This window comes from Eurosta solidaginis, chromosome 4, assembly GCF_040869045.1.
Source record: "Eurosta solidaginis isolate ZX-2024a chromosome 4, ASM4086904v1, whole genome shotgun sequence".
NCBI classification, from domain to species: Eukaryota; Metazoa; Arthropoda; class Insecta; order Diptera; family Tephritidae; genus Eurosta; species Eurosta solidaginis.
The window spans coordinates 254106793-255260225 of NC_090322.1; the positions used below are offsets into that span (position 1 = coordinate 254106793).

General features: G+C 35.5%; 11 protein-coding genes and 1 non-coding gene across 63 annotated transcripts in view; 3 read left to right on the top strand and 9 right to left on the bottom strand.

Moving 5' to 3' along the window:
• Positions 1–119913: 119913 nt before the first annotated feature.
• Myc lies at positions 119914–268099 on the bottom strand. 4 transcript variants are annotated; one of them, XM_067785735.1, is made up of 4 exons: positions 221307–221407; positions 219181–220367; positions 200058–201593; positions 119914–128046 (listed from the first exon to the last, which is right to left on the bottom strand). In XM_067785735.1, the coding sequence occupies exons 3-4, from the start codon at positions 201436–201438 to the stop codon at positions 127172–127174; spliced, it is 2256 nt and encodes a 751-aa protein (XP_067641836.1). In that variant the 5' UTR covers positions 201439–201593; positions 219181–220367; positions 221307–221407; the 3' UTR covers positions 119914–127171. The 4 variants fall into 4 exon arrangements, with proteins under 4 accessions (XP_067641836.1, XP_067641834.1, XP_067641837.1 ...); XM_067785733.1 differs by lacking the exons at positions 219181–220367; positions 221307–221407 and adding an exon at positions 267962–268099; XM_067785736.1 differs by having other exon boundaries at positions 219677–221427.
• A 56-nt stretch (positions 268100–268155) lies between these two features.
• Positions 268156–470073, bottom strand: zuc (Mitochondrial cardiolipin hydrolase zuc). Of its 22 annotated transcripts, none has more exons than XR_010953213.1 (6): positions 469592–470073; positions 468391–468943; positions 453930–454096; positions 453570–453702; positions 366272–366309; positions 268194–268293 (listed from the first exon to the last, which is right to left on the bottom strand). XR_010953213.1 is itself a non-coding variant. In XM_067785760.1 (5 exons), the coding sequence occupies exons 2-4, from the start codon at positions 468917–468919 to the stop codon at positions 453586–453588; spliced, it is 813 nt and encodes a 270-aa protein (XP_067641861.1). In that variant the 5' UTR covers positions 468920–468997; positions 469915–470073; the 3' UTR covers positions 268156–268293; positions 453570–453585. The 22 variants fall into 22 exon arrangements, 20 of the variants coding, with proteins under 20 accessions (XP_067641861.1, XP_067641859.1, XP_067641857.1 ...); XR_010953212.1 differs by lacking the exons at positions 268194–268293; positions 366272–366309 and adding exons at positions 297528–297968; positions 298026–298266; XM_067785760.1 differs by lacking the exon at positions 366272–366309 and having other exon boundaries at positions 268156–268293; positions 468391–468997; positions 469915–470073.
• A 2522-nt stretch (positions 470074–472595) lies between these two features.
• On the bottom strand, positions 472596–474192 carry p24-1 (p24-related-1). Of its 2 annotated transcripts, none has more exons than XM_067780926.1 (2): positions 474054–474192; positions 472596–473971 (listed from the first exon to the last, which is right to left on the bottom strand). In XM_067780926.1, the coding sequence occupies exon 2, from the start codon at positions 473859–473861 to the stop codon at positions 473202–473204; it is 660 nt and encodes a 219-aa protein (XP_067637027.1). In that variant the 5' UTR covers positions 473862–473971; positions 474054–474192; the 3' UTR covers positions 472596–473201. The 2 variants fall into 2 exon arrangements, with proteins under 2 accessions (XP_067637027.1, XP_067637028.1); XM_067780927.1 differs by having other exon boundaries at positions 474050–474187.
• Positions 474096–478061, bottom strand: LOC137249440 (epimerase family protein SDR39U1). Its single transcript, XM_067780924.1, has 4 exons — positions 477942–478061; positions 477430–477875; positions 477122–477355; positions 474096–474561 (listed from the first exon to the last, which is right to left on the bottom strand). The coding sequence occupies exons 1-4, from the start codon at positions 477961–477963 to the stop codon at positions 474358–474360; spliced, it is 906 nt and encodes a 301-aa protein (XP_067637025.1). The 5' UTR covers positions 477964–478061; the 3' UTR covers positions 474096–474357.
• A 1446-nt stretch (positions 478062–479507) lies between these two features.
• On the top strand, positions 479508–480279 carry MED10 (mediator complex subunit 10). The gene is made up of 3 exons (XM_067780928.1): positions 479508–479721; positions 479808–479833; positions 479890–480279. Exons 1-3 carry the CDS (start codon positions 479626–479628, stop codon positions 480167–480169), a joined length of 402 nt encoding a protein of 133 aa, XP_067637029.1. The 5' UTR covers positions 479508–479625; the 3' UTR covers positions 480170–480279.
• Positions 480280–486602: 6323 nt separating this feature from the next.
• Positions 486603–602474, bottom strand: Gclc (glutamate--cysteine ligase). Of its 7 annotated transcripts, none has more exons than XM_067785767.1 (7): positions 601996–602474; positions 598251–598477; positions 510355–511002; positions 490285–491036; positions 488677–488877; positions 488427–488608; positions 486603–488317 (listed from the first exon to the last, which is right to left on the bottom strand). In XM_067785767.1, the coding sequence occupies exons 3-7, from the start codon at positions 510977–510979 to the stop codon at positions 488134–488136; spliced, it is 1944 nt and encodes a 647-aa protein (XP_067641868.1). In that variant the 5' UTR covers positions 510980–511002; positions 598251–598477; positions 601996–602474; the 3' UTR covers positions 486603–488133. The 7 variants fall into 7 exon arrangements, with proteins under 7 accessions (XP_067641868.1, XP_067641863.1, XP_067641865.1 ...); XM_067785762.1 differs by having other exon boundaries at positions 598251–598516; XM_067785764.1 differs by having other exon boundaries at positions 598251–598568.
• Positions 599802–601632, top strand: LOC137251343 (piggyBac transposable element-derived protein 3-like). The gene is made up of 3 exons (XM_067785770.1): positions 599802–600054; positions 600132–600893; positions 600950–601632. Exons 2-3 carry the CDS (start codon positions 600134–600136, stop codon positions 601309–601311), a joined length of 1122 nt encoding a protein of 373 aa, XP_067641871.1. The 5' UTR covers positions 599802–600054; positions 600132–600133; the 3' UTR covers positions 601312–601632.
• Positions 602475–608394: 5920 nt separating the features above from the next.
• On the bottom strand, positions 608395–611482 carry LOC137249443 (nudC domain-containing protein 1). Of its 2 annotated transcripts, XM_067780929.1 has the most exons (5): positions 611109–611482; positions 610586–610747; positions 609636–610536; positions 609349–609559; positions 608395–609294 (listed from the first exon to the last, which is right to left on the bottom strand). In XM_067780929.1, exons 2-5 carry the CDS (start codon positions 610726–610728, stop codon positions 608810–608812), a joined length of 1740 nt encoding a protein of 579 aa, XP_067637030.1. In that variant the 5' UTR covers positions 610729–610747; positions 611109–611482; the 3' UTR covers positions 608395–608809. The 2 variants fall into 2 exon arrangements, with proteins under 2 accessions (XP_067637030.1, XP_067637031.1); XM_067780930.1 differs by lacking the exon at positions 611109–611482 and having other exon boundaries at positions 610586–610773.
• Positions 611483–621596: 10114 nt separating this feature from the next.
• On the top strand, positions 621597–684073 carry LOC137251344 (NCK-interacting protein with SH3 domain). 2 transcript variants are annotated; one of them, XM_067785771.1, is made up of 10 exons: positions 621597–621727; positions 621788–622063; positions 624049–624233; positions 668719–668868; positions 668936–670117; positions 670186–670383; positions 670535–670643; positions 673907–674116; positions 674181–674353; positions 675297–684073. In XM_067785771.1, the coding sequence occupies exons 2-10, from the start codon at positions 622060–622062 to the stop codon at positions 675486–675488; spliced, it is 2403 nt and encodes an 800-aa protein (XP_067641872.1). In that variant the 5' UTR covers positions 621597–621727; positions 621788–622059; the 3' UTR covers positions 675489–684073. The 2 variants fall into 2 exon arrangements, with proteins under 2 accessions (XP_067641872.1, XP_067641873.1); XM_067785772.1 differs by lacking the exons at positions 621597–621727; positions 621788–622063 and adding an exon at positions 623854–623965.
• A 5041-nt stretch (positions 684074–689114) lies between these two features.
• Positions 689115–724296, bottom strand: Bcat (Branched chain amino acid transaminase). The gene is made up of 6 exons (XM_067785805.1): positions 723920–724296; positions 696990–697406; positions 694464–694819; positions 694208–694389; positions 692483–692637; positions 689115–692392 (listed from the first exon to the last, which is right to left on the bottom strand). Exons 1-6 carry the CDS (start codon positions 723947–723949, stop codon positions 692201–692203), a joined length of 1332 nt encoding a protein of 443 aa, XP_067641906.1. The 5' UTR covers positions 723950–724296; the 3' UTR covers positions 689115–692200.
• On the bottom strand, positions 708452–708591 carry LOC137251534 (U4 spliceosomal RNA). Its single transcript, XR_010953279.1, has one exon. It is a non-coding gene; the product is annotated as a U4 spliceosomal RNA (small nuclear RNA).
• A 58621-nt stretch (positions 724297–782917) lies between the features above and the next one.
• Positions 782918–1153433, bottom strand: part of LOC137251357 (uncharacterized) — a 447872-nt gene continuing 77356 nt past the window's right edge. Inside the window, exons 3-7 of one of the 19 annotated variants that reach the window (XM_067785787.1) lie at positions 804003–805141; positions 803710–803943; positions 798593–799430; positions 796656–797275; positions 782918–789703 (exon numbers count right to left, since the gene is read on the bottom strand). In XM_067785787.1, the coding sequence (XP_067641888.1) occupies positions 787448–789703; positions 796656–797275; positions 798593–799430; positions 803710–803943; positions 804003–805141 (5087 nt within the window). In that variant the 3' untranslated portion in view covers positions 782918–787447. Of the gene's footprint in view, positions 789704–796655; positions 797276–798592; positions 799431–803709; positions 803944–804002; positions 805142–844565; positions 844614–929003; positions 930352–968820; positions 970488–974781; positions 974842–1034062; positions 1035389–1036823; positions 1037947–1153433 lie in introns of those variants that run through there. The other 18 variants (XR_010953224.1, XR_010953228.1, XR_010953225.1 and 15 more) reach the window with 18 other exon arrangements.

Sequence of the window (1153433 nt, forward strand, 5' to 3'; positions counted from 1 at the left end):
CTCCTAGTGTATTTCTGCCATGAAAAGCTTTCAGTGAAAACTCATCTGCCTCGCAGATGTCGTTCGGTGTCGGCATAAAACAAGTAGGTCCCGTCCCGCCAATTTGTAGGAAAAATTAAAAAGGAGCACGACGCAAATTGTAAGAGAAGCTGGGCCTTAGATCTCTTCGGAGGTTAAGGCGCCTTACATTTTTTTTTTTTTTTTGTCGCAACAACTTTTTTGTTCATTTGACTACTAAAACGGTCAATTACGAATCAACGATTTATGCGCAGTTGTTTCAACATCTTGTTGCGATGGATAAAAATTGGCAGAAATTTCGGTTGATTTTACTAGTCTTTTTCTTTCAGTGCACAATTAGTCTCTTCATGGGACATTCTCAAACAAAAGGGAAAAGTTCTACTCATACAAAGAGATCAAAACAGGCATTGGTCGCATACTCCTTTGCGACTCATCCTGGATTCATCCTAGATTAATCGAATTTTTTGCAGGGTATTACAACTAAACACATACATATGTAAAAAAAATTACATATATATATACTTCTGTCACGCACACACGCACCACTCATTGTGATCGGCAACTAAGCCATTCATCACTCTATCTTATACTCAGTTGAGCAGAGCTCACAGAGTACATTAAGTTTGATTGGATAACGGTTGGTTGTACAGGTATAAAGGAATCGAGATAGATATAGACTTCCATATATCAAAATCATCAGGATCGAAAAAAAAATTGATTGAGCTATGTCCTTCCGTCCGTCTGCCCGTTAACACGATAACTTGAGTAAAATTTGAGGTATCTTGATGAAATTTGGTATGTGGGTTCCTGAGCACTCATCTCAGATCGCTATTTAAAATGAACGATATCGGACTATAAGCACGCCCACTTTTTCGATATCGAAAATTTCGAAAAACCGAAAAACTGCGATAATTCATTACCAAAGACGGATAAAGCGATGAAACTTGGTAGGTGAGTTCAACTTATGACGCAGAATAGAAAATTAGTAAAACTTTGGACAATGGGCGTGGTACCGCCCACTTTTAAAAGAAGGTAATTTAAAACTTTTGCAAGCTGTAATTTGGCAGTCGTTGAAGATATCATGATGAAATTTGGCAGGAACGTTACTCCTATTACTATATGTACGCTTAATAAAAATTAGCAAAATCGGAGAACAAAAAATTTAATATATTTACAGTATATAAGTAAATTATGTAAACATTCAACTCCAGTAATGATATGGTACAACAAAATACAAAAATAAAAGAAAATTTCAAAATGGGCGTGGCTCCGCCCTTTTTCATTTAATTTGTCTAAGATACTTTTAATGCCATAAGTCGAACAAAAATTAGCCAATCCTTTTGAGATTTGGTAGGGGCATAGATTTTATGGCGTTAACTGTTTTCTGTGAAAATGGGCGAAATCGGTTGAAGCCACGCCCAGTTTTTATATACAGTCGTCCGTCTGTCCTTCCGCATGGCCGTTAACACGATAACTTGAGCAAAAATCGACATATCTTTACTGAACTTAGTTCGCATACTTATATAAACTCACTTTATCTTGGTATAAAAAATGAACGAAATCCGACTATGACCACGCCCACTTTTTCGATATCGAAAATTACGAAAAATTAAAAAAAAAGCCATAATTCTTTACCAAAAACGAAAAAAGAGATGAAACATGGTAAGATAATTGGATTGGTTTATTGACGCGAAATATAACTTTGGAAAAAACTTTGTAAAATTGTTGTGACACCTACCATATTAAGTAGAAGAAAATGAAAAACTTCTGCAGGGGCGAAACAAAAAACCCTTTAAATAAATTAGCGGTATCCAACAGATGATGTTCTGGATCACCCTGGTCCACATTTTGGTCGATATCTGGAAAACGCCTTCACATATACAACTACCACCACTCCCTTTTAAAAATACTCATTAACACCTTTCATTTGATACCCATATCGTACAAACAAAGTCTAGAGTCACTTCTGGTCCACCTTTATTGCGAAACCTCGAAAAGGCGTCCACCTATAGAACTAAGGGCCACTCCCTTTTAAAATACTCATTAACACCTTTCGTTTGATACCCATATTGTACAAACGCATTCTAGAGTCACCCCTGGTCCACCTTTATGGCGATATCTCGAAAAGACGACCACCTATACAACTACCACCACTCCCTTTTAAAACCCTCATTAATACCTTTAATTTGATACCCATATCGTACAAACAAATTCTAGGGTCACCCCTGGTCCACCTTTATGGCGATATCTCGAAACGGCGTCCACCTATGGAACTAAGGATTACTCCCTTTTAAAATAATCATTAACACCTTTCATTTGATACCCATATCGTATAAACAAATTCTCGAGTCAGGCCTGGTCCACCTTTATGGCGATATCCCTAAATGGCGTCCGCCTATAGAACTATGGCCCACTCCCTCATAAAATACTCTTTAATGCCTTTCATTTGATACACATGTCATACAAACACATTCCAGGGTTTCCCTTGGTTCATTTTCCTACATGGTTATTTTCCCTTATGTTGTCTCCATAGCTCTCAACTGAGTATGTAATGTTCGGTTACGCCCGAACTTAACCTTCCTTACTTGTTTTTATCATTTGTTTAAATTTTCTTCCCATCTGGCTATGCCTCTTCTGCTCTTAGCGTGTAAACGCTTAGCTTATTATCTTCATTATGACTTCAACGAAACGTCTGTATATCTTTATTATACATATCTATGTATGTGTGTATAAATATGTATTTAGCAATAATTAGGTCTCGAGTTTGGGTGTTAGGTCAATGGGACAATAAAAACGAATGTAATGAAATTTAATAACATAAGCTTTATTATTATTAAAGAGTTGATATGTATCTACGTATATATGTATATAAATAGTTTAGTACTTAATTTATTCATGTAATAGTTACTTCTTAATTAATTTTTATTTGAATTTTACAACCTTAGTTGAAGCGTTTTTTTTTACATTTTTATTAACAAGTTCACTATTAAAATATTTAATATTTTAAATATCTATAAACAATTGTATATAATTATTCTCTGACATTGCAAAACTTCACAACTTAGGAGCTGCTGATTTACTAAAGTCCTCTGCCAACTGAAGTAATTTAAATGAGGAACTATGAACTTTGATTTAGATTTGCTGATTTTCCGACTGGTAGCAAGGCTACTGGACTACTGGAACTAGCCATACCTCGTCAAGTTTGTTTTGAAAATAAACTTTTTTCAGCGTTGTGCCATCCTCAGTTCAACTTTTCGCTCAGATTTGTTTTTATGCATAGATTGTAGTGTATTTAGAGTTTGTAGGAGCAGACATTGTCAAAATTGTGTTTTTTTAGGAGGCAAGCATTGAAAGTCTTAAAAACCCATAAACAAACCTTCTATTCTACCTTCTCCCTCCATCTTAAGTATTTTGTCAGTAGTGGATTTGAGCATAATTTCATAATTGAGCAGTTCAATCTGCTTTTCGCTGCAGTCACCACTGATGGGTGGGAAAATTTAGCACAGCAAACCTTCTTTCATAAGGCTTAATGCGGTCGTAGAGGTCAAGTTTCCCTGGAATTTGCAAGGCAACCTTAGGTTTCCAAATACGCGTTTTTTTACCTTTCATAAAAATTTATACAAAGTTTGGTCCAATTCTCGAAAAATGTAAGTCGTTAAAGGAGAAAAGATATCCCTACTAATAAGTGTACCGGCATGATGAGGATGACAATAGAATATTTGAGAAGCGGTCACGACCAACCGGATTAGACTACTATAGCATTATATATCTCCCATACATCCGATTTTTCAAATAAGCAGATCTTGTCATTTTGACAATTAACAGCTAAAATGCTTTAAACCCCTTAATGTGGCAGTATCAATCCTCACAGTACTTTCGTTAACTAATCCGTCGGAAAGTTGATTCACAAACTTGTCTCGTTACCGTACACGTCAAGTTAGCCCAGCCCGTTGGTTGGACTTTCTTAAAATTTTGTTTCTACCTTCATCTCAGATGTCCGCAGGAATGGTCAGTATTATGATGCCATAAGTACAGGCTTCAGATATACCATATTTAAGTGCAGATCCTATTCTCCCGTGGCTGTATGGCCTTGCCATCTCATTTCTCCTTTTGTATGATATGAACAAATGCCTCGTTGTAAGACGTTGCGTTTTCAGTGGCCATGGAGCAACTCACTGCCTTAACATCTTGTCAACTTTCTTCTCAGATATGATTGCTCTGGCTAGGAAACTGTTCTATTAAGCGACATAATAAAGTATTTATCACCTAATTGGCAGATATATCACGATATGTAGGCGATTTAAAAGACATTGTTTGCAATCAGCATCTGTGCATACTAAGACTGTGTTTGGTTGCAAACTTTACTTTGACTGAAATTTCCATCGCCTTCCTAATTAATCGTTTATCGATCTGAACAGACCATGAGCGTAAGCTGTTAGGTGATTAGAAAGCAGAGGCTTTCCCAAACCATTTAATGACTATTACAGCTCATCATGGATGAGGCAAAGACCGCGATGTGGGCTTTGTATGGTTTGCCGATCTTTCTCACTCGTCTTTTCTAATAAGGATATCAGCTCAGCACGTTCATATTACTGACTGCTGACAGCATATTTTGAAATAAATTCTCAGGTGTGAGATTATCGGCGGTTGCTCAAAATTATAAATATTTCATCAAAGTTGTTGTTTAATGATGGTGTCATTTTTAAACAGAAAATTGTCAATTTATGTGTCGTCTATCCAGCAAAAGTCATGCAAGTTATTGCTTTTTTGTTTGCTTCATTACTCTTACTGAATTTATCTAGAAAGGAATTTCTTCTACGGATTTAAATGCATTTGAAGCCCATCTAGCAAGTGTACTTTCACTGTTTTAGGGGTGGTTTATTTATTTCTGCACAATAAAGAGATGTCGGTTTTGATTTTGCCACCTAGGAGAACATTTTTATTTTAAACCTCACCTCAACTCAATATCCAATGTGGGATGTCAAGAGAAGAAATCTGCTGGGTAAAGATTTTAGAACTAACTATAATTTCTCAAAATTTCTCTTAGGTTAAAAAAATTAAGTAATGACATCTATATATATAACAAGTAAGGAAGGCTAAGTTCGGGTGTAACGGAACATTACATACTCAACTGAGAGCTATAGAGACAAAATAAGGGAAAATTACCATTTAGGAAAATGAACCAAGGGAAACTCTGGAATGTGTTTGTATGACATGTGTATCAAATGGAGGGTATTAAAGTGTATTTTAAGAGGGAGTGGGCCATAGTTCTATAGGTGGACGCCATTTAGTGATATCGCCATAAAGGTGGACCAGGGCTGATTTTAAAATTTGTTTGTACAATATGGGTATCAAATGAAAGGTGTTAATGAGTATTTTAAAAGGGAGTGGGCCTTAGTTCTATAGGTGGACGCCTTTTCGAGATATCGCCATAAAGGTGGACCAGGGGTTACTCTAGAATTTGTTTGTACAATATGGGTATCAAATGAAAGGTGTTAATGAGTATTTTAAAAGGGCGTGGGTCTTAGTTCTATAGGTGGACGCTTTTCGAGATATCGCCATAAAGGTGGACCAGGGTGACTCTATAATGTGTTTATATGATAGGGGCATCAAATTAAAGATAATAATGAGGGTTTTAAAATGGAGTGGTGGTAATACCTGCCAAAGATTTCAAGGGTTTTTTATTTCGCCCTGCAGAACTTTTTCATTTTCTTCTACTTAATATGGTAGGCGTCACACCCACTTTACAAAGTTTTTTTCTAAAGTTATATTTTGCGTCAATAAACCAATCCAACTACCATGTTTCATCCCTTTTTCGTATTTGGTATAGAATTATGGAATTTTTTTAATTTTTCGTAATTTTCGATATCGAAAAAGTTGGCGTGGTCATAGTCGGATTTCGGCCATTTTTTGTACCAATACAAAGTGAGTTCAGATAAGTACGTGAACTGAGTTTAGTAAAGATATATCGATTTTAACTCAAGTTATCGTGTTAATGGCAGAGCGGAAGGACAGACGGTCGACTGTGTATAAAAACTGGGCGTGGCTTCGACCGATTTCGCCCATTTTCACAGACAACAGTTACCGTCATAGAATCTATGCCCCTACAAAATTTCACAAGGATTGGTAAATTTTTGTTCGAATTATGGCATTAAAAGTATCCTAGGCAAATTAAATGAAAAACGTCGGAGCCACGCCCATTTCGAAATTTTCTTTTATTTTTGTATTTTGTTGCACAATACCATTACTGGAGTTGAATGTTGGCATAATTTACTTATATACTGTAAAGATATTAAATTTTTTGTTAAAATTTGACTTAAAAATATTTTTTTTTAAGTGGGCGTGGTCGCTCTCCGATTTTGCTAATTTTTATTAAGCATACATATAGTAATAGGAGTAACGTTCCTGCCAAATTTCATCATGATATCTTCAACGACTGCCAAATTACAGCTTGCAAAACTTTTAAATTACCTTCTTTTAAAAGTGGGCGGTGCCACGCCCATTGTCCAAATATTAAGTAATTTTCTATTCTGCGTCATAAGTTCAACTTACCTACCAAGTTTCATCGATTTATCCGTCCTTGGTAATTAATTATCGCACTTTTTCGGTTTTTCGAAATTTTCGATAATCCGATATCGTTCATTTTAAATAGCGATCTGAGATGAGTGCCCAGGAACATACATACCAAATTTCATCAAGATACCTCAAAATTTACTCAAGTTATCGTGTTAACGGACAGACGGACAGACGGACGGACATGGCTCAATCAAATTTTTTTTTGATACTGATGATTTTGATATTCGAAGTCTATATCTATCTCGGTTCCTTTATACCTGTACAACCAACTGTTATCCAATCAGAGTTAATATACTCTGTAAGCTCTGCTCAACTGAGTCCAAAAACAGGCGCTTTCGATGCCAGCTTAACACCAAGTTGATAAATCAAAACACTAAAAGAAAAGTTATATAATAAATTTATATGCTCACTTTGCATATTTTTTTTCAAAATATTAATAATGAACAATGAATTCAAATCAAATGACCCGATGCGAACATATTTTCAAATTGTAAAAAGTTGTTAATAAAACCAAATTACCGAAAAAAGTGCCGATTTTTTTAAAAAGTTTATATTGTGATTGGCTGAAAGAATAAGCGAAATCAGTGATGCAAAATCCCTTATCCATAATCCTGATTCTTACCTCATACTTAAGTTGAGGATAAATTTACGTATGGGAAGGGTTTGAAAAATCATTTAGGCTTACATTCAAACATCTGTTGTCTATTTGCGAAACTATAAAATACCGTCTGAAATGTAAATTTTGATTTTCACACTTCACCCTTCAACACCAAAGTCTCCCGGTTTAACATTTCCTAAAGTTGGCGGCCGTATCCAAAACTAGTTCCTTGGGGTGAAACACATTGATTGTAGCTTATCAACCAAGTTTAAATATCACCTACACGTAACGGCTCCTTTTACAAATGTGAAAACGTAGGCACATATATTTACCAGGTGAGGCTTTGTCCTTCGCAAGAACATTCAAAATGGTGAAGCAGAAGCTTTCCCAAGACAGTCGAGCTAATGACCTTGTGTGCTGCTACTCTAACGTAGTGGACAGCCCAACTAATCTGAAAACTGAAGCTACGTGGTCATCCATATGAGCTCTTATATCATAAGGCCGGTTAACATCTTTCGACTTAAAATCGACCGACTTTCATTCTAAAATATCGTTTTGATTTAACGAAGACTATTGAAATCAATGTTGTGAACACAAACGTATGCAAATTTTGGTCTACACTTTAAAAATTTTATCCATGGTCCTTGTAAAATTTTAATTATGTAGATGCGCCGAGGATTATACGATTTTCACCCATGAGTTACGCAATTTCATCCACTTAGACTGCTTATGATTTCGAGGGCGGCATCCTTGGCCGAATAGTTACTCCCTTACGTTTCAAGGTGTTTCTCTGGTGTAGCTAGGCAACATAGCGCGACAACAACATTCGTTAGTAAGTCTTCGGAGCTACACCTAGAGCTTCTGGATAGTGACGTCGACGAAGGTATGATTTCGAAGTAGCAGTCCTATAGCTTCTGTGCTGGCATATGGTATGGGGGTCAGGAGGCATGGTACCGACTGGTGGTCAAGATTGCTACTGTTCGCACATCGGGAATTTTAGCTCTTAAAAACAGCCGAAAATACTGGAGGCGCCCTGTGTCACGAGAGTCATGAGTATTAATAGACCATTAAAGCAACCGTAAGTCGCCTTTGTGCGTGACCGCCACAGGAGCCACAAATTATTTAAAGAAATTGTGTTCACGACGATTATTAAGAGTGAACCCCAGGTGAAGCTACGCTTTGCACGAGATATACAGACAAAAGTGTGGCCATTTTATGTATCTCTATTTCTTTTCAGCAGACGCAACAGTACCAATTCCAAATATCGGGATAAGATTCGAAGCCTGGGGGACAATCCCTCCACAAGGAGCTACTCCTGAAAATATTTGAACGATCTGCGATATTTTGAGGCAAAAACCCCGGATCTTTCCGAAATCCGAAATATATATTACTGCATATCTCTGGATGTAGTAATGGTACGATAGTGAAAATTGGTAAGGAGCTATATGACGTTAAATGTGGAATTGGGGAAAGGGGGCGTGGCACCTTCCCTACAAATGGGATTTTTCAGAACTGTGGCTGACGTACAAATTTAGGTTATTTTAGCAGCTAAAGTTTGACTACAGAAATGAGTTTGGCTGTTATTCCTTTTGGACGTTAAGTAATCTGCCGCCGTTAAAATTTTTTGTCAACTTCGGTCTATCTACATCTTCTACATCTATATAAAATTCAAAATTTCGAAAACAACAAAATTTTCATACCAAGGATTAATACCGACAGATATACCTTTCAATTTTAATCGCCTCAAATTTCCTATTAGGTTGGCTTTCGCAATGTCTATCAATGAAGCGCAAGAACAGTCATTAGCTGTAGTAGGAGTCAATCTTACCAACTCATGTTTCACCCATGGCCAATTATACGTAGCCTGCTCCAGAGTTGGCTCAGCGGAAAATCTTTTTATTTATACTCCAAATAATATTACAAAAAATATTGTATATCCTGTGGTTTTCAGCAATACCTAAATTCGCAAATATACAACCTTAAAATAAGTTCAAAATTTGTGTTATTTATTTTGCATATTTTTATAGAAACGTGGGGTGAAGCCCACGGGAATAAGCTAGTCTTCTATAAAAATCAAATTCTGTGTGGGTGTTCCCTATGGAAACGTATTTCCCACACTTCAATCATCACCAAATTGTGGCTATAGGTTCCTTCATATTAGAATTAGAAATTTTAAAGTTGAAGACTTTTTTTGGTTATGCGAACGAGCAATTTTGGCTCCCAAAAATTATCAAATCAATGATCGCCTCCAAAACCGAATTCCTGGTGAAGTGACGAAATATAAATAGATCGACACATTTACAGATGAAGATCAAATTGTGAATTATCCAATTGAATTTCTAAACTCTTTAGAACCACCTGGAATGCCTCCGCATATATTAACTTTGAAAATTGGCTCACCAATCTGCTTCTTCGAAATTTAGACCCACCAAAATTGCGCAATCGAACCAGACTTTGCGTTAAGAAATTAATGCCGAATGTAATCGAAATAACTACTATCAGCGGTAAAAGCTAAGGTGAAGGTGTGTTCTAGACTGGGTTGGTCCCCATACAAAAAAAAAAAAGTTGCTAATGTCCGCCCCTAAATTTGCAGATTATGTTGAGACGGTTTCGGAAAAATTTTTTTTAATTTTTTTTGATCCTTGGAAATACAGCCGAAAACGTTATTTCGTTGTAACTTGGTTATTGGACGTCCAATTTTTAAAATTGACATGTCATTATTTTGGCCTTGATAAGCTTCACATTTCCGTTTCATGTCCTTTTAAGCTATGAAGTCGTTTTCACATGATTAGGTCAGCTAACAAAATTTTACCCCCCCCCCCCCTGTGTGTTTTTTTTCCTTACCAAACGAAAGTACTTAAAAATTCAAGAAAATGTTGATATGAAACCATATTACTAAAATAATAAACAAAGAAGTTATAGTACTTTCAATATTTATTGCAACTTATTCTTATTATACTTAGACCTGAAACTCATGATATTTTTGGAGGAAAAATTGCAGGGATTGCATTGAAAAGTTAATAAAGATATTGTAACGAATTTACTGCAATTCCTCTTATTTGCAACTTTCTACTAACGTTCGTATCGCTAAACTGTTGAATAAATAACACCATTATTCGATAATGCAAAATGGTCTTTATTAAAGTTCTTCACAATACTACTATTGCTCGCCAGATGCGTCTTAAATCAAAACTGATTGTCGCGCCTCTACTGTTGCTGCTTTTATACTGTGCGATTTCCTCGTTCACATATTTCTAGGCGCTTCCATTTCCAGAACTTACTAGTTAGTGCTATATAATTATAATTACAGATGCACGTGTATAGCTTCTCATATGCGCGTGTATTTGTGAGTGACACTTCCATAATTATAATTGCATACTTTTGGCAGCATCTCAGATAAGATATCTGCATGGCTTTGTGCGTCTCTTCTCCGCTGCGTGTACGTACATATGTGTAGACATAATGATTGATCTATTGATGTGCATACAAGTCACTGCTTAGCATCGGCTTAGAGATGATAGTATCCCTTAGTGTTGCTAATATTCTTCACAATATGCCAAATATCATGAATAGGGGAAGTCAAAGTAAATAAGTGAGTCAAACCTGTTGTTTCGTATTTATAATAATAACGCTATGCGACAAAATCAACTTTTTTTCTGGGTATTGGACAAAACCCACCTTTTTTTTATAGAGATTGAGGTTTCTTTCGAACTTAGCCTCCAAAAAATAGATATCTGCTTACGAAGTTCGAAGTTCGAAATTCAAATTTCGAAATTTTATTCTTTTGTTAACGCGTTCAACACATTGAAAGAGTAAAAATGTGGGCGTGGTCCGCTCTTTTCCCTTATTTGAAGGGCTGAATTCTTTTTTTGAGAAATTTAGTATAACAGCTGTTATACGAGGTGAAAAGTCAGACTCTGACTTCTGACTTTTCACCGGACATTGGCAACTTTTTTTTTCGACCGAGTCTAGTGTACGCATACCACGGATCCCAATGATTGCTACAGATTTGCCATTCAATTTTAAGCTCTTACAGTTTTCTGTACGCCTTGCTTTTGCAATTAAAATCAACAAAGCACAAGGACAATCGCTTACTGTTGCAGGATTAAATTTAGAGAGTACGTGCTTTTCCCGTGGCCAGCAATATGTTGCTTGCTCTAGAGTTGGAACGCCAAAAAATGTGTTTATGCTTGTACCGAACGAAAAAACCAAAAATACTGTATACCCACTAGCATTACAATAAGATAAAATAATAAAATGTTTTAAACGAAAATTTCACCAAATATGCGTACAAAATTCAATTCAATTTAGAGAACAATAAATTAAATTATCAACAAACAAAACAGAAAAAATAACGCAACATTCATTCGATCTCGGGCGTTACAACGTACGCCGGGTAAAGCTATTTGGATATGTTTCTCAAGATCTCGGGCGTTACAACGTACGCCGGGTAAAGCTATTTGGATATGTTTCTCAAGACTGGGGAAATATTTTTTCAATGTTTGTTCTCATTTTGAATAACTTTATGATAGTTCCTGAAATTTTTAAGAATAATCAACCAATTACTTAAAATTTCCATAAAAATTTAAATATGTACTTTCATATACCCAGCTGTACTTGTACACAGGGTATTATAACTTTGATTGGATAACAGTTTGTTGTACAGTTATAAAGGAATTGATATATATATAGTATTCCATATAACAAAATCATCAGTATCGAAAAAAATTTTGATTGAGCCATGTCCGTCCGTCTGCCCGTTAACACGATAACTTTAGGAAATATTGAGATATCTTCGCCAAATTTGGTAGATGAACTTATCTGGCCCCAGAATAGATCGGATGATAACCATGCCCACTTTTTATATATATAACATTTTGGAAAACACAAAAAACCTGATAATTTAGTAAATAATACACCTAGAATGTTGAAATTTGACACGTGGACTGATATTAAGACTCTTGATACAAATTTGGAAACATTTTTTAAAATGGGTGTGGCACCGCCCACTTGTGATAAATTCAATTTTACAAATATTATTAACCATAAATCAAAAATCGTTTAACCTATCGTAACAAAATTCGGCAGAGAGGTTTCCTTTACTATAAGGAATGATTTGAAGAAAAATTTACGAAATCGGTTAAGGACCACGCCCACTTTTATATAAAAGATTTTTAAAAGGGTCGTGGACGAATCAAATAAGCTATATCTTTGCAATGGCATTTCATTTCCCAAGTGGATTTATAACTATAAATAGGAAAAACTTCAATTTAAAAAAATTGGCGTGTCACCGCCCCTTTTATGACTAAGCAATTTTCTGTTTCGGGAGCCATAACTCGAACAAAAATTAGTTCTGAATAGAACCATATGTATATGTATTATTGCGCAGCCTTATAACACTATTAAGCACACAAAGCAAACAACAACAGCATTTCAAGTGTACAGCTGGGTATGTAATGTTCTGTTTCACCTGAACTTAGACTTCCTTACTTGTTTTATCTCATTTTTGTAGAAACTCTCCGATTGCTGTTATTGTGTTTTGGTGTAAAACTCCTCATACTACCAAGTACCAAGTACAAATTTATGTAAATTGATTCATCAATAAACACTTTGCACGCATTTCTATCAAAATTCTAATTCTTACGTCGCAATAAATGAAAGCCAACAACCTGTTGAGTGTCTGCCCAACTCAAAATTTGCAAAGACCATTCAGAAAAGTATTTAAACTATCCAACTGGCACGATTAATAGATACAATAACCAAATATTTTATAACAAATCAGAAGAATGAAAGGAAAAAAGTGTTAGCTTAAAAGGTCGAAAAACGAAAGCTTGCCAAATAAAACTAACAAAACAAACGACAATAATGGGTAAGATACTCCAACATAAAAAAACCGGTCTCACATTAATTTCTTTTTGCTAATCATGTTCTTTATGCAGTCAGCATGGAATGCCTGATAGGCATAATTAGTTTTAGTATTCGGTTGTTTGGGCTAAACGCGTCTAAAAGCCCCCGTCACATAAGCAGTTTTTCATATAGATGCGTTTTACTCAATCTTATGCATTATGAGTAGATTGCACGTATTTTTATGGGGAACGGTAGATTGAGCAACACTGGCGCCATCTGACATGAAAAAGTAGCCAACTTGCAAACTTTTGTTGCAAGCAAAGCAAAAGAAGAAGAATTTGACATTTGCTTTGGCTAAGGGTGCTGGCACAATTTGCAACTGAAATTATTTTTCCCACTCGTTGGTATCTTTTCTAACATTTTTAGCAGTTTAAAACTGCAATATAACAAATGAATAGGACACAAAATACGTTAGCAAATATGTATTTCTATTGTATAGAGAGAATTTTAATAACAATGCTTCACGAAATTTTGTATGTGAATGGGCAAGGCGAAATAAACTTCAATTGCCAAGTCTGAAATTCCTTCATATTTACAAACGCCATATCTTGGTTGATCGTGGCGATGTTACTGCAATGCATAAGCTTGTGTTAAACGCATCTATATGAAAAATTTCATTATGCCACGGCCTTAAGGAAGCATTATGTGCTCAGATTTTTCAGAATGTTTGGACAGAAGTCTTTCTTAACCCAGATAACACTGATGTACTATATGTAGTACACCAATTTCATGTCGATTCACGCACGCGCCCGATGGCCAGGAAATAACGGGGATATATTTTTGCATGCAGTAGAAATTGCGCAACACCGTTAGTAAGTGTTTACAGTCCCTCAGTGAGAGAAGTGCTCGTTGTCTTATTCAGAAAATTACTAATTTTGAAAAATGCAAAAGTATAACATACGATTTCAAAAGTGAGTTAAAATTTATATGATAAAATTTAGCAAATATATATTTTTTTATTAAAAAATTTTAGAGAAATAAACGAGTTTTTAAATGTGTAAAATTATAGTTAAATACATTGAAAATTAATTAGTAGTAAAAATGAGCAAATGTTAGTGTACTACATATAGTACATTAGGAAGATAGGTGTCTACAAATCTATTTTTTTGCAGGGGTCTCTGGCTTCATGAGGTTGTTGTTTTGTTGGAAGATGGTGAAGAAAACACTGGCGACATCGATGAAGTGGTGTTGTTTCCTCCAGTTAATGCAAACGGCGAAGATTCTGGTCCTGAGGAAGCTTTTGGCGTAAATAATTTTCCATCTGTGCCTGAAAGCTCATCGGATGAGTCGGACCATAACATACCTTTATATATGTAGAATGTATGGCGGCCACCGTGGTGTGATGGTAGCGTGCTCCGCCTATCACACCGTATGCCCTGGGTTCGCACCCCGGGCAAAGCAACATCAAAATTTTAGAAATAAGGTTTTTCAATTAGAAGAAAAATTTTCTAAGCGGGGTCGCCCCTCGGCAGTGTTTGGCAAGCGCTCCGGGTGTATTTCTGCCATGAAAAGCTCTCAGTGAAAACTCATCTGCCTTGCAGATGCCGTTTGGAGTCGGCATAAAACATGTAGGTCCCTTCCGGCCAATTTGTAGAGAAAATCAAGAGGAGCACGACGCAAATTGGAAGAGAAGCTCGGCCTTAGATCTCTTCGGAGGTTATCGCGCCTTACATTTATTTTTATTTATTTATATGTAGAACAACCGCATTTGATTTACATGTATAACTCTAACATGGGAGGAGTGGAACGTTCTGACCAAACTATTAGCTTGTATAGAACTTCAATGAGGGGCAAATGGTACCTGCCTTTGCTAGCCCACTGCATTGATATGGCGCTCCAAAATGCTTGGATCATACATCGCGAACGGGGCGGAAGTTTTGACCAACTGAGCTTTAGGCGTGCAGTGGCTACCATGCTGCTGACTGCCCATCGAAAGCAATCAACCTACCAAAAGGCCATCCAAGTTGCCCTAAATAAGCCGAGATTCGCTATGACCGTATGGATCATCTTGTAGAGCCACAGGAAAAACAAACCCGATGTGTATATTGCCATCACAAAAACACTACAAGATGTGTAAAATGCAATATTGGAGTACATACAAAGTGTTTTGTATATTTCCATTCCAATAAATAAAAATATGTTTTTATCCCTTATATTGCTAATGTACTATATATAGTACACCTCTAAAATAATAAAAAAAAATTTTTTTTTGAAAAAAAGTATCAGAGTCTCTTTCTATAGCGGTTTTAAACAGACATTTCCAAAAAAAAATCTAAAGTTTTCGCCTGAGTAACTTTTAGGGTTATCTGGGTTAATAAAGCTTCTAGAAAAGAAATGTTATATGCTAAAAAATTTTATGAGAAACGGACTATCATATTTATTTATATAAAACGCCCCTTCACTGTATTCGGTTAGAGAAGGCACCAGCGATTTTATTCAAAAGCGCCCTATCATCATCGTCATCATCATTAATTGCATCGCTTGCACGATCTTGGCCGTTACGTAGAAAATTACACCAGCTATTCCTGTGTGTGGCAAAGTCTTCCTCCATCTGCCTCTCGCAACTTAGTGGAGGATTTCTTCTTAGCAGAGAACTTAATATCAGACATAGCAAGATGCAAGCAACTTCTATTCGCGCTGTCAGAGGCTGCGTTTAAGTCACCAAAGGGATGGTGAGTGTGTATTCTCTAATCTTGAGTCTTCTCCAGGATCTGGTTCATCGTGAAAAGCTGTTCGATAGTAGATTTAGCAGAAGCAGCAAGTTTGAAGCCGCACCGATAAAGTTGAATCAGTTCGTTGACTTTGGGCGTAAGTATTTCGCACAGTATGCTAGATGGAACCTTATATGTGATCACCTTTCTTGTGGATTGGACAGAGCACGCATAAATTATAATCAGGAGAGATACACTCATCCGACCCTATTTTACACAGGAGATGATGCACGCTTTTTGCGAGCTCTGCGCCACCGGGTTTGAATAGCTCGGCGGGTAACGCGTCGTTACCCGTTGCCTTTTTTTCTTTGGCCGGGATATTGCCATTCTCACATCATCATAGTCCAGTGCTGGAACGTGTTTTCCGTCATCGACGGCGAAGGTATCGCGTTTGTTACATCCCTCTCTAGTTAGCAATGAAGAGAAGTGCATCCACAACTTTAGCACACTCTGTACGTCAGTTACCACGCCGCCATTATTATTTCTCTAAGAATTTGCCCGGTCTAGAAACCTTTTGTCAACTGTCAGATTTTTTGGTAGAATTTTCAGCAATTATTCCTATCACCCAGCATCGTAATCTCCTCGCGCTCACGCAGTTCTGCCTAAAATTTTTTTTCCTTCTAAATAGGCATCTCTCTTCCTTCTTCGCGTCACGACAACACTTTAATATAACGCGCGATGCCGCGCCCGTAAGCAGCATGGCCCTATAGTGTCCTTGTTTTTTTTAGGCAGCGCGACATTCCTCCTCGTACCTGCCCTATCGTCCTTCTGCCATGCCCCGTCCATCGCATTTCCTGTATGGCGGTTTTATCGGCATTTGCCTTGATGAGGATTCGGATATTGCAAAGGCATTAAAGGTGTCACCACGGGGAGCGAGATAAGCTCTTCGTAGTGGCTGTGGTTGATATCAAACTGCAGAAGAGTTGTTTGTTAGGTTAGGCCGACTACGGCAGGTATTAAAGTAAATTTAATCACATTCATTCCAGGTATATGTCGGTAAATCATGGTCTTTAAAATCACAGTCCGCTATACGCTTGTATCGTGGTCGTCATCAGAAAAAAAGTTCTCATCCGAGGCTTGTTACTATTGTTACGAATGTTGGCGGCACTAAGGGGTACTGCCATCTCTAGGCCGATGCCAAGCAGTGACGTGAATTCACATCAATAATTCAATCATTATGTCTACACATACGTGTGCACGCGGCGGAGAAGCAACGCACAGGAACATGCAGATATCTTATCTGAAATGCTCCTAAAGGTATGCAATTGTGATTGTGGAAGTGTCGCTCTCACATACAAGCGCATGGGGTATGAGAAAAGCTATAAAAATTATACATCTGTAGTTGTAGCTGAGAAATTTATAGCTAACTAGTAAGTTCTGGAATTAGAAAAGCCTAGAAATATGCAACGAGGAGGTCGAACAGTATAAAAGGGCGACAACAGTGGAGGCGAGAGATCAGTTTCATTTAAGCTATCAGTCAGTTTGGCTATTAAGCAGCTAGTTACAAAGTATAAGTGTTATTGTGAAGTACTTTAATAAAGGTAATTTTCCATTATTCAATATTGGAGTTATTTATTCAACAGTTTAGCGATACGAACGTTAGTAGAAGATTGCAAATACGGGGAATTGCAAGTAAATTCGTTACACTATGTTTCATTGGAAAGCGTTTTTATGTTGCCAGAAAAAACGAACATTTGGAACCGTGTCTTAACGCAAATCAATTCGGTTGGTTTGTTGGTCGGTCCATGTTAACGCATCCGACTTTACATTTCCTCCAACTTTTGTGGATATATGTATGTAGGACATATCACTTGACGTGTAAAGCCCCACAGGTATTATACGCTCCTAAAAAAATTCCATAATTCTCTCTAATTCTTCTACAGCCGTCAGCAACTTATGTTATTATAGTGATTTTAATTATATATATTATTTTTTGTTTAATTTCTATTAGCGTTTCAATTTCTCTTTATTTAATGCCAAACAATTCCACTTACTTGGTGTTTGTCTAAAAAGCCTATTTGTCACGCTTTATTCAATTCAATCACTTTAAGTTCAACAAATTCTCACTAACAGCATACAAAATGTTACAAAAATGTCAAATTACCAATTGTTGATTGTAGGTACTTACATACATACATACACATAAGTATGTATTTATTGTATTGTTGGTAAAAAATGCGGATAATTAACTGGAGGTGTATGTTGCGACTCAGAAAAAATGTAAAGCTTCATAGTTTTTCTAATTACATACCCTGCAGCGAATGCGATAAGTCTGGAATGCTTCCGGGACTAGTGGCACATGATGTGATGTCAAATGTCGTGCTTGATATCTCAGCGTGTGTTTCTATCATAAGCAATCTCCAACAATGCCCAATACAGTGTTATACTGTTTTCACACAGAAACTTAATGATCTCATTTAACCTGCTAATGAAATCGTAAATTTTTTGCTTTCACACAGAAGTAACTGCTCGATTAGTATGAAGGATGAGACAGACAATCATGGCGGAACGATACCAGGTGGGAGCATGGTGACATACCTACAAACAAAAAAAATTCCATGTACTTGTAAATTCGATGGACAAATGTCAAAAATAATAAAAATCAAATAAAAAAGGTTATAATCAGCTGTTCGATGCGGCCACCTTGTATCGTTCCGCCATGCAGACAATGACATTTGCTTTGACAAATGACATTTTTAAGCACTGACCACACCAAAAACTAAGAAGCGGAAACGGAAGCGGAACGCTGCCAACAGAGTTGCATTGTGCTTTTGACTTCATTATGCATTCGATTAGCTACTAATGAAATAATAATAGATTCGAATTTTGTAGGGAAGATTGAGCTCAATAAGCGTCTTAATGTAGAAAATTGCCTTTATTATTCAATAAGCCGTCTGTGTGAAATTAGTATTAGGCTGTATCACTCATTTTAGTGACTAGCCTCACAACTTTTTTGCAGGTTTCTTAGATAATAAATACTGAAATTAATATTCGTGCACTTTATCTAAACTACTCGATACATACATATAAACGAACTTATACATATGTATATACATATATTTAGTTCAAGACGTACATTATTCAATTTGAGTGCGTTCACCTGAATTTAATCTCATCAATTTGCACAGTCACGAGCAAAGTGACTACTTGAATAACCAAATAAGCGCATACCGACTTGTTACTTATAAGTAGATGTATTTATATTTAATCATACATATGTACATACCTGATTATATTCTACAACTCCCACTACCTATTAATGTCGCCATAAACTTGAGTAATGGAATGATGTAAGTACATATCCCTTATGTATTGAATGTTAGATCACTTGGAATAAATTTATTCAACTAGGTATGCTTGCCTCTGGATATATTGGCTACTTCGATCGGTCGACTACTTCGACGGTGGTTTAACTTTGATTAGTGCTAACAAGCCGCGACAGCTGAAGTTGACAACTATTACCAAATCTCAAGGGTTGTTTCTCAATAGTGCTATTTCACAAATTAGGAACAACTAAAGACGGAACTGTCTTCGGTTGTGCTGAGGTCCTCATATTTTATGAGTTAAGCTGAGTAATAATGTGTTGAGATTTTGAAAATTCATAAAATCTGAGCAATCAGTTGTTTGGGATATATGTATGTATGTATAGTGATGACATATGTGTAAGCATCTTGTGAAATTTCAAGCTTGTACTTGTTAAAATGAGAAAGAAATTTCGTTAAACCTCTAATGTGAACAATCGGATGTATGGGATGTATGTTTTTTATATGACTGATCTTGACAATTCTTTCAGAAAAAATGTATGCCTTTTTTCTCACGGACGTTGTGGCAGCGCACCGCCCTCAAGTGGCCCGATGAAACTAGGTTAATCCTGTTATTATTTTTTTTTTGTATCCTAATTCTTGTTTATGTGTTATTTATAATTTCAACTTTTTTTTGTTACCGAGTCTTTGAGAGACCGTGGTTGCTTAAGCGCCGCGATCTAAAACCGCTCAGCTGCAGAGAAACTCATCAGCTGAGAAATATACGTAGATTCACAAACTACAATAGATTAAAAGTATAAATATAATTTTTTAATTATTAAGAGAAAATAGAACCTTTTTTTTAAGGCAAAGAGCGAGTCCGAAACATCGATTATTCTCGAGTGAGAGTTATAATCTTCACACAAACATAGAAAAGGTTCGTGTAGTTGGAAATTGCTTCTACATTGTTTAAGAATTATAGGTTTATAATGCCTTGAAACTCGGCATGGAACATTCAAGTTTACTTCGTTCAAACGAAATGGGCTTGAAATCGATCCATTTAAAAGTCTAGCCATAAATAGTACTCCTAGCATTTCTGTACGACTTGCAAGGGTAGGAAGATTTATTAGTTTTAACCGATTAGTGTAAGGAGGAAGATCATACGGAGAGTCCCATTGAAGATTTCTCAAGGCGAATTGATTCTAGTATATCCACATGAACTTGGTAACGCAGATTCCAAATTATCGATCCATATTCTAATATCGGCCTCACCAATGATGTAAAAAGGGTTTTTGTAAAGTAAGGATCACTAAACTCTTTTGCCAATCTTTTCACAAATACTAAAACTCCTCTTGCTTTATTGACTGTGGCATTAATGTGAGGGTTGAAACTAAGTTTGCAATTCATTGTAACTCCCAAGTCGACAAAAACATCAACGCTTTCCAGAGTTTGGCCATTAATTGTGTAAGAAGCTGGCTTACGTTCGCACGTGAAAAACACATGAATTTACATTTTTCTATGTTGAGCGGCATCAAATTCACATTACACCAAGTAACTAAACAATTTAAATCCGCCTGGAGTACAGAACGTTCTTCAACCGACGCGTATGACTTAAAAAGTTTTACGTCATCGGCATACATTAAAATTTTAGAATATTTTATAGTTGTGGATATATCGTTTATAAAGAGCAAGAACAGAATAGGACCGAGATGGCTGCACTGAGGCACACCGGAGGGAACATCGATGGCATTCGAACAAATGTTTTTAAAAATGAATCTTTGAGTTCTACCGCAAAGATAGGAGTAGATCCAGCGAGTTAGGCCAGGTTGAAAGCCAAGCAATCCGAGTTTATAAACCAATAATGAGTGGCGTACTTTGTCGAATGCTTTGCTGAAATCAGTGTATATAACGTTTGTATGATGATTGTTTCTAAACCCATTAAAGACGTGAGTTGTAAATTCAAGCAAATTGGTTGTGGTTGATTTGGCTCTACAAAAGCCATGCTAAGAACCATCTATCAATGTAGAAATCGAAAATGTAAGGTGATTAGTAACAATTGCTTCGAAAAGCTTAGGGATAGCGGAGAGCTTTGCTATTCCACGATAGTTTTCAATAGCCGACTTGCTTCCTTTCTTATGGAGTGGGATAAGAAAAGATTCCTTCCAAGCCATCGGGAAAATGCCATTCTTTAAAGAGAGGTTAAACAGATCAGTAAGGGGCTGGTAAATGTATTCCGCACATTTTTTAAGAAAACATGTTGGGATCAAATCGGGACCGTATTTGAAGGATTCTTAATGTAATCATACCATGAAATTTCGATTTTCTAGCTAGTGAAATGAGGAATAAATGACAAAAACCCTCTTTTTCGAAAAATCTGTTGTATGGGGTATATATGTTATAGAGGTCCGATCCGGTGACTTGGAACCCCATTCTCTCTCGTTATCTTCGTGATCCATCTTGGTTTTGCGGCCAAAATCATATGCCACCTGTTAAGGCCATATTTACTTACCCACAAATCATCCAGCAGCACGTTCCTCATACTACAGTGGATCACGAGGGCTGGCATTTTGTATGGTTTCGCCCACATTTAAATAAAGTATGTATAACAAAAAAATTTCATCTTTCTGCTGACATAAAAGTCTCTTATGCCAATATCTACCTCAATCTTCGAAAACGGGTATTTGGTCCCCAACAGTTTGAGGTTCGAAATTATGAGTGCAAAGATTTTGTATACTCGACTAGATCTACAACTTAAGGTGTATCTTTTTATACTCAGCAGAGCTCACAGAGTATATTAATTTTGTTCACATAACGGTAATCCGTAACGGCATAAACTAATCGAGATAGATATAGACTTCTATATATCAAAATGATCTTGGCGAAGAAAGAAATTCATTTAGCCATGTCCGTCCGTCCGTCCGTAAACACGATGACTTGAGTAAATTTTGAGGTATCTCGATGAAATTTTTTATGTACGTTCCCGGGCGCTCGTCTCAGATTGCTAGTTAAAATGAACGAAATCGGACTACAAATTTCGAAAAACCGAAAAAATGCGATAATTCATTACGAAAGACGGATAAAGCGATGAAACTTGGTAGATGCGTTGATCTTATGACGCAAAATAGAAAATTAGTAAAATTTTAGACAATGGGCGTGGCACTGCCCACTTTTAAAAGAAGGTACTTTAAAAGTTTTGAAGTCGTTGAATATATCATGATGAAATTTGGCAGGAACGTTACTCCTATTACTATATGTGTGCTAAATAAAACATTAGCAAAATCGGAGGACACACGCCCACTTTAAAAAAAAAATTTTTTAAGTCAAATTTTAACAAAAAAATTTAATATCTTTACAGTATATAAGTAAATTATGTAAACATTCAACTCCAGTGCAACAAAATACATAAATAAAAGAAAATTTCAAAATGGGCGTGGCTCCGCTCTTTTTCATTTAATTTGTCTAGGATGCTTTTAATGCCATAAGTCGAACAAAAATTTACCAATCCTTGTGAAATTTCGTAGGGGCATATATTCTATGACGATAACAGTTTCTATGGGCGAAATCGGTTGAAGCCACGCCTAGTTTTTATACACAGTCGACCGTCTGTCCTTGCGCTCGGTCGTTAACACGATAACTTGAGCAAAAATCGATATATCTATACTAAACTTAGTTTACGTACTTAACTGAACTCACTCTATCTTGGTATAAAAAACGGCCGAAATCCGACTATGAGCACGCCCACTTTTTCGATATCGAAAATTACGAAAAATCAAAAAATGCCATAATTCTATACCAAATATGAAAAAAGAGATGAAATATGGTAATTGGATTGGTTTATTGACGCAAAATATCACTTAAAAAAAATTGTGTAAAATGGGTGTGACACCTACCATATTAAGTAGAAGAAAATGAAAAAGTTCTGCAGGGCGAAATCAAAAGCCCTTGGAATCTTGGCGGGAATACTGTTCGTGGTATGATATATATAAATAAATTAGCGGTACCCGACAGATGATGTTCGGGGGCACCCTGGTCCACATTTTGGTCGATATCTCGAAAACACCTTCACATATACAACTAAGGGCCGCTCCCTTTTAAACCCCTCATTATTAATACCTTTATTTTGATACCCATATCGTACAAACACATTATTGAGGCACCCCTGGTCCACCTTTATGGGGATATCCCGACTTGGCGTCCACCCATAGAACTATGGCCCACTCCCTTTTTAAATACTCTTTAATACCTTCCATTTGAAACCCATGTCATACAAACACATTCTAGGGTCACCCCTGGTCCACCATTATGGCGATATCTCGAAAAGGCGTGCACCTATAGAGATAACGCCCACTCCCTTTTAAAATACTCATTAACACCTTTCATTTGATACCCATATCGTACAACACACATTCTAGAGTCACCCCTGGTCCACCTTTATGGGGATATCCCGACTTGGCGTCCACCCATACAACTATGGCTCACTCCCTTTTTAAATACTCTTTAATACCTTCCATTTGAAACCCATGTCATACAAACACATTCCAGTCTTACCCTAGGTTCATTTTGCTCAATGGCGATTTTCCATTATTTTGTCTCCAAAGCTATCAGCTGAGTATGTAATGTTCGGTTACACCCGAACTTAGCCTTCCTTACTTGTTTGTTTTAGTCACACAGTGCTTCTTGAAAATTTGAGATTAAAGGCGACAGATGATGTTCGGGGCACCCTGGTCCACATTTTGGTCGATATCTCGAAAACACCTTCACATATACAACTAAGGGCCGCTCCCTTTTAAACCCCTCATTATTAATACCTTTATTTTGATAACCATATCGTACAAACACATTATTGAGGCACCCCTGGTCCACCTTTATGGGGATATCCCGAGTTGGCGTCCACCCATAGAACTATGGCCCACTCCCTTTTTAAATACTCTTTAATACCTTCCATTTGAAACCCATGTCATACAAACACATTCTAGGGTCACCCCTGGTCCACCATTATGGCGATATCTCGAAAAGGCGTGCACCTATAGAGATAACGCCCACTCCCTTTTAAAATACTCATTAACACCTTTCATTTGATACCCATATCGTACAACACATCTTCTAGAGTCACCCCTGGTCCACCTTTATGGGGATATCCCGACTTGGCGTCCACCCATAGAACTATGGCCCACTCCCTTTTTAAATACTCTTTAATACCTTCCATTTGAAACCCATGTCATACAAACACATTCCAGTTTTACCCTAGGTTCATTTTGCTCAATGGCGATTTTCCCTTATTTTGTCTCCAAAGCTATCAGCTGAGTATGTAATGTTCGGTTACACCCGAACTTAGCCTTCCTTACTTGTTTGTTTTAGTCACACAGTGCTTCTTGAAAATTTGAGATTAAAGGCCGCGGTACAATGACATTTTTCATATAGATGGGTTTAACACAAGCTTATACATTCCAATAACATCACCACAATCAACCAAGATGTTGCGTTTGTAAATATGAAGGAACTTCAGACATGGCAATTGAAGTTTATTACGCCTTGCCCACTCATATACAGAATTTCGCAAAGCACTGTTGTAAACATTCTCCCTATACAACAAAAATACTTGCTTACATATTTTGTGTCGTATTCGATTGTTATATTGCAGTTTTTAATTGTGAAAAATGTTAGAAAATTTAGCAACCAGTGGGAAAAATAATTTCACATGCAAAGTGTTCCAACACCCTTATCCAAAGCAAATATCAAATTCTTCTTCTTATGATTTGCTTGGAACAAAATTGGAGAGTTGGCTACTTTTCAATATCAGATGGCGCCAGTGTCGCTCATTCTACCATTCTCCATAAAAATACGCGCAATCTACTCGTAAAGCATAAGCATGTGTTAAACTCATCGATATGAAAAACTGCTTATGTGTCGGAGCTATAATTTAACAACTAGATCAACACACAATTTCTATTACCTTACTTAACTGGCGGAAACATGTTGCCAACGTAACATTAATCTGTTATGTGCTCTGAATGAACCAAATGCACAAGTGCAAGGAAGTACTTCATAAAGCAGAGCGAGCCAAATGGGAAAAGAAGAATCCACTTCTCATTTCATTCAAACATTTCAATGTACGCGCAAAAGAGACGATTATATCTGTCAACATCTTTTTCTCTGATTGAGCACCTGCGCACATTCACACAGACAAGTTACTACATATTTAGTACTGAATTGCTACAAACGGCATCGTGAATTCGTTGGAATCGGTGTCATGTATTCAGTGGAATATGCATCGGTCCGTCGTTAGAATCGCCGAATATTACCTACTCAGTTGGTATCGCGTATGAGGGCAGAAACGTTGTATATTTGGCTGTATATTTGCAATTTCATACTGTCGTATACATACCCGAAAATATATATGTATGTATAATGGATGTTTTAAAAAGGATTGAAAATGGTGAATATAAATTAAGCAATGCAACGGGTACAAGTCACGTATGGAAATATTATACTAAAATTGAAGATACTAAAAGTGGGGAACTTGTGCCCTATGTTATATGTCCAAAATGTGAAAAAATATTCAAATTTGCTAAAGGGGCAAGCTCATCAAATTTGAAAAAGCATTCATGTTATAAGAGATTAATCCGTAAAGGGGGTTCTCCCACCAAAGAAAAACGTGATTTTCGCCAAGAGTTTAATAAAAGCGATCCAGAAGAAGACAGTGATAGCTCAGTTACAAAAAAACCGATTCTAACGAATAAGAGAGATGAATCACGCGAAGAAGAAGAAAAAGAAAGTGGTCCGATTTTAATGAAACAAGAGCTTCCTGAATTAAACGAAACTATACGTGAAGAAGAGAGCATTACAGAGGAAATTTTACAAAAGATTGAAAATGGTGAATATCTTATGAGCTATGCATCTGGTTCTAGTCACGTATGGAAATATTTTCAAAAAATAGAGGTTAAAAAAACAGGTGAAACTGTGCCTTATGTAATTTGTACGGAATGCAAAAGACTCTTCAAGTTTGGTAAAGCCTATAGCTCTTCGAATTTAAAAAAGCATACATGCTACAAAAAACATCTAACCACCGGAGAGTTTTCTACGACGACTCCAGTTAAAAGAAAACTTGTTGAAGAAGATGACGATCCCTCGTTTATAACTAACAGAGCGCTATCTGTTATTAACGATCCATTACGGGAAGAAGTCAATTGTTGGACTACAACAAAACGCATACATTTTAATATAAGTGAGCAAATACGAGAAGATGTCTTACAGGGTTGCATGAAGTTCTCATGTTTTGATTTAAGACCCTTGGACATTATTAATGGGGAAGGTTTCAAAGATTTAGCTCGTTGCTTAGTTGATGTTGGTGCTCAAGTTGAATCGCACAACTTTTCAATTGATGACATTTTGCCTCAGCCCTCGACTATATCGCAAAGATTACAACAATTGCATCATAATGAACGTGAAAAGTTTGTTAGTGTCATACGTCCATTCATTGAGAAAGGTAAGTAAAATTATCCTTTATTTTGTTTAAATATAGACGTATGCAGAGTAGACAAATACTTTTTTACTATAAGTATTTTATTTACTTTGTATTTCCTCCACTTTTTTTCAGGCATGTGCGCTACTACAGTGAATATATTGGCGGATATCATAGAACAACGAAAATTTATTACTTTTACTGTACATTTTATCGATAACAATTGGCAGCTTCAGAGGTAAATACATCGGTGCTTTACCACATATTATTATTATGACCGGGCCTCGATGTACTGCGACCTTTCAATAAATCTATTTTGTTGCAGCTTAGTACTGTATGTTGAGGCCTTTAATGTATTCAAGAGCCTCTTCAGGCTTTTTTCCATATCTCTTTCTCGCATTGGCAGATAATTGAACCTGCATTCCATTATCCACAAAAGCGGCAGAATGGTATACCGGACAAATTTAAACCCGACACTTTAAACTTACTGCTGAATACATATGAAATGTTCTGAAATGTTTTCTTATACAGATCTGGCAGCTCAGTAGGAAGAGCACACGTCTATGATTCAGCCGAATTCGACGCAAAACCTATCGAAAGACCGCATAATTTTTCTTTTTTAACATAAATATGTAATATGAAACAAATTCAAATTGGGCTTAAAGCACCTCAATAGTTGCCGATAAAGGTATTAGTTCTCATAATATCATATGATAGACAAGTATATCTAGGGCTTAGACAATATGTGGTAATAATTAAAGCGTTGGTTTAAAAGGTTTTCAGCACAATTTATGGGTCTTTTTGGGAATATTGGTACTCTTAAGGGATCAGTTGGAAATTTTTTCGGGAAAATAACGTACTGTCTGGGGATAAGTTTGCTATATGTTTTGAATAACTTTGGCATCATTTCTTAGTTATAGCGGTACAATTACCGTATTATATTGGAACTTTTTCGTAACTACTCTGCGACTTTTTCAAAGCCATCCGCGGATGTTTTAAAACTAATTTGGGATTATTCGATTTCCTGATTGTTTTCTGCTTTATTTCAGGATTCCTTACGGATTTATTGCGTAACTGCTTTCCAGATTATTTAGGGTTTCCTTTTTCTTATATGGTAATTTGTTTGAAGAATGCAATACATTTTGATGCGAGATAAAGCGGTTATGACAAGAAATTTGAGATCGGGCATTTCTTTTTTAAATATTTTGAGATAGGGCGTTTCCGAATTAGCAGTCGAGATAGGGTAAGATTCCACTCATCAGTCGCTTTGAAGTTAATTCGACACCACTTCAAGCCTACTTTGGGACTTATATGGGATAACCTTCTTGTATATATTGGGATAAACTCGTGTTATCTGACAAAAATAAAATTTGTTAGGGAATATAATTTTTAGGGCACTTTTTCACCATCTCCAGTTTGTCCTTTATCTATAATTTATCGAAATTTTCGTTTTCTTCAAATGTAAACAAAATTCAGTTGTTTGGTTTGTTTTCGCGTATTCACAATAGATTTAAGCGACTTGTTCTTCAATATATTCAAAATTATCGATTTAACTGTCAATTTGTCACCATGTGTTGGTTGGTGAAACCAAACATGTCAAATGAAGCTATCTGGAGTATTGCTATCCTCTTGTTAAATACTAACTCAACTAAATAAAGCGAAAATGGCTCTTAACCAGTTAACAACTTTAATTAGGAGACAAGTTTCTACCCTGTAGGAAAAAAAAAACAAAACATAACGAAACAATGTTGGGTCAATATTTTAAATTTATCTGTGAATTGTTTTTTGAGCTGCTTTGACATTTTTAGGCAATCGCTTCGGTACTATTTTGCACGTTCTTTAAGGAGTCTGTTTTATTTCACGAATCAAACAAACGAATACAAATTTTTTTTTTTCAGCCGGATTTTATTCACCACCGAATTCGAGTATTGCGATGACAATGAAATTGCTTCGGAGGAAAACCCCCGAAATATTATTAACGCCATAGAATGCAAGTTCGAAGAATTGAACTTAGATGGAAATTTATTCAAAAATATTACATTTACTACTGGTTCAAACACAAATATCAAAAAGGCGCTAAAACATTACTCTAAATTAAACAACTGTCTATCAAATATACTAAACAATATCTTAGAACACGCATTTGATAAAGAAATACTTGAATATGATGCTCCTGATGTTATGGAATTGATAAAAAAATCCCAGTATATTATGGCAAATCTAAAACAAATGGGAAGATTTGAAATATTTGAAAGTACTACAAAACAGGAAACTCCTACAAGATGGAACCCTAAATTTGAAATGTTGTGGTGTTTCAGCAAGCAGTTGAAAGTTATTGAAGATATTTTCAAGAAATCGGAGCAAACACATCGCATAAACCAATTTGAAAAGCAAATGTTAGACAAATTAATGAATATTTTGGAGCCATTCAAAAATCTTTTAGTTGTACTAGAAAATAAGAAAAATCCTACAATACATCTCGTTTTACTGCATATGCATATACTTAAAGCAAAACTTTTAAAATTGCAAAATTCGGAAAGTAATAATGAAATCAAAACAATACTCACAAACTGTTTGGATAATTTTATCGATGAAAAATTTCGTCCAGATAAAATTCATAAAATTGCTGCATTTTTATGGCCGCAATATAAACAAATGCGTTATTTAAGCGAATCGGAACGTGATGAGGTTTATGATTTAGTCAAAGCGGAATTGTTAAAAATCTCACAGGCTACATTTTCAGCAATTTCCACGCAGGACACTGAAACTGAGCACCTGTATGGGGCAAAGAATTTCGATGCTGATGACTTACTTTCACAATATAAAGATATTAATACGCAAGTGACTAATGTCAATAGTGAGAGTCAAATTTGTATACAGATGGAGATGTACAAAAATTCATGTTTTGTGGAAAATAATATTTGGAATTGGTGGCGTGGTCATGGGGATGGTTTTCCATTGATGGCTAAATTGGCACGCAAAATTTTATGTATTCCAGCATCGAGTGCTGCAAGTGGGAATTGTTTTAGTTTAACAAAACGAGTTTTAGAACAACGACTTACAAATTTGATTGGCGAAAATATGGATGCTATTTTATTTTTGCATTCGCACCAAAATAATCAAAGTATTTTTTAAGTTTTAATGTAATGTGTGTACATATATTTAATTTGTTTTATTATTTACTAAAAGTTTAAATTTAGTAAATTTGAATAATTTTCATTGCTTACAATGTGAAAAGCAATTAGTTTTTATTGTGTCAAAACATTTGCTTACTTTATGGGGAAAATAATTCAATAAAATTTTGAAAGGGATGCAACTGTATCGTATATTTTTGCATCATTTTGGGACTGCTTCGGCACCATTTCAGGATGAATTCAGAATCATTTCGAATTTATATCGGAACAATTTCGGAATCGCTTTCGGATTATTTTGGCATCATTTCGGGACAACTTCAGGATAATTTCAAGAATATTTCAAACCTTTTTCCTACAGTTACAGGATCACTTCAGACTTTTTTTCGATTACTTTGCATTACTTTTTCCCACTGGGTGAGGATCCTTTCGGGTAGACTTCGGTGCCGAAGTAGTCACAAAATGGTCCGCGAATATACGATCAGTTCATCTCCTTCAAAAATGTATCGTAGTCCATCAACCCTTTGGGCAAAGATGGCCGTTTTTTACCGCCATTTTGCGCTGTTATTCAAACTGTTGCTTAATATGGGAACAAATTTAAATGATAGACTTAATATGAGCGAAATCAGGTAGCAATTAAAGCAAAGCAAGGGAAGAAAACGAAAGGAAATGTAAAATGGGGAAGAGAACGGAAGAAAAAAAGAGGCTTGTTAGCAGTAATATAAATTTGATTCTTATTACTAAGTTAAGTTAAGAAAGGTCATCAAATCAAGTGTAAATCACCGGCGAGAGACATACCTTAAATATTTTCCACTTTATGGATAATAAAATCCGGTTGCTCGTCAACTCCACCGCGCGTTCAAATACCCATTGAAATCCAATCTTAAACTGGGACATCATCAGAATCAAGCAACAATCCCACAATTAATATTATTAATAGTCACCATCACAAGTAAGGAATGTGATCACAACCTTCTCTAGCAGTCTGGAAAATAGTGTCCTTTCGCTTCTACAGTATAAGGTCCCCACTACTAGCCACTTTAATAAGCATAGCAGTCGTTATATTTTGCTCAGGTTTTAGCTTAGTCTAAGTTTTATCGGTATCTATTTCATAGCAAACCGATGAGTCCTCGATATCAAATCAATTACGCGCCGATAACAAATCCAAAACATTTTGGTAGCAAATCGATATACTTTTTGTAACAAAACGATAATTTTTACATATTTTTTTTCTTAAACAAAAACAAATTTAAGGGCCGCATTCTCTATTGGGAACAGCGTTGACAGATTGACGACGCTTGAGGAAGAGTTTGAGAAGCATAAATTTTCAGCCACTCACATTTATAATGTAGATGAGACGGGGCTTTCTGTCGTGCAAACCAAATTTTCAAAATTCATTGGAAAGAAAGGTAAAAAATATATTGTAATAAGTAGCATGAGTGTTTCTGGAAATTTTGTGCCCCTTACTTCACTTTTCCTAGAAAAAATCACAACGATCAGCTCATGAAAAATGCGCCACCTGGCTCTCGATCTTCTTGCCACTTATCAGGTTGGGTGCAGCTTCTTGACATATTCACAATGGTTTCTTCATTTTCTCGAATTCACAAAACCAACGAAAGAAGATCCAGTAACGTTGATTTTAGATGGACATTCCACTCATAAAATGCAACCGCTAGACAGAGCATTCATGAGCCCACTCAAGACTTATTACAGTAACGAATTGAAGTGTTTTATGAAAGAAAATGGACGAAAAGTTACTCAATTCGATTTAGTTGGTCTATTTTCCAAAGCGTATTATAAGGCTCAGACTGGCCAGGTTGCAGTTAACGATTTCAGATGTACAGGTATATACCCATTCGATCGAAATATCTTTACTGATGCAGACTATATTGCTGAAAATGATATGTATGAGCACGTAACTGCCGAAAACTCTGAAGTTTTCGAGCAAAATAATGCAACTTCGGAGACTAGACGTACTCTTACTTCACCGACATCTAATACAAATCGGGTGACTTCTCCTGAACCTGTGGCATCAACCAGTAAAGGAGTCGTTTCACCGTGGCAGATTTTACCATTGCCAAAGATTAGAAAGCCAGTTGCTACCGGAAGAGGAAGAAAGTCAAAAGCCACAGTATTAACAAAATCACCATATAAGAATCAGTTGGAAGAAAGCTTTCGGAAGATCCGGGAAAAAGTGAAGCCAAAAATTAAAAAAAAGGAACCTTTAAAAAACCAGCAGCGAAAGCTAGAAAAGCTGAAGGTGAAGAATTAACCAGTGACTCTGAAGTAAGAAGCGTCGTCTACGCAGAATCGAACCCAGAGGATTTTGTTGAGATACCTCCAGACGGAGCAATTTGCTCCTTTTGCGAAAAGTTATGGAAGGACGAAAGAAATAAAACAAATGCCGCAGTTCCTCTTTTTTGAAGATATTTCTAAGGTTCCTCCAAAAGTTTTTTTGAAAACTACTTCTACTATCAAAATAGCTGACTTTACATACGCCTTTTCTAATTTATGTGCAATCGTTGCAGATCGAATGTGCTTGCCAAACTCTTCAGCGAATGTAGAACGAATTTTTTCTAAAATAAATTTAAACAAAACAAAGATCCGAAACCGTCTGGAAACTGATACATTAAAAGGAATATTGCTAGCCAAAGATTATTTAAAATTGAATAACTTTTCCTGTCATAATATTGAAACGCAAATAAATATGCTAAATAAATGAACGCGAAAAGTATAACTAAGAATCTAAAATGATATAGGAGGTTCGATTCGAGCTCAAAGAAAACAACAAAAAAAAAGTTATTGTTAAAATGACTGAAAACGAGTACATTTTGTTCGTAATACAAAATATGTATATCTTTTAAGACGTTTTTGTTATTTACAAAATAAAACGAAATGAATTGAAAACGATTTTATATGTTGTATGTGGCAACAAAAAATAACAATCAAAGACAATTTTCAGAAAAGCGCTTATAAACTTAATATTGCTGAATGAAATCCGGCGATCTCATTTTAGTTTCCGGTGAATACAATCGTACGTCCTCTGGTAATAATCCAACTTCATCCTAACTCAACTTTGGTTGGTATTGGTTGTTGCCATAGCCATGACGATTTTTTGGGCGGCGTCTGACGACTTGGAAAAAAATATATGGCAACGCTGATTGGGAATAATAGCTCAGACGAATGAATCGCCTCTTAGCATCTTCGTCTAGCAATAGTATCACTTTCGTTCGTTTCTTACGTTATCTCAAAGAGGAAGGCCTCAGCAATTGTCAGATGATGAAAGTACAAAGAATACCATGCTCATGATACAAAAAAGAAGGTAGTTCCACTCAGAATTTTTTGACGTATTTGGGGATTTTTGAAGTTTCATAATGTTTGTTGCGAAATTGTGGTTTTGAAGATGGAAATTTCCTTTAGGATGAAAACGCAATGGTCATCTGAGACAATAATAATATGCTTTAGCACGATTTATGTGCATATATATAGATTTAGAATACAGTAAAACATGTAATTTCATTGAAAAATAGTGTGTAATGACTCATATCTTTATGGCAGCTTGACCCCCGGACAGAAAAAAAAAATACACGAAAAATCCGGTTGTTCTAGCATGCCCTATTATCATGCCCTACAGTGGATATTTCTCAAGGCATGTTCAGAAAAAGTGTACATCCAAAGTCTGCACTTGGGGCCTGCCCCAAGGTGACCCCTGGTACAACGGGCAATAACTAGTGGCTACCCTGCAGAGCTACAGGGTAATGTTCTCCCAAAAAAAATAGTTGTAACAATTCCCTCCTAAAGCGTAAAGTATTAAAAACCTTCTTTTCTAGGCTGATATTTCGTATTAAAATATTTCCAAGGCATGGGGCTCATTTTTTTTCTTTTTTATTTAAAATGACTATGAAAGTGATTTAGTCGTATTCGTTAATATTAAATCCATCAAAATTAGAAAAATTCGTAACATTTTTCAATCTGGTAGCTTGTTTTTGGTGAAATTGTCATTGCCCTCGCAAAAGTTAAGTGGCTAACGTCGCACTAAATGGAACTACCTCCATTTTTTGTATAATTACCATGCTAGGCGAAGTTGTTAAGAGACGATTCGTTCGTCTGAGCTATCGTTTGCAATAGAGAATGATGCCCTAAATATTTTATTTTGTTTAGTTCTTGATTTTCTTTTATTCTTAAATTGATTTTCAAATTTTATAGGTATTGCGTAAAAACTTAAAAAAAAAATAAATCGTGGCCGACCGAAGAGGATATGCCCTAACAAAGGGTAGACGTTTTTTAGGCTTAAATATTTTTGTTGCTCGAACTCGTTTCTTGTCGAAAAAGGGGTGACGAGAAAAGCGGTCGCGCACCCAGCTTCTTGTGTTCGGCGAGTTGCTTTGTGCTGTTTTTCTTCTGTTTTTTTTTTTATTATTTTTTATAAAGGAACTGTTTTTTTTGATTTTAAACACACATTCTTATAATTTTATTTGAATTTTCTAATATTTCATATTAATTTTTAAAGCTTTCAATAAATAAATAAAAAATTTAGAAAGAATTGAAATAAAATGTCAAATTGTGGCATGGTAAGAGTCACCTTGTGTAAATATGATACGCAAATCTAAAATAGAATTTGCCGATAATCAGCAACAAAACTTTTTGTGTGTAAACAGCGTCGTAAACAGAAGAGTCCCTGATAAAAACTAGCTCGATAAGTTTCTTGTCACTTCAAGTATTTATAGAGCTGGAGAGGATCATCAGTATGTGAAAATCAAAGTCAACTCCTGAGAGGAAAATCACCGCTTTTCAGGAGCCAGTCCGAAAACACGATATTTTAGGATTTGTTTCAAAAATGTAGGTACCATCCCCGAATTCGGCCCTATCTCAATATTTTTTTCCTAAACGCTCTAAAAACCGCAAAACATATTGAATTTCTGTTCAGATGGGATGTTTATGAAACAAATTCTGAAATAGGGCATTCTTTAAACAATTTCTGAAATAGGATATTTTCAAAGGTTTCTTGGTTTAAGGCGTTTTTGAAAGGGCATGCCGCGGTAGCTCAAACAGTGTGATATTCCACTCAGCAGTCGATTCCTTCTCCTTTAACTAACTACCTACATATCATGGTTGAACTTTATGGTTGGCTCATCTCTACAGCAATCTGCCTGTTGGTGTTAGGCGAATGGAATGGAGACTTTCATGTGCAAATTTTAAGCCGAATCTCAAAAGCAACGAATATTGATAATGATTTTTTTTCAGGGCCTTCGAACGGCGAGGTGACAATAAAAACATCAAACAAAAATGTATGTTTACATGAATCCGAAATTGTAAAGTTTCCGTGGTGAAACTGATGAAGGTTCATCTTCAAAAAGTCTTCCAACAATAACACCAACTCTGTAGCAAAGTCTAGATTATTTAAACGACTCCGATATCGGTACTGCGAATAATGAGTTTTTGCGATCTGAAGAAGGCAACGAAATGATTCGTCGATGTCATCAAAAGTGTCCTCTTATTTTTCCTCGTGATTGTCATGGCAAGGCATTTCCTACCTCGTTGTTAAACAAAATCTTGCCAAATGGAGAGAAAGTGGAGCGTGACTGGTTAGTGTGGAGTTCCAGTAGCAATGCTTTGTATTGCCTACTATGTGGTCTGTTAAGCACCAATACTTTAAATCGACCTAAAATTTGTTCTGCGGATAATCGAAATTCTAGGTATAGAAGAAGCTATACGATAAACTGCCATCATACGAAAATACTCAAGATCACATTAAATGTTATATTCAATGGCGATCTTTACAAAATCTAATTCAAAAGGAGGCTACAATAGATACATTCATCAATGAACAGCTAATCACTGAAACTCAAAAGTGGAAAGAAATTTTATATAGAATTTTGGAGACTATTTTATTATTGAGTGAAAGAGGCCTAGATTTCAAAGGCGAAAGTATATATCTTGGTGAACGAAACAATGGTCATTTTTTTGGGCATCTAACATCTCATAAGCCATTATGATCCGATACTTGGAGATCATTTGGAGAAAGGTAGGTTTTCACAACAGCGGCACAAACGTTTACAAGTTCACTATCTCTCCCAGACATTCAGAACGAGTTTATAGAAATTTGTGCAAAGCACGTCAGGGAAACTATATTAGATCAAAGCAAGAAAGCCAAGTATTTTGCTATTATCGTTGATGCTATGCCTATGCTAGTCACGTTGACTACGTTCATTTTGCGCTAACTCCATTTCAATTCCAAAGCAACAAATTTTACAATTCAAGAACGGTTTTTGGCTTTCGTGAATTGTAACCAAAAACCGGTCAGAAAATCGCTGATCTAATTTGCCATACTCTAGGTAGACACCCATTAAAATATTGTCGTGCATAAGCGTACGATAACGGCGCCAATATGAAAGGAGCTTACAACGGAGCTCTACGTCAAATTCTCGACAAAAACTCGAATGCTGATTACTCGCCGTATGCAACCCACAGTCTGAATTTATGTGGTGTTGATGCTGCAGAATGTTGTACGGCTGCAATTACTTTCTTTGGAGTTGTACAAAAATGTTTTACTATTTTCAGCAGCACTCCATAAGAATGGGACATCCTAAAAAAAAATTTACCGAACTCTCTTCATAGTCTTTCAGCCAAAAGCCAAATTAAACTGCGCAAGCATACGGAGATGTTACCGGCATTCTCAATGTATCTTGCTGTCCTTAATTGGTTCAAAATTTGGTTCAAAATACTGACAACACCATAGATGTTGAGGTCCGACATCTTGATGCCTTATTAGCTGATTTGAAGTTGATCACGCACAAATGGGAAAGAATTTTAAACGAATGCAAAACAGTTGCTATTCAATTGAACATCTCGAAAACCCGAAAGACGTTTTGAAGATAATGGAAATGAGATGATTTCCGATGATCCAGAGTCTGATTCTAAAAACAATACGTTCCTGGTGATCGTTGATTCGGTAATCACTAGCATTACTGAACGATTTGCAGCTATGAGAAATGTGAACGAGACGTTTTCTTTTTGTGGCAATTTGAAGACATGGATGAAACTACGGTCCGAGCGAGTGCAGCAAAATTTGTCGAAAAATACGAGTCGGACGTTTCTCAAAGCTTAGAATGCGAAATAATTCACTTGAAACACATTTACGAAGCAAATTTTGATAAAGGTGTGTCACCATTGGAATTGCTAAATGCCATCTACATATTTTCAAATTCTGTATACAATTTTCCCCAACATTTGTGTTGCTTTATGTATTTTTGCACTATACCTGTCACTGTAGCTAGTGCAGAACGTTCCTTCAGCGTCCTTTCAACAATCAAAAACTTTCAATGGTGTTCACCTCAAGAGCCGGTTTTAGGAATTGCCACGCTTTGTGTTGAATCCGGTTTGGCAACACAGTTAAATTATGATATTATTATAAAAAAATTGCAGCGCAAAAAGCAAGAAAAGCCACACCTTCTATATTGAAAAATTAAAATTTGTAATCATCATTAAATTTATCATAAATGTATTAAAATGTTTCCAAATAACTAGAAAAGATTATTTGAAATAATATGTGACTGTTAAAAGAGAATTTTATTTCTGCGTTACAATAAAATAGTATAAATAGTAAATATTCTGCATTAATTTTATTTTGAGCTCTTAGTCCAAAAATCATTTAGCTGATGTGGCAAACATTTTTTTGATGTAACCCATCAATAATGATTCATGAAGGAGACGTCATTAATTCAAATTAATCAAATGTATTAGTAGATTTTTTATAAGGGGCCCGTGACTTTTTTAGTACCGGGCCCGGATTTTCTCTTTTACGGCCCTGCCTACATATATAATTAGGAAAATATTTAAGATTCTGACAGTCAAATTAATTCAAAACCATATTTAACCATAACAATGTAAGGTAAAGGAAAATACGTTTCGATACAACTGAAAATTCACTGACGTATTTTGTTTAGATAGGCCAATATCGTTTAATCAATTTCCATTTTATCATTATGCTCTTATTTGCAGAGAAAGCCTTAACATTAAGACAATGAGTATAGATCAATTAATATTAATAGTGTCATTCCGTAAATGTTTATAAATAAATACATACATATGTATGTGTATGTATTATTAGTAAAAAAAACGCTAAATATTTCCATGAATAATTAAGTGCATAAAAGGTACGTTCAACTCGGTCCGGCCAACACTTCACATTTGCCAACACGCGCGAAAGATTTTTTAAAATACGTATTTACTACAACCAATAAATTTGACTAAAATATTTAGCAAACAAAGAATGAATGAATGGAAATTTAACAAAACAAATTAACAAATAGATAATGACGCTTAGCAACCTGTTTCTTTCTTTAAAGCAGTTACGTTGATTTAGTTATTCTTCACAAGCAAAAAAAATGTATTATTAGATCAGCCGCCGTAAGAACCACCGATCAAATAACTATTTGCACACTAAACGCATACATATAGGTAGGAGGGGACTAACAAAAATTTGCTTAGATGGGGTATCTTAAATTATGTCCAAAAATAGTAATAATAAAAACCCTTCGAAATTGTGTAACAACCGTGACTTTTGGAACTGTCGATTCAAATGAAGACGAACAACTCAAAATAAGGCTTATATTCAATATTTGCCAAATTTTTCTAAATAAATTTACTAAGTTATATAACAGTACCCATTTAAAACAATTTTAGGCTCACTTTGCGATTATTTTACATATCACTTTGAAATAACCTCAGTATCATTCCGAGAATGTTTACAAACCATTTCGGGATAGTTACAGGATCATTTCAAACAAGAAAAATACATATATGGATATGTTTTTGAATCCAGACACATCCAGTCGGAATAAAGTTGGTTCATTATTTACTGAAATTAATGTTACCAAAAATGCACAGAAAGTAGTTACAACAATTTAGGAACTATACGGCAATGATCCCAAACCCAAATCCAAAGTGGTCCTGAAGTTGCTCCAAATTGGTCCCGAAAGATTCTGGAAGTAGTACCAAATTGACCCACTAATAGTCCTTGAATGGTTTCGAAATAATTCGGAAAATAGTTACAAAGTTATCCTTAACTCTCCCAAATAGTCTCGAGGAAATTTCAAAAACAATCCATAAGTGTTCCCGAAATTTTCCCAAAATTGCATTGATATCGTTTCGAAAAGATCCTTGTAGCAATTCACACGGCCAAAGGTGTCTCTCAGTTGATATGCACTCGTAGTAAAGGGGGAGGTTCTTCTTATGGAAAAAACAATAAGTCCCTGTTTTATTGCATTAATCGAAGTGTCCTTGTCATTGTAAAGGGCCCATTACTCATACTTAGCATAGACTTGACTTGACTTGAGAACTGTCACTTACAGTTCTATTAAATGAACATTGCTGTTACTGATTACTCAAAACTTAGCAACACTTGACTTGGAAGTCTGTTGAATTTTGATTTTCTATGTAAGTTCTAAGTTACGTTTACATTTTGAGATGCCATTTGTTTGTTTCCATTTCATTTTGACATTTTGTCATACAAATTGACATTTATTGATTATGATGCCAGATTATATGCGCTAAGTGGAGTATAATCGTGGCTAAGTTGCCAAGTTTACGCCAAGGCAAGTTAAGTCTATGCTAATATTTAATACTTACCAAGTAGCGCAACTAACAGCTGATCGCTCAAAATTAGCACATACACACACAAGCATCACTAATGGCCATATTACGAAAATCATTAAAGAAATTCAAGTTAAAGTTTTAAACAGTCATAAACTATGATAATTTTATAGCATTAAGGGCACTTTGTTTGCAGTAATTAAGAGAAAAAGTTTGCTTATATTCAGATATTTAGTTATTCTTTCTACATTTATCTTCAATGTTGATACAAAGATTTAAGGTATATTGATGCAATGCAACTCTGTTCCCTATTCGCAACATAACCTCAATTTAAATTGCCACACTATATGGTAAAAAATGGTCCTGGTTTGAATGGGAAAAACTATAACACCCTTTCAATTTCCCTTACTTCTTTTATCGCACTTTTACGGTTTTTTCTTTTATTCACTCTTAATACGAATACATTCCCTGTTTTCCGCCGACCGTTCATATCTAGAACAAAACGTGATTATAAAAAATCTACGACTTGTAGAACTCTTTACAATTGAACTTTTTGTATTTTTAGATCCTTGTAACATTGGTTCAACTATATGGTTGGCCCATCTCTACAGCAACAAAATACCTTCGTTGTGTTGGTGTTAGGCCAATGGAATGGAATGAAAGCATAAAACGTTGCAGTTCTTGTGTGTGTAAGAAAATATTGTGAATGTGTTGGTTGCATTTTGCGTTTGCCATCTCCTTTTGACAATCTCTCTTCCAGTGAAAAAAATAAAAATAAAATCAGCTTATAGCTGCAGACATTGGTGCTTTATCGGTGACCGTATCGGTAACCTCATAACAGCTGATTCGACCAACGTTATGGGAATCAATGCAATCGATTATTGGTGCCGCTAAGGTCGTAACAGTATCGTAGCCAACCAATTGGTTCTTGGTTTACCATCGTAACGATAAAACAGCTGATTAAGTTAGGGATACGACTACAACGATACGTCATACGGCACCAATGACTCCCGCTTATGAGATGAGCCAACATATAGTTAAGCCATGTTTGTAACACTTCTGGTTTTAGAACAACACAAAAAGTTTTAAAAAATATAAAAATAGACATGTGGATATTTCTTTTTTTAAAACCAAATCAAACAGTTTAAACTTGCCAAATTTTTTGTGTTAAAACCAGAGATGTCTACAATTTTCTATTTTTAGATTTTTTTAACTCTTTGGGGTTTTTCTAAAACCACACCAGGGAGGTTCCTGTGGCGATGTCTCAAATACTGTTGACAAAGTTATCCATAACACGCTATTTCAAGAGTCCAAAATGGAGTACCGCAAATTATCTGAGCAGCCGGCACGCAAGAAGAAGGCACCACTGGTTTCGTTTTGCAGACGACTGCACAACAACTCCTACAGCAGCGAACACGAAAACAGCAGAGGAAATTTTTACCAAATTTCGGTAGTTAAATTCTCCATTTTGTATTTAGGATACTTTCAGAAAAAACCTTCTATGAATTTCGTAACTAAAAATGTCCAAACCAATCTGATCATCGCAGGAGTGCAGGTTCAAATCCCACTCCCAGTAGAAAAAGCAAGATTTACAGATTTACAAGATATTGGAAGAATAGAATATTAGCATCACTATGATGCAACATCAAAATTTTAGAAACAAGTTTTTTCAATTAGAAGAAAATTTTCTAAGCGGGGTCGTCCCTCGGCAGTGTTTGGCAAGCATTCCGAGTATTTCTGCCACGAAAAGCTCGAAAAGCACGCAGTGAAAACCCATCTGCCTTGCAGATGCCGTTCGGAGTGGGCATAAAGCAAGTAGGTCCCGTCCCGTCAATTTGTAGGAAAAATTTAAAGGAGCACTACGCAAATTGGAAGAGAAGCTTGGCCTAAAATCTCTTCGGAGGCTATCGCGCCTTACATTTTTTTTTATGATGCTAGTAAATAAGCACAACAACAAAAACAGCAAGCCGCCACACTTATATGCAAGGCAACGAAGAATATGCCACACACACAATCAGCAACTCGAAGCGAAGAGATTATTTCACATAAACATATGTAGTCATCAGCTAAGAGCAGAAGTTGTTACTCACACATCCACACGCATATAGCTAAATAAGCAAGTATGAGATAAAACTGTTCCTGAAGACAATGGTGTGAAAAGTATAGACCTTAGGAGAAATATGCGAACGAGGCAACAGAGAGTATAAAAGCAGCGTAAGCTGAGGAATAACTAATCAGTTTGATTTAAACACACTATTAGTGAAGTATAATTGTACTACTCCCAAACTTGTCTAAATGAAAACGATTTTGCATTACTGAATATTTGAGTTATTTCTTCGTCATTTCAGCGATTCGAACGATAGCAGAAGGTGCATAATTATCGGAAATTACCAAAATTCTTTACAATATAATCGAAACAGCTATCGCCTTGTCCGTCCTAATGTCGAGTTGTTTAAATTTTTTTCCAAATATTTAATAAAACCGTCTCAAAAACTTTTTTCGAAAATTTGGAAAATTCTAGTTATTAATTTAAAGTTTCGTAAATTTTTTAAGTGTGCAGTTTTGTAGCCCAGTCAATTTCAGTCTAACAAAGTAGAAGTTTTGGGTCTCCCAAAATCCGCATTAATGTTTGAAGTTGCGCGCTTCGTGTGAATAAAAATGCAAAACCAAAAATTTTTAGAGACTTTTAACTTCTACTTTGTTAAGGTGAAATTGATTGGGCTACAGAACTGCATGATACAACATGTGGAGATGTGGCACCTTAGAACCTGACCGTATGTTCTGAAAATGCATGAAGAGGCCGTCAGCAGTATACACAAGTAGAGATTTTGAAGTGTAGACTTAAAAATATGGGAATCGAGATAATCAACTAAGCGAAGCTTTGGTAGCCCTCTCGCATAGTATACACTCGTATGTATGTATGTAGGTATATTGAATTAGGAATATGTAATTACTCATTTACATATTCCTAATTCAATATACCTACATACATACATACGAGTGTATACTATGCGAGAGGGCTACCAAAGCTTCGCTTAGTATTTTATTAGTTTGTCGGCAAAACTGTAGTATAATTCAACAATTTATCCACTTTGTTAGGTTTCTATTATCATTTATTTTATAATTTTACAACACGATTACATAGGTGTAACACAAAAAATCATAATTTTTGATTAACTGTGAATGAAAGCTCATAGTGTCAACGCCTACTGTCTGTGATGATTCTTGGCGCTGTTGGTGTTAAACGCCAACACCAGACGCATCAAATACACGCAATGTACCTACAACGGTGATTCAACCAAAGGCCAAAAGCATTAGTGAAAGGTGGTTGGGATGAGGTAAGTTTATTTGGTGCTTGAGTAAATTAAACTCATATAAGCTTTTCTGACATAATTTGAGTGGGCATTTCATTTCCTTGGTTACAGATATTCTTCTCGCCCTAAATAAAATATCAATATCTAAATGTACATATATAGACCATTTCGGCCTTCTGGATTCAATACATATCAAGTGTACCAGTACAAAGGTTACTACATACAAGTACATTGATAATCAGAAAAAGAATACCTGGATTAATGAATGAACGGTTCAAACTAATAAGGAAGTCCATATGTAAATCAGTCAGAGAAAGAGTATGATGTCTTCAAATAGATGCATCATGCCAGTTTTACAATACATGTACGAATTACGCTAATCTCATCGTATATGCCCGAAGTAGCGTTGATGCGCTGTGTGTGTGACGTGACTGACTCATGACTTTGCTCATTCAATCCACTTAGCCATTTGCCCATCTGCGGTTAAGATACATTTCTTTTTCATATATGTATACTTTAGATTTAAAAAATTTTTTTTTCTTTTTAGCCAATCTCAGCTGGCGGCTTTTTTTGGTCAATGATCGTTAAAGTGATGGTAAGAGATGTGTGTACGTTTATTGTTTAATTACTGGGCCAAATAAGTGACAACGATCCAATAATAATCACAATATATTTTGACGTGGTATATCTGCAATCAGGATGAGGCCGAACTCCTCTTCCAATTGGGGAAGAAATTGTGGACGTGTAAACATTTTTGCTTACGGAAAAATTTTCGAAATTTACCGATATCTTATCGAAAAATCAGCGAATTGAAGTTTCGCAAATTCGTTAACGGCGTTGCTATCAATTTGTTATCGAAAACTTCTCGATATGTCATCAAAAAGTTATTGATTTGTAACCGAAAAGCCAACAATTTGTTATCGGAGTGCTACGAAGTTTTATGGGCGGGTTAGCGATTTCTTATCAACTTGTTATCGATTTGTTAGCAAAAAGCTATCGATTTGTTACTAAAAAATTATCGATTTCTTATTGTAATACTTCCAATTTGTTATCAGCATGTTATCGATTTACTAACGACAGCTTATCGGTTCAATTTTACATTATTTCTAAACTTTTCTAGAATTACATCTGAATTTTGCACCTCGCACTTCAGGAGTAGTTGGGACTCACGCCATTTTTCTACAAATTGGCGATCCTACATTTGAGACTTCCCATCATAACCGAAAAAGTCACTAACAGCTGTTTTCGAGAAAAACAGGTTTAAGGTTTTTGAAGTGTTTGTCAAAAGTTGCAAACTTTAAGAACTTTTTCTTTTATAATATCAAATGCGGTTGTTCGGTTGAGAAATGTGGAATTGTGTACTGAGCGTTGGATATTACAGGGTAAATTTAAATGTTGGGGAAAGGTTAACATTTATAGACATCGAATGGAACACTAACTGAATTTCGAGAAAAAAGTGAATTTTCAGTTTGCCGGGAAGCCCCAGACACTTGCCGACTACTAACGGCATCTGCTAAAGTAGATACATTTTGCTGAGAAGCTTTTCATGACAGAAATCGAATCGAAGGACATACCAAACCATTGTTGAGCCGAGAACCGATCTTGGAAGCATTTTTTAAAGTGCTTGGCTAACAACTGTGACTCACGGCGGCCGACAACGAATATTTCATAGCTCACAACTCTTATACGGATCTATAGGTTCATAAAGTGTGCTTTAGAGGTTTTAAAGCAAAGATATCTAATTTAATTCGTACACTCAGCTACACATTCGAAATAAAAAATCTAATAATAAGAAGCAAAAAATAGTGGATCTTCCGGTAAATAAGGTCAAGACGTAGCATTTGCTGTCGTCCAAGAAGGAATCGGCGCAGTCGCGCTTCGGCAGTCACGTTACTGTTGACGGATATGGAGGAATTCGTCTATTTGGGAACCAGCATTCAATGCAAAAACAATGTCAGCTTGGAAGTCAAACGTAGAATAACTCTTGCCAACAAGTGCTACTTTGTACTAAGTAGGAAATCGAAAAGTAAAGTCCTCTCTCGACGAACAAAAATCATGATCTAGAAGTCGCTCATCATACCTGTCCGGATGTATGGCTCGAAATCATGGACGGCATCGACAAAAGATGAGATGGGTCTTGGAGTATTCGAAAGAAAAGTTTGCCGGAAGATGTATGGTCCTGTACGTGATGCCGCCCGCGAGTATCGGAGAAGGTATAATAATCAAGAAAGTATTTCTGTCGACACCCTAGTTTGGTAGCAGAGGGAGGGGAGACATCCACTGAGTTTGGAAAGGCAGGTGGAGGAAGACTTCACCTCTCTTGGTGCACCCAATTGGCTTCAGGTACCGCGAGACATTGACAGCTGGCTTGGCTTGTTGCCAAACGGCCAAATTATAAACCCCAAATCTCGCCAGCAAACCCGCCCGCTGTTCTAACCATTCGGCCGATAAAACAACAGGAATACTTGTCAGTATATCGCTGAGAAAGGGGTAAAAACTGCCTATAAAATGGCACTATGGTGTCATTGCCTTACAACAAGTCCTAGGCTAACAATGTTTCTTCGACAGATGTCGTAGCGCTGTGAAAAATTTCATTGGCAAAAATCGGAATAGAAATGGAAATTAAGAAGACAACAAATCGCCGGTGTTATAGCCGAAGAGTTAGTACAGCGTTTTCAAAAGGTTGCTGATGAGAATTGCGGTTTAGTAGCACCCGAAATAGATCTAGACAACCAGCTATAACAGTTGTCTTACATTTTCTTTAGTTCTATTCTAATTTAAAAAAATTCACTTGAGAATAAAAATTTCTCAACAATAAGAAAAAGACAAACAATTATTGTCAAGTCCTTCAGCTCGTTTTGAACGCCATGATCTTGCAAATTAAGGGGCCGCTAAAACAACAAAAGAACTGTTTTTTCTTAGCAAAAAAATGTAGTTTCTTATATCATTTAAGGACCGCTGATAATAGTTTAGGAAATAGCAGCTCATCTTACACAACCGCTTATTTCAGTTTCAACAACAACTTAACACTGACACTAATTTATAGTTCCTCATATATAAATTGTTTGTTATCGTATCAATCACGAATTGATCCAACAAACAAAAATTCGTAAAATATGGTGTTAACAAACTATATCAAATTTCACTTCTAAAAATTTGGCCTCAGTACTTGCCGCGCTAGTGATATGCCTACATACATACAAACCCTCACACACACAAACATACAAGTACCTTTTTAAAACATACCTGCAAAAATCGTGCGATTAATCCCTAAGGAGAGCGGTTTGCGATTAATCTCTTTTGTCCACATTAATTGGGGTGATCGATCCGGTTTATTCGAACCGGTTTTTTCTTAATTTTTTGGCCGGTTTTTTTACCCTAAAATTTCGAATATCGAATAACCCGGTTTTTTTCTTCGGTTAACCGGTTTTTCAGAAGTACTATAAAGACCTTTGAAAGTTTATCGAAATGTGGCAAAATGTCAAACTCATGTTCTCCAAACATTGATTTTGTACTTAAACACTCGCCAATTTCCCGTTCATGATTCTTTTATAGATTACGCTTACCAAAGTCAAACAAAAAATACGCTGTAGCATTGTATTATCGTTTGTTTGGGATGAATTAAGTTGATACATCTGATTCCAGTACTGAGCTAAGTGTTTCGGATTCAGAAAATGCTTTAAAGAGTGAGTTCGATAAAACCATTCGCGTTATTCAAAACCCAAATCATTTAGCGAAAAAGTGCGACAGAGGTTTTTTCGACGACTTTGTATGTTTTGCCAAATGTCAGAAACGGACAGAAAATCTTGAAAAATTGTATAACGCATTACTAACAATAAGTCCCACTAGCACATTGAGTGAAAGAGCGTTTTCTGTCTCAAGTTCCATAAAGACTAAAGAAAAGAATAGATTGAGCCCGAAACATTTAAACTGTATTTTATTTTTAACAGATTACTTTAATCGCAATAAGTAAATTCTTCACATATGAGGACTTTTTGTTACCATAAATGAATATTATACTGTGAAATGAAATAAGACTTAATAGTCTCTTGTTTATAACTGTATTAAATACACATTGAATTTGTTTTATTTTTAATAAACTAATTACCCATTGGCAGTGGCGTAGCTACCTTGGGTGGCATCCGGTGCGGAAGTTGGTGGTGTCACCCCATCGAAAGTAAAAAGCAATACATTGTATATGATAAAGGTCATGGATCATTTATTATTTATAATATTGAAGAAATAACAAAATACAATAATAACTAAGACAGAAAAGGAATTGTTTGCAATTGCTTTGACAGCTGCTAACTCAGCAATTACTTCATCGAAATTTATATTTTGTATTGCCTCGTGTTCGATGGCTAATATACCAAGATTGCTAAGCCGCGATTGGGTCATTATTGCCCGAAAATAGTTTTTTATTAATATTAATTTACTGAAATTTCTCTCACATGAAGCTACGGACACGCAAACCGTCATGAACAATTCATAAGATGAGGAAGAGATTATGTAAAATCCCATTCTTATTCTTGGTAGAACGTTAATGAATTCATTCTGTATATCTGGTAACAAATATGATACTTTTGAAGTTTTATCTTCCCTCACGTTCATCATGTGTTGTTTCAACACTACATCATACTTTGACAATAGTTTTGTTTAGCCAGAAATAAAGTTATATCCAGTAATCTTGTCAAAAGATGCTTCCACTTCTGCTTTTCTATATCCATCAATTGCAAAGCTGCAACATCTATTGTTTTATTCAATTCTAGTCTCATTCCTAAAGTTTTCTATTTCTCGAGATTTTCTAGATGTTCATTTGAACATTCGTGGTCAGCTACTTTCGGATTTAATTTCCACCACTTTTGAAATCCAGTCGTAAATATTTCCGCATTGGTATTATTGGCCACAGCAAATAAACGACAGCAGAAACAGTACAGGTTATTAGAGCTAATGGAATAAACTATCCATGACGGTAGGATTTTTTCACCATTAGGCATAATTTTATAAAACCAATCTTTTGAGAGGTCACGAGCGTCACCTTTTATTTTGGTTCCGTGTCTAGAAACAGTAGCAGATGGTCCTTCTTTGTTTTGGAAATATTGACTTCCATTGTTTATTAATTCAATGCGAACATTGTAAGGAACAGGAATACTCCATTCTGACAAATCATTTAATTGAGGAAATTGTTCATTGGTAGCAATAATAGTACTGCTACTATTATTTTCAGCATCTTCTTCGTTTGAGTTAATTAATTCTATACTGCCAATGTTGCTTCTTGAAGATTAGCTGATATTATCTAAATCATCTCTTGCATTTGTATCAAGGTGAAAATCAATTTCATTTGAAGAACTTGGGCTGCGATCAGTTTTTGTAACATACTTAAAAATCGATACAGATATACATCCAATCTAGCATGTTTGGCTTTCTTTTGCTGAAATCCACTTTTTCTTTTGGATATATGCACTCCCCGGGGCATTTTTGACTTGATGTTTGTTTCTAACACTAAAACAAAAAGCCAGTTGTTATGGTCTATAATGTGAGAGTATTTTCTCATAAACTAGTTAAGCAATATGAAATTCAATTATAAAATTACATATCTTGCCTGTAAAATATTCAGCGTCAGAATCTTTTGCGGGAATCCCCGAATTATACATAGAGGTAAGCTAGTGTTAGTTCGGGAATCTTAGAAAAAGAAATTTTTGTGCTAGCGATTTTTTTTTGTTTGTACATTGTTCTTAAAGTTGAGATACCGGGTGGGTGTCACCCCAAAAAAAATGAACCCCGGTGCGGACCGCCCCCGCCGCCCCCCTTTGCTACGCCACTGCCTATTGGCATGAATCCTTTATTTTTAGCTGAACATAAATTTTTATTATTTTGGGCAAGTACTAAAATGAGAACTTAAAACCGGTCTTTTTATAACTAACATTTTTCGAATAATCGGAAAACCGGTTTTTGAAAAAAGTCGAACAATCGAACACCCTAGGTATATCTGATCCCTCTATCTAGGCCCTTTTGGGTATATTTGCATCAGTCAGTTTGAAATTTATGTAGCCAATTGAAAAAAAAACAATAAAAACAAACAGCAACGAAATGAATAAAATAAAAAATAAAATGTGATTGAGTAGAATTATTTAAGAAAAATGCGGAGCTCTATGCAGAACATAAAATACTAGGATGCTATATTCCACTATCGTAATATTTTTTCTTTATTATTGTATAACACCAATACGAAAAAAAATTTGAAATATTGTATTAAATTTTAAAAAATTATAAAATCCGTAAGAATTCCCGTACGAGTAAAAGAGGATTTGTCCGACAATACCCATTGGCGAGCAAAGAGAATATGTCTGACAGTACCCGCAGGGGTACAAAGTGGACGCATCGAACAGTACCCGTAAATGTATAACGCAGAATAGGACATGCTCAAACAAAAGGGATCACTCCAACCCATATAAAGAGATCAGAACTGGCTATAGTCGCATATTCCTTTGCGACTCATTCCTTTGCGATTCTTCCTAGACTAATCGTATTTTTTTGCAGGGATTCAAGTATACTATGAACCTTTCGTAAAATGAATGAATGCACGTTTCATTGTCTATTTGTTGTAAAAAAAATTAGTCGTCATCATTCAACACCTTACAAATGACATTTTTCATCCTCATATCAATCACATTGTCAACATTTCACACATTCATCACAAAGTGATAAATAAGCAAGTAAGTAGTGAAAGGGGTCCGTGGATATGTAGGTAGCTAAACATGTATGCATGTATGTTCTGAAATCTTTTTATAAGAATGAGTACGTATGTACAACAACTAACACCTGATTACATAAAAAAAGATAAAAAGTAGTTTCAAGAAGGGCTTTGTGGAGTTTTTTTTTTATTTGCACAACTGCAATGCCAGTGTCAATGCAAGTGTTATGTATAAAGACATTGATATACAATGCATAATTGTGTATAAAAAAAGCTAGGTGTTAGTGCCACCGACAACCCTAATTATAGGTTCATCTTACTAAAAATTTATTAAGAGGGTGATAATATATCAGATTTTAAAACTATATACATACATAATTATAAAAGTATATAATGATGGACTTATATTATATACATGTATAGGTACACAAAAATCTAGATAGACATGATCTGTTCTAGATCCAACGCTATGGAATGTGATATATGACGGTATGCTACAAATCGACCTTCACGGAGGCACAAAAATTGTCGGCTATGCAGATGATATTGTCGCAGTAGCAGTGGCCAAGAAGCTTGATCTGCTCCAAGCATTATGTAGTCAATGACGCCGTGGAAAGAATAAAGGAAATGCTGACGAACATGGGGCTGGAGATCGCTAGCAATAAGACAGAAGTGGATTTGGTGAGCTCAAAGCGGACTGTGGATGAGTTAGAACTAACCATAGGAGATTATCAAATAAATTCAAAGCATTTCTTGAAATAACTAACTTTTAAGGAGCACTTCAGGGAGGTGGGGAAAAAAGTTTCTAGAGTTAGTAGAGGCCTAACGCAAATAATGCCCAACATCGGCGGCCCAGGTGAAGCTACCCGTCAGCTATTATACAACGTAACCAGCTCTATAATATTATAACATGCAGCACCAGTATGCCACGGATATAAAATGGTTCACCGAAAAGATATACTAGCAGCCTATCTTATTACTGCTATACGAATAGCATGTGCTTAACGGACGGTGTCCGACAACGCGATCCATGTTTTATCCAGGAAAATTCCAGTAGATCTACTCTCAGGTAAAATGGCCGATTTGTATAGCATTGGAATCAGCCGACCATCGGACGATGCTAAGAAAAGCGCAAGGTCACGAACAATAGTTAGGTGGAAAGAACAGTGGGAAGAATCGAAAAAAGAAAGCTGGACTTTCATGCTAGTTCGGAATATAGTGGAATGGTACGAGCGAAAAGACGGCGAACTAAATTACCCCTTCACACATATATTGAGCGGGCACAGCGGCTCCAAGGAATATCTACATAAGCGTGGAATAGAGGAGGATCCTTTCTGTCCACACTTTCCCTCCGAATTGGAAAGCGCAGAATACGTAATATTTCACTGTCCTCATTTCCACGGCGAAAGACTCTCTATACACAAAGTTTTTGGAAAGGAGCCTTCCATTAGGAATTTAGTTCCCCGAATGTGCAGACAAATATATTGTTGGACTGCTGTGAGCAAGATGGCTTTTATAGTTATGACGCAATTGATGCATGCTGAAAGAGAGCGCAGAAAAATGCACATGCGAAGTAGTGGCGACTAAATTGTACCGGAACAATCTCTAAATGATCCGAAGACATCTCCCAAACGATCACATAATTATCGACGGATAATAGTGCATCGATTCCGGAAATTGGTCTATTCCTATCCAAACAAAAATACCGAAATTAACAAAAAGAAGTTCCGAAATGTTCTTGAAGTGATCCCGAAAAGATCTATTTCGAAAACCATCTCCTCAAAAATGGCCACGAAAGAAAATCGAAAAAGTCTTGAAATGATAATGGTCCAAATATAGTCCTGAATTCTATATTCGAATTGTCTCAGACCTATAACGGGTTAGGAAATATTGTTCCAAGGGATGACACTACCCATTTTTTTCAAAAATGATAACAATTCAAAAATAATTAAAAAGTCATGTACAACACAGTCATTCGACCGATGCTAACGTATGGCGCTCTTATCTGGTGAAATGCGCTAGACAGAAAGAGCAATCAATATATGGTTTGTATAGACATAGCTTCCTTCTCAAGCTAGAAAAGTGATCTGTTATTATTTTTAAAAGTTTTGAAAAAAAAATTATTGGGAAATTATTCAAATATTCAGGGAAAAACCAAAAATTTTAAGACAAAAAAAACCTTTTTTTTCTCTAAGAACTTAACTTCATTAAAAAAAAAACAATAGCCAGTAGGTCTTCTAGATTATTTGCTATCTACGTCAAATCTACCTATCATCAAAACCCATCCAGCCATTCTGGCATAACTGAGGCACAAGGGAAAACGTCTTGACGTCCAAACATTCAAACAACCATCCAAAATACATCATCGGTCCTGAAAGTTTTTATAAAAAATCTGACAACTACTATGCATCCCTTGAACCGTGACGTTTTCAGGTTTTGTAATGAATGAGAAAATAGAAAACTCCTCTTATCTGATCGATTGCTTGTCCTTATTATATAATGCTTCGATTCTATCAGATCCTACACACGATTAATAGGACACAAAAATAGAAAGTATTCCAAATTTCATCATACTATCTCAAACATTTAGAGACTGATTTGCGTTCCAACAGTCAGACGGACGAGCATTCCATTTTCCATTCGGTATAGTTATTGGAGCCAATCTCTTATTCTTTAAAAACTCACACCCCGAAAAGTTAATATATATTTTCATGTTCATGAAGGGTATAAAGAAAAAGTAATTTATTTTAGTGTGCCGAACATTTGATCTCGTCACGCCCGTCATCCACAATAAAACACCAACGCAAATATTTCAAAATTACACGCGTCAACACAAAATTTGACTTTGACTTTAAATTAAATTTCAATTCGGTAAGTCGTATTTAAACGAAATAAAAATATATGGCATGAAAAAGTTTGCTTTCCTATTTAGGAAACCGCTTGAGCGATATCTTTCAAAATCTGTGGTTTTAATTTTTACTTAAAAATGAAACAATTCAAATATATATTTTTATTAAGTTTTACTATAGAAATAACTTACAAAAAAGTGGAAAATTTATTTAAAAGTGTACACTTTTACTTTTTCTTTTATGTTCATAGGTACTATCCCTCAATAAACCCCAAATATAGTCTCCCATCATGTTTTCATTATATTGACCTTGATAACGTTATTCGAAGCTCATAATGCCCGGATGAAAATATTTTCCTTGCACTTCTGAATACGCTCCCATGTTGTTTTTGAATTTATCTAAATGAGCGTGTAGCATATGTACTTTTAAGGACATCCTGCAGCACATTGCCCTAAAATTTGTTTAGCATATTGTAACGAATTTTGGAGATTTCTAATAATTATGCACCTTCTGCTAATGTTCGAATCGCTGAACTGTCGAATAAATAACTCTAATATTCAGTATTGCCAAATGGGCTTTATTTGGACTACTTTGCGAGTAGTACATCACAATTATACTTCACAACTAATAGCGTGTTTAAATCAAACTGATTAGTTATTCCTCAGCTTGTGCTACTTTTCTATCGCATACTTGGTTATTTAGCTATATGCGTATGTATGTGTGAGTAAAAAGTCTGCTCTTAGCTGATGTCTACATGCGTGTATGTGAGATATCTCTTCATTTTGAGCTACTGGTGTGTTTGTTGTTGTGATTATTTACTAACAACTTAGTGATGCTAATATTCGCCACAATATTTTCAACTAGCTTTGTTATTTCCTAAAAATCAAGAAACGACTGCTTTGAAACTGTTCCAACTCGCGTTTGGAGTACGATCCAGCAATGTTGCATAAATTTTTTCAAGTACTCAAATGCTTCTGAAGTTTGATCCAGTTTTTTGACAAATTGTTTCATCAACCTTAATTTAATGTGCAGAGGCGGCATTAACACTTTTTCCGCTTCTACAATTGCGTCAAATTTTACGTTTTCTTTCCCGACACAAAGTTCTGTTCTTACAGGCCACGACAGTTGAGTATAATGCTTAGCATCCGCTCTCATCCCATAAGCACAAATAACACGGAGAATTTGTGTATCCGCAAAAATGCCACCATTTTAAAATCCCCTGCCAGTTTAAATCGCGAAATTTTACAGATTCTCACTCTGATATTTGTGAGCGTACCTAGCCTGTAGAAGCAATATAGGAGTATTACATATGTATATGATTGTTACTATAACTATTACGAAAGCAAACTTTATACCGAAAAAAGTTATTTTATTTTCGTTTTTGTTTATAATAAAACAGAAACTCATAAAATAAACTTTAGGACAAAGAACGAAACATTTTTTGTAGATTGGTGTTATTTATTTACGCCAATAATTTTTATATGCAAATAAGATCTTTCACATTATCAGCCCATTAGATTGTGGCATATGGCATAAAACAACATTGTAGGTAGCGCTAGGAAGTTAGCAACAGGCAAAATAATCGCAACAAATGTGCAAATAAAAAAATAGGTCAAATTATTTTAAAATTTTGCTTCCAGATAATAAAAAAGTTTTTCTTTTGCTTTTTTTTATGTACTCAAGGTCTCTTGTTTAGTCTTTAACATTTGGGACAAGTATTTTATTTAAATATGTTTAAATATGTACAAATATAAATTTGCATACCCTTCATGAGCATAAAATGATATATTAAGTTTGATCCAAAATTAGTACTAGCAGAAGTAGAACAGATATACTCATAATATCAGAATGACTAGCTACAACAACTTAACATATGTCCGTCCATCTGCTTAACCCCAAACTAGTCACTCCTACGTCGGAGCCGATGTCAACGGACTACTATATAAGTTATCCGCCTAAGGTCGATTGCTCAGATAAAATTGCATCTGTCACTTTTCCCAAAGTCAAACAGCTATACTCTAACTCCGATGTCCTTCTCCAAGATCAATCATCAGTCATTGTTGAGGTAAGAGGTAAGACTTTGGCCGTTTCGTAACAAGTCACGCCAGCTATCACTGTTTAGCGATAACTGACTCCAAATTGGGTGCACCAATGGAGTTCAATTATTCCGCCACCTGCCTCAGTGGACGTCTCCCCCTCCCTCTTCTACCAAACCGCGAATTCGACTGAAAAACTTTCTAGGCCGGAGCGTCTTCGGTCCATTCGCATAACAAAATCTAGTCAGCGAAACCTTTGGGGTTTTATTAGCTGCACTTTCGTCACATCTGCGTAAAGCTCATACGGTTCATCATTATACCTCATTCGATACTCGCCGTCGGGACCACAGACACGACCATAAATATTCCAGAGAACTTTTCTCACGAACATTCTAAGAGAAATCTGATCTTCTCTCAATACCGTCGATGATTTTGAGCCATACAACAGGACAGGTATGATGAGCGACTTGTAGAGCGTGATTTTTGTTTTTCGATAGAGGACTGTACTTTTCAATTGCCTCCTCAGTTCAAAATAGCGCTTGTTGGCAAGAGTTATTCTTGGTTTTTGTCACAACTCACGAGCTAAAAATTGAATCGCAAGCTGGATGTTTGTATGAAATTTTGCACGCTGGTTGTGAAATACGAAAGGAACACACACACCATGGAACAGTTTAACTTTTTAATAAATTGTCAGGTAAACAATTGGTCGGAACTATTTCGAGATTGTTTTTAGGAGCATCCCTTTGGAATAAGAGATTTTGTATTCCAGCGAGTGCTGGAGCAATTTCGGGACTATCTAAGGGATAATTTCAAGACAACTTCAGGGTGGCTTTCCAGAATTTTATTAATGATAATCATCTTCCGTCGATTTCGGTATACACTTCGAGATCGTTTCCGACTATCATAGCTTCATTTTGGGATTCTATCAGTGCTGTTTCAAGATCATGGCTATTTCTAAATCATTTTCCGACTATATTCGGCTTTTACCGGAAGTATATGGGTATTTCCGACTTTTTCGGAGCTATATTTTTATAATATCACAATTATGTTCGCGGTTTTATCCGGATTGCGTAAGGTATCATTTCAGGACTTATTTGGGAATATGTTTGGGCCTATTTCTAGACTCCTTTTTGGGGGTTGAGGGAATATGTTCATTTCGATATTATTAAAAGGTAGCCTCGTGAATGATTTAGGTATACTTAAGGAAAATTATAAAATATCTAACTTTTGTTATCTGAGCAACTCATTCTTCATGAAAGGTATAAGGCCGTCAGCGAGGCCAAAGACACCCCCTCCCTTGTTTGCTTTAATTTGGCCTTAAAACGTGTATATATATATATATATATATACACATAAATATATATATAAGTATATATATAAATAGGAACAAAACACACAAGGAAAGCTAGACGTCGAAAAGCTTCAATCACAACAGACTGCCAATGATTTCGCAACTCGATTCTCACACCTGCCCTCTGAGAGCACAACTCATCCTGAAGGAATACAGGAGCAGTGGGAGCATATCTCCAAAAGACTTCGTACTGCCGCCGAGAAAAAAATGTGTTACCGGCGGCCACGAAAAAACCACTTGTACGATGAAGAATGCCGCGTTGCAACCGAAAGAAAAGACGCTGCCTACAGGGCTACGTTAAAAGCGAGCGCGACAAGAGGAGTGTGTGAACGTTATCGTGAGTTGAAAAGGGAAGCGAAACGCCTTTTCAGGAAGAAAAAAGCAGAAGCAGAAAGGCGTTTGTGCGAGGAGCTTGAGCTGCAAGCCACCAGGAATAACGCCCGAAAATTTTACCAAAAAATACGGCGACAAACGGAAGGTTTTAAGACCGGGGCAAACTCCTGTAGGAACGAAAACGGCGACCTTGTAACTGATGACCAGAGAGTGCTTAGATTATGGAGGGAACTTTTCTCTGCTCTCCTAAATGGAGGCAGCGATTTACCGCGCAGAGATGACGAACCCGATCCCGCAATCGATGATGATGGAATATATGTCCCCCCGCCCGATTTTGACGAAGTTAGAATAGCAATAACCAGATTGAAAAACAGCAAGGCCGTGGGCGCTGATGGATTACCTGCGGAGCTATTCAAGTACGGCGGCGAGGAGTTGGTAAGACGCATGCAGCAGCTTCTTAGCAAAATATGGGCGGACGAGTGCATGTCCGACGGTCGGAATCTAAGTTTTCTTTGCCCAGTCCACAAGAAGGGGGATACTGCAAAATGCACCAACTATCATAGAATCAGCCTTCTTAATATCGCATATAAGGTCCTTTCAAGTGTATTGTGCGAAAGATTGAAGCCGTGAACCGGCTGATTGGACCTTACCAGCTTCAGACCTGGTAAATCTACCATCGACCAGATTTTCACAATGCGCCAAATCTTGGAAAAAAACCCGTGAAAAGAGAATCGACACACATCACCCCTTCGTCGACTTTAAAGCCGCCTTCAACAGCACGAAAGGAGCCGTCTATATGCCGCTATGTCTGAATTTGGTTTCCCCGCAAATCGTATACGGCTGTGCAAAATGACGTTGAGCAACACCATCAGCTCAGTCAGCATTGGGAAGGACCTCTCCGAGCCGTTCGAAACTAAACGAGGTTTCAGACAGGGTGACCCCCTATCGTGCGATTTCTTTAATTTGATGCTGGATAAAATTATACTGGCTGCAGAACTTAACCGCACTGGAACAATATACTATAAAAGCGTGCAATTACTGGCATATGCTGATGACATTGATATCATCGGCCTAAACACCCGCGCTGTTAGTTCTGCTTACTCCAAACTGGAAAAAGAAGCGGCAAAGATGGGTTTGATGGTGAATGAGGACAAAACGAAGTACCTGCTGTCATCGAGCAAAGAGTCAGCGCATACGCGCCTTGGCAACCTCGCTACTGTTGGCAGCCATAATTTCGAAATAGTAAAAGACTTCGTTTATTTGGGAACCAGCATCAACACTAGCAACAACATCAGCACTGAAATACAGCGAAGAATCAATCTTGCCAATAAATGCTATTTTGGACTAGGTAGGCAATTGAAAAGTAAAGTCCTCTCTCGGCGAACGAAAATCATACTCTACAAGTCACTTATCGTACCCTTCTTGCGGTTAGTGTTTGATATGTTTTTGAAACATATTTTTAAGGAAATCAAATATTGGTAAGTAAAAATATATCTGTACATATAAAAAAAGTAGAGTTTGATTACTGATGACATGTAGAACAAAGTAAGTTATGCGGCATACTCGAAGATTGCCGAGCAAAGCTCGGTCGCCCAGGTCCTGTATTTTTAAAAAGCTTAAACTTGCACTTCATTATACTCAGCTGAGCAGAGCATAAACAAATCAAGATAAATATAGACTTCTATATATCAAAATGATCTGGGCGAAAAAGAAATTCATTTAGCTACTTATGTCCGCCCGTCCGCCCGTAAACACGATAACTTGAGTAAATTTTGAGGTATCTTGATGAAAGTTGGTACGTAAGTTCCTGGGCACTCATCTCAGGTCGCTGCTTAAAGTAAACGAAATCGGACTATAAGCACGCCCACTTTTTCGATATCGAAAATTTCGAAAAACCGGAAAAGGGCGCTAATTCTTTACCAAAGACAGATAAAGCGTTGAAACTTGGTAGATGAATTAACCTTATGACGCTGAATAGAAAATTGGTAAAATTTGGGACAGTGGGAGTGGCACCGCCTACTTTTAAAAGAAGGCAATTTAAAAGTTTTGCAAGCTGTAATTTGGCAGTCGTTGGAGATATCATGATGAAATTATGCAGGAACGTTACTCCTATTACTATATGTGTGCTAATTAAAAATTAGCAAAATCGGATGACGAGCACGCCCACTTAAAAAAAAATTTTTAAGTCAAATTTTAACCAAAAATTCAGTATCTTTAAGTATATAAGTAAATTTTGTCAACATTCATCTCCAGTAATGATAAGGTGCAACAAAATCAAAAATAAAAAAAAATTTCAAAATGGGCGTGGCTCCGCCCTTTTTCATTTAATTTGTCTAGAATACTTTTAATGCCATAGGTTAGGTTTGGTTGAACTGGCCGGTCCATGAGGACCTCACATAGACTGACCAGAAGTTTGTTTTAATGACCAAACTGAAAAAACCTATCAAAAACCAGGACCTATGTTATAAAATAACTCCGTCCTCTTGGCAAATACTAGAAGCTTCCTCGGACTTAAGCCACTTGCTGCTTCTAGATCTGACAGCTGTATCACTCCTAATAGCTGGAGTCTTAGCCTGGCAAGTGCAGGACACAAGCACAGAACGTGCTCGATCGTTTCCTCCTCCAACCCGCACTTCCTACATCTGCTATCACTGACCAAGCCTAATTTAAACGCATGTGACGCCAGAAGGCAGTGTCCAATCAGAATACCCGTCATGAGTCTACAGTCCTCTCTTTTTAATGATAGAAGCAACTGTGTTAGTCTAAGGTTGTAAGACCTATATATATATGGGTCACCCTGGTCCACCTTTATGGCGATATCTTGAAAAGGCGTCCACCTATAGAACTATGGCCCACTCCCTTTTAACTTACTCTTTAATACCTTCCATTTGATGCCCATGTCATACAAACACATTCCAGGTTTACCCTAGGTTCACTTTCCTACATAGCGATTTTCCCTTAATTTGTCCTCAAAGCTCTCAGCTGAGTATGTATTGTTCAGTTACACCCGAACTTAGCCTTCCTTACTTGTTTTTAACTTGCTCACACTGCAAAAACCAACTAACCTCACTTTTGAAGCTATTTTTAAAGAGTACAGTTCGCATACAACAAAAACAAATATACCTTTTAAAAGGCTGTTCTAATAAGAGATACTGAAAACACATTTGGTGACAAACTTTTCACTTTGATTTTTTATTTTTGGCCTATGGAACCGACCACTGTGCGCTGCTCGCTTTGCAATTGATCTCTAAGTATTCCCTTTTTGTTGTTATTTCTTTATACACCATTAGGTAGATACATACTTATTCTATATGTTTCTAAACCTAACTGTGTAGAATACATATAGGCGCGCTTACAAGAGCTTATTAGGTTGGCTTGTCTTTGCTCTGGACATTCAATACAGTGTCATCTGGACTGATTTGTTTCCCAATTACTTATGATTTCCCCAGTATGTGCCTTTGTGAGTGCACAGAAGGACTCTGGGACTGCCATTTTGTACGATTTCGTTCTTCGGTAATACCTGAACAGTATTTATCATTTATTCAAAAAAAAGCCCAATCCTAGTTATATACAACATATATATGCATGTAGGTGCCTATCATCGAGTAGGAGCGTGTGACTTCTTGAGATGGATAATGACGCAATTAATGTGGGTGGTTTGTTTATTATACCATTTTGCACAAAATGTTCCGCATATTTTCATATTTATTTTGTATATGTTAATATCTAAATTTTTAGTACCAAGTATTTTTTTAAATTGACAGCGAGTGACTTGGTATTTAAGTTTTAATACAAAAAAAGCAGCCGAATATACATATACTACACGGTTAAGGAACGTTTTCACCATCTCCAGTTAAGTTAGATTTTACCTGGAGAATAGTAATTTATCAGATAGCTTCATTTTACATTTTTATTTTCGCCAATACGGGGTGACCAATCGATATTTGTAAATATTTTTTAGAACAAATAGGAAATATCTATAGTGAATACACGAAAACTAGCCAAACAGCTGACTTTTCTTTACAGTGCGTGAAAACGGCAGCCCAGATAGCATGGTTTTCCCAACCGTCTATATGTAGTTGTATATGTATAAATATTAATATATACATACACATGTAAATTTTATATTTATGACTTTTTTAATCCATAATTTACTTTATTTTACTACATAAAACTATTTCGTCGTGTTGCTTTGAAAATGAAATTGCTATCGCGTAGATAAGTGTGCAAAAAATAATCACAATTTAAAATTAAACTGAAACAAATCATGTACAAAATTTGCTAAATATGTCAAGTATATACGTGTTTTATTAGCGCACGATTTTTACTATTTTTTTGCTAATAAACTAGCAAATATAAAACTAATAAATATAGCAATTTAAGTATCCTTATGACAGGCGAAGTGATAAACGTACTTTAAAATATATTCGTCGCAAAATACACAATCATACAAATAGCGACAGAGCACCGTTCCAGAATTTTTTTCCTAGAAAGCTAATTTTTAAAATTATTTAAAGTTTTATCAGCATTTGTTTTATAGCACATATCCATATGAATCGTGCATACTGTTGTTACCGATAAGAAACCGATAGCACTTGGATAACCAGGCGATAACTCGTAAATAATAAATCTATAACACGCCAATAACTCGTGGATAATAAATCGGTAATACTCCGATAGCAAATAGATAACTTTACGATAACAAAATGACAGGGTTTAGAAAACAAATCCGTAATGTTTCGAAAAAAATCGATAACTTTTTAATAAAAAATCGAAAAATTTTCGACAACAAACCGTCAACTTCTTGATCAGAGAAATCTTCACGTTAGGGAAATTTCGACCAAAGCTCGGAGGTAGAACGATCTTCAAACGCATTCTGGAATAGGGCGTTTTTTCAAAAGTTTCTAAGATAACTTTTCAAAGGTAGCGGCTATCTGTTCGGAAAACGGTTTTTATTATCCAGAATAAAGTAAAATGAAAAAAAAAAAATACCAAAAAAGGAAACGAAATAAATCACAAAAAAAAAATTAGTCGATGAATCGAATTAAAACAAAGCGGCTACGCTGGCTGGGCAATGTTATGCGTATGAACGATGATGTTCCAGCTAAAAAATTTTATCGTACCCACCATGGAAGCAGATGAAGAAGAAGGCCCGCACTCCGCTGGAAGAAACATGTGGAAAATCATTTAAATTCCCTGGCTTTACCAATTAACACAGCGAAGCGATCGACATCATCACAAAAAATGTACTGACATGACATACTTGCTTAAACAATAATAAATAAATGTAAGGCGCGATAACTTCCGAAGAGATTTTGAGCCGAGATTCTCTTCCATTTTGCGTCGTGCTCCTTTTAATTTTTCCTCTTCGAGCGGCATCTGCAAGGCAGATAAGTTTTCACTGAGGGCTTTTCATGGCAGAAATACACTCGGAGTGCTTGCCAATCACTGCCGAGGGGCGACCCCGCTTAGAAAAATTTTCATTGAAAAAACTTGTTTCTAAAACTTTGATGTTGCTTTTCCCGGGGCGTGAACCCAGGATCTTCGGTGTGGATGGCGGAGCACTCTACCATCACACAACGGCGACCGTGTAGTTTCTGGTAGAATTGTCACTTTGGCTTTAAAGAAATATTGGAAACGGCTATTTATAACACTGGTGCAGCTTTAATACGCACTGACTGATACGTCGTTTAACCATTGTGTTCTTGCCGGCTTTCTTTTTGTAAAAAAAGCGTGTGTGGTTCCGATGTGTGGATTGTATTTGCAGGCCAAATGCGATGAAATGCGCGCATATGAATCATTTGGGAAATGTGATTTAAATGAGGAAATGAGTCGCATTTAAAATTTTTCGAATTTAGGAGTAGGTAGTCTTTTGTAACTTTTTTCGGCCTGGTCTAATGTCTAATGTGCATCCATTTCTTTGTATATACATAAGTATGTATGCAAAAAAAGTTCACAAAATAATTAGATTGACCTTCTTATTAAAATATCATCAAATATATATAATAAGTATACAAATATGCAAAAGTCAGCCGGAATATATGTTTTTGCTATCAAAAAAACAAGGAAATCATTAATAAAATCTAAAACACAAAGAAAGCAGAAACAATAAGTTGGCACAGCAAGCGGCAGAAAATTTGGTTTTTTTTTTTTTTTGATGAATGTGAAATGTCAAGTATTTTTTTACCTTGACTTTTATAGAAGTCATAATTCAACAAGTGCAATAACCCAAAAAATAAAACACTCGGACACCATACAGGTGCCACAATGCACCTTTGTACAGCAGCGAACAGAAAATTGGCAGGGGCAATTTTTATCGAATTTCGTCGATTTAATTCTTCTTTTAATTTTATTTTCAATACTTCAAGAAAAAAAAAAACTTCTAGGAATTTTTTCAAGAAATTTTCGAATATTATCTCTAGCTGTTTGTACTTTTTTTTGGGTATGCAGTTTTGTAGCCCAATCAATTTTAGTCTGATAAAGTCAAGGTCTCTAAAAATTTGCATTGATATTTGAAATTTTTTTCCTAAGAATCTGAAACAGATTTTTCAGCATACATAGACTTATTAAGTTTTTTTTGTATGGGTGAAAATCTGAAACAATCTTCCATAAAATTTGTCAAAAATCATTTCGATATTTGGGAGACTTGAACTAGAAAACTGCATAATCAAAAAAAATCAGAGAACAAAATTTTCGAAAAATTAACTTGAATTTTCGAAAATGCTTTTGAGATTGGTTTGCCTAGCTTGAGTTAGAAAATTTATAAACTTTTTTCTTAAAATATGTATCGGAAATAAAAAATAGAGAACTGATGAAATTTGATGAAAATGTCCATTGCTATTTTTGTGTTTGCTGCTGTACGTATGATGTACTTGCCTTCATACGTACAGTATGCATGTATAAGAATTTATAAAAAACACTGTACCTTGAAGCATAAAAAGGAGGAACTCCAAATCACTGCCAAAAAAGTCTTCAAATGTTTGAGCACTAGAACTATAAAAAGGAAGGAGTCAGAAGGATAACCAACTGATTAATGTTGAGAATAAAATTATGCAAAAATTTCAGCAATTTTACATTTAGACTCCGTGAGGAAAAGTTCATAAATTGTTTTTGAATTATCTGATTTATTTCGCTTCATGATCAAACTGAATACGCCAAAAATAAACATTTAGGATCCGAAACGTATTCAACTTTGTGGCTATAGTAGAAGATTATGTTTGAATGCAAAACCAACTTCCCTGACCGTTTTTAGTAAATTTATATTCTCTAAAGTTGAAGGAGTTTCCTAATATATAAAATTGGTCACCATATTTCTGTGATAAAAATAATAGTGGAAACTGTGACCTTAAACCAACAGTCATGAGACCCATACGTACACGCATACGCAAAGAAGCACTTGGATCGTGACCAAAAAACGCGCTAAATGCAATGATTGAAAATTTTTTTTTTCAAAGTCAAACACAACATAGGTACATATATTTGTAAAAACTGAATCGAAATACATACTTGTAAATAAAAAGTGATATTTTAACTGGTATAAAGTTAGTCGGAGTCAATATCGTCGACATGCTCTGATTCAGATAATAAGCCAATAACTTCACTCGTTAATGCTCGCCGCTTTGACCTAGAGGTTTTCGATGAGATTTTCGAGTTGCAGATTTCAAACTTTTAACCGTGAACATATGTATATATAGAAAATAAAGAGTGATTCTCAATCGAATTTAGTGGTTTTTTTCTAAGGCAACAAGTTTTTATCAAATCTTCAGAAAATGTTCCTCATTTAAAGTAGGTACGCAGTGTTTCCGGAGCTAGAGTCTCCAGGCAAGTGTAACTAAAGTGTAAAAAAATTGGGTCTAACTGTTTCATTTTCGACTTTACCTTTACTCCGTAACAGTAAACATAGCCTCTAATATACTGGGAGTACGACTACGTTAGTATTTACATATTGTGACGAATATTAGCAACACTAAGGGATACTATCATCTCTAAGCCAACACTAAGCAGTGACTTGTATGCACATCAATATATCAATCATTATGTCTATACATATGTCCATACAAGCAGCGGAGAGTAACGCACAAACACATGCATATATCTGAGCTAATCCCAAAAGTATGCAATCATTTGTGCAAGTATCACTCACATATACACGCGCATGAGCTATGAGAGAAGCTATAAAATCGTGCATCTGTAGTTATAGCTGAGAGATTTATAGCTGATAACTAACTAGTAAATTCTAGAAATAGAAGCGCCTAGAAATATGTCAACGAGGAAACCAAACAGTATAAAAAGCAGCAACAGTTGTGGCACGACAATCAGTTTAATTTAAGCAAGCTATCAGTTGCGAAGTATAAGTGTAAGCCATTTTGCATTATTGAACAGTGGAGTTACTTATTCAACAGTTTAGTGATTCGAATGTTAGTAGAAGGTTGCAAATAAGAGGAATTGCACTAATACAATATGTATATTTTCAACGAAAATTAAATTTAACAAGTATCTTTTAGCTGTTAGCGAAAATTCACTAAAAAAAAACACTTTACAGAAATTTCTGCAGTCGGATTGAGCAACAAATAGCAGCTGACAACTGTTCTGGAAAATGTCAACACAAATTTCCAGCTCCGTTTCCTTGAAAACAGTTACTGCTTTTAAATTGGCCGCTGCTTGCATTATACGAATGTACGTATGTATGTTCATATGTATCCTTTCATGCAGGTGCTTTCTTCTTGTTGCGCCCTGTGATGTGTAACAAATTGCCAAGGCAATTCATAGCAAACCAAATTTTCCATTAACTTAAAATTCACTATAAACTGTGCAATACAATCAAGTATGCATTTGTGTTATGACCTTTCTTTTAAACTGTTAGAGATGGTTAAATAAGACACAGTATCGATATAAATGATGATCTTTGTAAAAAATCATATCGATATTTTGTATCCAAGGGACGATTATTATAAACTTCTAGAGTTTTAGGCTCATAATATCATTAGCTTGTGCGTCGTCGATGTGTGTTTCTCGCGGTCACTACAGTGAGTTACTGCTAGCTACGTACATTGTGCAGTTAATATGAGCGCAATTCCATTCCTAGAGAAAGATTTAGAGCGTGTACATAAACCAAATAGGAACAATAAATTCGAAGACCGAGAAAAATAAGGAAAAGTGGAAGAAAAAAGAAAAAAAATTTAATTAATCGAGTTAGAAGGAAGTAGGAAACAAGGGAAAAAGAAAGGTAAAAGAAGTTGGAAGAATGGTAGAGAAAGAAAGGAAGTTATGACGGTAATATCGATGCGTACAGCGTCACTTAAATTTTGGGCAAAAATTTACATAATATGAGTACCTCGATTAAAGAGTTTTCTAAATGATTCCATTACTTATAGAACTCTTAATTTTGCTCACAGTTTATTATTCGTTAGTTGTCGAGCTTGAGCTCGGACGTCACGAGGTTTCTTGAGTATAATGTTCAATATGTTCAATATCAATCCCGTGAAGGTGGGGCTGTTACCTTAATGGTGCTTGTTACCACCGGATCTGTATCTGGCAAAGCACCATCTACATCGACCATCAAAATCAATCGTCATTGATTCAGTGCTGGCCAGTCCATTGCTGTCAAGGCGTAGTTGTTGCAAAAGCAATTTTCTTTAGCTACATACTAGGGATCCCAATGTTTTCAACTCCTATTATCCCAGGCTTTTTGGGATCCCCCATTGCAATCCTTGCAGCTATTTTCACAAATGAAATTTTTATTTTAAAATTTTCAGAACCAAGTTTACACTCGCGAGGTTTGTTTTAAAACCAAAAGTGAATACAAGCTTCCATTTTTGAAATGTTTGGTTTTGTGTTTGAACAATTTTAAGGATTAAGCGTTATTGCTAAAATAAATTTTAAATGGAAACTGAATAAAATACAAACACAAAAAATTAGGGGTTTCCATTAAAGTACAAAACAGTTTGAAAAATTGTCGAACCGTTGAATGCTTTAGAAAGTTGGCTCAAACTTCAAGCAGTGAAGTAAATAAAAATTAATAAAAATATATGCAAGGTGCGATAATCTGCGAAGATTAATTAATTTTGTCCTACAAATTGGCGGTACGGGACATACATAATTTTACTCCGACGCTGAACAGCATGTGCAAGGCTAGGATGAGTTTTAACTAAGAATTTCTTGGCAGAAATACACTCAGAGTGTTTGCAAACACTTCCGAAGGGCGCCCTCGCTTTTCTTCTAAATTTGTTAATACTTTGCCCAGGAGTTGAACCCAGGGCCGTCGGTGTGGTAGGCGGAGCACGCTACAGCCACACCACGGCGGCCGCAATGAAGTATAAAATAACTGACAGGCGCGATAACCTCCGAAGAGATTTAAGGCCGAGCTTCTCTTCCAATCTGCGTCGTGCTCCTTTTAATTTCTCCTACAAATTGGCGGGACGGGACCTACTTGTTTTATGCCGACTCCGAACGGCATCTGCAAAGCAGATAATTTTTCACCAAGAGCTTTTCATGGCATAAATACACTTGGAGTGCTTATCAAAAACACTGCCGAGGGGCGACTCCGTTTAGAAACAATGTCTTCTAATTGAAAAAACTTATTTCTAAAATGTTGATGTTACTTTGCCCGGGGCGTGAACCCAGGGTCCTCGGTGTGGTAGGCGGAGCACGCTACCATTACATCACGGCGGCCACCGCAGTAGGTTGACATAAATCAAGACAGCTCAAGCAATGACTCTTTACAGCCCACTAAACTATCATTTTTGCTCCGTATGGCTCCCAACAACAAACAAATCTGATTCAGTAGAACACACACTGCTCTGAATTGTGTTCGCTTTGCCATGGCGCACACTTAAAGCAAATGGTACATCAATCGATCGCAATTCATTCACTGCTGGCCAGCCAATTGATGTCAAAACGTAAGCACCTTTGATATATATATAACGAAAAGAAGCTTTTGTTAATTGCATGAATCATTTTCAATCAGAATAATCGATATCTAGAAAAAAATTTACCTCACATCTCTACTTTCTACCTATAATTTTTTTTAAAAGGTACAAATACTTATATACTTACATATAATGTTAACAGCGGCTACGTAAATAGTTAACCTTCTTAAACTACTTAGTTTGATGAATTGAATTTATTTGCTACTGCTCGAAAATCTATTCAATTTAGTTCGTATATTTGTATGTATTGATGGCTGACGGTGCAATAAAAAATAAATGCATTCATTCAATTTTACTGAATGAATTTGGTTGGCCTTAATAAATGACCGCCATTTGTTTTGTTTTGTGTGAAAGACCTTTTGAATGTTAAGTTTATTCAGTTATGTTTTTTTTAAGTTAAATAAAGAAATAATGCAACTTTGTTAACTTCTTTATATTTAAAACAATGTTCAGTTTCTGAGAACTTTTTATTGTTTTGAGGTAAAATATTTTTCATTTTATCTTATTTGTATTTTTTTTTTTGTTTCATTGTTTCTTGTTTTAGCAAGCTGTACTAAGTAGGGCACACGGTTTCTAACTTTGTTTGCTTGGTAATAATAACTACAATCACACTATTAAAAATTTCCAGAATTTAAAAAAATTTTAATTTATAGTATGTACTTAGGCTATGATAATAATGAAAGTAATTAGGTGAACCAATTTTGACTGAGGCGTTTCAAATTGTGTATCTTAATCTTTAATATTCCAGTAATCTATATACATATATAAAATTCAAATTATGTATGTATGTATGTATGACCGATCACAACCAAATTTGCACAACCCACTAGAAACCTTCCAAGGATGGTCACAGGCTAAAAATAATAACGATATATAAACGGGGCGTGGCACCTCCCATGCAAAATGAATATTTGGTACTACATAACTCTGAAGGTATTCATGCTAGAACATTGAAATTCAGTAAGGAGTTATATGAGATCAATCCCTAACACCCCCAAGAAAATGTGGGGTGGGGGAGAAAGGGGCGTGGCACCTCCCATATGAATGGAATTTATCATACTGCATATCTCTGGATGTAGTAATGATAGGATAATGAAAAATGCTAAGGAGCTATTTGAGGTTAAGTCCTAACACCTCCAGTAAAATGTGGAATTGGGGAAAAGGGGGCGTCGCACCTTCTTAAAATGGGATTTTTCAGAACTATGGCTGCCGTACAAACTTAGGTTATTATAACAGCTAAAGTCTGACTACAGAGTTGTTTGGCTGTTATTCCTTTTGGATGTTTATTAATTTTCCGCCACATGTTCTATCTATATATAAAAAGTTAAAATTATGAATGTTTGTATGTAGGTATAAATCGGGTTGCGCCCTAAACGGATCGGCCGATCACAACTAATTTTGAATCACCCACTAGAAACCTTCCAAAGATGGTAATAGGCTAAACATAAGTTCAAATGGAATGTTGATACAGCATAACTCTGGAAGTATTCCAAGAATATTGAAATCCAGTAAAGAGTTCAATTGGATCAATCCCTAACACCACTAAGAAAATAAGGGGTGAGAGAGAAGGGGCGTGGCACCTCCCATACAAATGGAATAATGAAAATTGTTATGGAGCTATATGACGTTAAGTCCTAACAGCACCAGTAATATATGAAATTGCAAAAAAAACAAAAGGCAAAGGGACTTTCAGAACTATGGCTGGCTTAAAAAATCAGGTTATTTCAACACGTAAAGTTTGATTGCAGAGTTGGGTTTGGCCGTTATTCCTTTAGTATTCTTTTATGTTATCTTTAGGGTTGGTATTTTTGGAGACGCCTTGAGGAACTGGAAAAAACCATTTCTGTTTAATTTGATATTAATTGATGTAAGAGCAAAAAGAGAAATCACTATGGCAGTTGCTTTCCCAGATACCGCGGATACCTTTTGTGTAGTGGATGCACAACTCCGCATTTAAATGACCACTGTCTGCACACATCTGATACACCGATGTGCAACATAAGCAAACGGTCAGGCCAAAGTGAGGATGTGCGATGTGTGCACCATGACTCATAAACAGTCGCTGCAAGTTTTAGACCGAACAGTCTTAAGAAATATGATAGAGCATTTTGGCGGAAACACTTCAGCAGCAGCTTTTGCTAGCCAACTTCTTGAAATTAATTATGGCAAAATTCCTATTTCTTCACTAACAGATTTGATTTCTTTTCCTGTAAGTTTTTGAGAAATTATGGCATCACTTGAAGCTTTAAAATTTTCCAAATATTGAATCTATCTTTACAAACTATAATTGGCTGTGAGAAAAGGCACTTTAGGCACCTTAAAATGAGGATGTTAATATCACTAGAACCAAGAAAACTTATCACTATATTAACACAGTCGTGGAAGAGTCCTAAACTATGCATATCGGATTGAGTTTATTAGCTCTTTTGAGCCATCAGAAATCTCTCCTCATCGATTGATCCTTAAAAGAGGGCCCATAATATCATAACATTTATGCTTCGTTATTTCGATTCTCCACGCTTGTGTAGTGGGAAGGACAAGGCTTTTCATCACAAAACTTTTACGAATGTCATTGAAGCAATTCATTTTATCGGAAAATTTCGAAAACAAAAAAGTTTAAAACCAAGGATTCCCTTGATACCGATAGATTTGTCGTTTCAATTTTAAATGCCTCAAATTTCCTATTCAATGAATCTCAAGAACGATCATTAGCTGCGAATCAAGGGATTGATGAGCGCAATACAAACCTATATAGCTTCAGAGCTTCTGCAACTCAATTGTCAATCCCGTTACAAATATGATTATCAGCCCTATTCTGCATTTCGACTTGGATTGGAATTTTTTCGATTTGGTAATTTTGGTATTCTGTGTTCCAATCTCTTTCGATCCAACTTCGAATCGTTCGATTTTTTGTATTCTGCATTTCGATCGTAGTTCCGTTTTTCTAAGTTGCAAATTAGGAAAAGGCGGAAAAATATTTTCTTTTTATTTTTTTATTAATTTATAACAGAATTTTAACAAAAATGTAAGTACAACTTGTTAAGAAACGTAGAAGGCTTGATGATGATTGTTTTTTATATGTTTCCAGGTCAAAAACAACATGTCGATGTCGAAGTACTTAGACGTATTTGCCCCGCAAAAGTATCTAACACATACTTGAAAGCATCCTTGTTAAGTCGAAAGTTTTTTTTGAACCTAAATAAGAAAATAAGTCATTAAACTTTACCACTTTTAAGTTCAATTTCTTACAATTCGTCACTCATCTCAAATGGATTACACAAATCTCGCAATATTTGCCTTTCCATTCTCGCCTGGCAATTTTCGTATGCATTGCTTTCCAACTCCATAAATAATGACGCGGCTATTGATTCCATTATAATAGACAGCTATAATTTGTGTCTGTTCGTTGGGTCCAGTTATATGCCAAAGCAAGCTGCCGGCGTATAGGAAGGTGAAGCGAAAACGTAAACAATCCTTGCGGAAAGAATAAATAAGCCTTTATAAAGTATTTTAGACCAGTGCAATGAAATTAGCATCCTTAAAATTCAGAAAATGTCAACTATATTCGTGCAGGAATCCGTTTTAACAAAACTTGGTGAACACGGCAGGGAATTGGCCAAAAGAACGACAAAAACACACTTACAATTATGATAGCACTTCACTCAAAAAAATATAACACTGCGGCAATATATTCTATTACTCTTTTTTGTACAAAATGGCGTGCATAATAAAATATAAACGGTTTTCAGTGTGTTTTTACAAATTTTCTTTAATTTATTTTGTTCCAATGTTCACACATTTCGTACCAACAGCTGATTTCGAAAAATCATATGCTCTTCCTCTTCTCTTTACGATTCCGTCGTAATGCAGAATACCAAACTTCGATTAAATCGGAGCGTAGAACGGGAACGTAATCGAAATGCAGAATAGGGGTATATATCATACAACAACAGTCATTAGCTGTAGCAGAAGTCAATGTTACCAACTCATGTTTTACCCATGGCCAGTTACGCGTAACCTAGATATTTTTATAGAAACGTGGGGTAAAACCCACGTGCATAAGCTAGGACATTATAATTATGACTTGGCATGATATACTTCGCAAGAGATTTAACTTATGGCGTATTATCTTCAATATTTAACTTTTTAATTAGAGTTTTCTGATTTTCTTTTTTGAGTGTGCAGATTTATAGCGGACCGGCGCATCAACAATTACAAAAATCGGCGCTTCACGGCGTCCCAAACATCTAATAGGCATCTAAATTATATCAGTGCATCGCCGTTCGGATGTCGCCTTGGTGCTTATTCGTAAATGGCCTTCATACCAGAGATAACTGGCATCAAAATAATCTTGGCACGAATCGCGGAGGTCTGCCACAGTTCAGCACCAAACGGTAGTTCATAGATATAACTAGGTTAGAATTATATGTTACTCTAGTTAAGATTATTACTATTTATTTATTTATTAATTTATTATTACAGCTTAATTAAGGAGGAGGAAGCAATCGAGCACATTTTGTGCTCATGCCCTAGGTTTGCCAGACTAAGACTTCAGCTATTAGGAGTCATGCAGTTGTCAGATCTAGAAGCGCCAAGTGGCATATATCCTAGAAAGATTCTAGTATTTGCTAAGAGGACGGAGTTATTCTGTAACATAGGGCTTGGTTTTTGATAGGGGTTTTCAGTTTGGACGTTTAACAAACTTCTGGTAAAACTACGGACTCATTCAGTGTATGTGAGGATCTCTCTATTTACATCGTAAATAGATATAAGCTAGGCTTAATTAAGCTGTAATAATAAATTAATAAATAAATAAATAGTTTGGCAAACAATGTTTGGTCAATATTACTACCAAAAAGTTCACTGAAGAATATTGTACTATGACTAAAAAAATCATAGGTTATTAAGTCATTAGATTACGTTGAACCACCCCGTCCATGAGATCCTCACATACACTGAATGAGTCCGTAGTTTCACCAGACGTTTGTTAAACGACCAAACTGAAAACCCCTATCAAAAACCAAGCCCTATGTTACAATAACTCCGTCCTCTTAGCAAATACTAGGAGCTTTCTAGGATATATGCCACTTGCTGCTTCTAGATCTGACAACTGCATGACTCCTAATAGCTGAAGTTTTAGTCTGGCAAACGTAGGGCATGAGCACAAAACGTGCTCGATTGCTTCCTCCTCCAATCCGCACTTCCTACATCTACTATCACTGGCTAGGTCTAATTTAAAGGCAGGTAACGCCAGAAGGCAATTTCCAGTCAGAATACTCGTCATGAGGTTACCGTCCTCTCTTTTTAATGATGGCAGTACTTTTGTTAGTCTAAGGTTGTATGACCTACACATGATTTTCGCCACTTTGCAGCTCCGCGCTTGCGTCCACACCCCTCCCGCTTGGTCGATCATGTGCACCTCTCGCCTTCTAATAATCTCACCCAATCTAATTACGACGCCTACAAAGCAAGCTTCGAGGAATGCGCTTTTTTTAGCGAGTTCATCCTCTTTTTCATTGCCATCTATTCTCCGATGCCCTGGGACCCAATATAGATGTATACTTCTCTCTGTCCCGATTCTTTGCGGGGATTGCTTACACTGTAGCACGAGATTATTGCCTTAATTGCTGCTTGGCTATCAATATAAAAGTTGACGCGGCCGCAGTTTAAGGCATTTTCTTTCATTGTTTCTACTGCTTTGCTTACGGCTACTACTTCCCCCTGAAAAACTCTGCAGTGATCTGGCAGCCTGTAGGATCTGTTTATTTGCCGATCAGCACTGAGCAGGGCTCACAGAGTATATTAATTTTGTTCGCATAACAGTACCCCGTAACGGCATAAAATAATCGAGATAGATATAGACTTCTATATATCAAAATGATCTGGGTGAAAAGAAGTTCATTTAGTCCGTCCGTCCGTCTCTCCGTAAATACCATAACTTGAGTAAATTTTGAGGTATCTTAATGAAATTTGATATGTAAGTTTCTGGGCACTCTTTTCAGATCGCTATTTAAAATGAACGAAATCGGACTATAACCGCGCCCGTTTTTTGATATCGAAAATTTCGAAAAACCGAAAAAGTGCGATAATTCATTACCAAATACGGGTAAAGCGATGAAACTTGGTAGGTGGGGTAACGTTATGACGCAGAAAAGAAAATTAGTAAAATTTTTGGACAATGGGCGTGGCACCGCTCACTTTTAAAAGAAGGTAATTTAAAAGTTTTGCAAGCCGTAGTTTGGCAGCTGAGTATGTAATGTTCGATTACACCCGAACTTAGCCTTCCTTACTTGTTTTTCTTTGTTATAGAACACTCCCAACGGATATGAGATTTTTACGGAATCGGGCAGTCCTTTGCGGTATATGAATTCGGTGCGCTGCAGTACAAATGCTTTCTGGTACTAGCACGAGTGCACAATATTTGAACTTCTTTAAACTTCGGGTCTGAGGATTTATTAGTCACAATTTATAGGCGAGCTTTGCCGCGGGAATATTCTAAATCCCTTACCCCTTATATAAAAAATATATTTTCAGTATTACAAGTTCTTAGTTGTAGATAGCGCAAACCTTTCAAGAGGTTGCCAGCGCAGTTTATAGCTTCTCCAACCCAATTGTCACCTACCCGTTGCGAATCCTGTTTCTTTAGCAGCCGGGCTCTGGCGACCCCAAATTCGGGCTTGTACCTCAATGGTGCTAATTAACGGAGCGTACTGGATCTATAGCCGACAAAGGCCCATCAACATCGATAACACTCGCTTCAATCGCTACCACAACAACAACATGGTAAGTACAGAAAGGTACCTTGGAGTTTCCATACAGCCACTTAATTCCAATTGGACTCATTATTAGCAACACCTTTCCAGTAAATAAATGATGAATTTAAAATATGTACCTAGATAGCTACTTACTGTGTATACATAATATACATACATATGAACGTTCGGACGAGTATATGGGTTTGAAGAAAAATACCCCTATCAGACATGCAGTTGATCAGCGCCACCACTTCAAAGAACTTCACGTTTATTGTTGCATGCAATTATTAAACAATTTAAATTAATTTACAATTCAAGCTCACATAAGCATGTCATATTTGCAAATTTATTTACTAAGTATAAGTACATGCATTTATCATGCGACACACTTTTCAATAGGAACGTAACTTGGCTTTGAACCAAACTGGTTGAGAGCGGCATAAAACAAATTTTCGTCTAATTAAGTGCACCATTATCAGATATTGGTACGTTGACCTCTCGTGGCAAAACGCGATGCCATTGCTTGGTACCGAAAACTGATCAAGCGAATCAATAGTCCCAAGAGCGATCAAGTCTTACACCAGCTTTCTCCTCGAGCTCATTAGAAGTCCCTCATTTCCTTTGCGGCCAAGTACGGGTGTCCATAGGTATCTCCATTTCATCTTTATCCATTCGAATAGCTACCGAATTTCTTGGTTTTTAGTCGTTGCATAATGTTCCGCTTTTTTCTCAAATACTCAAGGTGGGAGGAACTTACGCCGGTCTTGAAACCTTCTCTCATGCGCTGAATGGAACATTTTAATTGAAATTCAAAATCGATTGTAAAAAGATGGTTACTTATTTTGGTCAACTGAGCAAATTCTAGGAAAATTATCGCTGATTGTTTTCGATATGACCTTACCGGTGCTATCAGTTCTTTTCTAAGCGTATCCTTCTTCACATACTAACCCGAAGCTTACCCTTGCATCCGATACTGTATTCTTCAGTTGATAATAAATATGGTATTACACACATGCATACTTAGATTCACCTGCAGTTCCTTTCATATTTGAATTTTTTTTATCAATTTAAGCCTGACATCCACATAGTGTTTTTGTATATTTTCTCACAACAGGGTTACTTGCATACTTATGTTCCGTAGTAATGCCAATCCTTGCAATGCAGCGTTCAACAGGTGTTGGTTAGATGCCACATTGTATTGCATTTAAGTGTATAGAAGACAGCTGGTGCGTGTTGCGTGTTGTTGCCGGGTTGCCGGGTATACAGTTAGCAAAAATTAGATAAAACCGAACTTTGAATTTGGCTTAGGCATCGAATCCAAAGGCTCGGTTTCGGTCGAACGAATATTTCTCCTTTAATCAGGTACCTGTTTTTATGGTGATCTGCCACTAGGCATGAGAAGTATTATACTCGTTACAGCAGGGGCAACCCCTCCGCATATGCATTTCAACATTGGCATGTCATCGGAGGCGGCGTCCTGCCTATTGCAACAAACTTAAGGCTTTAAGAAATAACGCAATCATCACTTACAGCAAGAGCGTCCTTCCACACAACAAACTTTAGAGTACACTTTTTTTCATTATACCCAACATTGAATTCTAAATGCCATGAGAAATATCCACCGGAGAGGCTTATCGAATTTGGTATCTTGCCATTGCTAGAACTTCAGGGGTACCTCTTATATATATTTCTGTCAGGTGAGAGGTAAACAGTCGTAACTATACTTCCGGACCAAATTTAGTTATCTTCATTTTCAATCTCTACTTTTTCTTCTTTACCTTTGGACAAAGGGAAAAGAAAGAAAAGGAAATGAAAGGATGGGAGAGTAAAGAAAAAGAGAGGAAAAGGAATGGAGAGTAAAGGAAAGGAACGGAAAGGAAAGTAAAGGAAAGGGAAAGAAGCGAAAGGAACGGAAAGGAAAGGAAATTAAAGGAAAGGCAAGAATTAGAAATGGAAAAAGGAAAGTAGAAGAGCGAAGGAAGGGAGAGGATGTCAAAGATTGGAAGTCAAAACCGCAGACGAAACCGAAACGGGCGGCGTAATATCAATTGGTTATCAAAGTGTTAATGGTTCGCTAAGTTATCGGTATGTTATGGACGAGTTTTGGGATTGTAATGCATTTTTTATCGCCGATTTATCGAGGTCTTATCGAGTAATCGATTAGTTACAGAAGTGTTTTAATTTGCTACTGTCGCCAATGATAAGTCATCGACTTTTTTTTGAAGATTATCTATCTTTCATCAAAAAAGTATCGATAAACTATCGACAATTTGTCTATTTGTCATCAAAAAGGTATTGGTTTGTTTTTTAAAGTATCGATATATTATCAGAAAGTTATCAGCTTATGACCTACAAATTATCGATTTGTTATAAAAAAGTTATCGAACAGATGTCGAAAAGTTATCAAGTTCTTATTGGAGTGATACCAGTTGTTATCGGCGTGTTATCGATTTATCATAGATGACTCATCGGTCTGTCTTGAAACAGATACCTACATATAAAGCTTCATTATTAAAGCAATGAGAAATTTGTAGCCCGTCGATAACAAGCCCATAAGAAACCAATAAAAGTCTGATGACGGGGCAATAAAAAACCGATAACTTCAAGTTAATAATTCTCTCTCATCCTAAGCTCTCTGCTTCAGTGCTGCTACGTGGATGTTTTACGAGGAGGCCATGTATTACGATTTTTTTTAAGTTAAATTTCTTTTGATATGGTGAAAGTTTTTAATCACAATATTTTTAATAACAATATAATTTAGTAGGGCTGCCACTTAAACTTCTTTATATGTATTAGTGTTTGTATACCTATATAATGAAGTTGAAGAGCTTTTGAGGCAAAGTTAATTAACGCTGAGCTAAGCTTGCCCAACTAAATACTCCTTAATTTTATGGAGGTAACCAATTTCATATTGAGCTCGTGTTTCTCCTCGCAATCTCAGACATTTTAAAGTGCTCATGTTGCCCAAAGTGCACGAACGAGGGCGGAGAACTTTGTTTGGACATGGCTGCAAAACTGAGATTGCCTACCGAGTGATTAGGCCAATTGCCAAAAAGTGGTATTTTGGACTAAGTAGGCAACTGAGAGTTAAGTCCTCTATGCCTTCAAAAAACACGATATATGTATAAGCCATTTATCGATACCCGACGTTGGCAGGCAGCAGCAGAGAGAGGCATGTTGGTCTCCAAAAGGTTATGGACAAAAAAAATAGGTGATGGAGGACTAGTCCTCGCTTGGGATTTCCATGTCAGCTATGGCTAAGAAAGGATAACTGCTCGAAACTTTCGGTCGGGTGCGGTTTGAGCTAAAATATTATGGTTCGATCGCGGTCTGGTGAAAAGGTGCCTGCAAAATTGTTACCTTAGATTTATTTCTTTTGTTTCCTTATTTTTGTTCTCCTGCCTTATTACTTTTTTCTTCTGCACTGTTTTCCTTATACCCTTTTTTTAACTTTTTCCTGCCGCAAATTGATATGTGGTAGTAGCAAAGTGTGCATGAAAATTAATCGCTTCAGCACGCATTGCTCGCTTATGCCACCACCAAAATTTGTAGCTCATTTACCGACTTTTCAATAATATTCTTGTACTTGTATATTAACCCTGCCCATACTTTTTATTAACATCAGCACTTGCAACCTGTTGACTTAGGTCCAATAGAAGGATGGTTATTTAATTGGCCCTAATTTAGTGTATTATCTCTTTTTTATCTTACGACTCCAATAAAACCTGTTAACACTGACTCATTTACAGGTAGAAGAGCCATTGGCTTGTGCAACTTTGCTAAGGGTCCCCCATAATTAGCAATAAAGTTGCAGTTTGTGTTTACTCAGAGTGCATATTTTTGTATAACGATAACTGAATTATTATGATAATTTAGGTAATACATATATATATAAATGTACATAGAAAACATATGTACGTGTGAGCACTTTCTAGGTCAACCTTCTTTTGCAAGTAGGAATCAACCAAGGGAGATCCATTCAATTTTACTAATAATGGGCAATCATTTCATTCTTTTCCCTGACACCTGCCGGACACAAACCATTAAAAGAAATCCCTATTTGCTTATATGGGAGATGTTCGTTAAATTGAAACCTGCGCTCCGCCACCTTATCATGATCAAACAACTTTCCCAATTCACCGGCCGAACCTCAATCATTTACTTTCAATCATTCACCACCCAACCACAACTACCCATTCTACATCTGTTGGTAACATTGGTATCGATCAACACCACAGCTCAGCGATTTAGCTAGTTCATCTAAAATTTTGCGTATTCGCCAACCGATGCACTGTTCTCCCATTCAGCAGCCACTTTTTGCCATCAGCCACCTGTTTACCTATTCCACCGGCAGCTTTGCACCAACCACCGACTTCACGAGTGCCCGTCCCCTCTTCTTAACTTGAGCCGGCGACTAAGTCGACTACTGTTCACTTCATCATCCCGACTACTTTGTTACAGCACTTTATTTATAAAGGAAATGAAACCTACCATACACTGGACAGGCTGAGTGCTATACCACCCTTCAACAAAAACGATTTTACAAGATGAACATGCGATATACACAGCCGCAGCTCGATACACTTTTTGCATTCAAGCTAACTACTTTTTCGGCAAATCGTCTTCTGTGAAGGCACGTGGTGCTATTTGGGCTAGGAATTTCATAATCCATTTGTGTGCTTTCAACTAATTTTCATAGGTTATGTTTCTTCTTTGCTGGGAAAGTACATTCGAAGTTTATACGAGGGGTCAAACCTGCGCTCTTGAGCTGTATCCAAATGTAGTACCAATCGTGTTATACGATCACGTATCAAAACCCTATTTCACTCAAGCGATAAATATGAATAATAGCTGTATTTTTTTTACATCTATAGACGTTAACATTTAAACTTTATATGGACTGCTAAGCGTCAAACTTTAAATACACCTCTGAAATTGCTGCAATTGCCCTGGGTCCGGAAGGTTTTTGGGGGCCCGGCAAGGCAAAGCAGTATTGACAGTACTCTAACTAGGATTTTATAGATACATACATATTTTGTTGCTATAAAAAATTGTTTTAAAATTGAAAATCACTAAACTGAAATCATAAGCATCCAAACAAATAATATGGGTCATAGTCGAAATGCAATGTGATTTTAAGTTAGCTAAACGTTTTTGATACAATTTTATAAGCGCTATCTCTCAAAAAATCCTTCAACTAACTTAAAATCACATTTTATTTCTACTATAACTATGCCCCTATCAGTTTGGTCGTATTGCTTTTTCATTTTTGTAAAAGCCAGCGACATCTTTAGATACAGAGCTTTGATTTGAAAAAATTAGTACACTTGATTTGTTTTGCGAAGCGCAAATTTGTGCAAACATATGAGTATGGCTTGGATAAGCTTACATAGGTCAGTTTCGCGTTAATTATTGCAAGCTTCTTTCTTTTGTCAATGGTGCAATTATTGGTAAATTTTTTAATGTGCAGAAGTCATCACATTTTTCGGTATTATGCAGAAATTGTATAATATCTTTAGCGCAAGCCCTCAGAGATGGGAAATTCTCAAGGAAAAAACTAATTGCTCCTTGCACAGCATGTCACAAACACGATGGTCTGCTCGTGTGGATAGTGTGAAACCTTTCGCAACTCACATTCCCCAAATATTGAAAGCTATTGATGAAATCAAGCTTTTGAATCTGAGTTCAGAAACAGTAACGGATTTGAAAGGTATTGAAGCATATATGGGGAAATTTGAGTGTATCCTCTTAGCCTCCATTTGGCTCAAAGTGTTGACGGTAATCAACCATCCAAATCTGGTACTGCAAGCTATAAATGTCACACTGGATGTGGAAACAGAATATATACATAGCCTGATTGATGAGTTGAAGAAGTTCAGGGATCAATGGTCGATCATACTTCAAAAATGTAAGGTTCTGGTTTCAGAGAAAGAAGGAAGATAAGAAAGCGCCAGTTCGATGAATTACCTGGCGAATCACCTGAGTGTGATTCCGAAACTCAATTCAAACAGCAAGTTTTTTAGGTTCTTTTGGGCTGCTTAATTGGTAACATGACAAGACGTTTCGAAGCCGTAAATGACATTGCGATTAAATTTTGTTTTTTTGTGAAAGTATCAGGATCTGGCAGAAGAAGAGCTCAGAGAAAAGCATCGGCATTCTGCACGATTTATGGCATATATATTTCTACGGATCTAATAGATGGAATCATTCATCTCAAAGCCATCTACTTAGCAAATTTGGGATGTGATTCGCTGCCACCATTTCAACTTCTGAACACATTTCATGACTTGAAGATGGTAGTATTATTTCCTAACATCTGCATAGCATTAGGAATATTTTGCACACTTCCAGTCAGTGTGGCTGAATGGGAGCGTTCTTTTAATCTATTGTCTCGCGTGACACATTTTTTACGTTTTACTATGAGCCAAAATCGCTTAACAAGCCATGGAATATTGGCGTTGGAGTCCAGCCTTGCTCACAGCATTAGTTTTGAATCGGTAATTTCCATATTCGCAGACCAAAAAGCACGGAGGGTTTTCCTTGGCTGATTCAATCTCTTATTTATTATTTATAAGTTAATGTAAGCAAATCAAACAATGAAATCTAACATTTCATTTATGTAAGTGCTCCAGTAAATCTTATTAAAATAAAGCTGACAATGTTAATTGAAAAATGTATGTATGTTATGTTATTTTTATTTTTTTAATAGGTTGAGTTTATTTTTTAGGTGGCCCGTAAACGCGAACTGTCCCAGGGGCCCGGTTCGGCTCTCTGCGGCCCTGGCTGCTGATGGCAGCAACGCCAGAACGATAAACATGGAACGCCAACCTCAAAATAGTGCGAAAGCATGCGCGGGGTGGGCGACCTTTGCTGTGCGGCAGCAATAATGGTGTTGAGGTATGTTCCCTCACAACCTGTAAACAAATTTGGTATTAAGAAGAAAGCCTTGTATTCATGGAAAATCAAAGGCGAGCCCATTCATGTTAAGCTTTCCTCTTATATGGTAGATGAGCACAGTTTCAACTCCTTGGCATCATCTTTGTAAAATGGCTTACGAGCAATAAAAAATTTGTGTAGCATCCTCAAAGATAGGGAAAAATTTTATTAACGTGACTTTTTTCCCAACCTAACCCACTTTCTCAGTTGAAAATCGAAAGAATATTGAGATAGGACGCTCTAAATCGCCAAGATAGGCTGGTAATTCACTAAACAGTCGATATATGTATGTACATACATACATATATGTACATATTTGAAGATCGAAATAGAAATTTGCCTTGAACTTAATTCATTTGCCATATGTACCATATGTACTAGCACCGTAAGCATGCGTGTTTCAGCAAAATAAGTATTTCTCACAAGCGAGTTATCATACAATTATCTAGCATTAGCACAGATTAATCTCTTTCACTCCCTTCAGCACCCGTATCCTATCATACAATCTTGAATATGATCCTTGGAGCCAGTCTTTTGATGCATCAAATGAAACAGGATGTTTGCCTACGGGATTTTACTGAAATAACAAACAAAAGTAAAGATTTGTACAATACTTACTCGCCAATACATACGAATGTAGGTAAATATGTATGTACATACATAGATATACTGAGAAAAGGACAGGGGACAGGTAAGTTTTATTACCCAACAACAACGCAATTTTGGGCACAAAGCCTAACTTAAAACAATATGCATACAAAATCATTTTAAAATACATACCTACTTAGTTTTGGAAAATAAAAGAAAGTAATGGATCAGATAAATGCAAAGAAAGTCTGAGATATGAATATTAGGGTGATTCTTTTTTTTAGATTTAAAACGCTGTAGTGGCAGACTATGAACTTTTGTATAAAAATCACGAAAATAACAATAATTTCAATAAATTCTAAAAAAACGTTACGCGCACATCGAAATTTGTATCAGTATGAGGAAAATTTGCATATAATTTATTCTGTACTGCATATGGTTTACAATATTCAACTTTTCGTTACTTTACATTTCTAAATTACTGTTTATGAACTTGTAATTGAGATATTTATCCATTTTGCAAGTGCTGTGAATCTCTTCCATCAGTTTTACAGCTCGCTCAGCCACCATATTTGAAGGAGGAAATCGAGCACAGAAGGTTCCGCTTTTCAATGAAGACTAAAAGACTTCAAAGCCTTAGCACATTTCAGTTTAGCGACAGCAGCATGTAACTCGTCGTATATTTCCTCTGAATAATGCTGATTTGAAAAACATGCCTTTGCCCATGCATTTGCTATAAAGTTACAGATAAATTTGAGCTGATCTCTCCACTTGGGAATGAGAAAATAAGCAATCAATCGTGAATTCCACCTATCACTATGAAGGGACGGTAGCTTTCGCCATTTGAGCAAAGGCCCTTTTTTCCTTCTGGTAGTAATTATACCCCTCACAGAGATCGAAAATAAGCTTGAAATCATCTCTCCATCCCGGGTTTTTAACTGATAGTGTAACTTTTATACCCACATAGTTATTTTGAATGTTATCATATTCTGCCAACACGTCTTCAACGAATTGATAATTGATGCTGGGTGACACCGATGTTGCTGGAAACAAAAAATCCATTAGGTGACGCAGAACAAGGTCGAGAATGTGATGTTGACAGCCTACTGCAGTTGTGTCAGATATAATCATTTTGATATTTCTCCATGCATAATACTCATCCAACAAGGAACGCAAAGAAATAAAGATGTCCTTAGCTGATCTGCTGTTGCAAGGCAAAACTACCAACTGTATAGTTCTTTTAGAATTTTTGAGACAAACCGCCTGATATTCCTTATTTTGTATTCTTTTTCCATCAAAGTGCAGACAAAATTCCTCTTCAGAGAGAAGCTCTTTAATCCGGACTTTTACATTTTCTGCATCCTTGATCACTCGACGCCAAATACCCGATTGCGACGGTTTTGCAACTTTTATTTCGTCTTTAGCTAATTTTGAAGAACTGTTGCCACTTTTCTTGTTGACACATCCAATTCTGATACTACCACCGCTGCAGATTTTGTTGGTTCATACTTCCGTTTCATGGGGACGCACTCTTCCACATCGTTCCAATCGGTACTGTTAATATCTTCTTCAGAACTATCATGGTTGGTTGTAAAATACAGTACTTGGTTTGTTGACTTATCGGATTTCCTAATTCGTTTAAATGGATGAATTGTTTTCTTTGAAGCCTCTTTCTCAGTTGTGTAACCTACTCGGCCGAATGATTCGATTTGCTTTTGATAAAGCTCTTTGTCTTTCCTGCACAGCCAATTTCCGGTCACTTTCGTATTATCAAAAAGAGTTTTCAAGTTTTTCTCAAATTTTTCGCTCATTCGCTTTCTATGAGCTTCAAACGATTTTATTTACTTGCAAACCTTAGTATAAACCTGTGGCCTTGAGAGAGAAGGGAAATTGAGCTTCTGCCAGAGCTTCAACAATTCTTTTGCTATTTTTCTTACTCGATTTTCTCGACCCTTTTCTTCATCAAACAAGCCTAAAAATCTACCTACGATATGACTTCTTAAAGGCATTTTACACATAACCCCATCCAAATCTTTTTTGACTTCAGGTATCATGGGACGGTGATTCCACTAATGAGTTTGGCTGTTTATTTTTGAACATGTTTTAAATCTAAAAATATAAAAAATATGATGATAAATGTATTTTAAGAAGTTTGTAAAAAAGGAATTTTTAAGAAATTTTCGCAAAAAAGGCACTACTTTAAGTGCAGAAATCTATTATTTCAGAATGTTTTTACTAAGAACTTTCTTTCTATGTTATTACAGTAAAACATATTTTTGCCTTTAAGCTGATTCGCATCGTTTTTAGTATAAAAATTGTAGACAAGGAGCTCTTTCGGTAGATTGTTATACTAGGTACTGGGTATTGCCATGCAGCCGCCTTGTAAAAGAAAAAATAGTTTGCGCGTAACGTTTTTTCACAATCTAACAAAAATTTTACCAATAATGTAATAAGTAGACAAAAGTTCATAGCATGCCACCACAGCACTTTGGAAATTCAGAAAAAGGTGCCAAAAATCATAACCCTAATGAATATGCATACAATGGATGTATATACGTATGTATGTGTTTATGTTCTTATGTATGTATGTATGTGAATGTACCCTACTGGAATATTTAATTAGAAACTTAAGTTCAGTAGCATCCCTTTAAGAGTAAGCATTTGTAATTGGCCTGACTCTCGCAGTAAAGGATTCGAGAGGCCTTCATAGAACTGAGAAATTAGGTGGATGCTGTCTTGAACCTCCTTTATGCATTGAGCTCTATTTTTTTCATCCTGTATGCAATGATTTCATATACACCTCAATCTCTTACCAGCAACGATAAATATAAGATGAAAACTTAATTTGTCGGCTCTGTCAACAAGCAAGGTAAATTCACGTGCTGGAAGGCCCTTTGCCAGATAGTGGTTTGAAACCTTTGAAGATAAAATATAGTGATGAAAAAACTCGGTCCGTCGAACGAAATGATGAATGAGGAGAATATAAGAAGCCTTATGGAGAAGCTTGCAGGCCGCCGTGATTCGGTGATAGCGTGCTCCGCCTACCACACCGAAGATCGTGAATTCAACTTCCGGTCAAAGCAATATCGAAAATTTAGAAAAAAGTTTTTTCAATTAGAATGATTTGGCAAACACTTCGAGTGTATTTCTGCCAAGAAAAGTTTCTCAGTGTAAACTCGTCTGTCTCGGCCTAAAATCTCTTCGGAGGTTATTTATTTTTATTTTTATGGACGTTTTGTTTGCCGTTTAACGCATCTGAGAGGATCAGCACGTTCTCTGAAAAGGACCGTTGGGCCATTTTATGATAATGAACTCAAAATAGCCCGGCGTAGTATGAAGAAAAAAAAGACCTAAGTCTGATGGAATAACCGCTAAGGCAGTTACGCCAACTGAAACGTCCTACATTTAACATTATGTGCCAAACTTATTCCGAAATCATAGCCTTTTCTTGTTAAAAATTATCTTTTAGAAAATTTCCTACAGGGCATCTGCATAATATGGATATTTTCTGCAAATCAAAAGTGTTGACTGGACTTCGTTCGGATATTATTTTGAAGCAATTCTTGGAAAAGCAACAAATGAAATGAGAAGCTGTAAGTATTTGCAAAATTTAAAACAATATACATACATGCATATATATGCATATATATATGTAGGTATGGTTTTGAAATTTGCAGGAAATTACTAGGGTGCCCGGTACTTTCCAAGCCGTTTTCAATTTCTTCCCTACTTTAATTCCAATTTGTTTCAACTACTCGCATGTTTCAACATTTGTTTTTGAAGCTGATATCACTTTCGTACGTATTCATAAAAAAATGCTCAGGAAACTTGTTTTTCTCCTTGTGAGCCAATGCTAATTTTTTTTATTTGGAAATATTATTCGCCCTAATAAGTAATCATTTTCTTTACAAAATTGCGATCAAAATGTGATTTGCATGCTTCAAATGAAATGCGCAATGATTAATTTAGCATTTCTTGGACCCTTGACTTTCAGGCTTAAATTTAAGGTTGCAGCATTTGTCTCGGAAGCAATTGTATAAAGAAATTGCATAATGAAATAGAAAAATACATATTTTCAAATAAGAAATTTTTATGTTTGGCTTACAAGAAGAAAATAAAAAACAGTTTCCTGAGCGTTTCTTGTGATCTGTATACCGCGCTTAAGGTATTGGTTTTGCCCTCAATTTCTACTGCTGCTATATATGTATGTATGTTTTTAGTATCTTAAGTATTCTTTTGCAACCCGGCTTCAAAGGAACAGTCTATAATTATTCCTCGATATATGTATATTCACAGCAGGAAACTTGTATCATAAGACCGACACGGATTAATTCGAAAACTTGCAAGATCTTTCTCACTGATCACTTTTTTTCGTGGGTGAAAAAACGGCCACTCTAATACCTACCTATCTAAATTCATACTTGCTTTCGATATTCCCGTTTTTCCAACCCAACGATTCAAATATATAGAAATAAATATATACAAACACACATACATTAGGCCGAAATACAACACCGCCGAATGGCGAATTTCGAACAGCCGGAAACAGTCGGAAGGTGGTCGTTCGCCGACTGAATTCTCGTAATTGAAATGTAACATAACCAGCTAAGAAATATGTTTATGAATTTAAAGATTACTTAATTAACGAGGTTACTCTCAAACACTTACTTGATCATCCCCAGTGAAGCATGACGAACCCTTTCTCATGGTTCGCCTTATGATGCAACATTTTTTTCATATTAAAACACGATTTAACAAACTTTATATGAAGAGATATTATATAAAATTAAATTTTCATAATTTTTTCATATGCACGTAACAAAGAAGCATGGGAAGAGATAAGGGAATGAGATGTGGAAGGATAAAGGGGTGAGATATTAGTCGAAAAAGAAGGAGCTGAGAAGGAGAGAAATGCGTTACAGAGGAGAAATGGAAGGAGTGGTACGGTAATCTAGAAAGCGGGAGGAAAGGGGATGGTAAATGTGAGCTGAGCAAAGAGGAGGAGAAGTTAGATAGAAAGAGAAAGGAAGTTATAGAAGGATCGGAATATGATATGACGAAAATAAAACGGCGATAGGGATTTAAAATGTACCCGCGTGACGGCATGGTTTTCGTAAGAAGTGACTATAATCTACAAACACGACGAACCGAAGGTCATAAAAGTCATTTACACGTGAATCTGGCTACTAACAGAATGTGCTAGAATGCCGTAACGTGTTAGATTAATATCGGCAAAAGGATATGCATAGCATTCTACCACATAAGGTTGGTGCTAGATGGACCCAAGCTTTCTACTGCACAACATGCCTACATTAAAGGCAGTTCTACATAAACCGCCCTCCACGAGCTCATAGGTACTGCCCCAGCGGGTTGGGGGTCAGAATATACCCGCGGTAGGTATGCCTGTCGTAAGAGGCGACTAAAATACGAGATTCAAGGGGCTGTTTAGCGCAACCCTTTCAGGTTTTCAGCGCAATATATAGCTTCTCCAAACCCAATCGTGTTTCACTAACAGACGAGGCTCTGGCTCTGACTTCCCCTTAAGAGGTTACGGGTGGAGCTACATAGTGCAAAGCATGGACGCAATTTCAGTCCACACCGACGTTTTCAAAATGAATTGCGGTTTGCGAGCGGGTGTCTTCTGCATTTACTCAGACAACCAAGCAGCGCTCATGGCGCTTAACTCCCCCATCATTTCGTCTAAGTCCGTCAGCAGCTGCATTAAAATGGCGTTCCGTGCACTACTTGTGCTCGGATCTTTGGTATCCGGGCGACACAGCAACCAACCAACCATTATTTTGGTGTGAAATTCAAAAAATAAATACATAAAACTGTTGAATAAATAACTCCAATATTCAATAATGCACAATGGTCTTTATTAGACTACTTTCCAATAACACTTCTACTTCTCAACATATAGCGTGCTTAAATCAAACTGATTACTGCTTACTCCTTTTATACTCTGTGATTTCTCGTTCGCATACTTCTAGGCGTTTCTATTTCTAGAATTTACTACTCGTTTACCAGCTATAAATTTCTCACCTATAACTACAGATGCACGATTATTATAGCTTCTCGAATAGCTATATGCGCGTGTATATGAGAGTGATACTTCCACAGATGATTGCCTACTTTTGGGAGTATCTCAGATATATGCATGTGTTTATGCGTTTCTCTCCGCTGCTTGTATGAACATATGTATAGACTAATGGTTGATTTCTTGATGTGCATACAAGTCACTGCTTAGTATTGGCTTAGAGATGATAGTATTCCTTAGTGTTGCTAATATTTGTCACACTTCCTGATCTAAACGCCGCTAGCCTCTCCAAATAAACCACCCTTCTATTTCGTGGTTTCCCAATTGTTTGTATGCAGTAGATGACATCACTGATCCTCTTCACAACTCTGCACAGGCCTTCCCAACTGCACCAAAATTTGGATGGAACACCTTTCCGCCGGTGAGGGTTGTATAGCAGTACGAAATCTCCCTCCTGGAAACCTTTCGAATTATTGTTCTTATCGTACCTGTGTTTCATCTTACTACTCATTACCCTGGGCCGTTCCCTCACACTCTGTTTTTTGGCCAATGAAGAACTACTTCGCAGAGCTTGATCTTGACGGATTGACTTTGCATCATCTGTATCGTCTTGACGTTTCACAACAGTAGTGCGCGCTTGCTGGAAAACACCCTTTCATTCTTTCTGGGAAATTCTTTCGTTCGCTTTATTGCATCCATTAGGGTTTGTCAACGCCAGTGTTTTTCTCGCGCGTACCTTGGGTTTTGATTTGTTTGGCCCATTCATTCCATCAACCTTTACCCGGTTTACTTTCTTTGACTTTTGTGGTCTCTGTTCAATCTCCTCTACCAGCACTCGCTTACTGCTGAACCCTTTCTCCAAATTGAAGTTAATTGGTAGATCCTGGTTCTTATAGCACATAATCCATCTCTGCATGTCGATTCTTATGTCATTTCATTTCATTTCATTTTTATTGAGCATTTTTCTTATACCTATCTATTTACATATGTAGCAAAGTTACAATAGCAAAATAAAAATAAAAAAGTTTAACATTATGAAGTATAAATTAACGAATGCATAATATGTGTATGAGACCATGTAGATATAAGAAAAAGTAAAACCTTTTTTATGTTAAGCTTAACATAGTGACAAATGTTATATCTATCAAAAATATTGAAACATTAGTACAGTGGGGTGACTGCTAAATATAGGAATTAAGTTATAATTTTTTTAAAACCTACATATGATTTTTAGCCTAATTACAAGATCCTACTATTGGAAAAGCTAAAAGTAAGTAAAAGAAAAAATAAAGGTGTAGGTATATAAAATAAAGTAAAGAAAGTTACTACTATTATTTGCTTTTAATCTCTGTTGATAAGCTGCTTATTGAATAGGTCGTAGCAAAACTTCGATTTCATTATGTGAGAAACTCAGAAGAAAGGATTTCACACATTTTGTGTATGTAATTGTAGAATATTCCTCATGGCCCGAATTTCGGAGGGTAGTATGTTGAAGAGTTTCCTGGATACAATTGTATAAAACTTTGTTGAGCGTGTGGTTCTGGAAGAAGGAACAATAACTGTAGGATGAAAGTTTATCCTAAGGTTATAAGTTTCCGACCTCATACTCTGCAGATAACCACACCTAATGAAAAAGATTTTTAAAACTTTAAAATAATAAAGGTCCCTTATTGGAAGAATCCTTAGACCTCTAAAAAGCTCTCTTGAGGGATGCAGTCGATTTACACTAGATATTTTACGAATAACGAATTTTTGTAAAACTAGGATAGACTGAATTTTATTAAAGGATGCTCCCCCCCAACAGCTGATACCATATAACAATTTAGAATGAACAAGCGCATAATAAACTGTTTTAAGGGTGTAGTTAGAGCAGCAACCTCTGAGATGATAGAAACAACGTAAAGAATATTGGAGATAATGCTTTAGGCGGGATATGTGGATGCCCCAGTTCATATTTTGATCTACAGTTACACCTAGATACCGAAAGTCTTCAACATCGTCAATTATAAAGCACTCGTTATTACAAATAGCGAGCGGATTAAAAATACCATACTGAGCCATTTGGCACGAATTATCGTGGAGAGCGAGACGCTCACAACTGGAGGAGTGGAAAACAATGTCTACGTCTGGTCTTATTTTTGCATTCAAGCTAAAAAACATTAGCTTGGTTTTATTGCTAACAACGAGCTTGTGTTTAGAGAACCACGTTCTTAAAACATGTAGGAACATCATGATTTATGCTACTTATCAAGTCGAACGTATTTGATGAGCCGTAAGCTATCGCTAGATCATCTGCAAATGCAGTGACCTTCCCTAAGAATGGCATGTCGAAAATTGAATTTACGTAGACCAGAAATAAAATAGGACCGAGGACGGAACCTTATGGAACGACAACTTTAATTAGATTAGAGCTACTGAGGGTTCCGCAGACTTTAACGCGTTGTACTCTTCCAGTAATATACGATTTGAACCACTCATGTATAAATCCTCGAAAGCCAGTATGATATAATTTATCAAGTAGAATTACATGATCCACAGTATCAAAAGCTTTTGTGATGTCAACGAAAAGACTCGCCCAATGTTTTTTACTGTCCAATTCTTGGTGAATAAATATACAAAAATCTAATAGATCATCCTCGGTTGACCGGTTGGCTCTAAATCCGAACTGCCTTGGGCTAAAAAAGCTCTTGCTTTCAGGAAAAAGTAAAATACGGCTTTTAAGGGCTTTCTCGAAAACCTTAGAAATGGAAGGTAGTAATGAAATTGGCCTATAATTGTTTTTATCTTCCCTGTTACCCTTTTTGAACAAAGGAATAATAATCGCACATTTCAAGTCTTCTGGAAAAGTTCCTGAGTATAGACTAGCATTGAAGAGATGTTTCAGAATGTCTAGTAGGTTAAGGGCTATATTTTTAAGCAATTGGTTGGAAATAGCATCATGACCCCAAGAACCGGAGTTGTTAAGTTATTTTATTATTGTTAGGATCTCAGAGCCAGAGAAAGGTTCAAACAAAAAACTATTGCCTGAACTAGTTCCTTCCCTACCTGACATCACACAATTGCAGGAAGAGGCATTAGATTGACCGACTGAAACAAAAAAATCATTAAATATATTAGATACAGCAGAGGAGTCGTCAATGATGATGCCATGATCACTTAGAGCAATAGACTTCTCATTACCGATGCCATTTGGGTTGATAATACTATTAACAATTTCCCATTCCTTCTTTGTGTTGCCGCTACATTCTAGTAACCTATTACGAAAATAAGTATCTCTCTGCCACTTAATATTCTTTTGTAATTGGTACACAACTTTTTATACCTGGAATGGAGCTCTTGATTATTTGGGTGTTTCTTACACTTTGCACCCAGTCTATTCTTAAGCTTTGTCTTCTTGATAAGGTCAAAACTTATTCAAGGTTTAAGTTTAATTTTATTTTTTCGTGGAGCGCGGGTAAAGCCAACAAACTGGATATAATTTTGAAGCAAATTTAAAAATGTAGATTACGCCTTGGAAATGTCAGTATCTGAATAAACATCAACCCAATCCTCTTGACGTAATTTTTCATTTAGTAGTGAATAGTTAATTTTTGTTATTTTTGGTTTCTCCTTTTTTTTCTTGAAAGGGAAATCCTATCTTGACACCAGTCATGGAGTGATCTGTAATATCCAGATCCAGATTAATACCAGTGAAGGTTCACAAACTGTTGGAACGGCAAAAAATATGATCCAAGCAGGTGCCAGAAGAAATCCTTGTTGGTTCGTTTAAATAGGAAATAAATCCGTTACTCGCCATTAATGCTAGATAGTTCTCAGAACTTGCATTAAATTGTAAAATATCTAAATTCAAATCACCTAGTACAACTGCAATACTCGATTTTTCATTAATTAAAAGGTTTGAGAATTCCTCCAGAAAGGATTGACTAGATTCAGAGTCATGTCATGGTCAACTAAGAAGTCCACTCCCAATATGACTTCATCAACGGTCTCCGCCACAACGAATTTGTGTAGAATCGTGACCTTTTCAATTAAGACCTCACATACCACTTCTCCTTGGACTTGGTTATACTCGCCTGTGACCGTAAGCAAACTTTCTCCAGGTAACGGTTTTACTCTCCTATTGATCAAGTCAGATCGGATTAAGGAATGAGATGCGCCCGTATCTACAGTCAGTACACGTTCTTTGCCATCCACATTCCCTCTGACAGTAAGAATGCTTGATTTCCTTTCAATTGGAGAGATAGATATCACAGGACATTCAACAGCTGGAGCTAGCTCTCGATTTTTACATCTGGCATGCTCTTGCTCCCCCTTTTATACTGTGTGATGTCTCGTTCGCATACTTCTAGGCGTTTCTATTTCTAGAATTTACTACTCGTTTACCAGTTATAAATTTCACAGATATAACTACAGATGCACGATTATTATAGCTTCTCGCATAGCTATATGCGCGTGTATATGTAAGTGATACTTTCACAGATGATTGCCTAGTTTTGGGAGTATCTCAGATATATTGTTTGTGCGTTTCTCTCCGGTGCTTGTATGGACATATGTATAGACATAATGGTTGATTTCTTGATGTGCATACAAGTCACTGCTTAGTATTGGCTTAGAGATGATAATATCCCTTAGTGTTGTTAATATTAGTGTCCCGATTCTACAAGGCGCCGAACACTATTTTTTGTTTTTGAATTCCTCATACCCGCGAGGCACATTTCAACTTTTGTTTAGGTACTCTTTAATTCCCACAAAGATGGATGAAAAAGATTAAGGATAGATAAGAAATTAATTTTTCCTGACCACCCAATTTTTTGATGAGTTTTTGGATGTTAGACGAGTTTCGTCACTCGCCGTTGTGAGTACCTATTGTGCCACGGCCTACACATAAGTATGTATATTTATTTTTACATTTGTATGCATGTAAATGATTATGGCATTTTGACGCGCAAGCACGAACTAAGTAAGCCAGGTGTCATCTTGCAGATTTTTGGCAAAGATGGCAAACAACAAAATTGCATGACATGCGCACATTTTAAATTGTATGAGTTATATATTTATATGTATGTCGTTCCGTATAATTTTGCATACAAATTTTGTAGGATAATTATAAAATCATTACTCCAAAATACATACATACATACGTAGATCATTATTTATTTATCAGTATGTATTCACGTTTGTATGCGGCACATTAAGTACATCCATTCTCATCGGTATGCGCAGCATTATCACTCAAGTGTTTAAATGTTTTGCAGTTACAGTACAGTTGCCACAAATTGCCAAATATCCTTTCGAAAGGCAGTGACGAAAAACAAGCCATTAACCAGCATGAGATCAACTGATCTTGCTGCACACAAGAAACATGTAAAAGAAGAAATCATTAAATTTAATGTTTGTAGCTACATATATATGTTTTGTCATGTCAGGGGCGTCGCTACATAAGCGGATACCCGAGCCTAAAATTTCTTTTTTCAAACCTATTGCTACTTTATTTGACAAATGAAATACCATTAGTCATGAATGGAGTGTACTACCTACCGAAATCTGAAAATGGAATTCATTTATAATATTCAAAATGACAAACATTAGCGAAAAAACGTTAAAATAATGTTGCAACCAGCTGAGTCTGCAAGCTCCTCCCTTGTGCTCTTTAATGGCTTGCTCTTTGGAGCACTCGCTCGTATTTTATAATAGCATCTACATATACTCCGCCCGCTCGAAGAGAATCTAATATAAAATTTCATTGAGTTAAAAAAAATTAAACGTGTTCGGAGCCGAGTCCGAAAACGGCGCGTTAAACACTTTTCAAGAAGCATGGAACAAATTCAGTAACAATCCCATAATGATAAAGGCATTAAGAAATTACCCCCAATTTATGTTAATTATCTCAAACACCTACGCTGTTAGTACTGCTTACTCCAAACGGGAAGAAGAAGCGAAAAATATGTGTTTGGTGAGGACAATACGAAGTACCTGCTGTCATCAAGCAAATAATCATTGCATTTGCGACTTGACAACCACGCCACTGTTGGCACCCATAATTTCGAAACAATGAAGGAATCCGTTTATTTTGGAACCAGCATAAACACAAACAACAGTGAAGGAATCCGTTTATTTTGGAATCAGCATAAACACTGTTGGTTCCAAAATAAACGGATTCCTTCATTGTTTCGAAATTATGGCTGCCAACAGTGGCGTGGTTGCCAAGTCGCAAATGCAATGATTATTTGCTTGATGACAACAGGTACTTCGTATTGTCCTCACCAAACCCATATTTTTCGCTTCTTCTTCCCGTTAGCTCTGAAATCCAGCATAGACTCAATCTTCCAATAAATACTACTTTGGACTAGGTAAGCAATTGAAAAGTAAAGTCCTCTTTCGGCGAACGAAGATCATGTTCTACGAATTCTACTTATCGCACCTCTCCTGCCATATGGTGCAGAAACATAGACGATGACAATATCAGATGAGGTGGCTCTGGGAGTATTCGAAATAAGAAAAGTTCTTCGAAAAATTGCATACCTCTACGCGTTGACGACGGCACGTACAGAAGAAGTTTTAATGATGAGCTTACCAGCATTATGCAGACATCCAAGGAATTAAAACACACCAACTACGCTGCCTAGGCAATGTTAGGCGAACGAAAGATGTTTCTCCGGCCGTTTGTGCTGAAGGACCAGATGGAAAATTATATAAATTCCTTTGGTGTTACCAATTGGCGCAAGTTAGCGCAGCAAAGAGGCGACTGACGGCCAAAACCGTTTAACGGATTCTCGAAAGGATCAAGAAATAGTTCCAACTTATAACCAAATGTACCGTAAATAATTCGAAAACAATTCCAAACTTTTCCTGAAATGGTTTGTGATTTCGGCGTGTTGAAAAAGGGTGCCCTGGGAGACCACCTCATTGGCCTCAATGATAAGACGCCACTGCATTGTATGTGTGTGTATGCTACGTTGTACTAACAAATATTTACTTAAGTACTTATACATTTACTGAAAGTACTTATTTAAACTCTTATCTGTTTGCAAGGATACTCTGCATCAATGGTTTAAGGATATCGTTCAAGCGAAAAGCAGCTGTTTTGACTTTGTGTAATTGTGCATACATACATATGTACATATTTAGACTCTGTAATCAATACCAAAAAAGACAACTAAAATATTGAATTCGAACTGGAACCGTACTGGTCCGAAAAAACCAGGCTTGCACGAACCACACAGAGTACCTACTGAATAGTACAGAGTCTGAGAAAAAATGTTCTACAGTTTCACGTCATATAATCCTAGCTCGTGTTGCGTTAAGTCCGCAATAAAAGCCTATCAATTTTCTCCTCTGTTCCCTAATTTTATTTGGTTTAAATTTTAAATTTAACCGAAATTATGCGTAAAATCACAAAGTGGTTTTTAAACAAGTTTGAAAAATCCAAAAACAGAAACTTGTAAATACTTCTTATTTGAAAAAAAAAAAAAACAAACCGAAAGTTAAAACTTACTGCTAAATATCTGAAAATGAAAAAATTGTTATGAAAAGAGTAGCAAGTCATAGATTCTTATTCGAACTTCTTTTACTTCCGATTTTATTTAGGCCCGGTTTTTCAGTACAAGTTCAACTCAGTTTGTCAGTTAAACTAAGCTTAAACTTATTCTGCAGTTTTTCAGTCTACTATAACTGAAGTTTAAGCTGAGCTTAAGCGGCCAATCTGGCAGGGTTAAACTCTAGTTAATCTACTTAAGTTTGGTGGTACAACCTTGGAAATTTTTTTTGTAGGATATCAACTGGAGAAACATGTCCAATATTCATTTGCGAACTGTAAATTTCTCAAAATTTCCCAAACGTTGGATAGTAGTTTGAAAATGCTTATGAAATTGGAGATCAACTAGAGGAATATACATTTTGCAAAATTTCTAAAAGGTTGGATAGTGATTGGAGAATGAAGTTGCATATCAATTTGAGAACTATCTGGTTTAAGAATGACTAGATAATGATGTTGGATATCTCCTCTTGAACTAAATGTATATTTGGTTGGAGAAATATCTTTTAAATGTTTGTTGGGTAACCAAATCCAATTGTTTTCGTATCTACAAATTATTTAGATAATAAAACACCAATGTTGTCGTATAAAAAAGCCTACCCCAAAGGCGGCCTAAAAATATGACTGAAAACCTAGTCACTAGTTTAACTGGACTTTAAATTTGACTACAGTTTAAGCAAACTTAGTTTAAGCTTAGCTTAACCAACTGCTGAAAAACTGGGCCTTAAACTCGCTTTTTTTTTGTGTGTGTTAGTTGTTTTTAATGAACCCAGTGGAATAACCAAAGATTAATCTTACTTCACAAAGCTCCGAACCTCTTGAATTTTTTACTCATTTTAAACATGTGGCTTCCTTACGGACGAGCACTCCTTTTGAGTTCCAAACGAACGCAAAAGGTAGTATTTTTTTTGGCTCCCTTTGACATCCATAACGAGTATTAGCGATTATGATCTCTCCTTAATTGATACATTAGGAGTAACTTTTGTATACATTTATTACCTGGTGTATTACTCTAAAATGTTTTAATAAAAGAGGAATCAATTTTAGGTAGTGGATTGCTCGGTTATTTTACGCAAAGGACAAACAAGTCATTAGTCAGTGCTGATTTGAATTGAAGTATTTTTTACTGGGAACAGGCATGCAAATATTATCCGTACACGCATATGAGGTATGACGATTTTGCGTCCCGGGATTTCCGGGATCTGAAAGTTCAATGGCGGAATCGCGGGACTGTACCGAAGCTTAGCCTGTATAAATTTTTTGCGGGTTTTGAAAAAAATTGCAACGAGTTTGCCAAACACAGTAAATTCAATAGACGATTTCTCAAAAACAAAAAAAAAAAAAAAAACAAAGGATTTTATAAAGCTCGATTTGAAGAGTAGAAGTTGTACTTTTAGGAGATGTAATGATTTAAAAAAAAATATTTGGCATGACCTCAAATGTATTTAACTAGAAGGTGTTTTGTCACACTTTTAGGTTCGTTTGTCTCAAAAGCTTGAAGTTGCGGCACTGGTTTGACTCATACTCGGGCTCACCACGTCGAAACCTTCGTGAAAGTATAGTCTCTATTTCTGGTTACAAAATTTATTTTGATTTTTGTTGGCCTGTGTTGCCGTTTGTTACAATTTTAGACATGAACATCTCGAAAATCTGAACCAATTTGGAAAATCTGACTTCAAACTAAGATTCTTTGCAGTAAAAACCAATAACAACAAGTAACGAAGGCTAAGTTCGGGTGTAACCGAGCACTACATACTCAGCTGAGAACTTTGGAGACAAAATTGTCTTTTCATACATACATGATACATAAATGATGATACTAAAAAGTGGAGCAGCTTGCCTTTACTATCTTTCTTAGGCTATCAATTCGTTTTATTTGAAAATTGTTTTAAATATGAAAACTTGGTTAAATTTGAACGCATTTCTTTATAATTATTTTTTTTTAATCACCCCTGAAATATTTTCGAAGCGCTCTTAATTATGAGTCCGAAATTGTAGACCTTGGAACGATCTTCCTTCATCCTTTCTCAAATAAGGGAAAATCACCATGTAGGAAAATCCAGGGTAACCTTGGAATGTGTTTGTATGACATGGGTATCAAATGAAAGATATTAAAGAGTATTTTAAAAGGGAGTGGGCCTTAGTTCTATAGGTGGACGCCTTTTCGAGATATCGCCAGGAGTGACTCTTAAATATGTTTTTAATATATGGGTACCAAATTAAAGGTACTAATGAGGGTTTTAAAAGGGAGTGGCCTTAGTAGTATATGTGAGGGAACATCATGTGTCGGGTGCAGCTAATTTATTTATATATGTAATACCAAGAAACGGTATTCCTACCATGATTCCAAGGGCTCTTGATTTCGCCTTGCAGAACTTTTTCATTTTCTTCTACTTAATATGGTAGGTGTCACACCCATTTTACAAAGTTTTTTCTAAAGTTATATTTTGCGTCAAAAACCCAATCCAATCACCGTGTTTCATCCTTTTTTTCGGTATTTGGTATAGAATTATGGCATTTTCTTCACAGTTTGGAATTTTCAATATCGAAAAAGTGGGCGTCGTTATAGTCGGATTTCGCCCTTTTTTAATACCAAGAGTTCAGATAAGTACGTGAACTAAGTTTAGTAAAGATATATCGATTTTTCTCAAGTTATCTTGCTAACGGCCGAGCGGAAGAACAGACGGTGGGGTGGACTGTGTATAAAAAGTGGGCGTGTTCGTCATCCGATTTTGCTAATTTTTATTTAGGACACGTATAGTAATAGGAGTAACATTACTGCCAAATTTCATCACGATATCTTCAACGACTGCCAAATTACAGTGTGCAAAACTTTTTAATTACCTTCTTTTAAAAGTGGGCGTTGCCCAAAATTTTACTAATTTTCCATTCTGCGTCATATGGTCAACCCTCCTACCAAGTTTCATCGCTTTATCCGTCCTTTTCGATATCGAAAAAGTGGCCGTGGTTATAGTCCGATTTGGTTCATTTTCATTTTACATAGCGATCTGAGATGAGTGCCCAAGAACTTACATACAAAATTTCATTAATATACATACCTCAAAATTTACTCAAGTTATCGTGTTCACGGACAGACGGACGGACGGACGGACATGGCTAAATGAATTTCTTTTTTCGCCCAGATCATTTTGATATATAGAAGTCTGTATCTATCTCTATTAGTTTATGCCTTCACGGGGTACCGTTATGCGAACAAAATTAATATACTCTGTGCGCTCTGCTCAGCTGAGTATAAAAATCTTGGCACCAATTTTTTTTTTTTTGATGTTTTGGTCTCACAGTGAACACACGGTTAAAAGTTTTAGTTTCTATTTTTAGATTTTTTAAAATTTCTGGGTTTGGTTTTCAACTAATTTGAAAATTTTAGACCAATTATTCAGTTATGTTTAAAACTGAAACCCAATAAAATTACAAAACAGGGTAGTAAATTGAGATGTTTTAAATTTACATAGGGAAAAAAAGTATAAAAAAATTGAAAAAGGACCGAAATCGCGGGATCGTCCTCCATACGTATGTATATTACCAAAAAGCTTCCAGGCACGTTCTTATATTTTTCTTGCTCAATTCCACCTCCGGGTCATATTACAAATTTATTTAAACTTACTATCGAATTTTTCGCGGCAATGTCATTCACCACGTCTTCGCTGTCCAGTTCAAATCTTGGGTAACACTCATTAGGGCTAATCGCAAAAAAGGTTCATGAACGTTTTAAGGTCGAAAGGGAACGTTCTGCAGCATGCATAGTGGCTGACAATGTTACATAATTGAAAATGTTTAAAAAAAACTGACTTTGCTACAAGAATCATCTAAAATTTTTTTCTAAGTTGATGGTCTAAATATTTATTGAAAAAAAGCCGAAGGAAAAAAAACGAATTTTCGGCATCCCATATCATCGCAAACCATTTATATTTTGGCCACTCCTTTTGGACAGGTAATGTATCCCACAATGAAACATTTTCACCTATTTTGATGGAGTTTTGAGATATTAAGTTTTTCGAGTGGGTCAACTTGACGTGAAAAGACTCATACGGGAGCTATTAGGTAAAGCTGAATTTGCAATATGGAGAAAGAAATGGAGTCAAGTAGAGTCCGAATCCCCAAATACGTAATGTAAAATTAAAAACAAAACTAGAAAAATATATAAGCACTTTAAAACTATCCTATTATGTTGGCTTAAAGGATGCTTACAGTCAGGATTTGGTAATGTATAGGACTAAAAAAAATTTTAATATTAACAAGGGATAGCATATACCCTTATTTTGTAACGAGTTTCAAGATTTTTAAAATAATAGTTACCTACACTTTTACTTAGAAAGTAGTATACATTGACGATAGGGCTGGATTAACGGTGTGCCAATGACGGCATTTTAAAATCTGTAAAACAGAGTTGATTTTAATGTCTGTGAAGTTGACAAACAATCATGGAAAACAAAAAATTAAAAACTGGGGCTGAATCGTAACATACGATCCATAATCGAATGCTGTTTTATAAATCACAATACCTCCGAAACAGTGTATCGGAATAATGAAATATGTGAACTAGGAACAACACGTACTCACTAGATCCATAAGACATTATTATTTGTACACCTTTCATGAAAATTAAATGGTATATTAAGTTTGTCACGAATCTCAAAATTGTAAGTCCTCAAAGGAGAAGAGATACAGTATACCGAAATAATCAGGATGACCAGCAGAGTTGAATTGATGGATATGGCCCATCTGCCTGCCTGTCCATCCGTCTGTTTGAATGCGATCTAATCTCTCGGCCGTATATATAATATGTATCCCATACAACTGATTTTTCAGAATTTACGTATTTTTGAAAGTTCAGCACGTTATCGTTCAGTTCCATTCATGAAAGATATGAGTCCCGTCCTTACTTGTTTCATTTACTTTTATACTCAGCGTATACTTGTTGGCATAGATTTTATAACTTTGACTGGATAAAACTTGTACGTAATATAGAAATCAAGATATATGTATATAGACTTTCTTATATCAAAATTATCAGCATAGAACAAAATTTGTATTGAGACATGGCCATCCATCCGTCCTTTAAGATGATAACCTGTGCAAGAATGAGATATCCTTACGAAATTTTTTACACTGTCTTATCTGAACCCAAAATAGATTTGTAATGAAAATAGGCGAAGTTGGTCTACATGAAAAACTAAAAAATTGCCATAGTTCATTATAAAATACCACACTACTCTGCTCTAAGCTCGCATATTGTTTTGGGTTTGGTAAGGCTGCTGTATATCTTATGGACAGTTACTTAACGGACAGATGTCAGCGAGTCTAGACTGGTACAGTAGTTTCAAGGTTAAAAACTATAACTTGTGATGTCCCTCAAGGGTTTATTTTAGGCCCAGTTTTATTTACTTTATTCATAAATGATATATCGTCGGTCCAATTCCAAAGTCACGAATGTGCATATTTGATGTGTTGAGAAAAACGCGTAAGACATTGTTAACAAGTAAAGGTGTCTAAGTTCGGGTGTAACCGAACTTTATATACTCAGCGTGAGCTTCAATTGTACATTTCACTTCAGACAAATAACTTTTCTACATAAAACGTGATAAGTGAAATATCATTGATTCAAAACTATTTTTTGCAAAGTTATAGCTTATTATTCTAGTGTACGACCCTTTTAAAGTTATTTTATATCTAAGTTGCCGTGGTCTTTAACCGATCCCGTCCATTTTTACTAGAAATATTTTCTGCTATAAGGGAAATATGTGTACACAATTTTATTACGATCCGTTAATTTTTCTTCGAGTTATGGCTCCCGAAACACAGAAAATTGCTTAGTCATAAAATGGGCGCTGCCACGCCCATTTTTTTAAATTTGAATTTTTTCCTATTTATTGTTATAAATCCACTTGGGAAATGAAATACCATTGATATAAAGCTCTTCTTTGCAAAGATATAGCTTATTTTATTCGTCCACGACCCTTTTAAAAATCGTTTATATAAAAGTGGGCGTGGTCCTTAACCTATTCCGTTAATTTTTATTCAAAGCATTCTTTATAGTAAAGGAAACCTCTCTGCAGAATTTTGTTACGATAGGTTAAACGATTTTTGATTTATGGTTAATAATATTTGTAAAATTGAATTTATCACAAGTGGGCGGTGCCACACCCATTTTAAAAAATGTTTCCAAATTTGTATCAAGAGTCTTAATATCAGTCCACGTGTCAAATTTCAACATTCTAGGTGTATTATTTACTAAATTATCAGGTTTTTTGTGTTTTCCAAAATGTTATATATATAAAAAGTGGGCATGGTTATCATCCGATTTCGCTCATTTTCAATACCGATCTATTCTGGGTCCAGATAAGCTATTGTACAAAATTTGGTGAAGATATCTCAATATTTACTCAAGTTATCGTGCTAACGGACGGACGGACGGATGGACATATTTTTTTTCGATACTGATCATTTTGATATATGGAAGTCTATATCTATCTCGATTCCTTTATACCTGTACAACCAACCGTTATCCAATCAAAGTTAGTATACTGTCAGCAAAGCACGCTGAGTATAAAAATAGGGATTTAATTAATAGAAATTTAATTTTGTAGTTTTCAACCACTATTGGAAGGTTTACTTTTGTAGACCACTAAGTAATGTCAATTGAAAAATGATTTTTAATATTTGTTCAAAAAATGCACATTTTTTGTTTTGGCTTTGCAAAATTTGACATATATAATATTTCGTTTAAACAAAAATGGCACATTCGTGACTTTGGCATTGCACCGACGATTGTATTTTTAGCCTGTCGGCATGTTACCATGCATGCGTATGCTGACGATATTCGGCTTTATTTATCCGGTCACTTTGGCAGTATCTCCGAAGTAACGGATAAGTTGAATGAAGATTTACTATCTATTTCCCGATGGGTTACACTAAACGGCCTTCGTCTTAACTCCAACAAGTCGTATGTTCTACCAGATTATAAAAAGAAAATTAGTCTCACTAGCATTCCTAATATTAATCTAAACAACAACTCCCTTCAGATCGTCGAAAAAGTAACCAACCTTGGTTTTGTAATTAGTACAACTCTGAGCTGCGTAGATCATATCAATTCAGCTGTGGGTAAAGTATACGTTACCTTACGTAACCTAAGGCAGTCAGCGCAGTTTACTCCGATACATGTTAGGTGGAGGCTTGCCCGCCAAATAATTTTGCTTATCCTTACCTACTCTGAGTTGGTATATAGCAATCCCGACTCATGGTCTGCTCACAAAATTTATATGGTGTTCAACCAAAGTAAGGCCGCGGCAAAATGACATGTTTCATATAGATGCGTTTAAAACAAGCTTATGCATTCCAATAACATCGCTAGAATCAACCAAGATGTTGCGTTTGTAAATATGAAGGAACTTCAGACTTAGCAATTGAAGTTTATTACGCCTTGCCCATTCACATACAAAATTTCGCGAAGCATTGTTATAAACATACAACATACAACAAAAATACTTGCTAACATATTGTGACGAATATTAGTGACACTAAGTGATACTCCCATCACTAATCTGATACTAACACCCCTATTATGAGTTTTTATACGATAGACGATAAACGCTTGCTAGCGTATCGTAAAAAATTAGCTTTCATATTGCGATTTCCACACGCCCGATAGATGTACTATTGTGAATGACAGCAGAGTTTTGTTTACAAATTTTTGTGAATCTATACGAAACAGATAGCAAAACAAAACGTAAATACTAACAATTCATTTATCTTGTACGTGAAAGTGGAAAAAGTTTTTAAAAGCTGTAATAATAAAATGTTTTGTGCAACCTCTGTTACCTTTTATATAAACTCAAATGAACAAATTGAAGAAACTTGCATAGATGCCATAGAAAGAAGAAAATTGAGAGATGCTTCCAATTTTCTTGAAATGAACTCTACACTGTAAGTCCCTGACATACTAAAAGTAAAGAAAAAGTTTAATAAACAAAATTGATGTTAGAGTATGTCTTAACAGAAATAGAAGGCAGTTTGCGCGCCCGTAAAAATAGGTCATCCATCCCAAATATTTTGAAGGTTTGTGCCACTTTAAGGCTTCTTGCCCAGGGTGTTGCAACAGAGTGTTGGGAATGAGGCTTTAGTTGGGTCCTTTAGATTTTGTAATAATTTTATATTTACTTTTATTTAAATAGCTCCCAACGTATCGTGCAAAAATTTATCAACGATGGCTAGCGTAGAAAATTGAACGGTTGATGCGATAGTTAGCGTATGGCAATACCACGATAAACGATAAACGCTAACGATCGGGTTTCACACGCTAGCATTTATTTCATAATATGGTATAACAGATTGCAAGCGTTTATCGTGTATCGTATGAGTTCATAATAGGGGTGTGAGTAAATAAAGCCACAACAACAATGAAGCAAGCTGCTACACTTGTATGTACGTAAACGAATAAATCATTATGTCTACACATATGTATGTGCGTACACGCAGCAGAGAAGAGATGCATAAACACATGCAGATATCTTATCTGAGATGCTCCCAAAAGTATGCAATTGTAATTGTGGAAGTGTCGCTCACAAATACACGCATATGAGAAGCTATATACGTGCTTCTGTAGTTATAATTATATGGCGGTAACTAAGTAAATTCTGGAAGCGCCTAGAAGATGCCACGAGGAAATCACAGAGTATAAAAGCACCAGCGGTAGAGGCGCTAGAAGCAGTTTTCAGTTAAGCACGCTATCTGTCGGGCAACAGATCAGTTTCATTTAAGCTATCAGTCAGTTTGGTTATTAAGCAAGCTAGTTGCAAAGTATAAGTGTTATTGTGAAGTACTTTAATAAAGGCCATTTTTCCATTATTCAATATTGGAGTTATTTATTCAACAGTTTAGAGATTCGAACTTTGCAGAAGATTGCAAATAAGAGGATTTGCCAGTAAATTCGTTACAATATTTTGTGTCGTACTCCATTATTATATTGCAGCTTTTAATTGCGAGAAATGTTAGAAAATTTACAAACAGTGGAAAAAATAATTTCACTTGCAAAGTGTGCCAACACCCTTAGCCAAAGCAAATGTCAAATTCTTCTTCTTATGCGTTGCTTGTAACAAAATTTGGGAGTTGGCTACTTTTCAATATCAGATGGCGCCAGTGTCGCTCATTCTACCACCGTTCTCCATAAAAATATGTACAATATACTCATAATGCATAACAAGCCAACCTAATATAAACGCACGCAAGTCATAATCTGTCAAAGATGTCTCATGCACATATAACTTGTATGAGAGCAACCCAAATTGAATTTGCTGCGTGAAAACCTAACTCGATTTCCAATTTTTGTTCTGCGTGACATTTAGATTTGACGTTTGTTTTACATTGTCGCAACGCATGCTTATTTGGGTTAGTAAAGCTGGAGACATTGGTGCTTTATCGGTAACCGTATCGGTAACCTTATAACAGTTGATTCGACCAAACTTATGAGAATCAATGCAATCGATTATTGGTGCCGCTAAGGTCGTAACCGTATCGTAGCCAACCATTTGGGTTTTGGTTTACCGTCGTAACGATAAACAGCTGATTACGTTAGGGATACGGATACAGCGATACGACATACGGCACCAATGACTCCGGCTTAAAAAACGCCGGTTGTTTGCGTGCGCTAAAAAAACGCGGTGCGGTTTTATTAGGTTGGCTTGTAAGCTTGTGTTAAACTCATCTATATGAAAAACTGCTTATGTGTCGGGGCTTTTACTCCTTATGTTTATCGAATACGTAAGTTTGATCTGATTATCTAAAAGCAAGAAACTGTGTTTTTCTCTTCCGATTAATGAGTACTAAGACTCCAAGGTATCTTTATGAAAGGCTTATCTTTCCGAGATCAGAACGCTCTTATGACCTTATTGTACCACAATTTAGCTTTAAAAACTCTACAATAGTGTTTTTCATCAATGATATACGAATTTGGAATTCAATTCTTTTCTTTTGAACCACCTAGCATAATTGTTCAGAATATTTATACTTATATTTCTAGCTCTCACAAACCAATATTTTATTTAATAAGTTAATAAATTGTTTGCATTACATTTTATAAGCTAACTTAGTATAGACGATATTGTATATGTTGTACTATAAAATATTCGCATCTGACTGTACTAATGCTTACCAACCATAAATAAATAAATACCGATAAAGTGACTGATTTTTTTACCCTATGACGAACAACAGATATTTGCTAAGACTTTGAAACATTTTCTTGGCACCGCTATTAAAAGCCATTGAGAATATCACATTGAATTTGACTGAATTTGAAATTTGACAAAGCAAAAGTTTGCTTTTCTCAAAGAAAGTGTACAAAAGTTAATCAAAACTGGTGAAAACAAAACTGTGAGGGAACCGATAGTTTACTCTTTTGCTTCCCTCCTTTAATAATGAACTACTTTAAATATGCTAGTTCCCCTGTAGAAAAAGTTTTAAGAAAAAGTGCACATTCGTCAATTTACATGCAAAATAAAGTGTGCACTCTTGTTTCGGAACTGTCCTTTAGTAGTTGTTGTAAATAGTTACCTTCTGTGAAAAAAAACGTATCTTTAAGTATTTATTTACCATACTTTTTGCCAAATCACTGTTAAACAAGGTCTACAATTTAAGTTATGGCAACCACATGCACATTTCTACTAAGTTAGGTTGGGTTAGGTTGACCTGGCCGATCCGTGAGGACGTCACATAGGCTGAATGAGTCCGTTGTGTTACCAGAAGTTTGTTTAACGACCTAACTGAAAAAACCAGGCCGTAAATTATAAAATAACTCCGTCCTCTCAGCAAATATTAGAAACTTTCTAGGACCTATGCCACTTCCTGCTTCTGGATCTAACAGCTGTATCACTCCTTATAAGCAAAGGGCACGAGCACAAAACGTACTCGATCGTTCCCTCCTCCAACCCGCACTTTCTCATCTACTAGCACTGCCCAAGCCTAAGGTCCAGTATGAATACGCTTCATTAGTATACAGTCCTCTCTTTTTAATGATAGTTGTAGCATTGCCCAGTCCACAAGAAGGGGGATACTGCAAAATGCACCAACTATCGTGGAAACAGCCTTCTTAATATCGCATATAAGGTCCTTTCAAGTGTATTGTGCGAAAGATTGAAGCCCACCGTGAACCGGCTGATTGGACCTTATCAGTGCGGCTTCAGACCTGGTAAATCTACCATCGACCAGATTTTCACAATGCGCCAAATCTTGGAAAAAACCCGTGAAAAGAGAATCGGCACACATCACCTCTTCGTCGACTTTAAAGCCGCCTTCGACAGCACGAAAAGGAGCTGCCTATATGCCGCTATGTCTGAATTTGGTTTCCCCGCAAAACTTATCTAACTAAATCCAGCGAAGAATCAATCTTGCCAATAAATGCTACTTTGGACTAGGTAGGCAATTGAAAAGTAAAGTCCTCTCTCGGCGAACGAAAATCGTACTCTACAAGTCACTTATCGTACCCGTCCTGCTATATGGGGCAGAAGCATGGACCATGACAACAGCAGATGAAGCGGCTTTGGGAGTGTTCGAGAGAAAAGTTCTTCGAAAGATTTATGGACCTCTACGCGTTGGCGATGGCGAGTACCGAAGAAGATTTAACGATGAGCTGTACGAGCTATACGCAGACATCAACATAGTCCAGCGAATTAAAGCGCAGCGGCTGCGCTGGCTAGGCCATGTTATGCGAATGAAAGATGATGCTCTGGCCAAGAAAGTGTTTCTATCGGAACCCGCCTATGGAAGCAGAGGTAGAGGGCGGCCCCCACTCCGTTGGAAGGTCCAGGTGGAAAACGATTTAAACTCCCTTGGTGTGACCAATTGGCGCCGGTTGGCGGAGCGAAGGAGCGACTGGCGCGCCTTGTTGGATGGCCATAGCCGTTTAGACGGTTAAGCGCCAATTAAGTAAGTAAGTAATGTAGCATTGTTTGTCTAAGATTGTAAGGCATACAGACGAGCACTTGGCTCCACGCCTTTTCCGCTTGGTCGATCATGTGCAACTCTCGCCTTCTCTTAATTTCGCCCAATTTAATTGGAACTTCTACGGAGCAAGCTTCAAGGGATGAAGCCGTTTTAGCTAACTCATCCGCTTTTTCATTCCCTGCTATTCCCATATGTCATGCGGTAACAATTTTACGTAAGGGAAAAACTTTGCTGGGTGGTCCAGGGATTGTGAGAATTCTTAAAAACGTTCGAACTTGGAAATTTTGCTTTCGAGTTCAAGGGTACTTTCCGATAACTCAGAGATCTGAAACTTTGAACAAAGATATGGGCTCTATTAGGTTGTAATATTTAGGATAAAAGAATTTCCTAGATGGGACAGGGATCAAGATATGTAGTGGTATTAAAAAGTCCATTTAGAATTCTGGAATCTTGCGATCGATTTTTAACTAACTGCTCACTGAACTACAAACATGAAACCTTACCATAGTTCAGGTACCCTTAACAATGCAACAAAAGGAGAAAATAAAATAAACTCCCAACACAAAAACATTGAAGCGAGCCACTCTGTGTACATAAACACATCAATCATCATTTACGCACATATATATAAGGCACGAAGAGATATTACGCGCACACACTTGTAGCCGAAAGTTGCTACACATACACAACACGCATATGATTAAGAGAAACGCATAAACTACAAATACACATGTATATAGCTAAGTAGGAGATATGTACAGCAGCTCTAGCAGGCGAAACGTCTATACTGTAGTAGGAATATGCGAATGAAGCAGCAGAGAGTATAAAAGAGCGCAAGCTGAGTAGTCAAAAGATCAGATTGATTTAAGCACGCTATTGGTTGCGAAGTTAAGTGTTATTGTGAAGTACTTTCAAAGTAGTCTAATACTATTTTCACACACACGGCTTATTGAATAATAAAGGCAGTTTTCTACACTAAGACGCTTATTGAGCTCAATCTTCCATACAAGATTCGAATCTACAATTATTTCATTAGTGACTAATCGAATGCCTAATGAAATCAAAAGCCCAATGCAACTCTGTTGGGAGCGTCGGGTTTCTTAGTTTTTGATGTGTTCAGTGCTTAAAAATGTCATTTGCCAAAGTAAATGTCATTGTCTTTCATATAGTATTGTCATTTTATTCGCTTGACATTTCATCCTTCATACTAATTGAGCAGCTACTTATGTGTGAAAGCAAAAAACTTACGATTTCATTAAAAGGTGAAATGAGATCATTAAGTTTCTCTGTGAAAACAGTATAATAAAGACCATTTTTGCATTATTGAATAATGGAGTTATTTATTCAACAATTTAGCGATACGAACGTTAGTAGAAGGTGTAGAAAAAGCGGAGTTTACAATACTTTAAATCAATACGAATCAATACTAGGTGGTGGCAAAGAGAATTCAACCCATTCGCCGCACAGAAGAATTTCAAGTCAAAAGAAAATTTTCATTGATTTCGATTAACTGACATGTTGCAGTACAAGACGTCGTATGGAAAATTATCAAGAACAAGTAAGGAAGGCTAAGTTCGGGTGTAACCGAACATTACATACTCAGTTGAGAGCTGTGGAGACAAAGTAAGGGAAAATCACCATGTTGTAAAAAGAACCTAGGGTAACCCTGGAATGTGTTTGTATGACATGTGTATCAAATGGAAGGTAAAGAGTATTTTAAGAGGAAGTGGGCCATAGTTCTATAGATGGACGCCATTTAGGGATATCACCATTAAGGTGGACCAGACCCGACTCTAGAATTTGTTTGTACGATATGGGTATCAAATAAAATGTGTTAATGATAATTTTAAAAGGGAGTGGGCCTAAGTTCTATAGGTGGACGCCTTTTCGAGATATCGCCATAAAGGTGGACCAGGGGTGACTCTAGAATTTGTTTGTACGATATGAGTATCAAATGAAAGGTGTTAATGAGTATTTTAAGAGGGCGTGGGCCATAGTTCTATATGTGGACGCCTTTTCGAGATATCTCCATAAATATGGACCAGGGGTGACTCTAGAATTTGTTTGTACTATATGGGTATCAAATGAAAGTATTTTAAAAGGGAGTGGGCCTTAGTTCTATAGGTGGACGCCTTTTCGGAATATCGTTATAAAAGTGACTCTAGAATGCGTTTGTAAAATATGGGTATCAAATGAAAGGTGTTAATGAGTATTTTAAAAGGGCGTGGGCCTTAGTTCTATAGGTGGACGCCTTTTCGAGATATCGCCATAAAGGTGGAACAGGGGTGACTCTAGAATTTGTTTGTACGATATGGGTATCAAATGAAAGGTGTTAATGAGTATTTTAAAAGGGGGTGGGCCTTAGTTCTATAGGCGGACGCCTTTTCAAGATATCGCCATAAAGGTGGACCAGGGGTGACTCTAGAATTTGCTTGTACGATATGGGTATCAAATGAAAGGTGTTAATGAGTATTTTAAAAGGGAGTTGGCCTTAGTTATATAGGTGGATGCTTTTCGAGATATCGCCATAAAGGTGGGCCAGGGGTGACTCTAAAATTTTTTTGTACGATATAGGTATCAAATGAAAGGTGTTAATGAGTATTTTAAAAAGGAGTGGGCCTTAGTTCTATATGTGGACGCCTTTTCGAGATATCGCCATAAACGTGGACCAGGGGTGACTCTAGAATGTGTTTGTACGATATGGGTATCAAATTAAAGGTATTAATGAGGGTTTTAAAAGGGAGTGGCCCTTAGTTGTATATGTGAAGGCGTTTTCGAGACATCGAAAATGTGGACCAGGGTGATCCAGAACATCATCTGTCGGGTACCGCTAATTTATTTATATATGTAATACCACGAACAGTATTCCTTCCAAGATTCCAAGGGCTTTTGATTTCGCGCTGCAAAACCTTTTCATTTTCTTCTACTTAATATGGTAGGTGTCACACCCATTTTACCAAGTTTTTTTCTAAAGTTATATTTTGCGTCAATAGACCAATACAATTACCATGTTTCATCCCTTTTTTCGTATTTGGTATATAATTATGGCATTTTTTTCATTTTTCTTAATTTTCGATATCGAGAACGTGGGCGTGGTCATAGCCGGATTGCGGCCATTTTTTACACCAATACAAAGTGAGTTCAATTAAGTATGTGAACTGAGTTTAGTAAAGATATATTGATTTTTGCTCAAGTTATCGTGTTAACGGCCGAGCGGAAGGACAGACGGTGGACTGTGTATAAAAACTGGGCGTGGCTTCCACCGTTCGCTCATTTTCACAGAAAACAGTTACCGTCATAGAATCTATGCCCCTACCAAATTTAAGGATTGGTAAATTTTTGTTCGACTTATGGCATTAAAAGTATCCTAGACATATTAAATGAAAAAGGGCGGAGCCACGCCTTTTTTGAAATTTTCTTTTACTTTTGTATTTTGTTGCAACATTTCATTACTCGATTCGAATGTTGACATAATCTACTTATATACTGTAAAGATATTAACTTTTCTCCGATTTTGCTAATTTTTATTAAGCAGACATATATTAATAGGAGTAACGTTCCTGCCAAATTTCATCATGATATCTTCAACGACTGCCAAATTACAGCTTGCAAAACTTTTAAATTACCTTCTTTTAAAAGTAGGCGGTGCCATAAGTTCAACTCACCTACCAAGTTTCATCGCTTAATCCGTATTTCGTAATGAATTATCGCACTTTTTCGATTTTTCGAAATTTTCGATATCGAAAAAGTGGGCGTGGTTATAGTCCGATATCGTTCATTTTAAATAGCGATCTGAGATGAGTGCTCAGGAATCTACATACCAAATTTCATCAAGATACCTCAAAATTTACTCAAGTTATCGTGTTAACGGACAGACGGACGGACGGACGGACGGACATGGCTCAATCGAATTTTTTTTCAATACTGATGATTTTGATATATGGAAGTCTATATCTATCTCGATTCCTTTATACCTGTACAACCAACCGTTATGCAATCAAAGTTAATATACTCTGTGAGCTCTGCTCAACTGAGTATAAAAAGCAATCAGCTGATGGGATAACACCACCTGTAATGAATTCGCCTTGCATTAAATAATACAATATACATATGTACATATGTATGCATATTTTTACACACCATATCACAATAAAGGTAGGAAATATAGGGAATGTTATTTATCTTTGTTTGACGCAGCTCAAAATAATTATGGAATATCATTTTCATCGCCAATTTTGTAAATGCGAAAATAATAAATTTTTAACTTCTCAGTGCATACGTTAAACTCACTGAAAGCATTGAAAACACTGCAAAAAAGAAAAAATTTTCATAAAAAGTTAAATAAGTAAAAAATGGTAAAAAAAAACAAATTTTGGATGCAAAAAAATTTAAAACAAGAGATAAAAATGCGCATACATTGATATTCATACACACATTCATACATATGTAAGTACATACCCAGCAAAAACTGGCATTAGGGATTGTAAGCAATAAGGAATACTAGTTAAGGCCGCGGTACAATGACATCTTTCATATAGATGCGTTTAACACAAGCTTATGCATTCCAATAACATCGCCACAATCAACCAAGTTGTTGCGTTTGTAAATATGAAGGAACTTCAGACTTGGCAATTTAAGTTTATTACGCCTTGCCCATTCACACACAAAATTTCGCGAAGCACTGTTATAAACATTCTCCGTATACAACAAAAATACTTGCTTACATATTTTGTGTGTTATTCATTTTTTATGCTCAGTTGAGCAGAGCTCACAGAGTATATTAAGTTTGATTGGATAAAGGTTGGTTGTACATATATAAAGGAATCGAGATAGATATAGACTTTCAAAATAATCAGGATCGAAAAAAAAATTTGATTGAGCCATGTCCGTCCGTCCGTCCGTCCGTTAACAAGATAACTTGAGTAAATTTTGAGGTATCTTGATGAAATTTGGTATGTAGATTCCTGAGCACTCATCTCAGATCGCTATTTAAAATGAACGTTATCGGACTATAACCACGCCCACTTTTTCGATATCGAAAATTTCCAAAAACCGAAAAAGTGCGATAATTCATTACAAAAGACAGATAAAGCGACGAAAATTGGTAGATGAGTTGAACTTATGACGCAGAATAGAAAATTAGTAAAATTTTGGACAATGGGCGTGGCACCGCCTACTTTTAAAAGAAGGTAATTTAAAATTTTTCCAAGCTGTAATTTGGCAGTCGTTGAAGATATCATGATGCAATTTGGCAGGAACGTTACTCCTATTACTATATGTACGCTTAATAAAAATTAGCAAAATCGGAGAAGGACCACGCCCACTTAAAAAAAATATTTTTAAGTAAAATTTTAACAAAAAATGTAATATCTTTACAGTATATAAGTAAATTATGTCAACATTCAACTCCAGTAATGATATGGTGCAACAAAATACAAAAATTAAAGAAAATTTCAAAATGGGTGTGGCTCCGCCCTTTTTCATTTAATTTGTCTAAGATACTTTTAACGCCTTAAGTCGAACAAAAATTAACCATTCCTTTTGAAATTTGGTAGGGGTATAGATTTTAGGACGATAACTTTTTTTTGTGAAAAAGGGTGAAATCGGTTGAAGCCACGCCCAGATTTTATACACAGTCGACCGTCTGTCCTTCCGCTCGGCCGTTAACACGATAACTTGAGCAAAAATCGACATATCTTTACTAAACTCAGTTCACATACTTATCTGAACTCACTTTATCTTGGTATGAAATATGGCCGAAATCCGACTATGACCACGCCCACTTTTTCGATATCGAAAATTACGAAAAATGAAAAAAATTCCATAATTCTATACCAAATACGAAAAAATGGATGAAACATGGTAAGGTAATTGGATTGTTTTATTGACGCGAAATATAACTTTAGAAAAAACGTTGTAAAATGATTGTGACACCTACCATATTAAGTAGAAGAAAATGAAAATGTTCTGCAGGGCGAAATAAAAAACCCTTAAAATCTTGGCAGGTATGACATATATAAATAAATTAGCGGTATCCAACAGATGATGTTCTGGGTCACCCTGGTCCACATTTTGGTCGATATCTGGAAAACGCCTTCACATATACAACTACCACCACTCCCTTTTAAAACTCTCATTAATACCTTTAATTTGATACCCATATCGTACAAACTCATTCTAGAGTCACCCCAGGTCCACCTTTATGGCGATATCTCTAAAAGGCGTCCACCTATAGAACTAAGCCCCACGCCCTTTTAAAATACTCATTAACACCTTTCATTTGATACCCATATTGCACAAACAAATTCTAGGGTCACCCCTGGTCCACCTTTATGGCGATATCTCGAAAGGGCGAACACCTATAAAACGAAGGCCCACTCCCTTTTAAAAATACTCATTAACACCTTTCATTTGATACCCATATCGTACAAACAAAGTCTAGAGTCACCCCTGGTCCACCTTTATTGCGATACCTCGAAAAGGCGTCAACCTATAGAACTAAGGCCCACTCCCTTTTAAAATACTCATTAACTCCTTTCGTTTGATACCAATATTGCACAAACGAATTCTAGAGTCACCCCTGGCCCACCTTTATGGCGATATCTCGAAACGGCGTCCACCTATGGAACTAAGGATTACTCCCTTTTAAAATACCCATTAACACCTTTCTTTTGATACCCATATTGTACAAACAAATTCTAGGGTCACCCCTGGTCCACCTTTATGGCGATATCACAAAATGCGACCACTTATAAAACAACCACCACTCCCTTTTAAAACCCTCATTAATACCTTTAATTTGATACCCATATCTACAAACACATTCTAGAGTCACCCCTGGTCCACCTTTATGGCGATATTTCGAAACGGCGTCCACCTATAGAACTAAGGCCCACTCCGTTTTAAAGTACTCATTAACACCTTTCGTTTGATGCTCATATTGTACAAATTCTAGGGTCACCCCTGGTCCACCTTTATGGCGATATCTTGAAACGGCGTCCACCTATGGAACTAAGGATTACTCCCTTTTAAAATACTCATTAACACCTTTCTTTTGATACCCATATTGTACAAACAAATTCTAGGGTCACCCCTGGTCCACCTTTATGGCGATATCTCGAAATGGCGTCCACCTGTGGAACTAAGGATTACTCCCTTTTAAAATACTCATTAACACTTTTCATTTGATATCCATATCGTACAAACGCATTCTAGAGTCACCCCTGGTCCACCTTTATGGCGATATCTCGAAAAGGCGACCACATATACAACAACCACCACTCCCTTTTAAAACACTCATTAATACCTTTAATTTGATACCCATATCGTACAAACACATTCTAAAATCACCCCTGGTCCACCTTTATGGCGATATTTCGAAACGGCATCCACCTATAGAACTAAGACCCACTCCCTTTTAAAATACTCATTAACACCATTCGTTTGATGCCCATATTGTACAAACAAATTCTAGGATCACCCCTGGTCCACCTTTGTGGCGATATCTCGAAACGGCGTCCACCTATGGAACTAAGGATTACTCCCTTTTAAAATACTCATTAACACCTTTCATTTGATACCCATATCGTACAAAGGCATTCTAGAGTCAACCCTGATCCACCTTTATGGCTATATCCCTAAATGGCGCCCACGTATAGAACTATGACCCACTCCCTCATAAAATACTCTTTAATGCATTTCATTTGATACACATGTCATACAAACACATTCCAGGGTTTCCCTTGGTTCATTTTCCTATATGGTTATTTTCCCTTATGTTGTCTCCATAGCTCTCAACTGAGTATGTACTGTTCGGTTACACCCGAACTTAACCTTCCTTACTTGTTATATTGCAGTTTTTAATTGCGAAAAATGTTAGAAAATGTACCAACCAGTGGGAAAAATAATTTCACTTGCAAAGTGTGCCAACACCCTTAGCCAAAGCAAATGTCAAATTCTTTTTCTTATGATTTGCTTGGAACAAAATTTGGGAGTTGGCTACTTTTCAATATCAGATGGCGCCAGTGTTGTTCATTCTACCGTTCTCCATAAAAATACTTGCAATCTATTCATAATGCAAAAGCTTGTGTTAAACTATATGAAAAACTGCTTATGTGTCTGAGCTATTACACCTGATAGACCTAGATTAGACCTAGAACAAGATAAATATAGTACATTATACAACTTACAATAACACTTTATTTTACGCTGGTTTACGTTTTATCCCTAAGTTAAAAAAAATTTAAAAATAAATGTTGCCTTAACTAAGTCCATAGATATTTGTAATATTTTTAAACAAACTGGATTTTATTTTTATTTGAAAAATTAGAATGCCGATAAAACCAGTTTCAGTAAGTAAATTTACGTTTTGTCAGCACCGATGGCCATCGCACATAGGTAGATTCTATACATTTAGGCGGCCATAATTGAATTTCTGAAAGTTGCCACAATTACAGAAAAAAATTACTCCCACAGCTTAAGAATAGACAGGGGAACAATAATTCTACCCCTTCCCAGCCATCGCATACCTGGCATTAGCTGTCAAGTAATCGGAATTTAGCTGAAACGCGTTTTAAGTTTTTTGTTTAACCTATGTGAAATCGCATGTTTTAACGTGAATATTTTAAGTTTTAAGACAATTGAATTGAGTAACTGTGATGGATTCTGATATTTCAGGTAAATACTAACATTATTAATGGTGCTTGTGATTTTTAAAAGTTATAAATTGATAAAGAACATGTTTTATTTAAGATGTTAAAAAAAATTTAATTTTTTTTATTTTTGGTGTTCAAAACCAGTTTTGTTATGTTTCCAAGTCCGTCCAAGTGAAAATTAGTTTTGAGCATGGTATTTGGAACAATCAGCTTGCCAACTGCATTAAATTTAGCTGTAGATGCTTGCAGATAGGGGGTTAGATAGAGGGTTTGATACACCCTTCTTGCTGTACAACATGAAAAATAGCCTCACTGCGCAGGTATTTTTTTGTGTTACACAGTGTAATATCTATTCTAATCTAACCGATTAGTTACACAAATTATTATAATTCTTCATAAAACCAATTAAAAATTTACCCTAGATTAAGACAGAACTAATTATTACACTTCTTGCTGTACAACAAGGAAAATAGCCTCACTGGGCACGTATTTTTTAGTGTTACACAGTGTAAATCAATTTTTTTTATATAACCGATTAATTACACATATTATTATAATTTTTCATTTATTAAACAGATTTAAGAAGATATAGGCAATAAAATATTTTTGGCCGCCTAAAACTTGAAAATCTACCTATGTGAATCGCAGCCAGTGCGCCAGAACTGTTAAGGTTATATGTATTTTATATTTCTCCAACAAAAAATAATAATAATATTAATAAAAATAATAATAATACTTTTGTCTTTTCAAAGAACCAATTAAAGGTATAAATTCTACATTTCTCGCTACCTGAGCAGTTCGTTTTCAAGTTCTGGTACACTGCGTTTTTATCTTTCCTACACACTAGCGGGAGCTACGCCCAGCTGTCGGCATCTGGTAAATGAGTTTTTGAAGAGAATATTTCCATGGCTAATATACACTTTCTGGGTTGGTCGAACCACTGCCGAGGAGTAACTTCGTTAAAAAAACTTGGAAAAAATATTTTGAATGTAACTTTTCCCGTAACTTAAACACGGGAACCGAAAATGAATTTTCGATGATAAATTACCGACTTAGGTAAATGTTTTGATATACATATGTGTAGTATATGAATATGGCGGCCGCCGTGGTGTGGTGATTTCGTGCTTCGCCTCCCACACCGAAGATCCTGGCTTCAATTCCCAGGCAAATCAACACAATAAATTTAGAAACATTTTTTTAATGAGAAAGATTTTATAAGCGTTGTCGGCACTCGGTAGTGAATCGGCATGTATTTCTACCACGAAAAGATTTTCAGTGAAAACTCATCTACCTTGCAGATGTCCTTTGGAGTCGGCATAAAACATTTAGGTCACGTCCGGCTAATTTGTAGGAAAAATTAAAAGGAGCACGATGCAGTAAGCCTTATTTTATTTGGCCCGTAAGCCGTATAATTAGGTTGAAGTATTCTACATAACGACTTATAAACCTTATATAAGCTTATTTTATATGGGCTATAAGTCTTATACATAAAGTTATCTTTCAGGCTCGGCCTAAAATCTCTTCGGAGGTTATCACGCTTTACATTTATTTTTATTCCTGATGATATAGGTACAGAAAAATAAGGAGTATTATAAGGAACACGCCATACAACTAGTATTTCTTATAGAACTAAGGCCTGAGGACCTAAGCCGTTTAGCCACATGAAAAAAGCCTTATATAAGGCTAAAATATTTCGGTGGTTACCTCTTATATATATCGTAATGCATACAATACAAAATATAAGCACGTATGTATGACCTTCACCTATAAAACGCCATGTTGCCGGCCGGCCGGCCAACCCCGCCAGACACGCCTCAAAACAAAGAGAATACTGAACTTTGAACGTTAAGCGGCAAAAAGCCGGCATCCATTGTATTCATGTATGGGATGTATGAACTTATGTATGTATGTATACATATATAAGATATCTGCTCCATGCACGATACTGCAGCAGCAAACTCATTTCGATGCAGAAACGTCATACATAGCAGCTCGACAGTCAACGCATCAGCGCCTCGCACCATTCACCACCGATCATTGATTATCCCACGCTGGGGTTAATTGAATTGCGTTTCTGTGTAGGTTGATTTATGACGATTTTTTTGCGTGTTTGTATGGGTCCAATGGTAGAAATTTTGATTTCAATGATTAATAAAGCAATATAAATCTACTACTTTTTGCTCAATATCAAATCAAATGAGATTATTAAGGGAACATTGAATTTAGTGTTGCGGCTACTTAGATATCCCAGAGTCGATCAGATATATCGAGCAAAATTACCCCAGTGAGTTAAGGGGCTAAGAGTATACCCCCCGTCATAAGTAATCTTGCGAGTTAGTCTAAATTCTCTGGCGTGGAGTCCACAGAATATGAAAGTGTCATAGACCATGATATGGGTTGCATTTAATGGACTTTTCGAAAACTATGCTTGTCTGGATAAAAAAGGACGTGTAAAGGTTTTCGCTCGACGTTTCCACTGACCATTAAGCCGGTTTCACCTATTGATGGTGAATTAACAGCAACCGGATAAATAATAATAATAATTCATTCATATAGTAACCAGGGATGGGCATCAAAATCCCATAACAGCAGTACAATGAAACCAGCTCTTTCGAGAAGTTGCACCGTAAATAAGTTGCTGTTTGGGCGTTAGTTCAACATTGCAAAACTCAACAACTGAGTTTCGATATATAAATTAACCTTAACGTAATTGCAGTTCAGCGGAGAGCTTGTCGAAACGACCTGGCCAGCTGACACGAGTGAGCCCATCTGCGCTAGCAGACAATGAAAGTTTCCTAGTGCCCATTCAAGTAAATAGGTACATGTCATACCTATTTATCCTGAAATACTCCAAGGATATGTAGTGTGAGGTCAGGTCTTCAAAAGCCACTCGCACGTAGCATTATTATACCTTTCATGAACATGAAATGGTATATTAACTTTGGTCCGATGTTTGTAACGTTGAGAGATATAGAAGATAGACTCACCATTAAGTATACCGAATTGATCAGGGCGACGAACTGAGTTGATAATCAATTTGATCGGAGCTATATATAGTTATATCCCATACAACCGATCGTTCAGATCGAAAGATTTTTGGCAATTTCTCCCTTAATTTCCAATTTAAAACGTTAAACTTGGTGATATTTATTCTAATATATCATAGATTTCATGAAAAAATCATTTCGATCGGAGCTATATATAATATATATCTCATACAACCGATCGTTCAGATAGAAAGATTTTTAGCCATTTCTCCCTTAATTTTCAATATAAAAAAGTTAAACTTGGTTATATTTATTCTAATATATCATAGATTTCCTGAAAAAATCATTTCGATCGGAGCTATATATAATATATATCTCATACAACCGATCGTTCAGATAGAAAGATTTTTGGCAATTCCTCCCTTAATTTCCAATATAAAAATTTTAAAATTGGTGATATTTATTCTAATATATCATAGATTTCATGAAAAAATCATTTCGATCGGAGCTATATATAATATATATCTCATACAACCGATCGTTCAGATAGAAAGATTTTTGGCAATTCCTCCCATAATTTCCAATATAAAAACTTTAAAATTGGTGATATTTATTCTAATATATCATAGATTTCATGAAAAAATCATTTCGATCGGCGCTATATATAATATATATCCCATACAACCGATCGTCAGATAAGGGGGTTTTTTGCCATTTTTTTATATTTATCTTAAAATCGTTTAGGTATGTACATCTGTTCACTATATATTTCTTATCTTATACATCCGATTATTTGGAGATTACGAACGGGATAAGATTATTGTTCAGCCCCATTCATGAAAGGTATGAAGTCTTCGGCACAGCCGAAGACAGTCCCGTCCTTACTTGTTTTTGTTTTGTTAATTTTCCGACAGGATGGATATTGGATGGTATATTGGAACGATTTCCCATCATCTGTCACACTTGGTGGGGGAGTAAAATAGCTTTCGCTATTATGCCACTTCAGTGCCATTTTGAATTCTGTACGAGGCTTTACAAGAACTATAAAAATTTCTGCAATAAAGAAACCAAATACAAAAAAAAATATACCCACCAAATCTTCTACCGCCAGTTAGCGAAAAACCTTCCCAATACTTTGTCGAAATAATTAAACCAATTGTATATTTTTGTTGTGCTTTTGTTTAGTTTTAACTTCAAAAAATTCCAGTTTTATTTACATCATTTTTTTTTTTGCATTTTTTCACAAACAATTTTTTAAATCCTTTTGCTTTTCGCCTACAATTAAGTAATATATTTTGTACATACAACTAGATTTCAAATTTGTTTGATTAAAAAAAATTAAAAGCGCTATAATAGCTACTAATTCTAGTATATATGTATAAACAAGTACAAAAGAAAGTTACTATTAATTTTTTTAAATAAAAATTTTAAAAATAAAATAAAAGTATGCATGTAAGGTAGATATCGTAAATATGTATAGCAATATAGTTAACTAATATGTATTTATGCATATATGCAATTATAATATTAATAAATAATATTTAAATAGTAGTAATAAAAATAATAATAAAACACGCCAAGTGAATGATTTACCATAAAAAAGTAGCATTTATTATTGTGTATATAGCAATATTTGGGGGAAAAACACTAAATGTAAAATTAAATTTTTAAAGTCCATTGTAGATATACCACAAACTGAGCGAGTTTTGAACACAAATAATTTTGTTTTGTTATGTTTTTTTTTTTTTTTGAATGCTGCGAGCGAGCTATACGAAATATAAGGCGTTTGATAATTCAACAAAAATTCAGTGATCTTAAATAAATACAAAATGGAAGAAAAATTTAAATTAATTGGGGAGTGCTCATGGAGAAGTGTCTAGTTGCAGGGCGGCATAAATTTATATAAAAAATAATAATTGGGAAAAAAATGTTTGGTAAAAAAAATTCAAAAAAGAAAAAAAATTTTAATAAAAATTTAAAAAAGACAAAAAACATTAAAAAAAATTATTTGAAACAAATCACTAGACAGCAAGACCAAAGCAAGAATAGATGTTAATTTCCAAAAAATTTAATTTAAAAAAAGTTATTTTAAGAAATGTAAAAAAATAATAATTAGAAACAAATTGTAACACTATTTGAGGTGCAAAAAAATTTAAATGTGGTAATATTGATAGAATTTTATAAAAAAAAAAGTGCTTAGCTAACTTTTTGGTTTTTTTAAGCACGAGAAACTAAAAGAAAAGAATTAAAAAAAAGCCTATTGATTAAGGATTCCTTAAAAAAAATATTTACATATAAAAACCAAAATTAAAAAAAAAACTACAAAAAAATTTTATATTTTAAACACTTCAAACATTTTAAATTTTCTTGCAGCAAGGAAAATCAATAAAAAAATCTATAAAAACTAAAAAATAACTTCAACTTTTTTGCAGCAAAAAAAAATTGAAAAATAAAATAATTTTTTTTTTTTGCAACAAAAAATTAAAAATATGCCAAAACAAATTTATTGTCAATTGTTGATTTTTTTTATATTAATTATTTATTATTTTTTTTTATATTAAATTTTCGTTTTTAATTACAAATGTATAATTTTTAAATGTATTCGTTTCTGTTTTATTTGTCTACGCAGTTTTACTTTTACTTTGTCTTAATTTTCAGCAGAAAAGTTAAAAAAAGGAAATGCAAGGAATATTCAGATAAAAAAAAATGCTTGTAGTATTTATTTTAAATTCACAGTTCAACTTTTAGGTGTTTTGTTTTATTGTATAAACATACTACTTTCGTGTATGTAATAAATTTACATATTGTAATTTCGAAAAAAAATTCACTAGCGTTGCAACTTGAAATTTTTTCAAGTTTAAAAACAACTTATTTTTTATTATTTTTTTCGTTTCTTTTTTGTAATTAAATTTTACTTTTTTTTCGAGTGCATTATAAATATGTACATAATGTATTTTTTGTTTGCTGTTTTTGTAGTGTAAAAAAAAATAAAATAAAAAATAAACTAAACTTTTCAGTTGTGTAAAAAAATGTGAAAAGTTTATGCGAGGATTTCAGATTTTGGTTGCTCTCCCTATTGAGTTATTTATATTTTATTTTTTGTTGTTATAAAATTAACGAAATTCATTTTTAAGTGTTTTTAGCCGTTTCTTCTGTGTATTTTGAACTATGGATTTATTTTCGCTTGTTTTTGTGACTAACTATTATTTTTATTGTTAAAAAATGCAATGCTTTAATTTTTCTTTTTTAATTTTTTAGCTAACAGTTGACTAACGGTTGTATGTATGATGTATGTATGTAGGTATATATGAGAGACTTTTGGTAAAATTTTATTTTTGAGTGAGTTGATTGAAAATTATACATACATACATATTTGAAATATTAAATATAAATAATCAAAAAAAAATGTAATATATGAATATAGTTCAGTTATAAAAGCACTAACAAACAAATTTGGCAAAATATGTTTTGAAAGGAGCGCTGCTATTTTATTAATCGCGTGAGATGACTAACCAATTGCATAACTAATAGCAATATATAAAAAATGAATCATACAAATAATCGACTACTTTGATTAGTAAAAAATTATATTAATCAAACTGAACATTAAGTGTTTTCAAAATGTTTAATAAAAAACGGCGCCTAATCATTACATTTTATTAAAACTCAATCCTGATTATTCCAATATTTCGATTAATCAAAAAATAGATTTTATTCAACCAAGTCAGTAACTGAAGCTAAAATTAATCAAAATGTTTACCAATCAATTATTGATTTTTGCTTTTAGTTATTTTTTTATTTTTTATTTTTAATCAACGCAAAAAGAAAATTCCTATTTTGCTTACTTTAGTAGAAAAATATATATGTATGTAGGTGTGTATATTGTTTTTTGTTTACAATAAATTTCCTACCTTTGTTAGAGCTTTTTTTGTATTGGCAATGCATTTGTGCATATAAACTAGTTTTGAATGTGTGTGTTCGGTGTATAATTTTTTTATTATTTACATATAATAGCTATTTCTAAGTCTGTATAAATTGGTTTGTATATAAAAAGGGTATTCTGCTTGTTGTACCGGAAGTTGCTGTTGTTGTTTTTTTTTCTGTTTTTTAAATTGCATTAAAATTGCTCGACATTTCGAAATTCATTGCATGAGATTTCTTTATTTGCTTTAATTTTATGTTTTTTGTTTAATTCATTTTGGCGTGTTATTTACATTTGTGTGTATGTATGTATGTATAAACTATTAGTTGCATATATCATATTTATTAAAATACCTTATAAACATTTATTTAGCACAAGCAATAAATATAATTATTGCATTTATTAGCTGTTATGATTTTATTTTTTATCCATACATGCGTTTTAAATATTTATTTGTTATTTTAATTTTGACTTTAAACTTTTTTTAATTTTATTGATTTTTATAGGTGTTAAGTATTGCAATCAGTGCGACTAAGTCTTTGGCAGTCGCTTACAATTAGCAGCAGTCGTTTTCAATTTTATGACTTAAGATTGCAATTAGCAGATATTAAGACTGGGAAGAGACTTGTGCATTCATAATTGAGTAAGCATATTCAACAATAATAACAATTACAACTAAGCCAATTTGAAGTTGCAGTCTTTTTTAACTGGTTAGTCAAATTTATCAATGAGCATATTTGAAAACATGAAACTGAAAGCAGACATAAAATCAGTAGACAAATTGGCAGTCATAACTTACAAACCATGTGAAGTCTAATCTGTTAATGCTAGTAATGACTAGCAAAATTGATTTAGTCCTTCTGACTGCAATGAAATAAATGCGTCAGTTAGCCAAATTATGGTTCGAAAAATTGAAATATACCTACCACTCGCCGCTAAATACCGAAAAATTCAGAAAATTTCTGAAACAAAATTATTTAAATCTTTAAAATGCCTTGTACTATTCAATAACATTAAGGAAACTCAAACTGCGATACAAATACAAGTTGTAATAAAATTATATGCTATAATATGTTTTTTTTTATAATCTTCATAGCACTGCTTCGAGTCACATAATTGTTTTTTATCCAACTGCTGCTCTCTGCGCGCTTCCCTTTATTTTTATAATTGCATGTACAAAGGCATATATGTATACATGTATGTGTGTATGCATATATACGCTGTTTACATACATACATACATACATAGGTACCAAAATATGTGTGAATATGAATTTGTTATATATTAAACATAGTAAAATATGTTGCAAATCTATATATGTTTATGTATACATACACATGTTAATATAATGTAACTGTTTTTTAATATATATAATGTATTATATATACCTACATAAGTGTAGTGTTATTAGTAAAAATTACATCGACAGTTAAACAGTTGAGTACAAGTAACTAATTGATTAATTAAACAACCAATTACTTTAGAAGAGTTTTAAAGCGATAATGAATTCTTCAAACCATAAACAAAATTAATTTTAATACATAACCAAACAATGAATGCAAAAGTCTTAATTTGCAAAAGAATAACACGCAATCAATCAATCACCTGTCTCAACTTGTAAATTATTAATTATGATTTAATTAATATATAAATTTATAAATATATACAGTTTATTATATAATATGCAATATAGTATTTATGTACGTACGTAGGTCAATTTTTAATTCATATTTATGTAATAACCGTTATATATGTTATATAATAGTAAGCATACACATATGTGTGTAAAAGTGAGAGCTCTCTGAATCTGGCATAGATAACTCCAATCATACTCATTATCCAACTAGCTTAAAGAATCCTTAAGAAGTTTCAATTATACCACTTTCAAATAAGCTGCTCATTTATATATATAATAAAAAAAAAGCTTATACATATATGTATATGCCCGTAAGATCTTGGTAACTACGTTAAAAATTTAGGCATATAATAAACTTTAAGAAAATAAAAGTAACTTACTTTTAGGCAAATAATTCAAAAACACCTTTTACTTAAAATTATTATGTACATAACTATACATATATATATATGTGTATACACTACACAACTACAAATAATAATAAATATATATGTATAATAATAGTAAAAGCAAGTTTCAGTAACTGTTACATATTTATTGGTGGGTGTGTCAAAACAGTAAAAGGAAAAGTTAGAAAAAAATCACCAAATCGCTTTCCAAAAAAAAACATAAATTAAAAATTTTTATTTTTAAACTTCTTTTCTCGTAAAAAAAGTAGCTATTTAAAACACTCTATACTTATTTAATCCTTTTTGTGTGAAATTGCTATATTTTTTTGTATGTATGTTCTAAGCAATGTTCTAGTTTGTATGTAGTGAAATTTTTCTAATTGTAGAATTGCGATTCACAAAAAAATGCTAAACAAACTGTTTATTAAAGCACTTCAATGCGAAAAAAGAAAATTTATAATTTTTTTTTTAAGATTATAAAAGAAAATTAAGCAAAATAAACTTAAAAAAAATTTGAAATTTTTTCTTTTTCCAAAAAAAAGTTTTTCACTTCAAATTTCTATCCTATGCATTTTACTCTGTTTTAACTCTTAAATTTTCGAAAACAAAATTTTTTTATTCTAACGAACATTTAAAATTAAAATTTATTAGTTTTTGAATGAAAATTGTAATGAAAAAACTGAATTTCGAGTTTTAACTTCAACTTTCTTTGAGAAATAATTAAATTTGTTGTTTTGTTATTGCAATTTACATTTATATTTTCTAGAAAATTTCGAACCTTCTTTAAATTTTTGTTGTGAAATCTTTTCAAAATTAACAACGCTTTTCTAACTTGCAGGAAAATTTTAATTTCAGGAAAAATTTAATTTACATTTGATTTTAATTCAATTGTGTTTAATTTAAAATTTCAAGTTTTTAATAAATATAAAAAAAATTTCAAATTTTTTTTAAAGAAAATTTGAAAATACAAAACATACACTTAATAAATTTTTGTAACTCCATACAGACTTCGTGCATTTTCTTTATGTAAATTTTTCATTTGCTTTTAATTCCAAATGAATTTAAAAGAACAAATTGAAAAATGTAGATGCTGAATTTTCAATCTTTGAAAAAAAAAAAGATATTTTCGTAAACTCGAGGTTTCAAAGTATTTTAAATATAGATAATTTTGAAAATACATTATTTTTATAATTTTGAAAATTTTTTCTTAAAATTCGTGAAACTTTTTGTTTTAAATCATCTTCTTTCACATATTCTCAAATTTATTGACGCTACTACTTTCAATTGTAAAAACATAATGAAATGAAATTTATTGCAAACAAAAGTTTATTTATTAAAAAAATATATATATATTTTTGGCTTGCAAAAATTGAAAATTTTTGCTCAATAAGAAGCGCTAGTTTTTACCACCAACACTTCATAATTATAGCACAAAAAAAAAATTAGTACGTCTGGTCACAGCAACGTCGTTGATCAATGCAAGCCAACGCCGCTGCCCCGTATTTGACGCCGTTAGATTCGTTCTTTTATATAGGTTAAGTTGTTTTATGTACGCTTTGTTGTTGTAGTTGTTGCCGTTCTTGTTGTTGTTATATTTTGTTATAAGCTGCTGCGCTCATCATCAAACGCTATCTACTTTATTTAGCTTTATTAAAATACATGCATGAGTTTTTGTTGTTTTTTTTTTTCTCTTTATTATTTTTATTTATTTTGCTTCAAAGTCGCATTCGTTGCAATTTTTTGTCTCTTAGTTATTAATTTTTATAAAATAAATCCAAGCGGTTTTGTTGACACGCTTTTTTATTTGAGTTTATAATAATTTTTCTTTGCGTTTTCTTGTTATGTCCAATTTATAATTTGTTGAGTTCTTTCTCGTACAATTTTTAAGTTCATGTCATTATATATTTTGTTTTTGTTTGGTTGTTCTTCCTTTTTTAATTAAACTTTAAGTTATTTATTTTTATTTGTTTTGGTAAAGAAAAATGATATCACAAAAAAATTTTTTAAACTACAAATTTATGTATGTATTTAAATAGTAATTTTAATAAAAAAAAACTGTATATACATATTTTATATAAAAAAAATAAGAAACCTATACGCCTTAGGCATTAGAAGTAGCGCAAGGAAGGGGAGACCGTTTTAAATTAACCAAAGACAAAATGCTTTTGAACCAAAGTTCCCCGCTAAAAGAAATTCAACAGACACAGAAGTTTTTTTCTGTTTGTATCTTGCAATCAACGATAAGCCTTTGGTAGACATCGCCCCACATCTAAGCGCTTTGTTTTTCAATTCTTGTTTTTTTTTTGCAAATTTATCTTAACAAGTTTAGAAATTTGAATTTGAATTTATATGTCTATGTATGTACGTATGTTCATGTACAGGAAAACTTTTTATCATATTCAACATTTATATTATTATTCTTTCCTCTACTCCTTAACTGTTATTTTCTTTACTTGTTTCCCCCTTGTAATGTTTTTAAAAGGTTGAACTTATCGTCTAAGTTTTAACAAAATCAATTAATAGTGAATATTTTTTATAGCAACTTTTTAGTACTACATATTTAAAGTTAAAAAGATTTATGTATTTTATAACATAGTATTTTAAAATTTTTACACAAAAAAAACTTTCTTCTACTACACTATCAAGCTGGGAACACGCTATACCTTCGCAAAGAACTTTCACAAATTACGTCTAACTGTGGACGAGGCTTTAGAACAGTTGTGAAATTATTTTTTTACAAATAGAGCTTTTTTACAAATTATCACGCACAGTGACGTATTTACCAAACAAAAACCATGATTATGTACGATCTTTGAAATCAATCGTTGAACGCAACATCCACTGCAGTTCTGCATTTCATTTCTCATTAAATTCCAGCTCTATATGCGCCTCTCTTTATCTCCCATTCCTCTTCAATAGTACTGCAGCAAATATCACTGCCATTCTCATCCTCATCACAATCAATATCATCACTGCATTCAACTAACCACCCGACGCCGAGACACGATCGCCCGCCGCTCAATCTCAGCTATCAATCTCTCATTAAACTACGTAAACGCGCCAAATGTTCTTGCCGCTTACGCATTTGCTCCCTCAGCACCTCTTTCGTATCGCATAATTGTTGATTTTCACGCGTTAACGCTTCACACAATTTTGCCGCCTCACGTAATATATTTACTTTGGGTGCACGCTCTTTATCTTTTATGCTTGGTATTTGTTTCTTCAACTCTTCGAAGAGATTTTTCAAACCAATACGTCGCTGCCGTTCCATATCATTATGTAAATTACGTTTCTCAATTGTATCGGCAGTTTCATCGAGACTAAAATGACGTCGTATAGCGGTAGCGCTACCATTAGTGGGTGTTATAGAGCCACTTGAGCTATGTTTTGATGATGCTGATGAACTGCCAGTTGATTTTTTACCACGATGTTTTTTACTAGGTGGTAATGTATAATCAAAATCACAACTAAAATCGGCAGAAATTGTAACACCGCCGCCGCCACCCCCACCTCCATTCATTGTTAGACGTTTACGTGATTTATCAATCATACCGTTAGTGGTGATCACTTGACTATCGCCGTTAGGTAATATATTAATTTGCTGTTGTATATATTTATTTGTACAGGTGGTGGACGTGTTGCTGCTGTGTTGATAGGGTGTTGTTGATGGTGAGGGATAGCGTGAGGTAGATACTGATTTAACCGGACTACTGCTAGCGGGCGTATAGGGTAGAGTGTAGGAACCGCGTCGACGTGGTGGTATGGTGCGTATGCCATTGGGATTTTTGACGATGCGCGCTGTTGAAAACCGATAACCAACTTTATGTTCTATAGCGCGACGATCACGATCTGAAGGATTGGTGGGCAGTTTCTTATCACTCACAGATACAACATCGATTTCCTCATCTGCAAAGAAAAAAAATAAAATATGGCATAAGATTTGCGTGCTTTAACAAGATTGAGAAAATATATTGATAAATAAGATATTTTCTTTAAAAATACATGTGTAAAACGTTTTAAAACGCTTATATAAAATTTTTATTCAGAGAATAGAGAAAACAAAATTAAATTTTTCTTTTCTAATAATTTTATTTTGAAAACGCAACTATTAACAAATATACCTATATAATACAACAGTTGTCGCTTTGTCCATAATGATTTCATAAATTAAATTGTTTTACTTTTAACTCTCTACAGTTTATTTTAAATCTTATATTATATAAATCTAGACAAAACAAGTAAGGAAGGCTAAGTTCGGGTGTAACCGAACATTACATACTCAGCTGAGAGCTTTTGAGACAAAATAAGGGAAAATCACCATGTAGGAAAATTAACCTAGGGTAACCCTGGAATGTTTTTGTATGTCATGGGTATCAAATGGAAGGTATTAAAGAGTATTTTAAAAGGGAGCGGGCCATAGTTATATAGGTGGACGCCATTTCGTGATATCGCCATAAAGGTGGACCGGGAGTGACTCTATAATGTGTTTGTACGATATGGGTATCAAATGAAAGGTGTTAATGAGCATTTTAAAAGGGAGTCGGCCTTAGTTCAATAGGTGGACGCCTTTTCGAGATATCGCCATAAAGGTGGACCAGGGGTGACTCTAGAATGCGTTTTGTAGGATATGGGTATCAAATGAAAGGTGTTAATGATTATTTAAAAGGGAGTTGGCGTTAGTTCTATAGGTGGACGCCTTTTCGAGATATGGCCATAAAGGTGGACCAGGGGTGACTCTAGAATTTGTTTGTACGATATGGGTATCAAATGAAAGGTGTTAATGAGCATTTTAAAAGGGAGTCGGCCTTAGTTCAATAGGTGGACGCCTTTTCGAGATATCGCCATAAAGGTGGACCAGGGGTGACTCTATAATGCGTTTTGTAGGATATGGTTATCAAATGAAAGGTGATAATGATTATTTAAAAGGGAGTGGGCGTTAGTTCTATAGGTGGACGCCTTTTCAAGATATCGCCATAAAGGTGGACCAGGGGTGACTCTATAATGTGTTTGTACGATATTGGTATCAAATGAAAGGTGTTAATGAGGAGTTTAAAAGGGAGTGGCCCTCAGTTGTATATGTGAAGGCGTTTTCGAGATATCGCCCAAAATGTGGACCAGGGTGACCCAGAACATCTTCTGTCGGGTACCGCTAATTTATTTATATATGCAATACCTCGAACAGTATTCCTGCCAAGATTCCAAGGGCTTTTGATTTCGCCCTGCAGAACTTTTTCATTTCATTCTACTTAATATGGTAGGTGTCACACCCATTTTACAAAGTTTTTTTCTAAAGTTATATTTTGCGTCAATAAACTAATCCAAATACCATGTTTCATCCCTTTTTTCGTATTTGGTATAGAATTATGGCATTTTTTTCATTTTTCGTAATTTTCGATATCGAAAAAGTGGGCGTGGTCATAGTCGGATTTCGACCATTTTTTATACCAAGATAAAGTGAGTTCAGATAAGTACGCGACCTAATTTTAGTAAAGATATATCGATTTTTACTCAACTATCGTGTTAACGGCCGAGCGGAATGGCAGACGGTCGACTGTGTATAAAAACTGGGCGTGGCTTCAACCGATTTCGCCCATTTTCACAGAAAACAGCTATCGTCATAGAATCTATGCCCCTACAAAAATGGTTAATTTTTGTTCGACTTATGGCATTAAAAGTATTCTAGACAAATTAAATAAAAAGGGCGGTGCCACGCCCATTTCGAAGTTTTCTTTTATATTTGTATTTTGTTGCACCATATAATTACTGGAGTTGAATAATTTTCTATTTTGCGTCGAATTATCGCACTTTTTCAGTTTTTCGAAATTTTAGATATCGAAAAAGTGGGCGTGGTTCTAGTACGATTTCGTTCATTTTAAATAGCGATCTGAGATGAGTGCCCAGGAACTTACTTACCAAATTTCACTAAGATACCTCAAAGTTATGCGAACAAATTAATATACTCTGTGAGCTCTGCACAGCGGAGTATAAAAATCAAATTGGAGAAGCTAGAATTTGAATTTTGTCCAGTTGTTTAAAGAAAAAAGAAGTGGCTATTCGTCCGGTATATTTTTTATCGCTCAAAGTGAAGTAAACCGAAGAAAAACAGCAATAAAAAAAGTTCGGAACATCCTTTATCAAAATATAAAATTTCGAAAAAAATTTGAAACTAAAAAAGTTTATGTACATTTTTCCGATTTCTGCATTCATTAAAAAAAATCAACCGTACACAAGAAATTATACATATAATCTATGTAATGACGAATTCACATAGTTCATGAGCCAAATTACTCTATAAATAAATATATCTTACATATGTGCTCCAAAACTGATGCGAGAGTATATATTGGCGGTCATTGCCTTGGCGCAATTTTTCAAAATACATGATAAGCATCTTACAAATCGTATAATAAATTGCATTTAAAGGCAGGCGGGCCAAGTAAACATAACAATGCCACTACCCTTTGCAACAATTTGCCTATATGCACGAGTTCATAAATCTTCTAGAAGTTAAAAAAAATAGTTGCGTAAAATTGTATCGCACAATACGTTAAAATGCTCATAAATCAACAACAGCCGTTTGACGCCACCCTATATTAAAGACTAATACATACATTTGGCACGCACACAAAATTATTGGCAACGGTGGTTTTATCAGAGCACGGATATTTATGCGAAAACATGCCTATTAAACGCGTTCAAACCTAATGCAAAATTGTTTAATATACTAGAGAAATTGAAAAAATGTATGAAAGTACAAATCAACCAAGAGACCGTAAGTCAATCACCCACACACTTACGCAACGAAGCGTTAAAAACTATTAGGTATTGTCTAACATACTAAAGTTAACAAAAACGCACAGCACATATATATCAGCTCTCTAGGTAAAAAGACAAGCATACTAAACATTGCATAAGTAATATAGCTATTATATGGTATAGAATAGTTCCATATTGCTTTATGGTATAACAAAAAAGAGAAAAATAGATGAGTGTAATACGCGTGTCAAACTGTATACTCCGTCACGTCAGTGTACGCAATATGATGTCACTAAGTGTTCCGGTGTTCGGAACCGTTTCAAACGCCCACTAAAGCACACTTAGTGTACTAATAAATATGCGATGCAAGCATCAATTGCCCCCAAAAGTATTATGATATTTATGTACGCCCCCATATACATATGTACGTACTTGTGTACACTTCACTCTCTCTTCATAGATGAAGAGCTCACGGAGAGGGTGTTCTATGATGAAACAAAACTAAGTATAGACGAAATTTCAGAAGATGTTTCTAAAAAAATATAGGACGCTCCAGTATACTACAAGTCTTGGAAAATGTAAATAAAAAGAATATTTTATTAAAATCTAATTTATATAAAAAATAGGTTCGACAGTTAAAAAAAATCAGATAAACAAACAGAAATTTAAAAAAAGGAACTTAGAAAAATTGAAAATGATTAATACTAAAAATATTATTTAAAAAAAATTAAGAATAAATAAATAAAAACAAAACAAATAAATAAATATAAAAAGCAACAAAAGAAATGAAAAAAAAATTTTTTAAAGTTTTAAAAACGAAAAACTGGAAAAATAAATTGAGAAAACTAAACTTAAAAATTAATATATAAAAAACATGAAAATGTCTCACACGTTTATTGTTTTTTATTATTTAATTTCAATATAAAAAAGCATATACAAATGAGCAAAAAAATTATGTAAATAACGAAGATACATTAAAAATTTCTAAATAAAATAAAATTAAATATAATCTATTCAATTCAATTCAATTTATTTAAACTTTTTAAATACACGGTTTTAGATGATATGGCTTCTTAAATAAACCTTACAACTATAGTATTATAAGTGAGTTTAAAATATATCGATTACTAAAACTTAAAGTTGATATAAGGGAAAAAATCTAGCTTAGGAGACTTAGGATTTAGCTTAGAAAAAAACCTTGGAAATTATATTTTGCATTAAGTTAATACTACCTATAAACACTATTCATAAATATAGTACGCAGTTTAATTATATGATAAACTAAGAGTAATTTAGATTGTAAATTAGTGGATTTGTAGATATATCACAGAGGCGTTCAAATTTGTCAGTTATTTTTTCAATACGGTCCGAAACGAGACTGATTTTGTTTTGTGTGTGCAACTTTGTAGTTGAAAAATGCCACGGCAAATCAAACATAATTTTCAACAACTTATTTTGTTTAACTTGTATTTTTTCAATGTGCATTTTGGCACATTTACCCCAGACTGGGCACCCGTATAAAATTATAGATTGAAAAATAACTTTAGCAATTGTGGCCTTATTTTCATTACTGAGCTTAGATTTTCGGTTTATTAACGGATACAGAAGTTTTAGAGCTATACTAAGTTTAGTTTGAATATATTGGGTGTGATCTCTAAAGCGTAATTTTGGGTCAAGTACAATTCCAAGATATTTGATATTGGTCGACCACTGCACCTCAGTATTGCATATATTTGGTTTAGAATTGGGATAGTAACAAGAACTTCTTTTTCTTGTGAAAAAGAGGGCTTGAGATTTGTTGACGTTGACTTTAACTCTCCATTTACACAAATAGTCGATGATAATGTTTAGAGAATACTGTAGTATTTCTACAGACTTTTGACCAAACTCATGGGAATTAAAAATAGCAATGTCATCTGCATACATTGCGTAGTTACAATCAGGTAATGCTGGTATATCTGAGCAATAGATAATATAGAGGATGGGGCCAATAACTGATCCTTGAGGAACGCCAGCAGGAATTAGTTTAAGGTCACTAAACTCATTGCCAACTTGTACACAAAAATATCGATTAGTTAAAAAGCTTCTAATAAACTAAATATAATCTAAAATAATACCAAAAGATTGGAAAATATGAAATATACCAAAAAAAAAAAAAAAAAACGAACCAAAACAAAAACAGAAAATGAAAAAATATTTAAAATTCGTAATTTTTTGGAACAACCCTCATACTTAGAGTAATTTAATCCGCATTAAAGCATAAATATTTGCTGGCAATGTATACATACATACATGCATGAAGATAAAAATAAAGCTCCATAGAGTAGGTGAAAGGTAACAAAATCCAGGAAGCAAAACAATATTGGCCGCCGCTGATGTGTACACCATGCTATCGCATGTGGAGGTGATAATTAGCATATGTAGCAAAAAAAAGAAAACATTTATCAGAAAAAAAAACCAAGCAAAATGAGTAAGTATAGAAAGCCTTCGACGAACACGTACCTGATAAAAATCACAAAACACAACTAGAACAAAAGTAAATTATAAATAAGTGTTTGCTACTGTCAATATTTGCGAAATTAGGAAGTCGCATGACCTGAAAGTTTGTTCATATGTGTGCAAAGATTAGCTGCAGAAAATAAACTTATAAAAAAGAAAAGAATACAGAAAATTCAGAATTTTGGCGAAAAAAATTGGTGAGCGACATAATAATGGCGCCAACGAAAACTACACACATTTAGAGCACGGCAACAGCACAAAGTGTAGCAAAACTAAGAAATTATATGGATTCATAAATTGAAGAAAGAAATAAAAAAAATAATAAAGTTGCATATTTTTATCGCGTGCCATTTTCAAGTAGTATAGCATAAAAAATGTTTTGAAGTAGCATAGGATACAAACTTTTTTGGTAGCACTTAAGAACAAGCAGCAGTTTATTCCGTGCAGTGCAGCTAATCTCTATTTGTGTTCGTAGTACGTGGCATCAACACTCAACTGCTGTAGGAACAAAATAGCGGCTTACAAGCGCCTGTCTGCCACTTATAAAAATGTTACACAACAAAATTCTTTGAAAGCGAAAATACTATATTTTGCCAAGAAGGAAATACCCAAAAATTAGAACAGCTGAACGAAGGCAAAAGCGAGCTTTAGGCAGAAGTTAGGGCTGAAATTATACAAAATGGTTAACGTAAAATATTTGACCTAATATGTATTAGAATTATTATAATTACATATTTCCTTAACATGAAAATGTTTCTCATACGCCCACACTGTTCACACAAGAGAGCAAATATTTACATGTTTGAGTTACCAGTGATAAGATTTACGATAGGAGCACTAAGGTTCAACTGGCCGGTTAATAAAAACCTCAACCTGAAAGTGTCCACAGTGTCACAGGAGCACTTCATATTATAACTTTTATTTTAACGTGTTTGCTGCTTTTTAGATAAACAGCTATAATAAATATCCAATTTTTTTAGTATTTAATAAAATGTTTTTTTCTTAATTTCCTTAAAAAATTTTAATTATTTTTTTTTTAAGAATTTTTACTTCACAACACGCAATTATACGTACAAAATTTAATCTCCATACCTTGCGCGCTTTTGCATTACGTTTTTTGTTTAATTATACACACACATATGTGCATATGCATGTAGATTAGCAGTGCTCTACTTTGAGGCGACAACGAGTGTGTATTCTTAGTGAAACCTACGTAAACGTATCATCGCCTGCGTCACGCGCTAGGATGTGTATACGCATACGCTATTATATGCATACGCAAATGCTTTTAAAAGCGTGATGTGTACACATTAAAAAAAAATTGTGAATATAAACAGCAAATGGAGCGATTCGCACTCGCTCGATAGAGCGTGATGTTATTTAAAAAGGCTCGTTAAGCAACGAGAATTTCTTTGGAACTTTACAAATTTTACAAAGCAAAATTCCCGAAAAAAACCAAAAACTTACAAACAAAAAAAAAACAAAACAAAAAAAACAAAAAAAAAAACAAAAAACAAAAAAAAAAACAAAAAACAAAAAAAAAACAAAAAATACAAATTTTTAAATATTTAGTATAAAGAATCTTTTAGAAATTTAAGTTTAAACAAACATTCTAAAGAAAAAAAAAGAAAAAACATAAATAAATAAAAATAAATGTAAGGCGCGATAACCTCCGAAGAGACCTAAGGCCGAGCTTCTCTTCCAATTTGCGCCGTGCTCCTCTTGATTTTCCCTACAAATTGGCCGGACGGGACCTACATGTTTTATGCCGACTCCGAACGGCATCTGCGAGGCAGATGAGTTTTCGCTGAGAGCTGTTCATGGCAGAAATACACTCGGATTGCTTGCCAAAAACTGCCGAGGGGCGACCCCGCTTAAAAAAATTTTCTTCTAATTGAAAAACCTTATTTCTAAAATTTTGATGCTGCTTTGCCCGGGGTGTGAACCCAGGGCATTCGGTGTGGTAGGCGGAGCACGCTACCATCACACCACGGTGGCCGCCAAAAACATTATACTTTTTATACATTATACTTTTAAGAAATGTTTATTATTATTTAGAAATTCAAGTTTAAACATAAATACAACTTTTATTTAAAGAAAATCGCATTTCAGTTCATTTCGTTTTAGAAAAAAAGTATAATGAAAAATCATTTTAACTTAAAACAGATTTTTGGAAATTATTATTTAGACGAATTTTCAAATGTTTAATTAAAACAAAATATAAAAAATTGTTTTCGTTTGAGGTATTATAATTTAAACACATTTTATAAATGTGGAAAACATAATCACAGGACGAAAAAAAAATAATGTCAACATTTAAAGAAAATAAAATCAATTATTTATACATGCATATCAATATTTAAACTCTAACTTTTTTATCAATTATTATTTCTTTTTTTTATTTAAACTTAAAATTTAATTTTTTCATAAAATAAGTAAAGTGATATAAAATTAAATTATGATTTTATTTTCGGTTAATTAAATAAAATATGGATATTTAAACACTAAGTTAAAATTTAGAGTTTAAACATTAAAATAAAAATATAAAAAAATCTTAAGCAATAACTAAAAATGTTTTGAATCATAAAAATCATAAAATTTTTTTTTTAAGTTTTCTTAACAATTTAGAACTTAGAATTTAAACAGTTTTTTTTTAATTTTTAATTAAAAAATTTAGCATGTTTTCTAAGAAATTAAAAAACAAAAACAAAATCAAACGAATTGATTTTTTTTTATAGCTCTAAGATTGAATTTATTTTAAAATATTTTTTTTTTAATATAAACATTTTTTAGAGCCTCGGATTTAAATCCTTTTTAAAGGAATTAAAGAAATTTTTTTTATAGTTGTAATTTAATCAAACTTTAATAAAAGATAGTCAACCAGGAGAATTAAAGAAACAGTTTTTATAAAAAAAAATTTTAATAAAAAAAAATTTTTATTAAAAAAAAAAAAAAAATCAATCACCCATCATTGTTTTACTTAAATCAAAAACATTTTGAAACAAAAACAATTAGTTTCATGCTTAATTAATTAAAACTAAATATATTTTTATTAAAACTATAAGTTAACCTGTAAAACAATCACAAAAAGTTTAGCAAATGATTTTAAAACATTAAAAAACATAAAAATAGCGCTAAAAATAAAAAAAAAAATTGTCACACTCCCTTTCCCAAAAGTTAACTAAGATATACCATTTCCTCAAATGTATCTTAAAAGCAAAAATCTGTTAAAACTTATCTCAACATCAATCATTTGTTTAAAATTCATGCGATTTTGGCTCGCTTTACTCATTGATTACATTTTGCTATAGCACATCACTCGCGTTCTGCTCACGACTTTCCTACTTGCCGGCCAGTCATCCCGTCAGTCAAACTCGCAAATACTATTAATTTCGTACAAACTGCTTGCCAGCATGGCGTACGGCACACGTTGACGACAAACTGCCGTTTAATCAACCCGTTATGCCATTTCGTTCAAATGCAACCAAAAAAAAAAATTTTCTTTGTATTGAACTAAGGGCATACATACATCATTATGTAGATGGTATAAGTTTTTGCCTGGTTGTGCTTGATAGGCCTACAAGCAGAATTTCTTCGTCGTTTGTTCCTTTCTTTGTTTATATGTTTTCTTGTTGCTAACACAAAAATGTTTCACAGTTGCTATGCGGAAAAATACATAAAGTATGTCGTTTGTTGTCGACGTTGCAATGGTAGTTTCTAGAAGTTTTTGCTGTTGCAATAATGAAATGCGTAAATATGTTTTGACTTTTTTTCGTATAAGTCGGTGTGAATGTACTCATAACAATGTTTACGTATATACATATAATAAGCTACTTACTGATATAAATATGTTCGATGGACTAAATTAGCAATGGACAAAAATCTATGCTGAAGGTACAAAAAGCGAAAGCATGACAATTAACAAATGTACAAAATACCGCAAATGTAAACAAATTTTCAAGAACAGTAAGTATAAACAAAAATTTTTTACAATAATAAAATACATGTAACAATAAGACATAACTTAGTATGTACATCAACCCCCTTTTGCTTAGTTGTTGTCTTGAAGTATCCTGGATGCTGAATATACAACTATAATACAAAAAGTTGTGTTTTTATTTAATTTGGCCTTCAGCTCAAAAATTTAACAATACATTATATAAAAAAAAATTTTAAATTAAAAACCATTACATAAAATCAACAAAAATGTATTAACTAATAAAATAAATAAATAATGAAAAAAGTAAAATAAAAAATGAAATAGATAAATAAAAAATGAAAAAAATAAAATGGAAATAAAGTAAAATATAAAAAAACTCAAACCAAAAAAGCTAAAAATAATAAAAAACTAATATAATAGCATGCAATTAAAAAAGTTAAAACAAAAAAATATAAAATAATATAAATTAAAAAAAAATTGTTCATATAGTGGTGAGTACTCGACATATATCATTATACTTTATTTTTTTTGCACGCCAAAAAATTATGTGGAATGTTAACACTTTTCGTAGTAATATCAAAACTAATTTTAGTGTACTTTCGAATTCGGCACCAACATAGTGCATACATATATTTCACTTTTCGGAGTGATGCCCAGACTAATTTCGGTAATGGCAGATGTGAAAACCAGCAATGGTGTGGTGGTAGCGTGACTCGGCTTTCACATCGAATGTCCTGGGTTTAAGTCCCGAACCAAATTTGTTTATTATTATTATTTAAATTCTATTTTTAAACATATTTTTTTTTTTTTTTTGAGGGATGAAATTTACACTATTTTGGTTTTTACACCACAATGGCGACTTTTGACACCAACATTTTTATGTGTGTAGAAAACATAAACATAAGTCATATTATGTAAGTATTTGGTAAACACCTACTGCTCCCCCTACTTTGTGGGACCATGGAATATGTAACAGGCAATGGTAAGTCTTTAAATTGCTTATGTATTGAAAGACGTTCTTCAATTTAATCAGACATTATTAATACTAATTTTCAATGCCTTTAAAAATAGTTTAATGCAAAGAATGACAGGATATAATTTTTAGCAAACTATGCTTATTTATTGTTGTTTTTTTTATAGTTTGATCTATAACATAAGCCCATGAACCAATGACTAAAGATCTCGTAATGCCACAACCGTGTATTTGTGATTTAATTTAGGAAAAAAGTTACTGTCAAATGACGTAACGCTTTTGAAGTTTTTCGGTTTCCTTAATTATCATTTTCCTTTAAATTTTGACGTGTTTGCTAAAAGGTCACAAATTTAAATTTCGAAAAAATTTATTTTTTCGTTGCGATTGTTATTTTCAAATATGTTCTTGTTAAAAAAAATGAAGTGCTTTGTGAAGGCATGTGTAAAGTCCTATAAAAGGACAGTTAGACAGATTAGACATCCACCTCGATGGCATTACACTTCTAACTGTCCCACGCCCGAAATTTTGGAGTGTGACTTCGATAATGACCTACATTTTGGCGACCATGTAGCCGCAATTGTATCTCATGTTCAGAGCCATAGAAAAGTCCTCAAGTCCCTCGATCGCGGCACTTGGGGCAAAGACAAAGAAACGCTGTAGCTACCTTTGAAGCAATTGGCCAGCTGCTTGTATGCTACGCGTCTCCAATATGGACACCGAGAGTAAAAGAAACACACTGGAGGCAGGCCTGTCAAAACACCGCACTCAAGCACTACGAAGAAATCCATCACACAAGAAGCCTTATGAACCAAAAGAGCAAGGCCCTCAGAGCCATCTTCAAAGAATCGGTAAGTCCTATGACGATAAATGCCCGCCGAACCTAGTTCTCAGAAACTTGTAGTTGAGGAAAGCAGAATCTCCAGAGAGTAACTCTGGCACAACTTCGATCTGGATACGTGTATCATATTGACGACCGCCCAATACTGACGACTCCTACTGTGGAGGTAAGGATATTAATCTTTCGCAATTTTAAGTTTTGTGACATTTTTATCGAAGTTTTTTGATACATATGTAAATATATAATTTAAATTTAAATTTCCTTCTACAAGAAATATCAATAAAAATCTAAGTCAAATAAATTTGTTTGCTTTTGTCCTCTTTTATTACATTTTACTTCATTTGAAACATACTTCAAAAGCGTGACGTCACAGCAGAAGTTTTACTTTTTGTTGTTGTCTTTAATGCGGGATCTGTTACTTCGATCATGACATAAGCCAGGTACTTAATTAATAATAACTCAATACGCACAAATGAACGACGGCCACGCTCACAGTTGGTTTGCAACTTATCAAGAATTTTTCGAATATTATGTGAAGAAAAATGTGCAACACCAAAAAAATTCTGTAAAATACAGCACTAATCTCCAGCGCTTGCAAACTTTAATATGCTATTTTTCCGCACACCACTGTATATAGAAATAATAAACTACAAGTCGAAAAGCCAATTTTAAGCAATCGAACGGAGATTACAAATATAAAAAATAACAATTATAATAAAATGAATGCTATAGAATTAGGACACAAATAAAACCCGAAAGAAATCTGTTCGCCACGTTTTATGTGGGTTTTTAAGAAAACATACATCTATAGACATGAAGCTAATAAAGGTGTAAGCAAAACAGGGTAAGGCAATCCAACACGCAAACATATAAAAGTGTAAAATTTTGGAACAATTACCCTCATGTCAGTGAACACAATTATTCACACTATCGTGAGGCATGAAAATATGTAACAAAAGCGTTGCTCAGAAGATTAATTGAAAATTTGGTCAATCATTGAATTTTGGGTTGCAACAGCCACCACTCCCGCAGTTTTATACAATTTATATAGCTAAATATGGTGTAAGAAATAAAAATTACAGTAATGCTCAATGCTCGATGCTTATGTGGTGGTAGGTGGTGGTAAAAGCCGCAACAAACCAGGCAATAGTTTTCACACAATAAACGGGCATGCATACATGTAGATTAACTTTTTTTTATTTTTTTTTTTTGAAAAATTGCGGTTTCATGATTAATTGATAGAAGTATTTAATCTTATGAAGCCGCACATATTTATGTTTGTACGAATGTATAAGAAAGAAAGTAGTTCTCTTTCACCGACTGGCTGTTAATGCTAAATAATATGCGTGCACAAGTTTATAGGTATTGATGTATTGCTTATAGGAAATTTCGTTAGAACTTGAAGCAGAGAACGTAAGAGTTTTGATTTTTTTTTAACATTTTTAGTTCAACGAATTTTTTTTTTTTTTGAATAATTTTTTTTTTTATTTATTTACAATTTTTCAAACTTTTTTCCCTTTTTTTTTTTATTATCTTCTGATTATTTTTTAATTTTTTTATTTTTTTTAATAACTAAGAAATTTTAGTTTATTAAATTTTTTTTAATTTTATACAATTTTACTTAAAATTTAAAGGTTTCTTTTTTAATTTGTTTTTCTTTGCCCTGTGAATGATTTCTGATATTTGTAAAAACTTAATAAAAAAAAATGCTTTTATTTTCATTCTCTGCCTAAAACTGTTTTTTGTCGTTATTCGAATTAAAATGTGCGTCAAAGCTTAACAAATACATTCACGCATAATTCCCATAAAACATTAGTAGGAAAATATATTTTTTATTTGCATTTTTTCTTTGTCACAATTAAAATAATGAGTGTACAAACATTAAATATATTGGCACAGTTGGTATGTTGTTTTTTTTATATCATTTTTTCTAACATTCATCATCGCTGGGTAATTCGAAAATGCACGAATTGTCATCACGAGTGTGTAGGAAAAAAACCCGCGCTAGTTGCACATGCACGCGTGAACACTGTAGCGCGGAGATAAGCCTGAATGTTAGGGTGTTCGATTACTACAACCATGTCTTTTATAACAACGATTTTCCACCATCGACTGAAAAAAATATGATTTTACAAGTGTGAAGCAAAAAAAATTAAAAATAGTTCTTTTCATAAATTTTTATTAAATTAAAAATTAATTTAATCTTTTTTATGCAACTATTTTTTATCTTTTCTCACTTTTTTATTTTTATTTTATTTATTTTATGTTTTTTTAAATGTTTTTTTAATTTAATAATTTTTTTTTTCTTTTCATTCAATTTTTTTTCATTCCATACTTTTTTTCAGTTAATTTAATTTTTTTTTATAATACTATGTACAAACACAATCCAAATTGGCAATTTATACCATTTGGGCAATTTATTACGCAATTTATCATATAATAAATTGCCAATTAAAAAAAAAATTGTGTAATAAATTGTTTCAAACTGCAAATGCAACTTTGTAAAGTGTTTTTTTTTTTGGAGTAGGGATTGTGAAAAGGAGATGGCAAACTCAAAATTAAACCAAAACATTGAACACATATTCTTACAACACATAACAATTTCAAAGTTTTATGTTTTCATTCTATTCCATTCGCCTAATACCAACACGCACATTTTGACAGTTTGAACAAAGGTGTGTTGTTGCTGTATAGATGAGCCAACCAGCTATCAATGTAAGCTATATTGAGTTGTATGAACACTACTCAATTTAAATCGAAATTGCCTCAATTTATTTTTCTGTTTGAACATATTATAAAACTGAATTTTATGCAATTTTGAGTGTTTTTATACATTTTGTACTTATATTTAAGAATTCATGAGCTTGACACCGGCTTATAATAATTGAATTTCAATTATTATGTTTTCTAAGAGAAACTGAAAAGAAAGAAACATTTACTGGCATATTGCGATGGATCCATTTCGAAAACCGCCAACGTAATCATCATCAGGCAATTTTGTAATGTTATCAAAGGTTTCACCGGGATTCGAACCGTGAATCACATGGTGAAACTGCAGTTGCCTTTAACCACTAGGCTATCCTGTTGGTATTTGTTTTCATGCTTAATTCAGTTTTTCTCATTTCTACACTAACAACACAATTGAGACATTTTGTCTCTATATTAATTTGTGTGCCATGTAGATTTGTTTTTGTAAAGTTCTTCTTCGTTGCGGATGAGAAGCTTTGTAAACTCGGGCTCAGTGTTACATATTTATGTATGTTTGTTTAATGGTGTGTTCAGTTTATACTTATATTTAAGAATTCATGAGCTTAACACCGGCTTATAATAATTGAATTTCAATTATTATGTTTTCTAAGAGAAACTGAAAAGAAAGAAACATTTACTGGCATATTGCGATGGATCCATTTCGAAAACCGCCACGTAATCATCATCAAGCAATTTTGTAATGTTATCAAAGGTTTCACCGGGATTCGAACCGCGAATCACATGGTGAAACTGCAATTGCCTTTAACCACTAGGCTATCCTGTTGGTATTTGTTTTCATGTTTAATTCATTTTTCCCATTTCTACACTAACAACACAATTGAGACATTTTGTCTCTATATTAATTTGTGTGCCATGTAGATTTGTTTTTGTAAAGTTCTTCTTCGTTGCGGATGAGAAGCTTTGTAAACTCGGGCTCAGTTTTACATATTTATGTATGTTTGTTTAATGGTGTGTTCAGTTTATACTTATATTTAAGAATTCATGAGCTTAACACCGGCTTATAATAATTGAATTTCAATTATTATGTTTTCTGAGAGAAACTGAAAAGAAAGAAACATTTGTTTACAGTTGTTTCTTCTGTATTCCGGCCTTAAAGTTATTCCTTGTTAAAAAAAAAATAAAAATTCAAAATATGATTTTGATATTTCCACTTCAGTTTGAAGTCATCTTCAGGAACATTTCATAAGTCAATAAGTAATAATGATATGTTCCTGGAGATGACTTCAAATTGAAGTCGGAATATCGATAGCAATAAATCCAAATATTGTATAAAATCAAAATCTTATTTTGAATTTTTATTCGTATATTTGTGTGGCCAGGAGATTGAATAAAAGTTTTAAAAAAACATTTGGTTTTACACTTATTTTTTTTTTTTTTTTGTATTAAAAAAAATACTGCAAATGCACGAAAGACTTTGTGAGTACCGGTTTAAAAAACTGTGCCAGTCACCCCAACATCTAATAGTTATTAAATAACTTAATTCATTTACTTCTTTATCGAATGGTGCAAAAAAAAACAAGGAAGCATAAATTAACATATGCGCTTATGTTGTCAAGTAAATACATTGCAGAAATTGAAAGATAGTAACGCTAAAAACAATACAACGACTAATTGTATTTAAGTAGTAAGTAGGCTGAATGCCGCATAATTATAGTAATTATGATGTGCTCAAGTTTGGTGGTATTATTGCGGTTTTTTTAAACGTAAGCAAATACTGCTAATGGGGAGTGTGCTTGCTTTCGAAAGCAAAGGGCAAAGTTCGAGTCAGGAGACGACACCCTCGTAAAATTCGTTATAAGGAGAGATTCAAAGTTAACAATAGGAGAAAGTTGAACTATACAAAGCAGTATGCAAGAATGTGGCTATTCGGCCGAAAATTTCTGGATGAATAGCCTTCTAAAGCGTACTAAAATATATTTTTCCGGCCTTTTATAGGCTTCTCGAATATACAGTACAAGTTACAAATCGCTAGGAAGCTTAGTCACGAATTTTTTTTAGAAAAAGTTATTACATAATTCCTACCAATTCCCACTTGTACTTGTTTTTGTATTTTTTAATTAACCTAATTTTTTCTCCTTTTGTTTATTTTACTATTTTTTTATTTTTTTTTATTTTTGTAAATTTTTTTTTTATAATCTGTATTTAATTAGCGAAACTTGCTCTAATATCAATAACAAAATTAATTTTTTTTTCATATTTTTCTCATTTTAATGTTTTCACTTCTTAGTGATTTTATTCATTTAATTTAGAAAAAAAAAATAAAATTTTCTTTTGAGTTTCAAGCATTTTTTATTTATTTTGTTTTTCATACTTTTTTAAATAAATTTTTACACTTCATTAGTTTCGTATGAAGTAAATATTCACTTAAATCATTAGTTAAACAAAAAAGAAATTTTTTTAAATTAGAGTCAAAATCGAATCAAAATGTTCCCCGTCACTTTAAAATATCCCATTCTCGAATTCAGCATCTCAAAAACTATAAAATGCGATTTTCAAGTAAAACTTCGTCGCTAAAAAAATATTATTTTTCAAGAACGTTTTTCTTTAACGAAATACTTTTTATTATTTATTAAAGTTGAACGTGTATTAGCTGAAGCGAATTGGAATCAGCTCAACTTAAATTTATTAAATTTATTTTTAGACAATTCTTTATTATTATGTTTTCGATTGTTTCACGCACACTGAGCTATAGCCGCGATATTTGATTTTGAGACAACTTTCTTCAAAATACGCCACAATGCGGTGCCACACAAGCGCCAGAATGTAATTCCAGCAATTAAAAGCGAACGTTATAATTGCAGTTATTAGATTTTAAACTTTTTAAAATTTTACAAATTATAGTTAAAAACGTGTTGAGTGTTAATTATAAGTTTGACAAATTTGCAATAAAACTGAAATATTAAATAAGTAATAAAAGAGAAATAATTTGTAAGCTCGTGATGAGGTTAAATTAGTTTCTTCGTAAGAAAATGAAGCTCACAGTGTCGAGAGCAAAAACAATTCTTAATGTGGGCAAAAAACTTTGACTGTATATTTTAGATTAGGTAGGTAGGTAGGTAGGTGAAATGGCTGCGACCCTGGTCGCCCAAGTAGCTATTTAAAGCCGTTTTGATGCCATATAACTCGTCTAAAACCTACGGAATGTTACGGTCAATGTATTACAACCAGCCGGAGTTGTTGATAAAATTAAGAATATTCGGGATTGCTATCACAGATAGACCTCTGAGGTCTTCTAGAAACGGGGTTCCAAGGAACCTTAGTCGGGCTCTAGCTAGAGCCGGATATTTACACATAAAGTGTTCAACTGTCTCCTTGGAATTTGGATCTTTGCAGCTTCTGCAGTAGTCGTTATACAGAATGCCCATCTTTTCCGCATGCGTGCCTACTGCCCAATGACCGGTGCAGACTGCTATCAGTTTGCGTGTGTTGGCCCTGGATTTGTTCAGAAGACTTCTCGTCCTCCTTCCATCATGGTTTGGCCAAATGGATTTTGATATTACACAGGTGGTGATGTTATTCCACTTTGTTTGTGCTTTCTTCAAGTAGAAGCTTTGGATATTCCCCTTGGGTACTGCTAAGGGTATGCCTACTTCAACACTGGTGATTTCCTCGCCCATCTCCGATGAGCCCCTGCGTGCCAGCTCGTCGGCCTTCTCGTTAGCCTATATCCCCCTATGACCCGGGACCCAGATAACGCGTAGTTCTAGATTGGTGGATAACTGGGATATGAGTCGCTTACAAGCCTACACTAATTTTGAGTTAATGTGTGGCGAGGAAAGCGCTTTTATCGCTGTTTGGCTATCCGACAGGATGCAAACTTTACCAGCTACATTCAAGCCCTCCAGTGATTTGCAGGCTTGCCAAATCGCAAGGATTTCTGCTTGAAACACGTCAGTGTAGATTTGGATGTCGTCGACCCTTATGCCCGGGTTTCTCTTCCACTCGTTCCTGCTTGGAATGGCGGTATTACAACCGTACTCAAACTTCAGTAATCTGTCGCGGTACTACATGTACCATACGGAAGTTTATTTAAGATACTACTATGCCCTTGCTGAGTATCCTTCCAACACCCAGACTCCCTGAGTCTTAGTGCGGTTTGTGACGATGTACAAAGTATATGCAAGTCGATCGGAAGCAGGTGCAAAATGGGGTCTATTTTAGATTACATGTTAGACAAAGTCAGAAAGTAAGTAAGTAATTTTTATAACAATGGATAGATGAACTATAAAAAAAACAGAACGCTTAGCTTAGCATCTCAAAGCAACTATCATTTTAACAAAGAATAGAAAAAAATTACAAAAATAAGATTATAATAACAATCATATTTGAATTTTAGTTCGCGATTGCATCTTAAATGGGTAAAACCAGCTTGAATGGAAATCAATAAAAAAAAAAATACATATGAATATGCAAATGCGCAAAGAGAAAAGGTGGCTCCTGCAGTGATATTTCTTAGAAGTATAAAATATGTGCTGTCGTTATCTTAAAATTTCAAATTAAGTGCATCCACAGCTTGTGGCATCCTTTCTTTTTTGTTCAATGTAATCAAAAGGGAGCAACATTAGTACAGGCTGAATAAATAGCCCAATCAATAAGAAAAGGACACACTTAATAGCGGCAAAGGATAAGGCTTAAAGGTACAAAAAAAAATGTTCAAGAAAGGAAAACAAATTAATTTTTAAGAATACTCCTTACATTTTATATGCAGCGGCATAAGTAAGATTATGTGACAAGTGGAATACGACATAAACGGCCAAAAGCTAAAACGACAATTCGAGTTTTGTTATGCTTATGTGGCAAGAACACTACCACATTATCTGCATATAAAAAGGTATCGAAAATACCGTCGAAAAATCAACGTTTCGCATAACTGGCTTTAGTTGGCCTAGCAACAAAAAGCATTGATTTTTCACACATATCTTTTCAACCAGCGTTTTTGTGATCTTGAATTATAATGCTATGCGACAAGTGGCAAGGTTATAAAGTTCGCCGCCATCCATACCCCTTCCATAAATGGTATCGGGTGGCATAGCAAACACATTTATTGTATGTCGTCATCGCCACGTAAAAGATGCGTATCAATATTCTCATCAAGAGAAAACCAATAACGTTGAGATTAAGGAAGACTCCTCTTTTAATGGCATGCCAACGTGCTCGTTCAAGTCTACTTACACTTGACAGTCGGCACAGCATGCTGCAACAACACAAAGACGGTTTTGTCGTGTTAACTAGATGACTGTTGAGATATTATTTAGTAGCGGAGATGTTGGTGGTGGACAGTGTGCAATTCAAGGGAAAAATTGGTGAAAGGAATACATTTTTTTTCTTACATTTTTGGAGCTGAATGTCTAGAGTGAGTATAGTAGCCACCGATTGTTTTATTGCTTCTAACAGTCTTCAGAACTAATTTGCAAATATCAAAATTTTTAAATTACAAAAAAAAATTAGAAATTGTTTTTTCGTTCTTTATTTTTTTACTTTATTTATTATCTTGGCGGCCACCGTGGTGTGATGGTAGCGTGCTCCGCCTACCACACCGTATGCCCCAGGTTCACACCCCGGGCAAAGCAACATCAAAATTTTAGAAATAAGGTTTTTCAATTAGAAGAAACTTTTTCTAAGCGGGGTCGCCCCTCGGCAGTGTTTGGCAAGCGCACCGGGTGTATTTCTGCCATGAAAAGCTCTCAGTGAAAACTTATATGCCTTGCAGATGCCGTTCGGAGTCGGCATAAAACATGTAGGTCCCGTCCGGCCAATTTGTAGGGAAAATCAAGAGGAGCACGATGCAAATTGGAAGAGAAGCTCAGCCTTAAATCTCTTCGGAGGTTATCGCGCCTTAGATTTATTTTTTTTTATTTATTTTTATTTATTATCTTATTTTCATTGTTATTTTGTTTTATTATTTCGTTTATTTTATTATTTTTTTTCTTTACACTAATTTTATTTGTTATTCTTTATTAATTTTCTTTATTTTTATGTTGTTTTAGTAATTATTTATTTTTATTTAATTACTTCGGAAGTGGCTATTCGTCCGGAATAAATTTTTTTCGTCCTGAATAAGTAAAGCAATAAAAAAAACAGCACAAAAGAAATATATACATTTTTTTACTGAAATTTTGGGACAAGGTATTATTTTATTTATTTTTAAATTAACTTAAATTTTTATATATATTTTTTTAATTTCTTAGTTTTTTAAATTTTTTTCTTCTACTTTGTTTTCTATTTATTTTTATGTATACCTGTACGTTTTTTAGTGTTGTTATTTATTCATAATAAAAGTTTTTTTTTTGCATCAATCTGGCTATTTTCTTAAATCTTTTCGGTCATGTTTTGTTGCTTTCCGATTATTTTTCATTATCTAATATATATTTATACTCAGTTCAGCAGAGCTCACAGAGTATATTAAGTTTGATTGGATAACGGTTGGTTGTACATATATAAAGGAATCGAGATAGATATAGACTTCCATATATCAAAATAATCAGGACCGAAAAAAAATTTGATTGAGCCATGTCCGTCCGTCCGTCCGTTAACACGATAACTTGAGTAAATTTTGAGGTATCTTGATGAAATTTGGTATGTAGGTTCCTGAGCACTCATCTCAGATCGCTATTTAAAATGAACGATATCGGACTATAACCACGCCCACTTTTTCGATATCGAAAATTTCGAAACCCGAAAAAGTGCGATAATTCATTACCAAAGACAGATAAAGCGACGAAACTTGGTAGATGAGTTGAACTTATGACGCAGAATAGAAAATTAGTAAAATTTTGGACAATGGGCGTGGCACCGACCACTTTTAAAAGAAGGTAATTTAAAAGTTTTGCAAGCTGTAATTTGTCAGTCGTTGAAGATATCATTATGAAATTTGGCAGGAACGTTACTCCTATTACTATATGTATGCTTAATAAAAATTAGCAAAATCGGAGAAGGACCACGCCCACTTAAAAAAAAAAAATTTTTTTAAAGTAAAATTTTAACAAAAAATTTAATATCTTTACAGTATATAAGTAAATTATGTCAACATTCAACTCCAGTAATGATATGGTGCAACAAAATACAAAAATAAAAGAAAATTTCAAAATGGGTGTGGCTCCGCCCTTTTTCCTTTAATTTGTCTAAGATACTTTTAACGCCATAAGTCGAACAAAAATTAACCAATCCTTTTGAAATTTGGTAGGGGTATAGATTTTATGGCGTTAACTGTTTTCTATGAAAATGGGCGAAATCGGTTGATGCCACGCCCAGTTTTTATACACAGTCGTCCGTCTGTCCTTCCGCATGGCCGTCAACACGATAACTAGAGCAAAAATCAACATATCTTTACTGAACTTAGTTCACGTACTTATCTGAACGCACTTTATCTTGGTATAAAAAATGAACGAAATCCGACTATGACCACGCCCACTTTTTCGATATCGAAAATTACGAAAAATTAAAAAAATGCCATAATTCTATACCAAATACGAAAAAAGGGATGAAACATGGTAATTGGATTGGTTTATTGACGCGAAATATAACTTTAGAAAAAACTTTGTGAAATGGTTGTGACACCTACCATATTAAGTAGAAGAAAATGAAAAAGTTCTGCAGGGCAAAATAAAACACCCTTGAAATCTTGGCAGGTATTACATATATAAATAAATTAGCGGTATCCAACAGATGATGTTCTGGGTCACCCTGGTCCACATTTTTGTCGATATCTGGAAAAAGCTTTCACATATACAACTACCACCACTCCCTTTTAAAACTCTCATTAATACCTTTAATTTGATACCCATATCGTACAAACACATTCTAGAGTCACCCCTGGTCCACCTTTATGGCGATATTTCGAAACGGCGTCCACCTATAGAACTAAGGCCCACTCCCTTTTAAAATACTCATTAACACCATTCGTTTGATGCCCATATTGTACAAACAAATTCTAGGGTCACCCCTGGTCCACCTTTGTGGCGATATCTCGAAACGGCGTCCACCTATGGAACTAAGGATTACTCCCTTTTAAAATACTCATTAACACCTTTCTTTTGATACCCATATCGCCCAAACGCATTCTAGAGTCAACCCTGATCCACCTTTATTGCTATATCCCTAAATGGCGTCCACCTATAGAACTATGGCCCACTCCCTCATAAAATACTCTTTAATGCCTTTCATTTGATACACATATCATACAAACATATTCCAGGGTTTCCCTCGTTTCATTTTCCTACATGAATATTTTCCCTTATGTTGTCACCATAGCTCTCAACTGAGTAGGTAATGTTCGGTTACACCCGAACTTAACCTTCCTTACTTGTTTTTGTTTTATTTCTTTTCTTTTTTTTTCATATTTGTTGGATACAATTTTTGGAGATTTGCGAACGAATATTTTTCCTTATTTCTGGGCAGCATTTTTATCAATATTTTTTCTTTCTTTTTAATGTCGTTGGCATTGCGTTTTTGATTTTTACAATGTCATAACATTTTTTTTTTTAATTTTTATTTAAATTTTTTTTTTTTTATTTTTTTTTAGTTTTTTCTGTTGATATTTGAATATATTTTTATTTCATTTCCTTTTTGTACTATTTAATGATTGTTTTTATTTTTTTTTTTATTTTTTATTTTACTTTTTCTTTCATTCTACTTTTTTTTATTTTAATATCTTTTTCATTTTCCTTTTTTCCTTATTTTTTACCATTTCTTTTTATTTGTTTTTTCTGTTAAATTTTTCTCTTTATACCTTTTCAATGTTTTTATTTTGTATTAATTCTTTTTCTCTTTACATTTAAGTTTTTTTATTTATTAAAATTCTTTTATATTTGCTTTATTTCTTTAAAGTTTTGTTTTTTTCTCGTTTTATAAATTTTTTTTATTTCCCCCATTTTTATTTCCTAAATTTATTTCCTTATTTTTATTTATTTATTTTATAAAATAATTATTTTTCTTTGAACCGCTTAAACATTTGAACCAACTCCAATTCCCAAACAACACACTGTATACTGTATGACGCTGGCGCCGACAACATGTCTTTAAAATTCATTAACATATCAAATGGGACAACGAAAAAAGGACAGAAATTTTAAAATCATTAACTAAATTACAACAACAAAACGTGTATTAAAATTTAAAAATTTAGTAAATATTTATGCGGCAGCCAGGTAGATGCTGCTGATTTATGCCAACTTATTTTCCAGTATTTTGGTTTTTTTTTAAGTACTTCAAGATGAAAAAGACAGCAACTTTTAAGCGGATGATGCAGCAACTTAACAAAAACGCGCTTGCTCATACAATATATTTGTCTACGACGAAAAGCTGCTTAGTGGCATTCCAAAGTAATACAATACAACACTGTGGATACTAGAGGCAGCAACAACAATAGTATTGCATTTTTTTTTAATTTGCGCTACGAAACAACGAATGAGTACTTAACATTTCACATTTCATATTAAATTGTTTACAGTAGATACTTAAAAACTTTTTAACATACATGTGAATGTGAGCATGTGTGAACGTCATCAAAAGTCAGCTTAGTAGCTTAAAAGTTGCAACAGCAACAACAAAAACAATGGTTAACAACCATAAAGTGAATGTAAGCTCAAATGCAGCCAAATGATTGTGTCGGTCTGTTTGCTTAACGGTATATTATACAGATTGACTTGGCGGGTTGCTGCTGTTGGCAGACAACTCAAGCAAATTTGAAAGGTACTTAGCAACTGTATAAACGTTTAAAACAATATAAGAAAAACAATAACAAAAAAAAAAATATATCAAATAGCTAACAACGTTCAACAATCGCATATTTTCCGCAAACCAACTTTAACAACTTGCGCTACGTGCAACATCATGCAAGCTGCAACTTACAGCTTGTAATCTAAAAATCTCAATTCATTGACCCAAATTCCTGGGGTCTGGGGTAAAAAAGCTAGATATACAATAGCAAAAAGCTCAAACGACCTCCAAAAATATGTAGTTTTACCCACCAATCAAGCTTCCCGGCATACCGCGCTCTATCACCAGCTCGTACTGCTCTCCTCCCTCTCTTTGTATATAACGAGCTTCGTTTCATGCTAAAAAGTTGCAGCATAGCTATGTTGCATTTTTCAAACTTGTGAATGGTAGTGAGATGGTATCCTCTGCACCCCTACCATTCTTACTTTGCTAGCAAAAATGGAAATGAGAAACAGAAACCCATAAGAAACCGAGTTTCATGATATTGTGCAAGGAACAACATACGATGTATACGCTTGTGGAATGAAGTCGTTTGTCGACACTCCAGTCGGGTTGTGCATATGTTTTGGCAGCAAGTGAAACTTGTTTCAAATACAAAGCAGCATCTCTTCCTCTTTCCCTACTAATTTGAACTCCAACCACAACAGTCAACAGAACAAAAGATAAAAGAGAAGTGAAGTGGTTGTTGCTGGTGCTGGTACGCAAAAATGTTTCGTATTATGGCATACCACAGGAATGTAACACGCGGCTACAGAAACTGGTTTTACAAATACAAATTTATTAAATGATAAAAAAAAAATGTGTAATAAAAAATTATTTGTGCAACTGCTTCCAAAAAACAAAAGAAAATTAAAAACAATTAAAAAAATATATTTAAAAAAATTTTAATAACAAAAAATGTAAAACCCAAATATAAAAAAACTTATTTGCCGGTGTTAAGCTCATTAATTCTTACAAGTAAAATTGAACACACCATTAAACATATAATTGAAAAAAAAAATGATAAAAATATATTGAAAAAAAAATTAAAAAATTTTTTTTAATATATTTAAGGAAAACATGCATAACCATAAAAATACGTTCAAGGAAATTTAAAAAAATTAAGGTATGCAAAAAAAAAAGATAAAAGGATCATAAGAAAATTACAAAAATTTAAATAAAAATTGCATGCCTGTTAAAATTTGGAAATAAAATATCGAAGTTTTAAACATAAGCTACTGCGCATAGTGAAAAACGTATTGAGAGTGAAGGCACTGGGAAAGTATGAAGCTTGCATTGTTGTTGCAAGATGTTTGCCGCTGATTAATATTTGGGTTTTCCTCGTTTATTAGAAAATTGGCAATAAAAAGTGGCAACAACTTTACAATAACAATTAGTAACATGTTTGTAATAAGAAAATTACCAAAATTGTGTTTTGTTATTTATGACCTGCAGGAAATGCATGAATCAATGGGCAACTCATCTTGCTGATAGATTTACGATAAACTATGAAGGGGAGCAAAAATCAAATCTCAATTAGCGTATTAGCAAAAGTGAAAGGCAGGTAATTATGTGGTTGTAAATTTAAAATAACTTAATACTAATCTTGCGGTCAGAAAAATGACAATAAGCAAAAAAAAAAATGTTTGGAAATATTTTAAAAACTTTCTCAATTGTGATATTTAAACATTTTTTTAATTCTGTTTTTAATAATTGTTTATTTTTTTTCTTACATAATTTGTAGTTCCTTAATGCTATTTTGAATTTGTATTATAATATATTTCCTAAGATTACATATTTTGGGTCGATTATTTGATTTTTATTTTGTTTCGAAATTATTGTATGCTTTTTTTGCTGTTTTGAATAATTATTTTATTTTTTGTTGTTTTCGATTATTTCAATTTTCTTTTTTTTTCGTTTAATTACACTTTCCATTTACTTTTAATTAATTTTCATGTTTTGCTTCGTTATCAATAAATTTATGTTCCTACATCTTATTTCATTTCACTGTTAATTGCTTTATTTTAGAGTGAATAAGTTCCCATTATTTTATTTTGATTTCGAGTATTTTATTATTTGCTCTCGGTTCCTTTGTCCTTATTACTTCCTCTTTTAATTTCGCTTTCTTTATTTTATTTTGATTAATACATATTACTTCCGATCAGTCTGATTTATTTAGTTTTTAAGTTTTATTTTCGATTCTTATATTTTTAATTTTATTATTTTATTTTATTTGATATTTCCCGCTAATCTAATTTATTTTCGATTGTTCTACTCTATTGTAGTTTCCCCACATCATTTTCGATTATTATTTTATATTTAATTCTGGCGGCCACCGTGGTGTGATGGTAGCGTGCTCCGCCTATCACACCGTATGCCCTGGGTTCAAATCCCGGGCAGAGCAACATCAAAATTTTAGAAATAAGATTTTTCAATTAGAAGAAAATTTTTCTAAGCGGGGTCGCCCCTCGGCAGTGTTTGGCAAGCACTCCGGGTGTATTTCTGCCATGAAAAGCTCTCAGTGAAAACTCATCTGCTTTGCAGATGCCGTTCGGAGTCGGCATAAAACATGTAGGTCCCGTCCGGCCAATTTGTAGGGAAAATCAAGAGGAGCACGACGCAAATTGGAAGAGAAGCTCGGCCTTAGATCTCTTCGGAGGTTATGGCGCCTTACATTTATTTTTTTATTTAAAATAATTTAATTTTGCAATGTTGAATTTGGTTTTACAAATTAGTATACTACATAATTTTATTAGATTTGATTCAATATAATATTTACGTATGTATTTTATTTTATTTGGTATATTTCATTTTCATTTATTTTATTAAATTTTTTTATTTACTCATTTTTTTGTTCTATTTACTTATTTTTGATTATATTTATTTATTTTTTATCCTACTCAATTATTTTTTTATTAATTTAATTTATTTATTATGTGCTATTAATTTTTTATTAATTATTCGTTTTTATTTATTGATATTTGACTCAACTATCTTTTCTATTTATTTGGTTTTTTTTTATGTATTTTATCTATTTTTTTTTTTTAATTCATTTTCATTCATTGTTTTCGTAGTTTTTTTGTATTCCTTTTTTATTCCATTTCTTTATTTTTTACTTTTCTATTCCATTTATTTTTTTATTCTATTATTTTTTTTAATTTTATATTGTCTTTTTATTAAGTTTATTTGTTTACTTTTATTCTATTTATTTATTTTTTTATTCTATTGATGTTTTTACTCTATTTATTGTTTTTAGGATAAGAATAAGAAAATAAACTATTCTAACCTAATTGGCAAAAGTTAATTTCTAATCGTTTATTTTTTTTTTTATGTCTTACTTATATTTTTTGTATTCTATTTTTTTTATACTATTGATTTATTGTGATTGTAGCGTGCTCCGCCTACCACACCGAAGGTCCTGCCCTGCGAAAAGCAACATTAATAATTTAGAAACAGATTTTTTTAATTAGACATTTTTTTAAGCGGGGTCGCCCCTCGGCAGTGTGTGGCATAAAACAAGTAGGTCCCGTGTCGCCAGTTTGTAGGAAAAATTAAAAGGAGCACGAGGCGAATTGAGAGAGAAGCTCGGAGGTTATAGCGCTTTACATTTATTTATTTTTTATTCCATAATTTTTTTTCTAATGACGTTTTTATCGTATTAATTTTTTTTAAATGTCATTTACTTATTTATTTTTATTCTATTTATTCATTTAGTATTATTTTGTACTTTTGTTTAATTAATTTGTTTTTTTATTTCCTACTTTATAGAATAGCCTCATTTTTCTTTATTAATTACTTTGTATTATTTTGTCAATATAGTTCCATTATTTTATTCTGCTTTCTACTTCTTGATGAATTTTTCCCAATTTTTTTTTTATTTAAACATTTCATTTTTTTTCCCCAGATTTATACTTGAAATTTAGTTTTTTTATATCATTTTATTTTTTACTTGCTTTAATATTCCTGATTTTATAACCTTGTTTATTCCAATGTTTACGACCCGTAGTTAATAAGAAAAAAGGTGCGCATTAAAAATAACCGCGTTCGTAGAAATTGTATGAATGTATATTTAATTTCTAAAGGAAAAAAGACAAAATATCACCTAAGGAAAAAATAATTAGTATGCAATGCAAATGCTCAAGCTATGAGTTTTCTATAATCATTTGGTAATAATTAATTGCCTACAGTGTCTTAAAAATAAATAACAAATTTCTTATCTCTTTGTGCAAAAAAAAAAAAAACTACAATAAATATGGAAATGAAACAAAGTTGCAATTTTGCATGAGAACAATAATTCAATTAATGAATACGATGAGAAAGCGCAGAGTAAAATTGCAAATTAAACGTAAATTTATTGCAAGGAAAGATTCAAATGTCCAATGCTTATCTAAAAGAAATGTACAACTTTTTTTTGTAAAGCTTTTAAATTGCAAATAAATTAATACATGGTGAAATGAAATGTAAAAGTCGCACATAATAAAATAGCACATACATACGAAGTTAAAAGACAACAAAGTGAATGTAAAAAAAAATTTTTTAAAAAAGCGCTGCAGTCTGTAAAACTTGTTTCTTCATTGATTTGCTCACAGCCAAGATTTTTTAGATATATGATTTTTGCATTTTTATATTTTTTTTAATGCCGGTTACTGTCTGAAATTGATTTGGGCGTATTGTGGAATTGGCTCGCGTTTTACTACCACCATTGCAAGTTTTATAGTACTATCGTCTATATGTTATCTATATAAGTACATATATTGTAATTTCGTTGTCTGGGCGCGCATTCATTTCAATTTCCAAAGGTTGTGTGAGCAACAAAAGCCACATCAATAGCAAGCAAATCCAACGTTATCCGCATTTATAACGAAATACTACAACTTTTGTTGCTATGCCAAGAGCATTTTTGCAAAAAAACAAAAATAATTAAGCCAAGATCAATAGCAAAAAAAAAGGTGATGTTTTATGTGTATATGCGTGCATTTGTTTGTATGTAGTAGCAAGATTAAATGAATGCCGGCTATCTATTAGTAGTACTACTAGAGCTCAATGCATTTCATGTTTTACATTATAATTCCTTAATGCAAGACAAGTTTTCTATTTTTATTATTTATTTTTTTTTTTTTTTGCCTCTTTTCAGCTTAAACGACCATTGTTTTTTTATAGTGAATTGAAACAATCAATGAGGAAAACCCGGGAGAAAATTAAGCGCGCAAAACGATTGTCGTCGTAGCTGTGCTGCTGATGGAAGCGTGACATATCATTTTTTTTTGTGACGTCGTTGACGTCTTTAAAAAGCGCAGAGTGACAAATATTGAGTGCTATGAAATGCCCTTGGCAGTGTTTTATTATATAAGTACATATTCCTGTTGCAGTTTTTTGCAATTGTGGGTATAGGGAATATATTTTAATAAATGGATAAAAACAATATTCAATACAAATAGTAAACCAGGAAAGAAAACAAAGAAATATTTTTCATTTCCTTTCATTTTTCGGAAAATAGCCAAAATTAAAAACAAACTTGAAAAAAGTTCTATTGATCGCGCCAAAAAATAGTTAACACAATTTGGCAAAAGTTAGAGATAAATTTCGAAAGACTGAGTGGATAGAGGCATCTGCCTTAACACTTGTAGGAATACAGGTGTACTTGAGTTCAAAGCTCAGCCCCAAGAAGCTTGCTGATGAAGAAGTCAAATTTCGAAACATGTCCAGTAACCATTGCGGCAAATTTTTCTCTAATATCAATGTTTTCGAAAAATTCGAAAAATTTTACTATTGTTGTTGTTGGCGACCTGTTGTTTAGATATGAAAAAAAAAGAAAAAAATTTACGCAAATTTTGAACTTTTCATTTGAAGCTCTCAGTATTTTTCTGTGTACACAGTTTTCTCGCCGAATCAATGTACATATATGTCTCTCCAAAGCCAGATTGATTTTTAATTGAAGGGTGTTATAGATTTTCCTCCATACAAAGTGTGAAACATTTTTTTTATATGGTGGAATATCTGAAACACTCTTCGTACTGATTAAAATTGACTGGGCTACAAACCTGCATACGCTAAAAGTTCAGGTAACTCTAAATAAAAGTTAGAAATTTTCGTAAATTGTTCTTGAGTGTTAAATTTTTCAGAACGTTTTCAAATAGAATTTCGAATCACAAGGCAATGTGATAAATATTAACTTCAAACAAAGCAATGTACTTCAAGGTCGAACCTACATAGAAACACAGCTGTTTAATCATTTCAAATCGATGTAGTCAATCAAATGTGTGGTGGCTCAAATTAAAATTGGAAGTTTTTTTAAATTTTCTACTTTACATATTTGACGCCATTGCAACTGTGTGCTGTTCTGTGATTTGAGTCATAGATGATGTTGTCATAAGCCTTGCGGTCACAAACAGATCACTCATGTGGCAAATTTATAAATTTATTAGAATGCAATGAGCACACAGCAATGGCTGTCATATTCTTACACATTTTTGTTGTTGTTGGTATTGTTACCTGCTCTTATCTTAACAGTACTTACACCATTGCGCATATATACATATGATAGATAAATGGTGCCACTACAGCGCCAACGTCAACTCACACATCATTCACAGGCACATTAAGACCCGTGGCCATTCAAGTTCTTTAGTGTTTTCGGTTTTTTTTGAAAAACTTTCGGTTTATTGGCCTAATTATTGAGTTATCTAATGATAACGTATATAATGTATAAAGCATTGCTATAGCGAATAATTTCTTTTAGCTAAAACATTTTGATATTTTTAGCATTAAAATGTTTCTCTGATGTTGTTTTCTTGTAAATTTTATAACATTTCGTTTTACGTATTTGTGAATGATGGTCTCAAATATTTTTTATAAACTTTTAAAATTTTATTCGTTTAAAATTTCTTGGGTTTGGCACAAGCATGATATTTGTATAAACTATTTGTTTATTTTTGTTCTTATTGTGGTGGGCGTTATTTGTAACTAGGTACACATGCTTCCAGGAATTTCTCGATTTTCACGTAACAGCATTTTCCTTTATATTCCATATAAGCTAATTAATTGCTTGTTAAGTGTTTCTTTTTTTTTTTTTCAAATAATTTGATTTATTAATTATCCTACAGCATAATTCCCCTTTAACTGTTCAATAGTTACTTACAAATCCAACAATAACAATGTATATGTTACATACGCGCCTGTTTTGATTTCCTGTTTCATTTGAGACGCCATATGGTTTTAATTTCTTTGCGCCCACAACGTTTTATTTCACCTTTTGTTTAATCACACATTCATACCATGCACTCTTTTACATTTCATTTTTTTCATTTTATTGTATATTTTATTTTTTATAGTGTAGCTTATGTGCCATTCACCTTTTCTTATTTTTTTTCATACATATGTCTCCACTGACTTCCCATCTAATATTGTGTGCTGTATTCTTCTTTTTTTATGTCAACAAGCAACCACTGTGACATACATTTTAAACGAGTCTTTGTTTTTAGATTTAACTTTTTTCTTCACTGGTCTGTGAAGGTCTTTTTATCTATTATTCAGCAGTTTACTTAGTTTACTTGATACTTTCCCACAACAATTACATTATTATGCATATATGCTTCTATGTTTTTTATCGTTGTATAGCGATCTGCTTCCACAAATGATCGTCAGCCGAAGCGTTGTAGTGGTAAATGAGACGATGAGTGGAGTATTTAATACCTATTGAGATTTTTATCTACATATTTTAAATCAAAGTATTTGGCTTTAAAATCTTTCTACACTCGTAAAAATAATTAAGCAACTCAAGAGTGAAGTTTTATTTACAGTCATGGAAAGTGAAATAGCTTTGCAGACAGTTTTTAAGCACCTATTGATTTGCAATTAGGATGGACACTGTCTAAATCGAGGTATAATGAAAAGAGTAATAGATCAACTAATGTTAAGCAAAGAAGTCATGGCATTTTGTTACACGAACTTCGAAAAGACCATACTGCTGATAAAAAAATGTATTAAGCAAAAAAAAAAAATAATAATTTATAAAACTATTTTAAAAAAATTTATAAAAATAATAAATTTAAAGAAATTTTAAATTCAAAATATAGCCTAAAAAGGTAAGGAAAGGGGAGTTTTAGACGCATTTCACAATAATTAGTTTTATAAGGTTATTATAATTTTTTCTATGATAAAAAATATATAATTATTTAATAGAGCATTTAAATCGCATTAATGTTAACTAATATGTAAGAAGAACAGACGATTAAGTCTAAACAAAAAAAAAACAAAAAAATTTGTTTTACAAAAAAATAAATATAAATATATACATAAGAAATTTACACAATAAAGTTAAAACACACACACATTTTAAAGTAAGAATTCAATTTAAAATCACATGGCTCAGCAGTTAATTACAACGTTTTGAATTACAATATCGACAAGACAAGTTGCCGCTTTAAAAATATTCATATGACACCGCTGTTTTTTCAGATTTTATTTGATTTTTAGAATTTTTACAAACGTCTCAACCAAGCAAATGTATACTGTCCTTCCCCCTTCACATTTGTCCACATCGCTATAAGCGCTTACTTCGTATTCGAAAAGCAATAGTCAGTCATGTTTTTGTTTACTTGCAAAATTGCATTTTTTGTTATTTTATCTCTTCGCTGTTTTGTATTTTTTTTGTGTTTCGAGTATAAAAAATTGCGCGCACATGTTTATCCGGTGTCAGTTAATTTTTTAAAGAAATAAGCTGTACAAGCATAAAGCACATACGCAAAATAAATGTACATGCATATACTTCTGCACTGCAAAAAAAAAATATTTACTGCTAGTCTTAAAAGAGTTCGGGTACAGTTGAGCATTAGTTTCGAAAGGACAGCCGCTATAGAGCGATTTTTAAATCAGTTGTACATGAAATTAAACGAAACATTTGAAGAAACAAGATTCTCTTACAACCCGAACTAAACACATTTTTTGCAGAGTGTATGGTTCCCTAGACATTGCATATATGTTTTTTGTTCTTTGAGTACATTAACAATTAACATGTATGTCATGCATATTAGCGAATCAAACAAATGCCACTCAAACGAAACAGACAGACGAAAGGCAGCATGACATGAGGAAAGCCACACAGACACATGTTGCCAGTCGAGCTAAACAAGAATCCATTGATACATATGTATATCCATAAGCCTGCCATCAGTGAATTCAAGCAATATTATTGCTACTCGGATAAACTGGTTGGCAATCGCAATTTTTCGCACGTTTGGCAAGAAGATATTTCAAATGTGCACATTATGTTGCCGTCAAAAAGAGAAAGGAATAAATTATTATTGTAAAAAGAAAATACTAAAAAAAAAGCTATGAAAATGAATCAGCGGAAAGGCGGCAACGGATGCGCTGTGAATGCAATTTTAATGCAATGCATAGCAAACGAGAATGCAGGCGAGTGCAGAAGAGGCTTGTGTGTCGACGACACTTGCAATAGAGGCGTATGCAAGCAGCTGCCGAAATATAGTTCTTTAAAAAAAAAAAAAAGTTCTTTAAAAAATCTTTTGCAATTGCAATTGCAGACATGAATCAGCATACACTTCCTGTGCGGTTGCGGCGTATGCTTGAAAGAAGAGTCTAAGAAAATATAATAATTGATTTTCTGAATAAAAGATACGATGGATTTGTATATACATATAGCTTAAACCTAAAAGCAGCATGATATTTAATAGCAATTAATTTTTATAATTCAAAATTGGATTAAATGAGAAATAATCAGCGTGTGAGTTTATGGTAGAATTATCATCACTCAAGCTGAACGAACCAACTATAAATGCAAACACGAAACAGATGCACGTCATAGAGTCTGCGCTTAGTGCAAGGTAAAAGTATAGGAAAAATAGCAAAAAAAAAATATATATATATATAAGTCCCACAAAAACACACATATTTACAGATGCAATCAGTGAATGAGCAATTTATTTGAATGGTGAAAAAGTAGCAACAATAATAATTTTTACATCCGCAGGAAACAATTCCATTATAAAGGCCATAGACCCTAAAGAAACACGCGAATAATAATGCTAGAATATAACAGTGAAAAGTTGCAGCAACAGGCAGCCATAGCACCACGAACTAACCAAACGAGCAACCGCATTGCAGGCAAGCCGCAGACGTAGTAAGTAAGAGTCTCTGATAACAAAGTGAGTGCAAGCGGTAGAATAAAACGAAATGGAAGGTGGGGGACAGTGTGTCATTAGGGGGCTAAAAATTTAGAGCGTTACGTAAGAACATTATTTACTAATATGTCAATTTCATATTGACAAACAATAATTTGCTCAACTAAAAAAGTCAAATCAATTTTTTTAACAAAAAAAGAAAAAAATTGTAAAAAGTAAAAAAAAAAAATTAAAAACATCAAAAAAATTTTGGAAAAAAGTGCATTCTAAAAAAATAGTTTGACCAGTTTAATTTTTAACACTTGTTTTTTTCTAAAATGTATTTAAAAAAAAAACTTTTTTTACTTTTTACTGATTTTATCCTTTTTTACTAAAAAAAATTGATTTAATGTTTTTATTCTTTGACGAACCTTTTTAATTCCTATTTTCTAATTTTTTTAATTTATATATTTTTTTTTTTTTTTTTTAGTATCAAAAGCATTTTTTTTTTTGGTAAGTACAAAATTTCTTAATTAAAATTGTACCTACTTATTTAAATTTAAACTTTTTTAATTTTCTACTTGAAATATATTTTATATTTACCCTTTGTTTTTGTTAAATTCTTTTTTTGTAAACATTTTGTTTTATTTAAGCGCGAGTTCGAATCGAGCTCAAGACATAACAGTAATTATTTTATTGATGTTATGCTAAATTTTTTCATTTTCTTTTATTTATTTCTTTTTTTTCTTAATTTTATTTATTTTCTTTAAAATTTTTTTATTTTTCTTTGAAGCTGGCTTTTTGCTCTGAAATTCTGGGGAGATAATTTTTTTATATTATCTAGTTTGAAAATTTGTTGTGAAATTATTCGCAACAATAGCCAAGCCAAAAGAAGCTCTAACAATAAAAACGTAATAAAAGAGAGCAAAAGAAAGAAAAAAAAACAACAAAAGCAGGAATAAAAACAACATTTAAATAATCAACATATTATTTATCCGGAATTTTTTATTCAATGAAAGTTTCCGGATTAAATTTGACTTTAAATTTCTTAATTTTTTTTTAAATTTTTTTTTATTTTTCTTTACTTTTCCTTTATTTTTTCTTTCCTTTATTTATATTAAATCTTAAAAAAAGGTTAGTTTTTCTAAACTTAAAGAAAACATAAAGATAGTTTATGTTCAAAAAATGTTCACCCTAAAACACTCACAATACAACGAAAAAAAATTAAAGACTATTTTTCTGCGAAATTACTTCTTTCCCAAATAATTTATTTAATATTCATTTTAAAATGATAAAAAACTGAAAATAGTTTGAGCTTTTTCTAAAAAACAACAAAATTCAAAAACATCATTTAATAATTTAAATTTTTAACTAATTAAACAAAAAAATAGATTTATTAAAAAATATCCTAACATTTTTTTTTTTTCAAAAACATATTTTTAAAAATTGTATTTCTAAAGGAATATTAAAGAAAAATAATTTTTCAAAGAAATTATTATTAAGATTTTTTTTTAATCATCATCTTTTACCCAAACATTTTGTTTTCTAAAAAGCAAAAAGTCTGTTAAAATCTATAAAAAAAAAATTGTTTAACCCTTGTACAACATACTACTCACGACATCAACAATTTGCGGTACATTGGTTTAAATTGAAACTGACTGACTGACAATTGCAGCATACAACAAAATGTAGGAGCAGTGAAGCGAAATGTTGTTGCTACTGTTACTGCTGCAAATGAGATACAATAAACAGATCTTCTAGCACGTTTAGACAAAGTGACTAGCCAAAATACAGAGTGTAACAAGTCAACAATAACAAGTGTTGTATGTACTGTAAATAAGTGCTGTTGCGGTTTTTATCTGCACATCATTACCACTCCATTTCTTTAGGATGGAATTAATTTTGCTTATTATACTCAGTTGAGCAGAGCTCACAGAGTATATTAAGTTTGATTGGATAACGGTTGGTTGTACATATATAAAGGAATCGAGATAGATATAGACTTCCATATATCAAAATAATCAGGATCGAAAAAAAATTTGATTGAGCCATGTCCGTCCGTCCGTCCGTCCGTTAACACGATAACTTGAGTAAATTTTGAGGTATCTTGATGAAATTTGGTATGTAGGTTCCTGAGCACTCATCTCAGATCGCTATTTAAAATGAACGATATCGGACTATAACCACGCCCACTTTTTCGATATCGAAAATTTCGAAAAACCGAAAAAGTGCGATAATTCATTACAAAAGACAGATAAAGCGACGAAACTTGGTAGATGGGTTGACGCTATGACGCAGAATAGAAAACTAGTAAGATTTTGGACAATGGGCGTGGCACCGCCCACTTTTACAAGAAGGTAATTTAAAAGTTTTGCAAGCTGTAATTTGGCAGTCGTTGAAGATATCATGATGAAATTTGGCAGGAACGTTACTACTATTACTATATATGTGCTAAATAAAAATTAGCAAAATTGGATGAAGAAAACGCCCACTTTTTAAAAAAAAAAAATTTTAAATTCAAATTTTAACAAAAAATTTAATATCTTTACTGTATATAAGTAAATTAAGTCAAAATTCAACTCCAGTAATGATATGATGCAACAAAATACAAAAATAAAAGAAATTTTCAAAATGGGCGTGGCTCCGCCCATTTTCATTTAGTTTGTCTAGAATACTTTTATTGCCATAAGTCGAACAAAAATCTACCAATCCTTCTCAAATTTGGTAGGGGCATAGATTCTATGACGGTAACTGTTCTCTGTGAAAATGGGCGAAATCGGTGGAAGCCACGCCCAGTTTTTATACACAGTCCACCGTCTGTCCCTCCGCTCGGCCGTTAACACAATAACTTGAGCAAAATCCGATATATCTTTACTAAACTAAGCCCACTTACTTATCTGAACTCACTTTATCTTGGTATAAAAAATGGCCGAAATCTGACCATAACTACGCCCACTTTATCGATATCGAAAATTACGAAAAATGAAAAAATGCCATAATTCTATACCAAATACGAAAAAAGGAACGAAACATGGTAACTGGATTGGTTTATTGACGCAAAACATAACTTTGGAAAAAACTTTGTAAAATGGGTGTGACACCTACCATATTAAGTAGAAGAAAATGAAAAAGTTCTACAAGGCGAAATCAACAGCCCTTGGAATCTTGGCAGGAATACTGTTAGTGGTATTGCATATATAAATAAATTAGCAGTACCCGACAGATAATTTTCTGGATCACCTGGTCCACATTTTGGTCGATATCGCGAGAACGCCTTCACATATATATCTAAGGGCCACTCGCTTTTAAAACCCTCATTAATACCTTTAATTTGATATCCGTATCGTACAAACACATACTAGAGTCACCCCTGTCCCACCCTAATGGCGATATGTCGAAAAGGCGTCCACCTATAGACCTAATGCCTACTCCCTCTTAAAATGCTCAGTAACACCTTTCGTTTGATACCCATATCGTACAAACATTCTATAGTCACCCCTGGCCCACCCTAATGGCGATAACTCGAAAAGGCGTCCACCTATAGACCTAATGTCCACTCCCTCTTAAAATGCTCAGTGACACCTTTCGTTTGATACCCATATCGTACAAACATTCTAGAGTCACCCCTGGCCCACCCTAATGATGATATGTCGAAAAGGCGTCCACCTATAGACCTAATGCCTACTCCCTCTTAAAATGCTCAGTAACACCTTTCGTTTGATACCCATATCGTACAAACATTCTAGAGTCACACCTGGGCCACCCTAATGGCGATATCGCGAAAAGGCGTCCACCTATAGACCTAATTCCCACTCCCTCTTAAAATGCTCAGTAACACCTTTCGTTTGATACCCATATCGTACAAACATTCTAGAGTCACCCTTGGTCCACCTTTATGGCGATATCTCGAAAAGGCGTCCACCTATAGAACTAAGGATTACTCCCTTTTAAAATACTCATTACCACCTTTCATTTGATACCCATATCGTACAAACACATTCTAGAGTCACCCTGGCCCACCCTAATGGCGATATCTCGAAAAGGCGTCCACCTATAGACCTAATGCCCACTCCCTCTTAAAATGCTCAGTAACACCTTTCGTTTGATACCCATATCGTACAAACATTCTAGAGTCACCCCTGGCCCACCCTAATGGCGATATCTCGAAAGGGCGTCCACCTATAGACCTAATGCCCACTCCCTTTTAAAATGCTCAGTAACACCGTTCGTTTGATACCCATATCGCACAAACATTCTAGAGTCACCCCTGGCCCACCCTAATGGCGATATCTCGAAAGGGCGTCCACCTATAGACCTAGTGCCCACTCCCTCTTAAAATGCTCAGTAACACCTTTCGTTTGATGCGCATATCGTACAAACACATTCTAGAGTCACCCCTGGCCCACCCTAATGACGATATCTCGAAAAAGCGTCCACCTATTGACCTCATGCCCACTCCCTCTTAAAATGCTCAGTAACACCTTTCGTTTGATACCCATATCGTATAAACATTCTAGAGTCACCCTTGGTCCACCTTTATGGCGATATCTCGAAAAGGCGTCCACCTATAGAACTAAGGATTACTCCCTTTTAAAATACTCATTACCATCTTTCATTTGATGCGCATATCGTACAAACACATTCTAGAGTCACCCCTGGCCCACCCTAATGACGATATCTCGAAAAAGCGTCCACCTATTGACCTCATGCCCACTCCCTCTTAAAATGCTCAGTAACACCTTTCGTTTGATACCCATATCGTACAAACATTCTAGAGTCACCCTTGGTCCACCTTTATGGCGATATCTCGAAAAGGCGTCCACCTATAGAACTAAGGATTACTGCCTTTTAAAATACTCATTACCATCTTTCATTTGATACCCATATCATACAAACACATTCTAGAGTCACCCCTGGCCCACCCTAATGGCGACATTTCGAAAAGACGTCCACCTATAGACCTAATGCCCACTCCCTCTTAAAATGCTCAGTGACACTTTTCGTTTGATACCCATATCGTACAAACATTCTAGAGTCACCCCTGGCCCACCCTAATGGCGATATCTCGAAAAGGCGTCCACCTATAGACCTAATTCCCACTCCCTCTTAAAATGCTCAGTAACACCTTTCGTTTGATACCCATATCGTACAAACATTCTAGAGTCACCCTTGGTCCACCTTTATGGCGATATCTCGAAAAGGCGTCCACCTATAGACCTAATGCCCACTCCCTCTTAAAATGCTCAGTAACACCTTTCGTTTGATACCCATATCGTACAAACATTCTAGAGTCACCCCAGGCCCACCCTAATGGCGATATCTCGAAAGAGCGTCCACCTATAGACCTAGTGCCCACTCCCTCTTAAAATGCTCAGTAACACTTTTCGTTTGATTCCCATATCGTACCAACACATTCTAGAGACACCCCTGGTCCACCTTTATGGCGATATCTCGAAACGGCGTCCACCTATAGAACTAAGGATCACTCCTTTTCAAAATACTCATTAACAGCTTTCATTTGATACCCATATCGTACAAACATATTCTAGAGTCACCCCTGGTCCACCTTTATGGCGATTTCTCGAAAAGGCGTTCACCTATAGAACTATAGCCCATTCCGTTTTAAAATACTCATTACCACCTTTCATTTGATACCCATATCGTACAAACACATTCTAGAGTCACCCCTGGTCCACCTTAATGGGGACATCTCGAAAAGGCGTCCACCGATAGACCTAAGGCCCACTCCCTCTTAAAATGCTCAGTAACACCTTTCATTTGATACCCATATCGTACAAACAAATTCTAGACTCAGCCCTGGTCCACCTTTATGGCGATATCCCTAAATGGCGTCCATCCATAGAACTATGGCCTACTCTCTCTTAAAATACTCTTTAATACCTTTCATTTGATACACATGTCATACAACCACATTCCAGGGTTACCCCAGGTTCATTTTCCTTATTTTGTCTCCATAGCTCTCAACTGAGTATGTAATGTTCGGTTACACCCGAACTTAGCCTTCCTTACTTGTTTTTTTTTTTTTGCTTCAAGGTTTTGGTTTAGTCTTATTAGCACCATTCTTTTTCTTTTGATTTCCCTTAAACCCACAGAACACTTGCATTTTTCTTCATTCAACCGCAGCAGAAAAATTCTCATTCATACAGAAAACCGCAGCAGCTAAAGACAGACAAAAAAACTTGATAAACATATTTACGTATATGAAGATGCATTTAAATAGGCTGAGTTGAAATGGTTTGGTAGGCATGAGCGCACAGCTTTTTAACCTCAGAGCTTGCACTTTGGAATGAGAAGGCAACGAAGAAAATTGGCCCTCTGGGAACAATAGCAGCAGCAACGTTCGAAGAAGCGATGCGTATGCAGGGATTAAGTTGATATTTTATAAAAGTATAGATATTTAATCATTTTTTTAGTTGTGTGTGAATAAGTGTAAGTACTATGCAAATTTTACATGAGTATTTTTTGTAAAACAGAATGAGTGCTTGATGAAGAACCAGACGCAGAAGCTGTATACACACACTAACAAAAGTCAAATGTCAGGACTACTTGTTTGCAATTTTACAAATTACACGCCCAAGTGAAAAAGTTCCCCTGCACATGTTGACATTAAGATGATTGTCTGGCTGTTCAGACGCCGCTACATTTAAGTTGCTTCCTGATGATGTGGGGTGCTCCTATTTACACTCGCAGCATACCGCTTTATAGGCTCTAAAGATCGTGGGAAATTTTTATTGCGGTATTTTACATGTGCACATGGGTCCTTGTGAACACGGGCGAATGGTGTAAAAATTCGCAGAATCTTTGAATTATGGGAGAAGAAAGCATACAAAATGTAAGCATTTAAAAATTGAATAAATTCATATGCATCGTGCATCTACCCTGCGATGCGCTCTGTTGCAAAATGGGGAGTGATACAGAAATGTGTTGCAAAATTCAGTGTATTCAGAAGGTCATTATGTCTTTGAATAATGTTATTTCAACTCCATTTTTACTTTTTCACACAAAAATTTTGAGTAGTGTTAACACTTTTCGGAGTGATATTAAAACTAATTTTGAAGTCAACGCTGTTACAACAAGCCGCAGTATTAGCGTGATCCGCCTTTCACACACAATAATATTAAATTTTAATTCTTTTGAACTTAAAAAATATCAAAATATTAAAACTTTTTTGTACATTTTGGTTTAAAAATTGCTTGAATTAAATTGCTTGAATGTCATAATCGCAAAAAAAGGAAGGCTCTTATATTTTTAGTAACTAAATTTTTGAAAAAAAACTTTGCAAGTGCTGAATTTCACCATTTCTTAGTTAGATTTTTTTAAATACAAAAAAAAAAGTTATTCGTTTAAAAATTTTCTATTTCGATACTTTCGGTGCACAAAAAAATTAAATGAAAGTAAACATTTTTAAAGAGAAAACCGAAGTAAAATACCAATTAGTTTTCTTACTTTCTTGAAATAGTATAATAATATAAAATAATTATATCAGATTTTTCATTGTTTTCATTATAATTATAGTTTTTTAATATAAAATTTCTTTTTTAATTTTCATTATTTAAGTTTTTTAAATCAAACTTTTCTTACTATTTTTATGCGTTATTTCTAAATATTTGTTTTTCTTTAGATTAAAAAATATGTTTTATCTATTTTAATTTTAGTTTTTTTTTTTTAATTATTGTTAATTATATTTTTAAAATTTTAGTTTTCTTTTTTAATTTTATATATATATGTACATTTTTTTTTAACTCAAATTATTATTATTCTATAAAAAGTATTATTATTTTATTAAAATTACTATATTCTATTAAAATTATTATTATTCTATTAAAATTATTATTATTCTACATAATTTATTTTGATTCTTTGATTTCGGGCTTTTTACATATTTTTTTTTTTTTCATTTTGTCTATTTTCATATTATACACTCTTTTAATTTTACTTTTTTTAATTTAGTTCAAGTAGCTTTTTAATTTATTTTTTTAGTCTTTCTTAACTTGCATTATTCTTTTTCAATTTGAATGTGCCCTCTTATTCTTTATATGTCTTAAAATTTGGTTTAACTGGTGTTGGCAGATTTTTTTAAATTTTATTTAGACTATATCTTATATACTTTAACTTTTCCTTTCGAGATTATTGATTTTGACGCAAAATCTTTCCGAATTCTGTATTGCTCATAGTCACACGGCGGCAGCAACATTCAGTGTCAACTTTTGTGTAATCCAAAAAAGACCCTCATTATCGGCGCCAATAAATAATGAAATCACCAGAACTCACACAAGGTGCTATACACAAAAAGCAATAGGCCGAGACAACGATAAGGTGAGAAAGAGTAATCAAAACAAAACATGACGACTAACTCAAATACAATAAAGTCAAATTGTAAACAATAAATACAACAACAACAATAATCCTTAATAAAGTTAATTGAAAGAAAGAAAAAAATTGTAAGGCGCAACACAATTTAACAGCTGCAAATTATATATATGCAACAAACTCACTTATAGGCTTATTTAAGCATAAAGAATTACATCATCTAGAGGCGGATCCCAGCGCTGGCACAAGTTTGTTACGATCAGGCTGAATTACAGATACTGATGATTGCAGCAGAATTTTGATTAGAGTGCGCATGTGTGAGTGTGTAGCCGCAAACTGTGGGCGTTGTTGGGTAAGCGATGGCGCGTCTCATAACTGGTTTTGGGGAGACAAGTGCCGGACACCAAAACAAGTGACAGTAAGAGAGAGAGAAAGGTAGGGAGATAAATAAGGCGAAAAATATTCTGAATACGAAAAAAGCACACAAACCGGCAACAACTGGTTTCTATTAAAAAAAAAATTAGAATTCATACAAAATAAATTAGGTCTGGAATTTGTAATAGGCCGACGATATACAAAAAGAAACTGAACAAAAAAAATTAAAAAATACAAATAACAAGAAAAAAATATGAATTACAAATTGTCGTTATGACTACTTAGCGTCTGTGTAACTTGATACGACCACAATTATGGCAAAAGCAAAGTAATGTATGCAAAAAAAAACTGAAAAAGAAAGAGGCAAAATGTATATGCAATAAATCCGACGTCAGTATGGCTGCTGCGTAAACGATAAAATGCAATAAAAATCGCAGTTGTGGCACATTTTGTTGATTTATTGTGTTGGCGATAAACTTTTATTTATTTTATGAATAGAATCAAATAGACGCAAACAAAAACAAAAACAAACAAAAAAACAAATTTTGGGAAAAGTTTTTTGAGGTTGAAAAATTGTATTACTTAATATTCATAAAATTACGTTACCTTTTTGCAGGCACTTATCCATTCAAAGAACAGCATATACATTTTAGCTAAATTAGCATGGCTTAAAAAATAATAATTGCTATTACGGCGCCTAAGTGTATGCCACGAAAATTGTGTAGAATGCATAAAATAATTACGAGGTCAATTATGAAAGTTTTAAAAAGCACTCAGTATTTTCAGATTCTGCTAGACTAGTCTGCTCTGAGCTGACTAAACAAAATATTTATAAAAATACAAAGTTAAGAGACTTACGTTTCTCGATACCCATCAAAGATTGCTGTACTTCAACTTACCTGAAAAAGAAGAAAAAAATAAATTAGCATATCATGAAATTATAGGTAAAAGGTCCTAATGACCTAAAATTGTAGAGTAGCGAAAATATGTCTACAAATCAACTTCCAAATATAAGTTCTTTCATGTTCTCTTTTTTGTTTGTTTAGGCTTTTCAAATTTTTTTTTAACTTCATTTAAAATTTTTATTCCAACTTTTCTTAAGTAGTCAAACTTTTATTTTTTTTAAGTTCTTATATTTTTTTAATTACAGTTATTTTTGTTGAGTTAGTTTTAATTTAAGTCAATTTGAGTCTTTTAATTGTATTTTTATTTTTTTCATTTTTTTTTATTTTCATTTAATTTTTTAATATCTTTTTTATTTTCTTTTTTAGTTTATAGAAACAACTCTTTTCTTTTTCTTTTTTAGTTCATAGAAAAAACTTTTAAGTTTTCTTTTTTAATGCCTTTTGAAAAAACATTTGTAATTTCTTCCCTTTTAAATTCCCATTAAACATTTTTTTTTAAATTTATTTAAATTTTTTAATTCTCCTTTTTTCCAAATTCATTTTTTTTATTATTCTCTCGGTCTACTAAATTTTTTTTAACATTAATTTATCAATAGTCAAATGAAGTTCTTTTTTTTCAATTTTCGTTCATACGGAATTCTATCAAATTGAATACTTTTCTTTTTTTAACTTAATTTTTTTCTATTTAGTTTGTTTTTAATTTCAGTTTTTTTTTTTAAATCTCACTACTTTTGTTTTGTTTCAGTTTTTTATTTAATTTCTTTATATTACTTTTTTCCATTTTGTTGTAAATTGTTCACAAAATCTAATTATATTAAAAAAAGTTTTCAAATACTTAATATTTTACAACTAAAAAGTCTAACGAATCTCGCGATTTTTTCTTTTTTACCAAATCTTACTTATCAAACTGCATCTTTGATTGGTATGATTTATTTAGAATAAAACTTCAGTATTTTTCAGTAGGCTTAACAAAGTTGAATTAAAGGCAAACAATAAAGTTTTTCTTTCCTCCTACGCGTTTCGGTAGTGTTCGTACCTTCTTCAGGGAGTCCGTTGCTATGTATATTTCTTTTAAGAACAGCCCTCGTATCACCCAACCAGTATTACTAAACTTCAACAGTTTTGCCAAACGTTAAATTAGCCATAACATTATTGCCAACAACAACAAAAAAAAATAACACAAAACTAAAACCTCTCAAAACAAAATTAAAAAAAAAAGACATTAATGTGTATTTTACAAGGACATAATGTATTTTACGTGTTTGACTAGAAAATAAAGACTTAATAGTCTGGTAATTTTTATCAACACAAAGCCAACATTTTAGAGTGCAGAGAACCCACCCAACAACAGAAAAATGTACAGCAATGGATGCTGAAATGTGCGCAACAAAAACGCTATGACAAAATGGCGCATAGAATAAAAATGATGTATTATATTGCAGTAAAATCGAGTGGCTGTATGAGAATGATAGAATCGTCTAGTGATTGTAAGTGTGAGTGTGTTTAGTGGGGTAAAAGACCAACCCCAAAGGGTGTCGGCATAAAATATCTAAGGCGCAGCAAACATGAAGTTATTATAACAGGAAAAGGGAAAAAGCTATACATATGAAAGGGTGTATATGATGGTACACATGTTCTTAAAATATGTAATATGAAATGCTTGAAACATCAGTACAACCAAAACCTTTTATAAAAAACAAAAAACGTATTTGAAATTTTATCTAAAATTTTATTTTCAAATTTGTGGCAAATCATTTTCTGTAATGAAAGCAGAGGCGCCACCTAAAAATGAGATTCAAAAAATTTGGCGTTCCATCAAAACTGGATAATTTAAAAAAATTTACTAAATATTTTGACCAAAAAAACACTAATTTGGTGCAGATAAGTTTTAAGCCAGTTATCCTCGAGAAATAGCGTCGCGATCCACAGTTAATATATTTTCAACTTAGGATTTTTTTGTAATTTTTTTAAATTTTGTTTCTATTTTATTTCTTTTTAAATTTTTATTTTAATCCATTTAAATATTTTTTTTTTTTTGATATTTTGAAATATCTAAAAAATCTTAATTATTAAAATGTGCGCACACTTTTCAATTTAGTGATTATAATTTAGCTCTTAGAATTGATAAAAATATTAATCAAAGTTGTAAATGAATTATATAAAAATAATGAAAGCAAACAAATTAAATAGAGTAAAAAAATAAAATATTATAAGAAAAAAATTTAATTGCACCAGATTTTTGGTGATAATACATTTTTTTTTTTTATCTCAAAAAATTAATTTTAAGAAGATGAATCGTTACATTTACAACATACAAAGTAGTAAATTTAGACATTAGGGCGGGTCGATTTAAAAATGGCTCATTGTTCTGTGAAAATCGTATTCTAGGGATCAAAATAAGAAACTTTGCCTAAGGACCCATACCTCTAAAACGAATTCTGATGTCCCCCCCCCCCCCCCCTCCCCCTTTGGGTCGAACTTTTGGGTAGGGGCAATTTCAATTCTACCTGCTGTGTTGTGGTGGCTTAAAAAAAAACAACACAAGCAATTTTACGATCTGCAATTGTTTCACAGTGATACCTTCATTTTTTAAAACGGTTGAATAAAAAACCCACACAACTATGTTTACGACATGCAAATGCATCACAGTGATGCCTTGGTTTTAAAAGAGGGTTGTAAAAACGCTAATTTCTAATAATTTTTTTAATTTCTTTTCTAAGTTAAATTCATTTTTTCATTTACATATGTTCTGACTAAATAAATTTCTAAAGAGAAAAATAAACTCCAAAAAGAAAAAAACATAGGCATTTCAAAGTGGGATTTTTCAAAATTTGCCCCTACGACCCAAAGGGGGGACATCAGAATTCGTTTTAGAGGTATGGTTCCTTCGGCAAAGTTTCTTATTTTGATCCCTAGAATATGATTTTCACAGATCAATGGGCGATTTTTTTGCCTCCCCACAAATCGACCCGGCCTATTAGACATAGTCCTCCCACACCTTGAGTAATTTCAATTCTTTTTACAACACAAATGCTTTTTTAATTAAGAGATCAGCACAGCCACAATGTTAACTTAATACAATTTGCGGAAATCTCCAATAGAGCTTGCAAACGCTGGCAATTTATTAAATTTTAGCTTTGCAAAATATTCATGCACACATGAACTATGACTGTATACCCACAAGCTTAAAAGCAAATCAAATTATCCCTAACCTGTATGCGGTTGCAAGGCAGTGATTACATGAGAATGCCCACAGCAGACACCGCAGGAATGAGACTCATTTGGGATTTAGTAACTCGCATCCTCCTGCTAACAATCAAATTGCAAGTATTTACATATATACAAATGTTCCAGACACACTCAAACGAATACCTACTACGAACGATTGATTAAAGCAAAGTCAATAGCAGGTTGCAGAGTAGGAGTTAGAGCACCTCCTTTCGCAGACACATAAAAGCTTATGACAACAGCAACAAATTTCTTTGCACTGTTAGGCGGCGTTTAGACAAGGAGATATGTTGCAAATTCGTTGCTTGTTGACAAGAAAGGCTTGATGGAACGGCGTGAATACCAGGCTGTCACTCTTTTGTATACAAACGGCCAACGAGTTTCCAAGCTATGCAGGAACATTTTGTTAGTAGAATTTGAGGCTGATGTTGTCCATCCGTCCATGATTCATCTCTCATTCCATAATGAGACGCCAATGAATACACAACAACTTTGCCGCCAAACTAAAAAAAGGAACATAGTAAAATGCTGCAGCAACATGCGATTGTATTGAAATCTCAACGGGTGTAAAAGCTTTAAGGGTAGGGGTGGAGAGGAGAAATTTAACAACAATGTATCGTAAAAGCTATTTCATGTGATAGAGAAATTATTTTTGTCTGCAGTATTATGGGCGGATTTACGAAGACATGAACACAGGCGCATATGTATGTATGTATGTCGAAATAAATGCAGATAAATGGAAAAATTAAACTATATGTTTAAAATTGTTCTTTATCAAAAAAATTATATTATTATTATATTTGTACTAATAATTTTTTCACGTTTGCAAATTGCCACGAATTTTTTTTTATTTTCTGTCCTTTTACTTATTTTTGTTATTTCCCCAGTTTTTTCGTATTGATAAATTTTTTTTTTGTATTTTTTTTTTATTAGAAGCAATTTAAATTTATAGTTTTTTTAAAATAGAATAATCGTTTGAATTTTGTTAAATTTCTTTTTTACCAGTTTTTTCATATTTGATAATTTTTTCTATGCTTTTTTTTATTATAATTTTATATAAATATTTTTTTAATATTCCACTTTGTAATGATTTTATATGTTTTTATAGTTTCTTTTTTAATAATTTGTATTGCTTTATATTTACATATATATATATATTTTTTTATAATTGTTCACATTTCTTAAAACTTTTTATGGATTTAAATTTTTTTATTTCTTCATATTTGTTAATACTCAATGGTTTTAATTTTTTTATAATATTTCACTTTCTAATGTTTTATATTTTTTGTAATTTATTTTTTATAATCTTTAGGTTTGTAAATTTTTTTACAATATGTTATTTTTATATTTTATCATATCATATTTTTTGTATATATTTTTTATAATTTTTTATTTAAATTTTCTTTCATAATTTTATAACTTTAATAATTTTATTTTTTTGTTATATTATTTATATTTCTTTATTTTATGTAAATTTTTTTTCTCATTTTATAACATGATTTTTTATATCATTTTATATTTTTTAATTTATAACGTTTCATATATTTCTTTACATGTTTATAAATTTGTTTATTTGTTTTCTTTCAGTTTTTATTTTTTTTATATACATATATAGTAGTTTAAAATTTACTACTTTTTTATGGTTCCATTATTTTTAATTTTTATGTTTTTTATTTTTTACTTTTTTTTGCTATAAATTTCCAATGCGAAATAATTTTGTACTTTGTTTTTTGTTGAAAAAAAGTTCCCATCAGCTTGGAAACACTTGGTTTGCTTCTCCTTATTATAAAGGGTTATTCTAAAAATTAACACGAGACTGTAGTAAAAAGAATTCAAACAGTGTTAAGTAAAACAATTGTATTGTACAAAACTGGGTGTGCCAATGAAAGAGAATAGGGAAAATGAGGGCCAAATAAGATATTTCCGTAGAGGTCAATATTTTTTCTATAAAAGAACAGGGGTGACTTTCCGTAATTCGATAGTCGACACTCGTTGATTCGATACTTCAAGTCGATATCGAACGCTCGATGATGCCATTTTAGTTCCCGTATCTTGGTATGACCTCTTTCGTCTGCAGATTTCAAAGGGTGTTTAGAAAGCTTTTCGGAGCTACCAAAATCTTTTATTTTATAAATAGAATTTGCTTCTTAATCTCTGAAGAAAAAATCATTCCATAAATAATCACCAAAGCATAAAATTATAAGTTTCAAAAAGGCAATTCGACACCTAATTTGGTATCGAACAGTTTGTATCGAACGTTCGATACGACGCGTCGACAATTTGTGTTACGGAAAGCGAAAACGATTATTTTATACTCGTTCTTGAGCGATATCGAAAGCCACCCCTGAAATATGAAAAGCTTCAAACGACAAGATATACATTCTCTAAAATCAATAGTATATTGTGGACTAAGTATGTATAAGACTTTTTGCAGTTAATATTTTTTTGTTTACCTTTTTTTTTTTAAGAGAAAAAGACGAACATCAGTGATAACTTTCATTATAGGCGCAACGAAGCTTGAACACCGTCATGCCAACAATAACAAGAGGTCGTTGAATGCGTAGTAAGAACGCTCTCAAAACACTTAAGCGCTATTATTTACTACAAATACTACGAGCGGAATTACTCGTTTATATGAATGTAAATAAGTAAATAAACTTCAAAGTTACTACTATTTATCCGTATTAGTAGTAAGAGTATCAAATTGCAAACTATGTAAATAATGACTGGCGCTTAAAAAACTTTCGTATAGCAAAAAAGCGCTAGCGTTTGAAAGCAGAGTAGTTGAAGAGATGCATAAATGAAAAAGAGTGTAGAGACGCAAGAAGGATGCGTGAAGAAAATGCGCCGTACATTTAAGTTTACTGTATATAAAAATATACGTACGTTGATATAGATGTCTGATGTGTGTATATACGTGGGAAAATACATGTTTAGATTAGATATGGCAAAGGAATAGAGCGACAAAAGAGCTTTCATGTCTGAATCATATACATACCTACTATGTATATAAAATGTATATGTTCCATAAAAGAGTCTCACAAGTTAAGTTGCTGACGTGTGGCCCAAAGCAAAAGTGGGTTGCAGGGCAAAATATAGACCACCTGAATATGTATAAAGCTTTCTGCGGTCTGTGATGTATGCATACCTTTGTATGTATGTCTCACCACAACGCGCGTTACCAGCGCTATAAAAAGAAACAAATTAAAAAATTAAATACATATCGCACACATAGATCAAAACAGCGATTAACTCAAAAAATCGCAATGTTCAGACAACCCGAAAAACTGATTCCCTCCCCCATATGGGCCAATGTAATTTTTATTTTTTAACAAGTCTTTTCTCGCTGATTAGTGGAGATATTAGAAAGTTAAGTACGCTGTTCGGTAGGTATGGGGTTGGGAAGCGTGGAGGTACTTATAATTTCGAAATCTAAGATTCTTGAGTTGGCTCCCTATTGATCTAGGTGTGTGATTTGTACATTGAGCTTTAACATGTGAGTATACTTTACATACATACATACCTATATATTAGGCGGGTCGATTTGTGGGGAGGCAAAAAATCGCCCATTGCTCTGAAAATCATATTCTAGGGATCAAAATAAGAAACTTTGCCGAAGGAACCATACCTCTAAAACGAATTCTGATGTCCCCCCTTAGGGTCGTAGGGACAAATTTTGAAAAATCCCACTTTGAAATGCCTATGTTTTTTCTTTTTGGAGTTTATTTTTCTTTTTAGAAATTTATTTAGTCAGAACATATGTAAATGAGAAAATGAATTTAACTTAGTAATAGAAAAGAAATTAAAAAAAAAATATTAGAAATTAGCATCAGAATTCGTTTTAGAGGTATGGTTCCTTCGGCAAAGTTTCTTATTTTGATCCCTAAAATACGATTTTTACAGAGCAATGAGCGATTTTTAAATCCACCCGCCCTACTATATATGGGGTATTCCATCCCATTTCGACCAATTTTGAACCCGACCCCGTTAGAATTGGCTGAAAGTGTTTCTTCTTTTTCTAGCTTACGAAAGACGTTTTTCAGAATTTTTTCAAATTTTTTCATCTAACTCAAAAAAAGTTATGAATTTTTAAAAAAAAACACCGTTTTTGCTTTCAAAATGCTATAACTTTTTCAAAAGTTGACAACTACAAATATACTCATGTTGCTGGGCAGAGAATGCCGAAAATACGCTATCATCAAATGTTTTTTGTTTCCGTTTGATTACTGCTAAATTTGCTTTCACTGTCTTTCATGCAGCTCACTGCCGCTACTGCTGGAGTTGCTACATCACACGACCTTGAAAGTAAAAATTTATTTCCTATACGTGTGCAAATGAAATTTATTCAAAACGAATGAGAGCTTTGAAAAATGGCAGACGCGTAGTATAGGTTTCTAGTTGAATATTGCGATTGTTGGAGATTAAAAAAAGTGAAATGGAACAACCAGAACAAAACGATATTTCAAAAACAATGAAAACAACTGTAAAATAAGCACTTATTTGTTTATCACCAACGACTACATATGTACATACATACATACATATGACGCGCGCACACGACAGGTAGCTTGTAATGTAATGTAAATTCTTACAACAATCTTGTCAAAGCAATGGCTGCTACTGCCGGAGTAGTAAAAGTAGACATGAACACACTTTGCTCTTACGCGATAGTATTTTAATTTCGCGGCTATTTTATTTGCAAGCGTTTCTTCAGAAGCAAGGCAAGCAACGAAAGAAAATAAAATTGCAGAGAATTAACAGTTGTTTTCATAAATTGATTAATTATATTTCTTCTATTTATTAAATTAAATTTCTTCTATTTACGATACTTATTTCATTTTTCATATTTGAGTATTGGTATTCGTGACTTTTCAATTTTTTTTTTGTTAATTTTATATTTCAATTCTTAAATTTTTCTCAAACTATTTATTTAAACTCTTTTATAAATAAAAATGCTTGCATTGAATATATTTTCTTTATTTAAATTTTTTTGTTTTAATGTTTCGTTTTTTAATTGTTTTTTTTTTTTAGTTTCTCTCTTTGACTGAAGGTTTTTTTTTATTACCCCACTTAAATTTTCATATATATATATATATATTTTTTTTTTTTTTCGTTTTATTACTGAAATTTTATTTGATCATTTAAGCTTAATTGTATTCAAGTTTCAATTGATTATTTTATTGACTTAATTTTTTTGTATCGAATGCGAGCCTGGAAGTTTTTTGTTTGTCTTATTTTGATTGTTTTATTACATTTTTTTGCTTTTTGTGTTTGTTTAATTTTAATGTAATTTTTTTTTTGTTAAATATTTTTTTTTTGCTTTCAATTCCTTTATGGTTTGAATTCTTTTTATCATTTTTATTTCTTTTACTTTTTATAGCTCTTATGTACTATTTTTACCTTTTTGTAGTTTTTTGTGTTAAATTTTTTTGTTGTTTATCAATACTTTTTTATCTTTTGATTTCTTGTATGTTGCTTTTATCTTTTCTTATTGTTTTTTTTTGCTATTATCTATATTTAAATTTTTATTTTTTCCACCTCAACTTCGTTTTTGTTACTTTTATTATATAGTTTTTTTTAGATATAATTATTAACTTAGTACTTTTTTATATTTTAAATATTTATATTTACTTCTGGCTTTGTAAATTTTTATCATTTCTATTTCTTATTATTTTTTATTGTGCCTATTTTTAACAGCCTTTAATTTTGTACTATTTGTTTTTCATTTTACATTATTTTAATTTTTTAGTTAAATTTTTATTTATATATATATATATATCTTTTATTATGTACTTTTAATTTTTTTATTATCTTTATTTTTAGTTTTTACTATCTTTATTTATTTTTTAAGATCGCGGGTTCGAATCGAACTCAGGCCTAACAATTATTATTTTACCATTATTATTATGATACAATTTTTCTTAAATAAAAAAAATTTTAATTAGTTTTGGCAGTTGTCTAAATTTTTTCTTTCTTCTATTCTAATTTAAAAATTGTTTCATTTAATGAAAAATTTATCATAACAATATTAGCAGTAGGCTGATATACCAAAAAAAAATTATTTATTTTTTATTAATTTGTTAACCATTGTAAATGCTTTACATTTTTAAACACTTATTTCACATTTACATTTTATTATTTTGTTCACCATGATAGTATTTATAAATCTAAATTTGTATTATTCTTTAAAGCCTATATTTACATTTTGTAAGTGATATTTTCTAAAATTTGTTTAAGTGTTAACAAATTTGTTTAAAACATTTCGGTTTTAGATTTTACTTTTTGATTTTATGTATTTTTCTTTTTCAATATTTTTTATATATAAATACTTTTTATACCTATAAATTTTTTAATTTTTTTTCAAGTTGCTTTTTGGTTGACTGTGTATAAACTCCTTCTACCCCCCACATGCAACTCACCCCCTATTATTGTGTTTGATTTATTCTTCATTCACTTAATACATTTTGTTGCTAACCATCAAATTTATTTGTCGCATATAATAATAAAACCTTCAAAAATCAACCATACAACATATACACACTCGGACAAGAAAAAACTAAAAAAAAAACAGCAGCGTTGGCGTTAAGCCTCGACGCACATCCTGGCACTACCGCCTCAGTAAGCAATATGTTGCTAGTTTTGATCATATTTTGTTGCTGCTGTTGTTGTTTAGCACAATACTAAATATGTTGTCTCTGACCAAATTTGCTATTTCCGCTAAAAAAAAATTGCAAAAAAAATTTTGAATATATATTTTTGTTTGTAAGTGTGTGTATTCATTCGGCGGTTGTACATATTTTGCTAATTAGTTCGGTCAGCATACGCCCCACATATCGCACCAAATGTCAGACAACTACCATACACAAACGCGACCTACACATACACACCACGCACACGCAACAATACCATCAAATTATGAATGTAAATTTGTATAATTTTTGCACATTTGCTTGCGCCAGCATTTACACTTCAACTGAGATTCGCCGGCATAAAATGCCAAGTATTCGCATGTGTGAGTGCACGTTTCATTTACTGATGTTAATTATGGGAATTTTTCACTACATTATAAGTTTTTTTTCTTTCAACTATCTCACGATCGTCTATGGTGACTGACTCAGAAATTCTTCAAATTAAATTCGCCGAATAAAGATATAAAATGTTAAACAAGATACTCAAAATATGTGTGGGGTGTTTATATATATGTAAGTATTTCTATTTATTTCTTTATCTGGGCCTGTTTTGTATTGCTGTTTGTATTGTATGTAATTCGCAAAATTTTCTAATGAAATTCAATATTTTAGCGGATGCTGTGATCAATGCTTTTGTATGTGTGCATTGTACTGCTGCATGTGTGTGTGGGCGTGTCTGCATCAAGTTTTGTAGAATGCCCGATTTTGAAAGCTCGTCTGCTTGTTTTGTCTGTTTTTAGAAGCACACTAAAAGTTTTGTAGCTTATTTTTCAAAATTTTTTGTTTTATTAGATTTTGTGTTTATACTGGTATTTTGAACGACTTTTGTTTATATTCTTGCTTGAGCTCATCATTTTTGCGAATATTTGCTGAATTTCATTAGATCGCAATTAATATTTTAGTACACAAAAAGCTAAAATTACATTTAAAATTAGGATATGGTTATGTGGCGCAATGGTAAAATATGTATGTAGGTACAGATGGGTGCACAAAAATAGCAGCACATTTTTTGAACAGATTGTTTGAATTTTTTTAAATTTATTTATTTTTGTTCGTTAAACAAGCAATTTCAAAAACATTTTCGAAAAAATTCGAAAAGTTAAGATTTTTTAAAAATTTTACAAAAAAGTTTAAAATTTGTACTTGCAAATTTAAGAACATTTTTTGAGTACTTCCAAAAAAACTGAAATCGATTAAAAAATGGGATTGATTTTGCGCCATTGAAAGGCTTCCTCCCTTTATCAACACAAGTAATTTTCTAAAAGCTAAGATGTTTTGTTTTCCTCGGTTATAGAAATCATTTTCTGTGAAATGGAGACATTTTTATTAAAAAAATTAAATTATTGAATTGTGTTACGCTCACGGCCGTGGCTTATTAGTCGAGGTGCTCAACTTTACAGTCGCGTACCTTCATTCACTGAGCTAACTCGTACATGTAAATATTGTGAGAAATATTCAATCAAATTTTCCCTCAATTTACTGAAAAGTTGTATACAAAAATAAGAAATTCTTACTAATGAAACTTAACGCTATTCAAATAATTTTTTTTCAATGTTTTTCATTTCCATTTTAGATAAGTGTTTTTTTTTTTTTTGGAAATCCTCATAACATTTTTGAAGCAGTTTTCATAAACTTTATGAACACATATAGAGTTAGGTAGTTCAATCAGTTTTAGGCTAACAAATTGCAAGTTGGAAGTATCTCAAAATTTATATTGATTTTTGGTAGCTTTTTTTTGCAGGGCGAGATTTTCTTCCAAAGAAAGTGTTCATTAATTTTTTTTTTATAATTTAAGTTTTTTATCGTTCTAGTAAAAAAAACGTCAGACCTTAAAAAAACTTCAGAATTATGAAATAATCAATTCAAAGAATTTTATTCACCAATTAAAATTTTTCAATGAAAAAATCGTGGCCGAAAATTGACTTGCCGAGCTATACCCCGCTCTCACCCCACACTACATATATTGCCCTATTGGTATATTTATCCTTTTGCATATGATTGGAGACGCTCTAAATATTGATTTCCGTCCCCCCAAATATATATATATATGCGTTGCTTAACATTTTATTTTCATTCGGGATAAGGAATTAAAAAAATTAAATAGGCGGGAGAAAATGAAAATAAAATAAATAAATTTTTTTTTTAATTTTGTGCTCTATTTTTTCTTATATTTGTTTTAATAAATTTTTTTATTCAATTTATGTATTTTTTACATTTTTTATTTTATTTCTTTATTAAATTTTTTAAATTTCATAATATTTTTATTTAATTAATTTTTTATTTACTATATTTTTTACATTATCTCTTTTATTTTATTTTATAAGTTTTTTATTTTATTTTTTTAATGAAAATAACACAAAACAAAAATCCAAAAACAAAAGAAAAATAAGAAATACCGGAATAAAAACAATTCAATGGGTGGAGATTAACCAGATATACGAGTAAGGGGTTTTCTCTCACTGCTACAAGAGGACGAGTAAAAAGGGAAGTTCTCTCAGTTTATGTTTTAAATTGAATAATCGAATTTCCATGAATCCCAGTACCCAGAGGCTTTACTAATTTAATGCTAACTAAGAATAACATCTGGTCCTTTAGAATCAATACTTGTTCTTTGTACTTTCTTCAGCTCAAAATTTATTAATTGAATTTAGGCTACTGCGCATTTTGGCTATTATCATATATATTATTTCTAATTACTGTTTTTATGTGCGGATCCCTTTTTCGCTCTTATTTGGAATCTAAATCTATAAATAAAGTTTTGGTTGTAAAGATGGAGATTCGGGCTATTAGCGAGCTTTGGGCAATTTTGGTCGTAGTGCTTCTGTTTAGCTATGTTTTATTAAAATAATTTGTTAAAAATAAACGATTGTGAGCACACAAAAAAATCTATTTGTACTATGGCACTATTGTGATTATTTGCACTGCATTAGTGGCACTGCATTACCGGCAAGCTGTAAGTTTTAATTGATTGACAGCTGATTTCTGTTGATATTTGACAAGACTTTTATATACATACATACATACATACGTTAATAAAAGATTCGTACATACAACTTTCATAATTTTGATGGTGACATCGTAGCCGCATATAAGTAAATAAGAACAGCTGATTTCTGTTGATTCTTGATTTGAAACTTTGAAAACCGTTTAAGTTAAATACCTACATACATACGTACGTGGTAAGTTGTTAAACTTGTATTTATCAATTAATTTTGCTCACAATTTATTACTATCCAGAGATTACAATGCCTGGAAGGAGGACCTTAAATGCCTTAGCTGAGAGAAAAAGACGGCAAAACGGTTAACGGAGTTAAACAAGTCAGCAAAGACATATTGATCTACAGCGTTTAAGCCAGCGTGTGCGTAACGACTGACAAGCATAAAGTGAACAGGCAATAGTTCAGCGTAGAAGTGATTTGCAACAGTCATACATTTTAAGGCTAAGCAGTGATGTGAACGCTAGGAGGGCGCGGGAAAAGCTTCCAAAAACGTATTGTTGCCCACGCCTCGGTATTTCAGTAGAACAACTGAGTTTCCTAATTCCCTAAATTCCGCCGGCTTGCAAAGCCCCAGCTTCTCAAAACCCAATTGTTAACCTCACCTATCCGTGGCGAATCATGTTTCACTAACAGACGAGGCTTCTGGCTACCCCAAGCTCTTCATGGAACTTGTGGGTGGGGAGGGAGAGTGGCCTGAAGGTTTAATATGGCCATATAAATCGTTCCCGAGATGGTCGGGCTAGCACCTTAATGGTGCTGTGTTACCGGAGCGTACCGGATCTGTATCCGGCAAAGGATCATCACATCGATAACACTCCCCAAAGCCTTCGGGGAGTAACCTTATCGCTACAACAACAACAACAACCACAACAACCTTTGACTAAGCTGGCTTATATTTGCCTATCCTTGTATTTTCACACGGGCAATTACATGTAGCTTTTTCTATAGTAAGGCGATTTGAGGATATTACCCTTTCAGTGCAAGAAACATTCAAACAAAAAATATGAAATGATTTTATTTTCACGTATAATATTGTATTCAAAGAAGTATTGTAAAAATATTTAAATATGTAGCTAGAATCTTTAATATCAATGTGTAAATAGCTATAATATGAGTATATGGGAAAAATAAATCTATATACATATTTTCATAACTCGCAACTATGTTTTGTATTTTGTTGCGCAAGATGCTCACGGGTCCGGCTAGTAATTAAAATTTACGTATCGTACACATATGGCTAACTTTATTATGCCCGTGGTGATTAATTTCTCAAGAGTTAGCCAACAGTTTTATATACATAAATATTTGTATGCATATTCAAGCTTTATTAGTAATGCAACGGCTGGCATTTGTCAGTAATTCAGACGGAAATATTTTTCAAATTATTCATCATAAAATTCTTTGCTGCTTTTGAAATTTGCTAAAAACGTTTTAGAAATATTTCGCTGATAAGGTTATGCATGTATTGAATAGATAATACACATACATACATAGGAATGTTTGTGAGTATGCGAATACATTTTGTTTCTAAATGTATTCAATTTCACTCTTTAGATTTATTATCAGAGCATGAGATAAGTGTTTTTTCTTTTAATTAATACACACTTGAATAATATATAAAATTTGCCTTCTTTTCAATGTATAAGAATGCTACTAAATAAGTTTTCTTTAGTTATATGTGTTTAATGGCGCCAAAGTCTCTTAAGAAGTCAAGTGGTGGAAACACATTGAGGCACAAAGTAACAGAATAAACCAATATTTAACTAATCCAATTAAAAAAATTTGAATTAATTATTAAATAAAATTTTTTTTTATTGAATAAATTAAAATTTGTTTGTGGATAGAAAAGGAGTTAACCTATTGTATTATCAAATTTAAATGCGATATTATACAAGTACTACTAAATTGTGCTGCAAATATACAAAAAATACATGGGAAGAAGGCGAGGCTATATTACGGTATACCTACCCAAAATTATAAACTCATTAAAACTTGCCGTATTTTAACCATTTGTATGATTTCGTTTTAATTTCAAGTTTTCATATATGTAATACTGCAATATTGCTAATAGAAAATGCTCGCAATGTGTTTTGATTTCGAAATCAAAACAAGACAGCCTATAAAATTTTTGTGATTGTAGCAGCATATGTGTGACAAGAAAAAATTTAAATTTAGGTACATTCGATTATTGAATACAAAAACAAAAAACATTTAAACAGCAATATATCGGCACTCTGATGTTTGGGAATGTACCCAGCCTTTTGTAGCAATATAGGAGTATTACATATATGCAAGTTTTTAAACGGTACAAATCTACACTCCCATCTTCTGTCAAGCAAAATATTCAAAAAAGTTTCGAAAATTAAAAAAAACATCCATAATTTTATATACTGGTGAATTTCTCTTAAGGCATTATTTATAAATTTTGTTTATGAGTTATATACTATACAAACTAAAAAAAAAATTTTTTTCAATTTTCCTTTTTTCTTTTTTGAAAATTTGGATTTTTTTAATTTCGATTTTTTTCTGAATTAAACTTTTTACTTCTATTTTTTCTTTTAAATTTGCAATTTTTTTTTTTTTTTCATTTTAAATACATATTGGTTTCTTATTTCGTAATTTGTCAATTTTGGTTTCGATTTTTTTGGTGAAAAACTTGATAATATAAGTAAACTAAAAAAAAATATTCAAAATTTGCGCAATTTTTTTTTTTTGAAAATTAAATTTATATTTTTAAATTTCGAACTTTTTTTTATTAAATTTCAATTTTTTTTAAGCTCGATTTTTATACTCAGCATGCTTTGCACACAGAGTATATTAACTTTGATTGGATAACGGTTGGTTGTACAGGTATAAAGGAATCGAGATAGATATAGGCTTCCATATATCAAAATCATCAGTATCGAAAAAAAATTTAATTGAGCAATGTCCGTCCGTCCGTTAGCACGATATCTTGAGTAAATATTGAGATATCTTCACCAAATTTGGTACACTAGCTTATCTGGACCCAGAATAGATTGGTATTGAAAATGAGCGAAATCGGATGATAACCACGCCCACTTTTTATATATATAAAATTTTGGAAAACACAAAAAACTTGATAATTTAGTAAATAATATACCCAAAATGTTGAAATTTGACATGTAAACTGATATTGAAACTCTTGATAAAAATTTTTCAAAATGGGCCTGGCACCGCCCATTTATGATAAAATCAATTTTACAAATATTATTAATCATAGATCAAAAATCGTTAAACCTATCGTAACAAAGAAGAAAAATTAACGAAATCAGTTAAGGACCACGCCCGCTTTTATATAAAAGATTTTAAAAAGGATCGTGGACGAATAAAATAAGCTATATCTTTGCAAAAAAGAGCTTTATATCAATGGTATTTCATTTCCCAAGTGGATTTATAACAATAAATAGGAAAAACTTCAAATTTAAAAAAATGGGCGTGGCACCGCCCCTTTTATGACTAAGCAATTTTCTGTTTCGGGAGCCATAACTCGAAGAAAAATTAACGAATCGTAATAAAATTTGGTACACAAGTTTTCCCTATAGCAGGAAATATTTCTAGGGAAAATGGACGAGATCGGTTAAAGACCACGCCAACTTTTATATAAAAGATTTTAAAAAGGGTCGTGGACGAAAATAATAAGCTATATCTTAGCGAAAAAGAGATGTGTCAATAGAATTTTACTTTCTAAATTGAATTATAACATTAAATTGGAAAACATTAAAATTTTTGAAAATGGGTGTGGCACAGCCCCTTTTATGACTAAGCAATTTCATATGTTTCGGGAGCCATAACTCGAAGAAAAATTAACATATCGTAATGAAATTGTGTACACATATTTTCCTTATAGCAGAAAATATTTCTAGTAAAAATGGACGGGATCGGTTAAAGACCACGGCAACTTAGATATAAAACAAGTTCCAAAGGGTCGTAGACTAGAATAATAAGCTATAACTTAGCAAAAAACTGTTTTGAATCAATGATATTTCACTTATCAAGTTTTATTGTAAGAGGAAATGGAGAGACATTTTTTTAAACGGGCGGTGCCACGTGTTATGTAGAAAAGTTATTTATCTGAAATGAAATGTACAATTGAAGCTCACGCTGAGTATATAATGTTCGGTTACACCCGAACTTAGACACCTTTACTTGTTTTTTTTTTAATGTTTTTAAGTCTTTTTGAGCTCCCAATGTTTAGATCCAAGATTTCTTCTGCTTGGAATTTGGCTATATGCATTTTAAGTAAGTGAGTTTGTCCAACAAACTTGCTCTATGAAATGTTCAAACGCAACGACAAAAAATATACAAGCTTTTATTGCTCATAATCCAAAATAGGTGGCAAAAGACATAGGTGCTAATTTCTTTATTTCGTTATGGTTACTATTGGCAACATTGTCTGTTGACATTTATTATTCTAACTATTTTCTAAGTGTTCGTTATTTATTATTTATATACATTTCATAAGCATAGTAGTGTATGTAAGTATGTATGTAGCGCTCGCAATGGTAATGAACTCAACCAAGGTCAACACGCGCTAATCGAGCACGCACAACTAAATATATGTATAAATCGGCCAACAACAATAAAAACAATAACAACATACGCATAAAATTAAAATAACTACGTCGCAACCTATTTAAGGTATACAAAAAACACAAAAAAGCAATAATAATAACAACATAAGGTATTTTTTAGTCTGTTCGCGCAGAATTATGCTTGGGAAACAAAAAAGCAAAAAGAAATCAATTTTATTTGCATTTCTTTTTTTTTTTTCAAACAAAATACCGAAAAATTAGAGCACAAAATGTGCGTGTAAGATTTCAATTTCAACCGTAATAACATTGCATGTGTAAATAAAATCTTCCGTTAACAAAATTATTAAATAAAACAAATTGTTAATTGAATTACTCTGCCTACATTTTTCACGCATTTTTTGTTTTTTACTTCTTACTTCGCTTATAATGTACATTAGTCATGGAAATTTGCGCGAGGGGTGGTGCGCTATAAGTTTGTATTTCGGAGTACTGATATTTAAAGAAGCAAATACTAAAATACTTTATTTAAAACAAAAGAACCATGAACAACAAAAAAAAAATAATAATAATATATAATAAATAGTAGTTGAATAATAAGCAAATAAGCCAGACTCTCTGATGAAGATGTGAAAAAACGTTGAAACGCGCAGGATAAAAAAAATGTTGGGTTTGTATCAAGAAAATGAGGCAGGTGTTATGAAACCAGTGCCCAAATTTCATTCTCACCCTTTGCTTGATTAAAGGAACGTACATATATTAATCAAAAAGTATAGGAAAAACAGTAGAGCAAAATAGCCATTAAAGGATTATAGCCCAACTGAATCACCGGGGGGTATTCATATACATTGATGAGTAATAATAGCGCTTGGCTTCTACACCAATACGATTGCAGGTGCATGAGATTGCATTCCAGTTCCTGGAAAGCTAGCTGATGAATAAACAAATAAACAATTATAGTGAACTTATTTCGTTCGACTAAAGTATTAAAAAATTACATTCCTGCCATAACAGTGTTGTAAAACAAAACAAATAACTAATTGAAAGAAACTGTATAAAATTTTCTTTTCACTACAAATTCCATATAAACAAGGTTCATAATGCGCTAGTTTTAACATTTAAATTGCATTAAAAAAATACACTCCAGTTCAAATTAATAGGCATATGTAAATTCAAAAGGTAAAAAAAAATTATTCATCGAAATTTTAAACTTTTTAGTCAGAATTTGAAGAAAATTTTCGGGTCTGCAATTTCGCCAATCATGTTATATAAACAATTTTAATGTATATTGTAACGGGTTTACGTCATACTTTACCAATTTTGGTTTTGAGAACGAAAAATGGCACTGAAGATGGCGCCACCGCATATTTGAAAGAAATATCGAATCACGCCTAGCATTGCTTATAGCAGTAATTTTGCCTCCAGTCTTAGACCTCTAAAAACAATATCGGCGAAAAATGCATTCAAGTTCATTAAGTAGTTCTTGAGTAATACGAAAGCGACGAATATCGAATTTCTTCAACTATGCAAACAAATCTCAAAAACGTTTTCGAAAAATTGGAGACAGTTATATTTTAAGTTCTATGAAGTTTTTTGAGTAGTAATTTTGTAGCCCAATCAATTTTAGTTCAACAAAGTACAATTATTATAGGTCTTTCAAATTTCGTTTTGAATTTTGAGTATTTGCTAGCTGCGCGGCTCTCAGAAAAATAGTGCTAACATATATGTGTCGGTATGTATATTTGTGGGTATGATAGATACGATCCAAAGTTTGCATATACGATGCATTCAATAAATTTACAACTACAATTTCCTTTCACGCGAAACATTTCAATTTTACGCTTACGAAATCTGTGAATGATTTTTTCGCGCCAAATTCTATGCGCGCCCTTGCAATGGCACACAAGCTATGTAAAAACATAGTATACACATAACATACACATACATACATACATATATGAATACTACACACACTTGTAAAAAAATTAATAAAAAGTACTGCACAGCTTCCACCACCTTCGCCCCACATGCCTATGATAATAAATTTAATATGTGGCGTCAGTCTGCAATTTTATTTTCATGTTTGTTTTTTACGGCTACCGTCTCGTTATTATTGTTACTATTTTTTGAGCGAGTAGTAGTAGAAATAGTAAGTGTAGTAGTATACAGTTGTATGTCGTGTTGGCTGACGCATTCATATGTATTTGGAGATGTGGGGAGGAAGGAATTAAGGTGTCCCATACTGCGCCAAATTGCAATCGGCTACACTTTAAGGTCTTGTTGCTGCGGTGTGGGGGCCACAGTAAGAGTGAGTAAAGCCGGCCGGCCGGCAATGCGCATGTGCCCAAAAACGACGACATCGATTGCAGATAATGTACATACAAGAAATGTATGCAGTGTTCAAATTTCATTTATGTACATTAACCTGGGTCGATTTGTATGGACGCCATCGATTTTTCGATAGGATTTGGGCTCAGAAAAAAAGTTCCACTACCCATACCCAAAAAAAAAATAATTATCGGGCCTGCGAAATTTAATTTTTTTTTTTTTTTTACTTTTTTTCGACTTTGATTTTTAAGGTTTTTTTCATGACCTACTAAAAAAATTTTCATATGTATACCCTGTCTGTTTTTTTGGTTTTTTTGTTTTTTTTTTTTTTTTTTTCAAAAAACGTCGACAACGTTTTTGGCGGACATTTACAATCAAATGAAAAATTTTTTAGTAGGTCATGAAAAAAACCTTAAAAATCAAAGTCGAAAAAAAGTCAAAAAATGAAATTTCATAGACTCGAATATTAGTTTTTGGAGGATACGTATTGGAACTTTTTTTCTGAGCCCAAATCCTATCGAAAAATCGATGGCGCGATATCGGTTAATAAATCGACCCAGTCTAATGTACAATATATATGTAAATGGAGAAAAAGCTTTGCAAATGTAGGCGTAGTCAGTGCAGATGCTGAAGCCTCAACGTTCACGCTAACGCCAACACATTGCGCTGATTTTAAAATGATAACGCGTGCATGGGCGAAGACAGACACTCCACTTCCAGTTGTGAAATACAATTTGTTTATATATACATACAGATATGCATATACAAATATGTATATATGCGCTTATGTAACGTGCTCACATTTCTCCACGAGCCCTTATACTTACTTGGATAAGAGTGTAAGCTTTTTTGTATGCGTATTTGATAAGAGCTAAATGCCCGCGATTTTCATTTTGTTGGTGCCAAGCGGTAGCCGGCGAGTGTGAGTTACTTAGAAACATATTGATGTAGGTTGATAACGATTTTCGAGTAAAAGGGCAAATGTATGAATGTTAGGGCTGTTTTTTTTTTCAAGTGAATTTTTTGAAATTCATCTGCCTTATCAAAACAAATTTTGTACACACAAAAAAATTTACAAAATATTAGTTTGCATGAAATGTTTTTTGACAATTATGTGAATCAATATAAATATTTGAGCAATTAAAACATACATACTTTTTATAATCAAAAAAAAACAATATTATTTTATTTTTGAACCTATTCATTTTTAAGCATCTTTTGGACCACCTATAAAATTAAGAAATGTGAAAAAAATTGTTAAAATTAAAAAACGAATTATAGAAAATTAAAGAATTTTTTTTTTTTTTGATCTCAATAAAGAGGTAAAAGTTGCGCCCAGAAATTCTGGGATACCTATTATAAATATTCTTTCAATTAAATTTTTATTTTTTATTTTGAGGCATTTTTTGTTTAATATTTGAAATTTTTATCCACTTTTCTGACATTTGTAATTTCATAATTCGTAAAATTATAATATTTAAATTGAGAAAAAAATGCGAGTTTACACCTAACTTCCTACACAAACATTTCAACTAATTTTACACCCCTTTTTTGTAAATAAAACCAGGAAAATATTCCCAACAGCCCCATCCTTCCCTCCTCGTTTGTCATGCACCACATTAACAACTGCCTTCTTTTAATCAAACATTTTTTGTCAAAAGTAATTGAGTCTAAGGATGGCATGCAATTTTTCCCAGACACGCTTGCATGAAATTCATCAAGCTAAGTAGACAACCATCAAACGCATCAGACAAAAAAGGGGAAAACAGTAGACATTTCAAATTTAAGCATTTACCATGACTACCATTGGCTGATAGTTGTTTTTGCAATCTGTAATTTTATGTTTGCTCTGTGTACATCATCTTACTAATGTATTTATGTATGTAACTTTGCTTTCAGTTTTATTTGATTTTATCTTTATAAGTTAATCTGATTTTTTTTGTTTTGTTTTTTTTTTGTTTTTGTAAAAAATATTGTAAATGGCATCTAGTTGAACTTCTGCATTATTATATTGTGACACGCAAGTTTAATCTACTTACATATATGCAGATATACTACATATACATATATTGGAGATATATATGGGGTATTCCATCCCAATTCGACCAACTTTGAACCCGACCCCTTTAGAATTGGTTGAAAGTTGTTCTTCTTTTTCTAGCTTACGAAAGACGTTTTTCAGAATTTTTTCATCCAACTCAAAAAAAGTTATGAATTTTAAAAAAAACACCGTTTTTGTTTTCAAAATGCTATAACTTTTTCAAAAATTGACCGTTTGGGATTTTTTTTTTAATTTGTTTTTAAATGTACTTTTCGGAAAAAATACAAAAAATTTTTTTCAAAATTGGTCGAAATGGGATGAAATACCCCATATGTACGCCTCATGCTTTCATAAGTTAATATTGTAAAATGGTATTAGTATATTAAAGTAGGTGAGTTAGTACAGACTCGACAAGTGCATTGCACTGGCGGAGTGAATGACAACTGTGCGGCGCAGTTCATTCATATTTGGCTGTTTCAAAAAAATTGCAATTTTTTATTTAATTTAATTTTCAATTAATTTAATTTTCAATTAATTTAATTTTCAATTAATTTAATGTTCAATTTATTATAAGTTTTAAATGTATGGTTTTTAAACCTCAACTTTTGCCATTCTAGTTCGTTTCTTTTTCTGCGTAAAATTTTTCTACATTCTTAACCACATTTTATTAAATTTTTTTCATTTTAACTTTTTCTCATGATTTTTTATTTTTTGTATTATTATTATTTTTTACAGTTTTTGTTCACCCTATCGCAGAGGGTGGCGAAACAATTTTTTGTGTTCGAAAAAGATTTCACCTTATCGGCAACTCTTTGTTCGGGCGAAATGAACAGCGGAAGACCCAAATTTGTTCACTTATATTTTACAGGCGAACGAGGGAAACAAAATATAAGTAATTTTTTGTTTTGAAATTTGGTACTCTTATAATTATATGTACTTTTATTATTAGAAATAAATCAATAAATAATGCACAATCGGAAGCTGAGTGGAAAAAAGTGAAATTCCTGTATTGCTAAGTATGTAAATTCTATTTTTTATGACAACGTATCAGTCGGCCAAGTTATCCATTGTGGACAAAGCAACGATTCCAAAATGTTGAGCACCTCACTGAAACAAGATTGGCTAAGACCAACTTCATGGTCCTTTCCAACGCCTTTTCCCTATGCGAAAAAACGAAGACATGACCTCAACTTTACAATTATTGTTGGAACTCCAAATTTTTGCTTCAATGGTGGCAAGGAGTTGTTAAGAATATCTAGAAAATATTTGCATGCCGGCTTGTTCAGCCTCTATTATTGCTGAAAGCTAATTGAAAAAAGTTAATTTTTTATTCAAAAGTGCTGAAAATAGAAGTTTTTAACTTACAGTGGATCACTTAGCTCCAAACGGTTAGAACATCCCCTTAATTGCCTTCGAATCGCTTTCACATTTATATTCTCCTCGCACTCAATCAATACCAACCTAAGTGCAATACTAAACATTATTTTATACATTTTTTATCTCTATTTTTGTTGTATTTTAAGGAAATATATGCTTGGTTACAAAATTTACACAAGTAAATTATTTGTTCACTGCTAATTCACAATAGAGCATCAGCTGTTTCGAAGTGAACTTTTGTTCGCCCGAAATTGTCGATAGGCGGAAAAAGTTCACCCGAACAAAAGAAGTGAAGGCGAACACTTTTCCGCGTGAACTTTGCGATAAGGGTGAATATTTTTGTATTTATATTTTTCTCTTCTATTTTGTTTTTGTTCTTATCATTTTGAATTTTATTTTCCAACATATTCCATTTTATAATTTACCCGTTTTATTATATTCATTTCTTATGTTTCATAATTCTTTTAAATACTTTCTCAAGTTATTCCCTAGCATTGCGTTTTTTAACACGCTTCACTTGTATGTTTGTAACTCTCTAGGCTAGGCGCGCAAAGAGATCCATCGAGCGGCAATTATTGAAGAAGGCAGTTGTTACAAAACGAGTTGTGCTTAATACCAGAGACACGCACCTCTGTGCTATAGCGTATTGTTTAGTTTTTTAAGCTATATTTAATACATTTTTTTTTATTGCTATGCATTTTTTTTTTTAATTTGAAGTTTTTTTTTTTTTAATAACGTCCTATGTATATATTTTTTAATTTTTACTTGCTTGATTTTTTTATATTTATAACTCCTTACTTTATGAACTTTAAATTTTAGTATTCGTTCATTGTTGCTTTTCGAACTAGGTGTGCGGAACGATTATTGCGGTTTCAATTTCATTATTTTTTTATGTTTTTCTATATTTTTTTCAACAAATTTTTTATAGTTTTTTGTTAGTTTCTTTATAATTTATTTTCTTTTTTGGCCGTTAGTATATGCCGTTATTGTTATTGTTGAGCTCAAGGCCGGATTAAATAAAACGCTTTTATTTGGTTTTAATTTAATTTAATGCCAATATTTCGACCTCAGTCTGAAGTTCCTGATGATGCCTTAAGACTGAGGTCGAAATATTGACATTAAATTAAATTAAAACCAAATAAAAGCGTTTTATTTAATCCGGCCCTTAGTTTCTTTATTACAAACCTTTTCTTTTCAATTAATTTTTGATTTATTATTCCTTTTTTGTTATTTTATTATTATTATTTTTTCAATTCGAAAAATTTTTAAATAAAACTGAAACAAATAAAAATGACAAACTACAAATGCATGCAGTAATAAAAATAGAAAATGAATTCAATAACACAAAAACTTAAAAACATCAGAAATAAAATAAAAAATAAAAAATTTGCTTCACTATCAACGGTTTTTAAAAATATAAAATGTAAAAGAAACTTGAAAATGTTAATTTAAAAGTTGTGTTCAAGTTTTTATTTTTTTTTCACAATTTTTTTATTTTTTTTTCAAATTTATAATTACACATTTAAAAATTGCTATTTAATCTTTTCAATATCTCTCTAGTTTCCTTTTCTAAATTATAATTTTTTAATTTATATATTATTTTTTATATATTTTTTTATTTATTTAAAATTTTTATTTTTTGTAGTTTTAATTTTTTTTATTATTATTATTATTCTTTTTAATTCCTGGGTGGTACAAAAATACAATTCTCAATGGGGGCTAAATATCTAGGGTCACACTGGATAGAACCCTCACGTGGAATGCTCATTTGGATGCTATCCTAAACAAGGCAACAAGAGCTATCTTCGCCTGTACTCGTCTCTACGGCAAAACATGGGGGATTTGTCCAAAAATGGTATATTGGACATTTAATACAGTCGTAAGGCCAATAGTCACCTAAGCTTCTCTAAATTGGTGGCAGAAGGCCACGCAAAGAAAGGCAACGGCTAAATTAAGCAAACTTCATCGATTAGTTTGCGTTGGCATAACGGGTCTGATGAGAACCGCCCCTGCTGACGCACTTAGTGCTTAAGTGGGAATACCTCCCTTCCCTATTCTGATAGGGAAAGAGGCAACACTAGGCGCAGTACGACTTCCAAATATTTCTGAGTTGAAGGAAGGAAATATGATAGGGCATATGAAAGTAATAAGAAAATTCATAGGAAATCCCTCATTACAACTGCGTGACGTAATGTCCCCTAAGCTCAGAATCTCACAGAACTTTGAAGTGTCCATTGTGGACAGGACCCACTGGGAAAAAGGGAATCCTTATAACGACCCTGACTCAGTGGTCTGGTGCACGGTTGGATCGAAATTCGATGACGGAAGAACGGGAGCTGGCATCTATGGGCAAACTTCAAAAAATCGATACCAATGGGATGTTACCCCACCATATATCAGGCAGAAATTCATGCAATAGAGGTCTGTGGTAGAGAATGCCTGCGGAGAGGCTCAACATCGAAGAGCATCTACATTATGTCGGACAGCCAGGAGGCACTGCGTGCCTTGCAATCCTACACAGTTACATCTAAGCTAGTGGATGAATGCCAAAAACAAGGTTTTGTTGAGATGGGTTCCCGGACATCAGGGACATGAAGGTAATGAACATGCAGATTACCTAGCAAAGCAGGGTGCTACATCAGCATTCTATGGTCCATAGCCCTTTTGTGGAATCACAAAAGCACACACGCCGTTTCACATTTTCTGCGAATGCGTCGCTCTAGCTAGGCAGAGACTATCCCATCTAGGTGGTGGGACCCTTAATCCCTATGTGATATGGAGTAAAAAGCCTGAAGAGGTACTTAGATACATCAAGAGCCTCCAGATACAAAATTAGGCTGAAAGGTCTTGCACAATAGATCTGCACAAAGGTCGCAGTGCTTCCAGGCCTATTAATAATAATAATAAAAATAATTTTTAATTGTCACGCATAGGCTATAATGCAGAATGCGTCAGTTGTGTAGTAGGTATTTTTAATCTGTTATTTTTCTATTTTTAAATGTTTATTCGATATTTCCACCTTTTTATTAGATCTAAGTCGTAGCCCAACTCACAATGCCAACAACTTTAAAATTTAAAATGCTCTTTAAAAAGGGTGTTGCCATTATACGATTTTTGTACAATTTTTTTGGGTGGCAACATTCATACATACATCAGGCAATTACATAAAAGTTAGAAAAACATACAATACCAAGCCACAAAAAATTGCTGCAAGCAAAAATACATACATAAATATTTTTTTATACTCTAAATGCCAGTGCGCATGCTTCATTTTCGCGCCAAGCGAACACACCCAGCAGTCAAATTTTAAATGTTTTGCATATATGCACACAAATATGTAACTTGTTCTGTGGATGCAGAAATAACATCATCTATATGAGCAGTATAGTGCCTAATATGAAAAATGCTCGGCACAAAAAAAGGATAATAAACAAGAGGCAACAGCAGTAGCCGGTATGAGTTTTAATGTAGTAAGATTATGTTAATGAGACGATAGGACTGTGAGATAGTAATGAAATGAATTTTCGAGTTTCAAAACACAAAAGAAAAAAAAACGTACATATGTATAGCGAAAAATACAATTAGTGAAAAATGCATATATGCAACGAAATGGAGAAAACTTGATGCAAAAGGCAAAAATGTGTATGCAAAGAGCCAAGAAAAAGTTGCCGATGAAAGAAGCCGATCAAATACTCAGCAACAAATCACATTTAAATATGTTTATGCTCTACATATACATATATACAATACTACATACATATGTGTGTATTTATGTATTATATAGAAAGGGGCGTAATTTCTCATCCGACGTGGAGCCATCACCTTGCATACACAATTTAGTGTTCGTGCACTAACATCTATGATTTGCTACTATCTAACGAATGTGGGTGGATGGTTGGCCAACATTTTAATACTATTTTGATATTGATTTTCTTTAACAGCTTTGCACGCGCGCCTACCAGCTGAGGCGCCAAATGTTTTTTTTTTTTTTCTCACTACCAGCCAGCTAAGCAAGTGGCAATTGCTGCCGTCACTTGTATAGTAAAATGGGCAGCGGTGTAAAGTGGGCGGCGGTAAGCTGATTGTTTCAAGCTGATACTTTTAACGCGCTCACACATACATACATATGTATGCACCACTTGAACGTTCAAGCTCAGAAAAAATCAAAAACTAAAACTTTGAAATGAAATCGCTGTTTTTGCTACAAATAGTGACGGCATACACAGTGGCGCCGTCAGCAGTGTGAACTACTTTGGAAAGTTCAAAAAACTGTGAAATGACTGCGCAAAAATTGCAAAAACAAAAGCAAGTTATTTTTCCCATAGTAAAAAAGGCACATATACGTACATATTAACATACATCGAAACTTGTATATATTTTTTTAAATAACATGCTTTGCATGTGAAATATTAAGTTACTCCAACAAGCTACTGCCTATAGTAGTAGAGATGAACATGCTGCGACTACCACCCAGCTGAGGCGCCATCAACAAACGTCATTTTCAAATATTTATTTCACAAGCAGATGAAATAACCACAAAGCGGATATATGATAAATTGTAGTGTAGAAAGTGGAAATGTGCGAAATTTTAATGACTTTGCGAATTACGAAATAGTGCGAGAAAATGTTATGAACTTAAAGGTGACAGCGAAATATTTCAATAAACTTAATATCCGCTAAAGATATTTTAATTACCTACTCAACTATTAATCAACTTCAAGATTATTCATATTCTCAACACTTAACAACTATGAAAAATCACCGATTAATCCACTGTTGCTCAATTTTATAGCATGCACAACGAATATAATCCTTTAGTCGCAGTATAATGTTTTCTTAAATTGCGGGTTTTTCATTCAATTTAATTTCTCTATTAAATCGAAATTTGAATAAGGCTTCGTCAGGAACTGAGTTGCACAAAAAAAATTTGCACAATTAATCATTTTACATCGAAATTGATTAACAATTAAATTGATTAGTTAATCGAGTTGACAATGCTTGAAGTTTTGCTGATTTACACATAATTACTGAATGTGTTGATTAATTGCAAACTAGGAAATTAGTCGATTAATTACTACCCATAAATAATAGTTGTAATCCTATCTATTTCAGCAAAATATAATTGAAATGCGGAATTGTTAAATGAAATCACCTTATTACTTAGTTAATCAACTTGAATTTAAAGTTGTGGTGATTTACATACAAGACATTATGTGTCGATTAATCGTAGAAAGTTGTGTTTGTAATTAACTTGAGTTTAAAGAGCAATGAATGTTTTACATAAAAGTTTACAAGTCGTTTCATTTTAGCTTACAACAATTTCACTGATAAAGTAATTAATGTAATTTTCTTTTTTGTAATCAAAACTAAACCAAATTTATCAAATATTCTTTTAGTCACATATAGTTTTGATTTATCGGCACCTAATCTAAAGGAACGATAACAAAATCTTATATCTTATAAAATGATTAAATAATTAATGACATCATAAAATTCAATACTCACCAGAATCAGATGGTGTATACGCCGAATTCGACAAATCATCGATGCCTTCCTTACAACGCGTGTAACTGTGATCACTGTGACAGTGGGCTTGTGCAGCATGATGATGACTCATGCTCGCTTGACTGGAAGCTTGACTCGACACTGGTGATGTACATCCATATGATAATTCTCCATCAAGCAATGACGATGCGGAACCATAACCAGAATTAGCTGTACTCTCTTCATCCTCATCCGATTCACAATCAGATGTGGCAGAATTTATTAACATTGATGTCGTCACCAATGACGGACTTTTCGGATGATGCAGTCCTTTATTATTTTCATCGCGCATTATCACATCGAGCACTTCATGTATATCAGGATGATCAGAGGTTAAGCGTGTATGGATCTTATCCTTACTTGTATCTTGTAATTCTTTGCTTATATTATCGATTATGCCAGCATTTAGTGATATATTATTGCTACCCATCATACAGGCGCGTAAGTCAATATTGGTCTGTTTAAAGTCTGTGGCCTCGTCATCTAGTGAGGGCGGAGTATCCGGCAGCTCGTATGTCATTTTATCAAAAGCAGCTACGACGCTATTACTGTTAACATTTTGTTGGCTCGTTGATTTGTTGTTGTTGGATAAATGTAATGTCGAAAGTTTATGTTGCAATTGTTGATGTTTTTGTAATTTACGTTGTTGCAGCTGCATTTGTTGTTGCTGCTGTGTTGGATTATTGGATTTACGTAGCAGTGAAGTGCCTGGCGGTATATGTTGCATACTTTGTATTGACGAGGACGATGCCATTGACGTTGACTTAATTTGTATCTGGGACAGTTGCGGTGGTGTCACTGTAGTGCGCACATTAGGTATGCTATGTTGTTGCAATTCTGTTTCATAATCATCACTTGGCTCCTCTTTGATTTCTGTCTTAATTTCAACATATTGCTGCTGTTGTTGTTGTTGTTGTTGTTGTGGCTTTTGGTTGATTATTTGTATTCTGCTTTTGTTGTTATTGGCCACTACTACAGTGGGTGCTGGTAATTGTGTTGTGGGTGTAGCTGTGACAGCAGCTAATGGTACAGCACGTGCTAAATCGCTACCTGTCGATGAGGCTGATGTGCTCAATTCTGTTTGTGATTGTCCGGACCACATACAATCGCTGTTACGTATTTCTGATTTGAACGATATATAATCGGGTGTACCGCTTATAGGTAAATCATTACCACTATCCATTTTCTGTATATCACCCCAAATAGTACTGCCCCATCCGGTCAGAAGATCCTCAAACAACTCACTGGGATCTGGTCGGATGAGCGAGTAGTCGTCACATTGATCGCTTAAGTAACTACCCAAAACGGGTGATGAGCTGAGTGCGCTATATATTTTGGCCATTTTTGTTTCACTTTCTTCTGGTTCGAAGTCAAAAATTGTATCAAAATTGTCTGGTTCTTCGTGAACTCCTTGTGGTAGAATTTTGATCCTTTTTGTAAAAACTTTCTCGTACGAAAAAGTTACGGTTTTCGCCAATCTAGAGAAGAGGGCGATAGCTGAAAATAAGGAAAGATTTGCTGTTAATTTAATGCTTTGTTGTTAATTGAATTGAAGCCTGAACATATCTATATCTAAGCACATAACAGTAAAAGTAAAACCTTTCCACAAGAAATGAGCTTTCGTGTGCTTTTTTTAAAGCTTTCACTTAAGAAACAAAAATATTAGTTAACAAGGTATGAAAAATACCTTTTACAAAAGAAGTACTTTCGCTAACGAAATAAAGATATGAATCAAAGCTGTATTAGAAAGGAGCTATACAGAAGCTTTTACTTAAATATCCTTTAAAAATTTTTCAGAAAGTTCCAAACAAACAAAAGCTTTCATAAGCTTTTAAAAGCTTTACAGAAGCTTCAAATTACGAAACAAATAGGAAATGAAATACAAAATGTATTAAATAAAAAGGCAACAGAAAAACGTTTAAGAGGTGAGATTCGCATGAACTGTCAATACGTCCTCTAAAAAGATATCCAAACTTTTGTAGAGCAACTTGGTTTAGAAGTGCCAAGCAAATTTGTATAATAGTCAGAGCTAAAAAGTGTGAGCTTAAATAAGATTTCCTTCTATGATCAAATCTTTCCATACTCGTAACAATAGAAATGCAAACTTCTGATCTTGATAAAGCTCGCTTTCACTCAATTTAATATAACATACATAATTGCATTTGTCATTCGTTTCATGCTACTGAGCTCAAGAAACAACGTTTATCGTTGCTCATGTTCCAAGATTTCGAAAATTCACCGGTGAGAAGAAAATAAAGCTTTTCTCCCTTTCTACACAAAGTTGTTAACATTTCTTTTTAGAATAATATTCATTTAACTATTATTTTGCAAAATAATAAATTATTTTCTAAAAGCTTCAATTGCAAAGCTTTAATGAAAGCTAAGCGCAAAAACGACCCATAATCGCCACCAAGTCAACTTTTCACAAAAAAATTCCACTTTGATGATTTATAATAAAAAAAAACGACATTCTCAGAGTTTAACACACAATAAACATTCCAGCATTTATAATCGACTCGAAGTAGAACGAAACTTTCAAGCACACAATTTCACAACAAAGCCTAATATTTATTTTTCAAATGGTGACTTTACTCAAATCTATTTACCGTGTCGCAGTCATGTGCTTATTTCTTTATCATAACAATGGCATTATTGTTGATTTTGATATCAAGCTGCACATGGCTGTAAAAAAGTTGGAACGGCGGTGGTACAACCAGAATTCAGTTTCCAAGAAAGAATTTAATGACAGTAATAGGTGTACCCATAGGTGCGTGTGCATGTAAGTATTACGAGAATTGTGCTTTGAAACATTGCAAAAATCTGCTTAGTTGAAAAAATTAAATAATATACAACTGTGTAATTATTATACTTACAATTAGGTATACTTTACACATATTTCTGTTTGAATGGTTACATATGTGATCAAGTTAGTAACCCAAGTGTTTCCATTTCTTACATAATTGGAGCTTAACGGTTTAAATGGTTTCTGTGTATGTTTCTATAGGTAGATAAATATGTACCATGAAAGTGATGTTAAACAAGTGCCTTTATGTTTACGGTTGCTGGAAATATTAAGCGATTTGATAAACTTAACATAGGGACTTTCAGCAGCTAATTCAGCTCTTAATCTAATCAAAAATCATATAATGTCTTTTGATTTGTAATTGATTTTGTTGTTATCGACCCTTTGATAAAGGATTTCTGGTTGCGCTGTGTAGCTAAATGGTAAACGCAGCGATCCTTGAGCGATTGGATGATGAAGGCTTAGCAATCTTTCAAATGGATCTATCTGCGCAGTTATGGCAGGTGTCTGAAAATGTCTCCAAATTAAAAAATGATTTTTCAATTATAGAAAAATCATAACAAACAATAATTATCATACAAATTATTGTTATAGGGCTTGAGCTCGAATTTGAACTAGGATTTGTTGAAGAAATTAAAGGTTATGAATCATTAGCAGATATCCCTGAGGAAGGTACAAAGTGTTCAGAAACGCGTTACAGCACAGAGAAAATATATTTTTTTGCCTACAACCCTGCGACGAAAAAGCTGAAGTTTAAAGTAACAAACATTTTGGCCCATTAAGAACTTAGCAAGTAATTCAAGTTTAGAAAAGTGTTCCATTTAAGTTTATTTTCCTAGAGGCAAGCTAAGAACCGACAACAAAAAAAAATCTATTTATTTTTACTATTAATATTTTGCTATCTTAAACTTAACGATAATATAGAAGGAAAAACCCCACAGCAAACTGAAGTGCCTGATAAAAGATAAGTCACAATACCGGAAAGTACACACACCCACATACCGATACACAGTTGAAAGCAGTAAAACAGTAGCGAATGAAGAAATTGATCGTCATTTTATGATATAAAAACTTGAGTTATTTATAGAAGCTGCAAATGTTTTTTTTTTTGATACTCAGCTGAGCAGAGCTCACAGAGTATATTAATTTTATTCGCATAACGGTACCCCGTAACGGCATAAACTAATCGAGATAGATATAGACTTATACATATCAAAATGATCTGGGCGAAAAAATAAATTCATTTAGCCATGCCCGTCAGTCCGTCTGTCCGTAAAGACGATAACTTGAGTAAATTTTGAGGTATCTTAATGATATCTGGTATGTAAGTTCCTGGGCACTCATCTCAGATCGCTATTTAAAATTAACGAAATCGGACTATAACCACGCCGACTTTTTCGATATCGAAAATTTCGAAAAACCGAAAAAGTGCGATAATTCATTACCAAGTACGGATTAAGCGATGAAACTTGGTAGGTGAGTTGACCTTGTGGCGCAGAATAGAAAATTAGTAAAATTTTCGACAATGGGCGTGGCACCACCAACTTTGAAAAGAAGGTAATTTAAGCGTTTTGCAAGCTGAAATTAGGCAGCTGAGTATGTAATGTTCGGTTACACCCGAACTTAGCCTTCCCTACTTGCTTTTTATTAAAATTATTAAATTTTTATTGGTTTTTTTACATTCCTTTAAATAATGCATTAATAGATTTATTTGTACTTAAAAAAATAAATATTAGAAAAAACACATTTTTTTAAATTATTTTATTTCTTCGATGTAGTTTTAACATTTTTTTTTTTTTTTTAATGTTTTAGTTTTATTTTTTTTAAATATTTTTAAATTGTTTTTTTTTTACATTTTAATTTGTTTGCTATTTTTGTGGTTTTTTCTTTTGTTATTTTTTTATTACTTTATTTTATTATTTTTTATTATTACTCAATTTGTTTTTAAATTGTTTTTTTTTTTTTGTTTTTTTTTTAGGACAAACTTTTTTTTTAATAAATCAAATCAACACAAAAAAAGGACCATGAAGATAACAAATTTTTCAATGCAAATTTTCGAATAAATGGAAATGCCCTTTTTTATTTTCATAAACTTTTTTATACATTTTTTTCTAATTTTATTTTATAGTTTTCCTTTTTTAATTAAATAAAAAAATGCTGCATTTCCTTATAACATTGCTCTGATTCTGTTCTGGTTTAGTTTATATTGACTGCCTTAGTGTTTTATTGCTATCAGCTGTGTTTTTTTTTACATCTATAGATGTTTACGCTTAAACTTTATATGGATTGCTACGCGTCAAACTTTAAATACACCTCTGAAATTGCTGCTCATAAAATTAGTACTACTAAATTTCAATACGCACTATACTCATATGTAACTGAAATATGTGTCTATGTTTCACTTCAACACTAATTATATGTATCACCTCTTAAAATGGTGCGTGTCCACAATACATCGCAACTGATTCAGCTATATGTTATACACAGAGGGTTGTGTCTCCGCCTGAGCTGTAGCTACACCCTGTGCTGTAGCTAGTTGTTTAAACACTGCCGCTAGTTGGGTCTTCTAAGCATTATCTAAGCGAGGATAAGCGTTTTTTACGCGCAGACGTAAACGTATACGCGTGTAAAAAAAACACGGCTATTATATACATAAATTCAATTACTAATTTTCCCAGAATGTGATCAAAGTCGTTTATACAACAAAGTTAAATATTTTTGTTCAAAAACAATTTTTTATGTATTTATTTGCTCAGCGCTACTACAATCAAATCTTATTCTAATTCATTGCTCGCAGCTGTACGTACTGCCTAATACAGTGTGTCATATGTGCGGCGCCACCACACAAACCAGTCATCAAATGGTAGCCATATAACGAAACGAAACAGCACTAATGAAATCGCAAATTATTAAATGTCAATCAGCAGCAAGCAAACAAGCAAAGCAAATCAAAACTAGTGCCAATCGATGCAAATTTTGATAATGCTCATTGATGAATCAATTTATAGAAGTAATGTTTGTTTGTTAATAATATACTCAATGCACATTGACTCATGCCACAGCAAAGTATATGAAATGATTTAAATAGTATTTTTTAAATTTAATAGCATGTAAATTGTTGTTAAAAGTATTTATATACAATATACAAACGATTTTTTTAATTATGTATGTATGAACATTTGTGACAGTGTGGCCCCGAGAAATTGTGAAAATGAGTACAACGTACCGCAACTACAACAATATCTAGCAATTGCTTAACTAATTATTTGTTACGCTACTACAAGCCGGTCTGTCGTTCGTTCGACGGCTTGTGACTTTACTTTTTGCATGGTTGACTTGTTTATTTGCAAGAAATGCAATTATTTCGACTAGTTTTCATTTTCAACAAAAAACGTTTTTCTCCCTTTTTCTATGGTACTACGTAAATATGAAATACTGTATAGTTGTGTTGGCATTGTTTTGATTATATATATTTTTTTTTTTTTGTTTTCATTGTTTATAGCTCGATATTTACGCCGATGAGTACCTACAAGCACTGGGCGAGCATGACACAATTTTTTCTTTTGCATTTTGTTTTTATCGCGAACGATGTAGAATGATTATTTTTGTCACAAGGTGAGTGAATGAGTGTTGGTATGTATATAATTTTGGCGCAACAAAATGCGATTTGCCTGATCAAAATATAAAATGCAATGAAAATTAATGTGCACTTAAAGTTGAAAAAAGGGCGTGACGTTGGTGTATAAATGGCGCGAAAGCGTAGTGTGTCTGGAAACGTACAGGAGGTATCTAAAGTGACGACAATTGCCACAGTTATTTTATTTTTAAAAGTTCTATGAGCAGTGAAATATCGCAAATTTTTTTATCACGTAAGGGTTAAATTTTTTGAAAATTATCAAAATTTTTCCATGATGGAATTTACATGTTTTTGGTTTAACATTTCTTTCGTTTATTATTTTATATAATAAATAAAAAAAAACGGTGTTGATATTTAATTTTATTTTTTCAAATTTCGTAATTTTAAAAAATATCAACACCGTATTTTTTTATTTATTTACATATATTAACGAAGAAAATTTTTTCGCTTTCGAAATTCGAACTTCGAAAAAATATCAACACAGTTTATTTATAAAATTCAACGAGAAGAGTTATTTTTAATTTGCTTACCTTGACTTCACTTGTATGTATGTATGTAACTCTTTTTTTATTCCAAATAGTAAAAAAAAGTTTTACGTAAAGATCTTTGTTTTTAATCGTTTACGGTTGTAATAAATGAATAGACGATTAAATCAAAGATCATAACCAACCCGGAGTTCAGGTGATAGTTGTTGCTTAACCAAAAGCAGCAACACAAAAGGGCTTGTGCACAGACCAACCCATATATTCAGAATTATTTAGCTCTACTGCATCAAGCAAATAAAATGAAATCCAAATAACAAAGAAAACAAACCACAACAACAAACAAACTACTTGAAGGTTTCTTTTAAAATTAAGTAGAAAAATGGACAATTTTTAATCACCTGAGAATATAGAACATAATAAAACATTTTCAACCGAAAAAACATTTTTAAACGTGAAAAGTATTTCCTTAATTAGGAGATTCACTTCAAATATAGAACATCTCTAGAACTAGAATATATATGTAAATATATAAGAATATTAAAAAAATTCTAACTCATAAAATGTTAAAAAATAAAAGAACTGTGTAAGAACTTCAAAAAACCTGCAAAAATTTTAAATTAAAAAAAATTTGCATTATATGAAAAAAGTTCCTAAATTAAATTTATCTACCAAAAAAATTCTACAAAATCTCCAAAAATCTACTACTTTTTTTAATATAATATAAAAATAATTTGAATACAGCAAACCTTACACCATAAAAAAATGTCTAACTCGCAAAAAATTATTGGCCTAAAATGTTTTTAGTTACTATTTTACTGCACAACATTGTAGAATCAATCTTAAAGCTTCACAGGTGCTGCTTAGATAAGAAAAAAAGGTAAGATACAATGCAGCGCACATTGCAGTAACAAACAGCTAAACAGATACGGAGCGAATGCCCTTGGATATTTACAAAAAAAAACTTTTTGTCTACAAATTTTATGAATGAAAATGAAATTCATAATAAATAATTAAGTATGCAATTTAGCAATTATAAACACACATATGTGCATTTGCATCAACAAATAATATTCAACATACAACAAAAAGTTATATCAAATATAACAATCTCAATTAGGCGCCCAGTAAGCAACAGCAAGCAAAATGTAATAATAAGCAAAATATAAAAAATATTGTAGATAAATAAAGAAAAAAAGGAAACACGTCGACAACTGATGTAAAAAAATAAAAATATATATAAAACAAAATGTTTCCACTGTATATTTTAACACATACCGATGGAACACTCCAAAGTTCACAAATATACAAATACATATTTATTATTATACATATGAATATATCTGTTGATATATAAACAAATATGTGCTGACGTGACATGTAAACGTTAATCAGTCAGAGAATCAATCATTCGATTGCCGGCCGGTATGCCCAGTCTATTGTGATTTATTAATGTTTTCAGAATATGTGTGCAAAGCGCAAAAGTACATAAAATAAGTAAAAAAAAAGCTTATGCAGCAAACAGCACAGATGTATTGAACGGTTTTGTAAAGCTTAATTGCTATAAACAAATATTTATATTGTAAAATAAAAACAAAACAAAAATATACTAATAATATGTGCATAGTTTAATCATAGTAAAAATAGTTATTTAATGAGCTTGACAAATTATATTAAAGTATAGTAAGTTTGCTCATTAGGTTGTAATGCGCGTCATATTATAATACTACCCGTCGCGTTTCTACGTTGCTGTTTTTATTAAAACTACTATTTAAAAATAGCCTTATGTATATCTGGGGCACATATATCATTTAAAGCCTTGATTTTGGAAAATCGGCCCAGAAGATCGTCGGTTTTGTTCTAAGAAAGTTATGGTATTTAATTTTATATGAAAAAAAGATAAAGAGAAGTACAGAAGAGATTGAAAAAACTAGGAAAACTTAAAGATCAACCTTAAAGGCGCCACAGATTATGAAAATGACTTATTTTTACATTTACTATAATCTTACATTTACTATAATCACGTAGTGCTTGATATTTGTTAAACTGCTGCTTTTGTCTCAAAGGCAATATTTGCCTACAAATGAACAAAATGCCCGTCTCAAATGTTTCTCAAATAGTAGGCAAGTTGAAAATTAACGTTGAAGAAAATATTTAGACTTAAACGATGAACACCGACAGTCAAATTCATAAATGAATATTTTTCCGTTGTTTATTGGAATGCTTTTTTACATTTTTACCTACAAAAATATATGCAATTACTTAGCTTGTTCTTAAACAAAGTCCGGATTATCATACGAATTATCCGCTTCATTTTCTGCACTTTACTAACAAGATTTTTTTTCTTACATTGAATTATGTATGTTTTGAAACACATTTTCTTTAAAGTAAGTCTGACTCAGCGACATGTTTCATAAAATCTAAATTTTTTATGAGCACTACATCATTTACTTTACTACTTATTTTACACTTTACAACTTAAGTATCTTTTCAACTACTGTGAATGACTGTAAAAAGTTTTCACGACGCCTTTTCATGCTTCTATGCTTTTTTATGTATTTCACAAAGAAAATTTGTTGCGCGTGTTGTGCATTAAGCGTCTGATTTGCGATGCATTAAGTTTGCATAAAAAAGGCAATTTTTTATTTTATTTATTCATTATATTTATGGTTTAAATAAAAAAATTTTATTTGTAAAATTCGAAATTCTGAGAATATGTTAGAAAAAAATTTTAAAAATATATATACATAAAAAAAAAACTTATAGAAACTAAAAATTTTCATATTTGAACAGAGAAATGTTTAATTTTAAGAAAAACTGAAAAATGCTACTTGAAAAAAAAAATTTAAAAATTTGAACATTATACCGAAAACAAAAATGTTGTCTGGAAAAAATTTGAAAAAAAATCCGCTAATCAGCTGAAAGCATATATGTAATACTCCTATATTGCTACAAAATTCTAGGTACATTCCCAAACATCAGAGTGCCGATATATTGCTTTTTAAACTTTTTATACCTTTCATGAAAATGAAATGGTATATTAATTTCGTCACGAAACCGAAAATTGTAAGTCCTTAAAGGAAAATAGATAGACCCACCATTAAGTATACCGAAATAATCAGGTTGAAGAGCTGAGTTGATTTAGCCATGTCCGTCTGTCCGTCTGTCTGTTTGTATGCAAACTAGTTTTTGAGATATCTTGATAAAATTTGGTGAGCGGGTGTATTTGGGTGTCCGATTAGACATTTGTCGGAACCGACCGGATCGGACCACTATATCTCCATACAACCGATTTTTCAGAAAAAGAGGATTTTTGTAATATCTTACCCAATTTAACAGATTGAAGCTTCAAACTTCACCATATACTTTCGTATATTGCACATATTGTTGCCTGAAAAAATTGATGAGATCGGTCGTATATATAGTATATATCCCCCACAACCGATTGTTCAGATAAATAACTTTTCGTAATTACTGCCCTATATTAAGAGCTAGAGGCTTCAAATTTCAACGAATGCTTACGTATATAGCATATATTGTTGTCTGAAAAAATCATAAAGATCGGTGGTATATATAGTACATATATATATATAGTATATATATATATATTTTCGCAAATTTTAGCCCCATTTTAACAGCTAGAAGCTTCAAATTTCACCGAATACTTACGTATATAGCATATATTGTTGTCTGAAAAAATCATAGAGATCGGTTGTATATATAGTATCTATCTCATACAACCGATTGTTCAGATAAGAAACTTTTCGCAATGTCTACCCCATTTTAACAGCTATAAGCTTCAAATTTCACCGATTGCTTACGTATATAGCATATATTGTTGTCTGAAAAAATCATAGAGATCGGTTGTATATATAGTATATATCTCATACAACCGATTGTTCAGATAAGAAACTTTTCGCAATTTCTACCCCATTTTAACAGCTATAAGCTTCAAATTTCACTGATTGCTTACGTATATAGCATATATTGTTGTCTGAAAAAATCATAGATATCGGTTGTATATATAGTATATATCTCATACAACCGATTGTTCAGATAAGAAACTTTTCGCAATTTCTACCCCATTTTAACAGATATAAGCTTCAAATTTCACCGATTGCTTATGTATATAGTATGTATTGTTGTGTCAAAAAATCACAGAGAGCGGTGATATATATAATATATATATGATGGTATATATAGTATATATATATAGTATATATATATTTTTTTGCGATTTCGGCCCCATTTTAACAGCTAGAAGCTTCAAATTTCACCAAATGCTTACGTGTATAGCATATATTGATGTCTGAAAAAATCATTGAGATCGGTGGTATACATAGTATATATCTCATACAACCGATTGTTCAGATAAGAAACTTTGCGCAATTTCTGCCCCGTTTTAACAGCTAGAAGCTTCAAATTTCACAAAATGCTTACGTATATAGCATATATTGTTGTCATAGAGATCGGTGGTATATATATTATATATGTACTTCATATAAACCGTATAATTTTCCCCTTTTTTACGGCTAGAAGCTTCAAAATTCATCAAATTTCATCAAAAAGTTACGTTTACGTCATATATTTTTGAAATACGTGATTCGTAGTCATAGTTTTTACACGCAGACCACAAAAAACCTGAAACTTTGCATCCTCACACAAAGTACCTACTTATTTTTTATTTTATATTTATCTTAAAAATCGGTTAGGTATGTAGATCTGTTCACTATATATTTCTTATCTTATACATCCGATTATTCGGAGATTACGAACGGGATAAGATTATTGTTCAGCCCCATTCATGAAAGGTATGAAGTCTTCGGCATAGCCGAAGACAGTCCCGTCCTTACTTGTTTGTTTTTGTATTCAATAATCGAATGTACTTAAATTTGATTTTTTTCTCGTCACACTCATGCTGCTACAATCACAAAAATTTTATAGGCTGTCTTGTTTTGATTTCGAATTCAAAACACATTGCGAGCACATTGTACTAGCAATATAGGAGTATTACATATATGGCTGAAAGTATAAAAAATCAGCCAAAACTTTCAAAACTGAATTATAAAATGCAATAAAAATCCAAAAATAATTGCAAAAAATTATTAAGGGCTAGAAGAAACATATTTTGTAAAATGATACTGAAGATGGCACAACGCCAAAATCGGGTTGTTCTCAAACCAAAAGGATGACAGAAAATCGTCTCAATATACCTACATAGTATTTTATAACTTGCAAACTACAAACTGCAAACTAGAGTTAGAGTGCAATTGATGCCATCCGGAAATCGTGAAATATATCCCACATTTCTTTAATGATTATTATTCAGTGCAAATTAGGTCAACCTTCTGGGCCATAGGTGGGCAAAACTTTAATGCTTTGTTCTTGGTTGATTAAATTAAGCGTCCGATTTCAAACACTTAAACCCTTCTTATAGCCATGCATATATGTGTACATATGTATGTAGCCATATACTGATTATTGATATGTACGAACTATTTACAGTTTATGACACATATCGAAATTCAAAGAAGATAAATAATTCATATTTACTCTATTTGTCAGAAATTTATTTATACATATACATACATATGTACATATGTATGTGTGTACTTTGTACTACATCACAGGCCAGAGGTAACAGGTATTAGGAAATTAAAAAAAATAAATGTAAGGCGCGATAACCTCCGAAGAGATCTAAGGCCGAGCTTCGCTTCCAATTTGCGTCGTGCTCCTCTTGATTTTCCCTACAAATTGGCCGTACGGGACCTACATGTTTTATGCCGACTCCGAACGACATCTGCAAGGCATGCGATGAGAAATACACGAGGAGTGTTTGGCAAATCACTACCGATAGGCGTGTCTCATTAGAAAACCTATTTTCTAATTGGAAACAATTTCTTTTTAATCTTTGATATTACTTTTGACGGGTGTTTAACCAGAACCTTCTGTGTGGAAGGCCGAGCATGCTAGCACCACACCTAAGCCTGTTCAAATTTGTATTTTTTTTTTTTTTTTTGTAATTTTATCCACTTGGTGAAAAAAGCGTTGCACACATCAAATCGATACTAAAATGAATTGAACAAACCTGATTTGTTAACAAAGATTTAAAAAAATAATAATAAGAAATTTTTTAAACTCTAATTTTCGAATATTTTCCATTAACGTTTTTGAAATAAGTTTACAGATTTCGTTGTTTTTAAAATCAACAAAAATAACTGATATTTTTTTTTAATTTTGCTGCCATTTTTTTACTCGCAGTTATATATTGCAGATTTCCATACATGGTAGGTATGTATTGCAAAAACAAATGGCAACAAAAATGCAAAATATTGCAATGCTGCGTCATATTTTTTCTCCTAATCAAACTTTTTTCTCTTCTCCCACAAAACGCCGCAGAACAACTCTTCGCAATGTGTAAAAAAATCGGCACTGATAATATGTAACTGTAAATTCTTAGAAATTGCATACAAATAAAGAAACACAATCACCCGAACCAATAGCTGTACAACGCCCACAATATAAACATGCCAAAGCAAAATTGAAAATTGACGCCCACACACATCAATCGCAAGCCCAATCACGGTTGCCACACCATGTTTTCATTTAGGACCAAAATTCATCGAAAAAATGGATCAAATCTCAAAGAAATGGACCAAATTTTTATATTCTTTAATTGGTTTACAAACAATTCGTCAGTTATTAAATTTGTCGAATTCGTTGTAAAATCTTTAATTTCAGGTTGTGGCAAAGTACCATGTCACACACACTTTCGCTTTAACAAAAAGCCTTATTCAAATATATGTTTTAACGAAAAACCTTAGAAGAAAACCTGTGCCACAAGTCAAACTAGTTCTGTTTTATTTACATAAAAAACTTATTTTTTAACTAAATTTCCCCACAGCTCGATTGGGTGTTCCAAGGTTTTTTTTTTTTAATTCTTTACTCTTCCGTTTATCAATGTACCCTCACGCTTCAATTTTCCCATCTACGGCCTAGATTCAGCAAGTGCGAGTTTTTAAATGTACAAATTTCTTTAATATAATTTGTATTAGAGAAAAATGTACCTTTAAAAACTTTATTGAATCTAGCCACAGTCCTCATATTAACCATTGAGAAGTCTTAGAAGTGTCGACTGTGTAGTATTGGAATTTTAATCACATTTGACTAGGTACGAGAAATTATTAACAATGTTATTATTAAAGTTTCTGGGGTTCTGCTCTCCAACGGGATTAATTTGGACCAAAGCATTTATATCAGATTTACGTTGAGAATTTGTAAAGTAATCGCTTTCAAAAAATATTTTTGCTTTACTTCCAATAAAAATATTACTTCGGTTAAGATACTTAGTATTCTAAATTAAATGAAATTTTTCAAATATCCAATATTTGGATATTGTACCTAAAATTACTAAAAATTACAACAATTAACGAAAATTGGTTTACTTGAAGATTCAACACTTTTCTAAACTGTCTGCTAGAGAATTGCCATTGCTCTGCTACATTTTAATGACAGCAGTTTCTTCGTAAAAAATCCATTGAGGTAAATTGCAAATTAAAGAGGGTTAATGAAGGTGCGGAAAATGTGTGCAATGTTGAACATTTTTACCTCAGTGAAAAAAAACAAAAGTACCAAAACCTTGATTACAGCCTAAAAAGGACCAAAATTGAAAACTAGGTACCAGCGGACCAAATGGGGTGGAAAGGACCATTTTTCGTTCAAATGGACCAATGTGGCACCCATGAGCCAAATGCAATTTCTTTATTGTTCGGTTGTTCGGTTTGTTCCTGCCGTTTGCAGAATTTAAAAATTCGCGACCGGACAATGTAGGTTTTATCACCCGTACGTACATAACAGACAATGCAATAAATAGCACAATAACAGTTATAAATATACAAAATGTAAGCCGGCATCTATGAATGCATGTGTAGGTGTGCATGTTTGTAAATAAACACAGAGAAGAGACTGAGTGATAAGGAAGGGCAAGCTGCTCAATTATTGTGGGAGCGATAAATGAGTGATCAATGCCAATTGTAGAGAAAATAATTCCCAAATATTTGTGCAAGTTTACTAAAATGCATCAGATATATCAAAAGTAGACTTATATTATTTATTTCATTTTAAGTATTCAATTTATTTATTTATTTTTTTTTTTTTATTTTTTATTTGATATTTTTTCGGTTTTTTGCTTTGTTTTTTAATAATTTTTGATTTTATTTTTAATACTTAAGTTTTTCCTTTATGTTTTATTTTTTTATTGTTTTTTTAGATTTTTTTCTTCTTTTCTATTTCATTTCTCGCGTGATTCTTTACATGCCATTCCAGACTTAAAAACAAAATAAATTGATTTCCGGACGGACAAATAGCCTCTTCGCTAAATAATATTTAATCAATTTATTTTTCGTAAGATTTCACAGTTTTTAGTCAGATCTGGAATTTTTGTTCAAACAAATATTAAGCAATATATCAAAAAAATTTACGGTAAAGGCATTGCAGAGATTTTATTTAAAGTTTTATAAATATCACCTAGAAATGTAAATTTCTTTTTCCTTTAGATCACATTAACACATATTTTTTCTGAACGTTGTACATATTTTTAAAAAAGCAATTAAAATTTGAATAAGCCGAACACGATTCTAGCAACTTCGAGACTGGCCATAAAAACAAAACGAATTACAATTAAAATAAATTAAATAAAAAAGTGAAATAAATAACCAAGTCATGAGTGAATTTTTATTTACTTTGATAGAACTTGAGCTTGTTTTAAAGTTTCAAGGATTTAGCAACTCAAAAAAGTATAAGCAATCTAAATAAATAAATAAATAAAAAAATTTCGAGAAATTTCAGTTTACAAATTTCCGAATAAATAGGCAGTCGATTTATGCAACAAAAAGTATACCAACAAAGTTTCTCATATGTATGATATTTGCGTCTTATGCCCCTATTGCCGTTTACAACTCAACTCTGGTTGGGTTGAAATTTCGCAATTTGGTATTACAGATTACAACTCAACCTGTCAAAAAAAATGTCGGTTGAGTTGTCTAGTCTAACAACTTTTTGTGGCATTACCGTTTACAACCTTGTGTTGGTGTAGTTGTCAAAGACGTCAAAATCTTACAACTGATTACTAGCAGTTGTCTCATACAATTTTGCAGTTGTTTTGAAAAAATGTTACGTTTTAGAAGACGGTTCACCACCTAATTTTTAACAAAAATTTTCAAAGTTGGTATCAAAAGACACGTTTCGACCTCCGATTTAAGAATCCGAAAATAAAAATTAAAAATTTAATTTCTGTCATATCATTTCGGTTAAAATTTTCATGTGGTTGTATTTTGCCAGATTTTTTGTACACACTAAGTAATGCAGAAAGGCGTTGGACCCACCCATGGTTATTTTTACAAATCGCGACCAAAGACCGCCAACGCAGAAAGATGTTCTGTGCAAACAAACTGTGGATCGGGCCTCATATTTCGGACCCTCGGACCATTTTGTGGGCTTTTGTAAATATTTTTCGACATAAATAAAATTTTTAATACCACCTTTGATAAGAGTTAGATGGTGCAGGGTCTCATAAAAAGTTACCAAAAAGAAAAAAACAAAAAATTAAAGCCGGTAGTTAAACCTTTTTTAATCAAACAACAATCAACAATTTTGAACACATTTATAGAAAAAACAACGTTTAAACGAAGGATTACATTGAATAACTTTTTGACTTTATGGAGCGACATTCCGAAGTTGGATGAGGCTGGCCCGCAGTTCGGATGCAGCCAATATAGGTGAAATTATGCGAACGTGAGTCCCATTGATACTAATCACTACTACTGGGAATCCTGTTTTAGAGTAAAATACAATTTTTGCTGTTTGGGTTTTAATCCACTTCGCAAAAATATGCTCCTCAATAATATCTAAAACCAGTCCAACACCAAAATCATTTTCACAGCGTTTTGGATAGCTGCCATCCGCAAGGAATCTGAGTGTGGCGCATAATTTTAAAATAGGTGTAAAGCCTTCCCTCGAAAGCGTTTGCGGAAATGATCCTTAATTTTGTTGTAATGGGGAAAATGCTTCCTTTCAAATCTGCAAAATAACTTCATTTGAAGCTCATCATTTGTCATTTAAACATTTTCTTACTTGGAGCTAGGTAGTTCCAAGGGATTGGAATGATCACGCGAATGTTTTCCGTATTCGCGACATGTCAATCACCAACTTTTCGCCATTTTAAAATACGCAAATGCTTAAATTTCCGCCACAAATTGATCAGCTGTTCATTTATCTGTGAAATCATCACTTTCTTAAGATGGCAACACCAATTCAACTGAAATAAGTTGTAATTCGTAATACCAAACAGTAGTTGAATTGTCTGAAAGTTGAGTTGTTTTAATTACATCCCAACTAAGTTGAGTTGTATACCGCAATAGAGGCATTACTTGCAATATATATTTGAAACATAATGTTTGTGATTCTTAAACCAAAATAAATTAAAGTTGTTTAAAATTGATAAAAAGATAAAAATGCTAGTAAAATGAATGAAAGCTTAAAAAATAAAATTATGTATTGCATTATTGAAAACTGTTTCTGATCACTTTAATAATTTTGATTTTTTTTTTTTTTTTTTGTTATAGAAATTGCTTTTTCTTCTTTAGGAAATATGTATTTCAAATTTAGCTCAACAACAATACGTTTTTTTGTTGTTTTTTTTTTATTACATATTACTTCGAGCAATTTTCTTTTTTTTTTTTATTCCGTTTGTTTTTTTGTAATTAAAAATCTGGCAGCTCGCATAAATTAAGCGATAGTGAAATAGGGCAAAACATTACAGTTACAACAATCGCTTGACAACAAACTAATTAATTTACCGCTAAAATTAGTAGAACAAGAAAATATTAAATAATTTAGCGTTTCAAAAAAAAATGTAAAGAACACAAGAAACGGTTTTGATATTTTAGTGCTAGGTTTTTGTTTTACAAATTAAAGAAAGGTTTATAGGAATTGTTTATCAAAAATGTTGATTATGTTCGGAGTAACAGAAATCATTTTAACAGAAGGGAGTAAAAATGAAAAATTTCTTATAGATTTTTTTTATGTATTATTATGTAAAAAATTTGTTATTAAATTAAACATTTTTCCTTACTTAGTAAATAAGATTCAAATGAGAAATTTAGCGCTAAATTGGTAGAACAAGAAAACTTTTAAAATTATTACGAACTAATAACGAACGAAGGAAACAAATCGAGAAATATAAATTTTATTAAAAATGGTGTACACTTAATATAAGCTGATTAAAAATCTGTGAAATATTCAAGAGTTTAATTAAAAATAAAAATAATAATACGGACAAGTCTCTTTTTGGTTGAAACAATTTTTTATGTTAAGTTTTTATGTACAAGCCCTTAATATATTTTTTTTTTTTTTTTTGTTATAAGAAAACTAATGTAATGCAAAAGAAAATAATATTATACAGCGTGGTACCCAAACAATTTTAAATTTGAATTAAGAAAAAACTGTATAAAATAATACGTCCTAATAAACAAATGGCTTCCTAGTTTTTATGTGCAATAATTCTGCAGATGTTTCTACTTTAAATGAAGAAACTATGATCAGATAAAAATTGAAATTAATAATTTTTTTGATGAAGTTTATGTTTTTTTATTTCCGAGTAAAATTTTTCCTTAATTATTTTATGTTTTTTTTTTATTAAATAGTTCATTTTTGCTGCTTTTATAAATCGCCCAAAACAATTTTTTTTTGCAGTAAGTATTCAGTCATATTTTTTTAATTAATTTTTTTAAGTACCTAATTTTTTAAAATTTTTGTTTGTTTTTTAGTTCCCAAATTTCTCCAGCAATTTATAATTTTTTTATAATACTTAAAATTTTTATTTTAATAAAATACTGAAATGTCAAAGGCTGTCTTCATAAAACCATTGGATAGCTGTTTTAGACTTTTTCCTAGTAGATTAATATTAATAAATTGTTCATGTTTTGTTTGCATTAATGTACATATTTTTACCGATATCTAATTTATTTTCAGAAATTTATTACTTTTTTATTTATTTTTTGTATGAAATTTTATAATTGTTTACTTTTGCTTCAAATTTTCAATATATAAATTTAAGCTACATACCTACAATAAATTGAATTAAAAATTAGATTTTCACTTTACCTTTTTTTGTAGCGGCTTTTGCTACTCCTGCTTACTCCTTTTTAGTAAAATACAGCAAGTGGTGGATTTATTTAGTTTTTCAAGTTTAAAGCAACTATAGAGCTTTAGCCTGTCTTCCAAATTTTTTGCCACCTTGTCAATTATGATTTTGTTATAATTACAAAATTATTTTCTAATTTAGCATTTGTAATTTACCAAAAGTAAATGCTTTTAGTAAACGAATTTTTTGCTAATCCTTGTCAATTTATTTATTTTATTCAAATTAGTACGCGCCTTACATGCACTCGTCAGCAAAAATGTATAAAAACAAAATCTTAAGAAAAAAATAACAGTATGCACACTGTTTGGACGACAGGAAGCGATTAAACGCTCTATTCCTGTAAAAATGTCACTTTGAAACCTTTTTTTTTTTTCTTTTGCGCTATTGTTTGGAAGTGAAGACCAACAACCAAACTCAGGTATATAGCAGTTTTTGTTGTTAGATCTACCTACACACCTTGACTTGGCGACGAGAATTCTGCAAGATTCCTACTTGTTGCCTTTTGTCTGCCTTTTTTGGGTTGCCTTCTTTGTAGGGACAACAACACCACCAAATGAGACTACGCTGGAATCTCTGTTATGCTCTCCCAAGTTTTTTGTATTTTTCCTTTGGATTTATTGTAGTTAGCGGTAAATGCTTTAGCACTTTTTTTTTGTTATAACTAATGCTTTTTAGTAATATTTATTTCAAGTTATTTTTGTTGTTGTTTCATAAACTTTTTATTATCTCACTCGCCACTTAACAGCGCAGGTATGTAGGAACAACAGTAAGCAGCAGCAACAACATTGATGTCCAAATTTTGTAACAAATTTGTGTCAAAAAATATTCTTGGAAGCTGTCTGGTTATTTTGTTGTAATTGTTGTTGGTTTTTGGTTTAGCAACACTTGCGACTTTGAATTTTTCACTTTTCTTATTTTGATTAATTTTTTCACTATTCGTACACAATAAATGTGGCAATAATTGTACGTTAATTGTTGTTGCACTATATTTTTTCTTTTGTTTATTATTTGCAAAATTGCGCACTTTTCCAACAAAGAATGATGATTTAATATTGTTTTCAACTCTATGCATGACAGCAATTACTCACAGCTTTTTTTGTTGTTATTTTTTTTTTTTCGCTGCTCCTTTGACGCTTTGCTCTGTGAACTTGAAACGAGAAAGATGTTCTTGTTCTTGAAAGTTGCTCTTGTGGAACGCGAAAATTGGCGTAAATACCGTTTGATTTAAAAAAAAATGTTTGATGTGTTCAGTGAAAACTATTGAATCACTGAATTTTCGCATACAATTTCACAATTTTATGAAATTCTTTTTTGCAAATTGAATGCTTTAAAGAAAAATTGTTTCACGTAGTTTTTATTGAATTTATGCGTCACATGAATTTCGAGCGTTATTTTTATAACTTTGTAGTTGTATTTTTGTGCAATACAAAGAAAATGATAATTCGCGAAATTTCGCAAACGTTACTTGAATGTTCGACTTTGAAGCGCAGCAGCCAAAAATCAGTTCAGTTTTTTACTTCTTACTGCAAATGTATTTTTCACAAAATAAAGTATACAAATTTTCATATGTATGTAATTAAATTAAATAAATTTATTTTTTAGAACTTGCACCGCTAAAGCACAAAAATTCCCTTAATTACTCGTTTATGTTGCCTGAAACCGAATTTGTATGGAGCGCAATGTTTCAACTCGGCTAATGTTGCTGTTGGGGTTGGTTGTTTGTGTGGTGGAATGAGGTTTGTTCAAATTTTGCTTGTGAAGCGTACACAATTTTTGCTTTAATTAATTGTAATTTAAACTGCGGTAAAACCTTTTTTGTTATTTCAAAATGTATTGGAAAATTTCATCAGTCACATTAACGCGTTACGCGCTTTTTTTTACAATTTTTGTCTGCTAGCAATAATTTGCTGTATTTATATTAATGCGAAAAATATTCTTTCAACTTGTAGAATATTGCGACCATTCTCTTTCGCTTTCGAAACGAGATTGAAGTCAGAGTAAAATGCGCGCCGGTCACGAAGACTCAACAAAAATTGTTGTTAACGGCGTTGTAAAACAATATATATATGCATTTGAGTATGTTTACATATGCAACTTTAGTGCTGTTCGGCAGTTGTTGCAGAATGCGACGGTTCACACACACACACACACGACAACTTAACGTACGCACAAAACAAAACCCGGCGTACAGACTCAAAGCGTACGAACGAATGAAGACCGTTGTTAGTGTGGTTAGCGCCTTTATTGTATCAGAAAAACTAAATTAGTAAAATAAATGAGCGCGAGAGCGTCTTAGAGTGGAGTTCAATGGCAGTGTTCATAGCGGAATGATACAAGGTGGAAGCATGGTGATATACCTACAAACATAAATAAAAATTCCATGTACTTTGTTTTTGTAAATTCGATGGACAAATGTCAAAATCGTACGGCACCGGAAGTTGATGTATCAAATCAAATAAAAAAAGTTCATAATCAACTGTTCCATGCTGCCACCTTGTATCGTTGCGCCATGGCAGTGTTGATAATACATTTATGTAGCAAATATTGTGTACGTTGGTTTGAGTTTAGCCGGTATAAATATGTACATTAGGGTGGTGATACACTATGGATTTTTTTTTTTTGTAATGGGCTAGCAATGAAAAGTTGTCTTTATAAGAGTTAACCAAAACCACCAAATATAAATTTCGTAGGATGGCGTTTTGATGTGCCCCCAGCGTTGGGGCACCTCTAAACATACGATGAGTGAAATAAAAATTTTCAACCTTATTTCTGGTCTAGAAAGGCAACTTTCTGGAGGTCAGCCAACAGCGATTTCGAAGAAAAATAAATTCACTCCACCCTAATGTTCATACATACATATGTGCCAAATTTTTGCGTAAAGACATGACGGTGAGTAAAAGTCCAACTAAAGTGGGGGTCTGTTACTATTATATAATTTTGGCCTGATGAAGTATTTGATACGTGAAATATTTTATTAATTTCTTATTTGCCACATAGCAATTTTTGAAATTTTTAGTACCGGAAAATCCAGTAAAGGTTTGGTTTCCTCGAAAGCGGCGACGCTATATAGCAGTCGTAATATAGCGGCAGAATACCTTGTCAAAAATGTATATTGTAAAAGTTATTATGTGAAAACTAAGAAGACGCCGAAGTTAACCGTAACGTAATATAGCAGCAGGGCGATAAATATTATGGCCGTCCTGACGGTACAAATTCGTTCGTTACCGTTTTTTCCCAAAGTGAACGTTTGTCAAATATTTCGAAACAAAAAATAATGTTGGTGTTTAGTTTTCTTTAAAATGCCAAAAAAAATGAAAAATTTTAAAAACGTGCCAAAAGGAGCAGAAAAGTTCGGTATAAATCTTTCATAACGGCGAGGTAAGTTTACAATAAAGCGGTGCCGCTGATGACGGTGAATACATAGGCCGCTATTAAGCGGTCTTAATATAGCGACACCCTTTTCCGAGGAAATCAAGCCTTAAGGTACTGCAAATATCGACACAAAACTCTGCTAAACGTCCAACAACATCAGTTTTATCTGAACAAATCAAGGATAATTCAAGATGATGATTTTATCAGAGCAGCTGATTAATTCCCTCGTGTATTAAACCGGTGTGATGGTAGCGTGCTCCGCCTATTACACCGTATGCCCTGGGTTCAACTCCCGGGCAAAGCAACATCAAAATTTTAGAAATAAGATTTTTCAATTAGAAGAAAGTTTTTCTAAGCGGGGTCGCCCCTCGGCGGTGTTTGGCAAGCACTCCGGGTGTATTTCTGCCATGAAAAGCTCTCAGTGAAAACTCATCTGCTTTGCAGATGCCGTTCGAAGTCGGCATAAAACATGTAGGTCCCGTCCGGCCAATTTGTAGGGAAAATCAAGAGGAGCACGACGCAAATTGGAAGAGAAGCTCGGCCTTAGATCTCTTCGGAGGTTATCGCGCCTTACATTTATTTATTTTTATTTGTTTAAAAGTGTAAATAAAAAATTTCTTCAGCGTTTTCTTATGGTCTGGATGCTGCGCTTAACAAATACAACAATGTACGGTAGCGAACAGAAAAATTGCATTGACGATTCTTTCAAATTGCGTCAGTTACCTAAATTCTTCTTTTTTATTTTCAATATTTGAAGAAAAAACGTGTCTGAACTTGTATGCATATTAGCCCATAGCCCAATCAATTTTAGTCCCAAACAAGTACAAGTTTTCAGTATCATAAAATTACCAAAAATGAATTACCAAAAATGATTTATAATTTCAAAAAAACTTTCAAGTTACAGCCTCGCCATCACGAGAAGAAACAAGATACAGCTGATGGCCGCAAAGAAAATATAAAGAGCATACAATAATAGCAAGTCCTCAACGGCTAGGAGCAATAGCGATACCCGTATACCACAGAATTAAGGTTTGCTGGAAAAGTTTTACTATGTTGGCAACCGATTAGCGTTGTCTTTTAACAACTGTTTGAGTTCTCATTTCGGTACATATTAACGAAAACGCTAAGATCGCGTAATTAACGCTGCTTATTTACAATTATCTACCGAATCATACCGCTTTAAGCACTAGTCTCGGGACCCTAGTCACCCAGGGGTATGAAAATTACCCTCTACTAAAGCACTCATCAACAACTTTCATTTGATATCGATATCCTATAAACACATTCTAGGGGTACCCGGGTCCACGTTTTGGCCTATATCTCGAGACCCAGTCACCCAGGGGTATGAAAATTACGCTCTACCAAAGCACCCATCAACAGCTTTCATTTGATATCCATATTCTATACACACATTCCCGGGGTACCCGGGTCCACGTTTGGCCTATATCTCGAGACACTAGTCACCCAGGGGTATGAAAATTACCCTCTACTAAAGCACTCATTTGATATCCATATTCTATAAACACATTCTAGGGGTACCCGGGTCCACGTTTTGGCCTATATCTCGAGACCCTGTCTTTCCTCGATCCTGAATTTTCTTTGCTATAAACCTCACGGAGCCCGAGATCTTTCCAACGAATGCAAAACCGTGGAAATCGGTTAGTGCGTTCTGGAGTTACAGCATCAGGCAGGAAAACCCGACTTATTTTTATATTATAGAATTTCTATTTTGTTTGAAATCATATCATTGGGATTTGTTTACTAACTGCTTGCTTTATAAACAATAACTTTCGGCATCATCTAAATAGTGATTTTCTGCAATTTAAAAAAGGAACTTAAACAAATAGAAACAGGGGCACCATTCATCAATTAAAGCTTTTTAAATTTACAATATAAGATCCCGAGAAAATATCGGGATACTAATATATACAATCCCGGGATTTCGTGATGGCAAAATGACTAGCAAGTCCCCGGGAACCCGAATACCTTAGTTTCGATACCATACCGTTGAATGCACTACTATTTTTGCCTAAGTTGGGTACCATACCCTCAGGAGCAAATTCCATCGCTGTTGCAAATAAATCCGCAATAATGCCACTCTAACTTTTGAAATTTAGCAAGCAGAAAAGTTGAGATGAGTACCAAAAGAACAATACCAAAAATGTATCATTAGTTTTACTCAATTACATCACTCAACAACTCATCTACCAGCCACCATTTTTTCTCTCTCGAGGTCGGTAATGCGCTCAACATTCCACTCAACCAAACGTCCAATGAGAAAAACACCACGGGAGTGCTCATGGGGGTGCTCAACTAAAACGAGCCGGCTATGCTTGTGCTTGTAGCTTTGCCGGTGCTGAAAGAAACATGCCAACAAGTTTGGCTTATTACCGTTTTGTTTTGATTTGCATTTTCCTCTGCATCAACAAAGATGAAATATGTAAAAAGAAACGATAAGTAAATCATGAAAAATACAAATTTAATTGTTTATCTGCAAAAAGCGCTTTTGGAGTTTGTTTATTTAGCAAATTTTGCTTTTGACTTGCACTACAAAATTTATGGATGTACTTACATCCATACATACATATGTATGTGCAAGTGTCGGTATGTACTTGGCTAGCTAGTACATTAGTGAATTTGATTTGTAAACAACCTATTTCCCACGCTGCTGCAGCTATAATGGATGTGTGTTTGGTAGATACGAGTTTGGCGCAATGTAGCTGAGCAGTCAGTTTACCTAAAGGTAGATACATTGATACACACATTAATAAATAAATGTAAATACAATACAGTGTAGAAACGTGATATAAAGATGTTCCACATTTTGACAAGGCATAGTGCTACAGAAGTCACATCGAGATGGTTCTGGATACACTCAATTTCGCGACCGGAGCAGAGCAAGAGGTAGAGGAGAGTAGGTCATATGCCCTGACTGATTGATTGGTGGTCCTTTACCATTAACGTTATACATATTCGCTATCTACATTCAGTACCTTCAGCGTTCTTACCAGTTTCGACTGCATTCCAGCCAGGATAGGCGCTTCAACGCTTTCATTTCCACCAGATTGGAATATAGTGAGGAATCCTGATAGGATAGTTAACTGGTTCAAGAATAAGTGGGAATTGGAAAGAAAGCTTGACAGCGAAGTATTCTGATAGCAGCATGAAGTAGAAGCCGCAAAGTGAAGCTTCCTAATCGCAGTAGTGCCTTGTAAGCGTCTAAGTCCTCGCGATTAGGGATGCAACTATTTCCAGATTATGTCCATCTGGATTTCGGGGCATAGCAATATCTCAAGCAACTGTTAATCGGAACTCATAGCACGTATGGATAAAATTGAAGGGAATTCGGAGTTCCGGCAACCAGCTGCAGTTTGTATTCGTACAGATGGGCATCACAACACTACTAGCCGTAAGTCGACGGCTCATTTAACCATGGTAATTAAAATTCTGATGGGTCACTGTACAATGGGAATTCATGCGATACGTCTATACACATTAGAGGTTTTCGACGGTCACACAGCCACGCCGCCGCCGCCGACAAAGTGATCGGCGTAAACCTCTGAATTGAATGACTGGACTTCAGAGTATCACATTGTTCACAACTAATGAATATGGAAACATACTGCTGACGGCAATAGTATTTTTGACGATTTTCGTCGACGTCACTTTCCTAGAAGCTCTAGGTGTAGCTCCGAAGACTTTCTGACGGAGGTTTTTATCGCGCTATGCTTTCGAGTTACACCAAAAAAAAAACCACCTTGAAACGTTAGGGAGTAACTACTCGGTCAAGGATGCCGCCCTCGAAATCATAAGCAGTCTAAGTGAATATCATGGAACTCATGGGTAAAAATCGTATAAATCCTTCGTGCATCTATATAATTTAAACTTTACAAGTTTAAAAATGTAGACCACAATTTGCAGACGTTTGTATTCGATACATTGACCTCAATAGTCTTCGTTTCCGGCCTTATGATATAAGAGCTCATTATGGATGACCGCCTTCAGTTTCCAGACAAGTAGAACACCCAGTAATTCGTTCGACTGTCTTCAGAAAGCTGTTGCTTCACCACTCTGAGCGTTCTTGCGAAGGACAAAGCCTAACCTGGTTAAAAAAGTGCCTTCGTATTCACATTTGTAACAGGAGCCGTCACGTGTAGGTCATATTTAAACATGGTTGATAGGCTATATCCAATGCGATTCACTCCAAGGGACTGGTTGGGGAGAGGGCCGCCAACTTTAGGAAATGTTAAACCGGGAGACTTGGGTGTTGAATGATGAAGTGTGAAAATCAAAATTAAGATTTCAGACGCTATTTTATAGTTAAGCAAATAAAGTGATTTCTCAAACCCTTCTCATACGTGTCGAAGATATGTATAGGTCGATTTATTAACCGATATCGCGCCATCGATTTTTCGATAGGATCTGGGCTCAGGAAACAAAAGTTCCGCTACGCAAAAAATGTTTCGGTCGAAAAATTTACCCTTTCGCCATTTTTATCGCAGGCTCGAAAATAATTTTTTGCGTGGTGGAACTTTTGTTTCCTGAGCCCAGATCCTATCGAAAAATCGATGGCGCGATATCAGTTAACTTTCGTCCATACAAATCGACCCAGGTTAATGTATATGCAAGTTAAGTATGAGCTGAGAATCATTTCAAAGGAGAATTTAAACCACTGGAGCCTACTAAAGGATTTTGCATCACTGATTTCGCTTATTCTTTCAGCCAATCGGGATATAAAATTTGGCACCTTTTTCGGATAACTTACTTTTTTAACAGCTTGAGGACAATTTGATAATATGTTCGACTTGGGATTTATATAACTTTTCTTTAAGTGTTTTGTTTTATTAACTTGGTGAATTCGGTGATACGAAATCCGTGTGAAGCTGGCATTGAAATCGCCTGTTTTCTCAAATAACTTTTGAACGGTTAGAAAGTGTTAAATTTGGCAATTGGATTTTTATAACGAAAAACGTCGCAAATCGGTGGCGGCAACGGCGTTTAATCAATAACCAAGACTCCAAAGAGCGCACAAGTCACAGGGGCTCCCAGAAAGTTCAAGAAGCACAAAATCATCGAAAATGAGAAAAGTAACGAGACCAGTAGCATAGGCCGACATACGAGGCTGGCTGCAAGCAATCCCGCATCACATCCACTATAACAACAGAAACGAATAGCAACATCAATTGACGGTCGCACGAAGTGAACTAACGCAGCGCTAAGAAGGGTTAGTTTAGTAAGCAGAAAGAGGCCCTTTCACTATATTAGCGGTTAAGGGAATACTTCCGCGGTAGCAATGCCTGTCGTAAGAGGATCCTAAAGTCTACAGTCTCAAATCTTCAGGGAGAAAAAACGTTCGCGAGGCAGTCGGGCTAAAAGAACAAGTGCTAGTACCGAAGCATACCGCATTTAATCGGATAAAGGACTACACACATCCATAACACGCCAAACTTTGTCTTTTCTCTGGTGCTTCAGCATCGGCAAAGTACACCTTCAGCGAGTTAGTCAGAGATCATCTCCAAATTACACTGGCAGAGTAATAGTGGGAGGCAAGTTCTAGCTAAACGGAACTACATATACTGAAGGATGGCTGTCTAGTTCCTCCGTGGGGGAACGCGCGCGAAGGAACTCAACCACGGAAATACTTTCCGTTTATGTAATCTGAGTCATGGAACATAGAGGAGGTGGTTTATGAACAAGAACACTGTTTAGTCAGAAAGAGCTGCCGAACCGCCCGATACTTCCCGTAAATAAGGAACCACAATATATAATGACTGCAGGCATAACTGGCCATTGGGGGATGTTAAGCCATGATAACCGTCCCAAAATGAGCAGTTCATCTCCTTTTCGATTTCAATGTGGGAAGAAGGCACATGATCCTCGCCTCACTTATTTTAGAGAACAAAGATGTAAATTCCATAAAGCCAATTACCATCCCGGATTGTATGATAGTCGAATAGGATTACCTCATTATTAACTGCTTGGTGAAGCTCGCCGCATTCACGATATTCTGCGCGTTGCTGCACGCTTACGCAGCGTGCCCTTATAGGCAGTGTCCTTTTATAAGTTGTTTTTGCGGCTCGATGTTCACAGCAGATGTAGATTTAGGCCGAACTTCTCTAGACTCAGCTTAGAAAACTTTTTGTTGCTTTGCCCGGAATTTGAGCCCATGAACAAACGCATTGAGGGACAAATGTGCTCTCACTGCTCAGCTAGTGGGCAGATGTAAGAGCCGATGGGAGTAGTTCTCATCTTGGTGTTTTCTGAGCAGCTTCTCGATGGAAACCTTTATTGGGACTTTCTTCGCGCGCGCACAGAGTTGTTTATGTATCTTGGTTCCAACAAGGTAGAGGTCAGTGTCGATATTTGGATCTCGTAGCCTTCGGTGCTATGAATATCATCAGTTACGACTTGCTAGTAATCTTCGATCAGAAGAATGGGGTTCGCATTCCATATCACAATGATGCCATCATTGAAGGACAGTACGGCTAAGTGCCTTAACCACCACAAAACCGAGATCGTGGCCCTGCGGTTTTTATTACATGCGAGCGGAACATTTCCCAGTAAATAGTATTATTTGTCCAACGTATCAGTTTCAGATTCAATGCAACACTGGTAACGGAGCATCTGCGATGTGGTGACTGGGTCGGAGCTTCATTCACTGCAGCAATATTACAATAGAACTCAAAGGGATATCCCTTTCAATCCCAAACCATAACTTAAAGAAATGTTCAATTTCCCACAAGCCTCGCAGCGTCCAGCTACTTCACAGTTCCAAACGATGAAAATTATGTTTGATGGTACTATGGCCTAAACACTTACCTGAAGTGAGGAAAACAATTTTCTAAAAAAAATTTCTTGTGTTCATTGTGGCAGGCAAACTTGGATTTTTCAAAGCGACACCAGCGCCAAAACGACGCAAAAGTCGAATGTGTTCGAGCCTTAAGAGCAATCGACTAGAAGGTTGTGGCCCTCAACTAGAAATTTACGGCCGTGACACAACTAAATTTTTTAATTTTTTTATACAATTTTTAAGAAAATTATCCCAATAACCACAGAAAAAAAATCTTAGTTTTTGAGAAAATTACTTGTCTGGATTAAGGGAAGCTTTTCTATGGCGCAAAATCAGTCCCGCTTTTTCATCGTTTTGAGGAATTTTGTTTGAGTGCAGGTATCTGAGTATTTAAAAGATACTGTTCAGCATTTCGTTTCTATCCTTTGTGGAATATTTTCGCCTCATTGTGTAGATGATGGTCCGTCGACAAAAGAAAATATCCCGTGGCAGTTCTAAGCGCTGTGTTTTGACAGGCCTGCAGTTTTCTCTAAGTAGTGTGTCCTTTGTCGAATTGGCTGACTAAACAAGCTGCCGCAGGCCCATTTAATATTCGGGTCTTGGGATTTGCGACACCTGTATAGGATCATCGTCTACTCAGTCGTCGATCTATGAAGACAGCGTGTCTTGGAAGAATCAAAGTGAAATAAAACACGTACATTTGTTTATAAGATAAGCCATTTTTTATATAAATTATATTATAAAAATTACAACAATTCAAAACACAAATTGGCCCTTCAACTTAAAACAACATCTTACTACTAATAGCAGTTTATTTAGGAATTAAGTACGTTTTGAAATCTAAAGAAAACAAGTAAGGAAGGCTAAGTTCGGGTGTAACCGAACATTATATACTCAGCTGCCAAATTACAGCTTGCAAAACTTTTAAATTACCTTCTTTTAAAAGAGGGCGGTGCCACGCCCATTGTCCAAAATTTTACTAATTTTCTATTCTACGTCATAAGGTCAACCCACCTACCAAGTTTCATCGCTTTATCCGTCTTTGGTAATGAATTATCGCACTTTTTCGGTTTTTCGAAATTAAAACTGGGCGTGGTTATAGTCCGATTTCGTTCATTTTAAATAGCGATCTGAGATGAGTGCCCAGGAACTTACATACCGGCAAAACTCACATGGCCGGAATGGAATGAGAAGAGATCGCGAGAGCTTCTCACCCTCCGTAAGAGGGGTCTTGCCTTAGTCATTTCTGTATTGGACCGCATGCGGAAAGGATTGGCGCTCCGTTTAATGATTATTGTAGAAGCTGCGGCAACGAAGAAGAGCCTGAATAAGGCATCTACTCTGTGAATGTCCAGCACTCGGTAGAAGAAGGCAAGATGTTTCTCGTAGATCTGACTGATATAGCTGAGGTCAATACACGACGCTTAGTTAGCTTCACAAACTCAACGAAGTGGTTTGATTAGGAGGGAAGGAACAAATCCGTGTGGCTTCACAATGGGCCTAAGTGTGTCGCTCCGAAATGGACAGCAGCCACTTGAACCTAACCTAACCTACATACCAAATTTCATTAAGATACCTCAAAATTTACTCAAGTTATCGTGTTTACGGACAGACGGACATGGCTTAATGAATTTCCTTTTTCGCCCAGATCATTTTGATATATAGAAGTCTATATCTATCTCGATTAGTTTATGCCATTACGGGGCGTTATGCGAACAAAATTAACATACTGTGCGAGTTCTGCTCAGCTGAGTATAAAAATTTTCAGAGAATTGCAAAGTTAAAAAAAGAAAAATTAAGTTGATTACACTGCGAGAAATTAAGCCCTTTTTTAATATAAACTCCATTTAGGTGGTAAGTATACTCATACTAGGGAACTAGCTGAATTTATGACGTCACTTACAACTTTATTATACTGCAAAAATTATAAACTTCTTATAAGATACATTTCATTTAATATGTGTACTTATGCATTCTAAAGAAGAAGATGACATTCTGTGCCGTCATCTACAAGAGTTTCTTCTTTGAAACATTTATAAAGGAAGTGTTTTAAATCAAGTTCATTACACCGCCAGAAACAAAAACTTCTTATCTGTGTTTTGTAATACGATCGGTTAAAATATACATACATATATATATTTTTTGTTGTATTTTTTCCATAGGCTAATCCAATCTAATCGCTGCTTAGTGCAAATGAAACATTCCACTATTTTTCCCCGTCGTTTCGCTAAAACTTTTTTAGCATCTTCAAGGGAATTTCTATTTTATTCGCTGGTGAAAAACAAGAAAAAACTTCTTATCATTGAAGTGGTAAACTCATACTAGCTAGCGAAATAGGTGAATTTATGACGTCATCAATATCAATTTCTTCCTTAAAACAATTAATTAAAACTAAATCTCTTAAAGTTTTTTGTGATAATTGAGCGCGATGCTTACTCTGGATAAGTTTCAAAGCAGTGAAACTACTTTCACAGATTGTTGTAGTTGCAAACATGGAACATAATTTATAAACAGCTTTCAAAACATTTGGATACAAAGTAGAGCTAACATTACGCCAAAACTCAATACCATTTGTTAGCGGGAGTGATAAATCAGAGCGCATATTTATTAAATCATCCTGTATCAACTCGTCATGAAGTTCCAAACAACAACTCAAAGAATTTTCAAATACTTCAATACTGCTTCTAATTTTATCAATGTCTACAAATCTAGCATTGTAATCTTCAATTAAAGCAACAAATATTTCATTGAATTGGTTTAAATCTATATCATCTTGATACTCCTCACATATGCTTTGCATATTTGTGAAATTTATTAGATTACCACTAATCAATTGATTATGTAATATGGACAATTTGCGACCAAACTCATCAATGGCGCGTACAAGATCGAAAATAAATTTATTGTTGCCATGCAGTGAGTCATTTAGCATACCAAGATACTTTGTAATATCTGTAAGGAATGCTAAAATAATAAGAAAATCTGGATCTTTCATTGATTTTACTAATAACTTCGATTCTGTGGTGTTTTCTTGCGCCACACATTGCTCAATTTCCGTACGTAAGTTAAGGAGTTTTTCAAAACTATTTTTACAATTCAACCAACGTGCTTCCGTATACAGTAGAACATCTTCATATTCGTTATAAATTTCAGACAAAAACTCATTTAACTTGCCTTGAGTTTGCGTTTGCTCTCTAAGTTCTTTAATGGCATTTGTTACAATTTTAACAGTATCAGCAGTTTTCAATGTTTTTGAAAATAGTATTTGCTCTTGTATTTTACAATGAAATACAGGCACATTTATATTGTTTTCCAATAAGTGTGCAACAAGGCCTGTAGTTTGATCTGTCATTACTGGCGCATCATTCGTGCAAATCGAAGCAAGTTTCTCCATGTGGGCATAGGGAAATAGAGACTTCTCCAAACGTTTATATATATTTTCGCCAGTCGCTTCGCCTTCAATTGCTTCTAAAGCGAAAAAAGCTTCATTTACATTAAACAATTCATCTACAGTACGTACACAAATCATAAGTTGCGAGTTTGAATGTATATCCATCCATTCATCTAATAAAATTGAAAATGCTATGGAACCGATTACGGTTTTTTTTATTTGCAATTGTATATATGCGCTAATTACATCGATGCGTAGCTTAAGAGTTTCATGCGATAAGCTTGAACTATCTAAAAGTTCTTTTAAATCACGTCCTTGTTCCCCAAAGCAGTCCAACACAGTCGAGAGTAATTCCATAAAAAATACACCATCTGTTAACGGGCGACATTGTTTAGCCAACGAGAGTGCTATGACGAATGATGATTTACGCTTCTTGCTGACAATTTGCGATTGTTGGGTGGCACGTTCATCAGAACTAGATAATGGTTCCTCGTGTGATTCTTTCATTGATTCCATAAAAATAGTTTTAACATTTTTAACCAAAATTTCTCTTTCATGTCCTGTATAAATTTCATATTCTTTATGTATTGATAAATAATGACGTTGTAAATTACTTTTTTTTGCTACAGACAAGTGGCGAAAGCACAACATACAATGTGGTGCACAATCATACCACGTAAAGAAGAATGCGTTTTCCCAATCTGGATTAAACATTTTTTACAGTGTACCAATAGTTTTTCCTTAACGCAAATCCTAGCTCGCACATACACACACGTAATCCTCTAGTTTCACATTAACCACGCTTTCATATACATATGTTAAGCAGTAAGCGTCACTCAGAGTTGTTTATTTTTGTTTACACTCGCTGCTCACCGTTCCACTCTGCTGCTGTTATTAACTGCTCTGCCGCTCACTCTGGTCGTCGCTTTCAGCTATGTATGTGTTTTCTCTTTGCTGCTGCTGTTCATGTGCACAACGTCGGACACAGCGTAGTTGCTCGTCACTTGTCTTTGCAAATGTGTGCGCAAATTTGTCACTAATACTCATACGAATATTTATAAATGTATACAAAATCACTTTTTATTTTATTGGCAATTATTTTGTTTAAATTAGGTTTACTGTGCAGTTCACTGTACTAAGCGTAGCATGCCCGCGTGTTGCCTGTGTGCCGACCAACTCACTATTAACTCATTTCAAAGCTGACGCTTTGCTGTCGCTCAATGCCCGTGCTGCTCGTTGCGTGCCTTCGTTGAGTTTGTCGTGTACAGTGTTGTATTCATTTGTATGTTGTTTTTAGTGTTGGGAACTATCAAATGAATTGAACTATCGATAGTTAAGTTTCTGAATGATTTCAACTATCGAATGCATTTTTAATTCATTCATTTATTTTATCTGCTCTTTAGCTACCCGAGGCCAGTACCGATGTTTTTTGTAGTACATTTATTATATAAAAGAAAATTTTCTGGATTATTTTGGTTACCCCCCGGGGTAGCTAAAGAACACACATACATACATATAAGACAAAATGTTGAATGTGACTAAAATGGGGTACTTTTTGCTTGAAGTAAATAATGAAAATATTCAATTTAAATGCCTTTGCTACATATTATGCAAAGCGCATGCATGATATGCAAAAGGTTTTGAGAAGATTTTATGCCGCTACAACAAGAACAATAGGACAAAAGATTAGTGAAAATAAATTTGTACGAATATTTATTGTTCAACAACATATTGTGGCAAATGTTAGCATCACTATGCTGTTAGTAAATAACCACAACAACAAAAAGAGCAAGCAGCCACACTTATAAGGCAACGAAGCATATTCCATACACATAACCAGCAGCTTGAAACAGAGATTATGTAGTAATCAGCTAAGAGCAGACGTTGTTACTCACACATACATACGCATATAGCTAAATAACCAAGTATGAGATACAACTGTTCCAGAAGGCATGTTCGTGAAAAATCTAGACCTTAGGAGAATTATGCGAACGAGCCAACAGAGAGTATAAAAGCAGCGCAAGCTGATAAATAACTAATCAGTTTGATTTAAACACGCTAGTAGTGAAGTATAGTACTACTCCCAAAGCAGTCTAAATAAAGGCGATTTTGCAACACTGAATATTGGAGTTATTTATTCGACAGTTCAGCGATTCGAACGTTAGCAGAAGGTTAAAAATAATCGGAATTTCCACCAAAATTCGTTACAATATTTTGTTTCAACAGTCCTCCTCAAACATCCACTTTTGGAAATGTCTTCGGCAGAAACTGTTAAGGAACTGCTCGCTGTATTTACTGCAGTAGTTAATGAAAGAGAAGTTGAACTACGTTCCTCTTCAGAAAATACAGGCACTATTTCTTCTGAAGTTCCATTCCTTTGTTCTGAGGAAGACGGCGTAGATGGTCATTTAAATTTGATATGTTTCCAGAAAATTGAAAATTTTCTCAAACGAAAGATCTCTTCAATCCAGGCCGCATTATAAAAATCTATACACAGTTTAAATAGTTAAAAGCACTTCCTCAGATAAAAATTTTAAATAATTACAACGCATAAAACGTTTGTCGATTAGGTTGAAGTATACTAAGCGTTAAATTTATTTTAATAACTTATTAATTGAGATCACTGATATATGCACAGTAAAAATTCAAATAGAACGATTCGAAGGAATAGTAATGAACGAATCATTCAAACCAAAAACTGGTAATTCGAAAAATTAGTAATGAACGAATTTCAAATGACTATTGAATGAATGAAAATGAGTGAACTATCGAATAACTCGATAGTTTTCATTTGATAGTTCCCAACACTAGTTTTTTTGTTCGGATCCAGATCTTTCAAAATTTAAATTGTTAATTTCTTGGTCTAATTATTTTCTACGTGGCAAGTTCCGCCCACATTTTTATTTGTGCTCGCCTACCTCACCGAAGTCTTGAGTTCAATGACCGTCAAAAGCAGAAAAAAGAGACGGTACTACTTCTAGTTCTGTTCCCTGTAGTTCTTTAAAATGACACGTTCAGCGATGTTGTACGAGATAGAAATTACCTCTCTATGCACTAGTGCCTCATTGGGGCAGCAGTGCGTAACTATCGGTTAGTACGGCTTATCGTTTTATTGTACATTGATGTGTTATCGACGACGTAAGGCCGAGTTATCGGAGTGTTATAAATTGGATATCGATAACAAAGGTTATCAATGGTTTACCAATTTCAGTGCTCAGTGCTTTAAAATTACACGTTTAGTGATGTTGTGCTAGATGATAATTACCTCTCTGCACTAGTGGCTCATTAAGGCTGCAATGAGAAACTATCGCATATTATGACTTATCCCTTTTTGTACATAGATGTGTTATCGACGACGTACGGACGAGTTATCGGATTGCTAAAGTGGCTATCGATAACAAAAGTTATCAATGATTTACCGATTTCTTATCGATGAGTTATGAAAATTTTATCGATTATTCATCGAAAAAAATATTGAAATGTTATAGAAAAGTTTGTTATAGAAAAGTTATCCATTTTTAATCGAAAATTTATTGTTTTGTTATAGGATGGCTACCAATTCGTTATCTATATGTTATCGATGGCACATCTATAACCCGTCGAAAACAAGCCGATAAGAAACTAATAAGAAGCCGATGACACGGGGATAAAAAGCCAACAAAAAACCCGTAGGTTAGGTAAGATTGAGTCTGCCAGTCCGTGAGGACCTCACATAGACAGAGTCTATAGTGTTACCAGAAGCTTTTTCAACGATCAAACTGAAAAAAATACCCTATCGAAAACCAGGAACTATGTTAAAATAGCACTGTCCTCTTGGCGTATACTACAGCATTTCCAGTTGTTAATGAGAAAGCGTCATTTGGAAATGAGAATAGTTACTTTAAAACGAGAAAGCGTAATTTGAAAAAAAGATTTGTAAATTGTAAATTAGAAAGCGTTAAATGTAAATGCGATAGCGTTATATGTAATTGAGAATAGTCAATTGTAAATGCGAAAGCATCACTTCGATATGAGAATAGTCACTTGTAAATAAGAGTAGTCAATTGTAAATGCGAAAGCGTTATTTGTAATTGAGTTTAGTCAATTGTAAATGCGAAACCGTCACAAGAAAATGAGAATAGTCACTTGCAAATGAGAAAGTTATTTGAAAATTCTAAAGCGTCAATTGTAATTGAGAATAGTCACTTCTAATGAGAATAGTCAATTGTAAATGCGAAATCGTCATACGTAAATGAGAATAGTAAATTTTAAATAAGAAAGTATCACTTGAAAATGGGAAAGACCTATATGAAAATGAGAATAGTCAATTGTAAATGCGAAAGCGTTATATAGAAATGAGAAAAGTGAGTAAATTTTGAATGAGAAAACATTAAGTGGAAATGCGAAAGTTGTTAAGAATAAAAATTGTCAATTGAAAATGCGAAATTCGTTTTATTGAGTACTTTAAACATTGAATTTAAATAAATAATAAAATAAAAAAATAAATGTAAGGCGCGATAACCTCCGAAGAGAGGTCCTCCTTTTTAATTTTTCTTACAAATTGGCAGGACGGGACCTACTTGTTTTATGCCGACTCCGAACGGCATCTTCGAGGCAGATGAGTTTTCACTGAGAGCTTTTCATGGCAGAAATACACTCGGAGTGCTTGCCGAACACTGCCGAGGAGCGACGTGTAATAAATAGTATATGGAGTAATGACAATAACTACAAATTGCTATGAGTTCAATGCACTGCCCATGAAAGAGATGCCCACATGGTATTAGGCAAACAACGGACTTCCTTTGCATTTTATTTACGCACACAGCACAATTGTCTTTAAACTTTATTTTGGTAGCGCTCCAAAAGTTCGGTTATAAGTTTTTATTTGCTCAGTTACCGATAGACATATAAATAAATTCAAGTATGTATTTATAACTTACTTGCTGCATACAGTTTCTAATCGTAAAGTGGTTTATGTAAAAGTACATAATAAAGTGGTTTATGTAAAAGTATAAATAAGGAGTCCGAAGTCCGCGGGACACAATGGGAACATTCAACAAAGCCTTATTAATACTTACGGCCCTATGCTGCGCGTAACCGGTAAAATTGTTATCGGCAAACAAAATTACTATAAGTCGTAACCCCCAAATGTAACCGCGATTCTGAGGAGATGGTAACGCTGTCATGACGAAGAAACTCGCCAGTGTGCATGGTGGAATTAAAAAACATATGTTTTTGCAATCAAAAGAAGAAAAAAGGAAAATGGAAATCAACAAGTAAGTAAATTTTGGTAAATATTTTGTTAAATTCATTACCAATTGTTTATTTTAATTATAGAAAATATGCACGCACCACCCCGCCCCAGTTGCGATTATATGTGGCGTATTGTAGGGATCATTCCGAGCTCCTGCAGGGTAAAAACTGTCCCACATCGCCAAATCTATTCAAAGGATGTGGGAGGAGCTCACATGTAAATTGAATGCGATGGTGGGGCCATCAAGAACATGAGATACTTGGAGCGAGGTAAGCAAATTGATTTTTAAATAAATAAGAGTTTTGTGTTGTTTTGTGTGCCAAAAATTTACTCCGGCTACAGCGTGATTGTGCGTTCAAACACGTAGCCGGAGTAATGCAATCTGCAGGATTTCTGTGTCAAGTACACATTTTAATGTCCAATAACATAGAAGAGCGCACCTGGTAATTAAATACTGAAATTCTTATTTATAAGTTATTAGTCGTTGAAAGCATGCATGAACGCCACAAACAACAGAATAATACCATACATAACTACATATTACTATATTATTATTGGAAAGAGGTTAAGAACTGATTGTTTATCTTTTTTTATAATTTCAGAGTTTGCGGAACTTGCAAAAACAGTTGCGTTACCGGGCCCGAAAATTTTCTGCCGAGGAGAAAGACAGGTGGCGGACAAAATCCTGTGGCAGAGCTGACTGACTTCGAGCAGCAAGCGTTAGAGGTGTTTGGGATTGCTGCTGTGGAGGGCCACTCAACCTCACGGCTCGGCTTCCAGGTAAATATATTTGTAATAAACTTGTGTAATACAATAATAACCGCTGGTAGTGTATGTGTGAAATTGTTATGCCCATGTACATATATGCATTTCTTGCATTTTTATGTAAGAATGGAAATATGTTTACATATACTTAACATATACTACCGATATTATAGTATTACATTTTTATATTATAAAAAAATGTTTGACGATAATCCTTTTTTTAGTAATAGAACGCCAACAATGCCGAAAATGTTCCTCCAATGCCAGAAGAATTACCAGTGGAAATTCCACTACCTGCTTTTCCAGAAGATCCGAACGAGTTTGCCTCGTTTTGCTTAGTGGTAGGTGAATCGCCCAGTCGAACTTCCTCACGTCCTGTTACTCCCAATACTGTGCCACGCAATCCTGCTGCGAGAAATTCTGCGGCGCCGAGTGCTGATACGCCCAGACTAGTTTTGTTGCCAACGTCACGCAACAGAAGAAGGGGCGCTAGGGATGAAATTTTAGAATTGGTGCAACAGGACATGAGGAACAGACGTCATGAACAGTCAAGACTGGCTGAATCCGTAGACAATTTGGGAAATGGGTTGATGTCGTTGGCTGCGGCAATTCAGGAGATGGTGGCATTGCAAAGACAACACCGGGACTACGCACGTATGATGTCAGCCAGTATGCTTTAAGTTTAGCTTAAGAACATTGAATTCATTTTGTTTAAGTATTAAGTAATTTAAGAAATTAAAAAAAGACTGAATTAATTTTAATTTGTTTTATATTATTGAATTTTTATTTCATTTAAACGAATTTCTTTTAATTTTAAATATATCAATATAGTGCAGTAATTTTTGCTTTTTAAAGAACCAATATGAAATGTGATAAAATTATTGAGAAACTTAAAAACAAACTATTCTGTACTTTTTGCTATTTTATTTACTTTATAAACAAATGTATATTAGTTTTTAAGTAAGCAATATGGAATGTGATAAAACTGATTACTATGAAACCAAATTATCAAAGAAGATACTCAGTACTATTTTTTTGTTATTGACTTATTAAGAAATATAAACCCACAAATAAGAAACCTGCAAGTCAATAATATAATTAATAAAGACTTTTGAAAATTTAAAATTTTGTCTACATTTTTATTCATTCTTCAGTATTGGTTTGTGTTTTCTTTACATATATTATCCTATTCGAGGCACAGTCAGGGTATATGGTTGATTAACTGCTGTCTAATCCTGGCTAATCTGGCTCCACTTCTTCAATTTTCACTTCTTCACTCGGAAAATTTTTTCTTACAACATTGTGAAGAATAAAGCAGGCGTTTACAATTATAGTTACTCTTTCGGGACTATAAAAGTGCGATGTTGTGCCAAGCATCGAAAACGGGACTTAACCACTCCAAATCCTCTTTCAATAAAATTTTTTGCCTTACAATGCACTTTATTGAATTTGTTTACGAAGTTTTTTCGGGCTGAGCTACGGGGGTTTGTACCCCCCCCCCCCCCCCCCCCCCCGAAATGTTGAAACAAGTATGCTAATTTTTATTTCTACCATGTTGCAAACCATAGTTTAAATGTCTTCCAAAGCAAAGACAACCAAATGCATATTGTGTTAATATGTTTTACCATTGACCACACCTAAAATAAAAATTAAAAGTTAATGTTGGGTACGCAGAACAAAAGAAAACGCTCAAGAAATTGTTTTATTTTTGCTCTGCCAGCCAAATTTGACGCTACTTTTTTTTGAAAGTTTGTATGAGGCTTCTTTTTGGCACCTTCAAAAAATGCTATAGAAAACCTTCCTTTTTCATGCCAGATGCAGCTGGAAGGAAATTATAAAAAGAAAACCAGTAAAGAAAGCAACATACGCACCTTAAAAGAAAAATAACTACAAATTTGGCTTGCACTGCAAAAATAAGACAATTTCTTGAGAGCCTTGACAAAAATAGAAACTCTTGAATTGCATGAAATTTAGAAGCAAACTTTGTCCCACGGCATTTCGTGACAGTAGATTTAATGCTATCGTCGCCGCCGGGCAAAACACACAAAATATGTCCGCATTTTATTTTTCGTTAAAATATTGCGATAAAGTTTTTTGTTCTTTAAAATTCATATACAAATATTTTTCCAAGCCTTGGTTTAAAATCAAGTAGTTACTAAAGTCGTTTATTAGTCTATCTGTGTAGTTTTTTTCATTTTCTTATTCTCTTTGCTTCTTTTCTTTCAAATGGCTACTAAATGTAAAGCACGACGAAAATTTCGCTTCCGCTCTCAATGTGTTTGATTTAGGCGAAATAGTTGGACGTAGTTTGAGCAATGACAATACTCAACGAAAGTCATTGTGTTTATACCTTTAATTGAACGTACATACTTTTCATTACAATATTACATTATCATTGCATGATAGCAGCGAGTGAATCCTGATGGTCAGCTGATTTTTGTTTACATTTGCATTACAAAAAAATAATAAAGTGAATTGAATTCTGAGTCTAAAATTAATGTAAAACGAAAATCGCTGCTCGATTATGGTTTTAAAAGCAAAAAAGTTGAAAACGAAAGTACTCCTGGACAGCAGGAAGTCCTCAAGACATCAAGTCAAGTAGCTAGTAGTTCAGAACCCGTATGGCATTCAGATATGAACATCATGGACATTAGTGGCTATTTAGGAATAGCAGTAGAAGATAGCAAAAAATATGACCTTACTTCGCCGTGGATACCTGAAGAATCTTGTACATTTTCGGGAGTGGGAAAAAGGAATCTAAAATTTCAACATCGTTGGTTGAGAAGGTATTATCTGCAATTAATACTATTTTATGTTTATATAGTTGTGACAATTCTATAGATATGAATGGCTTGTTTATACGCAAGCCAAAGGAGCAGGTGCATTGTGCAAATATTGTGCTCTTTTCCCCCATGAATATGCCGGAAAAGGGAAACACCAACAGTTGAACTCATTTGTGACTAAACCACTCCAAAAATGGAAAGATGCCATTGAAAACTTTGAAGCGCACTCAAAGTGCCAATATCACGCTTCTAGCATTATTTATGCTAATAATTTTATAAAAGTTTGGACAAGGGCGGTACCTGATATACGATCGCATATTGTTATAACACGTATGGAGCAAATAAAATCGAACAAAAGTAAGCTTGTTCCAATTATTGAGGTGATCAAGTTATGTGGTCGGCAAGAACTAGCTTTAAGGGGAACGGATGACTGTGCACTTTTGCGTATGAGAATAGCTTGTGGCGATGAAATTGCGAAACATCATTTGTAAAATGCTGCTAAAAATGCGAAATATTTAAGCCCGACCATAAGGAATGAAATAATCGCAACTTGCGGACAAATAATTCAGCGTAAAATAGTGGAAAGGATAAATATGGCAAAATCTTTCTCGATTTTAGTAGATGAGACAACAGATATTGGACAAATTGAACAAATGTCTCTCTGTGTTCGTTATATTGACGTTGGCGATTCTGAAAAATACATTATGCGTGAGGACTTTTTACAATTTGTAGCTTTACAAAATACTACGGGCCATCATATTGCAGAAGTTATCTTAAAAACCATAAAGGCAGTAGGTATAGACGAAAAATATATGATAGGGCAGGGATATGACGGCGCAGCAGCAATGAAGGGGAGTTTCAATGGAGTACAAGCAATTATAAGAAAACGTTTTCCTGCAGCATTTTATGTACATTTTCGCTCTCACTCCTTAAACCTGGCATTGGGACATGCTTGTGAGGTGCATTACATTCGACATTGCTTAGGTATTGTCAAGACAATTACGTCCTTTTTCAAAAAGTCTGCTAAAAGATCACTAAATTTAACTGAAAAAATTAAAACAATATTTCCGCAAGCTAAATCTAATAAGCTAATTTCGTTCTGCGCAACTCGTTGGGTGGAAAATCATGATAGCTTACTCAGGTTTAAAGAAATGCTTCCTGCAATAGTTATAGCTCTTGAAGAGTTACTTCTTGACCCAGATACTGATGCTTCATCTAAGGCCAGTTCGTTTTTGAAATCTGTAACAAGCTGCGAATTTGCTGTGAGCTTATTTATGGCATCAACGGTGTTCTCGTTGACTCTGCCATTATGTAAGACTTTGCAATCAGTTTCATTGGATTTACCAAAAGCAATTGAGCATATCGAAGTCGTGTTGCAAGTGATTAACGATTTTCGCTGTAATATAGATGAAAGGTTTAGCGAAGTATTCGGAGAAGTACGCCAGCTTTTAACGTCCATTAATAGGAGGTAAAGCTTCCACGTATCGCCTATATCCAACTAGAGCGAACGGGAATTAGTACAAGAGATCCTGAAGCATATTTTAGGGTGACTATTGCTATTCCTTTTTTAGACGATATTTCTGTACAATTGAATGACAAATTTGTTCAACATAAATCAATTATTCAGAAATTTTCTTTCTTTGTTCCATCGATTTGCTGTTTAAAAGAAGTTAACTTCAGCGAGTCTGACGCAGAAGAACTTGAAATATATAAAGATATAATTGACACCGCAGCAATTGCTTCTGAGTTCACTTTATGGAAAGCAAAATGGAGGGCAGAAGAAAGTTGTACACGTCCATCATCTGCTATTAAAGCTTTAGGCGAGTGCAATAAAAAATTTTTTCCAGCAATATATTCTTTGCTGAAAGTATTTGCTACAATTCCCGTCACTACATGCACATCGGAAAGATCTTTTTCAACACTGAAGAGGTTGAAAACTTTTTTGAGAAATTCCACTGGAGAGGTAAGACTAAATGGCTTAGCCATAATGAGTACACATCGTCGGTTTCAAATTGAAACAGACGAGGTGATAAATGACTTCGCCGCTAAAAAGTCAAGACGTCTTAATTTAATATTAAATTAAAATTATTTTTTTTCTAGATAAGTATGAATATACAATTAATGGGTCATGTGAATAAAAAAATTAGCAAACGATTTTACATAAGTTATCGGAAATCCGACATAATTTTTGTATGGAAAAAGCTTTAAAATTTAAGTAAAAGCTAGGGAAAGCAATTTGATTGTTTTATTTATTCACTTGGTTCAATATCGCCAAATATTTTATTTTAAAATGTTTTTAATGGGGCGTTATTTTCAAGTTTTATTTTTATTTTAAATGCATGGCTACATGTATACCTATGAATTTTTGTTACCTTAATTGTAATAAATACTAACGAAAAACTAAGCAAAGCAGCGTGTTATTTTAATATTGTGTAACAATTTTTGCAGGAATAGAAATTGTGAGATAGGCAACCTTCAACAAAAATCTCACGTAACCGTTTTTAAACAAAAATTCTGAGATCCGACGTTTTTGAAAAGAGAACCCAGATTATCTTCCACTCAGCCGGCGCAATAGTAACTTGAGCAAAGTTGTTCAATATGTAGTTTGAGGACATACCCCTCTTTTTGAACCAGAGCAACAAAAAGTACTATTTTGTAAAAAAAAAAAAAATGTATGACCCCCCCAAATAAAATCCTGGCTACGGCCTTGAAGGATGTGATAAGCCAAGGCTCTAGGGGGTAACCCTGATCACCTAGTAGTAAACTTCCTCTCTGCCCGCTCATAAACGCACGCACATTTGATGTTGTCCATATACCTGAGTCGTGGCATGACCCAGGAAAAGTTGCATCAATTGCCAGACATTTTAAGTTATCGTCGCAAACAGCTTCAACATTGACGCTGTAGTATCCCATGCGATTCATGTAGAGGCTACACGGTCTGACCGGAAACCAAACTTTGCGTAGAAACAAAAAATATTAGCCCATGTACTATCTGTAAGTTTCTACGTTCAACGTTACCTTGCTTTTATAGCCAACTGTTCCTCGTTTGTCGTAGGAAAACTTACTTCAGATGCTTTTTTTTCACAATTAAATTTGTAATGTATTTGATAGCTCGTGATGCAGAAGATTGGCTGAGCGCAGCATATATATTATTAGCAACACATTTTTGATACGATCCATGTGCTAAAAATGTGAGACAACAAAAAAATCGTACTCCAAAGGGCAGAGAAGTAGGTTGGTCATCCTTTGGCCACAACTCTTTTATAAGTATTTTACAGGCTTCTTTCGGTAAACGGAAATGCTCTTTGAAGGTACTACAAGGAAGGTTCAATGGATCACTACTGTCCCGAAGACTCCTTAAGTTATGTCTCCGTTCCAAAATTTCATCATGTTCTTCATCTTCAGCAAGCAGCAATAATAGTAAATTGGACATTTTTATTATATTAAACTAATTATTGGCGTTTGAAACGTTTTGGGTAATTTTTACTTTTCGTTGCATTTTTTTTTATTGTATTTGTTTATTTGTTTTTAAAATGCTGGATTTAATTTTCACTTTCGCTTTATTTATTTTACAGAGTAAACATCAGCTGTTTTATGTGGTTACGTCGATGTTACCACCTATTTTAGTGGTTACGTTGTTATCCGGCAACTTTTGCCTTCAGAATACCAAAAAGGTGTAAAAGTTGCCAGAAGATTTCGTAACCGGTAAAAATGAACTTGTTACCGCTGTAGAATAGGGCCGTTAGTGTTATTTTAGTGAAGTAAGTAGGTAGTGGTTAAATACCATCCTAAAAGCTAACCACTATACGCCCATAACCGTGTAAACGGTTAAGCGCCAATAAAAAGTAAAAGCTAACCACGGTTTTAAGTTATTTAAGCAATTAATTTGGACCTGCTTTCTGATTTGCGAGTGAGTATTCTCCTTTCCATATGACGCTTTCGCATTTTCAAGTGATACTTTCTTATTTATAACTGAGTACGTATTCTCAATTACAAATGACGCTTTCGCATTTTAATTTGATGCTTTCTCATTTACAAGTAACTATTCTCATTTCCATATGACGCTTTCGCATTTACAATTAACTATTCGCATTAACAACTGACGTTTTCGAAATTACATCTGACGCTTTCTAATTTTCAAATGACGCCTTCTCATTTACAAGTGACTATTCGCATTTCCAAATGACGCTTTCGCATTTACAATTGACTAATCTTATATCCAAATGACGCATTCGCATTTACAATTCACTATTCTCGTTTAAAACTGACTATTCTCATTTACAAGTGACTATTCGCATTTCCATGTGACGCTTTGGCATTTACAATTGACAATTCTCATTTCCAAGTCACGCTTTCGCATTTACAATTCACTATTCTCATTTACAACTCACTATTCTCAATTACAATTTACGCTTTCGAAATTTGATTTACAGTTTTCTCATTTACAAGTGACTATTCTCATATCGAAGTGACGGTTTCGAATTTACAATTGACAATTCTCATTACCATATGACGCTTTCGCATTTATATCTGACGCTTTCTCATTTACAACTGGAAATGGTGTAGAAGCTAGGAACTATGACATATGCCACTTTCTGCTTTTAGTTCTGATAGCTGTATCACTCCTAATAGCTGGAGTCTTAGCCCGGCGAGCGCAGGTGTAGCATTCAACGTTTTGTAGAAAGCACAGTTAATGTAAAAAGTAAGGAGCGGGTGCACGTCTTTAATTCGGCTCTTGCTCGTCGGCTAACGGGGTGGAGTCCTTGCTCCTACCTTTCGCTGTCAGCTCACACTACAGCATAATTATTTTATTTAACGTGCCAAGAAAAAGAGATACCTAAAGGAAAGCGGATACCTACAGTGGCTTACAAGTCTTGATGTCGCATTGGTTTCAGTATGGGGCATGTTGCATGGTGTTGTTGCAACAATCGCCCTCCCTACCATGATTTCCGTAGTCTCCAACTAAAACAAAACTAACCTGGAAATCCCTAACACTTACCATACTTATCTAATATCAGGCCAAGGAATCAGAAAAAAAAGTTTAGGAAGTCATTTTGAAATTGACAATATTTATTAAATAGACCAAAACTTAATTTTAACCATAATCAATCCTAAGTGAAAGGCTTCGCTATTTTGAAATAAAAGCCTATGTTGCAACTGATATTCAAAAATTCTTTACAAATAAGCATTTTAAAATTATCAAAAAATATTGCCTTTTGACATCTGTACACAGATTTAGAATTCTGGTCAGAAAAAAAATATATATTTTACGGGCTAATTTGGTTGCATAACAATATGAAAGTTTTTCTTTAAAACCAATATTATTTAAACATATTCATATTTTTTCTTTTTTAAAATTTTAGTATAGTCTTCTAAGCAAAAGAAAAAAACTAACCTAATTTACAAACTTACGTATTTAAGCATTTTTCGGTCTAATGTTGTGGTTTCTTTATTACTTTGCATGATTAAAAAAAATCGTGAGATAAAAAAACGTATGGTGGTAATTTTATGTACGAATCTGGCAACACTAACCTTATCTAAGTTAGAAAAATTATGCGAAAATGAATAATGCGAAATGAATAATACGTATATCATGCGCTTATGTGAGAGAAATAACAAAAAGTTCACTCACCACTTACGGCTCCAACGTTGAAAGATCTTTCAGCAGAGGACCTGGAACAAAATGTATGCTGGAAATCGAAAATTATTAACATCTAAACTTTTTGTTGTTTTCGGTTTATATGTTAAACCAAAAACAAAAAAAAAATTATTTATTTCCCTTTCCTTTCCCTTTATAGGTAGGTATGCGCTAGTATACATATTTATATGTGTATACTTTGTGAATGTTAGGTAAACATGTTTTATTTCACATTATTTTATGTATTTTTAGTTTTAATGATTTTTAACACAACTTTTAGAAGCTAATGATCTAATATGTATTTTCTAACTATTTTTTCTTTTGCAAGAGGAATTCAAAATTTAATTTTATTAATTTTTCTCCTCAAAAAAAATCACTTCATGATTTCTGCTTCTTCTTTATGAAAGATTATGCATAGACACCAATACGTGTAATTATTAAATGTATGTACCTACACCTTACATTTATATATTAATTTTTCCACCTTTTTAGCAAAAATTAAGAATATGGAATTTTCTGTTCATTTTTTTTTTCCTTTAAATTTCTACGAATACCAGATTTAAGTTTTAATTAAAAGTTTTGGAAATAAAGCAATATTTCATGTTAGAAAAATTTAGCCTTTTTCTTTTCAAAGCTAAGTGAAACTTGGCAGGGAACTTCAGTGTTTTATGCACTAGGGAATATGCCGCATCCAAAGTAAAGATGAAATGAGGGAAAATATCCACAGGAACTCGTCCTCAGGGGATGATAAAACTGCATGCGGATTACGGGAAACCTTTCCATTTTTGAAAATTGTAGTATATTATAATTAATTTCGTCGATTAAAATATCGCGAATGTTATGAATTATTTTATTTCGATTATCGCGAACATTTCGAAGCGACTTTTAAGTTTAGCTTTCGATTTTGAAAAAAACCACGTGAGTCACACTTTAGACTCAGAAATTTCACACGGTAGCGAAGCTCGAATTTAAAAATATGAGATCTTAACTCTTTGAAAGATCAAACTAAAAGGGGCCGAACCACTGCGTTCTTCAGCTTAGCTTACCGCAACTTACGGGACTTTTTTGTTCTTGCTTAACCATCGCGAGTGGCGTGATTTTCAAGATCTTAAAAAAGACATAATGATAAATGTAAGTGTAAACATTAATATGGTTTGCAACAAATGGCAATTCCTAGATTAGCAAATGACAAAACCGGAAGTTCGAGTGTTTCGATATGAAAGTAATTCGAAATTCGGTACTTCTAATTAAAATTTAACCTTAATAAGGGAGAGCGATAGACCCCACGTACACTCCAGCATTCTTTTGCATAAAGTAAAGGTGGAAAAATCCATGTGGAACTGGGTGGGGCAACTGAATCAACTGCGGCCACAACAGGACACCCAGAAGGTGTGCTCTCCACTCTCCTGTGTACCTTGGTCATAGATGACCTTCTTCAGTTAATGAAAACCAAGGGGTTTGACACACAAGGGTATGCAGATGACCTAGTTATCTGCATCAACGCGATGCACGAGGTAACAATTTCAGATCGCATGCAACGAGCCCCTTCATAGAGTGGTGGTGCGATACCAAAGGACTGTCTATCAATCCTAGCAAAACTGTCCTTGTTCATTTCAACTGGAGAAGGAAAGAGTCCATCCCAGAACCATCCCTGGGTGGAACTAAAATACAATTCTCAATAGAGGCAAAATACCTAGGGGTCACACTGGAATCCTCACCTTTCATGCTCATTTGGATGCTATCCTAAACAAAGCAACAAGAGCTTTCTTCGCCTGTACTCGACTCTACGGCAAAACATGGTGGATATCTCCAAAAATGGTTTACTGGACATTTAATACTGTTGTAAAGCCATTAATCACCTATGCTTTCCTAGTTTTGTTGCACGCAGGGGCCACGCAAAGAACGGCAACAGCAAAACTAAGCAAAGTGCATCGACTAGTTTGCATTGGCATAACGCGTGCGATAAGAATGTCACCTGCTGATGCACTTAGTGCTTTAGTGGGAATACATCCCTTCCCTATTCTGACAGAGAAAGAGGCAACACTAGGCACACTAAGACTTCAAAATATTTCGGAGTTGAAGCTCGGAAACATGATAGGGCATATGAAAGTAATAAAAAAAAATGCATAGGAAATTCCCCATTACAATTGCGTGACGTAATGGCCTCTAAGCTAAGAAACTCACGGAACTTTGAAGTGTCCATTCTGGACAGAACCCATTGGGAAACAGGGAATCCTTATAATGACTCTGACTCAGAGGCCTGGATGGATCGAAATTCGATGACGGAAGAACGGCAGATGGAATCTGTGGGCCAAACTTCAAGAAATCGATACCAATGGGATGCAACCCTACCATATTTCAGGCAGAAATCCATGCAATAGAATTGTGGTAGATAATGTCTACGGATAGGCTCATCCTCGAAGAGCATCTACATTAAGTCGGACAGCTAGGAGGCCCTGCGTGCCTTGCAATCCTACACAGTTACATCTAACCTAGTGGAGTCGTTAATACATAAATATGAATGAATTAACATTTGCACTTTGGCTTTGTTGTTATTAATAGCCCGATATATGTATGTATTTCACCACAAAGCAGAACAACTGATTTTAAATACTAGCACAAATGTAAATTTGTTTATGACAGAGATGCACACTGTCGAATTGATGTTTTATTTTCTAGCTTTGGTTGATTTGATTTAAGCTCAGCTCTTACTTACTTACTAAGTTGGCGACTAACCGTTTAAACGGTTATGGCCGTCCAACAAAGAGCGCGATGTGCTTCTTTTCTGGGTTAACTGGCGCAAATTGGTCACACCAAGGGAGTTTAGATCGTTTTCCAACTGGTCCTTCCAACGGAGTGGGGCCGCCCTCCTCCTCTGTTTCCATAGGGGTCACGATAACAATACATCCTTAGCCGAAGCTTGATCTTTCATTCACATAACATGGCCTAGCAAGCGTAGCCGTTCCGTAAGGTTCGTACTGTTCATCATTAAATCTTCTTCGGTACTCGCCATTCCCAATGCGTAGAGATCCATAAATCTTTCGAAGAACTTTTCTCCCAGAGCCGTTTTATCAGATGTTGTCATGTTCATGCTTCTGCACCATATAGCAGGACGGGTACGACGAGTTACTAGTAGAGTATGATTTTCGTTTACCGAGGGATGATTTTACTTTTCAATTGCCTACCTAGTCTAAAGTACCATCTATTGGCAAGAGTAATTCTTTGCTGATTTCAGAGCTGATGTTGTTGTTTGTGTTGATGCTGATTCTTAAATAAACGAAGTCTTTTACTATTTGCGGCGTGGTTGCCAAGGCGCAAATGCGCTGACTCTTTGTTCGATGACAGCAAACACTTCCTTTTGTCACCATTCACCATCAAACCCATCTTCTCCGCTTCTTTTTCCTGTTTGGAGTAAGCAGAACTTACGGCGCGGGTGTTCAGGCAGATGATATCAATGTCATCAATAAACGCCAGTAATTGCACGCGTTTATAGAATATTGTTCCAGAACGGTTAAGTTCTGCAGGTACTATAATTTTCTTCAGCATCAAATCAACATTATTAAAGATTAACACCAAGACGACCCTGATTCACTGCTGGTATAGCAGAAACTAAAGAGCTGTTGCCATTGATCAGTTTAGATTGCATGATAGCTTGATTCAAAAATTTTAATCACGCGTCTTCTTTTAATAACTGCACCATCAATTTGTTAGCGGCGTAAATTATCGCTGAATTCACAGAATTACTTTCATCATTGTCTGCTTTGCACGAAAAAAGTCCGATTCAAATATCTGATATATAACAACTTTTTTCTATGCATTTGTTGCACGATTCATTTCCACTAGTGACCTTTCAGAATCAACAAGATATTGATTGTAAAAATGAATCAATGCAAATGCCTTTTAAGTCGCTGCAGCACTACCATGACTTGTCATTCAAAGCTCGACAAAACTTTTGAGTACACCGCTGATATCGCTACTTAAATTTGTTTACAATTGTTTAACTTATCTGCTTTATATACATAGCTTGTCGCAAAGATAGTGTCCGTGGAAAAATTTTAAAATTAAGTATATGAATAGCTGTAAAATATAAATAGTATAGTATAAACACATACTACGTGTGCCATACTCCAATGTAGTGACTCCCTAATGCAAATTTCGATGTTCACCTAGAACAACTTTCTTCCATAAAGTTCACGATTGCAGTCCAATGTCGGTGTCTACTACATATTTTTTTTTATACTCAGCTGAGCAGAGCTCACGGAGTATATTAACTTTGTTCGCATAACGGTAATCCGTAACGGCATAAACTAATCGAGATAGGTATAGACTTCTATATATCAAAATTATCTGGGTGAAAAAAGAAATTCATTTAGCCATGTCCGTCCGTCCGTCCGTCTGTAAACACGATAACGTGAGTAAATTTTGAGGTATCTTGATGAAATTTGGTATGATATCGAAAATTTCGAAAAACCGAAAAAGTGTGATAATTCATTACCAAAGACGGATAAAACGATGAAACTTGGTAGGTGCGTTGACCTTATGATGCAAAATAGAAAATTATAAAAATTTTGGACAATGGGCGTGGCACCGCCCTCTTTTAAAAGAAGGTAATTTAAAAGTTTTGCAAGCTGTAATTTGGCAGTCGTTGAAGATATCACGAAGAAATTTGGTAGGCACGTTACTCCTATTACTATATGTGCGCTAAATAAAAATTAGCGAAATCGGATGGCGAACACGCCCACATTTAAAAAAAACTTTTTTTTTTAAGTCAAATTTTAACAAAAAATTTAATATCTTTACAGTAAGAAGTAAATTATGTCAACATTCGACTCCAGTAATAATATGGTGCAACAAAATACAAAGATAAAAGAAATGGGCGTAACTCCGCCCTTTTTCATTTAATTCGTCTAGAATACTTTTAATGCCATAAGTCGAACAAAAATTTACCAATCCTTGTGAAATTTGGTAGGGACATAGATTCTATGACGATAACTGTTTTCTGTGAAAATGGGCGAAATCGGTTGAAGCCACGCCCATTTTTTATACACAGTTGACCGTCTGTCCTTCCGCTCGGCCGTTAACACGATAACTTGCGCAAAAAACGATATATCTTAACTAAACTTAATTCACGTACTTATCTGAAGTCACTTTATCTTGGTAAAAAATATGGCCGAAATCCGACTATGACCACGCCCACTTTTCCGATATCGAAAATTACGAAAAATTAAAAATGCCATAATTCTGTACCAAATATGAAAAAAGAGATGAAACATTGTAATCCGATTAGTTTATTGACGCAAAATATAACTTTAGAAAAAATTTGTAAAATGGGTGTGACACCTACCATATTAAGTAGAAGAAAATGAAAAAGTTCTGCAGGGCGAAATCAAAAGGCCTTGGAATCTTGGCAGGAATACTGTTCGTGGTATGACATATATAAATAAATTAGCGATACCCGACAGAAGATGTTCTGGGTCACCCTGGTCGACATTTTGGTCGATATCTCGAAAACGCCTTCACATATACAACTAAGGGCTACTCCCTTTTAAACTCTCATTAATACTTTTAATTTGATACCCATATCGTACAAACACATTCTAGAGTCACCCCTGGTCCACCCTTAATGCGATATCTCGAAAAGGCGTCCACCTATAGAACTAAGGCTGCGTTTTAAATAATCATTAACACCTTTCATTTGACACACATGTCATACATACCAACACATTCCAGAGTTACCCTAGGTTCATTTTGCTAAATGGTGATTTTCCCTTATTTTGTCTCCAAAGCTCTCAGCTGAGTATGTAATGTTCGGTTACACCCGAACTTAGCCTTCCTTACTTGTTTTTTTTTTTAATTTCTTTGAATTCGCTATGGGTTTTCATCGTCTGTTCACTTTCAAGATACAAAGATATCCGCAGTCTCTTTTGCTAGGCCGAAAAAAAATGTATTCTAAAGCTAGCAAAACAGCGCATTGAGATTTCTTTGTACATTTCTATGATGTATACTTTTTCTGAACATTTCCAGTTACAGTCTGGTTCTAGAATCTGTAGCAGAAAAAATTCTATCTGAACATAATTTTAATGCATTTGCAGCTGAGAAAGAGTTCTGGAAACACAATTTGAAAAAAGACATTCAGCAAACTGGTTCTGGAACAGGATGTTCTTCAGTCTTTCTCTGAGATAGGCTGGCGAGATAGAACGATTCTATAAGTGCTTAGCTGCCGACATACATATGGCCAAATAAGGAATAATAGCATATACATAAAGCCAAATAAGTAAAAATCTCATAAGAAAACATTATTCTTGTCGTTCAGGGTTTTATGGACAATGTCAGAGAAAGGTTTTGTCTTAAATCAAGGTTAGTTTTTGAAGATTTTCTTCTTACCGGATGGCAAGGTTTCTCCGATTCCTATATCGCTCACCTTCACATATAATGAAACTAGAAATGACGGAAATGGAATTTTGAAATTACTCGGAAGAGTGAAAAGTGAAACCTATTTAAACAAAGCTTCTGGGAGTGACTAGCTAAAACCAAGGGGGAAAAATAAAATCAACAACATAATAAAGGTATTGTTTATATGAGAATGCGTATAAGTAAACAATTAGCTAGTAAATAAATAAAAACAGAGAAAGTAAACATATATTAACAAAAAATTTATAACAAGAAGCTTTAGATTTAAATAAACAAAGGATTTCGAGAAGTTAAAGAGACATTTTATAATTAGGTTGCGTCACAACAAAAATTTAATAGGAGGAAAGTGTTTTAAATTATATAATATTGGAGCTTTTATCACAATTTTTATAAGGGCCGCCACATCGTTAATATAAAGAGATAAGGTTAATAGCCGTTTTCTCAAGTAAACTTAAAGGTTTTGTTTAATGCTAGCAATTTATTTTGTTTAAATTTTTTGTTAGACTCAAGCAATAAAATAATATTTTTATAGGATATTTACGAATTATTTTTTTGAGTGTGAACAAACATGCGTACATACGTCTTGACTCGGGACATAGATTCGTTGCTCGTTAATCAACGACTAAAACACTATCACTACCACTAACCACTGCCTTCGAGAAATTTTTGTTGGAACGTTAGACAACGAGTGCAATCTCCTTTCAAGAAAATTGCTAAAAACTACATTGGTAATCGAATCGAGAGGAATCAGTAAACTAGTCCAACTCACATTAGAATATTATTTACAAAATATATTAGAGATCCATTTATGAGCTATATTTTTCCTTGATTTCATTATAAGGGCCCGATTTATTTGTGAACACTATATTTCTCCAGTGTTTCCAGAGTCGTGCTCTTTAGTAAACAAAGGGTGGCTGAAGGTGAATGTACGCCTAATAGAGGTGTCCGCTCAAGTAAGTTTGTACCTATTTTAGACTTTTTTCATTATTTAATAGCTTAAGGTATTAAAACCTTGTATTTTATGGACATACTTTTATTTCACACTGCTTCAAAACCTATGTATTGTGCTCCAGTGGAGGTCTTAGAGCCCCAGTAGAGGTGGGGTGGGGCAAGGGCACTGAACTGTCAGAAATACGATTCGCGTGCTCGCCTATGGACCCGGAATGAACAGATCGTATAATATGGAAGATCACATGAGTGTCTTTCAGGCGGAAGTGGCAGCCGTAACCAAGGCAGCAGGGATACTGGAAGAAAACTGTGTAACAGCAGTCGCGTTAACTATGATATGGACAATCAGGCGGTCATTAAAGCCATAATATCTTGTAATAGCAAGAATTCCAATAGGGAGAACCTTGCAATCATTATAAGAACCTAGTTATATGGGCACAGATGATGCCAAAAAGGCGAATGAAATATGTAGGATAAGTGTCAAAAATCAAAAAATCTACGTTATAAAATAACGATTTTTCGCACAATTTTATAGTATACAGCTGTCCGCGTCGGACCAAGAGAGTTCCCGCCGGAGTTGTCCGGCCAAGGGTGGTGTTCGTCTTATCGAGGTGTCTCTTAGGAGAGGTTTCTCATCTAGCTTCAATGTTTGTTAAAATAACATAAGTAAATCTGTCATCTATATTAAAGGCATTTGAGGATCGGTTACCTGTGTCGCTCCTTTAAGCTGGAGTCCTAATCTGACGAAGGCAATTCGGTATGTAAGTTCCTGGGCACTCATCTCAGATCGCTATTTAAAATGAACGAAATCGGACTATAACCACGCCCACTTTTTCGATATCGAATATTTCGAAAAACCGAAAAAGTGCGATAATTCATTACCAAAGACGGATAAAGCGATGAAACTTGGAGGTGGTTGACCTTATGACGCAGAATAGAAAATTAGTAAAATTTTGGACAATGGGAGCGGCACCGCCCACTTTTAAAAGAAGGTAAATTAAAAGTTAAAAAAAAAAATGTAAGGCGCGATAACCTCCGAAGAGATCTAAGGCCGAGCTCCTCTTCCAATATGCATCGTGCTCCTAGTTTTTTCCTACAAATTGGCGGGATGGGACCTACTTCTTTAATGCCGACTCCGAACGGCATCTGCAAGACAGATGAGTTTTCACTGAGACCTTTTCATAGCAGAAATACACTCGGAGTCACTTGGTAAGGGCATAGCTTCTATGGCGATAACTGTTTTCTGTGAAAATGGGCGAATTCGGCTGAAACCACGCCCAGTTTTTATACACAGTCGACCGTCTGTCCTTCCGCTTGGCCGTTAACACGATAACTTGAGCAAAAATCGATATATCTTTACTAAACTTAGTTCACGTACTTATCTGAACTCATTTTATCTTGTTATTAAAAATGGGCGAAATCCGACTATGACCACGCCCACTTTTTCGATATCGAAAATATGGAAAAACGAAAAAAAGATGCCATAATTCTATACCAAATACGAAAAGAGGGATGAAACATGGTGATTGAATTGGTTTTTTTATATTACCATATATACCAATAAAACGAATAGATAGCTGAAGAAAGATAGCAAAGGCAAAGCTTTCAGCTGAGTATGCAATGTTCGGTTACACCCGAACTTAGCTTTCCTTACTTGTTTTTTTTTTTAGTTCTGCGCGCCATTATATCATATTAATGCAAACAACAAATTGTATAGAAACAAAACTAACTTTTCCATATTTACATGTGCTGCACAAGAAATAAAAGAGCGAAAATTTAAACAAAAGTCAAAAACTTTAATTGCATTTCGAATTACTACAACAATAATAATATAAACCGGCTTCTTGTATAGCTTCACGTATATGTAAACATAAACAAATGAAAACGTTTTCTGGTTTGTACTAAGCACGTTGCGAATTAATGAATAATAAATAAATTGTTTATTATATATTAACAACAAAAATGAGAGGAAAAAATGTAAACAAAACTAACTTACTATTCATATACAAATAGCACAAGGAACAATGCGCTAAAACAACAATAGAAAATATAAGGAAAGCTAAAGATTTAAACATGTAAGAATCAGGGATCCAAACTGTTATTCCTTTTATAATAAAAATCCTTCAGAAAAAATTATTAAATCCGGACTTTCAGTTTTTAAGGACAATAAAAGTCCGGTCCTATAACTATGGAACAGCTCATACAGTTGAGACGATTGTTTTTCATACAAAATCCTTTTTGTTTCAACAAGCACTGTATCACATTTCAAGACAATATTTAAATTTAATCAATATGGCAACAAACCCAGTCGAAGTTTTCTATGGAAAAGTATATGTATAGTACTATGAGAGTTGGTTCTAGTTTTCCTATTACAAATTTTTGGTGTTACTAACAGATGCTTTCAAATCATCATATAACTTTAAAATCTAGACAATTAGAAGAATATATTGGTAAAAAAATCCTTCCAGCATAGTTATAGGGCTGATTTTTATTTGTACAGATTTAACTTTTATTTTCGGACTTTAAAAGCCCGGATTTTACCTTTATTTATAGATTTTTTTGAAAAAGTTCGAAAATAAAAAGGATGCATGATTCGTCATGATCCTATAAGCTTTCGCCGAGGAAAATTTTTTTAAGCCGAGACAAAAGAACAAAATAACTAATAAAATGGGTCCCTGGTAAGAATATAACTAAGGAAATATATAAATTAAATGGGGGCAATTCAAATTATTGTCCGTACTTACAAAACAAGGCATATAAAAAATGAAATAAAGCGTAGAAAGCTTATGAAATGAATAAAACAAATGCGAAACAAAAAGGGTAAATATTAAAGTAAAAAACATAAAGAATATTTAAATAAGCAATTCAATAAATTGAAAGTAAAACAAACTAAATAAAGAAGATACCAAAAGGATGAGTTAGTTTATAAAATAAAGAGAAATAAAAACAAGTAAGGAAGGCTAAGTTCGGGTGTAACCGATCATTACATACTCAGTTGAGAGCTATGGAGACAAATTAAGGGAAAATCACCATGTAGGAAAATTAACCTAGGGTAACCCTGGAATGTGTTTGTATGACATGTATATCAAATGGATGGTATTAAAGAGTATTTTAAGAGGGCCATAGTTCTCTAGGTGGACGCCATTTCTAGATATCGACCAAAATGTGGACCAGGGTGACCCAGACCATCATCTGTCGGGTACCGCTAATTTATTTATATATGTAATACCACGAACAGTATTCCTGCCAAGATTCCAAGGGCTTTTAATCTCGCCCTGCAGAACTTTATCATTTTATTTTACTTAATATGGAAGGTGCCACACCCATTTTACAAAGTTTTTTTCTTAAGTTATATTTTGCGTCAATAAACCAATCCAATTACCATGTTTTATCCCTTTTTTCGTATTTGGTATTGAATTATGGTATTTTTTTTTTTCATTTTTCGTAATTTTCGATATCGAAAAAGTGGGCGTGGTCATAGTCGGATTTCGGCTATTTTTTATACCAATACAAAGTGAGTTCAGATAATTACGTGAACTGAGTTTAGTAAAGATATATCGATTTTTGCTCAAGTTATCGTGTTAGCGGCCAAGCGGAAGGACAGACGGTCGACTGTGTATAAAAACTGGGCGTGGCTTCAACCGATTTCGCTCTTTTTCACAGAAAACCGTTATCGTCCTAGAATCCTAGCCCCTACCAAATTTCATAAGGATTGGTAAATTTTTGTTCGACTTATGGCATTAAAAGTATCCTAGACAAATTGAATGAAAAAGGGCGGAGCCACGCCCATTTTGAAATATTCTTTTATTTTTGTATTTTGTTGCACCATATCATTACTGGAGTTGAATGTTGACATAATTTACTTATATACTGTAAAGATATTAATTTTTTTGTTAAAATTTTACTTAAAAAAAATTTTTTTTTAAAGTGGGCGTGGTCGTTCTCCGATTTTGCTAATTTTTATTAAACATACATATAGTTATAGGAGTAACGTTCTTGCCAAATTTCATCGTGATATCTTTAACGACTGCCAAATTACAGCTTGCAAAACTTTGAAAAAACCTTCTTTTAAAAGTGGGCGGTGCCACGCCCATTGTTCAAAGTTTTACTAATTTTCGATTCTGCGTCATAAGTTCAACCCACCTACCAAGTTTCATCGCTTTATCCATCTTTGGTAATGAATTATCGCACTTTTTCGATTTTTCGAAATTTTCGATATCGAAAAAGTGTGCGTGGTTATAGTCCGATATCGTTCATTTTAAATAGCAATCTGAGATGAGAGCCCAGGAACCTACATACCAAATTTCATCAAGATACCTCAAAATTTACTCAAGTTATCGTCTTAACGGACGGACGGACGGACATGGCTCAATCAAATTTTTTTTCGATACTGATAATTTTGATATATGGAAGTCTATATCTATCTCGATTCCTTTATACCTGTACAACAACCGTTATCCAATCAAAGTCAATATACTCTGTGAGCTCTGCTCAACTGAGTATAAAAACTGTGCGCTCGTTCTTCCTTGTAAATGAGTGAAAGTACAAAGGCAAGTACAACAGAAAAGTTGTTTGATATATATGCTCAGGGTGGTGTGGTGTGCAATATCCGATTCTTCCTTTCGCATTATGCATTTGTTTTATAATTGAAATGTCAAATTTTACTAAACTGCTAGCAGTTTGTTTTGCTGTATTTTTCGCACGCCGCTTTGTTTATTCTTTCTTCGTTCGTATGGCATTATCCTGGGCCCGAATCGTAACATACGATCACGGATCGGCAACTGTATGAAAGAAAATTACGTGATACGTCAAACGTATAATCAAAATGGAATTATAACATACGATAGCAAACGGAACATATTTTATTTTCAATTCACAATAAATTCTACGATCCACATTAGATTGGATTGTATCTTTAGCTCACAATAGATTTTGAACTGTCAAATTGGTTGCCAAAATATAAACAATAAAGTAAATAACTTCGATGGATCAAATTTTATTGTTTTGCTCCAGAAATAGCGAAGGCGATAAAAAGATAGTCCAAAGGCGGTTAAGAGAGTGCAGTAACCCTTTGGATTTATCGAACAAAGCGCAAGCATATCATTTATGTATTATATCTTTGTAACAAAAAATTATTGCAGTTTCTTGAAGAGATTGCGCTTAACTTAAGAAGCTTTTAGTTACTTTTTGGAGAAGTTAAATTTGAAGCAAGCCGATACCAAAGCGGGTGTCTCGCCATGAGTTCCGCCAATATTTCCTTTTGGTTTGGATTAAGCTTGTTTGATTTCGACCTTTCTTAATAATAACAGTTTGCAATTTGTTATTATGTTTTACTTATTCATCTATTTTAACAATTTTTTTACGTTTTCAATGAAATTTGTGTGTATATTATTGCCGGTTTGTGCTCGAATGAAAGTGGAACGGAACGTGTACGTTCAGTCACTCGTCACGTATGTTGCGATCCAAAATTATGATCGAAGTAGTACGTTAGCGTATGTTATAATCCGAAAAACATATTTTTACCTGACGAGTTATAGATCATGGATGTTACGATTTGGCCCCTGTTTGATTTGACCTATTTGAAATAATGCTGCTATTGCTTTAGGTAATATGGCCGTTGTGTGCCCGCATTGTTTCGCTTTAAAAATCAAAGATGAATCAAAATGCATAATGTATGCAATATACATACATTTTTAAAGATATGAGTTTTTATTTTTGGAATAACGCTTAATGGAAAATCGAAATACTTCCGAACCAAAGTAAATACATCGTAAGTAATTTCTACATACATACACGTATATGTACACAAAGCGCGTGGCGAAGGCTCACGTATCCATGGCCAGCTGTAGTAAATAAAGTATTTCGATGGTTCAAAATATGGTTCACAGCATGAATCTATTTCATGGACTAACGAAATTTAAAATACGGAAAATACGAAGGTTTTTAGAAAGCACTTAAATCAAATTCATTGGACATTAAAAAACCTGCTTCATAGATATCGCATTTTGATTAAAATTTCAGCAGAACTTAATTATTAGCAATGCCTACTCACTTCTAACAAGTGTTTCTGCGTATGTACATGCCCCCGGTGGGACACGCTTCATTGTTGAATAATTTTTACTAACACCAAATAAGTCAAAACTGAAGTGTTGGATATATTTTCGACGAGTTTCTAACAATGAAAGAAGGATCTGGTTTCTATCCAATGAATATTTTTGCAGGACGTTGCATAATGCCGAGCTCAGCAGTAAAAAAAAAATAAGAAGCTTGAAAACTTTTCGCAGGGTATTACTTGGAAAAACAAGGGCCGAGATTGATCAGGTTCGTGCCGCTTTTTGCTCTTTTAAAACCCGATTTCGCTAGGTTAGGTTACTCAAAGGAGGCGCGATTAATAAAAACTTATTATAAATACAAAGATATAGCACAAATTCTTTTAATTAAAAATAAGGGTTTACTATATCTTGGCTTTGAATGGACTTCAGTTTTAAATTCAAACTTTCCACACACCGTGTACATGTTTTTTGTGTTGTTTATAAATAAATATTCATAACACTTGAACAAATTTGTACATAAAACCTTTTGCTCAATTAACGATGTTTCCACAACTGTGCCGTGTAGAATTCGAAATACTTAAATAAAAAACAATAAAATTTTATGGAAACGTAATTTAAGAAAGTAAATATTTAGATCCCTGCAGCGAATCGCACTAGTTCCGAACCAGCTCAGAACAATTGCACTAAAAGTCGGTACTAACTAGTGGCAAATCCGTCTTCTCGAAGTGCTTTCAACTGATCCTTTTAACAATGTGATGTCCCACAAAATAGCAAGTGTCATCAATGCAGACCTTTTGAACACATTCTGAACTGGTTTACTCGTAGGTGGTTTTGATAATGTCACAGCCCTTGATTGATTAACTTAAATGCATAGAGCTCAAACTTCAGCGCTATTGGTACAAGTGGGGCTGCCAACTGTTACACCCTGCCTCCGATTAGTACCAGTTCAAAGGTAGTCATTAAATCTCTAGGGCGAAACTGTAGCTTTGAGCGACTCTCTCCCATTTTCTCTGCGGGGATACTACGCACGTCAAGGGGATTTATGCCATTGTATTCAATAAAGCGAAAAATCAATAATTTTTTTTAACTATTTCAAATATTTGACAAGTCTGTAGGTTGGCGCTTTAAGGTGAAAAGGCGTGTAGAGTTTCATGTTATACTTTTTGTTCATGAACATTTTTATTATTATGTACATACTTTGGCCCTATTATCTTACGAGTAAATTAATAGCACACACTTGAACAAATAACTAATTTATTCTTATGTAGCCGAAAAAAACAAAAAAAAAAAAGCCGATCATTTAAGAAGTAAACAATTTCGGCTTGTGGCTCGATTGAGTTCATCTCGTTTCTTTTGCTTTTGTGGGCCACAAGGTGTTATAAGGGAGCTCACAAATCGAAATAATTTTTACCGATTTACAAAGTTTTTTCCCCTTAAAGTTATGATCTATTTAGAAATCAAACAATGCAGAATTACTTTTTCCGGCGAGTGCCACTGTGGAATAAGTAAACAATTGAGAGGAGAGGGTAGCTTTAAAGTAAATTTTTATCTAGCATCCCCCATATGAAGAAAATAAAACATACATATATACATACATACATACTAGAGGTTTACGCCGATCACTTTATCTCTATTATATACCGGCGGCGGCGGCGTGGATGGAGAACACCGGCGTACGCCGGCGCGCCACCCACGCCGCCGCCTACTTCAAAAAGCTTGATTTTTCTATTCAAAAAACTAATATTTAGGAAAGGTTTTGTTTGTATGTATTTAAGGAAATCAACGTTTTGGCTCCTTGCGGAGGGATTGGCCCTCGTTCATTTACTCCAGCGAGGCTTCGTACCTAACCCCGGTCTTTGGAATTGGTACTCCTGCGTCTGCTGAAAAGAAATAGAGATACATAAAATGGTCACACCTTTGTCTGTATATCTCGTGCAATGCGTAGTTTCACCTGGCGTTAACTCCTAATAATCGTCGCTGACACAATTTCTTTAAATTACTTGTGGCTCCTTGGCCACACGCACAAAGGCGACTTACGGTTGCTATTAATGGTCTATAAATACTCATGACTCTCGTGGCACACGGCGCCTCCAGTTTTTTCGGCTGTTTTTAAGAGCTACAATTCCCGATATGCAAACGTAGCAATCCTGACCACATCGACGTCACTTTCCTAGAAGATCTGGGTGTAGCTCCGAAGACTTTCTAACGGATGTTTTTGTCGCGCTATGCTGCCAAGCTACACCAGAGAAACATCTTGAAACGTTAGGGAGTAACTACTCGGTCAAGGATGCCGCCCTCGAAATCATAAGCAGTCTAAGTGGATGTCATTGCGTAACTCATGGGTGAAAATCGTATACACCTCGGTGCATCTACATAACTAAAATTTTACAAGCACCCTGGATAAAGTTTTTAAAATGTAGATCAAAGTTTGCAGACGTTTGTGTTCACAACATTGATTTCAATAGTCTTCGTGAAATCAAAACGATATTTTAGAAAGAAAGTCGACCGATTTTAAGATGAAAGGTGTTAACTGCTGTTTTCCGGCCTTATGATATAAGAGCTCATTATGGATGACCGCGTAGCTTCAGTTTTCAGACTAGTTCGACTATCCACTACGTTAGGGTAGTAGCTCACACGGTCATTATTTCGACTGTCTTGGGAAAGCTTTTGCTTCACCACTTTGAGTGTTCTTGCTAAGGACAAAGCCTCACCTGGTAAATACATATATGTGCCTACGTATTCAAATTTGTAAAAGGAGCCGTAACGTGTGCGTGATATTTAAACTTGGTTGATAGGCTATATCCAATGCGATTCACTCCAAGGGACTAGTTTTGGATAGGGCCGCCAACCTTATGTCAAACCGGGAGACTTGGGTGTTGCAGGATGAAGTGTGAAAATTAAAATTAACAATTCATACGCTATTGTATAGTTTCGCAAATAAACAACAGATTTTTGAATGTAAGCCCAAATGATTTTTCAAAACCTTCTCATACGTACATATATCCTCAACTTAAGTATGAGGTAAGAATCATTTCAAAGTAGTGTTTGTGCCCCTAGAACATACTAAAAGATTTTGCATCACTGATTTGGCTTATTCTTTCAGCCAATCGCAATATAAAATTTAAAAAAAATCGGTACCTTTTTTGCTTTTTTAAAAACTTGAGGACAATTTGAAAACAATTTGAAACGCCTTGGGTAATTTTATTTGAATTCATTGTTCAATATTTTTTGGAAAAAATATGTAAAGTAAGCATATCAATTTATTATATAACTTTTCTTTTAGTGTTTTGTTTTAATAACTTGGTGAAATGGGTGATGCAAAGTCTGTATTAAGCTGACATCGAAAACGTCTGTTTTTTTAATAACTTTTGAACAGTTAGAAAGAATAAAATTTCGCAATTAGTTTCTTATAACTGGCAGTGATGCGCATCCGTTGATACCACTTTCCACCATATCCGACCAATTTTCGACATGAACAATAAAAGGCCTAAACATTCTTTTTAAACGACTAGAAAATATAGTAACACGCCGGACGCCGCGCCGATATTTTTGACATTCGACGGCGGCGTGCGAAAACCGACCCTAATCGACGGCGGTGGCGGCGTATATATCTAATACATACATACATACAAAAACAATTGTAATAGAAAATTAATAATGACTTAAAAAGCTGATACCAAAAAATTCTGGAAATAAACCCAAAAGAGTCTCGATGTGGTCGAAAATTATTCCCAAATAGTTTCGACTATATCCCGAAAATGAGCAGGGAATAATCCTGTAATGGTTTTGGCAATATCTGGAGAAAACACTCGAAATTATTTCGAAATAGTCAATAGACAATAGAAAATGTACTTACATAACTTAAAAAAAAATTAAGAATATCGGCCGATTTTTACATTAAATAACCGGATTAAGTTAAGATTTGGAATTTGGGTGATTTGGGAGGTATTAAAAGTCGTTTTAGCAAACAAAGAAAAACAGTTTTTACAGTTTTCCTACATCTCCTTCTACATCTATACTTTATGCCGCTCTCAAACCACTATGTGATCCTGAGATGATCCCACAGTAGAGGGGAGATTGTCTGAAATCGATCCCTAAAACGATTCCGTAACAATCCCAAGTTATTACAAAATAGCCCTAGACATTAGACCTTCATACGCTCAAAACAACACGATCTGAGCCTGAAAGAAAATCTCTCGAAATAAATTGCGCGCATTTCCAAAATTGCAAGAACCTCTATTTTAAAGTCCCATTTATTTATTATCACTAGTCAAAGTCAACATGTTCAAGAGTAATAATGATTAAAAAATTATTAAGAATTATCTGTTTCCAGAGAGCCTTGGGATCCCTTCTTCAAAAGCATAAATAAAGCTCACTTTTGAGAGAAAAATATAGCCAGCGGATGCTTCCAGACTGTAAGCTTATGGTGGAAGTTTTGTCTAGAGCCGAGGTAGCACTCAGTCAAACCAGGATCAAGTAGAGGAACCATATAAACACTCATCGAATAAAAACACAATATTTGCCCATGTGCTAAGCTCGAATACACACACACAAACGAGGCTTGAGGCGTAAAGAGGACAGCAGTTTTCTTTATAAGAAGAGTGGAGAGCGAAGTGGCCTGGGTTATTGGCAAAGATGACTTGATACGAAACATTTGCTTACGCTCTCACGAGGGATTTATTTCAAATTTGTGCTGGCAACAATCACAGATAAATCCCTCGCGGCAGCTGAGGCGGGTGCCAGAACAAAAAATGTGCCAGCTTAAACGAAAAACGGGCCAAAAATTTCGGTAAACTTTAGTTTGACCTACAACTGTAGAAATGCGTTAAAAAATTATGGGAAAAAAGATAAAAATACTTGTTTTGGTGTAAGTATTATTAGTTCGAAGGCGGAGGGTAAATATTATTTCTCATTCAAAAGTTATCACTAAAAACAGGTTTTGTAAATATGAAGTTCCGATGCAACCAGTCCATTTTGATCACAGAACCTGGAACGTCAGACATGTAAGATAAGCCCTATCCACTAAATCATGTTAACTATTATATCGTAGGTCCGATTTACTCAAATTTCAATAGAATATTTGGTTTCCACTGTGAGTTAAATGTGCTACAATATTTGACTAATTAATTTAATCAAAATGCAAATTTTACTTAGATTTGTTTATATTTAACTCTAGCTTGTCGTATTATTGTAAAATCAGTTTAAAGAAATGAATATTTTTCGAATATCATTTTATTAAATGGTGAAACTATAAAATCGCTGAAATGTATATCAAAAATCCCATATTCAGATCTATTCATTTTTGTTTGGAGTGGCATCATTGACAAATGTTATAAAAAATGTGGATTTTGACAGCGCTCTCTCGAAACAAAGAGTTGCAAATCCATTCATCTATGGTTATTGGTATGTAACTGACAGAGAAGTTGAGGGCAACGGTGGTGGGATGATCCGTGATCGGCGACATACGGCCAATGAGAGCAGTAGCTCCTGCTGACTCGCTGAGACTGATTGCAAATTTTGTTAACCTCTTTACTTATACATACATATATATAACTTCGCTAATAATATAGCACTGATGACTAATATAGTGTAGGAGCTTGCTATTGACTGTTGTTTAGCATTGTGAATGATAATACTGTTTTCACACAGACGGCTTATTGAATAATAAAGGCAGTTTTCTACATTAAGACGCTCATTGAGCTCAATCTTCCCTACAAAATTCGAATCTATTATTATTTCATTAGTAGCTAATCGAATGCCTAATGAAGTCAAAAGCACAATGCAACTCTGTTGGCAGCTTTCCACTTCCGTTTCCGCTTCTTAGTTTTCAAAGCAAATGTCATTGTCTACATGGCGGAACGATACAAGGTGGCCGCATCGAACAGCTGATTATAACCTTTTTAATTTGATTTGATACATCTACTACCGGCGCAGTACGATTTTGACATTTGTCCATCGAATTTACAAGTACATGGAATTTTGTTTGTTTGTAGGTATGTCACCATGCTCCCACCTTGTATCGTTCCGCCATGATTGTCTGTCTCATCCTTCATACTAATCGAGCAGTTACTTCTGTGTGAAAGCAAAAAATTTACGATTTCATTAGCAGGTGAAATGAGATCATTAAGTTTCTGTGTGAAAACAGTATAACTAAGTGTGATATAATGTATATTGGAACGATTTTCCGTCATCCCTTGTCAAATTTGGTTTTGAGACAAACCGGTTTCGGCGTTGTGCCATCGTCAGTGGTTTGTTTCAAAACCAATTTTGACAAGGGATGACGGAAAATCGTTCCAATATACATCATTTATCCACCCTGTCGGAAAATCAACCAAACAAGATAAGTAAGTGTGATATCTTATCTGTCAACTGCCTGACAGGATGTTCAATATCGCTACTTTTTAGCGTTTTGACAGGGTGTTCAATATGGCGGCGCATATCTTCAGCGGGTAATAGAAAGAGATGCAGAATGAGATAGCGATAGTCAGTTACAAATCAGGTGATCCAATCATTTCGGAATTTTGACGTCTATGCAGAAGATATCACACTTAGTTATCATTCACAATGTTGTTTAGTCAGTTGTTGTTCGATCATCTCTTGCTCGGCTGCAGCATGGAGTTTCAAGCATTTTAAATTACAGTAGTACTACTGTAACGCTACATTACGTTGTTCAGCTGTTCTGATGTGACTGAATTACAAAGAAAGGAAGTACAAATGATGCCGCTGTATTGTAGTAGGCCCAACTCTGCTTCGAGTTCTGAAGCGGGCAACATGAAAGTATTATAGGAAGAGTTTAAAAAATAACGGGCTTGCCTCTCGAAAGTTGTAGGCAAGTCTTGCGAGTGTACATCAGACCGGTAACGTTTTTCACCGAGAGCTTATCTATCTTAATAGGTAACGTCTGTAGTCAGCACAAAAACTAGAGATCCAGACAATTTGTAGATAAAGTTAAAAGTACCTAACTATATATGTGACTTTTCTTATTCTACTCTGGCCTCAATCTCCATGGAAATATTATTACCAAACTATTATTACAATACCTAGATGAACTTCTGTTAGTCTCCAGATATTGGACTGTATGCAGAAAATAAAATGCGCACTTGCATTATAGGAGCTGACTTAAGTTGTCATTGTAAAATCGTATAAATGTTTGTTTATTAGGTAGGCGCTAAATGCGGAAATACTACTAGTTACAACAATGAACAATGCCAAACAAAAATTACGGAAGACCTTCGACAATACTTTACAGTTGTAATAACATTTACTGGACGAGTAAAAATGACTGGTTAGGTATTTTTGTTATCGATTCTAAATAAAGTTATTATTACTTTTTTTTTTTTTAATAATAATTACTTACCTTGAGATTTGCTGTCAATAAATATACAATTTGTCGTTGAATCTCGAGAAGATCCGTCGTTACATATTATTATAGTAGAAAGGCACATTTAATTATATTAAAATTAATTAAATACAATTTGGCAAATCTTGAGTATTTAAACAGCACACAAACATTGTGAAACAAACAAAAAAAATTAAGACGTTTGAAAAATTAATTATAATTCTATTCATTAAAATTATTCACTTGAAACACAAAAGTAAAACTATTCTAATATTAGACAAATTTAATTTAATCACTGAAACACTGAATTAAAGCGATTTCATTTGGGAATGATTGGACCGATTAGAGATCTGGAAATAAAAAATAAAATGCCAATAAATGAAAGAAATTTAATGTAAATGAAGTATTATTAATAAGAATAGTTGAAAATGAAATTTGAGCACTTTTAAATTTTTATCCAAAGGGGAATGATCGTAAATAAAACAAAACAAGTAAGGAAGGCTAAGTTCGGGTGTAATCGAACATTACATACTCAGCTGAGACTTACCAAAGTTAATGGAGCACTTATGCGAATAATGCCTAACATTGGTGGTCCGAGCGAAGTTACACGTCAGCTATTGTCCACAGTAACCAGCTCAATAATACTATACGCAGCACCAGTGTGGTATGGATCTAAACGGACCCATCAAAAATATATATTAGCAGCGTACCCACTTGCTGCTTTAAGAATAGCAAGTGCTTATAGGACGGTATCCGACGACGCGATCCTGGTTCTAACCCGGAAAATCCCAGTGGACTTACTGGCAAGCAAAATGGCCGATCTGCATAACACTAATATCGAACGACCATCTGAAGAAGCCAAGAAAAGAGCAAGGACACAAACAATAGCTAAGTGGCAAGAACGGTGGGAGGCCTCGAGTAAAGGGCGTTGGACCTTCACGCTAGTTTGGAACGTAGCTCAATGGAATGAGCGGAAGCACGGCGAACTGAACTACCATCCCACGCAGATAATGAGTGGACATGACGGTTTCAAATAGTATTTATGGAAGCGTAGAATAGAGGAAGATCCTCATTGCCCAAAGTATACCACGGAGTTAGAAAACGCAGAGCACGTCATGTTCCACTGCCCCCGTTTCCACGAGGAAAGACTCGCCTTGCATAGAGTCTTTGGGGAGGAACCTACCACGAGAAATTTAGTATCACAAATGTGCAACAGGAAAGGTGCTGGACTGCAGTGAGCAAAATGGCATTTATAGTAATGACACGCCTGATGGATGCTGAGAGGGAGCGCAGAAAAATGCGCATGCGAAGCAGTGGCGATTAAATCGACACTCAGAGCAAATGGCGTGAAGCAGCGACAACAGTAGGCTCTTAAAAAATGATAAATATGGAACGCCACCCTGAAGAAATGTGAAAGCGGGTCCGGGGTGGGCGACGTTTCCAAAACGGGACTGTTTTTTAGTCTACGAACCCGGTTGCTGCGACTGCAGCAATTATGGTGCATGAGGAATTTTTAAGCCCCCCCGTAAAAAAAAAAAATAATAAAATACTCAGCTGAGAGCTTTGGAGACCAAATTGTCTCTTTCATGGATACACACAAATGGTAATACTAAAAAGTGGAGCAACTTGCCTTTGCTATCTTTCTTCAGCTATCAATTCGTTTTATTTGAATATTTTTTTTTAAATATGAAAATTTGGTTAAATTTGAATTCATTTCTTTTTTTTAAACACCCCTGAACTATTTTCGAAGCGCTCTTAATTATGAGTCCGATAAGAGTCATATTAGGTGGAAATTATTAGCCGTATGCCAAGAATGTTTTTTTTTTTTTTTGATATATGGAAGTCTAAATTTATCTCCATTAGTTTATACAGTTGCGGAATACCGTTTTGCGAACAAAATTAATATACTTTGTGCGCTCTGCTGCGTTGGTTTCGTAGATGGTTTATAAGTGGTTTTTAATTCCATATCGCAAATTGTAGACCAAGGGTGAGGTGTTTTGGAACGATTTTCCTTCATCCTTTGTCAAATAAGGGAAGATCACCATGTAGGAAAATGAACCTAGCGTAACCCTGGAATGTATTTGTATGACATGGGTATCAAATGACAGGTATTAAAGAGTATTTAAAAGGGAGTGGACCTTAGTTCTATTGGTGGCCTTTTCGAGATATCGCCATAAAGTATGAAATTAAGGTTTAATGCGGATTTTAGAAGGGAGTGGCCCTTAGTTGTATATGTGAAGGTGTTTTCGGGATGGCCCAGAACATCATCTGCGGGTACCGCTAATTTATTTATATATGTAATACCACGAACAGTATTATTGCCATGATTCCAAGGGCTTTTGATTTCGCCCTGCAGAATTTTTTCATTTTCTTCCACTTAATATTGTAACGAATTTACTGCAAATCCTCTTATTTGCAGCCTTCTGCTAAGTTCGAATCACTAAACTGTTGAATAAATAACTCCAATATTTAATAATGCAAAATGGCCTTTATTAAAGTACTTCACAATAAACAACTCTACTATTGCTCGACAGATAGCGTGCTTAATCAAAACTGACTCTCGCGCCTCTACTGTTGATGCTTTTATACTCCGTGATTTCCTCGTTGCATCTTCTAGGCGCTTCCAGAATTTACTTAGTTACTGCCATATAATTATAACTACAGATGCACGTGTATAGCTTCTCATATGCGCGTGTATTTGTGAGCGACACTTCCACAATTACCATTGCATACTTTTGGGAGCATATCAGATAAGATTTCTGCATGTGTTCGTGCATCTCTTCTCCGCTGCGTGTACGTACATATGTGTAGACATAATGATTGATTCGTTTATGTAGATACATAATGATTGATTCATGGATGTGCATACAAGTCACTCTTAGCATTGGCTTAGAGATGACAGTACCCCTTAGTGTTGATAATATTCGTAACAATATGGTATCTGTCACACCCATTTTAAAAATTTTTTCTAAAGTTATATTTTGCGTCAAAACCCCAATCCAATCACCATGTTTCATCCCTTTTTTCGTATTTGGTATAGAATTATAGCATTTTTTCGTTTTTTGAAATTTTCGATATCGAAAACGTGGGCGTGGTCAAAGTCGGATTTCGCCCATTTTTAATACCAAGATAAAGTGAGTTCAGAAAAGTACGTGAACTAATTTTTGAAAAACATATATCGAGTTTTGCTCAAGTTATCGTGTTAACGGCCGGGCGGAAGGACAGACGGTCGACTGTGTATAAAAACTGGGCGTGACTTCAAGCGATTTCACCCATTTTCACAGAAAACAGTTATCGCCATAGAAGCTATGCCCTTACCAAATTTCACAAGGATTGGTAAATGTTTGTTCGACTTATGGCATTAAAAGTATTCTAGACAAATTAAATGAAAAAGGGCGGAGCCACGTCCATTTTGAAATTTTCTTTTATTTTTGTATTTTGCTGCACCATATCATTACTGGAGTTGAGTGTTGACATAATTTATCTATATAGTTACTCTAAAGATATTAAATTTGTTTGTTAAAATTTTACTTAAAAATCTTTTTTTAAAAAGTGGGCGTGTTCGTCACCCGATTTTGCTAATTTTTATTTAGAACAAATATAGTAATAGGAGTAACGTTTCTGCCAAATTTCATCATGATATCTTCAACGACTGCCAAATTACAGCTTGCAAAACTTTTAAATTACCTTCTTTTAAAAGTGGGCGGTGCCACGCCCATTGTCCAAAACTCTGCGTCATAGGGTCAACCCACCTACCAAGTTTCATCGCTTTATCCGACTTTGGTAATGAATTATCGCACTTTTTCGGTATTTTCGAAATTTTCGATATCGAAAAAGTGCGCGTGGTTATAGTCCGATTTCGTTCATTTTAAATAGCGATCTGAGATGAGTGCCCAGAAACTTACATACCAAATTTCATTAAGATACCTCAAAATTTACTCAAGTCGTATCGTGTTTACGGACAGACGGGCGGACGGACGGACATGGCTATATGAATTTATTTTTCCGCCCAGATCATTTTGGTATATGTATCGAAGTCTGTATCTATCTCGATTAGTTTATGGCGTTACGGGGTACCGTTATGCGAACAAAATTAATATCCTCTGTGAGCTCTGCTCTGCTGAGTATAAATATATATACTCATATTAATAACTCATTCAAAATAAACATATTTGAACCATCTAACTCAAAAATCTAGTTTTTGAACAATGATTGTCAAATATACCTAGAAATAATCCCGAAATAAACCTAACACTATTCTTAAAACAAGGATTAGTCGCGAATAAATACCGATAACCGGCCCGAAGTGGTTCCGAAACTTTTTCGCAATTGGCCCGAAAAGTCTCGAAATTATCCTGACTTGTACCAAAATAGTCCTATCTACACATATGACCCATGAACCAAAAATATTTGATCGATCTTGAATAAATAAATAAATAAATATAAGGCGCGATAACCTCAGAAGAAATTTAAGGCCGAGTTTCTCTTCCAATTTGCGTTGTGCTCCTTTTTAATTTTTCCTACGAATTGGTGGGACGGCACCTACTTGTTTTAGGCCGACTCCGAACGGCAGATGAGTTTTCACTGACAGCTTTTCATTGCAGAAATACACTCGGAGTGCTTGCCAAACACTGACGAGGGGCGACCCCGCTTAAAAAAATTGTCTTCTAATTGAAAAACATTATTTGTAAAATTTTTATGATGCTTTGCCCGGGGCGTGAACCCAGGATCTTCGGTGTGATCGGCGGTAACGTTTTAAAAAACGTTTCCCAAGGAAGCTGGGCAACGATTTTCCTGGCTATTTAGAAATAGCCCTAAGGGTTTTTATTTGTTGCACCATGTTCATATTTGCTTAAAGCTCACACTGCTCATCGTTAAACCTGTTTAGATACACGCCATTGGTATCGAGGACAGGTCCATAAATCTTTCGCAGATCTTTTATCTCCAATACTTTAAGGGTCATCCCATCACCTTCGGCCAAACATCAAAGCAGATGAGCTGAACATTTTATAGTGTAACTAGCAGACCCGGCAGACGTTCTTCTGCCCTAACTTTGGTCTATCTGCATAGCTTTTAAGAAGTTTTTACGTCTTAATCTCCCTCCCCCTCTCTCCCCCTTTTATTCACTCCTATATCTGCGTCTCTTTCTCCCTCTCCATCTTTTCTATCTATTCTTTTCTCTCTAGCTCCCTTTCTTTCTCACTCTCGCTCTTTCTATTCCTATCTCTCTATCTTCGTCTAACTCTATCTCTATATTTTCCACAGTATCTTTCTCCTTCCCTCGTTTTTCTTCTCTATTCCACAGGGTGGAATGTATTTTCGAATGCTTTTTCATAAAAAATATAAACAAAAAATTTCGTCGAAAGATTAAAAAAAAATCAAGGGGTTGACCACCCTTATCATTTGGGGTATAAAACATAGTGTTATCTATCCTATCCGATTCTCGTACCTACTCAATATGCTCACAAAATTTCATGATAATCTGTCGAGCCGTTTCGAAGGAATTCAACCACAAACACTGTGACACGAGAATTTTTTATATAAGATTTTTGTTTGATGAGCGGTGACTTGAGTTTTCAACAGCCTACTCAGTACAAAATAGCACTTGTTGGCACTACGTTGGATTTCTAAGTGAATTTGGTTTCGCCGTTAATGCTGATTGGCAAAGTTCTTTACGGTTTCATAGATCTTCTCCAGAATTCGGCGTATCTTGCAAATCCCGTGGCGACTTTGGACGACAGTCTTTCGTATTATACTCTAGTTACAATAAGCGATACCAAGGCTGCGGATTACGCATTAATTGTGGCAGTTATCGGGGTCACCTTTCTTGTGTTAATTTTTCGCCTGGATATTGTCATTCTCATTTCGTCAAACTCAAGTGGCGGAACGACTATTACGTCGTTAGGGATTGTGGTGCTTCACGCAATCAGTGTTTTCTCCCTACAAAAAGCACGCTCATGCTGGTCACTAGAGCTGGATTTCGATTCGATTTTTAATCGATTCAATCGATCTTTTTTTAAGAAATGAATAGTCTATTTTCTTTTTAGAATCGTTCGGCCTTTTAGCCTTCGAAGTTTTGATCATCTTTCAGCAACTGTACTATTTCATATTTATTGACAAAAACGTGCCGAAAATATATTTGTTGTAATTTTTTATAAATTTGGCTTTATTGGCGTGTATTCACAGACTAAATAAAATAGTGTTAAAATTTTTAAAAAAGGTCGACTTTTTTAAAAGCCATGAACTATGACTATACGCCATTATGATGGTGGCTCTGAGTAAAAGGAGAAATATTAAGAAATTTTATCATCAACAACAATTGGCGCTTAGCCGCCTATGAGATTTTGGCATTGCAGTTACGCAAGTCAGCCTAGCTATCACGGCTTCAACATAACTGACGTCAATTGCGAACACCAAGGGAGATCAAGTCTTCTTGGTGGATGTCTTCCGCTTCGTCTGTTTCCATATACGAATGCCGATAGGAACACTTGCTGTGCCGAAACTTTTTCATGAATTCCAATACCAAGACCTATCGGCTGGTTCGACGGAGATGACCATAATTCATCGGTATGACGTTTCTCTTGAAAAGGGCCATGCCCTCGCTACCGCAGCTATGATGCGAGATTAATAGAGGGTTATAGCCAAAAGTTGTTCTCCTTTAAATTTCTAAGCTAACATTGCAGAGAAGGCGGAACTAAATGAAGAAATGTCTGCGCACAAAATTGGAATATCTGGAAAAAACACAGAAAGCATGATATTTAGGTATCGAATACACTATCAACCTCACTTCGATGGGAGGAACAAATTAATAACCCTGTGGTACTCCTTGATATTGCCAAAGAGCCTCAGTCAACGAAAGAAGAAACTGGCGAGCTGTTTTAGCGGTACAACCTTGGTAGACAATTGAGCAGCAATCAGCTATTTTCAGCTCGATTTAATCGGTTAAATCGATTTTTTTTTTTTTTGAGAATCGATTCTCCAAAAAATCGAATCCAGCTCTACTGGTAACCAGGTCGCCATTATTTCAGAATTTCTGCTAGAATTATCGGAATCTGAAATTATTCGTACCCACGCCGTTCGGCGTTACCATAGAGCAACAGGGAACCGGGGATGGCTTGAAATCAGCTGGTTGGTACTTTTTAATATGATTTGCCACTTGGACTTCCGTCGGAGCATGATTTTGGCATCATTTCTTGCAACTAGTCATAACTCTTTCCTCTTGGCCCTATATGTGATGTCTCTGTTTGTTCAGCCAAGCAGGCAGAAATACCTTTCCTCTAAAGGAACCGTGCATTCCAGGTGTATGCTCCCAATCAAAATTTTTCGTGGTCGTCTTCAGAAAAAATTCTTATAAGAGACTTTTACCTACAAGATTTACGAGGCCCCCCTCTCTTTCTTTCTAGAACATTGATGTCACAGGGGCCTAACTATGCATCTTGAAAAAAAAGGTTTATGTGTCGCGAATATCCCAAGACAGTGGCATATAGAACAATAAAATATGTGTATGAAGCGCAGTTAAATAATTTTGACCTTAACAATCTAACTTTAGAAATATTTCACAAAATAGCACTGTGCCATATTGTCACAAATCAACTGTACGGGTTAAGTAGCAATAATGTCAAAAACCATCTTAGCAGAAAAAAAATGATTTCGCATACATACATACGTAGGTTTGTTTGGATTCACAAGTACAGTCACTGACAGAAAAAAAAATAAAACAATGAAGAAACACATGCCTATAACAACAGCAATAACAAACAAACAAACGTGCTAAAAGCTCTCGCTTTACTCTCTTTTGTGTAAATACCGCAATAAAATTTACATACAGACGCTCAGGCATACAAGCTTATTTGGCACCTTTGTGTTCTCAATGAATGGGAGTGTGGGGTGGTGTGGAAACCTGCCGGCCGGTTTTCATTGACGTGTCGTATTTTTGCACATTTCGAGAGTACGCATAAGTAATAAAATACGAGTATTCTTGTTTTCTTGTTTTCTTTTTCATATATTAGTAGTAGCGGAGTAAAAATGAATGTGTGGCGCGGAATTAAGTGCAAACTTTTTGTAGTAGCGCTCAAAACTGAATTTGTTGTGATTGTCGGTATGAAAGTGGGGTTAAAGGAGGTAACCAAGGGGTCTTAAAATGGCTCACAATTTCTTATATTTCACATTAATGCAATACTTACAAACAAATGGGTTGTTTACGACCGGGAATTTCACAACGCAATGAAAGTGACTGATAAATATTGATATATATGTACATATATATATCTCAATCTTATATAATAGGTAAATTCCAAAAATACGATTCACACAAAACGTTCTTATGTCATTCACAAAATAGGTATATAAATATGTTTATTTGAATCATCTATATTACTCTTAAGTTCTGCTTTTTCCTGAAACCAGATTAGTCACATGTGATAAACGAGACGTATGCAGATGTTTGTACATACATGAAAACAATATCAAAAGTCATAATATCACGAATCTACTGGAGTTACATTCATTTTTTATTACATTCCCAGTATATTAGCTAATATTCCTATAGATATGTTTTACCCCACAAATGCCCACTGCACAAAAATTAGGCTACGGTGGTTTGGAGATCGCGTGATCAATTACCAAATAAATGTAATAACAACAATAACAGATAGCGTATAAAAACTGATTTTGGGTTTTACTAGCTATTCACATAAAAATTTGGAGGGGTTATGTTCCGGAGAACTACACTCGATAACTTGTAGCACTGGCTCAGTCTAGAACTGTTAATTGACCGATACACTGCCTTCGCCCTATCAACCTTTTATTTGCATAGCCCAGTGTGGTACGTGTAGGTTTTCAGGTTGAAAATACACTCACAGCTAGTTCTTCACATGAACATAGAAATTTACTACCGAATGGTGTTATTCTTCTATACAATTTTCAAAAAATTTTCAAAAATACGTCGATCGCAGTGCCACCTATTGGGCTACCTAATGACCCATCATCAGCATTATAGTCTGGGCTGGATCATTGCCTCCTCTACAATACGCCTCCTATCATCTCTTTTTTTCCTTGTGAGCTGCTTGAATACGATCTTGTATATTTAGTTTCTGTTTAGCCTGCTTTTTTGTAGCCTATGAAGAAACAGTAATAAATTCAAAGCATTTTTCGAGCATTTGTGATTTGCTATATCATTGTTCCGTTATAGAATGATCAGTTCTAAAGTCGCATTAAATCTAATTGATCTAATAAACCAACTGAACTGAAACAAGCCTATGAAAAAGATGTTAGTTATACATTTCGTTGGAGTCCTTTATAGTACAAAAAAACTGTGTGAGGTACCCCTGGTCCACATTTTGGCCTAGTACTAAACGGAAAACATAAACATGGAATTGGGTGCTTTAGGGTTAAAGAGAGAAAAGTTGGCGTTGTGTGTGTGCATGCGTCAATGCAAAATAAAATACTCACAGAATGCCATTGCTTGAGCGGGTATAAAAAGGAAGGTTTTGATGAGAATGAGTGAAAATATTTTGAAAGAATTTTGATAAAGAGAGCAAAACCAAGAGAGTTGTCGTTTCAATTGAAAGGTAGTATTTAAAATATAAGTAATTTTTCAGTTTCTTATAAATTTATGGACTTATTAAAATAGTCGTTCTAATTGTACGGAACCTAAATTTGGATATATGTATCTATTAGAACAAAGCTCAGCATAGAATGAAAAATAAATATAAAAAGGAAAGAAAAAATTTACTCAGGAAATGAAAAAATTGACTCGAAGAAGAACAAATGCTTTCATTTCATTTATGGCCATGGAATTACGCTTGTATGTACAGCAGCGAACACGAAAATAGCAGTGGCTATTTTTATCAAATTTCTTCAACTAAACCCTTCTTTTACTTTCGATAATTTAGGAAAAAATTCTATGAATTTTGTAATTGAAACTATGCACCCCAACCAAAAAAATGTTTTTGAAAATTCGAGAAAGGTATACCTACGAAAGTTTGCAACTTTTTGTTTAGATTTTTCTGAACTTTTTTGTAACTTAATCAATTTTAAGCTAACAAAGTACAAGTTATAGGTCTGGCAAAATTCGCATTAATTTTTGACAATTTTTTTTCAGAAGGGTGTTTCAGATTTTTCCCCATGCAAAGTGTGAAATTTTTGGAAAAAATTTAAAACAGCCTTTGGAAATAATTTTTAAAATGAAGTGCGTATTTTGACAGAACTATAACTTATATATGGCTAGGCCAAAATTCATTAAGCTGCAGCACTACATGCTCAAACAAAAAATTCAGAATATTTTGATTAGAAATTTGCGTAAAATTTTGTGGAGTTCTCGAATTTTTTCGAAAACGTTTTTGAGATTGCCTTTGCATAGTTTCCATTAAAAATTTCATATAATTTTTTTTTTTAATTATCGAAAATTACTCTCGAAATTTTTTAAAAATTAATTAAACAAATAATCCATTAAGTTTTGAATATAAGAAAATTGTTCGAAAGTTTCAAGAAAATCTTTTAACATTTTGCTAAAATTAAATGACCACTGAAGAGATCTTTTGAGCAACAACGCCAGCACTTTTCCCATTCAATATACACTAAAAAACAAAAAGGCGCGCAATGTAATATACTTTATGGCAACAACATGTTTTCTTAAGTACATACTTATGTATGTACATATCTACCTGCCCTGCAAGGAAACCGAAACTCGAACTACGGTACCAAGAACTAGTTCAATCGTAACTATTATTTTTGCTTTCTGTTGGTCCTTCAGTATGTTAGTCGCAAGTCTAATCTTACTCAAAATAGTTAGGAACCTTCTTTAAGGCTATAGGGCACGAAGCCTAGGTTAGATTAGGTTGAACTGGCCGGTCCATGAGGACCTCACATAGACTGATTGAGTCCGTAGTGTTACTAGAAGTTTGTTTTAACGACCAAACTGAAAAACCCTATAAAGAAACCAGGACCTATGTTACAAAATAACTCCGTCCTCTTGGCATATACTAGAAGCTTCCTAGGACTTAAGCCACTTGCTGCTTCTAGATCTGACAGCTGTATCACTCCTAATAGCTGGAGTCTTAGCCTGTCAAGTGCAGGGCACGAGCACATAACGTGCTCGATCGTTTCCTCCTCCAACCCGCACTTCCTACATCTGATATCACTGACCAAGCCTAATTTAAAGGCATGTGACGCCAGAAGGCAGTGTCCAGTCGGAATACTCGTCATGAGTCTACAGTCCTCTTTTTTTAGTCATAGAAGCAACTCTGTTAGTCTAAGGTTGTAAGACCTACACATAATCTTCCACACTTTACAGCCCCGCGCTTGAACCCACTCCTTTCCCGCTTGGTCGATCATGTGCACCTCTCGCCTTTGCTTAATCTCGTTCAGTCTAATTGGAACGTCTACTGAGCAAGCTTCAAGGGATGCGCCATTTTTAGCTAGTTCGTCCTCTTTTTCATTCCCATTTATTCCCATATACCCTGGGTACCAATATAGATGTATGCTTCTCCCTGTCCCGATTCTCTCCAGAGACTGCTTACACTCTAACACGCATTTAGATGCTGTGCTATGCGAGATTATTGCCTGTATTGCTGCTTGACTGTCAATATAAAAGTTAACACGTTTGCAGCTTAAGCTATTCTCTTCCAGGGTTTCTACTGCTTTGGTTACGGCTAATATTTCCGCTTGGAAAACGCTACAGTAATCTGGCAGCCTGTAGGATCTGCTTATTTCCGGATCAGCACAGTATACCGCAGATCCTACTCCTTCCACTACATTGGAACCATCTGTGTACACATGTATCGCCTCGTCCGCCATTTGCGCACCCTTGCGCCAACTGTCCACCTCTATTGTGACCTTATGATCTCCCTCGAAGCGCAGATAGGGAATCAGGTAGTCTGTTCGTCTTGTGATTGATGGCGCTATACTACTATGGACATATGGTCGGCGCTGAAGCTGCCCCGAGGCACCGAGCCTGGTTGCAGTTGCAATGCGGTGTCTACCGACTTGCCTTTGGTGTACGCATGCTGTGTTGTGGAGAGCAGCTTTTCATCCACGTTGGACTTTATGTACACATCTATCAGCCTCTCAAAGGTTTTGAGCAGAAATGATGTTAAGCTGATAGGTCTATAGTATTTGGGATACACGTGACCGATCTTCCCCGCCTTTGGTAGGAAAGCTACACGAGCAGTTCTCCAGAGTGCGGTACATGATTCAGCCTTATGCACCCATCGAATATTATTTTAAGCCCTTCCACGACCGCCATACTTGAAACTTGTAGCATGGCCGGGAATATACCCTCTAGGCCCGGCGATTTAAACTTAGAAAACGTTTTCACTGCTCATTCCCCGTTCTCTTTCTTTATTAGTCCCTGGACTATGTTTCCCCTTGCTAGGACTTTTTTCAACCGTGCTGTTTCGCTGGAGCACTCTATGTCCATACAGAAACTTTTCCATGAGATTCTCTTCGCCGTGGAAATTTCACGCTTGTAGATCCCTGTACACGAAGTATACTTTCAGCTTTTTTTACTAGTGGTACCAACTCTGTCCTTTCAATTTGCGGCAATATCGGCTACGCATCCGCCTAAAAACCAGCAATTGTTTTTTGTGCTACTCCCAAAATAGCTAAAATTGGATTTGCAATCGTTGGTCTGAAGCGGCCAGCATGTGTACCCACATCACGCTGTTGAAAGCGTTTGGTGTCACCTTACTGTGCAACTTCTACGTCAGTAAGGCGTTGTCCTCTTGCTTGCGGCTCCAGTACGTGGTTTGAGTAGGCATTCAAAGAATATACATAACTGTCGGTATACTATGTTAAGCTCGGGTTCCCTTTACCCTTTCCAATCCAATTAAAACGAGCTGTTCCTTTGTAAATGTGTAATTTGTAATTAATTTAATAGGTTCTGCCGAGATGTCGTGTCTTGCCTTAAAGCCCTTTTCCTTTTTAAACTTCTATTCCGCAAATTTTAGCTCTTCTGTGTTAGCTTTAGTGCCGTCGTCCCGATCCTGATCTTTTTAGTATTATCTTGTAGCTAAAGACCCCACTGGTCGCAGTATTCATCTTCTCGGGCTTCTCCTATGTTGGCTTCTTGCTTTTCATCAACACCCCGGTAACTGTTTTTTTAAATTTTTATGCCTCTGATTTGGCTTGAGTGTTTAGCTTCGATGCATTCCATCTGAAGGTGTTTCTGCTTGTGTACTCTCCAGGCGCTTCTGTTTGCCTCTAGGAATGTTGGTCGCAGCAAGTGAAGTCTTAAATCACTTTCCACTTCTGAATGGGTCCAGAAATGCTTTTAGATGCCGTTGTAATATATGGTATGATAGCCTGGTCACCTGAAGGTGGCCGGTGGCATGGAGTTTATGACTGTCCCAATATAGCTGTACTCGTTTTTCTTTGGGTGCATGTTGGCACTCCTCACTCGAAGTCTACTCTCTTCGCCGTGGAAATTTCACGCTTGTAGATCCCTGTACACGAAGTATACTTTCAGCTTTTTTTACTAGTGGTACCAACTCTGTCCTTTCAATTTGCGGCAATATCGGCTACGCATCCGCCTAAAAACCAGCAATTGTTTTTTGTGCTACTCCCAAAATAGCTAAAATTGGATTTGCAATCGTTGGTCTGAAGCGGCCAGCATGTGTACCCACATCACGCTGTTGAAAGCGTTTGGTGTCACCTTACTGTGCAACTTCTACGTCAGTAAGGCGTAGTCCTCTTGCTTGCGGCTCCAGTACGTGGTTTGAGTAGGCATTCAAAGAATATACATAACTGTCGGTATACTATGTTAAGCTCGGGTTCCCTTTACCCTTTCCAATCCAATTAAAACGAGCTGTTCCTTTGTAAATGTGTAATTTGTAATTAATTTAATAGGTTCTGCCGAGATGTCGTGTCTTGCCTTAAAGCCCTTTTCCTTTTTAAACTTCTATTCCGCAAATTTTAGCTCTTCTGTGTTAGCTTTAGTGCCGTCGTCCCGATCCTGATCTTTTTAGTATTATCTTGTAGCTAAAGACCCCACTGGTCGCAGTATTCATCTTCTCGGGCTTCTCCTATGTTGGCTTCTTGCTTTTCATCAACACCCCGGTAACTGTTTTTTTAAATTTTTATGCCTCTGATTTGGCTTGAGTGTTTAGCTTCGATGCATTCCATCTGAAGGTGTTTCTGCTTGTGTACTCTCCAGGCGCTTCTGTTTGCCTCTAGGAATGTTGGTCGCAGCAAGTGAAGTCTTAAATCACTTTCCACTTCTGAATGGGTCTAGAAATGCTTTTAGATGCCGTTGTAATATATGGTATGATAGCCTGGTCACCTGAAGGTGGCCGGTGGCATGGAGTTTATGACTGTCCCAATATAGCTGTACTCGTTTTTCTTTGGGTGCATGTTGGCACTCCTCACTCGAAGTCTACTCTCTTCGCCGTGGAAATTTCACGCTTGTAGATCCCTGTACACGAACTATACTTTCAGCTTTTTTTACTAGTGGTACCAACTCTGTCCTTTCAATTTGCGGCAATATCGGCTACGCATCCGCCTAAAAACCAGCAATTGTTTTTTGTGCTACTCCCAAAATAGCTAAAATTGGATTTGCAATCGTTGGTCTGAAGCGGCCAGCATGTGTACCCACATCACGCTGTTGAAAGCGTTTGGTGTCACCTTACTGTGCAACTTCTACGTCAGTAAGGCGTAGTCCTCTTGCTTGCGGCTCCAGTACGTGGTTTGAGTAGGCATTCAAAGAATATACATAACTGTCGGTATACTATGTTAAGCTCGGGTTCCCTTTACCCTTTCCAATCCAATTAAAACGAGCTGTTCCTTTGTAAATGTGTAATTTGTAATTAATTTAATAGGTTCTGCCGAGATGTCGTGTCTTGCCTTAAAGCCCTTTTCCTTTTTAAACTTCTATTCCGCAAATTTTAGCTCTTCTGTGTTAGCTTTAGTGCCGTCGTCCCGATCCTGATCTTTTTAGTATTATCTTGTAGCTAAAGACCCCACTGGTCGCAGTATTCATCTTCTCGGGCTTCTCCTATGTTGGCTTCTTGCTTTTCATCAACACCCCGGTAACTGTTTTTTTAAATTTTTATGCCTCTGATTTGGCTTGAGTGTTTAGCTTCGATGCATTCCATCTGAAGGTGTTTCTGCTTGTGTACTCTCCAGGCGCTTCTGTTTGCCTCTAGGAATGTTGGTCGCAGCAAGTGAAGTCTTAAATCACTTTCCACTTCTGAATGGGTCCAGAAATGCTTTTAGATGCCGTTGTAATATATGGTATGATAGCCTGGTCACCTGAAGGTGGCCGGTGGCATGGAGTTTATGACTGTCCCAATATAGCTGTACTCGTTTTTCTTTGGGTGCATGTTGGCACTCCTCACTCGAAGTCTACTCTCTTCGCCGTGGAAATTTCACGCTTGTAGATCCCTGTACACGAAGTATACTTTCAGCTTTTTTTACTAGTGGTACCAACTCTGTCCTTTCAATTTGCGGCAATATCGGCTACGCATCCGCCTAAAAACCAGCAATTGTTTTTTGTGCTACTCCCAAAATAGCTAAAATTGGATTTGCAATCGTTGGTCTGAAGCGGCCAGCATGTGTACCCACATCACGCTGTTGAAAGCGTTTGGTGTCACCTTACTGTGCAACTTCTACGTCAGTAAGGCGTAGTCCTCTTGCTTGCGGCTCCAGTACGTGGTTTGAGTAGGCATTCAAAGAATATACATAACTGTCGGTATACTATGTTAAGCTCGGGTTCCCTTTACCCTTTCCAATCCAATTAAAACGAGCTGTTCCTTTGTAAATGTGTAATTTGTAATTAATTTAATAGGTTCTGCCGAGATGTCGTGTCTTGCCTTAAAGCCCTTTTCCTTTTTAAACTTCTATTCCGCAAATTTTAGCTCTTCTGTGTTAGCTTTAGTGCCGTCGTCCCGATCCTGATCTTTTTAGTATTATCTTGTAGCTAAAGACCCCACTGGTCGCAGTATTCATCTTCTCGGGCTTCTCCTATGTTGGCTTCTTGCTTTTCATCAACACCCCGGTAACTGTTTTTTTAAATTTTTATGCCTCTGATTAGGCTTGAGTGTTTAGCTTCGATGCATTCCATCTGAAGGTGTTTCTGCTTGTGTACTCTCCAGGCGCTTCTGTTTGCCTCTAGGAATGTTGGTCGCAGCAAGTGAAGTCTTAAATCACTTTCCACTTCTGAATGGGTCCAGAAATGCTTTTAGATGCCGTTGTAATATATGGTATGATAGCCTGGTCACCTGAAGGTGGCCGGTGGCATGGAGTTTATGACTGTCCCAATATAGCTGTACTCGTTTTTCTTTGGGTGCATGTTGGCACTCCTCACTCGAAGTCTACTCTCTTCGCCGTGGAAATTTCACGCTTGTAGATCCCTGTACACGAAGTATACTTTCAGCTTTTTTTACTAGTGGTACCAACTCTGTCCTTTCATTTTGCGGCAATATCGGCTACGCATCCGCCTAAAAACCAGCAATTGTTTTTTGTGCTACTCCCAAAATAGCTAAAATTGGATTTGCAATCGTTGGTCTGAAGCGGCCAGCATGTGTACCCACATCACGCTGTTGAAAGCGTTTGGTGTCACCTTACTGTGCAACTTCTACGTCAGTAAGGCGTAGTCCTCTTGCTTGCGGCTCCAGTACGTGGTTTGAGTAGGCATTCAAAGAATATACATAACTGTCGGTATACTATGTTAAGCTCGGGTTCCCTTTACCCTTTCCAATCCAATTAAAACGAGCTGTTCCTTTGTAAATGTGTAATTTGTAATTAATTTAATAGGTTCTGCCGAGATGTCGTGTCTTGCCTTAAAGCCCTTTTCCTTTTTAAACTTCTATTCCGCAAATTTTAGCTCTTCTGTGTTAGCTTTAGTGCCGTCGTCCCGATCCTGATCTTTTTAGTATTATCTTGTAGCTAAAGACCCCACTGGTCGCAGTATTCATCTTCTCGGGCTTCTCCTATGTTGGCTTCTTGCTTTTCATCAACACCCCTGTAACTGTTTTTTTAAATTTTTATGCCTCTGATTTGGCTTGAGTGTTTAGCTTCGATGCATTCCATCTGAAGGTGTTTCTGCTTGTGTACTCTCCAGGCGCTTCTGTTTGCCTCTAGGAATGTTGGTCGCAGCAAGTGAAGTCTTAAATCACTTTCCACTTCTGAATGGGTCCAGAAATGCTTTTAGATGCCGTTGTAATATATGGTATGATAGCCTGGTCACCTGAAGGTGGCCGGTGGCATGGAGTTTATGACTGTCCCAATATAGCTGTACTCGTTTTTCTTTGGGTGCATGTTGGCACTCCTCACTCGAAGTCTACTCCTTCTTAATACGGCGTCTCTGGCGGTTATACAGTTTTCATAAGAAACAGGTCTCCGGTTGTTTTAGCAAGCAGTGATCCAGGCTAAGGTTGGCCCAAGTTCTTATGGTATTTTGTTTAGAGAGCCAGGAGAATTGCTAATCAGGAGTATATCAAAAGTTAGCCTATACGACCACATTAATGATGAGGTTGTTTCGAACGTACTTCTCATATGTAGTAGTTTTCTCGTCGCAACCCCATGAGGGTTGGTAGTGCTTAGTTTACGGGTGGCATTTGGTTGCCGGAGGTACTTAGTTATTATACCGTGACCGTCCACTATCCATTCAGACGTGACCTAGTTGCCCTGATCTGATCAACATGCTTACGCGAAACGGTATAGTACTCAATTCAGAATCTTTAACTAGCAAAAAAGTAATAAAGCGGGAAGTATGCGAAAAACAAGTATGGTTGCCAAGTGAACCAGTACATCAGCGACTCTACAATTTCCATTTGTGGAACCACAGCCAAAGAAGCTTCTTTAACACACAAAAAATCAATTAAGTACAGATACTTTTACAAACTTATATCTGACCTTAATGCTGGTGCTTTTGCGTTAAACGCACACATACAAAGAAACGCAGCCACGTAAATGAAACACATACACACGACTGCCCACTGATACAACAACAACAACAACTGCCCACAGGGTACACAAAAATACCCACAAAGGAAACACAATTTGTAAATACAAACATTCAAAAATTACCCTTATTTCGAAAACTTGACGTCAGTTCAACGACCTTTGCATTGTCTGCGAACTTAAACTTGGACTGGTTGAAGGTTATCAGCAGCATTAAGGCACATCGCCACCTGCTATCTTTACCACCCACTTGGGTTAATGCGCAAAGAATTGTAGGGATATGCAGATATAATAAATGGATACACTTTTAATCGCTTACATTTGTCTGTATATATATTCCAAGAAAACAAAATCGTGTTAAATAATTTTATGCGTACCAAGTCTCGTGAGACTGTCTGCAACAAAAACAATTTCTGTTATCCTATTAGTACGCAGACAGCTCGGACCTTTTGTTTCGCACGTTAATTGAACCGAAAAGTGTTTGTGCGATTCGCTTACTTAATTCCATGACTGCAAATATTTAAATTGCATGTTACGTGAACCATAACATCAAAATCTGGCACATTTTAACTTCTCTTTTTGGTCTAAAAAGAAAGCCGTACTGGCCAAGACGAATTATCTACAATATAAACCTTATTATCCCAAAAAGTGCGAAAGTTCTGGCGTAATGGTGCCGAAATTAGTATCGAAATAATCTAAAAACAATCTCAGAATAATACAGAAATAGTCTCGAATGTATTTCTAAAGCACTACCCGAATGGTCCTAAATAGTTCAGTTCCGAAATGATCCCGAAAATAATTTCGAAATAATAACGAAATAGTTCGAAACAGTTCCAAATCGGTGCCGAAAATAATGCGTAAATAGTTCCGAAACAAGACCAATGCAAGGCGAGCAGCGGGGCATTCATATGGCTGAGTGGTTAAAGGCATCTTTCTTTACACTGGTATGAATTTTGGGGAGAAGCTAGCTGATGAAGAAGTGAAATTCAGAAACATGTCCTAGTAACCATCGCCGTTTGTAAACTTTGCAATTTTTCTCTAAATATCAATAATAAAAACCCTTGTATAAAGCAATATGTGCCAGTCTCGCTAATTACATACATATGGTTCCGAAACAATCGCTAAAGCAACTGCCAAAAAATTGCAGAGTACTGACGAACTGGTTGCGAAAAAAATTTTAAATAGTTCCTTAATGGTCCGATATTAATGTAAACCTAATCCCGAAACAATCCGGAAATAGTCCCCAAATAATGAAATTAAATGGTTCCGAAAATAATTTATAAATTCCTGGTAAGGTCATCTTGAATTAGTCGAAATATACTTCGAAAATGTTTCCGAACAATTCAAAAATTGACTCGAAAAAATCCCTAAATATTTCCGAAGCAATACCGAAAGCTATAGCCAAAAAGTTCTAAAATACTCTCGCTATTGTTCCGCAAAATATTTTAACGTTGTTCCGAAATGGTCCCGAAAAATTTTTAATGTTGTCCCGAAAAAATTCGAAAATAAAATCTGAAAATTATCACGAAATCGTCCAAAAACGAATTGAAACAAACCCAAAATATTCCCGAGGTACGCCAAGATAAATATGCGCGAAGCTATTGCCAAAAGTTATAAAGTACCACAGAAAAAGGTCCTGGAAAAATAATAAAGTAGCTTCGAAATGGGGCAAAAGTGATTCCGAGATAATAATAAAAACTGGTTCGAAATAATCCTGAAATAGTCTCAAAACAATCCTGAAAGCAATTTCTAAAAGTTTTCAAAGTACACGGAAATGGCCCCAAAAACTTAGAAAATTCATAAATGTTCATAAATACTCCGGTATAACAAAAAATAATCACGAAATAACCCTAAACTAATCCCAAAAGCAATAGCCAAAAGGTTTCAAAATACCACCGAAAAAGTTCATAAGTAGTTCGGAAATGACTCCAGAATAAGTTAATAATATTTTAAAAATAAAGTTCTAAAGTACACCTGAAAGCCCTTACGTATTTCCGACATTGTCTCAAAGCAAACCCGGAACTGAACAATTCTGAAAATAATCTCGAAAAAATCCCAAAACTAATCTAAAAAGTACCGATGGTTCCACAGTAATAAAATAAATAGGATCTGCAGTATACTGCGCATATACGGAATAAAAGAAATAAACAAATCCTACATGCTGTCAGATCACGTTAGGACTTTTCAGGCGGAAATAGTAGGCGTGACTAAAGCAGTATCCCCCAGGAGGTTTGGGGACTTACAACATACACGCAGCAGGTATGCCTGTCGTAAGATGCGACTAAAATGCCGAAATGATTCAAGAGATTGTGTAGCGCAACCCTTTCAAGTGTTGCCAGCGAAATGTATAGCTCTTCCAATCCAATTGTCAACCTGACCACCCCAAGTTCCTCATGGAACCGTTCTTGTTACCGGAACGTACCGGAACCAAATCTGGAAAAGGAGCATCAACATCGATCCGAAACCTTCGGATAGGGAGAATTTAGGATAGGGAGATTTTACCATCTTTATTGGGTCACTGGGCATATAGGAATGAATGGAAATGAAAAAAACGTTGGGCTAGCTAAATAGCGTGCAATTCTCGAAGCTCCTACCGTAGATGTTCAAATCTGATGGGCGATAGCTGCACATTTAAATTAGCCCTAGTCAGTGATAGCAGATGAAGGAAGTGCGGGTCGAGCACATTTTGTGCTTCTGCCCTGAGCTCGCAACGCTAAGACTGAAGCTATTAGGAGTATCTCAGCTATCATATTTTTAAGTAGCAAGTAGCATAGGTCCTATAAAGCTTCTAGTATTTTCCATGAGGACGGAGGTATTTTATAACATAGGGTCCTGGTTTCTGATAAGATGGACTCATTCAGTCTATGTGAGGTTTTAACGGACAAGCAGCTTTAGTCTAACCTTATCTTAAAAGTATAGTGAAATGGTCCAAAAACCAATCCCTAAAATATGCGTAAATAATTACTGAAACAAAACCGAAGTGTTCGCGGAGTAGGACCAAGTTAATTTCGCATATATTCTGAACGTGTCCCGAAACAGTACCGGAATCAATGCAATAAGATCCCGAATTTGTTACAGCAGGGTACGAATGTTATTCCAAAAGATATGGCAAATCCCAAACAAAAGAAAACTTATCCGAAAAGGTGTTGAACTGATATCTTAGGTTAGGTTAGGTTAGGTGGTAGCTGTCCTGATAAGGAAAGCTCACTTCGACAACACGAAGGTCCGTTGTAATACCACATACAACAAAAATAACGGTGACGTAGATCTAGCTACTTAGAGAATCGTTGGGTAGCAACGATAAAGTTCCGAATGATACCGATCTCAACCTTGGATAAATCCTCGGGAGATCCAAGTGAGACGCAACCGAAGTACTTTCACCTAGTTCTGGCAAAAGTTGGACAATCAAGCTTAAAGTGATTTGGTGAGTACACCATCCTCCATACAGCTACAGCAGGATGGAGTTTCCAGTATATTGAGACGTACCGCATGGATACCCATGGGACAGACCTACTGCCATCCACTTTCGGCCAGAAAGATTTTGCTACCCTGCAAGAGGTGGTGTCCGCCCAACGTTTGCTGAGCTGATTCGAAGCCCAGCTATGGAGGAGCAAACTACAGGTGGCCAGCGGAATCCCCAAAATCGCTACAGCCATCTTCATCCGGTTCAGTTGTACCACTGCGGGCTAAGATCCGCTTGACAGTTACCCGGTATATCACTATAGCCCGAGACCCAGATAATCTTAATTATAAAATAGTTCCATACAATCGCAAGCGAGGTCAGGCACTCCCACTCAAGGCCTTGATAGCCGCTTGGCTATCAGAGTAGATGTTAAATTCCCTAGCCGTAGTAGTACTGGATAGCATTTCATCCACCGCATCCTTAATCGCAGCAACTTCCGCTTGGAATACACTGCAGTGATCAGCCAACTTAAACTTGTGGCTTACATTTAGCTCTTGGCATGATCAGCCAAGCCATTCAATTATTTTGTTATCAGCGCTACCACATCCCTCTTGCTCTGTCAACTTTGACACTTCTAATCAAATTATAAAGCTTAATTGAATTTCGTTTTTTGTTCGCAGGAATATGTGTTCTACTAATGGCGTGTGCGTATCACCCCTGCATATAGATATTTAAATATCGCTAAAATTTAAACGCTAGAAAATTTACAATTCAAGGTCATTTTCATGTATCTCTCGTTTATTCTTTTGTTTCTATTCTTTGTATATACATACATAACTTTTGGGTGAAAAGTAAAGTAAAATAAAAAAATTATAACAGTCAAGGCAAAAAGCCAAAATTTGTGAAATGGTTTTGGATTTGAGTTGTAGATGCATGCAAAATGTTAATATGTATCAATGTGAGGGTCAATATAAATTCTTTTGAATAATACATAATGCGTACAGTGAAGCCTGGTATTAACGAAATCTGATAACACAAAAATATATCAATATAATGAAATGTTTGTTGTATGCTCTTCGAAACAAATGTAACTCAAAATGGCCATACTATTTCTTAAAAAATTGTCTAAATCAGTTTAAACGCAGGAGTGTCATCATCATAATTCGCTTCACTATTTTGGTTTGGAGCCTTACACAGCAGATTTCGATGCAAATGTCCCAAGCACATCTAGCAAATGCAGATCTTATTCGTATAACCAAAACGATCACAGTTTTCTAAGTACAAAATCCAAGATTTAGTAATTTTGCTAAAATAGTCAATCTTCAAATTATCTGCCCCAACAAAACTTTCTCAAAATTTTAAATATTTATTTAATTCCCACCTTCACCTCTCATTTGTTACCACGTAATTTTAATTGTGGTAATTTTATGTCATCGTTATCAACACTCAAATGTCGTCGTATCAATCAACCGAACCCTAGTTTGATAGAAACCCAGCGAAGTAAATATTTAGGGTCGTCAACACTTTCTACCGAATAACAGGTGTGTTACGATGATAACCAGTTTTAAGGGTGTAACCAATCAAACATTTAATACCTTTTGTTTATATTACAATTTTTTGGTAGTTATTGCAGTGTAATCACTGTTGCGTTTTTAGTATATACATACGTATGTACATCTGCGGCAAGTGGAGAAAACAACATATCTCCAGTTAGGAAACGAAATTTTGTTAAGTAGCCAAAATATAACATTTGTCCTAACTTGAGATAGATTTTTTTGTCAAACTGCGATAGGTATGTTTTCTTTTGTTGTAACTACTCGTATCCATCAATGTTTTTATACTCAGTTGAGCAGAGCTCACAGATTATATTAACTTTGATTGGATAACGGTTGGTTGTACAGGTATAAAGGAATCGAGATAGATATAGACTTCCATATATCAAAATCATCAGTATCGAAAAAAAATTCGATTGAGCCATGTCCGTCCGTCCGTCCGTCTGTCCGTTAACACGATAACTTGAGTAAATTTTGAGGTATCTTGATGAAATTTGGTATGTAGGTTCCTGGGCACTCATCTCAGATCGCTATTTTAAATGAACGATATCGGACAATAAACACGCCCACTTTTTCGATATCGAAAGTTTCGAAAAATCGAAAAAGTGCGATAATTCATTACCAAATACGGATTAAGCGATGAAACTTGGTAGGTGAGTTGAACTTACGACGCAGAATAGAAAACTAGTAAAATTTTGGACCATGGGCGTGGCACCGCCCACTTTTAAAAGAAGGTAATTTAGAAGTTTTGCAAGCTGTAATTTGGCAGTCGTTGAAGATATCATGATGAAATTTGGCAGGAACGTTACTCTTATTACTATATGTCTGCTTAATAAAAATTAGCAAAATCGGAGAACGACCACGCCCACTTTATAAAAAAAATTTTTTTTAATTCAAATTTTAAAAGAAAAGTTAATATCTTTACAGTATATAAGTAAATTATGTCAACATTCAACTCCAGTAGATAATGATATGTTGCAAAAAAATACAAAAATAAAAGAAAATTTCAAAATGGGCGTGGCTCCGCCCTTTTTCATTTAATTTGTCTAGGATACTTTTAATGCCATAAGTCGAACAAAAATTGACCAATCCTTGTGAAATTTGGTAGAGGCTTAGATTCTAGGACGATAACTGTTTTCTGTGAAAAAGGGCGAAATCGGTTGAAGCCACGCCCAGTTTTTATACACAGTCGACCGTCTGTCCTTCCGCTCGGCCGTTAACACGATAACTTGAGCAAAAATCGATATATCTTTAATAAACTCAGTTCACGTACTTATCTCAACTCACTTTGTATTGGTGTAAAAAATGGCCGAAATCCGACTATGACCACGCCCACTTTTTCGATATCGAAAATTACGAAAAATGAAAAAAATGTCATAATTATATACCAAATACAAAAAAGGGATGAAACATGGTAATTGTATTGGTCTATTGACGCAAAATATAACTTTAGAAAAAAACTTGGTAAAATGGGTGTGACACCTACCATAATAAGTAGAAGAAAATGAAAAAGTTTTGCAGGCGAAATCAAAAGCCCTTGGAATCTTGGAAGGAATACTGTTCGTGGTATTACATATATAAATAAATTAGCGGTACCCGACAGATGATGTTCTGGATTACCCTGGTCCACATTTTGGACGATATCTCGAAAACGCCTTCACATATACAACTAAGGGCCACTCCCTTTTAAAACCCTCATTAATACCTTTAATTTGATACCCATATCGTACAAACAAATTCTAGAGTCAGGCCTGGTCCACCTTTATGGCGATATCCCTAAATGGCGTCCATCTATAGAACTATGGCCCACTTCCTCTTAAAATACTCTTTAATACCTTCCATTTGATACACATGTCATACAAACACATTTCAGGATTACCCTAGGTTCTTTTTACAACATGGTGATTTTCCCTTACTTTGTCTCCACAGCTCTCAACTGAGTATGTAATGTTCGGTTACACCCGAACTTACTTGTTTTTCATGACTTTGTTTATGTTTACATGGGAGTTTGGGAACTGTTCGTCATTAAAAGTATATGGGTTTTATGGTCTTGATAGCTAGTAACGGGATTATAAATGAAAGTTCTGTAGTTCTGCGATTTAATGAACATTTAGTTGTTAGGTACTTTCATTAAGTTTAATCCGATATGATCCTCATAACAAGCCTGAGATAATCCAAAAATGAACTATGGATGGTACCGAAATGATTTCGAAATTTCATCCGAGACGTTCCTAAATTAGTCCCTAAATTATCCTGATTCAATACGTAAATAATCCGGAGATAGTTAAAAAAATGTCTGCCGACATTTCTTTGAAGTGATTTCAAAAAGAATTTCGCAGTGATCCTGATTTGATGTTAAAAACAGTACGAAAATCATCAGGAAATAATCCTCAGATAGTCCCGAAACAAGTCAAAAAGTATAACGAAATGATCAGGAGAGAGCCTCAATATGATGCCAAAATATTAGTGGAAACAATTGCAAAGTTGTTCCGAAACAATCTCAAGATAGTCCCCAAATGATACAGAGATAGTAACAAAATGGACCCCAAAAATATCTCAAAATTATCCCAAATTAGTCTTCAAATCGCACGTAAGTGTCGAAATCAACACACTATCCTGAATTAGCTGTTCATGATTAATAAATCTAGAGTCATCGGTGAATTTGGTGTTCGTGCTCGTATTTTTCTTGATCTCTGTGCTTCCAAGCGTAGACATCATCAAAAAGAGGTTGAAGGATAACTTTTGCTATTATGGTAACAAAAATTAGCTTGAGGTCCAAGAATTTAAACATTATGGCTTCTTCTCAACGGCGGCTATCTTAAGGTCTGTGGTAGATCCTTTTTTTCCCGTCATACCTGCCAACAAAACCTGACAAGGAATGTCGAAAAATCGTTCAAAAATAGTTTTAAGTTATCCTGGTGGAACCACCAACACTAAAAAGAGATATACGACAGATCTTAATACAGGTTTGAGAAGGCCAGAATAATTAAATTTCTGGGCTATAAAACGATTGTTTCCAATATAACTGCTATTAAATAATACTCATTCAATTTTTGTTGTTATATCGGCCTACTGATTTTAAGATCGCGGGTTCGAATCGAGCTCAAGGCCTAACAATAATTTTTTATCATTATTATTGTTATGATAAATTTTTTCTTAATTGATAAAATTTTTTTTTTTAATTAGAATAGAAGAAAGAAAAAATTTAGACAACTGCCAAAGCTCGTTGTATAGATCCATTTCGGGAACTGCTAAATTCCTTCATCGGCAACGTTTAGGCGCCGCTGCTATAACCATTCAGCCATCACAGCGGTTTTTTGTTTGTCTTCATTAATCCTACTTCTATTCTGGTTCGTGCCAATTGATATTCACAACACTGCGACATCTGTTGCAGAATGGCTGTGAAAATTGGACTTGTTTGTTGGCAATGCTGCCATAGTGTCATATTTTATTGACACTTTTCCCCCGTGCTCTGGGATGTATTAACAATTTTTGTTGTTATATCGGCCTACTGATTTTAAAATCGCGGGTTCGAATCGAGCTCAAGGCCTAACAATAATTTTTTATCATTATTATTGTTATGATAAATTTTTTCTTAATTGAAAAAATTTTTTTTTTAAATTAGAATAGAAGAAAGAAAAAATTTAGACAACTGCCAAAGCTCCGTTGTATAGATCCATTTCGGGAACTGCTAAATTCCTTCATCGGCAACGTTTAGGCGCCGCTGCTATAACCATTCAGCCATCACAGCGGTTTTTTGTTTGTCTTCATTAATCCTACTTCTATTCTGGTTCGTGCCAATTGATATTCACAACACTGCGACATCTGTTGCAGAATGGCTGTGAAAATTGGACTTGTTTGTTGGCAATGCTGCCATAGTGTCATATTTTATTGACACTTTTCCCCCGTGCTCTGGGATGTATTAACAATTTTTGTTGTTATATCGGCCTACTGATTTTAAGATCGCGGGTTCGAATCGAGCTCAAGGCCTAACAATAATTTTTTATCATTATTATTGTTATGATAAATTTTTTCTTAATTGAAACAAATTTTTTTTTTAAATTAGAATAGAAGAAAGAAAAAATTTAGACAACTGCCAAAGCTCGTTGTATAGATCCATTTCGGGAACTGCTAAATTCCTTCATCGGCAACGTTTAGGCGCCGCTGCTATAACCATTCAGCCATCACAGCGGTTTTTTGTTTGTCTTCATTAATCCTACTTCTATTGCCAACAAACAAGTCCAATTTTCACAGCCATTCTGCAACAGATGTCGCAGTGTTGTGAATATCAATTGGCACGAACCAGAATAGAAGTAGGATTAATGAAGACAAACAAAAAACCGCTGTGATGGCTGAATGGTTATAGCAGCGGCGCCTAAACGTTGCCGATGAAGGAATTTAGCAGTTCCCGAAATGGATCTATACAACGAGCTTTGGCAGTTGTCTAAATTTTTTCTTTCTTCTATTCTAATTTAAAAAAAAAATTTTTCAATTAAGAAAAAATTTATCATAACAATAATAATGATAAAAAATTATTGTTAGGCCTTGAGCTCGATTCGAACCCGCGATCTTAAAATCAGTAGGCCGATATAACAACAAAAATTGTTAATACATCCCAGAGCACGGGGGAAAAGTGTCAATAAAATATGACACTATGGCAGCATTGCCAACAAACAAGTCCAATTTTCACAGCCATTCTGCAACAGATGTCGCAGTGTTGTGAATATCAATTGGCACGAACCAGAATAGAAGTAGGATTAATGAAGACAAACAAAAAACCGCTGTGATGGCTGAATGGTTATAGCAGCGGCGCCTAAACGTTGCCGATGAAGGAATTTAGCAGTTCCCGAAATGGATCTATACAACGAGCTTTGGCAGTTGTCTAAATTTTTTCTTTCTTCTATTCTAATTTAAAAAAAAAAATTTTTCAATTAAGAAAAAATTTATCATAACAATAATAATGATAAAAAATTATTGTTAGGCCTTGAGCTCGATTCGAACCCGCGATCTTAAAATCAGTAGGCCGATATAACAACAAAAATTGTTAATACATCCCAGAGCACGGGGGAAAAGTGTCAATAAAATATGACACTATGGCAGCATTGCCAACAAACAAGTCCAATTTTCACAGCCATTCTGCAACAGATGTCGCAGTGTTGTGAATATCAATTGGCACGAACCAGAATAGAAGTAGGATTAATGAAGACAAACAAAAAACCGCTGTGATGGCTGAATGGTTATAGCAGCGGCGCCTAAACGTTGCCGATGAAGGAATTTAGCAGTTCCCGAAATGGATCTATACAACGAGCTTTGGCAGTTGTCTAAATTTTTTCTTTCTTCTATTCTAATTTAAAAAAAAATTTTTTTCAATTAAGAAAAAATTTATCATAACAATAATAATGATAAAAAATTATTGTTAGGCCTTGAGCTCGATTCGAACCCGCGATCTTAAAATCAGTAGGCCGATATAACAACAAAAATTGTTAATACATCCCAGAGCACGGGGGAAAAGTGTCAATAAAATATGACACTATGGCAGCATTGCCAACAAACAAGTCCAATTTTCACAGCCATTCTGCAACAGATGTCGCAGTGTTGTGAATATCAATTGGCACGAACCAGAATAGAAGTAGGATTAATGAAGACAAACAAAAAACCGCTGTGATGGCTGAATGGTTATAGCAGCGGCGCCTAAACGTTGCCGATGAAGGAATTTAGCAGTTCCCGAAATGGATCTATACAACGAGCTTTGGCAGTTGCCTAATTTTTTCTTTCTTCTATTCTAATTTAAAAAAAAAATTTTTTCAATTAAGAAAAAATTTATCATAACAATAATAATGATAAAAAATTATTGTTAGGCCTTGAGCTCGATTCGAACCCGCGATCTTAAAATCAGTAGGCCGATATAACAACAAAAATTGTTAATACATCCCAGAGCACGGGGGAAAAGTGTCAATAAAATATGACACTATGGCAGCATTGCCAACAAACAAGTCCAATTTTCACAGCCATTTTGCAACAGATGTCGCAGTGTTGTGAATATCAATTGGCACGAACCAGAATAGAAGTAGGATTAATGAAGACAAACAAAAAACCGCTGTGATGGCTGAATGGTTATAGCAGCGGCGCCTAAACGTTGCCGATGAAGGAATTTAGCAGTTCCCGAAATGGATCTATACAACGAGCTTTGGCAGTTGTCTAAATTTTTTCTTTCTTCTATTCTAATTTAAAAAAAAAAAAAAAAATTTTTCAATTAAGAAAAAATTTATCATAACAATAATAATGATAAAAAATTATTGTTAGGCCTTGAGCTCGATTCGAACCCGCGATCTTAAAATCAGTAGGCCGATATAACAACAAAAATTGTTAATACATCCCAGAGCACGGGGGAAAAGTGTCAATAAAATATGACACTATGGCAGCATTGCCAACAAACAAGTCCAATTTTCACAGCCATTCTGCAACAGATGTCGCAATGTTGTGAATATCAATTGGCACGAACCAGAATAGAAGTAGGATTAATGAAGCCAAACAAAAAACCGCTGTGATGGCTGAATGGTTATAGCAGCGGCGCCTAAACGTTGCCGATGAAGGAATTTAGCAGTTCCCGAAATGGATCTATACAACGAGCTTTGGCAGTTGTCTAAATTTTTTCTTTCTTCTATTCTAATTTAAAAAAAAATTTCTTTCAATTAAGAAAAAATTTATCATAACAATAATAGTGATAAAAAATTATTGTTAGGCCTTGAGCTCGATTCGAACCCGCAATACTCATTCAAATTTCTCATGTTATGCTAGGCCTGAGGCAATTTCTGCTTTCATATATTTCACAAGCCTGAAACGTTGCTAGAAATTTACCATAAGAAATAATATTCATTGCTTACTATTTTTATACTATAGGAACGCATCTACATATGTAACTTCCACTCGGTCTTAAGCCTTTATGAAAATAATAGTTATTATAATTGGACGTAGCGGCAGCGCACTGCCCTCAAGTGGCCCAATGATTGATTTAGGTGTTGTGCTCCGACTGGCATCAACTTTTCTTTTATCAATCATTTATTTTATGTTATTCCAAAAGGCTTACAGAAACTTCGATTTCTTCATTGCTATATTAGTCAGGTCTACATATCCTTTTGTTAGTCTGAAAAATAGAAGAAGAATATGTGCCCTTGCAAGGCATTTAGGTTTAAGGAATGGAAGGTGAATTGTCGCACGATCTACCTACAGGTTAAATAAAATTTGAATTGTGGTGCCCCTTTCATGGTTACTGTTTTTCTTCCATAACTTCTTTGTTTCTGAATGCAATTATTTTCCTGTCTTTTAAATGACCTCAAGCTTTTAAATTCCTATTTTGGCTACGCATCAAATATGTCAGCAATACATATTAAACTTTTCCCTTCGATGTTGAAGAATATTGCTTTTGTTCGTAATAAAGTATTCACTTTGTTTAACATCTTAATTTTAGGCTATGGGGAAAACAAAGGAAAGAAAACATTTAAGAAAAAAATATAAAACATATTTAAAATTAAAAATGTGAATGTTTTTATATGGAGATTTTTAGATGTCAAGCCCCTGTCTTTGTGACTTAATCACGTCAGAATTCTGGACGGGCTGGGATGAAATTTGACACACAGTTAAGTAATAGCCTGCAGGAGCACCATGCCTCTGGGAAGAGCAAGAGCGCGCGCTGGGACGTATTGCCTTTAGGAAATGTAACATTTCATTATTTTATTCGTTGAAACTTGAAGCCCTCGGAGGTGTCTTCGTAGCTTTTATCCATTTTATTGTGACAATTTTAAAACCTACTATTCCAGTAATGCTCCCATTGCTCGTGCTCTCCGTGAGTTCAACTCTATCAGTACTGTTGTAACTCTAGACTTTTCTGTTCCAAAAGCGAAACTGTTAAATATTTTAAATATTAATATTAAAAGTAACATGTATTATTTTTCAAATAATTATATCTTAATTTTCGATTGTATCATAGTCTGTAAGGATTGAAGTCCACTGACTTATTGAAATAAATAAATATATCGGAATTGTTTTTGCGATTATTTCGGGAACATCCCCAGTTATCTTCAAGATTGTTTTTGTGATAATTTTTCGATCAATTGGTACTGTTTTGGGGATCATTTCAAAACAGTTTTGAGATAGTGTTGCGAACCATTTAGAATCAGTTCTTTTTAAATTTGGGAATTTTTTTTTGAATATTTCGAAACTAGCTTCAGATAAATGTGCATTGTTTCAGATAAAAATGGCATTGTTTTCATGATAATTTCCCGACTCTTCGGATCCTTCCCGGGTCAGCTCCGAATAATTCCAGCGGATCAATGCGGGAAATTCTCTAGAGTGGATCAAGGGCATGTCGGAATGATCATTTCGGGATGGCTTTAGGGATAATTTTGGTACAGTTTTGGGACTGTGTTCGGAATCATTTCGAAGCTATATTCGGATCGTTTTGGCATTTTTTTAAATTAAGTAGAGGATTGTTTTCGGAATATTTCGGGACTAATTCCAGACGAATTAAGAATTGCTTTGATAATCATTTACCCATCCTTTCGGGACCAGCACCGCAAAATTTCCTGAAATTGTTCAGATCAATTCGGAATATTTTACTGACAAATTCAGTGTTATATCTTATATATAAATAGACAAGATGAAAAAATGTGGAACCGTTTTCTGCTAAACTATAATTCTAAGGTATACAAATTATATATGTATTGATATGAAATTTTGAGCTGCACTGTTATCCATAAATAAAAAAATTTGAGAAATCATTTTAATATAAAAAATTTAACATAAGTAACACCACTACACATGTACTTATTCATACTATCGACACGATGTGTGTGTACTTGCTTTTTGTGTACTATGCTGAATCGTGAGCATGGCCGTGGAGTTGCTTTGTACACAATAAAAATTAAACAAAAATACATAGCTGATCATGCATCAAGTCTATTTCTTTTCTTTCCTTTGCTTTCCTTTCTTTTCCATTCTGTTCTTTTATTTTCCTTTACTTTGTTTTCTTTTCTTTGCTTTCCTTTCCATTCCTTTCCTTTTCTTTTCTTTCCTTTCCTTCCTTTCTATTCTTTTCATTTCCATTCCTTTTATTTAATTTTCTTTCCTTTCCTTTCCATTCCATTCCTTTCTTGTCCTTTCCTTTCCTGTTCTTTATTTTCGTTTCCTTTCTTTTAATTTTCTTTTTATTTCCTTTCCTTTACTTTCATTTCTCTTCCATTCATAGTCCTTCCTTTCCTTTCCTTCCTTTCTTTTCCTTTCCTTTACTTTCATTTCTCTTCCATTCATAGTCCTTTCCTTTTCTTTCCTTTCCTGTCCTTTGCTTTCCTTTCCTTTCCTTTCCTTTACTTTCCTTTCCTTTTCATTTCTTTCCTTTCCTTTTCTTTCCTTTCCTGTCCTTTGCTTTGCGTTGCTTTCCTTTCCTTTCCTTTACTTTCCTTTTCTTTATTTTCCTTTCCTTTCTTTTAATTTTCTTTTCATTTCCTTTCCTTTACTTTCATTTCTCTTCCATTCATATTCCTTCCTTTCCCTTCCTTCCTTTCTTTTCCTTTCCTTTCTTTCCTTTCCTTTACTTTCATTTCCTTGGCTTTCCTTTCCATTCCTATACTTTTCTTTTCTTTCATTTCCCTTCCACGGATTTTCCTTCCTTTCCGTTCCTTCCCTTTCCTTTCCTTTTTTTCCTTTCCTTTCCCTACCTTTCTTTTTCCTAACTTTTGTTTACGAGAAGCAGGTTGATTAAATCATACCCTTTCTGCCAGAGCAATATAAAATTTCCCTATTTTGAGCTTACTTATTCATTATATTACCCATCGAATGTTCCTATTATCTTATATATAAATAGACAAGATGAAAAAATGTGCAACCGTTTTCTGCTAAACTATAATTTTAAGGTATACAAAATATATATTTATTGATAGGAAATTTTGAGCTGCACTGTTATCCTTTCCTTTCCATTGCTCTACTTTTCTTTTTCCTTTCTTTTCCTTTCCTTTCCTTTCCTTTCGTTTCCTTTCCATTTCTTTCCTTTCCTTTTCTTTCCTTTCCTGTCCTTTGCTTTCCTTTCCTTTACTTTCCTTTCCTTTCCTCTCCATTTCTTTCCTTTCCTTTTCTTTCCTTTCCTGTCTTTTGCTTTGCTTTCCTTTCCTTTACTTTCCTTTCCTTTCCCTTCCTTTCCTTTTCTTTATTTTCCTTTCCTTTCCTTTCTTTTAATTTTCTTTTTATTTCCTTTCTTTTACTTTCATTTCTCTTCCATTCATATTCCTTCCTTTCCTTTCCTTCCTTTCTTTTCCTTTCCTTTCCTTTACTTTCCTTTCCTTGCCTTTCCTTTCCATTCCTCTACTTTTCTTTTCTTTCATTTCTTTTATTTTCATTTCCCTTCCATTGATTTTCCTTCCTTTCCTTTCCTTTCCTTTCCTTTCCTTTCCTTTCCTTTCCTTTCTTTTCCTTTCCTTTCCTTTCCTTTCCTTTCCTTTCCTTTCCTTTCCTTTCCTTTCCTATCCTTTCCTTTCGTTTCCCTACCTTTCCTTTTCCTACCTTCTGTTTACGAGAAGCAGATGGATTAAATCATACCCTTCCTGCCAGAGCAATATAAAATTTCCCTATTTTGAGCTTACTTATTCATTATATTACCCATCGAATGTTCCTATTATTATATTAAAATGACAAATTACTTTTACTTTAGTATTGAAATTGCTAAATTTAGCAATATATTAATATTAATAAAAATTTTAACGTTTTTAAATAACTCTTCTTCTTACTAGGTAAATATCGTTAAGTACGAACAATAAAAATTTTATTAATTATTTTATTATTTTAACTGCTTATGTGGTTGAATTTCAACCACTGGGCGAACTCTAGTCATATTAATTTAGTCATCGTTTTCAGAATCATTTTGCGTTTATCTTCGCATGATTTCGGTACAACGATTATGTGATTGTTTTCAGAGTAATTTTGGGAATGTTTTAGGGAGAACTTCCATGACTATCACCGGAACATTTAGCAAAAGATATATTTGCAAGCCGGATTGCCACTTAGGGTTACCATCTATCCTAATTATACTTTATTCCCTTGTCCAACGAAAACGACTTGATCCATCTTGTATATATATTTTGCGTTATAATTTAAGCTCTCTTATTTATTGCTATCTAGGTTTTTTTTTACATGGTTGCCACCTATTTAAAGTAAAAAAGTAAAATTTGCAAATATGGGTATCAAATAAAAGGTATTTCACATAGTTTTACAATAAAAATATTTTTGATTACAGTTGGCACCTAACCAATGTATATAGTCCTTTGATGAAATCACATCACTAACCCTGATTATACCAAAAATGCCTCCGAGTTGCGGATGTTTTAAGAAAAAAATTAAAGTTGACGTGTAGCACATAAGCAAAGGTTTAAGCCTTCCTGCCAACGTCAATATTAATTTTCGGGGCTTAAGACAACAGGGCATTTTTAAGGTGTTTTCTATTTCCTATGTTTCGAAATTGGATCGAAAAAAAAATTATCTTTTCGGCTTTCAACTATGAAACTCTATCTTAGGCTTATTTTTCCTCTGTTAAAAGTGCTGTAGTTTAATTAGATAAATTTGCGTTTTTTTTTTTGTTTTTTTTTTTTCTTATTTCTTTCTTTGAGCAACATTGCTTACTTTTAAACGTTTTTCTCACCCAAGTGGTTCTGACATTAGAACTGAATTATGATTAATCGAGAATCAATATATCTTTAGCTTCGCTTTGGTCATAAAAAACATCAAACGAGTCGAGCGAAGCAGTGTAATCTCAACATATATAGTAAGCAAAAAAGAATATTGGCTGATTTTTTTGGTGATTTTAGTGCTCATACTTACAAGGAAAAAAAACTTATTGCTTGTTTTTTGTCATCACTTTCATCCGCCTATCTCTAAAAATAACAAAAAATACACGCTTGAGCACTTGACTGCATAAGGGATATGTTTCATAGTCATTAAGTACTTACTGAGAAATGCGTATAGCTAGAACAAAAACACAAAAAAACATATGCTGCATTTTAATTTGAGTAGTTTTTTCATAACGTTTTTTCGTTGACTTGTCAGCATGAAAAGCGTCCACTTTCGGTAAAGTTGATAGTTATTCCTAGCACCCGCTGTATTATGAATGTATTAGGGTTAGAGACTATTAAGGGGTATGGAGTGAGATTGGCTGTGGGAGTGGCGATGGAAGTTAATGTGGGAGAGAGAGTTGGAGTGGTAGTGAGAGCAAACGTGAGAGAGGGAGTGAGAGTGATAGAGGTAGTGGGATAGAGAATGCGAGGGAGGAGAAGAATGATAAGCTTATGAAGATAACTAGAATAAGGGAAGGTCGGGAATAAGAACGATAAATGAAGGAAATTTAGAAAGACAGCTAGCGTGAAAGCAAGAAGGGAAGGACTTCTTTTTAAGTGAAGACAAACCAATTTTCGGCAAGGACAACGTCAGCAAGGTACACTAGTAAAAAATAAACCTGGGGTGTACGTGGGGCTTGTCGCCCTCTCTTTCTGATTGGGTTTTTACAGCGATTGTAAGCCCTATCCTATACTATGGAGCTCTTGTTTGGTGGAAAGCCACACAAAAAGCAACCTACCTCAAAAAATTAGAGGGCTATGCAGACTATCAATGCTTAGCATTACGGGAGCCCTGAAAACAACCCCGACAGCTGCACTGTATGCCATTCTGCACATTCCACCTGTAGACCTGGTAGCAAAGAACATAGCGTTAACAACTGCAACCAGGCTCGGTGCCTCGGGGCAGCTTGAGCGCCGACCATACGGCCATAGTAGTATAGCGTCATCAATCACAAGATAAACAGACTACCTTATTCCCTATCTGCGCTTCGAGGGCGATCTTAAGGCCATAATAGAGGTGGACGGTTGGCGCAAGGGTGCTCAAATGACGGACGAGGCGATACATGTGTACACAGATGGTTCCAAAGTAGTGGAAAGAGTAGGGTCTGGGGTATACTGTGCTGATCCGGAAATAAACAGATCCTACAGGCTGCCGGATTACTGTAGCGTTTTCCAAGCGGAAACCCTGGAAGAAAATAGCCCAAGCTGCAATCGTGTTAACTTTTATATTGACAGTCAAGCAGCAATTAAGGCAATAATCTCGCATAGCACAGCATCTAAATGCGTGTTAGAGTGTAAGCAGTCCCTGGAGAGAATCGGGACAGGGAGAAGCATACATCTATATTGGGTCCCAGTGCATATGGGAATAGATGGCAATGAAAAAGCGGATGAATTAGCTAAAACGGGCGCATCCCTTGAAGCTTGCTCCGTAGACGTCCCAATTAGACTGGGCGAAATTAAGCGAAGCCGAGAGGTGCACATGATCGACCAAGCAGGAAAGGCGTGGGTTCAAGCGCGGGGCTGTAAAGTGTCGAAGATTATGTGTAGGTCTTACAACCTTAGACTAACAAAGTTGCTTATATCATTAAAAAGAAAGGACTGTAGACTCATGACGGGTATTCTGACTGGACACTGCCCTGTGGCGTCACATGCCTTTAAATTAGGCTTGGTCAGTGATAGCAGATGTAGGAAGTGCGGTCTGGAGGAGGAAAAGATCGATCACGTTCTGTGCTCGTGCTCTGCGCTTGCCAAGCTAAGACTCCAGCTATTAGGAGTTATACAGCTGTCAGATCTAGAAACAGCAAGTGGCTTAAGTCCTAGGAAGCTTCTAGTATTTGCCAAGAAGACGGGGTTATTTTATAACAAGGTCCTGGTTTTTGATAGGGTTTTTCAGTTTGGTCGTTAAAACAAACTTCTGGTAACACTACGGACTTATTCAGTCTATGTGTGGTCCATATGGACCGGCCGGTTCAACCTAACCTAACCTCTCGAATTTTCGAAATGTTTCGAAAACATTTTTGAAGTTGACTTGCATAGTTTTAGTTACGTTATGCATGTGTTATTATCATTATTATTTTTCAGAATTTTATGTCGCGGAAAAGTGCTTAGATAGGCATACAATTCAAAATTTCATACAACCACCCTTATATTCATTTAGTATGGCACTGAAAGAGATAGAGCAATAAAATATACTGAGATAAAAAACACTTATCACTCTTATGTACCTAATGATTCTCCTACGATAACCTCAAATGTTAGGAGAGACACAAGTGACGTTGCTGTTGGTAAATGCGCAACAAGTAAAAGGCCTCCAATGCAAGCATGAGAGATTGAGACAAAGGGATTTAAAACATCCTAACTTCAAGTGGGTCGATTATTTTTCAATTCATATACATTGTAATAAGAGACAATGATAAATGATTGAAATCGATTTCGTATTTGAGAATTGATTTAGATGCACCAAAATTTATTATTTGGTAATAATTCTACGTTTGGTTTCTTATTAAAACGACATATATTGAAACTAACTGGGATAATAATTCTCTTCCTACACAAAGACTACAAAGAACACAAACCACAGATTATTCATTGATGTTGTACTTAATGGAAATATATTCCTTAGACTTCTCTGAATATTCAAAAAAATTCATAGACAATCCTATATCGCAACCAAGTACCACTGGAACTGGTATCATTGGGCCGAGCTTAAAGTAATCGATAACAATGGTATGCAACAAAAGTGTGTAATAGAGAATGTCTACGAAAATATAAATCGACACTATGGCGGCCTTGAAGTCTTACATAACCTCCTTTGGGGTAGTAGGTGATGCATTAAAATCCCGCATGATTTCGGAGCCAAAAACAAGATTTTGTTACAAAGGGTATGGGAGCCTTGATGGTAATGAACATGTAGACCACCATGCCAAACAACGTGCTAAAGCAGCTTTCTCACCAAAGCACGTGTAAGGGAAACGACGATTAACTGGGAAATAAAACAGTTTTAGATAACACTGTATTGAATGCATAGGACAAATGCCGACCGAATCTTATAAACCCCCATCAAACAAAGAATCAACAAAACTCATTAATTTAAGCAGAGAGGACAGAGCTATTCTAAAACATTGGTAATGTCAATTAATAGAACTTTTCAGTTTACAGCAAGCTTTTAGTAATACTTAGCATAAATTCAGTATATAAGAGGCCCGTCGGACCGGCCTGTTCAACCTAACTTAACTATCTCGAAAAAGGCTAAACCGATTTTAATGAAATTTGATACACTGATAGCGTTTAATTTTGTAAGACCTTGTATATATGTAGGTGCTACCACTGATGATGTTTATACAAGGTTGCCAGCTAATTAAATTTTAACAAAACTGTATGATATATGCCAATATTGGTACTAAACAAAATGCATTTTACGACGTATTTCTATAAAAATATTTTTAAGTCGGTTTGTCACGCAGAGTTTCCACCATTGTGAACAAAACAATGTGATATCTTAACCGTGAACTGCCTGCCTGATGCTCAAGAAAAATACTTTTTAGCGTTTTAGCAGGATGTTCAATATGGCGGCGCATACGGTCTGCTATCTTTAGGGGGTTTTAGAAAGAGATGCAGGATGAGATCACGATAGTAACTGTGCTGAAGATATCACACTTGTCTTATCCACAAAGGTCCCCACCTTACCTTATTACATATACATATATGTATATGTATTTGTTTGCATGTCCACTATCATATATCTATTTATATAATACTCCTATATTGCTAGTACAATATGCTCGCAATGAGTTTTGAACTGGAAGTCAAAAAAAGGCAGCCTACAAATTTTTTTGTGATTGTATAAAGACACACTGAGCTGCACTGCGCTACGCGGCAAAATACTCTTTGCATGTATTCTTATGGAGCAATTCACACTTAGCGGCAGCAATTCCACTAATGGCAACAAGAAAGGACTATAAAACATTTTTATGGGTTTCTCATACTCAATATCTGCATGTTTGTATATGCACAGAGGGAAATGAAAATCAGCCGTCGCTGACATAATCAAAGAAAAATCTGCATATCAACCCAAACAATACCTTCTACTCATTGATGAATATTAAATGAAGTTGACGCATAAATCAATGATAGTTTGTAAATGACGATATGCCAACCAGAATAAATTTTATTATGTCAATAAGTAAAACATACATATGTACATTCACATACATAAAACAAAAAATATATAACTTACTCGAATAGACACAAAATTCCAAACATTATGCATTCAAATATATATCTATACGTCTCAAAAGATCAGGTCTCTTAAGCTACCCCAACCTTTCCAGCCAAATCAAAAAACGAGACCGTACTAAATTGCACAATATTTAATGCTAATTTATACGCGTTAAATAAATTTATTTCACTTGTTTTTTTTTTAAAATATCGAGGGTTGGGCTAGCTTAAGTTTAAGCTAGCATTAAATATACTCCAATTAAATACGTTTTCATTTTTTAAAAAACAAGTGTAATAAATTTATGTAACCCGTATTCAATTAGCATTAAATATTGTGCAATTTAGTACAGTCTCATTTTTTGCTTGGGCTGGAAAGGTTGGGCTAGCTTAAGGGACCTCAAAAGATCAACCGATTGGCAAATTATAATACGTCTGAAGACAGGCCACCACAGATCGCAAACTTAAGCATATTACTCTTTTTATATTCACGAATAAAATATGGAGTAATATAAACAGTGAGTCGCACACAAAATGATAAGCATATGGAGTCAAATAAAAAAGAAAAGGTATGAAAAAGCTAACAGTCAAGATGGTGCTTGACTGTATACATATATATTTACCGAAAGACATGTGTATATATTTTATTGTATAAAAATATATAAACCACGGACGAACGAAAGATGAGAAAGAAAGCATTTTTTTATACCTTTATATTGAGTCGCTTTCATGTTTGTCCCCTCATTTCCATACGAATTTTTGACCCACGGAAGTCTTTTTCGGTAACTTTCCGTTGATCTAGACACTTGATACTTAGAACATAGTTCAGATATGAGAGACATTACAATGCAAGTGAAAAAAATCCGCTAGGTGGCGCACGGATCGAGATATACAGAAAATTAATTTTAAAATGAAAATTTTACGATCGACTTTTACTAACTTCTCGGTGATCCAGAGACTTGAAACTTGGCACATAGTTTGCGAGTCGATGGCACTACAATTCGTGGAAAACAAAATGCCACCAGGTGGCAGACGAATCGAGATAAACGAAAATCCCCGAAAATTCCTGAAAAAACGCAGTCGATTTTGAGTAATGCAATCGATTTTTGGCGGCCACCGTGGTGTGATGGTAGCGTGCTCCGCCTACCACACCGTATGCCCTGGTTCACACCCCGGGCAAAGCAACATCAAAATTTTAGAAATAAGGTTTTTCAATTAGAAGAAAATTTTTCTAAGCGGGGTCGCCTCTCTGCAGTGTTTGGCAAGCGCTCCGGGTGTAAAAGCTCTCAGTGAAAACTCATCTGCCTTGCAGATGCCGTTCGGAGTCGGCATAAAACATGTAGGTCCCGTCCGGCCGATTTGTAGGGAAAATGAAGAGGAGCACGACGCAAATTGGAAGAGGTTATCGCGCCTTACATTTATTTATTTATTTTTTAATCGATTTTTGAGTAACTTCCCGGTGAGCTGGCGATATGAAACTTAAGCCGTTAGTCAGAACTCGGTGACAATGCAATATTTTGCGAAAAAAATTCCGCTAGGTGACGCATGGATCGAGATATCAGGAAAATTAATTGTAATTTGGAAATTTTTCAATCCATTTTTAACGAACTTCCCGGTTACCTAGAGACTTGTAACTTAGCACATAGTTCTTGACCCGGTGACAATACAATTTATATAAAACAAAGTTCCGCTAGGTGGCATGCTAATTGAGATACTACAAATCCCTGAAAAACGGGGGGAATCTTACGATCGATTTTTGAGTAACTTGCCGGTGAGCTAGAGATTTGAAACTTGGGCCGTGCGTCAGAACCCGGTGACAATGCAACATTTGATAAAAAAAATGCCGCTAGGTGGCGCACGGATCTCGATATTAGGAAAATTAATTTTAATTTGGGAGTCTTTCAATCCATTTTTAACAAAGTCCCGGTTAATTAGAGATTTGTAACTTAGCACATTGTTCGAGACCCGCTGACAATACAATTTGGAGAAAACAAAATTCCGCTAGGTGGCGCGCTAAGTGAGATAACTACAAATCCTTGAAAAACGAGGGGAATCTTGCAATCGATTTTCGAATAACTTCCCGATGAGCTAGAGACATGAGACTTGGGCCGTAAGTCAGAACCCGGTGACAAGCAATATTTTATCAAAAAAATTCCGCTAGGTGGCGCATGGATCGATATATTGAGAAAATAAAAAAAAATAAAAAATAAATGTAAGGCGCGATAACCTCCGAAGAGATCTAAGGCCGAGCTTCTCTTCCAATTTGCGTCGTGCTCCTCTTGATTTTTCCCTACAAATTGGCCGGACGGGACCTACATGTTTTGTGCCGACTCCGAACGGCATCTGCAAGGCAGATGAGTTTTCACTGAGAGCTTTTCATGGCAGAAATACAATCGGAGCGCTTGCCAGACACTGCCGAGGGGCGACCCCGCTTAGAAAAATTTTCTTCTAATTGAAAAATCTTATTTCTAAAATTTTGATGTTGCTTTGCCCGGGAGTTGAACCCAGGGCATACGGTGTTATAGGCGGAGCACGCTACCATCACACCACGGTGGCCGCCGATATATTGAGAAAACTAGTTTTAAATTGGGAATCTTGCAATCGACTTTTAACTAACTTTCTGGATATCTAGACTTGAAACTAGGTGACAGCGCAATACTTGATTAAAAAATTTGAGCTACGTAACGCACAAGTCGAACTATTTAGAAGATTAAGCCGTACATTCATGGTTAGCCTCCTGAGCGTTGCAGGCGTTGTAGAATTCCACCTCGTTGAAGGCCCAACTCAATACACGTCCTTGCATACTTTTCGGCGTACGCGACTTTCACCACGATTCTTTTATACTTTCAGGCGTATGCGAATTTCACCACGATTTTCAGCTGTGCAAATTAAGTAGCTGACAAACGAGGTAGAATTCTCTTGTTATGATGCGAGGTGGAATTCTGTTGTTTTCGCCAGTGTTGTCAGCGAAAATTCTACTAATTCTATTAAATCTTTCTATTTTGAACAAATAAATAAAGATACGATTTTTCACTTAGGAATTACTTAAGTTACTAAGCAAAGTTGCAATTGCCTTTTTGTAGGCAGTACTAAAAAATTGAAAATAAAAAGATGATAAAAATAATGGACCAAAAAATAGAAGGCAATTTTTCCTTTAATACAGATATAGTCTTGTTGAATTTTGACTAAAAAACTTTAACAATAGCTCTTGTAAAAGAATTTTGGGATTTATAATTATAAAGGTAGAGTGCGTGTTTGAATTTTAAATAATCAATTAGTTAATCCCAAGTACATGATTTGCCTTAAATTGAAGGATTGCGCTCCACCTTTATAGTTTCAAATGCCAAGATTCTTTTACAAGAGCTATTGTTAAAGTTTTTTAGTCAAAATTCAACAAGACTATATCTGTATTAAAGGAAAAAGTGCCTTCTATTTTTTGGTCCATTTATATAAAGGTAGTCCTTAACTTTTTTTATCATCTTTTTATTTCAAATATTTCTCAGCGCGGAAACAAGGTCTATTATTTTGATGATTCGTTGATATAGAAGCAGGAAAGAAAGATAGCCTTTTCCTCATGATGTTTCAGATGCCAATGAGGAGACAGTCGATGAACGCTTTGTAAGCAATATAATGAAATGAATGATAGGACTGATTGTGTGTCTGTGTCTTTGTTTTAAAATTTGTGTGTGTCTGTGTTTTAAAATTTTTATACTCAGCTGAGCAGAGCTCACAGAGTATATTAATTTTGTTCGCATAACGTTACCCCGTAACGGCATAAACTAATCGAGATAGAAATACACTTCTATATATCAAAATGATCTGGACGAAAAAAGAAATTCATTTAACCATGTATGTCCGTCCGTCTGTCAGTAAACACGATAACTTGAGTAAATTTTGAGGTATCTTAATGAAATTTCGTACGTAAGTTCCTGGGCACTCATATCAGATCGATATTTAAAATGAACGAAATCGGACTATAACCACGCCCACTTTTTTGATATCGAATATTTCGAAAATCGAAAAAGTGCGATAATTCATTACCTTAGACGGATAAAGCGATGAAACTTGGTAGGTGGGTTGATCTCATGACGCAGAATAGAAAATTAGTAAACTTTTGGGCAATGGGCGTGGCACCGCCCACTTTTAAAAGAATGTATTATTATTATATATTGGAAAAGGAGTGACGATTCACCGCTTTACAAAGGATAGGAGCACTAGTGTTGCCACTTTCGGCTCGATAAAAGAATGTAATTTAAAAGTTTTGCAGACTGTAATTTGGCAGCTGAGTATGTAATGTTCGGTTACACCCGAATTTAGCCTTCCTTACTTGTTTTCTTATGACAACAATGAGTTGGATTGCACAATTGTTATGGTAAGTATGAAGTACTTGCACGCTTACTTAAGTATGTACAAAATTGAGCTAATCTTGCAAGTGCATTAACATACTTGTAGCATCCCTTTAGGTAGCCAGCATTGGAAGGAAGAAAAGTGTTTCTCTATTAGTACGGATTTTAGAAAAACAAAGGAAATATGTAATATCGGATTATTAAATATGCGTAAAACTGTAAGATATTGTGGAAAACGAGGAAACATAAACCATTGATGAGAGGAATCATATGAATGCCATAGGATTTGGCAAGTTTAGACATTTGATAATACACTAAAAGAAAAAGACTGGTAAAATCAACCGAAATACGGGTCAATTCAACCGAAATTTCTGTCAATTTTTATCCATCGCAACAAGATGTTGAATCAACTGCGCCAAAATCGTTGATTCGTAATTGACCGTTTTAGCAGTCAAATGAACAAAAAAAGTTGTTGCGACAGCTTTGTACGAAAGTACCTATGTTGCGGCATTTGCAAGACAGATGAGTTTTCACTGAGATCTTTTCATGGCAGAAATACACTCGGAGTGCTTGCCGAACAGGGCCAGGGGCGACCGCACTTAGGAAAATTTTCTTCTAATTGAATAACCTTATTTCTAACATTTTTATGTTGCTTTGCCCGGGGTGTGAACCCAGGGTCTTCGGTGTGGTAGGCGGAGCACGCTACCATCACACCACGGCGGCCGCCATATACATACGTAAATATGTGCATACATATAGTACACAGCACACATAAGTACAAAGTAAAGAGCGCAGTGAGCGTAAAATTCTCTTTGAAATTTGCTCATGTATTGACTGTTGGTCGCTGTTGAAATGACCAGTGAGATCAGTTGTGTTAACAAAAAAATCAGTTAGATTGATTAGGAATCTGTCAATTTTACAGAATTTTGTTAACTTAATAGCGACAATTTTTCTTCTGTTGAAATGACTAAACTAATTTGTTCGCTTGACAAAGAACTCGGTCGAATTAACCACAATTCGATCAATTTCACCGAATCTCAGTTAAGTCAAGAACAACAGAACCGATTTGTTGATTTTACTAGCACCATTTCTTTCAGTGTACGTGCATATGTAGAAAACCTAGTGAGGGAGATATAAAACTAGCAGTTTGAAAAATACTAGTTTTATTTTATTTATTTTTTCTTGAGAAATGATTTTAATTGCAGACATTGAAATCAAAAAATATATATATGTATGTACGTATGTAGTTTAAAAAACACGCTTTAAACCACATCGAACAAAAAACTAAACATATTTTTAAAATAAACTTACCACAATAATGAAGGGAAAAGTATTATTGCAAATGAGCGACATATTTATCTAGTAAGTACTTTTACGTACATATATGTGTGCTTTTCTAAAGCTTTGTACTTTTTGGGTCCGGGTACTTTTTTATAACCGGGCTCTTTTCCAGAGCCAGGTACTTTTTTAACATCAGGATACTTTTTCGGTTCTAAGTACATTTAAGAACCATGTACTTTCGGGGATACGGGTCCTTTTTTAGAACTGGGTGCTATTTCGGATCCAGGCGCTTTTTTGAAACCGGATATTTTTTCGGATACGGGAACTTTTTCGGAATTGGGCACCTTCTGAAAACCATGTACTTTTTGAGATCCGGGTACTTCTTCAGAACCGGGTACTTGTTAAAAACAAGATACTTTTGATAAAAGCGCTAGCGAATTTGAAGCAGATTTCTTGGCAATGGAAAATTCGAAGACGAATATTACGTAACGTTTTTGGGCGAACGAAATTGGGTGGCAAATTTTAAAGCGAATCCGCCAACGAATTTTAACAAAGTGTTTGCAATGGAAAATCGTTAACGCACTTGAAGCGAATTCAATGGTGAATTCAAATGTGCTGGCGTATTTTATTGGTAATCGAGCGACGAATAGTCCACCGTATTTTAAAAATTTTTGGGGGAATTAAAATAAGTCTAGGTAATGTTTTTGAGCTAATGGGATTCGGCGGCAAATTTAAGTTTGGTTTTGGGCCAAGTTTAAATAAGTTGGCGAATTTTATAAAAAAATCCTGGGCTAAATTTTCGTACAAATGAAAAATGGCTGGTCAATTTGAAACGCATTCGCTGTTGAATTTTGGGAAAACTATTCGGGAAAACGAATTTCCTAGAGAGTATTCGGGTAAATCTGCTGGCGAATGTTAGGCAAATTTTTTATCGAATAGCACATCACATATTTTAGAACCATTTCTAGGCGAACAAAATTTGGATGACGGGTTTTAAGACAAATTAATAAGCGAATGGGAATTTTCTAGAGAGTGTGAAGCTTAACCCTTTGAAAACTCTTTACTCAAACACATTACTACAGCTACGCGTTGGCAAGAATTATTCGACTAGCATTAAGGAATGTCCATTGATTGTTGTACCATGTGTTCTTAGCATACGCCATGCGGAGTCAAAGTAATTTTGTTGTGAGCCAAAGAGATCCAAAAAGATGTCCACACTGAAAGAAAAAGACTGGTAAAATCAATCGAAATACGGGTCAATTCAACCGAAATTTCTGTCAATTTTTATCCATCGCCACAAGATGTTGAATCAACTGCGCACAAATCGTTGATTCGTAATTGACCGTTTTAGTAGTCAAATTAACAAAAACAGTTGTTGCGACAGCTTCGTACGAAAGTACCTATGTTACCCGCTTAGGAAAATTTTCTTCTAATTGAATAACCTTATTTCTAAAATTTTTATGTTGCTTTGCCTGGGGTGTGAACCCAAGGTCTTCGGTGTGGCAGGCGGAGCACACTACCATTACACCACGGCGGCCGCCATATGCATACGTAAATATGTGCATACATATAGTACACAGCATACATAAGTACAAAGTAGAGAGCGCAGTGAGCGTAAAATTCTCTTTGAAATTTGCTCATGTATTGAATGTTGATCGCTGTTGAAATGACCAGTGAGATCAGTTGTGTTAACAAAAAAATGAGTTAGATTGATTAGGAATCTGTCAATTTTACAGAATTTTGTTAACTTAAGGGCGAAAAGTTCTCTTCTGTCGAAATGACTAAACTAATTTGTTCGCTTGACAAAGAACTCGGTCGAATTAGCCATAATTCGATCAATTTCACCGAATCTCCGTTAAGTGAAGAACAACAGAACCGATTTGTTGATTTTACTAGCACCATTTCTTTCAGTGCACGGAATAGATCCTTGCTATAGTTCATACGAAAACATTTGATTTTTATTAACGAAAAGTAATGAAAATAAAAGTCATATTTCAGTTCCCTTTGATGAGCAAACTGCCCTTATAAAAACGACTTAACAAAAGTAATAGAAAGGAAACGTGGAAAAAGACCTTCGAATTATAAAAAAAAACGCTATACTAACTGAACTCAATGCACAGCAGAGGTGATAATGAATATATGAATATATGTACAATATATATATACAGTAGGGGGATTTTGTCCAAATCTTCTAGCATGATTACATTTGCAAACTGTTGTACTATATTTACACAATCCACCAACAAAATATACGGCTATGCATTTGCTACATCATTGCAAATATGTAACATCAAAAACTGTAGTATATTTTTTCAATACAGAATAACAAATCAGCAAGTGTCTTTCCAAAACAAATTGTGCAAAGAAAAAATTTAAAATTAAAAAAGTTTTTCACGATCCGTAGCTTATTTATTTATTATTATTTTTTATTTATTTATTTATTATTTTGTTCGTTTAATGGTGTGTTCAATTTAAACTTATTATTAAGAATTCATGAGCTTAACACCGGCTTATAATAATTGAATATTCAATTATTATGTTTTTCTAAAAGAAACTGAAAAGAAATATTTACTGGCATATTGCGATGGTACCATTTCGAAAACCGCCAACGTAATCATCGTCAGGCCATTTTCGTAATGTTATCAAAGGTTTCACCGAGATTTGAACCGCGAATCACACGGTGAACCTGCAGATTTAACAATTAATCAGACTAAATAAAGTTACGGATTACAGATTAATTACAGAAGCATACAAATTGAACAAAATTATATTATAAAATATGTATATATATTATTAAATCAGTTGTCGGGATGGACTGTGATGCCGAGCAACGGGAATTGATTATTAGTGCTGTCGGAATGGACGTGATTTCGAGCAGCTGATGTATATTTGACACACTACAAGTGGGGCTGCGATGTGTAAGAGGTTGGAAAGGACGTGATTCCAAGCCACCCACCCAAATCATTGCGTATTTAAGGTAGTCAGCAGATATTTTTGTATTACGTGGAGTGAGTCACACGTATCAATGTTTTTGCAGTGCTTATTGAAATCAGTACACAGACAACGAAGAGGTTCGTGCATTTCAAAATTCGATATGCATGTGCTTATATGAAGCGGTTGAAAATGTCTATATGGTCTAAAGGGAACATTAAATAAAATTTCACCAAGCAAAAAAGGATATTTACCATCCCTCTAATAAGTTTTACTACAAATAACACACCTGCCATCCCCTACGCCTCCGTAACGTAGGGAGCTGTATATTATCTATAATATAAAAATAAGTCGGGTTTTCCTTCCTGACGCTATAACTCTAAAACACACGAACCGATTTCCATGGCTTTGCATTCGTTGGAAAGGTATCGGGATCCGTGATGTTTATAGCAAAGAAAATTCAGGATCGACGCACAGGGTCTCGCGATATAGGCCAAAATGTGGACCCGGGCACCCCTAGAATGTGTGTATAGAATATGGATATCAAATGAATGCTGTTGATGAGTGCTTTAGTAGAGGGTAATTTTCATACCCCTGGGTGACTAGGGTCTCGAGATATAGGCCAAAACGAGGGCCCGTGAACGCCTAGATAGTGTTTTTACATTACGGGTATCAAATTGAAGCTGTTGATGAGTGCTTTAGTACAGGGTAGTTTTCATACCTATTGGTGACTAGGGTATCGAGATATAGGCCAAAACGTGGATCAGGGTAACACTAGGATGTGTTTTTACATTATGGATATCAAATTGAAGCTGTTGATGTGTGCTTTAGTACATAGTAAGTTTTATGCCGCTGGGTGACTAGGGTCTCGAGATATAGGCCAAAACGTGGACCCGGATACACCTAGAATGTGTTTTTACATTATGGGTATCAAATTGAAGCTGTTGATGTGTGCTTTAGTACAGAGTAAGTTTTACACCGCTGGGTGACTAGGGTCTCGAGATATAGGCCAAAACATGGACCCGGATACCCCTAGGATGTGTGTGTATTATGGATATCAAATGAAAGCTGTTGCTGAGAGCTTTAGTCGCATCAACCGGGCAAAACTGATAAATATGCATGCGAAGCCGAAATAAAGACATGAATTAATAATACCCACATACCGTCCTATTCGATTTGCCTGAAATTTAGTATATCGTTAGCTTAATGTAAAAAGGTGCTAGGTCAACTTTTACGAATTTTACAGGAGACGAAAAAAAAATGAATAATTTTTGAAATAAACTTCTTTTTTCAAAACTGTGAATGAGGATACCTTAATTGCAATACTTTTGAGTGCAGAAGCTTTGAAAAAGATAAATAAATATCACGTATGCCAACCCAGCAGCTATTTTATGACTTAGCACAATGTCCGCACTCAAAACAAATTTTTTTCTCCTGACTTAGCACTTTTTACTCAATATGTTTTCCCATCACTCTTCACCTTTAATGATTGAAGCAAAACACTAAAACTATATATTTCACAAAAAATACTATTTATTTGTCAAACTATTTCAAACGGTTCTGATCTGGACTCTTTTCCCAGATGGTGCACAGATAAAAATTTATATTTAAATTCAAACAAATGCTGTGTTGTGTCTTATTCCAAAAAGACAACTGCCATATACTTTATCTACAAACTAAATACTAAATATCTTAATCGTTGTCAGGAGAGTATGGACTTGGGTGTAATTTTTAACTCCAAACTCTCTTTTTCTAGTACCACTAACTGCGTTTTTTTCAAAATTTGTTGTTCAGTAGACGTAACACCAGTGACTTTAAGGACCCTATGACGTTGAAGGCACTTTATATATGCTAGGTCAGAAGTAGTCTGGAATATTGCTCAATAATATGGAATCCTTTCTATGAATCTAACTCCTATAAAATTGAGAGAGTAAAAAAAAAAATTTACAAAAAATTGTTTTACGTATGCTTCACTAGCCAGACGGCCTCCCATCATATACCAGCAGGCGCAAATTATCTGGTCTTCAGACTTTGCATGACAGAAGAACTTTTATCTCACTTATGCTTGCCTATAATGTAATAAACTTTAGCACGAATTTCTCTGATTTATCTAATTTGTTCATTCCATATATCCCACTGCGCGATCTTCGGCATAATAGATTATTTATCGAAATAACGCATACCACGAATTATGCTACGAATGAACCTATAACTAGGACTATACATATAGCAAATCGATTCAGTAGTGTTCTTAATTTTAATAACAGTTTATATAAGTTTAAGCTTGAATTGTTTTCTATTTTTAACTAGTCTGTAACAAAGCATGTAGTTATAGACATGTAAGAATTGAAGTAGATTATGGTCAGCGCAAAGCATTTATCAAACACCAAAGGCATTTGAATTGGGTGAATCCAATTTCAAGGAGTTGTGTAGGCAACCCTCTCAAGGGGTTCCCAGCGCAATATATAGCTTCTCCAACCCAATTATCAACCTCACCTACCCGTGGCGAATCCTGTTTCATTGAGGCTCTGGTGACCCCAAGTTCCTCATGGAACTAGGGGGTGGGGAGGACGGTCAGAATAGTACCTTAATAGTGCTTTGTTACCGGAACGTATCGGATCTATATCCGGCAAAGGACCATCAAAGCCTTCGGGGAGTGTCTTTATCGTTAATGCAACAACAACAACAAAGCATGTACTTTTAGGCTGAATGAATTAAACAAGTAAATAAAATGTGCGCACATAGAAATGACTAGTAATTCAGATTGATATTATTGACTGGTTGACTTAGCACATTTTTTTTTTGAACAGCTGACGACTTGGCACATTTACACATCATTGCAAACAGCACGTAAAAATGAAAAATTAAAAAAATTTTTTGTTGTGATCGATGTATTTTGAATTCAGTTTAAAATTTCATTAAAATACAGTTTTTCAAAAAAAGTGACTAAGCACATTTTCACGTTAAGCTAACGATATAAATTTTGCCTATATTAGTATTTACGATGTTTTTTTCCGGAAGTAGACCAGAGACGGACTGGGACTGGGACTGAGACTGAGACTGAGACTCGGAGTGGGACTGGAACAAAATACATACCACCCCCTGGGACAGGCAATAAGATATGAAGAAGAATGAGAAAAACTTGAGAGAAGAAAAAAGAGAGAAGGATACTGAGAAAGAGATAGAATGAGACGAAGATGGAGATAGATGAAGCGAAAAATACGGAGGGAGGAGTGAATACAAAGATTAGGAAAAAGTGTAGAGGGGCGCGGGCAGAGTTTGACGGAAAAAGCTTATTAAAATGCATGCAGATAGACCAAATTTAGGGCATAACAATGTCTGCCGGGACTGTTAGTATATTTATATATTTATATTTGGTATTGCAACGTTTCCACTACCAAATGCGCAAAACTCTGAACTGCCTTAATGTATGAACAATTTTTATACGCAAACTATTTGTATATTTTATAAAAAGTATATTCTTGGTACCTAAACCTTTCGCTATTTTTTTTTTTTTTTTGTTGCTCTACTAATCAGAGTTGAAATAAAAAAAAAGATTTCCATATTTGAAGTAAGTAAACTTCCGCGCTTGAATAGGAACACTTTAAAGCTCGACGGAATTTGTATAAAGTTTCGATAAAGTGCTTGAACTAATATTGAGTCATACTTGCTCCTAAAAAGTCTATATTCTAATTAAGAAGTTATAATTTCACTTTTACAAAAAAAAACAAGTTAGGACGGTACTGTCTTCGGCTGTGCCGAAGACTTCATACCTTTCATGAATGGGGCTGAACAATAATCTTATCCCGTTCGTAATCTCCAAATAATCGGATGTATAAGATAAGAAATATATAGATGTACATACCTAAACGATTTTTAAGATAAATATAAAATAAAAAATGGAAAAAAACCCCCTTATCTGAACGATCGATTGTATAGGATATATATTATATATAGCTCCGATCGAAATGATTTTTACAGGAAATCTATGATATATTAGAATATATATCACCAATTTTCACGTTTTTATATTGGAAATTAAGGGAGAATTTGCCAAAAATCTTTCTATCTGAACGATCGGTTGTATGGGATATATATTATATATAGCTCCGATCAAAATGATTTTTTCATGAAATCTATGATACATTAGAATAAATATCACCAAGTTTCACGTTTTTATATTGGAAACTAAGGGAGAAATGGCCAAAAATCTTTCTATCTGAACGATCGGTTGTATGGGATATATATTATATATAGCTACGATCAAAGTGATTTTTTCAGGATATCTTCTATGATATATTAGAATATATATCACCGAGTTTCACGTTTATACTTTTCAAATTGCGGCAGGAATGACCAAAATCGTCTTATCTGAACGATCGGTTGTATGGGAGATATATGTTATAGTGGTCCGATCCTACCGGATCCGACAAATGTCTAATATAATACAAAAATACATCCTTGTGCCGAATTTCATTGAGATATCTCAAAATTTGAGGGACTAGTTTGCGTTCAAACAGACAGATGGACAGACGGACATGGCTATATCAACTCAGTTCGTCGCCCTGATCAATTCGGTATACCTAATGGTGAGTCTATCTTCTATATTTCTCAACGTTACAAACATCGGACCAAAGTTAATATACCATTTCATGTTCATGAAAGGTATAAAAATAAAAAAAAGGCTACATTAGGTACTATGGGAATCTTGGCAACAAGGCGTTTTAAAGGTTATGTTGTTGATGTGATTATTGGCATAATTAGTTAGCATTTCATTTACGCCTATATTTCATTCCCTTCATAGTTCCTATACTTATTTATGTATGTATACGTAAGCATAAATAATGGGAAATGAAGCGTCGAATAACCCATCACAAATCGTTAAACAACGCAGTTCTGTTCTTCATCTCTTCATTTGTATGCCTTTCATGAACATGAAATGTTATTACGAATAACTTTAATCAGCTTTCGATAGTATATATGTATAAGCACGAACGAAAGACGAGAGATATCCCAGACCATAAGTATTCCAAAATGATCAGTATAATGAACTGAGTTTTTTAGACATCTCCGTTTGTTTAGTTGAACATAAACCAGGATCTAAACTTTGGAGAGAACGCAGTGAAATTTGGTAAAGCGATATACGTAACTTTGTCGGAACTGATGACATCGGCAAAATATATATTTCTTAAACAACTGATTTTTAAAATTTTACGTCCACAGCAAAGAAACTTCGTGGAATCCTTACTTTTTGAACGATCTGGGTCCCATGCCCCTGAAACCAGTACTGTAAGTAATTTTTTAATCGTCTCTGAAACTCAATCACGCCAGAACGCCTCGACGGATGTGCACAAAATTTGGCAAAGAGACAGACAATGATCTACCGGCCTTGGCAACGTTATTTTACTTAAGCGATAAAAATCAATGCCGAAGAATTTTGGACAAGTGGGTAGTGCCACTCCCCATCGACATCATGCAGGAAACACAGGGTTTTTAATCCTAAGTTAATTTGAGTGTTGGTCATATAGATCGAGATTTAAGCAATCTGGGAAAAGTGAGCAACTACCAATGGATTGTTTTCAGAGTTCTTTGGGGATAGTTGCTGGAGCTTTTCAGGATCATTTAGGGACGATTTCCGCAATGCTTTCAGGATTTTTCCGATGCATTTAAGATTAATATCGGAACTGATTTCGGTATCGATTGTTGTTTTCAGCACCATTTGGGTACTTCTTCAATATTATTTCATGATTATCATTTCGGGATTGTCTTAAAAATATTTCGCTATCATATGCGGACCATTTCGGGACTATTACCGAAACACTTGGATTTCGTTTTCGGGGGCGTACTATATAGGTATGTACAAATTTCTGAGTGATTTCGGGATTATGTATGGACATTCTCGGTATGGTTTCGGAATAGTTTTTAGACCATTTCTCAATCATTTCATTTACGAATCAATTCGAAATTCTTTTTGGGATTTGGCGATTATTTTCGGAATAATTTTCAGGCTAGTTCCAAAATATTTAGGCATCATTTTTAGGTGTATTCCAGGAAAATTTTGGGCTAGTCGCGGGCCTTTTGGTGTTGTTTGCGCGGTAGTTTTAAATTTTTATTTCGAGATCTTTCGAGACTATCTTCCGCCCATTTCGGGACTATTTGCCAACAGATTCGGGATTGCTTTTGAGGTAATACCTGAGTTGTTTTCCGGATCATTTCAAGAAAATAACGTGAGACTTCGGTATTAATTCGGAACTATCTCTGGATAATATGATTGCTGTTTCGCGGTCACTTCTAGTTTACTTAGGAGTTGGTTTCGAGATTATTTTGGAGTTGTTTTCGGGGATACTACGCGATATTTATGGGATAGTTTTAAGAACCATAATCCGACTATTTTGGAAGTGATTATTTAAAAAAAAAATGTCTCTAAAATTTTAAGGATCATTTCTGGACCATTTCGGGATCACTGCGGAAGTATCTCAGAAAAAGTTAATGAGAATATTCGACTGTTTAGTGATCATTTATTTATGTTTAGATTATTTCGAAATTGCTTTTAAGATTATATCGAAACCATTCCATGATCTTTGGTAAGAACAGTTCTTTTAAAATCGTTATAACATTGAGTCAATTCGACCTAGACCAATAATATTTGGTAAATGGGTTACGAACATGATTTAGGTTCTCCGAACAAGATGATTCGAGAATATTTGAATTGATAAAAGGTATAGAGTACAGGAGCTTGACCACATCATTGAATCATTGAGTTTTTACACAAATTCTGTTTTTTACAGACTTCGAAGCTTACTCTAAAGAAGCAACTAATTGTTAAACGCTCGTTATACTAAATACTAGTTAATAAAAAAAAAACGAAACAACAAAAACCTTCAATAAAGTAAAGTAAAAGTTCAAAACAAAATGAATAAAGTAAGAACGGAACAAAGATATAAAAACCTAAAAAGAGAAAGCTAGGACGCGTAAAACTTTTCATTAATACAAACCAACAAACACACATTTAAAAATATATCGTTAAAGAATATTCTGGAATCTAATTTAAATAACAAAAACCATTAAAAAGAATAACCAATAATTACATTGGATCACAAATTCCAATTTTTTTTGGCACCAGAGACGCCATTATGAAATTCCTATGTAAAATCACCCCCTGATACCGAAAATCAAGCTTATTTTTAATTCTATATTAACGTTTTTGAGATATTTACCAACCCGTTTTTTTCAAAAAAAAAAAAAATAATAAAAATTCGCTCCACTTAATCATATATATCTCAAGAACGAATTGAGCACGGTTTGGAGCTTTTAAAAGGTAATAAAATTTGCTATAAACTGTGCATACAAAACTTTTTGCTAGGCCCTGCAGATTCAATGATAACGAACAATTATTACGGATTTTTTCAATTTTTTTTGTAAAAATATAAAAAAAATTGTACTATGCGAGGAAGGATCTCGAAAACTTTTTATTTTTTTGTAGATTTTTTTTCTCTCTAAGCTCTGTTTTACAAAAAAATAAGCTTTCATTCAACAAAATCGATGGACTAATACAAAAGCTATAAGCATTCAAGTAAATATATCCATTTAATACTTAAGTACCCTCCTGGTACATAGCGCTCATTTACTTTAATAAGTAGTGTCATAACTCAAAAAACACAATTTTCCAGGAGAGCCATTCAAAGATTTTAACTGCCATATGTTGCGCATATAAAGGCATATTTTCATTTTTATAGAACGTGGTAAATTTTTAACTGATCACAAACATTTTTTTTATACAACATAGATCATGATATTGGGTACGTTTATTTTTTATTAACTCAAAAGTCGTGTTTTTTGAGTTATGACCCTATTGAAGTAAATGAGCGATATGTGTTAGTTAGCAGGTAGATTTTCGAAGGGTTATTAGATACAAAAAACTGTTATTGTCGTTGTCATATTTTTAAGGCAGGTAGTGTTTTCTTTGTAGAACTAGGGAACCCTTTTGTCTAGGTAGGCTTGAATTTTTACTTGATCGTTTAGACGGTTAAGCGCCAAGTAAGTAAGTAAGTATTAATAATAGAACATGCGCCTTGTTCCTTCATAATATCTGAAAGGCTCGCCGGATACTGTTCACTTTATAATTGCAGTTTATAACCCGTCATTTACTTATAAATATAATATGAATAAAAGGCGCGAGAGTTTGAGTGTACAAATGATCCAGATATGTTCTGTTTCATCTGCGGTCAATTTATCGTTAAAAGGATGCGACGTGTGTTTTCAAATCCTTTGAAAGTTACATACTATAAGTATTTTGGAAATGAGCCTAAAAACAATGAAAAACCATAGACACCGAATACTGTGTACACCACATGTCGAGTCGAATTGATTTTTTCGGAAACCGGAACAAAAAAGTGAGTTGTAAAAATTAGGAATTTACTCCCTTTTAACGCATAGCTGACTAATTTCTGAAACTATCTGTTTAGGCGACATATGAAATTTATTACACAAATGAAGTAGGGGGAACCAACTTGCCATTCAACGGACTGCTATATTTGTACTACAAAAGTACTAGTACGAGCGTATCTACAGTGTCATTACCAGAACTAAAATCAACGGAAGCTACATTGCCGGAATCAAATTTAACTTTAGTTCCGGCTCCAGTTTCATTGTCAATAGCAGTATCTGATTACGCGGCATCATGTTGTACTGGATTTCAAACGGAAAACGAAAGAAACTATTTGTTACAAGCAAAACTCAATGATTGGATAAGGGATTTGGAATTGTCAAAGGAAAAGGCCGAACTACACGCCTCTCGTATGCAAAAATTTAAATTTGTTTCATCCGATGTTAAGGTAGCATATTATAGAACTCGTCACGAACAATTTTCCACTATACGAAGGAGGGCAGTGTTTGTTACTGCAAAAACATTGCTGGTCCATTCAAACAGTTTGGTGAACCATATGATTCAAAAGAGTGGCGATTGTTCATAGATGGCTATAAATTAAGTTTGAAGACCGTATTATTGCATATTGGCAACCAAAAGCCACATATCCCGATCGCGCATGCAGTAAATACGAAGGAGACGTATGAGATAATGCAAAAATTGCTCAAATTAATCAAATACGAAGAACATGATTGGAAAATATGTGCCGACCTTAAAGTCGTTGGAATGATATGTGGTCTACAAAGTGGATACACAAAATACTGTTGCTTTCTATGCAAATGGGATAGCCGAGCTCGTCAAGACCACTACGTTATAAAGGAACGAATCGAGTTTCAAGTTGGGGTGGATAACATAAAATACTCCCCACTTATAAAGAACGAAAAAATAATTCTACCTCAGCCCCACATCAAGCTCGGCCTTATCAAAAACTTTGTCCAGGCTTTGGACAAAGAAGACGAAGCTTTTCATCATTTGAAGACAATCTTTCCACAGATTTCAGAAGCAAAAATAAAGAATGGGATTTTTTTGGGGCCGCAAATAAGGAAAATGATGACCAATAACCATTTAACCAGTTAACTTTAAACCCTATCTGCCCGATAAACAAAAAATTTGTATCAAAATTTTTAAATTTACGTGAATTCATCGTCCAGTTCCGAATTAACAAGAACAACAAAAATGTACATAAACAAAAAATTTTTTCTGAATTGAAAGATAAATCCAGCCTAAGAAAATTATATTTGCTAATGTGCCACTTATGTATTTATCTAATTTACTTTTTTATTTTCTTTCAGGCGTAAATATGTCTTTAAAAATTCATTTTCTACACTCCCATTTAAATTTTTTCCCGCAAAATTTTGGCGACGAAAGTGACGAGCATGGCGAAAGGTTTCAACAGCAAATGAAAATGATTGAAAGTCGGTATCAAGGAATATGGGATGTCGCTATGATGGGTGACTACTGTTGGTTTCTCATAAGAGAAACCGATCCTTATCTAAATAAGCGTCAAAACAAGACACATAAATTTTTTCAATTATAAAATAAAATCATAGAGTTAAAACAGAATCATATCGAGCCTTAACCGCCGAATTGGTGTAAGGGACAAAATATCGATTTTTTTTTATTATCGAAGTCGATAGTGTTTGTCCTGATCTGTCATCTCCGAAAATTTCATAGTTCTATTTATTAATAATTTGCTGACCAGTTTGTTATTTATTAGAATTTTATTAGGCTTTGCTGGTCTAGTGTAGTTAGTCCAAGTAAAAACTCGTACTTTTTCTCCAAGCTCCTTGGCATCCTCAGGGGTATAATATAAAAAGTATTAAATTAACGTGTAAACATCACACAACATAAAACAACAAACACTTAAAACTAAAAACATCCATCAGTACCATGGTCATTGGGTACTTTTGTCATAGTTCTATGTTTTACCGTTATAGCAGAAACAATTTTGGTGTAAATGCGCAATACACTTTGTTTATATTTTTCCATGACCGCACATTGTTACTTACATCAAAAATATCTAGTGTGCTTTGTTGATTGCAGCAAAAAATATTTCATTCTAATAAACTAAATGCGCTTCACGGAGATAAGTTATATATAAAATAACATAATAAATAGTTCTTTGTGCGAATAATGGAAGCCTTTGAACCAGAGGTAATTATTTTGGCTGCAAGCAATAGGAAAAATTATACCTTTCTATTTAGGGCTTAGTAATAAATGAGTTTATCGTTGTTTTCTTTAGTTGGCAAAGATACATGCTCTCGTTCCCTATAGTGAAAGTGAGTCCAATATTTCCATTGATGATGAAACGTGTGTTGGTAATAGGGGCTTTAAAAAATCAAAAGTTATACGAAAAAAACCGCAAAACAAGAGTCGGAAGTCCACTGGCGTTAAACCGAACCCCTGTTTGAATAAAAATTGTGGAAACTCATGTGCGGACAAATTTACGGAATCAGATCATGTGGCAATAAACGAGCACTTCTGGGGTATGGGGAATAAAATAAGGCAGCGGAACTGGATACTTTCATGTACGATACGTAAGTGTGTTAAAAGAAGTAAATCCGAAAGTACTAAAAGGAAGTGGAGTTTAGAGTACACAATAAGTTTTAATACTATAAAAGCAAAAGTATGCCAAAAGTTTTTGCTTCACACTCTCAATGTATCTCAAAACATGCTAATCTATACTAGAAATAATGCACAGTGTCTACAAACAACCAAAGAAGATAACAAAAAATTAAGTAGCACTTTTGAAATCTTTTATTACTGTCGTAATAAAAGCAGTAAACTTTATTTACCATCAGAATTCCAAAACATATAAACTCTGTATAAGTATTATTTAAGTCATTTAAGTCACATTAATAAGGAATCATCTAAGTTATCTTTAAGAGTGTTTAGAAAAATTTTTGATACCGACTTTCACATTGGCTTCCATATGCCCAAAAAAGATAAATGTGCTTTATGCGAAAAATTTAAGAATTCGGACAGTGAAACTCAGATTCTTTTAAGGCAAACTGAAGAATTTCAAAAGCACCTTAAGGATAAAGAAACATCAAAACAAGTATTTTTAAATGACCAAAAGCAAGGTCGAACAGATTCTTCATTCTTATGTGCGAGCTTTGATTTACAAAAGGTTCTTAATACGCCCCATTCAAAAAGTGTAAATTTGTTTTACTCGAGAAAATACGCCTACTACAATGAAAGCATTTATGAAAGTGTTACAAGAAATGGTTATTGCTTTTTCTGAGGCGAAAGGGACGGAAAACGGGTATGTAATGAGATATGCACAGTAATTTTTAAGTACTTAAAACTCCTCGATAAAAAAGGAACGTATACTTTTATTAGCCTTTACTGTGACAGTTGTGCACGACAAAATCGAAACAGAGCCATGCTTGCTATGTTCGCTTTTTTTTTTAAATCCTGTACAAATATATAGCTTCAATGCGTCAATCCAAACGCAATATTTCCCCCTTTCTCTGTATGATAAGCCTTTGAAAATTTCTTTGAAAAAGTTTAACGATTTAAAAAAACTTTGCGAAAAAGGCGCTATACCAAAACAGTTTCACAATGAGTTTTTAAATATGCAACAAAGCGCAACAATTACAGATGAGTGTTATTTACGGTCCCTGATATGCTTAAATTACGTTTAATGAAAAATCGTAATAATTGTTCGTTATCTTTGAATCTGCAGGGCATAGCAAATTTTATTACCTTTTAAAAGCTTCAAACCGTTTTGGAATTGCTCAATTCGTTCTTGAGATATATGTATATGATTAAGTGGAGCCATTTTTTTTTAAACGGTTATTCATAAATATCTCAGAAACGTTATCATAGAATTAAAAATGACCTTAGTTTTCGGAATCAGGGGGTGATTTTACATAGGAATTTCATAATGACGTCTCTGGTGCATTTTGGCTGTAAATCAGTGTTATTTGTATTGGCTTCGTCGATTGATGGCACAAATAAAACAATCAAAATATAAGAAGAAGAAATATGAAAAAATTATGCCATGTGTAAAATAAAACATTTTTTGACCCTGAACTTAGCAAAGTCAGCAAACGACCTGCGACTCATACCGGCAACACACGAACAGCTGTATATCAGCAATTCCAGTTCCAGCGCACCGACAGCAAAAGATCACTTGTACATTGTGCGAAGATCGTCGCGGTCCACATGATCGATCGTATATCTGCGAAATGTTCGTGCATTTGGTATTTTTTGTTACGTTTTACCTATAATTTACTATGGCAATGTTACTTCCTCCCTCTCTCTGATCGCACTTGCTGCTGCGTTAGCTGGCTGAGGCTTTTTATTAATTTTTATTGCGAAATTTACAACATTCCTTTTTATTTAACACATTCACCTTAAAGAAATTGTTGTATGAATGTATTTGCATATGTTAAACATGTGAAGGAATACGGGGGCTGAACATTCTGATTTTAAATTTGTTGCCGCTGCGAATTTTATTTTGTTCCCTTTGTGATGAACTAATCTATATAATCATGGAACGTGAATTACCAAATCTGCATCCGCTAGCCTATATTGTTGTTGTTGTTGTTGAGGGTTTTGGGGAGTCTTATCGATGTTGTTGGTCCTTTGTCGGATATAGATCCAGTACGTTCCGGTAACAAGCACCATTGTAGTACAAGCCCTACCATCTCGAGAACAAATTCATATGACCATATGGAACCTTTTGGCCATCCCGCCGTTCCGCTCCCCTTTGATGGGGGAGCAAAAATTGCGCTGGAAATCCCTTGAAAGGGTTGCGCTACACAACTCCTTGAATCATAAACTAGCTTATCGTGTACCGTGATGCTAACCTCAGTACCTACTGAAATAGAAGCCAGGCGCATCCAACAGGTACATAAGTCAATTAGGTTCAATCCACTTAAAACTGCAAGTTTCTTTGAATATTCGTCAGAGGTTATTGATGACAGTTTGCTAGTGATCGCACCTATTCGATGGGGCGAAGAACTGCTACCAGAAGAAGAAGAATAAGATTCACTCAGCCATTCCACAAGCATCGGTAAAATATTTCCCAACATTTGAGATATTTATAGTTCTGAAGTTGATATCCAAGATCATTCTTCAATTAGTCTCCAATCCTTGGGATATTTAGACTTCCTATGTTTATATCCAACATCATTCTCCAACCTTTGAAAAATGTATAATTTTCAGGTTCACATCCACCCTTAAGAAATTCATATATCTCAAATTGGTACCCAACATCGTTCTGCAATTAGCCATTGAGAAGTTCATTGTTGTCCAGTTGATATCCAACATCGTTCTCCTACCTTTGATAAATTTATAGATTTCAAGTTGATATCTAATATCATTCTCCAACCTCTATTTTCCAAAAATTGATAAACTTATAGTTCTAAGGTTGATATCCACCAAAAAAAATATCCAACATCCATCTCTAACTATTCCTCTATTTTTGAGAAATGTGTAGTTCTCCACTTGATATCCAACATCATTTTGCCAAAAATTTTTTAGTCGATATCAAACATAATTCTTCAACTTTTGAGAAATGTATAAGTTACAAGTTAATATGCAACACAATTTGCAGTTATTCTCCAACCTTTGAGAATTGTAAAGTTTTCAAGTTGATATCCAATATTATTATCGAATTACTTTCTAACTTTTGAGAAATATATGGTTCTCAAGTTAATATCCAACATCACTCTAAAATTATCCTACAGAAATGTTTAGAAAGGTAAAGTTTTCGAGTTGATCTTTTCAAAAAATAGATATAAGAATGAGTGAACAAATGATTCCATTGTAAAAATAAATATAGCATCCCTTGTGATGGGCAGATATTTCACGCATTATTATTTCGAGCATTCAATTGATATCTTCTGAAAATCTATATATGACAGCAATGTTATTTCCATTACAAACTACATATTTACATTCAACTAAGAATAATAAATCCATTCACGTTTTACATATTTTATGAAGACTTCACTAACAGAGTACCAGCAGCACTCGCTCGTTTCTCATATAAGGGCTCATAATGATGACCTTTAGGTGGCCTAATACCACAAGCTGTGTTGACCTGTTCTGAGAGATGTTGATTTATGATTTTACGAATAATGAACACGCACTTTATGCCACATATATTCAACCATACATATGTACATGTATTAAGATATTCCAATTTCGATCTACGCATGGCAATGAATATCTTGCAGAATATTATTTGCATATCGACAAAACTGTCGGTACTCGATGACTCAACAGAAAATAATTTATCTACAATAAAATAGAATTCATTTGTCACTGTGATAAAGTTAAGAGAATTTAATGGGTTAAGAAAAGGGGTAGCCGGGTAGGAGATTGCAAAGGCAAATGCCTAATGTATAGAATAAAAAAATTATATTACATACCAGCGAGATCTTGAGATTTTATATTCTCGCATTGTAATTATGGTCGGAGAAACAATAAAAATTTAGAAACGTACATGTAATACATACTGAGTAGTATATTACTAATAATAGTATGGCAAATTGTTGGTATTTATAATACAAATGGAATTTGGTGCGAAATTTTTGTTAGCATATCTGTCCACATAGAAATTTTGAAACAGTATGTAGAAATGTCAAAACTACTGGGGCATCTATCGTGATATCTAGACGCTTAACGAATAAAAACATGCGTTGGCGATATCGCCTGCTACTGTTACTCTGAAGCTTACGTTTTCTTTTTTCATCTACATAGCTTTACGTTATTCATCAACCACACGAAAGCATTGCGGAGATCGGCCCTGCAAAGTTCGCAAAATGTTACGAAAAGAAAGGCAATGCTGGTTTTGTTTATTCTTTTTTTCATTTCCTCTTTGTTTGTCTACAAATGCATTTTATTTTTACAATAATTTTGTAAAACTGAGCCCGAGTTTACAAAGCTTCTGATTCGCAACGAAAAAGAAACGTTACAAAAACAAATCTAACATAACACACAAATTAATAGAGACATAACGTCTCACCTGTGCTGTTAGTGTGAGAAATGAGATAAACTGAATTAAGTAAGGAAACAAATACAAACAGGATCGCCTAGTGGTTAAGGCCACTGCAGTTTCACCGTGTGATTCGCGGTTCGGCCTGATGATGATTATGTGGCGGTTTTCGAAATGGTACCATCGCAATATATCAGTAAATGTTTCTTTCTTTCTTTTCAGTTTCTCTTAGAAAAACATAATAATTGAATGAAGGGCATGAAGCTCATGAATTCTTAATAATAAGTATAACTTTGTATATGTAACAATATTATAATTGTCGATGCATTATGTGTGACTTTAGATATTGAGCAATAAATTGGAAAAAGTAGGGGTGCATGCAAAAGCAATGCATATAAAAATAGCAATCAGAAGCACGGCACAACCAGCCATGCGTTTGTGGATCATTGTGTGGAGTGTATGCAGTTATTGTTGTATGATGTTTTTATTGTCATTATTATTAAAATAAATCAAATTTTTTTTTTTTTTTTTTAATCCAAAACTTACAATGTAAACGAAATAACTATGTAAATAAAAATCATATGGTTTGAAAGTTGGTAAACAAAAAACATATGATTCGAAGAATAAAATACTAGAAATGCTTAAATGGGTGTGAATACTCTTGTAGCTGGCATCTCGCAACAGCTGATTAACCCTTCTCCAACTACTGGGACAATATGTCCCAAATTTATTCAAAATATTTTTATTTATTTATGAAAAGTTCCATCTGAATTGCATCATATAAATAATATGTCTAAGTATAGCTGTTATTGTTAAAGATTGAATTGGAAAGATTTGTGCCAGGATAATGAAATGACTTCCTGAATTTTAATATATTCAGAACATATTTTTTTCAAATATTATTCTCACATTTTCTTTAGAGGTATAAAAAAAACTATTAGCGAAGTGGAGATAAAACTACGTGGCGAATGGGGTAATTTTGCATAGTCAAGAAGAAGAATTATTAAAATATATTGACTAATAGATGGGTGTTTCATCAACTTCAAAAGAGCTCAATGGCGAGACAAAAGGGATTTAAGGAGCGTTTGGCTTGTTTATTTCTGTAGAACACATGAAATCCGGGTTCGGCCTCAGCGCGAAAACTTGATTATTTTACGACAACTAGAATAGGTATTTCGACCCCAAACTAAAGACCTTAAGGTGGGCATTTAGATAGCTAGCCATTTGAAAGCAGCATTAATTAAATTCAAATTCTAGGCCGGTGTTGGTAAGTTGTGGTCAACTGTAAAGTCCCTGTGAAATCTGACGAGACTCAATGTCAAAACATCAATTAGTAGTTATCTGTCGGCAATTTGTTATACATTATTGGGTTGACATAGCCAGATAGCGAGCCAATAGACAAGCAAAAACAAAATAGGTAAAAGAAGCCATCGAAAGGCCAACCTTCAAAAACAGTTATCCCTCTGATATTATATGCTATTCCCGGTTGGAAACTACTATCAAACTCAGCCTCGCTTTCCGGAGGACCAGCCTCTCACTTTTCTCTGCCGATATTTCTTCATTTGCTTTATCTGTAATCTTACCTAGATCCTGTTTATTTTATTCTTCAAAGGGGGAGACTTGTTCTTTACTTTGCCTTTTCCCCTTTCTCATCCTTTTCTTTTTCCTCTAACTTTTCTTCTTCCCCTAGCCCCCCCTATTTCTCCTTCCTAATACCTTTCTTTTTTCCGCCACTATCTTTATTTCCGACTGTTAACAACCCAAACGTCGCATGCGACGAAATATGAACACCTGGGATCTTTTGAATTTCATGCTAGAAATACATTCGAATGGCTCTTGTCGACCACTGCCGAATGCCGCTATGTTTTAAAAACGTTCTCTGCAGTAATTTAAAAGCAACCCTGCTGACTTGAATCTTGGAACTTCAGTACGGTAAGCAAACTACAGCACAGCGGCCGTCATGCTATATCGTAGTATTGTGAAAAATTAATATTTGCCCATACTTAAATGAACAAATAAATTTTTTTCGCTTTGTTTTTAGCATCTATTAAATAAATTTTATTTCTTTATTATTTGCTTGACAAAAAACCGGCTGGGTAATTCCATGATTTGGTTTGTATAAATTTTGTAAGGCGCAAAACGGTAAATCGGGTTACTGCTAAATGCTTTCATTATTATTATTTACGACATCGAAATTTAATTTATTTATCATTAAGAAGGGCCAGGATTGCTTGTAGTGCGGGTTTGAATAAAATGTAATATTGTAAGTCTTCATAACAGTGCTGGGAAACGCCGTAGGTAACGGGAGAGCACGTTTTGGTTGCCAAAGAGGTGAAGGAGAGTTAAGGACGGAGTGTGAGGAGTGAAAGTGACGAAATAAGGATAAAAGTAAAGAAATACGAAGAAAATGCTATAGAGATAAAGAGCGATAAGTAGAGAGCGAAAAAGAAATAGGGATAGATAGAGATAAGGAAGAGAAAACAACGTGGGGGAGAGAAGGAGAAATCTATGAGAGAAGTTAAGGAGAGAGAGAAGGAGATAGAACGATAAGATACAGAAAAATAAGAATACAGCGGGAGAGAGCTAACAGGGAGAGATAGCAAGACATAGAAATAATACGGAGGTAAGGGGAAGAAAAAATAACGAGAGAGATAATGAAATTTTAACGAAAGAGAGAAATAAAGACAAAGCGAGAGAGCGACAAGGAAATAGAGAGATAGGAACAGAGAAAAATAAGAAGAGAGCAGGAGAGGGAGAAAGAGAGCAAGAGAGAGGTATCTGTAAGGAGAGAGAATGAAATGGATAAGAGGATAAACAATTATCGAGAGCGACAGAGAAAGAAAAAATAACGAGAGAAAAAAATTAAGAGGGAGAGAGAGATAAAGAGAAAGAGCGATAAGTAGAGAGATGAGAGAGATATAAGGGTAGTGATGCCAGGTACCTAAACTTTGTGAAATTACGCACAAAAATTAAAAAAAAAAAATTACCTAATTTCCCACATCTTAATTAAAAGAATCCCATGAAATTCCCAGGGTTAAAGTGTCTATTTCTTTTCTGGAAAGTTGAGACAGCGTGCTGCCCTCAAGTGGCCTAATGAAACAAGGCTAATACTGTTAATTTTTTTGCCGAGTTGTTAATGGGTTTGCTAATATTTAAATTAATAGAATAGAAATACTATATTAGCTAATAAAAAAGTGAAGTTTTTTTTTTTTTATAAAAATCAAATATCAAATGTGTTTGAGTCAGAGTTGCTTTGAATGGATCGTCCGGCACAGATTCCAACCAGCCACTGTACTCTTTCTCCTCCTGACTACTTTTTCGGGAACGCTTTTTCTTTGCAGATGAAAAATGAATGTGGTAAAATATTTCAAATAATGTCGTCTGAACAAAGTCGCAAAACAAATAATGACAATTATTTCTTGAGTTGCCAGAAATAGAAATATATTGACGTATGAAATTGTTCCAGGGTACAGTGCGAATAAAAACAACGAAACATTTTACAGTATTGTTAAGAGTGCTGATTAATTTTAGTAAGGTTATGATCAGCTTTTCATGCATAGGTAGTTTTGCTACAATAAAAATTCCTTTGTTTATATGGCAGAAAAAAAAATTTTTCCTCTCTTATTTTAAATTAATATCCCTCAAAAAGGGTAATTTCGCACAATCTGGCTTCACTATATAAGGGTAGATAAAGAGAGAGCGGCAAGGAGAGAGAGATAAGGAGGGTGGGAGAATCGCGAAAAAAGATAAGAAAAGAGAAAGAAATATACCGCGAAAGAAATACATAAGGATAAATGTCAAGTGATAGAGGAAAAAATAAAAAAGTAGACTCAGTGAGCGCCAGGGAAGAAGTGAGAACCGTTTCGGTTTCGGGTTTTCAAATTAATTTCAGTATCATTTTCTAAAATTTATTTTCTTTTTGGTTGGAAAAATTATTTTCGTTCTTCGAAATGATTTTTCGTTTCGATTTTGACCATCAAATTTAATTGAAGTTTCAGCTTCGGCTTACAAAAATTTTTCGGGTTCAGGCTCCAAAACTAATTACATTCTCGTTCTCCAGAGTAATTTCAGTTTCAATTTCGGGTTTTGTTCTTTAAAATTAATTTCAGTTTCGTGTTCGAAAAACTATTATCCGTTTCGGTTACGGTATTTATAATTAATTTCAATTCTGGTTTCGATAATCAATATTAATTTGAGCTTCAGTTCCCGGTTTGAAAAAATATTATTTCGTACATACTTTGTATGTAATCATGTGTTAAAGTTATACTTGTTGGTAAGGCGGTTTCAAAGGGGCTGTAAAGTGTCGAAGATTATGTGTAGGTGTTACAACCTTAGACTAACAAAATTGCTTCTATCATTAAAAAGAGAGGACTGTAGACTCATGACGGGTATTCTGACTGGACACTGCCTTCTGGCGTCACATGCCTTCAAATTAGGCTTGGTTAGTCATAGCAGATGTAGGAAGTGCGGGTTGGAGGAGGAAACGATCGAGCACGTTCTGTGCTCGTGCCCTGCACTTGCCAGGCTAAGACTCCAGCTATTAGGAGTGATACAGCTGTCAGATCTAGAAGCAGCAAATGGCTTAAGTCCTAGGAAGCGTCTAGTATTTGCCAAGAGGACGAAGTTATTTTATAACATAGGTCCTGGTTTTTGATAGGGTTTTTCAGTTTGATCGTTAAAACAAACTTCTCGTAACACTACGGACTCAATCAGTCTATGTGAGGTCCTCATGGACCGGCCAGTTCAACCAAACCTAACCTACGACTTATTTGTTGAGTGTTAACAAACATGCGTGCATACATCTTGCCTCGTTACTTGTTAATCAACGACTAAACCGCTACCGATACGATGATTTTGCTCTTACCAAAAGAGCGACAGCTTCAATTTTGGTAATCGTTGGTCTAAGCTATCGTTCGCAATACAGAATGACGCCCTTATTACGGTTTTGCTCGTCAAAATAAATTTAAGTTTAGGTTTCGAAGCACTCTAATGCACCTACATACTATGTACTTAAATACATATGAATATGTGCATAAAATCAAAACAAATTAGCCGGCCGGCCGGCTAGTGGCAAACAGCTTGCGAGGCTAATCAGCCAACCAGGCACTGACACACATGAACCAGTTTATTTTTGTGCATTTGCAAGCTTCCAATGTGCGCACTTTTGCATATTAAATAAAAAAATTTAAATAAAAGCTGTCATTCTTGTATCCCACTCGCCTTTAATCCTCCCCTGCCGACCACTTCTCTTTCAAATACCCCCTGTATGCGTAAAAATTTAAATGAACCAAGTTTCGGGGCGAAAAAAGAAATTAAAAAATTGTAAATATTGGCAAATTACCAGAAATGTCAGCTACGGAACGACTTTGTGCAAAGAGGTTTTTAGTATTTTATTTGATTAAAAAATTTTCAGTTGTGTTAAACACATTTTTTTTTTTTGCGCGAAATTTGTCCAATGCAAAAAAGGCGCGCAAAAACGGCTGCCCGGCTATTTCGGCAAAAAAAGAAAGAAAAACACAAAATATGCAAAATTTTAGTGAAAATTCTAAATAAATAAACAATGGGTGTAGTATGACTAAAAATTTGCTGAAATCGTTTTTAGTTTTTTACGCAGTTGCCTAAAATTTACAAAAATGTATACCTTATTGTGAACACGAAAGCATTGAATGGTAAAAAGCAAAATATTAAAATACAATTTCAAGTCAGTATACTATGTAAATAAAAAAAATATTCGTTTGGTTTCAAGTGACATGGAAGTAGTAAATGCATTGAATTTAAGTTTGATTTTGTAAAATATGCAAAATTAACTGCAAAACTTGTTTCGACGCCAAATATTTTTCGAGTTTTAGTTTTTATGTAAGTAAATGAAGAATTTAAAAAAATTTCATAAGTACTAAAAGAAAAACGAAATTTTATAAATGGTTGGAACCTTCTGTTATATAACGAGTTGCGGGGTTTTATGACAAACCGAGCTTAGCTTGAATGTTTCAGTAGCTCTCTTACTACACAAGTAAAGAAAAAGTAACAAACATGTAATAAAAGTACGGTGGCAACTCTGTTCAAACATATCTTAAGTTTTGTAAAATACTTCTTGTTTGATAGCCAGAGAGGCATAGCTAAATTAAATTTCTTTATATTTCCAATGAGTGGCATGCGTGCAAACGTATCTTAAGCGACAAGACCTAGGATGGGTGGCAACCCTGCTAAAAATATTTTTTATTGAACAATTTTGTAAATAACTTCTCGTTTGTTACATGTATTGAAAAAATAAAATAAAATTATTTAAAATGTGTGGCAACCTTGCACATCTGCGCAAAGTGACAGCACTTAGGTAAAAAAAAGCTCAGAATGGAGCACTCACACATAAACACAATTTTTTTCAAATCCGTCGAGCCTTTCCCGAGATAGTAGAGGTTGTACAAAGAAATAAATATAGTCAGGGTTGTACAAAGATGGAAATATATTTAGGGATATTTTTATTGAAATACGACGTAAAATATTTTTCGTTTGGTATCCATATTGGAGCAATAGAAATAAATGTAAAGTTCTCATTAATTTAAAGTGCCAACCCTACTTTAAAAAAGCTCAATGGAGCTCTTACATAGAATATCTTTTGTTTGATGCAGTGGCAACGCCAGGTAAACAATTCGCTATATCTTCGCAACTTAACGGGAGTAGCTATCCAATACATGGTGTAGAGATTTTATATATGAGGATGTTGGTGTAAGAGAGGTATAGAGAGTGAAAGTGGAAGTGAAATTTGGTGGTATTGGGATTGAGTGTAAATGGATATGAATTGATAGTCAGGGGAGAAGTAGGAGTGCGAGGGTGAGTGAGTGTCTGAGAATTGTCTTGGAAATGGGCGAGGTAGTGAATGAGAGTAGGAGTGTGGGAAAGTGAGATGTAGAGGAAGAACTGTAAGATCAAGAGATAGATATAAGGAATGCGAGGGGAATCGGAAGGAGACTGTGACTATGATCGACCACGTTTCCGATGAATGAAAGCGTCATCCGGGTATGCTTTAATGAATAAAAATTGTGGGTTGACCTTCATCAAGTTACGATAAACGGACGACATGCATCCCACATTATAGCGTCGCAGTCAAGATCTGCGCCCGTCTCTGCGTGAATAATAAGCATGTAATCTAGACGTCAAGAACTTGGAATTGCAATTGCACCTAATCTTTTACACCTGCGCTCTGAGAGCACAAATTAATATAAGAGCAGTGAATAATCAATCAATAACATAATTTTTATGTTTGTATGTTTTCATTACTTTACAAGCTCTAGTTGTAAAAACTTCGTAACATTTAGAAATCTGTAAGAAGGGACTGTAAAGCAAGCTCATGTCCTAAAATTGGTTATCTTATTTTTCATAAAAATTTCCAAGTTTTCGTGAAGATTTTAACATTTTTCAAAATTTTCCAAATTTGCATGAAACTTTTTAAAGACTTCGCGAATTTCTCCGAAAACGTTTTCGAAATTGGTTTACATACTTAAGTAGGAATTTTCCATAAAGCTCTTTGAACACATATCGACATTTCAAATGTTTTCGAATATTTTTTTGAAATGTGCTTAATGTTTTCGCAAAAAGTTTGAAATTTTCAAGAAGACTTTCTAAGCGAATTTTTTTCATACTAATAAACAGGAGCCAGTAGACATTTCAGTGTGATTCTTTGAAATACTTGAGAAACTCGCCAGGCCTATTACTCCAGAAGCGAAGAAAAAAAAAAAAGGTTCAAAAAAAAGTTTTCCAAGTCAATTCATTCTACTTCGAAAAGGTGAGCTGGACAGTCGCACAGAAGGTGCACCACCGTTTCCTCCACCCACCGAAGATTGCAACTGTGGCATGAGGTATTGTGTTCCTGTTCCATCTGTGACACACGCACACCAAATGTCCAGTGCACGAATAATACCACTGCATGACTCCGCTGATCATGTAGGTACACAGACCCCATAGCAGTACTACTACTACGTAAACTGAGTAGCCCACCACGTCAACTACATTTTCATTAAATTGACAGAGTTAGCTGTCTATAACGCAAAGCCAGAGCACTGGCGATAGAAAACTGCCCTGTGTAGTCATCCTCCATGGATTTGATGTGATCACCAACCAGTTGCAATTCTGGGCCGCAGAACCAGTTCCGAATAGGATTTTAAATACGAAATACGAAGGTTATAATGGGCATCTTGTATTATGTCCTACCGTAAAACACTGACCGAGCACCAAGCCATCCAATCTTCTGTGGACGTCCAGTATTATTTCAAACGTTTTTAAAGCAAGCTTCGAAAGACTAATGGGTCTAAATTCATTTTCATGACCCTTTGTACTTTGCTTCAAAATGAGAAACACTATAATCCCTCTCCAATTTATGCGAACATTAATTATTCGAGTACATGCGCTAATGATACATTCTAGTCTAGGGTATCACCACCGAGCAGGTTTTCTGTAACATCGCTGGGAAGACTTCTGCAAGAACTGGGGTTTGTATGTCAAAAACTGTTGATTATCTATGTAATCTTATATGGTCTTATTATTTTATTTATTAGCCGAAAGCAGAGTAATATCTCGGATACGGCCTTGATTCCATCTGCCTGAAACTACAGGCTAGTAAATGTGACTTTATAAGCAGCGCCACAATTTCTGCGAAACCCCTGTCTATGAACCATCTTCTTTTCTTAAAACACATGGGCAATACTTTTCTTTTGAGAGTATTTTCCTCATTTCTGATGACTCGATGGATGAGCAAAACTCCTCCAAGCGGTGTGGTCATAGAATAGGAACACGTATGTATGTACTTGGTCTCATAAAAAAAATTTAAATTTTTGGAAGCAGTAAAACAAATATAAACTATATGCACTATAAGGTCTTATTATTTGAGTGTTTTCCGAGCTGGCGTACTGTGTAAGAAAATTTCCAAAATCATTTGTGACTAAATATAAATTTAAAGTTATGCGTCTTTCTGTTTCACCTGAAATTTATTATACGATGCGTACGAAAATTAGTACAGACAGACACGGCCGCAGTCTTGGCACAGGCATGTTCCTTAGTCGTGTGTTGAAATGATATATTTATTATCTCACTTAATAGGCGGTAAAATGAGGTACTTTAGTTGAATTACACCTTTGTGACATAAATCGTTTGTTACCCACAACATAAGAAAACACTATGTTTATATTTTTATGTCTGTGCCATATTTTTTGTTTCTTTTTGCGCATGAAAATTTTCAAATTTTTTGATGGTGGAATATTTTTAGAAACATTTAGAAGGTCGTTAAACTAAGAGAAATGAATCACAGACTCCTTCGAATGGCGAATAGTATTAGATTGGAACGTTTTATAAGCAAAATTTGAATGTCATAAGCCGTTTGTGACGAAGTTTGCTTCAGCTAGGTAAAAATCCCTAGCTTCTTTCTAAATAGGTGTCTAGTTCATTCGCTACTTGCCTGTTTAACCTTGGTCCACACTTCCCATAGTTTGCTGTCCACTTAAAGTTAGAATAGGAATAAGAATTTATATGCCGGAAGTTATTGATTTAATCGCTTTATCTTCAACTGTCATAGCTCAGTAAATAGTCAATGAGAACAAGTAAGGACGGGACTGTCTTCGGCTATGCCGAAGACTTCATACCTTTCATGAATGGGGCTGAACAATAATCTTATCCCGTTCGTTATCTCCGAATAATCGGATGTATAAGATAAGAAATATCTAGTGAACAGATCTACATACCTAAACGATTTTTAAGATAAATATAAAATAAAAAATAGGTAGGTACTTTGTGTGAGGATGCAAAGTTTCGGTTTTTTGTGGTCTCCGTGTAAAAACTATGACTACGAATCACGTATTTCAACAATATATGACGTAAACGTAACTATTTGATGAAATTTGATGAATTTTGAAGCTTCTAGCCGTAAAAAAGGGACAAAAATTACAGTTTATATGAAGTATATAATATATATACCACCGATCTCTATGATTTTTTCAGACAACAATATATGCTATATACGTAAGCATTTGGTGAAATTTGAAGCTTCTAGCTGTTAAAATGGGGCCGAAATTGCAAAAAAAATATATATATACTATATATATATACTATATATACCATCATATATATATTATATATATCACCGATCTCTATGATTTTTTAACAAAACAATACATACTATATACATACGTAAGCAATCGGTGAAATTTGAAGCTTATAGCTGTTAAAATGGGGTAGAAATTGCGAAAAGTTTCTTATCTGAACAATCGGTTGTATGAGATATATACTATATATACAACCGATCTCTATGATTTTTTCAGACAACAATATATGCTATATACGTAAGCAATTGGTGAAATTTGAAGCTTATAGCTGTTAAAATGGGGTAGAAATTGCGAAAAGTTTCTTATCTGAACAATCGGTTGTATGAGATATATACTATATATACAACCGATCTCTATGATTTTTTCAGACAACAATATATGCTATATACGTAAGCAATCGGTGAAATTTGAAGCTTATAGCTGTTAAATTGGGGTAGAATTTGCGAAAAGTTTCTTATCTGAACAATCGGTTGTATGAGATATATACTATATATACAACCGATCTCTATGATTTTTTCAGACAACAATATATGCTATATACGTAAGTATTCGGTGAAATTTGAAGCTTCTAGCTGTTAAAATGGGGCTAAAATTTGCGAAAATATATATATATATACTATATATATACTATATATACCACCATATATATACTATATATACCACCGATCTTTATGATTTTTTCAGAAAACAATATATGTTATATACGTAAGCATTCGTTGAAATTTGAAGCCTCTAGCTCTTAAAATAGGGCAGTAATTACGAAAAGTTCCTTATCTGAACAATCGGTTGTGGGGGATATATACTATATATACGACCGATCTCATCAATTTTTTCAGGCAACAATATTTGCAATATACGAAAGTATATGGTGAAGTTTGAAGCTTCAATCTGTTAAAATGGGTAAGATATTACAAAAATCCTCTTTTTCTGAAAAATCGGTTGTATGGAGGATATATGCTATAGTGGTCCGATCTGGTCGGTTCCGACAAATATCTAATCGGACACCCAAATACACCCGCTCACCAAATTTTATCAAGATATCTCAAAAATTGAGGGACTAGTTTGCATACAAACAGACAGACGGACAGACGGACATGGCTAAATCAACTCAGCTCTTCAACCTGATTATTTCGGTATACTTAATGGTGGGTCTATCTATTTTCCTTTAAGGACTTACAATTTTCGGTTTCGTGACGAAATTAATATACCATTTCATTTTCATGAAAGGTATAAAAATGATCCATTTATATATTTATGTATGTTTTGTTTTGAGGAATTCGTGTGTTTAGTATTTGTATACCGTTTTGTATCACCCTTTTAACAAATATATTTAAGTACGCGATAACAATAACACTAACAGCCATCTTCCTAGTCAGCATTTTTCAATTTGTTTGATGGACAAACAAAAAATTTTAGACCATAAGTAAACATAAAGTTGGAAAAGTCAAATGTGTAATATTTACGTATGTACGCATTATTAATAAGTTTTTCTAGATAAAGGCATGTCTTCGACATTTGCTTTTTTTACCTCACTAGCTATCACCAGCTTTCTCGAAAACTCAACACTTACCATTTTTGTAGACTATATCTAAAGGTATATTTATGATGTGTATTACAACCGTTTTTTGTCACCCTTTGTTAAACTTTGTTCGAGAGAAAAACCGGCGTCGGTGTTGTGCAATCTTCAGAGTAATTTTTTGTTGCGACACTGAAGATGGCACAACGCTGAAACAGTTTTATCCCCACACCAAATTTAGCAATGTTCAACAAAAAATTATTCCAATATACATCAACTCTCCACCGTATCGGAAAATCTACAGAACTGATGATGTTACAAAAGATTTTTCATACTGGCACTGAAGATGGCACAACGCCGACAACGCGGTATCTCGAAACCTAATTTATTAAAGAGTGAGAAAAAATCGCTTCAATATACAACAACTCTCCACCGTGTAGCAAATCTACACAACTGACGATGTAAAGAGCGACTTCTCGTTCTCTCACTTAAAATGGCACAACGTCGAAACCAGGGTATTGCCAACCCAAGCAACATGACAAAACATCTTTCCAATGTACACAAATTCTTCGCCCTGCATCACGAGATTTTTCGTTCACGCACTAAAGATGGCATAACGCCGAAACGCCCTCCTAACACAATTTTACAAGTTATGACGAATAAATTTTCTATAAATCCCGAAAACGAAGATTTATCTTATTTAATAATTTGGGAAACATTTAAACAAAGTGACTCAGGACGGACAAGGTGACAGCTGTTTCGATTATACCTTGTAAATCTCTTCAAAGCCTTTTCTCCCGGGAGTGGGACTTGAACCCACACTCCTACGATGGCGGGAGTGTTACAAAGGCATTATCTTAATTTACAAACAGTTTTTGCATTTCTCGCGCATAGCAAACAGGCCTTAGCGATGAGTCACAGTTTTTTTATTAGCTGGCTATGTATAAAAAGTTATAAAATAGAAAAATTAACACCCCTATGATGATTGGTATTAGATGCCTTATTTACACTTTAATTGAAGGGAATCGGTATCGTACGTATTTAACTTAAATTTCGTATGTCTTTCAGAATGATTGAAGTTTGCGGAACGCACAAGCGACCCCGAAATAAAAATAATCCCGAAAAAGTTTCAGAATGATAACAATAAGAAATCAATCCGCAAGTGCTCCCGAGAAGGTCTGGAAATGTTCTCCACCGACTATCAAAACAGAATCAGAAATAGACTAGAAGTTACTTTAAAAAAAAAAATATGGGATCTTACCGAATTGAATCCAAAGTACCAGCAAAATGATCCGAAACTCATACTGAAATAAAAGCCTAAAATAATTCTAAAATTATTCGATAACAATCATGAACACAATCTAGAAACTAATCAAAAGCTGTATCGACATGGTCCGAAAAATAACTCAGATATAGTCGCAACATGATTGCGAAAACAAAACAATCCCCAAAACGTTTCCGCGACAGTGAAGAAAAGGATTAGAAATAATTTTTAACAAAATCGAAATTATACCGAAACGGTTTCAAAATTATTTAAAAATCAAAATCGAAGTAGTCCCGAAATACTAACAAAATGTGCCTAAACTCATACCAAAATGGCTGGTCATACTATACATTAAGTCTATGTGAAGTTTTTATTGAACGTCCAGTTCACCTAACCTAATTCCAAAATGGTCCGACAGCAATCATGAAGAAATTCTGAAAACAATCTAGAAATGTACAAAAACTGTATCGAAGTTTTTCAAAGATAGTGCCTAAATAATTCGAAGATAGCCCCAAAATTATCTTCAAAACTTTCGAAATAGTACCACCATGATCTAAAACAATACAGAACTGATGGCGATCCTGAAATGATCCGAAAAATAGTTCCGAAATAGTTGCGTAATGATAGCAAAAACAAAAAAAATACTTAAATGTTCTAGGGATAGTCCCGAAATGATCTAGACATATTATCAAAACAATACCAAAGAGATCGGGAATTATTAAAAACCATAGAACTTAAAAATTATTTGGAAATATTCCCGAAATTATACTAAAAGCAAAATCGAAATGATCCCTTAGTAAGTACAAAATACCCCGAAACCCATGCCAAAATGATACGGGAAAATCATGAGGAGATCCTGAAAACAATCTACAGATTAATTAAAAACTCTACTGAGCCTGTTTAGGTCACAGATCTAAATATATCTGCCCTCGCTCGTAACACTTAACATCATTAACTACCAATTATATAGGCTTGTGGTCACTAACACACACCACATTGAATTGTACGCACGCACATATGCACACATTTATACTTTTTTACTGCTATGAATCCATAATGTAGCAACCTTGTTGTGGTGAAACCCGACGAAAGTGCTGTATCGTGGGCGCATAGCCTTCAACCAGAAAGTATCTCCGTCATCCTACGTAAGCTAAGCCAATAATACGAGAACAATATACGTTCATTTCCACAAAACTCGTTAATAATATTCATTAACACTTGTTGTTTTAACTTTGAATAAAAAGCCATTTATTTGTCATACTAAAACGAATTTTTCGTGTTTTACGTTTCGTTTTTTCGTTTTAAAGATAGTCCCAAAAAGGTACGAAACAGCCCCACAATGCTCCAGGAGTTAAGAACGGATCGCATTCCCAAAATAGTCCGAAACTATCCGAAAACAATCTAGAAAGAATAATGAGCTGAGTTGCAATGGAGCCTGATCCAGATCACGATAAAAATTTAACATGCAAATGCAACAACATCGTTGTGATCCTGATATTTAAATTGATCAATTTCGGCGAATCATTCGTTTCACGTCCCGGGGAAAGCAACATAAAAAATTTAGAAACTAGTTTTTTCAAAACTTCGGCAGTGATTTGGCGAGCACTCGGAGTGTATTTCTGCTATGAAAGGCTTCTTAGTGAAACTCATTTGCATTGCAGATGCCGTTCAGGGTCGGCAATTTGTAGGAAAAATTAAAATCTCTTCAGAGGTTATCGTCCCTTACATTTATTTATTTAATTTCGGAACCGCATAACGGTTCTGTTCGTTAAATTTTTTGTTGTCGAGTTTTGACAGCTCATGCTGTTTATTTGGTTGCATTTACAGGCATAGGCACTAGGGTGTCCGATATTTACCAACTTTTTACACCTTCCGACATTTTTCGATGTGTTTTAACTGCCGACGTTGGCTGTTAAGTAGCAATGATCTTGTTCCTTCTTAAGAGAAAATTCCTATATAGTTTAATATAGAAAAAACATATAAAGCATTTATGGCATAGTTTGAAGAACTAATAATAGTTATTCTTAGTTCGATAATTTTTTCTGAATTGTAAACTACAATTTTAGGGACAGATACCCTATTATGTTTACACATGAGCTGAGTGCTGCCACCTCTGATAAAACCGATCCGAATTGTTCCAGTTAGAGTTGATAGTGATTCAGAGCTGGATAGCTGATTGGAACGTTTTGCTTGCTTTCAGAACCCGTATGGTGAATACGATAATTAGAGCTCAATAACCACCTTTTGAAGAAGAGCAAAATTATATATACTCCGGCCCGAGAATGATTATAGAACTAATGCAAATTCATTTCACATTGGAACCCATTCGAGAAGAACATTCGTATTCGATTGAGAAGTGTGAATGGATATGATTGAAAAGTTGCGTAGGGGCTGCCAAGTGATGGCCTTCATCAATGATCGTGCTCTTCTGTTCAGAAAGTAATTTCTGGCTACCTTGGAGCAATTTTTTACCCGGCTATACATATCTAATGAGCCGGTTTAATGTTCATACATACATACAGCTGCATATAACAAAGTACTGATATCAAGCAAGGTTTTTTTGTTTTATTTATATTTGTATATTTACAAAGCTTGTGATGTATATATGTAGTAGATCGCCCTAATTTCTTAACTAAATTTCTATGTTTGAATACCCAAAAAAAGGTAGATTAAATATTTAAAGTCTAGATGTATGTGTGTATAAGCTATTTACTATTTTATTTGTACTTTTAATTTTAAGCGGGTTTTTTTAAATGTTAAATAAAACTGGCTAATGAATTTCTTTTCATTTGAGGGATGTGTACATACTACCAACATTCGCTAACGCTAAAACTCCATCCCCAAAAATATCTAAAACAGTATCGTAGAAAAGTATGCAATATTTAGTACCATATGGTCACCAGGAATAGCAGCCAAACTCCTATACTTTTACATGGGACTTAGGAGGTTATACTTCATGCTGTATACTTTTCGGCGCTCTTGGTACTGTTTTAGATATTTTTGGCGATGGAGTTTTGGCGTTAGCGAAGGGTAGAATTTGGGTGCAGAAAACAACCGAATGCCTTCAGTGTGCTATCGGATTTTTATTCAAATTACATAATTTGAATATTTTAATTTAAGCAATGAGGTATATGGTGCTGATTAGAGATATACGCCGCCGATAAACGCAGCCGCCGCCGCCGATTTTGGTCTTTTTTCGCACGCCGCCGCCGAATGTCAAAAATATTAGCGCGGCGGCGGCGGCGTCCGGCGCGTTACTATATTTTCTACTCGTTTAATACTAGGTTCAAACACACACCAAATTGGTAATTTATACTATTTGGGCAATTTATTACGCAATTTGTCATATTATAAATTGTAATAATAAATTGCCAATTTAAATAAAATGGCGTAATAAATTGTTTCAAACTGCAAATGCAACATTGTAAAGTGTGTTTATTGAATATATTTAAAAGTCAGTTACGCATGGCTGAACTATATGGTTGGCTCATCTCTTCAGCTGATTTTATGTCTTTCATTTCCCTGGAGTAGGGATTGTCAAAAGAAGATGGCAAAATCAAAATGAAACCAAGACATTGAACACATTTTCTTACAACACAAAAATTTCAAAATTTTATGTTTTCATTCCATTCCATTCACCTAATACCAACACGCACATTTTGACAGTCTCAACAAAGGCATGTTCTTACTGCAGAGATGAGCCAACCAGCTATCAAATTACTATTGTGTAAGCTAAATAGAGTTGTATGAACACCATTCAATTTAAATCGAAATAGCCTCAATTTATTTTTCTGTTTGAACATAGCATAAGACTGTTTAGGTCATTTATTGTTCATGTCGAAAATTGGTCGGAAGTGGTATCAACGGATGCGCATCACTACCAGTTATAAGAAACTAATTGCGAAATTTAACTCTTTCTAACTGTTCAAAAGTTATTTAAATAAACAGGCGTTTTCGATTTCAGCTTAACACGGGCTTTGCATCTCCCAATTCACCAAGTTATTAAAACAAAACAATAAAAGAAAAGTTATATAATAAATTTATATGCTCACTTTGCATATTTATTTTCAAAAAATTAATAATGAACAATGAATTCAAATAAAATGACCCAAGGCGAACATGGTTTCAAGTTGTCCTCAAGTTGTTAAAAAAAACCAAATTACCCGAAAAAGGTGGCGATTTGCTAAAAGAATAAGCGAAATCAGTTATCAGTTATGCAACCCCAGCGAGTTAGGGGGTCAAAATATACCCGCGGTAGGTATGCCTGTCACAAGAGGCGACTAAAATACCAGATTCAAGGGGCTGTGTAGCGCAACCCTTTCAGGTTGCCAGCGCAATATATAGCTTCTTCAAACCCACACTTCATCCTTCAACACCCAAGTCTCCCGGTTTGACAATTCCTAAAGTTGGCGGCTCTATCCAAAACTAGTCCCTTGAAGTGAATCACATTGATCATAGCCTGTCAACCATGTTTAAATATCACATACACGTTACGGCTCTTTTTACAAATGCGAATATGTAAGCACATTTATTTACCAGGTGAGGCTTTGTCCTTCGGAAGAACACTCAGAGTGGTGAAGCAAAAGCTTTCCCAAGACAGTCGAACTAATGACCGTGTGTGCTACTACCCTAACGTAGTGGACAGTCGAACTAGTCTGAAACTGAAGCTAGGCGGTCATCCATAATGAGCTCTTATATCATAAGGCCGGAAAACAATAGTTAACATCTTTCAACTTAAAATCGGTCGACTTTCATTCTAAAATATCGTTTTGATTTAACGAAGACTATTGAAAGCAATGTTGTGAACATAAACGTCTGCAAACTTTTGTCTACATTTTAAAAATTGTATCCAGGGGGGTCCTTGTAAAATTTTAATTATAGAGATGCTGAGAATTATACGATTTTCACCCATTACGCAATGACATCCACTTTGACAGCTTATGATTTCGAGGGCGGCTTCCTTGGCCGAATAGTCACTCCCTAACGTTTCAAGGTGTTTCTCTGGTGTAGCTCGGCAGCATAGCGCGACAAAAACATCCGTTAGAAAGTCTTCGGAGCTACACCTAGAGCTTCTAGGAAAGTGACGTCGACGAAGGTACGAGTTCGAAGTCGCAGTCCTATAGTTTCTTTGCTGGCATATGGTTTGAGGATCAGGAGGCGTGGTAGCGACTGGTGGTCGGCATTGCTACTGTTCTTACATCGAGAATTGTAGCCCTTAATCATCGGGAATTGTAGCTCGAAAAAACTGGATGCCCCCTGTGCCACGAGAGTCATGAGTACACTTCCCAAGGCAGCCGGTTCTATGTATCGGAGCGACTCGGGATTTTTCCCGAACAAGGGCTGTCATTTCAGTGTGACCCCATTTAATTTGTTGCGTCCTTGGTTGCACCTATTGGATGGGGCGAAGCACTGCTACAACAATAATAACGGAGTCACGAGTGACTGCCAAGGAGCCACAAATGATTTAAAGAAATTGTGTTCGCGACGATTATTAGGAGTTAACCCCAGGTGAAACTACGCTTTGCACGAGATATACAGACAAACGTGTGGCCATTTTATGTATGTATCTCTATTTCTTTTCAGCAGAGTAGCAGTACCAATTCCAAAGACCGGGGTTAGGTTCGAAGCCTCTCTGGAGTAAGTGAACGAGGGACAATCCCTCCACAAGGAGCTACTCCTGAAAAATTTTGAACGATCTGCGAGATTTTGAGGCAAAGACCCAGGATCTTTCTAACGTTAATTTCTTTGAATACATACAAACAAAACCTTTCCTAAATATTATTTTTTTAAATAGAAAAGTCAAGCCTTTTAAAGTATGAAAACCGGCGTACGCCGGCACGCCGACGCCGCCGCCGCCGATAAAGTGATCGGCGTAAACCTCCAGTGCTGATGACTTTTTCTTTGTTTGAGTAAATAATTTTTGCCACTTTTCTGCACCTACACCCAAATTCCAACATTCGCTGACTCAATCGCCAAAAATATCTAAAATAATATCACGTGCATGGAAAAAGAGTATGCAATATTTAGTACCATATGGTCACCAGGAACAACAGCTTAACTGCTATACTTTTACATAGGCGGTTATTCCTTATGGGCATATGGTACTAAATGTTGCATACTTTTCCGCCCACTTGAGATTGTTTAAGATATTTTTGGCGTTCGGGGTTTAGCGTTTACGAGGGTTGGAATTTGGAGGTTGCACAATTAGCCGCACAGCAGTAAATGAAAACCGATCAATTGTTGTACGGTTTGCTTTGAGTGTGCGCTATAACTAAGCAAATGCAATTCAAATTTGATTTTGAAAATTTTGTGTGGTTTTCTCCCGAAATAGTTAAGAGCAAAACGGAGGTGAACAACAAACAAACGTGCTCGCTTCTCGACAGTGGCTTTCAAATTATCCGATTATGATTCTATCATGAAAATCCGTTAGGGGTGGGCCTAAAAAATTGCAAAATTTAAGAAGATTGGCCCAAGCTCTTCAAGATTCATTTATTTTATACATATATGTATGTGTGTACATATGTCTAAATGTGTGGCCGCATTATGTTCATATTTATAGTACTGGTAAAAATTGGATAAGCAAACAATGTTGGCACGTGAAATCTTTGCCATTGTGCCAAGTTTATGAATGATAAATAACAAATTTATAAAAAATTCATTTAACAACAGCAAAGTTAAGAAAAAATCACAAAATGCCATATTTACTTATGCAAACTACATAGAAATTACACTATGCGACAAAATCTACTTTTTGTCTGGGTATTGGACCAAACCAACTTTTATGAGGAGATTGAGCCCTAAGTATAAAAAGTTCTATCTCCGTTTTTCGAAGTTAGCCTCCAAAAAATAGATATCGGCTTTCGAATTTCGAAATTCTACATTTCGAAATTTTATTTTTTTTGGTTAACGCGTTCAGCAAATTAAAATAGTAAAAATGTGGTCGCGGTCCGCTCTTTTCCCTTATTTGAAGGGTTGAATTCTTTTTTTGAGAAATTTAGTATATCAGCTGTTATACGAGGTGAAAAGTCAGATAGTCCCATGATAGTGGCTACCACTTTCATGTCTGCACTGGAATTGCTCGTACTGTAATTTTTATACTCAGCCTGCTTTGCACACAGAGTATATTAACTTTGATTGGATAAAGGTTTGTTGTACAGGTCTAAAAGAATCGGGATCGAAAATAAATTTGATTGAGCCATGTCCGCCCGTCTGTCCATTAACACGATAACTTGAGTAAATATTGAGATATCTTCACCAAATTTGGTACACGAGCTTATCTGGACCCAGAATAGATTGGTATTGAAAATGAGCGAAATCGAATTATAACCACGCCCACTTTTTATATATATAACATTTTGGAAAACACAAAAAACCTGATTATTTAGTAAATAATACACCTAGAATGCTGAAATTTGACATATGGACTGATATTGACTCTTGATACAAATTTGAAAAAATTGTTTAAAATGGGCGTGGCACCGCCCACTTGTGATAACATCAATTTTACAAATATTAATCATAAATCAAAAATCGTTAAACCTATCGTAACAAAATTCGGCAGAGAGGTTGCCTTTACTATAAGGAATGCTTTGGAGAAACATTAAAGAATCGGTTAAGGACCACGCCCACTTTTATATAAAAGATTTTTAAAAGGGTCGTGGACGAATAAAATAAGCTATATCTTTGCAAAAAAGAGCTTTATATCAATGGTATTTCATTTCCCAAGTGGATTTATAACAATAAATAGGAAAAACTTAAAAATTTAAAAAATGGGCGCGGCACCGCCCCTTTTATGACTAAGCAATTTTATATGTATCGGGAGCCATAACTAGAAGAAAATTTAAGGGATCGTAAGAAAATTAGGTACATAAATTTTTCCTATAGCAAGAAATATAAAGTTAAAGACCACGCCCACTTTTATATAAAAGATCTTTAAAAGGGTTGTAGACGAAAATAATAAGCTATTAGCGAAAGAGAGCTTTGTATCAATAGAATTTTACTTTCTAAATTGAATTATAACATTAAATTGGAAAACACTTAAATTTGAAAAAATGGGTGTGGCACCGCCCCTTTTTTTCAATGTTTCGGGAGCCATAACTCGAAGAAAAATTTACATATCGTAACAAAATTGGGTACACATCGTTTCCTTAAAGCAGAAAATATTTCTAGTAAAAATGGACGGGATCGGTTAAAGACCACGGCAACTTATATATAAAGCAAGTTTAAAAGGTTTAAAAGGGTCGTATACTAGAATAATAAGCTATAACTTAGCAAAAAATAGTTTTGAATCAATGACATTTCACTATTCAAGAGGAAATGGGGAGACATTTTTTTTTAAACGGGCGGTGCCACGTGTTATGTAGAAAAGTAATTTATCTGAAATGAAATGTGCAAATGAAGCTCATAATGTTCGGTTACACCCGAACTTAGACACCTTTACTTGTTCATTTTTTTATACTCAGTTGAGCAGAGCTCACAGAGTATATTAACTTTGATTGGATAACGGTTGGTTGTACAGGTATAAAGGAATCGAGATAGATATAGACTTCCATATATCAAAATCATCAGTATCGAAAAAAAATTTGATTGAGCCATGTCCGTCCGTCCGTCCGTCCGTCCGTCTGCCCGTTAACACGATAACTTGAGTAAATTTTGAGGTATCTTGATGAAATTTGGTATGTAGATTCCTGAGCACTCATCTCAGATCGCTATTTAAAATGAACAATATCGGACTATAACCACGCCCACTTTCTCGATATCGAAAATTTCGAAAAACCGAAAAAATGCGATAATTCATTTCCAAAGACGGATAAAGCGATGAAACTTGGTAGATGGGTTGACCTTATGACGCAGAATAGAAAATTAGTAAGATCTTGGACAATGGGCGTGGCACCGCCCACTTTTAAAAGAAGGTAATTTAAAACTTTTGCAAGCTGTAATTTGGCAGTCGTTGAAGATATCATGATGAAATTTGGCAAGAACATTACTACTATTACAATATATGTGCTTAAAAAAAAAATTAGCAACATCGGATGAAGAACACGCCCACTTTTTAAAAAAAAATTTTTAAAAGTCAAATTTTAACAAAAAATTTAATATCTTTACTGTATATAGGTAAATTAAGTCAACATTCAACTCCAGTAATGATATGATGCAACAAAATACAAAAATAAAAGAAAATTTCAAAATGGGCGTGGCTCCGCCCATTTTCATTTAGTTTGTCTGGAATACTATTCAGGCCATAAGTCGAACAAAAATTTACCAATCCTTCTTAAATTGGGTAGGGGCATAGATTCTATGACGGTAACTTTTTTCTGTGAAAATTGGCGAAATCGGTTGAAGCCACGCCCAGTTTTTATACACAGTCCACCGTCTGTCATTCCGCTCGGCCGTTAACACGATATATCTTTACTAAACTTAGTCCACGTACTTATCTGAACTCACTTTATCTTGGTATAAAAAATGGCCGAAATCCGACTATAATCACGCCCACTTTTTCGATATCGAAAATTACGAAAAATGAAAAAAAATGCCATAGTTCTATACCAAATACGAAAAAAGGGATGAAACATGGTAATTTGATTGGTTTATTGACGCAAAATATAACTTTAGAAAAAACTTTGTAAAATGGGTGTGACGGTACATATATAAATAAATTAGCAGTACCCGACAGATGATTTTCTGGATCACCCTGGTCCACCTTTATGGCGATATCTCGAAAACGCCTTCACATATACAACTAAGGCACACTCCCTTTTAAAATACTCATTAACACCTTTCATTTGATACCCATATCGTACAAACAAATTCTACAGTCAGCCCTGGTCCACCTTTATGGCGATATCCCTAAATGGCATCCATCCATAGAACTATGGCCTACTCTCTCTTAAAATACTCTTTAATACCTTCCATTTGATACACATGTCATACAACCACATTCCAGGGTTACACTAGGTTCATTTTTCTACATGGTGATTTTCCCTTATTTTGTCTCCATAGCTCTCAACTGAGTATGTAATGTTCGGTTACACACGAACTTAGCCTTCCTTACTTGTTAATACTCAGTTGAGCAGAGCTCACAGAGTATATTTACTTTGATTGGATAACGGTTGGTTGTACAGCTATAAAAGAATCGAGATAGATATAGACTTCCATATATCAAAATCATCAGTTTCGAAAAAAAATTTGATTGAGCCATGCCCGCCCGTCCGTCCGTCCGTCCGTTAACACGATAACTTGAGTAAATTTTGAGGTATCTTGATGAAATTCGGTACGTAGGTTCCTGGCCACTCATCTCAGATCGCTATTTAAAATGAACGATATCGGACTATAACCACGCCCACTTTTTCGATATCGAAAATTTCGAAAAACCGAAAAAATGCGATAATTCATTGCCAAAGACGGATAAAGCGATGAAACTTGGTAGATTTAATATCTTTACAGTATATAAGTAAATTATGGCAACATTCGACTCCAGTAATGATATAGCGCAATAAAATACAAAAATAAAAGAAAATTTCAAAATGGGCGTGGCTCCGCCCATTTTTCATTTAATTTGTCTAGGATACTTTTAATGCCATAAGTCGAACAAAAATTTACCAATCCTTGTGAAATTTGGTAGGGCTTAGATTCTGGGACAATAACTTATTTCTGTGAAAAAGGGCGAAATCGGTTGAAGCCACGCCCAGTTTTTATACACAGTCGACCGTGTGTCCTTCCGCTCGGCCGTTAACACGATAACTTGAGCAAAAATCGACATATCTTTACTGAACTTAGTTCACGTACTTATCTGAACTCACTTTGTATTGGTATAAAAAAGGGCAGAAATCCGTTTAATACGCCCACTTTTTCGATATCGAAAATTGCCAAAAACGAAAAAATGCCATAATTCTATACCAAATACGAAAAAAACATGGTATTTGGATTGGTTTATTGACGCAAAATATAACTTTAGAAAAAACTTTGTAAAATGGGTGTGGCTCCTTCCATATTAAGTAAAATAAAATGAAAAAGTTCTGCAGGGCGAGATCAAAAGCCCTTGGAATCTTGGCAGGAATACTGTTCGTGGTATTACATATATAAATAAATTAGCGGTACCCGACAGATGATGGTCTGGGTCACCCTGGTCCACATTTTGGTCGATATCTAGAAAAGGCGTTCACCCATAGAACTAAGGCCCACTCCCTTTTAAAATACTCATTAACACCTTTCATTCGATACCCATATCGTACAAACAAATTCTAGAGTCAACCCTGATCCACCTTTATGGCTATATCCCTAAATGGCGTCCACCTATAGAACTATGGCCGACTACCTCATAAAATACTCTTTAATACCTTTCATTTGATACACATGTCATACAAACACATTCCCAGGATTACCCTCGGTTCATTTTCCTACATGGTTATTTTCCCTTATGTTGTCACCATAGCTCTCAACTGAGTATGTAATGTTCGGTTACACCCGAACTTAACCTTCCTTACTTGTTTTTTTTTTTTTTTTTGAGGCTTACTTCGAAAACGGAGATAGTACTTTGTCTACATAAGCCTCAATCTCTACAAAAAAAGTGGGTTTGGTCCAATACCCAGCCGGCTGTTGCACAGTGTTATATATAAAGTACAAACTTCGATAGCTGCCACTAAAATTATTCATAGCTGTTACCTACAGTGAATAATCCTCAAATGGTGTTTCCGTGAAATGTTTTCTACGAAATAATATTTAAAAATTCGTAGTAAAGACCTTATGAACTTCTAAACATTTCAGCAGAGAAAGGTTATCATATTTTCTAAATACGATTTTTTGGTATAGGTCGAATCCTGGCTTTCTATAAAAATAGTAGTGAAATTTTTTTTAAAATTTCGTAAATTAAATTTTGTTTTGATATTTTAATGAAAACCTTCTAGGAATTTCTTAACTGAAACCGTGCACACCAATCTCAAACACTTTTTTGGAAAAATTAGAAAATTCGAGAAAATTTTAATTTGGAGTTCTCTGAACAGTTTTCGAAAAACCCCGAAAAAATTTAAGAAAATGTTCGAAACTTTTTTGCAAATTTATAAACTTTTTTGAGTATGTTCAATCAATTTTAGTCCAACAAAGTTTAAGTTATACATCTCTGGGACGGTGTTTCAGATTTTTCTCCACAGGTACAAATTGTGAAAACCTTTTTTCATATGGAAAATTGTAGAAAAACCGTGCGCCCAAAAACTCAAGTCATCTTGCGCATCGGCAGATAAAAAATTTTCTGTAAAGGGACCTTGTTGGTATGCTGCACCGTCAGAGCATTGGTGCAATAGCGCATTTACCTGTGATGACACCCCTAAGTAATTTGTTTAGCTTGAGAAGGAAGCTAGTTCCTTTCCTATTCAAACATGGCGATAAGAACATTGAGACCTCACAATCATCGCTATTGGTCCCCAGCAAGTTCTTTTCCCTAATGTCATATTCCTCGATTTACCTCAGTAAATAACCCAGCGGTGATCGTACGAAACTATCCGCTTCGCTTATGTTCATTTCAGAGCCTTTTCTGACCATCTCATCTGCATTTATTCCCTTCAATATCTCTATGCCCCCTAAACCGCTAAGGGAGACATTTATATAGGCCAGCGAGTCTCGATACCTTGGCACGTTATCCGACTTTTCACGTTGGATTCTTATGCGTTTAAAGCGGCCTGTCTGTCGACAAAGATCGATACATTGATTCTGGCATCGTGCTATGCTGGAGTAGTCAGGCTGCTTTCTATTGCATAGACCTCCGCCTGGAAGACATTGCATGACGTAGGAAGTTGTTACGATTGATTTACCTGTAGAGCGCATTGCAACTCCAGTTCCCTTTACCACTTCATTTTGTGTACACTTTAATGGCCCTACCCCCTCTTTTCATGCCTGCTCATTCTACCAAGCGATTTTGCAAACCCGAATTCGCTTAATTTGGACAGCTTTTTGTATTCTTCGAAGAAAGTTTCTATATTTATACCTTTCATGAACATGAAATGGTATATTAACTTTGGTCCGATGTTTGTAACGTTGAGAAATATAGAAGATAGACTCACCATTAAGTATACCGAATTGATCAGGGCAACGAAATGAGTTGATATAGCCATGTCCGTCTGTCCGTCCGTCCGTCCGTCTGTCCGTTCGTCCGTCTGTTTGTTTGAACGCAAACTAGTTTCTCAAATGTTGAGATATCTAAATGAAATTTGGCACAAGGATGTATTTTTGTATTATATTAGACATTTGTCGGTTTCGGTAGGATCGGACCACTATAACATATATCTCCCATACAACCGATCGTTCAGATAAGACGATTTTGGTCATTCCTGCCGCAATTTAGAAAGTATAGACGTGAAACTCTGTGATATATATTTTAATATATCAAAGAAGATTTTCTGAAAAAATCACTTTGATCCGAGCTATATATAGTATATATCCCATACAACCGGTCGTTCAGATAGAAAGATTTTTGGCAATTTCTCCCTTAATTTCCAATATAAAAACGTTAAACTTGGTAATGTTCATTCTAATATATCAAAGAAGATTTCATGAAAAAATCATTTCGATCGGAGCTATATATAACATACATCCCATGCAACCGATCGTTCAGATAGAAAGATTTTTAGCCATTTCTCCCTTAATTTCCAATATAAACACATTAAACTTGGTGATATTTATATTAGAATAAATAAGTAGAAGATTTCCTGAAAAAATCACTTTGATCGGAGCTATATGTATATAGTATATACCTATCCCATACAACTGATCGTTCAGATAGAAAGATTTTTGGCCATTCCTCCCTTAGTTTCCAATATAAAAACGTGAAAATTGGTGATATATATTCTAATATATCATAGATTTCCTGTAAAAATCATTTGGTTATTTTGTTTTGTTGATTTTCTTTGCCATTTTTTTATATTTATCTTAAAATCGTTTAGGTATGTACATCTGTTCACTATATATTTCTTATCTTATACAGCGCATTGTTTGGAGATTACGAATGGGATAAGATTATTGTTCAGCCCCATTCATGAAAGGTATGAAGTCTTCGGCACAGCCGAAGACAGTCCCGTCCTTACTCGTTTTTTTTTCACTCAATCGGCAGAATGAGGTTTTGGAAATTTTCAGGATTTTCTAGGGTATCCAATACGTTCAAAATGCTTAGCAAAAAAAAAATGTGTTTTTGTTGGTTATTGTTTTTACGGTTTTTTTTTTTCTTTACATTTCGGAGGGGAAAAAATTTAAATGTTATATTAGTAAATAACTGTGAACTTTTTTTAAATTTATTTGTTTATGAACTTTTCTGAAAGATAAAGGATGATAGAAATATTTATTTTAATATTGTTTTTTTTTTTCTATTTCAAAAGTGTAAAAAAATTCTTTATGAAAATTCTCAAAAATACTAAACCAAAAAACAAGTGTTGAGACTAGTCTCGGAAATGAATACAAAAGCTATTCTGGAATGGTCTAATATATGTTGAAGAAAAGAATATTTCAGTGAAATAGAAATAAGCAAACATTCATACAAGTAATACTCCTATGTATATTGCTAGTTTTGAATTCGAAATGAAATAAAATAATTAAAAAAAAATTTTAGTTAAAGGGTTTTATTGAAAACAATGCTTACATTAAGTAGTAAAAATACTAAAAGATAGAAAATAATTAGGTAGGTCCTAGGTATTAATCATCACACTCAAAGGGCGCACGCCCAACGCTTTTATTTAATTGTCTGATCAACGCCCTAGATTGATGAGGAGTGTGATGACTAGTACCTAGGACCTACTTAATTATTTTCTATCTTTTAGTATTATTATTATTTCATGTAAGTATTGTTTTCAATAAAACCGTTTAACTTAACATTTTTTTTTTAATTTTTTTTTACTAAAGCGGTTTCTATTTCTGTATGTCAAATATGAGCCAAATCGGACCACAAATACGATTTTTGTGAATATCTCGATCCTTGCGCCATCTAGCGTCGATTTTTTTCATAGGTCGCTTTATATTCTTGTATGTAATATGTGTTCCAAATATGAACGAAATCGAACCACAAAAACGATTTTTGTGAATGTCTCGATCCTTGCGCCACCTAACGGCGATTTTTTTCTTATTATTGCATTGTCATCGGGTTCTGAACTATATTCCAATTTTCAAGCTTGTAGCTTATCGGGAAGTTACTTAAATTTTAATTACAAAATTCCCGCTGGCCGGCCGGCCGTGCAGCCTGTCAAGTCAACCTAAATAAAACCGTTTAAAAAGACAGCCTACACAATTTTTGTGATTGCAGCAGCATAAGTGTGACAAGAAAAAATTTTAATTTAAGTACATTCGAGTTTTGTACCCAGCCTGTAGTAGCCTTATGTATATGCAAACATTTTATATTTGAATGATAGACTGAACTGAATTTCGCCTAGCAACACGTATTTAACTCGAGTTAACACGCGCAACTTTGCAGATTTATAAGATTATATACATAACAGTAATTAAAAGTACTTAGTTGAAGAAACTACACTTCAAACGGTAAATCCCAGCTGTTCTGATCATGTTAGTGAACTATTTTATATATTTTTTGCAGATTAATTATAAACTACTCTACTCTAAGGCAGGCATGCCCACATAATGGCTTTATAAGCTTTGTATGGCTCACAAGAATATTACTTTGGCTCTGTTTGGCTCCCAACAACAATAAAAATCGATTGCATTGCGTTGCTTTCGCAATGGGGCATACTCAAAACAAACTGTACAACAAGTACAGTCTACACTCATTCACTGCTCGTCAGGCAATTGTTGTAAAATTTCGGACGTTGTTGAATAAATCAGTTTTGTTTTCAGTATCAAAATACGTTTGGATGGAAACATTTTTTTGCGCCTCTTTACACGAATGCAAAGTTCACCCAATTTCCAAATAATTTTTATTAGTGCGCACTATATTTATAAACGAAACAAGCAGTGTTGCCATTTTGGTGCTTTTGGAGCCAAATCTAGCCCTTTTTTGCGTTTAGCTCCAAAAATTCCGGTTTAGCCCCTAGCTCGTTTTTTTTGGCCCTCTTTAAAATGTTTGCCCCTTTTTGGCTCCAAATCTATTTGGGCAGTACGTATGTGAAATTTGTAATATGTTTTATGTGTGTCGAAGTTTTATTTTATTTGTTCGTTATGTATAATGTGGCAACTCGGTACTCAACTGATAACAAAAGCTTGAATCAATAAACCGTGTCATGCGGTTGTATGTTTGCTTTCCAGCTTGTGCAACAGCATAGTGTCACCTTCTAAGAGTTTCGACCCTTTAACTTCAGACTTCATAATTAAATTAATAGAGCAATTAAGGGAACGTTTTCCGCACAATATAGAAACGCTTAGCAAAATAGATTTCTTTTCGGCTGAAAACACATTGAGAATTGTAAAACCTTAAAGGTTTTCATATTTCACAAATGAAAAAAAAAACAAGTATAGCACTGATGAAATAACGAGATTACAAATGCAGTGGACAAATATCTTTCTCCAAAATTGGAAAAATGTGACTTCAACATTACGTTTTTGGTTTAATGCTAAAGAGCATAACAGTATAATTCCAAAAGCTTGTCGATTTGTGCTGCCACTAATGCTGAGGTTGCAGGAACGTTTTCAAACATGAGTTTGATTTAAAGCAAACACAGAAACAAAATGAGTTTAGTTATGATGCATTTGCTTCTGACAATAAGAAGTGGTTTTAAACGGCTGAATAAATGCTGTCATGACTTTCAAATAAACAACAATCTCATAAAATTAATGAACACAAAAAATATTTATGAGTGCAGCAAAAATAATAATTCATCTTCTGAGGACGAAATCATAAATTTGGAAGTCTAAGGCCCTTCAAACATACCTCGTCCCAACATAAACTTGAATATCGCACACGTGTATTTTAATGGTGATTCGTACAGCCGTAGGACATTAAAAAGTTAGTCAAAAAATTGGAAAAAATTTTAATTAATTTTCATCGGCCAACATTTTGGCAAGTCGTAGTAGTGTGAAAAATACTTTTTAACGACACCTTAGCGCCAAATGGTAAAACAAAAGTTAAAAAAAACGTATTTTTGTTATTAAAAAATATAAAATGAACTATAAAAATAGTATTATTTATGTACCTCTTTTGCACCTTATATTATTTTTTTTTGTTAGTTTACTGTGCCTTTTTTATAACTTTGTTTAAGTTTGATTTGTAATAAATGTGAAAACTTTCATTGAAAAATATACATATACTTTCAGGTTTTGGATTTTCTTGAAAAATTTAGCTCTTTCTATCCCTTTTTTTCTAGATACTAGCCCAAAGAAATTTTTTTTCTGGCAACACTGGAAACAAGATAAAAATCTGCGAATGCTATTTTTCCATTAGCTCATTTACGTTTTTACAAGGAAGTTTGTAGTTTCACTTTTCGCTTGAGAAACCAAGAACTGCGATAAAGCTTTCTTAAGTTTCATTCCAAATCATTGAATTTTATATTCGCCAGGGTAGGAGTGGGCATTATTGGACAATGGATTGCAAAATCTGTACACTGAAAGTAATGGTGCTAGTAAAATCAACAAATCGATTCTGTTGTTCTTGACTTAACGGAGATTCGGTGAAATTGATCGAATTATGATTAATTCGACCGAGTTCTTTGTCAAGCGAACAAATTAGTTTAGTCATTTCAACAGAAGAGAAATTGTCGCTCTTAAGTTAACAAAATTCTGTAAAATTGCCAGATTCCTAATCAATCTAACTGATTTTTTTGTTAACACAACTGATCTCACTGGTCATTTCAACAGCGATCAACAGTCAATACATGAGCAAATTTCAAAGAGAATTTTACGCTCACTGCGCTCTTTACTTTGTACTTATGTATGCTGTGTACTATAGTATGTATGCACATATTTACGTATGTATATGGCGGCCGCCGTGGTGATGATAGCGTGCTCCGCCTACCACACCGATGACCCTGGGTTCACACCCCGGGCAAAGCAACATAAAAATTTTAGAAATAAGGTTTTTCAATTAGAAGAAAATTTTCCTAAGCGCGGTCGCCCCTCGGCCCTGTTCGGCAAGCACTCCGAGTGTATTTCTGCCATGAAAAGATCTCAGTGAAAACTCATCTGCCTTGCAAATGCCGCAACATAGGTACTTTCCTACAAAGCTGTCGCAACAACTTTTTTTTATTCATTTGACTACTAAAACGGTCAATTACGAATCAACGATTTGTGCGCAGTTGATTCAACATCTTGTTGCGATGGATAAAAATTTACAGACATTTAGGTTGAATTGACCCGTATTTCGGTTGATTTTACCAGTCTTTTTCTTTCAGTGTACCTCGATATGATATTCTCATTAAATTACGTTTTCAACTCAGCTGCTTGGTGCTGATAAAGTAAAACAAAGTTTTTTAGAGAATAAACAAGTGAGTACATTAAGGTGGACCGAAATATATAGACATATAATGTTTTCCTCTTTGTATAGTGAAAATATTTTTGAGATCACCCAAAAAGGTATCAGTAAAAATTTTCGAATTCAATTTTCTTATTAAAATTACGATTTCCCAAGCTATTTTACAACAAAATTAATATTTTTTTTTTTCTTTATTTTAATTTTAATCAATTTTTGATTTGACACTTCTGAACAATAAAAACCTAGCTACACTAAATGTTTTCAAAGTTCAACGCAATCTTGTGCATTCCAGTAACCTCGCCACAATCAGCCAAGATGTTGTGTTTAAATATAAAGGAACTTCAGACTTGGCAATTCAAGTTTATTTCGCCTTGCCCATTCACATACAAAATTTCACGCAGCACTGTTATAAACATTCTCATTATACAATAAAAATACTTGCTATCCTATTTTGTGTTCCATTCATATGTTAAACTAGCAGACCTGGCAGGCGTTGTTTTACCCTAAATTTGGTCTATCTGCATACATTTTAATAAGCTTTTTCCGTCTAACTCTGCCCTCCCCCTCCACACTTTTTCCTAATATTTTTATTCACTCCTCCCTCCGTCTTTTTCGCTTCATCTATCTCCATCTTCGTCTCATTCTATCTCTTTCTCAGTCTCCTACTCTCTATTCTCTTCTCTCAAGTTTTTCTAATTATTCTTCATCCCTTATTGCCAGTCCCAGAGTGGTATGTATTTTGTTCCAATCTCAGTCCGAGTCTCAGTCTCAGTGCCAGTCCTAGTCCTAATCCCAGTCCCAGTCCGTCTCTGGTCTACTTCCCGGAAAAATTTATATAATTTTAAATTTTAAATTTATATACCAAATTTCAGGCAAATCGAATAGGACGTCTGTAAATAGGTATGTGGGTATTATTATTAATTCATGTCTTTATTTCGGCTTCGCATGCATATTTTATCAGTTTTGCCAGGTTGATACGACTAAATCGAATATCACAATGAAAATTACTTTAAAGCTCTCAGCAACAGCTTTCATTTGATATCCATATTCTATAAACACATTTCAGGGGTACCCGGGTCCATGTTTTGGGCTATATCTCGAGACCCTAGTCACCCAGCGGCATAAAACTTACTCTGTACTAAAGCACACATCAACAGCTTTCATTTGATATCCATATTCTATAAACACATTTCAGGGGTACCCGGGTCCATGTTTTGGGCTATATCTCGAGACCCTAGTCACCCATGGGTATGAAAATTACTCTCTACTAAAGCAATCATCAAGAGCTTTCATTTGATATTCATATTATATAAACACATTCTAGGGGTACCCGGGTCCACGTTTTGGCCTATATCTCGAGACCCTAGTCACCCAGGGGTATGGAAATTACCCTCTACTAAAGCACTCATCAACAGCTTTCGTTTGCTATCCATATTCTATAAACACATTCTAGGGGTACCCGGATCCACGTTTTGGCCTATATCTCGAGACCCTCTGCGTCGATCGCAACCAAACCTATGTGCAAACTTATGTGAAAGTGACAAAATCGACCGGCGCATTGCAGTTTTTAAGTGTGAACAATTTTAGAAACGTACCAACAAGTGGGAAAAATAATTTCACTTGCAAAGTGTGAAAGCACCATTAGCCAAATCAAATGTTGCGACTTCGGTATACGTGATCGTGATCGACGTGGCTACCCTATTTGAGACCAAGCCAGAATCCATTCACGAGGCCCGTCACATTCATAGTGGGCACCCTAGGTGGATGGGACCCAGTAAACAAACGGGTTTTTTGAATTGCCACAACTCCTCACACTATTAACCGATGCTTCTGAGGAGGTTCATGATAACCCCACATACCCAGACACCCCCATAAGGAGCTCACAGCATTTGGATTAACGGACTTAGCCTAACGAACGAATAGGAGATACACTTCAAAGCAAGGCGTTGAGAACTTTCCAAAAATGTCATTTCCGCTGAAAGAAGAGTACTAAATAAGTTAGTATTAATAGACAGGGGATTGTAAACGGTTGTTAACTAAAGCTCGTCCAGGGGTTAAAGTTAAACCACAACAGAGGTACCTTTACCAGAAACATATAATCTCGGGCTTTTTGAGAAGAGCTTCGTTGGCTTCTTATCGGTAATAACGGATACCGTTAAGTTATCACTTTATTGTCGGCTATAGATAATAGCGAACTATTAGCATCCAGTCATAAGTTTGTTATCGCCGGCTCATCGGCTTGTTATCGACGTATTGTATCGTTACAGATGTGTCATCGATATTATATTGAAGTTTCATCGGTGTCTGTTTCATAACAAACGGGTCAGTCACGGATAATAAAGCGATAACACGCCGATAACAAATTGTCAGCGCTCCTTCGTGAAATTGATCAACTTTTCGATATCAAATCGATAACTTTTTGATAAAAATCGACAACAGTCTGATGACAAATTGGTAGCACTTAGATGTGAAATCGATTAACTTTTGATAGCAAATCGATTACAAATCTATAACGTTTCGATAACTTATTGATGATATACCGATAACTTTTAGATAAATAATCAAAAAGGATTCGGTTACAATTTGATAACTCATCTATACCTCATCGATAATACACCTATAAAACGCTACAATTCGTCGATAAATAATCGATAAGTTTTTGATAACAAACCGATCTTCAATAACAAATTAATAACACGCCCTTCAGTTTACCACTTACAAAGAAATTGGTCGGCCGATTGCATGCTAACCGTCCCCGATATGGTCTCCAAGCATAAAAGTCACTCACTGGAAGAGAATACAAGCCTGCCAAAATACTGCCTTCAGAACCGCTACGGGTTGTCTTCTTATGTCCCCAGAACACCACGTACACAATGAGGCGAGAGTACACGCCATTAGGGAGAGAAATGAAATGCTAAACAAACAGCTTCTGTTGAATACCCAGAAACCTGTGCATCCCAACAGACATCTGATTGAAGAGGCTACTTCGCCCAGAACTTAAGGGGTAATCTCAGTAAGCATTATGAGGAAATACGGCATCTGATAACAACGCCGTATGAAGCTAAAAAGCACAAGCAGGTCCTCAGTGAAATCCCCAAACAGGCGTCCGACTTCTATGCCAGGAATTTCCCGGTGAATGCAGTACTTAAAGAACAATACCCAAAACTAGCAGAAGGGGAATGCACTCTCCCTAGAGAAACGCGCGTCACTCTGTACTGTAACAGGTTAAACTCTTACCTATCCAGAATCAACCCCGACATACATAATGTATGTCCTGCTTGTAATGTGTCCCCACATGACACCAAGAATCTCTTCATTTGTAATGTGGAACCAACGCCTCTAAACCCCTCTCATTATGGTCCACCCAAATTTGTGATTGGTCGCACCTACTGGATGGGGCGAAGCACTGCTACAACAACAACAACGCCCTTCAGTTTCGGCTTCGGTGTTCTCTTTTCTAACCGGTAAAAATTGTTGATGTTTTTTAATTTTGCATTTGCAAAATGTGTCAGCTCAAGTAAAACAAAATATTATTCCGTTGCAAAAACCTCCAACTCTTCTTAATGTAATACCCTAATGTGTGTACTTTCCTATTAACTTTGCCCTAAAGGAATATCTCAACTTTGGAATCATTCAGGTGGGTTGGTATTTGTTTCCTTTTTTTTTCATGGCGCCAAGCTTCTAAAAACGTAGAAGTCAATAGAAAGTGCCAGCTGAGCAAATTAGAAAAACAAAAAAATATTTAGCATGTCTGTGCAGAAATTGCGAAATGCCAAACCATCAAAAGTAAAATTATATATTCACAATGATAAGATAAGTGGGGTGTCTAGATTACAGCCATTTAAATGTTTGCACATTTCAGAGATTAAAAAATAAGTAGAGGACGGACTTTTAAATTTGCTACTCATATACATTTATGATTACATAACATTCTGCTTATTATCAAACTTTTATGGGGAATAATCATACAAGGGGACAGAGGTTGCACTGTCAGAATATTGGCTTCCTTTCTACGAAATTTGAAAGCGTTTGCCAGAGAGCATGAATAATGGAATAATGATATTCTACCCAGTCTTTAGTTATTGGATTTATATCAATATGTAGCTGGTTCCGACTGAAACATCCAAAGATCGCTATCATAGTTGAAATTATAAAAAGTTTAAAATGTTGTTCAGTACTTATTTTAAAGAAATACCTTTATTTCGTTCAAATTCAAATTGAGAGTCAAGATACCTAAAATGACAGAGAAATACATACATATATAGTTAGCAAAATAAATAATTACACAGCTATAAGAAGAAAAGTATTTATTTAACCTAGAATATGAGAAATTTCTTATTTTTCAAACAATGCCGGGAACTGAATGAAACCGAAACACCCTTCCCAAATTTGTTTGCAACTTGTACTCAAGTTGAAAACTTTAGTTTGTGCAATGTTTAATTATCCCGAGTTACACAATCCCAAAATGCAAAATATAACATAAATAATCCACACAAACTCCAATTCCATAAAACATAAGCCAAGCCGTTCACACAAATTCTGAACAAAATTCCTCACTAATTTAAAGAAATTGTCTCAGTTTTAAATTTCGTCTTGTCTGATTTCTGAGAATCGGGATTATGAGGTCCATCCTGAAAAAATGTTGGAAGAGTTTAACATTTCTTTAAATTTTTGAGAATTTTTCTCAGTTGTTTATAGAGTCCACGTCTATTTCTCTCCCTACCTTCACCTCAATTTTTAACTAACTTCCCCACTACAAACAGTAGCGAACAGCGAAATTGCAGTGGCAATTTTTATCAAATTTCGTCTGGTATAGAGAGTGTTCGCTTAACAACCGTGGCTAAAACCAAAGAACACTATTTGTATTAGTTTCAGGTAAGATTTGGTAACGATTATGAAGACATTTTTTTTTACCAAGTTTGTATCTAAAAAATAACAAACAGTAAGATAGTCACGAAACAGTAAAAACTACTTGTATTTGTACACCTAAATACATAATAAATAATGCAGTTGAAGGTTTATTTAGGTATCTGTAACATACATACATGTCAACATTTGGATAACCATCATGAAACTAAGAAAAGAACAAAACAAATCAAATAAACAGAATTAGGTGCATAAACAAATTGAAAAAGAAAAACGTAAAAAAGTTGAAATTTTCACTTAATTCATTTGTGAATACAAAAGAAGAACTAATTTTTGTTGATTTTTTTGGAGCAAGTGTTCTAAGCTCAAAGAAGTAAAATTCTAATCAACTGAACCACCAATATTGCTTTAAAGGTTCAGTGTTCAATTTTAATTATTGTAAACGTCAAAAATCCATAAAAATCGTTATTCGTTAGATACAAGGCAAAGAAGGTAGAAACCAGAAATAAAGTTGAAAATAAACACTTGCTAATCGTTGTAATTTACGAATTATATAAATTAGTTATTTAAAGTGTACCTGTTACAATGTCGAATGAGGATAGTCTAGAAATTGTGAGAGAAAGATGGAAAAAGTCAAAAAGATTTTGTTGCCCCAGCGGAAAGTCAGTAAAAAAAAAATAAATGAACTTTTTCATATAGATGCGTTCAATGCAATCTTATGCATGATGTGTAGGTTGCACGTATTGTTATGGAGAACTGAAGATCGAGCGACACAAGCGTCATCTGCCATACAAAAGTTGGCAATCTTCAACTTTTGCTACATGTAATGCATAAGAAGCAGAATTCAACATTTACTTTGGCTACGAGTGCTTTCACACTTTGCAAGTGAAATTATGTTTCCCACTCTTTGGTATTTTTCCAATGTTTTTCACAATTAAAAACTGCTTTTTATCAAAAGAAAGGAAAACAATATTTTAGGAAGCATTTTTCTTGTTCATTGAGAATGTTTATAACAGTGCTGCGCGAAGTTTCGTATGCAAGTCGAAATAGTTTTCATCTGATAAGTCTGAAGTGCTGTTTTTATTGACAAACGCAACATCTTACATGATTGTGACGATGTTACTGTCGTGCAGAAGATTGCGTTGAACACAACTATCTGAAAAAGTGCATTGTGACGCGGCCATTAGCTTTCGTCAATAGAGGCAGCATGAGTAATAACTAAAGTGAAACAAGATTAACATAGTCTAGAATGTGTGCTTATGTTCATAAGGAAGACAACCAATCTATAGAGAACGCAATCATTTTAAAGTATGGGCATTAGGGTGGAAAAATCTTGTTTTATTTTTTCCGACGTCTTACCTTGCAGATTCGCTTGACAAATGCGACAATATTCGAAATAAGGATTTTTATACCCACACCAGGGTATTATAACTTGATTGAATAACGGTTGTACATAATGTTTTAAAGGAATCTAGATAGATATAATTTTTATATCAAAATTATCAGCTTCGAAAAAGTTTTGATTGGAACATGACCGTCCTTCCCTTAACACGATAACTAAGTATACAAGCCTAACTGGGATCTATTGGAAATTTCGAAATATGTTTATTCAAATACCGTTAAAGTGGTGAAACGTAATATGTGGTTTATCTTTATGACGAAAAAATGAAATTTGGCACCGTTCACCTCTAGAAGAGAATTAAAAATTATTTTAAGCCGTTAACCAAAAGCCCTTTAGGATATCAAGTTGGATTGTTTCAACGAGATTTTCCTAGCTAAATATATACATTAGACTGGGTCGATTTATTAACCTATATCGCGCCGTCGATTTTTCGATAGGATTTGGGCTCAGGAAAAGAAGTTCCACTACGCATACCCAAAAAAATAATTTTTGAGCCTGCAACATTTCAACGATTTTTTCGATTTTTTATGCATTTTTTTCATTTTCAAGGCTCCAAATCATTTTTTATGTATTTTTTTTTTCGTGTCAATTGGCAAATGCAAAATTGGTAAATGCAGTTTTGTGAAAAAAAATTTCTTTTATGGAGATTTAGAAGAATTTTGGTCGAAAAATCGATTTTTTTTGCAGGTTCGAAAATTATTTTTTTGGGTATGCGTAGTGGAACTTTTTTTCCTGAGCCCAAATCCTATCGAAAAATCGATGACGCGATATAGGTTAACTTTCGTCCATACAAATCGACCCAGGTTAATATACATACATTACAAAATTAACAAAATCAGTTGAAGGCCACGCATCGTCATCATCATTAATTGGCGCTTATCCGCCTAAGCGATTTGGGCCCTTAAATGACAGCAGGAACACAAATTTATCTGCTGCAAGCTGGCACCCAAAAGAACTAGGTCGCTTTGAAGTATGCTAGATGTAGTTGGTTTTCTTAATATATTGCAAAGACAATACTTAGAAAAGTGTATCATATATTTGAAAAACGGAAGTTCCCTCGTTAGGCCGCTGCAAGCCAAAATTGTCGCACTTCCTGTTTGTATTTTTGCAAAATAAAATTAACACAAAAAAATCCCTACCCTAAAATTATGGCGGAAACTAAAACGGTCGATCAACTGTTCATAAGGAAATAAACTTGCTCGACACCGAAAAACATATATGAAGGGCTTAGAACCAAAAGGATCTAAGTAACATCGACGTTGAATTGAGATAATTAAGGTTAATGTAAATTACTTATTGTAAATTCTGGGTAAATGCGTTTGAAATGATTCCTGTCTAAATGAATGCAGGTTAGTCAACTAATTCAAAGGATGTTTACTGCAGATGGAAAATAACTGCAAATTTCCAAAAATTATTGCAAAAATTTCCAAAAATTATTGCAATAAAATTCCGAACGTTGATTGCTCGGCCAAAAGAACATGTAGAATTTTTTCGAGTATGCAGTCTTGTAGCCCTTTTAATTTTAGTATAATAAAGTGCTAAACTTAAGTTCGTAGGAAGTCTCGCTGATTTTTGGCAATTTTTTTTCTGGATCCAAGCGCACTTAGACCCCTTTGGCTCCAAAAATTGTTGCAATAAAATTTCGAACGTTGATTGCTCGGCCAAAATAACAAATTTTCGCGAATTTGGCATACATTAGGCATAGTGACATTATATTAAGTATTTACAGAAAATATACAACATAAAATACAACATACATGTAAGCAACATACATGTAACATGTAACAACAACATGTAAGCCTGCTTTTACATTAGTCAAGTATTGAACCCAAGTCTGCGGCACAGACGAGAGAGGGGAGAGGCTTCTTCACCTCTTTCAAATCAGCGAGACTTCCTACGAACTTAAGTTTAGCACTTCACTATACTAAAATTAAACGGGCTACAAAACTGCATACTTGAAAAAATTCTGCATGTTCTTTTGGCAGAGCACCTAAATGGTATTGCTTGGAGGAGCGCACTTAGATCCTTTTGGCTCTAATCATTAATGCAATAAAATTTAGTACGTTTTTGGCCTGGCAAATATATGGTACTAAAATGTCCAAAATGGCTTGGATCGCATTGTCAACAAATAGACACTATATTAAATATACAAATATGGGTATAACTCAATTTAAAAAAAAATGTCACTTAGATCCTTTTGGTTCTGAGCCCTTCATATGTAATTCTACAAAAAATATTTTCATTTTGAAGAATAAGGCAAATGAAGTAGGCTAAAAAATCAAAAGAAATTTAGTTTTAATCATTAATTCTTTTGTAAATTTTTTTTACAAATGATTTCAACATAAATTTAAAATTTTATATTAGAGAAAAATTGCAAAGTTTACAAACGGCGATGGTTACTCAGACATGTTTCCGAATTTCACTTCCTCATTAGCTAGCTTCGCGGGAGCTGAGTATTGAACTCGAGTCTCCAACATTCATATCAGTGTAAAGGCAGATGCCTTTAACTACTCAGCCATATGAATGCCCCGCTGCTCGCTTTGAAATTAGTCTCTAAGTGTTGCCTTTGCATCTGCCTTTACACTAGTATGAATGTTGGAGATTCGAGTTCAATACTCAGCTCCCGAGAAGCTAGCTGATGAAGAAGTGAAATTCAGAAACATGTCCTAGTAACCATCGCCGTTTGTAAACTTTGCAATTTTTCTCTAATATCAATAACAAAAACCATTGTATAAAGCAATATGACCCAGTCTCGCTAATTACTTACGTAAATTTTAAACGTTTGCACAAATGTATATACATATATAGAAAATTATGAGAAATACCAATATTTGAAAGAAAGAATTTAATTCAAAAGGAATTTAAAATATTTTTTAAAACAAATTGCTCTGATAAAAAATGCGGGCATTCAAATTTATGTAAATGTGCGTTGATCTTAATATATATAATTTATTTATTTTTAGCAATGCTAGCATACAAAGTTATAGTGATTAAGACAGAGGTCGATCACGAACTACAACAAAAATACAGGTCGCTGAACCGTAAATTGGACAAGCTGGCAGGACGACGAGAGGGTAACCAAAACCAAAACACTCACCAGTTTCATGACAAGTTCGTTAACCTCACAACAGTGGCCATTACCAAGGAAGAGGCACAACTTCTCGAAAAGGGCCTGAAGCACAATATCATGGACCAGAATACAGTAAGAAAAACGGAGCAAGCGATTGTAGATGCGGAGATCGCAATATCATTGATACCACAGGAAGAACAGGAGCACGCAAGACACATGTGCAGGGAAATCATAAAAAAGGAGGTGAAAGCACAAGAAGGACAAAAACCGAATACAGAGGAGAAAACAATAAAGAATCTACGGCATAAACTAAGGAAAAACAATATTGTCACAACGAAAGCGGACAAAGGAAACACCACTGTGCTAATCGAAAAAGAGCAATATATATCCAAAACCGAGGATCTCATAGAGGAAATAAAATGTCGTAGAATGAGAGAGGATCCCACAGATGAATACCAAAAACAAATCAAAGTTGCTATAAAAAATGCAACAAATATAGTAGATTCTAACATGGCACATAGATTGGTCCAAATGAACCCTTCGGCTCCTCCACTGGTTGCGCTACCAAAAATCCACAAGCCGGACACGCCAATGAGGCCCATCATTAATTTCAAATCGGCACCATGTTACAAACTGTCCAAATATTTAAAAACGATATTGATAGATACTCTGGAGCTAAGGAACGAATATGCTATAGCTAACACAACAGAACTAATAGAGAGACTCGAGACCGTAGAGCTAACAAGAAACAGCAAATTGGTATCTTTTGACATAAAAGATTTATACCCATCTATACCACTATCGGAGACTTTGGACATAGTTAGCTCAACAATAGTTCATAACACAAAAAACAAAGTGAAAAGTATGCAAATCAAAAATACGCTAAGAACCACTTTACGTCAAAACTATTTTAAATTTAACAATAAAATATATAGACAAACAAACGGTCTTGGAATGGGAAGCCCCACGTCAGCAATTCTTATGGAAGTGTTCATGCAAAATCTGGAAGAAAAGTACATACAGGAGCTGAAGTCCAAATTAGGCGTGTCATTTTATGCTAGATACGTGGATGACATAATATGCGTTTTAACTACTAATAACGAAGAGCTCGTACTGGAGTACCTCAACAAACAGCACGGCAATATAAAATTTACAATGGAAACCGAAAAAGACGGAGGAATCAACTATCTAGACCTCACGATAAATATTGATAAAGAAGCCAAAAGATTTAACTATGACATATATAGAAAGTCAACGGCCACCGACACAATAATACACAATACCTCAAATCACCCTCAACATCATAAAAATGCAGCATTAAGGCACTTGGTACATAGACTTGAAAGAACACCTCTTACACAAGAGGCATATAAGAAAGAACTTGAGGTCATATATAATATCGCTGCAAACAACGGATATAAAAAAGCACTAGTAGATAAGCTCAGAAGGACAAATGGAGAACCAAAAAGAAATAATGAAAAGGAAAATAATAGCTGGACGACTATGACATATACTGGAAAAGCAACATATAAATTGGCAAACTTCTTTAAAAAATACAACATTAACACAGCATTCAAAACATCGAACAATCTAGGGCGAAAACTAAGAACTAACATTAACTCAGAGGATCCGTTTAGCAGCCACGGCGTATACAAGCTTACCTGCGGATGCCAGCATGGTTACATAGGACAAACAGGACGGCAAATAAGAATGAGGTTCAGAGAACATATTAGAGATTACAACAAAAAAATACGGAATCCGAGTCTAACTTCGCGAATCACATGGTCGAGAACGAATGTTCCCCAGCAAACTTCAATAAAACAGTTAGGGTTCTTCACATACAAGAAAAGGGCCGACGTCTCAACGTACTCGAAAACATGGAAATCTACAAACAGAAAACATTCGACGGTAGAATAATAAACGAACAGATAAACACAATTTCTGACACAATATTCGAGCCTTTAAAACTTGTTTACAGGAAACGACTTAATAACACAGGTACAACAGACAAACACACAACAACAAATAAACACAAAACAATTAACACACCAAAACAAAAAACCGACAAAGAAGGTCAAACGACTAAAATCACAGATTTCTACCTACCCCAGTCAGCCACACAAATCGATTAGTAAACCACCCTCGGTTCTGAACGAACACACAGCACATACACATAACTACATATACACAAGCATCAATTTGACAATACCTGCTCATATACCTACGAACTATAAATACAGGACAAATGACAACAACAGATCAGAACGAAAATCGACACTGATGATGGCACAACGCCGAAACCGGTTTGTCTCAAAACCAAATTTGACAAGGGATGACGGAAAATCGTTCCAATATACATCACTTATAGTGAGCACTTTGACTGCGAGTTCTCGAAAAAAGAGTGGATACACTCAGAGAAAAATGCCGTTCTGAAATCCAGCACCACCGGACTCAATTCAAACTTTTCATGTTCTTATTTTTTTGTTCTTGAAAAACGAACGACCTGTTCTCAAAACAACAACCTTGTTCTTGAACTGACAACCATTTTCTTGAAAAGAAAACGGCTGGTCTTAAAATATGAACAAATGTTCTATTAATGAGAACAATGTTCTTAAATTAAGTTCAAGAAAAAGCAACTGTATAATTTGTATGTACTACAATGTTAAATACAACATTTGGCACAAGCTATTAAGCAGATGTTGTGGTTGCGATCGTGTGGCGCCAGTTCGGTGACCGTCAAACTTTGAATTTTTTAAAACAATTTTTTTATGTTCTATTTTTTTTTAACTCTCATTTGTCGTTCAGTTCCATTCACATATGCAGAGGTGATTCTCAAACTTGTTATGAAATGTTTTAAGTATATATGCAGATTACGTCTTAAAATAAGAATAACTTCTCAATAAGAGAAATGTATGAAAAATGCATTTTTCTTAAACTTTCGAAATTTAATAAAAAAAATGTTGTTAGAAATATATTTTATTTATGACAAAAAAATTATTATTAATAAAAATAGATGGGTACCTATTTAAAAAATACTTTCCCCTCCCACCAAACATCAAGCACGAACCGTTCTTGAATTGAGACCGAAAAATATTAAATCGACCCCAAATCGTTCTCGAAGCGTGAGAACGAAAAATCTTAAATGAAGCCCAAGTAGTGCTTGAAATGAGCACGGAAGTTTCACACATCAATACCAAACTGGTCATAAAATACGAACGGTGTGCTTGGAAAAACTGTTCTTAAAACAAGCCCATCGGTCACGAGTTAAGAAAAAACGTACTTAACAGACTTTTGTCAACGAATGTTCTTAATTTTGAACTTCTTTCGTTCGTTTTAGAACGATTTTTTCTCTGAGTGTATATGTACATATTTGACATAGCAACAAAAATTTGGCTGTGCAGAAAAAATTTTGCCAAACCATTTTAGCACGCGCCGCACATAAAAGCGAAGGAACATTTAACGAAAAGCATTTAAAAAAATTATAATATTTAGTTGTCAACTTTAATAAGGTATAGATTAATACATTCATGCACTCGAAAATAGTAGCAAAAATTTTTCAGAATTTTCTTTTATTTATTTTCGTAAATTTTACAAAAAAAAAAAAAAAAACTTTACGAAATTCGATAGCGAAACCTAGTAGCTTTATTTATTTATTTATTATTAACACTTAGTTTTAAAAACGTTTTCGAAAAAATTCGAAAATTGTTCAAACATTTTTTTTTTTTTTGTTTTTTCTAAACCAATTTTGCATGGAAGAAAGACTAAACACTCTTCGTAAAAAAGTTCGAATTTGGAAATTTTTAAAAGGTGCTTGAACTTTCGAAACTTTTTCGAAAAGATTATAGAAATTGGTGAAATTTAAACACATATTTTGTATGTTAAAGATTTAAAACATTCTTCCATAAATATTCAAAAATCAATGGGATTTTTTAGAGACTTCAAACTTTTCATTTGTTAGTCTAAAACTGATTGAACTAATTAATAATCTCAACAGTTTTTCAAAACTCGTAGTAAAATATAGTAAAAACTTTCAAAATTCGAATGTTCAAAAAATTTACTAGCAATTAGAATTTTTCCAAAAACGAATTTTTAAATTGGTTGATTTTCGAAAAAATTGTTTTCCTCACAAATTTCATCTTGAAGATTTTATATTGAAGACAAATTGTCAAAAATCAATAAGTCTCTAACAACTTCCTAAAATTTAGTGTACTACAAAACTGCATACTCATAGCTTTTTTTATTTTTTAAACGCTTCTCGAAATTTTCGAAAATCCTTTTGAAAAGTTTTTGGAAATTTTTTTCTGACATTTTTTTTTTTTAATATTGGGCGGTTTTTTCTACACTTTTCTGCTCGATAAGAAAAAATTTCAATTGAAAAGCAAAAACAAATTAACCAACTCGCTTAACAAAAACAAACCAAGCGAGTTGATTAATTTGTTTTTGCTTTTGAATTGAAATTTTTTTCCAAACGAGCAGGAAAAAATTTTGAAAATGTTATAAAAACCCGATTGTATGGAAGAATAACTAAAATACTCTAAAAAAATATTCGGAGTTCTCAATTTTTGAATTTTTTCGAAATAAATTGTTAAAAATGCACAGTAAAAATTTCGAAACATTCGTAAAAATTTTAAAACGCTTTTCGAATTTTTTGAACAATTTTTTTAAACATGTTGATCCTTTTCGACACAGCTTTTTGTATGGAGAAAGTTCAAAATACCCTACGGAAATAAAAATATAAAGCTTGCAAAAAGTTTAACGAAAGACTTCTAAAACTTCTCCAAATTTTCGAAAGCCATTTTGAAATTTGTTGATTTTCAGAAAATTATTCCGGCACCTATTTTGTGTGGAAGCAACACTTCGAAAAAAGAAAGTTATCTACAATCAATACGAGTTTTGACCAAAATCAAGTGAACTGCAAAAACCATATTTGGAAATTCCCAAAAACATTTTGAAATTTTTTTGCAAATTTTCGAAATTTCGGTGTTTTTGAAATTCCCGAACACGTCTTTGAATTTGGTTGGTTTTTGACCACTTGTTTCGACAAAAGTCAAAAAGTTTCTGAAAATTAAAAAAAAAAAAAAATAACGAAAAGAATTTTTGTACGCTTCTCAAACTTTTAAATATCATTTTTTTATGAAGATTTCACTTAGTTCTCGTTAAACAACTCATTAAGGTTTTTTTAAATTTTGCAAAAATAAATCAAGGATGAACTAATATAATGTATTGATAGCTTGTGCTGCTATTTTTGTATTCACAACTGTAGGTATATAAATATGTCTTTACATACATAAGATAGTTAAATTAGACCTATGCAATTTCGATTTTAATTATAATTTCTACTTATATAAAAGTTGATTTTTCGATTTGAATTACGTATCTATGTAAGTAATTTACAGTGGTGGCGAAAAAAAAATTCGCAAGTATTCGGTATGATATGTACATAAGGGTGTTGTGATGGATGTTTCCGTGCCAATAAAGTTTTAATGAATATTGTTTTATGAGGGTGTTGAAAATGTTAATTTTAAAACTTTTTAGGTTAGCCTTTTAGTTTCAAAACGTTATTAATAGCCATTGAAATACATTTGAAAATTAATTTTGCCGATTTTATAGTAAGTCTGGTTCTCAAATGGTTCTAAAACTAAGATTTAACAAAAGGTTTCGGTATTTCGAGCTTCTGCATGTTTGCAATACCTCTCTGAAGTTGGCAAGACAACTTTTACGTGGAAAAAAATTACCTATTGGGAAAATTGCCGTGAATTTGCCGTAATTTATCTGTGAAACAAAAAAATTTGCCGTGGCCATATTTTAGAAAATACAGGGTGGCACGCTAACTTCACGTGAAAACCACCTTAGAGACCAGCTAGGAAAATAATTCTTGCACACGAATTTGCCGTAAATTTTCCGTAGGTAAGTGGCATATTATATAATTTCGAAAAAATAAAATTTAACTTTTTTTTATGGTGCACCGCCAACTTCACGTGAAGTCAGCGTGCCACTTTTCGAAAACCACCTTAGACACCAGTTAGGAAAATAATTCTTGCACGTGAATTTGCCGTGAATTATCCGTGAAACAAAAAAATTTGCCGCGGCCACGTTTTAGAAAATACAGGGTGGCACGCTAACTTCACGTGAAGTTGGCGTGCCACCCTCAGAAAACCACCTTAGAGGCCAGCCAGAAAAATAATTCTTGCACACGAATTTGCCGTAAATTTGCCGTAGATAAGTGGCATATTTTATAAATTCGAAAAAGAAAATTCAATTGTTTTTTATGGTGCACCGCCACCTTCACGTGAAGTTAGCGTGCCACCCTCAGAAAACCACCTTAGAGGCCAGCTAAGAAAGTAATTCTTGCACACGAATTTGCCGTAAATTTGCCGTAGATAAGCGGCATATTTTATAAATTCGAAAAAGAAAATTCAATTTTTTTTTACCATAAATTTTCGAATTTATAAAATATGCCGCTTATCTACGGCAAATTTACGGCAAATTCGTGTGCAAGAATTACTTTCTTAGCTGGCCTCTAAGGTGGTTTTCTGAGGGTGGGACGCTAACTTCACGTGAAGTTGGCGGTGCACTATAAAAAAAATTTGAATTTTTTTTTTTTCGAATTTATGAACTATGCCACTTATCTACGGCAAATTTACGGCAAATTCGTGTGCAAGAATTATTTTCCTAGCTGGCCTCTAAGGTGGTTTTCTGAGGGTGGCACGCTAACTTCACGTGAAGTTGGCGGTGCACTATAAAAAAAATTTGAATTTTTTTTTCGAATTTATAAACTATGCCACTTATCTACGGCAAATTTACGGCAAATTCGTGTGCAAGAATTATTTTCATAGCTGGCCTCTAAGGTGGTTTTCTGAGAGTGACACGCTAACTTCACGTGAAGGTGGCGGTGCACCATAAAAAAAATTTGAAAATTTTTTTTTTCGAATTTATAAACTATGCCACTTATCTACGGAAAATTTACGGCAAATTCGTGTGCAAGAATTATTTTTCTAGCTGGCCTCTAAGGTGGTTTTCTGAGGGTGGCACGCTAACTTCACGTGAAGTTGGCGTGCCACCCTGTATTTTCTAAAACGTGGCCGCAGAAAATTTTTTTGTTTCACGGATAATTCACGGCAAATTTACGGCAAATTCACGTGCAAGAATTATTTTCCTAACTGGTGTCTAAGGAGGTTTTCGAAAAGTGGCACGCTGACTTCACGTGAAGTTGGCGGTTCAACATAAAAAAAATTTGAAATTTTTTTTTTTTTTCGAAGTTATAAAATATGCCACTTATCTACGGCAAATTTATGCCAACTTCGTGTGCAAGAATTATTTTTCTAGCTGGCCTCTAAGGTGGTTTTCTGAGGGTGGCACGCTAACTTCACGTGAAGTTGGCGTGCCACCCTGTATTTTCTAAAACGTGGCCGCGGCAAATTTTTTTGTTTCACGGATAATTCACGGCAAATTTACGGCAAATTCACGTGCAAGAATTATTTTCCTAACTGGTGTCTGAGGTGGTTTTCGAAAAGTGGCACGCTAACTTCACGTGAAGTTGGCGGTGCACCATAAAAAAAAGTTAAATTTTATTTTTTCGAAATTATATAATATGCCACTTACCTACGGCAAATTTACGGCAAATTCGTGTGCAAGAATTATTTTCCTAGCTGGTCTCTAAGGTGGTTTTCTGAGGGTGGCACGCTAACTTCACGTGAAGTTGGCGTGCCACCTTGTATTTTCTAAAATATGGCCACGGCAAATTTTTTTGTTTCACGAATAAATTACGGCAAATTCACGGCAATTTTCCCAATAGGTAATTTTTTTCCACGTAAAAGTTGTCTTGCCAACTTCAGAGAGGTGTTTGCAATAGGTTTGAGAATATGAAATTTATAAATTAGAGAACTACTGTATTTATCGTATGGAAACTGAGTCTTTCAGTTTGAGAGCTTTATCAACGATTATCTGAGAAGAATTTTAGAACTAACGCTTAGGATTTGAGAATGAAGTTAGCTCTCGAATGCTTTTCAAATTGAGATAAAACTAAAATGTTTATTCGACAGGAGTAAATTACTGAAATATTCAATAAAGGCGAAATGACAAACTCATGCTCAAATCTCAAACGTTAGTTCTCAAATAGATCTTAAGTAATTGTTGATGGCGTTCTCAAACTGAACTGATTATGAACTGATGTTATAATGATTACACTAGTTCTCAAATTGAGAAATTTCATATTCTTAAACCTTCGAAGTTGATTCGAAATATCGACAAATTCAAAATACCGATACAATTTGAAAAGCATTTAAGTACCAACATAATTCTCAAATAGAAAGCGTTTCGTTTTCATATTTGACCATATTTTTTTGTTTTGGCATTTTTTAAAGTATCTTTTGCTTTTAACTTCTTCTATTCCTCTCACTGTAAAAGCGTGATACTATTTCAGCATAAGCCAGAGCTCATCGCTTCTATTATCTGGGTGTCAAGGTACTTAATGTCGACAATCGTGTCTGGTATAAACAGCAATAGCAATGGCAATATGTTTCAAATTTCGCCATTTGTATCCTGTTAATCTTGTATTCGAAATGTGCAAACCAAATTAGAAAACGTTTTCGAAAAAAATTCGAAAAAGTTTTACGAAAATTTTCAACTTTTTTTTTTCTTCCATATAAAAAATTGCACACTTTGTACTGAGAATAATCTAAAACACCCTTCGAGAAAAAATTGTCAAAAATAAATGCGAATTTTGAGGGATCTAAAACTTGTTCTTTCGAAATAGTAAAAGACTTCGTTTATTTGGAAACCAGCATTAGCTTTTGTTAACAACATAAGCTCTGAAATCTAGCGAAGAAGCACTCTTGCGAATAAATGCTACTTTGAACTAGGTAGGCAATTGAAGAGTGAAGTTCTGTCTCCGCAAACGAAAATCATGCTCTACAAGACACTTATCGTACCCTTCTTCGGACCTCTACAGGTTGGTGATGGGGAGTACCGAAGAAGATTTAATGATGTACGAGCTTTACAGCAGACATCCACATAATCCAGCGAATTAAAACGCAGGGGCTACGCTGGCTAGCCCATGTTATGCGAATAAAAGATGACGCTCCAGCTAAGAAAATATTTTTATTGGAACCCGCTTATGGAAGCGCAGGAAGAGGGCGGCCCCTACTCCGCAGGACCAGGTGAAAAACGATTTAAGCTCCCAAGGTGTAACCAATTGGCGCCAGTTGGCAGAGCGTAGAAGCGACTGGCGCGCCTTGTTGGACGGTCAAAACCGTTTAAATGATTAAACGCCAATTAGCTAAGCAAACACTTGTAGTTTGTTAGACTAAATTTTATTGGGCTACAAAACTGCATGTTTAAAACATTAAATAAAAAGTTGAAATTTTCGAAAACGTTTTCCAGATTGGGCTGCATAGTTTCAGTTGCAAAATTCATAGAAGTGTTATCTTATATCATTATCATATTAAAAAAGACTTCGTTTATTTGGGAACCAGCATCAACACTAGCAACAACATCAGCACTGAAATCCAGCGAAGAATCAATCTTGCCAATAAATGCTACTTTGGACTAGGTAGGCAATTGAAAAGTAAAGTCCTCTCTCGGCGAACGAAAATCATACTCTACAAGTCACTTATCGTACCCGTCCTGCTATATGGGGCAGAAGCATGGACCATGACAACAGCAGATGAAGCGGCTTTGGGAGTGTTCGAGAGAAAAGTTCTTCGAAAGATTTATGGACCTCTACGCGTTGGCGATGGCGAGTACCGAAGAAGATTTAATGATGAGCTGTACGAGCTATACGCAGACATCAACATAGTCCAGCGAATTAAAACGCAGCAGCTGCGCTGGCTAGGCCATGTTATGCGAATGAAAGATGATGCTCCGGCCAAGAAAGTGTTTCTATCGGAACCCGCCTATGGAAGCAGAGGTAGAGGGCGGCCCCCACTCCGTTGGAAGGACCAGGTGAAAAACGATTTAAGCTCCCAAGGTGTAACCAATTGGCGCCAGTTGGCAGAGCGTAGAAGCGACTGGCGCGCCTTGTTGGACGGCCATAACCGTTTAGACGGTTAAGCGCCAATTAAGTAAGTAAGTAAGTTATCTTATATCAAAAATTAGTAAAAGGAAAATTTAACCGCCGAAATTCGATAAAAATAATTGCCTCTGCTATTTTTTTCTTAGCTGCTGTATGTATTAATGTCAGTTTTAAAGAAGAAATAGTTTTACTTATATGGCTATTTAATTCGTTGTAGTTCTATAAATAGAACAAAAACAACAACAAATACCAAGTTTCTCTGAAAACCGCCTTACAAACGTGCATAACTTCAACACTTAACTACATACGAATTATGTGATGTGTAGAAGATAATATATGCGAAAGAAGACAATTGAGAAAGAATGCGTTTGTAACCATTTCAACTATCGTAGGAGTGCGGGTTCGACTCCCACTCCCGGGAGAAAAGGCTTTGAAGAGATTTACAAGGTATAATCGAAACAGCTGTCGCCTTGTCCGTCCTGATGTCACGTTGTTTAAATTTTTCCCAAATTATTAAATAAAGAAATAGTTTTGTTGATAAGATTGCATAAATTTGGCTAATCATTTGTGCGGTCACACTTTTCTCTCAAAAACCTCTAAACTTCCTTCTATTGAACCTGCTTCGATTATTAAAATAGTAATATTTATATGAGCATTAGACTGGGTGAAGAAAAATTAAAGTGGCTCCGTCGGGGCTTGAAAACTTCTTTGGAAAGATGTACAAGTCTACAGTTTTTCGCAGAAAAATGGGAGCATAACATTTTGACAAGTTTCACAAGCTGGGATCAGCTTATTGTTTTAGGTCTATTTTTTTAACATAAGAGGCTATTAAAGTCGAGTTCTCTTTGAAAAACTGGAGATATCTACTATTTAATTGACCTGTAGTGAATTAAGTTTTATGACACAACGTAGTTCGCATAAGCTCAGAATTGTATTGCTGATGATGTCGGGATGAACGCGATTCCGAGCACCATAGAATAAGTATTTTGATAGGTTCGAAATTATTAGTTTTCAATCATATCTTTCTTGTTGCTAAACATAATTTTAATGTTGACGATGTTGGAATTGACGAAATTCCAGGCACCATAATAAGAGTTTGTTGCTTGGTTCGAAATATGTAGTTTTCCATCTATCATCTTTTTGCCGTAGCATGTGTGACAGCTTTAATTAAAATTTTATAATAGGTAGTATATTATTGAGTATTCTGTCGGAAAGGACGCACATAGAATCACATTTCGTGCATTAATAGTGCTGCCGGAACGAATGTGATTTCAAGCAGGAGATACAACACAATTAGGGCTGCACTGCGTTGAAGGTTGGAAAGGACGTATTTCCAAGCCACCCGCCCACATTCTTGGCTTTAATTATTTAGGACAACACTTTTTAATTAGAAAGAGCGAGTCAGAGATATCAAAATGAGCATTTTGTTTATTGAAATTCTAATACAAACAACGGAAAGGTCCTGACGGCCTGAAAGCGATGTTAAACATAATCACTGATCAAAGTAGGCCTGCCCACCATGCCTCTGGTTAATATATTGAGCATTACCCTGCGACTTAGTAAGTAGACAGGTGTATAAGTCTCAGAATAGGGTAGAAGACTCCGTCCAAGATCACATGGCAAGCACTTCAACGCAAAGAGCAGGACAAGTTGGTTGAAATTTTATTATTGTATGGTACATTAAATGTGGATGACAAGGGAGGGCCTCGAAATTTCTCCTGTTCCTTCTTGAGATTATTTATCATATTTTTTTTTTTTTTTTTTTTTTTTTTTAATGGACATTGTGGCAGCGCGCTGCACAAAAAATTTGTTTCTTACAAAAAAAGTTGGATGTTTCTTGTAGAAAAATTGTTACTTGTTTATTTGCTTGCTGGGCCAATGTTTTTATTACCATTGGTTTTAAGTACCTTTGTGGTTGAATAAAAACTAAGTTTATCTTTACACTATTTTTTAACATTTTATGAAAATAGTTGATTTCGCTGAATATGCCCCATGGCGGGGTAGCTGGCGGCATTGATGGGGCACCTTCATCAGGCATGTAGTAAAGCTCCGAAATGAGATCAAAAATCGTTTTAATGTATTTTTGATATGAATTCATTTTATCAAACATATTGTTACAAACAAAAAGTTGCAGGATCAAACAATAATACATCCTGAACTAATGAAAACTAAAATTAAAAAAAATTAGTTTTCTTAAATATAATGTTATAAATAAAAAATACATTAAATGCCAGTTTAATGATATAAAAAGTTATTTTATATTAAAAATGCTTAGATCCACTTCAAAAATATACTTTGAGCGACATGGCGATGTTGAAGCAGAATTAGAGGGCTGTGGAAAATATGGATGTCGAAATATCAAGTATCCTAAGAAAGCTTGAGGAACCATTTTTAATGCGATAAAGAAGGAAGACAGTTTTACTTCAAATAAGAATTTAATGTCCGGGGTAGATACAGCGTATTAATGGGACACATTCGGCCGCCGAGATGTGCCCCATTAAAAACGCTATATCTACCCCGGACCCTGAATTTTTATTTTTACATTTTTTTATGGCTTATGAATTCTTTAAAAAAACTAACTACACTTTACCACAAACATCACATTCTCACCTTTCACTTGCATTAAATTATCTGTTTAATGACACATGTATATATTGAAAATCACTTGCACAATAGACTTGAAATATAATATAGTTACATAGTAACCTTGCACATCCTTCCTCCTCTTTGCTACTCTCTCTTAGTTAAGCTTCCTTTAGTTATACTTTTAGGAAACTACATACTCTTACTTTACTATATTACTTTCTTCTTACTCTTACTTATCGTACTTATCGTAACGTTTCAGTTTATGTTTGAGATTCAGCCTATAAAGGCACTCGATCACGACTACATTATTATATCGGCACTCGCGAAAACACAAAAGTACGTTTATTTGTATCAGTTATACAGCTAGAGATGTGCAACTTTGAAATGGTCATTATTATTGGTGGTGGGTGAGTTTGCGTCGATATTTGATGATGACAGATTTTTCTTTCATGCCAAAAACGTCGTTGACGAATGTACCCCAACGACGAAGCTACCCCGGTCTCCCCTACACTTAATAGCTTCCGCAACCCAATTGTCAACCTCACCTACGCGAGGCGAATCCTGTTACAAATATATATGTATCCTACACATATATAGCAGGCGAGGTTTTGGCGAATCCAAGTTCCTCATGGAATTAGGGGGTCATATTAAATCAGTCCCGAGTTGGTTGGGCTAGTACCTTAATAGTGCTTGTTAACGGAACGTACCGGAACTATATCCATCAAAAGACCATCAACATCGATAACACTCCCTTAAACCTTTGTGGAGTGTCCTTATCGATACAACAACAACATATAGCAACTTTCATTAAGTAATCATTAAAAATAAATATTAACACTATTTAAAATATTTTGGGAAAACTTAAAACAACGTGAAATCAAGACGGACAAGGCAAGGATGTTTCGTTCTTTCCCAAATTATAAAATAAATATAAAATTGGTTTATAAACATGTTTTCATACATTAAAAGCAATAAGGGCACCCCCCGCTTAATAATACAGAAAATCTAGTGAAACGCGTTGGAGAATAAAGGAACCCTTCGATTTTACTTAAACACCACCGCACAGTGTTTCGGGTAGAACAAGCTAGCTGGACAAAATTATTTTATGAGATTTTCCGTTTCATATGCAGTCATTTTTTACAACTACGTCATTTTTTTCAGCCATATGTTCTTTTTTTATTTTTTTCCAAAATTTTACTTCATATGCATACATTTGCTTATTTCATACCGTATATGAAATAAGCAAATGTATGCATATGAAGTAAAATTTTGGAAAAAAATAAAAAAAGAACATATGGCTGAAAAAAATGACGTAGTTGTAAAAAATGTGAATAAGTGACATAGATCCAAAAAAATTTAAAGGACTTAAGAATATTACTTTATTGTACTTAAATTGAATGGACTACAAATCTCAATACTCTAAAAAATTATAAAAAATTCCGAAAAAAAATTAAATTTTTTATGAAAATTCGTCGAATTTTTCAAACATTTTTTAAATATAATTTAGTTTTTGTTATAGATCGTGACAAATTTTCTTATGGGAAATTATTTAAAATAAATTTGCGAAAGTGAAAATTGTAAGAATTGTCCAAAAAGGGGTGTCTACTTATTTATGTGAGTGACTGTACATATGTATATACATATTTTGTATTTATTTGAGTATTTATTCTGGCACTACAATTTTTACAAAATTATTTTATAGTACTAGTCAGGAATGTAAAAGTGCATTACAATAATAATAATAACAATGTAAATAATTAAATTAATTATGTGAAAATTACTTATTACAAAAACTTAAAAGTAAAGTATCATACAAAGTAGAAAAGACAACAAAAAGTTATAGGGTAGGTTATCTTTTATAATTATGTTATTATTCGCTATCATCACTTTCATTCGATGAGTCACTTGTGGAATAGTCATGAGCATCAGCAACACTACTGTGAAAGCTTGAAACAACTGGGGTATTTATTGACTCCTCAACATTATCGGGGACAGTAAGTTTAAGACTTCTGAAGTCAGACTTTTAAATTTTTTCTTAGGTATCTCCCTAAAACTGTTAACTAAAGGATCCGAAGTTATAAGCAACATATTCATAAGATCTCTATTCGTGGCTTCACGCGACCAATCCCGTAATCTCAGCACTAGCCTCAGAATTTTCGAAAAACCTACGAGCAGTGTTGCCGTCATTGGTATTGCCGAAACCTAGTTTTGGTTTATCTACTATCAATCCAAGTACACTTTTAAATTTATTCTGGATTTCGTTGGAACGTAGCTTTACACTCTCTGTATCTACCTCATTCCTAAGCTGCCATTTTTTTACTTCGAGGCGATAACTTATGTGAAGCAAGCATTCAAAACATCTTATCCGTGCATGGAGAGTAGAACAACCAAAACCAAGATTATCTCGGTTAGGCGTAAAGTCCCGTAACTCATTATTCATATCTTTTGGAGTGGCACCACAAATATAACACTTTTGTGCAGAAGAAGTTTCAGTCAAAGCATTGCAAACTTTTCCGTCAATCATTGTTAGAAGTATATTGTGATTTACGGAAACTTCGTATTCTTCGAGCATGTGCTTTGTTGGCAACAACATTTATCTCCTCTAAAACTTTTCGTTTCAAAAACAATAAAATCTTTTGTTTCTTTAGAAAAAATAAATTTAATTGGACGACAATACATGGTAGCAGAAGGTCGAGGATTCTGCCAAACAATGTTACCTTTTTCATCCTGTAATTGAAGAGGAACGAAAGAAAATATAAAGAAAAACTCATCAGTGTCAGAACTGCATGTAAACTTTTGCTTATATGTGGTATGGCCAGAGCTTCCATCGCAACCCCACTTGCTGATTAAAGTATACGTCAAGTTTGTAGGTAATAAACTAACAAAAACTTCTTGATTTGCTAAAACTAAACGCTCAACAGTTTTATCTAATACGGGCTGGACTTTAATTTCCCAACGTGTTTCACCCACATCAATTTCATTTGGATAGCATTCTGCCTTAGCTTTTCTTAGACTGTAAAATGATGGATAAACCTTATGGCCTGCCTTGAGGCTCCACTTCCGAGTCGTTTTGTACCCATGAGTCGTCGACTTGCTATCTACGTAGTATGCCTGTCATCTTTTTGCCGGATATTTGAGTGGTTTCCTGCGGACATACGCGTTGATACTTCTGCCGCATAAAGTAACTCACCAGGACTTCTAGATTGCAAGAGGTCATCCACTCGAAGCCGTTTGGTTTTTTCACTGTAGCTAACAAAGTCCTTTCGTCTTCCGGGGCCGGGGTTACCTGAAGAAGTGGTTGGTTGGTCTGATGGCAACTTTGAATCCACCGTTATTGTAAATGTGAAGTCTGGACCCGAAAGCTCCTTATGTCTTCCAGAAGTGTTCCACTTTTGATCCAGCTTCGACGAATATGCCGATATTTGTAAGCTTAAACTTTTTATCGAATACTCGGCTGCTTCGCTTAAATCGTACTTAAGTACAAAGAAAATCAATAATTCTTTATATCTGGTTTCCTTCGAATGTTGAACCCAAATGTCAAAAAACTCCGTTCTTGGTACGGTTATAACTAAACTGCTTTGTGTTTTTGATTTTCCGACAGGGTGAATAGTTGATGATTGTTGTGCTGCCATCTTAAGTGTCGTTGATCGTTCTGATTTGTTATCAGTTGTGCAGTATTTATATTATATTCAGGTATTGGCGTAGATGCTACCAATTGGGGTTGTTTTGTGTAGCGTTCCTGTGTGGTTATACCTGCATTAGGATTGCTTTGTATGTACCTGTTTTTATGCCTTGGTGACTGGTGCGGTAGGTTGTGGCAGGTTGAAGTCAGTGATCTTCGCCTTTTTGCTTTTTGGTGTGCTCTTGTTGACCTTGCGCGTTTATTTTTGTGTGTTTTATGGCTACGTGTTTGTTCCCTGTACCTGGGAATTGGTTTTGCCGTTTGTAGATCACTAAATCTACAAAAAAATATTAGAAAATGGATGTGCAAAGAATTCGCAATGGTTTTTTCTTTCGACTATTTGAGAATACTTGCGACTATAACATATGTAAAATTAAGCCCGGATGTCCGCGGATGTATGTAACTTTTTTGTCCCTAAAGTTAAAATTATAGAGAAAAAATACCTTTTCTTCTTAATAACGGAATGTTAAATATATTGAAAATACTCTAATTGCGAAAGAATTACTATTAAAAAATTTTACTTACCTTCGTGCTTAGAATCCATCAAAAAAATTATATAAAAGTATTCACTTAAAAGAAATATGAAGCTTAATATTCAACAAGAATTTTGCAAATTAATCAATGCATTTTACGGCCACTCCACTCCTGCTTTCTTACTTCAATTACTCAATATATATGAGCAAAAATATCAAAAAAAAGCAAAAATCCCGTTATCTTGTTTGTTTTCTTTCATTTCTCATTACACTTTTCTTGGAATAAGAACTTTGTTTTTGTCCAGCTAGCTTGTTCTACAGGAAACACTGTGCACCGGCGAAATAGCTGTTATATAAAAATGCAGAAGAATTTGTATTGCTTAATTCATCTTGATATGGTCAATTGTAAATATTTAATTAATGTAGCCTTATTTGTAACCCTGAGTTTTTCTTTCACTTAAACTTCGGAAGAGGTTATTTTTTTATGTGCTTAGTGTGAGACGACATCAGCATTAACAAGTAAGGAAGGCTAAGTTCGGGTGTAACCGAATATTACATACTCACCTGTCCAATTACAATTGCAAGACTTTTAAATTACCTTATTTTAATAGTGGGCGGTGCCACGCCCATTGTCCAAAATTTTACTAATTTGCCATTCTGCGTCACCAACCAAGTTTCATCGCTTTATCCGTCCTTGGTAATGAATTATCGCAGTTTTTCTCTTTTTTGAAATTTTCGATATCGAAAAAGTGAGCGTGGTTATAGTCCCATTTCGTTCATTTTAAATAGCGATCTGAGATGAGTGCCCAGGAACGTATATACCAAATTTCATGAAGATATCTCAAACTTTATTCAAGTTATCGTATTTACGGACACACGGAAGGACGGACGGACAGACTAAATGAATTTCTTTTTTCCCCAGATCATTTTGATATATAGAAGTCTATATCTATCTCGATTAGTTAATGCTGTTACAGAGTACCGCTATGCGAACAAAATTAATATATACTGTGGGCTCTGCTCAGCTGAGTATACAAATGATACTACATACATACATATGTATGTATGTACATATATCAAATAATAAAACTTTATCCTCTCGTACATATATGCACTTAAGTATATAATCACAAACTTGCCCGCATACCAAGCAAAAACTCGTATGAGTGTTTATATTAACTAAGAACTAAGTGGAATCTTGTTTGTTTGGGTTAAAAATTCGCAATCCACAATGGTTCATTAATTAAGCCTTCATATTTGAATAAAGATATAAAAGAATTATCGAGAAATTTTAATCACACAAGAAGGGAGTATAAATTTGTATATATGTATACATAAATATGTATTAATATTTAGAAATATGTTCATTTGTTAAAGTTTTATACCACCTGTACATAATAAATATTCATTTAAACTTTCAGCATGCAAGGGAGAATATTTAAAGAACTTTTTGTATGTAGACTTTCATTGTAGCAATAAATAAGTATTTAACCTATTTTTATGCATAAATACTAATTCTTCCATGAGTTGAAGGGGGAAAGTCTGTTAAAACATTTGCACGGCTTTGGATTTTTACACATGCCAAAGACCCGACCTATTTTCACGTCTTAAGCTTAAATTAAATAATTTCAAGACGATGAAGAGACAAAGCTCTGGTCATGGAAAACTCATTCAAATAATGAATAGAAATCGAGCTACAAATTTTATTATAAAGCAAATCTGTCAAGCATCTAAAGGCTCACAAATTCGCCTAAAGATTTTAGAACTGTTCCGAACTTATAACTTATATATCCACAAATCGGGTTTGTTGTTCTTTAAACAACAGACATTCGATAACATTGATCACATAATAGTAAATTCTTTAACATAATGCTGGAGAAGCTAATTCCAGCAGCAGAACTAAGCCAACGCCTCTAACACCCTTCTCTCTCTGGTACAAGGCTGTTGAAACTACAAGTTTCCTCGAGGACATTGATGGAAATTAGTGAGTGGTCGCACCTATTGGATGGGGCGAAGCACTGCTACAACAACAACAACTTCAAAGAGCCATGGACCGTGGCATACATTTTGACAGTTGTAAGATATTAATGCGTTTTAAATTTTAGTTAATTTCTATAATAATAAAGACATATTTTCAAAGTAAAAAGTATTCTTATGAAAAAATTTACACTGTGTTAAAAATTTGTTGGAATTGCATTAAAATTATGTATGCACATTGCAATAAAACTAGGCGATAAAATGTTATTTTTATCAGATCATAAAATTTAAAGGTGCCACGCTTATGCATTTGTGTGGAGATATGTTTTCTGTTTTTTTTTTTATACTGATTGTAGTCTAGATAATGATAGATAGATCGATTTTCATAAGGTGGGTTAGGTATTATGGGAACTTGTGTAATACTGAAAAGTTTCTAGGTTTTAACACTATTAAGAAAAGAAAAAAAATTATTAGGCTAACTTGTCATTGATATTAAAGTATAAGTACATATAAAACTCAGCAAAAGGTTAGTAGGGAATTTTTTTGTATTACCAATTGTACATCGGGTACTGGGTTGCGTTGCATTTACTTGAATCACATATATCAGCGTTGGCTGACAGAATGGGCGCTTTCAGGAAACACAAATGTTGAGCAATCGTTGAGTGATAACTTTCGGAACGCACCGTTGTATAGTTGCGATTCACTCAAAGGTTGGAATTTTACGTCAAATTAATGAGCAGAAATATTTTTTGCTACATTTGTTCAATGCATTTATTCGGCTGTCTGGTGGTTCTTTTACATTTTAAAGTGTTGGTTATGAATAAAATGTTTCCTCTTAATATTATGACGAAGTGCAAAAAATAATTTAGGAAGTCCCTTCTCTCTTATAATTTAAGGGTAGTTATTTCATTTTGACATTTTAATTGACGGAAACATGTTTGCAACGTAGCAACGAAAATAGTGTTCTCTGAAAATTAAGAGCAAAATAAGGCCAAATGAATTAGTAGCAAACGAACCATTAAGCAAGCATAACCGTCACTCGCTTGTGCGCACATGTATGAAAAATCCTTTGAAATTCTGCATTATGCAATGCACGAATTAAAAACGAACACGCTCGTTTAACGGTTGGTTCACAACTGATGAATGGGGGATTCCCCCAGGGCCCGGGGTTTCTTAGGGCGCCCGCGATTTAGAGGTACTAAGACATTTTTTTTTTAATTCAGGAGAGTCTTTAGTTGTTCCACGTACAAATTTTAAGCCGAATTTCAAAAGCAACGTTAATGGATAATGATTTTTTTCCTGGGCATGAGGAGACAAGAAAATAATCAAACAAAAATGAAGGTTCATCTTCAAAAAGTCTTCCAACAATACCACCAACTCTGTATCAAAGTCCAGATTATTTAAACGAATTCGGTATCGGTACCGTGAATAATGAGTTTTTTCGATCTGAAGAAGTCAACATAATATTTCGTCGAGGTCATCAAAAGCGTCCTGTTATTTTTCCACGTGATTGTCATGACGAGGCATTTCCTACCTCGTTGTTAAACAGAATCTTGCCAAAAGGAGAAAAAAGTGGAGCGTGACTGGTTAGTGTGGAGTGCCAGTAGCAATGCTTTTTATTGCCTACCATGTCTTCTGTTAAGCACCAATACTTTAAATCGCCCTCAAATTTGTTGTACGGATAATCGAAATTCTAGGTATGGAAGAAGCTATACTATAAACTGCCATCACACGAAAATAATCAAGATCACATTAAATGTTATATTCAATGGCGATCTTTACAAAATCTAATTCAAAAGGAGGCTACAATTGATACACTTATCAATGAACAGCTAATCACTGAAACCCAAAAGTGGAAAGAAATTTTATATAGAATTTTGGGCACTATATTATTTTTGGGTGAAAGAGGTCAAGCTTTCAAAGGCGAAGGTATATATCTTGGTGAACGAAGCGATGGACATTTTTTGGGCAAGAAACCCAAGTATTTTGCTGTTATCGTTGATGCTATGCCTGATGCTAGTCACGTTACCTACGTTTATTTTTTTCGCTAACTCCATTTCAATTCGAAAGCCACAAATTTTACAATTCAAGAACGGTTTTTGGCTTTCGTGAATTGTAACCAAAAAACTGGTCAGAAAATCGCTGATCTCAACTTGGTTCAAAATACTGACTACCATTAATGAAAGAAACGTGGCCCTCCAAGCTAGAGACGCCACCATAGATGTTGAGGTCCGACATCTATATGCCTTATTAGCTGATTTGAAGTTGATCAGGAACCAATGGGAAACAATTTTAAACGAATGCAAAACAGTTGCTATTCAATTGAACATCTCTCCAAAGCTTCCGGATATTCGAAAGAGAAAACCCAAAAGACATTCTGAAGATAATTTAAATGAGATGATTACGGATGATTCAGAGTCTGATTTTCAAAAACGATACATTCCTGGGTATCGTTGATTCGGTAATCACTGGCATTACTGAACGATTTGCAGCTATGAGAAATTTGGGCGAGACGTTTTCCTTTTTGTGGCAATTTGAAGATATGGATGAAACTATGGTTCGGGCGAGCACAGCAAAATTTGTCGAAAAATACAAGTCGGACATTTCTCACAGCTTAGAATGCAAAATAATTCACTTGAAACACATTTACGAAGCAAATTTTGATAAAGGTCTGTCACCATTGGAATTGCTAAATGCCATCTAAATAAATAAAAATAAATGTAAGGCGCGATAACCTCCGAAGATATCTAAGGCCGAGCTTCTCTCCAATTTGCGTCGTGCTCCTCTTGATTTTCCCTACAAATTGATCGGACGGGACCTACATATTTTATGCCGACTCCGAACGGCAGATGAGTTTTCGGAGAGAGCTTTTCATGGCAGAAATACATCCGCTTAGAAAAATTATCTTGTAATTGAAAAACCTTATTTGTAAAAGTTTGATGTTGCTTTGCCCGGGGTGTGAACCCAGGGCATACGGTGTGGTAGGCGGAACACGCTACCACCACACCACCGTGGCCGGTGTATCCGTATACGATTTTCCCCAACATTTGTGTTGCTTTACGTATCTTTTGCACTATACCTGTCACTGTAGCTAGTGCAGAACGTTCCTTCAGCGTCCTTTCAAGAATCAAAAACTTACATAGATCGTGTTCATCTCAAGAGCGAGTTTCAGGACTTGCCACGCTTTGTGTTGAATCCGTTATGGCAAGAGAGTTAAATTTTGATATTATTATAAAAATTTTGCAGCGAAAAAAGCAAGTAAATCCACTTTTTGATATCCGAACTTTCTATATTGAATAATGAAAATTTATAATCATCATTAAATTTATCAGAAATGTATTAAAATGTTACCAAATAACTAGAAAAGATTATTTGAAACAATATATGGCTGTTAAAAGAGAATTTTATTTCTACGTTAGAATAAAATAGTATAAATAGTAAATATTCTGTGTTAATTTTATTGTCAGTTCTTAGTGCAAAAATCATTTAGTTGATGTGGCAACATTTTTTATTTGATGTAATCCATCAATAATGATTCATGATTGAGACGTCATAATTCAAGTTAATCAAATGTATTAGTGGATTTTTATAGGGGGCCCGTAAATTGTTTAGTCACGGGCCCGGATTTTCTCTCTACGGCCCTGAGTGTATGTATGTATATACGTATGTGGTAGCTTTTAACAGCATAAGTGCTCATCGTTATGTGGCGAAAACCTCGTGAAAACGTAACTGAAATTACTGAAGAGAATTTGGAACTAGTTTTGAGCCACGAAATCTTTATAGTTTAATCAAGTTTTACATATTTTAAGATGCGTCCTAATAGTAGGTTCGTATTCACCAGTTCAATTGACCTCAGGAATCATATGTTATTATTTCCCCGATTGCTCAATTTTACGATTTTAAATTTATTGTCCAAATAAGTTTCAAATTTCTAACCGTGTGTCGTTTGTTAGATGATCGGCTAAAGCGAAAGGTATCAGGATACCTTGTAAATATATGCTCCGAAAAGGATCAAAATGGAGTTTGAAAAGAGTTCGCGAAGGCTTAAATAAAGCTTCAGAAAATTCGAGTACACACTTTTTTGTCGTAGTATGTGTTTATACACATTGAGCATAGAATTCCCATATGAGATGTTTATCGCTTGAAGTACAAGCTAAATCTGATCGACTGAAGCCCGCGGCACAATGACATTTTTCATATAGATGGGTCGATTATTCACCTATATCGCGCCATCGATATTTCGATAGGTTTTGGGTTCAGGAAAAAAAAGTTCCACCCAAAAAAATAATTTTCGAGTCTGCAAAATTTGAGTTTTTTGACTTTTTTTCTTTGATTTTTAAGGTTTTTTTCATGACCTACTTAAAAAATTTTCATTTGATTTTAAAATTTTCATGTATACCCTGTCCGACTCAAAATTGTTCGCTAAAAACTTTGGCGATAACAGTTTTTAAAAAAAAATATCTTTTTGGGTTTTGAAGAGTGTTTTGGTGAAAAAAATTTGTTTCGCCATTTTTTTAAAGGTTTCTTCACCACGGCAACCGTGGTGTAATGGTAGCGTGCTCCGCCTACCACACCGTATGCCCTGGGTTCACACCCCGGGCAAAGCAACATCAAAATTTTAGAAATAAGGTTTTTCAGTTAGAAGAAAATTTTTCCAAGTGGGGTCGCTCCTCGGCAGTGTTTGGTACTCATATTGTACAAACGCATTCTAGAGTCACCCCTGGTCCACCTTTATGGCGATATCTCGAAAAGGCGTCCACCCATTGAACTAAGGCCCACTCCATTTTAAAATACTCATTAACACCTTTCGTTTGATACTCATATTGTACAAAAGCATTCTAGAGTCACCCCTGGTCCACCTTTATGGCGATATCTCGAAAAGGCGTCCACCTATAGATCTAAGGCCATTAACACCTTTCATTTGGTACCCATATCGTACAAACAAATTCTAGAGTCAGCCCTGGTCCACCTTTATGGCGGTATCCCTAAATGGGGTCCACCTATAGAACTAAGGCCAAGAAACCCTTAAAAAAAATTGGCGAAAAAATAAATTTTTTCACCAAAACACTCCTCAAAACCCAAAAAAAGAGTCATATTTTCTCATGTGAACCAGCAGTCGTATGATTTAATAGCATTCATTCACCTCAGTGACAGTAAATCTGATAACCTTTGAAAAAATGTTGATATTGTAACGAATTTAGCGAAATTCTGCTCATTCCAAACCTAACGTTTGAATCGCTAAATTGTCGAATATACTACTCCAATATTCAGTAATGCAAAATGGTCTTTATTTGACTACTTTGAGAGTACTTCACAATAACACTTATATTTCACAACTAATTGCGTGTTTAAATCCTACTGCCTGCGCTGCTTTTATATTCTCCGTTGCTTCGTCCGCATATGTCTCCAAAGGTCTAGACGTTTCACCTTCTAGAACTCTTGTAGCTCATTCTTGGTTACCAGCGGTATACGTGTATATTTGTAGTTTATAGCCATATGCGTGTGTATGTGTAGCTACTTCGGCTGATGAATACATGTGTGTGTGTGTGTGAGATATCTCTTCGTCGCCTTCTACATAAGTGTTGCTAGGTTTAACGTGAACATGTATATAAGAGTGGCTGCTTCATGTAATTGTTGTTGCGTAATTATTTACTAACAGCTTAGTGATGTCAACATTTGCCACAATATTATACAGTGGTAAATGTGAATACCAGTGACTGCGACGCAAAGTGACAAGGGGCTGTGTAGCGCAACCCTTCAGGTTGCCAGCGCAATATATAGCTTCTCCAAACCCAATTGTCAACCTCACCTATCCGCGGCGAATCCTGTTTCACTAACAGACGAGGCTCTGGCGACCCCAAGCTGCTCATGGAACTTGGGGGTGGGGAGTGAGGGGATGGCCTGAAGGTTTAATTTGGCCACATAAATCGTTCCCGTGATGGTAGGGCTAGCACCTTAATGGTGCTGTGGTACCGGAGCGTACCGGATCTGTATCCGGCAAAGGACCATTACATCTATAACACTCCCCAAAGCCCTCGGGGAGCAACCTTATCGCTACAACAACAACAACGCAAAGTGACACGACGTAATACATAATATGGCCCTAAGTATTATAAGTGAAGTCATAAATATCAACAGTTACAAGCCAGACAATTTTAAATATGAGGACCTTTCGTGCTCAGAATGGAGCAGAAGCGCAGTGTTCAGGAAGGACCGCTATTGCAAGTCCTGAGTATCTTAGGCTTTTTAAGCTCTAGAAACAAACAATGAAAAGCTTCAAGCATTTAAAAACTCGACCTACACGTGCTAAAAAGTTAAACTTTAAACTCTATCTCACCAAGTGATAAACGACCTGGTAAAAATGATGTTACTTACAAAGTTTCATAAAATGTTCCAAAATTGGAACGGAGTCATTACGGCCGCGTTGAATGATTTTTTTTTTTATTTAGTGGTCCGAACCGAAATGATTCCTAAGGGAAACGCTTCAAAACAAGAGTGTTTTATGACTCCTTAAGGCGTGCTTTTTTAAACCTTTTGCGTCCGTGGGTTACCTAGAACATTTATGTGGTTATCAAGTTCACGTAGTGCGCTTCCGGTTTTATTAAATTAATCATCGCAACATAGAGTTAAATCACACCTCCTCGTGAAAGAAGAAAAAAATACCATAAAACTCTTACTCTCAGGGGTTTTAAACTTCCTCTCTATTGGGACAAAAACGCCAACGGTGGTAACTCTACTTCGTTTCAGTACGTAACAGCAAACATTTCACTTCATAGGATATGATCATTTAAAAATCAATCATTCGCGTACAGAGCGTAAATGAAGATATTTCTCTTAAATGAAATCAACAACCCTTAATTTATATAAGTAACTCCTTGGAAGTTTTTCACTTTCTATGCGGGTGTTTAAATGCATCAACACGCAGATATGTGTACTATATTTTACCAAACAATTAAGTTAATATGGTTCGTATGAATACTTTCACAGAAGCCATATATTCAAATGGATGAATTGGAAAATTCCAATGATATTTATATAAGGAGTGTCAGCTGCATAATATTTCTTCAATTACGAATGCCTCTTTAGTTGTTGGCTGCTTGGATGATTCGACAGAAGATAAAATTCAATTATTAATGGCAATGTACTAAGTAGCAGTGGTGTTGTGCTTACGACTGCAACGCGGCTTAAATAGCTAATAGTGAGAAAAAAAAATGAGAAAACTGAAATAAACAAGTAAGGACGGGACTTCATACCTTTCATGAATGGGGCTGAATAATAATCTTATCCCATAATCTCCAAATGACCGGCTGTATAAGATAAGAAATATATAGTGAACAGATGTACATACCTAAACGATTTTTAAGATAAATATAAAATAAAAAATAGGTAGGTACTTTATGTGAGGATGCAAAGTTTCAGGTTTTTTGTGGTCTGCATGTAAAAACTATGACTACGAATCACGTATTTCAACAATATATGACGTAAACGTAACTATTTGATGAAATTTGTTGAAATTTGAAGCTTCTAGCCGTAAAAAAAGGGCAAAAATTACAGTTTATATGGGATATATGTATAATATATATACCACCGATCTCTATGATTTTTTCAGACAACAATATATGCTATATACGTAAGCATTTGGGGAAATTTGAAGCTTCTAGCTGTTAAAATGGGGCTGAAATTGCGAAAATATATTTATATATATACTATATATATATACTATATATACCACCGATTTTTATGATTTTTTCAGACAACAATATATGCTATATACGTAAGCATTCGTTGAAATTTGAAGCCTCTAGCTCTTAAAATAGGGCAGTAATTACGAAAAGTTTCTTATCTGAACATTCGTTGTGGGGGATATATGTATACTATATATACGACCGATCTCATCCATTTTTTCAGACAACAATATTTGCAATATACGAAAGCATATGGTGATGTTTGAAGCTTCAATTTGATAAATTGAGGAAGATATGACAAAAATCCTCTTTTTCTGAAAAATCGGTTGTATGGAGGATATATGCTATAGTGGTCCGATCCGGCCGGTTCCGACAAATGTCTAATCGGACACCCAAATACACACGCTCACCAAATTTTATCAAGATATCTCAAAAATTGAGGGACTAGTTTGCATACAAACAGACAGACGGACATGGATAAATCAACTCAGCTCTTCATCCTGATTATTTCGGTATACTTAATGGTGGGTCTATCTATTTTCCTTTAAGGACTTACAATTTTGGGATGGATTAGTGACGAAATTAATATACCATTTCATGTTCATGAAAGGTATAAAAATGTAATATTTAATGTATTGTGAGTTTCATTTGCGTGTTGATCCTGCAATGCGATATTCTTGTCAAAGTCAGAATTTTAGCATCGCACAGTTGAAAGGGGTTGAAGGCTGTGATATTGAACTTGAACAAAAATTTTGGATTCCCTTTATTTTTTGACATGAATTCGGCTTGAATGTGATTGAGCGAACGAATATCATTTAAATTGCAGTTAATTGGGTTGTTTTGAAAGTTCCTCGGTTTCAAATACCGAACCAAATTCAGTCTGCCGGTCCTATGGCAGAGAACAACTGCTGCCTTTAAAGCAACTTGCTTGTCAGCAAAGATCGTAGCATTCGTCTCTGAGACTGCGCTGTCTTAAAGCGGTTCTCTATCATGGGACAGATCTTCGCTTGGAGAACACTGTGAGTGCTAAGTCGGTAATATGGATTGTATCTGAAATTCCCGGACTCTTGCAGGAAAAAGTACAGTTGATTGGCTGGTTAACGACCCAGTGAAATGCTAACTTCGCCGCTATTTAGTGTGTGCGATGCAGGAGGCAAGACGGAACGACAGTAGTAGTAGGGCTTTGAGACGTATACTACAGTGTCTATGAGGATTGAAGCGCAATTCGAATCCAGGGTGTTGGTTTTATAGTAGGAAAAAGACTTAGAAGCACAATAACTTGCTATGACTGTTGCTTGCTGCTGCTAAGCGTATGTATGTATGACAGATTTTTTAAACCAATTGATGATTTTAATTTTATGGCCAGATTATGTGTGATACCGTGCAATTGTGCGCCGCAGTCACTGGCTTTCACATTCACCAGTATATAAAACTAAAAATTTCACAAAGGCAATCTGGTTTACTTTCACTGACTGAGGTGAATGAATGCTCTTATATCATACGAATTCACGGTTCATGCGAGAAAATGCGACTCGTTGCGGTTACATAATATGCCCTCTATTGAATAATTTGGAATAAATTGAAAAAAAAACGCGACTAAAGAACGCACAAGACAACAGTCGTTTCGATTATACCTTGTAAATCTGTTCAAGGTTCTTTCTTTCTGAAGTGTGATTGGTTTGACAAACAGACTCGGCCATACTTTTTTCTCAATTGCTTTCTGCATGCTTTGCATACATGTAGGTCGAGTCTGTTTGTCAACGAATCGGTCATCGCAGAAAAGCGGGTTCAAATCCCTGTCTCGGGAGAAAAGGCCTTGAAGAGATTTAAGAGGTTTAATCGAAACAGCCGCTGCCTTGTCCGTCCTGATATCTGCCATCAAAAGCTTATCAGGAAAATTTCTTCAGTCTTGCAGATGCTTTTCTGAGTCGGAAAAAAAGTTTGCTAAATAATGATGAAGGGCGAAATGTTTTAAATATATTACAAGTCAAAATATTGTTTAATCCTTATCAGCAAATAAATTTTTAAATTTGAAAAGCATTTATTTAAATATGACAGTAAAACCATTATTATTGCAGTATATATTTTAAATTGGATGACCGAAATTGAAGGGTTAATAAAGCAGATGACTTTCGACAGAATAAACTATGTACCAACATATGTTTGTATTTACTTTCTATGTATCTTTTACAGTTGCAACGTTATTCTACATATTCACAAATGTGTTACCAAAAAAATACTTCAGTAAGACAGCAATGAATTAATTTCGCCTTGCCATCAAACGCAAGGCACGCGCATGTCACATCTCCATTCACTTGCGCTAAGTGGGCATTTTCTCTGAAAAAATAATAATAATAATTGCTCTGAATCGGAGCACAGTTGCATAGTTAAACTTAGAAGAAAAAGTTGTCAAAATAATTTTAAGAAGTCAAACATACAAATGTCATCGACGTCATGCAACTAAAACCGTCAACAACTAATAGCTTTAATACCATTCATAAAGTAAGTGAGTAAGTCAAGCGAGTTTCGCTTAACTGAGCTCAAATATGAATAAATGAGATATCAAGAAGAAAAGTCAGGGAGTGAGTTTAAACGAAATCATAACAAACCCTGCAGCAAAACTAGTTCCGAACTAGCGCAGAACTCGCAGTGCTTTCATCTGACATTTTTACGTTTGTAGGCACCTGTGTAGCTATCTTTGACTGATTTTTTTAAATACATATTGCTCAGATTTAACCGCTATTGGTTCAAGTTTGGCTGCCAACTGTTCCGCTGTGTATCCGATGATCGAAGTCAGAGCATTAAAAGAAAAAAGCACAGAAGTGACGATGATCTCGTTAGAGTATCCACTGTCACTGTTTTACAGCATACGCTCCCGCTTGTATAAATGGACAAGCTCCCGGCGTCTTCGAGCCTTTTGTTAGGGCAGATCTATACAAACGGCCTTTCTTGACAACAATGAGAGTCCAATGCTCTAAGAGTCTAAACGACGAATGGTAGAATTCATTAGCATACTCCTGAGTGCTTGAGGATCTAGAAAGTGAGGGCTGCCAAGTAGTAGCCTTTGCTCATGACATGGCAATCCTCGTCAGGGTAAAATTTATAAATACAATGAGGTGTGTTTATAAAGTAATACCAAGTTGGTTGTGTTCATGAGGAGGTACGAGAACTCTAAATTTAGATCACACTCAATTGAAAGAGTACCGCTGGTGCTGTCTCACTGGTTTAAAAGCCGTTGGATTAATCTTGGAATATTCGGGCAGGAGCTCGGGGTGAGACAAAAATTTAGGCAGCAGTGTCTTCTCGGCGAAGGTCGTCGCTATTACGGATGCGGTGGATGGGATGCTATCTGCCTATTTAACAAGGAGTCAGATGGCTTTCAAAGCGCTTAGCTCCACAACCGTGAGATCCGGATCTGTCAGGGATTGCTTGGTTTCCCTACCAGTGGCATCGGACTACTTAAAGAAAAAATTATCTGGGTGTCAGGACATAAGGATATACCTGCGAACTATAATGCTCATCTCTAAGCCAGAGCAGGCACTTGCCAATTGAACGTGGCTGCCAGTAGAGACTTTGAATTTTGGTCCTTTCCTCTCTGCTTCTGCACTGGTCCCTAGGCAGCTAAGCGAGATCTTAAAATATCCCAAGTAGCTCAATGTCTGCCTTACTCGTAACTTGATTGATGCCACGTGGCGGACCAAACAAGTGTGCAACTGAGCTATTTCTTAAACCTAGAAGTGTTTCTGCCATAGGACTCACTAGTATTTTTTGTCGACTACAAATTCAGCATTGAACTGCCTGTAATGACTTCTCTCCCGTTGCTCTTTCGAGGGAATGAAAGTAGTGAAGATGGCATTTCCTCTGTCCTGCCTGGAAAAAAAGTCGAATTCGTTAGGAATGCTGAAGTGCCCGAAGTTGGAAAGCTTGAGTATCTATAGTTCATATTACGATACTAATTAATGTCGTTTAGTGGTGTTCGCTGTGTCGTTTCTTCCTCGCGAACGATACTTGATGGAAGGCTATAGCTTTTGCCGATTAGTCCTCTAAGAAAGTGCAAGCAACCGAAGCCTTCCTAGCTTTGGCATCTAAGACACCTTCCTATCTATTGGATTGTGACCTGAAAGCAGGCATCTCTTGATTGTTGTCGCACGAAAGGTTCCACCAGAGCCCTTCGGCTCCTAAAACTACGAGAGGGCCTGCCACGAAGGCGTCTAGATCAAAAAATGTGTTCTCGAGAGATCCCTCTATTTGGTTTGCGAGCAAACCTAATCAAAAGGTCAATACTTTCCTGGCCAAAGTTGTCAAATCCGAGATCACCTAAACTAACGGCATTCTCTCTCCAAGTGATGCTGAATCCTTCACAGTATAACTCATTCATAGTTATAACTCCTTCAATTACTACTTCAACTACATACCTGTCCCTTCTACCCTGCTGTGATTATTCATACTACCTCAAGTTGGTATAATTCTTGCTACTACAACAGCAACAACTCCCTCTGAGAACTAAATCACAAAATACTTTTACCGAAATTGAAGGCAATTTAAATAAATTTGTGTGATTGAAAAAGACTCGCTGCCCACTGAGAGTCAAACTTGGCGTTGGTATGTCACACATCAAATTTGGTTTGAACAAGAATAACTTCAGTAATTTTCCATTTCCAATTTTCCTTCTTAAGAGATGAACGCACACACTGCTTGTCATTTTTATTAACGCTTTTCCCCCTCGTCTTTACTTCTTAGTTTATCATCAAACATACTAAATTTTTTTCTAATTAATTATCATCAACCTAAAACTGTCGCCCGGCTAACAAACGAAATTAACATGGGCGAGAGACCAGACCTTAGCAAAGTAGCTGGTTTTACAAGGAGGCGTGTGACGTTACGTTGCAGTGCGACGACTATTTGAACAGAAGAAACTTTGTATTTGTAGCAGAGATCTGCTTTGAGTACTAATAAAATTAGTGCACTTAGTCATGAGACAAAAAATTGTGTCTAAATGTGTACTTAGTCAAGTACAGAAAAATACTATGAGTGACTAGCACATAAAATAGAAAATACATACGAGTGTCCCACAACACATATGTCTAGAGTTGGGATTCTACCGGGTATTTACCATTTTTATGGGTAAATACCAGGAAAATACCCGGAATATTCCTTTTTTGTATCTTTTTTTGGGTATTTAAAAATCATTTGAATCGAGGCTGCTTGGAATTACAATTCAGCAATTAAATTTATACGTCATTTGAAATTAAAAAAATTTCGTTTTGATTTTAAACAAACAACCCAGCAAACACTTGGAGTCAACAATTAGTCTGAAAGGAGTCCAAACTTTGGATCGTTTGCACTCATTATGAACTCATTTAGGAGCCTGAAGCGAATGTTATATGCTCATGTTTTGCCTCTAACATAAGTCTTATACAGGCCTCCTTCCGATATCATATATGAGCCTTATTGGCGTCATATACTGCTAATTTTGAGTCTTTTAATTACATTACTTCAGGGCTTTTAGGAAGAATTTTTGACATATATCCGAAACGGAAAACATAGGGTAGAAAATTGTTGTGATAAAACTCCCATGAGGATAAGATAAAAATGAAATAAGTATTAGTTGAATTAATTATTTATTTAGAATAAATTGTCGCAGAAAAATTTCTGAGTTTTTATTCCGAAGCTGCCTAGTTTACTGATTTTAATATTTTTTGTTTGTTCATAATTTCAGCAAATTGGAGTCATAAAAGGCTCTAAGGCGATAGCATTTTTGAAGCTGATATTTTTCGGGCCCATATTGAACTCCAGAACTGTAAGAGAATGTTTATAGGGTACACATATATACGCAAACAAAACTACCCCTCAAACATGCTCACGGCGCTCATAATTCAAGAATCCGAAATTAGTCCAAAATAAGTGGGTAATGTAGGAATCAGAAAAGCGTCGAAACGCGTAGGAGGGTAAAAGAAAATTTAATTTTTCCATTTTATTTAACGGCCTAAAAGCTCATAACTTAGCATGAAAAAATTATCATTTATCGACTCTTTATGTTCGCCACAGCAAGTTTGGAATAAATTTTGAAACTTTGTTACGACAATTTTTCAATTTAATACAAAATAAATTACATTTGTACATTATTGTTACCCTTGCTATTCTTTTTTTGTATAAGAGTCGACGTTTTTCCGCTAATGGACGCTTCTCGACATTTTTAATGTGACCGCAAAGCTGTCAATCTCTCTCTGTCCAGGTGTTTCGACCTACATATGACCCCAATAAGCGCTGACGATGCCTAATAAATAGGCCATATAGGTGTCAGATAATCAGAGTTTATTAGAGTTAAAAATTACGCCGGAGAGTTGCAGTAGAGTATAATATGAGCTGTTTAAACGCCTTTTAAGACTTATGTCGGACTCTTATTTAGGCTCAAATGATATAAGTTAATAGGCTCGTATAGCACGACCATTGCAAGAAGGAAATACATTGGTTTCGGCCTCCCAAATGAGCACATACCGACTGTAAATACTCCAATTTAGATATTTTTCCGACTTTTTTCGACTTATAATGTTTACTGGGTAAACTTAAATTTTTGCAACGGCATGCATTATTGGTTAAATTTTTTGAAAAACGCTGGATTACAGACTAAAACTAATTCAACCGATAGCGTAATGGATACCTACCCACCAATATAGGACAAATTGGGTACATTTTAGATTGAATTTGTGTGTTTGTTTCCCATATTTTCCAAAAGATTATTTTTACCCTTCTTTTGGGTAAATATTTGGGTATTTACCCATTTTTACCATATATACCCAATTTACCGGGTATTTACCATTTGGGTATTTACCCGTTTCCCATCTCTACATATGTCCCATACATATATGACATTGTTGAGTATAAACTGAAATCATAGTCGCTTTAACCCAGTAGCATGTTGGTTTCGTATATACACTCTATACTTCGTTTTTCGGTTTTTCTTTAGCGCTGTATTCAGTTTAGTTTCGTGTACATCGTTGTGTTGCTAGCGTCAGAAGACTGATATGACTATGTATATTCTTTTATTGCACTGTTAGTCTTACTTATTCCAATTAGTGTTTTCGTATAACACAGTTGACTTTCTTGCTCAATAATACAATTGAGTACTAAACTGCTTCGTGGCTAATACTAGGTTCAAACACACACCAAATTGGCAATTTATACTATTTGGGCAATTTATTACGCAATTTGTCATAAATTAAATTGTAATAATAAATTGCCAATTTAAAAAAAAATGCGTAATAAATTGCTTCAAACTGCAAATGCAACATTGTAAAGTGTGTTTATTGAGTATATTTTAACGTCAGTTACGCATGGCTGAACTATGTGGTTGGCTCATCTCATGAGCTGATTTTATGTCTTTCTTTTCACTGGAGTAGGGATTGTCAAAAGAAGATGGCAAACTCAAAATGAAACCAAAACATTGAACACATTTTCTTACAACACACAAAAATTTCAAAGTTTTATGTTTTCATTCCATTTCATTTGCCTAATAATGTGCGTGTTCATTTTGACAGTCTGAACAAAGGTATGTTTTTGCTGTAGAGATGAGCCAACCAGCTATCAAATTACTATTGTGTAAGCTAAATCGAGTTGTATGAACAGCACTCAATTCAAATCGAAATTTCCTCAATTTATTTTTCTGTTTGAACATAGTATAATGAGCGGTTATTCATTTTACGAAGCATGACTATGTAAATGTGTTTTACAGCCTGATTCTAATGTGGTAACAACTTTCTTCACCACGGCAACTTTCTTCATGTGGTAACTTTTGTACCCTTTTGGTATTCTGCCCACGAAAATAGCCGGATAATTGTTTACCCACTAAAATAGGTGGTAACATCGATGTAACCACACAAAAGCTGTTGTTTAGAAAAAGGCAATACTGTAAAATAAAGAATTGTGAGCGCAAATAAGTAAACATAATAGTAAAAAAGTGTTGCCTCTTGCTATAAATATTTGTTTCCATGTACTTTCACAGTATATATTACAATATAGCTATGTAAAAACGTATGCATGTATGCACATATGTATATACACATCGTCCCGTTTATTCGTTAACATCGTATCTACGAGTGACACATTTTCGGTAAAGCCATGGCGGAACCATACTCGGTGGCAGCATGGTGACATACCTACAAACATACATAAAAATTCCATGTACTCGTTTTTGTAAGAATCGGGCCGTTAGTGGAAGAATTGCAGCTCACTGATTTGTAGCCAATAATAGAACGCTGATTAAAATCGATGTATGACAATTTTTTTATACCCAGCTGTACTTGTACGCTTTGATTGGATAACGGTTGGTTGTACAGGTATAAAGGAATCGAGATAGATATAGACTTCCATATATCAAAATCATCAGTATCGAAAAAAAAATTGATTAAGCCATGTCCGTCCGTCTGTCCGTTAACTCGATAACTTGAGTAAATATTGAGATATATTCACCAAATTTGATACACGAGCTTATCTGGACCTAGAATAGATTGGTGTTGAAAATTAGCGAAATCGGATAATAACCACACCCACTTTTTATATATATAAAATTTTGGAAAACACAAAAAACCTGATTATTTAGTAAATAATACACCTAGAATGTTGAAATTTGACGTGTGGACTGATATTGAGACTCTTGATAAAAAATTTTAAACAATTTTTAAAATGGGCGTGGCACCGCCCACTTGTGATAACATAAATTTTACAAAAATTATGAATTGTTGTTGTTGTTTTATCGGCCTTCATGGCTAATTTTTAAACAATAGTCAAGCTCTAGGCCAAATCAAGTATATAGAATTTAAACCACAAAATGATTATGTGTAGACATATATTTGTCAATTTTTATTTATGTCGATATTTCGACTTCATTCTGAAGTAATCTTCAGGAACCGACCAGGTGCATACCATGGTTTAAATTCTATATATTTGATTTGGCCTAGAGCTTGACTATTGTTTAAATGAATATTATGAATCGTAAATCAAAAATCGTTAAACCTATCGTAACAAAATTCGGCAGAGAGGTTGCCTTTACTATAAGAAATGCTTTGAAAAAAAATATACGAAATCGGTTAAGGACCACGCCCACTTTTATATATAGAAGATTTTTAAAAGGGTCGTAGACGAATAAAATAAGCTATGTCTTTGCAAAGAAGTGCTTTATATCAATGGTATTTCATATCCCAAGTGGATTTATAACAAAAAATAGGAAAAACTTCAAATTTTAAAAAATGGGCGTGGCACCGCCCCTTTTATGACTAAACAATTTAGAAGAATATAACCATATGTATATGTATTAGTACAGCCTTGTAACACTATTAAGCGCACAAAACAAACAACAACAGCATTTCAAGTGTACAGCTGGGTATGTAATGTTCGGTTTCACCCGAACTTAGACTTCCTTACTTGTTTGTTTTATTATTACTTCTTTCAGTCGGTGCAAGGGTAAATATTCTTTCAATTATTCTTTTTTCTTTCTTCTTCTAAGGTGGGGGCTGATTGGTTGCTGGTGTAAGTCAATGAACTCACACAAAACATTAATGTTTAAAACAATTTTAAATTGTGTTATTTTTATTATCTATAGTGCAACAACAATTGTCGAAGAAATAGCCACAAAGTTTGTCGCTATCTTGTAGACAAACATGAAAACATTTAGTTTTTTTAGTTTTGTTGTTTCGTTGGCTCGAAAGTTCTTTCACATGTTCGTACACAAATTAAGAAATGTTCAAAACTATTTTAGTTGGTTGCGTTCACTTTCACTAGAAATTTAGTATAATTCTGTCTGTGGGAAATCGAGTTGTGCCAATTTTTTTAAATTTCTATTTTTGCTACCTAAAAAATAAAGAAGTAGATAAAGGCTCCTGGGTCGGCATTTTATATCGCTCTTAATGGCTGCATCACAATCAACTTTTTCATATAGATCTTTTGCATGATGAGTAGATTGCACGTATTTTAATGGAGAACGGCAGATCGTGCGACACTAGCGCCATCTGACATACAAAAGTTGGCAATCTTTAAATTTTGCTACATGTAAAGCATAAGAAGAAAAGTTAGAGTCACTAGTTTGTTTTTGAAGAGTTATTGGTTTTTTATCGATTTTTTATAGACATGTTATCGAAAAGAATGAACTTTTAATCGAAAAATTATCGATTATTTGTCGAAAGATAATCAAAACATTATCATTTTATTATCGTAAAGTTATCGGAGTGTTACTAATATTCAAAATTATAGATTTCTTAGATTTTTTATCGAAGTGTTACCAATTTGTTATGCGCGTGTTATCCACGGCTCATCGGTTTGTTTTGAAGCAGATACCGATTTTTAACCGGAAATAACTTAAATTACGCGTCAGACGTAATAAAATAAATGCAAAGGGAATATCTAGTCTAGTCTTATAACCAGAGCTGCTCAACTCCTATACACTTATAGCATTTTTGTTTTTGTTTTGCCCTGAAGATAGTCACAGATACAAATTCACACTTTGAATATAAAAAAAAAACGTTTTATAGTAATCCCATATGCTCTCACATACAAATTCGGTTCATGCAAAAGTGCCTGAATTTCATATGAAAGTGCAAAGAACAAGCACTTCCATATGAAGCCAAGGCACTTCGGTATGATATTCAAATTTACACTAACAAATTGACACAAAATTTTTTCAAAAACATTGTAGCACTGAGGAAAATTGTAACTCAACATTTTTTAATTAAGGGGACCATCAAAATTCTTTAAACAATTAATTTTTTTTTTTTTTCAATTTAAAAAAGTTTCAGTATACATATAATTTTGTATACATATGAATTGTGATTTGCACTTCAGTATAAAAATTTTTGAGCAGCTCTGCTTATTAACTAATAATTGCACTAGGCCTAAGCTCGGAGTTGTAAACGTACTGTAGAACGGCTGCACAATATGTCAAGGCATCATGGTTGGGATATAAGCGCAATACAAAGCTTTATAGCTTCCGCAACCCAATTGTCAACCTCACCTACACGAGGGGAATGCTGTTACAAATATGAATGTATCATACACATATTTATCAGGCGAAGCTCTGGCGACCCCCAAGTTCCTCATTTCGTGTGGGTGGGGCGGGATGGCCTAAAAGGTTTTATGGGGTCATATGAATCGTTCGCGATATGATCGGGCTGGTACTTTAATGGTGCTTGTTACCGGAAAGTACCGGCTCTATATCCGGCAAAGGACTATCAACATCGATAACCTTCGGGTTTTGGAGGGATTTAACAATTACGATGGTTTCTATGTTATTGAAAGCCCCTTCTGTGCAATGGTGGGACACTTTTATGGTGCCTCTAAGTTTGTAAACCGATATAAATTTTCCATGTAATAACCATGCAGCAACTGAGAGAGCAACTTGGAACCAATCCGTATTTGGCATCGCTCCATCACTGATCGCCTTATTCCTAAGAGTATTACATCTATTAAGCTATCAAATATATTTCACCTGTGCATTTTCACATCCTCCTACGTAATCCGTCTGTAATTTTCGATTTCCGCTCATGTCTCTCATTATATTTAACGCATTGTCGCCAATAAGTCAAAACGAAAACATCAAATCGACTGTATAGTACAGTGCACTGACTTCCACCCACGCTTGTCTTTAGCGCCAATCCGTTCCAAAAGATACAATAAAATATCTTAACAAGTAATTTACATATGTGGTATTTAGAAAACGACAATTTTTATTTCGGGTATTACATGTAGCAATAATCATAAGGCACAAAATTGAAAGTTATGAAATCATTTAACAATGGGTGCTTTCAGCGAACACAGGTGTTGATTAATACCTTTCTGAACGATCCGTTGGAATTTTACGTCAAATTACTGAGCATAAATTTTTCCCGCTACATTCGCTGAGCGTATTTATTCGGCATATATCTGACATTTCTATGACATTTTAAAGTCTTGATTATGTATAAAAATTTTTTCTTAATAATATAGTGAAGTGTTAAAACAATTTAAGAAGTAATATTCCTTAAAATTTAAAGGTAATTATTTTGTTTAGCAGTTGGCTTAAAGAACAATTCTTTCATTACTCAACTGTCGGAAACATGTTTGCAACGTATCAACAAAACTTGTATTCGCAGAAAGCGCCCAATGTTTAACTATTAAAAAACTATCACGCAAAACTACTAGGAGCAAACCAAAATTACGTATTTTGATTGGCACGTGTTGTCTCATTATGTCTACCTTGCTTGCCCTCCACTCACAAATACTAATAATAGTAATAGGAGATTTACCCGATATACAGAGCTGGTAATTATTTGACAACTATCAAATGACCTTCATTTTAGAAAAGTACATACCTGCCCATTGAATAAATAGTTCTTTTATTCGTTGCACTGTGTCCCTCTCTACGTAAAGCTCATACAACTCATCATCTACAAATATTCCGGAGAACTATTATGTGCGATATTCCAAGAGCCGTCCCATTCCTGTATTGATCCCGTTTATGATTCACAGCTATATAGTGAATTTTTGTACGTCGTGAAAGGGCTTTACCTTGCAATTGCAAACTTAGCACAAACCAGAACTTGTTGCGAATAGTGATTCTTGGTTTGATTTCTGCGTTGACACTCTTTTCGCTAATAATGCTGGCTCCCTGGTAGATGAAGTGTTTGAGCGAGTTAAGATTTTTTAGTATGCCCGCAGTTTGCATGCCTGTCGTAAGAGGCGACTAAAATCCTCAAACTTAGAAGGTTCGACATGGACATTTCAATTCGGTCCCGAAATGGTCGGGCTAGTACCTAAATGTTGCTAATTTCCGGAAAGTACCTGTTCAATTTCCGGCAAAGGGCCATCAGGATCGAAGTAATCCTAAAAACCTTCGGGAATGTCTTTATCGCTACAAGAAGAAGAAGAAGACGTCTTCCAATGCGCTGATTATTTCTTTGACACAATCCAGAGAATACAGAACTTTTGACTTGTTTGTTAAGGCCAATTATGTATATCAACATCATCAGTATATGCTAGCAGTTGTACGGTCTAGAATTTTCTTCTCCAGCATTAAATAAATAAATGTAAGGCGAGATAACCTCCGAAGAGATCTAAGGCCGAGCTTCTCTTCCAATTTGCGTCGTGCTCCTCTTGATTTTCCCTACAAATTGGCCGGATGGGACCTACATGATTTTATGCCGACTCCGAACGGCATCTGCAAGGCAGATGAGTTTTCACTGAGAGCTTTTCATGGCAGAAATACACCCGGAGCGCTTGCCAAACACTGCCGAGGGGCGACCCCGCTTAGAAAAAGGCATTAGGCTAAGGAAATATCACGATAGGAAGTTGCCCTTTCTGAAGCCTCACAGAGGTCCTTACCAATTCTCACGGAGGTGGAGGGAGTTATAAACTTGACAAGGAACTTAAATACAAATTATCAGCATTCAAACAACTCCGCTTGGCGTTGTCAAAGTCGATTTCAAATCGACAAAAAGATCGATTCGCTAATCGTGAGTCTTCTCCAGGATTTAGCGTACCGTGAAGATCGGGTTAATAGTAGATTTTCAAGACCTTAAGGTTCAGTCTTTCGCGCGCTAGATGGAGCCCTCCACGCGATATTAAGTAAGCTGATTCCGTGCTTATTAGCGCGGTTTTCGGGAGCGCATTTGTTGGGGTTGAGGGCAGAGTTCACTCAAATTCCAATCTGGAGTCATGCGCTCGTCCGGCCATATTTTGGATAGGTGTTGATGCATCTCTTCACCAACTCTTCGCCTCTGTGTTTGAATAGCCCAGCTAACATACATTCCATCGTCAGAGTATCGTGTTAGTTATCTTCTTCGCTATCCATCAAAGAATAGAACTGATCCCTCCATAAGGGGTTCAAAGGGTTGATAAGCGCAATACATAGCTTCTGCAACCCAATTGTCAATCTCACATACGCGTGGCGAAGCTTGTTACAAATATGCATGTATCATACACATATTTAGCAGGCGAAGCTCTGGTGACCCGAAGCTCTTCATGGAACTAGGGAGTAAGGGGTCGATATGGCCTAGAAGATCGGGCTAGTACCTTAATGGTGCTTGTTACCGGATCGTACCGAGTCTGTGTCCTGCAAAGTACCATCAACATCGATACAACCGTAAGCGTTATGAGGAAATACGGCACCTGAGAACAAAGCCGTATGAAGCAAAAAAACACAAGCAGGTCCTCGGGGATATCCACAAACAGGTGTCGGACCTCTATGCCAGGAATTGCCCGGCAAATCCTTTAAATACCCAGAACTAGCGGAAGGGGAACGTATTCTCCCTAGGGAAACGCGCATCACTTAAGCTTAACTTCGATTTGGGTAATGTAACAGGTTAAACTCTTACCTATCCAGAATCATCCCCGATATACAAAATGTATGTCCTGTATGCTTGCAATGTGTTCCACATGACACCAACCATCTCTTCAATTATAATGTGGAACTAACGCCTCTAACACCCCTCTCACTATGGGCCACCCCTGGACTCCCGTTAGAGAACATTGATGACAATTTGTGAACGGTCGCACCTATTGGATGGGGCGAAGCACTGCTACAACAACAACAATAACAACAACAGCCCTCCATAACTTAACCATGCTCTGTTCATTGACTAACAGGTCCCTTTTTTCCAAACCAGTGACACATTTCTCATCTCACCAGTGGTTCTTTCGGGCTGGATGGAAACCTAAGCTAAGTCGAAGATTGCTCTCAGTATGTCTGAGAGACTGGCAGAGTAATCATCAGCTGTATGTAGGTCCCTCGTCTCAAAATATAGCCTTGGCACGTTTGCTACGGTAATCGCAGGGGATACCCCCCGAGGTTTCGCTGTCATTTATATTCTAAATTGTTTTTACGGATTCCGGGATTGGGATTTAAAAATACTACTGTTAAACCGAATGTGTTAGAGATATTCCTTTGGAGTAATTGCAGCCAGATATTTTGAAATTTCATCACTTCGTTTTACACTGGAAATGGTTTTTTCGAGTATTTGTTTCTCACATGCTTGTCATTTTTAATCAGTCTTGGAAAATATTGCCCCATTTCTGTCCTCATTAAACACTTAGAAAGCCTTAATACTCAGCTACAAACATCTGTACAATATATACATACATACAAGTTTATAGGCTTGTAGACTTCTGCTACCTAAGGCACGCGTGCGCACAATTTCATTTGCCCACTAAAAAAAATTTTGTTGTTGCCATGCATAAATTGTGATGAAAACAATTTCACAGCCTAAAATGCAGCGAAAATATTTCATTGCCTACAAATGTGTACCTTTCTTTACCGTTTGAGGTAAATGTGGCCTTTGTTAGCATATCACCCGCTGTATTTTCTTCATTTGTCCTTCATTCATTCGCATTCATACAGATGTAAAGACATTTGTTTAGCTTACCTTTAAATTTGCTGCAAAGGAGGAAATCCTCGTGACACGCAGAAATTACCCATTTCAAATTCTCGTAGCATTTATTATTTTTATTGTTTGTGCCATAAATCCGGCTAGTTAATCTGATTTTCTTGTATGTTTTGTATTTCCTTTTACACATATTGTTATTGTTGTGAGCAGGCAAAAAAATTGTGCTCGAAAAGAAAGTTAATACAAACAAAAGTCTACTAGCACATCCCTGAATTTAAACACGCAAACGTACTCTGTCAGCGGAAAAGTCTTCCAAAAGGTTTTAAGAAAATTTTACAATTTACCGGCGAATGCCTTTCAAGAAATCAATCTATTTCCTGGGAAAAAAGATACCTACATAATACTGCGCTAATTATTTAGCTATTCGCTATGCATTTGATTGGCAAAATGCACAATGTATGTTAATACAGAGTTACTGCGAAGAAATGCGGATACATTTCATATTAAAAGCCTCATTCTCTATTACGAAACGAACGTTCGTTTCTCCTCAGAGACGGAATCGCTACTGTACATATTTGCGCATGTTAAACGATGGCAATATATCATTTGATGATTGATTTCGCCTTCCTGTTTGACAATTAGTAAGAAACATAAAGGCCGAACAAAAATGTTAGAGAATATCATTGCTAGACGAAATCGTTTGGAGGCTATCCGTTCGCCTGAGCTTTCGTTCGCAAAACAGAATGAAGCCCTAAGTTAATAAGAGGTAGTGTAGGTTAAGTTGAGTTGTCGCCAACACGGCGGAGGAAGCTAACAAAGCTATAGAATGCTGGGAAGATATAAGCAAGCCAAACCCGAAATATGTCCGCCATGTTCTGGCAAAAGTCAACAGCCGAGCATAAAGTGACTCGGTGACTACACCTTATAATACTCCATACAACGACAGGTTTTCCATTATTAAGGCGTACCACATAGACTCCTGAGCTGACTCGAGGTCCATCTCGATAGGAGCAGACCGCACTTGGCCAGCGAAATTTCCCTGATATCTCAAAAATTTCTCCAGCTCCTCCTCCCTTTTTGTGTGACTGTAACCCTGGATAAGACATGGTATTCCACTTCGCACCAGCTGTTCGTCCGAGCTCATTGTAACTTTATAATGACCTCAGCGGCGGTTTGCAGTGAGTGAGCAATATGTACCCTTCAGCGACTATGGAAGATAGTCACGAAAAGCGATAGCTTCGTATTACAGGTTTAATACCTACCTCCCAACTCTCGCTAATAGGGTGCAGAGCGGGACTGTTGGCACTCATACTTGTAACAACAGCCCTGTAGACTTCGCTATATGCATTTCAATTAAATAACTGAAGGTTGCGACTATTTCAAAAAGATATATGATTGTTCTAGTTAAGAAAGCGTTAAAAAGGCCTGCAAAGGGGCCAATTGTTATTTTGTAAGGCATCACAATATCGAAAGAGTCATTTGAAAGCACTGAGAGAAGACAGAGTTAGAACTAATATCCTTTCTTAATGCTATAATTCTGCATTAGTTCGGAACTAATGAAACTCGGTATGGGTATGTTCCCGCCTAGGTTTTTTGAAAAACTCTTCTGGACTTCGTTTACAGAAAGTGGTACATCAATATGGATATTCAATGAAGTGAGTCCATTCAAACGTTCTTGAGTGATTGTACTCCGCAAGTATGATTTTAACCTTTTGAGGGCAGAAAATGTGCGTTCTGGTGTTGCTGTCGAAACTGGTAGAACGGCTAATATGCGCAATATCTTATTTACATGTTCGAAAGCATTTCGATTCACCATCTAAAAAAATAAGATAAATAAGAAATATAGCACACACACGTTTTTAAAATTCTGACCATCGACTCGCCTTCTCCACATTTTGACTTCCACTGCAAACTCGGTTTTGGAACAATTTACAACACTTTCATAAAATTCATGCAGTTGATTGCATTTTTCAGCGTTGTATTCATTATTGGGGAACAAAATACCGAAATTTTCGAAAATTAGTTGGTGTTTCATGTAACGGCTCTTGATATGAGTTATGAATGCATCAAGGAATGGAACATAGAATGCCATTCTATAATAATCTACGACGCTCTCAGTATCATTGCATCTATTTAATTGATGTTTACTAATACGTGGTTTCTTGTGTAGCGCAACTCTCGCATGGGGTTGTCAGGGCAATATATAGCTTATCCAACCCAATTGTCAACCTCACCAACCCGTGGCGAATCCCATTTCATTAACAGCCGAGGCTCCGGCAACCCCGAACTCCTGATGGATCAAGGGGTGGGAGGACGGTATGGCCTAGATGGTTTCATGTGGTCATAAGAAATCGTTTCCCGAGATGGTCGGACTGGTACCTTTATTGTGCTTGTTACCGGAACGTACCGGAACTGCATCCGGAAAAGGACCATCAACGTCGATAACACTCCCCAATGCCTTCGGGGACTGTCCTTAACGCTACAACAACAACAGCAACGTTTGGAATTGCACGTTAGAAATAGCAGCTTCAAACTGAGATGCTTGTGCTGAAGTTTTGTCGTTTCCCCCTTTGCTATCTCTTCAAAGGCTTCGAATATTGCTGGATGAAGTTCAATGTAAGTGGATACCGCTTCATGTCATTGGCCCATCTTGTTGGGCAGACGCTTTGCAATTTTTGTCTTCGACTTTCTTTTTATACCAACTGTACTTGTACACAGGGTATTATAACTTTGATTGGATAACGGTTGGTTGTACAGATATAAAGGAATCAAGATAGATATAGACTTCCATATATCAAAATCATCAGTATCGAAAAAAAAATTTGATTGAGCCATGTCCGTCCGTCGGTCCGTCTGTCCTTTAACACAATATCTTAAGTAAATATAGATAAATCTTCACCAACTTTGGTACACAAGCTTATCTGGACCCAGAATAGATTGCTATTGAAAATGAGCGAAATCGGATGATAACCGCGCCCACTTTTTATAAATATAATATTTTGGACAACACAAAATTCCTGATTATTTAGTAAATAATACACCTAGAATGTTGAAATTTGACGTGTGGACTGTTATTGAGACTCTTGATAAAAATTTTAAAAAATTTTTTAAATGGACGTGGCACCTGCCACTTGTGATAAAATAAATTTTACAAATATTATCAATCATAAATCAAAAATCGTTAAACATATCGTAACAAAATTCGGCAGAGAGGTTGCCTTTACTATAAGGAATGTTTTGAAGAAAAATTAACGAAACGGTTAAGGGACCACGCCCACTTTTATACAAAAGATTTTTAAAAGGTTCGTGGACGAATAAAATAAGCTATATCTTTGCAAAAAAGAGCTTTATATCAATGGTATTTCATTTCCCAAGTGGATTTATAACAATAAATAGGATAAACTTCAAATTTAAAAAAATGGGCCTGGCACCGCCCCTCTTATGACTAAGCAATTTTTTATGTTTCGGGAGCCATAACTCAAATTAATTCAGAATAGAATCATATGTATATGTATTATTGCGCAGTCCTGTAACACTATTAAGCATACAAAACAAACAACAACAGCATTTCAAGTATACAACTGTGTATGTAATGTTCGGTTTTACCCGAAATTAGACTTCCTTACTTGTTGCATAATCGAAATTTTTTTCTGCAGAACGTTTTTGGACATCGGTAAAAATCAAAGTAAATGCACCCTGCCTACATCATGTTACAAATATACGACATAAAATAATGAAGTAAAAACTCCCCCTAGAAGCACAATCCTAGATCCGCCATTGTTCACACTGCTCGATGGCATTGAGTGCCGAAATTAACGTATGGTGAATGAAATCTGAACAAACGTATTATAGTCAAAACAAAGTATGAAAGGATATTTGTAAGATCGCGGGTTCGAATCGAGCTCAAGGCCTAACAATAATTATTTTCTCATTATATCTATTCTAATTTAATAATTTTTTCAATTAAGAAAAAATGTATCATAACAATAATAATGATAAAATAATTATTGTTAGGCCTTGAGCTCGATTCGAACCCGCGATCTTACAAATCAGTAGGCCGATATAACAACAAAAAAAGGATATTTGTTTTATTTAAAGTTGATTTTTTTTAATATCTAGATATGTAAGATAAATTTATAATTAAATATTTGCTCCATTACGGCTTACTTTTCGTATTTTTTTTGGCAATTTCCTCATTGATTCTTGAATTAGTTTTGTATCGATGTTTTAAGCTCCTTTTTGATTTTGTTATCTAAACAAGTCCTGGTTTTAGCCTAATATCCTTCCCCATAAAAACGCCTATTAAAATGTGCGCAAAAAGTCTTAATTGGTCTCAGCTGGGGAATGTTTGGCGCGTTGTAATTTTTAGCTACAAATTCAATTTTCCGGCTGTGTACTTCCCTCAGCTTGCTTTTTGCATAATGTGAAGATGCAAATCAAGCCGAAACACGAACTTTCCCCCTTTTAATAAATTTGTGAAATTCTGGAATACATTGCCCTATATAAGTCTGAGATCGGGCTGACTTATCCCACGCTCGCTGATTGTTAGTCATAACAAAACTTTCCCGGGAAATTTAGTATTTTGAATATATTTCATTCTGTCGGAAGATTTTCGTTTTTTTGACTCGAAGTAATATTTTGGCTGCCATTCGTTGCCTTTCCCTGTGAGGTAGCTCCCATCGTCCATAACGCATTTGTAAGTTGAAGATGTGGCAAAATATTTTTGTGGCAAAATATTTTTGTGAAAGTGGTCGTAACCTGCCTTAATTGTTTTTGCCTGCTTTTCTGTAGTAGCTGGTTTCGATTTTCTTTCTTTAATTTGTATCTTCATAGTTTCCAAATAATGTTTAATAGTAATCTTATCAACTTTGTATTTTTTTGTCCAAGCTGACGGAACGATTTTGCTTTGCGCCCCACTGTATCTGCTTCCAACTTTCCACGTACTTTACTGTCTTGTAAATGACATTTTTTGCCGGAACCTTTTTTCGAAATGTGCTTTTATTATCTCTGAAAAGCTTAATAATCTTATATAAGGATGTTTTCTTAAATCCCATGTCCCTAAAATGACGAAAAACTACATTTGCGCTTTTGTTAAGATTATTTTTACAAAATTTCCAAATTAATTCGCGGCGCTGAAACTCGTTCAAAGACATTTTGACTACTAATAGTGTGCTCATATAAACACTTTTACGCGAAAATGTCAAGAAGATGTCCTGTTAAATTTATGCATTGCAATTTGTTTTTAAAATGTTAGGGCTACTTAGTTTTTGTGTTCACAAGTTGTGTTCGGATTTCATTCACCATACGTTATTCGCCGTCTAGTCTTCATGGCAAACTTTCTGGTGCCGCTGCGCTCTTTTCACAAGATGATGCTCCGATATTTGGATATATAGAGTGCGAACATCAACAACAGTATAATAGTCCGCCGTCAATAATCATCATTTGGGTTCTGCGTTACTTTAAATCATAAGGTTGCTTGTTCTATGGGTGGGACCTTAATAATGCTGATTGCCGTTCTTCGAGCAGCAGCGGAGGCAGTCAGCCTTTTCTTATTGGGACATATAAGATCGAACGCCTCACACATATTTTTCCTAAGGCTGTAGTTTCGTCTTCAAAAAGGCTACTCCTGAAACTACAATATGTATAAAAAAGCCAGTTTAAATGACTTCTGCTATAATGAGTTTTTGTTTCATTTCTTTCATAAACCCTTGCATGCATTGTAATTCACAACCTGTTTATGAAATATGCTAAAGACAGTTAAACTTTGTCATCACAACTCGGGGGTTTTCACAGCGAAATTAGTTGGATAAACTTGTAATCAAAACCTCAGATCCGTAAGTACTCGCTTCCAACTGAATACATTTCAAGGTTTAACAGGTGCTATCGCCCCAACACCTCCCATTCTACTCCTTGAATGAATAATAACTTCAAAAAACGAGTACACGCATTATATTTAAAGTATCGTGTAGGAAGAGTATCGCTATCGACAAATAATTTGGACATACCGTTGCCAAAGGCATGAAGGCGGCAACATTCCGATATATTTACCTCAATTGTTGTTCGTTATCCCTAAAAAGGCGAACTCGTAAATATGACAGTCACAAGCAACGCCCTTCACACCCTTCATACAGTTGAAAGTCAGTTTAATTTCCTCGTGTTTACACAAACTAAATATGTAAGTCTTTTTTTAGGACAGGGTATAAATTTTTTGTAACATTTTGTTGTAATTGCCATTTTTTCTGTTTCGATTTGTAAAATTAATACGTTTACAAGGAAGGAAGTACCCTTCCTCGATTTTGTTGTTGCGTGCCAATTAAATATTATGAGTTACAGCGTTTTGAGTTTGTGTAACTTTGTGATGATTGATTGGCAGCCGTTCCCGCTCGACAGCCTGACGTGTTACAAGTACAAGAACGGTACGTTAGCCACTAAGCCAGCTAATGAGGTGTCACTGCATTTTACTGCGACAAATAGTGACTGCTTATTTGGTGTTGTAACATGGATTGGAAATAACTGTTATTAGTCAAAATTTGAAGCGAGAATATCATAGGCCATCTACATAAGAGGTATAGAGGCCATCACGTTTCTATAGCACAGACCAACGATAAATGGAGTGTATTTCGTTTGGTTTTGCCCTTGAAATCTAGAATAATAGTCTTTGAGTTCTATATTCTGCTCGAAAAATAACAGTATTTCTTGAGGTTTTCATTTCGGAAAGAAACAGTTATTTTTCTATTTTATTTTATTTCGCTCAGAAGTAACAGTTATTTTTTAAACTCTCTACTTCGCTCAAACAATAACAGTTACTTTTAAAGTTTCTTATTTCACTCAAAAAATTAAAGTTATGTATTTCGAGTTTTGTATTTTGCTGAGAAAGTAAACGTTTTTTTTTTGAGTGTTTATTCTCTTGAAAAAAAAAAAAACAGTTTCTTTCTGGTTTTTTCATTTCGCACGGAAAATAATAATTTTGAGTTCTTAATTCCGATCGCAAAAACAGTTAAGATATATAGTAATTTTTTGTTTCTTATTTCCCTTAGAAAATATCAGTTATTATTCGATTTCACTCTGAAAATAATAGTTATTTTTGAGTTTTTATTTCGCTTGAAAAATAACGGTAATTTTTTAGTATCTTACTTCGCTCAGAAAATAAAAGTGTTTTCAGTTTTTACTGTAGCCGAAAAATAACAGTTATTTTTTGAGTTTTTTTATTTCTCCCGGAAAGTAACAGTTACTGATTGAGATTTTACTCTGCTATGAAAATATTTATTATTTACTCAGTTTTTTAATTTTGTTCGAAAAGTTAGCTATTTTTTGGTTTGTTATTTTGCTTGGAAAATAAGTTATTCTTTGATTTTTTTTAGCTCGGAAAATAACAGTTATCTGTTCAGTTTTTTCTCTTGCTGTGAGAACAATACCTATTTTGAAGTTTTTTTTTTTCACGGAAAATAGCAGTTATGTTATCTTTTTAATTTTTTATTTCGCTTAGAAAACAACAATTATTTAGAAATTTTGTTCATTCACTAGAAAAAAGTAAAATCTTGAAAAAAAAAATGTGTTTAATAGAAAAAATTACAGTTACGATCCCTGATTATTTCTGGTATATGGACAGTACTTGGGTATGCATTTTATGCACTTATGGTAGCAACATTTTTCGAAATAAACCATCTGGGTTGCTGCAATTTTAGGGTGAACTTGTGTACCTATAAAAAAACAACAAACTTGTAAGCTCTGCTTACCCACAAAATTTCATATTTCCATTCTACAAATGCAGTAGCTCAAACATTCAATGATGGATTTACTAAATATGAATCTTAAAATAAAAAAAAAATCTAATTCAAAAACAATCGTACATCTGTCATAAAAATTATGCAAACAAAAAATGTAAATACTTTCTTCAATAAATCGGCAGCAAATGCATTCAGTCATTCTTAAGCTGAATTAATAAACCGATGGGCAAACGTTATGCCTCAAGTTCGATGCCGTCAATTGCTTAGTAAATTTTGCCTTTTTATAAATGTTTAAAACGCTGTAGGATCATTTCAAGGTTGGTGGGTTCACTCATTCATTACACAATACAACAAAATCACTTCTTCTGTCTAGATATTCTACCAAAACATTTTTTGTATACTTTTTGTTCGATAGATAGGCACTAATGTAATTATCCCGTTTTTCGAAGTCAGCCTCTAAAACATAGATATTGGCTTTCGCAGTTCGAGATTGGACCCTTCCTAATATATTTTCTCTTTTTATTATAAGTATTTTTAAATATTAAGAAAGTAAAAATGTAGGCGTGGTCAGCCTTCTGTTCTTGTTTGAATTATAAATAGTACAACATCAATTCATATTTTACATGTTTTACGCCGACTACGAACAGCAGCTGCAAGACGGATACATTTTCACTGAGAAGCTTTTCATGGCAGAAATACAGTCGGAGTATTCGCCAAGCCACTGACAAGGGGCGACGGCGCCTAAAAAAAACTTGTTTCTTATTGAAAAAGCTTTTCTAAATTTGATGTTGCTTTGCCCAGGACCTTCGGTGTGGTAGGCGGAGCACACTACCACCACACCACGACTGCTACTAACTGCAACAATTTTCTCATGGATCTAGGGGAAGGGAGGGCGGTTTGGGCTTGAAGGTTTCATGTGGTCATACTAAATCGCTCTGCAACCCGCAAAGGACCATCAACATCGATAACACTCCCCAAGGGGAGTGTCCTTATCGTTACAACAACAACAGCAACCAGATTTTCACGATACGCCGAATTCATCAGACTCACGATTACAGAACCGACTGGTAAGATATTTTTCTCTACTGGAAAGCACCTTTGCGAAAATCTGCTCCATACAGATTGGAAAGAACCTCTCCGATCCGTTTGATGACATCGGTGGGTATTAAAGGTGCTTTAGTTTTGAGCTGTGTTCTATGCAGGCATGAAGGTGCTGCAACAAATGAAAGCCGAAAGGCTTCTCTGGCTAGATCATGTTATGAAAATAATGAAAGAAGGCGCAAGGGCTTAGAAAGTTTTCCTATCGATAGGCGTATATGACTTGATCTCTCTCTCTCTCTGACTTGGCAGTCAATAAACACGAAGCAGGGATGACTAACGTTACTTGTTGTTGTTGGTGTAGCGATAAGGACACTCCCCGAAGGCCTTGGGGAGTGTTATCGAGTTGATGGTATTTTGCCGGATGCAGATCCGGTACGTTCCGGTACCAAGCCCGTCCATCTCGGGAAAGATTTGTTATGACCACATCCGACCTTCTAGGCCATCCCGCCCTTCCACCCCCTCCACCCCCTAGATCCATGAGGAGTTCGGGGTCGCCAGAGCCTCGGCTGTTAATGAAACAGGATTCGCCACGGATAGGTGAAGTTGACAATTGGGTTTGGAGAAGCTATGTATTGCGCTGGCAACCTCAGGGGGCTGCCCTACACAAACCCATTGAATCCGGTATTTTAGTCGCCTCTTACGACAGGCATACCTACCGCGGGTAGGTATATTCTAACCCCCTTGCCCTTAGCAAAAATCGCCTAGGCGGTTAGGCGCTTATTAATGATGATCTTACTTAAAGGATATGTAGGTTAGGTTAGGATGAACTGGCAGGCTTGCGAAGACCTCACATAGACTGATTTGAGAATCTTGAGTGGCACGATCCAAAACCACGCATCAGTCAAGTCCTAAACGCTACCTACATACATACATATGTACAAACGTGTTGAACTCTCACAAACATGCCATATGAACCAGCACACCACTAAAATAAAGAAATAAAAGTAATTTCAACTGAAATTACAACAATCAACAAAATAAAAAGTAATGAATGAAAAGTACTTAAGTCTGTCTTTATGTTGCAAGCTGCAAAATATAAAATGACATTTTGGCCTGTACGAACGATGTCGTTTATTTTTGAAATTTCTTTAGAAGATTTTTTTTACTTTTTTCTTATACTGTTCATTGCGTTATCACTAACATTTTGACTTGCCTGCTGCAAAACTCAAATTAATGGCGAATGTAAGGCAGAATAAAGTTGAAAAAAAAGAACATATTGTCAAAAAAACACGCACAAGTACAGTTGACGCAACAGGCCGCCATAAAAAAGCCAAAGTACCAAAAGCAAAACCTCTCAAAAATGACTCAACACAACATAAGGAAACATAAATAAAGCAAGTGGTCAATGTTCAAGCAATGCAAGAGAAAGGAACGAACATATCCGAAACGACAAAAAAAACAAGTAAGGAAAGCTAAGTTCGGGTGTAACCGAACATTACATACTCAGCTGAGAGCTTTGGAGACAAAATAAGGGAAAATCACCATTTAGCAAAATGAACCTAGGGTAACCCTGGAATGTGTTTGTATGACATGTGTATCAAATGAAAGGTGTTAATGATTATTTAAAACGTAGTGGACCTTAGTTCTATAGGTGGACGCCTTTTCGAGATGTCGCAATAAGGGTGGACCAGGGGTGACTCTAGAATGTGTTTGTACGATATGGGTATCAAATTAAAAGTATTAATGAGGGTTTTAAAAGGGAGTAGCCCTTAGTTGTATATGTGAAGGCGTTTTCGAGATATCGACCAAAATGTGGACCAGGGTGACCCAGAACATCTTCTGTCGGGTACCGCTAATTTATTTATATATGTCATACCACGAACAGTATTCCTGCCAAGATTCCAAGGGCTTTTGATTTCGCCCTGCAGAACTTTTTCATTTACTTCTACTTAATATGGTAGGTGTCACACCCATTTTACAAAGTTTTTTTTTTTTTAAGTATATTTTGCATCAATAAACCAATCCAATTACCATGTTTCATCTCTTTTTTCATATTTGGTACAGAATTATGGCATTTTTTTCATTTTTCGTAATTTTCGATATCGGAAAAGTGGGCGTGGTCATAGTCGGATTTCGGCCATATTTTATACCAAGATAAAGTGACTTCAGATAAGTACGTGAACTAAGTTTAGTTAAGATATATCGTTTTTTGCGCAAGTTATCGTGTTAACGGCCGAGCGGAAGGACAGACGGTCGACTGTGTATAAAAACTGGGCGTGTCTTCAACCGATTTCGCCCATTTTCACAGAAAACAGTTATCGTCATAGAATCTATGCCCGTACCAAATTTCACAAGGATTGGTAAATCTTTGTTCGACTTATGGCATTACAAGTATTCTAGCCGAATTAAATGAAAAAGGGCGGAGTTACGCCCATTTGGAAATTTTCTTTTATCTTTGTATTTTCTTGCACCATATCATTACTGGAGGCGAATGTTGACATAATTTAAAGATAATTTAAAGATATTAAATTTTTTGTTAAAATTTGACTAAAAAAAAATTTGTTTTAAAAGTGGGCGTGGTTGTTCTCCGATTTCGCTAATTTTTATTTAGCACACATATAGTAATAGGAGTAACGTGCCTACCAAATTTCATCATGATATCTTCAACGACTGCCAAATTACAGCTTGCAAAACTTTTAAATTACCTTCTTTTAAAAGTGGGCGGCGCCACGCCCATTGTCCAAAATGTTTCTAATTTTCTATTTTGCGTCATAAGGTCAACGCACCTACCAAGTTTCATCGCTTTATCCGTCTTTGGTAATGAATTATCGCACTTTTTCGAAATTTTCGAAAAAGTGGGCCTGGTTGTAGTCCGATTTCGTTCATTTTAAATAGCAATCTGAGATGAGCGCCCAGGAACCTACATACCAAATTTCATCAAGATACCTCAAAATTTACTCAAGTTATCGTGTTTACAGACGGACGGACAGACGAACCGACGGACGAACGGACATGGATAGATGTATTTCTTTTTTCACCCAGATCATTTTGATATATAGAAGTCTATATCTATCTCGATTAGTTTATGCCGTTACGGATTACCGTTATGCGAACAAAGTTAATATACTCTGTGAGCTCTGCTCAGCTGAGTATAAAAACGCACATAAAAAACAGATCTGAGTTAGCAAAAACAAAAATATACTAACAGTAATAACCAAAACAAAAGCGCAAAAACAAAATAAAAAACACAGCATAACATAAAGAAACATAAAGCCCAAAACATAATAAAAATCAGATATATGTACAGATGTACATAGAGAGGATTTTGTGTGCAAAATTTGAAAATGGTTCTGTGCGAGAAAGGCAGCATTGAATTGGAAGCATGGTTGCCACCTTCTTCAGTTAGTCACTTATGCATGATTTATCGAAATTTTCATTTTCTTCATGCTAACTGAAGCTTCGCATCTCAGTTAAGTGCAGGAAAAGGTATAAACAAAAGTCAGCTTTTTGGCTAGTTTCCGTGTATTTATTATAGATTTTTGCGATTTGTTCTACAAATTGTTCACAATTATCAGTTTAACCGGGACCTGGTCACCTGGTTGTTTACACTTTTTCCTTGCACTGAGATGCGAAGTTTCACTATTTATATAAGTTAGTCACTGAAGATGGTAAAACGGCCCTAAATATTATTCTGTCATTCATTAAAAATTAAGACCAAAACTGTGACGTGACTAATTTTTACGTCCTTCATATTAGGTCGGTTTCATGTTTGTCCGAAAATTTCAATACAAAATTGAGAAATCTTGTAAATAAATTTTTGAGTAACTTTCCGTGGAGCTAAGTATTGACACTTGGAACCTGCATACGTCAGAATCCGATGACAATTCAACATGCGGAAAAAAATGTGAAAATTGCCTTCGAGTTTAAATAAACTGCCAATAAATAACCTATAAAAATGTAAAAAAAAATTATACTCAATGGGCATGGATGGAGATATTTAGAAAACCCATGCAGAACGTTTGGAGTCTTGCTATCGGCTTTTGAGTAAGTTTTCGTTGAGCTAGAAACTTGCAACCTTGCATTTAGTTCAGGAAAAACTGACAGTGCAGCAAAAGGGAAAAAATGTCCGCTGTATGGCGCACGGGTTGGGATAGTTAGAATATTGAATATGTTTTTAATATTGGGATCCATATTTAATAACATCCCAGCGGTTCAAGATTCAATGACATATGTGACAAAAAAATTCTCCAGGTGTCGCACGGATTCAGATAATTTGGCAATCGTATGGTTCAGATGGAACCTTCCGTTCAATTTATAAGAGACTTCCCATTCATCTACAAAATCTAATAAGACATATGTAGGTAGTTGAGAACCCGATGACAATGCATTAAATAAGAAGAAAAATTCCTATAGGTGGCGCTCTAGACAAGATATTTAGAAACTATTTTTACTAAGATTGCCACGGTGCAACAAAGAGAGGAAAAAGGTTCGCAAAGTGCCGCACGTGTCGAAATAATTAGAAAATTATTAGGAGGCTTGGAATGTTGCTATCGATTTCTAAGTAGCTTCCCGGTAAGCTAGAGTCCTGAAATTTTAAAAGAGGCCAAAGAGCGCAGAATACTTACTGAGGAACGGGAGGGTAGTGGTTAGTATTTTGCGATCAATTTGTAAGACACTTCTCATTGAGATACAAGATTGGAGATATATTCATAGTTCAGAACATAACAGGAGCACAAAGGTGGGGTCCAACTGATCCTTAACAGCATGCCCTCGTTAAGTTTTTGCAGGCGTTATAAGGTGAGGTTGCAGTCAAAAAGGCACTGGAGGTGGTCCAAAATGGGCTACGGGGTGGGAGCTCTTGGTTTTTTTTTTTGAGCAGCTAAAGGCCTCTGTTTCAGTTCGTTTTCCTGACTTAGCTGGTACTATCTTCCAAGCCGAAATACTACATACATAAGTATCTCTACTTGCCTATGGACTCTTGTTCGAAGTTTCAGTGAGAGGGCCCGATATCTGCAGTCAATCAAAACTAATGGCGCTTGATTCCGTCCAGGGCAGTCAGAAACTGTAAGAATACTCTTATTTAGTCAAAGCACCTCAGATTGGGGCTCATACGAACTCGCACATTAATCAAAAGAGACATACCTATCTAAAACTGACACTCCTCGAGTGTCTACGCAACTACCAAAAACAATAACCAAAGATTACAGAGGAACTGCTGAATTCATAAGCCCAGTAAATAAACCCTTAGAATTACTGCCACTATGACCGGACGCCGGACGCTTGGTCTTCATGCTGAGATAATGAGGATTCCATTCAATAGCATATGCAGGATGTATGGCAGAGAGTACGGCACAAAAACAGACCAAAACACGCTTGCTAAATCGTTGAGCCGTGGTAAAATTATAGCGCTACGATAATTTTTATGGAGTACGAAAAATTAAACTGAAGATGGCACAGCGCCTATGTTAAAATAATTTACTGTCTAATGTGTTTTTTTTTTTCACCCACACGAAAAACCTCTAGTTAATGGAAAAATCTTAGACACATCGACAGTTAACCTTCCTTGAGAAGACATTGTAGCTCTGGTCTATGATTCGAAATTAGAATCATACAAGCGCCCAGGGAAGTACCTATGTACTTTACGGCAATGGTCAAAAAATTATTAATACTTGCTGGTACTTACGATCCTCAGCCAAATGCTTATCAGAAATAAGAAAATTCATATATGTACCAAGATCACCTAATTTGAAAAGACTAGAGAGTTCTGCTGTTAGTTCTGCTTACTCCAAACTGGAAAAAAAAACGGTAAAGATGGGTTTGATGGTGAATGAGGACAAAACGAAGTACCTGCTGTCATCCAGCAAAAAGTCAGCGCATATGCGCCTTGGCAACCACGCTACTGTTGGCAGCCATAATTTCGAAATAGTAAAAGACTTCGTTTATTTGGGAACCAGAATCAACACTAGCAACAACATCAGCACTGAAATCCAGCGAAGAATCAATCTTGCCAATAAATGTTACTTTGGACTAGGTAGGCAATTGAAAAGTAAAGTCCTCTCTCGGCGAACGAAAATCATACTCTACAAGTCACTTATCGTACCCGTCCTGCTATATGGGGCAGAAGCATGGACCATGACAACAGCAGATGAAGCGGCTTTGGGAGTGTTCGAGAGAAAAGTTCTTCGAAAGATTTATGGACCTCTACGCGTTGGCGATGGCGAGTACCGAAGAAGATTTAATGATGAGCTGTACGAGCTATACGCAGACATCAACATAGTCCAGCGAATTAAAACGCAGCGGCTGCGCTGGCTAGGCCATGTTATGCGAATGAATGATGATGCTCCGGCCAAGAAAGTGTTTCTATCGGAACCCGCCTATGGAAGCAGAGGTAGAGGGCGGCCCCCACTCCGTTGGAAGGACCAGGGGAAAACGATTTAAACTCCCTTGGTGTGACCAATTGGCGCCGGTTGGCAGAGCGAAGGAGCGACTGGCGCGCCTTGATGGACGGCCATAACCGTTTAGACGGTTAAGCGCCAATTAAGTAAGTAAGTAAGAAAGGAAAAAAAAAACGGAAAAAATTATGCTAAATTTAAGAGGGAGTACTGTACCACTCTTTTCGTTCTGCTGTAAGAACATAATATGCATATTTATTTTTGTATGTAAGTATGGGCATGGCATTTTTAAATAACTTCAAGTAAAACAAGTTAGCAAAACAAAAACCTAAGGAAATGAAGGAAGGATCAATGCAATCAGACACGAACTAGACATGTGCAAAAATTAAAGACAAACATACATATATATTCACACATGTTCATACATACATATATGCACATGTTGAATGAACAAAAATTGAAAGCTGCAAACACGTTATTATTATTTCTGAAGAAAACAATAGCTCAAGACTACCGACAACTGTGTAAAATTGTGCAAAGAGAGAAGATTACGTTGATGGCTTTCTGCTTTTCATTGCAAATTTATATATATAGACAGTTATTCTCGGTCATAACGGGACATGAAATTTTTTCCATCATTCTTAAGAGCAAATGCTGACACCACCATCCTACAAGAAATGCGATGCAACTTTAGAATTCAATAGACCACCAGCGGGTTAGGGGGCCTAGAACATACTCGCGGTAGGTATGCCTGTCGGAAGAGTCGACTAAAATACCAAATTGACTCAAGGGGTTGTGTAGCGCAACTCTTTCAAGGGGTTACTTACTTTCTTAATTGGCGCTTAACCGTTTATGGCCTTCCAACAAAGCGCGCCAGTCGCGTCTTCTCTCTGCCAAAAGGCGCCAATTGGTCACACCAAGGGAGTTTAAATCGTTTTCCCCCTGGTCCTTCCAGCGGAATGGAGGCCGCCCTCTACCTCTGCTTCCATAAGCGGGTTCCGATAGAAACACTTTCTTGGCCTAATCGTCATCTTTCATTCGCATAACATGGCCTAGCCAGCGCAGCCGCTGAGTTTTAATTCGCTGGACTATGTTGATGTCTCCGTAGAGCTCGTACAGTTCATCGTTAAATCTTCTTCCGTACTCGCAATAGCCAGCGCGTGGAGGTCCATAAATCTTTCGAATAACTTTTCTATCGAACACTCCCAGAGGCGCTTCATCTGATGTTGTCATGGTCCATGCTTCTGCACCATATAGCAGGACGAGTACGACAAGTGACTTGTAGGGGTTGCCAAGGCAATATATAGCTTCTCCAACCTAATTGTCAACCCCACCTACCCGTGGCGAATCCTGTTTCTTTAACAGCGGAGGCTCTGACGACCCCAAGTTTCTCATGGATCTAGGGGAAGGGAGGGCGTAATGGCCTAGAAAGTTTTATGTGGTCATACCAAATCGTTTCCGAGATGAATGATGGAACGTACGGGATCTGCATCCGGCAAAGGACCATCAACATCGATAACACTCCCCAAGGCCTTCGGGGAGTATCCTTATCGCTACAACAACAACAACAAATGCGATGGAATGCATGAAAACTTTCAGAAGGAAGACGCGTCCCTCCGTAACCTTAATCCATTTTCAGCAAATATTGGGCTTTTTTTTAAATAAACTGAGACATGGTGTCCTTTTTAAAAACAACGCGATATGCATACTGAGGCAGGGTGTATCTTTTTGATACAATAAGGTGTCCTTTTTAAATAGCAGTTTGGGATATGGCATTTTTTTAACACACAGGGTGTTCTTTTTTGAAGAAAATACTGACATAAAGCTTTTTACAAAATACTTAGACAGGGTGTTCTATTTTATTTATTTATTTATTCTATTTGAGGTACAGAGATCATTTAAAAGAAATTTAGATAAGGTTTCCTTTTAATCAAATATTCAGCTGAGGCAAGTGGTTTTTTTCTTAAGAAATTCCTGAGACAAGGCACTTTTAAATACTAAGGCTGGGTGTCTCTTTTGAAAAATAAAAAATAAAATTATCAACTGATTTATTTTGATCATTGAGACAGGGTGCTCTTATGTGGAATAGAATATTTAAAGAAAACACACTTAAATATGGTGCTCTGGGTTAACAACTCTGCATCATTAAGTTTTTTTAAAGCACGGAGACAGGGTGTTATTTTCTTTAAACAAATTCTGATATATTGAGTTTTTTTTTTTTTGGTAAAAAGCACCGAGGCAAATGTTTGAGGTCTGGCGTTGTTTTTTTACACAGTATTTTTATGATTCAAGGTTCGATTCGAGCTAAAGGCCAGAACAATAATTTGCCATTAAAACAAACCACCGCTGTATAGCTAAAATGGTTAGCGCAGCGTGCCTAAAGCGTACTGAAGATGAAGGCTTAGCAACCTTCGAAATGGATCTATCTGCGCAGCTATGGCAGGTTGTCTGAAAAATTTTCTACTTAGTATTTCAAAAACAAAATACAATTTTTCAAATTTAGAAAAATTAAAAAATAAGAATAATTATCATTAGAAAAAAATTATAGTTCTGGTCTTGAGCTCGAATCGAACTTTGAATCATTTATCAATAGGCCGATAAAAACAAAAACAACAGTATTTTTATTTAAAAAATTCTGATATGAGAATTTTACAAAAATACTGAGACAGAGTGTTTTTTTAAATGCAGAGATAGGAAGCCTTAAAACAAAAAACATTGAGAGAGCGCGTATTTTAAATATTGGGACAGAGGTTCTTTTTTTGAAAAATAAAAAACTGACATATATAATTTTTTTAAAAGCACTGTAAAACGTTTAAAAAAAAAATCGTGTATATGGTTCTTGAAAAATACTGAGACAGGGTGTTATCAGTTGCAGAAAATTCTAATATTGGGCGGTCAAAATATACTAGGGCAGGGTGTTTTTTTTTATTTTAAAGAAAACTCTGTTATAGGGAAGTTTAAAAAAACACTAGGACAAGGTGTTCTTTTTCTAAGAAAATTCGAATGTAGGGCACTTAAGCTGCAGTTACCCACGAACATTCGTACAAAAACGTGTCAGCTGACACGCCCTATCTTATGAATGTGCAATGTAAACGAAAATTCACCGTCGTTCAACGCACATACGAACGTAGCCCGGGACGTGGAAATCAAAACAATTTTGATTTTTTCCGTAAGAACGTGTCAGCTGATCGCTCTCTTACTAGACAGACTTGCCTAGTGAACTTTTGGGCGCTAATTTTTGACCGCTTGCAGTTTTATGCAAAAACACCTAATTCAAGTTTGAAAAATTGTGAAAATAATTCGAAATAATTATGTAAAAGTGCAGATTATAAATATGTAATATATTTATACTTATTCAATATTAATTCCAACCTTTAACAACATCAAAAAGTAAATTAAAAAAAGTTGATGTTTCCATAAGGATGCATTCAAACATGTCAATGGCAACATTTTTTTCGTTGCCACTACGGGCATAAATTTCGCTCAAACGTGTGTACGGACGGCATACGTATACGTACGTTACAAACGTCGGTGGGTAACTGCAGCTTTAAAGTACTGAGGAAGTGTGTTTATTCTTTCGAAAAAAAATTTGAGATAGGGCGTATTTAAAACGTCAACAGAATGTTACCTCGCTCAAAGTCGGTAGCTAAGGACTTCAGAAATTGAAAGCTTCTCTAGCAACTCGATATTGATTTGGGTTCCAGATTTTGGCTTAGGTCCCGGTTTCCGTTCGAGTTTCGCTTTTGATCCCGTTTTCGGTTTAAGTTTAGGTTTCAGTTTCGGTCGGGGTTTGACCTCGGCTTGGTTCCAATGAAGGTTCCAGTTTCAGTTCAGGTTTCATTTTTGGTTTCGATTTTTTTTTTTTTTTTCAATTTCTGGTTCTTATCTTTTTTTACCCTCTTTCGATTTTTCCCCTGCTTTCCTTCTTCCTAACGATAACTTTTTCTTTTCCTTTCTCTTTCCCATTTTACTTGCTTCACCCTTTCTCGTAATTTTTTTTAGATTTCATTAGTTTCCTTAACTGATTTCGTGTCTTATTGCCCCTAATCAACTCAAACATAACACCCACATACGTTAGTTACGTTATGGATTTCCCAATACTGTTAGCAAAGTGTTTACACATCAAAAATATTCCCATTTTGACTATTAGTGACTGTATGTCACGTTTGTGTATTGCGTGATTACAAGCAAATGGCAAATTCACTCAGCACAGGGATCCTTAACATCACATCACAACCAAAAATCGCATTGTGTTCCTAGCACTTTTGTTTTTGCGTTTTTTGCAATTCTATACATACGTACGTCTTGTTGTCGTCTTGCCGTCCTAATACCTACATAGCATAGCGCTTCATTACAATTATGTATTTTACTCCATTTATGAAATGGCATGGCAGTGACCGTATTTCGGATGTGAACATCTGTCGCATTAAGTGGCAGCCGCTGTGACTACAACTGTTACTGGTTTGGTTTGGTTGGCCCGGCCTCTTATTGCTATCTCGTTTGCTGACTGGCTCTGGTCTTACCGCATCTTGTCTGGCGCATTGTCTTGTCTTCATCGTAGTAGTCATCGGCGTCTCCTGTAGTTGGGGTAGTTTTTTGCGCGTAAAAATTTTGCAAGCAACATCTTTTGTGCAACAGTTTCTTATTACAGCTGCTCCTCATTTGATTGTAGCTATGGCATGTTGAAACACGTTCCCCAGCTCACCACCATCACCAGCAGCAGCGTCAGGATCTCTCATCATACCGACAACAACGGTAGTTAAGTACCCGAAGGCATTTGTGTAAAAATGTCCCTGTCCCCCCTCTTTACTGTTTTCATAGACACAAATAATGGAGTATGTTCCTTTGGTATATAACTGGTTAACAGCTCATTGCCGCAATCAAATTGTGATTGTTTGAAAATTAATATTTGCGCTTTTGCCACGTGTTGCATGTGCTATTTACGTAGGTATGTATGTACTGTAGTAGGTAAAAAATGGCAAGGGAGATACCTATTGGCATGAATATGAAAAGGTACATAAATATTAGGTTAGTATCATGGCATAAGAAACAAGATTTTATGATCAAGAAGGATCATTATAGCGTTTATCGAAGCGTGAAAAACAAAGATCGTTCAAGTAATGCAAATTAGAGGCAAATATCGCATTTATCATAATCTAACTACCCCTAATGCTAAAGAAATATCTTCAAACAATATGGTAAATAATAATAGGACTTGTTATAAGTGATAATAGTCGTGTTTTTTATACACGTAAACGTCTATACGCTTAAACTTTATATGGACTGCTAAGCGTCAAACTTTAAATCCACCTCTGAAATTGCTGCGCATAAAATGTGTACTACTAAATTTCAATACGCATTATACTCAGATGTAACTGAAATATGTGTTTTTGTTTCACCCTCTACACTAATTCTATGTATTCTATGTGTGGCCACAATTCATCGCAGCTGATTTAGCTATATGTTATACCCTATGGCCATCAGAGGGTTGTGTCTCCGCTTCTGGGTACACCCTGTGGCTGCAGCTAGTTATTTAACCACTGCCGCTAGATGGGTCTCCTAAGCATTATCTAAGCGAGGATAGGCGTTTTTTTTTCACACGGAAACGTAAACGTATACGCGTGTATAAAAAAACACGGCTAATATCGCAGCAACTGGATACATCACAAGTATCTATTTTTACAATATTGACAGCAAATCTTTCAAGGAGTATGATATCAAGAAGTTATGGCTCTTAATATGAAATGTCTTAGGGCACGATTTTGAGATATGATACAAAACAATGTCGAAACGTTCGCCTCTCAACACCATTAGTTTGCATTATATAACTTTAAATCGATATTGGAACGGTTTTCATGATTTCTCAATTTATTGATATTCAGGTCCATTCTAAATATTCTCGCGGATTTTTTTATTCCCGCGGAAAAATCCCTCCAATTCTTTTCTCCTAGAGAGAACAATAATCGGGGAATAGGAATTTCGAAGATTCGAAGTCAGCTGTTTTGTCAATTGAAATTTCGTTGCGCATCTGCTATTTTGTTTAAAAAATTGAAAAGTTTAATTATTGTCGCAAATTTGTTTGAAATTAAGAAATAAAATATAAACAATGCACATTATTGCATTTCATGTGGTATTCACTGAAATGAGTAATGAATTGGTGCCACAGCAACATCAACAGAGGAGCATAAAAAGAAAACGGCCGGATAACACAAATCCGTCGGAGCATTCAGCAAAGCAATTTTCTGGCGGCCAAGTTGAGTTGAGTTCGTCTTTCGCCATATACCAAAATCTATTTAAGCCGTCTTAAAAAATTCTTGCACAATTTCTGGATGGCTGTATCAAATATGTATACCATGAGCACCGTTGCTAATGATATACTTTTCGACTTAAAATAAAGAATATTGGGGTTGTAGTTGTTGTGGTATTCGTAGTGAGAATATTGTGGTAGAATGCACATACATATTATAGCACAAATTTGTACAAATAAGTGTTCTTTCTTAAAATAACCAATTTCCTTTAACTATTTTGATGCATTCCCTTTCATTTAACAAGTGAAAAAACTCCTATGAAATGGCAGAGAAATCTCCCTCTCCCTCACATTCATAATACCTACTTTTCTCCCATAACCGGTTTCCGCTTTTTCGAACATTGTTCAGAATAGGAGGAAAGGGAGAAGTGAAAAAACTCACAAGGAATTTTTATTTAGAATACGAGGAATGGGAGAAGGGAAAAACTCGCACGGAATTTTTGTTTAGAATTGGGCTGATTTGTTCGTATTCGCTTAATCCAATACTAACAATAGATAGAAGTTTGATTTCACACCTAGGCGTAGATCGCCATAATTTGACTACTTAAAATCAAACTGACTCATCATACGTTGGTTCAGCGCCGTTTATGTACATATATGTATATATAGCCTGCTAGTGTACTCCAGTTCCTTCACTTTTTTGTGAATCATACACGTATCATAGTCTCGAGTACTTTAAGCATCATACCTTTCTACTTTGCCAGCACAGCTTCCAACTTCGCATCTAGAACATGTGTGTGTGACCTTTATCGTCCTAAGTTAATAGTAATTGGAGAGGCTTGATAACAAAGGATGTGTCTTTATTCCATTAGTCGAATCAGTTGAAAAATCAATTATTCAATTAGTTGATTACTTGATGTGTTTTATGGCAGAAGTACCCACTGCCAAAGGGTGACCCCGCCTTAGAAAAGTTGTATAGAGTATTTTTGTTGCTAGTGGTCCCGTAAACTTCGTCCGAAAAAAAATGTCAGTTCCTCCGAAAATAAGAATTATTGAGAAAAACAGCAAAAATGAAATATAAAAAAAAATCCGGATATATTTTTACAGATATTTCCGAAGGCCTTGGGGAGTGTATCGATGTTGATGGTCCTTTGCCGGATGCAGATCCGGTACATTCGGGTAGCAAGCACCATAAAGGTACTAACCCGACCATCTTGGGAACGATTTGGTATGACCGCATGAAACCTTCTAGGCCATATCGCCCTCCCACCCCCTATATCCACCAGGAGTTCGGTGTCGCCAGAGCATTCGCTGTTAATGAAACAGGGTTCACCACGGGTGGGCGAAGTTGACAATTGGGTTGGAGAAGCTCTATATTGTGCTGGCAATCCCTTGAATCAATTTGGTATTTTAGTCGCCTCTAACGACAGGCATACCTACTGCAGGTATATTCTAAGGTTCCTAACCCGCTGGGGTCTCTTTTTATCGATATTCACCGTGTCGAATTTTTTGGTTTCGATATCAATGAATACCCTATCATTTATGGCAATATTTGCAACGATTAAAAAATTGTTTTGTTGCAATATAGGGGAGACCAAAGATGACTATACTCAATCTTACTTCGAGATGTAGTGACGGACAATAAGCAGTATGCAGGGTGATGTATTTATTCTTCACACTTTAAAAGTCTCTCATCATCTCTGTCCTGATATATGGTTCGTAATCATGGAGTGTGTCGAGATGCGATGGCTCTTGCAGTGTTTGAGAAGAAAGTTCTCCGATAGGTTTATGATCTTGTCCGTAATTCCGACGGTGAGTATCGAAGAAGTATAATGATGTGCTGTAGGAGCTTTACGCACACATGAAGTGCAGCCTATAAAAGCATATTAAGTCACGCACAGCTCTCCTGGTTTTAAGGGATTGGGGATTGATAAGCCTGCAGGGAGGTAAATGAGATAAAAAGTGCCTTCCTGGTATAGGGATCCTTAAAGTCTTTTGCATATCTACGAAGAAAGGCAAGGTTCCTGTAAGCCTTCGGAAGGACAGAACAGATATGATTAACGAAAGAGATGGAAGTGTCGAAGACAACACCTAGATCAATAAATTATTTGACAGAAGCCAGTTGAAAGCCTGAAATATTATGATATTGGAAAGGTTTCGAACTGACGTGCAACGGATTCTAGTAGCTTTCTCCATCTTTTATCTATCATATTTGTAAGACAACATACATATATGTATATAACAAGACCTTATTTGTGTAACGAAATATTGCGAAAGAGAATCTATGACATGCAACACTTTTCACAAATTACATTTTTTATTTTCGGATTTTCAGCGCCAGGTTTATACTCTTGAGGTTTGTTTTAAAACCAAACGTTAATACACGTTACTATTTTTAGATTTTTGAAATGTTTGGTTTTTTTAAACAATTTTAAGATTTTAGAATTACAGCAGCTTGCTGCTGCTTTATTATTTCGCAGACACATGTGCAGCTATAGTTACCCGGCAGCTCCGCGCAGCGACTTATGTTTTTCGCATTTCTTGGGCCCTTCAATTCACTGTAGCGGAAATATCGGTCATAGCAAACTAATGCTTAGTTAATCCAATAAACTCGTCCACTGTTTCGAAACTACAAAACTACAATTTCGTTATGGCATTATAAAGCGGAAAAATATTAATGATATGCCTAGCAAAAACATATTCTAACCAACGAAGGCAATGCTACAAAAAATAATAGACACATTAAGGAATTAGAGTAAGTTTCTGCAATTAAATGGATTAAAAGGCAAACCAAACACGCAAACAGCAACAACTGCATATCATAATTGTTGGTGCAAAAGATAATACCAAACTAAATGTTGCAATAGGAGGGCGAAGATTGCTTAAGAAAATTCATTATAAACGTATTTGTTTAGAATAATGAAATAATTACAAAGACCAAGAACTCTTGCGAGAAACATACATATATATAATAGACATGCATATAAGTTAAAGAAGGAATGTGGAGAAATCCATAGAGAATAAGCAAATAGTATGCAGAACTTAAGGAGAAAGTAATAGGTATGAAAGAGTTTTTTGATACTTATCTAGAAAACTTCTACTAATACTACGCAAAAATAACTAGTACGCGGCAAGCCGCACGAAATTTTGTGTAAACATGAAATATGTCCCTGATGATTGCTTTTTCATCGTTCTCGCGATATTTTGGCCAAAGCAACGAAGAACTTTCAGATAGTGTGGAGGTTTACATAATTCTGCAAATAACTCTGCGAAATGTTTTTCACTTTACAAAATTGTGGTTTGACTGCAAGCGCAGCTCTGTTTCGGTGTGGCACCCTAATGTTTTAGTTAATAACAAACCAGTAAGGAAGGCTAAGTTCGGGTGTAACCGAACACTACATACTCAGCTGCCAAATTACAGCTTGCAAAACTTTTAAATTACCTGCTTTTAAAGGTGGGCGGTGCCACGCCCGTTGTCCAAAATTTTACTAATTTTCTATTCTGCGTCATAAGGTCAACCCATCTACCAAGTCTCTTCGCTTTATCCGTCTTTGGTAATGAATTATCGCACATTTTCGGTTTTTCGAAATTTTCGATATCGAAAAATTGGGCGTGGTTATAGTCCGATTTCGTTCATTTTAAATAGCGATTTGAGATGAGTGCCCAGGAACTTACATACCAAATTTCATTAAGATACCTTAAACTTTACTCAAGTTATCGTGTTTACTGACAGATGGACGGACGGACGGACGGACATGGCTAAATGAATTTCTTTTTTCTCCCAGATCATTTTGATATATAGAAGTCTATATCATTTTATCATTACAGCTTGCAAAACTTTTAAATTACCTGCTTTTAAAGGTGGGCGGTGCCACGCCCGTTGTCCAAAATTTTACTAATTTTCTATTCTGCGTCATAAGGTCAACCCATCTACCAAGTTTCATCGCTTTATACGTCTTTGGTAATGAATTATCGCACTTTTTCGGTTTTTCGAAATTTTCGATATCGAAAAATTGGGCGTGGTTATATTCCGAGTTCGTTCATTTTAAATAGCGATTTGTGATGAGTGCCCAGGAACTTACATACCAAATTTCATTAAGATACCTTAAACTTTACTCAAGTTATTGTGTTTACTGGCAGATGGACGGACGGACGGACGGACGGACGGACATGGCTAAATGAATTTCTTTTTTCGCACAGATCATATTGATATATAGAAGTCTATATCTATCTCGATTAGTTTATGCCGTTGCGGGGTACCGTTATGCGAACAAAATTAATATACTCTGTGAGCTCTGCTCAGCTGAGTATAAAAATTACACATTGAATGGAAATATAACCACATCTTAATGTGGTGAACATTTAAAAAAAAACACCATGCAAACGAGTTTCTGAATTTTCGGGCGCTAGCATTCATTGCCCATCTTTTCCTTTTACCACTTATGTATATTAGGTGTGTATCAGTAGCGTATAAAGGGGGAATCAAGGGGATCAATCCCCCATGGGAAATCGAAAATATAATTTTTTAAAAATTGTACTTATTTATATTCAGGTATGCATTCATTTCTCGAAATGCCATTAACCTTGTTGCAGTATTAAATCATTTATATCACTCTAAAATAGTTATGATTTTGTGTCACGACGACACACGACTACACTAATACACACAAAGGTCAGTCGACCTCGTTGCGCGTCTCCGAATCGTCTTCAAGAACGAACGAGAAGACATTGTGAATTATAACTAAGTGTGATATCTTCTGCATAGACGTCAAAATTCCAAAGTGATTGGATCACCTGATTTGTAATTGACTATCGCTGTCTCATTCTGTATCTCTTTCTATCACCCGCTGAAGATAGGCGCCGCCATATTGAACACCCTGGCAAAACGCTAAAAAGTAGCCATATTGAACATCCTGTCAGGCAGTTGACAGATAAGATATCACACTTAGTCTTCATTCACAATGTGAGAAGAGTCTGACTGACGTTTAAAATTTTTTAGTTTTCCGTATGAAAACATAAAATGTGACTACTATCATTAGCTGACACGGTCGACTATGTAAAAATGTTTCTCTGCCGAGTAACGGTATCGCGATCGACACCATCTCTGTCTCGCTACGTCATGAATCGCATTATTCAAACTTCAATCCCTCTCACATAAGCAGTTTTTCAGATAGATGCGTTTTACTCAATCTTATGCATTATGAGTAGATTGCACGTATTTTTATGGAGAACGGTATATTGAGCGACACTGGCGCCATCTGACATGAAAAAGTAGCCAACTTGCAATTTTTGTTGTAAGCAAAGTATAGTAAGAAGAATCTGACATTTGCTTTGGCTAAGGGTGCTGGCACACTTTGCAAGTGAAATTATTTTTCCCACGCGTTGGTAACTTTTCTAACAATTTTCGCCATGAATACGACACAAAATATGTTTGCAAGTATTTTTGTATAGGGCGAATGTTCATAACAGTGCTTCGCTAAATTTTGTATGGGAATGGGCAAGGCGAAATAAACATCAATTGACATTGAAGTTCGTTCATATTGTAACGAATTTGCTGCAAATCCTCTTATTTGCAATCCTCTGCTAAGTTCGAATCACTAAACTGTTGAATAAAAACTCCAATATTGAATAATGGAAAAATGGCCTTTATTAAAGTACTTCACAATGCCACTTATATTTTGCTACTCGCTGGCTTAATAACCAAACTGATTGATAACTCAAATTGAATTCTACTATTGGCCGCCAGATCGCGTGCTTAATCAATAACTGATTGATTGCTCAACTCAAACTGAATTACATTTTACTCGCTTGTGCCGCTTTTATAGTTTACGCTGCATACATCTAGGCTCTTCTATTTCCAGAACTTACCAACTATTTCGAGTGTTTATAGTTCTCATATAGTTTCTACTTGTTTACAATTTTCTACTTTTCAGCGTCTCTGAGTTTGTAGTTTACAGTCTCTCGCACACACATAGGCGTATAAGTAAATGCATCTGTGTGTGACATCTCTCGGCTGTGTTATATATGTGTATACATGATTTGATTATTGACGTGAACATCGCTTAGCATCGCCTTAGTGATGGTATAGCTTAGGGATGCTAATATCCGTGACACTGCCCTCCACCTAAGTCTGATCGTCCCGATCAGACAAATCTCTCGATCTAAACGCTGCTAGCATCGCCAAATGTACCACTCTTCTACTCCGTGGTTTCTCAATGCTTTGTATGCGGTAGATGGTATCACTGATATTCTTCACAACCTTGTACGGGCCTTCCCAACTGCACCGAAATTTGGATGGAACACCTTTCCGCCGGTGAGGGTTGTATAACAGTACCAAATCTCCCGCCAAGAAACCTTTCGAATTATTTTCCTTGTCGTACCTGTGTTTCATCTTACTACTCATTATCCTGCATCGTTCCCTCGCACTCTGTTGCTTGACCAATGAAGAACTACTTCGCAGAGCTTGCGCTGGACGGATTTCCTTTGCATAATCAGTATCGTTCCGACGCTTCACAACAGTAGTGTGCCTTGGCTTGAAACCACCCTTGCATTCTTTCTTCGTTTCAGTACGTCCGTTAGGGCTTTTCAATGCCAGTGTTTCTCTCACAGGTACCTTCGGTTTTGATTTGTTTGGCCCATTTGTTCCATCAACCTTTACCTTTGAATTTCGTGGCCTTCGTCGAGTCTTCTCCACCAGTACCCAATTACTGCTGAACCCTTTTTCCAAACTAAAGTTAAGTGGCACATCTTGGTTCTCATAACACATCACCCTTCTCTGCATATCGATCTTGATGTCATGGTCAACCAAGAAATCCACTCCCAATATAACTTCATCAACAATCTCCGCCACAACAAATTTGTGTAGAACCATGACCTTCCCAATCAATACTTCACATATCACTTCTCCCTGAACTTGGTTATACTCGCCAGTGACCGTACGCAACTTTGCTCCAGGTAACGGTTTTACTCTCCTGTTGACCAAGTCAGATCGGATCAAGGAATGAGATGCGCCCGTATCTACAGTCAGTACTCGTTCTTTGCCATCCACATTCCCTCTGACGGTAAGACTGCTCGATTTTCTACCAATTTGCGACACAGATATCACAGGGCATTCAATAGCTGGATCTAGCTCTCTACCTCTTACTCGCTCTTGCTCATCTCCTCCAGCTTTGCGTTTACGGCCACCCACATTGTTGGAACTATTAAGACCAAGATCGCAATGACGTGCTATGTGACCGGGCTTCCCGCATTTGAAGCATTTGATAACTTTTTCACTTCGCTTTTGCGATCCTTTCAGTGCCTCCAATATTGCGTCTACCCACTCTGGCCTTTCTACTTCCACACGGCGTGCTTTGAAAACTGGCTTACACAGAAGCGACGCCGTTTCCTGAATCAGAGCTTGTGACACCGTTTCTGCGAATGTTGGCTTTGGGTTCGCGTATGTGGCTCGCTTCGTTTCGACGTCCCTTATGCCATTTATAAAGCTCTGAATCTTCACTCTTTCCATGTATTCCACGGGTGCATCCGCATTTGCAAGATGAGCCAATCTTTCAATGTCCGAAGCAAACTCCTGCAAAGTCTCGTTAGGTTTTTGGTAGCGGTTTTGCAATTCTATTTGAAATATCTGTTTCCTGTGTTCGCTTCCGTATCGCCGTTCTACAGCAGCCATCAATGCGTCATAACTGTTCCGTTCGTACTCTGGAATAGTCTGTAAGATTTCGGCAGCTGGTCCTTTCAATGCTACGAAGAGTGCGGCAACTTTATCTTCCACATTCCAGTTGTTCACTGCTGCGGTCTTCTCAAACTGTAGCTTAAAGACCTGGAAAGGAACAGAACCGTCAAAGGATGGTGTTTTTACCTTTGAATTACTAGTTGAAACTGCTGGGCGATTCAGTTGCAACTGCTCGATACGTCCTCTCAAAGCATCCACCTCGGCCTCGATTTTTTCTTCAAACTGTAAAATTTTTGTATCTTGCGCCTCCAACTTCGAGGAAATACGTCCTTCTTGCTCTTCCAGTTGAGCAGAGATCTGCGATGATATCTGTGCTGAAATTTGAGCCGACATTTCGGATATCCGTGCCTCTTGTGCTTCAATCTTCGCTGTTATACGGGTCTCCTGCGATTCCAGCTGAGATGACATTTGCGACGATATTTCGGATATACGCGTTTCTTGTGCTTCCATCTTCGATGTAATCTGTGTCGACATTTCTGACATACGCGTTTCTTGTGATTCCATCTGGGATACCATATACGTCTTGTTGTTGTTGTTGTTGTTGTAGCGATTAGGTTACTCCCCGAAGGTTTTGGGGAGCGTTATCGATGTGATGGTCCTTTGTCGGATACAGATCCGATACGCTCCGGTAACACAGCACCATTAAGGTGCTGGCCCGACCATCTCGGGAACGATTTATATGGCCACATTAAACCTTCAGGCCATCCCTCCCTCCCCACCCCCAAGTTCCATGAGGAGCTTGGGGTCGCCAGAGCCTCGTCTGTTAGTGAAACGGGATTCGCCGCTCGAAGGTGAGGTTGACAATTGGGTTGGAGAAGCTATATATTGCGCTACACAACCCCTTGAATCCCACCATATACGTCTTCTGTTCTTCTAGTTGAGATGACATATACGTTTTCTGTTCTTCTAGTTGAGATGCCAGTTGAGATGTTATATCTGTCCTTTGCGATTCCAGTTGAGAAGCCACTGTCGATGTTTGAGCAGATATTGCAGCCAAAATCATGTTCAATTCTGTGTTCGCCATTGTCTGCGGTGTTTCTTCGATTTTTGTTATTTCCTCGCCATCAAGATGAAAGTCATACTCTTCCACATCAATTCCTTCTCCTTCCATTGCCTCTCGTAGCCGTGCCTGAAGTTCAAGTTTAACGCCGCTTGTATTTAATCCACGGCTCTCCAACTCCTTCTTTAGTTGCTGGATCTTCAATTCACTGAACTTTGTCATGTCCTTGTTGTCCTCTGGAATTTATTCAACAATTCCTCTTCTGACACCAATTGTAACGAATTTGCTGCAAATCCTCTTATTTGCAATCCTCTGCTAAGTTCGAATCACTAAACTGTTGAATAAATAACTCCAATATTGAATAATGGAAAAATGGCCTTTATTAAAGTACTTCACAATGCCACTTATATTTTGCTACTCGCTGGCTTAATAACCAAACTGATTGATAACTCAAATTGAACTCTACTATTGGCCGCCAGATCGCGTGCTTAATCAATAACTGATTGATTGCTCAACTCAAACTGAATTACATTTTACTCGCTTGTGCCGCTTTTATAGTTTACGCTGCATACATCTAGGCTCTTCTATTTCCAGAACTTACCAACTATTTCGAGTGTTTATAGTTCTCATATAGTTTCTACTTGTTTACAATTTTCTACTTTTCAGCGTCTCTCAGATGTATGTGAGTTTGTAGTTTACAGTCTCTCGCACACACATAGGCGTATAAGTAAATGCATCTGTGTGTGACATCTCTCGACTGTGTTATATATGTGTATACATGATTTGATTATTGACGTGAACATCGCTTAGCATCGCCTTAGTGATGGTATAGCTTAGGGATGCTAATATCCGTGACAATATTTACAAACCCAACATCTTGGTTGATTGTGGCAATGTTACTGTACCAAAGAGGATAGATATAATAAGAGCCGTCACTCGTTATTTTTTGGTCATTTACTTGATGTAAACTGTGAGGTGGTCGCTACTTTTTTTTTATGGCGAGATGTTTATAAATGTCTTCTATACATTTTCATGGGGTATTTGTGTTCATTTTTCCGACTGTATTTAATTAATTATTTAATTCTCTTTCCAAAAATCACGTTTGCATAAAGCGACAACACCGCATGAATAAATGGGAGGCAATTTGAAAATGTCCCTCATAGAAAATATTCGGCATCAATTTTTTGATTTCCAGCGAGTTACTCGCCACAAAATAACGAGTGACGGCTCTTATTATATCTATCCTCTTTGACGGTACTACATAAGCTTGTGTTAAACTCATCTATGTATATGAAAAATTTCATTGTGCCGCGGCCTATCAGTTTACTTATGTTTATTAAACTCAACCCTCAAGAAGTTGTAGGTACTTAAAAATGACATCGGAAATTTTGTCGACACGCGATTAAGTGAATCCCAAAGCTTCAACTTAATGTTTGGGTGCATCTAAAGATTATGCGTTTCCTTTGCTGTAAAAGTTCGAAGCTCGAGCATTAAAGTTTTGTTATAAATGGCTGGAAGAATTTTCATGGCTTGTCTACTCAGAACTGCACCAGGTTGCATTTTGTATTTCATGTGTAGCACTCGCTAAAGGTGGTGGCAAGGGATCACAAACGTTGGGTCAGTTAGTAAAAACGAAATTCGACAATTGGAAAAAGCGAAAGAAGTAAGTTTCGAGCATTTTTAATACAATATATGATGTCTTTTTAATCATTAATCATTGATAAATTTATCTATGATTGTTCAATATTCTTTGAACTCACCCAGTCATATATTTAATTCGTATCGATATTACTTCATTCATAAAAACAATATTATTGCATTAGTAGGCCACTAGAATGGTAGTTTGAGTTTTGGTTACCATGCATATATTAAGTACTCTGCGAAATTGGATAGGGAGCCATGAGAAGATGTTAAATTCAAATTTGCAGCACCGTAATGGATCCCTATTTTGTGTTTTTTTTTTTAAATAGTGTAACCAATTTAGTGCAATTCCGCTTATTTGCAACCTGCTACTAACGTTCGAATCACTAAACTGTTGAATAAATAACTCCACTATTCAATAATGCAAAATGGCCTTTATTAAAGTACTTCACAATAACACTTCCACTGCTCAACAGATAGCGTGCTTAAATCAAACTGATTCGTCGTGCCGCAGCTGCTGTTGCTTTTATACTTTTTTTGGTTTCCTCGTTGACATATTTCTAGGCGTTTCTATTTCTAGAATTTGCTACCAGCTATAAAACTGCCAGCTATAACATAACTAAAGATACACGTTATAGCTTCTCATATGCGCGTGTATATGTGAGTGATACTTCCACAGATAATTGCCTACTTTTGGGAGCATCTCAGATAAGATATAAGCACGTGTTTGTACGTCTATCTCCGCTGCGTATGGACATATGTATAGACATAATGATTTATTTGTTGTTGTGCATACAAGTCACTGCTGCAGATGATAGTGTCCCTTAGTGTTGCTAATATTCGTCACAATATAATGCGTGATTCTCATGATTATAAAAAAGAACCAATAAAAATAATTTAAAAGTAAAACAAAAAATTGTCAAATTAAAACGGCCCGCCCATCACAAAAAGCTATCTACGCCACTGGTATATATATATTGTATATACACATATTTCAAAACAATTCGTGCGTGTTAAGTAAAATACAGTAATTATAATTCTTTGCCACAAACATTCGCACAAACATATCTTAAAGCGTAAGAAAATAAGGACGACCCCCTGTTGCTGACAGATTTACGAAAGATAAAAACACTAAGTGTGTAACAGTAAAAATAGCAATATGTGTCGCGATTTAAGAAAATTCTTGAAACAACAATTTAATTCATTAAGTAACAAGCGTGGAGGTACGTAAATATTATTTTTTTGTTTTTTGTTCAACCCTTAACAAGACAGTGCTCTTAAATAACACAATGCTGACAGCCGGTTCTATGTACCGGAACGACTCGGGATTTTTCCCGACCAAGGGCTGTCATTTCAGTTTAACCCCATTTAACCCCAGTTAAACAAAAAAAACTTCCTAGACCTAAACATAATCAGAAGAAGAATGCGTTAACTTTCGAGGGATAAAGAGATATTTGATAAAAAAAAAATTCAAAGATAAACAAAATGAATACTTTTTGAAAGAGAAGGTTTCTTTCAGTGGCAATGAAACCAAGTAGCCTATTGACAGTAACAGATAAAGATAAAAAAAGATTATTTCAGAGAAATTTCCTGTCGCAGACTAAATATTGTTAGCAGCAGACATGATTAACCAACGAACCGATATCATTTCGTTACGATAATTAACGTTAATAAACGACACAAAGTCATTTCGTTTCGTTTATTAACGTTAAGAACGTCAAATTAACGAAATGATTTTGTTTCGTTTTCTGCCATATCAAAACGAAATCAAATCGTTTATGTTGATTATTAATTTCAAACTATGCTGACAAAGCTGATTGATGGCGGAGTCATTAAAGGTGAAAGCATTAGCCAGCCAAGCTGATTGCAACTTTTCTCATGAATTTTGACAGTACGAACATTTCTCAGAGTATTTTTGACATTACCACCAACGAATTACACAAACAAATTACATGGAGTTTGTGTATATGTCCGCTCGCTGTTACCACCTTACGGCTTCACCATGGCTATAGCATTGCCAGCACAATTCAAACATAAAGTATCACGTTTTTGTTAACGTTTTTAACGTTAACGTAAGCTTTTCGTTTCGGTTAAAAACGAGATACCATTTATCTTGATAATTTCTTTATCGATAATATTTCGAAGTGTTTCAACGGAAACGGTGGAAATTTTTTGATAAACGATTAGCTTAACGTTAAGGTGCATCCCTGGTTTGCAGACAAACCGGTTGCAACGTTGTCCCAATTATTTCTTGTTGGTGGGTTTAGTCATAAGCTTTCTTAGTCCTTCACTCTCCTATTCTGTTCTAATTGCTACCTGAGAGTGCTAAAAACACGTTTCGCACGTTGCCTCACAAAAACTTATTTTTCTTGCAAAATAACATATGTATACAATTTTAAAATGCAAATATTATCCTTGAAAATGTAGTCTTATTTTCTAGAAAGCCCCCTCTCTGTCCGATTTGAGTTTTTTCTTTAAACTGTTTTAAAGGCTCCGGCGACTAACAACGAGATTGACTGAATTTTGTGTGTGTTAGTGCAGTCGGGTGGCTTCGTGACACACGTATTTGTTGTCGGCTACACGTTGATGAAAATCAAAAATTTTAGATTTTTTTCATTTGACGCTTGCTTATTTGATCATCGCGGGGTGTGATTGACAAAACAGCAGTATTGTACCTATTTAGTTTGTGTTAGTGCAGTCGGGTGGCTTCGTGACACACGTATTTGTTGTCGGCTACACGTTGATGAAAATCAAAAATTTTAGATTTTTTTCATTTGACGCTTGCTTATTTGATCATCGCGGGGTGTGATTGACAAAACAGCAGTATTGTACCTATTTAGTTTGTGTTGACATTCAAAATGAACAAATGCGCGGAAGAAGAGCAATTCATATTAATCTTTATATTATATTTTATTTTCATCCACAATTTCTTTTTATCACTCTTTTTATTTAATAAAACTCCTGTAGTTGCAATTAAAAAAAATCATCATCGCTACGGTGATGGCTTTTTATTTGATAGTCGCGGGGCAACCGTCAACCACTTGACACGCCCACATACAAAAATTCAGTCAATCTCGTTGTTAGTCGCTGGAGCCCTTTAGGTTGGTGTTATTTTTTCACAAATTTGAAGTCCTCTTTAAGGCACGTTAGTCACTTATATCTGGATTTTAAAGGGACCATTACTGATACTTAGCATAGACTTGACTTGACTTGGCGTAAACTTGGCAACTTAGCCACGATTATACTCCACTTAGCGCATACAATCTGGCATCATAATCAGCGTTGAAATTTATTTTTAAATAAATGTCAATTTGTATGACAAAATGTCAAAATGAAATGGAAAGAAACAAATGGCAACTCAAAACTTACATAAGTTACGTTCCATTGAGACTTGAGCGAGATACGGATAGAAATTCAACATGCAAATGCAACAACAACGTTGTGATCCTGATATTTATCTGGTTCAATTTCTGATCCGTATAGCAGTTCTGTTCGTTTCGTTTTCTGTAGTAGATTTTTTGACAGCTAACAACTTTTGAGTTGGTAGCACTCATAGCTCAATTATATGGTTGGTTCATCTCTACAGCAACAACATACATTTGTTCACATTGCCAAAATCAGAGTGTTGCTGTTAAACGAATGGAATGGAATGAAAACATAAAACTTAGCAGCATTTGTATGTAGTAAGAAAATGTTGTAAATTCGTTGGTTTCATTTTAAGTTTGTCATCTCCTTCTGACAATCCCTACTACAGTGAAATGAAAAAAAATAAAATCAGCTGGTGAGATGAGCCAACCATATAGTTGAGCCATTGTAGCACTGAACTAAATATGTGTACATTTATGTATACATAAAAGAATTCGCCATATTTAAAAGCAAAAACACTGAAAGAGTACACAACTTGAAGATGATGTAAGGAAAATAAATAGTTTGCTTACGTGCGAAACTATTTAAATGTTAATCAGACCAATTCTAAATTTTCTCGCGGATTTTTTTATTCCCGCGGAAAAATTCCTCCAATTCTTTTCTCCTAGGGAGAAGAATAATTGGGGAATTGGAATTTCGAATTTTCAAAGTCAGCTGTTTTATCAATTGAAATTTCGTTGCGCATTTCTTATTTTGTTTAAAAAATTGTAGTTTAATTATTGTTGCCAGTTTGTTTGAAATTAAGAAATAAGGTATAATTAATGCACATTATTGCATTTCATGTGGTACTCACTGAAATGAGTAATGAATTGGTGCCACAGCAACATCAACAGAGGAGCATAAGAAGAAGACCGGCGGGATAACACAAATCCACCGCAGTTGCCTGCATTCATTCTGCAAAGCAATTTTCTGGCGGCCAAGTCGAGTTGAGTTCGCCTTTCGCCATATGCCAAAATCTATTTAAGCTTTCTTAAAAAATCCTTGCGCAATTTCTGGATGGCTGCATGAAATATGCGAAGAGCTCTTCCGTTGCTTATGATATATTTTTCGACTTAAAAATATTGTGGTTGTTGTTGTATTAACAGTGAGAATATTGTGGTAGAATGTAAATACAATTTTTAGCACAAATTTGTACAAATAAGTGTTCTTTCTTAAAATAACCAATTTCCTTTAACTATTTTGATGCATTCCCTTTAATTTAACTACTGAAAAAACTCTTATGAAATGGCAGAGAAATCTCCCTCTCCCTCACATTCATAATACCTACTTTTCTCCCATAACCGGTTTCCGCTTTTTCGAACATTGTTCAGAATAGGAGGAAAGGGAGAAGTGAAAAAACTCACAAGGAATTTTTATTTAGAATACGAGGAATGGGAGAAGGGAAAAAACTCGTACGGATTTTTCGTTTAGAATTGGGCTGAATAATTCTATCAGTTTCTTTAAATTTTGCGTACGTTTCTTCTTATTTTCAGCAAAACAGATGTTTTATATTAGTGCTGCCAGTTCTCATAACGTTGATCCTATTCGCTAACTGTGAGTTTTAAAGTGTACACAAGAAATTGTGTAAACTTTGAAATTCTGATTTTGTAAAGCAAAACTGTGAACAAAAAAACTCACTGATAAAAACTTCGCGAGTTTTCTTGGCAGCCAGTGTACACTATTCTGACATTCAAAACTCATACGCACTGTTGCAGAATGACTTTTTTGTTTTCATGGCGTTTGATGAATATTTTCTCACTGACATAAGACTTTTACATTCAGCGCTCATTCAGCAAAACAATGTACACAATAATTTACAGAATCGCGTGAAAATTTAAAGTGTAAATTGTGTGTGCAAATGAGTTTTCAATGAGTGTACATTTTTCAGTTTTTCACAGTTACGGAATTGACCCCCAAATCGTTCCAATGAGATTTGAGCCAGAGCCAGAGCTCGATAAACCAATGGAACGGCCCTATGGAAAATCAAAATTCAACAGACTTCTAAGTCAAGTTAAGTGTTGCCAAGTTTTGAGTAAACAGTAACATGTAATGTTCATTTAACAGAACTGTGACAGTTCTCAAATTAAGTCAAGTCTATGCTAATTATGAGTAATGGGCGCTTAAGTGCGAGTTTAAACTCTAGTTAAAGTTGACTAGAGTTTACGCTTGTCACTTCGGTCGATAACATAAAATAAAACTGCGCATCTCAGCTTAACAAGCCAACCTAATATAAACGCACGCAAGTCATTTTCTGTCAAAAATGTCTGATGCACATATAACTTGTATGAGAGCAACCCAAATTGAATTTTCTGCGTGAAAACCTAACTCGATTTCCAATTTTTATTCTGCGTGACATTTAGATTTGACGTTTGCACACTTGCTTTACATTGTCGCAACGCATGCTTATTTGGGTTAGGGCAAAAAACGCCGGTTGTTTGCGTGCGCTAAAGAAACGCAGTGCGGTTTTATTAGGTTAGCATGTAAGCAGCCAAAGTAGCAGGGTTGAACCAGAAACGATATAATATAGAGACATTGCATAGACGAAAAATCGTGTGGCAAGCTTCACAAAATTCTAGTAGGTCACATTCACCACTTACCACGGCAGAATTTGTTAAACTACCACTGTCTGTATTTGTTATTTAATAATTATTTGTACACTTTTTATTCAGCTAATGTGTTCAGAATTTTAACTTTTACTCACTAAAACTCCAATTAGTGTATTTCTGTGCTTAAATTATGTTAAAAATTGTGTTAAAGTTTTTGGTGTGGTGAAAGTGACCTACTAGAATTTTGTTACGCTCCGCTGCTTTCCACCGAAGTTCGCGCATGCAATATATTTATATTCAAAAATGTTTGGCTGAACTTAGTGAACTTTAACCGTAGTTTAAACTCTCGCTATCGACTAATCCATCTGCTACGCACCTCCAAACCCAATATTAGCAAGTAAGCCTGAAAGTATGCTATACATATTGCTTTTGTCTGCAGCAATCAAGAACATGGAGTACGTATATTTCACAAGTAAATATCGGGAAAAGTTAGTGTGTTTGAAGGAAATGGTCGCGCTTTCAAACGGAATAGGTATCAGAAATCTGCTTTGAGTACTAATAAAATTAGTGCACTTAGTCATGAGCCAAAAAATTGTGTCTAAATGTGTACTTAGTCAAGTACAGAAAAATACTATGAGTGATTACCACATAAAATAGAAAATACATACGAGTGCCCCGCAACACATATGGGACATATATGACATTGTTGAGTATAAACTCGCTTTAACTCAGTAGCACGTTGATTTCGTGTGTAGTACACTGTATCATCGGTTTTACTTTGGCGCTGTATTCAGTTTAGTTTCGTGTACATCGTTGTGTTGCTAGCGTCAGAAGACTGATATAACTTTATTAATTATATTGCACAGTTATTCTTACTTATTCCAATTAGTGTTTTCGAATAACACAGTTGACTTTCTTGCTCAATAAGACAATTGAATACTGAACTGCTTCGTGGCTTAGGAGCGATTATTCATTTTACGAAGCATGACTATGTAAATGTATGTCAGTGGATATAAATGCTTGATATTCTTGGTTTGTATACGCACTAATACCCACTTTTTGGTTAGTCCACTAATAACCTTAAGATGAATAATTGCAGCTCACTGATAGGTATGTAGATTTTTAATGAAAATAAGTTTTGGTGGAAAAATTGCTTGCTGAATGCAGCCGAAAAACGTGATTTTCCGACTTTTATGTAATTATATCTCTAAACCAAGAACCAAATTGAAAGACTTGATTCGGAATTCAGATTTAGCAAACCGACGACCTTTCGAAACGTATTTGATCTGAAATTTTTTTCAAATTTTTAATAGGTTAGATCTGACGATGTACATCTTATCTGAATATTCAATTCGTAAACTAGCACCGGAATTTCAGTGTCTTATGAAAGCTTTCATTTTCATTTCGTGGCTGACGAAAAGAAACAATTTTGATCTAGGGCTGACGAAAACCGGCAATTTTACTATTTAGCTGACGAAAACTAATACTCAAACTGAATTTCTTGTTTTTTTTACAAAGTATTCAATATATTTTGTATTGTATATTGATAAGGCCGAAGAGAAATCGTAAATATAATGCGAAAAAGCTCCAGCCAAAAGCCTTGCACTAGTGTTTCTACCATAAATGCTTATAAGGTTTACAATGAGAGTGAGACTCGAGAAACCTATGAGCCTAACTTCAAAAGTTAGCGATGCAGCTGCACAATGTCCCGACCTGTTGAGGAGATATCAATCACAAGTTACTTCTCTAAAAGAGAACTCAACGGCAGCTGATAATGGAGATTGCTTATAAATGTGCTCACATCTACCAGCCAGTTTCGGAGTTTTGTCCCAAGATATGAGCCAGTGATAGATCTGCAAAGATAAATTGCGTGTACAGAAGGAGATATGATAGTGCTACGAATAAAGTCCCTAAGTCACGGACACCCGTATTTTGCAGTGGAGGTTGGGGCTCCTTATTGAAGGTGTTTTTATCGCTACAACAACAACAACGCCCATTAGGCCGGTAGAGAGATGTGCGGTGGGACTTGATCTCCCTTGGTTTTCGGAGTTCGCGTCAGTTGGCGCTAAACAACATACATAACTGTCGTGGCGGAAGGCCAAAACCGGCAGGACGTTTAAGCGCTAAATTCTTATGATTATTAATGGGGGCCTTAAATTACAATTACGCAATTTCATTATAGTCGCCAGAATCAGTTGTTGCAATAAATTTTGAGGAAAACAAATATAAATTGCTAGTTTGCGCCAGCCAAAAAATTTAAGTTTCTACTTTCTTTAGCCATTGGCCGAAAGTGTTAGTTTTCGTAAGAATTTTTTAAAGTGTTAGTTTTCGCATGACACATCGATGTATCAGAGATCTTTACGATTTTTTTCAGACAACAATTTATGTAAGCATCTGGTAAAATAGGGGATTTACATATGAAACTAGTGGTCCAATTCGGCCGCTCATCAACTTTCAATCAACATATCTGAAAAATTGAGAGACTAGTTTGCATTCAAACAGACAGGCAGACATGGCTTAATCAACTCAGCTCGTCATCCTGTCCAGATCGGTACACTTATTATTCATATAATATATGATACACCTTGTTGGGTAGGTAGGTAGCTAGCCGAAAACGTAATATATATGAAAAAGGATATAGGTAAACGAAATTCGTACTCACCTTTGCTATTTGATATTTAAGTACTTGTTCGAGGTGCAAATGCTAGCCACATACGTTGAAATTCTTCCTCGAATTGCTCTACCAATTGTTTGTTCGAGCTGATGACAATATTTTCCCAATTGCCGCCAAAACCCTGTACAAATTGCAAGAAAATATAATTGAGTAATTCCACTACTTGATAACAGTTATCTTTTTTTTAATACTCAGCGTGCTTTGCACACAGAGTATATTAACTTTGATTAGTAATTCATCTGAAATTAAATGTATAATCGAAGCTCACGCTAAGTATATAATGTTCGGTTACATTCGAACTTAGACACTTGTACTTGTTTTTTTGTAATTTTAATCCTAAGCACATACCTGCATTGTCCAATTTAATGAGCCAGACATGACAACACCTTTAACAGTCTTTGTGTCGTATGTTTTATTGATATTAGCTAAAACCAAACGCGCGCGTTTTGGACCATCGAGTAGGCAAAATTTATGATGCATCAACATTGTGGTTAATGGACAACGAACTGGCACACCTGGAAGAAAATAAAAAAAAAATTTAATTAAATAATTTATTACTATTTGTCGGAGTTATATGCGATAAATTAAGTCTTATTGCATGTGCCAACATAATTATATTCTCTTCTAATTTGCACCGCGCTACTTTTTAATTTTTATAAAAATTGGCGAAAGGGAGCTATGTGCATTAACCTGGATCGATGTGTATAGATGAAAGTTAACCGATATCGCACCATCGATTTTTCGATAGGATTTGGGCTCAGGGAAAAAAGTTCCGCCAAAAAATTATTTTCGAGCCGAAACGTTGGCGATAACAGTATTTTGAAAAAAAAAATATTTTTTTGGTTTTGGCGAGTGTTTTGGTCAAAAAATTTACCCTTTCCCATTTTTTTTTCTCAGTCTCGAAAATTATTTTTTTTGGTATGCGTAGTGGAACTTTTTTTCCTGAGCCCAATTCCTGCCGAAAAATCGATGGCGGGATATCGGTTAATAAATCGACCCAGTCTAATATACATGCTTCCTCATCATCGATTGGCATTTATCCACTTAGCCGTTGCGAAAAAAGGCATACGAGCTATCGCTGTACCTCAATAATTGACGCCAATTGAGAGGACCAAGAGAGTACTGCTTCAAATACAATTATCGAAGGGAATACTTTCTGAACCGGAGTATGCTCATCCGTTCGCATGTCGTGACCTTGCCAGCGAAGCGTTTGGGCTTTTCTTAGTTAGAAAAGGTTCATGTCTGCGTAAATATCATAAAGGACATAGAATAATACCAAGGCCATCCCGTCATCTACAGACACCTTGCATGAATACGAGTAATTCGTTAGGACAAGTATGGAAACTTAAAGAGCATTTTGTTCGACGGGAGTTTCGTACTCACCGCAAAACAGAACTTATTGTCAAGAGTAGGCATCCTAATAATTTCTCAGCTGGCATTGTTTTCGCTGACAACGCTGGTCCCCACGAAGTCCTTCAAAGTTTCGAAATTATATCCGTCAGGAATAACGTGGCTACTGGGCGGGAATATGCTGATTCTTTCTTTGATTTAAGCGAGTACTCTTTCTTGCCGTCATTGAGCTTAAGACACACTTTTATCGCTTTTTCATCTAAGCCAGTCGATATTTGGACCTCATATAGTGTAACATTCACAATGAGGGCGGGATGGCCTAGAAGGTTTAATGTGGTCATATAAATCGTTCCCGAGATGGTCGGGCTAGTACCTTAATAGTGCTTTGTTACCGGGACGTACCGGATCTATGTATATCCGGCAAAGGACCATCAACATCGGTAACACTCCCCAAAGCTTTCGGGTAGTGTCTTTATTGTTAATACAACAACAACAAAGCATGCGCGCACGAAGAAATGACTAGTAATTCAGATTGATATTATTGACAGGTTGACTTAGCACATTCTTTTTAACAACTGACGACTTAGCACATTTACACATCATTGCCCACAGCACTTAAAAATGAAAAATAAAAATATTTTTTTTTGTGATCGATTTTTTTTTGTGGTCGACAAGTTGACTCTTTCGCAGTCTGCTCGCATATGTGACATAATTTTACCAAACTACAACTATTTGAACTCTGCAAGGCTATTCTTTGTCAATGCTATCCGCATATGGAACTCCATCCCGAACTCAATTCGCAATAGCTTAAGTAAAAGCAACTTTAAGAATGTTATATATTCGTTCTTTCGTCAATGAATGTCTTGATTTGAAACTGAGTTTACCTACATATCTTCTAGTCAATTATTATTATTATTATCTTAAGTATTCTGGTACCCAACTAGCAATTCTATTTCCGAAAATGGCTTACTGTATATTTAGATATAACCGATTTTAATACTAAGTTCGTTTTTATTTTCCTAATTGTTTTTCGTAAGCGTTCGTAAGCGTTGGGAGCGAATATTTGCTAACGTTAAACTTTTCTTTTTTTTTCCTTTATGAATTGTAGTGAGCATATTCTGTTATGAATCTGTTTTGGTTTCCATCATATATTATTTTATATACCTTAAATATGTTAGGTTAATGTGTTAAATTTAAAACATGAATGTTTTATTATTATCCTGTCATTTAATGTCTGTTGTGCTATAAAAGATCATACATGATCTTATTGTACTAATATATATTTCTTTTAATAAATGAAATGAAATGAAAATGTATTTTGAATTCAGTTTTAAAACTGCATTAAAATACAATTTTTCAAAAAAAAAGTGACTTAGCACATTTTTGCATTAAGCTAACGATATATCAAAATGATCAGTATCGAAAAAATATTTGATTAAGCCATACCGTTAGCACGATAACTTGAGTAAATATTGAGATATTTGTATTTGTATTTATTAGGCAATTCATCCCAGCACAACAATTTGGCAAAAATTATTTTATAGTGCTAGTCAGTAAAAGGAATAAAATAGGAACAATTTAAACTTGAAACTTAAAGCTAATGACTATGGCTAAGAAAAGGTTACAATAAATAATATATTTAATAAATAGTAAATAAATAAATAAAAGAATGATAGAGTACATTTGCTTAGAAGAAATCAGTATTTTAATTGTCTCGGTTATTACAGAAACTTGTTAATTCTTTATTGAAGAGCAGAGCATTGCTTATAAGCCTAAGTCTAGAAGGGAGCGAGTTCCAAAGACGTATGGAAGTAATGAAGAAATGGCGATCAGATATTAGCATACGATGTCTGAAGTGGGTAAGGAGAACAGATCTAGACGACTGGAGAAAATTTAGCCTCCTATACAGATAGTCAGGTTCCTTCATATATATTAATTTATGTAGCGTAGTGAGCGTTTTAAGTTTAATAAGGTTATCGAAAGAAATGTTTAGCAACCTGTAAGCATGATGAGAGACGTGGTCAAGTCTTTTCAACCCATAGACATATCTAGCAATGTTGTTATAAACAACATTAAGTTTCCTATTACATACATAGTCACAATTAGAGTAAACCTCACAACCATAAAGGAGCGTAGGTATTAAGTACGCGTTTGCTATTAGTAGACGAATATGTAACGGAGTAAAATATTGTGTAAGCCAGAGTGTACAAAGCATCCCATACACTTTTCCCACTGTGCGGAAGATGTGATCTTTCCATGTCAAGGTTTTGTTAAAAACAACACCTAGATTTTTTGCCGCGTCAACGTATTCTATAATAGTGTTGCCTAAAATTAAATTTTCCATTCCAATTTTATCTAGTGATCTTCTATGAATGACTATACATTTCGACTTCTTAGGGTTAAGACATAAGCCGTTCATAGAAGCCCACGTACCAATTTGACACAAATCGTAATTTAAGTTATTAATACATGAACTGGTACGATCACTAGGACAGCACATATACAATTGTACGTCGTCAGCATAAATGTGAATATTACAATACTTGAGAACACCAGGCAAATCGTTTATATACAAAACAAATAACAGGGGACCAAGGATTGAGCTGTGTGGGACTCCTCTTAAAACACTGACGAAGTCAGACTTTCTGCTACCAACGCTTACTGCCTGAGTTCGGTCGGCCAAATACGATCTGATTAGGGCTGTTGCACAGTTGGAGAAATTAAATAGGTTGTCCAACTTCTTGCAGAGAACAGTGTGGTCGACCGAGTCAAACGCTTTTGAATGGTCGAGAAGAGTCAGGAAAGCAGTCAAATTTTTGTCAACTTGTTCTCGAATATCCTCTATCACCGATAGGAGCGCCGTTTTACAGCTACGATTTGACCAGAATCCAGACTGGGAATCTGTGAGAAGGTTATTATCCTGCACATAAGTATTTATCTGGCAGTGCAAAATTCGTTCGACGACCTTGGAAAGGAAAGGCAGAATAGCTATAGGTCTATACTCCTTGTTTTGCTTGGGGATTAGGATTACCTTAGCAACTTGCCGAAAATTGGGAAAAACACAGGACGTCAGCACAGAGTTAACCGAGTAGGTTAAGTGATGAAGGATTTTCCCAAGGCAGTCGGTTCTATGTACCGGAGCGACTCGGGATTTTTCCCGACCAAGGACTGCCATTTCAGTGTGACTCCATTTAATTTGTTTCGTCCCTCCCACAAATTGTCATCCTCCCAGCAGCTCCTTGCAGCAGGACTGCTACATATTCTCTTACTCCGGGAAGGTATCGAACCCAATCCGGGTCCGTCTCCTCACCCCGGTCCTGAGAAATGGTTTTGCTGCATTTGCCAGAAAATAATCTTTTTAGGACGGTCATACTCTGTTCAGTGTGTCTCGTGCAAGGGATGGTTGCATCGGACAGGTTGTTCTGGGCTTGATCCCAAAACCCGACGTCCACGTAACTTTTATAAATCTTTTGTGGCTCCTTGCTGCTCACGCCCAAGGGCGTCCCGTAGTCTACGCCTAAGCGTATCCCCACTACCTTCCAGCAGCTTCGCTGCTCAGCAAGCTACAACAAGTACCCGCTGCTGCTCGCGCCCCACGGCGCCAACAACTCGAACAGCTGATACCACTCATAACTACTACCTTCGTAGTAGAGCTGGTAGCAACGCTGAGCATCAGCCCCTGCCCCTGTCTTCTTCTCCCCCGCTCTTTTCTGGCAGCAATCGTGCAGGTCAGGGAAACATACTCTTAGTCCCTGCCTCCGTTTGCACCGTCTGCCAGCACAGAATATTTAGGTTTGCGACATCCGCTCAATGCAGCTCCTGCCTTGGGTGATGCCACTTTCCTAGATGTTCTGGTCTCCGCGACGGCAACCCCTCGATGGGTTTCATCGCGCCATGTTGCCAGGTCGCAAACCCAAATCATCCGGGTACCCCAATTCTTGCCCAAGGGCGCCAGTCCCAAGGCCACAACAGCAATTGCGTCCTGGCCTTCCACAACCTAGGCGTAGTCACCCCTCACTTACCCCTAGAGTGGCGGCGTCACCCCTCATGCACTTCAGAATTCTGCAGTTCAACTGTAATGGACTAACTGGGAAGATTACGGAGCTAGTCGATTTCATGAAGCGGCACAACATCCGCATTGCTGCGATTCAAGAGACTAAACTCACAGCAAGATCTGCATTGCAGACCTGCTCTGGTTATAATGTCCACGGGAAAGACCGCGAGAGCGGAAATGGAGGCGGCCTCGCGTTTATTATACACCACTCTGTGCAATATCATATATTTGATCCTGGCATCGACCGCAGTGACAATGTCTTAGAACGTCAAGGCCTATCTGTCCGGTCAGGCGATGCAAATCTAGAAATCATCAACATCTCCATCCCTCCTGTCACCTGTTGCCCCAGTGGATACCGCCCTAATATCGAGGCCTTACTCACTGGCAACAATCGCATTGTCTTAGGCGATTTCAATGCCCATCACGACCTATGGCATTCAAACTTGCGGGCGGACAGTAGGGGTGAGATGTTGGCGGATCAAATAGACGAAACGACGTTCTGCACAATAAACGGAGACGCCCCACACGTATGGTAGGAAGCTGTCATAGCTCGCCAGATATCTCAATCGTGAGCGCAGAACTCGTAAACTGCGTCAACTGGCAGCCGATGGTAACATTGGCATCCGACCACCTGCCCATACTTATTTCGTTCGAGCGTACCGCCGACTTCATCGTCACCGAAAAACGCACTTTCATAAACTTCAAAAAAGGAAAGTGGGAAGAATATAAATCTGCAACAGACAGCAGCTTTGCTGCCCTCCCTATCCCGACTGATGCCCGCCAAGGGGAGCGTGCCTTCCGTAAGGTCATTGAATCCGCTTCGGCACATTTCATTCCCGCCGGGAGAATTCCCGAAATCCGGCCCCACTTCACGGTGGAGGCCGCGAGCTTAACGAGGGAACGCGACCTTATAAGACAGCTTGATCCCCCCCAAATAAGGGATATAAACCAACGCATCAGGTTGCTTGTGGACGAACACAAGCGGGCGAAATGGGAAGAGCACCTAAGAGGTTGTAACCTCTCTACCGGTGTAGGTAAACTTTGGTCCACCGTAAAGTCCCTATCGAATCCGACTAAGCACAAAGACAAAGCTTCCATCGCCTTTGGCGATAAGGTGCTGTCGGATGCGAAAAAATGCGCGAGCGCTTTCTGCCGACAATATATAATGCATCCTACGGTCGACAAAGATAGACGGAGAGCCAATAGACACGCACATAAACACAAACTCAGCGCGTCACCAATTACTATCACCGCTAGAGAGGTTGAGGACGCCATTGGTCGCGCTAAACCATCCAAAGCAGTGGGCCCAGACGGCATAGCCATGCCGATGCTTAAAAACCTAGGGAAAGAGGGTTTCAAATATTTAGCGCATGTCTTCAACCTGTCTCTTTCCACCTTTGTCATACCCGAGAAATGGAAAATGGCCAAGGTGGTCCCGCTACTAATGCCTGGGAAACCAGCTAACGTAGGTGAGTCATATCGTCCGATATCTCTCCTATCGCCAGTGGCAAAGACGCTTGAAGCCATTTTGCTCCCTTATTTCCAAGCACATTTGCAGCTAGCCCCTCATCAGCATGGCTTCAGAAAACTCCATAGCACTACCTCCGCGCTAAATGGCATTAGCACCCAGATAAATTGCGGTTTGAATCAATATCCCCACCATAGAACAGTACTCGTAGCGTTAGACCTATCAAAAGCTTTTGATACGGTCAACCATGGCTCGTTACTGCAAGACCTGGAAGGGTCTACCCTTCCCCCATGTCTTAAAAGGTGGACCGCAAATTATCTGGGTGGTCGGCAGGCATCGGTGCAATTCAGAAACGAAACATCAAAACAAAGGAGAATTAAACAAGGGGTGCCACAGGGTGGTGTCCTATCCCCGCTTTTGTTTAATTTCTACATGTCTAAGCTACCTTCACCACCGGAAGGAGTCACAATCGTTTCCTACGCCGATGACTGCACAATAATGGCCACAGGCCCAGGCCCAAAGATCGATGATCTATGCAATAAAATAAACGGCTATCTCCCTGATCTCTCCAGTTTTTTCGCCTCGCGAAACCTGGCATTGTCACCGACAAAATCTTCCGCGACCTTAATTATAACATGGACGCCCCAAATGTCGACCATATTGAACATCCACGTCGATGGCACTACGCTACCGACTGTCCTACACCCCAAAATCTTGGGTGTGACGTTTGATCAGGATCTACATTTTGGTGCGCACGCAACCGCAATTGTTCCAAGAATTCAGAGCCGTAATAAAATCCTCAAATCCCTTGCTGGCAGTACCTGGGGAAAAGATAAAGAAACGCTCTTGACCACATACAAAGCAATTAGCCAGCCGATTACGTACTACGCGTCACCCATATGGTCGCCAAGCCTAAAAACCACCCACTGGAAGAAACTACAGGCCTGCCAAAATACTGCTCTCAGAATCGCCACGGGCTGTCTTCTTATGTCCCCAGAACACCATCTGCATAATGAGGCGAGAATACTCCGCATCAGGGAGAGAAATGAGATGCTGACCAAACAGTTCCTGTTGAATACCCAGAAACCTGGGCATCCCAACAGACATCTGATTGACGAACCAGCACCGCCTAGGGGCCTAAGGAGTCATCTCCGTAAGCATTTTGAGGAAATACGGCACCTGAGAACCCAGCCGTATGAAGCAGAAAAACACAAGCAGGTCCTTGGTGAACTCCATAGACAGGCGTCGGACCTTTGTCGGGAATTGCCCGGTGAATCCAGTACTTGAAGAAAAATATCCAGAACTCGCAGAAGAGGAACGCATACTCCCCAGGGAAACGCGTGTCACTCTTGCTCAACTTCGTTCTGGATACTGTAACAGGTTAAACTCTTACCTATCCAGAATCAACCCCGACATACAAAATGTATGCCCTGCTTGCAATGTGTCCCTACATGACACCAACCATCTCTTTAATTGTAATGTGGAACCAACGCCTCTAACACCCCTTTCCTTATGGTCCACCCCTGTTGAAACGGCAAGTTTCCTTGGACTCCCGTTAGAGGATATTGATGACAATTTGTGATCGGTCGCGGCTATTAGGTGGGGCGAGCATTGCTACAACAACAACAGGAAGAATTATTTTTAAAAATTTCGGACATATACCATCGAACCCCATAGCATTAGACTTTACTGAAAGAATGGCTTGAACGACATCACAATCATCGACACTAGAGGACAAGAGGACCAAAATCAACATTAGCGCGAATACAATAATTGTCAGCACATATATTGTCAGTTAAGATGGGCAGATTTACAAAATTTATATTTATCTCGTTCATGTCTACATCAGGGAGGACAGAAATATCGCATTTGGATTTTCCGATACCAATTTGTTTAATCGACTTCCAGGTTTCCTTTTAACTCAAAGCAGCACTAAACTTGTTATTATAAAATTTCTGCTTAGCTGACCTAATGGCTTTGTTTGCAGCGATCCTAGCTGCTTTGAAGCAGTTGTGAGCCTCCAGGGTTTTGTATCTTTTCCATCGTGAGTAAGCAAGGTTACGCTGGTGAATTAAGTGTTTTAGATTGGAACTAAACCAAGGGGTATTATTGTGTGTAGCAGCTTTGAGTTTCACTGGCACATGGTTGTCGAAAAGCCTAATAATATGGTTCTGTAGGAATGATGCCTGATCATCGACCGATGTCAGCGTACGAATCAAGCTCCATTCGACCGACTCCACCGCAGTCAACTCCACGATTAGGTCTGTATGCACAGCCGATAAGAAGCCTTTCATTATTTACAGAGAACACGTCTACGAACACATATTCGACAGAATCACTTGGACTAGCACTGCAGCAAAGTTTACAGGATACACTACTTTTAACATATATAACAACACCACCACCATGACCACGTCTATCAGCCCTGAAAAGTTGATATCGATTTAGTTGCACCAAATCATTTTTGTGACATGAAGAAAACCAGGTTTCGGAAATACATATAACATCTATATCAGAACCCTCAGATATGAATCTCAATTCATCCAGCTTTTTATATAGGCTTTGCGCATTGAGATGGATGACTTTGAGCCCTTTAGTACGTTTGCTGAATACGCGCAACAGTATATGTAAGCAGTTTTGGAACTAGACAACCTATAGTCTAGGACCATCACTATCTATGGGATATAAAGAATGCTCTGCGATGCGTAACAATAAAGACAACATAAATGATTGTTTACAAGTATGATAGGGAGAGATAAAGACGGAAACGAAGAGACTCAAGAACTTAAGTAATATACCATACATAGAAATTAATTTATTGATCATTATTCGTTGGCGCATCATCAACTCGAAAGGAACTCGCGCTTTGTTCGCCGGTATTCTCAAGACGCTCTAGAAAATCCAAGCTATGTATTGCTTCAGGGCTGGCGTTGGCTGTTCGTCTGATATGAACCAGACCCTTTTTAGAAAAAACCGCTACTACCTTCCTTTTCTTCTTTATACGGATCGCTGCCTTGAAGATCGCATAGTCACCAAATATTGTGCACTAGCTTATCTGGACCCAGAATAGATTGGTGTTGAAAATGAGCGAAATCGGATGATAACCACGCCTACTTTTTATATATATAAAATTTTGGAAAACACAAAAAACGTGATAATTTAGTAAATAATACACCTAGAATGTTGAAATTTGGCGTGTGGACTGATATTGAAACTATTGAGAAAAATTAAGAAACATTTTTTTAAAATGGGAGAGGCACCGCCCCTTTTATTACCAAGCAATTTTCAATGTTTTGGGAGCCATAACTCGAAGAAAAATTTACATATCGTAACAAAATTGGGTACACATATTTTCCTTAGGGCAGAAAATATTTCTAGTAAAAATGGACGGGATCGGTTAAAGACCACGGCAACTTAGATATAAAACAAATTTAAAATGGTCGTAGACTAGAATAATAAGCTATAACTTAGCAAAAAATAGTTTTGAATCAATGATATTTTACTTATCAAGTTTTATTGTAAGAGGAAATGGGGAGACATTTTTTTTTTTAAACGGGCGGTGCCACGTGTTATGTAGAAAAGTAATTTATCTGAAATGAAATGTACAATTGAAGCTCACGCTGAGTATATAATGTTCGGTTACACCCGAGCTTAGACACCTTTACTTGTTTAAGATGTGAAATTGTTTGTACAAAAGAAAATATGCACATCTACCGGAAAGGAGAGGCACTGCTTTAGCAGATCAATTGAGCCTAAAAGTATGCAAGATTATTTTCATTAATATGACACTGCCGATAACGCAGTTGACTATGAATAATGGAAAACAGTGTTGCCTTTTCAAACGCAAATTTTTCCAAATGGATATATTTTGAATGTCATCAATGGGCAAATATCCAAAATCAGTTAGCATTTTTGCTAACAATTCTTTGCTATGGCCATTTAAAATTTGCAACATTCTGCTTGAGAGAAAAGAAATACTTGGCGCGATTTATTTTATGAATGAATGAATGAATGAATTTTAATATAAATATTTGGGGCGGGACCTACATGTTTATGCCGACTGTGATGAGCAGCCGTATTGCAACTGAGTCAGCCGCATTTACATACCAAACCACTACTGAGGGGCGACCACGCTTAGATGAACTTTTTTCTAATTCAGAAAACTTTACTCTAAATTTTTAGCGTTGCTTTGCCCGGGACTGGTTTGGTAGGCTTTGGCACCTTTTTTATAAATTTCGCATAGGCATTCATGTATGTACAGACAACGCGGAAGACTACAAAGCAGAAAAATGAAAAATTCCGCCTTGAAATTTGATTTGCAATTTCTGCAGAATCGAAAATTGCTGACATGTTGTATTAGTGGATAACTAATCATTAAAAAAAAACTGTGTACGAAGGAAAAGGTCAATACGAGGATGATTAGAAAATATTGTGGCGAATATCAGCAACACTAAGGGATACTATCATCTCTAAGCCGATACTAAGCAATCACCGTATGTACATAAACAAGTCAATCATTATGTCTACACATGTGTACATACAGCAGCGGAGAGATACTCGCAAAAGTATGCAATCATCAGCAAAGTAGTTCTCACACATACACATATCTGAGATACTCACAAAAGTATGCAATCATCGCGCATATTGCTATGTGAGAAGCTATAAACGTGCATCTGTAGTTTATAGCTGGTAACTAAGTAGTAAATTCTAGAAGAAGACACGCGTAGAAGTATGCGAACGACACAGCATAGAGTATATAAGGAGCAAAAGCTGAGTAGACAGATTCAGTTTGAATTAAGCACGCTATTGGTTGCGAAGTACTTTAATAAAGACCATTTTGCATTATTGAATATTGGAGTTATTTATTCAACAGTTTAGCGATACGAACGTTAGTAGAAGGTTGCAAATAAGCGGAATTTCCCTGAAATTCGTTACAATATGTTTGTTAATATTGTTTTCTAAAATATTTGAACCCTACGATCCCCGAAGGAGCCACAAATACCCTTTCATGAAAGTGCTACACTTTCAAATATGAACCTTAAATTTAATGGCGATAGTAATAGTCAAAATAAAATAGGTTTAAAATTTATTTGCAGCTTTTTGGTATAATTTTCTATGAGCTAACTGTCAAAAAAGCTGTAACCAAATTTAAAACTTATTTTATTTTGACTACGACTATGCGCCAATATTTTTTAGATTTTTTTCCCTTGTACTAAAATCAACTTAAGCAAATTATTTCATATTTAAAATTACCTTGGTAAAGACATTTGAGCAAATAGTGCAAAACAGTATTCAGGTTTAACTACATGGGTTAAGTCACTTCTCTACATAGACTAGGAATTATCAATTAACCTTAAATTGTGGCACAGTTTATAACTTAGATATTTGGCATCAGTTTTTTTTACTGAGTTTTACTTACTCATTTGAGCTCTAAACTTTTTGAAATTAACTCAAAGCTTAAAAAAATAACTTGCCGTTCTGCAAGGTTTTCTGCCAATCAAATAAAATAAAATAATGTAAGGCGCGATAACCTCCAAAGAGATTTTAGGCCGAGCTTCTCTTCCAATTTCCGTCATGCTCCATTTTAATGTTTCATACAAATTGGCGGGACGATACCTACTTCTTTTGTGCCGACCCTGAACGGCACCTGCAAGGCAGATGAGTTTTCACTGAGAGCTTTTCATGGCAGAAATGCACTCAGAGTGCTTGCCAATCGCTGCCGAGAGGCGACCCCGCTTAGAAAAAATTTCTTCTAATTGAAAAACCTTGCTTCTAAAATTTTGATGTTGCTTTGCCCGAAGCCTGAACCAGGATCTTCGGTGTGGTAGGCGGAGCAAGCTACCATGACACCACGGCGGCCACCGCTAAACAAATTACAGCCCCTATAAGTATGCTTCTTGTTTCACCAAACTTAAAAAAAACCGTTACGACAGATATTCAAGGGGTTGAATTTGAAGGGTTGAAAAGAATAAGAATGAGTGGAAAGCGAATAAGATGTATACGAATGAACGGACAGAGAGGTAAGGGCCGCAGTTTTTTTTTACTGAGTTTTACTTACTCATTTGAGCTCTAAACTTTTTGAAATTAACTCAGAGCTTAAAAAAATAACTTGCCGTTCTGCAAGGTTTTCTGCCAACCAAATAAAATAAAATAATGTAAGGCGCGATAACCTCCAAAGAGATTTTAGGCCGAGCTTCTCTTCCAATTTCCATCATGCTCCATTTTAATGTTTCCTACAAATTGGCGGGACGATACCTACTTCTTTTGTGCAAGGCAGATGAGTTTTCACTGAGAGGTTTTCATGGCAGAAATGCACTCAGAGTGCTTGCCAATCGCTGCCGAGGGGCGACCCCGCTTAGAAAAAATATCTTCTAATTGAAAAACCTTGCTTCTAAAATTTTGATGTTGCTTTGCCCGAAGCCTGAACCAGGATCTTCGGTGTAGTAGGCGGAGCAAGCTATCATGACACCACGGCGGCCGCCGCTAAACAAATTACAGCCCCTATAAGTATGCTTCTTTTTCACCAAACTAAAAAAAACCGTTACGACAGGTATTCAAGGGGTTGAATTTGAAGGGTTGAAAAGAATAAGAATGAGTGGAAAGCGAATAAGATGGATACGAATGAACGGACAGAGAGGTAAGGGCCGCATGAACAAATACAGTTTAAAACAATCGAATTTAAGAAATGTGAAATTGTGGGATTGGGCCAGTATTACGTTTTACGATCAGTGACTGAAAACCATTTTCACTCAAACGATAACTATTCGACTGTCAAAATTTCTAAAAATTATAAAATTTATGGATAGTTAACACATGTATGTCATTAATCACGGATCGTAAAACGTAATACGGGGCCTACAAGCTGCACCAGTGTTACTTTTTATGACAGGGCATCAAGTTCTTGAGCAAATGTTGCCAATCTTTTGATCATAACTAACAAATCAAACACAACACAAACCTTCGGGGAATGTATTTATCGCTTCATAAACAACAACAATACCTTGAGTATAAGCAACATTCTATAAAATAAGTAGGAGTTGGGCTATACTGCCTTAATTAATTGGCGCCTCGATCACATCCGTGATATTTGTATGGATTGAGGACATCCGAAGCATTTCAGGCCAAATGTGGTTTCAAAATATGTATGTCCGCGAAAAGCATTTCGGTCTTAAGAGCCTCTTAAAATCCACTGACAACGCTTCGACGAAACAAAAAAAAATTCTCGCGCGATTCGGGTGAATACCACAAGGTACTAGTTACGAAGCGCACTGTATTCATATGCGGCAAAGGACTGGACACATCCGTAATACTCTCATGAACCTTAGGGAGCGTTTGTCGGTTATAACAAAAAAAAATCGGTTCATTCGCGCCTTCGCAACCACTTCAGTGTTGTCGGATATAGATAAATTCGAAACTGTGAAAGACATAGTCTATTTAGGAGCCAGATGTAACAGAGACAATAATGTCAGTTTTTGAGTCAAACGGAGAATCAACCATCTCAACAAGAAATAGCACTCTTATAGACATCTGTGTTAAGTGGGAGACCTTCACTGCGTTAGGAATCCACCTACCGATCCTATTTATTTAGCAGGCGAGGCTCTGGCGAACCCAAGTTCCTAAAGGAGGTTCAAGATGGTCATACTAAATCGTTGCAGAGATGGTCGGGCTTGTACTTCAATGGTGCTTGTTACCGGAACGTACCAAATCTATGTACGGCAAGGGACAATCAACATCGATAATACTCCGCAAAACCTCGCAAAACTCGATACGCAACCGCCAAAGCGCCTAGGTGGCTAATGAAGATGATATGATATACCTACTCTTGCAGCTGATAATGCTGCAGACTTCATCAAGCACTGCATTAATACTTTAACAATCTATAAATATAATACATATTAAGTAGTGTACATTATGTCAAAAGCAATCTTCATACGTACCAGCTTTGGTTAATGTTATAATCTGTGACCCACTGGAATAAACCATTTCATTGTCGCTTATTATACGAACAGATACACCACGACGTATTGCACGAAGGAAAGCCTGTGAGAGATCATATGATGTAAAAGTGTACATAGCAAGATCAATTGTATATCTTGCTTGATCAATTAACGCTATTAAACGCCCAACATTTTTAGCAGCACAAAAACGATTTTGACATGTTGGACTAACGCTAGGTGATGGCAGTTTAGCAACATGTCCATTCTCAATCATGCCATTTGTAGGGCTCTCGGGTTGAGTAGGACCCTTACCATCCGATTGAGTTTTTAATACATGCCCACCCGCACAACTTTGCGTTAACTCATTCGTCCAGATGACTTCGGCTATTTCATCGTCGGATGCATCGCGACGCCACAAATTTTCACGTACATACAAATAGCCACGATAAACAATTTCAGACAAAAACACAGCCGATATGCTTGTAGTTAAGCTATAAAGAGTGTAGCGCAACACACGATTCTCCAGCATTTTGATTTGGATTTTATCTTTTTTCTTGAGGATTAGATGAAATACGTATGAGTGATAAGAGGGGGTTTCACTTGATCACTGCAAATATTGATTTGTATTTGCTTAATTTTCACACAAAATGCACTTTGCTTTTATTTTCACTATTTATTCTTTTTTGTACACAATGCACTTTGGTAATAGTGCAGTTTACGGTACCCACCGAAATTTGGGCCAAAATTTTCGAGTGAGATATCAAAAGACGCGTATTCACGTCTGGATCAAGAATCCGAAAGCGGAAATTAACTTTTTTTACCCGTTCAAAAGAACCGAAAAAAGACCCGTGGTCCCTCCGAAACCGGGGGTGGGAACCATAGTATTTTTGCGCAGAACACCTTTCTGCGTTGGCGGCCTTCGGCCGCGCTTATAAAAAATAACCCTGGGCTACGCCATGCCAAGTCCGGGTGTGTGGTATGACCGTGGCTACCGCCACGGTGATACACAATTTTTTTTGTGGGTACAACACAACAACAACCACATGAAAATCGCCAACTTCAACTGCAAATATCTCCGGACAGATATAACATTTTTCTTTTCCGCCTTCGGATTATTGTTCTCCAGATTAATACGCGTCTTTTGATACCTCAATCGAAAATCTTAGCCCAACTTTAGGGTGGGTACCGTAAACTGCACTACTACCTGCACTTTCATAAAGGTGTATATTAATATGCTTCTGCTGGATATTCTTGCTATTCTACAAAGGTGCAAGTCGGAGTAGGTGTCAGCTGCAATTGTGCAACTGCATCAAACTTTTATAATCGCAAACAAGTAAGATTTCGTTTTAATTCATTCAATTTAAATTTTTCACTTGCACCACCACACTAATACTTGTTTAACATTTATTTAAAATTTTGCAATTGTATCAATTGTAAAATAAGCCAATAAAAAACGAAGCAAAATCAGATGCGTGCACCAGCCGGTGTCAGCCGAACCTTGGCATGCAATTTTTTTTTACGCACACGATTAGCACAACTTTAGAGCTTATTTATTCGCTTTTTGTACACTTTGTATAAAACTGGAATTATTGTTATGTTGAAAATAGCTAAATTTCAGCCAAACGGAAACGCTGTAAGTTGCAAAGAAAGAGATATGCCAGATGCAGCGGCCAAAAATGCACGTGTTATTTCGAGCAGAGCAATCAAATTTCGTTTGACAGCCGAATCAGCTGTGCGCGAAAACAAATACGTAATGTTGCCAGGCCGATGAAATTTCTCACAGCTCATTGTTAAGCCGGCCTTCGGCCGCGATTTAATAAATAACCCTAGGTGGGTCCGATAACGGTTTGGGGATCAACACCCAGCGGATTAGGGGGTCAGAATATACCCGCGTTAGGTATGCCTTTTGTTGTTGTTGTTGTAGCATTGCTTCGCCCCACCTAACAGCCGCGACCGATCACAAATTGTCATCAATATCCTCTAACGGGAGTCCAAGGAAACTTGCTGTTTCAACAGGGGTGGACCATAATGAAAGGGGTGTTAGAGGCGTTGGTTCCACATTACAATTAAAGAGATGGTTGGTGTCATGTGGGGACACATTGCAAGCGGGACATACATTTTGTATGTCGGGGTTGATTCTGGATAGGTAAGAGTTTAACCTGTTACAGTATCCAGAACGAAGTTGAGCAAGAGTGACACGCTAAGGCGTAGACTACGGGACGCCCTTGGACGTGAACAGCAAGGAGCCACAAAAGATTTATAAAAGTTACGTGGACGTCGGGTTTTGGGATCAAGCCCAGAACAACCTGTCCGATGCAACCATCCCTTACACGAGACACACTAATCAGAGTATGACCGTCCTAAAAAGATTCTTTTCCGGCAGATGCAGCAAAACCATTTCTCAGGACCGGGGTCAGGAGACGGACCCGGATTGGATTCGATACCTTCCCGGAGCAAGAGAATATGGAGCAGTCCCGCTGCAAGGAGCTGCTGGGAGGATGACAATTTGTGGGAGGGACGCAACAAATTAAATGGGGTTACACTGAAATGACAGTCCTTGGTCGGGAAAAATCCCGAGTCGCTCCGGTACATAGAATGGACTGCCTTGGGAAGCGAGTGCCTGTCGAGAGTGTGAGAGAGTTGCCTGTCATAAGAGGTGACTAAAATACCAGATTCAAGGGGCTGTGTAGTGCAACCCTTCAGGTTGCCAGCGCAATATATAGCTTCTCCAAACCCTGTCAAATCATCAGCGGCGAATCCTGTTTCACTAGGTTAGGTTAGGTGGTAGCTACCCTGATAAGGATAACTCACTTGGACAACACTAAGGTCCGTTGTGATACCACATACACCAAAAATAACGGTGACTTAGATCTAGCTACTTAAAGAATCGTTGGGTAGCAACGATAAAGCTCCGAATGATACCGATCTCAACTTTGGATAAATCCTCGGGAGATCCAAGTGAGTGAAGCTGGGCAATCAAGCATAAAGTGATTGGATGGAGTTTCCAGTATATTGAGACGTACCGCATGGATACCCATGGGACAGTGCTCTGTCAAAACCCCAATGACCTTTGATAGGTGAGCCTTAGTGAACCCTATTATTTCAGCAGACCTCCTGCCATCCACTTTCGGCCAGAAAGATTTTGCTGCCCTGCAAGACGTGGTGTCCGCTCAACGTTTTCTGAGCTGACTCGAGACCCAGCTATGGAGGAGCAATCCACAGGTGGCCAGCGGAATCCCTAAATCCCTACAACCATTTTCACCCGGTTCAGTTGTACCGATGCGGGCTAAGAGATCCGCTTGACAGTTACCCGGGATATCACTATGGCCCGGGACCCAGATAATCTTAATTGTAAAATAATTCGATGCAATCGCAAGCGAGGTCAGGCACTCCCAAACCACCCTCGATGGCACTGTAGTTAAGCTCAAGGCCTTGATAGCCGCTTGGCTATCAGAGTAGATGTTAAATTTCCTAACCGTAGTAGCACTTCATCCACCGCATCCTCAATCGCAGCCAACTTAAACTTGCGGCTTAAATTTAGCTCTTGACAAAAGCCGCCCCCCCCCCCCCCCCCACCTTTCAGTCCAACTTCGACCCGATTAACAGACGAGGCTCTGGCGACCCCGAGTTCCTCATGGAACTTCAGGGTGGGGAGGGAGGGATGGCCTTTAATGTGGCCATAGAAATCGTTCCCGATGGTGCTGTGTTACCGGAGCGTACCGGATCTGTATCCAGCAAAGGGCCATCACAGCGATAACACTCCCCAAAGCCTTCGGGGAGCAAACTTATCGCTACAATAACAACAACAACATTGTTTTCCTGTTTATGCAAACGGGTTAAATGACGACTTACAAAGGTAGCATTGTTTTATTAAATTCGACAAGATATATTTGTTGAAACCCATTGACATCTTACACGGCTTTGCGAGTTCCCACAGTTTTCATTGTTGTGACAGCGTAGTCGGGTAATCGGCACCCTTTCTACTTCTGCTAATATATCTATTAATCTAATCAGAATGAAGCGTGCCGTTAGTATGGTAATATCAATTGAAGTGGAATGAACATGGAGGATGCTACTTGTAGAATCTTTTTAGCCATCACAGGCGTCCTTCTTTAGGTCCACGTAAGTACGCTGAACATTATGATCCTTGCAATTTAGTTTTTTTGAGCATTTAATATATTCCAAATGAAAACTTCGTAAGTATATGCCGATCACTTGTAGAAACAATTTATTACAACTTGTATTGCATAGTATAACCAAATCTTAACTAAGATTTCAAACAAATTTGAATGTAGTTAAATGTATAGTGTCTTTGTTTATGTAGTCAAAAAACAGTGAATCAAACTTATAAGCGTAGGCAAACAAAAAATAATATTGAACATTTTCATACTACACCTTACTACACCTCTTTCATCAGTATAACAAAAGAGGAAAATTTATTTAATATTGACTGAAATGTGTTTCAGAGAAGTCATTTGAATTGTAGAAAAGGCTAAAAAAAAGTACAGAAAATACCAAATATATTTCCTTACATTTCCCTTTAACTCAAATATATGTGAACCTTTCCTAAATACATTTGAGCTTTTTTGGCATACCCTTTTATAAAGTGCCAAGTTTTCTGAAACATTTGAATTAAGCTGAAATCAAATTTTCCTTTTTTGAAGTACCCTTCGAAAAGAAGTGGACATGATACATTAAGTCGTTTTTTTACACTATTATTTAATCACATATTGTGAAATTCGTAATTCGTCTTTTTTCCCTTTCATAGCTAAATGTTTTCTATTTTGTTACTTTATATATTTAGTGATTTCCTACCGCAGCCGGTTATAACGTTGCGTATCAGTTGGCTTACGGTTTGAAAAGAAGTTTCTTAATATTATTACCTGCCCAAAACCAATGACTAGCACTATGAATGTCTCCAGGCCAGACCATACCGTTACAGCCTCATTTAAATCTTCAGCGCGTTTACGACCTTGTGCCTCACGCAAACGGTGATGCGTTTGTGCATCCAAAATATCGTTTAAACTTTTATGTATATTTTGTGAGGATGTTTCCATTTGAGTCAATACGGTTGCATGTTCATCAATACCGGGTAGTGCTGGTTCATCGCCTATTTGAAAGTCAACATAGACAATTTTATGTGAAAATGATGAAAATTGATTGCTAAAGCAAACTTTATAAACGCCCGTCGTCTCTGCGGTAAATTGATGACTATCAAATGTGGCACGTTGTTGTTCGTATATAACTTTGTTTTGTGGGTTTGTTAATTTCACATCTACATCTAATTGTCCACCGGCAGATACTTGAAACTCTAGATAGCATGATGTATTACGTCTCACTTCTTCGTAGAAGCAATCTTCCGAGTTGTCAGCTAAATCAAATGTGAATTCTACAGCATGCGCGCTGTGGTTGTTTAATGTTAGGAGTAGCGCTAATGATGTTGTTATAAAACTCCATCTAATTGCAGACATAATTTCACAGGCACTTTACAGCTATAATGCAATATTTATTATTTGTTTAACACTGCTATGCAGAAATAATGTATAGTGCCACGCAATGTGTAAGGAGGAAGATGCTGCGCCTAAATAATTATCATAGAAGTTTTATGGATATTTATATTAGTAACAAAAGAATTTGTGCAGCCGGCTTATTAATATACCTACTGTGCTTAATTCACACCAATTAAAAGTAATTTAAGCAATATCTTTGGTTACTTTAATGTAGAATTATCGAAAAACTCGATTTGTTTGCCTCCACATATAATTTTTAGTGCTTCCTCTTCTTTATCTAAAAGAAATTTCTACATAAAATGACAGTTGACAATTGACGTGTCAGATTAAAAGATAAGTAGCATTGCCATACATCCAAAAATTCATAAATAAATATAAGGTGGCCATACATATCGGTATAACAACTTTTGAGTACAAACATTTGCGCTTTGCAAAGCAATTTTTTTCTTATAACATTTTATGAACTAATTTTTTGAACAACTTCCGTACAAGCATCCTTCGCTGTTGGATATTTGTATTTAAAGCCACTATCAAGTGTTCTCTTTGGATGTATTTTAGCACCTGACAGTAGCAAAGCCGAGCGATCTTTGCCAAAAATAGTTTGCACAATAAATTCGGGTATCGCGAAGAGACATGGGCGATTCATAGCAGAAGCAAACGCCTAAAAAAACAAAAAGAAGAAAATATTGTAGTTAATTTAAGAAAATAAATCTTTATGGCTATAGAAATTAAATTTCTATTTTATTTATATTATATTATAAAATATATTTTTTTCTGTGGAGATTAAGTTTCCTTTAAGCTATTCTGATCTATTTCGTTGTAGTGCGAATAAAAACAAAGTTTTTTCCACCTTACGGCCCAACGTTTCGCCAAATTTCCTTGGCATCATCAGGGGCGTAATATTCTATTTATTATTGTATAAAATAAAAACAACAAGAAATGCAAAAAGTTACAATACTAAAATTTTTTAAATGCTTATGAATATACATATATCCACAGACAAAACTCAGCGAAACAGATGAACAAATACAACATACTTCTGAAAATCAACTTACTTTAGATGTGGCGGTAGACACAATTACAAAATGAAAATAAATAAAATTTACAAAATACACCATTAATTACATATAAAATCGGTACCATCGAGTTGTGGTACACTTTGTCACATTAAACACTATAAACATAATAAATAAGCTGCGGCAATATTGTCAGTATTCGCACTACAACGAAATAGATCAGCATTGCTTAAAGGAAATTTAATCTCCACATATGTCATACTGATCGGAAGAAAATTATTCAATTATCACTCATGGAAAGCGAGCCGGTAAATTACTATATTTTTTATTTTGAGATATTTTTCTTTTCAATTCTAAAATTTTCATTTTTGATAATAAAAAATAAACAATCTAATAATAATAAGTTTAAGTATATTTATAACAAGTAAATAACCCTACATTTACTCCCCCTCCAGTGAAACGAAAATTTTATTTTTTTTTTTTTTAAATGTTAATTTACAGTGTATATTGATTACTGTAAGAATTTTGTGTTGTAGTTTGCAAATCGTTTGCATTTTGTGTTCTATATCGTCGGTCCAATGACAAAGAAACGAATGTGCATATTTGATGTGTTGAGAAAAACGCGTAAGACATTGTTAAAAAAAAAAAAAGAGATTTAATTAATAGAGATTTAATCTTGTATTTTCAACCACTACTTGTTTTGTTTTTGTAAACCACTAAGTAATGTTAATAGAAAAATGATTTTTAAATTTTTTCCCAAAAAAATGCCCATTTGTTGTTTTGGCTTTGCAAAATTTGACATACATATATACTATTTCGTTTAAACAAAAGTGCACTTTCGTTTCTTTGGCATTGTACCGACGAAATATTGTATATTTTTTTTAAGCAGAATCTTCGCCTATTTATATGTAAGTAGTGGGTTTACCACTTCGAGGAAAATGTCGTTCAAAAACTGTTGATTTACCAGAGGCATCACATAATATTTCAACTTTCACAACTCTCCTGACAGGATCGTCAATATAGAAATTAATAAATTTCTATTTAATTTATATTATATTATAAAATATATTTTTTTATTTTGATAGATGTTTTTCTTTTAAACTCTAAAATTTTCATATAGTGATAATAAAAAATAAACAATCTAATAATATTTAATTTTAAAATATAACAACGTGTACTTATAACAAGTAAATAACCCTACAATGGCTATCAATCATGTTCAAAATGAAAACTGAGTAGGCACATAGTGCCTTTGATGTTCTATTATCGATAAATTAACTCCCCGGAAGGCTTTGAGGAATGTAATTGAAGTTTTTGCCGTATATAGATACGGAATGTTCCGGAAACTAGTACACATAAGGTGACAGCCCGACTATCTGGATAACGATCCCCTCCCTGAAAAAGCTTGTCTGGCCCGAAAATTCGTTTACCTACACTAAAAAATATCGCACTTCTCCATTCTCTCTATACCGTTCATGTCTACTTTATTCTTCATTTTCCTCATTATTCTTGTCCATCTCTTAGTCTTTTTATCCACCTCCAACTCCCACTCCATCTCCAACTCCTACTCATATATGGAATCTCCGTAATAAAGTTTGGATACCTTCTCCAAGTACTTGCGGAGATAAAGCGAATTTAACTGTTTCCTATTAGGGGGCATTTTCTAAACCAACCGAACGAACGAGACAAAAACAAACCGTTCTTAAAATCGGTCAAAACTTTTTTTGAGCTTTAGCGAGACCAACGCATAGCAATTAATTTTTATATATATCACATTTTGCAACATATCTCGATGCGACTTAGGATTGTGCCTATGTACCCAAGTACCAGAATTTTCGATATTTTTTATGAGGTGTGGTGTCCTGCTCCATTAGTGGTGCCACAATATGTACCAGTGGTTCATTCTACAATGTGTTAACCTAATAGTAAGTAATACACTCAGGGTGCTGGGCATAGAATATCCCCTCCGTAGCCTTAGCTGTCGTGGGGCGACTAAAATCCCCAAGCCATAAAGTCTCAGGGGAAAAAACGTTTCCGAGGCAACGTATCAGATTCATGCAAAAGTCTGATCACATCCCGAAACCTTCATGGAGTTTTTTCTTGCTGGTGCAACCACTGCGCTTTTAAGTTTTTACAGTTATGCCTGGTGGGCTTTGTTTTTTAAGTTTTATGTTTAACCCTTTTACCCAAAATAATCCTATTTACCTTTGAAAATTCACCATTTGTTACAATTTCTGGTGCCACCCCATTAAGTACACCTTCAACGTTGTCACTTTCGATTGCATGTATTATCAGCCCACAGAGATCATCCACGTGAATCCAAGGTAAAATTTGTTTGCCACTGCCCAAAGGACCACCTACACCCAACTTAAAAGGAAGCCAAATATTCTTAATCATACCACCAGTTCGTCCAATTACCACACCTGTGCGTACTTTTATCTAGAAGGGAGATAAGAATAAAGCAACTACATACATGTGTGGTGAAAATACAAATCAATTTAGATTCCACTCACTCCTCTACAATGAGTTACATCAGCTGGCAATGTTGCAGCCTTCTCCCATTCCAAACATAATTTCGACATGTAATCGAAACCGTGTCCTGGATCCTTTTCTGTGTAGATATGAGTTTCATCAGGCTTATAGTGACTTACACCGGATATATTAACAAACGCTTTGACATAAGGTGCTGCAGCGATAGCCTTCACTAATACTGAGCTTGTATTAACTCGTGAAGTCCAAACATTTTGTTTGAACCCATCTGTCCATCGGCGACTGGGGTCCAAGACATTTTGTCCAGCCAAATTTACTACAGACGTTACACCTTTCGGGATACCATTTCGTTCGAGGTCCAACCATGTAATACGATTTAATCCAGGCATACGTGATATTAGAGTGACATCATAGCCAGTTTTCACTAGGCGATTGCTGAGGCCTTTGCCTATGAAACCTGTGCCACCACCTGCAATATATACAAATTCATGGTGACGAAGCTTTACAATTATTAATCTGGGATTCCAATACGAACCAATTAAAGTATGTCGCGACATAATTCCTATGTAATGTAATATTTATATTTACGTAAATGGCTGATGTATTTCACAGGAATGAAAATTCGAATGCGGTAACAGGATGAACGTAGCAAAACAAACAACAATTTGGAAAGTATCACATGGTTGCATGTTGATGTATTTAAGGCCTCGGCGTAAAAACATGTTTTATATAAATGCGTTTAACACAAGCTTACATGCCAACCTAATATAAACGCACGCAAGTCATTTTCTGTCAGAAATGTCTCACGCACACACAACTTGTACGAAAGCAACCGAAATTGAATTTGCTACGTGAAAACCTAACTCGATTTCCAATTTTTGTTCTGCGTGACATTTAGATTTGTCGTTTGCATACATGTTTTACATTATCGCAACGCGTACTTATTTCGGTTACGACAAAAAACGCCGGTTGTTTGCGTGCGTTAAAAAAACGCAGTGCGGTTTTATTATGTTGGCATGTTATGCATTCCATAACACCGCCACAATCAACCAAGATGTAGCGTTTGTAAATATGAAGGAACTTCAGACTTGGCAATTGAAGTCTTTTTCGCGTTGCCCATTCACATACGAAATTTCGCGAAGCACTGGTATAAACATTATCCCTATACAACAAAAATATTTGCTAATATATAATGTGCCGTATTCGCTTGTTATATTGCAGGTTTTAATTGCGAAAAATGTTAGAAAAGTTGCCAATCAGTGGGAATAATAATTTCACTTGGAAAGTGTGCCAACTCTCTTAGCCAAAGCAAATGTCAAATTCCTCTTCTTATCATTTACTTGCAACGAAATTTGAGAGTTGGCTACTCTTCCATATCAGATGGTGCCAGTGTCGCTGAAACTACCGTTCTCGATAAAAAAAAATTGCATTCCACTCATAATGCATAATGCATAAGCTTGTGTTAAACTCATCTATATGAAAAACTGCTTATGTATCGGGGATTTTACATAGGTAATCACATATTTATAACAGAGCTCTTGTATTTACATAGGTAATAACGTATTTGTATTTAAGGGCCAATTAATGGTGACATCCATAACCAGATAAAACAGCTGATCGAACCAACCTTATGGAAATCAATGCAATCGATTAATGGTGCCATACCATAACGCTAACGCCATAACCATACCATAGCCAACCATTTGGTTTTTGGTTTTTCGCACTTATCCATAACCTAAATATATTTGAGTTGGAGAATTTATTAACTTTTTGTAGATTTTATTTATTGTTTTGGATACGTTTTGACTTAGATACATATTTTTTGTGGTACATGTTTGTAATTTTTTGCGTTTTCTTCATTGTTATCAATTTTCTCCATTTTTAGGTTAAGGCACCAATAAGTAAAAATATGGTTAAGACTATGGCGTTAGGGTTACGGAAGATTAACTGGCCCTTTACATAGGTAATTTCATATCCATTTAAAGCCCCGTTCACATACGCAGTTTTTCAACTCAGCAGTTGGTCGGAGGCTGTTATGAATCAGTTTCTGTTAGATATGGTACCTCCAAATCGAAGAAAAGTCAAATTCTCTTCAATTTGTTTTATTCCCATGTTCGGTTGAAGAACGTTATCCTACATTTCTTTTGTGTGTTTGATTAGTAGAATTGTAATTTTTTCAGCAAATTAAGAATATTCATAATAAATTGAAATTATAAAAAATGTCTGCACCGTTGGAAAATTTGGAAACGCAATTGGAGATGTTCATCGAAAACGTGCGCCAGATACGGATTATAGTGAGCGATTTCCAGCCACAGGTTTGTACCAGACAAAAAATTCACCGACTGACCGACTGCATGAAATTTTATTTATTTACAAAAATGTTTGTGTTTTTGTTTGACAGGGACAAAATGTACTAAACCAAAAAATGTAAGTTATGTGTGCTTTTCGATTTTACTTTACTATAATAGTATTTTTATTTCCAGTCAAGGTCTAGTGACTGGTCTGCAGGAGATTGACAAACTCAAAAACCAAGTTCAAGATGTTTTTGTACCATTTGAAGTGTTTGACTATATTGATCAAGATAAAAATCCACAGCTATATACAAAAGATTGTGTTGAAAAGGCTTTAGCCAAAAATGAAGAAGTCAAAGGAAAAATTGATGCTTATCGCAAATTTAAAACAAATCTTTTAATTGAATTGTTTAAAACATTTCCTAATGAAATGAATATGTATCGCGCTTATCGTCCAGATTCAATTCAGTAACCTGCTATCTATATTCATACAATATTTTTTGGTTAAGTGAAGATAGTATCTATATAATATATATAATTAAAAATAGGTTTTAATAAATAATACAATTGATTTTCAGTAAATTGTTTGTTCACATCAATTATATCAGTAGTCTTTGAAACAAAATGTGAAAGAATGCTGTTAATTTTAAACAGAGCTCTAAACTCCGGAACTAACCAGCTTTTATTAAGAACTTTGCCTCAACGCTTCGCAAATGATTTTACTTTAGTAATGGTCACACAAAATTTGAAGCACAGGTACTAAAAGGAACAACATAAAACAACATTTCAAGTTACTTGGTGGCAGCATTTGGGGAAAAAACAATGCAACGTTGTTGGCAACAAACTATTTAGGCCGTTTCATTTTGGGCTATGTATTGTCAACAAGGTCGAACAACTCTTTCATTTCAACAGCAGATCTTTGACCGCTATACAATAGGCAAAGTGAAGTGAAAAGTTTGAAGTGAAAAAGTTTTCCAGGCATAACGAACGCACTCAATTGAACAAGACAATTTAATTCTGCAAACATAGAACAACGGTTTAGTGCTTCAGTTTGTTTGTCTGGGGTGATACGTAACAAATTAAACATGTTAAATTGCAATGGCTGAGCTTGGCCGGAAACAAAACACCGCCTCACTTTGGTACATAGGCCCGTTGCAAGGGGAAGTGAGATCCACAATGCGAATTCCAACTATTGCTCGATACCGTAGAAGTTAGTCAATGTAGAGTTTTTCTGTCTTGTATATATTCGACCCAGTTACTCTCAGTAAAATATTTGAGCGGTGACTGTGGGGTTCAAGGGGTTGTGTAGCAGTATATAGTTTCTCCAACACAATTGTCAACCTCGCCTTCGAGGGGCGAATCCCGTTTCACTATCAGACGAGGTTCCTCATGGAACTTGGGGGTGGGGAAGGAGGGATGGCATGAAGGTTTAATGTGGCCTTGTATATCGTTCCCGAGATGGTCGGAGTAGTACCATAATGGTGCTGTGCTACCGGAGCGTACCGGATCTGTATCCGGCAAAGGACCATCACATCGCTACAACAACAACAACAACAGCGGTGACTGTAAAAAACCCACTTGTCTCTTTGAATATGTCAGAAGACATTCCGGACAAAAACGCATTTGGGCCAGATGAGATCAAACTTAAAGCAGCACATAAGGCGATAATTCTGCTCTAATTGGAAAAGATATCCCGTACAGCAAAGCCTTTTACCATTAGCATTAAGGTTCTCCACAGTGAAATTTCCTGTATGGAATGTTTATCTAGCTTTATGTCCGCCATATGCCGGTATGATGAAAAATAGGAACTAAGTTGAAGCATATATGTATTTAGTAAATAATCTTTTCTTGCACTAGTGCTTCGCCTCATACCATAAGTGCAGTCACCCATTTTGTAGATGATAACCTGCGTCATAAGAATACATCCCGTTTCAGTTCCAAACGCAGTGTTTTGAAAGGACAGCAACCTCCTCCAGTTTGTTTAAACTCAGTGACCATATCGAAGACGCGGACCACATCAATGGCTGGCCTTTATAAGTACCTATCAGGGTTTCATTATCACTCGACATTGATATCCAACCGTACCAACATTTGCTTCGTCTATGTAAATAAGGTTGCAGAGGACCTTTTTCGGTGATGGTGCCAAGTTATGCGAGGTGAAAAAAAACAAAAACTAGGAAGATAGTTGTTAATTTTAAAGCGTAGCGCAGCCTAAGGTACATCTTTCTTCATTATTTTTTTTTTGGATATTGCATTGCTGAACGGAACTCAAATATTTCGCAATCTACCTTTTGAGGTGAGGTGTAAGGGTCGCTTCCCAAGGCAGTCGGTTCTATGTACCGGAGCGACTCGGGATTTTTCCCGACCAAGGACTGTCATTTCAGTGTGACCCCATTTAATTTGTTTCGTCCCTCCCACAAATTGTCATCCTCCCAGCAGCTCCTTGCAGCAGGACTGCTACATATTCTCTTACTCCGGGAAGGTATCGAACCCAATCCGGGTCCGTCTCCTGACCCCGGTCCTGAAAAATGGTTTTGCTGCATTTGCCAGAAAAGAATCTTTTTAGGACGGTCATACTCTGTTCAGTGTGTCTCGTGCAAGGGATGGTTGCATCGGACAGGTTGTTCTGGGCTTGATCCCAAAACCCGACGTCCACGTAACTTTTATAAATCTTTTGTGGCTCCTTGCTGCTCACGCCCAAGGGCGTCCCGTAGTCTACGCCTAAGCGTATCCCCACTACCTTCCAGCAGCTTCGCTGCTCAGCAAGCCACAACAAGTACCCGCTGCTGCTCGCGCCCCACGCGCTGATACCACTCATAACTACTACCTTCGTAGTAGAGCTGGTAGCAATGCTGAGCATCAGCCCCTGCCCCCGTCTTCTTCTCCCCCCCCCCCCCCCCCCCCCTCTTTTCTGGCAGCAATCGTGCAGGTCAGGGAAACAGACTCTTAGTCCCTGCCTCCGTTTGCACCGTCTGCCAGCACAGAATATATAGGTTTGCGACATCCGCTCAATGCAGCTCCTGCCTTGGGTGGTGCGACTTTCCTAGATGTTCTGGTCTCCCCGACGGCAACCCCTCGACGGGTTTCATCGCGCCATGTTGCCAGGTCGCAAACCCAAATCATCCGGGTACCCCAATGCTTGCCCAAGGGCGCCCAGTCCCAAGGCCACAACAGCAATTGCGTCCTGGCCTTCCACAACCTAGGCGTAGTCACCCCTCACTTACCCCTAGAGTGGCGGCGTCACCCCTCATGCACTTCAGAATTCTGCAGTTCAACTGTAATGGACTAACTGGGAAGATTACGGAGATAGTCGATTTCATGAAGCGGCACAACATCCGCATTGCTGCGATTCAAGAGACTAAACTCACAGCAAGATCTGCATTGCAGACCTGCTCTAGTTATAATGTCCACAGGAAAGACCGCGAGAGCGGAAATGGAGGCGGCCTCGCGTTTATTATACACCACTCTGTGCAATATCATATATTTGATCCTGGCATCGACCGCAGTGACAATGTCTTAGAACGTCAAGGCCTATCTGTCCGGTCAGGCGATGCAAATCTAGAAATCATCAACATCTACATCCCTCCTGTCACCTGTTGCCCCAGTGGATACCGCCCTAATATCGAGGCCTTACTCACTGGCAACAATCGCATTATCTTAGGCGATTTCAATGCCCATCACGACCTATGGCATTCAAACTTGCGGGCGGACAGTAGGGGTGAGATGTTGGCGGATCAAATAGACGAAACGACGTTCTGCACAATAAACGGAGACGCCCCCACACGTATGGTAGGAAGCTGCCATAGCTCGCCAGATATCTCAATCGTGAGCGCAGAACTCGTAAACTGCGTCAACTGGCAGCCGATGGTAACATTGGCATCCGACCACATGCCCATACTTATTTCGTTCGAGCGTACCGCCGACTTCATCGTCACCGAAAAACGCACTTTCATAAACTTCAAAAAAGGAAAGTGGGAAGAATATAAATCTGCAACAGACAGCAGCTTTGCTGCCCTCCCTATCCCGACTGATGCCCGCCAAGGGGAGCGTGCCTTCCGTAAGGTCATTGAATCCGCCTCGGCACATTTCATTCCCGCCGGGAGAATTCCCGAAATCCGGCCCACTTCCCGGCGGAGGCCGCGAGCTTAGCGAGGGAACGCGACCTTATAAGACAGCTTGATCCAGGCGACCCCCAAATAAGGGATATAAACCAACGCATCAGATTGCTTTCGGACGAACACAAGCGGGCGAAATGGGAAGAGCACCTAAGAGGTTGTAACCTCTCTACCGGTGTAGGTAAACTTTGGTCCACCGTAAAGTCCCTATCGAATCCGACTAAGCACAAAGACAAAGTTTCCATCGCCTTGGCGATAAGGTGCTGTCGGATGCGAAAAAATGCGCGAGCGCTTTCTGCCGACAATATATAATGCATCCTACGGTCGACAAAGATAGACGGAGAGCCAATAGACACGCACATAAACACAAACTCAGCGCGTCACCAATTACCATCACCGCTAGAGAGGTTGAGGACGCCATTGGTCGCGCTAAACCATCCAAGGCAGTGGGCTCAGACGGCATAGCCATGCCGATGCTTAAAAACCTAAGGAAAGAGGGTTTCAAATATTTAGCGCATGTCTTCAACCTGTCTCTTTCCACCTTTGTCATACCCGAGAAATGGAAAATGGCCAAGGTGGTCCCGATACTAAAGCCTGGGAAACCAGCTAACGTAGGTGAGTCATATCGTCCGATATCTCTCCTATCGCCAGTGGCAAAGACGCTTGAAGCCATTTTGCTCCCTTATTTCCAAGCACATTTGCAGCTAACCTCCGCGCTAAATGTCAATAGCACCCAGATAAATTGCGGTTTGAATCAATATCCCCACCATAGAACAGTACTCGTAGCGTTAGACCTATCAAAAGCTTTTGATACGGTCAACCATGGCTCGTTACTGCAAGACCTGGAAGGGTCCACCCTTCCCCCATGTCTTAAAAGGTGGACCGCAAATTATCTGGGTGGTCGGCAGGCATCGGTGCAATTCAGAAACGAAACATCAAAACAAAGGAGAATTAAACAAGGGGTGCCACAGGGTGGTGTCCTATCCCCGCTTTTGTTTAATTTCTACATATCTAAGCTACCTTCAACACCGGAAGGAGTCACAATCGTTTCCTACGCCGATGACTGCACAATAATGGCCACAGGCCCAGGCCCAAAGATCGATGAGCTATGCAATAAAATAAACGGCTATCTCCCTGATCTCTCCAGTTTTTTCGCCTCGCGAAACCTGGCATTGTCACCGACTAAATCTTCCGCGACCTTATTTACAACATGGACGCCCCAAATGTCGACCATATTGAACATCCACGTCGATGGCACTACGCTACCGACTGTCCTACACCCCAAAATCTTGGGTGTGACGTTTGATCAGGATCTACATTTTGGTGCGCACGCAACCGCAATTGTTCCAAGAATTCAGAGCCGTAATAAAATCCTTAAATCCCTTGCTGGCAGTACCTGGGGAAAAGATAAAGAAACGCTCTTGACCACATACAAAGCAATTAGCCAGCCGATTACGTGCTACGCGTCACCCATATGGTCGCCAAGCCTAAAAACCACCCACTGGAAGAAACTACAGGCCTGCCAAAATACTGCTCTCAGAATCGCCACGGGCTGTCTTCTTATGTCCCCAGAACACCATCTGCATAATGAGGCGAGAATACTCCCCATCAGGGAGAGAAATGAGATGCTGACCAAACAGTTTCTGTTGAATACCCAGAAACCTGGGCATCCCAACAGACATCTGATTGACGAACCAGCACCGCCTAGGGGCCTAAGGAGTCATCTCCGTAAGCATTTTGAGGAAATGCGGCACCTGAGAACCCAGCCGTATGAAGCGGAAAAACACAATCAGGTCCTTGGTGAACTCCATAGACAGGCGTCGGACCTTTATGTCGGGAATTGCCCGGTGAATCCAGTACTTGAAGAAAAATATCCAGAACTCGCAGAAGAGGAACGCATACTCCCCAGGGAAACGCGTGTCACTCTTGCTCAACTTCGTTCTGGATACTGTAACAGGTTAAACTCTTACCTATCCAGAATCAACCCCGACATACAAAATGTATGCCCTGCTTGCAATGTGTCCCCACATGACACCAACCATCTCTTTAATTGTAATGTGGAACCAACGCCTCTAACACCCCTTTCCTTATGGTCCACCCCTGTTGAAACGGCAAGTTTCCTTGGACTCCCGTTAGAGGATATTGATGACAATTTGTGATCGGTCGCGGCTATTAGGTGGGGCGAGCATTGCTACAACAACAACAACAACAAGGTGTAAGGGTAGACCCTTCTATGTCTCTTGAAGGATCTACAAAGCAGTTATCCGAGGATTATCTTCTTCAAACATGAATCTGAGGGTTATGTTAATGCTTGGTTTTCACAAGGTCAAGTTTTTCTACAAACGTCATTTCAATCAAAAATGTTTACACGGTGTCCAATGACTCTTCCGTCTGATTTGACTTTGAAGCGTCAATTAAAATGATAATAAGCGAAAACGGAAATAAGTCCAAATCGACTACTGAGTGGAAGGAACTACATCCAATTTTGTTTGCGGTTTCAAGAACACTATCTCAGTAAAATTTTGAACGTCTTATTTCAGAATTTGTTTCAAAAACGCCCTTTACTACGCCAAATATTGTATTGAGCTTATGCTCAGAATGGGCTATGGCGCGTTTTTAAATAAAATTCTTAAATAGGCAGTTCTTTAAACCAATTCTGGAATGGAGTGTTTTTGAAACGGCAGTTGAGATATCACCCACCACAAAGCAGTCGAAATAAAAATTAATTTGGTACTTACCCCAAACGAAATTTATTGACATTTGACTCGAAAAAATTTTACACAAACTTGGTTTTCTTGGTTTGCGATAACGTTTAATATAAGATTTTATAATTTTGATGATTTCTTTGTGGCTTTTGATTTCAAAATATTAATTTTATTTTACTAAATACACTGGATTTTCTTGTTTTATAATTTTTCAATAGAACTAAAGCACGTTGTGATTTTTAATTAATATTTTTTCAAAACAATTTTGATTATTTCAAACAATACTACATAGCATATATTGAAACGCTGTTATCTGCAGAATTATTGTAGGTAAGAAATTAAAAGTATATACATATGTAAGTATTAAGTTATATAAGTGTTACGTTTATACGTAAGTAATTAATCAAATTGGTAAAGCTTAAATGCATTTATAAGTATGTTTGTATTTATGTAGGTAAATAGATAAACATGTAGCTTATATAAGTAAAAATACAAATATTAAATAATTGTTTCTAATTGGCTTTTGCGTTGGAGTTTCCAGGCTTAAAAATACTTGACACAACAAATTACAGTTTTTTTTTTAAATTAAATTCACAACATTTTTTGAAGAAGTGCTTATGCCCATTTCACGCAGAGGTTTAATGAAATAATTAGTCAAGTTTTCCCAATTAAAGCTGTAATTGAACTCAATCTTCCATACAAAATACAAATTCTTAATTATCTCATTATTGTTTTACTGAATGCCTAATCGAGTGAAAAATCCAGTTTTGTGTGGTGCTTCGAATTTTATTGTCGATGTAACATATGACAATCAAAAAGATATTTTTTTTTAATAATTTACGAAATATAGAAAAAACGAAAAAATTTGGTGCAAAAGATAATATGACTTTCAAAAATAGGCACATATTTGGTTAGGTGCAACATTTATGGGTAGTTGAGCATGCATTTTATTTTTATTGTACTCATAGTTAAGGAATCGGCTGATATCCAATTTAGCTATTTTTTGTAAAAACTTTATATTTTTTGGGGCTACTGACAGATGTTCGCTTAATGAAGCAAAAAGCCCTGTATGAAAAGGGAAACTTAATTATTTCATTAAATAGAATTGTGATTCGATCAGGTTTCTCTGTGAATACGGTATTACGTAGCACAATACAACATCTGCATTGGTTTTTATAAAAACAATTTCTTTGGAATTAAATGCATTATTTAAACATCTTTTTTAAATCAAATTTGATTTATTCATTAATTTACATATTTGCAATTTAACAGATTTTTTTATTACTTGACTCCAATTATTACCACCAAAAGTTTTTTTATATTTATGCATTATGTATATTCTTTTCTTCTTCTTCCTTCTTATAATATATGCATACACGCATATATTTGTATGTAAATTAAGTATTAAAGAATAACAAAAAACATTACATTTTTCAGCTTTGGACGATGGGTAACAATATTAAAATATTATATGTATAAAAAAATTCCGTCATCATCGCAAACTTCTTATAGCATCACATTTCTTTAACTTCTACGTAGTATTACACATAAATTTTTCACTGTTCATCACAACAACAACATTGCCCAACTGTACTTTGCGCCTGCGCATTGGGTGGTCATTTGCTCTCACAGCAGCCATTCAATTCCAAATGTTTTTGTAGTGCGGGTGGCAGCGAATCTTTTGTCTTTGTATGATTGCCATTGCCAAGTAGCATAGGCTCGATTACTTTGCCCTCCTGTATATCCTTGATTCGCTTGAGCAAGTCATAGTTGATGACATCGCTCACAACTGAGTCGTGTCTGCAAGGCAGAAAGGAAAAATTTTATGAATTAAATAGTCTCTTATCAAAAACTTGTCAATTGCCCACATTAGCGGTGTAGTCGATAAAAAGATAAAACAAATACTCACTTATAATCTGGATGATTTAGTACTTGTTCACGTATCCATGTTGCTGTGGTGACCAATTCACCCGAAGCGCGTTTCTCTATAAAACGCAAATACTGCTCAATTGTGCAATGAGTGTCGGGATCAACTTCCATCGATTGTAAATAACTACGTATGAGCGGCACCAGACCAGGGGATGAGTCAGCCTGGAGACAAAAAATATTCAGTAAAGTGATGTTATTTTTTGTTTCTTAAAATAGTTTTTCTTGTCTACCTTGCCATTGAAAATTTCACCAACAGTCATCAATTCAAGTTCCTCTTCGTTGCTTTCATCATTTTCTTTAGCACCATTATGTTCAACACCGTTAACGCCATTGCCATTTATGTGGCCATTCTTTTTAGCTGCTTTGCGGAACCAAAATTTCTCTTTCCGGCAAGCATCACGTTTCTGAGCAGTTTGCATGTTTTCATCAACCTAAAAAAATATAGATGTAAATAAAAGTTTCACAATGCAACAGCAAATCAATTTTAACAAATTTGTGTCAGTTGCCACTTTTTTAAATTTGCGTAAAATAAAATAACGGGTTAACTAAAAGGTTAGTTATCCTACAGGTACATTGACCAGAAAATTTCCTTCTCAGTCAACATTGGCATACATGACGGCTCAAAATAAATAAACACCAATTCATAGCTCAAAATAGCATAATTTAATCTGGTACGATATCATATAAATTTGATTTGATGTGATATGGTATTGTAACGAATATTAGCAGCACTAAGGGATACTATCATCTCTAAGCCGATGCTAAGCAGTGACTTGTATACACATCAATAATTCAATCATTATGTCTACACATATGTACGTACACGCAGCGGAGAAGCAACGCACAAACACATGCAGATATCTTATCTGAGATGCTCCCAAAAGTATGCAATTATAATTGTGGAAGTGTCGCTCACAAATACACACGCATATGAGAGCTATATACGTGCATCTGTAGTTATAATTATATAGCAGTAACTAAGTAAATTCTGGAAGAGCCTAGAAATGCAACCGAGAAATCACAGAGTATAAAAGGCCTCAACAGTAGAGGGACGAGAATCAGTATGATTTAAGCATTCCATCTGTCGATCAGTAGCAGTGTTATTTTTGAAAGTACTTTAATAAAGGCCATTTAGCATTATTGAATAGTTGTGTTATTTATTCAACAGTTTAGTGATTCGAACGTTAGCAGAAGGGTGCAAATAAGGGGAATTGCAGTAAATTCGTTACAGTATGAACATGATTAGATGTGACTTGATGTCGAAAGAAGTTTCCAATGTCATAATGGTCTTAATTGATGCACTGACTTGTCTAGATCTGATGTGATATTAGGGGGACTCATGTAACCGTATAAATGCCTTATAAAGTGTGTAAACGTATAAATTTATCTAGTGCGTAAACGAACTGTCAAATTTTGTATGAAAAATCATTTACACAATTTGTATAAATTTACGCGCACATTTCATTAGGGGGAGTCGAAAGGGAGAAAAGGCTTTGAAGAGATTTACAAGGTATAATCGAAACAGCTGTCGCCTTGTCCGTCCTGATGTCACGTTGTTTAAATTTTTCCCAAATTATTAAATAAATTATAAAATTAAAAATTGTTTCAAATAAATGTTTTCGTACATTTTAAAAAGCAATACGGGCAATCCCCGATTAAATCATACAATTTTAACTATGCTAATCGCAAAAGATTTGATAAGAACTGATCCAAAGTAACATCATTTGTAGATTTTTGGAGTTTTTCTCAATAGACTGGCTAATTAAAGAAAGATCTGTGTATTTTTCAAAACGAAGAGTGCTAAAGTTTTTTTTATATCTTTTATATTATGTATTTACCTTACTTATTGGTGTTAAGAAATTTAATTGATACGACAATATTACTCGTGTCAGCAGCACGATAAAACATACAAGGGCAGCATTTTCAAAATCACTGATTTGTGCCTCACATGGTCGAAACTCTACACGCCAGCCAATCGATGAATTTGGTGGTGGCGGTTTGAAGCGCATCGTTTGCCAATTGGTCGATTGTATATTCTCAAAATGATCTGTATCTTCTTCATCATTTTGATGTACTTTCTCGCTAAACAAAGACACTGTATCGCGTATAAATAGATGTGCCACATGCTGTGCTAGCAATGGATCGATGCCACCATCGCGTAAACGTTTATAATCTGCTTCATCATAGGTAAGTGGTACATCATTGTATTTAGCGCCCTCTGGTGACAGATATGAATCAATTGAATCGTAACGAGATTTAGCAATGCGAAATTTATTTTCACGCAATGGCCTTAGGCCCCGTTCCTCTTCGGTGCGGCAATCTACCGATGAGCTAATCACATTCCAACGACAATCCGATTCGGTTAAGTAACCACGATAAACGGGCGATGCTGCAGTTAATGCCAACATAATGGGACATAATGGTGCCAGTTGATCGTAAAGTTTGCGTGCCTCATTTATATTACAAGCTTGGAATGTAAGTTGTAGGCAACAACAGCCCATGCCGAAACCCATGGCGTCGAGTAAAACGACATCCGGTTCGCCTTCGGGTGCGCCCTCAACGGGTATTTTTGTATTTGAATCTTTGTAAACTAGAAAGAAAAAAAATATGGGATTATAATTAAAATTTAGTAAGTTCTGCGACAACAACAACAAAAAGGAATGTCTTAACAAATATCACTTATTACCCACCATCAGTGACTAAATCGTTCCCGAGATGCTCGGGCTAGTACATTAATGTTAATGTCGTTACCGGAACATACCGGATCTACATCCAGGCATCAACATCGATAGCACTCCCCAAAAACTTCGGGGAGTGTCCTTTTCGATACAAAAACAACAACAACTATCACGAGGAGGTAGAAGATCTTTGGGTTGGGACCACCCTCAATGGAGGAGCTTAATAAGGAGCACAAGGCTAATAAAGCTTCAGTCACCTTACACTATTCTCGCGAGAGCTTGTGAATCACAAGCACTCTACCAATTTAACCGGCTTCATATTCATCCCTGGCAGGACATACTATTAGGCGATGGGTTCTGCCCCTGGTGCTAGATTCTGGTATTTCGCTGGTTACTTGCTCTTCGCATCTGCACTGGTGGGCGCTCCGTTAGATAAGCAAGCACTGGGCGGACACGACCATTTCTTGAGTTGTTGTTGTTGTTGTTGCGGTAAAGACGAATGCTTTGAAGAATGGTTTCAATGTCGATCAATGTCTTTGCGGGATATACATCCGGTACACTGCGGTAACAAGCACCATTAAGATACAAGCCCGACCATCTCGGGAACGATTTAATATGACCACAAGGAGCTTGGGTCGTCAGAGCCTCAGCTGCTAAACAAACAGGATTCGCCGAGGGTAAGTGAGGTTGACAATTGAGTTGGAGAAGCTATAAATTGAGCTGACAACCCCTTAAAAGGGTTACGCTACACAGCTCCTTGAATCGATTGGGTAATTTAGTCGCCTCTTACGACAGGCATGCCTGCCACGGGTATATTCTAAGCCCCCACTTGTTGTTAAATTGGGCTTTAGTCTTTCACCTAATACGCTAGATAGAGTTAGTGAGAGACGAGTGGAATAATATTCTAGTATAATTCGTGAACAGCTAACTTCCCTTGTGTTACCGGGTGCATTGTAGGGCTCTTGGTATTCGGTTAGTCGATTAACCGAATTATTCGAATATGTCATTAGTCGACTACCAGTATTCGAGTAGTCAAAACATTTAGACTATTCGGTTAACCGCCCATTTACGGTTAGTCGATTAACCTCTCACTAGGGGTAGTCGGTTAATGTATATTTCGGTTACAAAGGCATCACGTGTAAGTAGTATCTGTGATATTGTATTGTATTTTTTTTAATTTTTCCTAACACAACAATTTGGCAAAATTATTTTATAGTGCTAGTCAGGACAGTAACAGAGAACAAAAGCGTAAATTCAAAAATATTTCAATAACTTAGATAAACAATAGATAATTTGTAAACTAAGACATAATGGTTACAATAAATTTTATAGAGCTTAGCCTAGGGACGCTGAACAGAAATAAGAATAAAGGAGACTTTGCAATGGTAGTACAGTAATAATTATTAGGTTCTGTCCTTAGAGAAAATAGGAGGTGGCAAGAAAGGCGGATAGAAGATCAGTAAAGAGAGTCAGTTGAAGAAGGAGAGGTGAGTCAGTTATAAAACAAGATTAATTCTCCCGGGAGAAAAGGCTTTGAAGAGATTTACAAGGTATAATCGAAACAGCTGTCGCCTTGTCCGTCCTGATGCCACGCTGTTTAAGTTTTTCCCAAATTATTAAATAAATTATAAAATTAAAAATTGCTTGAAATAAATGTTTTCATACATTAAAGCGATACGGGCAATCCCCGGTTAACTCATATAAGTAGACAACATTTGGTTAATTCGTTGTAGTTCTATAAATAGAACAAAAACAACAACAAATACCAAGTTTCTCCGAAAACCGCCTTACAAACATGCATAACTTTAACACATAACTACATACGAATTATGTGATGTGTGGAAGATAATATATGCGAAAGAAGGCAATTGGGAAAAACTTTACAACAACTAAGGCATGACGTAGCTGAATGCGTTTATAACCATTTCAACTATCGTAGGAGTGCGGGTTCGACTCCCACTCCCGGGAGAAAAGGCTTTGAAGAGATTTACAAGGTATAATCGAAACAGCTGTCGCCTTGTCCGTCCTGATGTCACGTTGTTTAAATTTTTCCCAAATTATTAAATAAATTATAAGATTAATTCTTCTTTGAAATGCAGTGCATTACTTATTTGTCTTATTCTAGTTGGAAGGGAGTTCCAAAGACGGATCGAAGTAACGAAGAATTGTCGTTCAGAAATTAGCATACGGTGTTTAACATGTGCAAGAACCATTGTCCTCGTAGAATGAAGAAATTGAAGCCTTCGATATAGGTAGTAAGGCTCCTTCGTATAATACTGTCTAAGCCATTTGTAGCTAGCGGCTTTCTGTGGATGACAATACACTTCGACTTTTGAGGATTTAGACATAAACCGTTCACAGAAGTCCATACACCTATTTGAATAAGGTCTTGATTCAAATTACTTATACATGAACTCATACAATCGACAGGACAGCACATATACAATTGAACATCGTCAGCATAAATGTGGACGTCACAATATTTAAGGACACGAGGCAGGTCATTAATGTACAATACAAATAACAAAGGACCAAGGATTGACTCTTGGGGTACACCTCGCGAAACATTTAACAAGTTTAACTTTCTACTGTCTACACATACTGCCTGCGTTCTGTCTTCTAGATCTGATTAGGTTGGTTGCATGACTGGAAAAATTAAACATGTTTGCCAGCTTTTTACATAGTAGGGTATGGTCAACAGAGTCAAAGGCTTTGGAGTGGTCAAGAAGGGTTAGGAAAGCCGTAAAGTTATCATCTATGCGCTCCCGTATATCTACTACCACAGAAATAAGTGCCGTAGTACAGCTTCTTTTTGGTCTGAAACCAGACTGATTGTTCGTTAAAAGTTTATTTACGTGCACATATGTGGCGATCTGCCCATTTAGGATGTGCTCAACGACCTTCGAAAGAAAAGGCAGTATGGCTATCGGCCTGTACTCTTTGCTTTGTTTGGCAATAGGGATAACCTTAACAGCTTTCCAACATTTTGGAAAGACACAGGTGGTTAGGATAGAGTTTATTAAATAGGTTATGTGGGGCAGGATTACGGGTAGAATAATTTTCGCAAATTTTGCACAAATTTCGTCTAAACCTATAGCGTTGGACTTCACAGAATGTATGGCTTTCACAACATCACAGTCATCGACACGAACGAACTCGAGAGGACTTGCATCAACATTAACACGATCACGGTAGTTGTCAATACACACATTAGCAGCCGAAGGATGTAACTTTAAAAAACTATCATTGATATAGTTAACATCTACATCGGGGAGGACGGAGAGATCGGCTTTGGATTTGCCTATTCCAATCTTCTTGATCGTATTCCAAGTTTCCTTTGAATTTAAAGTGGTGCTGAATTTATTTTCGTAGAAATGCACTTTAGCCGATCTTATGGCTTTATTGGCAGCGAGTCGTGCAGCTTTGAAGCGCATGTTCATTTCCACAGTTCTATATATTTTCCACCGAGAGTAAGCTAGGTTACGCAAATGAATTAGATGCTTGATACTGGCGTCAAACCATGGATTGCCATTGTGCTTCGCCACCTTAAGTTTCGTTGGAACGTGGTCGTCAAAGAGCTTATTTATGCTGTCTTGAAGGAACTTAGTTTGCCCATCCACCGATGTCATCGTTCGAATCATTCTCCAGTCGAAAGACTCCACTGCTTCAGCAAGTGCACTATAATGAATTCACATCAATAATTCAATCATTATGTATCTACATAAACGAAACAATAATTGCGTCTACACATATGTACCATGTACGTATACGAGCAGCGGAGAATCAATGCACAAACACATGCATTTATCTGAGATACTCCTGAAAGTATGCAATGAGAGAAGCTATAAAATCGTGCAATTGTAGTTACAGCTGAGAAGTTTGAGAGCTGATGGCAACTAGTAGATTCTGGAAATGGAAGCGCCTAGAAAATGCGAACGTTGAAATCAGAGAGTATAAAAGGCAGCAAATGTAGAGGCGCTGGAATCCAGTTTGATTTGAGCTATGAAGCAGTTTCGATTAAGGCGCTATCTAGTGAGCCATAGCAGTATTATTTTGATAGTCAGTTTCATTTAAGCTATCAGTTTAGTTATTAAGCCAGCTAGTTGCAAAGTATAAGTGTTATTGTGAAGTACTTTAATAAAGGCCATTTTTCCATTATTCAATATTGGAGTTATTTATTCAACAGTTTAGTGATTCGAACTTAGCAGAAGGGCAAATAAGAGGAATTGCAAGTAAATTCGCTACAATACTTTTAAAATCACGATATGTAAACGAGCTCGGTGTACACAACGTTTGAAAGTTGTAAGTAATGAATAAGAGGTCGTGTTTAGAAAAATTGGGAACGGACAGCTGGTCGTAAAGAAGTTCTTTCTCTGAGTCGTTTACAAAGAAGAGGTCTAGCAGCGAGGAACTAGTGTTGGTACAGTAATGTTAACAGGGAAGAGTCTCAGAGATTCCATACTTAGCTTAAGACTAGAATCTACGAGCAGGTTGCTGTTGAAGTCACCAGCTAAGACAATATTTTCGTAATTTAAGAGTAGAGGTTGCAGAAAATCAGTAAAGCCAGCAAAATTTACTTGGCGATTAGGTCTATATGCACAGCCGACAAGGAGCTTATCACCCTTTGATGAAAAAACATCAACGAACACAAATTCTACAGATTCTATATCGGAGGCCTCGCAAAGATATCTTAACTCATCAAGTTTTCTATAGAGGCTTTGCGCGTTTATGTGTATGTTATTTATACCTTTAGCACGCCTGCTAAGTATGCACAGCAACGTTCGAGAGCGGTCTTTGAAACTCGAGGACTTATAATAATTTAGCACCAGAGTTATAAAAAGGTTTGGAAATAAGCTTTGCACTGCTTTTGATTAAAGGTAATTTGCTATGGCATATGAAGGTGAAAGATGAAAGAAGACTGAAAGGAAAGAAATAACTTATATATAATATACTTAATACACTAAATACGTAGAACGATCTACGAGCACTCTTGTAGCCCGTTCTGTGCATTAATAGATTCATCTCGAAAGAAGCTACCACCATCCGGGCTTGAATTCTCAAGGTCCTTGAGTGACTCCAAGCTAAGGATTGTTTCGGGGTTATGATATTTGCCAATTAATTTGATTGGTTTCTTTTAAATATTCGATAAAATATATCAGGAGCTCAGGGCCCGAATCGCCACATACGTGATCGTATAACTCGTCACTTAAAACTTGTTTTTCGGATTATGACATACGTGATCGTACGATCCGTCACGTAAAATGCCACTTTTTTGGATTACTACATACGTGAACGTACTTTGTGGATCGTAAATCGGTATCGCGACAACCGTGAACGAGAGACAATTGCACTCGATCGTTCGTATTGTTATTCGATTACAAACCGGCCACCGAAAGTGAGTACAAATATATAAATATACAAAAATTTAATACAAATATAAGAGAAAATGTAAGTTATTTCTCAAAATATGTGTTTATATTATTATTGAACTATATTTTATTATTTAAGGACGAATTTTAAAAAGCTAAACCCAAACCAAAAGGAGTGCATGGCGCAGTTTATGGCGGAACACCCGAACTTGGCGAAAAATAAATTTCCCAATTCCGCACAAGGTAGAGCAACGTCCAACAGACTGTGGAAGGAGCTTTCCAAGCGTTTAAATGCTGACGGACCACCAGTCAAAGACGCCAAAATGTGGAGGAAGGTATATATATATATATAAATATATAAAGTGCAACCAAGATACTTACAAATGTTTGCCCGTAGGTTTTCGCGGATCAAAAATATCAGGCGAAGAAGAAGCTTTCCCACAACAAATTGTCCAAAAGACAAACTGGAGGAGGTCCTTATAATGAAATTCCCATCAGTGCAACTGAGGAATTGATTATAGAGGCAGCCGGACTTGAGGTCGCAGTGGACGGGAATAGTACCGTTCGCACTTTTGGCAATTCACCCGCTCAAACAAGCAGCACCGAAAATAGTGATAGTGAGAGCAACAGTGATGGTGGAACCAGCAGCGCATCAGCCAGCGCTTTGCCTGGTCCATCTAGGTCGGTTACTACCCCAACACCGTGTGTAACCTCTCGGTGCAATACTCCACGGCGAGTAAGTAAGAGTGCCGAAAAATTGCCCCTGCTCCAACAAAATTTGAGTAGTGTCTCATTTTCAGCGCAATTTGGGGGAGAAGATTGACCGATTGGTGCAGGTGCAGGAGAGGTTGTTGCAAGTGCAAGAAAGGATGCTGACCATTAAGGAGGAGAAGCATCAACTGCATCAAGAATCACATGCACTTGATTTGCAAATCAAAAATTTAGAATTAGAGTCTCTAGCAATAAGTGTAAATAGAAAAAGAAGAAATTAAAATTTTAAGTAAAACGAATAGTTATTTCATTTATTTTATTTCTAATTTTAACATACATACTTAGCACTTAGTAAAAACAAAGTTTGTACCTGAATTTTTTTTTAATTTTTGTGATTTTAGCAATTAAACGAATAGTCATTTCATTTATTTTATCAATAATTTTCATATACATACTTAGCACTTAGTAAAAACAATTAAATGAATTCATTTGCTTTTACAAATCGTTTTTTCTTAATATTTACGTGGAATTAATTAGAGAGTGTTTTATTTGGTCTCTTATTGTTTGACCAATTGTGGTAAGATGGTTGGCTTCGCCTGGGTCAACATCGCTGATTTGGTCTGATTCATATCTTCGTATGTTGTAATCAATTTTGAACTGTATGCAGATACTATGTAAAGCTGCACACACATTGGCAAATCGTGCCACTTTTGTAGGATGGTATCTACCCCTATTGCCATACCCTAAAATTCTCCAACGTCCTTTAAAAATACCAATGGTACGTTCGATGATACATCTTGCTTTTGAGTGTACATCATTAAATGCGGATTCACTGGAGCCATCGGCGGGGTTTCGGTAAGGCGTTATGCACCACGGCTCTAGTGGAGAGCCAGAATCACCTGTTGAAATGAAAATGTCATTACAATAGTAATATTAACCACAAAGCATGCCACTGTCGTACCTAAAAGCCACGCATTGCTCCGCCTATTAATTTCAAACCTCTCTTGCAATACTCGTCAAGAATCTGCAGAACACACATTTTTGTATACTTGTAAAACTTTATTTGCCACAAACTTACGCAGTTTGTGGTAAAGCTAAAGGATCACTTTTATCTCTAAGAAGCCTCCGTGCTACTGTTTCATCTTCCTCACTATCGCTTGAACTTATATAGAAAAGTAAGTGCACATCCATTTTGAAATTTCGTTTGTTTATTAAAATTTTTAAATATTTTGACATTTCCACATCTATTGTGACATAAAAATAAAATCCACAGTGATGTGGACCTTAAAATCTATTGTGAACTAAGAATGAATTACGATACGATAGCTTTCGTATGTGGTAATGCCAATCGACCCATACGTCTGACGTATCACGTAATTGTCTTTCGTATAGTTTTCGATCCGTGATCGTATGTGGCGATTCGGGCCCAGAATTTTCGTGTAAGTAATTATGAACGAAATTCAATGAAAATTTTCTTTACAGTTTTGTGCAATAAAGTAAGACCACAACTTAAAACTTATTAAATTTCGCCCATTTGATCAAAATTCGATTTATACCAATTCCTTATGTTATTGAGCAGTTAAACACGAGTCCATTTCTCTTGTCGAGTCTCTGACGTTCAGCCACCAATTGCCTTATAATTTTGGTTGAACGTCAAAATCGAATGACTCTTGCAAAAGAAACTTTAGAAATAATGTTATTTACCTGTATGGTGATAGTTTAAAAACAATTAAGAAAATAAAATGGATAAGTTATCATTGACCTGTACTTACATTGACCAATACTTCAAAAGGGAAATCTTCAAGTCAAAGTTTGTTTTCGTCATAACTTTTGCAAAAATTACTCTTTTAATTTCTCGTACTTTTTCTAATTTGTTTGAATATCTATCCTACTTCCTTTTCCAGTTTAGGGAAGAGACAAAATATACATATCCTACCTTCTTAATTGCATTTTCGTACAAAGCAGCATTATCCTCCCTGTATTATCGTTATACACGTTTCAATTATAATTTGAAGAGCTGGGAATATTGTAAACGAGCTCACATACAATTACAAACGCGGCTTTCTTACTCTAGAGTCTAGACCCTAAGGATTGCTTCGCGACATATGGTATATTAGTACAGATTTTATTACTTTAATTATTTTATAATAATCTTTGAAAACGTTATCTGTAGCAGCAGGAGCAAGGGGATATAAAACTAAACCGCAGTAAAATAATCAACATACAAAAACAGAAACAAGTTGAACGTACATAGGGTCAAAGCATATTTTGTTTTTTCACACAATGCTGTAGAATACAAATGACACGAAAAAAAGCCTTGTATTCAGGAAAATGTATTAGGAGCACAGAAATAAAATGTAGGTTATTCTGTATATTGTGCCGCGTTGCAGCCGAAAGAAAAGACGCTGCCTACAGGGCTACGTTAAAAGAGGGCGCGACAAGAGGAGTGTGTGAACGCTATCGTGAGTTGAAAAGGGAAGCGAGACGCCTTTTCAGGAAAAAAAAAGCAGAAGCAGAAAGGCGTGAGTGCGAGGAGCTTGAGCTGCTAGCCACCAGGAATAACGCCCGAAAATTTTACCAAAAAATACGGCGACATACGGAAGGTTTTAAGACCGGGGCAAACTCCTGTAGGAACGAAAATGGCGACCTTGTAACTGATGTCCATAGAGTGCTTAGATTATGGAGGGAATACTTCTCTGCTCTCCTAAATGGAGGCAGCAATTCACCGCGCAGAGATGAAGAACCCGATCCCGCAATCGATGATGGAATATATGTCCCCCCGCCCGATTATGACGAAGTTAGAATAGCAATAACCAGATTGAAAAAAAAACAAGGCCGTGGGCGCTGATGGATTGCCTGCGGAGCTATTCAAGTACGGCGGCGAGGAGTTGGTAAGGCGCATGCAGCAGCTTCTTAGCAAAATATGGGCGGACGAGTGCATGCCCGACTGTTGGAATCTATGTGTTCTTTGCCCAGTCCACAAGAAAGGGGATACTGCAAAATGCACCAACTATCGTGGAATCAGCCTTCTTAATATCGCATATAAGGTCCTTTCAAGTCTATTGTGCGAAAGATTGAAGCCCACTGTGAACCGGCTGATTGGACCTTATCAGTGCGGCTTCAGACCTGGTAAATCTACCATCGACCAGATTTTCACAATGCGCCAAATCTTGGAAAAAACCCGTGAAAAGAGAATCGACACACATCACCTCTTCGTTGACTTTAAAGCCGCTTCGACAGCACGAAAAGGAGCCGCCTATATGCCGTTATGTCTGAATTTGTTTTCCCCGCAAAACTTATACGGCTGTGCAAAATGACGTTGAGCAACACCATCAGCTCAGTCAGAATTGGGAAGGACCTCTCCGAGCCGTTCGAAACTAAACGAGGTTTCAGACAGGGTGACCCCCTATCGTGCGATTTCTTTAATTTGATGCTGGAGAAAATTATACTAGCTGCAGAACTTAACCGCACTGGAACAATATACTATAAAAGCGTGCAATTACTGGCGTTTACTGATGACATTGATATCATCGGCCCAAACACCCGCGCTGTTAGTTCTGCTTACTCCAAACTGGAAAAAGAAGCGATAAAGATGGGTTTGATGGTGAATGTGGACAAAACGAAGTACCTGCTGTCATCGAGAAAAAGAGTCAGCGCATACGCGCCTTGGCAACCACGCTACTGCTGGCAGTGACAATTTCGAAATAGTAAAAGACTTCGTTTATTTGGGAACCAGCATCAACACTAGCAACAACATCAGCACTGAAATCCAGCGAAGAATCAATCTTGCCAATAAATGCTCCTTTGGTCTAGGTAATTGAAAAGTAAAGTCCTCACTCGGCGAACGAAAATCATACTCTAAAAGTCACTTATCGTACCCGTCCTGCTATATGGGGCAGAAGCATGGACTATGACAACAGCAGATGAAGCGGCTTTGGGAGTGATCGAGAGAAAAGTTCTTCGAAAGATTTATGGACCTCTACGCGTTGGCGATGGCGAGTACCGAAGAAGACTTAATGATGAGCTGAACGCGCTATACGCAGACATCAACATAGTCCATCGAATTAAAACGCAGCGGCTGCGCTGGCTAGGCCATGTTATGCGAATGAAAGATGATGCTCCGGCCAAGAAAGTGTTTCTATCGGAACCCGCTTATGGAAGCAGAGGTAGAGGGCGGCTCCCCCTCCGTTGGAAGGACCAGGTGGAAAACGATTTAAACTCCCTTGGTGTGACCAATTGGCGCCGGTTGGCGGAGCGAAGGAGCGACTGGCGCGCCTTGTTGGACGGCCATAACCGTTTAGACGGTTAAGCGCCAATTAAGTAAGTAATTCTATATATAAAAATATGAAATCAAAATTCAAATGTCTGACAATATTGAGTTGTATGTGCATACATATGTAGGGGCGTTTTATGAATGGGGGGGGGGGGGGGGGGGGGTTGTGGCAGCTGGTGGCCCTTTCTGAATAGTGCGACGATAGGTCTATCTTAAAAACTTGCGCCTCATTTAAAGTTTATTAATCTATGCATAAATTTCCTTACATATAAAATCTAATTCAATTAATAAAACATATAAAATAATATGTGCATATCTAAGATTTTTATTTCCATAAAATACAAATCATGCCAAAACATATAGTCCTTAATGCTATTTATAAAAACGACATATACATTTATATAAGTTCATTCCCCTTCATATAACCTCTGTTTTGATAAAGAAAGAAGATTTATATTTCTTGGTAACAAACAACTTCTACGTTGTGAGACAATGTTCCCAGCAATGGAAAACGTTCGCGCGGACTCAGCCGAAGTGGCTGGTATAAACAGGTAGCGCTTAGCAATGTTGAAAATATCGGGATAAATTTCGCTATGGGATTTCCACCACAATATGGGATCGATGTTGTGACCAACTTGTGGTTCTGCAATGTATAAATCCATTTGCGATTTAAGGTCTGTTCGGTTTATTTCGGACTCAAATAGGGAGTCAAGATCAGTATTTTTTTCTGTGGCCACCGTGTCATCCACAGAAGTTCCATATTTTAAATTACTTCTAACAAAATCATGGACTTTCAATAGCAACTGAAATGTTACTGCCACCATTGTCCATATCAATCGTTTCAAAATACATTTTCGTTTGTGTGTTCATTAAGTGCAATTAGGCGATTTATTAACGGACGGACCAAAGGCAATGTTACCGACTTTGCTCTGCACAATACAGTTGTGGCCTATTCGAAAGGCAACAATAGCTTCACTAGTGTTGCCATCCCACTCCATTCAGTTTCGCTTAACTCCAACTTAAGCGCGTCGCACGGTTTTGTGATGGTTATGTTCGTTAAAACTAAACATATAGCATTTCGGTAAACTTTCACACATATGAAGCTTAGAATTCCAACGAATTTCACATGACTGAACTAAGCAATTTTCCTTAATGCCAAGTTGTACTTGGCGTGTTGAAAGCGCAGACTTGGCTACATTTGATCGATGGAAGAGTGATGCTATATTTTTTCCTTTTGTGCATAAGTTGGCATAATCCGAAACAGATCCAAGTGCATCTTTGACCACAAGCTGCAAAATAGGAGCACTACACTTAGCACTATCTGGTATATTTAAAAGTTTTTCGCTGTCGCATTTATCACGCTTGCACTATCATGAGTTATAGCTTGTATTTTTCTAGATATATTCCAGTCCTCTAAGCAGCAGCAATATTTTCAGCATTTGGCCTTCCTGAATAGAAACACAGATTAAACAAGTAAGGATGGCTAGGTTCGGGCAAAACTGAACATTATATACATAGCTTTATAGTATCATATAAATATTAGGAATACGTTAAAGGATAAATATCGAAAAATTTTGCACTTCCTCGAGCCAATGCGGAAAAAAAGGATTTACATAAACCCTTTGGTATCAAAGCGAAAAAAGCGACAAAGCATTCCATTGTTATTTAAGGTGGATTCACATAAACGTTTAAGATAACATAGAAACACCTTGGCGCTTTCTTCGCTTTGAAACGACCAAAATTAGTTTGTTAATCCGCCTTATGGCCTGTTGTTTCAATTGTATGGTTTGAAAGCTTCATAAGTTGCCAATATTTAAAAATTTTACAAGATAAATATAGTGCATTCAAATTATAATTTTTATCCAAAGAATATTAAATATGCGTACCTTGCAACTGTTGGTTACAAAGTGTAATACTGCATAAGTCATTAGCTATCATCCGGTGGCAAAATCCTGACCAGATAAATAATTTTGCATGTAAATGCAACAACAACCATTTGAGCCAGATAAATCCAGATAGAAGTCTGGTTCAATTTGTGAGCCAGATAATTTGTTAATTACTTCTTTTTAGGTTGGCAACGCGTCCTTTAATATACCTACTTTTTCAAAAATAGATGTCGCTGCTTAGCCTTTCGCCGTATGAGTTAAATGAAAAACAGCGGCGACATCTGCCGATCACATTTCACGTGTGCGAAAATTTCACGACATCTGCTTCTCAAGTCTCTCAATGATCCAGAGCATTCCCGTGAGAATTGAGCGTGAGCCGGAGCTGTAAAACTCACTGAAAGACGGCAATTGTTTAAATTGAAGTACTGCGCCTCAACCGAAATATAAAACTCTTGGGTACGTAAAGACCATTCGTCAATGGAAATAGAAATGCTTGCTGTTTCTTCCCAGTCCCTCGATATATCGTCACGTACTGCTTTATAAAGAAGCTGCAAACGTGAATGAATACTGCTTTCGCAAGGTACTTTGAATCCCGGTTCTAACACCTTCATGAAATCCCTGAAACCTTCTTATGATGCCAGGGATATTGGCGACATATTTGTAGCGATGCCGTTGCTCGTGCTATCGTTTCCTGACGTTCGCTGTTGCACACCGATGTTACAATGTTCCGCCTTTTTAGTAACAGACCGTTGTTTTCCGAAATTTCTTCGTTTGGCTGTGTTATAGTTGAACTAACACTATATGTTTATTTTATTTCTAAATTATAAATAAAACTTGTGGTAATACTTACTTTTCGATCTCGCGATTTTTGTGATGTACCATCTTAAGGTGGTTATTTAGCGCAGATGTGGATGAATTAAAACCTAATTCTACATTGCAAATAGCGGAATTCACTTTTTTTCCGTCCACCGACTTTTCGAAAAACTGCCACACCCAACTTCGTTTTCGACCGCTCATGTCGAAATTTTCTTTGTGACAAGCACAATTTTATTGTTTAGATGAAATTATCAATGAAAGTATTCCAGTTCTGACAAAAGTCGAAGCACAGTACTTTGTTGGCTAGTGCTTTCTAGGCCACTATAAAATATAAAAAATACTATTTCCCTGGACTCATGTCACATCATCTAAGACATGCGGCTTGGTGTATTTTATTTCATTACCGATATCGAGAACCGAAATCTTTATTATCTCGACCTAAGCTGATATTGTATGATACCGCAGTTAATATTGTGACGAATATTAGCATCACTAAGGGATACTATCACCTCTAAGTCGATGCTAAGCAGTCACTTGTATGTACACAAACAAATTCACATGCATATATCTAAGATAATCACAAAAGTATGCAATAATCAGTACTCACATATACACGCGCATATGTCGATGCGAGAGGCTATAAACTACAGATACACACGCGACGCGTATATCTGGTAACTAAGTAGTAAATTCTAGAAGAAGAAACGCCTAGAAGTATGCGAACGAGACAGCAGAGAGTATAAAAGGAGCGAAAGCTGTGTCAGAATTAATCAGTTTGTTTTAAACACGCTATCATTTGCGAAGTGCAGTATAATTGTTAACTACTCTCAAAGTAGTCTAATAAAGACAATTGTGCAATACGGAATATTGGAGTGTTTATTCAACAGTTTAGCGATACGAACGTTAGTAGAAGGTTGCAAATAGGAGGAATTTCACTAAATTCGTTACAATATTATTTGGCTGACTACGCCCATGCTTGTATTGTGAAAGGTATAGAATTTTCATGTTGCCATATTACATATAGTAAAAAATGTATTGTAGTATTTCGGGATCGACATTTTATCACAATTCAGGTTTTGAACCCAGGACTTTGGTGTGTTAAGCGAACAACGCCACGCCACCATAAAAAAAAATATATCTTCCAAAAACTTATTGACTAATAATTCTTTATCTACGAATAATACTTTAACATATATTTGCAGTGTGCCAATAAATAACATTTTACTCATTGCAAAAATGAGGTGTACAAATTTTCTCTGGGAGACAACACTTTATGATTAAGCTGCATTTACGGCCTTATTCCGAAGGTTACTAGAGAGTAACACCATTAATCTAATCTGATAGCAACATTCTTTTAATCGGTTACGCAAATGACAAGCAACTTCTCGTATTCGGATTGCGGATAATAACGCTACCAGGTGTTATCGTCTTGTTAACACGCAAAATTACACGTATTTGCTAAATATTTGTTTAAACAAAATGACAAAAAAAAATGTATCCATGTTAATGTGCAAGAATTTCTAAACAATATTAATAATTTCTAACATAAACTTTAGTTCACATTCTCATTTTATTCTCACTTGCGCATTGTTGTGAACTGATAACGATTTTCGGTTTCATAATATTCCGATAACAGAGACTAGGCGGGTTAGGGGGTCAGAATATACCCGCGGTAGGTATGCCTGTCGGAAGGGGCGACTAAAAGACCAGATTCAAGGGGTTGTGTAGCGCAAACCTTTCAGGTTGCCAGCGCAATATATAGCTTCTCCAAACCCAATTTGTCGACCTCACCTGTCCGTGGCGAATCCTGTTTCATTAACAGCCTAGGCTCTGGCGACCCCGTACTCCTCATGGCTCTAGGGGGTGGGAGGGCGCGATGACCAAGAAGGTCGCATGTTGTCATAACAAATCGTTCGCGAGATGATCGGGTTTGGTACCGAAACGTACCGGATGCATTGCTCTGTAAATACTTTTTAACGCAATAAGTACCCCACACACCTTTTATGAACATGAACGAGTGCTGAGTTCTGAAATATTCGCAAGGGCAAATTATTTATTCTGAATTCTTCAAAACGTTCACGCACTGCTGTCAATTGAGTCCATTTCAAACAAAAAAGTACGAATAGCTTGTGAAATACATATGTATGTATGTACATATATTAGCTGTTTTAAATTACTATTTAACGTATCGTTTAAATTGTTGCGAAAAGCGAAGTAATAACAAAGATATTAGACAAAAGAAAATACTCACGTTCACGTTCGCAAAGGGGTGTATGGAAGGATTTGGTAAAATAAAAATACATTCTTAAAAGGCTCAAATCTCATACATAGAGAGTATGTGAATGGGTAGCAATTTTCTATGGTGATAAGTCTTTTTACTATGGTAAGCATTTTTCCCAATAGTTAACGGCAAGAACACGAAATTATATACACCTCATGTCTTTCAAAAATTTCCTTTCCAACGTGCTTTGCCACTGATTGACACACGCTCATACAGGCTTGAAATGCCTTTATGTTACATATTTCTGGGCCACAAGAGCAAGCGTTAGAGTTCCTAAACCTTTATAGCAGCTAACTTATACTAATAGACATATGTTTTGCCTTTTGCAAAAGCTGAACCATGGCTTGTTTTGCTTGCTTTAATTATATATATTTAGTGGAAAAAATCTATCCATAAAGTATTTACATACATATGTTAAAACTTTCTTTCTGGTAACTATATTTTTGAAAAAATAAATTTTGGTTGAAGCAAAATCCAAATGTTGCCTACATAATATTTATTTAAAAGTTTAATCATATCCACTTACAAGAAATTTTGTGCTCCTGATACCTATAAAAGAAGATTTAATATAAACGGGTAAATATCGTGACAAAAATATGGTTGACCATCATCAACCATGCCAATATGGAAAATACAGTATACTGCATATTGTTACCTGCAGAATATGTATCAGGAGCGCAAAATTTCTAGAAAGTGATTGTGAAAAAATTTCAAATGAAATATTCGGTTAATGGTAACCGATTATGTGCCAAAAGTCGACTAGTCGCAGCAAAGCGAGTAGTCGGTTAAGCGCTGCTAGACGGTTAACCGAATATCTACATATATTCAGTTAAAAACCGTGCAAACGGTTACAACCGGTTAGTCGGTTAACCGACTAGTCGAATAAGTCGACTTTTTAACACGCTTTTATTCATATCTGTAATACTCCTATATTGCTAATAGAAAATGCTCGCAATGTGTTTTGATTTCGAAATCAAAACAAGACAGCCTATAAAATTGTTGTGATTGTAGCAGCATAAGTGTGACAAAAAAATTTTAAATTTAGGTAGGTACATTCGATTATTGAATACAAAAACAAAAACGTTTAAACAGCAATATATCGGCACTCTGATGTTTGGGAATGTACCTAGCCTTTTGTAGCAATATAGGAGTATTACATATATGCTTTTTTAGCTTGGCCTGTATGTATGTAACGGAATATTCAAGCTTAATTTTCAGCGGTTTCTAAAAGTCTAGTTAATTTGAAACTTTGCATACGTATCAAGGACCGATGACAATGCATTAGTGTGATGGTGTGGTGACATAAGGTCAACGGCCATAAGGTCAATTGGCCTTATTACCACTTTGAATGGCCATAAGTTTGATTGAAACTTTGCACACGTATCACGGCTCGATAACAATGCATTAATGTGATGGTGTGGTGACATAAGGTCAATGGCCATAAGGTCAATTGGCCTTATTACCTCTTTGAATGGCCATAAGCTTGATTGAAACTTTGCACACGTATCAAGGCTCGATGACAATGCAATAATGTGATAGTGGGGTGACATAAGGTTAACGGACATAAGGTTAATTGAACTTATGACCACCCCAAATGGCCATAGATTTGAAACCTTGCACATAATGCGAAAAACGCATTCCTTTATTAATAATAGAAGTGGATGCATGGCACATCTACGAAAGAGCATACTGGAGCCCTTTTTAACACGCTTTTATTAGCTTGGCCTGTATCTATCTATCTATGTATCCATGTATGTATGTAACGGAATTTGGAGTGGAGCCGAGAGCCCCGGTAATGCAGAGCTCCGAACTCCGTTGCACATTTTGAAGCATTTTAAGATAGGTACTTTTAGCTAGTGCAGGCCACCAGACCAAGGCACCATAAAGAAGAATCGGGCGCACAATGGCTTTATAAATCCAGTAGGTCACCTTAGGGGAGAATCCCCAGGAGGTGCCAATTGCCCCCTTGCAGGTGAACAGCTCTGCTGCTGCCTTCTTGGATCGCTCCACTATATGGTCACTCCATAATAGCTTCCTATCCAAAATGACTCCAAAATACTTGACTTGATCGCTAACGCTAAGAACGTACCCCCAATTCTTGGCGGTGTAAAATTTGGTACTTTGAACCTCCTCGTGAAGAGGGCAAGCTCGGTTTTATCCGGGTTGACTTCCAAACCTGTGGCTGTGGCCCAGTGCGAAATACTACCTTGAGGCGCGCCCTCGGATATACCACCCCTATCAGCGTGACGGCGGCCCTATAGAGGTTTACCGACCTGGCGTCGTCACAGGCAATTAGCTTGACATTGCCCTGGAACCACCCTGCATCGGTGTAAGATGGCGGTGGACCACGGTTGTCTTTCTTAACCTTAACGGCCACCGTAGCGAGCGCGGTCTCGATCCACTTCCACTGTTGTTTCGGGATCCTGCCATATTCGCTGCTCTCGTCTATAATGCCAATGATCTGCCGACCCTTGGCAATTTTGGCGAAAGACCGCGTCCAGCCTCCCTGCGTCTTGGCCCTTTTCGGTGCCGTGGGGTTGGATTCATCCATGGACCGCTGGCGTTTCGAGGTTTCATCACTCTCGACTAAAACTTTTAAAATTACTTGAACTAAAAAATTAAAAATAAATAATAGTTTAAAAAAACTAAAAAAACACGCTTTTATAGCTAACCGTACTAAAAAATAGAAAATAATTTTCAATTAAAGAGTTTAAATAACAGTAGTAGAAGGTCAAACAATCATTTATAGTTAATCACCTCAAAATAAAATTATAATAAAATTTAAGTTATTAACAGAATAATAACCAAGTTTAAATATCTATATAAATTAAGCCTATCATCAATGTGATTCAATCCAGGGGACTAGTTTTGCATAGGGCCGCCAACTTTAGGAAATGTTAGCCCGGGAGACTTGGGTGTTGAAGGATGAAGTGTGAAAATTAAAATTAACATTTCAGACGCTGATGTATCGTTTCGCAAATAAAGAACAGATGTTTGAATGTAAGTCCAAGTGATTTTTCAAACCCTTCTCAGATTTCGCTTATACGCAATGTCAATTTTTTTTTTTAAATCGGCACCTTTTTTGGGTAATTTGGTTTTTTTAACAACTTGAGGACAATTTGAAAACGTGTTCGCCTTGGGTCTTTTTATTTGAATTCATTGTTCATTATTAATTTTTTGAAAAAAAAAAATATGCAAAGTGAGCATATAAATTTATTATATAACTTTACTTTTAGTGTTTTGCTTTAATAACTTGGTGAATTGGGTGATACAAAGTCCGCCGCGCCTCTATTTTTGACATTCGGCGGCGGCGTGCGAAAAACGACCAAAACCGACGGCGGTGTATATCTCTAGTACAGAGGCGTGTGCGTATCTTGGCTGCCAAAAGGTAGAGGTCCGAGTGGATATTTGGTACTAAGTCTATTTACCACCACAAAACCACGTTTTGTGCTTCCATGCAGTACTATAAAAGACATATCCAGGCTCCTGTTTGCCGGTGAACGCATAAGCAATTAACGTACTGGCATCTCTTCATGAAAGAGTTCGGATAACCCAGATACATGCAACCAAATCATAGACCTAAAACGTTTGTCTTAGTCATCATCCGAAAAAAAGTGTTGTCTCGGCTGAGGCTTGTTCTGCTTTTTCATTGGAAGTGGCAGCTCCCAAGCTCAGCACATAACCAGGGTACAAAATTAATATAGCGAGCAGCCTGACCCAGGACGCCCTAATGCAGATTTATCATGGTGCCATAGTACAAAAGAGAACGTATGAGTCGGGATAGAGCATGGCCGCGCTACAGTGATCTACCCACATATTAACCCCACGTCGTGAAAAGAATCCCAGGTTACCACAAAAAAACACCACATAAAATAAAATAAAAATGCCACATACCTTTCAATTTGATGGCGACTTTCTCACCACGTCTCTTACGTATATTACGTGTTAGCGTCTTAAAGCGTGGATGTCCTGGATAAATTGCCTCATCTGGGAAATATAGCGATTTAGCTGAGCTATTTGGATCATTCGGATTTGGATAGTAAATGGGATGTGTAAATTCTGGTGCGCCAAGACGTGGAAAATTTGTTATCGACATAACACATTCATCTTTGTCCAACAACTCTGTGACCTCTTCACGTCTGTAACGCATATTAGCCTCTACAAGATTAAAGTGAGCCATTAAACCACCAAATGGTTTCCCTGGTGTACCCTCAATCATGTAAGCACCATATTCTGGACGCCATAACGATTTAACACCATCCGGATCGGCCAACTCTTTTTCATTGAGTTTATTTAGGAGTTCTTGTGCTTTTAGGGAAACACGTGCAACGCGATGTTCATCGTCAAATTTAACGATAATATATTCAACTTCATCACCCCATTTGAGTATATCGCCAGTGCGATCTTTTAATCTGTGATATAGATTTATAAATTGAGTAATTCCATGTTCACGTACATGGTTTGCTAGTTTTTTTGTTTCTTCCCAGGAGAGTGGACTGCCTTCGCTGAGTAAACCCATTTTTTTAAATGTGACGTTGGAAACTGTAAGAAAATACGAGGAAGGAAGGCATAAGTTTAAAAATAAATTGATTTAATTACTAATAAGTTAATATTAAAGATCATGTTTGAATGCTCATTCATTTGTGCACGCAGGTGTAGCGAGGAAAAAAATAGCAGCAAAAATGCTATGCAAACTTTATGAGTAACTTTATTGTTTTTTTATTTTCGTTAACTAAAAACTGTGCAAATCAACTTCGGAAACATTTTGGGAAAAAATCGAAAGTTTGAAAATTTTAAGATATTTTTTTTTCTATAGAGTATGCAGTTCTGTACTTTGAAAAAGTAGTTTTAAAAAACTTTATGAAAATTTGACATATCGTCGGTACAATGCCAAAGTCACGAATGTGCCATTTTTGTTTTAACGAAATATTATATATGCCAAATTTTGCAAAGCCAAAACAACAAATATGCATTTTTTTGAAAAAAAAAAAAAACAAAAAAAATAAAAAAATTATTTTTCAATTAACATTACTTAGTGGTTTACAAAAGTAAACCTTCCAATAGTGGTTGAAAAATACAAAATTAAATCTCTATTAATTAAATCTCTATTTTTAACAATGTCTTACGCGTTTTTCTCAAAACATCAAATATGCACATTCGTGACTTTGGCATTGGACCGACGATATTCTACTTCGAAAAAATTCGAAATTTTTTCAAAATTGTTTCAGTTTTGTATAGAATATCTAAAACACACTTCGGAGAAAACAAATTTTGATACTTCAGATTTGCACTTTGTGAGACTTGAATGAATAACAAAACTGCGTACTCAAAAGGTTGAATGAATTTCTGAATAAAATTTGAAAATTTTCATAAACATTTCCAAAAACTGAGTTTTAAAATTTTTTGGAAAACGATTTGGTTGACATTGGTAGTTTTCGTTACATAATTAATACTTTAAAACTTTTTCAAATAAGCGAAAAAGGAAAATAACTGAAAAAATTATAAAATCATTTTACTAATATTTTTTTATTCGCAATTGTATATCGGATGCATGTACATGTACGGTAAACGGTAATTAAAGAAAAATAGAAACGTGATATACAAACATAGGTATATTTCTAATTCCGTGAAGTAGCTTCCTCTTAAGTAGCTTTGAAAGTATGTACATATATTAGGGAGGGTCTAATTTTTAAGTTACACATCCGTCCGTGAGTTGAAATGACAATTTGAGCAAAAATTGGGCTAATTTTATGACGAAAGCTACAAACTTAATAAAATTTTGGGAAATGTGCGTGGCAACGCCTATCTTTAAGAGAGAATAGTTTCAAAAGTTCACAAGCCATTACAGATATCGCACGTTTTATTGTAAACAGATATAAATTAAAATTAAGATTTGTTTGCATTTTTTCATACAGCTTTATAATAAAAATCGATTTCAAAGATCGTAATTTCTATAGTTTTTGCCCTTTGGAGCAGGGGAGGAAACTGTTATTCCTTTTATAATATAATTCCTTGCAAAACTATTAATTTTGGACTTTTAATATATTTGGATCAAGATAAAAATTATTTTCGGGTTTTTATTACTTGAGTCCGATAGAACTAGTTAAACTCGAACTTTTAAAAATAAAAGTTCGGAAATAAAAGTTAAATCCGGCCAAAATAATTTAATAAAAAATTTTTTTTACTTCGGATAAGCCGTTTCTTTGTTATCAAGCCGGTTTTTTATTTTGGCCTTAAAAAATAAAAGTCCGGATTTAACTTTTATTTCCGGACTTTTATTTTTAATAGTCCGAGTTTAACTAGTTCTATCGGACTCAAAAATTAAAAATACAGATTTTACTTTTATGGAAAAAGTTCGAAAAATAAAAAGAATGCATGCTTCGACATGATATTCCTATCGGGATACCTGGGAACTTAAACATTTTCACCTAGGACAATTTTTTGACCAGGACTTTTTCGACTCCAAAAAAAAAATTTTTATTTTCCGTCCCTGCTTTGGAGTGTTCTATGTATGTGAATATAATCTCACCAGCCGGCTGTTTTGGGGTATCATAAAATCTCGAAAAATGGTAATTTTGATTTACATCTGTTTACAATAAACGTGCGATGTTATCGTTAAAGATATCATGTTGAGATCTTCCAGAGCTATTATTTCTGCTATCAGACAGCAAGAGACCGTCTCTACAAAAAACATCTATTAAATGTTCGACTAAATAAATAAATAAATGTAAGGCGCGATAACCTCCGAAGCGATTTTAGGCCGAGTTTCTAAGCTATTTAATTTTTCCTACAAATTAGCGGGAGGGGACCTACTTGTTTTATGCCAACTCCGAACGGCATCTGCGAGGCAGATGAGTTTTCACTGAGAGCTTTTCATGGCAGAAATACAGTCGGAGTGCTTGCCATAAACTAACGAGGGGCGACCCCGCTTAGAAAAAATTTCTTCTAATTAAAAAACCTTATTTCTAAAATTTTGACGATGCTTTGCTTTGCCAGGGCATTCGGTGTAGTAGGCGGAGCACGCTACCATCACACCACGGTGGCCAAAATGTTCGACTAGGGTCACATCAAATCGAGTAATTCAACATTTCTGACAGGTTTTTCAAAATACAACAACATTCATTATGATATAAAATCGAGTATTTCAATAGAAGAAATCGATCAAGGGAGGTTTAGGAAAGGACTACAGATGAAAAAAAAATATATATAGAAATCAGTTGACGACCATGACCAACTTATTTATGAAACTTAATTTCAAAGGAGGAATGATATAATTAAGTAAATAAAACATTCAACTATTAATGAACATAAAATTTGGTTTGTAGGTGAACAAATATCTGTCCACGCAAATAAGACGCACCCCAATGCACATATTACCCGTTAATAGCAATAAAATTAGAAACTGGTTTCCGTTCGGATATTTTAAAGGAAGGGGCGGAAGATGCAATTACCAGAAGTCATTTACTTGTGTTGGTTTTTTTTATTGAAAATAAAATAAAGCTTGCAATTGTTTTAATTGCAGAAAACTGCACGCGAACCGCTTACTATTCCATTGTTGCATCAGTCAAGCATTGCAGTTGAAGGTGAATACGATTTATGTGTATGTGCAATTATTCCTCTGTATTAGCGTGAAACAAAATTTAAAACGAATTGAACTTAAAAACGAAATTGTAGCTATTATTAAAGTATGCTTTAAGTCAAGAAGAAAGTTTAATGAGCTTTCAATTAGAGCATTTTTGCCGTTGAGTTAAAATAAAACAAGTAAAGGTGTCTAAGTTCGGGAGTAATCGAACATTATATACTCAGCGTGAGCTCCAATTGTACATTTCATTTCAGATAAATTACTTTTCTACATAACACGTTGCACCGCCCGTTTAAAAGAAAAATGTCTACCCATTTCCTCTTTCAATAAAACTTGATAAGTGAAATATCATTGATTCAAAACTATTTTTTGCTAAGGTCTAGCTCATTATTCTAGTCTACGACCCTTTTAAACTTGTTTTATATCTAAGTTGCCGTGGTCTTTAACCGATCCCGTTCATTTTTACTAGAAATATTTTCTGCCAATGGGAAAATCTATGTACCTAATTTTATTACGATCCGTTAATTTTTCTTCGAGTTATGGCTCCCGAAACATAGAAAATTGCTTAGTCATAAAAGGGGCGGTGCCACACCCATTTTCAAAAATTTTAGTGCTTTCCAATTTAATGTTATAACTCAATTTCGAAAGTAAAATTCTATTGATACAAAGCTTTTTTTCGCTAAGATATAGCATATTATTTTCGTCTACGACCTTTTTAAAAATATTTTATATAAAAGTGGGCGTGGTTTTTAACCGATCTCGTCCATTTTTTCTAGAAATATTTCCTGCCAATGGGAAAATCTATGTACCTAATTTTATTACGATCCGTTAATTTTTCTTCGAGTTATGGCACCCGCAACATAGAAAATTGCTTAGTCATAAAAGGGGCGGTGTCACGCCCATTTTTTAAAATTTGAAGTTTTTCCTATTCATTGTTATAAATCCATTTGGGAATTGAAATATCATTGATATAAAGCTATTTTCTGCAAAGATATAGCTTATTTTATTCGTCCAGGACCCTTTTAAAAATCCTTTATATAAAAGTGGGCATGGTCCTTAACCGATTTCGTAAATTTTTCTTCAAAGCATTCGTTATAGTAAAGGCAACCTCTCTGCCAAATTTTGTTATGATATGTTTAACGATTTTTGATTATTAATTTTGTAAAATTGATTTTATCACAAGTGGGCGGTGCCACGCACATTAAAATTTTTTTTTTTAATTTTTATCAACAGTTAATATCAGTCCACATGTCAAATTTTAACTTTCTAGGTATATTATTTACTAAATTATCAGGGTTTTTGTGTTTTCCAAAATGTTATATATATAAAAAGTGGGCGTGGTTATCATCCGATTTCGCTCATTTTCAATACCAATCTATTCTGGGTACATATAAGCACGTGTACCAAATTTGGTGAAGATATCTCAATATTTACTCAAATTATCGTGTTAACGGACAGACGGACGGACGATCGATACTGATGATTTTGATATATGGAAGTCTATATCTATGTCGATTCCTTTATACCTGTACAACCAACCGCTATCCAATCAAAGTTTATATAGTCTGTGTGCAAAGTACGCTGAGTATAAAAACTGGAGTGTTTTTTCTCTAATACCGACGCGTTTCAACAGGATATTTTATCTTCTTTAGGGAGTATTTATCGCTATTTAACCCTTTCGGATATCCCAGAATAAGTTTTCTTATAACTAATATCTTAATTTTCCATTTAAAGTCATTAACAACTGTCCCGTCTGGTATATTGAAGTTCAGGTAACAGTTCTATTATTTGTTTGTATAAATATGTTCCGTTTAGAGCTTGACGACATTCTCTAACTTTTAGTAATTAAAAAAAATGTATCATAAACCTGTTCCTGTCCCAGCGGGACCTATATGTCCCGCTCAAAACACCGAATGGGACGCATATGTCCCACCCCCTAAACCTCCCCGGAGGGGGTAGAGACTCCACTTCAAAAATTTCTACTTTTAAGGCCTATACTAAAACTAAAATAGTCAATAAAGCAGAAATTTTCCTGCTGGTTGTTTTCAGGTTCGAAAGGGTTAAACAAGAAATGATTACTAAACTTGAAAGTTCCGATTTCGAACTCCCTAAAAATATCGACTGAGTGGAAAATACCCTTATCTCGGCCGCTAGATCGAAAACGCTATATCTCAGAATTGGATAGAAGAACGCCCAATTTAGTAACTTTTTTCATAAACGTCGTATCTAACGACAAAGAAAGTTTTTAAACAAACATTTTGTGATAGGGCTTTTTAAAGAAAACTATTAATTTGATCGAGCATGTAACAATCATTTGTTGCCACAATTTACGACTTTAACACTGTGGTGCAATCCAGCTTTAGTTCCATTTAAGTTCCACTAACTAGTGGCCATCCCTCCGGCGTTATCTACCCATTATCTTTGCTTTGCTGTTCCGAAGAAAGTAGAATGTTTTTGTAGCCACCTTGGGCTTTCCTGTCCCATTTTAATATTTCATTTCACTATCTATGCCTTCGAAGTTGTAATAATAAACTTAGCCACAGCATCTATCTCATCGGAATCGCACCAGTTATAAAAGTTCATTGTTGCCAGCTTTAGCGATACACAGAATCTTCAACGAAAAACAGATATCGCACTCCACACCCGACTTCCGAATATACATACACACATACATATTTTGTTTTGCCGAATCGATTTAGTAGCTTGGAGTTTTACTACACAGCCTGAGGAATCACTAGATCCCAACGTCAGGGAGGCGCATACCATCATCATGTAGATGCTATTCTTTTCTTCGTGATTTCGCTAATACTTCTTAACTTTTTGATAAATTTAATAATCTGTCTAATTTTTTTCTTTAAGAACAAAATTTTTTTAAAGAATTTATAGGTAAACTTTGTTAAAAAAATTTTATTTCGATCAACCCTAGTATGATGACTTTGTCTTTTTATGTCTATATGACCTACATCAAACAAAACGGCTGCAAAGTCAATGCGAATCGCAGTTGCTGGTGCATGAAGCGTACATAGATTGCTAGCGGCTAGCCATAGACTGATAAGTTTCAGCATCGGAGAAAAAATGTTGAATATGCAACTAAATATAAACAAAATATCAATTGCACTTTTTAATAGGAACAACAACAACAACAAATTGCAGTTATTAACTTTTAGCTGTTCAGAAAATCGTTTATAGCTACAGCCAACAGCTTCATGTACTTATATATATGTGCATTAAACTGGGTCGATTTGTATGGACAAAAGTTAACCGATATCGCGCCATAGATTTATCGATAGGATTTGGGCTCAGGAAAAGAAAGTTCCATTACGCATACCCAAAAAAATTATTTTCGAGCCTGCGAAATTTAATTTTTTTGACTTTGATTTTTAAGGTTTTTTTCATGACTTACTAAAAAAATTTACCCTGTCCGACCCAAAAATGTCCGCTAAAAATATTTTTTTTTCTTTTTTCAAAAACCTGTTATCGACAACGTTTTTAGCGGACATATTTGGGTCGGACAGGGTATACATGAAAATTTTACAATCAAATGAAACACTTTTTAGTAGGTCATGAAAAAAAAACCTTAAAAATCAAAGTCGAAAAAAGTAAACAAAATGAAATTTCGCAGGCTCGAAAATTATTTTTTTGGGTATGCATAGTGGAACTTTTTTTCCTGACACCAAATCCTATCGAAAAATCGATGGCGCGATATCGGTTAATAAATCGACCCACTCTAATGTGCATACCTAAATATAATATTTGATCAAAAGTCATAAGCTGACAGCTGCAAGACGAATACTCTATTGAGAAACTGGTTATTAAAACTATAGCTTCGCTAATAGATGAGATAAAATTAGAATAAGAGCATGGGACGCGCAACTCGATTCCAAAATAGGCAATAAAAGGTCCAAAGGACCTAAACTCGATGCGAATACAGGAGAGACTCGGTTCGGAAATAACAGAAAGTAAATACTTATGAAACACGAGCACATTCGGCAGATGTTCTGCTGAATAGCTGGCTTACCTTTAATTGAATAATGGTCTTTCATCCTCCTTTTTACACCCTTTTAACTTTCCTTAAATTCTATATGTAGCATTGTCTCTACCAGTCCTGTTCTTCTCCTATTCCCTCTATCCCAATCTCACTGCCTCTGCAAGTCTCGCTCTCACTCCCACTTCCTTTTCACATCCCACCGAAAGCGTTTGCATACGTAGGCTCCTTTGGCAGCGACGTCGATGGACCCGAAGAGGACTCGCATATTAGTACTGTTGACTGCGCTCTTGTTGCAGCCGTTGGTTGTGTATTGGTCGTAAGACCAATCATAATATATGTACATAACTACCATAGGATGAAGGTGAGACGCAATTCTTATATCAGATGGCAATACCAAGAAAAGTAAATGAAACTTACTTTGAATTCAGTCCTGCCCTGGAACGACAGCAGCTTTGGTTCATGCCAGCATTCTGGTGACGCCGTTCTGAACAAAATATAAAATACGTAGCTTTGCTAAATCCTGCACAAAATTTGTAGCGCCAGGAAAGAATTAGTTGTTGTTGTTGTAGCGATAAGGACACTCCCCGAAGGTCTTGGGTAGTGTTATCGATGTTGATGGTCATTTGCCGGATGCAGATCCGGTACGATCCAGTAACAAGCACCATCATGGTACTAGTCCGACCATCTCGGGAAAGATTTGGTATGACCACATGAAACCTTCTAGGCCATCCCGCCCTCTAGATCCATCAGGAGTTCGGGGTCGCCAGAGCCTCGGCTGTTAATGAAACAGGATTCGCCACGGGTACGTGAGGTTGACAATTGGGGAGAAGCTATATAATGCGCCCCTTGAATAAATTTGGTATTTTAGTCGCCTCTTACGACAGGCATACCTACCGCGGGTATATTCGAAGCCCCCTCCTAGCCCGCTGGGGGAAATGATTAGATGTTTTTTCTCAATTCCTTTCTCAATCATTTTATTGTATTATTAACTAGCTTTTCGATTACTGTAATTGGATAGCTATTATTTAAAATTAAATTTTTAACTTTGATTTTGTTAGTGTCAATAAATTGTTCGTCACTTAGCGAAAATATTTTATTTATTAGACTGGTCGCTGTATTAATTTTTGATGAACTAACTTCCTTTAAATCTTCATCGTCGCCCTTAGGTCTATAGATTTTTATATTAACGGACCACTGTCTGATTTAGTAGGTATACGGCGAGCGCATGGGAGTCCTAACGAGTGTTTTATTTCGAAGCTGTAGGCACGAGGCCTAAAATCTCTTGGGAGAATATCGCGCTTTGCATTTATTTTTTTTTATGTAGATACGAGATAGATTATGTGTAGGTCTTACAACCTTAGACTAACAAAGTTGCTTCTATCATTAAAAAGAGAGGACTGTATACTCATGACGGGAATTCTGACTGGACACTGCCTTCTGGCGTCACATGCCTTTAAATTAGGCTTGGTCAGTGATAGAAGATGTAGGAAGTGCGGGAAGTGCATGGAGGAAACGATCGAGCACGATCTGTGCTCGTGCCCTGCACTTGCTAGGCTAAGACTCCATCTATTAGGAGTGATACAGCTGTCGGATCTAGAAGCAGCAAGTGGCTTAAGTACTAGTAAGCTTCTAGTATTTGCCAAGAGGACGGAGTTATTTTATAACATAGGTCCTGGTTTTTGATAGGGTTTTTCAGTTTGGTCGTTAAAACAGACTTCTGGTAACACTATGGACCCAATCAGTCTATGTGAGGTTCTCATGGACCGGCCAGTTCAACCTAACCTAACGAGATAGAAAGTGTTTAACCGGTACTTCAACGGCTCAAAGCTATTCTGTGCTTGTGTGTTTTGCAATTGAGATATGGCTTTTAAAACAAATTCTGAATAATCACGGTCTTCAACAATATTCTTAGAAAAGTATAGCATTTCCAATGACATTCAGAGATAGCAAAGTTTTCGAAGAATACGAACTTTATCTACATATCTCAGTGAAAACTCATCTGCCTTGCAGATGCCGTTCGGAGTCTGCCTAAAACAAATAGGTCCCATCTCGGCAATTTGTAGGAAAAATTAAAAAGGAACACGGAGATTATCGTGCCATTCATTTATTTTGTTATACAAATTCCATGAAATATTCGACACTGAAGGCCAAATATTATGTAATGCTGCGCAATTATATCAGGTATATGAAATATATGTAGTACTTGTATAACCCCTCCTCCTTGCGCTCATTATCATTTGATGAGTGTAAGCATTCAACAACTCGAGCAAATTCATTCAGTCTAAAAGTTAAAAAAATAGAAAACAATTCAAATCATTAACGGACAAACCCAGCCTACATTCTGAACATTGTCCGACACCATTGGGTATTGGCAAATTGTGTAAGATGACAGACTGTTTGGGGTGTGGTTAGTTTTACATTTGGCAAATATACATGTAGCTGGGATTTTGTCACTGCGACCGGAAGAACACAATGCCAATCACAGCTCTCTAACATGGACAGTTCGATGCGATTATATAAACTAGTGAGCATGCGATTTGGGCTGCCACTAAAGAGCATTAGATGTGGCGGTAAATTGCTACATAGGCGATTGTAAGGAAGGGTGTGATTTCTCATATTTGCTAGTCTAATTGTGAACTGCGATTTGGTTCATTATTGCTTTATAACTATTCAGCCAGTTACGGTTAAATATCGCTGGGACGAGAATACACTTATCCTTTCTCTAAAACCACGATATCTTTAAATAAATCGACACTTTTCTTATCAGTGTTAAATTTTTTTTACATGGCGATCGAAAATAATATTTTAAATAATAATCACAGTGAAAAGGTAAGTAGCTATTAATAACTGGTATCTGTATTTAATTAGCGAGACATACTCATATTGCTTTATACAATTGTTTTTGTTATTGATATTAGTGAAAAATTACTGGGATAATACTTCAAAATGTTGCCTAGGTTCATATTTACATATGTATGTATGTATATGCCGGCCGCTGGCTGTAATAATTTTGTTTCTGCGTGCTTTCGTTTTTTTTTTATAGTCATTAACGAAGCACAGTGTAACTATAGTGTTAAAACAGTTTACCAGAAATTCTAAACTAATTTCAAAAGTAGTCCCTAACCGAAGCACCCGTGATTTTGTCAGCAGTAAGAAAATCACAAGTTACTAATACTGAAAATCACAGACCCAACGGCAGCGCTCGTCACTGGAACTTTTAGCTGCGATAAAATTAATCCATGAGTCCGTGAATAGTCGCAGTAGTACTAGCTGTCGCAGTAAATAGCTACGCAAACGCTATCTCTCGCAGCTTGTTGCAACATCTAGTACACTGAAAGAAAAATACTAGTAACATCAACCGAAATACGGGTCAATTCAATCGAAATTTCTGTCAATTTTTATCAATCGCAACAAGATGTTGAAGCAACTGCGCACAAATCGGTCAAACGTAATTGACCGTTTTAGTAGTCAAATGAACAAAGAAAGTTGTTGCCACAGCTTTGTACGAAAGTACCTATGTTGCCATATACATACATACGTAAATATGAGAATACATAAATACGCATGCTTGTTACATATACATACATATATACGCACTTACTAAAAAAAAAAATGTAAGGCGCGATAACCTCAGAATAGATCTAAGGCCGAGCTTCTCTTCCAATTTGCGTCGTGCTCCTTTTTAATTTTTCCTACAAATTGGCGGGACGGGACTTACTTGTTTTATGCCGACTCCGGACGGCATCTGCGAGGCAGATGAGTTTTCACTGAGAGCTTTTCATGGCAGAAATACACTCGGAGTGCTTGCCAAACACTGCCGAGGGGCGACTCCGCTTAGGAAAATTGTCTTCTAATTGAAAAACTTTATTTCTAAAATGTTGATGTTGCTTTGCCCGCTTTGCAAATAGAAATGAAAATAGTAGTCACAAAACTGTTTCTCAATTCTTTCAGTTGCAGCTCAGCTCATTCTCAATTTCTTCTCTCGCATGTAGTTGTCACACTTGATTGTTTCGAACAAAACTTTTAGTATAAATGTTTGACATAACATTTTAAATAGAGAACTTGTAAATTATAGAAAAGTAAAGTCAAATCGCAGGAAGGTGATTCACCACTGGAGTAACTTTACATGTAATTCGGCAAGTTTAATTTTCGTAACACTTTTTTAAGTTGAAACGATTCCAAAACAACTCAAACTTTTATGTTGTCGGAAACATCAACATTAAAAAAGGATGTAATAGAAATAGGCTGCAATGACCAAATATTTTGCTTTAGTGCAAGTCAAAGGACTCCACTATTCAAGCCCTACTTTCGCTAATCTTCTTAGCTTCTTCAGGGGCAGACTGCATTTATTAAATAATAGTATAATACACCACAAACAACAACGTTGAACATGAAATATGAAAATAAAAAATTATAGAACTTAAAATTGAAGAACTTTTTGAGTAAATATGACATTAAGATAAAAAACTTACAATTTATGTGTATAAATATGTAATTATAATTCACAAAATGCATAGTTGCCATTAATAAATAAATTAAATTCAATTCAAAATTTAACAAGTAAGGAAGGCTAAGTTCGGGTGCAACCGAACATTACATACTCAGCTGGGTGCTATGGAGACAAAATAAGGGAAAATCACCATGTAGGAAAATGAACCTAGGGTAACCCTGAAATGTGTTTGTATGACATGTGTATCAAATAGAAGGTATTAAAGAGTATTTTAAGAGGGAGTAGGCCATAGTTCTATGGGTGGACGCCATTTAGGGATATCGCTGTAAAGGTGGACCAGGGCTGACTCTAGAATTTGTTTGTACGATATGGGTATCAAATGAAAGGTGTTAATGAGTATTTTAAAGGGGCGTGGGCCTTAGTTCTAGGGGTGACTCTACAATTTGTTTGTACGATATGGGTATCAAATGAAAAGTTTTTATGAGTATTTTAAAAGGGAGTGGGCCTTAGTTCTATAGTTGGACGCCTTTTCGAGATATCGCCATAAAGGTGGACCAGGGGTGACTCTAGAATTTGTTTGTACGATATGGTCATCAAATGAAAGGTATTAATGAGTATTTTAAAAGGGAGTCGTGATAGTTGTATATGTGAAGGCGTTTTCGAGATATTGACCAAAATGTGGACAGTATTCCTGACAAGATTCCAAGGGCTTTTGTTTTCGCCCTGCAGAACTTTTTCATTTTCTTCTAGTTAATATGGAAGGTGTCACACCCATTTTGCAAAGTTTTTTCTAAAGTCATATTTTGCGTCAATAAACCAATCCAATTACCATTTTTCATCCCTTTTTTCGTATTTGGTATAGAATTATGGCAATTTTATCATTTTTCGTAACTTTCGATATCGAAAAAGTGGGCGTGGTCATAGTCGGATTTCGGCCATTTTTACACCAATACAAAGTGAGTTCAGATAAGTACGTTTTTTCCGATACTAGCAAATATATCATCCACGTATTTGCATAAGAATTTTATATTTATATTTGACCTTTCTTTAAGTTCTGCCATAGTGTCATTTAAAAAGGATGTTTTTATTATCTTATTAGATACGTTCGCGTGAGTGAAAATTCGTAAAAACTTGAACAAAATGTTACTTACTTTGCAAAAATCCTGTTCGTTCAAACAAAACTTTTGCAACAAGAGGGCGCAATTTTTCCATTTCGCTTGGAGGATAATTTGCAAAATTGTACCCGATAAATAGGTGTCCCGGTATCTCATAATTTTTTGCACTGTAAATTCAAAAAAGGGTTTTTCGTTTTGTATTGATAACTGAAAAACTAGTTTTTTGTTGTTTTTCCCATTTTGTGCGTTTTTTCGATTTGGTGGTTGTCTTATTTTGGTTTTTTTTTTAACAAGTGGCACCACCATCATAAGTACAAAGTAGAGAGCGAAGTGAGCGTAAAATTCTCTTTGAAATATGCTCATGTATTGACTGTTGATCGCTGTTGAAATGACCAGTGAGATCAGTTGTGTTAACAAAAAAATCAGATTGATTGAATCTGTAAATTTTACAGAATTTTGTTTAACTTAAGAGCGACAATTTCTTTTCTGTTGAAATGACTAAACTAATTTGTTCGCTTGACAAAGAACTCGGTCGAATTAACCGTAATTCGATCAATTTCACCGAATTTCCTTTAAGTCAAGAACAACAAAACAGATTTGTTGATTTTACTAGCACCATTTCTTTCAGTGTAGCAGCTGATTGTCCCATCCAATGGTTCTGTTGTGAGGAGAGCTGTGATAACGTTACTATGAACTGCGATTTAGATCATCGATAATACTCCCCAAAGTCTTCGGGAACCTTATCGCTACAACAACAACATTTAGATCATATTGATCTTCAATAATATAAAAATATTGTAAGACAGGATTTTTCGTTTTACGGTCTTTCCACAGGCCCAACAACCGAAATGTCGTTTCCTTGATCAAGAGATCAATCGCTGAGACAATACATATCACGTTAGGATATAATCTAACTGTAGTGGCGCCCGAACAGCGCCCTTCGGAGTCCTCTACAGAAATGTGTTTGAACCTCACTTGCTCCCAGTGTACCTCCTCTACTTCGTGATATCCACTACTTTAAATATTGCGATTCAAAATTCATATTTATCTTTTATTATTTACTCTTTATAACATTCTGTTTCTATTCCCGCAAAAAAAAACCTTCCAATTAGAACTGTTTAAGGTTGTGTCCAACAAACAAAAGTAAATATTTGATTAATTAAATATTCAAGTAGACGATCATATCGAATTTTTTTTATATGCAAAGTTCGTTTATTCTTAACTGCGCAATATATAAAATGATCGAGTATGGCAGATACAAGATTGGTAGTGGTGGGTAATGGTGACATTTTTTGTGCGCTGATACCATGACCTCAGAGCAAGGAATTAACCCTTTGGTGACGTTATCTCTCTCAGCGCATTCAATTTCTCAGCTTTACTCTCTGTTAAAATTTAACCGCATTCCCAAAAATTCCCGTTTTTAACCTACCAAGCAAGCAGAGGTACTCTGTGTTACTGAAGTTATGGCGATACTGCGCCTTTCTCGAGTGAAGATGTAGTAAATTGGTACGTGAGCGCTGACGCCCGCGCCCTTGGAATTAAACTAGTGGCGTAACGCTGCAGTGCGTTACACAGCACCAAAGATTACATTTTGATGTCGGAATAACGGTACTCAGAATCTGACAGATATGATAATTTTGACAAGAATTTCACCGTTAAGAAGATGAAAGAATGAGTATAAATAATAAGTATAACAGATAAGGGAAAGTATAAATACTACAAATTTTTCAGATCAAGCTCTAGATAAAATACAACTAATTCTTGAGATAGGTATTTGCCGAGGAAAACATCAAGATCTGAGTCCCAGAAGACAAATGTACTTATTATTCATGAAAGCTTTGATACTAAGATAACCCAAATATGTCAGTTTGTGGACGGTCTATAAGTAGTATATGCAAACACCGAAATTTATAATGATCGCTAGATTACCATCACTGCCGAGAACCTTCTCAAATGCAATAATGACTAGTGAAAAATTTATGTATATGTGTGTGCTTGTGAAAATAAGTACATACATATGTATGTGTTTGTACTTAATTTGCAATTAAGTTTATGATTATTACGGCACTGATAAAAAAACTATTGTTTAATGAGTACAGTTTCGTGTAAAAGTTTTCAATTGAAAAATACAATTTGTAACATCGTTGGTTCGAATCGCGGCCTTAACAACAACTTTTTGTTATTACTCTTGTTATGATATATATTTTTTATTGAATTTTTTTTTTAATTAGAATACAAGAAAGAAAATTTTAGGAAAACTACCATAGCCAGTTGTATAGATCCATTTCATCACGTTGCTGATTGCATTGTTAAGGCAAATTGTTGTTATGGCCTTGAACTCGTTTTGAACCCAGGATCTTGCAAATCAACGGGCTGATAAAACAACAACGAAATAAAGTAAACCAACTTTATCACTATTCCTATTCCTATCCCTATCACTGTTTCTATTCCTGTCCGTATTACTATCCCTAACCTTTTCCCTCTTCCTCTCGCTATCTCTATCCTATCCTTTTTTCTATCCCTAGCCCTATCAATATCTTTTGCCTCCATCACTGTCCTTGAAATAAAGAGAACGGCGAAGCCTTCGGTAACATCTTTCGCGCGATATCCCCATTGTGTTATAAGCAGACAAGTTTTTTTCATACATCAAATTTCAAATCGATGATTCACAAACTCATCTAAAGCGATGACTGTTGAGATTTATATGCGTCAAAGGTTATCTGGTTTTAACATGAACTATTAAAAATAATTGGATTTCTCATTTTTCGACTACAACTTTTTTAACACGGAAAAATGAGAACCAGTCTTAAAACCACTATAATGTACCGGTTATCGATAAGCGCTCATCCACATAGAGCTCTCCGAAAAGGACCCGAAGAAACAGTAAATTAAAGTTATCCGCGATAGGGCTGGTAGAGAAGGGGTTGCCTAGTGCAACAACAAGCAACGCCATCTATAGCGGAATGTAAAATTGTCTTGAGTGCATAAAACATTTAGGTCCCGTTCCGCCAATTTGTAAGGAAAAAAATTAAGAAGAAGAGAGAGAGGAAGAGAAGCTCGGCTTTAATCTCCTCGGAGATAGGTAGGTGTTGAACTGGCCGGTCCATGAGGACCTCACATAGACTGATTCGAGTCCGTAGTGTTACCAGAAGTTTGTTTTAACGACCAAACTGAAAAACCCTATCAAAAACCAGGACCTATGTTATAAAATAGCCCGTCCTCTTGGCAAATACTAGAAGCTCCCTAGGACTTAAGCCACTTGCTTCTTCTAGATCTGACAGCTGTATCACTCCTAATAGCTGGAGTCTTAGCCTGGCAAGTGCAGGGCACTAGCACAGAACGTGCTTGATCGTTTCCTCCTCCAACCCGCACTTCCTACATCTGCTATCACTGACCAAGCCTAATTTAAAGGCATGTGACGCCAGAAGGCAGTGTCCAGTCAGAATACCCGTCATGAGTCTACAGTTCTCTCTTTTTAATGATAGAAGCAACTGTGTTAGTCTAAGGTTGTAAGACCTACACATAATCTTCGACACTTTACAGCCCCGCGCTTGAACCCACGCCTTTCCCGCTTGGTCGATCATGTGCACCTCTCGCCTTCGCTTAATCTCGCCCAATCTAATTGGGACACCTACGGAGCAAGCTCCAAGGAATGCGCCCTTTTTAGCTAGTTCGTCCGCTTTTTCATTCCCATCTATTCCCATATGCCCTGGGACCCAATATAGATGTAAGCTTCTCCCTGTCCCGATTCTCTCCAGAGACTGCTTACACTCTAACACACATTTTGATGCTGTGCTATGCGAGATTATTACCTTAATTGCTGCTTGACTGTCAATATAAAAGTTAACACGGTTGCAGCTTAAGCTATTCTCTTCCACTGTTTCTACTGCTTTGGTTACGGCTAATATTTCCGCTTGGAAAACGCTACAGTAATCCGGCAGCCTGTAGGATCTGCTTATTTCCGGATCAGCGCAGTATACCGCAGACCCTACTCCTTCCACTACTTTGGAACCATCTGTGTACACATGTATCGCCTCGTCCGCCATTTGCGCACCCTTGCGCCAACCGTCCACCTCTATTGTGGCCTTAAGATCTCCCTCGAAGCGCAGAAAGCGCAGATCATGTAGTCTATTCGTCTTGTGATTGATGACGCTATACTACTATGGCCATATGGTCGGCGCTCAAGCTGCCCCGAAGCACCGAGCCTGGTTGCGGTCATTAACGCTTTGTTCTTTGCTACCAGATCTACAGGTGGGATGTGCAGAATGGCATACAGTGCAGCCGTCGGGGTTGTTTTCAGGGCTCCCGTGATGCTAAGCATCGATAGTCTGCATAACCCCTCTAATTTTTTGAGGCATGTTGTTTTTGTGTGGCTTTCCACCAAACAAGAACTCCATAGTATAGAATAGGGCTTACAACCGCTGTAAAAACCCAATGAGAAAGAGCCCTCCTCTAGGCCCCACGTACACCCCAACATTCTTTTATATCCATAGAGTGCCGTTGAGGCCTTCTTGACCATCTCCTCCACGTTGAGCTTCCATGACAGCTTACTGTCTAGGATGATTCCTAGATATTTTGTGCAAGGTTTCTTCTGTAAGGCCACCCCTCCTAACTTAGGCCTGGTCCAATTTGGGACCTTGTACCTCTTTGTAAACAAGACCGTATCCGTCTTCTCCGCATTGACTTTCAACCCGACATTAGATGCCCAGGTATGAATATCCCGAAGCGCCCGATCCATCAAAGAACTAATCGTTGGAAGGCACTTTCCACTTATGACAATTGCAACCTTATCTGCGTAAGCCGTAAGTTTTACGGGTCCCTCATCGAATTGCCTGAGCAGTTGGTTGATGAACAGCGTCCACAGCAGAGGTGATAGCACCCCTCCCTGCGGCGTGCCCCTGTCCACTAATTTCGTGGCCTCGTACAATCCCCATTGTGATGTAATCTTTCTGCAATTTAACATGCAGCCGATCCATCTGATTAAGGCAGGATGTACTTTAATGTAATTAAGACCATCCATAATCGCCCATTTTGCAACATTATTGAAAGCCCCGGCAATGTCCAAGAAGACTCCTAGAGCATACTCCTTATAATCCAGGGATTTCTCTATGCTTATTACCACCCTATGCAATACGGTGTCTACCGACTTGCCTTTGGTATACGCATCCTATGTTGTGGAGAGCAGCTTTTCATCCACGTTGGACTTTATGTACACATCTATCAGCCTCTCAAAGGTTTTAAGCAGAAATGATGTTAAGCTAATGGGTCTATAGTCCTTGAGATACACATGACCGATCTTCCCCGCCTTTGGTAGAAAAGCTACACGAGCAGTTCTCCAAGAGTGCGGTACATGATTCAGTCTTATGCATCCATCGAATATTATTTTAAGCCATTCCACGACCGCCCTACTTGAGACTTGTAGCATGGCCGGGAATATACCATCTGGGCTTTACATCTGGATTTAAACTTAGAAAACGTCTTCACTGCCCACTCGATCTTGGTATCGGTCACCAAGCCCGGCACTACTAGCTCCGTGATCGAAGTGTGAGTGATGTCTGCTGGCTCTTCTAAACCGTCTCCCGATGGGAAATGTGTATCGAAAAGCACCTCAAGGTATTCCTAACTATTACGTGACCATTCCCCGTTCTCTTTCTTTATTCGTCCCTGGACTATGTTTCCCTTTACTAGGACTTTTTTCAACCGTGCTGTTTCGCTGGAGCACCCTATGTCCTTACAGAAACTTTTGCATGAGTTTCTCTTCGCCCTGGTATATTTCACGCTTGTATATCCTCAGTAGATCGCTGTACTCGTCCCGACACGCTTCGCTTTCCGCGGTCTTTGCGAGCTTAAACATTTCTTTTAACTGTCTTCTTAGAAGACTCAGCTCATTGCTCCACCATGGCGGCTTTGCTTTTCCTCTGAATCTTCTTAGAGGGCAAGCTTTGTTATAGCAGTCATAAGCGTCCTTGTTAGGAATTCATTCGACTCCTCCAGTTCCTCTACATTAGCAACCTCTTTGGGTTGTCCCAGTTTTGTTTCTACATGTTTCTGGAATTTAGTCCAGTTCGTTGGCCTAGGGTTTCTAAAGGTTCCTCCCTTCTCTACCCTCTTTAGGGGGATGTTGAAGCTGATATACGCATGGTCGGAGAAAGATGGTCTATCAAGAACCATCCAATCATACCTTGATATATCACGCTCGGAGCTCAATGTAATATCCAGAACATTGCTGGATGTTGGACCAATGTATGTAGGGACATTTCCCCTGTTGGCTATCTGCAAATTGGTTTGCAGGATGTAACAAAACAGAGATTCGCCTCTCTCGTTCGTATCTGCTCTTCCCCACGCATTGTGGTGCGCATTTGCATCTGTGCCTATGACCAACCGCCCTTCCTCTTGTACTAGCCTTTTGCACTCCATCGGTGGGACCTCCGCAGCATGGGCAATGTAGCAGGACCCCAGGATAAATGCCTGCTTATTCTTTTGCTCAACGGCCACCGCTACGAGATCCTCAGTGGTGTAATTAGGCAGCATATATGAATGCAGCTGTTTCCTTACCATTACTACAACTCGCACCCGTCCTTCCGTTTGCGCGTAGTAAACGCCAAACCCGCGCGCGCTAAGTCCAGAAACCTTTCCTCCCGATGAGAGCCACGGCTCCTGGATCAGCGCCACTTCAAACGAACCCTCCTCAAGGGTTAGGAGGAGTTCGCTCGACGCCACTTTACTGTGTTGGAGGTTTATCTGTAGGACTCGCAGCACCATTGGGCTGTTTGTCCCCCTCCAGCACCTTCATCTTGACGTCGTCGTCCTCCCCTTGCCCTTTTGGTTTAGAGTATTCGAGGCCCCCTTCAGCCTCTCGTGACTGTTGTGCAGGGTGTTCCTCTGTGCGAGTCACAGCACCATTTAGCGGTTGGTCCTCTTCTAGCACGTTCGTGGTGACGTCGGGGACCTCCACCTGCCTTTTTCCCCTTAGGCTTTTGAGGTCCTTTTCGACTTCGCCCACCTCTAGCGTGTTAGGGTTTTTATCCTCGGGACTTCTTTTCCTGAGTCGCATGTAAATTTTGCCAGTGCCAAAGGACATTTTACCAAGCTGCGTGTACAAAATATCCTCCGCCTGCTTGTTTATTTGGAAGATGTAGAACTGACCATCCTCGGTAGGCCGAGATACAGTAAGTACCTTCCAACAAGGATTTTCGCCTGTGCAGCGCTACTGAAGACTTTAGAGAAATGTGCAAGAACACCAAAACTGTCGTATAACACCTTATTTATGTAAACACTTCGCTAAAACAATGGATTATACAGTTACAAAAAAATGTTACTCACTATTGTTGTTTTGGCCTAAAAATTAGACCACTAAAATAAAAGGAATGTTACAGTTATAGATTTTAACTTATAATAAAAAAATAAATGTAAGGCGCGATAACCTCCGAAGAGATCTAAGGCCGAGCTTCTCTTCCCTTTGCGTCGTGCTCCTCTTGATTTTCCCTACAAATTGGCCGGACGGGACCTACATATTTTATGCCGACTCCGAACGGCATCTGCAAGGCAGATGAGTTTTCACTGAGGGCTTTTCATGGCAGAAATACACCCGGAGCGCTTGCCAAACACTGCCGAGGGGCGACCCCGCTTAGAAAAATTGTCTTCTAATTGAAAAAACCTTATTTCTAAAATCCGGGGTGTGAACCCAGGGCATACGGTGTAGTAGGCGGAGCACGCTACCATCACACCACGGTGGCCGCCAAGATTTTAACTTAGAATATATGAATCCGGCTCGATCGTATTAGCACCTTCTGGTTCTAGGCCGACTCCTATTATATCCCCTGACTTATTTTAATAAATAATAACTTGGGAACTTTTGTAATACATCATGAATTAACTGTCAAGAGCTTATGGGAGATCTTCTGATCAAGTTTGTATGACATATTAGAAGGTCATATGTTTTACTTCCGACTCTCAATGTCAAATCAACAGAGCAGATGGAAAGAACAATGGATTTTTAGAGCTCGAAACACATTTAAAAGTATTACGATCACTTCCAAGTGTGACTGTAAAACTTTTCATCAAACCCGAAACCCATTTAAGTGCGCAAAGTTCCTACAGTTCAACTATATAATGAATAACACCTCTCCCACTTATGTCCGGTTTTTCGATAAAAGCTTCAACTGCAGTTGAAGTTGAGTCAGTTTACTTTAGACGCATTATTGAATTTTACTACTCATCGCAGTTTAAGTTTTTAATTTTATTCGATGCCTAAAGTAATATAACCTCGCACTGGTCCTATGTATCCCTTTTGTATTGGCATTAGGTTGCACTGATATGCTGAAAAAAACAGTCTGTAATGGCTTTCGTAGCAAGGCATTTGTTTTTCTACTCCTACTTTTCCAAAGCGGGTAAACATTTTACCCTTTTCTGACCGTTGAAAATACATCCCTCCTGCCGTTTCAGATAGCGTTCATCTTCCATCTCTTTTTATTTACTTCACGTGGTGATTCCACCATGCCTTGATCATTGTGAATTCATACAAGTGGCGAATGTTTGATAAAACCGTTCACAATAGTAAACAGCCTCGAACACCTGTTCAATCGCAGTTCGATTACTTAAATCATTTGCTCAATGGAGTTTTTCAAACATTTTTTTAGACGACTGGTATATTGCATTATTTACATACATATTTTAAAATATTTGCATAACTGGCTGCTAAAATTTAATCTATGAACTTAATTTTAGAAATGAATATTAATATGTAGTCTGTATGATTTTCTGTATACACATTTAAAAGAAAAGCTGATTTGAAACACAAATCTGCAATTCATTGCCCTTCAATTTAATAACCGCGAGCAAAAAACAAACCTTTCTTCCATTCTCTGGCTATTCGCGACAGCCGTTCTCCCTGTCAGCTATTATTTGACAGGTAGGTATGGCAATGGAGGAATAGAAAGATTTTTCAGTTGTATGAATTCACAATGACCTTGATATTTATCGAATCGCCATTGTAAATGAGTACTCAATTTTAATTATTTAAATTTTTGGCAATTTTCTTTTGTTCTAGCATTTTTCTCCTCACATCAAAATCTGACAATTTAAAATTAACAATTTTTAATTATCCACTATTTTAGTGATCTGTTTGCAGAAATCAACATGAATTATGATTCAGTACAAAAATGGGGGAAATATTATTTAGAACATAAACATATATTTGCCCTGAGGGCGGAAATGTCAATACTAGACAAGATTTGTATAGTTTTTACCTTGATAAAAAAGTTACATTTCGTACCTACTATACAAAAAATATGAATTATTCGCACTACCAATTGTTTCTGACATTTTTGAACAAACTATCGATAGTACTATCGAATTCTAATAATATACTGTAACGAATTTACTTGCAAATCGTCTTATTTGCCCTTCTGCTAAGTTCGAATCACTAAACTGTTGAATAAATTACTCCAATATTGAATAATGGAAAAATGGCCTTTATTAAAGTACTTCACAATAACACTTATACTTTGCAACTAGCTGGCTTAACAACCGAACTGATTGATAATTCAAATTGAAATGAGAACAATAAGCGTTTTTACTGTCCGTTTAAATTACAATTTATTAAGCACAATAGCTTTCGCACAATAGTTTTAGTTAACAATATATAGCTTGCTATTTCTTTAAAACGAGAGGGAGGTTTAGTTTACAATGTTTAATTTGCTTTTCTTTTAAAGCCTAAAAAGCGAGATTATACTTTACCACACAGGTATATGACGCGATGAAACACAACAAAGGATTTTATTTAATTAGCACGATAGCTATATTATAAAGTATTTAGAAATTTATTAATGTGGCTTGCACCATAACTTTGACGAGACTAAAAAGCTAAATTCAATTCTACTTTGAATTCATACAAGAATTCAAATTCCAATATGTATGTATATGTAATTACTTATATTGAAAGTAAATTTAAAAAGCAACAACTTAAATGGATACAGGAATATCACCTGATTTAACGGCAGCGTACATAATATAAATAGTTATTTTAGCAAATATATGAAGTACAGCTAAGGACAGTCACCTAGTTCAGCGGTACTGCACATCAGCTGCTTTAATGCTACCATATTGTCACGGATATTAGCATCACTAAGTTATTCCATCACTAAGGCGATGCTAAGGCCATGCCAAGCAGTATTTACGTTAATAATCAAATCAAGTATACACATATATAAGGCAGCCCCGAGAGATGTCACACACAGATGCATTTACTTATACGCCTATGTGCGCGCGAGAGACTGTAAACTACAAACATTCACATCAATAATTCAATCTTTATGTATCTACATAAACGAATAAATAATTGCGTCTACACATATGTACCATGTACGAATACGAGCAGCGGAGAGTCAATGCGCAAACACATGCATATATCTGAGAAGTTTGAGAGCTACTGGACTAGTAGATTCTGGAAGCGCCTAAAAGATGTATAAAATTGTGCAATTTTAGTTATAGCTGAAAAGTTTGAGAGCTCATGGACAATGCTAGTACATTCTGGAAAAATGCGAACGAGGAAACCAAAGGGTATAAAAGGCAACAGATGAAGAGGCGCTGTAATTCAGTTTGAGTTGAGCTATCAATCAGTTTGATTAAGCACGAGATCTGGCGGCCAATAGTAGAGTTTCATTTGAGTTATCAATCAGTTTGGTTATTAAGCCAGCGAGTAGCAAAGTATAAGTGTTATTGTGAAGTACTTTAATAAAGGCCATTTTTCTATTATTCAATATTGGAGTTATTTATTCAACAGTTTAGTGATTCGAACTTAGCAGAGGATTGCAAATAATAGGATTTGCAAGTAAAATTCGTTACAATATGTACATATGTATGTAATATGTGTGTACAGTTAAGTTTCTCTGCATAGCTAGCAGTAAGAAGCATTGGTGGGATGGCAGAATCAAAGCAGGCGACGGCTTATGCATTTATGTATAGCAATATGTATATGCATATGAGCATTGACAATTGCAAAAGGCAAATGGTAAAATAGCAGTGATAATAAATAAATATTATTGTCAGTGAGCGAATTTAGAAAAAGGTAGTAATAAGGAATTAGTAACTTATACTACTAAATATGTATAATGCGCTTATGACTAAACACAAATGAAACTCTACTATTGCCTGCCATATTGCGTGCTTAATCAATAACTGCTGATAGCTCAACTCAAACTGAATTCCAGCGCCTCTACATTTGCTGCCTTTTATACTCTCTGATTTCAACGTTGCATCTTCTAGGCGCTTCCATTTCCAGAATCTTCTAGTCCATCAGCTCTCAAACTTCTCAGCTGTAACTACAATTGCACGATTTTATAGCTTCTCTCATTGCATACTTTCAGGAGTATCTCAGATATATGCATGTGTTTGTGCATTGACTCTCCGCTGCTCGTATATGTACATGGTACATATGTGTAGACGCAATTATTGTTTCGTTTATGTAGATACATAATGATTGAATTATTGATGTGAATTCACGTCACTGCTTAGCATCGGTTTAGAGATAGCAGCACCCCTTAGTTTTGCTAATATTCGTAACACTGCCCTCCACCTAAGTCTGATCGTCCCGATCAGACAAATCTCTCGATCTAAACGCTGCTTGCCTCTCCAAATGAACCACTTTCATTTTGGTTCGTGGTGTGGTAATGGTTTGTATGCGGTACACTACATCCTTGATCCGTTTTACAAGTTTGTATGGGCCTTCCCAGTTACACTGCAATTTCGGGGACAAACCTTTTTTTCGTTGTGGGTTTATAGCAGCACCAAATCTCCTTCCTGAAATCCTTCCGAATTAATTGCTTTATCGTACCTCGCTTTCATCTTGTCACTCATAATCTTTGCTCGTTGCCTTACCAGATCGTGTATCTCTCTCAGCTCTTCTTCCAACACACCAGTGGATTTCTTGACATCCCTCTCCGCATCGGCATCTATCCCATACTTCAAATCAGCTGGCAGTCGAAGGTCATTGCCAAAAATTACCTTTGCGGGAGTTTGGCCCGTTGTGTCATGTACTGCCGATCGGTAGGCCATCAAGAATAATGATATGTGTGTATCCCAGTCCTTATGGTACTTGTCTACTACTTTCCTTAAATGCTCCTCCAATGTTCTATTGAAACGTTCCACCATACCATCGGACTGAGGATGCAATGCAGTTGTCCGTGTTTTTCGAATGCCCAACTTCTTGCACATTTCTTGGAACACAGCTGATTCAAAATTCCTGCCTTGGTCAGAATGTAACTCCATTGGTACACCATACCTTGCAACCCATTCGTTTTTAACCACTTCTGCTACTGTTTCTGCTTCTTGGTTTGGGGTTGGGTATACCTCTGGCCATTTACTGAAATAATCCATTGCTAGTAGGAAATGGACCTGCGACATCCATGGCGATTCTTTCAAATGGTGCACCTGAAATATACTGCTTCATCTGGCCATGACTTCTGGTTTTGGGCCCTTTCGCTCTGTTGCATACCTCGTAGTTGGCAATCCATTCGGTGACCGACTGACGGCAACCAACCCAATAGAATCTCTGCTTAATTTTCTCGAGTGTCTTCGTGATTCCAAGATGACCTCCACTTGGACCATTGTGCAGCTCGCTGAGCACGTCAGGAATCCTCTTTCCATACTCGATGCAAGCAACCGGATATCAATTCTAAACTGTTCCACTGTGCCCAATATGACTTCGCAATGGGACTCTCTGCTGACATCTCCTCTCTGCTTGGTCTATCGTTTCGTTCGAACCCTTGCATAACATGTGACAGATCTGTATCTTCTAGCTGACACTTTCTTAGTTGTTCCTTGTCCCATTCGTCCGTACACGTTATAGTCATTAGCCGGACATCTATAATGTCTTCTTTAGCCTCGGCCTTTGAACAGTGCTTGCATTCCAAACTACATGGTCTTCGTGACATTGCATCGGCATTTCCATGGGTACTACCTTTTCGATGCTCAATGGAAAAGTCATAGCTTTGTAGTCGCTCGATCCACCGTGCCAATTGTCCTTCCGGATTACGGAACTGCAGAAGCCATTTCAACGCTGCGTGATCTGTCCTGACACGGAATCGCTGGCCGTAGAGGTATTTGTGAAAATGTATAAGGCACTCTACCAATGCCAACAGCTCTCTCCGCGTAACACAGTAGTTCCTCTCTGGTTTTCAAATCGAACGGCTGTAATATGCAACTACCTTCTCCTGTCCATCGACCAGTTGTGATAAAACGCCTCCTATAGCATATCCACTCGCATCTGTATCTAGAATAAATGTTGATCCTGGAATCCGATATGCTAACATTGGGGCAGTGCTCAAACGCTCCTTCAATGTTTGGAAAGCCACCTCTTGCTCCTTCTTCCATTCAAAAGCTTTGTTTTTTCTTGTAAGCTCATGGAGGCTATGGGCTACGCTGGAAAAATTTGGTACAAATCGGCGGTAATATGTGCACAGCGCAGTGCAGATGCCTTTTGTCGTTACCTTGTGACCCAAATAATTGACTTCCTTTTTAAACAGCGCACACTTTTTGGGACTTAACTTCAGACCAGCGCCAGCTATTCTCTGGAAAACTTCCTCCAAGTTCTTAAGATGTTCATCAAAGTTCTTGCCCAATACGATGATGTCGTCCAGGTACACCAAGCATGTTTTCCAATGTAGTCCTTTCAATACATGGTCCATGAGTCTCTCAAAAGTAGCTGGTGCATTACAAAGTCCAAAAGGCATCACTGTAAATTGCCACAGACCATCACCGACACTGAAGGCTGTTTTCTCTTTATCTTCCTCCTTCACCTCAACTTGCCAATAGCCGCTTTTCAAGTCCAGTGTGGAAAACCACTTCGTACCAGATAGCGAGTCCAGAGTGTCGTCAATTCTTGGCAATGGGTAGCTATCCTTTTTCGTAACGTCATTCAACTTCCGGTAGTCCACGCAAAACCTCATTTTTCCATCCTTCTTCTTTACAAGTACTACCGGTGAGCTCCATGGACTAGCTGATGGTTCGATGACGCCGCTGTCGCTCATTTCTTGTATGATTTGACTCACAACTTCCCGCTTCGCCAGTGGAACACTACGTGGAGCTTGACGGATCGGCCTCGCATCTCCAGTGTCAATTTGATGTTTCACAACATTGGTGCGGCCTGGTTTGGAACCATCCTGGTCAAATATGTTCGCGAACTTTAGGAGCAGTTGTTTTGCCTTACTCTGATAGGCTTCCACTAGCCCCTGCGTCCATGCCGTGATGTCATTTGAAATCCGGAGCTGTTCACAGTTAATAACTACTTCGGCCTCTTGGCATCTTCCCAAAATAGTGCCTTTGGTCAAATTGAATGGTGACTTGAACTCATTGAGTACTCTTACCGCAATACGCCCATCTTGTTTTGTCATCGCCAGGGTTTTTCCTACAAGTATGTTCAGTGCTGATTTATTTGCTGCTTCGACAACCCACAATTTGTTTGTCCCACAATCTCCATCAACCTTTGCCCAGATGACTGCTTCTGATTTTGGTGGTATTTGCTGACTCTCTTCCACCAGCACTCGTTTACTGCTGTAGCCTCTTTCGTAGCCGAAATTAAGTGGCACATCCATGTTCTTATATCGCATCGTCTTGCTTTGCATATCGATCTTGATGCCTTGGTTGATTAAGAAGTCCACTCCAATTATGATTTCATCAACAATACCTGTCACTATAACATTGTGTAGTACCGTGACGTTCCCAATTGCTACTTCACATTCTACTTCTCCAATTACCTGGGTGTCCTCTCCCGTGGCTGTACGTAATCTTGCTCCAAGCAATGGTCTTATCTTCTTGTTGACTAAATCTGATGGAATGGGATGCACCCGTATCTACAATCAGTAAACGTTCCTTTCCATCCACATGTCCTCCGACAGTAAGATTGCTTGACCTTCTTCCAATTTGCGAGATAGAGATTATGGGGCATTCAATTGAGGGAGCGAGCTGTCGCCCCTTGCGGCTGACTCGCTTTAGTTTATCGATTGAGTGGATTTGGAGATTTGCTCGTCTCCTTCAGCTCTGCGTTTACGGCCACCCACATTGCTGGAATTATTAGGATTGGTACTGCAAAAACGTGCAATGTACCCTGGCTTCCCACACGCATTTGGCGGCACCATCGTTTTTCTGCTGCGTTCCTTTTAATGCTTCCAAAATTGTGTCTACCCAGTCTGGCCTTTCCACTTCCACGCGATGAGCTTTGTATGCGGGCTTACTCAACACGAATATCCTGGTGAAATCTTTCACCCTGCTCTTCACTATAATCTCCAAAATTCTTAGGAAACCGATTTAAATGGCTATGCAAATAATGAATCTGTAACAACCCTACCTTGCAGTTAATACTTTTGTATCAATACTATTTGTAACATATCTGTAAAACGTACTATTCATGTTAATTAGCAACCCCATTGTACATATGTAAATGCAATACTGTTATGTTAGTTAAGTATTGTGGCTTGATAAATTTTTGCTAATCATCATAATATTTAATCGGCTTCGAGCTTACGCCAAGTGAGGTTCTCGTCCAATAATGCTTCGGACAGTTCTTCACGTTGAAGCAAATTCGAAAGTGATTGTATGCATGTGTTTTTATACAATAACTATTCGTGTAAACGTATTCCGTTTTTTTGATACAATTATACAATAAATACCGAATTGCTGACAAACGAACCTGTATGAAATATTCTTTGAGAAGCGCAAGCAAGGAGAACGATACAAATCTTAATTATAAGAAAACACAATAAATACTCTTAGTCAAAGCCAATACGAACGAACAGTAATTGAAAAGTGCAAAAGCGAAACTTCAATTTCATTTTCATTTTAACCTATTTGTTTTTGTATTTGTTGTTTAATTTAACGAAAGTTTAAGAACAAAAACAAAATAATGTCCATCACTTTCGCCGAGTCCTTCTTATTGACATTCTTGTAGGTTTTTATAATTTTCGTTAAATAAAACAACAAATACACAACAAATACAAAAACCAATAATTTAAAATGAAAGAACAAAGGCAAATAATAAATGAAGTATTAAAAAAATTGAGGTTTGGTTTTGTAAATTGTTGCATTTTTTGTTTTTGCAATTTTCTACTCCTGTGGGATAAGTTTTCGAGTAGTTGAAAATATCTCGAAAACTAGAGCTGTTACGAAAAAAGTAAAATGATTTATGAAATCAGCACACAAAATTACATCTAATGTGATAAAAATTTCCTTGGAAAATTTTGAAAAGTGGAAATTTGTTCCGCAGTGTTATAGATAGTTTTTGTAATTTTAATTTATCGATGGTCAATACTTATTTTTTGAGCTTAGTACACATCAAGCTTAAGGTAAAGAAGATTGATTTTCTTTTCTGGTTTTTGTTGACATTTAAGTATTACCTTGTAAATTTACTTTCCCTTAAGCCATTAGCCATCATCCAGCGAGTTTTCTAGCTCAATATCACGCTCAATTCTCACGGGAGTGCTCTGGATCATTGGACGCCTTGAGACGCAGAGGTCCTGATATTTTTGTACACCAGGATTGTGATAGGCAGATGTAGCTGTTTTGTTTCGTTTAACACATACGGCCAAAGGCCAAACAGCGACATCTGTTTTTGTAAAAGTACGTTTATTAAAGGCAGTGTTACCAAACTAAATGCAAGAATTTAACAAATTATCTGGCTCACAAATTGAACCAGACTTCTATCTGGATTTACCTGGCTCAAATCGTTGTTGTTGCATGTACATACAAAATTGTTTATCTGGCTCATGATCTTTGCGACCGGATGATGCCTATTGTGTACAAAACAATTGTGATATCTTATCCGTCAACTGCCTGAGAAGATGTTCAAGATGTATACTTTTTAGCGTTTTCAATATGGCGGCGCATTCGGTCGGCTATCTTCAGCGTGTTTTAGAAAGATATGCAGGATGAGACCACGATAGTAACTTTAAATATCGGGTGATCCAATCTATTTGTTATTTTGACATCTATGCAGGCACTTGTCTTATCCACAATACCTACAGTACAGGATACAGGATAGCTGTTTTGTTAACAACTGGGTGCGTTTTTATTTTAATAGATGTGAAATGTATACCTTTTTCAACCTTAATTTATCTACAAGTTATGAGTAATGGAAAGCATAATCCTATCATAACACATTCGCCAATACCATATATACATATGTACAAACATACATGCATTAATTATATGAATATTTCTATTTATAACTATTTCTATTTTTTCTTCCTGCTATTCTAAGGGCATTTAATTTTAAATATGTACATTGGGGTGGATCAGTTTTTCTTTTTGGTAAAATTCGATGAAAAAGTGACACATGTATGTATAAATGTAGATTTGAGGACCCATAGAAGAACATTGGCTACTTATTTTTTTAAAACATCGAGTCATGTGTAAGATATGGATCTATATCTGGCCTTGGTAGCCTGAAAGATAAAAGACTTGTGGAACAATTTAAAAGCTCAAATTTCGAATAATTGTTTTTTATTAAGTTCAATTACAGATTAATTCTTAGATTTATTGTGTTCAGTTGAGATTGTTTTGAATTAAGAAAAAATGTTTATTGCAAAAAATAAGCATAGTACTAATTTCGAAAAGATCTTTTGTATAATTATATCTTTTTTTTTATAAAATGAAGGGCGGTGAAAATGAAAGGTTTCTGGAAAAATTTTATTTATCCCACCCACACTGATAGCTTAGTTACCGAATAATTGTGTTTTTGTCGTTGTAAATTCATACAAGTGGCGAATGTTTGAAAAAACGTTCACAATAGTAAACAGCCGCAATCAGCTGTTAAATCGCTGATCCATTACTTAAATAATTTGGTAAGGTAATGCAATGGAGGAATACCTCATTTGTAAGAATCCACAATGGCTTTAGTATTCAAAATTTTAATAGTAGGGTTGCTGAAATATAAAAGATGTTTTATTGTAAACTGATTTAAATCAAAGTTTGACAAGGTTTTTAGATTTTAGCACACACCAAGATAATCAATGAACGAGATCATGCTGATATTTATAAAATACTTAAAAAAACGCGAACAGCAGATATAAATGACTTTTAATATTATATTTTGTTTTGGAAGCTCTATGAAAAAATAAAGACTTTGTTTGCGTTTTTCCAAAAAAAAAATTAATTTTGGATTACATCTGTCATCATCATAAGAACATATGTATATATTATATAAATAGATAAATATGTACATAGGCATATTTGTTTTCTCATGAATGTATATTTGGTATTTCGTGTTTGCTAAACAATCACATACGGGACACCTTCAGCTAAAATAAAATAGTTTTTCTTATTTTTTTCTATTTGCTAATTCATCCCTTCATTCCTTCTATTTTATTACATTTCATTGTTTAGAAAACACACATTTTCAAAACAGTTCCAAGTTACAAATAACAAGAGGTAAGCTATATATGTATATGTCCATAAATAAGTGTAAAGGGGGTTTCAATTGGGTCGTATTGATGTTGTGCAGAGTTTGGTGAATCGATATTTGTACAGTACGTGTTTTCATTTGTTTATTATTATGACGGCACCGACGGTCAAAAAGAACAAGAAAAGAAGTCTAAGTTCGGGTGAAACCGAACATTACATACCCCGCTGTACACTTGAAATGCTGTTGTTGTTTGTTTTGTGTGCTTAATAGTGTTACAAGGCTGCGCAATAATACATATACATATGGTTCTATTCTGAACTAATTTTCGTTTAAAAGAAGCCACAAGGATACAGAGGCTAACACCAATGACCTTGAGCGGATAATAATGCAGTTTTCCTTCAGATATGGGGATTTCCCTTACTGTTTATTTTAAAATAAAGATATAACATAACAAAAAAATACGATTGGTAGAAAACTATTTTTCGCTAAGATTTAACTTATTATTTTGGCCTACGACCTTTTTAAAGTCATTTATATAAAAGTGGGCGTGGTACTTAACCAATCTTATCCATTTTTACTAGAAATATTTCCAGCTATAGGGAAAATTTGTGTACCCAATTTTATTACGATCCCTTAATTTTTCTTCGAGTTATGGCTCCCGAAAAATAGAAAATTGCTTAGTCATAAAAGCGCCGGTGCCACTCCCATTTTTTTAAATTTGAATTTTTTCCTATTTATTGTTATAAATCCACTTGGGAATTGAAATACCATTGATATAAAGTTTATTCGTCCACGAATATATAAAAGTGGGCGTGGTCCTTAACCGATTTCGTTAATTTTTCTTCAAAGCATTCCTTATAGTATAGGCAACCTCTCTGCCGAATTTTGTTACGATAGGTTTAATGATTTTTGATTTATGACTAATAATATTTGTAAAATTGATTTTATCACAAGTGGGCGGTGCCACGCCCATTTTAAAAATTTCTCAATATCAGTCCACATGTCAAATTTCAACATTGTAGGTGTATTATTTACTAAATAATCAGGTTTTTTGTGTTTTCCAAATTGTTATATATATAAAAAGTGGGCGTGGTTATCATCCGATTTCGCTCATTTTCAATACCAATCTATTCTGGGTCCAGATAAGCTCGTGTACCAAATTTGGTGAAGATATCTCAATATTTACTCAAGTTATCGTGTTAACGGACAGACGGAAATTGCTCAATCAAATTTTTTTTTGATACTGATGATTTTGATATATGGAAGTCTATATCTATCTCGATTCCTTTATACCTGTACAACCAACGGTTATCCAACCAAAGTTATAATACCCTGTGTACAAGTACAGCGGGTATAAAAATATATTCACAAAACGCCAACTCACCGTGACAACTTACACAAATGAGCAGCACGTGCCGATGACAAAGCTTTATATGTATACTAATTTACATATACATACATATATGTATGTAAATTAGGTAATAAAATATAATACAGATTTCATGATAACGTAAATATAACTGCTGTTTGTAGAGTACAAGACGATGACTATATATTTGTCAATGATATGAATATGCATAAGGCGATTTTTGATCAACCCTTTAGTAGATACGATAACGAAATGATATAAAACTGAAAAAATTTATAAGTCAATTAACTAATTCACAAACTACTTAGGTGAGTGCATTGTTTTTTCTATAACGATAGGATAGGAATCTTTATTTAAATTGTGTTGCATAAGCTGCATAAGACTAAACGCTAATTCCAATTTTTTTCTATAGTTGTTATAAATATGTAGTGGTTCCTTATAAAGATATACAGATTGTTGATGATAGGAATGCTATTATTAATGTTTACATATCTGCTTTTGAACCATGGACTATATCGTTGAATTCGATGTGTCTTTAAAAATCAATTTATGAGTCACATGAGTATGAGCGAAATAACTGTTGAAGCAACATTGTCGATTCGCATCAACCGTTTTATCAAATCAATAAAACAATGTAAGCTACAGCTCTAATAAAAAAAAAAAAATTAACACAAATAAAAAACTTTCCACTAAAATTTTTGACGCTGCTTCCATGTTGTCACCCTAAAAATACCAATTAAAACTGTTACAATATAAAAGTGGCCGTTGACATTACAAAGATATCGGTTAAAAGTTAGAGCCTAAATTTGGAACTTTTTTACTACATACATACATATATGACCATACCAAATTTGGTTTCAAAAATAGATTTTACCGGTCTTCCTAAAATTTAGAGCATAAAACTGGGTTTCAATTTGAAGCTATAGAAGTCTACACTTGCAGCTATAAAAAGAAGCGTGCTCTACCTATTGAGCTATCACATCGTTGTTTGAAAACATATCATAACACCTGTATGTAAAACAATTTTTTTTAATGATTTTATTTTCAAGTTTTTAGTCTTTATTTAATTGCCTATTATTTCTCATCCTATTTAGTTCATTTAGTGAATCATTATTACAAGGACTCTTTCCTGACAATTTGTAACAATCTAAGTCCTCAATACATAATCCTTCCAAAGACTTTACTCGACTCTGCACCACGTATGCTTGCCCTCCTCCAACTCCAAAATATTTTGATGTCACTTCTACCGGACTGTATGTAATATTTGTTGCAAATATGGACCAAATCGGACCACAATACGATTTTTTTGAATATGATATTTGCGCCACCTAGCGGCGATTTTTTTTCATAGGTCGCCTTCTATTCTTGTATGTATTATGTATTCCAAATATGAGCCAAATCAGACCACAAATACGATTTTTGTGAATATCTCGATCCTTGCGCCACCTAGCGGCGATTTTTTTTCATAGGTCGCTTTCTTCTTGTATGTATTATGTGTTCCAAATATGAGCCAAACCGAACCACAAATACGATTTTTTGAATGTCTCGATCCTTGCGCCACCTATATTAGCGCCTGAACTATATTATCTGAAAGTTACTTAAATTTTAATTACAAAATTCGTTCGAAACGGCCGGGCGTGCAGCCTGTCAAGTCAACCTAAATAAAACCGTTTAAAAAAAAGGAAATAATGTTTCGAAAAAGCTATTACTACGTTTATACTTGCGCATTAGGGTGGCCACAAGAAATCAATTGTAGATTTTCCGCTGGGGCAACCCCATACAATATGCCAATGGATAAGGAAATAATACATACAAAGTTTCAGGCCAATCCGATAATATTAACACGTGCCTCACTGAGGTCAAAGTTAGGAAAAACAGCGAATTTTCAGAAAAAATTGTTTGTGTTTCGTCAGTAAAAGTGAAACCATTTATACCAGGAACTTGACTCGTACACCATTCGACAGGTAATTTTATTTGTATTGATTTTGATATAAATAATATTTTTATAAAACGGTAATTTTTAGTAGTATTTAGCATTTATCAGATCAGGTCATAGTGGATATCCCTAATTTCGAATTTCCATGGAAACGTCTATGGACATTATAATATTCAATGATATACCAGTCAAGTTCCTGGCATAAATGTTTTCACTTTTACTGACGAAACACTAACATTTTTTCTGAAAAATCGCTGTTTTTCCTAACTTTGACCTCAATGAGACACGTGTTAATATTATCGGATTGGCCTGAAACTTTTCAATAATCATTTTCTGATCTATCGGCATATTTTAGGAGGGTGCCCCGAAAGATAGAACAAAAATTAAAATACACCATATACCTTGTAACCACCCTATTGCGCATACGTCGTTTTGATTCAACGCGATTACACTGAAAACACATTATAAATAGTTTTTCATTTTTTCAGACGGTTAGAACGATCATATCAACACTTGGAGTCAATGCGTATTGAATTTGAATACTTCACTTGAATAAAATTAAATATGGGCATTTCTCCAAAAAGGTCAACCACAGACAAAAAGTTGAAAGTCTATAAAAGTATGTTCTTTTAACATATTTTTATAACAAATCTATTAAATTAAACTAATATAAGCCAATTTTACATTTATTCTTAATACATATAGATATATTGACATGCAAAGCCGAACAAGTGCAAAAGTTTTGTTTTGAACATTTCTCTTGAACTTTTTGTTTCTATCAATGTTGCTCTTTAAACTCTTTGGTTATGTTTAAGAAATATGAGAAAAATGTAAAACAAACGATGCGATTGAATATTATGGAAAACTTCTTATTTGTTCGAATGTGTATTTGGATGTCGCGTTCAACCTTGAAAAATAGGTTTTCTTATCAGTTACTCGAAAATATTTGTGCAATAAGCATCAAAATTTATTAGCAAATATAATTTTCTTTCAGAAATTTGATAAAACAAATTTCGCTCGCAAATATTCATCGCTTCGATCGTGGTATTTTATTTATTGCAACACCATAAAAAGGTAAAAATATATTAAATGACGGTTATGTTTTAAATTACCCACTACTTGAGTATGTGAAACTAAAAATATAATTTTGTATTATAGACGCATAAATATTCATATTTATTAACTACACTGCGACAACATTTAATACATCATTTGGGATTATGTACTTAAATGGGTCATTCCAGCAACGAACACACGTTTAATAAAAAACAAGGAAGGACGGCACTGTCTTCGGCTGTGCCGAAGACTTCATACCTTTCATGAATGGGGCTGAACAATATTCTCATCTCGTTCGTAATCTCCAAATAATCGGATGTATAAGATAAGAAATATATAGTGAACAGATGTACATACCTAAACGATTTTTAAGATAAATATAAAATAAAAAATGGCAAAAACCCCCTTATCTGAACGATCGATTGTATGGGATACATATTATACATAGCTCCGATCGAAATGATTTTTACAGGAAATCTTCTATGATATATTAAAATATATATCACCAAGTTTCACATTTTTATATTGGAAACTAAGGGAGAAATGGCTAAAATCTTTCTATCTGAACGATCGGTTGTATGGGATATAACTATATATAGCTCCGATGAAAATGGTTTTTTCAGGATATCTTCTATGATATATTAGAATAAATATCACCAAGTTTAACGTTTTTATATTGGAAATTAAGGGAGAAATTGCCAAAAATCTTACTATCTGAACGATCGGTTGTATGGTATATATCTATATATAGCTCCGATGAAAATTATTTTTTCAGGATATCATCTATGATATATTATAATATACATCACCGAGTTTCACGTTTATACTTTCTAAATTGCGGCAGGAATGACCAAAATCGTCTTATCTGAACGATCGGTTGTATGGGAGATATATGTTATAGTGGTCCGATCCTATCGGATCCGACAAATGTCTCATATAATACAAAAATACATCCTTCTGCCAAATATCATTGAGATATCTCCGCCTATCACACCGTATGCCCTGGGTTCAACTCCCGGGCAAAGCAACATCAAAATTTTAGAAATAAGGTTTTTCAATTAGAAGAAAATTTTTCTAAGCGGGGTCGCCCCTCGGCAGTATTTGGCAAGCGCTCCGGGTGTATTTCTGCCATGAAAAGCTCTCAGTGAAAACTCATCTGCCTTGCAGATGCCGTTCGGAGTCGGCATAAAGCATGTAGGTCCCGTCCGGCCAATTTGTAGGGAAAATCAAGAGCTCGGCCTTAGATCTCTTCGGAGGTTATCGCTCCTTACATTTATTTTTATTTTTTTTTTTTATCTCAAAATTTGAGGGACTAGTTTGCGTTCAAACAGACAGAAGGACGGACGGACAGACGGACATGGCTATATCAACTCAGTTCGTTGCCCTGATCAATTCGGTATATTTAATGGTGAGTCTATCTTCTATATTTCTCAACGTTACAAACATCGGACCAAAGTTAATATACCATTCATGTTCATGAAAGGTATAAAAAAGTTAGTTCATAGTTTGTTCCAAGCTACAATGAGCGCATATTTGTTTATTGCAAAATTTATTCCCTATAGTTCTGTAGGTCAGCCACAAGGCATGAGAATACTAATACCCATTGTAACAGGGTATTATTCAACGCATGGTAATAGAGCCTTGAGAAAATGCTGCTTTAGTTGGGCCTCTTGCCTCTGCTGGAACAGCAGAGTTATTATGGTGAAAATACAAATGATTTATGATGAAATTATTAAATTTTTTTCTCAATTCACACACTTATGAATGTAAAAAGCAAATTGTAAATGAATTAATGTCAAAGTGAAATATGTATAATGTTGTAGTAGTTGAGAGACAAAAACGTCCGCCGACATTAATTAAATAAAAAATCATTCATATTTGTAGTTTTATTCAAATTGAATAAAATATGCATGTATGTACGTCTGCGACTAATTTCTAAAGATATTAACCTTTATAGAGTACAGTTGGGCATTAATTATTTTTTATACCTTTCATGAACATGAAATGGTATATTACCTTTGGTCCGATGTTTCTAACGTTGAGAAATATAGAAGATAGACTCACCATTAAGTATACCGAACTGATCAGGGCGACGAGCTGAGTTGATATAACCATGTCCGTCTGTTCGTCCGTCTGTCTGTTTGAACGCACGCTAGTCCCTCAAATTTTGAGATATCTCAAATTTGGCACAAGGATGTATTTTTGTATTATATTAGACATTTGTCGGATCCGGTAGGATCGGACCACTATAACATACATCTCCCATACAACCGATCGTTCAGATAAGACGATTTTGGTCATTCCTGCTGCAACTTAGAAAGTATAAACGTGAAACTCGGTGATATATATTTTAATATGTCATAGATGATTTTCTGAAAAAATTACTTTGATCGGAGCTATATATAGTATATATCCCATACAACCGATCGCTCAGATAGAAAGATTTTTAGCCATTTCTCCCTCAATTTCCAATATAAAAACGTGAAACTTGGTGATATATATTCTAATATATCATAGAAGATTTCCTGTACAAATCATTTCGATCGGAGCTATATATAACTAGCAGACCCGTCAGACGTTGTTCTGCCCTAAATTTGGTCTATCTACATAAATTTTAAAAAGCTTTTTCGTCTAACTCTGCTCCCCCTCACTTTTTCTTAATCCTTTTATTCACTCCTCCCTCCGTCTTTTCGCTTCATCTATCTCTATCTTCGTCTCACTCTATCTCTTTCTAAGTCTCCTTCTCCTTCCATCTTTTCTCTTTTCTCAAGTATTTCCCATTCTTCTTCATCCCTTATTGCCAGGCAAATCGAATAGGACGTATGTAAATAGTTATGTGGGTGTTATTAATTCATGTCTTTATTTCGGCTTCGCATGCATATTTATCACTTTTGCCAGGTTGATGCGACTAAATCGAATATCACAATGAAAATTGCTTTAAAGCTCTCAGCAACAGCTTCCATTTGATATCCCTATTACACACACATTCTAGGGGTATCCGGGTCCAGGTTTTGGCCTATATCTTGAGACCCTAGTCACCCAGCGGTATAAAAATTACTCTGTACTAAAGTACTCATCAACAGCTTTCATTTGTTATCCATATTGTATAAACACTTTCCAGGGGTACCCGGGTCCACGTTTTCGCTTATATCTCGAGACCGATACACCATATCAAAGTACTCATAAACAGCTTCCGCTTGATACCCATATTGTACAAACATATCCCAGGATTACCCAGGTCCACGTTTTGATCTCAAGACCCTAGCCAGAACGGGATAAAAATTATCTTATGTCTGTCTCCTGGTTCTAAGCTACCCCTCCACCAATTTTCAGCCAAATATGTTCATCCGTTCCTTCCTCTTCAATCACCCTTTATCTATTAAAAAAAGCGCATCAAAATCCGTTGCGTATTTTTAAAGGTTTAAGCATTCAAAGGGACATAGGGACAGAAAAAGCGACTTTGTTTTATACTATGTAGTGATGTACATTCATACATACCTATAAACCTACGCCCGAAGTTAAATAACGCAGCGAATGCTATATATGTACGTATGTATGTGTCGCATCATGCCAGTTAGCACCAACTAAGTCAACATTCGAGCTGACGCTAATGTAAAGAGCTTAGTCAGCAATACGCAAGTTGATGGCTCAAAATACTTAATAATAATTTTGAAGCAAACAGGAAAAGGCCCAGACGCCTGATCAGCAAAAACACAAATATTGTGAACGACATCCGGAATTGAATTGGGAACAACATCCGCCATGCGCCGAACGAAATAATGCTGGCACAGGTAGAATTAAGTTATATTTAGAACTAATTTACCATTTTTAAGTCAGTCAGTTGTAAGCAGTCAGTTGTAAGCAGTTAGTTGTAAACGTTTAGTTTTAATTAGTGAGTAACAAAGTAAGGTCTTACGACCAATAATTTAATTAGTGAATAAATAATAATAAAGGTCTTGAGACCCAAAAAAATTATTTTTTTAGTAACCTTAACAAAGGATACAATAATTGGCGCCCGAGCTAAAAGGCTTGTCTTGGTAAACTTATAGTGTTGGAAAATCGGTAATAAGCATAATAAAGTGCCGCGAAGGAAACTGTTATCAAAAAATTCCAAAAGTGCCACCAGTATAGCATTAACTTTCAAAAAAAGTGCCACAGTACAAAAAGTGCCACAATAGAAAGAAAACCGGTAGAAAAAGACTTTCAATAAGTACCACAAATAATAAAGTGCTACGAAAGAAAAACTATTCCAGTCTGTGTTACTAAACGATACCTATAAGACGAGGCGTGAAAGGGGTAGTGAAAACTTACAAACTTCCCGGACGCCCCAACGATACCAGCCAAGGAGCCACCCCCAGCAACAAGGTATAAGCCAGTGTACCACGAGTACCGCCAGGAAAGGGAAGAATACACACTTATCGAGATGGAGCTGAAATTAATGTAAGAAAATATTTATATATTTAAGAAAAATATTTAAAACAAAAAATTCAAATCTACTAAATTTTGAAATTTCATCTTAAAAACGCATATTTGAAAAATTTAGAAAGTAATGAGCGAAAAAAATTTTTTTTAAGGAAAAAGAAAAATATTGAAAAATAAGTAACTTTCAAAAAGATTTATAGGAATTAAAAATTATAAAAAATAAGAGAAGTAAATTACTACATAAAAATTACAATTACGAAATTCGAATACTTATTGTGGAAGTCACTCAAAAAATTTAAATAATTTAGAATTTAATAACTTAGATATTTCATTTTAAAAGTGAAAGTGCGGAAATAAAAAAAAAAGAAAAAATTTAGGAAAATCCTTTTCAAGACAATCGTAATTTTTTTTTGTGATTTAAGAAGTCCAGAAAATCAAATCCCTTACCGAAAGAAAAAAAATCTAAAATTCCTTACAATGTCAAACCCAAACAATTTGATTAGATCCTCAATGCTTGGAGCTAACCCTCCTACTGCACCACCAGCACCTCCAAGCCCTAATAACCAAATTTCACCAGACTTGGCCAATATGATAAAAAGCATGATATCCCTAGCCATAGAGGCAAGCGTGCCTAATATAGTACAGAGTGTCCTTAACAACACAACAAATCCTATCATAACTGATCAAACTATAGACGCCCAATTCCAAAATAATATGAGTGAAATGGATAAGATTCCAGATGTTGTACGTTCATTAAGAGAATTCTCAGGAAATGCCTCAGAGTTTAGCTCCTGGAAAGAGTGTTGAAAGAATTTTGAGAATTTATGAACCCTCAAAGGGCACACCTAGATATTTCGGCATTTTGAATGTCATTAGGAATAAGATAATTGGAAAGGCAGACATAGCTTTAGAATCGTACAACACCCCTTTAGCTTGGACAGCAATTTCCCGCTGTCTAACTACCCACTACGCCGACAAACGAGACATAGGCACTTTAGAGTACCAAATGACATGTCTCATACAAGGACGAATGTCCATTAATGAGTTCTACCAGAAGGTATACGGACACCTATCACTACTTTTAAATAAAATAGGCTGTATGGAGATAGGTGAAGAAGCAGTTCACCTGTTAACTGAGAATTACCGAGCTAAGGCCCTCGACACCTTCGTCAGAGGACTTTCGGGTGATCTCCCCAGGTTACTTGGCATAAAAGAACCAAAGAGTTTGCCAGAAGCCTTACACCTTTGCCTGAAGCTCGAAAACCAAAACTTCAGGGCATACCACGCGAACAACCAGATGTCTAACTCCCGTCAACAAAGCTTTAATTCTCCGAATCCACGACAGCAGCCCTTAACGGTAAAATACCCCCAGCCGCAATCTTACCAACAACTCCAACCACAATCAAGGTTTTATCCCGAACTAGCACACCTACCTCAACCCATATCAAATCCCATTCCACAAAACTATCATCAACAAAATTTGAATCCTCCCAACTATCAGCTATACGCCAACCAAAACCCAAACCAGGTAAATAGATACCAACCACAAAACCCTTTTAACCAACAACACCACGCTCCTCCAAGACCACCTCAACCCATGGACGTAGACGAAAGCGTCAGGACAAGAGCGGTAAATTATATGAACCGCCCTAAAGCTCAAGAAATGGGCAAACGGCCACCTTATACATCAATGATAAACCATCCCCCTATCAAAGTTCAAAGGAACTTTCACATAAACACCGACGGAGCGACGGATAGCCAACACTACCATAACCAACACTACCATGACCAATACTACCAAGACCAATACTACGAAGATCTAAACGACCACAATCAGAACACAACCTTTAACAACGAAAAGGAAGAACCGCAGGATCTGAGTGATGTACATTTCTTAGATTGAACAGCTCTTCGTTACCCTACTTTAGATGCAGGACGAAGAGCGGCGAAATTTTAAACATTTTAGTGGACACTGGATCTAACAAAAATTATATCCAGTCCAGCTTAGTAACAAAATCAATAGAAAACGACAACCCCTTTTTTGCAAATTCTGTCGGGGGAAAAATCAAAATTACCCACCACACATATCTCAACCTCTTCAACTTAGAAAACTACAAGCTTAAATTCTTCTTACTACCCACTCTCAAAACCTTTCATGCAATACTAGGCAATGACAGCCTAAAGGAACTCTCAGCGGTCATACATACGAAAGAAAATTTTATGGTTATAGCAAACATAAAAAAAATCTTTTTAAGACAGTACAGTGTACAAAATGTTAACACAATACAAATTCGGGACCAACACATGACCACGGAAGAAAAAAACGAAATTAGACAATTGGCACAGAAACACCGTAATTTATTTTTTTTTTAGAGCCAAACGAAAAATTAACTTATACAACAAAAGTAGTTGCCGAAATTCGCACAAATTCTGACACACCAATATACTCAAAATCATACCCATATCCCATGAGCCTTAAGCAGGAAGTTGAAACTCAGGTAAAGAAACTGCTAGAGGACGGAATAATACGCAAATCAAGATCCCCATACAACTCACCCGTCTGGATCGTGCCTAAAAAGGACGATGCCTCAGGGGAAAAAAAATTTCGAATGGTCATTGATTACAGGAAACTTAATCAAGTAACAGTCGCAGATAGGTACCCAATACCCGAGATAAACGAAGTACTTTCCCAATTAGGAAAGAACCTAATTTTCTCAGTGATTGACTTAAAAAGCGGTTTCCATCAAATTCCTCTTAAGGAATCTGACGTGGAAAAAACGGCTTTTTCAGTGAACAACGGAAAATACGAATTCACGATACTTCCTTTTGGCTTAAAGAACGCCCCTGCCATCTTTCAACGGACACTGGACGACATACTTAGGGAACACATAGGTAGAATTTGCTATGTATACATAGACGATATAATTATATTTAGCGAGGACGAAAAAACGCACGCTGAACATATCGACACAATTTTCGAAACTCTAAACAAGGCAAACATGAAAGTCCAGATTGACAAATGCGACTTTTTCAAAAAGAAAGTCGAATTCCTGGGATTTGTCGTCTCTTCTGACGGAATCTCTACAAACCCAGCCATAGTACAATCAATAACAGACTTCCCCTACCCCAAAACAATTAAAGACTTACGCTCATTCTTGGGTTTATCCGGATATTATAGAAGATTCATCCAAGATTATGCGAAACTAGCAAAACCACTGACATCCCTACTTCGAGGAGAGGAAGGAAGAATGTCTAAAAACAGTTCAAGGAAAATTCTAATAAATTTGAATGAAAAAGCAAAAGAAGCATTCAATAAAATTAAAGCCACCCTCACATCCAAAGACGTTATCCTACAATACCCCGATTACAGTAAAGGTTTCGACTTAACTACAGATGCCTCACAATATGCCATAGGCGCACTTTTGGAACAGAATGGCAAACCGATCACATTTATTTCAAGAACATTAAACAAAGCTGAAGAAAATTATGCAGTAAATGAAAAGGAAATGCTTGCAATAATTTGGGCTTTAAATTCCTTCAGAAATTACCTATACGGCACAGCAAAAGTTATTATACACACTGACCATCAGCCACTCACCTATGCCTTAAGCAATAAGAACACTAACTCTAAATTGAAACGATGGAAAGCAATACTAGAGGAATATAACTATGAAATACAATATAAACCAGGAAAGGCCAATGTAGTTGCAGATACATTATCAAGGCCATTTGAGGTTAATTCTTTATCAGTCGCGACGCACTCAGACGACAGTTCATCGCACAACCTAATCCCAGCAGTAGAAGGACCTATAAATGCCTTCAAAAACCAAATTTGGATCTCGCTAGGAGATGAAGACAGCTATCAGTTTAAAATACCATTCCCGACCTATCATAGACACTTAATTTGTAAACCCCAATTTTCAACCGACGATTTAACAGCACTACTAAAACGTTCAGTGATAAACGGCTTATTTACCTCTGAAGAAATAATTGGAAAAATTCAGGAAATCTATCCCCTTCATTTTTCCAATTACAAAATTCGCTATACCCAAACAAAAGTACAAGATTTAGTAAACGAGGATGTTCAAAATGAGGAAATATTAAAAGAACACACACGAGCACATAGAAACAGGGATGAAAACAAAAAACAACTAATACAAAAATATTACTTCCCAAAAATGACAGCAAGAATAGAAAGTGCAAAGTTTGTAAAGAAAATAAATATGACCGTCACCCTAATAAACCACATCTACTTAAAACCCCAATTCCACAGAACCCTGGTGAAATAGTTCACATAGATATCTATAATACGGAGAAACGCCTGGTACTAACAGCAGTAGATAAATTTTCTAAATATGCCCAGGTAAGAATAATACAGTCAAAGGCAATAGAAGATATCAGAGAACCTTTGCGACAAATACTCTTCGCATTTGGTGTACCTAAGACAATAGTTATAGACAATGAAAAGTCCCTAAACTCACTATCCATACAATTCATGGTAGAAGATCAACTTGGAATTAAAATCTTTAAAACACCCCCATACGCAAGCACAGTTAATGGTCAAGTGGAAAGGTTTCATTCCACCTTATCGGAAATTATGCGCTGCCTCCAAACAGAACGCACCCATCGTTCATTTCAAGAACTATTAGATAGATGCACATATGAATATAATTACTCCATACACTCTGCAACAGGAAAACGACCTATATAAACATTTTTCGGTAGACCAGTCTCGATAGACCCAGAACAATACGAGAATTCACGGCGAGAAAACATAGAAACCCTTCGGAAAAGACAAGAAAAGGATTTAGAAATCCATAATAAAACACGGAAACCCATTAAGACATACACCCCTGGTGACATAATTTATGATAGGATTAATAAAAGAATAGGATCAAAACTCACTGCTAGATATAGGAAGGAAATCGTGAAAGAAGATAAATCTAGTGTAGTAATTACTGAAAAAGGAAGAATAGTACATAAGAGTAACATTAAGACTTAATATGATTTTAGTAAAATAAGAAACTCCCCCTTCAAAATTCTCTCTTACAGACTTCTCGTGCACCTAGTGTACGCGGACTTTAAAATAATAGATTACTCCAACTCTCAACTTGCAACATTTAATACGGGACAAACCAAAATTCAAACAGGAACTTACAAAATTATACATAAAATAGATCTGGACGTATGCCAAAAGACACTAAATGAACTTAGCCATACCATTAGGACACAAATCAATGAAGGAAACCCCCTCTTACCCATTCTCAATAATGAATTAAGATCAATACAAGATTATTTGAATAGACTTAAACCAAGGAAATTTAAAAGAGCAATTAATGAACTAGGAACCATCTGGAAGTGGATCGCAGGAAATCCCGACCACGACGACCAAGTCATCTTAGAAAATGAAATAAATAATATAGTTGAAAATAATAACCAGCAAGTGGTAATTAATAAAGTAATTTTTGATAAAATAAATGAAATTACAGCAATTTCTAATAAAATCGCAAAATCCATACAAACGGATGAACACACTCAACATAATTTTGCTATTGAAATGAAATATAAGTTAAAAATTATCAAAGAAGAAATAATTAATATAGACTATGCGATACATTGGGCTAAGGCCGGCATAGTCAACTCCTATATATTTTCAAATGAAGAAATTAGTTAATTAAATCAATATATGAAAAAAACAATTTTACCCTAAGTAGTATAGAAGAATCACTCGAAATCGCAAGCGTAAAAATTGCAACAAACGATAAAATGTTATTTTACATAATAGGATTACCAATAACAAATGAAGACATTTGTGAGTCAATTTTGATAAAACCTATAAAGATAGGAAAATTTATTAAAAAAGTCCCTTACGAGGACATTGTATAACGTAGTATATGGAATTGAATCTAAATGTAAAGAAAATAATAATGTAAGAATATGTAACCGTAAGGCTATAGTAGACATTAGCAACACTACCTGTGTCCCAACTCTACTGAGAAGCAAGCCAGCTGAATACGTTTTTGTTAATAACCAGCACATCCCAACCGTAGAAAGCATCACTCCTGGCATCGTACTACTAAATCAATACAACGGCACTATAGATATCGACAACCAAAAAGTAAACCTGACAGGGTCATACGCAATACAGTACCATAATTCCACAGTTCGTATCAATAAACAGTTATATTCTTTTAACGAACTACTAACCAGCAAACCACTACCTGCAATTCTCCAGTCAAATGTCCCATCAAAACAAGAAGAAGAAATCCTAAGTTTGGAAATGATGAAGGAACTCCATATAAATAACACAAATCGTATAAATTCATTGCGCACAAAACACAAAGCAGCCATAATCACAAATTTTTCTCTAATAATCATGATAATAATCTGCCTAGGAGGACTCATATTCGCACCAGTAATAAGAAGACATTTTACAAAGGAACCAGAAGAGCTATCAAGCTACAAAGTAAGCATCCAGGTAAACGATAACAAGGAACCTGTAGCATCCGAAATACCTACCTTAACAAACGAGGACGTTCGTTTTTGGGGTGGAGGAGTTAGCACCAACTAAGTCAACATTCGAGCTGACGCTAATGTAAAGAGCTTAGTCAGCAATACGTAAGTTGATGGCTCAAAATACTTAATAATAATTTTGAAGCAAACAGGAAAAGGCCCAGACGCCTGATCAGCAAAAACACAAATATTGTGAACGACATCCGGAATTGAATTGGGAACAACATACGCCATGCGCCGAACGAAATAATGCTGGCACAGGTAGAATTAAGTTATATTTAGAACTAATTTACCATTTTTAAGTCAGTCAGTTGTAAGCAGTTAGTTGTAAACGTTTAGTTTTAATTAGTGAGTAACAAAGTAAGGTCTTACGACCAATAATTAAATTAGTGAATAAATAATATAAAGGTCTTGAGACCCAAACAAATTATTTTTTTAGTCACCTTAACAAAGGATACAATAATTTGCCTCACTCAAAACCAATTAGCGCGCACAGTTCACAGCGAACAATCACACAAACACATTTTTTGGTAAAAATGAGACTTTTGTTTAAACAATTTGGCTGATATAAGAAAGGAATCAATTTTTTTTTTTTTTTGATGCAGATCGAAGGCAAATATTTCAAAGTTTTACTGAAAAGTAGAATTTTTAAATCTATCCATCCGTTTATGAGTTATAGCTGTGTAAACAAAAATTTTATGATTTTTACTACATCTTGGCAATTTGCCACGCCCCTATTTTATAAGATTTATAGATATATAGATAGATATCCCATACAACCGATCGTTCAGATAAGGGGGTTTTTTGCCATTTTTTATTTTATATTTATCTTAAAAATCGTTTAGGTATGTACATCTGTACACTACATATTTCTTATCCTATACATCTTATTTGGAGATTACGAACGGGATAAGATTATTATTCAGCCCCATTCATGAAAGGTATGAAGTCTTAGGCGGTGCCTTTATTTTTGAATTGGAAAAGCCTTAAGCCAAACCGTTATGTGGTTTTAGTAATTGGTCCCAGTGGTCATGGGGCTCTATCTGATTTAAAAAATAATGCCGGTGAATTCTTTCAGTTCGTTCGCTATCTTGGTGAAAAATGTCGTCCAAATCTGTTCGACCCTTCTGCTGTGATGGAATCAAACTTTTACTTTGCACTGAGTTTAATAAGATAAGTAAAAAAAATTAGATCCCAAGTTGTTTTCAAATTATTTGTTAATTGTTTTAGTGACTCAAGTACAGCAGAAAGGATGGACGTATGGATGAAATTTGGCACACAAATAGCAAATAGTGTGTAGGGATGCAACGCCTAATTTTTTGTTTTTTGAGGAAAAGGGGGTAGGAGTAGCATGCCAATTGAAAACAGTTTAAAATATAAGTACATCTACTTGGACGATGGTTTCAAGTCCATGGGTCATATGTATATGTGTATATGTATATCGGGGTCCAACGGCCGAAGAAGTTTATGAGCATATGCAAATATATATTTTCATAAACTTCTTCGGCCAGCAATTTCGTGTGCGTGTTTTGACGATATTATCACGAGGCGCGAAAATAATTGTGCAAAATAGAAAATAATATACAAACATTATGCAAATAAATGTAAAAAAGAATACAAATAAAATGAACAATGTTTTTGTTTGTAGGCACCAGAGAACTGCATTGGTGATTTTTATTTTTATTTTGGAGTTAAAGTGCACAATTTTTTTGTCAATTTCACAGTCGAATAGGTATATTGGATAACTAATTCCATGCGGAACCATTCATGGGGGCAGCAGGGCGACACACAGACAATAATAATACAAAAAATTTAAGTAGTCATTTTCTTTGAGGATAGTTATTTCATTTGGTAGTTTTTTACGCGTCCAACGCTTTTATTTAGTTGTCTGATCAACGCCCTAGATCAGTGTTTCCCAACAGGTGGGCGTGCCCCACCAGGGGGGCATAGAGAGTTGGCAAGGGGGGCACATTAAAAAGACAGAAATCGAAGTTCAAGAATAAAGATCGTGTATTTTGATTTTATGTTTTCTTACAGCCATACTTTAATGAACGCGTCAAATGCAAAATAGATGTAAGAAATCCTCATAATTACTCATACAATTTGTATTAACCAAACCATAACAGAACTGCGCCAACACTGGGCAATTGAAATTCTTAATTTCGACAGCGCTTTTCGCGGCGAAGTGAGAAATATGTGAAGGAAAGAGAGCAAAACTAAGAGAAGCGCGCTGCTAGACGTAGAACGCATCTCATTTAGATTCGGCTGTAATATGTATGTATGAGTATGTATGTAACAGAAACACAAAAAAATCAATTGCTAACGGCTAAGAAACGCGATGCTGCTTGCAACTTGCAAAAATCAAAATATCCGATGTCGCGATAACTTTTTTTAAATTTGGAGCGTCAGTGAATTCATTAAGGCAAATTTTGCTATATTTTCTACATTTCGGTGTACATTTTTGTGTTGAAAAATCATTTTTAGTGCGCAAAATCTTAGTATCTCACGGTTAAAGGTAAGTTTGTGCATTTTCTAACTTAAGTAAGTCATTTTATTTCGTTTACTAAGTTGGTGCTAGACCGGTCATTGACAGTGATTAATTATTTGTTTTAGTGCTAAAGGTGAAAACATGGCAGCGAAGAAAAGAAAGTTTTCCGAAGATTACATTAAGTTTGGATTTACTTTCATAGAAAAAGACGAGTTACAATTGCCTCAGTTTGTGGTATGTATGAAAGTTTTAAGTAATGATAGCATGAGGCCCACTCGCCTTGAAAGGCATTTGAATCAACAACACCCTACTATGGCTTTGAAGACAAGAAAGTTTTTTTCTGCTAAAGCAGAATCACTCAAGAAGATGAGATTGGATAAATCGGGAAGTCATCACATAGGTGTATCGCAGCATCTCAAAGCTTCATTTGAAATAGCTTTTATGATAGCAAAGCAAAAGAAACCCCATACTATCGGTGAAGACTTAATAAAACCATGTATCCTAAAAGCCACTCAGATAGTTTTAGGAGACACTGCAGAGCAAAAACTCAAGGCTATTTCTCTTTCAAATAACACAGTAAAACGTAGAATCGACACATTGCAGCAGATATGAAGTCACAAATAATAAAAAAAGTAAAATTGTCGCCATTTTCTGCCACTAGTTGCGATGAATGTACCGACATCGCTAATTGTGCACAGTTAATAGTTTATGTTCGTTACATCGGCCAAGATAGCATCGAAGAAGAGATTTTGTACTCCCACGCCTTGGCAGCAGGTACTACATCTGGGGTCCAACGGCCGAAGAAGTTTATGAGCATATGCAAATATATATTTTCATAAACTTCTTCGGCGAGCAATTTCGTGTGCGTGTTTTGACGATATTATCACGAGGCGCGAAAATAATTGTGCAAAATAGAAAATAATATACAAACATTATGCAAATAAATGTAAAAAAGAATACAAATAAAATGAACAATGTTTTTGTTTGTAGGCACCAGAGAACTGCATTGGTGATTTTTATTTTTATTTTGGGGTCAAAGTGCACAATTTTTTTGTCAATTTCACAGTCGAATAGGTATATTGGATAACTAATTCCATGCGGAACCATTCATGGGGGCAGCAGGGCGACACACAGACAATAATAATACAAAAAATTTAAGTAGTCATTTTCTTTGAGGATAGTTATTTCATTTGGTAGTTTTTTACGCGTCCAACGCTTTTATTTAGTTGTCTGATCAACGCCCTAGTTCAGTGTTTCCCAACAGGTGGGGCGTGCCCCACCAGGGGGGCATAGAGAGTTGGCAAGGGGGGCACATTAAAAAGACAGAAATCGAAGTTCAAGAATAAAGATCGTGTCGTCGCGATAACTTTTTTTAAATTTGGAGCGTCAGTGAATTCATTAAGGCAAATTTTGCTATATTTTCTACATTTCGGTGTACATTTTTGTGTTGAAAAATCAGTTTTAGTGTGCAAAATCTTAGTATCTCACGGTTAAAGGTAAGTTTGTGCATTTTCTAACTTAAGTAAGTCATTTTATTTCGTTTACTAAGTTGGTGCTAGACCGGTCATTGACAGTGATTAATTATTTGTTTTAGTGATAAAGGTGAAAACATGGCAGCGAAGAAAAGAAAGTTTTCCGAAGATTACATTAAGTTTGGATTTACTTTCATAGAAAAAGACGAGTTACAATTGCCTCAGTTTGTGGTATGTATGAAAGTTTTAAGTAATGATAGCATGAGGCCCACTCGCCTTGAAAGGCATTTGAATCAACAACACCCTACTATGGCTTTGAAGACAAGAAAGTTTTTTTCTGCTAAAGCAGAATCACTCAAGAAGATGAGATTGGATAAATCGGGAAGTCATCACATAGGTGTATCGCAGCATCTCAAAGCTTCATTTGAAATAGCTTTTATGATAGCAAAGCAAAAGAAACCCCATACTATCGGTGAAGACTTAATAATGTATCCTAAAAGCCACTCAGATAGTTTTAGGAGACACTGCAGAGCAAAAACTCAAGGCTATTTCTCTTTCAAATAACACAGTAAAACGTAGAATCGACGACATTGCAGCAGATATTAAGTCACAAATAATAAAAAAAGTAAAATTGTCGCCATTTTCTGCCATTAGTTGCGATGAATGTACCGACATCGCTAATTGTGCACAGTTAATAGTTTATGTTCGTTACATCGGCCAAGATAGCATCGAAGAAGAGATTTTGTACTCCCACGCCTTGGCAGCAGGTACTACATCTGAAGATATATTTAATTCAATATCAAGTTTTGTTGAAAAAAATGATTGGGATTGGAATAAGCTAATTGGAGTTTGCACAGATGGCGCACCTGCAATGATGGGTGTCAGACCGGGCTTGTCTACAAAGCTGAAGGAAAAAATGCCACAATGGTTAGTACACATTGTGTTATACATAGGCAAGCTTTGGCTTCTAAAACATTACCACAGACATTACGCCGGACTTTGGATTTGGCTACAAAAATTGTAAATTACATTAAGAGCAGCGCTTTGAACAGTCGTTTATTTACATTACTTTACGAGGATCTCGATTCTGATCACAAAGTTCTTCTGTTCCATACAGAGGTACGCTGGTTGTCGAAGGGAAACATGTTATCTCGCCTTTATGAATTTTTCTATGAGTTCAAAGAAAAATATGATTTTCTTACAATGTTTAAAGAAGACACATTTCAATGGAGGTTGGCTTATTTAACTGATATATTTAGCGCCTTGAATGAGCTAAACTTGAAACTTCAGGGCAGGAACCGCACTTTAATAAGCAATTATGACTGCATTCAGGGGTTCATCGCAAAGCTTCAACTGTGGAATCAAAAATTATCTTCTGAAAATGTCATTAATTTTTCTCGGCTATTCGAAACAATAACAAATAACAAGCTGGACGCAAATTTGAAAGCTGACATAAAAACCCATCTGCAAGCGCTGGAAGACGAGTTTCACCGTTACTATCGAGATATGGATTCAGAGTCACCAATATGGCAAATGACAAGAAATCCATTTGTTGCGGATGCGTTGAAATTACCAGAAGATGTTCAGGAAGAATTTCTAGAAATGAAGGCAGATTCGTCCTTGAGGGACGACTTTCATCTTTTGACATTGGAGAAATTTTAGATCAAAACATTGCCTGTTAATTCGAAACTTGCATCTCTTGCTTTACGAGTTCTAGTTCCTTTCTCGTCAACTTATTTATGTGAACTAGGCTTTTCTGCTTTAGTTTTAATTAAAACTAAACATCGAAATCATCTTGAAGTCGAAAGCGATCTGATAACAGCTCTGGCAAAAACCGAACCTAGAATAAACCAACTGGTGCAGAACAGGCAGTCTCAAGTGTCACATTAGTACCTATTCTCAATTTAAAAAATTTTTTGGATAAAAATTGTTTATTATTTTAATTAAAACTTTTAAAGTGTATTTAATGGAATGAAAATAAAAGGCTTTAAATATGTAATGTGAGTTTTTTTGTATTTATTGAAAAGTAGGGGGGCGTGAGAATATTATTATTTGTCAGGGGAGCCTCAACGAAAAAAAGGTTGGAACACACTGCCCTAGATTAATGAGGACTGTCATGACTAGTACCTAGGACCAACCTAATTATTTTCTAACTTTTAGTGTTATTATTACTTCATGTAAGTATTGTTTTCGATAAAACCGTTTAACTTAAAAAAAATTTTTTAATTATTTTATTTTCAAGTTTTTAGTTTTTTTTTATTATTTCTCATTCTATTGAGTTCATTTAGTGACTCATTATTACAAGGACTCCTTCCTGACAATTTGTTACAATCTAAGTCCTCAATACATAATCCTTCCAAAGACTTTACTCGACTCTGCCCCACGTATGCTTGTCTCTCCTCCAACTCCAAAATATTTTGATGTCACTTCTACCGGACTGTATGTAATATTTGTTCCAAATATGAGCCAAATCGGACCACAAATACGATTTTTGTGAATATCTCGATGCTTGCGCCACCTAGCGGTGATTTTTTTCTTATTATTACATTGTCATCGGGTTGTGAACTATATTCCAAGTTTCAAGCTTGTAGCTTATCGCGAAGTTACTTAAATTTCAATTACAAAATTCGTGCCAACCAGCCAAGCCTGTCAACTCAAGCTAAATAAACCCGTTTAAAAAAATTATTCTCTGAAAGCGAAACACACAATAGGTAAAACAAAAGTGGATACACCAATAAAAAACCGTCGGTCAGTGTTTATCTAATTTCACCATGGGAGTTGAGTGACATCATCAAACCAATAACAAACCTCATTTGGAAGGCAAATTAGTCAATCCAACTATCGTTAAAGCCAAACTCGAATGAAAAAACTGAAGCAGGGAAGTGCTATATAATGCACTGTCATCGTGCAATAGCTAATTTTTATTTTGTAATTACGAATAAACTTTTTTTAAGATATCACTCTAAAAGAACAAACATTTCATTATCTACCAAAACAAGTACCTATGCACTTTCATTGAACTACAAATTGTGATAAGATAAAATTGACGGAAATACCCAGGTATGAATTGCTTTAGGAAGTATGTAGGTATGCATAATTCTTCAGTTGTCTCCTTTCGTAGAAAATAAGTAGGAAAACCAATTTCGATAATTTTGTCAATCTAAACCGATATTTTTGACAATATAATTGTATAATGCAACAATTGTAAATTGTATTATTTCTAATTTTTATTGTTATTTATATTTATATTCACGCAGGCATGCTTATTGTTTACTTTATTACAAAAACAAAACACACTAGGCCGAAATATTTTAAAACAGATAAATTAATAATCACGGTGAGATTAGTAGGCTAAGTATATACATACATAAGTCGCTTTCAAATAATTGTTGATTAAACTTTTTTTCACTTGGGAAAAGTTATTATTTCGACTTTTTAAAATCGCTTGCAAAATAGCAGTTATTTTTTATAAAGTTTTTTATTTTGGTCACAGAATAGTAGCTATTTGTCGATATATATTTTATTTAATCGAAATTGTAAACTTTGAACTTGAATTGTAATTTTTTGAATTTAAATTGGAAATTTAAACTTAGGTTATAGTTTGCAGTACATTTTCAATTTTAAGAGCCGTTTTCACCATCTCCAATCCCCGGTTTAATCGATTATTGTGAATATTTTGTCGAATAGAAACAACCCAAACAGCTGACTTTTGTTTACACTTGTTCCTTGACTGAGACGCGAAACTTTAATTAGCATGGAGAAAACGAAAATTTGAATAACTTATGGATAAGTGACTAACTTAAGAGGGTAAAAACGGCCCTTACTGTAATTTTTTCCAATGGATCGCATTGTTTGAATTCGAAAAAAGTTCTGGGGCCTTATTTTGTAACTCGATTTGAACAGAAATGCGATTCGAAAACTGTCACATACATTTTTTTCAATTTCAAACGAAATTTCTTTCGAATTGATTTACATAATAAGGTTCCAGAACTTTTTTCAAATTCGAAAAATGCGATCCACTGGAAAAAATTATAGCAAGCCATTTTCAATAAAACTTTATCAATAAATTTCAAATTTTAGACCTTTTAATTAGAAATTAAAGACATCAACTATACTCTACTGAACTTGAATTCTAATTTTGTGAATTTGAAATAAAAATTCTGCACTTTATTGAAATGTTTCGGATATGTATTGCAACATTCTAAATCTACAATGAAAAAGATACATAAGAAATGTTCCATCGTCACGGGTGGAATAATTGTATGCAATGCTCCTTCATCTTTGTTGAGCCATTTTGGTAAAACAAGCTGGGGATTTCTGTTCTAAGGGATAGGTTGAAACGACTAATATTCAATTATTACAGTTATGAAAAAAAAATGTTATATATCTTTGTATTTTTGAAAATTATAGTACGTTAAATAATTGTCACATGTGGGACCATAGACACTATCCATTAGTCAAGTTATACATTATTGAGTATATACATATGTATGTAGGTGTACCGAGCGGGACAGCATTTGTCACGAGTGGGACATGTTCAAATTAGAAGTATTTAAGGAACTTGTTTATAGTCAATAAAGTACTCAAATGGTTAAAGATATGGTTCTAGTCATGAAATTATTTCATGAGCTAAATAAATATGAGTTACGAAAAATTCTAAGAACTTTTATTTTCTAAGGCTTTGACGCAGATACAAGAGCCCTGAAAACCATACTTCATTTATGGCGTATTTTGTTTAAAATTTCTGCTGGACGTAATTAGTTGAGTATAAGCAATGTCTACTCATTTCTAACAACTGTTTCTGCATACCTTTCATGGGCGGAACATACTTCAAATATGTCAAAAATGAATGGTTGCATAAAGTTAAAACGAGTTTCTAACACTGTGTAAGAAATATGAAACAAAGAAAAGGACTTGCGACAAAAACTTTTGACTTTTTTTGTCACGGACGAGACAAAATCAACAAAAAGGATAAATTACTTGAATAATATAGTACCTAATTCAAATAGTTAAACCAGCGCTTTATTTTAAGAAGAAAGCAAGATAATGAAAATGGATTTAAATATTAAATTCAATATTTTTGGGTTGATCGAGACTTTTTCTATATTTTAAAAGAAAAATTATGCCCGCACCAAAGCTTTACTTTCTCATGGAACCTCCCATAAGCTAAATATTCTTTAAGAATTAGCATATTGAAAATAAGTATAATGAAATAACACGTAATACACAACTGGTGGACTTGTATTGCAGGCTGAAGTCAAATTCGATTGTAACTAAATATGATCAAGTTGTTAATTACAATACATATTTTTGCTTTCAAGTGTATAAAATATTGCTTTCAACAAAGTACAATTACTGGCACGAGTTTTTTTAAGAGTTAATCATCTTTAACAAACATTCGGTACAACAAACATTTATACCTAAATTCGCAAGGAAAAAAAATTGACTTAAAAAAGTAAAAACCCTTTTTTTTTATACCTTAACTTAAATGCAAGACTTGTTTTGTGGGTATGTTAAAGCGCTTCCATTGCGATTGATTTAGACTTCTGATTCCGAATTCGATGTCGAATGTTTAGAGTTGGAGTTCCAGTGGTCAATCTATAGAATGGCGCAATCATACAAGGTGGGAAGCAGGGCGACAATTTATATATACAAACAAATAAAAATTCCATATATTTTGGTTTTTTAAACGGTTTTATTTAGGTTGACTGGCACGAATTTTGTAATTGAAATTCAAGTAACTTCCCGATAAGAGGCTTGAAACTTGGTGTATAGTTCAGAACCCGACGACAATACAATAATAAGAAAAATATCGCCGCTAGGTGGCGCAAGGATAGAAATATTCACAAAAATCGTATTTGTGGTTCGATTTCGCTCATATTTGGAACACGTAATACATACAAGAATAGAAAGCGACCTATGAAAAAATCGCCGCTAGGTGACGCAAAGCTCGAGATATTCACAAAAATCGTATTTGTGGTCCGATTTGGCTCATATTTCGGCCTCCACTTCGAAAGCGTCTATCCTTTTGTAAATTGAAACCTAGGCTCACAATGAGTACTTATGTATATAAATCGAAATTAAAAAGTATAATTTGATATTGGGACGGACTATATAAGTTGTTAATAAGAAATATAAATTCATATTGATAATGCGTACATTCAAATGAGAAAAACTAAATTCAAAATGAGAGAATGTGAATTTAAGATGAGAAAGGTGAATTCAAAATTTCAGTGCGATTCCGATTTAAAAAATTTAATTCAATCACGGATCGTATAACACGATACAGGCCTTGTTTTCCGTTTTGAATTTACGCATACTTAATATGATTTTATCATTCGGTTTATATCATTGCGAATTCCTACAAGTGAAGAATTCCTCTATACCTACATTGCCTGTCAAATAAGGCTGACAGGAAGAATGGCTGTTACGAATGGTCAGAGAATGGAAGAAATGTTTGTGATTTGAGCGGTTTAACAGATGATCGAAGCTTTTTACTATTGGGAGCGTTTTTTCAAACATTCGCGCTGGTATGAAATCACAATGTTTTATATGAACTTTCTAATTCAGAACTAACTTATCTCAATTTCAATTTACGCATTCACATTTGAATTTAGGATTTCTCAAATAAAATGTTACATTTTCTCGAGGCTTTAGAGGCTACTAGATTCCAGAACGAAAATTTTAATTGAGAAACAGATTTTAAAAATTGATTCAGGAAATCTTGCCAATAGCGATTTTGTAACTTTTTAATTTTCGTTAATTGTTGCCTTTATTTTCCCCGCAACTGGGTTGGTTAGGTTACTAGCTCTTTCGCAAAGTCATCCTATGCAAATTGCGTAATCTCACTTTCAAATCTAATCTCTGATAACGCTGCCTCATAAAGCAATGATGCTCTTGAGACAACGCCTTACGCTTTTTCTTTTCTCCAACGCTTTTCGATGTTTTTCGACATCGAATTTGTTTTTTTGTTAGAAAATATAAATTTACATCTGTGCGAAACCTATAAAGCTCATCATTTAAAGTTAAATTTATTGTGAGTCCTTACATTACTTAGAACTTACTTAATCTTTTTGAAAGGTATGTGCTTCAACCAATGCATTGAAGTATTTTCGATATCACCAAAAGCCAGCTGAGAATCCAATCAATCATTTGCCTCATTTAACAGTAAGTACCTAATGCAAATACTTTTTTTTTTTTCACTAAACACATGTTTCTTTTTTGTTTAATTAAAATGTTGTTGCAAGAAAACTTTATTACGCTAAATCAGCTAAATTATTAGGGAATCGAATGGAAATAAAGCTAAATCAGTGTGGCACACGGGAGCTACATATAGGTAGAAGGCACATGTTGCGAAACAATTTGTGAAAACTTTAATTAAGTATGTATAAAAATTAAGCTTTATGAAATGAAAAAAATGATGATCAATATTCCGAAAAATTATGAAAACATATGCGTTTGGATGACAACAGCCATATTATTACACTACCCAGCAAAAATTGACATTAGTGGTTGTAAGCAATAAGGAATATTGGTTTCCTCACTGTCTGAGCAACTCTATTTCAAGTTTTTGGTATACTGCCTTTTTATCTTTCTTACACATTGGCGGGAGCTAAGTTTTATATTCCGACTCAAAACTAAAACTGGGAAATGACATCTGGAAAATGATCTTTTGAAGAGAATATTTTCATGGCTGAAAACACGTTTTCTGTGCTGGACGAACCACTGCAAATGAGTCACCCTGTATAAGAAAAAGCAAAACGTATTTTTAATGTTACTTTTTCGCTAACTTCAACGTAGAAGCTGAAAATGAGTTTCCGTTAATAGATAGGAATCACGGTTTTGAAATAGCTGATTATAAAGATGAATCAAGGGATTCAAATCCAGACGTTTCCTTATTAAAAGTCCCTAGGCAAGCCTGATTTTGTATGTGCAATAAGACTTATAATTGGGTTAATATACGGCATACGATTTCTTATTCTACTTGGTTCATAAACCTTATAATCGGGTAATTGTGGTCGATGTATTATCTTATTACACCGCCATATGTAAGCTTGATTTTTAGGCCTGATGACATAAGTACAGAATAAAATAATTTAAAAAAAGTTTGTAAGTTTATTGAAACAATACTTACATTAAGTAATAATAATACTAAAAGCTAGAAAATAATTAGGTAGGTCCTAGGTACTAGTCATCACACTCCTCATCAATATAGGGAGTTGATCAGACAATTAAATAAAACCGTTGGGCGCGTGTAATTTCTAAAAATGTGAGGCGTAGCATAACCTTATTAAGGTTCAGTTGGTCTTATATATGACTATCAATAGAAATTTGATGCGTCCAACGCGTTTATTTAATTGTCTGATCAACGTCCTAGATTGATGAGGAGTGTGATGACTAGTACCTAGGACCTACCTAATTGTTTTCTAGCTTTTAGTATTATTATTATTTCATGTAAGTATTGTTTTCAATAAAACCGTTTAACTTAAAAATTTTTTTTTTATTATTTTATTTTCAAGTTTTTAGTCTTTAATCAATTGTCTATTATTTCTCATTCTATTTAGTTCATTTAGTGACTCATTATTACAAGGACTCTTTCCTGAAAATTTGTTACAATTTAAGTCCTCAATACATAATCCATCCAAAGACTTTACTCGACTCTGCGGCACGTATGCTTGTCCCTCCTCCAACTCCAAAATATTTTGATGTCACTTCTACCGGACTGTATGTAATATTTGTTCCAAATATGGACCAAATCGGACCACAAATACGGTCATAGGTCGCTTTCTATTCTTGCATGTATTATGTGTTCCAAATATGAGCCAAATCGGACCACAAATACGATTTTTCTGAATATCTCGACCTTCGCCACCTAGCGACGATTTTTTTCTTATTATTGCATTGTCATCGGGTTCTGAACTATATTCCAAGTTTCAAGCTTGTAGCTTATCGGGAAGTTACTTAAATTTTAATTACAAAATTCGTTCACAACGGCTGTGCAGCCTGTCAAGTCAACCTAAATAAAACCGTTTAAAAAATAAGGAGCATTATAAAGAATACGTCATACAGCTAATATACCTTACAGAATTAAGGGCTGACGCAATAAGCCGTTTGGCCATATGAAATAAGGTTCAATTGTTTTTTTTTTGCTGGGTAGAAATATATATATATGAATCCGTTTTGAGATACCTAAAACTACATGACCTCGAGCCAGTTTTTACAAATTATGTTCTATACCTAAAAACTTTAAATATAAAAATAAATAATGCAATATACAAAAAAATATTAGAGTGCTTCATTAAATTTCATGAAAGCTGGATACAGCAAGAGTAATTCTTAACAAAAGAAAGTCTTTCTTGTGCATTTTATAGCGCATACATACTTATATTGAATGAAATATTACATAATTTGTATGGAAAAAATATTAATAGCCCTTTGGAAACAAAATTTTCAAAAATTCACTTATTTTGTTAAACTAAAATTGAATATACTACAAAAATGCATACTCAAAAAGTTTCCTAAAATTTTAATTAAAATTTTTAAAACCTCGAGTTTTCCAATTTTTTTCGAAAACGCGTTCGAAAATGTTTTACATAATTTTCGTTATACCATTTTTTAAAGTTTTTTCCGAACCTATATTTTGCCAGAATAAATGCAACGAAGTTGCATACTCAAAAAGTTTCCAAAAATTCTAGATGAAACTTTATTTGAAAATTTTTAAAAACTTTTCGAACATTCGAATTTTTCGAAAACGTGTTCGAAGTCTTATGTAGATTTCTTTATACAATTTATTAAACCAAAATGTGATAAATTTTTTTTTGATACATATAAAAGAACACATATTGTCACCATTTGTGTCCAATAAAATCTAAAAACCCTTGAATAATGCTAGTTTTGAGATACTTCAAACTTGTACTTTGTCAGACTAAAAAGAATTGTACTGAAAAAGTTTACTAAAATTCTTAATAAACTTTGGACATTTTCATAAAGATTTTTAATCGTCGAACTTTTTTCGACATAAGTTTTCGAAATTAGTCTATCTAGTTCTCGTTAGGCATTCATTCGCTATTGCCAAACGAACGTTCATTAGAGCCACTTTCAAATCGATTTAGTTTGCAAATATTTTGAAATATTTTTAATTCGAAAACGTTTTGATGCATAGCTTGAAAACTGCAACAACGTCTGGTGAGACACACTAATGTACAAAAACATACAAAAATCTTGTATGTAGAGCAAAATAAAAACAGATATTGGGTGTGTCATGCATGCCTTTACTTTGCTTCTAAGCAGATGCTGTTCCTTTCAAAAGGTAAGTTCAATTAAATTAAAATCTATTTATATATAGAATGCAGTGGCCGATAGTGAGATATAAATTCAGCCGACATTTACTGTTATTTACACAACATGAAGCACGTGGTCAGGTGGACACTCTTCTATATGAAATTTAGATTCTGTTAAAATGGGGATTTTGTTAAATAGTTAGATCAAAACTTGATTTCAGAATTAGACCCCACTTCGTTTGAGAATGCTAGATTTCTCCAGAGTTGTTCTAGTTACGGTTAAGATAGTTACAGAACAGTGGATCTAGCAATAATAATGATAAATTTACCCTTATTTCTGTGATCTCACTAAATTATAATACTTTTTTTGATTCAAGCCTTTAAGTGCTTACGTACATTTTGTGGGACGCGAAAGGGAGAAAAATTACGCATGAAGCTAAAATTTCTGGTACAAAGTTCAAAGTCTATTTATACTAAGGTAATGCAAACGTAGCTGTTTATTATTAATGTTCATGTTTTTTCCCAGAATCACGAGTTAATTTCGTAGTTTAAATTTGACTTGATCAAAAAACACAAATAAAAAACATGCCTCTATTGAAAGGAGCCCAAACAATAATATTTGGATTGAGAAGCAGAAAGGCTAAGAAAAATATTTTTTTAAGCAATACACAAGCTATACTCTGTTAAGTTCTAAGATCAATAGTGCCCATATATTTTTTTTAATATGTACTTTTCGCCAACAGCTGTTAAACTTAAATTATTCCTCAATAAGCTTTATTTTTAAAAACCCAAAATAAAAAAAAATAAATAGTATTTAAAAATGTAAAGCGCGATAACCTCCGAAGAGATTTTAGGCCGAGCCTTCCTCTTTCCAATTTGCGTCGTGCTCCTTTTAATTTTTCCTACAAATTGGTGGGACAGGACCTACTTGTTTTATGACGACTCCGAGCGAGATGATTTTTCACTGAGAGCTTTTCAAGGCAGAAATACTCTCGGAGTGCTTGCCATAAACTAACGAGGGGCAACCCAGCTTAGAAAAATTTCTTCTAATTGAAAAAACTTCTTTCTAAAATTTTGATGTTGGTTTTCCCGTGGCGTGAACGTAGGATCTTCGGTGTGGATGGCGGAGCACGCTACCATCACTGACCAAATAAAACTTCGGCAACTGAGAGAGAAAACAATTTATAAAATTTAAAGTTCCAACCTGTTGATTATTTACATATTTAAAAAGACAAAAGAACATCACAAATGCTAAGGAATTGCCAATGACGCCAATCTTTTTAGAGGTTCAACAAAGTCCAATGGTATTTTATTTATTATAGATAAGCGGTAGACCAGGGCTGCCTAATATAGGCAAGACCACGAAACGAACAATTGGAATTCATGGTTTGGAGCTCATTAAAAATGACGTCATGTCGACTAGGCTGCTAGTTCAAGAACACCTTGCATCAGAATTCGGTTGAAGAATGCTCTATATCAGGGTTTTTTCATATACGTTCTATCTAACCTCAAAATACATAGGGAACGTACCCATTTTCTACAACTTTTAACCTGCCTCCCCCCCCCCTCGGTGACCACCCGTAGTATATTTTAAGACCCCCCCAGCCATTTAGTTTTCACGTAGTAGTTAATAAGTATGATTTTAAATTATTTTTTTGCCTCGATATCTATCCACTCGGCGCTTTGCCCCACGATACATAAGATCTCTTTTGGTCTCCTGGAGAGGAGCTGCAGAGGTCGCACGCGAGACATGTCGTCCACTGCATTACCGTGGACGTTTTTCTGATGATTTTTCATGGAAATTTTTGTTGGACGCGAAATAAATTCCACAAAAAAATGGCAATATTTTCTAGAGATTGTTGACTACGTGACAAAGTCTCATCCCCTTCCCTTCCCCCTGTGACCAGGTGTAATTCCTAAAGAAACCCCCTCTCCCCCAAAAGGGGTCACGTAATTTGGGTACGTTCCCATATATGTTGAATCAATTTTCAGGTAGGGCGTTTTTCAAAAGTTATTTGAGATGGAATGATTTCAAAACGGCAAATGAGAGTCCCGACCATGCTTAAAGCAGGTCCAGAATGGTCCGTAAATGATCGTGAAATTATATGGAAAACACACGCGAAATAGCTTAACAAAAAAAAAACAACTAGGAAAACTGCAAATAAGTCAGTAGTCATAACTTAGCAGTAGGCAAAACTATCCATTCGACTTTCGCAAGCCAACATTAATCTCAGCACATCTTCAATAAATATGTTATCTATTTTAGGTGACCCACTCAAAAATAAAGATTTATAGGAATTTCATTGCCTGATTTCAGGAAAACTTCTCAAAAGCGCTGTTTTTGAAAAACGTCGTGTTTAACAATTTTTTCATCTCACGTCAAATTATGTTGAACTTATGATCAGGTAGGGCGTATGAAAAATGGTGCTTAAGATAGGGCGTTCTTCAAATCAATTCTGAAATGGGTCGATTTTCAAAAGATGTTTTTTGTAGCGGCAGCGGTGATGGCAGGTCGATATTCCACTGCACAATCGATGTGCACATAAACTTTTAGATATTTATACACCCAGACCGCCATGACTTTGCAATTCGATTATTATGAATTACACATTAAACGCACGGGGAAGTAATTAATTTCAATTGTCATGGAGTGTCTAATACTTTTGGTCAAGCCTATATAGGTAAATATCGAGGCATATCTCAAGTTGCTGATATGTGAAAATAAGCATTAGATAATAAACATATTTAGCATATTTGCAAAAGAACGATGAATTTTTTTATAACAAGTGCTGTCGCACTTACATACAGGTCCTATTAAGGTGGCAGACACACTATAGCAAACAACAATATTATATATTAAATAATTTATACCTCATTTATTGGCAATTTAATACCGCAAAAAAAAATTTAAAGCTGCGTCCGGTTCCGAGAAACGGGAGTGTCTGCTAGCTTAAGACTCAAGCCAGCAGACACTTCGTGAAAACACGACCTACGACTTCCGAACGACTTGGATAATTGATATTACATTTATTGGCAATTTAGTACCGCAAAAAAAAATTTAAAGCTGCGTCCGGTTCCGAGAAACGGGAGTGTCTGCTAGCTTAAGACTCAAGCCAGCAGACACTTCGTAAAAACACGACCTACGACTTCCGAACGACTTGGATAATTGATATTACATTTATTGGCAATTTAGTACCGCAAAAAAAATTTAAAGCTGCGTCCGGTTCCGAGAAACGGGAGTGTCTGCTAGCTTAAGACTCAAGCCAGCAGACACTTCGTGAAAACACGACCTACGACTTCCGAACGACTTGGATAATTGATATTACATTTATTGGCAATTTAGTACCGCAAAAAAAAATTTAAAGCTTCGTCCGGTTCCGAGAAACGGGAGTGTCTGCTAGCTTAAGACTCAAGCCAGCAGACACTTCGTGAAAACACGACCTACGACTTCCGAACGACTTGGATAATTGATATTACATTTATTGGCAATTTAGTACCGCAAAAAAAAATTTAAAGCTGCGTCCGGTTCCGAGAAACGGGAGTGTCTGCTAGCTTAAGACTCAAGCCAGCAGACACTTCGTAAAAACACGACCCACGACTTCCGAACCACTTGGATAATTGATATTACATTTATTGGCAATTTAGTACCGCAAAAAAAATTTAAAGCTGCGTCCGGTTCCGAGAAACGGGAGTGTCTGCTAGCTTAAGACTCAAGCCAGCAGACACTTCGTGAAAACACGACCTACGACTTCCGAACGACTTGGATAATTGATATTACATTTATTGGCAATTTAGTACCGCAAAAAAAAATTTAAAGCTGCGTCCGGTTCCGAGAAACGGGAGTGTCTGCTAGCTTAAGACTCAAGCCAGCAGACACTTCGTAAAAACACGACCCACGACTTCCGAACCACTTGGATAATTGATATTACATTTATTGGCAATTTAGTACCGCAAAAAAAATTTAAAGCTGCGTCCGGTTCCGAGAAACGGGAGTGTCTGCTAGCTTAAGACTCAAGCCAGCAGACACTTCGTGAAAACACGACCTACGACTTCCGAACGACTTGGATAATTGATATTACATTTATTGGCAATTTAGTACCGCAAAAAAAAATTTAAAGCTGCGTCCGGTTCCGAGAAACGGGAGTGTCTGCTAGCTTAAGACTCAAGCCAGCAGACACTTCGTGAAAACACGACCTACGACTTCCGAACGACTTGGATAATTGATATTACATTTATTGGCAATTTAGTACCGCAAAAAAAATTTAAAGCTGCGTCCGGTTCCGAGAAACGGGAGTGTCTGCTAGCTTAAGACTCAAGCCAGCAGACACTTCGTGAAAACACGACCTACGACTTCCGAACGACTTGGATAATTGATATTACATTTATTGGCAATTTAGTACCGCAAAAAAAAATTTAAAGCTGCGTCCGGTTCCGAGAAACGGGAGTGTCTGCTAGCTTAAGACTCAAGCCAGCAGACACTTCGTGAAAACACGACCTACGACTTCCGAACGACTTGGATAATTGATATTACATTTATTGGCAATTTAGTACCGCAAAAAAAAATTTAAAGCTGCGTCCGGTTCCGAGAAACGGGAGTGTCTGCTAGCTTAAGACTCAAGCCAGCAGACACTTCGTAAAAACACGACCCACGACTTCCGAACCACTTGGATAATTGATATTACATTTATTGGCAATTTAGTACCGCAAAAAAAATTTAAAGCTGCGTCCGGTTCCGAGAAACGGGAGTGTCTGCTAGCTTAAGACTCAAGCCAGCAGACACTTCGTGAAAACACGACCTACGACTTCCGAACGACTTGGATAATTGATATTACATTTATTGGCAATTTAGTACCGCAAAAAAAAATTTAAAGCTGCGTCCGGTTCCGAGAAACGGGAGTGTCTGCTAGCTTAAGACTCAAGCCAGCAGACACTTCGTGAAAACACGACCTACGACTTCCGAACGACTTGGATAATTGATATTACATTTATTGGCAATTTAGTACCGCAAAAAAAATTTAAAGCTGCGTCCGGTTCCGAGAAACGGGAGTGTCTGCTAGCTTAAGACTCAAGCCAGCAGACACTTCGTGAAAACACGACCTACGACTTCCGAACGACTTGGATAATTGATATTACATTTATTGGCAATTTAGTACCGCAAAAAAAAATTTAAAGCTGCGTCCGGTTCCGAGAAACGGGAGTGTCTGCTAGCTTAAGGCTGAAGCCAGCAGACACTTCGTGAAAACACGACCTACGACTTCCGAACGACTTGGATAATTGATATTACATTTATTGGCAATTTAATACCGCAAAAAAACTTAAACTAACTATATATTTTCAAATTGTCGACATTAGGACCAATCGGTTGGTTCCAAATTTTTAAATATAGGATTAATACTTTAAATCTTTATCCGACCAAGCCTTTTATTTTTGACAAACAAAATTGGCTCCGTTTAACTGATATTATCTAACTGAAAAATTAAGTATGAAGTATGTTGTACTTTTTTTAAATAAATCAGAAAAATAGAAAGGATACACGATTCATCATGAGTATGAGCAAATATTACGTACTATATTCCCCTAAAATATTTTCGAAAATATTACATCGTCGCTCGCTAGCCTGAAGCATGAATGTCAAATTTTTCCGATTTTGTGTTAGAGGCCTCTTTGGATTACCCTTTAGACTCTCTAGGTTCTACTTAAATCTACAGCTTCCTACCTTACATGGAAACCCCAATAATTTATGCCGTTTTCACGAATGTATAAATCAATCACACAAAATTGGGTCAGAAAAATGTGGTATATTCATGTTTATCGATGACCACAAAGTAATGCTGTTCCTGTTTGTATGACACATTCGTTGATATGGCTCAACAATTTTTGAAATTAAGGTAAGAACAGCACACATTCATTCATTAATTTTTACTAATAATTCTAATTATTTTAAATATTTAATTATTTCTATAATAATTAAAAAATGGGATTCGGCACAACGCTATCCGAAAAAAGGGTAATTTACCAGTTGGGCCAATTCTTATAGCGTATTCGGACTCAGCGCATCAAAATTCATAGAAAACATGAGCCGCATTACCTGATCCGACTACATTTTTTAATTTTTTTGCATAGCTGTGTTAAAAAAAAATTAAATCAGTTTTTAAAACTTTTGTTGTGCCAGAAAAATTAATGGGCTAAATCTCGGAGAATAAAAGGGATGCGAGCAGAACTGTTATTTCAGTTGAAAGAGCATATTGTGAGTATAATATATATGTAGATACGTTTTTACATTAGAAACTAATTCTTCTAAATTTGAGAGAGCAATAAACTTTGAAACTCGATTTCCCAGCAATTTAATTTTGGCACATTCATGCTTCTGCTAAGCGGGCGACGGTATAATACGCGCTACACGTTCATCAAAAAATCCTTTTTTTTTTATTTCAAAGTGGAGTGTTAGTTCAAAATCATTTATGACGTGACGCCGAGCAGCTTGCCTACATTTACTTGCAGCAGGCAATTTGTTTCACTAATTGTATGCAGCTAACGCGTGCCTTAAATTTGGGGATAATATTTGTTATACCTTTTTGAAAAACGGGGAAAACAACTTTCAACAAATAGATTTGGTGGCTTGGCATACCATTCGATAGTGTTTCTGCCACGAAAATGCAACTGCTGCCTATTTGAGACCTTGTTGAACCGATAGGGACTTGTCTTCATATGTTCGCATAAAGGTACAAAAGGGACTGGTTATATCGATCCCTTTCGGTAGAAATTGGTATAATTAGTCTTCATAGGACATGCTCAAACAAAAGGGAACAGTTGAACTCATACAAAGAGATCAAAACAGGCATTGGTCACATACTCCATTGCGACTCAACCCGGATTCATCATAGACTAATCGCATTTTTTGCAGGGTAACTACACATACATACATATGTACATATGCAATCGTAAATAAACGTACTAATCACTTGGTAAGTAGCTAGTATTTGTGTTTTACCAAACCATTATTGTAAGACAATAGCTGGAGACATTGGTGCTTTATCGGTAACCGTATCGGTAACCTTTTAACAGCTGATTCGACCAACCTTATGAGAATCAATGCAATCGATTATTGGTGCCACTAAGGTCGTAACCGTATCGTAGCCAACTAATTGGGTTTTGGTTTACCGTCGTAACGATAAACAGCTGATTACGTTAGGGATACGGATACAGCGATACGACATACAGCACCAATGACTCCGGCTAATAGGATACAAATGAAAAAATTATTTCTATTCTTTTATAAATTTTATTTTCACACTTCATTGCTCATTTTCCACTTATAACAATAAAATAACAAAATTTAATAATAACTTGTAAAATATTAATTTTACAAAAATAATTAATATAAATTGTAACTTATTATTAGAAATTATTAAATTCTATTTTCGAAAATGAAATTTTTTATATTATTACATGAGGTATCTAAACGTGTACACTATACTGGGTCGATTTATTAACCGATAGCGCGACATCGTTTTTTCGATAGGATTTGGGCTCAGGAAAACAAAGTTCCACTACACATGCCCAAAAAAAATAATTTTCGAGCTTGTGAAAATTATAATTTTTTTTTTTACTTTTTTTCGACTTTGATTTTTAAGTTTTTTTCATGACCTACTAAAAAATCTTCATTTGATTGTAAAATTTTCATGTATACCCTGTCCGACCAAAAAATGTCCGCGAAAAAAAATATTCTTTTTTTTCAAAAACTGTTATCGACAACGTTTAGCGGATATTTTTGGGTAGGACAGGGTATACATATGAACATTTTTTTAGTAGGTCATGAAAAAAAACCTTAAAAATCAAAATTCTTCATTGCTGTGCATTTTAAGCTATTGCATAGATTTTATCGCGGGCTTGGCGACTAAATCAAAAAAAAACCGTAACGGATATTTGTTAAAAAAGGTTCGAAAAGTTTCGAAAAAGTTTCGGTGTTAGCAACAAGATGATTACATAAAATTGGATATATTTATGCGAATATTGGTTGTTGTCTTTGATGTACATTTATCTTCACTACTGCGCTGTAGATGGCACAGGTAACCGCCAGATGCCAGATGACCTGCACGCTAGATGGTGCACACCAATACACACACACACGCTGTACAGAATTGCCTTTGTTGCTGTTGAACTTAGTACAGTAATTACGTACATAGTTGTTCCCTTTGATTTTAAGTTATTGCATAAATTTTATCGCGGGCTTTGAGCGTGCCGACTGAATCAAAAAAAACCGTAACTGATATATGTACATAAAATCATGGAATAACATCTGTTAATAACAGCAAAAGTTTCGGTGTTAGCAACAGGCTGATCACATAAAATTGGATCTATTTATGCGAATATTGGTTGTTGTCTTTGGTGTACATCTATCTTCACTACTGCGCCGTAGATGGCACTGGTAACCGCCAGATGCCAGATGACCTGCACGCTAGATTTAATCAATAAAAGTAAAAAATTTGTTTTCTTATCGGTCACCACGCTTAAAAAGTGTAACTTGAATTAATATCAAAGACAAAACTTGAATTAATATCAAAGAAAACAAAATGTTGCATAAATATTATAATTGCATAAGTGATAATATGCAATAGCTTTACCTTGGCAGTCCCCGAGTGCCACACGTCCTTTTTTATTATTTTGAAGGTACCTGTAATTATCAAAATGAATCAAGAGCAAATCAAACTACTTTTGGAGGAAGAAATTTCGAGTTCTGAATATAAGGATGAAAATGACAGCCAGGTTGAAGATTTGTTTGGAACATTATTATGGTATGTTCTAACTGTTACTGTAGGGTAAAGAAGCTTTTTTCTTACCGCGGAAAAAATTCGAAACAGGGACTGAGCTGTGCTCTAAATTAAAAGAAAAATAGCACGATAAAACTACGCCTCTTGGTGGTTCACTGTAGACATAGTTTATTCAATATAAAGAGAAATGTAGTTTAGTTCTAGTTATATAACAATAGCTGTGTTTTTTTACTTCTATATACGTTTACGCTTAAACTTTATATGGACTGCTAAGCGACAAACTTTAAATACACCTCTGAAATTGATGCGCATAAAATTTGTCCTACTAAATTTCAATACGCATTATACTCAAATGTAGCTGAAATATGTGTCTTTGTTTCACCCTCTACACTAATTCTATGTATTCTCTGTGTGTCCACAATTCATCGCAACCGATTCAGCTATATGTTATACCCTATGGCCATCAGAGGGTTGTGTCTCCGCTTTTCTGTACACCCTGTGATGTTATGTTAGTTATTTAACCACTGCCGCTAGATGGGTCTCCTAAGCATTATCTAAGAAAAGATAGGCGTTTTTTCACGCGCAAACGAAACGTATACGCGAGTATAAGCCGTGTTTTTTAACACGCGTATATCCGTTTACGCTTAAACTTTATATTGACTGCTAAGAGACAAACTATAAATACACCTCTGAAATTGCTGCGCATAAATTTTGTCCTACTAAATTTCAATACGCATTATACTCAGATGTAACTGAAATATGTGTCTTTGTTTCACCCTGTACACTAATTCTATGTATTATATGTGTGTCCACAATTCATCGCAACTGATTCAGCTATATGTTATACCCTATGGCCATCAGAGCGTTGCGTCTCCGCTTTTCGGTACACCCTGTTGCTGTAGCTAGTTGTTTTACCACAGCCGCTAGATGGGTCTCCTAAGCATTATCTAAGCGAAGATAGGCGTTTTTTAACACGCGCAAACGAAACGTATACGCGCGTGTTAAAAAACACGGCTATTGTTTCAGTGTAGCTGCATATGTAGGTATACATAATGCGTTTGTTAGAATTAGTCTAGAGGGTTACATAGAATTAGTCTAGAGGGTGAAACAAAAACACATATTTCAGTTACATCTGAGTATAATGCGTATTGAAATTTAATAGGACAAATTTTATGCGCAGCAATTTCGCGTAAACGTACATATATACAACTAAAAAAAATTATGTGGGTACACACATGTCTGTTTGTATTATGAGTTCATGCTCTAATATTGAAATGTCAATGCGACAGTTATGTACATTATTAAATGGTAAGGTAATGATTGAATTTAAAGTAAATGCATTTGCAAGTGTTCCTGCCTACGACAACATGCAGCGTGTGAAAAATTCCTAGTTATACATCAAGCAAGGAATATGTATGTAAGTGGAAGGAAGATAATAATCTTTTTCATAGTTTTCAATCAATTTTTGTAAAATTGGAAATTATTACCACTACCACCCAACTTAAAATGTTGATGAAAACAAAAGTTTAGTGCATTGTGCTCTAATCAAATGTTGCGATATGAATTAAAAAAATACTTACTTTTTGATACACTTTTTCACGCTCGCGATTTAAAGAAATGTCGACTAAATTCGTATAAAAATAACACAAAATTCACTCTATTAATAAATAATATTTTATCACATTTATTTAGAACGCACAACTTTTTGAATCTATTTCTTATTTGCAACTGAAGAAATTCCTCAGAGCAACCTCTTTAGTTAACAAATCGCGAAACAATAAAACATCGAATTCGGCAACAAAGAAGTTTAAACCATCAAAAAATTGTACTAAATGATAATTACATACAAAAATATGCATACCCCACGCGTACCCGTTAGCGCAGGAGTCCTGCGCGCATGCCATTTGAAGCTTATCGAAATACAAACTTTTCTCTGATTTTCGAAAGAAAGAAGAGCGAGATGCATTTTATAAACCGTTATAGTAGCAAACGTTTCCTTTTTTGTTAACATAGGTATATACAATCAACATATTTATGCAACTAAATTTACGCATTACTTAAATCATTTTGTAGTAAGCACGGTTGCCACATCATGTTTTCATTTGGGACCAAAATTCATAGAAAAAGGACCAAATCTCAAAAAAGGGCCAAATTTTTCTTTTAGTTTATTGTTATACAAACAATTCGGCAATTTACTAGAGTGTCGTTTCGTTATGAAATGTAAAAAAATTAGGATTTTTCCTTGGTTTCCTACAAAAAATAGATACCATCAGCTGAGTTTAAATTAATAAATAGAAAAGAAATATTAAAAGCATACAAATACTACGTTAATTATTTAGGTATAACATTTCCACATTTCTAGGATAAGGCTATGTCTTCCACCAAATTTAATGACAATGTGCTTGCCCAAGGATCCAACACATCTCTTTTTAATGCCTCGCCTGAATCATCTCGTTGGTGAAATGTCATTGTTCTGTTACATTTTGTTGACTGAGCAAATTTTATATTAAGAATTACATTGAAGTAAATTGAAAATTATATGTGAGTTAACGAGTGTGTGGCAAATTTTGTGAGCAGTATTTTGAATTTTTCCCTCAGAAAAGGAAAGGAAAGTACCAAAATCCTGGCTACTTTCTAAAAAAGACCAAAATTTAAAAAAGGAACCAACGGACCAAATTGGCAACAGTAGTGTAGCAAGTATGCGCGCTAACATGTATGTATGTACAGTTGTGAACACGAAAATAGCAGTGAAATTCTAAATGGTATGATTTTCACATTATAGCTGTGTTTTTATACATATATATGCACTCAAACATTATATGGACTGCTTAAGGTGTAATTTTATCTATTATGAAATTTTTGCGCCTAAAATTAGTACTGCTAAATTGCGGTATGCATTGTACTCAGTTGCAACTGAAATGTGTCCCTCTGTTTTATCTCTGCGTCATTCTCCACTTCTATGACCGAAAAACGGTGTGTGTCCACTATTAATTGTAACCGATTCAGCTATAGGTTATACACTATGACCAACAGAGGTGCGTGCCTCCGCTATTCAGAACAACCCGTTTTGTAGCAAGTTATTTACCACTGCTGCGAGTCTTCAATAATTGCCGCTAGATGGACCTCCCAAACATTATCTAAGCGTTTTTTTAACCACAAATGTAGATGTATATGAAGAGTAAAGAAGAGAAAGATCTATTTCATAATTTATGTTCTTTAGGATGGGCCAGATATAAAAAGTAAAATTTTTTCTTTTGGTATAGTAAAAATGTTGTTGAGAACAACGAAAAAGATGGTCTTTAAAAATTGCAGCTTTTAATTTTTATGTTAAGAAGTGCCTCATCGCGATTTTAGTTTCTCCATACAAAATTATATGGGAAGGTTTTGATTTTTTATTTGAAGTGTACCTGCGCTGCGTCTTAAATGATGAGCAATACCCATTCGTATAAAAAAGTGTGAGTTTCAAGCAGCTGAGAAGCCGTGTTGATTTAAAAAAAAAAAATCTTAAGACTAACTTACGCACTTTTGCCATATATTCCAGGAGAATAATAGAGTTTTCTTTTCTGAAATAAAAGTTTTCCTAAGTAAATGGTAAATGGCGGCCACCGTGGTGTGATGGTAGCGTGCTCCGCCTATCACACCGTATGCCCTGGGTTCAACTCCCGGGCAAAGCAATATCAAAATTTTAGAAATAAGATTTTTCAATTAGAAGAAAATTTTTCTAAGCGGGGTCGCCCCTCGGCAGTGTCTGGCAAGCGCTCCGATTGTATTTCTGCCATGAAAAGCTCTCAGTGAAAACTCATCTGCCTTGCAGACGCCGTTCGGAGTCGGCATAAAACATGTAGGTCCCGTCCGGCCAATTTGTAGGGAAAAATCAAGAGGAGCACGACGCAAATTGGAAGAGAAGCTCGGCCTTAGATCTCTTCGGAGGTTATCGCGCCTTACATTTATTTTTTTTTTTTTAAGTAAATGGTAAAGCCTTAATAGAGTTACTCCTACCCCAGAAAATTTTCAACATTTATAGTACATGCAAAGAACATAAATGGCTACCCCGTGTATTAGCTGATTTTCAAAAACGCACACAGAATTATTTCCTTCATTTAAATTTTCGTCGCTAAAAATTTGTGAAGTTATGAAAATAAATTGCCACGATCAGGTGGTTTAGCAGGGTTGCTCTGCCACACCGCCATTTTTTGCAGGGTATAAGTGTAACGCTTTTGCGTTGCGAGCCTGCAACAATTACACAAAAGAACGAAATACCCCGTAAAGGCGTTACCTGCTTTTTAGAATAGAACAAAATATATTTACAACTCTTGCGCCGCGTACAAAAATCATAGCACTTTTGCCAGAAAAGAAAACGCTATAAGACCGGATCATTAAGTAAACGTCATTAAAGCGTAGGTACACATCGAATAAAAATTCCCCATGTAATTTGTAAGAGAAAACTAGATTCGCATGATGCACCTCTTAACATTAAAATTAAAACCTGCAATTTTGACGGGCTAAATTTTTCGTTGTCCTAAACAATATTTTTTAATAGCATGAGATAGCAGGAGATCTACCCTAGTGCGTACATATGAAAACAGATATGTACAATGTGCATGCCAGGGTTGCCATTTGGATACAATTGTATACATTTGAATACATTTTTAATGAGTGGATACAAATATACAAAAAATCTAAAATGTATACATTTTATTTTGGAAGATTGAAGCTCTGTCCCTGTCATGGGAACTACAAATTTTCAGTAAGATTTCTAAAAAATGTTTGAATATGCAGTTTTATAGTAAATCAAATTTTAGACTGATATTTATTTTTTTCTTTATATGTATATTATATATATAGATAAACCGTATTTCTTCTACATAATTATTTTGTTGGTATTAGTTTTGTTTAAAATAAGTAGTATTTGTTAAAACACGTATAAACAATAATTCCGTTTAAATAAACGCGTTTCGTTATGTTAAATAGAAAAACCTTTATAACAGCGACATTTATTTAAAACTGAGCGTTGGTAAAATTTTATAAAATTCAGTTGTGTGATCCGTTTAGCCAAAATAGTGCGGTGATGTGTTGTTTTAAATATTATTCATTTCAGAATTTTGTTTCACACATTATATAAAATTCAGACGAAATGACTCAAAAACTATGTATCAATCTATTAAAACGAATTGATACATTTTTTCAGGAATGATACACTTTAGGAACAAAAAAAATTGCGCGAGTGGCAACGCTGGAACATACATTCAAGGTAGCGAGCATACTTACTACAAATGATTTGAGTAATGAGTAAATTTAGTTGCATGAATATGTTGATTGTGTATGTGTTAGCACAAACTGATATGTTTGCTACTATAACGGTTTCTAAAATACATCTCGCTCTACTATTTTTCGAAAATCAGAGAAAAGTTTGTATTTCGATATGTTTCAAATGGCATGCGCGCAGGATTTCTGCGCTAATGGGTACATATGAAAAAGTTCATATTAGGGTGGTTCGAAAAAAAATTTTGTCCAAATTCTATCCTCTTAAATGTTTCAATTTGATGTAAAAATAAAACCCTCACCAAAGTTTGGTCCTATTACTCCACCCTAAGTGGTACCCGAAAAACGGATTTCCCGCCGGGTTTTAAGGTCTTGTACAGGCTTCAAACAATTTGTATGATTTTTTTCTCTAATCATATCATTTATAAACACTCTTTAATATATTGAGATCTTAATTACGATTTTTGTCCAAAAGTCGTGGCCATTTGAAGTTGTGTTCTTTGACGAAATTGTGTAAACAGTTATTTCACACTTAAAAAGTGTATTGAAATGATAAAGCATAAATTCACATAGCCATAACTAAAACAATATAATAATAACATAAATTCGTAATTAAGGTCGCAATACATTAAGAGCGTTTTCAAATGATATGATTAGAAAAAAATCATAAAAACTTTTTGTAACCTGTACAAGACCTCAAAACTAGGCAAAACGGCACATAAAAGATTTTCGTAAAAAGTTGAGTAAATTCAAGTTTGGACAAAAAATAGTTGTTCCCATGTTAACGAAATGGGAAAATAAAATAAAAATATCGTACCCTGTAGAGTGGAGTTATAGGACCCATCTTTGGTGAGGGTTTTTTGTTTTTAATAAAATAGAAACATTTGAGAGGATGGAAATTGAAAAGTTGTTTTTCTCGGCACACCCTAAAGCACATATGTACATACATATGTACCCGTTATCAGAACTCCTGCGCGCAAGCGGGAAAATACAAATACGAAATATGCACAAACTTTTCTCTGATTTTCGAAAGAAAGAAGACCGACATGTATTTCATAAACCGTTATAGTTGCGAACATCATCAACACAAAAACAATCAACATATTGATGCAACTAAATTTACGCATTACTTAAATCATTGTATGCGCGGTAACATGTACATTGTACATGTGTATATGTATGTTCATACGTGTTTTCGCGAAGCGTCTGCTGGCTTCAGACTTAAGGGCCCATTACTAATACTTAGAATAGACTTGACTTGACTTGGCGTAAACTTGGCAATTTAGCACCGATTATACTCCACTTAGCGCATACACTCTGGCTTCATAATCAATAAGTGTCAATCTGTATGTCAAAATGAAATGGAAACAAATAAATGGCATCTCAAAATGTAAACGTCACTTAGAACTTCATAGAAAATCAAAATTCAACAGACTTCTAAGTCAAGTTAAGTGTTGCTAAGTTTTGAGTAATCAGTAACATGCAACTCACTGAATTTCGAAAGTTATAATTTATATTTATTAGGGTCGGCAAAATATAAAATTTAATTTTTCCTTTTGGTATAGTGAAAATATTTTTCAGGACAACGAAACATTTAGGCAATCAATAAGGTATAAATTATTGTAGTCGTTAGGGAGCTGTACATCGTGTTGTCAAGAAGTGTCTGCTGGCTTGAGTCTAAAGCTAGCAGACACTCCCGTTTCTCGGAACCGGACGCAGCTTAAAATTTTTTTTTGCGGTATTAAATTGCCAATAAATGTAATATCAATTATCCAAGTCGTTCGGAAGTCGTAGGCCGTGTTTTCACGAAGTGTCTGCTGGCTTGAGTCTTAAGCTAGCAGACACTCCCGTTTCTCGGAACCGGACGCAGCTTTAAATTTTTTTTGCAGTACTAAATTGCTAATAAATGTAATATCAATTATCCAAGTCGTTCGGAAGTCGTAGGTCGTGTTTTCACGAAGTGTCTGCTGGCTTGAGTCTTAAGCTAGCAGACACTCCCGTTTCTCGGAACCGGACGCAGCTTTAAATTTTTTTTTGCGGTACTAAATTGCCAATAAATGTAATATCAATTATCTAAGTGGTTCGGAAGTCGTAGGTCGTGTTTTCACGAAGTGTCTGCTGGCTTGAGTCTTAAGCTAGCAGACACTCCCGTTTCTCGGAACCGGAGGCAGCTTTAAATTTTTTTTGCGGTACTAAATTGCCAATAAATGTAATATCAATTATCCAAGTCGTTCGGAAGTCGTAGGTCGTGTTTTTACGAAGTGTCTGCTGGCTTGAGTCTTAAGCTAGCAGACACTCCCGTTTCTCGGAACCGGACGCAGCTTTAAATTTTTTTTGCGGTACTAAATTGCCAATAAATGTAATATCAATTATCCAAGTCTTTTGGAAGACGTAGGTCGTGTTTTCACGAAGTGTCTGCTGGCTTGAGTCTTAAGCTAGCAGACACTCCCGTTTCTCGGAACCGGACGCAGCTTTAAATTTTTTTTTGCGGTACTAAATTGCCAATAAATGTAATATCAATTATCCAAGTGGTTCGAAAGTCGTAGGTCGTGTTTTCACGAAGTGTCTGCTGGCTTGAGTCTTAAGCTAGCAGACACTCCCGTTTCTCGGAACCGGACGCAGCTTTAAATTTTTTTTTGCGGTACTAAATTGCCAATAAATGTAGTATCAATTATCCAAGTCGTTCGGAAGTCGTAGGTCGTGTTTTCACGAAGTGTCTGCTGGCTTGAGTCTTAAGCTAGCAGACACTCCCGTTTCTCGGAACCGGACGCAGCTTTAAATTTTTTTTGCGGTATTAAATTGCCAATAAATGAGGTATAAATTATTTAATATATAATATTGTTGTTTGCTATAGTGTGTCTGCCACCTTAATAGGACCCTTACATACATACATACGTGTCAATACACTATTCATATGTGAGCAGTGCACGGACTTTACCACTTTATTGGTAGATTTACCAACTGTTTAGCTAATTTCTATCATTAAGGCCTTAAAATTTACCAATATTTCAAGGATAAGTTGTGGGGTACAGGTGAACTCCATACGGATGATAAAAGGAGTGCTATCCTCATGATAAAAGGAGTGCTTAAGGAGTATTTAAGGAGTATACGAGTACACCGTAACTGATCCTCATACAACAAATATTGTCCAATTTCCATTGCGATATCATAGGACAGGATCCCCTACTTCAGCTCGAAATACTCCATCTCGAAATACTCATTCAGAGTATTCCATGGAACACCAAAAAGCGAGAACTTTCCAAAAAACCCCAAAAAATTGGTGATGGACTACTCACAAGCACAGCTGGAGCTGGGCCATGCACTTTATATTGAAGTACTAATATGACAATAACGGTACACATGTTCCACCATTTTTTTCACAATCGCTGAATTCTATAAACAGTAGGTACTATACACACCAAAGTGCTCAAAATCCAATGACTTCCAAAGCTAAACGCAGTAAATATTTTTTTTCAGACCAAAACGCAATAATTACAAGCAACTATCTGTCTTAACTTCAAATCTAGTTGCCCGATAAATGTAATTTTTTGGTAATATGTGTGTTTTTTCATAGCTGTTATAATATTATGAGAATCATTTGAAAACGTGCCTACATTTAAGACTCGACACTTTTTCTCATTTATCTAGGAACTTGTTATTAGTCACTTATTGCGTTTTGGTTTGGAACTCTTGATAAGTATTAAACATTTTGTCAAAACGCTGAAAATTAGCCATCTTGAACATCTTTTCAGGCAGTTAAGGGATAAGATAACACACTTGTTTTATCCACAATGCTTTGTGCATTTAGCTTACGATATTTATATTTACCCTATGATAGTTAAATGCAAGAAGTGTGATTAATCATTTATTCAAACTTTGATTAAGCAAAAAGGCGATTACTCAATTAATTTGCTGTTTGATTAATCAAAATAAGAGATTGCTCGAGAAAACTTCCATTTAGATTACTCAAAATATATAATCAAGTTATAAATTGAGTAATGCAAGGAGAAATTAATTGAAATTATGATTAAGCGACTAAAAAATAAAAATATTTCTAAATAATTTGGTTATTCTTGTTAATTAGTATCAAAAGCAAAACAAATCAGCTATTTTTATTTATTTGACAAATTCTGTTTTTTGTTTTTAACTATTTGATGATATTTAATTGTCATTGACTGACTAAAATCAAATTCGCTACGCAATTGAAATCTTTTTTTACTAGATATGATATAAATTATTCTTTCATTAATCAGAAAGTTTAAATAAAATGAATATGAAAACGTGATGGTCAAAAAAAAAGCAGTTATTCAATCAAGTAATTCAATTCGTTCAGTATTAGTAAAAATAAGCTATTAAGTCATTAATTTTAACCCTAAAAGCAAAAAATGCGGTTAATAATCATTAAATATTTAACAGGTCTGGTTTCAAAGATTATTTCTGAGCGGCGACTTTGTTAGTTTGGCGAACAAAGTTTTCGTTCCCCGTGTAATCAGATAAAAACCCCTTGAAACAAGATCTTTTAAATAAATAGGAATTTTAATGATTATAACATCTGATATAGTTTTTTCGGTAAAATCTTAATCTGATGTTGAAAATGTTTGTGTCGTTAGTGCTTAAAAAGACAAAACAAGCGTGTTTAACGATGAAGTAAAACTTTTGTTTAGACTGTTTGGAACATAAAATGTTGAAGCTAAACAAAGCTCGATAATGTAATAAAATAATGATGAACAAGGCCTAAAAACAGCAGACAGACGTGGCTTGCCCGTAACTCGTTCGAGAACATGTATCAAAAGCTCGTTTTTGCTCTTATGTATGTATAACTCATATTGTCGTTGCTTTCGATAATAACTGTAATCAGCTATCGAGTAACATAACATAAAATTGATGCTTAAGTGATTATTTAAGAAATGACTTTTTTTTAGTAAAAATTCAAAAAAATAGTAAGTTCACAATAGAAAATATTCTGATAGCTTCAAAACCATTTTTGAACACTTTTTGAACGTGATTCGTGACCCTCGGTATAAGCTTATCCGCTTATGTGTTAAATTTTTTTACAATTTACAAAAACAAAATACACCGAATGAAAAAATATTTATAAGCAGATAAGTTGATAATGAGGTAACTTGAATACCCCAACTGATTTAACAATGTTGCAACAGCTGTTCTGATTCATGTTTATTTGAGAACAACAAATAATGAAATATTTGTGTTATTTTTGTGTATGAGTACGTAACGCTCGAAATGAAGAAGGTATTTGGATATTGATATTATTTTTGCGAGTTGTATATTTGCATTGTTCACTAACCCAACAAACGTCGAAATATTTAGTTCTTAAGTTAATAACAAACATCATTCTCGTCATTATCTTAGGTTAGGTTCAAGTGGTTGCCGTCCACATCGGAGCGGCACAGCCTTTATAGGCACATTGTGAAACCACACGGATTTGTTCCTACTCTCCTAATCAAACCACTTCGTTGAGTTTGTGAAGCTAACTAAGCGTCGTGTATTGACCTCAGCTATATCAGTCAGATCTAAGAAACATCATGCCCATAAAACGTTGCCTTCTTCTCATCATTCGTGATTATCTTACCTTTGAGAAATTTTGTGAAATTTGTGATGTCGAACGTACTTTTCAAGTTAAATATTCTCTAACCTTACAGAAATTTTGAAAAATTCGTAGTTATTAAATCTATATAATTTCTGCAGTTTATAACGCACATTGGATATCGATTTGAAGTAAACTTGAAAACTTGATGGTTTATCAAAGCCAACAGCTGATTATTGCGCAGAAGTATGTACTCGTATGAGGATGGTAGCATTATTGAAGCGTTAATTCATACACGCTTTATTTTATTTTCATGAAAATACTGCAGTATTTGAATCTTATTTTTGAGTCCAATAGAGAATCACGCTGATATAGGTCTCAACTTGAGAAACAGTATTTTTCGCTATATAAACGATTGCCTTTTTACTTCCTTAATATTAGTTTCGTAACCTGAAACTTCGAACATAGCTTCGGGCTTTAATACGTTGTAATATTAAGGAAAGAAAAGTTTGGTCAATGGGACAGGGATCGAGATATTTAGAGATATAAAAATTCAATTTACAACATGTGGAATCTTGCGACCGCTATTTTAGTAACTTCAAGTAGAACTACACTCTTGACCATTCAGAACAGCATGAAAATTAAACAAAAAGGAAAAAAAATTTCGTTTGGCGGTCCAGGAACCGTGAAAATTTAAAAAAGTTGTCCAAACCTGGAAGTTTTGCTTTAGTGTTTTAAGGAGCTTTCCAATAACCCAGCCCTGAAACTTTGAAAGAAATTTTGACTTTATAAGGTTATAATAATTAGATTGAAAGAGGCTTCTACATTGGACAGGGATCGAGATATTTAGAAAGTCTATTTACAACATGTGGAATCATACGACCGCTATTTGAGTAATTTCCCGTAGAACTAGATTCTTGAAACTAAGAACGTTGCAAATTGAGGGAAAAATAAAGATGGCCAAGGGATCGTGAAATTTCAACAAATAATTCGAGCTCGGAAACTTTGCTTTCGAATTTTAAGAAACTTCCCGATAACCCAGAGACCTGATACTTTGAAGGGAACTTTGGGCTCTATAAGGTTGTAGTATTTGGGAGTTTTCTAGACGGAAAAGGGATCGAGATATTTAGAAAGTCCATTTACAACAAGGGAAATCTTACGATAGCTATTTGAGTAACTTCCCGTAAAGCTAAATTTTTGAAACTAAGAACATATTTCAGAACCCAATGACAATGCAACGTGAGGGAAACTAATTTTACCCAGGGGGTCCAGGGATCCAAAACATCGTTCGAAAGTGGAAAATTTTCTTTCGAGTTTCTAGGAACATCCCGATAACTGAAACTTTAAATGAAACTTCGGGCTTTATGAGGCTGTAATATTCAAGATAAAAGAGTTTTCTAGATGGGATATGGATCGAGATATTTAGAGGTATTAAAAAGTCCATTTAGAATTCTGGAATATTGCGATCGATTTTTAAGTACATACATAACTACTCACTGAGCTACATACATGAAACACACATAGTTCAGGTCACCTGGGCAATGCAGCTAAAATTAAGATAAAAAAATTTTTAAGTACTTCCTTTATAAAAAATTTAACCAAAAGAAAAGAAGAATGTCTCTTTAGTAAACAAAGAGAAAATCTTGTTAAATTTTGATATTTAAAGTTTGACATAAACACTGTAAAAATTTGTATGAGAAACAAAAAAAAATAAAATCCCATGTTTTTGTTATATTTGTTTGTGTTATAAAAACTTTTCGAAATTGTATTCGATATTTGTTTAAATAGTTTTGTTTTAAGCAATTCATTAAAATTACTTAAATTAACAAAAAAAAGAAATCAAAATAACAATTGCAAATCTTTTTTGTTGCTTTTTTTATTCGTAGGTGCATGTTTCCCAGTGTAAACTTCAATCAACATATGTATGTATTCTCACCAAATTTTAACAAAATTCAAGGGGCATCAAGGAAAAAAAAATTCCTTAGTTGACTTAGTTATGTATGGTATGTAGTACATACATATGTATAATTGAGAGTACAACAAAAATTATTCAAAGTTCTTATATACCCACATAAACCGTTATTAAGTTTTGAACCACATTGTATATAATTTTCTTAATCGATAGCAAATAAAAATTGGTCGTGCCGCACTCAGAAAAAGTATAAAATAATAGTAATCAAATAAAATCAAACGCGCCACGATTCATATGCAGATATGTACATATGGGGCATTCCATGCCAATTCACCTTATCTATGGATGGCCTGTTTTTGTTGTAGCACTAAAGACATTCCCCGAAGGTTTTGGGGAGTGTTATCGATGTTGATGGTCCTTTTCCGGACAAAGATCCGGTAATAAGCGGTATCCGGTAATCGCGGGAACGGGACCACACTCACACTGAAGACCCCACCCCCTAGTTCCATGGAACTTTGGGTCACCAGACCATTGGCTGCTAAAGACACACGATTCGCTAAGGGTAGGTGAGTTTGACAATTGGGTGGAGAAGCTATAAACTGCGCTGGCAACCCCTTGAAAGGGCTGCGCTACACAACCGCTTCAATCAAGATAGATACCCTCACCGACTTTGCTGGACTTTGTAAAAGAGGTTTCTATTATTTCTTTTTCATTTCTCCTTCCAGTCAATTGAGGGTTAGAATTTATGTTATACAGAAGGATAATAAAACTAAAAATAAGAATAAGAAATTAATATTCAGATTTTTCATCCCGTTGACATATCCCCTTATTCTGACAAGTTCGGCATGCATATTTTAGAGTTTCTTATCATAAATAACAGCCTTTGAATTCTGAGGAAACTTGTACGTAAAATTAAGCAATCAAAATTTGTTACTTTACAATAATTACAGTAATACAAGCAAATACTGGCAAATAGAGCTGCCGAAAAAGTGAGTTTATGTTGTTGACATCACCTTTATTATTGCATTATGATTTAAGCTTTTTCAAAATGAAGAGTGAGACTTTTTCACTGGATTTGACTCAAGGCGAAGTTAAAACTAATAGAAAGCTTATTATTTAAGAATTCATGAGCTTAACACCGGCTTTATAATAATTGAATATTCAATTATTATGTTTTTCTAAGAGAAACTGAAAAGAAAGAAAGAAACATTTACTGGCATATTGCGATGGTACCATTTCGAAACCCGCCACGAATTCATGATCAGGCAATTTCGTAATGTTATCAAAGGTTTCACCGTGATTCCAACCGCGAATCACACGGTAAAATTGCAGTTGACTGTGATTCGCGATTGGAATATCGGTGAAACCTTTGATAACATTACGAAATTGCCTGATGATGAATTCGTGGCGATTTTCGAAATGGTACCATCGCAATATGCCAGTAAATGTTTCTTTCTTTGTTTTCAGTTTCTCTTTGAATAACATAATAATTGAATATTCAATTATTATAAAGCCGGTGTTAAGCTCGTGAATTCTTAAATAATAAGTATAAATTGAACACGCCATTAAAAACAAACACTAATGTAAAACTTTTAGTTCCAAATTTATACGATATTTTTTTCTGAATTGACTTATTTAAAACTTAAACTCAAACTTCAACCAAATTTATAACCAATCATTATTGCATTACTGCACTAAGCTCAAATCTTGCGCTTCCACAAGAAGTAATTTTGAAAATTTTTGTAAAAGATGCAGAGTCCTAAAATTTATGTTTTAAATTTCTAATAAACACAAACAAATTTTTTAATGATTTATTTTCTAAGTAGTTGTTCAAAAACGATAAATTAAAATAAACAAATTAAAAAAAATGTTTAAGTTAAACGGTTTTATTGAATACAATATTTACATAAAGTAATAATAATACTAAAAGCTAGAAAATAATTAGGTAGGTCCTAGGTACTAGTCATCACACTCCTCATCAATCTAGGGCGTTGATCAGACAATTAAATAAAAGCGTTGGGCGCGTGAATTTTTTAAAAATGTGAGGAGTAGCATTACCTGATTAAGGTTTAGTTGGTCTTATATATGACTATCAATAGAAATTTGACGCGTCCAACGCTTTTATTTAATTGTCTGATCAACGCCCTAGATTGATGAGGAGTGTGATGACTAGTACCTAGGACCTACCTAATTATTTTCTATCTTTTAGTATTATTACTACTTACTGTAAGTATTGCTTTCAATAAAACCGTATAACTTAAAAATTTGTTTTTAATTATTTTATTTATTTTCAAGTTTTCAGTCTTTATTTAATAGCCTATTATTTCTCATTCTATTTAGGTTATTTAGTCACTCATTATTACAAGGACTCTTCCTGGCAATTTGTTACAATCTAAGTCCTCAATACATAATCCTTCCAAAGACTTTACTCGACTCTGCGCCACGTATACTTGTCTCTCCTAGAACACTTGGATTGTATGTAATATTTGTTCCAATTATGAACCAAATCGCACCACAAATACGATTTTTTGAAATATTTCGATCCATGCGCCACCTATCGGAGTTTTTTTTTCTTATTACTGTATTATCGGGTTCTGAACTATATTCCAAGTTTAAAGCTTGCTTATCAGCCTGTCAAGTCAAGCTAAATAAAACCGTTTAAAAAAATACTTGAGTCGAATAATTTTTTACAAAATTTATAAACAAAAAAAATCCCAAAAATTAAAAAAAAAATGTTTGGAAAAAAGAAAGCCACAGACAACTTCCTAATGTTTTGGAATCATACAAAAATATGAACAAATTTCAGTGAAACCGCTGTTGCAAAACTCATAGATATCTTGAAGTGGCATGGAATGCCCCAAACGTGAACACGTTTACCTGTTTGTAGCAACATATTTACACATGAAAGCAGTGAAATCGAAATGCATGCATATGTCAAGGTTAAAGCAATTTATTCAAACATTTCATATACTGACCGACGTGAACAGTAATGTGCTACGAAATAGAGCCATGCATTTACTGGCGAATGCAGCTTAAACAATTTTTTAAGCCTCAGTATGCGCTAAATTGACTTCAGTTTAAAAATTGTTTCCGTGTCGAAACGAGAGCTGATTTTTAAAAGCCTAGATATTTATTTTGCGTTGAGAATACACTCATGCTGCAAAGCTAAAGACATGTTTGTAATCTAAAAAGGATGAATTTGAAATAGCTGTGAGTTATATATACTTTTAGAAGATCAAAAAGGGAAAAAAAGGTTTCTGTATCAAGTAATAAATTTTTTATTTGATGATTTTCAGAAAACGATCAAAAATATATATTTGATATTAATCCAAAATGGAACTTAAGCAATTAAAACTTATTAAAAGCTTAAAATTCATCATATTTTTTAGGATACTATTGTAATTTCTACCTTCGATGGTTAATAAAACAGCAGAAACGTCCGGATTAATTATCTTAATACTTTATTCTTCAGTCGTCAAATCAATAATGAACCGGAAGTCCACCATCTTCTCTTTTCTTCCTTTACAGTGATGAATTTTTGCTTATACGCCAATTACACTGCTCAAGTATCCTTGTTCCAATTACCAATTTGCACAAGGATTTGACCGGTGTGTGCACTGGTTGCGCTATTTGCTCAGAAAACTGCGCTAAAATCAAAATGATTTTGATATTTACGCATGGCTGCAAATATTGCACATGCTTTTTTCTTCGTGTGTGGTGAATCTTACACAGTTTACCTGTGGTTCCTGACAATATAACATCAGTAATTATTGCTTAAAAATGTTAATATCGAAGGCGTAAGGACCATCTCTAGCTTGTAACAGGAATTCACACAAATTTAATAATACAAAATAATTTTTTATACAATTAGAACACATGTTTCATTTGTTGCGCTACTTTAAAAATGAATATTGAGCCGTGTATGTCAAAATTTTCATTTGCTCAAATTTCGTCGTTTTATATTTGCGCATGGTTTTGTGTCATGTATGGGCCCTCTTATTCTATTAATTAGTTGACATGGTTGCATTTATGATCACTATATAAATATTTTGTCCTACCTACCCTTTGGTTGGATGGATGGGGGTGGGTTAAAAGTAAAGTTTATTTGACCATTTCCTTTACGTCGATGAATTAAATGTAAAAATCAAGGAAAATTATAACACTTACTCCAAGCTATTTTTTTTTATATTTATATTTAGTCTATGGTATTCCAAAACCTTACAGACTTGATAACAATAATAACAATACAATAAAACTTGACTTACAATTATAAAAAAAACTTTAAATAAGCAGGGACTTTAAAATATAAAAATTGGAAAAAATATCCACCTGAGTATTATTATAGTAAAGTGAGTTAAAGTCAGTAAGCATTCGAGTTATTGGCTCATACTGAGCATAATTACGCCTACAATATTCAATATGAGAGAGATCAGAGTGACGTAAAGATCTATATGGAACATTAAGCTTTATGAGTTCTAGCAAAGGAGGGTAATCAATATTCCCATTGAGTAGGCCATGCAGGAACAAGAGTCCAGAAATTGTCCTTCTAATCTCAATAGTTTTCATATCAATCAATCTACATCGCGAAATATATGACGGAATAGGCAAGTCAAACCTTAATTGGAACAAAGCAAAGTGCAGGAACCTTTTTTGAACACGTTCAAATCTATTCGAATGGATAGCGTAGAAGGGATTCCAAACTATGGCCGCATATTCCAATTTCGATCTAACAAAAGCATAATAATGTATTTTATTTCGTGTAAGGATCCTTAAACTTACGACTATTCCGTTTTATAAAAGCAAGAGCGGCATAAGCCTTAGGTATAATAAAGTTAAGATGCTCTGTAAAAGAGAAGTTGAAATCGAACACAACACCAAGATCATTAATTTTGGTAAGAGAATTTAGAGTAAAATTCGAAATGAAGTAAGAGGATTGAGGGGCGTTCGCGATTTGTGGTAAGTTGGGAAGGAAGATTTGTCAACGTTTAGAACTAGCTTATTTCGTCTACACCAGTCGTCAAAAGAGTTAAGGTCATATTGAATAACTTCAATATCAGTGTAACTTTTTACCATCATGAAGATCTTCAAATCGACAGCATAAAAAAGATGATGACAGAACTTGAATTGGAGCAACATAAAAGGTATGTACAGTTGCAGCTAAGTTGGATAAGCAACAATAGCTTTGGTAGTGTAAAAGAATTCGTTACGTTTATTTAAATTAAAATTTTTACTTACCGTTCTCAAGTTGGTATTGCTCTTTTATATATATACGACTGCAGCTGACTATTTGCCTTCAAATAAAATTATGACGCGCACTTGAGTATAGATATAAAATTTCTTATGATGAAATAATGCGATGCAACACAATTCCCTTCAACTGATTATTGTGTAATTAGAAATTTGTATAAAACTTGCGCTATGATTGCCGATAAGGAATCTAGTTCGTATATACTTCCGTAAAGCTTTCAATATTTTGTATTTAATTAAGTAGATAAACGCCGCTTTTTCCAAAATAAGTTATGGAATTATAAAATTTGTAGTTGTTGCAAAATTCTGATAAGACTTTTGCACGTTTAAATTTGTTCGGGTTTTTTTAACCCTTTCGACCCCAACGTTCCCTACAAGAAACGCTGATAGTTTTACTAATACACTCACACTTGTAATTGACAATGCTGATCCTGCGATGACGTAAACATTGATACTCAAATTTATGTATATTCCTTTGTTCGCTCACGCATGTCCGCATGTTCCCAACGACAGCCTATAATCATGAAAAAGGACTGAAACTGGGAAGGCTTCGGACACATGGTACAGAACAAAAGAACATACAGCAGATACCATAATGCATGTGAGACAGATACATAATTCTCAACGGAATTTTATGTATGCGAGAACAGATTATCCGATTTAATCATGTTGTCACTACTGACTGTCATATGACATTCAAATGATTATCACGGTTGTTTTGTTATTTTTTAAATTCCGCCATTTTCAACCGACGAAAACCATATAAAAAATAAGTTTAAAAAATGAAAAAGAGAGCATTTCAAAGCTCCATGCTAAAAGAAAAAAAAATCGAAAATAATATTAAAAAATACCAAAAGCTGGCGGAATGTATGGGGTGCACTCAAAAAATTGATACGCGAAAAATAATAGTGGTTAGTGTTGATTCTTTTTTAAATGTGTTTCCGCATGAGGAAAGCGCTCTTCTGTTGTTTTGTTATTTTCTGAATTTAAATTGAACATTTTGAACTCGAATTCTTATAAAACTATTTATTTTAAACAAATAAAACACGTATGCTTTTATCACGTACAAAATTAAAAACGTAATGAAATAAAGTAAATAAAAAGCAAAAAGCATTGTTTCATTTTTGGCGGAATATAACAATGGTCATTTATGATAGTATAACAGTCAAACCTGATATCTACAGTAAACTATCATTTATGACACTTTTTGATAGTTAGAGTGTCAGCACTGATCCAGGAAAAGGAATGAGAGTGAGCAGTATGGCTATATACTTAATCAGTAGGCGATGTTGGTGTATAAGAAGGAGACAAAAACTCACACGTACACAGTTGTTTACATCACATTTGCGCAAGTCCCCTTAAGTTTGTGATAGAAAGTTTGTATGAGGCGCTGATCGTTAGGTTGACATTGCTGACAATCAGATGATAGTCATATGATAGTCAGTGTTCTTGTAGGGTTGCTTGTGGGCAACTTCATATGTATGACGCCTAACGGTCAGCGTCGTTTTTGTTTTTGCTGTTGTAACGGTATCGATATCGGAAGCTACAAGTGTTCTCTTTAAGTTGAATAAAACAACAGCTAATTTGATCGCCAATTAGCAAAGTTATTTTCATTAGTGCACGCGTGTGTCAAGACAAATATATTTGCAAATTTGGAAAGAGGTTTTTATATACGTGAATTTTTTTTCAAAATTATAATAAAAATTTAAAATATTTTTATTGAATCTGTTTAAGTAAATAACAAGTAAAATATTTGTGAATGTTAAATCTTACCATTGCAAACAAACCACAGGTGAGTAATTTCCAAAACTGTCAAGTTGCTTGTGAGCAACTTTGGGCAATTATGGTTATTAATTTATATACTTTTAGACATGAGACCCCAACAGAAAGGCTTGACAAAAAAAGATATTGAAGAAATGTTGAACTTAGATTGGGATGTTTCCAGTGACGAGGAAAGCGGCAATGAGGTGGAAGACATATCGCCAGTGCTGGAGAGGAATTTGGAAGGGATCGTGGAAAGAGGAGAAAGCATAGAGATCGACCTTCTTGACAATACGCTCGCGGACGAGGTTGAGCAAGAATCTTCTAATGCTGTTAATATGTGCTTTGAAAAAGTTGATTCAAAATCTCTCAAATGGAGATCAAGGCCCTATGAAGCCCCTGACACTAGTTTGAAGGACGATAATATCCTAGAAATTATTGAAGTTTTGACGTCAGTTGAATATTTCGAAAACATTTTTGACACTCGTTGTATTGATTTGATCATACAGCAAACAAATTTATATGGACTACAGGAACTCGGCATTGAGCTTAACTGTACTAAGGAGGATATAAAACGGTATATTGGCGCTTTGTTATACTTAGATGTTTTTAGACTAGCCCAGTTTAAAATGGCTTGGGCCCAAAACACAAAGCTTACGGCTATATCAGAAGCAATGTCTCGCGGCCGGTTTGAAAAAATTAAGCAGTGCTTTCATTTCAATGAAAACAGCCAACAACCTAAAAATGATGATTTAAATTATGACAAGCTGTACAAGATACGCCCTTTGCTAAATATCCTCAAAGAGAACTTCAATAATCTACCTCAGGAAGAGCATCAAAGTGTTGATGAACAGATAATTGCATTCAAAGGTATACATCGATATAATTCATATATTCATAAATTTATACTGCTACTCTTGGCTTAGGACGGTCTACTTATAAACAATATAATCCAGCTAAGCCCCACAAATGGGGTTTTAAAATGTTTACTCGTACTGGAACTACTGGCATGGTATATGATTTTACAATGTATGTTGGCGAAGGAACCTGTCCGTCATACGGATTGGGACTATCTTCGGATGTTGTCCTTTATCTGGCTCAAAACCTGCCCAAAAACAAGAACTTTAAACTTTATTTCGACAACTGGTTTACATCAGTAAGTCTTCTTATTGCGTTGAAGGAAATGGGCATATTTGCAACAGGTACTATCCGTAAAAATCGGGTAAGCAGTTGCCAATTGCTTTCAGATGTTGAACTCAAAAAACGGGGAAGAGGATCTTTGACGTGAGATGTGAAGCTAATGCACTTTTGCAATATAGTTCAGTTTCTGAAGATTCCATCCAAAGGAAAAGAGGTCGACCATCGAATTCGGAAAAAAATAATCCAACATCTTCCGATGGTATCTCTCCCTCGAGCAGTGTGTCTTCGCAAAGCACCAAAAAGTATAGGTTCCAACCGAACCCTCCAGATGCAAAGCGGTATGATAAAGTGGATCACTGGGTAGTATTTGGCGAAAAAGGTCGCTGCAGATTGTGCAAAACAGGAACTCCAATGTTCAAATGTCTTAAATGTAAAGTACATCTTTGCTGTAACAATAACAAAAATTGTTTTTTGTCCTTTCATACTTAACATTTAAAATAATTCAATAAATCTTAATACGGCTATAATAACAAAACAAAATTTTTTTATATACCACAATTGTCCAACGTTGCTCACAAGCAACTTTCTCTACCGCCCAAACGAATGGGCGTGGCGACTTGAAATTTTGGCCAGACACTCCTTGAGTGACTACAAAATGATTAAAATTAAAAAAAAAAATTTATGGATACGGATAGAAAATTGGGGTCGAAAGGGTTAATAACGAATTCTAAAAATCGTTTCCTTTGCTTCCGATATGTGTCTCCAAATGATCACTTTAATTGCTTTTATGGTAGGTAGTGTGCCTTTATATTTTATTTAGCCACTGAATTACCTCATTCACTCCTTCTTAGCAGCACACATGCACAATTGTGCTCATGTATAATAACACACAAATTTTTTTCTTGGATGGCTCCCACACGGTACAGAAATTTTACAACGGCGAGTTGTTGTTGTTGTAGCAATGCGAGTCGGAGTAGTCGTTGTCGTCGTGCGGCAGTAAGATTTTTTGTTTATTGTTCGGTGCAAAGATTTAGATTAGCCGATTGTCCACAACAAATGCACGGTTGGTTGGCAATAGGACTTGCTCCACACCCGTTATTGCACTTTACCTCAACAGATATTGCAATTATGTATAAAATATGAGTGACTAAAATATATCTTCCTCAAATACATATATTTTTCACTTCCTAACTAAAACGTTTTTGAATAATAAATGCGGAGCTCACTAAATTCTTAACACAAAATAACACTTTCCGCACTTCCTAATCGTATAAAATTCTATTAACATTGAAGCAAGTTTTATGAAAGCTTCGCTATCATAGTGTACCTATACCAAGTGTGTTCACTAAGCAATAAACGTCAAAACTACAAACAGCCTCGCTCACCTGATGGAAATCTCAGGTCTAGAGTCGCATTTTTGGTCTCAACGACAACATTTTTGACTACCAATCGTATCGACTTTTTCAATTTTTCAATCATTCGGCGCACTCGGTAATGGTATCCATTTTGAATTCGCTGTCATTCCGAATCCAGCGAGTGCCTGTCAGAATGCTTGACAGATAAGTCAACACACTTGTACTTGTACACTATGTTCGCTATTTATGCAATTCGTTTGTTGTCCACTGCTTGCAAAGTTTTAATTCCAATTTCACTCCATGCCCGTCATTGTAAATTTTACCAAGTAGCGCAACTAACAGCTGATCGGTGAAAATTCGCACATTCACACGCACAGTTCTCGACTCACTTTCAAAAAAAAACTTTAGTTTATTTAATTCAAATTTTAAAGTGAGATAATCCATATAAATTTATGTATCCAGAATATATATGGCACTTTTGTTGTTATTAAAACAATAGTTTTATTTATATTAAAGCTTTTATCATTTTTTTTTTTTTAACTTTGAAAAAACTCCGAACACCATTCCTTCATTATATGACATTCGACTGCCTAGTCCACTGCCTTCCACTCAATTCGCAACATAACCTCTACTTAAGCTGCCAAACTATATAGTAAACAATGATGCCCGTTGTTGAAAAACTTCTTCCATCTGGGCTGTCAAAAAATTTGAAAAAAAAAATCTGTTTCTGACACTTTGTTTTGTTATTGACATTCTTCGGGTATGGCCATATCGTGTGAAAATATTTTAATTTCTTTTATTGGTACCCTACCGGAACAATTACAGCTATTGAAAAATTTCCACCAATTTGTCCCCGAAAAAGTTTTGCTTTTTGCATTTTTCAGGAATAAACTATGCCACTTTAGTACTTTTTTTTACATAAACTATCTATTAGATGAATATCAATGGCCCTTTCTGGATTTAATTACAGAAGTTTATCATTTAGGGAATCTCTGATGTTGGCTTCCATAAGTAAGACCGCGCTAAACTAATACTTCCATATTTGTTCAACTAAATAACTGACGTATATATGTACTTTATATGAATAACACATGTTTCTTTTATGTCCGGTTATTCAATGAAAGATTCAACTGCAATTGAAATTGAGGTCAGTTAAACTGTCCAAATTGAATTGTTTATTTTTATTTGATCCTAAAAGTAACGTTAACTCGCACTGCTCCTTTGTATTCAATTTTGCATTGGCGTTAGGTGACACTGATATGCTGAAAAAACTAAGTTCTGTAATGGCTTTCGTAGCAGGTAATTTATTTTTCTACTCCTATTTTTTCAAAGCGGGTAAAAATGTTACCCTCTTCAGACCGTCGAAAACACATCACTACCATTTCAGGTACATCTTTTGTCGTTTTGTATTTACTTCACCTGCTGATTCCACCATGGGTTAGAGCTACCAAGCTAACAAACAGTAAGTTAGGTTAGGTTGAAGTGGCCGGTTGGGTGAGGACCTCACGTCCATGTGAGTGTTACCAGAAGTTTCTTTAACCAAACCCCCTATCAAAAACCAAAAGCTTACGACCAGTGCTTTTAAGACAAACTCAAGGAGCTTTACGCAAATCTAATGTAAGCAAATATATAGAAGTAAATTTTCGCCTCCCTTTTGTGTACAAACCGTGCCAACAATTTTAAGTATTTGCCTATCTGTGGGAAGTGTGTCTTGTAGATATATAATTAAATAAATACATCTAAGCAATATTAAGAATATAGCCAGCAGCCTCGAAAAGAATTGAAGTTGACTAGGAATAGCGTGCGGGCGACCCCATAGAGAAGGGCTCCTTGTGAACGTCGACTAGCTACGAGAGTTCGCATGCTATGGCCGTCGGAATAGCTCTCAAGATGCCGTGAAGCGCTGGTACAACCATTGTGGTGAATGGAAAGGCAGCCAAGCAAAGGCGTAGATCTCAGTAGTGGGCTACGTCCCTGAACCAAGATCCAAGCGGGCCAATTCAACACTTCCCATTCAGAAGGAAGATGCGCCCGCAAACGAGGCATGTTGTTGATATTGTTGTAGCAATGCTCGCCCCACCTAATAGCCGCGACCGATCACAAATTGTCATCAATATCCTCTAGCGGGAGTCCAAGGAAACTTGCCGTTTCAACAGGGGTGGACCATAAAGAAAGGGGTGTTAGAGGCGTTGGTTTCACATTACAATTGAAGAGATGGTTGAAAGCGGGGCATACATTTTGCATGTCGGGGTTGATTCTGGATAGGGAAGAGTTTAACCTGTTACAGCATCCAGAACGAAGTTGAGCAAGAGTGACACGCGTTTCCCTGGGGAGTATGCGTTCCTCTTCCGCGAGTTTTTGATAATTTTCGTTAAGTACTGGATTCACCGGGCAATTCCCGGCATAAGGGTCCGACGCCTGTTTATGGAGTTCACCAAGGACCTGCTTGTGTTTTTTCTCTTCATACGGCTGGGTTCTCAGGTGCCGTATTTCCTCAAAATGTTTACGGAGATGACTCCTTAAGCCCCTAGGCGGTGCTGGTTCATCAATCAGATGTCTGTTGGGATGCCCAGGTTTGTGGGTATTCAACAGGAACTGTTTGGTCAGCATCTCATTTCTCTCCCTGATGGGGAGTATTCTCGTCTCATTATGCAGATGGTGTTCTGGGGACATAAGAAGACAGCCCGTGGCGATTCTGAGAGCAGTATTTTGGCAGGCCTGTAGTTTCTTCCAGTGGGTGATTTTTAGACTTGGCAACCATATGGGTGACGCGTAGCACGTAATCGGCTGGCTAATTGCTTTGTATGTAGTCATGAGCGTTTCTTCATCTTTTCCCCAAGTACTGCCAGCGAGGAATTTGAGGATTTTGTTACGGCTCTGAATTCTCGGAACAATTGCAGCTGCGTGCTCACCAAAATGTAGATCCTGATCAAACGTCACACCCAAGATTTTGGGGTGTAGGACAGTCGGTAGCGTAGTGCCATCGACGTGGATGTTCAAAATGGGTAGACCCTTCCAGGTCTTGCAGTAACGAGCCATGGTTGACCGTATTAAAAGCTTTTGATAGGTCTAGCGCTACGAGTACTGTTCTATGGTGGGGGTATTGATTTAAACCGCAATTTATCTGGGTGCTAATGGCATTTAGCGCGGTGGTAGTGCTATGGAGTTTTCTGAAGCCATGCTGATGGGGGCTAGCTGCAAATTTGCATGGAAATAAGGGAGCAAAATGGCTTCAAGCGTCTTTGCCACTGGCGATAGGAGAGATATCGGACGATATGACTCACCTACGTTAGCTGGTTTCCCAGGCTTTAGTAGCGGGACCACCTTGGCCATTTTCCATTTCTCGGGTATGACAAAGGTGGAAAGAGACAGGTTGAAGACATGCGCTATATATTTGAAACCCTCTTTCCCTAGGCTTTTAAGCATCGGCATGGCTATGCCGTCTGGGCCCATTGCTTTGGATGGTTTAGCACGACCAATGGCGTCCTCAACCTCTTTAGCGGTGATGGTGATTGGTGACGCGCTGAATTTGTGTTTATGTGCGTGTCTATTGGCTCTCCGTCTATCTTTGTCGACCGTAGGATGCATTATATATTGTCGGCAGAAAGCGCTCGCGCATTTTTTCGCGTCCGACAGCACTTTGTCGCCAAAGGCGATGGAAACTTTGTCTTTGTGCTTAGTCGGATTCGATAGGGACTTTGCAAACGAGGCATCACTCTCGCTCATGTAAACTGAGTGCGCTAATTATGGCGGGGTGTCGTCGGGGTTGGGCTTTTCTTTGATAGGGTGGCGGAGCTTTTGGCCTTGTAATGGGGAAGTCTGAGGAAGTGATGCATTATTCCGATGATGATGGTTGTCCATGAGCTAAAGATCTTTGAGTACTAGAAACTGTTGTAATCGTAACAAAGCTTTAGCATGCTCAATATTTTCGATCACTGGAGAAATGGTTATCAAAATCCCCTAATGGGACGAAAGGGTTTGTATATGTAACAGGGGGGTGAGCCGACTTGTATTACAGCGGTAGCTGGAGGGGTTTCGAACCTTATTTAGGTTGAGTAGGGAACTGTTGAATCGGGTATATTTTTGTCTGCTGCGCTTGCCGTTAGTTGGGACTTGGTTGAAACTGTGGTTGCTTTCCGCAATTCGATTTCGAACAGTAACGCTTTTGCTTTCCATATCAGAAAATAAAGACGCGTTATATATAGACTGTTCGATACGTAATTAGCTATCGAATTGCGTATTCACTAGTTGCTTTTGTTATTATTTAGGAAATAATTTTTTTTTAATGAAAAGTTAGGAAACATACACTGTTCATAATAGAAAATATTTTGTTAACATCAAAAACTTTTCTGAACTCTTTTTGAATTATCTAAACTGGAAAAGTACTAATATCAAGAAACTAAAATCAAAAAAGTCTCATAGAGCGTTTGATATCGAACCGACGAGTGTCGACAATCTAATTACAGAAAGCAACCCCTGAAAAAGGTACTCAACATTTCAGCCCTTTAAAAACTAATAAGAGAAGGGTTAATATCTTGGTGGACGGAATCGCTTGACGACCTTAAATATTCCAGTAGATCGAGGAGTAAGCTACCCTCGAAGTGAAAGCTCTACAAAGAGGGCTTAAGGATATACAAAACGGAAATCAGGATTGCCCAGCGGGATGCATGGAGAAGCCTTTGCGAAAACTGTGTACGGGTTACAACGAATCTCTTATAAGGTAAATTCTCCGAAAGATACGACAGCCAATCATTTTTGATGTCGTGGTATCACACTGCCGTCCATTTCTGGCCCTGCCAGAAAGCCAACTTTTGTGAGCAAGTATCCACGGCGAGATAGCATTATTCCCATGTTACTTGCATGTTGCTTGGCGGTTTTCTGCCGCTGTCTGGCCGTCATTTACACAAATTGCCTTAGCTGGACTACATATAAAAGTCCTCTTCATTTCAAAAGCCGATAAGAGCTCAAGGAGTTACACTCGGGATTCAAGGGGTTGATAAGTGCAAACAAAGCTTCCGCTACACAATTGTCAACCTTACCTACGCGATGGGAATCCTGTGACAAATATGAATGTATCAATCACATATTTAACAGGTGAGGCACTGGCGTTTAATCATATAAATCGTTCCATTAATGGTGCTTGTTACCGGAACGTACTTAATCTGTATCCGGCGAAGGACCATCAACATCGATAACACTCCCCAAAACCTTCGGAGAGTGCCTTTATCGTTGATACAACAACAACAACTATAGGAAACTTCAAAAAAATCCGTCTAGATTTATTTCTATTAAAAACTACTTGTATCGGATTTACACCCAGCAAAGAGTGGCCCATATCCGGAACGATCCCTGACTTAGTGGAACGTGTTTTTGCCGTTATAACAACTCGAGTAGCCGCATTCATAACCCGCCCTGTTTAGGCGTTTTAAGTTCAATTTCCATAAATAGATATACCGCAACAATGAATTAGTTCTAAACATCTCGAACTGAATAGATGCTGTCTATTTAACAGCCAATCCCTGATGACGATCTCCGGTGGAGATTGAAATATATTGGAGATAAAAAAAACAATCGTGTGGTTAATACATATGACCTAGATGCAGCTTAAAGGAAATTATTGTTTTCAACTAAAGGTCGCTAATAAAAAAAATCAAAATTTGTTATTTACAAAATATTGAGATATGTATATCTACATAATATCTTCGGCTTATATGTAATACCCTCAGCGAAAAGCAAGTTTTTCAGAATTTTGCTCCGTTTGGCAGCTATATTGTAATTTGATTATAAATTGAAGTAAGCCAATGGCTGATGAAAAGTGTGTATTTAAATAATTTTTTGTTCTAAACTAAGCTGCTTAATTAAAAGTCAGATAGAGCTTTTTGCTATTCGAAATAAAATTATTTTTATTAAAAATATTGTTGATGCAGGATTTTGCATAATCAAAATAATTTTCTACACTTATAATATTGAAACACGGAAGTTTGTGTATATCCCGACCTTTTTGTCTTGCCCCCTTACGGTATCCGATTAAATTTTTAATCCATATGAATAAGTATAGCGCGGTATAAAAACAGGGTAGAGGGTTTTGTTTATGAAAAAATATTTCATTCCTGACGGAGAAATTTTCAAAATGAGAATTAATACGATTTGAGCTAAGTTTTAAAGTTGGCAATAATTTCATATATGAAAGGGGAGTTAGAGATCCTTTCACCATCCAAAACTAATTTTCGCCAAATATGGTGATGGAGAGTATTGAATATAATGCGATTATATGGATATGTTGAGTTATACTTAATTTAATTGTAAATGTAAAACAAAAAGTTCCGTTAATATTGTTACTGCATGCTCGGCAGTTGTCAGCCCAAGCACTTCACCCGTATCTTCGAGTGTAATCAAATGCTGTTTTCCAATTCTCACTTGCGGTCCACTGCGATTTCGTAAACCATCTGCACCATCATAATTGGATTTATACAGAAATACATGGCGATGAGACTCACATATTAGAGCATAGTTTAAATCTGGTGAACAATCAACAAATTTACGATGTTGCTTTGAAGCTTGAATATAACCAAAAGCATGTAAATTGCCTTCATGCCGCAGTGACCATTCATCAGGCTTATTTGGATTGTAATGCTGTAACCAAAGACCGGCATCAACATCTTGCCTTATTGCCAAAGCGTTAGGAAATCCGGGACGCAAATTAGTATTGAAGAGAGGAGGCGATGAACCAAGTAATATCGAGTGTGTGACTGATTTTGTGCACAAATTATACCGACCTATAAATATATATTGCAAGTATGAATATTTTAGAGAATGTATTAAGATCAAACCTATTTTTATTTCTTCTTCTATACTGCCCATAGGGAAGTCACACTCCTCAATTGGTGCTTCCAAATTGGCAATCGGTTTTTGATCGATGGGTATACCGTTTTCTCTACTCGAGTCCGAAGTTTCCTTAGGACCTACGTTATCAGGTATAAGTGAGGGCCAATTCAATGTTGTTGTTTGTTTAATTAGTGTTATTTGTAAGTAATTATTTTCCTGAAAATAAGGAAAGCAATATCAAAGAAAAGTTTTTCCGAAGGAGGAATAGTAGATAGAATAAGTCATTACTCACAATAGTCCATGTGGTCAAGTCTGGCTCAATCCTAGCGAAAAGCTCACTATCTAACAACACATCATCACAGCATTTCACAGTAAGTTTGTTACTTGCATATTTTACATTGTAATCCGTTTTTTCTTTGCCGTCTCTAACATCAAATTTTATCGTAATATCATCGTCGGTTTGTGTCCAAGTAAATCCTTTCATTTCTAAATTTTCATCATGTAAATGCGGTTTGTTAGTAGTTTCTTTTTCGCCCTTATCAACGGCCGGTTTTTGTGAACGGAAAATATATTCATGATTCGAACAAATAATTAGCGATTCCGCACGTGGCTCAAAAGCACAGTAATGCAGTGATCCTTTACTCTCTAACACATCGTGTATTGTGAACTCCCACTCGTTATCGGTTTGCACCCATTTAGCCCAATACAAATGCATAAAATGGTTAGAGCCAACAGAGGAAGTGTCTACGCGCTGCACTCTTCCTAATGCCATACTAATATGCTTCTGCTCCTTCGAAATATCTAAACGACAGTCGTACAATGTAAAATTGCGTACAACCTGAGCGCCATCAGTACCATTTTCATTAATGTGCCTCTCTGCTATTTGCTTCCATTCAGCGGCTTTAAGACGATCATTTGTATCTATCAAATACATATGCTTAATACCATCACATAGTATGCAATATTTTTCTGATATGAAACGCATTGAGTAATTGTAATCTCCTTTGACACGTGGCGTTCGTGTTGGCGAACAATAAACAACTTTCGTGGTTTGAGCGCGTCCAGAAGATTCATTGTAAGCGGTACGCATAACTTCACCAAGTCGATTTACAAAGTAGGAATTTGTGCGCGCCCATGGATCGACTTGTAACAAGTTTTGCATGGAGAATAGTTCGGCGTGCAATAGGGAGTACCTGCAAAAATATTTAAATTAAACAAAAACATAATTAAACTAAAACATACTGGTCTTCATTTGGTACAGCTTTATGTGGGGCAGTTGTTAAGTCCTGTTTTAATAGAGGAACTGGATCAAGTGATAATTTATATCCATCGAAGTTATTTCGTATAAGGCTACGATCCGCACGCAACTCTACAATTTTTGGCATTTTCAAATAATGGAATGACGGTATAAACCATTGTAAATTTTACCAAGTAGCGCAACTAACAGCTGATCGGTGAAAATTCGCACATTCACACGCACAGTTCTCGACTCAGTTTCAAAACAAAACTTTAGATTATTTAATTCAAATTTTAAAGTGAGATAATCCTTACATATTTATGTATACAGAATATATATGGCGTTTTTGTTGTTACTAAAACAATAGTTTTATTTATATTAAAGCTTTTATCATTTTTTTTTTTTAACTTCGAAAAATCTCCGAACACCATTCCTTCATTATATGACATTCGACTGCCTAGTCCACTGCCTTCCACTCTATTCGCAACATAACCTCTACTTAAGCTGCCAAACTATATAGTAAACAATGGTATAAACGTGTTCAATCTCCAGTCGCACCAAATATTTTTACCGGCCAACACTAGCTTGAATGACACATTCTTTTATGCATGCGGCAGTTAAGCGGCAGTTACGAACGTATGTACCAAAAACGTGTCAGCTGACACGACCTATCTTATGAGTGTGCAATCAAATAGGACAAATACAATAAGAGCCGTCACTCGTTATTTTGTGGCGAGTATTTCGCTGGAAATTGAAAAAAATTGATGCCGAATGTTTTCTGAGAGGGACATTTTTAATTGTCGTCTCATTTATCCATGCCGTGTAAGCCCCTTGTGCAACTATGATTTTTGGAAAGGGAATTAAATAAGTTAGTTAAATACAGTCGGAAAAATAAACACAAAAGCCCCACGAAAATGTATAGAAGATATTTATAAACATCTCGCCCAAAAAAAAGTAGCGACTACCTCTCAGTATACATCGAGTAAATGCCTAAAATAACGAGTGACTGCTCTTATTGTCTTTATCCTCTTTGCTTTGGTGCAATGTAAACAAAAACTCACCGACGTGCAACGCCCGTACGTACGTAGCCCGGAACGTAGAAATCAAAACAATTTTGATTTTTTTCGTAAGAACGTGTCAGCTGATCGCTCTCTCCCTAGACAGAGTTGCCTAATCAACTCTTGTGCGCTAATTTTTGACCGTTTGCAGTTTTATGCAAAAACACCTAATTAAAGTTTGACAAATTGTGAAAATAATTCGAAATAATAATGTAAAAGTGCAGATTATAAATATCTAATCTATTTATATTTATTTAATATTAATTCCAGCCTTTTACAATATTAAAAAATTAAATTGGAAAAAGTTGATGTTTCCATAAGCATGCATGCAAAATGGCCAATGGCAACAGTGCTTATCTGTAAACAATACACACACAAATATGTTATGTACATGTACACAGACGCACACATTGATTCCTACGGGCTTGAGGGTTGGGTCAAACGTGTTTCGTACGACAAACGTTCGTACGTACGGCACACGTGGGTGGGTAATTGCCGCTTTACTGTATCGAGTTCGCCAATAACCCCCCCAAAAATTTTTTTTTGTGTGAAAGAGTACACACCAGCGGAGTCAAAAGAAAATTTTCGTAGATTTCGATTAACTGACATTTTGTTGTACGAGGCCATTGTAAATTTTACCAAGTAGCGCAACTAACAGCTGATCGGTGAAAATTCGCACATTCACACGCACAGTTCCCGACTCAGTTTCAAAACAAAACTTTAGATTATTTAATTCAAATTTTAAAGTGAGATAATCCTAACAAATTTATGTATACAGAATATATATGGCGTTTTTGTTGTTATTAAAACAATAGTTTTATTTATATTAAAGCTTTTATCATTTTTTTTTTTAACTTTGAAAAATCTCCGAACACCATTCCTTCATTATATGACATTCGACTGCCTAGTCCACTGCCTTCCACTCCATTCGCAACATAACCTCTACTTAAGCTGCCAAACTATATAGTAAACAATGTACAAGGCTTTGTATGGAAAATTATCAAGAAGAACCAATCAGCTGATGGGATAACACCACCTGTAGTGAATTCGCCTTGGACGCATAATGAAGGAATGATGTTCGGAGTTTTTTCAAAATTTGCCCAAAATCCTGATCACAAAAGCGAGTGTAGTTAAGTACGAAAATGAAAATATGTAGTTATGTTTTGGTCCTTTTTTAGCAAGAGATTTTCAATTTAAAAATGTAATATACAAACCAATGTTCATTTTATTACCTTTTTAGCAGGAGATTTTCATTTTAAAAATGTAATATATAAACCAATGTTCATTCTATTACTCATTTTATCTATGGGGCTTCATTTATACTTTATAATAACATGATTTTTATTTTTACGATTTATTCCTCAATGAAAATAAATGAAACACGTATAAATGTAGTCATTAATCATGTTTGTTACTTCTTAATTTATGTTAAAAAATAACTATGTGTTAAAAATAACAGAAATAAAATCTCAATGTCAAACTACTTTTATATAATAAAAATTATTTTATGCATGCAAGCATTTTATACATATGCATTATATCTTAATTTTCTCGCTATATAAGGTAACAATTCCAGGGGCCATTTTCACCATCTTCGGTTAACGCTAACTAGCAATTTATTTGAAATCGTTCAGTGATTTGTCAAATAAAGTGTCACTTTGGAATAAAGCACGTTAAAAGAGTCCCTGCCACAGACAGATCGAAAATTTATTGAGAATTGCACTGCGAACATTGGTCTGTTGTGCTCTCATCAGATTGCGTCGCATTCCAGGAGGATATGTTCCGCCGTCTCCGCTGATCGATCACGAAATCGACATGAATACAAAATTATGTTTTTTATTTAGTTGAAAGGCGATAGAAAATCGGTTTATTTTCTAAAATGCAAGAAACTTTAAGAAACATTTATGTTTTTAATTATTTGTATGTGTCCAAAGACAAATGTAGATGCAACGCAAGTGCCAAAACGACGCAAAAGTCATCTTAAGCTTATTTGCTTTAGGTGTTATTTATCAATATTAATTAAAAATGTTGGATCTCCTAAAAAGTTGAACTTAGGCAAGATACACACGAGGCGTAGCTTCGTATACGCCTACAAAATACGGCATGCAGCTTAGATCTCTCTACACCTCAAGATTGCTTATGCTGCCCCTAATACGCGTCTATGAAACTACGCCTCGTGTCCATCTTCTCTTAGGTTATATTTCAAAGAAAAATTGTTTAGTTTTAAACTTTGTTCATAATATCTACTACTATGGCAGTCGCTTGCATGCTACTATTTCATTATTTAAAAAAAATTAAGTTCGGAAAAATGCAAGCTTATCACCATGGTTCAACTATATGGTTGGCTCATCATATGTCTGTTCAAATTGTCAAAATCTGTGTACTGGTGTTGGTGCGAATGGTATGGAATGGAAACATAAAACTTAGCAGTTTTTGTATGTGTAAGAAAATGTTGCCAATGTGTTGGTTTCATTTTGAGTTTGCCATCTCCTTTTGACAATCCGATCGACCATTCAATGAAATAAATAAAATCAGCTAGTGAGATGAGCCAACCGTATAATTGAACCATGCCTATCACGTGCATTTTCTAACACGGTTGCCAAACGATGTTTTCATTTGGGACCAACATTTTTCGAAAAAAGGACCAGACCTCAAAAAAAATTACCAAATTTTAGTTTTATTTTATTGGTATACAAACAATTCGGCAAGTTACTAGAGTATCGTATTTGTTGTAAAAAGCAAAAATTGTAGATTGTTTCGGTGGTTTCCTATATAAAATTTTTATAAAGGAGACACTTGGCTTTAGTTCAAACTGCACAAACAAAAATAAAGTGAACCTTTAGGTATTACATTTCTAGGATAAGGCTATGTTTTTCACCAATCAAACGTTGTGAACCTAGTTTTGCTTGATTGCAACGAAATAAAATGTATAGCGCAGTTAGGATTTAGTAGGGAACGGTTAAAAAATTGGCAAACTCAATAAATCGTAAATGAAACTAAGCAACTATGTTAATGCTATTTTTATAGCTTACATTTTCCCTAATAGTTTAAACTTCATACCAGAGCCTAGATTCAGTAAGCTTGAGTTTTGAACTCAGACTAAAAATTAAGCATCTTAAAGGTTTCAGCTGTATAATAATTGAATACCGATAGTAATATCTAACCACTAAAACAAGTATTTTTCTGCTAAGTCCGTTGTTTCATCAAAAATTTATGACAATGGTTTTGCCCATAGTGTACCTATACCAAGTGTGTTCACTAAGCGATAAACGTCAAAACTACAAACAGCCTCGCTCACCTGATGGAAATCTCAGGTCTAGAGTCGCATTTTTAGTCTCAACGACAACATTTTTGACTACCAATCGTATGGACTTTTTCAATTTTTCAATCATTCGGAGCATTCGGTAATGGTATCCATTTTGAATTCGCTGTCATTCCGAATCCAGAGAGTGCCTGTCAGAATGCGTGACAGATAAGTCAACACACTTGTACTTGTACACTATGGTTTTGCCCGAACATTCAACACTTCGTTTTTAATGCCTCGCCTAAATTATATCCCAGGTGAAATGTCATTGTTCTGCTATAGTGATGGACGATATGGCTATTTTGAGCTATCAGTGAAAATAGATATGGCGATTTTTGAATCGCGGCTATTTTTTATAGCTATAGCGATCGCTTTAATTTATTTTTAACAAGCGAATCTATGCAGAAGATATGATGGGCGATACAGCGATTTTGACTATCAGTGAAAATAGATATGGCGATTTTTGAATCGGGGCTATTTTTTACAGCTATAGCGATCGCTTTAATTTATTTTTAATAAGCTGGAAATGATGTCTATGCACCTTTGTTTTATAAATTTTGAAAATGTTTTGGTTTTTAAATGTAAGACGAGTCAACCCGCAATAAATCTGTATATGTAACACCAAAGAAACATGATTTATTTACTATTATTTTTTACTACACCGATGTATTCAGAAATACTCTTCTGAATTTATTCTGAAAGTTTTATTTGGGTGCATACAATTTTTATAGTAAAGTGACTGAATTTTTAATGAGAAATTCAATGTAAAAATATAGCAAATTCTTCAAACTATTATAAATATATTTTTTAACAGAAAATTAACCACCAAAATTGACATACCACTGTCTCCCCCAGCGGGTCAGAATATACCCGCGGTAGGTATGCCTGTCATAATAGGCGATTAAAATATCGGATTCAAGGGGTTTGTGTAGCGCAGCCCTTTCAGGTTTCCAGCGCAATACATAGCTTCTCCAAACCCAATTGTCAACCTCACCTATCCATGGCGAATCCTGTTTCATTAACAGCCGAGGCTGTGGCGACCCCGAACTCCTCGTGGATCTTGGGGGTGGGAGGGCAAGATGGCCTAGAAGGTTGCTGTTGTTGTAGCGATAAGGTTACTCCCCGATGGGTTTGGGGAGTGTTATCGATGTGATGGTCCTTTGCCGGCTACAGATCCGGTACGCTCCGGTAACACAGCGCCATTAAGGTACTCGGTCGACCATCTCGGGAACGATTTACATGGCCACATTAAACATTCAGGGCATCCCTCCCTCCCCACCCAAGTTCCAGAGCCTCGTCTGTTAGTGAAACGGTATTCGCCGCCCGAAGGTGAGGTTGATAATTAGGTTTGACAAGCTATACAAATCGTTCCCGAGATGGTGGGCTTGGTACCGGAACGTACCGGATCTGCATCCGGCAAAGGACCATCAACCCGATAAAACTCCCCAAGGAATTCGGGGAGTAACCTTATCGCTACAGCAACAACAACAACTTACCACTGTCAGTGCCCTATGATATAATATAATATGACAAAACTTGAATTGCATTCTCCCCAAAAACTTAAATTTTGAGTTACATCTGTTTACAATAAAACGTGTGTTACATATTTCTATAATTATTTTATTTTTCCACCAAAAACAAAAATTTTATAAAACTGCTAACTTAGGAATTACACAGACGACCAATCTTAAATCTTATTTTGACAAATATTAGTTTTTATAAAGAAATTTCGGTAATAATTTAGCTGAAAACCGGTGAAAATTATAAATACTTAAATATAAAATCGCCGCTATCACTATTAGTATTAGAATTTCATGCTGAAGGAAAATAGCCAATCACTATAATCGCCATTGGCGAAATGCTGCTAGAGGTGATTGTCATTCAAAAGAATCGAATGAAGGAAAATCGCCAATCACTGATATATTTGGATAGCAATAGCTATCGCTATTAGCGATTTTTCTTTCACGGCGATGCAATCACCAATAGCGAAATATCGTTCCATCACTAAGATCCCTTGCCGCAATTTAAGTGTAACCAACAAAAAGTAAATTTTGCAGTAGAAGGTTGTTTGTAATTATCTTCTTACAAAAAATAGCTACTATCATGAAATTTGGTATGTGCATAAAATATTTCTTGAGCCTACAATTATGACTTCGGTTTTTGACCACACTGTACCGAAAGTCCTGTTATCTGTACCAAAGAGGATAAATACAATAAGAGCCGTCACTCGTTATTTTGTGGCGAGTATTTCGCTGGAAATTGAAAAAATTGATGCCGAATGTTTTCTGAGAGGGACATTTTTAATTGTCTCGCATTTATCCATGCCGTGTAGGCCCCTTGTGCAACTGCGATTTTTGGAAAGAGAATTAAGTAAATTAATTAAATACAGTTAAAAAATAAACACAAATACCCCACGAAAATGCATAGAAGACATTTATAAACATCTCGCCCAAAAAAAAAGTAGCGACTACCTCTCAGTATACATCGAGTAAATGCCAAAAAAAATAACGAGTGACGGCTCTTACTGTATTTATCCTCTTTGTCTGTACTTATGTTTTTTTTTGCTGTCATGTTGGCTCACTTTCCAAACACTATTTTGTTGGTTACCTTAAATTTTAAGTTATTCAATTATATTTTTCAGATTACATAGGGGCACATTAAAGGCGTATTTATAGTAATTTTTTAGTACATACATACATTTGAAATTAAAGAAAACTTATACAATTCCAAATTTGAACACAATATATTAAACAGTATTGTTGTAAACAAAATAATTCAGTCATCTTCGTCTGTCTCAGGCAATGTATCTATTATCTTTCCAGTATGGGATAAGCTAATATATTCATAGTGAAATTATTTTGGTATGATATTCTTTTCGCAAAGAGCCTTTAGGTCGTTATATTTTGAAGATGAAATGTGTAAGAAGTGATCATACAAGGTAACAGGACCCTTACTAAGTATGAGAGAATTTCGTCTTGACCGCACAATTGTACTGAGATTGTATACCTTTTTTTCGCTATCGTCAAAATAACCATAGTGTAGTTTAACCAATGGAGAATTTTTTTCGAAGATAGCGCGACGCAAAGACCTAAATGATATTTTAACTGAAGCTGGAAGCAAAGCTTGAGAAAAGGTTTTCCAATATTTAAAATCCGAATTATGAATTGGAATGCATGTATAATTTTCTGGTATAGTTCTTGCGTTCGAAATAATTGTATACCATTCACTTGGAGCCCAAACATTTCTATCACGAATAAAAGACTCAATAGTGCTATGTATGGAGTCCACGGGCAACATGGTATGCCCAGGCAACAGGTAAGTTAATTTAAAGTGTTTTATGTTAGTAGCCTTCTCTAAGAAATATATTATCATTGCTTGCATAGCTCTGTTCTGCCCAACACAACTATCACAATATAGACTTATATCAGGATGAGTCCCCCTTTCATTCACGATATTTTAGTATTGGATAATTGCACTGGAAATTTCTTTACATCCACGTTTTCCATCCGATTCACCCTATAAAAAGTAATAACCGTTTCTTGTGCCGTTTTCGTAAACGCTTTCATTATAAAAAGCATATTTTCTTGAATAGAAAAGGTTTGTGCTTTTTCCGTGTGGTTTATTCAATATTTTCTGAAGGTAGAAGCTGGCGCAGATAGACGTCCCATTCTCTTTGCTTTTTCTTTGATCCTCTAAGAAAATTTCTTTTGATTTTCTCTGTCCCGTATGTGCATTTTATGTTCCTCAGTTTGTTGTAAAAGGTTGTGTGCTTCTCTGTCCGAATTCTTATACTTTTCACAAATAATGCATTTGTCCTTTTTTGGCAAATGGAAGCCTATATGGTATTCATTTTTGAAAATGTTACGAGAAACTTAGGGATAACTTAGCTTGCTCCTGATTTGTATTTATCAAGTGCTGCGTGTCACAACTATACAAAGTTGGCACGTTTCGAAAGTACTGTGGAAGATATAACTTAGTACTTTTGTTCCTACAATAGTGGGATGGAACTGCTGGTAGGTGTTCAATGAATGATTTCAAAAGAGCCACATTTATTTCGTCAGACTTATTATTGGGAGGAGGTCTTTTTTTGGTTAGGCAAGAGGTATTTGAAGAGTTATGTTTTTCTCTAACACATATTATCGTGTTTTGGGAAATATTAAGTGTTTTCAGTAAACACTGCTGACAAACTTTAAAACGCTTTTCGTTATAGGTAATGAAATATGCATAGCTCCACTGTTTTTTAAGGCTATCTGATTTTCCCTTTTGAACGTATTTCCGGGTCATGCACGATAGAAGCCAATCTCTTTGTCGTATCTTGTTGCCTAAGCCCCAAAAGTGTTCATTTAGCACCAACCGATCTTACTCAGTAAGCTTTTCACAACACTTGTTTCCACACTTTTTACTTACGCAGGGATTTGGTTTAACTTCATACAGCTTTCTTTTTTTACCCAGAAGTCTTTTAGGAGGTTTTCGTTTCTTCTTGTACCCTTTTGTTCCAACGCATATCTCCTTTTCTAATTCCCCAGAATATGTCTTTTCAGTGAGTTATTCTTGATCGTTCATTGGTACAAAAAACACAGTTTTGTTATTTTATTTTAAAGGTAATATAAAATAATCACCTTATTTTGTAAAAGCTCCATATTAAAATAATAAAGCAATTTTATTGGATTTCACGAACTTAAGCAGAAATGATTTGTATCAAGCTAAAATATATATTTTCGTTTTCAGCCGTATTTTTTTCTTTTTGCAAAAACGTTGCTTAAATCATGCATATACAGTATAATTGCAACAATAGCTTTTGCGAACAATATAAATATACGCGATAAAAGTGAAAATAAACATTACTCGTAAGATACCACAGAGAAGCACTTTTGAGGTAAGTAGCAATTTGCGGTCATAAAAAAATAAACAAACCTCAAAATTCACTTACACTAAAATTTCTTTTTGGTTTAGCTTGATAACGGTACTATTCTCTATTATAAAAATTAGTGAGATGATTCAAAACTATCGGTTTTCAGCAAAAAACTAATATCTGTATTTTTGTTGGTTACACTTAAATTGCGGGAAGGGCTCGACTATTCTGCTACATTTTATTGATAGAGAGATTTTCGTGGTAAGAATTGTATTGAAGTAAATTGAAAATTATATGTGGATAATAGATTTGCGCCAAATTTTTTTAGCAATGCTTTGAATTTTTGTTTAGTGGAAAAGAAATAAGAGTACCAAAACCGTGCCGAAAAAGAAGCAAAATTGAGAAAAAGTGGCCAACGGACCATATGGGGTTGAAAGGACTATTTTTGGTCCAAATGGACTGAAGTAGCAATCATGTTCTCAAATGCAAGCTTCCACATCAAATACATATACATATAACTACTTCGACATTTTGAAATACATTGTCGCGTTGTGAGGCAAAGTGTTGTTGCATAAAACCTTTTTGGCACCACAATACCAAAGATTAAGTATAAAATTTCAGAAAAATTATAAATTTTTTTTGGAAAAACCACACAATATCCGGTCATTGTTTACGAATTTAGAAACAATAAGAATGGCAAATACGAACGTGTATGAAATGTAATGTCAAAACGTATATGCACATGGTTGTATTTATATGCACCAAAATGCTTTAAAAACGCATGAAATTGTTAAGATAAAGTTGAAAAAAAATAATAAAAACTTTAATATAAAAAAAAAAATATTCTTTTAATAACAACAACAACGCCTTATATATTCTATATATACATCAATTGTAAGGATTATGTCACTTGCGGCCACCGTGGTGTGATGGTAGCATGCTCCGCCTATCACACCGTATGCCCTGGATTCAACTCCCGGGCAAAGCAACAGCAAAATTTTAGGAATACGGTTTTTCAATTAGAAGAACATTTTTCTAAGAGGGGTTGCCCCTCGGCAGTGTCTGGCAAGCGCTCCGAGTGTATTTCTGCCATGAAAAGCTCTCAGTGAAAACTCATCTGCCTTGCAGATCATTGTAAATTTTACCAAGTAGCGCAACTAACAGCTGATCGGTGAAAATTCGCACATTCACACGCACAGTTCTCGACTCAGTTTCAAAACAAAACTTTAGATTATTTAATTCAAATTTTAAAGTGAGATAATCCTTACAAATTTATGTATACAGAATATATATGGCGTTTTTTGTTGTTATTAAAACAATAGTTTTATTTATATTAAAGCTTTTATCATTTTTTTTTTTAACTTCGAAAAATCTCCGAACACCATTCCTTCATTATATGACATTCGACTGCCTAGTCCACTGCCTTCCACTCTATTCGCAACATAACCTCTACTTAAGCTGCCAAACTATATAGTAAACAATGTTGCAGATGCCGTTCGGAGTGGGCATAAAACATGTAGGTCCCGTCCGGCCAATTTGTAAGGAAAAATCAAGAGGAGCACGTCGCAAATTGGAAGAGAAGCTCGGCCTTAGATCTCTTCGGAGGTTATCGCGCCTTACATTTATTTTTTTATGTCACTTTATAATTTAAGCTAAATCATCTAGTTTTTTTTTTTGAAACTCAGTCGAGAACTGTGCGCGTGAAGGTGCGAATTTTCAGCGATCAGCTGTTAGTTGCGTTACTTTATTTTGACATTTAGCTTCATTCTCGCATTCTTTATTTTGATTCTCGGCATTCAGTACGTTATCCTTTTTTATCAAGAGTTTTATAGGAAAATGGGTGGGTTTTTCTGGCATTCTGTATTCTTTCATATCAGTTTGTGCGTGCTATTTGGAAAATTTGGTTTACTAAAATATACATAAATCTAGGAAAGTAAGAAATATTTGCGGGCACCAGTAAAAAGAATGATTGTAACATCGTTTCTACTTTCAGGCGGCGCAGTCAAAGTTGTGTTGAAATTAAACAAAGTTTGAAAATTTTCAATTAAAATAGTTTGAATGAATATAACTTTACAAACTTATTATACATATTTACACGCTCACCTTAATTCGAAGGACTCGTTTTTTTTATTTTACTTTTTTCGGATGTGTTGACACGCCTGTCGTCCCTCACACTGTGCTTCTTAAAGAATACACACAGTATCAATGTAAAAACGAGAAGATTGTAAGAAGAAACAGAATTTAATTAACGTCCTTGGCTAGAAAATGGGTAAGTTGATAAACAAGGGCGTAGTAATGCTGGACTGAGGTCGGGAATGAGTTTTTTGGGTGCGGAATTCATTGGTTTTATTGAAATTTCATGGTTTTTTTTGCCGTACTTATGTTATTGTGGTAAAATTTCAGAAAAACCACATGTTGAGTCGATAGATAATTGGGTTCTCTGAGGTAGCACTTTTAAGCACCAGCTCCCATTTTTAAATCAAGGAGAAACTGTGGGGCTCTTAAGGCCGTATGAAGCCGCGGGATCAAGGTTCGCTTAGTTCGCTTCTTAAGTACTTATCGAACATTCATTAACTTCTATAAAGCTACCCCACAACTTGCTGTAATCTACTCCCAATAAAGGCATCTATAATATAAGGTCCATTAGCGAACCCGATTTCGGTACCACAGCTTACCAAAATAAATTTTGTGGATGTGAAAAACACCATATCGCATCTACAGATCAGTTATCGAGTTGCAAAGTCATTAAGCTATGCTCCCTGAGAGTTTTGTCTAAGCGATTTTGCGTCCAATTCAAGTACAGTTACATAAGCTTTTAAACCCAATCTATGAGCAGGGCATTAGAAGACACTGCTAACCTTCAAATAGATTCTTGGATAAAAGGTAGTCAGGGAATATTATCCTAACGGTTGTATGTAATTAAAGTCGAACGAAAGATTTAGCAAGACTGCAGAAATAGTCAATAATTCAGCAAATTCAGCATATTAAATACTGAAATGCGATACTAGGCGGTCAGATATGTATAAAGATATCTATACAAGACACTTAAACAATCAGACTGCTAATGGCATCCTCCAAGATTACGATATCCAAGAAAGTAAAATCATTTTCGCCCAACGTGGCCAGTGTTAAAGCACATACACTTTCTTAGCCCAAAGAAGGTCCTTCCTGGGACTGTATGAAATGCTGTTTAAAAATGCTCCAATAGACCTAAGGCTGTGCAATCCTCAAACTATTATATTCTTAAGGTGCGTTAAATTCTAATTTCGTTAAAATCAAACCAGAATGGCTTTCGCTGTACTCTTAACAGTACAATTCAATTTTATCATATGTTGTTGTAGCGATAAAGACACTCCCCAAGGTTTTGGGGATTGTTATCGATGTTGATGGTGTTTTTCCGGATAAGAACCCGATACGTCCCGGTAACAAGTACCATTAATTTACAAGCCCGAACATCTCGAGAACGATTTAATATAACAACATTGAACCTTTAAGGCCATTCCGCCCTGCAGTCTCTAGTTCCATGAGGGTCTTGGAGTCGCCAAACAAAAAAAGGATTCGCCAGAGCCTCGCCTGCAAAAGAAACAGGATTGCCACGTGTGGGCGAGGTTGAAAGTTGGGGTGGGGCTTATAAATTGCGCTGACAGCCCCTTGAAAGGGTTGCGCCCCACAAACACTTGAATCTCTCTTTAGACTCACACATTTCACAATTTCTTTAGCTAAATATGGGGTAGTAGACCCACTTATTATCCTCTCTATACAAATATGTGTTTTGACCAAATAATGAACCGTTAAAATGCACAAAAGTACGGCTAAAGTATTCAGGAGATTGGTATTTGGATGTATGAGTGTATGTCCATATTATATTACAGCCAAAGGTCGTGTAAATGGTAAGCAGCATTTAATGCGGCAAGGGGGTGGTGCATGCGTTGTTCAAATTTTTGGCAGTTCTACTCATTTCGCTGATTTGGGTGGTGTCAACTGCACCACGTTTTACTCACGCCTGGCTGCATCGTGTAAAATGTTTTTGAGGCTTCATTTTTAGGAACAATCGAGCTTAGTGCCTTGGGGTGCAGCTTCTGCTGTAGACGTGCTGCTTTTATTTTTCCGTTAAAATTGTGATATTTGTTGTTGTTGTTTAACTTCATAACTGCTTCTGCGGTTACCTTATGTGTGTTTAGTACTTATGTAGAAATAACTACAATCCACCTTTTTAATATTTTCCCGTTCTTTTTTTTTTGCTTACTTCAACAGAAAGCATCGAAATGCTGAAAGCACTTTACGACTTCCAAGCGGTTTATCCCAAAACTATAAGCTTCGATGAGGGTGAATACTTCATATTGTATCAGACATCAGCTCGTCAGCGAAATTGGTGGCAAGTGGTTAGCATGAAAGGCAATATTGGCTTTGTGCCTTCCAATTACGTAATGAAAATTAAGGTAAGTAAATAACTGTTGTTAATGTTGGCAAAACGTGTTAATCGGTATGTGAACGTGCCCAAATATGTTGCCTACAATATCCTGTACAAAAGAATGTGTGTTGTCCTGCAAGATTTTTGCATAACATGACATCAAAACAAATGTTAGCGAAAGTGATTCTGTAATAAAAAAGGGGTGTGGCAACATGCGCGTATATTGAGTTTAGTGTGAAGTGCTCAAGCAAACCTATTTCCTGCGTACGAAAATTTTGTGACAATTATGCTGTTTTTGTCCATTTTATATTTTGTTATTCATCCATTGACCTAATGGATAAGAACCTCAATAGCGAAATATTTTGCTACCCCTACACCGTGTTTTTTTTTTAATTAAGCGGACCGCCGGGCAGTTTTTACCGTTAAAAGAATGTGGAGAGAGAGATAGAGAGGAAGATGCCACGGATGATAGCGCTGGAGCGATGGAAGCGGGTCTCGAAAATGACGGTACGGGTCGCGGTTCTCAGAGAACGGTGGTGATGATCTTCAAATAGTATCTTACCCCCAGAGAAAGCCTACTCGGATAGGTTCAGGCGGATTACGGTGGTGCTCCTACGGCTAATGATTGACGGCGGCGGGCAAGAAGGGCGCAGTTTCACCTAGGTGAAGTATAAAGTTTCTATTAGTACTACCCAACGTATAGGTGTATTTGTATACATGGGTGCTGGGTAGATTCAGTACCCCTCTCAGGGAGCCTCGGACGAGAGTCCTAGCGACCATGAGCGGTGTAGTGGAGTCCACCATTGCATTCGGCGCGGCACCCCAATCAGGAGGCGGGGGAGGGAGATGCTCCTCGGCCACCCTGAGTGGACTGTCCGCGCCTCATGCCATCCCCCATTTGTTGCTGGGTAGACCCAGTACTTCTCTCAGGGAGCCTCACACAAGAGTCTTAGCGACCGTGAGGGGTGTGGTAAGGTCCACCGTTGCATATGGCTCGGCACCTCACCCAGGGAGCGAGATGATCCTCGGCAACCCTGGATGGACTGTCCGCGACAATTGCCACCCGTATTAATATGTATTGGGCCTGGCGTGTCCCTCAAGTGGAGCCCAGGACAGGTCCTGGACGCGCCTTGGGGGAACTACCCGTGCCCATCCGTTCTTCGAGGTAGAAAGGGAGCGTATCCCCTTCTACCCCGTGGGACGTTGTGAAAAGGTTGGTTTCCCATAGGTGAGGGGGGGGGGAGATCCATGAGCCCGATGGGTTCGCTGGGAGTCTTCCCCATTTCCTACCATTGGAAGTTTGGCCTCAGCCTCACTTACCTAGGTGAAGTATGCAGTGAGTGGTGGCGTTTGCCATTTCATACTTGTTAGCGTATAAAATGGTTAAGAATTCAGCTCATCAATAACTCCTCGTTATGATAGCGAATGAAAAATGCACGCCAGATAGTCAGTACCACACATGCTGAGTATGTTTGGTTGTTCGCTGTTGGTACTTGGCATACTATGTGCGGGTGGTTGTTCGCTGTGCAAGGCGATCGAAGAGTATGTATATTTAAATGCTAGGGTAATTACATATTTAATGTTAGGGCTTGTGGGTGGGTTATAGTGACGTAGCATTTTGCTACGTTACAGTCCCCCTCCCACTTCAGGGAAGAGAGGATTCGGCATTCAAGGCCAAGGTCCAGGGTTCAAGTCCCTGATCGGGCGCCATTTGTGAGGTGGGTTTTGTCGAAGGCTGAGGTAAGCTCAGCCGCTCCAGGGTCAGGCGAAGGTCGTAGTATTTTTTCTGTGTCTTGGCCGCTATAGCCAGATTCTTCTTGATCTCTTCCCATATTGTTGGGGATACGGTCGGTGATTCTTCGGGGACGGCGCCTTCGGTGCGTATTTGCTCAGCTGTCGCGATGTTTCTGCCAAAGTTGATTTCAGCAGCCGATGCTTGGGTTGCTTCGTGATGTGCTGTGTTCATAGCGAAAGCGATTTGCGGGATTTCCCTGTCCCAGGTGCGGTGATCGGCTTTTGAGCGCTGCGCTATCATGGTCTTGATTACCCTGCTAGCTCTTTCTGTCGGGTTTTCGGGGGGGGGGGGGGGGGGGCATATGCAGCCATGAATTTGTGGGTTATTCGATGTTCGTCGACTTCGGCATTTATTACCTGTTGCATCGCTGAGTTCCGTGCGTAATATCACTGTTTTAGCGGGCGATCATGTTTCAGCGAGATTACATGTTCTGCTGCCCTGCTGGGACCAGTTATTCCCCCGAATATCCGTTGGTGGTGGTTTAAAAAAAACTGCAAGTTCGGCATTTTGAGTTGCTCTTAAATGCTTTCCTTCTTTCACGGTACTTAGTTTTGCAATTATGGTGTTCTGGGTTGGCGTGGCTGGCGGTAATAAGTTTCCATCTAAGGTGAGGGTGAGCCCCCTTTCCCTGAGAAAGTCCATGCCTGGAATCATGTATTCGGCCAAATTAGGCAGGGTGGACACTCGCATGTGGGTCGGTTTATTGTTGCAGAGTATGGTTACTTGGTAGGTATACGAACTAACAACGCACGTCCTATCGGCGAGCTGTACGTTGCGGACGCTGGGTGCGCATGCTATTTTCTTGCTTTCCAGATGCTTACTTATAGTGTCACCTACGTAGGTGAGCGTTGCGCCGGTGTCCACCAAGGCTCGGACGTTTAACCCTTCGATGGTGAGCTTGACGTAGTGACGGCCATCCATCTTTTCATTCGGCGGCTGTTTGTCGATGGCTGCTGATTGTGGTATTTTCCCGTGCCGTAGCCTGTCGGGAGTCAAGGTACTCGCCTTATCGCACCTGAAATCTCTGGACAGAACGTTGTCCCGACCACATCTGGAGCAAAATAGTCTTCGGGCTTTTCGGCATTGGTGGCGCATATGTCCTCGCTCCTTGCATCTCCAACAGGATTCCTCTCGGCTATATTCTTCGGTCAACGGTGATAAAGAATGCGCTGTTTGTCTGCTTTGTCTGGTAGCCTCTAATTGTAGCAACTCGAATTCGTCGGGGAGCTCCATCAGCTGCTCTTCAATGGTTCGGAACTCGCTACGCTTTGCGAATAACCGGTATTCGACGCGCAGCCCGTCGTAAATGCGTTCTAGGTGGTTCTCTCGTGACATAATTGGATGTTGTCGGATCATAGTTTGCATGGCGAGAATGTAATCCTTAGCCTTTTCCCGCCCCTGCTGTCTCCTCTGCCGTATGGCGTCCTCTAGTTGGTGTAGATGCCGTCTGGGTAAGAAGAATTGCTCGGCCGCTGTGCGGAATTGTGCCCACGAGAGTATCTCGGCTTTGCGTACGCGGAACCATTGCAATGCCTTGCCGCGCAACGTCTCTGGCAGCGTTGGGAGCAATCTGTCCAAGGGAATGCTATAGCACTCGGCCAGCTCCTCAATTCTCTCCAAAAAGTCATAAAGCGTTTCTCCACCCGTGAAATGGGCGTCCCATTGGCGAACCGTGTTCATTACTTCGGCGTCGGTTAACTTGGTACGGGGCGGTGACGGTCGTTGGTTGGCCTTTGTAACTGCAGACGGTGTGGTCACATGGATGGAGGGAGTTTGGTCGAGAGGGGTTTTAATTTGGCTATTCTCTTCTGCCTTGATTTCATCTTCAACCTCTCTCAGTAGATTTTCAGTTGACTTGCGATTTCGTTTTGCCTTGACGTAGGCACTGAGCGCTATGCATAGCTCAGCGACAGTGCTGCCGTTAACGAATATCCGGTATCTCTTGCACTCCTCAATGAGTCTCTCTTTCTTCAACGAATATATCCAGTTCAAGCTGTCGGTATTCAATAGGTTGGTGTTGTCCTCTGATTGTGGTTGCGTGTTCGGTGGCCCATGTCCCGGCGGGCTGGTGCTTGTTGTTGCTTTTACACTTTCCTCTCCGGAGATGGGTCCCTGCTCGGGCGCCATTTGTGAGGTGGGTTTTGTCGAAGGCTGAGGTAAGCTCAGCCGCTCCAGGGTCAGGCGAAGGTCCCACTAACCTTTTCCAATTAATAACACAAGTAGTTGTTGTTTTGTTCCGAACACGCCCACACACACGATGCGGCTTTTGCCTTTCGATGCCGGCAGCCTCTGATCCCAGAGAGAGAGAGAGAGAGAGAGAGATAGAGAGATAGAGAGGGAGATGCCACGGATGATAGCGCTGGAGCGACGGAAGCGGGTCTCGAAAATGACGGTACGGGTCGCGGTTCTCAGAGAAGGGTGGTTATGATCTTCAAATAGTATCTTACCCCCAGAGAAAGCTTACTCGGATAGGTTCAGGCGGATTACGGTGGTGCTCCTACGGCTAATGATTGACGGCGGCGGGCAAGAAGGGCGCAGTTTCACCTAGGTGAAGTATAAAGTTTCTATTAGTACTACCCAACGTATAGGTGTATTTGTATACGTGGGTGCTGGGTAGATTCAGTACCCCTCTCAGGGAGCCTCGGACGAGAGTCCTAGCGACCATGAGCGGTGTAGTGGAGATGCTCCTCGGCCACCCTGAGTGGACTGTCCGCGCTTCATGCCATCCCCCATTTGTTGCTGGGTAGACCCAGTACTCCTCTCAGGGAGCCTCGGACAAGAGTCCTAGCGACCGTGAGGGGTGTGGTAAGGTCCACCCTTGCATATGGCTCGGCCCCTCACCCAGGGAGCGAGGCAGCGAGATGATCCTCGGCAACCCTGGGTGGACTGTCCGCGACAAATGCCACCCGTATTAATATGTATTGGGCCTGGCATGTCCCTCAAGTGGAGCCCAGGATTGGTCCTGGACGCGCCTTGGGGGAAATACCCGTGCCCATCCGTCCTTCGAGGTAGAAAAGGAGCGTATCCCCTTCTACCCCGCGGGACGTTGTGAAAATGTTGGTTTCCCATAGGTGAGGGGGGGGGGGGGAGATCCTTGAGCCCGATGGTTTCGCTGGGAGTCTTCCCCGTTCACCTTGGGGGGTTTGGCCTCAGCCTCACTTACCTAGGTGAAGTATGCAGTGAGTGGTGGCGTTTGCCATTTCATACTTGTTAGCGTATAAAATGGTTAAGAATTCAGCTCATCAATAACTCCTCGTTATGATAGCGAATGAAAAATGCACGCCAGATAGTCAGTACCACACATGCTGAGTATGTTTGGTTGTTCGCTGTTGGTACTTGGCACACTATATGCGGGTGGTTGTTCGCTGTGCAAGGCGATCGTAGGGTATGTATATTTACATGGTATATTATGTGCGGATGGTTGTTCGCTGTGCAGGGCGATCGTAGGGTATGTATATTTAAATGCTAGGGTATGTACATATTTAATGTTAGGGCTTGTGAGTGGGTTATTGTGACGTAGCATTTTGCTACGTTACACAACAATAACAATTCATAAAAAACTAGTTAGTTCTTCTAAATCATAACGCATATAAGAAAAATTTAAGTGTAATATTTGAAAGAACCACAGACCTCTCGCACACCCACCTACGTCCAAAGAACGCTAAGATTTTGCGTGCAGCGACTTCATCCCAAATAACATTCAGATGATGGACTCAAGGTGCACTCCAGAGTTCATTTTGAGAAAATATTCTGTAGCTAAAACTTTTTCAATCACGGTGCCACAACATTCTTAATAAGAGACAGTCATGTTGATATCGGCCCCCAGCGGATTAGGGATTCAGAATATACCCGCGGTAGGTATGCCTGTCGTAAGAGGCGACTAAAATACCAGATTCAAGGGGCTGTGTAGCGCAACCCGTTCAGGTTGCCAGCGCAATATATAGCTTGGTAAAAGTCTAGTTGAGGGGTCGACTGCTAATACGCGTCAAAAATATCGAGAGTGGTGTCAAAAGACGCGTATTAATCTCGAGAACAATAATCCGAAGGCGAAAAATAAAAATTTTATCTCTGTGCGGAGATAAATGCAGTTAAAGTTGGAGATTTTCATGTGGTTGTTGTAATGTTGGCGTACCCACAAAAAAAATTGTGAACATAAGTGTTTTGCGCGGATATAGTTTTGGTCTCCAAACCGGTGTTGGACCCACCAAGGGTAATTTTTTATAAGCGCGGCCGAAGGCCGCCAACGTAGAAAGGTGTTCTGCGCAAACATACTATGGATACCACCCCCGGTTTCGGAGGTACCCGCGGGACTTTTTTCGGTTTTTCGTTAATATGGCCATATAAATCGTTCCCGAGATGGTCGGACTAGCACTTTAATGGTGCTTTGTTACCGGAGCGTACCGGATCTATATCCGGCAAAGGACCATCACATCGAGAATACTCTCCAAAACCTTCGGGAGAAACCTTATCGCTACAACAACAACAACATGTTGATATCGGCTCTTCTTCAGAACGATTTTTTAAGCTGAACCCCAAGTATCAGTCTCCTCATCAACGCAAAAACAAGAAAGTATTATTACAATCTTTAGTGCGTGATGCGTTTGTCTGAAAGCAGCTTTGCACTTTACAAAATTAGGTCTTCCTCTTTACCGCTAAAAACGCAATCCGTTGGACCTTCTCATTTCGTTGGTGATAGTATAACCTTGAATGTTTCAGGATAGAAGATGCTTGATTTTCATCCTCCACTTCTTCTTCTTGCAGAGATAAAGGGACTCCCCGAAGGTTTGGCACCGTTAAAAAGGTTTCACGCTCTACAAGTCCCTCATCATACCTGTCCAAATGTATGGCTCGGAATCATGGACGGTGTCCAGAAAAGATGAGATGGCTCTAGTAGTCGGCAAAAGTAATCGATACCAAAATAACAATCGAGGGAAAGTACTCGTATCGTACTCATTAAAAAGCTCAGTAAAACTTATGAAAATTAATCCTTTACTTATTAAAGCAACTCACTAAACTCGCAAATGCCTAATGCGGGGTTCACACAGCTTACGAGCTATACGAGGGATTCGTATTCATGAGTTGCCCCCTTATGAAGACATTATGGTGAACGCACTGGTTCATTTACTCATAACTTTTGCACTGTCAAAACATGTTAGGTTCCGGATTTTTTGAACACCCCGTCAAAAAGTAGGTCGAGTTTAGACGAGCCCCATTAGCTGCACAATTTTTTGCATTTCCTACTTTCATTTTAAAATTCTTGTGTTTTCGTGTGCCGGTGTTATTAATTAAGATGGACGTCGATTTTTTGGGGCCAGCTAGTTTGAGAGCGGAACTCAATATTATTTTCAAGATAACATTTCTTTACGACAAAGATTGAAGCCTAAAGTAAACGAACTGATTGGACCGCCTTACGGCACTCTAAATCCTGGAAAGGACTCCGAAATTGTTCAAATCGGCATCCATACCTTAAAGCAGAGGGTTGACTTTTTACGCAACAGCAAGTGTCACCTAGGCGATTAGGTGCCAATTAATAATGGTGGTTTCTTCTGAAAATTTCCAAATACTGACTTTTTCTGGAAGCCAATTTATGAGCGGAATGCAATATTCTTTTTGAAGCACTCATTATATGGGAACTCGAAATAGCAAAATGAAGAAAATCTTAAAATACTGTGACGAATATTACCATCACTAAGCCGTTACTAAGCAGCCACTCGTATGTACGTAAACAAATCAATCATCATCTACACACATACATACAAGGCTACGGAGAGATATTCATAAACACATGTAACCATCAGCAGAAGTAGTACTCACATATACACACGCATATTGCTATGCGAGAGGCTGTAAACTACAAATACACACGCGTATAGCTGGTAACCAAGCAAGAGATGCTAGAAGGAGAAACGTCTAGACATTTGGAAAAATACGCCGACAAGACAGCAGAGAGTATAAAAGCAGCGCAAGCTGAGTAGTCAGTAATCAGTTTTGATTTAAGCACGCTATTGGTTGTGAAGTTAAGTGTTATTGTGAAGCACTCTCAAAGTAGTCTAATAAAGACCATTTTGCATTATTGAATATTGGAGCAATTTATTGAACAGTTTAGCGATTCGAACGTTAGCAGAAGGTTTGGAATAAGCGGAATTTCCCAAAATTCGTGACAATTGGTATCAGAAGAGGAATTGTTGACTAAATTCCGAAAATTTCGAATACAACTTGGGATGGCAAAGTAAATGAATTAAGGATCCAGCAACTGAAAAAGGATTTGGAGGACCGTGGATTGAATACAGCCGGCAAGAAGATCGAACTTCAAACACGGCTACGAGAGGTAATGGACTCGGAAGGAATTAATGTGTCATCTCAACTGGCAGAACAGAAGACATATATGGCATCTCAACTGGAAGAACAGAAGACATATATGACATCTCAGTTGCTGAGCAATTGAAAGCACAGCTGGAAGCACAGGAGATAAGGTTATCATCGAAGCTGGAGGCCCAGGATACAAAAATTTTACAGTTTGAGGAAAAAGTCGAGGCCGAGGTGGATGCTTTGAGGGGACGTATTGAGCAGTGACAACTAGCAGTTTCAGCGAGTAATCCAAAGGTAAAAACACCATCCTTTAACGTTCTGTTCCTTTCCAGGTATTTAAGCTTCAATTCGAGAAGACGACAGCAGTTAACAACTGGAATACTGAAGATAAGGTTGCTGCGCTGTTCGTCGTATTGAAGGAACCTGCAGCTGAAATTTTACAGACCATTCCAGAGGGAGAACTAAACAATTACGAAACATTGATGGGCGCTCTAGAAAGGCGGCGATACGGAAGCGAACACAGGAAGCAAAAACACCGAACAGAATTGCAAAACCGTTACCAAGAAGCTAATGAGACTTTGCAGGAGTTTGCTTCAGATGTTGAAAGGTTGGCTCATTTGGCAAATGCGGTCGCACCCGTATAATACACCGAAAGGGTAAAAATTCAGTGCTTTATCAATGGAATACCAGATGTTGAAACGAAGCGAGCGACATATGCAAATAAAACCACATTCGCAGAAACGGCATACAAGGCTCATCGCATACAAGGCTCATCGTGTGGAAGTAGAAAGACCAGAGTGGGTAGACACAATTTTGGAAGCATTGAAGGGCACGTAGCAGAAGAATAATGATGCAGTCAAATGCTTTAAGTGTGGCAAGCCAGGGCACATTGCGCGTTATTGCAACACCAACCCTAATAGATCCAACAATGTGGGTTGTCGTAAACGCAGAGCTGAAGGAGGTGAGCAAATCTCCAAATCCACTCAATCGTTAAACTAAAGCGAGGCAACCGCAAGGGGCGACTGCTGGCTCCCGCAATTGAATGCCCCATAATCTCTATCTCGCAGATTGGAAGAAGGTCGATCAATCTTACTGTCGGAGGACATGTGGATGGAAAGGAACGTTTACTGACTGTAGATACCGGCGCATCTCATTCCATTATTCGATCGGATTTAGTCAACAAAAACCCTCACTAGGGTAGGCACCTTGTCGTTGGTGTGAGGGCTTAGCCGAACTCCATAGCGCCCGACTATGAGGCGGAGCTGTTTAGGACTGACATCTACGCCGTTTCGCCTCATACGAGGGCGGCGGGATGTCGGTGGCCAAGAACTGCCAACCCCCTAATCCAGGGTGTTATGCGGCCCCTGCCTATTGGACGATTTGCAGCCAGGGGATAAATTCGGCTGTATTCGAACGGAGCCTTCCCGATACCGGGCCACCTCGGGAAGTATTAATGGCCTTACCACAGTAAGGGGCGCTGCTGTGGCGTACGGTTCCGTATATAATACTGGACCGCTGAGCCCGCCTTGTCAGGCAGGAGGTCGTACGACCAAGATGAACGACTCATTACCTGACTGTAATAAGGACGATGTAAAGAGGAGGACTGAGTCGCAATCCAAGGACGACAAATACGAATTAAGCGATGCGTCGGACTCGGGGAGCGAGAGTAGTGCTGATTCAATGAACTCCGTGTTGGAGAAGCACACAAATGAAAACGGAGTAGAAGAGTGGAGAAGGGTACGGAGCAGAGGAAGTAAAAGAGCTCTCTCGCAGTACCGTGCAGCACTAAGAATTGTACAACGCTTGGGAGCAGTGGTCGACCCAACAGAAGTGGAGATCGAGCGCTTGGAATGGGCCCATGAAGCGGTAGAAGTAGGTCGAAGGCAGTTCAAAAGGTTTGCTGCGAGAAACCCTCGGTTCTGCAACCGGTACGAGGAGGAAGAAGCGTCGAATGGCAGAATGAAGAGGCAACGTTCGGCGGAAGGCGACAAGCCTGCTTTCAAGAGGCAGAAAGGACCCAATCCTAGAGCCGCGAGGCAGGGCAGTCGCATAGACAAGACAAGTAGGCCCAAAGCTGTAAGACAGATGGGCTCCAATAGCGAGGTAGCAACTACCTCGAAAGCTGCGAGTCAGAGGGAAGTTCCAATTAAGGAAGTAGGAGATAAGCCAAAGGGAGATAACGCTAAGACTCCGGCTTTCTCGGAGGCGCTAAAGGGAGTTAACGCTAAGACTCCGGCTTTCTCGGAGGTGCCAAAGGGAGATAACACTAAGACTCCTGCTTTTCCCGAGAAGATGAGTGATGTTGCAAAGCAGTCACTGACTGTGGCGTTGGTTGATCGTAGCAGTCCTTTCGGACAAATGACTACTGAAAGGTGGAGATCTGTGGAAAGGGAGCTTATTATCTTAATGCTTAAGATGATGCGGGAACAACCAAGTAAGCCCATTCCAACCTTTGATTCGGGGGGATGGTATAATGGTGTGAAGATGATAGCGTGCGACAACATCGCGAGCTTTCGGTGGCTGGAGGAAGTGGTTCCAAACGGCAAGGCACGAACGCGCGGTTTGAGGTGGTGGATAAAGCGCAAATCCCCACGGTACCAAAAGTTAAGGTATGGATACCATGCGTGATGAAGTCGGAGGATACACTGCGACTTCTGCAGAATCAGAATCCGAACATACCGACACAGGATTGGAAGGTACTTACTGTATCTCGGCCTACCGAGGATGGTCAGTTCTACATCTTCCAAATAAACAAGCAGGCGGAGGATATTTTGTACACGCAGCTTGGTAAAATGTCCTTTGGTACTGGCAAAATTTACATGCGACTCAGGAAAAGAAGTCCCGAGGATAAAAACCCTAACACGCTAGAGGTGGGCGAAGTCGAAAAGGACCTCAAAAGCCTAAGGGAAAAAAGACAGGTGGAGGTCCCCGACGTCACCACGAACGTGCTAGAAGAGGACCAACCGCTAAATGGTGCTGTGACTCGCACAGAGGAACACCCTGCACAACAGTCACGAGAGGCTGAAGGGGGCCTCGAATACTCTAAACCAAAAGGGCAAGGGGAGGACGACGACGTCAAGATGAAGGTGCTGGAGGGGGACAAACAGCCCAATGGTGCTGCGAGTCCTACAGATAAACCTCCAACACAGTAAAGTGGCGTCGAGCGAACTCCTCCTAACCCTTGAGGAGGTTTCGTTTGAAGTGGCGCTGATCCAGGAGCCGTGGCTCTCATCGGGAGGAAAGGTTTCTGGACTTAGCGCGCGCGGGTTTGTCGTTTACTACGCGCAAACGGAAGGACGGGTGCGAGCTGTAGTAATGGTAAGGAAACAGCTGCATTCATATATGCTGCCTAATTACACCACTGAGGATCTCGTAGCGGTGGCCGTTGAGCAAAAGAATAAGCAGGCATTTATCCTGGCGTCCTGCTACATGGCCCATGCTGTGGAGGTCCCACCGATGGAGTGCAAAAGGCTAGTACAGGAGGAAGGGCGCAAAGGGCGGTTGGTCATAGGCGCAGATGCAAATGCGCACCACAATGCGTGGGGAAGAGCAGATACGAACGAGAGAGGCGAATCTCTGTTTTGTTACATCCTGCAAACCAATTTGCAGATAGCCAACAGGGGAAATGTCCCTACATACATTGGTCCAACATCCAGCAATGTTCTGGATATTACATTGAGCTCCGAGCGTGATATATCAAGGTATGATTGGATGGTTCTTGATAGACCATCCTTCTCCGACCATGCGTATATCAGCTTCAACATCCCCCTAAAGAGGGTAGAGAAGGGAGGAACCTTTAGAAACCCTAGGCCAACGAACTGGACTAAATTCCAGAAACATGTAGAAACAAAACTGGGACAACCCAAAGAGGTTGCTAATGTAGAGGAACTGGAGGAATCGAATGAATTCCTAACAAGGACGCTTATGACTGCGTATAACAAAGCTTGCCCTCTAAGAAGATTCAGAGGAAAGCAAAGCCGCCATGGTGAAGCAATGAGCTGAGCCTTCTAAGAAGACAGGTAAACGAAATATTTCAGCTCGCAAAGACCGCGGAAAGCGAAGCGTGTCGGGGCGAGTACAGGGATCTACTGAGGATCTACAAGCGCGAAATTACGAGGGCGAAGAGAAACTCATGGAAAAGTTTCTGTACGGACATAGAGTGCTCCAGCGAAACAGCACGGTTGAAAAAAGTCCTAGCAAAGGGAAACATAGTCCAGGGACTAATAAAGAAAGAACGGGCAATGGTCACGTAATAGTGAGGAATCCCTTGAGGTGCTTCTCGATACACATTTCCCATCGAGAGACGGTTTAGAGGAGCCAGCAGACATCACTCACACTTCGATCACGGAGCTAGTAGTACCAGGCTTGGTGACCGATACCAAGATCGAGTGGGCAGTGAAGACGTTTTCTAAGTTTAAATCGCCGGGCCCAGATGGTATATTCCCCGCCATGCTACAAGTCTCAAGTAGGGCGGTCGTGGAATGGCTTAAAATAATATTCGATGAATGCATACGACTGAATCATGTACCGCACTCTTGGAGAACTGCTCGTGTAGCTTTTCTACCAAAGGCGGGGAAGATCGGTCACATGTATTCCAAAGACTATAGACCCATTAGCTTAACATCATTTCTGCTCAAAACCTTTGAGAGGCTGATAGATGTGTACATAAAGTCCAAAGTGGATGAAAAGCTGCTCTCCACAACACAGCATGCGTACACCAAAGGCAAGTCGGTAGACACCGCATTGCATAGGGTGGTAATAAGCATAGAGAAATCCCTGGAATATAAGGAGTATGCCCTAGGAGTCTTCTTGGACATTGCCGGGGCTTTCAATAATGTTGCAAAATGGGCGATTATGGATGGTCTTAATTACATTAAAGTACATCCTGCCTTAATCAGATGGATCGGCTGCATGTTAAATTGCAGAAAGATTTCATCAAAATGGGGATTGTACGAGGCCACGAAATCAGTGGACAGGGGCACGCCGCAGGGAGGGGTGCTATCACCTCTGCTGTGGACGCTGGTCATCAACCAACTGCTCAGGCAATTCGATGAGGTACCCGTAAAACTTACGGCTTACGCAGATGACGTTGCAATTGTCATAAGTGGAAAGTGCCTTCCAACGATTAGTTCGTTGATGGATCGGGCGCTTCGCGATATTCATACCTTGGCATCTAATTCGGGTTGAAAGTCAACGCGGAGAAGACGGATATGGTCTTGTTTACAAAGAGGTACAAGGTCCCAAATTGGACCAGGCCTAAGTTAGGAGGGGTGACCTTACAGGAAAAACCTTGCACAAAATATTTAGGAATCATCCTAGACAGTAAGCTGTCATGGAAGCTCAACGTGGAGGAGAGGGTCAAGAAGGCCTCAACGGCACTCTATGCATGTAAAAGAATGCTGGGGTGTACGTGGGGCCTATCGCCCTCTCTTTCTTATTGGGTTTTTACAGCGATTGTAAGCCCTATTCTATACTATGGAGTTCTTGTTTGGTGGAAAGCCACACAAAAAACAACATACCTAAAAAAATTAGAGGGGGTATGCAGACTATCGATGCTTAGCATTACGGGAGCCCTGAAAACAACCCCGACGGCTGCACTGTATGCCATTTTGCACATCCCATCTGTAGACCTGGTAGCAAAGAACATAGCATTAACAACTGCAACCAGGCTCGGTGCCTCGGGGCAGCTTGAGCGCCGACCATATGGCCATAGTTGTATAGCGTCATCAATCACAAGACGAACAGACTACATGATTACCTATTTGCGCTTCGAGGGAGATCTTAAGGCCACAATAGAGGTGGACGGTTGGCGCAAGGGTGCGCAAATGGCGGACGAGGCGATACATGTATACACAGATGGTTTCAAAGTAGTGGAAGGAGTAGGGTCTGCGGTATACTGTGCTGATCCGGAAATAAGCAGATCATACAGGCTGCCGGATTACTGTAGCGTTTTCCAAGTGGAAATATTAGCCGTAACCAAAGCAGTAGAAACCCTGGAAGAGAATAGCTTAAGCTGCAACCGTGTTAAATTTTATATTGACAGTGAAGCAGCAATTAAGGCAATAATCTCGCATAGCACAGCATCTAAATGCATGTTAGAGTGTAAGCAGTCTCTGGAGAGAATCGGGACAGGGAGAATCATACATCTATATTGGGTCCCAGGGCATATGGGAATAGAGGGGAATGAAAAAGCGGACGAACTAGCTAAAAAGGGCGCATCCCTTGAAGCTTGCTCCGTAGATGTCCCAATTAGATTGGGCGAGATTAGGCGAAGGCGAGAGGTGCATATGATCGACCAAGCGGGAAAGGCGTGGGTTCAAGCGTGGGGCTGTAAAGTGTCGAAGATTATGTGTAGGTCTTACAACCTTAGACTAACACAGTTGCTCCTATCATTAAAAAGAGAGGACTGTAGACTCATGACGGGTATTCTGACTGGTCAAATGCCTTTAAACTAGGCTTGGTCAGTGATAGCAGATGTAGGAAGTGCGGGTTGGAGGAGGAAACGATCGAGCACGTTCTGTGCTGGTGCCCTGCACTTGCCAGGCTAAGACTCCAGCTATTAGGAGTGATACAGCTGTCAGATATAGAAGCAGCAAGTGGCTTAAGTCCTAGGAAGCTTCTAGTATTTGCCAAGAGGACGGAGTTATTTTATAACATAGGTCCTGGTTTTTGATAGGGTTTTTCAGTTTGGTCTGGTAACACTACGGACTCAATCAGTCCATGTGAGGTCCTCATGGACCGGCCAGTTCAACCTACCTACCTAGCCAACAAAAATATAAGACCATATCCTACCAAAATCTATGAAAATCGCTTAAGCAAGATTGCGTACAGCCACTGGAGAGGACATCCAGGTAATTGGAGAAGTAGCATGTGAAGTCGTAATTGGGAAAGTCACGGTACTACACAGTTTTATAGTGGCAGAGATTGTAGATGAAATCATAATTGGAGTGGACTTCTTAATCGACCAAGGCATCAAGATCGACATGCAAAGCAATACGATGCGATAAAAGAACATGGATATGGCACTTAGTTTCGGCTACGAGAAAGACTACAGAGTGCTGGTGATGGAGAATCAGCAAATACCACCAAAATCGGAGGCAAGTAATCTGGCCAAAGGTTGATGGAGATTTTGGGAGAAATAAATTGTGGGTTGTCGAAGCAGCAAACAAATCAACAACGAACGTACTTGTAGAAAAAACCCTGGCTATGACAAAACAGGATGGACGAATTCCGGTAAGAGTACTCAATGCGTTCAAGTCACCACTCAAACTGACCAAAGGAGCTATATTGGGAAGATGCCAAGAGGCTGATGTAGTTATTAACTGTGAGCAGCTCCAGGAACACGTTTCGACTAGCAAGATAAATCTTTCAAATAACATGACCGCATGGACGGGATAAATGTCGATACAGAGAGAAATGCCAAGAAATACACTGATGTCTTGGAGGAAGAGATGAGGGAAATACATGCTCTTGTAAGACAACCAAGATTATGAGTGACAAGATGAAAGCCAGATACGATAAAGCAATTAATTCGAAGGATTTAGGGAAGGAGATTTGGTGCTGTTATACAACCCACAACGAAAAAACGTTTGTCCCCGAATATGCAGTGTAATTAGGAAGGCCGATGTAGTTTACCGCATAAAAACCATTGGCAAATAGCGAAACAAATGAAAGTGGTTCATTTGGAAAGGCTGGCAGCATTTGTCTGATCGGAACGATCCGACTTAGGTGGAGGGCAGTGTGGCGAATGTTGACATCACTAGGCTGTTAGTAAATAATCACGTAACAATAAAAACATGAAGCAGCCACTCGTATATACGTGTACACATTAAAGCTAGCAACACTTATGCACAAGGCAACGAAAAGATCTCTCACACACTCACATGTGGTCATCAGCCGAAGCAGTTGCTCACACATACACACGCATATGACTATGAGAAACGCATAAAGTACAAATATACATGTATATAGCTTGTAACCATGTATATAGCTTCTAGAAGGTGAAACGTCTAGACCTTTGGAGAAATATGCAGACGAGGCAACAGAGAGTATAAAAGCAGCGCAAGCTGAGGAATCAGTAATCAGTTTGATTTAAACACGCTATCAGTTGCGCAGTGAAGTATAATTGTACTACTCCCAAAGTAGTCTAATAAAGATCATTTTCCAATACAGAATATTGGAGTGATTTATTCAGCAGTTTAGCGATTCGAACATTAGCAGAAGGTTTGAAATAAGCGGAATTTCCCATTCGTTACAATATATTTTAAGTAACTTGCATATATACAAAGATATTGTGACTTTTTTACATAACAGGCTCAGCGTCCGAATGTTAAAAATGGAGATAAAAACCGTTCGCACAACAGCACCCCTTGCTGTGGTAAGGCCGTTATTATATCCTGAGAAGGCTCCGTTCAAATACAGCCGAAAATACCCCTTGGCTTCAAATCATCCAATAGGCACGGTCCGTATAATAACACCCTGGATTAGGAGGGTGACAGGTCTGGGTCACTGACATCCCAGACGTTCACTGCCGCTATATTTTTTTGGAGCTTGTATGGATTCTTTGAACTACACCAGGACCCCTATCTTGATCTACATCGAATCGAAAAGCATTTTCTGAATAACAATAGCTCAAAAATGGCAAATCGAACAAATAACATGGTGAACTAGTCACCACAATACGATAACTTATTAGATTAACAATTTGCTACCAATTCCATAGTTTCATATATTTATGTACATATATTGATCGTTTGAATCAAAATTACTTTCGGTTCGTGTTAAATGGGGTTACACTGAAATAACAGCCCTAGATCTGTAAAAATCCCGAGTCGCTCGGGCATAAAAAACCTCCTACAGTGATCGTATGCAACGATACTGCTCCAGCTTTTCAAAGTTTTTTCTTCATAAACAAATTTTAAAAGTAGCAAATATTCCAAACATCTTTTGATATTTGCCCCTATTTCAAGCCATTTATTGGTGAACTGCTAGGCTAGGCTCAGCTATGTACTTCAACCTAAAACAAATTGCCTAGCTACGGTATGGTTATCACTAAGGCAAGGTGCACACGAGGCTACGCGTCATAGACGCTGCAGGCGAAATTTGTACGCTTTGATGCCGAACACATGTATTTGAATGGATAGCTGCATACGAAGCGTCAGCTGCATGAAAGCGACAAAGCATGAAATTTTCGTGTAGCTAAGCGTACAGCAATGTTGGTCGCTGAGCGTACGTACGCTTGAAAAACAGGAAGAATAAGATGTTTATTTACATTTTTTTGTATGCAAATTTGTGTAATTAGTTAAAAAATGTTACTTTACATGCCAACCTAATAAAACCGCACTGCGTTTTTTTTAGCGCACGCAAACAACCGGCGTTTTTTGCCCTCATCCAAATAAGCATGCGTTGCGACAATGTAAAGCATGTGCGCAAACGTCAAATCTAAATGTCACGCAGAACAAAAATTGGAAATCGAGTTAGGTTTTCGCGCAGCAAATTCAATTTGGGTTGCTCTCATACAAGTTGTATGTGCATGAGACTTTTTTGACAGAAAATGACTTGCGTGCGTTTATATTAGGTTGTCATGTTAGTTAATAAAAGTGCGTGAAAGGTATATTACCAAAGCGAACAAGTAAGGAAGGCTAAGTTCGGGTGTAACCGAACATTACATACTCAGCTGAGAGCTTTGGAGACAAAATAAGGGAAAATCACCATTTAGCAAAATGAACCTAGGGTAACCCTGGAATGTGTTTGTATGACATGTGTATCAAATGAAAGGTGTTAATGATTATTTTAAAAGGGAGTGGGCCTTAGTGCTATAGGTGGACGCCTTTTCGAGATATCGCCATAAGGTGGACCAGGGGTGACTCTAGAATGTGTTTGTACGATGTGGGTATCAAATGAAAGGTGCTAATGAGTATTTTAAAAGAGAGTGGACCTTAGTGCTATAGGTGAACGCCTTTTCGAGATATCGCCATAAAGGTGGACCAGGGGTGACTCTAGAATGTGTTTGTACGATGTGGGTATCAAATGAACGGTGTTAATGAGTATTTGAAAAGGAAGTGGGCCTTAGTGCTATAGGTGGATGCCTTTTCGAGATATCGCCATAAAGGTGGACCAGGGGTGACTCTAGAATGTGTTTGTACGATGTGGGTATCAAATGAACGGTGTTAATGAGTATTTGAAAAGGGAGTGGGCCTTAGTGCTAGAGGTGGACGCCTTTTCGAGATATTGCCATAAGGTGGACCAGGGGTGACTCTAGAATGTGTTTGTACGATGTGGGTATCAAATGAAAGGTACTAATGAGTATTTTAAAAGAGAGTGGGCCTTAGTGCTATAGGTGGACGCCTTTTCGAGATATCGTCATAAAGGTGGACCAGGGGTGACTCTAGATTGTGTTTGTACGATGTGGGTATCAAATGAAAGGTGTTAATGAGTATTTTAAAAGGGAGTGGTCCTTAGTGGTATAGGTGGATGCCTTTTCGAGATATCGCCATAAAGGTGGACCAGGGGTGACTCTAGAATGTGTTTGTACGATGTGGGTATCAAATGAACGGTGTTAATGAGTATTTGAAAAGGAAGTGGGCCTTAGTGCTATAGGTGGACGCCTTTTCGAGATATCGCCATAAGGTGGACCAGGGGTGACTCTAGAATGTGTTTGTACGATGTGGGTATCAAATGAAAGGTGCTAATGAGTATTTTAAAAGAGAGTGGGCCTTAGTGCTATAGGTGGATGCCTTTTCGAGATATCGCCAAAAATGTGGACCAGGGGTGACTCTAGAATGTGTTTGTACGATATGGGTATCAAATGAAAGGTGTTAATGAGTATTTTAAAAGGGAATGGGCCTTGGTGCTATAGGTGGACGCCTTTTCGAGATATCGCCATAAATGTGGACCAGGGGTGACTCTAGAATGTGTTTGTACGATATGGGTATCAAATGAAAAGTGCTAATGATTATTTAAAACGTAGTGGACCTTAGTTCTATAGGTGGACGCCTTTTTGGACATCGCCATAAGGGTGGACCAGGGGTGACTCTAGAATGTGTTTGTACTATATGGGTATCAAATTAAAGGTATTATTGAGGGTTTTAAAAGGGAGTGGCCGTTAGTTGTATATGTGAAGGCGTTTTCGAGATATCGACCATGATGTGGACCAGGGTGACCCAGAACATCATCTGTCGGGTACCGCTAATTTATTTATATATGTAATACCAGGAACAGTATTCCTGCCAAGATTCCAAGGGCGTTTGATTTCGCCCTGCAGAACTTTTGTCATTTTCTTCTACTTAATATGGTAGGTGTCACACCCATTTTACAAAGTTTTTTCTAAAGTTAAATTTTGTGTCAATAAACCAATCCATTTACCATGTTTCTTCTCTTTTTTCATAATTGGTATAGAATTATGGGATTTTTTCATTTTTCGTAATTTTCGATATCGAAAAAGTGGGCGTGGTCATAGTCGGATTTCTGCCATTTTTTATACGAAGATAAAGTCAGTTCAGATAAGTGCGTGAACTAAGTTTAGTAAATATATGTCGATTTTTGCTCAAGTTATCGTGTTAACCGCCGAGCGGAAGGACAGACGGACGGCAGTGTATAAAAACTGGGCGTGTCTTCAACCGATTTCGCCCATTTTCACAGAAAACAGTTAACGTCATAAAATCTATGCCCCTGCCAAATTTCAAATGGATTGGTAAATTTTTGCTCGATTTATGGCACTAAAAGTATTCTAGACGAATTAAATAAAAAAGGGCGGAGCCACTCCCATTTTGAAATTTTCTTTTAGTTTTGTATTTTGTTGCACCATATCATTACTGGAGTTGAATGTTGATATAATTTACTTATATACTGTAAAGATATTAAATTTTTTGTTAAAATTTAACATTTAAAAACATTTTTTTTAAAAGTGGGCGTGTTCGTAATCCGATTTTGCTAATTTTTCCTTAGCACACATAACGTTCCTGCCAAATTTCATCATGATATCTTCAACGACTGCCAAATTACAGCTTGCAAACTTTGAAATTACCTTCTTCTAAAAGTGGGCGGTGCCACGCCCATTGTCCAAAATTTTACCAATTTTCTATTCTGCGTCATAAGTTCAACTCACCTACCAAGTTTCATTGCTTTAGCCGTCTTTGGTAATGAATTATCGCACTTTTTCGTTTTTTCGAAATTTTCTATATCGAAAAAGTGGGCGTGGTTATGGTCCGATTTCGTTCATTTTAAATAGCGATCTGAGATGGGTGCCCAGGTACCTACATACCAAATTTTATCAAGTTCTCGTGTTTACGGACGGACGGATGGACGGACAGACATGGCTAAATGAATTTCTTTTTTCGCCCAGATCATTTTGCTATATAGAAGTCTATATCTATCTCGATTAGTTTATGCCGTTACGGATTACCGTTATTCGAACAGGTCTGCTCAGCTGAGTATAAAAGGAGTATTAAACACCACACCAGCTTGGTTAGACATTGAAGCGTTTAAAAGGCTAAAAAGTGTTGGAAACTAGAAATCACCCTTTTCTCTAGTCCGCAGGGGTTTAAAATTGCCTTTCATAATTTACAAAGGCACGGGGATGCAAACAAGGTTTAATACATATTTTCCTTTGGTTTCGGGGACGGATATAGATGAAGAAATTTAATTTTTTATTTTTTTCAAAAATTGTTTGCTTTTTGTAGCGACGCTCGAAAGTAGCTTCGCGTGCAGATCTTGAGGCGTAGAGAAATTGTAGCTATATGAAATATCTTGTACGCGCCTATGACGCGTAGCCTCGTGTGCACCTTGCCTAAGGCGTTATGCCTATGTCATCAATAAGAGAATACATTTATTTCCATAAGGTTGATTGCATCAGCTGTTTTATTCGGAGTTTGCCAGGGCCATAAAATACTTACTCAGCAATTTTCTTTTTATCTCATGTTCTCTTCATTAAAGAACTTTAAAGCTAAGAATAAAGTTTCATCTCACAACCTAAGGCATTTGCATGTGTCACACTTTCCTTGCATACAATCAAAGGCATTTTTTTTTAAATCGCAATTATAAACATTTATTTGAAGATAACGACTAAGTCTTATTGTACTAATGTTTAATTATTAAATAAAATTATAAATTCGAAACTTATGTATTAAGTATAAAAACAAAATTTCTCTCCTTTGGGTACCTGGCCATGTTGGCATAACTGGCAATGAATATGCCGATAATACTGCTCGTTACTTCGAAGCAGTGCCAACATTTCAGTTCCATTCGCTCGATAAAAAGGATTTAACTAAACATATCAACAAACAAGTACTACTGAAAAAAGACGGGATTCAAGGGGTTGTGTAGCGCAACATATAGCTTCTCCAACCCAATTGTCAACCTCACCTTCGAGCGGCGAATCCCGTTTCACTAACAGACGATGCTCTGGCGACCCCAAGCTCCTCATGGAAATTGGGGGTGGGGAGGGAGGGATGGCCTGAAGGTTCAATGTGGCCATATAAATCGTTCCCGAGATGGTCGGGCCAGCACCTTAATGGTGCTGTGTTACCGAAGCGTATCGGATCTGTATCCGACAAAGGACCATCACATCGATAACACTCCCCAAAGCCTTCGGGGAGTAACCTAATCGCTACAACAACAACAACAACAGTGAAAAAAGACATCGAGTGGCTTAATTTCATCACAAATACACCAACATCAATCCTACATGTAAAAAGACAGTGTACTCCAGTAGCATAACACGCCATCAATCAACCGTTTTCACCCGCTTAAGGCTAGGGCATACACTAATCACTCATCAAATTTATTATCCGGCACAGACGCAGCTTCCTGTCCATTTTGCTCCTGCATCGCCTCATTAGAACACTTTCTTACCAGGTGTCCAATTTTAGAGAGACAACGGCAAAAACACTTTGGTTCTTCAAACCCTTATACTTTTCTAAAGACGCATCACACGCTAATGTAATCAAAATTTTCGATTTCGTATCAGAATGTAAACTTTTAAAACTCATATGAAACAGCTTTGATATATTCTAACATTAATATACATTCTTATGCACATACTAATTTACTATATACTTATCCAATAATATTATAACTTTATTTAGATATATAATTTTTACTAAATTGTTCTAATATAATTTTTACTACTATTTTAAGTCGAGTCGATGGCCATAGCTGCTAGTACTCTATATATATTTAAGTTTTATATTTGTATATATTACTTAATAAATAATAATAATAATAAATACAAATACAAATATAATAAAAAGCTTCGTTTAATAACACACAAAAAAATATCGCCATTTCGACTGCTGATTAGAATATCACCGCTGAGGCATGGTGGAGCCATTTCGAAAAAGCTCTATCTTAGAATAATTTTCATATGCTTCGACGTGAGGTGCATGAAAAGTTCTGAAATGGCGCGTTGGTTAGGGGGATTTTCCACTCAGTAGTCGATATATAACAACACCCTGCAAATTAGGACGGCTTGTGGTTACAAAGAAAATTGTTTTTTTTTTGTGTAATATTTCGATTATAATTTATTAAAATCTTTGAATCTTTTTTGTTTAACAAATTTCAAAGGATGAAAATTTTGGATATTGCAAAATTCAGCATTGAAAAATAACATTTCGATACATATTGAAAATTACTAAAATTCAAAGAAATAAATTTACAAAGTTAAATTAAATTAAATTAATGAAATTAAACCATTACTACAGCTTGACGGATCTCTTTGTTTAAAAAATTTAGAACCGAAAGATCTAATACATTTGTAAAAGCAGTCGGTAATGTTCTGTTATTACACATAAGATTATGTGATGCCACAGCACAAAGTTTCTCATTTATAACGCCCGGTGTCCCAGGATTTACATAGCAATACTTTTCTATAGGATCAACAGCACAAGCCATTCTTTCTGTGAAAACTTGTTCAACCACCCTATATAACTCCTTACATTCACTAAATTTTAATGAAGTAAGGTAATTATAGTGGAATGGTTTCGAAATCTCTTCTCCAATTTTATAACCCCATCCAAAAACGGCTAATTTTTCGTACTTGTGTGTATATGGGTGACTGCAAAGTTCTATTAATTTTATTTTGCCATTCAGTGCAAACTCTGAACGCACTATCACCACAGCAATATTGAATTCATTTGTATTGAGATCATACCTAGGATGATAAAATATATCCCACACATCCTTAACTTGTCCATAATCCCCAATATCACATAAATCCGATGTACCAGCTATAACAGAGTACAAATGCTTATTTGGATAATCCATACAACTTGCAGCTGTCACTGCCTTCTGCCGAGTGACTAATGAGCCGATGCAGTCATTACGGACGGCATCACTTATTGATACTAGATATGAACTTCGGCGTTCAGAACAATCTGTGCCACCTAACATACGATATTCCGAATAGGAATATGAAAAAAGCATGACAAATAAAAGCACTAAACAACTGGGTGAATTCATTTTCGTTTAAGATTATTTCCACCAGTTTTTAAGAATAAACTACACCAAAATCAATTTTGTGGACGCTATTTATACATAACTGGCTCGTGTGAATGAAAAATAAACAAATACGTGTCTTTCTAGATTCCCGGAATTTGAAGAATAAAAACACTTCTACATTTGAATTAAAGCTATTTTTTTCCACTCAACCCATTAACCTTGAGTAAATTTTTGGTTAGAAGTGCCTAATTAAAATTTCAATGCCCGTAATGATGAAAAATACAAAATATATATATACAGCTTTTTAAATCTAGATTCCAGGAATTTGAAGAATAAAAACACTTTTTTTCATTAAACCGATTTAACCTTGAGTAAATTTTTAGTTAGAAGTGCCTAAACAATTTCAATACTCTTAATGATGAAAAGTACATAATGTTTAAACAGCTTTTAAAATGACATTTCTATAGAAATTTCTTATTATGTTAGCTTTATATTTTTATGAAAAAAAAAAACAAAGCGTACACTTAATTAGTTTCATCTGTTTGCAAACTGCTAATATGTTCTATAGTATACTGCCAAATAACCAGAGTTGGGAGCAGTGCAATAAATTTTGAGTAACAACACTGCTCGAACTTAAGCGGGATGACATAATCAAGATCTTGTTCAAAGTATGAATGAGATCTTAATTTGTAATGGATTAAAGCATCTTTCCGTCTTTCTCATGTTCGTAAAATTAATGTGTTTTAGACGGCTTCTATAGGAATTTTGAAAATGAGTTTACCTCGCTTCAAATAAAGCAACCTTGTTACTGTAGACTTTTTGATGTTTTGACAAGAGAATTTGGGGTCCCAACCACGTTTTGTAAGCTTTTTCTTTTTTGAGAAATTTATTAAAAACTTACATTATGTTTATTTTGGTTGTTGGGATATTTATAGAAACGAAGATTTTTTTCTCTTGACACATATAACCAGAGCTGCTCAACCCCTACACACTTGTAGCACTTTTGTTTTTGTTTTGCCCTGAATCATAGGCACATATTCAAATTCACACTTTGAATATAAAAAAATTTTTCATAGCACCCCCATAAGCCCTCATGTATAATTTCGAATGATATGAAAATGCTTGAATTTCTTATGAAAGTGCCAAGAAAAAGCACTCCCGTATGAAGCTCAGGCACTTGTGTATGATAAACAAATTTACACTAACAATTTGACAACTAAACATTTTTCAAAAACATAATAGCACTGAAAAAAATTTGTAATCAAAATTGATTAATAAATAAAATCTTAATATATAAAAAACACGTGTCATACAATTGAGGCCAATGGAATCCTAAACTACTGAACCGATTTTGAATTTGTTTTGCACCCCCTGTGTAGTTTGATCTAACTTGAAAAATAGGATAGGTCTCTAGGGTCTCTAGGGTCTCGGAATATAGGCCAAAATGTGGACCCGGGCACCTCTAGAATGTGTTTATACAATATGGATATCAAATGAAAGCTGTTGATGAGTGATTTAGTACAGGGTAGTTTTCATACCCCTGGGTGACTAGGGTCTCCAGATATAGGCCAAAACGTGGACCCGGGCACCCCTAGAATGTGTTTATACAATATGGATATCAAATGAAAGCTGTTGATGAGTGCTTTAGTACAGGGTAGTTTTCATACACCTGGGTGACTAGGGTCTCGAGATATAGGCCAAAACGTGGGCCCGGGCACCCCTAGAATGTGTTTATACAATATGGATATCAAACGAAAGCTGTTGATGAGTGCTTTAGTAGAGGGTAACTTTCATACCCTGGGTGACTAGGGTCTCGAGATATAGGCCAAAACGTGGACCCGGGCACCCCTAGAATGTGTTTATACAATATGGATATCAAATGAAAGCTGTTGATGAGTGCTTTAGTACAGGGTAGTTTTCATACCCCTGGGTGACTAGGGTCTCGAGCTATAGGCCAAAACGCGGACCCGCGCACCCCTAGAATGTGTTTATACAGTATGGATATCAAATGAAAGCTGTTGATGAGTGCTTTAGTAGAGGGTAACTTTCATACCCCTGGGTGACTAGGGTCTCGAGATATAGGCCAAAACGTGGACCTGGTTACCCCTGTTGTTATTGTTGTTGTTGTTGTAGCAATGCTCGCCCCACCTAATAGCCGCGATCGATCACATATTGTCATCAATATTCTCTAACGGGAGTCCAAGGAAACTTGCCGTTTCAACAGGGGTGGACCATAAGGAAAGGGGTGTTAGAGGCGTTGGTTCCACATTACAATTAAAGAGGGGACACATTGCAAGCGGGGCATACATTTTGTATGTCGGGGTTGATTCTGGATAGGTAAAAGTTTAACCTGTTACAGTATACAGAATGAAGTTGAGCAAGAGTGACACGCGTTTCCCTGGGGAGAATGCGTTCCTCTTCCGCGAGTTTTGGATACTTTTCTTTAAGTACTGGATTCACCGGGAAATTCCCGGCATAAAGGTCCGACGCCTGTTTATGGAGTTCACCAAGGACCTGCTTGTGTTTTTTCGCTTCATACGGCTGGGCTATCAGGTGACGAATTTCCTCAAAATGCTTACGGAGGTGACTCCTTAAGCCCCTAGGCGGTGCTGGTTCATCAATCAGATGTCTGTTGGGAAGTACAGGTTTCTGGGTATTAAAAGGAACTGTTTGGTCAGCATTTCATTTCTCTCCCTGATGGGGAGTATTCTCACCTCATTATGCAGATGGTGTTCTGGGGACATAAGAAGACAGCCCGTGGCGATTCTGAGAGCAGTGTTTTGGCAGGCCTGTAGTTTCTTCCAGTGGGTAATTTTTAGGCTTCGCGACCATATGGGTGACGCATAGCACGTAATCGGCTGGCTAATTGCTTTGTATGTAGTCATGAGCGTTTCTTTATCTTTTCCCCAGGTACTGCCAGCGAGGGATTTGAGGATTTCGTTACGGCTCTGAATTCTCAGAACAATTGCGGCTGCGTGCTCACCAAAATGTAGATCCTGATCAAACGTCTCACCCAAGATTTTGTGGTGTAGGACAGTCGGTAGCGTAGTACCATCGACGTGGATGTTCAAAATGGTCGACATTTGGGACGTCCATGTTGTAAATAAGGTCGCGGAAGATTTAGTCGGTGATAATGCCAGGTTTCGCGAGGCGAAAAAACTGGAGAGATCAGGGAGGTAGCCGTTTATTTTATTGCATAGCGCATCGATCTTTGGGCCTGGGCCTGTGGCCAATATTGTGCAGTCATCGCCGTAGGAAACGATTGTGACTCCTTCCGGTGGTGAAGGTAGCTTAGATATGTAGAAATTAAACAAAAGTGGGGATAGGACACCACTCTGTGGCACCCCTTGTTTAATTCTCCTTGGTTTTGATGTTTCGTTTCTAAATTGCACCTATGCCTGCCGACCACCCAGATAATTTGCGGTCCACCTTTTAAGAGATGGGGGAAGGGTAGACCCTTCCAGGTCTTGCAGTAACGAGCCATGGTTGACCGTATCAAAAGCTTTTGATAGGTCTAGCGCTACGAGTACTGTTCTATGGTGGGGGTATTGATTTAAACCGCAATTTATCTGGGTGCTAATGGCATTTAGCGCGGTGGTAGTGCTATGGAGTTTTCTGAAGCCATGCTGATGAGGGGCTAGCTGCAAATTTGCTTGGAAATAAGGGAGCAAAATGGCTTCAAGCGTCTTTGCCACTGGCGATAGGAGAGATATCGGACGATACGACTCACCTATGTTAGCTGGTTTCCCAGGCTTTAGTAGCCGGACCACCTTGGCCATTTTCCATTTCTCGGGTATGACAAAGGTGGAAAGAGACAGGTTGAAGACATGCGCCAAATATTTGAAACCCTCTTTCCCTAGGCTTTTAAGCATCGGCATGGCTATGCCGTCTGGGCCCACTGCTTTGGATGGTTAAGCGACCAATGGCGTCCTCATCCGACAGCACTTTGTCGCCAAAGGCGATGGAAACTTTGTCTTTGTGCTTAGTCGGATTCGATAGGGACTTTACGGTGGACCAAAGTTTACCCACACCGGTAGAGAGGTTACAACCTCTTAGGTGCTCCTCCCATTTCGCCCGCTTGTGTTCGTCCACAAGCAATCTGATGCGATGGTTTATATCCCTTATTTGGGGGTCGCCTGGATCAAGCTGTCTTATAAGGTCACGTTCTCTCGCTAAGTTTGCGGCCTCCGCCGGGAAGTGGGGCCGGATTTCGGGAATTCTCCCGGCGGGAATGAAACGTACCGAGGCGGATTCAATGACTTTACGGAAGGCACGCTCCTCTTGGCGGGCATCAGTCGGGATAGGGAGGGCAGCAAAGCGGTTGTCTGTAAAAGATTTATATTCCTCCCACTTTCCTTTTTTGAACTTCCTACCATACGTGTGGGTGTGTCTCCGTTTATTGTGCAGAACGTCGTTTCTTCTATTTGATCCGCCAACATCTCACCCCTACTGTCCGCCCGCAAGTTTGAATGCCATAGATCATGATGGGCATTGAAATCGCCTAAGATAATGCGATTGTTGCCAGTGAGTAAGGCCCTGATATTAGGGCGGCATCCACTGGGGCAACAGGTGGCAGGAGGGATGTAGATGTTGATGATTTCTACGTTTGCATCGCCGGACCGGACAGATAGGCCTTGACGTTCTAAGACATTGTCCCTGCGGTCGATGCCAGGATCAAATATATAATATTGCACAGAGTGGTGTATGATAAACGCGAGGCCGCCTCCATTTCCGCTCTCGCGGTCTTTCCTGTGGACATTATACCCAGAGCAGGTCTGCAATGCAGATCTTGCTGTGAGTTTAGTATATTGGATGTTGTGCCGCTTCATGAAATCGGATATCTCCGTAATCTTCCCGCGACTCTGAGGGTAAGTGACGGGTGACTACGCCTGGGTTGTGGAAGGTCAGGACGCAATTGCTGTTGTGGCCCTGGGACTGGGCGTCCTTGGGCAAGCATTGGGGTACCCGGATGATTTGGGTTTGCGACCTGGCAACATGGCGCGATGAAACCCGTCGGGGGGTTGCCGTCGCGGAGACCAGAACATCTAGGAAAGTGGCACCACCCAAGGCAGGAGCTGCATTGGGCGGATGTCGTAAACCATTATATTCTGTGCTGGCAGACGGTGCAAACGGAGGTAGGGTACCCCTAAAATGTGTTTATAGAATGTGGATATCAAATGAAAGCTGTTGATGAGTGCTTTATTAGAGGGTAATTTTCATACCCCTGGGTGACTAGGGTCTCGAGATATAGGCCAAAACGTGGACCCGGGCAACCCTAGAATGTGTTTATAGAATGTGCATATCAAATGAAAGCTGTGGATGAGTGCTTTAGTACAGGGTAGTTTTCATACCTATTAGTGACTAGGGTCTCGAGATATAGGCCAAAACGTGGACCCGGGTACCCCTAGAATGTGTTTATAGAATGTGCATATCAAATGAAACCTGTGGATGAGTGCTTTAGTACAGAGTAATATCCCTGGATAATGGGACTGGGTTTAGGACTAGGACTGGGACTGAGACTCGGAATGGGACTGGGACTGGGACTGGAATAAAATACAGGACAGGAAATAAGGGATGCAGAAGAATGAGAATAAATTGAGAGAAGAGAAAAGAGAGAAGGAGATTGAGAAAGAGATAGAATGAGACGAAGATGGAGATAGATGAAGCGAAAAAGACGGAGGGAGGAGTGAATAAAAGGATTAGAAAAAAGTGTAGAGGTGGGAGGGCACAGTCAGACGGAAAAAGCTTATTGAAATGTATGCAGATTGGCCAAATATAGGGCAGGACAACGTCTGCCGGGTCTTCTAGTTAAAATATAGATAATAATATGACCAAAGAATATAAGCAAAACTGTACCAAAAGAAGAGGAGCCTATTATAACCTCGTATGATATTAGCTAATTACGCTCAAGGGAAGTCAGTAACTAGTGTTACAAATTTCTGGTTCGGAACTAGACCTAGAGTGCCAAATAAGTATTTGTTCGTTAATAGCTTGATTTTCAGCAGGGGCTGAAACTGTTATTCCTTTTTCCTTGCAAAACTATTAATTTTGGACTTTTAATATATTTGGATCAAGATAAAAGTTATTTTCGGATTTTTATCACTTGAGTCCGATAGAACTAGTTAAACTCGAACTTTTAAAAATAAAAGTCCGGAAATAAAAGTTAAATTCGGACTTTTATTTTTTAAGGCCAAAATAATTTAATAAAAAAATGTTTTTAATTCGGATAAGCCGTTTCTTTGTTATCAAGCGGGACTTTTATTTCGGCCTCAAAAAATAAAAGTCTTGATTTAACTTTTATTTCCGGACTTTTATTTTTAAAAGTCCGAGTGTAACTATCGAACTAGGAACTCAAACATTTTCGCCTAGGACAATTTTTTCATCAGGACTTTTTCGACTCCGAAAAAAAAAATTATTATTATTTTCCGTCCCTGATTTTCAGTTATAAAATGGACAAAAACTCCTACCAACTTTAACGAGCTGCGGATACCTATGAGTATGCCTCTTTCTCAACACTACTCCACCAGTACGTAACTATCGAAAAAGTACCAAAAACAAATTTGTATATAGTTAGGAGCTAGTGAAAAGTTAAAGCAGCGGGGACATCGCCATGTTAAATTCGCCAGTTGTAAGCACTTAAAAGAGAACTATTACTGGTTCAGAATGCAGCAGAAGTGCACTAGTTTTGAACCAGAGATAGTCTTAAGCGGAAGTTTCTGTGATTTTGTATTTTATTTCGGTATATTATTTTTCGTGGTTATGAAACATTTTTTGACTAAAATTGGGGGCTACCATTAAGCAACCATGCCTATCATTTAGCACCACGCGGAGCCCTCTAATTAAGCATTTAAAAAGTTTTCAAATTCAATTTCCAATGCAACATTCGCGGAAATCTCTACATTCACTTTTAGTATGATTATTGAAATCCAAATTCCGACGATATATGTATATAGAATATGTTCCCACAAAACTGAAGCTAGAGGTCAATGTAATTTTTCACTACTTTCAGAATTAAATTTATTAGCTCTTGTATGTTGGTGATATAACTATTGACGTAATATTTAAAGAAAATATTTTGTAACATGAAACCAAATATTCAACCTTTTCCAACCTCAAACAATTAAAATTTTTTAAATATATATTTTTTAAATACAAAAAAAGTTTCAGTGCACATAAATTTTGTACATGCATTGTGATTCACACTTCCATATAAAACATTTTGAGCAGCACTGCATATAACCTTGATTAAACTTTTGATTAGAAGTGCCTAATTAAAACTTTTAGAGATGAAAAATACTCCTAGTTTTCGACAACTTTATCTCTAACGCTGTATCAACCAAAAATCATGTTTTCGCTCCTAGCCTTGATTTTGAAAAGGCCTACGACAGGATTGGAATTCATCTAGTCCTAAGACAACTCGCCAGATGGAAAGTCGGCCATAATATTGTAACGAATTTACTGCAACTCCCCTTATTTGCAACCTTCTGCTAAGTTCGAATCACTAAACTGTTGAATAAATAACTCTACTGTTCAATAATGCAAAATGGCCTTTATTAAAGTACTTCACAATAACACTTATACTTCGCTTACTGATAGCTTGCTTAACTCAAACTGATTGTCGTGCCTCTACTGTTGCTGCTTTTTATACTCTTCGGTTTCCTCGTTCAGCCATTTCTCCTACGGTCTAGTAATTTCGTGAACCTGATGCTTGTTTACCACGTATATACACGTATATTTGTAATTTGTATCCATTTGCGTGTGTATATGTGAGCGACTGATGATGAAGTGAGTATCTCTCTCTGTTGCCTAGTATGTATGTGTGTAGACATAATGATTAATTTATTTACGTACGTACAAGTGTGGCAGCTAGAGGTTTACTCCGATCACTTTATCGGTGGCGGCGGCGGCGCCGTGGGCGGCGCGCCGACATACGCCGGTGTTCTTACTTTAAAAAGCTTGATTTTTCTATTTAAAAAAAAGTATTTAGGAAACGTTTTATTTGTATGTATTTAAGGAAACCAAAGTTTTGGGCATTTCGGAAAGATCCGGAGTTTTTGCTTCAAAAACTCGCAGATCGTTCAAAAATTCCCAGGAGTAGCTCTTTGCGGAGGGATTGCCCTCGTTCACTTACTCCAGACAGGATTCGAACCTAACCCCGGTCTTTGGAATTGGTACTGCTGCGTCTGCTCAAAAGAAATAGAGATACATAAAATGGTCACACTTTTGTCTGTATATCTCGTGCAAAGCGTAGCTTCACCTGGGGTTAACTCCTAATCGCGAACACAATTTCTTTAAATCATTTGTGGCTCCTTGGCGGTCACGCACAAAGGCGACTTACGGTTGCTATTCGTGGTCTATTAATATTCATGACTCTCGTGGTACAGGGCGCATTCAGTTTTTTCGAGCTATAATTCCCGATGATTAGGAGCTACAATTCCCGATGTGCGAACAGTAGCAATCCCGACCACCAGTCGCTACGACGCCTTCTCACCCTCACAATATGCTAGCACAGAAGCTATAGGACTGCGACTTCGAACTCATATGTACCTTCGTCGACGTCACTTTCCTAGAAGCTCTAGGTGTAGTTCCGAAGACTTTCTAACGGATGTTTTTGTCGCGCTATGCTGCCGAGATAAACCAGAGAAACACCTTGAAACGTTATGGAGTAACTATTCGGCCAAGGATGCCGCCCTCGAAATCATAAGCAGTCTAAGTAGATGTCATTGCGTAACTCATGGGTGAAAATCGTATAATTCTCGGCGCATCTACATAATTAAAATTTTACAAGGACCCTGGATAAAATTTTTAAAACGTAGACCAAAGTTTGCAGACGTTTGTTTTCACAACATTGATTTCAATAGTCTTCGTTAAATCAAACCGATATTTTAGAATGAAAGTCGGTCGATTTTAAGTTGAAAGATGTTAACCGGCCTTATGATATAAGAGCTCATTATGGATGACTACGTAGCTTCAGTTTTCAGACTAGTTCAACTGTCCACTACGTTAGGGTAGTAGCACACACGGTCATTAGTTAGACTGTTTTGGGAAAGCTTTTGCTTCACCACTTTGAGTGTTCTTGCGAAGGACAAAGCCTCACCTGGTAAATATATGTGCCTACGTATTCACATTTGTAAAAGGAGCCGTAACGCGTAGGTTATATTGAAACTTGGTTGGTAGGGTATAAACAATGTTATTCACTCCAAGGGACTAGTTTTGCATAAGGGCCGCCAACTTTAGGAAATGTCAAACCGGGAGACTTGGGTGTTGAAGGATGAAGTGTGAAAATCAAAATAAACATTTGAGACTAGTTTCGCAAATAAACAACAGGTTTTTAAATGTAAGCCCAAGTGATCTTTCAAACCCTTTTCATACGTACATATGCCTTCAACTTAAGTATGAGGTGGAAATCATTTCAAAGTGTTTAAACCCCTGGCACCTACTAAGGATTTTGCATCACTGATTTAGCTTATTCTTTCAACCAGTCGCAATACACATTTTTGTTTTTTTAAATCGGCACCTTTTTTTGTGTATTTTGGTTTTTTTTTAACAACTTGAGGACAATTTGAAAAATGTTCGCCTTGGGTCCTTTTATTTGAATTAATTATTCGTTATTAATTTTTTGAAAAAAATATGTAAAGTGAGCATATAAGTTTATTGTAAAACTTTTCTTTTAATAACTTGGTGAATTGGGTGATGCAAAGTCCGTGTTAAGCTGACATCGAAAGCGCCTGTTTTTTTTTAATAACTTATGAACAGGTAGAAAGAGTTAAATTTCGCAATTAGTTTCTTACAACTGGCAGTGATGCGCATCCGCTGATACCCCTTTCGACCATATCGGACCAATTTTCGACATGAACAATAGATGGCCTAAACAGTCTTAAATGAGTTATATTATCTACTCATTTAAGACTGTTTAGGCCATCTATTGTTCATGTCGAAAATTGGTCCGATATGGTCGAAAGGGGTATCAGCGGATGCGCATCACTGCCAGTTGTAAGAAACTAATTGCGAAATTTAACTCTTTCTACCTACTGTACCGCGCCGGACGCCGCCGCCGCCGAATGTCAAAAATATCGGCGGCGTATATATCTAGTGGCAGCTTGCTTTATTGTTATGGTGGCTTTATTTACTTAGTGTCAGATTAGTGACGGTAGTATCACTTAGTGTCACTAATATACGTCACAATATATACAATTTTGTTGAAGCATTCTTATTGAACAGAACATTCTCTGTTAAAGTTAACAATAGTTTTTCAAATACGCGTAAGCTATACAACGGCATACCACAGGGCTCGCCCCTATCCGTTGTTTTATTTGTTATAGCATTTGATGAAATTAATCGTATATTCACTAATTACAAAAGGATATCTCACGTTATCTACGCTGCGTGCTTTTGTTCACAAAATGCAAAGAACACTCTCTAGTACAGAAAGATTTTAACGACATTCTTGTAGACATTTCCATCTTGTTAAAGTCGTCAAGTGCCTCTCTGGTACATGAAAAATGTAAGATATTCCACATTTGTAGAAAGCACATCTGCCCATCTTTAAGTTTAAGCTTAAATAATGTAAATATTGCTAATAGTTCTAGTCTAAAATTGCTTGGAGTTATTTTTGATATAAAGCTTACGTTTAAGAACCATTGTATCTAAAAGAATGTCTAACAGTACGTCTTAATATTATAAAATATCTTTCGTCCAAGCACTGCTTTGTACACACTCCAACACTAATAAATGTCACAAAGGCACTAATCTTGTCAAAGATAGACTGCGGACTAGCCATTTACGGACATTGCTCAAAAAGTAATCTAAGACTAGTTACACCACCCTACCACACAGCAGCTCGAAGAAGCATCCGTGCTTTTCCTACGTCACTACTAAATTGCGTACTAACAGAAGCAGAGCTTCCATCTATAAGTGAGTAAAGCACAGCACGCTGAAACTCATTCCGAAGGTACTGTATGGCAATAACTGCTTGATTTACAATATATCAGCAGCCGAGTCAAAAGAAAGAGGCCACTAAGGCAACCATCCACGATAGCAAAGCGCGTGGTTTTGGCCAGAGAGCTGGGCTTAAACTCCACACCTATAAAGCCTACAAATAACAAACCTCCACCATGGCAGTGCTTTAAGGACATTATTTGCCCGGACCTAATCCGACATCGGAAAAGTGTACCAACAACTCTTCACGGAATTAGCCTCAGGTTTTGCAAACGATGAATATCACTTCTTATACACTGATGCTTCGAGATTCAATTCAGTCACTGCGTTTAAAGTAGTCGTTACAAACGAGAATACGTTAAAGGTAGGACATCTGCTTCCATTTTGCTCAGTATAAACAGCTGAAGCCCCAGCAATATACTTAGCTGTGCAATATGCAACTGAAACCAAACAAAAATATATAATATGTTCAGATAGCCTATCCGCAATAAACATGTTAAATAACGCAAACAATAAATCTGATAGTACACTATCGTTTCGATCGATGTTAGTTAACAAAATAGAAAGGATAAAAATTATGTGGGTTCCAGGCCATGTAGGTATCAAAGGCAGTGAAGCAGCGGATCAAAGGGCAAAGTTGGCCACAAATGAGCCATTGATCTCTTCCGAAGTAATGCTGGCTCCAGCTTTCAGACGGCTTATTGCAAATCATCTTGGCGCAACCAAATTGAGTGAATGGCAAAACATCAACCACCACTACAAGAATTACAACATAAGTGGTGAAAAACCAGCTTTTCCACAGAAAGTTTTATGCAACGACTTAAAAGCGTTTATACGTCTGCGAATCGGCCACACTAAGTAACTTACAGCCATATAATTAAAGGAGAAACACAGCCGCAATGTCCGTTTTGTGCTACCCGTACATTGTCTGTAGTCCATCTTCTACACGAATGCACCAATTTACATAACGCTCGTGCCGAAGTTTTTGGAAATAACACTCCATCTATTTGTGACAAATGGAACTAAAGAACATACAAACAGTACCTAAATTCTTAAAATTGTCAAATTTGAAAAAACTAGTTTAAAAGATAAATAGATACATATGTACCTATGTATATGTAACTACCATTAATAATATGTATGAGATTTAAGTAAAATTTGAGGAGGGGGCGAAGAATTCTGATTTTGCTCTAGAGACATGACCGGTTGTTTTGTTCTAGAGAAATGATCGGTTGTTGACTTTGTTCTAAAGACACAACCGGTTGATACAAATTAATTAAACTCCTATTTCTAGTTATAATCGGACTTCGCAATATCGACATAAATTAGTCGTAAAAAATAAAAAGAGAACAATCACAAACAGTATTTAAATAGTCAATAGCTTCAACTTAAATTAGTCGTGTATGTATTGTATATATGTATACCTATTAATCACTTACAATTTGTAAATTTTACATAAGATCAGGATCATATGATGATGGATTTACGACGCAAGATGTTTGCGGATGTAAATAAATTATTATACTTGCAGTTGATTTAAACTTGAAACATTCATTGATTGAAAATGTGGAGTTCACAATCGTGGATCAGCTATGAATTGCTCGTCCAATCACCAGATTTTCTTTCTCTAAAAGGTTATGTAATTAGCGTAGTACATTAATATCATAACATATGCTCGACACAATAAGATCGTATGATATATGTGAAACAGGGGGTATATGTATTTGAAATCGGCAACTGTTTTCTGTACAAATAGGTTTTTTGAATTTGTATCCGTTGTCGTAAATGCAGAAAACGATGAGTTGTTGATGCTAGTGGACGGATTATAGATGATAATATTCATTGGAGTAGAATCCTGCTGAAGTATGCCATTGTTGCCAGAAAATAAGGTCGTTCCTCCGCTGGAACTGCTTAAGAATGTTCTTTTTATCGGGGTCACCAATTTATTGAAATAGTCACCAATTTTATTAGTTGTTTTAAAAATATTTATTTAACTGAACTTTTTAAGTTGAGAAAATCTTTTAGAATAATTTTCGTTTTACAAATTTTTATTAACATATTTTTTAACACCTATTTGATCTCTTTTTATATATTTCAAATATCAGTAAATAACAAAATTTTAAAAAACATAGTGAGTAAAACCCGTTACAATGTCAGCAGAGAGTCCGATTGCGAAGTCATATTGGGCACAGTGGAACAGTTTAGATTTCATAACCGGTTGCTTTCTGTTGGTTTTAGAACACTTAAAATAAATACACCACTATTTATTTTTGGTTAAAATTTTATTATAAAATATTTTTATAGCACAACGCCCGAAAGTATGCTCGCGTCTCTTTTTAAAGAATTTTTATAGAATGAAAATTTTTGATTATTATAATATCAAAATTGAAATATAAAAAATTAACAAGAACAATTCATTCAATTTCTTCAAAGTAGATTCATATAAAGTTGAATATAAATGTAACTAATATTAACATCGTAAATTTAAATAACAAACCCTACACTTGCATCGAGTATGGGAGAGTGAGGATGGTCAATACAAGAATAAACTGATAGTTCTTACCAGGAAAAGGATTCCTAACGTGCTCAGCGAGCTGCATAATGGTCCAAGCGGTCATCTTGGAATCACGAAGCCGTTCGAGAAAATTAAGCAGAGATTCTGTTGGGTTGGTTGCCGTCAGTCGGTCAGCGAGTGGATTGCCAACTGCGAGGTTTGCAGCAGAGCTAAAGTGCCCAAAACACGAAGTAATGGCCAGATGAAGCAATATATTTCAGGTGCACCATTTGAAAGGATCGCCATGGATATCGCAGGTCCATTTCCTACTAGCAACCGCCGAAACAAATACGTACTGGTGGTTATGGATTATTTCAGTAAATGACCAGAGGTATACACAATCCCAAATCAAGAAGCGGAAACAGTAGCAGAAGTGGTTACAAACGATTGGGTTGCAAGGTATGGTGTACCAATGGAGTTACATTCTGACCAAGGCAGGAATTTCGAATCAGCGGTGTTTCAAGAAATGTGTTAGAAATTGGGAATTCGAAAAACACGGACAACTGCATTGCATCCTCAGTCCCATGGTATGGTGGAACGATTCAATAGAACACAAGTTCCATAAAGAGTGGGATACACACATATCATTATTCTTGATGGCTTACCGATCGGCAGTGCATGAGACAACGGGCCAAGCTCTTGCAAAGGTAATTTTTGGCAATGACCTTCGACTGCCAGCTGATTTGAAGTTTGGGATAGATGCCGATGCGGAGAGAAATACCAAGAAATCCACTGGTTTCTTGGAAGAAGAGATGAGAGAAATACACGATCTTGTAAGGCAACGAACGAAGATTATGAGTGACAAGATGAAAGCCAGATACGATAAAGCAATTAATTCGGAAGGATCTCAGGAAGGAGATTTGGTGCTGCTATACAACCCACAACGGAAAAAAGGTTTGTCCCCGAAATTGCAGTGTAAAGTGTAAGTGGAAGGCCCATACAAAGTAGTAAACCGGATCAACGATGTAGTTTACCGCATACAATCTATTGGCAAACCACGAACCAAAATGAAAGTGGCTCATTTGAAAAGGCTGGCAGTGTTTAGATCAGGAAATTTGTCTGATCGGGCGATCCGATTTAGGTGGAGGGCAGTGTGACGAATATTACCATCACTAAGCCGATACTAAGCAGCCACTCGTATGTACGTAAAAAATGTTCATCTACACACATACATACAAGGCAACGCAGAGATACTCATAAACACATGTAATCGTCAGCCGAAGTAGTACTCACATATACACACGCATATGGCTATGCGAGAGGCTATAAACTACAAATACACACGCATATAGCTGGTAACCAAGCAGGAGATTCCAGAAGGAGAAACGTCTAGAAATTTGGAGAAATGTGCGGACAAGGCAACAGAGAGTATAAAAGCAGCGCAAGCTGAGTAGTCAGTAATCAGTTTTGATTTAAGCACGATACTGGTTGTGAAGTTAAGTGTTATTGTGAAGTACTCTCAAAGTACTCTAATAAAGGTCATTTTGCATGAATGAATATTGGAGTTATTTATTCAACAGTTTAGCGATTCGAACGTTAGCAGTAGGTTTGGAATACGCGGAATTTCCCAAAATTCGTTACAGTACAATTTAGCAGGAATTTTCACAGCCAAACTTACAAAAATACAACAACAACAACAGGAGTTATTTGATTTCTCCTTGATGCTGTGCCCACGTACTTGATACGCGAGGTAGTGTACGAGGTAATCGACTATGGAAAACACTCGGCAAAGTACTCGAGTACATTTCATATTTTAGGCGAAATTAAGAAATTTATGTTGCAACTTGAAATAGCATAGGATGCATATTTTTTGCCGGGTATTTACCATGTATGCGAACGCTTGAATGAATTCATCGCAACATCACTTCGCCAGCCTTGTAGATGCTGCAACAAAAGATGTGCGCCGAATATTTGTGTCAATAACCCTTAAATTGCATTTTATTCACTTATTTCGTTGATTCTATCACCGACAAGTGCAGCCGTACCGGGGGACAAGCAAATCTGTAAAAGAGGCAATATATGGGTTGAGTAGCAAAATAGCACACAAACACACAGGCATCACAACAACTCCCGTGCTGTGCGGTGTAATGAGCCATTTAAGTGAAAACGAAGAACCACAAATATGATGGAGTAGAAAATTTTATTATTTTAGTTTTAAGTTTTATTAGATGTTTTAGTATTTAATCAAAATAAGTGCACAAAGTGGTGGTGCAATCCCCAAGTTGAAGGGGATGTTCGACCCAAAAACTAATCAACGTTAAAATTAAGTAGAATTATTTATCCAGCTGTGAAGCAAGTGTGGTTTGTGGGACCACAAATATGACCTCTACGCGACATGACAGGGCACACGTTCAATGATTCTCCGTTTCCATCAGTTTACCAAGATTATCGCAGTAGTCAGAGATGTGATTAAACCAAGATGGAAAATAGGGTGTTTCCTGGCTGATTGCTCCTACAAAATTCAGCTACACATGAATGAACTCTCGAGGAACGGCTCTGTTCGAATTCATACCAAGAGCGAGAAGAATCAGTAATCTGCCCTCCCAAGACTGTATACTAGGCCGGGTCGATTTGTGGGGAGGCAAAAAAATCGCCCATTCCTCTGTGAAAATCATGTTCTAGGGATCAAAATAAGAAACTTTTCCGCAGGAACCATACCTCTAAAACGAATTCTGATGTCCCCCCCTTTGGGTCGTAGGGGCAAATTTTGAAAAATCCCACTTTGAAATGCCTATGTTTTTTCTTTTTGGAGTTTATTTTTCTCTTTAGAAATTTATTTAGTCAGAACATATGTAAATGAAAAAAGAATGTAACTTAGTAATAGAAAAGAAATTAAAAAAAATTATTAGAAATTAGCGTTTTGCATGTCGTAAACATAGTTGTGTAGGTTTTTTATTCAACCGTTTTAAAAAATGAATGTATCACTGTGACACAATTGCAGATCGTAAAATTGCTTGTGTTGTTTTTTTAAGCCACCACAAGACACAGCAGGTAGAATTGAAATTGCCCCTACCCAAAAGTTCGACCCAAAGGGGAGGACATCAGAATTCGTTTTAGAGGTATGGTTCCTTCGGCAAAGTTTCTTATTTTGATCCCTAGAATACGATTTTCACGAAGCAATGAGCGATATTTAAATCGATCCGCCCTACTGTATTCCCACAAGTTTAACATTTTTTTCTATTCTAAATTGTTCACTTCCTGAGCTTTTAAAGAGAGCTGGAATTTACAACAAGACAGGAGACACGATTGCGTATCGTCTGCTGGGAGCAATATCACCCTATCTCACCTGCCGTTTGGAAAATGCGCTATATAGGAATTCGGTTGAAAAACGCTGTATCGTAGTTTTTCATAAACACCCTGGATAAGGCCCGCCTACCACAACAAAGATCCGTGGTTCAAATCTCGGGCAAAGAAACATCAAAAATTTAGAAATAAGTTTTTTCAATTAGAAACAAGTTTTCTTAAACGTGAATCGCCCCTCGGCAGTGATTTGGCAAACACCCCGACTGTACCTACTTCTGCCATGAAAAGCTTCTCAGTGAAGGCTCACCTGCCTTGCAGACATGGACGCCAATTGGAAGTGAAACTCGGTTTAAACTCTCTTCGGAGGTATGTCGCGCCTTGCATTTATTTATTTATTTTTTAACTAAGAGTGTGCCATATGGAAATGTCAATTGTCAATTGTGAATGTGAAATGCGCTTCGATATGATTACGGACACTTGTAACTGCGAACGAGCAAATAAAAACTCAAAAGCGTCAATGGTAATTGAGATTAAGCATTTGTAAATGAGATAATCAATTGTAAATGTGAAAGCGTCGTATGAAAATGAGAATTCGATGTAAGAAAAGTAAATTTTAAATAAGAAAGCGTCAACTGTAATGGAGAATACTCAGCTGTAAATGAGACTAGGCATTTGTAAATTAGAAAGTGTCAAATCGCGACGAGATCTAAAGATTCGATATGAGAATAGAAAATTGTAAATGAGAAAGCATCAAATAAAAAAGCGAAAGTGACATTTGTGAAAGCGCCTTTTGTAAATTTGAAACTCCTGAAGTGTACTTTTTCTAAATATTCAAGTCTCAACATACCGTCGGTTGTCCGCCGGATGGTAATGTGTCCTTCACATGCGTTTTTACATTTCCCTAAGCAGGCTCGCAGCAGTGGTGAGTACGATGCTTATTGGAGCACTTCTACATGACCGTTAAGGATAAGCTTCCACTAATTCGATTCTCGAATGACATGAAGCGTTGTCGCAAACCAAAACCAACTGAAAAATGGCTCACCTGCACCTAACCTAAGCAGCACATGTGTCCATCCTAAACGAACGCCCTGTTAGAAGATCGACACAACTTCAAACACTGATATCGTGCAAATTAAACGAGCTTTTTGTCGTCTGACATTTACAATAAGAGCTTTCCATTTTCATGCTTTCTTTACCATTCAAATATCGAAATAGCACTTTTACATTTACAATTGACCATTTTTATTTTCATATGACGATTTCTCATTTCCCATGACGCTTTCCCCATTTTCATTTGACACTCTCTCAATTGCAACTTGAAAGGGCGACACCCCAAGGCGACTAAGTAATTTCTGGAACCTAATTGTGGCTTTCCAGTGATCGAAAAACTAATTTTGTTAGCTAGGTGGCTATATGTGGTCTTTATTGGGCGGCCAGTTCAACCTAACTCAACCGTGCAAGTACGGACACTCTTTATCTTTTAGTAGTAGTCGTTCCATTCCTAGTTCTCATAGCAGTGTTGGAATGTTCGTTCATCATCTTCCTTGCTATTAAGCGTTGTTGAGAAGTATTCCCCTCATAATATTTTTGGTTTTTATTATCTTTCCTCTCCGCATCACAATAACGCCTACTATCACCGAGTGCTGCGTTCGTACACATCTGTCCTGTTGGCAGCATCTTTCTTTCTGAGTCGAATAACATCAGTTACAGGCTAAATTAAATCCATTTAATCTGAAAAAAGACCCGAAATTGTAGCCCTATAGGGGGTGCCCTTCCAAGGACAAGTGCTTGTCCTTACAAACAAGAACAAAAACAACTCATGCAGATCAAGTGTTGTTCTTATCCCTTTGACGCGTGTTCCTTTGGTATTGTTGTATCTTTATTCTTAATAAACTATCATTTAATTAATTTAATTCACTATGAAGTCAGGCATGGTCGATTAGCGAAAACCCCAGAGGGATAATCCATTGGCATACAGATGTGAATGAAAATGGAACTTTTGATATAATAATCATATCTCCCTCGAAACGTTTTTTAAACGACAGTGTAGGACAGTTTTCTTAAAATCACCTAAGAGTCTTCTCATATTCAGTAAGTTCAAGGCACTTCAGCCAGGTCATATAAAAATGCCTTGTTAATACTTTCAGTCTACGACTTTTTAACTTGTTTTATATCTAATTTGCCGTGGTCTTTAACCGATCCCGTCCATTTTTACTAGAAATATTTTCTGCTATAAGGAAAATATGTGTACACAATTTTAGTACGATATGTTAATTTTTCTTGGAGTTATGGCTGCCGAAAAAAAGAAAATTGCTTAGTCATAAAAGGGGCGGAGCCACACCCATTTTCAGAAATTTTAGTGTTTTCCAATTTAATGTTATAATTCAATTTAAAAAGTAAGATTTTTGATTTATGATTAATAATATTTGTAAAATTGATTTTATCACAAGTGGGCGGTGCCACGCCCATTTAAAAAAAAATTAAAATTTTTATCAAGAGTCTCAATATCAGTAGTCCACACGTAAAATTTCAACATTCTAGGTGTATTATTTACTAAATAATCATGTTTTTTATGTTTTCCAAAATGTTATATATATAAAACGTGGGCGTGGTTATCATCCGATTTCGCTCATTTTCAATACCAATCTATTCTGGGTCCAGATAAGCTCGTGTACCAAGTTTGGTGAAGATATTTCAAAATTTATTATTATTATCGTGTTAACGGACAGACGGACGGACGGACCTGTACAACCAACCGTTATCCAATCAAAGTTAATATACTCTGTGTGCAAAGCACGCTAAGTATAATTAAGCTCTCCCGATAAAGCATCACCGTTAGAATGCTATCCGCCCGGGGATCTTCACCAATTTACAATACGCCATAGCGTTCTTGGATGTCTAGCTCGTTTTTTTAGCGATATAATATTCTTGCTGGGTTAGTTTTGCACTAACGAATGCAAAAAGCGCCTTTGTGAATGCTAAGTAACTCTTGACCTTCATGTGTAAGAAAATCATTTTATCGTTAGATGTGATGCAGGCGTAAATGGATGTGCTTATTTGATAATCGTAGTTGCTGTTGTAGCGATAGGGAGTGTTATCGATGTTGATGCTCCTTTGCCAGATGCAGATCCGGTACGTTCTGGTACCAAGCCCGACCATCTCGGGAACGATTTGTTATGACCACATGCGACCTTCCAGGCCATACCGCCCTCCCACCTCCTAGATACATGAGGAGTTCGGGGTCGCCAGAGCCTCAGTTGTTAATGAAACAGGATTCGCCACGGATAGGTGAGGTTGACAATTAGGTTTGGAGAAGCTATATTTTGCGCTGGCAACCTGAAAGGGTTGCGCTACACAACCCCTTGAATCTATTTGGTATTTTTGTCGCCTCTTACGTCAGGCATACCTACCGCGGGTATATTCTAACCCTCTAACCCGCTGGGGGGTTTGAATAGCGTTCGTTTGTCTTTGTTTAGGTTTATAAAACCTCCTTCACATGGCTTATTTATTAAATTAAAGCAGTCCTTATAGGACTTCTTTACGTTATAGCGAGACGATGTCTTTTTAGCACAGTTTATATGCTTGGTGTTACTCACGAGGCCTAATGTGTAAGCATGTCACGCTTCCCGTGAGTGGGTCCATCAAAAATATCAAGTCTTTTCTCTTTACAGATTTTCCCCTTTCCGCCTTTAAAAAGCGGCGGTTGCAAAATTTGGCTCAGAGCTTTCGATCTGATTGCACTATATATTGTGGCGAATGTTGACATCGCTAGGCTAGATAATAATCACGCAACAACAAAAACATGAAGCAGCCACTCTTATGTACACGTACAAGGCAACGAAGAGATACCTCACACACACAGATGTAGTCATCAGCCGAAGTTGTTACTCACACATACACACGCATATATGTAGCTCAATTACCAAGCAGGAGATACAGCAGTTCTAGAAGGTAGAAAAATGCGGACGAGGCAACAGAGAGTATAAAGCAGCGCGAGCTGAGGAATGACTAATCAGTTTGATGTAGTGGTGTTGTAGGTGCAAGCTCCTAGATCGTTCAGCCTTATAGTGGGACGCTATGGAGTTCTAATAATAAGATCATACACGCACCATCAAAAACTCGATATCGAAGATTCAAATATTTTCCACAAAATAAATATTAGCCAGCAAATTATTTTTAATCGTATTTTCGTTTTACTACATTTTGAACTAAAAAAGTCATCTTATTGTCTTCATACAGGTGGAGCCGGATTTTCTCATTAGTTTTCTCAACTCTTCAATTGAGTCGCTTCAAAAGTCCAAAGAAACTGAAATCAATGGAATTATGCCAAAAGAAGAACTATTGGAGCGTTTGCGTGAGAAAAAGATGTCTATGGAAAAACTTTATTTGGTATGTTTGCTTATTTTGATTATCTACTTAGTACACACTAACAAGAAGCCATCTCATATATTTGTAGGACTACTCCGAGCGTGATTACGACTCATCACTGTCCTTTTCGCAAAGCATTAGCGAAAAAAATTTTACCAAAACACAAAATAAGCGCGCCACATCAGCGCAACAAACACCACACAGTCCACAAAGCCCCCCACGTTCCAAACGTTTAGATGGTAATAAAAAATCCATGTCGAGTCCTGCTGTTGGTGTTGTTATGCCACAAGTTATGCAAGAATCCACAAGCATGGGCACCATGTCCATACAGACACAACAATCGCAACAACAACAACAGTTAACACAACAAACACAATCAAACAATAAATGCAACGATATCACACAAGATAATAGCATCACATCGGAACCTTCAGAAACTACCACACCAACAACAACAACTAGCGAGGATGTTGTAACCACATATAAAGAATCGAGTCAACGTGAGTCATCCCCATTGCAAAATTATTCGAAACATAATGGCAGTGAACGGAAGTCTGAAGCAGGCGATGCTAGCGGTGGTGGTGGTGGTAGTGGAAGTGGTGGAGGCGGTAGTGCCCCCAATAGCTTTAATGGCGGTATCGGCGGCATTGGTGGTACAAATACCATTACAGATGCTAGCGAACATTTTATTGATGAAAAAGCTACAGAAAAATCAGATGGCAGTGAACCGGTGAGTGATGGACGTGATGGTGCAACTTTGGCGAATGATGGACGTGGTGATTTTACTAATAGCGTCGAAAATAGTCAAACCTTAGATAGTGAGGATAGCGCTATACAGCAGGCATTACCTACGCATGGTACAGCATCTTCAGTTACTTTGAATGCGGCTGCGGGTATATATGGTGAGGTGGTGACACGCAATCAATTGAAAGTTGAATCCTCAGATGTTTATCAAGTTGTTGACATAATAAGACGCAATACGAATTTAAGCTTTGATTTATCATGCGAAGCTTTACGTGTTGTCTTAACTAGTTTAGAACAATTGTATAATGGTGCCATAAATCCATATTTGGAGGCTGTGGCGATACATGTCACAGACAAAGTGGAAACCCCCAAAGCTTTACTTGGCATGACGCACGATTCGAAGCGACTGCAATATATATTTTCTCAACTGGCGGATTGCAAAAATGATACTGAACAACGTTCTTGGATGCTCTACGAAGATGAAGATGATATTATACAATTCCTAGAGGAATTAGTGGAGATTTTGGTAAATTTGATAATTGGTATTCAAATATTTGTCCTCTATATTAAACACAATGAAATTCTTTATTGCAGAATAATGCTGATGAAAATATTAGTTGTTATGAAATGTCATGCGATCAATATCAGGTGCTCATAAATTTAGTGCAGTATTATCAAATGGAAACTCGTTGGGCAATTAAACAGCTTTTGCTGAAAACTTTTACTGCTGCTTGCCATTTAGATCACATTATAGTTGATATATTACTCACATCTGTATTGCCATTAGAAATTGTAAGTTGGTATTTGCCTTAGAGGAGTTCAGTAGTTAGTTTAAACGGTCCAACATAAATAGATTTCCAATGCTAAATGCGCAGAACTTTGAACTCACTTAAAATTTTTTTGTTGATCGTCTATCTGTTATACATTTTGTTTTTTATTACAGGTAGAAGATATGAAAACCAATTTTGCCAATTTAGATAAATTTAAGAAACTTGTCAAAATGTTAACAATCATTTTCTCATTAGGTCAACCAATGCCAGTTAACCATCAAGGTAAGTGCAATTTTTATACTCAGCTGAGCAGAGCTCACAGAGTATATTAATTTTGTTCGCATAACGGCAATCCGTAACGGCATAAACTAATCGAGATAGATATAGACTTCTATATATCAAAATGATCTGGGCGAAAAAAGAAATTCATTTAGCCATGTCCGTCCGTCCGTCCGTAAACACGATAACTTGAGTAAATTTTGAGATATCTTGATAAAATTTGGTATGTAGGTTCCTGGGCACTCATCTCAGATCGCTATTTAAAATGAACGAAATCGGACCATAACCACGCCCACTTTATCGATCTGGAAAATTTCGAAAAACCGAAAAAGTGCGATAATTCATTACCAAAGACGGCTAAAGCGATGAAACTTGGTAGGTGGATTGACCCCATGACGCAGAATTGAAAATTAAATTCAAAGTTTTGCAAGCTGTAATTTGGTAGGCGTCGAAGATATCATGATGAAATTTGGCAGGAAGGTTACTCCTATTACTATATGTGTGCTAAAATTAGCAAAATGGGATTACGAACACGCCTACTTTAAAAAATTTTTTTTTTAAAAGTCAAATTTTAACAATAAATTTAATATCTTTACAGTATATAAGTAAATTATGTCAACATTCAACTCCAGCAATGACATAGTGCAACAAAATACAAAAATAAAAGAAAATTTTAAAACGGGCGTGGCTCCACCCTTTTTCATTTAATTCGTCTAGAATACTTTTAATGCCACAAGTCGAACAAAAATTTACCAATCCTTGTGAAATTTGGTAGGGCATAGATTCTATGACGATAACTATTTTATGTGAAAATGGGCGAAATCGGTTGAAGCCACGCCCAGTTTTTATACACAGTCGACCGCCTGTCCAAATCGATATATCTTTACTAAACTAAGTTCACGTACTTATCTGAACTCACTTTATCTTGGTATAAAAAATGGCCGAAATGGGACTATAACCACGCCCACTTTTTCGATATCGAAAATTACGATAAATGAAAAAAAATGGCATAATTCTATATCAAATATGAAAAAAGGGATGAAACATGGTAATTGGATTGGTTTATTGACGCAAAATATAACATTAGAAAAAACTTTGTAAAATGGGTGTGACAACTACCATATTACGTAGGAGATAATGAAAAAGTTATGCAGGGATACTGTTCGTGGTATTACATATATAATAGGGCGGGTCGATTTAAAAATCGCTCATTGCTCTGTGAAAATCGTATTCTAGGAATCAAAATAAGAAACTTTGCCGAAGGAACCATACCTCTAAAACGAATTCTGATGTCCCCCTCTTTGGGTCGAACTTTTGGGTAGGGGCAATTTCAATTCTACCTGCTGTGTCTTGTGGTGGCTTAAAAAAAACAACACAAGCAATTTTACGAATGCAATTGTGTCACAGTGACAAATTCATTTTTTAAAACGGTTGAATAAAAAACCCACACAAACTATGTTTACGACATGCAAGACGCTAATTTCTAATAATTTTTTTTAATTTCTTTTCTATTACTAAGTTAAATTCTTTTTTCATTTACATATGTTCTGACTAAATAAATTTCTAAAGAGAAAAATAAACTCCAAAAAGAAAAAACATAGGCATTTCAAAGTGGGATTTTTCAAAATTTGCCCCTACGACCCAAAGGGGGGGAAATCAGAATTCGTTTTAGAGGTATGGTTCCTTCGGCAAAGTTTCTTATTTTGATCCCTAGAATATGATTTTCACAGAGCAATGGGCGATTTTTTGCCTCCCCACAAATCGACCCGGCCTAATATATAAATAAATTAGCGGTACCCAACAGATGATGTTCTGGGTCACCCTGGTCCACATTTTGGTCGATATCTCGAAAACGCCTTCACATATACAACTAAGGGCCACTCCCTTTTAGAACCCTCATTAATACCTTTAATTTGATACCCATAACGTACAAACATTCTAGAGTCACCCCTGGTCCACCTTTATGGCGATATCCCGAAATCGCGTCCACCTATAGAACTATGGCCCACTCCCTTTTAAAATGCTCTTTAATACCTTCTATTTGATACCCATGTCATACAAACACATTCCAGGGTTACCCTAGGTTCATTTTCCTAAATGGTGATTTTCCCTTATTTTGTCTCCGAAGCTGTCAGCTGAGTATGTAATGTTCGGTTACACCCGAACTTAGCCTTCCTTACTTGTTCTTAAAATAAATTATCCAGCTCTCGCTAAATCGACAAAATTTCTCAAATTCGAGATAAACAGCTCTTCTGGTTTCACAAACTGCAAGCTTTTATTACTTCAAGAAGTCGGAAACAAATGAATTGAAAATAATTTCTAGCGTGACGTGAGATACTCAAAGTTAGTAATGATCAATTACACAACCCGCCCAATTAATTTTGAAATACTTTAATTGAAAATATCACAGCAAAAAGCTTTTCGGTTTTTGCGTAGTTTAAGAAATAGTTTGTCTAATAACAGCAGTGTCTTCGAATAACTGGAAAACGGTTTTAGAATAACACGAAAAAAATATTTCCAACAACTCGGGAATATGTTTTAGAATAAGTCGAAAGTAGGTTCAAGAGCAACAATAAAAAAAGCTCACGAAAAACTCAAAAAACTTGTAATTACTCGATAACAGGTTACCGCATATCTCTAAAAATGTTTTGGGAAAACACAATAACAGGCTTTCGAAAAATCTCCAAAACAGGGTTTAGAACTACTATAAAACTCGTTTTCGAATAAATTGCAAACAAAGTTTCGAACAACACGAACACAGATTTTTGAATAACACGAAAACCGGGTTTCAAATAAGTAGAAGACTGATTTTCAAATAACTAGCAAAAGTTTCGAGCAAAACACAGATTTTGAGTTTGAAAACGGATTTTCGAGTTTGAAAACAGATTTTCGATATCGAAAACAGGTTTTTGATTAATGTCGAAACCGTAACCGTAAAATAATTTTCAAACAACTAGAAATAGTTTCTCGAAAACAGGTTTCCGAACAACCATAAAACTCGTTTTCAAATAAATCGCAAACAAAGTTTCGAACAACACGAACACAGATTTTTGAATAACACGAAAACCGGGTTTCAAATAAGTAGAAGACTGATTTTCAAATAACTCGCAAAGCTTCGAGCAAAACCCAGAGCTTTAAAACAGATTTTCGACGAAAACAGGTTTTCGAATAATGTAGAAACCGTAACCTCTACACATAAATATGTACATGTAATTAATATTGTTTACTTTAAAAAACCTATTTTCCTTTATAACTTTTAATTTCAGATTATCTCGGCGTCCATTTTGCCAGCTTTCTTCTAGAAACCGTCGAGGGTAATAATCCCGAAAGCCTAGTAGATATGGTTATATCCTTAATATTAGCATTTAACCAGCAATTCACTGACTTTTCACAAAATGTTGTTGTAGAAGCTATGCAAAGTTTGCCAAGTGCGAAAATTTTCACAGAAAAAATTCTTTTGCTGTTAAATAGAGAAGGTGAGCACACAAATATTGAATATTCCCATATTTTTATATTTGATAACGCGCTAATTATTTTCAGAGGATCCAGTCCGTGTGCTGAAACATTCAACTGAGTCAATGAATTCGGTATTAAAAATGTTTATTGACATCTTTAGCAATCCTGATACGGCTGGCATGTTTTATACGAACGACAATAAAGTGCTTATCGATATATTAGTACGACAACTATCTGATCTATGCGCAGGAAATCCGGTATGGTTATTAGCCATGTTCTTTTTACACGCGTATACGTTTACGTTTGCGCGTAAAAAAACGCCTATCCTCGCTTAGATAATGCTTAGGAGACCCATCTAGCGGCAGAGGTTAAATAACTAGTTACAGCACAGGGTGTACCGAAAAGCGAAGACACAACCCTCTGTTGTATGGCTGCGTATAACATATAGCTGAATCAGTTGCGATGAATAGTGGACACGCATAGAATACATAGAATTAGTGTAGAGGGTGAAATATTTCAGTTAAATCAGAGTATAATGCGTATTGAAATTTATTAGTACAAATTTTATGCGCAGAAATTTCAGAGGCGTATTTAAAGTTTGACGCTTAGCAGTCCATATAAAGTTTAAGCGTAAACGTCTATAGATGTAAAAAAAAGGCTATTATTAACTGTATTTAGTGGCAACAACAACTTTGCGATTCTGATATTTATCTGAATCAGTTTGTTGTTGCATTTTCATGTCAAATTTTTATCGGGATATAGACCACTGCCGATTGGAAGCCAGAACATATGATGTTGATTCAAGGGGTTCAAGGGGCTGAAAAGCGCAATACAAAGCTTTACAGCTTCAGAGCTTCCCCAACCAAATTGTCAACTTCACCAACGCGAGGGGAATCCTGTTACAATATGAATTTAGCAGGCGAGGCTCTGGCGATCCCAAGTTCCTCATGGAATTAGGTGGTGGGGGCGGGATGGCCTGGAAGGTATCGTTCCCGAGATGATCGGGCTAGTTACCTAAATGATAGGGCTAGTTAAATGTGCTTGTTATCGGAACCAACCGGATCTATATCCGGGAAAGGACCATCAACATCGATAATAATCCCATAATCTTCGGGAGTGTCTTTATCGTTAATACAAAAACAACAACAACAACAGCAACAACATAGCTGATAACTTTAATTACCAATTTTTTATTTACAGATGCGTCGTTGCTATTTAGAGTTATGCCGACGTATATTACGTAATACAAATTATCCAGAACATCAACATCGTAAGCAGGATTTTATGAAAATATTCACACGCATATTCTGTGAAGAAACAGAATGCAGTGCATCGGATCAACAATTAGTGCGTGAAATCGCTAACGAATTTCCACAGTTATTCAAGGCTTAAGAAGAAACTGACGTTTGTTTGACAAGAAGACATGAACGAAATAGAAACTACATAAAGGCAATTTGTTGACTGATAATATAGAGTAGTAGCTAAATTTTTAGTAACACAATTTACTTGTGTCATACATAAAATCTTTTGTATTTTTATTTGTGGCCGAAAATTTTTCAAAATCAGATGTTACTGTGCACGCATTTATTAAAAGATATTGTATATATATTTATTTTGCATATGTATTTAAAATTATATTTGCTTTATCTTGCGTTAATATTAAAAAAGAAATACCAAAAAATTTTTTAAATCACTCATAAATATATAGTTGTTTTAATTAGTCTTAAAAAAGAAAACCAATCCAGATTTTATTTTAGCGTTTAAGTGATAAACTACAGAAAATGGTCTAAATTATGAAAGCAAATGAAAAATTAACTCCTGCATTAGAGATTATATATTGATAAATATAAGCAATTAGTATAAATGAAATACTGAAACAGTTTGCAATATTTGAAATTATACCTGAATCACATTATAAAATTTACGAAAGTAATATTTATTACTAATTATGTAATATTAAATAAGCTCAAGCACATTTAGATATTATATTCATATGCCAAACGGGGTAGTTCTAGAAAAAAGGTTGCAAAACCAAAAACAAAACGATTCATATTTCACCATGTACACCTGTGAGTAAAAAAATTAGCACCAAAAGTTGCTTGCACATGTTATTTGTTGGTTTCTTCTTTTTATTATTCCTGTAAATTGAAAAAAATCAAACTTACGAAAACTTTATAAACCAATTTCGAAAACGTTTTCGAAAAAATTTAACCTGATTTCGAACACGTTTCCGAAAAACTCCAAATTTTTATTTCGAATTTTAGGAAATTTTTGACTATGCAGTTTTTTTAGTGAAACTCTCAAAGTACGCATTGCTTTTTGAAAAATTTTTTCCCAGGCGTTTTTTAGATGTTATTCCATACAAAGTGTAGAAAATTTTATTTTTCATTGAACGAAAAACTAAAAAAAACCACTCGGAAAAAGTCTAATGAGTTATATAACGTAAATTATGTTAACCAATTTCGAAAACGTTTTTAAAAGTGTTTATGAAGATTTCCCAGATTCTATTTATAGTTTCGGGAAATTTTTGAGTACGCAGTTTTGTAGATAATTTTAGTGTGATTTAGTCAGTTTTTCCAAACTTTGTTTTACAAATTGTCAAAAATCAATGAAAATTTTAAGAGACTTTAAGCTTGAACTTTGTTAGACTTAAATGATTTTGACTACAAAACTGCATATCGGTTTATAAACAAACAACCATCAAATTTTTCGAAACTGCATTATGTCACTTTTAGGAAGCCATTCCCCCATGTAGTGAATGTAAAAATAGTATAACTTCAAATTTGTATTTGTTTGTTAGGGCCTTTGTGAAAGAAGTATCCTGCAACACTAAATAAAGAAGGAATTTCGAATTTTTTCGAAAAGTTTTAGAAATTGGTTTACATAGTTTGTTTCATACAATAAATTAACGTTTTTTATTTGAAGAAAAAAAGGAGAAAATAACTGCTTAAATTTGCAAATAATTTTTATTGCTGTTTCTTTTACTCGCACCTTAACTGTATAAACATAAATTTTCGATATTTCGATAGATTGATAATAATTTTTTAATTAAATTTCAATTGCAAACTTTTTGCAAAAATCATAAAAAGCAAAAAATGTAATTTTACTATGTTTATTTATAGAAATATTTTTTCCTGACGGTGCTACTCATTAGGGCAGCTCTTGAAAGCTCGCAAAGTCCTTGCAAAACTTGTAAAGAAAAACGTTTTATTTGACCATTTCAAGGTTACGCTTGCAGTAATAAAAAAAAAAACAAACTGAAAAATAATGTCAAAAAAAAAATTGAATTTGATTTAAAAACGCGCTAACTCAGAATTGGGTTGTAGGGTCGCCTACCGAAAATTTTTGTCATAAACGCCTTATCTCGTTTCAAATTGTATTGAATTTATGCTCAGATAGAGGTTTTTGAAAAAAATTTGATGACTAACACTCTCAAAAAAAGGTTTGATTAATAAAAACAAAGCCAAGTGTGCTTTCAGTTTGTCAGGAGCTTTAAGTTGTACGCATAAACAAATTAAAATAGAGGGTGTTTTCTAAGTGAGATATATTTATATGTTCTTTTATTAATCGTTGATTTAGATAGAACTTTAAACTCAGACTTGGAATTTAACAGAAAAGGCCAATGTATGAAGAATCTGCGCTACTGCGCAAATTTATTGGAATATAAAAAGAAGCAAATAGTTGAAAACCAATTTTTTAAGAGATTTAGTCATAAGCAAAAAGGTAATTTTTTCAAAGTCAGCTTGCGCAACATATCTATGTTTAGGTATGAGCTTTTGATGTTCGAAATGTTTTACTGGTTGGTTAAAAAAAGTATAAATGTGGGAATGCTCTAGCCTCTTCTCTTATTTGAACTGTGTTTTTTTCTCAATTAGAAATTATTGGTTTCTGATTTTTTAGAAGATCTGACTTCGACCTCCACATAGCACTTGGTATATAAACTTCCATAAAAAATACGCCCTTATATATTTTTTATACGTTAATTTAAAAGAAATTATGAAAGTTCCAATGGCGGATTTCGAAAGCCTATATCTATATTTTCGAAGCTAACTTCGAAAAAACAGAAAAACACATGTTTTACTTACATATTTTTGGAGTTAAAAGAGAACAACGAAAGGTCCAATTTTAAACTTCGATAGCCCATACTCGTTTCAGAGCATAACTTCGAAAAACGAAAAAGTTTAATTATCTCTTGAAAATATGATTTGGCCCAAGAACCGGAAAACATTCATCCTGTTGCATAGTTTATTAATATTATAGTTTAAAGTAGCTAAGAATATTAAAATAGTATTCCCTTAAGTTAAGGAGTTGGAAATGATTATTACTAGCATAAAGCAAAGAAGCTTTAGTGAGCAAATCGCAATTATAAACATTTATTTCAAGATAACACACAAAAAAATATCGCCATTTCGACTGCTGATTAGAATATCACCATATCTCAACTGCCGTTTCGAAAACGCTCTATGTTAGAATACATTCCATATGCTTTGACGTGAGCTGCATGAAAAGTTCTGAAAAGGGGCGTTCAGCCGAGTTAGGGGGATTTTCCACTCAGTAGTCGATATATCAGGTTGACCTCTTCATTCACTGTCACCACAGCAATATTCAAATGTTTTTTATCGTGTCTAAACCCAGGTGGAAAGGCTACATCCTTCACTTTGCGAACTTGTCTTTGTCTTATATTACATAAATTCGTTATACCAGCTACAACAGAGTACGAGTCCCTATTTGGATTATCCATACAAGTTTTAGCTGTAACCACCTTTTGCGAAGTGACTAATGAGCCAGCGCAATCATATGGGCCGTCATCACGTATTGATACTAAATATGGACTTAACTTTATAGTCGAATGTCTGCCACCTATCATACGATATTCCGAATTCGAATAACTCAAAATGCTGCCAAGAATGACAAATAAGAGCTCTAAACAATTGCGTGAGTTCATTTCACCGGTTCTTGTGGACGTTATTTATACATAATTGAGTCGTGTGAATGAAAAATAAGCAAAAACGTTTCTTCTATATTCCAGGAATTTGAAGAATAAAAACACTTTTTTCACTCAACCTATTTAACCTTGAGTAAGTTTTTGGTTAGAAGTGCCTAATTAAAATTTCAATACCCTTAATGATGAAAAATACAAAATATTTATACAGCTTTTACAGCTGGGTATACAAAAGTTTTTTTAAGATATATAAAGATTTTTGTATCACTCTTTAAACACCTTGTATAAATAATATTTCACCGCTTCTTAAGTATGTACATTAGGGTGGTTACAAGGTATATGGTGATTTTGAATTTTTTTCTATCTTTCGGGCACCCTCCTAAAATATGCCAATAGATCAGAAAATGATTATTGCAAAGTTTCAGGCCAATCCGATAATATTAACACGTGCCTCATTGAGGTCAAAGTTAGGAAAAACAGCGATTTTTCAGAAAAAATTTTTTGTGTTTCGTCAGTAAAAGTGAAAACATTTATGCCAGGAACTTGACTCGTATACCATTGAATATTGTAATGTCCATAGACGTTTGCATGGAAATTCAAAATTAGGGATATCCACTATGACCTGATGTGATAAATGCTAAATACTGCTAAAAATAACCGTTTTATAAAAATATTATTAAGATCAAAATCAATACAAATAAAATTACATATCGAATCGTGTACGAGTCAAGTTCCTGGCATAAATGGTTTCACTTTTATTGACGAAACACAAACAATTTTTTCTGAAAAATCGCTGTTTTTCCTAACTTCGACCTCAATGAGGCACGTGTTAACATTATCGGATTGGCCTAAAACTTTGTATGTATCATTTTCTAATCTATTGGCATATTTTATGGGGGTGCCGAAGCGGAAAATCTAAAATTGATTTCTTGTGGCCACCCTAATGTACATACATATATTTTAGGTAATCGTAAACTTACCAAAAAAAGCACGCCGAACCTAATTTTTTTTATAAATATCCATTAGTTCGTAAACATCACAACAACTAGACAGACCTAAAATTAGAATTTTGTTATTTTAACGATTTTATTTACTCACTACTACATACAAAGAAATACATGTATACACACATTTATGCACAAATAATTTAGTACGAATTGAAAGCAGCGAGACGCAGCAGAGGCAGCAATAAATTTTTACCCTCTAATAAAACACAATTCTAATGCAAACAATGTAAAATACAAACGAAAATTAAAAAAATTAATAAACTAACAAAATAAAAGAAATTATAACTAACAAAATTTTTATTAAAAATTGCAATGTTAAAGTTGACTATATAATCTTTATAATAAAAAAATCTAGTAAATAAAATATATATTGAAAATATATCTAATGAACATGTTATAGCCAATACTGATAATATAATAGAAACTAAATTCATACATGTGTGCATGTGGGCTTTCGTTATTGGCCAAGTGTTTTTTTGCCAGCCGCCCTTCCTCTCTTAAGTTTTTGTCTTAAACAATTTTTTCATACGTATGCATTTCGAAATTAAATAATTTTTTTTTAAATTTTGCTCAAATTACAAAGCTTGGCTAATTTCCGCTCTACTAGGACATATTCGTTCTGCTGAAAAAACCTGCTGCAGAAATTATGAAAACCCTAAATTACTCCTGTTAACACAAAAGTTGCAGTAAAAATTATTCAGATACTTAATGAGATGCATAAGTTTTGTTTTTTTTTAAATCCAAAAAAATTTGAATCAATTGTTAAACCAAAACTAAAAAAAAAAAATGTTAATGTAAAGCGCGATAACCTCCGAAGAGATTTTAGGCCGAGCTTCTCTTCCAATTCCAATTTACGTCGTGCTCCTCTTGATTTTCCCTACAAATTGGCCGGACGGGGCCTACTTGTTTTATGCCGACTCCGAACGGCATCTGCAAGGCAGGTGAGTTTTCACTGAGAGCTTTTCAAGGCAGAAATACACTCGGAGCGCTTGCCAAACACTGCCAGCGGCGACCCCGCTTAGAAAAATTTTCTTCTGATTGAAAATTCTTATTTCTAAAATTTTGATGTTGCTTTGCCCGGGATGTGAACCCAGGGCATACGGTGTGGTAGGCGGAGCATGCTACCATCACACCACGGTGGCCGCCAATCCACCAAACCAAACTAAACTAAGTAAAGCAAAATCAAAACCATTTTCGAAAGTAATTCAAAAACTCAAAAATTTTCAAATATTAGAAATTTTTCGAATTTTTATTAGCTAAAACTATGTAAAAACAATTTCAAAATGTTTTTCAGATATATTCTACAATTCAAGAACAGAAACAGAAACAGATTCATGTAATTTTCAAAAACTTAAGTTAGAATTTTTAGAAGATTGTGCAAAGTTTGAAGTCTCTCAAAACTCGCATTGATTTCTAACAACCAATATTCCAACAGGTGACCTAGATTTTCTGGCACACAAAGTGTATATAGCTTCATTTTTCCAAAGTTTTGAATATATTTTGCTAAGGTTTACATAGCTTAAGTTATGAAATATATAAAAGCATTTCTAAAATTAACTAAAATAAAAATTAAAATTAATTAATACATGATTACAGACGCGCGATTAAAAAAAAGGAGCAAAAATTGTTTATAAATTTTATTTACGTTGATTTGAAAAAAAATTTCACGAAGTATTTTATTTTCGTTATTAAAGAAACGAAAACTTTATAAACGAATTTGGAAAAGGCTTTCGAAAAAAAAAAATTAACGAAGTATTTTTTTCGTTGTTAAAAAATTTAACGAAAACTTTATAAACAAATTCGGAAAAGGCTTTCGAAAAAATTTGCAAAGCTTTTAAAAGTTTTCATGAAAATTTTGAAATTTAGGTTTATAAGTTTGGGAAACTTTTTGAATATGCAGTTTTTAAAAATGTTCGTTCAGATGTCACGTTTTTAAATTTTCCCCAAATTATTAAATAAATTAAAAATTGCTTCAAATAAATGTTTTCATGCATTTAAAAAAAAAGCAATGAGGGCAATCTCCGCGTAATTCATACGAAATCTTTTTTATTTTTTAAAAGAATATTTTTTCGGAAATGACTTTGAAATTGATTTACATACTTTTCGTGAAACAACGTATACTTATTTTTTTTTAACTATTGCAGAAAAATTAACTAATTAAATTTGTAAATAATGTTTTGCTGCTTTCTTTTTATTGGCAGGTGTACAAACATACATACATCTGTTAACAAGTATATGAAAAACAAAATTATTTATAACTCATATTCACCCTTATCGCGAGTTTTATTTTCACACGAAAATATTCACAATTTTCGTTCATCCTATCGCAGAGGGTGGCGAAACAATTTTTCCTGTTCGAAAAAGATTTCACCTTATCGGGAACTCTTTGTTCGGGCGAAATGAACAGCGGGGAAATCCAAATTTGTTCACTTATTTACAGGCGAACGAGAGGAAAACTAAATGTAAATAATTTTTTGTTTTGAAATTTGATACTCTTATAATTATATGTACTTTTATTATTAGAAATAAATCAATAAATAATGCATAATCGGAAGCTGAGTGGAAAAAAGTGAAATTCCTGTATTGCTAAGTATGTAAATTCTATTTTTTATGACAACGTATCAGTCGGCCAAGTTATCCATAGTGGACAAAGCAACGGTTCAAAAATGTTGAGCAAATCACTGAAACAAGATTGGCTAAGACTCACTTCATAGTCCTTTCCAATGCATTTTCCCTATGCGAAAAAATGAAGATATGTACTGAACTTTACAATTGGTGGAACTCCAAATTTCTGCTTCAATGGTGGCAAGGAGTTGGTAAGAATATCTAGAAAATATTAGAATGCCGGCTTGTTTAGCCTGTAATATTGGCGAAAGCTAATTGAAAAAAAATTAACTTGTTATTCAAAAGTGATGAAAAAAGTATTTTTTAGCTTACAGTGAATCATTCAGCTCCAAAGGGTTAGAACTTTCCCTTAATTGCCTCCGAATTGCTTTCACATTTATATTCTCCCCGCGCTCAATCAATACTAACCTAATTTCATACTAAACATTATTTTATAAATTTTTTATTTCTATTTTTGTTGTATTTTAAGGAAATATATGCTTGGTTACAAAATTTACAAAATTTTAAGTAAATTATTTGTTCACTGCCAATTCACAATAGAGCATCAGCTGTTTCGAAGTGAACTTTTGTTCGCCCGAAATTGCCGATAGGCGGAAAAAGTTCACCCGAACAAAAGAAGTGAAGGCGAACACTTTTCCGCGTGAACTTCGCGATAAGGGTTATTATTTAAACAGTTCACAATCAAATTAATGGTGTATAATAGAAATAAAACAGCAGAACGTAGTTTAAACATAAATCTGAAAAATTTTGCAATTTCAATTGAAATTTAGTACGTTTACAAGGAAATTTATTAAAATGTTTATGTGCTTACTTCTACATACAAAGATACTTGCAATTGTCAAACAAAAAAGAGAATAATAATTAAAAAAAAAAAAAAAAAAAACAATTTCTGTACTTTTTGAAGCACATTAAGAAAAAAACTTTCGCGATTGTTTTAAATTGGTGTAAGTCGAATTGCTAAAAAAAAAAAACAAATTATTAGCATTTTAAAAGTTTCGTTATTGGTATCTAATAAAATTGTAATTTTTCTTTTTCTAAATCGTACTTATACCATTTTCAAAACACGTGCTTCATAAATTTGAACGAAACAGTTATGATTAAGCTGCCTTTGTCACAAAAAAAAATCAATATTTATATGTAAAAATTATGATTGTTATAAACTATTTATTAAGTTTATATATATTGTTATATATGACTATTTTAAAAAACCTATCCAAAATACTCGTATCGTATGTGCATCCAATATGACAAACGTGTTCAACTCATTTTTGAAAAATTCTACACAAAACACAGCACATTTAAATTCGTCGAGATTAAATAAAAAAAAAACCCAAAAAATTTTAAAATGAGACTAATAAAATGTTTGTTTTAAACGGTAAATAACATAGTAGTCCGATGTATTATTTCTACATGAAAACGTAAATAAAAAATCGCACATACTCTATTTTAAAATTAAGTTGTCTGCCTGGCTTAAGTAATGATTCTGATATTACTTGCTGTCAGCCCTTTATATTGAAAACAAATATGTTTGTTTGCTAGTCAAGCAACGTCAACACTTGCTTTCTTCTAATCTTGCCTGTTACACATTCACAATTCCAGAAATATTTTATTTGAAGTTTCTTTTTCCATAATGGCGTTCGAGCGCCAATGTAACTATTTATTACCTTTTATTTATATTCCTTAAGCGTTGTAATGTAGGGACAGTAATCTGTTTTGAAGTAAAGATAGTTGTGGGCCATTCTAGACCAAATGTTGGAAGCGATGTCTTTCAATCCTTATGCATTTTGTTAAAAAAGTTACTGGTGTCGTATGACGGAGCTTCATCAAAGAAACCAAATTTTAAATTTTCCCAAAAGCAACGCAGAAGTTTTAAAGGCTTAGATTTTGAACATCTCGTAAAAGGTATAACCACTAGAAAAATGTATGACAGCCTTGATAAACACCACCCCCTTAAACTTAGTTCTAAAACTATACTTCGGCCGAAACACTTTCACCTAGTCCTGGCTGAACCTGCACAGTCCAGCAAAAAATTACTCGATGTGTTCACTAGACTGGTTCGATTTATTAAGCGATATCGCGCCCTCGATTTTTCGATAGGATTTGGGCTCAGGAAAAAAAAGTTCCAATACGCATACCCAAAAAAATAATTTTCGAGCCTGCGAAATTTCATTTGATTCTAAAATTTTCATGTATACCCTGTCTGATTCAAAAGTGTCCGCTAAAACCGTTGTCGATAACAGTTTTTTGAAAAAAAAAATTTTTTTTTTTAACTGTTATCGCCAACGTTTTTATCGGAAATTTTTGGGTCGGTCAGCGTATATATGTATATGAAAATTTCTTTAGTAGGTCATGAAAAAAACCTTAAAAATCAAAGTCGAAAAAAAGTAAAAAAAAAAATGAAATTTCCCAGGCTCGAAAATTATTTTTTCGGTTAATTTTCGACCATAAAATCGACCAACCATAGTGTCCACATCATCATTCATGCCGCTGCAGCAAGAAGAGTGTTCTAGTATGTATAGACTCCCATTGGAAAATGACACATCCGAAATCCAGTGACGAAAGATAACTGTGAATTAGTGAATACAACGCTCTTGGCAGCTGGCCAACAATTTCCGCACTGAGGGTTTTATCACCGTACAAGCAGAAGGCACTGCCAGTATTTAGCTGAGTATGCACATCTGCACAAGCGGAGATTACACGAGTTCGTCGGAACTGCAAATTCCGTACAGATCGCCACGACCGACCAGAATATATATGTTTGCGACAACCGCACAATGCAGCTCCTGCCTTGGGTGGTGCCACTTCCCTAGATGTTCTGGTCTCCGCGACGGCAACCCCCCGACGGGTTTCATCGCGCCATGTTGCCAGGTCGCAAACCCAAATCATCCGGGTACCCCAATGCTTGCCCAAGGACGCCCAGTCCTAGGGCCACAACAGCAATTGCGTCCTGGCCTTCCCCAACCCAGACGTAGTCACCCGTCACTTACCCCCAGAGTGGCGACGTCTCCCCTTATGCACTTCAGAATTCTGCAGTTAAACTGTAATGGACTAACTGGGAAGATTACGGAGACAGTCGATTTCATGAAGCGGCACAACATCCGCATTGCTGCGATTCAAGAGACTAAACTCACAGCAAGATCTGCATTGCAGACCTGCTCTGGTTATAATGTCCACAGGAAAGACCGCGAGAGCGGAAATGGAGGCCCTCGCGTTTATTATACACCACTCTGTGCAATATTATATATTTGATCCTGGCATCGACCGCAGGGACAATGTCTTAGAACGCCAATGCCTATCTGTCCGGTCAGGCGATGCAAATCTAGAAATCATCAACATCTACATCCCTCCTGTCACCTGTTGCCCCAGTGGATACCGCCCTAATATCGAGGCCTTACTCACTGGCAACAATCGCATTATCTTAGGCGATTTCAATGCCCATCACGACCTATGGCATTCAAACTTGCGGGCGGACAGTAGGAGTGAGATGTTGGCGGATCAAATAGACGAAACGACGTTCTGCACAATAAACGGAGACGCCCCCACACGTATGGTAGGAAGCTGCCACAGCTCGCCAGATATCTCAATCGTGAGCGCAGAACTCGTAAACTGCGTCAACTGGCAGCCGATGGTAACATTGGCATCCGACCACCTGCCCATACTCATTTCGCTTGAGCGTAACGCCGACTTCATCGTCACTGAAAAACGCACTTTCATAAACTTCAAAAAAGGAAAGTGGGAAGAATATAAATCCTTTACAGACAGCCGCCTAGCTGCCCTCCCTATCCCGACTGATGCCCGCCAAGGGGAGCGTGCCTTCCGTAAGGTCATTAAATCCGCCTCGGCACATTTCATTCCCGCCGGGAGAATTCCCGAAATCCGGCCCACTTCCCGACGGAGGCCGCAAACTTAGCGAGAGAACGTGACCTTATAAGACAGCTTGACCCAGGCGACCCCCAAATAAGGGATATAAACCAACGCATCAGATTGTTTGTAGATGAACACAAGCGGGCGAAATGGGAGGAGCACCTAAGAGGTTGTAACCTCTCTACCGGTGTGGGTAAACTTTGGTCTACCGTAAAGTCCCTATCGAATCCGACTAAGCAGCGAAAAAGGGGTTCAAATATTTAGCGCATGTCTTCAATCTGTCTCTTTCCACCTTTGTCATACCTGAGAAATGGAAAATGGCCAAGGTGGTTCCGCAACTAAAGCCTGGGAAACCAGCTAACATAGGTGAGTCGTATCGTCCAGTGGCAAAGACGCTTGAAGCCATTTTGCTCCCTTATTTCCAAGCAAATTTGCAGCTAGCCCCTCATCAGCATGGCTACCACCGCGCTAAATGCCATTAGCACCCGGATAAATTGCGGTTTAAATCAATACCCCCACCATAGAACAGTACTCGTAGCGCTAGACCTATCTAAAGCTTTTGATTCGGTCAACCATGGCTCGTTACTGCAGGACCTGGAAGGGTCTACCCTTCCCCCATGTCTTAAAAGGTGGACCGCAAATTATCTGGGTGGTCGGCAGGCATCGGTGCAATTTAGAAACGAAACATCAAAACCAAGGAGAATTAAACAGGGGGTGCCACAGGGTGGTGTCCTATCCCCACTTTTGTTTAATTTCTACATATCTAAGCTACCTTCACCACCGGAAGGAGTCACAATCGTTTCCTACGCCGATGACTGCACAATAATGGCCACAGGCCCAGGCCCAAAGATCGATGCGCTATGCAATAAAATAAACGGCTACCTCACTGATCTCTCCAGTTTTTTGCCTCGCGAAACCTGGAATTATCACCGACTAAATCTTCCGCGACCTTATTTACAACATTGACGCCCCAAATGTCGATCATTTTGAACATCCACGTCGATGGCACTACGCTACCGACTGTCCGACACCCCAAAATCTTGGGTGTGACGTTTGATCAGGATCTACATTTTGGTGAGCACGCAGCCGCAATTGTTCCGAGAATTCAGAGCCGTAACAAAATCCTCAAATCCCTCGCTAGCAGTACTTGGGGAAAAGATAAAGAAACGCTCATGACTACATACAAAGCAATTAGCCATCCGATTACGTGCTACGCGTCACCCATATGGTCGCCAAGCCTAAAAATCACTCACTGGAAGAAACTACAGGTCTGCCAAAATACTGCTCTCAGAATCGCCACGGGCTGTCTTCTTATGTCCCCAGAACACCATCTGCATAATGAGGCGAGAATACTCCCCATCAGGGAGAGAAATGAGATGCTGACCAAACAGTTCCTGTTGAATACCCAGAAACCTGGGCATCCCAACAGACATCTGATTGATGAACCAGCACCGCCTAGGTGCTTAAGGAGTCATCTCCGTTAGCATTTCGAGGAAATACGGCACCTGAGAACCCAGCCGTATGAAGTGAAAAAACACAAGCAGGTCCTTGGTGAACTCCATAAACAGGCGTCGGAACTTTATGCCGGGAATTGCCCGGTGAATCCAGTACTTAACGAAAATTATCCAAAACTTGCGGAAGAGGAACGCATACTCCCCAGGGAAACGCGTGTCACTCTTGCTCAACTTCGTTCTGGATACTGTAACAGGTTAAACTCTTACCTATCCAGAATCAACCCCGACATACAAAATGTATGCCCCGCTTGCAATGTGTCCCCACATGACACCAACCATCTCTTCAATTGTAATGTGGAACCAACGCCTCTAACACCCCTTTCCTTATGGTCCACCCCTGTTGAAACAGCTAGTTTGCTTGGACTCTCGTTAGAGGATATTGATGACAATTTGTGATCGGTCGCGGCTATTAGGTGGGGCGAGCATTGCTACAACAACAACAACCGACCAAATTGTACCCTCTTGGGCTAACAATTTCGCTTGACAGTTGGCTGTGATATTGCTACACCCCCGAACTCAGATGATCCTTATCTTAAAGTAATTTGGAGCAATCGTAGTGTGGGTCTGGCACTCCCAGACCACTTTCGATTGCACCACAAGCGAGCTCAGAGCCCCGATTGTGTAGATCTTAAATTCTCCATCTGCAGTAGCAAATCTTCCACCGTTTCTATTATCGCAGCAACTTCCGCTTGAAACACACTTAAGTGATCGAAAAGCTTTAATTTTCGACTTACATTAAGCTCCCTACAATTTTCGCTGGCAACTTTGATCCGTTCGTGAAACATACTTGTAAATCCCCAAAATCAACTTGTACAGCTCCCAAGCCAAGCCTAATTGTCTTGGCTCTACTGAAGAGATGTCTACCCAAAGCTGTTACGTCGTCCGGAGATTCCTACCAACAAGCGTTCATGCCCTTCTCTCTGTAAGTTTTAAACGCGTAGGAAGTATAGCCCTCTATCGCAATTTTGGAAACTATGAATATTGCCGTGCGCTGAGCATACTGCGCTAGCACAACATAAGTTCCGCTATTACCCATTCCTAAACAATTTTTTGTTAATGAAAACAGTTTTTGTTTAGTGTGTTTGTTTCGTTTTTTGTTTTCAAATTACCAATTTTTTTTATTGATATTTATTTCAATTTATTACAAATTTCATAACAATCATGAAAACATGCAAAAAAATTTTAAATAAAATTGTTTTTTTTTTTTTTTTGTTTTCTATAAAAACGTAACTACAATTTTTCATTACATAAAAATGTTTCACAGTTTTTATAAGCTTTGTAGGGAGGCGAATTTAAATGTTTTATTTTGATTTATTTTTTAATCTTTTTTCCTTAACAACATATGTACATCAGTACGCACAAATTTGCCGATTGCTGACAAAACACATAAGTTTGGAGTTTTGTAACAAATTTGGTAACAAAAATTCAAAATAATGGCAAACAAGTCAAAGTCTAAAATCTAATAAATGCACTTGACTCTGGTACTTAGGGTTTTTCCAAACAAATAACATTTTTATATAGCTGAGAATTATTTTGTTTTTGTACTAGTGGTAGGTAAAAGTTAACTGTAACCATATATGTAATACTCCTATATACATATATGCAGGCTAGATACACTCACAAACATAAGAGTGACGATAAAATGTTTTTGTGTTTGTATTCAATATTCGAATGTACCTAAATTTAAAATTTTCCTTGTCACACTTATGCTGCTACAATCACAAAAATTTTGTAGACTGTCTGATGATACAAAAAAGATGGTAGTTCCACTCAAAATTTTTTGACGTATTTGGGGATTTTTGAAGTTTCATAATGTTTGTTGCCAGAAGCGTTGCCATACCGGTACTGTTTAAGGCGAAATTGTGGTTTTTCCAGAAGGAAATTTCCTTTAGGATGAAAACGCAATGGTCATTTGAGACAATAATAATAAGTTTTAGCACGATTTATGTGTATATACATATCGATTGAGAATAGAGTAAAACATGCAGTTTGATTGAAAAAAAATGGATAATGACTCATATATTGGTTAATGACTCATATATTTATGGCAGCTTGACCCTTAGACAGAAAAAAAATACAAGAAAAATCCTGTTGTTCTAGCATGGCCCTATTATCATGCCCCTACAGTGGATATTTCTCAAGGAATGTTGAGAAAAAGTGTACCTTCAAAGTCTGCACATCTATGTCAATGCTAAAAGGGCACATAATGTGTATAGGCGGGGCTGCCCCAAGGTGACCCCTGGTACAACGGGCAAAAACACTCTCATAACTAGTGGATAACCTGCAGAGCTACAGGGTAATGTTCTCCCTAAAAAATGGTTTGACTATTCCCTCCTAAGCGCAATGCTTGAATTATAAAAAAAATAAAGAAATAAAAAATTTGGACTTGTAGCCAATTTATCAAGAAATTGCGGCGTCGGTTTATAAGGACCTCCTTTGAGCAAGCAATTGACAAACGAGAATGTTTGTCAAAATGTTCTGAGCAAACGTACGGACACTTAAGAACGCTATATTCACTTGCTTTGCATACTTCGATCCATGTTTCTTACACAAAACAATTTTCAGGAGCTCGAAAAACTTATTAAAAACCTTCTTTTCTTGGCTGATATTTCGTATTAAAATATTTCCAAGACTCATTTTTTTCTTTTTTATTTAAAATAACTATGAAAGTAATTTAGTCGACTTCATTAAAATGAAATCCATCAAAATTAGAAAAATTCGTATCATTTTTCAATATGGTAGCTTGTTTTTGGTAAAATTGTCATTGTCCCCGCAAACGTCAAGTGGTTAATGTCGCACTAAATGGAACTACCTTCATTTTTTGTATCATGATAGCGAGCATTTTGAATTAGCAATATAGGAGTATTACATATGTATATGAATTTCGAAAATTAAAAAAAAAATAGGAAATTAGAAGAATTGTTCTATCTTTTTGTTTTGAAATAAAAAAAAGCAGTTTTACATGCATTGCGTTTTAGTTTCTCAGCATATAATTAACAAAATCATTTTATTATTAGCTTAGCAATCGTACTCGATTTGCAGTTTTCTGTGTTTTTTTACTTTAACTTAAATTAAATTGCTTAAATCAACTTCTGAATTTCTCTATATATTTATGTAGTATGTAACCTTACCCTAGCAGGTTAAAAATAAATATCTATTTTAAAACTTAAGTATTAAATATGAAAAAAAGTCTTTATTAAAGGACTTCTAAAGGCAGATGTTTACCAAAAATTAGCTTTTACCTTTTTTAGGCTTAAAATAATAGTCAATTATGCGCCAAATTGATTACTAGTTTCGGCGCACAAAAAAGGCCAATACACAAATGCAATATTAGCATAAACAAGTTTTAACTAAAAGAAAAATTCGAAATTTTCCATTTCCCAAAATATAAACAAGTAGTACATGGTACTGTTTGTAGCTTAATTACCCACTATATCTGCTTGAGTCCATATCGAAAACTTTTATAAATTACTTTCTTTTCTAAGTACTAGTAAAAAGTTATCAGAAATGGGTAATCCAAATACAGTTGCATTACATTCAAAATTAAAATAAATGAGTAATTGTAAAAAGTTAGCGGCAGAATACAGAATAAGACAGAATTTCAACAGGAAATTTACTTATTTTGCTATTACTTGGCAAGCAATTTCAAAAGTAATTTTGTAATTTTTTTAAAAATACCATTACATGTATTTCAATTTCTATTTTCCAATTTAAATTTTTTGCTTTTAAGTACTGTGAAAGCAGTTGAATATGAATTAAATTTACTTCCAAAGCCAAACGTAACACTGCAAGTGTTACATTACTAAGCATTCAATTCAATTACTGCTATAATGCAACTTAAATTGCATTAATTTTGTGAAGGCAATACCCAGAGTTAAAAAAGTAATAAATTGTGAACTATCTACAATTTACTGCAATTAAAAATTTAAAGTAATCCAACTACAAAATGCAGCATTATAACCCAGTGCTGATAGTCTAATGCAAGTAATAAAGCTATATATAAAACCAGAAAATATAGATTAAAAAAAACTAAAATCTACTAATACACTTTGCCTTTTGCTAGACACAAACGAGCCAAATTCCAAATGGATAAGAAAACAATTTTTTCTGGAATTCGAATGCCAGCAGATTTGGTGAGCACATGCGAGTGTTTCAGTAGTCTATTTCTAGCGCCCATGGATGATCTATTTTGCCATATTGTATGCCAGTTAATGTTTCTCGCATCGTTTCGTGAATGGGTTGTTCTTGTTCCATGGTGGGAATGTAGAAATCTGTGCCCATATAATTGATACGATTAATGGGACTAACCACGCACGCTGTACCAGTGCCAAACATCTCGAGCAGCTATACGCGTAAGGGAGCAAAGGAGAGATATAAAGAGAAAGCTTATGTTAGTTGGGGGTAGAAACCAAAAAAATATATAGACAAACTTACTCTTCCTTGATTGAGCAATTCAATGATCTGTGTCATGTTTATGGTCTCTTCACGTACTTCGAATTTGCCCCATTGCCGAGCCAACGCGAGTATCGAATCTCTGGTAATGCCGGGCAGTATGAGACCATTTAGTGGGGGTGTAAGCAATACTTTTTCTGGAATAAAAAAAATTATAAATAAAAGTTAATAACTTAAATTTTAAGTTTTGTGTTTTCAGAAAACGTTTTAAGTTCTATGTTCTACTTAATTTTAAAATTTTAGGCTGTAACTTTTGAGTTTTTAGGTTTTCAGATTAATTTTTAAGTTTTGCTCTTTGATTCTTCATTTTTGGATTACGTTTTATTTCTATATCTTTGAGGTATAATTTTTAGTTTTTAATATTGCTTTTAAATTTTTTATACAAAAACATTTGAATAGTAATAATTTACTTATAATTTTTAACTTTTAGTTTTAAACTTTCAATCTTTAATTTTAAGTTTTAGTTTTAAATATTTAGTTAATAATTTTTGAAATTTATTTTTTAAATTTGAATTTAAAATTTTTCATTTTTAACTTTTAATTTTTTTTCTTTATATTTATATTTTTAATTTTTAGTTATTAACTTTTTATGTAATTTTTGTTCTCTAGTTTTCTGTTTTTCATTTTTGGTTTAAATTTAAATTTTAACTTTAATTTAATTTTGTATAAAAATTGAATTTTTAATTTCAGTTTTAATTTTAATCTTTAGTTTTTAGTTTTTGGTATTTAAAATTATAAATTTTAGCTTACGTTTAAAATTTTGTTTTTAAATTTAAATTTTTAATTTTTTAATTTTAAATGTCAAGTTTTTACTTTTAAATTTAAATTTTAACCAAAGCAAAAGTTTGAGCAAAGTTTGAAAACTAAATATTAAAAAATAAATAAATGTAAAGCGCAATAACCTCCGAAGAGATCTAAGGCCGAGCTTCTCTTCCAATTTGCATCGTGCTCCTCTTGATTTTTCCTACAAATTGGCCGGCCGGGACCTACATGTTTTATGCCGACTCCGAACGGCATCTGCAAGGCAGATGAGTGTTCACTGAGAGCTTTTCATGGCAGAAATACACTTGGAGCGCTTGCCAAACACTGCCGAGGGGCGACCCCGCTTAGAAAAATTTTCTTCTGATTGAAAAACCTTATTTATAAAATTTTGATGTTGATTTGCCCGAGGTGTAAACCCAGGGCATACGGTGTGGTAGGCGGAGCAAGCTACCATCACACGACGGTGGGCGCCGAAAACTAAATATTATGATTTATAAATAATAGTTCAAAATAAAAGAAATTTAATTTGATATAAAATTTTAGTTCCATGTTCTAAGTCGAGTTCAATACCTATGTATAACAATAATTTTTATGATAGCTATTGTTGTTGTTTTTTAGCTCGAATTTGAACCTGGAACCTTTATCAATAGGCCGATATAACAAAAACAGTTTTTAAAATTTCAGTTTCTTATTCAGACAAATTTTTTATATTTATTTTTTGATTTTAAGACTTTAAATTTTAAATTTAATTTTAAGCTTTATTTTTACTTAATTATCAATATTTAATTATTTATTTTAAATTGTTTTTCATTTAAACTTTTTTTTTTAAATTAATTTGATTCAATAAAATTAAGATTTAAAAATAAAAAATAGAAAATTCAAACATTAAATAAGCTTCAAATTTTAAACCTTTTCTTACTTTATATATAGATCATAGCTGATTACCTCCTTTTTCGTTAGCAAAGAACACAAAAATATTCATTGTGCCAACTTCTGTTAGTTGATGATCTTCACCATATAACCACAGCACTTGTTGAAGTCCTTTTTGTGCAGCCTCTTTTTGTACATTGATCGTGGGTGCATAGTTAGAGCCCATTTTACGATTTCCTACACCACCGGGCCACGCTCTAATAACAAAATACCAAATCAAAAATAAATATTTTGCTGTTTTGCATAAATAACAACTGCCCATCAAACTTACCTTGTATACCGTGGATCCGCGAGCAACGAAACCGCACCATTACTATCAGGCTTAAAATAACTACCCACTGGGCTAAGTATCGTGTAAAGTAGGGCAGAATTTGAGGAGGCAACACCAAGCGTTGGATCGATACCGATTAATGTAGGGCGGATATATAGACTGGCAGCTTCTGTGTGTGGTACCCATTCGGAATCGATGGATATAAGTCGGGATAAACATTTGATATATTCTTCACCTTCAAATGTGGGTAAACCGGAACGTTTAGCAGCGAGATTCATACGATTCATATTCATGTTTGGCCGGAAGATACGAATTTTGCCATCAACACCGCGATAAGCCTTCATACCTTCGAATAGCTGTAATTGTGAAGAAAGTAGGGATTAATTTGAGACAGATGAATGAGAAATGTGTCAAGCTGGCGTGAGTAGGTAATAGAGAGAGGAGAAAGAACGAATCAAGCACAAGCTATGTGCGAAGCGGATGGGTAATAAATACACCCACCATGTTAATAGCAATAAGGTTTTTGTTGAGACTATTTGCTTTGTTGTATGCTATATGACTTTTATCCGTTAAGATCTTATCTAAGACATATAACATACACTGGAACCAGTACATCAGCTGATCAGTGTTCTGACTGTTAATTAGTCAAATCAATTTTTCGTATATAAATCTAACTCAAATCGTATAAATTGATATGTAGGCACATATACTATAAGATATAGCTTATCAGCTAAAGCTCCTCAGGTATGTACGAAAGTGAAATATTTTTCCTTTGAGTAATAACCATGGTTGAATTATGTACAGGTTGGCTCATCTCATCAGCTGATTTTATTTATGTTATTGCATGGTCGAAGGGATTGTCAAAAGGAGATGGCAAACTCAAAATGAAACCAACACATTGGCAACATTTTACTTACACATACAAAAACTGCTAAGTTTTAGGTTTCCATTCCATACCATTCGCTCCAACACCAATACACAGATTTTGACAATTTGAACAGACATATTTTGTTGCTTTACAGATGAGCCAACCTGTATATAGTTGAACCATGGTAATAACGGTTTGTTTTTCGAAGGTAAGTTAATAAAGAAATACAAATTTTTGACTTGCCCTATTTGATGTTTTCTGAGAAGCTGTACTGAGAAAACAACTTGTATACAACATGATCTACCAATAGCAAATTTCCTAAGCTTAGAGATTACAACTTCTATTGGCTTATCTTTGATTTGCAACTCAAACAATTAGATCTATTGTGGCTTTCAAAGTGCATTTTTATAATCTTTGACCATTCAATGATTCTGACTTTCCATACTTATCGAAGTACTTGGCTTTCTAATGCTTAGCCATTGTCCTAGTTCACTCAATTTTTGTTCAGTTTTATTCCGTCAAAAGATCAGTTAAGCTTTTCTAAGAAAATTTAACTATGTATTTTAAGAAAGATTTTGAATTGAATAATTCAGCCAGCCATTTGTTAAGTGCAAAACTTATATAGGACTTACTTTCTCTCACAGGTCTAGAAAACTCTAGGGATCTATAGAATTAATAAAGTGAGGAAGGTTTGATGACTTCGGGTTTTATTAATTGAGAATAACTAAGCTAAAGATCATTTTAGCGACCGCCGTGGTGTGGTGGTAGCGTGTTCTGCGTACTACTCAGAAGGTCCTAGGTTCAAGTCCCGGACAAAACAACATAAAAAATTTAGAAAAAAACGTTTTTCAATCAGAAGAAAGCGGGATCGTTCTTCGGCAGTGATTTGGCAAGCACGCCGAGTATATTTCAGCAATGAAAAGCTTCTCAGTTAAAATGTATGTGCCTTACAGCTGCCGGCAATTTGTAGGAAAAATTAAAAATGACCAAGAAGCAAATTAGAAGATAAGCTCGTAAACCTGCAGAACCGTAAACCGTATTATTAGGGATTATGTTGGCAGAGCTGTGTCGGGTCACGGTTTGGAAATATCCACATGTGAACTTTGAGAACATTGGGTGAACCTGGTAGAGACTAGAGTTCGGTGATAATAGAGACCTGTTTCCATTTAAGAATTAATTAAGTGTCCTCCTTCGGCCCCATTTCAATAATTCCAAACCGGAACTTTTCAGGTATCACTTCGAAATTATTTTTGCGATAATTTCGGGCTAATCTCTGGACTGTTTTCGAGAGCCTGTCGAAACTTCTTCCGTAGTTGCAAGGACTATTTAGGGACTGTTTCGTCAAAGTGAACGGTACTTTATATATTATACCAAACGTTTTTGCATTCAGGAAATTTCAAGAACAGGTTCAGCTATTTAAGCAGAAACCCGAAGCGTACAGGAAATTAATGGCAATGGCTCCACCAGGACAGTTTAACTGGTGAACACGGACCCAGTACAACTGTTAGAAGTTCAGATAGTGGTAATTCAGACCTACAACAACACAAGAGGGTATTCTAGATGTGGGCTGTTTTTACAGGTTACACTTCTCTTTAGGGATATTTGTGGGAATGTCAGGGCCTAGTCAGTATTTCTCTTTTGTCTTCCAAACAACTTACCTCAACGGCGTAATGTAATACTTTTGCTGCGGGATGCATAACAAGATTTTCCAATGGCGTTATCTCTGGCCGCTGCCAGCCGCCCAAATTCCGATGATAATATATTTTCAACATATGATCTGTGAATACTTTGCCAAAACCTAAAGCCTCATCATTATCTGGTTTTGGATGCAATTGTTGTGGTGATGCCAAACGTACGGATAATTGTACGGCAGCAAATTGTTGTCCAACATCTTTGTCGTGCTTAATGGGTTCCGGAGCGTGTGTGTATTCTGTGGAAATTGATGCTGAAATCTGGATGTCTGGTTCGGCATGTTGTTTGGCTTGTTTTTGTGCTGTTTTCAATGATTGATTACTACACAAACGTATTGATTGTTCTATGAAACGAATAAGTCGATGTTGATTGCGGAATATATCCTAAAAGGATAAAAAGAAATATACATACAAAAAAATTAGTAAGTTTTGGAAACATTGTTGAAAGGAAAAATAGCTTAATTGTTTAATGAAAGTAAAGCTGTGACTAATCAGGTATTAAAAAAATTGTAAGACCTAATTGCTAATTAACTGTGAAATTATTTTAAATATTTTTTTTACAGGGACCATTTTTTGAAGTTTCCTTTAAGGTTTAAGGTTCGATGAAAGAATTTTTTGTGCACAAAAGTTACGTTTAAAGCTCAGATAAATTTAAAAGTTCACATGAGAAAACCATAAACAAATGAGTCAAGATCCCGCATTCCGAAATTATTAAAAAAAAAGTTTGATGACGTAGCGCTTTTGAAGTTTTTCGATTTATTACATTCCTCTCATATTTCGCTACCAGTGTTCGGAGTATTTAAAACTGTTACCTGAGTAAACAACTACGGCGGAGTAAAAATAAAATTTTCGGAGTATATTTTTTCTTCCTTTTTGATAGTGGGCGAACAACCAACATCAAATTGATTTGGTGGCTTGGCAATCCCTTCGATTGTGTTTTTTCCATGTAATGTTTCTCAGCAAAAAGTTATCTGCCTTATCAGATGCACATGGAGTCGGCCTAAAACGTGTAGGATGACCATATAATGCTCCCATTAGCACAGCACATTCTGGAAGAAAAGTGGGCTCTATCTCCCCGGATATTTATCGCAAAAAATATTATTATTATTTTCGGTTTATCATACATATTTCATGCTCTTTTAATGACAGAAGGCTTCAAGACCGGGGCAGATTCCTGTAGGAATGATAATGGTGACCTGACATACAGAGTGTGGGGGAAGACGAAGCCGATACCCCCATCGCGGATGATGAAAACACGCTCCGGCATCCAACTTTGGCGAAGTGAGAATGGCAATATCACGGCTAAGAAATCACAAGGTGCCAAGTAATGACGGGATACCCGCCGGGCTGTTTAAACATGGAAGCGAAGAGTTGGTATAAATGTGGACAAGATGAATTACTTGCTGTTATCGTGGCCTTTGTAGCCACGTCACTGTTGACTGATATAAATTCGAGACTGTGAAGGATTTCGTCTATTTGGGAAGCAGCATGAAAAGCAAAAACAATGTCAGCCTTGAAATCAAACGGACAATAACTCTTGCCAACAAGTGCTTCTTTAAGCAATTGAAAAGTAAAGTCCTGCCTCGACGAACAAAATTCTCGCTCTACAAGTCACTCATCATAACTGTCCTGATGTATGGCTCGGAATCATGGAATGTGTCGAGAGAAGAATAGTCCTGTTCGTGATGTCGACGGCGAGTACCGAAGGAGGTATAATGATGAGCTATATGAGCTTTTCGCAGATATGACGATAATGCAGCGAATAAAAACAGGAAGCTTCGCTTACTAGGACATGTTATGCGCATGGACGAATACGCTGCCAAGAAAGAAAGTTACCGCGGTTTGTAAACAGAGGAAAGAAAAGACCTTCACTGAGTTGCGAGAGACAGTTGGAGGAAGATTTGACCTCGCTTGGTGCTACCAATTAGCGACTGTTATCGCTGACCTCACTCACTCAACGTTCTTCATTTTTATATAAAACTTCAAGAAGTGCTGTATCTTGAATTTTGGCAGGATTTTCAGATTACGTTGGGACACATTTTTTGCTTACATTTTACTTCTTCAATTCTCATTCCATGCGAAATAAAAAAAAAACAAAAACTGTAAGCAAAATGTGAACAAACATGTCTTAAGACACGAACAATGAATTCACTTCATTTCATCCAATCGTCACTTGTAAACAATCAGCTTTTCATACGTATGCATATAATGAAAACTTCAACCAAAAGATATTAGGTAGTAATAGTATTTAGTTTTCAACTCTAGTTGTAGTAGGAGGTTGAGCAGAGCAAAATACTCCGATTGGAATAAGGTCTGAACACTGAGTCAGCAATAAAACATGATGTCAAAAGCGTGACGTCACGCCAAGAAAATTTATTTCCCAGCCAACTATGATTTTTTTGCTCTCTCATTTTTTAATGCGAGATCTGTTTATTGGTTCATGTGAGAAAATGGCCATTTATTTCGAAATAAGAGAAGAAATATTTAAGAGAACATGTTGATATTCAGAAATTGTTTAGATTGTCTGCTTAAATTTTATGGAAAACTAACAATTTCTTACCCAATCGAACCTATACATTGTTGTTTTTATTTTAAATACCTTAGGCAAAATAACCAAGTTTGTGATACCTCAACATTATCCTAACTCTACTTTGGCTATTGTTCCATAAAGCTTAAGTTACCATGCAAGCTTTCCACGCATTTATTCGGTGTTTAAGTTCATGTGCAAATAATTAATTTATTCGACAGTAATGTATACGTAACAATGTTTTTTTTTTGACTACGACATTGGTTCCTGTTAAAACCCGTCTATTTTTTTAATTATAGAGCAAAAGCTTAAAGTGCAAATGCTCATCCATTGGCAGCGTGCTATTGTCTTATAATTATTTGACGGGACTTGTGTATAAAAAAATACAAGTTAATGCACAAATTAAAAATGTCAATGAAACAAAGAATTTGCGAACTTTAGAAAATGGAATAATGAAAAAAATTTAAAAAAAAAAATGAATGAATGAATTAATCGAACTTTTTTGTTAAAAAGTTTTGAATTTGCTTTGAAATATTACTATGGTAAATTTAAATATTTTTTTCTTGAGGTTACGAATGAGGCCTCTGCAAAAATTTCAGAAATAGGATTAAAAAAAAAATTTATGTAAGGCGCAATAACCTCCGAAGAAATTTTAGGCCGAGCTTCTCTTCCAATTTGCGTCGTCCTCCTCTTGATTTTTCCTACAAATTGGCCGGACGGGACCTACACACATGTTTTATGCCGACTCCGAACGGCATCTGCAAGGCAGATGAGTTTTCACTGAGAGCTTTTCATGGCAGAAATACACCCGGAGTTTTGAGATGAGCCAAGATTTTTGAATTACTACTTTCGGCTTACTTGCTGAGCTGGAAAAACATTTCTTTAAAATACTCCACTGTGATTTTCTTTTTTCTGGCTTTTAACAACACGAAAACTTGTTGTGTATAATGTTCAAACCAAAGCAAAAACTTATAGCAAAAAACTATGAACATATAATAAGATTATTTTCATTTTCATACTTAACTGCTCATCGGTGATTAAATAACTAGATTTCCTCATATACATTATCATTCATCGATGATTGATAATTATGACCAAATTTTAGAGATGTAAATTTTTTGTTCCTAAACTGGTAACCATCTTAAGCAACCTAGGCATGAGACATATGCGAAAGCCTAGATGAATTATTGTGGAATTTTTATAGACTAAAAAGCATGTGTAAACGTGGTCTTAGATGCAAAGTTTACATTTTTATTGTGTAAAGATTTCTGCTTTTTTTTATATAAAAAAATCGTTCTCACTCAGAGAAATCTTTATTAGCAATCATTAACTGACCTCTAAGAGGAACCCTTGTACGGAAGGTTTGAAACTTTAGCACTAAGGGAAAACATGTCCCTCTGTGATTTATAAAGTAGTTTCCTTCAGTCAAGAACGGAGCTAGGCTGGTGAGAAAAGGAGGGATGGTGTACCATTTTTAACACGCTTATATTAACTTCACTTGTATGTATGCTTGTTTGTAACTCTCTAGGCTAGGCGCGCAAGGGAGAGTTAGATCCATCTAGCGGCAATTATTGAAGACTCGCCGCAGTGGTTATATAACTCGCTACAAAATGAGTTGTGCTTAATAGCGGAGACACGAACCTCTGTGCTGGCTGCTATGAACATCAAATATCTAAGTGGATTGTAGATACTAAAACGACACCATATTTGCGTGTTTTTTTAGTTTTTTAAGTATATTTATTATATAGGGTAATATTTATTAAGATTGGCTGCCCAGTAGCAAAAGAATTCAGAACTGAAAAAGGTAAGCGAGTTGGTAATAGGTTTCGGGGTGAGAAGATATACAAATTTAGTTTTAAAATCGTTGTTGTTATTTTGAACAAAAGTATTTATATCAAAGTATGGAGTCGGTAAGGTAAACAGCTGATTTTACCCAAGTATGTGAGTTGAAAATTTAAGCTCGATCGTGCAAGATCGTTTAATAAAAAATAAGTTTTTATTTTAAAATTTAATTTTTTTGATTGGTTAATATCCACGGGTAAGCGAGTTGTTCAGGTATGAATTTCGTAGGACATCGCTGTGTTAAAATTCAGCGATGAATTCAGTAGTAGACCCTCACTTTGGCTATTACCAACTCATTTCCTATCTATTACCTTTTGTTACTGGGTGATTTAAATATTGTAAATTTGTAAAAAAAAAAACGATAACGATATAATAATATGATAAATTCTAGGGCGTAGCTCGAAGGATGAGGAGGGAAAGGAAGTCTTTCCCATTTATACTTTAACCCTTTCGAACCGATAAAAAACTGTGGGATATGCAATATCGACACTAGTTGGACTTTAAAGACTACTAAAAAGTTAAAACTTTGACCGAGCCCGAATATCAATTTTCCTTATCAGAGGCGCCGTGGGGGGTGGGACAATTAATCCCAAACGGTTGTTTAAGTTTAAAATTTGGGATATAATGTCCCAGCAGTGTCCATAATTAAAGATTTCAACCAGAGTAAGTTTATAAAATTTATTCATTTAAAAAACAAATATTACATATGATATGGTGTAAAACACTTAAAACATAGTGGCACTTCGCACGTCTTGCATGTGAAGAAAGTACGCTTATCGTTCTTTCCACCTTTCTTGTCCTTTGAGCACTTCATGCATCGGCGTCGCGTTGTGCCTTCGATGGGCATATGATCGCCAACTATGCCGTAATTGACGTCTCGATTCTTCAAATGTCGTCCAGATTTCTTCTTCTTGGGCACTTTAGTTTTCTCTAGCCCAAACTTAATCATATCCTCCGCTAATGAAATGACAAAATCAATGTAAGGGTAATTTGGCAAGTGGTGCGTTTCTCTTTATAGTATCCATGAGTTGACACATGTAGTCTGCAGAAGTTTGTAGAATACCTTTTTCCACCACTTTGTAGACTTCCTGTTGATATCGTATAGCTGTGACATCTGGTCAGACAGATCGACTCCACCCATGTATTGATTATATTCGATAATGGACTTTGGGCAAGCCAAGTTGATTTTTTCACCGTTTTTCTGTTTCCGTTGAATCCACCTATGTCTCCGCCATGACAATTGCTCATTACAGTCACCAGTTTAGTGTCTTGCCAGAAGGCACATGATGTTCCAAATTGATTTTGGTAGCACAAACTCTCTCCTCTCTTCAACTTCTCTGTACACGTAGGAAGCTGCTTCCGATTGGAAATAATAGTTCCGACCGCCGGAAATGGTATGCTGTTGAAGAGGTACACTGAGGAAAAAAATCTATCGAAGAAAAGTGCCACATTCGTTCGCTTTATAGTTTTTGTCAAACTTAAAACTACCCTCTCGCCCAATGCCGAGTTGTCGGATAAATTTCGTGATTCATCTTTCCCAAAATATATATTGAAGTCGTATACATAGCCAGAGGATGAGTCAGATCTTTCCCAAATTTTAATTCCACGTTTTATGGGTTTCATTGGAAGGTATTGCTTCAATGCTGATCGTCCTTTGAACTTGACCATTGATTCATCGATGGCTTGAAATGAACTATCCTTGCGACACGCAGTGAAGGTATGTTTTAGGCAATTGACCACCTCTTCAATATAGTAGCTTTTTGAGCAGCCATTTGGCTTTTCTGGAGAGTTGCAATAAAACTTTGAGTGGAGCAACAGGTATCGGTCTCGTGACATACTGTCCCTAATCAAAGCGTTGCCAACAGACTTTCTCTTAGACCAGTACATGGGGATTTTCGGTAGTCTATTGTAGGAAGTCACGAGCATTATTCCTAGCATTGTCAAAATTTCATTCTGGTCTGTTTCATGAATATTTACAGGTTTCTTTTTATATTCACCTTGAGCTCTCTTGACGATATTGATCCTTTCATTTGTGCACTGGCTTATCCATATGAGAAGACTTGGAGGAAATAGTTTCAAAAAAGTGTTCAGTTCAGTGGAGCCTCGATTCAAATCGCAAAGCACGGATGGGGTGTACTGTGGAGGCATTTCTTTTCGTGGGCGGCCGCCGTCTGCGATTGTCCATATATTCTCCGTAGCAGGTGTTACTGAAACGGCAAAATTCTCTTCCACGTCATCGGCACCGATATCTTCATCGCAACTGGATTCCTCATCACTATATCCATCACTTTCCATATGTGGACCCTCCTCTTCCCCGGTAGATTCATCGTAATCTTCCGAAGCTAGATACTCAGAGCCACTATCTTCAAATGGCTCCGATTCCCCTGAGGAATTGTAGAGCAGATTTTCGATGTCATCGTCTGTTAATTTAACTCTCTTGCTGGCCATTGTGTCTATTAGGTATAAAAATTCTAAAAAGACTTTAGTAAACTTATAAGCATTTTGTGAACTCCAGGGATATATAATCCCGAGTTAAAATACTACTGGGACATATAATCCCATAAAGAAATAGCCTTGATTTTATTACGAATCGCTTTATTTCTAGGCTCGAATTGTAAATGTTTATCATAAACATATAATAAACTTACGATAATTGAAAGAATTAATAATATTTACCGTTCTGGTCGTAGTATTTATCAAATTTTCTGCAGAATTTCACAACACGTGCTCACTTTTTCACTGTTTACAACCTATTGTAGCTGTTACATTTCAAAGAAGTGTCAACACAATGTAGTGAAGATTATAAATAACGGGAAAAATTTCTTTTCACGCATATACTTCAGCAAATCTTACCAATAGGTGTCTTTAAAGTTTTTGGGATATATTGTACCGACCGGGTCGAAAGGGTTAAGATTTAATTTAAATATTTTAGACTTATTCAAAAACGGAGTATTTTGCATATATTATTTTATAGTTCTCTTTTTTATCCAAATTTTTTTTTCTAACTTCCTTCATATGCGAGTTGTATTTGAGAATAAGGCGTTTTTGTTTTTAAATAAATGTGTCTGTTAATATTTTTGCGGTATGAAACTCATTAGCAACCACATCCCAACTTCCCATATTTGAACACTACGTTGACCCATTGATAACCTAAAAAATGTGTTATTTTATTAGAGGACAATTACGTAGGCGCATATATTCATTGATTCTTTTTAATATACATACATTTTTTTTATATTATAATATTTATGGACATATATTTATGAACATTTACTTGTACATATGCTAATATGCATATTAAAGTTTGGCTTTTAACGTTGTATGATGTACACATTTTCATGACAGAAATACTGTAGGACTGCTTACCAAATCACTGCCGAAAGGCGATCCCGATAATAAAAACTTTTTTCTAATTGAAAAAACTTTTTTCCTAATTTTTGTTATTACTTTGCCCGGGAGTTGAACCCAGGACCCTTGGTATGTCAGGTGCGGAAGATAACAAATTGTTTAATATAAAATGTTTTGTCGCTGGAACAAATTTGTTGCTAAAGCGCAGAAATTTAAATTTAAAACAATTTGTTTATTTGTTCAGCTGCTACATACAGACAAAAAATTTAATATCAAAACAAATTTTCGAGTACTTCCGAATTGAGCACGAAAATAGTGCAATTTGAAAAGATACCAACCTGTACAGTATTAAAGGTTTTCACACCGAACGTCCGGGGTTAAGTCACACGCAAAGCGACATCAAAAATTTAGAAACAAGTTTGTTCAATTAGAAAAACATTTTTATAGACGGTGACGCCACTCTGCAGTGTTTTGGCAAACACTCCGAGTGTATTTTTTCCATGAAAAGCTTCCAAGCGAAAACTCATCTGCCTTGTATATGCCGTTCCCGTTCCGCCAATTTGTACGAAAAATTAATGAGAGCACGACGCAAATTGGAAGAGAAGCTCGGCCCAAATCCCTTTTGAGGTACACTGAAAGAAATGGTGCTAGTAAAATCAACAAATCGGTTCGGTTGTTCTTGACTTAACGGAGATTCGGTGAAATTGGTCGAATTATGGTTAATTCGACCGAGTTCTTTGTCAAGCGAACAAATTAGTTTAGTCATTTCAACAGAAGAGAAATTGTCGCTCTTAAGTTAACAAAATTTTGTAAAATTGACAAATTCCTAATCAATCTAACTGATGTTTTTGTTAACACAACTGATCTCACTGGTAATTTCAACGGCGATCAACAGTCAATACATGAGCAAATTTCAAAGAGAATTTTACGCTCACTGCGCTCTCTACTTTGTACTTATGTATGCTGTGTACTATATGTATGCACATATTTACGTATGTATATGGCGGCCGCCGTGGTATGATGGTAGCGTGCTCCGCCTACCACACCGAAGACCCTGGGTTCACACCCCGGGCAAAGCAACATACAAATTTTAGAAATAAGGTTTTTCAATTTGAAGAAAATTTTCTAAAGCGGGGTCGCCCCTCGGCACTGTTCGGCAAGCACTCAGAGTGTATTTCTGCCATGAAAAGATCTCAGTGAAAACTCATCTGCCTTGCAAATGCCGCAACATAGGTACTTTCGTACAAAGCTGTCGCAGCAACTTTGTTTTCTTCATTTGACTGCTAAAACAGTCAATTACGAATCAACGATTCATGCGCAGTTGATTCAACATCTTGTTGCGATGGATAAAAATTGACAGAAATTTCGGTTGAATTGACCCGTATTTTGGTTGATTTTACCAGTGATTTTCTTTCAGTGTATGTACGTATATATGTATATCGGCCTTTTATTATTATTATTTTGTTTAGCCTTAGATAACGCTTCATATGTACAAATATTTATTAATAATTAATTTAAACAGCATCATCTTATCTTTTATTTCAATTATTTATTGCCTTAACGTCATAAACAAATGTTTCTCACGAATTAATTTGAAAAATACAACTTTTCAGCTAAATTAAAATACGTATGTTAGTCTGATGCAATTTTGAGTCTTTAGAAAATAATCTATTCTTAATTTTAATATTTTGAATTAACCAAAAAATAAATGCTATTTAAATAAACCGATTACTTATTTAATTTTGTTGAAGGCCTTCAGTGTGAAAAAACAGAAAACCACCATAACTATAAATACACAAATGCTTCTAGTTTTGGAGATCGTCTGTCGCCGGTAAAAGCTGATGAAATATCTATCTTATTTTAAGTAAGCATTTTTTTTTATTGTTTGGCGACTGGGTACGGTCATTGATATCATTTGAAAAAAATAATAATAAATATAGTTAAAAAAAACTAAAAAACACAAATATCGTGCCGTTTTAGTATCTACAATCCACTTTGATATTTGATGTTGATAGCATCGTAATACAGAGGCTCGTGTCTCCGTTATTAAGTGCAACTCATTTTGTAGCGAGTCGTCATTAATTCCCTATATGTGGGTATAACTCTCCTTTGCGCGCCTAGCTTAGAGAGTTACAAACAAGCATACATACAAGTGAAGCTAATATTAGCGTGTTCAAAAACAAACAAACAAACAATCACTAAAATTTAGGGCATTCAATTCCCCAGCATCTGCCTGACGTGAGGGCTTGATGCACTATTTTCAAAAATATTTTAAAAATTTCTTGACCTAAAGCATATTTTGTTCTTTCTCGGATGGGGAAATCGAAAAACTCACACTCCGGGGAATAAAACTGATTCTAACGTCCATTAATTCAAATCCCTTAGGCATATTGAAAGGTGCCCATGGCAGTGCCGCAATAATTTCATTTTTAAAGCCATATTCTTTAACTTTTGAAATAATTTTTTGGATTTATTTATTTTTACTTATAATTTCAACTTAACATAATTTTTATTGGTTTTTATGTCTAACTATTGAATAATTTTTTTTCTTTACACAATATAATTTTCTTAAATGAGGAAAGTTTGCGTTTTATATAATTTTTATAACTAAATTTTTTTTTACTAATTTAATATTTTACCTCAGTAAATGACACTAAATGTTTACGTGACCTTTTATACATTTTTTTTTTTAATGTATTTATTACTTAAATTTTTTTGTTAGTATTTTGTGTTTAAATAAATACATATTTTTACTTGTTGAAATTTTGATATATGTATATTAATGAAATTTGTTTAATGTTTTAATTTACATAATTTTTTTTTTAATTTAATATAAAGTTTTTAACTTTTAGTTTGATAATATTCTTTTTTTCAGTGATATAAGTGTTTATTTGTTTTAACAATTTTTTTTTTTTGAATTTTTCTCTTTTAGCATTTCAATATGTGTTTTTATTTTCATTTTATTGTTTTTACTTACGAGTTTTTTTTAAGCATGATCGTTATTTTGAATAAAAATTGTTTTAATTATTTAAGTGTTGATTTATTTTACAATTTTTTTTTTTATTTAATAATTTGGGAAAATTTTAAACAACGGTAGAAAAAGGCTTTGAAGAGATTTAAAAAAGGTATAATCGAAACAGCTGTCGCCTTGTCCGTCCTGATGTCACGTTGTTTAAATTTTTCCCAAATTATTATTAAATAAATTATAAAATTGCTTCAAATATATGTTTTCATACATTTAAAGCAATACAGGCACGCAATCCCCGATTAACTCTTACAATTTTTTTTTTAAAGTTATTTTGTTAACCTTTCTAATATGTTTAAAGATCTTTTCTTGTTTATATTTTTGTTTGATTTTAAATGCCTTTTCATATTTTCTTCAAGTTTTTTTTTAAATAAGAAATTTGATTTCATTAAGAAAAATGTTTCATATTATTTCAAAGATTTAATTTTTTTAAATAACAAATAAATTCTTATAAATTCTTTATAAATTTTACAGTTTTCAAGTTTTATTTTAAATATTTTTTCCTCTTAATTTTTCAGTTGTTTACTCTATTTAAGTTAATAATTTTTAAATAAATTTATTAAACTTTTTTCAACATATTATCAATTCATTTTTAATAATAAGTTTTTCTTTTAATTATTTGACTTTATTTAATAAAAAATAACCTATTAAATGTTAAACCGCTGTATTAAATGTATTAATTAATTAGCCCTCTCAGGCTTCCAAAAATTGCCGTAGTGGACGGTATTTCACGTCCCCATGGCGGGGTATTGGTTAAAGTTTTCAACTAGCAATAATCGCACCTCAGTAGAACTTCATTGGTTACGATATCGCCTCTGCGCAAAGCTAAATAACATCACCACAATATTAACTACTTAAATACGTTTGTGTATAAAATGTTTGAGAACTTGAATGCAAAACAAAAATTGAATGTGTGTAGCAATGAAAAATAGCAAATATTTATGTTTGCGATAAACAGCCCCAGCAGTAGCAACAGCAACAAAAAAGGTGGAAGGGTAAAACAAAAATTATCACAAATGAGTACCTAAAACATTTTACTTTGTCTCAATATGCAGAGACATGCCCGAATAATGAATGCACGCATACTTTTACATAAATACGTACGTACCAACGTATGCCCATCTACCAACAACTTGTTTAGTTTTACACAACCTTATACAATTGCAACAATGCAGAAAGATACTTGGAAGCCCATGAAAAGTATGTGCAAAATCAACCCCGTATGGCATGGGTGCATCAATATACACAAACAGACATACAATGTATGTTATATAAGCACGGATGTACTTATGTGCAGTGCATCGTGCTAGTTGCATTTGGGTGCTGCACTTTCAATTTCATTGCTTAGATATTACTTAAAGCTTTACCAACACTTAGCAAGTGAAAGTATTTTTAGTACTTATTGCTATCAATGTCTGTAAGATTACTTGTGAACAACGGAAGAGTGCTTTCAAGGATATTTGTACCTTTGGCTCGGTATTAATATCGGTTTATATGTAAAATTGTAAATTGTAACTTTCAGTGACTTTCTAAAAAAAACCACAAGTTTCACTTGATGAGTCTGAGAGCACCTTCAGTATACATACACGCTTTGTTTAAAATGCTTTTGTCGTTTCTCTCTGAAAGAATATGTTGATTGAGTACAAGAGTATGTAAACGTTTATCAAACGATTTGGTTAACAAAATGTACCCATTAAACCAATCTGACTGCTGAAGTAAATTGAAAGTCTTTCCACCCTAATGTATATACATATATATGTACATACATATACATATACATTTTATATTTATTTATAGTGAATTTTTAGTACTTGTTAACAATTTGCACAAAACGGGGAAGTGTAAAAAAATTTGGGAGGTACATACATATCTACACGTGTATATTAGGGTAGTCCTTAAACAAATCAAATTTTGTGTTTAATCAGTTTCAGCTCTTGAAACGGTCATATTACTGTTAAAAATTTCATTTCTAAGTTTTTGGCCTTTATATGTCACATCTTCACTGTTTACCGGTTGAAAGAGTGAGACTAAAAAATCATACATTTGAAGAATGAGTTAAGCCCATTCTAACATACATATGTACATATATATGTAATATAAAAAAAGGAAAGCGATTCTTCATATGTATGTGTAGGGATGTTATCAATTTAATGTTGTTTTATTTATACTTGTTGTACGTTATACTTATTTTATTATTAGAACTCTAAATAAATAAATAAATTGTATCTTTCAAATTTTTTCTTAGTTCTTTCAAATAATTTTTCTTTTGAATGGTTTTTCATTAAAAAATAAAAACGAATTTAATTTTTTTCAAAGAAAAATTTTTATATGCAATAAGTGAGCAAAAATATTAGTAGTTAAACCTACAGTATACATATGTATTTCATTAATAAAAAAAATTACTAAATGAAATAAAAATTAGTTCAATTTCTCTTGCACGCACCAAAAAGTATTTCCCAAAATTTAGATAAAAATGTACCAAAATGTGTGAGTATGAAAAGAAAGAGCAACAAAACGGCAAAAACTTAAAGACAAAGTACGAAGCGTGCCGCGCGGCATCATATGGCTGAGTGGATAGAGGCATCCGCCTTAACACCATTATGATATGTGGATGATTTCGAGTTCTAAACTCAGCTCCCAAAAAGCTAGTACCCACCGCCGTATGTAAATTTTCCAATTTTTCTCTACAAAATTGTCCACTGATTCACATATGTATATTAATTACACCTGAAATTCTTTGATAAGGCCTATATGTATGCTGTGGAATTTATTTATATTTTGTTCAAATCCTGTCGAAAACCTCTGCTCTAAGGAAACAAACACGTAAACATAAAAAACAATTAGAATATTCACGTGATCCTGATTAGTAGATTATCTGCTAATGTGCTTTTATGTTTAAGCAACTGTAAAGAAACCATTTTTAAGCAGATACCTCAGTTGATAACGAGCTGACGTGAACACTCCAAGTATATTCCAAAATATTGGTAGAAATAAGAAATTCATGTGAAAATAAGGTCAAAAACATTAGCCGTGTTTTTTTACACCCATATACGTTTACGTTTGCGTGTAAAAAAAACGCTTATCCTCGCTTAGATAATGCTTAGGAGCCCCATATAGCGGCAGTGATTAAATAACTCGCTACAGCACAGGGTGCACCGAAAAGCGGAGACGCAACCTCTGATGGCCATAGTGTATAACATTTAGCTGAATCAGTTGCGATGAATTGTGGACACACATAGAATACATATAATTAGTGTAGATGTGTAACAGACACATATTTCAGTTGAATCTGAGTATAATGCGTATTGAAACTTAGTAGTACTAATTTTATGCCCGGCAATTTCAGAAGAGTAGATTAAGTTTGATGCATAGCAGTCCATATAAAGTTTAAGCGTAAACGTCTATAGATGTAAAAAAATCACAGCTATTATCAGCTTAATTGTTAATAATACATTTTACATAAAACAAGTAAGGAATTTTAAGTTCGGGTGAAACCGAACATTACATACACATACCCAGCTGTACACTTGAAATACTGTTGTTGTTTGTTTTGTGTGCTTAATAGTGTTACAAGGCTTCGCAATAATACACATACATATGGTTCTATTCTGAACTAATTTTCGTTAAAAAAAACCGAAAGGATACAGAGGCTAACACCAATGACCTTGAGCGGGTAATAATGCAGTTTTCCTTCAGATATGGGGATTTCCCTACTGTTTGATATAACAGAACAATAAACATAAACACACAAGTGCCATTGTAATAAAAAGCGTTATTACAAAAAAAAAGGGCAGGGTTATTAACGAAATTTTCCAACTTTTACTAGAAATAGCTTATTACCTATATCTACGCACTTTTACAAAATCTTCTATATGTATGTGTAATATTTATATTTTTAATATTTTTAATGAAAATATTTCCTGTTAAAAGGCATACATGTGCACCAAATTTTTCGTCGAGTTATGGCTCCAGAAACGTTGGGAAATGCATTGTAAGAATGTTTGAATTTTTTCCCATTTCTTGTTATAATGGCACAAAATACGATTGGTACAAAACGATTTTTTTCGCTAAGATTTAACTTTTTATTTTTGCCTACGACCCTTTTTAAAGTCATTTATATAAAAGTCGGCATGGTCCTTAACCATTCTTATCCATTTTTACTGCAAATATATCCTGCTATAAGGAAAATATGTGTACCCAATTTTTTCACGATATGTAAATTTTTCTGCGAGTTTTGGCTCCCGAAATATAGAAAATTGCTTAGTCATAAAAGGGGCGGTGCCACGCTCATTTGTAAAAATTTGCAGTTTTTCCTATTTATTGCTATAAATCCACTTGGGAAATGAAATACCATTGACATAAAGGTCTGTTTTGCAAAGATATAGCTTATTTTATTCGTCCACGACCCTTTTAAAAATCTTTTATATAAAAGTGGGCGTGGTCCTTAACCGATTTCGTTAATTTTTCTTCAAAGCATTCCCTCTAGTGAAGGCGAACTCTCTGCCGAATTTTGTTACAATAGGTTTAACGATTTTTGGTTTATGTTTAATAATATTTGTAAAATTGATTTTATCACAATTAGGCGGTGCCACGCCCATTTAAAATTTTTTTTTTTTAATTTTTATCAAGAGTTTCAATTTCAACATTCTAGGTTATTATTTACTGAATAATCAGGTTTTTTGTGTTTTCCAAAATGTTATATATATAAAAAATGGGCGTGGTTATGATTCGATTTCGCTCATTTCCAAATAAATCTATTCTGGGTCCAAATAAGCTCGTGCACCAAATTTGATGAAGATATGTCAATATTTACTCAAATTATCGTGTAACGGACAGATGGACAGACGGGCGGACGGACGGACATGGCTCAATCAAATTTTTTTTTCGATACTGATGCGTTTGATATATGGAAGTCTACATCTATCTCGATTCCTTTATACCTGTACAACCAACCGTAATCCAATCAAAGTTATAATACCCTGTGTACAAGTACAGCTGGGTATAAAAATTTAATCTCGGGAAGTTTTTATTTTGTATAAGAGCACAAATTTTGTAAGAAATTAAAACAACTCAACAAAAAAATATTAATAAGCTATAAAACTAGCATTTAGTGGAAAAAAAAACAGGAAATTTAAATAAATTTATTATATTGATATTAGAAAATTGTATAAACTAATATAAGCATGTCTCGCTAATTAAATACAGATGATAAATTTATTATATTATTTCTTCAGTCAGTTCAAATAAGACAAACAAAACTCACAACTAGTAATATGTATGTATATAGAGATTGAAATAACACTGTATCACAAATTCCAATTTTTTTTTCTGCACGAGAGACGCCCTTACGAGATTCCTATGTAAAATCACCCCTGATTTCGAAAATCAAAGTTATTTTTAATTCTATGGTAAAGTTTTTGAGATATTTACGAAAACGGTTTTTTCAAAAAAAAAAATAAATGAGTCCACTTAATCATATATATCTCAAGAACGAATTGAGCAATTCCAAAACAGTTTGAAGCTTTTAAAAGGTAATACAATTTTTTTGCTAGGTCCTGCAGATTCAAAGATAACGAACAATCATTACGGATTTTTTCCATTTTTTTTGGAATTGCTCAATTCGTTCATGAGATATATGTATATGATTAAGTGGACCAATTTTTTTTTTTTTTTAACATTTGTTCGTAAATATCTCAAAAACGTTACCATAGAATTAAAAACAACCTCGATTTTCTTAATCAGGGGGTGATTTTACATAGGAATTTCATAATGGCGTCTCTGGTGCATTTTGGCCGTAAACCAGTGTAATTTATGGCGTCCGCAAATATGGTATATTTATAAATCTGCTTAAATGTTGTATGTACATATACCCGAGGCAACGACCCTAATATTTTTGCAAAACCTAATAAACAAAATAACCAAGTTTTAAAAAATTCAAATTTTAAATATTATTTGCAGAATTCCTTATTTTTTGAACTTTAGTACGAGTTGAGAAACGTTTGTTATTTATTCTTTCATTAATTATACTCAGCTGAGCAGAGCTCACAGAGTATATTAATTTTGTTCGCATAACGGTAATCCGTAACGGCATAAACTAATCGAGATAGATATAGCCTTCTATATATCAAAATGATCTGCGCGAAAAAAGAAATTCATTTAGCCATGTCCGTCCGTCCAACGATAACTTGAGTAAATTTTAAGGTATCTTGATGAAATTTGGTATGTAGGTTTCTGGGCGCACATCTCAGATCGCTATTTAAAATAAACGAAATCGGACCATAACCATGCCCACATTTTCGATATCGAAAATTTCGAAAAAACGAAAAAGTGCGATAATTCATTACCAAAGACGGCTAAAGCGATGAAACTTGGTAGGTGGGTTGACCTTATGACGCAGAATAGAAAATTAGTACAATTTTGGACAATGGGCGTGGCACCGCCCACTTTTAAAAGAAGGTAATTTCAAAGTTTTGCAAGCTGTAATTTGGCAGTCGTTAAAGATGTCATTATGCAATTTGGCAGAAAGGTTACTCCTAAAAACTATATGCGTGCCACATAAAAATTAACAAAATCGGATTACGAACACGCCCACTTTTTAAAAAAAAATTTTTTTTAAAGTAAAATTTTAATAAAAAATTTAATATCTTTACAGTATATAAGTAAATTATGTCAACATTCAACTCCAGTAATGATATGGTCCAACAAAATACAAAAATAAAAGAAAATTTCAAAATGGGCGTCGCTCCGCCCTTTTGCATTTAATTTGTCTAGAATACTTTAATGCCATAAGTCGAACAAAAATTTACCAATCCTCGTGAAATTTGGTAGGGGCATAGATTCTATGACGATAACTGCTTTCTGTGAAAATGGGCGAAATCGGTTGAAGCTACGTCCAGTTGTTATACACAGTCGACGGTCTGTCCTTCCGCTCGGCCGTTAACACGATAACTTGAGCAAAAATCGATATATCTTTACTAAACTTAGTCCACGTACTTATCTGAACTCACTTTATCTTGGTATACAAAATCGCCGTAATCCAACTATGACCACGCCCACTTTTTCCATATCGAAAATTACGAAAAATGAAAAAAGTGCCATAATTCTATACCAAATATGAAAAAAGGGATGAAACATGGTAATTGGATTGGTTTATTGACGCAAAACATAACTTTGGAAAAAACTTTGTAAAATGGGTGTCACACCTACCATATTAAGTAGAAGAAAATGAAAAAGTTCTGCAGGGCGAAATCAAAAGCCTTTGGAATCTTGGCAGGAAAATTGTTCGTGGTATTACATATATAAATAAATTAGCGGTACCCGACAGATGATGTTCTGGGTCACCCTGGTCCACAGTTTGGTCGATATCTCGAAAACACCTTAACATATACAACTAAGGGCCACTCCCTTTTGAAACCCTCATTAGTACCTTTTTGATACCCATATCGTACAAACACGTTATAGAGTCACCCCTGGGCCACCTTTATGTCGATATCTCGAAAAGGCAACCACATATAAAACTAAAGCCCACTCCCTTTTAAAATACTCATTAACACCTTTCATTTGATACCCATATCGTACAAATAAATTCTAGAATCACCCCTGGTCCACCTTTATGGCGATATCTCGAAAAGGCGTCCACCTATAGAACTAAGGCCAATTCCCTTTTAAATACTCATTAACACCTTTCATTTGATACCCATATCGTACAAACGCATTCTAGAGTCACCCCTGGTCCACATTTATGGCGATATCTCGAAAAGGCGTCCACCTATAGAACTAAGGCTCACTCCTTTTTAAATACTCATTAACACCTTTCATTTGAGGATTTGTGCTAGAATTGGAAGAACTTTGTACGTTCCCATCTAATTTATGCAACCTTCTTCTGTCGTCACCAATTCAGAATAGTGTGTTCGAAAAATATTTTTTAAAACTGCTTCGCATTCTACTCGCTTCTCGGACGCGGTTCCTTCTTATAGTTGATACTTTATCTTAAATCTTTAGATCAAAGTAGGTTTGCCCTCCCATTAACTTTTATCTTTGGATTTATCCCAGGTACCGTTTATTGTTCTTTCCTTTTGGACCGGCTTTATGTTAGTTTTGCACACATAGTATATTAACTTTGATTGGATAACGGTTGTTTGTACAGGTATAAAGGAATCGAGGTAGATATAGACTTCCATATACAACGATACCTTGGGTAAATATTGAGATATCTTCACCAAATTTGTCACACGAGTTTATCTGGACCCAGAACAGATTGCTATTGAAAATGAGCGAAATCGGATGATAACCACGCCCACTTTTTATATATATATAACATTTTCGAAAACACAAAAAACCTAATTATTTAGTAAATAATACACCTAGAATGTTGAAATTTGACGTGTGGACTGATGATTGAGACTCTTGATAAAAATTTGAAAAAAAACAATTTTTGTTGTTATATCGGCCTACTGATTTGTAAGATCGTGAGTATGAATCGAGCTCAAGGCCTAACAATGATTATTTTATCATGAAAAAATTAAAAAAAAATTTTTTAAATTAGAATAGAAGAAATAAAAAATTTAGACAACTTCGTTTCTTGCCAATTGATAATCACAGCACTGCGACTTCTGTTACAAAATAGTTGTGAAAATTGGACTTGTTAATGACGAATAGAAGTAGAAATAATGAAGGCAAATAAAAAACCGCTGTGATAGCTGAATGCTTATAGCAGCGGCTAAACGCTGCCGATGAAGGGGAATTTAGCAGTTCCCGAAATGGATCTATACAACGAGCTTTGGCAGTTGTCTAAATTTTTTCTTTCTTCTATTCTAATTTAAAATTTTTTCAATTACGAAAAAATATATCATAACAATAATAGTGATAAAATAATCACTGCTAGGCCTTGAGCTCGATTCAAACTCACAATTTGAAAATTTTTTTAAATGGGCGTGGCACCGCCCACTTGTGATAAAATAAATTTTACAAATACGATTAAACATAAATCAAAAATCGGTAAACCTATCGTAACAAAATTCGGCAGAGAGGTTGCCTTTACTATAAGGAATGCTTTGAAGCAAAACTAACGAAATCGGTTAAGGACCACGCCCACTTTTATATAAAAGATTTTTAAAAGGGTCGTGGAGGAATAAAATAACTTATGTCTTTGCAAAAAAGAGCTTTATATTAATGGTATTTCAATTCCCAAGTGGTTTTATAACAATGAATAGGAAAAACTTCAAATTTAAAAAAATGGGCGTGGCACCGCCCCTTTTATGACTAAGCAATTTTCTATGTTTCGGGAGCCATAACTCGAAGAATAATTAACGGATCGTAATAAAATTGGGTACACAGATTTTCCCTATGGCAGGAAATATTTCTAGAAAAAATGGACGAGATCGGTTAAAGACCACGCCCACTTTTATATAAAATATTTTTAAAAAGGTCGTAGACGAAAAAAATAAGGTATATCTTAGCGAAAAAGAGCTTTGTATCAATAGAATTTTACTTTCGAAATTGAATTATAACATTAAATTGGAAAACACTAAAATTTTTGAAAATGGGTGTGGCACCGCCCCTTTTATGACTAAGCAATTACATATCGTACTAAAATTGTGTACACATAATTTTCTTATAACAGAAAATATTTCTAGTAAAAATGGACGGGATCGGTTAAAGACCACGGCAACTTAGATACAAAACAAGTTTAAAAAGGTTGTAGTCTAGAATAATAAGCTATAATTTAGCAAAAAATAGTTTGTAATCAATATATTTCAATTATCAAGTTGTAAGAGGAAATAGGGAGACACTTTTTTTAAACGGGCGGTGCCACGTGTTATGTAGAAAAGTAATTTATCTGAAATGAAATGTGCAATTGAAGCTCACGCTGAGTATATAATGTTCGGTTACACCCGAACTTATACACCTTTACTTGTTTATTACTGCTACTTTAAGTATAATTATGCCCTCAGCGCTACCTGTTACAGGCTGTTAATGAATTCAATATAATTTCTAATTACATGTATCGATCTTAATTTTTCCGTTTAGAAATCATATTTTCTTTATATTTTTAGATTTTTTTAGTTTGTAAACTTAATTTTCTTCACAGTCTGTGTAAATGTTCTTCTACCTTCAAGGAAATGTTAAAAATATTTTATTGAATTATAAATTGCCAAAAGTTCACGGAGCTAACTTTCTTGTAAAAAAAGACAATGGTTTTAGTATATTATTCCTAGTTTGCCGCAACACTGTTTGAGCCTCTACGGCTAATGATAGTGCCACTACACTTATCACTGACACATTCTACAGTTCAACAACGACAATTTTTTTTATCGTTAAATGTTTTTTTGGCAAAAACTTACAAAAACAATGCTTTTAGGCATATATTCAGATCTCAGATGCATGTACATATGTCTGTTTGGATTCTCTTTTGTCAGTTCTTGTACTAAATCTGTCAGAGTTTCCTTCTAGAATGTCTGGGAGAACATGGGGCAGAAAACTGCAAGGAGAGCATGCCCATTAATAAATGTGGTAATTGCGTAGATGCCAATAATCAGTTAGGTTTTAAGCTCAATATAGACCATAACATAATGAGCCATGACTGCCCAGTTTATCAAAGGAAGCTTAAATTGGAAAGACAACGAGTTGGTTTTTAGCAACCAAGACGTACAGGCCCAGTAATAAATGTTTTTGATTTGAAATGTGTCTACTTGATTATTTGTAGTTTGTTAGCAAATAAAGCAGAGCTCGAGAAAATGATAGAAGAAGTGGATCCGGACATTGTTTTATGCTCAGAAACACATATAACTTCAGATATTCTTGATTCTGAAATTAATATTGCACCGTATACATTAATTCGCTGCGACTCTCATAGTAGACATACGGGAGGGGTCGTATGTATGGTGTGTTATAGTAAAATTAAAGCAAGTGGACATTAAGTGGCATATAGGTGTGTTGTACCATTCCCCAAGTTCTAGTGACAGTGAATTTTTAAATCACGTAGAGAGTATTTTATCAGAAGTATTAGAATCAGGTACGAATTCCCTTCTAGTTGGAGATTTCAATATAAACTTAAATATTAACTCTTCGAGTAGCTACAAACTGAATGAAATTTGTGCACGTAGCGCAATGAAACAAAAAATAAATTTCAATACAAGAGTCGCGGAAACTTCTCAAACAAAAATAGATTTATTATATGCAAACGCTGATATACTGTCTTGTGTAAATCTTGAAGACCACAGAATATCCGATCACGAAACTATTTCATTTGCTATAAAAGTAAGTAATTCAAACCCGTTACGAAGAGTCATTTCATCAACATCCTGGGAGAATTATTCGGCCGATAACTTGACGACCCTACTGAGGAATTGCGATCTCAGTTTAATAAGAAGCATGAATGTCAACGACATGGTCAACTAAATATAAATACTTGTTTACTAGATTGTATGGGAGTACTAACGTTTGAAAAAAACAGTACGGTAAAGTTAAGAAATAAATGGTATGACCAAGAATTGACAGAATTGAATAAACTAAAATACCGGTTGCACGCACAAGCTAGAGCAACGGGTGACTATACCGAATATAACATGGTAGCGAAGTACTACAAAAAACTAATCAAATTTAAAAAGATTAAATACATGGAGAATAATATTAATTTCAATATTTCAGATAGCAGGCTAATGTGGAAGTATCTTAAGCATGCTGTAAACTTAACGGGGCCAAAAGAAAAGATCTTGACGGTGATCGTAAAAGGTGTGACATATGATACACCCCGCGATATTGCTGAAGCATTGAACTCCTTCTTTATAGATAGCATTGTTGATATAAACAGTGAAATTGAAGTTGTTCAGAGTCAGAGCGACTTCCAATTTACAACTAGGTCATGTTTAAAATTCGAAGAAATTACGGTTGAGGATGTTATACGTATAGCAAAAAAGGTTCAAAAATAAAACTGGGGGGAAAAATTTACTTTCAGAAGGCGTAATTAAAGATTCGGTATCGTACATGGGTTTCTTCTATGCAACCGCTATAAACAAATCCATGACTACTGGAATAGTGCCAGACATGTGGAAAATTTCGACAATAGTACCAATTAGGAAAGTAAAAGATTCAATAATGGCAGAAGAATTAAGGCCGATAAATACATTGCCGAACATAGAAAAAATTCTGGAAACTGTAATAAAAAATCAACTGCTTAATTACTTAGAAAATAATAAAATCCTTATAAAGGAACAATCCGGTTTCCGAGAAAGTCACTCTTGCGATACGGCGTTAAATTACGTCATATCTAGTTGGAAGGAAGAGCTGAGCCTAAAAAAACATATAGTAGCAGTTTTCATTGACCTGAAAAGAGCGTTCGAAACAATTGATAGGAATATAATGCTCGATAAACTACAAAAAATTGGTATTAGGGAAAAGGAATTGCAGTGGTTTAGAAGCTTCTTATCAGACCGGAAACAAAGAACAACCATCGAGTCAGTAGTATCATCCGAGGCACAAGTGGACATAGGTTTACCACAAGGGTCGGTATTAGCACCAATCCTGTTCAACATTTACATAAACGACATATCATCGGCACTGAAATATAGTAAAATCAGGTTGTTTGCAGATGATGCGCTACTTGAAGTAAATGAAACGGACATTTCAATAGCAAGGAGCAAAATGCAAGAAGATTTGGACTCATTGTATAGATGGCTTTGCACTAATAAACTCAAGCTCAACGTTAACAAAACTAAGTTCGTGGTTTTATCTAGGACGACCAATAGAGAATCACTTAATTTTGATCTAAAAATAATGAATACGAGCATTGAGGATGTCAAAATATTTAAGTACTTAGGGATCCTGATTGACAATAATGAGGTTTACAGATCATATTGATTATATTGTTGCCAAAATGGGCAAAAAAATTGGATTTTGGAAGAGATCGTGTAAACTTATTAGTAAGAAATATAAGTTGAAAGTTTATAGATCCATCATAGAACCGCACTTCTTATATTGCCCCACAATATTCTTTATCGCCAATGAAACACAAGTCGACAGGTTACAAGTTATGCAAAACAAAGTTATGAGGCTATGAGGTTTATATTGAAAATGAGGTACGACACTTCCATAAAGAGTATGATCGATGCACTAAACTGGTTGAGTGTGAAACAGTTGATATTTTACCATAGTATGAAATTTGTATTTTATATCAAGCATGGTAAATTACCAGCCTACCTAAGTGAAAAACTTGTTTATGTGAATGAAATCCATTCTTACATAATCAGGGAAAATAATAATTTTAGATTACCTCTTCTCAAAACAGAAATGGACAAGCAAAATATATTTTACAAAGGCCTGAAATGTTTTAATGAACTACCTAATCATGTTAAAAATTGTGAAAACTTAAACACCTTCAAAAAAAGTTTATTAGAATATTGCAAAACCCTTCCAATAAGATAAATATTTTGTATCTGTATTTCATGTTACTAATCCTTGAGCGTACAGGGCAATCCAAACAGACATAGAGGAACCTTATGCATCAGGTTAAATACATATATTGCTCGCAATCAAATTAGGAAAGAATTCCTGAAAATATCGTCCCAGACAAACAGTTGGAGTATTCATGTGAATCACGTATATTCCTAAAACAATGATATATTATAATTAATTATGTTTACATAAAAGCTGGTACAGGGAGGATTGGAAACACGTCCTTTCCAACCGTCCGATAAGAGTGGCTTATTCTGCTGAGCTGCTAGCTTTTGGGTTGACCGGAATCAAATGCATTCCGACAGCATAAATAATAAAACTGGGTAATCATACGTCTTGGAGTAGGGCAGGATTGAGAACACGTCCTTCCAACCTCCCAATGATATGACTCCAAGACACGCCCGTTGGGACCACCAGTTCCCGTGCTGATCGGAATCTCATGCATTCCGACACCCCAAACGCTAGAAATCCTATTATTATTAAAATGTATTTAAAAATTTGTAATAATCTAAGTTTTAGGCTTAAAACGCCGTAATAATAAATAAATAATAATAATAATAATTATCGGCAACTTTATCATTATTGCATATCGTCGCTTGGTGCGCAATACCGCGTATTTGTAAAAAGCAATACCGTGTATTTGATAGAAGCCAAATTGTGTAGGAGGAAGAAAAAACTAATTTTTAGCCAAACCGTTGCTCCAATCTTGAACTGATCTAACATTTTATTTCTTTTCAGGTTGCCTCACCATGTACATATAATAATTTACCAAAAAAAGCATTCAAACAGCAGAAAAATGACTTTTTTTTAAATACGCGGTATTGCATTTCTTTATTTCAAAGAAAATAGGTTCCATAAGTCATTTTATTTATTATTAGCAAATTCTATTCTATTTATATTTTTTAAATAAAGTTAAATTAGTGTTAAAATAACTATGGAATCAGGTGGTATGACTTTCTTAAGTTGTTGTAAATGTTCAAATTCAGTTTTGGGTATTTTCAAACGTGAGTTGTAGAGTGCAGAGGGTATATATTTTCCTAAATTCTTTTTAGATCGGCTGGGTAGTATCTTGTAATCATCGTTAAAATTTAGTTTGAATTGGATTGTTCCGTTAGGTAAGTATTTTAATAAACGCAAATTATTAACGACATGTTCTCCTGTTCCCATACCAGGTCGTATAGAAGAGCTGTATGTATAGAATTGTTTGTTGCTATAATCTTTAAAAAAGGTATGGTCTACAAAACTGGCTTCATATGGGAATGGCTTTACTCGCGATTCCTCTGTTGCAAGAGCATATTGGCTTGGAAGGTATACTTGCTTATTTTTCAATTTTCTCTCAATCACTGAGTGAACAGAATCTACTTCCATCTGAGTATGACCTTCCTCTAAATATTTATGATAAATTTCAACTTTGTACTCTGTAGACAAGTTTAGAAGAGCGTTAACAAAGGCAATATTTCTATTCTGATAGGTACATCCATCTGTATATATGTAGATACAGCAACTGTTTTTGGATCATCCCGAAGCAATTAAGATATGTAATCGACATAAAATGATGTAAAAGTGGATGATTTCAGATTGGCCTCGGTTTCATCGAACCAATAAAATAACAATTTTTTTGTACATAAATTGTAAATGGTAAAGTTATGTACAGCGACCTTCATCTTAAAGTATGAGGAACTGGCATTTACTTTAGGGCATAACTTAGGACCTTGGACATCAGCTGTAATTAAATGTATTTCACCATTTATTGCTAACAACTTAAAATAAAAAATAAAAAACAACCTTTATCTTTTGATTTTTCTTCTCTTGCCGCATTTTTTCGTTCAATGTGGATATTATACTCATGTTCAGAAATATTTCCTTCTTTGAATCCGATACAGATATTTTTTTGGTTTAAATAAGGACAAATTCTTCTCATAAAACACAGCGTCAAAAACCTTTCTAGAAGCGATTGGCTGCGATAATTTATCGGCTTCCCCGTTTATAAACCTTGTAAAGATCAGATTTTGTCACAAAAATAGGTTCTAAACATAGCTTACTTGAAGAAGCTCTGCAATAATGCGAAGGCAACTTAGGTAAGGCTTCAAAAAAAGTTTTCAAGTACTTTCTCTTGGTTTAGTAAATTTTTTTTCAATTATATATCAAGAAGAAAATGTTTAATATTTTCCTAAAAAAGCATGCTTTAATTTATAGAGTAAAAAATCAAAGTATATATTTACAAAGTTACTAAAATAAAGCCTACATTCAACTCTACACATCTTTGTGTAATATTCAAAACTAAAATATAAGCGGTATTGCGCCCAATTTTTTTTTTTTTAATTTTATACGCGGTATTACCCTTGATTTTTATTTGGGGTTTTGTTGATAAAAGCGGCGGAATTTTAACATAAATACAGTAAGGGCGATGAGTCCTAGTCGGGGTAACGAAATCTCGTTTTTGGAAATTTTGGTATATACGCGGTATTGCGCGCCAAGCGACGATATGTTGTAATGTTGGATGATTGCTATTGGCGCACTATCCACACGATAATCACTTATTTTAGCGTTCACGTACTATTTTTTAATTAAGAGCTTTGTATTTTTGTTTGACTTCGTTTTTGTTTTTTTTAAATATATTGAGCTTTTTTCTTCCATTTTTTGTTTCTTTAACTTATTTTCACCTACCCAACCAAAAATCTTTTTCCCTTCCCATATACAAACCTTTGCATTTATCGCCATTTTTGTAGTCATTTTGCCAGTTGTAATTTATTATGAAAGTCGCAACAGTCTGTGTTCTTTCTTTTAATTCTTTGTAGTTTGTTTATTGATTTTTTGCACAAAGTAAGCAAATTCACAGCCTTTGATACTTCAATTAAAATAATTTTCAGTATTTTTTAATTTATTTTTCACAACCTATTTTTGTATTAAATAAATTCTTTGCACTTGCTCCACTTTTATTTTACGTTTAGTTTTTTTCCTTCTTTTCTAAATTCTAAATTTTTTGTCTTTACACTTTGCAGTATCTTTAACAACTGAGTTTTCGAGCGTTTTGCACCTCTATCTATAGGCCTTGAGCGGTGCCGATTGCAGCGAGTTTACCAATTCGTTTAACGTACCGGATGCCAGCAATGTTACAGTCTCTCGCATTTACGTATGGGATATGCACGCGCAAACATTTATACATGCACACACACATAAATATAAGGCAATGGCGGGAGTGTGACATTAACAGTTAAATACTCCTTGTACTAAATTGTTTATGCCTGTATGTGCATGTGTGTAGCTTTTTGACTTTGGTGTAAATAATTATGAGTTGCCTTCTTTTATTCATAATTATTTCCAAAATTATAGTTACCTATCAGACATGAGATCTTAAATTTGTTGTTTTCATGCGTGTGTACGTAAATTGTAAAAAAACCGGCTAAATGCTTTGCTCACACTGGGAAGAGTATTGATACTTGAGTATTTGCGTAATTGGTGCTTAACACGGGGCCTTCCGCCTCCCTGAAATTAAGCTCTATTTTGAATTATGTAGTCCGTTTTCTGAGCAGATTTTTGCTTGTCTCTTGTATAATATTTCCATTTTACAACGCTGACTAAAAAAATGTGAAACACAACGGAAACAGAAACATCAAATTTGGACTTCTTTGTACTAAAAAACAAGTAAGGAAGGCTAAGCTCGGGTGTAACCGAACATTACATGCTCAGCTGCCAAATTACAGCTTGCAAATCTTTTCAAAACTTTTAAATTACCTTCTTTTAAAAGTGGGCGTCGCCACGCTCATCGTCAACAATTTTACTAATTTTCTATTCTGCGTCAAAGGTCAACTCACCTACCAAGTTTCATCGCTTTATCCGTCTTTGGTAATGAATTATCGCACTTTTTCGGTTTTTCGAAATTTTAGATATCGAAAAAGTGGGCGTAGTTATAGTCCGATTTCGTTCATTTTAAATAGCGATCTGAGATGAGTGCCCAGGAACTTACATACCAAATTTCATGAAGATGCTTCAACATTTACTCAAGTTATCGTGTTTACGGACGGACATGACTAAATGAATTTCTTTTTTCGCCCAGATCATTTTGATATATAGAAGTCTATATCTATCTCGATTAGTTTATGACGTTACGGCGTATCGTTATGCGAACAAAATTATTATACTCTGTGAGCTCTGCTCAGCTGAGTATTATTAGGATTTCCAAAACTGCATACTTAGATAAATTTTGATTAAAGAGTTTGAATTTTTTATGAAGGTTTTTTAAGCCTTAGAGTTTTAGAGGATTAAAGAGTATTTTAGCAAACTTTAGCGTCGATACAGGTATATGTAGGCAGGCTCCACCATTATTAAAATCATTGCATAGATTGCAATTTTTGCTGATTGTTAAGCCTATACCCACGGCCCACAAGAAGAAAATACAGCATACAAATATAGCGTATAGCCTCGACAAGATCCTGAAAACAGTTTTGTGACAGTCCAGAAAATAATCTTGAAACAGCGTACACAATTGAGAATGAGTCCAGAGATAAAACCACAATGACCTATAGAAAGAAGGATGTATTGGATATTTTAAAAAAGTGGGGCCCGGAGTATTGGGATGAAGTACTGTGTTACTTTTTTTCTGAATAGTCCCCAAATGGTGATGAAATAGTTACGAAATCGATCTCGAAATGATCTGGCAATAATTAAAAATTATCCCGTATAAATCCTTTTATTATGTATCTCGAACAGCCTCTAAATAGTCTAAAAAACATTCCCGAAACGATCCGACATAATCTCGAAAACAACCTCGAAACTATTCACAAATAATTCCGAAATAGTCACGAAATGGTCAAGGCTATATTATTACGAAACAGTACCAAGAAACTTATCCGAAACAGTATCAACATGATCTCGATACAGTCCTAAAAATTCTTGCAATAGCCCCTTAAAGGACCCTAAAACAAGCCCAAAAAAAGGCTCTTAGCCAGTCATAAATATTCTAGAAATGGTCCCGAAACGATTTCGAGCACAGTCTCCACCTGGCCCAAATAATTCCAAATTTATTTCCCCGACACCCCCCGACAAATTGACCCGTAGTGTTCCATAAAAAGCCTTAAAATTACCCGGAAAAAACAACCAAAAAATTTGAAATGATGATTTAAACAATCCCGAATTTGTACACATGAGGTCCTGAAAAGATCCTTAAACAGTCCCGAAATAGTTCCAAATTGATCTCGAAATATTCGCGAATAATTCCCCAACACAATTCCGAAATAATGTTCTAAACAATCCGGAAACAGCATAGATACAGAGAAATTTCCGATGTGATCTTTAAAACAGCCGCGCACAGATCTCGAAATAGACCCTAAATAATCCTAAAATCATTCCGGATGATACACTGCTCACATTACCATTTTTCATTAAGGCTCAATCTAAGTTACCCACATACCAAAAATTGGTAGACCATGATATTTTGGTGTGAGGTAAAAAAATCAAAAGGGCGATTTATAAAAAGGGTTTGAAGATATTGTACCAAAGAAAGGGGCGGGGCTGGGCGAGAATACCGCTAACTTTTCCAAAATTCATATACCTCTATAAAGACGGTAGACTTGATATCACTTTTCATAGTAAATATACTTAAGGCTATAACGGATTAAAATAATTAAAATATTACTGTTCCTCTGTTTTTAAAAAGAATGTAGCCAGTAGATCATTCCACACTTTTGTCCATCTCTGGATAAAATTTCATTAAAATCCGTTCTGGCGTTATTGAGTCACAAAACAGTTAAAAAAGTATTAAAAAGTAACTTTTACCAGAGGGTGCGAGACCTCTCTTTTTCCAAAGAAAAAACATGGCCAGTAGATTGTTGCAAACTCTTGGCAGACTGACGTTAATATCATATTAGTAAAATTAATCCATTTGTACCACAACTAAAAGGATCTTTGAGAAACGAAAAAAAAACAAGTAAGGAACGCTAAGTTCGAGTGTAACCGAACATTACATACTCAACTGAGAACTATGGAGACAAAATAAGGGAAAATAACCATGTACGAAAATAAACCTAGGGTAACCCTGGAATGTGTTTGTATGACATGTGTGTCAAATGGAAGGTATTAAAGAGTACTTTAAAAGGGAGTGGGCCATAGTTCTATAGGTGGACGCCGTTTAGGGATATCGCCATAAAGGTGGACCAAGGGTGACTCTAGAATTTGTTTGTATGATATGGGTATGAAATGAAAGGTGTTAATAAGTATTTTAAAAGGGCGTCGGCTTAGTTCTATAGGTCTACGACTTTTCGAGATATCGCCATAAAGGCGGACCAGGGGTGACTCTAGAAAGTGTTTGTACGATATGGGTATGAAATGAATGGTGCTAGTGGGTATTTTAAAAGGGAGTGGGCCTTAGTTCTATAGGTAGACGCCTTTTCGAGATATCGCCATAAAGGTGGACCAGGGGTGACTCTAGAATTTGTTTGTACGATATGGGTATCAAATGAAAGGTGTTAATGAGTATTTTAAAAGGGAGTAGGCCTTAGTTCTATAGGTGGACGCCTTTTCGAGATATCGCCATAAAGGTGGGCCAGGGGTGACTCTAGAATTTGTTTGTACGATATGGGTATCAAATGAAAGGTGTTAATGAGTATTTTAAAAGGGCGAGGGCCTTAATTCAATAGGTGAACTCCTTTTCGAGGTATCGCCATAAAGGTAGACGAGGGGTGACTCTAGAATTTGTTTGTACGTTATGGGTATCAACTGAAAGGTGTTAATGAGTGTTTTAAAAGGGAGTGGGCCTTAGTTCTATAGGTGGACACCTCTTCGAGATATCGTCATAAAGGTGGTCCAGGGGTGACTCTAGAATGCGTTTGTAAAATATGGGTATCAAATGAAAGGTGTTAATGAGTATTTTAAAAGGGAGTGGGCCTTAGTGCTATGGGTGGACGCCTTTTGAGATATCGCAAGAAAGGTGGACCAGGGGTCACTCTAGAATTTGTTTGTACGATACGGATATCAAATGAAAGGTGCGAATGAGTATTTTAAAAGGGAGTGGGCCTTAGTTCTATAGGTCTACGACTTTTCGAGATATCGCCATAAAGGTGGACCAGGGGTGACTCTAGAAAGTGTTTGTACGATATGGGTATGAAATGAATGGTGCTAGTGGGTATTTTAAAAGGGGGTGGGCCTTAGTTCTATAGGTAGACGCCTTTTCGAGATATCGCCATAAAGGTGGACCAATCGCGACTCTAGAATGTGTTTGTACGATATGGGTATGAAATGAATGGTGTTAGTGAGTATTTTAAAAGGGAGTGGGCCTTAGCTCTATAGGTGGACGCCTTTTCGAGATATCGCCATAAAGGTGGACCAGGGGTGACTCTATAATGTGTTTGTACGATACGGGTATCAAATTAAAGGTATTAATGAGGGTTTTAAAAGGGGGTGGTGGTAACTGTATATGTGAAGGCATTTTCGAGATATCGACCAAAATGTGGACCAGGGTGTCCCAGAACATTATCTGTCGGGTACCGCTAATTTATTTATATATGTAATACCACGAACAGTATTCCTGCCAAGATTCCAAGGGCTTTTGATTTCGCACTGCAGAACTTTTTCATTTTCTTCTACTTAATATGGTAGGTGTCACACTCATTTTACAAAGTTTTTTTCTAAAGTTATATTTTGCGTCAATAAACCAATCCAATTACCATGTTTCATCCTTTTTTCGTATTTGGTTTAGAACTATACCATTTTTTTCATTTTTCGTAATTTTTGATATCGAAAAAGTGGGCGTGGTCATAGTCGGATTTCGGCCATTTTTTATACTAATACATCGTGAGTTCAGATAAGTACGTGAACTTATTTTAGTAAAGATATACCGACTTTTGCTCACGTTATCATGTTAACGGCCTAGCGGGAGGACAGACGGTAGACTGTGTACAAAAACTGGGCGTGACTTCAACCAATTTCGCCCTTTTCACAGAAAACAGTAATAGTCCTAGAGTCTAAACCCCTACCAAATATCACAAGGATTGGTAAATTTTTGTTCGACTTATGGCATTAAAGGTATCATAGACAAATTAAATGAAAAAGGGCGGGGGCACTCCCATTTTGAAATTTTCTTTTATTTTTATATTTTTTCGCACCATATCATTACTGAAGTTGAATATTGACATAATTTACTTATATACTGTAAAGATTTTAAATTTTTTGTTAAAATTAGAATTAAAAAAATTTTTTTTAAGTGGGCTTGGTCGTTCTCCGATTTTGCTAATTTTTATTAAGCATACATATAGTATATAGGAGTAATGTTCCTGCCAAATATCATCGTGATATCTTCAACGACTGCCAAATTACAGCTTGTAAAACTTTTAAATTACCTTCTTTTAAAAGTGGGCGGTGCCACGCCCATTGTCCAAAATTTTACTAATTTTCTGTTCTGCGTCATAAGGTTAAGCCACTTACCAAGTTTTATCGCTTTATCCGTCTTTGGTAATGAATTATCGCATTTTTCCAGTATTTCGAAAAAGTGGGCGTGGTTATAGTCCGATATCGTTCATTTTAAATAGCGATCTGAGATGAGTGCCCAGGAACCTACATACCAAATTTCAACACGATACCTCAAAATTTACTCCAGTTATCGTGTTAATGGACGGACGGGCGGACATGGCTCAATCAATTTTTTTTTCGATACTGATGATTTTGATATATGGAAGTCTATATCTATTTCGATTCCTTTATACCTGTACAACCAACAGTTATCCAATCAAAGTTAATATACTCTGTGAGCTCTGCTCAACTGAGTATAAAAATGCGATAAGAAATGTGTCTGTCCTGACTATTAAGTCCTGTAAGCATAATTAAGAATTTATTAATATCATTATTACTATCCGAAAATTGTTTTATGATGAGATAATTTTGCTCATTTCACTAATTTCACTTCCAATTTAAATTTGTTCATAAGATATTTGATAACAAAAATGTGTAATCTTTGGGATTTGTGGGTTCAACCAGATATTCCTAACCCCTCCTTAATACTGTTTCTGGCTACGCCCATGGATATGAGATATTCGACTCACAAAGTCGTTTGTACTAAATAATAAAAATGTTAGGAGTGTTTCTGCTCTCTGCTCTACAAGTCGTTTAAGTGAGTGCACGATATTGATTCGATAAGTGATCTATCTACTCTTTCTTATCATTACGGAGAAATTGAACTTTTTATTTGTTTTATTCTTTTTATTTTTTTATGAACTTTTGCCTGGCATTTTTTGGTAGAATTAAAATTTTTATTTGTACAGGTTTTTGGCACAAAGCAAAAAAATAAACACCTCGAAATGTATGTATGTGTACAATGCTATATGCATAAGTACATAGATATTAGGTATTTCTTTATTATTTATCCCAATTCCTATACATAAAACATAATAGTATTTGTCAATATGGCAGAACAATAGTTGAATGACCTCAAGGTCAGTAGACCTCTAGACCAATGAGAATAAGTTCATAAAATGTACCTACGTGTCATCTATTGCGCCGCAGGTTCATGATATCGCCCATATTTTGGAAACAGTTTCAATTCAAAATTTTAATTTGTTGGGAAAACGCAATCAAAGCTTTCGTTTTTCATACAGTTTTATTACAAAAATTATATCCAAAGACCGCTGGGGCCATCTTTGCCCCAGGAGCATTCTATGTATGTGACCACAGTCTCACCAGTCGATTGTTGTGGAGTATCTTAAAATCTCTAAAATTTTAATTTTGGATTACATCAGTTTACAATAAAAAGGGCGATATATACATATACAATTTTTCCAATGTATGTGGGGGAGAAGTGGGTCCGAATAACCTTTGACAAACCAATTGTTTCCGGCTAATTATAAACCTAATGTTTCCATGAGTTTCAGGAAAAAAAATCTCCTTTTCACGAAAAGCTAGTTCAAGGTTTTTAGATCTTTAAAATTTCGGAAATATGTGAATATTTGGCGTGTTTTTCCACAACTTTGTTTCTCCTTTTCAGGAATTTTAATGCTATTCAACACAACTTTTTTCTGAAACGTTTTGGTTTGTTGATTTCCCGACAGGGTGGATAAAATTAATGTATATTGGAACGATTTTCTTCCATGCTTTGTCAAACTTGGTTCAGAACTTTAAATGATACTGATGATGGCGCAACGCCAAAACTGGTTTGTCTCCAATCCAAATTTGACAAGGGAGGACAGAACTTCGTTGCATACATAATTTTTTTTGACTTCCTAATAAAATTAACAGTATCGATTCATCCGTCAAGTTGTTTATTCGTTCGGAATAAAAGACAACAGCAAACACGGAAATAATATTGAAATCAGAAAACAAATTTCGGTTAAAACATTTCCATAATACACAAAAACAAGAACACTTAGGTATAAACTAAATGTAGGTATCGCTCGTTATATTGTGAACAGTTGTTATTCAAAGTAACATTTTATATTTGTTCCACAAATGTTCTTTAACGGGACTTGGTCTCTGTTTTATTTTTAATACACGATCTTGAGTGTCATGCCTACAAAATGTGTAGGAATACAGTTGTTTTTTTTTTATGTGTTTTTAAATGTGTCGTTATTTTTTTATACACACAAATTTTCGTGTATATTTAGTAGGTATGTGCTAAAAAATATGTTAAAATATGGCGCGTGCGATAACAACCGCTGCATATTTATTGAAATCAAACATGATGATGAAAACTTCTACCATACATAATATGTTTACTCTGAAAAAAAAAAAAAAAAAATCAAGACCGAACAGAAGAGAGAACGGTTATACCTCGTAAGTGTTTTAATCATGGGTATCTCAATGTAGATGGGGCATTCCATGCAAAATTCTGATTACCTATTTACAGCGCATTGAAAATATATCACACTTTAAGTTTTTTTTGTTTTGGGTTTCGTGGAAGGAGGATATGCTTTATGCCTGGGGCCTCGTTAAAAGAATTTTCGAGTGAACAACTTCTTTCTTCTTTCAAGGGTCTTTTGTGACTTTTTATACATGTACCACAGAAGCTCCGGGCAGTTATTTGCAGTTATCATAATTGCATCCGTGGGTATTTCCTCAGGCTCATAAGCCTTTCCAGGCCTTTGCTACACTGTTTGAGCTTAAATTTAAAACCATTCATCGGTTTGAACAATTTTGCAAATTTTTTTATCTAAATTCAAAATCTCTCAAATTACTGATGTATTTCCTAATTTTATTTTTTTGGATTTTAAGCTTAATTGAACAATACATCTAAAATATCAAAATTAGTTTACAACCAAACACAAAAACCTAAAGAAATCTTGAAATAGAAATTGGTAAAAAATAAGATCAAAAAATGTAATAGATTTTTTTTCACAATATTTTGTTATACATAGAAAGTGTTATAATATGTTTTGTTATACAGATGTGATAGCAGAGAGGATATATAGAATAAGATACGTCATTTCAATTTTTATTTTTAATGTATGTACCTGATTGGCGGGTATTAGAAAATTGCCTTCTACGCATTTTAAGAAGTTTATATTAATATATTTAGTGATTGTTGGAAAGAGGATGAATTGCTTAATTAATACGATTCTTTAAAACAATCAAAAAGACCTCATGAAAATGTGTAAAAGCAATTTAAAATTACCCCTCAAATGGGACATTACAAATAAAATTCACAAAAAGTATTAATTAACCTCTCTTATTCATCTATCCTCTGTGGTGATAGCTTGACAGGTAGATCAAGCCACGGCGGCTCAACCCCGCCCACTAAATTTTGTTTTTTGTTCTTTTATAAATGCAAGTGTGAGGTTTTCTGGTTTAGAGCTCAAATCTAAGGATCAAACCAAATTCAGTTTTGTAATATATGTAGTACAAAGGAGTTTCAGATTTAGACTTTAACGCCAGAATGATGTGTTTTGAAAAACGAATTAAAAATTTTAAAGTACTCTATTTGACGTCAAAATAATCGACTATTTCGCTGATGATTACAGAATTATGTTCAAATATCAATTGTAGTTGCACATTAGTTAGCTTGATCCGATTTATATTACCTTGCTAAACAAGGTACGATACTCGGTGAGCTACCTTTGAGCAATAATATCAAAACCGAACCTGAAACCCTTTCAATACCCGAAATGAAACTAGCAGCCTCGTTTCGCATACGAAACAGTTCATCATTTCTATAGGTCAAAACTTATCATCTTGGCTGCTGGGTAGCCCCAAAAAAGGTCATCTAAATTGGTCCTTCCGAAAAACGATTTATGTATTCCAATGAGACAGTTATCTAATACACTGTTGATATTTTTATTTTTGGTACACAAATCCAATGTCTAACGTTTGTGTGTAGGTAGGTATATATGTATGCTACAAGCGGTAAGTGTTTTCTAAGGTCGCACACTTTTGTTAACGCCGCCTGTGTAAACACAAAAAGTCTGATGCAATTCACGTGTTGCCGGTAATCATTAATAGTGACGTTGTTTGGCATCCAGCTATGCGCACATTTGTTGAAGAGATTAGAGGCACTCTTGCATCATTATTTTTCCAATTTTCTTTATGACCATAGAAGTTGTCTCATCGAAAAACACTTGTCTCGGTTATTTAGTACAAAACCTCTCAAATTGAGCGTTCCTGTAAGTGCGTTCTCACAGCAGCATGAATACATATATACATGCGTACATTTATACATATAAGCTGATTATATTTCTTTGCTCTGAGGGAGTATATCAATTATATATTCGCATACGTAGTAGTGTTCATAATGAAGATCATACTACTTAAGGTACAGTTATTTCATACTACCGTATCCGCTATGTTCGTAGCTCATTTCCGTAGAAGTAACGTCATAGTAATTTGATGTTTATGAAGACATGGGTGGGCATGAGCGTAGCACCTGCTAAGCGGCCTTATACGTACACGACGAGCGAAAGAAAAATTATTACTTCGTCAAAATCAACGACCAAACACATTTAGTTTGATCATAGTACAGGTCTACAAGTAGGATATGTAGCAGCACGCACATACACAGTCACGCTCACCTGATAAAATGCTTGTTCTTGTTCAGTTTTTTTGTGGATGCTCTTTGGCACCGTTGTACTTCTTAGGTCCAAGAAAAGTGTAGTAGCTGCTAACGAAAACTGCGTAAAATTTTTATTGTAAAATTACAAAGAAATATCCTTATTTACTTTCAAAGGAGCTCTTAATTACATCTCTATTTAAAATCTATATGTTTTGGACAATTTTAATTAACAAATTCTGATACTTTATTACCGGGGCGATTGCTAAAACACGACCAAAACCGTCGGGGGAGATATTAATAGAAGCGTTTTTGCCTCGCTTCCAATAATTCGAATACTTTTTCGCCTTTGGACTATTGATAAAAGGATAAAACGCGTCCTTTCATTTCTCTTCCACATTTTTGGACGAGTTATTGCAGTCGACCTCGGTTTCAAACTGTTTTTCGCGGAGAACTTTTAAACGGGTAGAAAAACTTGGCACCCGTGTATATACCCCAATCCAAGACTTTTTTATAATTTTCTGCAAGACCCATATAGGTGCACTACATTTTCATACTAAATTCTTTCAAAAAAATTTACCATCACAGCAACCCATATCTGATATTCCGCTCCTTTTTTTGTTTCCCTGCGTCGCTTTGCACGACAGCAACCTCGGTAATTCTGACATTTCACTGAGTTCCACAATAGTTTGACACTGACCGATGTGTCAAACGGGTGTGTGTTAGAAAGAGAAAGGAATTGTTTACTTCTCATACATATCTTAATAATAATAATAAACCCAACGGATAAATACCCTCCAAAGCCCGCCCAACCGACACGAGGGGCGCATCCGCATGACGCGCGTGAACCTGTACTATGAGTTTGATTTCGACGTCCGTACAATAAGGAAGTGTCACACGCACTATTACCACACATGACGGTCGAAAAATACGTACATATGAATGAAACATTTTCAGGTTGCGTCATTCGGCCATCTGAAAATTTTTCACCAATGTTGTCCCCGAAAAAGTGTTGTTTTTTTCATTTTCAGGAGTAAAATTAGGTAGGGAGTCAATGCTTTATAAAATAATAATGAATAACAAAAATGTAAAAAAGTTAATTAAAGCTCATCTCCATTGTATAACATAAAAGAGAAAAACTACGAAGAAATGTACATATTTAATTAAATCATCGTAATTTAAAATGACATTTGAAACTTTAATTCTGAGGAGATCTTCCAAATGCTCAATTTGTGAGTTTGCTTCTGTACGAGTTTTTAATAAAAGCTATAGGTGAAAGCACTGATCCACAGGGGATTCAGGGGTAAGAGTATTTACGCTCCTGAGGAGTAAAATGAAATTTCGACTTAAGCTTTGCTTGCAAATTTATAGTACTTGCCAAAAGGATGGAATTGGTCTATGATATATGTAAGCTCTAGTACCTACCTCCAGTCCATGTGACGTCTTCATTGACAGACCAGTTCAACTCAAACAAACTTTGATTGGATTGAAAAAAAAGAGATTAAATTTAGACACCGCATACATATGTACATATCGCTCACCCAAACAAATCAATAGGGAGAGCAAAATCAAAAATCTTCAGTTCTGAATTTATGCATATTACCGGGTGTCCCAACTCAAAACCAAAACATCTGTATACTTCATTGAGTATTAGTTCCACAACTTACACTTAAATTACAAATTAAATAAATAGTTAGATACACTTTTATTAATTTATTCTTCCACCCTTTATTTCAGTAAATATTTTATTAAAAAAATATTGCAGCAACGTTCAACTTTAGTATTTCGTTGATGATACAGAGTTTTATTACTTTAAAGCCTTGGCCTTCGTGCACTATTCAACTCCTCAGGAGTGCAAGATCCAATATGTAAGAAAGAAATCTTCGGCGATTTTAAGATGGCCCATTCTAAATCAAAACAACTTGTGTAAGTCCTTGGTTCGGTTGAGCAAACAGGTTGTCCCCAACCGTACTTATAGCAATCACTGATATTCATGGTTTCTAACACCCGAAAACGCATAAAAGTATTAAATTTAGGAAAATGACAGCAAACTTCATTTTGAATAAAATTTGTATTCTTAGTAAGAGTCGATAAGTGAAAATGAAAAAAATGTACATATGATTAGGCGAATAGTCGCAATCAAACTATAAGTTTATTTGCTAAATATCTTATTATTATACTCTTTTAAGTTAAATTTAACTTTTGCACGACTTCTTTGAAATGATTAAAAACCATTTGCATTTCCTTAATTAAAAAAATATATATATATTTGCATAATTAGCAACACATTGTCACAAAAATTAATTTAGCTGGATTTATTAAACAACTATAATATTATGTACAAACATACACCAAATTGGCAATTTATACCATTTGGGCAATTTATTACGTAATTTATCATATAATAAATTGCAATAATAAATTGCCAATTTAAAAAAAATTCTGTAATAAATTGTTTCAAACTGCAAAAGCAACCTTGTAAAGTGTGTTTATTGAGTAGATTTTAACGTCAGTTACGCATGGCTCAATTATATGATTGGCTTATCTCATCAGCTGATTTTATTTTTTCAATTTCACTGGAGTAGGGATTGTCAAAGGAAGATGACAAACTCAAAATAAAACCAAAACATTGAACACATTTTTTTACAACACACAAAAATTGCAAAGTTTTATGATTTTATTCCATTCCATTCTCCTAATACCAACACGCACATTTTGACAGTCTGAACAAAGGTATGTTGTTGCTGTAGAGATGAGCCAACCAACTATCAAATTACTATTGTGTAAGCTAAATTGAGTTGTATGAACACCACTCAATTTAAATCGAAATTGCCTCAATTTATTTTTCTGTTTGAACATAGTATAAGTTAAACAACAGAGCAATTTAACCACTCGACCAAAATGTGATCATTATTGGGCAAACTCCTTTTTAAAATTTAGTATTTTTCGGTTAACAGCATAAAAACATGTTTTAGAAATAACTAACAGACTCAGCAAATATTGTGCTACCAGAATTTTGATTTGCGTGCAACATTTTAAGAGGAATTTTCCGTCACCTTTACCTTTTTATTTGCTGGCTCGAGTTCATATAAATAAACAAGTAAGGCAGGCTAAGTTCGGGTGTAATCGAACATTACATACTCAGCTGAGAGCTTAGCTGCGTTGGTTTCGTAGGGTTTCGTAGATGGTTTAAAAGTGGTTTTTCCATATCACATTCGTTAGGGAAATATCCACCAAATTTTAGGCCAAGGGTGACGTTTTTTGGAACGATTTCCCTTCATCCTTTGTCAAATAAGGGGAAATCACCATGTAGGAAAATGAACCTAGGGTATCCCTGGAATGTGTTTATATGACATGGGTATCAAATGAAAGGTGTTAATAAGTATTTTAAAAGGGAGTGGGCCTTAGTTCTATAAGTGGACGCCTTTTCGAGATTTCACCATAAAGGTGGACCAGGGGTGACTCTAGAATGTCTTTGTATGATATGGATATCAAATTAGAGGTATTAATGAGGGTTTTAAAAGCGAGAGGCCCTTAGTTGTATATGTGAAGGGGCTTTCGAGATATCGGCCAAAATGTGGACCAGGGTGACCCAGAGCATCATTTGTCAGATACCGCTAATTTATTTATATATTTAGTACGACGAACAGCATTCCTGCATTCCATGTTTCATCTCTTTTTTCATATTTGGTATAGCATTATGGATTTTTTTTCGTTTTCGAAATTTTCGATATCGGAAAAGTGGGCGTGGTCATAGTCGGATTTCGGCCATTTTTTTATACCAAGATAAAGTGAGTTCAAATAAGTACGTTAACTAAGTTTAGTAAAGATGTATCGATTTTTGCTCAAGCTATCGTGTTAACGGCCGAAGGGCGGAAAGAACTGAAGGTTGACTGTGTATAAAAACTGGGAGTGGCTTCAACCGATTTCGCCCATTTCCACTGAAAACAGTTATCGTCATAGAATCTATGCCCCTACCAAATTTCACAAGAATTGGTAATTTTTTTTCGACTTATGGCATTAAAAGTATTCTAGACGAATTAAATGAAAAAGAGCCACGCCGGCCGCCATATACACACGTAAATATGTGCATACATATAGTAAACAGCATACATAAGTAAAAAGTAGAGAACGCAGTGAGCATAAAATTCTCTTTGAAATTTGCTCATGTATTGACTGTTGATCGCTGTTGAAATGACCAGTGAGATGAGTTGTGTTAACAAAAAAATCAGTTAGATTGATTAGGAATCTGTCAATTTTACAGAATTTTGTTAACTTAAGAGCGACAATTTCTCTTCTGTTGAAATGACTAAACTAGTTTGTTCGCTTGACAAAGAACTCGGTCGATTTAACCATAATTCGATCAATTTCACCGAATCTCCGTTAATTCAAGAACAACCGACCTGTTGATTTTACTAGCACCATTTCTTTCAGTGCAATACATTAAGAAAGTTCTAAAAATAAAAATGGCGTATAATTAGCTATGAGTATGTACGAGGGATCACAGGTATATAAGTAACTTGACACAATTTCATTCTGCAATACAGAGGCCTTGCGTACATTTTAAATGGCGCCAATGAAGGTTTTGTGCCGCTACAATTTGTAATAATGCAGGCAACAAAGGGCGCAAAGCTAAGGAAGACTTTGGCACGGGGAAAGTAGTCAAACTATGAAATGTAGAAGGTTTGAGAAAAAAAAAACACTCATTCACCTCCAGAGAAGATAATAAAGTGATCAAAAAGTAGTTTAAGGTAAATTTGGAAGATAAATCGTTCCACGTGGAACATCGAGGCGCTCCACCAGAACAATACATTCATGTGGAAAAAAGACGTTTTTAAGGGGCTTTCGGTCCCACAACCAAGTCGCTTCTGCCATACTGAGCATGAGACCATAGAGCATATCGTTCTCTAGTATGGTGCCATTGAGAGAAGAATACGAAAGATTTTCGGATTGCTGAATTTAGAAAATAGGCACATATATCGCTTAAAGCAGAAACTGTACAGATAATCAAAAGCCAACTGTTTAATAGCTCCACACCCCCTGAAGAAACTATAAGAAGAGGGTGTCTGCTTAGAAAGAAAAAAGTGCGGCCGAAGGGTGTGAGCTCAAGCAGCTTAATATGCTGTCACTGCGAATTAGTGCGAAGTTATAAATCACAATCGAGGATGCGACTAGCATTTGAAGCAATGATGCGAAGAGATGGTACAGTATACACATATATTAGCTAGGGTCGGTCCCGCTATAAAATTAAAAAAAGTATAAAAGCCCAACGACATTTGAATCATTGTTGAAAGGGTTCGGGTAATCTGCCTTGAGTAAATTAGTTGTAAGGCTGGATTATTGGCAAAATTTTCTTATTGGATATTTTATTAAAAAAAAAATTGCTTTTGTATTTATTTTTTTTAGGAAGTATGAGAGTGCGGGTTAAGGGCTAATTAAACTTCCTTAACCCTAACGCCATAGTCCTAACCATACCCATATCCATAACCATCTCCAATGTGATCGATTAATGGTGCCTTAACCTAAAAATTAGGAAATTTTCATAAAAATGAAGAAAACGCAAAAATTATAAACATATTCCACAAAAAATAAGTCTCTTCTAAACGTATCCAAAACAATGAATAAAATCCACAAAAAGTTATTAAATTCACCAACTCAAATATTTTTAGGTTATGGATATGGCGAGAAACCAAAAACCAATTGGTTGGCTATGATATGCTTATGGCGTTAGCGTTATGTTATGGGACCATTAATCGATTACATTGATTTCCATAAGGTAGGTTCGATCAGCTGTTTTATCTGGTTATGGTTATACGGTTAAAAGTCACCATTAATTGGCCCTTTATCAACGAGAACCTGTCATTACCTGGTATCGGCATACTAAATACGTACTAGACTGGGTAAAAAAAGTTTGTTAAAAACCACCCCGGAATTTGAATCTTATATTGGGGGATTCCGGGAAAACTGTTATTTTTGGCCTAAGTTGGTTATTTGACATCTGATTTTCAAAGGTGATATGTTCTAATTTTGGTCTTGAGAAGCTTTATAGTTGTTTTTTTTACGTAGTTTTCTCTGCTCCGCCAATTGTAGCCTCTTGAAGTATGCTTCTCGGCTTTCCAAATAATGAAAAAAATTCTATGTGAAAACAACGGCAGAACTTGAGAGAAAATACATATAAAGGATTTGATAATTGATAAAGGTCTTCGAGATCAAAATAATAACAAAGCAATTTTAAAAATTGGATGTTAACAACCAAGTTACAATAATAACAATTTCGGCTGCAATTGTAAGGATAAAAAAGGTTGTAAGTGCTCTTAGAAACCCCTTCAATATAAGTTTCAAATTAAGGCATGGACTTTTGTCACTTTTTTATTTCGCACGGTGACCGGAGCAGTCTACTACGTACATACGTAAATTTACGCAAACGTAATCGCGTAAACGTGTGTATTATTAATGACGTGTCTATTACAGCCGCTGCCGATCGCATGTTGAACGTCTAGTATGAACTCGCCGTAATCAAAATTTATAAGCCAGCCATTCATAAATAAGTTACAACAAGAATTGCCTGGATTTTCCGTGAATGATTACAAATCAGGTTTTTGTTGATTTTATTTAAATGCATGTAGTATTTGCTATTTGATTGTACTGATATGTTTACATACTGACCCAGGAAAATATTTACATGGAACAGATAGCTTTCAAGGCTGTGCATTGCGTAGTTTCGTTTCTTAACTTATTTTCATCAAAGGTACAGATAGTGTGAGCGTTACATTAAAAATTTTAAAAAGGTCTTGTAGGAAATGCTTTACACAAAAAGACGGTGGTCTATATATTAAAAAATTTGGCTTGGATACAAACCGGTTTTGGCATTGTGCTATCTTTAGTGTCATTTTTCGTTCTCATTCTGTACTTCGGGGCGCTGATTTCGAATTTTCAGTCATTCTTAAAGTTTCGAGTATTTTGGCGAATCTGAGAAAAAAATCATCGATCTAGCTATAGCATTTTCAGGTCAAATGAAACTTTTTTCAAGTCAAAGAAACTTTTTTCTAGTCAAATGAAACTTTTTTCATTTCAAAAGAAACGTTTTTCAAGTCAAATGAAACTTTTTTTATTTCAAATGAAATATTTTTCAAGTCAAATGAATCCATACTACTAAGGTAATTAATTGTCAATATATTTATATCGTACTTTATAACGCTATTTATCAAATTTTTTTTAAGACGACAACTATTTCTAATTAACCACATTGAAGCCAAAATTTTTGCCCAAATTTTCTTTGTGAATTTAAGCTGTACTTAAGGTCGGCTTAGTTTAACCTTGCCTTTTGATCGTTTCAATTTTTAATAGATAAAGTAGCAGGGTTAAACACTAGGCAACTTATATACTACAGTTTAACCACCCACTGAAAACAAGCACCTATATTTTTTATTTGTATCTACTCCTCTTATATATAAAGCACATTCTTCTTCTACATATACTTCGTTCATAACGTAGGAATAAAGCAACGTAGAGAACAAAGAGAAGGAACCAAAAAGCATGGTGTGAGCGTATTTCCTATTCACTGTCTGACACCAACTAACATATCGGTTGAATCCTCTGTATTATGCTTTGCTCTTTGACCAACGACTTACCAAACAACATAGAATGATATCAAGGTATTGGGAGAACTGGGTCGATTTATTAACCCATATCGTGCCATCGATTTTTCGATAGGATTTGGCCTCAGGAAAAAAAGTTCCGCTACGCATACCCAAAAAAATAATTTTCGAGCCTGCGAAATTTTATTTTTTTTTACGACGTTGGTTTTTAAGGTTTTTTTCATGGGTATACCCTGTCCGACCCAAAACGTCCGCTAAAAATGTTGGTATACTTGAAAATTATACAATCAAATGAAAATTTTTTTAGTAGGTTTTTTGCAAAAATAAATAACAGAAAATAAATATTTTGTAAATAAATCAATAACACAACATACGAGTGTATGATCTGAAATGGTTTTTCGTAATTGTCAATAATATGTAAATATATTTTATGCGGAAAATAATGGAATTAATAATAAATTTGCATGTATACATGCATACGTACGTCAGCCAAAGAGAAACAGAAATCCTATTAAAAAATATGCAAAACTTATTAAATTGACCATCAATCGGTGTTAAATCAAAGTTACATATGTAGCTGCAAATATTAATAAGATCACTCACTTGCATTCATAAACAATTATAACACTTTTATGATGATAAGAAAATAACCCCAATATGAACACAATTTGATCGCGAAAAGGGGACGAGTATAATTCTGTAAAATTTGCGAGTTATCTCGAGTAAGTTCTGAACTGATATGGAAATCGTATAAAAGTCACACCGCAAAAATTTCGAAATGATCACCAATCATGTATTGGTACATTTCCAAAGATTGAATACCGATTTCGAGAACGTTTCCAAAATAATTCCGAAATCATCGGAAGATGATAAAAACTGCCTCCAGCAGTGATCCGGAAAGTAATTTTGTAATGTTTTTATGACGAAACACTCGTAGAAGGTATTGTAGATATGATCGAGGGTGTATAATGTTTGGTTGGGCTTTAGTAGCATCTGGATTATATATATTTGAAATCACCCATAAGACCGCATATAAAACACTTTTCAAGTAGTTTAGTTTAAAAATGTTTCTATTGCGTCGACAACTAGTAAATTCTATTAATAAGTTACTCCAACTACTTAAACAATGATACTAAAATTCAGTTGACATATTTTAGCTTAACAGATTGAGATTTGTCCCAGGATTATTGCCAGCAGGTGCATGGTTCAAAGAAAATTATATAGTTCTGCGCCTACCACAAAGAAGGTCCTGGGCTTAAGCCCCGGGAAAAGCAACATTGAAAAATTATTAATAAGTTTTTCAAACAAAAAAAATTTTGTAAGCGCGGTTGTTGTTGATGTTTTTGTATTAACCACAAAGACACTCCCCGAATGTTTTGTTGAGTGTTATCGATGTTGATGGTCCTTTGCCGGATATTTATTTATTTGAATTAGCCTGCGAACATAACAAATATCCTTACAGACTACTTAATAGATTATATTAAATTTATAGTATACAGAAAACATGATTTCTAGACCGAAAAATCAATATCGAGAGAATTAGAGATTATATTGAATTCATTAACAACCCTTGGCAAAGGGGCATTCCGAAGATAGTTTGTCTTAAATTTTTTGCAATAAAAAATATTTGAATATCGCAGTGTCCTTTGCGGGACATTAAGATAAATGCGCTCCAGAAGGTAAGTACAGTCAACAGATAATTATATAATTCCAAAAGCAACAGTTAACGAGAGGACAGACCTTCATTTTTCTAAAGATTTATTAACAATGGTCGAGACCTGTAAGAAGGAACTGGTTCCGAGAAGCGAAGGCAAAGCAAAGCGTATTTAAGAAATACTTTTTGAACACGTTCTATCCTAAATTGATGAAATGGACGCCAGATAAAGGTTGCATACTCCAGATGGGGACGTACAAAAGTCGTGTAAAGCAATTTTAATGTATGGATTTGAGAGCTCTGAACTATTTCTTCTAAGAAAACCTAGCATAGCATATGATTTCGATACTATAAAATCAATGTGGCTGTTGAAAGAGAGCTTGGCTTCAAAAATAACACCAAGATCCTTTATTTCACTGGATATCTGCAGAGTATGAGCTGAAATACTGTAAGATGATGCTAAAAGATTATTCGATTTTAAAAAAGAAACATGAAAACATTTGCTGATATTAAGCGAAAGGTGCGACTTCAGGCATCACAAGTATAAATTATTATGGTCTAATTGAATTTTAGCCATGTTAGTTAGATTGGTAACTCTCGAAAATATCTTCAAGTCATCGGCATATAGGAAAAAGTAACAGAACTTAAAGCATAAGGAAATATCATTTATAAACAACAAAAAGAGTAATGGACCAAGAATGCTAACTTTGGGACACCCGATGTCGCAACATACGAAAAAGAGGAGGCATTATCAACCATAACCACGCAGGGTCTATGACATAAGTACGACTTAAGCCAATTTAAAAATCCAGAATGAAAGCCAAGACACTTAAGCTTCGCAATCAGAATCTTATGAGACATTTTGTCAAAGGCTTTCGAAAAGTCCGTGTGACCACAGTCTACCTGACATCTGCTAGAAAAAGCCGATAGACAATACTCACTAAACACTGCCAAATTTGAAACAGCAGAGCGCCCTGGAATAAAACCATGCTGGTTTGAAACAATTAAACTTTTGACTGAAAAATACATTTTGTCCTTAATAACACATTCAAAGTGCTTTGAAACAGTAGATAGTTTGGAAATTTGTCTATAATTGCTTACATTGTTTTTGCTACCACTTTTAAAAACCGGGGTTATGGTTGCCAATTTCCAAGCATCTATAAAGACACCGGCGATCTGTTAAATATAGTTAGTAAAGGGAATATCAAAGCTGGAAAATTCCTTAATAACACTGGAGATATTCCATCAACGTCAGTACGTGAGGAAGGCTTCAATTTCGAAATACCATTAGCAAAATCTTCATATGTGAGAAGAAGGGACCCAAAACCTGACGACAAAATTCGTCAGAAGAAAAATTTATATTAAGGACTGACTCAGAATAATTTTTATCAAAATTAGATTTGAAGAAGTCGGCAAACAAATTTGCCACATCTACAGGAGTATGAGCTGATTTATCATAAAAAAAACGGTTGATTGTATTATAGAACAGGACTTTTTCGACTTCAAAAAATTCCAAAATGTCTTGGGATTAGAGTTGATGCTATGTTCGATATTAAGAATATAATTTCTATGCAAAAACTTATCTAAACTCTTTCAGCAAACGCTTGCAGGTATTACGAGTATAATGGCATTGACTGTTGGTTGCCTTATACTTCTTCAAACGATAGTTATACCAAGGTAACTTATATGGTTTGCTTTTTATATAGATCCGGTACGTTCCGGTAACTTAGCACCATTAAGGTATTAGCCCGATCATCTCGGGAATGATTTATATGACCGCAATAAACCTTCTAGGCCATATATTAACCTAGCTATTGCCGTATGAAGCGATGAGGCTGGAATAATCATTTATTTGCTTTATAAGGGCCACCTCTTAAGGTCCATCTTGTATTTGCAGTCTCCAAACAGAAATTTGGGGTATTTATTACGAAAGTTTGCTACTAATATTACGGTTTCAAAGAAAAAGTTTTGCCTTTGGCTCATTGAACTAACCTAAATATTTCACTCTTCGGGCATTCCCGGGTTTTTTGTTACATAACTACAGCGTAATTTGCGTTACACCTCGTTCCTAGATAATTTCGATTAAGTCAATTGAACCTAAAGGTACTAAGGACATGGTGCAAAATGTACAAAAGCAACCCAAAGGCTCAACCCAAATTTATTTTAGTAGTTGCCTCATACAGGGAAGTTGTGTGTGTTTTTGGTATGCTGTAATATTCTTTGCATGTATATATTGAGAATGGACCATAAATATTTAAAAGTTACAGTACGAGTAGAAACATAGATGTACATTAGGGTGGACCAAACAAAATTGTGTTTTTGTTGTTATATCGGCCTACTGATTTTAATATCGCGGGTTCGAATCGAGCTCAAGGCCTAACAATAATTTTTTTATCATTATTATTGTTATGATAAATTTTTTCTTAATTGAAAAATTTTTTAAATTAGAATAGAAGAAAGAAAAAATTCAGACAACTGCCAAAGCTCGTTGTATAGATCCATTTCGGGAACTGCTAAATTCCTTCATCGGCAACGTTTAGGCGCCGCTGCTATAACCATTCAGCCACCACAGCGGTTTTTTGTTTGTCTTCATTAATCCTACTTCTATTCTGGTTCGTGCCAATTGATATTCACAACACTGCGACATCTGTTGCAGAATGGCTGTGAAAATTGGACTTATTTGTTGGCAATGCTGCCATAGTGTCATATTTTTATTGACACTTTTTTCCCCGTGCTCTGGGATGTATTAACAATTTTTGTTGTTATATCGGCCTACTGATTTTAATATCGCGGGTTCGAATCGAGCTCAAGGCCTAACAATAATTTTTTATCATTATTATTGTTATGATAAATTTTTTCTTAATTGAAAAAATTTTTAAATTAGAATAGAAGAAAGAAAAAATTCAGACAACTGCCAAAGCTCGTTGTATAGATCCATTTCGGGAACTGCTAAATTCCTTCATCGGCAACGTTTAGGCGCCGCTGCTATAACCATTCAGCCACCACAGCGGTTTTTTGTTTGTCTTCATTAATCCTACTTCTATTCTGGTTCGTGCCAATTGATATTCACAACACTGCGACATCTGTTGCAGAATGGCTGTGAAAATTGGACTTATTTGTTGGCAATGCTGCCATAGTGTCATATTTTTATTGACACTTTTTTCCCCGTGCTCTGGGATGTATTAACAATTTTTGTTGTTATATCGGCCTACTGATTTTAATATCGCGGGTTCGAATCGAGCTCAAGGCCTAACAATAATTTTTTATCATTATTATTGTTATGATAAATTTTTTCTTAATTGAAAAAATTTTTAAATTAGAATAGAAGAAAGAAAAAATTCAGACAACTGCCAAAGCTCGTTGTATAGATCCATTTCGGGAACTGCTAAATTCCTTCATCGGCAACGTTTAGGCGCCGCTGCTATAACCATTCAGCCACCACAGCGGTTTTTTGTTTGTCTTCATTAATCCTACTTCTATTCTGGTTCGTGCCAATTGATATTCACAACACTGCGACATCTGTTGCAGAATGGCTGTGAAAATTGGACTTATTTGTTGGCAATGCTGCCATAGTGTCATATTTTTATTGACACTTTTTTCACCGTGCTCTGGGATGTATTAACAATTTTTGTTGTTATATCGGCCTACTGATTTTAATATCGCGGGTTCGAATCGAGCTCAAGGCCTAACAATAATTTTTTATCATTATTATTGTTATGATAAATTTTTTCTTAATTGAAAAAATTTTTAAATTAGAATAGAAGAAAGAAAAAATTCAGACAACTGCCAAAGCTCGTTGTATAGATCCATTTCGGGAACTGCTAAATTCCTTCATCGGCAACGTTTAGGCGCCGCTGCTATAACCATTCAGCCACCACAGCGGTTTTTTGTTTGTCTTCATTAATCCTACTTCTATTCTGGTTCGTGCCAATTGATATTCACAACACTGCGACATCTGTTTTTTCTTTCTTCTATTCAAATTTAAAAATTTTTTCAATTAAGAAAAAATTTATCATAACAATAATAATGATAAAAAATTATTGTTAGGCCTTGAGCTCGATTCGAACCCGCGATATTAAAATCAGTAGGCCGATATAACAACAAAAATTGTTAATACATCCCAGAGCACGGGGAAAAAAGTGTCAATAAAAATATGACACTATGGCAGCATTGCCAACAAATAAGTCCAATTTTCACAGCCATTCTGCAACAGATGTCGCAGTGTTGTGAATATCAATTGGCACGAACCAGAATAGAAGTAGGATTAATGAAGACAAACAAAAAACCGCTGTGGTGGCTGAATGGTTATAGCAGCGGCGCCTAAACGTTGCCGATGAAGGAATTTAGCAGTTCCCGAAATGGATCTATACAACGAGCTTTGGCAGTTGTCTGAATTTTTTCTTTCTTCTATTCTAATTTAAAAATTTTTTCAATTAAGAAAAAATTTATCATAACAATAATAATGATAAAAAATTATTGTTAGGCCTTGAGCTCGATTCGAACCCGCAAAATTGTGTTTTATTTATTTTTATTATAGTGAAAATATTGTTTAAGAAATCCAAATAAGAAATTACATAAAACTTGAGGTTGAACTTTATCCTTAACTTAACAAAAAATCTTTCTTTTACGAGTTTGAACAGCAAGTCAATTGTGTAATAAGCGTTAGTACTTTGGTATACTTTTTATAAAAACTTGAAAACTCTCCATATGATTTGAATGGGGAAACTTAATTCGCAATGAGAAATCATTAAACATTGAAATAAAAATCTATATTTTTGGATGTTCTGAACGAAATCTGCACTATACCAAAAGGAAATATAAAATATGTACTTTGTTTGGCACACCCTGATGTACATATGTATTCAAGAAGTCATGGCTAGAAGTTGGTCTGCTTGAACAAAAAAAAAAAAAAATGTGTGGAAAGATGGTTCCGTTGTAAGTATGTAAGCCAAACTAACATAAGGTGCATATGCACATGTATGTATGCATTTACACATGTATGTATGTAATTCGGACGATCGTTCATTCACAAAATTTATTTTTTCACTCAAAAGAAACGTCTTGACAATCAATGAATACACTCTTATGACTTTGTAGTACCACATATATATGCATTTGTTTGTATGTGTATATATATGCATTTTCAAAAACTTGCGATTATGACACTGACATATCTCTTCGATATATAAAGGATGTAGGTATAGCTTTTTAAATTTTTATACCCAGTTGTACTTGTACGTAAGGTATTATAACTTTGATTGGATAACAGTTTGTACAGGTATAAAGGAATCAAGATAGATATAGACTTCCATATATCAAAATCATCAGTATCGAAAAAAAATTTGAATAAGCCATGTCCCTCCGTCCGTCCGTCCGTCTGCCCGTTAACACGATAACTTGAGTAAATATTAAGATATCTTCACCAAATTTGATACACGAGCTTATCTGAACCCAGAATAGATTGGTTTGACAATGAGAGAAATCGGATGATAACCACGCCCACTTTTTATATATATAACATTTTGGAAAACACAAAAACCTGATTATTTAGTAAATAATACACCAAGAATGTTGAAATTTGACGCGTGGACTGATATTGGGACTCTTGATAAAAATTTGTGATAAAATTAATTTTACAAATATTATTAATCATAAATCAAAAATCGTTAAACCTATTGTAACAAAATTCGGCAGAACCTCTCTTTAGCCTTTACTATAAGGAATGCTTTGAAGAAAGGTTTTTAAAAGGGTCGTGGACGAATATAATAACCTATATCTTTGCAAAAAAAGCTTTATATCAATGGTATTTCATTTCAGAATTGAATTTATAACAATAAATAGGAAAAACTTCAAATTTTAAGAAATGGGCGTAGCACCGCCCTTTATATGACTAAGCAATTTTCTATGTTTCAGGAGCCATAACTCGAAGAAAAATTAGTTCAGAATAAAACCATATCTATATGTATTATTGCGCAGCCTTATAACACCATTAAGCACACAAAACAAACAACAACAGCATTTCAAGTGTACAACTGGGTATGTAATGTTCGGTTCCACCCGAACTTAGACTTCCCTACTTGTTTTTTTGTAGTTTTTTTTTTTTTTTTTTGGAAAAGAAATACTTAATTTAATCACCGGGAGTTAAATACCGGCGGCCACCGTGGTGTGATGGTAGCGTGCTCCGCCTATCACACCGTATGCCCTGGGTTCAACTCCCGGGCAAAGCAACATCAAAATTTTAGAAATAAGATTTTTCAATTAGAAGAAAATTTTTCTAAGCGGGGTCGCCCCTCGGCAGTGTCTGCCATGAAAAGCTCTCAGTGAAAACTCATCTGCCTTGCAGATGCCGTTCGGAGTCGGCATAAAACATGTAGGTCCCGTCCGGCCAATTTGTAGGGAAAAATCAAGAGGAGCACGACGCAAATTGGAAGAGAAGCTCGGCCTTAGATCTCTTCGGAGGTTATCGCGCCTTACATTTATTTTTTTTTTTTTTTATTAGATGCTCTAGCATTTGGACTCTTCGAGTGACCGCCTTATTTTCTGCACGAACAGAAAGGCACATAAACTTCTCTGGTTGTGGCCTGATCAGTGCATGTTTACATCAAAGCTCAGAGAACACTTATTGAAACACACCAATCCACTCAAAACACAGCCCAATTAATGATAGCTTTGCTTTCTGCAGCAATCTGATAAGGCCAGAGATCTTTTCACCTCACAACATCACACCTGACACTATCATCGATCACGCTGCGGCGCCACTAGGTATTACGTAAACATTAAATTACGATTCAATTGCTAATTAATTACAAATTCAAAGTATATTGAAAAGTGCCAACATAACTGCGTAGAAAAATGAAAATTATAATTAATTCGCAATGCACGACGTTCGCTCCATGTTCTGAAAAGGAATATTTAATTTACATTTGGCAACATTGACCCTCACCACAGCCATATTTGCAATAAGGGGCAGCACTTATTATAACGACAATTGATTCAATCGGTAGAAATGGGTTCATTCCAATTCGCATATGGATATACCTATGTCGAGCGCCATCGCCAAGTAAGTATGTATAATATACATTGCATATGTAGGTGTATCAACGGTATTTTAGGTACGAAGATTTTTGTATTTTCGAATGATTATAATAAGTGCTTCAATACGACTTTCTTTGACATTTGTTTATATTTATTTATACAGATATTATAACTATTTTAATACTATTAAAAAAAGAACCGATCGGTTATTGGCTTAACATTAAGGTACGCGGAAGTATGCCCGCACTATATGGAAATAGATAAGTTTTTAGATGTTAAACATCTATAGGCGATGCTTCGCCACACTATACGATGGTATATACATATATTTTTATATAGTGTAAGCAGTAGTGTATTCGGTGTGGAGACGGGTCGCCATGCGCAATCGATTCTGGATCCTCCCGGGGTCATTTGGCGATCGCTTCGAGGTCTTTGCGCGATGATTTTGGGGACTTTTCAGGGCTGTATTCAGTAAGTATGAGTTTGGAGATGTACATTTTTCTTTCATACAAATAATATGGAGAAAAAGTGTGCATTTTAAAACTCACACCTAGTCAATCTACCCCAGGAGTCCTCCAAAGGTCATTTGGGGTCTTACGAAATGATTTTGGTGACTTTTTCAGAGTCCTCCCGCGATATTTTGCGGCTAATCCGGGACGATCAAAATAGACTTCGAAATCTTTCCGGGGTCATGTGGCCGTAATTTCTGTGGACTCACTGGAGGTCCTCACAGAGCCATTTCGGGATGATTTTGGGGACACTATCGGAGTAATCCCGGGGTCATTTGGGGATTATTTTTTGCTGATTTTGGAACTCTTCTGCCTTGGAGTCATTTCGTGGGTGACTTTGCGGACTCCGTCGGGGTCCTTCAGGATTAATTTCGGGATGATTTAGACGACTCTATCGGAATCCTCCCGGGGTTATTTAAGAGTCATTTGGGAATCTCTTCAAGGTCATTTGGGGGTTAGTTCGGGGAGTCTTTCGAAATCCTCGCGGAGTCATTTGTGGATAATTTTGGGATGATATTTAAGACTTTCCAGGTGTTCTCCCAGGGTTATTTGGGGGTGACTTCGGTGTCATTTGAGGACTCGCTTGGGGTCCACCCGGGGTCATTTGGGGATAATTTCGGGGTCATTACGGACAGCTGATCGAACCTACCTTGTGGAAATCAATGTAATCGATTAATGGTGCCATACCATAACGCTAACGCCATAACCATATCATAGCCAACCAATTGGCTTTTGGTTTCCCGCCATATCCATAACCTAAAAATATTTGAGTTGGTGAATTTAATAACTTTTTGTAGATTTTATTCATCGTTTTGGATACGTTATGACTAAGAGATTTATTTTTTGTGGAATATGTTTGTAATTTTTTGCGTTTTCTTCATTTTTATGAAATTTTCACGATTTTTAGGTTAAGGCACCATTAATCGATCACATCGGAGATGGTTATGGATATGGGTATTGTTGTGACTATGGCGTTAGGGTTGAGGAAGTTTAATTAGCCCTTTATATACATAAATATTTGCCTTAAACGTAAAGAGTTTCGTCTTAAATATGCCATTTCTTTCCTCAAGCAATAAATGAACTTTTTGCGCTGTTTTGAGCAACAAAAGAAAGTATATATGTGTATACGTTCATGCATATTTAGGTATATTCCTCCGTAATAAATTTCGCGTCCATACAAATTTCGACTTTTGTGTATCTAAAGACTATCAACTCAACGAAAGCGATTAACTCAGGACACTCAAAAACTGACTCACGCTCTAAAATAATTCTTATTTTTTACCAAAACTGATCTCGGTTTTTATTAACGCTTTCGATGAAACTCTTACACAGATGGGTGGGGATTGAATTAGGGATACCAATATTACCTACATATGTGTAAATACGTGTAAAATCAAAAATTGTGATTTTTGACTAAGATTGTTTTTGATCATACGTAAATTTTTAATGTCTCATTTGAGTATTATATAATTCAATACGTTCACATATTATCATAACAGCAAAAAAAAAAGCTGAGACGTGTGTGCGATATTTTGACTTTTTATCCAAAAAAAAGCTGTGCACCAACAGTTGGAAGAGTGTATTGGATACTCAGATGTATACACAAACTTAAAAAGTAAATATTTGCAATAATTTTTACTTGCGGCGCGTTTTTTAGAACCCGATACGCCGACAAAACCTGTTGGCGCTTTGATATGATTATAAGAAAGTGAAACAGTCACCAAACACAATTTTTACTGCCTTTATATTAGTTTTGTTTGAAGTTTTTCTGCCAATTTCCATAAAATATTGGAGAATCAATTTGTAAATAGTTTCACGGAGATCTTGAGTCTTGAAACTTGGAACGTACAACGGAAACCGATGACAATTTAACATGAGAAAAAAAATTTTCTCTAGGTGGTCCAGGGATCGTGAATATTCTAAAAAACATTCGAGTTTGGAAATTTCGCTTTCGTATTTTAAGGAACTCCCCGAACTTACACTCAGAGAAAAAATCATTATAATTCATTGTGCTTGATTTAAGATTTTTCGTTCCCACGAGAACGATTTGTGGGCGATTTAACAGTTTTCGTTCTCAATTCAAGATCGCTTTTGCTTGATCATTGGTGGGAGTGTGAAGACAATTTTTATACTCAGTTGAGCAGAGCTCACAGACTATATTAAGTTTGATTGGATAACGGTTGGTTGTACAGGTATAAAGGAATCGAGATAGATATAGACTTCCATATATCAAAATCATCGGGATCGAAAAAAAATTTGATTGAGCCATGTCCGTCCGTCCGTCCGTTAACACGATAACTTGAGTAAATTTTGAGGTATCTTGATGAAATTTTGTACGCAGGTTCCTGAGCACTCACCTCATATCGCTATTTAAAATGAACGATATCGGACTATAACCACGCCCACTTTTTCGATATCGAAAATTTCGAAAAACCGAAAAAGTGCAATAATTCATTACCAAAGACAGATAAAGCGATGAAACTTGGTAGGTGCGTTGAACTTATGATGCAGAATAGAAAATTAGTAAAATTTTGGACAATGGGCGTGGCACCGCCCACTTTTAAAAGAAGGTAATTTAAAATTTTTCCAAGCTGTAATTTGGCAGTCGTTGAAGATATTATGATAAAATTTAGCAGGAACGTTACTCCTATTACTATATGGACGCTTAATAAAAATTAGCAAAATCGGAGAAGGACCACGCCCACTTTTAAAAAAAATTTTTTTTTAAGTAAAATTTTAACAAAAAATTTAATATCTTTACAGTATTCATTCATTCATTCATTCATTCATTCATTTTATTCATTATTATCATGTGCAATCTTAAATTTATACAATTCATAAAACAGAAGTATACTTATATATATAAAATTAGCAAAAGATAACAGTTAATGGTGTTTAGTGTCCAAATAACAGGACAGAGATAACACCATTTCCTTAAATAACTATAAATCTATGTTGTACATTGTGGGGTGCAATACAAAATCTATGTAATGAAGAAGAAATATTATATATAAGTAAATTATGTCAAAATTCAACTCCAGTAATGATATGGTGCAACAAAATACAAAAATAAAAGAAAATTTCAAAATGGGCGTGGCTCCGCCCTTTTTCATTTAGTTTGTCTAGGATACTTTTAATGCCATAAGTCGAACAAAAATTTAGCAATCCCTTTGAAATTTGGTAGGGGCATAGATTTTATGACGCTAACTGTTTTCTGTGAAAATGGGCAAAATCGGTTGAAGCCACGCCCAGTTTTTATACACAGTCGTCCGTCTGTCCTTCCGCATGGCGGTTAACATGATAACTTGAGCAAAAATCGACATATCTTTACTGAACTTAGTTCACGTACTTATCTGAATTCACTTTATCTTGGTAAAAAAAATTAACGAAATCCGACTATGACCACACCCACTTTTTCGATATCGAAAATTACGAAAAATTAAAAAAATGCCATAATTCTATACCAAATACGAAAAGGGGGATGAAACATGGTAATTGGATTGGTTTATTGACGCGAAATATAACTTTAGAAAAAACTCTGTAAAATGTTTGTGACACCTACCATATTAAATAGAAGAAAATGAAAAAGTTCTGCAGGGCGAAATAAAAAACCCTTGAAATCTTGGCAGGTATTACATACATAAATAAATTAGCGGTATCCAACAGATGATGTCCTGGGTCACCCTGGTCCACATTTTGGTCGATATCTGGAAAACGCCTTCACATATACAACTACCACCACTCCTTTTTAAAACTCTCATTAATACCTTTAATTTGATACTAATATCGTACAAACAGGTTCTAGAGTCACCCCTGGTTCACCTTTATGGCGATATCTCGAAACGGCGTCCACCTATGGAACTATGGCCCACTCCCTCATAAAATACTCTTTAATGCCTTTCATTTGATACACATGTCACACAAACACATTCCAGGGTTTCCCTCGGTTCATTTTCCTACATGGTTATTTTCCCTTATGTTGTCACCATAGCTCTCAACTGAGGAACTTAACCTTCCTTACTTGTTTTAATAGGCATTCATTTATTTATTTTTTTATTCTTAATAATAATTTTTTGTCCTTAATAAAAAATATCAATAACAAAAAAATTATTATTAAATTCCAAAAGTTTAAGAAAAAAATAATAATATGCTTTTTTTCATATCGTTAGCTTAATGTGAAAATGTGCTAAAAAAACTGAATAATTTTTGAAATAACTTTTTTTTTCAAAACTGTGAAGGAGGATTCCTTAGTTGCAATACTTTTGAGTGTAGAAGATTTGAAAAAGATAAATAAAAATCATGTATTCTAACCCAGCAGTTATTTTATGTCTTAGCACAATTTCCGCACTAAAAACAAATTTTTTCTCCTGACTTAGCACTTTTTACTCAATATGTTTCCCCATCACTCCTCCCCTTTAATGATTTAAATATAACACTAAAACTATATATTTCACAATAAATACTATTTATTTGTCAAACTATTTCTAACGGTTCTGATCTGGACTCTTTTGCCGGATGGTGTGCAGACAATAATTTATTATACTCAGTTGAGCAGAGCTCAGAGAGTATATTAACTTTGATTGGATAACGGTTGGTTGTACAGGTATAAAGGAATCGAGATAGATATAGACTTCCATATATCAAAATCATCAGGATCGAAAAAAAATTTGATTTAGCCATGTCCGTCCTCCGTCCGTCCGTCCGTCCGTTAACACGATAACTTGAGTAAATTTTGAGGTATCTTCATGAAATTTGGTATGTAGGTTTCTGAGCACTCATCTCAGATCGCTATTTAAAATGAACGATGTCGGTTTGTCGAAAATTTCGAAAAACCAAAAAAGTGCGATAATTTATTACCAAAGACGGATAAAGCGATGAAACTTGGTAGGTGAGTTGAACTTATGACGCAGAATAGAAAATTGGTAAAATTTTGCACAATGGGCGTGGCACCGCCCACTTTTAAAATAAGGTAATTTAAAATTTTACAAGCTGTAATTTGGCAGTCGTTGAAGATATTATGATAAAATTTAGCAGGAACGTTACTCCTATTACTATATGGACGCTTAATAAAAATTAGCAAAATCGGAGAAGGACCACGCCCACTTTTAAAAAAAATTTTTTTTTAAGTAAAATTTTAACAAAAAATTTAATATCTTTACAGTATATAAGTAAATTTTGTCAACATTCGACTCCAGTAATAATATGGTGCAATAAAATACAAAAATAAAAGAAAATTTCAAAATGGGAGTGGCTCCGCCCTTTTTCATTTAATTTGTCTAGGATACTTTTAATGCCATAAGTCGAACAAAAATTTACCAATCCTTGTGAAATTTGGTAGGGGCTTAGATTCTAGGACGATAACTGTTTTCTGCGAAAAAGGGCGAAATCGGTTGAAGCCACGTTTATACACAGTCGACTGTCTGTCCTTCCGCTCGGCCGTTAACACGATAACTTGAGCAAAAATCGATATATCTTTTCTAAACTAAGTTCACGTACTTATCTGAACTCACTTTGTATTGGTGTAAAAAATGGCCGAAATCCGACTATGACCACGCCCACTTTTTCGATATCGAAAGTTACGAAAAATGAAAAAAATGCCATAATTCTGTACCAAATACGAAAAAAGGGATGAAACATGGTAATTGGATTGGTTTATTGACGCAAAATATAACTCTAGAAAAAACTTTGAAAAATGGGTGTGACACCTACCATATCAAGTAGAAGAAAATGAAAAAGTTCTGCAGGGCGAAATCAAAAGCCCTTGGAATCATGGCAGGAATACTTTTCGTGGTATTGCATATATAAATAAATTAGCGGTACCCGACAGATGATGTTCTGGGTCAGCCTGGTCCACATTTTGGTCGATATCTCGAAAACGCGAAATAACTCATAAAACGAATTATGCTATGAATGAACCTATAACTAGGACTATACATCTAGCAAATCGATTCAGTAAAGTTATTAATTTTAATAAGCAGCTTATATAAGTTTAAGCTTGAATTTTTCTCTATTTTCAACTAGTCTGAAACGAGGGAGTGGGGAGGACGGGATGGCCTAGAAGGTTTAATGTGGTCATATAAATCGTTCCCGCGATGATCGCGCTAGTACCTTAATAGTGCTTTGTTACCGGAACGTACCGGATCTATATCCGGCAAAGGACCATCAACATCGGTAACACTCCCCAAAGCCTTCGGGGAGTGTCTTTATCGTTAATACAACAACAACAACAAAGCATGTGCGCTTAGACTGAATGAATTAAATAAATAAATAAAATGCGCGCACAAAGAAATGACTAGTAATTCAGATTGATATTATTGACAGGTTGACTAAGCATAGTTTTTTTTTAACAGCTGACGACTTAGCACATTTACACATCATTGCCCACAGCACGTAAAAATGAAAAATTAAAATATTTTTTTTGTGATCGATGTATTTTGAATTCAGTTTTAAAACTGCATTAAAATAAAATTTTTCAAAAAAAAAAAATTACTTAGCACATTTTCACATTAAGCTAACGATATGTTCCTTTTATTGAGATATTAGAAAGTTTGAGAATTACTGAATTAAATCAATTGAACGAAAAATAAGAGTAAAAAAAGAAATAGAAGATCAAAAAGAGGTTCTGAAAAATTTCAGAGCTTGGCGGTGATCGAACTCGCGTCACGCTAGGTGGCTCACGGGTCGAGATAATAATAAAGCCCAAACGAGATTGGAATCATTCGATCGAACAACTAAAAAATTCGTAACCTGGAATTTTACGTTTGAATTTTAAGAAGCTTTCCGGTAAGCTGGGGACTTGAAATTTTAAACGTATTTCAGACTCTAAAAGTGCCTAAAGACAGCGCAATGTTCGATGTACTTAAAAATTTTATAAGGAAGGGCTTTCCCTTCTTGCCTCCTTGCGATTAATCATTAAGAGACATGCCAAACGAGCTACAAACTTGAAACTACACTCGAAGTTCAGATGTCAGTGTAATGTTCAGAAAATTCCAAAAATTGCAATGCATTGACATTATGCCAATTAAGAAACACTTTTTGGTTTTAATTTTGTTTCTTCACGGATTTTGTTTTTTGGTTTTTCTACGTAGAATTTCACTTCAGCATGATTTCAGTGTTTGTTATAACTAATTAACCCATCAACATGTGATTCATTTATTTAATACTTTTTTACTATATTTTTGCATCATTGGGGGTTTGTTATCGCTTTCTTTTTGTGCGTCGACGTTATTTTTTTGATTGGTTAGTTTTCAAGAGCCCAGTTTATTTTCTATTAATTTTCTGTTTTTGTTTAATACTTTGCGTAAATGCTTACATATATGTAAATGAATAGATATATGTATATGTACATAGGGTGGGTCGATTTGTATGGACGAAAGTTAACCGATATCGCGCCATCGATTTTTCGATAGGATTTGGGCTTAGGAAAAAAAGTTCCACTACGCATACCCAAACATATAATTTTCGAGCCTGCGAAATTTCATTTTTTTAACTTTTTTTCGATTTTGATTTTTAAAGTTTTTTTTCATGAACTACTAAACAAATTTTCATATGTATACCCTGTCCGACCCAAAAATGTCCGCTAAAAATGTTAGCGATAACAGTTTTTGAAAAAAAATTTATAAATTTTTATAAGAGCAAAAACTGCAAATTACAGTTTCTGTTTCGAACTGAGAAAGCACACCATTGCTAGAATACTGACAAAGTTTTAATACATGGAATCTAGGTTAGTTTAACTGGTCAAAAAAAAAATTTAATCAGTTTATTCACAGACCTTGAGTCGATAACTGTTTCACACAATAGCGGCCGAATTTCCAAGTTTTGTGCTCATGCAGCGGCGGATTTACATAAAGGCACTTGGGTCACGTGCTCAGGGGCCTCCACAAGGTAGGGGCCCCCACAAAACAGTGGCGAATTAAAACTGCGTGAGGTCCGAGACTGAAACTCAGAAGGGACCCTGCCGGGCTCAGACAGGCGCGGGAGAAATACTAATAAATTATAATAAATAAACCCTAACTCTTATTCCGTAAACCTGTAAAAGGCAGGGTAGAAATCTGAAATACTATCAAATTATAATAAAAAAACAATAATTCAACAAATAAAAGATGGAGAAATATTTTAAAATTATTAAAAAATCGAAACATAATATTTCTCTCTCACTCTTTCGTGGTTTAACAAAGTATTTTTTTTATAATTTTATAGTATTTCTCCGCCGTCTGTTCGTGATTTAACAAAGTATAATTTAGAGAGTGCCAGGTTACTCGAAACTATAGCACCATCATGTAGCCCCCTAATAAAAATCAAAAATCAAGGTCCTTTATCCATCCTATGAATCGTAATTAAATTAAATATGTCATACATAATTAAATATTTCAAAACTTAATTATCCAATTTCAATAATTAATTTCATTAATTCTCTTATACTTTTAAATATTATGAGATCTTATTTAATTTGAATCTACAATTCACCTATTTCATGAAATAATGTTTAATGAAAAAGATACATTTTAAATGTTTTTTTAATATGAAGTTCCCAACCTTTGAAGTCATAGCAGCAGCGAAGAGCCGTAGGGTACTTTTACGCGAATAATATAATTGTAATTAACTGTTAATGCAGTCGCAGTGCCGCACCTTTCATGATATTAATATTGACTATATAATATTTCGCTGAAAAAAAGGCACGGACACACTTCCTATGATTACAGGTAATAAATAATATATTAAACCTAACTACCTACACGTCTTTTTTATTTATTTCTCTTTTAAATCCCTTACGAGGGAACCTCCACATCATTGGTGCCCAGGGGCCCACTAAACTTAAATCCGCCGCTGTGCTCATATAATACATTGAGCTTTAATAATTTGCAATAGTGCTGTTCTAAGGTGCAATGTATTCTGTATGGTTCAGCCCACCTGCCGTAACCGTACTGACAAGTTTACAATCACTGCTATCATTGACCATAATTGTCTTCGGTTGTATTGTAATTTTCTGCCATTTACCATATTCAGTATTGAAAATGATGTGTGCCGTTATGTGTTAAATATTTTTTTCGGCCAATATGCCGAGTTTCAAGTGATGTTGCTTAAACTCGAGAAATCAGCATAAGAGAACCGAGTCATTCTAGGAGCAATGGTTTCGAGTATTCCTTTTTCCGGAGACTCGAAGAAAGTTGTGCGAAAACTGAAACTGTACAAACTACTGAAACGAAATGAAAAATATTCGAAATTCCAGGTATGGAAGAAGCTATACGATAAACTGCCATCACACGAAAATACTCAAGATCACATTAAATGTTATATTCATTGGCGATCTTTACAAAATCTAATACAAAAGGAGGCTACAATTGATACACTTATCAATATACAGCTAATCACTGAAACTCAAAAGTGGAAAGAATTTTATATAGAATTTTGGAAACTGTTTCATTTTTGGGTGAAAGAGGCCTAGCTTTCAAAGGCGAAAGTATATATCTTGGTGAACGAAACGATAGAAATTTTTTGGGCATCTAAGATCTCATAAGCCAATATGATCCGATACTTAGAGATCATTTGGAAAAAGTTAGGATTTCACAACAGCAGCACAAACGTTTACAAGTTCACTATAGCACGTGAGGGGAACTATATTAGATCAACGCAAGAAAGCCGAGTATTTTGCTATTTATGGTTGATGCTACGCCTGATGCTAGTCACGTTGAACATACTACGTTCATTTTGCGCTACCTCCATTTCAATTCGAAAGCAACAAATTTACAATTCACTACCATTAATGAAAGAAACGTGGTCCTCGAAGCTTGAGACGCCACCATAGATGTTGAGGTCCGATATCTAGATGCCTTATTAGCTGATTTGAGTTGATTAGCTGATTTGAAGTTGATCAGGAACCAATGGGAAACAATTTTAAACGAATGCAACACTGTTGCTATTCAATTGAACATCTCGCCAAAGATTCCGGATATTTGAAAGAGAAACCCCAAAAGACGTTATGAAGATAATTTAAATGAGATGATTACGGATGATTCTGAGTCTGATTTTAAAAACAACACATTCCTGGTGATCGTTGAATCGGTAATCACTGGCATTACTGAACGATTTGCAGCTATGAAAAATTTGAGCGAGACGTTTTCCGTTTTGTGGCAATTTTAAGACATGGATGAAATTACGGTTCGGGCGAGCGCAGCAAAATTTTTCAAAAAATACAAGTCGGACGTTTCTCAAAGCTTAGAATGCGAAATAATTCACTTAAAACATATTTACGAAGCAAATTTTGAAAAAGGTCTGTCACCACTGGAATTGCTAAATGCCATCTATGTTCAAAATCTCTATACAATTTTCCACAACATTTGTGTTGCTTTACGTATCTTTTGCACTTTCCCTGTCACTGTAACTAGTGCAAAACGTTCCTTCAGCGTCCTTTCAAGAATCAAAAACTTTCATAGATCGTGTTCATCTAAAGATCGAGTTTCAGGACTTGCCACGCTTTGTGTTGAATCCGTTTTGGCAAGACAGTTAAATTTTGATATTATTATAAAAAATTTTGCAGCGATAGAAGCAAGAAAAGCCACTCTTTCATATCCGAACCTTCTATATTGAGTAACTAAAATTTATAATCATCATTAAATTTATCAGAAATGTATTAAAATGTTACCAAATAACTAGAAAAATTTATTTGAAAAAATATGTGGCTGTTAAAAAGAATTTTATTTCTGCGTTACAATAAAACAGTATAAATAGTAAATATTCTGTGTTAATTTTATTTTCAGCTCTTAGTCCAAAAATCATTTAGTTGATGTGGCAAACATTTTTTTTGATGTAATCCATCAATAATGTTTCATGAATGAGACGTCATTAATTCAAATTACTCAAAAGTATTAGTGGATTTTCTATATGGGGCCCGTAAATTGTTTAGTCTCGGGTCCGGATTTTATCTCTACGGCCCTGATTAAAAGGATAGGTACCAGATTCGAACTCTCTAATGGGATAAGGGTTCTTAATTTGACTAATAAAACCGGCTATTTTTATAATCGGAACCGCACATCTCTAGTGGCAAGCTCGTCAAATTGATGCTATTATCGAGCTCTAAATTTTGCAATGTTTGCTGGCATGAATGCCTTGATTGATTTCTAGAAAGATCTGTAAAACAAAAACCACTTTATGCATTGAGGTACTTGGCGTTGGCTTTAAATTGAGACGTGTTTAATATACATATGTATGCATGTACGGATGTAGTACATATTTAACATACAAACGGAGGCAAAGAGTTGGTAAAAAGCATGAATCAAGTTGTAAAATATGATCGGGTGAGTGCATGTCTTCAGACTGGAATTAAAGTTTATTCTTCATATGAATGGCCTTCACTATTATTGGGCATAACAAACGCGGCGAAAGTACTTCTTCACTGGCAAGAATAATAAGGTGATAAAGTAGGTCTTGCGTTTAACGATGACAAGGCGAAATACTTAGTATAATCGACGAAAGAACCGACGCATTTGCGCCTTAGCACCAACGTCATTACTGACTGATATAATTTACGAGCTGAGAAGGACTTGGTATATATGCGAACCATTAACGAATTTTTTAAAATTTTTACGAGGTTTCGATAAGGAAAAAGTGGGCGTAGTAAAATGATTGATTTTTTTCATTTACGATATCACTATGTATGTACATATGTTGTGGAGATAGGCTTGTGATCTAAGTTCGGTGAAGATATTTTGATTTTTACTTAGTTATCTTACAAATGGGACACGAAAGGGTCGACAGACAGCAGGTTATAAAAATTAAGTGTACTTCGCGTAGTAAAAGATGAAGCTCCGGCTAAGAAAGTGTTTCTATGGGAACCCGCCTATGGACCAGCTGGAAAACGAATTTAACTCCCTCGATGTGACCAATTGGCGCCAGTTGGCAGAGAGAAGAAGCGACTGGCGCGCCTTGGTGGACGACCATAACCGTTTAAATGGTTAAGCACCAATTAAGTAAGTAACTTTCGCGTAATTTCGCAGCGAAAAGTGTTAAGATGAATTCTTTTATTCCAAAGTAGACGAGGTCGCCAAGAGATTTTGTTAATTTACGAAGCGGCCAAAATCGCTTAGGTGGTTAAGCGTCAATCAATGATGATGATGTATTTAAAATAATAAGAGCAACGCTCTTGCCAAATTTAAACATTAAACAAAGAACAGGTTTTCATTTACAGTTTGTTAAAATTTTAATTTTTCTTCTTTTAAATGCGATGTCCATAGAAATCTTTAATTTGCGTTACTGATTTACCCCCTTATTCGTAAAAAATGAAATAGGTTTATGAAGTTCTTATAACTGGAAATTTGTATGCAAACATCATTTTTAAAAGCTATATTTTTTATGAAGGGGGCTAGTCTACTCGCCAAGTGTAATCACTTTTCACTTGTCTTTGGTAATCAGTTATCGCATTTCTCCACTTTTCAGAATTATCGATATCGATAAAGTGGGTGTGGTTATCATTATATTCCAATGCCAATCTATTCTGAGCTCAGATAAAAGTACAGCTGGGTATAATTAGAGTTCCATTAGGGTATTTCGTAATAATTCGATGGGTGGGCTTTACTTTTCTCGATTTTAGAATTACGTCCCCTTTTGTTCGACAATGTTATGTTTCTCCAGTATTTCCCTAGTTGTTCTCTTACGTTAGTGCTAGTTATCGAATTTTCATCTAAACGATATTTATTTGCACACGATTAAAAGTTTAAACCTAAAAATTAAACTTTTTTGCGTAACATATGTGATCAAATCAAATCTGATTATACCGGACTTCCTGATAACGAGTGCATAGTACTGTGTTTCAATTTTCAACTAGAGAGGTCTACACTTGCATCGATAAACAAAATCTGGAGAGCGTGCCACGAATTCTAGTAGCTTGCTCTACCTGCTGAGCTTTCACATCTTTATAAGAAAACTTATATTTTTCAAATAAGCAATAAAATAATAAAATTAAAAAGAACACATTAGTAAATTGAGAGGATTTCAATTTAGCTCAAATTTCTAGCCGTAAAATAGCTGACGGTGTCAAAAACAAGAAATGCGATAGTGTTCGGGGTATTCGAAAGTATGATTTTCCGGAAAATTTTTAGTTATAACCGTAAGACCAGTAACGGAAGTTAAAATATCCTTTGAGGTTTGCAATCATTTCCACATAGACCTAGTTTGCTGAAGCGAGAGGCATTCAACTCGGAAAACGACATCAGATCTCTAAAGGGAATTTGAAGGAAGTATACATATGTCTTCTCCTGAAAAATATAATGACGAATTTCAATTAACTAAATTACAAAAAAAGAAAAAAAATACGTTTTCATGGATACAAAAAAAAAAAAAAAAAAAATGTTCCAATGCCATAACAACCGTTTTCCCGGCCTCTTCTTTCTTGAAAATAGTTTATTTGAGGACGCGTGGGGAACGCGTTATTTTTTTGGATTCTTTTTCAAATGCTGCGTTTTTTAGTTTTTATTAATTTTTTTGCATTATTTGAAATCATTTTCATAACCGAAATTTTTGTTTTGCACTTGAAAAATATGTTTTTAAGTTTATATACACATACTTTCTCATTTAGCCAAATATTTACAAGAAATTAATAATGAAGGCAAAATGCGTAGGTTTTAAAGTGATGAAAATAAATACACAAAACTCGTGATATACATATGTAAATACATTCATAAAAAATTCTTATACATACTGAAAATCATACGAGCCCACTTTAAGGCAAATAAAAAGTGCAAAACATTTTTAGTAAACAAGTTATTATATAAACAACATGTGTTTAAGTATACATCCATACATGTGTATATGGCAATATATGCACCGAATGTTGTACCCCACTAACCAGTGATCAAATAACTATAAACACATACAGAATTATAAAAGCTATCTCCCTCCTTACATACGGGCAAAATCTCCTTTTGAAATAACTGCTATGTACCTAAGGCTGATAACAGATTGGAAGCATAACCATCATCACCATTAATTGACGATTAACCGTCTAATACTGTTTTCACACAGAAACTTAATGATCTCATTTCATCTTCTAATGAAATCGTAAATTTTGTGCTTTCACACAGAAGTAGCTGCTCGATTAGTATGAAGGATAGAATGTCAAGCGAATAAAATGACAATGCTATATGACAGACAATGACATTTACTTTGACAAATGACATTTTTAAGCACTGAACACACCAAAAACTAAGAAACTGAACGCTGCTAACAGGGTTGCATTGGGCTTTTGATTTCATTAGGCATTCGATTAGTCACTAATGAAATAATTATAGATTCGAATTTTGTAGGGAAGATTGAGCTCAACAAGCGCCTTAATGTAGAAAACTGCCTTTATTATTCAATAAGCCGTGTGTGTGAAAATAGTATAAGCAATTTTTGCCGTTTTGTAACAAGTCACGCCAGCCACTCCTGTTTACCGATAACTAACTTTAATTGTGAGCATCAAGGGATGTCCAGTCAGTCTGCCTCCACCTGCCTCTCCCAACTCAGTGAATGCCTGCCCCTTCCTCTGCTTCCAAACTGCGGTGTCGACTGAAATAGTTTTTTGGCCAGAGCATCTTCCTCCATTCGCATAACATGACCTAGCTAGCGAAGCCTTTGGGTTTTTATTCGCTGCACAATCGTCATATAAGCGTAAAGCTCATACAGCTCATCATTAAAACTCCATCCATTTTCACCGTCGGCATCACGGACAGTACCATAAATCTTACAGAGAACTTTTCTCTCAAACACTCCAAGCTCCATCTCATCTTCTCTCGACACCGTCCATGATTCCGAGCTACACATCAGGATATGTATGATGAGTGACTTGCTGAGCGTGATTTTTGTTCGTCAAGAGAGAACTTTACTTTTCAATTGTCTACTAAGTCCAAAGTAGCAATTGTTGGCAAGAGCATTCTCCGTTTGATTTCTAAGCTGACATTGTTTCTGCTGTTAATTCTGGCTTCCACACAGACGAAATCCTTCACAGTCTCGAATTTATATCCGCCAACAGTGACGTGGCTGCCAGGGCGCGAATACGCCGATACTTTCTTGGATGACATTTAGAATTTCGTCTTGTCCTCATTGTTTGTTCAAGCCAAACAGCCAAAAATCTCAATATTATAAGCATACGTCAGTAACAGCACGCTCTTATTATATATTGTACCATCACGGTTTAGTTCTGCTGCGAGAAGATTATCCAGCATTGAAAACTGTAAAAGTTATCACAGTGTCAAAAACGTTGCAGGCTTGTAAAATATATGAAAATAAAAATTGTTTCTCGCCTAGCATATCTTATAGCGAGCACTCTGCCGTCAGCCTAAAGCTCATAAAAATATCTCTTAAAAACTTCACGTTGCCCGCCCTTTTGTGTTTTTTAAATTATATACATACGTATTTAGAAAGTTCTTCGTTGTTGCTGTTGTTGTGGCGATAAAGACACTCCCCAATACCTTTCGCACTACGTCAGAGCTCTTTTTCTTTTTGCACTTGAAGATTAAGGTGTCACAAAGGGTAAAATCTGGACGAGTTTTGGTTTTGGCGACCCAGGAATGAGCAATATAATAATACATAAAGTCCATCATTCTATACTTACACTCTGACTCTCCACAAGTAGTCCCTCCGTAGAGTGTAAGTATTTGTTGAAGCGCTTCCGCTGTCCAAGTGGAAACTCACGTAGGCCATTGTGGCCTTTTGTGATACCAGGGAGGCGCACTTGCTTAATTTCTGTGGAAAATGGTTCATGCACCCATGGAGCTATACCAGCGCTTTTGCCTACTATATAGCAGAATGTCGATTATATTGGCGATCTTTGGATCGCAAGGCTTCCAAAGAAGTATTTATAGACATCGGTACCTGGTCTTCGACAAGGCGGGACAATAGCATTGATAATGCTCTACGCTTTCTATCTCCTCCTCTACCCAGCAGCTGTGCCAGAAGCAATTTGTTTGAGAGGCCATATGCGCTCCATGGCGTCCATAAGACAGTGCCCTATTAGAAAAGCCACTAATGGGCTAATAGCGAGGCGATTTAGAAGTATAACCGATTGCGATCTGTTTTCGTCCAGATTTGTTTGGGTCAGATTTGCCTAGACTTACAAAAGGTTGTGTGAAATTCACAAATTAAACTTAAAAAAAAATCGGTGAAGCAAAATCGATCTTTAAGTTGACTTGGCATACCTACATATGTATTTTTGTGTGCATAAGCACGTAACATAAAGAGAAGAATATTTATTGTTTTTATACACCAACAACTTGTAATACTTAAATAAATTGTGGTTATTGTTGTTGAAATTGTGGAGGGCTCGCCAATTTTATTTATGTCAGTGACAATTCAATACGCACCGATCTTGGGGGCCCGACTAATATGAAAACAACAACGTGACGTAGAATTACTCATAAAAATTATATAGATAGATATATGCAAACATGCATATTTACACTTGTTATTGTTGTTTATACAAGACAAGTAAATAGTTCGTATCTATTCACTTCATACTTACGTAAATTTGTTTGTTTTTCCTATGGCGCACTTTCGTTTAAACGCAAATTGAAAATAAAAAAATGCTTAAAAATATTTACTCATGTGATATTAAATTAAGGAAACTTTAGAATAATTTGCTTAAAAAAACACACTTATGTAGCTATTGCAAAAAAACTTGATAGCTTGAAAATTCTATATCTCTGAAGAGGGTGATTGAAGTCATAATTTCGTTTCATATTGCAATACAAAATAGCTCATATTTGAATTTATGTATGTATGTATTTGCACTCATTATTGCCCCGCAAAAACTGCGACTAGTCTAGGATGAATTCGGGTGAGTCGCAAAGGAGTATGCGAATAAAGCCAGTTCTGATCTTTTTATATGGGTTGGAGTGGTCCCTTTTGTTTGAGCATGTGCTATGGAGAGACAAATTGTATCTGTTTATGCCTGAACTGGTAGTGTCGGACTGGCTCTCTTTATACCCCTACGGGTACTGTCGGATAGATCCTTTTTGTAATGTTCGACACTTGACTTTTTACTCCTACGGGTACTGTCGGACAGATATTTTCTCTACTGTTCGACACTTCCTCTTTGTACCCCTATGGGAAGTGTCCGACAGGCCCTTTTTGTATTCATACGAGTAGTGTCAGACATATTCTCTTCGTGCCCCTAGTCATACAAGTCTATTTTGTTTGCCCATGGGTACTGTCGGACAAGTCCTCTTTCTATCCGTTCGGAATTTCTAACGGATTTATAATTTTTTAAACTCACAATATAATACAATATTCTTACTTTTTTTCGTATTGGTGTTGTAGAACAATAGAAACAAAACAAATATTACGATAATGGAACATAGGACGATAGTATTTAAGATTCGGTATAGAGCTCCGAATTTTTCTTAAATAATGCTATTCAATAACATCTAATCTTTTATTTTATTTATTTCGTTGCTGTTTGTTTTTTATTGTTTTTTTTTTTTTTTTTTTCAATTGGCTACATAAATTTCAAATATACCCAAAAGTCACTATAGGGGATCAATTATACCCCATTGTGGACAAAAGAGATATGGATATATCGCACGATTTTTCAGGGTTGCTTTCGAAACTTTCAAACACTTTAAGTCTCAGTCAGAAATTATACGGAACACCGAATTATTTACGAAACTCACACAGCTAGAAAGGTACTTATTTACATATATTTACACTGAAATAAATGGTGCTAGTAAAATCAACAAATCGGTTCTGTTGTTCTTGACTTAACGGAGGTTCGGTGAAATTGATAGAATTATGGTTAATTCGACCGAGTTCTTTGTTAAGCGAACAAATTAGTTTTGTCATTTCAACAAAAGAGAAATTGTCGCTCTTAGGTTAACAAAATTCTGTAAAATGGACAGATTGCTAATCAATCTAACTGATTTTTTTGTTAACACAACTGATCTCACTGGTCATTTCAACAGCGATCAACAGTCAATACATGAGCAAATTTCAAAGAGAATTTTACGCTCACTGCGCTCTCTACTTTGTACTTATGTAGGCTGTGTACTATATGTATGCACATATTTACGTATGTATATGGCGACCGCCGTGGTGTGATGGTAGCGTGCTCCGCCTATCACACCGAAGACCCTGGGTTCACACCCCGGGCAAATCAATATAAAAATTTTAGAAATAAGGTTTTTCAATTAAAAGAAAAATTTTCCAAAGCGGGGTCGCCCCTCGGCACTGTTCGGCAAGCACTCCAAGTGTGTTTCTGCCATGAAAAGATCTCAGTGAAAACTTATCTGCTTTGCATATGCCGCAACATATGTACTTTCGTACAAAGCTGTCGCAACAACTTTTTTTGTTCATTTGACTACTAAAACGGTCAATTACGAATCAACGATTTGTGCGCAATTGATTCAACATCTTGTTGCGATGGATACAAATTGACAGATATTTCGGTTGAATTGACCCGTATTTTGGTTGATTTTACCAGTATTTTTTTTCAGTGTAAATACCTTTGTGAGGTTTATCTTGGGAAAGCTTTTGTTTCACCACTTTGAGTGTTCTTGCTAAGGACAAAGCCTCACCTGGTAAATATATGTGCGTAAGTATTCACATATGTAACAGGATCCGTAACATGTAGGCTACATTTAAACTTAATTGGGAGGCTATAATTAATGTGATTCACTCCACTGGGCTAGTTGGAGATATGGCCGCCAACTTTAAAAAGTGTCAAACCAAGAATTTTTGAAAAACATCGTCACTTTTTTCGGGTAACTTGCTTTTTTAACAACTTAAGGACAATTTGAAAACATGTTCGACTTGGGCCATGTTATTTGAATTCATTGTTCCTTATTAATTTTTAGAAAAAATTATGCAAAGAGAGCATTTAAATGTTTTATATAACTCTTCCTTCAGTGCTTTGTTTTAATAACTTCGTGAATTGGACGATGCAAAATCCGTGTGGCATTGAAAGCGACTGTTTTTTTTAAATAACTTTTGAATGGGTGGAAAGAGTTAAATTTTGCAATTGGTTTCTTATAACTGGTAGTGATGCGCATCCGTTGATACCTCTTTCGACCATATCGGACCAATTTTCGACATGAACAATAAATGGCCTAGACAGTCTTAAATGAGTATAAAATATAGTAACGCGCCGCCGCCGCTTATTTTTGACATTCGGCGGCGGCGTGCGAAAAACGACGACAATCGGCGGCGTATATCTCTAGTAGTAACCACCATTGGGAAATTGAAAAATCTCTCCGATTACAATGTCTAGTTGAACCTACAATCAAAAACTTTTTTTATTTGTTATACGTACATATATTTATTTCTTTATTTCATACTAATTTTCATTTCAATATTAATTAATATTTATTTAATACGGTATAAATTTATTTTATAATATATTTATATGTATATATATATATTTTTTTTTTTTAAATTTAAATATATCTAACAATATTATTTTATTAAATATATACCTATTAATTATATTATAATTACGTTTATGTACATTTACAAAAAATGTTATTTTGAGTATACTTTTATATTTATAATCAGGGCAACCCGAAGTATACAACAGCACATTTTGCATATGACGCGTAACCGTAAAACCATCAAATATGCAAACATTTCACAAAAAATATTAGGTTTGAGCTCTACTTTATAAGCATATTTTTGCATATTTCTGCATATTTCGTAATTATAACTTATTTATTTCATCAACATCCTGGGAGAATTATTCTGCCGATAACTTGACGACTCTACTTAGGAATTGCGATCTCAGTTTAATAAGAAGCATGAATGTCAACGACATGGTCAACTAAATATAAATACTTGTTTACTAGATTGTATGGGAGTACTAACGTTGAAAAAAAAAAAACAGTACGGTAAAGTTAAATGGTATGACCAAGAATTGACAGAATTGAATAAACTTAAATACCGGTTGCACTCACAAGCTAGAGCAACGGGTGACTATACTGAATATAACATGGTCGCGAAGTACTACAAAAAACTAATCAAATTTAAAAACATTAAATAAATGGAGAATAATATTGATATCAATAGTTCAGATAGCAAGCTAATGTGGAAGCATCTTAAGCATGCTGTAAACTTAACGGGGGCAAAAGAAAAGATCTTGACGGTGATCGTTAAAGGTGTGACATATGATACACCTCGCGATATTGCTGAAGCATAGAACTCTTTCTTTATAGATAGTATTGTTGATATAAACAGGGAAATTGAAGTTGTTCAGAGTCAGAACGACTTCCAATTTACAGCTAGGTCATGTTTAAAATTCGAAGAAATTACGGTTGAGGATGATATACTTATAGCAAAATGGTTCAAAAATAAAGCTTGGGGAAAAATTTACTTTCAGAAGGCGTTATTAAAGATTCGGTATCGTACATGGGTTTCTTCTATGCAACCGCTATAAACAAATCCATGACTACTGGAATAGTGCCATACATGTGGAAAATTTCGACAATAGTACCAATTAGGAAAGTAAAAGATTCAATAACGGCAGAAGAACTAAGGTCGATAAATACATTGCCGAACATAGAAAAAATTCTGGAAATTGTAATAAAAAATCAACTGGTTAATTACTTAGAAAATAATAAAATCCTTATAAAGGAACAATCCGGTTTCCGAGAAAGACACTCTTGGGAGACGGCGTTAAATTATGTCATATCTAGCTGGAAGAAAGAGCTGAGCCTAAAAAAACATATAGTAGCAGTTTTCATTGACCTGAAAAGAGCGTTCGAAACAATTGATAGGAATATAATGCTCGATAAACTAAAAAAAATTGGTATTAGGGAAAAGGAATTGCAGTAGTTTAGAAGCTTCTTATCAGACCGGAAACAAAGAACAACCATCGAATCAGTAGTCTCATCCGAGGCACAAGTGGACATAGGCTTACCGCAAGGGTCGGTATTAGCACCAATCCTGTTCAACATTTACATAAACGATATATCATCAGCACTGAAATATAGTAAAATCAGGTTGTTTGCAGATGATGCGCTACTTGAAGTAAATGAAACGGACATTTCAATAGCAAGGAGCAAAATGCAAGAAGATTTGGACTCATTATATAGATGGCTTTGCATTAATAAACTCAAGCTTAACGTTAACAAAACTAAGTTCGTGGTTTTATCTAGGACGACCAATAAAGAATTACTTAATTTAGATCTAAAAATAATGAATACGAGCATAGATATTTAAGTACTTAGGGATCCTGATTGACAATAAACTGAGGTTTACGGATCATATTGATTATACTAATGCCAAAATGGGCAAAAAAATTGGATTTTGGAAGAGATCATGTAAACTTATTAGTAAGAAATATAAGTTGAAAGTTTATAGATCCATCATAGAACCGCACTTCTTATATTGTCCTACAATATTCTTTATCGCCAATGAAACACTAAACTGGTTGAGTGTGAAACAGTTGATATTTTACCATAGTATGAAATTTGTATTTTATATCAAGCATGGTAAATTACCAGCCTATCTAAGTGAAAAACTTGTTTATGTGAATGAAACCCACTCTTACATAATCAGGGAAAATAATAATTTTAGATTACCTCTTTTCAAAACAGAAATGGACAAGAAAAATATATTTCACAAAGGCCTGAAAAGTTTTAATGAACTACCTAATCATGTTAAAAATTGTGAAAACTTAAACACCTTCAAAAAAAGTTTATTAGAATATTGCAAAACCCTTCCAATAAGATAAAATATTTTGTGTCTGTATTTCATGTTACTGATCCTTGAGCGTACATGGCAATCCAAACAGATACAGAGGAATCTTATGCATCAGGTCAAATACATATATCGCTCGCAATCAAATTGGGAAAGAGTTCCTCAAAATATCGTCCCATACAAACAGTTGGAATGTTCATGTGAATCACGTCTATTCCTACAAAAATGGTGGAATAATAATATATTATAATTAATTATGTTTACATAAAAGCTGGTACAGGGAGGATTGGAAACACGTCCTTTCCAACCGCCCGATAAGAGTGGCTTACTCTGCTGAGCTTCTGACTTTTGGGTTGACCGGAATTCCGACAGCATAAACAATAAAACTGTGCCATCATACGTCTTGGAGTAGGTTAGGATTGAGAACACGTTCCTTCCAACCTCCCAATGAGATGACTCCAAGACTCGCCCGTTGGGACTACCAGTTCCCGTGCTGATCGGAATCTCATGCATTCCGACACCCCAAATTCTAGAAATCCTATTATTATTAAAATGTACTTATAATTTGTAATAATCTAAGTTTTATCCTTAAAACGCCGTAATAATAAATAAATAATAATAATTATGACTTATATATATAACATACATATATGTATATAAGCATAATTTGCAAAAAAATTTATTTTTTACAGTCGGAGCTTAAATATGAATATAAAGGTAAAAAGCAAGGGAAGGTATAGAAATGCTTTATATGAAAATATGAATATGGTTCGGATTGTTTAAATAATCCATTCAACTTTACTCTATAAAGCCAAGAGAATTACATCGGGCCGCCATAGTTGATGACCCGTTTTATGTTGATGGTATCACCCTTGATGAACTTAGATGGTAGGTCCTATCATACCTGTCGAGTAATTATTTGAATGAATCATCGACTTAAAAATAAAACCATAAAAAAAATCTGGGTCGGTTAAAATACGGTAAACTGGCTGGCCAGCGCAAACCGTCAAAACCAGGGACTAAACGACGCAGAAATGCTTTCTTCAGAATATGTCACGTTCTTGAAGAAAATACCACTTTATGCAGATTTGTATTCTGAGTTTGTTTGCATCAAAAATTGTTAAATATCACAAATATTCAGCGCCGTATCACCCAGCAACTAACGGACAAGCAGAGCGTAGCGTACAAACAGTCAAGAAAGCATTGAAAGCGATGGGTACTACGAGTACTTCATTAAAGACAAATTTGAATGAATTTTTGAGGCAATACAAAAACGCACCGCATGCAACCACAGGGTCATCACCAGCACTACTATTTATGGGGCGACAGTTGCGCACAAGGTTGAATCTGATTCGACCAGAGGAAGTTTCAAAGAAGGTAGAAGAGAAGCAATACGTAAAGTCCAGGAAAACTATTAGGGAGTTTGAACCAAATCAAAATGTTTACTTTTTGTCTGGAAATCCACGAATTTGTAAGTGGCTCAGGGGAACCATAAACGCACGTCTAGGTGATCTGCACTATGAAATACTCTTCAATGGGAAAAGTGTAAAACGGCATGTGGACCAAATACGCAAAGCCCCGGTTGGACCTGATAAAACAGCTCGGGAAGTTGATTATTACAAGGCGAGGCTGTCAACCGAAGACAAAACTAATGAAAACGAGGCATCAGCTGAAGTAGATAGCACTGAAGCAATAACGCAACCGGTGGTTACTGAAACGGCGCAGTACGAATCGTGGGGATCGGAAGATTTTGAAGGCTTTGCTTCGGCCAATAGTACAATAGCGCAAAATCCTACATCGACACGGCATACAACACCCGAAACAAGTAGGATACCTAAAATTCCACGGAGATCAACCCGACAGAGAAGGGCACCTGTCGGATACTCACCTTAGCCCTTGCAGAGGAGGGAAAAATGTTATGTATGAAACGAGATGGCAGCGCCATGACAATAAATTATTTATTGTCATGGCGCTGCCATCTCGTTTCATACATAACAAAAATATTAAACACGAAGTGAAACTTGGCACCATTTGCAAAAGTTATAGCGATTTCCAAGAGCGTGATTACTTTTGGTCCACCCGTTAGTTTGAAATATAAAAGCATATTTTACGGCTTATGAGGAACTTAAATGCATATATTTAAGCATTATTTAGATTTTAAATGCATTTTATAAGCCCCTAAAATCAGTATTTTTTTTTTTTTTTGCATATTTTGGTTAGCCCTATTATATACCTCCGAGGAATTTGCGTCGTGCTCCTTTTTAATATTTCCTACAAATTGGCATGACATAATTATGAGTGGCAGAGCCCCAAATTCTTACTTTAGATAAAGTCGCCCCTATTGTAGTGATAAAACTCCGAGTACTTTACGAATTAACGAGGTGACGCATAGTAAATGGCGAGCAAAATACCAATAAGCTATCCAAGCCTGAGTGGTGATAACTCGAATGGGAGAAATGCGGACACATGTATCGCTTGCCCGACGCTATCAGGGCAATAAAAAATGAGCCGTGTGTAGCAGGAAAAGTCAGTTTTAATCTGTATATAATGTGTAGTTTGGTGCTTGTATACAGGTGTCATCTCCTGGTTTGGGATTGGCACCTAGTGGGAGATTCGCAGTGGCTGTGGGTTCATCTCGCAATGTTTGGTTCTTTTCTTACATGCGGTGGAGCTCAATTGTTGGGAAGTTAACAATAAAGCATACTTAAGTTATGCAGTATCTTCTCCGCTGAAGTTGGCAATAAAGAATACATTTTTCAAAGACTCTTCTGCGGAAAGTCAAAGAAGAGGTTGATCACATTCCTAAACCAGGAGTATACCTGTTGAGCAATAGCCGAATCGGATATGTGAGTATGTGGTCAGTAGATGAGGCTGTAAGTCGTAGACTCAAACGGACACTCATACAATCCGTTAGAAAATGTTGTTCACATCCCTTAATACTTGTATTAAGATTGTGGAATTGTATTATGTATCTGATGAACCAAAGCATTAGAGCATGATCTGTCGAATTATTTATGCTTGGAATAGAATGGTAGTGGAACTCAAGGTGGAGTTGTTTTGCAACCGGATGTCATCATCCATAAAATGGTAAGGAGCTTTCATAGACTCTGTATCTTACCATGATAAGAACTTGTGATTGTACACCTGATTAAAAGCTAATTTGGTACCAAAACGATCGTGCTATGAAGTGTTTTTGGGTAAGGAAGATGGAGATGATCGTTGAACCACTGATCATGCAATTAGATCCGTTGTGTTTGACACCATGATGTTAAGCCTAAAGAGGCAGGCACTCACGTTAAAAGCATATATATATATATATATATACATCCTTGATCGCTGCGAACAAAAGCAATATGTGCAGCATACTTTCAGGTAGACGCCCCCTTATATTGGGTTTAGAGTTGTATAGCAAATGGAGAATTATATATATATATATATATATATATATATATAAATGTATATAATTCTCCATTTGCTATACAACTCTAAACCCAATATAAGGGGTATATATATATATATATAAATGTATATAATTCTCCATTTGCTATACAACTCTAAACCCAATATAAGGGGGCGTCTACCTGAAAGTATGCTGCACATATTGCTTTTGTTCGCAGCGATCAAGGATGTAGATTACAACAACGTATCTATCAAGATATTACAATATCGGGAAAAGTGAAAAAGCGTTTGTGAGGGAAATGATTGCGCTTTTAAAAGGTATTTGTAAACCTAAAAAAAAAATTAGTTGTCGTGGCGAAATTTCGCATTGAATGCGGTAGAAAAATGTGATTTTCGTATCTTTATGTCAGAATATCTCAAAAGCAAGAACAAAAAAGGTAAAATCTGAAATCTGATTTGTTATTAAGACCTCCGAATGGAAGAAATTCCGAAAAGTATTATCACATATCTGGGTCTGGATTTTTTTTTCAAATTTTCTCGGTCTGTTTAGTTGTTAACATAACATGGCTATGGAAGCAATATAATGAATTGTTTTGTTGATTGAACTGGTGAAACAGTCAATTCAGAATCAACAATTTGTGCAAAGTTGGTTCAACAGCTATTTGTGATGGATGAAATTTGACAGACATTTGTAGAACAGCAAAAGCAAATCGAACGAATTGGAAAATAACTGACAGTCTTATGTTGGTCTGGGCCTGAAAACCATTTTCACTCATGCGATAACTACGCAAATGTCAACTATTTCGAAAAGTTTTAATAAGTTGTGGATCTAACGAGCAGTATTTGTCGCTAGTTTGCATATGCCATTAATCCGATCCACCATTACAGACATATTGTGATTTAAGAAATGAGTTTCAATCACGGATAGTAAAACACCTAATATGGGCCCTGAACGAAAATTCATGAATTGATCTAAAGTGATTTGGGTAAGTGTGCATTCTCTGTGTGCTGTATATTTGGTGTAGAAAACTTCAGCTATTTTCTGCATTTACTACGGTTAATAGACTGAATTTTATACGAAATAAAAGTTCCGTTAGAGCGGAGCAGGTTGTAGGAAAGGACTGTGTATTCAAAACCCATTCGGACATTTTTATATTAAAACGAAATTTTTTATTTTATTAAAGTGAAAATCGAAAGTGTTATTTTTGACAATGTCATAAGTCCTTTTTTTCGAAAAATTTCCCAATACTCATTTTGGAAAGATAACTGTATGTACTAAAATTAGCACCAAAAAAATTAACACACTTTTTTTGTGAACTAATGCCGTCAATTTCAAAAATAAAAGTTCATAAATAATAAAAAAGTTCTTAAGTATTTCAAATATATCTAGGCGATTCACATGGATGTCGTATTCGTTGTAGAGTCCTAATTATTCTGTTGTTTCCATGTTTTTCGAAATAAAGTTTGATTAAAACATAGCATATACGAAGAATAGAAGATCTTGTGAACTGCTTAACTTTTTATGATAACAAAAATGGTAATTAATAAAACAAAAGCAGTATTCATTTTAGCATAAGTTTATTCAATAATTCAAAAGCAAAATACAGCATTCAAAAATTTTCATAATAATTAAATTTATAAATTTTATATGACATTCAAAATTATTATTATTATTATTTACTCTATTTAAACGTACTAATTTAAGCTTAGCTTAACTAAACGTACGCCAAATACATTAACAATTATGTAACATTACTAACATCTTTATGTAGTAAGTACACACTTTCACGATACTCGAATAAAGGAAGTGACTGTCGACTGCTTCTCTGACAGTTTGAAGGCTAATTTATATGGAGCGATCGACAGTCACTTTTGTAGCTTGATGATTGAGTTTCGTGATTGGAGTGTTTGTATTTTGTGATATTACTTTTTATAACAACTAATTATACATAAATATATTTTTATTATTATTTCGCCTATTTGTGAATTTGTTTATATATTTGTTAACAGTATTATGATTTTGTTTTTGTTAAATATAAAAATACAAAAAGCCTGGAAAGTTGTTTATCCATTGCAAACATTTTTAGTATCGTATGTATGTCGGTGTGTGGGTTGTATTAATATGTATATTTAATATTTGTTTATCATTATATACTGCAATGAAAATGAATTTGGAAGGGGAAAAAACAGTTATTAACTGGAGATATTTGATTTTCACTAGCTCTTCAAATATTTACCGACTTGTTCATAAAAAATAAAAACTGGTTTATTAAGCTCTTATAAACGAAAATTTGTATGAAAATGTCATTTTAAAAAGCTTTAAAAACCTGTTTTATTTTTTATGAATATAGCGGTTAATATATAAGTTATACTTATCGACTACGTGTTTTTAATTTTTTTTAGTTTTGTTCTCTAATTTAAGGCATTTACTTTAAGCATACATTCAGAAATTCCACATAAGAATAAAAAATAATTCATAACAATTTTAAAATAATTTTTAAAAAATTCTTGTATTTTCTTTTAAGCAGAAAAAATATTTTGTTTTCATATTAAATGAATTTAATTTAAATAAATATAATTTCATTACTTTTGTCTAAAATAATGGTGCGTCATTAAAACTTGCTCAATGCAAACCTAATAAATCTCGCAAAAAACTACGAGAGAAGTATAATTTGCGAATTTTACAATCAGCATTTAGTTTAAGTGAATTCCCTTATTAGTTTTAGTGTGGCCAAATTAAAAAACAAAATTATTGTTTACAGTATGTTGAAAAGTAATTGTTCTTTATTTTAATAAAATAAATAAATATCATTTTATATGACCATACTACAGTGCGCTGGCTAAAAATAACTGGATTTAATGCGTAGTTTTGTTGTTATAATACATTTTTTTTTAAATGCAGTTTCATGAACTATGAAAAGCATACTTTTTTGTGCGTTAAATAACAAAACAAAGGAGAGGCCTCGTCTTACGTCAAATATATACGTTCTACTGCTTCAAGATTTCAATTGTATAAATTGAAATAGAAAACAGATATTTATTTGACGTTCATTATATTTTTTTTATTGAATAGCTTTTGTTGTGATTCTGACGTAGGTACTGCCTGACAATACTTCATATATAAAGTTCATAGACACGACAAGTGACACCACAAAATTATATCGTTCTTTTTTCACTCGAGTTGTCGTAAATCATAAATGGTAAGTGAATCGTAATTAGAATCGCTCGTTTTCGTTCAATTGTCGTTAAATCAAAGAGGATAAATATTGTAACGAATTTTACTTGCAAATCCTCTTATTTGCAATCCTCTGCTAAGTTCGAATCACTAAACTGTTGAATAAATAACTCCAATTTGTAATAATGCAAAATGGCCTTTATTAAAGTACTTCACAATACACTCAAACTGTGCAGCGAATAGCTTGCTTAATAACCACACTGATTGATAGCTCAATGAAACTCTACTATTCAAAATAATACTGCTATTGCTCGCTAGATATCGTCTTAATCGCAACTGCTTGACAACTCAAATCAAACTGAATTACTTCTTACTCGCCTGCACTGCTTTTATAGTTTACGCTGCATACTTCTAGGCTCTTCGATTTCCAGAAGTTACTAGTTGTTTCGGCTACAAAATCGCCAGCCACAACTACGTGCACAAATTATTGCTCTCTCTTGTGACAACTCAGATAAGATATATGCATGTATTTGTGCATTGCCGCTCAGATGTTCGTATACGTACATATGTGTAGACGCAATTATTTATTCGTTTATGTAGATACATAATGATGAATTATTGATGTGCATTCACGTCACTGGTTAGCATCGCTTAGGGACGATAGCATCGCTCAGTGCTGCTAACATTCGTTACACTGCCCTCCACCTAAGTCTGATCGTCCCGATCAGACAAATCTCTCGATCTAAACGCCGCTAGCATCTCCAAATGAACCACCTTTCTATTTCGTGGTTTCCCAATGGTTTGTATGCGGTAGATGGAATTACTGATCTTCTTCACAACCTTGTACGGGCCTTCCCAAATGCACCGAATTTTGGCTGGAACACCTTTCCGCCGGAGAGGGTTGTTTAACAGTACCAAATCTCCCTCCAAGAACCCTTCCGAATTATTGTTCTCATTGTACCTGCGTTTGATCTTACTACTCATTATCCTTAGTCGTTTCCTCACACTCTGTTGTTTGATCAATGAACTACTTCGCAGAGCTTGCGCTTGACGGATTGGCTTGACAGTATCGTTCCGCCGTTTCCCAACAGAAGTGCGCGATGGCTTGAAACCACCCTTGCATGCTTCCTGCAAAATTCTTGCAGTCGTTTTAGTGCGTCCATTAGGGTTTGTCAATGCCGGTGTTTTTGTCGCAGGTACTTTTGATTTCGCTTTGTTTGGCCCATTCGTTTCATCAACCTTTACCTTTGACTTTCGTGGCCTTTGTCGACTTTTCTCCACCAGTACTCGATTACTGCTGAAACCTTTTTCCAAACTGAAGTTAATTGGCACATCCTGGTTCTTATAAAGCATCACCCTTTTCTGCATATCGATCTTGATGTCATGGTCAACCAAGAAGTCCACTCCCAATATGACTTCATCAACGATCTTCGCCACAACGAATTTGTGTAAAACCATGACCTTCCCAATCAGTACTTCACATATCACTTCTCCCTGGACTTGGTTATACTCGCCTGTGACCGTACGCAACCTTGCTCCAGGTAACGGTTTAACTCTCCTGTTGACTAATTCAGATCGAATCAAGGAATGAGATGCCCCCGTATCTACAGTCAGTACACGCTCTTTACCATCCACATTCCCTCTGACGGTAAGACTGCTTGATTTCCTTCCAATTTGCGACACAGATATCACAGGACATTCAATAGCCGGGGCAAGTTTTCGTTCTTTACATTCGACACGCTCTTGCTCATTTCCGCCAGCTTTGCGTTTACGGCCACCCACATTGTTGGAACTATTAGCACCAAGATCGCAATGACGTGCAATGTGACCTGGGTTGCCGCACTTGAAACATTTAATAACTCCGGCATTCTTCTGTTGAGATCCCTTCAGTGCTTCCAAAATTGGGTCTACCCACTCTGGCCTTTCTACTTCCACACGGCGTGCTTTGAAAACTGGCTTACACAGAAGCGACGCTGTTTCCTGAATCAGAGCTTGTGACACCGTTTCTGCGAATGTTGGCTTTGGGTTTGCGTATGTAGCCCGCTTCGTTTCCACATCTCGTATGCCATTTATGAAACTCTGGATTTTTACCCTTTCAGTGTATTCCACGGGTGCATCCGCATTTGCAAGATGAGCCAATCTTTCAATGTCCGAAGCAAACTCCTGCAAAGTCTCGTTAGCTTTTTGGTAGCGGTTTTGCAATTCTATTTGAAATATCTGTTTCCTGTGTTCGCTTCCGTATCGCCGTTCTACAGCAGCCATCAATGCGTCATAACTGTTCCGTTCGTACTCTGGAATAGTCTGTAAGATTTCCGCGGCAGGCCCTTTCAGTGCCACGAACAGAGCTGCAACTTTATCTTCAGCATTCCATTGGTTCACTGCTGCGGTCTTCTCAAACTGTAGCTTAAAGACCTGAAAAGGAACAGAACCGTCAAAGGATGGTGTCTTTACCTTTGGATTACTCGTTGAAACTGCTGGGCGATTTAGTTGCAACTGCTCGATACGTCCTCTCAAAGCATCCACCTCGGCCTCGATTTTATCCTGTCGACCACTGAAGCCTTCATGAAACTGGGTTAGTTTTTCTTCCATATGCGCTTCCAGTTTAGATGATATACGGACTTCCTGCTCTTCTAGTTGTGTGGAGATCTGAGATGATATCTGTGCTGAAATTTGTGAAATACGCGTTTCTTGTGCTTCAATTTTCGATGTTATTTCTGACGACATTTCTGCAATACGTGTCTTCTGTTCTTCCATCATGGATGTTATATCTGTCTTTTGCGATTCCAGTTGAGAAGCCACTGTCGATGTTTGAGCAGATATTGCAGCCAAAATCATGTTCAAGTCTGTGCTCGTAACTGTCTGCGATGTTTCGTTTTTCTCTTCAATTTTTGTTACTTCCTCGCCATCAAGATGAAAGTCATACTTTTCCACATCAATTCCTTCCGCTTCCATTGCCTCTCGTAGCCGTGCCTGAAGTTCAAGTTTAACGCCGCTTGTATTCAATCCACGGCTCTCCAACTCCTTCTTTAGTTGCTGGATCTTCAATTCACTGAACTTTGCCATGTCCTAGTTGTATTCCCAATCTTCGGAATTTATTCAACAATTCCTCTTCTGACACCAATTGTAACGAATTTTACTTGCAAATCCTCTTATTTGCAATCCTCTGCTAAGTTCGAATCACTAAACTGTTGAATAAATAACTCCAATTTGTAATAATGCAAAATGGCCTTTATTAAAGTACTTCACAATACACTCAAACTGTGCAGCGAATAGCTTGCTTAATAACCACACTGATTGATAGCTCAATGAAACTCTACTATTCAAAATAATACTGCTATTGCTCGCTAGATATCGTCTTAATCGCAACTGCTTGACAACTCAAATCAAACTGAATTACTTCTTACTCGCCTGCACTGCTTTTATAGTTTACGCTGCATACTTCTAGGCTCTTCGATTTCCAGAAGTTACTAGTTGTTTCGGCTACAAAATCGCCAGCCACAACTACGTGCACAAATTATTGCTCTCTCTTGTGACAACTCAGATAAGATATATGCATGTATTTGTGCATTGCCGCTCAGATGTTCGTATACGTACATATGTGTAGACGCAATTATTTATTCGTTTATGTAGATACATAATGATGAATTATTGATGTGCATTCACGTCACTGGTTAGCATCGCTTAGGGACGATAGCATCGCTCAGTGCTGCTAACATTCGTTACAATATAATAAGAGACATCACTCGTTACTTTGTATAATGTTTTCGTTATGGTAGTCGTAGGTTTTTTTTTGGGCGAGATGTGCATACATTTCTTCTATACATTTTCGTGGGGTATTTGTGTTTATTTTTCCGACTGTATTTAATTAGCTAATTAATTCTCTTTACAAAAATCACATTTGCATAAGGTGCCTAGGCGGTATGGATAAATGCGAGACAATTTAAAATGTCCCTCCTGGAAAGAGTTAGGCATCAATTTTTTTTAATTTCCAGCGAGTTACTCGCCACTCGTAGCAGACTGACTCTTATTATATTTATCCTCTTTGGTTAAGTTGCTTGTTGTAGTCAGTCAATATATGACTTGAAGCCACAAAATATTTTTTCGTAATTATTGTAGTTCTTACAAGTAAGCTAATAGTACTACCTTTTCTAGGAATAGTGTCGCCGTATTGGCTTTTCTAAGCGCTCTTGTACGTTTGTGTATTTATTTCTCCGAATATTTTCCTCTGTATAAGCAAATGAGCCTTAAATTTCATTTAGCGGAAGATAGTAGCTTATGAATTCTCGAGTTTGTCCGAAAAACTATTTTTCGTGAGTCTCGGCTTTTCGCTGGTTTCTTGACGCTCACTTTTATATAGAGCTTACGATTTGTTACGGAGCAGAAGCGAAAATTACCACAAAACCACAAGTAAGAAACACCGGAATACAGCTAATTCAGCGGCTTTATTGCGCAACGAGAAGCTTGCGAGGTTTACGAGAGTTTCGAGATACAAAAATCTCGCGAGAAGCCGAGTTCTCGATTTTTCAGGTCCCGAGAATCTCTCTTGTGTTCGAGATTTCTTCTCGGAAGATAGTAAAATTTAGGCAATGAGTTTTATATGAAGAACAGAAAATGTCGTAATTTTGTTTCCATTATTATGAATGTTATTGGACGCTTTCAGCGAGCACAAATGTTGATGAAGCCGTTGAGTGATAGTTTTTAGAGCTTACGATTTCTTCTCGAACACAAGCGAGATTTTCGAGACCCGAGAAATCGAGAACTCGACTTCTCGCGATATTCTCGTGTCTCGAAGTACTCGTAAATTTCGCGAGATTCTCGACATAAACTTAATTTTTAACTTTTTTTTAAACTTAGTTTTTTTACTTGTGAATTTTTTTTTATTATATTGCTTTTCAATGACATTTCACTCAAAACATATTTATTATACATGTAATATTGTTCACAATATTTAATTTTTTAACGAGGCATCGAGAACACGGCTTCTCGCGAGATTCCGAATTTCGAAATACTCGCGAGCTTCTCGATTTTCAATTCTCGAACCCCTAAATACTCGTAATACTCGCGAGCTTCTCGACTTTCAATTCAATCGCTTCATTGTCAGTATTCTATACATTTCGGTGTTTTTTAATTGTGGTTTTGTGGAAATTTTCGCTTGTGCTACGTAACAAATAGTAAGCTCTATATAAACAGCCAATTAAATTGAATGTCGAGAAGCGCGTGAGTATTACGAGTATTTCGAGAATCTCGCGAGAATTGAAAGTCGAGAAGCTCGCGAGTATTACAAGTACTTCGAGATTCGAGAATCTCGCGAGAAGGCGAGAATCGCGAGAAACTCTTCTCGAACAAGTTCGAGAAATCGTACGCTCTAATAATTTTCTGAATGCATCGTTCGAATTTTACGCAAAATAACGGCATACATTTTTTCGGTAAATTCGCTGTTTATTCGGCTTTTTCACCTTAATTCTATCGTTAAAAATATTTTTTTAGAAAATGTTGGTACGGAGTGATAAACATATCGTTATGGCATTGGGTCGAGTGGATACAAAAATTTGAGTTTTTTTTATAACTTTAACTTTCATACTGACGTTTTCTGATAAAAATTTCTACAAAATTTCTCAAATTTTATAAAAAGCTTTCGCTTATTTTTCATTCAACCGACTCATTGTTATCGTGTCGTTACGAAATTGTTTCAAGACTAGCTTAAGAAAGAGGGTCACAAAACTCTGTATCGACCGGCACACATAAAATTTAAATTCAAGAATTTGCATTTCAACATTGTTTTCCAACAAATTTTACGTAAATTAAGTTCTTAAATACAAGTAAAAAATTAAAAATTGTACAAATATGTCTACAGTTTTTTTAATATTTAGCCGTTAAAGATTCTCTTTTACATTGGCTGGATACATTCTTTGACATGATCGGCTTGCTTTAGATGAAATTATCCACTTTTTTGTCTGGGGGGGAGAAGGTCTTTTTTTGTTTTAATAGAGCGCATTTATTCGCAAAAAGTCACAAATTATTTAATTATAAATTAAATGTTATTTTAAAATATATAGGCGCATAGTCATAGTCACAATAAAATAGGTTTTAAATTTAGTTGCAGTTTTTTGCATCTGCATCTAAATATAAAACCTATTCCATTTTGACTATCACTCCGCGCCATAATTTTTAAACAGCGAAGTTCGCGTAATACATCTCTAAGCTGTGAGATTTTGACTTTCTGCCTGTGGCTTTACTATTTTTCCGCCATTTTTTGTAACGCTTTTATCCCTTCCACTGTTTAGTAACTTTGTTGTAACTTTTTTCAATTACATATATTCTAGGCTTCTCAGATTCATAGAAATAATTTTGGGACCCATATCTTACTTTGAATTGCTTTCTAAAGCCTGGTTTTCACTAGTTGGTTAACCTAAGCGAAAACTAAGTTTGCTCAAACTCCAGAGCAGTTTTTCAGTCACAGTTCAAGGCCGCCTTTTTGGTTTTCTGTTTTGTACGAGAACTTTAGGTTTTCATTATCTAGATAATTTGTAGTTAAGGCAGCAGTTGGATTTGGTCTACCCCAAAAACACTGGAACAATATTTATTCAATCTTCGAGAAATATGTGTACATATATCTAGTTATGAAGTTGATATCCAACATTATTCTTAAACCTGGTTCTCGAGTTGATATCCAACATTATTATCCAATCACTATTCAACATTTGACAACTTTTTAAAATTCATAGTTTTCGAGTTGATCTCCAACGTCATTACCAAATTATTCTGTAACTTTTGAAAGATTTTGAGAAACGAATATTCAGCTCATTTCTCCAATTGATAGCCTACATCGAGTTGAGGTGAAGTTGAAAAAATGAATCTTCTCCAAAGCGGTACCACCAAAGCCAACAGCTGTTCATTGCGCGAAATTAAAAACCTGGTTGGTAGCAGTAATGAAGCGTTATAAATAAAAAATACACGTTTTACTTTATTTTCGTGAAAATTCTGTAGTAGTGGAATCTAACATTTGAGTCGAACTAGAGACCCACACTTGAGTACGTGTTGAGAACTATCTTTTTTTAAACTTAAGTAGCAGCAATTTTTGTTTTATAAGAAATTCCGTCTTTTGCTGAAAACATACAATTCTCTAGTTGAGCCACTGTTTCGAAATAACGCTTGTGATTTTAGAAGTGTGATAGTTGTCAACATGATTTCTAATGGTACTGAAGTCCAAATGCTTGTTGGGTATAGTCGACGCCATTGCGCACGAACACAAATAACTAATAGGTTCACTATAGTACCGCTTTAGCTCAGCCTAAACATCAGTTAAAGCAGAGTGAAAAACTGCAGAATACTTCAAACTTCCAAGCATCAACAAAAGTTTTTATTGATCTGCAATTCAATCACTATAAGATATTTCTTTGTATTTCAGTTTTTGCAAAATTTTAATTTTTCCACAAATTGTAAGAGTCACAGCTAACTACTGACAAAGAGAAACGTTGTTTGGACCCAAGTTTTAAAAAAGTTGTTATAATAAAAAATTTCCGATATTTTCAAAAATTCATAACTAAAAATAGAAAAAATAAATCAACTATGTAATAATCTTTTTCTTGCATCTTTTCCGAAAAGAAAGAAAGAACTATGTATACATGAAGATATCTTAATTTTTAGCAAAATTAGTGATGGATGAGTTTACATGGAATGCCCCATTTCTTACATACCATTAGAAGATAATGGAGCTCATTCGCAGTTAAATTACATTGATCAGTAGCAACTGCTTAACGATTTCACTTAAATAATTTTATATTTGTTTTTATTATGTAACAACAACAATAATTTCCTCATAATGCAGTTCAGCTTAATCTCAATACTTATTATTAAACAAATTTTTCTTATACAAATAATACATTTAATGTATGTATGTATATTTAGTATAGTAAGAGAAAACTGTTAAGTTTGTTCATACAAAAAAGATTGTACAAGTACACCACAAATGAGTTGATTCAGATTTAAAACTCCTTCAAACTGCCACCACGCTTCAATTTGGCAAAACGTTTGAAACCCATCCCACTGTTACTTCCACACATCGATGACGAAAAGCCACTCTCTCTGCCGCGCACATTCAGCGTACTTACGCTCAGTACACCCAAACCGCTATTGGTCATATTACTGTTATTGCCACGCTCACGCGAGATGAAACTGCCACGAAAACGTACACGACCGCGACGCGCGATGCGTTGCAACGGGCGCCACTCAAACTCCTGAGATTATAATTTTTTCTCCCACACCACAATGTGAGCATCATTTGAGTTGGCGATCAATGGCGTAGATGCGCCACTACTATTAAGCGTTGACGATTTACTGCTAGTGTTGCAGCCATTACCGCTGCCCGGCGAATGTGCATTATTATACCAAATATGACGCCAATAGCCGCGTCCGCCCATTAGTGTGATGATTGTGCGTGGTCCATCAGCGTTTTGTTGTTGTTGCTGTTTACTGTTTTGTTTTTGTTTACGTTTGAGCGTCGCCACTGCTGCAGGTGGTGGTGTGCATGCACCCGTGGCGCTAGTGCTTGTGCCATTACCTTTTGCGTTCGCCATTTTCATATCCAGTAACTTAAGACTCTCTTCTGTTTTGGGTGTGCTGTGATGTTGTTGTATTTCGGTGGTGGTGGTCATTAGACCATTCTCGGATATATTCCCCAAATCACTGCCATTGCCCGAGGTTTTGTGACTAGCGCTACTGCTATTACGCGATACAGAACGTCCACCAAACAAACGTATACCCATGCTCTCCTCGCTACCCGATGATGTGTATAAGCTTGAAGATTTTGAGTCAACCGACCAATTGGAGAGATCTAGCGAACGTGGACGTGATGCTTTCATTCGTAGTCGCCGATCTAGAGTACTTACTTTGCCAGGTATGGCCGCGAGTTCGGGGTCTGAGCGCCGCATGCCTTCATACATCATATCCATGAGATTACCTTGTGTGCCCTCTTCGGCATCATAATCCTCCTTGACAAAAATCAATTTTCCATATAAACCATAAACATCGCAGTAGCCATGTTCACCATGATTGAGTGTGCTCGTATTTGAGTGCATGCTGGTGTTGAAGCCGCGCGGTAGCGTTTTAGCCATACGCGCGGAATCAGAGGATAAATCACGAAAACGTTTGCGATGTAGCGCTGGTGAGTTGACAAGTGAGGCGCGTATTTTCGAGAGAGATTGATCAAACGAATTTTGTTTATCCAATTTAGAGCAACGCGGCGAAGAGGTGTTGGAATCAGCATCCACACTAAGCTCGCGCAACATTGACGCCACAGGTGAAGCAGTGCCTGAGAGCGAATCGTCCTTTGGTAGATCCCGTCGCAATATTACTACCGATTCATCAAGTTCAGCTTCGGTAAGTTTTTTGGGATCAGCATCAATTGCGGGCAGTTGTAGGTCATCACCCATGCTGGGTGTGGTAACGGTGGGTTCCGTGCAAAAGGCAACAGGCAGCGCTTGTGTTGGTGGATGTTTGTAGCTGGGGTAGACCCGTGGTATGAGTGGTAGCAGGAAAGTGATGGGACCAAAATGAGCATGGCATGACATATTAATGCTGCCGCTTATGATGGGCACACCTTCGAGGCGCGGTAAAGGTATCGTCACAGCGATGCCTACATTTGTGCCAACCCACAGCAATCCCTTGCAAGCCATAAGCGCCGTTACATAAACCGAACTATTATTAACCGCCTGCTCTTTCTTGCTGTCACTGCGCAGTACACTCGATGCAATATTGATATCTTGCAAATGCTTGAAGGTCTCTGTGTGATATAGGCACAAAACACTCGAATTCTTCAACGAAATCCAAAGTCCAATGCCTGAATGCGCCATCACGTGCACTTGTTGATTGGCGCCATGTTGCACTTCAAAACTTTTTTGTATCTCACCATTGAGCGCATTCAACACGTAAACACGATTGGCGCACGAAGCATAAATATTCATATTGATTGGTAAGAGGCTGGGCACTGACAAACCCGATTCGCCCAACTGCACCACCTGTGGATCCTTTAACATCCAAACGCCATCGTAGGAGCGTCGATAAATGAGCATTATAGCGTTAGAGAGCGCCACATAAACAACATCGAAATGATAGAGTATACGTGTAACGACACCAGGTACGGTACTGCAGCCCAGCTGCTCTTCTTGCTCGGGATTTTGTGCCGTGTAAATTAAAATACGTCGACTATCCGTGCCCATCCAAACCAGATCACCGAGAAGGTTGCAATGTTCCTCTCGTTTCTTGTTGCCATCCAATCCCTTTACGAACTCCATAGCGGTCACTTGAGTTTCAACCAAATCGAATGAGCCAACATCGCGCAAATTGCCCGCCTGTTGATGATGCTGTGATAGTACTGCAATGTGTGATGATGTACCATCGCTAGTGCATACCCAGAGGTAATTTTGTTGTTTGTGACGTCGGCGTGCATTGCCGCTCAACTTTAGGTCATTGGCTATTGTATAATAACATCCACAGCGCACCTGAAATGGAAAATTTGTAGGAGTTAGAAGATTTATTAATTTTAGAACAACGGAAGGTACCACGCGTCCTTTAAAAGAAAGGCTAAATTTTTCATAAATCTGCAATTATTGGCAAAAGCTATCCAATATTCGTTGTAGAATTCAGTATATACGGGGGTTGGGGTGGAGAAATGAGAGTGGAAGTTGGAGCAGAAGTGGGGATGGGAGTGGAACTCAAACTATGGAGAGTTTGATTGTAAGTGAGATTGAAAGAGAAATCAGGAGTGGGAGAGGAAGAGTGAGATGCTAAGAGAGATAGAGGGAATGGAGAAAGGACAGAAATAGGGAGGAGAAATAAAGGATGATGTAGAAGTGGATGGGATAAAACAAGCCGATTTTAGAGCAGAATAAGCCTGTTTCATGTGAAAATATTTAGTGAAGATAAATGAGGTTCTTGAATCACGAGTAAGTTAGGTTATGTTGCATCGCATATGCCTTTGACCAATAGAAACTCATTTAAGAAGCATATACTAGGTCTATAATAATTAACTAATAGCGGCGTCAGCTGTAACTACTAACTTCTATAAACGCTGTGTTTCTGTGAAAAGCCCCCCGTGGGCTTAAGTAGCGCGAGAAGAAATATATGGACAGCTAAGGTTAAATTAAACTGATTAATTCACCACGTCACCCTCCATGCTTCTGCAGCAAAAAAGGTGTTCCAGTATGCTGAGTCCCGCAGCATGGCTTACCATGGAGGACGATGTTCTCACAAATTATCAGAGATAACTGAGCTTTTGTGAACCCAAACTACCCTACAAGATTTAGTCTCCACCCAGCGCTTCCTCAATTGACTAGTAGCCCATCTATATTAATGATACGAGCGCGAGTAAGGTCTCCCTCGGCAGCGCCAATTTTTAATTCAGGGCCTTCGAAACCCCGGTTTATTCCCGATTTCAGTGTGACCCCATTTAGTGTATAGCAACCCCCCACTCAGGACATAACCGATTATATCTTACATTTCTTAACCGTAAACGCAGTGTATGTTGTTATATTATTGATAAAGATATTCCCTGCCCTTCCTTTGCCAGATATATATCCGGTATGCTCCGGAACCTTCATCTTAAAGTATTAGCCGACCATCTCGGAGACCTGTTGATACGTCCACTTGTAAACTTCTAGGTCACACCTTCCATTCGTAAGGAACTTGGCGAGAGACCCCATTTCCTAACTGACAGCTTTCAATTAAATATGGAATATCGAGATATTTAACTCTCTCAGTCGATACCAGCAGTACTCCTCTAACCGAGAGTAGCCTGAAAGCAGGGATATGATATCATAACACAAAAAAGGTTGTTCTATTGTAGTAGGGTTGGCAAGCTAGTTCGCATACTCATTTAGACCAAAACAAAATTTTTCTCTGGCCGTTATTGACATATTATCTGGGTAGACCACCACTCACAGTCACTGGCTTTCAGGCACCCCAGCGGGTTAGGGGATCAGAATATACCCGCGGTAGGTATGCCTGTCGTAAGAGGCGACTAAAATACCAGATTCAAGGGGCTGTGTAGAGCAACCTTTCAGGTTGCCAGCGCAATATATAGCTTCTCCAAACCCAATTGTCAACCTCACCTATCCGCGGCGAATCCTGTTTCACTAACAGACGAGGCTCTGGCGACCCCAAGCTCCTCATGGAACTTGGAGGTAGGGAGGGAGGGAATGGCCTGAAGGTTTAATGTGGCCACATAAATCGTTCCCGAGATGGTCGGGCTAGCACCTTAATGGTGCTATGGTACCGGAGCGTACCGGATTTGTATCCGGCAAAGGACCATCACATCGATAACACTCCCCAAAGCCTTCGGGGAGCAACCTTATCGCTACAACAACAACAACAACAACTGGCTTTCAGGTGCCCAATAAGCTTTTTTTGAATCATCACTCAGAGTGGAGAGTACAAAAAACCCCGCTCCACTCCACTTCCCAGCGACAGTTCTGTCTCACAGAAGTTTGTGAGTAAATTGAACTTGATTCTCGTTAACTCCCTAAACAACCATTTGCTAGACGCAGGCGGCTCATAGGTAAATGCGAAAAAGTAGAGTTGGGCCACGAAATCCTGTATCTGCAGTTAAGAACATATTTTCCGGACTATCGTTCTAGCCTAAAAGGGAAAATGGGGTTAAGAGTTTGCAAAGATCGTTAAGGTCTCATTAACATTTTGAACAAGATCTTGATTATGTCATCCGCTTAAGTTCGAGCAGTGGTGTTACTCAAAATTTATTGCACTGCTCCCAACTCTGGTTATGTGCCAGTCTACGAAAGAACATATACGCAGTTTGGAAACAGATGAAACTAATTAAGTGCACGCTTTGTTCTTTCCATAAAAATATAAAGCTAATACATAACAAATTTCTATGGAAATTTTATTTTAAAAAGCTGTATAAATATTTCAAATTTTTTTATCATTAAGGGCATTGAAATTTTAATTAGGCACTTCTAACCAAATATATACTCAAGGTTAAATGGGTTGAGTGAAAAAATTGTTATTTTTTTTCGAATTCCTGGAATCTAGTAGGAAACTGTTTTGCTTATTTTTCATTCACACGACCAAATTATGTATAAATAGCGTCCACGAAATTGATCTTGATGTAGTTTATACTTAAAAACCGGTGGAAATAGTCTTAAACTGAAATGAACTCACGCAATTGTTTAGCGCTCTTATTTGTCGTTCTTGGCAGCATTTTGAGTTATCCGAATTCGGAATGTCAGATGGAAGGTGGCAGAGATTCGAGTATAGAGTTAAGTCCCTATTTAGTATCAATACGTGATAACGGACCAAATGATTGCGTTGGCTCATTAGTCACTTCGCAAAAGGTGATTACAGCTGCAACTTGTATGGATAGTCGGAAGAAAAAGTACTCTGTTGTAGCCGGCGTAACGAATTTATGTAATAAAAGACAAGGACAAGTTCGCAAAGTGAAGCATGTAGCCTTGCCACGTGAGTTTAGTTCCAATACATATCATTTGAATATTGCTGTGGTGACAGTGGATAAGGAGTTCGACCTGAACGACAGAGTACAAACAATACCACTTTGCAGTTGCTCATTTGACACGAGGAGAGAAATAAAAGTTTTTAGATGGGGTAAGAGATTTGTAGAGGAGTTTTCGCGTCCACTCCTATCTAATGTCTTGATTTCATTGGAATATATTGATTGTCAGAGGCTTTATAACCTGCCAAGAGAATCTTTCACACCATCAATGATTTGTGCTACCCATGCTACAGCTGAAAGGTGCTTTGTAAATCCTGGTACACCGGGCGTTATAAATGGAGAACTTTGTGCGGTGGTATCACATAATCCTTATTGTGATCGCCCCCATTTACCGACTGCTTTTACAAATGTAAATAATAATGAAGTTCTAAGCTTTTTAAATAAACATATTCGGCCTTAATTGCAGGGTGTTGTTATATATCGACTACTGAGTGGAAAATCCCCCTAACTCGGCTGAACGCACCATTTAAGAGCTTTTCACGCAGCTCACGTCAAAGCATATGGAATGTATTCTAAGATAGAGCTTTTTCGAAACGGCAGTTGAGGTATGGTGATATTCTAATCAGCAGTCAAAATGGCAATATTTTTTTTTGTGTGTTAATAAACGAAGCTTTTTATTATATTTGTATTTGTATTTATTTAATAATTAAACATTAGTAGAATAAGACTTAGTCGTTATCTTGAAATAAATGTTTATAATTACGATTTAAAAAAATATTTTTGATTGTATGCAATGAAAGTGTGACACATGCAAATGCCTTAGGTTGTGAGATGAAACTTTATTCTTAGCTTTAAAGTTCCCTCTTTAATGAATAGAAAATGAGATAAAAAGAAAATTGCTCAATAAGTACTTTATGACCCTGGCAAACTCCGTATAAAACAGCTGATGCAATCAACCTTATTAAAATTAATGTATTCTGTTATTGATGCCATAGCATAACGCCTTAATGACGCCTTAACCATACCGTAGCTAAGCAATTTGTTTTTGGTTAAAGTACATAGTTGAGCCTAGCCTACCAGTTCACCAATAAATAATTAATTGCTTTCAAAACTCAATAAATCGCTTCAAAATAGGGGCAAATATCGAAAGATGTTTGGAATATTTGCTACTTTTAAAATTTGTTTATGAAAAAGAAAAAACTTTGAAAAGCTGGAGCAGTATCGTTCCATACGATCACTGTAGCAGGTTTTATGTACCCGAGCGACTCGGGATTTTTACAGATCCAGGGCTGTCATTTCAGTGTAACCCCATTTAACATGAACCGAACGTGATTTTGATTCAAACAATCAATATAAATATGTGAAACTATGGAATTGGTAGCAAATTGTCTCTAATAAGTTGTCGTGTTGTGGTGACTAGTACACCATGTTATTTGTTCGATTTACCATTTTTGAGCTATTGTTATTCAAAAAAAGCTTTTCGATTCGATGTAGAACAAGATGATGTAATTCAAAGAATCCATACAAGTTTCAGAAATATATATCGGCAGTGAACGTCGGTGACCAAGAACTGCCAACCTCGTAATCCAGGGTGTTATGCGTACCGTGCCTATTGGAGATTTGAAGCCAGGGGAATTTTCGGCTGTATTTGAACGGAGTCTTCTCGGGAAGTAATGTCGGCCTTACCACAGCAAGGGGTGCTGTTTTGGCGGACGGTTTTTATCTCCATTTTTAACATTCGTACGCTGAGCCTGTTATGTAAAAAAGTCACAATATCTTTGTATATATACACGTTACTTAAAATATATGTAAGAGCGCACAAATGGGTATATAATGTTCGGTTTCGTCCAAACTTAAACTGCCTTACTTGTTTTCTATTAAAATCAAAACATACGATCTCATTTAAGAAAAAGTTTCTTCAGTTTTGGTAAAAACTTCGAAGTACCCATTTGGATCGAGTATACTCGCTACCTTTTACTGAGTATGAGTACTAGCATCGATACTTTGATCGGAGTATTTTATATCGGCCTAAAAACCCGCGCCGTTAGTCCTGCTTACTCCAAACTGGAAAAAGAAGCAGTAAATATGGGTTTGATGGTGAATGAGGACGAAGTACCTTCTGTCATTGAGCAAAGAGTCAGCGCATATGCGCCTTGGCAACAACGCTACTGTTGGCAGCCATAATTTCGAAATAGTAAAATATTTCGTTTATATGGGAACCAGCATCAACACTAGCAACAACATCAGCTCTGAAATCCAGCGAAGAATCACTCTTGCCAATAAATGCTACTTTGGACTAGGTAGGCAATTGAAAAGTAAAGTCGTCTCTCGGCAAACGAAAATCATACTCCACAAGTCACTTATCGTACCCGTCCTGCTATATGGTGAAGAAGCATGGACCATGACAACATCAGATGAGGCGGCTCTGGGAGTGTTCGATAGAAAAGTTCTTCGAAAGATTTATGGACCTCTACGCGTTGGCGATGGTGAGTACCGAAGAAGATTTAACGATGAGCTGTACGAGCTCCACGCAGACATCAACATAGTCCCGCGAATTAAAACGTAGCGGCTGCGCTGGCTAGGCCATGTTATGCGAAAGAAAGATGACACCGCTCCGACCAACACATTGTTTTTATCTGAACCCGCCTATGGAAGCAGAGGTAGAGGGCGGCCCCACTCCGTTGGAAGGACCAAGTGGACAACGATTTAAACTCCCTTGGCGCCTTGTTGGACGGCCTTGTTGGACGACCGTTTAAATGGTCAAGCGCCAATTAAGTATGTAAGTAAGTATTTTATATGAGTACCGTATCGGTACTTTTTCTAAAAGTCAAGGCATACTCATCCGGTCAGGCGATGTTGACCTAGCCATAATTGACATCTATATTCCTCCTACCGTCTGCTGTCCAAGTGGCTATCGCCTCGATATCAGCACGTTTCTCTGTGGCGAAAACCGCCCTATCCTTGGCGATTTCAATGCTCACCACGATATCTGCCATTACAGCTTGCCGGTCGGCATCAGAGGCAGGCAGCTAGCAGAGCAAATAGATAATACGACTTTCTGCATGATAAACGAAGAAATCATATCCAAGTTCCCGACTGAAGGCGCCAACTTAGCAAGAGAACGTGACCTGGCGAGAGATCTCGACCTTAGAGACCCCATATTAGGAGTCTCAACTCGGATATTATGCGTCTGGTAAATGAACACAAACGTACCAAATGAGAGGAGCATCTAAGGAACTGCAACCTCTCTGCGGGTATTGGTAAATTGTGGGCAACCAGCAAATCCCTTGCCAATCCAACTAAACACAACGATAAAGTATCTATAGGCTTCGGCGAGAAAACTTTAACTGATTCGGCGAAATGTGCGAGCGCCTTTTGTCGACAATTTATAATGCATTCTTCTGTAGACAAAGCCAGACGTCGTGCAAAGAGACGGGCACTAAACGCAAACACGATGTGCCACCCATTACCATCACCCCCACAGAGGTTGAAGCAGCCATCCACAAGGCCAAGCCATCCAAATCAATAGGCCCGGACGGAGAAGCTATGCCAATGCTTAAACACCTTGGCGATGAGGGAATAAACTGACTAACGCACGTTTTCAATCTGTCAATGAACAATGGAAAATGGCAAGGATAATTCCACTACTAAAGTCTGACAAACCAGCTAACGAAGGCTAGTCATATCGACCGATATCACTCCTTTCGCCAGTAGCGAAGACATTGGAAACCATTTTGCTCCCTCATTTCACGGTAAATCTTCGCCTAGCCACGCACCAACATGGCTTCCGCAAAATGCACGGCACCACCACCGCGCTCAATGCTATAAATACCCAGATTAATTACGGACTAAATCAGGAAAACCCCCATCATAGGACGGTGCTCGTGGCACTTGACCAGGAATGTAATGAAAGGTTTCTGAAATGGGAACCGGATTCATTTACCTCGGAGTTACTTATAAGTGTTTTACTAATTAACCTGCGAACTCACCTCGGTTTGATGCTGTGACTTGTAGACTGGTATCGCCTTGACAAAAAGTGGCAGCTTTGTTGATTGTCGATGAATCACCTGTTGCTGTTGTTGTTGTTCATAACTATTACCCAGCGATGATGTATCAGTTGAAGTTGATGTTTCCCAAGCAGGCGAATTATTTGGATCCAAGGCTAATTGAGCTAAACGCAATTCCGTTATCCATTCCTTTTTAACATTCGGATTTAATGTTTGGAATGTGTAGGTCTCTTCTTTACCTGATTTACTGCGCGCAATCAATTGTAAACAACATGAATCGACCCATGCCATTTCTTCATCTTTCCTTTGTATGGAGGCTTGTATGGTATTCAGTACATTACGTGTGGTATTTGTGTTAAGCTCTTTATAAGTACCCTTTAGGGTACTAACGAGATCGTGTATACGTGAGATAACTTCGTAGTCATACATGAGTGTACTCATTTCAGAGCAAAGATTGTCAGCGCCATTAGTTAGCTGAGCTGCAGGTGAGCTGTCAAGAGAATGCGTACCATGTGGATAGCTGGAGTTGACTGGTAAGGTGTTCGAGTAACTGTTGTTGCAAGAGCTGCTGTTCGATTTTAGACTTCCGCCGCGATTGAAACCTGGAGGGAGAGATTGTGGTATTGAGTGATTAGGTATTGGTGAGAAAAATTAAAAAGTAAAAGTGAGATCATCAAGGTCCAGATCTTCTTTGATGGAATAAGCATCTGGAATCCTATTTCATAAATTTCGAACGTTTAACCTAGGTCAGAAAGCAATTGACGAGAAAATAGGATCACGTAAAACAACTCTAAGCTCTAAGTGGCTGATCAAGGAATGTAAAATTCAGTAATCCGAGTGGACGTTCAATTCGTCATTCTTATATTATACTCAAAGCCCTTAAGATGGAGTCCAATGAATTTGCAATAAGATGGCCACAATCACCGCTGAGTTATCTCCTGAGGAAAATCGAGGAATATGAGTTGCTGTGAACCACTCGAGATGTTTGCGAGGTCTCAAGGCCCTTATGACATTTTTTGGAAAGTAACTAGCTTTCTTCTCAAGCTAAACAAATCTGCAGTGAGAGTTCGTCACAAACCAACAAGCTTCTTCTACAGAAGCTGCCATGATGAGGAGGAAGAAGAGCCGATTCATCACTTTCAATGCATATATCCATGACTGCAAGCAAGACGACTCATATTTATGGGCGCACGGTTTTTCGAGAGGGTGGCAGAGGTTGGGGAGATGAATCTTTCACCCCAACGAAGCGTTCGTTTCGTTGAGGACTACCAGGTAGTAACTTGGTTGGACGAATGTGACGCCACCCGGCCCTCACAATAGACAAAAATGTCACCGAGCGGAAGTGTGCGAAGTTCCTATGCACGGCCCTTTACATAACTTAACCTTAATTAACACAGTCAATATAACACTCTTGGTGAGGGCCCTTAATAGCACCTCCAGAACAGCAAAAGATAAGCGAAGCCTTTCAAACTTTCTTCTCCACATAAATTTTCTATGACAGCTGGCTGTCAAGAAAGGTTTTAATCCTGCGGTGCTCAGATATTTCCGATCTGATAAATGTTACCAGTTCGTCAGCGTAGGTCACCATTTGGCATCCGCTACCATCTAGGTATACCCCTACGAGTACACGTTCTATAGAAAAACCAAAAATTTCGTAGACCACGCCTTGTTGGTATCTGTTTCGTAGTAGCAACTAAGGTTTATGTTCTCACATTAGTGGAACTCAGAACCACCCAGTAAAACTGAAGCATCCGTTTAGCACTCAATGAGCGATAAAATAATACATTTTTCTTTTGATCTAACCTACCCAAAAATCGATTCCATTATTCCTTGTATAAGTAAATTTTTTGGGTAAAATTAAAGACTTTTCGCTGGGATTTGCGAGCTTAAACTAAAAATTCATGAACTTTGACACTTACCTGCCGTTAATATTCTCGAAAGTGTTGCAGAAGTACTATTATCCACAATCTCCACATCCGTGAGTGGATACATCCACTTGAAACTCAGCTTCTCTGTAGCGCCAAAGTCATGCGACTGCTTCGGTGCAACCGAAACACAAATGACTTTATCATTGAGCAACAATAAACGACGCTGTTTAGATTTCACAATTAAACCAGCTTGATTGAATTCCACATGCGTAACATTATCCTCACGTAACAAATAACGCGGTCGATTACCATCCGTTGATGAGAGTGAGCGTGCATTGAATGTGCCTGTGATGTGACCTAACATCTCTTTGAATCCCTGATATTGTTCTGCTTCACGTTTACGTTCATTTAACATTTCTGCCAACAATTCCAATTGTGTCAAAGCCAATTGTAGCGACATACGATCATGATGTCCTTGTGGTGTATACTTGAGTATATCTTGTAGAAAGAGTATAAATTGTGGAAAACGTTGTACTGGCTTAACCATTAAACCAAAAAACGACAGACGATCGTGTGCGCTAATTTGTTTGACTTTGAAAAAGTCAGCAAGCGCTGATTTACGTTTCTCTTCCATTTTGGCAAGTTCCATGGCCGCTGAGAAATTATTGATGAATCCCGAATAGATTTCGAGTATACGTGGTTTACTGAAAGCATTCACAAAACAATCACCCAAACGTTCATCACGATCCCAATTACGCACGCATTCGGCGAGTGAAATACGAAACAGTTTGTGCGATTGTAAAATATCGGGTAAACGATGAAAGAGTGTAGATATTTTGGCGGAACTCAATACAGGTGGGTTACTCTCTTCGAGTGGTTTTTTATAATCCTAAATGAAGAGAAGACAGAGTGGTAGGAAATTGTTTAATTAGTTAGCTTGTGAATTTGGAAAAAGATGATTGCAAATTCTTTCGTAGAGAGTTTTTATATGAAAAGATGTGGTTTGCGGGATTGAGAATAGACTGGTTCAAGAACATATACGATTATTTTTGATTATGGATTAAGTACAATATGAAGTTTTGAAAAACGCATGTATGTTTGAGTGCCAAACTTAAAATTTTGTTTTTTTTCTTTAATCTAATATAAAAACTCTCTACAAGCTTAGGACATTTTTGGAAAACTTCATTAATAAAAATTTTGAAATTTTTAGTACCTATTTTTTATTTAGTTATATTAATAACTTTGTTTTAAATAACCTAATTTTTAAAATTGTCTGTATTCACTATTCTATTTGTATAAATATTATTTGTTAGTAGCAATGGAGATGGTGATGTAACTTATTTCATGACGTAGGATTTGGATGGCATGTAAAGAAATAAGATTTGTATTATGAAATGAATGAGATAGTACTTAATTATGTTCAATCAAAAGTTTTATATATATGAATGAATGGTTGGATGCCAGTTTATCACCGGTGATCACAAAAAAAGTCGTTCTACACATACCAATGTATCCACCGGTAATAAGCGTGTAGAACCCTATAACAGGTCTATACACAAGAGAAACGGTTTTAAATTCCGCAGCATTAGTTAATATTTTTGATAAAAATTATTATTCTAAATCGATAAACATAACCTAACATATGTACACAAGGGTGGCAACTGTGAGTTGATTATTTGATGCGATCACCAGTAACACACTGTCAGCCAACGCGTTAAGTGTATTTAGTATGTGCAAAGTAGGTGGCTTGAAGGTAGTGGTGTGATCATTATACAATCATCGTCATTAAGTGGCTCTAAACCGCCTAAGCGATTTTAGGCGCTTCGTAACAAGTCTCGTCAGCTATCCCCATTTCGCAATAACTGACTATAATTGGGAGCACTAAGCGAGTTCAATTCTTCCTCCACCTACCTCTCCCAACTCAGTGGGTGTCTCCCTTTCTTTTGCTTCCAAGCTTCCAAATTGCTTCGATACCAACCGTCGGCATCACAGACAGGACAAACATCTTTCGGAGATCTTTTATCTCGAAAATTTTAAAAGCCCAGTCCTCTATCGACACCCTCTATGATTCCTAATTATACAACAGGACAGTTATGGTAAGTAGCTTGTAGAGCGTGATTTTTGTTCGTGTCGAGAGAACTTTACTCTTCAGTAGCCTGCTCAGTCCACAGCAGCTCTTGTTGACAAGAGTTATTCACCCTTTGGTTTTAAAGCAAACATTGTTTTCGCTGTTAATGCTGAATCCCAGCTGGACTATGTCCTTCACAGTCTCGAAGACCGCAAAACCCATAGAAGCTCTGCTGACTCATATTTTCGAAAGATACAGGTTCCAGTGTCGGCAAGTAGCTTTGGAAGAGCTTTACTTCTTAATTATTAATAGTAAACCATCCCCACTTCGCTGCGATTTAGTCTAATGTAAAAAGATTCCATAGTAATGTAAACCATTATTACATCTGCCTTCTCTTTTTCTTTGTAGCTCAACTCTTACGCTTACTTTCACTGTTTCCCACTTTTTATTATTTTATTTTCCCTTCATTTCCCTCGTCCTCTTCTTCATTATTTTTCTCTTCATTTTGGGATATCCCTTCCTCCTCACCTGTTTTATCTTCTTCCACTCCCTTTTTTCTCTCTTCCTCTACCTCTTTCATTACTCTCTCTTTCCTTTTACTTCACTCCACTGCCTCACTTTCTGCTCTTTCACTTCCACACTCACCTTTCTGTTTATTTCACGCCCTTCTTTTGGCAAATTTTACTGTCAAACGAAACAGTTTTTTGTAGCACCCACTTGTGTCAACTAAACTTCGGCTAGACTACCTAATTAAACAAGTTAAAAAATTGTAAAGTTCTACAATTTATAATCAGTGCTAAAACTGTAAGTGACTCCCAGAATATATTTAGAAAGTGGCTTCATATAGCTAAGCCTTTGCTGGAATACTTGGTATAATGGCTCACTATTTGCACTATCTGTTTTCAATGAGACGCGGCGCCAAGCGGGCGCCATTCTTGGATCAAACAGCCCTATTTTAACGTGTAACTATTAACCAAACCTATAACCGGACTGCGTACTGCGCTAGGAATCCGTCACGTAATAGCCACTTCCAATGAAAAAGGTAGCAAAGCCTGGTATGAAGGCAATTAAATGGAAGGTCGAGACCTTTGAAATTGGAGGTACCGATGTCCGGTGGTGTGTGTCATGAAGGCTGGCATCAAATCCATACGCGATGGACGGGCCAATACAGGATGATGAAAGATGCTGATGCCGTTCAGGCCTGCGAAAGAGCGTCTCGCCGCGACTGTTATCAAGGCGGGGTGGTTCAAAATAAAGTATGTAAATCAGAACACTCATACCCAAAGATGCAGCAAACAACGGGAATAGGGCCTCCTTTCATGACAAAGATATACAATCGCTGCCCTCTCTATGACATCAAAATTGCTTGGCGACAATAACACAAGGGAAAATGCAACCTACAAGTAATATAATTTCAGATTGGTTAAGTTTGTTCGAATAAGCCAAGACGCCTAATATGATCACCTAGAACCAAGTTCAAGCATAATAATAACCACCAAGCCCTCTTTGCTGTTCAGCTGTTTCCTGAGCAAAAAATAAGATCACATCGAAAACGAAAGCAGTATGCGTATGGGTACGATATAAGATCCAAATATCGACCCGGATCATAGAGTACGCAGTGACACATCGTATGTTTTCCGAGGAGTTGTTGGTCACTAAGCATAGCTGGAGATTACGGCAATTAGCTCTTGCACTTGCCCACTGAAAGTAGTCTTCGACTGAATAATATAACCGAGGAGATTGGACCTCTTTATTTGCGATGTATGTTATGGAGAATTCCTTCTTCACATTCTTGGATAGCAAGAGAAGCCCTTAATAAAGGACTGTAAGTCCTGTCGGGCTAGATAAGGATATTAAGAAGTGAATTTAGCAGAAAACTGGATCTTGCGGAGCACTATCACGCTCCTGATACATAAATTCGAACCAGTAAAAGTCTATATGATAACTAGCATTGCCAGCCAAAACATCGGAGGAACATTCTGCCAACAAGTGGATTGGGTACGTTATAGAAAAGTAAAGTCCTCTCTCGACGAAAAAAAAATCACGACCTATAAGTCTCTCTTCATACCTGTGAAATAAATATGGATAACCTTTGGAGTGTTTGAGAGAAAAGTTCTCCGGAAGATATTATTATGTATATTGGAACGACTTTCTGTCATTCCTTTTTAAGTTTTGGTGTGAACACAAACCAGTTCAGCGTAGTGCCATCTTCAGGCCTATTTTTCGAACTCTGATGACCTGTTAGAGCTTTTCGCTGACGTGAACATAATTCAACGAATAAAAGCGAACAGGCTGCAATAGGTCAATCTATGCGAAGGTAACAAGATGCTGCTGCTCAATACTATATTACGAGAAATAGTTGGGGGAAAACTTATCTATCTTGGTACTGCTAATAGTGTAGTAATGTGTAGCGCAATATATAGCTTCTCCAACCCAATTGTCAACCTCACCTTCGAGCGGCGAATCCCGTTTCACTAACAGACGAGGCTCTGGCGACACCAAGCTCCTCATGGAACTTGGGGGTGGGGAGGGAGTGATGGCCTGAAGGTTCAATGTGGCCATATAAATCGTTCCCGAGATGGTCGGGCCAGCACCTTAATGGTGCTGTGTTACCGGAGCGTATCGGATCTGTATCCGACAAAGGACCATCACATCGATAACACTCCCCAAAGTCTTCGGGGAGTAACCTAATCGCTACAACAACAACAACAGGTATGGCCAAATAATGATTATGGTAATGAACGTTAAATAAAATAATAAAATCTAAGGTGGTGATATTAGTCGAAAAAAGCAAACTTTTTATGTTCTAAATTCTACGTGCACCTAAAACAATATTAACAGTATTGTGCAAAACATATGCAAGCGTTTCAGCAGAATGCAAAAATATGAAATATATATTCTTTGGAAATACCAACCCTTGTTCTTATAAAACACAAGGCCTTCCGAAAGTTAAAACCGCCTGTCGTGGAATACCACCAACTTCAGGAGTACCATACTATACTTAATTAAAAACGCAAGACGGTACATTAATTTTGCACAATACTTACATAAACCATACTCTAATATATGAAGAAAATAGGTTCCGAACCTATATACATACATTGACTAGACGTTGCAAAGTGGCCACATAAGAATTTTCGCTATGGACAATTGCAGCTACAATATGACGTCGCTTCAGCTGTTGTTGTGATAGTCCAGGTGGCGCGGGTGGCAGCATTGGTGTGACGAGGCGGGTATGTGCAGTATTGGCTGTGCCGTTGACGCGACTACCTGGGGGCAGCATTAGATCCAAATCATAACGTGATGTCGTTAAAGGAGTCTCTTCGTCGTCGTTCTGAAACACAAGTTTCGATATTTGCATCATAAAACATTTTGGAATAAGACGCTACTCACCTCTGGCACTCCAGGCATTTTACTGGTGCTCAACTTTTGTGGTGATGCATGCGCTGATTCGCTACAGCCCGATAGTGCAGCCGAATCTGGTATATCAATGCTTGATGCCGCCGAATGTCGACCATCACGTCCACCTATATCATATTGATTCGTCGAACCGCGTCGTATCGAGAACCAACGTGACAAACGTCCACCTGGCGACTCACCAGGTGTGGTAAGTTCTTCGCGTGTACTCTGGTGTGCTGTGGGCATGGTTGTGCAAGCGCTAGCACGACGTGTTTGCGTGCTATGACCACTGCTATCACTTAGACCGTTGATGTTGGCTGCAGCAGCTGCCGAGTTGGTTGCACAATTTGTGGTTGTGTTGTTCGATGAACTCGTGCGCCATTTGTCAAAGGACAAATGCTGTTTGGCTTTGTTTAAAGTGGAACGCAATTGTGAATTGCGTTGATTTGTAGCGCTCAACGACGTCACGCTGTTAGGGTCACGTTCGTCCTCCGTTGTAGCTTCTTCCTCGTCGTCGGAAGCTGTGAGTGTACTATTGGCGATCGGTTCTTGGTCGACCGATGATTGCTCTGAGTACCAACTATCCTCGGATTGCGCAGAACGCGTTGAATCGTTGTGTTCTAAACGTTTTTTTGTTTCAGTTGAATTTGTTGTATTGTGAGTTTGGCTATTAATATTTGTTTTATCTGTTGTTGCAGTTGCTGCGCTTACACCAACGGCCGCTGAGCCGCCGTTGGTGCTAAAACTTCCGCCGGCAATTGTGTTGTTTGTTGCAACTAAGGCGGTTGTAGGGTTTTCCGCCTCGTTAATTGATTTAGCGACAACACTGCTCGGACTGCCACACCTTTTACTGTGTTGATAATGAGGTTGCTGTTGATATTGTTGCAGCGGTGCTGCAAGCGTGTTAGTATTCAAGAGCGTCTGTAGGCTGCTATTGTATGAGGTGCGTGAAGAATTTGATGTATGGTCCGGGCGGCGTAACGTTGAATTGGTGGCGCTGTGGTGCAATTGTGCCGTAGTAGTAGTCGTGTTTCGACCGTTACTGCTATCGCCGAGCGGTGATAGCTCACTACTATTTATATCAAGTGCTGGTAGAGAATCCTCCCAAGAGGTGGAGTTCAGCTTAGACTCATCTGTGGAGAGAAAAACGAAACGAAAGGTTACAAGAATTAGGATGTGTTGAAAATTTTGTTTTTAGCATCAACGATATGATATATTTCTTTTGATATCCATATTGTCACATTTAGTTTAATTAAAAAGAAATTCAAATGCTTGCAACTTTGCTAAATTAACTAAGAAGCGTGGGTAGCCACCTATTAAATTTTTTCATTTTATGGGATATACCAATATAAACAAGGAAAGATAAGACATACAATGTACGACGTGTTTAAAAAAATAGGTTAAGGGTGGTCCACCCCTTAATCCCCTTTTTTTACACAAAATTTTTTGTTTATATATTTTTATGAAGCAGCATTCAAAAATATATAAAGCCCGCTGGGACTGCGACTAGAACTGGTGTTATATATAAAATTCTTGTGTCACAGTGTTTGTGGTTAAACTCCTTCGAGAAATTTTGCAAGCATATTAAGCAAATTGTTTTTAAGACAAAATTTTTTGTTTTTATTTTTTATGTAAAAGGATTCAAAAATACAAACAAACAGAGACTGGGACTGGGAATAAGGGATGGAGAAGAATGAACAGAGCTAGAGAACAGAAAAACAGGGGAAGGGAAAAGAGATAGAGAGATGAGGATAGATAGAGCGGGGGAGGGAATAGGAAAGGGAGCTAGAGAGAAAAGAAGAAATGGAAAATACGGAGAGGAATTAAAGGATAAAGAAAATGACAGAGAGCGGGAGGGAGAGAAAGAGGTAAAGGTATACGACCAATCTCTTCGAAATTTTTAGAAAAAAAATATGTACAATATACGAAAACATATGGTGAAGTATGAAGCTTCAATCTGATAAATCGAGGAAGATATGACAAAAAATCGTCTTTTCTGAAAAAATCGGTTGTATGGGGGATATATGCTATAGTGGGCCGATCCATGATAAAACAATATAAAGGTAAGACCATGATACAAAAAAGAAGGTAGTTCCACTCAAAATTTGTTGACGTATTTGGGGATTTTTGAAGTTTCATAATGTTCGTTGTTTTGCCAGAAGCGTTGCCATACCGTTAAATTGTGGTTTTTCGGGTTGGAAATTTCCTTTAGGATGAAAACGCATGGTTATCTGAGACAATAATAATATGCTCTAGCATGATTTATGTTTATTTAAACATGCAATTTTATTGAAAAATAGTCGATAATGACTTATACATTGGTTAATGGCTCATATCTTTATGGCAGCTTGACACCTAAAAAAAATAAATAAATGTAAGGCGCGATAACCTCCGAAGAGATGTAAGGCCGAGCTTCTCTTCCAATTTGCGTCGTGCTCCTCTTGATTTTCCCTACAAATTGGCCGGACGGGACCTACATGTTTTATGCCGACTCCGAACGGCATCTGCAAGGCAGATGACTTTCCACTGAGAGCTTTTCATGACAGAAATACACCCGGAGCGCTTGCCAAACACTGCCGAGGGGCGACCCCGCTTAGAAAAATTTTCTTCTAATTGAAAAAGCTTGACACCTAGACAGAAAAAGAAATACACGAAAAATCCTGTTGTTCTAGCATGGCCCTATTATCATGCCCCTACAGTGGATATTTCTCAAACCATGTTGAGAAAAAGTGTACCTCCAAAGTCTGCACATCTATGTCAATGCTAAAATGGCACAGAATGGGCATAGGCGGGGCTGCCACAAGGTGACCCCTGGTACAAAGGGCAAAAATACTCTCATAACTAGTGGCTAACCTGCAGAGCTACAGCGTAATGTTCTCCCTAAGAAGTGGTTTAAAAATTCCCACCTAAAGCGCAACGTTTGAATTATACAATAAATAGAAAAATAAAAAATGCGGACTTGTAGCCCATTTATCAAGAAATTGCGGTGTCGGTTTATAAGGATCTCCTTTGAGCAAGCAATTGTCAAACGTGTATGTTTTGTCAAAATGTTCTGAGCAAACGTACGGACATGTTATATTGCTTGCTTTGCATACTTCGACCCATGTTCCTTCCACCAAAACAATTTTCGGGAGCTGAAAAAACTTATTAAAAACCTTCTTTTCTAGGCTGATATTTCGTATTAAAATATTTCCAAGGCATGGGGCTCGTTTTTTCTTTTTTATTTAAAATAACTATGAAAGTAATTTAGTCGTATTCCTTAATATGAAATCCATCAAAATTAGAAAAATTCGTAACACTTTTCAATCTGGTAGCTTTTTTTTGGTGAAATTGTCATTGTCCCCGCACACGTCAAGTGGCTAACGTCACACTAAATGGAACTAGCTCCATTTTTTGTACCATGGGTAAAACCATCCTCTCTTCTCGGCGGCCATAATGATTTCTTGATTAAAAAAAAACATTTAAATCCCTCTCTTAAACTTTGTGTAAATGCCAAACAAAAGGAAACACAACCAAAAAATGTGTTGGTTTGTCATTTTTCACTTTTTTTAAACGCCAAATAAATTAACATGTATATTAATGGAAAATTGCAAGGAATTCTTTTAAATACGATTTTTGTGTTTCGCGATAACTGACACTCACATTTGGATCAAGAAGAAGACCAAGTCTTCCTCCGCCTGCTAACCACAACTCAGAGATAATCTCCCATAACTTGCCCACGTCAGCAAATACCCCGAAGTTCCTTGCAGCTTACCTGACCATCATCGTCCAGTTGAAGTATGTTAGTTTGTGGAGGCTCAGATCCACAGATGTACGGCCAGATCCCCTCGCCATCGTATAGAAGTAGTGTGCTGGCCCATCCCTCAAAAATGGGATCGATTTTCCGTCCGCATTGCCTTAGCAGATCAGGTTTTGGGTGGACATAAAACATGTATTTACGCCCGCCAATTTGTAGATAAACGAATACTCCAAATTGGAAAGAAAGCTTGGTCTTGATATCTTCGGAGATATACATTTCAAAAGAATTTGTTGAAGAAAATCTATCAGAAGAGGATCGTCACTTCGTTTTGTAGCGTCGTCGCGTCATGTTCGTTTTTCCCCATAACTCAACCGCGTGCTATAAAAGGAAGCTATTTATGTGGTTGAGAATAAAATGGCGGATAGTGCGGGAATCGAAATTAAAAAAAATTAAATTAAAAACATTTAAAAAACTAAAAAATTTATCGTACTGGGAGTAAACCATGAAATCAGAATATATCTAAATATATAATAACCTCAATTACGTAGAAACCTACGCACATGGTTCTGGCCTTAGTGTATTACCTGTGTGTTGGTGGAGTAATTTGAAAAAAGATGTTGGCAAGCCATATATTGAAATAATATATGTACATACGATTTATTGAATATTGCTGGAATATAACGTGGTATTTGAGAATCTCAGAATCCCTACCATTGAAATCAAATTTCAAAAAAAAAAAAAAAAAAAAAAGAAGAGGATCGTCGCATGATGCGGAAAATTTGAATATAACGTGTGACGACTGAAATTTCTTATCGGCATAAAATTGCAAAATTTTTATGTAACAAAAAATATCTTAAATTTTTTTGTTTTATTATTTATCATTGAATCATGGTTTTGTTATAAATAAAAAAAATAAACAAAAATAAAAATGTGAGATCAGTGAGAATTTAAAAATTTTTTAAACGTCATTTGTCTCACCGGTTTTATCCCGTAATATTTTTATCATGGTCCGATCCGGCTGGTTCCAACGAATGTTTAATCGGACACCTAAATATACCCGCTCAACAAATTTTATCAAGATGCATACATATCTCTAAAATTGAGGGACTAGTTTGCATACAAACAGACAGACGGACATGGCCAAATCAACTCAGCTCTTTATCCTGATTATTTTGGTATACTTATTGGTGGGTCTATCTCTTTCCCTTTAAGGACTTACAATTTTGATATTCGTGACAAAATTAATATTTCATTTCAATTTCATGAAAGGCATAAAAAAAGTATCTCAACAAGAAAGTTGAATACTTTTCGTTGTTTTAGCTAATCAAAAACACATTACAAAAACTAAATAGCACCAACATTTAACAACAAATGTATGCCACACGTTTCGGTTATCTCTCTTAGTAATTAACAACAACACCATTAAGGTCCATTAAATTAACGGGAAAGTGATTGTTGTCCAAACCCATTCAAGCGTAAGCCAAAGAAATCCCAATCAAAATCAAATAAATACAATTGTACAAACATATGTTTTGATTTTATTTTATATATAACCGTACATATACCAGATTGTTATTTATTTACAAACACATTGTTGTTGGTTACTTTTTTGTGTTTGTTTACGTTGTCATTAAAACCAAGAAATGCTCGAAAATCTTCTTGATAAGGAGCAACGCCCACACACACACGGAACGACCCGTACAGCCCACTCACAAGCAGGCGTATCATTGATAGTTAAATTAATTTTTTTATTGCAAATTTATCTTTCAACACACAAAATGAAATACAAAAAGAAAAAACTTTTGTACGTTGGTTGTTAGTAATGAATAGCAGCAAACCTCTTGGGGTATTTAAATTTCAGTGACCTGTAAATATCGACAGGCAACAGCTGGAGCCATTTAACTTGATTAGCTCTAAAGACCAATGAACGAGCAGTGAATATTATTTCGTACGGTGTTTTAATTTTCCTTTAAGGCTTGATTCTATAACATTTGTGCAAATTGAAATGCTCATTTCGAAATAGTAAAACAAAAGTATGCAAATTTTTAATAGCTAACAGTAGTACGAAATAAATGTTAACAACATATTTGTCCGGTTCTTTTGTGGCTTTAGGTGGATGTTTCTTGATTTGTTTACATCTTAAGCAATTATTTCATAAAATGAACAGTTCAAAGCGAAAAATGTTGAGCTTCATTTTTAGCATTTCTTAAAGTTTTATTTAAAAAAGTGTATTCCACGATACGCCTGGGAGACGAAGGAACTTCAAAGAAGTGGGGGATCGATATGGCGCGATTTTTTATTCCAAAATTTCCATTGCGGCGCTTTTTCCTATATATGACCGAGCTATAAAAAGGTGGCTTATGGCTAAAAAAAAAAAAAACAGCTTTTAACAGCTGTTTCTCGCAATTTCTTTTTGAGTCATAAGCCACCTTTTCTAGGCCGGGTCACATATTCTAGTTTTATTTCAATGGGAAATCGAATAAAAAACTATTGCAACTTTTGTTAAGATGTATTTTCGAGCATTAGTAGTATTCTACGGTACAAAGACCTTCTGTGGATTCACAAACTTACAAACGAGAAAAAGCATAAGCAGCTTAGAAGCATACAAGTTCTGACGGCACTGAATTAAATGCCCAGGGCAAAGGTAGGCCAAATTGATTATACTCTCAGCAACGAGAGTATCAGCCAATTTCGATTTAGTCTAAGCAGTGAGGACCTACCAACTCGCCCTGAGTACTCAGCGGGACAATGAAGTGTAAGATATCACCTTAGTCAATTAAATCTATACTGTTAAGGATATTAGCAAAACTAAGGGGTACTGCCATCTCTAAGCCGATGCTAAGCAGCGCCTTGTATGCACATCCATAAATCAATCATTATGTCTACACATATATACGTACACGCAGCGGAGAACAACGCACACACACATGCAGATATCTTATCTGAGATATGCAATTATAATTGTGGAAGTGTCGCTCACAAACACACGCGCATATTAGAGCTATACACGTACATCTGTAGTTATAATTATAGCAGATAACTAACTAGTAGTAGATTCTAGTACAGAAGCGCCTAGAAGATGCAACGAGGAAATCAAAGAGTATAAAATGCCGCAACAGTAGAGGCGCTAGATTCAGTTTCGATTAAGCACGCTATCTGTCAAGCAATAGAAGTGTTATTTTGAAAGTACTGAATAAATGCCATTTTTCATTATTAAATATTGGAGTTCTTTATTAACAGTTTAGTGATTCGAACTTAGCAGAAGGTTGCAAATAAGAGGATTTGCAGTAAAATCGTTACAGTACGATACTTAAATATGTCGCTTTGGCAAGCTGGATAATGAAACGCCGTTTCACAACCTCTGCATATGCACCGCACTGGCAAGGCACACAATCTCCCATCTAGGTGACGTGACTCTTAATCCATTCGTGATATGTGGTAAAAAGCTTGGAAATGCACTTAAATGCATTAAAGCGTCTACATACAGTAATAGGCAGAAAGGTCGAGCACAACAGATCAAAATAAAGGTCGCAGTGCATCGAGGCCTAGAATAATAGTAATAACAATGTCAACTTTACACATCAATTCATCTTGCGAGCCCTACTTCGGAAAGCGCAAGTTTTGTCCGATGAGAAAGTACTTACTCTTACGCTGCCTACACAGTCCAAAGTAGCCCTTGTTGGCAATAATGGTTCGCCGTTTGATTTCTAGGTTGATATAGGTTTCGCTGTTATTGCTGGTTGGCAGGAAGACGTAGTCTGTCACAGTTTAGAGGTTTCAGCAGTCAACCGTGATGTGGCTACCAAGGCATGACAGCAAGTACTTTGTCTTGTCATCGCTCAACACAGGGCTCAATAGATTTATCAGGTCTAATAAAGTTCTATCAGATTGCTATGCTTTATAGTAAAGTTGTCAGATGTTGCCACATTTGAGGAACCACGTGATTGTGTGACTGTGACTCTTAAAAACAGCGATTTATATCCATTACTATATCCCAGCTTAAAAAAATTACAATCAAAGACCCTTCGAAACACCAAAATATTTAGCAGCGACAACAGGAATCAATGCTTGGTACGGCTGCGCCATCTACTTCTGCTAAGTCATAGCTTAGATAACAGTTTCATAAGTTCATTTTAAGCAAATAATTATTCCTCTGCGATTATATCAAAGTGTGATTGCTAACGAGGCACAGATGTTGTGACAGTTTGTTAGTGCGATTTCTTGAAAGTTGTCGCTGTGGTTTACTGTGATGACGATAACAAATTTTTTCGTCATTGAATTCTTTTTTATTTTCGTAAAAATACATTCTATAAATTTTGTAACTCGAAGATTCATATTTTCTTCTGTATAAAAAATCAAATGTTTTACACCTAGTATGAAACAAAATCTAATGGCGTTTTCTTTTCTAAAAATAGAGTCGCCCTGATGGTTCTTCTCAGCTTTCCCGTCAGTTTGTGTGTTCCTTTCACAAAATATTTTCCACTGAGTAACAAAAAGGGTTTCATTACCTACAAAAAGAGCCATTTTGCATAGCATCAGCAGCTTTGTTCAAATGTTAGAATTTAGGAGTGTAACATGAGGTAAAATTTTTTTCAGAAACGAAAACGCCGTAAAACACCTTCTGAAAATATCCATGCGAATTTTGAGAGAGTTATGACTTTTACTTTATGAGAGTGAACTCGATTGGGCTCTAAACAAAAAGATCGAAATTTTTGTAAAATTAAAATTTTCTCGAATTTTCGAATTTTTTAAAAATCTTTTTTGAAATTGGTTTGCATAGCTGAAGTTACCAAATTGGTAGAAGTTTTTTCTTTCGAAAATATTAAAAGAGAAGAATTTTACTGACTAAATTTAATAAAACTTGACACTGCTACTATTTTCTGTTCGTTGCTCAATTTTTTTTGAATGAAATATATTAGCCGTGTTTTTTTTACATGTATATACATCTACATTGGCTGGTAAAAAAACGCTTATCATCACTTAGATAATGTTTAGGAGACCCATCTAGCAGTGGTTAAATAACTAGCTACAGAACAGGTTGTACAGAATAGCGGAGACACACCTCTGTATATAACCTATAGCTGAATCGGTTGCGGTGAATAGTGGACACACACCATTTGTAGAGGTAAAACACAGAGGTAGTGTAGAGGTGAAACATAGACACATATTTCAGTTGCATCTGAGTATAATGCGTATTGACAATGAGGAGTACTAAATTTTCTGCGGAGCAATTTCAGAAGTGTAGATAAAGTTACGCACTTGGCAGTCCATATAAAGTTTAAGTGCTTTTTTTTTATTTTATACAGATGTGAAAGAAAAACACAGCTATTATATAAATGAGAAACTCGTCCCTTAGTAAAGGAAAGCCAATAGTAATTATCTCAAATTTGTACAGCCATTTGACACCTGATGATTTGGGATCATTAATTTTTGCTTTACTCATATGGAACCATGCTTTCATTATAATTGAACACTTCCTTTTTAGTTTTATCGACAAAACCTCTATTAAGCCTATTTTTAAACGGGTATCAATACGCGCTAGGCCTTTCAAAAAATATTTTGATTTTAATTTTAAAGACATACTTATTTGTCTAAATAAATTGAAATCGAAACCGTAATAACAAGTTTCATCGACTTTGTAATTTAATTTGTGACTGCAGATGTGTTGATTTGTCACAAAAGTGATACCAGTGACGCGTTGATATATCGTTACATTAATATTTGTATTAGATGGATGTGCGTACATTATGGTGGGTCGTAGGCTTATTTGTATATATATGAAATAGGTAATTGCTTACAGTATTGTTAAACTGTTTTGCAACAGTGACTGAAACATCACAGTAGATATCAATGCGTAAGTGACTGTGATATGCCATGTAGTCACTGATGACATCTGCGCCTCGTTCGAAATAGTAATAGTAAGCTACAACAATAGAAACCAAAGAGGCTGTGATTTGTGCTGCGCATAAGTGACACTAGATATCGCTGTAAACTGTTACACAAGCAGCTAGGCAAGTGTTCTTCTTTGGTAAATGTGAATCGATGAATCCACTATTTGTGCTGCTATCGTCTGCTAGATGCTACACTTATCTGCGGGAGAGGAAATTTACAAAAGCACTTTTGCTGCAGTTTAATGTGACAACTAGCAGAAGAAATCAGCGCAATTCGCAGGTTCATATCATCGTAGCATATTGCTTTGCTGTGAGATGAGCTGTGATTGGATGATTGCTTGCGAATTGTGATTTAGATCAAAGAGCTTTTATATCATTGTTCAGCGACAGTCACAGCTGAAAATCGCTGCGACTGACAATAAAAATCACCGAGCAACCAAAAAATCCAATCCACCATAATATGTGATCCGGCATATGAAAAGGTGGCTTATGACTCAAAAAAGAAATTGCGAGAAACAGCTGTTAAAATAAACAATGCATTTCTTCAGTTTCTTAGTAGTTTTTCTTTTGCATTATGAACAGTCATGCCCAAAAGGCAACCAAAAAAGTCAAAAGAGCATAAATGAGATAAGTTCGTTTTTGTATATGTGACTCGGCCTATGAAAAGGTGGCTTATGAATCAAAAAAAAAAAAAAAAAAAAAGCAGCTGTTAACAGCTGTTTCTCGCAATTTCCTTTTTGAGTCTAAGCCACCTTTTCATAGGCCGGGTCACATATAAAGAGCGATGTTTCTGACCGAAAAAAATTGTGTGAGTGCTCAGATTTACAAGCAAAGCTGAACGAGTAGGACGTGTGTCGCTTGCGAATAATGTCTCTCGAAGAAGGATTTAGCGAGATTTTTCAAACATATTTCTGTGAAAACGAAGAGAATGATGATGATTCTTTCGATGATGTTGGTATCAGTTACAAGGACGAACTACAAGCATTGTTTCAAGCTGAAGGTCAAATGGAAGTGGATGAAAATATCATCACCAGAACACTTCTAAGCAAGTTAGGATTTTCTAGTTTTCACCACGTGTAAGAGCGTCTCAAAAACTATCGAAACCAGGAAAAAAGTGGAAACAATTTTTTTTTTTTGAGTCATAAGCCACCTTTTCATAAGCCGGGTTACATATGCATAAGTTTATTCCAAAGAATGTGGGTAGCAGATACATACAGTGAGTCGTATGACGGACGACACGTTATATACCCACCGAACTGGCAACTTAAGTGCCAATAAAGCCAAGTGGTGACAACACGCATCTGACGATGCGTAATATATATACACAGGAACAAATCGATTAATCATGTCAACTAAAGACTAAACGCAAGAAGAGCTAAGACTTTTTTCCAAACCAATGCTCCGAGACGTGTCACAGTATGGTGTGTATGTAATTGTGCGTACGATTTGTAGCTTGTGCCAAAGACTAAACCGGTGTGAGATATGAATCTGCACAAAGCGCACAGATATCAACGCCTAATGAGATACAAAAACAAGTTCACTGATGCCGGTCTCAGAAGACAAATAAACAAACAAATATGTGAAAAGAAAAGACATCCAAATTAAAATGCATCTACGACTAGATGAAAAAAAAACACATATATATGATAGTTTTGCGTGTAATTTTTAATACATTTAATAGCTACTAGAAAATTATTGAATGAATGGCAACTTCAATTTTAATAAATAAATCCGACAAGTAGAGGGAATGTGCGAGACAACACGACACAGGTGTCTAAGAGGAAGACGTTGCAAGTAATTTGTGTTGCAAGTGGCGCATTTCACACCCATGTTTACACAGCGGATGCTACCAAAATGTAAAAGAAAAATAATGCAAAATAAAACTCGAATATCAAGTTGCATTTAACGTTTTGTTTAAACTATGTCAATACATATGTATGTCTAGCTGTAGCACATAATTGCCTACTAATGTAAAACTTGTTACTATTTATTAGAAGCTCGTATTTGCACGCTTTCAAGTTGTCACCAATAGTGTAGGATGTGGTTAAACTTTTTTTGTAATAAAAATGATATCTGCCTTCAAAAAAAGCATGCAACAAAATTAGAATTAAAGGAAGCTTTCCATTTTCAGGTAAAAAATCGGTTCCCGCGAGGACAGTATTAACCCGTTATACGCAAACATAGTAGAGATGTAAAATATCTCACTACCGAGGCCTTAAACCTCAGCTTTTCAAGCGGCTGTATAATGCAGTGCGAGTAGTTAAGATACAGCGTCACCCTCAGCAACACCCCGCTGTGAGTGCAATCTACATTCTACATTTAACCCATGCTTTACCAAAACTGCTGTTGAGTTTTTCCTCGAAAAACTACACAATAAGACAGGTTTTGTGAGGAGGTAAGCAATCTAACTCATAATAACTACTAGACAATTATTTTCTACATAAACTGATGGACCAAAAACAAGCCGGAAGCAAAACTGGACGCCGTGCTATCAATTAGATATGAAAGAGTTAATGGCTTGTTATAATGAGCTATCGGTTTTTTATCAACTGTTTATGGGCGTGTTAACCATTTCTTAACGACGGATAAAATATCAGTTCATTATAGGTACACCCTATGGAGGGTGGGGCCGTGTGTAGAAGTCCACGAAAGTGGGGAAAGCTTCTGACCGCCATTCACCTGGGAATGGCCAGAGCGATTCTTTTGCATGCGGTTCAAGCAGCTCACTACTGCCGGTCGCTTGCGGCCAAGTATCCTCTGGGTAGCCGCTAAACACCCGTTTAGCGGTGAGCTAATGTGAGAAGGCGACAACCTGGCTAGGCCACTCTGACATACTCGGTTTAAGGGCTAGCCGGGGGAGATTTCATCGGCAGCGTCTGTACACCTCTAGGTGCGGCTGCAAGCGGGCGTCTATCTTGGAGCAAGCGGCTCGCTATATAAACGTGCCAAGTAATATTTTCACCCCCGCTGAGCGGGTTGTGCGCTGGGCTTGGGACCCGCCACGTAAAACCATACTCCAATGAAATATAACAACAAGCCTCGGATAAATACACTCTCCGTTGGAAGGACCAGGTGGAAAACGATTTAAACTCCCTTGGTGTGACCAATTGGCGCCGGTTGGCGGAGCGAAGGAGCGACTGGCGCGCCTTGTTGGACGGCCATAACCGTTTAGACGGTTAAGCGCCAATTAAGTAAGTAAGTAAGTATAGGTATGTTATCGACGCGTCATCAATTTGTTATAGAAGTGTAATATATAAATTTGCTATCGATAAACAAAGTCATAAATTAGTAACAAATTTCTTATCGACGATTTATAGGTTCGCTATTGAAGATTTAACTATTTACTATCAAAAAGTTGTAGATTTGTTATCGAAAAGTTAAAGCTTTACTATCCAGAATATATCAATTATTAATCGAAAATTTATCGATATGTTATCAGAATGTTATCGATTTATTAATAATTGTTTTTGCTTCTATCGGACTATTCGATAAAGGATTATTGGTTCGAATAAATGGCCAGCGCAGTGGGCCTAAAGGGTACTGACTATGCAGACTTAGCAATGCTCGAAATGGTTCTATCTGCGCAGTTATGACAGGTCTGAAAAATTTTAACATCTATTTCAGATTAAATAATAATCACCCTTATCGCGAATTTTATTTTCACAGTTTTTGGTCACCCTATCGCAGAGGGTGGCGAAAAAATTTTTCATGTTCGAAAAAGATTTCACCTTATCGGCAATTCTTTGTTCGGGCGAAATGAACAGCGGGGAAACCAAAATTTGTTCACTTATATTTTACAGGCGAACGAGAGGAAAACAAAATGTAATTAATTTTTTGTTTTGAAATTTGATACTCTTATAATTATATGTACTTCTATTATTAGAAAGAAATCAATATATAATGCACAATCGGAAGCTGAGTGGAAAAAAGTGAAATTCCTGTGTTGCTAAGTATGTAAACTCTATTTTTTCACAACGTATCAGTTGGCCAAGTTATCCATAGTGGACAAAGCAACGATTCCAAAATGTTCATCACCTCACTGAAACAAGATTACCTAAGACCCACTTTATGGTCCTTTCCAACGCTTTTTCCCTATGCGAAAAAAACGAAGACATATAACCAACTTTACAATTGGTGGAACTCCAAATTTCTGCTTCAATGGTGGCAAGGAGTTGGTAAGAATAACTAGCAAATATTAGAATGCCAGCTTGTTTAGCTTGTAATATTGGCGAAAGCTAATTGAAAAAAATTAACTTGTTATTCAAAAGTGCTGAAATTAGTAATTTTTAGCTTACAGTGAATTATTTAGCTCCAAAGGGTTAGAACTGGCCCTTAATTGCCTCCGAATCGCTTTCACATATATATTTGCCTCGCGCTCAATCAATACCAACCTAAGTGCAATACTAAACATTATTTTATTAATTTAATATTTATATTTTTGTTGTATTTTAAGGAAATATATGCTTGGTTATAAAATTTACACAATTGTAAGTAAATTATTTGTTCACTGGCAATTCGCAATAGAGCATCAGCTGTTTCGAAGTGAACTTTTGTTCGCCCGAAATTGCCGATAGACGGAAAAAGTTCACCCGAACAAAAGAAGTGAAGGCGAACACTTTTCCGCGTGAACTTCGCGATAAGGGTGAATAATTCTTCAATTACAGAAATATAAAAAAATAGTAATTATCATAAAAATTATTGTTATAGGCCTTGAGCTCGATTTCGAGCCAAGAATTCGTTGTAGATTTATTATGGAAAATTTATTGTTTTGCTATCGAAAAGTTATCGTTTTTTGACAGAGGGTTATCGATTTGTTATCAATGTTACCGAAAAGTTATAGATTCACTGTCGAAATTCGAATATTATAAGAATAGTTATCGATATGTTATCAAAAAATTTGGTATCCAAAAGTTATTGACTTGTTTTCGAAAAGTTTTCGTATATATATTGAAAAGTTTTCGTATGTAGTGTTATCAATTGTTTATTGACGTGTTATTGACTTTTTATCGAAAAGTTATCGATTTTTAATTATAGTGCAACCAATTTGTTGTCGGCGTGTTAATGATTTGTTTTAGAGGACTCATCGGTTTGTTATGAAACAGAAACCGATTGAACATCCAATATAAATCAATGACACATGTGGAACCCTTCGATAACCAGCCGATATAAAACCAATAAGAACACGATGACAAGTTTATAACAAATGGTTATGTTGCCTCTGTTTTGGTTTAACTTCAACTTATTTTCGAACTCTAAACAACTTAAAAAAATTAGTTTTCCAGACGAAGCACTGTATGTTTACACATCGAACTTCACTAGTACTTGGAACCCACGTCATTTTCTTCTTTTTGTATGTGTATGTGTGTGAAAAATCTCTCGAAGTAAAACAAGACAAAATTTCATTGGTAACATACTGTTACCCCTTCAGCATACTTTTAGCAAACAAATAAGTACATATTTACATAAATACATTTATATAAAATTTAAAAGCTCCATTTCCGTTGTGGATAGCTTAAAGATAGTGTAGGCATCTTGCTGCGCCAAAGCAAAGAAACTAAATATGGGTCGAATTAAAAAATGAAAATAAAAAAAAATTGTGTCACTTCAGGTAAGCAAATAAATGCAGAGACCAGCGGATATCGAGTAAATAAGAAAGAGCAAATATGCTACAATTACGTATATTTTATTAATTTCTTTTTACCAACTTAGCGAGCCATTAACTCGCCTCTCCCACGCGCAACGTGAGTTCGGTTCCTTCCTTGACAATTTTTTTCCTACTCGATTGTTTATAACAATTCTCGCACACTTACGAGCTCATTTGCATATTCTAAGGGTGATGTTAAATACAACTAAATTTCATGGCTAAACGATTTTCCCAATAGCAATACGAACAGCTAATTTATAGGCCTTAAGATATATATCCTTGTAAGTATAGAAGGTTAAGGCTATGTTAATGTTCTATACAGTAAGCGACATAAAAAAGAAAACAAGTGTGAGTAAAGAAAGATTGTTTCAAGCCCCTATAGTTTTTCGTTAAAGAGCCATTTTTTCAAGCTAGGCCTATTTTGCATTAGTTGATATATATGATAACTGTTTGCAAGACTTCCATCACGGTTCTTATTATTGAAAGAGGGAAGCCCAAGCTACAGCTAGCTAATCGCTTAGGAGGAATGCTTAAGGATTGATAGACTAAAAGCTTCTAGATTTCCCATGAGCGACATTGACAAGTCAATAGAACTGGTTGAATTACTTAGGCTGTATTTTAACTCTTGATATGAAATTTGATGACCATAGTATTTGCCCTTAAGAACTATATGCACATGCCTAGCCTTAAGCACAGCAGAGGTATTAACTGTAGATGTTACAGCAGAACACAGCCTTTTCGAATGCAAAGATATTTATAAGCGTTGATGAGATGCGTTGAGGAGCTATAGGCGTAGTAAGTACTTAGGTCACGATATGCTACTTCCAATTATGATTAAGTTGTTTTCGAATTTTTTCGCGACATTTGAATCGCGTAGGTATGCTCGAACCGAAACCGGAACTGAAGTTAACGATATTGAAGACCGGTATTGAAGCCGTAAGCAGTATCATTATTTGAACCGCAGCCGAAAGCGATATTGAAACCAGAACAGTTATTATATTCAAACAGTAACTGGAATTGTTATTAAACTACAACCGATATTCAATTCAAAACGGAAGCCGAAATCAAAACGAAGTTGCTGCCGAACTCGAAGGCGGAGGCGATATTTCAATCATAACCAGAACATATCGACTGCTGAGTGGAATATAATCCTAGCTCGGCTTCCGCTTCAAAAACGTCCTATCTCAGAAAGCGTTCGAATAACACCCAATTTCAGAATTGGTTTCCAAAAACACTATATCACGAAATTCGGACGAAAAACACACTGTCCCAGATTTTGTTTCAAAAACGCCCTATCTAGCTCAAATTCAATACAATTTGACATTAGCTAATTTAAACCGAAACCAAAGAAGGCATCCAAACTACAGGAAACGAAGCCGACACCAACGTAGCATGTGAAGCTCCATTTTTGATATCGATAAGTACTGAGTCGTAATAGGCTAATCTTAACTTGGAAAAAGAGTTTTGGGCTCTTTGAGAGGATCTTCGTCGGCCTCTTTTCGGTAACAACCCATATCGACATGTTATTTCGAACCGCGAAGGTTTTGTGGAGCGTTATCGATATTGGCGGTCTTTGCTTGATACAGATCCGGTACGTTCTGGTAACATGCACCATTAAGTTACAAGCCCGACCATATTGGGAACAATTTAATATGATCTTATTGAATCTTCTAGGTCCTCCCGTCATCACCGCCTACTTCCATAACGAGCTTGGGGTCGTCAGAGCCTCGGCTGCTAAAGAAACACGATTCGCAACGGGTAGGTAAGTTTGAAAATTGGATCGGAAAGGGTTGCGCTACACAACCCCTTGAATCATTTGGGTAGTTTAGTCGCCGTGGGTAGGCATACCTGCCGCGGGTATATTCTAAGCCCCCTAACCTGCTGTGTGGTATTATCGCTAGTAAAATATTATCGTCGAATTATCGATTTTTTATCAGCTTTTTTAAAGCCTTTAAAACATCGATAAATATCTCAATCGATTACGGATTGGCAAACACCCATAACAAACCGATAATTTTTCGATACCCAATAGATACATTTTTGATTGCATATCGATATCTTTCCTATAACGAATCGACTAACATTTGAAAACAATTCGGTAATACACTGACAACATCCCGATAACAAATCGAAAATTTTTTGATAGCAGATTGATGCATTTTTGATAACATGTCGATAACTTCTCGATAATAAATTTATAACTTTTGATAAAAACTCGATAACTCATCGATAACCTTTGGTATTGCTGACAAATATAAAACACTTCGATAACAAATGTATAAGTTTTCTATACCTGGTCGTTTAAACATCTATACCAAGCGATTTGAGAAAATTCAATATAAGAATAATGAAAAAACCTTTTATACCCAGCTGCACTTGTACACAGGGTATAACTTTGATTGGATAACGGTTGGTTGTACAGGTATAAAGAAATCGAGATAGATATAGACTTCCATATATCAAAATCATCAGTATCGATCGTCCGTCCGTCTGTCCGTTAACACGATAACTTGAGTAAATATTCATATATCTTCACTAAATTTGGTACACGAGCTTATCTGGACCCAGAATAGATTGGTATTGGAAATGAGCGAAATCGGATCATAACCACGCCCACTTTTTATATATATAACATTTTGGAAAACACAAAAAAACTGATTATTTAGTAAATAATACACCTAGAATGTTGAAATTTGGTGAGTGAACTGATATTGACTCTTGAAAATGGGCGTGGCACCGCCCAATTGTGATAAAATCAAGTTCACAAATATTAATCATAAATCAAAAATCGTTAAACCTATCGTAACAAAATTCGGCAGAGATGTTGCCTTTACTATAAGGAATACTTTGAAGAAAAATTAACGAAATCGGTTAAGGACCACGCCCACTTTTATATAAAAGATTTTTAAAAGGGTCGTGGATGAATAAAATAAGCTATGTCTTTGCAAAAAACAGCTTTATATCAATGGTATTTCATTTCCCAAGTGGATTTATAACAATAAATAGGAATTTTCTATGTTTCGGGAGCCATAACTCGAAGAAAAATTTGTTCAGAATATAACCATATGTATATGTGACCCGGTCTATGAAAAGGTGGCTTAGGCGTGAAAAAAAAATTTCCACTTTTTTTCTGGTTTCGATAGCTTTTGAGACGCTCTTTCACGTGGTGAAAATTAGAAAGTCCTAACTTGCTTAGAAGTGTACTAAAAATGTAGAGAAAGAAGAGCATAAAAGAAAGACGATGAAGCCTTTGGTTCCTTCGATGCCACTTTGGTGGCTGATGAAGCATCCTCAGATTTCTTTGATAGCATTTTTTTCAATGGCAATGGAGCCAAAATATCGGCCAGAAACTGGTTTGTGCTTTGCCTTTTGGGCATGACTGTTTAAAATGCAAAAAAAAAAAACTACTAAGAAACTGAAGAAATGCATTGTTTATCTTTAACAGCTGTTTCTCGCAATTTCTTTTTTAGGGTCATAAGCCACCTTTTCATTGAACGTGTCAAATATGTATTATTGCGCAGCCAATTAAGCACACAAACCAAACAACAACAGCATTTCAAGTGTACAGCTGGGTATGTAATGTTCGGTTTCACCCGTACTTAGACTTCCTTACTTGTTTTTTATAGTTAGAGCTAAAATTATAACTGCTTTGAAAAATATTTAAATAAAAAGTGTATGTTTTTTTTATTAAGAAAACGCATACATCATCTTGTTATCCAAAAATAATGTTGTAATTTATTTTTTCAGGATGTGGACTTTTATAGAAGCATTAAAAAAAGGAGTTCTAGCTTTACTTTAAGAAAATATGAAAATTTAGTGTCTGTATGCTATATTCCAAAACGTACTGTATGACACTAGCCTACAAACTTGCGCCTTCTTAGACACGTGCCACATGTTGCGTCAAAATTTCCTCCCCACAAGTTCAACTTAATACTTGGAAAATGTGTGGGATTATCGCTTTCATTTGTTTTACTGTATTAAGATGTTTTTTTTGCAATCGATTTTATTTCATTTGAATTTTATTTGCCATTCGTATGTTTCTCTCTTTGTCCTGTTTGTCAAGTGTGACTGTGTGCATGAGCCAAAAGTAGGCATTGAAAAGTTGTTAGTTCAGTAACGAATGAATGAAATTTATATTCGCTTGTGTATTTCAATAAGTAAATATAAGATATATATTTACATATGTATTCGGTGCAAAGGCTTTGGCAAAAGGGACATTGAATTTTTCAATGAGTTCCAGCTAGCATCAAAAAATAAAACTCGTTTTGTTGTTCCACCAGTAAATGAGAAACTAGATCACTATGTGAACAGGAAGTGCAAATTTGTCAGTCGCTAGCAGGCGTTGTAACGTTGGCGATTTGACAAAATTTATATAAAACGGATGCTAAAGTAGTTTGTGCGTGTTGTTTATTGATTTAATTGTATGAGTGGCTAATTAGTGCGGCTTACTGATCCAATTAGTTTAATTAATTAATAAGCACTTTACGTAAGATTAATTATACATGCGCGTAATTAAAATTCATAAGCAGGATTTTCATTTTCACAAAATTGTTTGAAAATCTTTTGATTTCTGGTGAAGGCAGCGAAATGTGGATGAAAATATAAAAAATATAATTTAAAATTTCGCGCTTTATTATGAAATATCTAATTTTTGCAACAATTAATTTTGTCATACTGTTCATCATTTCTCTATATAAATATTTGACTGTAATTTGAATGCATTAAAGCAAACGATATAAATAATTTTGGCCTTTTTGAGAAAAGCTTTGTCGGCTTCTCATCGGAAATAATCGATACCGACAAAATACTGTTTTCATATTGGCTTGCTATCGTTATCGTGGAGTTAAACCTTCGTTATCGGCTTGTTATCGCCGAGTCCTCGGCTTCTTATTGGTTTCTTATCGGTTTTTTGTCGATAGATTACAGAAATGTTATCGAATTTGTATTGATGTTTTATTAGTATGTGTTTGATAAGAACCCTTTGCGTCGTCGTTAACAAATCGGCAAGACGAATTATTAACACTCAAATAACAAATCGATAACTTTTGACCACAAATCAATAATTTTTCCATAACAAATCGATTAATTTTCGATAGCAAATCAATAACTTCTCGGTAACATAGCGATAGATTTTTTATAATAAATCGGAAATTTTTTGATAACTAAATGGCAAAACGCCGACTCAAATGTGTAACACTCCGATAAAAATGGATGAAAAATCATTAACTTTTTGATAACTTATCGATTGATTTTCAATAGATAATCGTTAATTTTTCAATAATATATCGATAAGTTTTCAGTATTGAAATCGATAGGCTTCTCTTTTGATAAAACTCCGATAACAAATCGATACATTTTTTGATAACATATCGATACCTTTTCGTAAGTTAAAGATAACGTTTCGATAATAAATCGACAATTTACGATAACTTACCGATAATTTTTCGATAACAGAACATCAGTAGCACTTCTGATATAAAAATCTATGACTTTTTGATAAATTATCGATTAATTTCCATAGTAAATCGATAAATTTTGCATAATAAATCGATAACTTTTCGATATTGTTAGGGGTATTTTTTGCCTTTATTTTTCTTGCGATTCATTCCTTCTCCTTTCCTTATGCAACCGCCGTGACGATAGTCATACGCATAGTTATTAACTTCCACAAAATTACCGACGGTGTTGCTAAACCACAAAAAACTGTAACTTAATTGACGAAATTTTGTAAAATTTGCCACTGTTATTTTCGTGTTCGCTGCTGTACCGTAAAACTGCCTCAATCAATATCGAAAATTTCAGCATTTTTCATATTAGTGTGGTCAAGTGCCGAGAAGTCTAAAACTTTCATGATTTTATGGCAACAACGAAATAGACAGAATTCGCATTTGCATACAATTTATTAAAATTTTAAATAAAAAATATACCGTTGGAGTAAGCATTAAATTTTAACTAATCCGAAGTTCGCAGACATCACTTGCACAAACTAATTCAAACATTTTATTTTAATTTTATTCTCATTAAGCTCGTTACTTCAACTCAATGCTCAATGTTTAACTTGATAGACAAAGGATTGAAATAACATTTATAAATGTTTACAACTAATAAGAAATAAATCTTTTTTGATTGAAATTTAAATTCAATTGCAAGACATAATTTTCATGTCAATCGTGTTTTTCATTATTTCAGTCTTAAATTTGCGTGATATTGACTGTATGACACGTGTTGGTAAAAACGAGACAAAATTTAAGCACATTGCTCAGCTACCTTTACAATAGAACCGTCATCATTAGACAATTCAGTTTCATCTATGTAGTATGTAATTATGCATGTAATTACATGGTAATAGAATTATCCTTAATATCTTCTTCATTCCCATTCAATAATCATACGCCATGCACTGAACGAAAAATACTGGTAAAATCAACCGAAATACGGGTCAATTCAACCGAAATTTCTGTTAATTTTTATCCATCGCAACAAGATGTTGAATCAACTGCGGCCAAATCGTTGATTCGTAATTAAACGTTTTAGTAGTCAAATGAACAAACAAAGTTGTTGCGACAGCTTTGTACGAAAGTACCTTGGTTGCCATATACATAAATAAATAAATAAATGTAAGGCGCGATAACCTCCGAAGAGATCTACGGCCGAGCTTCTCTTCCAATTTGTGTCGTGCTCCTCTTGATTTTCCCTACAAATTGGCCGGACGGGACCTACATGTTTTATGCCGACTCCGAACGGCATCTGCAAGGCAGATGAGTTTTCATCTGAGAGCTTTTCATGGCAGAAGTACACTCGGAGCGCTTGCCAAACACTGCCTAGGGGTGACCCCGCTTAGAAAAATTGTCTTCTAATTGAAAAACCTTATTTCTAAAATTTTGATATTGCTTTGCCCGGGGTGCGAACCCAGGGCATACGGTGTGGCAGGCGGAGCACGCTACCATCACACCACGGTGGCACTTACTAACCGAACGTCAATTGGGCTACATCAAATATGCTGGCACACATTAAACATTATACACTATATTATTTTGTTTTATTAAACGCACTTTCACCAAATTTTATATTTTATAATTTATTTAATTTGTAGTTTTGAACTTCGCTTTGCAAATAAATGAAAATAGTAGTCACAAAACTGATTCTCAATTCTTTCACTTGCAGCTCAGCTTATTCTCAATTTCTTCTCTCGCATGTAGTTGCCACACTTGATTGTTTCGAACAAAACTTGTAGTATAAATGTTTGACGTAACATTTTGAAAAGATTTTGTAAGTTATAGAAAAGTAAAGAATGAAATCGCAGGAAGGTAATTCACCACTGGAGTAACTTTACATGTAATTCGGCAAGTTTTATTTTCGTAACACTTTAAATTGAAACGATTCCAAAACAACTCAAACTTTTATGTTGTCGGAAACATTAAAAAAGTATGTTTTTTATTATCGTATTAAATTCGTTTGCGTAAGAGAAAATTCGTGAAAACTAGAACAAAATGTTACTAACTTTGGAAAAATCCTGTTCGTTCAAACAAAACTTTTGCAAGAAGAGGGCGCAATTTTGCATTTCGCTTGGACGAGAAGTTACAAAATTGTACCCGATAGATAGGTTCTCATAATTTTTGCACAGTAAATTCAAAAAAGGTTTTTTTCGTTTTGTATTGTTTTCCCATTTTGTGCGTTTTTTCGATTTGATGGTTTTCTTATTTTGGTGTTTTTTTTAACAAGTGGTACCATCATCATAAGTACAAAGTAGAGAGCGCAGTGAGCGTAAAATTCTATTTGAAATTTGCTCATGTATTTACAGTCTGTCAATTTTACAGAATTTTGTTAACTTAAGAGCGACAATTTCTCTTCTGTTGAAATGAATAAACTAATTTGTTCGTTTGACAAAGAACTCGGTCGAATTAACCATAATTCGATCAATTTCACCGAATTTCCGTTAAGTCAAGAACAACAGAACCGATTTGTTGATTTTACTAGCACCATTTCTTTCAGTGTGGTGTACGCAGCAAAGGTACGTGTATATAATTAACCTACGAATTTGATGTGCAAGTAAAAACGAAACGTGACGATTAAGCTGCGTAAATATATGAAATTAAAAAGATTCCAATAAAATAAAATGCTGACTTTGAGAGAATTAAGATTACCTAAAAAAACAAAACAACAAATTTTAATTTTAGATAAGTGTGCCCAAAAAAAAATACATAGACAAATAATAACAGCATTTAAATATGTGACTTACACGCTTTAATAAATTCTGCATTCGTTTATCTTTATAATGAATATTTTTTAGATGTTTTTGATTTAAGTTTTTTGTTTTTTTTTTAAATTTTTTTCTATTGTGCTTGCTCAAAGCCATGCAAATTAGCTTTGTTGCTTGTTGCATACAATTTATTAACTGCCGCAAGCCAATTGGCTTCATGTGCGCTTGTGTATGTGTGTGTGTGTTATAATAGAAACGTATAATGAAACCTTAGGAAATAAATTAGCAAGGTAATTTATTACAGCAACAGCATTAGCATCAATGACTAGAATCGCTAATATAACAACAGCAAAGTGTCGCTGGCTGCTTCATTTATGAATTATAGAATAAAAATGAGTACGCCCACTTGAGCAACAAAATGTTGCTGTTTTGGTATGTTCCAGCTTGGCGATATTGTAATTGAGTTTAGCTAGCAAATTGAATGAATTTCGCAGAAGCATAGGAGGCGGATGATTCTATATACTATATGTACATGCAGAGCTGAAAACAAGCATCAAAGAAGTTATTCGATCAATATCAGCAAAACTCGGCAACGCGTCACTGCAGTTCTTTTTGAAATGAGATAATTGAAAAGTAGCTAAGGTGAGGAATCCTACCAGGAGTAATAAAGGTCTTCAATCAAAGAAATAATTTTTGGAATGTAAAATTTTTAGTAACAATAAAACCAAGTCAAATTTTTTTTCTCTAATGAGGTACTTTCTTGGAACCGGTTACTTGATAGAACTGGTTATTTTAACGGCACTGGACACTTTTTGGATTGCTATTGCCACCGGTAACTTTTTTAACAGGTTACTTTTTTCTAACCGGTTATTTTTTCGAACCGATTAAGCCTTTCGAATCAGTTACTATTTTCGAACCGGTTACTTGTTTGTATTGGTGAGTTTTCTGGAGCCGGTCACTTTTTTGGAATCCGTTACTTATTGGTACCGTATATTTTTTTGAAACCGGTTATTTTTTTTGGATCCTGTTACTTTTTTGGAAGCGGTTATTTTTTTGGAACGAGTTACTATTTTGGAACCGGTTCGTTTTTTCGAACTGTTTCCTTTTTTCAAACTGATTCCATTTTCGGACTGTTTTTTTTTTGTAACCAGCTATTTTTTTTTTAATTGTTGACTTTTTTGGAACTGACACATATTTTGCAACCGGTTTCTTTTTGAAGCGGTTTCTTTGAAAACGGCAACTTTTTTTGGAACGGTTTTATTTCTGCAACCGCTTACTTTTATAAAACTGGTTGCTTTCCTAAAGCCGATTACTTTCCTAAAACCGATTACTTTTCTAAAATCGGTTACTTTTCTAAAACCGATTACCGATCACTTGATGGTCAATTCTCTAAAACCGATTATTTCACTAAAAGTGGTCAATTCTGCAAAAGCGGTTGCTAAACTTGTTTAAAAGGATAACTAGCCGTTTACTTTATTAAAACTGGTTACATTTCCGGTCACTAATCGGTTACTTTATCGATCTGCTGCTACATCACCTGTTACTCTACCGGATATTTACCGTTTACTTTACCATATACGGTAACTAACCCGATACTTTACCGGTTATTTTACTGGTTACTTTACCTGTTAATAACCGTTTACTCTACTTAAAATATTTATGTATTTAGTTGAAAGACACACAAACCATTCTATGACATGCAAGATTGGCAGAGTGCGAATGGAATGGTCGGGAACGGGAAAGTAGCTGCAACTTCTCAGTGACATACTTCAAAATGTCCTACGGATTGTGGATTGGATGAAAAGGTTTTTGAATCAACTTCAACCTTTGCAAAATATAATTGAATAATAAAATCATTCGAATTGAATGAAGTAAACCTTAACTTCTTCAGGTAAGAAAATATCTAGTCCTTATTATATGCAGTAGGCTAAAGTGAAATTATTTAACACATCGACTGTATATGATCCTGTGTGCCTCCACTTGATGAGCGCGTCCGTCATATATATCCTAATCAATAGCTGTCAATTAGCAAAGGAAAAGAGCTCATGCTCAATCCCACAAAATATTTTGTATTTTGAAGTCTCAAAAAGCCTTCTCCGAATCGTAAACCTGTTGCATCGCCGCTAGATAGGATGCAAGTCTAGCTTGGAAGGATACATTGGTCCAAAAGTAATACCTTTACCAGCTGACCAAGAACACAAGGCACTGAGAAGTAATCACATTTCCGATGACCGCAAACATGAGATCTTGGCCTTCATTTTAGCAAACGACCACATACACGAGGGATATGTTATGAATTTCAAAATTTTAACTTCAGTTTCGAGATCAGAGATCGCAAAATCTATGAACTTCAGTATAATGGAAAATTATATTAGATTTTTCTGACATTTTGGATTAAAAGTTTGACATAAGAGACGAGATCTGAAATCCATTTCATATATGATTTTCAAGTAAACAAGAAAAAACTATTTGCTCTTTTAAAGCCCGGTTTTTCAGTACAGGTTAAACTCAGTTTGTCAGTTAAACTACACTTAAACTTGTTCTGCAGTTTTTTAGTCTACTTTAACTGAAGCTGAGCTTAAGCGGCCACTCTGGCAGGGTTAAACTCTAGTTAACCTATCAGTTAATTGCGTTCGTTAGAAATAGCGTCGAATATTTCTAAAGCCTCTAGAGTTGTTTCGAAACAGTGGATCAACTCGAGAATCATAGCGTACTCAGAAAAAGAGGGATTTTTTATAAGGCATACAATGCTTTTACTTAAGTTGAACAAATTTAATTCCCAACTTATGGTTCTCTAACTGGACTCAAATGTAAGATTCCAGACTACAGTATTTTCACGAAAATAAAATAAAATATGCATATTTTATTTTTAATTAATTACGCTTCATAATTGATATCAAAAAGGTGTTTATTTCTCACAATAAACAGCTGCTGGTTTTGGTGGTACCACCTTGGAGATTTTTTTTTGAACTCCACCTCAACTCGATATCCATGTAGAATATCAACTGGGAAATGTGTTGGATATTTATTTGAGAACTGTACATATCTCTCTCAAAGTTTGGATAATAATTTGATAATGTTAATAGCTTTGGAGATCAACTCGAGAACTCTAAATTTTACAAAATTTCTCAAAGGTTGGATAGTGATCGGATAGTGAAGTTGGATATCAACTATCTGGTTTATGAATAATTAGTTAATGATGTTGGATTTCACCTCCGGAACTAGATATATATTTTGCTGCAGAAATATCTTTTAAATGTTTGTTGGGTAATCAAAATCCAGTTTTCGTCGTATCTACAAATTATCTAGATAATAAAAAAACCAATCTTGCCGTACAAAGTAGCGCCCTTAAACTGTGACTGAAAACTGCTCAGTAGTTTAACTGGAGTTTAAATTTGACTAGAGCTTAAGCAAACTTAGTTAAAGCTTAGCTTAACCAACAACTGAAAAACCGGGCCTAAATGTAATAAATTTAACTTCAGATTAGAGAGCAGTGCTCTCGAAACCTCTCAAATGTCAAGTTTCAAATCGGCAAAGATCAATTTGCCATTAAAGTACAACATTATAGAAACCAGAGCTGTAAAAAGATTGAATCAATTGAGTGTGCATTCTCTCAGCATTCTTTTAAATATTTGTGATTTTTTGGTTGCATATTATAAATCTCCATTCCTGAGTGGCTTAAAATACTTTAACTCAAAGCTATAGTGTGTGTGTTATTGAATGGTAAAATATAATTCAATATAGAGTGGGAATGTAGGAACCATTCCCATTCTTTATTGAATGTAAACTTGAAATGAATGCAACTTTTTTTTACCATTCAGTACTAATTTTCTTATATCAGAGTTGATATTTTTATACTTCAGTAGCTATACAGGTATGTTAAAGGAATGCTTTCTTTAAAAGGTTATAAATCTATGTGATCAAATATGTAATTTTTTAATCGAAACGGCGTATGTTCCGTCTAGCGTCCCATCATGTTCGTTTCCATGAACATGCGTGTATTTTTGACAGTTCATGTACGCTGTGCCATTGTGGCCAGACGATGATTCCTGTACTAAGCAAAATATGTATTTGTATACCAGATACTCAATTTTGTAAATGTTGATTGAGGTATCACAATGAAAACCATTTAATTATGATAAAAAAGAGAAAATCGGCAAGGCAATTCATCGTTGTATTAAGGCCTGTCGAGGCAACGCGATTACAGTTTTTTCATAAATGAATGAAAAAGATCTGGTGATGCCTAGCATTGTGGATAATAATAATTTATATATATTTGCTCGCCCAATTCGATACATTTCGATCTGGATACTTCATTACTTGTGCGTAAATGTGTACAACATTCGTGAATAAGCTCCCAATTTTTGTACCATCAGGCTCTTGGCCCGCTTCATAAAAATACAAGCACCGTGGAATATATCGTACAAACATACTCTAGAGTCACCCCTGGTCCACCTTTATGGCGATATCTCGAAACGGCGTCCACCTATGGAACTAAGGATTACTCCTTTTTAAAATAATCATTAACACCTTTCATTTGATACCCACATCGTGCAAACAAATTCTAGAGTCACCCCTGTCCACCTTTATGGCGATATCCCTAAATGGCGTCCTCCTATAGAACTATGGCCCACTCCCTCATAAAATACTCTTTAGTGTCTTTCATTTGATAGACATGTCATACAAACACATTCCAGGGTTTCCCTCGGTTCATTTTCCTACATGGTTATTTTTCCTTATGTTGTCACCATAGCTCTCAACTGAGTATGTAATGTTCGGTTACACCCGAACTTAACCTTCCTTACTTGTTATTATTTAATTTTTAAAACAATTTTAATAAAAATGCTTTTTCAATTAACTTCTTTGTGCTTTATTACCCTTTAAATAACGAAAAAACTGGCCATCACTGTCAATAACTTTACAAAAATTGAAAAATATTAAAAAATGTTTTTTATGTGGTCTGTACTTTTTTTCTGTATTTTATTTTTTAAAAGTTGACAAGCTTATTACTCACATTTTATAGCTGGCAAGCAAACAATACAGTTTCTGTTTGTTATTATTATTTTTAAAGCATATTTCTTGATGCAAAGTATTGATTATGTACGCGTAGTAAGTGGCGGCATAAAATTAGGTGGAGTTATGCGCAGCTGTTTGTTAAGGCAACAACATATGGCTGATATATTTGTAATCTGGTTGCGTTGCGCCCGCTGGCGCCAATATGACGCCAATTAGCTATTTATTTGTAGGCTGATTTTAAAGAATTTTATAATATTCTTATAAAATTGTAACACAAAAAATAAAATTCTTGCGGATTTGCTCAATAAAGTGTTGGCTGATGAAGTGGGTGTGAAAAAGTTTTAACTTGAATTACTTAAATTACACCTTTTGCATAATCACTTGATTGGAATATTTTTGTACTTCAAGTCATAAAAAAGAAAAGTTGCCATTGAAGGAAGAAATTTCAAGAAAGGAAAAAACGGCTATACCATATTCGTTTTCATACAGCAGTTATTAATGTAATTTTGTAGTAGATATGTATATATACCAGGACCTTTTAAAAATATTGCTTCCCCGAAAAATTACAATCATTGCTGCAGCTCAAATATACCCTTAAATGTTATCTCAATACTATTTGCCTATAAAATTAAAGCCCCAATATTTCTTACAGCAAAGCAACCAAACTACCAGGCATGCATATCTAACTTCAGTTTTAAAATGAGAGGTGACAAAGGTCAGAGCCGTATTTTGAAAGTGAAATTTTAATAATATATATGTTAGATTTTTTAAAAATGCTGCACATTTCCAGATGGTTTGCCATTCAAGCGCTTGTTTTAAATAAGCGCCAATAAACTGAAAGAAAAAGACTGGTAAAATCAACCGAAATACGGGTCAATTCAACCGAAATTTCTGTTAATTTTTATCCATCGCAACAAGATGTTGAATCAACTGCGCACAAATCGTTGATTCGTAATTGACCGTTTTAGTAGTCAAATGAACAAAAAAAGTTGTTGCTTTGTACGAAAGTACCTATGTTGCCATATAAATAAATAAATGTAAAGCGCGATAACCTCCGAAGAGATCTAAGGCCGAGCTTCTCTTCCAATTTGCGCCGTGCTCCTCTAGATTTTACCTACAAATTGGCCGGACGAGACCTACATGTTTTATGCCGACTCCGAACGACATCTGCAAGGCAGATGAGTTTTCACTGAGAGCTTTTCATGGCAGAAATACACTCCGAGCGCTTGCCAAACACTGCCGAGGGGCGACCCCGCTTATACAAATTTTCTTCTAATTGAAAAACCTTATTTCTAAAATTTTGATGTTGCTTTGCCCGGGGTGCGAACCCAGGGCATACGGTGTGGCAGGGGGAGCACGCTACTACTAGACCACGGTGGTACTTACTAACCGAACATCAATTGGGCTTACATCAAATATGCTGGCACACATTAAACATTATACACTTTATTATTTTGTATTATTAAACGCATTTTCACCAAATTTTACATTTTATACTTTATTTAATTTATAGTTTTGAACTTCGCTTTGCAAATAGAAATGAAAATAGTAGTCCCACCACTGATTCTCAATTCTTTCAGTTGCAGCTCAGCTCATTCTCAAATTCTTCTCTCGCATGTAGTTGCCACAATTGATTGTTTCGAACAAAACTTGTAGTATAAATGTTTGACATAACATTTTAAATAGAGAACTTGTAATTTATAGAAAAGTAAAGAATCAAATCGCTAGAAGGTAATTCACCACTGGAGTAACTTTACATGTAATTCGGCAAGTTTAATTTTCGTAACATTTTAAGTTGAAACGATTCCAAAACAACTCAACTTTTAGGTTGTCGGAAACATCAACATTACATTCGTTCGCGTGAGTGAAAATTCGTAAAAACTTGAACAAGATGTTACTAACTTTGGAAAAATCGTGTTCGTTCCAACAAAACTTTTGCAACAAGAGGGCGCAATTTTGCATTTCGCTTGGAGGAGAAGTTGCAAAATTGTACCCGATAACCCGGCATCTCATAATTTTTTGCACAGTAAATTCAAAAAAGGGGTTTTCGTTTTGTATTGATAACTGAAAAACTAGTTTTTTGTTGTTTTCCCCTTTTGTCTGTTTTTCGATTTGGTGGTTTTCTTATTTTGGTATTTTTTTTTAAACAAGTGGCACCTTCGTCATAAGTGCAAAGTAGAGAGCGCAGTGAGCGTAAAATTCTCTTTGAAATTTGCTCATGTACTGACTGTTGATCGCTGTTGAAATGACCAGTGAGATCAGTTGTGTTAACAGAAAAATCTGTTAGATTGACCAGGAATCTGTAAATTTTACAGAATTTTGTTAACTTAGGAGCGACAATTTCTCTTCTGTTGAAATTACTAAACTAATTTGTTCGTTTGACAAAGAACTCGGTCGAATTAACCATAATTCGATAATTTTTCACCGAAGCTCCGTTAAGTCAAGAACAACATCACCGATTTGTTGATTTTGCTAGCACCATTTCTTTCAGTGTATGTACGTGAGTATATTAAAGTTATGCATTGAGGCTACTTTACTTAAGCACCTCACTTGACGTACATTGATTAACCTTGCTTGTGCCTAGTTAAACATATACATATATATAATTAACTGTTACGGCCAAGGCGAATCTACAACAGGTGGTGGCAAAGCGAATTCAATCAATTCGCCGTGCAGATGAATGTCAAGTCAAAAGAAAATTTTCATAGATTTCGATTAACTGACATTTTGTTGTACAAGGCTTTGTATGGAAAATTATCAAGAAGAAGCAATCAGCTGATGGGATAACACCACCTGTAATGAATTCGCCTTGGTTTCGGCAGTATCAGTGTTATTTGTAGCTGTCAGCTGTTTCTGAGGCCATTGCCATTTCAGCTGGCTTTGTCTTCTGCCAAATGAGTACCGTTTGTGGTTGGCCGTTGAAATGTTGTTGATATTACGTTCAGCTTCTAACCACAAACAGACAACCTGGCATGCATACATACATATGCATATGCATAAGGTACTGCAACATGCATAAATATATTATAAGGTATGCAAATTAAAAGGCTTGTCCTAATAATAATAATAATATGTCATCAGCAGGTAAAGTATTTTATTTAAATTATTTGTGATTAAGTGAAAATGTTAAGAGCGATTTGATGTATGCAGCTGTTTTAAACTTAATTATTTAGATTTAAATATTGTTAAGAATGAATGAAAAACAAATTGATCTGATTTGAGTAATGAGTTAAATTTCGGTTGGCAATGTTTTTTACTCAAAATCGGGACAGGGCTCAAAGTCTGTCTGTTTGTGTACGCAATCACTCATAAGCCATGGCCTACCTACATATATCACACATGGGAAACTGCACTAATAATCGGAGAGAATTGAGTCAGAGAAACCATAAAGAGGTGAATCAAAAATTTTAAGCACTTCTTGTAAATATATGGATCAAAACGCAGGGGAATATTCGTCCTTAAACACAGACATACGTGATGAACATTGGATAAGTAAAAAATAAAATAAAATAAAATGAAATAAAATAAAAGAAAAGGAAAGGTGAGGAAAGGAAAAGAAAGGAACGGAAAGAAATGGAAACTAAAGAAAAAGAAAAGGAAAGAAAAAGAAGAAAAAGCATAAGAAAGGAAAGGAAGAGAAAGGAAAGAAAAGAAAAGAAAAGAAAAGAAAAGAAAAGAAAAAAGGAAAGGAAAGGCAAAATGGAAAGTATGGGGAGAGGAAAGGAAAGGCAAGAAAGGAAAATAATTAAAGGAATGAAAATAAAGAGAAAGATTTGTTATAGACGTTCGACAAGGGATCTTTTATCGAAGTGTTACCAAATTGTTATCGATTTTCATAGAAGTTTTCGATATGTTATCGCGAAGATTTCGATTTGCTTTCAAAAGGTTATCGATTTGTTATCATAGAAATACCAATTTTCTACCGATATTTTTATCGAAAATTAATCAAAAAATTATGGCAAAGCTATCGGTTTATTATAGAAGATTTACCAAGTTTTTATCGAAGAGGTTTAGGTTTATTACTCACTTGTCATCGGCGTGTTATCGATTTGTTAACGATGACTCATTGGTCTGTTTAATGAATAGGGTACCCATAAAAATTCAAAATAAAATCGATGACACATCTATAACCTGCCGATAGCACGCCGAAAAAAAAACCAATAATGCTTTTTTCGCCCTTTTGTTGAGTTGTGTTGTTCACATGAATGAACTACGCATAGGTTTTAAGATTCTTGTTCAATGGGAAGTCTCGCAATAAGCTTGACAATTTTCCGAAATATCTAGATTCGTGCGATATCAAGCGAAACTTTTTGTATCACGTGTTTCAATGTCATTGAACTCCGCACCACGTTTCTCATTGTCCTGCATTTAATGTAAGATTTCAAGTTTCTGGTCGGATAACCCTGGGTATGAACTGTCCTGGTGTGAATTGTCCACGATGACTTATACGTCAGATTATATGTCTGGGTACGAATTCTTTTGATCGATGACGTGCTATGTTTGACATCAGTCGTACAGCGAAACCTCTATTGGTGTGTGAGACAGATGGACCAAAACCTGATCTTCCTTACTACTTTCAGCTGGCGTCAATTGTCATGAAGCATGGATGACTTCTGTAACTTGCTACGCTGCTGCCGAAATCCCCTAGAATGCAATCTTAAGCTAGGCTAGAAAGTCTTTAAAAGTGTAGAAAATTACTGTTCTTACCCTAATTAATCCTTTTAAAATTTAAAATTTACTTTTCCTTCATACACAAATTTAACTACTAATTTTTGTATGCAAATATGAAGATATTGTCCAAATTTACTGCATTTTTAGTATATAGTATATATTAGCATATAAATTAAATTAATGAATAAATCACAAAAACTAGAACAAATGCATAAATTTCTTAATACCCAAAGTTCAAGTATAAATAAGTACAGCGTGTGAGTATATGGCAAAGTAGTAAACATAACTTAATGTGAATAAGATTGTTAGTTTGCACTTGTGGCACGCAAGGTGAGTCTGCATTGCTCACTAAGGCTAATTCTACATTAAGTATGTGCATACCTAAGTTTTATATATGCTTGTAGGTCATGCGATGCTGCGACATGTGGCGCACACATACATACATACCTAACAACTATATAGAGAAAGTAGAACGTGTTACAGATTTGGGGTGTAGGTGAGACATTTTATTTTGCATTGCAAATTCGTTTAGTTTGGCCGTTTCATATATATAAGGAGGGTAGTTAAACGGTCTCCAGGGTTTGCGAATTCACGACTTAAGCCTAGTTATTGTTTGCATGAAAGTCAACATGGAAGTGCAAACATTCAACTTCCGAATTCGTGACACTTTGTATGTGCATTTATTACTTTGCATATAGTCAAGGTCACTATTGTGCAGTATTAGTGTTAATATGCTTTTCTATATAACATTTAATAGAATAGTACTAAGAGAAAAAAAAAATAACAGCATATACCTTAAGAGATATGCTGAACAGCAGAAATTTATTTAAAGCAATCTTGAAAATGAAGGCCATGGTTGTTTCCTATTTAGTCACTTGCTAGAAGGCAAAGTTAGTGAACAATTTCTAGATTTCAGTATAAGCTAAATTATTTACTATTTTTAGATGCCTCAACAGGTAGTTATCCTGGTACTCGGATGTTATCCTATGCACCTACAACTCTACCGATATTGAGGCTAAGCGCTTTTGTGCACTCATACAAATGGTTGGTCTGTACGTCAGTAGTATATTTTACCTCATTGCCCAAAGTGTAAGGAATAATTTAAGGCCCGCTAATTAGAATTTTTCTGATAGCACCGAGCAGCTGAGGGTTTGTTTTGAAGTTTTTTCCAGCGCGATCTGGATTCAGCAGCATCAGAAGGCTTTTCGAAAATGAGAAGTATAGAACTCCAACCTGCGAAAGCAGTCCCGGGGTAGGCGACGGTTTAAATTGATTTAGTTTTTAGTCCACGTACACGGTTGCTGCGACAGCTGCAATTATGGTGCATTAAGCATTTTCCATCCTAACTCGTAAAAAAATTGGGTTTTCTTTGATTACAGGCCGATTAGGTGTAGACAACGTTTTTATCAATCGATAACACTTTTATAAAACACCGACAACTTTTCGATAGCACACCACTAACTTTTCGATAACTAACCGATACCTCGTCGATAGGAAACCGATAGTTCGTCGAAAACAAATTTATAACACGCATTTCGATGACAAATCGATAACATACCACTCGCTTCCGGTTTCAGTTTGTGTTTTTGTTTTTCATCTTTACTTTCTTCTTTACTATTTTTCTTGTGTGCAGAAAATATTCAGCTGTCTCATACCCTACAAAGCAGGATGGACAACTTATGATAGGTTTGGCGGGAGTACCGCACGGTATACCAAAGCACAAGGCTCGTTTAACTTGTTACTAACTGACAGAGCGGGTAGACGCACCAAAATCTTGAATAGGTTTGGACGCTATTATAAAACCTTTTCCGTTACAGTAGAAGAAATAGGATTTCTTTTTTTTCTCTTACTCCTCGTCTATCTCTCTCTCTATATTTCCTATCTTTTCTCAGCTCCTACTTCCCCCTCTCTGTGCGTCTCCTGCTCGCTATCTGTTTTTCCGTTCCTTTATCTCTATCTCCATCTCCCCCGGCAATACCTCTCCCTTTCGCTCTCCTTCTTATATCTTCATCTTCCTCTTTCCCTTTTCCTACTCTTCCCTTTTTTATAAAAATGTAAATCTATTGAAGGCATAATTAGTGCTTAGTCAACTACCAGGAAACATAGTGTCTTAAGCACGAAATATTCGAGGCAAGAAGCTACCAAAGGATGTAGTTTCATCAGAAATATGATTTTTCTAGGATTGATCGGTACCTGGTACAATATTCGAAAAAATATTGAGAGCAATACTCCCCGGGTATCTATGTAAAAGAAACAGGCTAGATGGAGTCAGAGGAATTAAACCAAATTTTGGAATACTAATTAACATAAAATATATATTGGACCATTCACCCTTCCATAGTTACCAAAGATATATAGATCTTACATTGCCTGTATACATATAAAAATACGAAAAGGTATTACTTTTGTAAAAAAATGCCAGCAGAAGAATGGGTTTCAAAAGATATAGGTATACTAGAGAATGCCTTTTTCGACATTTGATCAACAGCTATGTACGTGAATGTTTGGTTCGCAACGAACAAGAACGCGATTTTTTTTTTTGAAAAATTAAGTGATTTTATGTTGCAAGACGTTTAAATTTAAGAAAACCATAAATTAGGAATGGACGCGCTTTGCCATTGAACTCATACAACTTATCACAAATAAGGTGTTTTTGCTAGTTGCTAGCGAAGTAAACAAAACTGGGTTTCAAGCAACTCAAAAAATGGCGTATGTAACAAAGGCCACAAAATCAAAACAAAACCACTCAACCAGATATGAAATATACGGAAAAGTCAACTTCAAAGCAACATAAACAAATGAGTGGTGCAAGAATCAACAAATGAATGAGGCAATGGAAGCGCATAATTATAATACAGAAAACCAATAGTTGATGGGATGGCAAGGAAGAAGACTGTTAACAGCATTTTGTAGCGAGTAGAAACAGAAGCTGCAGGATTTGCGGTACAGATCGCGTTATAAAAAGATATATTGAACTATAGAAATACAGTTGGTGATGTACGTTTCAATAAGTTGGGTGACAATGCATGTATCGGTGACGCAGCTGTGGGTATAAAGGCTACGGCATGAGGTAGGCAAGTTTTTCATATCTTCTGCATATATGAGAATTATTTTGTTTGTGCTTGCATATGTGGCACCCCATCAACATATTTATGCCTTTTATGCTTCACAATTTTGTTTATGTTTTGACGACGTCTTGGTTTTTTATGGATTTTTTATTATGCGTTGCAAGTTGTGTTCACATGTGCTTTTCAAAACCTTGTCCACTGCTCCGCACTTGTACGCCGCCATTTAACATTTGAATTTGTTGTAAAAAATGTTTTTCTTTCAAATAAACTTTTTCATTTATTAAGCAATTTTTTTCGTTGTGCACATGTATAAAAATTTATATTACAATCAAATGAAATGAATGAACGTGTTGACATTTGTGTGCTCCCCACAAGTTGCAAACATAAATAATCAATAAATCTCCCCCGGAGTGTTTCTTCACGTCAATGATCAGTGTTCGGACTTCTACAAATAAATAATTGATAGTTCGATAATAACCTTTTGATACATCCATACAAAATTTATAACTTTTCGATCAGAAATCGATAACGCAACGAAAACTCGTAATTCATCAATAACACATCATCAATAACTCATTGATAAACAAACGTTAAAATGTCGATTGACTTATTATCTTTCACTTCCCTCCCTCCTTTCTTTTTTCGCATTCTTTTTTCAGTTCTTTAAATTTACTTTCCTTTTCTTTCCCTTTCTTTTTCTTTGCTTTATCACCTTTGCCTTGCTTTGATTTACTGTCTGATTGTTCCCACACTATGTTACAGTGTAGTGACTACACTTACGCTTACTTTCTGTATTCCTCCATACAGCATACCACTTCCAAAGATTACGCTTATGCTTACATTCTGGACTCCCCCATTGCGAATGCAACGATGTTTACTTATCAAAAACGTATCACTATTGTTGGCCACGTAAGTATAGACTGCTGGGGGAATATCAACCTATTAGCCGTTTCAAAAACAGCCTTTTATCACAAAAACCGCCGTAGTTGTGGGCTTTTTGAAGAATTACCTATCTCAAAACTTAATTCAAATATGCCCAATTTAACCATAAATTCAATGCATTGAGTCCCGCTATATAACTTTTATGAAAACAATTCTGAGATGAACACTATACGTATCTGGAATTCTATTCCCAATGCTATAAGAAATAGTATAAGTAGGAGCAACTATAAGAATGTTATCTATAACTATTTTTCTGATAATAGTATGTAGACTGGCCGTGTATTTGATCACGATACTAGAATAAATTACAAATTACAAATTAGGTTTTATGGATAGGCTTACAACATATATATATATATATATATATATCTGTTTATATCAGTATCATGTAACTGTTTATTTTCTTTTTGTACTACTACTTATAACTATCTTTCCTTTCATGTTGTACTATAAAAGACCTCAAGACTAATAATTTTGATCATTAAATAAATACATACATACATACATATAGCGTTGTTCACCCGAATTCTGATTGTGAACGGGCAGCCGAGAAAGGGTAGTATTTCACCCAGCAGTCGATATGGTAATCAAAGTTTTTAAGCCCGAACACTGTCATCGTGGCCGGCGAAGAACAGCCCATGTTCATTTACATGCTTACAAACATATGTATGTATGAGGCTTTCAATGCATCTTCCTCTAAAAAAATACATATATCTACATATATTTGTGTAAGTATTTGTGCACTTTTAGGCAAACAGTTGATGCACACCGGAAGTTTTGAATTTTAGATAAAACTCGACAGAAGAAAACAACGAATAAACGCTTTAACAATGACATTCAATACCAAAAAATGTTAATTGAAATCCTCCAACCATTAAAAAAAAATACAACAACATTACTACAACTTTTAGTACGTTTCAATTTTTAGCTCCATAATTCATTATTCAGTTAAATAGGTTTGCCACAGATTTTGTTGAACATAGACTATCATTAATATTATAATCGGAGCTTAACAGCTTAGGCGATTTTGACCGATTCATAACTAGATAGCTGTCCATTCTTCGGGATAACTAATGCAAATATGGTTGGTGCTCCAGGAGAGATCAAGACTTTCTACATATGCCTCTCTCAACCCAGGACCGCAGGGTCGTCTCGACACCGTCCATGATACTTATTTCAAAGTAGCACTTATTGGCAAGAGTTATTCTCCTTTTGATTTCTAAGCTGACATTGTTTCCGCAGTTAATGCTGATACCCAGAAGATGAAGTTCATCACAGCATCGAGTATCCGTCAAAAACGACGTGGGTGCTAAGGTGCAAATGCGCCAATTCTTTCTTGGATGACAGCAAGTACTTCGTCGTGTTTTCATTCACCGCAAGATCTTCTTATTTTACCTATGCTACCCAAAAACCAAATTTCAAGCGAATCGAGGCACTTAAGTAGTAGAGATAGACCCACCCATACATAAGTGTACCAAAATGATCAGGCTGATGAGCTGAGTTCACTTAGCAATGTCCGTCTATCTCTCTCAATATAAATTTTGATGAAATTTGGTGAGCGGTTATATTTGGGTATCCGATTAATCCTATGTATGTCAAAACCGACCGGTTCGGACCACTATAGCATTTACCTACCATAAAACCGTTTTTCGGATAAAATGGTTTTCGTAATTTCTTCTTCTTCCTCCTGAGTGCTTAAAATTCCACCGGCTGCTTTAATGTATTGCATACATCGTGGTCAGAAAAAATTTTCAAGACCGGTCATATTTATAAAATATATCCCATACAACAGACTTGTTATTTCTTTCCGATTTTAACAGAGAATCTTCAAATTTTACAGGCTGCTTGCATAATGGCGTTCATTGTAGCTTTAAAAAATGATCCAGATCGGTCACATATATCTAGATGATATATCCCGAAGAATCGATTTTCCAGATAAGAGGTTTTCGCCTTGATTCCTTGGAATTTTATCAGGTGCTTAGATATTGTAACGAATTTACTGAAATTCCTCTTATTTGCAACCTTCTACTAACGTTCGAATCACTAAACTGTTGAATAAATAATTCCACTATTCAATAATGCAAAATGGCCTTTATTCAAGTACTTCACAATAACACTACTACTTCTCGACAGATAGCGCTCTTAAATCAAACTAAATCTATGATTGCTCAGATTGCGCACTTTTATACTCTTCGATTTCCTCGTTCCATACTTCTAGGCGTTTCCAGAATTTACTTAGTTACCAGCTATAAAATTATAACTACAGATGCACGTGTATAGCTTCTCATATGCGCGTGTATATGTGAGTGATACTTGCACAAATAATTGCCTACTTTTGGGAGCATCTCAGATATATGCATGTATTTGTGCGTTGCTGTCCGCTGCTTTTATGGACATATGTATAGACATAATGATTGACTTGTTGATGTGCATACAAGTCACTGCTTAGTATTGGCTTAGAGATGATAGTATACCTTAGCGTTGCTAATATTCGTCACAATATGTATATAGCACATATTATTATTGTTTTAAAACATCGGCAAGATTGGACAAATATGCAATATACAAGTATATCCCATACAACTGATTGCTCAGGTTTTATAAATTTTTAAAATTTCATCAGGCTATTGCTCAGTTCCATACAAGAAAAGTATGAGGGATAAGGCACAACCGGAGACAGTACCGTCCTTACTGTTAAGAGAGTAATATGCTATTTGTTTATTTTACTCCAAGCATGAACGGTTGCATGACGAACGGTTTGATTAATTTAATTAAACATGTTTTTATAAAAATAAAAATAAATACTCGTATATAAATTTGAGGTAGAAATATGTTATTTTATGACTCCAATTAGGAAAATCAGTCCAGTAGATCGGCTGATTTACTCTAAGAAGTCTAGAGTCTTTAATTTTATATATAGTAAAGGAGAACTGATCAATCGATCTCATCCTACAGTCCGATGTATGGAGGAAGTTGTCCGCTGCACGTAGTAGGAAGAGAGAGCTGGAGGAAGTCTTCATCGTTCTTGGTACTCTCGATAAGCGTTAGTAACGTAGAAGTGATTACTGGTGTGACTTGCTGTACAAAGCCAAAACGCCTAGACGGTTAAGCGATACTGAGGGCGTTTCGAGCCGCAAAATGTTACTGTCATTTGGAATTCCTCTTATTAGTGCTTACAATTCTCATTAAATCCAGCTTAACAAATAAAATCAATTATGACTATTAAATCTAATAACTTTTTCATTCTATCTAAAATGTGCGCATTTTAGAATTTGACTTAATTTTTGCCAAAATAAGACGATTACTATTATTACAAAGTTCTTTTAACTTACGAATAATAAATCATTGGCAATTGCTTTTATGTGTAAATTTGTTTTTTTTTTTACCTTAGTTTCATGTTTGTTGTATTTGTTTACAGTTCGATAGATACATACCTGTAAAGAGAAGAAGAATAATATTTAACTATTAGTTTGAGCGGCCAAATCGTTAGGTAAATAATATTCGTTGTGAAGTTTAATGCTTCATTTAAATTTAAAATATATAATTAACTCAGCTAAGTTTATAACCTATAATTTTTGCTCTAAAGTCCAAGTTAAGCAAATAAGTTGGACTAATTTTTGTTGCAATCTATACTTATTTATACATAGAACATAGACTAGAAACATATGAACAGAAATATGTATTTATATACAATCTAGTGAATGCGTAAACTAATAAAGCGGTAGTGTATTAGATTTCCATAGTGGATTCAGCTTTGGTGCTTTCAAAGAACTTTTCAAACAAATTTTAAGCATTTTCTACAAGTCAAGTAACTAAATCCTCATACCGGCATATATAAATGAGAAAGCTTGTTTGTCATACTAGTATCGCAAAGGGTCGAAAATTCGACCAATCCAATTTCTGAAATAAGGGATATCAAAAGTAAAGTAATAATTTTTTTTTAAGAAATATTTTTTGTTTTTATTTTTTAATGAAACAGCATTCAAAAATATTTACGATCCTCCAGGACTGGGAGTGGGACTGGAAATAAGAGATGAGAAGGAAAATGCTTGAGAGTTGAAAGGGAAGGAGAACGAGTTAGGGTTAGGCGAATATAGAGCGATAAGAATATTTGGAACGAGGCATTGAACAGACGGAGAGTGGGCGAGGGAGAGTAAAGGGAGGGAGAGAGGGGGAGAGGTAATCACTTCTTAAAAGTTATGCAGCTAGACCAAAGTTAGTGCCGAGTCCGCTAGTATTTTTATATTAAAATTGTTCGGTCTGATATTGATCACATTTTTATTGCTTTATTTTCGCAAGCATGAAACAATTGAATTTTTATACATACATATTTATCGCAACTCGAATCAAAATTTATTAATACATTTATTGGTTTCCGTTTCTAAATATAAACAACCACGCAGGATGTGAAAACGAATTGGTACCAAATTTTATTTTTGTTTATACGATTAAAGTGTGAAAGTTTTAATTATACACTTTTGATCATGTATTATTGTTTTGACGAAATACCATTTGTTTTAAAATTTTTTGTTTGTTTGGTTTTTAAAAGTTCCCTTGGAATTTTACATTTATAATTGTGTATTGATTGCTATTATTGGAAGGGTTTCAAATTTATAATTTAGCGTTTTAAAAGTATTCAAGGTTGTCTGTTTTTATTAGCTTTAACTGTAAAGTCTTATGTTGCTATTTTTTGATTATTTATTCAAAAATAATAAATTTTATGTATTAAAAAATACGACTTTATGAAACGACCAGACAGCATGCAAATATGTATATATTCAAATATTGTTATTCAATTGTATTTGGATAAGTTGGTATGCACATACATATGTATATTCTCCTAAATTATGCAATTATTGTACATATAGAGACAATTCATCAAACGGCAATCTTACGCAAATTACTATTGTCACAAAGGCTTTAGCGCCGCTCTCAATAAACTGCGAAATGCGAAACAAACAGAGGTCGTCCACCACGTCGATGTTAGCTTCCGCTTTGATGAATTTAACACGCACTCGAATTTAACACCAATTTCCATATACCTCAATACATACTACAATTAATATTCTTATTATTATTAAGTCCACATACAAATTCATTTAAATCATCATTAAACTCACACTTCGGATTCAGAAAGCAATAATTAATTTGCGCTTTGTGGCTTTGCGAGCTGTTGTGGTGTGTGTAGCTCATTATTTTGGTTTCATTATTGTAAACATACAGCATTTTGACATTTATGACTAATTAATTTTTGTTTTTCATTTGTTAACGCCTACAGGTGGTTTTTTAAATACATGCTTCAAGCTGAGAAACGGTTTACTTCCGAAACATGATTAGCATTGTGTCATATGAAATGATTGGCGTTTTTTATAGCTATTTGCAGCAATAATTAAAACCAATTCCTTCCTATATTTCAATAAAGTTCACTTTAGTTGTTAGTATATGGGTGACCGAACTCAGCTTGGTGTTACTTAACTTTTCAGTTTTCGAGATCCCATATCTTTTCCAACTGATCTTGAGAAATGGCCAAATTGTTTCGAGAGATGGACAAATATATTGCAGAACGATTTAAAAATATTGATAAAATATTTTTTTTTAAATAGATAGGTTTTTTTCTCAAATGCCTTTGGCCATTACTCAAATACGTTTGCCTTTTCTTAAATAAAATTGGAAAATGTGTAGCAGATATATTGGGGAATAAATAAAATGAGCTAGATGGCAACCTTCAATACTTGCAATATTTCTACAGAACTACAATTGTTTTTGTTTTTATCGGCCTATTGATGAATGATTCAAGGTTCGAATCGAACTCAAGGCCAGAACAATAACTTTTTTTTCTAATGATAATTGTTGTTATTTCTAAATTTTTCTAAATTTGAAAAATTGTATTTTGTTTTTGGAATAGTAAGTAGAAAATTTTTCAGACAACCTGCCATAGCTGGGCAGATAGATCCATTTCGAAGGGTGCTAAGCCTTCATCATCAGTACGCTTTAGGCATGCTGCGCTAACCATTTAGCTATACAGCGGTGGTTTGTTTGACTGGCAAATTTGCTACTTCTATACCTCTTTACCAACTATATTTATTCAGTGTTGCGCCATCTGGCGCAAATCACTGATAATGCTGGATTTTTGTTTATTGTCAATTACTTTGTTTGACATTCCCAAGTGCGCATGGTTTATTAACAATTGTTCTTGTTTTTATCGGCCTATTGAACTACAGAACTACTATATAAATACCTTCCGAATTTGGCATATGTCTATTATTTAAAAAAAAAATCGGTTAGCGGACAACTCTGTGAAATATTCTTAGTAGTAAAACTGAAATAAATTAGCCAAAAACGTTACATATTACTTACAAATAAACTTTTATCTGACTGAGTCAAATCGTTTTCAAAATGGCGCGAACATAAAGAAATAAATTTAAAAAGAATAAGTGGCAGCCTTACTTAGAAAGATGTTTACTGAAATACGATGTAAGTTACCCGATTTTGATTCCCACACTAGCGTATCTCATTTAACCCAGATAACCCTAAAAGTTACTCAGGCGAAAACTTTTGATTTTTTTTGGAAATGTCCGTTATAGAAAGAGACTCTGATACTTTAAAAAACAAAAAAAAATTTTTTTTTATTATTTTAGAGGTGTCCTATATATAGTACATTAGGAATATAAGGGATAAAAACATATTTTTATTTATTGGAATGCAAGTTTACAAAATACATGGTATGCACTCCTATATTACATTTTACACATCTTGTAGTCTTTTTTTGATGGCAATATCCACATCGGTTTTTTTTTCCTGTGGCTCTACAAGATAATTCATACGGTCATAGCGAATCTCGGGTTCTTTGGGGCAACTTGGATGGCCTTTTTGGTAGGTTGATTGCTTTCGATGGGTAGTCAGCAGCATAGTAGCCACTGCACGCCTAAAGCTCAGTTGGTCAAAACTTCCGCCCCGTTCGCGATGTATGGAGCGCCATATCAATGCAGTGGGCTAGCAAAGACAGGCACCATTTGCCCCTCATTGAAGTTCTATAGAAGCTTATATTTTGGGCAGAACGTTCCACTCCTTCCATGTTAGAGTTATACATGTAAATCAAATGCGATTGTTCTACATATATAACGGTATATTATCGTCCGACTCATCGGATGAGCTTTCAGGCTCGGCTGCACTAAATTTTATTTCTGCTGGTGCTTGCAGTTGGGCAGATGGAAAATTATTTACGCCAAAGGCTTCCTCAGCACCAGAATCTTCGTCGTTTACATTAGCTGGAGCAAACAAAGCCACTTCATCGGTGTCGCCAGTGTTTTCTTCACCATCTTCCAACAAAACAAGAACCTCATGAAGCCAGAGACCCCTGCAAAAATAGATCTTGTAGACACCTATCTTCATAATGTACTATATGTAGGACACAAACATTTGCTCATTTTTACAATGTATTTAACTATAATTTTACACATTTAAAAACTCGTTTATTTCTCTATAATTTTTTAATAAAAAAATATATTTATTAAATTTTAACTCACTTTTGAAATCACATGTTGTAATTTTGCGTTTTTGAAAATTAGTAATTTTCTGAATAAGACAATGAGCACTTCTCTCACTGAGGGACTGTAAACACTTACTAACACTGTTGCGCAATTCTACTGCAAAAATACATTCCCGTTATTTCCTGGCCATCGAGCGCGTGCGTGAATCGACATGAAATTTGTGTCCTACATATAGTACATTAGGGTTATCTGGGTTAATTTTTTTAAATTTCTAATAGGTGGCAACATGCGATGCATAATATGTAGCCTCTTGGATGCAAGTGTAACCCTCCTTAGCCACATCAATGCACAGTGTTTCGTGTAGAACAAGCTAGCTGGACAAAAACAAAGTTCTTATTCCAAGAAAAGTGTAATGAGAAATGAAAGAAAACAAACAAAATAACGGGAGTTTTGCTTTTTTTTTGATATTTTTGCTCATATATATTGAGTAATTGAAGTAAGAAGGCAGGAGTGGCCGTAAAATGCATTGATTAATTTGAAAAATTCTTGTTGAATATTAAGATTCATATTTCTTTTAAGTGAACACTTTTACATAATTTTTTTGATGGATTCTAAGCTCGAAGGTAAGTAAAATTTTTTAATAGTAATTCTGTCGCAATAAGAGTATTTTCAATATATTTAACATTCCGTTATTAAGAAGAAAAGGTATTTTTTTCTATATTTTTAACTTTAGGAACAAAAAAGTTACATACATCCGCCGACATCCGGGCTAAATTTTACATATGTTATAGTCGCAAGTATTCTCTAATAGTCGAAAGAAAAAACCATTGCGAATTCTTTGCACATCTATTTTTAATTTTTTTTTTGTAGATTTAGTTATCTCTACATATCAAATAGGATGTATGTACGTACCAGCTCCGACGAGATATTTGAACCTTTAAAGCTGATCTACAAACGGCAAAACCGATTCCCTGGTACAGGGAACAAACACGTAGCCATAAAATATACAAAAATAAACGCGCAAGGTCAACAAGATCACACCAAAAGCAAAAAGGCGAAGATCATTGACTTCAACCTGCCACAACCTACCGCACCAGTCACCAAGGCATAAAAACAGGTACATACAATGGATTGATGAAGATAAACCAAAACCAGGTTTCGGCAATACCAATGACGGCAACACGAGCAGTGTAGGTTTTTCGAAAATTCTGAGGCTAGTGCTGAGATTACGGGATTGGATGTAACGCTCATCAAAAGATTCGACACTCTCCTTCGCGCATTAGCATCTGGGTACAATATAAATATCCAAAAATTTGAAAAATTTGCGGTCTAGACTAAAAAACTATACATAGATCTCTGTCCATGGTTTAATATGTCTGTTACAGTTCATAAATTCTTAGTGCATAGTACTGATATTATAAAATCAGCAATTTTACCTATTGGCCAACTTTCCGAGGAAGCACAGGAAGCCCGTAACAAAGATTTGAGACGATTCAGGGCTGATAACACACAAAAGCAGTCGCGTGAAGCCACGAATAGAGATCTTATGAATATGTTGCTTATAACATCGGATCCTTTAGTTAACACTTTTAGGGAGATACCTAAGAAAAAATTTAAAAGTCTGACTTCAGAAGTCTTAAATTTACTGTCCCCCGATAATGTTGAGGAGTCAATAAATACCTCAGTTGTTTCAAACTTTCACAGTAGTGTTGCTGATGTTCATGACTATTCCACGAGTGACTGATCCAATGAAAGTGATGATAGCGAATAATAACATAATTATAAAAGTTAACCTACCCTATAACTTTTTGTTGGATCAGGTTTTATTTAATTTAAATCTATTGTCTTTCTACTTTGTATGATACTTTACTTTTAAGTTTTTGTAATAAGTAATTTTCACATAATTAATTTAATTATTTACATTGTTATTACTATTATTGTAATTCACTTTTACATTCCTGACTGGTACTATAAAATAATTCTGTAAAAATTGTAGTGCCAGGATAAATACTCAAATAAATACAAAATATGTATGTACATATGTACAGTCACTCACATAAATAAGTAGACACCCCTTTTTGGATAATTCTTACAATTTTCGCTTTCGCAAATTTATTTTAACTAATTTCCCATAAGAAAATTTGTCACGATCTATAACAAAAACTAAATTATATTTAAAAAATTCGATGAATTTTCATAAAAAATTTTAATTTTTTTTCCGAATTTTTAGAATTTTTTAGAGTATTGAGATTTGTATTCCATTCAATTTAAGTACAATAAAATAATATTCTTAAGTCCTTAAAATTTGTTTGGATCTATGTTACTTATTCACATGAGTTACTGTATATGAAATAAGCAAATGTATGCATATGAAGTAAAATTTTGGAAAAAAAAGAACATATGGCTGAAAAAAATGACGTAGTTGTAATAAATGACTGCATATGAAACGGAAAATCTCATAAAATAATTTTGTCCAGCTAGCTTGTTCTACACGAAACACTGTGCAATGGTTTACAGTTGTACCTCTGGAACGTATTAGAAAGTTTAAGCGAAGGAGTCATACTATGCATGACAAAATAACTAGGGAACTTTTATGAAATAGTAGAGTTCCCGGCATCACCTGGGCAGGTCATATATCAGTCTCATAACAAACTCCTTCCACTCAATGGCATCTTCTGTCATCTCTCCTGCTCTCTGCTACCAACGTCTCTTCTTTCTACCACAAAGCTAATTAAGATTTAATTTACCGACTTTTATGCCTACTCTCCTCCCTTTTCTTGGCAGCTCCAATCACTCTTTCTCTCCTCCGCTTATCGGTGAATCAACATGTCTATATTCTTATCTGTTTTTTTTTTCACTCTTTAACTCTACGTTCCTTTCTTCCACCACTATTTATTTTTATTTTTATATTTCTATACTCTTTCTCTCTACCAACTTTCGATTGCGTCGCTCGTTCATCTCTGTTTCCTTCTCTATCTTTGTAACCATCTTTCCGCAACTTCTTAGTGACATTTTCCCTTTTCTTTTTCTCTAGTTTTATCTAACTATGTATCATTCTTCTGTCCCTTCAATACTTCGACCAAACCACATAGCCAAATTTAAATAAATCTTCGGCTTCAACAATGCGACGAAACTACTCATGTGGAACAAATATTTAGACTGGAAAGTTAAGCCTTTAAGTTATTAACGTTTCTACACCGAGTTTAAGGCCGTGTGAATCAAAGATTGCTAGGTAGATTGCGTTCCTCTTCCACTGTAGATGCAAATTGAGCTCTGATTACTAGCGAGAGTTTTCAGGGGAATTTACCGAATTTCAAGGGTTGTCGTTGATAGTCTGCCAGTGCACCGAGGGATTAAATGCCTGTATTATGTATTGTCGCATCTGATCGTTATATTTTAGGAGATATCCTCTGTTTTTTCACTCACCGGATAAGCGTCAAGCTAAGATATCTTCGACATTCCTTCACTGAAAGAAATGGTGCTAGTAAAATCAACAAATCGGCTCTGTTGTTCTTGACTTAACGGAGATTCGGTGAAATTGATCGAATTATGGATAATTCGACCTAGTTCTTTGTCAAGCGAACAAATTAGTTTAGTCATTTCAACAGAAGAGAAATCGTCGCTCTTAAGTTAACAAAATTCTGTGAAATTGACAGATTCATAATCAATCTAACTGATTTTTTTGTTAACACAACTGAACTCACTGGTCATTTCAACAGCGATCAACAGTCAATACATGAGCAAATTTCAAAGAGAATTTTACGCTCACTGCGCTCTCTACTTTGTACTTATGTATGCTGTGTACTATATGTATGCACATATTTACGTATATATATGGCGGCCGCCGTGGTGTGATGGTAGCGTGCTCCGCCTACCACAACGAAGGCCCTGGGTTCACTCCCCGGGCAAAGCAACATACAAATTTTAGAAATATGGTTTTTCAATTAGAAGAAAATTTTCCTAAGCGGGGTCGCCCCTCGGCACTGTTCGGCAAGCACCTCGAGAGTATTTCTGCCATGAAAAGATGTCAGTGAAAACTCATATGCCTTGCAAATGCCGTAACATAGGTACTTTAGTACAAAGCTGTCGCAACACCTTTTTTTTTTCATTTGACTACTAAAACGGTCAATTACGAATCAACGATTTGTGCGCTGTTTATTCCACATCTTGTTGCGATGTATAAAAATTTACAGAAATTTCGGTTGAATTGACCCGTATTTCGGTTGATTTTACCAGTCTTTTTCTTTCAGTGTTCCTAACAACTACTTACGCTAATTGGAAATACCTAAAAGGATTTCAATTCATTATCCGTCTGTAGGTTTAAGTCTTTTTTGCTGAAGATGACTGGTGTCGAGTTCAACAGCTTTTTTGGCAGAACGTATTCAATTCCGTTAATATTTCACTTATCTGCGTAGATCTTGTAAAACTCGAAAACGAAAATAATAACTTCTGAGCAAAAGAAAAAAAAATTCAAAATATAACTCTTATTTTCTTTAGGGAACAAAACCTCTACGGCTAAATAATATTTATCAACAGAAAAAGAATCACCCTAATGAGCATACATATTGGGCATACATTTTCTTATTTGCGACAGGCAAAGAATTTTATAACTGAATGAAGAAAAAGCAATAAGAGCAGACACTTTTTTTAGAAGTTTTTTTTATCCATTTCCACAGCATTTCATTACAGCCTTAATTTGAATTGAAAATCTGCGAATCAGAAATTCTCATTCAACGGCGTTTAAAGGTTAAGTTGGCTGTGGGGAAAGTAAAGGATAAAGTTAAAGAGCTTCATGCTAGTAAAATAGTACTCAAATTCCTCTTTGAATGCAAATTGTAGGAAAATCAATCACACACTAAGACGCGTCCTAATCCAATCAACAAAAAAACAAAAATTCTAAAAGTTGTTAGCTCTGAATTTATTGTACAGCAATTCGATCAGCGCTTTTATTCAATCTCAGTTTGAGAATTAACCTTAACCTCAAATATCTAATGCCAGTTCTCAAATGTAACTCAAATTACCGTTGTTAGTGTTTTCAAACTCAAAGGCACACATTTAGTATAGGAATTTCGCTACTTCTTAAATCGAGAATTTCATAAACTCAAACTTATCTCAAACATGATTGGAATGATATAGAATCGAAATGTTCGAAAGTTCAAAACTAGGTTTTGAGAGTAATTAAGCATAAAGTTTAGTATCAAATGTTCAATAAGTTTTTTGGCTGTGTTCCATTTATAGGATTAAACATTTTCTCAAATGTTGATTTTCAATTTGCGTACAAGTTGAGCAACCTTTGGAAAGAACATTTCGATTCAATTCTCTTTCAGGTATGTTTGAATTAAGTTTGATAATAAGAAATTTCTCATTGTAAGACGTAGTCAAAAACCCATTTATAGTGAGAATGCTGTTACTTGCAGGTGTTTATTGTGAAATTTCAACTCTCAAATATGACCAGAGGAATAACAATTCCTTTGTCAAAGTATTACCAACTCTTATTTAGGTCGAAAACAAATATCTGATAAATGTTTGAGAAGTCTTAAACTCGAATGATACATAAATTTGGAGCTAACATTTTCTGAAACTTTTAGGAATTTTTTATTTTGTTTACTGGGGTATCGTAAAAAGTGTAATTTCAATTTGAATTGAATTGGTCGAAAAAAAAAATATTGAAAATACTGCAATAGACTGGTAAAACTACGATACAATTGAAAGCAATCCTATAGCATCAGAGGGTAAGCCCTCAAACGAAAATTCCGAGAAAAACTAAAAAAAAATACGTGGAGTTGGGTGCAAGTTCCAACATAGATAGGCAAATAAGATGCGCAGAAAAAGCTGATAAAAGCGCAGAGAATGGCAATTTAATTTTTTCCATTCCCTTGGACATTTTTTTAAATTTTTAACACATATATTAGCTTCAGTGTTACGTTTATGCACCGGTAATCGTCTTCTCATGTGGTATGGATATGCCTGCGTGTAATTCACTGTTTTTTTTTGTATAGAACTACGCGCTACCTTTTTATACTTAGTTGAGCAGAGCTCACAGGGTATATTAACTTTGATTGGATACCGGTTGGTTGTACAGGTATAAAGGAATCGATATAGATATAGAAATTTGGTAGGGACATAGATTCTATGACGATAACTGTTTTCTGTGAAAATGAGCGAAATCGGTTGAAGCCACGCCCAGTTTTTATACACGGTCGACCGTCTGTCCTTCCGCTCGGCCGTTAACACGATAACTTGAGCAAAAATCGATATATCTTTACTAAACTCAGTTCACGTACTTATCTGAACTCACTTTGCATTGGTGTAAAAAATGGCCGAAATGACCACGCCCACTTTTTCGATATCGAAAGTTACGAAAAATGAAAAAAATGCCATAATTCTATACTAAATACGAAAATAGGGATGAAACATGGTAATTGGATTGGTTTATTGACGCAAAATATAACTTTAGAAAAAAACTGTGTAAAATGGGCGTGACACCTACCATATTAAGTAGAAGAAAATGAAAAAGTTCTGCAGGGCGAAATCAAAAGCCCTTTGAATCTTGGCAGGTATACTGTTCGTGGTATTAAATATATAAATAAATTAGCGGTACCCGACAGATGATGTTCTGGGTCACCCTGGTCCACATTTTCATCGATATCTCGAAAACGCCTTCACATATACAACTAAGGGCAACTCCCTCTTAAAACCCTCATTAACACCTTTCATTTGATACCCATATCGTACAAACGCATTCTAGTCAGCCCTGGTCCACCTTATGGCGATATCTCGAAAAGGCGTCCACCTATAGAACTAAGGCCCACTCCCTTTTAAAATACTCATTAACACCTTTCATTTGATATCAATTTCGTACAAACACATTCTAGAGTGACCTCTGGTCCATCTTTAATGCAATATCCCGAAATGGCGTCCACTTATAGAACTATGGCCCACTCTCTTTTAAAACCCTCTTTAATACCTTCCATTTGAAACCCATGTCATACAAACACATTCCAGGGTTACCCTAGGTTCATTTTTCTACATGGTGATTTTCCCTTATTTTGTCTCCATAGCTCTCAGCTGAGTATGTAATGTTCGGTGACACCCGAACTTAGCCTTCCTTACTTGTTTGTATTGATTTGGATTTCAAGCTTGTTTTTCAGAAAATTTGAATATGGAGATGTTTGCATGCCCAGATGTTTGACTTGTGGAATCAACAGGCTTCAATGGTCTCCTGGCTGTGCCGTCTTATTACTCCTGGGAATCAAAACTTTTGTTTCCGAGATTGGTTCGGAGATTTTTCGGAATAGTTATATCGAAATTGTTAAATCTATAATTTCGACACTCTTTCGCTCTATCGTCGGAAATCTCTAGGGATCGTTTCGAAATAATGTCTGAACTATTTTGAAGTCATTTCGGGACTGATTTCGGATCATATCGGGACTGTTTGGGAACAAATTCGGAAGTTTTGGGGATTATTAAAGGCACAATAGACCAATGATCGCAGTGCAATCTTCAAAAATACTTATATATCTCATTAAGTTCAGTACAATTTAGGATAACTTCGAAATTGTTCAATAAACTCTTTCGGAACTGATTCGGAATTGTTTTCGGTATAATTTCAGAAATTTCTTTGAAGTATTTCGAGAATATTTTCGAGATTAATTCGGCACAGTTTTGTGAGTATTTTCCCAATTATTTAAAGATCATACACATTTTTTTACTCCTTCTATATCATTGTAGGTTAGGTTAGGTTGAACTCGCCGGTCCATGAGGACCTCACATAGACTGATTGAGTCCGTAGTGTTACCAGAAGTTTGTTTTAACGACCAAACTGAAAACCCCTATCAAAAACCAGGCCCTATGTTATAAGATAACTCCGCCCTCTTGGCAAGTACTAGAAGCTTCCTAGGACTTAAGCCACTTGCTGCTTCTAGATCTGACAGCTGTATCACTCCTAATAGCTGGAGTCTTAGCCCGCACTTCCTACATCTGCTATCACTGACCAAGCCTAATTTAAAGGCATGTGACGTTAGAAGGCAGTGTCCAGTCAGAATACCCATCATGAGTCTACAGTCCTCTCTTTTTATTGATAGAAGCAACTGTGTTAGTCTAAGGTTGTAAGACCTACACATAATCTTCGACACTTTACAGCCCCGCGCTTGAACCCACGCCTTTTCCGCTTGGTCGATCATGTGCACCTCTCGCCTTCGCTTAATCTCGTCCAATCTAATTGGGACGTCTACGGAGCAAGCTTCAAGGGATGCGCCCAATTTAGCTAGTTCGTCCGCTTTTTCATTCCCATCTATTCCCATATGCCATGTGACCCAATATATATATATGCTTCTCCCTGTCCCGATTCTCTCCAGAGACTACTTACACTCTAACACGCATTTAGATGCTGTGCTATGCGAGATTATTGCCTTAATTGCTGCTTGACTGTCAATATAAAAGTTAACACGGTTGCAGCTTAAACTATTCTCTTCCAGGGTTTCTACTGCTTTGGTTACGGCTAATATTTCCGCATGGAAACCGCTACAGTAATCCGGCAGCCTGTAGGATCTGCTTATTTCCGGATCAGCGCAGTATACCGCAGACCCTACTCCATCCACTACTTTGGAACCATCGGTGTACACATGTATCGCCTCGTCCGCCATTTGCGCACCCTTGCGCCAACCGTCCACCTCTATTGTGGGATTATGTTCTGAATATTTAGAAATCATTTCGGGAGTAATGAGAAATCTGTTCAGTATTTTTAGAGAAATTCAACTGGCTCATATCAGGATTGTTTCTGAAATAATGTCAGTACAATCTGGACATTGTTTTAATGGATCATATTGTGGCCTCTTCGGCATTACTTTAGGGAACTGTTTCGGGACTATTTTCCGTACTTTCTTTGGAAGTTTTCCTAAAAACTTTCTCGGCTGATTTCAATACTGATTCGTCAAAGTTTTGGTATTATTTTCCAAAGAATTTAAGGATTGTTTTAATGATCATTTTCTGACTATCTCCCGATCATTAGGGACTATATCTGAAAAAATGCCTATCACTCAGGGATCATTTAGGGTCCATATCGGAAACGTTTTCGTATATTTCGGCATTGCTTTCATAATAATAGAAAAATTATTTTAAGGATCATGGCTGCATTTTTTGGTATTATCTCCGACACAGGATTGTTTCCGTTAGATATTATTTTGCATTTACTTCCAGATTTAGGGTCCACATATGGACTCTTTTTGGAAACATATATTATCAACAAAATATAACATTTTAGTCCAAGGAAATCTTTTTTTTTCACTATTGATATTTGAAGAAAAAACTACAAAAATTAAAACATTTTACAAAAATTTGGAACTCTTCGTCTGGAGCTTTCCGCATCTTTTTTTGAGTGTGAAGTTTTTTCAATCCATTCTAGTCGAACAAAGTAAAAGTTGAAATTGTTTTAAAGTATGCATTGATTTTTCAAAATTTCCGGAGGATGTTCTTAGAGGAGAACTATACGAAGTGCGACCCTTTTTTATATGGAAGAAAATCTGAAAAACCTTTCGAAAAAAAATTGTCAAAACTCAAAGCGAATTTTGAGAGACCCATTACTTACAGTTTGTTAGACCAAAATTGTCTGTGCTACAAAACTGCATACTCAAAAAGGCATTCAGAACTAAACAAAAAAAAAAAAAAAACTTGAAATTTTCGTTAAATTTTTTGAGTTTTGAAATTTTTTGTAAAACGTTTTTGAAATTGATATTCACTGTTTCAGTAACAAAATTCATAGAAGCTCTTTCTTAAAATATCTAAAATAGAAAAGGAAGTATTCAATTGACGATTTTGTTAAAAATTGCCACTGTGATTTTTCTGTTTGCAGCTGTGTATGCAAAATTGTATAATCACTTAAAATTTCCTGATTTGTTACGGATGTAACATTCAGTATAGTACGAAATACATACATACATATATATATTTCGTTACATTATTTCTCATTGCAGTTCATCTATCAGCACCAGCTGCATTTGCATATTTGCATTTTTAGATAAGGTCTTTAATGACCGCTTTAATTTACTTAAGATAAAATTTACCCTAATTTACTATTTCTTGTAGTGCAAAAAGGCATTAATTTACTTTGAAATATGTACATATATACATATACATATATTTGCATATATATGTATATGTGTATTCACAAGTTTATGCGAGATGACTAATTGGGTTAAAGTGCGAAAAAAAATATTACGACTATCAATTAAAACTTACATATATAACACAAATGGATATCAATTTATTTGATATTTTTATGCATTTGTTATGTGATTAGCAAATAGTCCATATTAGACCGTTTGAAAAAACAACTTCGTTTTGCTAGGAAGCGGGCCAACCTAATCATCATCATTAAATTACTCTTAATCGCCTTAGCGATTTTGGCCGTTTCGTAACAAGTCACGCCAGCTATTCCTGTTTCACGATAACTGACGCCAATTGGGAGCACCCAGGGAGGTCAAGTCTACCTGCCTCTCCCAACTCAGTGGAGGGCTTGTTGTTGTTGTTGTTGTAGCGATAAGGTTGCTCCCCGAAGGCTCTGGGGAGTGTTATCGATGTGATGGTCCTTTGCCGGATACAGATCTGGTGCGCTCCGGTAACACAGCACCATTAAGGTGCTAGCCCGACCATCTCGGGAACGATTTATATGGCCACATTAAACCTTCAGGCCATCCCTCGCTCCCCACCCCCAAGTTCCATGAGGAGCTTGGGGTCGCCAGAGCCTCGTCTGTTAGTGAAACAGGATTCGCCTCGGATAGGTGAGGTTGACAATTGGGTTTGAATAAGGTATATATTGCGCTAGCAACCTGAAGTGTTCAGCTACACAGCCCCTTGATTCTGGTATTTTAGTCTCCTCTTACGACAGGCATACCTACCGCGGGTATATTCTGATCCCCTAGCCCGCTGGGCTCAGTGGAGGTCTTCCCCTTCATCTGCTTCCAAACTGCGGTGTCTACTGAAATTCTTTCTCGGCCGGAGCGTATATTTATTAGTATAGGAAAAAAAAATATGAGTAACATAAACCAGCAATCAAAAACACTGGAACGTCTGTCCGACTAAAGTATCAAAATAGTTATACAGGCACTGGATACTGCACTAATGGAATGGATTAAGCCATTGGGGCACCGTACGTAATAATTTTAGAAACTGTTTAAATAAATTAAAAATCTGTAGTTGTTGACGAATATTACAACCGTAGACAACAACGTACTCGTTCGTTTGACAGAAATTTGGAAGTAAATTTACTAAAAATTATAGCAGAGTATACAATCTTAACATCTTTGTAGAAAAAAAAACATAATGCAAAGTCATGTATAGATATTGCTTAGGCATTTGTAAAATTTTGAAAACAGTAGAAAGTTTATAACGCAGTTATGTATTTCAAAATTATAGGTGAAATTTGAGATCCATATAGTGCCAAACCCGGGAATTGTTATTGATGTTAAAACTTTTTGAGGCTCCCAAAACCAAGATTGTAAAAGGGTATTACCAGAGTTTTAAATATCACCTCGGTGGTTTCGAACTTTTACCGGCCTACTGTTTATGCTAAAATGCGTTTTAAAATTGTATTTAAACTACTTTTTAGTACGCAACAAACTTATATAACTCATTTACCTTGCTTATATGCTTTTTTTATATACATATTTATAATTGTAACCAGTTAGCGTTTGTTATATTTTTTGCGCGAAAACTAGCATCAAATTGAGAATGAACAAGTAAGGAAGGCTAAGTTCGGGTGTAACCGAACATTATATACTCAGCTACCAAATTACAGCTTGCAAAACTTTTAAATTACTTACTTACGTACTTAATTGGCGCTTAACCGTCTAAACGGTTATGGCCGTCCAACAAGGAGCGTCAGTCGCTCCTTCGCTCCGCCAACCGGCGCCAATTGGTCACACCAAGGAAGTTTTAATCGTTTTCCATCTGGTCCTTCCAACGGAGTGGGGGCCGCCCTCTACCTCTGCTTCCATAAGCGGGTTCCGATAGAAACACTTTCTTGGCCGGAGCATCATCATTCATTCGCATAACATGGCCTAGCCAGCGCAGCCGCTGCGCTTTAATTCGCTGGACTATGTTGATGTCTGCGTATAGCTCGTACAGCTCATCATTAAATCTTCTTCGGTAAACGCCATCGCCAACGCGTAGAGGTCCATAAATCTTTCGAAAAACTTTTCTCTCGAACACTCCCAAAGCCGCTTCATCTGCTGTTGTCATGGTCCATGCTTCTGCCCCATATAGCAGGACGGGTACGATAAGTGACTTGTAGAGTATGATTTTCGTTCGCCGAGAGAGGACTTTACTTTTCAATTGCCTACCTAGTCCAAAGTAGCATTTATTGGCAAGATTGATTCTTCGCTGGATTTCAGTGCTGTTGTTGTTGCTAGTGTTGATGCTGGTTCCCAAATAAACGAAGTCTTTTACTATTTCGAAATTATGGCTGCCAACAGTAGCGTGGTTGCCAAGGCGCGTATGCACTGACTCTTTGCTCGATGACAGCAGGTACTTCGTTTTGTCCTCATTCACCATCAAACCCATCTTTACCGCTTGTTTTTCCTGTTTGGAGTAAGCAGTTTGGAGAACTTTTAAATTACCTTCTTTTAAAAGTGGGCGGTGCCACACCCATTGTCCAAAATTATACTAATTTTCTATTTTGCGTCATAAGGTGAACCCACTTACCAAGTTTCATCGCTTTATCCGTCTTTGGTAATGAATTATTGCACTTTTTCTGTTTTTCGAAATTTTCGATATCAAAAAAGTGGGCGTGGTATGAATAGTAGTGGAATTAATTTCTTTTTTCGCCCAGATTATTTTGATATATAGTAGTCTACATCTATCTCGATTAGTTTATGCCGTTACGGGGTACCGTTATGTGAACAAAATTAATATACTCTGTGAGCTCTGGGGGCCTACTCTGTATTGCGATGCGAAAGGCAGTGCGATGCGAAAATAAATTGCGATGCGAAAGGTAATTGGAACTCTGTAGCGCTATCGCATCGCTAACAATGTCGCTTTTTTATTTTTCGCAAATTTTTTGCTTGAGTATGCATCACTGACCAAACTCAAAGAAAGAGAACAAAAGAAACAAGGCGATTATAATTTCGGCAAACGATTAATTTTTGTTGAACAAATTAAAAAAAGGATTCTGTAGCATTATGGAACGATTTAAATGAAGAAAGGATTGATTTAAATGAAGAAATCCTCCCAGTTCAGAAATTGAACTGGAAGAAGTGAACGTGATAAATACAGAAAACGTGGAAAATCATAGAATGGGAAATATTGCTAGTTGTATCAGAGAACAAATAAAAAATGACATGATTTCCAATAGAAATGCTTTATACAAAAGTGGTTTCGATTTAATTGTTATTTATTTATGTATTTTAAGTCCACTAGGATTACAAATTGTTGCTTTTGTGTTTGTTTTATTTTTCGAGTTGTCCTATATATTTTTAAATGAATATAAAGATATCAATTTATAAAATCGTCAATTAATACTTACATATTTGAACAATGCGAATGCCTATTACTTGTAGCAAGAAAAATGCGAAAATGAATGCTGTTTGACATTCGCTTTCGCTTTACAGAGTGCCGGCAATGCGAAAAGGGAGAAAAATTCCGAATGGGTAAAATGTGAATGCGAAAGTCAAAATATACATGCGAATGTCAAGATACAGAGTACCGATTTTGCGATTTCGCGTATTTTTTCTTTCGCATCGCAATACAGAGTAGGCCCCCTGCTCAGCTGAGTATAAAAATGTTGCTGATGGGGGGCAAAAAAAACATATAAATAGTTGTATGATGTATTCATCAATGAATACTAATAGCTGGGCTTCTCAAGAATGAGATAATAAATGAGAAGGTTATTTGTCGAACCCAAGAACTTAACTCTTAGATTTAGTGCGTATCTTTATATGAACGCACCAGCATAATAAACAAAATATAGTTATATGTATTTAATTAGCGAGCTTTGCTCATATTGCTTTATACAATGGTTTTTGTTATTGATATTAGAGAAAAAATTTTAACGAAATTAAATACATATGATCATATTGATATAATAGTAACAGCAGAAGTATTAAAAACAAATACTGTAAAAACCCGAACAAATGTTACTAAGCTTTCAAAAGCGCGCCTAAAATCATATCCGCACTATTAGGAATAAATTACATACAGAGTGTATGTGCCTAAATGGTGAATAAAAGGAATAGAAACAAAAAGGAAATTCTTAGAGACCAATTGTAGAGCGAGCAACGGGACATTCATATGGCTGAGTAGCTAAAGGCCTTTGCACTGGTATGAATGTTAGAGATTCGAGTTTAATGCTCAGCTCCCGAAAAGCTAGCTGATGAAGAAGTGAAATTCAGAAACATGTCCTAGTAACCATCGCCGTTTGTAAACTTTACAATTTTTTCTCTAATAGCCGTGTTTTTAACACGCGTATATCCGTTTACGCTTAAACTTTATATTGACTGCTAAGAGACAAACTATAAATACACCTCTGAAATTGCTGCGCATAAATTTTGTCCTACTAAATTTCAATACGCATTATACTCAGATGTAACTGAAATATGTGTCTTTGTTTCACCCTGTACACTAATTCTATGTATTATATGTGTGTCCACAATTCATCGCAACTGATTCAGCTATATGTTATACCCTATGGCCATCAGAGCTTTGCGTCTCCGCTTTTCGGTACACCCTGTTGCTGTAGCTAGTTGTTTTACCACAGCCGCTAGATGGGTCTCCTAAGCATTATCTAAGCGAAGATAGGCGTTTTTTAACACGCGCAAACGAAACGTATACGCGCGTGTTAAAAAACACGGCTAATATCAATAACAAAATATAGTTAGGTTAAATTAAAATTGAAGCACAATTGATTGTAAAATAAAGAACATGGAAATATACAATATACATGGAAATATAATATTGTAACGAATTTACTGCAAATCCTCTTATTTGCAACCTTCTGCTAAGTTTGAATCACTAAACTGTTGAATAAATAACTCCAATATTTAATAATGCAAAATGGCCTTTATTAAAGTACTTCACAATAACACTGATACTTCACAACCAATAGCTTACTTAAATGAAACTGTTTGTCGCGCCTCTACTGTTGCTGTTTTTATACGGTGTGATATCCTCGTTGCATCTTCTAGGCGCTTCCAGAATTTACTTAGTTACTGATATATAATTATAACTGCAGATGCACGTGTGTAGCTGTCATATGCGCGTGTATTTGTGAGCGACACTTCCACAATTATAATTGCATACTTTTGAGAGCATCTCAGATAAGATACCTGCATGTGTTTGTGCGTTGCTTCTCCGCTGCGTGTACGTACATATGTGTAGACATAATGATTGAATTATTGATGTGCTTACAAGTCACTGCTTAGCATCGGCTTAGTGTTGCTAATATTCGTAACAATATTCTGAACTTCAATTATTATTTTCTAAGCTTTAAATAGAGTTTCTGAACTTCCATTTTAATTTTCTGAACTTTAATTGAAAATTCTGAACTTCAATTGTAACTTTGTGAACTTCAATGCAACTTTCTGAGCTAAAACTGAAAAAGTGTCATTTTAAACTTCAGAATTTCTGTTTTTAGTTCAATTCCAAATGAAGTTCACAAAATTACAATTGAAGTTCAGAATTTCAGGAAGTAACATTTGAAGTTCAGAAAATTACAACTAAAATTCAGAATTTCCATTGAAGTTCAGACAAGTACAATTAAAGTTCAGAAAATTACAATTGAGAAATTACAATTGCAACTAAGAAAATTGGAATTGAAGTTCAGAATTTCCATTTTTTGCAAGAATATAACAACTAAATTTCATAATTTTCAATTGAAGTTCAGAGAATTGCAAATTAACCCCAAAAAAATACAGTTGTAGTCTAAAAAGCTTTGTTTGAAGTTCAGAAGATTACATTTGTAGTTAAGAAATTATCAATTGAAGTTCAGAAATTTGTACGAGAAGTAAAAGAAATTTAACTTAAAGGCAGTTAGCGCTCTTAAATATATATTTGCGTCGTTTTTTTTATTTTATTTTTTTCAAGAAAAAAAGGTTGGGAACATTTGGTTCTACTTGAAAACAGGGCATTGAGTCCGGGACAGCCAGACCTCGGCAGACTTTTACGACTCGCCTTTTTTAAATCGATTTGCGTAGGCGGGTTGTGAAAGGTAAACAAGTTATAACCACATGACTTTCAAGACTGTCGATCGAAATTTACTGGGAGCAAGTGCAAAGCGTTCTAGTATTAATTCAAAACGTTTATGAATGTCCCACTTCGCAGTCATCCTTCTTTATATATAGCCTGCATCTTTATATAATATTAGTAGTTAGGGTTGCCATATAGCCTTAATTATATCGTTTGTTTGATAAATTGATGAGTGACAATTTCTTCTATTTTGTATGCTGTAATTTAAATATTTTATTTTGGTCGATATTTCGAGACCATTCTGAAGACGTTACCTGGATTATCTAAATATGTTTCATCCAGTCGACTGGATTACAAATACAGCACACAAAATTGTGGATTTTATTTGAATTTGGCGTCGATTGGATTGGACTATAATGATTTCAACTCTCAATATTAATTTAGTTTCAAATACAACATCTTTTATTATTGTTGATCTACTTTATTTGACAACTTTCTATAAAGTTATTTATTTTCTATTAAATTGTTATTTATTAATTTGTGCATTTGAATCACACAATCCTACACAAAAATTTTTTAATTTCAAATTCACCCCAGCTTGCACTTTGTAATAATTTAAAACTTGTTTCAATGCAGACAAAAAAAATTATGATCTGACATTTAAGTATATGTTAAAAACGTTGATTATCTACTAAACCTTTCAACAATGTATGTATGCCATTAATATCACTGCAACAATGGTAATGCCACGAATAACTGCATAATTTTCCCTAACCAACAAGCACGCACACACACATACAAACTGAATTCGTATTCAGCGAAATGTACAACACAAAAAAATTCAAATTGATTTAAATTTTTATTGGCTGCAAATGATGAAACATACAAAGGTCTTTAATATATTCCTAAACATTTGATAGTTAGTACCCAACAAACGCTGAGGTTAGATATCGATCGATGATATCGTTATGAGGAAAAGTAGAAAGCTGGCTCCTTCCACAAAACATAACTAATATGCGAAAACGACTTGAGAAGCCCTTTAGTAGCAAAGAGTTCTTAAACAAAATTTGAACACAGTTTAGTTTCTCAACTCTATAATATGCTTCTGAAAAGTCTCTAGGTCGAAGACTGTGCATGCTGGGTTGGCTTAAAAATACGAATAGTCGAATTGGTAATGCAATCAATAAAATAATGTTGGTATGTAGAGATATATTCATGGTTACCACGCTTTGTCTTTTGGAATGATTTTTAAAGTAGTGCATAAATTATAACATTAGTTCAACTTTTTATAAGATACGATGCAGAACTTTCGCGCAGCACAATGATCTACAAGGTTCATCATTCTAACATTCAGATGCATGGCCGGATTAACAAGTAGGCAGAATAGGCAGTTGCCTGGGGCCCCCGATTTTAAAGGGCTCCGAAAAATGAAAAAAAAACCTCTAAAATTTTCTTACAAACATAAAATTATAGAGAGTGAAAGAAAAATATAATCAGAACTGAAAATAAATTTTACCCAAACAGATAAAAATCAATTGACCGCATTCAAAAGGCGACGACCGACCAACTAGACAAGGTTCCTAAAAACGACATTTCCGACTCATTTGGAAAATTGTAGGAAAGTACAAAGAAATGTATCGAAGTGAAAGGAGAGTATATTGAATAACAAAAAAGGTCTAGCGAATCAAACTTTAAAGTTTCTTACTGAATGCTGTGACTTAGATATTCAAAATTGTAGAGGACAATAATATGACAACGCATTAAACGTGTACGGAAAGTATAAAGGCGTCCAAGAGCAAGAATATTGAGTTCGAATGAGAATGCGATCTATGTTCCCACGCATTCCCTTAATTTGGTTGGAGAGCATGCTGTGAGGTGGTGCTGTTTTTATGCAGTAGATTCTTTCGCCATTATGCAGACATTATATAATTTTTTCCGCTTCCACCTATCGTTGGGGCGTATTAAAAAATGAAATAAACAATGAGAACACCTTGAAGACATTGTCAACTACACGCTGAGAAGCACATTCGAATGCGACGAATGCAGTTTACGATTCATTTCATATCATATTAGAGGCTCTAGAAATCATTGCTGATGATGAATGTTGATTTCATGGAACTCTATTTTGTGTGTTATGCGTTCAAAGAGTAAGTCATTGCAAAGTGAAAAAGCAGATTTGCAAACATGTGCTTTTTTGTACGGATCGTTAGAAGAGAGTTTAGTTTCATTCCGTGAAAAGTTCAATGATTTCGAGGAAAAAACAAAACAATTATTACCTGGTGTAGGTTATACAAAAATCGTCCAGAAGTGGAATCTTCGCCTCGCGATAATTTTAGGACAAAAGGTTTCCTCGAAATCATCGACAATCTTCACAGTGAAATCAAACGACGTGCGTAAGTGTATATGGAAGTTTCAGAGAGATTTGCATTTCTCATGAACTTTTCTCTAAGCGATGGAAATCTCCACGGAGCTATAAATAAATTAGTTATTTTTTATTCTAGATATTTTGAAGAATGTTTCATTGAAATATTGAAATGAAGCAATTCCAAAGTTACTTGAACTCCAGAGATACACTGATGCACAAAAAACTCATTCTCATTTGTATAAGATTCTAATGGAAGATCAACTAGCCGATGTATTTCCTAACACAGAAATAGGTCTTAGGATTTTTTTTATATTAATGATCACAAATTTTTCTGCCGAACGATCCTTCCCGCAATTAAAAAGAATCAAAGCTGCCGAAAGAGCTACAACGCGACAAGAGCGACTCGAGATGTTAGGTATACTTTGCATTGAGTCAGATTTATTGAATAAAATCGATATTGAAGATATAATTGATGAATTTGCCGAAAACAAATGTAGAAAACGACATGTTTAACATGTAGATTGTAATTTTATTGATATTATTACATTGTGACAATAAAATTTTAATGAAAGATATAAGTTAAGTAGTATTTTTTATTCGAAAAAAGAATGGAACAGACATGAAAAAAGGGCCCCCAAATTGATGGTTGCCTAGGGCCCCATTGAGGGTTAATCAGGCCCTGTTCAGATGGAAATAACTTCGATTAAATATACAGCTGTAATTCCACTTTCAGAAGACCAGTCTTCAAAAAATGCAATTAGTCTAGGATGAATCCGAGATGAGTCGCAAAGAAGTATGCGACTATAGTCAGTTTTGATTTCTTTATATTGGTTAGAGTAATCACTTTTGTGCGAACATGTCGTATGAAGAGACCAATTGTTTCTGTTTATGCCTGAACGCGTAGTGTTGGAATGGTCATCTTTATACCCCTACGGGTACTGCCGAACAGGTCCTTTTTGTACTATCCTTCCTGACCTTACGGGTACTGTTCGGCAGGTACTCTTTGTATCCCTTTGGTTACTGTACTCTTTGTATCCCTTTGGTTACTGTCGGAGAGTTTCTATTCTTCCTACTCGTATGGGAATTCTTACCTATATTATAACTTTTTTTGCCACTTTTTATTATCTCTTAAAATTAGCTACATTAATTTTAAACTGAATAATACCAAGTGTACCAAAACCGGACTAGAGAGGTTCAATTATACCCCAACCTAGACAAAATAGTTCAGTCGTAGCCCACACACTTTATGGATTAATCGCACGATTTTTACAGGGCTGTTTCAGCGGTAACCAATGTAGCTATAGTTTGTACTATACTTCTGTTAAAGCGATTAGCAAGCGAATGAAAGATACAGACGGAATGCAAGTTAAAATTTGCTGACATTTCATTCACAATAAAATATCCTGGCCCTAGTGAAAAACTCCAAATCCTCTCCAGCACTATACATTTCCCAAGGGTTACAGAAATAATGATTTTCAATAATCGGGGATTGCCCATATTGCTTTTTTTTTTTTAGATGTATGAAAACATTTATTTGAAGCAATTTTTTAATTTTATAATTTATTTAATAATTTTCAGATTTGTTTGCGCCTATTTATATGTATTGTAATCAGCAACAGAACTTTGCCCACTTCACAAACTAATTTGTTGTTGCTCTAGTTTTACGTTCTGTAACACATTTACTTAATGAAGTGCTTACAAAAATTTTGCAATCAATTGATGAGCTATTTATTCAATTATCTTAAAAGAGGAAATGAGTGCCAATTGGATGGCCTACTTTCCGGCTGTTGAAGGCAGGCAAAGTTTGCAATTCAATTATGATGTGATGGAAAAATTTAAGGAATCTTCTGGTATTGTGTATGTAGTTTACTAAAAATCTGTTTACTTACGGATGCGCTGAGTACTTATTGCTCTTTCGCCTGCCTATAAAAGAAACATCTAGAAAACGAATGCTTTTAAATTTTACTAGAGCTCACCTAGGGGTTAAAGTTAACCCTCAATAGAGGTGATTTTACCAGAAACAAATAACTTTGGGGTCACTGAAATGATCATCATTGGTTCCTTATTGGTAACAACCGAAACTGACAAGTTAATGCTTAAGCATTGGTTTATCATCGATAGCGAATTTTTATTATGGAGGTGTAGGTTACTAATCGGCTTGTTATCGTCGAGTCATCGACTTCTTATTGGTTACTTATCGGCTTGCTATCGACAGGTTACAGATGTGTCATACATTTTATATTGAAATTGTATCAGAATCTGTTTCATAACAAGCCGATGAGTCATCGATAATGAACCGATTACAAGTCGGTTACCCTTTCATAATAAATTTATAACTTTCGGTAACATAACAATGGCACGCCGATAACAAATTGGTAACCGTTCGATAATAAAACGATAAGTTTTCAAATGAATAGCTCTTTGATAACATTTCGAAAACTTAAATCAATTATCGATAACTTTTCGATAATAAATCAATAACAGAGCAAGCAACCACACACACATGTAAACAACTAAGCTACGAGCGAAGGGAAAAGGGAAACAGTCACACATCATGTAATCATAATCTAAGTGCAGATGTTATTACTCACACATATGCAGGTGTACATATAGCTAAATAAACAACTATGAGATATATATATTCGAGAGGGCTGTTCGTGTAAAGTCTAGACCCTAGGAGAAATAGGCGAACAAGGCAACTAAGAATATAAAAGCAGCGCAAGCTGGGGAATAATGAATCGGTTTGATTTCAACACGCAGTAAGTGAAATGCGCGGGTAAATTAAGAGTGAAATAGTACTACCACAGTAGTGTTGTAAATAAAGAACATTTTGCTATACTGAATATCCGAGTTACTTATTCGGTCGGCGATTCGAACTATTATAGCGGAAGGACTTAAGATATCGTTGCAATATTTTCCATTTTTTCGAAGTTATTCTCAATTCCTTTTCGAATTTTTAATCGGTATCTGTTTTTTCATAAACCGAGGAGTCGGCGATAACAAATCGATAACAGGTTGGTTCTATAACGATAAGAATCCGATAACTTTTAGCTTACAAATCGAAATTTTTGTAAAAATTTGATAACATGTCGATAACAAATTGGTAATCTTCTAATAATAAATCGAAAACTTTTCGATATGAAATCGTTAGCTCTATGATAACATATCGATACATTTCCGATAAATAATGGGTTACTTTTCTATAATAAAACGAAAATTTTTTCGATAACATATCGATCATGTTTTTGATAAAAAATTGATAATTGTTTGATAACAAATCGATAAAGTTATCGGTATTTTTCGATGAAAAATCGAAAAATATTCCATAAAAAATCGATAGGTTTTGACAAAATATAGATAAATTTTCGATAAATAATTTTTTTTAATTTATTATATATTAGAAAATAATTGGAGAGTTTATCGTTTCGCACTAAATCTTGCGTTAACTTTATTTTTGTGTCTAAATCCTGGTTAAATATTTTGAAAAACCAATAAAATTTAAACCTAAAATATAAATACATATAACAACTTTTATTTATGCGTATACATATATGTGTGTATGCACTCCACCTAATAAAATATTTGTTCATTTTAATAACTTTTGAATTTAATTAGCATACAATATTTAATCAAGCTAATTTATTTTCAAAATTTCATTTCATTTATTAATATTTTTATGAGAAAAAATCAATATTTCTGTAATGCTTAATCTTTCATTTTAGGCATAATTTACAAAAACTAATGTAATTATGCAGGCAATTGAAAGCTATAACAAATAAAATTCATTAAATGAACGCAAAAAAGCAAACACAAAATGTACGCCCACAAAGCAATTAATTACTAACCGTTGGTCGCTCATTAATATTGTCATATGCAAATGTGACATTTTCCACTTCGTGAAATCGCATTGACTGCATTTAACTGCCTACACACACACATAAACAAACAAACACACACACACATGCTCGCATAATATTGATAATAATAATGTTGGTTTCTAATTAAATCCTCTCTGATTATATAAACGAGCTGCAACATTTTTTGTTGCTCTTACACATACATATGCACGAAGACAAAAAAAGACACTGAAAGCCCAATAATTTTCGTATCAGTTGTAGGAATCAAGCGCTTCGAATTACCAGAGAAAAAAGTCATATCAAAAACTAAAATCAACTCTACTTGGGTTTTCTGCGGCAACCGCTTTGATGATTTACATACATACATACTTGCGTAAGTAGTGTCATAGATACTCTACAAAAACAAAATAACAAAAACTAAGCCTACTTTATATACTTCATACATACATTGTTACGACATTGACTCCAGCTTAAACAAAATGCATATTTACATCGTTAATTAAGAATATTTTATAACCTGTGGAGTGGAGTTACGATTTAATGTGCTCAAGCCGCTCAATGTGTGCAGCTTCGTTGTCGCTCGCCAGTATGCTAATCAAGATGTTTTTGTCACCATAGCACAGTGGTCGATTTGCCATAGCTGGTTGGACAAAATTGATGATTATCAAAGTATATTATATATCTTCAATAGTTTTTTTGAAGTTCGGAAAAAATTTAAAATGAAATAAAATGTATTTTTGAAAAAAAATTCAGAAATTAATTTATTTTATTTATTTTATGTATTTTTAAAATTTTTTACTTTTATTTATTTTTAAAATTTATTTAATTGATTTATTTTTCAAATTTATTTAATTACTTTTATTCTATTTCGGCCTTTATTTTGTAAATTTTTATAAAAATTTGTTTTCGAGCTCTAGGCCATGTATATGTAAATTAAAACACCAAAAATGCTTGTTTTACATATAAATTTTATATCTGTCAAATTTATTTTTATGAATTTATTTTAATCGATATTTCGATTTCAAACTGAAATCATCTTCAGGACTGAAAGGCATGTAAAAACAAAAAAATATTAACACATAAAACATAATGTGCTGAGCGCCACTTACTACTTATTATTTAACGTATTGTTGTTTATGTAAAAATTTGTTTATTATTACGGTTCTTTGGATGTTTACTTTTTTGTTTATCGTTTTCCCTTGTACTTGTTTATTTCAAGATTTGTTAAATTAGTCGATCAGGTGCACTCAAGAGTGTAAGTTAAAAATTATGGAATGTTGTTATGTTTTATGTGTTAATATTTTTTTGTTTTTACATGCCTTTCAGTCCTGAAGATGATTTCAGTTTGAAATCGAAATATCGATTAAAATAAATTCATAAAAATAAATTTGACAGATATAAAATTTATATGTAAAACAAGCATTTTTGGTGTTTTAATTTACATATACATGGCCTAGAGCTCGAAAACAAATTTTTATAAAAATTTATTTAATAATTTCTCTAAAAAATTAATATGCACAAATAAATAGAGAAAAAATCTGGTAATTTCAAAATCATGTTTTTAAAATGAATTTGTTTCTTAAAAAATTTGCCCAAAAATATATATATTTTTTGATTTTATTTTACTTTTCCGATAAAAAATTTTCAGATTTATAAATTGATTTTACAAAATAAAAACTATAATTTTTTTTGTCAATACATTTTTTTTCTAATTTCTTGAAGTAATTAATATAAATATAAAAAAATATTCATTTAATTAGTTTTTTTTTTTGATTTTGTGATAACAAAATTTTGGTAAATGTTTTCTAGGAAACGCGCAAAAAACTAAAAATTAATTTTCAAAAAAAGAAAAAAATTATTAATTACTCGGTTTTCTTATAAAAAACTTTTTTTCTTAAAAAAGTTGGTCCTAATTATTTTTATGAAATTTTTGTTTTTTATTTCTCAGAAAAGTTAATATGCACAAACAAATAAAAAGAAAAAACAACAATCAACAAAAAAAAAAAAAAATATTGAGATTCTGAAAAAATATGGGAACTTCAAATTTCTTTTAAGAAAAAAGAAATTTTTTTTGGAGAATGTTTTTCTTTTTCAATATTAGCCAAACTATGTTTTGAATTCAAAATTTTTTGGTACAAAATTATATAATTCAAAAAAGATGCTAGAATTAACAAAATGCTTTTAAAAAATATAAATTTGTTTGTCTCAATAAATTTTTTGTTTTTTCTTAAAGTTCATATGAACATAATAAAAAACAATTTTTCGCTATCTGAACCAGCGGTGTTTAACAAAACACCATTTTTCAGGCTACTTCTTCTTAAGTCTTTTCTATTTTATAAATACGTTATTTTAAACTAATTGTTTTTGGAATTACGAAAAAAAATTCCGCAAGGCTAAAAAGAATGTGTTTCTTTAAAATTTTAATTTTTTTTTTGTGAATAAAATTATATGGCATATTCACGCGACCTTAATTATCAGCTTATCTCATTATATGGTTATCTTTTAATTTTTAAGCAAATAAGTTGATAACGTTCTGATGGGATAACCCAATAAAAACTTTTTAGGTTATTTTTTTTTTTTTTTTCGCCAAAGAGTGGACATCTACCACTGTGCGTTAGTTGTTACGCAAGATTTTCTTCACTTTTTCCCTCAACCCGTATTGCTCATAAAATACAGAGTATTTTTTCATGATGAATAAGACACTGTTATGCTTATGGTGACAGTTTTGCTTCTCTAAACATTTTTTTTATAAAACGTGCAAGCAGTTTTTATATTTCAACAAATTATAAACTCAATTTTATTACAGTATTTAGTGCTTCATAATGTTTTTTAGTTTGCAGTGTGAGTGAGAAAAATTGTCACTTTCATTTAGGTATTATATGACATGAGTCGTGAATTGTCAAATGTATTGCATACAAGCTTGAATACAAAGATGTACAACACTGAACATTTTTTAATTACACGCAATAAAGCATTGAACTTTGCACATGGAAATTTTAGCAAATTGATATCGGCCGTGAAATTAAAAAAGAAATGAGCTTCATTGGCAATCCAAATTCGTAAAGAAGCTGGAAGTTATTGTACTAAATTTGTGTGCATTACAGGTTTTTAAAACTTGTTTAATAATATGATTTTAAGGTTCGAATCGAGCTCAAGGCCAGAACAATAATTTTTTTCTAATGATAATTATTGCTATTTTTTAATTTTTCTAAATTTGAAAAATTGTATTTTTAATTTTAAATTCATTCGGTTTTTTTGGATAAACGTTTTTTTTTTAAATTACTCCGAAAACCTTACTACTATAATGCTTAAAACAGTACCGAAGTTGCACCGAAAATAATCTTGAAATAGTTCCGAAATTTTCCTAAAATAGTTCCGAAACAATCGCAAAACAAGTTCATAATGAGCCAGAAGACCATCCCAATATGACAAGTAACAACATGGTAAGTAAAACAATTGCGAAAATTTCCGCAGATAGTCCCGAAATAATTCGGAAATGATTCTGAAACGAAATTATGGAAATACAATTCCGTAATGATCCTGAAAACAATACAGATATAATCAACATTTCCTCTAAAAACTGTTCCGAAATTGTTCCATGAAGATTCTTATATAATCGGTGATGATAACTTAAATAACTCGGATATGTTATAGAGGTTGTCCCGAAATGCTTCGTGGATAGTTCCGAAATCACCCTTGAAAACATTCGCAAATAATCGAGAAATCGTCTCAATAACGAATCCAAAATTTTCCGGAAATGCATCCAAATGCATTCTCTGAAACGATGCTGAGACGATCTCGAAATTACGAAAACGATTCAGAAATATTACGGAAATAGTGACGAAACTGTATCGAGTTTTCGGTTAGGCTTGACTCAGGAATCGGCAACATTCTCTGTTACACTTTCGGTCTAGGTTCCTATCCCGATTCCGGTTTCGGAGCTAGTTCCGCTTTTAATTTCGATTTCGGTAAAGTCATTATCGCTTCTAGACTCGAATTCGAATTTATTTTCGATGACGGTTTTACTATTAGCTCCAGCTCACGATTTCAGTTGCTGGTGCAGTAATGAAATCGCTTTCCGTTGCAATTTTGTTTAAGGTTCGGGCACAGTTTCATTTCGATATCGGTTTTGATTATAGACGTGGTTCCACTTTGAATGCCGACTTAGGTTTCGGGCATGATTTAAGCTTTGATTGTCGCTCTGATTTAGGTTAGGGTTCCAGTTTTATCATCTCACTACAGATAAACATTTTTTTCACTCATTTCTGCAATTCACAGTCTGCTTATGAACTCAATTTGACTTGCTTTATGCTGCATAAGTTATAGTTAAACTATCTATACTCCGTTTAAACTATATTGTTGTATTTGTATTATCGATCTAAAATTTTTTGTTTAAACAAAACTTTCATTGAGAAACTGCGCTAACAAATTTTTAACAAATTCTCGCATTGTTTGCTAATCATAAGCACAAAGTTCACTGAGGCAAAAGTTGCATGTCAATAAAAATTATCGAATATGTATTGAAAAATTGTATATTACTTAAGTTAATACTGTCATCTAATTTGTATGCTTACATTAAATATGCACTTGCATAGATCTGTATGCACGTTCGTTTTCTATACAAACAAATTTCACTTTTTTTAATTTTCCATGAAAGCAAACTTTTCTTTACTCATAATCTTACACTTAACCAAAGCAAATATAAAAATGTGTAAATTAGTGTAAATACACACATTTGTAATTACAATTCATGTCAGTAAATAAAGCACACAACAATTACAGCAATTCATCAAAAGCTAATAAATTTTCAATTTCCTAATTAAAATGACCAATGATTGCACTGAATGAGTAGCTTTTCAATCAAACATAATAAATAACAATTTCAATTAGTGTCAGCGTTGGAAATTTGCATGTTTCTTTGTATTTTCAATGGATAAAATTAACTAAGTAAATACAAGATCGTTTGCATTGCATCAACTGCACTCTACAATTCATTGAATCGAAGATTTTGCTATTGTTAGGAACCGTCATTATGTTTTGTTTATTTCAATACTTAATCAAACAACTACAAAGGGGAGAGAAATAAAATGCACTTAGTTGAGAGTTAATTTAATTGTAATGATTGTCACGTAGTATTGCAAATGAAAGAAGAATAATCATGCAGATTTGTGTTTTTTTTTTTGTAGAATGTAAATTTTATTAAACCATGAGCGGACTTTAGCCTTTTATAACATGTCGAACGTAACTCAAAAAAAAAAAAAAAAAAAAAAAAAATATTGTGGAAAACTTAACATAACAAATTGTTTGATGAAAGAGACTCAGTGAGTTGACAAAAACAAATCACAACACGAAATCGATGAACGGACATGACTTATCGATGTTCTAACATCTATCAAACAACTCTAATAAGAGCTTTAAGCATAAGTTAAAAATATTGAGTAAAGGACTCAGGAGTTGATATAAACCAAATCAGAACTCAAAAATCGGGCAACGGACTTTGGTTTTAATTTTTCTAACAATTTTGAAGTACCCCTAACTACAATCGTATAGCTCACTAGCCAGTTTTTTATGAAAGGCTCGGCGAGTTGACATAAAACAAATTAGAAATAAATGTTTGAGGAAAGATTATTATTATAATGGTAATTACGAGAGCTATCGTGGCAATGGTAATAATGATAATTGTAATGGAGGTGATGTTGACAAAGAGAAGAATGAAGAGAGTGTGAAGGTGGAGGTGGAGACACAGCCGCAGACGAAGACGAAATGAAAGATGTAAGTATCTATGTTTCAACGACGATAAATAAAAGATCCCACAATCGATATTTACAATAAGAACAACAAAGGCAAGGAGAAAAGAAAATAGAGCAGTGGAATGGAGAGATGAAAAAACAAAACCCAAACTACACAGCGTGTTATCGATTTGTTATCAAAGTGTTACCGTTAACAACGGATGACATCAAGGAGTTATCGATTTGTGATGGGAAAATATCAATTTGTACCGAAAAGTTTTCCATTTATTATCGAAAGAATATCACCTTCCTATTGGTTAGTTATCGGTTTGTTACCGTTTATAATAATACTTCGATGCCAAATCGAAAACTTTTTGGAGAGAAAATCGATATTTTTTCGATATATTTTCAATAGTTCAATAAATTTCCATTATAAACTGATAACATGTCGATAACAAACCCAAAACATGTCGATAATAATTCGATAGTATTAACAGCCCTATATCTTCCGTATTTATTAATTAATTTCTGCAAAACCTACTAAAATGATTCTAAAACAATCCCGAAATATAATATAATGCCCAATTCTAAATATTTGTTCTCGCGGATTTTTTATTCTCGCGGAAAAATTCCTCCAATTATTTTCTCCTAGAGAGAAAAATAATTGCGGAATAGGAATTTCGAATTTTCGAAGTCAGCTGTTTTGTCAATTGAAATTTCGTTACGCCTTTCTTATTTTGTTTAAAAAATTAAAAAGCTTAATTATTGTTTCGAAATTATTTGAAATTAAGAAATAAAGTATAAACAATGCACAGTATTGCATTTCATATGGTTTTCACTGAAATGAGTAATAAATTGGTGCCACAGCAACATCAACAGAGGAGCATAAGAAGAAGACGGCGGGAACACATAAATCCGTTGTAGTTGCGTGCTTCCATTCCGCAAAGCAATTTTCTGGCGGCCAAGTCGAGTTGAATTTGTTTTTCGTCATATGAAAAAATCTATTTAACCCTTCTTAAAAAATCCTTGCACAATTTCTGGGTGGCTGCATCAAATATACCAAGAGCTCCTGCGTTGCTTATAATATACTTTTCGACTTAAAATAAAGAATGTACTTATTTTAGGACAAATTTGTACAAATAAGTGTTCTTTCTTAATAGAACCAATTTACTTTAACTATTTTGATGCATTTCCTTTAATTTAACAAGTGAAAAAACTCCTAAGAAATTGTAGAGAAATCTCGCTCTCATCACATTCATAATACCTACTTTTCTCCCATAACCGGTTTCCGATTTTTCGAACATTGTTCAGAATAGGAGGACAGGGAGAAGTGAAAACACTCACAAGGAGTTTTTATTTAGAATACGAGGAATGGGAGAAGGGAAAAACTTGCATGGAATTTTTGTTTAGAATTGGGATAGTAGTCCCGAAATTATATCGAAATGGCTCCGAAACGAGCTATTTTGGCTCAAAATAGCCCAAAGAAGTAGTCATGCAAATAATCCCGAAATGTTCCTTCACGCGTTCCCAAAATTCGAAATAGTACCTAAAATAATAGCGGAAATATCAAACACAAAAAATTCTCGAGTTGATCCCAGGAATGATCTCAAATAATATTTATACGATCGGGACGACGTAACATGGTTTTTTTCAGGGACGGAAAATAATAATTATTTTTTTTCGGAGTCGAAAAACTCCTGGTCAAAAAAATTGTCCTAGGTGAAAATGTTTGAGTTCCCAGGTATCCCTATAGCAATATAATGTCGAATCATGCTTCTTTGTTTTCGAACTTTTTCCATAAAAGTCCACATATAAAAAATTTGTATTTTTATTTTTTTAGTCAGATAGAACTAGTTACAATCGGACTTTTTTTTATTCGAATAAGCCGTTTCTTTGTTATCAAGCGGGACTTTTATTTCGGCCTTAAAAAATAAAAGTCTTGATTTAACTTTTATTTCGGGGCTCTTATTTTTAAAAGTCCAAGTTTAACTAGTCCTATCGGACTCAAAAAATAAAAATCCGAGAATAATTTTTATCTTGATCCAAATATATTTAAAGTCCAAAATTAATAGTTTTGCAAGGACTTATATTGTAAAAGCAATAACGGTTTCAGCACCTGGTTTTTTTGGTTTGCACTTAGAGGAATAGAATTATTCGCCGAATTCACTACCATGTCTGATATGTGATGCATCATCCATACTTTAAACAATATTTCAACTCATTGTTGTTGTGTTTCAGCGCAAAGTCATATCACAAAATGACTTCATAACTCACTTCTTACAGGTGTGGCCGATAATCTTCAGCTTTTTTATTTTTTAGAATTGGTCAATGAACATACTTCTGGAAAATTTTTGTTGCATCATCATAACACTTAAACCATTCAAGTTTATGATCCAAGAATTCCTACACTTGACCGCAATTCTCTCATCCACAAAACTCACACACCCGCATATGCAATGACAGCTGCAAGTTTGTAACTGCTCAGTGGCAAAAAAAGTGAATACGAGAAATTTTTGAAAAATGACTACACCAATTTATGCTACGATGACAAGCGATTTCTGCTGCTAGCACAACGAATACGTAATGTCTGTATGTCGACATTTGGTCCTATATATGTATGTATATGAGTATGTACGCATTAGAACATTACCAATGTCAATGAACGCCCCCCAAAAACACGTCTGCAGCTGGCAGTCAGAATGCCTTCTTTCATTGAAATTAAACGATCTGACATATGTATATATAAGTTGATTACCGAAATGTTGCAAAAATAAAATTAAATGAAAGCAATACGTGCAATACGGAATTTCTTCATAGTAAAAGCAAAAACAGAACTGCAATAACAACAAAATGTGCATGTAAGCTATAATCTTTTGCACTCGAATTGCAGAAGAGTACATTTATGATTGAATTGAACATTATAACTACATTAAGTTCAACTTATCTTTGTGTAATGATGGCTGCAGATTTTTTATGTTTGGAAAATATTTAGTTTCAACAAAATCCTTTAATTAATTAACCAAACATTTAATATCTTTCCAATTGATTCTGATTATTTTAAAAGATTTTTGGCAAAACGAATATTTAATTAATTTATCATTTGCATGTTTAATCTCAATATTCTTATACCCATCCTAAGGCTTTCAGAATCATAAAAATGTTTAGTTATTTAGGCAATTAAATGGTTCCCGCAAAATCTTTTAAGCAATTCCTTACTAATTAGATTGTTTAAAGTTGTCACAGTAATTGATTGTTTTAAATTTTTTAAATCGTGATGGATTCTGAACATATTTGAAAATTCGTATAACTTATTTTTAATTAATTAATTATTTTCATAGATAAACAACTAAACTTAAACAATTTTTTTAGTTGTTTCATTAATTCATTGATTTTAATTTTTTAAACTGAAACTAATTCTGGTAATTTTTGATGATTTTTATTTTATTGTATTTTTAATAACTATAAATATAAAAATATATACATAGCTAGTCAAAATTCAATTTATTGACTATTGTATATATTTCCATTATAGATTTGATTAATTGCTAAGAAATAGTAGTTTGTTATTAATATATATATATATTTTTTTTGTAATTCATTACGTTTGTAAATTTAAATCATTTTATGTTATTATCAAAATAGATTGTTTAAAGTATCAAAATATTTGATTATCTTTAATTTTTTACTTGTGTTGGATTGAAATTTTTTTCCAGATTTTTATTTAAGCACATTTTTACTTAATCAATTATTTTTATCTTTAAATAATCAAGTAAATCGATGAGTTACCAACAAACGTTTAATTAACAAAGCAATTATCTTTTAAATATATTATTTAAGTACAAATACATTTTTAGTAGTTATTCCATTATTTAATTAATTTCAAATTTTTAGTTCGAAATTAATCCAGATTATTATTCATTAATTTAACTTATTGAATAATTATTTATCATTTCCTACCTTCATTATTGAGTTTATTAATCGATTACAAATAATTAAAATTCTTTGTTAATATTATATAAATATTTTTGTAAATATATAATTAATTACTTTTGTATATTTAAATCACGTTTAATTATTATATTGATTTGTTTCTCTATTTATTGTGTTTTTTTTTTTGATTATTATTTTAATCGAGATTATTTTATATATTTATTTATTATTAAGATTATTTTTGGTTGTTTATAAATTTATTTAACTATAAGGTAATCAATTTCTACTAGTTTGGATAATTCAACTACCTGACCGATATCTTTAATTATTTATTTCTTATTTTTATATATAAAATAAAATTATTTAAAAGCATCAAAAAAAAAAAAATAAATTAAACAGACATTAAAAATTTTGGAGATACCAATTACCAATTGAGTATATAATTTTTTAAATTATTTGGACAATCAATTTTTTCAATCGAAAGTGGTTAGCAGTTTCACTTGAATTTTCTATCATCTTTATTCTATCATCGTTTGCAACTTGGTGACAAATGAATACTGCTATAGAAGAATATGCGGCTGACATATTTTGAACTTTATTCGTACCCACTATTTTATGTTAGCCAGTTGTTAGTTGCACACATTTTGTTTATAAATAATATATAAATGTAGGGTTAAATCTATGTACAACCATAAAAAAGGTACAAAAATGTTTGCGTTAGCTTGTGTTTGTATACGAACGTATATTTGTGTATGTAGAGTACTTTTAACAAGGACACTACCTTTCATGAATCTTATAGCCTCGTAACTTATTGAGGACCATGCTGCCGTGACCTCTAACGCTTTCAATATAAAATGCTTTTGTTGAGTTAACTTTAGCAAACAGTTTTTGTATGTATGTATTTTATGTAAACACTTAAACAATACGCGCATACAAAGATGTAGCGAGCAAGTGCGTGCATTAAGCTTTTTTTATTTCTTATTTGTTATTATTATTTTTATAAGTTTTTAGAATGGTTTGTCAAAAGTGAGCACTAGAATAAACTGCTATGTACGCCATGTCGTATGAGCAACTTTTTGTTTGCAGTGTAGTTTCGCAGTGTAGTTTTCAATTTAATTTTTCAGTCTTCAATTTGAAAACAGAACGTGGATTGTGTGAATTTTATTTTAATGAAAGGGTGCGAAGATAGAAAAAACTGAGGAATGAATTTGAAACCCTTGAATTTTTCAAAACCAAAACCCGACTCAAAACGCCTTGCAAACCGAAATCGAAACGAAACTGAGACCGAAACTTATTTTAGGAAATGAAGCTAGCGCGAAACGGAACCAAAGCACAACCGAAATTGAAATGAACCTTAAGCCTAAAAAAACGAAACCAAAAACAGAGACAAAATATTTTGTAGAATCAAAACGAAAACAAACCCGAAACCAAATCTTTCTACAAAGCCCGAATTTGAACGAAACCGAAGTCTATTTCAAGGAACAAAATCAAAACCGTGAACTAAATAGTTTATAAAACCAAACTGAAACCGGAAAGAAACCGAAACAGAAATTTGTTTTAGTGAAAGCAATCGCAACAGTTCACTAAAATAAAACAAAAACTGCAAAGCACACGAAAACGAACTTTATTTTAGGGAGCGAAATGGAATTGGTTTGTCTCCACATTGCAAAGATATAGGCGAAGCCGCAATGGGATACGAAACGGAAATTTATTAGGAGCTAAAACATAACCAGAAACTAAACTAAAATTTATTTTAAGAAACGAAAAGAAAATCGGAATGAACGTAAAACAGGAGTTTATTTCAAGGTTCTTATTCAAAACCTTGACGAAATTAATCTGCCAAACCGGAACAAAACCGAATCCAAAAGGTACTTTAAGGAAAAAACCAAAAGCACTGCAATAATGAAAGTAAAGCTTATATAAAAATAGTGATAAGGAACGAAACCGAAACTAAAAACACGCTGCAGAGCCGAAAACGAAAACAAAACCAAAAGCACTCTCCAGAACCAAAAACAAAACCAGAACGACAACGAAACCAAAATTAATTTTAAAGAACGACAACGGAATCAATACTTATTTAAAGCAACGAAACTGAAACCAAAATTAATTTGGACGAGCGAAACCGAGGCCAAAATTTATTTAAAGGAACGACACTGAAATCTTAATAAATTTTGAAGCAAATCCGAATCCAAAATTTATTTCAAGGAACGACGCGGAAATCAAAATAAGTTTTAAGGAACGAAACCGAAGCTAAAATTAATTTTTAGAAACGATACCGCATTCAAAATTTAAGGAATGACGCCGAAATCAAAATAAATTTTATGTGACAAATCCGAAACGAAAATTTATTTTACGACACAGAAATCAGGATTAATTTTAAGGAACAAATCCGAAACCAAAATTAATTTCAAGGAATGACGCTGAAGTCAAAATTGGTTTTAAGGAATAAAACTGAAACCAAAATTAATTTTAAGGAACGAAACCGAAGCCCAAATTTATTTTAAGGAACGAAACCAAAAAATTATGCCGAACCGAAAGCGATACCGGAACGAAATCGAACTTTAATATATGTGAGGAATCTAAAACGGAAACCGAAATAAAAACACTTTAGCATCGGAGTCAGAACCAAAAGCGGAGCAAAGCTGAAACGCGGAAAAAAGTAATATCGACTCGAAGCAAATATAAAGCGTGGCAGTACGAGCAAGAGTTAGAGTTTATTTTATTGATGAAAGAAGTACTAAGAAAGGGTGTAGGAGAAATAGAAAGATCAAAATGAGGAGGATTATGAGTGGAATGGTTCATAGCGGAAGAAAAATGGGACGATGAAGAGGGAGAGTAAAAAGAAAAGAAAGAACTTTCTAGCGAGGGAGATATAATAAATTTTCTTATTCTTAACCGACTTACACTTAATTCGTATAACCAAAACCAGAAATAAATATATATCGAAGATTGGTATAATCTACTTTTCAACTATTATTGTATCAAATAAGTTTACTTATTAAGTTATTAGGTATAGATGTTTTCAGCGTTTTTATTTTATTTCAAAATATTTTTTTTCTTATAAATAATGATTTATTCATAAATAAATATCAATTAGCAATAAATATTAATATTTTTTGATATAAGCGGTAAATTAATTGCATGACAACCCGATTTGCCTTTAAGTTGTATTCGCCTTTAAAACGATAGACTTGATTTTTACAATTTTTGTTTTATTTTTTCTCACACATTTGATTGTCTCGTTTCATATAATACGGCATTGTTTAAGCTTTAAACAATAAATGTAAACAGTTTGTTAATTTTTGTTTATTAACATTTGTTTAAGTATTCTTTGTGTATTTTTGTGCTAATAATAAATTGTCATCGCAATCTTGTTCTATTGGGCTACTACTTTTCTAGAGCGTACAAGTTTTAGCCAAATTACCTCACCCGCTTCGAGTGTACGAATTATAGAAATTTAGTCATTTTGATACGTCTGATTTGCATGAGCTAATTTGTTTTTATTTTGTTTGAACTTTGCGATTTTTAATGTAGATAATTATGGATATCTTGTATATCATACATACATAGTGGATATGGGAATAAACAAAACTGGAAATTGGTTATTTATATTTTAATAAACACTTGGTAAGTAGATTCATTAGCATTTCAAGTAGTTTAGGTTGCAGTGTTTTGTGACAAAATTGTGAACTGAGCTGGTATGTATGGCGGAAACTAAAAGCAAGGTTAGAGATTTATCAAAAAAATTAGCTCTAAGAAGTTAATGCGAAGGCATGAAGTTATTTTTGTATTGACTTGCTTGAGAGGATGATAAAACGGATCGATATGAAAGCGATTTTTTAGTGTGATATGAGGTATTATGGCATGTAATAATTCGTTAGTTCTCTCAAAGCTGGAATATGCTTCCATAATTTGGAACCCAATTTATTCCTCTCATTCTCAAAGACTGGAAAGAGTACAGAAAAGTTTCACTCGATTCACACTCCAACCGCTTAATTTTTTAGAACCATTACCTTCTTACCGCGCCCGCTGTGCCCTCATAAACATGAAGTCGCTTGCGGCCAGACCTTACATACAATCTCTGCTGTTTGTGTATGATCTTATATGTGGTTGGGTTGCCTGCCCGGAACTACTAGCTCAAATTGGCTTCAATGTCCCGAGCAGAACCTTTCGTGCCCAATATCCGTTCCATGTGAAAGTTATCCCTAGGGCCCTCAATGAATACAACAGGATCTTTTTTAGCCTTGAACTTGACTTCGCACTCCCGAGAGCGTCTTTTAGCGCTAAACTTTAATCGTAATATGTATAAAATAAATTTATTGGCATTTAAGTTTTTTGAATGTAAATCTAGTCTGCAAGATTAATGAAATCATAGACTAATAAATGATATGAAATGAAAACCTACACAATCGACTGCTGCTGGACAGTGTACTGTTAACACTCTAATTATCAAAGAGATAACGTAAGTCAGGAAAGCGCTGTTCTTAAACTACTAACCAGATTGATATCAACAACTGGTAAGAAGCAGATTAAGCCATCAGCGGTAAAAGGAAACCAGAAATACATGAGCCCTGGTTATTTGCTCTGGCCTTTTCGTTGGCACTAAACTCTTAGGAAAGCGGTTTTTAGGTATAGTCACGAAGTACTTTCTCAGTTAGAGTCTTAGTCATAGCTCCTCTGAATTCTTTGTTACTTCTGTAGCTCAGCAATATGTGAATGAATACAACCAGAGTCACCTGGGACACATTTGGTCCCGCTTATTGAAAAAAAAGCTAAATGTATACAATAAAAAAAAAATTTCAGAAAAGCGAAAAAGTATTTCAGAAAAAACCAAAAATTTCAATGTACATATTTCAGAAGAGTAAAAGTATTTCCGAAAAAACTGAAACTTATTTCGGAAGAGAAAAACAAAACTTCAGAAAAGTGAAGTAGTATTTCAGGAAAACCCAAATATATTTAAGAACTCAAATATATTTCAGATGTTCTTCTAAAAACGTAAGTATATTTCAGAATAGCAAAAACATATTTCAGAAGACGCCAAAATACCTTCAGGAGAGAGAAGAAACATATTTCTGAAAGAGCCAAAAGTATTTCAAAAAACGTAAAATATATTTCAGAAAAATTACAAAGTGTTTCAGCAAACTATAAATGTATTTCAGAAAAACTCCAATGTATTTCAGAAGAGATTAAAGGATTGCAGAAAAGATCAAATTTATTTCAGAGAAACCTAAATGAATTTCAGAAGAACGAAGTAGCATTTCAGAAACAGAAAAATGTATCTTAAAAACCACTCAATTATATTTCAGACTACCGAAAAAGTAGTTCAGAAAAAGCCAATTCTACTGCAGAAAAATTCAAATGAGAGTTCCGAAAAACCACATCTCTTTTTTAACCAAAAAAGTATTTGCAAAATAACCAAATTTATTTCAGAAATTCTAGTGTATTTCAAAAAAAATCAAATGTGTTTCAAAAAATAGGAAAAGTTTTTAAATTAAATTTCTTTATTCTGAAATACAAAGGGAATATTTGCAATATAATTCCGACTTTCTTAAAAATCTTTGCTGTTTTGTGATATTAAATTGAGCTAGCTGAAATGCTTTTAGTTTTCTGGTCACCGCAGGGAGATTTCAAAAAAATATATCATCATCACTAACTATATGGCGCTTGAAAGCCTGAGCGATTTTGGCCGTTTCGTAACAAATCACGACAGCTATCCCTGTCTCGCGATAACATACCAAATTGGGAGCACCAAGAAGGATCAATACTTCCTTCACCTGGCTTTATCCAATCCAGACATAATATCTTTTCAGTACAAAAATTCGCGCTGTTTAACGAATTTTAATGTATATTTGTAAATTCACGCAAAACACGTATTATATTTTTTTATTTATTTGTAAACGATTTTATCATTTGCTTCCAAAAATTATCTACTATTAATGGCTTACACATTTATATATTGGCAAATTGTCTATCAGTTAGACTTTTTGCGTTTGTGTCGTATGTGTGTGTGTGTGTGCCGTAGGCTGCTTGTAAAGTCATTTTGATCTGTTGCCACTGGTACAAATTGCCAAAATTAATAACAATTGTTTGCTCTCTTGTGCATACAAATTGGCTTTAAGTGGTGCGGCATGGCAGCAACATCAACGAAATTCGTTTGCCACAAAAACAATTTGAATAAATATCCAAAGTGGCGTTATATGTAAGAAAAATTAAATAAACGAATTGCAAACATTAGCATAAATATATACATACACCAATGATTTGATATACAAATTACACTTATTTTAGACAATTTTCGACAAAAGCTGTCGAACCAGTGTTGGTGGTCTATTAGCGCTACCGCAGTAGTTGCTAATCGTTAACAAAACCAAATGGCAATGAACAGATGTACGAGTTTATAGCTCCTTCATGGTGGTAGCTGCATGTCTTTACCGTTATTTAGCTGCATTTTTTTTGCATATATGCTAAAGTAACAAACTGACATTGACTCAATTGTATGGCTTTGCTATCTTTTGGTAAAAATTCAAAGACAACCCTATTTATGTGTATGGCTTATAAAATGATAATCAGGCCGGTTCTGAATTCCGATTCCGATCAATTTTTTCGGAATCGAAATGGATTGGTGTTCTCAATTTCGATTCCGACCAAAAATTATCGGTTTGAAAAGTATTGCCTCTGAGCAGTCGAAATGAAAATTAATTGGCAGATTATACACAAATGTTGCGATATTTGTCTTTCAAATAATTTTTTTTTAATTCTTCATTTTATTTGGAAGAGTTGTATGTATTTTTTTGTTTAAATTTGAGTTAAATTGGCATAATAAATCTTTCTTTAAAAACTTCTATCATGAAATCTATTAGGCAAACAAATCGATGCTGATCGAAATGAAGTCGACCTGTTCTGAATTCCGATCCAGCGCATTTTTACGATTCGCAAGCACAATAGCACGTCTTCTTGCGTCTGCGCATCCAAAAACCATATCTGCAGGCATTTTTTAATTAAAATAAAATTTTATGATACTTAAAACAAAACACATAAACAAAAACAGCTGATTAAACTGGTTACCGAATCGGAATGAAAACGATTCGAAATCGACTTCGAATCGATTTTTTACAATCGGAATTGAGAACACCAAATAGAAACCGAGTCGAAATCAATGTCGTTTTACTTTTCACTCCGAGTCGGAATTCAGAACAGACCTGAATGTTCAACATTTTTAAATTATTCAAACCTCAAACCAAAAAATTAAAGTTGAAGTCACATTTTTCCAATTTTGGAGATAGATATTCTTCCACTGCATTTCTAACCTAGTTATTTCATCAGTGCTATACTTGTTTTTTTTTTTCATTTTTGAATTATGAAAACAATTGAGGTTTCACAATTCTCAATGTGTTTTCAACTGAAAAGAAATCTATTTTGCTAAACGCAAAAAAAGGGCTAGATCTGGCTCCAAAAGCACAAAAATGGCAACACTGGTTCTGAATTGCAGCTCGATTTGAAAAGTGAAACGGTGATGATTCCTAGTCGATTTTCTGATGGTGTTTTCGAGCCGTTTCATTTCGATTCGTTGTAGCGATTTATGTGTTCAAGTTGAGAGGTCGACGGTTCAAAATCTTTCATAACTATTTTTTAATTGAATATTAGAAAAATATATTTTTATTTTTATTTAAATATTTTCTAATTATAAACTTACATACCTTGGTGCGGACGGCCTCGATAGGAGCAGGCATCTTGTCGTTGATGCGATGATCAGCTTTGTTTTGCCCTAGTAGCTTATAGAGTAGGGGGGGGGGGGGGGGGGGGGGGGGGGTTAGGTTGCAAGCCAGGGAAGTTGTTATCGCAACCAACGTTGAGTCAGGCATAGAGAGTGATAGTAAGGGAAAGTTAATGGGAACTGTGAGCAAACGGCAGGCAAGAACGAACTTAGCAAAAGATTGGAGAAGCGTACGAAGCAGATAGAGTAAGAGGTTAGAGCCCTCTCACGATACATGGCAACATTAAGAATTGTCCCGTGATTGACAGGCGTGGTCGATATAACCGACCGGAAAAACGAGTACCTACTTTGCATAAGCCTGGTAAACAGTAAAGGCGAATAAAAGGCAGTTTGCAAACAAGAGCTTCGCCGCGAAACCCCTTTATTCTTGGATAAGGAGGAAGAAGTTTCGAGCGTAAAGAAAAGGTCGAGTGCTTACTGAAGTGGAGACTGTTAACTTCATGGTAATAATTTTGAAACAAAAACCGAGTGCTTTTATTCTTACGTTCGGCGGGGTGTTAAAATGGGATTAAGTGGATGGGTTGCAAACAATACCGCGCCTTGAGGTTGCTAAAAGGAGTTTTTTCTGACCTCCAAGCACAGGTTACGAGTACACGAAAGTCCTATATCAGGATAACAAGAAGAGGAGGGCGTATACGTTACTAGAAAGGTCTAGTCGGTGGAAAAACAGTGAATCTTTGTATCAACAAATAAACCTTTTCCTAGATTTCTGGGCTCGCAGCGCCCGCATTCATTTACTAAGCAAAACAGGTTGGTCGGTTGAGAGCAAATTATGGTAGGGTAAGTGCAGTGCTAATATATGCAGCCTATTTCCCGTACTGAGAACCTCGATAAAAAAAAATAGCAAACAAATGGAAATTCTTGGATTGGTTTAAAAAGAAGTATCAAAGGACCGTTGGTTATAGATGGGGATGAGAATGCTCACCACAGTGAGTGGGGTGGAGGTTTCACTCCAGCGGGTTAAGGGGTGTACAATATGCCAGCGGAAGGTAGGTCTGTCGTGAGAGGCGACTGAAATACCAAACTGATTCAAGGAGTTTTGAAGCGCAATCCTTTCAAGGGGTTGCCAGCGCAATTTATAGCTTCTTCAACTCAATTGTTAACTTTACCTACCCGCGGCGAATCCTGTTTCTTTAGCAGCCGGGGCTCAGGCGATCCCAAGTTTCTCATGGATCTAGGTAGTGAAAAGCGGGATGGCCTAGAAAGTTTCATGTGATCATACTAAAACGTTTCCGAGATGGTCGGGCTAGTACTTTAACGCTGCTTGTTACCGGAACGTACCTCATATATATCCGCCAAAGGACCAACAACATCGATAACACTCCCCAAAACCTTTGGTCAAACATGCAGTAATGTGCTTGATGTGACGTGGACTACTGAGCGAAACTCACCAATGTATGATTAGAAAGCTCGCGATAGGTCATGTTTCTTATACCGATAGGTCACGTTTCTCAGGCATCATTGCCGGAGGATTTCGATCACTGACACCCGACACTTAACTGTGAGCTACGCTTATATTGGCTTAACTTATATGTTTGTATAAAGGTCACTAGTTTTTACCAAATGATAAAAAGAATGTTACTTTACGCACGGGTAACTTTCTTTTGAGGAGGTGCGAATATTTTTGCCTGTGATAGCTTGGTTGTTAATAAAAGAACGTGCTTATTGTTGTTGTTGTTGTAGCGATAAAGACACTCCCAGAAGGCCTTGGGGAGTGTTATCGATATTGACGGTCCTTTGCCGGATGCAGAGCATTACTAATATTGGTGAGAACGCACTTGATTTGCGTGACGAAACTGAGCAAGCTAAGCATTATTTTGAACTCAGCTCAATATCGAGTTTCCAATCCGTTAATTTTAATCAGAAACTAACTTAATTGAAATCAAAATAATGGAAAATTTCTCATGAGCTTCAATAAATTTAAAAACAATAATATAAGAAAGAGGTGCTAGCCTACTTTCAGGCATAATACATACATAGTTTTTAACGGTATTGATAATGCATGAATTGTGTTAATAACAATATTTATCCAGTCACAGTGCTTAATTTCATATTGCTAAAAACATACCTTTTATTACCATTTGAACTATTTTTGTTACAACTGTTTGTTAATTATGTGCTTAAACAACAGTATACTGATTAATATTCTTCCCACACGTGAAAGCAAGTAAATCATAATTTTTTACAATCATAAGCTCTTTCATCGCATCTTCATTAACAGCAATATTCTGTGTGCGCGCATGTCATATATACAACTTGAATTTCCCACACTAAAAAAATGCCAAACAACAATTGTCGGCAATCGTGCTTCTTAACTAAAAACCAAAACGCAATTGAAATAAATTAATCCTAGGCACGTACACGACTATTGCATGCAATAAGCAACAGCGCCAACAATCACAAGCGGTCACAGGAAAGAAAAGGCGGCGTAATGTCGGCACGCATGCGCAGTGCGCACTATTACAAACACACACACACACTCTCGTGCAATGAAAGTATGACGACAAACGTCACTTCACTCTTTGCGCACATTACCAAAGCTTATTAAATTATGCTAGAGTATGGTGCGCATGCGTATAATTTTATACAAATGAAGCAATGCGCAAGCGTAACGTTTTGCACAACTCAGCTACTTGCGTTGTTTGGTTGCATGTTGATGTTTTTTGGTTTTGTTTAGCAATTGTGCTATTGAAGAATTTTCAAGTGAAAGTAGATAACAAAGCAAGTGACCACTTCTAAACAATCGGATAAAGTCGTGGTAGCCAATAGCCATATATGGGGTCAAATGGCAAAAGTTACCCATTTCACATTAGTTCTTGTTGTAATATTTCTTTTTTTTTAATTTGTTGGTATTGTGTATAGAGCAGCTGCAACTGCCGTTTGACTTTTGTTTTGTTTCGATATGAAATAGAAATTGCTGCAAATTCTGCGTGTAACTAATGCAGTGGTTTTTGTTGTTGTCTGTTGCACTTTGATCATTGCGCGTCTGATCGTCATTATAATAATAACAATATTTACCGTTATTAGCCGACTAGCTATGCAATTGTTGCGAACACGCATACATTTTTAAAAGTATGTGTGTGTGTGTTTTATTGAGCTAGCGCATTATGGCGGCAGAAAGGGCTCTTTCGCATGGATTTAAAATGCAATAATAGGCGTTAGCAATGTTCAGATTTACTGTTACGTCACATATGTAGGTATGTATCTGTTAATTAAATCATTATTATACGGAAATTTGCTTTCATATCAATTATATACATATATGAAATAAAGTTGCAATAAACATTCCCTAACATGCCTTTACTGATGTATGGTTGGGAATGTTGGACAGTGCCGTAAGACGATTGGATGGCCCTTGAAGTATTGGACAGAAAAATTTATAGAAAGGTTGATGATATTCTTAGTAATAATTTTGAAAACGGCTTTGAAATTATCCCGAAAATAACACAGAAATAATTTGAAGATATTCCTGAATTGATCCTTAAAACAATACCGCAAAGATACGTAAAGAGTTCCGAAATGATCCCGAAAATAATTCTGAATCGATCACGAAATAGTTCCACATTCATTCCAAAAACAATCCAGAAATGGTTTTCACATCATCTAAAACTGATGCCGAAATTATACCCAAAACATAAGAAAACCAAATTGATCCACAAATAGTTGCGAAAGGATCCCAAATTATCCCCGACAATATACTAAAACACAATACTGAATTATTTTTGAATCGGTCCCGAGACCATCCCTAAGCAATATCAAAATAATCCTGAAGTGATTGTAGAATGGAACGAAATAGTCCTAAAATGATTCCGAAAGCTATTCCAAAAAAATGTTCCGAAATTATTCCAAAAAGATGATCCCGAATCAGTCCAGTGATTGTTCCCATCATCCTGAAAACATAGCCGAAGTAATCCCGAAAATAATCCTGAAACGATCACGCATTCCGTAAAGAGTCCAGAATTGGTTGCCGAATCATCTAGAACTAATCCCGAAATAGTTCCAAAAACCTAAAAAATGCCAAATCAATCCATAAATAGTCGCGAAAGGATCCCCAAGAAGCTTCGAAAAGATACTGAAAACAATACAAGCGTTTTTTTTAATCAATCGCGAAAAACTCCTTAAGCAATATCGAATTAGTGATCCTATAATGAAACGAAATAGTCCCAAAATGATTCCGAAACGATGATACCGAATCATTTCAATGATCGAATTGGTGGAAAAAAAAATCCTGAAAGCATACCCGAAATAATTCCGAAAATATTCCCGAAACGATTACGAAATAATCTCGAATTCATCCTGATAAGGATCCCAAAGCAGTTCTGAAAAAATTGCGAAAACAATACCGACATTTTTTTGAAGAAATCCCGTAACCATAATTAAGCAATATTGAATTAGTCCTGAAATGGAACGCAGTAGTCCTAAAAAGATAATGAAAGCTATCAGCCCAATGATCGAATTGATCCTGGAAACGATCGTGAAAACATCCCTTAATGATCCCTTAAATAATTTTGAAACGATCACGAAAATGTCCCACGTTCATCTCAAAAGCAATCCAAAAATAGTCATCAAATTTAACTTATCTTAAATTTATCCCGATAACAATCTCAAAATGATCTCAAAAATCATGTTGAATTGATATGAAAATAGTTCTGAAAACATAAAAACCACCAAATTGATCCACATGTAGTTTCTCTTTCGAAAATCAAAGTAGTTCCAACAAAAGTACCGAAATGGTTCTAAAAGTGCCGAAATCATCCTTATGCAATACCGAAGTAGTCGTAAGAGATCTTTAAATTACCCCAAAACAGTCCTAAATCTATCCCGAAAACTATTCCGAAGCAATCCCTAACTAGCCCAATGATCGAATCAATCCCGAAAAATAGTCCTGGAAGCATACCCGAAATGATCTGGGAAACAGTCACCAAATGACTTCGAAAGTAACGAAACTTGTTTTCAAGTACTAATGGTACTTGTAGAAAGATTCGATGTCCCCTGTGGAGCACAAACGAAATGATTTCGTAGACAGTCTAAAAGTGATCGCCACGAAATACCCCGGATCATTTTGGGATTTAAAAAAAAAAAAAAAAATTGTCTGAAATAGTTTCGACATGATCCCGAAAACGGTTGTGAAAGGCGTTTGGAAGCCCGTATGTTTTAATGCGTCTTAGGCAGATCGTCATATTGGTGACTGATATTGTACTATTTTGGAGAAATCTAGACGGTCTTGGCATACTATATCTCCGATTTGAGGATACAGTAATAGGCTTCCTGATTGATCGATCTGCAGTTGCTTCAAATATAGCCTTCTAGATTTGATTCATCCATTGTTTTATCGCATAAAAAAACTACAATAAACCATCATTGCCAAGGTACGATGTAGTGTTAACATTGGTGGTTTTTAAAAGTTGTATTACATAATAGTTTTTTTTAAGTTTACTTCTTTTTTGCATGTTTGCCCTACAATAGGCAATGAAGCGTATAAAAGTGTAATTCAATCACTTTAAATGCAAATGTTAAGGAAATACTTGCAACTAAGTTGATTTGTTTGCAACATTTTGTGATACGGTATTTCCTTTAGTAGCCTACAAACATAGATAATATTATGTATATTTCACTCAGATAATATATAAAAGGAAGAAAAACGCTTTACAGAGAGATGATGTAGTTACACATGGCACAGTGGGCCTTGCGTGCTAAAACAAAAAATAAAACAAATTCAAAACTATTTTTTTATTTTAGTTTTAAAGTTTAGTTTAAAGGCTTAATATTTTTTATTTATATTGCTTTTTTTTATTTTTTTTATTTTGCATCATTTAAATTTTTTACATGTTTTCGATAAGTTTATTAGAACTCCATTCTTATAACAAAATGCTGTCACAAATTTAACCCTTAGTAAAAATTAATAAACACAAAAAAAGTTTTGGGAAATATTTTTTTAATACCTCTGTTGAATTTTTGTAAACAAAAAAAATTATGAACCACTTAATTTTTTTTTTTTTTTTCTAAATTATTTCAATTCGATATCCATAAATTTTAAAGAAATCCGTCGTGAGAACCAAATGTATATCGCACTTATAGGCGTAATTAATAGGAAAATAGGTGAATTGTCCGCAGCTTATGGGGTTACACTTGCCACTGTGGGACCTAACTGTAAAAATAAAATAAAAACTGCAAAGTATATAGTATTTGAGTTTTCTCTTTTTTAATTTAAAATTTTATTTATTTTTAAAACCATTTTTTTATTTTTAATACTTCTTTTATTTTAAAATGTAAAAAATAAACCTAAACTAATATTTTATGTTACTTTCGTATATTTTTATTTTAATTTAATGCTATAACTAAACTAAAACTTATTATTTTTTTTGTTATATTCAAAAAAATATTTTGCCCGTGCAATTTATTATTTAATTTTAATTTGTTTAGGTTTTTTTTTATTTCTACAAATTCACGCTGGAAATTACACAATGTTTTTTATTCATTATTATTATTTTTTTTAAAACCACAATATTTTTTTTACTTTTTTATATTTGTAAGTACTTTTTTAATTGCACAAACAAAAAATAATTTTTATTTCTCAACTTAAAATTTTTTCTATTGATAGTCATTTATAAGACCAACTGAACCTTAATAATATTATGCGACGCCTCACATTTTTAGAAATTTCACGCGCCCAACGCTTCTTTTTTTAATTGTCTGATCAACGCCCTAGATTGATGAGGAGTGTGATAATTAGTACCTAGGACCTACCTAATTATTTTCTAGCTTTTAGTATTATTATTACTTCATGTAAGTATTGTTTTCAATAAAACCGTTTAACTTAAACATTTTTTTTAATTATTATTATTTTTTTTTTAATAAGAAGTTCGTATTTAGAATAAGAATATAATAAATAATTTGAGTTCCACAGTTGCTTTGGAAAAATTCCATAAAACACCTGCGTCACCTCCAAATTCAATTCAATTTATGTGAGTTTGCGTGGTCCGGCTTACCTAATGCTTTGTGTGGCAAAGGTATTCACCTTTATTTGATGTTTTTGCCACAATGCGATATAATGCGCCACTACTTTAAAGGCACATACAGGCACTGTGCTAAGGGTGTTCACTGTGCGATTTCAAAAGTGAGCTAACATTATATTGGTTAACTGTAAAAGTTGGTCCCTGTGTTTCAGTTTAACAAATTTTTTCATCAAACCTCAACGCAATGACGTTTTCTTTCCTCTTAAAATACAAAAAATTAAAATTTATGTTAAAAATCGCCCAGTAAACACCCTTAACGCAGTTCAAGGTGTGTGGCGCGCAGGCACTTCCGCTTTGCCATTCAATCAATAGCGCATTACGTCGCCTTGTGGCAATAACATCAAATGAAGGTGAATGCTTATGCCACACAAAGCTTTAAGTGAAGCGAGACTGTGACGACTAGTCGGAAGACCTTTAAGTTACTACAAACTAATGTTGCACATACATTAATATCTAGTTTGATATGCTGCGCATGCGCAAAAGCCACAAGCCAATAAGCTATAACTCACTATGCCAATCACTCACCCATTTTTATACTCAGCGTGCTTTACACACAGAGTATATTAACTTTGATTGGATAACGGTTGTTTGTACAGGTATAAAGGAATCGAGATAGATATAGACTTCCATATATCAAAATCATCACTATCGAAAACAAATTTGATTGAGCCATGTCCGTCCGTCTGTCCGTTAACACGATAACTTAAGTAAATTTTGAGCTATCTTGATGAAATTTGGTACGTAGGTTCCTGGGCACTCATCTCAGATCGCTATTTAAAGTGAACGATATCGGACTATAACCACGCCCACTTTTTCGATATCGAAAATTTCGAAAAACCGAAAAATGCGATAATTCATTACCAAAAACGGATAAAGCGATGAAACTTGGTAGGTGGGTTGAACTTATGACGCAGAATAAAAGATTAGTAAAATTTTGGACAATGGGCGTGGCACCGCCCACTTTTAAACGAAAGTAATTTAAAAGTTTTGCAAGCTGTAATTTGGCAGTCGTTGAAGATATCATGATGAAATTTGGCAGGAACGTTACTACTATTACTATATATGTGCTGAATGAAAATTAGCAAAATCGCACCACCTATAGAACTAAAGCTCACTCCTTTTTAAATAATCATTAACACTTTTCATTTGACACCCATATCGTACAAACGCATTCTAGAGTCTCCCTGGTTCACCTTTATAGCGATGTCCCGAAATGGCGTCCACCTATAGAACGATGGCCCACTCCCTTTTGAAATACTCTTTAATACCTTCCATTTGATACCTATGTCATACAAACACATTCCAGGGTTACCCTAGGTTCATTTTCCTACATTGTGATTTTCCTTCCTCCAAAGCTCTCAGTCGACTATGTAATGTTCGTTACACCCGACATTAGCATTCCTTATTTGTTTGTATTTATTATGCAACAACGGAAAGTGCGAATCATATTATTACGAATATTAGCAACACTAAGGGGTACTGCCATCTCTAAGCCGATGCTAAGCAGTGACTTGATGCACATCAATAATTCAATCATTATGTCTACACATATGTACGTACACGCAGCGGGGAAGCAACGCACAAACACATGCAGATATCTTATCTGAGATATGCAATATAATTGTGGAAGGTTCACACACGCGCATGAGCTGTGAGAGAAGCTATACAAATTGTGCATCTGTAGTTATAGCTGAGAAACTTATAGCAGATAACCAACTAGTAGATTCTAGAACACGACGGCCTAGAAATGTCAACGAGTAAACCAAACAGTATAAAAGGCGACACCAGTAGAGGCGAGAGAATCAGTTTTGATGAAGCACGCTATCTGTCGAGAAATAGTAGTTATTTATTGTGAATTACTTTAATAAAGACCATTTTGCATTACTGAATATGTGTGTTATTTATTCAACAGTTTAGTGATTCGAACTTAGCAGAAGTTTGCGAATAAGAGTATTTGCAGTAAATTCGTTACAATATGTAAGTTGCAACAAAGTTCGTTAGGTAAATAATGTTAAAATAAATTTAACTTTCAACAAAAGGAAGATTGAGATAATAAATAATGAATATGTTAGGTATTTTTCGCCCTCTCTTAGTTGAAAGAAAATATTTCATTAGTAGTGGATTTATTTGCTTAATTTTTATACTCAGCTGTACTTAGGGCACAGGGTGTATAAACATGTATAACAAATGCAGTGCGTGTGCAATGATCCAATCAGCTGACCAATTAAATCAGAGAAACTCAGCAAGCAAAAGATATTTTCATCATAGCAGCAACTCATCTACCGGAAAAAATATTTGCGATTGAGAGGCAGCTCACTATTCGGCAGAATTATTTATGCCTTTATACCTATCCAACTGGCATCTTATAAACTACAATACATTTTTTGTTTTATGTTTCTTATTCTCATCTAAACAGAACTTTATTATACGCTCATCCCATCAATCAGCTCATATCCCGCCAATCTAAACGCTTCCTCCTATTCGGCGGTATCATTCGTACCGTTGTTCTCACCGCCCGATATCTTATCAACCGGTAGGCATTTCGGAAACTTAACAGCTGCCGACTAACAGACAGAATCATCGCTACCTTTCTAAAGAAGAGGATATAATACTGCGCCATGTCCTTTTATCCGCAAGATAACTTGATGAAACATCAAGAAATTGCAGCAAAATTGAGAACATGGAAATCCTAGCAGTTCAAGTGCCGTTAAACCGGTAAACTTGGCTAATATTTCATTCGTCTTCAAGTTTTATGGGCAAGATGTTTCTCGTAGATCTGACTGATATAGCTGAGGTCAATACACGACGCTTAGTTAGCTTCATAAACTCAACGAAGTGGTTTGATTAGGAGAGTAGGAACAAATCCGTGTGGTTTCACAATGGGCCTATAAAGGCCTAAGTGTGATGCTCCAATGTGGACAGCAGCCACTTGAACCTAACCTAACCTAAGTTAATGAGACCACAGTGTAGAGAGTTGTTTTTTCTGAATCAGAAATTTTTAATGACTTGAGAGGGACTTAATTATCCTGACTAAGTTAAAGGTGTTGTTCTTTGGCCTTTGGCATAGCCGTATAAGATTCGTATGAAAGTCCATTGAGTTACAGCAGTATACGGGCATAGTTATTCTGTTTGAACAACGATTCTCATTTTGCGCCAGTATTTGTCACAAATTGTGAAGAGCAGCCGCACTGATAAAGTCCAGACATTTATTGACAGCGGGCTTCAGTCTTCGCACAACACGATAGATAGTTCTTTAAGTGCGATATTAAACAAATGTTTTCACCAATTGTCGTTTCTTTCAGGATCACCTTGCTTATGGATTAAGCCGAAGACTATAAAGTACGAAACTTGCTTTGTTCGACCATATTTGGATTAAGGCTTCATGAACGCTTTGCACCAACCCATCAACTTAATATTTGAACTGTTTTCCCGGTAGTTAGTCATATCAAGGTGTTTGTTATTTGTGAGCTGATATTCTTATTCAGACTTCCTCATAGTATGGTAGTGAAATGTAGGTTTTATAGGCACAGATTGGGCATCCAGTTTAATTGTGTCTCTCGCTATCTAGAAATAAGAAAAAGTGTCACCCATTCTGAAGTAATTCGCCCTGGTTTTCAAACCTAACGCGTCTTTGTGTGATTTAAGGTTACATGTCGATTAGTACAGGGAAACGTTGAACGCTCTTCCTTTTTTCTTTTAGGCGTTTTGGTACTATTTTGCAGCTTCATCAGGCATTATTCTTTAGCTAACAAATAGTAAATCCATTTAAATTAGAACTACAATGAAATCGTGATTGGATTGGTAAATATGTAAAATACCTCGAGGTATGTAGGAGAAAGAAAGAAAAATTTATTACCATAAGCCGGATTTTCGCTGGATCTTTCCACACTGTGCATTTCCGCGTCTCAAGGGAGCTTTGAAAACATGTATATCGCTAGATCGGGGTTTACTCTTAGAGCGAGAGTTCAGCGTGGTAAATATCAGTGTGTTCCGTGAGCAGCTTCGGCACGTCATGAAAAAATAACAAGAACCTTTTCGTATACATACAAAAAGTAACTCTTTGCCAGTATGCAAAATGCGTAATATTTTTGCGCTAGAAAATCTGTAGATACAGAGTAACATACGTGGATACACGTCTGAGTCTCACTTGACACGTGCAATCAAATGAAAGCATGGAAGCATCGATGGGGTATTGGGGGTTTAAAAAACATAACACTTGAGGGTTCGCCTACACCAATAATAAAAAGAAAATTGTACCAACTAAGTAACCTGCATATACATCTGTAGTATCCAACAAAAAATTAAAGGTCACGTTGCAAAAAAAAAATATGCTTTCGGCGATGGGGCAGCAAAAAATGTGTGCTTGTGAGTACTTCGTGCATCAGTTGATGAAGCAAAAGTGCTCAAGCTTATAAGTGAACAACAACTTTTGAACGAATACTCATACATAAAAATATACGTTTGAGGCAATTATAGTAAATATCAGTTACATTTGCACATAACTGTGAGCAAAAATAGCCTGAGTCGGGTGAGAAGTAGAATAAACAGAAATATACTAAAGGTCTAACGTTCATCAGGGTAGTGGTGATGATGATATAGCAACATAACTGTTAAAATAACAGTTTATACTGACGGCCAAAAAAGAAAATAAATCATAGCAACATAACTGAAAGTATTATTGGATGCTGCAAGCCACCCGCGCTCTGTAGGCCGCTAATGCACGGTCAAAGTCAAAGCAATCAAAATCAAATGCAAACACAAAGTCAAAACCAAAGTCAAAGTCAAAGTCGCAGCAGCGGCAGCTTAAGTGCCTCTCATCACGGATTAAAATCGATTTAAATATGCACATCAAACATACAGTAGTGTGACATAAAAATGAGGCACGATACATATTACTGTAACGAATTTTGGGGATTTCCTGATAATTATGCGCCTTCTACTAACGCTCGAATTGCTGAACTGTCGAAGCTTGCGCGGCTTTTATACTCTCGTGTGCCTCGTTCACACATTTCTCCTAAGGTCTATCCTTTTCACGAACATGGAACAGTTGTATCGCATACTTGGTTACTTAGCCATATGCGTGTGTATGTGTGAATAACAAGTTCTTCTCTTAGCTGATGACCACGTGTTTGTATGTGAGATATCTCTGCATTTCGAACTGCTGGTTGTAAGTGTCGAATACTCTTCGTTGCCTTGAACATATGCGTGTCTGCTTGCTTTAATGTGTACATTTTTGTTGTTGTTGTGATTATTTCTTAACAGCATAGTGATGCTAATATTCGCCACAGTACATTGAGAGATTTTTACTTGTTGTTAGATTAGTTTGATGCATATTGCAACGATTTTCCATCATCACTTGGCGAATTTCGTTTGCCGACAAACCAGTTTCTGCGTTAATCTGGTTTCAGTATCATTCTTCGTTCGACCGAAAATGTCACAACGAGTTTCCAAAGGAAATTAGACAAGGGATGACAGAAAGGGGTTCCAATATCCGAATTAAAAATTAATGTAAAAAAAATATATATATTTTTTTGAAAAATTTTTCAAGGAGAATATTTCAGATGTAAAGGGCAAAAACAAAGTTCTTTCTCGTAAGCGTTTCGATGGCGTTTTGCACCTTCATATTTAACAAAATATAAAATACTGATAACTGTAATTACAATATCAAATGTGTAGTTAAAATTATGGAATGCAACTTTAATGATTTTGTGTTTTGTTAAACATAGCAGACTCCCTGAAGAAAGTGAAAAATCGCGGGTTCGAATCGAGCTCAAGGCCTAACAATAATTTTTTATCATTATTATTGTTATCAATAAAATATGACACTATGGCAGCATTGCCAACAAACAAGTCCAATTTTCACAGCTATTCTGCAACAGATGTCGCAGTGGTGTGAATATCAATTGGCACGAACCAGAATAGAAGTAGGATTAATGAAGACAAACAAAAAACCGCTGTGGTGGCTGAATGGTTATAGCAGCGGCGCCTAAACGTTGCCGATGAAGGAATTTAGCAGTTCCCGAAATGGATCTATACAACGAGCTTTGGCAGTTGTCTAAAATTTTTCTTTCTTCTATTCTAATTTAAAAAATTTTTTCAATTAAGAAAAAATTTATCATAACAATAATAATGATAAAAAATTATTGTTAGGCCTTGAGCTCGATTCGAACCCGCGATCTTAAAATCAGTAGGCCGATATAATAACAAAAATTGTTAATACATCCCAGAGCACGGGGAAAAAAGTGTCAATAAAATATGACACTATGGCAGCATTGCCAACAAACAAGTCCAATTTTCACAGCTATTCTGCAACAGATGTCGCAGTGGTGTGAATATCAATTGGCACGAACCAGAATAGAAGTAGGATTAATGAAGACAAACAAAAAACCGCTGTGGTGGCTGAATGGTTATAGCAGCGGCGCCTAAACGTTGCCGATGAAGGAATTTAGCAGTTCCCGAAATGGATCTATACAACGAGCTTTGGCAGTTGTCTAAAATTTTTCTTTCTTCTATTCTAATTTAAAAAATTTTTTCAATTAAGAAAAAATTTATCATAACAATAATAATGATAAAAAATTATTGTTAGGCCTTGAGCTCGATTCGAACCCGCGATCTTAAAATCAGTAGGCCGATATAATAACAAAAATTGTTAATACATCCCAGAGCACGGGGAAAAAAGTGTCAATAAAATATGACACTATGGCAGCATTGCCAACAAACAAGTCCAATTTTCACAGCTATTCTGCAACAGATGTCGCAGTGGTGTGAATATCAATTGGCACGAACCAGAATAGAAGTAGGATTAATGAAGACAAACAAAAAACCGCTGTGGTGGCTGAATGGTTATAGCAGCGGCGCCTAAACGTTGCCGATGAAGGAATTTAGCAGTTCCCGAAATGGATCTATACAACGAGCTTTGGCAGTTGTCTAAAATTTTTCTTTCTTCTATTCTAATTTAAAAAATTTTTTCAATTAAGAAAAAATTTATCATAACAATAATAATGATAAAAAATTATTGTTAGGCCTTGAGCTCGATTCGAACCCGCGATCTTAAAATCAGTAGGCCGATATAATAACAAAAATTGTTAATACATCCCAGAGCACGGGGAAAAAAGTGTCAATAAAATATGACACTATGGCAGCATTGCCAACAAACAAGTCCAATTTTCACAGCTATTCTGCAACAGATGTCGCAGTGGTGTGAATATCAATTGGCACGAACCAGAATAGAAGTAGGATTAATGAAGACAAACAAAAAACCGCTGTGGTGGCTGAATGGTTATAGCAGCGGCGCCTAAACGTTGCCGATGAAGGAATTTAGCAGTTCCCGAAATGGATCTATACAACGAGCTTTGGCAGTTGTCTAAAATTTTTCTTTCTTCTATTCTAATTTAAAAAATTTTTTCAATTAAGAAAAAATTTATCATAACAATAATAATGATAAAAAATTATTGTTAGGCCTTGAGCTCGATTCGAACCCGCGATCTTAAAATCAGTAGGCCGATATAATAACAGAAAGTGAAAAATATCACCGAAACGCGTTGGAGAAAGAGTTTGTTATTTGCGGTTTAATAATTTGCCTGTAAGCTCAAATCAACACAGAAATAAATATTTTGAATGGTTTGACAATGGAATTTATAGGTGCAAAATCAACACTTTAAGATGTTTCGATTAACTATTTAGTTAGTTTGTGGAATGAAGTGATAGGACATACGCGGCGGGTGGCGCAACTGTGTCGATATTTCAATAACTCTTACTGAGGGGCTAAACTCTGCTACTCATTCTTATCTATTTTGTATCGAAGTACGGCGTAGTGTCACAATTTTTTTTTATACATGACTATATTCCAGAGGTTGAGCCCTCTCGGCAGAGCCTTTCATAAATTAAATGCAAAAGTTACGGGAGGTCGGCTGCCTGTCTTGGCTACCAGTTCGAAATCGCCATGTCTCAAAACATTTTTCAAAAGCTTCTTCTTCAGAATTTGGTTAAAGACAGCGCTATCTTCAAATTCTTTCCATTAGAAGGTTTTTAAAACAAATTATGAGATAAGGCGTATTTTAATACAACTATGAGGTATGGTGATCATCAATGTGTTTTCGAAATGGCAGCCGAATGGCGCGTACGATAGTACGTTTTTACGCTAATACGATTGTACACTATTAGGTTGATACTTTTCGTGTGCAGCGGTTCTAGGCTAGAGGAGAGCAATTCTACATAGAGCTTACGCTAGTGTACTTTTACACTATCATGCTTTAAGAACATTTTATTTAACGCTAATGAAGCTTATGATAGTACGCTTTAACGCTAATAAGCTTTTACCCTAAAAAACTGTTACGCTACTTCCGTTATACGCTCTTATGGTTACGATAAATGGAGATTACGCTATGTTACCGCAAAAACAAGCTTTTACCCTGGCAATGTTTTACGCTACTTCCGTTGTACGCTGTTACGGTTACGATAAATACAAATATACACTTATATGTTTGTAGGCTGCTACGCTTTCAAGCGCATACGACAGTACTTTATTATTCTACGCTTTCGCTCTCATACTCGTTTTATCCAATACGCTTGTACGTTACTACGCTCTATTTTGATACGCTTTTGCGCTTATAGGCTATTAGTCTTGTAGGCTACTTAACTTTACGTTGATATTCCTTTGCTACTACTACTGCTATGATTTACGTTGATACGCTTTTGCGATTATGCCAGATCCTTCTTTACGTTGATACGCGTTTGCGCTTATATGCTATGCTGGCTTACACAATAACGCTTGTTTGCGTCTACTATTTACGTTGATACGCTTTTGCGCTAATGCTGGCTTTTTATTGCGCTTGTACGCTTTACGTTGACGCGATTTTGCGCTTATACGCTATTACGTTTACGCTCGCTTACTCAATTACGCCTTAAGTATGCTTGTATGTAGTTTTATGATAACGACTATGAATAATTTAAGCTTATTTTAAACTTTTATGAGCATGCTCTGAATTCAAACAAAAATAGAAAATTTTAGTAGAATAATTGAGTCATGTTAATGAAAGCAGATTTTACAGCATTAAGAGTGGGTTGCAGAAAACTAGGCAAAGCTTAACCTCACTTTAAATATATCACAAATCACATATTTTATAAAAAGAAAAAAATCATCAAGCAAGGAGAAAAAATATAAGCCGTTAGCAGCACTAGAAAAAAAACAAGTAAGGAAGGTTAAGTTCGGGTGTAACCGAACATTACATACTCAGTTGAGAGCTATGGTGACAACATAAGGGAAAATAACCATGTAGGAAAATGAACCGAGGGAAACCCTGGAATGTGTATCAAATGAAAGGCGTTAAAGAGTATTTTATGAGGGAGTGGGCCATAGTTCTATAGGTGGATGCCATTTAGGGATATAGCCATAAAGGTGGATCAGGGTTGACTCTAGAATGCGTTTGTACGATATGGGTTTCAAATGAAAGGTGTTAATGAGTAATCCTTAGTTCCATAGGTGGACGCCATTTCGAGATATCGCCACAAAGGTGGACCAGGGGTGACCCTAGAATTTGTTTGTACAATATGGGTATCAAAAAAAAGGTGTTAATGAGTATTTTAAAAGGGAGTAATCCTTAGTTCCATAGGTGGACGCCGTTTCGAGATATCGCCATAAGGTGGACCAGGGGTGACCCTAGAATTTGTTTGTACAATATGGGCATCAAACGAAAGGTGTTAATGAGTATTTTAAAAGGGAGTGGGCTTTAGTTCTATAGGTGGACGCCGTTTCGAAATATCGTCCTAAAGGTGGACCAGGGGTGACTCTAGAATATGTTTGTACGATATGGGTATCAAATTAAAGGTATTAATAAGGGTTTTAAAAGGGAGTGGTGGTTGTTGTATAGGTGGTCGCCTTTTCGAGATATCGCCATAAAGGTGGACCAGGGGTGACTATAGAACGCGTTTGCACGATATGGGTATCAAATGAAAGGTGCTAATGAGTATTTTAAAAGGGAGTAATCCTTAGTTCCATAGGTGGACGCGGTTTCGATATATCGCCATAAAGGTGGACCAGGGGTAACCCTAGAATTTGTTTGTACAATATGGGTATCAAAAGAAAGGTGTTTATGAGTATTTTAAAAGGGAGTAATCCTTAGTTCCATATGTGGACGCCGTTTCGAGATATCGCCATAAAGGTGGAGCAGGGGTGACCCTAGAATTTGTTTGTACAATATGGGTATCAAAAGAAAGGTGTTAATGAGTATTTTAAAAGGGAGTGGGCCTTCGTTCTATAGGTGTCGCCTTTTCGAGATATCGCCATAAAGGTGGACCAGGGGTGACTTTAGAATATGTTTTTACGATATGGGCATCAAACGAAAGGTGTTAATGAGTATTTTAAAAGGGAGTGGGCTTTAGTTCTATAGGTGGACGCCGTTTCGAAATATCGTCCTAAAGGTGGACCAGGGGTGACTCTAGAATATGTTTGTACGATATGGGTATCAAATTAAAGGTATTAATAAGGGTTTTAAAAGGGAGTGGTGGTTGTTGTATAGGTGGTCGCCTTTTCGAGATATCGCCATAAAGGTGGACCAGGGGTGACTATAGAACGCGTTTGCACGATATGGGTATCAAATGAAAGGTGCTAATGAGTATTTTAAAAGGGAGTAATCCTTAGTTCCATAGGTGGACGCGGTTTCGATATATCGCCATAAAGGTGGACCAGGGGTAACCCTAGAATTTGTTTGTACAATATGGGTATCAAAAGAAAGGTGTTTATGAGTATTTTAAAAGGGAGTAATCCTTAGTTCCATATGTGGACGCCGTTTCGAGATATCGCCATAAAGGTGGAGCAGGGGTGACCCTAGAATTTGTTTGTACAATATGGGTATCAAAAGAAAGGTGTTAATGAGTATTTTAAAAGGGAGTGGGCCTTCGTTCTATAGGTGTCGCCTTTTCGAGATATCGCCATAAAGGTGGACCAGGGGTGACTTTAGAATATGTTTTTACGATATGGGTATCAAATGAAAGGTGTTAATGAGTATTTTAAAAGGGCGTGGGGCTTAGTTCTATAGGTGGACGCCTTTTCGAGATATCGCCATAAAGGTGGACCAGGGGTGACTCTAGAATGAGTTTGTACGATATGGGTATCAAATTAAAGGTATTAATGAGAGTTTTAAAAGGGAGTGGTGTGAAGGCGTTTTCCAGATATCGACCAAAATGTGGACCAGGGTGACCCAGAACATCATCTGTTGGATACAGCTAATTTATTTATATATGTAATACCTGCCAAGATTTTAAGGGTTTTTTATTTCGCCCTGTAGAACTTTTTCATTTTCTTCTACTTAATATGGTAGGTGTCACAACCATTTTATAAAGTTTTTTCTAAAGTTAAATTTCGCGTCAATAAAACAATCCAATTACCTTACCATGTTTCATGCTTTTTTTCGTATTTGGTATAGAATTATGGCATTTTTTCATTTTTCGTAATTTTCGATATCGAAAAAGTGGGCGTGGTCATAGTCGGATTTCGTTCATTTTTCATACCAAGATAAAGTGAGTTCAAGTAAGCACGTGAACTAAGTTCATTAAAGATATGTCGATTTTTGCCCAAGTTATCGTGTTAACGGCCATGCGGAAGGACAGACGGACGCCTGTGTATAAAAACTGGGCGTGGCATCAACCGATTTCGCCCATTTTCACAGAAAACAGTTAATGTCATAAAATCTATGCCCCTACCAAATTTCAAAAGGATTGGTTAATTTTTGTTCGACTTATGGCGTTAAAAGTATCCTAGACAAATTAAATGAAAAAGGGCGGAGCCACGCCCATTTTGAAATTTTCTTTTATTTTTGTATTTTGTTGCACCATATCATTAGTGGAGTTGAATGTTGACATAATTTACTTATATACTGTAAAGATATTAAATTTTTTGTTAAAATTTTACTTTAAAAAAATTTTTTTTTTAAAAGTGGGCGTGGTCCTTCTCCGATTTTGCTAATTTTTATTAGGCGTACATATAGTAATAGAAGTAACGTTCCTGCCAAATTTCATCAAGATATCTTCAACGACTGCCAAATTACAGCTTGCAAAACTTTTAAATTACCTTCTTTTAAAAGTGGGCGGTGCCACACCCATTGTCCAAAATTTTACTAATTTTCTATTCTGCGTCATAAGTTAAACTCATATACCAAGTTTCGTCGCTTTAGCTGTCTTTTGTAATGAATTATCGCACTTTTTCGGTTTTTCGAAATTTTCGATATCAAAAAAGTGGGCGTGGTTATAGTCCGATATCGTTCATTTTAAATAGCGATCTGAGATGTGTACTCAGGAACCTGCATACCAAATTTCATCAAGATACCTCAAAATTTACTCAAGTTATCGTGTTAACGGACGGACGGACGGACGGACGGACGGACGGACATGGCTCAATCAAATTTTTTTTCGATCCTGATTATTTTGATATATAGAAGTCTATATCTATCTCGATTCCTTTATATATGTACAACCAACCGTTATCCAATCAAACTTAATATACTCTGTGAGCTCTGCTCAACTGAGTATAATAAGGTGTAAAGTCAAATGCCTACACGTTACAAAAAAAAAAACTATCAATTAAATCCACCGCTCTGGCGCGGCAAAAAATTGTCTCACAATTGTTTTGATGCATCGACGGCGCTGCCGTGAGGATTCGCAAAGTTTAGCTATAGCTATTTTATTGCACAATACTGTATACAAATTTAAGCATCATGCATTTTTAGCTACCTTAGGGTAAATATTTAAATTGGTTGTAGTTATGCGAGATTATTACAAGCATTTTGGAGCACTGAGAGTAAACATCGAGTGGCTGCCGCGAGTTGGTAATGCAAATGGGTCGCTTTTATATTAAGCACAATTGCATGTTTTATGTGAATACACTAAAAGCGCTCGTTCAAAAATTTCTTAACAAACACACAAGTACACTGCTAAGTACATAACGCTTTGTGGCATGCAACAAGTTAATCATTTTCGGCTGTTGGCCAAATTTTATGCGCTACAAACGTGAGTGACCATACATTTTGTGACATTCGCGGCAAAACTTTTGAAGACCAGTAAAATTAAAGCGCGCCCGTGCAAAATCATGTAAAAAATGTTTTTATTTTAGGATTTTTATTTTATAAATTAAAAGTTTTTTGTTTTGACGAAAACATTTTTTTTTCCATTTATGTAAGTTACAAAAAACATGTTCGCAAAACTGGTTCGCGAAAATGTTAAATGTTGAACGATTTATAGCTTTTTGTAATAAATGCAATTAAAAAAATTGTTTACAACTCGTTAAATTTTTAAGAAATGACTTTTTACTGTCCAAAAAAGCGTATCAACATTATTAACAAGCGGCAGGCGTCAAAGGGTCTGCAGCGCTAACTGGCAACTGACAGATGGAAAATGTGAATCCAGCGTGAGCGTGAAACATATGAACATGCGCATACTTATGATTGTATGTATGGCATTTATGACATGCATTTTATATGCGTAATTGTTATGTCGCAATAACCGTAAATGTTGTGCTTGTAATTATGAGTAAAGCTTTTCATTTTGGGTTTTAACAAATTTGAAATTTATGCTAATTTTGCAAAGATAGCGAGTATGTGACATTGTTGAGATACGATATAATTGAGTACGTGATATTTTTGAAATGATATAATTGGTTATGAAAGTTGAAAAGAGGCGTGGTGAGTGAAATTGCTATTGTTTTTTTTTATAAATGTAATTAAAAGATGCTAGGCTTGCGCAAAGAACTTAAATGCATAGAGTGGATCTTTTCTTCCCAACGAATAGTGGAAGGCAATATTCATTAATTTGCTGTATTCTTCTCTCCTGCTCGGGCGCCAGTAGCATCATATAGGTAGTTTACTGTCTACTATAAATTAAAACAATTCATTAGTGGGATCATCTATTGAGTGTGGTTTGCAAAACCTCTGACAGTATTTCTGCTATTAAACGGCTTCTCAGCAAAAATGTATCTCCCTAGGGAGAAAACGTTAATACATAGAGTGGATAATTTTTCACAACGTATAGTAGAAGAAGGTAAACTATTAATTTCATCATGTTCAAATACATTGTAAGTGACTCCAATAGGCAATTCTGTAAGAGATCAAGCCAACCGTTACCCGTACCTCACAATTATATGGAGTTTTCAAGTCCCTGCTCAAATGTCAATTGATTGGTATAGGTTGTGTGCTTCCAAACGTTAGAAGATTTCTTCAATGGGATCGTCTCTTGGCAGTGGTTTTAAACATCCTTCGATCGTATTTCTGATATGTAAAAGCTTTGTATCTACCTTATCAGGTGTCATTCAGTGCCGGCAGAGAACCTAAATGCATATAGTGAAAGGCGTCCAACCATTTATTTAATGTTTTCCCCCTGTGTACACCCAAATTAAAAGTCGCCAATTATAAACTTTATGGGTGACCAAATCAACTGCCACATATGCTTTCCAACCTTATGGAAGCACCTGCATTTCTTTAGCTGATTTAGTTCAATGTCGATAAAAATCCTTCCTGTGGGAATGCATCTTCATTCACATGAATAACATGGTATAGATAGCGAGGTTAGTTTGTTATACGCTGAATTATAATACAGGAGTTGAGGGTTCTAGTCCCTGCTCGGGCACCAGATTCATTATATAGGTAATAAATAGGCTGGCCTACCATACGTTAGAAGATAACTTAAATGGGATCGTCTCTTGGCAGTGGTTTGTCGACACCGGCGACCGTACTTCTTTTATAGAAAAGCTTCACAGCAAAATATTTATTTCGTTTGGCAGACGACATTGATAGTCGCCACTAAACATAAGAAAATATAAGAAGTAGCGCACCACAAATTGGAAGATAAGAGCGGTTAAGAAAAACTTAGTTTCTTCTGTGAGCTGTTTTTGCTGAAACTCTCCTTTAAATAAAATCGATATTTCAGTGAAACTCTTATATATGACCTTGAAGGCTTGTAATATTTTTTAATATGAGGCATGATTGAATTTTAAATAGGTCCAAGTGATAATATATGAAATCTGAAATAATATTTAAGTGAAAGAAAAAGTAATGAGCTTGACCTCTAGGGGAGGACTTGAGGTGCTCAGATGAGAGCTGAGGCTTAATACTAAGACACGAGATATGTGTTTAAAAGGGGGCTGACGTGAGGTGCTCAGAAAAGAGCTGAATCAAATTGCTGAGAAATAAGCTATATACCCTGTAGGGGGGCTGACCCAGAACCCGATTTGGCGCCATATCTCTTGAACCAAGTAAGATTTTAAAAATTTTCTTTTTACATTAGATAGCCATCCACGTTTAGCACAATTCGCAATTTGATCCAATATTCTATCTATAACGGTTCAATTTCTACATCATAGTGATGGGTTAATCGATCAGTGCTGATTAAAAACCGATTAGTGTGCATATCTATTGAACCAAGCAAGATGGAATCGATTTTGTTTTTGCAATTGGTAGGTACCCACGTGTAGATTAATTAACAAGTTGATTTAAGGTTCTATCATTAACGGTTCAGGCGCTACGAGGGTTAATCGGTTAATCGATAACGCGCCAAAAGCGATTATTGTGCATATCTCTTGAGCCAAAGAAGATGGTAAATTTTTGTTTTGTGCAATATGTAGGTATCCACTTGTAGATTAATCGACATTTAGATTGAAAGTTCCATCATTAACTCTTCAATGAAAAAATCGTAGTTTATCGGTACACAAATGACCCCGAAACCCGATTTGGCGCCATATCTTTTGAACCGAGCAAGATTTTCTAAATTTTATTTTTGCATTAGACAGCCATCCCCGTTTAGCGCCATTCACAATTTGATCCAATGTTCTATCTATAACGGTTCACATTCTATCGCATTGTGATGGGTTAATCGATCAGCCCTGTTAATAAACCGAATAGTGTGCATATCTCTTGAACCAAGCAAGATGGAAACGATTTTGTTTTTGCATGTGTCAAGTATGCACGTGTAGATTAATCCACAAATTGATTCAAGGTTCCATCATTAACGGTTCAGGCGCTACGAGGGTTAATGGGTTAATCGATAACGCGCCAAAAGCGATTATTGTGCATATCTCTTGAACCAAGGAAGATGGGATATGTTTTTTTTTGTGCAATATGTAGGTATCCACTTGTAGATTAATCGACAATTTGATTGAAAGTTCCATCATTAACCCTGAAGCTACGTGCTCAAAAACAAGCTACATATGTATATGCCCTGAAAGGTCTGACGTCGGACGCTTGAAAAAGAGATGAAATAAAGTGCTCAGGTATGAGCTGCAACCCCAGTAGGGTGCTAATATGAGCTGCTTCGAAAATAGCTGTCTGCGGAGTGCTCAGAAACGAGCTATACGCACAGTAGGGTGTTAAGACCAGATGCGAAGTTGCTCAGTAAACGTAGTAGAGTACCGACGGGAGGTGCTGAGCTGAAGCGGAGTGCTCTGTAAAGTGCCCGTGAGTAAGAGAGGATCTCATTGAATGTTTTTATTGGGGGTTAACATTTTGTACAAAAAAACATAATAAAAATGCAAGGCGCAATAACCCCCCAAGAGATTTTAGGCCGAGTTCCTCCCCCAATTTAAGTCGTGCTTCTTTTTAAGTTTTCCTACAAATTGGCGGGACAGGATCTATACCTTTTACGCCGACACCGAATGGCATCTTCAAGGCAGATTAGTTTTCACTAAGAAGCTTTTCATGGCAAAAATTCATTCGGTAAATTTCCGAAATCACTGCCGAGGGGCGACCCCGCTTAGAAAAACTTTCTTCTAATTGAAAACACTTGTTTCTAAATTTTTGATGTAGCTCTGCCCGGGGTGTGGACCCAGGATCTTCGGTGTGGTGGGCGGCGCACGGTACCACCACACAACGGCGACCTCGAAAAATAAAAATGTGCTATTCACTATTCTTCTGCCCTCTTTAAAAAAAAATGTATTTGACCTTCGGATCACCATCATTCGAACTGGTAAACAAATTGAATTTGTTTTTTACTCAAATTATTTAACTTTATTTACTTATAAGATATTCCATACACTCGCATATATATTAACATACATTTACTTAATCATTGGTAAGATTAATCATCATAGAGTCGATACACCATGGCGTATAGGCAACTTTCTCATTCAATATTTTTTTGACATTACGAGCAATTTTAAGTTGCTGTCTAAGGTCTTTCAATTACTTTTAACGACTCTAAGCTTTTCTACATAGAGCATAAGCAATTCTACATAGAGCAAACTTATATAAGTTATATAAATAAGAAGGATTCTTTTTAAAGCTACCTCGAAGTTAAAGTACAGGGAAAATGAAATTTGTTTTTCGGTTGTTGCTCAAAACTTCCTTTCAAAATTTTAATTCATGAGAACTTATAATAAATAATGTATTTAATTGCCGTGTGTGTAGATAGCACATATTTCACGTCACTTTTTTGTAGTATTTATAAGTGTGTATGTGATTAAGTGTAAAAGTGTCTACGATTAATCGACATAATTTTAGTTACTTAGAAAGGTCATCTGTGTCAGCACTGGCTTAACGCAGCCAAAACAAAGAACTTAAAGCAGAATTAGGACGCACGTGCATTTGCTATGCGGGTGGTCGTTGCTTGCTGCTTTGTTGTTTTTATTCTTTCGTTTTCAATTGACATGCTTATTTTGTTGGCTTACAAAATTGTCTCCGCCCATCGCGCTTAAATATAGCAAGAAAGTTAATAAGCAACCGGCTAATTTGAATAATTTACTTTTTAGGTAACGTAATTGGGTGCTTGCTGACATGATGACAACACAAAGTAACAATGTTTTATGTAGTAGGACTAAATGCTTACCTATATACTTATTTATATGCAACTACACATTTAATAACTAATTACGAAGAACTGTCAGCTAAATCTGGGATAATTTATTACGTTATACAAATCGAATTTGTCATTAGAGCCCCCCTCCAATGACATTCGTTTAAGGATTTAAAATATTCTAAAACAAATATTTCATTACCAAAAGGGTTAATTAAAAGGTAAATAGCTAGGTTGGATATAATTTAAGTAAAAAACTGTAAAGAATTTTATATAATGACTTTTTATTATATCACATAATACCCATTTGAGCGGCATGATATCATATCCCTTCACATTAACGCCATGCATTTTATGTAAAACTAAGCTGAATCACAAAGTAAACGATATCGTATGATGTCATGATAACTCAATTACAAGTAATGTTTTGTAAGAAACTGAATTTGTCTAATGACGTCATATTATATCACATGATATAAATGTGCATGTGGATATATCACATCATTCCAACAACATGTCATCATATGGCTCCACATTAAATCAATTCATATTGCTAAATAACATGACATTAAAGCATTTAACATCACTTAGTTTAACCACATAATATATCATATCTTAAGATATCATTTAAACTTAAAGTTTTAGACATCACACAAATTTATGCGACGTGATATCATACTACTTCCATTAGTGTACTTCCATTAGTCTATTTTATATCACGTTCATAATAATCGCGTATGATCGCATTATTGAGTAAAAAAAACTAACTTGAGTTTAGAGAATAATTGATGTTATATCACATCATATCGATTTGTATGACTCCATTTTAAATCATTTTATATCACAACATATTTAATTACATATTATAACGTATGACATTATTTTTTTATATCGTATGATATCATATATATCATTTTCATATCACATCATATCGATTTGTATGACTCCATTTTAAATCATTTTATATCACAACATATTTAATTACATATTATATCGTATGACATTATTTTTTTAATATCGTATGATATCATATACATACTTTTTTTTTTATTTTCACGTCATATTATATAGCAGCATAGCAATTTGCTTATTATAATTTTTATAAATAGTTTAACGTCGTATAGTTATCGCTTGAGTGAAAATGGTTTTCAGTCACTGACCGTAACACGTAATACGGTCCCTGATATCATATCGCTTAAAATTAACTAATTTTACGCCACAACATTTGATCACATAGTTACCCTGCAGTCAAACCAACTAGTTGTATACTAGAAGAATACGAGTTTGCCAAAAATCCCAACTAGTATGAGTTCTGTCTTTTTTCCATATTAGTAACTGGTATTTTTAACACAGCGATGTCCTACGAAATATCAGTTGCCAGCCTCTGCATCAGCATCATACCAATTGACAAATTAGTCATTATATACACCAACATCATACCAGATGACATACTAGTCAGCATACCCATCAGACTCATACCAATTAACATACTAGTCAGCCTTTGCGCCAGCATTATATCAGATGGCGTACTATCTGTTATATACACCAATATCATACCAATTGACATACTAGTCAGTGTATTCAACATCAACATACCAGTTGGCATACTACTCAGTCTATGCATCATTGTAATAACAGTTGACATAATAGTCGATATTTACTCAGCATCCTACTATTTAATATACTAGTCTCAGTTGGGTTGAAAAATTACTTGAAAATTGATAAATTAGCTAAAATTTATGTTATTCATTATATTTCATATATATGTATAAAAGGTATGTATATATATTAGGCCGGGTCGATTTGTGGGGAGGCAAAAAAATCGCCCATTGCTCTATGAAAATCATATTCTAGGGATCAAAATAAGAAACTTTGCCGAAGGAACCATACCTCTAAAACGAATTCTGATGTCCCACACTTTGGGTCGAACTTTTGGGTAGGCGCAAATTTTGAAAAATCCCACTTTGACCCATTTAGAGTGCTCCAATCGAGTCCAAATGTATGACCGACCCCCACTAACTTTGGAGGCCCGACCCACCGATGCCAGTGGCACACCCCTGGAACCCCCCTGGGGGTTCACCATACAAACATTTCAAAAAATCGCCGGTTTTGCACTTTACATGAAAAAATCAGCTAAATGGCTATGTGGTAATAAGGCAAATTGACCTTATGGCCGTTGACCTTATGTCACCACACCATCACATTAATGCATTGTCATCGAGCCTTGATAGGTGTTCAAAGTTGCAATCAAACTTATCGCCATTCAAAGTGGTGATAAGGCCAATTGACCTTATGGCCGTTGACCTTATGTCACCACACCATCACATTAATGCATTGTCATCGGTCCTTGATACGTATGCAAAGTTTCAAATTAATCAGACTTCTAGAAACCGGTGAAAATTAAGCTCAAAGATTCCGTTACATACAGGCCAAGCTAATAAAAGCGTTAATAAAAAAGCTAATTTAACTTAGTAATAGAAAAGAAATTAAAAAAAATTATTAGAAATTAGCGTTTTTACAACCCTTTTAAAACCAAGGCGTCACTGTGATGCATTTGCATCTCGTAAACATAGTTGTGTGGGTTTTTTATTCAACCGTTTTAAAAAATGAAGGTATCACTGTGACACAATTGCAGATCGTAAAATTGCTTGTGTTGTTTTTTTAAGCCACCACAAGACACAACAGGTAGAATTGAAATCACCATTTCATTCTTATTACCTCGTCTCGTAGGCCATATATAACGCAACAGTTTTTGTGAATGCATTAATTGTGAAGAACTCAAAGTGTGAAGTGCTAATTTCAGATAAAAAAAATATTTCAAAAAAAATAATAAGTGAAGTGACCATTCCAAATCAAAAAGTTTACAATGAATCCACCATCCTCTACACCGCAAGATGAAGCAACTACATCAACAACTATCGAAAACGCAATGTGTCATATACCCAAGCAATGAGCGATTTTTAAATCGACCCGCCCTAATATATATATATATGTATATAACTTTAAAATTTATCACTTCAATACATTATACTTTGGAATAAATTTTAATAAAAATACGTACATATATATGAAAACTAAAAAGTAACGGAATAACACATGAATGTGAAGCAATCTCAAGACGCAGGGCTAAGTTTATGGGTTCACCATGGCCAGAACATTCCCACATTAAATCCCTCAAGCCAAGAGAACTGCTAGGGTTCATCATGGAAGTCGGATGGGATGAGGTGCTGACCAATGGTCGCAGTGCAATCCTCAATAAATTATCTATCTACCTAAAGGAGAAGGAACGAACCAGTAGTGGTTGACTGTGTCAAAACAGGCCAAGCTGCACTAGCGCCGTCCTGTTATGAGTGTTAATGGAGCTCAGAATGGTGGTAGTGATAGGCACTTTACGGAAGTCATGCTGATGGCTGGATAACCGAATAATTTCATTTAATTGAAGGAATCAACGGCTTTAAACGTTTTCGTTACTGACTAAAGGGATAATATCGGTAGATGCTGGCTGGGTTTCCGGTCTTTCTATGTTATTCTGGAAAGGCATATGCTTTTAACGACAAGCAGAAAAAATGTCCTAGGCTACTGATGCCCTCATGGCCAAGGTGTTTTGGCATCGGTATATGTCTTCCGTCTGGGACTATTGATATGGAAGGCTTGCCTTTTCAATAACTTCTTTAACATCTGTTGAGGCAACGGTGAGGGTTGACTCGTCACGCTTGTGTTTATGTGCCCATTGATTTGGACGATATCTAGCATTGTCAACTGAAGTATGCATTGCAAATTGGCTACAGAAAGCCAACTAGTATTAATAACACCACAAAGTTATAGTCAATGAACCATTCTAACACTGACCAGTATGATGAACGCCACAAAATTCTAGTCAATTAACTACTCATACACTAACTAGTATGAATAACACCACAAAATTATAGTCAATGAACTATTCTAAAGCTGACTAGTATGAATAAACTCACAAAATTCTAGTCAATGAACTAGAATGATTGCTGACTACTTTGGCTTTTGACTGCAGGGTACTTATGATACCATTATATTGTTATTTTGCATGACGTGTTATATATTATTCACGATGTGATATCATATCGCTCAAAATTAACGCAGTAACGCTACCCTACACATTCAGTCTATATTATTGACGGGCCAGTTCAATCTAACGCCACGCTACATATGTTTATTCGCATAGTTTTCAGTGATAACGTAACGTAATATCATGTTATATCACATAATACCAATTTGTTAGATGTGACATCACTTCGTCGACCATATCGCATCAAATTATATTATATGACATCACATCATCGCATTTTACATTATCTGAACAGTCTAAGCAAAATTATTTTTATTCATTTAATGCGCGCTAATTCCAAGAAATTTTAAATAAACTGAGAGCTTAATCGATTTTATTTGTAAACATGTTTTTTGTTAGCAATGAAGTGTGTTATCAGTACAGTGAGTAGCTCGCGTAAAGTCATTTATTGCAGTATATGGTATATGTAATTGACGAGATCAGGCAAACAACCATGCATACGTGGCTTTTTTTGATGGATTTGAATGCCTTAAATGTGAATCGCTTTTATACATAAAGACACATTTATGCATTGAAAGTTTTTGTTTAATGTGAATTGAAATGAGTTTCGGTTTAAGTAACGGTAATGTTTTTTTTTTTTTTTTTTTTTTTTTTTTATCGTGATAATCTCTACAGTAGACCGAAGCTTCACCATCTGTGTTGCCGGATAGTAAATTATTCAATCAGGACCTTTCATACTTCGCATCAGTCACCTCAGCGCCCTCTTGGACATACAGAAAACTCAACACTGATATTACAAATTTTGTAAATTGCAACTAATTTAAGTTTACTTATTATGCCTTTTATTTATTCGAAAAAGTAAAAACACAAGTTCTATGCGTGGTTTGATTGGATGACTGGTCCGTGTATAATAAAGGAACCCCTTTAATTTTTTTACACTTATAAACAATCTTTAAACAACTGGAACAGAACTAGTTCATTCCGAGTGCCTAGTGTGTTAACTTGCACTACAAGATTTTAGCTTATTGCCTTTCATAAGCTTTTCTGCTATTATGCAGATAATTTGACAGTAGCTAATCAGTTACAGCAGCCACAACCTGCTAGCAGGCTAGCAAAGCATCCACAACCATTCACGCTTATCGCAACAAGTGCGTGAGTACATGCACTTGTGATGACAAACAATCAGTCAGTTGGTTGTTGTGTTTTTCTTTTGTCGCTTTTGCTTTTGCCTTTATTTCGCGTTTATGCCGCTGCTGATAAAGCTGTTGCTGTTTGTAGCGCTTATCGCACGCTCTTTTAAAAACATCCGAAATGAGCGATAACGTTACGCTTACACGCTATTACAAATATGGTAAACATACATATGCACTTAATTTCACTTTCTATCAAAGCGTGCGCTTATTTGCAGCTTACAGAAGTAAACAATGCTTTTGTAATATCTTCCGACAGCCAGCAAGTAAGTATATGCAGCTTTCAGTTCGTTTCACTTGTTTGTTTTTTTTTTCGTGCACCAAGGAGATGTAGAAAAATTAAAGCATATGTCAACACACATTTAGGTCATAGGTGGGCATTTCGCAATGCTAATTGTGATGAAGGCAGAAAAAGTGCTTACTGATACTGCTATTTCACTTGCATAATCAGTGCAAACTTTCTACTTATTTATTGAAAAATTACTAGAATCAACTGTGCCTGTTGAAATAAATGCTTTTTGAAGAAGTTTCAGTTTCACATACTGATTATTCTTCAAGCTTGAAGAAATTTTTTTTTCTCAAGTTGATATTCAACATCATTCACTATTATTTTTCAACCTTTGAGAAATTCATAGTTCTCAAGTTGATATCCAACATAATTTTTCAATTGTTATACAACTTTTGGGAAAATTATAGTTCTTAAGTTGATGTTCAACATAAGCTTACTATTCCCCAACTTGTAAAAAATTCATATTATAATTGTTGATATACAACATCATTCTCCAATTAGTCTATATCCTTAAGAAATTTGAAGTTCTCAAGTTGATGTACAGCATCATTCTCCAATCTTTGAGGAATTCATAGTTCACTAGTAGATATACATCATCATCCTAAAATTATCCTCCCAGCTTCGAGAAATTTATTGATTTCAAGTGGATATCCAATATTATTCTCCAATGTTTTCCACCCTTTGAGAAACTTATTGTTCTCATATTGATATCCACGATCATTCACCAACCTCTGAGAAATTTCAAGAAGTGTATAGTTTTCGAGTTGATTTAAAACATAATTTTTAAATTCAGGTTAATTAAAAAAAAAATAGTTATGAAGCATTCCACGGTTGGTACGAAAGCATTCGTATGCACTTTTTGAGTTTTCGACCTTAACTAAAGAAATTCTACAATTTTTTTTTTCGAAATAAAAATGAAACCTGCTTTTGAAGTATTTGTATATGCGTGTGAAAAATCCGAAATCAGCATGCGTTTTTACGGGACGGCAGAAAATCACCGAAGTTTGTGGTAGCAGTGAGCCAGGTGAAATTTTTGCCAAACGAATCATTTTTGAAGAAGACCAAAAACTATGTAGAGTAGTACTTGTATCAAGGTTTATTAAAATTTCAAAAGGAAATTAAATAAATTCATTCGAAAAAAAATTAAGGTTGTTGCTTCTTTTGATTTTCTTTCTTTTTTATCTCTAAAATTTTTTTGCTTAAGCTGATACTAGTTTTAAATTCTCTTTCCATGGTACGTTAATGTGTGATATATTTAAAATATATTGACATTGAAAATTACTAAAAAGAGCAAACTCGAAAATAGATAAAAATGTAAGATTTTCCATGGAATCGTTAATATAATGGTGAACTCAATGCTATAAACCCCATGTCACTGCTCAAGTTCTGTTGAACGCGCCAAAAAATATTCCACACAATTTGGGATTAAACAACATATCGTCGAGCACACCTGCTAACCGATATAAAATAAATTTTACATGGCATGCAAAAAAAGGAGAAAGCATCGGAAGTGAACTCATCATAAAGTTGATTTATTTTGTGTGTGGCCAATATTTGATGTAACTGTTATGACAGGTTGATGCATTAGCTCCTGCTATAACAAACTGCATCACAAGGTAATTTTTTAGAAAAAATTATACTTTCATTTAAATGGCTGAGCGGACAGAGGAGTCTGCCTTAAAATCAGTACGAAACAAGTAAACTCAAGGCTCAGCAACCCAACAGCTGATGAAGAAGTGAAATTCAGAGATATGTCCTTTTAACCATCGTCGACTCTCAATTTTGTAATTTTTCTCTTATATCAATAACAAAAAGGAATTTGTTTAAAGCAATATCAGCATTAAGCCATACAAAAAAGTTTCTTATTTGTTGAGAGCGCTAAGATTTCCAAGGTGAACGACTGTTAAAAAAAAAAATTTACGGATTTTGTATGTTACTTCTCAACTTAAGCTCTCATGTGACTCAGGTCTAAATGTTTATTGCGCTTACTCAGGCTTCAAAATAGATGCTTAAAAGTGCTGTTACAAAAATCATTTTTCCTATACCCAAAACATTTATTTAACTTCAATTTGAGTTTTAACGCTTCAGCCAGTTACTATTTCCATACCCGAGCAAAAAATCATAAACTTAAAAATTCCACAGAAAAAAAGTTGTCTGACCCTGAGAAAAAGTTTTGGAACTTTACCAAGTTCGACTTGGTTGAAATTATTGAGTTGAAATTATTCACCACCAAGAAATGCTTTCTTACTGCAATATGCCCATGTATTATTCAGTCACTTGTATGAATATTAGAAATTACCGTGACATAGTTTTGCCTATGCTTGATTTCAGATGCATTTCTTACTTTTATTTATTTTTATTTTTAAGTTTTAATTTTTTGCTTCAAACGTTTTTTTCTTTGGGATTTCTCTCCCAAAGGTATTTTACGTTGCTAAGTGAAAAGCACTTGTTTGTAATTTGCTGTATGAAACCTAAAGTCATGCCTATATGTCTGATATGAAATATCGTATGTTGCAAGCATGTAAATATTTTGATGGTAAAGTGTGCCATTAATAATTCCTAAATGCGGTAATAAAAATTTTGTTTACCTTATTAGCGTGTAAGCTCAAAGTAAATTGATCGAAAATGGAAAATTGTCTTGTTAGAAGACATTAAAAGATTACGTTGACATAAGTGTTTAGATATTTTTTAAAAATAAACTCTAATAGACTAGCAAATGAAAGTCAAAATGTCTGTAATGTAATGTAAAATGCCTTTCCACTAGTCAACAATTGTAAGATTTTTCAAATTTTGTTTGTACATCATATTTGATTAAAATCTTTGTTTACCAAAGTTATTAAAAGCTTAATGTGAGTGTCAATGAAGAGTGGCACTTGTTGTCAACAGCTTATCATAAAAATATTTATGAAAAGAGGCATGTATGCTTCAACAGGCATATCATAAATTAATCGATTTTTAAAGCGTTTTTGATAGCTAATGGATTTTATCAATCTTTTCATAAATAATAAAACTAAAAAAAATTTATAAGAAAATTAAATTTAATTTAATCCAATTCTTAGTATCGCCTTAATATATTTTTAGGGACTTTTTTTGGTGAAGAGTTAAAAATGGTTTGTATTTTGGTTTGAATTCTTTTGCTATAATTGAGTTTAAATAAGTTGCAGTTTATTCAATTTAAATCAAATTTACTAAATTACATTTTGTTTCATGTTGGGTAAATATCTTTTCTAAAAGTGATAAATCGGACTTAATTTATTCGAACTATTCTAAAATCATGTCACGACACATCAAATCCCATCATACGATACCACACTTTACAAAATTCAGATATGTATTTTACTTATTTTGTTTTGTTGATTTTCCGACAGGGTGGATAAATGATGTATATTGGAACGATTTTCTGTCATCCCTTGTCAAATTTGGTTTCGAGACAAACCGGTTTCGGCGTTGTGCCCTCATCAGTGTCGATTTTCGTTCTGATCTGTTGTTGTCGTTTGTCCTGTATTTATAGTTCGTAGGTACATGAGCAGGTATTGTCAAAATTGATGATTGTGTATATTTAGATATGTGTATGTGCTGTGTGCTCATTCCGAACCGAGGGTGGTTTTTACTGATCAATTTTTGTAACTGACTGAGGCAGGTAAAAGTCCATAATTTTAGTCGTTTGGCCTTCTTTGTGGGTTTGTTGTTTGTTGCGTTAATTGTTTTTTGCTTTTATTTGGTGTTGCGGGTTTATTTGGTTGTGGTGAGTTTTCTGGTTTTGGTTATACTCTCGTCGTCCTGTCAGCTTGTCCAATTACCGGTTCAGCGACCTGTATTTTTGTTGTATTTCCTGATCGAATTCTTTCTTTATGCGGTCGAAACATTCCATTAATGCAGTCGTAGGTATCTGTTCTGCCAATCTTGACTGGATAGATTGTAACTCGGAATTTGACTCATCCTTCTTGGAGTATAAGCTTTCCAACTCATATTTAAAAAAAGGGCGGCAACTAAGAACTAGCAGCCACGGCATATACAAGCTTACCTGCGGATTCCAACAAAGTTATATAGGACAAACAGGACGGCAAATAAGAACGAGGTTCAGAGAGCACATTACAGGTTACAACAAAAAACACGGAACCCAAACATTATACCCGAATCTAACTTTGCGAATCACATGGTTGAAAATGAATGTTCCCCAGCAAACATCAATACAACAGTTAGGGTTCTTCACATACAAGGAAAGGGCCGACATCTCAACGTACTCGAAAACAGAAAAATGTACAAACAGAAAACATTCCACGGTAGAGTAATAAACGAGCCGATAAACACAATTTCTGGCACAATATTCGAGCATTTAAAACTTGTTTACAAGAATCATAGTAATCACACAGGTACAACATACAAACACACAACAACAAATAAACACAAAACAATTAACCCACCAAAACAACAAACCCACAAGGAAGGCCAAACGATTGAAATAACGGACTTTTACCTGCCTCAGTCAGCCCCAAAAATCGATCAGTAAAAACCACCCTCGGTTCTGAATGAGCACACAGCACATACACATATCTAAACATACACAGGCATCAATTTTGACAATACCTGCTCATTTACCTACGAACTATAAATACAGGACAAACGACAACAACAGATCAGAACGAAAATCGACACTCATGATGGCACAACGCCGAAACCGGTTTGTCTCGAAACCAAATTTGACAAGGGATGACGGAAAATTGTTCCAATACCCATACATCAGATGTATTTTACTTTTATATCACTTCAAAATCAAAGACAACATAATATCACATTAGCATACCATTATACCATAGAACATCATATCCCCTCATACTATTCAACACAATACCATATCTTATACGTTTATATCACTGCATAAAATAGCATATCACAATACATCATACTATACCATATCAAGGCATATCATATTATATAAGACGATACCATACTCCCAGTTTCGTTCCCTATATCACTTCATAAAATATCATACCACAGCATATCACAACTTATCATTCATCCATTAATTTTTTCATTTATTGATAAGATATTAGTACAATAAGATCTAAGATCTTCCTATATAATATCGCCATAATACAGAATATAGCGTAAAACATATTTCGTATTATCATACCGTACCATTGAATATCATTTCACATCATACTATACTACTCCGAACCATATTTGCATCTTATACTTTTGTATGACATCATAAAACAGCATATCACCATATCACAAAACGATATTTCAACAAAGCATGACTACATCTCATATTCACCTACCACTTCGTAAAAGAGCAAATCACATCATATCATACCATGGCATATCATTTCCCGTCATACCGTACCACACTGTACCTACCATAAGCACAACTTATACTTTAATGTCACTTCAATTAGGAGACAATTTTTCTAAGCGGGTCGCCCCTCGGCAGTGTTTGGCAAACACTCCGAGTGTATTTATGCCATGAAAAGCTGTCAGTGAAAACTCGTCTGCCTCGCATATGCCGTTCGGAGTCGGCATAAAACAAGTAGGTCCTGTCCCGTCAATTTGTAGGAAAAATTAAAAAGGATCACGAAGCAAATTGGAAGAGAAGCTCGGCCTAAAATCTTTTCGGAGGTTATCGCGCCTTACATTTTTTTTACTTTAACAGCAAATTATGTGATGATACTACACCACACACTACTACAGATAATCCTATTTTACATTTTTATATTACTTCATAAAATACCATATTACATCATACTAAATCATACCATAATCACATATTGGTCTCTTTGCCTTGAAATGGTGGACTGGATCAATGAATGGATCGGATCAATGAAATATATGAACTATCGGCAAATAGTACTCGTTAGATCCACAAATTATTATAATTTTTAGAAAAAGATTACCAGTTGCATAGTTATCGTTTGAGTGAAAATTGTTTTCAGTCACTGATCGTACAACGAAATACGGGTCCAGTTTATAAATATCACATTAATCATGTCATATCACATAACATCAGAACGCCAAAAAAATTTGTATCTTTCTTTATCATATCAATATAAAACAATTGTGACATCACTTTTTATTATAAATACAGTGTGAGGTGAATTATTAAATGGTCATGCCACGCTCTTTGACATCCATATTAACGGTCAGAAAAGGTTATACTTAGTATGTCTTTTCAGTCAACTTTTCCATTTGTAAGCATTGTAAGAGGATAACACAAGATGAACTTTACATATCTATTCTATCAATAATACATAATGGTTCATGACCAATACTTTTGAACCATACAATGTTTTTATAAAAATTTGGAATGATTCATTCAGCGGATGTGCGTACAACTAATCATGCGCAAAAATATTTTTTTATGTGATGCTTCTGCTACGAGCACAAAAAATACGCACAAACTAATAAAGTAACCACACGCTATTTTCATACAATTTTCATTATACATATTTCCATGGCAATTATTTACTTAGTTAAAGAGAAAAAGCATAAAAGGAAAGCGCACCCATAAAACTAAATCAAATGAACCGTGACGCATTAAACAGTAGGCGATTTAATACAATACCAATTGCACCACACGTTGTACACATGTGTCGCTATTTCATACACATGCCCACACATATATATGTATGTGTATATTTATGCTTTTACATAGCTTAATACTCTTATATTATGGTGCTCTACTCAATAGAGTGTAAACAAACAATATAAACCCCAGAAACCACCTTTTTTTGCATGCGCTCCCCATTTAACGGTAATGAAAAAATACAAAGCGCTTGATGAATAGCAAAGAAAAACAAACGTTTAATACAAAAAAATGCTGATATTATAAAATATTCAAAAAAATAAATAAGTGGGTAGTTACTAAAGCGTGAAGCATGTCAAGGTGCGCGCATATTTCAAATTATTTTTATTTTTTAGGAACGCGCGCATTTTGTCGTTGATTGTTTGGAAAGTTTTAATGGAGTGCAGATAGTTTAGACTTGACACTTGAACGCAGTTCGAATAGAGATGTAAAGTGAATTTCAATGGAATCCAGTGCTTCTATTAAATTTTATTTGCATTTAAAATATTTTTCACTAGTAATTTATTTCAAACATTCTTTATCGCTTAAATGTTATTATGTTTTTATACCTTTCATGAACATGAAATGGTATATTAACTTTGGTCCGATGTTTGTAACGTTGAGAAATATAGAAGATAGACTCACCATTAAGTATACCGAATTGATCAGGGCGACGAACTGAGTTGATATAGTCATGTCCGTCTGTCCGTCCGTCCGTGTGTCCGTCCGTCTGTCTGTTTGAACGCGAACTAGTCCCTCAAATTTTGAGATATCTCAATGAAATTTGGCACAAGGATGTATTTTTGTATTATATTAGACATTTGTCGGACCCGGTAGGATCGGACCACTATAACATATATCTCCCATACAACCGATCGTTCAGGTAAGACGATTTTGGTCATTCCTGCCCCAATTTAGAAAGTATAAACGTGAAACTCGGTGATATTTATTCTAATATATCATAGAAGATTTCATGAAAAAATCATTTCGATCGGAGCTATATATAATATATATCCCATACAACCGATCGTTCAGATAGAAAGATTTTTAGCCATTTCTCCCTCAATTTCCAATATAAAAACGTTAAACTTGGTGATATTTATTCTAATATATCATAGAAGATTTCCTGTAAAAATCATTTCGATCGGAGCCATATATAATGTATATCCCATACAACCGATCGTTCAGATAAGGGGATTTTTTGCCATTTTTTTTATATTTATCTTAAAATCGTTTAGGTATGTACATGTGTTCACTATATATTTCTTATCTTATACAGCGCATTATTTGGATATTACGAATGGGATAAGATTATTGTTCTGCCCCATTCATGAAAGGTATGAAGTGTTCGGCACAGCCAAAGACAGTCACGTCCTTACTTGTTTTTTATTAACAAATTAAATCTTACTTTTAATTGTTTACTTTAATGTAATATTTTTATATTATTTGTAATTTTTTATTGTGTATACAATTTTGATGGCGGCCGCTGTGGTGTGATGGTAGCGTGCTCCGCCTACCACACCGACGATCCTGGGTCCACGTCCCGCGCAAAGCAGCATCAAAATTTTAGAAACAAGTTTTTTCAATTAGAAGAAAATTTTTCTAAGCGGGGTCAGCCCTCGTCGGTCACGAAAATATCTCAGTGAAAACTCATCAGATGTCGCTCGGAGTCCGCATAAAATAAGTAGGTCCCGTCCCACCAAGTTGTAGGAAAAATTAAAAGGAGCACGACGCAAGTTGGAAGAGAAACTCGGCCTAAAATCTCTTCGGAGGTTATCGCGCCTACATTTATTTTATTTTTAATAAAATTTTGGTTTACTGAATTTTTTTCTTTTTGCTTTAATATTTTTTGTTTAGTTTGTTCAATCATTTAATAATTTTATTAATTTAAGAATCTTTTTCAATTTAATCAAAAAAAAAAAAAAAAAATATTATTTTTACAGCCATCTTATTCTCTACTTTTTTAAATTTTTGTATGTCTTTAGCATTCTAGAATTTTCTTACTTGATTTTTTATTTTCAATAAATTTTGTAACTTTCCCTATAGTAAATAAAATTATTTTGAAAATTTTTTTTTTTAAATATATCCTTTTGCATTTTTGATTATAATGCTTATATCTCAAGAAAAAACATTGTTACAAAAACAAAAACATTTTCTCTTGTTTTTTACATGCTTTTTATCATAATCAGGAGGTTATAGCGCGTTACATTTATTTTATTTATTTTTATCGAAATAATTAAGTTTAGAGATTTCAAATTTTATATTTTTTTATTACCTTTGCATTTTAATATGTTTTAATTTTTTAAAGGTTAAATAGCTTTTTTATTAAAGTTAGTACATACTAAGTTGTTTATCATCAGTATGTAATACTTTCTGACTTTAGCTTTGAATTTGCAAAACATTTGTTTTATTATTTTTTTCGTATTTTCCTTTTAATTGAAGTTCACTTTTAATAATTTTGGGCAAATTGTTGAAATTTAAATATTTTGATTTTTAGAGCTTTAAGGCCGTTAATGAAAGACAAAAACTAAGTTTTTTCTTGTTCTCCTACGCGGTTTCGATATTTTCTACATATTCTTCAGGGAGCCTGGTTTATTTAACATAAAACAAAAAATGACAATTATTAATATTTTCACAACAAACAACATTCATCAATATTTCACTTACATTATATATATATTTTAATGTGTGTAATTATACAAATTAATGTAAGTGAAATATTGATGAATGTTGTTTGTTGTGAAAATATTAATATTTGTCATTTTTGTTTTATGTTTTATGTTAAATAAACCAGGCTCCTTGAAGAAACTCGTAGGAGAATAAGAAAAAACTTAGTTTTTGCGTTTCGTTAACGGCCTTAAAGCTTTGAAAATCAAAATATTGAAATTCACTTTACAAATTAAAAAACAATTTTTTGTGTAATAAGTTCTTTAAAAGCAAATAAAGATTAAAAATAATACACGAAAGGCTTATATATTTTATATTTTATAATTTTATCACAGTAGTTGCAAACAAAATAAATTTTTTAGTATCTTTTATCGAATTATAGATTTGTAAGTTAAAAAAATATAGATTTTCTCTTCTTTTTTTTATCTATTTAGAAGTTTTTTTTAATTTCGACTAAATCTCTTCTGTTCATTGTATTTGTATCTTTATTTGCGTTCATTCATCTTCTTTATTACATATTTATTTTATACACGTATATTCTTTTTCCTCAATATTTCTTTGGTATTATTGCTTTCACAATAATTACATTTTTTTTGTTTTTTGAAATTATAAATTTTTAAGTTAACAAACACGTAGATATTTCCTTTTGACCGTTTTCATGATAGTCATTATTTAGTTTAATTTTTTAAAAGTTTTAGTTTAATATATTACTTGTTTTATATATATTTTTCTTTTGTTGAATATTTAAAGCTTGTATATACATATAATCATTTCGAAATAATTAAAAAAAATATATATATTTCTTAATTATATATCCTTTTAGCTTACTTTTTTATACCTTTTTTTTTTAGTTTAAAAAACTATATATGTATGTGTTTATTTCCATTTCTCCTTTATAAAAATTTCACATTTTATAAATTTTTTATACTGTCTTTTTCTTAATCTGATTTTAGTCGTTTGTAAAAATAAAAATTATTTGAAATATTTTTTTACTTTATATATTTTTATATATACATATTTTACCCAATATTTAAGTTTGTATGGTTTTTTGTCGTTATTTAAAGTTCTTTTATCTCTAATAATTGTATTTTATTTGTTTTATAATTATATTCTTATATTCTATAATTTTAGGTAAAACAAACTTTTTCTTCCCCTTTATGCTTTTTTGTAACAAAAATCATGAAGAAGTTTTTCTGTTTGCTAAAAGAACTAACTTCTGGTTACATTAGCCTTTTTTTTAGATGTATATACATCTACATTTGTGGGTAAAAAAAAAGCTTATCATCACTTAGATAATGCTTAGAAGACCCATCTAGCGGCAATTATTGAAGACTCGCAACAGTGGTTAAATAACTCGCTACAAAATGGGTTGTGCGGATACACGCACCTCTGTTGGTCATAGTGTATAACCATATATAAGCTGAATCGGTGATGAATCGTGGACATACACACTTCTTGGTCAGTAGAAGTGGAGAATGGCGTAGAGATAAAACGAAGAGACACAATTTAGTTGTAACTGAGTATTATGCATATTAAAATTTAGCAGTACTAATTTTCTGCGCAACAATTTTATAAGTGTAGATAAAGTTGTGCACTAAGCAGTCTATATAAAGTTTAAGCGCGTATGTATATACATTAGGCCGGGTCGATTTGTGGGGAGGCAAAAAAATCGCCCATTGCTCTATGAAAATCATATTCTAGGGATCAAAATAAGAAACTTTGCCGAAGGAACCATACCTATAAAACGAATTCTGATGTCCCCCAATTTGGGTCGAACTTTTGAGTAGGGGAAAATTTTGAAAAATCCCACTTTGACCCATTTAGAGTGCTCCAATCGAGTCCAAATGTATGACCGACCCCCACCGACCGAACCTCATCCTGTTATTTTGAGAGAACCCAATTCTGAATTGATTGGTTACGTAAGACTGGAACATCATGCTTGGGTATATGACTCATTGGGTTTTCGATAGTTGTTGATGTAGTTGCTTCATCTTGTGGTGTAGAGGATGGTGGATTCATTGTAAACTTTTTGATTTGGAATGGTCACTTCACTTATTATTTTTTTTGAAATATTTTTGTATCTGAAATTAGCACTTCACAATGAGCGATTTTTAAATCGACCCCCCTAAAATACATGTAAAAAAACACAGCCATTATAAACGCGTTCAGTCTATGTGAGGTTTTTACAGATCAGCCAGTTCATCCGAACCCATCCCAATACTTCTATTGGTATTTTTGCTTGGAAGGAAATTTATTTAAAATTTATTCGAATTATACTTACTCACTATCACTTTCAATATTTAAAAGCTGACTCACCTGAAAAGAGAAAGAAGAAAAAAAGTAAAATAAATTTTTTTGCAATAAAGATACAAAACATGTCTTTATGTTTGTACAAATGTGTGTATATAAATTAAATAGCAAATATTTTTTAATTGTTGCATATTATAACAAAGCGGTGAAATTTTTTGTGAAAACCTTTTCATCTTTCATGTTATTATATTCATGACGCACTAATAAAAAGCAAATACAACGAATGGGCGTTCGAATGAAATATTTTGGGGAGAGAATTCATTGAAAGCAATTAAATAAAATCGCTCGAATGGAAATGAAGCAGTCAAGGTGTGAAATTACTAAACAAAATCATGAAGGAGGCATGCAACAATTTATACTCATAATAAAAAAGCTTTAACATCAAATAAGTCAGTGATTTATGATAACTTTTTGTTAATTTTAGCAGACAAATCTTATGTAATCAATAAAAATAAAATCGTTCTCTCTAAATGAAATATAAAAGCGTCATGAAAGTGGATAAAGTACCACCCACGCCTATCCATTTATCATGTCATAAAAACAGAATCGCAACAAAATCAATAAAATATAACAATCCAATCAAAATACTAAATGAAAAAAAAAGAAAACAATTGAAATAGGCGCGTTAAATGCTCGTTGACATTGAAAACATAAAACTAACATTGCACGATTCAAACAATTTAAAAGCACAAACATATCGAGTAAATGTTTATAAATATGATTGTATGAGTGATGCGTATGCACATGCAAATTTATTTATGTTAAATTTATTATTTATTGATATTTTCACGAGCATTTTAGCATTGCAGCTGTGTATATTTAGACCGTTTGTTGAATTTCAATGGTTTTTGCATTTTAGTAGCATTTAATTTGCCATGAAGATGCGAATGAGCAAATTTATTTACATATTTTATTAATGCATTATAAACGTATGTAATTTTATAATTTTTGAACATTTTATGTAACCCAATCAGCAAAATAAAAATATTGCATTTTGTTTTTTTTTTCTGATTTTTTCGAAAGGGTGGATAGCACTGGTTTACAGCCAAAATGCACTAGAGACGCAGCCAAAAACAGAGCTTAGAGAGAAAAAAACAAATCTGCAAAAAAATAAAAAGTTTTCGAGATCCTTCCTCGCAAAGTACAATTTTTTTTTTTATATTTTTACAAAAAAATGGAAAAAATCAGTAATGATTGTTCGTTATCTTTGAATCTGCAGAGCCTAGCAAAAAGTGTTGTATGCACAGTTTATAGAAAACTTTATTAACTTTCAAAAGCTTCAAACCGTTTTGGAATTGTTCAATTCGTTCTTGAGATATATATGATTAAGTGGACCCAGTTTTTTTGTTTTTTAAAAAAAAAAACGTTATTCGTAAATATATCAAAAACGTTACCATAGAATTAAAAATAATCTTAATTTTCGAAATCAGGGGGTGATTTTACATAGGAATTTCATAATGGCGTCTCTGGTGCAGACAAAAAATTGGAATTTGTGATCCAGTGTAGTTAGTATTTGTTGAAACTACTATCACCCTTTCACAAATTTAGTTTGGAGACAAACCTGTTTCGGCATTGAGCCATTTTTTGTTCTGCTCCTTTTTTATCGTATGTCTTGTTTTTATAATGTTTAGGCGCAAAATATTATTAAAGATTGCTATAGATGCGTGTGCAGATACCTGAATTGAAATTGTTTTCGTGTACATTCGAAAATGTTGTAGTTTTCACCAATCATTAGCTTATGCAGCTTGGCGTAGGTAGAAGTCCGTAATTTTCATATATGTAATACTCCTATATTGCTAATAGAAAATAATCGCAATGTGTTTTGAATTCAAAATCAAAACAAGACAGCCTATACAATTTTTGTGATTGTAGCAGCATAAGTGTGACAAGAACAAAATTAAATTTAGGCACATTCGATTATTGAATACAAAAACGAAAACGTTTAAACAGCAATATATCGGCACTCTGATGTTTGGGAATGTACCTAGCCTTTTTAGCAATATAGGAGTATTACATATATGGTAATTTTAATCTTTTGACTTATTTTGTATATACTTTGCTTTATTGAGTTTCTTTTCTGTTATATCAGCGTTATTTCTTTGTTTTTGAAAACCGGTTTTAAAGGTTCAAATATTTCGTCAGAGATTGAATTGGTTTGTTCGTTTATTATTCAGCCATCAAATGTTTTTTTTTGCTTGTAGATATACATATTCTAAAGCACTTTCAGTCTTCAACCATTTGTTTGCACTTTGGCTGCTTTGGTGATGTTGAATGCGGTTCAGGTTTATTAGGAAAAGTTAGACCCTGAAATGATGACATGATTCAATGTATTTTGGCTATACCCGGTTGTTCTGCATTTCTGCCACTAGACGTGGGAGTTCTCATACCCATTGTAGCAGCGACAGCCCCCAGTCTGTACATATTTAATGCATTTTCACCATTGGCATGCTATTGAAGGTAGTGTCCTGCCACACGTAACAAACTAAAGGCTTTGAGAAATGTCGGGCCCTTGCCCTTACATCAAGGGCGTCTTGCCAAACACTGCAGACTTTAGGGACAATTAAGTTCTAGGACAATGAGCCATTTTTTTGCGAATTCAGTTTGACTGCTGAGTAGAAGGGTGATATGTCGGCTACCAGTTCGAAACCGTTCATCTCAAAATATTTTTCGAAAGCGCATTTGAAGATTCAGTACTGATGATGACTTCAGAGTGAAGTCGAAATATTGAAGTTTAATTAAAATAAAATAAATTAAATTAAAAATTAAAAGTGTTTTATTTAATCCGGCCTTGAGCTCAAAAATATAAAATAACAGCATATACTGACGGCCAAAAAAGAAAATAAATCATGAAAACTCCCTATCTCTGGATTTGTTTCAAAAGCGCGCATCCGAAAATTTGGTTAAAGAGCTCCCTGAATTTTTTCATAAACGCCCCACCTTGTGTCAAAATTTGCTGAAGTTACGCTTAGATAGGGCGTTTTTGAAACCAATTTTGCGATCGTGTATTTTTGAATAAAATTCTGAAGTTCGGCATTCTTCAAACAAATTCTGAAAGAATGACCAAAGCAATATAATTCTTTATAGCCTGTCTTGAGTATAGACGAAAATTGTAAAAAGAAAATTCGTAAAGGTTGTCCCGTACCAACCTTGGAATGCTCCATATATGTAGGCACATATCTAGATACTGTGCTACCTCACTTAATGAAACCCAATAAAACAAATTTAATTTAATTCGTTTTACCGGCTTATTGCCTGTGTGCTAGCTTACGCATTCATTGAAATTAATTTCCGTTTTAATTGTTTGAGCGTTCAACGAAATACACATTTAGCTGCAAATCGTTTTTGCTATTTAATGGTAGAATTAATATTAGATCGTGCCCATAACTTATATAATAAATGGATTTTTTTCTAAGCACATGCGTGTCAATAAATTTTTCAATACTGCATTCAATTGAAATTTCTCTAATAAGTATTTGTGTCTATTTTAAGATTTGTTTGTTTCTAACGAGACATTTTAGTTAAACATTTCATGCATAATTTATATTTGATGTTATGAAATAACAGTAAGCTTAAACATTTTATACTTTAATAATTAAATTAAATTTCAATTAATTAATTAAACGAGCCATTGATTCACTTCTACAGAGAAGCAAGTAAATTAGAAGGAACATTCAGGGTACGAGCGGTAAAAGTAGAAATATTTTAAAGAAATTCCAGAATTTGGGATTCGTTAAGAACATAAGACATTAGTCTTAAAGTTTGAATAGCTGGAGAGAGCAACTCCCTAAAAGATCTTTATTTAGAATGAAGTACAGTACACATAGAAACATAAGTGGTATTTCAGTTCTTCATGCGAGCATTCCTTTTTTAAGGTTGCTTAGTAGTTCGCTCATAGAGATAGTGGGATTGGCAACTCTTCGTCGACAGCTGGAGTACTATTGTTATCTACCCTCTAATGGAAACTTTCATAAACGCAGACCCGAAATTCAAAGATATTTAAGATATTGCTTCCCCAACGGTATACTGTATTTATTAGAAATATACAGACACAATTTGTTACAAATAGATTTTCAAGCTTGCTTTTTGGAAACAGTAAAAGCTCTTATTTAACAAAAAAAAAAAAACACAAAAAAAAAAAAAAAGAAACAGTCACTGTCATCCCTCTCCCATCAGTGGTGATAGAAGTCCGAACACTCTCATACGCAAATGCCTGTGAAATGGTATTAAGAAAGCGGCAAACTGCCATAAGATACTAAAAGCCCCGTAACATAAGCAGTTTTTCATTTAGATGCGTTTAATGCAATCTTATTCATGATGAGAAGAATGCGCCATCAGACATGAAAAATTAGTCGACTTCCAATTGTTGTGGCAAGCAAAGCATAAGAAGAAGAATTCGACATTTGCTTCTGCTAAGAGTGCTTTCACAGTTTGCGAGTGAAATTATTTTTCCCACATGTTGGTACTCTTCTAAAATTATCCACAGTTAAAAACTGCATGTTAACAAATTAATAGGTGACAAAATATGTTAGCAAGTATTTTTCTTGTATAGTGAGAATGATATAACAGTGCTTTGCGAATTTTTGTATGTAAATGGGCAAGGCGAAATAGGTTTCAATTGCTAAATCTGAAGTTCCTTTATATTTATAAACACAAAATCCTGCGTGATTGTGGCGATGTCGTTGGCAAGCATCAACTTGCGTTGAACGCATCTATATGAAAAATTTCATTGTGCCGCGGCCTTAAGCACACTAAAGTAATCTCAAACCGAGAAGCAAGCAAAAAAAGAGGTAGCGGCGAAATGCGTAGATATGAGCACTGGCGCACATAATATCTACCAGAGCAGGAAGTACAAAAGTTAGTTCCGTTGATAGAAACATAGCAGCAGCAACAGCAAAAAACAACAACAACAACAATGATATCCATGTCACTGAATTTAAAACAAGTTTTGTTTCAAAAGTGTGTGAGGGTGGAGACGCCGGATTTGTATTGAAAGTGAAATGTGGAAGCAAAACAGGAATAATTTTTAAAAGAACGTTGAATGCATAAATTGCACTAAACATACCTACACAAGAATTTGGTATCCTAATACAATCGTATACATACATATGTAAATCATATATGATAGATACCAGTTTATAAACTCACACAAACAAGCACATGTGTGTGATAATGCTGTACTCTTTGTTGCATACCTTTGTATAAACTTAGTCTCATTAACTAAATACTTTTCATAAGTACATAGAATATAATACACATGTGTACCTAAGATGTGTGTTGTTGTTTTTGTGTTAATTATTTAAAAAACATGAATATGAATTAAATTTTTAGGAATTTCGTCTAAGGGCGTGGACTTGGTATTCAGATTATGTATCTATAAAGGTTAGATTCCACATCTAAAGGAAAACACTCTAGAAAAAATTGGTTGTTCTTTCTAGTAGTGGCCAAGAAAATTTGGAATATTCTTTTTCCCCCTGTTCTCTATGAACCGGCGTAAGGTCCATGCCAGATACTAACTAAAATCAAACTGAGCAATGCAGCAGAAAAAAAATATTTATATTGAAAATGCGCTTAAATAAGAGAGAATACGATGAAAAACGGAAAAAGAAAACTTGTGCTTAAATATAACTGCAAATTCCTATAAAAAAAAATAAGCCTGGCCACTATTGTCCGCGTATACAACCAACTGTTCTTACAGGATCGTTACTCAAGGAAATATTATTTGCACATATATTTCTTGGTGAACCCATGGCTACCTGTGTACTATTTCGAAAAAAACTTTAATGAAAATTAACAGCAAGCGTATTAGTTTTCTTGAGAGGTGAATTGTACTTGACAAACGCATTGAGCATTTGAGCATTTCGTAAGTGCTTTTTTGTATGGACTTTTCACCTTTCTTTTGATGTGGATACTAAACTTAAAACCAAATCATAAAGTAAGAAATGTAAGTCGGTGGGCTTGACAAAGGCAAATTAGTATTGTGTATATGTACTAGTACTTTATCTTTATCTTTATCATTATAATTATCTTTATCTTTATCTCTATCTTTAGCTTTAGCTTTATCTTTATATGTATCTTTATCTTTTATATTTTATCTTGATCTTCATCTCCATCTTTATTTTAAACTGCATCTTTATCTTTATGTTTGTCTTTATCTTTATCTTGATATCCCCTTACACTTTTCACCCTCTTACTATTTATCTTTCTTCTATGTCCCCTTCTTTTTCTCCCTTTATTTTCCTCTCTTTAAACTTTTAATTCTACTTCACCTTCACCTTCTTCTTATGTTTATCTTCTTCTCTGACCAAAGCCATAGTTCCCTTTAAATTATAAAACAAGTTGAATGAATTATATCGGCCTTGCGGCCGATTGGTTTACCTGCCCTCACTTTCCTGCCCACATAAGCTCCGTCTGTTTATGTAAGCTCAATGATTCCAACAATTTTGGTGCTGAACATCGAGCTACCCATCTGTCCTTTTTGTGTGCTGTGCTCAATCAATACTTTGGCTTTTGTTCCCACTAATTCCATTATCAATACACAGCAGCCTCAAGAGCTTAAACGCTGACGTCAAAAGTCAGCAAACTCATTCAAAAAGTACCGTGCGAATTGTATGTAAGTCGAGCACTCTATCCTACACGCCTCACAAATTTATTGATTACATTTCGTAACCTTTGTGAATCAATAAACAACTCAGATTTATTATAAAATTGAATCCGCAACAGCCATTTTAAATATTTAGAGTATCGCATGAGTTATGATGTGATGAATTTTTAATATAACATACCAATTTCAATGAAACCAAGTTGAACAGTGTCAAAAGGAACAAACCAATAACCAAATGGTAAAGAAATTCATTCAAGCTCATACTCCTATATTTTTCAGCAACGAAATGTTAAATTACTAGTTAGGCTAAATGGAATTGGAGTAGACGAAAAAGATGAAATTTGTATCAGTTGAAGATTAAGTACTTTGAATAAGGAGCGGCCTGCGAAAGGGGTGCACACACAATATCGAACACAGGCGGTCAAAAACCATGTACAGAAGAGCTGCTTGCATTAGCCTCGACACGGTCTCGGCTGAAGCTGTGCTGGCTATTGCGGGAACCATATCGATGTATATTTTTGCTGACGAATGGAAAGAAATATACAACAGCGAAGCGATTAGAGCTACTGTGGCACACGGTAGCGAGAACAATCGATTCGGCGAAAGTGGGGAAACTGTACATTAGGAAGGTGGATTAGGGGATTAATTCCTGAACTGAACCCATAGTTGAAAAGACCACAAGGAGATGTCGACATTTATGTAGCTCAATTTCTAGCCGTACACGGTTACCTCCGCAAATAAATTCACAGAATGGACAAGGTGTACTGTTGGAAATAGGAGGATGTACGCCGAAGGAGGGTAGAAGAGATACTTGGCGAGCTATCCCCGGGCAGTGTCATCAATTACATGACTTGCCGAAGAGAAAGATGTGACAGGGTCAGCACATATGTGAGGCATATACTTCTCAGCAAATGAGAAGATGCCTAGCAAATTAGCGTGAGAGTAGCCATGGAGCTCACGTAGCGCGCACCCGTACCCGAAGTAATGCTAATTGCGAGGCTAGGTGGCTATTCAAGGAAGAAAGGAGTGATAAAGCATTTCCTCTTACTACGTAACTTTAATAAAAAAAAAAATGTTAAGAATCCTAAAGTGCCAAAAAAGTGAGCAAATTCATTTAAATCTTTACTCTATTCAATCTAGTAGAGCTGGCAGATTTTCTCTAATAAGGTATGTCATATCACTATTGATTCAAATTTATTATGAGACCAAATAATGCTTAAATTTCATATCACAAGCGGTGTTGAGCTAATGCAAGCCACCTATTGAATTTGTTGATTTTCAAACTATTCAACGATTTGCATAAATCAAGTCAAGGATAAAATGAGTTTTATAACTCAAATGCTCTTTTGCTACCTCACTTTATTATTATTTTGATTGAAATGTTTTATGCATCAGAGACATACAAAAACAAAGAATAGATAAACATAGATGAAAAGCAAAGCAAGACCTCCTTCACCAAGATATCTAGTATTTATAGAAAAATAATGAGTTAGTTTTGTTTTGCTTCCATTACAAGTCATTTGCGAGTATGAATCTTGTCCGCGACACTTTTTGGCAAAGTTATTTACTTGAATTTTCTTAAGTGTTTTGTCTGTCCAATTACTGGCTTTATCACTTAACCGCTGTCAAGTAGCTCGCACTTTGCTGTCAAAATTTCATTTTATGAAAATTTGTTGAATATAATTATCAACACAATAACCCAATTGATTTGCACGCTGTCGGTGTCAAGCAAGGGCAATAAAAATGTAATAAAATTTGCGAATGAATTTGGCGGAAGTTCAAGTTAATTTATGCACACGAAAAAAAGTAAAGCTGAATTCTCGAATATGAAATAATGTGCTACGATTCTCGATAATCACTTAAAAGCATTTTTTTTAGAGCAAACGTAACAAGAATTAAGTACAGAACTATGAATATTCAATGATTTCAGTATATGCATACATACAAAATTTTAAAGATGATTATATTTGTACCCAGCCTGTTGCCGAATTTTTATTTCGTTCTGTAAATTGGAAAGAGTACTATTTAAAAATGCTTGATTTGTTGGAACCATGAACAATAACAATATGATACGATGTGATACGGTATGATGTCTCATCATACTACATCGTATGATATCCCGCTGAGTTGAAAAAAAAAAACAATTTTTCAAAAGTCCGCCCCTGACTGTGAAGATTCGGTTGTTAAAAAAAAGCTGGTAAGTCAGCCGAATTACTTTTCTTATCAACCGAAATTCCTTTCAACTTTCATTTATCGCTGAATCAACTTCGCATTTCTTGCCTTTTGGTTGCTTTTGAATATAAACAACGTGTTTAGTTGTTATAAATATTTTTCCGCGGCACTTTTTCAGTAAAATAAATTACCACTCCATATTTTTAATTCAGAAAATAATTGAAAATCTACACATACCACACCGTATGCCCTGGGTTCGCACCCCGGGCAAAGCAACATCAAAATTTTAGAAATAAGGTTTTTAAATTAGAAGAAGATTTTTCTAAGCGGGGTCGCCCTCGGCAGTGTTTGGCAAGCGCTCCGGGTGTATTTCTGCCATGAAAAGCTCTCAGTGAAAACTCATCTGCCTTGCAGATGTCGTTCGGAGTCGGCATAAAATATGTAGGTCCCGTCCGGCCAATTTGTAGGGAAAATCAAGAGGAGCACGACGCAAATTGGAAGAGAAGCTCGGCCTTAGATCTCTTCGGAGGTTATCGCGCCTTACATTTATTTATTTTTTTTTTAATTGAAAATCTTGTAATTTAAAGTTTGAACTAGAAATAAAGTTCGCGGATTTTGTTTCATTTTTGTAGAAACATAGCATCAGTGGCCTTTTTTGGTCTATGTGATGCAAAAAAAAAAAATCAGCTCATATTACTCGTTATTTCCAACCAACTGATTGTAATGTGTTGTAAAATTTCTTGCATAAATTTTTATTTTTTTTTTTAGTTTCTGTTTTCATTATATTAATTTTAAAATCTACTTCTGTTGTATACTGACAAGCATAGAAAATCAAACGAAATTTATCATCTGCTAGTGAGAGATGAAAGCATGAGTAAGAGAGAGACGAAAAGAGGGATAGAGTGGTCAACAAATCTTTCTATCAATGTTGATTTGGAAGACTATTTCACAACTTACAATATCAAAATAAAATATTAATAATATCGGACAATCGATATGATATCACACGTACCTCTAGGGTTTAAGTTTCGAGATTGTTAAAAATATTGTAATATGTACCAAAAAGCCGCGGTACTAGTTTCTAAATGCATTTTACACTTCACAAGATCTAAGCTGGAACAGAAAAAAATCATGTGTGCTTTTTGAAACGAACTTGAACCCTTCCAATGAACTCTCAAACTGTCGAGTCGGCTCATTTCAAACAAATATCCTAAAAGCGCCAGTATTTCAACAACTAAAGCGTTATAATAGACGCTAACCTAGTGAGAAACGACCAAGGTTCATTTATGTCTAATTAAAATGCATAAATTCGACAAACATATAAGGCGTGTTCATTACACCCAAATGTGTATGCAAATTTATTTAGTTATGGGAAAATTTACCCACACATTAAATGGAAAAATTTTGCACATAAAGTATTTATTTTTTTTTGCTATTATTGAAACTAGTTAACCCAATTTTAGCATTTTAACACTTTTGGGTATTGTAGCCATTTTCGCATAGTGTAAAAAATAGAAATAATAAAAACGTACTACACGTGCAACATGACATAATAACGTAGTAAGCATACGAAGTACTTTATGTAAATGTAAATGCTGGCAATTCACATAACAATAATAATAATAAAACAACATTTTGAGCAAAATGTGCCAGTGCCATTGACTTCGTAGAGAATAAAATTTTGTTCATTTTAGGCGTTGTTTACATGTGCGTGACCCAAATTTGACAAAAAAAAAAGTTTATTAAAAAAAAAGTTCATACAAATTATGCATTTTAAGTGCGCTTGTACTCAATTATCGCTCTCTAACAATTTTCAATTACTCTAAAAAAATGTGTTTATTTTTCATGCCTTTAAGTCACGCCCACATGCGCCAAGAATATGCAATCGGCTAGAAAATATTTATTGCAACAAATATGCAGAAAATAAAAAAAAAAAACAGTGATTGTGTACAACTGTTGCTCGTGAAATTTTTAACTGTAAAACTCACACTGAAGGGAACCTAGATAAGAATAATATCAGAACGTTCATTATTATGCATCCTGTTAATAAATATATAAATTTTTATTTCTTTTACGTTTGCTATAAAAATCAAAAATATAAATTATTAATTTCTTATTTCACTTCGAAAATTAATAGTTATATTTGAGCGAAATAAATACTTAAAAAAAAAATTATATTTTTTTCTTAGCGAAATAAAAAATTAAAAAAAAACTTATTTTCTGAGAAATAAAAATATCGTAAAATAACTGTTATTTTTTTAAGGAAATAAAAAAATTTAAAACTTTATTCATATTTACTTAGCGAAATAAAAAATTTATAAAATAAATGCTGTTTTCTCATAGACATCAAGATATGAAAATAAAATTAAAGAAAAAAACTTTTTTAAAAATATTTATTATTATTTAATAAATTAAATAAAAAGTAAAAAATAAGTTGACTGTAACGAAATATAACCTTTAATAATAATTAGGCTTCTTCGTCTGCGACAAAAAAATTCCATATTGTACATAATTATATATTTTTAACATTAAAACTTTACACCTAAATTATTAAATCTTACAGCTTATATCACAGTCCTAATTGTTGTAATTAAGAACATTTAGGACTTCCCTTTCTTGCTATCACAATGTAATACGCTTTTATTACAACAATTAGGACTGTGATATAAGCTGTAAGATTTAATGATTTAGGTGTAAAGTTTTAATGTTAAAAATATATAATTATGTACAATATGGAATTTTTTTGTTGCAGACGAAGAAGCCTAATTATCGTTAAAGGTTACAATGAAGTTATAAAGTTTTATATTTCTTTACAGTCAATTTATTTTTTTACTTTTTAGTTAATTTTATTAACCAATAATAAAAGCTTTTTTTTAAAAAAACTTTTTTTCTTTGATTTTATTTTTTATATTTTAAATTAATTTTGTTAACCAATAATAAAAGCTTATTTTTAAAAAAGTTTTTATTTTTATTTTATATTTTACTTTTTAGTTCGTTTTATTAACAAGTAAATAAAAGCTTGCTCTTAGAAAAGCTTTTTTCTTAAATTTAATTTAAATATCAATTTTTTTAATTTTTAGTAGGGTAAATTATTGTTTAAATTAGTTATGTAATCTTTACTTAGTTATTTGTAACTATCAGCATTACAAGGTTTCTTCGAAGTCAACTTTGAACAGTCAAGTTCTTCTATTCGAGTGTTAACTAACTTAAAATCATATTTTATTGTGACTTTGCCTATGTCGCGTTCAGTTTACAACTACTCATTGCAGATCTCTGGCTTAGGATTTTATTCCCTTGTGAATACAAATCTTTACCGATAACTGTTATCGATTAATTTATCGAATTCTCGCAAAGTAATATTGCATTTTCATCGGAGTTATACATGTGTGCAAAATTTCAGCTCAATCGGACACGGGGAAGTGTATCAAATTTAACTTGCAAGATTTGATTACAGACAACAGCCAAGTGAAAGTAAATAAAAGCTTATAACAAGCTGTTATTTTCTGAGCGATTTAAAAAAGTCGAAAAGTAAGTCTTACATTGCAAGCATAACAACAATCTCAAAAAGTAGCTGTTTTTGCTGAGAGAAATACAAATCTGTAAAAATTACAATTACATTGTGAGCGAAAAAAAATTTAAAAGCAAGTGTTACTTTCTGTGTGAAATAACATTCTCTGGAAATAACTGTTATTTCCGAGACAAACAAAAAACTAAAAAAATAACTATTATTTTCTGAGGAGATAATAGCTAGCATTCAAAACAAAAAATTATAGAAAACATAAAAATAATTGTTAGAGTCTTGGCTCTAAATGCTCCACAAATGACTGTTATTTTCTAAACGAAAAAACTTAATAAATAGATATTACTTTTTGAAAGAAGTAAAAAGAAAAAATCAAAAATAAATAGGTTTTCTGAAAAATAAATTAACGAAACAAAAAATTAAAAAAAATTTTTAATTGTCCGAGCGAAATAAAAATTCTGGAAATAGTTATTATTTTTGAGAGAAATAAAAACAATATTTTTGAGCGAAATAGAAAACTTTTAGCGCAATAAAAGCTCAAAATATAACTTTCGTTTGCAGAGTGAATACAAAAATAATAAAGTAACTAGTATATTTCAATAGGAATAAAAATTTAATTGTTATTTTCCGAGAAATAAAAAAAAAAAACTTTTATTTTTCCAGCGAAATAAAAAAAACCAGAAAATAACTTTTATAAAATGTAAAACTGTTACAATCCCTGCTACAAATAAATAGGGCGCACGCATTGCGGTGTCGTTGTGCCGACTACAGTCGCTACACTGCCTGCTAAAAGCAAACGCTCTCGCAAATTCTGCTACACAATTATAACAACAATGCTCATTTACAGTACTAACGTTTTGGTGCATTTAATTCAAGTTGAAGATAATGTTGTTATATTTGTAATGCCACTCTATTCTAGGGCACTCCCATAAATAAATAAATATTCAAATGTATTTTAAAGCGTCCACCACAATACCACGACTTTTGTGTCACTTGCTACGCTTCGCAAAATTTATTTGTATTTACCACAGCTTTGCAGCCAAATTTGGTAAGGCAATCAACCAATCGCCCATGGCATAGCTGAAATGGTTAAATGGTCAACTAAAAACTTAAAAATAAAATTTTTAAAATTACTGTATGTAAGCCAAATTGAAAATTGGTAGGAAGTAAATAGTGTATAAAAATGAAACGAAAAAAAATAAAAATACAAAATGTATAACAACATTACGACTTTGTCAACATAGCAAAGAGGAAGCCCGGTTGATTTCAATGGAACAGGTGAACACTGGCTAGGTCTTAAAGGTGCAATCTAGCGTAGCGAAAAATACTGCGGCTATCAAACTATGGTGGACCAGCGCATGACCTACGCTATATCGCTGGCGCCCGAGCAGGGACTTGAACTGTGAACCCTTGGATTATAGCATAGCGCATAAAAGTCTAATAGGTTCGGTATCTTGATCATATTATGCGTATGAATGAAGGCCTGATTTAAACAGTGATTATCTTTCCAGTATTAATAGTTTTTTGGAATAAGCCAACACATATGAGTTTCTAGTTTTTCTACCGTCTTATTCTTATAAGGGCACAAAATGCTTTGAAAATTTTTCAAATAAAGTTAGATTTTTGTTACCTCAGGCGAATATAATATAGGGCCTGTGCGTATGTTTTGTGAATCATAGGAGAGAGGTACATCGTAACCACTTGTCAAATTGCAATTCACCACAAATTTATGAGTTTCAATGCTAATAGTTTGCATGAAGCACCATCAATTTAGTCAGAATACTCATCGGGTACAGCTTAATTTTTCATGATGACAGATGAACATAGCGAAGATTGATAAGATGAATAATTCTACTACAGCTTATTTTTTTTCAGTTCACTTATGTATATGCGAATTTATAAATTTTTTCAACTTCCATCGCAGCAGCCATAAGAAAAATAGTAATTTGTATCGAATTTGATCAGTTAAGACCTTCCTTTGATTGCGATATTTTGAGATAAAACCGAAGAACGTTTACGAGAATTTAGAATTTTTATTTGGATTGCTTTCCACTCTTTTGAATCAATTCTGGGCGCGTATTATATTTTACGGGCAGTGCCTGAAAATCATTTTCACTCAAACGTTAACTATGTATATGTTGAACTATTTCAAAAACTATAATAAGTACTATTTTTCGCTAGTTCGCATAGGTATGTCATTAGTCCGATCCACCATTTCAGAGAGACGGCCCTTGTCATTAAAATCGGAACCTTTGCTTTTCACGGTAGAAAAAGCCCCTTGCCTGCAGATTCGAAAAACTTTTCGTAATCATTTGACCATTCGCTCAAATTCACTCCACAAAGCGACACATTCTCCAGTCATGTCCAGATTGTTCGAGTATCGCTATTGTCTACGGGCCTGCTTACATGTGTGTACTGCCTGCTATGTTGTTGTTGTTGTATCAATAGTGCTCCGAAAATATGACCCAAATCGCGGGCTGTTACGTTACATTCGCACGTCCATTTTGACATAAAAGGTCTCATAACGCCTAGTTTGATATATCGATTATTTTGATTAAGTGAGTACCTTAATTGAAATTTTTTATTCTTACCAAAATGTTGTAGGGCTCGCTTTTCAAAAGCTACTAAGATTTGTTCAATGACTGTTACGTTACATGAACTTGGAAGAAGATTTTGTAGTTGGCAAGTTAATGACAGAGTGAAGTATTTTTTTTTCTGCCAGCTTTAGGATGTAGCAGTTGAAAAAATATCAAACAAAACGAACCAATTTTTTTTAATTTTTCAGGAGCATAAACGTTACGTTCCACAAAATGACTGTTATGTTAACCAAGGACTTTTACGCAACCCAATTGCCAACCTCACCTACGCGAGGGGAATCCTGTTACGAATATGAATTTATCATACACATAGTCAGCAGGCGAGGTTCTGGCGACCCCATGTTCCTCATGGAGGCGATATGGCATAGAAGGTTACCGGAACGTAACGGATCTATATCCGGGAAAGGCCCTTCAACATCGATAACACTGCCCAAATCTTCGAGGAGTGTCTTTATAGCTAATACAACAACAACAACGAGTTACGTTACATGTACGATTTGGAAGTGAATTCGAACCTTGGAATAAGACAAATTTTTTTGTTCTGCATAAATAGCACACAGTAGTATATAGTATTGTTGTGGTGAGAGGGTGTTGGTATAGTAATATCTTGATCCGCCTACCACACTAAAGATCTTGGGTTCAAGACCCGGGCAAAGCAATATCAAAAATTTGGAAACAATTTTTTAATTAGAAAAACTTTTTTTTACAGGTGTTTCCACCGCGGCAATGCTCTGGCAAGTACTCCAAATGTATTTCTGTCCTGAAAAGCTTATCACTAAAAATATATCTGCCTTGAAGATGTCGTTCAGTCATCATAGAAGATGTAAGTCCGGTGCCGCCAATTCGAAGGAAAAATAAAAGTTGAAATTAAAACAAAAGTTGGCTCTAGTTTTACTTCTCTCGATTTGAGCCTAATTTGTATAACCTTAAAACCTCAACTTTAAATATTTATAAATTCCCTCAATTAGCGACACTCGATAATTAATTCTATAAAAAAGCAAATATTTTCAAGAAAAATTATAAAACAGAACACAGTTCAATCCTTTAGAAAATCATCAAACTAACTACAACAAAGTTAACAAGTAAGGAAGGCTAAGTTCGGGTGTAACCGAACATTACATACTCAGTTGAGAGCTATGGAGACAAAATAAGAGAAAATCACCATTTAGCAAAATGAACCTAGGGTAACCCTGGAATGTGTTTGTATGACATGGGTATCAAATGGAAGGTATTAAAGAGTATTTTAAAAGGGAGTCGGCCATAGTTCTAAAGGTGGACCAGGGGTGACTCTAGAATGTGTTTGTAAGATATGGGTATCAAATTAAAAAAAGTATTAATGAGGGTTTTAAAAGGGAGTACCCCTTAGTTGTATATGTGAAGGCGTTTTCGAGATATCGACCAAAATGTGGATCAGGGTGACCCAGAACATCTTCTGTCGGGTACCGCTAATTTATTTATTTATGTCATACCACAAACAGTATTCCTGCCAAGATTCCAAGGGCTTTTGATTTCGCCCTGCAGAACTTTTTCATATTCTTCTACTTAATATGGTAGGTGTCACACCCATTTTACAAAGTTTTTTCTAAAGTTATATTTTGCGTCAATAAACCAATCCAATTACCATGTTTCATCTCTTTTTTCATATTTGGTACAGAATTATGGCATAATTTTTTTCATTTTTCGTAATTTTCGATATCGAAAAAGTGGGCGAGTTTAGTAAAGATATGTCGATTTTTGCTCAAGTTATCGTGTTAACGGCCGATCGGAAGGACAGACGGTCGACTGTGTATAAAAACTGGGCGTGGCTTCAACCGATTTCGCCCTTTTTCACAGAAAACAGTTATCATCCTTGAATCTAGGACCATATCAAATTTCACAAGGATTGGTAAGTTTTTGTCCGACTTTTGGCATTAAAAGTATCCTAGACAAATTAAATGAAAAAGGGCGGAGCTACGCCCATTTTGAAATTTTCTTTTATTTTTGTATTTTGTTGCACCATATCATTACTGGAGTTGAATGTTGACATAATTTACTTATATAATGTAAAGATATTAACTTTTTTTTTTAAATTTACTCTAAAAAAATTTATTTTTTTTTAAATGGGCGTGGTCGTTCTCCTATTTTGCTAATTTTTATTAAGCAGACATAGTAATAGGAGTAACGTTCCTGCCAAATTTCATCATGCTATCTTCAACGACTGCCAAATTACAGCTTGCAAAACTTCCAAATTACCTTATTTTAAAAGTGGGCGGTGCCACGCCCATTGTCCAAAATTTTAATAATTTTCTATTCTGCGTCATAAGTTCAACTTACCTACCAAGTTCATCGCTTTATCCGTCTTTGGTAATGCATTATCGCCCTTTTTCGATTTTTCGATATCGAAAAAGTGGGCGTGGTTATAGTCCGATATCGTTCATTTTAAATAGCGATCTGAGATGAGTGCCCAGGAACCTACATACCAAATTTCATCAAGGTACCTCAAAATGTCTCACGTTATTGTGTTAACGGACGGACGGACATGGCTCAATCAAAATTTTTTTTCGATACTGATGATTTTGATATATGGAAGTCTATATCCATTCTGATTCCTTTATACCTGTACAACCAACCGTTATCCAATCAAAGTTAATATACTCTGTGAGCTCTGCTCAACTGAGTATAAAAATAGGCAATAAAACAAAGAAGAAAAAAATTCGCATCCATAAACTTTGCTCCTTACATTTATTACAATACTTTTCTTAATTTCTTCCGCTGATTTGCAAGCAAACTTAGACAATATGCTGCTTTGCAAGGACTTACAAAGAAGTGCACAAAGATGCAGAAAGCGAAATTTTCGAGAAATCTAACGGATCCTGTAAGTGTGTGTGTGTGTCTGAATGTGTAGGTGTGCAACACAAGCGCTTTAATGCCACACGTTGCGAATATAAAAACTTTCAAGCCTACACTTAGGAATAGTTATTCTAGCTCTCTTCAAGCACAAGGGCGGGGTAATGAGGCATAATTACGTCAATAAGAAGAGTATATAAGATAAATAAATAAAACAGGAAAGAAATAACTAAATAATAAACTAGCAATAAAATATGATGGGTACCCAAATGTACACTACTCTGTTGCGCTGAAAATGAAACACTAAAGATTTTTGTAATTTATTACATGCCTTGGAAATTACAAAAAAAAAAACAAAATCTGCCTATCTTTGTTTACTTCTGTATTGAACTTTTGCAATTTTTCACTCGCTGGGGCAAGTTTACTTGAGTAGGCGGGCTAACAAATGGAAATTAGAAATGAAAAGAACAATTTACGATGCTAGTATCTGTAATTGTAAGCCAAAACCGCCTAAGTCCCATGTAAAGGAATAGGACTTAGGCGATTATTGCTTGTGACCACAGATATATAACGGTTGTTTTTGTCTTAAGTAATAGAAAGTCCTCTTGAAACAATTCACAACTAGGGAGTCCACAGTCTATCAATGGAAGCGTATAGCAAAAACAATAAAACGCTGGAAAGCTGTCCCAAATGAAACCTGCCCCAAAGACTTCACATAGACTGGGTGTTTCTATAGTGTTACCAGAATTTGTTTGACGACCAAACGGTACCAGCACTTATGTTATAGAATAACTTCGTCCTCTTGGTAAATACTAGCAATTTTCTAGGAACTTTCTTAACTGCTGCCTCGAGATCTGGCAACCCCGCCGCCCCTAGAAGCTGAAACCTTAACCTCGCAAGCGCAGGACACTAACACATAATATGCTTAACTTTCTTCTACTGCTCTCACTTTCTACATCTGATGCTATTGACAAGGCCTTACTTATGCGCATGCGACGCCAAAAGGCAGTGTTTAGTTAGTATGCCCATTGTAAGCTTTTGATCTTCTCCCTTTAGGAATATGAGCAACTTTGGGAGTTTAATGTCGTAGGATTTACACATTATCTTAGAAAATGTTCAGTCCCGCGCTTCCATCCACGCCTTTTTATTTCTCCCAAATGGATTGGGACGCAACCGTCGATTCATCCAGTGCTGCACCTTTCTTTACCAACTCATCGGCCTTTTCGTCACCTTCTACCACTTTATGACCAAAAACCCAATATAGATGTATTGGGTGGAGTTCTTTTATGTTTCTTTGCATTCAAGAACATTTCTTGATGAGGTACTGTGTGATGTTGATGCCTTAATCGCCACCTGACTATCAATATAAAATTTAAGCGATTGCAGCTCAAGCAAACGTCCTCCAGAACTTCTGCTGTTGTCTTCACGGCAACAATTTGCACCTGGAAGACATTGCAGTAATCTGGCGGCTTGTACAATCTACTTACTTGTGAATCGACACATTAAGCAGCAGACCCGACCCCTTCCGTTAGCTTGGAGCCATCGGTACACACGTGTATAGTTTGTTCTGCCGTTTCCGCACATTCGTGCCAACCCTCCCACTCTATTGCAACCCCAAGATCCATTTCGACTATCAAGAAATATAGGTCAACAACTTTTTATGAAACATTCTGAAAAAATTTCACATCAATATAATGATGCGGATTTAAAAATGAGCTTTAGTCCGTTTTCTCATTTAAACTTTAAAATTTTTCTGCCCTATAATCCTAAATTTTGGTCTGAAACAATTGTCGGATAACTCTAACGTTTACATGGGAAAACGGTCCCTGGTTAACTAAAAATCGCTGTGATGCCACTGTCTTTTTATCGATTCTTATTGAAGTTACACACCTGAAATAGTTTGTGCCATCTCCAGTTAAGGTGGCGGTGCAATAAAACCAACTCAGAATGAAAAACCCAGACAAATAAAATAAAACCTTGAAACAGTGACAAAAAAGTGAAATAACAATCTGGATCAGAAAACGTAGCTGTACACCGCAGTAATATTTTACAAGGAATAATTTTGTTGAATATTTTTGTTTAAAAACAAATAGGTGTCTACAGAGCTACATATATTCTAGAAAACTATTTTTCTGACAATGTCACTACGGGTGCTCTCAGAAAGCATCTTTGTACGATATTTTAACCCTGTGACGACCTCAGAAGTGTCATTTTGTTCCTCTTGCCCAAACTAGTTCTTTTTTGGTGCTGTGGGTCTAATTTTGAACCAACTTTTTTATCACTAGTTACTAGTTTCCCCACAGGCTTATATTACAATTACCTTTGGCAAATTTTTTGTATTGAACTTTTACTGCATGAGTTATGATCTTTTATCTAGAGTAGGATTTATTTCGCCCACTGCCCCAGCATCTGCTATCTTATCAGAGTTTAAATTACATGTTATAACTTATGTTATGTAATATTTGTCTTATGATATCATATTTCACGCAATATTTCATTATGTTATTTAGCTAGCACCTACTTGAAAAGATGTAAAGCGCTGAATGCATCATGAAATCAGCAACACAGACGACAAACCAATTCATAAGCTGGATAAACGAAGGGCAGTTGATTTACGACTCACACAATCACACTGGTAGCTGCTATAGCACTGTATTAGCGTTTTTGAATTGCAATGCTGAGCGTATTGTGCACAAAATTTAAACTTTATTCTTAAATATTTCAGAAGTGGATGGGCTGCATTCATAACCAGGAAAGCTAGGAGAATCTGACCGAAATTGGATGAGGAACGTGCTCAAACTTAGTGTTTTCTAGAAAAAGAGGGACCTGTTATAGATAGTTCTCCAGGAGCTGCAAAGAATATGAGCAGGAGAAACCAGTAGCAGATCCCTTCTGCAAAATTACCGCTCTGAGTGATGGCACACATAGCAGAATCGAAATTTACCACTATTTTCTTTTATCTACATACCACAATTTTGTTTCGACAAATCTATCAATAAACAAATTTTTCAAATTCGAAAACATATTTAAACCCCATTTCTCTAAAATATGTTAGTCTTGGGAGCATAATCTGATGTTTTTAATCATATTACTGTGAAAACTAAAATCTCACATTGTACTACCAGGACGTTAGTTATCTATCCTCTGATTGAAGGTAAAGAAATATGGCACCCCAGTTGTCTCGCTTTTGCCATCGAAAATTTAAGTAGTTCTGATATAGGTTCTTGTAAATGAAGCCAAGCTTGGCTGAACCTCTGCTCAACTCTCCATATAATGCTTTTTCTAGCAAAATTAAAAAAATGAATTAAATTAAGTATTCTTAACAATTTTATTGTTAGTTCCTACCCCATTATAAAAAACACCACTTAAACACATAACTGGATAAATAATAACAAACGCAATTACTCTTCTTAGCTTGAATTTTTCCACGTGTCTGCTATAAATATTTAATACACTTTTCATTTCCTGTTGTTCTGCAATAAATCGTTTTAAAATTAAATTTACGCAGTTAAAATACAAAGCAGTGTTTTGCTTCTTCAAAAGAATAGCAAAAAAATCAATGAAGCACAAAAAACAATAACAATTTAGCAATGTCCAGTAATAAATTCTTTTGTTGTTTGTATTAAGTTTGGCAATACGTAAAGAACTTGCTAGAAGTGGCAGCAAATTAAATTTCTTGCATTTCGTTACTACAACGACCTCTTACATTGCAAATAAAGTTGAGCCTACAAAGCAAATGCCCAAAATACCAATTTCACTGTAATATCTTTCGGTGTTTTGTGCTTCCTGTTGGCTGTGAATAGCGTAATTGTTCAAATCAACAAAGTCCAAAGTTGGCTAAATTTTACGACTTAAATGCGCATCGAACTTGTCTGTTAACGAAAAGCTTCAAAACGAATTTTGAAAATTAAAATGAATCTTTATAGAAAATTTCAGATGGCGCCGATTGAATTATTTACATCGCATTACATTACTATTCAGTAATGATAAAAATAGATATTTGCTATACAAGATAATAAATTTTCTTTTGCGGACGATTCGTGCGTAAATACAGGATTTCGGACGTAAATTGTGTTAGAAACTCATAAGATATATAGAACGTTGTATAGTAGCTTAACAGTATAAAGGAACCAGGCCCAAAGAATCAGGTTCTTCAAAGCACCAAAGATTCATGATCTAACCATAGTACAGCAAATAGGAAGACGTGATAGGTGAGGTTAGGTTGAACTAGCTGGTCCATGAGGATCTCACATAGACTGGATGAGTCCGTAGTGTTACTAGAAGTTTGTTTTAACTGCCAAACTAAAAAACTCTATCAAAAACCAGGACCTATGTTATAAAATAACTCCGTCCTCTTGGCAAATACAAGCAGCTTCCTGTGACTTAAGCCACTTGCTGCTTCTCGATCTGACAGCTGCATCACTCCTAATAGCTGGAGTCTTAGCCTGGCAAGCGCAGGACACGTGCACAGAACGTGCTCGATCGTTTCCTCCTCCAAACCGCACTTCCTACATCTGCTATCGCTGACCAGGAAGACGTCATAGAAACGCTAAAAAATTAGCGAAAAGCAACATTCCCGAAATCACCGAGTCTAGAGAATAATCCCGATGCCGCGCGTTTGAATAGTTCGACAACGCGCTCTGGTCAACTACTGGTGCACTATTTTGACTGCTGGTTGCTCTCTAACAGAAATTAGCATAAAAAGGGAGTTATAAAAATCTCTTACGAAGAACTTTTTGCATAATTAGATGTAAACACTGTAAAGTAACTCACAATGACATCAGCGGACCCATCTACATTTATGAAGAGAATTTGCTTTAATATTCCCCCACCCAAGACAAGAAACATTGCTTTGTTCAACCAAATTTTCTGACAGGATATTCTTCAAACATGTTCTGAGAGGGGGGCGTTTTTTAAGCACGTTAGGTGATTCGACGGTTCTCAAATATAGCTGAGGGGGCTTATATAGGGGATGTTTCATTCAGCCAAAACACTACAAAAAACATTTATGATATTCTAAATAGGCGCATCGGCGCCAGACCACACCAAACGCTCTGGATTCAAGTCCCGTGCAATAAATAAAATAAATGTAAGGCGTGATAACCTCCGAAGAGATCTAAGGCCGAGCTTCTCTTCCAATTTGCGTCGTGCTCCTCTTGATTCTCCCTACAAATTGGACGGACGGGACCTACATGTTTTATGCCGACTCCGAACGGCATCTGCAAGACAGATGAGTTTTCACTGAGAGCTTTTCATGGCAGAAATACACTCGGAGCGCTTGCCAGTCTTTGCCGAGGGGCGACCCCGCTTAGAGAAATTTTCTTCTAATTGAAAAACCTTATTTCTACAATTTTGATGTTGCTTTGCCCGGGAGTTGAACCCAGGGCATACGGTGTGATAGGCGGAGCACGCTACCATCACACCACGGTGGCCGCCCGTGCAATGCAACATCAAAATTTTAGAAACAAGTTTTTTCAATAAGAAAAATGATTCCTAAGCAGCGTTGCCCACGGTAATGGTTCGGGAAAACACTCCGAGTGTATTTTTGTCACGAAAGGCTTTTTAATAAAATTTCATCTGCTTTACAGCTGCCAGTCAGACTTGGCACAGACGGCGTATGTAAATCTCCTTGGAGTGCAGAAAACGCACCAAGTATATATTTTTTTTCTATACCGAAGGGTGAAAATTCACGATTTTTTTTTTATTTTATCTTGTTGGGACAATATTTGGTCGAGATTTCTTCGTGTATGGATTACGAATTAAATGGATTTTGTCGAGTCTAAATTAAAATGTGTGGAAATTTGGTTCTGTCAAGTAGGGATTATATTATCCACCTATTTTCGAATAGTATCATTTCAAATGCTACGTGTACTATCCAAAAATATTAGATCGCTTGAATTCGATTAGGTAGAAAAAAGCTGGCTGCAATCTGACCCTTTCGATCGTAGGCAAGTAAAAATTTTTCTTCGACAAAATAACTGAAAAGCGAAGTTATTTGATGTGAAAATAAATGCAAACATATTTTTCAAACTAAGAAGTCAAAATGAGTTCATTCATACCAATGTAAGTTATATTGAACTCATTTTGTTTTTTTTTTTTTGCACAAAGTGGTAATTTCTGATTGGTCTTCTATTACAAGTAGTGTATTCAACATCATTCAAGCCGGGTGTATATCAATCTAACATCACTCTATTCAGGGCTCTTCTCCACCTACATTTCCCCTTTCACTTAACGTCAACATATTCTAAATTTACTTCCTTCATCTTGCTTATTCGCTTATCTTTGCACCAGCTCTCATCTTACAATTCGCTTGCTCTCTTTTCTATCTCTCCCCCTTTATTCATCTCTGTTTCTGCTTTTACACGTGTAACGAACTTTTTCTCTTCCATATTCTCTCTCCATTACTTACACTCTTTCCTGTTGTACGTACATTTGCCTCTTAATCGTGCGCTTTCACAATTTCCAATTTTATAACTTTAAGACTTAAATTCGTTTGTTCCTTTTTCTTTATCTTAAATCTTCGCTTCTCGCGCTCTCTTTCAATGCTTTGAATTTTCTTAAATTACTCTAATTTGGTCCGAATAAATTCAAAACATTTCAACACTAGCGTCTCCTTTCTTGTAGGTTTTGAACTCAAATTAGGAACTTATTATCAATTATTTGTTCTAAAATGATTTGAACTGAAATATCTCGACTTCATCAGCAAATATTGAGTGAATTCTTAGTCTAAGTATTTGATTCTTGCTTTTTTAGTATTTGCCAAAAGTAACTCCGTCCACTTTACAACATAGGTCCTGGTTTTTGATAGGACTTTTTAATTTGGTCGGGGAATAAACTTCTGGTAACTCGAAGGACTCATTGAGTCTATGTGATGTTCTCACGGGCCGGCCAGTTCAAACTATCCTAAGCACAAACCTTATCACAAACAAAATTATAACAATCTGTACAGCTTTGCGTTTTTTTGTAAACCACAGAGTCAGAGTTAGTGTTTCTTTGTCCATGTTCGAAAGTTTGTAGTGTTTATATTTCCATGTTTTCAAATACGTTCAGGCAACAGCTTTTTTATTGCACTTCAAGTACTCTGCCCATTTTTATGGAGCAACAACATCTTTTTAGTGGCATTTGCTGCGTAGCTGCTGGTTCTAAGCATTTTACTAGAAATATATGTAGTCTATGCGTTAAATGGACAAAAAAAAATTTATGATTTTTACACATCTTCTTTGGGTGCCAGTGTTATAAATTAGTTTTTTGCAATATTTCTATAAAAAACGGTAAAAAAAGTTTTAGCAGAAAGAAACATTTCGTAAAATCAGAGAAATCGAACATAAAATTCGCCATTCGAAACAGCGTATGTTTTTTTGTATTGGTTTCTAAATACTTCTGTCTCCACAAAGGTTTTATTGCCTATGCCGCTTTATGAAGGCACCTACATAATATAAAAAAGCATATTTTATTTTTATAATTTTTTCACATTTTACAATGCAGAATGCTTTATTTTATTATTGCTTCTATATGAACATCGTCTTGTCGCCATCTCATATTGCACCGCCATAATTAAAGCTTATCGGTTTAGTGCCCACAAATAATTTTGTGTTGCGGGAATGCCGCTACTGGACGTTTATTGCTTCATTATTTAATGTCGTCATGTGACATACTACTACTTTGTTATCATTTATTTGAGTTTAGAAGGTTAACAAAATTTTGTAATACAATTAAAATTTGAGCTGACGCCGTCGCACAAACATTGCTGTCAATAAACCGCAGTGTGGGGATCAACAAATTTCATACGTATTTACAGCAGCGAACAGAAAATTAGTAGTAAAAATTTTTATCAAATTTTGTCAGCTGAGATCTTCTTTCTTTTCTATGAATTTTCTCTTTTATGAATTGTGTGACTGAAAGTTTGCACAACGATCTCGAAAAAGTTTTCGAAAAAATTCGAAAATGAGAGAAAATTTTACAAAAATGTCTTAGTTTTTATTTGGAGCTCTTTAAATGTTTCTTGAGTATGCAGTTTTGTAGCCCAATCAATTTTAGTCTGACAAAATAGAAATTATAGGTCTCTCAAAATTAGCATTGATTTTTGAGATTTTTTCCCCCATTATGTGGTAGAATTTTTACCTTATAGAAGAAAAACACAATTTGTATGGAGGAAACTCTAAAACACAATTCGGAAATAAAATTATCATAAATCAATGCGAATTTTGAGAGACCCATAACTTGTGCCTTGTTAGACTAAAATTGATTGTGCTACAGAAATGCATACTCCAAAGCATTCAGGGAACTCCAAATAAAGAGTTCGAAGCTGTCGTAACATTTTTTTTCAGTTTCTGAATTTTTTCGAAAACGTTTTTGAAAACAGTTTGCATAATTTTAGTTACAAAATTCATGGAAGTTTTACCCTAAAATATCAAAAATAAAAAAAAGAGAATTTAATTGAGGAAATTTGATAAAAAATTTCTGTTCGCTGCTGTACTTATTAAAGTTTTTATATAAAGCACACTGCATATAATCTAACGTTTAAGAATTTACTAAAATTCATTAGATTTATTGTTATGTGATGCCATTTACAGGCTTTTTTTGGTGTAACCGAACTACGCGTGGTTTAATGAATGCTGCCATCACGATGAAATAGTATCAAATACACTTCTGAATATAGTATTCCTTGTGGATTGATTTAGCATTTTCAGGTCAAATTAAACTTTTTTCAAGTCAAATGCATGATTTGTAAAAGTTTTATTCGAAATGAAAAAAGTTTAATTTGACTTGAAAAAATGTTTATTTGACTTGAAAAAAGTTTAATTTGATTTGAAAAAAATTGTTTCTTTTGACTTGAAAAAAGTTTCATTTGATCGGAAAACAATATCCCACCGTGGAATCTTTCTTCAATATAGTTTTTAATGCTTTAACACATTCTGGCCTTGAATATTAATTTGAAAACCAGTTTGGCAATTAGCTTGAGCAAAGAAAGTAAACAAATTTAATTTTTTTGTTTATTTATGTATAAATTATTTCAAGTTCTCTGAACTTCTCAACTAAAAGTAAAACTGCGCTTAAGCATTTTTTTATGTATATTAAAATATTAATTTATTATGCGAAATTCATAATCTTCTTCATATTTCAACAAAAATTTAATGTTTTTTTTTTTCAAAGCAAGATATGAAATTTTGATTTGATCATGAGGATACCCCAACACTTAAATAAATTTTTATTTTTCGTTTATGCAAATATCGTTAAAATATAATAAAATTTGAGTAATTGAATGCACAGGTGTCCGCACTCTTAACCTTGAGCCTCACTGCTCAAAGCATGATCTGCAGGCCATTGACTTTGCGACACATTCGCACAACCCGACCGAATACGGTTTTAATTGTCCAGCATTTCGTGTAGTGATCACGTTTTATGACTTTTGCACTCTTGCCGCTATCCACTGGGTAGTTCGTACGAGTACGAGGTAATAAAATACAATTCCGCAATTGAATTGTTATTACAGCTTTTTAATAGCACTTGACGAGCTTATTTTGATCGTATCATTAGAGACACATTGTAGTTGTAGTACTTGTAGGTATTTTTAATTACTTTGCTGATGGGCTTGATTTTTCTGGGACTGAAATGACGTCAATGTTCTTAGTAGATGGAATTCCTTGAACTGCTAGGTAAATGTTTGTTTATACTACATGGTGTATGAACTTTTAATAATTTTCCAATATTTTACGCCACTGCAAAACAAGTTTTCAGGAAAACTTTCGCAAAGTTTTTTTGAGTGAAACCGAAATAAACTAAAACATTTTACTTGCTGTTGTTAAACTGGGAGTACATTTATGTTTGAAAACATTTTTAATGAAATTCTTAATTTTAATTTTATTTAATATTTAGCCAATAAATTAATACAAGGTGACACCAGGACGAGCAAGCCGATAGCTGATTCGATTACACCTTGAAAATATCTTCAAAGCCTTTTCTCCCGGGATTGGGCCTGGAGTACTCACTGCTGAGATGATCGACCTGTTTAAAAACAGACTCAACAAAGCCACGTATTTTTGACTTATTTTGTTTTATTGATTTTCCGACAGGGTGGATATTGTCAAATTTGGCAGGGGATGACAGAAAATCGTTCCAATATACACCACGTATTTTTGTTGTACAACTTTTTCCCAATTGCCATCTGTTACATATGTATATTAGACTGGGTTGGTCCCCATACAAAAAAAAAAGTTGCTAATGTCCGCCCTAAATTTAAAGATTATGTTGAGAGGGTTTCGGAAAAAAAAATTTTTTTTTTCATCCTTCGAAATACAGTCGAAATGTTTTTTTCGTTGTATCTTGGTTATTTGACGTCCAATTTTTAAAATTGATATGTCATTATATTAACCTTTGTTTATTATTTTAGTAATATGGTTTAAAAGCAACATTTTCTTGAATTTTTAAGTACTTTCGTCTGGTAAGGGAAAAAGGATACGTTAGGGGGGTACAACTTTGTTAGCTTACCTAATCATGTGAAAACGACTTCATAGCTTAAAAGGACATTGAACGGAAATGTGAAGCTTCTCAAGGCCAAAATAATGACATATCAATTTTAAAAATCGGACATCAAATAACCAAGTTACAACGAAAAAACCTTTTCGGCTGCATTTCGAAGGATCAAAAAAATTTTTTTTCCGAAACCCTCTCAATATAATCTTTAAATTTAGGGGCGGACATTAGCAACTTTTTTTTCGACCCAGTCTAATGTATATTCATGTTCACGATGTTAACAAAAAAGTTCTGTTGAGCGCGCCTGAAAATATTCCACCCTTTTTCTGTTCCATATATAAAAGATGGATACAAGAAGTGGCATTTAAAAGGAAAATCAACAAAATTGGAGCAGAATCACATAACGTTAAGCTGGACGGTAATATTGCAGAGTGGATAGGAGCTCCTGGTTTCTACAGCAGCATACAGGTCATGTTCCCGCCAACCGAAAAGCTAGCTAATGAAGAATTGCTAATTCAAAAACATAAGAAAAACTCTTTCAAACCGCTCTCAAAGCTCTATACAATACTTATATTATTTGTTTCACTTTTTGTTCCCGTAAAATGACAAATTTAGCGTCAACTCAATTTGTCAAGCACTTAGCTCCTTCTTCACTTAATTATTGCAAATTTGTGGTTAAATACATTTTACAGCTCTTTGTGTATACTCAGTAAATTTACTTATGTGTGTATTAATCAAGTATATCATTAATAACACTTTCATTAAAAAAAAAATTATCCTTCGCTGTTTGCAACCATTTTACTTTGATATGATGTCGCCACATTAAAGATAAATGAGCGCTGTCACTTAAAAGTGACTTTCATAGCACTTAATTATACTTATTTAGGTAGATCAGGTAGGTCGCCGTTTTTCACCCCATGCTAACCTCAATGTATTAGAGATTTTGAAGTAAGCGTCACAATTTCTTGTGAGATTTGAGTTGTGAAGAGGTCTAACGCGCTGATAATATCGAGTGTTAAGAGGAATATCACACAACCTCGGCTGCGCAATCGAAAAGTGCTATATCCGGATTAAATTCAAAGTTACTCTGATTAAAGATATCCCTATTTCCGAATATTTTCCCTAAAGTCCCATCTCACGTAAAAATTTATTTTTGCATTTTGAATAAGAACTTTTTAAAAATGGTGTTTCCCTTCAGCAGTCGTTGTTGATTTAAAATTGGACGAGAAATTCGGCCCCGCTGAAGACTAGTAATAGATAACATTTAAGTAAGTTACGCTATGCGAATGTTTCTTGCGTTTCATTCCTCTTATTTTTCCTTCTCCTAACCTACTGGGGTGGACATGCGTTTCATTCGCATGCTTTTACCAAGCGTGTAGTTCGCAATCGGCTTACAAAATATTCTAAGTTTATTCTCGCTAGTCGGAGATTGGCAGATACCGTGATTGTTTAGAAACAACGTGATATTTGATTGTGTCTTCTCAATCTCAGCTGTTCTTATCCGTGACCGTGACTGAACATAGACGGAGCGGCAATCTGGTCCAAATTCCGCTTCATACCAATTATTAGTAGATGCATTAACTTTTTAATAATTACTTTTCTGCGGCATTTATGTAGCCACAAACCATAACAGTCAAAGTAACTGTTCATAGTTTTTAAGAAGAGCTTTTTTTTTCAATGTTCCAAAGTGTTACTTGAAATCGAGGAATTCATATGAAATTTGTATGCTTAATGTAAGTACAAAGTTGAATTTTAGTTAAATACTTGATATTCAAAGTAATATTAAATTATTACAACTTTTTGTTTGAGATTTCCAATTATTAATAATTATTAATATCATATTATTAATATTATTAATATCATAAACTATGACTTTGGCTATTATGGATTGTAAGCATAGATTTCACAGTTGATGCGGTCTATGGGACGTTTGTCTAGCCGCCTCTGTGCATCTAGTGTTATTCAGTCGCAGTTTGAGTCACATACTTATTGGTTGATAGCATTGCAGCGAATTGTACCGTGACGAGAGCTGTGCTTAAGTCTGTTGCTGTTATTGGTAATCGTGGAAGGAAAGAGATGTCATCACAGTCAGTCAGGCACTGTCACTGAAATTTACTGTGATCTTTCAGTCACTGTGACAAAATCACAGGTACAAAAATATTTTCCAAATCTGGTTTTCGCAACGACGTTTGGTGAGTAAACCCTTAGTCAATACCTCAAAGCTTTAAGTTAACGAACCTAACTGAGTACATTTCCAGGTGTAATAACATTTGAAGTCTGTAATCTGTAACGTGTATCCTGAAATTCTGAGCTTGTCTTTTGTAACTCGTAACTTGTAATTTAAAATGTTATTTGTAACTTGTAAATTGTCGTACGTAACTTGTAGTTTGTTTTCCTTTTCGATTTCTCTATTCTTTACTTTGTGCTCTTTGGAAATTTTGGTTATATTAATACAAAAAGTGATTAAAATATTTAATTTAAATAAAAATTCCCAGTTCATGTACGTTCATTGATTCCACGCTGACATTTACGATGCGCTTATCACTCAACGCTCGTCATCAGCAAATGCCGACTTGGCTCATTCATATTTTCTTTTACATTTTACCCTCATAAGTTTGCAAATACATATAAAATATTCCTCGGATCTGTTTCTAGACTGCAGCATAAGCTAGCCAGCTTGCATTAATAATTCATTATTTCTGACAATTAACACCTGCTGCGTAGATATGCGCAGTTGCAGATACGACGACGTAGACCGACGTGATGGCACGTATTCCATAATGCAATGAAATAGCGAAGCAAGCACAGTTATACAAAACCACATTTTAGGACAAATGGGTCATTTCATGTCGATGTCAATGAACTTATTTTTTGCAAATCGAGGCGGTTATGAACCGTTGTAGGTTATTTTCTATGTCTCGATTTCCGGACAACCACGACCTGTCGGGCAATTGAAAAATAAAATGGTTTGAGAATCGATGTCAGCCCGGCCTTTGCTTAGATGGATATCTGGCTAAGGTGGATATCTGGCTAAGGTGGATATCTGGCATAGCAGTAGCTGTTCTGGGTATATCCTCCACCGCTTATCCGCACTAATTTTGCTCATTCATTTATTTGCTTCGGATTTTTGAAGTGGTGCATAGTCCCAAGTCGTACGATTTCTCATAAAAAAATAAAACAAAGTTTCGAAAAAAATTAAATCCAGGAGCCCATGAAAAAGTTGCAAAACAAAACATAGAAAGATTCTTCGAAGCCTAAATCAGTGACGCAAAATCCATCGGCAGAAAGAGTTTTAATGGAATGTCCCCATGCACAAACTCATATCTTTGGCAAACAACTTCGCTGTGACAAAAGTATGCAGCTTAAAAATCGTAGCATCGCAGCAAAAATAAAATTACAGTTATTATACACACAACAAGAGCAACTTTTCGCCAAAGAACGCACGCCGCATTTATTTTATAACCGAATAAAAAAATAATAAGAAATATATTAAAATAAAAACTTTCTGTCTCCTGCTTGGCATCACTAGCGAGCTGTCAGACAGCGCTTTTCTCATTAGTCATTCCTTTGGTCTCATCCCACTTTTTTGCTCGAAATTCAATGCTAAGCACCTGACTTGACTTTCAAAACACATAAAATGACAGATGCATTACACATTTTTAGTGGTTTCTACTAAGCAGATTTGGATACATCATGGATACACCCTTTTAGCCAACAGCAGCGTTGAAGAAGCACTTTTCATTTCGCCGTCGCACTTAAACGGATCCATAAGCTTTATGTGAAGGGCGTTGTTATGCAATTAAAAGTATAAAAATAAATAAAAATGTTATGTAGGCACTTTTTCTAACAACAGCAACGCACCACGTCACCAGCAGTTAAGGGGCAGTGATCTTTTCAGCTGTTATTCTTATTTTATTCGTGGTTAGGGGCATCAGCGAAAACTGAGTTCTAAAATTACGGTTGAAATGGAGGCGTCTGGTTTCTAGTGAGAAGCTTTTTGTAATATTCATTTTGAAATTTATAATTGGCTTTCTGAAATTTGTGACTTGTAATTTGTTTTCTGTAATATTTTACTTGTAATCGGAAATTCGTAATTTGTAACTTTGTAACTTGTAATTTTAAATTTGTAACTTGTTATGTAAAACTTATAATTTGTTATTGTGAAATTTTTCATTTGTTATTTTGACTTTTAATTAAAATTTCAAATTTTACATTTGTATTTTTTATTTACAGTTTATAAATTTAAAATTTTTATTTTATAATTTTAAACTATTAATTTGAAATTCTCTTTTTTGTAGTTTCTAATTTGTTGTTATTTGTATCTTGTAATAGGTCGTTGGTCAGGCTTCGTGATATGAGCTATGGGCTTTCTGACTTCGGATACTCTAGCCTTCTTACCAGTTTCGACTTTATCCCGGACAGAACGGACTATTCTATGCCGATAACTGCTCCCTATACAACCTTCACCACAGTCATTCCACCGAGAGAGGAGTGGGGAAGAGGAATTATCTTGGACATGGAACCGGTTAACTTGTTCACGGATGGGTCGAAGCTGGACGGAAAGGTTGATGGCGGGGTATTTTGTCAAGAGCTAAATATAAGTCGCAAGTTTAAGTTGGCTGATCAGTGCAGTGTATTCCAAGCGGAAGTTGCTGCGATTAAGGATGCGGTCGACGAAATACTATCCAGTGCTACTACGGTTAGGGAATTTAACATCTACTCCGATAGCCAAGCGGCTATCAAGGCCTTGAGCTCAACTACAGTGCGATCGAGGGTAGTCTGGGCGTGCCTGACCTCGCTTGCGATTGCATCGAATTATTTTACAATTAAGATTATCTGGGTCCCGGGCCATAGTGATATCCCGGGTAACTGTCAAGCGGATCTCTTAGCCCGCATTGGTACAACTGAACCGGATGAGATGGCTGTAGGGATTTCGGGACTCCGCTGGCCACCTGTGGATTGCTCCTCCATAGCTGGGCCTCGAGTCAGCTCAGAAAACGTTGGGCGGACACCACATCTAGCAGGGTAGTAAGATCTGTCTGGGCGAAAGTGGATGGCAGGTCTGCTGAAATAATTGGGTGCACTAAGGCTCACCTGTCAATGGTCATTGGGGTTTTGACAGGGCACTTTCCCATGGGTATCCATGCGGTACGTCTCAATATACTGGAAACTCCATCCTGCTGCAGCTGTATGGAGGATGATGAGGTGGAATCACCAAATCACTTTATGCTTGATTGCCCAGCTTTTGCCAGAACTAGGCGAAAGTACTTCGGTCGCAACTCACTTGGATCTCCCGAGGATTTATCCAAAGTTGAGATCGGTATCATTCGGAGCTTTATCTTTGCTACCCAACGATTCTCTAAGTAGCTAGATCTAAGTCACCGTTATTTTTGGTGTATGTGGTATCACAACGGACCTTCGTGTTGTCCAAGTGAGCTATCCTTATCAGGGCAGCTACCACCTAACCTAACCTAGTTTGTAATTTGTACTTTGTAATTTGTGATTTGTCAGTTGACGTTTTTAATATGTAATTTGCGATATAAAATGTATGCTTTATAAATAATGATTTGTATGCATTGTTGTTTGTAATCTATAATTTGTTACTTCTAGTTCGTGATTTGTAGCTTGTAATTTATAATTTGTTATTTGTAGTTTATAATTTATAAATTGATTTTCGTTAAGTTTGTAATTTGTACTTTGTAATTTTGTTAACTTGTAGTTTGTAATATATATTTTTTATTTGCAATTTGTGATTTGTAACATTTAATTTATAGTTTGTCACTTGTATTTTTTTAATTTGTAATTCATAATTCGCAATGTGTGATCTGTGTTTTTTTTTCACTTGTAATTTGATAACTCTCAGCTATAATTTTTAGTTTTTTATTTGCAATTTGTTTTTTTTTTTAATTTTGTAGTAATTTATATCTTTAAATAGCGTTATTTGAATTGGTAAGTTTTTTTTTTTTGTTGGAATCCAAGATGAATCCCAAGGCGATTGCTCTCATTCCACTGAGGGATCTTATTTTGGTGAAGAAAATTACGGGTATCTTGTTAGTATTAATGTCCCTGGCGCACCATTATTTGTTGTTTTTGTTATTGTAGTAGTAACAATAAGGTAAAGCCCCGAAGAAATTAAGTCTTCTCAGTTTGTCAGATATTTAAGCTCAACGGAGTGGAAATATATAGTGGAAGGGAGGCTTTTCCGAGCCTTTTTCAATGCTTAATTCCTGTATTAGATCTCCCCTAATACGAATACATATTTACCCTGAAATCAATCTGTCACTTATAATAACACATCACTCGCTTCTTACCATTCTTTTGCATATCCTATATATAATTCAAATACCTACATGAAACTAGACCTACATAGAAGCATTTAGTGGCCAATTTCAACATTTAATTTCCCACAAATGCGCGCGAAACCAATTAAAGCGAAGGCATACCATAAATAATATATGGCAGCACTAAAAGTTTATTGTGTTAATGGTAGGAAAATTGAATGGTTCGTTTGACCGTTGAGCTGATTGCGCTTTTAACTTAAAATCTAACTCAAATGAAACCACTAATAGCCATGCTAAAAGTTATTGAGCTAATTGTACTCGTATGTGGAAACGGGTTTACGAGCTGCAAGCAGATTCAGTCGGTTACAAGGTTACAGTAAAAATAGTTGAATGAACAAATATTAAAAATTTATTGCCTGGGAAATGGAAAGGCCATAATAACTTTTTTAAATAAGGAATATATAAACAAATTTTTGTATAACAATGATAGTAGCATTTTAATTAAAAGCATAAATAAATGACGCATGCCAGCTTATTTTGCAGACTACATGCAGATATTGCTAGTGGTTATTTATGAGTTCACGAATTGCAGCTGAAATTCGAAAGTGTGACAAAGTGAAAAATGTTGCCGTATTTCTTATCTTTTTTATGGATATGATTTTTTGTAGTTGTAATTCGAAAATGTTTCCTGGCACTCATTATGACTTAACGTAATAAAATTTCATATTTTTTTATTAAAGAAACTATGGAGTCGAAGCGAGTCTTAGCTTCTTTTAAGCTCGATTTCAGGATTATGTTCAGTGGACTCCGTAATTAAAAGTTTACTAAAAAGGTATAGAAATTGTGGCGAATTTCGACAATTACGACTATTATTATTATTATGATAAATTTCTACGGACTATAGAACAAATTGTATAAAATGAAAATATATAAGAAAGTAACAGACAATTAGCTGAGTGTCTGAGCTGAAAAATCAGTTTCAAAGGTCGCTATCACCAAACCGTACTCTTTTAAGCGTCAGGATCGCCTGCAAAATTAATATTTATATATACCAACTATCACTTTCATACAATGGGCTTTTTGTTTGTCACATATGACATTTGTATACTTCGACATTTGTCACTATTGACATTTATGAATTTTGATATTTCCAGCATTTAAATCACGGTAAGTCTACCCGCAAACTATAAAATTTTCTATTTCAGCAATAATAATTATTTTTAAATAATTAAGCAGGGATCTTCCAAGGCTCCAGTTCTTTGTATCCACCTTTTGCTCCACAATAATGAATCAGAAACTATTCAACACTACGTTCCTATCCCAAAGCAGCACACAATGCCTGTGCGTTCTGCTGCAATTTTTAATGCAATTACGTAAATATGTGCATACATATGTGGCAACTTAAAGCTACTGTAAATTTTTGCAAAATTTAATAACTAAAGCCATGACGATTGTCGAGATTTGGCTGCGGACTCATTTTGCCGCAAGCACAATTTAACGCCTGACAGCATGACTTCTAAATTCTATGACTGGAGCGAAAAACGAATACTAGTTCTACTCACGACTCCATGTGCTTGTTGGTATTCAGCACAGCACAAAAACAAAATTAATGTTCAGCACATGCATAGATAATGATTTCACAAATTAAATTTGGCGAAAAGATTAAAGCTAGCACTTTGGTTAATCTCTTCATTTATCATATGTATTGCAGGCAAACAAAAAATTACGCGCCAAGACTGCGAGGGAATAAAAATTGTTTTTAAAGCTTTATTCATATAATTTTGCATATCTTTATGAAGTTACATACACGTGTGACTCAAGTGAAATTACCAGAAAATTAATAGCTCACTGTGCTTATTCGAGTGCGCGCTTATGTTTGCACTTACATAGAAAGAACCCATACAGAGAAATGTTCCTTCTAAAAAGCATATTGCACACAAATTTTATATTTTTTTACATATTCAAGTTCACAATTGCTAAAGATATTTTTACATAAAATAAAAGAAAAAATTAAATGCATTTTCAACGACCGCGCTTAAGTTGGTGTGAGTGTAGCCGTGTGGTCGTGGTTTTTCAGGATGAATCATACACTCACGCGTTGCATTCAAATAAATATTCGAAATGTGCGGTATTGTGCTTTGTAATTATCGCAGACGTAGTCATCGACATGTTAGCATCAGTGGAAGTCGCACAGTCATTGCACACAATCATTGCCACCATCAGCACCAGCAGCAGCAGCAGCATCATGACCAGAGTTGCCAAATACAATTACAAATTCCTTGGAAATAGCAACATACCGGTTCCACATTGTGTTGAACAAATATATAAGCAATTGTTTGTTGTTAAAATTATTGATGCAAAAATATGCAGCAAATCACGATTTTTTAAAAAGTAAGGAGTTTTTTTTTTCTAAATGTAGATGATACATGTGTTGCACAAATAGGCAATGTAAGTATTTTTTTTTTCTCAGTGAAGAATGTATAATTATGTTGGTAGCGACAAGCTAACATACTAATTGGCAACGCGGGCCACTCAGAAGTGCGATCGTGAACGCAAAGTACAGTGTGCTGTCTTTATGATTATATACCTAACAAATTGATCAAGTAATCACTAATTTTAAGAATTAATCAGTTAACTAAATATTCTATAGATTACATTAAGTAGTTTTACAAATTTAAAAAAAAAATTTAGTTTTATTCCTTGATAACTGAATTATCGAATCAAGTCATCAATTAACCGATAGTTAAACTGAAGAATAAATAACTAGCCAATTAATCAAGCATTAATTTATAACCAAATTTTTTTTGACGGTCGAACATTTAGTCTTTTGTCAATTATTAAAGTGTATTGTTTTGATTATTAATAATAGTTAAATAAATAGTAAATTTTTCAACTTATTACTTATTTAATCAATTAGCTTATTCATTCGATTATCTAATCGTTTTATCGCTTAATAATCTAATACACTCATCAGTTAATCCCTTAATAAATTTGTTAGGTGGTCAAGTCATCAGTGAACTAAAAAGTAAGCTGAGCCATCAATAAACAGTAAATTAATCAAGAAATGATTTACAAGCAATACATTTAGAATATTTCATTGAATAATTATGAAATTCTTAATTAAATAATTTATAAGTTAATTTCTTAACTATAAAAATGTCTGCCTTATCTAGCACTTAATTAATCACGTAATAAATTTTCATGTTATTCAACAACTTACTAATCACGTTAGTTAGCCATTGATTTTAATAGCTAATCTCTCAATTTCATAACTTAATCAGTGAACATATAAATCAGTTATAAAATCGTTTGACCATTAACTAATAAATTAAAAAAATAAAGCAACCAATTACTTACAGTATCAAATCAAATCAATCAAATCCAAAAATCAATTAATCAGTAAGTGAATAAGTAAACTGGTCAATCAATAACTAACCAATTATTCAAAATGCCAGCTTATAACTAATCGTGTTTAATAAAATAAAAGAACTCACTATAAAAGTTGTATAGTGAGTAATTATTTACACAGTCGATCTTTATATTTGTTAATAAAAAAAAATTCCATAATATTTCCGCAATAATCCAGTGCTTAATTCCAAATTATTAATAACTTAGTGTAACTAAATAATCAACCTTGTAAAGCACTTAATTATCACAGCGCTTAGCAATAAAATCAGTCAGCTCGTGTTTCTAGATTTTATTTCGACAAACGTTAAGTTTTCTCAAAAGCCCCACAAAATCTCTAAACCTACATCATGTAAATCATTTTTCGAAAATTACTTTATCAGGATGCAGGAATATTCAGACTATGTGATGTATTTGCTCCATACAGGAGTTCCCTCTATCTGCTAATCAAACGGACATCCACAACCAAAATGTGTATTATGAAAGTGGATGTTTATATGTTGGGTTGTCCAGACGTTTGGATTTGGATGAAATTTGACAGAAAAAAAGAGTTTTTGTGATCTATCACGCCGATAACATCAATTAAGGTATAAACAGAGCAGAGTGAGCAGAGCCACCGGCATTTAAATTTGGGGATTTTTCAAAGCAGAACATCACTTCGATATCAACTTGGGAACATTTTGAAATTGTTTTAAGGATCATATCGGAAATAGCATGATTTCGGGTAGTTTGCTTTAGAATGATTTCGGGAGCTTTTAAGGGCGACTATTTCCGGATCATATCGGGGCTGGTTTTGCGATAATTTTGGAACTATACTACGGATTATATCGACATAATTTCCATGAATATTTTAGGAAGATATCAGAAGTGATTTCAGGAGCATAAATGGACTACAGATTCCAATTCTGCATGTCAGAATACCTGTTGGTAGGAGAAACTGATGAATTATAAAAACGAAATTTTGTTAATGTGTCGGCAAACCGCCTTATTTTTATAAAAAAAAAGTACTTTCAATATCTGACCAGACCTACATATCGATATGTACGTACTTAATACGAATCTGAAGTCAAATTTATCAAGAGATTTGGATTATTAGAAATGTGTAAGGGTCTTTGAGACGCTTATACTAGCCACACTTTTATGTTTGAGTATATGCAACTCTTTTATACCAACAAAAGAATGTTACGTATACGCATCGGTACCCGTCTTGTTTTACGTGTAATTGGTTGGTTTTTACTACAGCAACGTTATTCTTAATTTACTTGATGGTTACTCTTTTTAAAGCGTATGTAGTATGCGTTATTTTTGCAGAGAATATTCTCAGCATTACAAAAAATAACACTAAATTTTATTCTGACAAATGAATAAATTTTTCCTCACATGTGCTAGCATATGTATGCCTTCCTCTTCGTTATCTTCATGTCACTTGCACTTCACCTCCGAGGCAAACGGCCGGTATAGTAGATAAAAGTTGAGTATATTCTTGTGCTACTAAGATACTATATAAAGTTGCAGATACAACAGATATATATGTATATGTAGGTTTACTAACCAACTACATATATCTGGTCAGTATTATGAGTAAGCATACAAAAAGATTTATGTATGCACATCACTTGCTGCATGCAAAGAGATATATCACCCAAAGAGTTACCACAAATACAAAATATACATATGGATATGTAAACTTAACTGTATGCACTGTGTGTGTGATTCTAATGTGAAGGTTTAAAAAAATGTTTGTAAAAGCGAAAAATGTAATAATCGTTCAAATTATTATGCCGATGATGGGCCAAAGATATTAAATACGAGAAATGGCCATCAATGTTTCGAAGATTATTTGCAGAACGTAGATGGATACATGTGGGAACGTGGCTATAGCAAACTCTTTAATCATAAAAACTTAAATATTTGCTTAAATAGAAAGTATGCATTTTAATTCGAAATATATACATAAATATATGCTGCTGCTGCTGCTGCTGCTGCTGCTGCTGCTGCTGTAATGAGACGATAAGGGGTAAGCAAAAAATGTGATTTAAAGCATATCAATTCAAATTTAACAAAACACAAAAGTACTTTCTCATAGTCGCTCGTTCCATTTCGAATGCCTAACTGTTGGACTTACTTAAAATCGAATTAAAGCGAAACCAAAAGGCTTAAATACAGAACACATACGGATTTATGATTATACCAATATTGGCACGTTGTGTAGCGCGCAATTCGTCGTCGCCTTGGCTCCTTTGCATGGGGCAATGGTATTAACTTACCTGAAAAGAGAGAAAGGAAAGAAAAAATGTGGAAATTGATTAATGGAAGGTTCTTTCGTATGCTTGGGGCACGTTGCAATTTAAGCAAAATATATCATGATATAGATAAAGATGTGTATGTACATCCATATTTAAATATATAAGGTTGTAAAGTAAAAGGATATCACATTTTCAACCGTAATCAAATTTTAAAACAGACAGCTTAACAGATTGCAATTTCCATGAAATATGATATTTTTGCAAACCGAGTAGGTGAGCTAGCAAGATTTCAAAGCGAAATTCTTCAAAAAAAATTTTAAATAATGGAAACATTGTAAATTAAGCGCATTCAGATGTTTTTGTCAAGTAGTTATGATTTATTGTAATGTCGATGAAACAATTTGGAAGCGAATAAATTGAGAAACAAAAAAAAAACAAATTAAGAAAATAAGTTTGCAAAAATTAATAAAATAAAATAAAACAAAATAAAATATAATAAAATAAAATTTAAAACTGTAAATAAAAAAACAAAAAAATAAAATGAAATGAATACAAAAATAATAATGAAGTAAGGTAAAATTAAATTAAAAAAATTATATACAATAACCTTAAAAAAAATAAAAAAAAGTGTATTAAATTAAATAAAAAAAATATGATAAAATATACTAATTAGATAAAATAAAATAAAGTAAAATAAAATGAAATAAATTTAAATTAAATAATTGATAAAATAAAACAAAATTAAGTAAAACTAACTAAAATAAAATAATAAAATAAAATTAGTGTCAAGAAGTGATGATTTATTGTTATGACGATGCAACAAATTTGTAAATCGAATAAAGTGAAATACACAAAAAAATTAGGAAATAAGTTTGCAAACTTAATGAAAGAAAATAAAATAAAAATTAACTTAGAAGACAACAATACATAAACGAATGAGATAACCAGCTTAAAATAAAATAAAACATCATCAAATAAAACAAAATATAATATAATAAAATAAAATTTTAAAAAGTAAATAAAAGTAAAATAAAAAAAATTTGTAAAATAAAATAAAAATATAATAAAAATAAATAAATAAATAAAAATAAAATAAAGTATTTTTAAATGATATAAAAGAAAATTAAAAAAAAGAACAAAATAAAGTAAAATAGATAAAAATAAATATAAAGAAAAAAATTAAGTAAAATAGATAAAAATAAAAAAATTAATAAAGTAAGATAAATTAATATTAAACAAAAAAATTAAATAACACAAAAAATAGTTAAAAAAGAAAAAAATTATAAAATGAAACAAAATGAAATATATTTAATCAAAAAATATGTAATAAAATACAATAACACATTAAAATAAAATAAAACAAAATAAAAAAAGAATAAAATAAAATAAAGTAAAGTAAAATAAAATATAATAAAACATAATATAATAAAGTCAAACGAAATTAAATGAAATCCCACTCCCGGGAGAAAAGGCGCTGAAGGATTTACAAGGTATAATCGAAACAGCTGTCGTCTTTCCGTCCTGATGTCACGTTGTTAAATGTTTCCCAAATGTTTAAAGAAATTAAATAAATTAAAATAAAATAATAAAATATATAAAATAAAATAATTAAAAAAAGATAAAATAAAACATAAATAAATTACCATACAATGAAATGAAATAAAATTAAATTAAATTAAAAAATAAAACAAATACAAAAAAATAAAAACCAGCTGATATAAATATTTTTTTAAGCGTGCAACCGAGTTTCTGGAAAAATTTTAAATAATTTCGGATAATGAATAGTCTAGTTGACTGCTGTAATGTAAACGCCATGTCACTAAACCTACCTAAATGTAAGTTCATTTATTTTACAAGGACGTCCTTCAAATCCCATGATTATGTTATTGGCGACTATGTAATCGAGCAAGTCACTAATTTTATTGATTTAGGCGTTACAATGGACCCAAAACTGGATTTTAAACTTTATATTGAATCTTGCGTGAATAGCGCTAAAGGTAGCTTTCGTTAAACGTTGGTCTAAAGAATTCAATGACCCATACGTTACAAAAACTCTTTTTATATCATTAGTCAAGCCTACTTTTTAATACACTTCAATAATTTGGAATCCGCGTTATCAGGTTCATTCTGACAAGCTGGAATCGGTCCAGTAACAATTTTTGCTTTTCGCTTTAAAACACTTTCCTTTAAAACTCTTCCCCCCTATTGCAGCCGGTTAAAACTATTACAGTTGCCCACGTTGCAGAGCCGAAGGGGGATGCTTGGTGTCTTATATATTGTTAAATTAATAAAAGGGTCGATAAATAGTATATTTTGCTTGGTGAAATTAAGTTTAACGTCCCTATTAGGCCATCTAGACATTTTCAATACATTTTTGTAGTTACATGCAGATCGAATTATGAAATGCACGAACCACTTCGCTGTTTATATCATGAATTTAATAAACACTGTAAAAATTTAGACGTCTGCGACTCGTTACTTGGTATTAAAAAATACCTTTTAACTACATTAAATTTGTAATTTGAAATGAAGCAAAGAACGCTAAACCGTGATAATACTGTTCAACCCTCTGTTTCAAATATGAAGTACCAGTTACTTGAAACTTGTTTGCAAAATTGCGTTGTGATCATTTTTTTTTATGTATGTACTCAAATTTATTCTGTATAAATTCTATTCTGTATAAATTGTATCTACTATTAATTTGCTCTATTGTCAATTTCATAAATTATTATTCAATAGCTCCTTCATGAGTACGTTGTGTGAGGTCTTTTTGATATTCTTATTATAATTCATTTACATTTTAACTTCTGCTTACTTCTAAGTTTTGAACTAAAATTGTCAAGCGTTTAATTAAATACTGTTTAAATATTAGTTTAAAGTTGATGACTGCATATGTTGTTTATATCGTGCTTTATATCTTTGAATTATGTGTCGGTATATTTGGTCTGTATAATTCTTTAACTTGTAGATTGATAAATAAATAAATAAATCATCGGCGGCCGCCGTAGTGTGGTAATAGCGTGCTCCGCTCACCACACCTAGGGTCCTAGGTGCAACTCCCGGGCAAAGTAACATTAAAAATTTAGAAACAAGTTTTTTCCGCCATGAAAAGCTTCCCAGTGAAACTTCATTTGCCTTGCATATGCTGGTCGGAGTCGAAATGAAAGGGAGCGCGACACAAATTGAAAAAGAAGTTCGGCATAAATCTCTTGGGAGTTGAATCGCGCCAAGTATTTTATTTTGATTTTGTTTAATCATCATCTTGAGAATATTTCGCGATTAGTTTCAGTATCATTTAAGGACTATTTCGGTATAGGTTTTGGGAGCGCTTAGAGATAATTTCGGTATTTTTTTAAGCACCATTCATTTCTGGACAAATTCGAAAACATGTTGGGATGGTTTTCAGGATTATATTTAGACATCATTTCAAAGACAATTTTGCGATAAACAATAAATTACAAATATAACATTTACTTTTTTATTATTTTGCAAATTTGTAAGGATAAATTCAAACCTATTGCAGATTGTTTATCCCCATTGGAACTATATTTTTTAAATTATTATACCTCGATTCGTATTTGGCTCAGGTACTTATTTCAAGGATGAGGCAATCTGCATATTTAGTTCAAGTACAGCGGCACATGGAGCCGTGGAGACACTAAGTCTATAACAATACCTCAAGTATCAAGTATAGTGTCAACAAAAAATCAGCACGTAATGTAAACTTTTAAAGAAGAAGAAAATTAAGCAGTATAAAACAATGTAAAAGATAATAACAATAATGTAAAGAATTATATAAAGCAAAAATGCTGATGCACTTGTGACTGAACTTTGCAGAACCTGTTCTAGATATAATAGAACCAACTCAACACTAGCAAGTACATATATATTTCCTACATAGTATTAAAGCATTGTCTACGTTGTCAATAACTCATAATAAAATGGATATATTGATAGGCACAAACGAGCAATTAGTAACCCATCAACAATTACAAATGTCAAACAAAATCGTTACAAAAATGCAACAAATACAAAAACATTTGTACTTTAAAAACAAAACTAGTTAGTCGGTAGATAAGAAAACTTAGCAAAGTTTAAGAAAATATAACAAATAAATATTAACAAAGCTAATTAAGTACGTAGGTATGCAAGTTTGTTTGTTTGAAAAAGCATTGACCCGAATTTGTGTGAAGTCGTTAATTTTTTGTTTTCTTGTTGTAATTATTTAAATGTGCACACAGTAACTGGCAGTAATTTTACCTACCGACCTGGTGTATAAATTACAGTGCTTGGCAAAAATTTAAATGGTACCTACTACTTGTATGCATCAAAAGGGCTCGAATGGTAACGAAGAGCAAAGAAAATATAAATGCACCTGAAAATAACAAATAAAAAAATAAATAAAACAAACCACTAATTGAAAAGAAGCAAGGTAACAACTATTGTTGAAAGGAAATAAAAATGGTTTTGTTGTTTCGTTTTAGAAGTTGGAAAAATAGTTCATTACTAATTGAAAATAATACGTCAACAACGAGCTGGTGGAGCATGTGAGCGACCTTCAAAGTTGTAACAAACCAAGCGCACATCTACTTGTATAGAGAACTAGCAAATAGTTGGTAATAATGATCCTGATAATGACAATTTTGGCTTATTAAGATACAAATGTTGGTGAGGAGACCAGAGTAGAAATTTCAGTAAATGATGATAGTTTTTAAGTTTCAATCGGAAAGTAAGATAAATTGGTTACGCTAACTCAGACTAACCAAGATGTATGTAGATAGAGAAAAGAAAAGAAAGACTCACCTTGCATGGAGTCTTTGAGGAGGAACCTACCACGAGAAATTTAGTTTCACATATGTGCATCAGGAAAGAGTGCTGGACTGCAGTGAGCAAAATGGCATTTATAGTAATGACACGCCTGATGGATGCTGAGAGGGAGCGCAGAGAAATGCGCATGCGAAGCAGTGGCGATTAAATGGACACTCAGAGCAAATAGCGGGAACCTGGACGCAGGGACAACAGTAGGCTCTTAAAAATGAGAAATATGGAACGCCACCCTGAAGTAATTCCAAAGTGGTACCGGGGTGGGCGACGGTTCCAGAACGGGGCTGTTTTTTAGTCTACGGACACACGGTTCCTGCGACGGCAGCAATTATGGTGCATTAGGCATTTAGCCTCCCCGCAAAAAAAAAAAAAAAAAAAAAAAAAAAAAAAAAAAAAAAAAAAAAAAAAAAAAAAAACAAAGATGTATGTAGATAAACTAGGCAAACTTTACCACAATACATATTATAGAAGGGAAAAGGAAGCGATGACTTCTTCAAGGGTTCTCGTATATTTGACAAACAATAAGAGCTAAAAATCGACGTCGATAAGCAACAATCAAATGTTCGTGAAGATGACTTCAAACTGAGGTTGATTATCGACAAGAATAAAATCAAATATTGTATACTTAAAATAGAAATCATTTTTTGACTTTTTGAGAAATATATTTGTGTGGCTCGAATAAAAGTTTTTGATAAGCAGCAACCATGGTTCCATTATATGGTTAGCTCATCTCATCAGCTGATTTTATTTATGTCAGATAGCAATCTCAAAATGAAACCAACATATTGGCAACATTTTCTTACACATAAAAAAACTGCTAAGTTTTATGTTTCCATTCCATACCATTCGCACCAACACCAATACACAGATTTTTACAATTTGAAGAGACATATTTTGTTATTGTAGAGATGAGCCAACCATATAGTTGAACCATGGCAACGACATAAAGTTATGATTAAAATAAAGTTAAATAAAATAAAATAAAATAATATTTAGATATAACAAAGAAAAATACTATAAGCAAAGTAAAATAAAATAAAGTAACGTCAAATAAAATGAAACCAAATAAACTAAAATAAAATTTTAGAAAATAAAATAAGATAAACTAAAATAAAATAAAATATGATACAGCTAAATTTAATTATATAATATTAAAATAAAATAAAATTAAATAAAAATTAATAAGACTAGATTAAATAAAATAATATTAAAATAAAAAAATATTAAAAAAAAAATAAAGTAAAATAAAAAAATAAATAAAAAAAAAAAACAAAACAAAATCGAATCAAATAAACTAACATAAAAGGAATAAAATGAAATAATAATAAAATAAAATAAACTTTTTTAAGAATTAAATAAAATTAAACGGAAATCAATTAAATTAAATTAAAACAAAAGTTAATTACGTTTAACTAAATAAAAATTAATTAAGCTCAACTAAAGTTTTCAACCAAGTCCAATTGAACACATAAAAATTAATGAAATCGCAGTCAGATGGTTGAAATTATACTAAAATTTATTTTTTAAAATGAAATTTAATCAGATTTATAAAATTTAATGAAATTTTAACTAAAGATTGAATTAAATTAAAACAAACTGTGACCAATGCATTCAAATAAAAAAAAATATTTTATATGATTTATTCGATCTAGCCGAAAATGAATTGGAAAATATTCAAAGCAGGGAGGTTAAATTGAACTTCAAATACGAATTCAAAATTGAGTTTTGTATTCGTTGTAAAGTCTCAACTTTTAAGTTGTTTCCATGGCTTCCAATATAAATTTTGATTTAAACAAAGCTCTTACGAAGAATAGGAATACTTGTATATTGCGTAGGTAAAATTAAGTAAAACACTTTATTACAATAAAACCAAAAAACAGTTTGCCCATTTCTAGCGATTTGCAATTATCAATAAATAGAATTTATAATGATCTTTATTGAACCGAGAGCTTCTCAGAACAATGAAAAGGCAAGTAAAGCAATACGACTCACAATTACATGAAAATCAATCAAAAAAATAAATATTGTTGTATAAACGAATTAAGGATGAAATAACTTTGGTCATAATATATGTGCGTGTGTATATATGTATGTATGTGCCATTGTGAAGCACCTTCAAGGCATTGTATACATAAATGTCAAAAGTTGATTTAATGATGTGTATGAATGGCAGATGTTAGGAAAATGATACCACAGGGAAATAAGTTCAATATGAAAATCACATATATACTTCAGCGAACACGAAAATAGCAGTGTTATTTGTTTTTAATTTCGGCAGTTAAACTTTTATTTTTTTTATTTTTGATATTTTTAGAAAAAATTTCCATAATTTTGTAGATGAAACTATGAAAACCAATCGCGATAACGTTCACGAAAATAAATCGATAATTTAAGAAAATTGTACAAACATTTTATTTAGCGTTTTCAGAATTTTGTTGAGTATGCAGTTGCGTAGAGCAATAAATTTTAGTCTAACAAAGTACAAGTTTAAAAATTTGCATTGGCTTTAGACACTTTCTTTATTTTTTTTTGTGAGAATGTTTTAGATTTTCTTTGTTACGAAAGGCGCATGCTTTATTTTTTTATATAGAAAAAAACTGAAAAACACTCAGAAAAAAAACTGCCAAAAATCAATACAAATTCAGAGTCTTATAACTTGTACTTTATCAAAATAAGACTGTTTGGACCACGAAACTGCATAATAAAACAAGTAAGGAGGGCTATGTTCGGGTGTAGCCGAACATTACATACTCATCTGCGTCATAAAGTCAACCCACCTACGCTTTATCCGTCTTTGGTAATGAATTATCGCACTTTTTCGGTGTTTCGAAATTTTCGATATCGAAAAAGTGGGCGTGGTTATTGTCTGATTTCATTCATTTTAAATAGCGATCTGAGATGAGTGCCCCGGAACTTACATACCAAATTTCATTAAGATACCTTAAAATTTACTCAAGTTATCGTGTCCACGGACAGACGGACTGACCGACATACATGGCTAAATGAATTCCGTTTTTTGCCCAGATCATTTTATATATAGAAGTCTATATCTATCTATATCAGTTTATGCCGTTACGGGGAACCGTTATGCGAACAAAATTAATATACTCTGTGAGCTCTGCTCAGCTGAGTATAAAAAATGCTGGAAACTTGAAATAAAAAACTCGAAATTTTTTTGAATTTCCGAAATTTTTCGAAAACTTCTTCGAGATTGTTTTGCATGATTCCTGTTATAGAGCTTATGGAGGTTTTTTCTAAAATTATTGAAAAAGAAAAAGAAGAATAAAATTGACGAAATTCGGTAAAAGTTTCAACTGATATTTTTGTGTTCGCAACTGTATATATGTATATGAGAGGAAACTTATCAGATGTATGTTCATAAAGATGCCATAAAGCACATTTCATGTGTGTCTGTGATGATCTATTAAGGTTGGTATAGGTAAAGGTGAGGAGTTAAATAAGAAAAAGTTTAACTATTTTGACTGAGATCATTTTTGACGCTAGTTGTTGAACCAGCCTCATGCCGCAAAGAAACACGCTAAAAGTAAGTATGTAATCTAAATGGTACTAATGTCAATAAAGAACAAGTAAGAACGGGACTGTCTTCGGCTGTGCCGAAGACTTCATCCCTTTCATGAATGGGGCTAAACAATAATCTTTTCCCATTCGTAATATTAAAATAATCGGCTGCATAAGATAAAAAAAAAAAAATAAATGTAAGGCGCGATAACCTCCGAAGAGATCTAAGGCCGAGCTTCTCTTCCAACTTGCGTCGTGCTCCTCTTGATTTTTCCCTACAAATTGGCCGGACGGGACCTACATGTTTTATGCCGACTCCGAACGGCATCTGCAAGGCAGATGAGTTTTCACTGAGAGCTTTTCATGGCAGAGATACAATCGGAGCGCTTGCCAGACACTGCCGAGGGGCGACCCCGCTTAGAAAAATTTTCTTCTAATTGAAAAATCTTATTTCTAAAATTTTGATGTTGCTTTGCCCGGGAGTTGAACACAGGGCATACGGTGTGATAGGCGGAGCACGCTACCATCACACCACGGTGGCCGCCTGTATAAGATAGGAAATACATATATAGTGAACAGATGTACGTACCTAAGCGATTTTTAAGATAAATAAAAAATAAAAAATAGGTAGGTACTTTGTGTGAGGATGCAAAGTTTCACGTTTTTTGTAGTCTGCATGTAAAAACTATGACCACGAATCACTTATTTCAACAATATATGCGTTAGCGTAAGTATTTGAGGAAATTTTATGCTTCTAGCCGTAAAAAAGGGGGCAGAAATGACAGTTTATATGGGATATATAATATTCTAACGAATTTACTTGCAAATCCTCTTATTTGCAACCTTCTGCTAAGTTCGAATCACTAAACTGTTGAATAAATAACTCCAATATTTAATAATGCAAAATGGCCTTTATTAAAGTACTTCACAATAAATAACTCTAATATTGCCCGACAGATTGCGTGCATAATCAAAACTGATTATAGCGCCTCTACCTTTGGTGCTTTTATACTCTGTGATTTCCTCGTTGCATCTTCTAGGCGCTTCCAGAATTTACTTAGTTACTGCCACATAATTATAACTACAGATACACGTGTATAGCTTCTCATATGCGCGCGTATTTGTGAGCGACACTTCCCCAATTACAATTGCATACTTTCGGGAGCATCTCAAATAAGATATCTGCATGTGTTTGTGCATCTCTTCTCCGCTGCGTGTACGTACATATATGTAGACATAATGATTGATTCGTTTGTGTAGATACATAATGATTGATTTATGGATGTGCATACAAGGCGCTGCTTAGCATCGGCTTAGAGATGGCAGTACACCCCTTAGTGTTGCTAATATTCGTAACAATATATATACCACCGATCTCTATGATTTTTTCAGACAATAATAAATGCTATATACGTAAGCATTTGGTGAAATTTGAAACTTCTAGCTGTTAAAATGGTGTAGAAATTGCGAAAAGTTTCTTATCTGAACAATCGGTTGTAGGGAACATATGCTATATATACGTCCGATCTGTTCGAATTTTTCAGACAACTGCTATATACCAAAGCATATGGTGATATTTTAAGCTTCTAGCTGCTAAAATGGGGCAGAAATTACGAAACCTTTCTTAACTGAACAATCGGTTGTAAGGGATATATCAGGGATGCACCTTAACGTTAAGCTAATCGTTTATCAAAAAATTTCCACCGTTTCCGTTGAAACACTTCGAAATATTATCGATAAAGAAATTATCAAGATAAATTGTATCTCGTTTTTAACCGAAACGAAAAGCTTTCGTTAACGTTAAAAACGTTAACAAAAACGTGATACTTTATGTTTGAATTGTGCTGGCAATGCTATAGCCATGGTGAAGCCGTAAGGTGGCAACAACGAGCGCACATACACACACAAACTCTATGTAATTTGTTTGTGTAATTCGTTGGTGGTAATGTCAAAAATACTCTGAGAAATGTTTGTACTGTCAAAATTCATGAGAAAAGTTGCAATCAGCTTGGCTAATGCTTTCACCTTTAATGACTCCGCCATCAATCAGCTTTGCCAGCATAGTTTGAAATTAATAATCAACATAAACGATTTGATTTCGTTTGGATATGGCAGAAAACGAAACGAAATCATTTCGTTAATTTGACGATCTTAACGTTAATAAACGAAACGAAATGACTTCGTTTCGTTTATTAACGTTGATTATCGTAACGAAATGATATCGTTTCGTTGGTTAAGCATGCCTGGGATATATACTATATCAACCACCGATCTATACAATTTTTTCAGACAACATTGAATGCTCTATACGTAAGCATCGGTAAAATTTGAAGCCTTTAGCTGTTCAAATGGGGCAGTAATTACGAAAAGCTTCTTATCTGAACAATCGACTGTGCGGGATGTATGCTATATATACGACCGATCTCATCCACTTTTTTCAGACAGCAATAGTGCAACATACGAAAGCACATGGTGAAGTTTGAAGCTGCAATCTCATAAATTGAGGAAGATATGACAAAAATCCTCTTTTCTGAAAAATCGGTTGTATGAGGGATATATGATATAGTGGTCCGATCCGGCCGGTTCCGACAAACGTCTAATCGGACAAATGTCGAATCAAGATAAAAATTTAGGGACTAGTTTGCAGACAGACGGACATGGCTAAATCAACCCAGCTCTTCATCCTGATCATTTCCGTATACTGATTGGTGGGTCTACCTATTTTCCTTTAACGACTTACAATTTTGAGATTCGTGACAAAGTTAATTTGGCATCATCATTTTTTCAACTGGGTTTGTACTGTTCGATTTCACGCGAACTTATACTATGTTCAAACAGAAAAATAAATTGAGGCAATTTCGATTTAAATTGAGTGGTGTTCATACAACTCAATTTAGCTCACACAATAGTAATTTGACAGCTGGTGGTGTTTTGAATTTAAAATTTACTTGTGAAAAAAAAATAATAGTAATAAATTAAAAATATGAAAAATTCTAAACGTGTGTTTTTATTTAAAGCCACACAATCAAGTTTGGATTCACGGTTGGCTTATAAAATTTAAAATTTGCTCACCATTTACGTTGTTCGCCGTCATTTTTAACAAAATATTGATTTATATTATTTTTATATGCCGTTTTGTTACTTTGGCATTTGGGTTTTTCGTAAAACTGACGTACAAATCTCCTCAATAAACACACTTTACAAGGTTGCATTTGCAGTTTGAAACAATTTATTACGCAATTTTTTTTTAAATGACAATTTATTATTGCAATTTATTATATGATAAATTGCGTAATAAATTACCCAAATGGTATAAATAGCGTATTTGGTGTGTGTTTGTACATAGTATTAGACTTTCTTACTTGTTTTTACATATTTTTCAATTTTCGTATTCGTTTCAGTATCGTTAAGTAAATAATTTTTTTTTTTTTTTGGGAAATTTTAAAGCTGGTGTAATCCGCTTATGAAATGTTTTCTTATTGTTTTTAAGCCCTACTCATATCTTTTTGCGTTACAAAATTGAACATTTCAATACAATTATGCATTTTTATTACCCAGAATTGTCAATTTCGTAATAATGTTATTAACTTCAGGCTGATCTTACGCCTACACTCTTTAATATTTGAATCAATGAAGCATTCTATGGAAAATTATGGATGATTTTTTATTCAAATTGAGCATAGAATGTTTAGCCTTAGTAAATGTGTATTTGGCGAAACATTTAAACTTCTGTGCCACTTCAGTATAAGAAAAATTCGTAATGTAAGATAAGTCGAAGTTTAACGAAAACAAATAGAAAAAGAAAAGCAGCAAACTTGAGCATTAGCAAACAACTCGAAAATAATATGGAAATCGAGCACATGATGTGCAAGATATTTATGTATGTCCTTTGCTTGTGTATATTTACTAATAAATTGTATTTATTTAATTTTTCATAATAGTAATTTTTCCGAAAGTGTGAAATAGTGGCAAAGAGCAAATAAAACTTTTTCCGATAAGTATGTTTATATGCAATTAATATACATATGTACATACATATAAAACAAATATTTCATCGTAAATCCTCCTCTCTTGAGTGTTGATGTCAAACAACATAGTAAACACAAAAAATAAATAAAATACACTTCACAATAAATTTCACATATGGCATTTGCATTGACAACGAAAACTGCTCAACTGAGCTCTGAGATCCACTGCCGTGGGTAATCAGCGAACTGATTTAGCGTCTAATGCGGCTTGACAGTAAATGCAATTGGGAATTTTGTTTTGATAGAAATATGGCAGTTGAGCTTACATGCTATAACCATTAGGGTCGGTCGATATGTATGGACGAAAGTTAACCGATATCACGCCATCGATTTTTCGATAGGATTTGGGGTCAGGAAAAAAAGTTCTGCTACGCATACCCAAAAAAAAATTTTCGAGCCTGCGAAATTTAATTTTTTAACATTTTTTCGACTTTGATGTTTAAGGTTTTTTCATGACCTACTAAACAAATTTTCATATATATACCCTGTCCGACCCAAAAAATGTCCGCTAAAAACTGTTATCGACAAGTTTTTTTTTTAATATTTTTTTATATACATAAAAATTTTACAATCAAATCAAATTTTTTTATTAAGTCATGAAAAAAACCTTAAAAATCAAAGTCGGCAAAAGTCAAAAAAATTAAATTTCGCAGTCTCGAAAATTATTTTTTTGAGTATGCATAGTGGAACTTTTTTCCTGAACCCAAATCCTATCGAAAAATCGATGGCGCGATATCGGTTAATAAATCGATCCAGTCTAATACACATACTCACACATACATATATGCAATTATATACTTGTCATCACATTTAGATAAAAGCAGTAGAATTGAAATCGATTGAAATAAATATTTTTTGCTTCAACAATTTAATTTGTGCAGAGTGTAAGCGATGAATTCATAGAAACAAGAATTACTAGGAATTTGTGAAGGACCAATTCAGGATAAGCACCTTGTTTCCAAATAAATATACCTACACAATGACAATGCTTAAACTTTCAATCTTCTTTCTTTCCTTTACGTGCAAACTTACATTTTTATGCGGTATAGCATTCACCTTCGATTTACTAAAACTCTTTGACGCGCTTTCTCCTGTACTTTTGTCCTCTACCCCTTATTTAGTTCACCTTATCCATTTCCTTTCTCTTGTGAACATTTTTTGTTGTGTTTATTTGGTTCATGTACTCACTATCTGAGTATAGGTTTTCCTGTTGTACCAGTTCTTTTCGCTAAAGCAATTCCTTTCCTCATCGGTACTACTTCTTACTCATAGCTCTCCTTAGCCCAAATCAAATTTATTATTTTTCTGTGTTGGTTTATGTACACTTCCTAGGTCTATGTCTGGTTGACATCGCTGTACCTCCCAATTCTTACCGTGTCTTGGCTAAAGCGGAGTATCTGCAGAAGAAATGTACAACTATTCTATCCTCATCCTCCTCATTCCAACAGCTTCGACAGAGACAGAAGTCATTCTGTCGGACTCCTATGCGTTCGCCATGTAATCGCATCAGTCAGTGCCCTGTCAATATTTCGATCAACTTATATACTTGATGGATTTACAATTGCGTGGTTCAAAGATAAACAAGAGATACCGTCTGGTAACTCATTTAATAAAAAATTTACAACATTACTCATTAAGTTTCGAGGTTAAAAAAATTATACATGACTCTGAAACAAGGGTGACCCCAACTGGAACTGTAATTGAAACAGTAACTGTAACCGTAACTCAAACTTCAACTGTAACCGCAACTTAAGCTGCAACTATAACCGTAACAGGACCCATACCTGAAACTTCAACTGTACCGTAATTGTAGCTATAACCACAACCGCAGCTTGGATCATAATAAAACCATAACCTGAAATGTTACGTTAATAGTGATGAGATCGAAATATTAAGAATGGTTCTATTTATGATTTCACATGCACATTCGACTGGGTCGAAGGAAAATGCAAAAGCTCTCCTCTAAATTTGAAACTTATGTTAAGAAGTGTTCGGAAAAATGTTGAAAATTGTGTTGATTTTTGCAAAGCCTTTTGAAATCGTTGTTTTTTTTTTTTTGTGTAACTTGGTCGCTTCCTTGAAGTTACCACCAAACTGTGAAAAAACGAGTGAGTCAAAAGAACCCCAGAACCGAAAGGGATATTTAAAGCAATTATAAAGCCTCTGAGGGCAACCGTGGTGTGATGGTAGCGTGCTCCGCCTACCACACCGTATGCCCTGGGGCTTCTCCAGGCAACGATAATGACATATAAGTTTTAAAAATTCAAGTTATTACAAAAAAAAATCTGGCTTTGTTTGCAACTTAAGCTTGAAATTTAGAAGCAGACTTTTGTTACTTCACATAAGAGAAACATACTCATTAACTTGAAAAGGTAGTCGGTTGTAAGCACCAGAGAGGCCGTCAGATTAGTTCAGTTAGCGGCGATTTTTTCGACCATTTCAACAAGAACACAGAACATATGTAAAAATTAGACGAACTTTTCATCTGAATTAAGGATGTGTAATTAATCGAACATGTCGTTTAACCAAATTGTTCTTTCTTCTTCTTCCATGATCCCGATAACTTTATCTTATACAAAAATGCTAAGGCTAAACATTCTAACCTCAAGTTGAATAACAAAATCGTCCATAATTTTCCATAGAATGCAAAATTGATTGACATATTAAAGTGTGTAGGTGTAAGATCAGCCTGGAGCTATTATTTCTTACTCAACAACATTATTACGAAATTGAAAATTCCTGGTAATAAAACTGCGTAATTGTATTGAAATGTTCAATTTTGTAACGCAAAAAGATGTGAGCAGTGCTTAAAAACAATAAGAAAACATTTCATAAGCGGATTACAGCAGCTTTAAAATTTCCACAAAAAAAAAAATATTAACTTAACGATACTAAAACGAATACGAAAATTGAAAAATATGTAAGAACAAGTAAGAAAGCCTAAGTTCAGGTGAAACCGAAACGAAAAAAATGTTGATGCTAAATTTCGTTCGAATTGGGAGATTTTTGTTCGACTTATGGCATTAAAAGTATTTTGGAAAGAGTAACGAAAAAAAGGGGCGGGTCACGCCCATTTTCAAAATTTATTTAAGTTTTGTTCTTAAGTCAATCATACCACAGCTGAGGTAGAATATCAGTCAAATGTAGTTAAATACTATAGAATTATTGCAAAATTGTGTTAAAGTTAGACTTTTAGGAGAAGTGCGCGTGGTCTTTAAACGATTTTGATAATGTCTATATAATTTGGCAAGGATAGTGTATCTGCCAAACTTCAACGTAATATCTTTAACGGCTTGTTAAACTTCCAAATTTTCTTCTACTAAATGCGGATGGTGCCATGCACATATTCCAAAATTTTTTGGAATTTATGTTTTACGTTATAAAACCAATCCACCTACCAAATTTCAGTAGTTTTTGATTTACCTCATTTTTTACATTATTCGAAATTTTCGATATCGGAAAAGTGGGCGTGGTTATCGTCCGATTTCAATTTCAATACCGTGGGTCCATATAAGCCCGTATACCGAATTTGGTGAAGATACCTCAATATGTGCTCAAGTTATCGTGTTAACGGACGGACAGACGCACATGGCTCAATCTTAATTTTTCGATACTGATGATTTTGATACATGGAAGTCTATCTCGATTCCTTTATACCTGTACAACCAACCGTTATCCAATCAAAGTTATAATACCCTGTGTACAAGTACAGCTGGGTATAAAAAAAATGAACTGAAGTAAAAAGAAATAGTTAAGTACTGTAAAAATTTCAATTACACTATGTGTGAACAAAAAGTTGCCACAAAACTTTCAAGGTCAACAAAGAAAAAATCGAATCAAATCATATAAAGTCAGAAGTTCGGTACGAATTTTTACTTAAGCGTACGTGTTTGATATGTTCGATGTGTGTAAAAGCAAAAAAAAAAACAACAATATGAATAAATATAATCAAAATACGATGTGCATGGGTGGGAGAAATATGACTGTCAGTCAATTTCTTGGATGAAAAAAATATTATATAAAGTGACAACTTCATATTTGAAAACTGACAATAAAATAAAAGCAAAATAAGAAGAGAGCGACAAGCAAGCAGCAAGTCAATATGCGGGCGGAATTAGAATGAAAGTCGTAGGTAAATATGTATATGTTTATACATATGTACAAATAAAGAGGCATGTGTGATACGGCAGATCTACGTTTGTACTTAAAGTATGAGTAATATTTATAGAAAATAATTTAATACAATTTTGTGCAAAAGAAAGAACTTGCACGCATATAAAATTTAATACGAAAAACTTTTTTTATCATATGTATGTAGAAATTAATCAAAAGAGGATTTAGGTACATATACATATGTACAGGTACATATACATCAGTGGTCGTCAGCTAGTGAAATAATAATTCGCGCTTACTTCACACACATTATTATTCTCTTTCGTTTAGTAAAGGCTGAACAAGTAGCAGTGTTGCCATTTTGGTGCTTTCGGAGCCAGGTCTAGCCCTTATTTTTTGCGTTCAGCTCCAAAAATTCCGGTTTAGCCCCTAGCTCTTTTTTTGGCTCTCTTTAAAATGTTTGCCCCTTTTTGGCTCCAAATCTTTTTGGGCAATACGTATTGTGAAATTTGTAATGTGTTTTATGTGTGTCGAAGTTTTATTGATGTGGCAACTCTGTACTCAACTGATAACAAAAACTTTAATCGATAAACTGTGTCATGAGGTTATATATTTGCTTTCGAGCTTGTGCAACAGCATACGAGTTTCCACCCCTTAACTTCAGATTATAATAAATTTTTGTCTCCCGTACCTTATTTTCATTTTAACTTTGAAGAATATAGACGAATTAAAAATAAGTTAAATGTATAGACGAATTCATTGAAAGAAAGATACGTAATATATGTCGCGACTTCATAAATAAATTAATCGCTTAGCAAAAATAAAATTAAAGAAAAAAAACTTTTTTAAAAATAAGCTTTTATTATTGGTTAATAAAATTAACTAAAAAGTAAAAAATAAATTGACTGTAAAGAAATATAACACTTTATAAGTTCATTGTAACCTTTAACGATAATTAGGCTTCTTCGTCTGCAACAAAAAAATTCCATATCAAGTGCGCAGAATAGTATGCAACATTTAGCGATAACAGCCTAACTTCTACGTGCTTTTATTCCCTTGTGAATACAAATCTTTACCGATAACTCTATTATCGATTAATTTATCGAATTCTCGCAAAGTAATATTGCATTGTCATCGGAGTTATACATGTGTGCAAAATTTTAGCTCAATCGGACACCGGCAAGTGTATCAAATTTAGCTTAATCAAAGCTTATACAAATATTTCTTTTTGGTTGAAAACACATTAAGAATTGTAAAACCTCAAAGGCTTTCATATTTCACAAATGAAAAAAACAAGTATAGCACTGATGAAATAACGATATTACAAATGAAGTGAAAAAATGTCTATATCCAAATTGGAGAAATGTGACTTCAATATTAAGTTTTTGGTTTGATGTTAAACAGTATAATTCCAAAAGCTTGTCGATTTTGTGCTGCCACTAAGTAGTGCTGAAGTTGCAAGAACGTTTTTAAACATGAGTTTGATTAAAAGCAAACACAGAAACAAAATTAGTTTAGTTATGTTGAATTCGCTTCTGACAATAAGAAGTGGTCTTAAACGGCTGAATACATGCTGTCATGACTTTGGCAAAAATAATAATTCACCTTCTGAGGACGAAATCATAGATTTCGAAGTCTAAAGCCCTTCAAACATATCTTGTCCCAACATAAACTTTAATATCGCACACGTGTATTTTAATGGTGATCCGTACACCCGTAGGACGTTAAAAATTAGATAAAAAATTGGAAAATTTAAATTAATTTTCATCGGCCAATATTTTGGTAAGTAGTATTTTTGGCGAACCTATAGCCGTGCCGTCATTGTACTAGTGTGAAAAATACTTTTTAATTTTCACGATACCTTGCCGCCAAATGGCAAAACAAAAGTTAAGAAAAAAACGACTGTACCTTTTTTATAACTTTGTTTAAGTTTGATTTGAAATAAATGTGAAAACTTACATTTAAAAATATACATATACGTTTAGCTCTTCTCGCAACGGGTTTTGGATTTTATTGAAGAAATTTAGCTCTTTCTAGCCACTTTTTTCTAGATTCTAGCCCCAAAGAAATATTTTTTTCTGGCAACACTGACAAGTAGCACTGATGCATAGCGGAACGATACAAGGTGACAGCATGGTGACATACCTACAAACATAAATAAAAATTTCATGTACTTTGTTTTTGTAAATTCGATGGACAAATGTCAAAATCGTACTGCGTCGTAATTTGATGTATCAAATCAAATAAAAAAAACTTAAAATCAGCTGTCCCATGCTGCCACCTTGTATCGTTGCGCCATGCACTGATGACCTGATAGAAACTTCTCGCTCTCTGAGAGCGCGTGAAAAGGTCCATTTTAATATTATTGGCTATAGATGCCATCATCCTCAAAATCAAATTTGGGCATTTCAGAATAAATTTGGGTAATCATGGTAAAATGGGATATCAAAAACTCGAATTTATGTCAGGATTACAAATCCGAAGAAAAAAATAACTCGTTCTTTTATCGAAGGGCTCAACACGAAACGGGTTTTGGTAGCAACATTCGATAGGTGAAAAAGTTGACTTCTTAATCTTAAAATTGATGTAAGTGGATGGGTAAAGGCCACGTTTTTGTGGCGCGTTGCGACATTCCATTTTTGACAGCTGAAACCAATTATTTCATTAACTGCTTTTTGAGGACGACAACGCAGATACATACTTCACCAAGTGGATCTAATTTCATAATTTCTTATAAATTTTTTGCGTTTTTTATTGTATGTGGATATATGTACATAAACGTTCCGGTTGCATAAAAGCGAAGAAAGGGGGATCTAGGCCTTCATTGTTATCTTATGGCGGTGCCAGAGCATCAAAGCAAAGCAACGCGATCGAATTATATTATTTCATAAATATTTTTCCAAACTTTGTATTTTTTATAAAGTTTAATAAGTTTTTATCAGTTTACTTGCTGATTTATTCAAAAATAGTGAAACCGAACGGATTTCTTGGAGTTTTTTTTGCGTATTTTAGACAACTCTTTAGCTATCTGATATTTAAGACCCATTTTTGGAAACGAATGAACCATTGTTTATAATCGAATGAACAGACAGCTGATATTTAAGACCCATTCCTGGAAACGAACTGAGAGAGAATGAATGTTTCATATCAGATCATCAGTGACAAGCGGACTAGCAACACCAAAAAAATATATTTTGCAAACAAAAGCCCAAGCATTGTTTACTATATAGTTTGGCAGCTTAAATAGAGCTTATGTTGCGAATAGAGTGGAAAGCAGTGGACTAGGCAGTCGAATTTCATATAATGAAGGATTTGATGTTCGGAGTTTTTTCAAAATTTGCCCGAAATCCTGAATCACAAAAGGGGGGGGTTGTTAAGTACGAAAATGAAAAATGTAGTTAGGTTTTGCTTCCTTTTTAGCAGGAGATTTTCATTTTAAAAATGTAATATATAAACCAATGTTCCTTCTATTACTCATTTTATCTATGGAGCTTCACATGCACTTTATAAAAACGTGCTTTTTATTTTTACGAACTTATTCCTCAATGAAAATAAATGAAACACGTATTAATGTAAGCATTAATCATGTTTCTTACTTCTTAAATATTCTTCTTAAATATTATAAATGTGTTAAAAGTAGCAGGACTAAAATAATATTGACAAATCTGATATGTCAAACTAATTTTATATAATAAAAATGATTTCATAAATTGCATGCATTTCTCTAACTATTCGTTTTGTGCTGACTAAATTTTGCTTATGCATAACTTTCTTTGGCTATATAAGCTAACAATTCGTGGGCCGTTTTCACCATCTTCGGTGAACGCTAACAAACACTTTATTTGAAAGAAATCGTTAAGTGATTCGTCAAGGGTTACATTAAAATAACGGACGTTAAAAGTTCCCCTGCCACATGAGGAAAAATTAAATACAACTATTTTTATAACATGAAGATAGATAGAAAATTTATTGGGGATTGCACTGCGACCGTTGATCTATTGTGCACTCATCAGATTTCGTCGCGTTCCAGGAGGATATGTTCCACCGTCTCTCCTGATCGATCACGAAATCGACATGAACACAAAATTATGTTCTTTATTTAGTTGAACGGCGATAGAAAATCGGTTTTTTTCTAAAATTCAAGAAGAACGTAAGTTTTGAATTATTTGTGCGTTGCTTTGGCGTTGGCGTCGCATTGCTTATGGATTGAAGCAATTAAAGCACGTGTGTTCAAAGTCAGATGTAGACGCAGCGCAAGTGCCTAAACGACGCAAAAGTCACCTTAAGCGTATTTGCTTTAGGTGTTATTTATCAATATTAATTAAAAATGTTAGATCTCCTAAAAAGTTGAACTTAGGCAAGATACACAAGAGGCGTAGCTTCGTAGACGCCTGCAAAATATGGCATGCAGCTAAGATCTCTCTACACCTCAAGATTGCTTATGCTGTGCCTAATGCGCGTCTATGAAGCTACTTATATTATATTTCATAGATTATATTTCAAAGAAATTTTTTTTAGCTTTAAACTTTGTTCCTTATATTCATGTACATGTCTACTACTATGGCAGTCGCTTGCATACTACTATTTCATTATTTAAAAAAAAATTAAGTTCGGAAAAATGCAACCTTATCACGTGCATTCTCAAACACGGTTGTCACACCATGTTGTCATTTGGGACCAAAATTTATCGAAAAAAGGACCAGACCTCAAAAAAAAGGACCAAATTATAGTTGTATTTTATTGGTATACAAACAATTCGGCAAGTTACTAGAGTATCGTATTTGTTGTAAAAAGCGAAAATTGTAGGATGTTTCAGGGGTGTCCTATATAAAATTTTAATAAAGGAGACACTTGGCTTTAGTTCAAACTGCACAAACAAAAATAAAGTGTAACTTTAGGTATCACATTTTCAAATTTTTAGGATAAGACTATGTCTTTCACCAATCTAAGGTTGTGAACCTAGTTTTGCTTGATTGCAATGAAAAAAAAAAATTTATAGCGCAGTAAGGTTTTAGTAAGGAACGGTTAAAAAATTTGCGTTGTGGCAAACTCAGTAAATCGTACATGAAATTAAGCAATTGTGTTAATGCTATTTTTATAGATGCTTTCGTTTTCATTCCCAGTTTAAACTTCATACCAGAGCCTAGATTCAGTAAGTGTGAGTTTTGAACTCAGACTAAAAATGAAGCGTCTTAAAAGTTTCAACTGTATAATAATTGAATACCGATCGAAATATCTAAACACTAAAACAAGTCTTTTTCTGATAAGTGCGTTGTTTCATCAAAAATTAATGACAATGTGTTTGTCCGAACATTCAACACTTCATTTTTAATGCCTCGCCTAAATTATCTCCCAAGTGAAATGTCATTGTTCTGCTACATTTTATTGATAGAGCAATTTTCGTGGTAAGAACTCCATTGGAGTAAATTGAAAATTATATGTGGGTAATAGATTTGCGGCAATTTTTTTAGCAGTGTTTTGAATTTTTGTTTCAGTGAAAAAGAAATAAAAGTACCAAAACCGTGCCGAAAATGAACCAAAATTGAGAAAAAGGGACCAGCGGACCATATAGGGGTGGAAGGGAACGAACTTAAGTGGCAACCGTGTTCTCAAATGCAAGCTTCCACATCAAATACATATACATATAAGTACTTCGACATTACGAAATACCATGTCGCGTTGTGAGGCTAAGTATTTTTGCATAAAAGTTTTTTGACCACCACAATACCACAGATTAAGTATAAAATTTAACAAAAATAATGCATTTTTTCGAAAAATCACACAGAATATCCGCAGTCATTGTTTACGAATTTAGAAACAATAAGAATGGCAAATACGAACGTGTATGAAATGTAATGTCAAAACGTATATGCACATGGTTGTATTTATATGCACGAAAATGCTTTAAAATCGCATGAAAATGTTAAAATAAAGTTCAAAAATAAATGATAAAAACTTTAATATAAATAAAAAAATTCTTTTAATAACAACAAAAACGACTTATATATTCTATATATATATCAATTGATAAGGATTATATCACTTTAAAATTTAAGCTAAATAATCTAAAGTTTTTTTTTGAAACTGAGTCGAGAACTGTGCGTGTGAATGTGCGAATTTCACCGATCAGCTGTTAGTTGCGCTAATTGGTAAAATTTACTATGAGCCCAAGCGCACAATGTTTTAATGGTTAAATATGAGCAATATATTTTGTTAAAATTTTTTGTTAGACCCAAGCAATAAAATAGTGTTTGTATAGCATATTTGCGTATTATTTTTTGAGTGTTAGCAAACATGCGTGCATACGTCTTTCCTAATTGTTTTTTTATCAACTACTAAACCACTACTAGCAAAATGATTTTACTCTTACTAATACAGCCGCAGTTTCAATTTTGGTGACCACTGATATACATTAATGTGTTTACATTCATTTAAATGGATAGCAGATTTGTTGATCATCAATGTCAAGCTTTCAAAGCTACACCGACGGTTTAGTCAAACGGCTCAGAGCACTTGCCTCAATTACTTGTGAAGTGCTTATGTGGCATAAATAAAACATGATTGATAAAAAAAGGTGCAAAGGTAGGTGGAATGGGATAAACATATATACATATATACAAATTTGATTTTCCTCAATGCTTGTAATAATACATGTATAAGCATATGCTTATCTAGCTAAAAGTAAACACATATGCGCATATTCATAGTCGAAATAAAATAGGTTTTAAATTTAGTTGCAGCTTTTTTGACAGATAGCTCATAGAAAATTATATCAAAAAGCTGAAACTAAATTTAAAACCTATTTTATTTTGACTATGATTATGCGCCATATTGTTTCAAACCAAGAAAGAGGAAGAAAACTTATGGATACTGAAACTCAAGAAATAGTAGATTTAGCAGATTCCTCGCGCTTTTAGGAACAATGTGATTTGTGATTGGTACTCCTTAGTCGGAACCAATTTTATACGTAACTGTGACTGAACATTGATAGCAGAGCAATATGTGATCTTAATCGCAGTTGACAATCACGCATAGTACTAAATGTGATGCTAGGTAATATGAACAATTCGCTACGGAAATATGAGTCAAGGAATCAGTGATTTGTGCTGATATTTACTGTTAGATGACGCAGTAAGCAGCTATCTGCTGCTAGGCGTCACAGTTGAAGTTCGTTGTGGCATCTATTACTTTTTAGTTACAGCACAAATCAAACAAGTAAGGAAGGCTAAGTTTGGGTGTAACCGAACATTACATGCCCAGCTGAGAGCTTTGGAGACAAAATAAGGGAAAATCACCATGTAGGAATGTGTTTGTATGACATGGGTTTCTAATGGCAGGTTTTAAAGAGTATTTTAAGAGGGAGTATGCCATAGTTCTATGGGCGGACGCCCATAAAGGTGGGCCAGAGGTGACTATAATGTGTTTGTACGATATGGGTATCAAATTAAAGGTATTAATGAGGGGTTTAAAAGGAAGTGGTGGTAATTGTATATGCGAAGGCGTTTTCGAGATATCGACCAAAATGTGGACCAGGGTGACCCAGAACATCATCTGTCGGGTAACCCTAATTTATTTATATATGTACTACCACGAACAGTATTCATGCCAAGTTTCCAAGGGCTTTTGATTTCGCCCTGCAGAACTTTTTCATTTTCTTCTACTTAATATGGTAGGTGTCACACCCATTTTACAAAGTTTTTTCTAAAGTTATATTTTGCGTCAATAAATTAATCCAATTACCATGTTTCGTTACTTTTTTATATTTGGTATAGAATTATGGCATTTTTTCATTTTTCGTAATTTTCGATATCGAAAAAGTGGGCCTGGTCATAGTCAGATTTCGGTCATTTTTTATACCAAGATAAAGGGAGTTCAGATAAGTACGTGAACTAAGTTCAGTAAAGATATATCGATTTTTGCTCAAGTTATCGTGTTAACGGCCGAGCGGAAGGACAGACAGTCGACTGTGTATAAAAACTGGGCGTGGCTTCAACCGAGTGCCCATTTTCACAGAAAACAGTTATCGTCCTAGAATATAAGCCCCTACCAAATTTCACAAAGATTGGTAAATTTTTGTTCGACTTATGGCGTTAAAAGTAACTAGGCAAATTAAATGAAAAAGGGCGGAGCCACGCCCATTTTGAAATTTCTTTTATTTATGTATTTTGTTGCACCATATCATTACTGGAGTTGAATGTTGAGATAATTTACTTATATACTGTAAAGATATTAAGTTTTTTGTTAAAATTTGACTTAAAAATTTTTTTTTTTTAAAAAGTGGGCGTGTTCAGCAACCCATTTTGCTAATTTTTATTTAGCACACATATAGGAATACGAGTAACGTTCCTGCCTAATTTGATCATGATATCTTCAACGACTGCCAAATTACAGCTTGCAAAAATTTTAAATTGCCTTCTTTTAAGTGGGCGGTGCCATGCCCATTGTGCAAAATTTTACTAATTTTCTATTCTGCTTCATAACGTCAACCCACCTACAAAGTTTCATCGCTTTATCCATCTTTGGTAATGAATTATCGCACTTTTTCGGTTTTTCGAAATTTTCGATATCGAAAAAGTGGGCGTGGTTATAGTCCGATTTCGTTCATTTTAAATAGCGATCCGAGATGAGTGCTTAGCTCTGCTCAGGTGAGTATAAAAATCATTTATATATATAATCACTGCTGAATGTGCCTGTGACGGGAGCTGGGATTTAGTCTGTGATTACCATTACCCTATACATAGGTAAGGTTGATTGCGAATGAGAAGCAGACAAGCAACTATGGAATAAAGAAAATATGCAAAGAAGGCAATTGGAATAAGATTTGCAACAACTAAGGCATGACGTGGTTGAATGCGTTTATAACACTTCAACCATCGTAGGAGTGCGGGTTCGAATCCCACTCCCGGGAGAAAAGGCTTTAAAGAGATTTAAAAAAGGTATAATCGAAACAGCTGTCGCCTTGTCAGTCCTGATGTCAAGTTGTTTAAATTTTTCCCAAATTATTAAATAAATTATAAAAAAAAGCAACGATTTCTTCGACTGTGCTCTTACAGTCGCTGTGACAAAATTACAGGTTTAAAAGATTTTAAGAGCAACACCGTGGAAGAGCAACTAGTTGAACGTAAAACTCGGGAAAAATTTTAAAGCAGATTACTTAATATTTTTAAGTGTTTAATTTACTATCTTAATTTGGTTTATAGTTGCATCTCCTATCAACTTGGCGCGTATGACTATAGTGTTCTATCGCACCATCATCGTCATTAATTGGCGTTTAACCGCCTAAGCGATTTAGGCCATTTCGTAGCAAGTCACGCCAGTTATTCATGTTTTGCGAAAGCTGACGCCAAGGAGGTAAATTTTTGCACCACCTGCCTCTTCCAACTCAGTGGAGGTCTCCCTCTTTCTCTGCTTCCAAACTGCTGTATGGCCTGAAATACGTTCTATGGCGAAGCGTCCGTTCGCATAACATGAGCTAGCCAGCGATGCCTTTGGGTTCTTATTCGATTCACTATCGTTATATCTGATACAGCTCATTATTATACCTCCTTCTATGCTCAACACGGAGAGGACCATAAATCTTCCGATGAACTTTTCTCTCGAACACTCCCAGAGCCCTCTCTTCTTCTCTCGACGCCGTCCATGATTCCGAGTCATACATCAGGACAGGTATGAAGAGCGACTTGTACAACATACCAAAAAAGAGGCGTGGCGGTAACGGCTTTTTAACCGGAGCACTACTGAAGAAAGCAGTTCAGGAACCAACCAACCAAGGTGCCAATCCCACAGTTTGATGTATATAGAAACAATTTTCTCTCATCCCATGCCAAATTTGGTATGTAGATAAACTGGTTTCGTTCCATAACGAAAATGACACTGAAGATGGCACAAGGAATACCGTATAACCGTTCCAATGTACATCAATTATCAAGCAATAATATCAATAAACTCACCCGACAACCGTCAGTAAACTTTTTTGGGAACGTCTAAAACTTAAAACCTGTGACAGTCTTAGCAACAACGACATCAGTTTTACAACACTACATAGAATTAAGGAAGTATAACTATTAGCGTATAGCTAGAGCTGCGAAAAATCTAGATATAGCTGATCAGTAGTGAATGAATATTGATAAATTGTTGTATCATGGCGAAGCCAACAACTTTCAAAGCATGTTGTGCTAAGTATACGGATTATTCAACTGAACTCAATTTGTTGGGAGCCAAACGGAGCCAAAGTGATATTATTGTTGTAGGTCATAGAGAGCCACTAGAGCATTTGCTTGGGCATCACCGCTTTATTACCATATCAGACTATCACATTTGACTATTGACGTGCAAGACCAGTAGGAGAAGGATTTTAAATATTTTATATTCAAAGACATTGCTCGAAATTTGCTGGCTTTCCACGCTAGATTTTGTAATGCCGTTCACGGTAATTTCAAATTATTTCATCATCATTTTTCATTGCCCCACTGTAACAGTGCGTAAACTAGACGTCAAGACTTTTAGTTAACAAGCAGTCTTAGCTGTGGATGTGTGATGAATAAAGTGAAACGAGCTAATGACCGATTATTGGACACTGATTTTCAGTTTCAGATGATAAATTCGTATGTATGTATGTAGTTGAAGGAGGGTCAAAAAATACAGCATTTTCTGGTTAAGTGAGCCATACAAGATTGATGATGTCTATGGTATAGGACGTCGCATCATTTGCTCGAAACTGTGATGAATCATGACTGAGTAAGCCTAACATGAATAGCATATAACGTGTTGGTATGAATAGCATATAACGGGTTGGTTGTTTAGTGTTTTCGGCGTGAGTACAAGTGTAAATAATGATCAAAATGCCTATCTGGTGATAAATAAACATTGCTTAGAATAAATATCCAGAAACAAGTAAGGAAGGCTAAGTTCGGGTGTAACCGAACATTACATACTCAGCTGAGAGCTTTGGAGGCAAAATAAGGGAAAATCACCATTTAGGAAAATGAACCTAGGGTAACCCTGGAATGTGTTTGTATGACATGGGTTTCAAATGGAAGGTGTTAAAGAATATTTTAAAAGGGAGTGGGCCATAGTTCTATAGGTGGACGCCATTTCGGGATATCGCCATATAGGTGGACCAGGGGTGACTCTAGAATGTGTGTTGTACCATATGGATAGCAAATGAAAGGTGTTAATGAGGGTTTAAAAAGGGAGTGGACCTTAGTTGTATATGTGAAGGCGTTTTTGAGATATCGACCAAAATGTGGACCAGGGTGACCCAGAACATCATCCGTCGATACCGCTAATTTATTTATATATGTAATACGACGAACAGTATTCCTTCCAAGATTCCAAGGGCTTTTGATTTCGCCCTGCAGTACTTTTTCATTTTCTTCTTAATATGGTAAGTGTCACACCCATTTTACAAAGTTTTTTTCTAAAGTTATATTTTGCGTCAATAGACCAATCCAATTACCATGTTTCATCCCTTTTTCGTATTTGATATATTATTATGGCATTTTTTTCATTTTTAGTAATTTTCGATATCGAAAAAGTGGGCGTGGTCATAGTCGGATTTCGGCCATTTATTACACCAATATAAAGTGACTTCAGATAAGTACGTGAACTAAGTTTAGTTAAGATATATCGATTTTTGCTCAAGTTATCGTGTTAACGGCCGAGCGGAAGGACAGGCGGTAGACTGGGTATTAAAACTGGGCGTGGCTTCAACCGATTTCGCCCTTTTTCACAGAAAACAGTTATCGTTCTAGAATCTAAACCTCTACCAAATTTCACAAGGATTGGTAATGGTTTGTTCGACATATGGCATTAAAAGTATTCTAGACGAATTAAATGAAGAAGGGCGGAGCCACGCCCATTTTGAAATTTTCTTTCATTTTTGTATTTTATTGCACCATATCATTACTGGAGTTTATTGTTGACACAATTTACTTATATACTGTAAGGATATTCAATTTTTTGGTAAAATTTTACTTAAAAAAATTTTTTTTTTAAAGTGGGCGTGTTCGCATCCGATTTTGCTAATTTTTATTTAGCACACATAGGAGTATAGGAGTAACCTGCCTGCCAAATTTCATCATGATATCGTCAACGACTGCCAAATTACAACTTGCAAAACTTTTAAAATACCTTCTTTTAAAAGTGGGGGGTGCCACGCCCATTTTCCAAAATTTTACTAATTTTCTATTTTGCGTCATAAGTTCAACGCACCTACCAATTTTCATCACTTTATCTGTTTTTGGTAATGAATTAGCACACTTTTTCGTTTTTTCGAAATTTTCGATATCGAAAAAGGGGGCGTGGTTGTGGTCCGATTTCGTTCATTTTAAATAGCAATCTGAGATGAATGCCCAGGAACCTACATACCAAATTTCATCAAGATACCTCAAAATTTACTCAAGTTATCGTGTTTACGGACGGACGGACGGACGGACATGGCTAAATGAATTTCTTTTTTTACCCAGATCATTTTGATATATAGAAGTCTATATCTATCTCGATTAGTTTATGCCGTTACGGATTACCGTTATGCGAACAAAGTTAATATACTCTGTGAGCTCTGCTCAGCCGAGTATAAAAATTACAAAAAAAAAAAAAAACCCAATGAAGTGATTTGTATAACATTGACTTCGTAGAAATAAATCAAAAAAGTTAAAGAAGCAATGGTCACAAATGCTTACCTAAAATAAACGAGCAAACTTTTATATATCGTTTATTTCGCACGAATGTTAATGACCCATAATATTACTTAATGCACGCCTCAGGATTTTTTTTATATTTTACTCACGTTTTGCCTCTGTTCAAACAATTTATTTGATATTATCAAGTATTTGCTTTTGCTTTTATTTCTAAGTTCAATAAACAGCTACTTCAAAGATATTCTTAAGTGATTGTATGTTATAACTGTCAATTCCATTTTATATTCTAAGTGATTTTAAACTTTAATGGTTCTAACAAATATTTTCCCTGCAGAAGACTTGCGCCGGAAGCGATACCGTCGCCGTAAACATAACCACAGCTGTCACCGTAACAACCAGCAAGCCTCTTAGCGTAATCGTAACTCTGAGCGTAGCCGTAATATTAACCTTTATGTAATACTCACCTTTGCAATATCAGTAACAACAATAAGAGAAGCAATAACCATAACTGTAACCACATCAGTTTATTTGTAGCTGTAATAGTAACCTAAATCGTAAATAACAGTGCTGTAACATCAACCTTAATTATAAACTTAAGAGAAATAGTTACTCTAATTGTAACCGTAAAAGTACCCGTAACATTAACCGTAACCTTAATGGAAGCCCTAAGCGCCACCTAAAGAGAAATCTAAGTTTGAGAAGAACCATTAATCTGACCGTCCGCTTAACAGCACCTGAAAGAATAACCCTATGAGAAAACGTAACTTTGAGAACAACCGTTACTCTAACCGTAACCTTATGAGAAAACGTAATAGTAAGTTAAAGAAAAACCGTTACTCTAGCCGTAGCCGTAACAGTAGTCACAACCTGAACCATATATACCGCAACCCTAACCATTTCCGTAAATGCACATAAACAGTTTGCGATGCTTTCAACGTAAGCCTATTCCTGACTGTAACCGTAACAGAAAATATAGCGCTAATCGTAACCGTAAATGTATTCGACAATACAATAGCTGTCTCATAACCGTGGTGTCACCACAACCGTAGAGCAAAAACAACGTAAACTCTAACCATAACCACAATTGAATTTTAAGTTTCTACTACATATACGTCGACTGTAAAAATAATATATATAAAATAAAGATAGTGGAAGACAAAGTCAAATACAAGGCAACACATTTCAAGCAATTTGATTAGCAAAAGAATCTGTGGGTGTGTGGACTTCTCAAATGGGTATTGACGATATTGCACTTAACAAAGTAATCGAGGAGAGGTTTTCGGTTAGATAAGCCTTCACCGCCAAATTTGGGTAAAGAGATCACTTTTCTTATAGTGTGTAACACTTCGACTTTTGATAACTACTCCAGGTTGGTGAATTCTTTTTTTTTTTTTTTTGTGAGTCTGGGATCGGAGAGTGAAAATAAACTACGGTTCGTACTTGCCCATCTCCAAGACACTAGGATTGGGTTTCATTGGTTCGCCGCTTACTTTGAACATCGGCTCATCACACTATCGATTATTATGACAACTAACTATTCACTAATCCACCGGTTATTTGGAACATCGCAACACTTTTCACTGATCCGCTGGTTATTTTGCGCCTCGAAACATCAGTCGCCGATCTGGTGAAGCTGTTGTTTCTCTTTCTACCATACCCCATTAAGCATCTACCATCCACACTAGAGCGGGTCGATTTAAAAATCGCTCATTGCTCTGTGAAAATCGTATTCTAGAGATCAAAATAAGAAACTTTGCCGAAGGAACCATACCTCTAAAACTAATTCTGATGTCCCCCCCCCCCCCCCTTTGGGTCGAACTTTTGGGTAGGGGCAATTTCAATTCTACCTGCTGTGTCTTGTGGTGGCTTAAAAAAAACAACACAAGCAATTTTACGATCTGCAATTGTGTCACAGTGATACCTTCATTTTTTAAGACGGTTGAATAAAAAACCCACACAACTATGTTTACGACATGCAAATGCATCACAGTGATACCTTGGTTTTAAAAGGGGGTTGTAAAAACGCTAATATCTAATAATTTTTTTTAATTTATTTTCTATTACTAAGTTAAATTCATTTTTTCATTTACATATGTTCTGACTAAATAAATTTCTAAAGAGAAAAATAAACTCCAAAAAGAAAAAACATAGGCATTTCAAAGTGGGATTTTTCAAAACTTGCCCCTACGACCCAAAGGGGGGGACATCAGAATTCGTTTTAGAGGTATGGTTCCTTCGGCAAAGTTTCTTATTTTGATCCCTAGAATATGATTTTCACAGAGCAATGGGCGATTTTTTTGCCTCCCCACAAATCGACCCGGCCTAATCCACACACTCCAAATTCACCACCTTCGTCGCTCTGCATATACTGGTGACTTTGGCAACGATTAACTACACATCGCTTCACCAGCTGACTATCCACTGTCTTGTATCAGCCACCCACCGGTTAGCTATTCATCACCAGCTACCATCCCAATGGTAGCCATCATCATTCCCAGACCGTAGTTCTTTTTTAAATCATGTAAGATCTTTTGTCTTTTTGAGTCTTTTGATATGTTATCAGATTTCATTTTAAATATTGTGAAGTTTTGGAACAATTTCGAGGTAATTTCAAGACAATATACGTGGCAATTTCGGGACTTTCTCTGGATTATCGATCACATTTGCGGATTGATTTTAAAATATTTCTGGGGCAATTTCCAAACCGTTTTAGGATTAGTTCGAAACTTTATGAAATATATTTGCGATTGCTTTAGGATCATATCCAAACTATTATGAGACCATTTTTAGAAAGATTCGGAAATATTTCAGAATCAATTGGGGGCATTTCGGTATTGTTTTAAGAATCATTTGGGTCTGTTTCACGGTTGATTTGAGGATAACATCATTTCCATATCATTTAACGATTGTTGCCAGCATAATCTTGGGGCTATTGTGATATCATTTTGACCCGAATTTTTCGTTATTATTGGCAAATCATTTTGGAGCTTTTCCGTAATCTTTACAGGAATATTTTGCGATTGTTTCCTAGAGCGTTTCGGTATTATTTCACGGAACATATTGGAGCTATATCGTGTTCATTTTACAACAATATTTGATATGAGGGCTAGATATAAGTCCAAGCCTTTTTTGAAATGTGGGCAATGTGAAAGCTATGAGTGAAACTAGAATTTTTAACTAACGAAATTTTATGTTGTAGTATCTATATGAATTCTATACACCGGCAGCTGTGATCGGGCATTTGGAAATTAAGGGGTTGTGAAACGCCATTCTTTTAAAAAGTGATTTATAGCTTTTCCAATCCAATTGTCGACCTCACCTTCCCGTTGCGAATCCTGTTTATTTAGCAGTCGTGGCTCTGTCGACCACAAGTTCGAATGTGGTCACATCAAATTGTTTCCGATATGGTCGGAATGGTGAAATTTTGCGGAACGCACTGGATCAATATTCGGCAAAATACCACCAACATCGATAAAACACAAAAAAACTTTAGTGGTGTCTTAACGCTACAAAAAACGAAAAGATGGGCCAATGTTTAACTCTTAAATAGGCGTTAATCAATCAAGCTCAAGGATGGTTTGAGATTGAGCGATTCGAAGAAAATACGTCCTCAGATGATGATAACTACACCTGGAAACTATTTTTTTTTTTTACAAATAAAACGAACCTTGTAGCGATACTAGGTATGAGATATTAACGCTTTAACACTAACTCAAACTTCTCTATATATTCTTTATAAAATTATAAAATTGTTTTGTGCACACTTACACCTGTTACATCTTGTACACGTAGCAATTCGACTGACATGTCTAACAAGATCACATTACTTTGATATATTATTAAAAATGCCATTAATGTGTCTCGCAGGCATATAATTTGATAGGCGCTTGTTTGCTCTTTTCCGGTTTTAACCGATCAATTGCTAATTTTCTTGTTACGTCCTATACACGCAACTAATTCTACATCGCTGCATACAAACATTAAAAATTCTTATATAATAAATGATTCTACAGAGTCGATCGTCCATTGGCATTCAATGGCGCTTTTATATTCGTCTACGTAAGATCACTTCTGTCGTATATAAAAAGTAAATATGTATTACAAAATAGCTACAAGTAATTATCTTGTCATTTGCAATTGTTGCTGAGTCAATTGCCATCATTATTATTGCTACTATTATTGATACGAGTTTTCTATGTCGGCTGATTGTTCTGATTCTACAATATTAAGAAGAAAGTCTATTTTTGTACAAAGCGCGCTGTTACGTTCCACTTCAAGTGAGCAAATTTTGTTTTCTCCTTTTGAACAAATAGGTACATACATACATACTTAAGTACTTATAAGTAAGCATATCGATATTTCTTATACATTTATAGTATGAGCCATCTTTGAAGTACTTAATGATCGATTGGTTTATTAGCTTGAAACTAAACCGCAACGAAACACAAAGGGCGCGCATGCGCGTAGCTGCCCATTTTCGATGCTTTTATACATATTTCTCTGATAAGTAGTGAAAACAAAAGTTAATATGTGTGTGGAAACTAGTTAATTTGATCCAAAAAAATAATAAAAACCATTTATGTATGTACCATAGTATTATTTAATAAATTATACTCCGTGTTGCAATATGGCATCTTTCGAAAGTGTAGATTGAGACTTGTTATGGGAATGTAAAAGCAAAGTATTACAATTGTAACTTTTACATGTAACTTATAACCCAAATAAATTTTTCATGGTACAAAACTGCTTGTTTCTTTTTTAAAAAATAATTTAAAATTTTTTAATAGTTACAAAGTGCGTCTAATCTTTTAAGTAAATTAGTTATAGCTTGTTTAAAGGAATTGAGAATGAGTGTGAAAAAAAGTTGAAGCAAATCAAGTGTTTACCAGTTCATAGTAAACCTAATTGCTGAAACGTTAACTTGTATACTAATTGAATGATACGACATCGCAAAAAATCAAGTCAATACTTCCAATGATGCATATGGGCTTATCTAATGCGCAAAAATCCGAGTAATTTCTTTTTTTTTTTTACATCAACTTCTAGGAATTGCACAGAAAATGCGCTAATTAAATGTACGAACACGTAGCACGGCAAAATGTAACTAATAGCTAAACATGTGAGCTGGCAAACAAAAGCCGCTATAGAGTTGACAAATATTCACCTGTAATTCCATCTCAACGACTGGAAGGTCACATTGGATCGCAGCGATAGCATCGAAGAAATCATCGTGACTGGGCAACTGGATCAGGAGCAGCCATGCACACCAGCGGGTTAGGGGCTTAGAATATACCCGCGGCAGGTATGCCTGCGGTAAGAGGCGACTAGAATACCGAATTGATTCAAGGGGGTGTGTAGGCAACCCTTTCAAGGGGTTGCCAGCGCAATATGTGGCTTGTCCAACTCAATTGTCAACCTCACCTACCCGTGGCGAATCCTGTTTCTTTGACAGCCGAGGCTCTGGCGACCCCAGTTTCTTATGGATCTAGGGGTGGGAGGACGGGATGGCCTAGAAGGTTTCATGTGGTCATACCAAATCGTTACCGAGATGGTCGGGCTAATACCTTAATGGTGCTTGTTACCAGATCGTACCGGATCTGCATCCGGAAAAGGACCATCAACATCGATAACACTCCGCAAGGCTTTCGGGGCGTGTCCTTATCGCTACAAGCACAACACACAAACAGAAGCACCCAAGTGATCAACGGTCAGTCGAACTATTGGTATTGGAAGCAAAAACCAGACGCATCAAATGGGCATGAAAATGGTTGGTGAAGAAAGTGTGAGAACGTTTAAGGCTGTGGCAAGACTGCTGCAAACATGAAGCAAGTACTTAGCAAAGCAAAATGCACAAGGTCGAAGATCAGAAGTGCGCGTCCGGGAATGCAGATGAGAACGAAGCACGAAAAGCAACGTCCTAAGCACCACACTCAGAATAAAATACAGAGACCGTACGCAGCGTCAGCAGAATGCTCCAAAAAAAAAAAAAAAAATAGATGTACCGCACACCACCCAGAGGCAATGTGAAAGCGGTCCAGAGCGAATGATGGTCCAAAAGATGAAAGATTTTAGTCCGGTGCGGTGTCTGACTTGATAAGTCTAATTTAGAACAGATTTTCCGGATACGTCTACTCTTGAAGAATCCACTCGGCTATGCAAAATAATTTTTAGCAACACCAATACCTCTGTGCTCTCACGCTGAACATAACAAAAATTAAAAATACAAGGCGCGATATACCTCCGAAGCGATTTAGGCTGAACTTCTCTTCCAATTTGTGCACCTTTTTACTCCTTTATATTAGGGCGGTTGAATGTTTCTCCTCTTTTCATACAAATCTTGCAATCGATTTTTAAGTAACTTCTCATTGAGCTACAAACGTGAAACTTTACACATAGGTTAGAACACCGTGGCAATGCAACAAAAGGAAAAAAAATCCGTTAGGTGGCGCACACATCGAAAAAAATAGATAATAATTTGAAAATTTTCAAACCAGCTTTTAAGTAACTTCTCGATGAGCTAGAGACTTGAAATTCCGAACTTGATTCAGAGGTCGATGACAGCCGATGACACAATACAAAAAGTTTCGCTAGGGGGCGCACGGACAGAGATATTTAGAAAAATCAAACGAAACGGAGGGAATTTTGGGATTGATTTTTATGTAAGTTCTCATTGAACTAGAAGCGTAAAACTTAACAGATAGGTGAAGACACCGAGAAAATGTAAGAAAAGGAGAAAATAAAAATAAAATAAAAAAATTTTAAGCACTTCCTTTATATAAATGGACAAAAATCAGCGAACAATGTCTCCTTATATAAAGACATACAAAGCAATACAGTGTTTGGAAAAATTTCTTTCTAAACCTTAATGTTGGTTTGCCAGGTAATTAGACCCAGGATCTTCGGTGTGGTAGTCCGAGTACGCTATCACCACACCACGGCAGCCGTGTGCTGAACACACATCCAATGGATATTGCGGGTAGGGCGGTCACTGATCAGGTTTCGTGGCATGGACTACAGGCTTTCTCATTTAGAGCGTTGCAGCATTCTAACCAACCTTTACACCTCTCACATGCAATAATTATTTTCTTAAATGGTCTCTAAGGTGGTTTTGTGAGGGTCGCGCGCTAAATTTACATGAAGTTGGCGTGCCACGTACAAGTTATCTTGCCAACTTCAGAGAGACAACCTTTACTTCATCCCAGACAAGGCTGACTATTGTTTGCCATCAACTGACCTTCTACAAGCTTCAGATCAGCCATCCAGGAGAGAGGAGTGGAGAAAGGAATTAATACGGGGCAGTGAAGATTTGAGAAGGAGTTTTCTGTGAAGAGCTTGATGTAAGCCGCAAGTTTACAGGAAAAAAGTTCCACTACGCATACCCAAAAAAAATTATTTTCGAGCCTGCGAAATTTCATTTTTTTTTTACTTTTTTTCGACTTTGATTTTTAAGGTTTTTTTCATGACCTAATAAAATAACTTTACAACAACTAAGGCATGACGTAGCTGAATGCGTTTCTAACCATTTCAAATATCGTAGGAGTGCGGGTTCGACTCCCACTCCCGGGAGAAAAGGCTTTGAAGAGATTTACAAGGAATAATCGAAACAGCTGTCGCCTTGTCCGTCCTGATGTCACGTTGTTTAAATTTTTCCCAAATTATTACATAAATTAAAAAATTTCATGTATACCCTGTCCGACCCAAAAATGTCTGTTAAAAAAATTGCGAAGGGATCATGGCGACTACAGTACAAAGCAGAAGTAAGGTGAGCCGAATCCAATCCAAGCAGAATTTGCAAGGAAATCTCTGAAATTTAAAATCAATTCCGACATTTTTTAAATTTTTTTGTATTAGTAAATATTTGCGGAATGTCATTTTCATAATTTCAATAAATAGTTCAAATGAAGGTTCAAACAAAAATTTCACTGTTGTTAATTAATGACGTTATTACGTAAAATTTACACATACAATCGTCAAATGAGGGAACATTTTTGAACTGACGCTTATCATAGTGATGACTTAGGTAAGCAAAATATTAAAAATGCCTTTTATTTGCCAAATTAATGCTAAAATTGAGCTTTGCCAATTAAAAATCTAAAAAAAAGTCGATTTTTCGACCAAAATTCATCTAAATCTCCATAAAAGATATTTTTTTTTTAAACTGCATTTGCCATCGTCTTTAGCTCACGAATTCACTTAGAACTACGCCAATTGACACGACAAAAAAATACATAAAAGATTATTTGGAGCCTTGAAAATGAAAAAAAATTAAATAAAAAATTGATTTTTCGACCAAAAACAAGTCCCAAAACGCAAAATATATATATATGTATATATATATATATTTTTTTTGAAAAAACTGTTATCGCCAACGTTTTTAGCGCATAATTTTACGTGGGACAGGAAATATGAGACAAATTCGTTCTCATCGAAAACATTTTTGCATGTATGCTGAAAAAACCCTTAAAAAAATGGCGAAAGGGTACATTTTCGGGCAAAACACTCCCCAAAACCCAAAAAATATTGTTTTTTTTTTTTCAAAAAACTGTTATGGCTAACGTTTTTAGTGGACATTTTTGGGTCGGACAGGGTATACATGAAAATTTTACAATCAAATGAAAATTTATTTAGTAGGTCATGAAAAAAAAAACCTTAAAAATCAAAGTCAAAAAAATTAAATTCCGCAGGCTCGAAAATATTTTTTTTGCGTATGCGTTGTGGAACTTTTTTTCTGAGCCCAAATGCTATCGAAAAATCGATGGCGCGATATCGGTTAATAAATCGTCCCACCCTAACCCACATACATGTGTACATAAGAATATCTTGAAGCATTTATAATTGTGAGCACGTAGACAAATTTTAGTACAAACAAATTATCTTAAATCGCTAGAACAAAGAAATGTAAATAAGACAAAAAAAAAAAGTTTTAATAAGTTAGCATTTGAGTATTTTCTCTTTTAATACTTTAAGCATATTTACAAAGTTCAAGAACCTTTGCCAAAATTTATATTGAGTGTAGACACGCTCCCACGCTGTCAGCCGTGAACTGGTCCCTTCTATCGGAATTGGCATAAAGAGCAACATCACACTTACTTTAAATTCTCGTACTTATGTACTACGGAATATGGCACAATAAAATATTGTACAGCAACATTTCTATGTATATTTCACCCTTATGAAAATGTACATCTTTAATTAATTTTACTACTCAGCGATTTTTATTAGAGACTGCGCCGCCATCACCAATGAGTTAGTAACGCATGCGACTACTCTACAAATGGCAGGGCAGAAGTGCACATAACCCAATTCTTATCTGTATGTATATATGTATGGATGAATGTACATATATCCCTGGATTCGAACTAAAGACATGCGGATAAAGAAGATTAAATGCTGTGCGGCGATCGCTGCATGTGAACTTTTTTATTGGCTGAGTGGCAACGGAAAATAAATTGCAAGTTAATGAGCTCAAGTGGCGATGACTATTATGCCTTATTGGGAATTTGAGTGTTGGCGTGTTGGTGAGGGTGGGTGGTGGTAATGATTGTTGTCGTGGCTGTCTTTTAGGGCAGGGGCGTATTCAATTATTAATAGGGATTTGGTTCTAGATTAGGTACAAAACGAAAACGGAGAAGAAATATCATAGTTAAATGGAGAGGCAGATTTATAGCGGGGGAAGAGTAAGAGAGTTTCAGAGGGAAAAGCAGAGGTAACGATAGAGGTAAATTTGAAGGTTTAGGTAGAAGTAGTGGTAGATGTAGTGGTAGAGGTGGTATAAGGAGAGCGAGAGGAAGATATAGAACCTTTTTGAATAGTTTCCTAGAGGGAGAGTGACAAGACTGGGAGTGGGAGAAGCGAAGAAGAGTGAGAGGAAGACGAAGAGTGAGAGAAAAATGAAGAGGAAGCGTGAGGGGCAGATGAAGATGAAGAGCTTGAAGTAGAGGTAGAAGTAAAAGTAGTGGGAGAGCGACAGAGATGGAGATAATGAACCTCTATTTCTTAGAGGGAGAAGTGAATGGAGGGAGGGAAAAAGGAGCGTGAAAGGGACAGGGAGGGAGAGAGAGGGAGAGAAAAACTTTTTATAAAGTTCTTCAAAATTTACTTTTAGCTTCGAGCCAATTTCAGACTTCTTCCGAGTCTACTTATAAAATAGCTGGTTACTGTGGAAATGACTGCCTTTCCTTGAACGGAATTGTGCTTCAAACTTCATTACAATACTTGTCGTTTGTTTGAAAGCCACTGGAGCATCAAACCATACAATATTTTCATCTAGCACCAATCGTCTTCAGAATGAATTGATTAAGCCATCAGGTGATTTTCTATCCTAAAAGCTACTCTAAGAATGAAACAAGATGCGACATGCAGTTTGTTTCGATTTTTAAGAGAAGAGTGTCATTGTTATTTTAACCGCAAAATCAAACGGTTTGAGAAAGATTTAGTGATAAAGGCTACCTTTTGCAGGATATGAATCTGGTAAAATTGGTACCAGCACCTTCTGATATAAGCTAAACTGCTGCGGGGACCATTTTTTTAACCTAACGAATCTCTTGCGTCTATAGATTTGAGTCACCACTTGTGACGGGCATTGCCTTTCTGCGGATATATTCTAGGCCCTTCTTTAGCCGCTGAAGGGAAAAGGAGGTAGCTCTAGAATTGTCTTCGCTTCAATAAATCATTCATTAATGTTGGTGTTTTAATTTAATTTGTATGATTGTCCTGAAAGATTTGTTAGTTTTGTTGTAAATGTGAATTATGCTTTTAGTGTTAGTTTTATTGTTGTAAATGTTGCTGTAAGTTCTGATGTATGTGGGCATGTTGCTCTCAAAGACTTATAGTTTTTTTGTAAACGTGGATGTTTCCATAAATGTTATGTTTATTGTTGTAAAGGTTATTGTATATACCATCGTAAATGAGTTAAAAGACTTGTAAATGTTTTTTTAAATGTGCATGTTCCTATAATTAAGGTTTTTATTGTTGTTGATAGTGTTGTAAAAATGCTACAAATGTTCCTTTATTGTTAGAAATTTTGTTGTTGTAAGTTCTGTTACAAATTAACAGGTTCTATAAATATGGTGTTTATTGTTGTTGATAGTGTTGTAAATGAGTATGCTGTTTATTTTGTAATCATGTTGTAAAAGTGCTACAAATTTTGTTTTCATTGTTGTTGTAAGTTCTGTTATAAATGAGCATGTTGCTATAAATATATATGTAAATGTTTCTATAAATGCAGTTTTTATTGTTGTAAATTTTCTTGTTAGTGTTTAAATTGCCCAGAAGAACTTATAAATCTTGTTGTAAAAGTGCTTTAAATGTTCTTTTATTGTTGGAAATTTTATTGCAAGTTCTGCTATAAATGAGCATGTTGCTATAAATTTGGCGTTTATTGTTGTTGATAGTGTTGTAAATGAGTATGCTGCTTATTTTGTAAGTTGTGTTTTATGTTTGTTGTGAGTACAAATACTTCCTTTTTGATGTATAAGTTTATGTAAATATTCTTGCATTTGTGTTTACTACTATGAAGGACTTGTAAATTTTGTTGTTGTTTTTATTAATGTTAGTTCTCTTATACAAGTTTTTTCTTATAAAACACTTAAAAATTGTATTGTTTGTTGCTATAATTCTTGTTTTTATTGTTGTAAAAACTGTTTTAAATATTGTTGCAACTTTGTGTGTTCTTATGAATGTCTTTTGAACGATTTAGAAATTTTATTTTAAGCAAATTTGTTGCTATAAAAGATCATTTGTAAAAGCTGTTGTTAATATTTCTGTAGAAAAAAAATGCTGTTTTGAATGACTTGTTAATTTCGTTTTATCTGTGTATGAAATGTTGTTTATATTGTTGTAACTACTGTTGTAGGTAGGTGGGTGTGCTGTTTGAAAAAACATGTAATGTTTTTTGAAATGTCTTTAAAATGATCTTGTAGCTGAGTATATTGTTATAAAAGACTTGTAATTTTTGTTTTGAGCCTATTTATTGCTATAAAAGTTGTTTTTTTTATTGTTGCAAGAGCTGTTGTTAATATGTACAAATTTCTTTGTTGATTTTCTGTCGTGAAATCTGTTGTTAATTTTGTTATAAATAGGAATTTTGCCATGAATGACTTGCAAATTTCGTCTTAGGTGTGTATGTTGTTCTAAATGTTGGTTTTTTTGTTGTTAAACCTATTATATTTGGGTATTTTTTGCAAATGTTCTTTTTGCTAAGTATGTATATTGTTATAAGAGACTTATAAATTTAGTTGTAGATGTATAGGTTGCGAAAAATGTTGTTTTTATTTTTATATGCGTCAACATAACTTTTCCTGTAACTGTGTACGTCGCTAAAAATCCCTGAGTACGCTCCTGTTCAAGCAACATAGGGCATTTTAAATTTTAATGATTATGGTATTAATTTAATCGAAAAACAAAAAAAGTACTTAAATAAATAAACAATCAAGAGCAATAAACGCTAAACTTTGTATATGAAACCAAATCAGCTAAATGAGGGCGCAATGGGGCAGCCATAATACATACATACATATACATACATGCATAAGTGTAGATATGATAGAGCGTAACTTTAGGGCCAAGCCTGATAAGTGAAGTTCAACGTTGAAAGTAATTGTAACACGCACTTACAATAATTATATGTACGTAAGTATGTAAATGTACTCTTAGACAGATCGGTGTGACTTTATTTAAAAATGCATGTATCTTATGTCTGTATATAGGCAGTTCAGATTGTTTGAGGATTTGTATACACGGGCCTTTTCGCTGCGAAACTGATGCTGGAAGCCGAAGTATACAAATATACATGTAACAACATATATGTATGTGTATATTTGTATATATGTAAGTCTTTATTCCCATCTTTCATCAGCCGCATTGCATTCAACGCATCTACACGTTAAATCTATTTAAGCTGCAGTCTAAAACTTTAAGAGCAGATTTCACACGCCCAACTCATCGTTATTCTTAAGTTTTTGTACTCATTTTGAGTGCCGCTTGAATGAGCTTAGCACCTCTACCTCCCGCCCCGCGTTACCAACAATGTTCCTCACTTGCTTGCTTGTTTGTTCGATCGTCGCCTATTCAGCTGTACTCTTTGTTGCATTTGGACCCTTTTTTAGGCGCGTGAGTTTTAGAGAAACTGTCAACAGCACATTTGCATGGCAAAGGGAGCAGATGTGGGCTTGGTTCGGCTGAGCTCTTGCGCTGTTGTATAACTTTCCTGCGTTGCTTTACTTTAACCTAGCGACAGAGTTGACAGCCTAAGTGTCAAAATACAAGCAGCGCTTGTCGGTTAAGCTGTCACTTCATACAATCACACAAGCACACACACATCAATGGTTAGAAAAGTGAATTAGTTGAAGCTCTATAGCACCATCAGGCTTAGGTTGTTGATATTGCGTTGGTATGTTGTAATTGTTGCATTTAACCTTGATTTTCGTTGCAATGCGTTTGTTGACTGAAAATTGAAAACTTAAAAGTGACATCAAGAAGATGCCAGTTGGCTGTAATTATAACACTAACACACACACATGTTTAATAAAGCCAAATTTGATGTGTTGAGGATTAGTCTGGCATTGAATTTGTATATTTAGCTCTTATGTGAGAGTTTCGAGAGCTTTACCTTGCACGTGACTGTTTTTGTTAACTTTCAGCCTTTTTTTTTAATTATTAAGCAACGAATATGAGGTGACGTGTTTTAAATGTGAGGAAGTGATAAATCGAGGTCATTGGTGAGGCTTCGGGATATCTTGAATGTCTTCCATATCATAGCAGAAGCGCACTACATATACGCTATTGGAGGCCTTGTTACAAATTTTAGGTTCTTCTCTAATCTTTCAAAGAAGGATAAGAAAAATTGCGGAGCTAACTCAGAGATTCGAGAAATCTGTTTGCAAGTACGGGTAATAATTGACCTGCGAATCAGAAGCAGGCATCTTTGAAACACTCTCTTCAATGTAGGTAAGGGGTGTCCTGCAAGCGTCATTCGATTCGATACTTTCGCTATCGGCATCTTGTTTGATATGTAGATAAAAATTGGGTATTGACATTTACAAACCGACAAAGGCCTGTTGGTGCATGTGAGTTCTAAGCATACAGTGCCTTCGTTAGCTACCTGTTAACACTCTTAACTTATTCTTTGTTGGTCACATAATCGTCCCAACAAAAGCTTTGACTGTCGTAGATCCGTGGTCTGGGCTAATGCGTATCTTTGAGTTCCCTCTCCTTTCTGAGCTCCCTAATGTTATGCGAACCTAACGCAGATTATGATTCCATTTTTACAGACTTTATAGTCGATGATTTTCTTCCTCATACACTCGAACATCTGCAACAAATCTGTTTAGTCATTGTAGAGCATGTGCCATGGACCTGACGTGTCCACATAGCTTTTCTCTAGTTTTTAAGCCATGGCATTGTATAGGGAAGCTCGATGGCTGATGAGCGAGCAAAGCGTTCTTGATATCGTAGGAGAAAATTACGTCCTTACGCTGCTGAGACTTATCAAGGGTCGTATCTCTCATCACTCTTATTGAACTCCTTTTGAGAATTGACGATAAGGTTAAGTTTGTTGACGATGAATGGGCGGTAGAGTGGCGGATCAGACGATGACCTTCATCATTTTCCACTCACATGAGCTATCGCGCCAGTCAATTCTCCAAAGTGCTGTCATCTAAGGTCACCGGCTGAAACTACCTGTTAGGATGAGCTGCCATTAAACTTGAAGATTTCACTTCGACTTTGTACGTTGGTGTTACAGTACTATTTTAGTGCCAAAGCAACCATCCAACCTAACAGCCCTTGGCTGGACATCAATCCTAGTCGCTCCAGTACTCAGACCCTAGAGATGCCACAGAGCAAACTCCGCGGACTTGTCCATGAATTAAGTAAAATAAAAATATTGCTTGACAATGCTGAAATGTACAGATAATCGACTATTTTAAAACAAAGTCCATCAGGTTTACTGGCAGTCCCATTATCGTGTAGTCTTCGGTGGATTATTGTGACTATTTGTGGAGCACTATGTTGTTACTGGAGTGGAAGTCCTTGCCCAGATTTCTGTACATGTCGTTCCGATTCTCAGACCCAACTGCTCCGGCAACTACACCATTTCCATTGTAGATGAGAAAGCGTCAGTTGAGAAGAAGAATTGTGTTTGTTATTAATTAGAGTGTGACTTCGATATGAGGAGAGTTGTTTTTAAAGAAGAAAGTGCCAATTGTAATTGAGAATAGTCAGTTGTAAATGACAATATCAATAGTAAGTTTAAAAGCGCCATGAGCGTGAAGTTAACGAAGTACTTTTAGCGGATCAAATAATAAATAGACCGGTATTTTGCGCTAACTAGTTGTGAAGAGAAAAAATATGTGGCGCTTTTGTAAGTGCTTTTTTGGAGTGTTTCGGTTTTTTCACGTGAAGCCAGCAAAGCACCCTCGTAAAAACTGACTTATATTACACTGTTCGAAATACGATTTAGCAGGTATTAGTTGCTAATTAGGTGCGAAAAGACAATTTGTGTCACCCTTGTTCAAGTACTTTTTTCCGGGTACTTCGTGAACTTAGCCAAGCACCCCCGGGTTTACCAAAATGATAGTAATAAAAACAAGATTACCAACAGGACAGAAAAAAGTTACAACAGAAATTAAAAATTGATTACAAAAAACTACAATAGTAACAACATTCTAACAAATAATAATGAGAATAACAATGATATCAGCAAATTTGGAGAATTGCATTTTTAAATGTGATGTTAAAAAAAATTTAGGCGAAAATATCATTTGGGGAAGCGAGAGCCGCCAGCATGCCGAAAAATCTGTTTCCGAAAACATTTTTTTGAATAAGATGATTATAGATAGACATTGAATACTTTCCATGTGATGCGAAAAAAAAACTCTACAAAGTAATGGGTCATGCCTGATAACTGCCAGCAAAAATACCTGAGACAGTTCATGCTCCTATTTTTTGCAGTGTTTTCCCCCTTAGGAAAATTTTACGTAGCACAAGTATGCATAGTTCCTGTGGCAAATCAGTCATCAAACAAATTTAAACTTTCTTATTAAAGTAATTTTACTTGGCAGCTGCAAACAGACTTTAGGTCCCATTTATTTTTTACTTGCCACAAAATGCACATAAAATTAACGTAATTTTTTTTTTTACAATTACCAGAGAACTCGTTTCCAACACATGTTTTGTTTTAAATTACTAAAGCATGCGCACATTTGTATTTTTAAAATAAAAATTTAATTTTCACGTTTAGTGTTTGAAATCTGCCAACACATGCAGAGGATTGCATTTCAAGTGTATAAAGCAAGGGAAAAGAACACAAAGCAAATTCATGATGTGAGGAAGGGAAGATCGTGATTGCTGCATGAGCTAAGGACTGTGTCGAAATTCAAATACTTATGCTACATACTAATATATGCTGTATAGAATACAAACACACATGTAATATGTACTCAAATTCTCGGAAGGTACCACACCCTACATAAATAGCGCAGAATATTGATGATACAGCAACAGACATGAGCCAAATATTTTCATGATATCGAATAACACATTAAAACATTAGAGGACAAACATAAAAGGAAGGCATACCAAAAAAAAAAAAAACAAAAAAACAAAAAAAAAATATTAAACTTAACAATTTGATGAGAATGAGTTAAATCATATTGACTTAACCCATAGTAAAAGCATAAACAACAGCAACAACAAACAAACATGTAATCGACAAACAATTGCTGTCTGTATCTGCCACACATCAATCAACGAATATACCAATAAAACTAGCAAATAAAAATAGATTCGCCGCTGCACAAACAATGTGAACAACATAGATGAAAAACGTTAATCAATATAGCAGTCAAGGAAAGTAATGGTGATCGAGGCCAAGCGGTAAGCGAAAGGAATTTCAAGCTTTCAACAAATTAAATAATTCTAAAAAATTGGAAAAGCTAACAAAATAAAAGAAAAAAACATAGAAGTGGACATTATGTGTACAGGTAGACGAGATACCATTGATGTATTACTTTTTTCTATGGGAAATAGATAGAATTTGAAGTGAAAGCGAAACCATTCAATTCGGTCATGCTTTTGGAAAATGAAAACTTTATACGATGATTAAATAGTGCTAACCAGCAACAAATTGTGTTGGCGATAGTGAAGAACAGGGAATATAGTTGAAGCGATACTTGTTCGAGAGAAGAACAGCTCATTTGGTAACCATTTAGGGCTGCTTTCATCACATCTCGTTAACGTTAACTGGCACTTCATTTGACAACCCTAAGTGCTTATAAATAGTGTCATATAAAGAGAGAATTAGCTTTTATTTATGTGAACCATACGCCTTAGTCAGTATTGCTTTCCAGAGAAAGCTTATTGTTTAATAAAGCACTGTTAAAACCATTTCAATGCCTTTTAGATCTAGAAATGAGGTTATCTCGCAGAGCGGTGAGTACAGCACAGTATAAACGTTATTGCATACAACTAAATCTTTAAACATATCTGCCCCCATATTGGGCCGCATAAGTGGAAAAACCCCAATTGTTTTTTCTCAATATTTCAGACCACTTGCTGAAATTTTAAATTTTTCTTCATACAAATGTATGTGAAATTTAAAAAAAGTGAGATAAGGCGAAAGAAATCCGCCTTATATGATAACAAAATTTTTGACGGGTATTATGTAAGGTGAAAAATATATAGATATTGGAGGTGTATATGTATGTTTATATCAAGGCAGCTGCACCTGTATCTGTTACCAAAAAGATTAATTACTTTTGGATATTTTCAATAGTTAACATACTTCGTTATAGCTGACCAATTTTTTAAACAGTGCAGAATAAAAAATTGTAATGAACAAGAAAATTGAGTTGAATATTTGTGTCAGAGATAGGGTGTATGGATTTAAAAATTTTGGTGGAAATTTTATTTCCAATATTAGTTCCCACTTCACATTTGAGCTAGCCTTGAGAAAAAACTAAAACAAAAGCGATATGGAGCCAAAATAGTCTAATTTAGCTACGAAAACAGTTCAAAAATGTTGCGTAAAATATCCCGAAAATAACTTCCAATTGTTTCGAAATTATCAAATACTTAAACCGGTTGTAAAATAACAAATATAAATGTTAGTTTCAAAGCTGTATAACCAATGATGCTTTGAAAAACCAATGAAAAAGGCAAAACAAAAATATTCCGAAATAGTGCCGAAAGCAACAACGAAACAATCTCCAGATGACAACTATGTATGGAGCTACGAAATGATAACAAAAGTATTCCACCAATGTTCCGGAGATGGTCCCGAAGAAGTAGTAAGATGATCACGAAATAGTTCCAAAATAATGCAATGAATCTAGAAACAAAACTAAAATGGTCTCGAAATAGTTTGTTATGTAACAGTCCCGATATAATGCTCAAAACAATATTTCTAAAATTATTCCGTAAACAATCCAAAACAGACATTCCTAAAAAGATCACCTAACTTTTAAGTAGTCGTCGATAGTAGTGACGATAGCCGTCACTTCCAACTAGGTATCCCGGCCTCTTTTAAGTTTCGAAAACCCAGGGGTTATTAGACTGCAATTCCGGAATTGTTTAAAAAACATATTAATATATATCGCCTTGTCCGTCCTGATGTCACGTTGTGTAAATTTTTCCCAAATTATTAAATAAATTAGAAATTAAAAATTCCTTCAAATAAATGTTTTCATACATTTAAAAGCAATAAGTGCAACCACAAATATCCCCCACTGGGAAACAAAAAAACTTAAAAATCTGTGTCAAGATTTTTGCCAATGGTTTCTGAAGGTTTTCCTGCACAGAACCTAAACCTGAAATCAGATTATTGATTATTGATATTTGTGTAAAAAAAAAGTGAAAAGGGTATTTTCCTGCTACATCATAAATAGTTTTTGTAACCAGAAACAGGACTATACCCCTTCAAAAGCTTCGCCGTGGTAAGCCCGAATCTGGAGTAGAAACAGTCTCGGTACTTCAAATTTTTGAGATATTTAAACCTAAAAGTTTAAAAGCACGGGTTTAGGTACATTTAAGGTCATGTCACTCCGATAATTTTTTTTTAAAGATCGTTATTCTACCTGAATGTAGCACTTCTACTCTTCAAAATCCCTTTCGAGTTTTTAGAAAATCTTGATTTCTTCTGAGAAATCGTCTAGGTGTTGTGCTTGTAGTACAAAAAATAAGCTTAATGCTGAAGATGTAGTTTTGCCAAACTTAGTTATTTGTATTGATTTTTTTCTTTTTTAATGAAAAATAAACAACAGCTCGAAACAACTGATGTCACGTTGTTTTAAATTTTTACAAATTAATAAATTATTTAAAAAATAATAAAATTGCTCTATAAAATTGTTTCCACATTTCAGCAATAAGGGCACCCCACTAAATAATACAATTATTACAACTTGTGTTATTTTTGTATTATATCACTTCATCCCTACTGCTAATTCAACACGAAGTCGGAAGAAGGCAAGGACTAATCAACCGAATTAAGGTAAGAATCAGGCTAGCAAAGTATTATGCTAATAAAAAGCAACCAAAAAAATGTTTAAATTAGGAAATGAGATGTAAAACTGAAAAACAAACAAATAAACTAAAATGGAAACCAGTCAACGAAAAAGAACGAGCAAATCAACTAACATGTTAATAAGTTTACAAAGAAGAAAGTGAAGTAAGAAATCACCAAAACAGCAATAAAATTAATTAAAACAAACAATTGAAACAAGGTCAACAAAGCAAGCAAAAAATAAACAAATAAAAGAGTTAACAAAAAAAAAAAAACAAAGAAAGGAAATAAACAAATGAAAAGGAAGAAATGGAAAAAATGGGAAAGAAAACTAACAAATATTACAAGAAACAAAAACTAAGCATAAAACAGAGACCAACCAACTAATAATAAAATTTACAAAGAAAGTGAAGTAGGAAACAGCCAAACAAGTAAAACATCCTATTAAAAACTTATCAACAAAGCAACCAAACAATAAACAAACAAAAGAGTTAACGCGCAAACAAAAACAAACTAGAGAAAGAAAAAAGTGAAAAACAATGAACGAAATTGGATAGAGAAAAGAAATCAAGAAATATTACAAAAAAGCAAACCACGGACACAAAATTTTAAAATTAAAGAAAGAAGAAACAATCAAATAAACCAGAGAAAAAAGATCTAAACAACAAAGGAAGCAACAAATTAGGAAAGAAACAAGTGTAAGCTGTGACTATAAACAATAGTTGGAAAAAATAACAGCAGAAAAAACAAACATTTTTTCACGCTTTTGTGCAATTTATTATACTTTTCTAATTCTTAGCATTAAACTTGCAACTAAACAAAAAACTTTCCACCAAATAATTTCAGTCACTTTAAAAGTAAACTGCTTGTTGTAAATACTTTCTTTTGAAAGCTACACGTAGAGCATACAGATGGGTTTGCTAACAAATAATAAAAATTTTAAATTTACAAACGTGCAGTTCAAACAAAATACGTTTTTTTTTTGTAGATAATAGATAGCGCATAGTTACTCACATGGCTATCTTTATTTCATTTCTACGTGCCACAACGTCAGTGATCTGTGGCGAGATAAACGACAAATTGAAAAAGCGATGACAGCAAAATTGACAAAACAAATGTATGTTTGTAAAGTATAAATATGTACTAATAAGTTTGTGTTGTAGCAATGACATTGTAGTAATGTAGGGAAAGCCAAAAGTATTCAAATACATATTCGTTTGTAAACGTTGAAATGCAACTGTACAGAACTAACAATACCAACTAAATGCAATATACAAAGCAAGCATAAGAAAATCTAAAACGTAAGGTACAGAATTTCCAAATTCTAATGGAATGCACAGAGAAAGGAATATAAAAATAACTAAAAATTAAATTCATTTGTTTCTCACTAAACTGCTCACTGTTATAATTTATTGCACTGTAATACTCAATCAACATAAACAGAAATAATTGCAGCCATATTTTTTTCATTTATTTTGCAATGAAAATTCCAAGTTTCAAAGCACAAGTTGGACTTCGTCACAGATAATCAATATTATGTTCTATTTCTATCAACAATTTATCCAATTAAATTTACATACAAAAAAAATTACAGCTGAAATTTCGTTACAGCAGTGGAAATGGCCTGGTAAGTACAGCTCCGTTTGGGCGTCATTTACTTTTATTTATTTTTTAAACTAGGTCGTTATTTCTCTAACCGCCTTTCCTAAAGTACCTCGAACTGTAAAAGCTCCATTTATCGTTGCTCAAGTGGAGATGTAGCTTTTCTGTTATATGAAAGCAAATTTTTGTTATTTGTTTTCTTTGCTACAATTAATTTTATTGTTTCTTATTATAATAAATGTCGGGTACGCTCCGGTAACAAGCACCATTAAGGTACTAGTCCGACCATCTCGGGAACGATTTAATATGACCACATTGAACTTTGTAGGCCATCCCGCTCCACACACTAGTTCCCCGAGGAATTTGGGGTCGCCAGATCCTCGCGTGCTAAATACTCGTATGTGTACGATACATGCATATTTGTAACAGGATTCACCTCGCGTAGGTGAAGTTGACAATTGCGTATTGCGGAAGCTATGAATTGCGCTTATGTTGTTGTATGTTGGGTGGGTGAATTTTTTTCTAAAGTCAGAAACGTATTCAGGATATACATACATACTATGTGCTTTTCTGTTTGCGGTTGAAGTTCTAAGCATAATCAGATGATACACTTAGGTATGTATTTTTTTATTTATATTTAAAGTGAACCTTGAACTCGTTTCAGGCCCAAAGTGGTACGGGTCTCCATACTTATACCTAGAATTTTATTCCTCAGAAAAAGCATGTTATAGGCAAGAAAACCATTACTCCTACATTCTCTTAATTCGGTGAAGATAGAGCTCTAAGGCCGTCAAATATCTAGATGGGTAATTAAATACTTCCACAACCAAACCCTCGATTGCATATTTTATAAGTTTTCTAATTTCCAATCTTCAATACTCAAAGCTTGACCTTTATGGGTACTAATTGAAAGTTTGAACGATTTCATAAGCAATACAGAAATTAAACCAATAAAGTGCTTAAATGAGTTTCTAAATGGTTCTGTAAAAAGTCTTGAAATTACTTCTAAATGGTCCCAAGACTATTGCGAAAACAGTCACAAAATGTTTCAAAGAAAGTTCAGGAACTATCACAAAGTATTTCCGCGGTTGTGGCGAAATTAATTTCGAGATTACTTATCCTGAAATCAATAACAAAAGGAACCCGTAATAGTCCGATATGACTAAAAAACAGTTCCGAAAAGATGAATATTGTAACGAATTTAGTGATATTCCGCTATTTGCAACCTTCTGCTTACGTTCGTATCGCTAAAATGTTGAATAAAACACTCCAATATTCTGTATTACAAAATGGTCTTTATTAGACTACTTTGAAAGTACTTCGCAATTTAACTTCACTCCGCAACTGATAGCGTGCTTAAATCAAAGTGATTACAGATTACTCAGCTTTGGCTGCTTTTATACTCTGTGCCCAAATGTCTAGACGTTTCTTCTGCTAGAATTTTCTACTTGGTTACCAGCTATACGCTACCAGCTATAAACTACATATAAACGTTTATAGCCTCTCGCATAGCTATATGCGCGTGTATATGTGAATACTACTTCCAACGATGACTACATCTGTATGTGAGTTTCTCTCTGCTACTGGTATGTATATGTGTACATGATGATTAATGTGTTTATGTAGCTTGCTTGATCAGACGAATCGTTCGATCTAACCGCTGCTAGCCTCTTCAAATAAACTCCCCTTCTATTTAGTAGTTTCCCAATGGTTTGTATGCGATAGATGGTATCACTGATCCTCATCAATACTTTGTACGGGATGGAACACCTTTCCATCGGTGAGGAATGAGATGCGCCCGTATCTACAGTCAGTACACGTTCTTTGCCATCCACATTTCCTCTGACGGTAAGACTGCTCGATTTTCTTCAAATTTGCTAGAAAGATATCACAGGACATTCAATAGCTGGGGCAAGATTTCGATCTTTACATCTGACTCGCTCTTGCTTATCTCCTCCAGCTTTGCATTTACGTCCACCCATGCTGTTGGAACCATTAGTGTCAAGACCGCAATGACGTGCAATGTGCCCTGGCTAACCACACTTAAAGCATTTGACTGCATCATTATTCTTCTGCTGCGTACCCTTCAAAGCTTCCAAAATTGTGTCTACCTATTCTGGTCTTTCTACTTCCACACGATGAGCCTTGTATGCTGGTTTACTCAATAGGCAGGCAGTTTCCTGAGTCATTGCATATGATACCGTTTCTGCGAATGTGAGTTTTGGTTTGCATATGTCGCTCACTTCGTTTCAACATCTCGTATTCCATTGATAAAGCACTGAATTTTTACCCTTTTGGTGTATTCCACGGGTGCGTCCGCATTTGCCAAATGAGCCAACCTTTCAACATCCGAAGCAAACTCCTGCAAAGTCTAATTAGCTTTTTGGTAACGGTTTTGCAATTCTATTTGGTGTACTTGCTTCCCGTGTTCGCTTTCGTATCGCTTTTCTAGAGCGCTCATCAATGTTTCGGCAGCAGATCCTTTCAATGCCACGAATAGTGCAGCTACTTTATCTTCAGCACTCCAGTTGTTCACTGCTGCGGTGTTCTCAAACTGAATCTTAAACACCTGGAAAAGAACAGAACCGTCAAAGGATGGTGGTTTTACCTTTGAATTACTCGCTGAAACAGCAGGGCGAGCATCTACCTCGGCCTCGATTTTTCCTCAAACTGTAAAATGTTTGTATCCTGGGCCTCCAGCTTCGATGATACCCTTATCCCCTGTGCCTCCAGCTGCGTGGATATGCGGGCCTCCTGTGTTTTCAACTGCTCAGCCAACTGAGATGTCATATATGTCTTCTGTTCTTCCAGTTGAGATGCCCTATATGTCTTCTGTTCTTCCAGTTGAGTTTCCATCTTGGATGTAATCTGTGACGACGTTTCTTGTGCTTCAATCTTCGATGTTATGCGTGTCTCCTGGGATTCTAGTTGTGTTTCCATCTTGGATGTCACTGTCGACGTTTGGCCAGATGTTGCAGCTAATATCATGTTCAAGTCTGTATTCGCCATTGTCTGCGGTGTTTCATTTTTCTCCAATTTTGTTGTCCCATCGCCATCAAGATGAAAGACATACTCTTCCTCGTTAATTCGTTCTGATTCTATTGCCTCTCGTAGTCGTCCTTGAAGTTCGATCTTATTGCCGGTTGTATTCAATCCACGGTTCTCCAACTCTTTTTTCAGTTGCTGGATCCTTAATTCCCTAACTTTACCATGTCCAAGCTGTATTCGAAATCTTGGGAATTTATTCAACAATTCCTCTTCTGACACCAATTGTAACGGTTTTTGTGAAATTCCGCCTACTTGCAACCTTCTGCTTACGTTCGTATCGCTAAAATGTTGAATAAAACACTCCAATATTCTGTATTACAAAATGGTCTTCATTAGAATACTTCGAAAGTACTTCGCAATTAAACTTCACTTCGCAACTGATAGCGTGCTTATATCAAACTGATTGCAGATTATTCAACTTTTGCTGATTTTATACTCTGTGCCCAAATGTCTAGACGTTTCTTCTTCTAGAATTTTCTACTTGGTTGACAGCTATACGCCACCAGCTATAACCTACAGATACACGTTTATAGCGTCTCGCATAGCCATATGCGCGTGTATATGTGAATACTACTTCCAACGATGACTACATCTGTTAATTTACATAACAAGACTGATTTAATATTTGAACGTATGAATACGAGTGGCCGCTCTTAATCGCGTCTTAACGAATACTGCCTTCTCATGCTGGATTGATGTTGTTCGTTAGTACATTCAGGGTTGCAGGATACTGCTACATAGATTCGAACGCAAGGTTGCTTATAAATTGGAAAGCAGGGTGTTACAGTCGGCCATCCTGCTTATGGGGCGACCTCGTCCCCATCATCATAGTTGCATTCTAAACAGTCGTCGATATCATCTTCGATAGGTAACTCGCACCAGGGTTTAAGCTTGTCCACCGAGTAGACAGATGCGTAATGTTTGCGACAACGATTCGACTGAGGTAGATCTTCGACGACGTATCGATCTTTTTCGAGCTTTTTAGTGATAATAAACGGACCCTTGTATCGCGGTTCGAGCTTTCGAGAGGAACCAGTGCTAGGGGGTTCGTTCTCCGCGAGCACCAGGTCACCTTCACTGAATTGTTTGGGTTTTGCACGTTTAGCGTCGTAGCTTAGTTTTGCTAATGCTCGTTTGTCATTAACTCGATTTGCCGCGGCAGTACGCAAGTTTGTTAGCTCTTCGTCGTTAAGCCACTGTTGATCGTGAATGCTCGAAATGATTTTGTTCTTGAGTATATCTCGAGGATGAAACCCGTAAAGTAACTCGTATGGGGTACATCCGGTCGTTGCGTTCTTCATAGTGTTGATACACCACTGGACGTTGCGGACATTATCGTCCCATCGCTTATCATTTGACGTTGACGGAAGTAGCATAGAAAGTATGGTACGGTTGGTGCGTTCGGCGTGACCGTTTGCCCTAGGCGTACGGACAGCTGTGAGTATATGTTTGACATTGTTTTCGGCACAATAGTTTCGGAAATCTCGAGAGGTGAATGCCGTTCCACGGTCGGTTACGAGCTTTTCAGGCATTCCCGTGAAGCTACACATGTCGTTCAACACCTCAATAACACTTTTAGTTGCTGTGCTTTTAACTGGTCGTAGAAATGTAAACTTGGTGAACGAATCGACGATAACTAAGAGATGTTCGTTACGTTTCGCGCTTTTAGGAAACGGGCCTAAGTGATCAATATGCACCGTCTTGAAAGGTATCGGATCAATGTCATCGTAATGATAACATGATTCTTCCTTACCCTCCTTTCGCTTATAGTACGCACAATCGACACAAGTTTTTATGTAGCTTTTCACAAAATTGCGCATTCGAGGGAACCAAAGATGTTCTGTTAGTCGTTGAACTGTTTTATCAACACCCATATGTCCGGCGCGATCATGAGCGTCTTGCGTTACTCGATGTCGCAATGTTTTGGGGACAACCCATAAGGTTTTGTTGTTGATGTTGCGAAACAATCTACCGCTTTTAAGTACGTAGTCACCATCCGTAGTTTTGTTCTTAGAGCAAATTTCGTTTACAATTTGACGTAATTTGGCGTCTTGCAGCTGCATGCTAAATAGCCAATCGGAATCGTCGATGGCCACCTTAGATATGCGTAGATGAGCTGTTTCAGCGTTGGAAGCTTCCTCTACAGGGGCACGACTTAAAGCGTCGACGTGCTCCATCCTCCTGCCAGCTCTGTGTTGAATTTCGATGTCATAATCCTGTATTTTGAGCCACCATCGTGCGATACGTGGTACTAACTCTCCCTTCTGCATTGCTGTACGTATGGCGCTGCAGTCGGTTCTCACCGTCACTCTCTTGCCGTATATATAGTACTTGAAGCGCTCCAGTGACTCTACGACCGCTAAAGTCTCTAGTTCGAAACTGTGAAACTGCTTTTCAGTTTTGGACGTTGCTCTACTGAAATATGCTATGGGCTTTAGACCGTCACCATCTCGCTGCAGCAGAACGCCAGCCAAGCCGATGGCGCTTGCATCTGCGTGTATTTCGTGCTCTGCGTTAACGTTGTATGCGACTAGTAGAGGCTGCGAGACTAACTTTTCCTTGAGCTGTTCAAAAGCGTCACTTTGTTCGGGCAGCCACACGAATTTCGTTCCTTTCCGAAGTAGTTTTCTTAGAGGTTCTGAGATTACAGCGTAACCTGGAACAAACTTTCGAAAATAACCGCTAAGACCAAGGAACCGACGTACGTCGCTTACGTCCTTTGGTGTTGCAAATTCTGATATGGCTTGCGTTTTTACCGCACCAGGAACGATGCCTGCCGGAGTTATTTCGTGTCCCAGAAACGTTATCGTCTTTCGCATAAAACTACATTTCTTAGCGTTCAGCGTTAAACCCGAATCGCGTAATGCTGTTAGAACACGTCGTAGTTTCGAAACCATTTCCTCTGGCGAATTGCTACCGACCAAGATGTCGTCCATGTAAACCAGCATATCGCCCGGCTCGGTCTTTTCTTGAACCCTCGCCATTAATCGCTGGAACACAATGGGTGCATTGGTGAGGCCAAAAGGCATTCTCTTGAATTCGTATAAGCCGTCTGGAGTTATGAACGCTGTATACTTTCGGCTGCTGGGTGCAATGGGTATCTGATAGTACCCGCTATTCATGTCCAGCACCGAGAAATACCTGTACTGCTTCGCTTCGTGTAGGCGCTCTTCGATGTTAGGCACGGGAAAGTTCTCCTTCCGAACTAGTTGGTTTAAACGTCGATAGTCTACGCATAACCGATCGCCGCCGTCTTTTTTCTTGACCAAGACGAGAGGACTCGCGAATTCGGAGCTTGACTTAGTGATTATGTCGTTATTTTTAAGTTCTTTGATCATTTGAGTAACTACAGCCCTTTTTGGTGCTGGCACGCGATAGGGTGGTTGTGAGATGACTTTATTACCGATTATATCGATGTGCATTTCGACCAGACTAGTTTTACCGATCCCGTGTAAACCTTCCGCGAACACGTCTTCGAAACCTTTAAGTACACTCGTAATTTGTTCGTGTTGGCTTTTATCTTCTGAAGCGTAGACTAGCTGAGAAATGTCGATATGTTTAGGTTCGCTTTGCGTCACGACCCGTTTGTTAACGAATATTGATTTCCCGTCACAGACCTCTAGTTTCACCGAAGAATTAGTTATAATATCCTGGCCGATTAGGAAATCTGTTTGAAGCATAATATCGTCAACTATGTAAAACGTTGCATCAAGCGATAATCCATCTACCTCAATAGTCAATGAACACTTTTCTCGAATAACATGGGCACCGCCACCGAACCCTTTTAATTGTATTTGACATTCTTCCCGTTCTGTACTGAGTGACTCAATGACTGATTTACGGACCATGTTGCACTGACTACCGGTGTCTATAAATGCTTTAAACTTTTCTTTTTTAACGTAAATATATTTTGTGAAACATTCATCCAGTGATGATGCCTCTAATCGACGTATTTCTAACCCGCGTTTACCGCAGTTCTGGGGTTCACTTTTTGGGTGCACCTTATTACAGTCAACGCACCTTGCACGACGTTGGGGTTTAGGGCATTTGCTCGAAATATGACCAGCTTCTTTACAATTAAAACACGTAACAGATGATTTTACATTACTGCTGGTTGGGTGCTCCTGCTTGCTGGTGGATGCGTTTTTCGGTTGGGTATCAGTAACTTTACCGCGATTCAACAAGTAGTTTTCGATTGTTTCGCGCATTTCTTTCACGGTCTTAAATTTTGTTGCTGCGATTGCGATTTGTAAGTCTCGGTGTCGTAAACCTGCGCGGATATAATTAATTATTGCAGATTCACTTAAGTGATACTGTTTACCGAGAGCGTATATGCGAAAACAATAGTCATTCATTCGCTCACTCGTTTTCCGAACGTTATCGCTCATCGCGCGATGAATTTGCGCCTCGTCGAGATGGATGCCAAATTCTGTTACCAAGTCTTTCGAGAATTCATTCCACGTAGTGTGTACTCTGGGCAATGAGTCGAGCCACATACGAGCCGCACCGCGCAGTCTGCTATACACGGCTAACAAAACACACTTCTCGTCGAATTGGTATGCTCGTACGACACTACTAACGCGATCTGTGAACTGTTCCACGGTTAACGACTGGGGATTAGTTGGATCGAATTCGGGAATTGTCTCGCTTATCTCTTTGACCGTTTGACTTCTGCCGCCCGTTTCTAACGTGCTCACCTGCGAAATTGGTGGGGAATCGGTACCTCGATTGTTTTCATTGTTATTTGCAGTTGTCGTACCTTGTTGCAATAACGATAGAATATTGTCTATACTAACACGTAACTCATTTACTTGCGCTTGCAGATTAACACTTGCAATACCCGTTTGTTCGCTAGGTAGCTGAATTTCATCGGAATCTGTATTATCGCATAAACGTTGTATAAGCTCGGCGCGAGTGCCTGAGGTTGGCAAACTTTTTTGACTTAGTATTGATTTAAGTTGCTCGATTCGCAGATCTGAAATCTTAACCGACATTGTTGCGTCAACTGACATTTCCGTGTATTGTTGTGATCGCGTTTTCATAACATTACAAGCTTTTATACAATTCGTTACGATTCTTTTATTTTGTTTACGTTTTTCGTTTTGACGTTTATGTTCTATACGTTGATAATTACTTCTTATTTGACACTCGTTCGTTTCGCTTACTTTTGTTTACGTTTTTAGTTTTGACGTTTATTTTCTACTCGTTATGTTCGCTAATCGTTGATTTTCGTTTTGCTTATGCACACTCGTTCTCATAAGCTCATGTACACATATCGTATTCGTTCGCACTTTCTGCGTTTATGCGCATTCAAAACTGTCTGTATATTATGCGTTGATCGTGTCAGTCAAACGCAAATATTTCACCTTCGCTTTTTTTTTTTTGTTATTTCCCCAGTGGAGAGTATCCACGGAAAATTTTACCGGCGTTGGTATAACTGTGATTTCCCCTGCGTAGCGGGCAATCAATTCTCGAATGTTCTCAACATTTGGGTTAAACTTCTACTGTACCCATTTGTTAAACGATTTGGGTTATGCTTTTCTGCACAACACTTTGCGAATTTTAATCGATTTTTGGTGAAATGGCGAGTTTGCCGTCGCTTAAGCGTTTTCGGCGGAGCCGTTTGTGAAAAATTACACCGTTTGAGATTCTACTTGCGCGCGCACTTAACTTTGCCACTCGTATTCGATTTAAGGCCGGTCGTCCCTACTTCTGAACTGAAAGCAAAGATTCGACTATTGCTTCTTGGTTTTAGTATTACAAACAAAAATAGATATTTATTGAGTTTAGTTACACTGAACAGTTAATTTACATAACAAGACTGATTTAATATTTGAACGTATGAATACGAGTGGCCGCTCTTAATCGCGTCTTAACGAATACTGCCTTCTCATGCTGGATTGATGTTGTTCGTTAGTACATTCAGGGTTGCAGGATACTGCTACATAGATTCGAACGCAAGGTTGCTTATAAATTGGAAAGCAGGGTGTTACAATAGTGACTTCATAGGTCCCACTAAGAGTGTAATATGTCAAATTGGAACTAACCCATTGCAAATACGAGCATTCCAAATTGTGCCTCGTCTATAATTCTAAAATCTGCCTTACATTTAGTTAACAGACAGCTCCTCAAATACTTATTTTTGGAAGATAAAAAATGTAAAAGAAGGAACATGTTTTGACGTATTGTTGCAGTAAGAGCAAGAGGGTCAGAAGAATCCTGTTGAGGGAAAATATGATCCAGAAGATAAACTCGAAATAATCTCTCAGAGCACTCCGAAACAGTATCGGAATAATCCTAGAAACGATCACAAAATAGCGCTAAAATTATTCAGAGAAATTCAAAAACAATTCCAAAGTATCGGAAATAGTTCCAAAACAATTTGCAAATGGTTCCTACAAACTTTAACAACATTAGTCAAGGTCCATATACTGAAAATTTTAAAAATAAAAAAAAAACTATTCCCAGCGGGTCTGCGTTTCCATTAGACAAAAATATACGTATATAAATCATAGAACTCCGTCCGCCATTCTGGCACGATAGAGCTACAAAACGAATTAAGAAATAATCAGAATTTTACGCTTTTCAAGTGCCGTGCAATTTTCCCTTCGACAAAAACATAGCAAATAGATCATTGCAGGCTATCAGCTTTCACTAAACGGACTCCCTAACAAAGAAGCGTTGAGACGTAGGAAAATTTTCAAAAGTTTTCCTGTCTCGCCATACAATCTGCCTTCATATTAAAAAAAAAAATGTGTTTATTTGAAGAGCTGTCTTGTTCTAAAGCTAAAATTTGACTTCTTAGCACTTTCAGTTCTCACTTTGTTCTATTTTCATTGTAAACAGTTTTGTCTTTTTAACTTGAAAGGAATTAAATACATTTGAATGAGTCTAAAACTTTTTTTGCTCAATGACGAATGAAAAGTAGCAATTTCAAGCCAAATCATATGTAAACATATTTAAATATTATGGTGTCCGTTATTTACAAACTAAGTTTTTTTGATGGCGCTTGATATGTTTCAAGTCTTAAACTTAAAACGAACTATCGAGCTAATAAAAGTAAAAAAAGGTAAACAGAAGTACGATATGTTTTAGAATGAGTTTAAAAGGATTTTGGAAACTTTTATTTAAAAAATTGTTCGTAAAAAAGTTGGCTTATAACAATGAGGGCCCACATGCAGAACATACAGAGTCAACTCAGTAAATTCAGAGTTAAGTAACTCAGGCCCACTTGCAGAACGGCATGTTATCTTTTGACTCAGAGTTAACTTGACATGAGGGGTTAAACTCATACATTTTTGACAAATTTTTAAGATTAACTCTGAGCTAAAGAAATAACTTGCTCTTCTGCAAGTGAGCCTAAGAGTCGAATTGATATTTATTTAACCCAAGCAGTGACTTGCAGAACTGAAAAATCACATAGAGTTAATTAACTTTGGCCTGTTATTGTTATTCTAATTTTGTTTATTTTTTTGTCATCTTGGTAATCTGGTTCGCTCGCCTGCTCAATGACATCACCCAAAAACCTTTAAGATTTTGAGCGGCATCTTTGTATTAACATATTGTATATATTAGGTATGCACATATGTGATTGAAATAAATATATATTTATGCATACATATATATAAATAAATACGAATGAACTTGACATTTCACCTTTTTTGTAATCACAAAAAAAGTTTTGCACTGAATGCGACTTTTAATTAGCATCACAATGAAAGTTGAAAAACTTAAACAATTTTATGGTAATAAATCTAATTCGGCAGACAATTGAAAGGTGATGAGATAACCAAAACTAAAAATGTGACTTTATATAAATATGAAATCCGTGATAAGTGTTCTTGAATATAAAATTATTTCACAAAATAGGACTAAGAATAGAACCAAGGAACGTAACGCCTGTTAGCAGCGCAGAAGAAATCGGCAGCACGATTCAAGGATCAGGCTAATGTTTCTCAATCTAGCAACCGTTTTTTCTTGAACTAACATTATGGTTTTTTTTTAAGTAAAAGTTTATATCCTAAAACCATAATTTGTCATAATACGAAAAGTACGTTTGTGTGATATTTGAACTGGCGAGTACATAGTTAAAAGAAACTATTAAGTTTAAAGTTGTGCAGTTAAATAAATTGAGAGTTATTTGTGTTTAGTTTAGAGTTGCTTAAATCTAGTTTAATTAAGATTAGGCTAGTTTAATTTAGTTAAGTTTAGTTTTGTTTAAAGTTTTCCTATTTCAGTTTAATTAAGAGGTACTTAGTTTAGTTCACAGTTAATTCTTTTTATTTTAGTTTAGTTTAATGTAGTTCAGTTCATAGTTAGTTCAGTAAAAATAAAGTTTAGTTTAGAGTTGGTTAGCAAAATTCACATTAAATTTAGTTGAGAATTAGTTTAGTTAATTTAAATTGACTTAGTTCAGTTTAGTTTAGAGTCAAGTAGTTAAGTTTAATTCAGTTCAGTTTTGTTTCAAGTCGTTTTAGTTTGGTTCAGTTTAGACAGTTTTGTTTATGGTTAGTTTATTTGAATTATTTAAACAAGTCTAAGTTAGCTTAATTTAATTAAAAAAAATAATTAATAAATGTAAGGCGCGATAACCTCCGAAGAAATTTTAGGCCGAGCTTCTCTTCCAATTTGCGCCGTGCTCCTCTTGATTTTTCCTACAAATTGGCCCGACGGGACCTACAGGTTTTATGCCGACTCCGAACGGCATCTGCAAGGCAGATGAGTTTTCACTGAGAGCTTTTCATGGCAGAAATACACTCGGAGCGCTTGCCAAACACTGCCGAGGGGCGACCCCGCTTAGAAAAGTTTTCTTCTAATTGAAAAACCTTATTTCTAAAATTTTGATGTTGCTTTACCCGGGGTGTGAACCCAGGGCATTCGGTGTGGTAGGCGGAACACGCTACCATCACACCACGGTAGCCGCCATTAATTTAATTTAGCTCAGTTTATTTTTGAGTTATTTTAGTTCAATTAAATTCAGTTTAGAGCCGGTTAGTTTGGTTTTATTGAGAGTTTCTTTTTACATTTACTTTAATTTAATTTAGTTTAGAATTCGTTTAGCTTATATCAGTTTAGTTTAAATTGATTTAGCTCAGTTTAGTTTTGATTTAGTTTAGAGTAGGTATTTTAAAATAGCTTTATTTAGAGATAGTTTAGTTTATACATAATTTGATTTAGTTTGAGGAGAATTTAATTGAGTTTACTTTAGTTTAATAAGTTTAGTTCAGATTCGGTTTAATTTAGTTTACTTTAGAGTTAGCTTAGTTTAATTAGTTTAGTTTAGAGGTATGTAGTTTAGTTAAGAGTAGTTTACAACTAATTTAATTAATTTAGAGTTAGTTAAGTTTACTTTAATAAAGTCTCTTGTTTCACTAGCGCTGCATAAAACTATCGACAAGTGTCTGGGACCACCCACGTTAAAATACTTAATTGAAAATCACATTTTCCTAAAAGCAACAAACACCGATAAAATGATGGGAGAAGGTTGCGAAATATATATATAATAAGTCAGCAATACCACCATTGGGAAGTTTCTTGAGGATAAATATTAGGGGAACGAACATGCCATGAACCAGACGGGACCATTTTGATCTTCCAAGGTTCCTGTGGTCATAGCCAATGAGCTTTATTTTCCAACTAAGCAGATATACTGTGAAGGTATGAAGAAGTGTTCTTTCTGTTCGGAGGACTTAAATGTGGAATCGATAAGTCGCTTTTCTTGTAAATGTGAAGTTCTGCAGATAATGTTCCTAAAATTTATCAGTTGTCCGTTCAGTTCAACCTCCCTCCTAAACTTGAAACTTATGTTGAGCGGTTTTAAATGCTTTGTTTGAAAAAAAAAACCACCTGAACTTGTTTTTAATTATAACAGTGGTTTTTATTATATGTATCTGACAATGGGCGTATATGTTATTCATATTGGGCTCGAAAGCTCAATTACCAAGGTCCTTTCGAGGTGCGAAGTTGTTTGCACATGTACCCACATATAGTATACATTTTTCACCTTGCAAATTATGTGAAAACAACTTCAGAAGTCAAAAAAACATAAGGGGAAAATATAGAGCTTCTGGATTTGATCATTCGTTTCTATATAGCAAAGAGTAAATAGTTCAATAGGGGTCAGGAAGAAAAGATATTGTTGGACGAAAGCATTCACTTAGCTTATTCTTAAAATGATTGAGAATGAGACCACTATTCAGGCAGGGAGAATAACTGCTGAGTTTAAATACCACCTAATGTATTTTAAGTAACATCTGACCACCAAAAAAATGGAGAAACATAAAATGGAAATAAATAAAACACAATAAAAAGGGCACTACATACCAATAATAAATGTTTGTATTCATCAAACACGGGGTTCAGCGCTGCAGTTGCCATTAAACGAATGGTTAGAAGCAAAAAGTTGGTCAGCAAAGATGAACAGCTACAATTTAAACATTTTTTTTTTTATTATTTTCACAAGTGGTTCTGCTTATAGCAGAGACCGCCGAAGAACGTTGACGCAAGTTATAGTTGTAGTTTTTTTTTTTTTTCAAGTTTTATTTGTGACTGCAATCCACTTTTTGGTCAATTGGCTATTTGTGCTCAGCAGATATTTAACTTTGTGGTTAGAACTCTTTTGCTGGATTTCTTTATGCAGCCGTTTGCGCAATTCTTTAGGTTGATTTTATTTATTCACTTGATTTCTTCATTGCTTGTTGTGTTTTTTGTAAGACCACTTCAATATTTTTTTTTTTTATTATTATTTGCACCTTTCGATTTCTTAAGCAAATTTGTATATCTTTTGTTTATTTTACTTTTTTTTTACTTTGCCCGTTTGTATCTTGTTTGGTTTTCTTTTTTTTTAGTTTTATGTATGTATTCGCTGTTGCTTTTTCTCAAAATTTGGTGAATGCACTTCGAACTTATGTTTGATTCTTGCTTCGCTAGCAATATTCTTGCTTTTTAACTTCTGTTAGTTTCGTCTTTTTTCTGTTGTTTGTTTACTTCCAGGAAAATGTCGCCATTGAATGCAATGAACTTTTGGTCTGCGCTTATAAAACTTTTTTCAGCTTTTTGGCTCAGCTTTTTTCGTTATTTATTTTTTAAAACTGTCTGTTGTTGTTGTATTTATTACACGTCTACCTTCTTTGTTTTTTATTCTTTTCACTTTTTGTGTTCTGTTTGCTGTTTTTTTACGTACAAAAATTGCAGACTACAAAACTCAATTCTGAGTTGGTTTTTAAGTTTATGTTTTTGTTTTTTTTTTACTTTTTTTATTATGCACCCAATTTTATCTGCCCCAACTGGTTGTTGTTTGCTAGTTGCTTTTTTTCGTAAAACAATTAGTCTTGCCGCGCACCTCCTTTACTTTAAGGGAATTTGTCCGCGGATGGGATTTCGTTGGCGACTCTGGCTACTCAAATTCCTGCGGTTGGTTGTCTAACTTTTAATGTGTTGATATGTGTGTTTTATCTTCTTAAGTTTTTTGTTTCACTGAGGTTTTTCTTTTTTGGTTTCAAAGAATGCAATTAATTTGTATGTTGAACTCTGATTGGCGTTTATAAGAAATTCCTTAGAATTTTTTCTAAAGAATTTTAATCAATATTGTAATAATCATCTTAGCTTTTTCATAACAATTTTAAATAAGCTTTTCAATGGGTCCCATAACTAAAATGTATCAAAAATTAAAATCTTGATTAAGTATGTACTGAATTTCATTCAGAGTACAAGATCTAAAAACTTGTATTTATTTTGTTCATTTTATGGTATTATCAACTCTATTGTAAGGTCCTAATGAAGAAAAGGCTGATGGTTCTTAGGAATGACGCCATAAAACCAGACAGGTGGAGTCAGTAGGGAAGTTCCATGAGAAAGTGAACCTTGGTGCGGAATTAATTTGTCTCATAAAACTGTAGACAGTTTGCATACAAATCTTGTAAAAACCTAGAATCGTCCTAAAAATATTAAATGGAATCTTTAAATAAATAAAAAAAAAAATAATAAATGTAAGGCGCGATAACCTCCGAAGAGATCTAAGGCCGAGCTTCTCTTCCAATTTGCGTCGTGCTCATTTTGATTTCCTCTACAAATTGGCCGGACGGGACCTACATGATGTTATGCCGACTCCGAACGGCATCTGCAAGGCAGATGAGTTTTCACTGAGAGCTTTTCATGGCAGAAATACACCCGGAGCGCTTGCCAAACACTGCCGAGGGGCGGCCCCGCTTAAAAAAATTTTCTTCTAATTGAAAAACCATATTTCTAAAATTTTTGATGTTGCTTTGCCCAGGGTTTGAACCCAGGGCATCCGGTGTGGTAGGCGGAGCGCTACCATCACACCACGGTGGCCGCCGTGTACCTTTTTTCCTCTTAAAGTAAACAGCTGATTTAGCAATTTCATTTAGGTTGCAATAGCTTGTTTGGAAAAACCTGCAAACAAAAAGCAGAATATACCCGCGGTAGGTATGCCTGTCGTATGAGGCGACTAAAATACCAAATTGATTCAAAGGGTTGTGTAGCGCAACCGTCTCAAGGGGTTGCCAGCGCAAAGTATAGCTTTTCTAACCTAATTGTCAACCTCACCTATCCATGGGAAATCCTGTTTCATTAACAAACGAGGCTCTGGCGACCCCGAACTCCTGATGGGTCTAGGGAATGGGAGGGCGTGATGGCCTAGATAGTTTCATGTGCTCATACCAAATCGCTCCCGAGATGGCCGGGTTAGTGCTTTTATGGTGCTTGTGACTGGAACGTACCGGATCTGCATTCGGCAAAGGAACCTTAACATCGAAAACACTCCGCAAGGCCTTCGGGGAGTGCCCTTATGGCAGAAATGCATTCGGAGGTTTGTCGAAGCACTTCCGATGGGCGACCCTGTTTAGAAAAACTGTTTTCTTAATAGTAAAAACAATTTTCTAAATTTGTGACGTTTTTTTTTTGTCCGGGAGTTGAACCCAGGAACGCCGGTCCCTACGGCGGCAGCAATTATTAAGCAAAGGTAAACCGAAATAAGTTCCGTTTGAGCATAGTTGAACCTAAGAAGAACTAACAGAAAACCTAACAGTTCATTGAACTTATTAAATTTTTTCTTAATTTTACTTACATTTATAAAATTGTTCATTACATTTGCATTGTATGTACATATGCATGTATGTGTTTTTTTTTTAATATAATATAATAATAGTATGTAAGTCGTAGTTAGGTACATAGGTAGGTACCTACATTTTTATGTAAAAAGGTACATACATATATATTATGTATGTATGAACTTGTAAATAGGTAGTTTTGCATCGTTGTATATATGTATGTAAGTAGGTACCTCCAAATAATTCTTTAAAACAATTTTGTGCTCATTTCAATACCCGTATGTAACACATGTACATATGTGCCTACATAAGTAGATACGTATTTATTTGTTTGCATTTATATTTAAAATCCGCTAAAACGTGCCTATTTTTATTTTCTCACACTATTTTTATGCCGCTTTTCTTGTATTCGCACACAATTCTGTTTTTATTTTTATGACAAAAAGAAAATTAAATTTTTTTTATTTTTCCAATTTGAAACGCACACGCGTCAATTTCGTCTATGCACATACATATGGCTGTATATGCATGTGTATGTACATATGTATGTAAGCATGCAGATGCCTTCAATATGCAACAGGCTGACAATAAGCAAACGTAACGTTCTTACACGCCTTTTCTTTTCAACATTTTTTTCTGTTCTTTATGATTGTAGACCATCAACAACCGTAGATTGCACTACACTGCACTTTTGTTGTTTCATCACACTTTTTGTTTGTATTGTATTATATGTTTTCTTGTAGTTAACTGCAGTTTAAGAACTGTTCACTTGCTCTCAATTTTGCCCACTTTTGGTTTACTAAATTTTCCTTTATTTCTTCTACGAACTTTTAATTCATTTCAGTATATATTTCTTTCATAATTTTTATTGTATTTGTTTTAAAACCTCTTAAATTGTTTCAATGCACTTTAACATTTTTGATTTCTAAATTTTCCGTTGCACACCACCACTTTGGCAAGTTGACGTTTTCAAACTGTTCGATTGTTCGGCTACAATTTTTTCTTAACGTTTACACTGTTGCTTTCTGTTCTGTTGCCGTTTGCGGTGGATGTTTCTTGTTTATTTATTTTTACCGCTCTCATTTTTTGTATTCGAGTTCGAACAACGAATATTATTGTTAGAAACGAGCTCGTTTAATTCACTCTCTTAGATATATGTAAGTTCTCTCTTATAAGTAGATACAGTGGTGGCGTGTGATGTTATTACGTCATTGATGAAATATTAGAATATCATTACATTATTTCAGCTTCTTGTGATATGGTGCCCAATAGGGACTACAATAGAGATCCCATGTTGTTTGAAGCTCAAAAGTAAACTTTAATTTATTTAATAATTTGGGAAAAAATTTAATCAGGACGGAAAAGGGGACAGCTCTTTCGATTATACCTTGTAAATCTCTTCAAAGGCTTTTTCTCTCAGGAGTGGGACTCGAACCCGCACTCCCATGATTGTTGAAGTGTTACAAACGTATTCAGCCACCTCATGCCTTAGTTGTTGTAAACTTGTATTTTATTCTTTGCACATTACAAACTGTGTATGTTATCATGTGTTAAAGTTATCCTTTTTGTTGGTGGCGGTTTCAAAGGATCTGGTATTTGCTTTATCCTATTTATAGAAATACAAAGAACTGACTAATGTTGTCTATTTGTATGAATTAAGCGTGGATTGCCCTCATTACTTTAAAGGTATAAAAACATTAATTTTTAATGCACTAAATTTTTGCTAGAAGGTCTGTTTTGAAAGGATTTTTTATAGCTTAGTATCATATCAAGCGAAAAGTCAATAGGGGTATTTTTTCTGCCTAGAATCCATAGAAAACGTATTTAGTCTTCCATTTCACTGTCAGAAGTACCCGCAACAGCAAAATAAATTTGTGAAACTTTTTCTACGGTTTCTACTAATAGAAAAAATTATTGTGATTACATCTCAAACTCATTAAATTTACGAATGAAATATTTAACGAATATAACTTGTTGTGAACGTATTCAGTATAATAAAAATTAGCCTCAAAATAAGGTCGTGTTTGTTACAACAGTTATAGGCGGTTTTGCATTTTCATCGACGATATGTACATTTGTCCTTACGCTAATTGATAATAGCTGTGTTTCTTACATTTATATACGTTTACGCTTAAACTTTATATGGACTGCTAAGCGTTAAACTTTATCTACTCTTCTGAAACTGCTGTGTAGAAAATTAGCACTCCTAAATTTCAATACGCATTATACTCAGATGCAACTGAAATAAGTGTCTATGTTTCACCTCTACACTAATTATACATATAGTTTTATTTGTACAAATGGTGTGTGTCCATTATTCACCGCAACCGATTCAGCTATAAGTTATACACAGACATACAACAGAGGTTTGTGTCTTCGCTTTTCGGTACAACATGTTCTGTAGCTAGTTGCCGCTATATGGGTCTCCTAAGCATTATCTAAGTGAGGATAAGCGCTTTTTTACCCGCAAACGTAGCCGTATATTCGTGTAAACAAATAGCTAATAACGAATAAATTTTAGAGATTCTGATACTTTTTCGGGTTCCAGCACTAGAGAGAAGCACGTAAGAATAGAGAAACGTCAAAAAATTTGTAAGGCTGACCGACAGATTTTAGAGCTAAAAGTCTAGTTCCTAGGGATGGATTGTATGTATATAAACGCGTTTGTGGATTTATCGTACACTAAAGCGCTTGATAAAAAGAAGTAAGAATCATCCTAGCAAAATCGTAACCCTTATATTTGCATTGTCATCGTGCTCTAAACTATGACCAATATTTGAAATCTGTACTTTAGAGCATTTTTATTGTAGTAGATATGGACCACGGGGGCTGTACTCCGAGGTCGTAGTGTAGTCTGGGTTCAATAACACTGGGTCACAAATTCCATTTTTTTTTCTGCACCAGAGACACCATTATGAAACTCCTATGTAAAATCACGCCATGATTTCGAAAATCAGGTTATTTTTAATTCTATGGTAACGTTTTTGAGATATTTACGAATAACGGTTTTTAAAAAAAAAAAAAAAAAAAAAATTGGATCCACTTAATTATATATATCTCAAGAACGAATTGAGCACTTCAAAACAGTTTGAAGCTGTTAAAAGGTAATAAAATTTGCTATAAACTGTGCATACAACACTTTTTGCTAGGCCCTGTAGATTCAAAGATAACGAAAAATCATTACGGATTTTTTCCATTTTTTTTTTAAGAATATAAAAAAAATTGTACTTTGCGAGTAAGGATCTTGAAAAGCTTTTTATTTTTTTGCAGATTTGTTTTTTCCTCTCTAAGCTCTGTTTTATTACAAAAAAATAAGCTTTCATCCAACAAAATCGATGGACTAATACAAAAGTCAGGGTACTTAAGTATTAAATGGGAACATTCTCATGAATGCTTATAACTTTTGTATTGGTCCATTGATTTTGTTGAATGAAAGCTTATTTTTTGCAATAAAACAATGTTTGGAGAGGAAAACAAAAATCTGCAAAAAAAATAAAAAGTTTTCGAGATCCTTCTCGCAAAGTACACATTTTTTATAAGCTTTTATTTACTTTCACTTTTGTTGTCTGTAATGGAATCTTCCAAGTTAAATTTGATACACTTCCCGGTGTCCGATTAAGCTGAAATTTTGCACACATCTATAACTCCGATGACAATGCAATATTACTTTGTTAGAATTCGTTAAATTAATCGATAACACAGTTATCGGTAAAGATTTGTATTTACTTTGGCATAACAGCCTAAGTCCCATACAAACACGCCGGTACCTATTCGTGGATTGTGATATTTGGATGTGGTGAATCACGTGTCACGCGTGGTGAATCTCATCGCTTGCGAAAAGCGGAGACACAACCCTCTGTTGTATTTCTGTGTATAACCAACATAGCTGAATTTTGAAGGCTGTTTAACCCTGTAATCTTTTCTGTAATTTATTTTGCTTTTGGAAAAATTACCTATTTGAAAAAAGCTGGCTGAAAAATATTGGCATAACAGCTTAAGTTAAATCAAGAATGGAAAATCTTTGGAAAATTTGAGCAGATGTGGCAATTTCGCGCGTCCGTTGAACGAAATATTGACAATCTGCTTATCATCGCTAAGAAATTAGCGACATTCCACAACTAAGCAGCACTTTAGCAATACTACTGTTATTATTTGGCCGCTCAAACACACAAATATTAATTGTGCATTAAATCTAAAATATACAAATACACCATAATAATTTACACGGCCAAAGCCATAATAATTCACACGGGTCATCAATTCTTTCTCTGATTCAAAATCTGAACTACCAGCGCTACCGTCAACAGCTCAGTGTCATCACTGCCAGTAGCGCCAATAACACCAAACTCGTGCCTGACACACAAAAGTCGTTTCACTCAATAGCGCAAGTAAAATGTACTACGCACTCACTACTAAGAAGCGTCAAAAATTCGCTTGGAGTAATTTCGTCAATGAGCTACCATTTAGCTGGCACCGCATTGGCGCTGGCGCCATGCAATTTACATCACTAAAATTGCGCGAATGCCCAGGCTCATGACTTCAATACTTATATTTACAATGCTTTAAACTTTAAATACACCTCTGAAGTTGCTGCGCATAAAATGTGTACTAATAAATTCCAATACGCATTATACGCAGATGTAACTGATATATGTGTTTTTGTTTCACCCCCTATACTTATATTTAAAGCTTTTATAAGAACAAGCTTCTATTACTTGTTAATAAAACGAACTAAAAAGTAAAAAATAAAATTAAAGAAAAAAAACTTTTTTAAAAATAAGCTTTTATTATTTTGGTTAATAAAATTAACTAAAAAGTAAACAATAAATTGACTCTAAAGAAATATAACACTTTATAAGTTCATTGTAAGCTTAAACGATAATTAGGCTTTTTCGTCTGCGACAAAAAAATTCTATATTGTACATAATTATATATTTTTAACATTAAAACTTTACACCTAAATTATTAAATCTTACAGTTTATATCACAGTCCTAATTGTTCTAATAAAAGCGTGTTACATTGCGATAGCAAGAAAAGGAGATCCTAAATGTTCTTAATTATACCATCAAAATTTAACACGTTTTTTATTAGAACAATTAGGACTGTGATATAAACTGTAAGATTTAATAATTTAGGTGTAAAGTTGTAATGTTAAAAATATATAATTATGTACAATATAGAATTTTTTTGTCGCAGACGAAAAAGCCTAATTATCGTTTAAGCTTACAATGAACTTATAAAGTGTTATATTTCTTTAGAGTCAATTTATTGTTTACTTTTTAGTTAATTTTATTAACCAAAATAATAAAAGCTTATTTTTAAAAAAGTTTTTTTTTCTTTAATTTTATTTTATATTTTTACAAAAAAAGTAAAAAAATGCGTAATGTTTGTTATCTTTGAATCTGCAGGGCCTAGCAAAAAGTGTTGTATGTACAGTTTATAGCAAATTTTATTGCCTTTTAAAAGTTTCAAACCGTTTTGGAATTACTCAATTCGTTCTTGAGATAAATATGATTAAGTGGACCCAAAATTTTTTTTTTTTTTTTTAAAAACCGTTATTCGTAAATATCTTAAAAACGTTACCATAGAATTAAAAATAACCTTGATTTTAGGAATCAGGGGGTGGTTTTACATAAGAATTTCATAATGGCGCCTCTAGTGAATTTTGGCTGTAAACGAGTGTAATTAGCCATCAGTGTATTTTGTGATGTCATCAAGGCCCGTTATCAAATTCTCTTCACCCATCTTTGGGAACATAGCGCATAGCATCATAGTGGACTCGGTTGCCACACCATGTTTTCATTTGGAACCAAAATTCATCGAAAAAAAGGATTCAAATCTCAAAAAAAAGGACCAAATTTTTGTTTTATTTTATTGGTATACAGACAATTCGGCAGTTTACTAGAGTGTCGTATTCGTTGTAAAATATAAAAATTTTAGGACGTTTCCATGGTTTCTTAAAAAAAATTCTTGGCTTCAATTCAAACTGCACAAACAAAAATAATGTTTACCTTTAGGTATTACATTTTCGAATTTCTAGGATAAGTATAAATTTATGGCACAGTTAGGTTTTAGTAAGGAACGGTTAAAAAAATTACGTTGTGGCTAACTCAGTAAATCGTTAATAAAATTAAGCACTGCGGTTAATGCTATTTTAATAGATGATAAATTTGTAAACTTCATGCCCGATCCTATGTTCAGAAAGTGTGAATTTTTAACGCAAATTTACTGAATCATCGTCTTAAAGTTTTAACTGTGCAATACTGGAACCGGACTACATGTAATGAGTACGGAAAACTAGTTAACAGTGTGGTTATTGAAGTTTATGGGGTTCTGCAGCACCTACAGTAAAAATTTTACACAAAACACTTCCGAAATCAAATCTCTTTTGAATTAGCTTCAAAAGCTGAATATAAAAATAAATTTTTTAATCGCAATTCGTTGTACATTTGTAAAGCCATGGGTTTCAAAAAGGATTTATATCATATTTCCAGGTAAAATTATGTTTGTGACAAGATATTTAGTTTTCAAGTATCCTTCGGGGCTTTACATCTCAATAGTCCTGAAATTCCTTAAACTCATTGAGCTGCTTTGAGCTGGGTGAGAAAGATTTAAATATCGACACTCCAAACGAGAAGTAACGCTTTCAAAATTTTGCATAGATTTTTTTTGTAAAAAATGTTAAAGCTGTGACTTTTTGTTTGGCACGTTGTACTTCACAAACTTTCAGTATCTCTCGGTATGCTTGAACATAAATTAGGCGAGTGGCAAGCGCACTCTATATAAACAAATTAGTTTCATTCTTTTACTTAGTTTTCAGTTCATTGTCGTATTTCTTAGAGACACTCGTGTGTTTAAAATACATTTTTTTAGCTCGACTAGTTATAAAAATCTGTCATGAAAAGTTTTTGATAACCAATCGAAATATCTAACCACTTCAACAAGACTTGTATCTGATAATTCTGTTGTTTCATCATAAATTATTGACTATGTGTTTGCCCAAAGATCCAACACTTGTCTTTTTAATGCCTAGCCTAAATTATATTCTTGGAGAAATGTCATTATTCTGCTACATTTTATTAACTGAGCAATTTTTGTGGTAAGAATTCCATTGAAGTAAATTTAAAAAGAAAAAAACGTACTACAATCGCGGTTACTACCTAAAAAGGACCAAAATTGAAAAAAAGACACCAGCGGCCCAAATGAGGTTGGAAGGAACCATTTTTGGTCCAAATGGACCAAAGTGGCAACCGTGATAGTGGATATATTAAGCATTGTGAATAATAACTAAGTGTGATATCTTATCTGTCAAATGCCTGACAGGATGTTCAATATGGCTACTTTTTAGCGTTTTGACAGGGTGTTCAATATGGCGGCACCTATCTTCAGCGGGTGATAGAAAGAGATACATAATGAGACAGCGATAGTCAAATACATATCAGGTGATACAATCACTTTGGAATTTTGATGTCTTTGCAGAAGATATCACACTTAGTTATCATTCACAATGCTATTAAGCTGCAGACACTGGTGCTTTATCGGTAACCGTATCGGTAACCTTATAACAGCTGATTCGACCAACCTTATGGGAATCAATGAAATCGATTATTGGCGCCGCTAACGATAAACAGCTGTTTACGTTAGGGATACGACTACAGCGATACGACATACGGCACGAATGACTCCCGCTTTACAGTCGAGCATATGCTTATAAAGCGCCAAATACACGACACGAACATTTCCGCGAACAGTCCCGTTACGTCATGTTTCTGCGACCTTTTCTGTCGTGTATGGTGATGTTTGCCAGTTCGTGCAAATGTTCGCCAAAAATCAAAATATTTTAATTTTTGGCGAACATTTGTGCGAACTGTTCGTGCGTGTATGGCGAAATAGCTCATAATCGTAGTAATTTCTGAACGGAACAGACGTGCGCGGAAAAGTAAAATGGACAATAAAAAATTTCTGAGTGAATTTATTGAAATGTATAAATCTTTGCCATCATTGTGGCAAGTAAAAAGCAAAGATTATTGTAATAGAATTAAAAAGAATAATGATTATGCGACTTTAATCGAAAAATTAAAAGAAGTAGATCCTGATGCCACAAAGGATACAGTTATAAAAAAAATAAGTAGTTTGCGGGCGCAATACCGGCGTGAATAAAAAAAAAAGAGAACTAATGTTCGGCCAAAAGTTCGTATGGTGTATGGCCAAAGCTGCGAACAAGATTGCGGAATGTTCGCGGAAATGTTCGTGTCGTGTATTTGACGCTTAAGGTAAAGTTGGAGACATTGGTGCTTTATCGGTAACCGTATCGGTAACCTTATAACAGCTGATTCGACCAATCTTATGAGAATCAATGCAATCGATTATTGGTGCCGCTAAGGTCATAACCGTATCGTAGCCAACCAATTGGGTTTTGGTTTACCGTCGTAACGATAAACAGCTGATTACGTTAGGGATACGGATACAGAAAGGCGAATCCATACCAGGTGGCAGCACCGCGTCAGCTGATTGGAACTTTTTTTTTTTGCAAAATATTGTATTATGTCAAACTCAAGGCGAATTCAAAATTTGTATTGTTTACATTTGAGTGTTTACAAATAATTGGTAAGTTATATTTAAAGCTTTCGGTGTTTGTTAATAAAACGAGTGCATATTTACGTAAAAAATAGTATAAAACTTGTTTAAAATGGGAAAGTGCGTTATTTGCTTAAAAAAAATTGAACGAGGGACTGGGCCGTTCTTCCAGGTGCCTGCCGATGACCAAAAACGTTTGTTGTGGGAAAGCAGCTGCCAAATGTACCTACGAAGGAAAGATTTCATTTGCGCAGAACATTTTTCGCGCGCGGACATGATTTGTGGTGGAAGGAAGGCAAGATTACTGCCAAAAGCAATACCATTTCGGCCTTTGGCAAATGATACAAGCACTATTTGTACGCCGGAAACTGAAGCTTTACACTGCGATCCATTACAAAACGAGTAAGTTGCCCTGTTACTTTCTAGTTGATATGCATACAAATATGCAATTATACACTAAATATGTTTTTTAACTAGTTCGGGGCAGTTTTCCAAAATGGACTTTGTAGGTACTGAGGACACTTCTCTGGCTACAGCAAGTAAAGATGTCCAAACGCAAACAGCAAGAGAGCTTGTAACGGACGCTGAAACCCAAACCCAGTAAGTGGCTGTAAAAAGGAATTGTGAATTAAAGTTTAATGCAATATCTTTTAATATTTTAAAATATTCTTGCAGCTGTATAATTTTCGAGGCGTTAATGGATCCCGAAATTAGGATATTAAAAAAACAGATAAAACAACTAAAGGAAGTCAACAAAGAATTGCGTCGTGAGCTTGACAAATCCAACCTTGTGCTCGATAATTTCAGAAAAATATTCACGGAAGGTCAAATACAGAAGATGGTTTGTCCAGGTATGTTAAAGGTTTTATTTTTTTTATTGATTGTGAGAGTAATTTTATAATTTAAACATAGATCGTAGGGTCTTTTGGGACTGGAAGGACATTTCGAGTGCGATATGCCTAAATGCGGCTGGACCGAGAGCTTATCACCACCTTTATGGCAAGGGGTTTCCACTTCCCCACGTCACCACTTTACAGCGTTGGCCTCGAAAGACCGATATGAGCGAGGGTCTTCTGGCTCCATCATTCGATGCGTTGGCACACATGTCTGAACTCACTGAGAGTGACAAAATGTGTGTTCTCTCTTTCGACGAGATGAAAGTCGCAGAGGCGTATGAGTATGATGAGCCAAGAGACCAAGCTCGACAGCCAGCGAAGATGGTGCAAGTGGTGATGGCGCGAGGGTTGCTTAAGTCATGGAATAAATAAAAAATAAAATAAAATAAATGTAAGGCGCGATAACCTCCGAAGAGATCTAAGGCCGAGCTTCTCTTCCAATTTGCGTCGTGCTCCTCTTGATTTTCCCTACAAATTGGCCGGACGGGACCTACATGTTTTATGCCGACTCCGAACGGCATCTGCCAGGCAGATGAGTTTTCACTGAGAGCTTTTCATGGCAGAAATACACTCGGAGCGCTTGCCATTCACTGCCGAGGGGCGACCCCGCTTAGAAAAATTTTCTTCTAAATGAAAAACCTTATTTCTAAAATTTTGATGTTGCTTTTCCCGGGAGTTGAACCCAGGGCATACGGTGTGATGGCGGAGCACGCTACCATCACACCACGGTGGCCGCTTTCGATACAAAAATGACGAAGGATATATTGTTTTCCATTATTGTGTCGTTAAAGGACATAAACGTCACAGTGGTAGCTATTGTTTGTGATCTGGGATCCACAAATCGCTCCCTTTATAACCAGCTAAAGATAAGCCCAGGTAAAATAGCACTTAATAACTTTCTTGGTTTTTAAATTATGCAATGTGAACGATGGTCAAATTTTTTTCCCTTCTTTTCAGATAAGCCTTGGTTTCAACACCCGTCGGACGAGACTTCGAAGGTCTATGTCTTCTCAGATGCGCCACATCTTTTAAAGCTGGTGCGAAACCATTATATAGATGACGAGATAATATGGTATGGACATCGCCTAGGCACAAGAACAATTTGCGATTTGCTGAATCACACTTCCGGCTCAGACGTGTCGATAGCTTACAAAATATCGCACGAACACCTTTCTGTACAAGGACCAGGTGGGTACTTACTGTTTTAAATTTAGTTGCAGATTATTGCATGAAGCATAAAATATAATGTGAAAACCTACAGCAAAATTTTTATATTCCTACTTATTGCGGCTGTAAATACTCTAAATTCCAATTAATACGTACTATGTGCTTATCGTTTCAGCACGACAAAAAGTGAAAACAGCAGCCCAGTTGTTTTCAAACACGGTTGCCAATGCCATCCGTTTACTAAACAGAAATATAAATTGTATGCAACGAATTTTACTCCTGGTACCGGTAGAACATTCAAGATGCCTCCAATAACGTAGCCATATATTTCCAAGTTTGAGCGTATACGTGAAAGTTTTTGCATAGAAGTACCAAAAAATTGACGAAGTTTCGTGTCCTATTCATTAGACTTGTGTAGCCCGCGTTGGTGACATTTGTTTAGTGTACACCATTTATGTTCCCACCAGTAAGATTCTGTAAGATCATGAATGTAATAAGTGATTATATATTGTTGTAAAAAATATTTTTATTTAGCATATCTACCCATAAAATCCATGTATCAAGTATGCCAAAAAGACCCGTACCTTTTTCCATTGCCGCAGACACTGCAGGTACATTTTCTTGAAGATTTTATTTTAAGAGATAAAGCATGCTTAAAGGCAATCCTGACATACGGCGCAAGTAATTCACATTACAATTCACGTTTTCATGCATTCACGTTATTAGGCAAAGAGCAAATGCATATTTATTAATTAATGCATATTAATTTTGTTTTTAATGAAAACGTCAGAATCGTTCGACTTTGACATAACACATTGAAGCGAATTTCGATTTTGACATATAAAAATGTGGCGAATACAGAATTTCGCCCAGGCCAATTATGATTTTGACATTAGTCCATCGAAATTACAAAAACAAAATACATGGGAAATGTGTGTATGTTGCCATGCTGCCACCTGTATAAATTCGCCTTGGGATACAGCGATACGACATACGGCACCAATGACTCCGGCTTAAACAATATACCCAGTACATAACTATATGTATGCAATATTTACTATAAGCATATGTACATTCATATACATAAATATGTATAAGGCTATTGCTAAATAGATGCATTTTGTAAAACCAGTGTTAATTTATTTTTCTCAAGAATTAATAAATTGCAAAGATGAAGATTTTTATGAATGGGTATTTATTGTTTAAATAAGTACATTCATACACACATACGGCTAGATAGTACAACGCACCCACAAGCAAACAAAACAACAAGAACAACAGCGGCTAAAGGCGTCACCGAGCAGATGTTTATTTATGCTAGCAAACTGTTATATTCGAAACAAAATAAGAGAATATATACAGAAAACAAATGGGAAAATTTGTTTCAAGAGAACTTAAGCACATGTGAAGAGAGCAAATTGTAATTAAATGTTCGAAAATTCGAAAATGCACTTTGGAATAACAGAGAATATAATATGTCAATCTTTTTGTTCGAATGCAGCTGCTGATTGCAATGCTGGGGTTTTGTTTTGTTGTTGTTTTTGCATGGAAAAGTAGATGGAAAGATGTTTATTTTGGGAAATAATAATTTGCACGCCCAACAGCACAAAAATGCTCATCCTAGTGGGAAAGATAAAATAATGGACATGAGAACGAAAGATTAAAAGAACAAATAAATTTGTGTCTACATTTTATCAGAGAAATGAAGTATGTGCATCCCGGTAAAGCTATAGGTAATCTTAACTTGGCATTGAGTATAGTCATAGCCAAAACATACAAAGTACATACATACATTTCTTACTTTTAAGGTTCACTTCATGGCGGTGGGGGACAAAGTTTCTAGAGTTAGTGAAGTCCTAACGCGAATAATGCCCAAGATCGGTGGCCCAGGCGAAGCTTCCAGTCAGCTATTATCCAACGTTATTAGCTCGATAATATTATATGCAGCACCACTAAGGCACGGATATAAAATGACACACCAAAAAGATATACATACATAGGTACTAGCAGCCTACTGCTATACAAATTGCGGTGTCCGACGACGCGGTCCATGTTTTATTCCGTAAAATTCCAGTAGATCTACTGTCAAGTGAAATGGCCGATCTGTCTGGCATTGGAATCGGCCGACCATCTGAATATGCCAAGAAAAGGCAAGGTCACGAACAATAGCTAGGTAGGAAGAATCGAGGAAAGGGCGCTGGACCGTCATGCTAGGTAGGAGTATAGCAGAATGGTACGAGCGGTGGCACGGCGAACTAAACTACCACCTCATGCAGATATTAAGTGGGCACGGCGGTTTCAAGGAATATCTACATAAGCGTAGGATAGAGAAACATCCATTCTGTCCACACTGTCTTACCGAATTGGAAAACGCAGAACACGTTATGTTTCATGTCGAAAGACTCTCTGTACACAGAGACATTGGAGAGCAGCCTTCCATTAGGAATTTAGTTCCACTAACGTGCAAACAAATAGATTGTTGGACTGCTGTAAGCAAGGTGGCCTTTCTAAATATGACGCAATTGATGCATGCTGAAAGGGAGAGCAGAGAAGTGCGCATGCAAAGCAGTAGCGACTAAATCGCCACTCAGATTTTTATCTTCTCCAACCCAATTGTCAACCTCATCTACCCGTGGCGAATTCTGTTTCTTTAGCAGCCGAGACTGTGGCGGTCCCAATTTCCTCATGGATGTAGGGGTTGGGAAGGCGGAATGACCTAGAAGATTTCACGTGGTCATACTAAATCCTTGTCGAGATGTTCGGGCTAGTACCTTAATGGTGCTTGTTACCGGAACGTACCGTATCTGCTTCTGGTAAGGGACCAGCAACATATCTGCGGTGAGAGTCGCGGGTCACTGTTCTATTGGACCGATGCAGTGACGGAAGCATATACCAACAAGGTCCCTCTGCAGCAGCCTTAAATATGAAGAAGAATATTGGACTTATGGACTGAAGGCCTTGGGGATGGTTGTCGATGTTGATGGTCCCTTTCTGGATGCAGATCCGGTACGTGCCGGTACCAAGCCCGACCATCTCGGGAACGATTTGTTATGACCACATGCGACCTTCTAGGCCATACCGCCCTCCCACCCCTAGATACATGAGGAACTTGGGGTCGCCAGAGCCTCGGCTGTTAATGAAACAGGATTCGCCACGGATAGGTGATGTTGACAATTGGGTTTGGAGAAGCTATATATTGTGCTGGTAACCTGAAAGGGTTGCGCTACAAAACCCCTTAAATCTATTTGGTATTTTAGTCGCCTATTACGACAGGCATACCTACCGCGGGTATATTCTAACCCTCTAACTCGTTGGGGGGATAATGTACTTATCACTTTCTCTGCCGCTGCACTCTGCAGAAGCTTTTAGGATGAGCAGGAGTTGGACTAGGTTGACAATAGAAAAGTAAAGTCCTCTCTCGGCAAACGAAAATCATACTCTACAAGCCACGTATCGTACCCGTCCTGCTATATGGTGCAGAAGCATGGACCATGACAACATCAGATGAAGCGCTCTGGGAGTGTTCGAGAGAAAAGTTCTTCGAAAGATTTATGGGTCTCTAGGCGAGAAGATTTAATGATGAGCTGTACGAGCTCCACGCAGACATCAACATAGTTCAGCGAATTAAAACGATGCGGCTGCGCTGTCTAGGCCATGTTATTCGAATGAAAGATGATGCTCCGGTTAAGAAAGTGTTTCTATCGGTAAGTAAGTATATGAATTTTTCTATAACAATCTTCCTAAGTTTGAGAATATGGATCCCTACTTTCTGATAATAATAAGAAATTAAAAAAAAAAAAAACAAATGAAGATCAACAAACCCAGCAGCTCATAGGTCAGTAAACATGTGTTAAGAAGAAAAACACAATAAAATACATTAAAACTATGGCTCATCAAGCAGAACAAGTATTTTTACAATATGAACGCCACCACGACTCAACACCGCCATCAAATGCCAGCTACCTTAGATCGTGATTTTCAACGGACCATCATCATAACAGCATCATCCACAATCGTAATACATAATTCAGATGAGTTCAGCCAGACGAACGCGCAGACAGACAAAATAGTGGCGCTCTTGCCTAAAATGGTTCGTCGGTATCAGAACCGGAAATTGATGCATCTGCTGTTATGTGGCTGCCACATTTGTTTTACGTACTTCTGCGGCTGTTGCTTCTTCTTTCTTTGGTGCGCGGCGCTGTTCCTGCACCAACACTTCCTTGGGTGCAATTTAACGTTGAAATTATTGTAATTATTTGTGTGTTTGTCTTTTTGTTTGGAACTTTTCTTTTTATTCATAGTACATGTGCATGTACAATTGTATGTGTTTATTGTTATTCTCTCTTTTTTTTGCTGTTTACATTTTCTATTTATCTTTATCTTATTATTCATTAATTACTGAGTATATTTCGCAGAATTTTTTAGTTTTCATCTTTCGTTGCTTCAGTTAAATAAATAAACACACATATACATACAAATGCTATCAAAACGCACTACCACATATGCATACAACTACACTTGAAATGCTCATTAAAAGCATTATTCTGCACCCGCATTCTGCTGGCAGTTGTTATTGTTTATCATGGCTGCATGTAGGGCCGCCTATAGGAACAATGACAGCCTGAAGCAGAAACGGGCCGGGCACACTTTGAACAGTTCATTATCGGCGTATTATCGATAGTCAATTATACCACTGAGTTATCGGTTTGTATTATCGGGCTTCTTATTGGCTAATTATCGGTTTGTTATCGACGGGTTACAGATTTATCATCGATTTTATATTGAAGTTAATGGGTATGTGTTTCAAAACAAACTGAAAAGTCGTTGTTTACAAATCGATAAAATGTCGATAGCAAATAAGTAACACTCCGATAAGCTTACTTTTTAATAAAAAATCAGTGGCTTTTCATTAACTACAGATAACTTGTCGATATCATATTGATAAGATACCGATATCAAGTCGGGAAACCTCCGATAAAATTTTCCAAAAAGCGATCGTTTTTGATAGATATCTTTCCGTTAGATAATCTACAGCTTTTGATAACAAATCGATAACTTTTCGATAAAAGGCCAACTACTCGGCGATAAAAAGTCGATAACTTATCGGCAACCTTTCCTAATAACAAAATTATAACACTTAGTTAAAAAATCGATAGCTCGTCTATACCTCGCCGATAACACACCTGTAACATACTTTTCCTTTCCTTTACTTTCAGGTTTTAGATTCGGTTGTAGTTAGCGTTTAGTGTTGGATATGACTCCAATTTCCGTTTTGCCAATGGTTTTGCTTGTGGTTCCGGTTTCGGCTCCAGTTTCAGTGTCGAATCCGATTTGGTTTCGGTTCCGTATTGGTTAGCGCATTCGTTAGCGGATTCGCTACCGGTTGCAGTGCGGGTTACGTATTACGTTCCTGATTAAGTTCCAGATTCCATTTCGGATATATTTCAGCGATCGGTTTCAGGTTCGCTTTTTCCTTCCTTTTCTTGATTTGCAGTCTGATTTCTCTCATACCAACCCTTCTACGTACATTGTTCTCATATAATGCAACATTGAAACAATTAGTTTTATCAGAAATTCGAGATCTCAGGTTTTAAAGACGGATCTAAAATTACTTAAGCAGTGAGAGCGGAGGTCATTTCAGTGCCCCTTTCTATACATCTTTTGTGCTCAGCCAGTGTGTTTCAAGCCTTTAAAAACCAAATTTTCACTACCCAAGAAGAATGTAAAACATTGCTGTATACAAACAGTACGGGTAGCAAGAAGTTAACTTTTCCGAAAGCGAAACAGCTTGTCAGACCCTAAAGCATGCCATGATAACATAAAGTTTGGCTGGTCAGTGTGACACATGACTCTGTATAGTCGACACAGCGTTCCTCTTAATTGGATGTCATCGCATCGTATAACACTGGCAAACGTCATGACCAAAGAATTAGCATTCAGTTGGATCATGATGTAGAAGGAGCTTCCAGATTGTCCACAAGGATCGCATCTTCAAGAACTGTCTTAGAGAGGCTATCAATACTTCCTAAAAGCATGTGACTATCATACAACGAAAGACAATCTTTGGCCGTTTTGAAGATGAATAGATAGGGGCATACTCTGAATATTTTCCGGACTCACTGCACACTGGGCACCTAGGGTTCCTGCGATCACGTCCAGAGGAGGAGAAAAGGGTGGAGCAGTGCTACTTCGTAGTTTACAAACTTTTTTGTAATTTAATAAGCTTCTCAATAACGACAATATCTATGATATGTTCATAAGCATATTTTTCACGCGAGGTCGTATTTGTCATTTGTTTTCCAATTTAATGTTAAAACAAACATTTCGCGCCAGAGCCCTTTACGCGGCGCCCTAACTCCACCCCTGGTTATTTATAAGTGCATTTCTATGTTAATATGTAAGAATTTATGTATGTATATCAACAAGTATAATTGTTTATATGTAGTGCAACGGAAGAGGCTGGGCCGTTCTGTTCCACAAGCGAGGGTTGCAACTCAGCAATTCTGCCTTGCAACACAGCCTTTTTGTGTCCTTTTCAAGTGCAATGCAATGCATTTTGTTGCCACTGATGAATTGTATGAGTATAATAATGTGTGTGTGCATGTGCTGCGTGCGTGATTGCACTCATGATTCACATGAGCAATTCGAGGCAATAGATTAGTTTTCTGTAGCATTAACGCAGGATTATGATTTGCAGTTCGGTTCAAAACTTTGTATTTGCTGATTGTGCTCATTTCTTGGAATATGTCAAATCCCAATTGAATTTGATGTCTTTTGAGCACATTTCATTACGTATACTTTAGGGCGGGTCGATTTAAAAATCGCTCATTGCTCTGTGAAAATCGCATTCTAGGGATCAAAATAAGAAACTTTGCCGAAGGAACCATACCTCTAACGAATTCTGATGTCCCCCAGTTTGGGTCGAACTTTTGGGTAGGGGCAAATTTTGAAAAATCCCACTTTGACCCATTTAGAGTGCTCCAATCGAGTCCAAATGTATGACCGGCCCCCACTAAATTTGGAGGCCCGACCCATCGATGCCAGTGGCACACCCCCTGGAACCCCCTGGGGGTTCACCATACAAACATTTCAAAAAATCCCCGGTTTTGCACTTTACATGAAAAAATCAGCTAAATGGCTATGTAGTAATAAGGCCAATTGACCATATCGCCGTTGACCTTATGTCACCACACCACCGCATTAATGCATTGTCATCGGTCCTTGATACGTATGCAAAGTTTCAAATTAATCAGACTTCTAGAAACCGCTGAAAATTAAGCTCAAAGATTCCGTTACATACAGGCCAAGCTAATAAAAGCGTGCTAAAAATGAATTTAACTTAGTAATAGAAAAGAAATTAAAATTATTTTGAGAGAACCCAATTTTGAATTGATTGGTTACGTAAGACTGGAAGATCATACTTGGGTATACATATGACTCATTGGGTTTTCGATAGTTGTTGATGTAGTTGCTTCATCTTGCGGTGTAGAGGATGGTGGATTCATTGTAAACTTTTTGATTTGGAATGGTCACTTCACTTATTATTTTTTTGAAATATTTTTTTATCTGAAATTAGCACTTCAAATTTTGAGTTTTTCACAACGACTTAATGCATTCACAAAAACTGTTGCGTTATTTATGGTCTACGAGACGAGGTAATAAGAATGAAATGGTAATTTCAATTCTACCTGCGGTGTCTTGTGGTGGCTTAAAAAAAACAACTCAAGCAATTTTACGATCTGCAATTGTGTCACAGTGATACCTTAATTTTTTAAAACGGTTGAATAAAAAATCCACACAACTATGTTTACGACATGCAAATGCATCACAGTGATGCCTTGGTTTTAAAAGGGTTGTAAAAACGCTAATTTCTAATAATTTTTTTTAATTTCTTTTCTATTACTAAGTTAAATTCATTTTTAGCACGCTTTTATTAGCTTGGCCTGTATGTAACGGAATCTTTGAGATTACTTTTCACCGGTTTCTAGAAGTCTGATTAATTTGAAACTTTGCATACGTATCAAGGACCGATGACAATGCATTCATGTGATGGTGTGGTCACATTAGGTCAACGGCCATAAGGTCAATTGGCCTTATCACCTCTTTGAATGGCGATAAGTTTGATTGCAACTTTGCACACCTATCAAGGCTCGATGACAATGCATTAATGTGATGGTGTGGTGACATAAGGTCAACGGCCATAAGGTCAATTGGCCTTATTACCACATAGCCATTTAGCTGATTTTTTCATGTAAAGTGCAAAACCGGCGATTTTTTGAAATGTTTGTATGGTGAACCCCCAGGGGAGTTCCAGGGGGTGTGCCACTGGCATCGGTGGGTCGGGCCTCCAAAGTTAGTGGGGATCGGTCATACATTTGGACTCGATTGGAGCACTCTAAATGGGTCAAAGTGGGATTTTTCAAAATTTGCCCCTACCCAAAAGTTCGACCCAAATTGGGGACATCAGAATTCGTTTTAGAGGTATGGTTCCTTCGGCAAAGTTTCTTATTTTTATCCCTAGAATATGATTTTCATAGAGCAATGGTCGATTTTTTCCTCCCCACAAATCGACCCGGCCTAGTATACATACAGACATACATTCATACTTAGTCACCCGCAACGAAATTGGATAACATAGCCTTGCACGTACTTCATTGACTTCAAAAAACTTTGACAGATCATTAAGATGCACAAGAAACATTGCATAGCTTTTGAGGAAGTATTTAAGATGAAATTAAGTCCACAACCACTATAAGTTTTTAGTACGAAGAAGATCGATCTCCTTTTGGCATACGCAAGGACCTGAGAATGGGGTTTATTAAATTGGAATAACTACTTGTCGATATAGCGCGTTTATATACTGCTTTCTCAAGTTTTTTCACTATCCTGTGGGTTAATAGCTGAAGCTCTTCGAACTCACGTATTACTTTTTTCTTTTTAAATCACGCCTCTCTTCCTTGTTCAACTTACGGCAGCATTCATACACTCCGTTCGTTGGTTTCGATCCCAAAGCTGAGTTTATATAGCGTCCTTTTTCAAGATTCCTTACCGTCGCAGATCCTTCAATTCCAATATTTTTCACGGCGTCGGCTCGAAGTGCGCTCAGAGAACTGCAGCGATGTAGCGATCCGACCCTATGAAGGGACATCGTGCGAACATTTAAAACACTGTAGGCATGCCGCGAACCTATTTAAACATGGGCGATCTGGTTGAGTTGTGTTTTTCGGTCGGTTGTAGCCATGCAGATTGATGAATCCTATTGTAACGAATTTACTGCAAATCCTCTTATTTGCAATCTTCTGCTAAGTTCGAATCACTAAACTGTTGAATAAATAACTGCAATATTGAATAATGGAAAAATGACCTTTATTAAAGTACTTCACAATAACACTTATACTTTGCAACTAGCTTGCTTAATAACCAAACTGACTGATAGCTTAAATGAAACTGATCTCTCGCCTCCACTGTTGTCGCCCTTTTATACTGTCCGACCTCCTCGTTATAAATTTCTCAGCTACAACTACAGATGTATAATTTTTATAGCTCCTCTCATACCCCATGCGCTTGTATGTGTGAGCGACACTTCCGCAATCACAATGCATACCTTTAGGAGCATTTCAGATAAGATATCTGCATGTGCTTGTGCGTGTCTTCTCCGCCGCGTGCACGCGTATGTGTAGACATAATGATTTAATTATTGATGTGAATTCACGTCACTGCTTAGCATCGGCCTAGAGATGGCAGTACCCCTTAGTGCCGCCAACATTCGTAACATTATTATGTTTAAACCTGGAGATGAGCGTGAACCTGTTTCGGGTACTCGCGAAGTTGATCCGCCTAAATTTGTTCATTTGTTTGAAAAAAAAGAACTTTGTTTACTCACACATACTAGTTTACCCCCCAAAATGCTCCTCTGGATCCGTCCCTGAAGGTGACGGTGGTAAAAAATATTGAGGTACGTCTGAATGTGTACAACCGTTGCTGGTAGTGAAGAAATCCAGTTATTTGTACACAGTATTTGAGTTAAACAACAAATCATCAAATCCTTACAACATGATTTTACATTTCGCTTACATAGGGGAACATTTTCAAAAACAAATATATTTTGGCGAATATTAGCATCACTATGCTGTTAGTAAATAATCAAAACAACAATTACAGTAAGCAGCCAAACTTATGTACATGCACACACATAACCAGCTGCTCGATGTGAACAGATATCTCACACACCCACATGTAGTCATCAGTCGAAGTTTGTACTCACACACGCATATAGCTCAATTACCAAGCAGGAGATACAACTGTTCTAGAAGGCGAAACGTCTAGACCTTAGTAGAAATATGCGGACGAGGCAATAGAGATTATAAAGGCAGCCCAAGCTGGGGAATGACTAATCAGTTTGATTTAAACACACTTTTGTGAAGTACGTGATATTGTACCATAATTGTACTACTCCCAAAGTAGACTAAATGAAGACCATATTGCAATACTGAATATTGGAGTTATTTATTCGACTGTTCAGCGATACGAACATTAGCAGAAGGGGTATAACTATCCGAATTTCTCAGAATTCGTTACAATATATTCTCGTTAAAAAAAATATATAAAAATTGCAATAAAAAACATTAGCCGTAGTAGCTAAGTTTGGCAAAAAAGTTTCAAAGTTCCTATAAAAAGATGTTCAAAGGATACGGACAATTAGGAGCCCTTTAGTCTATCAATCGCCATATAAAAGAAATAAGAATTACTGCCGGGAATAAGTTCCTGTGCGACTATATACATATACACATATATGTTGGAAAATATGTTTTGCATACAAATTTTGTATGCATCGCGTGGCGGAAATGGGATTATTTTTCGTCATTTCGCTCATATATTTGTTCCTTTATTTTTACACACATGTGCTGGTATACATATATACATAAATACCATATATGCAGGCATGATCATTCTTAGCAAACATTGTTTCTACGTGTCTGCAGTCGTCGTTTTTTTATTTTTATTTTTTTCACGGCAGCTTTAAATTATTCCGACTCGGATGCTACCACAGGAAGTGGCGTAGGCGTCAAATGCCGCCGCAATTTAGTTGCAAATAACAAAGTTATAAGTACACATCGACACGAGTATTTCTATGGATATTTGCAGGTGCTTCAGTTGTAAAAATCATAGTGTACAAAGCAAGTGTGATATCTAGTGATAGAACGATACAAGTACTGAGTAAGTAGTATCGATACTTTTCCAAAAAATACTCGAGTATTTCGTACTCGATACATTTTTCCAAGTACTGAGTAAAGTATCGCTACTTTTTCTCGACACTTTTCCCCGATATTTTACCAAGTGCTGATGGTCTACATGTTTAAGATCAACAAAGTTCAGTCCATTAACACCATAACTTCGGCATAAAATGAGATCGCCGACGATACGGTAAAAGCTCCGCACTCAATTTAAACCGACTTTTTGATAATGGTGGAATGGGAGGCGATTTCTGCATATGGTGGTGAAAGGAAAGTATGTGTTTATTGTACCGAATCACTAGCCCCAACAAAATACGGAAAAGCTGTTAACTCCCTAAAATTTCAATACATTTCAAATAGTCATGCAATAGAGCTTTTCAGTTCCTCTATTAAACTTTAATGCATGGAGTTGCGAGTAGCAGCTTTTACAGAATCGTGGACGATACATTGTTATTGAAAATGGTCAAAATCAAATTATATCCACGCCCACTTTGAGAAATGGAAAAAGGAACAATGCTTTAAGAAATACTGATAAAGTGGGGGAACTTGATGAACAAAAACAAAACTGGCGAGGTACAATATAAGTTTTATACAATTGTGTAAAATGTGAGTGGCGCCGCTCTCATTAAGCAGAAGAAAATTTAAATATTTTGCAAGACGTAAATCAAAATCTATTGATATCTTTTTGCGATTTGACGGAAATGTGGTCCTTGGTATTATATGTAGATCCGATCAAAAGCGGATAAGGACCACGCCTACTTTGAAAACAAAGCTTACAATTTTAATCTTAAAGAAATTTACAATATATATATATATTTGGTACGTAACAATACTTCCAGTAGAGATATGGGAGTACAAAGTTAAACAAAAAGGAAAATCGTTATAATTCCCTTACATTAAGTTAATTTCATTAAAAATAGTTTAGGGCCATGAAAAAAATACTTGACGCGATTTATCTCCGAAGACCTGCACATTCATGCCGGTTCCTGTCGGCATCTGCAAGGCAGGTGAATTTTCACTGGGAAGCTTTCATGGGAGAAATATACTCGGCGTGCTTGCGAAACCACTGCCGAGGAGTGGCCCCGTTTAGAAAAACTTTTTTCTGACTTAAAAAGACATTTCTAAAATGCCATACGTCGATCAAAAATCCTTCAAATCATTTAATATTCGTGACGTTCCCTTAAAATATATGTAAGAGCACACAATTAGGTATATAGTGTTCGGTTTCATCCAAACTTTAACTTCCTTACTTGTTGTTGTTAAATTCAAAACATAAGATCACATTTAAAAAAATTTGTTTCACTTTTGATAAAACTTCCGAAGTACTCACTTCGATCGAGTATACTCGATACTTTTTACTGAGTATCAGTAATATAATCGATACTTTCATCCGAGTATTTTATGTAAGTACCGGTATCGATACTTTTTTAAAAGTTCTATCATTAGTGATGTCTTATCCGTCAAACTAGCTGACGGGTTGCTCAAGATGGCTACTTTTTCGCGCTTTGGCAAGATGCTGAATATGGCGACCCATACTGCCGGCTATCTTCAGCGGGCGATAGAAACAGGCAGAGGATGAGACCACAATAGTAACATTAAAAATCAGGTGAGCGTGTCTGTTTTTTATTTTAACGTCTGTGCTTAAGATATCACACTTTTCTGATCCATAATGGTAAACATTTCAGTATCCGTCAAGTTTCCTCCAATTTTGTTATATATCATGTGGAAGAGCCTGCGGCATAGAGTGCGTTTTTCGAATTAAGACGAAAGATCATTCATACATATATTTAAGTTGTCATCACGATAGAAACATACTTACGAAAAAACATATAAGTACTTTGCATTATTTGATGTTTTGAGATGAGATGCAAATCGTAAATTATGAATAACATTTTGAAGACTCACCTGAAAAAAAAAGAAAGAAAACAAAATGATTAGTAATTTTAAGCATAAAATTCTCAACTGCAATATATTTTGAATTCAGCATTAACAGCATTTTACAAACAAAGACAAATTAGCAATAATTATCATTGGAAACTTAATAAAACAAAACAAAAATGACGAATAGTGTAATAAATAATTGCCAGCGAAAAGAAAAAAAACAAAACAAAAAAAATCAAGTTTACGTAAGTCTGCTGGTAATTTTTTATTGTAAGAAAAACAGAACCCTCCAAGACTACAGCCACGGTACTCATTCATGCAACATGCAACACGAGAGAAAAAAAAAACAAGCAAAACAAGTAAGGAAGGCTAAGTTCGGGTGTAGCCGAACATTACATACTCAGCTGAGAGTTTTGGAGATAAAATAAGGGAAAATCACCATTTAGTAAAATGAACCTAGGGTAACCCTGGAATGTGTTTGTATGACATTGGTTTCAAATGGAAGCTATTAAAGAGTATTTTAAAGGGGAGTGGGCCTTAGTTCTATAGGTGGACGCCTTTTCGAGATATCGCCATAAAGGTGGACCAGGGGTGACTCTAGAATGTGTTTGTAAGATATGGGTATCAAATTAAAAGTATTAATGAGGGTTTTAAAAGGGCGTAGCCCTTAGTTGCATATGTGAAGGCGTTTTCGAGATATCGACCAAAATGTAGACCAGTGTGACCCAGAACATCGTCTGTCGGGTACCGCTAATTTATTTATATATGTCATACCACGAACAGTATTCCTGCCAAGATTCCAAGGGCTTTTGATTTCGCCCTGCAGAACTTTTTCATTTTCTTCTACTTAATATGGTAGGTGTCACACCCATTTTACAAAGTTTTTTCTAAAGTTATATTTTGCGTCAATAAACCAATCCAATTACCATTTTTCATCTCTTTTTCCATATTTGGTACAGAATTATGGCATTTTTAAAATTTTTCGTAATTTTCGATATCGGAAAAGTGGGCGTGGTCATAGTCGGATTTCGGCCATATTTTATACCAAGATAAAGTGACTTCAGATAAGTACGTGACCTAAGTTTAGTTAAGATATATCGTTTTTTGCGCAAGTTATCGTGTTAACGGCCGAGCGGAAGGAGAGACGGTCGACTGTGTATAAAAACTGGGCATGGCGTCAACCGATTTCGCCCATTTTCACAGTTATCGTCATAGAATCTATGTCGCTACCCAATTTCACAAGGATTGGTAAACTTTTGTTCGACTTATGGCATTAGACGAATTAAATGAAAAAGGGCGGATTTACGCCCATTTTGAAATTTTCTTTTATCTTTGTATTTTGTTGCACCATATCATTATTGGAGTCGAATGTTGACATAATTTACTTTTATACTGTAAAGATATTAAATTTTTTGTTAAAATTTGACTTAAAATTTTTTTTTAAAGTTGGCGTGTTCGTCATCCGATTTCGCTAATTTTTATTTAGCACACACACAGTAATAGGAGTAACGTGCCTACCAAATTTCATCATGATATCTTCAACGACTGCCAAATTACAGCTTGCAAAACTTTTAAATTACCTTCTCTTAAAAGTGGGCGGTGCCACGCCCATTGTCCAAAATGTTTCTAATTTTCTATTTTGCGCCATAAGGTCAACGAACCTACCAAGTTTCATCGCTTTATCCGTCTTTGGTAATGAATTATCGCACTTTTTCCGTTTTTCGAAATTTTCGATATCGAAAAAGTGGGCGTGGTTGTAGTCCGATTTCCTTCATTTTAAATAGCGATCTGAGATGAGCGCCCAGAAACCTACATACCAAATTTCATCAAGATATCTCAAAATTTACTCAAGTTATCGTGTTTAAAGACGGACGGACGGACGGACATGGCTAAATGTATTTATTTTTTCACCCAGATCATTTTGATATATAGAAGTCTATATCTATCTCCATTAGTTTATGCCGTTACGGATTACCGTTATGCGAACAAAGTTAATATACTCTGTGAGCTCTGCTCAGCTGAGTATAAAAAGTGATGTACGGATACAAACGATGGACAAAAAATTGATATGCTTGTATGTACCATAGTTTGTACAGTTAATACCCGAAAAACGCGAGTACCCCAAAGATACACAAAACCAGATAAGCTGCAAACAAGTGAAAAGACAAGATCCGACAAGAACAAAAAAACAGAAACCCAAAACTTGAATTGGTACTCAATGAAGGAAATAAAAAAAGAAAGAAATAAGGGGTAATGGTTAGAGAAGGACTGAAAAAAGAAATGAAGTCTGTTTTAGTAAAAAAACACAAAAAAAAGAACACGTATTACTAAACCAAAAAAGCAAGAATAAATACTAAGAAAAAATATAAAAGATTTTAGTATGTATATATGTAGGTATGTGAACTTAAAATCCCTTGAGAGCACGTAAAAATATAAAATATAAATGAACGTATGTATACAGATTGGACCGGTCGGAAAATAAAAAGTCCCCATAGTTTAAGGCCTCAGAGCATAGAATTTTACAACTTAATAATTGCTTATAAAGAGTTTAAGCCATTAGGTCCAGCATGGAAAACTACATCATTGATAAAAACACCCGCTACAACAGTAACTTTTAAAAAGTTATAATCGTGGTGTTTACCACAAAAGTAATATGTAAATTGCGTTGTCTATCTTCAACCAATGATAGAAACAGACACAGGAAACTGTTCCATGAACATTTCGGGATGCCTTCGGGAACATTTGGGGATTATTTTAAGGATCATTTCGAATCACTTCGGTATCATTTTCGGAATCTATTTTGGGACCAATTAGGAATAACTTCAGGTAAATTTTAGTTTTCATTTCAGGACAGCTTCTGGATAATTCGAGAGTTTTTCGAACTCATTTCGGGACAGTACAGGATAATTTCTGGATTATTTTCGGAATTATTTCGGAACTAATTTGGAAAGACTTCTGGGTAACTTCAGGACAATTTTGGACATCATTTCGGGTCAACTTGAAATGATCTTTAAGTGTTTTTGAAGTCATCCCGAAATGTTTACGAAACATTTCTGAAGTAGTCCAAAAATGTCGCAAGAATATACGATACAATTGCTTCCTCTTGAAAATTTGATCGACGTCCGTCATTACATTATGCATGGAGAAAGGTAGTACCAGGATTATTAAATGATTGTCATGGAATAAAACGATTAGTACCCGTTTTACTGTATGAATTGATCTTATTGGATCTATGATATATTAAAAAAATCTGAGAGAGAGCGAAAAACCATTTTTCAAACAACTTCTCATACATATAGGGTGTTTCGAAATTACAGCAGAGATTTGGTGTTCCCCAGTCAAGCTTAAAGCTTCTGCTTTAGGACTATTACAAGTCTGGCTGTAATCTCATGGAACATCAATGTCCCCACTTTAGACAGAGTGCTCTCAAAAACCGCACACAGAATCTGATACAATATTTAAAAATCGCGAGTAAATGCTGCAGAACTACACATATTTATAACTTAGTAGTAGAATAATGCATTAGAGTCATCAACGACTTGGCAGCCAAAAGAAGACTTTATTAGAATAAGCTGCCAGGCATGAGGGACACGACTGTAATATAACTGTAATGCAAGGTAGGCTTCCCTGCAAAAAAGTGGGCTAAAGCAGCATTCTCTGGTCCAGAGCCTTCTTTGGGTGTACCAAAGCCCTTAAAACAGACACCCATCCATGAATCCATAAGAAATAAAATAGCTCAGCCAACATTAGATTCGGTGTTATACTTCCATCAAAATGAGTATCAGCATTGCTAATTAATTAAAGCATAGAGTAAGTAAGTACTCTCACTGGGTACTATACGAGGCACGATATCACCGATGTTAAGTCTATTCGAAACACAAACCTGTCGCTTTTGTGAGTTGGATGGTAAAACACCGGTCCTTGAGGCCTAGGATTCGGCAGAACACCATCGAAGATGATCGATTTGTTTTGTTTTTATGGTTGGTCTTATGCAGATATATGTATTTTAAGTATATATCTACGAATGAGTTACTGAAATAAAGTGATATGATGAAGAGTGATAAGCAAATGTAAGCGAAAGCGTTGAATTATGAAGAGGACAATGGAAATCATGTGAAATAGAACATAATAGAAGTTTATCTCGTTTTGCTGGTGTTAAGTGCATATACCGTACTTGAGAGTTCTAATAAAACCCATACATTCATTACATACCTACATATGTAAATATGTGTAGTTATAAATTAAACCACCAGAATTGAGGGTTATCAAGAAACCTTGTTAGATTAATATGGATGAAAAGGAAACACAAATTAAAACTATATATGTACATACATAGGTAGTTCTATGGAAGATAGAAACAGGTGAGGGTACATAACCCTACCGGAAATAGAATTATTTGAACAGTGTTTACTCTTTTATTAACTATAATTTACTGAAAGTATTTGTCTTAAACTACTTTATTTAGTTTGACTCTGTGTAGCGAACAGAATTTTGTAATTGAAATTTAAGTAACTTCCCGATAAGCTACATGCTTGAAACTTGGAATATAGTTCAGAACCCATTGACAATGCAATAATAAGAAAAAAAAACTCCGATGATTGAAGAAATGGTATTTGTGGTCCGATTTGGCTCATATTTGGAACACATAATACATACATGAATAGAAAGCGACCTTTAATAAGAAAAATATCACCCCTAGGTGGCGCAAGGATTGAGATATTCAAAAACATCGTATTTGTGCTCCGATTAAGCTCATATTTGGAACACATATTACATACATGAATAAAAACTGAAATGTGAAAAAATCGCCACCAGGAGGCGCAAGTATCGAGATATTGAAAAAAAATCGGATTTTTGGTCCGATTTGGCTCATATTTGGAACACATATTGCATACAGAAATAGAAATCACTTTATGAAAAAAAAATCCCGCTAGGTGCGGCAAGGATCGAGATATTAAAAATATTCGTATTTGAGGTCCGATTTGGCTCATATTTGCAACAAATATTACATACAATCCGGTAGAAGTGACATCAAAATACATAGTTCGAGGAGTGACAAGCATACATGGCTCTGAATCAGAGTAAAGTCTTTGGAAGGATTATGTATTGAGGACTTAGATTGTTACAAATTGTCAGGAAAGAGTACTTGTAATAATCAGTCACTATATTTCATTCATGTATAGAATGAGAAATAATAGGCAATTAAATAAAGACTAAAAACCTGAAAACAAAATAATTAAAAAAATCTTTAAAGTTGAACGGTTTTATTGAAAACAATACTTACTGAAGTAATAATAATACTAACAGAGAGGAAATAATAAGGTAGGTACAAGGTACTAGTCTTCACAACTCTCATCAATCTAGGGCGTTTATCAGACAATTAAATAAAAGCGTTGGGCGCGTGAAATTTCTAAAAATGTGAGGCGTAGCATAATCTTATTCAGGTTCAGTTAGTCTTATATATGACTATCAATAGAAATTTGACGCGTCCAACGGTTTTATTTAATTGTCTGAACATCACCCTAGATTGATGAGGAGTGTGATGACTAGTACCTAGGACTTAATGTAAGTATGGTTTTCAATAAAACAGTTTAACTTAAATTTTTTTTATTATTATATTCTTGCAAGCTATGAATTATATAGGCCTGCAAGGTTTTTTTGTTTCGGATCAGGAAGTAATTTCTGACGTATTTCTGCGTGCTGAGTCCGAACCCGAGATATGGTCAATTCAAGTTGGGGTCTGTTGTCGAAGTCACATATCATGAGGTGGCCGCTAACACTATGGGTCACGTATTTATTATTGATATAAGTGCTACTAAAAAAATAAAATCATGGCGTTAGAAAATGGATTTTGTGGGAAAAGAGTTGTTCTCAAAGATACTGTAAGCAGATTTACACAAAAAAAGTTTCTATTATTAAAATATAAACTCAAAAAATGCTAAAAAAAAACAGCGTTTTTCGCACTTTCAGGTTAGGATATCTCAAAATCCTGACGTGCTGGGCCAAATATGAGGACGGATTCGGATTCGGATTCAGCGCGCATATATATATAGGTGTATTTGAACATCGAACCGTAGTAAATCGACAACTTCGTGTTCAAGCAAGGTTATGAGCATATGTTATTATTGCACTGTCTACTTTTTCCGATGGGGTATGTCTCTTACACGTTAGTGTGAGTAGCTAGGTATGGTCGGTCCTTATAATTACTAAGAAACCTGTTCATATCTTGGCTTGTTGGCACCTGCACTAATGTGTCAAAGAAAAAAAATATTCTCACAAGGGTTTAACGAATAAGGTTCAAATAATGAAGGGCACAGTTAATAGAAAGTTGCTAGAAATTAATTTAAACGTTTATTGGAACCTTTCATTTCATTCAAGAGTTTCCAAAATATGAAAATGAACTTCCAAAAAATTTTAAAAGGGCTTAATTCTAAGTAATAATTTATGTGTGAAACAGACCTGTAAAGAAAAAGTACCAGTACAAGTACAAGTATCAGTACCTCAGTACTTCGAAAAATTAGTACAAGTATAAGTATCGAGGTACTTGTACTTGAATCGTTGAAGTACAAGTAAAGTACTTGTAAGTTCTTTCGAAGTACTTTGATAAGTATTGAATGGTTTTGAAGCGGATCAACCAGCACCCTTACGATCACCTAACTTTGACAAAATGGCTTTGGAAGAGTTTTATGGTGTTTTAATGATACATCAACAGATTTCAATATGCTTCAGAGTTATCCTCTAATGAAGGACCTATAACTCAAAATGAATACGTCCTCAGATTCCTCCGACCCAGTAGAGCGTTTATTTTCCTTAGCAGGCATAGTTTATAGTCCTAGAAAGCAATCAATGACGGTCTTTTCGTTTGAAAAGCTAGTACTAATGGAGGCAAATAAAAAACTACTTTAATATTGTTAGCTGTTGTACAATTTATACTTATTTAATATGTTGTTTTACTTCATGTTGCTTTCTAATATGAATTTCACTCATATTTTGATTTTCCACTGACATTATTTTATCAGAAAAAGTACTTTCGTGTACTGGCAAGTATTTCGTAAGTATATCTACTTGTACTTTCGGATTCGTAGTACAAGTACTGTAGTACTTATACTTTGTACTTAGATTTGAAGTACTTGAGTACTTGTACTTATTTGGTACTAGTACAAGTATGTACTCAGTACTTTACAGCAAGGTCTGGTGTGAAATGAGTTTTAAAATGGAAGAAGTTTAGGTTGAACTGGCCGGTCAATAAAGAGCTCAAATAGACTGCATGTGTTCATGGTGTTACAGAATTTGTTTTAGAAGAGCTTGCAGTTCTCCTAACGAAAAACAAATCTTTAAAACGTTGGAACTAGTAGTATCGGTTCCTGTAAAAGGCAATAGTGCCATTGCATGCTCCGCTCTGTAGTTCATTCAGTATTTAGTTTCAATTATACCCCTGAGAAATTTTATTAAAATTCATTTCTAAATATTTTTGTTCAAATATCTATGAAACATATTCATTGTTTAATAAGTGCGTAATAAATTATATCCTTTTATAGCATCTCAAGGAGTTGTCGAAAACTAAATTTATTGCACGCAATCCGTGCGCACCCGCCAGAAAAAACTTGCACCTTATATGAAGTTATCAGCCCAAAAATGATGTAACCCCAGACTGAATAAAAATGTGTGTATTACACTTTTGAAAGTTTTTACCTACAGCTCTCCTATTTCATTCCCTATGCAAAAATTATACACATAATAATTGATTTCTAGACTTGGGTTTATCTATTACTGTCTTGAAATTTTATAATATAAAAATAAAATAAATTACTAAATTAGGCACTTAAAGGACGCCACACATTATTTTATTTTTTGCGGCACGTTTTGATGAGTACAACAAACTTATAATAAGAGTATTCAATTTCTTTGATTTAACGTTCCCATTTTCCAGCGTTCTTTCATTTCATTAAAATTATTATTTCAGGGAGAGAAAACCAACCCCTCGGAGCTTGTTCATGAGATTCATGTTGCATACGTATCAACGTCATCATGCAACGTGCCACAGCTGGGTAAGTTTGCACTCACAGCTGTTTCAACCGTGTTCAGCTAATACCTTGTAGGAAAATTTGTGGTATTCAAAACTCTCATTCAAATTATGATTACAAAATATGTACTTTACGAGGATGAAGCGCAGTATGCTGTTTATAAGAAAACGCACAAGTACCTTTTTTTATTTTTCCCTTACTAGCCGGCCCCGTCCGCATCTTGCGCAACAAATATAAACGTCTCAAATCGAATATCAACAGAAATCAGCTGTTCTATCAATCAGTCATTTATCAATAAAAACGTACATGCGCTTGCGCTGCCATCTGGCGAGTGTTAGCAACTGCCTGTAATGCAGTGTTAGTTCTAATCAAATATTCACAATAGTGCCATAGTACAAATAGATTTCTTTGAGTTCTCACAATCGTTTATTTTTAACAAATTATTTTAATAAAATATAGCTAAACAAAAGCACCACGGCCAATAATGCCCAAAGCTCGCTAATAGCACGAATCTCCATCTTCGGGATCCAAATAAGAGCGAAAAAGGGACCTGCACATAAAAACAGCAATTACAAATACTATATAAGATAAGCAAAAGTTTAAGTTTATTTTGGAAAATATGCATTTTTCCTTATTATTGTTTATTTTGTTTACAAAATTTCGTTCAGGATGTGATCTGTATTCATCATTTGAAACATGCAAGGATTTCATGGCCATATTTTGAAGGCTCCAAGAGGTAAATAAAAATATTTCTTGAGCATTTTCTTGTCATCTGGATACCGTGCTTAAGGCATGTCTATCGTAGAAGGTAACACATATCCCTGTAACGAATACCTAATTTGGGCTTATAACCATGCCTAAAAGTTGAAGAAAGTCACATGACAACGACAGTTTCACACTAGTTTACTAATGTTTACCTCTGAACTGGTGCTAATCGAATTTAGAGCGGGACAGTTGGTAGCCACACATGTATCATCAGCGCATAAGTATAAAATTATAGGCTGGGATTTCAAGGGGTTGATAAGCGCAATAAAAAGCTTTATAGCTTCAAAGCTTCCGCAACCCAATTGTCAACCTCACCTATGCGAGGGGAATCCTGTTACAAATAAGAATGTATCATACACATATTTATCGGGCGAGGCTCTGACGATCCCAAGTTCCCCATGGAACTAGGGGGGAGGGTAAGGCCTAAAAGGTTTAATTTGATCATATTAATAGCTCCCGATTTGGTGGAGCTAATACCTTAATTGTGCTTTATTACCGGAGCGTACCGGATCTACATCCGGCAAAGGACCATCAACATCAATAACACTCCCCAAAACCTTCGGTGAATGTCTTTGTCGTTAATACAATAGCAACAACAACAACAACTATTTCAGATCCACCTACGACTGAACCAGCTAAGAACGCGTTCATAATTTCCGCAAAGGGGGCATTTGACATTTCGTACGACAACAGAATGTTAAAAGTGTCAGTTGAAAGCACTGAGAGGAGGCAGAATTAGAACTAGTGTAACTCGCTGCATGGTAAGTAGAACTAGTGCCGTTTGTTAATGCGATAGTTCTGCGCTTGTTCGAAACTAACGCGATTCACTGCAGGTAATGCAAATTCATACGAAATTACGAATGAGACATGCAATGACGACATCATTAAACATTTTAATATTCATCGTTTCGTTGTTTAAAGTTTTTCCTATTGGTTTACCTATTTTTATCGGGAAAATGTTCTGCTAGCAAACGATTCAATAGGTGAACGTGCACGGTGTTAATTGTTAGAGATTTTCGTTGTCATTCTATTGTATAACCATATTAAATTGAACAGATATTGTAGTTTTTGCTTATTTGTCGATTGGATTTTGGGGGTGTATATGTGTACATTGGACCGTATCATAAGACATAAGCTCGGCACACGCCATAACTATACATGCTGGCAATAAGTACCTAATTGTAGTTTACAAAAGAAAGAAGAAAGGGTGTTCCCCAGGGGCTTACGTTAATACATTGTAAGTTAATAAAGATTGGACCTAATGTTGCGTTTAAGGAAGTGTACGTCCTACTTTAATTTGGTGATCCTGGTCTAATCGGCATGTATGTATTTATTTGATTCAATCACTTTTAAGCTTTAGCTTTGATTTTTATGTGTAGCTACAAGGTTAGCGCAGCGTGCTTAAAGCGTGCTGATGATGAAGGCGTGGCACCCTTCGAAATGGATCTATCTGCGCATCTATGGCAGGTTGTCTGTAACATTTTATACTTACTATTCCACAAATAAAATACAATTTTTCAATTATAGAATAATTAAAAAACAAAAAAAAAAAATTATTGTTCTGGCCTTGAGCTCGAATCGAACCTTGAATTGTTTATCAATAGGCCGATAAAACAAAAACATTTAATTTTTACCTATTTTAATACCATGAGGCATATTTATTTTAAAATCACTCTCTGAAAATTTTTATTGCTATAGACTAGTGAGTTCGTACAAAGATACTTTCACACAGTCGGTGTTCTCCTATCATATTTAAACGCTTGACACTATTTGAACTTATGAACATACATACATATATGAATTAATAAATATGCACATTTAAAATACCTTTTGGATTTTAAGAATGCATAATTGTATTACATTAAGTTAAAAGAGGTTCACTACATTGTAATGGCGCTGTTAGTGCTCCTCACTGGAGCAACTGTTAATTTTGAAGCGCTCTAAAAGATACAGGATGAAGGGTGTACAACATTTGCTCATGCATATGCTTATGTGAATATGTCAGCCACCCCTCTGGGCACGTAGTGCACACTTTAATCTAAATAGAGATAAGTAATAAAATTATATTTTTGAAATTGTGTGCTGCTTAACTCAATACTGACCATCCTATATAATCGAACCAATAATATGTAGCTCGTCAAAAAAAATGCAAGTTGCGATAACCTCCGAAGAGATTTTAGGCCGAGCTTCTCTTCAAATTTGCGTCGTGCTCCTTTTAATTTTTCCTAAAATTGGCGGGTCGGGACCTACTTGTTTCATGCGGACTCCGAATGGCATCTGCAAGGCAGATTAATTTTCACTGAGACGCTTTTCATGGCAGAAATACAAACGCAGTTTTTTGTCAAATGAGTGCAGAGGGGCGAGCACAATTAGAAACCCTTTTTCTAATTGAAACAACTTTTTGCTAAATTTTTGATGTTACTTTGGCCGGGGCTTGGACCCAGAATCTTCTGTGTAGTAGGCGGAGCACGCTTCCACCACACCACGTCGGCCGCTCGTCTACTATCCGCAAAAAGATTGGTAGAAGCCAAAGCACTATGAGGACAATAGAAGAAGCAGTTAGGCCTGAAATACACAAATGCTTTACGCTTTGACGAATGCGACCTTATTTTTTCACGTTTTGTGAAGGATGTTTTATTTTAAGCCAAAATAATTCTAAAATTGAAATCAGATGTTATTAAAATTTAAACAGTGGCTGTTTTAGCTAGAGTAAATGTTCTTAGTGGTAGTGCTTTAGTCGTTGATTAACCAGCAACGCAAAGGAACAATAACCCCTTTCTACGTTTCTAATCTGCTTGTTCAGCGAGTACTGAACGATTATAATTATGCGATGTAACGAGCCCTAATTTAAATCTATTTTCTTCTGTGGTATGACTATTTATCTAGTTGAATTCGATTTGTTAGATATACAATTTTAAAAATGTGAAAATTTTCTAGAAGGAAACATCTACGTAAGAGAGCCACAAATGTGTTATTTACCCATATACATTGTATACATCATAATACAATTTCATCCAAATCGTTTAAACCATTTTAAGATAATACCAAACTGTTAGGTCAAATTGAATTGGAAGATCACAAAGTTACGTACAGTGGCAGAAACCACCGTGATTTCAACCGAGTGGGTTCATAACACTTTGCGTGGAAATGTGGTCGTGATGAATTGATTCGGGCGGTATTTGGCGCGACCACAACTGTGTGACAACTTCAAAGGAGTTCTTGGCGATGATCAGCGGTAATCCAAACAAATTTTTGCACACATTTTAGAAAGCAAGCAAACACGTTTCTGTGGCTAAAAGCTCAGCAAAGGAGGTCAAGGAGGATATGGAGGCCAGTATTTTAGAATTCAGCACGTTTATTCTCCCTATATAACTAAGAGGCATGCGAAATCTTATTACTAGGAAGGATTAAAAAAGCGGAAATACACAAGCTTCAATTTTCTAATATACTAATTTTCTACACAAAATGACGTACTATGTAATAAACAAAAAAATATTGTCTTTAGCTTTAACATTAAAGTACGTGTATTTAAAATATGATATGAAAAAGGTTACATTAAAAACTCAAGCGCATGCCGCGGCTTTTCTTTGCCTTTTCATCTAAAACTTCATCAACGGTAACAATTTGATCACGGTGGATGCTTAGTGATGCACATCCATTCAATCGATTTTCACTCATCGTGTTTCTCAAATAGTTTTTAATCAGCCTAAGAGTTGAAAAAGATCTCTCGTTCGTTGCCGTTGTTACTGAAAGCGTACACAAGATTTTCAACAACATGTGAACATTAGGAAAAGCCACAGAATCGCATTCCTGTAATATTAATCATAGATAAATTGATACAAAAAAAACCGAAGTACCTCCTTCAAGAATAAGTAGAATTCATGCTTTTAGAGCCTATGCATGATATCTAACGTATACGTATATAAAATTCAAAAGAAACAAACTGATCGAATAGAAACAAATTTAATTTAAAAAAGTCATATCTACACGGAAAAAACACTAATGTGCTTTTTACATTTTAAAATGTGAAAAACACATTATTTTTTCACTTATCAAATAATTTGAATTTTATATTTTTGAAGTGTGTTTTTGATATGAAAAAAAAAATGTAGATATTGCATTATAATAATGTGTTTTCCACATGGAAAATAATGTCAAATTTGCATTATATTTCAAAATAGGAAAAGTGTACTTCGAAAAAATGCTGTAAATTTAACATTATTTAAATGTGGAGAATAAAATCAAAGCACGAGAATTAGTATCGTTTATTTCGGCAAACAAACAGAACCGTAAGCAATGTTTATATGTATGTTTATATATAGCTTGTCGCCGTGACGTAAGGGCAGCAGAATCATGCAAGTATTCAAACGCATGGAGTTTTCATATTTGCCTTTTCATTCCGATGAATGTAATCGCGGTGGAGGCAAAAGAGCAAACGCCTGAATTGATTATATTCAAGCATGCAATAAAGCTGGAGACATTGGTGCTTTATCGGTGACCGTATCGGTAACCTTTTAACAGCTGATCCGACCAACCTTATGGGAATCAATGTAATCGATTATTGGTGCCGCTAAGGTCGTAACCGTATCGTAGCCAACCAAATTGTTTTTGGTTTACCGTCGTAACGATAAACAGCTGATTACGTTAGGGATACGACTACAGCGATACGACATACGGCACCAATGACTCCCGCTTAAGTTGGTTGATTTTAAATCAATGTCGATTATGTTCGTTTAAGCACGTTGGATTATTGAACACGATCATGTTGCCGAATGTAATCGAACGTTGTTGTGTTCGATTTTTGCTGTTCTCTGATATGTATGTAGATGGTCGTTAGGCAAATTTACAAGGAAACTTCTTTATGAAATTATAGTAAAAGTTAACATGTACATTTGTATATTTAATAAATTACAGAATTATTATGAAACAGAATATGATTAAAATATAAGTGTTCACTTCGTACATACATATGCTTGCATATTAAAAATATAATATCACCAACAAAGTAAATACGTAGCAGAATTATAAAGAAATTTATTAACATAGACATAAAAACATCAAATATTTGAATTGTAACGACCTAAAAAATCAAATGATCCTGAGACAAGGGGGATGGGGGTTTAAACCCCCAAAATCCTCCCCCGTCGCTACGCCCCTGATGTAGGTTGTAAGGAAAACTTTCAAAGTAAGAAAATACCACATGATTGGGTCACACTAAATACTCTAGCGCGTGCTCTCCAGCGATCTGTGAATTACGTTAAAAATTTCGTGCCTCTTGCTTTTTTAGGAAGTTACTTAAAAACGATCGAAAGACTCGGTTTCGTTTGAATTTTTTTTATGATCTCAACCCATGTGCCACCTATCGAAATTTTTTCTCCTTTTTTTACATTGCCGAGAGGCGACCCCGCAAGATTCCCCTGTTCTATATGATTTTCCTTAAGATCTCTAAGTAGCTTGCCCCACCTAGTAGAATTTTTTCCTTAGGTATGCACTTTAATAGAACCCTAAGGGTAAGTTTTTAAGGTTAAGGTTAACTGTGCAGTAAAACATTTTTTGTTAACAAAATTTGAGTTTATAGGGCGGATAAATTTAAAAGTTTACACGAGAAAACGGCTCTACGCAATGTTCAAGGTTTCCACTATCTAAGTTATCGGGAAGTTACTTTTAGCTCGTAGGCAAAATTTTCAAGTACGAACGATTTTTTCAAATTTTACGATTCCTGCGCCACCCAGCGCAAGCTTTTTCATTTATGTTGCATTATCAACGTATTCTGAATTATGTTTTAAGTTTCAAGACGTGAAGTTTATACTGGAATTTGCGGATGAACATGAAACCACACTAATATTTATAAAGGAAGTACCAAATGGTCGTTTGGTACTTGTTTTATCCGAAATCACAAGCGAGGTTTTGTGCTGTGATGTATGTTAATGTGGTTTCCTTTTGTGTTGAGGCTGATACGGATTTTTGGACTGAATGCTTTCCTTCATTTACAGAGGAGATATAAAAACTACCAATGCTTCTCTATTTTACATATGTAATTTAAAACTTTGATACAGGCTATTTGATTTATGACAAAAGCAATATATCAAAACCAGAATATCGAATATTTAGTTTTCGGCTGCAAGTGAAATATTAGTCCTCAAAACTGTCCATTAATATGTGAGTATACAATTTCCAATATATTCTTGTATTTTTATTTTTAGCTTCCCAAACAATATCTAGTTGATGAACAATGAATCTAACACAATAGCCATTTTTTATTTAGCTTTAAGAAAATGTGTATTAGTTCAGTCAATGCAACATGGGTTGGCTTACATGGCACATCTCACGCTGTTTCAAATGCAGTGACCTGCCACAAACACTTAACATAAACATAGCCATAGCATATACATACGCATATATGTAAGCATGTAAACATTGATGAAATGAATCTGAAAGACCTACCACACATGCCTCATATATACTCCTAAACGAGTGCATGTATACCATATAAACTTGCCTCATGCCGCAAAATGCTCACGGCGATTGAAAAAGATCGTGCAAGTCTACAGGTTAACGTCTTCTAATATATCACAAGATCGATTGCCGCTTTAATTTTTTTCATTTGTAGGTGTGCATATTTATAAACATAAATATTTCTTTTAGTGTGGCATGCCACCGATGCAGCCATCATCAACATCAATGCCAAATAATCGTTCAGTGCATGGTATTGTATATATTGTAAACAGAGGCGCATCAAATGGCGGAATATTCCACATTATACGGGACAATTGCTATCCTTCCCCTTTTCGATATTCAACTATTCTATACCGAACCTGTCAACTTGATTTTACTATGTTTATTTAAGATCATCAAATTAAAAAGAAGGATCGCCTTAGGGCCTGGTCAGCCTTTTGCACAATTTGCTTGATGCAAATAGACATAAACCGGAGTAGTTGATGTTTTTTTGGTTTTTTTTATTTCAAAAATACTCACGAGGGTTCAAGGAAGTGTAATGGATGTGGGCTGTTCTTTGCCGGCTATGAATCCGGTTTTACTAGCGAATGCTGGTGTTAGTACGTTTGCGGCAGTCACAACATTTTACCCCCTCGAGCTTTGGACCTGTGCATTTTAGGCACCCTTCATAAAAGGCATCGCAGAAACTTTCATCCGGTGGGGCATGATAATTGGCATTGTCTCCAGCATCACTTTTCTAATAGGCCGATCGGAGGGGAAGCGGTCATTCTTCAATACCTTTTGAAGGAGTTGATGCAAGCTGTTTGCAACCAATTTTCCTTCAATGTATGAATTGATCGCCTGGTACTGTCTGTCACTGACCTGCACTCAATGTTTTTGAAGCTAGAACTCACAATAATTAGTTGTGAATATATTAAAATATTAAATTCAGAATTGTATTTAAAATTTTTCTTTTGTCTTATCAGTTTCTGTTATCATATTTTTGGATTAATTTATATATATCGGACGAATATAATTCAAGTTTTTTAGTTTCTCCTTTTGGAGAGTTACGTTAGGTTGTTAGGATTGGACCGCAAAACACTTCATAGAGTCAATAAATTTAGCTAAATCCTGGATTTTGAGTCCAGATGGCTTCGTAAGATTATTGAAAAACAGTTGACCGAGTGTAGTCTTCTACTTAGCGCTGGATGTACTGCACGCTTTCCTCCTTCTCAACGCAGCTGCAGCTGCGATAGTAACAGTGGTTCGCATGCTAATTCTAGCGGCTTTAGTGCCAAATTTTGTCATTGATGTCTCGCACGTAGAAGCAGAACTCATTTGCCTTCTTCGTAGTGTTTGGGCACGCATAAAGATTAAAATAGGCCATAGGTATACCTACCGTATCAATCTACAGTTGTCCTCAGGATCTATGTGTTCAAATGCTCATCTAAGGGTGATACTGAAATGCTCGGACATCTAGGGTCGATTTTGTGTTGTCGATCCGTCAGTCCAAGGCCTTGACTCTCTTTATGCACATTTCCGCTTGATATAAGCTGCAATGGTTGGGAAGTCGAAAATAGTCCCTGTTTAGGTGATAATATACCTCCTCCGTTCTTCCCATAAATCTTAGTTACTACTTATAAATTTTTATCAACTGCTATCGATAGTTGTATTTCCGTTTATTTGTGATTTTATCGTTTTTAATCTGTAATGATATTTGAGGTTGCATCAATACCCACTAAATTTTTAGGATAATCATCATGCTTGGAACAAACGATTTTGATGTTAAGTGACGATGTCGTTAATTATCGATTTATCGTTTTCTTGGAGTGTAACAATTTCTCGTGTTCTACGGATACCTACCTAATATTATATTTTTTCTGATATTGCTACTTGTTATTTATTGGTTTATATCGATTATGATTTGTTTTTATTGGTATTGGCTAATTCTTCTCGACCTATGCAACATTCAAAAATATCAATTTTTATTTCATTGACTGCCCTACTCCATTAGGGACTAAATATAGACGACCATCCCTAATCTTGTATAAAACTAAATCGTTCCATGTGTAATATTCTGGACAAATCTGCTCAAAGCTCGCAACTATCTTCATAGATTTCACCAACTAAATACCATAGTTCGGACGGCAGTTTTGTCGTCGAATCTCCCACGAATCCTAAATGTAGATATACTAACATATAGCATACTAGCTATAACGCTATAACGGAGGCCGAACGACTACGATTCTTTGGAAGCTTTACATCTCCGCCGACTTATTATAAAAGTAAATCACCAGTTGAAGCTATTCGAAGTAGAATTGCCTCACTGAAGATAGCGATAAAATGTAGGTAGTCCTCAAAATAATTGGTCCCACTTTACACTACGATAGTGTCGAGGGTCTCGGGTCTCAGTGGCTTCACTAACAATTGCTTTGTCAACTATATAGCTGGGAAAGTCACCGTTTTGAGGTGTCATCCTAAAACAAGGAGCATTAGCTTGGATCTGTATGACACTGGTAAAAATCAATATATCATTGCTCTCTTTCCTCTTTATTACTGTTAGCAGTTATCGATTTTAAGGGGCTCGATACAAAAAATTATAATTTCTTCGTCGCTATTGCTTTTTGGGGAGCTTAATTTATTATGTAAAATGTATCTTCACCCACAAAGTAAAATCAGTACGTTCGTGTTTCATTCGCAAATATGTATGTACCTATGTATATCTAAATGATTGTATGTGACTCTGTGGTAATTTTGTCTTTCTTTTCTCAATCGCCCTCAGCTTCATATGCATCTGACAGCTCTAATAAAGGTTTTTAAAGTTGAGCACTTTTTCCAACGATTTTACTTAAATGCCTCAATGGACAACAAAGATGAAAATAAAATCACATGACAATGCCAATATTAACTGCCAATGACAAACATCAATTTATGGTGGGCAAATCTGAGTTTATAATGCATTAATTTTGAAAGCCACTTTTTTTTAACTTTTTTGTTGCGTTTTTTGTTTAAAGACCAACAGCGCTCAAAAGACTTTAGACTTTGGTTGTTTTCACTTTTGAAATTTTATTTAATTTCTTTCTTTCAACTAAGTACAGTAAGTAAAAAACGTCAGCTTGATTTAAACATAAATCTCGTGCAGATTTTTGGGATTGACATTTCCTGATACATTGTACCCACACAACGAGTTGCCGCTTGGCATACTAAATAGTTTTTAAAAGTTTGATATTTTTGCATTGTTTTAATACAAGTGGTAAGAAAGACGAAAAAATATATATCTGCAAAGAAAATATGTATAAATAAAGGATAAGAAAAAATTTAATAAAGGGTTGATATTGTTGCGAAATGATGTATAGCATATCCAGCTGCCGTCTCACAAACTAATTTATTGAAAATTCCTAATTATTTACTTTACATGCATTTACCTTGCGAAAATTTGCGAAAGTTTGAAACTAGCGCATTATGAGGACCTGCGCCCAAAACCACACTATAACACTGCAAAGCAAGAGACCCCTAGCGGGGTTGGGGGCTTAGAATATATCCTCGGTAGGTATTCCTGTCGTAAGAGGACACTAAAATGCCAAACTGATTCAAGGGGTTGTGTAGCGCAATTTTCAACCTCACCTACCCGTGGCGAATCCTGTTTCATCAACAGCCAAGGCTCTGCCGACCCCGAACTTCTGATGGGCTTAGGGGGCGAGACGGGGGGATGGCCTAGAAGGTTCCATGTGATCATACCAAATCGTTCCCGAGATGGTAGGGCTAGTACCTTTATGGTGCTTGATACCGGAACGTACCGGGTCTGCATCCGGCAAAGGCCCATCAACATCGATAACACTCCCCAAGGCCTTCGGGGAGTGTCCTTATCGCTACAACAGCCACAATAGACATAGGCCAGATGGCTTACAATAAATCAATAAACGGTTGACTGCAAGCAGCTTTTCAGCAAAATGAAATAAAATGCTAAGCTTCTTCGCTTTTTATGAGTTGTTTCGCTGCTTTTTAGATATACCGAAGGTATTCAATGATTCGTCATAAGTGATCCTCTCCGCTTGTCACTGGCTACGTCTGATGAGCAGAGGATGGATTGGTTAAACAAAAAAAAAATAAACAAGGTCCGGTATAAGGAAGCTATATGAAAATATCACGTAGTTCTAACAAACGGAATCAATTCATCACGAACAGAAAGATGGTTACATTCGGACTCACAGCCTAAGGCTAATGTCATAACGGCAACATGAGCTCTATGCACGGTTTCTCTTTTGAATTGTCGAAGCTCCACTCACAGTTATAAACGACCATCAACATAGAAAACAAGTAGAACAAGTGGAAGTGGGAGTCAAAGTGGAAGTGGAAATGAGAGTGTTAATGGGAGTAAGAGTTGAAATGGCAGCGAAATAAAAATTTATATTCGCTTTATCTACGCAATTATTTGAAGGGAGTATCCAATAATTGGTAAATTAATTCAATTTTTGAAGTTTTTTAAGTGCAAGAGGTAGGGGACTTGAAGTGTGTATGGGAGTGAAACAAAAAAATCGATTCGCTTTATCTTCGTAATTATTTGAATGGATATTAAAATATCTCTACATATAATAAAATTGTAACAGGTTGATGTCTGTACATTGAAGATATTCAAGAAAAACTGAGAGGAGAGGTCGTTATTGGACCAAAGGAACCCAAATCTACAATTTTTAGTTTTTTGTCTGTCTGTATGTCTGTCTGTATGATTGTCCGGGCATCACGTGAAAAGTGCTGGTTAGAATTGCATGAAACTTCCCCATTCTATCACATGACGTCTAACTTGAAACTTAGGATTTGGATATCTCACCCAGTTCCCGAGTTATTGCCCAAAATGTGGACCCAGGATGAACAAAGATGTTGTTTTTTTACCATTATGCGCACCACACACAAAAACTACTCCATTGAATTGAATGAACCCTTCATTATTATATTACTAGACGTCTATCCTAAAATTCAAGACATCTTTCATCAGGATATCTTTTCCGGTTCTAGAGTTATTGACCCAAATGTGACCTAAAATTAGTTTATCCAACATGGGTGTCAAACGAAAGGTAGAAATGAGTACTACATTGTGATGTGAGATCTATTTCAATATCTCAAATTATTTCGGAGATTTCACATAAAATGTGAAGAGGGGCAATCGTAAAATTCGTTTATAAAATATGCCTATCAAACGCACGGTACTGGGACTGGGATTAGGACTAGGACTGGGACTGAGACTGAGACTGAGACTCGGAGTGGGACTGGTACTGAGACTCGGAATGGGACTGGAACAAAATACATACCACCCTCTGGGACTGGCAATAAGATATGAAGAAGAATGAGACAAATTTGAGAGAGGAGAAAAGAGAGAAGGAGGCTGAGAAAGAGATAGAATGGGAGGAAGATGGAGATAGATTAGGCGAAAAATACGGAGGGAGGTGTGAATACAAAGATTAGGAAAAAGTAGAGGGGCGAGGGCAGAGTTAGACGGAATAAGCTTATTAAAACGTATGCAGATAGACCAAATTTAGGGCAGAATAACGTCTGCCGGGTCTGCTAGTTTGATATAAAAACTCCACATGTGAGGTATTTTAGGTAGGAGGGACAGAGAGAGTGAAAGTGGGAATTAAAATGGGAGTGGGCGGGGGAACGGGGTTCGTAGTGGTAGAGATAAGAAGATTGAAACGGAATTAAGATAAAGGGAAGAAAGATATAAGAAGTAGAAATGGAAGAATATGTAATAAGGTTGTAAGTAGTCTATTGGATGAGATAGAGATTGACAGAGGGATGGGAGTACCTCTTTTCAAATGTATGCAAATCGACTTACGGATAAGAAAACCTCGGATATATAGGAATGAGCAATTGTTTTCTAACGTTTAGTTTTGTTCTGTTGATTTTCCAATAAATGGTACTGAAGATGGCACAACGCCGAAACGTGGTTGACGGAATATCGCTCCAATATACATCAAAGTTTTTTGAAACTTCTGTTCTATTTCCTTTGTTAGGTGAGGTTGATGTGGTGGCAGCTGTCCAGTTAAGGAAAAGCTCACATAGGAATTTTTATGTTGATCCGTTGCGTTACCACATACCTACTATTAACGGTGAAACTGCCTTAAGGTATTTCGCGAATCGCTGCGTGGCAACGATAATGCTTAGAATAAGCCACACATCGTTATATTTTCACAGCTGGAGCTGGATCTCCATTTGGGCAGTACTTTGTTAACACCCACCTATACAGAAGCAGAAAACAAGTGGCCAACGGAATCTCAAAGTGTTCACCGAACGACAGTTTCAACTTGCTTGGGCCTGCTCGGACCAACAGATCAGCCTGGCGGTAGCCTGGGATGTCCTAATACGCAGGCGCCCACGTATTTTTTTAAGTCCTTATTAACTTATAGCTCTCCAACATAACTTTGACCTTAAATATAAAGATATATAACTATAAGTGCATAAGTCCTTATGAATAATTAAAATACTTCAATGCACAACAAATGAAACCACAAAAGAAATTAATGAATGAAGAAATAGCCATAAGAATAATTAATAGAACGAATCCATGAATAAAAAGAGAAAAAATAAGGAAGATGAACCATCGTTAAATAAGCAAGTAAATGAATAGCAATTAAAGCCTGCTAAGGTGCCAGTATTGTGCTCAAACGCATCCGGGAGAACTGAAAAGACATCAAAACACCAGGAATCAAAGGCCACCCAACGTGAATGGAAGGGGTAATGTATTGTAGTTTGGTGAGACAAGGAATCAATGTTTATGTACATACATATGTAGGTATGTATGAAAGTTATATGTCGGTATATACTATGTAAGTATCTAAATATTGTTTTGAATATTCAAGTGTGCTCTTACGATATGTGAGCCATTGGCAAGCAATTGACCACTTTTGTGGTGTCTCCTCTTCTTGTATGCGGGTGTTTTATATACAACTATGTATGTGCATATATTGGTGCTTAGATGCATATGTGGATATACCCACTTAAGCACATATGCATGTAACTATGTGCATATGAGTATACATTTTTCAATGGAAATCATGCTCGATGCTCGTAAATATGCATTCACTCTTTCATTCATTCTATGGCTCTTTGCTGGATTACATATTTGTGGTATTGATAGACAATGGGATATTTTCTGGTTCATATACCTTTTATGTATACCCCATTGCACACATACTAATTTAAAACGTTCAAAAGGTAGCTTGAAGAAAGTCTACATACAAGAAAGTTTGAAATTCTGCAGGTACTGAAAGTAAGGTAGGCAGTCGTTAGGATGAGCAAAAACACCTCTTTACACTTCTAAATCTTTTATTTTTGATAATTTAAGAAAAAACTTCTACCTATGAATTTTATAACTTAAACTTGCAAACTAATCTCAAAAATGTATTCGAAATATTCGAAGAAATTTCGAAATTTTTGGAGTTCTCTGAAGTCTTTTTAGTAAAGTACAAGTTAAAGGCCTCTCGAAATTCGCATTGGTTTTTCAAATTTTCTCCGAAGTGAGTTTCAGTCATTCTCCCATATAATTTGTTTTTCACAATTTGTATGGAGGAAAATCTTAAAGACACTTTGGAAAAAAAATTGTCAAAAATCAATACGAAGTTCGTCTATAAATGATGAAAAGCCTGGGAAGTAGTACTGTATCATAGCAAGGAAATATGTATATTGTGACACACAACGCCTTTTTCCCCATATGATATTCTGTCGCTAAACCCCGGCAGCGGCAGCGGAGACCTACCACAAATAAATCAGAATTTTTAGTTTACAGCAGGGACACAAATTGTTATTCCTTTTATAATAAAAGTATTTCAGAAAAAATTATTTCCAGACTCCAAATTTTTTAGTCCAAAAGAAATTATCAAATCCGGACTTTTCAGTTAATTTTTTTTTTTTTTCATACATAATCCTTCCTGTCTAGAAGCGGTGTATCAAATTTCAAGGCACTATTTCACTTGAATCAAACTTTATGGCGAAAAAACCGGTGCAAGTTTACCTACTATGACAGTTGGTTTTAGTTTTCCTATGAGAAACTTCTGGAATAAATACAGAAACTTTCAAATGATTATAAAGGTTTCAACTCTGTACATTTAGAAAAATCTATTTTTAGAAAATTAGTTTAATTTGGATAAGCTGTTCCATATTTATAGGTTCGGACTTTTATTTGTCCGTAAAAAATTTGAGTACGGGTTTATGTTTTATCTGAGGATTTTTTTGACTAAGTCCGAAAAATAACAAGGATGCATGATTCGTCATGAAAATGCTATAGGTATCCCCGGGATCACATAAACTTTCATCTGGGACAATATTTGAGACGAAAAATTTCGACTCAAAAAAAGAAAATAACTATTTTGGTTTAAAGTTATAGAGGTAGTAATAAGTTCTGAACTCTAGGACCACCGTATTTGCTTTCGAAAAGAAAATCAATTCCATTTTACATTGGCTTAAAGCTAAGCCTCTCGACTCTAGGCTTATTTTAGGCTAGGTTGTGCTGACGGATCATTAAAGAACTCAAATAGACTGACGCTATGTATAACCAGAATTTGTTTGACGACCAAACGGAAACCTCAATTTGGTACCAGGACTATTGTTATGGAATAACTCCATCCTCTAAGCAAATACTAGAATTTATACAGGAGCTAGATAAATTGCTGCTTCGAGATCTAAATGCAATTTTTGAAGTTAAACTTCATTTGAAAAAGCGATTGGGAATTTACATGACGCACCGAATTAGCTGCGGGCTCGCAATTACAAATATTCAAAGACACCAAACTATGTCTCTAATAAGCTCAACAATCAGTTTAGAATTATATACATTTAAAATTGTACGCCTCTAAAAGAGCAAATATTAAAAGTGTTATGGAAAATGAGATACAAATCTTTTTCATATATTAAAAGAGGTTATCGCTCTACTAAAACTCTCCTAAATATATGAGTTCTTTTTTTATTGTCAGTACTTAGCATATCAAACAAATTGTGACAGTCGAAAATAAATGTATTTATTTATGTAATCAGAGTAGAGTATGATAGAGTAATTCATAGGCTGTCATATACTACCTAGACTATTTTGAGAGTAACCCAAAAATACTAACTAGCAATAGCACAAAATTCCTTGTAATAAATGTTTTGGCGCCAAACAAATGGCTTAGATTGGAATGTGAAAAAATTTTTATTAATTATTTATGAATCTGTATGTATTGTCGTTGTTTTACTCTTATAATACCAGCTTATATATACATATCAAATAAATGCCCAATCTAAAAATAGGAAAATGTTAGATACGCCTCATTTGAACGCTAATAATGGACGTGTGCCCTAAAAATGCTATTTTACCGAGTGTTCTGAAACATATAGAACTCACTTAAAAATGAAAAAAAAAAAAAAAAAAAATAAATAAAATATAAAAGTCACAAGTACTCATCATGCATTATTTGTTGAAGTAGTTATGCATTGGCACTTCAAAATACTTAATGTGCTATAAATAATCATAATCTCATTTGTGGCTTATCATAATGAGTAAAACTACTTTGTTTCATACTTGACTTAACTTTTGTTATGTTTTTTATTATATTTTCTTCTTACGTCTGATAGGTAACATATGTTTTTTATTATATGTTTGGATGTGTTGCCCTAGTTTCGGCACAAAACAGAAAAGAAACAAACCAGAACAATGGAATGCCAGACACTCTTTTGGGGTAAGTTGAAACTAAGCTGAAAAGCGTTCACAATTAGAGTTTTGAGGTTTGCAGTATATTTTTCAGTTGTTGGTATAAAATTCTAAGCGTTTAATTCCTTAATTACCTATATTTGAACACTTTGAGACGATCTGTTATGAGACAACGTGATTCACATAACTGTCGTCTGTGTAGTGAAATAAGCTGTATGACATTGATTAGCTCTCCAAAAGCTTTGTCCCAACGTGAAAAATGGGTTGTGCTTGAACAATTTACACCTTTTTAAAATGCACCTTCAGGCTTAACGTCAGTCAGTTATGCATATTCTTAAAAGAAATGTATGAGTATTACATTTGACAAGTTTATAATTAAAGTGCCTTTTATGTGGTTAAGCTTTTTTATCAGGCTAGAATTCTGACTCAAGAACTTTGTGAAAAGTAAATAAGTTGAATAAGAATTGTTTGACGTCTGTTTTTAAATTGAATCGTACATTACCGGACGTTCTTGCATATAATTGGGTATACACACATAGCTTTGTGAACATTAGGGGTGTTCTTAATTGTTTAATACATACCCTGTAGCGAAAATCTCAAGTTCAAAACTAGCTCAATTCGACTGCATTCGAACCCACTACTAGTTCACCCTCTGTCTCATTTACCTACTTTCAAACGGCCAATTAAACATGACGATGTTCCAGGCGGTGAAAATTGCCCCCCTTGCATTAGCTTTTCTTAGTTCCAAACTAGTTACATATTCCCACTTTAGAACTAGTGCGAGTTCGAAGTTCGATATTTCCAAACTAGTGTAAAAGTTTATATTTAATTTTGTTGGGAGTATATCGTTGGTCCCGAACCCGACAGAAATTCTAAATGTTGGTTCTAGTACGATTTCATCACCTTTGTCGATACCCTGTAGAGAAGTCAGTAACTAGTGATACAAATGTAATGAACTAGACCTAAAGTAACAAATAAATACTAGCTCGATAGTGGCTAGTTTTTCTCTAGTTCAAAAATCGACAGTGTGGAGTTTTTGTATTTCATATTTAACATACATTTATAGGATATCTACCAAAAAACTACCACGAGCTTTAAAGAGCTTCGACTTTGAATATATTTTCTTTCCCTACACCTTAAAGCCTTTACCACTGATATTCCCGGAATATCTAGCTAAAAACTTCAAAATTTTCAAATTTTTTCGAAAGCGGTTTGAGATTGATTTGCATAATTTAAGTTACAACGTTCATTGGAAGATTTTTCTTGTATTATGGAAAATGTAAAAAGAGTTTAATTGACGAGTGGAGCTCTGGTCTGCACATTTTACTATCAGTAGTGATATTATGCTATCTCCAAGATCGCTTTCAGGAGCAAACCAAGAGGGGTGACAGGGGAATTTCGTGTGGAGGGCGATATCGGATGCCAATTAAGGGGCTTGAGTACGTCACCTAAAGTAAACTTTCATCAAAGTTGTTACAATGTGTAAAAAGGGGGTAAGAAAGCCTCAAAAGGACAAAGCAGCTCTTCATACTATCATAGGGGAATTCATAGCTAAGATCCTGCCTTTCTCTCGGCGAGCGATAAGCGAAAAGGTTTTTGATTTGGTTACAGTAATAGTGATTACAGGGAAACAGAACTCTGCGAAACTTCGCGATTGGCATGGCAAAACGGGTTGGCGTTATATTCCATTAAAACGAGCTTGTCATGCTCATTAGAAAACCAGATGTTTGCTCATTTAATTACATAATTCTCGTCATAAAACTAAGCTGGGGAAGGAATGTAGAAGAAGGCTCATACTCTGGCAACTGCAAAACTGCGAAAGCGTTATCTGTTGAAAGTTGGGAGTGCAGCCGGAAACACATCCCGGAACGGGGTAAATTAAATTTTGTAGCTGTTGTTTTTAGACCTAGGGAAATCAGCTTTTGGAAATCAGCCACACATCAATATTAGATCACAAGGAAAGATGTAAACTGAACGATACGGCTCACCTTACTTCTAACATGGACTACATCACGTCAGTAGTTCATTTCCATAACGGCTTCCTAACTGCTAAAATATATTCCAAGCCGAATTTTACGCAATAGGAGGAAAGGCTGGATTGCTTCAGAATAGCGCGGTTCTTTGTTTACATCCAGGCTCTTTATATCAGCTTTAGATTTTAAATTGATTGAGTCGCAAATTGAACGGGAGTGTCGAGCCTCACTGCCGTGTATAGGACAACCCAAGTCTCCCTTTGCTGGGTTCCTGTGCTCTGTGCGTCGACAACTTTTTGGGAAACCTCACTTTTGAAGCAACGAGCTTACTATGGATCAACCAGAATGATTTTAAAGCCTCTTGGACCCTTCTTTGGGTAGAAACAAAACGAGATTTCTCCTCAGCATTAACATATATGCGATGACAGTATTTACAGCCGTCACATTACACGATGGCTTATACCTATAAACTCCCTCTGCGGAAGTTGTAAGGACGAAGAGTGGAAGTAGTTGATTCATAACTTTCCTTCCCGATGGACACAACTCTAACTTCTGGGCGTACGTTTTTTTTTATAGCGTTCCGAAGGTTAGGAACAGGGACTATGTATGCAGTTTTGGCGAATGTGCCCCACCCAGCCCTCACTGATGGCGTTCACAATGTCGAAAAAGCCTCCTTTTACCCCCCAAATAATTAGGGTCACTTATTTAGGCCCAGAATACAATGCATTGCAGAAATAATCCGATAAGACGAGTCTTAATGCAAGTGGTTAGTTTTCTTCATTGTTCTACACTTTTATTTTTATTTTCTCATTTCTTCGTGCATGCTCCGTCGCATGGACGCCACAATGGCATCCTGTTTAGTGGCCAGTTCACCTCGCTATGTGCTCAACTAACCGCAACACTGCAATGCAGGTAAAAGCGTGAAAAACATGCAGCGATGTAAATACGCATAAGCTACTAAAACGTCAGCTATGGGCAACAGGTTTAGCGAATGATATATATGGGCATTAGAGTGTTGGTTATTTACTAAGTTTGATTTTTCTTTGCTACCGTTTCCAGTTTTATGTAGGAAGCTTAACTGGTTGGTAGATTATACGTCGTGGAAGCTGTATTTTTCGACTATAGAGCCAAAGACTGTAATGTAAGATAACTTTGAGAATTTAAGGGGTTGATAAGGGCAATACAAAGCTGATAGCTACAACTCACCTTTCCGAGGGGAATTCAGTTACATATATAATTTATCATACAAATATTTAGCAGACGATGCTCTGGTGACCCCGACACAATAACAAAAACAACATAAATATCTTATATTTGCCTTGAATTCACCACAACATCGCATTTCTCGTAAGGTGGTGAAACCAACCCTCACACTCGCCAGGACATCAAGATTACCTTCCCTATGGATCAGGAAATTATAGGTACATGATCCAAAAGCACTGTCCATAAAATGTCTGATGTTGTTGGCATCAGAAAAGACGGGTTTCGTTCGACGCTTGTTAAAACTTTTCATTGCACGGACAAGCATGTACAAATAAGCTCACGCTGCAAGCTTTACTGAGCCGCATTCAAGCTACATGAAGCTTCTTGTGCAAAGAACAGATATGTTATATACCATGGTAGCCGCATTTTGAACTGCGCATGTTCCTCACAGTCCACCAAAAGAGAAGACATAAGAGTAAAGGTTGGAGTAGACATTGAGCCTTAACATCGAGGTTGCTCTCCAGCTACTATACTACTCATGTTGTCCAAAGAGATCGTAAGAGTATGCATTGAGTATGGGCATTGCCGCAGCTCGCCCAGCGGTGACTGCAGCAGCTTGACAAGCGGCACATATTATACTCAGTGGCGCCCGAGCAGGAACCACGAAGCTTTTAGAAATCCTGCGACAATATTTTTTTTTTCAATTATGTAATAAGTATGATGGCCGCCGTGGTGTGATGGTAGCGTACTCCGCCTATCACACCGATCCTGGGTTCGCTTCCCGGGCAAAGCAACATCAACAATTTAGAAACAAGTTTTTTCTTTGCAAGCACTTCGAGTGTATTTCTGCCATGAAAAGCTTCTCAGTGAAAACTCATCTGCCTTGCAGATGCCGTTTGGAGTCGGCATAAGACATGTAGGTCTCGTCCAGCCAATTTGCAGAAAAATTAAAAGGAGCACGACGCAAATTAGAAGAGAAGCTCGGCCTTTTTCTGTCGTGGATGAAACAATTTATGGATTGGTTACATGTTTTAAAAGACAGGAAAGGGAAAGGAGTAAAAAAGAGGGTTATAGGAACACTCGTATCAAACACAAACGACTTTGCTTATATTCTAATTCTTAGAAAGCGGCTGCAAAAGTATTTTTCTTTAAACAATGTACACCCTAATGCACTTACACATTTAATTACGCATCTGTTTATAATTTCATTAAGAATTTCATTACATAAACTTTTAATCAATGATTCGCCGCGCCAAAGTAAAAAGAGGAGGAGGATGAGTAGCAGCTTAGTTTGCGTAATGCGTCTGTTGTGGCAAAATGATTATCATCACATATGCGAATCATTATATCATTCATTACATGATTAACTTATGATTTGATGTGCAAAGTTGTTATAATGAGTATATTTGTATGTATAGGCACATGTGCGGAAGTATTAGAGTTGGCGCCACGAATGGCGTCTAATGACAAACAAGCAACATGAAAAAAAAAGAACAAACCTAAGAGAGGAGACCGATAGCATAACGAATCTAGATTAACTACGCAATCAATGCAATTTATATTTTTATTAGGATCATGCCATGAAAGTTTGGACATAATTTAAAACCAATTTAATTAAAGAAATTATGAAAAAAAATTGATATACAAACAATAAGTTTGTTTATTGATAGAAAAATGAAGTCAACGAAGTTCTTTTATGGCTACTAAACGAGCTGTAAGTTTTCAATTTAATTCATAGGAGGATTGTTAATGCGAATTAAGGTTCCATCTGTCTAAACTATAAGACCGAAATGTGCACGCTTGCGTTACGGTCACTTGCAACGATAAAAGGCATATGATTTGGTCTGCATTATGACTTTCATTACTTAATGAGAAGGAATGTAGCACAATCTTAAACGCTCACAAACTGTGAGATCACAATCTGAGTAGGTCAACGATGCACGAAGCCGCAAAAATCTGATACTGATAAAAAAATTATGTGGGCGTTGAAGTAATTTAAATTAATTGTTTTATAAACAAGTTGAGAAGTTTTAAGCGGAACCATACGATACACAATATTTAGTGAAATCGTTTTAGGGCAGTTAGCTGTGTCTTTCAAATTTTTTTCTCACACGCTATTCTTTTGACAGTCTTATGTTTTCACCAAATTAATGGAAGAGAAAGAGTCACAGTCTCTTGCGATTTGATTGAGATTGATTTGATTGACTATGACGAAGTGATTTGGAGCTGCCTATTTGGAACCCATTACAACCAGTAATAAAAGGTGTTCACTTTTTCTTTTGGACTTCCACCTGTTGGAGTTGCCTTTCTTTGCCGCTAGGTTATTGATGTTGTGGTAAAACTTTCTCCCGTTTAAATGCTTGTCTACTAACGAAATTTCATCAATATTACTCAACAGAACTCCAACGAAACTGGAACTTTGAACAGGTTTGATCAACATTGATGTTGCAGTTAGAAGAATCCGTTATACTTTGCGTTTAATTTGTATAGGTTAGAGTTAAAACTTTTATGATAGCCAGAACAAAGTTGAACCAGAGTTAACCGAGTTTGTCAAGGCAGTCAAATATCGTGACTTAATTCTCGACTCCAAAGGAACTACGGACTGACATCGTATGTCGCTACTTAATTATGATGATCTGGGACAAAATGGACACCAACTGAAAGTTGGCAATGTGTAAGGGCTATCAGGTGTATCTCTATTTGAAAAATCGTTTGCAAATAATTTGACTCATCCTTTTCCTGTTTAGTTATATAAAAAAAGTGTCTCTATTTTTAAAGTATACTTCTGATTTCGAGCCTTTTTATACTACTTCTGCAACCACTAAATAGTTTTAACCAATTTCTAAGATATCTTGGTTTTAATTTTAGTCCAGACACCTAAAAATATAATTTTCGATCAAAAGTTGAAAATTAAAACCAAAAAGTTTTACAAAAATTGTAGTTTATTTTTTAAACCTAGGAAAGTTTACTCCTGTTTTTGTGCCTTTTTTATTACTTGTTAAACCACTAAATAGTTTGAAGTAATTTCTAAGATACCTTGCTTTTATTTAAGCCCAGACACTTGAAAAATGTATTTTTCGATGAAAAGTTTAAAACTAGATCAAAAAAGTTTTAAAAATATTTTAGGTTATTTTTTAAACCAAGCAAAGTTTACTGCTGATTGTCAGCTTTTTATACTCAGCGTGCTTTGCACACAGAGTATATTAACTTTGATTGGATAACGGTTGGTTGTGCAGGTATAAAGGAATCGAGATAGATATATACTTCCATATATCAAAATCATCAGTATCGAAAAAAAATTTGATTGAGCCATGTCCGTCCGTCCGTCCGTTAGCACGATAACTTGAGTAAATATTGAGATATCTTCACCAAATTTGGTACACGAGCTTATCTGGACCCGGAATAGCCACTTTTTATATATATAAAATTTGGGAAAACACAAAAAACCTGATATTTTAATAAATAATACACCTAGAATGCTGAAATTTGACATGTGGACTGATATCGAGACTCTTGATAAAAATTTGAAAAATTTGTTTAAAACGGGCGTGGCACCGCACACTCGTGACAAAATCAATTTTACAAATATTATTAATCATAAATCAAAAATTGTTAAACCTAACAAGATTCGGCAGAGAGCTCGCCTCTACTATAAGGAATGATTTGACAAAAAATTAACGAAATCGGTTAAGGACCACGCCCACTTTTATATAAAAGATTTCAAAAAGGGTCGTGGACGAATAAAATAAGCTAAATCTTTGCAAAAAAGAGCTTTATATCAATGGTATTTCATTTCCCAAGTGGATTTATAACAATAAATAGGAAAAACTTCAAATTTAGAAAAATGGGCGTGGCGCCACCCCTTTTATGACTAAGCAATTTTCTATGTTTCGGGGTCTATAACTCGAAGAAAAATTAACATATCGTAATGGAATTGTGTACACATATTTTCCTTATAGCAGAAAATATTTCTAGTAAAAATGGACGGGATCGGTTAAAGACCACGGCAACTTAGATATAAAACAAGTTTAAAAGGGTCGTAGACTAGAATAAGAAGCTATAACTTAGCAAAAAATTGTTTTGAATCAATGATATTTCGCTTATCAAGTTTTATTGTAAGAGGAAATGGAGAGACATTTTTTTAAACGGGCGGTGTCACGTGTTATGTAGAGAAGTAATTTATCTGAAATGACATGTACAATTGAAGCTCACGCTGAGTATATAATGTTCGGTTACACCCGAACTTAGACACCTTTACTTGTTCATACTACTTTTAAGACCACTAAATAGTACTTAAGCAGTTTCTAAGATATCTTAGTTTTCTTTTTAGTTCACACACTCGAAAAATATAATTTTCGATGAAAAGTTTAAAATTAAAACCAAAAAGTTTTACTCGTACTGCGTTTTTAAACTCTTTTGGCCTATATTATAAACTATAAGAGGACACATTTTTAATTTATTTGTGTTTAAATTTTAGTCCAGAAGTTTGAAAGATGGAAACTTTCTGGACTAAAATTTAAGCCAAAATGTTTCAACTCAAAACCAGTTTCGTTTTAAACTTTGCGAGGTCTGCATTTAAACCAAAAAAAACTTTGATAATATATGTAGACCAAAAAATTTAAGATTTAAAATTGTCAACTGTGCAGAGCTCGCTCGGTAGTTGAAGTCAAACTTTGACTTATTGTTATCGCCCAGTTATCGACTTCTTCTTAGTTTCTAAGGGGTTGTTATCAACGGGTTACAGATATATCATCGACTTTTTATTGTAGTTTATATTTTACTCATTTTAATACCAAGTTGATGAGTTGTCGTTAAAAAATCGATAACACGCCTATAACACATTAGTAACACTCCGATAAGAAATTGAAAACATATCGTTAATTGTTTGATAACCAATCGATAGTTTTTCGATAACACGTCAAGAAAAAATTGAAAAAGCTATAAGAAATACGCAACTTTTCGATAAGAAGTTGATTATTTTTTGATAAATTAACGATAGCTTCTCGATAAATAATTGATAACGTTTCGCTGACTTTTTGAGAACAAATAGATAACTTCTCGGTAACAAATCGATAACGCGCCGATAACAAATTGGTAACACTCCCATTAAAAGTCGATAACCGTTTGATAACATACGAAATCTTTTCGATAAAAAATCGGTAGCTACCTGATAATAACTCAATAATAAAACTTGACTAGCTAGTTTGGGATTCATCCTAGTTGTGTAGTAATTTACGACTAGTCAGTCTGTCTGTGGGTTAGGCGTATTCTCACATATTCCACACTTGTTACATCTCACTGATTTATTTATTTTATTGCTCGCCTTTTGTTTTTACGAGCATTATAAACCACACCTTCCATTTTTATTTGGAGCTATTAATGAAATGTGTGTTACATAACATACAGCAACCTCTGGGCTACGATTATTGTACATAATTTTCATATAAATCGAGATGATGATACACTCTACTGGGTCTTATTTACCTCTGCGAATAGTTTGTGTTGTTAAGATTTTTAGATGTAAATTGTCAGATTATTTAGGTAACACTCGTGTTAGCAAGCTCAATAAAAAAAAAACGCTCTGGCAAAAGATCGCAGCCTACTTAGCAAGGCTCGGCAACGTCCCCTTTGCTCAGTATCTCCTGGAGTTTTGAGGTGCCCATTGTGGACAGACCCTGACTCAGAGGTCTTTTTAACGGATGAATCAAAATATGATGAAGGAAAAACGGAGCTGGTATTTGTGGGTCGAGCTTCAAAAAATTCGATGCCAATGGACCTATTTTCGGGCAGAAATCTATGATAGAAGCTTGTGGTAGAGAATATCTACAGAGTGGCTTATCCTCGAGTAGTATCCTCATTATGTCGGAAGCAAGACATCCTAGAATGCCTTACAGTCTTACATGATTACTTCTAAGCTAGTAGATGCATGCATTGGAGTCCTAAATGATCTCTGAACCAAAAACAAATGTTTTGTTTGGATGGCTACGCGTGTACCAGGGACATGATTATCTAGTCAAGGAGGATACCAAACAGAATTCTGTGGTCCAGAGCCCTTCTGTGGCCTCACAAAGGCACACACTAGGGAAATCTTAAGTAGCTGGGCAACAAAGCAGTTCAGACAACACTGGATTTGAATGTACAAGGTAAACAAGGCGAAGCAAACTCATTAATCTAAGCAGAGAGGACATATCAACTCTCACTGGGTACTATTCGGGAAGCTGGAGGATGAAGCCGGTTCATATTTTCTGCGAATGCGTAACTATGGGAAGGCAGAGACAGAGTGAAAATACTGAAGAGGTACATAATTATATTACAACTTCCCTGTACAGTAATCGGCTGAAAGGTCGAGCACAATAGGTCTAAATAAAGATCGTAGTTCATTGAGGCCTAATAATTAATTATAAAAATATTAGCAAGGCTTGAGTAACTCTGACACAACCTACTCTCACCTACCCAGACTAAACCTAACTGAATTCATATGGGAATGGTGTTTTACAGTTAGTTTCATATGACATGACAATAAGGAAAAACGGAGCTGGTATTTGTGGGTCGAGCTTCAAAAAATTCGATGCCAATGGACCTATTTTCGGGCAGAAATCTATGATAGAAGCTTGTGGTAGAGAATATCTACAGAGTGGCTTATCCTCGAGTAGTATCCTCATTATGTCGGAAGCAAGACATCCTAGAATGCCTTACAGTCTTACATGATTACTTCTAAGCTAGTAGATGCATGCATTGGAGTCCTAAATGATCTCTGAACCAAAACAAATGTTTTGTTTGGATGGCTACGCGTGTACCAGGGACATGATTATCTAGTCAAGGAGGATACCAAACAGAATTCTGTGGTCCAGAGCCCTTCTGTGGCCTCACAAAGGCACACACTAGGGAAATCTTAAGTAGCTGGGCAACAAAGCAGTTCAGACAACACTGGATTTGAATGTACAAGGTAAACAAGGCGAAGCAAACTCATTAATCTAAGCAGAGAGGACATATCAACTCTCACTGGGTACTATTCGGGAAGCTGGAGGATGAAGCCGGTTCATATTTTCTGCGAATGCGTAACTATGGGAAGGCAGAGACAGAGTGAAAATACTGAAGAGGTACATAATTATATTACAACTTCCCTGTACAGTAATCGGCTGAAAGGTCGAGCACAATAGGTCTAAATAAAGATCGTAGTTCATTGAGGCCTAATAATTAATTATAAAAATATTAGCAAGGCTTGAGTAACTCTGACACAACCTACTCTCACCTACCCAGACTAAACCTAACTGAATTCATATGGGAATGGTGTTTTACAGTTAGTTTCATATGACATGACAATAAAGTCTAAAGCCGGATTAGGCACATTCCATGTACTTGAGTTAGACTTGTAGTCTTGGTAAAAACACTGGACATTTTATTATGAACGTGAAGATAGCGAGCGACCTTCGGCGGATAAAAAAATTAATAGGTCGGTATTTTGTTGCAAATTATGCACTAATTAGTTGCGAAGATTTTATCGCAATTTTCTAAGTGCTTTTGCTTGAAGGTGCTTCTTTAAGTTCACGTGAAGTTAGCAGAGCACCCTCGAAAAATTGACTTATACTTCTCTGACCGAAATGCGACTTGAAAAGTTGTTTGCTGAGTATTATTCGCCAATTAGTTGAGAAAAGAAATATGTTCTCATTCTCTTTTAAGTGCGTCAAATAAAAAATGTATCCCAAGATGCGTGCAATAAGCCTTAAACCAGCGCCAAAAGTTTTTTCAGGTTCGGAAATCGCCTCCTGCAAGCTCAAGGGCCGGTACCCCATGATCCATCTGCGGGGGAAAGGGCGAGCCTTAGAGCTGCTTAATGCGCTACCCAGCTCGACGCGAAGAGGGCTAGAAAATCTGCCTCCTTCGCCAGAGCCCGTCACGGCGTTCCTTCTGATGCCAAAGGTACGTTGAGGTTTAGACAAGTTTATTCAAATGAAATTACTGAGAATGGTAAGGACTTCACAACGTTTGCAAACAGGTCTCTTGCTTCGAGCCAGGGGCGCAAAGTAGAGAAAAAAAGTGGCCAGAACGGTAACATTTGGCCCAACGGCCACTTGACCACTTGGAAATAATATGAAACTGTCTGTATAAGATCGAAGAGGGCGTACTTGAGAAATATGTAGGCCCTGTGCCTGTCACAAGATTTCGGGCATGCTGTGCGCTACTTGATGACAGTGCAGATGGACGAGGTCCCTTGCAGTCTACGAGTCTGAATTTGGCTCCAAGCAGCTGTACCGTCGATTACGGAGGCCTTTCTAGTAAAGTTAGGTGAAAACATTAAAAATCAGCGCCACGTGACTTTGATATTTAGCCATGATTAGAGGGGCTGTGGGGCCTTAATACCTGCTTCCATTCCGTCGTCCTGAGAAACCAGGGGACTATTGAATCATCAATGGAGGATCCAGCGGTAGAAGAACACGCCATAATCTAAGGTAGATTGGATGAGACGAAAAGTTTGGCGACTTCTAGGTGGTGGTGATACCGCTCTTCAAGTGAAACAGCCTGGGCCGTCCCATTAGCCTAATATGACACCGCAAAGGACTCCTAGTGAGACAATAGGCCTTTAATGCACAGCATATTGTCACTTCAATCCTGCCACGAGATGTGTGCGCCATCTATTCACTAGCACCACTATTATACTTACATTGTTGGCAGTTTTCTTTCAAGTTGTATGCAACAACAATGCATTCTCTCCTCTCGTCAATTCTGCAACATGTCGCCGCGCAACCATTTATTGGGCCATTGATTGAATGCGCCAACATAATGACGTATCGATTAAATTTATATTGGTTTTTTTGTTTGTTTATTTTGTATGTATTGTTCTATTGTTATTGTTGCTGTTAAACACATAAACCGTTAGTTTAGCCTCTATACCCTTTGGCAATGTGTTGTTGTGGCAAGTAGACCACCACCACATCATCATAAAAACTCGATTGGCTAAACTAAAATGCGATAAACGAAATACAAAATGCTTTAACACGAAGTTTGCGCGTTAAGCGTCATAAGAGATGCATTAAATATATTGTAGATAATCGCTTATGTTTTGAAGCAACAATAACTAAAACAATAATAGCAATAGCTGCTGTATAATATGCTGCGCGCAACAAAAACTGGCTCAGAAATGTGCAAATGTTGAATGTTGAAAGCACGAAAGGCCGACCCACCGACCAACATAGCGAGCTACTATAAAGATAGTTGGAAGCACTGAGGTGCAGCCTGATGATGGCGATATTGCACCGCTAATGCCACTAGCAGTAGCAGCTGCAACAACAATAACAATAAGTAGATATGTATGTACATATGTACTTGAGTAAGCAAACAATGCATTTTTGCTATGAGTAATGAAAGAAACATTTGATATATACAAATTTTAATGTGTGTGTGTATGAGTTTGCAGAACTACCCAGCATAAACTGGCATAAGTGGTTGTAAGCAACATTACCTTATAGTAACGCCTTATTTTAAGCTTGTGTAGGCTAAAACTAAGCCTTATCCCTAAGGTAATTCAAAAAATTTATAATAACGGGCCGATTCTGAGCGTTACCGGTAAAATAGTACCCAGAGCATTATGTAACCGAAAATCGTTACCAGTTCTTTTATTCGCGATTCTGGCCAAAGTGGTAACGCTGTCATCACCGAAAAACTCACCAGTGTCTGTGGTGAAATTTAAAAGTTGGTTTTCTTCACTTTACCCATGGCGGAACGATACAAAGTGGCAGCATGCGGCAGCTGAATATAAACTTTTTTATTTGATTTGATACATCAACTTACGGCGCAGTACGATTTTGACATTCGTCCATCGAATTTACAAAAACAAAGTACATGGAATTTTTATTTATGTTTGTAGGTATGTCACCATGCTGCCACCTTGTATGGTTCCGCCATGGCTTTACCGAAAATGTGTCACTCGTAGATACGAGCTTAACGAATAAACGAGACGATGTGTATATATGTACATACATGCATACGATTTTACATAGCTATATTGTAATTTATTCTGTGAAAGTACATAATGTAAACAAATATATAATATATAGCAAGAGGCAACACTTTTTTATTATTATCTTTACTTATTTGCGCTTACAATTCTTTATTTTTCAGTTTTGCCTTTTTCTAAACAACAGCTGTTGTGTGGTTATTTCGATGTAACCACCTACTTTCGTGGATAGAATACCAAAAGGGTGTAAAAGTTTCCACATGATTTCGTTACCGTGGCGAAGAATGTTGTTACCACACTAGAATCGGGGCGTAAATGTAAACTTAAAGGTCACGTGATGATTTTTAGTGGGTTATAACGGCCGCCGTGGTGTGATGGTCGCGTGTTAGGCCTACCACACCGAAGGTCCTGGGTTCACGCCACGGGAAAGCAACATCAACATTTTAGAAACAATTTTTTTCAATTAGCAGTGTTTGGCAAGCATTCCGAGTGTATTTCTGCCATGAAAAGCTTTCTGTGAAAACTTATCTACCTTGAAGATGCCGTTCGGGGTCGGCATAAAACAAGTAGGACCCGTCGCGCTAATTTGTAGGAAAAATTAAAAATAGGACGACTCCAATTGAAAGAAAAGCTTGGTCTAAAATCGCTTCGGAGGTTATCGCGTCTTTAACTTTTTATAAGCCTTATATAAAAGGCCCTAATGCAGCAAGCTTACTTACTTACTAAATTGGCGCTTAACCGTTTAAAGGGTTATGACCGGCCAACAAGGCGCGCCATGCGAGTTTAAAACATTTTCCACATGGTCCTTCCAGCGGAGTGGGGCCGCCCTCTTTCTCTGCTTCCATAGGAGCGTTCCGATAAAAACACTTTTTTAGCCGGAGCCACATCTTCAATTCGCATAACACGGCCTAGCCAGCGCTGCCGCTGCGTTTTAATTCGCTGGACTATGTTGATGTCTACGTAAAGCTCGTACAGCTCATCGTTAAATTTTCTTCAGTAATCGCCATCACCAAAGCGTAGAGGTCCATAAATCTTTCAAAGAACTTTTCTATCGAACACTCCCAGAGCCGCTTCATCTGATGTTGTCATGGTACGTGCTTCTGCACCATATAGCAGGACGGGAAAGATAAGCGCCTTTTAGAGTATGATTTTCGTTTGCCGAGAGAGGACTTTACTTTTCAATTGCCTACCTAGTCCAAATTAGCATTTATTGGCTAGAGTGATTGTTCGTTGGATTTCAGAGCTGATGTTGTTGCTAGTGTTGATGCTGGTTCCCAAATAAACGAAGTATTTTACTATTTCGAAATTATGACTGCCAACAGTAGCGTGCATGGCGGAACGATACAAGGTGGCAGCATGGTGACATACCTACAAACATAAATAAAAATTCCATGTACTTTGTTTTTGTAAATTCGATGCACAAATGTCAAAATCGTACTCCACCGGAAGTTGATGTATCAAATCAAATAAAAAAAGTTTATAATCAGTTTTCCCATGCTGCCACGTTGTATTGTTCCGCTATGGTAGCGTGATTGCCAAGGCGCATATGCGCCGACTCTTTGCTCAACGACAGCAGGTACTTCGTTTCGTCCTCATTCACCTTCAATCCCATGCAGGAAGCAGTATCTTATAATAGGGCATTATGTAAGATTTATTTTATTTGCTCTAAGCCTTATAATACGATTTTTACATTCTTCCTATTGGCTTATAATAATTCCTTAACATAACGTTATCCTTTAGATAATCCGTATGCCTGATGACATAAGTACAGAAAATAAGGATTATTATAAGGAAACCGCTATACAACTAATATACCTTATTATTGAATAGAATAAGGCCTGATGACATAAACCTTTTGGCCTTATGAAATAAGCCTTATATAAGGCTCAAATTTCTTGCTGGGTATGCTGAACAAATCTATTTGTACAAAATCGCCATAGGAATGAAAATTAAAAAAAAAATACGATAAAGTAGCAACCGTGCAATGCACGGCACGTGCAGCAACCAGCGTGCCAGTTTCAACAACAATAAGTTAGTAAGTATTTTCTTTGTCGTTGACAGTTAATAGAAATATGCTGAGTAGACAAGTGAAACAATTTGATAGAAAAAACAAGTAACGAAGAGATGTCCTCAGCCTCATACCTCATGCAGCTAAACAAAATTCTGATGTAATTTGATAAATTCATTAAATCTGAACAATCAGCTGCATAGGATATATGGACACTTATAAAACTTAAACATTTTTTTATGCAATAACTGACGTTATATATGTATGCATCTGGTGACAGGCAAACTTGTTTTGAGTGGGCCTTTCACCACATCACATTATGCGGCACATACATACATGTTGAATTAGATCCAATGGTCAAAAAAAACTTAATTTGGTATATACATAGGTAGCCCTTTATCAAGATTAGTATTTGATGTACTTTTTTTATATTCATTGTTCGATTTACCTAAAATTTTAGTATATAGATAACCCTTCACCTAGATTAGTATTTACCATACCTTTTTTCCGGGAAATGGACCAGGAGCCGACTGAGACTGAGACTAAGACTGGGATTGGGACAGAGACTTGGAATAAGGGAAGGAGAAAGAATTGAGATAGAGATAGGTTTCGACGAAGAGAGAGAAATGTGGATAGATGAAATGAAAAAAGGTTGAGGAAAAGACGGATACGGAGAGTAAGAGATAAAAACTTCTTAAAAGTTATGCAGATACACCAAAGTTAGGGCAGAACAACGTCTATCGGGTTTGCTGGTATAATTTATATGACCGATCTTGACCATTCTTTCAGAAAACAAAGTACGCCTTATATGTAAGCACTCTAAAGTTTTTAGCTGTCGAAATTGGAAAGAAATGAAGAAAAACCTCTTATTCGAAAATTCTGTTGTATGAGGGGTATATGCTATAGTAGTCCGATCCGGTTGGTTCCGACAAATGATTAATCTATAAAAATATAAAAGCAGCGCAATCCAAGTGATGGTCAATCAATTGGATTTTAAAGCGCTGTAAAAGATGAACGCGAGTAATTTAATTGTGAAGTATTCGTAGTAGTGTTATCAATAAAGAACATTTTTCCATACTGAATATTTGAGTTATTTATGCGACAGTTCAGCAATTCTAAGGATAACAGACCTTCTGCAGAATAATTAAGAATTTACTCAAATTCGCTACAATATTGTGGCGAATATTAGCAGTTTCAATATGTCACTATACGGTAGTAAATAAAATGCTGCACAACAGCAAGACATATACACACACATACATAGAAGGCAACGAATAATATTTCGCACACATAACCAACAGCTAATAGCTCGGAGAATATTTTACACACATGAACACATAAATAAAGAGCATATAATATGCGCTTATATACTTAAACAACAGGTATATATACAACTATGTAGCCAATGTCAATATGAAATACATAAACTCGAAATAAATAAGTAACTATTTGAGAAGGTTGTTCGCGAAAAGTCTAGACACTGGGAGAAAAAGGGGAACGAGACAAACTGAGAGTATAAAACAGACGTCGGAAAAATGAAAATGCAAATGTGTAAGTAACTATTTGAGAAGGCTGTTCGTGAAAAGTCTAGACCCTGGGAGAAAAAGGTGAACGAGACAAACTGAGAGTATAAACCAGACGTCGGCAAAATGAAAATGCAGATGTGTTGGTGAGAGCGCGATGATCTTGCACATCATTTGATGCATCGTTTTGCGTGTTCATTCGCTTCTTAGCAGCAAAAAAAAAAAAAAAAACCAAATCGTTTATTTTTTTTTTTTCAATTTTGTCAATTTTACTCAGTAGGATAATGGCTTATCGTAAGGTACATTTTTTGGCAGAATATACACCCCCTAATATATATTTTTGTTTGCAAAATATGTACTCCTATTAACATATGGATAAAATTCGTTAATATTGCGAGCGACGCAAGCAATCGATGTTACTGCGCCGAATGCTCAGCGATTACTCAACTAAAGAGAATTAGAATACGTGTGAATTGAGTGCGAACAATTATTTCACTATTTGCCGACGTCTGGTATAAAAGGAGCGCAGCCCAATTTATGGTCAAGCAATTTGATTTTAAATGTTGTAAGTGAAGTAAGCGAGTATTTACCATAGCAGTGTTACAATTAAAGAACATTTTGCTATATTGAATATTTGAATTTTTTATTCAACATTTCAGCGACTCGAACGATAACAGAAGTTGCGGAATGAATCAACAGAGCTACCCTGTGGATCTGGATTTGAACAAGATCTGGATCTGAAAGTGATCCAGGATCACAACGTAGTTTTTGAATTTGAAAGTTTTTAACGGAATCTGGATTCATTGAAAAGCACTAAATATCTGTCAAACCAAGCTCTGAAGCAAAACAAAGCAAAAAGTTCTATGTTAATAGCCCCATACGCATATTCATAAGTTTTTTGACACAATCAGCAAATTGTAATAAATAAAGCTAAATTATCTGTGAAAGTCGCAGTGTCATTATATGTTTGAATTTTATATCTGCAATTATTTGCTGCTGTTTGGTAATGCGATTTACCGCAAACACATGCCACAAATTGAAACCCGCAAAATTGTGCCACGTTTAGGTAGGAAGGGGGTGAGTTTAGGCAAAACACACCCCAAAAAGAAAACTTGTTTTGATTTCGAATTTTGTCTAGGTTTTTTTTTTTTTACTTGCATATGGCTGTGTGCTAATATCTTGTGGAACTGCGTAATTACAAAGCAGCAGGAAATGTTTATTGTAGGGTAAATATGCAATGAAAAAAAAAAAAAATAAAATCGCTTTGTAATAATTGAAAGCACGCGTTGGGTATTAACCAATTCATACATACTTACAAACATTTATAGCATATACCACAAGTCTTACGAGATATTACCCCTTAGACCCCTTTTCAAGTAAACGAAAACCTAAATTATGAATTCGTACTTACCGTGATGAGAAAAAAGGCATAAAGTCAAGGGGAAAAGTTAAATTGCGGTGTTTATTTGAAAAGAAGGTTAAGTAAATATTCGAAATCAAGCGGTTGACATTTTTTGTTGCGCAGTCAAACTTGTGCAACAGATTTGCAAAATATACAAACACATAAATACACGCAAATACCAAAATTTATTTATTCAAAGGATATTAGAAGTGCTTAGAAGTAATTGAAAGTGGTTGGTCGGGCAAGCGAAAATTGGTGACAGCTGTCAAAGTTGACAGCGCCATCACTGAAGGGTACTTTTACATTCCATAAGATTGAATTTTTGTGATATAATTCAACTCAGCTTTTTCTTCTACCTTCTTGTTTTCAAAGGAAGAAGTATTTGTAAAACTTCCAACAAGGTAAAGAAATATTTAAAGTAGTTTGAATATTCTTAAAAAACTTTCTGGTCGTCCCCTTTAATCAACCGTGCGCTTTGTTGGTTCATAGCATTGCATGGAATTTTTCCTGTTGCCTTTTCAGTGCATTGTAAGCCGATAAGGTCGCGTGTTGTTATCGATTACTGACGATCGGCGTGATTTGTTTGCCAATTTTTATTACAAACAAAAAAGTAAAGAAACATGATTTATGGTACTACCTACATAGATATACGTATGTTTTTATCCTTATAAAGTAAACATACCAAAAAATTTACGATGGGCGGTTTTGATTTCGGTAATCGCCGAGATTACACATCTGCTACATGTTTACTGATTTTTATTGAAATAAATCATTTAATTGTTATCCTTGAAAATCCCTTTTTACAACAGAGAAAGACATATTCATGATGAAATTAAAATTTAGGTGTTCTCATCCCGTTGGAGTGGGGCGTTAATGTCTTTTCATGGCTCCAGTCATCCTTTCAATTACAATGACGACCCATTGAATTGAAAGGATGGCTGGAGCCATGAAAAGACATATTAAACGCGTATGTTGGCGCTGATTCTGGATAAGTAAGATTTTAACCTGTTACAGTGTCCGGATCGAAGTTGTGAGAAGAATGTTATCGGTTTGTTATCGAAGAGGTTTACATGGGTTGTCGATTTGTTATCGAAGTTTTAAAAATTTGTTATCGATAACAAAGTTTATAAATGAATTACCGATTTTTAGCGATGAGTTATCGAAAAGTTATCAATTATTTTTCGATAGGTTCTCGTTATGTTATCAAAAAGCTAACGATTTGTTTTAGAAAAGTAATGGATTTGTTCTTTTAAGTTATCGATTTCGTACCAAACAATTATCGATATTAAAAAAAACTGTGATTTACTATCGCAAAGTTGTCGAAAGGTTTCCGATTATTTATCGAAAAATTTTCACAAAGCTATCGACACGTTATTGATATCTTATAAAATTTTATCGATTCGATATTGATTTTTATGACGACAACAATCCGATAACTTGCGATAATAAATCGATATCGATAATAAAACCGATAGAAAAACAATAACTCGTCGGTATCATTATTACCTATAAGATGCTGATAATTATTTGCTTTCGATATTAAGCCTATAAAAAAACCATAACTTCTCGGTACCGGTTGTTACGATAAGAAACCGACAAAACTCTACTCAAATATTATTGGTTTTTTTACTGCCTGGAAATCTTGCAATATATTTTTGAGCTTGAGCTAGCGCCTTGAAGTTTGAAACGTATATCAGTACCCGATGACAATGCAAAATGAGGGAAAAAACTTTCGCTAAGTAGCGTAGGGAAATTCAGAAAGTGTGCCCTCAAGTTTGTAATAGCTTTCGGAGGATATAAAACTATTTTAGACGGTGAATGGATTGAGATATTTAGAGATACTTAAACAATCCATACAGAGAAGGTGGAATCTTGTAATGAATTTTTTAGTAAATTCTGATAGATCTAGAAACTTGAAAATCCTCACTTTTGGTTCAGGGCATCTAAAAGTTTCAACAAACGAACAATCAAATTTCCGCTAGAAGGCGGGTCAAGATAATTAGAAAACTCTTACGATGTTTGGAATATTGCGATAGATTTTTAGGTAACTTCCCGATGACTTCGGGGTCATCTTGAAGTTTAAAACATGGTTTAGAGGTCGATTTAGATAATTAGAAAAATTTTTTGAGAGACTTTTTATTGAGCTTCAAACTTAATTGTCCGATGGCAACATGTCATGTGAGAAAAATATTCCGATAGGTGGCGGTAGTTGCGAGATATGTAAAAACTTCGTGGCATAATGGGGAATCTTGCGATCCAGTTTTAAGAAACCACGCATTGATATAAAAACTTGCAAACTCAGGCTTAGTTCAGAGGACCGACATAATGTAACACGAGGAGAAATAGATTCCAATAGGTGGAGCACGAATCGAGATAATTAGAAAATTCATACGAGTTTTGGAATCTAACTGTCGATTAGTATTAGAGGTCTCGGCAAGAGACTTAAAATTTTAAACGTATTTCAGAGGCTAAAGGGAGTGCAATATTTACAAAAAAATTTCAGGATTGGCAAGGAGAGAGTCATTCCTTTTGCGGGTGGAAAACTCAGCTGGTGTAGGACATCTCACAACGAACTTAAATTGGTCCAACTCGTTGCTGCTCCAAACATGGTAATCTGCAAAACCAGCCCTGAGCATAAAATGATCGAACAAGGAGGCTTCTGATCTAGGAACGCAATTGACCACGACGCAATCCATAGCACCAACGTCCTGAATGCGCGCAGTGCAGTAACTTAAAGCACCCAGGACACACACGTTAGAAATCGATAAGCTGCTGCTCATGGAATAGAAAGCTGGCGATTTCTCAACTCGGTTTTCACAGCCGCTCTCAGAGAGCTATACTCCATCTAACGATGTAACCAAACAGAGGGAACTCAGCTCATTTCTCACCTGCTACGTACTGCCACTGCGGGCATCGTATGATTCCAGCGGGCACGTAAAAAGTAAAAAAAAAAGTGTTCGAGGTTTTGATAGCTGTGGCGAAGCTTTTGCTTTCCAGACACTAAACACTAAAAAGACCCTAAACTTGTTGTACAGTATATCTACTAAAATATCAGCCATAACACCTTTTTGAATTTTGCTCCACCTTTTTTCTAACAAATATGTTGTAGTCACACTTTCATGTTTAAATGTACTTAAGGATGTAATTATTTGTATGTTTGTATCTAAATATGTATATTAAAAGTATTTAGCGAAGTGAAGCGTATTTAATTGACACTCTATCTTTAAATCATCTGAGGCATGAAATTGTTCATTGTGTGTGGTGTTAATTAATTATGCAAATGATTGCTGTCAATGAACTTGCAACAAAGTTGCAGCGAAAAAGAGGTGGAATACTTTGTGGAAACATCCCTTAAATTGTTATTAAATATTAATAAAGTAGGTAACTCAATTTACGCATACACACATAGTGCATATGTTTACTAATATATTTTAAGCATTTGTCACCCAAGGGCGTCAGCTGCATTAATGCATCAATTCAAGTTATTTCCAACATAAATGCAGTTTTGTTCAGACTTTGAATAATTTATGTGAATTTTTCGGACTTGAGTACAAATGCCTTCAGCAACTCTGCTCTGATGCATGATCATGAGTGCACAGCTTTGTTTTATTATGTTTAATTTTTATTTGTTAGTTTATGTTATGTTCTATTATTTTGTTTTGGTTTCTAGTTTGTTAAATCATAATTTTCTTTGAATTTTGTTATGTAATGTTTTGTGTCTAATGTTATGTTGTGTTGTCGTAATGTATTTTTTAATGTTATGTTTTTTATGTTAAGCCGTACTATGTAATAAAATGTTCTGTTCTGTGTTAAGTTATGTAGCGTTGTGTCATGTTATATGTGTAACATATCGCACGCCTATACCAGAAGAGCGATCAATTCAAAAAATCACAAAGTTTAGGAAAAAACTTGTTGACTTTCGCTTATAATTTTTTCCACGCCCTCTCTGGGTTAGTAGCAGAATTAATATTCAACATCATAATTTCAAATTTTTGTATTGATATAAGTAGGCGTGCGGTATTATCCACCTTTGTTCAAGTATTTGCAAGAGCATAAACACGTTCAACAACAACAACCTCAAAAACATTCGCATCTTTACGATGACAATAATAATATTATCAAAAACAAACATAACAAGTAAGGAAGGCTAAGTTCGGGTGTAACCGAACATTACATACTCGGTTGAGAGCTGTGGAGACAAAGTAAGGGAAATCACCATGTTGTAAAAGGAACCTAGGGTAACCCTGGAATGTGTTTGTATGACATGTGTATCAAATGGAAGGTATTAAAGAGTATTTTAAGAGGAAGTGGGCCATAGATCTATAGATGGACGCCATTTAGGGATATCGCCATAAAGGTGGACCAGGCCTGACTCGAGAATTTGTTTGTACGATATGAGTATCAAATGAAAGGTGTTAATGAGTATTTTAAGAGGGCGTGGGCCTTAGCTCTATATGTGGATGCCTTTTCGAGATATCGCCATAAACGTGGACCAGGGGTGACTCAAGAATTTGTTTGTACTATATGGGTATCAAATGAAAAGTGTAATAAGTGTTTTAAAAGGGAGTGGGCCTTTGTTCTATGGGTGGACGCCTTTTCGGGATATCGCCATAAAAGTGGACCAGGGGTGACTCTAGAATGCGTTTGTACAATATGGGTATCAAATGAAAGGTGCTAATGAGTATTTTAAAAGGGTGTGGGCCTTAGTTCCCTAGGTGGACGCCTTTTCGAGATATCGCCATAACCGTGGACCAGGGGTGACTCTAGAATTTGTTTGTACGATATGGGTATCAAATGAAAGGTGTTAATGAGTATTTTAAAAGGGCGTGGGTCTTAGTTCTATAGGTGGACGCCTTTTCGAGATATCTCCATAAAGGTAGACCAGGGGTGACTCTAGAATTTGTTTGTACGATATGGGTATCAAATGAAAGGTGTTAATGAGTATTTTAAAAGGCAGTGGGCCTTAGTTCTATAGGTGGATGCCTTTTCGAGATATCGCCATAAAGGTGGGCCAGGGGTGACTCTAGAACTTTTGTGTACGATATGGGTATCAAATGAAAGGTGTTAATGAGTATTTTAAAAGGGTGTGGGCCTTAGTTCTATAGGTGGACGCCTTTTCGAGATATCGCCATAAAGGTGGACCAGGGGTGACTCTAGAATTTGTTTGTACGATATGGGTATCAAATGAAAGGTGTTAATGAGTATTTTAAAAAGGCGTGGGCCTTATTTCTATAGGTGGATGCCTTTTCGAGATATCGACATAAAGGTGGACCAGGGGTGACTCTATAATTTGTTTATACGATATGGGTATCAAATGAAAGGTGTTAATGAGTATTTTAAAAGGGAGTGGGCCTTAGTTCTATAGGTGGATGCCTTTTCGATATATCGCCATAAAGGTGGGCCAGGGGTGACTCTAGAATTTTTTTGTACTATATGGGTATCAAATGACAGGTGTTAATTAGTATTTTAAAAAGGCGTGGGCCTTAGTTCTATAGGTGGACGCCTTTTCGAGATATCGACATAAAGGTGGACCAGGGGTGACTCTAGAATTTGTTTGTATGATATGGGTATCAAATGAAAGGTGTTAATGAGTATTTTAAAAATGATTGGGCCTTAGTTCTATATGTGAACGCCTTTTCGAGATATCGCCATAAACGTGGACCAGGGGTGACTCTAGAATGTGTTTGTACGATATGGGTATCAAATTAAAGGTATTAATGAGGGTTTTAAAAGGGAGTGGCCCTTAGTTGTATATGTGAAGGCGTTTTCGAGATATCTACCAAAATGTGGACCAGGGTGATCCAGAACATCATCTGTCGGGTACCGCTAGTTTATTTATATATGTAATATCACGTACAGTATTCCTTCCAAGATTCCAAGGGCTTTTGATTTCGCCCTGCAAAACTTTTCCATTTTCTTCTACTTAATATGGTAGGTGTCACACCTATTTTACAAAGTTTTTTTCTAAAGTTATATTTTGCGTCAATAAACCAATCCAATTACCATGTTTCATCCCATTTTCGTATTTGGTTTAGAACTATGCCATTTTTTCATTTTTCGTAATTTTATCGAAAAAGTGGGCGTGGTCATAGTCGGATTTCGGCCATTTTTTATACCAATACATCGTGAGTTCAGATAAGTACGTGAACTTATTTTAGTAAAGATATACCGATTTTGGCTCAAGTTATCGTGTTAACGGCCGAGCGGAAGGACAGACGGCCGACTGTGTATAAAAACTGGGCGTGGCTTCAACCGATTTCGCCCTTTTTCACAGAAAACAGTTATCGTCCTAGAAGCTAAGCCTCTACCAAATTTCACAAGGATTGGTTAATTTTTGTTCGACTTATGGCATTACAAGCATCCTAGACAAATTAAATGAAAAAGTGCGGAGCCACGCTCATTTTGAAATTTTCTTTTATTTTTGTATTTTGTTGCACCATATCATTACTGGAGTTGAATGTTGGCATAATTTACTTATATGGTGTAAATATATTAACTTTTCTTTTAAAATTTGAATTTAAAAAAAATTTTTTTTAAAAAGTGGGCGTGGTCGTTCTCCGATTTTGCTAATTTTTATTAAGCAGACATAAAGTAATAAGAGTAACGTTCCTGCCAAATTTCATCATGATATCTTCAACGACTGCCAAATTACAGCTTGCAAAACTTCTAAATTACCTTCATTTAAAAGTGGGCGGTGCCACGCCCATTGTCCAAAATTTTACTAGTTTTCTATTCTGCGTCATAAGCTCAACTCACCTACCAAGTTTCATCGCTTAATGCGTATTTGGTAATGAATTATCGCACTTTTTCGATTTTTCGAAATTTTCGATATCGAAAAAGTGGGCGTGGTTTTTGTCCGATATCGTTTATTTTAAATAGCACATGAGTGCTCAGGAACCTACGTACCAAATTTCATCAAGATACCTCAAAATTTACTCAAGTTATCGTGTTAACGGACAGACGGACGGACGGACGGACGGACAAGACTAAATCGAATTTTTTTTTCGATACTGATGATTTTGATATATGGAAGTCTATGTCTATCTCGATTCCTTTATACCTGTACAACCAACCGTTATGCAATCAAAGTTAATATACTCTGTGAGCTCTGCTCAACTGAGTATAAAAAGAACTCAATTGAAGGGCCACACACGTTGCATTCACACCTCCGAGCTGACGGAACGGCCAATGCTTGATGAACTTACTAAGGTATCTGAGAACGCGGATATGAAGACAAGGTGGTCTGAATAGCAACAAGTAATATGAACTTGCATACAAATAAATCTACCTACACACATTTGTGGCAGTGATACATTTTCGAGGGGGTATTTGGGCTTTAATACCCCTTCCTTGCAAATAAAAAATATTAAATGGATTCTGTTTAAGTTTCATATAACAATTTCAAGAAATTGGTGCTTAAACTTTCTTGCCAGCCCCTTGTTAATCATCACATTCCCGGTGGATTACGGGTTTTTCATCATAGAAAGATAAGATAAAGCAGGTTGGAAAATTAGGGACTTCCCCGTCATTTGTGAAGTTACAAATTATTATTGATATTAGAGAAAAATTGCAAATCTTACAAACGGCGATGGTTACTAGAACATGTTTCTATATTTCACTTCTTCATCAGCTAGCTTCTCAGGAGCTGATAATTGAACTCGATACCTCCAAAATTCATACTTTATACTAGTGTAAAGCAGGGAGGATCCAGCACGATTTTTTTTGGGGGGGGGGGGGCGATTTTTTAAGTAAGATAAAGAAGTGGCCTTGAAATTTTCACACAAACACACATACATATCTACACTCATCTATAAAAGTCATCATCACTCAAATTTTCCCAATTTTTACTAAATTTTGCTTCGACCCTCATTATTTTCTATATTTTTATAAAAATATGTATTATTATATAACACCAACAATCCAAATATACACTTAAGACGTTTTAGAAAATTCGGGAAAATTCCGCGAATTTTCATGCAAATTTTTAGCTTTCAGTAAGACTTTTTAGAATTTATCTCTCTGTCATAAATATCAAAATTAAAAATGCACTTGATTATGTTAAGAGGTATCTATAGAAATATGATTCAGAAATTATATCCTTTCGAATTTATAAGAAATCCATAACTTAAAAATAAAAGTGCGAATTCAAAGTCGAAATATTGTTACCTATACTTCAAATTTGGTCACAGCTTTGTTGACATATTGTCCATAGCAAATTATTTTAAAAAGCCTACCTACGTAATATTGATTGTGAATATGACCATATTTTTTTGGGTATTTTAATGTAGAGAAGGATTTTTATTAGTCCTTTTAAATTGACTTACAGCTTATAGTTGTTAAAAATTTCAATTAAAAGGTTCATTGCTAAGAGCTTGACTTTACCGGATCAGTTTAATGTATAATTTTGGTACGGTCTTGCTACACAAAGTTTGTGGCACGCTTCTGTGTGGAAGTGTAGCATAAAAGTATAATCCCTATTGACCGCTTTTTGAAAATTTTCAACGACAACACTGTTCACAACAGATACGACGAACGGTACTTTTGACATAGCGGCTACGGTTACCACTACGATCCATTTATACAAAACTGGTGCTTTTTGTTTAGATTTGGTCTGATGGCCACTTTTCCCCCAGTCTGGTTCTTTTTACAGAAGCGAGAGCAAAAGTGATAAAAAAATAGATTTGTTTGCGCCACTAAAATATATACTTAAACCAAGACCGATTAACAAAATTATAGATTTTTCTCCAAGATATCACATTGCAATGCATATTCAGGCGGCTTTTTGGCCGAAGTGTCAGCCGATATCAAAACTATGAAATAAAAGATTTATTTTTATGTGTGTATATCTTTTTTCATAGAAGGCAATAGGATCACTTAACACACGTTCTCAGATTTTTCAGCACAAAGAAATAATTATCACAGCATTTTAAGACGGAGCCAGACATTGCTAAATTGACAAATAAACGATTGAATAAGCAGGCCTGAACCGTGATAAAAAATAAATAAAAACAAATATATACTTGACGCGATTTATATAAGAAAATATTTAGGGTGAACTTCTCTTCAAGTTTGTATCTTGCCCCTTTTTAGTTTTTCCTACAAATATACGGGAAGGGGCTTTAATTTTTTATGTCGACTACGAACGGCCCCTGGAAGGCAGATTAATTTTCACTGAGAAGGTTTTTAATGGCAGGAACTTTTCGGAGTGTTTGCCAAACCACTGTCGACGGGCGACCTCGCTTAGAAATGCTTTTTTGTAATTGAGTGAACTTTTTTCTTAAAATTTGATGTTGCTTTTGCGTAGGTCTTGAACCCAGCACCCTCGGTGTGGTAGGCGGAGTACGCTACCACTACCCCACTGCGCCGCCAGAGTCTTGAACCAGCAAAAGCAATAAGTTAAGCTTAAATTCCGGTTAAATAATTATAAGATGAAAATAAAAAGTGTTCACTTTGTTTTGGGAAAACCCTCATTTTTTTTTTTGATCTTGATGAGAAAGTTTATGCTTCATGAAAAATTTACGCTTATTGTGAACCCTAAACAACCTGTTGGAAGGGATATCTTATTATTCCGTTTTTTCGGGTCGTGTATTGAAAGCTCTTATACAGGTTTTGAAACATTATAAATGTGTGAATTAGGCTAATTTACGACTATTTTTATTAGTTATCTTAGCTGAAAAATACTAAAAGTTTATAAACATTTAAGCAACTCTCCACATTGTTCATAAAGTACGTGTCCTCGACTTTCAGAGAATTTCTGCTGCATTAACCGAATTTCGGACCGGAGGAAGATAGGTTCCATCAACTACTAAGCGCTGCCCAAAGAACTATAGTTTGACTTAATTTTACACATTTTTTTATCTTTATGTAGAATTATGTATAGTAAAAATCAGAGCGTGCCACAATTCCCAAAATAATGGAGATTTCCTGGCGTGAATGTATTACTGCTGCCAAATAGTAACACATTAACGCGATGTAGGGACTGAAATTCGCGAAGGCCTATATAAATATTTTTTTGTGACATTTTAAAAATATTGGTACTTCTTTTGTTTCTTCAAAAGGAATTTTTGTCCAGAAAAAAGATGTGGTGTGGCAACCGTGATCATGAATTAGTGACCAAGGCTGCCAAATTTCAGCGAAAAGTACGCAATTCTTTCTTCAAATACCAGAATGGTAAATTTTTTTGCTGATTTTACCCACAGCGAAACAAATGGAAATTGGAAATTATATATAGCTAAACTATACATTTCATAAAATATTTCAACCAAAGTATTATAAATTACAGATCTTGGGAGGGGGGGGGGGCGATTAGGACTATCTTATAGATTACACATACATAAAAACTAAAAATTTTAAAATTTTATATGTAATTAAAACAAAGTTTTTTAATTTTCATAAGTTCCAGATCAGAGCGCGGCACAGTGGCCAATTTGGCTTCGCTAGCGGCATTTAATTAAAATTTTCAAATTTGAAAAACCGTTAATTTTTTTTTAACAATCGATAACAAATACATTCACTAGATTTGTATCGATTTTTAAAAGCTCAGCTTACAGCTGATGAACAGCTGTGAGCTGTCAAAGTCAGCACATGTTTCTGCAAGTGTTGTGCAAAATATTTCCGCCTTTTTGATCATCGTTTTCGTATTCGTGTTAAACTTGCAAATTTTATTATTTTCATTAAAAGTTTTGTTATATACTAACGCCAAGGTATGTATTATATAAAAAAAACTGTGGTTGCGATCTGTGTATACTTATGTTATTTATAAAACGTAATCGTGTTTAAGTGTATTAGCAACTCGCCCATTGTAACGTACACCTGTTTTTCGTGGAGTAGAACTTTCAAAATTCACCTAGATTCAGTGTAATTTTAAATTTTCCTATATGTGTAAACCATTGTGTGTCCAAAATGTCCAAAATGAACTGCGAGTACCTGCGAGCCTTCAATTTATTGTACTTTTTAGGCAAAATGTCTGTGTAAAAACGCACCCTTTTTTTAATATGGCATGAAGAAGCGATCCCCACCAAGAAGTTTCTCGCCGTAGAAAATTATGTTTTTGGTACCGTTTTGAGTAAAATTACCTATACTCAGAAGGAGCAGTGCAAAAATGGAAAGAAACTGCGCAATTTTGTTAGTAGGCTTATCCAAAAGTGGAAAGCCTGTGGCAGAAGTAAGGTGTTTTTCGAAAAAATTAACCAAGAATGGCTGGATACACCATTGGTATTGTTGGGAAAAAAAGCAAATGAAAATATTGGACGGCCGGGAAAAGAGCTTTCCAAGTGCTGCAGAAAAACGCAAGTCAATAAGATATCAGGGCTTACAGAGGAAGTATCATGTGAAGGATTGTTGGTAGCTGCAAGCTGCAGTTTATATAAAGCTGGAAAGCGCAGTGCTTCCAAAGTTGTAGAAATGGTAAATGGCGATGAGGAGTTTAGCGGAAAGGTAATACAAAATATAAACAAACCAAAGCCCCTTCCATCCAAATTTTCGGACGATAAAGCGCTTGCGCTATTTGTAGATCTTGGACATACCAGATACACTTGGAACTTGAATAAGAAAGCAGCAAAAAACCAAAACGCCGATATATATCCATGCTACGAAAAATTACGCTTCGCCAAAAAAAAGTGCTATCCTAGTGACATTACAGTCACTGATTATTATGCTGAAGTGCAACTACAAAGTCTTGTGGACCATACAATAAACAGGATCATGGAAGCACACTCTGAAAGTTTTAAAATCCCATCTAGAAGTAATAATAACACCCATTTAACTGCTGTCTACAAATGGGGTTGTGATGGCAGCAGCGGCCATTCCACATATAGGCAAAAATTTAACGACTGCGAAGGAAACATGAGAGACCAATATTTATTTTCAATTTGTATTGTACCACTGCAAGTGCAGAACGGACCGACAGTTTTATGGAAAAACAATCGACCTTCTTCTACACGATACTGTCGACCAATCAAAATACTTTGCGACAAGGAAACGGCGGACCTGAGTCGCTGGGAAATTGATAATATTATTAGCCAAATATTAAATATTGTACCAACATATGTAAGCTCATTGATTATTGATCACCAATTTCACATGACCATGCTTGATGGTAAAACTTTCAGCGTCATTTCAGAATCTTCTTCGCAAATATGCGGAATCTGCAAGGCAACACCGAAAAATATGAATGACTTAAATTTGGTGAAGAGCTTTCCAATTAAAGTGAACCTCTTTCAATATGGGCTATCCAGTCTCCACGCCTGGATAAGGTTTTTTGAATGTATTTTGCACATATCCTATAGAATACCAATAAAAAAGTGGCAAACTCGTGGTGCTGACAAGGGTATTGTTGGACAAAATAAAACAAATATACAGCAGAAGCTACGAGAAGAAATGCATTTGTTGGTCGACATACCAATGGCTGTTACTGGAAATACCAACAACGGAAATACGGCAAGAAGGTTCTTTCAACAACCAGATTTAGCCGCTCGTATAACTGGGGTGAACGAAAATTTAATATATCGATTCAGCGTCGTCTTACGAGCACTTGCATGTGGATACGATATAAACACGGAGGCATTCAGACTTTAAGCAATGGAAACTGCCGAAATTTTTGTTACTTTATACCCATGGTTTTACATGCCCTCGTCTGTTCACAGAATTTTAATTCATGGAGCAGACATAATCAATCATTTTTCGCTTCCAATTGGTATGATGTCCGAGGAAGCGCTTGAAGCCAGAAATAAAGATTATCGGAACATCCGTGAAAATAATACCAGAAAAAATTGCAGAAAAAATACAATGGAAGATATAATTAACGCTCTTTTTGTTTCTTCCGATCCGTTAATATCTTCATTGTACAACGGCTCATCAATTTCCTATTCCAGAAATATTAGTTTCGATAAGGAAGTTAAAAGCTTGCTTATAATGCATCATTTTGAAGATGATTTCTCTGAATCTGATACTGAAGAATCTGATTAATATTTCTTTTATAATATGGTTTCTCTTTGAGTTGACAATTTTTTTCTTATTTTATATATGAACATATGGTGAAAAATGTTTATTGAATTAAAAACAAATTAAAAAATTAAAAAAAAATTTTAAATTAAAAATTAAAAAAAAATTAAAAATAAAAAATTAAAAATTAAAAAAAAAAAAAAAATTTTATTTTTTTTCCAAAAATTGTTTGATTTTTTTCTGAATTGAGAAAAAAAAATTTTGAAGATAACTTCTTTACTTTGGAAGCTATGAATAAAATGTCGCTAGCGAAGCCAAATTGGCCACTGTGCGCGGGGGCGATTTGATTTATGTTTAATACTATTTCTAAAATTGATTTTATCACAAGTGGGCGGTGCCACGCCCATCTAAAGAATTTTTTTAAATTTTTATCAAGAGTCTCAATATCAGTCCACATGTCAAATTTCAACATTCTAGGTGTATTATTTACTAAATAGTCAGTTTTTTTTTGTTTTCCAAAATGTTATATATATAAAAAGTGGGCGTGGTTATCGTCCGATTTCGCTCATTTTCAATACCAATATATTCTGGGTCTCTGTAAGCTAGTGTACCAAATTTGGTGAAGATATCTCAATATTTACTCAAGTTATCGTGTTAACGGACAGATGGACGGACGGACGGACATGTCTCAATCAATTTTTTTTTTAGTATGAATGTAAGTTAATTAGAATTGAACCTAAGAGAGCAGGTTTAAGGCTGGCGACAGAGTGGAAGCAAGAAGCGCGTTGCTATAATATAAAGATAGAAAACTGTGAAAATTATTTCTTTTGGAAAATTCTAAAAGATGTCAGAGAGCTAGAAACGTTTCAAGCTTGCAAAACATATTAAAATAAAAATTGCTTCTTTCTTGCCATAGCTTATAGTGAACATTCTGTCCTTAGCCTAGCTGTGTCGAGCAGTAAAATTTTATGTGAATTATCATAGTTCCGAGAAAATTCAGCTTGAGCTTCAAAGACGACTCTGGAATCCATACCTTTCAAACGTGTCCTATATCGACCGATATGTGATCAATAACAAGTGGCTGGCTTGAGAGTTTGGGCGCCGATTTGTCCTGTTGTAGGAAATCACCAAAATGCATTTTTTGTTGCGTGGGTAAAATATTGAAACACAATTTTAGATTACTCTGTCATCAAATAATTTCTTTTTAATTTTCAATAGTTCCTAGCAGATCCGGCAGAATTTGTTCTGCCTTTAATTTGCTCTTTCTGAATAACTTTTAAGAAGTTTTTACCTCTTATTCTCCCTCCCCCTTTTCTTTATGCTTTTATTCACTCCCCTTTCTGTGTCTCTTTCTCCCTCTCCGTATTTTCCTTTCTAGCTCTCTCTCCTTCTCCCTCCTCCGCTCTATTTATTCTAATCTCTCTATCCTTGTAACTCCGTCTCTTTCTCAGTATCTTTATCCTTCTCTCGTTTTTATCTCCGTAGTTCCATACCTTAATCTCAGTATCAGCTCAAGTTTTAGTCCTAAACCAACCCGTATGTATAAAACAAGATAAGATCTGATTTTCAAACCTACTCAGTACGCTCACAAAATTTCATGAGAATCGGTCGAGCCCTTTCGAAGGATTTCAACCGTATACACTGAGACACGAGAATTCTATATATAAAGCTGCATACATTGGTGCTTTTTCGGTAACCGTATCGGTAACCTTATAACAGCTGATTCGACCAAACTTATGGGAATCAATGCAATCGATTATTGGTGCCGCTAAGGTCGTAACCGTATCGTAACCAATTGGTTTTGGGTTACCTTCGTAACGATAAACAGCTGATTATGTTAGGGATACGACTAGAGCGATACGACATACGGCACCAATGACTCCCGCTTAAGATTTTTTCTCATACTGTATCGGTATTGCTACATTCGTTAGTATGTGGATGGTAGTTTCACCGAACTTTGACTTTAACGAGCATGTGGGAGACTCTTTTTTAGTGAATTGATGAAATGAAGAAAATTTTCCATAAATTTTTGTATATCTGACATATTTTTCATTTTATCACTTCACAGAACACAAATTAATCCTAGAGACGAATTGCCCACAAAGAGCAAATTTTTATAGTGTGGAAAAAATTAAAAAAAAAAAAATGGTAAACAACGGTATAGTACATAAATCCAGAAACCATCACAGTTCATCATCAAGCGGCCTTGCATTGTATCATTAGCCTAAAATAAAATAAAATTTTATATCTACCTTCAAGAGATAATACTCTATCATGGTACTTACTAGATGTTCCCAAGCAACGCATTTAACTTTCAAACGTTCCAAAAGGAAAGGAGAAATGTTTTAGGAGAATATCGTTATCATGCAAGTGGCCTAGGTCATTTCATCGATATCCTAATATTAGTTTATATTGGTGCCACCATCAACAGATGCATCCCTTTGGAAAAGAAAATGCATTTAAGACCATGAGTTCCAAATGACAATTTATAACAACGGGCACAACGGGGAATCAAACCCTTCCTTCAGTAAAATTATACATATGCCATTGTATATATGTATATTGTATACATATAAGTTTACTCTCCACAAAAAATTTGCAGCTTAGAACACGGGGCCTGCCATTTGTATTAAATTGCAATTGTTGCATACCCAGCTCAATATACTAACTGAACTTGTCCATAGCTGCCGCTTAATACATGTCTCCTAAACAGCGATCCGTCTCTTATGAAGTTGCGGCATAGCACCATTTTTTGTGGGGTTTCTAGCGGTGCGCTCACATATCATTGAATCTGACATATGTCATTGCCAAACAATTGTTTATATGATTTTGATAAGTAAGTTTGACATTGTGTTATAGGCATGTAGTACAATTTTATAAAAGTACGCATATTTGATTATTAAGCATTATTGGTCAAGAATATAAATTAAGCCATTTCAGATTCATATATAAACTGAGTTAAGTGTTATGACTGTGTACTCGAATTTAGATGTACGGATGGTAAATAAATATATTCATTTACAGGAGTGATTCGAGCGTAAAGAGGATAAATTAAATAGCCACTTATGACGTTAGCAAAATATCTATTGGAGTACAATATTGGAATTGATTGAAAATGTTAGCCATTGACCTACTCCTTTTATACTCAGCGTGCTTTGCAAACAGAGTATATTAACTTTGATTAGATAACGGTTGGTTGTACAGGTATAAAGGAATCGAGATAGATATAGACTTCCATATATCAAAATTATCAGTATCGAAAAAAAATTTGATTGAGCCATGTCCGTCCGTCCGTCCGTTAGCACGATAGTTTGGGTAAATATTGAGATATCTTCATCAAATGGGTACCAAGAATATATTGGTATTGAAAATGAGCGAAATCGGATGATGACCCCGCCCACTTTTATATAAAAGATTTTAAAAAGGGTCTTGGACGAATAAAATAAACTAAATCTTTGCAAAAAAGAGCTTTATATCAATGGTATTTCATTTCCCAAGTGGATTTATAACAATAAATAGGAAAAACTTCAAATTTAAAAAAATGGGCGTGGCACCGCCCCTTTTATGGCTAAGCAATTTTCTATGTTTCGGGAGCCATAACTCGAAGAAAAATTAACGGATCATAATAAAATTGCGTACACATATTTTCCTTATAGCAAAAAATATTTCTAGTAAAAATGGACAGAATCGGTTAAAGACCACGGCAACCTAGATATAAAACAAGTTTAATATGGTCATATACTAGAATAATAAGCTATAACTTAGCAAAAAATAGTTTTGAATCAATGATATTTCACTTATCAAGTTTTATTGTAAGAGAAAATGGGGAAACATTTTTTTTAGGTGGGCGGTGTCACGTGTTATGTAGAAAAGTAATTTATCTTAAATGAAATGTACAATTGAAGATCACGCTGAGTATATAATATTCGGTTACACCCGAACATAGACACCTTTACTTGTTGTTTACTTGTTTTCTGTGAGGCACAATCAGGGTCCTAATTATTAAGCACGATTACTCATAGTTTACACTTTAATACAGTCATATTGAAGATCTGTGAAGGAAGGAGCTGATCAGGGAGGGCGGTGGCTTTATAGCTGACTATCGGTTAGATAGAGCAATTTAGTTTTCTAAGGATAGATTTAAAGTTTAAAAAGGTTCCGTTTTTTAACATTTGAGCGTATAATAATAATAATACCCAAAGGATTAATACCCTCCAAAGCCCGCTCAACCGACGCGACGGACGCAGCCGTATGACACACGGAAGGAGTTTTTTCGACTATTTATAGTGTCAGGTTCTTTCTATAGATGTGGATTTGAGACGGACCTACGAGCATTCTTTGTTAGGGTAGCATTGAACTTACCGATTTTTGTCTTCACTATACCAAAGTTTTGTTAAATAAAGGAACAAAATGTTTAAATTGTTTAATGTTAGTAATATACTTTGTTTAATTTTTTTGTTAGAATAAAACAGTAAAGTAATATTTTTATAGCAATATTTATGAATATTTTTTTAAGTTTAACAAACAAGCGTACATGTGCCTTGTCTCATTGCTCGTTAATCAACGACTTAACCGCATTACTATGATGATTTTACTCTAGCCAACACAAACACAGTTTAAAATTTGGGCAATGAAGCGCCTAAACTCAATGTCGAAGAACTCGCGAGATGTAAGTCTATTTCGAGATTTCTCAAGACTCGAAATTCCCGCTTCTGTTCGAAAAAAAATGGAAGTTCTACTGGAGCTGTCAACATTCTAACGAGGAAAAAACGAAGGCAATTACTTCAATTTAAAAATTCGTATGCTTTCAAAATCGATCTGCTCCTGCATGAGTTTGTGATACCGTAAGTGGTAAAACAGCTTCAACTCACAACTCATAACAAAAACAATCTCACAACTCGTAACAGAAAAACAACAAAAGAAATATGTCTTAAGGTGCTTTTGATTGAGAAATTTTGATAAAAGTGAATGAATTTGTTGTTGATTTACAGTGAACTGAACCGTAAAGAAATTTAGCCGTGAGAGATCATGCGCTTTATCAGAGATGAATGATTAGAAATTTTGCACATGCCCACTTATAAAACAACTAAGTATATTAGATACATATAAAAATTACAATAAAAAAAGTAGTAAAATAAGTAATTATATACAGTAGATTGAAATGAAATAAGTAAAACGTAAACTACAACAATTTTGTTTTTGAGCATGAATAAATTTTGCTAGTAAATTTAGCACGTGGCCAGGAATATAAAAGTTAGTGATGTCCTTAATGGAACTTTTTTCTTTCAATATTTGTAAAGAAATATTAAGATTACGGACAACCGCTAGAGCAACGCTGACAGTCCATTTCGAAGGTGCTACACCTCAATTCGTACGATGAATTTGGCCCGATGTTCGGCATCGAAGCGGCTTATTGTCTATATCTCATCGTAAATAGTTTCATGACCATTTCGTGCCAATTATGTACAATTTTGGGCTTGTTTGAGAATCATTTGTGGGCAAAATCTGTATAGCTTCTGGACTATTTTGAAATTATTTCATTAATGTTCTATACTATAGCTTCTTGCTATGTTGCTATTTTTGATTAATTTAGGGATAGTCTAGATACAATTTTTCAAACTTCTCGGAATACTTTCGAGATTATCTTGAAATATTTTCAGGATCCTTTTTAGCATCATTTCGGGACATTTTTTTTTTGCGGGATCATGTCGGAGCTATTTTGTAACGATTTTGAAGGTATCTCCGGATCATTTCGCATTTGTTTTTAGAATAAAAAGTTTCTATTTCAGGATAATTTCGGGACTATATCGGGCTGATATCCAAATTTTTTTAGGATCATTTCGAAAATCCCTTTTTAACATATCATGGATATTCTGTGATAATTTTGTGACCATTTGGGGTAATTTCATAATTTTTTCGGAGGTTTAAGGTTTATTTCGAGACAGCTCCGTGACTGCTTCGAGATACTTATGTTGTTTATTATTTTCCGAATAGTACCACAACTTATTGGATGCTACTTTAGGAATATGATGAGATTGTTTCGAGACCAACTCGTAAAAAATGGATGTAATGTGGAGACTGCGACTATCTCTATACCGTTTTGTTTTTGGTATCTAAGACTCGAAGATTATTTTAGGATAACTTAGAGACTATAACGGAATAATATCGGAATTGTTTCGGAATTATTTCGGTACTACCTTCGTATCATTTTGGGGTTATTTTCTGAAAGTTTAGGGACAATTTGTGATACATTTTCGGCACTATATTCGCTATAATTCCGGAACTTTTTCGGAAATAATGTAGAGATTATCACGTAGTAATTTCGGCGTTGCTTTCGGCATAACCCCGAAGCTGATACGGTGCTATTTTGGGAGATTTTTTAGAGATATTTTCGGGACCATTACTTAACAACGGCGGCCGCCGTGGTGTGGTGGTACTAGTTCTGGATTGTTTTGGGAATCTAAATAGGGCTCTTATGGAATCATTCGAAATTGTTTTCAAATTCCTTTCGACATTATTTCAGCGATCATTTCGGGACTATTTCATAGCAACCTCGGTATCATCTCGGAACTACTTTCGTATCATTTTATTGCTATTTTCAGATCATTATAGAAGTTGTTTTGGTATCACTTCGCGACTATTTTGTAGTGCTCTTGATAATCGACTAATCCAATAATCGCTTGACATAATTTGTTTAGTAAAGTGATCGATTGTAACTAATCGAATAGATGCTTTTTTATTCGACTACTAATAGAATGGACTATTCGAATAGTTTTTTTTTTTTTTTTGAAATTTTGATGAGTTTTGTAATTCGTTAAGACTTTGTGGAGTTAGTGTGATTAGACGGCTCATATAATGTACACTTCAGTTCTTGGAAATCCTCGGAATTAGGAGAGAAATTTCAGACTAGTCGTTTCGTCAAATATTCGATTGCGAATACTACTATTTAGTGATGATGGAACTATTTTGAAATAATTTTCGTGAGCGTTTCGGCATTGATTTCGTTTGTTACATTCTAGGTCACTGGCTTCCAAATTTTTTATCAATGCATTCAGTTCGACCTTAACCTTGTTAATGGGTGATATTTATAAATAGATTGCGGTCCATACAATTTTGATCTTTGGTTCAAGGAAATTGTATATTTTGATTTCTTCATGGGACGGTGTCTTGGCGGGCATACTATAATCGCATTTTCTTACATACATACAAACAAATTCAAATACTTACGGACTTCTGAGCAGTACTTTTATTAGATGCAAAATTTACTTACCTGGAAATATAAAAAAGAAGTTATCGATTGTAAGTTTATGTATTTGTTAATTTCTGAGCTAAATAAACGGCGAGCGCGCAGCCTTAAAGATACCTACATACTTAACAAAATTATGACTTGCTATATCCCAAGGACTGCTTAAGAATCTTTATTGTAAATTTTTACCGTTTAAGAGCTTATAAAGCCAGTAGCCGAAAAAATTATCTTAAATTATATACCAATATGGAATAACCGTTCATCGACCTATCAATTACATAATTAAGTTCAAATGGCCGGCAGCATTCAGCAAAAAATCGCCAATAATTCACATTAACTTTTTTGTGTCACACTCGTGGTAAGTCGTTGACGTTTCCAATTGCTCAAAGTCATATTGAACAGGTTGCAAAATAATCATTTACCTGCTGGCTTGTTGTTGGTCAGTATGGCTGTTGGCGAAGAGTGGGGAGACTGTTGTACGCAACTACTGTCACGATTTACAAATTCGTCAGACAGTTCTTAAGAATCGTTTAAGAGGTGGAAAAACAGCGAATTATTTTTTTTAAGTTTTGTGGGCTGTATGCGATTTTAATTATGAGAGCAGGCACTTTCTTATGGAGCGTAAGTAACAGCGTCTAATGAAAGGGTGGAACTTAAAAATTATTGTGAAGGACTGGCTTTATTCAGCTTTAAATCCTATGAAAGGCGGTAGCCTTATCTTATGCCTCGTTGGGTTTCGAATGTCATTAAGAGATTTTATTCTAAATCCTTACGAAGCTCATGGTATTGCTCACTGTCGTTTGGCAAAGTCTTGTAAGGTTTGCAGGGAATTGAATTTCAGATAGATTGCGCACTGGCAACTCGTTTAGGGCTGTCAAAAGAGCGTTTGTAGTTGGCTAGGAGATGGTGCGTGTTGACTTAATTATCGAGGGTCTTCTTCAACACTTAGCGAATCGTAAAAACCATTTAAAAGGTTAATCGCCAATTAAGTAAGTAGGTAAGTAAATATGTACCCTGGTGGGAAGCCGCCCAGGAAAGGTCCAAGCAGCAATTAAGGCAATAATCTCGCATAGCACAATATCTTAAAGTGTGTTCGAATGTAAGCAATCTCTGGAAAGAAACGCGAGAGGGAGAAGCATGCATCTATATCGGGTCCGTCGAAGCTTGCTCAGTTTACGTCCCAATTGGATTGGGCGATATTAAGAGAAAGCGAGAGGTGCACATGATCGACTAAGCGGGAAAGGCGTGGACCCAAACGCGAGATGCAAAGTGTCGAAGATCATGTTTGGGTCTTACAACCTTATACTAGCAATGTTGCCATGTTTTTTCATTAAAAATAGAGGACTGTAGAATTATGACGTGGATTCTAACTGGACACTGCCTTCTGGTGTCAAATGCCTTTAAATTACGCTTAGTCAGTGATAGCAGATTAAGGAAGTGCGGATTGGAGGAGGAAACGATCGAGCACGTTTTGCGCTTACGCCCTGCGCTTGCTAGCCCAAGACTCTAGCTACTAGGAGTGAAACAGCTTTCAGATCTAGAAGCAGCAGGTGGAAGGGGATGGAACTATTTTATGGCCTAGATCCTGGTTTTAAATAGTGTTTTTCAGTTTGTGAGGTCTATGTGAGGTGCTCGTGGACCGGCCAGCTCAACCTAACCTAACCCAACTTTGCCGTTTTCCTACGTCTGGCTATTTTTTCGCGATCTTGCCATCTCATTTCGACATAATCAGGTCAAGCATCGTATATTACATCGTGAGGGATTTAGGGAATCGAGTACGACATCTCCTGCCTCGCTTTCTAACTATGAGAACTGTTCCCTCCACAACTTTCACACACCCTATACGTCAGCACAAGTCACGATTATCATTCCTGCAAGAACTGCCCTGATTTTGAAACCTTTCGTCATCCCTCGAAATTACTCGTAAGGCCATTTTTCCTATCGGTGAATATCTGAAGGCAGTATCAGTTACTTTTTTGGGATCGCTTCTTCTTATTTTGTAGTGGTATAGAGACTTTTCGAAGGTTTTAAGAAGATTTATCGATATTGATGTTCCTTTGCCGTATATTGATCCAGTAATAGCCCAAACATCGCAGAAACGATTTGATATGACCACGTTGAGCCTTCTAGGTCATCAAACACCCTTATTCCGTAAGAAGCTTGGGTCGTCATCCTGGTATATGCTCTCAAATCAAAGGCTTTAAAATGTTTGCAATGGTTTTCATCAGAAAAATCTTTTATGCGAGGCTTGCTTGCTTTTTCATTTGAAATACGTTTTTACTTGGCAGGTTCCAAGCTCAGCGCACAGCCTGGGTAGAAAATTGAGAAGTGATTACACATATATATATATATATATTGAGTTTCATGATCTTCTGGTGCACAAATGCTGTAAACCTCGGCTAGCCCATAATCTGAGTAATAGGGAGTGCCCTCCGCGGCAACCTCTTTTTCTGCCGCGTTCCTAGATTCAGAGAGATTGCCCAGGGTGCATTAGCAAGGAACTCCAAACACAGAAACCACTTTAACTCAGAAGAACTCGTCAGACTCACTAGACAATTGCATGTCTAAATACACACATACACCAATATGAAAACAACTACATGTATACATACTAGAGGTTTACGCCGATCACTTTGTCGGCGGCGGCGGCGTAGGCATTATTAAATACTGGCGGCGGCGGCGTTGGCGGCGCACCGGAGTACGCCGTCGTTCTTATTTTAAAAAGCTTGATTTTTCTCTTTAAAAAAATTATATTTAGAAAGGGTTTTGTTTGTATGTATTTAAGGCAATCAACGTTGTGGCCATTTCGGAAAGATCCGGGGTTTTTGCCTCAAAGTCTCGCGGATCGTTCAAAAAATTTCAGGAGTAGCTCCTTGCAGAGGGACTGTCCTTCGTTCACTTACAGGGAGGTTTCGAACCTAACCCAGGTCTAAGGGACTGGTACTGCTGCTCATTTGTGGCTCCATGCTGATCACGCATAAAGGCGACTTACGTTTGTTATTAGTGGCCTTTTAATACTCATGGCTCTCGTCGTACAGTTTTAACGATTAGCACCAACGCTGCCCTATTGTTAATTGCGCCAAAGGGCAATCTTGTCCACCACCAGTCGCTATCACGCTCCTCGTCAAAATGAATGGCGCGGCGGCGGCGGCGTCCGGCGCGGTACTATATTTTCTACTCATTTAAGACTGTCCAATTTTCGACATGATAAACGACGAAAATCGGCGGCCGCGGTGGCGTTTATCGACGGCGTATATCTCTAATACATACACACATGAACTTAAATTAAACAAGTAAGGAAGGCTAAGTTCGGGTGTAACCGAACATTACATACTCAGCTGAGAGCTTTGGAGACAAAATAAGGGAAAATCACCATGTAGGAAAATGAACCTAGGGTAACCCTGGAATATGTTTGTATGATATGTGTATCAAATTAAAGGCATTAAAGAGTATTTTACGAGGGAGTGGACCATAGTTCTATAGGTGGATGCCATTTAGGGATATCGCCATAAAGGTGGATCAGGGTTGACTCTAGAATGTGTGTTGTACGATATGGGAATCAAATTTAAAGTATTAATGAGGGTTTTAAAAGGGAGTAGCCCTTAGTTGTATATGTGAAAGCGTTTTCGAGATATCGACCAAATGTGGACCAGGGTGACCCAGAACATCATCTGTCGGGTACCGCTAATTTATTTATATATGTAATACCACGAACAGTATTCCTGCAAAGATTCCAAGGGCGTTTGATTTCGCCCTGCAGAACTTTTTCATTTTCCTCTTCTGAATATGGTAGGTGTCACACCCATTTTACAAAGTTTTTTCTAAAGTTATATTTTGCGTCAATAAACCAATCCAATTACCATGTTTCATCTCTTTTTTCATATTTGGTATAGAATTATGGCATTTTTTCATTTTTCGTAATTTTCGATATCGAAAAAGTGGGCGTGGTCATTTGTCGGATTTCGGCCATATTTTATACCAAGATAAAGTGACTTCAGATAAGTACGTGAACTAAGTTTAGTTAAGATATATCGATTTGTGCTCAAGTTATCGTGTTAACGGCCGAGCGGAAGGACAGAGGGACGACTGTGTATAAAAACTAGGCGTGGGTTCAACCGATTTCGCCCATTTGCACAGAAAACAGAGTCTTAAAATCTATGCCCCTACCAAATTTCACAAGGATTGGTAAATAGTTGTTCGACTTATGGCATTAAAAGTATTCTAGACGAATTAAATGAAAAAGGGCGGAGCCATGCCCATTTTGAAATTTTCTTTTATTTTTGTAGTTTGACTTAAAAAAAAATTTTTTTTAAAGTGGGCGTGTTCGCCATCCCATTTTGCTAATTTTTACTTAGCACATATATAGTTATAGGAGTAATGTGCCTACCAAATTTCATCATGATATCTTCAACCGCTGCCAAATTACAGCTTCCAAAATTTTTAAATTACCTTCTTTTAAAAGTGGGCGGTGCAACGCCTATTGTCCAAAATTTTACCAATTTTCTATTCTGCGTCATAAGTTCAACTCACCTACCAAGTTTCATCGCTTTAGCCGTCTTTGGTTATGAATTATCGCACTTTTTCGATTTTTCGAAATTTTCTATATCGAAAAAGTGGGCGTGGTTGCGGTCCGATTTCTTTCATTTTAAATAGCGATCTGAGGTGAGCGCCCAGGAACCTACATACCAAATTTCATCAAGATACCTCACAATTTACTCAAGTTATCGTGTTTACAGGCGGACGGACAGACGGACGGACATGGCTAAATGAATTTCTTTTTTCACCCAGATCATTTTGATATATAGAAGTCTATATCTATCTCGATTAGTTTATGCCGTTACGGATTACCGTTATGCGAACAAAGTTAATATACTCTGTGAGCTCTGCTCAGCTGAGTATAAAAATAAAAGAAGAAATGATTTATGATTTCCTTAGTTCCACATTTTAAAGCAATTCACTTCCAGTGCGAAATCTCATTCAATTCTGTAATACAACACCAACAAGATATTGGTCGTTTTGCAAAAAAAAAAATAAGACGCAAAAAAAAAAAACAACCAAAAAACAATCGAATTACATCAATTCAGTTTGAACAACACTAATTCATAGCAATTGAAAATGGAGCGAATGGGCGGCTATTAAATTTTGTTGAAGTGCCTTAGAGCAAGTGCCAGACGAGGTTTGCAGTTCACGATGGTGAATGCTAAATTTTTATTTACGTGTTTTATGCAAATATGAAAAAAATGAGAAAATTTGCCGTTTATGCCGTTTATATATAACCTGCAATAACGCAACAAATTTATACTAGCTACAAACTATAATAATGTAACTGCTCTCGAACTAGATCAAAAAGGAACACAACATTTTTTTTTTCAATTACGAATCCAAAGTTCTTGGGAATAGAAATGGGAAAGCTGAACTTCCCATGCTGCGTAAACTGTGGAAGTGTCTGTACACCAAAGCTTCTTAAATTTTGTAGGACTTACTACTATTTCTTTATTGTCACCTAACATCCCAACTGCAATAATTAACTACTCTCACTATACATACACATACGTAAATATGTATGCATATTAACATGTAATACCTTTGTGCATTCTATTTTTTAATATTGCTCTTACTTCCATTAAATGAATTGAACTAATCGATCGTGTTTTATTTTCGTGCGCTACTCTAATAACTGGTTATGGGCCCAGACCCATTTTTGTATTAAAATTAAAAAATAATAAAAAGCATTTTTTTTTGCGTTCGTCGCGATTTTAATACGTTTACTAAATAATTGTCGGTGGTCGGCCGGTATTGAATTTATTAAATTATTTAGTATGAATTATGAGTGCGCTGGCACATATTGAAAAACTCAGTGCCGAAAACTACGGCACGTGGGCCATCCATATGAAGAGCCTGCTCATCACGTTGGAGTATTGGGAAGTCGTGGAAACAAAGTGTCCAGGTGATGACGATGCTGACGGAAAAGCAAAGTGGGAATCGACAGATAAAAAGGCACTGGCATATATAACTCTTTGTGTGAAGCCGTCAGAATTGATTCACATAAAACATTGCAAAACTGCGAAAGAAGCTTGGACGGTGCTAAACAGTGTATATAGCGCTGATGGTCCAGCGCGAAAAGTTAACTTATTTAAAAAGTTGGTACGCTTCAGATTTGATGCAGGTAAAAAAATGGCCATGCAAATGAACGAATTTAGTACTATTTTGGACAAACTCACATCGATTGGCGTTGAGGTGCCGGAAGATTTGCTGTGTGTTTTGTTGCTGTGCAGCCTACCAGACGAAATGGATAGTTTTGTTGTTGCAATTGAAAGCAGAGACAGTTTGCCAACATTCGAACAATTGAAGGTCAAAGTTTTGGAAGAGGAAAGGCGGAGAAATGAAAAATTTGGCGGTAACAATGAGAGTGTATTTTCGGCGAATTCCAGCAGGTGGAGAAAAGGTGGGAAAGAAAGAGCGGCAGAGCGCAATTCCAGTAAAATAACTGAGCAGCCGAAAGTAAAATCGCGTGATTGGAGTACAGTTAAATGCTACTCTTGTGGTAAAAGGGGGCATATAAAGTCACAATGCAAAGCGACAAAGAAAGAAGCGGTAATGAGTATGAGCTCACATGTAAAGTTGCGAGATAGCAATATGTGGGTATTGGATAGCGGCGCTTCCTCCCATATGTGTAATGATTTAAAATTTTTCTCAAAAATAGAAGAGTGCGAACAAACGGTTACACTTGAATCAGGTGATTTTGTTGTCGCTAAGGGCGTAGGTAGTGTTAACATTAAAAGAAGAATGCGAAGTATAACATTCACTGATGTGCTTTATGTTCCAAACTTACATGGAATTTTCCTGTCGGTAAGCAAAATACTTGAGCATGGTTACTGTGTACAGTTTAATAAAAGGCTGGCTGAAGTGAAGTCAAAAAACAAACAAACAATTTTTACAGCAAAGGCAGAGAATGGTATTTTCTATGCTAACTTTGGTGAGGTTGAGTGCGTGAATGCGGCGGTAAATGAAAACAAAAATAATAATATTGACATTTGGCACAAAAGATTTGGACATTTAAATATAAAAGATATTTGTGATTTATCGAAAGAGAACATTGTGTACGGACTGAAAGTTAATATGCCTAAAAATTTTGATTGTTCAACTTGTGCGGTATGCAAAATTACTAAAAAACCTTTTAAAAAATTCTCAAATATTTATACGAGTGATGTGCTTGAGCTAGTGCACACAGATATTTGTGGGCCGATGAGAACGGCATCCCAAGGTGGCTCGCGGTATTTTATAACGTTCATAGACGATTACTCGAGATTCGTTGTTACGAAATTTTTACGCCAAAAATCCGATGCATTCGAGGCGTTTAAAGACTTTATGGTTGAAGCAGAGAAACAGACCGGGCGTAAATTGAAATGTGTGCGTACAGACAATGGTCGCGAATATGTGAATACAAAATTTGAGAGTTTATTTAAGCAACACGGTATACGCCATCAAACCACGGTTAGTTATACCCCGCAGCAAAATGGGGTTGCTGAACGAGCTAATCGAACGCTCGTCGAAATGTCGCGATGTATGTTAGAGGCTTCGAAACTTCCTCAAAGCCTGTGGTCAGAAGCTTTAAATACTGCCACCTATATAAGAAATCGGTGTCCTACAAAATTAATAAAAGGTATAACGCCATACGAACGTTGGACCGGCAAAAAGCCGTCGGTATCGCATTTAAAGGTTTTTGGTTGCGAAGCGGTAGCATTGTGTAATAGGTCGAATAAGTCAAAGTTTCAACCAAAAGGTACGAAGTTGACGTTTGTTGGATATGCGGATTTGACTAAAGGTTATAGGTTGTATAATCGATCAAACCGATCAATTACGATTGCGCGCGATGTAATATTTTTTGAAAATACATTTGGATATGAAAACAATGAATTGCAAGACGCTGATCTTTATAATTTTATTGATTGTGAAGAGGGTATAAAATCTAATCAAAGTCGAATCACAAAAGAAGAAGAAAAAGCAGAACAAGAAGAAGAAAAAGAACAAGAAGAAGAAAAAGAACCAGAAGAAAAAGCAGAGCAAGGGCCACATCAAGATGAAGCTTTAGCACCTGATAAAAATGAAACTGATTCGAGCGAAAGTAGTTATGAAGAAGGTGAATACGTTGTCGTAGCGAAACGCAAACGAGGAAGGCCGAGAATAGTTAGAAGTGGTAGTGTTGGACGACCGCGAAAAAAATACGTGATGGAAGAGACTGAGAGTGTAAACTCAGTGGTTGCCAACCCAGTTTCCGTGACAAGTGCGTTAAATTCGGCAAACGGCGAGCAGTGGAAAGCAGCTATGCAGGCGGAGTATCAATCGTTGGTGAAAAATGATACGTGGGAGTTAGTAGATTACCCAAAAGGCAAAAATGTTATCGGTTCGAGGTGGGTTTTTTCAACAAAATTTAACCAAGACGGTACGGTTGAGAAATTTAAAGCTCGCTTAGTAGCACAAGGTTGCTCGCAGATTTATGGAGAAGATTTCAACGAAACTTACGCACCTGTCGCAAGACTATCGACAATTCGCTTGGTGCTCGCACTTTCTGTCCAATACAAGTTATTTGTAAATCACATCGATATCGTATCAGCATATCTAAATGGCGAATTAGAAGAAGAAGTTTATATGCGACAGCCTGAAATGTTCATCGACAAATATTACCCGCATAAGGTATGCAAGTTGAAAAAATCAATTTATGGGTTAAAGCAAGCAGGCCGAGATTGGAACAACAAATTAGATTTTATTTTAAATTAGTTGGGATTTCGGCGGTGCAAGTCTGACAATTGTGTGTATATCAATCGAAACGAAAACGAGTTGAATTTGCCTGCTACTACTAAATAAATGCACGACAACAATAAAGCAAGCAGTCACACTTATGTACGCGTACACATTAAAGCAAGTAGTCACATTTATGAACAGGAACACATCAAATCAAGCAGCCACACATACACATAACCAGCAGTTTGAAGCAAAGAGAGAAGGCATGTTCGCGAAAAGTCTAGACCTTAGAAGAAGTAGTGAACGAGGCTAACTGAGAGTATAAAAGAAGGGCGGTGCAAGCGAAGTAGGCGGGTATTGTAATTGTACTACGCCCAAAGTAGTCTAAATAAAGCACGTTTGGCTATACTGAATATTTGAGTTATTTATACGACAGCTCAGCGATTCGAACGTTAGCAGAATATTCATAATTAACAGGAATTTCCCAAAATTCGTTTCAATAATATCAAGTTATGAAGTAGGTTACAACTAGTTGATTTGACTGCGGGGTTATTACAGTGTTTTTATGTTTGTATTTATGTTGTGGTTGTAGGCCGTTTAAGTGGTGCTCCGGCAGCGTGCGTTATTGTTGTACCTCTTGCCGCAGTTAATTACACAGTTTCAGAAATAAATGGTTGTTTTTTGAGATCAATTGTAGCTTTTAAGTTTTATTTCTTAATTTTTTTGTATTCTCCTATTACCGAAGCGTTCGAGTTTGTAAATGCTTCAAGTAAAAACAAAAAAAGTCAGTAAAACGTGAAAAGAACTCTTTAAGAGCTTTGTAGTACTTAAATGCTATAAAAGTCTAAGTCTTGATATTATTTAGCTAGAATTTCAACTTTGAACAAGTTTTGCAAAAAATTACTTACATAAAAACTCTTCTGATTGTGACTGTTCAATTTGTTTTGAAATACAATACTAAAGCTTGTTGATATTCGCTTAAGCCTGCTTCGTTTTCAGACAATCTAAGAACTTTTCAAAAAAAATTTATAATATTCTGCGAACTTTTGTTTCAAGTGACTATTTACTGGAAAATGAGCTTATTTGATTCATATCAAGTAGAAGGTACATAAAAATGAAAAGCAGGCAACTAAAGTCTGCGGGTTCTGGTATTTGCTTATGTTTCTTGCCTAAATTAGAGTAAACTAGTGACGCATGCAAGTCTTACTATTTTCTGGTGGGGCCAACACGTGTGGCTTTGATTTGTTGCCTACGGTTTTAGGTAGTTCACTTTCATTTAAAGATGCCGCAATTAAGGACATAAACTCAAGCTGCATTTATCATTAAAATGAGTCAAGTCGGTTGCGAATTACTGGCGCTTCCAAAGGTGCTTGAGAGAAACGAAAGACAAATGACAATTGCTTAAGTCATTTGAACAAAACGAATGAGCCCTACCTACCAGTGACCCACCCAGGTCGAAAAGACCACGTAGAACATATTTGTTTTGTTGACTTTCCAACAGGGTGGATAAACGATGTATATTGGAACGATTTTCCGTCATCTCTTGTCAAATTCGGTTTCGAGGCAAACCGGTTTTGGCGTTGTGTCATATCGAACGAAAATCGACACTGATGAAAACACAGGACCGTCTTCTATATCGTATTGTAACGAATTTACTGCAAATCCTCTTATTCACAACATCCTACTACCGTTCGTATCGCTAAACTGTTGAATAAATAACTCCAATATTTAATAATGCAAAATGGCCTTTATTAAAGTACTTCAAAACAACACTGATACTTCACAACCAATAGCTTGCCTAAATGAAACTGATTGTCGCGCCTCTACTGTTTCGGCATTTTATACTCTGTGATTTCTCGTTTGCATACTTCTAGGCTCTTCTAGAATATACTTAGTTACTGCTATATAATTATAACTACAGATGCACGTGTATAGCTTCTCAGATAAGATATTTGCATGTGTTTGTGCGTCTCTTCTCCGCTGCGTGTACGTACATATGTGTAGACATAATGATTGATATATTGATGTGCTTACAAGTCGCTGCTTAGCATCGGCTTAGAGATGATAGTATCCCTTAGTGTTGATAATATTCGTCACAAATAATTATTCTGTGGTGATAGGTTAAAGGCGTCATACATGTGAATATTTTGAAACTAGCCTGACTGAAGTGGGAGCCTTTGCGTTACCACCACTTTCCGTGAGCAATATGGAATAGTCAGAGTCTCCACTCTTAAACATGATATAGAAATAAACATTAAAACGAAAATATCAAACCTTCGCTTCACGAGGCTGGTAAGCTTCTCAGGTTTCAATCTGCAAGTTTGGACTGCAATATTGTAAAATATGAATTGATGAATGTTACATAGGAACCTTTAAGAGTACGCCGATGTACGTGATGTGCTTAGAAATAAGCTGACGCTAAGTACCCACAAAGGAGCTAACGTGATGTTCCTAGTAAGGGGTATATCCTTCACCAGAGGCAGTCCTCAAAGTGCTACCTAAAAGAAAAGAGCGTAGAAAACTAGTTTGACTTCCACTGAAGGAATTTATAACGCTCTTACAAAATAGCGTGATTTCCACTGCTTATTGGGAGAAAGCTTAAGTTACCGAAAAAGTGGGGTGACATAAAGTCAACGGAAATAAGGTAAAGCCTTATAACGATCTTACGAATAACTCAAATTTCCACTGCTTATTGAAAGAGTGCTGAAATTACCGAAACGGTGGGGTGACATAAGATCAACGGTCGTAAAGTCAACTGACCTTATGATCACTTCAAATTGCAATAATGCCAATTGGATTTATGATCACTTCAAATGGTCATTAAGCCAATATACTTTACGACCTTTTCAAATTTGACTTACCGCAGTCATGTGCAAGTCCATAGTCGACAAGCTTTATAAAATGACAGGAAAAACTATTTGTTGACGAGGCTTATATCGTTTGAAACTTGGGCAAGATGGAAATTAGGCTGCTCTCTAGGAAGATGTCGTTGCTTTCATGGATACAACGATTAAGCTGCTAGGAAAACTTGAAGTTGTTCAAACTAATGATCGGCGATTCAAATGCCTAGCTCAATCATAGTGATGTCAAGGGTTATCGGCAGCAGGCGACTTAAAAAGCATATAAATTTCAGAGCACGAAAAGAAAGCAAAAGGAAGCCGTTAATAGATATCATCATATACACGTTACTGCGTGGCTCCGAAATACGGGCAAGAGGGGTAGCTTTTATCTTCAAACATCTGTACAGCGAACAGCAGCTCTGTGAGAAGCGTGCGCTTACAGAATTTTATCAGTACCAGCTGTACACGTGATTGCCGGAACAATTCTCATTGCTTATTAGCCCTGAAAGTAGAAGGTTATGGGAATAAAAAACTAATCGGATCAAGAGCGCATTATATTCGTTAGGAAAGTGACCAGGGAAGAAACCTTAAGACTGGGAAGAACGATGAGAAAATTAACCATAGGGTAGATGGACAGGAAAACTAATCACAGATGTTGAAGGATAAAGCACCAGAAGCTTAGGTGAGGTAAATTACTTCATTACTCAAAAGCTCTTTATACATGGTTACTTAAAAAAAAATACCTGTACAGAATAAAAAAATTGTGAAGATCACAGGTGAGTTGACAGCAATGTCGACAAGGACGATGCTGAACCCAAGCGGGTTAGGGGGCTAAGAATATACCCGCGGCAAGTATGCCTGTCGTAAGAGCGACTAAATTACCCAAATAATTCAAGGGGTTGTGTAGCGCAACCCCTTCACAGGGTTGCCAGCGCAATTTATAGCTTGCCCCACCCAATTATCAACCTCACCTACCCAGGCTCTAGCAAACGCCAAGTCCCTCATGGAACTAGGTGGTGGAGGGCGGGATGACCTAGAACTTTCAATATGGTCATATTAAATCGTTCCCGAGATGGTCGGGCTTGTACCTTAATAGTGCTTGTTACCGGAATGTCCCGGATCTATATCCGGCAAATTATCATAAACCTAGGGAACACTCCGCAAAACCTTCGGGAAGTGTCTTTATTGCGTTTTTGGTGATGGTTCCAAAAGGGGTGCTTTTTAAGACACAGGCACACAGCTGCAGTGTCGGAATAAATTATGGTGAATAAGGCAAAAGCCCAACTAGCGCAAAAAAAAAAATAAAATATTGTTGGCTTATGTTTTCATCGAACTCTTTTAGGATCAAATTCAGATGGCTGCAAAGGCATAACAACTTTTCAGGTAATTGATATTGAAGTGGCTACCGACTTCAGCTAAAGAAGTAGGATCATTAGTATTCATCTATCTATTGAAACTTCTGGTACTACACCGACTGCCGCGAGAACCATTTTTGGGACTCCTCGAATCTGCGGACTTTAGTGACCTCATGTGCGCCAATTACAAAAACCAAGTGAGATCAAACCTTCAACCACCTGTCTCACAAACCATTACAATTCCCCGCCTTGATCTGCTAGCAAAAGCAGTTAAAGTTCGAGCACTATCCAGAGTAGCCTCTGTCTTTGTTGTTAAAACTATAAAGACAGGCACCATTAAGGTACTAGCCCGACCATATCGGCCTCGATTTGATATGACCACGTTCAATCAATACAACGTCGTAAATACTCCTAAACACATACTATTGCACAGATAATAATTGTAATGTACAAGGTAAGTCCAAATCAACTTGATTTGCCAAAACTAAATTGCATGAAGTTACAAGTTGAAAGTCCTTGGAAATGCTTTTAGTGTAACCAAACAGAATTGCAACTCGAAATTGTAAGACCTTCAGCTAAGTACCAAAAAATCACAAAAAAAAACAATTTGTAAGTAAATGAATTAAGCTGCATTTGCGCCTGCCTACACAGGTGATTAAGTGATTTTAATTTCTGTTTTTTATACTCAGTTGAGCAGAGCTCAATAGTATATTAACTTTGATTGGATAACGGTTGGTTGTACAGGTATAAAGGAATCGAGATAGATATAGACTTCCATATATCAAAATCATCAGTATCGAAAAAAAATTTAATTGAGCCATGTCCGTCCGTCCGTCCGTCTGTCCGTTAACACGATAACTTGAGTAAATTTTGAGGTATCTTGATGAAATTTGATATGTAGGTTCCTGGGCACTCATCTCAGATCGCTATTTAAAATGAACGATATAGGACAATAACCACACCCACTTTTTCGATATCGAAAATTTCGAAAAATCGAAAAAGTGCGATAATTCATTACCAAATAAGGACTAAGCGATGAAACTTGGTAGGTGAGTTGAACTTATAACGCAGAATAGAAAACTAGTAAAATTTTGGACAATGGGCGTGGCACCGCCCACTTTTAAAAGAAGGTAATTTAAAAGTTTTGCAAGCTGTAATTTGGCAGTCGTTGAAGATATCATGATGAAATTTGGCAGGAACGTTACTCTTATTACTAAATATCTGCTTAATAAAACTTAGCAAAATCGGAGAGCGACCACGCCCACTTTTAAAAAAAATTTTTTTTTTTAATTCAAATTTTAATTTTTTACAGTATATAAGTAAATTTGTTAACATTCAACTCCAGTAATGATATGTTGCAACAAAATACAAAAATAAAAGAAAATTTCAAAATGGGCGTGGCTCCGGCCTTTTTCATTTAATTTGTCTAGGATACTTTTAATGCCATAAGTCGAACAAAAATTTACCAATCCTTGTGAAATTTGGTAGAGGCTCAGATTCTAGGACGATAACTGTTTTCTGTGAAAAAGGGCGAAATCGGTTGAAGCCACGCGCAGTTTTTATACACAGTCGACCGTCTGTCCTTCCGCTCGGCCGTTAACACGATAACTTGAGCAAAAATCGATATATCTTTACTAAACTCAGTTCACGTACTTATCTGAACTCACTTTATATTGGTGTAAAAAATGGCCGAAATCTGACTATGACCACGCCCACTTTTTCGATATCGAAAATTACGAAAATTTAAAAAAAATGCCATAATTATATACCAAATACGAAAAAAGGGATGAAACATGGTAATTGTATTGGTCTATTGACGCAAAATATAACTTTAGAAAAAAACTTGGTAAAATGGATGTGACACCTACCATATTAAGTGGAAGAAAATGAAAAAGTTCTGCAGGGCGAAATCAAAAGCCCTTGGAAACTTGGTATGAATACTGTTCGTAGTACTACATATATAAATAAATTAGCGGTACCCGATAGATGATGTTCTGGGTCACCCTGGTCCACATTTTGGTCGATATCTCGAAAACGCCTTCACATATACAACTAAGGCCCACTCCTTTTTAAAAAAAACTCATTAACACCTTTCATTTGATACCCATATCGTACAAACAAATTCTATAGTCACCCCTGGCCCACCTTTATGGAGATATCTCGAAAAGGCATCCACCTATAGAACTAAGGCCCACTCCCTTTTAAAATACTCATTAACACCTTTCATTTGATACCCATATCGTACAAACAAATTCTAGAGTCACCCCTGGTCCACCTTTATGGCGATATCTTGAAAAGGTGTCCACCTATAGAACTAAGGCCCACGACCTTTTAAAATACTCATTAACACCTGTCATTTGATACCCATATCCTACAAACAAATTCTAGAGTCACCCCTGGTCCACCTTTATGGCGATATCTCGAAAAGGCGTCCACCTATAGAACTAAGGCCCACGCCCTTTTAAAATACTCATTAACACCTTTCATTTGATACCTATATTGTACAAACGCATTCTAGAGTCACCCCTGGTCCACGTTTATGGCGATATCCCGAAAGGGCGTCCACCCATAGAACTAAGGCCCACTCCCTTTTAAAACACTTATTAACACCTTTCGTTTGATACCCATATTGTACAAACGCATTCTAGAGTCAACACTGGTCCACGTTTATGGCGATATCCCGAAAGGGCGTCCACCCATAGAACAAAGGCCCACTCCCTTTTAAAACACTTATTAACACCTTTCGTTTGATACCCATATTGTACAAACGCATTCTAGAGTCAACACTGGTCCACGTTTATGGCGATATCCCGAAAGGGCGTCCACCCATAGAACAAAGGCCCACTCCTTTTAAAACACTTATTAACACCTTTCGTTTGATACCCATATTGTACAAACGCATTCTAGAGTCAACACTGGTCCACGTTTATGGCGATATCCCGAAAGGGCGTCCACCCATAGAACAAAGGCCCACTCCCTTTTAAAACACTTATTAACACCTTTCGTTTGATACCCATATTGTACAAACGCATTCTAGAGTCAACACTGGTCTACGTTTATGGCGATATCCCGAAAGGGCGTCCACCCATAGAACAAAGGCCCACTCCCTTTTAAAACACTTATTAACACCTTTCGTTTGATACCCATATTGTACAAACGCATTCTAGAGTCAACCCTGGTCCACGTTTATGGCGATATCCCGAAAGGGCGTCCACCCATAGAACTAAGGCCCACTCCCTTTTAAAACACTTATTAACACCTTTCGTTTGATACCCATATTGTACAAACGCATTCTAGAGTCAACACTGGTCCACGTTTATGGCGATATCCCGAAAGGGCGTCCACCCATAGAACAAAGGCCCACTCCCTTTTAAAACACTTATTAACACCTTTCGTTTGATACCCATATTGTACAAACGCATTCTAGAGTCAACACTGGTCCACGTTTATGGCGATATCCCGAAAGGGTGTCCACCCATAGAACTAAGGCCCACTCCCTTTTAAAACACTTATTAACACCTTTCGTTTGATACCCATATTGTACAAACGCATTCTAGAGTCACCCCTGGTCCACCTTTATGGCGATATCCCGAAAGGGTGTCCACCCATAGAACTAAGGCCCACTCCCTTTTAAAACACTTATTAACACCTTTCGTTTGATACCCATATTGTACAAACGCATTCTAGAGTCAACACTGGTCCACGTTTATGGCGATATCCCGAAAGGGTGTCCACCCATAGAACTAAGGCCCACTCCCTTTTAAAACACTTATTAACACCTTTCGTTTGATACCCATATTGTACAAACGCATTCTACAGTCAACACTGGTCCACGTTTATGGCGATATCCCGAAAGGGCGTCCACCCATAGAACAAAGGCCCACTCCCTTTTAAAACACTTATTAACACCTTTCGTTTGATACCCATATTGTACAAACGCATTCTAGAGTCAACACTGGTCCACGTTTATGGCGATATCCCGAAAGGGTGTCCACCCATAGAACTAAGGCCCACTCCCTTTTAAAACACTTATTAACACCTTTCGTTTGATACCCATATTGTACAAACGCATTCTAGAGTCACCCCTGGTCCACCTTTATGGCGATATCCCGAAAGGGTGTCCACCCATAGAACTAAGGCCCACTCCCTTTTAAAACACTTATTAACACCTTTCGTTTGATACCCATATTGTACAAACGCATTCTAGAGTCAACACTGGTCCACGTTTATGGCGATATCCCGAAAGGGTGTCCACCCATAGAACTAAGGCCCACTCCCTTTTAAAACACTTATTAACACCTTTCGTTTGATACCCATATTGTACAAACGCATTCTAGAGTCACCCCTGGTCCACCTTTATGGCGATATCTTGAAAAGGTGTCCACCTATAGAACTAAGGCCCACGACCTTTTAAAATACTCATTAACACCTTTCATTTGATACCTATATTGTACAAACGCATTCTAGAGTCACCCCTGGTCCACCTTTATGGCGATATCCCGAAAGGGTGTCCACCCATAGAACTAAGGCCCACTCCCTTTTAAAACACTTATTAACACCTTTCGTTTGATACCCATATTGTACAAACGCATTCTAGAGTCAACACTGGTCCACGTTTATGGCGATATCCCGAAAGGGTGTCCACCCATAGAACTAAGGCCCACTCCCTTTTAAAACACTTATTAACACCTTTCGTTTGATACCCATATTGTACAAACGCATTCCAGAGTCACCCCTGGTCCACCTTTATGGCGATATCTTGAAAAGGTGTCCACCTATAGAACTAAGGCCCACGACCTTTTAAAATACTCATTAACACCTTTCATTTGATACCTATATTGTACAAACGCATTCTAGAGTCACCCCTGGTCCACGTTTATGGCGATATCCCGAAAGGGCGTCCACCCATAGAACTAAGGCCCACTCCCTTTTAAAACACTTATTAACACCTTTCGTTTGATACCCATATTGTACAAACGCATTCTAGAGTCAACACTGGTCCACGTTTATGGCGATATCCCGAAAGGGTGTCCACCCATAGAACTAAGGCCCACTCCCTTTTAAAATACTCATTAACACCTGTCATTTGATACCCATATTGTACAAACGCATTCTAGAGTCAACACTGGTCCACGTTTATGGCGATATCCCGAAAGGGCGTCCACCCATAGAACAAAGGCCCACTCCCTTTTAAAACACTTATTAACACCTTTCGTTTGATACCCATATTGTACAAACGCATTCTAGAGTCAACACTGGTCCACGTTTATGGCGATATCCCGAAAGGGTGTCCACCCATAGAACTAAGGCCCACTCCCTTTTAAAACACTTATTAACACCTTTCGTTTGATACCCATATTGTACAAACGCATTCTAGAGTCACCCCTGGTCCACCTTTATGGCGATATCCCGAAAGGGTGTCCACCCATAGAACTAAGGCCCACTCCCTTTTAAAACACTTATTAACACCTTTCGTTTGATACCCATATTGTACAAACGCATTCTAGAGTCAACACTGGTCCACGTTTATGGCGATATCCCGAAAGGGTGTCCACCCATAGAACTAAGGCCCACTCCCTTTTAAAACACTTATTAACACCTTTCGTTTGATACCCATATTGTACAAACGCATTCTAGAGTCACCCCTGGTCCACCTTTATGGCGATATCTTGAAAAGGTGTCCACCTATAGAACTAAGGCCCACGACCTTTTAAAATACTCATTAACACCTTTCATTTGATACCTATATTGTACAAACGCATTCTAGAGTCACCCCTGGTCCACGTTTATGGCGATATCCCGAAAGGGCGTCCACCCATAGAACTAAGGCCCACTCCCTTTTAAAACACTTATTAACACCTTTCGTTTGATACCCATATTGTACAAACGCATTCTAGAGTCAACACTGGTCCACGTTTATGGCGATATCCCGAAAGGGCGTCCACCCATAGAACAAAGGCCCACTCCCTTTTAAAACACTTATTAACACCTTTCGTTTGATACCCATATTGTACAAACACATTCTAGAGTCAACACTGGTCCACGTTTATGGCGATATCCCGAAAGGATGTCCACCCATAGAACTAAGGCCCACTCCCTTTTAAAACACTTATTAACACCTTTCGTTTGATACCCATATTGTACAAACGCATTCTAGAGTCACCCCTGGTCCACGTTTATGGCGATATCCCGAAAGGGCGTCCACCCATAGAACTAAGGCCCACTCCCTTTTAAAACACTTATTAACACCTTTCGTTTGATACCCATATTGTACAAACGCATTCTAGAGTCAACACTGGTCCACGTTTATGGCGATATCCCGAAAGGGTGTCCACCCATAGAACTAAGGCCCACTCCCTTTTAAAATACTCATTAACACCTTTCATTTGATACCCATATCGTACAAACAAATTCTAGAGTCACCCCTGGTCCACCTTTATGGCGATATCTTGAAAAGGTGTCCACCTATAGAACTAAGGCCCACGACCTTTTAAAATACTCATTAACACCTGTCATTTGATACCCATATCCTACAAACAAATTCTAGAGTCACCCCTGGTCCACCTTTATGGCGATATCTCGAAAAGGCGTCCACCTATAGAACTAAGGCCCACGCCCTTTTAAAATACTCATTAACACCTTTCATTTGATACCTATATTGTACAAACGCATTCTAGAGTCACCCCTGGTCCACGTTTATGGCGATATCCCGAAAGGGCGTCCACCCATAGAACTAAGGCCCACTCCCTTTTAAAACACTTATTAACACCTTTCGTTTGATACCCATATTGTACAAACGCATTCTAGAGTCAACACTGGTCCACGTTTATGGCGATATCCCGAAAGGGCGTCCACCCATAGAACAAAGGCCCACTCCCTTTTAAAACACTTATTAACACCTTTCGTTTGATACCCATATTGTACAAACACATTCTAGAGTCAACACTGGTCCACGTTTATGGCGATATCCCGAAAGGGTGTCCACCCATAGAACTAAGGCCCACTCCCTTTTAAAACACTTATTAACACCTTTCGTTTGATACCCATATTGTACAAACGCATTCTAGAGTCACCCCTGGTCCACGTTTATGGCGATATCCCGAAAGGGCGTCCACCCATAGAACTAAGGCCCACTCCCTTTTAAAACACTTATTAACACCTTTCGTTTGATACCCATATTGTACAAACGCATTCTAGAGTCAACACTGGTCCACGTTTATGGCGATATCCCGAAAGGGTGTCCACCCATAGAACTAAGGCCCACTCCCTTTTAAAATACTCATTAACACCTTTCATTTGATACCCATATCGTACAAACAAATTCTAGAGTCACCCCTGGTCCACCTTTATGGCGATATCTTGAAAAGGTGTCCACCTATAGAACTAAGGCCCACGACCTTTTAAAATACTCATTAACACCTGTCATTTGATACCCATATCCTACAAACAAATTCTAGAGTCACCCCTGGTCCACCTTTATGGCGATATCTCGAAAAGGCGTCCACCTATAGAACTAAGGCCCACGCCCTTTTAAAATACTCATTAACACCTTTCATTTGATACCTATATTGTACAAACGCATTCTAGAGTCACCCCTGGTCCACGTTTATGGCGATATCCCGAAAGGGCGTCCACCCATAGAACTAAGGCCCACTCCCTTTTAAAACACTTATTAACACCTTTCGTTTGATACCCATATTGTACAAACGCATTCTAGAGTCAACACTGGTCCACGTTTATGGCGATATCCCGAAAGGGCGTCCACCCATAGAACAAAGGCCCACTCCCTTTTAAAACACTTATTAAGACCTTTCGTTTGATACCCATATTGTACAAACGCATTCTAGATTCAACACTGGTCCACGTTTATGGCGATATCCCGAAAGGGTGTCCACCCATAGAACTAAGGCCCACTCCCTTTTAAAAAACTTATTAACACCTTTCGTTTGATACCCATATCATACAAACAAATTCTAGAGTCAGGCCTGGTCCACCTTTATGGCGATATCCCTAAATGGCGTCCATCTATAGAACTATGGCCCACTTCCTCTTAAAATACTCTTTAATACCTTCCATTTGATACACATGTCATACAAACACATTCCAGGGTTGCCCTATGTTCTTTTTACAACATGGTGATTTTCCCTTATTTTGTCTCCACAGCTCTCAACTGAGTATGTAATGTTCGGTTACACCCGAATATAGCCTTCCTTACTTGTTTTTTTTTTTTCAATATAATATTTCTGCACACAAAATTGCATTAACTTTGTGCATTTGCGAAATAAGGTAATTTCTGTCAGCTAAGATAAGTAAAAATTGATAAAGTTGGTGAACAAATGTATGTAAATGTCAAAAAAGATATGAAGAAATCAGCCTTCAGGCTTTGCAGAATGTAGACGGCCAAGCAGTGGGATGATCCACTCACTGGACCAAAAAGAAGTGTCAAAAAAATGAATGCATTAATTAAGCTTGTGATTGGCTTGAAAATTGTGATTGCTTAAAGTAGTTTAGTAGGTACTGGCATTAATTACTTTTGATTTACTTGTTGAAAGGGATTTGGGTTTTGCAACAGCAAATGGGCACAAGGATTTTCTTGAATACGCAAATTGAGAAGAGAAACATTTGTTTAGTAAGAAAAAACTTGTTAAATCTATCTTGTGCTAACGAATTGGGTTCAGTATTAGAAAAGTCAAATAGATTGAATGAGCCCTAGTGTTTCTATAAGCAGCGTCTCAAATATTCACTCCCTTAGACGCTAGACTGATGTGCATGCGAACGGTATGCATTTCGTTCGGGAAGCCATCATCTGTCTCGTGTACGTAAACGTCACAAAAATTTTATCACGACTTTGTGTTTAGGTATAAGGATTTGTACTTGATAAAGGGGTGAAGTGCGATTTCGATAACGAGGGTCTGTATCTCAAATCTTATGCACGCAGATTACTTCTATATTATGTTGTTGTTGTTGCAGCTATAAGGTTGCTCTTCGTGGCTTTGGGGAGTGTTATCGATGTAATGGTCCTTTGCCGGATACAGATCCGGTACGCTCCGGTAACACAGCACCATTAAGGTGCTAGCGTAACCATCTCGGGAACAATTTATATGTCCACATTAAACCCTCATGCCATACCTCCCTCCCCACCCTCAAGTTCCATGAAGAGCCTCGGCTGTTAATGAAACAGGATTCGCCGCGGATAGGTGACGTTGACAATTGGGTTTGGAGATGCTATGTATTGCGCTGGCAATCTGAAAGGGCTACGCTACACAAACCCCTTGAATCCGCTGATTTTTTTACGACAGGCATACCTACCGCGGGTATATTCTAATCCCCTAGCCCGCTGGAGGCACTTCTGTCTTATCCTAGTCATTGGTTTATAAAGAGACTTGCAGCGGAGTATTCTATTATCGCATATAGGTCTAATGTGGAGGCATAACTACTGATATAAATGTAATTATTTTCTCGGAACTCCTACCCTTAATATCACTCAAACCATTCTGTGTAGTTGGACAGAAGGTAAACGTTAGGAAGTGTAAGTATAATGTTTGAAATGGTATACCGTATTGCGGCCAACAGAATGTAAGTGTAGGCAAGGAAAGAAGAAAAGAAAGATAAGAAACCAAAACTAAACCCTGAATTTAAAACGGACGGCGTGTTATAAATTTGTTATTGAGGTCCTACAGTTTGTTATCGCTAATAACCATTACTGATGAGTTGCCGCATTATTTCGACAGGTTACGGGAGTGTTATACGCTTCTTATCGACGATTGATCGATTTGTTATCGATTTATTATTGATTTGTTATAGGCGAGTTCTCGACGAGGTATATATGTACGAGTTTTCGATTGTTATCAAAGTGCTATTAATTTGTTATCGATGACAGGCGTTATCGGGGCTTAGATGGCATGTGGGAAGATTGAAGTATGGCTTAGAACAATCTTTGAGGCACTCTTGGAGAACGGCTCGTGTCGTTTTCATACCAAAAGCAAGAAGAGCCTATAATCTGCACCAGAAAGATTATTAGCCCATCACATATCACATCATACTCAAAACCCTAAAGGGGCCACAGGAATTTGCTCTAGTAGTTTTCCTGGACATTGCCGCGTCTTTCAACAATGTCCTGAAACGAACAATTATGGAAAGTCTCAAGTACATTGAAGAACATCTGGCCTTGGAACATGCCTCACACAATCAAGGCAAATTCATCCATCTTCGACTCCCAGAGTGCTCACTCGCATCTGCTCACCTTCTCAAACTTGTGACTCTTTATCGACCAGTCGATTTCATAAACTGAGAGGGATGTACCCTACATTCTAAAAATACTAAATGGAACTATCATCAATGCTGTGGACGCTGGTCATCAATCAATTGCTAATGTAGTTCGACAGAGGACCAGTCAAACTCACGGCGTATGCAGATGACGTTTCAGTCACCAAAGGTGGTAGATGTCTGTAAACAATTACTTCTCTGATGGATTAGGCGCCTAGCGATGACATATCTGGGCATCAACAGTCGGGTCAGCCGCCGAAATGGATTCGGCCTAAGCTGGGAGTGAGAACCCTAAAAGAAAAGTACAGCACAAAATATCTGAGAATTATACTAAAAATACGTTGTCGTGGAAACTCCATGTGGATGGGAGAGCGAAGAAGGCCTTGGCGGCACTGTATGCATGCAAGAGAGTGCGTGGATGCCCTTCTTATACTATGGGGTATTTGGTGTTAAACAACTAGAGGTAACATGCAGATTATCAAACAGCCATTCTGCATGTCCTGCATATCGAATGGCCAAGAATATGGCGTTGACAGCAGCAACAACATGTTTAGAGCTCCGGGCAGCTTGAGTGTGGGTCTTTTTCCTCGAAGCTTTAATGCGGTCATAGTAAATTCTTCCCGAAATTATCGGGTTATTACCTACATATATCCAGCAAAGGATCATCATATATATATATTATCGAAAAGTTATATATGTAGTTGTTATCAAGGTGTTACGGATTTGTTATGACAAGTTTTGTAATCGAAGTGTTCATCGGTTTTTCAGATAAACAAACGGATACCGATAACACTTCAAAAAAGATCACCCTAAGGGTCCAGCTAATATTCTGAAAATATGTTTTACGAATCCTGGAGAAGACCTATAATCAATGACGAAACCCTGTACTGTTCCCCACATTCATTGCCTGTTTCGCAGATTCAATATGCAAATAAACCAACACGTACCGATCTTAGTTTTCCGGGAGCTGGCGTCTATGGGCCGAACTTAAATAAATCGATACCAATGGGATGCTACACCACCATATTTCAGGCAGAAATCCATGCAATAGAAGTGTGTGGTAGAGAATGTCTGGGAAGAGGCTCAACATCGAAGAGCATCTACATTATATCGGACAGCCAGGTGGCCCTGCGTACCTTGCAATCCTACACAGTTGCATATAAGCTAGTGGATGACTGCATTGAAGTCCTTAATGACCTGGGAGCCAAAAACAAAGTTTTGTTAGGATGGGTTTCCGGACATCAGGGACATGAAAGTAATGAACCTGCAGATTACCTACCAAAGCAGGGTGATATAGCAGCATTCTATGGTCCGGGGCCCTTTTGTGGGCTTACAAAAGCACACACCAGGGAAACTATAAGTAACTGTGAAACTAAACAATTCAGACGTCACTGAATTGACTGCCCAGAGCAAAGACTGGTCAAACTGTTTATACTTCCGGCAACGAAAATATCTGCCAAACTTACGAATCTAAGCAGGGAGGACCTAAGAAGTCTCACTGGGTACTATACGGGAAACTGTGGTCTACGACATCACCTAAGTAAGTTAAATCTAGCCGATACTCAAATTTGTCATTTCTGTGAGCTGGATGATGAAATGCCGTTTCACATTGTTGAGTTAGCTTACCTTAGTTCTAAGTGTTCGATATGTCATAATAGAAATGCATTTCACACCTCCGCCATACCTTGCGTCAACGAAACAAATTTGAATTTGATGAATTTAATATGAAAAGTCAACAAAATATGCTCTCGTACTTTTGACATTCGCGATTGCAATTGCAACATAATTCCAACAATAGATAATTGCAACAACCTCAATATTGCATACATACATATATTTTGACACCACAGCAACAATAGCACAACCAACAAAAAAAAATGCAAATAAAGCAACAAAAACTTCAAATTGGAATGTGACACAATTCGAAGGCGTTGAAGTTAACAACAAAATTTGAGTATCGAGTAGGCGTGTGAGGGTGATAAATGAGGGCAGTGCGGTGCAACGAAGGCGTTGACCGATAGTGTGGTTGCCAAATGGACGACAACTTTATTAGCGTGGCAAATGGCAAAAACAACAAAAACACATTGAATAGCAATCAATATTGAATGCCGGTTGACATTTATTTTTTTTATCACCGCTAAAAAATATTTCCAATTGTGTAAACAAATGTGCTAAAAGAATATAGAGTGAGGTTATTTGGTTATTTGAATGCATATTTCAATTGCAAAAAAATTGCATAACTTGCGCGCCAAACTGACATACGAACAGACTGGCAGGGTGATATAGCGCGAGAGATAGGAGGCGGAAGATAAACGGGAAAAGATAAATAAATACGCCTGGACTGATGCATACGCACGCTCTGGGGTTGTTGGACTGCGGCCGGCGCGTATTTATAGCAAGCGGCATGCAACACGTGCGTGTGTGTGGATTAACGGTATTAGTGCAATTTTTTTTTATATATTTGTTTATTTGCGCAGGTATTTAGAAGAAATATTTTTACACTACACAATTTGCGAATTGTTCATTATTTGGTTAGCTGTTTTAACTGCTTAAAAACTTAAGGAAACTCGCTGATGTGGCATGGACATTTCGGATCAAAACTCATACTCTGCTGTTCGTATCGAAAATATTTGGTTTTTGAAAGCCTAGTCGTTTTATGGCAACAATAGTGCGAGTGAGTGTGAAGCGAGTCTTCATGAATATAACATGCGAACAATCCAGGTACAACTACCAAAGAGACTACCAGGTGTGAATCCGCTCAGCAAACTATAAAAGGACGGCGCTAATACGGAAGGGCGATGAGTTTTATTCTAACGCTCTGCAAGTGAATTGCGGTGACTTTTCAATGAACTGTAAATTAAGATGCGGGGAAGAACCAAATTATTCGAGGTGTTGTGTAGCGCAACCCTTTCATGGGGTTGCCAGCGCAATTTAAAGTTTCTCCAACCCAGTTGTCAACCTCACCCACCCGTGGCGAATCCTGTATCTTAAGTATCTGAGGCTCTGGCGACCACAAGTTCCTCGTCGGGTGGAAGGCGTGATGGAGGAGGATTAATGTGGTCATATTAAATCGTTCCCAAGATGGTCGGGCTTGTACCTTAATGTTACCGGAATGTACCGGATCTATATCAGGCAAAGCACCATCAACATCCATAGCGCTCCCTAAAACCTTGAGAGAGTGTCGTTATCGCTACAGCTACAACGTACACAAAATGAGAACAGGTGGTTAGGGCTGACTTTTATTTGGACCTACTTTGGATATCGCACTTATCATTAATTAGGATGTTTTGATATATATTTAAGCTTTACCCACTTGACATGAGCTGGGTTTTTAGAAATAATAATATGTTGGCGCGATAATAGCCGAGCTTCACATCCAATTCCTGTTGAGCCGCATGTTTTCTACCTACTCTAATTGGGATCTACTAGGTCGCATTAGGTTGATGTGGTTGCCGCGGGAGCCAGCAACTTCGTCTGCAAATACAGTGTTCCCCAATGTCCCAGTGTCACAGGTCTCATGTGTGGTGTACACGCTTCTTTTAGGCAATCTCCCGAAAAGATCGGCGACAATTTACTAATCGCCCAGTAGTGAGTGAGTAAGCGCAGACGGATTTGATAGCCGCATGGCTGTCGCTAAAAAGAAAGTTTTTCTTCCCAATACTAAATTTTTCTATCCAAATCAGGCTTCTTTTATAACTAACACTTTTGTCTGGAATATACTACATATGACTATTCTAGTAGTCTAAAAGAGAGTTGCAGGTCTCGGCCCTCTAAATATAGCAGTATATACCGCTCTTCCAATGCTACCGTTTAACCTAGAACTCTTGGTGTATTTTGAAATGCTGCCTTCAACAGCAAAGCAACGATCCGACTCCACCCAATCATCAATTGTTTAAAATGCTGGAGTGTCCTATGGTTTTAGTACTCCAACTGGACGGCTCTCTCTTAAACGCAGAGCTGATGTTGCCTCTGCTGCCCCCAGCGGGTTAGGGGGTTGGAATATATCCAAGGTAGTTGTGCCCGTCGTAAGAGGCGACTAAAATACCAAATAGATTCAAGGGGTTGTGCAGCGCAATATATAGCTTCTCTATCTCAATTGTCAACCTCACCTATACGTGGCGAATCCTGTTTCATTAACAGCCGAGGCCCTGGCGACTCCGAACTCCTCATGGATGTAGGGGTGGGAGGGCGGTATGGCCTAGAAGGTCGCATGTGGTCATACCAAAACGTTCCCGTGATGGTCGGGCTTGGTACCGGAACGTACCGGATCTGCATCCGGCAAGGACCTTATCGCTGCAACAACAACAACAACATGTTGCTTCTGATCTGTATCCTGGAATCTGGTAAGATAGATGCAGTTGTACTGACGAAGCTTTTTATGACGTTAATACACTTAGAATTTGCAAAATCACTGCCAAAGAGCGACACTTTTTAGAAAAACTTTTCACATGTGTTTGTTCCGTCATTTGATCCCCTGGCAGGTTCGCCATGATAGATAAGTCATGCCATGAAATGATTCTGTAATGTAAGCTAAGTTAATCAAGTGTGCTATATATATATATATATATATATATATATATATATATATATATATATCTTTCTCTCTCCCATAGCTCTTTTGAGGACTTCTCCTCCCTTTGCTTCCAAATACGCGTACGGATCTATATCATACCTATATCATATTATATCATACCTGCAAGAGGGTATATATAAAGTTAGTAAGTTAATAGAGCAAACACATAAAGTTTTATATTAGCAAACTAAAGTTTTTAACTTTGATCCTTGCCTCAACTGAGATGTTGCAAATAAAGCGATTGCCGGTTCTGGTGCTGTATACGAGATATTTACACTGCACCTCGCACAATCATAACAAAATCCTCAAAAGGTAAACAAACTGAGTCAAACTTACAAACAAAATAATAATAAGAAAAACAAAAATAGTTTATATAAAAGTTATTTACTACAAAAATAAAAACAAAAGCACGAAAAAGAACGAAACTTTTGTAACTAAAATAATATTGCGCTCAAAAAATCATAAGAAGGAATGGGTCATTGTCTGTAACGTTTACACCTTTGTTTACTTTTACTTTTCTTAAGCATTCAAAAAGCAACACCAAAACATCATCGTTTCAAATGTATCTGTGGTTAGACAAAAATTCCTCTTTGGTGGTTGCGTTTGCTCCGTAAGTTACGTTTCTTCGGCATTGAAACTTATTACACTGAAAGAAAGAAGCTGGTAAAATCAACCGAATTACGGGTAATTCCACCGATATTGCATCAATGTTGCATAAATTGTTGATTTTGAATTGAGTGTTTCAACAGTCAAATCAACAAAAAAAAAAAGTGATCAAATGTAAGCCAGAGCTCTATTATAAAAAAAATTTTTTGGAATTTTTTCTTATTAAAAAACTTTTTTTCTGATGTTGCTTTTTCCAGGGCTGGATCCTAGGTCTTTTGCTGTGGTAGGCGTAGCACGCAGCCATCACACTAAATTAGCTTACTAGCCCTGCTCTATTAACTAAAAATTATTAGTGTCACCCTAAGAATACCAATGAAAAGTGTTGAAATAACAAACTTGCATCACTGTTAGAATAACAGTGGCTGTTGATATGACAGAAACTTTCGTGGAACGTTAGTCATCAGAACAAGGTTGTGAGCGCCGTGAGCATGAGTTTCTCTTTAAAATTAGCTGCTGAATTTGCATAATATTGCCAGTTGTTCGCTGTTGAAATTACCAATTCAGTTTTATAAACAGACAAATCAGTTACCTTTTTCTCTTACATATTGATGTTAATTTTAAGTTGAAATGTTACATTGTAAGAAAAGAATGAATAAAATCAAAACATTGATTGGGAATCTGTCATTTTTAGACGGTTTTATTTAGCTTGACTTGACAGGCTGTAAAAAGGATTAAGTGCGAACTAGCAGGGGTTTCGAGAGCCCTTCAAGTGCGCCAGTTTTAACTAGACATGCCCCCCATGAATAACGTCTCATTTAGCTGTAGATGGGTGAGAGGGCGGTATCGCCGAGAAGGTTTCATGTGGTCATTTTAAATTGTTTCCGAGATGGTCGGGCTAGTACCTTAATGGTACTATGTTACCGGAACGTTCATGACCTATATCAGGCAAGAGACCATCTACATCGATAACACTCCTTTAAACCTTCAGAAAATGTCCTTATTGCTACAACAAAAACACCAAGTAATTGTATTGTTATAGTCTATTTTCGTCGTGTTATCCGTTTGTTATCGGCTTGTTATCGTTGAGTCATCGGCTTCGTATTGGTTTCTTATTGGCGTGTTTTTAGCCATGTTACAGATGTGTCATCAATTTTATAGTGACATTTTGATGATGAGTCATCGATAACATCATTTTCCTTTCAGGATTTATTGTATCCTTTCTTACTTTCCAACTTTATTATCAATTTGCTTCAAAATAAGACTTACGAGACATTAAAATATTTCACCACTTTAAGCAAGAAATTTTTAACAAAATCTTACCAAACTACTGCTGTTTC

Bases quoted from the DNA above. Each gene is read 5' to 3' on its own strand.
- Gclc (XM_067785768.1), bottom strand. From the start codon at position 510,979: ATGGGTTTACTCAGCGAAGGCAGTCCACTCTCCTGGGAAGAAACAAAA. The intron at 488,878-490,284 runs GTAAATACATAA...ATATTTTTTTAG, and splicing joins TCTTAACACCAATAAGTAAG to GTTGATGAAAACATGCAAAC. The intron at 488,609-488,676 runs GTAGACAAGAAA...TTTTGTCTCCAG, and splicing joins GTGAAATTTTCAATGGCAAG to GCTGACTCATCCCCTGGTCT.
- LOC137249443 (XM_067780929.1), bottom strand. From the start codon at position 610,728: ATGCCAAAAATTGTAGAGTTGCGTGCGGATCGTAGCCTTATACGAAAT. The intron at 609,560-609,635 runs GTGAGTAATGAC...CCTTATTTTCAG, and splicing joins ACTTGACCACATGGACTATT to GAAAATAATTACTTACAAAT. The intron at 609,295-609,348 runs GTTTGATCTTAA...ATATATTTATAG, and splicing joins AGAAGAAGAAATAAAAATAG to GTCGGTATAATTTGTGCACA.
- LOC137251343 (XM_067785770.1), top strand. From the start codon at position 600,134: ATGAGACCCCAACAGAAAGGCTTGACAAAAAAAGATATTGAAGAAATG. The intron at 600,894-600,949 runs GTATACATCGAT...CTCTTGGCTTAG, and splicing joins ACAGATAATTGCATTCAAAG to GACGGTCTACTTATAAACAA.
- p24-1 (XM_067780926.1), bottom strand. From the start codon at position 473,861: ATGTCTGCAATTAGATGGAGTTTTATAACAACATCATTAGCGCTACTC.
- Myc (XM_067785733.1), bottom strand. From the start codon at position 268,049: ATGTGCCTTTCTACTATAATAATATGTAACGACGGATCTTCTCGAGAT. The intron at 201,594-267,961 runs GTAAGTAATTAT...CCTTATTTTCAG, and splicing joins TATTGACAGCAAATCTCAAG to CTATCGCCCTCTTCTCTAGA. The intron at 128,047-200,057 runs GTGAGTATTGAA...TTTTCTTTGCAG, and splicing joins GTATACACCATCTGATTCTG to ATGAGGAAATCGATGTTGTA.
- LOC137249440 (XM_067780924.1), bottom strand. From the start codon at position 477,963: ATGTCGCGACATACTTTAATTG. The intron at 477,876-477,941 runs GTTCGTATTGGA...TATATATTGCAG, and splicing joins GTCGCGACATACTTTAATTG to GTGGTGGCACAGGTTTCATA. The intron at 477,356-477,429 runs GTGAGTGGAATC...TCTCCCTTCTAG, and splicing joins ATGTAACTCATTGTAGAGGA to ATAAAAGTACGCACAGGTGT.
- LOC137251344 (XM_067785771.1), top strand. The intron at 668,869-668,935 runs GTATGTTTGCTT...ATATATTTGTAG, and splicing joins CTATGGAAAAACTTTATTTG to GACTACTCCGAGCGTGATTA. The intron at 670,118-670,185 runs GTAAATTTGATA...TCTTTATTGCAG, and splicing joins AGGAATTAGTGGAGATTTTG to AATAATGCTGATGAAAATAT.
- zuc (XM_067785740.1), bottom strand. The intron at 454,097-468,390 runs GTACGTATGAAG...ATTTTCTTCCAG, and splicing joins TATAACATTAACCAAAGCTG to GTGTGCCAGTTCGTTGTCCA. The intron at 453,703-453,929 runs GTATGTGCTTAG...CAATTTGTACAG, and splicing joins CATTAAATTGGACAATGCAG to GGTTTTGGCGGCAATTGGGA.
- MED10 (XM_067780928.1), top strand. From the start codon at position 479,626: ATGTCTGCACCGTTGGAAAATTTGGAAACGCAATTGGAGATGTTCATC. The intron at 479,722-479,807 runs GTTTGTACCAGA...TTTGTTTGACAG, and splicing joins TGAGCGATTTCCAGCCACAG to GGACAAAATGTACTAAACCA. The intron at 479,834-479,889 runs GTAAGTTATGTG...TTTTATTTCCAG, and splicing joins AATGTACTAAACCAAAAAAT to TCAAGGTCTAGTGACTGGTC.
- Bcat (XM_067785805.1), bottom strand. From the start codon at position 723,949: ATGACTACAAAAATGGCGATAAATGCAAAG. The intron at 692,638-694,207 runs GTAATCAGCTAT...TTTTTATTCCAG, and splicing joins CTTTGCTAACGAAAAAGGAG to AAAAAGTATTGCTTACACCC. The intron at 692,393-692,482 runs GTAAGTTTGTCT...TTACGCGTATAG, and splicing joins AATTGCTCAATCAAGGAAGA to CTGCTCGAGATGTTTGGCAC.